Source organism: Ctenopharyngodon idella, chromosome 18 (genome assembly GCF_019924925.1).
Source record: "Ctenopharyngodon idella isolate HZGC_01 chromosome 18, HZGC01, whole genome shotgun sequence".
Classification (NCBI taxonomy): Eukaryota; Metazoa; Chordata; class Actinopteri; order Cypriniformes; family Xenocyprididae; genus Ctenopharyngodon; species Ctenopharyngodon idella.
In genome coordinates, this window is record NC_067237.1 from 11,639,604 (window position 1) to 12,765,000 (window position 1,125,397).

The 1,125,397-nt window shown below is 41.0% G+C and overlaps 2 protein-coding genes across 6 annotated transcripts; both read right to left on the reverse strand.

Moving 5' to 3' along the window:
* Window positions 1–200,900: 200,900 nt before the first annotated feature.
* Window positions 200,901–874,580, reverse strand: LOC127500116 (uncharacterized). 2 transcript variants are annotated; one of them, XM_051871052.1, is made up of 2 exons: window positions 872,254–874,580; window positions 200,901–200,924 (listed from the first exon to the last, which is right to left on the reverse strand). In XM_051871052.1, the coding sequence occupies exon 1, from the start codon at window positions 874,478–874,480 to the stop codon at window positions 873,545–873,547; it is 936 nt and encodes a 311-aa protein (XP_051727012.1). In that variant the 5' UTR covers window positions 874,481–874,580; the 3' UTR covers window positions 200,901–200,924; window positions 872,254–873,544. The 2 variants fall into 2 exon arrangements, with proteins under 2 accessions (XP_051727012.1, XP_051727010.1); XM_051871050.1 differs by lacking the exon at window positions 200,901–200,924 and adding an exon at window positions 687,614–687,711.
* A 217,885-nt stretch (window positions 874,581–1,092,465) lies between these two features.
* On the reverse strand, window positions 1,092,466–1,096,710 carry LOC127500114 (uncharacterized). Of its 4 annotated transcripts, none has more exons than XM_051871049.1 (2): window positions 1,095,741–1,096,710; window positions 1,092,466–1,092,522 (listed from the first exon to the last, which is right to left on the reverse strand). In XM_051871049.1, the coding sequence occupies exon 1, from the start codon at window positions 1,096,680–1,096,682 to the stop codon at window positions 1,095,744–1,095,746; it is 939 nt and encodes a 312-aa protein (XP_051727009.1). In that variant the 5' UTR covers window positions 1,096,683–1,096,710; the 3' UTR covers window positions 1,092,466–1,092,522; window positions 1,095,741–1,095,743. The 4 variants fall into 4 exon arrangements, with proteins under 4 accessions (XP_051727009.1, XP_051727006.1, XP_051727007.1 ...); XM_051871046.1 differs by having other exon boundaries at window positions 1,092,468–1,092,589; window positions 1,095,741–1,096,698; XM_051871047.1 differs by having other exon boundaries at window positions 1,092,485–1,092,597.
* Window positions 1,096,711–1,125,397: the final 28,687 nt, after the last annotated feature.

Below are 1,125,397 nucleotides of genomic sequence, written 5' to 3' on the forward strand. Positions count from 1 at the left end.
CAAGAGACAATAATAATGATTTAAAAATAAATTTGCAAATAATATTATAATGTTGTGTAGTCTATCAGAATATAAACACAGCCAGTTTTACTCGTTGAGAGATTTATTCGTGAGGAAATAATTACCTAATAATTTTATTGGAATCTTACACACATGATGTAGTCTACAGTTCTATCCATGCCTTGCATGCATTAATTTTGAAATGTGTTTATGGGAGTGGCTTGATGCAGTGCAAGAGATGCAGGTAACTTGATCTTGACCCTTAAGAAACTTTAATTAATGCTGTCACATAACAATCTGCTTCAAAGGTTAAATTAAATGAATTGCTAATTACAACATTGAAATAAAAACGTAAAGCCTGTACAAATAGGAAATCGTGAATATAGGCTAAATAATTGGGAATCATGTTAAAAAAAATAAAAAAAAAAAAAAAAAACAGTGCACATTTAATTTATCTATTATAACTTTTATCTCGTTTTGGTTGCTTGGCTGTTTTCTTATAAAAAGTCCAGAAATTTGTCAAATTTTTCATCAGTTGTCTTTTTTAATTATATGATGTCACTATGCTGCCGTCTTGATGCCAGCCAGTCACTGCATTGCTGATAGTGATTTTGAGTATTGATACATCTGCCCTTTTCAAGGAACACAAGAACGCGCAGTAATCACAGACAACTTAATCCAGATATTTTAGCCCAATCCGCAAATTCGTTTGAAGATCCAAATTAGCCAGAGCTCAGTTATCACGATTAGAAGATCTGGCATCTGTCAAATCATCTCAGACAGGGGTTCCCAAACACATTTCTGGAGCCTCCCCAGCACTGCATATTTTTCATGTCTCTTTTGTCTGATACATCCATTTCAGGTCTTGGAGTCTCAACTAATGAGCTGATGATCTGAATCGGGTGTATTTGATTAAGAAGACCCGTTTCGGGTTTTGCGAAGTTATGATCTCAGCTGTGCTCATTCGATCTAGAGCTGTCAATCATCTTAGGCCTCATTTATAAAATGTTGCATACATTTGATTTGTACATTTCCTACATTTGATCTTATGATCATTTCTAAAATGTGCGTACATGTGATTCAGAGAATGAACATACACACAAAACACGTGTGTATGCCTCTCTTCCAGATGTGAAATTTATAAATCGCAAATGATCTTGAAATTCTGCGCAGCTGAATCGTTTCAGATTTCCACCTGGTAAACGCCGCCTAATGTCATTAGTATATAAAAGAGCATGAGTCAACGTCCAAGTGCTTTACCTGGGAATGGTGAACAGCAAGAATTTCTTATATTTCCAAATACCTCCAGTTCTCCTACTCTCTGCCACAAGGAGAAGTGCGTACGTCTGCTCAGACCCTGACGTGGTGCTAAGAGCTTTTCCACGTGAAAGACCATTTTTATAAATATGGATGTTGGCGTGGATTTTAGTGTACACACACTCTAAGATCAAATCTGTGCATATGCATGTTTTATAAATGAGGCCCCTTATGTGGCATAATTCCTGCCTTTTGCATGACCACATCCTGTGTAAACTTCCTCCGTCGCAGCTCCGTGAAAAGCCAAAGAAATTTTTCTACACGTCAAAAATGAAGAAAACAAACACACAAATACAATAGTATATGATTTGTGTGTGATTATCATGCGATTTAGGGTATTTTCATATGAATTTACAGCAGGGGTCTCCAAACTCGATCCTAGAGGGCCTCTGTCCTGCAGAGTTTAGCTCCAACCCAAAAAAACCTTGGGAGAACCCAGGCTTAGTCGGGGAGCCAGTTGTCCTCTGGCAGACAGTGCTTTTGTTACGATTCAGGTAGCTATCATAAGCCCGATAGGATCGCAACATTCAAAGTATTTATTCCGGTTCAATCCAGTTGAGGATCATATTCGTCACGCCGGTATTGACGGTTTGTTGAGGAACTGTGCCACTGGCTGTTGTGTCGATGAGGCCTTCACAATGGATGATCTAGTTGACTCAATCTCTGCTGATACTTCAGGGGTGCATTGTGGTCGTGTCAAAGCGTAGGTCCTCAATCTCACCTGGATACGGCCCGGATCCGGTTGACTACGGTAAACCTCGGGATAAACAGAAAGACTAATATTAGCGTAGATGCCATTCTTCTTCTGATGTAGTGAGTACATCTGGTGTTATAGGAAGTGTTCCTCGTTCCGGCTGACCTAATTTATGCAGCCTAATAATCCTTTAACAGATTTGAAAAAATAAATTGATAATGTGTTATGTGTATGCCAGGTTAAAGAGATGCGTTTTTAGGCTAGATTTAAACTGACAGAGTGTGTCTGCTTCCCGAACAATGCTAGGAAGATTGTTCCAGAGTTTAGGTGCCAAATAGGAGAAGGATCTACCGCCTGCAGTTGATTTTGATATTCTAGGTATTATCAGCTGGCCTGAATTCTGAGATCGCAACAGACGTGAAGGACTATAATGCATTAAGAGCTCGCTCAGGTACTGGGGAGCTAAACCATTTAGTGCTTTGTAAGTAATTAGCAAGATTTTAAAATCTATACGATGTTTAACAGGAAGCCAGTGCAGTGTTGACAGAACTGGGCTAATATGATCATACTTCCTAGTTCTAGTAAGAACTCTAGCTGCTGCATTTTGTACGAGCTGTAGTTTGTTTAACAGGCGAGCACAACAACCACCCAGTAGAGCGTTACAGTTATCTAGCCTTGAGGTCATGAACGCATGAACTAACTGTTCTGCATTTTCCATTGAGAGCATATGTCGTAGTTTAGATATATTTTTAAGATGGAAGAATGCGGTTTTACAGATGCTAGAAACATGGCCTTCAAATGAAAGATTGGTATCAAAGAGCACACCCAGGTTCCTAACTGACGACGAAGACTTAACAGAGCAGCCATCAAGTGTTAGACAGTATTCTAGGTTATTACGTGAAGAAATTTTTGGTCCAAAAATTAGAATCTCTGTTTTTTCTGAATTTAGTAGTAGGAAATTACTGGTCATCCAATGTTTTATATCAGCTATGCATTCCGTTAATTTTGTGAATTGGTAAGTTTCGTCAAGGCGCGAAGAAATATAGAGCTGAGTATCATCAGCGTAACAGTGAAAACTAACGCCATGCTTCCTAATGATATCTCCCAAGGGTAGCATGTACAGAGTGAACAGCAACGGTCCTAGTACTGAGCCTTGCGGTACTCCATATGGAACTTGATCGATATGACATCTCTTTGTTTACTTCTACAAACTGATAACGGTCAGATAAGTATGATTTGAACCATGACAGTGCAATTCCACTAATGCCAACATAATTTTCCAGTCTATTTAGCACTAAGATCCAGTAAGATCCAGTAACACTAATAGAGAGATACAACCACGATCTGATGATAAGAGCAAATCATTAGTAACTCTAATGACAGCAGTCTCAGTACTATGGTACGGTCTAAATCCTGACTGGAAATCCTCACAGATACTATTTCTTTCTAAAAAGGAACATAGTTGTGATGATACTGCCTTTTCTAGTATTTTTGACAGAAAAGTGAGATTTGAGATCAGCCTGTAATTGACTAATTCTCTAGGATCAAGTTATGGTTTTTGTTGAGGATCTATGACCTCTGGAAGCATATCTTTCAATAGCTTAGTCGGTGTAGGGTCTAACATACATGTTGTTGATTTTGATGACTTAACAAGTTTAGACAACTCTTCCTTTCCTAAAGCAGTAAATGAATTGAATTTTTCCTCAGGGACACTACAATGCACTGTCTGACGCGATACTGTAGTAGACGGTTGCATGGTTATAATTTTCCCTCTAATATTGTCAATCTTGCAAGTAAAGAAGTTCATAAAGTCATTACTGCTGTGCTCTTTGGAAACATCAGAAGTTGAAGCTTTATTTCTTGTTAATTTAGCCATTCTATCAAATAAATACCTAGGGTTGTGCTTATTTCCTTCTAAAAGTTTTGAAAAATAGGCAGATCTAGCATTTTTAAGGCCTTTCTGTACTCAATCATTCTCTCACTCCACGAAATGCAAAAAACTTCTAGTTTTGTTTTCTTCCAGCTGCGCTCCATTTTTCTGGCTGCTACCTTTAGGGCCTGAGTGTGCTCATTGTACCACGGCATTGGATTAATTTCCTTAATCTTTTTTAAACGCAAAGGAGCAACTGAGTCTAATGTGCTGGAAAAGACAGAGGCGATAGTTTCTGTTGCAACATCGAGGTCTTCTAAGCTGTCTGGTATGCTAAGGTGATGAAACTGATCAGGAAGATTATTTATAAAGCGATTATTTATAAAGCGGTAGAAGTGATGGTTGTACCATATTTATGGCAGGGAGGCAGTTTAGCAGCCTTGACTAAATGTAGTATACATGAGACTAGATAATGATCTGAGATGTCGTCGCTCTGCTGCAGAATTTCAACGGCATCAATATCGATTCCATGTGACAATATTAGATCTAAAGTATGATTACAACAATGAGTGGGTCCTGACACGTGTTGTCTAACTACAATAGAATTTAGAATGTCTGTAAATGCCAATCCTAATGCGTCTTTTTCATTATCTACATGGTGTAACAAGGACTTTATCTGCAGCTAGTACGAACTCCGATAGAAAATCAGCAAATTCTTTGAATGTATGGTGTATCTTTTGTCTGTATGGTGTCCTTTTGGCCTGTATACAGTAGCCAGCACAAATGTCAACTTACATAATGTTACATAAAGTACCATCAGTTCGAAGGAATTATATTTGAAAGACTTTTGACTAATACTGTAACTATTACTATAAATTACAGCAACACCTCCCTCTAGAATCGCCAATAACTAGGGTACTTTCAACAGGATTCTCAGTGGGTGTATCACTGAGTGGGGAGAACCTGTTTGATGTTCTTATTGGAACGGAAGAGTGGTGTTTTCCACGCTAGGCCGCCTCACTGTTACCCAAGTGCCCTGCTGCGCGGGCTCTACAGCCGAAACCGAACAATGTACAGAGTTCACTAAGCTAGTCACATCCAAAACAGTATCTGAAGCCCTTACATTCTTACTATCCTCAATTAAAGTTTGGATGCGTGTCTCTAATTCTGAGATTTTCTCTGTCAGCCTGACTATTTCCCTACATATATGACATGTAAATCATGTAAACATGTGGCAAACAGAACACGATATAACACTAGGAGAGGATGACATGACTCACCGTGTTTGTAGACTGATCCGACTTACCACAGCTGTTTGATGAACGTATAAAATATTATCAAAAAATAACATATTTTAACAACATTATATGACCAAAATCCATATTATATTGCGATCGGAAGTTAATACAAACACTTGATGATGGTTTAAAGTGAGTTTTGAGTAAAAACTTAATATTAATCTTTTAAATCCTAGGTCTTCAACCCTGCTCCTGAGGGCCCACTGTCCTGCAAATTTATTTCTAACCTGTTTCAGAACACCTGGGCTGTGATCCTGAAGAGATTGATTAGCTGGTTCAGGTGTGTTTGATTAGGGTTGGAGCTAAACTCTGCAGGAAAGTGGGTCCCCAGGAACAGGGCTGAAGACCTATGTTTTAAATTGTGTTATGTAGCTTGATGCTAACTGTAGCTCTAATGCACCTGCTGCGACAGGAGTTATTCTATTCCATAAACTAATTTGTTAAAAGAATTCACATAAGATCCCAAGAATATGCTTTTTCTTCTTCTTCTTCTTCTTCTTTTTCTTCTTTCTTTTTTTTTTTTTTTAGAAAGACTTCAGGTAATAGATTGATTAACAAATCTCGGATAAATGTGGTGTGGATGGGCAAGCAATGTAATGCCAGAATGAAGGCTAATAATGGCTGAATACAAACAAAAGAATAATGATAAAAGAATAATGAAGATTAAGTCTCATACTGGCAGAGGTGCTAACATTCATCAAGAGAGAACAATAGAATAGTGAATTGGCAGTTCTCCGCACCAGACATTAGAGTGCAGGGGAGTTATCGGGGACATAAATCATTTCATTAGCATTTTTATTAGCCTTCTATAAAAACAACCATGTTCTTAGAAAATGATTCATAAAATGCATAGTTGTAGAGATATCCTCAGCTTTGAAATGAAGCATGACCACACATGGCTTCACTTTAATTTTGCTTATAAGTTGTTATACCACATCTACATAATATTTTTATATATTTAAAAATTATATTCTTAATATATATTTTTTTTTATATTTGAGGTTATATATCTCATATATATTATTAGTAATAGTCTGAGTAATTCTGAGTCTTGAACTGTAAACTCCTAAGTGTCAGCTCTCTAAATATGTGTTGATTATGTGTCTATCCAGAATGACTTATGAGCAGCAACCTTTTTATTTTGGTCCTTTATGCCCCACTTGCCAAAATGGGGGGAGTGCAGTAAGGGGTTAAATTGCTGGGGTCCAATTGACCCCAGTGGGAAAAAAATGTTGGTAAATTTGAGAGTAACAGAAGGGTTAGAATGTTAGTATCATTATTGGACTTTATTGTTTCCTCGATCTCTGTTCTCATGTATTTCACGGTTTAAGGGGGCACTTTAACTTTCATGTCGCACCTCGCAAGCCACGCCCATGTTATTTTGAGACTTTTTTTTTTCCCCAGTGGAAAGAGATGATACTTTAAGTTTGACCACATTTAAATTAATTTTATTTATTTTGTTTCTTTGTAGCACTACGTATAGGCAGTTTTTATGGCTATATAAATATATAAAAGCTATATTTATGGTTTATTCATGTTTTGAGGTTATAAACTTATAAAGTGATGTAAACAAAAGTATATAATCAACTATTCTGTTTATCTTTTACAGTTATGAAAATTGAGGAAAATTAGGGTATACTGTACTTTCAGGACTTTGCATCACCAATGGTTAATACTACAGCCTGTTTCATCATTTATATCGAATGCAGAATCATTACAATGTTTAGGAGCATATATAGAAAAAATTGCAAGTCATTCACATTGCATTTAGCTATACATTTTATCAGGTCATGCCTTCCATGGGAATTGAACTTGTGACCTTGGACTTGCTAGTGTCATCCTTAACTTTTTGAGCTACAGGATCTCAGCATCAAAAGATCTAAACTCTTGACACCTGGCAATCCCAAGCATTAAGGCTCATAAAGGCTTGTTAAAAACATAATATTTATCCTGTTTTTTTTTTTTTTTTTTTTTTTTAATTGAAGAAAATATAGACATTATAAATACACAGATGGTAAAGTTCTTATTTAATATACTACATTTTAGTCTCATCTTTTTTTCCATCAACAATATTGCATGTTGATATAGCAATTAATGTTAAATGATGTTAATGTGGTCTCATCTTAGTCACGGAAAAAAAGGTCATCAACATACATTTTTCGTTCTAGTGTTTTTATTTAAAGAAAATATATAACTATTGCACTGAAGTTGTGCATATCAAGAAAAGGAGGGAATTCAAAACATTGAACCCTGAGGTACAGCAGTATTGTCCTAATATGATCTTTCCACCCTTCCCCTCCAGAATACTGGAAGTGCAGTTCCTGGGATGCCCTGTTCAGAAACGGTGGACTGAAGGATCTGGGCTGCGTTTCTCAAAGATATAACAGTGTCATTAAGTCAGTTCAGAGTTGGTTAATTTCAGTTTACTAACTGTATAGTTTGTCAGTTGAAACAAGATTAAATCAGCTAGCAGCTCTACAGAAGACAATAGTGTTGTTATTCAGTTCGAGTCAGTTAATTGTTGATTCAGTTCAGTTCAATAACAGTGTCAATGTTGCAAAATGTGTCAATTATGAAACAAATTCAATTCAGCTCTATACAGAAGACAATAGTGTCATCACCAAGCTCAATTCAGAATGTACATTTTCCTTTACATGTAAATTTTGTAAAAAAAAAATGTAGCAATAATAATAATATTAATAATAATAATAATAATAATAAAAACCCCTGTCATTTAGTCCTGGCTGATCATGTTTAATGCAGAATGAGGAAATAAGTGACAATGACAGCATTCTCATGCCTGGACATATGGCCTGAGATGTGCATGCTGAGTAAGATGGCTAAGAGTGAAAGCAGAGGAGCAGGGAGACCCCAGGATAGAGGATCCAGTCCCTGCTGATGACACCATAGAGATCCCCCATCATTCTCTACTGCAATGACACATTCTTTCAAAAATCTGGAATGAGATCTGATGAAGCTGTTCTGCTACCACTTCTTTGACTCACATTGAAGCTATGTCATCACTCACAAGGAGCTCTTAATTTTGACTTCATAATAACTGCTGTACATTTTACAGAAATGAAGTTCAAATTGATTAGAAATGACAGACTCCTATCTGCACAAATTCTGATTCTGATGCCACTTTTGCATGTAAACTCAAGATGGTGTATTATCAGCAGTGACATAATTCAGTGTCTATGCATGAACGACCACACACACTTATACTTTCTCATTTCCTCTTCCTCATGCTGATTTTACTCTGGGGAATAGCTGATGGTTATTTGTGTGATCGAAACAAATTCACTGGAACAAAAGTAAGATGATCAGAGGGGATTTTCACCCATTCATCCTCATAAGACATCCACCTCCTTTTTCCCTAAAATACTTAACAGACCTATTTACATATGGAAGACTGGGTCTGGTTGTGTAGTTCAACAGTTTATATACAGAGACAAAGAAAATCTTATAGACAATACTGTACATATTGAGCCTATATATATATTATTTATATTTGTTATAAATAACCTATAAACCACCAATAATCAACTATGCACTGATCTATAAAACAATTTACTTATTCTTGTGACATAGGGCAAAACAGAAGTGCAAAAATAAACGTTTACATATTAAGGAACATTTTTTTTATATCATTTGATAAATATTTTTAGGGGCATTCGTTTACATTTTGGTAAAAGAGGTTTTTAGGTGCTTTTTTGTGTTAAGTAGTTCATGTTACTAGCTATTATGTAAAAGTCTAAAATGATGAAAATCCCAAGTTTTTGGATTTCGTTTGGAGATTATATATCATGGTTATGACCAGTGGTGTAAAGTATTTGAGTAAATGTTATTAGTTACTGTACTTAAGTAACTTTTTGGCTACTTTGTATATTAAGATAAAATATTAGCAACTTTTACTCTCTACTTCACTGCATTTTTGAATAAGTATATGTACTCTTTACTCATACATTTGTAATGAGTAATGCGATTATTTTGTTACATTTTGCGTGGCACCTAACTTTTTCTGCAGCAGCTTATTTCTGCTACAAAATAAGTGATATGGCCATCTACAGGGCATTGTAGGTATTACATCTTCTTACTCTCACCTACATGATAGGTTTTCATGTTTTATAGGGACATTCTATAGACATAATGATTTTTATACTGTACAAACTGTATATTCTATCCCCTAACCCTACCCCTAAACCTACCCATCACAGAAAACTTTATGTATTTTTACATTTTCAAAAAACATCTTTCAGTATGATTCATAAGCTGTTTTCCTCATGGGGACCAAACAATGACCCACAAAGACAAAGATTTCAGATATTGCCATCTTTGTCCCCAACATATGGTATACCTGAATCACACACACACACACACACACACACACACACACACACACACACACACACAGTAACCCTAACACGCAGATTACACTTTATGTATTTTTATATTTCCAGTTTTATTTGTTTTCTATTGTTTACCACAAATCCTGTATGTTTGAACAAGAAAATTAGATTGCCACAATAAATTCACATTGCACAAAATGTACAATGTCCCATGTTTTAAATTACAACTCACCCTAGATATTGCAATAACAACACTCTTTGTAAAAACTTTACAAAAACACTGCAGAAAATCTGTTGCAACACTGCCCATTCTCTCCTGTCAATTACTGCTAAAAGCCCGTAAAGTGACATATAAATAAAGCAGTTTGCAGATTAAGTCATAATTCATGTGTTTATAATATATAATCAATGTCATAAATCTTATGTCTGAACATTTAACTTAAAAAACAAAAAAACAAAAAAAAAACTATTGTTATAATAACTTTTTATCAGTGCTCCAGCTGAGATACCTGTGTATTATTTTATATATATATTATATATAATGTTATATCCATCAGTGTACAGGGGAAGCCAAGAGCTGAGGATTGTGGGATTGCGTTTTCTGCTAACAGTTGCAGTGTCTGTTGCCTGGTCTGACTGAGATTGCGACACAGCTCTGTGGTGACAACCACTTTCCACAAAAGAAAGAAAAAAAAAAAAAAGAGAATGTTTAGAAGAAAGAGAAAAATGAACATCTTCAGTGCACCTGCAGGTGTTCTGCTCTTTCTTCAAGAGCTGAATATACTTCTTAAAGGCCTCACACACGTTCAGCCTTAGCCTCAGCACGGCTAATAAAACAAATTGAAAGAATAACAAATTTTTTAATTGTGAGGATATCTGTTGCTGGTTGCTGCGTTATGCATTGTTTGCATCAGATGGTTGCGCTGACGCGTGTGTTTCAAACTGAAAGATAGTGAGTGTGGCTGCTGTGTCAGCTTTTATTTGCTGACGTTGAGCTGAAGAATGTAAATCCCCAACGAATGTTGCATCAGAACTGCCACAGAAGTCTGGAAGAAATCTGTTTGTCTGCCAGCTATTTATTCTTTTCTTTGAAATGGAAGATTGTCCAAGAAAAGAAATTCTGCAGCATGCTTACAGTTTGCTTCTCAGTGTTGTATAGAAAAATGTCTCATTTTCACTTTATTTTTTAAAGGTACAGTATTTATATTTTCACACAGATTTAATATTTTTATACTAATTATCTGCATCTGACTGTCATTCAGAGTAGAACACACATTAAAACAATCTGAATTTGCTTGACAAGAACCATAGGAAAGCTTTGTATATCGTATAAATCATATAATAATATATATCATATATATTTTTAGAATCACAAGCCTTTTAGATTTTTGGTAACACATAAGGTTTCATTAGATAACAACTTTAGTTAACATGAACTAAGAATGAACAATACTTCTACAGCATTTATTAATATAATGTTAATTTCAATGTTTACTAATACATTATTAAAATTTAATGTATTTGTATTTGTTAACATTAGTGAATGCACTGTGAACTAACATGAACAAACAATGAACGACTGTATTTTTATTACAGTTTTTCTCAATCGATTTGACACATTTCTCCAAACTCGGATCACTGTTCTCAAAACAGTTAACACAGTGATCTGAACACTTTGTAATTGTCCTAAACAGATTGTAAGTTTTCATTGTGAACCATTTTCTCAAAACACTAATCACAAAATTCTCTGATGTTTTCATAATAGTTTATACATCCAACCAAAACTTTAATATATCGAGAAAAAACAATCACAGCTATTTTTAATGGCTTTACACAAATCACAAACATTTATGTACCATTTGTTCAAACACAACAAACAGAACTCTGGAATTTGTCATATTATCAAATGCATGTTTTAATTAGCCCCAAACTGATATCTGCTTGATTAATAATACACACAACACAGGAAATGCAGTTTTCCTAAATGTTTACACATATATCACAATTGCATTATGTAATAGGGAAAATATAAAAGGGAAAGTATACATAGAGCAAGAAAATATGCAAAAGAAGGGAAAAATAAAAAGGTGTAAGCGTAAAGGTGGTGGTGTGGGTAGAGGAAGGAGTGTAATGAGAAGGAAAGGAAGAGTGGAACATATAGAAGGAGTTCATATATGAGGAGAGAGGAATTGTGACTTTTTATCTCACAATTATGACTTTTTTTCTCTCAATTCCTATAGTTTATATATCACAATTCTGAGAAAAAAAAAGTTAGAAATGTGAGGTGTAAACTCACAATTGCAATAAAAATAAATAAATAAATAAATAGAATTGTGAGATCAATGGCAGCAATTTCATGTTTTCATTTCAGTAAAAGCTTCATACTACAATGATTTTACTTCAACAATTCCACTACCACTGTTCCATATATGCAGAATATGTGGTCTGCGTAGGGCACTAACTACCAAGGGGGCAATGCTGTTGCCAAGAATGCACACATTCAACACTCAACCAAAAATGTAGAATGGCTTACATGTAAGCATTCTACTTTTACTGCAGTAAAGGGAAAATTAATTATAAAAACAATGGATTTCATATTTTCTGCAGGTAGAACTGAAACATGACAAGTAATGCAGTTTTTGTAATGCCATCAACTGTTAGTATTTTGACAATCATTACGCAATGATTGACTATATGTTCATGTTGGATAGAAAACTAGTGCTAGTGTTTTGACAGAATGACTCAATTTTGAATCAGGTTTGCTGGGATTTGAGTTAGTATGTGCAGAAAAATGTTTTTTTTAGCATTTTGAAATTTAGAGTTTGTATTTATTTAACAAAATATGGTTTTGGACAGAAAATTAACTATTTGGCTAATTGTGTGATGTAGGTGTGTTGCTGTGTTAAGAGTTTAGAAAAAGTACTTTAAGTATTGGTAAACACTTGTTAGCAATTTTAAAAAACTGTAACAAAGATTAAAAATACTGTATCAAATGTATTGCTCATTTTTAGTTCATGTTAGTTAATACAATAATGTCACAGGTGTGTGCAGGAATGCAGATGAAGACAATGAATATAAAGTTCCAAAACACAAAGTTTAATAATAAATCCACAAGGCAGGCAAGCAGGCAGGAACAAACACACTTAACATAATGGTGACCAGACAAAGAACCGTATGTGCTTTTAACAGTTTTGAAAGCAGTGTGTTAACATTCAAAAAAATGTGGTGCAAATATATAGTGTTTTGCAGATGGTGATGTATGAATAAAAATGTGTTCGTGGATTTTGGAAAATGTATGAAAGCAATGAAAAATGATTCACAGTTTGGTCCACATAATCTTCTGTTTCGCTGAATGTGTGAAGAGTTTTAAAAATGTGGCTTAAGTATTGACCGATGCTTGTTAGCAATTGAAAAAATTGTAAAGGATTTATGTATGTATGTATGTATTGTATATATGTATGTATAACTGATTTGAATATTTTCTTAAATTCCTCTATAACTCTTTTAGAAAGCAGCTTATGTATTCCTCAGAGAGATAGACACTTGGTGTAACATTATGCATTGTTGAGTGTGTGCTGGGTACATCTGAGTCACTGGGGAGTGTGTGTGTGTGTGTGTGTGTGTGTGCGTGTGTGTGCGCATGCGTGCGTGTGTGTGTGACTGATTGAGAGAGATGAAACAGTGTGAGGGGAACTGGGAGTGTGGTGTAGAGTAATTGGACTGTCTTTGTGTTTTTAGAAGCTCTGATGGAGGTACTGCAGGTGTGTGAATGGAGGTCTGACCACAGTCACCTGAACACAGCTATTCTCACTGACCAGCAGCCAAACATGTTTCCTCAAATCAGTTTCAGTTCACTTGAAACACCTCTGATTCTTCAACCCGTCTCCATTCTGACGTGACCAGAGACATCATCTATTAATGTACTAAATATTCTATAACCTCAATACCTCAGTAGAAAGGGATCTTCTGTGACTATATGGGTGATTTTACAATGTGGATCCCCTTTCACAGTGGGTGAGGAGGAGGAAAAGTCTGACTACTCAAGTCAAGTCACCTTTATTTTTATTGAACTTTATACAAGAGAAATTATTTCAGAAAAGTAAACGATTGTTGAGCTTCACAAAATAGAAAGTGGCTGTAAGAAAATAGCTAAAGCATTGAAAATCCCCATTTCCACTATGAGGGCAATAATTAAGAAGTTCTAATCAACTAAAGACTAATCAACTAAATGTTACAAATCTGCCTGGAAGAGGACGTGTGTCTGAGGAAAGTTTGAATGGCCAAAGACTCTCCAAGGATCACAGCTGGAGAATTGCAGAGATTAGTTAAGTCTTTCAGTCTCAGAAAGCCTAAAAAAAATGATCAAACAGCACCTACATCCCCACAAGTTGTTCAGGAGGGTTTCAAGAAAAATCCTCTGCTCTCATCTCTAGCATATTCAGTTGTCAGACAAGACTGGAACTTCAAACGGGACCGGCTTCTATGGTCAGATGAAACTAAAAAAAGAGCTTTTTGGCAGCAAACCCACCAGATGGGTTTGGTGCACACATGGATAAAAAGTACCCCATGTCCACGGTTAAATATACTGCTGGATCTTTAATGTTGTGGGCCTATTTTTCTGCTGGAGGTCCTGGACATCTTGTTCAGATACATGGTATCATGGATTCTATCAAATACCAACAGATAAAAAATCTAAATCTGACCGCTTCTGCTAGAAATACAATAATGGGCCGTGGTTGGATCTTCCATCAGGACAATGATCCAAAACAAGCATAAAAACCAACACAAAAATGTGTCACTGAGCACAAAATGAAGCTTCTGCCATGGCCATCCCAGTCCCCTGACCTGAACCCTAAAGAAAAAGAGTGGAGTGAACTGAAGAGAAGAAGCACCAACATGGAGCTGGGAATCTGAAGGATCTGTAGAGATTCTGCATGAAGGAATGGTCTCTGATCTCTTGTCAGGTGTTCTCCAAACTCATCAGGCATTATAGGCAAAGACTCAGAGCTGTTATCTTGGCAAAAGCAGGTTGCAAAAAGTACTGACTTTCAATTTCAATTCTTTTCCTTCAATGAAAGGTTAGTTTTTTGCTAATTTTATGAATTAAAGATCAAAAGGATAAGGGTGCCAATAATTCTGACCACAATTGTATGTTTGAACCAGAAACTGATTCAGAAGAAGAAGTGGAAACGTGAATTATACAGGCTGTTCTATAAGTCGATACCCCGGACCCGTTTGCCACCTTGGTCGACGCGGTACGATCCTCACTGCAACAGCCATCCATGAGCACTTCTCCTACAGTTCCAGCTGATCTCGTGCACGCCGTCCACCAAGCACTCCTTCACCCAGCACCCACCGCTTCTTCGCCAGCTGCCTCTGTCAGGCCCATGGCCCGACCAACGACATACTCCGGCGTGGCGGAGGATTGCAGTGGATTCCTCCTTCAGTGCTCACTCTATCTGGAAGTCCAGTCACAACTCTTCTCTTCCGAGTGTGCCCGTGTGGCGTTCGTCATCTCCCTGCTCTCTGGGCGAGCGCTACAATGGGCTCAACCCCTCTGGGAATCCAACACCCCAGTAACAGCTACCATCAATGCCTTCTTCAGCCACTTCCGTGAGGTGTTCGGCTAAAGTGCCACCGATCACTCTGTACGCGACCAAATCTTCAACGTCAAGGTGATGAATCTGTGAGTATGTATGCATGCCCTCCGATTTCGTACACTAGCAGCTGCTAGTGGCTGGAACGAAAAGGCCCTGATAACTGCCTTTCACCAGGGTTTGAATCCTCACGTAAAACAGTTAATGGTCGTGTATGATGACACAATGGGGCTGGAAAATTTAATCCAAAAGACCATCCGCGTGGCTCAACACTATTCAGCATGTGCACTCCACACACCCACTGCCAATCCTCTGCCCGCCACACCATCTGTCACCCTTCCAGCACCAGAATCCCAGCAAGTGGATTCCTATCGTCTTACTCATGCGGAGCATCAGAGAAGAATTCAACTACATTTCTGTTTGTACTGTGGGGGAGAGGATCATGTCATCGCTGCCTGTCCCATCCGACCAGCACGCCCAGCAGTGAGTACCATCCAATTGCCCACTCGCATTGCACCTCTCACCAGAACCACTGTAATCCCCATGTCTGTGTTTCAGCGCAAGCCCTCATCGACTCTGGCTCCGCTGGGAACTTCATCAGCAACCAGATTCTCCAGAAACTAAACGTACGTCGTAAACGCTGCCTACAGGATCTCCGCATTCAAACAATCCAAGGAAAGCCGCTGGGCCCGTGGTCACATTCGGCACTTCTCCCCCACACTGACACTCTGCATCGGCTGCCTGCACATGGAGGAGATCACATTCATGGTGCTGAAAGGATTCACCGCGGACATCATCCTGGGACGCCCCTGGCTCACACAACACCAGCCTGACATCCAGTGGAATATGGGTGAAATCCTCAAATGGAGCGATGAACGCTTTAAGAACTGTTTATCTCCTGTCAGAAAGTCTTCCTCGAATTCCCGATCTTCTTCTTCTGACTCCAACGTCCTTCCAATCTTCTCAACTTCCATTGAAAGTCCTGAAACTGACTTCCAAGTGGAAATTCCTCCTGAATACCGGGTGTTCCAGGATGTGTTCAGCAAGCGGTTGGCAACGCAACTTCCACCTCATCGGCCATGGGACTGCGTGCGCTATTGACCTGCTGCCTGGTGCTACTCTACCCAAAGGTAGAGTTTACCCGTTGTCCATCCCGGAACAGAAAGCCATGGAGGAGTATGTACAGGAGGCATTAAAGCAACGTTTCATCCAACCATCAACATCCCCTGCCACTTCAAGCTTCTTCTTCATAGCGGAGAAGGACGGAAGCTTGAGGCCGTGCATTGACTACCGTAACCTGAACTCCCAGACAGTAAAGTTCAGCTATCCCCTTCCTCTGGTCCCAGCGGCTCTGGAACAGCTACGGGGAGCTCGTATCTTCTCCAAGCTGGACCTGCGGAGTGCGTATAACCTCATTCGTATACGTCGGGGGGATGAATGGAAAACAGCCTTCATTACACCGTCTGGGCACTACAAATACCGGGTTATGCCATAAGGCCTGTCCAACTCTCCCTCCATCTTCCAGAACTACATGAATGAGGTGTTCCGGGAGTTCCTCCACCAGTTTTTTAGTAGTCTACATAGACGACATCCTCATCTACTCCCGGAACCTGGCCGAACATCGCCCACACGTCGTTACCAATAGAGTTCAGTTGTTACCAATAGAGTTCAAGGGGACTTACGACCATAGTTCACCAACAATGCTTTCGGGAAACGCACCCCAGTACGGATGGGCATATTTGTATATTTTTCATTTCGAGTAGGCCTACTGCTAGATCACGCTGGGGGCAGGGCGTGTCCATCATGGCAATAATGAAAATATTTCAATTAAAACATTGTTACAAAAATGAATGTTACCCATTAAAAATACAACGTCAAAATATGACATCATAAAAATATCAAAATCAAGTCTACTTGAACTAAGTTATGTGCTAGCCAAAAAGTGTAACTCCTGTCCTGTTGTGGATGTGCTCCTCCCATAATGATGCGCTGAAACAGACAACTAAAGCACAAAGAATTTACAACATTCTATTACAATAGCATTCTCCTTATAATGTTATATAGCAGATTGGTGCTGCACATCTTGCACTTAACTGTATTTTCATGATCAAAGTGATTCCAGGCATCACTGTGCACTTTCAAATCCATAGTTTCACTTTATTTCAGACAGAATGGACAGAATGCTGTCCTAATGCTAACCAACTGACCTCAGGTACCTCAGGTGAACAACTATCTTGCGATAATAGCAGAGGTTGCATTATCTTATAGAAGAACTCACCTATCACAAGCTGTTTTCAGAAAAATGCACTGTTCGAGTCGCCCAGTGAAATCAGTGGCTCTACTGGGGTGTGCTGGCCACAGACCTCCACAATAGAGTTTTCCTAGGCTGCCATAACATTTCATACGCAGTGTGTAGATCTTTCACCCATTCCACCAGAACTTGGCCCCAAGTTAATCCCTCGATTCCTCCATGCCCAGATTCTAATCAAGTAACATCTTTAATGGAGATAGATGTACAAGACAGCCCCATTGGAGTGTCTACAAGAAAAAAACCGGGTAAAAACACCTAATAATTGATCTCTCAGCCCCACACAATTACCTGTTCCTGCTTGAGAATAAATAGCTTCATCTCCCTCACAGAATTTTCTCTTCAATATCACGACATCGGCCAAGCAACAGCATTAACAACACAAATGTGACTCCCAAATGAACAATACCAGAGGAGTCACACTTGTGTTGTTCGCGGTCAAAAGTGGCTGAACACCTGAAACTTTTTTTTATTTTCAGTAAAATCAATGTAATATATATTTTTCTTTTTATTTTGTATTTTGATAGAATTTTATGTTACCAATTAATATTTATGCATTTGTGTGTGTATAATAATGTGTTGTGAGTCTGTGAGTGTATGTCTGTTTTGTACTTTTGATGTTTTAGAGTGTAACCCCTTCCTCTCAGTCAGTTTTTTACTGCATTGTGACTGAATTATTGATTTTACCAGTTTGAAGGTGGGGTGGGTGGAGTGTGTCTATTTTGCACTCTTGATATTTTAGAACAGTGGTCTCAAACTGAATTCCTGGTGGGCCACAGCTCTGCACAGTGTTGCTCCAACCCTAATCAAACACACCTGATCCAGTTAAGCAAGGTCTTCAGGATTACTAGAAACGTCCAAGCAGGTGTGAGTTTGGAGCTGGTTGGAGCTAAACTGTGCAGAGCTGTGGCCCTCCAGGAATTCAGTTTGAGACCACTGTTTTACCACAATGAAGTAGCGATTTTTAAAATTTAAAAAACTTTTTGCTACTTCATTGTGGTACGAAATAGTAAAAAACTCTGTGACTTTTGTGGCAGTCACTATGTGACCAAAAAAAAAATAAAAAATCATGGACTTAATTTGAAAAAGCTAAATGGTAGTAAAAAAAAAAAAAAAAATAGTTACACTTGTGTTGTTCGTGGTCAGAAATGATTGTCATAGGAAATTAATGGGAAATATGCAAAATGTATAAAAAGAGAGCAATTTTTGGGGGGTACAGTCTACAAATAAGCCAAGATGCTGAAAAAAGCACAAAGCAGTGACCAAACAACACCGGAGGGTTAAAAATGCTGGTCACAGTGCCTGCTGGCTCAACAAAGTTGACATCACTTATGCTTTTAAAGTGATGCCCATCCACCCAGATTCATGCTGGGGTATGCTGGCACAAAATTTTTTACTACACTGTACACTGTCTGCTTAACCTTCGGCTGCAAAAGCAGCCCCAAGATTTTTATGTTATCAGAAGCCATTTGCTGAATTCTTTCTAACAACTATGCAGTTCCTTTCCTCAGGGGTTACCAATTCCAGTCCTCGCCCCTTCCCGCTCTGCACAGTTTGTATGTCCACAAACAACATCGTAGTTTATTGCGACAATTAAGCAACTGTGCATTGCATCAATAAAACCTGTTCTCACTCCCCTGCAATGATGCCACTCCTAAGGTGCCTTATTTGAATCGCAGCTTACGATCAATTCGTTATGGCCTTGTTTCACCGACAGGGCTTAGATTAAGCCAAGATTAGGCCTTAGTTTAATTAGGACATCTAAGTAGCTTTTAGAAACGTGCCTTTTATAAAACATTACTGGTGTGCATCTTGTGACACTGACATAGTTTAAGATATACCTATACCAGACCAGTGCAAGTTGCTTTTAGTTACAACGACTCAAATATGCATTTTAGTCCAGGACTAGGCTTAAGCCTTGTCTGTGAAACTGGGGGGAAAACTGCTAAACATGTTTCTTGCTCCAAAATCCAAATTGCTGACTCTCTCTCCCGCTTGGAGATGTTCTAAAACTTTTTATCTCACATACAACCTGCTTTTCCCAGACTTTTCTCTTCTCACTATTACATTGTTTATTTCCTATCTTAACATCAAGAGCTTTCAAACTGGTTCCATTAAAGGCTATGTAAGTGGAATCCAATTTTTCCCATAAACTTTTCTTTGGGTCACCCTCCTCTGAAATAACCAACGCACAGACTTCCCTGCTTATGAAAGTGACTATGAAGCAACCTTGATGTTTCTAGGTTGCTTTCACTTCTGGTCTCACCATTATGTCAGAAAATGCAAGTTATCATTTGTCAACTATAACTGTGGTAACTCCAAGTACTTTATTTGCCACTTCCAAGACCTATAAAGCAAATGTAACAGGCATACATGTTTCACATTGTTGGCAATTGTTTCAACTATGTAAGATATTTTTCAAAGTTTTCAAAACAATTCTAACTGTATGTGATAAAAGATGGAGAGCTGTAGTGCTTCACTGCCTCAGTACAGAGGGACAACAGATTTTCTACTCATTGCCTAACACAAGTACTACGTACAAGAATACATATGTAGTAATATGAGCTCAAGTAGTCATGTATGTATTGATTATCATTAATATTATTAGTTATTATTTGTTAAATATGATGGTTCTTGCGTTAAATATATATATACGCTGGCGGGTGACAGTGAGCCACTTCGTTTCCGCCATTTTGGGGTGAAAGCGAGTCGGCAGTCCACTAGTTTCTATGGCAATATCAGCTGCTTTGTTTAAAAAAAAAAAAAAGTACATTAAAGCTGAAATCCAACCTGAATGATGACAACACAGAATAAAATACTATCACTAGTGATCATCAAATCCTTTTAACAGTTTATTTTACACACTTTTTGTTTAAGTCTTCCACTTTTTTCACAAAAACTTTGCTCTCTAGAAACCCAGTCAGTTTGGGTTAAAATTCTTTAAAAGGCTTATAAACACTGAATTATTACCAACATATGAAATTAAATTAAGGACATGCATTAGAAAAATTGGGAATGTTGGATAATAAATATATGAATATAACAGCTTGATTTTGCAGTGTTGTCTAATGTCCATTGAAGCAAAAGTGTCCAAAAGTGTGAATTATGCGATAATGGACACAGCAATGCATCACGTATTATAAGATCATTATATTATAGCGTGATCCATTAAAACGTACAATATAGCCTATTTCAATTCAGACCTAGATATTATTACTATTACTCCACTAGGTCTAAAATATATTGTTCGCTGCAAACATGATGATCTTAAATTTATTAATTGTTAATTTACTATTAATAAATGTGTAAAGTTGCATAAAATGGAAATACTTAATAAAGTAGGCTAACTATGTTACCTCAGATGGTCGAATGGTTGGATTCCACAACTGGTAAAATAAAACATATATAAGACAATACAACATTTTCTGTGGGAGCCATACAATTTACTGGTGACTTAATTTAAAAAAAAAAACTCTTCTATTGCGCTTCTGATTTGGCAGTGAAATTCGCCGATTTTGGGTGCGTAAGATGTGAAGGATTCTATGGTCCAGTTAGTATTTTCACCCCATAATGGCGGCCGCGCTCCCGGAGTGCCATCTAGTGGCTGTTACCCAAAAAGTATCAAAGTGTCGCCTCTTGGGTTCTAAGCTCTTTGCTGAAACACAGTTCAATGATAACTAATTCCTTGCTCTGTTTATGTGTTTTACAGGTAAGATGAGTGATGTGGCATCACAGTTTGTGTTTATAAAATGCTTATACGTGAGTTCTATATGTTAGTTTGATGAACTTGTATATTAAATCGATAAATTTAGCCGCATCGCCACACCCGCGATTGCTGGCGCGAGGGATTGCGCAATCGTGGCTGGGAGGCGGCCGACTCTGCTGTGGTGGTGGAGGCCGCGCGAGGCATTGCGACATAATAGAATGCTTAATGTCGTCAGAGATTATAATTACAATGCACTCAATATTGTTTATATAAAAAAAGAGTTAATTAATATTTGTTTATTATTGCGTTTGTGTTCTGTAATTCTGTCATGGGTTAAGGACAACTAAATTGCTGATACAGAGAGTTTACAACAGAGCACATACAGAGAAATATAGCCTACTGAAAGAAACTTAAAGTGCTTATACACAGTTTGTGTATGTTTATTGAGTATTATTGTCTGTTTGATGTAATGAAAATGTTAATGAGTTACAGACATTATACGGAATTACATTGTTCTCATTTCCTTTTGATGTGTTGTATATCAGAAGATTGTGCAAAGTGAGTTTATTGAAAGGGAGCTTCATTTATATATGAAGTCACACTGCCAGTCACTGAAACACAGTTCAATGATAACTAATTTCTTGCTCTGTTTGTGTGTTTTACAGAGTGTTTCAGCAATAAAATATATGTGCCACCAGAAAACTCCGCCTCTTCTATGTGTGCAACACATAGAATGCATTGAAAGCCTACTTCGTGCCAAAAGGTAACATAGTTGATGAACGTTAATGCTGTCAGGTGCCTCATGAGACAGTATGTTGTTATACATTATGTTGTTGCTTTGTGAAAGCTGCTTCTCCTGTGCCAGTCTATCAGTGCACTGCTATGCTGTTCAGCACATGGCTGTGCTGTGCTGCTCTTTTGAAGCAGACTGGCTAAACTGACCGTCTGCTAGCTGCCTCAAGTCACAGAAGTCAGATAAATCCCAACACATTCAATTCAATTCAATTCACATTTATTTATATATAGCACTTTTCACAATACATGTCATCATTATGTAGAGACTGTGTCTGTTCCCCGAACTAGGTAGTACGTAAAACATCCAAACCCATTTAGTGGAAAAATTAAATTGATGTTCAACACATAAAAAAAACCAGATATAATACAGATGAACAAATGATAAATCTTGGTTTGCTGAATATTAGATCCCTTTCTACAAAAGCCCCTTTTTTTGTAAATGAAATGATCACAGATCATAACCTAGATGTGCTGTGTGTAACAAAAACCTGGCTAAAACCATACAATTACATTACTTTAAATGAGCCTACCCCCCAAGATTACTGTTATAAACATGAGCCTCATCTGAAAGGCAAAGGGGGAGGTGTTGCTGTATGTTATGGAAGTATACTCAGACACAGAACATGGCAGTTAACAGGAGGTTTATTGACAACAACTGAGCAGGTAAGTAGGCAGTTCAATGGATACTTTAACTGAGCTGAATAGAGCAGTAATATGAATGTCTTTTCTCTTACAGGACCAAGAGATCAATCACACCTAGGAGGGTAAAAAAGGCTTTCCATACCTTGGAGATAAACTGAGGTCCACGGTCTGATACAAAGTTTTCTGAGATTCTGTAATATCTGAAGATGTGATTGAAAAGGAGTTCTGCTGTTTCCATCACCAAGGAGAGTCCTTTGAGAGAAAGAAAATGACCAGGTTTGGAAAATCGGTCAATGATTACCAGAACGCATGTGTTACCATCAGAGGTGTAAAGATCCATTAAGAAGTCCACTCCTAGGTATGACCATGGCCGGTTGGGAATGGGCAGCGGGTGGAGTTTGCCAGTTGGAAGGTGCCGATCTTTTAGCAGCGAGAGGGTGCTATTGGCCCCTGGGTGGCCAGTGCCCAGAGATGAGTGCACAGAGTAGATGAGAGGTGTGCATTGTGCTCTGGTGACATACTGACGTTCTGGTGGACAGCTTGGTGGAGCGGAGGCTTTGGAGGAGATGGCTGTGTTTCAAGAACACTGAATGGGACTCACGATTAAATACTACTCCAGATACCCCCTGGAATATGGAGGGGGCGTTTACTAGTCCATATGGCATAAAGAGATACTCATAGTGGCCAGTAGGGGTCACGAAAGAGGTCTTCCACTTGTCCCCCTCACGTATCCGGATGAGGTTATATGCACTGCGGAGGTCTAATTTGGTGAACACAGTGGCTCTGCGGAGGTGTTCAAACGCCGCTGAGACGAGGGGAAGTGGATATCGAAACTTCAGTCGTCAGGAGGTTAAGCTGGCGGCAGAGGCTTCTGACCCAGAATCGTGGAGGGCATGGACTGGAATAGACACATCAGATGCAGTAAGCATTACTATAATAGTGAGTGGTCGTAAAAAATTAACAACTGGAGTATTGAGAACACTCACCATAGGGTGTGCAGGACGAACTGGGCATGTGGAGATGACATGCCCACCAAACGCTATGGGGAACGTCACGTGACTCGGTGTCTGAAAGCAAACTATCCAATAACTTCAATGCCTATTGGCCGGTGACAGCCTATGACGTCATACGGCGCGACCCGGAAGTATAAAAGGCGCGCCTGGGGAAGCAGTCATTATCCATCGTCTTTCAGGACTGTTTGTGTCTTGCCACTGTCGTGTATAACTCTGCTATACTTGTGAGTACATCTCTGATTATGTCTGAGGACAAACAGAAATGTTTTAGGAAGTGTGCGGATTCATGCCCGAGATTTTTGACTCCGGAGGATGCGCACACCTTATGTGTACACTGTCTGGGAGAAGAACACGCACGGACAGTGCTTGAGGGCGCGGTCTGTGAGAGTTGTGAGCGTTTTCCCATGAGAACGCTCTGTTCCCGCCTGGCCCTCTTCTCAAGGGAAGAGGCGTCAACATCTGCGCCTGGTGGGTCCGGCCCTGCTCGTGCCGAGGCAGAGCGGCGGCTGCACTCATGGGGCTCGTAGGTGGAGCTCGCTGCCAAGTTTGAGAGAGGTCTCACAGTCTCTCAACCTCTGGCGGCGGCTGGCGGGGATGAGCTCCTGGATGACGATGATGTCTTATCTCTGACATCATCGGATCCAGGAGCGAGTGTTCTTCTGGCTGCTAGCCGCCGTGAGCAAGAGATGGCAATGGAGGAGGAAGAAGTTGCGACTTCTTCTTTCTCCAAGCCTCCTTGCCCAGCATATGCCGAGTTATTGGAGGTTGTGGAGCGCGCCGCCGGCAGGCTGCAGCTGCCGTGGGAGCGCGCGAGGAAAGAGCCCGTTCGCGGCAGGTTAGATTCCCCGGCTGATGTGGAGGGATTAGGCCAGCATGGGTATGTGTCGCTGCCGCCCATTGACGAGACGTTTGCCAACTATCTCGTCACGGGCAGGGCACCGACACTGAAAGCTCCGGTTCTGCCATCCAGACCCCTTAAACTGACATCTCGTCTGAATGGCAGAGCATATGCTGCTGCAGGTCAGGCTGGCGTGGCTTTGCACACTATGGCGGTGTTGCAAGCCTACCAGGCTGACTTGCTGAAGGACCTGGATCAGGGGCAGGGTTTGTCCCCTGATGCGGTGGCTGAGCTGCGCCGCACCACAGATCTCGCTCTTCGGGCCACCAAGCAGACGGCCGCCTCGATTGGGAGATCGATGGCGGCCATGGTGGCCACGGAGAGGCATCTGTGGCTGAACATGGCGGACATCGGGGAGAAAGAGAAGGGCTCTCTCCTCGATGCCCCGGTTTCGCCAACTGAACTTTTCGGCGGCTCTGTTGGAACGGTTGTTGGAAAGTTCAGGGAGGCGAAGGCGCGCTCAGCAGCATACAAAATTGCATACCGCTCAGGTCCGATCCTGGGCCCAGACAGCCGGGAGGCTCAGGCCCGTCTCGAGCCGAGGCTCAGAGGCAGGGCCAGAAGTCTAGTGTCGCCGCTCGAGCGCCTCCTCCACCTCGGAGCAAGTCGCAGAAGCGGCGGGATATGAGGAAGAGGAAGATGGACTTAAGGGAGGTGATTGATCACCGGCGCCAGCAACGCCGCTGATCGGTCCCCTCTCTTGGCGAAGGTAATTCTACATTTGCCTTCGCCCCTCTTCCTCGGCCTCCCGGGCGTTTTTAATCACTGTGCATGTTAAGGACGACACCTTTGAACAGTCAGGCTGACGGCTGGGCCCATGATGAAATTTTTCTGAAGGCCCGCCTTCTGGCTTGATAGTGAAAGGGTTCTTTGGGCTTCTAGAACCATGGATTTCATCCTTCCCATTTCAGATAAGTGAAGGAGGAGTCTTTGGTCTTCGAGCTACAGAAAGGTAAGACAAGGTCTGATTTAATTATTTAAATATTTGACCTTGTGTTGTTCCTGTATAATTTTCTGAACATGTAACAGTAAAATGTGAACTATTTAGGGGTTTTTGGGCAAAACTGGAGTGTTGAGACTGGCTGAGCAGGCCACAAAATGGCTGCCGCTTAGTTTTTCTATATATATATATATATATATATATATATGAGTAGCCTCGCGGCTATTTTTCAGTATAGTTTGAGTTGGCACTCATTAACTCCCTCGGGTCGGACGGTTACGCCGGCAATACCACCTCGGTTTTTTTTCTTACCAGTGTGAAAGAGACTCAAAATACTCCGTCAATGTTGCACATATAATTAAGAGTTATGCACCATTAAAATTTGTGGAATATCTTCTTTTATTTGTGTACACTCAGAGTAAAAACAAAATGATGTGCTTTTTGCAAAATAAAGAAAACTAACATGATGCGTGATCTCTCGTCTCCCTCTGAACGAAGTCCAATCTGATAGTTCTCAGAAAATGAACTGTAACTTAGTGAATACTAATGACACAAAAATGAGACTTATGTCTAAAAAAACGTTGAAATGTCAGGTTTTAAATCGTGTAAGTCAAATCGAAAACAAATATTCTGTGTTTATGTAATCTGTATGAAAAGAGACCCATGTCAGACGCCCGTGATTCAGCTCATTATCCGCTAATGCGGCCACGCCCATGGAGCGAGCGCTATTCAGACGCAAATTCTGAGGCAATACATGTATACATCATCTCAATCGTGCATTTATTGTCTTGAAAAGTGTTTATCTGGATGTTAAAGCCATGGTTAGCGATCTCTGGAAGACATGCCGTTAGTTCCTGAATGTCCTGTTCTTCTTTAGAGTAATTTGTGGACTAAAGGTGTACAGAGCGCCCTCCAGCTGCAAGTATGAATTGAAAACACAGTATCCAGCGTTCATAGTGATGACAATAAATATTGAATAAATATTACTCCTCTGTATAGAAAATTGACATAAACATATGAGAATCCATCAGTATTTCTCCAAATGTGCATGCTTTTAAGCTAAAAGACTATATGAAATGCCATAGAGGTAACATGAATGTTCAGACGCTTTGCATCACTGAAATACATTATATTTTAAAGTATATAATAAAATACCATTATTTTAAATTGTAATAATATTTCACAGTATTGCTGTTTTTTCTGTATGTTTCATATACACCATGATGAGCTTGAGACATGATCACAGAGGGTTTTTTCACAGCCTACCTGACTGAAAGGCCTCATTAATATGCAGCTCATTAGAGGTTCTTTATGCGATTCTTTTGTCTTCTCAGGTGTAAATCACCCATTATTCATGATGATTCACGCTGTCACGAATACGGCTCCCGCGGCTCCTCCTCCCGGCCGCCGGAGGGAGCCATCACCTGAGTTCTGAGTCACTTCCTTGTGGACTACGTTACCCATAGGCCCTCATTCCTGGGACTGATTGCACACACCTGCATTGCATCACACTCACACTATTTAAGACGCACACACGCATCTATACACTGCGAAGTCTTGATTTGCCCCGGTGATCACTACTGAGCGTTTTCTTGTGGACTGTTACCTTGCTATCGATTGGACTGTTTATCTTTTGTGAACCTCTGCCGCCTGCCTTGAACCTTGCCTGTTTCCTGGATTACGTTTGTCTGCTGCCTGCCCTGAACTCTGCCTGTTGTAAGTTTCTGTTTGTCTGCCGCCTGCCTCGACCCAAGCCTGTCCCTGTTACTGCTACTGTCTTGCCCTGGTCTGCCTTGTGCTTTGTTGTCACAATAAAGAAACTGCAAATGGATCCTCACGCTGTCAGCCCATCATTACAGAAGACTTCGCCATCAAACAATCCAGCAGTTCTCCTGCAAATCTCCACCGAACTCTCAGCACAGGCCTCTCAGCTTGCCGCGCACCAGCACCAGCTGACTCGTCTTACGTCACTCACCGAAGAGCTGGTGAAAACCCTGCAAAGCCTGCGGCTTCCCTCTCCTGAAGCTATCACACCGCCTCCTGCTGTCAATGTGAGTCAAGCGTTTACTTCTCCACCCGCTGTGAATCCACGCCTCGCTCTACCCGAGAAATTCGACGGCAGTCCAGCCAAATGCAGGGGCTTTCTCCTTCAATGTTCCTTATTTATAAACCAACAGCCCTCGCTGTATCCCAACGATACCAGTCGGATATCGCTTGTATGCTCCCTACTCACGGGCAAAGCACTTGACTGGGCCACAGCGGTATGGAGAGAAGATAGCTCTGTGTTCCCCACGTTTACGGCCTTCCTGCAAAGCTTCAAGGAGGTGTTCGAGCATCCAGAGGGCGGAAAGAGCGTCGGCGATCAGCTGCTTTCCCTAAACTAAGGTAAATCTACCGCCGTCGAATTTGCATTGCAATTTCGCACATTGGCCGCACAAACTAACTGGGTAGAGGATACACTGAAATTACTGTTTCGCAAGGGCCTGTCTCTGGAGCTTCAGGCCGAGCTCGCTTGCCGCGACGAGGGGAGATCGCTGAACGCATTCATTGAGCTGGCCATTCACATCGACAACCTCCTCCGAGGCCGACGACCCGTTCGCCACCTCACGCCAGTCTCTACCGTTCCGGAGCCCATGCAACTTGGATATACTCCCCTTCTTCCAGAAGAACGAGAGAGAAGGCGCCAGCTGCACTTATGCCTATACTGTGGCCAGGCAGGTCACATCAAGCTCAACTGCCCTATTCGACCCAATGCTTCTAATCCCAAAGCGGTGAGTTCAGCCCAGCATGTCGACTATTTACCCAACTGCCTTAAGATCCCCATCCAACTAACCAGTGACAGTCAAACTATATCTACCTATGCTCTTCTGGACTCTGGTGCAGCAGGCAATTTCATGTCAGACACATTCATCCGTCAACACAACGTACAACTAACCAACTGCAACTCTTCGTTAACAGTGGAGGCGCTAGATGGGAAACCCATAGGAGGAGGAAGAGTGGCGCACATTACCTCAACGCTGGGTCTGCAAGTCGGGGCGCTGCACCATGAACAAATTCAGTTTTACGTCATCCATTCACCCAACAATCCTATCATCCTCGGATTACCTTGGCTTCGAACGCACAATACGCATATATCCTGGAAGGAGGGTCAGATCGTCCAGTGGGACCCCGCCTGTCATCATCGCTGCCTGAGTCCCGTCACGCCATTACCCCTCCATACCATCTCCGTCGACAAGATCCCAACCGACCTCGAACCTGCTATACCAGCCGAATACACAGATCTGACCATCGCTTTCAGTAAGTCCAAATCCACGGAACTACCACCTCATCGTCCCAGTGATTGTGCAATCGAACTATTATCCGGTACCACTCCGCCCAAGGGCAGGATATTCCCTTTGTCATAGCCTGAGGATGCAGCCATGAGATCGTACATCGAGGAGGAGCTGGCTAAAGGATTCATTCGGCCATCAACATCACCAGCTTCATCCGGGTTCTTCTTTGTTAAGAAGAAAGACGGCGGCCTACGGCCCTGCACTGACTATCGCGGTCTGAATGACATCACTGTAAAATTCCGCTATCCGCTACCATTGGTCCCTGCAGCCCTCGAACAACTACGTAAAGCCAAATACTTCACCAAGCTGGATCTACGCTGCGCCTACAATTTGATTCGCATCAGGGAGGGTGATGAATGGAAGACCGCTTTCTCCACTGCCACTGGCCACTACGAGACCCTTGTCATGCCCTTCGGCCTGTCCAACAGTCCTTCAGTCTTTCAATCCTTCATCAACGATGTCTTCCGAGATATGCTCAACCGCTGGGTCATCGTGTACATAGACGATATTCTCATTTATTCCAACTCCTACGACGAACACATTCAACACGTTCGAGCTGTGCTGCAACGTCTGATACAACACAAACTTTATGCCAAGGCTGAAAAGTGTGAATTCCACCGCACCTCAACATCTTTCTTGGGCTACGTCATCAGTCGAGATGGAGTGGCAATGGACGACAGCAAGGTAAAAGCGGTGTTAGAATGGCCACAACCACGCACACTGAAGGAGCTACAGCGGTTCCTGGGGTTTGCCAGTTTCTACAGGCGGTTCATCAGAAACTTCAGTGGGGTTGCCGCTCCCCTAACGTCCATGACGAAACGCCAATCCTCTCGACTCGTCTGGTCACCTGAAGCAGTAAGTGCGTTCCAGGAATTGAAGGAACGTTTTACGTCAGCACCCATCCTACGTCACCCAGACCCCGAGCTTCCCTTCGTCGTGGAGGTGGACGCCTCCAGTACTGGCATTGGCGCAATCCTTTCCCAAAAGCAAGGTAATCCAGCCAAGATGTTCCCCTGTGCCTTCTACTCTCGCAAACTGTCAGCGGCAGAACGTAACTACGATGTGGGCAACCGAGAATTACTCGCAATGAAGGCGGCGCTGGAGGAGTGGCGCCATTGGCTGGAGGGGGCAAGACACCCGTTCACTATTCTCACTGACCACAAAAACTTGGAGTACCTGCGCTCAGCCAAGCGCTTAAATCCACGACAGGCAAGATGGGCAATGTTCTTCACGCGCTTCCACTTCACGGTTACTTACAGACCCGGCTCCAAGAACGTCAAGGCGGACGCACTATCAAGGCAAGCGGAGGAGACAGGACGCAACGAGGGTATTGAGAACATTCTGCCTGAAACCTTGTTACTCGCTCCGGTACAGTGGGATGTCATGACGGAGATTTCACAGCTCAACGAGCAAACCGCACCTCCAGTAGCGTGCCCTCCAAACCGCACCTTCGTCCCCATCCAGCTCAGGGACAAACTACTCCACCAAGTCCATGATTTCCCGAGTTCTGGCCACCCAGGCATCACAGCAACATTGCAACTTCTCCAAAACCAGTTTTGGTGGGAGTCCATGCTAGCGGATGTCACCAAATTCACCAACAACTGCATCGCCTGTCAAACCACCAAAACCTCACACCAAGTTCCCGCCGGCCTGCTTCAACCTCTTCCCATTCCCCAACGTCCTTGGTCCCACATAGCGATCGACTTTGTCACTGATCTCCCCGAATCCCAGGGTCACACCACAATTCTCACGGTTGTCGATCGCTTCTCCAAAGCATGCCGCTTACTGCCACTACCCAAACTACCCACAGCTCTGGAGACCGCTGAACTCCTGTGTAACTCGGTCTTTCGCTTCTACGGCCTGCCGGAGGACATAGTGTCGGACAGGGGTCCTCAGTTCACCTCTCGTGTCTGGGCCGCCTTCTTCAAGCAGCTCAACGTTAACATCAGCCTCACCTCTGGGTACCACCCCGAATCCAACGGCCAGACTGAACGCTTAAATCAGGAGCTGACACGATTCCTCCGCACTTACTGCCATCAGAACCAGGCAGACTGGAGCCGATATTTAATGTGGGCGGAGTATGCTCAAAATTCCTTACGGAAACCTGCCACCGGAATCACACCCTTCCAATGCGTGTTGGGCTTCCAGCCATCTCTCTTCCCCTGGTCAGGGCAACCCTCTGACCTGCCCTCAGTCACAGAGTGGATGCGTCGTAGCGAGGAAACCTGGGATCTGGCTCACCACCATCTCCAGCGCGCTGTAAGGCGGCAGGAAACTCAGGCAAACCAGCATCGACGTCCCAATCCTCACTACTACGTGGGACAGTGGGTCTGGCTGTCCACCAGGGATCTTCGCCTCTGACTTCCATGCCGCAAGCTCAGTCCCAGGTTTGTAGGGCCTTTTCAAATTCTTAAACAAATCACTCCTGTATCATTTCGACTCGACTTGCCTGCTAATTATCGTATTTCTCCCACCTTCCATGTATCCTTGCTGAAACCCTCCGGGGGTCCGAGAGAGGAGCCAGTGGGAGCTGAGACCCGCAACCCCCCACCCCTGATCATCGAAGGCGAGGAGGCTTATAAGGTTCGAGAACTGCTCGATTCCAGGCGCCAGGGTGGAAGGCTACAATATCTGGTGGACTGGGAGGGGTACGGCCCGGAGGAGCGATCTTGGGTCAACAGGGATGATATTCTGGACCCATCTCTTTTCGAAGAGTTCCATCGGACGCATCCGGAGAGACCGGCCCCTCGTCCACGTGGTAGACCTCGGCGCCCACTCCCTCGCGTCTGGAGCCGCTCGCAGGGGGGGGGCTCTGTCACGAATACGGCTCCCGCGGCTCCTCCTCCCGGCCGCCGGAGGGAGCCATCACCTGAGTTCTGAGTCACTTCCTTGTGGACTACGTTACCCATAGGCCCTCATTCCTGGGACTGATTGCACACACCTGCATTGCATCACACTCACACTATTTGAGACGCACACACGCATCCATACACTGCGAAGTCTTGATTTGCCCCGGTGATCACTACTGAGCGTTTTCTTGTGGACTGTTACCTTGCTATCGATTGGACTGTTTATCTTTTGTGAACCTCTGCCGCCTGCCTTGAACCTTGCCTGTTTCCTGGATTACGTTTGTCTGCTGCCTGCCCTGAACTCTGCCTGTTGTAAGTTTCTGTTTGTCTGCCGCCTGCCTCGACCCAAGCCTGTCCCTGTTACTGCTACTGTCTTGCCCTGGTCTGCCTTGTGCTTTGTTGTCACAATAAAGAAACTGCAAATGGATCCTCACGCTGTCAGCCCATCATTACACACGCCTCCACGCATACTGTGTTTCTTGACAAAAAGTGTCTTACAAAAACTAAATCAATATATTGTTATAAATGAACGAGTATGCAGGATAATTTTTACATCATTTTGAAGCAAAAACTCTAGTCTACAACCTCCAATACCCAGAAGTCTTGTGAACACAGATTTAATATATATTTTTTGGCTTTATTTCAGTGACTTAAGTTTTTTGTTTTTTCAATAACCACGCATAAACGTTATTCCTTCAAAAACACAAACATGTACATACATGTTCCTCACATATTATGGTAGCCTAGATTGTGCTGAATACAGTGTAATGACACTTTTTCCATTAATATGTTTATGAACAACTGAAAAAAGCACAAATGTCAGGGCATGTCAAAACTTCTCCAGGGCCCCGAAAATCCTCAGACCCCAGAGGGTTAATTCAATTTATATGTCTACGGCGGCCCTAACAGGCTGCCTGACATTTTAGCTTTGAGCTTCGCTTTATTTCTCTCATCATGAGACTTGGAAGTGAAGATCAGGCTTTGTTATGGGCCTGTTGTAGTGTATAGGCCTATAGCTTAGCGGCCAGGCTAGAAGCTAGGTGATGTGTGGTATATGAAGTAACCCCATATGTATTTACTATCCTTTCAGGATGTGTAGTTCCTAGTTCTGGCTTCCTCCCGAGGGAGTTCTTTAGGCCGTATGCCCAATTATCCCCTTGCTTGTGTAGGTGCAATTGTGAGTTTAACAGCTAGGTTGTAGACTGTTTTTGACCCCCTGATGCTGTTTCTCAGGTGGTAGGCCCTTATCTTTGCATAGATAAGTTATGCAGGGGTGTGCTAGGCCCCACTTTCTAGAACTTTCATGCTAAAGGAAATGATTTTCTTCTGAGCCACTTGATGTTTTGTATTTATCAAGTTTGAGTTGACGTTGCTAGTTTTTAGCTCCTGTCCTCTAGGGCTTAGGTCAGATCTGAGAATCTGTACAGAGACTGTTTTTCCTTTCAAAGACAGCATGTATATCAAAGTTTGTGTTACTTTGAGTTCTAGACTTTTGCCCTACATTTGTATGTGAGCTTATTTATGCTGCCACAGGTTAGCACCTGCTCTCATAATAGCAGGCCCTTTTGCTGTAAAGTGGCCTCTATTTGAGTACATGGTGACTTATATTCCCCAGTTAAGAGGTTTTTTGTGTCACTGAGTGCATCACCCGTTGGATTGCATACTCAGGGTAGTTAGAGCCACTTTTTTGAGGAAAGTTGGTATCTAGTAGCTCCCTTTTTGGTGATCTTGTTATCAGCTATATTGCATATAACTCGGATTGTAGGCTTTATGATATTCGGCCTCCTTCTAGTTAGCAGTTGTTTTACAATGCTGTTTAACTGATCATAATATGCTCACATATTGTCACAGATTTACGCTGCCACGTGTCTGTTTGAGGTAGTAGGCTTGTATTAGCCTCCCTTAGACCATGTTGGTTTTGTTTGGTTCCCTTTAGTCACAGATATTTAGGGTACATTGCCTGTTGGAATGTGTAGCCTAGTGCAGGTCGCAGTTAGCTTCCCATAGCTATTTGGGTTAGAGCTGGTTCCTTGTAGCTTGGTTCCCTTATATTCACGAGCTTAAGCCATGTGTTATTGAATTGGCAGGCCCCTTCAGGCCTCCTTTTTTAGTTTACATGATGGCACAGTTTGTGTTTTTTAATCTGTGAGCAGGCTGATCACCACTTGATGCTGGAATGGAGGCCCCTTAAGGCCTCCTTTTCTAGTCGACTTGTTGGCAGGATGCCTGGGAAACCATGCCACCATCGGCCACGCCCATCGCTGACGGATAGGCCCTAACAGGCCTGTTCACGATGTTCGGCAACGTTTTTCATGTATCAATCATCTTGGAAACTTCTAATACATGGCCTTTGGGTGGTATGGTTATGGTAGCCACTTGCTGATGCCACGTGTTTACTAAGGCAGACCTACTTCGGCCTCCGGTGTAATATGTGGAGTTCAGTCATGTACTCCTCTCGCTGTGAGAGTAACAAGGTGCTTTTACCGAGTATTCCCAGTGGCTAGCCCCTTAGGTTGATTATGGTAGTGAAACCTTACGGAAGGTTGGTTTAACCTACATCTGCCTCCCTGAGTCTGATTCTAATCTAGTTGAGCTAAGAGCCACCTAGCGCCTAGGGTGGATCTTTTGTGCTCCTGGAAACGGCCACGAGACTTACGCCGTGTGTATTAGAGGTTGCTAGGCCTATGGGCCGCCTTTTTTGAACACACTGGAGTATGTTTGGGTGTATTTCTCTTTGAGAATTATCTGTATACACTTTCGATGGCTAGAGGCCTAAGTGATAAATCCAACCTCCTTTTTTGTCTGGTTGTTTATCGTCCTTGGGGCCTTAACACTGAAACGATCTGATGCCACGTGTCTGTTGAGGTTATAGGCCCCTCCAGGCCTTCCTTAATACGTGTTGGCGTACGCTGCACTCCTCTTGCTTTAAAGAGTAAAAGGTGCTTTTTACTGAGTGCACTGCTCCTTGGATTGTGTTAGGTGGATTGTCATGTGGGCACTTTGCAGCCTCTTATGCTGCCATTGAAGTCGTCTGTCTACCCCAGAAAAACAAGACAGGTGTTCAGGGTGGCCCTTAAAACCAGGCCACTTTCTGTATAAGACTTCTGTTTCCACATAACTACTATCATGCTGTAGGCCCCTCCTCGGCCTCCATGGGTATGTGCCCATTGCATGGTCTGTCTGTTAGGTGAGCTTCGTACTTCCCTTTTAGGGTTACGTTTGTAATAGTGCTTAGCTCCCTAAGCTGATCATAGTGGTAGGCCTTAATTAGGCCTCCTTCTAAGATTCAGCCTCAGGTTGGTTTGTGCTCCCCTGGATCAGGGTTCTTTAGTGCACAGCCTCCTCAGTGCATTAATTAAGCACTGAGTAGATCCTAGGATGAGTGGATTGTACTCCTCTCAATACGAGGGTTCATAGCACTTAGCTGAGTTCCGCTCTCCAGGATGCCCGTCTCTACGCATGGGTTTGAGTTTGTTTCTGCCTCTTTGCAGTCACTCTTACTTACTATCTTCTATGAAGAATGCATTTTAGAGGCTCTGTATTCAGACAGGATTGGCCAAGACTAAGTTTGTCTCGTGACAGACCAGGTCGGCCTCCCTGGTGGCATTGGGGGTGACTTCGTTCCCCTCTAGTGACTGGCCGAGGTTCCCTTCGGTTCCTTGGCCACATTCCCTTAAAAGGGATCGCTTTCTCTTCGGAAAAGCTGGTTCCAGACGCCTTAGCAGCTTCTGTAGGACCTCTGAGGAAGGCCTTCTTGAAGTTCAGCTTGGGCTGTTGGCCAAAGGGAATGCTGTCACTGACAGCCTGGTGTGACCCGAGGGGGAGTTGCCAAGCAGTTCTCTAACTGCTCTGGAGCCTTTGTCTCAGCCATATTTCTTGGCAGGCACTCTCCTCAAGCATGGCGGCGTGGGTATATTGTTCCCCATAGCGTTTGCAAATGCAGAGTAGAAGTTCCCTTTCGAAAGGGAACGTCTCAGGTTACGTATGTAACCATGGTTCCCTGAGAACAGGGAACGAGACTCTGCGTTTCCTTGCCATGCTTCGGGCTGCCTGCTGAACAGTCCCTCAAGACGACGGATAATGACTGCTTCCCCAGGCGCGCCTTTTATACTTCCGGGTCGCGCCGTATGACGTCATAGGCTGTCGCCGGCCAATAGGCATTGGAGTTATTGGATAGTTGGCTTTCAGACACCGAGTCACGTGACGTTCCCCATAGCGTTTGCAAACGCAGAGTCTCGTTCCCTGTTCTCAGGGAACCATGGTTACATACGTAACCTGAGACGTTTGTCAATTTTTTATACAGAGGAGTAATATAAAATATTTATTCAATATTTATTGTCATCACTATGAGCGCTGGATACTGTGTTTTCAATTCATACTTGCAGCCGGAGGGCGCTCTGTGCACATTTAGTCGACAAATGCCTCAGTGAAGAACAGACATTCCAGGAACTAACAACAGAGGCTTCCAGAGATCGCTAACCAAGGCTATAACATGCAGATAAACACTTTTAATAGATAATAAATACACGATTGCGACCATGTATACATGTACTGCCTCAGAATTTGCATCTGAATAGCGCTCGCTCCATGGGCGTGGCCACATTAGCGGATAATGAGCTGAATCACGGACGTCTGACATGGCTCTCTTTTCATTCAGATTACATAAACAGAGAATATTTGTTTTCGATTTGACTTACACGATTTAAAACCTGACATTTCAACGTCTCTTCAGACATAAGTCTCATTTTTTTGTGATTAGTATTCACTAAGTTACAGTTCATTTTCTGAGAACTATCAGATTGGACTTCCTTCAGAGGGAGACGACAGATCACGCATCATGTTAGTTTTCTTTATTTTGCAAAAAGCAGAACATTTTGTTTTTACTCTGAGTGTACACAAATAAAAGAAGATATTTCACAGATTAAAATGGTGTATAACTCTTAATTGTATGTGCAAAATTGACGGAGTATTTTGAGTCTCTTTCATATTAATAAGAAAAAAGCACAGTGGTATCGCCGGCGCGACTAGCGACCCCTGAGTGTTAAAGTGATAATTTAGTAATCCTAAGAATGACCTTAGCTCTGAGACATTCCTTGCATTTCTTGGAGCTGGCACATTTATGATTGCTTCCACTTTGTCTTCTGTAGGGTGCAAACCCTCTCATTTATCCTGTACCCCAAGTATTCTACTGAGTCTTGCTTTTCTAGCCTGGCCATTATCTGATCCAGTACTGCTAGATGTGCTTCTTCAGTAGATGCTGACACCAAGATGTCATCCATAAAACAGACCACATTGTCTATGGCTTTCAGTATCCTGTCCATTGTGTGCTGAAAAACAGCCAGAAACATCGTAGGCCAAGCGGTGACAACGGAAAAAAAAACCCTTGTGGGTGTTGATTGTCAGATACTGCTCTGACTCAAGATCTAGAGGTAACTGTTAGTATGTGAATGACAGATCACGTTTGCTAAACACTTTACCTCCTGCTGGGGTGGCAAATAGATCCATAGTTTTTGGCAGTGGATATTCTCCGGGGAGTATACAACGATTAATAGTCACTTTGTAATCACCGCACACTCTGACAGAGCCATCCTTCTTGGGAATTACTACTATAGGCGCTGCCCAATCACTTCGTTCCACTGGAGTGATGATTACATTTCTTTGTAGTCGCTTCAACTCTTTCTCCACAGATTCCCTGAGAGCATATGGTACAGGTCCCGGCTTATAGAATATTGGTTTACTATCATGCTGAACTCGGATTCTAGCCTGGAATTCTCTAATCTTTCCATAACCGTCTTTGAAAATATCCTTATGCTTGTCCAATATGAGTTTCTGTCTCTTGCTTTAGGCTGAAAATTTTACCCCAGTCAAGTTTGATCTTCTGCAGCCAATTTTGTCCTAGTAATGGTGTTTTGTCACCCTTGACTACCATCAATGGCAGTCTTCATTAATTTCCGTTATACTGGACTGGCACCTGAATTTCTCCCACCACTGGTATTGTATCACCTGTATATGATGAGAGATGAATTTCAGCTGGCTGCAAGGGGCAGTCATTCAGAAGCTCTTTGTATACAGATTCTGAAATTAGAGACAGATGCGCCAGTGTCAATCTGCATGGTTACTGTCTTCCCTGAGAGTTCCAGTTGCAAAAATAATTCATCTTTCTGTCCTTGAGCAGTGTAAACTGTAATAAGTTCAAATGCATCATCAGAAGTACTTAATTTGTCAGCCGTAGCTGTCACTAACTGGGCTTTACCTGCTTGTTTATTGTTTTTGCAGACCTTTTTCAAATGGCCTGTTTTACCACTGTACTTACTTACTTACTTACTAGGTACACCACTGAAATGGACCATCTGAACCAACAACTAGATGACGCCAATGGCGAGCTCTACATAGTCAGAAATGAACTCAAGCATGTTTACGAACATAAACCAGAGCCAAGAAGGGAGGGACCTCCCTCAGCATCACCACTGCTGAGCAGAACAGAGTCCCCCATCCAAGAACTGCCATACAACGGAATAAGTGAATGGCCACAACCCAAAACATCACCGGCCTCCACTACAGAATTCTTCCCTGCCAACCAAAGAAGAGAGCTCATCCAAGCAGACCCCAAAGCTGCACACGAGATGACCCTTAAAGGGCCACAACATCCAGACCTACCTCCGAGATATTGACTTCCACCTAGAGGTGAGACCTAATGTGACTGACCGAGACCGGTTGTATCTCCTCAGATCCACATCCAGCCCCGAGGTACGAAGCTTCTTAGACCGACAACCTGTTCACGTTAAGCACAACTACCAGCTATTACGTGAGTCACTGATTAAAGAATTCACAGGCCCAGAGTCTGAACTGTTAGTCGCCTTGGAAACCAAACAAGATCGACAAGAGACTCCCCAAGCTTACTACCACCGTTTCCGACAAGCCTACTTCGGTGCACATAACGAGCCTGAGATTGAAGAGGATGTAAACTACAAAACCCTCTTCCTGAGAAACCTGCACCCTGGACTAAGTCATCATCTAGGCGTCATGGCCTGCCCAAGTACCATGACAATCCAACAGCCACGTGACTTGACACACAAGGCCTACATCAAACAAAAGATGACCTCAAGGAAAGGTTTGAAAACAGCCACAATTTCAAACTCCATCAGCCAAGATCCAAGCCGTGCACTGCAAGACACCCAGTGGCATGACAACGCCACAGTCTATCATCAAGAGCACAGAGAACATGACCCCCGTGCCACTGACAGCTACCACACAGCTGGGAAAAGCCATGGGACCAGCCACACTTCTCAAGAAACCCACCAGAAAGAAACATCTGGGAACCTAACTGGACATCCAAAGTCCATCAACCAACACATTCAAATGCATCCAATGTGGGTAATCGACGACGGAACCCACCTCGGCACCACTCAGTTAAACACAGCACTGAGTACGCCCAAGAATAAGACAGTTCTACCTTAGAAGACATGGAACAACTGATGAGGCAAATGGAAGCGTTCTTCGAAAACAACAAAAATAGGGATGACCACAATGATGAGTCATCCTCGTCATGACTAGAGATGAAACGGAAGGTCAGTGAGTGATCATCTGATACACCTTCCAAATGGAGATGACGGCCACCTGTTCTACAACAACACAGAACAAAGCGATCTCTCACAGCCAAGTACTGATGAAAACTCAGTAGCACCAGAAAACACAGTTCTGGTTACTCATCACCCACCAATAAATCCAACGAGCTCCCAACTCAAGAACCATGCTTGTGCAACAGTAACAACAGTAAGCACAGAAGGTCAGACAGTCTGTCACAACCAGAAGGCATTACAAAAGGAATGCAACGTAGGAGACAAAGTTTTGCACCACAGCTCAACGCAGCCATGTCAAACTACCTCCCACTTTCTGCCAAAGAACTTCCTGCCTTACTGGACTGACTCCCATCAGATTATGGACGATCCCTCGTCCCAAGTCAAAGATGCAAAGAGCCAATCTTCATCTAAGCCCTCAAGAAAAGAGGGGAGCAAAACAGACTGAAACAGATCTGACCATACATATACTACACTACATTACACTACACTACCACATTAACATACTCATCAACATGTCTAATTTCTGTCTTCCTAAGTTTAACCAACGACTTTTTCCGTCTCAACTTTAAACACCAGCTACTACAAGAGACTTAATTTCATTTGCCAGCACGCTCAAACGTGATTGGTTTTTACCTAACCACAATCCGGACCTGAAAAGATCCTGCAACAAATCATCCGACTCGGAAAACCCTTCTCTTCAAGCCAAGAATGCCGACGACGAGATTCCCATTTAAAGTCAATAAGCAAGTACCTCCAGATTCTAAAGCTGAACTGGTGCATTAAATTAATGATTCATGGTTCGTTCAGGTCAGGTCTTTTGAAGTGCATATTTTGCTAGAAATCATGCTCATCATTTCATTCTCTCTTAAAACTCTTTCTCTCTCATTTCCTTTCTTTCTGCAACGTGTATGAATGTTTGTGTTTGTGTGTGTGTGCGTGTTTGTGTTAGATTAGGTTGTGTTAGAATAATCAATAAAGTCTCCTGTAGATTTTAAAAGAAAGTGTCTTGTATTATGTGTTTGTAAAATTTAATGTCTTAAACTGTCAATCTTAAAGTTACTGGGCTCTAATCAGTGTTTTCACTATAGTTGGATATTCATATCCACTATACAAGAGCTTATTACGGCCCGAGCGAATGAACGCTGGACGATTCAGTTGCTCGGTCGTAAACTAAATGACTCTTTATAATTCCCTATAAATTAATTATTTCATTTGAGCTGATTTGGTCCTACACCACATACTGTACATAACATACTGCAGTGCGGAAATGGCATTCATGTGGATGACGACCCACTCTGCCACAACAAATTTTTCATCTGGCCGAAGAGCTCTGTGCCAATCTACTCGATGCAGAGAAACCTGAATCAAAAGACTCTTTGTGTGGTTTGCATATCTGTCTTCCCGTGAAAAACTGGCAACATTATGAATACCAGCACTGGAATGGTTGGCATGCTCTGTCAGCTCCTTTGTATCCTTGTATGCCAGTTCAAGGACAAGAGGAATTTCAAAGGCTTGTTTGAAAGTCAAATCCTTCTCAGATAAGAGACGCTTGCAGTAAGCTTCACCTGACATACCTGTAGCATCTGGATAGGATCAAGTTCATCAAACCAACTTTAAATTTAAGACAGCTTTTAGCCTCTTGAACTTTTCATGTAACTCACAGACCATGGCTTCGACATGTCTGGGCCGAATTGCCCCATTGTCATTTTTGTTACCTCGTAGAAGCTAAGCAGAAGACATTCTCACCAGCTCCAGGGACTTCAAAGGGTCTCCTAGATCGACCTCACGCTGGGAACGAAGGGCAATATGGCCAGACACACTCTCCAGAACCCCAATACACGTCTCACACACACACACACACACACACACAGATAGAAAAAGTTTACATGCCCCTAATAAGAAAAAGTTTACATGCCGCTAATAAGGTGATTTTGATTCTTTGCGGGCTCTCAAGGAACTGTTTGTAAGTTTTGCCATTCTTTTGTTTTCTCTCTTTTCCTCTCTTTACTTTCGTTTCTGTATATATGTATTCTTTGCTTATATTTAGCCGTATGTATTCATAGTTTCATATATTAAATCCATTAAATATTCATGCTTGATTGTCTCTGTTGATGCCCATGAATTATCCAAGTCACTTTAACGTTTATGATTTCACTAGCTATATGCTCTGTACTATTGGTGCTAGGATAGAAAATTATTCCTCTTGGCCAGAAGAATAGTTTCCTTTTTAGAGTTGATAAAAGATCGGCGGACTGAAGTTTTGGCGGACAAAACCTGCAGTTTCCTTTTGAAGTTAATTCTAAAACTAGAACTAATTCTCGACCATATATATGCATAAATAATTATAATCCGTCGTAATTAATTTTCCATATATACATAATTCCCTTTATGGTTGATTTATATTTATAATTGATCATAATATGTTATGATTTAATTGTATATATATTTCACCCATTTAAGCTGATTCGTTACATACCACAGACAAGAGATGTAAACTCGAGTCTGTGACTTGGACTCGAGTCGCACTTAAGTCGCAAAAATAAACGACTTGCGACTTGACTTGGACTCGTGAACTACTAACTCGAGACTTGACTTGGACTTGAAGACAGAGACTTGTTGTGAAAAAAAGTCTTTTGCCGTGATATTCCCGATTCCTCTATTTACTACCCCACACGATGGCACGAAAAACCACATTTTACTATCCATTCATTCCCAAATATGTGCTGCAGCAGTGAATATCACAAATCATCTCTAAACACGCCAAGCCATCAAGTGCGTGACGCATCTGAAGGCACGCGAATTCATCACCCATTAGAAAACTTGTTAAATTAGCAACAAATAATAACAATATAGCCAAGCCTTACCTTGCGATAAACTTTGTCATTTAATTTGAAAAGCAATCAATTAATCCGAAGGGAAGCTATGATGTTGCACAGCTGCAGAGGCTTGCTTGTGGTCCATTTTCAAGAAGTACATGTCCTTTTAATTTTTTTACTTTATTTTTGGCCAAGTATTTGATAATGCATACAATATCCAGATTTACCATGTTAAATTGTATTTGGATTGAACGAGCACTTCCATGCGAATATTATAACCCTGTCCATTCGACTCATTTCCACAGATCGGTTTGTTAAGTCGCAGTGCGTTATTATATCGCCTTATCACAAACGAGACACACAGATGGAAATGTTGTTCCTTGTGTTTACTGTAACGCTTGTGTATACATAGGTTTTGTTACCACCGGCGCTCACTGGAAGACTACATTTTCCAGCATTGCTTGAGATCTACAGCAAACTACGGCAACTTATATAGCTCAAAATACACAGCACTTTTTTCCTTGCAGTGGTTCTAAATGGTATAATTTTGTATAAAGTTAGAAAGTAATAAAAATGATTTAAGTAGTATTTTGTGTGCTTTATTAGACAATTTTAAAGTAAAAGTAATCTGTTTTTATATTTAAATACACTGTTAATTACAATAACAACTAGCTGAAAAAAATAAAATAGAACAGAGACTTGACTTGGACCTCAAAGACGCGAGACTTGACTTGGACTTGACTTGACTTGGTCCTCAGAGACTTGAGACTTGACTTGACCGCAGGGACTTGTGAACATCTCTGCCACAGACAAACTGATCTCTCAGTGCATCATTGAGGTACTGGCCAAACTCACATGTGCTAGCAAGTCTCTTCGAGTCTACAATATAGTCTGTTAATGTTTCACCTTCTTTGTGATATCACCTGTGAAATCTGAAGCGTTTAGCGATTAATATTGTTTTTGGCTTAAAATGCAGCGAAAAAAGTTTCAGTCATTTCTTTATACATCAGTTCTGTCACTTTTCTTGGTTGACTCAAATTCTTCAGTAGTACATACTCTGTGGTACCCAAGACTCAGGAAAATGTCAGCAGTCTTTTCTGCTGCAATATCATTTGCTGCAAGCCATCTTTCAAATCATCTTTTCAAAAGTAAGTTTCATTAGTTCACACTAAGGAGAGGGCTCCGAGCTCGGTTATTTTGGCCCGAACCCAGAGTACTCCCCAAAAATTGCAAACCAATGTAGGACAGCAGCTGGGAACATTCCTGATGACCCCCCTAAAATTGTAGTGCGCAGGGCTGATTGTGCCATTTTGAGGGTTAGTTTGAAGGACCGGGAAAGTTCTCACAACATTGGATGAGGACATTACTGCTGCGGCAGTGAAGGCGAGTTTAGACAGAGGTAGGCTCCTGCGGGAGCAGAGGTGACATCACTGCTGCGGCAGTGGAGAAAATAGCCAGAAGAACTGAGCTCCTGCGGGAGCTGAGGTGACATCACTGCTGCGGCAGTGGAGAAAATAGCCAGAAAAACTGAGCCCCTGCGGGAGCCGAGGTGACATCACTGCTGCGGCAGTGTAAAAAATAGCCAGAAAAACTGAGCTCCTGCGGGAGCTGAGGCGACGTCACTGCTGTGGCAGTGTATAAAATAGCCAGAAGAACTGAGCTCCTGTGGGAACCGATGCAACATCACTGCTGCGGCAGTGGAGAAAATAGCTAGAAGAACTCTGCTACTGCGGAAGCTGAGGCGACATCACTGCTGTGGCAGTGAAGAAAATAGCCAGAAGAACTGAGCTCCTGTGGGAACCGATGCAACATCACTGCTGCGGCAGTGGAGAAATAGCCGGAAGAACTGAGCTCCTGCAGGGTTGAGGTGACATCACTGCTGTGGCAGTGGAGAAAATAGCCAGAGGAACTGAGCTGCTGCGAGAGCAAGGAGGTAATACTGCTACGGTAGTAGGGGCAAGGGAACTAGGCTCCTGTGGGAGCCGAGGTGACATCACTGCTGCAGCAGTGGAGAAAATAGCCAGAAGAACCAAGCTCCTGCGGGAGCAGAGACGACATCACTGCTGTGGCAGTGGTGAAATTAGCCAGAAGAACTGAGCTCCTGCGGGAGCCGAGGTGACATCACTGCTGCGGCAGTGGAGAAAATAGCCAGAAGAACTGAGCTGCTGCGGGAGCAAGGAGGTAATACTGCTGCGACAGTAGGGGCAAGGGAACTAGGCTCCAGCAGGAGTGGAAAGGACATCACTGCTGCGACAGTGGATAGATTTAGCCAGAGAAATTGAGCTCCTGCGGGAGCAGAGGTGACATCACTGCTGCGGCATTGTGAGAACGGGGTGGGCTCCTGCGGGAGCGAGAGGGAAGTCACTGCTGCAGCAATGAAATAGAATATTCCCTATTTTATTGGAATAATCTAGCTGATAAGTGTTTGTTGTGCTTCTTTAATGTGGAAGCGATTGGATTGGATGTAATTCTTAAAAGCTTCTTATGACCAGCAACCAAGTGTTTGAATCTGATGCTAAGAAAGACCTTTTTGGGCAGCTGTGGTTTCTGCTCTTATGTGGAACGAATGACTGGAAAATTGGTCTGCCAGGATGCCGGATTGAATCAAGATAGATTTAAAATGTTTTTGGAAACAAAAACGTGTGACAGGGCAGTTGGAATCATCGACGAAGAGAGGGTCAGATGGGAATTTAGCCTGTGCATTTCTAAAAAGTAAATAGGCTGAAAGAGTTTGGTATGGCTGAATTGGTGCAGGGAGATTAAAAATGTAGATGAAATGGCCTTTTTTCATTTTGTCTGTCTTTGTTCAATGAAGTAAGAGATGTGTCATCTAACACTGATAATTGTGGGATGGATTTTTGGGCTGAAGCTGGACGTGATGGTGCGTTCTGAACGTTTGAGAAAACCAAAAACCCGTATAAACATTGCTTCAAGAGTGTGGGCTGTATTGATGGAGTAGTAGCCTCGGCGGAGAGTAGAGATGCATTTGGTGAGGATGTCTAGGGTTATGGGTTTCCTGGCATCTTGGTGGGTGGGTTGGATTTTTTGGATGCCTTTGATAAGAAGGGATGTTTGTGAATTGGCTATTTTGGAAGAGGGTGGGCCGAATATAAGTTTATGGAAAAATTGGATTCCACTTAGATAACCCTTAATGGAGCCAGCTTGGAGGTTCGTTATGCTGTTTAGATAAGATATGAATGAGGTAATAGTGAGAAGAGAAAAATCCGGAAAAGGCAGGCTGTATGTGAGGTGAAATGACTTGAAACATCTCCAAGCGGTCAAATAAGATTGTAGGGTTCTAGGGGAGATTCAGTGGGTGGTTTATGGGAATATCAACTAATGAGGTACTGGGGTTGGGAATTGGTCCGCCTCTGGTGCCAACAGCTTGAATTTCTGAAAAGCAAAGAGAAAGAGAGTCAGCTATTTGATTTTTGGATCTGGGGACGTGTTTGACAGTTCTAATGAATTGATTGCATGCTGAAATCCAAATAAGGTGCCTTAGGAGAGGCATCAGCACGGAGGAGTGTGAACGGCCTTTATTAATGCAATGTACTGTTGCTTCATTGTCACAGTGAACTACAATGCTGTTGGTAGACCATTCTTTCCCCCACAGGAAGGCTGCTACAATGAATTTGAACAGCACTGAGGAAGTTGCAGACTGTGATGCGGCCAAAAGCTGAGGGGGCCATGTAGATGCGAATCATCCTTGGTAATATTGGTAAACAGTTGAATGTCGACAGGGAGAGAGACCAGATTATTATAGAAAAAGAAAAAGACCGTTCCACTGTTTAAGGAAGGTTATCCATAAACTAAGCTCTTTGCAGCACGCACTATTTAATGAGATTTGGTTTTCTAGCACGTGAATTGAAGACGTGAGGGAAAGGAGATGTGAGATGAAAGGGCATCTATGCGCATCGCAAAGTTTAAATGGCCAAGCAAAGATAACAGTATGCGTTTAGGACAGTTTGGACTGTCCAGGAGGGTTGATGTGATCAGAATTATCCTGTAAATTTTCTCCTTGGGCAGTGAGGCCTGGAAATGAACTGTATCCAAATGAATGCCCAGAAATTCAATGGACGTGGCTGGACCCAAAGTTTTATCTTGGGCATTTGGAATCCTGAGCTCAGTGAAAGCCTTTTGGACTGTGAGATGATTATTGTCAAGCAGGTGAATAACGTAAAGAATTGAATAGTTGTTGATCCAGCAAATAGCTTCTGATAACATGTAGAAAATCTTAGGGCTGCTTTTGCATCCGAAAGTTAAGTGGATGGTGAAGTAAAAATTTTTGTGTCAGCGTATGCCAAATAAGTGCCATGGGTCCGGGTGGATGGGCATCTCTTTAAATGCAGAAGTGATATTGAGTTTTGCGAGCCAAGCACCGTGACCAGCGTTTTTAATCAAGGTTATTGCTTGATCAATGTTGTGGTAATGAAGAGAAAATTCTTAGAGAGAGATAAGGCTGTTTATGCTTGGAAAAGGCAAATTATGAGGGGCTGAGAGATTGATTATTAAGCGTTTTTTGCCTGAAAAGTTTCTGGTAGCCATTCCAATAGGGCTGATACAGAAACAGTCGATTGGGGGAATGTTAAAAGGGCCGATCATGAAACCTGATTCGACTTCTTTTTTGATTATGTTTCTCACTGTGTCAGGCTCAGCGAGAATAGACTGAAAATTATCGCAAATTATATTTTGAGTGCAGAGGCTTTCCACTCCGGGTTTGAAACCATGCTCAAGACCAGACAGTAAATACTTAGTAAAGTTAGCGTCCGGGTGGCAGACAGATGGGAAATATTCACAGGAGTCGACAAGTATTTTTTTTTAACCTTTATTTTGCGATCTTTTTACAGAGCATATGGTGTGGGAATGAGCACCGCCACAGTAATTGCAAATGAGCAGGTAGTGGCAACGCTGTCGTGCGCATCCCCACGAGTTGAAATTGATGCAGACTTGATCGTGGGAGTTGAAAGTGATTCTCTTAAAATCCTTAGATGAAGAGTCGAAATTTGCTGGCCGTGGGAAATAACTAGTAGACATTTCCTGGGATGGAACTGGGCAAGGGGGAATTGAAGGATTAACCAAAGGACATGATATGGTGAAGTGAACGAGTGATCTTCAGACTGCACAGGAACACTCTGTTGTAAAGATCTGTGTCCAGAGCGCCCCAGTAAGGGCACTGTTTCCACTGGGAAACACGCATGGCACATTTTGCTGAGAACAGCTTGTGGTACGTGTAGAAATGAGAACCTCCGTAAGATAACGTGAGTTATGTAAAATACCGTAATACATGTAACAGTTGCACCAATATACCACAACCAGCAATGCTGAATTTTTCAGCAGGGTAGTGGTATCTGGTCCATATCCAGGTCAGATGGTGGACAACCTGCACCTAGACATGACCACAACTCAGCCCCGAATGTCAGCATTGATTTGACTGCACTGAAACTATTGGATGAGAACTGAGCTGAGCTGGACGACGACATCACTGTTTTTCTACAGAACTGCGTTATAGATGAAATGAATTAATTTAATAATTATTATCTTTACAATGGAACTGAATCAACAATGAACTGACTTCAGCTGAACAATGACACTATTTCCTTTTAGAGCTGCTATACAGCTGAAATGAACTGTTTGTATCATTAAATAAATTTCCTGTTATCACTGTAAAGCTGATTTGAAACAATCTTTGTTATTTAAAGTACTATATAAATAAAGGTTACTTGACTTGTGGTATACCGCCCACCGCCCATGGATATAAATGGGCCATTTGACACCGCTGCATCTGACTGCAGGTTTGCTATAACATAACTCGCACTGTTACAATGGATTCTTTGGTTTTGTTTCTGTCATCATCAGTCTTCAGCTGCCATGGAAATTAATTATGTATAGTTACTGAATGGTGAACAGTGTTCAGTTTACGTCTGCTGCTTTTGCTGCTTTTTTTGTCATCAGCAGAGATTCTGTCAAGAAGAAGAAGTTTTATTTATATAGCGCCTTTCCATAGCTCAAGGTCGCTTTACATAGTGCTATACAATACATTTGCACACCCACATACACAATACAAACACATAAGGCCACATATAGCCACATTATCCAAAATACATAGCTAAAACCGTATCTTTTTAATGAGTCTTGAAGGTAGACAAAGATAAAAGATATTACGTAGTGTAAGGGGTAGCGAATTATTATATAATTTAGGAGCATTAACACTAAATGACCTACCATCTACAGTGGACAGCCGAAAATGAGTAGGGGAGAGTGGGGTAAGATGAGCCAGTGGGTAAGTTGACCCACCCCCTGTATATTGGCAACCGTACCATTTTATTGTCATGTGACCATATATTTCAGAACCACCCATCATTTCTGCCAGACTGTGAAAAAGAGAAGCACATAGGAGCACTGTAAAAAACAATAAGTAAAATTTACTTAATTTTTCTTTCGCAAGTTTTTGCACGCATATTTTTTAAGTAAATTTCAAATATGGAATTAAGTAACTCTACTTAACTAAGATATGTACAATTAGTAATTTTAACTTGGCCAGTAAAAGGTTGAGTAATTTCTACTTTGCTGAAGTTTCTTTTGCAATACATTTTACTCAAATAATATAACACTGAATTAAACCATGCTTTTAAAGTGTATGCTTTACTTAGAAACATCTCAATAAATAATACAATAGATATCTTCATATAAGAAGTAATGCAGCACCTGAACACAGAGACCTCAGTTCTTGGTACACAATACACAATGACGGTAACATTCGATGGATTGTTTTGAGTGTGAATGTGGCATTTTGAGTAGATATTTGGAGTAATTCCAAATATCACAAAATGGCAAGTTACTAAACATAACCACAAAAGCAATGATAAAACAGTGTAAAAACAGCTGGAAAACAGTGAAAAATCGACCTCATTAATTATTCAAGGCCCAGTGCATGATGGGAACACCAGTATCAGAAAAGTTGAGTAGTTTTACTTAATTTTATTATGTTGATATTTACGCTTTAATTTCTACAAGCTTAAATTGAGTACTAATATAGAATTTACTTAGTTTTTTTAATTCTTACCTAAACTAACTTTTTCATGTAAAAATTACATTTGTTTTTTCTGTAGTATTTACTTCACCATAAAATCATTTTTTACAGTGAGGAGTTGAAGTCGCTTATTTACTTTGACAAGCCAAAAACTGTTTTTAAAGTAAAATTTTAACATAACAGATGTAATGGCTGTTTCATCAAAGCAAATTTGTCCAGGTCTAAAAATATTTATGATAAATATTGGTGTCACGATCACTGTCTGTTCCTGTCAGTTCCTGGACTCCATTTCCCATAATCCTCCTTGCCAATCACATGCACACTCCACACCAATCACCAGCTGCCACATACAGCTTAGCACACTACCTGGACTATAAAGGACTCACACACACACCACCTGATTGCGAAGTCTTGATTTGCCCCGGTGATCAACTCTGAGCGTTTTCTTGTGGACTGTTTACCCTGTTACCGTTGGATTGTTTATTCTCTGTGACCCTTGCTGCCTGCCCTGATCTTTGCCTGTTTCCAGGACTGTGATTGTTTGCTGCCTGCCCTGATCCTTGCCTGTACCCTGATTCTGTTTGTCTGCCGCCTGCCTTGACCATTGCCTGTCCTTGTTTATGTTCCTGCCTTTGCCCCTGTCTACCTGTGTAAGTACTGTTCTTAATAAAAGCTGCAAATGGATCCCCGCTCTGCCGACCCATCGTTACAATTGGTGATTTATCAACGTATAAAACCATGCAAGTCATTTAGCTAAATATTATTCTGAATTGGTAAGCTAGCTAGCTTTTCCTAAAATGGCAGCTATGGGGCAAAGTAAGCCAAATGCTGTGGGGTAAATTGAGCCAGCCTTTTTAACTTACCCCACGATAAGGCATTGAATTTAAGTTAAATCTGAAGTATAAACTGGTGTCATTTCAATGTAATTTTACACAACTGATTTAGTTTATCTTTATTTTCAAGTTTATTTGATAGGAACAGGGTACAAATACACAAAATCCTTCTCTGATACGAACCAGAGGGTGTTTAATCATATATCTTTCCACCTGTAGTCTCTAATGGCCTAACATGGTCGACATTGCAGAAAAACTACCATGTCAAGAACCTTTTCACTAAAATGTTTATTAGTTTCAGTGATATTTATTCATTCTTATTTAGTTTTTATTTAATTTTACTTAACAAACTCTGTTTATGGGAAGGTTACAACTTTGTTTAACATATTGTTTCAGAAATGCAAACAATTAAACATACTGAAATTTCAACTTCATTTGGTTGGTTTTATGTCGTTTAAGTTAGCTTTAAAAAAATGAATATTTGTAAAATAATTTAACAAAGAATATTTGTAAAAGGAAATGTGATTATTAAATTAGTTTTTAAAACAGGTACATTATCTTTAAAATTTCACATGGGTTTGATTCAGATTCAGTTAGATGTTCAGTTTACACCCACCTACTGACTCGGATCAACCTACCCCTTACTTGAGGTAAATTGAGCCAGAGGAACACTTTTTAATAAGAAGCCATATTTTTAGAACTCTTTGTCATAGATGTATTCTGATCATTTAAAATGATAGGAAACATCCTTAAATTACTTTAAATACTGCCACTGTACTTCTGCCTTCTGCCCATTTCCCTTATCTTGAGGACCACATATGTAAAAAATGGCTCATCTTACCCACTCTCCTCTAAAGGACAAAAGACCAAGCTCGAAGGATCTAAGGGCAGGAGAGTAGGAGTAGAGTAGGCCAGACAGATATGGAGGCGCAAGACCATTCAATGCCTTAAATGTTAGAAGTAATATCTTAAAGTGAATACGTGATGCCACAGGTAGCCAGTGAAGATCATGCAGTAGAGGAGTAATGTGAGCAGAATGCCTGGTGGAGGTGAGAACTCTTGCTGCTGAGTTTTGAACATACTGTAACCTTGCAATAAGTTTTTTAGGCAGACCAAGAAATAATAATCCAGACATGATGTGATTAATGCATGAATCAAGAATTCAGCATCAGCTAGAATGAGAGAAGATTGAAGACGTGCAATAGTACGAAGATGGAAAAAAGAGTTTTTAACAACAGAAGAAATATGAGAAGCAAAAAATAAGGATGAGTCAAATAAGACACCAAGATTACGGACAGATGAAGAAGGCTTAACATGAACCCCGTCAATTTCAAAGGACGACTTGTCCTTTTGACTGAGGTAGCAGAGCCAATCATCAATATTTCAGTGAAGGCCTCATCGACACGACAGCCATCGTCACAGATCCTTAGCAAAGATCACAAGAACCAGACAAGTCTTCTGCACTGACCTATGACCAGCTTCGTCTCCATACTGGCATGATGAATCCGATCATCAAGCAAAAGGAACTTGATGAAATATTTGAATGCTGCCGATCCACAATCTGATTTCTGACTTGTGATGCAGCCTGAATCATAATCACATCATGTTCATTCATTGGCCAGAGGAGAACTGGTCCCTTGACTGAGGCTTGTTTCTCCCAGGGTTTTTTTTACATTATCAGCAAACTAAAATGCAGACAAAGTTAACACTGCTCAGTTTAATGGTCCGAGTAAAACTAGTAATCGCATGAAAACAAACAATAAAATTAATTTAAATAATAATACCGGTAAATAAAACAAAATACTTATATATATATATATATATATAAGTATTTTGTTTTATTTACCGGTATTATTATTTAAATTAATTTTATTGTTTGTTTTCATGCGATTACTTCCTCTTCATGGCCAGGTTACGTTTCTCTGTGTCGCAAACTATAGGGCGAGACTTCTAAAATTTGGGGCGTGATATTTAAATGACGACAGTTTTCAGCTCCCACATTTATCAGCACCCGTTCATTTGTGCAACGGAATTGGCCGCATACGAAAGTTTAATGAATCACACGTGAGCGTTGTCGTAAGCTGATTTTTCCGTTTGAATGTACGCTGGTTTCTACGTTCGTTTGATAAATGAGGGCCACGGTTTCGAAAAGACTTGGGGTGGGCAGGTACATACATTCTTAGTGATGGAAAGACACTGAATGCTTCCCATCTTACGGTATTTCCATGCATACCATCAACTCCAGCTGAGAACATTGCTCACTACACACACACTCATACCACTAGACCTAAACGTGATGTTCGGAAGCCTAGTGGGTTGAAGGACTATTTTACTTAGATCTGATGTTCTATTCTGTTCTTAAAAAGGGGAAAATGTAGTATTCATAAGTGAAATTGTGTCTACGAGTTTGAAACAGGAAGTCTGAACTGTTAAAGTGTTAAAGCGGAAGTGAAAGAGTAAAACAAGATGGATAAAGTTCGCTACTCCTGTCTCTTGTGCTTCATTGTTTAATAACTCCTGACAGACACCACAGTTTGTACACAACAGATGTTTTCCAGATTAAGTACATATTAAGCAGACATATTAGAGACATGTGCTATGTGGGAATATAACCAGCACTGCATCATGTTTTATTTTCAGTCTCTCTGAAAAGCCTGAGCCGAACTGTCTTGTTTAAAAAAAAAAAAAAAAAAAAAAAAAAAACTGCAGTAAAATGAAGCGAACAAACAAACTAACGCAATTTGGAACTTCTTTAAAAATACTGTTCATCCATGCTTTCTTAATGTTAAGATCACAAGGAAGGCTATGCAAAGACTATGTTTTTCCACAACTTGGTACTTCAAATCATCTTGTAATCCTCAGAGGCATCTCTATGGTTTTGTTGGAATCCTGTGTTTGCGTTTCTATCGTATTTACTGCTACATGATGTAGAAGCAGGTGTTGATTTTCTTCTGCAGAGGCAACTAAATTATATAATTAAGGATTAGATGATGCAACTGTGTGATGGGAAGTTTAAAAACGCAAACAACAAAATCATATTTGGTAGTAATTAATGCTAATAATTCAACTGACACTAAATTTAATAGGAAACATTGTATTTATTTTGGAAATACCGGGTCTCATTAAAGAAACTGATATTACACTTTAACACACTTTAGCAAAACTGCTAATGCTAAAATAAATAAATAAATAAATAAATAAAAAAGGATACAAGTGATAAAAGTCAGTGTTCCTAATAAATTATAATATAGTGAAAACAAGGTTATCATTAAAAAAAAAAAAAAAAAAAAAAAAAAAAAATTCTCTTGATCCTTGACTGCGCGATATATCACCCAACAGGAAAAACCTGTGGGGGGAAATAACTTCTCTAAAAATGAGATTAAAAGAAGGAACAACCATTGTGACTTGGATGACAGCCATAGAACAGATAGAATAAGATGTTTTCTAAAGGTTGTTGCTTAACTTCTTAGAGTCACCATGAAATCAAAATAAAATAAATAAAATAAAATAAGAATGATCATTCTTATTTTATTTTATTTATTTCATTTTATTTATTTATTTATTTTTTTAGTATGTTGCAGTGTTTATTATAAATGATTTATCCATGCACATAATTATTTTTAATTCATTTGCCGTCGCATTACTGTCTCCTCCCCCTCGCAACATGAAGGGGTCTGAACACTTTCTGATGTTATTTTAGTTTCATAAAATACCCAAATGTGTGACCTGAATACAGCCCACTCAGTCATGTGGAATACAGACCACATATACATCTGTGCATGTAGACAAAAATCACAAGACAAGCAGATATAATACAGTGGCATGTCCCTTAACATCATTTCATGGTCTGTTGAAAGTAATGGTGTTTAACGGCATACAGCAGTTGCAGCAGTGGGGATTTCTGTCACAGGTGACTGCTGTGACATCTGTATTTTTAGACAAAATACACAGTCCAAAAATATCAGTGTGGGTTTAGTGAGAATGTGGTTGTTTTTATGACAAATCAGCAATGCAGATTTTATCACCAGTGTTGGGGAAAGTTACTTTTAAAAAGAATGCAATATTGCATTACTCCCTAAAAAGTAACTAGTTGCGTTACTTAGTTATTTTGGTAACACTGTAGAATAACTCACGTTATGAAGCATTAGTTAAGTATTAGTAAATAGTTAGCTCATCATTTATAAAGCATTATTAGACATTAGTAAGCAGTTTATAAATACACCTATAAATGCTTTGTTCTTGATTTATAAGCATATCTATAATGTGTTTAATAAATGTATTTTCATACTTTATTAATCAATTTATAATTTCTAAATTAAGTATTACATTATTTACAAACCAGTTATTTAGGAGTTGTCAGTGGTTCATAAGATCATTTATAAAGTATAAGTAAATGATTATTAAACAATTTAAATGTACATTTATGCATCTTATTATTTAGACATATAGTAATAGTTACTCAGTGTGTTAATAAATGCTTTATTAATACATATTCCTACTGTAATTCATGATTAATTCAGGTAGTTATAAAACATTTAGTAGTTGTTAGTTAACTATTTTTGTGAGCTCATCTAAAGTGAGGACTATTCATGCCTCGTAAAGCTTTTATAAAGGAGATTTAAAGGATACAGAACATTTATTTCAAGGAAAAAAATGAAACTTTACGATGGGTAACTTGATATAAAATTAAAAGTAAACCTCTGCAATTTCGCAGACAGTAAAAATCCCTGTACTCCTCCAGAAAACATAACTGTGCAGTAAAATGAAACTAAGCTTTTGCAATCTGATATAAAAATACATTTCTGTAAAGTGTAAACATTGCTGAATAAAATTTTACCAGTGCCAACACTGGATTACAGGAGTGCCAAAATACAACAAATAATGTTTTTATAAAACAATAATGTAATAAAATATTTCACAATGTCAAAACTACCTCAGTACTAATTTTAAACAGTGCAGAAGATCACCAAGCCTTTAAATCTTCTTTGTAAAGCTTTACAAGGCATGCATAGTGCTCACTTTAGATGAGCTCACAATAGTTAACTGACAACTACTAAATGTTTTATAACTACCTGAATTAATCATGAATTACAGTAGGAATATGTATTAATAAAGCATTTATTAACACACTGAGTAACTATTACTATGTCTAAATAATAAGATGTATAAATGTATGTTTAAATAGTTTATTAATCATTTACTTAAACTTTATAAATGATCTTATGAACCACTGACAACTCCTAAATAACTGGTTTGTAAATAATGTAATACTTTATTAATGATCAATTTATCATTTCTAAATTAAGTATGAAAATACAATTATTAAACACATTATAGATATGCTTATAAATCAAGAACAAAACATTTATAGGTGTATTTATAAACTGCTTATTAATGCCTATTAATGCTTTATAAATGATGAATTGACTGTATACTAATGCTTAACTTATGCTTCATAGTGTGCATTTATTATAAAGTGTTACCGTTATTTTTTATGAAAAGTAATGCGTTACATTAGTTTTGCGTTACTTTTTCTCACCTGGGCTGGGCTGGGCTGGGCTTGCTTATTTGTTTTTAACAACAAAAACAAGTTATATTTTTGGCAAATGTTAAGGCCCTTTCACACCAAAAGTGAAATGAATAAGCCTCATAAAAAGCATATTTACGCCTGTACAGTAGAGGGCGCAGCTCAAACAAACCTTTCAGCTGTGCTGCCATTCTGGGTTAAAGAAAAATAGGATATACGAGAATAAAATTTAACACTCTTCTAAATCTAATCTAAAGTATTTTTTGCTCATTGGAATGGTTGAATTAGATCATTGAAGGTCAGCAGCAAAGACATTGGTTAAATAAAATACATAAAGTATATATTGTACTTTAATATAGTTACAGGTTTGCATTTCACTGTTTTTTTTCTTTTTTTTCGTACATTTTGAGGAATACTGAATGTTTTCGTGCAAGTGAGATAAATGCATGTTCACATTTAGTCTAGAACTACGATAACTGTCATGTTTACACAGCATACACAAAGCCTCTGCACTTTATTTATCTCAACATGGGGACAGGAGAGCTGTCAGTCAATATATGTGAAATTTTGTTGTAAATTGAAAAAGTAATGTGTTACTTTACTAGTTACTTGAAAAAGTAAACTGATTAAGTAACTCAAGTTACTAATGCGTTACCCCAACACTGTTTATCACACAGTTCTGTAGATCCATAGCTTTATACTGTATATGTGAAATGGTGATAATAGTACTATAATTTAATAATCATTAATAATTTATTAACTATAATTAATAATCATCATCAATAGAAGAACATTGTCACATTGTCAGTTTGTTATTGCTTTTGTTTCATGTTTCTTTTTTCAGTTTCCTGCCACTCCTTTGTTTCCATGGTTACCGTCATCATTAGTTCATTTGTTTCAGCTGTGTGTCATTAATTATCTCGTTTCAGGTTGTTATTTAAGCGTCACCCTTGCCTTCACTCTTTGTCTAGTCACTGTTGTGTTTAGATGTGTTTGCGCTACATGTTTGCCTGCATTTTGAAGTGGAATTAAACCTTTTAAGTTTTTTTGGATTCTTCTGTCTTCTTCAGCTTCCCTGCATACATCGTTACAGATGACTGGACCAATCAAAACAAACAAAATGGCTGAAGATCATCTCCTCTCTCTCTGCCAAGATGTTCGTCCTCTGGAGTGGTATGTGAAGGAGTTTTTAGAGTCTTCCCATCTGGTGAGTTGGAGCAGCAACACCACTCTCAATGCCTGCTTTCAGGACTGGATAATGAGGTAATCTGGATCCTATCTCCTAGTTCCTTGTAAATTCACCATTAGCCGATTCCATGAATCTCATCCTTTAGTTAAATGGTTCTGATTTCTTGGTGGAAGAAGTTAAAGAGAACAATTACACCCTCATCCAGTCCCATCCTGGAAGCATTTGGGCACCCCAACTCACCCCAAGCCCACAACCAAACCCAGAGTTTGGTTGTGCCAGCCCCAGAGTTGAGTCCTGAGAATGCAGCGCTGACAAAAATGGCCACGGCCATTTTGTGTGTGTGGGCTGCACACACGTGGGCTCCAGCCCCTGCCCAGAGTCCCGTGAGGGCTCCAGCCCCTGCCCAGAGTCCCGTGAGGGCTCCAGCCCCTGCCCAGAGTCCCGTGAGGGCTCCAGCCCCTGACCAGAGTCCAATTAAGGCTCCAGCCCGCTCTTGTCCCCGAGCTTACTCATGAGCCCACTCCAGAGTCCTCTCCAGCCCATGAGCCCACTTCAGAGTTCTCTTCAGCCCATGAGCCCTCTTCAGCCCATGAGCCCACTTCAGAGTCCTCTCCTGCCCATGAGCTCCCTCCAGAGTCTGCTTCAGCCCCTAAATCCATGTACTGTCACATTGTGTTTGTTTTCGCTTGTGTCATGTGTTCCTTTTGTTCAGTTTTCTGCCACTCCTGTTTCCACGGTTGCCGTCATCATTAGTTCATTTGTTTCAGCTGTCATTAATTATCTCATTTCAGTTTATTTAAGCATCACCCTTGCCTTCACTCCCTTTCCAGTCACTGTTGTGTTTAGATGTGTTAGCACTACCTGTTTGCCTGCTTTTTGAAGTGGAATTAAACCTTTTGAGTTTTTTGGAACTTGATTCTTCTGACTTCTTCAGCTTCCCTGCATACATCGTTACAAATATAAACTTAAATATTTGAATGAGTTTGAAATGCGTGTTCTCTCGTCTGCAGAATAATTGTTCATAAAACTGTTCTACTGATTCTTACAGTGAAATAATTTAGAGAAATCCTTCACAACAATCCTCACACAGCCAAACTTCACACCGGCTGTGTTCCGCCGTTCATATTCCTCAGCCCCGCGGGTACTCTCATCCAAGCTCATTATCAAAGATTTAACCAACCCCGACTCACAGAACTGCTGTCCTCCACTCACGAGAACTACCATCTGCGATTGTCATAGCCACCACAGGTTCTCCTCGTCAACTGCGTCTCTCACATCCACCCATTCGCAGTCCTCCTCAGCACACTCACAGCATGTCTCCTAGACCAGAGACTAGCATCAAGAAGTAGACCATGGCTCGCCTTCAGTGAGCTCTTAAGGATAAAGGCATCCACTTCAGCCACTCTGACAATAAATCAAGATTATTTCAACTTTACACAGCATCCACAAACTTCCTCAGTAACAAACTTTGAGCCCTGAATGCTTCCAGCATTCTCACGCGATCCTCTCTCCGTCACTTGTGACATCACTATACGTCCTCCACAACGGCCTCAGCCAGCAGCATCCGCGCCACCTAATGGAAGCCAAGCACAAAAAATTCCATCAACATCTGCTCCTTTTACCGCAGAACTATCCTAAATTATTACATCCTTCTTTTCATCCCTATGCTCACAAACAGCTCCAAATCCTTACGTACATACATCCTTTCATCCTACTAGTCATTCATCTACCCTTCCTTCAGCGGTTAACAGCAGCACGGCTCCAGTTGTTTCTGGTTCATGCAGTAAACCCAAGAATTCTACCTCTCAATTGATCTTTTCATATCCTCCTCTGTATGTTTTATAGGGACAGGCTTCTATATCTACCATATTCTTTTTGCCACTCAAGCAGAAGGTTGGTTACAGCAGTTTAATGAAGGGACATACTGGGGCACCTATGACACATGAACACTGTCCCATCTTCGCAGCCCGTACTTAACTCTTCTGTGAGCTATGCAGAGCCCCATTACATCCAGCCTCAGCATGCATGGTCATCACCCCTCTTCACTCTCAACCCTCCTCCTCCAGTTTTACAGTATGTTGGAGTATGTTACAGGGGTTGGGGTGGAGGAGGGATGCTGAAAAAACTGTTGTGGAACAGTGGTAAGTTAGCTCTATATGTAAGCCTCCTCTCACTGATTGGGTAGATATCCGAACATGCTCCTCCTGAACTTGTTAATAAAACATAATTTCACAAGTTAACTCTTACATATAATCAGATATAGTATAAAATATGCGTATTTGGTGTGCTGTCCAAGAAGAGAGCTCTGAGCTCGGGAGGGCTCACAGCATCGGACGGGTAAGCCCCACCAGTATTCGAAAAAGGGGCACAAGCGATTCCAACTGCCCGACTGGGAGGGCTCACACAGCATCCGACGGGAGACTGCAACTCTCAGCATCGGATGGGCGAGCACCGTTTGCAGTCAAACGGGGTGTGAGCGATTCCAACCACCCGACCAGGGAGGGGTCTCATAGCATCTGACAGGCGAGGCCCGCCAGCGGCTGGTTGGGAGCACGAGATTCCAACCAACTAACAGACAGGGTCCATACAGCATCTGACAGGGGTCTGCACCTCATGACATCGGATGGACGAGCCTTGTCGGACAGCCAAAACAGGAGTGCGAGGGATTTCAACCATCCGACCGGGAGGGCTCACACAGCATCTGACGGGAGCACTGCAGCTCACAGCATCTGACGGGTAAGCCCCTATACGAAATGAGTGACTGGAAAAAAATGTCACCTGGGATGCTGAATTGGAAGAGAAATATTTTGAGGTGTTTTTCGAAAAGAAAAGAAAACAAAAAATAAATAAATAAATAACCACACATGACAGGGCGGTTGGAGAGTGGGTTGAACGGGGATTTTACTTGAGAGCTTCTGAAGTATAAGATAGAAGACAATGATACCACTGAATAGGTGTACATTTAAGATGTGGCCTTTTTGCCACACCTGCCAATGGCCAGTGACTTAACAAAATGTACCGGCCATAAATAATTTTTACAGGCCATGAAACATGGCCTGTAAACTAACCCTAAAACAGGAAGTAATGACACCAAAATTTTAGATACCAGTAAAAATTCACAATTCTCTATTCCAATTTCGATACCACAGCTAAAACTACTAGTCTATCTAATATAAATTTAAAACCTCATTAAAGAAAAGTAAACAGTCAGTAATAAAATAAGAACAAATAATCAAATTACACGCAAAAGCACAAATAAATACAATACAACAAAGATACAAATGAAATAAATAGTGTTTTTCAGGTTTTCTGTGTAGGTCTGACAGTAGTTTTCAGGTACAGAAATTTAATAAAGGAAGCTAATGTAAAATTACACTGCATAGTCTTCAATGTATAAATTAAACTTATTAATTAATCCTTATTAATTAATCCTTATTAAAGTTACGAAAGTTATTCAGTCAAGAGCAGTGATTTTTTTTCTTTGTCCCTTGTTGTTTGATTAACATGAATTAATCTATTTTACACTAGGTACGCAAAATAGTTACACTCTGGACCTTAAGGACAAAAATATCCCCATTAAAAATCCATTAAAACCGCAATTTTTAATCCCAGGCCATTTAACTATTAAATGATGCAGTCTTTTTTTTAATATGCTTTCATTCTGTTGGAAAATCCTCTTGCATGCCTGATCCACCCCTGGCACACATCAACTGAAATGTCTAGTCAGGCTTCTTCCATTCCATCGTCTTACAAAAATAGAAGTACTGATTACTGTAACTGTAACACATCCTTTTTACAAAATGGAAGCAGACAGAAACTCTATCTGTATGTAAGGCAATTTGATGCATGTGTTGTAACAGAGTACAGCACTCAAAAGTTACAGTAGAGTACACTGAGGTACACCTACCTGTTTTCCTCCCTGAAGGTTCTTATGATCGAGGCAACGGTGAAGCAACTTACAGTTTTTTTCAACTGCTTACACACAAAATCTTTACTTGTCACACAATTTCTGAAACCTGACACTCAAACAGCAGAACCACACACCAAATCTGCAAAACCATACACTAATTCTTGGCCTTCGACTCAGTTTTCAATTTCATAAAACACTTTTTGCAAAACACAACACACAATTCTCTATGTAACACACAAAAATCTAACAGGAAGTATCTTGATTTCCTTTTTCAAACACAACCAATCAAAACGCCACACTAATTCATCAGTGCCTCACACTAACTCCTCACATGTGCAAACACTCATTGCTTTACTTAACACCAACCAATCATGGCTTTAGAATAGGCCTATAAATAGGCCAAAGGTCAAGTTATAGATTTTGAACAACTTTTCTGTTGTTTACTTGCTTCCATATTCATCATTTCTAAACCCTATTGAGGATTTTTTTCTCCACATGGTTGCTGGAAAGTGCATGTTCGTCATCCCTATGTCAACATAACACTTCTCCAGGCAATGGAGGAGGCATGTGGAGACACTGACGCTGCCTCCATCTAAGGTTGGATACGCAAGAGAGAACATAGCATGTGACGTGGATGAAGTATTGTGGCCAGACCAAGCCAGGAGGAGAGATGAAGCCTAGATACACCCAACCATCTCGCTCACCAACAAACACACACACAACACACACATGCTGGGTTTCCATGTTCTATTGGGACACTCCATAGGCGTAATGGTTTTTATACTGTATATTCTGTATATAAATGTCCCAAAGTCAAAATGCACTGGTATTATACTTGTGAGGACATTTGGTCCCCTACCAGGACACACATACACACTATTCCTTTGGAATATTCACCTTTTTCAAAAATTATGCTTTTTTTTTTTGGTTGCTAGTTTTTTTTTTTTTTTTTTTGTCCAATTACACTGGTTGATGTATTATATTTTATTCTGTACTCTGCAATACTGTATTCACAACCACAAATGCTTACAGTAAAAAAAAAATAAAAAATAGTTTGGTTTCAATCTTGCTTTCCTGTTTACCATGAATTTTTCAACATCTCTCTGCCAAATCTTGTACATAAATGTACATAGCAGCTTATGAAAGAAGAGCTTTAGGTTTTGAATAACTGTGTGTATATGATATATCCAAAAATAGAATATTATGGCAAATGTGTTTGAAAAGTAAGACAAATGTTTGCTTTTGAGATGTGTTTGTGATATTTTGAATGCAGTGCTTCATTTTGCAAGAGATGTGAGGCATTTTGCATTTTGTGTGTGCAGTTCTTGGATTTGTGTGTAAAGTTTAAAAAAAAAATGTGTGTAAGCAGTTGAAAAAAAACTAAGTTTGGCCCAGCCTCCCTCATAGTCATACCATGGACATGGTTAACTAGTGGCACGAATTTCATCTGAGACTCCTTGTCTCCTTGCCCCTCATCCTCCTCCTGTTCCTCTTCCTTCACCTCTTCCTCCACTCCTTACTGCTCTTGCTCATACTCTTCCTCATTCTCCTCCTCTCTGGTGTCCTCGACCTTTTCAATCACGTCTCTCTGAATCCATTGTTCCAAAACTGAATGAACTGACTCGGGCTCTTTTATCTCTCTATTGAAGGTTCTGACGGGTGTGTGATAAATTTTGACTCTTAGTGTTTCCACGTGGGTAACTGTGTGCTAATTGAGCTCAAGCTATGCTGACTTGAGTGAACAATATTGAATGCTAGTGCTTTCTAAATGACCACATGGTGTAGGCAATGAGAAATGAAGGGATTTGTGTGTAGAGTTCTGAAGTGACAGTTCAACAAATCTGATTCATGTGTCAAAACAGGGGAATAGTGTTTATAGTTTAGGTAAATGGGTGTGCTTTTTGATAAATGGCATTAGGGTTTTGAAAATTTAGTTCAAATGCCTGGTTATAGTGTTTAAGCAATCGAGAAAAACTGTAATGTGTTTGTTCTTGGCAGAATAGATCTGCTATGCTGCTGCTGTTGATTACAGCTGCTGCTGCTATTCCAGAGCAAGTACGGAACTTGCCACTGCCAATACACCATGACATGCTGCTGTGAGCAACAAAGAAATGCGGCTGCTGTACAAGCATACATGAATCACTCTCCAACAGAGATGACCAGTGGTGGCAGTAGAGGCAAGGGAGGCACAGCCTACCCAGAATTTTGAGGTGAAAATGGAAGAAAGACCATTTAACCTCTTAAGGCACATTGTCCTGACTTCAGGCTTGACGTCACTTTGTTTACCATAGTATACATTTACTATATAGAATACTGTCTAAAAATATTGAGAATGATAACAAATTATACATAATTTGAAAGTCTTAAGCGTTTATTGTCAGTCTATGGTGTCTGTTTCACAAAATAGATGCTCCAGCAACAGTAATATTGTAATTTGTGTCAGGAGTGCAAATGACAACACGCAAAATCAAAACGGGACTTCATTCCCTCATTATGAAACAGCGATCATGAGATAAATCCAATCTGCCGCACTTGGGTAAAATGTCCATGATAAGCATCCATTGAAAACATCCAACAGCGCTTTTTGTCCACAAAAGCATTAAATCCATGAAATATTGATATTTTGTCCATTGTTTACGTCATATTTCTCCAGAACTATTTGCTCTCCATCATCGTTTTTCAAGTAATTATGCAATCTGAGCACCATTTGTTGTAAAACTGTATATGATTAGACTCATAAACAAATGAGCCTGCCTCCAAAGTTTATTTTTTAAAATAGTGCAGCAGTTTTAATTATAATATCCAAGCAGTGCTGTCGGATTTTGTGGTGTCTTGAGAGGCATATTCTCCAGCCATTGTCATTGTAGTAAATCTGATGGACAAAACTTTTAGCCAATGCCAAGACAATTTCAACAATGCGTGTTCTGTTTATCTTCCGCATGTGTCTCGACCATTCAGAAATCAGAGCTCGTATGACAGGTCTACCTGTCACTGACCTGTCTCATTGTCTCAAAAGGGGGCATTGCCCCCTCACATCTGATTTGTGCCCCCTCAGTTTCAATTTGTCCCCCCTCCACTCCTGAAACGGGATTGATTTTAACCCTTTGACGGGTATGATCGCACCAGCGTGATTAGAACATCCAGTGTGTCACTGCTATACTCAAATCTGCTTTTGCTGGCGCTGAGCCAGAGACGGATGCACTTAATGCTTTTCATATATCACAACTATTCAGTGTTTTCATGCACATAATGTTTACTTGAGGTTTCAGACATTTAAATAGACATTTAAATGAAGTACTATATATATAAAAAAGACATTTATAGTTTGTTAAATTCAAATTCCATACACTGATGTCTATGGAAGCTGTAACAGCCTATAATAATCCTTTCAATTTGACAAAGTGTTTCATTTATATCAGATACACTCAATGCTGGGCTGATTAGCACTATGGGGAATGAGAATACCAACTCTGCCGCACTGGAAGTGTCTGGACCCCTCAAGGTTGTGTAGTGTGTGTGCACAAACAAGAGAAAGGCCTCAGACATGAGCTTGGGATATTGACTCAAGGATGTGAGCCCAAAGTAACATGAACATTTAAACTATAAAATCTAATAAATGTGTGCGGAAAGGACCAGCCTGCCGCATCGCATACTTGTTGCAAGGGGGCGCCTCTTGCTAAAGCCCTGAAGGATGCAACCCCTCTGGTAGAATGATCCCTAACACCTAGAGGCAAAGCTTGCCTCATAGGCTAGAGCAATAGCATCCCTCACCCAATGCGACATAGTTTGCTTTGTGGTGGCCGCCCCCCGTTTACGGCTTCCATAACAAATGAACAGCTTCTCTGACTTTTGCCACTGGCTAGTGCGGTGGACGTAGATCTGAACAACATGAACTGCACACAGTAAGTGGAGTTTCTCCTGCTCCGGCGACGCAAACAGCGGAGAACAGAAGGATTCAAGGATGACCGGATGAATGTTCAAAAATAGAACTTTAGGAAGATGGGGTGAGCGTGCAAAATAGCCTTGATCAGTCCAGGGGCAAAGTCTAAGCAGGATGGCAAAACCAACAGAGCCAACCCTCTTTAGTGATGAGATAGCCATAAGGAAAACCATCTTTAGGGTCAGAAGCTTGACCGGCGCTGACTCTAATGGTTCAAAGGGGTAGTCGACTGCCCCTAAAGGACCATGGTTAAATCCCATAAGGGAACTTTCACTCTGACGGGTGGTCTCAGTCGCCTAGCTCCACGAGTGAAGCGGGAGATTAGACGGTGTAAGACTTTATTTTCCTGCTAAGACAAAAACTGAGATAAGCGCCCTGCAATAAAGCAATAAAACTCATCTGGAGAGAAGATCTCAAAGAAATAGCATAGGACAACACCTTGCCCTAAACTGTCCTCACACATCTACAGTATGCAACCCCCCCTCACACACACATCCTCCTTCCTTTTCCCCCAACTCAAGTCACTGAAAGTTCTCCAAGAATTTTATGTATAATGTATCTTGTATATCTATTGTTTTTTCCTTTCATGTTTGGTATCATTTTAAATGTCTTAATGCGATTGGTAAAATGGTCTCAGTTTCACAGCAGTCACTGGTATTATGAGGAAGATTGAAAACTAAGGAGAATTCTGTCCTCCTTTTGGGTGGTGTCTCTTCAAGATATCTGAAAACCCACTCCTCTCCCCCCAAAACAGGTGTTGGTGTAGTAAATATTTACAATCCTTTTGTTCTGGTCTGGGTATTTAAGGTAAAGTGCAAAGCAGTCATGTGGGATCTTCTGTAGCCAGAAACCCCCATGCAGTGATGGGTAACTGTCTTAAAAACAATAATCCACCAATGTGCATTTCTTACTCTTAGAGTCATCTTTGAGCAATTGATGTTATGCATTTATTATTTCTGAATTGGCTTCTAATTGTCCAACTATGTAATTGGCATGATACATTTTTACTTGACATAAAATGTTATATTTGATTTACTCTGGATTCTTCTGAAATCATTATGACCAGTAGATTATTGGAGTCCATATTTCCGCAAATCTGTGTCAGGATAGATTCAAACTAAAGGCCCATGAAAGGAGCATGCAAGCATGGGACTTTTTGATTTTGTCTATCAACTGGCTTAGCAAGTTGCAGTATTGTGACTAAGAAAACTGTGTTTTTGTATGAACAAGCATGTGGTGGTTCGACTCAAATGCATTAGTAAACTCAGCACCTTCTGACTAAGAATCAGAACTGGCGAATTTGTGTCGTGAGATCCATGCAAACCCAGGGCGTGTGACTCTAAGCGATATGGGTCTGTAATGAACGAATAATTGAAAGTATGGGATACCCAGAATAATCAAATATCTAAATTAATACATAACCAATGATTAATTTCTAATTGTAAACACAACCTAAGAGTAATAATCATTTGAAATTGGAGTCAGATTAAACGAGTGAAATTAAGTGAACTTCACAGGGGCGCTGAAAAGACAAACACGCATTAAACCTTCGCCTAGACTGTCGGATTCCGTTTTTGGGCTGATGGGGGGTTTCTTACAACGGTGTTTCCCCACTGAAACCCCGTCAATCAGTGCCTAGCAAGCTGAAATGGCGGCCACAGATACTCTGAGAGTAGCAGGACATGTGCCTGCAGACAGCTTTTCCTGCAGAAATCCAGCACTGAAACAATCTGGCAGTGAACTGGGTCTGCATGATGTGTAGTGCACCACCTTTCAAAAATGCACCACTTAAAGGCGTACATTTTTCTAGTGGAGAGAGCCCTAGCATTCAGAATGGTCTCTATTACATCCCCCTCAGGGGCCAAACATGAAGATTTTTCAACATAGGAATGAATTATTTTTGTAGTTTACTGCATTTTCTGCTGAAATTCTCATTACCACAATGCATCCAAGTATATCTAAATGTATGCAATGTTGTAATTAAAAAAAAAAAAAAAAAAAAAAAAATATAAAATATTTTATATTATATTATATATATATATATATATATATATATATATATATATATATATATATATATATATTATTTATATATAATGTATGTTACAATATATACCAGTCGGAGGCAGAAGATAACAGTAAAGGTGGTTTATTGGACACAAGCCGAGGTAACATTGACAACAGGTGAGTAGATAGTGGATGTAGAGGTGAATGATGAATGAATGGGTGATAATACGGTCCTTTTGTGGTTTGCAGGTTGGTAGCGGTAGCAGACTGGAGACAATGCTGGCGGCTGACACTCACACACAGACTTGGAGCACACGAGGTAGCACGGAGACACAGGAGACAGGCAAGTAGCAATGGGAGTCCTTGAGGTAAGCATAGAGGTAAGTTCCTTGATGCGAACGAGACCGGACAATGTGACTGTGTGTGAGTGTCTTAAATGGTGCTGGTGATGAGTGAGCTGATGAGATGCAGGTGGCGGTGATTAGTACTCAGGGGAAGGTGTGCACTGTGATTGGTGGATGCTGGAGCCTCGTGGTGGTCTTCCTCTTCCACGAGGGGCAGGTCTGTTGGGATGAGCAGCGTGGAAGGTGTCTAGCAGGTTGGGATCAAGAATGTCATTACGTGGAATCCAGGAACATTCCTCAGGACCGTAACCCTCCTAGTCCACGAGATACTCGAGCTGACCACCACGGCGTCGGGAGTCCAAGATCTCTCGCACCTTGTATGCAGCTCCGTCGTCCAGTATGAGTGGAAGGGGGGGGTTCGGCTTCGGTCACACCAAGCTCTGTGGAGAGAGGAACAGAAGGGTGGTGAGGTTTCAGAAGTGACACATGGAATGTGGGGTGAATGCGATACTCAGGTGGTAACTGGAGCTTGTAGGTGACCGGGTTGACCTGCTCTAAGATGGGCCAATGAACCTGGGCCTGGAAGGGTGTAAGTCCGGTGGTTGGCTGGCGAAGGGAGTTCTGTGCGTACTCGGCCCAACCCAGGTACTGGTTTCAAGAGTCCTGGTGGCCATGACAGAAGGTACGGAGGAAGCGACCAATCTCTTGGATCTTCCGTTCCGTCTGCCCGTTCGACTGTGGATGGTATCCCGACGAGAGGCTGACGGTCACACCTAGGAGCGAGAGGAAAGCCTTCCACACTCGGGAGATGAACTGCGGTCCTCTATCAGACACGATGTCTTCGGGGATACCGTAGTATCAGAACACATGGTTAAACATGATTTCAGCAGTTCAGCAGTGGGGAGTCCTTTCAGAGGGATGAGACGACAGGATTTAGAGAACCTGTCCACCACAACGAGTATGCAGGTCAATCTATTGGAGGCTGGGAGGTCTGTGACGAAATCAACTCCTAGGTGTGACCAGGGTCGATTAGGAACGGGCAGAGGAAGAAGCTTGCCGGATGGTAGATGGCGTGGGCTCTTCGAGATGGCGCATTCCTTGCATCCCTGCACGTACCTTCTGACATCGGCTGCCATGTTGGGCCACCAGAAGCGCTCCTTTAGCAGCGAGAGGGTTTCATTGACCCCCGGGTGGCCAGTGCCGAGTGAAGAGTGGGCTGAGTGAATCAGTGGAGTGCGCCGTGTCCTGGTGACATACTGCAAGCCCGGTGGGCAACCTGGCGGAGTGTTGGTGGAGACATTGGAGGAGGGAAGGGTCTCAGTGGACCAGGTGATGGGGCTGACAATCATTTGCTCAGGGAGAATGGGTTCAGGTTCTTCTGTGTTTTCTTCTGGAGCATGAAGTCTTGATAAGGCATCTGCTTTGATGTTTCTGGAGCCAGGTCGGTAGGATATGGTGAAGTTAAAGCGTGTGAAGAACAGTGCCCAACGGGCCTGTCTGGGGTTGAGTCTTTTAGCAGCTCAGAGGTACTCCAGATTTTTATGGTCATTTAGTACCATGAACGGGTGTCTGGCTCCCTCCAACCAATGTCTCCACTCCTCGAGGGCCAACTTGACAGCAAGAAGTTCTCGGTTGCCGATATCATAGTTAACTTCGCCGGGTTGAGCTTGCGGGAGAAGAAGGCACATGGATGGAGGCGGCTCGGATTCCCCTGCTGCTGTGAGAGCACCGCTCCTACTCCTGTGGTGAAGGCCTTCTTAAGGATGTCGAATGCTTCTGTGGCAGCTGGAGTCCAGGACAGAGACTTGGGTTTATTGCGGAGGGGGCTTGTGAGTGGGCTGGTGATGGAGCTGTAGTTCTGGATGAAGCGTCTGTAGAAATTGGCGAAGCTGAGGAAACGTTGGAGTTCCTTCACTGTGGTGGGTGTGGGCCAGTAAACGATACATGGCCGCAAGCCTCCGTCCTTTTTTGCCACAAAGAAGAAGCTAGAAGCAGCAGGGGAAGTAGATGGTTGGATATAGCCTTGAGCCAGAGCCTCCTCGATGTAATCCACCATTCTCCTCCGGGATGGATAGGGGATAGATCTTACCCCTTGGCACTGATGCACCCGGAAGCAGGTCGATGGCACAATCCCATGGCCAGTGTGGAGGCAGCTTGGAGGCTCTCTTGGGGCAGAAAACGTTGCTGAAGGGGGCGTAACATGCTGGAATGTCCACAGAGCGTTTCTCGAGGGGGCTTTCAATGGAAGTGGCGCAGACAGGGAGAGACTTGGAACTTGGAGATTGTGGAACTGGCAGTGCAGAGAAACAGTTGGGAAAACAGGTGTCGCCCCACTTCAGGACTTCTCCCATCTTCCAAGAGAGGATGGGGTTGTGCTGCTCCAACCACGGGCGCCCTAGTATCACGTCAGCGGTGGAACCCTCCAGAACCAGCAGATGAATGTTCTCGACATGAAGTAGTCCGACTTGAAGCAGCAGTAAGTGTAACAGTAGTGGTGAGTGGTTTCATTGTCTGGAGAGTAGAGATGATGGCACTCACCATGGGGCATGGAGGACGTGTTGGGCATGCGGAGATTACATGCCCAGGAGAGCCACAATATAAACATAGGTTCTGGGTCAGCCTTCTCTGCCGTTCAGCGGGTGTTAGACGTGTAGATTCCACTTGCATGGGTTCGGTGGCTGGTTCTGGAGTGCTGACAGAGTCTGGCCGGCAGAGGGAGGTGTTGAGCTGCGACTGACCCTGGTGCTCTTCGAGACACGACTGCATATGAGTGGCGAAATGGATTGACAGCTGGATGAATCATTCTAGGCCGATGGTGTCCTCGTATGCAGCGAGATGCAAGCGCACTCGAGGATCCAATCCCTGGCGATAGGAAGTTAGTAGCGCTTGTTCATTTCATCCGCTTCTGGCGGCGAGGGTTCTGAATTGAAGAGCATATTCGTTAACAGACATTTTCCCTTGCTTCAAATTATAGAGTTTCTCACCAATGGAGGAGTCCCAGGAAGGTTTTCCAAACAACTTCCTTGAAGTGTTTGACGAAGCCGGAGTAAGTCTGGATCACAAGGTTATTTTGGGACCAGATGGAATCAGCCCACTGGAGAGCTTTTCCTGATAATTGTGAAATTACAAACGCTACCTTCGAGTGTTCCGTGGGGAATAAGTGCGGTTGCATCTCCAGGGTCAGGGAGCATTGCAGGAGGAATCCGTTGCAATCCTCCGCCGAACCAGAGTAGGGCGCCGGTTTGGCAATGGGACAGGCGTAAACTGGCGGGGAGGAAGAAGTGGCGGTGGATGCGGAAGTGATGGCTGGTGCTGGTGCTGGCGCTGGCGGTGGTGGCAGAGTGGAGAAAGTGCCGCGAAATGCATCCACCAAGTCCTGAAATGGATCGGAGTGACTCATGCTTGTGTCCCGCTGTTATGGTCCGGTCTTCTGTTTCAATATGTACCAGTCGGAGGCAGAAGATAACAGTAAAGGTGGTTTATTGGACACAAGCAGAGGTAACAGTGACAACAGGTGAGTAGATAGTGGATGTAGAGGTGAATGATGAATGAATGGGTGATAATACTGTCCTTTTGTGGTTTGCAGGTTGGTAGCGGTAGCAGACTGGAGACAATGCTGGCGGATGACACTCACACACAGACTTGGAGCACACGAGGTAGCACGGATACACAGGAGACAGGCAAGTAGCAATGGGAGTCCTTGAGGTAAGCATAGAGGTAAGTTCCTTGATGCGAACGAGACCGGACAATGTGACTGTGTGTGTGTGTGAGTGTCTTAAATGGTGCTGGTGATGAGTGAGCTGATGAGATGCAGGTGGCGGTGATTAGTACTCAGGGGAAGGTGTGCGCTGTGATTGGTGGATGCTGGAGCCTGGCCTGTCTGTGACAATATATATATATATATATATATATATAAAATGTTCTAATAGATGTTTTCAAATGACAGAAAAAATATTATTTTACAATGTATAATAATAATGAAAAAATAGAGGAAAAATTAAGGGTCCATCACTGATGTTCTCATTCTCCGCAACATTTTTTAAGGACTATTTATACACACACACACGCATGCACACGCACACACACACACACACACACACACACACACAAAATTTTAAATAAACCTTGATTTTGAATTAAGCAACACATGTGCCAGAACCTTAAAGATGGCTACCAGGTAGGCAGCTCTCTTTATATTTCTCCAGTTAAAATTTAAAAATTATCTTGTCAGACCATGTACACGACATTTTGATTATCATTACTGTAACAGGTAATTTTCCTTATTTAGAAAAACTTTAAATTAACAATTTTCTGCAAAAATGTACTTCATTAATGTCTAATTATGTACATTGAATAAAAAGTTGGCTCAATCATCATGGCTTCTCTGGATTTAGCAAAATATGCTAAGGTACCTCATCCTCCGCAATACCATTCTCACTTACCGCAACAATTTAAGGCCAGTTGTGGTAGAGAGAACTTATGTTTTGGTAATGAGAATTTAATCATACAGGCTATTTTTAAATATATATTATTTAACTTAATACATAGTTATATGTCACCCTACCAAAGGCTAGGGTGACAAATTTCAGAGAAAAGGTTTACAAAAAAAAAAGAAAAGAAATCTACAGTGTCAGGAAGTCTACACAAATGTGGATGTTCACACACATGTTGGCACATCTATCATTATGAATACTTTCCACTATCCCCTAACCACTAAACACAACTCTCACAGAATACTTTTGGCCATTTTACATTTTTAAAAAGACATTGTAAGTCAAAACAGTATACACACAGGTTTGTTGCACTAATTAGTGAGAACATCTTACAGAGTTCCAGAGTTTTTATATCAGGTTAATTATATTATGTCTTAACCTGACACCTAACCCTCACAGAAAGCTGTGCAAATCATTAGATTTAAATATAAACATGATTTGCAATTTCTGAGCATTTTAAAAAGGGGTGGACTTTAACCAATAAGTGAGGTAAGCGACTGCTTAGGGCCCTGGGGAATCGGGGGGCCCATTGATGGCAAAACATTTTTGGCAAGTCCTCCATTGTGTATTTTTGTTTGAGCTTTAGAGAGCATTAAATATTTCTATTTACAATGCAATTATTTATTAATTATTCAGAATTTTAATAAAAGCCTTGTTTTTCATGCTGCTGAGAGGATTGATGAGGATTGAATAACATGCTGCAAAGTGTTGGTAATGATATCCCCATATTAATGCAGAATGTTTGAGCTCTATAAATTTGGTCAAATCTGATTGGTTATCAATGTTTGTTGTTCATCAGCTGGAAGAAAATTGTTTTGAAAGTGATTCCAGCAATATTGTTTTTCTTTGCCATTACCGTTGTGGTGTGGACTCTACTATTCTCTTAAATTTTGAGTAATTTTTAAAACTAGCTTTGTAGTTAGTGTTATAGTTATCTTTTTTGGTAACAAATATAGTAACCAAAAATATAGTATAGCCTTAACAAATAAAGTAAAATCTGTAGGCTGTAAGCCATTCAGTCCTTATTACAGGACACACACACACACACACACACACACATACACATACACACACACACAGTCAGTATGCCATTCAGTCTCTAATAGAATAATGTGCAACATTAAAACAATATAATGTATACAGGAATTTTAAGTTCTAATTGGGAAAAAAATAATCATTATAGAATGGTTAGGGTTATTTGGAAGGAGTACATTTATAAAGAAAATTAAAATAATTTTAAAAATGCTAAAAAAAACATGACTTATTACTTTAAAGACCCTTTCTTGGTGTGAACCATCCATTTAGGGCTGAACAATCCGGGGAAACACTTGAAAACTGGAGGAGTCAGCAAGAAGTACAGGGGACATTGTTTCTTGTGAAGCGAAGAGGTCCACCTCTGCTTTGTAAAATCTTTCCCAGATCTGACTGACTACACTGGGATGGAACTTTCAATCCCCTTGTGAGACCTCCTGTCTGGATAATAGATCTGCTTCCACATTCATGCTTCCGGGAATGTAAATCGCCCTGAGGGACAGGAACTTGTCCTGAGCCCAAAGCAGAACCTGTTGCGCTAGCCTGTGCGCAATCCACCTTAGCAATTTAAGTAGGCAACTACCGTAGTTAGCATCCTGCAATGACAACACATGCCTAGAATGGGACCCATGGTGAGAGACCGGGGTCTGAAACACATAGAAAGGGTACGAAGCCCACAGCGCGTAAACCTTACCATAAAAATGGATTTTAGAAAAAGTGTACAAAGCACTTGGCGCATGCCTTTACCATAAGCATGGATTTTAGAAAGGGCATGAAGCACTCTGCACGTGCCCTTACCAAAAGATGGATTTTAATAGAAGATTAATCCCTTACTTTGAGCTACTATGGCATAGGAGTGAGTGAGGCATCTGTTGTCATGAACAATGGAAAAACTCTCTTAGAGAGGGACCCACGGTTGCAAACCGGGAACTCATAAATACAGAAAGGGCATGAAGTGCTCAGTGCATGCCCTTACCATAAACATGGATTTTAGAAAGTGCATGAAGCACTCAGCGTGTGCGCTTACCATAAACATGGATTTTAGAAAGGAGGGCTTCAGCCATGCATTTTGTTTATGTGCAGGGTGGCAAGGCTAGGCCGAATCGAAGAACCCGATATTGGTAAGCTTCGTCCCCGAAAGCGAACCTCAGGAACTTCCTGTGTTGTGGCAGAAATTCTATATGTAAATATATGTGCTTGAGGTCAACTGTGAAAAACCAATCTTTGTGTTGTATTTGAGACACAATCATTTTGACCACACCATTAAAATGTGGAGGACAGTGCGCAAACTCTATTTTGTAGCCTTTTCCTATGGTTCTCAAAACCCAAGGAGATATGTTTGGCAGTAGTTTCCATGCTGCCACCTTCTCCAAAATGGGCATCAATTTCGACGCACCATCTGGTGACGTAACGTCTTGTGACGCAGTGTCTTGTGACACAACATATTGATGGGTGAATGTTAAATATTCTGTGTCCTGGGACACAGCAGGAAGCAACCGAATATTTAACATTTCTCTGGAAATCACTGCCCCCCCAAAACACCGGAGGTGGTGGGGATGGAACAGCGGTGTTGTGAGGGTGTCAGAAAGGAGCTACTTAATATATTTTTATGTGCCCAATCCAAGGGGGCTTTTTTTTTTTTTTAATCAGGTCAGCTTGGTGCGCCTGCTATAGTGTGCAGAGCAACATCAGCATGACCCGATGACTGAAACACCTTCCCTACCAGCGTGAATGTTGTTCTGCACGGCTTGGTGGGGATTGCTGATTTTTTAAAGTGACGATGAGCTCCCAGGAGAGATAGCCCACGAGCATCTTTTCCAACTGGGGCATCATTGCATAACCACGTGCCCTTGCACCCATGATAGTCGAATAAGTTGTGGTTGAGGGCAAAAAGACAGGTGAAAAAGGGGAGAGACTGTCGCTAAGGCCCCTCTCCATGGCCACCGGAGAGAAATCTGCTCTAACTTTGAGCGCTTGCTTTTTCTCCTGTGGCCAATCTAGCTGTAATCTGGCCACTGCGCGAGTGACCACCTCGACTAACTCCTCATGCACTTTATCATCATGGGAGGAGCGCTTGTAGGTGGCGCTCTCAAAGTCAAAGCCATCTCAGGTTGGCTGTTTTTTGCCATTTAATTCATCAGAATCAAATGTAGCAGCCAGACATGTAAAAGCGGTCTGGATGAAAGGCTGAATGTAGTAATTTTATATTATAGCAGTTTCAACAAAGAATCAAAATCATAGCTTGCAAACACACAATTTGTTTGCACGCGATCATAGGAACAATAGAGAAAGGGAATCTCCCGTCTGCTCAGTTCCCTCGCATTATATACATACTATATAGCGGACCCGTAATCTGCGCATTGCCTCGCAGATGCGAGATCCGAGCCACTAGATTCTTTAATGACAAGAGAACCTACGTCCTCAGCCAGCTCTGAAGAAGCGGCGAGGCATGCTTCGGGAGGACGGAAGGACAACGCAATCTGAAGAGAGAACAAGAGAAAGGAACCTGTCTCCAGCTCCTCAGCCAGATCGAGATGAGATGCGAGATGAGTTTTGTGGGGGGTAACAGAGAATGAATGTGGGAAAGTCACATGAGAGGAGGCAATACCTCCATCACACTATGATTGGATATGATCCATTATGATTGGTTTGTGTGATAAATCCCGCTTCTTGTTTACGTGTTTACATTATGCGCATCAGTCAGAATGAACAAAATGATGGCATCAATGTGAAGACTAATTAAAAAGTAAGTAAACAGCTCACCCACTTAGATATCACCGCTTTATATCACGTCAAAATCAAACTTGAAAAGACCTGAAAACATGATGACTGCTGGGGGTTTTAGTGAGCAATCAGCTTGGTGAAATTAAAGATACATCTTTGTGTCTGAACACAAAGTCTGAACACAAAAATAGAACATTAATTACATTGTTAATGTAAAAATACAAAATAGAATTGTATTTGGTTTCTTTTTTTCTGTTTTGATGTAATGTAATGTTCATTTAACGAGGAAAATGTGACAACGGACATGAATTTACATTTGATTTATAAAAAATAAAAAATAAATAAACTGTGAGGTCATTGTTTGCCTCATTTCAGAACATACATAAAAAAAAAAATATATATATATATATATATATATATATATATATATATATGAGAGAGAGAGAGAGGGAGAGAGAAGCAAACAAGCAACAGGAGGATCAACCTACTGTAAGTGTTTTTGTGTTTTTCTTATTTGATTTTAACACTTCTTGTTGCTAGGAAACGTTGTTTACTCTGCTCACACTTCAATTCACATTCGTTTTTGTTTCGCTCTGAGTTAAAGCCAGCAAATAGTACTTAAACAGTTGTAATTTAGCATTTATTAGATAGAAGCAAACAAGCAACAGGAGGATCAACATACTGTAAGTGTTTTTGTGTTTTTCTAATTTGATTTTAGCGCTGTTCTCATTTCGCTCTGAGTTAGTAAGGCAAGGCCTAAGCCAGCAAATAGTGCTTAGTTGTAATTTAGCATTTATTAGAGAGAAGATTGACACAGACATAACATCAACATGCCACCTTATGTACAGACAACTTCTTCAAAGGTGAATTTTGTTCTACTGACCCCTGATGTCAGTAACTTTTATAGTTTGGCTTATAGTATTTCTGGTGAAAATTCATTTTATTTACCAAAATAATCTTTTGTGATTGACAGTGCTTTCAATCAGTCTTGCACCTTTTCTTGTTCAAACAGAATCTTCGTGTGGAAAGAATTTGGCCAGAGGTTAATAATCGGGTAAACTATCCACTGAAACAGGCCCTGGTTCACCTGCTGGACCAAGAATTACTCAATATGCAAGAAAATGTAACAAAATTTTGTCTCCAACTTGACGTGTCAAGTAAGCCAAATTGGACTTGGCAGAGTTGTGCAGTCCTGAAATGCCCATAGGATACCAGGTAAAGCTTTGTATCAAATGACAAGACACTGTCTGGAAAAAAAAAAAAAAAGGGATACTAAACCAACTTGCAGCTGGTGGTTGTCCAGCAAGAATTTCCATGGAGCTTCTCCCCAGTGCAGCAGAGGCAGCAAATATCTATGAGCAGGAGTTGGGATCCTCCCTTTCTTGGGTGTCTGCCTTTGGATCTGAACCATTTTTGTCAGAGAAAGATAGATGTTGTGCAGAGCAGCTGTTTGGAGAGAGCTTCCCAGACATGTCTCTTCTTTTTGATAAAGTGGTTAACAATGACCATGGACTTTTTCAGGAGGCACTGTTTTACCTTATAAATGTTACAGAGAGGCATGTGTGAGATAAATATACACAGGTGGGTGACATTTAACCCAAACATAAAAACAAACATAAAAATTCATGAACTCTTTACTGAATGCCATAATGTAACACTGCAATACATAACATTATTAATTTAAAACACATTAGAACTGTATAAACAGACCAACATTTATGGCCACCATAGTGAAAGAGAACATGCTACAAGAATAGCTTTTCCAGTGTTGCCAGGGCTTCAGTGAGTCCAGTCACTTTGTGGATGCAGTCCTCCAAATCATCAGCCCGACACTTTGGGCAGTAAGTGTGGCTGCTGGTCCACTCATCAATACATTCCTTACAACCGATGAGGCTTCTGCAGCATGTGGAGAAAAATGGCTTATCCATAGGACCTGCAAGTTAAATAACATGTAGAATATGAAACACTTTACAATAATTTCAATTGTCTTCAGTTCAAAATGTTTTACTGCTAAATCAGCTGCACACATAAATTCCCTTATGTCAAGTCAAGTCAAGTCATCTTCATTTATATAGCGCTTTTCACAATACATATTGTTTCAAAGCAGCTTCACAGTGACAATAGGAAAATTATTATCGAGCTAAAGTTGGTTTTTGATTGAATCACTTCCGTTGTAAAAATTGTTAATTATTACTTCAGGGGCCTCTTAAATGACACCTTTCCTACTGAAAAAAAATTAATACCTTTAATGCATTCTTGCCATTCATTTTCGTGTTTAGTCTATAGGTTTGCTTGTTTGAGGGTGTATGTGTGCAGAAGCTTGGTCTTTTTAAAAAAAAGTGATATTTGCCAAATTACTCGTCTGGTCCGCATAATACAGAAAAATTAGTTGTGTCCGTGGATCTATGCGAACTGGAATAATTTTGATAACGTTTTATCTATACATAGGGAAAGGAAAGGGAAGGAGGCTTTCACAGGGGATAATTTAGTTGAAACATCAGGGCTGCGTTATCGTCATGTCTAGGCGCAGGTCCTTCATCTCATCTGGATACGGCCTGGATCTGGATCTAGACGCCATTCTTCTTATGATGTAGCGAGTACATCAGGTGTTATGGGAAGTGTTCTTGGTTCCAGCTGACCTAATCTATGCAGCCTATAAATTTACATGATTTGAATTATATAAATAGATAATGTGTTATGTGTATGCAAGTTTAAACAGATGTGTTTTTAGTCTAGATTTAAACTGTCTGCTTCCCGAACAGTGATAGGAAGACTGTTCCAAAGTTTAGGTGCTAAATAGGAAAAGGATCTACTGCTTGCAGTTGATTTTGATATTCTAGGTATTATCAACTGGCCTGAATTCTGAGATCGCAATAGACGTGAAGGACTATAATGCATTAAGAGCTTGCTCAGGTACTGGGGAGCTAAACCATTTAGTGCTTTGTAAGTAAGCAGCAAGATTTTAAAATCTATATGATGTTTAACGGGGAGCCAATACTGTGTTGACAGAACCGGGCTAATATGGTCATACTTCTTGGTTCTAGTAAGAACTCTAGCTGCTGAGTTTTGGACCAGCTGTAGTTTGTTTAACAGGCGAGCAGAACAACCACCCGGTAGAGCGTTACAGTAATCTAGCCTTGAGGTCATGAACGCTTGAACTAACTGTTCCGCATTTGTCGTTGAGAGCATATGTCGTAGTTTAGATATATTTTTAAGATGGAAGATCATGGTTTTGCAGATGCGAGAAACGTGACTTTCAAATGAAAGATAAAGTGTTAGACAGTATTCTAGGTTATTACGTGAAGAAGTTTTTGGTCCAAAAATTTAGTGAATTTAGTAGTAAGAAATTACTAGTCATCCAATTTTTTATATCAGCTATGCATTCCGTTAATTTTGTGAATTGGTAAGTTTTGTCAGGGCTCGAAGAAATATAGAGCTGAGTATCATCAGCGTAACAGTGAAAACTAACGGCATGCTTCCTAATGATATCTCCCAAGGGTAGCATGTACAGAGTGATAAGTAACAGTCCTAGTACTGAGCCTTACGGTACTCCATATTGAACTTGTGATCAATATGACATCTCTTCGTTTACTTCTACAAACTAAGATAAGTCAGATAAGTATGATTTGAACCATGCCAATGCAATTCCACTAATGCCAACATAATTTTCAAGTCTATTCAAAAGAATATTGTGGTTGATAGTGTCAAAAGCAGCACTGAGATCTAGTAACACTAATAGAGAGATACAACCACGATCTGATGATAGGAGCAAATCATTTGTAACTCTAATGAGAGCAGTCTCAGTACTATGGTACAGTCTAAATCCTGACTGGAAATCCTCAAAGATACCATTTCTTTATAAGAAGGAACATAGTTGCGATGATACTGCCTTTTCTAGTATTTTTGACAGAAAAGGTATATTCGAGATTGGCCTGTAATTGACTAATTCTCTAGGATCAAGTTGTGTTTTTTTTAATAAAAGGTTGAACAATAGCCAGCTTAAAAGTTTTCGGTACATATCCTAGTGGTAAAGATGGATCAACAATATTAAGAAGAGGATCTATGACCTCTGGAAGCATCTCTTTCAATAACTTATATAAGGTCTAACTTGTATAAGGTCTAACATACATGTTGTTGATTTTGATGATTTAACAAATTTAGACAATTCTTCCTGTCCTAAAGCAACGAATGAATGGAATTTTTCCTCAGGGACACTACAATGCACTGTCTGATGTGATACTGTAGTAGACAGTTGCATGGTTATAATTTTCTCTCTAATATTGTCAATCTTGCAAGTAAAGAAGTTCATAAAGTCATTACTGCTGTGCTGTTTGGAAACATCAGAAGTTGAAGCTCTATTTCTCGTTAATTTAGCCACTGTATCAAATAAATACCTATAGGGTTGTGTTTATTTTCTCCTAAAAGATTTGAGTAATAAGCAGATCTAGCAGTTTTTAAGGCCTTTCTGTACTTAATCATTCTCTCTCTCCACGAAATGCAAAAAACTTCTAGTTTTGTTTTCTTCCAGCTGCACTCCATTTTTCTGGCAGCTCTCTTAAGGGCCTAAGTGTGCTCGTTGTACCACGGCGTTGGATTAGTTTCCTTAATCTTCTTTAAGCGCAGAGGAGCAACTGAGTCTAATGTGCTGGAAGAGACATAGTCAATAGTTTCTGTTGCAACATTGAGGTCTTCTAAGCTCTCTGGTATGCTAAGGCGATGAAACTGATCAGGAAGATTATTTATAAAGCAATCTTTAGTGGTAGAAGTGATGGTTCTATCATATTTATGGCAGGGTGGCGGTTTTGCAGCCTTTGCTAAATGTTTGTCCTGAACAGTTAAACTGAGCTCTGTTCTTCAGAAAAATCCTCCAGGTCCTGCAGATTCTTTGGTTTTCCAGCATCTTTTGCATATTTGAACCCTTTCCAGCAGTGACTGTATGATTTTGAGATCCATCTTTTCACACTGAGGAAAATGGAGGGACTCAAACACAACTATTAAAAAAGGTTCAAACATTCACTGATGCTCCAGAAGGAAAACACGATGCATTAAGAGGTGGGAGGTGAAATTTTTCACATTTTCACAGATTCTGCAAGTGTTTCACATACTTTTTCTTGCAACTGTATATATATATATATATATATATATATATATATACACACACACACACACACAGATTCAACAGAAAACCAGATTTGTTAACTTTTGCTAAACACAGTGCTTTGGCACAAAGTTAACAAATGTGGTTTTCTGTTGAATCTGTGACTGACTGCTGATGAGGCCAATGCATGTTAAAACCATATAATCTAATCTAATCAATGTCATAACTGCATTTACCCAGTTAGTTTAGGTGCCAAGACTGAAGTATATAAATACACAAAAAACAAAAAGGGGGTCAGCACTCAAAAAAGTCCTTTAAAATTTGTATTGGTTCATAACAGGACACATTAGACAAACGTTTCAGCTAACCGCCTTCTTTAGTGTATCACTCTTGACTGCTTCCCATAAATATTATATACAAAATTAAGTATTGTCAGGTGTTTGTAATTACATAATCCACAGAATTTAAGTTCGAGTCCATCTAAAAAAACAAACAATAACAAACAAACAAAAAACCTAATAACAGGAACAAAAAAAAAAAAAAAACATTAGGCAAAAGTATCGTGCCAGTAAAAAAAAAAAAAAAAAAAAAAAAAGGTTTAAAAGATGAGAGATTCCTACGGAAGCCCTAAACGGCCATGGATTATTATTTTTTTCTATCTTGTTTTGTCGTGATCACAACTTATTTTCTCGTGATCTCGAGATAACAAAAGTTGTTTTGTCGTGATCACAACTTAATTTTCTCGTGATCTCGAGATAACAAAAGTTGTTTTCTCGTAATCACGACTTAATCTCTGCTGTAAATTACACAAATGTGCCAACAGGTGTCAGTATATTACCAAATATAACTGATGATGTGCAGTAAATTTCCACTTTACTGTATTAGTTCATATTGGCCCAGATTGTACGAGTTTCGGACAGAGAGAGTCTTCGTGATCGCTTTATTTTGTGCAGTATTGTGTGCGTTAAGTAATTAACTTAACTGTTAAATGCTTGAATATGATTATTTTGCTTGAAAGTGTATCTGTTATCGTTCTGACTACATGACTCACCACAGTTTCACGACCGCGATAGTTCGGTGTGATACTAAACTTATTGCTTATTAAAACTAATTTGATGTCACTGTATAATATTCTGTTTGCACCTTATTGTGTATCTTTAAGACGCCATTTTAATCATCGCAGTTTCAGTGTTAGTTTCACTCACTCAATGTATATTGATAAGAAATATGATTTATAGCCTATGTCATTTAATTCAGTGATAGTGTGTAACCTATTTTCTACATTTCTTTGTTGGAAACAACACACATACATAAACACTCTTCTCAAACAGCATCCCAAGATTGTTTTAGCCTATATCAACTGGATTAAAGTTTTTTTTTTTTTTTTTTTGGAAATCTGGAGTATTGCACCTCTTTTTAATGGAAACTGGAGGAAGACAGTTTAATGATATCACAGCCTATCCTACATGACGAATAAAAATAACAAACACATTATGTAATATAATTTTATTTCAAACGAATGAGGAAAATAAAGTGGGTTTAATCGAATAATTTATAGACTTATAGAATAATCTGGCATCTTTCTGAAGGTATACTCTGGCTGCGCTTTAGATGTTAAATGCTCTGTTGATCATTAAACATGTTAATGACACAAATAAAATATTTAGCGTATATTTATTGAACAGTGATTGATTAGCCTATATGTATTTATTTATTGTAAACTTTATTATTAAGTGAAGTAAACATTTTGCTGAAATATCCACAAGATATAAGAGCGCATGATTTATCCGTCGATCAGATGCGGCAGAAAGTTGTGTTCGTTACTATAGCAACAGTAGAATCCGGGTACAGTGTGTTTCAGAATCAATCACTGTAAAAAGAACTTGTATGTCGAGATGACGAGAAAACAACTTTTGTTATCTCGAGATCACGAGAAAATAAGTCGTGATGACGAGAAAACAACTTTTGTTATCTCGAGATCACGAGAAAATTAAGTCGTGATCACGACAAAACATAATAGAAAAAAATAATAATCCATGGCCGTTTAGGGCTTCCGTAGATTCCTATTATTACTATTATTGTTTTTTAATTGTTTTTGTTAATTGAACTTAAATTATGTGGATTATGTAATTGTGAACACCTGACAATACTTTAATGTGTATAAGATTGGGAAGCAGTCAAGCAATACACGGAAGGTGGCGGATAGCTGAAGAGTTTGTCTAATGTCTCCTGTTATGATCCAATAAACATTTTTAAAGGACGTAAATCCAAAACCTTGCAAAGCACACCACCATTTTTCTGTGAGGCTGATAAGGTAGTATCATTAGGAAATACATTTCAATATGCCATCTGTACACTAGAAAAAAAGGGGATTTTAACCATTAAATTCAAGTTTTCAACTGAGTCAACTTTCTAAATACTATATTAAGATAACCGTATATAAAGAAAATATATAAAGAAAATCTGCTCATGTATTAGAACACATGAACAGAGAGAAGCTTAGTGTATAGTAATGTACTGTATAGTATAGTATAGTATAGTATAGCAATGTGTCACATTGTGTCATAGAAAATGATTTAAAACATTACCAACTTGTGCAGATAAGACAGCCAAAGACAGCTTTCAAAGAAGCTACTTCAGCCTCTGAAAGTGCCAGAGTTGTTGTCACTGCAGAACGTGCAAATCCACTCAACTCCTTGATCATCTTTGACACTTCTTTTAATCCTTGGGCTGCTTCAACAACCTCTTCGATGTCAGCTGCAACCTCTTGAAGGCCAGTGTCTTCTCTTCGACTGGAAAACATTTTTAATTTAGAATTAAACATTGAAGATCTATCTATCTATCTATCTATCTATCTATCTATCTATCAAACTAAAATCTCTATCTATCATACTAAAATATCTATCCATCCATCCATCCATCTATCTAATAGCAACCTTGTCATTTATGAGGAATTTATGCATGCAGGTTTAAACCTGCATTTATGCATGCAGGTTTAAAGCCATAGAAAATTACCACTATATGGGATTAGTATATTATATTGAATAAAGATAATAGAAATCAGCAGTTCAGTTACCTCAGCCTCCTCCTTTTACTGCCTTGTAACAGTCCCACCTGTTGTTCTGGCACTGCAAACACTTTTCTGGAATTTTGCTTCCAGAATGTTGATCCTGCAAGGACAATAAATGAAACATGATGGTTTTATTATCTTTCAACCAAACACTTGCTGGAATGTGAAAGACACTAAGCAACTGATTTAAAACAAATAATATATTCATAATAAAAAATAAACTTTTGTCTGAGATTAAAATACGGTTGGTGCACATCATATAACTGTTAAGTGAACTTTCATAAACTGTTTGTACATAAGCTGTTGTAACTCTATCTTAAAAAAAGGAACCTGTAGTAACAAAACATAGCATTTCCTATGGCAATTACTATAACAACTAACATGATCAAAAAATACCCCTAGTTCCTTCAGAGTCGATAATTTCGTTGCCCTGGCTATCGAATCATGATATGATTGAATCCGGCTGTCCAAGGGCCTCTTTCACTTTACAGATGATTGCTGCCACACAAGCCTCAAACTCTGAGAAGCGGACTGTAACCATCTTGCTGGTCTCCAACTTCCCATTCAGTACTTCAGTGTAACGAATTAACTCAAAGGGGAAATATTAATAATTATTCATAACTCATTATGATTATTAATTATGAATATGTGAAACAGTTAATCAGATTAACTTGATGTAGCTATATTAAAATTAATATTACGATCAATTAACCTGTTCATCCACTGAACACTCAGTGTTAATTGTTTATTAAGTCTAAGAAATGTTGATTTCCAGGTTATGGAAAAACAACATTCGGTAACACTTTAGATTACAGCCCGGAAAGTACTGCGTAATTACAACGAATTCACAACTTTTGATAATTATAGTGTACCTATAAATTAAGTACGTGTAAGTATAGGGGAACAATCTGTAAAGTCTTGGGAATAAAGGGGTAACAACCAGGAAAATAACAAATTATTTATACTGTAAGTATTTTAGAACTAAGGGCTACTTATAATATTATGATAGACAACAATCTTATGTTTGGGAGCAATTTAGTGAGAAAGTGCACTGATTAAGTTGTTTCAAGGCAAGTAGATTGCAATCTTTTTTAATACATGGGGAAATATGCTTTTGTTTCATGTAGTTACTGGGTAAGTATGACATTACGGGCCGTAAATTAAAGTGGTAATGTTACACTCTTGTTTCATGTAGTTACAGGGTAAGTATGACATTACAGGCCGTAAATTAAAGTGGTGCTTGTTACACTCTTGTTTCATGTAGTTACAGGGTAAGTAATTAAAAAAAACGCAAACAATCTGTTATCACTCGGAAATCTTTATTTGAAAAACAACTTATTTCAAAACAGATTTAAAGTTACAACACTTCTTATTCGTTTCTCTTGCTTGGCTACCTCCTCCTCTTGTTCCTCTTCTTCTTTTTCTTTCTTTCCACTGATGAATCTTCAGAGGGAATCCCATGTCATTTGCTATTCTGTATAAAAAAAAATATAGTACACCCGGAAATGTGCTCACCGTTTACTCATCTTTTACCCTCATGCCATCTGAGATGTATACGGCTTTCCTTCTTAAGATGAACACAAATAAAGTTTTTTAGAAAAATAAATCATATCTGGGAACGCTTTATAATGCAAGCTCATGTGTTCCTAAAAGTCGAAGCATCAAACAGCACATACAGCAATAACAATAGTAATCCATACAATCCCTGTGGATGAATCAATGTCTTCTGAAGTGAAATGATACGTATTAGTAAGAAAAAAATATCAAATATTTAAAAATTTTAAACTTTCGACCAACTGTCACCTGCGCATGCATGAGAGGGTTGAGAGTTCTTTTTTTTTTTATTGCCAAGGTATCAAAAATACAAGCACATATCAAAAATGTAAAAGTTACATACAATGAAATAATAATAAAGGCAAAGCATCATTTATACATATATAAGGCCTATACATAGCCTGCACGTTTCTTATAGCCAATATATGCATACATATATATATAAAAAAAGAAAAACAGAACAAAAAAAAACTTTAAATAAATAAATTAAAACTTGAAACCAGTTTATTGTCTTAAGTGCTTTAAGATTCTTAGATGATGAAATATTTTGGATGTACTGTTGGACCTCTCTTCTAAAGACAATGAATAAAGGATTTTGGCGAGTGAATTTACTGCGGTGAATGTGAGATTTTGCAAGGAGTAATAATAGAGTAATAATAAAGTATTCATTAATTTTTGTTTTTTGTATATTAAAGAAGCCAAACAGTACATCCTTAGAAGATAAAGAGAAACCAGGAAGCACATTACAGTGAATACATTTTGAAAATTCATCCCAAAATAGCTGTGTGTGAGGGCAATCCCAGAAGATATGAAGAGCAGTTTCATCGTGGGCACCACAGAAAGAACAATTTATATCTATATCTGACTTAAACTTTTTCAAAAAAACTTTAGCAGGATAAAATTTGTGTAATAATTTGAATTAAATTTCTCTAACTTTGCTGGTTATTATGTATTTCAAAGGCAGAGTCCATACTTTTTTCCAATCAATATGTTCAACCAAGTTCTTCCAATATGACACCACATATGGAATTGTTACAAGCTCTAATCTAATACAAGCTCTAATCCAAGATCTAATTCTATAATTCCGTGATGAAGGATGTGACAAAAAGCACAGTTTTCCAACTGGGAGTTCAAATGGGTCCAAAGAAACAGGTAAAGTGTTGGACGATCTAACAGACTCCCTTAGAAGCATGATGACTCCTTTAGGAACAGCGTCCATTACAATGGAAAATTCCTTGGGAGTTACTGGAAAATTGAATTTAGATAAAAATTCTTCATAATTTAAAATAAATTGAATTGAATAACTGAGAAACAGTTAAAATGTTTTTTTCTCAAACCAATTACTAAAAAACAAAGACTTATTCTTATATACAATATCTCGGTTGTTCCAAATAAAGTACCGGTGAGGGGAAAAGTTGTGCTTAAAAATTAATTACCATGCAAGTAACGATTGCTTATGGAACTTGGATAAGTTGTAAGGGATTCTCTCAATATAATAATTACAGATCAATAGGAAAGGGAGACCGCTTAATTTGGAAAAGTAGTAATTAGGGATAAAATTCCAAATTGAATTTGGATTACACAAAAATTGTCTGATCCAATTCATTTTAAAAGTGTTGTTCAGAGATGAGAAATCAAGAAAATTCAACTCACCATACTCGTACGTATTCATTATTACAGACTTCTTAACATAATGTATTTTGTTTTTCCAAATAAAATTAAAGAGGGTTTTATCAACTGTCCTACATATTGTGTTGTCTACATACAAAGAGAGTGCAGCATATGAAAACCTGGAGATGCCCTCAGCCTTAGGTCAAGTCTCTCTGCAACCATACGTTAAATCTTCTTTGGGCTTTTATTATAACAGGATCAAAGTTCAAGGTACTTCTGTTATCTTGATTTTTAGTAATCACAATGCCTAAATATGTAACTTCGGATCTAACTGGAATATTATAAAATGAGGATGCTGTACAATCTTAATCGAACAGCTTCCATTATTGTAAAGGGTCTTAATTACTTTACAAAACATATCACCAAAACCAAATCTATGTAACGACTTAATAATAAATTGGTGCTCTAAAGAATCAAACGCCTTATAGAAATCTAAAAAAAAGGATGAAGCTGTCCTCCTGTATCAGTTCTGCATAATCTAATAAATCAAGAACCAATCTTATATTATTAACAATATGTCTTTTATTCATAAAACCAGATTGTGATTCATCTATTATAGAATTTAGTACAGATTTTAGTCTTTTAGCAAATATAATGGCTAAGATTTTATAATCATTGTTGAGCAGAGATACAGGACGCCAATTGTCAATTAAAAGTAAATCTTTTTTGGGTTTCGGAATTAAAGTAATTAAACTTGAGTGAGAGTTGGGGTAAAAAGTAAAAAGGGGGATAATTCTTTAGAAAACTGTTTATAAAACTCTGCGGTAAGCCCGTCAGTTCCATGTGACTTATTATTTTTAAGTTCTATAATAGAGTTATTAACTTCTAATAAAGTAATTTCACTATCGCAGAGGTCTCTGTCATTTCTTGAGTCCGTTAAAAATTGCAAGACTATCTCAGGTAAAGTACAAGCTGCCTCTTCAGAATAATTTTGATGGTAAAGATTACTGTAAAAATTAGCACAGAAATGTGCAATTTCTTGAGGGTTATTAGTTACAGTCCCATTAATATTTAGAGACTCAATTAATGAGGTTCTTAAACGACTCTTCTCTAATCTGAAAAAATAATCTGTGTTACATTCTCCTTCCTCTATCCATTTTTGTCTAGATCTTATATAAGCGCCCTGTGCTCTATATGTGTACAGATCATCTAACTTACATTGCAGTTGAGCATACTCAAGCTTATCAGATTCAGAGAGCAGCTCTGGGGATTTGGAAGAAAGTATTGCGATTTTAGACACCACCTTATTTTCTTCTGCTTTTTTAAGTTTAGCTAAATTACTACCGAATTTTCTGAGATATTTACAGATTTCGAACTTCAACAGTTCCCATTGGCAACAATATGAATCTAACACTAATGCACTCCTCCAATGCTGCTCAATCAATGATGCAATATTCTTTTTAACATCTTTATACATGAGCAGAAAGTTGTTCAGTTTCCAATAAGAAGGAGTTGATTTGAAATCAGGGGACGCTGAAAGACTAACCTTAAGAGAGATAGCACTGTGGTCTGTAAGAGGTGTAGCATGGATGCTGACTCAACTGAGTCACAACTGTTTGCTAGGCTTTGGGAAATAAGCCAATAATCTATTCGAGACTGCTTAGAGTGGTCCTTGCTGCTCCAGGTATAGAGTCTCTGCTGTGGATATGTTACTCTCCATATATCAACAACAGTAAATCGTGTTATGAAAGCATCCATAATTGGACTAACACAAGAAGTTCTAGAAGGAAATCTATCCAAATCACTATTCAATACCATATTAAAATCCCCACCCAAAATAATAGAGGCACTGGGGTATTTATTAATCCAGTACTGCATATTATCACTAATCACATCAATTAGAGAGGGTTGAGAGTTCATTGCTTGACGTAACTTGAAGAGTGACTTAAGCCTGCTGAGAAACTCACGCGACAAGTCATATGGATGTCGGATGCCATCAGTTTTTTATTTATTTATTTTTATTAATGCTCACAACAAAATACACAGAATAATAGATAATGATAATGAGAAACAAACAAGACAGAATAACAGAGACGGCAGTTCTCGCGTGAGTTTCACATGAATCTCCCACGAGAATGCCATGAAAGCTTCACGTTGCTCATTACAATATGCTTTGTCGAACGCAAAGTCGACTCTCATGCAGGCACTGGTGACAGTTGTTCGGAAGCGAAAAGATGAATAGCCTAAACCATGAGAAAATTTCTGGGTGTACTGTATTTTCTTTTAATACAGAATAGCAATGGGATTCCTTCTTAAGATTCATCAGTTGAGAAACAAGAGGAGGGGGATGCCAAGCAAGAGAAACAACAACAACAACATAAAAGGACAAAACGTGTTACTTTCTGTCAGGGCTTTAGAATTTGAAATGAAAAGTTGATAAAAAATAAAGAATAATAAGTGTTGTAGACCTGTTTTTAATTAAGTTGTTTTTCAAATAAATGTTTCGGAGTCGGTGACAACAGATTGTTTGCGTTTTTTTTATTTATTTTTTTATTACTTACCCTGTAACTACATGAAACAAGAGTGTAATAAGCACCACTTTAATTTACGGCCCGCAATCTCATACTTACCCTGTAACTACATTAAACAAAAGTATGTTTCCCCATGTATTAAAAAAGATTGCAATAGTTCTTTCTAATTGCCTTGAAACAACTTAATCAGTGCACTTTCTCGCTAAATTGCTCCCAAACGTAAGATTATTGTCTATCATAATAGTATAAGTACCCCTTAGTTCTAAAATACTTAAATAATTTGTTATTTTCCTGGTTGTTACCCCTTTATTCCCAAGACTTTACAGATTGTTCCCCTATACTTACACGTACTTACTTTATAGGTACACTATCATTATCGAAAGTTATGCTGTAAATTCATTGTAATTATGCAGTACTTTCCGGGCTGTAATGTAAAGCGTTACCCAACATTCTTATTGTACAATACTACTCAGAGCATGTAGTCAAGATCTAAATCATTTAATTTATTAGCAGACGGAGTCAGAACCAAACATCTATTGTGCACAATCTTTATTAACTAACTCGCAAACACATAACTAAACTAACAAACACATAACATACACGCAGGTCACACACATACGTAGGTAAAAATGAGCAATAATAGTTGAACCGGAAGTGGGACAAAAAATGGAGCTATGGGAAAAAATCAAAGACAATCTGGAAAAGAATCATCAGTTTCCTCAGTAATAAAACACCTTTGCTGACACAGGTGGTTTACAAATTAATACTAAATCACTGTTTAGTGTTCAAATGTACGATACTTGCAAGATGCCTTTAGGGTGAGGAGCATCGGATCTGCAGGCTGAGGAGCATCGGATCTCCAGGCCGAGGAGAAATCTTGATGATTCGGTCCGAAGTTGTAGCCAGTATCTTCTGCATTGGATGAAGTAATATGAAACAACTTAAGATGTTAATTTGACTCTTAGTGGGGAAAAAGTTCTTTCTCTCTCTCATAGATGAGCACATGGCTGGATTGCAGGCCTAGGCCTACAGGCCTTGGCCTGAAGAGGCCTGCAGCAAAAGGGGGTTTCTTCAGTCGTCCAAGAAGCAAGAAAAAGAGAGGGAGGGGCGTTGTGCACTGGCTTTTAACCTCTGGTCAAAGTCACACCTCTTAGGGTTGACCTGACCAATGAAGATGTTGTATTTCCGGGCAACAACACACCTCCTGTCAGGAGGGTTGCGAGCAGTTTGAGCATACTTACTGAGCAGTAATGCTACGTATATATGTCCCCGGTCTAATAGGAGAATGGTAGTGATTGGAGCGATTTGACAGCTGACCGCATCAGCTGGTCGCAGCACAATGCCAACATGGCCTGACTGAACTAATGCTGCACTCGATTTAAAACAGCTCAAATATGCATTTTAGTCTGGGACTAGACTTAAACCTTGTCTGTGAAACCCGGGGTAAATATTCCTATAATGTAATATTTTGGTTAGAAATGTTCAGCTGCAAAAAGCTTTGACATCATAGTGTTTTAATGCAAGGAAGGACATCCACACACCAGAAGAGTTAAATATAATTGGGTTCTATAACCAATTAACGTTACTGTAAAAGCTGTGACTTAAGATGTTTTAGCAAAGAGTAAAAGTTTTCATTGATCACCTCTGAAAAGTTTTGGACATGGTCGCTCATGGAATTGGACATGAGGAGGAGCTAGCAGCAGCGCTGCCAGGACGGTGGAAAGAGAAGCAGACAGAAGGATCCGACGGAGTTGCAGGTGTCCCTGCTGCTTTTTCCACAGTGGTGCTGTCGCCGTGAACCTCGTAATGGGCTCTTGTGGTGAGGTCAAAGCAGTTGAACTCCCCATCAGACCAGGGAAATATGGCCACGTTGGCATCATCCGTCGAATAAACACTTTGCTTTTGTACCTATGACAGGTGTATAGGTTAGAGAAGCTTTGTAATTCATGCACACACTTTGAGATAGCCAACCAGGCCCATAGCGGCAGTAAACAAATTGGATTCGCCACAACGTTAGTATAGTTTTTTTTAAATACAATAGATCTAAAATTAAAATCTAAACAAAAATGCATACCTGGAATATAACAGATATTTTCTCCGTGGTCATGTCTTCTGGCTTTAGAGTAACCCTCTTACTGCCATGGAACAAAACAAAAGTCTCCATTCGGATGGTAGTGGTACTCTCTTTGAGTCCGGACATGTCACTCTAAGGCTGTGTCCGAAAACTGGAAAATGCTGCCTTCGGAGGACACATTTCAAGGTAGGAAGGCATTAAGGCAGCATAGATGCGTCCTTCGCTGTCTTTGATATCCCACAATCCTGTACGTTCCATTCTGTGACATTTGAGCTAGAAAAATAAAAATGGCGTCCAAAAGTTGTGATTGCTGGCCAGTTTGTGTGTAAATGTACGTTTTTGACCAACATTTTCCACTTATGATTTCATTTCTAGCGATAAATTACTAGTGTAGTAATTAAATATTTGTTTAGTTCTCACCAAAGCTTGTGCTATTTTGTGGTAGATCATTAAACTGTTACACTGCCTCAGAAGTCTGTCTGAAATAAGTTTTGTGAGGTGCCTTCATGCACAAACACTGCCTTACATGTCATTGCCTGATAGGGCAGCAAGGCAACAAGTCAGCTGCCTAGGTTTTCAGATGCAGCCTCAGTCATTTCGCGGCTTTCCCCGTGCGTGTAACAATCGCTTCCGGCTCAAGCCACTTGCGTCAGATTAGAAGATCAAAATGCAATTTGAGTGCTTGTTATCCATTTTTTCCATTTTTAATTTGAGCACAAAATCGAAAATCTACGGATCCCCTGGAGGTCCGTGTATCTTTTGGTCATTCATTTTTTGGTTAAATTTAGAAATTGGAAAATGAAAAAATGGCACCTTTTTCGTTTTTCATTTTTTTCAAACAAAACGAAAAACGAGAATTCAACTTGATTTTGCGTTTTTTGTTCAGAGGTAGAAAATGAAAAACAGTTTCATTTTCGGTCCAGTTCGGTCCAGTTTCTCATTGTGCGGCGCCCATGGAGGTTGGTCATGCTGACAATGAGGTCAATCATTTCCTCCGTAAAAAAACAGATTGAACACAGACTCCACGTTCTGGACCCTTGCGATGGCATATTGCGTCGACCCTGGAGTCACGCCTCTGGCAGGCTGAAGAAAGGGAGTTGTCTCCACGTCGGTGGAAAACGTCTCGGGTTACGTCTGTAACCCTGGTTCCCTGAATAGGGAACGAGACGCTGCGTTGAATCGCATTGGGATCACCTCTGCGTGATTACGTCTTGAAGCACTCGTGAAATCGAACCAATAGTGTGACGGGACGTCAGAGCGGGTGACGTCATGGACCAGGGAACAATGGGCCCCGGGACATTGGTGGGGACCTTGGGTATATACCCCGGTCTATGATGCAGGAAAGCCTTGACCATTCCAGGTGCAAATTCCAAGCATGAAGGAGCAACAGAAAGTGCTTGTAGATCTCCAATTCTTTTGAGAGATGATATAGCCAACAGAAATATAGTTTTCAGAGTGAGGAACTTTTCAGATACTTCCTCTAAAGGTTCAAAGGGAGCCAACCCTTCCAATACAATAGCCAAGTCCCAGGACAGAGTTCTTGTACGCACAGCAGGCCTCAGCCTCTGGGTACCACGGAGAAAACGTATGACTAGGGGGTTCTTTCCCACAGAAATGCCCCCCAAAGGTGCATGATAGGCGGAAATAGCTGCAATATAAACCTTCAATGTAGAAGGGGATAGGCCATCCGAGAATTTTTCTTGGAGAAATTGCAGTACATGACTGATGGATGAGTGGAACGGGTCCACCTGAGATCGGCTACACCAAGTAGCAAACAGCTTCCACTTATATGCATAAAGTTTTCTCGTGGACGAAGCTCTGGAGTGGAGTATGGTCTCCACAACCTCAGTTGAGAGACCGGATTCTATGAGCTCGGCCCCCTCAGAGGCCAAGCCCACAGTTTCCACAACTCCGGGCGGGGGTGAATTATCGTGCCGCCCGCTTGAGACAGGAGATCCTGCCTGATTGGAATCTCCATGGGGGAGCTTTCTAATAGGGACACTAGATCCGAGAACCATATTCGGGTCGGCCAGAACGGGGCTATTAATATGAGACGGACTCCGTCCCGGCGAACCCTCTCCAGAACTCCTGGGAGCAGAGCAATCGGGGGAAATGCGTACAGACGCAGCCTCGGCCACGCCTGTACCATGGCATCCAACCCCAGCGGGGCTGGATGGGTCAGGGAATACCACAATGGGCAATGAGAGGTCTCTTTCGAGGCAAACAGATCGACTTCTGCACGGCCGAATTTTTTCCAAACGAGCTCCACCACCTCGGGGTGGAGTCTCCACTCCCCGGGCCTCGGCCCCTGTCTCGACAGGATGTCTGCCCCCACATTTTGATGCCCTGGGATATAAGCTGCTCTCAGAGAGAGAAGCTTCCCCTGGGACCACAGGAGGATCTGATGGGCTAACTTGCACAGCTGGCGAGACCTCAGACCCCCCTGATGGTTGATGTAGGAAACCACCGACATGTTGTCTGTGCGAACTAACACATGGTGGCCCCAAAGGTCTGGGAGGAAGTATTTGAGTGCTCGAAATACCGCCATCATTTCCAGCCGATTTATGTGCCAGGAACGATGATGGTCCTCCCAAAGACCCTGAGCCGAGCGACCACTCATGATCGCCCCCCAGCCCGTGAGAGACGCGTCCGTCGTTAGCATTACGCAACGACAAGGAGCTCCCAGCACAGGTCCCTGGGACAGGAACCAAGGCTTCTTCCACATGACTAAGGCATGAAGGCATCGCCGCGTGACCTTGATCATGCGGAAAGGGTTTCCCCTCGGAGAAAACCCCTTGGTCCTGAGCCACCACTGTAGGGGTCTCATGTGCAGCAGGCCAAAAGGTATCACGTTGGACGCAGCTGCCATCAGACCCAACAGTCTCTGAAACTGTTTCACAGTGAGTGACTGGCCTAATTTCACCCCTTTCACGGCTGAGAGAACGGCATTCACCCGAGCAGGAGACAGACATGCCTGCATCGTGGTGGAATCCCAGACTACTCTTAGATAATTGGTAGTTTGTGCTGGAAGAAGTACGCTCTTCTTGGCATTGAGTCTCAGCCCTAACCTTCTCATTTGTGACAGAACTACATCTCGATGTTGAACTGTTTGTTGCTCTGACTGAGCTAGAATCAACCAATCGTCGATATAATTTAGTATGCAGATGCCCTGGAGTCTCAGGGGAGCCAGAGCTGCATCCACGCACTTCGTGAAGGTGCGGGGTGAAAGAGACAGGCCGAACGGAAGAACCTTGTATTGGTAAGCTTCGCCCCCGAAAGCAAACCTGAGGAACTTCCAATGCGAAGGATGGATTGACACATGAAAGTAAGCGTCTTTCAGATCTATTGTCACAAACCAGTCCTCGGACCTGATCTGTGTAGTGATCTGTTTGAGTGTAAGCATCTTGAACTTGAGCTTTTGCACTGAACGATTTAACATGCGCAAATCTAGAATAGGACGCAACCCTCCATCCTTCTTCGGAACGATGAAGTAACGGCTGTAAAACCCTGACTGCTTGCTGGGAGGAGGAACCCTTTCTATAGCTCCTTTTTGCAAGAGTGTCATAACTTCTTGTTCCATAACCAGAGACTGCTCGGGACCCACCACTGTAGGAAGGACCCCTTTGAACTGAGGCGGGCGAAACCCGAACTGTATTTTGTAACCCTTTTCTATTGTGAGCGGCACCCATCGAGAAATATTGGGAAGACGTTTCCATTCTTCTAGAAATGAGGCTGGCCTCTGGTGTTATTTGAGCATCTGATTCGGCGCCCTGAAGCACACAAGGTGGCAGGGTTGGAAGAACAGCCCCCTGAGGGCACGGAAGAGGGGTTAACTTTATAGATCTTAATACAGGACCCTCTTCGGAGGGGGCTGCCCTCAGAAGTCCTGTGCCCCTGGCGTCAGGACTTCTTCGAAGCCTTCCTAGCGATAATGACAGTCCGCAGATCTGTCTTACCCTTGGAAGGCTTCGACTGCGTCGCCCGCCCCGGTCCCCAAGATCTTTGCGGGGGAGCACGGGTGGTGACACTTTGTTTTTGCTGCGCTCTATGCGCAGATGAGGAGCTGGTAGATGGCCGAGGCTGCTCCCGCTCAGCAGCCTCGGCGGGGAGAGAGCGGCGAGGGAGGACTTTTGAAAGGTTTGGCCTCCTGGAACCTCTCGACGACCGAGGTGACAGAATCGCCGAAGAGGCCCAGGGGAGACAGAGGCGAATCCAGCAGCACGCCTTTATCTCTTTCCCTGATGTCAGAAAGATTTAGCCATAAGTGCCTCTCCGTGGCCACCAGGGCTGCCATAGAACGGCTGATTGTTTTTGCCGTCTCCTTGGTGGCCCAGAGAGCTAAATCGGTGGCCTTTCGCAGTTCCTGGATGGTCTCAAAACTCGCCTCACCGCTCTCGTCAATTTCCCCCAGCAGGTCGGCCTGGTAGGCTTGCAGGATCGACATTGTGTGTAAGCAGGCTGCAGCCTGACCTGCTGAGGCATAAGCTTTGCCCACCAAGGCCGATGTTGTACGTAATGGCCTGGTGGGCAGCGTCGGGGATTTAAGGGACGACGCGGACTCAGGCGAGAGATAGCCCGCGAGCGTCTCTTCAACCCGGGGCATTGTCCCATAACCACATTGTTTCAGCCCCACGATGTTAGAATATATAGATGTTTGGGGGCTGTAAACTCTATATTGAGCCGGCTTCTGCCACGATCTCGACACCTCGGTGTGGAGATCGGGGAAGAACGGCAATCCCTGACGCTGAGGCTGTGACCGGGCGGGCAAAAAGCGCTCATCTAACTTGCTCTTTTGCCGCATTTCAGGTCTTTCGGCTGGCCAGTCGATATTTAATTTGGCCACCGCCCGCATCACAACCTCCAACAGCTCCTCATATGCTGGAGATGAGGATGGCGAGACCTCCTCTCCAGCCTCGACGCTCATCACATCCAACTCCTCAGAGCTGGATAGATGAAGCGCCGGTGCCTCTCTCCTGGGGGAAGAAACCGCAGCGCGTGCTTCCACAACCAGGGGAGAGACACTGGGTCTGGCAGGTGATGGCCGAGATAAGGCTGGGCCCGTCTCTAACCCCTCCACCAGATCCATTTGTGAACCCCAGGAATGAAGCCGTTGCTGTGCCTCAGCAGCAGCGGGACCCGATCCCTGGGGAACACTCGCCGCGGCACCTTCTTTCTCTTTGTCGAAGAACGCCCGGCGTGAACGGAGTATACGGAGCGTTAGCTTCTCACAATGCACGCAGACAGCTCCCTCGAGAGCTGCCTGGGCATGCTCCACTCCCAAGCAAGCAACGCACATCTCGTGTGTATCCCCGCCCGTGATGAACTGCTGCTTGCTTGTCGCCATAATAAGTGTCTTAATCTTATATATATATATTATATTATAAGTGCTTGGTGGAAACGAAAAACTGCTCTTGTCCTCGGACGAAGAGATATTCGTTTTCTGTATATATAGCGGACAGACAACACCAAATAAGACACACGAAAACACAGAGCGCTGCTGAAGACACAGAAGCTGGCGTTCTTTGTTCTCAGGAGTGCTTTATAGTTTCCTGGTCCGTGACGTCACCCGCTCTGACGTCCCGTCACACTATTGGTTCGATTTCACGAGTGCTTCAAGACGTAATAACGCAGAGGTGATCCCAATGCGATTCAACGCAACGTCGATGTTCCCATGAAAGGGAACCACACTTCGCCGTTTCTCCCAATCCACCCAGATCCAGGATCCTCTGAATCCTCCTCGCCTTCAGTGGAAGCTGGAGAGGATGATGAGGGTGCCACAACAAAATCAGGATCTGACTCTCTTGAGTCTGTGGTGTCAGAGGGAGAAGACAATACATCCTGCAGCTCGCTGGAGGCGTCAGGCTGCATAATCATTTCTAAAACTTCGGTACAAGTCAAGCCCTTTCTCATGTTGCTTGCTGCTCTTCTCACCATCAAATGACCAGCAGGATGGCATGCAAGTGTTTAAATCCACTTACCTTGTTTTTGTTTAGTCTGTACTTCTCACCATCAAAAGGCAGCAGGTGCATAAATACATTTACTTTGTTTTTGTTTACTCCATGTAGTTCTGAGAGCTGAGGTGCATATTTTGATTTTCTCAGACACATCAAGGTAATTTGGCATAAGGTCTCTCTCACTCACTCTCTCTCTCTCTTTTTTTTTTTTTTTTGCACAGGCCTATCTAAAGGGTTAATGGTGCCACCTGGTGATCAACAGTAAAAATTACAAATTTTACCTCTTCCTAACAGGGAAAACCACCAACAATCAGAATGCATGATTATATGGTGTCATGGCATTTTACTAATCTTTGACATGCCCAAGACTGTGATAAAAGGTAAAAACATATTCAGTCCACAATCACTTTTTATATTGAAAATAAGTCATTTTGTATGTTTTTTTTCCCCCAAACCAGTGACATCATTTATGAACTTGGCAATTAAAGAGTAAAAATCCTGGATTTTTTTTTTTAAACATTTAGTAATTTTGATCAGGACTGAGGTTGATTAATAGATTTATGCAAAAACTTTAAAAAAAATATTTATCTGATACATTTTTACAGCAGTTTAATGTAGTGGATGTTTTCATCCCGAACATAACGAAAGAGTAGTGAATTTGCCCGCAGTGTATTGTTAAGTTTTTGAAAATTTTCAAAGCATTTTCCCAAAATATGTGTCAAAATAAGATTTGTCACCAAAAATCATTCCATTTGCTGAAACAGAAAAAGTTGTGGCCAAATTAAGACTCAACAGCACCCCATAGTGGACGAAAACGTCCCCAACATAACATAAGGGCTAGATAAACTAGTAGGCTATAATAATAATATTTCTGAGATAAACACGCATAGGTTGCCGAATTTATGGACACACAGAAGAAAGACTTGTCTAGGCTCTGCCTCAGTACGGTATGTGTCAAGCCATTCGTTATTCTGGCTGTTTGATGAGAAAGAGATTGAATGTAGTTGCAATAAACGTGTGAAGAATCCATAGCAGCGGAGGACTATTTTATTCTGCTGCACTGAACTGCGGAAGAACTGATGACGGCACAGTTTAATGTTTGGTTGACCAATCAGCAGAAAGGGGTGTTTCATTCCTGCCCACATGTAGCTAGAGATCAAATATTTAAGTCGTTTATTCATTTTCTACCCCTGAACAAAAAACGAAAATCAAGCCGTATTCTTGTTTTTCATTTTGTTTGAAAAAAAAAGAAAAACAAAAAAGATGCCTTTTTTTTTTTAATTTTCTGATTTCTATAATAAATCAAAAAATGAATGACCATGACATGCAGGAAAAAAAATAGTAGGCTAAATCTGTCACAGTAGGTCTCAAACACTAGGCGAAACGAAGAAGAGTAGATGAATACAGGCTTTAATGATAACACGTAGGAATAACACAACCATACAAGGACGAGAACGGACGAGGAATGAGGATGAACACAGGGCTTAAATACATGTAGCAAACAAAGGGAACTGAACAAGGTGAAGAGATAATTAGACACAGGTGAATCAAATGAACTAATGAAACAGAATGGGGAAAACTAGGTCACAGGGGAAGCACAGAAACATGAGGATTTGTAACAGTTCGCCCCCTCCCGGATAGGCGCGTCCTCGTGCCGTAAGAGTCCAACTGAGGAGGGAGGGTGGGGGTTCTGGAGGAGAGCAGAGTAAAACAAAAAACAAGAAAAGAGTCCAGGGAACAGAAAACACAGTCCAAGGGGGCGTGGAGGGTGGGAGGAGCCAGGGGAAGACCAGGAGCAGGATGAGCAGATGGAAATTCCAGAGTTCAGCCAGGATGGTGATCCACGGCGGAGTCGAGGGAGGGAGGAGCCATGGTGTTAAACTCCTCAACGAAACTGTGGGGATGACTGATGGAGACGGAGCCGATGGAGAAGGAGCCCAGAGCGCAGATGGATGGCCGATGACCAGGCAGGACACCGCAGGCTTCGGAGGCCACGAGGGAGGCGTGGCGACGATCCCTTGAGGAGGAGCCGGGGTGCCAGAGGTCTGAGGTGGAACTGGAGCGACAGAGGGCCGAGGCGGAACCGGAGGGAGGGCGGAGCCAGACGGAGCCGTAGGGGTGGAAAGACGTTGCGCAGCAGACGACTCGTAAGTCCGTGGCGAAGGCGTGGCGACGTCCGACCAAGGTGTAGCCGGAGGTTCGAGGGAGCCCGGTGTAGCCGAATGGCCGATGGTCCCAGGCGGAGCCGAGGGGGGAAGGAGCCATGGCGGAGGAGTCTGGACGACGAGCCGAGGTGGAGAGACTGGATCGGAGGCAAGAGGCGGAGCTAAGGGGTCCAGGCATCCAGACGGCGCAGTTGAACGGCTGGCCCGAGGTGGATCCACACCACAGAGGGCTGGTAGAGGAGAAACTGAGGTGCCAGCGTGAGACAGCAGCGACTGGGCAGAGGAACTGAATGGCAGCAGGAGAGGAGGCGGGAGAGGGAGGTTGGAACACAGGAGACACAGGGCTGGACGGAACCAGCGGGGAGAAGGACAGTTCTGGGCTGGACGGAACCAGCGGGGAGACGGACAGTTCTGGGCAGGACGGAACCAGTGGGGAGACGGACAGTTCTAGGCTAGATGGAACCAGCGGGGAGATGGACAGTTCTGGGCTGGACGGAACCAGCGGGGAGACGGACAGTTCTGGGCTGGATGGAACCAGCGGGGAAAGGAGACTCAGAGAATCAAATGAACTAATGAAAAAGAATGGGGAAAACTAGGTCACAGGGGAAGCACAGAAACATGAGGATTTGTAACAAAATCATGTGCACAATTTATTAATTCGTTCCCTCGATTTACTAAAATGGAACCTCATTTTTTGGTATATCCTCAAACATAACTTCTTAAGACTTGTGGCTTTGGGCCCAGTGTATTTCTAGCTTTGCAGGCATCTTTATTATTATTATTATTATTATTATTAAAGAGAAAAATGTTAATTATTATTATTAATGAGAAAAAAGATGTTATGCAAAAAAAACATTTTCATTCCATTAAACTTCAGCTTGTCTAAATTAGTTTTGTACTTAAATTAATTCTAAAACTTTGAGAATAAAAATGAATACTTTCAAATGATACCACAACTATGCTCATACTCTAAATGGTTTAGGAAAGACGTTCAAGCATGTCATTTTCCTGTTTGGGGCTCAAAAGGTTAATGTAAGTAAAATTTCCAGTTATTAATTTTAATTCATTTCTCAGAATGTGTATTTCTTGTTTGTAATTTCACCATTGTAACACCTTAAAATATTACTGAAGTCAGAATCACCGCTGTTGTGCTCTTCCCCTAACACACTGAATCTGCCAATGTAATTACAGTTGTTCGAAAACTGTTCTAGAGTGAGTTTGAAGAGAAAGAGCGGCAAATCCATATCTGGAGACTTGTGCCTCTGTTGGTAATAAAAACAATCCAGTCACCATTGAGTATTTCACTTTCAGCGGTTAGAGTGTTGAGAAAAAGAGACTACCTCTTTTGTTATATCAACCAATCATCGTAGAGACATGAATTACGCAATATTAGTTTGAATTGCTAGCACTGATCTGGAGAGTAGAGATACTGAATATTTTATTTTTAATTTATTAATTAAATGTGTAATGTATTAATTCCTTAATAACATATTTTATTAACTAATAGTCCAAGTTAATGTGTTAATTACCACAATGGGTTGAAGCCATGTATTTCAACTTCAAATTATCTGCTTTAATCAATCATTAGCTAATGATTTGCAAATGCATCATTATGTTATGACTTTACTTGTTGAGGCACATGACTATTAACTAATTGTTAAGTAATATGTCATTATGGTTTTGACATCCACACAAAGCCATGGATTTCAATTTCCAACCATCTACAACCGTGATTCCTCTGTACCTGTAATGACGAGTCGACAGAATGAGGATCCATTTGCAGCTTTTATTAAGATAATCACCAAAGCAGACAGGGGCAAAGGCAGAGACACAAACAGGGACAGGCAATGGTCGAGGCAGGCGGCAGACAAACAGGGTAAAGTCACAGGCAATGGTCAGGGCAGGCGGCGAACAAACAGTCCAATAAACAGGCAAGGATCAGGGCAGGCGGCGAGCAAACACAGTCCAATAAACAGTCCAACGGCAACAGAAATACAATCCACAAGAAAACGCTCAGTAGTGATCACCGGGGAAAATCAAGACTTCGCAAAGGGTGTGTGTGTGTGTCTTAAATAGTGTGAGTGTAATGAGGTGCAGGTGTGTGCGCAATCAGTCCCAGGAATGAGGGCCTATGGGAAACGTAGTCCGAATGTAAACCAGTCAATACTCAGGTGACAGCTCCCTCCGGTGGTGCGGAGGAGGAGGCGCGAGAGCCACATTCGTGACAGAGCCCCCCCCCTGCGAGCGGCTCCAGACGCGAGGAAGCGGGCACCGGGGTCTACCGCGTGGTCGAAGGGCCGGTCTTTCCGGATGCGTCCGGTGAAATTCCACTATGAGTGACGGGTCCAGGATATCATCCGAATTGACCCAGGATCGCTCCTCCGGGCCGTACCCCTCCCAGTCGACTAGGTACTGTAGTCTCCTACCCCGGCGCCTGGAATCGAGCAGTTCTCGAACCTGATAGGCCTCCTCGCCTTCGATCGTCAAGGGAGGGGGGTTGCGGGCCTTGGCTCCCTCCGACTCTCTTCTCGGACCACCAGAGGGTTTCAGCAACGACACATGGAAAGTGGGAGAAACACGGTAATTAGCAGGTAGGTTCAAACAAAATGACACAGGAGTAATTTGCTTGGTAATTTGAAAAGGCCCTACAAACCTGGGACTGAGCTTTTTGCATGGAAGTCTTAGACACAGGTCCCTGGTTGACAGCCAGACCCACTGCCCCACAGTGTATTCAGGATTGGGACGGCGATGTCGATTGGCCTGTAGCTCTTGTCGTCTTACAGCTCGTTGGAGGTGATGGTGGGCCAGGTCCCAGGTCTCCTCGCTGCGTTGCATCCACTCGGTTACTGAGGGCAGGTTGGATGGTTCCCCGGACCAGGGGAAGAGTGGAGGCTGGAAACCCAGGACGCATTGGAAAGGCGTGATGCCAGTGGCAGGCTTTTGTAGAGAGTTCTGGGCATATTCGGCCCACAGCAGGTAGCGGCTCCACTCTGACTGGTTCTGATGACAGTACGTGCGTAGGAACCTGGTGGTACCCGGAGGTGAGGCTGATATTGACGTTTAAGTGTTTGAAGAAAGCTGTCCATACCCGGGATGTAAACTGTGGGCCCCTGTCAGACACAATGTCCTCTGGAAGACCATAGAACCGAAACACATAGTTGCATAAGATTTTGGCTGCTTCAAATGCGGTGGGTAGCTTGGGGAGTGGTATGAGACGGCATGCTTTGGAGAACCGGTCAATTACAGTGAAGATGGTGGTGTGACCACGGGATTCAGGGAGGTCAGTGACAAAGTCAACGGCTATATTGGACCACGGACGTTGGGGAATGGGCAGCGGTTGCAACAGACCCGCTGGGGCTTGATGTGATGCTTTAGAAGTTTGACAGGCTGCGCACTGGTTGATGAATTGGGTGGTGTCTGGTACCATGGTGTCCCACCAAAACCGGTTCTGTAGTAGGTGTAGTGTGGCTGTGATGCCAGGGTGGCCAGAGCTGGGGAAATCGTGAACTTGGTGTAACAATTTGTCGCGGAGGTGTGCAGGTACGAAGGTGCGATCCGGTGGGCAGTTTGGTGGTGGTGCTGTTAGTTCATTCGCTTGGGTGATTTCGGTCATGACGTCCCACTGAACCGGAGCGAGCAGCAGTTTGACTGGGATTATATTTTCTTCGTTCTCCGACCGTTCCCTCTCCTCTGTCTGACGAGATAGGGCGTCTGCCTTGACGTTCTTTGACCCGGGTCTGTAGGTCACCGTGAATTGAAACCGGGTGAAGAACATGGCCCCCCTAGCTTGTCGGGGGTTCAGACGTTTAGCAGACCGGAGGTATTCCAGGTTCTTGTGGTCGGTTAGTATGGTGAACGGGTGTTGTGCTCCCTCCAGCTAGTGGCGCCACTCCTCCAACGCCGCCTTCATAGCCAAGAGCTCCCGATTGCCTACATCGTAATTGCACTCTGCCGCTGACAATTTCCTGGAGTATAATGCACAAGGGAACATCTTTGCGGGATTACCTTGACGCTGTGAGAGTATGGCCCCAATGCCTGTGTTGGAGGCGTCGACCTCGACTATGAAGAGGAGTTCTGGGTTTGGGTGGCGGAGAATGGGTGCTGTGGTGAATCGTTCTTTTAGTTCTTGAAAGGCGTGCACCGCCTCGTGGGACCAGGAGAGGCGTGTGGACTGTCGTTTGGTCATGGAGGTTAACGGGGCAGCGATGCCACTGAAGTTCCGTATGAACCGCCTGTAGAAGTTGCCGAACCCCAGAAACCGCTGTAGTTCCTTTAACGTGCGTGGTTGAGGCCACTCAAGCACCGCCCTCACCTTGTTGTCGTCCATCGCCACTCCCTCTTGACTGACGACGTAGCCCAGGAATGAGGTGGAGGTGCGGTGGAATTCACATTTTTCGGCTTTGGCATACAGTTTGTGTTGAATGAGCCGCTGCAGTACGGACCGGACATGTTGGACGTGTTCCTCGAGGGTCTTGGAGTAGATGAGTATGTCGTCGATGTAGACGATGACCCAGCGATTGAGCATGTCCCGGAAGACGTCGTTGATGAAGGACTGAAAGACGGAGGGACTGTTGGCCAGCCCGAAGGGCATAACAAGGGTCTCATAGTGGCCGGTGGTGGTGGAGAAGGCCGTCTTCCATTCGTCCCCCTCTCGGATGCGAATCAGATTGTACGCACACCGGAGATCCAGCTTTGTAAAGTACCTGGCCTGTCTTAACTGCTCCAGGGCTGCGGGGACTAATGGCAGAGGATAGCGGAACTTTACTGTGATATCATTCAGACCACGATAGTCGATGCAGGGCCGAAGACTGCCGTCCTTTTTCTTAACGAAGAAGAAGCCGGATGCCGCCGGGGAGGTAGATGTTTTCATGGCGGCTGACTCAGGCTGTGACAGGGGAAATATTCTGCCCTTGGGGGGTGTCGTACCAGGTAGGAGATCTATAGCACAGTCACTGGAGCGGTGAGGTGGTAGTTTGGTGGACCTGCTTTTGCTAAATGCGATTGCTAGATCAGCATACTCAGTAGGTATGTCGGGCTCAGTGGTGTCGGACTCGTGAACAGTGACGGTCTGCACAGGTATGGGAGTGATCCGTTTCAGACAGCGATTGTGACAAGCGGCGTCCCACTGAACGATCTGGCCCTCCTTCCAGGAAATTAGCGGGTTGTGGGTTCTGAGCCACGGGAGACCAAGGATGACCGGGTTGCTGGGTGAGTGGATGACGTAGAATTGGATGAGCTCGTGATGAAGGGCTCCCACCTGTAGAGTCAGTTCGACAGTGATGTGCGCCACTCTTCCACCACCGACGGGTCTCCCATCTAGCGCCTCCACTGTCAATGGAGAGTTACAGTCTGTTAATGTGATGTTGTGTTCGTTGATGAATGTATCAGACATGAAGTTGCCCGCTGCACCAGAGTCCAGAAGTGCGTGCGTGGTTATGCGTTGATCATTCAGAGCTACTTGTATGGGAATTTTGAGGCAGTTAGAGGAATAAGCGGTGGGAGGTGGAGAACTCACCGCTTTTGGGTTTGACGGAGTGGGTCGAATGGGGCAGTTGATCTTGATGTGACCAGCTTGGCCGCAGTAGAGGCACAGATGAAGTTGTCGTCTCCTCTCGCGTTCCTCTGGGCAAAGCGGAGTGTATCCGAGCTGCATGGATTCCGAGGGAGGCGCGGTCAAGGCGGACAGCTGAACAGGGCGTCGTGAGCGGAGAAGATTGTCAATGTGAATGGCTAGTTCGATGAATTCGTTAAGCGATCTTCCCTCGTCGCGGCATGCGAGCTCGGCTTGCAGTTCCAGGGACAGCCCCTTTCGAAACAGCAGTTTCAGCGTGTCCTCGACCCAGTTCGTCTGAGCGGCGAGGGTTCGGAAATTTAAAGCATAATCCGCAGCCGTGGTTTTACCTTGACTCAGCGACAGCAATAGATCCCCAGCGCTCTTGCCTCCCTCTGGATGTTCGAACACTTCCTTGAAGCTTCGCAGGAAGGCCGAGAAGGTGGGAAACACGGAACCATCCTCTCGCCATACCGCCGTGGCCCAATCCAGCACTCGACCAATCAACAGGGAGCAAACAAAGGAGATCCGACTGGATTCAGTGGGATAGAGAGACGGCTGCTGGTTGACAAAGAGAGAACATTGGAGAAGAAATCCCTTACATTTAGCGGGGTTGCCGTCAAACTTCTCTGGGAGTGCGAGGCGTGGATTCACGGCGGGAGCGGCAGTGAAGGCTTGACTGACGGAGGCCGCAGGCGGTGGCGTGGCAACCTCGGTGGCGTTGAATCGAAGGAGAGTTTTCACCAGCTGCAGAGTTTTCACCAGCTCCTCGGTAAGGGAAGTCAATCGATTCAATTGGTGTTGATGAACTGGTTGGCTTGGGCAGACAGCTCGGTGGAAATTTGCATGATCGCTGTTGGATCGCTGTTTGGCGAAGTCTTCTGTAATGACGGGTCGACAGAATGAGGATCCATTTGCAGCTTTTATTAAGATAATCACCAAAGCAGACAGGGGCAAAGGCAGAGACACAAACAGGGACAGGCAATGGTCGAGGCAGGCGGCAGACAAACAGGGTAAAGTCACAGGCAATGGTCAGGGCAGGCGGCGAACAAACACAGTCCAATAAACAGGCAAGGATCAGGGCAGGCGGCGAGCAAACACAGTCCAATAAACAGTCCAACGGCAACAGAAATACAATCCACAAGAAAACGCTCAGTAGTGATCACCGAGGCAAATCAAGACTTCGCAAAGGGTGTGTGTGTCTTAAATAGTGTGGGTGTAATGAGGTGCAGGTGTGTGCGCAATCAGTCCCAGGAATGAGGGCCTATGGGAAACGTAGTCCGAATGTAAACCAGTCAATACTCAGGTGACGGCTCCCTCCGGTGGTGCGGAGGAGGAGGCGCGAGAGCCACATTCGTGACAGTACCAGATGAACTGCTGATTCAAAGGCAGAACACTGAGAACATGCAGCCGGGCACTGCTATTTCATAACACCATTTCAAGACTGGACAAAGAGAATAGAACCCATTATAATCAGTAATATTGATACTACACTGGATGCAGGATGACACTACACAACAACAAAATGCTACTTCTGTTATGAAGGACAAATGGACTTGCAATGGTCTGTCATAATGATCGCATCCGGTTTAAACACAGTGTAAAAGTGGTCAGTAGTTCAGATTCTGGTGTGCTGATATTTGTGTGCAACCCAACTTACCCATCCTCCAAACACATTCTCTGACATTACACTCACTGCATGTGCAACTGTCAAAACCCATTAATTACATATTACTTAACAATTAGCTAATAGTCATGTGCCTCAACAAGTAAAGTCATAACATAATGATACATTTTCAAATCATTAGCTAATGATTAATTAAAGCAGATAACTGAAAGTTGAAGTATATGGCTTCAACCCATTGTGGTAGTTGTTCTGGCTTTGCCAATTTTATCGTTTTTTGCTCCCCCTGCTGGTAATTTTATATTCTGCAGATTAAATATGTTTTATTCAGTTTCCTGGGTTCAAAAAGAACAATGCGCACAGCACATGGTAGCGCACGTTTAATTTGCCATGTCAGTCAATCGGATTACGGTGTATCATGTTCTGTCCTCTTGGAATGCCAGTCAGTACAGTGGCAGTGAGAAAAGGCAGCAGTGTAAACCTCCATTCCCCCAATCTCCACATAGCTTCTCACACCATTCTAAGAGTCCAGCTGCTCCCATGCACCTTCCTAGACGAGACAAAAATCATCCTACTCATCACTCTAGTCATGATGTTGCCACGTATGACTTAGCTAAGTTTTTAGCACGTGACATCTTGGCTTAACAAATTTGATGACTGTCCTGAAAACTATCTGGCCTGGAAATCATCATTTCTCAATGCCATCAAGAACCTTGATCTTACAGCAGGTGAGGAATTTGATTTAATGATTAGATGGCTGGGGAGAGATTCAGCAGATCATGCCTATCGCATTAAGTCTGTAAATGTAAGGAATTTACCAGCTGGTCTTGAACTCATCTGGGAGAGGCTAGATATGACCTACGGATCACCAGAAGCTATTGAAAAAGCTCTCTTCACAAAAATAGAGACTTTTCCAAAAACATCAGCCAAAGACCATGATAAGCTCCGGGAATTAGGAGACTTGCTTACAGAGATTGAAGCAGCGAAGATTGGCGGTGATCTACCCGGGCTCACTTAACTAGATACAGCAAGAGGAGTTAATCCTATTGTGCAAAAGTTGCCCTTTGGACTCCAAGAAAAGTGGATGATGCAGGGTTCACACTACAAGTACACATATGGAGTTTCTTTCCCACCATTTTCCTTCTATGTGGAATTTGTGTGTGCAGAAGCAAGAGCACGCAATGATCCAAGCTTCAATATTTCTTCGCTTTCCATAAACCCTGGTGGAAAGATCAGGTATAATGAAAGCCACATCCATGTTCATAAACCTGTTTTAGTCCATAAAACGGATGTGATGTCCTCCTCTAATCTTTCTCATGCCAAGAGTCTTCAGAGAGGAACCAACGAGGTTGAGAAGCAATGTCCAATACATCGTAAACCTCATCCTCTCAAGAAATGCAGAGGCTTCAGAGAAAAGCCAATAGAGGAACAAAAAAGGATCTTAAGGGAGCTGTCCATTTGTTTTAGATGCTGCTCATCTAACAAACATGTGGCTAAGAATTGTGATGTGTCAATTAAATGTTCTGAATGCGAGAGTGACAGACACCTGGCTGCTCTTCATCCGGGCCCAGCGCCGTGGCGTTTTGGTTCTACACCTCTTTCACTGCATGGCGGGGAGGAAGAGGAGTCTTGCGGTGGAGACGTGTCATCAAAGTGCACCAAGATTTGTGGCAAAGGGTTTAGTGACAAGTCATGCTTTAAAATATGCCTTGTGAATGTTTATCCTGCTGGCAGCCCTGACCTAGGCAGGAGAATTTACACCATTATAGATGAGCAAAGCAATAGATCCTTGGCCAGATCAGAATTTTTTGACATGTTCAATGTGCAGGGAACTTCTGCGCCGTACACATTAAAGATGTGTGCTGGAGTAGTCCAAGCAACTGGAAGAAGAGCTCAAGGGTTCATCATTGAGTCTGCAGATGGTGAGATCAATTTTCCACTTCCTACTCTCATCGAATGCAATATTATGCCAGATAACAGAGATCAAATACCAACCCCAGTTGCTGCCCTGCATCACAGCCACCTAAATGAAATAGCAGAAAAGATACCACCTATTGATCCAAATGCTGAGATACTGCTCTTGCTGGGAAGAGACATAATAAGATCACATAGTCTGCGAACAACTCAATGGTCCTCATGATGCTCCGTATGCCCAAAAATTGGACCTTGGTTGGGTCATTGTGGGAAATGTGTGTCTAGGAAAGTGTCACAAGCCTTCTCCGGTGAACTGCATGAGAACACACATCTTAGAGAATGGCAGACCAAGCTACTTCAGTCCATGCAATAATCACATTGTACTGAAGGAGATGTTTAATGAGAAAACCCAGTACCAGAAACCATCACACTCGCCATACCCACAAGTAAGCCTATTAAGCTGCAGACTTGGTGAGTTAGTATTTCAGCAGACCAAAGATGACAATAAATTTGCACCTTCAGTTGAGGATCAGTTATTCCTGGACATGGATAAGGAATTCCTCAAGGACTCAAGTAACAGCTGGGTAGCACCATTGCCATTTCGTGAGCCAAGGAGACACTTGCCCAACAACAGAGAGTATGCAGTAAGACGTTTCATGTCTCTTCGTCGCAACCTTGACAAACGACCAAAGATGAGAGATGATTTCACAGAGTTCATGCAAAGAATACTCGACAATAACCATGCAGAGCTAGCTCCTCCTTTACAAGATGGCCAAGAGATCTTCCTTCATTTGGCGTGTACCATCCAAAAAAAAAACAGACCAAATACGAGTTGTATTTGACTCTAGTGCACAGTTTGATGGAGTATCTCTCAATGATGTACTGCTGTCTGGCCCTGACCTTAACAATAGCCTGTTAGGAGTCCTCATAAGATTTCGAAAGGATCCTATCGCCATCACAGCCGACATACAGCAGATGTTTCACTGCTTCTTGGTCCGGGAGGACTGTCGTGATGTTTTACGCTTTCTATGGCATCATGACAATGATCTGACTAAAGAGGTTGTGGACTACAGGATGCGAGTTCACGCATTTGGAAATAGCCCTTCACTGGCAGTGGCCATTTATAGAATTCGCCGAGCTGCCAGAGAAGAAGAGAAAGAATATGGCACTGATGTGAGGAAATTCATTGAACAAGATTTCTATGTAGATGATGACTTAAAGTCATTTCCTACAGAGGAAGAGGCAATCAATGTGCTTAAAAGAGCACAAGAGGCACAAGAGCTGCTTCAAACCTCAGGCTTCATAAAATTGCTGCAAACAGAGCCAAAGTAATAGATGCCTTTCCAAATGAAGATTTGGCTAAGGATGTCAAATGCCTTGACCTCTCCACGGATGACTTACCTGATCAGTGAAGCTTGGGGGTACAGTGGAACCTAATGTCGGATACGTTCACCTTCCAAGTGCCTGACACTGAAAAGCCATACACACGTAGAGGAGTGCTGTCAACAGTGAACAGCTTGTTTGATCCCCTTGGATTCCTAGCTCCAATCACAATCCAGGGCCGTCTACTCTTAATAGAACTCTCATCGCAGACACATGAGTGGGACACACCACTGCCTGAAAACAGACATGAAGAGTGGACACAGTGGTGTCATTCGCTGGAAGACCTAAGAAGTCTGGACATTCCACGCATGTATGTATCCATTCCACTTTCTGAAGCCAAACACACTAAAATATGTGTCTTCTCGGATGCCTCCATGAAGGCTATCTCAGCTGTTGCATACTTGAGAGCCTCGGATCAGAATGGCAAAACAGAGGTTGGCTTTGTTCTTGGCAAGGCAAAGTTGGCTCCAAAGCCTGATCTCTCTGTCCCTAGGCTGGAACTATGTGCTGCAGTCCTGGCTGTCGAACTGACTGAACTCATTACAGAAGAGATTAATCTAAAGCTGGATAGAATAAGGTTCTACACAGATAGTAGAGTAGTGTTAGGCTACATCTATAATGAGTCAAGACGGTTCCATATATATGTGAGCAACAGAGTGCAGCGCATCAGGCAGTCTTCTCAGCCTGAACAACGGAGGTACGTTTCCTCTGAACAAAATCCTGCCGATCATGGCTCTCGTTCTGTTTCATCTTCGAAGCTTGAGGCCACAACCTGGCTCACAGGACCTTCATTTTTGCATCATCCATCAGAGCAGCCCTCTGATCACCCAAACTCATACGATCTTATTAACCCAGAGGAAGATGTTGAAGTTCGTCCAGAGGCTAAAGTCTTGTCTACCCACATCAAAGTGAATCAGTTAGGTACCAAAAGATTTGAGCAATTCTCAGACTGGAGAATAGTCGTCAGAGCTGTGGCATGGCTGCATCACATTGCTCATTGTTTCACTGGACCAAGTAACGATAGTCAGTGCACTGGTTGGCATTGGTGCTCAAAGGGCTTATCTGTAAGTGATCTCCTGAAGGCAGAGGAAATCATCATCAAGAGTGTACAACATGAAGTGTATACAGATGAGCTGAAAAGCATCACTTCTACAAGTGAAATTCCGTCACATAGTCCACTTTTAAAGTTGAATCCAATCATCTACAGCAACGATTTGCTAAGAGTTGGTGGACGCATCAGACAAGCAGAGCTAGGAGATAAAGAAACAAATCCCCTCATCATCCCGGCTCACCGCATCACATCACAGTCCTACTGGTCAGACATTTTCATGATTGTGTGCAGCATCAGGGCAGACATCTTACGGAAGGCACCATAAGATCTAATGGTTTCTGGATAATTGGGGCTAAACGATACATTAGCAGTATTATCCAGAGGTGTGTTAACTGCCGTAAACTAAGAGGCAAGATGGAGGAACAACAAATGGCCTACCTGCCAGCGGAAAGGCTGCAAATGGATCCACCCTTTTCCTTTGACGGCTTAGATGTTTTTGGGCCATGGGAGGTGGTCTCACGCTGCACAAGGGGTGGCCAAGCAAATAGCAAGAGGTGGGCAGTGTTGTTCACTTGCATGTGTACCAGAGGAGTTCACATAGAGGTGATTAAGTCGATGACTTCCTCAAGTCTTATTAATGCTCTCAGAAGATTCTTTTCTATTAGAGGTCCTGCCAAGCAGCTGCGCTCCGACTGTGGAACAAATTTCGTTGGTGCCTCTAGAGAGCTTAAAATAAGTGAGAACGAACAAACAGAGGTGAGAGAATACCTACTTGAGCAAAGATGTTCCTGGGTTTTTAACCCACCAACACTCTTCTCATATGGGTGGCGCCTGGGAACGTATGATTGGTATAACAAGGCGAATCCTGGATTCAATGCTTTTAAAAAACAAGTACACACAGCTTACTCATGAAGTCTTAGTGACATTCATGTCTGAGGTCACAGCCATCATTAATGCATGGCCTCTAGTCCCAGTCTCCACAGATCCTGAATTCCCCTTCATCCTAACACCATCTATGCTTCTGACACAAAAGGCCAGTAATCTCCCAACTCCACAAGAAGATTTCAGTAAGAAAGGCATGCTCCTATGTCAATGGAAACAGGTTCAAACATTAGCAGAAACATTCTGGAATAGGTGGAGGAAGGAGTATCTCGGAACACTTCAGAACCGTCGCAATTGGTTTCACAAACATCCAAACATCAAAGAAGGTGACATTGTACTGCTCAAAGACAAACAATTCAAAAGAAATGAGTGGCCGATGGGGATAATTGTGAAGGCTGTTCCCAGTACAGACGGTATTGTGAGGAAAGTGGAGGTGAAAACTGTTCAGCATGGGACAACAAAAATCTATCACAGACTTGAGTTAGTATACCTCGTGTCTTCAGATCAAGCAGTTTAATCCAGTAATTGCTAGTGTATATGGTATCTTTGAGATACCAGACGGGGAGTGTTCTGGCTTTGTCTATTTAATCGTTTTTGCTCCCCCTGCTGGTAATTTTATATTCTGAAGATTATATTTGTTTTATTCAGTTTCCGGGTTCAAAAAGAACAATGCGCACAGCACATGGTAGCGCACGTTTAATTTGCCATGTCAGTCCATCGAATTAACGCTGGGTACGAAGCCAGTACAGTAGTTAACACATTCATTTACACTATTGGTTAATAAAATATGTTAAGGAATTAATGACACATGACACATTTTATTAATAACAATTCATATATTACTTAATCTATTAATCAGATAGACTCTTTATTAGTTGCTGATGCAGTAATCATTAATTAATGATTTGCATTAATGTTGCAACAGCAACAATACTACGATGAGTTTGAAATAATGTGCATATTACAGACTTTAAGATGAGGGCGACAGGAAAATATGAGTGAATGAGATGAAATATTGAGAGATGACAGAAGTGTTTATATATATCCAGAAATATCCAGGATGCGAGCGGTCCTGCTTCGTATTATGAATCAGAGGATCAGGTCTGTGTGATAGGGAGCTGCCAGCTGATCATTTCCCCAGCATGTCACGAAAAACACTCCCTGCATCCCAATGTGCATACTATCCACCCTACATAGTAGCTATTGAATATTACTAATGTCACATAGCCTACGTTTTATGATGGATGGATAGTATGCACATTGAGACACAGGCACTGTCTTTACAGCACATGGAGTGCGATAATGCACAGCTTTGCCAAACAGACACAGAGAATATAACCAATTTAAGCGCCATCACTTCGAATTAATTTATAAATTTAGCTCTTAATGAGAGCTCTGTAGTCTCACCAATAAATCACCAAGACCATTCAAACATTTTCATGACATTTAATTTGTAAAATGACTTTGATTCCTGAACTGGTTCTTAGGCTCGGCTCTCTATCACTGTAACCAGAAAAACTTTTACCTGCCGTGGGTCATGCCGGAAGCCAAAACCCGGAAGTGTGAAAAAGGCTAATCAGCTTCACTGATCGGCAGAACGTGCTCTTTTAACATGGACATTTAAAAGGACAGAAGGATGGATTTTTTGAAAGGAATTATATTTATATTCTCTTGCTGTGTATGTGTCATTTTCTTTTTTCAGATTTTATGTCTAAAAGTGACCAAAAAGCTATTTTAAACCACTACAATTAGTGTGCCTCCTCTATTTTAACCCTTAAATGCATGAATGTTTCACCAAACATTCTTACAAATTTGTTTTTTTTTTAGGCACCTGGATCAATAACTAATACGAATGGATCTCTACCTGTCGCGATAATATAAAACTCTCCTCACATTAGAGCAACAATTACAGAAGAATAAAATAAAGCATATTTTGTTACCTTTTGGAGCTCAGAAGGGTTCAGTTTGAGCAGATGTTTTATGCCATCATCACTTTCCTCGTCAGAGCTCATTTCCCAACTACATTCAGCAAATTATAGTTTTGAGGAAACTATTCTCAAACATATTCTCAAAACTATCATTTTCAACATCTTCAAAATCAATATTTTGATCGCTCACAGCTTCACCAGATCCATCATCAAGTGACAGTGACACTCATATTTGATTGCATTCAGTACTTGCTCTGCAGTAAATCGCTGAGCCATTTCACGTTTTGCTAATGATACTTCCTATTCTTTCATTTTCTGTCTAAATTAAGGGTCACTTCATTATTGTGTATCAGACATTGCCTTGTGAAATAAAAGTGAATTGCACTTATTCCGTCATCAAAGATTCAATTATTGTTGTGCAGAAAAAAATATACAAACACTGATACACACCTCGGGTCGTTAGCGACCCTATACAATTTTTACAAAAAAAAAAAAAAAAAAAATGGGAAAACAGGCATTCTTTTATAATTTTATGATTTTTTTCTTGTTATATTGTTTACAATGAATTGATTGAGGAATACTAAGAAGGTTGATGTCTAACTTTAAAAAATTAATGAGGAGGAGGGTAATGAATGATGTCCCGGGTCGATAAAGAGCTGAGGTATGCATTTAAGGGTTAAAACTCACGAGCCGCCACTGGAGGTGACAGTGAAAAGTGACAATACAAACCAAATGTACATCAAGCGAAATGCCCCCAAAATGCAGAGACAAGAAGATGCAATTCGTTCCCCGACCCCCCTCCCAGCAGACATATGTACTGCTGCTGCTTCGAAGCGCCATGGCACTCAATAAAAAAAAAATCTCTGTAAACGCTTGCATTTTTTTGCAAGACTATAAGTGTGTCCCATCCGGTGATCAAAATTTCTACACACACATGCAGTCTTCTCGCCCACTTGAACACTTGAGCCAAATACAGGAAATATGTCAAGTAGACAAGTGGTCAAGTGCAAAGACCACAAATGTGGGTATTTGGACAGGACATAAGTCATGTGGTAGCCTAGGCACACATAGTACACTTATCATTTTCAATACTTTGCATTTTAAAATACACTTCTAAATGTCTGTTCAGTAGTCGATGTGTAACTAACAGAAGACTTTTAAAATTGTAGTGCTTCTCTAAGTGATAAAAAGCAGTTGCAAATGTTGAACAAAATACACATAGCCTACTCATCTTTGCATCAATAAAATGTGCAACACTTTATGTTTTACTACCAAATTATATGTAATATATAATTAATTTAACTTGCAGTCGAATGTTTTCCTTGACATCTCGTGATTTCGGGGGATGCGAGTTCCCAAACATAATGCATGATGGAATACACTTAGCCTCGAATACCACTCCGAAATGGTATTCAAGGTAGTGTGAGTTTAGTGTGCATTTGTCACGAATACGGTTCCCGCGGCTCTTCCTCCCGGCCGCCGGAGGGAGCCGTCACCGGAGTTCTGATCATTTCCCATTCGGACTACATTACCCATGGCCCCTCATTCCTGAGACTGATTGCTCATGCACCTGCGCCGCATTACACTCACACTATTTAAGACACACACACACACTCACACCGCGAAGTCTTGATTTGCCTAGGTGATCATCTCTGAGCGTTTTCCCTGTGGACTGTTTATTTGTTACTGTTTGGACTGTTTACCCTTTGTGAATCTCCGCCGCCTGCCTCGACCCTTGCCTGTTTACTGGACTGTGTATTGTTTGCCGCCTGCCCCGAACTCTGCCTGTCTTTGACCCTGATTGCTTGCCGCCTGCCCTGATCTCTGCCTGTTCCAGTTCACGCCACTGCCTTGCCCTTGTTTGCACTGTGCTGTGTTTTAATAAAAGCTGCAAATGGATCCTCACGCTGTCGACCCATCATTACAGAAGACTTCGCCGCCAAACGATCCAGCAGTTCTCTCACAGATTTCCACCGAGCTATCAGCACAGGCCAGCCAGCTCACGGTACATCAGCATCAACTGACCCGCTTAACATCCCTCACTGAGGAGCTGGTGAAAACCCTGCAAAGCCTGCGGTTCAATCCTCTCGAGGCCGCCATGCCGCCGCCCGCTACACCTGCCAGCCACGCGGTTCCCGCTCCCCCTGCAGTGAACCCGCGCCTCGCTCTGCCAGATAAATTCGACGGCAATCCAGCCAAATGTAAGGGCTTCCTTCTTCAATGCTCTCTGTTTGTGAATCAACAGCCCTCGCTGTACCCTAACGAATCCAGTCGGATATCGTTCGTATGCTCTTTGCTTACCGGCAAAGCGTTGGACTGGGCTACGGCGGTATGGAGAGAGGATGGCTCTGTTTTCCCCACTTTTGCCGCTTTTCTACAAAGTTTCAAGGAGGTGTTCGAACATCCGGAGGGTGGTAAGAGTGCGGGCGACCAACTCCTCTCATTAAGCCAAGGTAAATCGACAGCTGCTGAATTTGCTTCAAATTTTCGCACCCTGGCCGCCCAAACTAACTGGGTAGAGGACACCTTAAAGCTGTTGTTCCGCAAGGGCTTAACTTTGGAGCTACAAGCTAAGCTGGCATGTCGCGAAGAGGGAGGATCACTAAACGAATTCATTGAACTCGCCATCCACATTGATAATCTCCTTCGAGCTCGGCGTCCCAGCCGATTACCCTCCATGTCCAATGCTTTCGCTGAACCCATGCAGCTCGGATATACCCCACTTCTTCCCGAAGAACGTGAGAGAAGGCGCCAGTTACATCTGTGTCTCTACTGTGGCCAGGCCGGTCACATTAAGGTGAACTGCCCCATTCGACCCAGCACCCCCAATCCCAAAGCGGTGAGTGTTTCTCAACATACAGACTATGCATCCAACTGTCTAAGAATTCCCATTCAAATAACTGTCGATGAACGAGTCATATCTGCCCACGCACTCCTGGACTCTGGCGCGGCTGGAAATTTCATGTCTGACACATTCATTCACGACCACAAGATTGCTCTAACCAGCTGCCATTCTTCATTAACAGTGGAGGCGCTAGATGGAAAACCCATCGGAGGAGGAAAAGTGGCGCACATCACCACCGAGCTCGCCCTTCAGGTGGGAGCTCTCCATCACGAACAGATTCGCTTTTACGTCATTCACTCACCTAACAACCCAGTCATCCTTGGTCTGCCATGGCTCAGAACACACAATCCACACATCTCCTGGAAGGAGGGTCAGATCACGCAGTGGGATCCCACATGTCACCATCGCTGCCTGAGGTCTGTCACTCCACTATCCTCTCAAACCATCCCCAACTGCGAAACCGAACCCGATATAAAGTCAACCATACCAGCTGAGTACTTGGATCTAGCAATTGCTTTCAGCAAGACCAAATCGACGGATCTGCCTCCTCATCGCCCCAGCGACTGTGCCATAGAACTGCTGCCCGGTACTACACCGCCTAAGGGCAGAATATTCCCTCTATCACAGCCTGAATCCGCAGCCATGAAGTCTTACATTGAGGGGGAGTTGGCTAAGGGGTTCATTCGGCCTTCTACGTCACCGGCTTCCTCAGGCTTCTTCTTTGTTAAGAAAAAGGACGGCAGTTTACGGCCCTGTATTGACTACCGTGGCCTGAACGACATCACGGTGAAGTTTCAGTATCCCTTGCCGCTAGTTCCTGCAGCCCTCGAACAACTACGACAAGCCAAATATTTCACCAAGCTGGACCTCCGCTGTGCTTATAATCTAATTCGCATCAGGGAGGGAGATGAATGGAAGACAGCCTTTTCCACCTCCACTGGTCACTATGAGACTCTCGTCATGCCCTTCGGGCCAGACAACAGTCCCTCAGTCTTTCAGTCTTTCATCAACGACGTCTTCCGAGACATGCTCAACCGCTGGGTTATCGTTTACATAGACGACATCCTCATATACTCCAACACCTTCGAGGAACACGTTCAACAGGTACGAGCTGTACTTCAACGCCTGATCCAGCACAAACTATACGCCAAGGCCGAGAAATGCGAGTTCCACCGCACCTCAACTTCGTTTCTGGGCTATGTTATCAGTCAGGAGGGAGTGGCTATGGATGATGGCAAGGTAAAGGCAGTACTAGAGTGGCCCCGACCACGCACTTTAAAGGAATTGCAGCGGTTTCTGGGGTTTGCCAACTTCTACAGGCGGTTCATTAGAAACTTCAGTGGGGTCGCCGCCCCCTATCGTCCATGACTAAACGCCAGTCCACACGACTTATCTGGTCTCCCGAAGCGGTAAATGCTTTCCAAGAGCTAAAGGAGAGATTCACTTCAGCGCCCATTCTCCGTCACCCAGATCCTGAGCTCCCTTTCATCGTGGAGGTGGACGCCTCCAGTACGGGCATTGGCGCGATTCTCTCACAACGACAGGGTGATCCGGCTAAGATGTTCCCCTGTGCGTTTTACTCCAGGAAACTGTCTGCGGCAGAGCGCAACTACGATGTAGGCAACCGGGAACTGCTGGCAATGAAGGCGGCGCTGGAGGAGTGGCGCCACTGGTTGGAAGGGGCGAAATATCCATTTACCATACTCACCGACCATAAAAATTTGGAGTACCTCCGGTCTGCCAAACGTCTGAATCCTCGACAAGCACGATGGGCAATGTTCTTCACCCGCTTTCAGTTCACGGTTACGTACCGACCGGGGTCAAAGAATGTCAAGGCGGATGCTCTGTCCCGGCAGGCCGAGGAGGTGGAACGTCCAGAAGATACAGAGAACATAATTCCTGAAACCCTATTACTCGCCCCAGTTCAATGGGATGTCATGACCGAGATCTCGCAGGCCAACGAACAAACAGCGCCTCCACCAGCATGTCCACCCAGCCGCACCTATGTTCCCATCCATCTCCGGGACAAATTGCTACATCACGTCCATGACCTTCCCAGTTCCGGCCACCCAGGTATCACCGCCACCCTACACCTGTTACAGAATCAATACTGGTGGGAAACCATGCCGGCAGACTTAACAAACTTCATCACCAACTGCACCGCCTGTCAAACTTCTAAAACCCCACATCAAGCTCCCGCAGGTCTGTTACAACCTCTCCCCATTCCTCAACGACCCTGGTCCCACATTGCCATAGATTTCGTCACCGATCTTCCCGAATCCCAGGGCCACACCACCATACTCACCATCATTGATCGCTTTTCGAAAGCGTGCCGGTTGCTACCACTCCCCAAACTACCCACTGCATTAGAAACAGCAGAACTCCTGTGCAACCAGGTCTTCCGGCTCTACGGTCTGCCGGAGGACATTGTATCCGACAGGGGCCCGCAGTTCACTTCACGGGTCTGGGCAGCATTCTTCAAACAGCTGAACGTCAACATCAGCCTCTCTTCTGGGTACCACCCCGAATCCAATGGGCAGACTGAGCGCATGAATCAGGAGCTCACAAGATTTCTACGCACATATTGTCAGCATAATCATCCAACTTACCCTCTGTCACTGAGTGGATGCGCCGAAGCGAGGAGACCTGGGACATGGCACATCATCATCTGCAAAGAGCTGTAAGACGACAGGAGGCTCAAGCCAACCGACATCGACGCCCCAATCCTTCGTATGCTGTGGGACAGTGGGTTTGGCTGTCTACCAGGGATCTACGTCTCAGACTTCCATGCAGAAAACTCAGTCCCAGGTTTGTAGGGCCCTTTCAAATCACAAAACAAATCACACCTGTATCTTTTCGTCTCAATTTACCTGCTAATTACCGTATTTCTCCCACTTTTCATGTATCGTTGCTGAAACCCTCCGGGGGCCCGAGGGAGGAGCCGGAGGGAGCCGAGGCCCGCAACCCCCCACCCCTGATCATCGAGGGCGAGGAAGCCTACCAGGTTCGAGGGCTACTCGATTCCAGGCGCCGGGGTAGAGGACTGCAATATCTGGTGGACTGGGAGGGGTACGGCCTGGAGGAGCGATCCTGGGTCAACGCGGATGATATCCTGGACCCATCTCTCATTGAGGAGTTTCATCGGACGCATCCGGAGAGACCGGCCCCTCGACCACGTGGCAGACCCCGGCGCCCACTTCCTCGCGTCTGGAGCCGCTCGCGGGGGGGGCTCTGTCACGAATACGGTTCCCGCGGCTCTTCCTCCCGGCCGCCGGAGGGAGCCGTCACCGGAGTTCTGATCATTTCCCATTCGGACTACATTACCCATGGGCCCTCATTCCTGAGACTGATTGCTCACGCACCTGCGCCGCATTACACTCACACTATTTAAGACACACACACACACACACACTCACACCGCGAAGTCTTGATTTGCCTAGGTGATCATCTCTGAGCGTTGTCCCTGTGGACTGTTTATTTGTTACTGTTTGGAATGTTTACCCTTTGTGAATCTCCGCCGCCTGCCTCGACCCTTGCCTGTTTACTGGACTGTGTATTGTTTGCCGCCTGCCCCGATCTCTGCCTGTCTTTGACCCTGATTGCTTGCCGCCTGCCCTGATCTCTGCCTGTTCCAGTTCACGCCGCTGCCTTGCCCTTGTTTGCACTGTGCTGTGTTTTAATAAAAGCTGCAAATGGATCCTCACGCTGTCGACCCATCATTACAGCATTAAAGGCACTGCACTTGGGCATTTTTAAGACATGGGACAGTCTTGCGCATTTACTTCCTGTCGCATGCACGTGCTCTCAAGTGGCCAAGACCGCAAGTGTGGGTATTTGGACAGGGCATATGTATGCCTGAGCTACCACGCCAAATGGCTTATTCTAGTTATGAGAAAAATCAAGAGTCTTTTTTTTTTTTACCTGTGTAGCCTGTTGAGAAGAGTGAAATATTAATTGTATTTTATTTTTGTATGATTAAATTCCCAAAACTATTTTTCTATGGAGTTAAAGTCATTTAATTTCATTAAGTATTACATTCGTACACTGATCATGCAATGTTATTGGGAGGAGGAATTATGGTGTTTTAATTAATTATGGTGTTTTGTTCAAGTGGGATGTGTTGCGTGCTATAGACGGGTTTCTTGTATACAAACAATACTGGATGCACGCACATTCAGGGGGGCAAAACCGCTAACAGGTGTTATGCTGAGTTCTGCATGCACCTCACGGGAGGTAACAGATGAGAAAAGAGGTTGATGCAAACCTCTGCATGTAGCCTACAACATCTGTTCTGCCGAAATTAATTATCATAATTATTAATGAACCCCACAAAGAATATAGTACTTGGAGATGCAAGCAATTCTTGCATGTAACGTTATGCAGAACTCGGCATAACACCTGTAGAAAATTGTAACGTTAATCAAACGTAATTAATGTAGATTTCACATTGTTTGTAAATTCTTTTTGACTCAATAATAAACTGCCATTTCAGAGTTGGATCTGTTTGTTTGTGTTTCATTTGCATATTAATATAACATTATGTGAAACGTAAGATAACAACAGTTGACTAGTAGGCTAAGTTATAACATTAGTCAGGTCTCTGAATGAACTAAGTTTGCTAATCATAAAAACCTGACAAACCCTATGAATTTATGAACTTACCAGGTTTTGTTGGTTGTTGAGCCTTTCTATCTTAAATGTTTATGACAAGGCTACGTCACGACCCACCACATTTGAAAGAAATTTAATACTGTAAACATACTGTATAAGACATGAGACGTGTGACAGCTAGCTAGGTGTGTGACAGTGAGGAAATGGCTAGCATCAATTACTTTGGAAGCCTAGGTAGCACGGACTCCGCTGATTATATTAAGAAATTAACTCTCAGTAATGGTGAGACATTACCAGACCCCTACACTATTTCATACCACGAATGGATCACAGATATGTCCAAGTGGCCAGCAATCATATGGCCCAATATACACACTTATATATAATAATCTCTTTATATATAATAATATAATATATAATATATTATATATAACAATATAATAATATAGTATAATAATTCATATAATAATAAAAATAATAATAATATAATAATTAATATAATATAATATAATATAATATAACATAATCTCCTTCTGTTTTTAGCAAAGGCATGTGATCTCCTCGGAATATTGAACATTTTAAATCCATCTTTCTGGCGGTTAGTGCAGTTTACACCACAACAGCTCCATGTCATCTCTGTTTCTGCTAGATATGCCGTAAAAAGTGCTGCTTTCTGCCCGCTAGTTGCGACGTTGCACAGAAACCCGTCTATGCTTTTAGGGAATGTGTGAGTTACGTCAGCCTCAGACCGCAAATGGACGCTGGCGTGGCAAGACGCACATTTTCCCCTCTCTTCTTCCAGACACTATTGGTATGTTTAAAAGTATTAACCTTTTGAGCGATATGGTCCCACATATGAGATTTTTTAATGTGATTTAGAACGTTCAGTGACGTCACATAACTGCCAGATTCAAACTATGCTTTCACGCTTTGGCGAGACAGACGCGCTCAGCGCTTGTCATTTATCACAATTATGCAATGTTCCCTTTCGATACTACACTCGTACTGCATCTGTGTTTAGCTAGACGCTATGGGGAAAACTCCTTCTTCTCCGATTTCTGAAGCCTTTTTCAATCACGCAGTGGAACTGCACGGCCATTGGTTCAGGCAGTTATAATAAAACAAACCAATGACAGCGCAGCCTATTGTGGAGAAGCCCGCCCGAGCCCGCCAAAATGGGAGGGGCATCTGGCTATATAAGCGGGCGTCTCGCATAGGATCTCTGATTCATTCTCCTTCAGTGACAACAATCACATCTCTTCGCTGGAACTACGAGACTTGAAGTTGCCCTTCGCCAACAAGCAGCTGGAAGAAGCTGACTCAGCAACCTCTCTCTCGCCGCTTCCTGCAAGCTGACCAGCACACCGCTCTGCAGCAGCCGGATCAGCTCGCCGCTCTCAAGCAGCTCTGATCTTCACGCCTCTCTCAAGCAGCCCGATCAGCGCTTCGCTCACGAGCCGCCTGCAGCGCCAAGAGCGCTTTTGTCAGTACTTCCCCTGCGCGGGTTGGTAAATATAAGTTTGGTGCCTACTCTGCTTGAGTTGATTGTCACTCTGCAAGCTTGATCAACAAGCGGCATGATCAGCACGCCGCTCATGAGCTGCCTTCAGCATCCGAGAGCGCCTGTTTCAGCTCATCCCCTGCCGCCTTCCGTCAGGAGAGCATACAGAGCTTTTTTTTTTTTAAAATAGCATATTCTCACTGGCATTTGTTTCAAAATGCCAATCCTCTGAGTCATTTGCCGGCTCCGCCCCCGCAAGCCATGTTCATTGAGGATGAGCGCTCTCACTACGAGAGCACGAGAGCGAGTTCAATGCTGACAGCACTCAGATGAATATGACATGACGTTCTCCCCTGACTCAGGTGAGACTCATGGAATATATTCAAACTAAAAGAGCATATTTCTCTGGCGTTTGTTATAAAATGCCGAACCTCTGAGCGTTTCGCTTGCTGGCTCCGCCCCCGCAAGCCACGTTCATTGAGGACAAGCGCTCTCACTACGAGAGCGCGAGAGCGAGCTCAATGCTGACAGTGCTCAGATGAATATGACATGACGTTCTCCCCTGACTCAGGTGAGACTTGTGGAAAATATTCACTCTGAAAAAGCATATTTCTCTGGTGTTTGTTGTAAAACGCTGAACCTCTGAGAGCGTCGCTTGCCGGCTCCGCCTCCATAAGCTGCGTTCATTGAGGACAAGCACTCTCACTATGAGAGCACGAGTTTCGCCTCGCTGCGTTCACGGACTGCTTTTTCTAGAAAGCGGCTCCTTCCCTCGTTTTCCACTGTTCTCTTTCTCTCAAGCTGAGATGAGAAAAAAAAGCTTACAGGGCCAAGTGAACAGGACTAAGCGAGCTCTCACTGGTCTGTACCTCACGAATCTGTACAGATTTGTTCAGAGACCCCCGCTATTCAACGGTGTGGTCCCCACCTCCGTGGAGAACGAGGACGCACATGTCCTATACTCCGAGATGAGCACTATACTGGCAAAAAGAGCCATAGAAGTGGTTCCTCCAGCCCAGAGCGAGTCAGGCTTCTACAGCCGTTACTTCCTCGTCCCAAAGAAGTATGGTGGTCTCAGACCCATCCTCGACCACAGACATCTGAACCGCACCCTAATAAAAGCGCTCATTTAGAATGATTACTTTGAAACAGATCCTCTCGCAAATACGCCCAGGGGACTGGTTCTTTTCTCTGGATCTGAAGGACGCTTACTTTCACATCCGGATAGCCCTCCATCACAGGCGCTTCTTGAGGTTCTCCTTCGAGAGTGGCATATCAATACACGGTCCTTCTGTTCGGTCTGTTGCTAGCTCCTCGTACCTTTACGAAGTGTATGGACACGGCTCTTTCCCCTCTGAGACAGATGGGAATCTGCATATTGAACTACCTCGACAACTGGCTCATCTTAACCCAGTCGGAGGCCGAGCTAGTGTCACACAGATCCCTCCTCTTCAGCCACCTAGAGTGCCTGGGGCTCAGGGTCAATTTTGCCAAGAGCTCATTGCTTCCCAGCCAACAGATTTCATTCCTGGGAACAATTTTCAACTCAACCCAAATGAGGGCAGTGGTCTCGCCAGAACGAGTTCTGGCCATACAGCAGCTTGTGGCAACCTTTACAGTTGTAACTTCTCTGCCGAAGTTTTCAGAGGATGCTAGGCCCCATGGCCTCTGCATCGCCAGTACTACAGCTGGGTCTGCTTCACATGTTACCCCTACAGTTCTGGCTGAAACCCCAAGTTCCATCCCACGCCTGGCGCCTCGGGTGCTTATGCATCAGGGTGAACCAGGCTTGTGACACAGCCCTGGCCCCCTGAAAGGGCTGTGGGCAATCTGCTTTTGCTGAAAGCGACGCATGTGCGGGGCTTATTGAACAAGGGGGCGGACGTGCTGTCACGGAGTAATGTCTCCTCAGAGGAGTGGATGCTCCACCCCCAAACAGTGCTAAAAATTTGGGAAACCTTCAGGAGGGCAGAGGTCGACCTCTTTGCCTCCGAAGACAATTGTCATTGCCCAATCTATTTTTCGAGAAACAGGGATGCGCTGGCCCATGATTGACCCAGCCTTCTTCTTTATGCCTTTCCCCCGATCACTCTGATCCCCCAAGTCATCAGACGAGTCAGGGAACACAAACACAAGGTCTTCCTAGTGGCCCCAATCTGGAGGAACCAACACTGGCTCTCGGAGATTTCTCAGCTGCTCATTGCAGCGCCGTGGCCGATTCCCCTGAGACGGTACCTCCTTTCTCAGGCGAACAGAATGATTTGGCACCCCCAGCCCGAGCTGTGGGCTCTGCATCTATGGCCTCTCGAAGGGAGCCTGTAGACCTCCCTGAGAATGTCACTATTTCACAGGCTAGAGCCCCATCTACGAGACGCTTCTACGCCCTTAAATGGTCAGTCTTCTCCGCTTGGTGCACAGCCCATGACGAAGACCATATGCATGTGACATATCCTTGATATTATCCTTCCTTCAAGAGTTGTTGGATAAGGGTCGTACACCCTCCACTCTTAAGGTCTATGTTGCAGCTATAGCAGCCTTTCATGCTCCTATAGCCGGACAGTCAGTGGGCAGAAACAACCTTGTTGTCCATTTTTGAAGGGATCTAGGAGGCTGAACCCGCCTCGCCCCTTCACTGTCCCTACCTGGGACCTGTCCATGGTTCTGAGGGGCCTTAACCCTTTAGAACCTAAAGCTAAAATAGCCCGTTTTCACATATTATGTTTTTTTAAATTATAAAATTCTCTAACAATGTGCTATCTTCAAGTGCAAGGTGTCATTTTTTTTCAGAAAACAACTGGCTTTCAATAAATTACAGTTATTGACCATTAATGTATATGGTGAGTTTGTAAACAGAATTTAAATAGAAAAAAAATAATTATTATATAATAATTATTATAAAATAATTAATTATTTAAAAATAATAATAATAAATTTTCTGATTTTTATTTAGAAAAAAAAGAGAAAAATTATGATCGAAAGAATCTAACACTTCAAACTTGAAAATTCAACTATATTACATATATACAAGTCATTTTGTGACACTTGGTTGCACAGTTTTCATTCAGGAGAATTTTTTTTCATACACGCATACATATACTACATATGCACGCATCAGCACGCATACATTTACCGCACGGACACGTTATACAGATGCACACACCAAATGCGAAATGCGAGTCTCACTTAGCCTGCTCCCAAGTCTTATAAAAAATCGTCCCAATTGACTGTGTACTCCTTCGCCATTTTTTTGTTTGTTTGTTCGATTATTTAAGCGATCCAAAACTCCCTAAACTGCCGCGCTCCATATCTCTATGTTCAAATCCTCCTTCCACCCGCTCTCCCCGAAAGCGGCTGCCATTTGCTGACGGAAGGCACGAAATTACCGTAATAACCCTTATATTGCCGAAAAGCTCATGTTGTCTACTATCTGTAGCAATTTGAATTACTACGATGGCGCAAACGGTTCAAGAGTTACGGTAACATGAATACAGCTTGGTTGGATGTGTCGCCGACGACACATCCGGTTTTAAAGGGTTAAGGGCCCTACCTTTGAGCCATTGCAATCTGCTGACATTCATCCTCTGTCACTCAAAACTGCTCTGCTATTAGCTTTAGCATCAGTCAAATGAGTGGGAGACTTGCAGGCGTGTAGCCGAGTACTGGATGCACCACAGGATCAACCCCAAATGAGGACAAACACCAGTAATGCCTTTTCTTGGGTGTTTACTGCAAGCATGAAATGGGACAGTGTTACAACAATTATCTGTTCTGGTTTCACAATCTCTTTTCAGAATGTTTCATGCAGACTTGTATTACAAGTTGTTTTCTTTACAGTATCTTAAATTGTTCCTTTACAGTATAAATTGTTCCACTCAATAAAATGCATTACACCAAAGGCACATTTTTTTAAAAATATATATATATAGAATTAATATGATTTATGACTACTGAAAATCAATAAAACAATAATAAAATGAACAATAACTCATACCTGCAAGCATGAAATGGGACAGTGTTACAACAATTATCTGTTCTGGTTTCACAATCTGCAAATACATAATTTCACGAGTTCACACTTACAAATAAGTCAGATAAATTAATTGGTAAACATATTTGGCGTGCTGTCCAGGGAGAGGGCTCCGAGCTCGGTAATTTGCCCGAACACAGAGATTCAGGTTAGGAAGTAACCCAGTGAGTGTGAGGAGACGGGGTGGTGGAGGGATTCTGAAAACTGTCAAGGATCCTTAGGTGAGTTTGACTGTGATTATATATAGGCCTGTACTCATGCTGATTGGGTAGATATGTTGATTACAGATTGTTGACAGCTGGTTGAGATGACGTGATAATTGGGTAGCTTATTTGACTGGTTCCTCCCGAACTACGTTAATAAAACATCATTTAGTTAGTACATTGCCCCATTTTTCTAATATGCAGGCAACTTACAATATTAAAGTAACAATTCACAGTTTCAGTTTCTACTCCTTAACACATATAACATACTTTGAGTCATGAACTACATTACCCAAAATGCACCGCCAATTACTGGCGTGCATTTCACTTTGTGCAGCAAGGAATTAACCACTTGTGTCATCAAAATGAAATGAAATGAGATGAACATTAATAAACATCCTCATACTCCTGAGAATGAACATAGGACATAAACTGATATTTCAGATGTTGTACCGTTCATAGAAATATGACACAATCGCACGTTTAAAGCAATACAGTTTATGCAAAGTATTAAACATGTACAACTTCTAATTTTACACATAACAGGGTCAACAACGGTATTACCAAAATATTTTGTTCTGATTTCATTGTAACTTCTATTTAATATGCTCTAGGAACATGTTCGAGTTGTCCATTAACAGAGACACATACCTCTCTTCAGAATGTTTCATGCAGACTGAAGAGTGCGGCACCAGGGGAATATACCATTGATCGAAGAGAGGGGTATACCACATCAGCAACACAAAAGAACATAAAACATTCTTCTAAACAAACACATGCAGTACAAGAAAGTAATTAATTAAAGAAAGTAAGTAATTAAACAAGAAAGTAATGTGATAATAATGTTCGATAAACACCAATATTAAATGCTGTGTAAAAGAGTCGCAATTTCCATTCTGCATAAATTTTATATATACTTCCAACCCCTCCCCCATAATGAAACAATGGATCATCTCTTACCCAGTCTTTCTGCACCTGGTTTTTCTTAACCAAAGTAAGAAACAAAGTTTGATGAATTATAACACTTTTAAACCATTACAGGCGCTCTCCGTGAGCCCCTCCTGCCTTGAATTCGGGCCCAATGACTCCAAGGTTGTCCTAAAGCCAAGGCATGGTTATGTTCCCAAAGTTCTCTCCACTCCATTCAGAGTGCAGGTGATTACTATCTCCACGCTTCCTCCTTCTCAGGACGATCAGGAGTTGAACTTACTCTGCCCAGTCAGAGCTTTAAAAGCTTACATTGACCGTTTCGCCTCATTCAGAGAGTTGGAACTGTCCCATGTGTTTCAGATCAATAAATGAAGCCATTTTGAAGCTGTCCTGCTGTCTCCAGAGTGAAATTCTGTACAGAATCAGATCTGCTACATAAAACTGGTGCCATGACTATCTTGGATACAACTGATCAGCTGCAGCCAATCTCGGGTGTCCGTCTACGTGGAACTGTTGCCATGACCTCCCTGGATTCAACAAGCCAGCTGCAGTCATTGCCAGGTGTCAAGCCGGGGATCGAGTCCTGCCTTCCAGCATCAGCTAATGAAGTTTCCTCATTTCAGTAATGTTCAGTTTCTTTTACATCATTAAGACATTGACTTTTGAATCAGACATTGAATCATTAAGATATTGAATCAATTTATTTTGTTATATACAGGTGATAAGTACAGACAGTAAGATGTAGAACATGTCTACACCAGTCTTGGGGTCTTGGGGAGGGGTAGAGGTTTCATCAGCCCAGATGGTGTTGTGAGATGTAATGATCAGATTGGCGATCTCAATTTTAACCTTTCACAAATGGGGGGAAAAGTAAACTCTGGTGTTTCATTTTTCACACCTGCCCCAATCAATGATGATTCTTTTTTGCAGATAACGGAGCTACTTGAGGAGCTTGGTAGCCAAATTGGTGATAGTGCTTTGGACCACACAACCAAAGGTTTGCAAGGGACGCACGCAAACCAAAGGTTAAGGCTCAAAGAAACACTTTATTAACTACAGAAAAAGGAACACTAAATAATAAGGAAGAAACAAATAAAAATAACAATAACAGTGTCTCTGAAATGGTCAGTAATATCAGTGTGTAATGAAGGGTGCATGGCTGAATATGTAATATAGTGTTGAAGTGTAAATGTGAAAAGAATCAAAACACAAAGCAAACGCCAAATCCAACACCCGAGTCCTCCTTTTGGCTCAGTTGAAGGTCTCTTTTACAGGAGCGACTAACCAAGAACAGATGCCTCCAATTTACGGCCAAATGAAGTAATTCGCAAACGAACTGCGTTTCCGAAAAGAGACAGCAGGGGTCGTCACACCCCTCCCCATTGAGACAGGGGATCCCACAAAGAACCCAGTAACAAAACATCCAAACAAACAGTCAAATGAAACACCATTTCAGGACCAAAAACAGCCCCTAACACTGCCAAAAGAGTTGACGCCAACTAAGTTACTGCACATCTGGAAAGCGAGACAGCGCATCAGCTACGATGTTCTCTGACCCCCCGAATATGTCGAATATCCAGGCAGAAGGACTGCAGAAACAGAGACCACTGATTCAGACACTGTAAAGAATTCAAAAAAGTCAGTGGATTATGATCAGTGTATATCACAATAGGTGCACTTGAATTGACATAAACAGCAAATGCTGCAGCAACCAGCATGCTGCAGTGCCCAAATAAGGGCTAACGCTTACTTTTCAACAACAGAATAATGCCACTGATGGACATTGATGGGATGAACGGGATGATCTACCCCATCTGCATCACACTGCTGAAGAACAGCTCCAGCTCTATGGAAGTAATAATGCCATATGTTTTTGAAACAAAAAGCATCTTGAATTGCACTACTTGAAAAAAATATGCATTGCATTAAACGTGCTTGTATTTTAATGCATTGTATTTTTAGGGCTTGCATTTTTATGGGCTGAAATTCAACATGGTTGTATATTTAAGCTGTGAATATTTCAATTCAAAAAATTTCACACAACACTTTCATTGTTAAAAATGCAATAAACCATATTCACCTTTCAGATATCACTTCAAAAATATTCATTTTGTTTAAAAATACAACCTATAATATTCAGCAGGCAATTTTTGGTCCATTTTATTTCGCGTCCACAAATTCAGTGGTTCAAATTTCAACATTTCACATCCGGGAATTGCAGAAATAGCAGTAGAATACCAAGCATAATCTCCATCTGCTGTTAGTAGACCTCACCAGCAGGTGGTGCAAGCAGAGCAACAGTTGATAAAGAGCAGGGCAACAGTTAGAGCAAGACATTCATTTCATTCATTAAAACGGATTTACAGTAACAGAGCAAGCGGTAAGTGCATGTCTGATTATTATCAAGTACAGTATATATGCATAAAAGCTGATAAAGACACAAAATTTGTGTTTACATTTAATTCAATGTCTTCACTGTTACTTTTTCCTGTGTAGCCTACATGTAAGCAGCTTTCTCTACAGTGAACAAGATTATAATGTTATTCCCGATGCTGATGTACAGTTCAAACGTTAAATCTGAGGTAGACATATAACTTTCCTTAACTTTATATTGCGGCACTGTGCTGCAGTACTGGGGTTTCCCTCAATACGTCATACTCCAGGATTCCCCTGCTGTCGGGACATATATAACGCTAAACTTATCTTTTAGACTAAATACAGTGATATAAAAGAACACCAAACTCGCACATTATTGAGAATGTAATCTATAGGCTACAGGCAAGCAGGTTGACTATGGACGTAATATGGACATAACGTGCAAAGTTTGACGCTAAGCATTTCCCAGTGAAATACTGGCATAAAGTTGTCTTGATATTGGACGGTCGATATTCACAAATTTAGGGACTGTCTCTAAAGTTACACACAACATTTCTAATTTCAATAGCATTTGAAGAGAATTATTTACAGTCATAAAACCAACTGTAAAGTGTTCATGTCAGTTTCAGGTATGATGCACACCTTTTAGATTCTTGATATTGAATAAAATAAACTGTCAAGTCATATCCCAGATAGCACACATACATGTGGCCGACGTCGGCCCCAGAGCGGAACGTCGGCCTCATATCTGTAACATCTAATAAGGATCGGCCAGGCATAGGCGCGTGTCTTCAGTCAGTGCTCTATTTCCAGCTCGTCGGCTTTGGGTCGGATCACGACTGCAGGCCGATGCCGCGCTTATCTGTTTGCGCGTGACCATTCATCTCTGCAACCGACGAGAGAAATGGCGACTCCGGCGACATCTGTGGTTTCCAGGTAAGTTTTCACTTTAAGTGAATTAGAAAAATCTTTTGTTAATTCTGTGACACTTAAAAGTTACTAAGGCACTCGGTTTACTACAGGCAGTTTGTAATCACAATTTCTCGGAGGCGAAGGGCCAGATGAGCAGCGGAATGCTAGGTCAGCCCAGCTTGTTTAGCTCAGAAAAGTTTTTGTAAGTAGCCAAATTATCTGAACATATCTCGTCCTCCGCAAAATAAACGGATCAGGTCATAAACCGGTAATGGTAGATATTTATTTATGTAAATGCTGCGTGACTTTGACGTGTTTTAATGGGCGCGCGCGTTTTGAACATTCAAACACTGGAGTAGTTACCATGGTAACGGGCGGCACAGCAGTAACGGACAAGCTGCAAAATCTCCGTCTGTCGCTGTTGCTTTCTCTGCTTTCGGGTGAGTTTAGTCCTCAAAATCACATAAATGATATAAAACTGTTCTGGATACGTTTCTTACCTGTAATTGACACGCTTCTGTCGAATATTTACTTTATTGAAATAGTTTATTTTTTTCGAAAAAGTCCGTTAGCATAACCGTTTTCAGAACTGTTTGGCTAATATACTGAGCTCTTATGAAAGTTTGCGTTTTTAATCACATCTTTATGTTCAGAAGAGAGGCTTTGATAGTTTTGTTAAGGTTTTGTTGGTAATTTGTCAATGGGTAATTGGAAGTGAGCTAATTTATTTAAACTGCTGTACTGACATCCCTTACAGGAAGCGCGAAAATCAAATGAAACGAAATGAAATGATCTTTCATGGTATTATAGATGTTTTAGTTGAAATCCGATGGCTCCGTGAGGCCTTCATAGGGAGCAATGACATTTCCTCTCTCAAGATCTATAAAGGTACTAAAAACATATTTAAATCAGTTCATGTGAGTACAGTGGTTCAATATTAATATTATAAAGCGACAAGAATATTTTTGGTGCGCCAAAAAAACAAACAAAATAATGACTTATTTAGCGATGGCCAATTTCAAAACACTGCTTCATGAAGCATTGGAGCACAATGAGCACAGTGTATCGAATCTGCTGTTCGGAGCGTTATTTCAGCCGTTGGCAGTTTGACACGCGATCTGAATCATGATTCGATACGCTGATTCATAACGCTTCGATGCTTCCTGAAGCAGTGTTTTGAAATCGGCCATCACGTTATTTTATTGTTTTTTTTGGCGCACCAAAAATATTCTCGTCGCTTTATAATATTAATATTGAACCACTGTACTCACATGAACTGATTTAAATATGTTTTTAGTACATTAATGGATCTTGAGAGAGGAAATGTCATTGCTGGCTATCGGATTTCAACAAAAATATCTCAATTTGTGTTCCGAAGGTTAAGGAAGGTCTTACAGGTGTGGAACGGCATGAGGGTGAGTAATAAATGACAGAATTTTCATTTTTGGGTGTACTAACCCTTTAACCCCTGGTTGTTTCAGTCAGAGTGTCTGTGAAAAGCCTTTAGGGTAAAATAATCAGCGAAATGAGATTAGGTGACAAATGTTATATTGTTTGTATTTATGATAAACTATTATGATAACAGGATGTTATGGTCATTAATATATTTTCTCTAGGTCTTTTTTGAGTTATTTATTTGTATGTATTTTTTACTGATACATTCTTAAATACGTTTTACTAAATATTTGGTAACACTTTACAAGAAGTTTCATTAGTTAAACATTAGTTAATTATTAACTAACATGAACAAACTATGAGCAATACATTTGTTGCTGTATTTACTAATCTTCGTTAATGTTAGTTAATGAAAATACAGTTGTTCATTGTTTGTTCACAGTGCATTAACTAATGTTAACAAAATTTTAATAATGTATTAGTATCTAAGGTTAACTAATGGACCTTATTGTAAAGTGTTACCAAATACTTAAATACTTTAAATGCTGACTGGTTCAGGGGGTCAACAACTTTAGGCATTTAAGTTATTTTTCACATAAATCTGGTCAGCTTACACACTGCTCATACTCAGCCTCTAAAATGTATGAATTGAATCACCAATACAATATCAGGGGGTAAAGATGTCATTAGAGTTCTTACAATTATGGCTGTGCTCTTGTTTCCAGATGAGATGTGATCCCCAGTGTTTGGCGCTGAGATTCTTCAGGACAAAGGCCTTGATGCCATGAAGATGGTGAGTTTCCCCAATAGCTGCCACTACCCAGATCAAGAGACTGTATTAGTCTATCTGTATTAGTCTATTTTGATAGGTATATATGTTATGTGTCTTCTCTTTTTCGTTACAGCCCATAACTGACAGGCTTTCCTGTGTAAACCATCATATTTATCCAAATGAGGTTTGTAAATGCATGAATTCTTTATATTTTATATTAATCATTAATTTTGAATAAAAATTACTTATAGAAGAAAATGTGACAAGGCCTCTCACAAAATGCCATATTAAAGGAATATTCAGAGTGCAAGTCAAAACTGTTTCTTTTGGGCGATATTATGCTACAAATATCGTCTATTGAGCTAAAGTTAAATTGAACCTGGAATGTTGATTTATGTTACCATGTGATACTTTGTAATGGGCATGTACAATGGATTTTGAACTCTACTATTTTTATTGCAGGGTCTCTGGGATCCCCAGCTGAAGGCATGAAGACATCAGATCTTGGCCTGGACAGATGTACCAACAGTACACCACACCGACCTCTGCTTTTGCATGGATGGCTGATTACTACCATGTTCTGAGAGGGTATTACTATAGCAAAACTGAGCACCTGTGACACTGGGATTTCTAGTTGTAAAGAATAATCACACAATGTTTTTTAGAAGTTGCAAACTTTTCTCTCTCTTACAAACACAACAGTTAAACCTTTTCAAATTCTTTTCTGGTGGTGCACAAGTCCTATTCTTCGAAACAGAAATTAAGATATTCATATGCTCACATTTAAGCTGCGGACACACGACTTTGAGCGTGCAAAATTTCTTCAGACACTGTAACTGGCGTGATATGACGTCTGCAGAGTCTTTTTATAAACATGAATTAACAAATAGTATATTCAAAATATAAAAATATACAGTCTACTCATTTTTTTTTTTTAATTTAGCCAAGAGGTCACACCTACATGTAGCGAATTTGTACTCTTTACACATAGTCGTGTGATGTGAATTCGCAGGTCAGAGTTCCAAACCAAACTTTTTGCATGAGCTTGCGTTTCTGGTCTCCTGCATTTGTGTGCGTATGAATGGAGGTCAATGGAATGAAAAGCGTAGTGTGACCGCACCTTTATTCTGCAGTTGCGGCACACCTGTATCAAAAGTGTGAAGTCATGGACAGATTTTATTTGTGAACTGATATGCGAGATCTCACATATGACATATCAGTATGTGACACCCCACTCAAACACATGCTCTATCCAGTGAAAAACATGTTCTTGTCGTTATTAATCAATCAGTAATCAACACAGCACCACCCCGAAATTGCCTTGCACTGTAGAATTATGGTTTCGGCAAGAAATGAAAAATAGCCAATTATTTATTATAAATGCTACTATTTTACAATTAATATTTAAGGCTGTTAGAGAGGGATAGAAGCCATTTTTATGGATGATGGGATTTTTTCATTACAGGTCATTTATTTGAATGATCAGCAAAAATTTGAGCCTATGAGTTTAATAATTTTAATTCGTAGAATAAGATTAGTACAAATTTAACTGTGTTGTGTTTGTGAGAGAGAAAAGAAAACTACAAGTTTGCAAATCCTAATACATTTTCTCAGTGACTACTGAAATATTCTGTACAAATTCCACTGTCACAGGTGCTCAGTTTTGCTACAATAATACTATATATTATACAGCACATGCATAATTTGAGACAATATTCTGATTCTCATTTTACCAATGGCAAACCACATCTATCTTATTAACAACTATTCATTTTGTGTATAATCAATATCTAAACAAGTGATATTTAGTTGTTAACGAGGGATTGGCTGGACTCTGCTGACCCAATCAGTATTTCTCGTCCAATGGTCATACTTTAATTTTCCGGTTTTTCTAGTATTGCATCCTTCTCATAGGCATTTCATGACTTTTCAGTGTGGGTTAAACCTATTTTTTGGCCCATAATATGTATTTTTTAAAGAGTAATTAAAAATAGTTTTGTCTATGCTATTGAAATTGTGGGTTACATCTTTGTCACCTTTTTCACCCAAGGAGTTTACATTCCTGATAATACAAGAGTGAGGAACTTACATTTTAATTTCAAAGGAAAACCAATTCATCTGTTATGTTCTTCTGTCCTCCATTTTCAAGGGTAAGATTTCTTTATAAATCATCTACTCACCCATATGTCTTTATTTTTTGTGGAACACAAAAGGAGAGAGTCACTTAGTCTCCGTCACAATTAGAAAAGAAACTGATAGGGAATTGTGACTGAGGCTGTCAGTCTCTTGATGTTCTGCCTCACATCTCCTTTAGTGCTCCAATAAAAATAACATGTTTGGTACAAAAGAACATGACCAGTTTTGTTCATGAGTAAATATTGCTTTTAATTTTTTAACTTGAGACTGTTTAGCCTGTAATTTTCTGTATACCTCTGCGTGTATCTGAATGTAAATGCCTTCTCTGTTAGTCACATTGACGGGTTGTATATAGGAGGATGTATGCCTTAAACATGCAGGCTATCTGTAACTGTATTTTGTAAATATTAAAACAATGTTAACTGAATGTGATGTGTGATTATTATATAAACATGCTCATTTATCTATTAATATTAAGTATTTGAGATTTTCAAAAACGAAAATGTGTTAACTGTGTAAAACTTAAGCCCAACTGAAATCAACATCGTTTCAGCATAAGGTAAGCAAACGATCCGCGTCGATTTCCCGTTAGTTTTGAATGGCGTGTCTGACATTGGTCTTTGATGTCGTGAGAAACATCGATTCTAGGTTGATTCTGTGTCAGTGTGCTATCTGGGTGTAGCCTGAAAGGTTCAGCCTAAATAAATAAAGGCCCTAGAAAGCCCCTGCACAGCGGCCAGTATTTACAGATTTGGATCGTCCACACATCGGCCAGAGAGCATTCGCGATCAGAGGCCGACGTCTCGGCGACATTTTCCCGATGAGCAAACGCTCCGTGAGCTACGTCCCGGCGATGGAACTTTGTCCATCGAGACAACATCGGCCCGACGTACGTGTGCTATGTGGGATGTAAATATCGTTATATATTTCACTTAGCCTACTGTATGCTCATACACAAAATATATCATAATTTAAAGCTCTATAGTATTTGAAGAGAATGAATTACAGTCTGCAAAGTGTTCATGTAGGTGTGATGCACAACTTTTAGACTGTTGATAATAAATATGAACTCATGTTGTAGTGAAAAATAGTAATATTTACACATGATTTCACAGTTTATTTTATTTAATATCAAAAATCTACCATATACCATCATTTTAGATTGTTGATATTAAAATATAAGCTCATGCAGCAGTAAAAAATTAGCAATTTTTTTATTTGTTTATTTTATTAAATATAACAAATCTAAAAGGTGTGAATCATGCCTGACACCTACACAAGCACATCACATTTTATGACTGTTAGTCATTATCTTCAAATGATATTGAAGTTAGAAATGTGTACACCAATGTCGTATGTAACTTTAGAGATGGTCCCTAAATTTGCTAATATCGACAGTCCAATGTCAAGCCATTATGCTAGTATTTCACTAGGAAACACTTAGCGTCAAACTTTGCGCATTACGTTCATATTCTGAGACAACCTGCTTGCCTGTAGCCTATATAGTATAGTATATGTGCGAGTGTGGTGGTCTTTTATATCACTGTATTTAGTCTATAAAGACAAGTTAAGCGTTCTATATGTCCCGATGGCAGGGGAATCCTGGAGTATGACATATTAAGGGAAACCCCAGTACTGCAGTACAGCCGCGATATGAAGTTAAGGAAAGTTATATGTCTACCTCAGTTTTAATGTTTGAACTGTACATCAGCATCGGGGAATAACGTTATAATCTCGTTCACTGTAGAGAAAGCTGCTTACATGTAGGCTACACAGGGAAAGTAACAGTGAAGACATTAAATTAAATGTAAACACAACTTTTGTGTCTTTATCAGCTTTTCTGCATATATACTGGCCCTGATAATCATCACACATACACTTACCGCTTGCTCCATGAATGTAAATCTGTTTTAATGAATGAAATGAATGTCTTGCTCTAACTGTTGCTCTGCTCTTCATCAACACGAGCTTGTACCACCTGCTGGTGAGGTCGACTAACAGCAGATGGAGATTATGCTCGGTACTCTATTGCTATTCCTGTAGTTCCCGGATGTGAAATGTTGAAATTTGAACCACTGAATTTGTGGACGTGAAGTAAAATGGACCAAAAATTGCCTGCTGAATATTATATGTTGTATTTTTAAACAGAATGAATATTTTGGAAGTGAAATCTGAAAGGTGAATATGGATTGTTGAATTTTTACAATGAAAATGTGTGTGAAATGTTTTGAATTTAAATATATTCAGAGCTTAAATATACAACCATGTTGAATTTCAGCCCATAAAAATGCAAGCCCTAAAAATACAATCCATTAAAATACAAGCACGGTTAATGCAATGCATATTTTTTTCAAGTAGAGCAATTCAAGATGCTTTTTGTTTCAAAAACATATGCCATTATTTTACTTACATACAACTCCCACGTTACTAGCATCGACGTGCAACGTAAAAGGTTCATCAAAACGTGGAGCCAGAAGTAATGGTGAGGATCAAAGCAGGGATTTGACATTTTCAAAAGCAGTTTCACAGCAGCTAGAAGACCAAATAAATTTTGTCTTACCCTTCAATAAGTCCGTAAGTGGGGCCACTACAGTAGAAAAGTTACGACAAAAAGAGCGATAATAGCCCACCAACCCCAAGAATCTCATTAGCCCTTTTTTTGTCATCAGAGGAAGAACATTTTTAATGGCCTGCACCTTAGCCTGTACCGGACGCACTTCACCATTTCCTACCACTTTACCGAGATAAGTCACGGTCGCCTTGGCGAACTCACATTTTGGTAAGTTCACCGTAAGTTGCGCTTCAGAAAAGCGTTTCAACACTAAATGAAGTCATTTTAAATGAAAATACCAACTGTCACTAAAAACAACTAAATCGTCCAAATAGACGGCACAATCCTCAAGACCAGACAACACTCAATTCATAAGGCACTGAAAAGTAGCGGGAGCATTTCGTAGGCCAAAACTCATGACGGAGTAACAAAAGATGATATTTCCTGAGCTCTCTTGGTTAAAGGAACCTGCCAATAGCCCTTCAGCAAGTCAAACTTGCTGACAAACTTGGTGGGGCAGACCCCACCTGATGTACACAATCCTCGACGTGAGGCAACGGAAAGCAATCTGGTTTGGTTAAGCTTTTTACTTTACGAAAATCTGTATAAAATCAAACGATACCGTCTGATTTTCCCACCAAAATACATGGAGACGCCCAATCAGAGAACGAAGGAACAGCAATATTGTGGTCCTGCATATATCGAATTTCCCTCTCCCTCTCATCTTATAGGAGATAAGTGACGGAGAATGAAGTTCAAGTTCCGCAAAGACTCAGAATTCTTTAATCGACCACGAAGCACGCAATCAACTCCAATTACCCACACTAACAGAAACAACAGAAAGTGCCGGGTGCAAAGATGTTGGGCTTTACCCAAATTTAATTTCATTCTTGTAATAAGGCTTTAATACATTCACATGGCATCGTTTAACAGACTTTCTTTGGCATGGCATGGTAACTACATAATTTTCATCGCTTCTGCTTTACAACGAATGGGCCATCAAACTTAGCTTCAAAAGGCGAACATACAATTGGCCGTAACACAAGCACTTGGTCGCCTGATTCAAACACTCGGTGTTTGACCATACAGTCATACAAACATTTCATATTGCCCTGACATTTTTTAAAGATTTTCCTTTTCTTGTTCCCTAGCCTGAATAAGTTTGTTTTTAAAACCTAAAACATAGGATGCCAAATTTTTTGGAGGCTCTGCAGCTTTACCAACATCTTGGAATGCAGACAACAATCCACGTACTTTATGGCCAAAGACCAAGTCATTAGGACTGAAGCCCGTACTTTCCTGCACTACCTAACGGGATGATCTATCCGGTGGTTGAAGAGATTCCCTCTTCCATATGTAAAGCGCTTTGAGTACCCAGAAAAGCGCTATATAAATGTAAGGAATTATTATTATTATTATTACCTCACATGCAGCTAATATCATCCACGGTAAACCTTCTTCCCAATCTCTATCCAGCTGCACACAGTATGCATGGAGAAGTGACTTCAATGACTGATGGAATATCTCCAAGGCACCTTGGCTTTGTGCATGATATACTGTAGACTGATTATGCTTAATGCGCAGCTGTTTCAGTACTTGCTGGAAGAGATTGGAAGTGAGGTTTGAACCTTTGTCACTTCGAATATTTTTTGGTATCCCAAAAACTGATATAAATTGTGTCGAAGCTTTCACAATAGAAACGTAATACTATGTAATGGGTATGCTGCAGGAAAATGTCTCGGTTACAAAGGTAACCCTCGTTCCCTGAAGGAGGGAACAGAGATATATGTCGGACAGACCGACGAATAGGAATCTAGCTAGAGAGGCCAATCTGCTTCAAGTGTAACTAAACGAGCCAAAGCACATTGGCATTGCAATCATATGCAGCAGCTGCTCTCCTCGCAGCGCGGGTATTTAATGAGCAGCATGTGCGTTGCATCTTCAGGTTTTCACTGAGGAGCCGAACAGGTTAGGCAGCAGCATCAGCGGGGTACAGCGACTGTGGCGACGGGACGTATGTCTGCATTCCCTCTTTCAGGGAACGAGGGTTACCTTTGTAACCAAGACGTTCCCATTCAGATGGTCACATTCGACATACGTCGGACAGACCGACAAATAGGAATCCCTACCAAAGCACCACAGGGGCTGCCCCCTTCCAGTGCTCTGTTGCAAGCCTCCTGTACCCACTTGCCTAAGGACGGTGGGACAGGGCTAACACAGAGAGTGTCGGTCACTGCTGTTCCCCAAAACCCATTCAGTGAGACTATTGAATAACACTGAAAAAGTGTACCCTTTCGCTGGGAAAGGAACGCTGTGGAAGCCACATCCTTCCCCGAAGGAGTTATATGGAGAAGTACATATGGGCTAACCCCGTAGGGCTGTACTACATATGGAAGTACTGGGGTGACTCCAACCTGATGAGAGATGGGTTCTCCCAGAGGGAAAGACACGGGCTTCATTTAGGAGCAACCGTGAAATAACACATGGGATCCCCGTAGGGTCACACATATGGAACCCAGCCTAAATCCGGTTCTCAAGGATACAATGAAGTAAAGGCATAGCACCAGACGCTCCGCCACGTCCGGCTGCCGAAGGGAGATCGGAGGACTCAACAGGGTCTGCCTTGTAGGGACTCTTTGGAGCAATAAGCGCATGTAAGTTCAGCAAGCCGACACTAAGCCAATGCCTCTCTGTGGCTCTGACCTGAGGTGAGAACACGGGAGGAGACCGGCTCGACACAAAGGCTACAGAATCTAGCGAACGTGTTAGGTGTCGCCCAGCCCGCAGCTCTACAAATGTCTGTCAGCGAGGCGCCACGAGCCAGCGCCCAGGAGGATGCAACACCTCTCGTAGAGTGAGTATGCAACCTGAGCGGGCAGGGCACGCCTTGTGCTTGGTAAGCCAAGGCGATGGCGTCCACTATCCAGTGGGCCATCCTCTGCTTGGAGACAGCCTTTCCCTTCTGCTGGCCTCCGTAACAGACAAAGAGCTGGTCTGAGGTCCTGAGGCTTTGAGTTCTGTCTATATACAGTCGCAAAGCGCGAACTGGACAGAGCAAAGCCAGGGCTGGGTCTGCCTCCTCCGGGGGCAGCGCTTACAGGCTCACTACCTGGTCCCTGAAGGGAGTGGTGGGAACCTTGGGCACATAGCCAGGCCGGGGTCTCAGTACCATGTGGCCATCGCCTGGCCCGAACTCTAGGCACGATTTGTCAACCGAAAAATGCCTGCAGGTCCTCCACCCTCTTGATGGAGGCCAATGCAACCAGCAGCAAAGTCTTCATCGACAGAATCTTTAAGTCTGCTGACTGCAAGGGCTCAAAGGGAGCATTCTTGAGTGCTCGAAGCACCAGAGTAAGGTCCCAAGAGGGTATGGAGGGGGGTCAAGGAGAATTTAACTGTCTCGCCTCCCTAAGGAACCTGACGACCAGGTCGTGCTTACCAACAGACTTGCCATCGATGTGGTCGTGGTATGCGAAATTGCGGCAGCATGAACTTTGAGGGTGGAGGGAGACAGCCTACGCTCCAACACTTGCTGCAAGAAGGAAAGCACGACTCTGATCGAACATCTTCGGGGGTCTTCTCGGCGAGAAGAGAACCACTCGACGAACAGGTTCCACTTCAAGGCGTAAGCACGTCTCGTAGACGGTGCACATGTCAAAGTGATGGTGTGAAGTACCTCGGGGGGTAAGTCATCTAGAACCTCAGCGTCCTGTCCAGGGACCAGACACGGAGTTTCCAGAGGTCTGGACGCAGCTGCTAAAGGGTGCCCTGTCTCTGAGAAAGAAGTTCCTTCCTCAGAGGGATACGCCAGGGAGGGGCTGTTGCGAGGAGTGAGAGTTCCAGGAACCAGGTCTGGTTGGGCCAATAGGGTGCAACTAGTAGGACCTGTTCCTCGTCCTCCCTGACATTGTACAAGTTCTGTGCAAGTAGGCTCACTGGCGGAAATGCATGTTTGCGAAGGCCCCGTGGCCAGCTGTGTGCCAGTGCATCTGTACCGAGTGTTCAATCGGACAGGAAATAAAACAACAGTGAGAGGTTTCTGGCGAGGCAAACAGGTCTACCTGAGCCTCCCTGAAATCTCTCCAAATCAGCTGGACCACCTGGGGGTGGGGTCACCACTCTCCCTGCAGGGCAGCTCGTGAGAGCTCGTCGGCCACACGGTTGAGCACACCAGGAACATGAATAGCGCTAAGCGACCTCAGATGCTTCTACCTCCAAAGGAGGAGATGGCGGGCAAGTTGCGACATGCATCGGGAGCATAGACCACCTTGATGGTTGATGTACGCAACGGTCGCAGTGTTGATGGTCCGAATGAGGCAGCGAGACGGACTGGGGAGCACTAACCAGGCTCACAGAAACTGCACAAGCGGGATCAAAGGGACCGTAGGCGTACCCACAGTGGGGCAGCGAGGTGGAACGCAGGGACAAGGCTCGGGAGGCACTCTTTGCGAGGCGGCCCATAGCGGGGTCAGAGTGTGCTGTGCAACACCTACCTGGTTCCACGGTTTGACAGAGGGCGCAGGAGAGGCTTTGGTTGCCTTCTCGAACCGCGCGCTGCTGCCTGTTGGCAATAGAAGAGGGGGATGAGAGTGGAGAGATTTTTCTCCTCCCACTACTCTCCGAGCCCTCTTTGGACCCGGAGATGAAGGAAACCGCTCTTTCTTTGAAAATTTGGGAACAACTGGCAGTGAGAGGATTCTGGCGAGGCAAACAGGTTTACCTGAGCCTCCCTGAACTCTCTCCAAATCAGTGGAAAAGAAACAAAACGAAACACAGTATTTACCACCTGGCCCTTCTCTGGGGGAAAGACTGGTGCAGTCACCATCTCCTGAAGAGCAGTCCCAACCATCTTCGGGTCACCTGTCCTAGGGCCTCTTGCTCTTGGCTTTACCGCCCTTCTTGGCGGGGGCCTGGACGGGCTGGGCACCCCGCTTGCGACTGGCTCGACGGCGCCGCTTGGATGGAGGCTACTGCTGTGGTGCGGGAGTGGGGGCAGCCGCAGGGGGGCGCCCTCGGCGACAAGTAGGCTGAGGTGTTGTCGGCAGCGGATGGGTGGACGCAGCAGCTGACCGCTGCGGCAGGATGTGGCTGCTGGCCTCTGTGACACAGGGGAATTAAGAAACCTGACCTTGTTGGTATCCCTCATGTTGGCCAGACACAGCCAGATATGGCGTTCCTGGACCACCAAAGTGGAAATCGCACGACCCACCGATCACGCCGTAACCTTCTTCGCACGAGGCGCGAGGTCCATCGCGCCACGAAGTTCTTGAAGAACTTGGGGATCGTGACCACCCTTGTGCAGGTCCTTCAGTGCCTTGGCCTGATGGGCCTGCAACAACACCATAGTGTGTAAGGCGGAAGTGGCTTCCCCGCAGGCCTGGTAAGCCCTGCTGGTAAGATCCGACGAGTGCTTACAGGCCCGGGAAGGGAGAGATGGCTCCCCCCGCCAGGTGGAGTTAGGGCATAGCAATGACCCGTTCCACAGGGGGGATGCACGTATAACCCTTCACCGCACCGCCATCAAGGGTGGTGAGGGAGGAGGACTCACCGGAACCAAGGAGGAGGGAGGAGGACTCAACCAATCATCCAATCGCGAGGGCCCGGGACACGGTGGAGGATTCCATATGAGCCCGACACTGTTGGCGGCCCGGGAAAGCATAGCCATCATCTCCGGATCTGAATCGGGCACTGTTACCGTTCCCAAAGGAGGCAACTGCGCCGACTCGTCATCTCCAGAAAAATCTGGCTCACCCTCCGATGCAGCTATCGACATCTGGTCATTGGAGGGGGCTCCGAAGGATACGGATTGTGCATACCTTTGAGATGGCCCACCGGCAGCTCTACTGGCTGCAGAGTGCAGGATGAGTGAGGGTTCCTAGGGGGTTGGTTCCCCCCGAAGGAATCGCGCTCACTGTAATTTTCAGATCACCAGCGCCGCTACCCGCAGCAACCCTGTAAGGAGGATTGGAATGAAACAGCGGCATCCTTTGCAGGAACTGGAGTCTCAATCGCAACTCCGAGATGGTCATCTTCCCACAATGGGTACATGACTCATCCACGAATGCAGCCTCACGAATGTCATCTTTAAAAAGATGCAAGCTCTACTTGTGTAAGCTCTTTCAGTGACTTACTCTTTTAAAAGTGCTAAAACACGCGGGGAACAGCCGCGGCAACACAAACAGGGATTGTGTGCAGCCTGTCGTGTGCACTCCTCTCTTTAAAGGCGCTCACTCTTACCGGCCATCAAAGTGGCTTTTTAGCGCTCAAAGCGCACCGTACTAGCCGTGAGAACAGCCCTTTTCAAGCTGAAAAAACAGCTTTTTGCTCAAAAGGCAAAAAGAAACACAAAAGAGAGAAAAGAGAGGACTCGACCCCGCTGCTGTGCTGTACACCCACACTTGATGATACAGAAGTTCGTCCAGAAGAGCTGACTCGTCACAGACACTTGCAGAGAAACAGACATACACCGAAGCGAAAAGCTGAAGATGCAACGCACCTGCTGCTCATTAAATACCCGCGCTGCGAGCAGAGCAGCTGCTGCATATGATTGCATGCCAATGTGCATTGGCTCGTTTAGTTACACTCGAAGCAGATTGGCCTCTCTAGCGAGATTCCTATTCGTCGGTCTGTCCGACGTACGTCGAACGTGACCGACTGAATGTGAACGCATGTTCAAACACATCACAGTAAACAAATAAGTGTTACCTGGTTTCAAACGAGGGAATGGCCCTACACAATCGACAATAAGATGCTAAAAAGGTTCACCAGTGGTTTCAATTGGTTTCAGAGGAGCAGGTTTTAATACTTGATTCATCTTACTAGTTAATTTGCAAGTCTTGCACATCTTAATGTAAGCAGAGACATCACACTTTAAGCACGGCCAAAAAAATACCACAACAAGCAATTATACGTCTTATGCACCCCCTGGTGACCTGATTGATCATGCGCAATTTCAGTCATCTTGTGTCGAAACTTAGCAGGAACGACTATCTGGAAAACAAGATCTCCAACAAAATCACCCTTGTGAGGAATCCATTTCCTCAGCAACACCCCATTGTGAACAACATATCCACGAGCTGTGTTATCCACTTCTGATGGAGAAACAGTAGTCTGGAAGACTTCATTTAAAGACGAATCAGATTGCTGTTCTCTTCCTAATTCCTCTGCGGAAACAGGAAAAGACAAAGCAGACAAATCAGGCATTGACACACTACAAACTTTAAATTGGCAGTCCTTTTGATCACAAAATTCATCCTTATTGTCACGTTTCATTGCACGAGTCACTACACATGCAGAGTCTTGATCTTAAGAATGGAATTCAGTTTTAGCTTTATTATCAAAGACAATTATAGGAAGCACCGGATTGTTAGCCCACACACGTTCACCCACCAGTCCATTACCCAAAATGATATGGATTCCCTCAACTAGCAAAGTGGGCCGTACTCCCATTACAACCTCGCCTTTGAACTAAATCAGACTGGAGTCTTACCTTATGAAGAGGCACAGACAGAGTGTTTAATCCTATTCCCCGAATTAAAACACTCTCACCCGTATAAGAACGCGGGGAAAAAGCCAAAACTGACTCCAAAATGAATGAATCCATCGCTCCAGTGTCCCGTAAAATTATAACAGGGACTTCCTCTTTCTCTCCCAATAAAGACACGTAACCTTCTGTAATAAAAGGCGAGTAAGAAGAGAAGAGATCAACATCAGACTTTGGTCTTTCCAACAAAATTCAGTTGTTACAGTCTGGACTGGTGCTGCAAGTGCAGCAGACTTAACATGTGAACTTGGTGCAGCACGCTTAGATTTATTTTTAAGAATAGGTCAATCCAATTTCCAATGTCCTTTCTCGTGACAAAAATTACGTGTCTTACTCAGATCAAACTTTCCAGTAAAAACACGGTTACTTTTAGGTGGAGACTTTTATGTGTCAGTACATAATCATCAGCCAATATTCGTGCTTCTTCTGGAGTTTTATCATTATGCTCACTGATATACGTTGCTATACGATTTGGGATTGATTTTTAAATTGTTCAAGCACAATCAAGTGAATCAAATCCTCCAGTGTTTTGATATCTACTGCTGTACACCAATGATTCAAATATTTTTTCAGGTCTCGTACGAATTCTAAGTGAGTTTGCAGCTCTTCCTTTTTCTGCAATCTAAAATGCTGCCTATACGCTTCAGGTACACATTTGTATACTTTTAAAACCACCGATTTAACTTTATCATAATTTTTGCAATCATCGACTGACAAAGAAGAAAAAACTACTTGCGCTTTCCCAGTTAACTCGCATTGCAATAGTGCAACACGATTATCCTCTGACCAGTTTCTCAATTCTGCCATGTGTTCAAAAAGAGTAAAGAAAGTATTAGGATATTCTTCATTAAATTTCAGAACAATTTTTAGATTTGAGTTAAGAGAAAAAGACATACCTTGCTCCTTCCCAGAATTAGATAGCTTACCCTCTTTCATCAAATCAAGCTTAAGAAACTCTAATTCCAACTTTGTTTTTTCCTTGTTCAGAACGCTGTTTTAATTTTTCATGCTCCATTTGTAAAAGCAGCAATTCTTTCTGCTGTTCAAAAAACAGATTAGTTTGTAACTGGGAAGTAACTGGTACAGACTCATCCATATCGTCCCTCAAAATGCCTTTTTCAATCAATTTAGCTTTTAAAACTACTTTAATGTTTTCTTTGAGCCTTTTATCAGAAATCACCACTTGATAACGATCTGCAACTTTTAATAATTGCTCTTTAGTACACTTATCCAAAAATTCACAAGAGGGTGAAGTAACAAACAAATCAATATCAGCCATGAAAAGTCAATAAAAAAAAAACAATTTAGTTACAAAGTGCAATCAAATAACGAGAGTTTCCCTCTACCTAACATTTAAACGAACTATCTAACTGAACCCTAGTCTTCATGCGATTAATTGCGGGGGGTATTTATGCACTATAACCCGCTGGGTAAAAAAAATGCAACTGGTCAAACCAGCGACACCTTCAAAACCACGGACGTGCTCCCGAGATAAGATCTACTACCCACCTTCATCGCAGCACTACACAGAAATAACAAACCCGACACATCTCAAAAGAGACATGCCGCTAACCCTATTAGGGAAACTCACGTTCAAACAACAATATTGCACATAATTACTTACAAAATGACTTCACACAGTGACCAAATTGACTCCAGCATGAATTAATATACACGCGTCTCAAAATAACCGATCAGTAAACTAAGCGCAAATGAAACTAAATAAGGATGTGCCCCCAATTTGTTACGACCCGTTGCTCAAGAGAAGCAACAAAACAAGGGACGCACGCAAACCAAAGGTTAAGGCTCAGAGAAACACTTTATTATCTACAGAAAAAGGAACACTAAATAATAAGGAAGAAACAAATAAAAATTAAAGCAGCACGCAGCGATGAAAGGGCCCTTGCACCCAGGCTTACTGCCACCTGGTGGCCTTAGGAAAACTGAACAGTGGGTGATATTCATTTAAGCGGATAAATAGAGGAGAAATATGGCAAAGTCATTTTGATGCGCTACAGTTCCTGCTGCCAGCAGGTGCCACTTTGACTATTACTGAATATTGCCAGTTAGATGTCTTCAGGCCAGGACTATTATCAAACATGTGAAGTTTGGAGCAGATCAAACATTGTATGCCTGAGTTACAACAACTTCCTGTTTCGTGGCATTAATCGCATACATTAGCACTTAGCCAAGTGTTGAATGATTTAACGTGTTTCTAGCATGTTTGGTACTTCATGGCATATACAAATGTGTTTCTGGGAGTGAATTACAGTGCAAAGCATGCCATTTCCTGTTGGCACTATGACTAATGGCACTATGACAGGTGGCACTATGACTAACTAAATATTGGCATATAGATGTCTTCAGGCCAGGACTCTTATCACACATGTGAAGTTTGGGGCAGATGGGACACTGTATGCCTGAGCTACAACACCTTCCTCTTTCATGGGGAAACATCAGACTTTGTCAGGTCGCCACAGATTGCCCACCGATGTCACATCAATGAAGCTTCAGCTTCAGTGAAAGTTAACATTGCTAAGGCCTTAAAGGAACACTCCACTTTTTTTGAAAATAGGCTCATTTTCCAACTCCCCTAGAGTTAACAGTTGAGTTTTACCTTTTTGGAATCCATTCAACCGATCTCCGGGTCTGGCGGTACCACTTTTAGCATAGCTTAGCATATTTCATTGAATCTGATTAGACTGTTAGCATCTTGCACAAAAATGACAAAGTTCCTTGATTATTACGCTGGAATGAAAGTATAGTTCCTATCCATATCGGCCTAGAAAATCACAACTTTTCATTTTCCGTCGGTCTTGGTACACGATGTAACTACAGAAGAGTCAAGTTTTAAATAGGAAAAATATTGAAACTCTTTTGTCATTTTTGTGCAAGATGCTAACAGTCTAATCAGATTCAATGAACTATGCTAAGCTATGCTAAAAGTGGTACCGCCAGACCCGGAGATCGGTTGAATGGATTCCAAAAAGGTAAAACTCAACTGTTCAATTCAAAATATCTAATTTCCTGTTAGGTTTACAGATTTTGCACCCAGGGACTTTTTTGTAAGTATTGGGCTGTTACATATGTCTACCGAATTTCATACCTGTATGTGAAACGTAGCGTAAAAGGCGCTTAATTGAAATTTTGTAGGTGCCGCTATCGAGCCATTTTGCCACACCTAATTCTGAAACCCATATCAGATGTAAATTTTTACCACTTCTTGCACGCGTGTGCAAAGTTTCATGAGTTTTCGAGCATGTTTACACCCTCAAAAATGTGATTCATTTCGGAGAAGAAGAAGAATTGACTGAGCAATTACAATAGGGTCCTCGCACCACTGGTGCTCGGGCCCTAATAACAATAACAGTGTCTCTGAAATGGTCAGTAATATCAGTGTGTAATGAAGGGTGCATGGTTGAATATGTAATATAGTGTTGAAGTGTAAATGTGAAAAGAATCAAAACACAAAGCAAACGCCAAATCCAACACCCGAGTCCTCCTTTGGCTCAGCTGAAGGTTTCTTTTACAGGAGCGTCTAACCCAGAACAGGTGTCTCCAATTTACGGCCAATTGAAGTAATTCGCAAGCGAACTGCGTTTCCCGAAAACAGACAGCAGGGGTCGTCAAATCGACTCTTAGCTGATCGTAGTCCTTCTGCTCTGGGGCATCAGACTACCCCGAGACAGTCAAAAGCGAGCTGGCTAGCACTGCTCTTGACTTGCCCAGGTTGAATCTGATTGTATGATCTGACAATAGCCTCCTATTTTCCGTGGTAATGGTACGGATAAACATACTGTTCATGAGTGGATAGAGTTAATGGAGGTATACTCACAAAAGTGCGATCACCCAAAAGCAGAGCACACCAATAAGATCTTGAATCATCTTTTGGGTAGAGCTAAAAATATTGTCAAAGTAAGGCTAAAGAATAACCCCTCACCTGACATGGTTGTTACTTCCGAGACCATTTACAAAATGCTCTTACGCTATTTCAGTGAAAGCCCAGAGTCTTGTCTTCCACTGGCAGACTTCTACTCTACACTGCCATATGCCAATGAAAGCCCTGTCGACTCTTAGGTCCGTCTCAATCACGAGGCCGAAATCACTGATAATCACCTGCAGAAACAGGGTAGTCGAATGAAGAACATTTCACAGGAAATTGCGATAATGTTTATTAGAAACTGCCCTGATGTTGAACTTTCTAGTGTGTTCAGATACAAGCCTATCACCAAGTGGTCATCGGCAGAGGTGCAAGAAGCGATTGATGAGCATCAAAGGGGGCTGAGAACGAAGAAACCACATTCCACAACCACTCTCTCCCTGGCCGTTTACAAAGTACAAAGTCAGTGTACCTACACTGGTTGTTACAGGACTACGGGACAAGTTGATACTGGGCACCAACGTTCTTAACACTCAGGGGTCGCCCGTTGCACCGGCGATACCACCTCGTTTTTTTCTTACCAGTGCGAAAGAGACTCAAAATACTCTGTCAATTTTGGACATACAATTAAGAGTTATACACAATTCTAATCTGTGAAATGTCTTCTTTTATTTGTGTACACTCAAGTCCATTCTGAGTCAGGTTTTTAGGTCAAATCGAAAACAAATATTCTCTGTTTATGTAATCGGTTTGAAAAGAGAGAGATGTCAGTCGTTCGCAAGTCAGTTCATTATCCACTGATGCGGCCATGCCCATGGACCGTGTGCAGCATTCAAACACAAATTCTGAGGCGATCAATGCAACAGAGTGAACGCCCACATCAGCTCGAAAAAATGCATCGAGCTTAGTCAGATTCATGTACTTTTCATCATTTTGAGAAAAGGATTTACCTCAGAAGAAAAGCATGACTGGTTTCAATTCCATTTTGAGGATCAACTTGATCAAGCCGAGGATTGTGATTGGTAAGTTTTTTTATTCCTAAATTCTTTATTCTAAACGCGATATAGACGAATGTCTGTCAATATTAAGCCACAAAAAGACTGTTTTATATATGAATCCTGCATGTTCTGTCCCTCTGTGTGAAATGATTCGGGCAGATGCGTGGTTTCGTTTAGCTACTACACATAACTTACATTAGTAAACATGACTTATTGGCTTTTCCCAAAAAATACTGCTATACTGAGTTGAGTGAAATTGACTGAAATATGTAATAAATACTGAAATAAAATGTGTTAGCAACATATTAAACTGCACATTAACATTTATAGGCTTTATAATATAACAAAGATACATAAAATGTCATAGCAATATGAATGTTTAGACAATATTTCTTTGGCCTGTTTTGGACAGATTATGAAGTGTTTACTGTGAAATATTCTAGTGCCACATCAATGAAGCTTTTGTTTGCAAGGAATAATGAAAGCTTTGCATCATAGAACTAAATTATATTTTAAAGTATATTCAAATAGAAAACCATTATTTTAAATTGTAATAATATTTCACAATATTGCTGTTTTTTTTCTGTATTTTTAATCAAATAAATGTAGGTGTAAGCAAATTAGCTTAAATGAAATAATTACTCACTTTATAGGGAATTTTAAAAGAGTCACTTATTTTATGACCGAGCAACTGAATCGTCCAGCATTCATTTGCACTGGCCATAACTAAGCTCTGTAGCTTTTCTTAGGCGGGTTATTAGACTTTATATCATTGCACCAGTTCAGTTAGAATCTGGAGGTACGTTGGAGGTGCGTTTGTCGTTTGTGTCTTTGAACGCGGATTTACTTGCTGGCGTCCTTGGCTTGGAGAAAGGGTCCATGTTTGTTGATTTGTTGAAGGTCTTTTCGGGTTCGGATTGATGTTGTGGGAAGCCAATCACGTTCTGGTGTGCTGGCAAATGAATCTAGTCTCCCTCGTGGCTGAAGTTTAAAGTTGAGGCGGCAAAAGACTGTAGAGTCATTGATTAAACTTTGCGGCAAAACTTAACTTAGAACACGAGACTCTCAATGGAAAAGAAAAACTAAGTAAAAGGAAGGAAAGTAAGTGAGTGAGATGACAGTAAATTGGATGGCTTGAATGAAACTGCTTGTCTGCTCTTCATCGTCTGCTCATCATCATCTTTTCTTTGTCTTATTTCTTTGTTTAAGTACATTTACTTCGTTACATTTACTTGAGTATTTGTTTGGAAAATTTGTACTTTTAAGAGTAGATTTAAATTTGGGTACTTTAACTTGAGTAAATTACTAATGAAAAATCTGTACTTTTACTTTGTTACGCTGGGCGACGTTCCTCTCATTACTTTATTTTAATGCAATACTGTACGTGTTAAGAAATGCGTAGTTTATTCCAAGCGCGCTGTCTCTTTTTTCATGAACGATGACCCATTCACAAATTAATCACTCTTTTGAGTCGATTCTGTTCAAAGACTTGATCAAACATGTTGGCAAACTGTCTAAATTGGTTCGCGAATCAGTTTGAATGATTTGTTCAGTTCCCTGCACGCATTGATTTGTCTGAAACGGTTTCTCATTTGGCTTTTCTCCAATCATAAATTAAATATTATCTCCTGGTCTCTCAACTCTCCCGCTCTCAGCAGAGAATACAGAGAGTACAGTTTAGACATGATTTCTCTAAAACAATATGATACATTTTATACAGATTTCATTCAAGCCAAAATTTGAATTATGAGTAGAGATTTCCATTCGTATTAGACAAGGCACACTTTCAATCAACCATTCAATAGTTATGACAATTACATGAATTGTGAGTGTTCTAAGCATAACTGGTTACATGTATAATGTGTAGACATGATATAGAATTATGCAGTTGAACAATGTGGAATTGTTGGAACAATTTGATGCAGTTTATTTGTAGAAACAGTCTCTGTGGGTTTTTTTTTTTTTTTTTTTTTTTTTTTTTTGTAGATTTTTAAGTCAGTGTCACTCAGAGGTCACTCAGAAGAAACAGGCCTGCATTGTCTCTTTGTCTCGGGAGATCAAAAGACTCTGGCATTATCTTTTTGCGGCTCAAGTTGCGGTCTTTTAAACAATTTGGTCTTTTACAAATTGCTTAAGTTTGACACCTCTTTCCTCAACTTTTACAAGCTTGCAAGGGCCATAAAGTACTTAGCAGGGAGGTGTTGGTAGACAGAATGGAGACGCAAATGACAGTTTCTCTGAGTTTGGGTCCTGCGTGTTGATACAGGAATCTGGAGTGTTGAGATGAGTTTTGTATGAAGTTATGTTTCAAAGAATCATCTGAAAGATTTATTTGTCTGGTTCGTCCTCAGTTCCTACACCGTCTTGATGAGCATAAGACTTCTTTTAAAAACATTAAAAATAGTAATGTGTCAAATCTTTTGACTCTTACAGTAATTTAAAATATAATAGGGCTATACAAAATTTTCTTCACATGATGTGCAAAAATACGTGCATGCATGAGATCACAAAAATCATGTTTTCTGTTAAGAGTGGACATTATATTAACGTTAATACAATAGCTGATATGATTAGTTATCAGCATGCTCACAGAGGTTTTTTTTCTTTTATCTCACAGATTTGAGAATCATAGTGACCAGATATTGGCCAACATATATACTCTCATTTATATAATTAACTATATTCTAAATAAACTACAAACAAAAAATTATATATTTCTTTTGTCATTGCATTCTTTCTTAGTTCACTCAGTGACTTGTTTTTTATTTATTTTTTTGTTTGTTTTTTCAAAAGCCACGCATATACGTAATTCTCTCAAAAATACAAATGTACATACTTGTTGCTCACATATTATTATAGCCTAGTTTGTGCTGAATATAGTGTAATGAGACTTTTGTCATTAATTTATAAGCAACTGAAAAAAGCACAAATGTCCTAGACTTATGGGACATTCTGCAGAAGATGGGATTGAGTGACTTGGACATTGACTCTTACGAAGTATCACCTCAATGGAAAGGTCATTATTGCGCTTGGTCCAGAAGTTTGAACATGTATTCTCAAAGTGCAAGCTAGACTGCGGGAGAGTGAAAGACTTTGTGCATTGCATACATCTGTCTGACTACTGGCCTTTTCGTTTGCCTTATCTGTTTGTACCACCAGGGCATTATCAGAAGCTATAGCAAGTATTATCCTCACATCTGGCTTCTACAACATCTCCAAGTGTAAGGAAGACAAGAGACTTACAGCCTTTACCACACCTTTAGGTCTCTATGAGTTCAATCATCTTCCACAGGGGCTATGCAACAGCCCAGTGAGTTTCATGCGGCTTATGATGAGTATATTTGGAGACCAAAGCAATGGGGCAGACTAAAGCTGTTGGATGGTATACTGTACCGCATCTGCAAGGATCCAGTGACTAAGTTTACACATTACCAGTTCATGGTCCCTGATTCACTGGTCAGTGTAATCCTGTGCGGCATCCACAACGAGGCAGGCCGTCAAGGTCAAGGAAGAACATTGTCTTTGGCTAGACAGAGATTTTCATGGGTTGTTTTGGAGAATGACACCCAAGAGTATGTAAGACGCTGTCAACGTTGTGTGGTCAGCAAAACCCCTGAACCAGAGGGAAGAGCCCCTTTAGAAAGCATTTAAACCACCAGTTCATTAGAATTAGTGTGTATAGACTTCTGATGTGCTGAGGATTCTTCTGGCAAGACTGTCAATGTATTAGTGGTAACAAACCACTTCACGAAAATGGCGAATGCGTGTGCAAGAACCAGTCAGCATCAGCAAGTTGCTCATCACTTTTGGGATAAGTTCTTTTGCATCTGGATTTCCACAAAGAATCTACTCAGACCAAGGAGCGAACTTTGAAAACAGGTTGATCAAGGAACATTTACAGATTGCTGGCGTACAGAAGCCTCGCACCACGGCATATCACCCGATGGGCAACGGCCAAGTCGAGAGGTTCAATCGCACCTTGGGTAATATGATCAGGGCATTACCTCCGAGAGCCAAACAGGACTGGCTGCAAATGCTGCAAACCCTGACATTCGCTCACAACTGTACTACCCATGAGTCAACCGGCTTGGCCCCATTTCTCCTCATGTACAGTCAGATTCCCAGATTGCCTGTCAATTTGATGTTCCAGAGCGTGGATTAGGATAACAATGTCACGTACTATGACCGGTATGTGAGAAAGATGAAGGACGATCTTAAAGGAGCTATACTACTTGCTCAGGCTAACAACACTGCTAGCCAACAACGGCAAACTGAGCATTACAACAAAGACGTCAAAAGCCGAGACATTGAGGAAGGAGATTATGTGTTGCTCGCCAACAAAGGAGGGCATGGGCGATGCAAGCTATCTGACAAATGGGACTCAACCTTGCATGTTGTGGTATCTGTGGATACAAGATGTCATACCTACCATGTGAGGAACACTCGGACCAATCAGGAGAAGGTAGTTCACAGGAACTTGCTCTTACGAGCCAACTTCTTGCCTATTGATGAGAGAGAAGGCTGTTTAGAACCAATCTCTGACTATTCAAAATCAGACTGTGAGACTGATGAGTCTGTGATTGACACTAAATAAATCAGAGGATGCTGGTAACAAAATTGATTAAGCTCATCAGTGGAAGAGGAAACCAGAGATCCCAGTTCTAGAACAGGACTAGAGAATGTCTTTGATGGATCGGTTCTCGGATGTGAGAATCGGGAAACCATTCAGAACTCTGAGCCTGACCTTTCTATTCTGGATGTGGAGGAAGCTGAACATGACATGGAAAAGTCCATGCCACCTGATGGAGTCTCTGGAGAGACTGTTCAGCCTTTAACCGAAACAGCTCACCCAGACAGAACAAGGGCTGGCAGACTGATAAAACCAGTTAAAAGACTGATTCAAATTATGACCCAGAAAACCCTCCTACGTAGCCCTTCTCTCAGCCTTCTCAGGTCAAAAGCTTCTTAAGTGGAGTTACAAATTCCCTGTAAGTGTTATTCATCTGGGGTACAATATAAGTGGTGATCATTTCAAGCATCTTTGTAATAGTGTTTATGGAACTTCTTTTGCGGGCAGACACTTAAGAGTCTGGCCAACTTTATTTTGTTGCTCTCTCAGTGAGTTGAGTAACATATATGTTGCGTGCGGATACTGTAATTTTGTCAAAGTGTGATCGCATCCCCGATCTTCTTCTTCTTCATCGTGTTCTCGTATTTATACATAAAGGTAGACATATGTACAGTGCATCCGGAAAGTATTCATAGCGCTTCACTTTTTCCACATTTTGTTATGCTACAGCCTTATTCCAAAATGGATTAAATTCATTATTTTCCTCAAAATTCTACAAACAATACCCCATAATGACAACATGAAAGACGTTTGTTTTAAATCTTTGCAAATATATATATATATATATATCTCCAGGGATGTTCAATCGGGTTCAAGTCTGGGCTCTGGCTGGGCCACTCAAGGACATTCACAGAGTTGTCCCGTAGCCACTCCTTTGTTATCTTGGCTGTGTGCTTAGGGTCCTGTTGGAAGATGAAGCAGGTTTTCATCAAGGATGTCTCTGTACATGTCAGGACTCGGGTTTGATGTTCCTTCTGTTTCCTTCTTTTTCTTTGTTTCTATCTTTTCCATGTGCGTTTATGCACGGCTGTTTGTGTTTCACTATCAGCGCATTCGCTTGTGTACGCATGGCTGTTTGTGTTTCACAATCAGCGTGTTCGCTTGTGTGTGCACAGCTGTTTGTGTTTCACAATCAGCGCGTTCACTCGTTTGCACTCACCTGTCTCCCTTTATTGCTTAATTTCTCCGCTATATATATCCTTCCTTTTCCTTTGTTTTCTGACTTGTTTTCACTTATTTTTCTCTGCCCAGTTGTGTTGCGGTTTCCTGTTCCTCCCCAGAATTCACTGGTCTTGGATAGCTCTCATCCCACTGACCATTTGGACTGTTATTGGATTCTGTTATTGAGTTTCTGTTTGCTTCACTGGGCTGCTTTCTGCTGTGAACACCGGCCTGTTTCTGATCATGACTTGGATGTCCCTGTTGGTTCTGTTTGCTCCTCGCCTGACTATCCTGCTTGTCTGACATTGAATCCCGCCTCACGATTTGGATTTGATTGCACTGAACTCTGATCCCTGCCTGCCTGACCATTCTCTTCGGTTCCAATCTGGTCTGGAGCCGTGCAGCTTGAACTGTCTTTAATTATTATTTCAATAAATTTAAATTAATCATTCTTTCTCTGCTTTACTCTGCTTTTGGGTCCTCCTTCCTCAGATCGTAACAGTACATTGCTGCATTCATCTTTCCCTCGATCCTGACTAGTCTCCCAGTTCCTGCCACTGAAAAACATCCCCACAGCATGATGCTGCCACCACCCTACTTCACTGTAGGGATAGTATTGGCCAGGTGATGAGCCATGACGCTTGTTATTCAAGCCAAAGAGTTCAATCTTTGTTTCATCAGACCAGAGAATTTTGTTTCTCATTTTGCCTTTTGGCAAACTCCAGACGGGCTGTCTTGTGCCTTTTACTGAGGAGTGGCTTCTGTCTGGCCACTCTATCATACAGGCTTGATTGGTGGAGTGCTGCAGAGATGGTTGTTCTTCTGAAAGGTTCTCCTCTCATCACAGAGAAACGCTGGAGCTCTGTCAGAGTGACCATCGGGTACTTGGTCACCTCCCTGACTAAAGCCCTTCTCCCCAATTGCTCAGTTTGGCCATGTGGCCCGCTCTAGTGTAGCAAACTAGCTCAAAAGAAATATGAATAATTAATCATAACTAGTTATAATTAATTATAAATATTTGGATCAGTTAATAAAATTAACTTAATGTAAAATATATTACAATCAATTAACCTGTTTGGACAATAAACACTTAGTGTTAATTGTTTATTAATTCTAAGAAATGTTCATTTCCAGGTTATGGGAAATAACATTCTTATTGTACAGTACTACTCAGAGCATGTAGTCAGGATCTGCATGATTGGGGATTCCAGTATATGAGCATGAAACATGGACAACTTTACGTGTGACATGAACAAGTCTTTATTAACTAAACTAAACATTTAAACTGCTCTAACATTCACACAGATACATGCATCCATTTTACCAAGGGAAAGAGAGAGCTGAAGCAGAATACAGGAAAGCAAGAAGTTACAGCATTGTTTGAAGTTCAGCAGATCAACAGCCTTCAGCAAACCATCAGTTTAGTTCTAACATGCCCTTCTTTAAAAGGGGTAAGGATACTTAATGTATCAAATAATGAGACTAAGTTTGATACTTGCATGTCTCGCCAATTTGAATTAAACTTGTCCTGATGTAATTTGTTGGGGCTCCAGTTGATCTTTGCTGATGTTGTCTTGTTGAGAGAGAACCAGTTGGATTCAGAGGATCTTTGGTGAATGAAAAGTCTAAGCTTCTAGCTTCTTAGCATCATCTTCACATCAGAGTTTTAATAATAAGGAGTTGTCCCTTCGGAGGGAACTTTTACGAGTCTTTGTTCTGTAGCAAGATATTAACATGAGACATTGGATTGGATGCATGAGCATCCAGGTAACAACACACACTATTAAGAATCAAGCATATAAACTTTTGAACTGGATCTTTTGTGTAAATTCAGTTATTATTATGTCTTGTGGTTTTTATTTTTATATAGCCAAAATAACTGAGCACAACTCTATAGAAATGAACCAAAAATAAAAACACAAAAAAGGAAAGAATCATGCAACCAGGTCTTCTAATGGTTTAAATTTCTTCAATGAACCAAGTTGTCTTCTCCCACTTTTAAATTTTACCATTCTTAAAGATTTAGAGTAAATCCAAAATTCTTTCTGAAAAACAGAAAACAATGGCTTTGTTTTAAGGAACTTACAGTAAATGAATATAACATGAATATAACATTTTCCCAAAATGAAAATATTGTTCAGTAGTAATTTAATGTGTACATCTTCCATTATTATACCAAAAGTTATGTAATTTTTAGAAATTTGTAAATTTAAGCCATGTTAGACTAAAAGTCTCTAAACAGTCTAATTAAACAGTTGTAACTAAACAGTCAAAAAACAAATGTACTGTTGTTTCAATTTCAGAATCACAGAAAGTAGCCTACTTTTGTGATCAATATTAAATCTGAAGCTGTTATTAATTTGAAAAAAAAAAAGAAAAAGAAAAATGGAGGAAACTGTTTAGTAGTTAAAAGGGGGTGGGGGATCATAAACCTATGAATCATAAATCATATTATGCTGCCCCACCAAGTTTTCGAAATGCCCCCCCAGTCACACAATCCTAGAACCGGGCCGGGTATACAAAGTATACAAATGTATTTTTGTGTATTGGTTACTTTATGATTTTTTTGCAACTTTTGGCTGACGCACGTGGAGCTAACTTACTCATGGTTTGTGCACAGTGTTTTAACTTGGAAAAAGTTAGCTCAATGGATGTTTCTCTTATCAAGTGTCCCTTGTGTTTCAGGTATGTTCAGTTCTTTAACTCCAACTGCATAAAATGATCAAATTTGTGTAATTCGGTTCATAATGTTTATGGACTGATTTTGAATACATGTTTTTATATCATTACTATTTTCTCTTTCCCCTTATTCTGTAACGCACTTAATTGCTTTGCATTTGGAATATGCACTGATTTCACATTTCTATAGTGTCGTTGTGAATGTGCATGATGTTTTGGGGGAATGTTTGGATGTTCATGTGAACATTAATTTTATACATCATTCATTGTTAATAATAGATGTGGAAACAATAATTGACACAAAGACCAATATAAAACCAGTATCTTTATTTCAGTTTCTTTATTTCTTGTGTTTAAATGTATTACACAATGTTAAACATAAAATTGTTGTAACACATTAGCCTCAGACCGCGAATGGACGCTGACGAGGCAAGACGCACATTTTACCTTCTCTTCTTCCAGTCACTATTGTGTTTAACATTGGAAGAAGTTAGCGCAACAGATGTTTTTCTTATTAAGTGTCCCATGTGTTTCAGATCAATAAATGAAGCCGTTTTGAAGCTGTCCTGCTGTTTCCAGAGTGAAATTCCTTATGTACAGAATCAGATCTGCTATACCTCCACCAGCAAATTATTTGCAGAAATTTTTAGCAAACGAGTTTAAGTTTGCTTGTTACTTGTTTATTTACCTACTTGTTTATTTACTAATTTATTTAATAATTTACTTAATTTTATTATCACAAGAAAAAAAAAAACACACGGAATGTGAATCATTGTCCATCATTTTGTGAGCAACTGTTGACAAAGAAAAATGCCACGTCGCAATATTTAAAATATTTTCATTTTAAACCATGAAGGCGAGCGAGAGTCTGTGTAAGAGTCTGTTGGTGAAGAAGTCTCAAACGCTAGTCAATTATTCACTACAGAAACTGAAAGTAAAAATTGACCAAGCTTTTGGCATCTGACGCTGCAACCCCTATCTAGCTGAGTGGGCGAGCCTTTCAAAGTATACTCCTTTGGCCATGAGACGCGCACTGTCCTCACAGTCACAAAAATTGGACTGCACATGGACGGGGTGTGTGGACGTACACAGACCCTCCTAATGACGAAAATTACGTGACACGGACAGTGCACGGACAGTCGCAGAACTCAGACGGCCTCTATAGGATCAGCGACTAGTCAACGTCAAGCTTAAAGCATCATGGCAGAGCATTAAAGTCAACTAGTCACTGATCCTGTAGAGGGCGCAACAGCATAAGAAATCTTTGAAGTCCACATATATGCTCTGTTTCCATAATTAAAAAAAAATGCATACTCTGAGAACGCTCTACAAGACGTATGATTATACCATCTTGATGCTCGAAATTGAATGGGAGAATGCATGTTTTAAACAGCTTATTGTAAAGGTAAGTCAATCGCCGTTCTAAACTAATGCGTGCTGCACTGTAACGCACACATGTACAGTATAGCTTGTAGACTTGTACATCACACAGATTGCGTGCACAGAATCATTCAGTAGCGTGGAAATGTATTGTCAACACTGTTCTGTGAATTCTCAATAAAATAGCTTAGAAACTGAAAAGTTCTAGCATATATTTCTTAGCAATTAAAACCCACAACTTCACTATTAGTAGAGAGATGCTGCCAGGTAGAATTAATTCACACACGCATAAATCAAGGTTCAAGCTTATTTGTTCATTAATGACATCATCAGCGACTAGGGGACGTTGACGCGACTTTCATCACATAAAGGTCGACTTTAAAAAAATCTGAAGTCATTCAAATCTTAGTGCAAGACGGAGCGTAACATGGAATATGTATACCCAGACCTTAACTGCTCCAAATTATAGTGGATAAGGCTCACATTGGGTAAATTCAGGACTACAATAATATGGGGGGACATATTGCCCATGGGCATGAGTATGACTTTTTTTTTTTTTTTTTAAGAGATGAGAAAATAAGAGATGAGAAAAGAAACCCCCAACAACCACCTAAACAAACAATATGATAATTTATTGGCATTTGAGGTTTCAAAACCCTCTATCCTTCTATTAGTATACATGAAAGCCATTTGGAATGAAAGATGATTGTCGTAGTGTAACTCTATTTGTTGATTTTTCTGTCGGAATTAATACTGGCTGCAGAAGAAATCTTAATGGTTTGTTTTTTATATACATGTAGATAATGAAAAAGATGCATTAGGATTGCCATTTACAGACATTCTAAACTCTATTGGAGTTAGACAACATGTGTCAGGACCCACTCATTGTCATAATCATACTTTAGATCTAATATTGTCACAGGGAATTGATGTTGAAATTTTGCAGCAGAGCGATGAACATCTCAGATTATTATCTAGTCTTGTGTATACTCCATTTAGCCAAGGCTGCAAAACCAACTCCCTGTTACAAATATGGTAGAACTATCACTTCTACCACTAAAGATTGCTTTATAAACAGTATTCTTGATCAGTTTCTACACCTTAGCATACCAGATAGCTTAGAAGAACTCGATGTTGCAACAGAAACTATTGACTCATTTGCATTCAAAGAAGAATAAAGAAAATAGTATGATGTTGTGGTATAATGAGCACACTCGTGCCCTTAAGAGAGCAGCCATAAAAATGGAGTGCAGCTGGAAGAAAACAAAACTAGAGGTATTTCGCATTTGGTGAAAGTTAAGTGTTAATTGCAGAAACGCCTTAAAAACAGCTAGATCTGCTTAACTCTTTGAGCAGTACGGTCCCACATATGGGATTTTTATGTCTGTGCCCCTGGGCATATGGTCCCACATATGGGATTTAGAACATTCAGCGATGTCACATAACTGCCATATTCAAACTTTGCTTTCGCGCTTTGGCTGCAAGACGGATGCACTCAGCACTTGTCATATATCACAGCTATGCAGTGTTTTCAACCACATAATGTTTTTTTTTTTTTTAAGGTTTCAGACATTTAAATACGCATAAGCACCAGTAAAACAATACATTTAGAGTTTATAAAATACACACTGATATCAGACATCAGTGGAAGCAGCAATAACAATCCATTCAAATATAATTTGCCAACATTTATTCATATCAGACACACATAATGGGCCTAAGTAACTATAAAGTTTACTCTATTATTCTTCCAGTTCACCAGCCACTTACTTGCATATATTTCTTTAGAAACTGATGAATTCACGTTCTGTAAATCCGACTGACAGGACTGGGGGGCAAAATAAGATGGCAGCGCCCATCTCGCGTTCAAGATAAAGATCATTTATAAAGGTTTTTAAATGACAAAACACACTCACACATATTTGAGAAGCGGAATATCAGATAGTTGATGACATGGTAAGCAAGTTTGTGAATATTTTAAATAAAAAAGGAAAAACAAAAGGTAACACTTTATAATAACTGCACACTATAAAGCATTAGTTAAGCATTAGTAAACAGTCAATTCATCATTTATAAAGCATTAATAGACATTAATAAGCAGTTCATAGATACACCTATAAATGCTTTGTTCTTGATTTATGAGCATATCTATAATGTGTTTAATAATTGTATTTTTATACTTTATTAATGATCAATTTACCATTTCTAAATTAAGTATTACATTATTTACAAACCAGTTATTTAGGAGTTGTCAGTGGTTCATAAGATCATTTATAAAGTGTAAGTAAATGATTAATAAACTATTTAAACATACATTTATACATCTTATTATTTAGATATATAGTAATAGTTACTCAGTGTGTTAATAAATGCTTTATTAATACATGTTCCTACTGTAATTCATGATTAATTCAGGTAGTTATTAAACATTTAGTAGTTGTCAGTTAACTATTGTTGTGAGCTCATCTAAAGTGAGCACTATTCATGCCTCATAAAGCTTTACAAAGAAGATTTAAAGGCTCAGTGATCTTCTGCACTGCTGTTCTCTAATGTTTTAAAGTTAGTACTGAGGTAGTTTTGACACTGTGAAATATTTTATTACATTATTAATGTTTTATAAAAACATTATTTGTTGTATTTTGGCACTCCTGTAATCCAGTCTTGGCACTGGTAAAATTTTATTCAGCAATGTTTACACTTTACAGAAATGTATTTTTATATCAGATTGCAAAAGCTTAGTTTCATTTTACTGCACAGTTATGTTTTCTGGAGGAGTACAGGGATTTTTACTGTCTGCGAAATTGCAGAGGTTTACTTTTAATTTTATATCAAGTTACCCATCGTAAAGTTTCATTTTTTTCCTTGAAATAAATTTTTCTATGTTATGTATCCTTTAAATCTCCTTTATAAAAGCTTTACGAGGCATGAATAGTCCTCACTTTAGATGAGCTCACAAAAATAGTTAACTGACAACTACTAAATGTTTTATAACTACCCGAATTAATCATGAATTACAGTAGGAATATGTATTAATAAAGCATTTATTAACACACTGAGTAACTATTACTATATGTCTAAATAATAAGATGCATGAATGTACATTTAAATTGTTTATTAATCATTTACTTACACTTTATAAATGATCTTATGAACCACTGACAACTCCTAAATAACTGGTTTGTAAATAATGTAATACTTAATTTAGAAATTATAAATTGATCATTAATAAAGTATGAAAATACATTTATTACAGATATGCTTATAAATCAAGAACAAAGCATTTATAGGTGTATATATAAACTGCTTACTAATGTCTATTAATGCTTTATAAATGATGAACTAACTATTTACTAATGCTTAACTAATGCTTCATAGCGTGAGTTATTCTAAAGTGTTACCAAACAAAATAATAGCGATCCATCTATCATACAGTGTTATTGTGGCTGCGTTCAGTGTACGTGACACGCATGACTTGTCACCATGGAAACAATAAGGGCAAACGTTCTAAAATAACGGTCGCCTTAAATTTTAATTTTCAACTCTCTTAAGCCCAGGATACACTGCACGATTTTAGCAATCCTATAAGATCCTTACAAATCACACTGCGCGACATGGATCCATTGAACTTGGGCACGACATGCATGTAAACTGTAAGATGATGACACCTATTGACTCGTAGGTTACGATGCAAGTTTCTATAGAAGAATAAAACATCATCAGTATGCGCTAGTGGTTAACAAAACACCATGTTGAATCACACTTTGACAGTTGTAGATTTTATGTGTGCTGAAAATAAAAAGGAAGCAGCAAAAGAAGAAGGGGAAAGAGCTTGAGGTAAGCAGTTTTCAGTTTTAGCGCCATGTCGCTTTGATTTCATGTCGCATTTTTATTGGCTGGTCAGTAAACGTAGGTCGTAGCAGCAAATACACTGTGCGATGATCATACTGAATTTCTGACACTGTCAGAAAATGATCGTAGGCTATCTTTGGTTGCAAGAGCGGGAAAACGGCCGTCTTTGAACCTCTCTCACTGTACAACATAGGACCACCGATTAAAAGCCACAATCACAGAAATCGCCATGATTGTTTCACGATGGCAACCTTTCATCTGGGACAGCCAAAAATCATGCAGTGTGTCCCGGGCTTAAGAAGAGAACAAGCACAACCCTAGGTATTTATTTGATACAGTGCCTAAAGTAATGAGAGATAAAGCTTCAACTTCAGACATTTTATTTTATTCAAGATGTCTTTGGGGGCTACCAAAGATGAACATAACAGATGTCCATTGCATATGCAGGTTGACATCTAAAACTCCTGCCACAAAAATGGATAAGGGGTTTAAGCTATACGCTTCCTCATACATATGCGACTATGAGGGTATGTACAATGTACATTATCTACTAACATTATCTAATGTATGATTGCTAAGTTAGCTATAGAGCTATATTCAGGGACGTAGCTAGGCCTATTTTAGAGCTGTATATTCATGATCTCCCCTAAATAAATTAATTAATTATATATTTTTTTCATATTAGAGTGTCTAACACAAACTATAAGACTATAACTAAAAGGTATTTTTAGCCAACCATATTGTGTCAGTGATGCTTTGGGAATGCCTCTGCGTGATTGTGTCTGAAGCACTTGTGCCAACTAGTCAAATGGCGAGGCAGAACATCACGGGCAGGTGACGTCATGACCAGGAAATCATAAAAGCACTTTCGGAATGACTGGCGTTAGCTTCAATTAGCCAAAGCAAGTCAATCACAGGGATGAAGGAAGTATGGCAGGGTGACGCAGCGTCTTGTTCCCTTGTCAGAGAACTATGGTTACAGTGGTGACCTGAGATGTTTCCTTTCGAGGGAACTCACACTGTGTCTATGACACTTTGGGAACAATAATGCCAAAACGCCATGTTTACAAGTGTCTGTCCATGTGAATACATAGAGCACAACTTAGACATGAGCACCTGTGAACCTGGGGCAGCGCCCAGGTCCAGGTTGCAAAACCTTATGAATGTGAGTAGAGAGGACCAGTCTGCCACATACCACATCCTGTAGGGATACCTCTGAAGTGAAGTATGGTTTCCACAACCTCGGTTGAGAGACCAAAGTCTATGAGTTGGGCCCCCTCAGAGGCCAAACCCACAGGTTCCATATCTCTGGGCGGGGGTGAAGGGTCACTCCTCCTACTTGAGACAGAAGGACCCTCCTGACTGGAATCTCCAAGGGAGAGCCATCGAGGAAGGACACCAGGTCCGAGAATCATAGTCGGCTCAGCCAGTACGGCGCTACTAGTAGTAGACATATTCCGTTCCGGTGGACCTTCTCTAGAACTCCTGGGAGCAGAGCAATCAGGGGGAAAGCGTACAGATGTAGCCTTGGCCATGTCAGTATCATAACGCCCAGCCCCATGACAGTTTGGTGTGTGAGGGAGAACCGGAGTGGACAGTGTGTCGTATCCTAAGACGCGAATAGATCCACTTCCGCTTGGCCGAAAACCTCCCATATACGCTTCACCACCTCAGGGTGAAGTTTCCATTCCCCAGGCCTCAGCCCCTGCCTTGACAGGATGTCTGCTCCTAAATTTTGGTACCCTGAAATGTATACTGCTCTTGGGAAAGTCTGTTTTCCTTGAGATCACAGGAGGATCTGGTGCGCCAGTTTGCATAGCGGGCACGGACACAGATCCCTGATGTTTTATATAAGAGATCACTGATTTGTTGTCTATGCGAACAAGCACATGATGGCCTCTCAGGTCTGGGAGGAAATGCTTCAACGCTTTGAAGACAGCCATCATTTCCAGGCAATTTATTTGCTACAGGAGATGATGACTCGTCCACAGACCCAGAGCTGAGCGGCATTCCATAACCACTCCCCAGCCCGTGAGGGAAGCATCTGTCATGAGCATGAAGTGATGACAATGGGCTCCTAACACGGGACCTTGGAACAAGAACCTCCATACTATCAAGGTGCAAAGACCTTGATCATGCGGAGTGGGATTTCCCTTGGGGAAAACCCCCATGGTCTTGAGCCACCACTGCAAGGGTCTCATGTACAGCATGCCAAAAGATTCACGTTGGACACAGCTGTCATCAGACCCAACAGTCTCAAAAACAGTTTAACAGTTAGTGACTGGCCTAGCTTTATCTTGTTCACGGCTGTGAGTATCAAATAGTTATGAGCAGGAGACAGACATGCCTGCATCGTCATTGAGTCCCACACCACACCTAGAAAGGTGGTTTTCTGTGCTGGAGAAAGCACACTCTTCTTGGCATTCAGCTTTAACCCCAACTCTTTCATACTGGTGAGGACGACATCTCTATGCCGAACCACCATCTGTTCAGATTGTGCTAAGATAGCCAATTGTTGACATAGTTTAACATGTGAAAGTGCAGGATCATAGAGCTAGACCGAAGGGAAGAACCCGATATTGTTACCTTCGCCCCGAAAGCGAACCTCAGGACCTTCCCTGTGGAATAATGGATATGTGGAAGTATGGATCCTGAGATCTACAATGACAAATCAGTCCTCTGATCTGATTTGAGTCACAGTCTGCCTGAGCGATTTAGATTGTGCAGATCTAAGATGGGACGCAACCCCCCATCCTTCTTTGGAACGATTAAGTAGGCAATTAAAAAAACAGACTCTGCCTCGGGTAGAGGAATACATTATATGGTCTCCTAGCCCAAGAGAGTTTTTACTTCCTGTTCCATTACCAGAGCCTGCTTGGAAGCCCACCGCAGTAGTAAAACCCCGCTGAAATAAGGCAGATGATACCCAAATAGGATTTTGTAGCCATTTTCTACAGTCTGCAGGACCCATTGTGACACATTTGGCAGAAGTCTCACGCTGCCAGAGGGTCTACTAAGGGAACCAGCCTCTCAAGACTGGCCTCTGGTGTTCTTCGAGTAGTCAGCTTGGTGCCCTGAAGAAAACTGGCAGGGAACAACCCAGCTGATTCTATTTCCTTCCTCAGAGGATGCGAGCATCCCGACGACGCAGCGTTGAGGGACTGACTCAGATGCACTGACACATCTGAGTCAGATGCAACTTATGATTTTTTTTTATTATTCATGAAAAAAATGTATGTTTATGAATGAACACATATCTTTTTCTCTCTCTCTCTCTCTCTCTATATATATATATATATATATGTATATAGAGAGAGAGAGAGAGATGACTGTGCATGCTCCTCATACGCAGGAGCATGCACAGGAATTCTCCTGTATCGGTGCTCAGCATATCTACCCCTCAGAGCTAGACTGCTGAAGCACTGGGCTCTCTACCGGAGTGGAAGAAGCCGCAGTGCGGGCTTCCGATCCCAGAAAGAACACGCTGGATCCCTCTGGTGAAGGCAGAGAAAAGGTGGCACCCGTCTCTAACCACTCCATGAGATCCATTTGCGAACCCCACAATGCCAGTTTCCATGCTGCCTCGGCAGTAATGGGGCCGGTACCGTGAGGAACGTGAGCCTGAACACCATTATCAATGAGTGACAGGCGGGAGCAGGCAAAGCGATAGTATCTCGCAATGTTCACAGTCAGCACCCTCGAGAGCTGACAGAGCATGCTCAGTTCCCAAACAAACATCACATAAATTGTGTATATCCCAAACCATAATGAAACAAAGGCAGGGAGGAGCACACAATCTAAACGTTTGTTTGCTCGCCAAAATATCTTATGCTTGTGATTGATATATTTACAGACAACAATAAATAAGACAAAGTTCCACACAGAGCACTTGCTGAGGCACAGAAGTTAACGCCGGTCATTCCGGATGTGCTTTTATGCCTTCCTGGCCGTGACATCACCCGCCCGTGACATTCTGTCTTGCCATTGGACTAGTTGACACAAGTGCTTCAGACAAAATCAGGCGGAGGCGTTTCCAAAGTTTCATTGACGCAGTGCGAGTTCCCTCGAAAGGGAATATCTCACTCTGTAAGAGTAAAGATAAAGGCATCTTACATCCATCTCTGTACAGTCAATATGGACTTGAGTGTCAGAGTACTTGCCGAACACACTCTGCATTATGACTCTAATTGACTTGGGAGACATCCATATCCCAACAGCGCCCAATAAGGTGTACAAAAAATTACCCAAGTTTTGATTATCCTGCTGACGGTAGACCGATGAATGTTAAAACGATCACCCAGATCTTTCTCCTTCAGACCCAGTGACAGGTATAACAAGAACAGGAACAGTTCATCGATCATTGGAAGGCATCGGCTCTGGTGGGGGGGCAGGGGGGACAAAGTATATTTGTAATAACAATAATCATGGCCTGATCATCATAAATGTACGTGGTTTTTAATTAGAATGAATTAGATAGTAGTGTTCTCTTGGGTGCTGATTTATCAGCAAGCTGCTTTTAAAAACAAAATGATGCAGTATGAACTATGCTTACCGGTCAACGAGGTGGACCAGCAGCCTTGTCAGGAGCTGCTGTTGTGCTGGAAGTAGATGACCGTGTACCAACATGCACGATTGTCCTTGTTGCGGGTCCAATCAGTCTCCAAAATGCCTCTAGATGGTGGTAATGCTGCATTCACACAGGGCGTCGGTGTCAACGCTTGACGAAGGTCGTGTCTGAAGCTTGTGCTGACGCTACCGTCAGAGTGACAACAGTCAATCACGTTACTTTCCAGTGTTGCGTGAATGCAATTGGCTCGCGACTGCTCTAGGGTATTTGCATAAGGCGATCTGATCGGCTGACACCTGTTTTGGCGCTTGAAAAGTTAAGAAATCTTCAACTTCTGCCAGGAGCAACGCGACGGAACCCACAATTCACTTCGGCAGCGCATGACGTCACCCATTCAAAGTAAATAAGAAGCGTTAACGCAGACGCCCCGTGTGAATGCACCGTAACTGGCAAATCTGAAATGTAATCACCTGGTTTTAAAGTTTGAATCTGCACCTATACCAGCATGGACTGAGTGAGTAGAGACGGTAATCATGTTCTCATTTTTGTTCTCATCATGTTCTCAATTCTCATTTTTAATAACTTGAATTTTTATGGCTGCCTTTTTATTTTATATTTGTAGCTCCATGTGTTAATGTCAAACTTATCCTGCTTTTGTTCATTTACTTTAATTTGTCCTGTTTTTTTTTTGTTTTTTTTTTCCTTTTATTTCTTTATTATACAGGGAAAGATTAAAAGTAGCATTACTATTACATTTTGTGTGCCCACTAAAAAAAAAAAAAAAAAAGTTGCTTTCATAGGTCATCCAGTATAAATAAAGGTTAATGAATGAATATGAACACAATCTAGGTCTGCAAGTCATAACCACAAAAGTATGCAAGCTGAATATCATATGACACTATACGTACCTGGTATAGAATCTGATGTCATCATCCGATGCTGAAAACCTCTCCAAGCCAAACGACTGCTTCAGTGTAATCTCCTCCAGCCTATTTCTAAGCTCTTCTATCACCATCTGCTGGGCCTCTATTTACTCATATGCTGTATCCAAAGCCCATGGTTCTGGTTTTGCATCATAATCGTGGCACTGAAGCAACAATTCAACATCCATCTCTTCCTCTTCAATTAATTCCTCCTCTGGTCATTGTGTTCTCTCCCAGACACTTGGTCTGGCTGCCGGCAGAGAGTAGTCACTCCAGGCAAACAACACAGGCACAGCCCCCATTTCAAGTTTTGTTGCCCTCCTTGAATAACATCCGTGGAGACGAAATGTCTACTACAGACTGTTGTGGTCCTCTTACCGTTATCAGACCGTTATCAGTTTGTAGTAGTAAACAAAGAGATGTCATATCGATCACAAGTTCAATATGGAGTACCGCAAGGCTCAGTACTAGGACCGTTGCTGTTCACTCTATCATTAGGAAGCATGGCGTTAGTTTTCACTGTTACGCTGATGATACTCAGCTCTATATTTCTTCGTGCCCTGACGAAACTTACCAATTCACAAAATTAACAGAATGCATAGCTGATATAAAAAATTGGATGACCAGTAATTTCCTACTACTAAATTCAGAAAAAACAGAGATTCTAATTTTTGGACCAAAAACTTCTTCACGTAATAACCTAGAATACTGTCTAACACTTGATGGCTGCTCTGTTAAGTCTTCGTCGTCACTTAGGAACCTGGGTGTGCTCTTTGATACCAATCTTTCATTTGAAGGCCATGTTACTAGCATCTGTAAAACCGCATTCTTCCATCTTAAAAATATATCTAAACTACGACATATGCTCTCAATGAAAAATGCAGAACAGTTAGTTCATGCGTTCATGACCTCAAGGCTAGATTACTTTAACGCTCTACTGGGTGGTTGTTCTGCTCGCTTGATAAATAAACTACAGCTCGTACGAAATGCAGCAGCTAGAGTTCTTACTAGAACTAGGAAGTATAACCATATTAGCCCAGTTCTGTCAACACTGCATTGGCTTCCTGTTAAACATCGTATAGATTTTAAAATCTTGCTAATTACTTACAAAGCACTAAATGGTTTAGCTCCCCAGTACCTGAGCGAGCTCCTAATTCATTATAGTCCTTCATGTCTATTGCGATCTCAGAATTCAGGCCAGCTGATAATACCTAGAATATCAAAATCAACTGCAGGCGGTAGATCCTTCTCCTATTTGGCACCTAAACTCTGGAACAATCTTCCTAGCATTGTTCGGGAAGCAGACACACTCTGTCAGTTTAAATCTAGACTAAAAACGCATTTCTTTAACCTGGCATACACATAACACATTACCAATTTATATTTTCAAATCTGTTAAAGGATTATTAGGCTGCATAAATTAGGTCAGCCGGAACCGGGAACACTTCCTATAACGCCTGATGTACTCGTTACATCAGAAGAAGAATGGCATCTACGCTAATATTAGTCTTTCTGGTTATCCCGAGGTTCACCGTAGTCAACCGGATCCGGGCCGTATCCAGGTGAGACCAAGGACCTGCACCTTGACACGACCACAACTCAGCCCTGAAGTATCAGCAGAGATTGAGTCAACTAGATCATCCACTCTGAGGGCCTCATCGACACGACAGCCACGACACAGTTCCTCAACAACCGTCCATACCGCCGTGATGAATACGATCCTCAATTGGATGGAACTGGAATAAATACTTTGAATGTTGCGATCCTGTCGGACTTATGATAACTACCTGAATCGTAACAAAGCACTGTTGGCCAGAGGAGAACTGGCCCCCCGACTAAGCCTGGTTTCTCCCAAGGTTTTTTTCTCCATTTAAACACCTATTTGCCACTTGTCTGCCACCTGATGTCACCTGATGGAGTTTGCGTTCCTTGCCGCTGTCGCCTTTGGCTTGCTTAGTTGGGGACACTTGACATTTGACTTGACATTTGATATTCAACAGTGCTTTGATCTGCCTGCATTGACACTATTCTTTTAAGAGCTGCTGTGCAGCCAAATAATGTACCAGTTATCAATGTAAAGCTGCTTTGACACAATCTACATTGTAAAAAGCACTATATAAATAAAGGTGACTTGACTTAACTTGACTCTTAACCCCTTAACGGTTAAGGATCGTTGATGGCCCCAGATTATTGTTGTTCAACATTCACTGCACTTTAAAATGTCACACACTTTCTTCATCTGGACAAACTGAGTATCATTAGAAAGATTAAGGACTCCAGCTTCGATATTTGACCACTGTTTATGATAAAACTGGGTTGCAGTGACATTAATTTCTTAATTTATGTCAGGAGTGCAAAATAATCAATCTGTAATTTATAATATTTTGAATAGAATATCAACAAGAATAAAAAGCCAGTCATGTCTTCTCCAGTTTATTTGTGTTCATGTCTTAGTCCAAAAGTGTGCATATTTGGAGAAATATAGATTTATTGTCACAATATAGCAAAATATTTAGTCATATAGAATAACATTTCTATTCATTTCTCACTGAATTATGCAATCTGAAGAGCTGAAAGATGTTCAGAGGGCGCTCTTTGTCTGTTTCTTCCTGTTGTACTTCACTTATGATCTCAGAGCTTTCTCATTCGCTGTACAGCTGTCTATCATCATTTATCTATCACGCGAGTCAGCGTGACCATAATTCCTGCCCCTTCTGGTCACGCTGTTCAGTACACTTCCTCATTCTGATCTCCGTGATTAACATAGCCAAACAAATGTTTATACACGTGAGCGGGTGGTGACAGATAAGGGGTTAATTACTAAATTCTCATGTCTCACATTGTGTATCCATAATTTTCTTAAGGTTAAATCCTTTGGGAAGTGATTGAAGCTTTCGGTGGAGCTGAACTTCCCTGACCTCGTGCATTGCAGTACACAGCAGAAATCACTGTTTGGATTCTCCCACTTCTGGTACTTCGTTTATCTTGACAAAGATATTTTTTCTTCACTAACATTCAGATATTAAAATCGAATAAAGTGTCAACAATAAAAGTAACAGCTAGCTAGATTAGCATAACGTTAGCTGTCGCCGTCAGTTCATGACTGCTAGCTACTAGCTAGTAACTTAATACTGTATCAGTAACGTTCTTTTTCTCACTGATGATCAGATATAAACATAAGATAATAAAAAGTTTAACCAATTAAAAGAACAAAGTGATGAAGTGAAAACTTAATATTGCCATTAGTTCATTTTCTGCAATCAAACTGCTACCAGAGACACTGCTGTTACCGCTATCTCTGACAAGCGAAAGTAATGAGACCTGTTTTCCGGTTTGGTCATGTGGCGTTCGATATAAAGCCTATTGTCTAAACTTGTTAAAAATCAACAACATCAACAACCCTATACCAGAGATAGGCAATGTCAATCGCCAACCTTAATCAAACACACCATCACACACAACTGAACAAGATAATCAATGTCTTCAGGATTACTAAGGCTACAGGCGGGTGAGTTTTTTTAGAGTTGTAGCTAAACTCTGCAGGACAGTGGCACTCCAGGACCGACATTACCTAGCCTTGCCCTATACCTACTAAGCTGCTGAAAGATGTACCTATACCTATCCTCACTACTATCACTTAACTACTGTTCGTATTTAGAAATAAATGGTATCTGTGAGGATTTCCAGTCAGGATTTAGAATGTACCATAGTACCAAGTCTGCTCTCATTATGTCACGGTTTCATCAGGCTCCACCACCACGCCCATTCAAAGATCACAGTGTAGGGAACAACACATTCCAGGGCCCAGTTTATGGCCGGGCCCCTCTCTGTCCGTAACAGCGGACAAAGGTTTGCTACATTTTGATTGGATCTTGGTAGACTAACACTAACAAACTGTCCAACGCCATCAGATAAAGATGTAATGACAACATCCAGACACCTCTTAGAGGGCAAGAAGAAGACCTCTTGTACCAAGCCTGGGAAGGACAGGACTTCTCATTGGTCCACATGCAGTTTCTGCCCTTCACCCATCTAGAGACTACTTCCTAAGGTTGGCCAGAGACTGCCATAAAAATTCCTCAGGACCTCAGCAGCAGTGGGTGAAACAAAGAGATATCACAGTGATCCATCCAAATCAATTCATAAATATGTTTGGAAAACTTTAAACTGATGCAAACTACACACATCCATTTCATACTTATTCACAGAAATAAGTATTCTTAGTGACAGCTATTTGTAGTGCAACATCTGACACAAATTCAGCTGTTAATGTACAATTGAATGAATGCATGACAGTTCAATCTTTTAATCTTTTTCCATCATGTTTAGTCTCTATTTGTTTAGAATAATGCCAAAGGTATTCTGGTGGTGGTTTGGAAAGTGAGAAATGCACTGGTAAACTTTAAAGACACTGTAAAGACTTCCAACTTTATGCTTTATGCAAATGAGTTCCACAGGGGAAAGAAGGGTGGGCCTCACTGTGTGTGTCCCCTTTGATGCCAGCAGCCAATCACAGCACTCGAATGGAGAAGCGCCAAATTGCAATCTCCTCCTCGTCGGAATGGATAAAGGTACCCTTTCAACAGATACTCCTCATTCTGAGTCTGCCCTTCAAAGGGGAAAGACATAACAGATATACCGTTCTGAGTCCCAGCTTGCAAAGCTGAGACTCTAACAGTTACAACCCCGTTCTGAGTCTGTCCTGGAGGGGGATAGACATTGACAGATACATTCTCGTTCTGAGCCTCTGGTGATTTAAAGGATGTAAAGGCAGCCTTGACATACTTTCCTGAGGCCAGCATGGCTGACAAAGTCTTTCTTCTGAGAAAGACCACAGCACAGACTGTCCATGGCTTTATGGATAGACAAAGCCCAGCTATCGCTAACAGTTATGACGAATTGTGAAAAGCCCTTCTGGTAGAGTATACTTTGTATCAGAACCCATCTGCCTCTCATCTCTCAGCTTTCCGAATTAAGCAAGGCCGCCATGAATCTCCTAGAAAGTGAGGAAAGAGACATCCAGCCTGTGAGGAAAGAGACATTGACAAACACTAAAACAAAAAATAATAATAATTCCTTACATTTATATATCGCTTTTCTGGGCACTCAAGGCGCTTTACATATGGAAGGGGGAATCTCCTCAACCACCACCAATGTGCAGCATCCACCTGGATGAGAGGAGAGAGAGTGATGAAGCCAATCAGTATATAGGGATGATTAGGAGGCCATGATGGACAGAGACCAATGGGCAAATCTTGGCAAGGATGTCGGGGTTACACCCCTACTCTTTTCGAAGGACATCCTGGGATTTTTAACGACCACAGTGTAGCGAATCTGTACAGGTATTTAATTAATTTATGGGTGAAATATATGAATATAATAAATCATAAAGCTTTATGAATAATTATAATACATATACCGACCCGAGAGGGAATTATACATATATTGTGAATTAATTACAACAAATTATAATCAATCACATATATGATTAGTTCTGGTTTGATAATAATTTAGAGAAACTAGTTTGTCCAGCAAACCGTTAGCTCTTCATAGCCGATTATAAAAGGAAGGTTTTTCTCTGGCCACGAGAAAGACTTCCTATTCTAGCATCAATGCGTAAAGCAAGGATACTGGATCGAAACGTTAAAGTGACCTGGGTTCGTTGCATGAGCAAAACAAAACAATCGAGCATGAATATAATGTATTTAATATATGAAACTACGGATACAGAGACTATACTACTACACATACACAAACAATACACATATATAGAAAGCGAAAGTAAAGTCAAGAAAACAGAGGTGATCAAAGGAATGGCAACTTACGAACAGTTAAAACCTTTGAGAGCCAGCAAGGAAACTCAGCTTACACATCGAGCTTAAAACGCTTTGGAAAGAATGGTTCTATACTTGCATAGGTTCAGGTGCTGTGGTCGTTTCGTGTTTCTGCAGGAGTTTCGGTGCGTGCGGCTGAAGCGATTGATCCTTTTCCGAGAAGGTGTTCTTCGGCGGGATTTTCAAACAAGGGTTTAACTTAAGAGTAAGATAACCGGAAAATAAAGAAAAAGAGTCCATCTCCTAGGCGATGAAGAGTGAAGACTTAGGGCGACGGATGAAGAGGGTTTGACAAAGAAACTTGTTGCCAAAAGATGGTCGTCCCGAAGAGAGGGGGCACGTGATGGAAGCGCGGTCGCCAAGACGTCCGGGAGAGACGGGTGTGAAATGGCGAGAGACAATCGAGAGACAAATGAGAGACGCGTGTCATTGTGTTTTAAGGACAACAGACCAGAACGCCTCCTGGGGTACATCAGCCAATGATGAGGGTGCGATTTTGGTGGGCAAACTCTTTCTTTGTCTCCATTTATGACCTAATTTGCATGGTTTATGAAGTGTCCGATCTGAGTACATTTTCTTCAAAGTACCATTAAAAATAGAAGAATGCATTTTACAGTCATGTGAAATACATTTTCAATTAGAGCATAACGAAAGCTTTACAATGAGACCAAACTTGTCAGATGGCAAAGACATAAAAGTTATAGTTTACAGTCAAATGTGACCGTTGGAAATGACACTAGTATCACTACAATCCTAGCTAAGCTTATACAGTGGGAATAACTATATGCAATTTGACAATACAACGGTGGTTACATTTATATATAATTATATATCTTACACATACAGTCTTCAATGCATGTTTGTGTGTCTGTGTGTGTGTGGTGTGTGTTGGAATGTGATCTGGCACTTAGTCCACATGAGGGGCCCTTTGATGTCTCAAGAGCTAGGAAATGGGGTTCTCTGTTTAACCTCAGAGGGTCCATGAAAGTGCCAAAATGCTCGTCTTTGTCAGACCGGCCGGGGCCGATGTGAGATTTACAAACACAGTTCAGCAGGCTAAAAGCATTCTGAAATTTCCAAAGTTGATTGACTACGCCGGATCTATCCAGACGCTACAATCCCCCCTTCGGCCAACGAAGTTCCTGTGCAGACTTCGTTGGACGGTAACAAAGTTCGCTGGCACATGGATCCGGATGGTCAAGCAGCAGGTGGTTCCTACTGGTTCTCTGTCCATCTCGATGAGGCTGAGCATTTTCTTTGACTTGAAACTTCCTCTCCTCTGTCTCCTTTTGAAGCCTTGAGGAAGGGCAGATAGGCACTTGTCCATGGACTCTTGCATCCCTTTGGTCCCTTCGGATAGGATGGAGGCCAGGCCCAGGGTGAGTGCGTACTTGATTGCTATCGAGAGGCAGAGGGCTGTGTCAGCAGCTGTCCAAGCCTGGGCTATAGGTGAGCTGGTCAGGATGGGCAGTCGGGAGAGTGCTTGGAGGGCTGTATCAACGGGAGTAATGTCAATTAGCTGGGACCCCCCTTTCTCAATCCTCAGTTCCAGTTCTGGATCTAAGGTGTGGTTGTGATTTCCGGAGGAGGATGGGATTTCCAGTTCTGATGGGTCCTCTTCGCTTGAGAGACAGTACACTGTCAGATTGTTGAGGTGAAGGATGGAACCCAGGGGTACCTGGATCCACATACCTTGATTGGGCAGGCTGACACGAGTGGCCGTGTCGTGCTGATTGTAGGTTAGGGTGTCGATGCGAGTGGGGGTGTGGACGAGCAGTCGATCGCCCACAATCTTGGCTTGTGTTCCAATGACTGGGGTGTGAGGCTTGGCCTCGGCTGGGCAGCGTGTGTCGCTGATCACGGGCTGCAACCGGCAGATTCCTTCAGTGTATTCTCTGAGGGAAGGCTTGTTAGAGCCGAAGCAGTGAATGTCTTTGGTCAAAATGCACCTGCTCAAATGGGGAGCCAGATACAGCTGTGGGTCGCTGTAGTGGTAGACTACCACATCTGAGGTATGTATCTTGGGATGGATGTTACCTTGCCACCACCTGACATTGACCTTGTCTTTGGGTCTGTAGATGTTATCTGGTTCACCGATGGGTGGATTGAGAAGGACGGCCACCTCATTCTGCTCTGGGTTGGCGCGCAGTAGGATGGCAGCACCCAGAGAGTCAGCGAGGTGGGCTGGAACAGTCTTGGTGGGTCTGCCAGTAGCAAAGTCCAGCATAGTTTGTACAGGGTCCTGAGGAATCCTATTTACAGCCACGCTCTCCATAGAGAAGCTAACTTCTCGCAGCAGGTCTGTTATCAGAGCTATGCCCAGCTGACTTTGGGCAAAGTCATTTTGGAAGACTGTAAACAGCTGCTTCATTGAGTTCACCGTTTGGATCAGCAGGAAACCGTGAGTACAGAGAACGACCACAATACCTTCCCAGGATTTGCTGATGGTTTGCAGGGTTTGACGCTGCTTTGCAAGTTGTTTTCTCAGCTGTGTGCGGAGCTCGTCGAGGTGCTGGTGAGTGGAGTAGGCTGTGATGATGCTGGGGTCTCCTGGTTGGTACAGGTGCACCGGCAGCGTCACATGCCGCGCCGTCATTAGTTCAGCGGGGGACACCCGAGTTGACTCCAGTATGGTGTCCATGGTGGCTATGAACCCCAGAGGAAGTTTTACATTCCAGTCTTTCTGGTTGACTGACCATGAGAATGTGACTCCTCTGCGTTGCAGTGGGGTTCTGGGATTTGTGTTTGCAGTTTGGACTTCACAGCAAACCTGACATCCTCTGACATCCTCTGCCACATCTTGCTGCATGCTGGGCCAGTACGCCACTTGTTTTGATGTCTCATCAGTGGTTCTGGTGCCATGGTGTCTGGCACATGGTGTGTCGTGGGCGTATATCGGTTCACCCCCCTTTTGGCCTTGTGGCATTACAAGCTTTGGCGCTGTGAGGTCGTCAAGGACATGTTTTAGGATGTTTAGTCCCACACGCAGCATGTGGTTGATCCCATGCAGCCGTTTGTGGCTAGGGGTCGCCGTGGGACCAGATGCCGTGATCGGGAGGTTGGAGGGGTTTGAGTGGTGGTTTAAAACAGTTTGTAAGGAAGTGTTGATAATTTTGGTTGGCAGTGGCAGTGGCCGTAAGGCGGGAAATGTTGCAGGAACAGAGCGCTGGCTGCGGGTTGCTGCTGCCACACCAAGGGTGGGTGATTGGGCTGGGGGTGACCATAGATTACCGTGTAGTGCGCCGGTCTTGGCAAGGGCATCAGTTTGGTCATTTAAATCTTTGTCAAGGCCTGGTTGCTTCGAGTGTCCTTTCACCTTTTTCCAGTAAACAATCATGTCGTGTGTTTGAGTGATGTCATCACATGCTTGGAAAAGGTGTTGGTGTTTGACCGGCTTATTGTTTGCGGTCTTGAAATTAGTTTGTTTCCAGCCTGGAAGATGGCATGTGAAACTAGGTCTGGCATTGTGTGAGTCTGTGCAAATGGGTTCTCTGATGTTATGGGCTGAGGCAACTTGAAGGGTTATGAGAGTCGCTGCTACTTTAACATACTGACATGACTGGGGACCCCACCTGAAGTTCTGTGGTTGGCAGGGTTGGTTGTTTAACCATCGCACCCCTGCACCTGCCTGTAGGATGCCCTCATGGTTGTAGGAACGTCCATCGACGTAGGCCGTGGGCATACCTTGGCACGCATTCTCTTCGAAGTACTTGTGACAGGTTGGTTGTTGTTGTTGGGGTACTTCTACCTCAAATGTCAAAGCTGGTGTGTTGTCGTAGCAGTTTTGGCAGGCAGCCAAGCCATTGCCCAGAGCAGATTTGTGATTTTGGGCATATCGTGCCTCAACGTTGCGCCCCTGGAGGGCCATCAGCCATGTGGCTATGCGTGAGTTGGTGACTACGCCATCTCGGATGCGTTGGCTGCTGAGGAAAGTGACAGGCTGGTGACAGGTCTCTGTGATAACCTTTTGTGCCTCAATGTAAAAAAGCCTTTTCACAGTCTGAGTATTTGCACTCCGGTGACAGGAGTGTTTTGCTGGCATACGCTAGGACTCTTTTGTCTTGATCATGTTGTTGATAGTGACCAGTGCTCAGACCGTCCTTTTTCAACAGAGCAGTTAAAGGTCTTGCAATGTCCGAGTAGTTCTCTATGAACTGCCGTGAGTAGTTGCGCACACCTAGAAAACTGCGCGGCTCTGAGACGTTAGTGGGAGGTTTGATGGTTTGAATAGGTTGAATGCGGCTGGACTGCGGTTCAATGCCTTGTGAACCGTCAAGTAGACCCACGTAGTTGACCTTGGTTCGGCACCATTGTCCGTTGTGGAGGGCAATTTTGGTGCCGGCAGTGGTCAGTTGGTTCAGAACATAGTCTATTTCTATCAGGTGGTCCGCCACAGTCGTACTTTCCATGAGCACATCATCCACATAGATGAGGTTCCCTCTCATCCTTGCATCTGGACATGCTTTGTTCAGGAAGATGTTGAATTCAGCTGGCGAGTTGGCATAGCCAAATGGGCACCACGTGAAAGTGTACTGTCGGTTGCCACAGGTGAGAGCCAGCTTGTGTTGATCCGCTGGGTGTACAGGTACGGTCCAGAATCCCGATGCCACATCAAGCGTAGAGAAGATAGTGGCTCCTCTGATTCTGGGTAGTTCCTGTTCCAGCTGTGTCATAAGCCACCGTGACAGAGGCACTTGCCTGTTCAACTTTCTGAAGTCAGTGGTGGGTCGCCACTTGCCGTTTGGTTTGACAATGGGCCAGATGAGGGCTGAATAGGTGCTGTTGCCTGGGCAGACAACGCCTTTTTCTTCCCTTGAACGACCAATCTCCTGCGCTGGTTCATGTGAGGCGATGGGAATTTTGTAATGCCTGACGAAGGTGGGAGGAGCATTTGGGTGGTTTGCACTGTGCACCGTGTGAGGGTTAGGGATGCCACAGTTTAAAAGGTCTTTGGCAAATGTCACTTTGAATTTGATCAGGACCTGTCTGAGTTTTTGACAGTCTGCATCATTCTTTATGGCATCTGCGTCTTCCTGAATTTGTTGGCCTTTAGATTCAAACCTTGGGAATGGCTCCTCTGTTGTGGTGTCAGCTGTCAGAGGTACAGCGCTTTCCTGAGTTACACAGGCAGGCTGTTTAGTGACTGCGGGTACTGCAAGGTGTTGGTCCTCAATCAGCTCCATTCTGCGCACCTGTTCTGTGGGTACCAGTCTGATGGAAGTGATGGAGATGATCTTGAAGAATGCTGTGAACCTTGTGTTGTCTGAGCTTCCTTCTGGGACCATTGCATCTGGTATTGAGCTAATGACTGTTAACCGGAGTTCAAAGTCATAGAAGTGCCAGTTCAAAGTCCATCCCAGCTGATAGGCTTTAGGACTGCTGATGTCTGTGACCATGCAGTCGTTGAGCCAACTGTGAACTACACGGGATGACACTTCAGTGAGGTGTGTGGCTTCCAGAGTGAGTCCAAGTTCCACGCCTTCAGGTGAAAGTGTGAAGGAGCCCAGCGTGTGGTTCAGGGTTTGACCACCTTGCATGTTGAGCCAAACAGCACCCCCTTTGGTGTAAGCTGGTACTACAGCTTCCTGTATGTTGAGCAAGATGCAGACCTCTGGGATGGTCTGGCCTGACAGGAAATTGGCAGTGTTGACAGGAACAACAGGGGGCTGTACAGTCATTGGGGCCCACACCAACTCATTAGCAATGTCCATATGAGCCTTAGGGTGCCTCAGGGGGTCCGGAAAGGCCAGGAAGTGATGGGTTAGACGCAGGTCATTCCATTTCAAGTTCAAAACGCAGATGTTTTTGGCAGTCGTCATGGTTGGCAGACGAAAGTCCAACGGGAAGTGTGTGTGCTTGTTGACACATGGGAGGTTCGGTGTTCCGTCAATAAGAGCACTTAACAGCGTGTGGCCGAAGGCTGAGTTGTCTGCCCACAGTGTGCGAATAATGTCTGTTGTAGTCACATCATTCAGCTGTGAGTCTGTGGTGACCTTGGAACAGAAGGAGTTAAAGTCTATGGTGAGTTTGAGTGTGCAGGGTAGCGAACTTGAACTTTGCCCTGAGACGGGGTTCCCGCGGCTAGCTGCAAGATTTCCCGTGACCTCTGTGACCTGACAGTCTGGCTCAGGTGACCTGGGTGACTGGAAGGGCAACGGTTCTCGTACTTGAGCCCAAATTTTCAGCTGTCTGAAGTCCAATAAGGGCTCAAAGCGATATAGCAAGTCTTTGCCAATGAGCAAGGGAAACGTGTCCATTGGTGAAATGTATACGGGGTGTACCAAGCTCATTGGCCCGATGGTTAGATGAATGGGAGCTATTTGTTCAAGTTGGACCTCATTTTGGCTGTACGACTGCACATTTAGCTCACATCTTTGTGGTTTGAGAGTCCGATTTTGTCTCTTGGCTTTATCTCTGAGTATTTCAAAAAGGTTAGTTGACATCAGAGTGAGATCTGCTCCGGTGTCTACGAGGGCTTCAATTCTCACATCATTTTCCACAGTGATGGCTATGTACAGCTTTCGGGCCACCCCCTTTTCGATAAGGTTCCCCAGGAGTCTTGGTACCAGGGCTTGGGTGCTGACCGGTAAGCAAGTGGGGCTGGTGTCATGTGGTTCGTTAGGGAGGCAGACAACCAGAACAGCACTTTCTGGTAACTTGGAGTCTTGGTCGTCAGTGTGATGACGTGGGTTGGTTTGCTCTGGATGTGCAGTCGTCAGCTGAGGTGGCTGGGTGACGCGGTCACTTAGTGATGCGCTAACTGATTCTGTTGTTAGTGGCTGGTCGGCAGTGATTTGGGTGTGAGGTTCTGTCGGGGGTTTGTCAGGGCAGACGTTGGGGGTAGGTTTCCGTCCTAGTCATAAGGAGTCTGGCTTGTCTTTCTGGTCCTCCTTGCGGTGCTTTTCCTGAATCAGCTCTTTTAGGGCCTTCAGGATCTCTGCAGACTCAGACATAGCTGCACTGTTCTGCTCCTGTGAACGCTTGGACTTGGGCTTGTTCGGTGCATGTCGAGAGGCGTTCTGTCTTTGGCGGTCGGGGCTTGAAGTTCTGGCCGATGAAGATCTGCCATTTCTGGGTCGCCGGCTGGCCTCCCATGTGGCACCGCCCTTTGGGTTGCTGGATGGCCGGGGCTTGTCCCAGACTCTTTCAGAACACCCAGTCTGGTGCTTGGGACGGACACCCTCGTAGTGAGGCTGCCCTCTGTTGGCCGGGAACTGTCTTGACTCTCTGTTAAATGGTCTGTCACTGTGGTGCGTGTGTGCGCCCTCTAGGGCCAGTTCTGGACAGTGATCAGTGACCGGGTAAATGGTTGGATTTTTAACAGTCTTTTCAGATGCAGCCTTTTGCTTAGAATAAGCCTTGTGGGCTAAATCTCGCAGCTGTTGAGTAGACATACTCCGTGGGCAGGCCAAGACTCCCAGATGATGACTCACCGCAGGATGCAGATTTCGGAGAAACAAAGTCTTAAAGTTGAAATCTTCCTCCATTCCTGGCTCGTTACGTGCTCCGAAGTAGGCCCTTCGTATTCTGTTGTAGTACGCTTGTGGGGTTTCCAGTCGGCCCTGTTTAAGGTCCATGGCCGCGAGAAGCCCTTGGTCCGATTCAGGGTCCGAAAACTCTCCGATCAGAGCCTGTCGCAGCTGCTGGTAGTCTGATTTGACAGCTTCTGGCTGCCGATCTAGAAAGCTGCGCACATCACGGCTAGACGTGATTCGGAGCAGGTACAGCCTGTCCCATGCATTCACGTTGGCCACATTTTGCAGCAGAAAGTCAATGTCCTGCAAATACGCGTGCACGTCAACGCCCCCTGCTGGGTTTGGGGTGAAAGTGGGGATATTCTTTGCTAGCTTGTCCAGATCTTTGGGAGCCATGCCGTGGCTAGTGGCACGGGTTTTCTGGAGAGGCTCCCAACCTTTTGCTGTTGAAGAAGGTTCTTGGCCGCTCGCGGGTGGCATCTTGGGCAGTGGACTTTCAACCCCCTTTTGAACTAGGGATTCTTGACTGGGCCTACTGGCCAGGAGAAACTCTGTGAAGTGAGCTTCCCCTCCCAAGTCACCTTGCAGTTTATAGGAATGTTTCAGTTCTTTGTGAACAGTGTCCAATTCATCTCTTAAATAGTCTCTTTGTTATTTCAAAGCAAGGATCTCACTTCGGGCTTGTTTAAGATGATTTCCGCAGGCCCGGGCCTTAGCGTCCCTTTCTTTCAGTTCGATCTCTGCTCTTGCTAGGAGAGTTTCACATTGTTGGAGTTTTCCAGTTAGTTCCTCCCTGGATTCCTTTTCCAACTGCTCTTTACGCTCCGCCTCCAGGTGGAGCTCTGCAAGGGCTTTTTGGAGTCTCTCTACCTCCTCTTGTAGCTCGGGGTCGGATTCATCCGCCGTCCGACGCTGGTCTTGGGTCTCGAGGAGTAGCTGATCGAGGTGATGTTGAGTCTGGGCCTGATTTCTTCTGGCCTCCTCGGCCTGAAGCTTGAGCGCCGCTGCTTCCTGCTCCAGGAGAGCGTTGCTCCTTTCGCTAAGCCTCACTTGGGCAATGAGGTTGTGGGCAAGGCCGCCAATGAGCTTGGGCCATTCTTTGTGGTTGTAGCTCTGCGTCGGATCGTGGGCCATTAGTCGATTTAGGTCCCCGTCCAACTGCTCACGGCTCAGGTGCTGGAGGTCACCGGCGGCGTTGGGCAGGAATGCGTTGGTCATGACGCCCAACCAGGTCTCGAGATGATCCCAGTGGGTGTCAGGGCTGGATGCTCGCGACATAGTGGCTTTACTGTTGATGAGAGAAAGACAGCACAAAAAGAACCAATGCAAGCTCGCGCAGGACTAGCGGGTTACGTAATGCGTAATTAGCTAAACTTTGTGTGTGATTCCAGTTAACCGGTGCAGACAGTTAGTGGAATATAGGCCAGACACTTATTGTCGATGGCCAGGAACGACCACGTCGGTTAATTTGTGTCGGCGAGTGCTGGATTTAAATAAAGATCTTGACAGGCGGAGGCTCTACGAGTCTACTTAATGACTTTGGCTGCTCGGCCGTCTATCTATTATTCAGCTTCCGTGATGGCTCTCACAGGCTCTGCGTTTACGTGAACTGAAAGAGACAAACAGTAGAAAAACAGAACAGTAAACAAATAGGAAGGAATGAAAATAGAATAGCAATAAAATACCGCAAGAAGGGCTAGAGGGGAGAAGTGAAACTTCAGCTTATTACCACAGCAAGGGTTTATGACGGGGCCTGACGAGGGCGCTGTCACGTCATAAAACCTAGAAGGATGGTATGGCTTAAGAGCAAAAGGGGTTTTGCCAACACTTCTGATTGGAGAATGTCAAATATTCTGTGGCTTTCACTGAGCGAAGGGACTGTTTGTCCTTAATCTCGGCCTGGGGTGATTTGTGATTGCTCAGACAAGAACTCAGTGGCGGGGGCAACCTCTCCTAGACGTTCCAAAACTTGGCTGCCGTGTTCCTCGGCACCCTGTACCTTTTGCACTGCGATGCAACCTCTCAAACAGGGGCTTTCAGCACAATTGCGTGTTTGGGCAAGGTGTTTGCGCCAACGGCCAGATTGGCGGCCAAAATGGTATTTTTCCCAACCCCAGAGTCTGACCCCACAGGCAGTTACTCAAAGGGCGGTTCTGTCGTGCAGAAACAGGGAAATTAAACAAAATTGCCTTTGTTGCCAACCTGGACTCGTTGCCTCCCTGCACCTGACACACCCAACCTGCTGATGTCCCTGCGTGTTGCCTGTGGTACGAGGTCAAAAGTGACCGAGGTTCACCCACAGCCAGTGAGAGATCTGCCAGGCTAGTTTACTCCGCTCACTGGAACTCACTGGAACAACCGTCAACTCACCACCGATCGCTAGAGGGCCCTATTTGCAAATACACAAGTGGTCACGCAAACACAGCTTACTTGTAAATTTAAATCTTAATTTAAATCTTGTTTAAACTGAATTTAAATAATCAAGTGTGTAGGACAAAAGAATAGGCGTCTAAAATGACAGAATGAATTAGCTAAAAGCAGAAAGGAAAATAAGGCAAGGTAAAACACAACAATTCAGAGGCACTTGATTCAAATTTGAATTAAACTCTGTTCAATTGAATTTAAATAAGTGCGTAGAATAACAGAATGGGAAAAAGAAAGGAGAAAGTCTTCCCTATTTGAGAATTCCCTAAAGGGAATTGCTTCTTGATGAGCAAAATGCCAACTGATTGACACTACTTAATTTTAAATTTCAATTAAATGTTGTTTAATTAAATTTAAAAATAAGTGTATAAAATAAGGGAAGCTTGGATGTGAGAATGCTGTTACCAGCAAATCACAAACAGGACACAGACCTAAGAGTGGATAAAAATAAAACAGTAAGTAATAACAAGAAAGGAATTTCCAAAGTAAAAAAAAAAAAAACTCAAGAGAAAGAGAGGGAAAAGTATAATGAAAGGAAATCAAGTAGAATACAATAAGATAACATAGAACAGAAAATCTGTGAACACAGGAAAAACAGAAAAAGGGACAAACACTCAGAGATGGGAACTAACTTATCTGGGAGTGTCCACCAGGGGGAGCACTTTCAGAAAGTGAATTCTCTTGTTGGAAGGGAAACTTAATTTAAATTAAAAATTTAAACGTATTTAAATCAAATTTAAATCGGTAAACCACATTCCAAACACGACTGAAAAGCATAACCATCAACAAACATTTATAACGGCAAGCTAGATTAAAGTAGCCAAAAGGAATTTGGAAACACTTCAGCTCAATGTATGGAGAGCAGAGCTAACCCAGAAAGTCCACACGATGGCGTTAATGAGGCCACACAACAATGAAGTAGGGAGGGGTGCCACACACCTGAACAGATTGCCCTCTGGCATCTGGTCAGAGGTACTGCATCCACCTACTTTAATTCGTGATATTTTAAATTAGCGAGTCTGTGGGGTTCTGATTCCCTTACGGCTGATTTAACTGCACTATCACGGTTACAAACTTCAGAATCTCGGCGGATTCTTTGGTGCCAGGTTACTGGACACTAATATACAACTTTTAACCACGGGTACACAACTTTGGAATCTCGGCGGATTCTTTGGTGCCAGGTTACTGGACACTAATATGCCCCTTTAATACGGGTACACAATTTTGGGGATTAGTGGACCCCTGTTTGTGCAAACTTAGTGCACACGAGTATGTAACTTTGCAGGATTTCTTCGCTGCTGTTACGAGTCACGCTGGATCAGGTCGTGACTGGCTCCAAATTGTTACACATCAATCGGATTTCAGATAAACTGTTTTCAGATTAGATTTGCAAGAGGTAAAGTGATTGGTTAGCTATGCCAATGACGTTACCCATGGAGCGAGACGCTATTTTGAATTATTGGACGACACAGTAATTCAAATTTAATAGCGCTACAATGAGGCCTTCAGAAAGAGTCGGTGAGAAAACTCGTCACAGCTCTTTTTCAAAAAAAATTACGCTGAATACGATTCAATTCGTTTATTCAAGCGGAAATTAATATTAAACTGTATATTGCAAAAAGATTGTCGCCCTTTGCAGATACGAATTTGAAATATTAATTGGACTGCAGTTTACTTTACGGTCAACAATTGACTACAGTGTTTTTAGGCACAAATAGCAGCTTGTTAACAATTTTTCAGAATGAGGGACGCGTTGTCGGCTCACTCAATAAGGCGCGCATATACACATTAAATCACACAAAATTATTCTGGGTTGCTCACGCACAAAACCAAGTTTAAAACGTTGCTCACATTCTCCACCAAATAATCTGTAGCGAATCTGTACAGGTATTTAATTAATTTATGGGTGAAATATATGAATATAATAAATCATAAAGCTTTATGATTCATTATAATACATATACCGACCCGAGAGGGAATTATACATATATTGTGAATTAATTACAACGAATTATAATCAATCACATATATGATTAGTTCTGGTTTGATAATAATTTAGAGAAACTAGTTTGTCCAGCAAACCGTTAGCTCTTCATAGCCGATTATAAAAGGAAGGTTTTTCTCTGGCCACGAGAAAGACTTCCTATTCTAGCATCAATGCGTAAAGCAAGGATACTGGATCGAAACGTTAAAGTGACCTGGGTTTGTTGCATGAGCAAAACAAAACAATCGAGCATGAATATAATGTATTTAATATATGAAACTACGGATACAGAGACTATACTACTACACATACACAAACAATACACATATATAGAAAGCGAAAGTAAAGTCAAGAAAACAGAGGTGATCAAAGGAATGGCAACTTACGAACAGTTAAAACCTTTGAGAGCCAGCAAGGAAACTCAGCTTACACATCGAGCTTAAAACGCTTTGGAAAGAATGGTTCTATACTTGCATAGGTTCAGGTGCTGTGGTCGTTTCGTGTTTCTGCAGGAGTTTCGGTGCGTGCGGCTGAAGCGATTGGTCCTTTTCCGAGAAGGTGTTCTTCGGCGGGATTTTCAAACAAGGGTTTAACTTAAGAGTAAGATAACCGGAAAATAAAGAAAAAGAGTCCGTCTCCTAGGCGATGAAGAGTGAAGACTTAGGGCGACGGATGAAGAGGGTTTGACAAAGAAACTTGTTGCCAAAAGATGGTCGTCCCGAAGAGAGGGGGCGCGCGATGGAAGCGCGGTCGCCGAGACGTCCGGGAGAGACGGGTGTGAAATGGCGAGAGACAATCGAGAGACAAATGAGAGACGCGTGTCATTGTGTTTTAAGGACAACAGACCAGAACGCCTCCTGGGGTACATCAGCCAATGATGAGGGTGTGATTTTGGCGGGCAAACTCTTTCTTTGTCTCCATTTATGACCTAATTTGCATGGTTTATGAAGTGTCCGATCTGAGTACATTTTCTTCAAAGTACCATTAAAAATAGAAGAATGCATTTTACAGTCATGTGAAATACATTTTCAATTAGAGCATAACGAAAGCTTTACAATGAGACCAAACTTGTCAGATGGCAAAGACATAAAAGTTATAGTTTACAGTCAAATGTGACCGTTGGAAATGACACTAGTATCACTACAATCCTAGCTAAGCTTATACAGTGGGAATAACTATATGCAATTTGACAATACAACGGTGGTTACATTTATATATAATTATATATCTTACACATACAGTCTTCAATGCATGTTTGTGTGTCTGTGTGTGTGTGGTGTGTGTTGGAATGTGATCTGGCACTTAGTCCACATGAGGGGCCCTTTGATGTCTCAAGAGCTAGGAAATGGGGTTCTCTGTTTAACCTCAGAGGTCCATGAAAGTGCCAAAATGCTCGTCTTTGTCAGACCGGCCGGGGCCGATGTGAGATTTACAAACAGCAGGCTAAAAGCATTCTGAAATTTCCAAAGTTGATTGACTACGCCGGATCTATCCAGACGCTACAACAGAGAGTCAGGACCTCGGTTTAACGTCTCATCCGAAGGACGGTGCTTTTTGACAGTATAGTGTTCCCCATCACACTACGTTGTTTTCGTCCAGCGAGACAGTAACGGCTACAGAGAGACAAAAGTGGATTGTCCAAGTTCTGAGCGTCTGGCCCAGAGGAGCAGAAGGCACACAGAGACATTTGCAACAAGGTTAAGCTCAGGAGAGCAAATTTTCACTTCAAAGTACCTTCGTCTGCTTGTTCCAGATTGTTAAGGACCTTCTGCACCTACACCAGGGCCTCATCTGCGTTTTCCAGATTTTAGGATCCTTTGGTGCTCCAGGAGATCAGCATCCCACAGAGCTTTGTGTTCAAGGCTGTTGAAACAGATTCTGGCTCCTCTCCCCACTGCACTGTCACCCAGCACAACCAGTGGAAAACGTTACCATCATTGGACTCAACCTGTGGGTCAATTCTTCACCCCCGTCCGGAGTTGTAGAAACTGTGGGCTTGGACTCTGAGGGGCCCAGCTCAAAAGTATCCCTAAGGCTATCGAGCATGTTTCTGAGAAATTTCTCACTCCTAAAAACTATATTCCTAGTGGCTATCTCATCTCTCAAGAGAATTGGAGACATTCAAGCCCTCTCAGTTGTGCCCTCATGTCTGGAATTTACCTGGAATTGTAAAGGCATTTCTTCACCCTAGACCTGGGCCCGTGTGTATAAAACTTTTCAGAAATGCTATTAAGAACAGTCTTAAGTTTTTACTTAAGTGTCAAAAAATTCTTAGTAAAAAGGACTTTTCTAAGAGTTGGAGACTTGTATAAAGAAGCTAAAAGCAACTTTTAGTAAAGTCTAAGACTGATTCTTAAGTGCTGACTTAAGTGTTGTCTGACTACAATGATGTCAACTCAAAATGGCCACCCTCAACCTCAACCAATAGGGAGCCTGCAAATGTAGGAATTTTGGCCACTATGTTTGGTGTGGTAAGTTTAGTAATAGTACTATTTAAGAGCCTGCTTACTGTGGACTGATAGGTCCAAGCCATCACCAGTGCACTGCTGCATTTTTCCAGTTACCAAAAAAGGTAATTGCTATTTCATTTCTACAGTAAGAGCATTGATTTGTAGAGTGGGAGAAGTTGTTACATTTAAAGTTATAAAAAGTTTATTCAAAGTCATTAAATGTATTTGTCACGGTCACCGTCTGTCTTGCCTTCACTGAACTCCCATAATCCCTCCTTCAACTCACCTGCTCACACTCAACAATCACCCGCACCTGTTCGTCATCACTTCATCATGCAAGCTGCACTTAAGCACACTCCTCACCTCACTCCAGTGTCTGATCTCGTTTGTATGTAGAGGGCCTTCTCCTTGTATTTCTCCAGCGATCTCCTACATTTCCTGGTACTGTTCTCCAACAGTCCTCCAGTGTGTTCTCCTCGTCTGTGTGTTCCTGTGTCCTGTGTGACAACTTACCTCCAGCTGGGTGTGTGTGTGCATCCCTCCATCATCCATCCATCCATCCATCCACATGATCATCATCTGTAAGACAAAGACTGTTTTCAGTGTCAAGTTATCATCCAACAAGCCTACATATCCAGCTCACTTACCTGCATTACTGTTTCACTCTGCTGTTTGTCAATAAACACCATTCATCGTTTAATCCTGTGTTCTCTGAGTATATGTCCGTAACAGTATTACAATGCATTAAACATATTAATTATTTAAGTTATATTTATTACATTTATTTAAAGTTAATACATTTCTTATTAGGTCAGTTACCAAAAGAATTCTCAATCAAGTTTATGTCGTTTTATCAACTCCATGTCATCATATCTCCAATACATCATATCTTCATTGGAAAGCATGTGTCGTCTCTTTTTTTTTTGCTGCCATCTTGTAACTCCTAACTAGGTTAGGAGACCTTTCCAGCTGTCCTAAATAATTTAAGAGCTAAGACCTAGTCTTGTCACTTAGGAACCTTTATGAACCATACTTATTCTTAAGTCTAGGAATAAGAGTAAAATTATGTCATTTCTTAGAATTTTGACACACTTAAGACTAAAATTTTACTCTGAGCGGCTTTATACATATGGCCCCAGGCTATATTCCTAAGGTTCTTACTAATACTACAAGGCCTATCATACTGCAGGCCTCCTCCTTTTCATACCTCAGACCAGGAAAAACTTAATCTGCTCTGCCCAGTTAGGGCCCTAGATGCATATGTCCACAGAGCTGCCCTGTGGAGGAAATCTGAACAACTGTTTGTCTATTTTGGGTCACCTAGAAAGGGGTGCCTTGCATCTAAACAGAGAATGAGCAAGTGGGTGGTCGAGGCCATCTCATTTGCTTATGGTCAGCCTTCACCTTTGGCTGTACGGGCCCACTCCACTAGGAGTATGGCTGCCTCTAAAGCTTTATTGTCAGGAGTTTCTCTCCAGGATTTTTGTGATGCGGCAGGCTGGTCTTTGCCGCATACGTTTATGAGGTTCTATGAACTTGACCTCGGCTCCACTCCACAGGCGCAGGTGGTCCTGTCTTGATGCATTTTCACGATTTCACATGGACAGGCACTTGCTCGTATGGTGGTATGGGTATTGTGTTCCCACAGCATTTAGACGCAGCGCAAGTTCCCTTGAAAGGGAACCTCTAAGTTATGTATGTAATCTTGGTTCCCTGAAAGGGAATGAGATGCTGCATCACCCTGCCATACGCCCGGCATGCCTGCGATCGACTTGCTTCAGTCTATCAGAAGCTAACACCGTTTGGTCCGGTTATGCTTTATAGTTTCCTGGTTGATGACGTTACTGGCCTATGACTTTCTGTCTCGCCATTGGACTGATTCCATACGGGCTACACGATGCAATCACGCAGAGGTGTTCCCACAGCATTTCCAAGCAGCGTCTCGTTCCCTTTCAGGGAACCAAGGTTACATACATAACTGAGACCGTTACTGTGAGTTAAATGTTTATATAGATGAAAAATGTATTTTTGTGTTGTGAAAAGGATACTTTGTGATTATGTGTTTTGTACTACAATTAAAAACATGCTGAAATGTTTGAAAAAAAAAAAAAAAACTTCACTTTTGATGATCTGTTGTGATATTAGTAATAAGAGTTTTCAGCCTATAACGCTTGTGAAAATTGCAACAAAGCAATTAAAAAAAACTGTAATATCAAGTGTAAACAAGGCCCTTGTCACTTTTTTCACCCCTGATGAGTTTGCATCCCTCCAAGCACAAGCTAGTTATTGGGCTATTTTCGGCCTATAACACTTGCATGTGAAAATTGCAACAAAGCAATTAAAAAAACTGTAATATCAGGTGTAAACAAGGCCTTTGTCACTTTTTTCACCCCTGATGAGTTTGCATCCCTCCAAGCACAAGCTACTTATTGGGCTTTTGGCCTCATCTTCTGTTTATGCATATGAGCATGTTATGTCTCAAACATGATATCAGAAACAACTGAATGTGAGTCTTCTAGATATAATTTAATAATTACAGAGACTAAGTCACTGATTTACAGAAAGTTTTCTGTGAGGGTTAGTGTTAGGAGATAGAGGCTTCGTTCAGACTGTCAGTCCAAATCCTATTTTTGTGCATATCTGATTGAAATACGATCAGATTTAGCAAGTGTGAATGGCCAAAAGTCACATGAAATGTATCTGTATTGCAAACTCCTCCATGTTGTGGTTGTTGTAGTTGTTTTTGGTGTATGCCTACCAACACAACACCATTGCCATAGAAACCAATGCAGATATTCTGGAAAACGAAAGAGTGCATTGACACACAAACTGGATCTGATCAGTTGCGATACACAATGTGGACGTCAGTAATTTCAGATCAGATTCCAAACGGATACACAAATAATTGGATTTGGACTGACAGTGTGAACGTAGTTAAAGATATACAGAGGGCGCCAACACTGATCTTGCATTCCCCTTGGGAAATGTACAGTTGCAAGTGTGTGTGTGTGTGTGTGTGTGTGTGTGTGTGTGTGTGTGTGTGTGTGTGTGCGCGTGCGTTTTTGTGATATATGAGGACACAAATTTGTATAATGACATGGGTATTACACTGATATTACGACGTAAACATGAAATATGAGGACATTTCATATTTAAAATAGATTTAAAAACATACTAAACAATGTTTTATTAAAAATGTAAAAATGCAGATTGTTTTCTGTGTGTGTGTGTGTGTGTGATAACACAACATTAGTGCACAGGAGAATATGGCAGCTGCAGGTGTTCAGGATGGGATATTAAAATAGTACATGCAGCTGAGAGGAGCCAGTGGTCAGACCTCAGACAATCTTTTCAGAAGGAGAGAAATCTGACCCTCGTGACCACAGACTCCTGCTTCTCTATTCCACAAACAAACCTTGCTTTAATTGTTTCACTTATTATATTTTGCTGAAATATCATTAATAACTTATTTTGTAGCACATACCCATTATGACATCCAGTGTTGGGTAGTAGTTACTACAGCACTTTAGCTTAACTACATTAATCAGTAGCTTGACAGTAGCAATGTACTTTTGAAGTAGTGTAGCATTTTTAGTAGTGAGCTGTTTTTCAACCATGTACCAATGTAGCGCCACGAAACACTACATCACAATGCTTAGAATATTAACTGAGATGCCCCACTGGCAAATGATTCACTCTTTTGAGTCAGTTCTTTTCAATTAATGCATCAAACTGTGAACAATGCAAATCATTTCAAGATTAAGTCTGTTTACCCTGCTGAAAAATCCAGCGTAAGCATGAATTCCATGTTCGTCCAGGCTGGTTTATGCTGGTTAGAGCTGGTATTGTGCTGGTTTAGCTGGTGAACCAGCATAGTCATGCTCAAGCAAATCTGAGCTAGTGTAGCTGGACCAACAGCACTCCTACCTCCCAAGCAGAGGACCAGCAAACCAGTGTCCCTTGCTGGTCCCAGCATGCAAAACATACCTTATGTTGGTAACCAGCAATGCTGGATTTTTTAGCAGGGTACTCAAGCACTAAATCGATTGGCGGGGTAAAACAGTACAGCTACTTAAGGCAGTACTGTGACCTGGAAGGGACATATTCGGTTCACTTAATTTTGTCGTGGTCACGAAATTTGGCCGAATTTCAATAGTAAGTGAGCATCCCCATGCCCTACTCACTCCAAAGAGCAGAGCCCTTGAAGTGGGGAGTTTGGATGGAGCAGGGCACATAAAGTAACCATTTGGAACACACTTGGCAATGGGAAGGGAACAATGAAAACAATGTAATTTCCTAATTATCTTCACCTGGAATGTTACAATGACTGTCAGGGTTCTGCCCTGGCAGCCTTGTCTGTTTTGTCTTTGTTTCATGTCTCTATGTTTGTGTTGTGTGTCAGCACATGGCTTTGTCTTTGTTTGTGTTTGCTATGTGCTCCTCTTGTCCTGCCTCCTTGTATGCTGTTACCATGCCCCCTTGTTTAGTTCTGTCTAGTCCTCATTTCACTAATTGTGCTCACCTGGGCCCGGTTGCATAAAGCACCTTAAGTGTAATTTTCCCTTAAGATTGCCCTTATGTTTCCCTTAAAATTAAGGGTGTTGCAGAAAATATCTGTTAAGTGTTACTTAAGAGTTTCTTTAGGCGAAACGTCATAAACCCTAAGAATTTCCCTAAGAAGTATTTATTTTTCACTTAAAGGGAGGATATAATGCTATTTCATGTATTCTGACTTATTTACACTATTAAAGAGTTGGATTCTCATGCTAAAAATAGCCAAAGTTTCAAAACACGAGTTGGATGTATGACAGAGTATTTCTGTGCCAAAAATACTCTTCCAAATCCTCATAAACTTTGCAGTCTTTTTTTCACGTATGGCTGTGTGACATCAGATAGGTCGGAATTCCTTGTACGGGCACTTCTCCCGGAAGAGCGCGCGCACACACACCGACCAGAGTGAGAGAGCAAGAGCACGCCCATCAACACGCGTCCGGCTTTATAGAAGTCGTCAGCAGCACTGCACAGGTCACAGGACTTCACGAAATCAACAATGTCACCAAAGAAGTGTGTTTTTGGTTGTGAGGGAAAGACAACCTTGCTTCCCAAAGAACCCAGCATTAAGTGGAGCTGAGAGTTTTGTGTTATAGTGATTTAGAAGTTATCCAGGGATAATGCGATGGTGTATTGTGTGTATTTAAATACATTTGTTCAGCTGACCATTAATAGCTTGCAGATGATCGCTACGCAAAAGCTGCGCGTGCTCATCACTCTTTAGCTCCGCTCACACGGCACGCCTCCAGGCGCTCAGCTGTTTTCGGAAAGACTCGGTACAGCGTATGTATCTTTTATAAATATGATAAAACTAAAGATTTTTTGGAGATATGAAGGATGCACTACTACTCTATAGGTACTCAAGATTAACATGAGATTGGCAGAAACTGTGTGTGATACCCCCCCTTTAAGTAATCCCTTAAAAAACGATAAGTGTTGCATAAAGCCCCTTAACTGTCATTTCCCTAAGCATAACATAAGGTTTGGAAAACTTCACCTTAAGTGTTACACAGAGTGAGCAGATTCAATCCAAGTCTTCTAACGAGACATGATCGACCGCCTTATATGATAAACAAATTGTAATTTAGGCGTTTTTTCACATAAACATTGATGGAATTGCATATGTAGCACATATCTTATATGGTCATATATGCATCGCGCAAGAACAAACCTCATTGGTTCTTGTGCTTGCGCGCATGTTTGAGCTTCTGAAACAGCCTTATTCATATGTCTTTCAACGAATGGACATAAATGATGAGAGAATATTAAAAATATCTTTATTTGTTATCCAAAGATGAATGAAAGTCTTATGGGTTTGGAACGACATGAGGGTGAGTGAATGACAGCAGAAATCTATCAATTTGAGTTTCTCGTCTGGTCTTTCTCTTTCATATTAGTTTTCTTTTTTGTTTTCCTTATCCATCTTATGTTGTTTTCTGTGAAAACGTATCGCAATCTGTATTAACAAATAACGTGTCCATGGCAACAGTAGAATTTTATAACGGCAAAACCTGGGTTGCTGTCGTGAAACACTTAATGGTTTCCCTTACCTAAGAGAACAGTTTAAGGGATTATATGCAACACCCTTAAGTCATTCCCTTAGTTCAATTCAATTCAATTCACATTTATTTGTATAGCGCTTTTCATGATAGATATCGTTCCAAAGCAGCTTTACAGGAAATTCATGTCAACATTACAATTTTAGAGTGATCTGTTATCAGAGGGAACTGTGTCCAAATTATGTAATTTCAGAAATGTACATATACAATCATGCAGTTAGCTAACAATGTATTTATTTAAGCAATGTATTAATTTAACGTAGAACGGTGAACTCGTTAAAGTAATTAAAACATGTTAAAAATGATCAGGATATATAGCAAAATTTGGAATGGTGCATGTTAATCCGGAATTTGTTTCATCTGAAGCCCTCGCAGAGGTTGGGGTCATCTCTTCACGGGTGGTGATCATCTGAAGTTTTCATAAGAGGCTGGATCCAAACTAAAGCTAATGTTCTCTCTAGTCACCTTGGGACAGGTGTCCCAAGATAAAACAGAAAAGCAAATGGAGAATAATTAGAGTAGCTGCTGTTCATAACAATAAGCAATGATAGTCATGTGCAATTGATCTGATATGAGATGCATTATGTGAATGCTTGGCTAAAGAGATACGTCTTTAATCTAGATTTAAACTGGATGAGTGAGCCTGAGCCCCGAACATAATCAGGAAAGCTATTCCAGAGATTAGGAGCCAAATGTGAAAATGCTCTCCCTCCTTTAGTGGACTTAGATATCCAAGGTACAACCAGAAATCCAGAGTTTTGTGATCTTAAGGAGCGTGATGGATTGTAAGGTGATAGAAGATTGGTTAAATACACGGGAGCTTGATCATTTAGGGCCTTATAGGTCAGTAGCAATACTTTATAATCGATATGGAATTTAATAGGTAACCAGTGTAGAGATGATAAAATTGGTGTTATATGATCATATTTTCTTGACCTGGTAAGAACTCTAGCAGCTGCATTTTGGACTAATTGTAGCTTGTTTATTGAAGATGCAGGACAACCAGCTAGTAGTCAAGTCAAGTCAAGTCACCTTTATTTATATAGCGCTTTTTACAATGTAGATTGTGTCAAAGCAGCTTTACATTGATAACTGGTATATTATTTGGCTGCACAGCAGCTCTTAAAAGAATAGTGTCAATGCAGGCAGATCAAAGCACTGTTGAATATCAAATGTCAAGTCAAATGTCAAGTGTCCCCAACTAAGCAAGCCAAAGGCGACAGCGGCAAGGAACCCAAACTCCATCAGGTGACATCAGGTGGCAGACAAGTGGCAAATAGGTGTTTAAATGGAGAAAAAAACCTTGGGAGAAACCAGGCTTAGTCGGGGGCCAGTTCTCCTCTGGCCAACAGTGCTTTGTTACGATTCAGGTAGCTATCATAAGTCCGACAGGATCGCAACATTCAAAGTATTTATTCTAGACTCAATCTCTGCTGATACTTCAGGGCTGCGTTGTGGTCGTGTCAAGGCGCAGGTCCTTGGTCTCACCTGGATACGGCCTGGATCCGGTTGACTACGGTGAACCTCGGGATAACCAGAAAGACTAATATTAGCGTAGATGCCATTCTTCTTCTGATGTAACGAGTACATCAGGCGTTATAGGAAGTGTTCCCGGTTCCGGCTGACCTAATTTATGCAGCCTAATAATCCTTTAACAGATTTGAAAATATAAATTGGTAATGTGTTATGTGTATGCCAGGTTAAAGAAATGCGTTTTTAGTCTAGATTTAAACTGACAGAGTGTGTCTGCTTCCCGAACAATGCTAGGAAGATTGTTCCAGAGTTTAGGTGCCAAATAGGAGAAGGATCTACCGCCTGCAGTTGATTTTGATATTCTAGGTATTATCAGCTGGCCTGAATTCTGAGATCGCAATAGACGTGAAGGACTATAATGAATTAGGAGCTCGCTCAGGTACTGGGGAGCTAAACCATTTAGTGCTTTGTAAGTAATTAGCAAGATTTTAAAATCTATACGATGTTTAACAGGAAGCCAATGCAGTGTTGACAGAACTGGGCTAATATGGTCATACTTCCTAGTTCTAGTAAGAACTCTAGCTGCTGCATTTTGTACGAGCTGTAGTTTATTTATCAGGCGAGCAGAACAACCACCCAGTAGAGCATTACAGTAATCTAGCCTTGAGGTCATGAATGCATGAACTAACTGTTCTGCATTTTTCATTGAGAGCATATGTCGTAGTTTAGATATATTTTTAAGATGGAAGAATGCGGTTTTACAGATGCTAGTAACATGGCCTTCAAATGAAAGATTGGTATCAAAGAGCACACCCAGGTTCCTAAGAGACGACGAAGACTTAACAGAGCAGCCATCAAGTGTTAGACAGTATTCTAGGATATTACGTGAAGAAGTTTTTGGTCCAAAAATTAGAATCTCTGTTTTTTCTGAATTTAGTAGTAGGAAATTACTGGTCATCCAATTTTTTATATCAGCTATGCATTCTGTTAATTTTGTGAATTGGTAAGTTTCGTCAGGGCGCGAAGAAATATAGAGCTGAGTATCATCAGCGTAACAGTGAAAACTAACGCCATGCTTCCTAATGATATCTCCCAAGGGTAGCATGTACAGAGTGAACAGCAACGGTCCTAGTACTGAGCCTTGCGGTACTCCATATTGAACTTGTGATCGATATGACATCTCTTCGTTTACTACTACAGACTGATAACGATCAGATAAGTATGATTTGAACCATGACAATGCAATTCCACTAATGCCAACATAATTTTCGAGTCTATTTAAAAGAATATTGTGATCAATAGTGTCAAATGCAGCACTAAGATCCAGTAACACTAATAGAAAGATACAACCACGATCTGATGATAAGAGCAAATCATTAGTAACTCTAATGAGAGCAGTCTCAGTACTATGGTACGGTCTAAATCCTGACTGGAAATCCTCACAGATACTATTTCTTTCTAAAAAGGAACATAGTTGTGATGATACTACCTTTTCTAGTATTTTTGACAGAAAAGTGAGATTTGAGATCGGCCTGTAATTGACTAATTCTCTAGGATCAAGTTGTGGTTTTTTAATAAGAGGTTTAATAATAGCCAGCTTAAAAGTTTTCGGTACGTATCCTAGTGATAAAGATGAATTGACGATATTAAGAAGAGGATCTATAACCTCTGGAAGCATTTCTTTTAATAGCTTAGTCGGTATAGGGTCTAACATACATGTTGTTGATTTTGATGATTTAACAAGTTTAGACAATTCTTCCTCTCCTAAAGCAGTAAATGAACTGAATTTTTCCTCAGAGACACTACAATGCACTATCTGACGTGATACTGTAATAGACGGTTGCATGGTTATTATTTTTTCTCTAATATTATCAATCTTGCAAGTAAAGAAGTTCATAAAGTCATTACTGCTGTGCTCTTTGGAAACATCAGAAGTTGAAGCTTTATTTCTTGTTAATTTAGCCACTGTATCAAATAAATACCTAGGGTTGTGTTTATTTTCTTCTAAAAGTTTTGAAAAATAAGCAGATCTAGCAGATTTTAAGGCCTTTCTGTACTCAATCATTCTCTCTCTCCACGAAATGCAAAATACTTCTAGTTTTGTTTTCTTCCAGCTGCGCTCCATTTTTCTGGCTGCTAACTTTAGGGCCCGAGTGAGCTAGTAATGCATTACAGTAATCTAGTCTAGAGGTCATGAATGCATGAACTATTTTTTCTGCATCAGAAAGAGATAACATGTTCCGTAGCTTAGCAATGTTTCTTAGGCGGAAGAAGGCTGTTTTTGTAACATGAAATATGATTTTCGAAGGACAAGTTGCTGTCTAATATAACACCCAGGTCTTTAACTGTCGAGGATGAAGTAACAGTACATCCTTCTAAATGCAAATTGTAGTCTAAGAGATTATGTGTGCAGGTTTTTGGTCCAATAAGTAATACCTGTCTTGTCTGAATTTAATAGAAGAAAATTACTGGTCATCCACAGTTTTCCATCTTTAACACACTCTGTCAATTTGGATAATTTAGATTTCATCTGGTCGTGTTGAAATATATAACTGAGTATCATCGGCATAGCAGTGGAAACTAATTCCATGTTTTCTTATAATATTACCAAGTGGCAGCATATATATTGAAAATAGCAGAGGACCTAACACAGATCCTTGCGGCACTCCATAATTTACTAATGTTATCTTAGATTTTTCCCTGTTTAAATATACAAAATGGTAACGGTCTGATAGGTACGATCTAAACCACCTTAATGCTTGTCTCTGAATACCAGTGTAATTTTTTAGTCGATCTAAGAGTATTTTATGATCTATAGTGTCAAACACAAGTAACACTAGTATTAATATACAGCCTTGGTCAGAAGCTAAAAGTAAGTCATTTGTAATTTTAACAAGCGCAGTTTCTGTGCCTGAATCCTGACTGAAATTTTTCATAGATATCAATTTTTTGCAAGGACGAGCACAAATGAGCGGACACAACTTTTTCTAGTATTTTAGACATAAATAGAATATTTGAGATGGGTCTATAATTTGCTAATACATTTGGATCTAATTGTGGTTTCTTAATGAGAGACTTAATAACTGCCAGCTTGAACGGTCTTGAGACATGACCTAGAGATAAAGACAAGTTAATAATATTGAGAAGAGGCTTTTCTGCTACAGGTAACAATTCTTTCAGTAGTTTAGTGGGTATTGGATCTAACAAACATGTTGTTAGTTTAGATGCAATGATATTTAGCGCTTCCTGTCTTATAGTTGTAAAGCACTGCAACTGTTCTTGAGGGGCAATAATTGAGGCTGAATCATAAAACTCTGTCAAAGGTTGTATATTTACAATTGTATTTCTGATGCTTTCGATTTTCTCAGTAAAGACATTCATAAAGTCATTACTCCTAAACTGTAATGGAATATTCTGTTATGGTGATGTCTTTTTATTTGTTAATCTAGCCACTGTACTAAACAAGAACCTTGGATTGTTTTGGTTACTGTCTATTAGTTTGTGGAGATGGTCAGCCCTGGCTTCTTTTATAGCATTTTTATAACGGGAAGTGCTGTCTTTTGTAGGAAACTTTTTCCTCGTCGAAGCAGAGACCAGGAGACGTTGGGATATCTTTCACGCAGAAGTTACTCTTTATTGAGGAACGCGCTGTGCGTCGCTGTAGTCATCCAAGTCCAACTAAAGCAGTGTACTTGGTAGTTCATATACATTCAAGGGGGAGGGATACATAGAGTAGAGGTGGAGAAAATCTAAACAAAGCATGCAAATGCAGTGCAGGAATCAGCCCATTCCCTACATTTCCCAGCCATGATCTAATCAGCATAACAGTGTCATTCAAATGCATAGGTGCTAATCCAATCAGTCTGACAGTATCGCCCATACCTTTACATTATCATAGAGACAAAGGCAGAGCTGTGTCTTGAGCTTGTCCTGCCAAATGGACAGGAAGTGCATGAAGACAAAAGGTCAATGTTACAAACACCTGGGCTGCCTGCCTTGATCTCCTTAAATTGTCATTATCTTTACCTCAAAATGTTAAATACAATATACTTCACCTTAGTATTTCATGTGAGGTTATGTCAGGATGTAGGATCAGCAGATCTTAAACAGATTCTTAAATTTGTAATCCCACACTTTCCATGCGATTCTAAAGACCTCTAAATGGGTTTGTCTCCATTTGCGCTCTAGATTACGAGTTTCTCTCTTTATGGCACGAGTAATACTGTTGTACCATGGTGCAGTACTTTTCTCTCTAACCTTTTTTAATCTCATGGGTGCAACAGTATCTAATGTACTAGAGAAAATGGTGCCCATACTGCTAGTCATTTCCTCAAGTTCATTTGTGTGTTTGGGTACACTGAGCAGCTGAGACAGATCAGGCAGGTTATTTGTGAATCTATCTATCTATCTATCTATCTATCTATCTATCTATCTATCTACCTATCTAGTTAAGGAGAAATCACGCCTTAAGTGTCATACTTAAAGGAAAAACTTTATGCAAGGTGCTTTATGCAACCGGGCACTGATCCTCATGTGCTTTATTTCCTTTATATTGTGCCTCCTTCCCTCATGTCTTTGCTGGTTCGTTGTGTGTGCTTTGTGGTGTTTTCTGGTTTTCGCTCTTGTAGTTATCTTAGCTCTTGCTCTAGTTATTTTTTGATCTTATTTTCAGTAACAAAGTATCCTTGTTGCTATTTTTTTTTCTAGTACTGTTTTGCTTAGTTTAGCTCTCGTGCATTCTAACCTAGTTTAGATTTTCTTTTGTTTTAGAATTTTATTTCTACTTGTTTTCTTCAATTTTATTTTTTCCTGTTAAGAGAAAGTCCTGCTTTTCTTTTGCAATTCCAGTTTTTTATTTCTAGGATTTTAGCTCTTTCGTTTATACCTTTTCTTTTCTTTTTTTTAATTTGAGTTTCGTTAGCTTTAATTATATTCTTGTTTCTTTACATTTGTTTCTTTAGTCATTGATGTTATTAGATTATTTTTTGGTTCTCTTATTTGTTATATCTTGTCTGTCTTGTCTTGTGTCTCGTCTTGTATGTTTCTTGTGTTTGTTCCTGCCTTGTATCCTGAGTTCCCTGGCCACTGACTCTTAACTGCCTGGCAGCCTGACTGGTGCAACTATCAAACTCAAGTTATAAGCTTCTGGTTCTGTGAGTCTCTACCTGGCGGAAAGACTGATTCTACATCTGAGATCTACATCAAGCTACGAGTTCCTTGTGTTCCTGCCTGGTCCTTCCTCTCTGAATCCTGACAATGACAATGCAGTGCACTGTTCATCACCCCATACCTGTTCTTACAACAGGAATTTCTTATTGCAGTTAAATGTACAGTTAATTAAATAAATATGTACTTTGATAATTTGCGTGCGCAAATTGTGTGTGTGAGAATGTATTCCCGTTCTGCTCTCAACCTTAAAAATGTCTTCTTTGGACCCTGCATGTAGTCACATTTAAAGTATCTACCATTAAACACATTTCTTACCTATTAAACTAATTTAAACTTCATATAAAATGTATGACAAAATACATATAATATATTACAAAAATAAATAAATAAATAAATAAAACAACTTGAATCATTCTGTTAACTCAAACTCTCTCACCATTTAGCTTTAAAGGGATCATGAAATAGAGAATCAAAATGTTATTGGTACTTACATATAAGAGGTTACTCTATAATCAAAACATACTGCAAGTTTCAGAACTCAAAATTAACTTCCCAGTTTATATTATGAATTATTCTTTTCTACCATTCTCAAACACCAGGATTTGAAATTGGAAGAATTGTGTTGTCATGATTCTCCTTGACACGCCCCCTTAACATGCGTCTTCATTGTATATAATGTAGCCCAGGTAGCAATTGGGGGTTAGGTGCCTTGCTCAAGGGCACCTCAGTTGTGGGCAATGTGGGTGGAGAGAGCGCTGTTCATTCACTCCCCCCACCTACATTTCCTGCCGGTACTGAGACTCGAACCTACAACCTCTCGGAGAGCTCAGAGTTTGGTCCAAACCTAGAGTACTCCCCCCGGATGTGATAGGAATAGTTAGAAATAGAAGTGAGGAGATGGGGTGGTGGAGGGATGCTGATAAACTGTCAACAAACAGAGGTAAGTCTGCTGTATATTTACCTCTTATCATTAATTGAGTTGATTAACTGAATGCGCTCCTCTCGTGTTAATTAGGTTAATTATCTGAACGTGCTCCTCCCGAACTTTGTTAATAAAACATAATTTCACAAGCTCTCACTTACATATAATTAGATAGTAAAGGTTATGCGTATTTGGTGTGCTGTCTGGGGGGAGGGCTCCAAGCTCGGAATTTGGCCTGAACCCAGAGTACTCCCCCAAAAAGCAAATTAGCAAAGGACAGCTGCCAGACTAAAGACCCCCCCAAATGACCCCAAGATTTGGCGGGCTGGTGTTTCAAAACGAAGCCTGGTCGTTTGACCGAGAGGGACCTCAGACGGGGGCCTCACCGGATGGAGAAAGAGAAAACATGGGGAAAGAGAAAACATGGGCGCTCGACCGGGAGGGCCCTCACAGCATCCAGCGGGAGTTCAATACTCACTGCATTAGACGGTAAGCCTCGCTGGATGGGGAAAGGGAAAACGTGGAATTTTTTTTTTTTTTTTTTAGCTGATGAGGGTTTGACACTTCTGCGGCAGTGAAGTAAAAAATATTTTCACTATTGAACGGATTGATGGTGTTAATTGAGGTGGATATGGTGAGCCTGTAGGTTTGAGTGTGTGAGAACAAGCTGGAGCTGAAGAATTTAGCTGATAAGGGTTCATTGAGCTTCTTTGATGTGGAAGCAATAGGAGCGAATATAACTCTTAAAAGCCTTTGGCAACCAGCCACTGAGAGATTGAATCTGATGCTGGGAGCGGCCTTTTTGAGCAGCTGTGGTTGCTGCACCTATGTGTAGTGATTTTTACTCCATTCACTGGTGACGTAGTGATTTTTGATCACGTGTCACTTAAGGTGTGGTTATGGGTGTATCAGATGACCCATCCCCTCTTTTGTAATACGGAGCACCAGTCAAGAATACTATCTTAAAAATTTAAGAACACTCCAAAAAGAGTTGTTCAATTATTCAGAATTAATATAAACTGGAGGGAGTCGGTCAACTAGTAGAGTCTTTGATCATCAACACAAGGAAGACACAGTTATAATAAAATCAATGGAATTTATTAACAATAGACATGCAAGAGTAAATACCACAACGATTAATAATAAAGTAATGAATATGCACTTCTAAAAGATAGTAAAATAATAATCAAAGGAAAATACTGAATTAAATCGGCGAAACAAATAAATGAAGTGAACACAGAATGGATAAATGTAATGCGGTTGAACTGAATGTAGAATGGAAGAAAATTGTATGGGAATGCTTCTTATGGAAACCACCTAATGGCTCTGGTAAAATGGTGATAAATAATTGCTTATTTATCATTCAACAAATAATATCCCTATTATTTGTAACAAGCTGACCTCAAGTAACTATTATCTAAAAAGGTTAGAAAAACATATGCTGCATGTGTAAACTAATGCCAAGGTCTCTAGAAAGAGGTTTGGTAAATTTATATTTACGTTCCACACAGTCGGGTGATCAATCCGGTAGCAGAGACGTCTTCCACTGATGATGCTGGCTGCGTGCAGTGGGAGGGCGCGGAGTTGCGATCCAGTAGTCGTGCCACTCTTGGCTGGAGGATGCTGAACTTCGGTTGCGCCAAGAGGGTCCTTTAGGATGGACTGGGCAGCTGGGTCAGATGAATCTTCACAGGTTCCTTTGCAGGCTGGCTGCGTCGCTGACGAGCCGTGTAGTACAGGCAATGTCTGCCGATGCAGAGGTCCTTTACGGACTGGGCTGCACTGCTGTAGGAGCCGTAAGGGTCAGATGAAGTCCCTCAATGCTGGGGCCCTTTTTTGCAGCTAGAGTGCAGCTGGAAGCAATGTGAAAGGTTTTGCTCGCAAAAGCTTAACCTTAACTCTCTTGTAGTCTCTTTCCTCGTCAGGTCAGAAACTCAGGATATGGAGTGTCTGTTAATGTCTCCTTCCCCGTCGAGCTGGAAACGCAGAACAAGGGTGTGTCTACCTGGGGGACATATTTATCCCTTTCTGATGAGGAGGAGATTGAAATGTGGCACCTTGCCGATCCTGGAGTGTGATTGGCCACTGTTATCTGAAGCAGCCCCGGTGTTGCCCATCCTAGTGTGGAACTCGTTTGCATAGCATAAAGTACAGTGTTAAAATAGTGTCTTTAACATTTTACCCATGCATTATTTATTTACCAAACCTCTTTCAAATTATTAAAGGCATCGTAGGGAACAGATAGACACCAAACACGATATGGAATGGTTAAGTCATCGTCCATGCATTTGTTTATCTGTTAACAGGTCTGTCCCATGACCTGTTGTTTTAACAGTCAGTAACCATTAACATAAAATGTGCTTTGCATGAAGATGGAGTGGACGCGATGCAGTTTAAACCAAATTAAGGCCTCCAAACATAGCTATGAATGGATTTAGATAGATCTCTGTGTGAGTTTGGTGGTTAGAGTCAATGTGTCATCCAATGAGAAGTCCTCTCCTTGGTTTTGGTGGGTGCAGAAGGTCCCCCTTCCTGCTCTGGAAGAGGTGTCTGGCAGTTGTCCTAACATCTGATATTGCTGAACATTTGTTTATGTTCATTCACCAAAGATCCAATCACAGTGTGGCACATCTTCTTACACACCAGCAGTTAGAGAGGGGCCCTGTTGTAAACTGGTCCCTGGAATGCCATCTTAACTGTTGTTCACAACATATGCAAAATGAAAGACTGGAAAAGTGATCTGGTGGAATGCTGAGCTGGGGTGGCAGATAGGCAGTCTGGGCCTGCGCTGCTAGTGGAGGCAGCCTCATGCTAGGGTCTGCGGTTGGAGATGTAGGCCGGGAAAAGAAAGTGAGTTTGAGACTGATGACTGGGCCTACGCTGCTTGCAGATGCATCCTCAGGCTAGGGTCTGCTGAAGGACCTCTAGGTCACTGGTAGGAGAAAAGGTTAGAGGCAGCAGGAGGATAAAGTGTTATCTTTGCCTGCATCACTGGCGGAGGCAGCCTTGCGCTAGGAGGAGGAATGGGGAAGGTTAGAGACAGCGGGATGAAATGGCTGAGACGACTGAGCTTGCTTCGCTAGCAAAGGCAACCTAACACTAGGGGGAAGGCATTAGTTTAGAGGGACAGACATTGTTGAATGGGGTGCGGCGCCAGGGAAAGCCATGGTGTGTGGCTGAGCGGAGGGAGGAGGAGAGTGGGGCCTGGAGGTGGCGGAATCTGGGGCGTGGCCCAGGCTTGCTAAAGGCCTGCTGCCATGGCCTGACGCTCATCTTCAAGTGTGTGAATTGAAGATGCGAGGGAGAGGAGATATGAGATAGAGGGGTGGCCTTGTGGGATTATGCACATTGTGAAGTTTAAGTGGCCACGCAAAGACAGCAGTTCGCATTTAGGACACTGTGTCCTGACTAGGAAGGTGGATGTAACCAGAAATATCCTATTAATTTTTCCTTGTGCAGTGAGGCCTGCAGATTAACTGTATCCGAGTTGATGCCTAGGAATTCAATGGATGTGCTGGACTCATGGTTTTATCCTGGTAGATTGGAATCCAGAGTGCAGTGAAAACAGTGTGGGGTGGAGATATCAATTATTAAAAGTTTTGTAAATGTTCTTTGATGAGAAAAGCCTAAAATGCTTTGTAACCTGCATATATTAGACTCTGACACATCGGTTCGATACTGTGGTTTAATACTATAATTAGGGATGCACCGATACCGATACCGGTATCGGTATTGGGCTGATACCAAGCTCATGTACTTGTACTCATACTCGTAAAAATACCCCCGATACCAAAGAACGATACCTCACGTGACATATCTGACAGAATTTTCCACGCACAGAGATACCGGCGGCAGCAGCAGAAACAATGTCAGCCTCAGGGGTGTGGAAATACTTCAAAATTAATGATGACAACCAACACATTGCGAACTGCATGCAAATCATGCTGAATGACAGACCAGAAGCGCTCTCTCTCGCACTCTCTCTCTCTCTCTCTCTCTCTCCCTCTCCTTCTTGCGCGCGATCCAAGTTCTCTCAGACAACGCGTGGTCATTTCTCCTTGTGCCTGAATGGTCAAATGCACAAATAGTTGTCAAAATGTCCATCGTGTGGAGTATTTCACGTAAATACAGTCGGTTATGGCGTAAGTGGACGTAAACAGTTGGCTGAAAACAGGATATGTGTCAGTATATTACATCCTTGGATTCAGTCTTAAGGGAGAGTAGCCTAATTAAATATTTGTCTGCCATTAATGTTAATAAAACAACAAAAGATGTTAAATAAATGTATATATATTATATCATGAAATAAAATATTGCCCACTTGTCCCGTATTCCACATGAGAAATCTGGTCACCCTAGGTTGTGTTTACATTCGTTCACAGTGTTATTGTCATGAATATGGCTCCCACGGTTCATCCTCCGGACCGCCGGAGGGAGCCATCACCGGAATATTGATTCTCCACCATTCGGACTTCATTTCCCATAGGCCCTCATTCCTGCGACTGATTGCACACACACACCTGCACTGCATCACGCACACACTATTTAAGACACGCATACACACCACATCTTAACGAAGTCTTGATTTGCTACGGTAGTCATTTCTGAGCGTTATTCTGTGGACTGATATCTTGTTGTTACCTGGACTGTTTATCTCTTGTGAACCCCTGCCGCCTGCCCTGAACCTTGCCTGTACCCTGGACTGTGTTTGTTTGCCGCCTGTCTTGATCCTTGCCTGTCCCTGTTTACAGTACTGCTCTGCCCTTGTCTGTACTACTGCTGTGTTTAATAAAGCTGCAAATGGATCCACACTCTGTTGATCCATCATTACAGTTATGTTATAAACATTTGTTCTGTAATATTTGTTTAGCACTCTTTGAAAGGCAGGTTATATATATATATATATATTTTTTTTTAATGACTTTGGTAATTATGCCCTTTGAAGGTTATTGGACATTGTGAAATTTGTGCTTTAAGTTTGTGACAAGCACATAAAAATTATTACTTTTTTCATTGGAGTAATAATAAAGAAGCTGTCCTACATGCATTAGTCTCACTGTGTTGTACTTGGAAAACTGCCACATCACCAAAAAAAGAAAAAAGAAAAAAAAAAGAAAAAAAAAAATCTGTATCCGTATCGGCTAGTACCAGAAAAAAAAATATCGGTACTTGTACTCGGTCCTTAAAAATGGTATCGGTGCATCCCTAACTGTAATCATTGTTCGATGTCGAATGATCATAAAACAGCAAAGTACCGTTTGATTTAGATTGTTTGTTCCTTTATCTGATGCTGGTTTGAGTGGCACACGTACATTCATTTAATAAAGTTCGAAAGAGACTCGCTTATAGTAAAAGTAAAAGAACTTTGTATAATAAAAATGTGCGCCTTGAATTTATTCAATTGTGTTCGACAATCACTAAAGGATCACTAAACCTTCCATGAAACACTGCTTGTATGATAAATATATGAAGAGTTGCAAAAACAGATAAACACCACGTTTAAAAAAAAAATGAACTGACTGCAGTGCGTTATTCTCCACATATAGCACGTTCTGAACCCTAAATACATTTTGTCAAAAAAGCCAGTATTGTCCACTGTCAAGGCATTGCGAGTTTACGTTTTTTGCCAGAAATCAACAAGCACCCTTACTGTTTGTTTACAGAACCCGATAAGTCCGTTTTAGCGAATCAGCGCACAGTATTCAGGTCAGGTGACAAGGCTGCTAGTCACTTCGAAAAGACACGCTAGCTGGGGGGAGTTTCGTCTAAAGACCTATTAGGACGGTAATTGTTTCTCAGGGAGACGTAAGGTATTTTCACCATTTACAGACGGTAGACTGTGATTTTATTGCCATCCGAATCCAGAATGTCAGTGTTTTCTCCCACCACCCGTGTAAAAAAAATCCCCGGCCGAATTACCTACTGTTTTTTGACAAACACCAAGGTTGTGTGGTTTAATTGCCATCTGAATCCATGTCACAGAGTTTTTAAAAGGGGATCATTCTAAAAGTCATTTTGTAAACCCGTTTGACCACCGATGAGCACCGTATGGTAACTGTTGTCAGTTGCGCTTTGCGGTAATTTGACCACAAAGAACTGGCTTTTTTGCATGCATTTTAAAAACGGACACATTCATAACCGAAACGCTAGAAAGTTTTTACAGGAATAATCTTTCATCACCGCTCCACTACAGCAAGAGGGTGCTGATAAAACCAAAATGAAAAAAAAAGAAGAAGAAAAACACAAAAACATCTGAAATGGGCCATTATCATGGTGGCCACAGGTATGTAATACAATTTGAAAACATGTAACGTTATTTTGTATTGTATCTGTTAATTTACACATTTTTAAAATGACATCCATAATTTTGAGAGAACACAGAAAATCATTTAAAACCGAAAAAAGTGTCAAGTTCCTATTAAGTAGGATATTTGAATTAATAATACAAAAATATATTATTCCTTATTAAAAGTTAAATATTAAAATTATTATTTTTTAATTTTATTAAAAATATAATTAAATATTACTTTATGAATTGTCATTTTCTTTATAGCTGACAATCTTGTGACTACCCCTGAGCCACCAGTGAAAAGAAGCAGCATTTTCTGGGAGACAGATGTGCTGGAACACTTCACAGATAGTCAGTGGTATCAGAACTTCAGAATGCCACAAGAGGCATTTCTGAATCTCTGTGGCTTGCTCAGTCCCTATATTCAAAACCAAAATACAGTTATGAAAAGTCCAGTGCCTCTACAAAAGACAGCGGCCCTTACCCACTACAGACTTGCCAGCAGTGTTGAATTTCATGATTTGGCCAACCTTTTTGGCATTGGCATGAGCACAGCATGCAACATTTTCTGGGAAGTGTGTGAGGCTTTGTGCCATCTCAAGAAGAAAATGGTAAAAAGACCAAGATCTTTACAAGACCTGCAATCCATCATTGATGGGTTTAAAGGAAATAAAATGGGTTTCCTTTGTGTGCTGGGACCCTGGATGGTACTCACATCCACATTATTGCTCCTTCACGGTACTGCACTGATTATTACAACAGAAAGGAATGGTATAGTGTGCAGCTTCAGGGCCGTGTAGACCATAAGTACAGGTTTATGGACTTTGATGTTGGCTGGCCAGGGAAGTGCCATGAGTCGTTTGTCAAAGCTTTGTCACAAGTTTGAAAATGGTACTTTCATTCCATTACTTACAAGGTCCATTGAAGGAGTGGAAATCCAGCCTCTCATTGTACCAGACTCTGCATACAGCATATCTTAACCATGTGATGAAACCTTTCCCTGACGGTACATTGAGAAAACCACAGAAGGAGTTTAACATATGCTTGAGCAGGGCTCGCATACATGTTGAGCATGCTTTTGGCCGCCTGAAAGGTAGATGGTGCTGCATCATGAAGAGAAATGACAGTGCAGCAAACAACATCAAGTATGTCATGGTGGCCTGCATTGTGTTACATAACTTGCGTGAAGAGTGGAACCGGGAGTATGTTGACACAGCCCACCAGCCTCCAGAAAACACAGATTTACCACAGGACATTCCATCCTTTCCCAGTGCGTCTGAGTTGACCGCCTGCCCTGAACAGCCTGACTCACCAACCTGTACTGCAGAAGAAATTCGACAGGCAATAATGCTTCATGTATCAACACAATAGGAGTGTAAACACCTTTTTGAAAATCAGGGTTCCCACTCTAAGCCAAATGTCAAATTCCCTGACTTTTCCCTGACTTTCACTGACTAAAAAGCTGAATTTCCATGACCCATAATGAACGGAACAGGCCACTGTTGTGCTGAGCACTGAGCAGACAAAAATCAGCCACAGGCAGTATTTTAAATCCATCTATTTGCAAGCTTTATTTACTTGTTCACAGATGTTTTTAGTACAAAACTAAGTTAAACACTCATACACACTCCTTTTTGTTTTTGCGCTTTTACCTGTTAAATGCACTTTGATATTTTTTGGTACTATTTCTACAGAAATTAATTTATAGTTTTTATGCTTTCAGGGGTTAAACGCTTTAGAGGATTTTCTGTTTCTCATCAAGTTCATCATTCAGTCTTTTGATTTCGTCACATTTAGATTTGCAGACTGTTTGACACTAGTCTATTTCTGTAAATGGTTATGATTATTTAAGTCTGAAATAAATAGTTAATAATTATTAAATAATTAATATTTAATATTAATATTTTTCCTTCAGAAGTAATGTTGGTAGTTTATCCAATGTGCATTTATTAATTTATTCACATTTATTCATTCTACTATGGTGGCTAAACGAAGGTAACAGCTACGCATGACCAATTTGAAAATTCTGTGTGACTGCCACTAGGGGAAAAGGCGGCTTACCATGTCCTTTTTTTTTTTTTTTTTAGCTTAATGTGTCCTAACCAGACTTGACCATGCTACAAGACGACAAAATCAATCATAAATTACAGCCACTCATAACAGCGTGTGGGTGGGCTCTGTTCCCAGCTTAACACAAAAACCAAACGAAATTAAACTAAACAAAATTGAACCATAAAACATGTTTCAAAATACATACTCAAGTGACTGATACAATCTTTGTCATGAAATACACTTGTTCGGGCTTTGCTTAATATTAAAATGGTTTGAGCTTGAATATCATTTTGCATGACTTTAATAGCCACTATGAGAGCAACAAAGGATAATTTACCTCAGAGTTTGAAAAAAAATAATAAAAGGAAACAAGAATGTTCAAACTGTAAGTAATAGATACTTTTCTTTGTGCATTTATGTCCTTGTTCCCTCTCTATGACCTGAACTATTAGCTGCAAAATACTAGAAATATAGAAACCATTTCAAAAATAGAATCCTTTGTCTTGTCACGGCTGGTTAGGACAGTCTTTGAAGTGGTCATTTTGTAGCCAAAGCTCTTGAAATTTACAGTTTCCTGGCATGTTTGCCTTAGTTAACAGGTACAGCTGACTGCATTTGACTTAAGTTGATGAGCGGGAAGGGAATAAAATGCCACTGAAAAATAGCCTAACCATGACAATACGCAAAACACGTGAAACAACGCAATAAAAAAAAAAAAAAACGCAGTATAGAAAAATTATATTTTGATTAATGGAAACTAAAATTTAAATCGACAAACAAAAATCCCTGATATTCCATGACTTAGACAAAAAATATAGAATTCCCAGACTTTCAATGTCTGGAATAGACCTTTTAAAATTCCATGATATTCCAGAAATTCCATGACCCGTGGGAACCCTGAAAAATGTACAATGGTGTAGTAAAAGTAACCAGTATACTCCCATGTTTAGTACAACAAAATATTTTATTTCAAATAGCAATAGTATACTTTTTCTCTGTTATTAACTTTGAATAAGGATGTGTAGGAAACTTTTTGCTCGTCGAAGCAGAGACCAGGAGACGTTGGGATATCTTTTCAAGCAGAAGTTACTCTTTATTGAGAAACGCGCTGTGCGTCGCTGTAGTCATCCAAGTCTAACTAAGGCAGTGTACTTGGTAGTTCATATACATTCAAGGGGGAGGGATACATAGAGTAGAGGTGGAGACAATCTAAACAAAGCATGCAAATGCAGTGCAGGAATCAGCCCATTCCCTACATTTCCCAGCCATGATCTAATCAGCATAACGGTGTCATTCAAATGCATAGGTGCTAATCCAATCAGTCTGGCAGTATTGCCCATACCTTTACATTATCATAGAGACAAAGGCACAGCTGTGCTTTGAGCTTGTTCTGCCAAATGGTTAGGAAGTGTATGAAGACAAAAGGTTAATTTCACAGACACCTGGGCTGCCTGCCTTGATCTCCTTAGAATGTCATTATCTTTACCTCAGAATTTAAAACACAATGTATAGAAAGTTTTCAGTTCATATACTATTACATTGGAACCTAGATATAACATAGTACAAATTTGTAATCCCACAGATGAAATGAATGCACTGTAGAAGTACAGAACCTGCATATATATATATATATATATATATATATATATATATAAGAACAATTTTTACTCAGAGCATTCTTTCAGTGGGTGTAGTCACTGCAAGTTTTGTAGGTTAACCCTCTGGGGTCTGAGGATTTTCGGGGCCCTGGAGAAGTTTTGACATGCCCTGACATTTGTGCTTTTTTCAGTTGTTCATAAACATATTAATGGAAAAAGTGTCATTACACTGTATTCAGCACAAACTAGGCTACAATAATATGTGAGGAACATGTATGTACATGTTTGTGTTTTTGAAGGAATAACGTTTATGCGTGGTTATTGAAAAAACAAAAAACATAAGTCACTGAAATAAAGCCCAAAAAAATATATAAAATCTGTGTTCACAAGACTTCTGGGTATTGGAGGTTGTAGACTAGAGTTTTTGCTTAAAAATTATGTAAAAATTATCCTGCCTACTCGTTCATATAAAACAATATATTGATTTAGTTTTTGTAAGACACTTTTTGTCAAGAAACACAGTATGCGTGGAGGCGTGAATCATCATGAATAATGAGGTAATTCACACCTGAGAAGACAAAAGAATCGCATAAAGACCTCTAATGACCTGCATAATAATGAGGCCTTTCAGTCAGGTAGGCTGTGAAAAAACCCTCTGTGATCATGTCTCAAGCTCATCATGGTGTATATCAAACATACAGAAAAAACAGCAATACTGTGAAATGTTATTACAATTTAAAATAATGGTATTCTATTATATACTTTAAAATATAATGGATTTCTGTGATGCAAAGCGTCTGAACATTCATGTTACTTCTATGGCATTTCATATAGCCTTTTAGCTTAAAAGCATGCACATTTGGAGAAATATTGATGGATTCTCATATGTTTGTCAATTTTCTGTACAGAAGAGTAATATTTATTCAATATTTATTGTCATCACTATGAACGCTGGATACTGTGTTTTCAATTCATACTTGCAGCCGGAGGGCGCTCTGTGCACATTTAGTCCACAAATTAATCTAAAGAAGAACAGGACATTCCAGGAACTAACGGCATGTCTTCCAGAGGTCTCTAACCATGGCTTTAACATACAGATAAACACTTTTCAAGACAATAAATACATGATTGAGACGATGTATACATGTATTGCCTCAGAATTTGCGTCTGACTAGCGCTCACTCCGTGGGCGTGGCCGCATTAGTGGATAATGAGCTGAATCACGGACTTCTGACATGTGTCTATTTTCATACAGATTACATAAACACAGAATTTTTGTTTTCGATTTGACTTACACGATTTAAAACCTGACATTTCAACGTTTCTTTAGACATAAGTCTAATTTTTTGTGATTAGTTTTCACTAAGTTACAGTTCATTTTCTGAGAACTATCAGATTGGACTTCGTTCAGAGGGAGACGACAGATCACGCATCATGTTAGTTTTCTTTATTTTGCAAAAAGCACAACATTTTGTTTTTACTCTGAGTGTACAGAAATAAAAGAAGATATTCCACAGATTAAAATGGTGTATAACTCTTAATTGTATGTGCAACATTAACGGAGTATTCTGAGTCTCTTTCACACTGGTAAGAAAAAAAACGAGGTGGTATTGCCGGCGTGACCGCCGACCCGAGGGAGTTAAACCTCCCCGGGGATGTGCTTAATACCATTTCTTAGGCGAGAGCCCCGTCCATGAGACGCCTCTACGCCCAGAAGTGGTCGGTCTTCGTTGACTGGTGCTCCGCACGAAACGAAGACCCTGTTGAGTGTGACGTATCCCCGATACTGTCATTTCTCCTGGAGCGTCTTAACAAGGGCCTCACCCCTTCTACGCTCAAGGTGTACATAGCAGCCATTGCAGCGTTCCACGCTCCCATCGCTGGCCAATCAGTGGGTCGAAACAGCCTCATTGTGCGTTTCCTGAGAGGTTCTAAGCGGTTGAACCCCCCACGTCCTCTCACTGTTCCCACTTGGGACCTTTCCACGGTCCTCAGAGTGCTCAAAGGGCCTGCCTTTGAGCCGCTGCGGTCAGCTGACCTTCGGCCCTTAACGCTCAAGACCGCTCTGCTACTTGCATTAGCATCAGTCAAGCGTGTTGGTGACCTGCAGGCCCTCTCTGTGAGCCCTGCATGCCTTGAATTTGGGCCCAACGACTCAAAGGTCTTTTTAAAACCCAGGCATGGCTACGTCCCTAAAGTGCTCTCGACCCCGTTCAGAGCACAAGTCACTTCCCTCTCAGCACTGCCTCCCTCGTCGAACAAGCGAGAGTAGGAATTACTCTGCCCAGTTAGGGCATTGAGGACCTACATTGAGCGGTCACAGCTGTTTTGGCAATCTGACCAGCTTTTTGTCTGCTTTGGCGGCCGCACCAAAGGGTCTCCGGTCTCAAAGCAGCGACTCTCGCGTTGGATAGTCGACGCTATCGCTCTATGTTACTCCTCTATGGGCCTTGATTGCCCCATAGGATTTAGAGCCCACTCCACGAGAGGGATGGCCTGGTCTAGTGGAGTCTCTATCAAAGACATCTGTGAGGCGGCCGGCTGGTCCTCGCCATCCACTTTTGTCAGACTTTATAACCTGGACATCCCGACCTTGCAAGCTCAGGTCCTCTCGGTGTGATACGACAGCATCTGTCGAGTTCCACCATCATGCCACTTCCAGGGAGCTATCTCCCTCTTTGCAAGTGTAACATAAAGGGTTCGATGGCTCCGGCCCTACGGTGTCCATGATAAGTTGAGTCGGGCCCTGCCGTGGCATGGAGCGGTTGAATTCGTTCCCCATACGCAGTACGAGTGAAGTATCGAAAGGGAATGTACTCGGTTATGAACGTAACCTCGGTTCCCTGAGATACGGAACGAGTACTGCGTTCTATGCCGTGCCACGAGGCTGCGGCTTCAGTGTCGTCACTTCAGTCGAATGACCTGAAATCCTATGGCGAAATGCCCGCTTATATAGCCATATGCCCCGCCCATTTTGATGGGCTTTGGTGCGCCGCATCGCCATAGGCTCGCGCAGCTCCGCCGCGCCATCATTGGCTCAAAAAGTTCTCTAGTTTGAACCAATGGCCGTGCAGTTACACTGCGCTATTGAAAAAGGCTTCAGCAGCGAGGAAAAGGAGACCTTTCCCCATACGCAGTACTCGTTCCGTATCTCAGGGAACCAAGGTTACGTTCGTAACTGAGTATGTTTCTGCGTTTTTGCACAGGTGATTGATTACTTAAGATATTTTGCTATCATTATATTCATTAGAATATAACATGTTATTGATATGAAACTGTTTATATATTTATTTATTACACTTAATTTATAAATAAGTAAATAGATTAGTATAAAATGTTTTGAATTTCCTGATGTTGTGTATTATATTATATAGTATTATTATTATATGTATACATATTAAATTTTTTACTGAATTATTTTGTTTATTCGTAGGAGCTGATCTCCTTGTTGCAAAGTTTATTCATGTCCGGTACATTTAGCCAAAGAGTTTCTTCACAAGAAGTCCCCAGTCCCACACCTGTGGATGTGTGTTGGAAGTTCCAAGTAGTTACACTTCGTACCTTGAGCTTGCAGAAGAGTTTGCAAATGTCCTTGATGCAAACGTATGGGTGATGGATACTGCATAAAGGTAAGGATACAGAAAATAACCAATGTCAGTAATACTTGTGAATTATCCTTATCTAATATTATCCTCAATGTTGTGTTTGTCCAAGGTGGTCAGACAGTATGTGCAGCAGCAGCAGCAGCAGCAGCATGTTATTCCATCTCAATTTCATTGTTTATGTATTTATGTTTCCTGTTCTCAGTGTTTATATACAAAAAATTGTTCTTACAAATTTTACAAAAGCAACAATGTTAGAAGTTTATTAATTAGGAGGTTTATTAATGAATTCTGTTCTACTGAATACAGTGTTTTAAAAAATAAACAAACAGAAAAGATACAAAAGACAATCTGGCATTTTTTAAATTAAATATGTATATGTAGCATACAAGACTATACAGCAAAAACATTAAATAGATGAACAGATGAATACCATAAAAAACAGACAAAAGCCATCACCTGACTATGCTGCTGGTGTTCCCAAAACAGTCTGCCACCAGTACATGACATATGTAGTCTTCTGTGTCATATAATTCAGGTAGGGTGTACATAACATCTGGTCAACCGTGGGGTACAAGGCTGTTCCTTGAAGGATGAATCAGGTGGCTGTTCCAAGTGTCTTTGGTGGAATCCAGATCTTCCTGTAAAAGTCACAAATAGTGGTAAATCACTACTCTCTCTCTCTCTCTCTCTCTGTCTGTGTGTGTGTGTGTGTGTGTGTGTGTGTGTGTTGTTTTTACTACTTTGTGAGGACCAAATGTCTGCACAAAGATAGTAAAATGAGGAAAGTTTGACAAGACAACATCTTTTATATAAGACTAAATATGACTCCATAAACCATGCCCCTTCACTACAATCTCCTTAAACCTATACAATGGGTCTTAATTTTAACATTCTTATAAGAATTTATTTCTGTGATCAAAGCTGAATTGTCATCATTATTACTCCAGTCATCAGTCACATGATCCCTCAGAAAACATTCTAGTATGCTGATTATTATTGTCATCATTGTTGGAAACTGCTTGGTTTTGTTTGTTTGTTTTTTAACCTGTGATGCTTTTTCAGGATTATTTGATGAATAAAAAGTAAAAATAAATAGATAAATAAATAGCAGCATTTACTTAAATCTTTTGTTTTTTTCTTGAAAGAAATCAATACTTTTATTCTTCAAGGATGAGCAAAATTCATAAAAAGGGACAGTAAAAACTTATATTGTTACAAAAGGTTATACATATATATATATATATATATATATACACATATATATATATATATATATATATATATATATATACATACATATATATATATATATATATATATGTATGTATAACCTTTTGTAACAATGTAAGTTTTTACTTTGCAGCAAAACAGTTTCTAACATTGATAATAAGTCAGCATATTAGAATGATTTCTGAAGGATCATGTGACACTGAAATCAGCTTTGATAATAAATCGGATGAATTATATTTTAAAGTATATTAAAAAAGAACAGTTATTTTAAATTGCAATAATATTTTACATATACATATTTCTTTTTTTTTCTCTGTATTTTTGACCAAATAAATGCAGCCATGATGAGAAGAAGAGACTTCTTTAAAAAGTGTATATACATATATATATATATACGCTGGTATATATAGAATGTTAAAATTAAGACAGTTCTCTGTGATGGATAAGTGTAGTACATTCTTTGATGTTGTCTTTTTGGAGTCCAACTGAAGGACCCAACAACATCATAAATTCTTTATTTTACTATCTTTGTGGAGATATTTGGACCCCACAAACTAGTATAAACAAGGTTGTGTGTGTGTGTGTGTGTGAGAGAGAGAGAGAGAGAGAGAGAGAGAGAGTGAGTAAGAGAGAGAGGATTCAATATTTACCTGGATTAAGCCCATGAAACAGAATAACATAAGGTTCTTGTCCAAAAAGCTGCCATCAAAGTTGCCTTTAATTTGGTGAAAATATTCAAGCCAAAGTTCCACACACTCTTTTCTAAGGATAGCCCACCAGCTCTCAATTCTCTGGTTGGGCGTACTTTTGCCATAGATAAAGCTTTTTTCTCCAGCCATTGAATCAGCATCCCTATGTCGCAAGTACTGCTGTATATCCCTAATGGTGCTGTTTTCTGTTCCTATATCTGCTCTCAAGATTCGAGGACAGCCACCAAGACTTCTTACTGTCTCAAGGAAGTAACCCCCTATGACTTTAGGATCACTGCTTGTGCAGTACGCATTCAACCATAGCATTCTCCTTGAGAATCCATCTATTGCCCCATTGATACAAATGCCAAATGGCTTCAATTTATCATAAGAGTCAGCATGCCATAGAAAGTTGGGGCCTTTTGAAAAGTAAGCTCTTCTGTGCATTCTTCTTTTTCTTCGCATTTTGGTGCCCAGTGGGTCAAGAGTGAACAAAATGAGGCGGACGTCTTCTTTGCGCACATGAAGTCCTCTTTCCTTGCATTTAATGTACATCTATATCCATGCAATGCTCCTGAGCCTTGGAGCTCTTCCCTAACAAACTGAATAACATCAATTAAGTTGTCAAAATTTTTTCTGTGAAATAGTCCATTTCTACTTAAGATTTTTTTTTAAGTGTCTTCATGCTGATAATAATCCCATGTTTAACACTTAAAATATGAAGAATTTCTTAATACTTTAGACCTAGGTCATAGTAATGTTGAATTAGTCCAAATCTGTCCATCCTATAGGGCAAGGAATAAATGTGAGCTCAAGGTGGATGGAAGTCGAAGGGCAGACACACAGAGAGAGAGAGAGAGTCATTATTTTTATCTTTTAAAGTACATTTTGGGCAGAAAGCTTAGTATAATAAAATCACCAAAACAGGTCTTCATGTTAAGAATGAATAGTACACAAACATTTCTAAAACAGTAAAAAGGTTTTTTTTAAAAAAAAAAAAAATAAAGCATTCATTAATTATTTTATGATAAACATACTGTCTTAAGTGCACTCATTTATAGTCATAAATTAAAAATAATTGATAAATAAATACATGAAGAGTTCAGATGCAAAAGTGCCACCTGAAATTTTCTTCTAAAATGAGCATTTTTATCAAGCCCGTATGTTTAGGTTCAGTAATATCACTTTAATGGCAATTAATAGGTCCTTTTCATTGGCATTAAAGTGAAATAACTGAACATAAACATACAAGCTTGATAAAAATGCTCATTTTAGAAGAAAATTTCAGATGGCACTTAGAGGCTTTTGCATCTTAAGTCTTCACATTTAAAAAATAAATACAATAAATAATAATAATTGTTGTTATTATTATTATTAGCCTATTGGTGCATTGAGGGAACGGACTGCAAAACCGTCGGCACTGATCGTCGGGCCGATGTTGTCTCGATGGACAAAGTTCGTAGCTCACGGAGCGTTTGCTCATCGGGAAAATGTTGCTCTCCGGCCGATGTGCGGACGATCCAAAGCTGTAAATACTGGCCGCTGTGCAGGGGCTTTCAAAACTAACGGGAAATCGACGAGGATCGTTTGCTTACCTTATGCTGGAACTATGTTGATTTCAGTCGAGTGAAACACGATGTTGATTTCAGTTGGGCTGAAGTTTTACACAGTTAACACATTTTCGTTTTTGAAAATCTCAAATACTTAATACTAATAGATAAATAAGCATGTTTATGTAATAATCACACATCACATTCAGTTATCATTGTTTTAATATTTACAAAATACAGTTACAGATAGCCTGCATGTTTAAGGCATACATCCTCCTATATACAACCCGTCAATATGACTAATAGAGAAGGCATTTACATTCAGATACACACAGAGGTATACAGAAAATTACAGGCTAAACAGTCTCAAGTTAAAAAATTAAAAGCAATATTTACTCATGAACAAAACTGGTCATGTTCTTTTGTACCAAACATGTTATTTTTATTGGAGCACTAAAGGAGATGTAAGGCAGAACATAAAGAGACTGACAGCCTGAGTCACAATTCACTATCAGTTTCTTTTCTAATGGTGACTGAGACTAAGTGACTCTCTCCTTTTGCTCATGCAAAAAGTTTGGTTTGGAACTCTGACCTGCAAATTCACATCACACGACTATGTGTAAAGAGTACAAAATCACTACATGTAGGTGTGACCTCTTGGCTAAATTAAAAAAAAAAATGTAGTAAAGTCGAGTAGACTGTATATTTTTATATTTTGAATATACTATTTGTTAAATGTTGAATTCAAGTTTATTAAAAGACTCTGCAGACGTCATATCACGCCAGTTACAGTGTATGAAGAAATTTTGCATGCTCAAAGTAGTGTGTCCACAGCTTAAATGTGAGCATATGAATATCTTAATTTCTGTTTCGAAGAATAGGACTTGTGCACCACCAGAAAAGAATTTGAAAAGGTTTAACTGTTGTGTTGTTTGTAAGAGAGAAAGAGAGAGAAAAGTTTGCAACTTCTAAAAAACATTGTGTGATTATTCTTTACAACTAGAAATCCCAGTGTCACAGGTGCTCAGTTTTGCTATAGTAATACCCTCTCAGAACATGGTAGTAATCAGCCATCCATGCAAAAGCAGAGGTCGGTGTGGTGTACTGTCCAGGCCAAGATCTGATGTCTTCATGCCTTCAGCTGGGGATCCCAGAGACCCTGCAATAAAAATAGTAGAGTTCAAAATCCATTGTACATGCCCATTACAAAGTATCGCATGGTAACATAAATCAACATTCCAGGTTCAATTTAACTTTAGCTCAATAGACGATATTTGTAGCATAATATTGCCCAAAAGAAACAGTTTTGACTTGCACTCTGAATATTCCTTTAATATGGCATTTTGTGAGAGGCCTTGTCACATTTTCTTCTATAAGTAATTTTTATTCAAAATTAATGATTAATATAAAATATAAAAGAATTCATGCATTTACAAACCTCATTTGGATAAATATGATGGTTTACACAGGAAAGCCTGTCAGTTATGCGCTGTAATGAAAAAGAAAAGACACATAACATATATACCTATCAAAATAGACTAATACAGATAGACTAATACAGTCTCTTGATCTGGGATAGTGGCAGCTATTGGGGAAACTCACCATCTTCATGGCATCAAGGCCTTTGTCCTGAAGAATCTCAGCACCAAACGCTGGGGATCACATCTCATCTGGTAGAGCACAGCCATAATTGTAAGAACTCTAATGACATCTTTACCCCCTGATATTGTATTGGTGATTCAATTCAAACATTTTAGAGGCTGAGTATGAGCAGTGTGTAAGCTGACCAGATTTATGTGAAAAATAACTTAAATGCCTAAAGTTGTTGACCCCCTGAACCAGTCAGCATTTAAAGTATTTAAGTATTTGGTAACACTTTACAATAAGGTATATTAGTTAACCTTAGATACTAATACATTATTAAAATTTTGTTAACATTAGTTAATGCACTGTGAACTAACATGAACAAACAATAAACTGTATTTTCATTAACTAACATTAACGAAGATTAGTAAATACAGCAACAAATGTATTGCTCATAGTTCATGTTAGTTAATAATTAACTAATGTTTAACTAATGAAACTTCTTGTAAAGTGTTACCAAATATTTAGTAAAACGTATTTAAGAATGTATCAGTAAAAAATACATACAAATAAATAACTCAAAAAAGACCTAGAGAAAATATATTAATGACCATAACATCCTGTTATCATACTAGTTTATCATAAATACAAACAATATAACATTTGTCACCTAATCTCATTTCGCTGATTATTTCACCCTAAAGGCTTTTCACAGACACTCTCACTGAAACAACCAGGGGTTAAAGGGTTAGTTCACCCAAAAATGAAAATTCTGTCATTAATTACTCACCCTCATGCCGTTCCGCACCCGTAAGACCTTCGTTCATCTTCGGAACACAAATTAAGATATTTTTGTTGAAATCCGATAGCCAGCAATGACATTTCCTCTCTCAAGATCCATGAATGTACTAAAAACATATTTAAATCAGTTCATGTGAGTACAGTGGTTCAATATTAATATTATAAAGCGACAAGAATACTTTTGGTGCGCCAAAAAAAACAATAAAATAACGTGATAGCCGATTTCAAAACACTGCTTCAGGAAGCATCGGAGCGTTATGAATCAGCGTATCGAATCATGATTCAGATCGCGTGTCAAACTGCCAACGGCTGAAATCACGCTCCGAACAGCAGATTCGATACACTGTGCTCATTGTGCTCCGATGCTTCATGAAGCAGTGTTTTGAAATCGGCCATCACTAAATAAGTCATTATTTTGTTTTTTTTTGGCGCACCAAAAATATTCTTGTCGCTTTATAATATTAATATTGAACCACTGTACTCACATGAACTGATTTAAATATGTTGTTAGTACCTTCATAGATCTTGAGAGAGGAAATGTCATTGCTGGCTATGAAGGCCTCACGGAGCCATCGGATTTCAACTAAAATATCTTAATTTGTGTTCCGAAGATTAACGAAGGCCTTACAGGTGTGGAACGGCATGAGGGTAAGTAAAAAAATTACAGAATTTTCATTTTTGGGTGAACTAACCCTTTAATAGACAGTAAGGTAGTTACTGTTAGCAATTAAGGGTGGATATCAGGTAGGATTTAGGGATGTTGTAGAATAAGTTCATGCAGAATAAGGCATTAATATCCGCTTTATAAGTAATAATAAACTGCCAATATGCAAGCTAATAAGCAACTAGTTTAAAGTGAGAATTGTTCCCCATACCGTTACCCTTTGTGGAAAAAATGCGTATGAAGTTATTTAATGAGCTTTCTCAGTTCACCTGAGTTTCCTAAAGTAAAAGTTACTCCTGTCAGCAGCTCTTCCCCCTCCGGTGTTGTAGATTTGTTCACTCCTGAAATCACAGAACATTTTTTCTTCAATGTGATTTGTATTAAATTATTAAACATTAAATGTAATCGAGGTAATTTGTTTACCATGAAAGATCATTTCATTTCGTTTCATTTGATTTTCGCGCTTCCTGTAAGGGATGTCAGTGCAGTTTAAATAAATTAGCTCACTTCCAATTACCCATTGACAAATTACCAACAAAACCTTAACAAAACTATCAAAGCCTCTCTTCTGAACATAAAGATGTGATTAAAAACGCAAACTTTCATAAGAGCTCAGTATATTAGCCAAACAGTTCTGAAAACGGTTATGCTAACAGACTTTTTCGAAGAAAATAAACTATTTCAGTAAACATTCGACAGAAGCGTGTCAATTACAGGTAATAAACGTATCCAGAACAGTTTTATATTATTTATGTGATTTTGGGGACTAAACTCACCCGAAAGCAGAGAAAACAACAGCGAGAGACGGAGATTTTGCAGCTGGTCCGTTACTGCTGTGCCGCCCGTTACCATGGTAACTCCTCCAGTGTTTGAATGTTCAAAACGCGCGCGCCCATTAAAACATTTACATAAATAAACATCTACCATTACCGGTTTATGACCTGATCCGTTTATTTTGCGGAGGACGAGATATGTTCAGATAATTTGGCTACTTACAAAAACTTTTCTGAGCTAAAGAAGCTGGGCTGACCTAGCATTCCACTGCTCATCTGGCCCTTCGCCTCCGAGAAATTGTGATCACAAATTGCCTGTAGTAAACCGAGTGCCTTAGTAACTTTTAAGTGTCACAGAATTAACAAAAGATTTTTCTAATTCACTTAAAGTGAAAATTTACCTGAAAACCACAGATGTCGCCGGAGTCGCCATTTCTCTCGTCGGTTGCAGAGATGAATGGTCACACGCAAACAGATAAGCGCGGCATCGGCCTGCAGTCGTGATCCGACCCAAAGCCGACGAGCTGGAAATAGAGCACTGACTGAAGACACGCGCCTATGCCTGACCGATCCTTATTAGATGTTATAGATGTGAGCCCGACGTTCCGCTCTGGGGCCGACGTCGGCCACATGTATGTGTGCTACCTGGGAGTTTGCTGTTATTCTTCTAAAATGAATCCGTGAGTACAGTTTTTACAAACCCGTGGGAACGGATTGCGAAAGCGTGCGCACGGATTATGAATTTGTGGGAACGGATTTAAAAACCGAGGGTACGGTTTGCAAAATCTGAGCGCACGGATTGGAAATTCGTGGGTACGGTTTATTAATCCGTGGGCACGATTTGTAAAACCGAGGGAATAGTTTAAGAATTCGTGAGCACGGTTTATAAACTGAGGGAACGGACTGCAAAACCGTCGGCACGGATTGTTTTTTTTTTTCTCCCATAGGTGACGTGCCAGGCTCCGTAGTTTCTAGAGAGCAAAGATTTTGTGGAGAAAAAAACACAAAGTCTGTATAATAAATAGTTAAAAGGATCTCACTAGTCTCTGTGTTGTCATCATTCAGGTTTTCAGCTAATTTCAGCTTTAATGTACTTTTAATGTACTTTTTTTTTTTTTAACAAATCCCCTGATATTGCCATAGAAACTAGTGCACTGCCGAGTCGCTTTCACCCAAAATGGCGGAAACACAGGGCTGCTGCTGGGAATGTTGCAATGTTCTATTGAGTTTCGCTTCTTGTCAGTGTATATTGTTTGGAATGGACGTGCCTTCTGCAAGCACAAACTTCCGTGAACGAGTGCCGCCGGGCGCATGCGCGTCAAACAGAGTGCAATAAAATAGAAGCGCAATAGTTCTGACTAAAATATACATTTTGCTAAAATATGTTGTTGTTGAATATTTGTTTTTGTTGGCGAACATAAATGTGCCATATGTAGAATTTCGAACCTCAAACTAAGTGTATTTTTATGATAGCAGTAACTGTAAAGTGACTATTGTAGGGTAATCAAAATAGCCTAATAATTAGTCTGTGCTTTTGTTTTTATTTATTTATTTTCATTTTTAGTTTAGTGAATTTAACTTCTGCTTTAAAAAAAAAAAAAAAAAAAAATTTGTTTTTAGATTGTAGTGTTACAACGTTAGAAGGTGATTTGACCCCCCCCCCCCCCCCCCCCCCAATGTAATTTCATTGGTTTAAATCAGCAGAACTTAATGTCAATCAAAGACTGTTCGTGTCCAGACGTGTATCAAAGTTGCGTCGGTTTGTATTGATCGTGCTGATCCGGTCCAATTTCTCGCTGATTTCTGTTCATACTGTGTGCGTACATCTTAAAAGTAAGTAGTTAAATACTCTTTCATGTATCTGTTGTTAGATTTAATTACTTTTACGTTATATTGCGAAAATAATTGGTCGCTAATTGTCATGCCGCTTGAGAAAAAAGTATTTTTATTTTGTTTCAGCAGTACAGCGTGATCTGTTTATCTCTGTAACTATAGTAACGTAATACCGGCGCACGTCATGAATCAGGAAGTAGATCGCCGTGTGGTAGTCAGTTGCAGCAGTTTGCGAGCTCTACCAGTCATCTGTTTCTCAGGCGATCGCGTTTTCCTCTTCCCTTTTGCTAAAGCAACGTCTGTGAATATTTTTTATCATGTAATATTAGGAGAGTGCCTATTTTCATCTTTTGTAAGATTATTGAGACGGCTAAGTTAGTTTTATGTTTATTACTGCCAATTGCTTACTAGCTCGATTGCGTTTATCATATAGACCACCGCTGTGTAGAAAATCTGTGCTGTTTTCTCTGTCACTTTGTATTTGGATTTAATATTAATATATATCTCATTTGTATTGTATTACAGTTTCACAATATTCCCAGTAAACTTTATGGAAATGAATCATCTGTGTCCTGGAGTTTCTTGGGAGTCTTTAAGCTGAATGGAGCATAGTCCATGACAGTGAAAAGACGGCGACACAGCTAACGAGGGTTTCAAGGATTGCCATCTTACGGAGCAACTCAATACCAAGAGATAAGTGGCTAACGCTATAGTACCCTGTCAGCTACGCAATAGCTTTCTTCTCCTGTTATTGACAATGCAGTGAGTCACTATGTTACAACGAAGCTACAGTAGAAAAGGGAACGAAGATATCCAGTCTGAGATCAGTCGTTCTTCTGGTTCATCGTCCAGCTCGAAGATTAGTATGGCTGTCGCCATGGCAAAGGCGAAGGCTGAAGCAGCGCAAGCTAGAGCAGCACACACGCAGAAGGAAATCGAACTTAAGTAGAGCAGGCTCGCATTCAAGTTAATCTTAATGCATTAAATGATGAGAAAGAAAAGGATGCCACCATAGCAGAGGCGAATGCCCTTGTGGCCGGTCTACAAGATATGGGTTTTGAAGTATGCAGTAAGGCTAGCAGCCAGGTTCCTCAATCGGTCAAAGACCAGCGAGTCGCCCCTTATGTGTTGGTACAAGCCAGCCTATGCAGCAGAGGTTTATCAGTCAGAAGAGGAAGTGATTATGCTTCGCCAACACTGCATCCTCCGCATTCTCAACCTAATAATGCTATCTTCTCAACGCCTCACCCACTCAGTGCGAGTCAAAATCAAGCTGCTGCTTCCGCCGACATTATGCCACATCAAGTTCATCAAGTTCCTCAGACCAGTGGAGAGCCGCTACAACAAAGCTACAATCAAGCACTTAACTCTTTCCCAGTTCCTCAGCATGGTAGGAGTCGTTCGCAACAGAACGTCAGAGCAGATCCCTCACCTCCTGAGCGCACGCGTGGTCACAAGACACCTTATGGAGCTAGCTATGACCATTCTACGTCCACTGGAGATCTCATTAAATACCTAGCTCGTAGCAGCCTGGTGACTTCAGGTCTAACGCATATGATGACCAGCCAACGAACTATTGGGCCTGGAAAACATCATTTCTGAACGCTATCGCCGATCTAGACCTGTCTGCTGCAGGAGAACTCGACCTCCTCACCAAGTATCTAGGAAAAGAGTCGACAGAACAAGTAAGAAGAATTAAAACAGTCAACATTAAGGATCCGGCAATTGGACTGCACATGGCATGGGAACGCCTCGATGAAATATGAGGCTCACCAGAGGCCGTCGAACAGGCTTTGTTCAACAAGCTAGAAAACTTTCCGAAGGTTACAATGAAGGATCCACAAAGACTCAGGGATCTAGCCGATCTGTTGTCGGAGCTACAAGCGGCCAAAGAAGACGGCTACCTTGCAGGCTTGTCGTATTTGGATACCTCCAGAGGTATTAAGCCTATTATCGAGAAACTTTCATACAACATGCAAGAAAAGTGGCTTTACCTTGGCACAAGATACACACAGGAACATTTTGTTAGCTTTCCACCTTTCTCCGTGTTGGTACACTTCATCACCATGGAGGCAAGGGCTTGCACTGACCCAAGTTTTAACTTCTTCACGCAAGCTCCAGCAGAGAGAAAGAGTAAGTGGGAGAAACATACTAAGACATCTGTATACGTTCACAAGACGCAGGTCTCAGGAACCGCTAAGGCCGAGTGTAGAGAAAGTACGGAACATACTGATCCTAACAAACACTGCCCTCTGCATAGAAAGCCCCACCCTCTGAGGAAATGCAGAGGCTTCCGTGAAAAGAGCATAAATGATCGCAAACAGCTTTTGAAAGAGCATTAAATCTGCTTTCGCTGTTGCTCCTCCACAGACCATCTTGCAAAGAATTGCACGGCTGAGATAAAACGTACAGAGTGTGGGAGTTCGGCTCATGTGACAGCACTTCACCCCTACCCACCTACCTGGAAATCTAAGTCGTCCCCTTTCACTTCAGAGGATGGCGGGGAGGAGGACAAAGCAGAAATCCGGGAGGTCAAGTCGACGTGCACTCAAGTATATGGTGAAGGATTGAGTGCCAGAACATGTGCTAAGATCTGCCTTGTCAGTGTGTTCCCCAACGGCTGCAGGAAGGAGTCCAAGAGAATGTACGCCATACTAGACGAACAGAGCAATCGCTCCCTGGCGTGGTCGGAGTTCTTTGAGGTTTTTAAGATCTCTGCACCTTTACCCTTTCGGTCGCCAAGACAGTGGCTGCCTAACAACAGGAAAGGAAGTTTTTGACCGTCTTGTCTCGCTCCAGCGCTCATTGGGAAAACGACCACAGATGAAAGCCGATTTCCTAGAGTTTATGAAGAAGATGTTCAAGAAGGCACACGCTGAAGTCGCCCCCCCAGTACAGCCTGGACAAGAGTGTTCGTACCTACTCCTGTTTGGTGTGTATCATCCAAGGAAACCAGATAGGAATCGTGTGGTCATATGAAGGAGTGTCGCTCAACGATATCTTGCTCACTGGTCCCGACCTTAATAATAGCCTGTTAGGTGTTCTTATGAGGTTTAGGAAGGAACAGTTGGCGATCACTGCCGACATCAAGCACATGTTCCACTGCTTTCTCATCAAGGAGGACCACCGTGATTTTCTCAGTTTCCTGTGGTACAGGAACAACGACCCTACCTCCGACATCGTGGACTACAGAATGCGGGTTCACCTTTTTGGGAATAGTCCCCCGCCTGTCGTTGCAGTGTACGGTCTGCGATGGGCAGCTAAGGAAGCAGAAGCCGACTATAGTAGTGATGCAAGAAGATTCATTGACCACGAGTTCTATGTTGATGACACTTTGAAGTTTTTCAGCGCAGAGGAAGAGGCCATCAGCGTCCTCGGGCGAGCACAGAAGATGCTTGCAGCTTCTAACCTCAGGCTACACAAAATTGCTTCAAATTGACCGGCAGTCATCGAAGCGTTTCCATTTGAAGATCGCACCAAGGATGTCAACAGCCTAGATCTCTTCATTGATGATCTGCCAATACAACGTAGCCTTGGATTGTTCTGGAACATGCGCACAGACACCTTCATGTTTCAAATCGAAGATGACCAGAAGCCATTCACTCGCTTTCGACCGTGAACAGCCTCTACGATCCTCTAGGATTCCTCGCACACATCACGGTTCATGGAAGACTGATTCTCAGAGAACTGACTAAGCAAGCAGAGGATTGGGACACACCTCTTCCCATCATCCCATCCCATCCCATCATCGTTCCTCTCCGGCATCATCTAGCTACCCTGCTTGTGTTTCACTATCACGAAGCAGTGAAACACCAAGGAAGACTTCTGACCCAAGGTGCCATTCGAGTGGCAGGATTCTGGCTGGTGGGAGCTAAACGCTGCATCAGCAGTTTGCTTCACAGATGCGTCACTTGTAGAAGACTGAGGGGAAAAATGGAACATAAGCAGATGGCAGCTCTGCCAGCAGAACGGCTACAAGTGGCACCTCCTTTCACCTATGTAGGTGTCGACGTTTTTGGACCCTGGGAAATTGTCTCGCGCCGTACAAGAGGAGAAGTCTCCAACTCTAAACAATGAGCTGTGATGTTCTCTTGTATGTGTTCGAGGGCAGTCCACATCGAGGTGATTGAAGCCATGAGTACCAGCAGTTTTATCAACGCCTTGAGGAGGTTCTTTGCAATCAGGGGCCCCTCGAAACAGATCCGTTCCGACTGCTGAACTAACTTCATCAGCGCTTCTCGTGAACTGGAGATGGACCAGTCGAATTCAGGTTTCAAAAAAGTGGAAGAGTACTTGGACACTCAGAGCTGCACCTGGGTATTCAACCCGCCCCACGCGTCTCATATGGGCGGCGCGTGCGAACGAATGATTGGCATTGCCTGCCGTATTTTGGATTGCATGTTGCTTGAGCATAAAAGGTCTCATCTTTCACATGAAGTCCTGACCACCTTCATGGCCGAAGTAACTGCAATCATGAATGCTAGACCGCTTATCCCAGTGTCATCGGATCCGGAATCGCTTCTCATCCTCACTCCAGCAATGCTTCTGACCCTCAAGACAGGTTCTGCACCTCCTCCTCCATCAGGAAGCTTTGAGGAAGCGCATCTCATCAGAGAAGAGTGGAAGCGAGTTCAGGGCATAGCAGACATGTTTGGGAACAGGTGGAAACATGAATACCTCAAAACATTAGAGCTTCAGCACAAGTGGCAAGGAAAGAGGCCGAATCTCCAAGAAGGAGACATGGTTCTCTTGAAAGACAATCAAGCTAAGAAAAATCAATGGCCTAAATGCATCATCATTACAAAAACCTTTCCAGGAGAAGATGGATTGGTTCGGAAAGTTCAAGTGGAAATTATCAAGGATGGAACCAGAAAGAACTTTTCTCGGCCTGTTACAGAAGTGTTTTTGCTTTTTTCTCCAAAGACTGATTCCGTTAATTAATGTGGGCTCTTTAAAGACCCCAAGCGGGGAGTGTCATGCCGCTTGAGGAAAAAAGTATTTTTATTTTGTTTCAGCAGTACAGCGTGATCTGAATCAGGAAGTAGATCGCTGTGCGGTAGTCAGTTGCAGCAGTTTGCGAGCTCTACCAGTCATCCGTTTCTCAGGCGATCGCTTTTTCCTCTTCCCTTTTGCTAAAGCAACGTCTGTGAGTATTTCTTATCATGTAATATTAGGATAGTGCCTATTTTCATCTTTTGTAAGATTATTGAGACGGCTAAGTTAGCTTTATGTTTATTACTGCCGATTGCTTACTAGCTCGATTGCGTTTATCATATAGACCACCGCTGTGTAGATAATCCGTGCTGTTTTCTCTGTCACTTTGTATTTGGATTTAATATTAATATATATTTCATTTGTATTGTATTACAGTTTCACAATATTCCCAGTAAACTTTATGGAAATGAATCATCTGTGTCCTGGAGTTTCATGGGAGTGTTTAAGCTGAATGGAGCATAGTCCATGACACTAATTCTTTTGAAGTTATCAGTGCGCATGTAACCTCAATTGCGCATTCATTTCAGCATAAAACTTTGTTTAAATATTATGTGGAAATATTTAATTCTGCTTTATTTGATAGTTGATTTAAAGTGAATAAACCTGAGGAAATATAGACCTGCTGGACTTAAATATGTCCAAATCTGTATGCTATTGTATTATTACTTTTATATTGTTCAGTCATTACTGTTTCTGCCTCATGATTGTATACATATTCATTATTGTTATTATTGTTCATTTATAGAACCACACCCATACTGATGTATGAATCAAAGACAACAGTAAAGGATCTTTTTTTTGTGGACATGGTGATTTATTGTTCTGCCCGGACAATCTGTAGGGGTTGTCACCTAGTTTAAGAACCGCACCTTAACAACTTTCATACAAAATTTGGTCCTTCGAGCTGGATCAGGCAGCTACTACAGCATCACCATGTCCAGGACGGAAAGACAGGCCACCCCAGATTTACCAGTGGTTCGACCACGTCGACAAGTCATCCCACCAAAATAGTTAGATGACTTCTATGTTGATTATACTGTGCCACATCAGCCACTTCATTCTGATGATGAACAGTTCACAAATGGTGCCACTAGACCTGAACCAGCTAAAAGGCCTGCATTTAAAGACTCCCCACATACTGGAAGCGGACCAGAACCAACGAAAGATACAAGCACTGGATCAAGTGAAAGAAGCTCATTTGTGGACACATATCAAGGTTTGCCGCAGACACTGCCACAGCCAAAGCCCTGTACTCGGACTTCTCCAAGGACAATAATTGATACAGATCAGAGAGCTCTTTCCTCACGCCATTATACGGCAGCGACTGAGGGCAGGCCAGTTCTGCCTAGAGATCAAGACAATCTTCCTCATCCCATGAGGGCACTGCCTGTAAAGTCACGAGGATACCCTCTGCATTCTCACTCAGTCACAAAGAGATTGAATATCTCACTGACAACCTAGGAGAACTGAGACTCCGTGGTTACTACAACATGGACCACCGAGGTCATAACTATCTGTCCACTGATCAAAGAGATCGCAGCCAATCTTCCGCAGCTGTTCAGTTTATGCCTCAAGACTACAGCCAAGAGACAGCAGCTACTTATGGGACTTAAACAGATCATAGTCTTCCCTTCTACTGAACCACATGGTCATCAGCAACCTTATCATGCTTATTCAGCCATAAGTCCAGTCTATCAAGATGAGAGACTTACTCCAAGGGATACATTAGCTCATCATGCACACTATGAGAGACACTCAGACTACTATGATCGTCCAGCTCCTATTCCTGCAGACAAACCAAGACTCTTGAACCTCTTTTGATCATTTGAAACAACACTGTAAAAAATCCAACTTGCAAAAAGTTTTAACAACTATTATCTATTAGTTAACTGGACAATAAAACTGAAAAAAGTTGACAATGAGTGGAAATAAGTTGGTTCAAAAATTGTCTAACCAACTTGATTTTAACTGTTGACTGGATATGCACATGTAAGTTTACAAACACACATGTTGGTTTGGTGGTTGGAACATGCGCGCTGTAACATGCAGTCTAGACGTTGGAGCTCACATGGAATGATAGCGCCATTGATCGTCAGTTAAACGTGCAGCACGAGATCACGATAAACTTCATCTTTTAAAACTTCATTGTTTAAAGTAAGTATCTTTATTAATTTTATTATATTTATTAGACTGTTAAAATGTTTGTAAAACATAAGTGTGATCATTAAGCATTGTTTGCGACATGCAAATATATCCACTGTTAGAGTTTTTAAAGCCAGTAAAATGTACAATTGTGTTTTGACCTGGTTTTGAAACTAATATCATAAGTAAAGTAAAGTTTACATGAACGTTCGAAGAAAATATGTCACATCCTGCACATCTAACTTCATATTTTGCAATCCTGGCTATATTTATCACAGTTATAGGAAATAATGTGCGATTTGTCATATAGACTTTACTCAAAATATAATCGTGTTATTTATTACATCACAGAAAAAGCCGTTGGTGTCAGGGTTCTGTCACTTCTGTCTAGTTTATTTCTTGGTTTTGTGACAGAGCTCTGACACTCCCGTTCTTGTCCTGTCTTTTGTGTGAGCGTACGGTCTCGAGAGTTCTTGAGCCGTGCGCTCTTTTGTCTGCGTGCCTTGTTTCATGTTGGGAGCGTGGCGTTCAGATCCCGGCACTCATGTCTAGTTTGGTTTCGGTTTCGTGTCGGGATTCGGACACTCGCGCTCCCTGTCCTGTCTTTATTGTGAGCGCACGGTTGAGTGTACTTTCACTTGCCGTGCGTTCTTGTCTCTTGTTTTGTGAAGCGCCTGGTCGGTTCTTATTGACCAGGCGCTCTTGTATTGTCTTGTGTAGAACGCGGTTTGTTTCCACCTGCCGCGTGATTTCATATTGTGTTTTTGTCTTGTGCTGTGTAGCACGCAGTCTGTTTCACGGGCTGTGTGCTCTCATGTTGTCTTGTTTTGTGTGAACACGTGGCTTATGGGTTCTCTCATTAGCTGCGTGTTCATGTCTCCTTTAGTGCTTGTGTTTTTGTTATGTTTGGTGTGAGCACATGGCTTGTCATGTGTTTCTTTGTGCCATGTGCTCTCATGTCTATTGTCTTGACCCCGCTCACCTTGTTACCTCATTATTGGTTCATTTGCCCCACCTGTCCTCCCTCCTTACCTGCCTTGTTTGCTCTCCTATTTATTCTCCTTGTGTTTGCAGTCCTGTGCTGGTTCGTTGTCGTATCTTTCCCTTTTGTGTGGTTCCCTCAAGTCTATGTCAAGTCTGTTTTCCCCCCACGGGGTAGTTTTTGTTGTGTTGTTTTTTTTGTTTTTTTTTATTATTGATAAAAGCCTATTTTCCAGCAATTGAGTCCTCGCTCTCATCCATCAACCCAATACCTGACAGTTGGAGCTCACGTAGAATGATAGCGCCATGCAGCACAAGATCACGACAAACTTAATCTATTCAAACTTCATCGTTTAAAGTAAGTATCTTTGTTCATCTTATTATATTCATTAGATTGTTAAAATGTTTGTAAAACATCAGTGTGATCATTAAGCATGGTTTGCGACATGCGATACAAATCTAACTTCACGTTTTGCAATCCTGGCTATGTTTACCAGTTATTGTAAATAATGTGTATAGTAATGTGTAATAATTTGGCACACAACGTGACACTACATGACATATCTTTATCAATTATTTTTATTTGGTACCTATTTTTCAGACCACAAATATTGTGAATCACAGAAAGCAAGCAGTTCTGGAAGTTCTCCCTTTGTTTCTCCATGAAGATCCTTCTGCACTGTTCAGAAAATGTCTGGTGAGTATGTTTCATAATTCAAAACTTTTATTAAAGGATTAGTTCACTTTGAAATGAAAATTAGCCCAAGAGTAGTAAATATACTGGGACATATGACAAAAAATGATTAATTACTTTGACCTTTGACATATGACCTTGGCCCCTCCCCCACAGGACCACCCAAATATTACCCCATCCCCCCCATAGTTGACTGCTGTATGAACTCCATGACCTTGGGGTTATGGAATTTAAATGGTGGTTGACCTTTGACATGGGTTATGAATATGTCCATTGATTCTCTGCATTTTGAAATATCTGTGGTATTGACCTGTGGGTCATTTATAGGGTGGAACAAATGGATGATTTTTGAACTTTGACACCATATTTGAAGTCCTGATGGTGATTTATGAACTTTCGGGGTCACGCATGAGCAGATGTGTGACGGCATCCGCATTCCGGCACGTGCTCTAATCTTCCTGTGTAAGCAACAAAAATAAGATATTAATGAAGAAACAGCCGGATCAAAATGACAAAATAAACATGGTATATTTTATAAAATAGAATACACAAACGCGCACACACACACACACACACACACACACACACACACACACACTTCAAAAAGTGAAAAACATTCACATCTCCAAAAGATTGTAACATGCTGAATAATAAAAAACGGTTACTAAATTTAATGAGACTGATTATTATAGTTAAAAAAATATAAAAACATGGAAAAAGTTTTCCTCCAGCAATGATATTTGAATGGGTTAACAATTGCTTTTAGTTTGAAATATAAATTTTAAAAATGTGTTCATATAAGTAAAAGAATATTTATTTTAACAATGTCAATGCAAAAAGGGAATTTGGACATGTTCAGACATGTTCCATGTAAAACATGCATAAGACATGGTTGTTTTTATACTGGATATTCTCTCCCCTAAACACATGTATCGTAGTAAACGTTTTCATTTTTATATTTTCAAAAATATAATTTAGTATAATTTAAAAAGGTGTTTTGTAAATAAGGGAATACGTTTTGGTAGTTAAATAATAAAAAAAAAAAAAAAAAAAAAAAAAAAAAAAAAAAAAAATTATATATATATATATATATATATATATATATATATATATATATATATTAAACAAACATTTTGCTTTTAGTTTATACTGAAATCTGAAAAATCTCTCACTGACTCTATCTCTCTCTCTCTCTCTCTCTCACTCACACACACACACACACACACACACACACACACACACACACACACACTTCAAAAGTGAAAAACATTCTGTTCTTTGAATGAAGATGGTAATAAATAAAAGTATAACAATGTTAATAATAACAAACAGTTACTAAGCCAAAATTATATACAAGTTATCAATGTAAAGCTGCTTTGACACAATCTGCATTGTAAAAAGCGCTATATAAATAAAGGTGACTTGACTAAATTTACTTTTAAATACTAAATTTAGTTTTAGTTAAATGAAAATATAAAATTTCTTACTTGTTGATGTCCTTAACATGAAATGGTTTACAAACTATCTCATTGTCTCTCCAAGTGACTTGCAACAGTGCATGATAGTCACAGAGACAGGGGAGAACGGTGGTCAGCGGGGGTGGATAAAACAATATTTTGTTCAAGCTAACTTTTATTTTCAAAGCATAAATGTAAAAGTTTAAATTACATCTTTTAAAATTAAACATTTGTTCAAATTAAATCTTTAAATAAATCAAATCTTTGACATTTTATTTATCAGTGTATGTGTAAAAATGTATGGGTCTCACATTGTGTAACATTTTCAATAATTCAATATGAAAATCACCAAGCATTTTCAGAGAAAAACAATGATTTCATTCAGACCCTGTGATGCCTCAGGTTAGTTCTATAAAAGGAACTTATCTCTTTTAAATTGAAATGATTCTAAATATAAATAATATAAAATGTTACTAAAAAATTATTTAAACAATTTAAATATAGGCTAAATTAATATATAAATTAAAAATAAATATATTTTTTTAAAAAAAACCTTACATTTTCAGAGAGCCAAAGTAGGTCATTTTGCAATGATAATAAATAAGTAAAAATAAAACAAAAAGCATTAATAAAATAAAATCATTCATAAAACACCCCCAGATCCTCCCAGGAACAAACTCCAGTGTGAATGAGAGATGGGAGGGTGGAGTCAGACAGATGAGCCTCTGTCACAGTGTATGTTAAGACCGCTAACTCCATTCAAGAGTGAATGTTTTTGTACTAAATTTATTTCGAAGCACAATCTTAAAAGTTTAAAATAGTCTTTTGAAATTAAAATATTGTTTAAATTAAATCTTTAAAATCTTTTCATCTGATGCCAATGGTAGAAATTATATTGCTTAAATTTAACCTAAAGTATACTTTTTATTTAACATCTGTTCAAAAACCTGTACATAGTCATCTTAGATCTTATTTCTCAAAGATTCAAGCAGAAGGGTTAGGGTTAAGTTCTTGAGAAAACAGCATGTTAACTAGAAATATTTCATTTTGAATTGATTTAAAAAAAAAAAAAAAAAAAAAAAAAATCCAAACATGAAGGTATCTGTGTGTTTGACTACTCAAACACACAGTCCCCGTAAAAACGAGTCCTCAACTTTGCTCTTATTTATGCATCTTTAAGAAAATCACTATGCATTTTCAGAGAGGGATCCTCAACAATCATTAATGATGGCCTCAGGATATAGGTTGATGAGGTGATTTACAGATCAGTCACTTCTCTGTGCTGAGTCTGTCTGTTGCCACTTGAGCATCCTTTGGGGAGAGATGACACTAGCAGGACACATGCCCTTTGACCCCCAACAATTTTGCATGGGTGTTAAACACCCTACAAGTAGTCATTTATTTCAACTGTGTTAATTTCAAAACAGCATTTTTCAATAGAGTGAATCTACACATCTGAGGTCTTTCAGAGACATGATTTCAGGATCAGTGGGTCTCTTGAGAGTATTTAATTGTGCTTAAAAACCAAAGATCAGGCCAAATCCCCTACATGACAATGTCCACATCAGACTCTGTACTTGAAAATACTTTGCTGTTAAATATGTTTAAAAAAAACTCACATGTAAACTTACATTTCCCTTTCGAAAGGGAACTCAACTCTGTGTTAACCGCTATGGGGAACCGTCACTCATGACAGGTGTCCGAAATGCCAAAGAATCACATCACTCCAATCCTATTGGCCGGCGACAGCCTATGACGTAAACATTGCGTGAACCCGGAAGTATAAAGGGGGCGCCCGAGGAAGCAGTCAACATCTTCTCGTGTTTCGGGACTGTCTTGTCTTTGCCATCGATCTCATCTCATGACTGACAAACATTTCAGGAAGTGTGCTGATCCTTGTCCCAGGTTTCTAACACTGGAGGACTCGCACGACCTGTGCGTTTTTTGTTTGGGCGAGGAGCACGCGCGGACAGTGCTCGAGGGCGCTGTCTGCGTTAATTGTGAGCGTCTTCCTATGAGGACGCTCCGTTTCGTCTGGCCCTCTTCTCAAGGGAAGAGGCGTCGGCACCTTTGCCCGGTGGTTCCGGCCCTGCTCGTGCTGAGGCTGAGCGGCGGCTGAAATCATGGGGCTCACAGGTGGAGCTCGCTGAGAAATTTGAGAAGGGCGTAAACCTTTCTCAAACCGAAGCGGCTGACGAGGACGCGCTCCTGGATGACGATGACGTCTTGTCTTTGACGTCTTCGGATCCAGGAGCGAGTGCTCTTCTGGCTGCAAGCCCCAGAGAGCAGGAGATGGTCGTGGAGGGAGAAGCAGGTGAGCCCGCGGCTCCCTCCAGGCCGCGCTGCCCGGCGTATATGGAGTTATTTGAGGTTATGGAGCGCGCCTCGGGCAGGCTGCAGCTGCCTTGGGAGCGCGTTAGGAGGGAGCCTGTTCGTGGCAGGCTTGACGAACGGTTCCTTTCGGACCATAACCCAGTAACTCCAGTGAGCCTTCCATTCCTCCCCGATCTGCATTCTGAGATCGAGAAGGCATGGAAGAACCCATACTTGGCCCAAATTCATCGATATCAGCGGGCTAGTTTCGCTGATGTTGAGGGATTGGGCCAGCATGGGTACGTGTCGATGCCACCTGTTGATGAGATGTTTGCGAACTATCTCGCTACAGGGAGCGCACCGACACTGAGAGCTCCGGTCCTGCCATCCAAAGCGCTGAAAATGACATCCCGTTTGAATGGCAGGGCTTACGCCACTGCGGGTCAGGCTGGTGCGGCATTGCACATGATGGCAGTGTTGCAAGCCTACCAGGCTGACCTGCTTAAGGATCTGGATCAGGGGCAGGGTCTGTCCCCTGAGGCGGTGGCAGAGCTGCGCCGCACCACGGATCTTGCTCTGAGGGCCACCAAGCAGACGGCCACCTCGATCGGCAGGTCGATGGCGGCCATGGTGGCCACAGAGCGACATCTGTGGTTGAACTGTGCGGACATTGGGGAGAAAGAGAAGAACTTTCTCCTCAATGCCCCGGTATCGCCTACTGAGCTTTTCGGTACCTCTGTCGAGGCGGTGGTCGAAAATTCAGGGAGGCGAGGGTGCGCTCTGCAGCATTTAGATCTTGTATCCCGCTCAGATCCAGCTCTGGGCCCAAACAGCCGAAATCCAGTGTCGGCGCTCATGCGCCTCCTCCTCCTCCTCCTCGGAGTAAGTCGCAGAGACGGCGGGATGCTAGGAGGAAGAAGCAGGACCTGAGGGAGGTGATCGATCAGAGGCGCCAGCAGTACCGCTGATCGATCTCCTCTCTCTCGCGGGGCATTTCTTTTGTTTGCCCTCGCTCTCTCTTCTTCCTCCACCTCCCGGGAGCATTTCAGACATCTATGTGCTCAGGCTTTTAACAGTCAGGCTGACAGTTGGGCCCATGATGAATATTTTTCTGAAGGCCCGCCTTCTGGCTTGATAGTGAAAAGTACTTTTAGGCTTAAAGAACTTTGGATTTTATCCTTCTTCATTCTAAGAAAGGAAGGGGAATCTTCGTTCTGCGAGCCGCAGGAGGTAAGATGGGTTTAATTTTTATGTTTTTAGACCTTATTTTTCTGTATAGTTTCCTGAGCATATAGTCCGTAATTGTGAAGGGGTTTATTTTGGGCAAAATAACTGAATCAATAGGCTGGCTAGTTTCTTGCAGGCCTTGTTTTTGGCCGTTAGGTTTAGCTCCCTGTGTTAAGTGCAGCTTTTCAGCTATATTATCGTCTTGTTTGAGTTTGCACTTATTATTTCAGTTATTTGTATGCAGGTCGGCCTGTTTCAGCCACCTGACTCTGTTGGCTTGTAGTGCTTCATTTTTCCCTTCATGTTTGAAGGTTGCAAAGTGAAGCCCAAGCCTGCTAGGCCTTAGCTTGTAGCTAGGCTAGAGCTAGGTTAGGTGTTTGTTTGTTAGTTACATCACCCCCATTTTTGTTACCCCCTTTTTCAGGGTGTATAATTCCTAGTTCTGGCCGCCTCCCGAGGGAAATGTTGGCCATATGCCCTTTTTCCCCTTCATTATATATAGGTGCTATGGCTAGGGTTAACAGCTAAGGTTATAGGCTGTTGTTAGCCTTCCTGGTTTGTTCCCCCAGGTGGTAGCTATGCAGTGTTGCTAGGCCCCACTTTCAGAACCTGTCATGCTTAATGTTTCCGCATGAGCCCCTTGATATTATTCAAGTTGAGTGTACGATGCTAAATGATTTTAGTTCTCGTTCTCAAGGGTTCATCACAGATCTTAGTTCTGTTGTTAAGGCTGTGAAACATTTATCCTGTTGGATGGCATGTTTTACAAAGCTTGTTTGCTTTGGGTTCTTAGCCGCAGCCCTACATATCTTCGATTATGTGAGCTTACTTAGTGCTGCCACAGGTTATCACCTGTCTCTGGATTGTAGGCTTGGGTTAGCCTCTATGGTGTTTTTTGTACTCCCCAGTTAGGGTTTGTGCTTCACTGAGTGCATCACCTGTTGGATTGCACACTCAGGTTGAGTGTAGACTGCCTTATTCTGCTTAGAATAGATTTGGTCTTTGTTCACTCCCGGTTGATCCTGACCACAGCAACTGTTTTACTGTTAGATTGTTGGCTCTTTTGTTAGTAGCCTCTCTTCCAGGTACAGCTTGTCTTGGGCGCTGTTGGTTCGCGATCATGAGTTTGCTCACATATCTTAGCATTGCCTCAGGCTTATGCGCATGTCGTTTGAGGTAGTAGGCCTTGTGGGCCTCCCTTAGGCCATGGTAGCATATGTTTTTTGTACCATGTACATTTGCCCGTTGGATTGTGCAGGCTTAGCTCAGGTTGTGTAGCTAGTTACCCACAACTAACTTGTTGGGTCTAGAGCTGGTCCCCTTGGAGCTTGGTCCCTATTATGACCACTGGCTGGCGCCACATGGTGTTAAAAGTAGTAGGCCCTTTCAGGTCTCCTTTTTAATTCTCATGTTGGCACGACTGAGTTGGTTATTTTGCACTCATTCCATGGTTGAGTCTTTATTTTTCTGACTTTCACCACCATTGGCCACGCCCACCTCTGTAAGAGTAGGCCCTAGGTCAGGCCTCTCTTAAGTGCTGTGTGTGCGTACTCTTCCAAATGTTGGTTTTTTACGAGTACTTGGCCTGCTGGCTGGTTTAGTCATTTAGTTGCCATTGGCTGGTGCCATATGTTTTTAGGTTGTAGGCCCCAGTAGGGCCTCCCTTTAGTTTGCATGTTGGCTCAGTTTGCTTTGGTTTCTATTTGACTCATCACCATGGATGGGTCTTGATCGCCACTAGCTGACGCCACGTGTTTCGAGTTGTAGGCCTTTGTAGGCCTCCTATGTATCATGTTGGAGCTCGGCTTTGTACTCCTCTCGCTTAGAGAGTAAAAGGTGCTTTTACTGAGTACTTTTTCTGAGTGGCTTGCCTCTCAGGGTAAGTTCTTGTGTTAAAACCAGCTATTTGTGTGGTTTTATGCATTTACTTCCTTTAGCTCTAGTTGAGCTGAGTAGTTACCATTGTTGTTTACTTGGTTCTATTTTTGCTAGCTGACGCCACGTGTGACGGGTAGGCCCTTGGGGCCTCCTTGACTAACATGCTGGCTTACACCTTTTTTGTGTTTTCTTTAATAATTTTTACTGAAAACAGTAAAAGGGCATTTATGTCGCTGGCTGGCCAGGGCTCCGGCTGACTCATTAACCTCCTTCGTAGTAGGTTTGTCTTGCCTGGAGCTTGATAACACTGCCACGAGCTGATGCCACGTGCCTGCTGAGGTTATAGGCACATGGGGCCTTCTTTAGCGCTTGATGGTGTACGCTGTACTCCTCTTGCTTAAAGAGTAAAAGGTTCTTTACTGAGTACACTGCTCGCTGGATTGTGTTGGGATAGACTGTTTGTGGGCACCCACAGTAGCCTTATTGTATAGTTGGTCGTGCACTACGGCACATTTGTTCTAGGCGAGTGGCTTCTTGCCACCCTAATACCACCATCTGTTTTACGTCTCTGGTGTGATTCTAGTTCTTCTTCAGAACTTCATTTATGTTGTAGGCTCTTTCCGGCCTCCATAATTATGTGCCTACAGTATGGTCTATCTGTTAGGTTGAGCTTCGTACTTCCCTTTGGGTTGACTTTGTAATTGTGCTTAGCTCCCTAAGCTGGTCATTGGTTGTAGACTTCTGTGAAGTCTCCTGCTGAGACCAGCCCCCTAGGCTGGTTTGTGCTCCCCTGTTCCAGGGTTTTTTCTAGCGCACAGCCTCATCAGGTGCGTTTGTCAGACACTGAGTAGATCCCAGGATGAGCGTGTTTTTACTCCACTCAATATGAGGGTTTATAGCACTCAGCTGAGTCCTGCTCTCCGGGATGCCCATCTCTGCGCGTGGGTTTGAGTTGCTCACTGCTCTTTCGCAGTCGCTCTTACTTGCTCTCTTCTCTGAAGAATGTGCTATGGAGATTCTGTGTGACAGACAGGGCTGGCCCAGACTAATTCTGGCCTGCGCCAAGTTGGTACAGCCTCCCTGGTGGCGTCAAGGGTGACTCTGTTCCCCTCTTGTGACTGGCCGGGGTTCCCTTTGGTTTCCTGGCCACATTCCATTTAAGGGACCACTTTCCACGGAATGCTGGTCCCAGATGCCCTAGGCAGCCTTGGAAGGCTTTCTACGGAGAGCCTCTTTATGCTCAGCTTGGGCTGTTGGCCGTAGGGAATGCTGTCACTGACAGCCTTGCGTGACCCGAGGGGGAGTTGCTCCCGGCGTTTCTCTGGAAACTGCTGTGCGTTTGTCTAGTCATATTGGCATGCACTCTCCTTAGCATGGCGGCGTGGGTATATCGTTCCCCATAGCGGTTAACGCAGAGTTGAGTTCCCTTTCGAAAGGGAACGTCTCAGGTTACGTATGTAACCATGGTTCCCTGAGAACAGGGAACGAGACTCTGCGTTCCCATGCCATGCTTCGGGCTGCCTGCTGGACAGTCCCTCAAGACGAGTAGGTGTTGACTGCTTCCTCGGGCGCCCCCTTTATACTTCCGGGTTCACGCCATGTTTACGTCATAGGCTGTCGCCGGCCAATAGGATTGGAGTGATGTGATTCTTTGGCATTTCGGACACCTGTCACGAGTGACGGTTCCCCATAGCAGTTAACGCAGAGTCTTGTTCCCTGTTCTCAGGGAACCATGGTTGCATACGTAACCTGAGACGTTTTTTAAGGTGACGCATGTCTCAGATCTATATGATTTACTTTTCTTTTTTCTATAGTTTCAATAATAAATATAATAAATATAAAGTAAACCAAAAGAATAATGCTGACAAATGCTCACTGCGATGTTTTTAACAAATAGATTACCTTATTCCAAACAGTTCCTCACACAATGAAACCATTAAGGATAGCCAAAGGCTCATGACAATCGGTGAAAACACAATACTATGTAATATATGTAAGATAGTTTTACCAAAAAGGAAGAAAAAAAAAAAAAAAAAAAAAAAAAAAAAAGATAAAGTTTAAATAAAATGTTAAAAGCAAGCGTATCTTCATACCATGTGTTCTGACACAATTTTTGCTTTATAAAATTTGCGGTTGTTATTTCTAGGTTCATGCTACCATTATCAGCCTGTTAAATATGAAGTTAATACATGATGAAACAAGAGAATCATGCTACCAAATTCTTTTGATACAATGTTTTTAAGAAATATGTTTTTGTTTGTTTTTTTTTGTTTTTGTTTTTTTTGTTTGTTTTTTTTTTAAATAAAACTAAACCAGATAACACAATGTTTTTCTTTTGACAGACTATTAGACAAAAAATGATTTTCCCCAGAGGTGTTGGAACAGGACTTATTTAAAAGTTTTGGTCATTTTCAACATGTATTGTACAATATTTGTACGTTAGTATCAAGGCTCCACACCATGATTGAAGATTTTAGTAATGCTTTAGATCAGAATCCAGATTTTAGCAATCAACATGACATTAAATAGTTGTACCAGTGTACAAGTGTGTCTCAACTGTTTATAACAATTTTTTTTTTTTAGATTATTATTTTTCACTCAAACAGATATTGAATATAGCTTACTGACATTGCTTTTTCCCCTACAGATAAAAGCCAAACATTTTCTATGTAGAAATTACGTGAACACACAACTCAATGAGAATATTTCATACAGTTATAATATTTTCAGAAATTCAAAGGGCGCAGTTACAAAGAAAATAAATTGATAGTTCTTGTAGTGCAATTATCCATCTCTTCGATGTGGGTTTGCGTGAAGCACCGACACGAAAAGTAAGTCTGGTTGTTTGCGCTTGAAACGATTACAACTGAGACATAGCTAACCATTGCGCTGAAAGCTATGATTTCATTCAGTTTGAGGTGGGTAAACAAAGTTACACACTGCAGTAAAGCAATAGATACATCTCAAACATGATCTTTGTACAAATTTGTACAAATTAAGTGAACACAAATTCGCACATCTAAATTCAAGAGGCCTAGTAACTAAGAAAGCAGCGACATTATGTAAGAATAGTGTCATACTGCATGCAGAAGTCCACCCTTGATCTATTGTGATAGGCATTTGTACCCCCTTCACTGGTCTTAGTCACATTATAAAGACTATCAAGATCACTGTGTAGGAAACTTTTTCCTCGTCGAAGCAGAGACCAGGAGACGTTGGGATATCTTTCAAGCAGAAGTTACTCTTTATTGAGAAACGCGCTGTGCGTCGCTGTAGTCATCCAAGTCTAACTAAGGCAGTGTACTTGGTAGTTCATATACATTCAAGGGGGAGGGATACATAGAGTAGAGGTGGAGACAATCTAAACAAAGCATGCAAATGCAGTGCAGGAATCACCCCATTCCCTACATTTCCCAGCCATGATCTAATCAGCATAACGGTGTCATTCAGATGCATAGGTGCCAAATGGTCAGGAAGTGCATGAAGACAAAAGGTTAATGTTACAGACACCTGGGCTGCCTGCCTTGATCTCCTTAAATTGTCATTATCTTTACCTCAAAATGTTAAATACAATATACTTCACCTTAGTATTTCATGTGAGGTTATGTCAGGATGTAGGATCAGCAGATCTTAAACAGATTCTTAAATTTGTAATCCCACAGTCCCCCCTTTGAGAGTTCTAATAACTCTCACATAATACAAATTTAAACCTTCTTAAATCCCTTCTTTAACCTATGTTTGTTAACATAAGTCCCCTCTTCCAGTCATGTAACTCGTAACAGATACAGGCACATTCATCTTATTCTATGTCGTGTCCAACATTTACATAAGTGTTGTTCTTTAACTTGAGTATACTGTTGACACACATATACAACACAGGGTGGTAATATGTTGTATAAACTACATGATGACACAGAAAACCATGTAGCATAAGCGTGGAAGTCCTAAAAGTCCATGGCGCCTGAATAGCTGTGGAGTCTGTTCCCTGTACAGTCCATTTCCAATGCATTTCCATGTTTGTCCCAAGTTGCTCAGATGATTCTTTGTCGTTGTGCAACTCCGAGTTGCTCAGATGACTCTGTCTTCATGAAGGTTGTTCATGGATATCTGAGGTGATGCTTTACACCAGGTGCTGCTTATGAGCCGTCATGGCATATACACGTACCTGCAACACAAGAAAACAAAGAAACAGCAGACCAGCAGTATTCATGCATAGACATTAGTACGTTACACCTCTGATGATCGTATAGTTTTTCTGTCTAACTCTGATCATCATAAACTTCTAGTGATCGTATAGTGGTTTTGTTCCTTTGTTTTTTTTTTTGTTTTTTTTTTTTAAACCTAGTCTTAATCAATTTGACACCTATAGACCAGTAAGGTGGGGATAAACTACTGAGAGGGGGAAACCTATGAGGAAGTATTCACCACAGGGTTGGCCCCCGAGGCCTGTTGCACTTCGGTTCTTCCCTGGGCTCCTCACTGGTCTGTGTGTCCTATTCTCTCCCTGTAGTTAATTTGTAAACTTTACTGTGCTACATCTCCATCTTCCAATGAAACATCAGTCATAGCAGACATCATAACCCACAGAGGATGGATAAGTGAATGGAGTGTGCTGTAGCATAACATTTAAGGCTGTGAGTGTACTTAACCAGTGTACCCCAAATGGTAGAAGTGACAGTCAACTTTCTTTTGTTTAGAATGAGTCTTTCAGCTTTCTTGTAGATTACTGGGGAAATTAAGCACTCACAGCCCAAATGGTTAGCATGTCAGTAAGCTGTTGCTCCAAGTGTTTGGAGAAGAGGGATGGGGCAGTTTCAGTGTAGCAAGTAGACTGAGTAGGAGCTGAGTAAAGCTGTTCATTTCTTTAAATGTCTTTTTGTTTTTCCTACACTCTTTCATCCAATGTCCAGGTTTACCACAGTAATGACAACTGCCTTCTCTCTTAGGACATTTACGTTTCTGTCGATTCTCTGTGTTGACCTTAAAGGATGCTGCTGCAATCTTTACTCTTGTCTTGACATCCGAGTCTCTTTCCCAAATAGCTAACCGATCTAAGTTGTTTTGCAGAGTTCCATTGGACCATGTGAGGTCTAAGAAAGGCAATGCATTTTTGTATTCTGATGAGAGCCCATCGAACCACATGCGGACCAGTGGTCCATTATCCTCTAACACCTTCTCTGGAGTGTCAGTTATTCCACTGTATGCTGCAGCTGACTGACAAAATCTTTCAGTGTACTCACTTACAGTTTCATCCTTCTTCTGTACACAACTAGTGATCTTTGACCAGTCCACCTTTGGTCCAACAAGGTTCTGTAACACTCTCAGAACTCCTTCTCTCAATTCACCTTTGCTGGAATGCTGAAACTCAGAATTATTTACAGCACTTTCAAAATCATTGAATTCTGACTCTTTCAGGATTTGTGACATTAGCTGGGTGACTTCAGCTAGGGACATATCATAGAGCTTCATTTTCCTGGACAACTCTGTCCTAAACTCAGAAAAATTTCTCTGCACTGATGGCAAACTCTCAGCAAGTCTTTCTATGTCTTCAGGACCTAGAGCTGTACTGACTGCTTGTAACTGGAGTATGGGGGTTACAGATGCAACTGTGTCAACCCCTTTTACCCTACTCTGAGCCTTTTGTCTCGCTCCACACACTTCAAATGCATTTACATCTTTATCCATGAATCCAGTATTGCTATTGCCCTCTAGTCTACAGAAAGACTGTAAGTCAGGATAGCTTTCATCTGACTGTTGGTCTTTTGAGTCACATTTGGTTGAGGCTTTAAGGCCCAACTTCTGAGTGAGACGAGACACTCGAGTGTGCAACTGTTTGTTCTGCTTTTCTAACTTAGCAATACGTTGGATTTGTTCTTGTGCAATGGATAGAGTAAATTCTCTGTGGCAGCAGATAATGCCCTTCATACTTTTCTTCCGAATACAAGCACCAAGTACATTTTTGCATTCTTCAATAGACCAAACTTTTTCTGGATGAATTCCAAATTTCTTTGTCAAATCCAATCTGACTGACTCAGTCACTATTGAGTCCATGTGCTTTCCTAACAATGATTTGAACTCACTATCTGTCCATAAAGGGGTAGCTAGTCCACCTTTCTCAGTTGTTGGAATTAGTCTAGCGTTCTTTCTCAACATTTTGTAATGTCTTTCTGGCACAACAATACACTTCAACACTTCCCTGACAGAGCAGAGGTTAACCTAGTTAATACACATCGTAATATATTCAACCTTCTCTGGTGAGCAGAGTAGAACCAACTTGCTTACATACTGTAACAGTTGTAACCTTCCCTGAATTAACAGAGGATGAACCTTCTTCTCTAGCAAAGTAGAGGATGACTATTCTGTTAACACACCACCTTCCCTGATTAAACAGAGGATAAACAACCTTCCCTTATAAAGCAGAGGATAAAACTTCCCTGCCTGAACAGAGGATACCAATATTAGCACGTAATACTAATCTTCCCTGCCTGAACAGAGGATAAACTTCATCTCTAAAAGAACATTTTTAGAGGATAACTTAGTTAACCAAACCCTACAGCTGTCTGTTAACTCTTCTCTGATGGCGCAGAGGATAACAACTTTGTACTGGTCTTAATGGTTCTTTTGGATAGAGTATCACTCACCAACCCTTGAGTGTACAGGAAAATTCAGCTTGGAACTTCTTTTGGATCAGATCTTTCTTGTGCTTGAAGTTTCAATCAGGATTGAGGTGAGAAGCTCTATCCGGGTCACGGCACCAAAACTGTAGGAAACTTTTTCCTCGTCGAAGCAGAGACCAGGAGACGTTGGGATATCTTTCAAGCAGAAGTTACTCTTTATTGAGAAACGCGCTGTGCGTCGCTGTAGTCAGTCAAATCTAACTAAGGCAGTGTACTTGGTAGTTCATATACATTCAAGGGGGAGGGATACATAGAGTAGAGGTGGAGACAATCTAAACAAAGCATGCAAATGCAGTGCAGGAATCAGCCCATTCCCTACATTTCCCAGCCATGATCTAATCAGCATAACGGTGTCATTCAAATGCATAGGTGCCAAATGGTCAGGAAGTGCATGAAGACAAAAAGTTAATGTTACAGACACCTGGGCTGCCTGCCTTGATCTCCTTAAATTGTCATTATCTTTACCTCAAAATGTTAAATACAATATACTTCACCTTAGTATTTCATGTGAGGTTATGTCAGGATGTAGGATCAGCTGATCTTAAACAGATTCTTAAATTTGTAATCCCACAACTGGTAGCATTTTATTTGTCGGTCTGTATCTTTTTAGCCGAATACTCCTCTCAGGTTGCTGTCAGTGTAAGTTTTTGCAAATCATCACATGTGTAATGAACACAGACCATTAATTTAAGCATCTTTTTAGATGTATGACTGAACTTTTGACAAAACCAATTCTTTTTAACAATTCATTTCTTTCAACATCCCAGCATGACGTTAAAGAATACGTGTACATATTATAGTACGCAGTTTTGTTAGTCTATGACACACTGTTGTGATGCAAGCTCATTTGAGAACTATAACATTGCATATTGCATACCCTTGTAAAGAAGAAATTCAAACAATCATTGTACAGGTATTATACGTACACAATTTACCATGTGTGTACGACATATAAGATACATTTAGCTATAATGTAAACATAATACAGAAAACCTCTCTTCTGATCTATTGCAAAAGATTTGTGTTTAATTTGTAAATGCCGTTTTTCCACTATCAGTCTATCACCCTGTTTACAATTTAATTTATCATTTGTTAATTTTGTTAAAATGCAGTTTTAGATGAAGACTGCTCTCTGAGTTTGGTCAAACATACAGCTACTCACAGGAATTAATGAACATGATACTCCTACTACATGAGATGTAGTACTGATGTTCTTTTTGATGTTCTAAAACTGACATCGTCTTTCTGGTCTGTCTGCGGTCACAAGACACATAATGCACTTTAAACAAGTCTTGCTGTTTTTCTGGTACATTCTGTTACATGCTATTACACTTAGTTACAGCGTGTTACAGTTGTGAAAAAAAAAATTGTCTCTGTACTCTAAACAAGACTTCGATAAAAAGTAACTTGATTATTTTAAGTGAAAGTTTAGTTGATTCAGGCAGTTTTATTTTGTCCACTCAAACTATGTATTTAAGGCGGGTGCCTTTTAGGTTTGATCCGGGAAACAGGCACAGCTACTGTACGTTATGTGTTGTCACGTTTGTCTCAATTGATTCTTCTTTTAGGAAACCATTATGGTAAGTAGTTTTTATCCTTGATCTGCATACGATCAAAATTGTTTAACATCTCTTAATTTTTAATATATGCTTCTGCTTAAATATTGTTTTCATTTACAAAGCAGTCAGACAAAATATCTTTTATATATATATATATATATTAGTGTTTTAACATCTCCATTCTTCTTTCGTCTGTAATTGTAATTTTGAGTGTATTTGTTTCCATTACCGTTTTACCCATTCCATCTTGTCCGAAAATCAATGTCTTCTACACATTTAGGTGTAATGTGACGTTGAAATTGCACTCTCGCTGTTCTCTGCATCTCTTTGTTCGTAGCATTTAATTGATTTAATAAATGGGAGGTTTAACCATACTCTTACTCATTTTATGAACTGTATTATATTTTACGGTATAGAATGCGGAGCAAAGATCTTTGAAACATTGTAGCTTGTAAAACACTTAAATGACTTCAAACGCCATATATAGACGTTTTACCCTCCAGGGGTTAGAGGTGTTGTATTACTGTTTTTAATGAGCTCAGACATGGTCGTAAATAACAAGTGATTCAAACTTATTTCAAATTATTGTGTTATATACAATATATTTTTAATGCATATATTGTATATAACACTTCACATCAATAAGATCTTATTTTAATGTTTTTCGAAAATATACATACTTTAAATAAATTCTAGAATTGGAATAAACCATTGTGTCTGTAACATACAGATTCTTAGAGGCGAGGGAAATTGGATCCAATCAGTTTATTAAACAAAAACAATTACACATAGAGCAAGTAACACAAAACAGAAGCAAGGGCACGATACATTACAATATCATTGTACATTTCAAGTTTTGCTATATCACATTACCATTTAATACATATTAAGGCACATCGCCATGACTGGTTGAACATTTAGCAATGCTTCAAATGAATTCAGCTCGAATTAAACAACTTATCTATTGTTAAAAAGACTGTAACGCAGGTACATCGCTCCACTCAAAATATAGACTTTTTGTAGACCTGCAGCATTCGAAAGGGTTGTCCTCTGGAACTGGCCAGTCGCGGTCCCACTCAGACTCAGAACCATCACTGCTTTGAGACCAAAAGTCAATTTCATATCCCTCACGGGGTTTCATCAACTTAATCAGGTTTTGTCATGAAGCGACTTGTTCCAACAGGTTGATATGGTTACGTTATCACCGGGCTTTATCACCTTGTAACGCACGTTTGGGGCAACTCCATCCCACTTGTTCATGTAAAAGCTTTTACCAGCGATCCCATTCAGATCAGTCCAGATACGATTGTAGAAAAATGACCAGTCCTTGGCGGGCAAAAGCACACAAGGTGTCTGTGATGTAAATTCTTCAAAAAATTCCGTGCGTGATGCTTTGTTAAAAACAAAGCCGCCCACATAAACATCGACCATCAGAAATTCCTGTTTCAAAAAATTTTCATCTTCATGAAGAAACTTGGTCAAACGAATCCTGTGTTTTTTCTGCCGTGTGTAAGGAAGATTTTCTTCCGTTTTTAATATAACTTTCATCAGAAGTTTCAGGAACTTGTGAAGTAGCCATTCTAGATTTGCAGACTGTTTCCTAAAGCTTTTTCAGTAGGTAGGGCCTGTAGGTTTTAACTAGAGAGAATGTGAACACCCGCTGTGTCTAACGTCTATATATGGCGTTTGAATTCATTTAAATGTTTTACAAGCTACAATGTTTCAAAGATCTTTGCTCCGCGTTCTATACCGTAAAATATAATACAGTACATAAAATGAGTAAGAGTATGGTTAAACCTCCCATTTATTAAATCAATTAAATGCTACGAACAAAGAGATGCAGAGAACAGCGAGAGTGCAACTTCAACGTCACATTACACCTAAATGTGTAGAAGACACTTGCTGTGTCCGAAACCGCCTACTCAATGAGGTAGGTACTTAATTTCAATAAGTACTTACTTAACGAGCGCTAAAAGAGTAGGTACTTAATAGCCAAATCTCGTTGAGTATGAATGCGATCCGAAAATAATCCGCCATGTTGACGTTATCATGTGACCTACGACATTATCACAAGCGCAACAACTTAAAAGATATGAGTGACAGGTTTAATTCATCTATCTGTAAATATCTTGATATTGATCAAACTTGCTTATTTTGTGGTCTTGTTGAAGAAACAGCTGCTAGTAATTTTGTAATTGTAGTACAACTAATATATTTTGGGTTAACTTATATTTTTATAATGTGAGTTTATTTTTTGTTGAATATGTTAATTTCTTTATTTTATATGCAAAAATGTTCATCCACAAGCAAAAGTGGCATACATCTCATTTGTTTTCCTTTTTTTTTTTTCTTTTTTTTTTTTTTCTTGTTGAATTAGCTCTAGTTTCATCCCTCAGGCTTATAAATAATAAAATAAATACTTTTATGCATTATGATGTATTCAAAATATTTAACCTTATCATCATGCTTTATGTCTATGTATACAATCTCAAACTATGATGTATACAAACACGTTTGTTTTTTGTCATTATTATTGTTTATTGTTACCTAGTTCGGTTTTCTTCAGTGTTAGTAATGTCTGAAGCCAAAGAAGATATCAGCAGCTGCTCAAAGATCTCGCCTTTAGAGAAGACTGATTTTATACTCAAAAAAATGTAAGTATAACTAAAGGCGAGACACTACAGGTGAATAGGGATTTTTTTTTTTTTTTAAATTAGAAGATATCACTGTGAAACTTATCCAGTTTATTACTGGCATAAACATAAGAAAATAATGTATTACAAGTTTTGTGTAAATTTATGTTTTAATATGCTAATGAGGCCTTATATACTTAAATATATGCTCATTTGCATACATTTCCAAAAACAAAATCTGGAAATTGGAAAGGTCCAGGTTTAAAATTCTTGGTTCTATTTGTTGACATATTAGATGAAAGGGCTTTTACTGAGAGGATTCTGGATATCTTATTTTGTGCTTTAGTAAATTAGAGAATACTGACAATAGCCTTAAAAAAATCTATTTTCGCCATGTTTTTTTGAGTAAAAGGACCTATAACTCAGGATAGGAATGATATATCAACAAATCCCTCTGTAAAAGCCTTCAGAATATAGATAGGAATAAAACTGTAAAGTTTGGTGTATATAAGTTCTGCTGAAGTGGAGATTTCTGACTCAGAACAGGAGAGAAAACTCATTTTGAGAAAACGGCCTTTAAAGATATTTACTGTAATTGAAATCTATAGATGCAAATAGATAAAGTGCTATAAGATATACAGTTAAAAATGTATTTTGGATGTTTTCTTTCCACCAGTCTGAAAAAACACTTTATGAAAAGCCAAAAAGTGCAAAATCTCAAAATTGACAGGTGCCTGAAAAAACAGTGTTTTTGCCTGTAGTGTCTCCCCTTAAATTCAAGATTACCCCAGAATGAACTGCTTTGCTAGCCCACCCCAACACTTACACACAATGATATTGATAAATGCTGACCAATACTTCATTATATTACTTTTCATTTTACTTCTTTTGTAAAACAAGCAAAATGTAATGTTTTGTCATATGACATAGCTATGCATGATTACACTCTAGACAAATACAGCTGATGTGAATACATCTCAATTTACAGTCAATTCATGCATTAATTTATTGCTTAATAAAATATATAAATTTACTGATTATAGCATAATTAATTAAAAAAAAGTGTAAGAATTAATAAAAGTAATAATGACAATAAATGCATATACAAGTCAACAACACATGAAACAAAGCTTTATTCAAATTTATTGATCTAACAATCACGTATTTACAATCCTACTGCCATCTCACACAGCTGTGCCCATTCTGCAGCTTTATTCTGATGAACACCTTCATCCATCATGTCCCTCACTGCTGCTCTTCTCAATGGGGACATCGTGGATCCAGAGGATGAGGAAGATGATGGACCCCTGAACCCCACAACCTTGAAGCAAGAGTGGGAGAAGATGTGCAGGACAATCTGGCTGCTGCTGTGTCTGCTGCAAACATTCATGTGCTCTCCATCAGCATGACTAAATAATGAATTGTAAAATGTTTTAATCGGTTTAATGTCAGCATTCTGTTTCTTGCCATATTTCATTTAATATTTTTACAATTACTTGCTAATTTTTGTCGTAGCTTCATTACTTTTGTGGTGTGGTGGGCTAAACCACTGAGCTGGTCAGCAGAAGGTTGCTGGTTCAATCTCTGCAGCATCACCTCCAGTGTGTACTTGATCAAGTCACTTGGAAGGAGGAGTGATGGAGGGTCTCGTCCATGGCTCTGCACCATTTCCAGGATCTGCTGTGGCTCTCCATCCTCAGTGCTCACACCAGTCTAAGGACATTTCACATCCTACAATAATGCACAAATATAATACAAAAGCAGTCATCTTAACAGCACAGTGTCATTTGATTTCTGTATTAGAAGTAACAAAATGATCTTTATATCTTTGTTTCAGGTTTTCCTTTTTTGCTGCAGTCACCTTGTCTTGTAGGTCCTGCTTCACCACAAAGCTCTGCAGCAAGTGCACAGAAATCAAGATTCAGAAAAGTGCTGTAATAACTCTATTTTATTTTAATTATTGTAATTTAAACAGACTTTAGATTTAAATAGACTTATTCATTTCTGTAGTATTCTCACTCAAAGCCTTTGATGGCAGCATTCCTTCATCACCGGATGTGATCATCTGTCCCTGTAACATCCAGACAAGATTCAAGTTTCCTCTGAGATTTATGTGCTCAATACTACATTTACATGTTGATGATGTGTTAACTCTCTTTTTATCCAATACAAACGTTCCTTAATTTACCAACAGTACTAATGGACAAATAGATTAAACTTATGTTTATTTTATGTAGACTTATTTATTTACATTATTTTCATTCATGTAATGTAAGCAGTGTTGACAACAGTGAATTCTACATAATAGCACACATACATCACTCATACATAATCCATCACTCATAAGCCATAATACTTAATGAAGATGTTCCTGTCAGATGTTAAATAAACATTTAATAAGCACCTTTTAAGATGTGGTTTAGAATATGTAAATCCACTTCGGGGAATTAAGTTATGTGTGTTTACTAGAGCTCCCCTGTTATCATAATAAATCGTGTTTTTACTGTAAAATCACAACTATAGTGCCTAGCATCTTTACACATTCAGTGGTTTACTCTACAGTAGTTCAACAAATGCTATTTTATTACAAGGAACCGTGTTTTTAATTTTCAATACTCCCATTTGAAAGCATCCGCACCGCTTTTCTCCTCCGTGTTCGATTATGACGTATCCTCTCCCGTGGCCTCCTGGGATAGAAAAGTATCGATCGAGGAACACTTCAGAATCTGGGCGGAAGCAGTAGGCCATCCGGGAACTTCTCGACTACTCATTTGATTACTGAGGTTTCTGACATACTTAATTGCTCGCCTACTGTTTTTTCCCTATTATATAGTAGAGAAGTAGGCGGTTTCGGACGCACTTTAAGTAGACGCACGTCCGAATATCGCGAGAATTAGTATGTCACCCAGGTAATTCTCGCCTACTCTTTTTGCTTCGGACATACTTATTCGCTCGCCTACTGCTTTTCCCCTGCTAAATAGTAGAGAAGTAGGCGGTTTCGGACGCAGCCATTGATTTTCGGACAAGATGGAATGGGTAAAACGGTAATGGAAACAAATACGCTCAAAATTACAATTACAGACGAAAGGAGAATGGAGATGTTAAAACACTGTGATTAAAAAAAAATAAAAAAAAAAATATATATAATCAAAGAAACATAAAATGTATGAGGACAAGAACGGTAGCGCCCCTAAACATGCGGATAAAGTCAAGATATCTAACTATTGTGAGTTGGGTATTTGAGGTATCCTTACCTGGGGTCAGTCTGGTTTGTGAAAGAGTTAGAGTCGTGTGTATGTTGTTAGGCTTTGTTTTAGTTATTCATAGCCGATATTTGTATGGTTAGTTATTTCAATGTATTTACGAATACAGTTACAGAGCTTCCCTTAATGATGCTGAAACTTTTTATTAACGACAGAGGACGTCTTGAGTGACAACCTAATCATCTAATGCTCTCTCTTACAGACACCCGACTGTACCTAGGACCTGTAACACTATCATAGTTATTTATAAATATACAGTGGGTACGGAAAGTATTTAGACCCCCTTAAATTTTTCACTCTTTGTTATATTGCAGCCATTTGCTAAAATCATTTGTTCATTTTTTTTTTTTTTTTTTTTTTTCCTCAATGTGTACACAGCACCCCATATTGACAGAAAAACACAGAATTGTTGACATTTTTGCAGATTTATTAAAAAAGAAAAACTGAAATATCACATGGTCGTAAGTATTCAGACCCTTTGCTGTGACACTCATATATTTAACTCAGGTGCTGTCCATTTCTTCTGATCATCCTTGAGATGGTTCTAAACCTTCATTTGAGTCCAGCTGTGTTTGATTATACTGATTGGACTTGATTAGGAAAGCCACACACCTGTCTATATAAGACCTCACAGCTCACAGTGCATGACAGAGCAAATGAGAATCATGAGGTCAAAGGAACTGCCTGAAGAGCTCAGAGACAGAATTGTGGCAAGGCACAGATCTGGCCAAGGTTACAAAAAAATTTCTGCTGCACTTAAGGTTCCTAAGAGCACAGTGGCCTCCATAATCCTTAAATGGAAGATGTTTGGGACGACCAGAACCCTTCCTAGAGCTGGCTGTCCGGCCAAACTGAGCTATCGGGGGAGAAGAGCCTTGGTGAGAGAGGTAAAGAAGAACCCAAAGATCACTGTGGCTGAGCTCCAGAGATGCAGTCGGGAGATGGGAGAAAGTTGTAGAAAGTCAACCATCACTGCAGCCCTCCACCAGTTGGGGCTTTATGGCAGAGTGGCCTGACGGAAGCCTCTCCTCAGTGCAAGACACATGAAAGCCCGCATGGAGTTTGCTAAAGATGGTGAGAAATAAGATTCTCTGGTCTGATGAGACCAAGATAGAACTTTTTGGCCTTAATTCTAAGCGGTATGTGTGGAGAAAACCAGGCACTGCTCATCACCTGTCCAATACAGTCCCAACAGTGAAGCATGGTGGTGGCAGCATCATGCTGTGGGGGTGTTTTTCAGCTGCAGGGACAGGACGACTGGTTGCTTCACAACAACTCCGTGACTGTTCTTGAATGGCCCAGCCAGAGCCCTGACTTAAACCCAATTGAGCATCTCTGGAGAGACCTAAAAATGGCTGTCAACCAACGTTTACCATCCAACCTGACAGAACTGGAGAGGATCTGCAAGGAGGAATGGCAGAGGATCCCCAAATCCAGGTGTGAAAAACTTGTTGCATCTTTCCCAAAAAGACTCATGGCTGTATTAGATCAAAAGGGTGCTTCTACTAAATACTGAGCAAAGGGTCTGAATACTTAGGACCATGTGATATTTCAGTTTTTCTTTTTTAATAAATCTGCAAAAATGTCAACAATTTTGTGTTTTTCTGTCAATATGGGGTGCTGTGTGTACATTGAGGAAAAAAAAATGAACTTAAATGATTTTAGCAAATGGCTGCAATATAACAAAGAGTGAAAAATTTAAGGGGGTCTGAATACTTTCCGTACCCACTGTATACAGTATATATAAGATATTTTGTCTGATCTCTTTGTAAATGAAAACAATATTTAAGCAGGAGCATATATTAAAAATTAAGAAATGTTAAACAATTTTGATCGTATGCAGATCAGGGATAAAAACTACTTACCATAATGGTTTCCTAAAAGAAGAATCAATTATTGAGACAAACGTGACAACAGATTAACGTACAGTAGCTGTGCCTGTTTCCCGGATCAAACCTAAAAGACACCTGCCTTAAATACATAGTTTTGGAGCGGACAAAATAAAACGGCCTGAATCAACTAAACTTTCACTTAAAATAACCAAGTTACTTTTTATCGAAGTCTTGTTTAGAGTACAGAGACAATATTTTTTCACAACTGTAACACGCTGTAACTAAGTGTAATAGTATGTAACAGAATGTACCAGGAAAAACGGCAAGACTTGTTTAAAGAGCATTATGTGTCTTGTGACCGCAGACAGACCAGAAAGACGACATCAGTTTTAGAACATCAAAAAGAACATCAGTACTACATCTGTCATGTAGTAGGAGTATCATGTTTTCATTAATTCCTGTGAGTAGCTGTATGTTTGACCAATCTCAGAGAGCAGTCTTCATCTAAAACTGCATTTTAACAAAATTAACAAATGATAAATTATCTAAATTGTAAACAGGGTGATAGACTGATAGTGGAAAAACTGCATTTACAAATTAAACACAAATCTTTTGCAATATATCAGAAGAGAGGTTTTCTGTATTATGTTTACATTATAGCTAAATGTATCTTATATGTCGTACACACATGGTAAATTGTGTACGTATAATACCTGTACAATGATTGTTTGAATTTCTTCTTTTCAAGGGTATGCAATATGCAATGTTATAGTTCTCAAATGAGCTTGCATTACAAAAGTGTGGCATAGACTCTAACAAAACTGCGTACTATAATATGTACACGTATTCTTTAACGTCATGCTGGGATGTTGAAAGAAATGAATTGTTAAAAAGAATTGTTTTTGTCAAAAGTTCAGTCATACATCTAAAAAGATGCTTAAATTAATGGTCTGTGTTCATCACACATGTGATGATTTGCAAAAACTTACACTGACAGCAACCTGAGAGGAGTATTCAGCTAAAAACATATACAGACCGACAAATAAAATGCTACCAGTGATCTTGATAGTCTTGATAATGTGACTAAGACCAGTGAAGAGGGTACAAATGCCTATCACAATAGATCAAGAGTGGACTTCTGCATGCAGTATGACACTATTCTTATATAATGTCGCTGCTTTCTTAGTTACTAGGCCTCTTGAATTTAGATGTGCGAATTTATTGTGTTCACTTAATTTGTACAAAGATCATGTTTGAGATGTATCTATAGCTTTACTGCAGTGTGTAACTTTTGTTTACCCACCTCAAACTGAATGAAATCATAGCTTTCAACGCAATGGTTAGCTATGTCTCAGTCGTAATCGTTTCAAGCGCAAACAACCAGACTTACTTTTCGTGTCGGTGCTTCACACAAACCCACATCGAATGGATAATTGCACTACAAGAACTATCGATTTATTTTCTTTGTAACTGCGCCCTTTGAATTTCTGAAAATATTATAACTGTATAAAATATTCTCATTGAGTTGTGTGTTCACGTAATTTCTACATAGAAAATGTTTGGCTTTTATCTGTAGGGCAAAAAGCAATGTCAGTAAGCTATATTCAATATCTGTTTATTTGAGTAAAAAATAATAATCTAAAAAAATTGTTATAAACCGTTGAGACACACTTGTACACTGGTACAACTATTTAATGTCATGTTGATTGCTAAAATCTGGATTCTGATCTAAAGCATTACTAAAATCTTCAATCATGGTGTGGAGCCTTGATACTAACGTACAAATATTGTATAATACATGTTGAAAATGACCAAAACTTTTAAATAAGTCCTGTTCCAACACCTCTGGGGAAAATCATTTTTTGTCTAATAGTCTGTCAAAAGAAAAACATTGTGTTAACTGGTTTAGTTTTATTTAAAAAAAAAAAAAAAAAAAAAAATTCTTAAAAACATTGTATCAAAAGAATTTGGTTGCATGATTCTCTTGTTTCATCATGTATTAACTTCATATTTAACAGGCTGATAATGGTAGCATGAACCTAGAAATAACAACCGCGAATTTTATAAAGCAAAAATTGTGTCAGAACACATGGTATTGTCACGAATGTGGCTCTCGAGCCTCCTCCTCCGCACCACCGGAGGGAGCCGTCACCTGAGTATTGACTGGTTTACATTCGGACTACGTTTCCCATAGGCCCTCATTCCTGGGACTGATTGCGCACACACCTGCACCTCATTACACTCACACTATTTAAGACACACACACACACACACTCACTCACTCACTCACTCACTCACTCACACACACACACACACACACACACACACACACACACACACACACACACACACACACACTCATTGCGAAGTCTTGATTTGCCCCGGTGATCATTACTGAGCGTTTCTTGTGGACTGTATTTCTGTTGCCGTTGGACTGTTTACTCACTGTGATTCTCTGCTGCCTGCCCTGATCTGTGCCTGTTTACTGGACTGTGTTTGCTTGCCGCCTGCCCCGATCTCTGCCTGTGACTCAACTCTGTTTGTCTGCCGCCTGCCTCGACCATTGCCTGTCCCTGTTTGTGTCTCTGCCTTGCCCCTGTCTGCCTTGGTGATTATCTTAATAAAAGCTGCAAATGGATCCTCATTCTGTCGACCCGTCATTACAGAAGACTTCGCCAAACAGCGATCCAGCAGCGATCATGCAAATTTCCACGGAGCTGTCCGCCCAAGCCAACCAGCTCGCGGTTCATCAACACCAACTGAATCGATTGACTTCCCTTACCGAAGAGCTGGTGAAAACCCTGCAGAGCCTTCGATTCAACGCCACCGAGGCTGCCACGCCACCGCCTGCGGCCTCCGCCAGTCAAGCCTTCACTGCCGCTCCCGCCGTGAATCCACGCCTCGCACTCCCGGAGAAGTTTGACGGCAACCCCGCAAAATGTAAGGGATTTCTTCTCCAGTGTTCTCTCTTTGTCAACCAGCAGCCATCTCTCTATCCCACTGAGTCCAGTCGGATCTCCTTCGTATGCTCCCTGTTGTCTGGTCGAGCGCTGGATTGGGCCACGGCGGTATGGCGAGAGGATGGTTCCGTGTTCCCCACCTTCTCTGCCTTCCTGCGAAGCTTCAAAGAGGTCTTCGAACATCCAAAGGGAGGCAAGAGCGCCGGGGATCGGCTGCTATCGTTGAGTCAAGGTAAAACCACAGCTGCGGATTATGCTTTAAACTTCCGAACCCTCGCCGCTCAGACAAACTGGGTCGAGGACACGCTGAAACAGCTGTTTCGTAAGGGGCTGTCCCTGGAGCTGCAAGCCGAGCTCGCATGCCGCGACGAAGGAAGATCGCTTAACGAATTCATCGAACTAGCCATACACATTGACAATCTCCTCCGCTCACGACGCCCTGTTCAGCTGTCCACTCTGACCACGCCTTCATCAGAACCCATGCAGCTCGGATACACTCCGCTTCATCCAGAGGAACGCGAGAGGAGACGACGACTTCATCTGTGCCTTTACTGCGGTCAAGCTGGCCACATCAAGATCAACTGCCCCATTCAACCCACTCCGTCTAACCCGAAAGCGGTGAGTCCTCCACCTCCCACCGCTTATTCCTCTAACTGCCTCAAAATTCCCATACAAATAACTCTGAATGATCAACGCATAACCACGCACGCACTTCTGGACTCTGGGGCAGCGGGCAACTTCATGTCTGATACATTCATCAACGAACACAATATCACATTAACGGACTGTAACTCTCCATTGACAGTGGAGGCGCTAGATGGGAGACCCGTCGGTGGTGGAAGAGTGGCGCACATCACCGTTGAACTGACTCTACAGGTAGGAGCCCTTCATCACGAACTCATTCAATTCTACGTCATCCACTCACTCAGCAACCCGGTCATCCTTGGTCTCCCGTGGCTCAGAACCCACAACCCGCAAATTTCCTGGAAGGAGGGTCAAATCGTTCAGTGGGACGCCGCTTCGATGTCTGAAACGGATCACTCCCATACCAGTGCAGACCGTCACCGTCCACGAGTCCAACAACAATGAGCCCGACATACCTGCTGAGTATGCTGATCTAGCAATCGCTTTTAGCAAGAGCAGGTCCACAGATTTACCACCTCACCACTCCAGTGACTGTGCTATAGATCTCCTACCTGGTACCACACCCCCCAAGGGCAGAATATTTCCCCTGTCACAACCTGAGTCAGCCGCTATGAAAGCATTCATCGAGGAGGAGCTGGCCAAAGGATTTATTCGACCATCTACCTCCCCAGCGGCATCCGGTTTCTTCTTCGTCAAGAAAAAGGACGGCAGTCTTCGGCCCTGCATCGACTATCGTGGTCTGAATGACATTACAGTAAAGTTCCGCTACCCTCTGCCATTGGTCCCCGCAGCCCTAGAGCAGTTAAGACAAGCCAGGTACTTTACAAAGCTGGATCTCCGGTGTGCATACAATTTGATTCGCATCCGAGAGGGGGATGAGTGGAAGACGGCATTCTCCACCACCACCGGCCACTATGAAACCCCCGTTATGCCGTTCGGGCTGGCCAACAGTCCCTCCGTCTTTCAATTCTTCATTAACGACGTCTTTCGGGACATGCTCAATCGCTGGGTCATCGTCTACATTGATGACATCCTCATCTACTCCAAAACCCTCGAGGAACATGTCCAACATGTCCGGTCCGTATTGCAGCGGCTCATTCAACACAAATTGTATGCCAAAGCCGAGAAATGTGAATTTCATCGCACCTCCACCTCATTCCTGGGCTACGTCGTCAGTCAAGAGGGAGTGGCAATGGACGACAATAAGGTGAGGGTGGTGCTTGAGTGGCCTCAACCACGCACGCTAAAGGAACTACAGCGGTTTCTGGGGTTCGCCAACTTCTACAGGCGGTTCATACGGAACTTCAGTGGCATCGCTGCCCCGTTAACCTCCATGACTACACGACAATCCACACACCTCTCCTGGTCCCACGAGGCGGTGCACGCCTTTCAAGAACTGAAGGCACGATTCACCACAGCACCCATTCTCCGCCACCCAAACCCAGAACTCCCCTTCATAGTCGAGGTCGACGCCTCCAGCACAGGCATCGGGGCCATACTCTCACAGCGTCAAGGTAATCCAGCAAAGATGTTCCTTTGTGCATTCTACTCCAGGAAGTTGTCGGCGGCTGAGCGCAATTACGATGTAGGCAATCGGGAGCTCTTGGCTATGAAGGCGGCGTTGGAGGAGTGGCGCCACTGGCTGGAGGGAGCACGACACCCGTTCACCATACTTACCGACCACAAGAACCTGGAATACCTCCGGTCTGCTAAACGCCTGAACCCCCGACAAGCTAGGTGGGCCATGTTCTTCACCCGTTTCCAATTCACGGTAACCTACAGACCCGGGTCAAAAAATATCAAATATCAACGCTCTATCTCGTCAGACAGAGGAGGTGGAACGGTCGGAGAACGAAGAAAATATTATTCCAGTCAAACTGCTGCTCGCTCCGGTTCAGTGGGACGTCATGACCGAAATCACCCAAGCGAACGAACTAACAGCACCACCACCGGACTGCCCACCGGATCGCACTTTCGTACCTGCACACCACCGCGACAAACTGTTACACCAAGTTCACGATTTCCCCAGCTCTGGCCACCCTGGCATCACAGCCACATTACAAAACCGGTTTTGGTGGGACATCATGGTACCAGACACCACTCAATTCATCAACCAGTGTTCAGCCTGTCAAACCTCTAAAGCATCACACCAAGCCCCAGCGGATCTATTACAACCGTTGCCCATTCCTCAACGTCCGTGGTCCCATATAGCCGTGGACTTTGTCACTGACCTCCCTGAATCCCATGGTCACACCACTATCTTCACTGTAATTGACCGGTTCTCCAAGGCATGCCGTCTCATACCACTTCCCAAGCTATCCACCGCATTTGAAACAGCAGAGATCTTATGCAACTATGTGTTTCGCTTCTATGGTCTTCCGGAAGACATTGTGTCTGACAGGGGCCCACAGTTTACATCCCGGGTATGGACAGCTTTCTTCAAACCCTTAAACGTCAACATCAGCCTCACCTCCGTGTACCACCCCGAGTCCAATGGACAAACCGAACGCCTGAACCAAGAACTCACCAGGTTCTTACGCACGTACTGTCATCAGAACCAGTCGGAGTGGAGCCGCTATCTGCTGTGGGCCGAATATGCCCAAAATTCTCTACAAAAACCTGCCACTGGCATCACGCCCTTCCAATGCGTCCTGGGTTTTCAACCTCCACTCTTCCCCTGGTCCGGGGAACCATCCAACCTGCCCTCAGTAACCGAGTGGATGCAACGCAGCGAGGAGACCTGGGATCTGGCCCATCATCACCTCCAACGCGCTGTAAGACGGCAAGAGCTACAGGCCAACCGACATCGTCGTCCCAATCCTGATTACACCGTGGGGCAGTGGGTCTGGCTGTCAACCAGGGACCTGCGTCTAAGACTTCCATGCAAAAAGCTCAGTCCCAGGTTTGTAGGGCCTTTTCAAATTATCAAGCAAATTACACCTGTGTCATTTCGTTTGAATCTACCTGCTAATTACCGTGTTTCTTCCACTTTCCATGTGTCGTTGCTGAAACCCTCTGGTGGTCCGAGAGGAGAGTCGGAGGGAGCCGATGCCCGCAACACCCCACCCTTGACGATCGAAGGCGAGGAGGCCTATCAGGTTCGAGAACTGCTCGATTCCAGGCGCCGGAGTAGGAGACTACAGTACCTAGTTGACTGGGAGGGGTACGGCCCGGAGGAGCGATCCTGGGTCAATTCGGATGATATCCTGGACCCATCACTCATAGTGGAATTCCATCGGACGCATCCGGAGAGACCGGCCCCTTGACCATGCGGTAGACCCCGGCGCCCGCTTCCTCGCGTCTGGAGCCGCTCGCGGGGGGGGGGGCTCTGTCACGAATGTGGCTCTCGTGCCTCCTCCTCTGCACCACCGGAGGGAGCCGTCACCTGAGTATTGACTGGTTTACATTCGGACTACGTTTCCCATAGGCCCTCATTCCTGGGACTGGGACACACACCTGCACCTCATTACACTCACACTATTTAAGACACACACACACACACACTCATTGCGAAGTCTTGATTTGCCCCGGTGATCATTACTGAGCGTTTTCTTGTGGACTGTATTTCTGTTGCCGTTGGACTGTTTACTCACTGTGATTCTCTGCCGCCTGCCCTGATCTGTGCCTGTTTACTGGACTGTGTTTGCTTGCCGCCTGCCCCGATCTCTGCCTGTGACTCAACTCTGTTTGTCTGCCGCCTGCCTCGACCATTGCCTGTCCCTGTTTGTGTCTCTGCCTTGCCCCTGTCTGCCTTGGTGATTATCTTAATAAAAGCTGCAAATGGATCCTCATTCTGTCGACCCGTCATTACAGGTATGAAGATACGCTTGCTTTTAACATTTTATTTAAACTTTAAAACAATATTATCTTTTTTTTTTTTTTTTTTTTGGTAAAACTATCTTACATATCTTACATAGTATTGTGTTTTCACCGATTGTCATGAGCCTTTGGCTGTCCTTAATGGTTTCATTGTGTGAGGAACTGTTTGGAATAAGGTAATCTATTTGTTAAAAACATCGCAGTGAACATTTGTCAGCATTATTCTTTTGGTTTACTTTATATTTATTAGGAATTGAAACTATAGAAAAAAGAAAAGTAAATCCTATAGATCTATGAGACATGCGTCACCTTAAAAAAATGTAAGTTTACATGTGAGTTTTTTTTTTAAACATATTTAACAGCAAAGATATATTCAAGTACAGAGTCTGATGTGGACATTGTCATGTAGGGGATTTGGCCTGATCTTTGGTTTTTAAGCACAATTAAATATTCTCAAGAGACCCACTGATCCTGAAGTCATGTCTCTGAAAGACCTCAGATGTGTAGATTCACTCTATTGAAAAATGCTGTTTTGAAATTAACACAGTTGAAATAAATGACTACTTGTAGGGTGTTTAACACCCATGCAAAATTGTTGGGGGTCAAGGGGCATGTGTCCTGCTAGTGTCATCTCTCCCCAAAGGATGCTCAAGTGGCAACAGACAGACTCAGCACAGAGAAGTGACTGATCTGTAAATCACCTCATCAACCTATATCCTGAGGCCATCATTAATGATTGTTGAGGATCCCTCTCTGAAAATGCTTAGTGATTTTCTTAAAGATGCATCTTAAGCTAAATAAGAGCAAAGTTGAGTACTCGTTTTTACGGGGACTGTGTGTTTGAGTAGTCAAACACACAGATACCTTCATGTTTGGATTTTTTTTTAAAAATTTTTTTAAATCAATTCAAAATTAAATATTTCTAGTTAACATGCTGTTTTTAACATGCTGTTTTCTCAAGAACTTAACCCTAACCCTTCTGCTTGAATCTTTGAGAAATAAGATCTAAGATGACTATGTACAGGTTTTTGAACAGATGTCGTTAAATAAAAAGTATATTTTAGGTTAAATTTAAGCAATATAATTTCTACCATTGGCATCAGATGAAAAGATTTTAAAGATTTAAACAATATTTTAATTTTAAAAGACTATTTTAAACTTTTAAGATTGTGCTTTGAAATAAATTTAGTACAAAAACATTCACTCTTGAATGGAGTTAGCGGTCTTAACATACACTGTGACAGAGGCTCATCTGTCTGACTCCACCCTCCCATCTCTCATTCACACTGGAGTTTGTTCCTGGGAGGATCTGGGGGTGTTTTATGAATGATTTTATTTTATTAATGCTTTTTGTTTTATTTTTACTTATTTATTATCATTGCAAAATGACCTACTTTGGCTCTCTGAAAATGTAAGGTTTTTTTTTTTTTTAAATATATTTATTTTTAAAATATATTTTTAGCCTATATTTAAATTGTTTAAATATATATATTTTTTTTAGTAACATTTTATATTATTTATATTTAGAATCATTTTAATTTAAAATAGAGATAAGTTCCTTTTTATAGAACTAACCTGAGGCATCACATGGTCTGAATGAAATCATTGTTTCTCTCTGAAAATGCTTGGTGATTTTCATATTGAATTATTGAAAATGTTACACAATGTGAGAGATGGCTTGTGAGACCCATACATTTTTACACATACACTGATAAATTGTCAAAGATTTGATTTATTTAAAGATTTAATTTGAACAAATGTTTAATTTTAAAAGATGTAATTTAAACTTTTACATTTATGCTTTGAAAATAAAAGTTAGCTTGAACAAAATATTGTTTTATCCACCCCCGCTGACCACCGTTCTCCCCTTCTGTCTCTGTGACTATCATGCACTGTTGCAAGTCACTTGGAGAGACAATGAGATAGTTTGTAAGCCATTTCATGTTAAGGACATCAACAAGTAAGAAATTTTATATTTTCATTTAACTAAAACTAAATTTAGTATTTAAAAGTAAATTTAGTCAAGTCAAGTCACCTTTATTTATATAGCGCTTTTTACAATGCAGATTGTGTCAAAGCAGCTTTACATTGATAACTTGTATATAATTTTGGCTTAGTAACTGTTTGTTATTATTAACATTGTTATACTTTTATTTATTACCATCTTCATTCAAAGAACAGAATGTTTTTCACTTTTGAAGTGTGTGTGTGTGTGTGAGTGAGAGAGAGAGAGAGAGAGAGAGAGATAGATAGAGATAGTCATTGAGAGATTTTTCAGATTTCAGTATAAACTAAAAGCAAAATGTTTTTATATATATATATAATAAAAAAAAACAAAAAACATTATATATATTATTTAACTACCAAAACGTATCCCCCATTTGCAAAACACCTTTTTAAATTATACTAAATGATATTTTTGAAAATATAAAAATGAAAACGTTTACTACGATACATGTGTTTAGGGGAGAGAATATCCAGTATAAAAACAACCATGTCTTATGCATGTTTCACATGGAACATGTCTGAACATGTCCAAATTCCCTTTTTGCATTGACATTGTTAAAATAAATATTCTTTCACTTATATGAACACATTTTTAAAAATTTATATTTCAAACTAAAAGCAATTGTTAACCCATTCAGATATCATTGCTGGAGGAAAACTTTTTCCATGTTTTTATATTTTTTTAACTATAATAATCATTAAATTTAGTAACCGTTTTTTATTATTCAGCATGTTACAATCTTTTGGAGATGTGAATGGTTTTTCACTTTTTGAAATGTGTGTGTGTGTGTGTGTGTGTGTGTGTGTGCGTTTGTGTATTCTATTTTATAAAATATACCATGTTTATTTTGTCATTTTGATCCGGCTGTTTCTTCATTAAAATCTTATTTTTGTTGTTTACACAGGAAGATTAGAGCATGTGCCGGAATGCGGATGCCGTCACACATCTGCTCATGCGTGACCCCGAAAGTTCATAAATCACCATCAGGACTTCAAATATGGTGTCAAAGTTCAAAAATCATCCATTTGTTCCACCCTACAAATGACCCATTTAAATTCCATAACCCCAAGGTCATGGAGTTCATACAGCGGTCAACTATGGGGGGATGGGGTAATATTTGGGTGGTCCTGTGGGGGAGGGGCCAAGGTCATATGTCAAAGGTCAAAGTAATTAATCATTTTTTTTGTCATATGTCCCAGTATATTTACTACTCCCAAGCTTTACTCACCCTCAAGCCATCCTAGGTGTATATGACTTTCTTCTTTCTAATGAACATAATTGCAGAAATATTAATAAATATCCTGACGCATTCAAGCTTTACGAAGCGAAACAATGCGTTTGTGTTAGAAAAATATCCATATTTAACAAGTTATGAAGTAAAATATGCAGCTTCCGCATGAGCTGCCTTCCATATTCAAGTTTATTTTGAAAGTGTAAATTGGAATTGCGTCATTTACACTTATTCGGTAAGTTGAACAGGGGAAGGCGTAGGATGTAACGTAAGCTTTGTGAACTGCTAGAGTTTTACACTTTCTTTGTATGTTGAATACGCAAGGCGGCTTGTGCAGAAGCTAGATATTTTACTTCATAACTTGTTAAATGTGGATTTTTTTTTTTTTTTTTTAAACAGACGCATTGCTTAGCTTCAGAAGGCCTTTATTAACCTTTATTATTATATTCTATAGGCCTTTATTATTATATTCTGGAGCTGTGTGGAATACGTTTATGATGGATGGATGTGGATTGAGACACTTTCTTCAGCTCATACTCAACTGTTCACTGTCATTAAGCTCGGATGCGTCAGGATATTTATTATTTCTGTGATTATGTTCATCAGAAACAAAGTCATACAGGATTGCTTGAGGGTGAGTAAAGCTTGGGGTAATTTTCATTTGAAAGTGAACTACAGTAATCCTTTTAACATACAAAAGGACAGTTGAGTATGTACACTGCATTTGCATCCACATCTTATCCACATGCAGTATAAGCAAAATGTTTACCATGAAATTGTGTAAAAACTTCATAAACCATCCACACTAAAACTATTATATTTGGTTGTTTCATATAATTAGTTGTTTTTCAGAAAAAAGATACAAAACTGAGATCAGCTGATGATGTATTTGTTGTTTCATTAGGACACATCTCCAGCAGCCAGAGGGATGAAAATGGGAATTCTTGCTATAACTGAGGATGATGTTGACCCTAGCGCACTGCCTACTTTTACAAACTTTGCTGTTCTTTTGGAGGAGGCAATTGTTCTGAAAGACATTTCAGACCTACAATCTGCTGTTTCTTACCTGTTTGGCCTTATCTTCGCCTTGGATTTTGAATATCCAAAAGAACTCAAATATACTTTTGAGGCATTTGAGAAGGTGTTTGTGGAAATGGGCACTCACTGCTCTGAAAGAGTACAGTCCCTGGAAACGAAACTCTTGCTGTGAACGTTGAAATCATGTGTGAGCATCTTTGAAGTTAAACAGATATTTCATGACTGTTTCATGTCATTAATACTTTTAGTTTTTTTTAGTTTTTTTTTTTTTTTTTTTTATGGAAATGGGCACTTTCTGCTCTGCAAGGGTACAGTCCCTGAAAACTAAACTCTTGCTGGGAATGTTGAAATTTTGGTGTGATCATCTTTGGAATTAAACAAATATTAGCATCTTAATGTTAAAATGTTTATTAATCAAAGGGATTGTTAAACTTAGTTGTTGAAATGTGAATATAATGTCTTACAATGTCATTTTTATTTTTTGTTGTTGTTTATTTTTTTTATTTTCATCTTTTCAGATTTTTTTTTATTTATTTATATATATATATATATATATATATATATATATAATATAAAAGTGTGTATATTTAAAAAAAAAAAAAAAAAAGCCAAAGCCTTTACATGTTAAAAGTGACTCTTCATTTATCTTCAATTTGTTTTATTGATTTGGACATTTTTCCAGTATTTTTATTTTATTGACCTGTCATTTTTTTTTTCTGTTAGGAAGTATGGCTATTATTTGACCTTGTTTGTATTTCTTTCAACTTTCAAGATTCAGTGATTTTTGGGTTGAGTGAACAACTTGGTCCAAAGTTGAGTAAACTCAAAAAAGCTGTGCAGCCTTGAAATTTTAAGTTAAGTCAACTTTTCATTTTTTACAGTGAAGAGAATGCCTTGCTCATTGCAGACTTGTATGTCAACAGCAGGTACCCATACACCAACACTGAGGTCCCTAACTGCACTCTATGGTCAACCACATCAACTTGCACTACAAAGAATTGCAGAATTGATGGATGGCCCAAAGATCAAGAGTGGTGACATTAAATCTTTTAGACTGTTTTCCCTCAAAGTACGTGCATTAGTTGGAATGCTGGACCAACTTGGAGATCAGGAGCTCAGGACTGACTTGGACCAACTGGAGGTCACACATTTCACGTCGTCTTGCCAAACTGCCTCATGACCTTAAAGCAACCTTCAAAAGGTTTGTTAACCCCATTCAAATACCAGTTCCAACACTGCTAGAACTCGAACTTGCTTGAATATGAGCTCAGAATACAAGAGGACGAGTCACAGTACGCTAGTCATTCAAGCAAAGCCTACTCTCAGCCACAGAGAGACCAGCAAAGGAACTTAAAGCCAGTTCAACAATTTGCTACCGTCTTATATGGTGGTGAACAGGGTAAACCGGCAAGTGCTACAACAATCAAGAAGGAGAAGCCAAAGAGGTACTGCCCCTTTTGCAACACTGTGCAGCATGGTGAAAAAAAAAAAAAGTACAATTCTACAATGTACTTAAAGTGCTCTATTTTCACGCACTAATTTTGTACTTAATATATTAAAAATTGTGCTTTAGTACTTCTTAAGATAATCTTAAGAACATCTAAGTGTACTCAACTGTGCTATTTTGAGACACCATGAAATATGAACTAAAATGTGCTTTTAACATACTATCTCTGTATTTAAAAAATATATTTAGTTACAACTTGTAGTACATGTACTATAAGTGGTAACTAAATACATTTTTTAAATACAGAGATAATATATTAAAAGCACATTTTAGTTCATATTTCATGGTGTCTCAAAATAGCACAGTTGAGTACACTTAGATGTTCTTAAGATTATCTTAAGAAGTACTAAAGAAGACTTTTTAGTATATTGAGTACAAAATTAGTGCACGAAAATAGAGCACTTTAAGTACATTATAGAAATGTACTTTTTTTTTTCACCTGGGTCTGAAAGTCAGCCGAGTGATCTTGAGAAATGGTGAGAAGGAACTTGACACATAAGCCATACTGGATGACGGTTCAGAGAGAACAATGTTACTGCATAAAGCAACACAGCAACTTGATTTTCAAGGACTACCTAAAGATATAGCCCTCCGTACTGTGAGACAAGACATGTGGGTTGTTCATGCGGCGGCTGTTTCATTCTCAATAGCTTCTGTATCTCGGCTGAACAAACCCTTCACCATTGAAAGAGCTTTCACAGCCAAAGAACTGAGCCTCGCAAAACGCATTTACACTGTTAAGTTGCTGCAGAAGAAATACAGACACCTGCAAGGTCTGCCTATTCCCGAACTGCACCAGGCTCAACCACTCTTACTTATTGGCTCAGACTACCCGCATTTAATCACAGCCACAGAGCCAGTACGTCTTGGATCTCCTGGTGGTCCTGCTTCTGTGAAAACCAGACTTGGGTGGACTCTGCAGGGCCCCTTGAAGTTCCTTGCCAGTCAGCTCGCACCGCAGCAGTGTCTATTAACTTCCACTTTGTCAACAGAAGCAGAACTGTTCAACAATGTACAGAAATTGTGGCAAATGGATACATTTCCATATCGGAGTGAAAAACTGATCACAAGATCAAGGCAAGACACAGAAGCAATGCAAATTCTTGAGGAGAAAACAATCAGGGTGGCAGTCGGAGACATTCAAAGGTATGCAACACCGCTCCGCTGGAAAAGAAATCTTCCACCTTTGCAATCAGCTAAAGAAGCAGTAACAGCTCATTTAAGAAGCACAGAAAAGCACCTTTTGCAAAACACAGATCTTGCATCAGTGTACATTAATGAAGTGCAGAAACTTGAAAATGCTGGTTACATCTCGAAGCTGACACCAGAGGAGACAGAAAAGACATTTCGCATGGTACGAACCACACCACATTGTTCAACACAATGAAAAGCACAGAATTGTCTTCAACTGCTCATTTAAGCACAAAGGAACAAGCCTAAATGACCATCTCCTCCCTGGCCCTACACTTGGACCAACCCTCTTAGAAGTACTTCTGTGCTTCAGAGAAAATGCAGTCGCTATTAGCAGCGATATAAAAGGAATGTTCCACCAGGTGGGTCTGCTGCAGGAAGACAAAGACTTTCTCCATTTCCTTTGGAGAAACTTGGACCAGGGAAGAGCCCCAACTGTTTATGAGTGGCAGGTATTGCCTTTTGGAACAGTCTGCAGCTCCTGTTGCACAAGAAACACGTGTATGACCACAGCAAACCAGAAGAGGATGTGCATGCCTCAGTAGAGCACAACTTTTATGTTGACAGCTGGCTGCAAAGTTTTCCATCAGCTGATGAAGCGCAGACTCTTATCAAGATGCAGAAACTCCTTTCAGGGGGTGGCTTTGAATTGAGGCAGTGGGCCACTAACACTCCATCAGTAATCGCTCATTTCCCGGATGAGCTAAAATCTGCAAACAGTCACCTTTGGTTCACTCAAAGTGGAGCAGACCCACAAGAAGTGACTCTGGGCCTACGCTGGCAGTGCTCTTCAGATGTTCTTGGTTACAGATACAAACGACAAGAAAATTCTGTACCAACATTGAGAAACATTTACAAAACCCTTGCAAGGCAATATGACCCATTAGGCTTCTTAATTCCATTCACAACAAGAGCCAAAATTATTATTATTTATTTTTTATTATTTATTATTTTGTTAATTTGTTATTATTTCTGTAAATTGATGTTTGTGTTACAGTACAGAAGGGACAGAGACTGTAGATGGCAGAGATGGTAGTTTATTGAGACAACAGCAGAGTAAACAGACGTGCAGGTGAGTATCAAGTGACTTGGCAGGTGAATGGTGAGATGAGGATGAATGATACTGTCCTTTTGTGTTGAATAGATGGAGATCCAGGAAGACGGTGGAGGATGAACAACGCAGATGACTGGAGACACTCACACACAGACTGGAGACGCTCACACACAGACTGGGAACACAAGGAGAGACTTGGAGACGCTGGAGACAGGTAAGTAGATCGCTGGGAGTCCTTGAGGTAAGCATGTAGGTATGTCTAGATGCGAACGAGACCGGACAGTGACTGAGTGTGTGTGAGTGTCTTTAGTAGTGGAGGTGATGAGCATGCTGATGAGGTGCAGGTGCGTGTGATCAGTATTCCGGAGATGGAGTGTGCTGTGATTGGTGGGTGTTGGAGCCTGGCGTGTCTGTGACAGTACCCCCCCTCCACGGCCCGCTCCTGAGGGCCGAGGACCCAGGCGTCGTGGTGGCCGTCCTCTTCCACGTGGGGCAGGTCTGTCGGGATGGGCTGCATGGAAGGTGTGAAGCAGGTTGGGATCGAGTATGTCGTTTCTGGGAACCCAAGAGTGCTCCTCTGGGCCGTAGCCTTCCCAGTCCACTAGGTATTCTAGTTGACCACCACGGTGCCGGGAGTCCAAGATCTCACGCACCTCGTAGGCTGCACTGTCATCCAGGATGAGTGGAAGGGGGGGTTCGGCTGCTGCTACGCCAGGCTCTGTGTGGAGAGAGGAACAGAAGGGTGGTGAGGTTTCAGGAGAGACACGTGGAATGTGGGGTGAATGCGGTATTGAGGTGGAAGCTGGAGCTGGTACATCACCGGGTTGACCTGCTTGGTGATGGTGAATGGGCCAATGAACCTGGGACTCCGCTTCCGGCAGGGCAGACACAGCCTGATGTCCCTGGTTGACAGCCAGACCTTCTGTCCAGGTTGGTAGGCAGGGGCGTTGGAACGGTGAAGGTCGGCTGCCATCCTGCATCTGCGCAGGGCCCGTTGAAGCTGATGATGTGCTGAGTCCCAGACCCTCTCGCTCTCTCGGAACCAGTAGTCGACCGATGGAACGTCCGATGGTTCCCCTGACCAGGGGAACAGTGGGGGTTGGTAACCAAGCACGCACTGGAACGGGGTGAGTCCAGTAGATGGTTGGCGCAGGGAGTTTGGTGCGTACTCTGCCCAACCCAGGTACTGGTTCCAAGAGTCCTGGTGGCCGTGACAGAAGGTGCGGAGGAAGCGACCGATCTCCTGGATCTTCCTTTCCGTCTGCCCGTTCACCTGGGGATGGTAGCCGGATGTCAGACTGACGGTCACACCTAGGAGCGAGAAGAATGCCCTCCCTACATGGTAAACGAATTGAGGTCCTCTATCAGAGACAGTGTCTTCAGGGATACCGTAGTATCTGAATACGTGGTTAAACATGAGTTCAGCAGTTTGCATAGCAGTGGGTAGTCCAGTTAGGGGGATCAGAAGCACAGACTTGGAGAATCTGTCCACTATGACAAGGATGCAGGTATAGTTATTGAAGGCTGGGAGATCTGTGATAAAGTCGACTCCTAGGTGTGACCAGGGTCAGTTTGGAACGGGCAGAGGAAGAAGCTTGCCGGCTGGAAGGTGACGAGGGCTCTTCGAGATGGCGCATTCCTTGCATCCCTGCACGTACCTTCTGACGTCAGATGCCATGTTCGGCCACCAGAAGCGTTCCTTCAGCAACGAGTGGCCAGGGCCTAGTGACGTGTGGGCAGTGTGGATGAGTGGAGTGCGCCGTGCTCTGGTGGTGTATTGCAAGCCCGGTGGAGAACCCGACGGAGTGTTGGCGGAGGCATTGGAGGAGGGCAAGGTCTCCTCAGACCAGGAGATAGGGCTGACGATGAGGGTTTCAGGAAGGATGGATTCTGGTTCCTCGGGTCTTTCCTCTGGAGCGTGCAAACGTGACAGGGCATCGGCTTTGATGTTCTTGGCGCCGGGACGGTAGGAGATGGTCAAATTAAAGCGGGTGAAGAACAACGCCCAGCGTGCTTGCCTGGGGTTTAGTCTCTTTGCAGCTCGAAGGTACTCAAGGTTTTTATGGTCGGTAAGTACGAGGAAGGGGTGTTTGGCTCCACTCTTCTAGGGCCAGCTTGATGGCGAGTAGCTCCCTGTTGCCGATGTTGTAGTTGACCTCCGCCGGGTTGAGCTTGTGGGAGAAGGCGGCGCATGGATGGAGTCTACTTGGTGTCCCTTGCTGCTGAGATAGCACTGCTCCAACTCCTTCCACAACGAAAGGCAGGTCAGGATCAGGGTGCACGATGAGTGGAGCGGTGGTGAAGGCTTCCTTTAAGGTGTTAAACGCGGTGGTGGCAGCTGGAGTCCAGAACAGAGACTTGGGCTTGTGGCGGAGTAGGTTGGTGAGTGGACCAGTGATGGAGCTGAAGTTTTCGATGAAACGGCGGTAGAAATTGGCGAAGCCGAGGAATCGTTGGAGTTCTTTGATGGTTGATGGGGTAGGCCAGTTCCGGATGGCATCCACCTTCCTCTCGTCCATCCGGATGCCACTGCTGTCGATGTTGTAGCCAAGGAACTGCACTGAGGGCTGGTGGAAGGAGCACTTTTCAGCTTTAAGGAAGAGGTGGAACTCCCTCAGGCGTTTCAGGACCTTTCCAACGTGGTGGCGATGTTCGGCCAAGCTCCGGGAGTAGATGAGGATATCATCGATGTACACCAAGACGAACTTGTGGAGGAACTCCCGGAGCACCTCGTGGATGAAGTCCTGGAATACGGGGGGGCGTTGACCAGGCCATACGGCATAACGAGGTACTCGTAGTGGCCGGTGGGTGTCACGAAGGCGGTCTTCCACTTGTCCCCCTCACGTATCCAGATGAGGTTGTAGGCGCTGCGGAGGTCCAACTTGGTGAACACAGTGGCACCACGGAGATGTTCCAGGGCAGCTGGGACGAGAGGAAGGAGGTAATGGAACTTTACGGTGATGTTATTGAGGGCTCTGTAATCGATGCAAGGCCGCAAGCCTCCGTCCTTTTTTGCCACGAAGAAGAAACTCGAAGCAGCAGGGGAAGTAGATAGGCAGATGTAACCTTGTGCCAGGGCCTCTTTGATTTATTCCTCCATGGCCTTCTTCTCCGGGATGGACAGGGGATAGATTTTTCCCCTGGGCACTGACTCACCCGGAAGCAGGTCGATGGCGCAGTCCCATGGCCGGTGTGGAGGCAGCTTGGAAGCTCGCTGAGGGCAGAAGACGTCGCTGAAGGGGGCGTAACACGGAGGTACATCCACAGAGCGTTTCTCGATGGGGCTCTCAATGGACGTGGCATAGACAGAGAGGTGTTCAGGACAAGGAGACGGAGGAACTGGGAGCGCCGAGAAACAGCTGGTGAAACAGGTGTCGCCCCACTTCAGGATCTCGCTGGTCTTCCAGGAGATGACTGGATTGTGCTGCTCCAACCAGGGACACCCTAGTATCAAGTCAGCGGTGGATTCCTCCAGAACCAGCAGACGTAATTGCTCCATGTGGAGGATACCCACTTGCAACTGGATGGGCCCGATGCACCAACGAACAGACTTTCTGCTGAGAGTGGATCTGGTAGGTAGACAGCATGGCCGTGGTCTTGAGCTTGAGTTGACGGCAGAGGGCGCCGGAGATGAAGTTGTCTGCTGACCCAGAATCGAGGAGTGCGACCACTGGAAGGGAAATGTCAGCAGCAGTAAGGTTTACAACAGTGGTGAGTGGTTTCATCTTACTTATTGAGGGAATGATGGCACTCACCATTGGTCGAGGAGGACGAATTGGGCATGTGGAGATTACATGCCCAGGAGAAGCACAGTAAATACATAGATTCTGGGTCAGCCGCCTCTGCCGTTCTGTAGCAGTGAGCCGGGTATTTTCCAAAAGCATGGGTTCGTGGGCTGGTTCTGGAGGGCTGACGGACTCTGGTCGGCGGGGAGCGATGTTGAATAGCGACTGGCCCTGGTGTTCTTCGAGACATGACTGCATATGAGTGGCGAAGCGGATGGAGAGTTGGATAAACCGTTTGAGCCCGATGGAATCCTTGTATGCAGCGAGATGCAACCGCACTCAAGGGTCCAGACCTTGATGGTAGGTGGTTATCAGAGCCTGCTCGTTCCAGCCACTTGAAGCAGCTAGCGTTCTGAATTGCAAAGCATAATCATTCACAGACATTGATCCTTGTTTTAAATTATACAATTTCTCACCAATAGAGGAGTCAGTGGCAGGCTTTCCGAAGACCTCCCAGAAATGGGCGATGAAACCAGAGTAAGATCGAGTGATAGGATTATTCTGGGACCAAATGGAATCAGCCCATTGCAATGCTTTGTCTTTTAACTGTGAAATTATAAACGCTACCTTGGAAGTGTCCGTGGGGTAATAGTGCGGTTGCATCTCCAGGACCAGCGCGCATTGCAGGAAGAATCCGCTGATCCAGGGCGCTGGTTTGGCCATGGGACTGGCGTGCATGGGCGGTGAAGGAGTGGTGGCTGTGTTGACGGACGTGATCGCTGGTGGAGGTGAAGGCATACCTACATGCGAACGAGACCGGACAGTGACTGAGTGTGTGTGAGTGTCTTTAGTAGTGGAGATGATGAGCGTGCTGATGAGGTGCAGGTGCGTGTGATCAGTATTCCGGTGATGGAGTGCGCTGTGATTGGTGGGTGTTGGAGCCTGGCGTGTCTATGACAGTTTGGTTGACACGTCCAATGATTGGTGATTTTCTTATGCGCAACTGCACATGACTTGTGACTGACGTTCGTAGCGGGAAGTTTGTATCATTTTACTGACTCAGATCTTTGAATTTCGTTCAGCAAAATGAACAAATCTTTATTCAAATCATTTTGTTCATTTCAGCAGAATATAATTGAAATGTTTAATTTTAAATTCCCCAACACATACTACTTGCGCAAACGTTTATCACATTTGTAATAAAAAAATAAACTATAGGCTAATACAGCCACAAAGGCCAAATTATGAGTAAAAAATGATTGACTGATTGATTGATTAATTGATTAGCAATGTTTGAGACTATGCAGTCTGTTAGTCTGTTAGTAAACCTGTATCTCACTCTAATTATCTTCTAACTCTTGCCACAGAGTATGATCACAAAGCCAAATTAGTCAGAGTAGGTGGATGCCTCCGCAGATGTAACCACTTGGACTCAAACACAGTCCTCCCCATTGTCTTAGTTTCTGCTCACCCTCTCATAAAGCTTCTGATTCAACATTACGACAACCTCCTGTTACATCCAGGACCTGAGCGTGTGTTTGCAGAACTGAGATGGAAATATTGGATCATAAGAGGCAGAGAGGCAGTGAAAAAAAAACACCAGCGCAGCTGCTTTGAATGTAAGAAATGGCGAGGGAAGCTTTCTATTCAACAGGCATTGATTGTTTTGGCCCCTTCCAGGGTAAGTTTGGACACAGATGTGAAAAACTCTGGGGAATGCTGTACAAGTGCCTTACCACTAAAGCTGTTCATATCGAACTTCTATCGAGCATTGAAACAGACTCCTTTCTTATGTCGTTAAGAAGGTTCATAGCTCGCAGAGGGAAACCATATGAAGTGCTTTCTGATCACGGCACAAACTTTAAGGGAGGTAACAGCTTCAGAATGCCTTCAGTACACTTCACTCAACCTTAGAAGAGCATCTGGCTTCCTTAACAGATTCATTTCCATCTAAACCCACCAAATGCACCGCATTTTGGAGGATCATGGGAGAGAGAGGTTAGTTCTATCAAGACTGCACTGTGCACCTCTCTTGGTTCTCAATCCGTGCCAGAGGAAGTACTGATCACGGGGCTTGCGGAAGTGGAGGGCATATTAAACTCCAGGTCATTAGGATATGTTTCCTCAGACATAGCAGATATAGACCCGGAGACACCTAATTCCCTCCTCATGGGACGTCCAACTTCTGCATTACCACAAGTTGAGATGGTGTCACAGACAGATTCTAATTGAAAACTTCTGGAAATGTTTCATACAGCATTACCTTCCAGACCTGGAACAATGACAAAAGTGGCAAAGAGAATCTGAAAACCTTCAAACTGGTGAAGTCGTGTGGAACAACAAGCACCAAGAGCCCTATTGCAAATAGGTACTGTAGCCAGAGTCATTCCTGGACGAGATGGGTGAGTTCGTACAGCTGTAGTGAATGTCAAAGACAAAAGTTACACAAGGCCTGTGCTGTACAAAAGGCCAAGCTTTAATAATGATGCTGGCGCCCTCCGCTGGATATTTATTATATTGCACTTAAGGATATACATATTATTTCTGAATCACATGACTATTATTTCTGTAATTTCATTGGTTTAAATCAGCAGAACTTAATGTCAATCAAAGACTGTTCGTGTCCAGATGTGTATCAAAGTTGCGTCAGTTTGTATTGATCATCGTGCTGATCTGGTCCAATTTCTCGCTGATTTCTGTTCATACTGTGTGCGTACATCTTAAAAGTAAGTAGTTAAATACTCTTTCATGTATCTGTTGTTAGATTTAATTACTTTTGTTATATTGCAAAACTAAATGGTCACTAATTCTTTTGAAGTTGTCAGTGCGCATGTAACCTCAACCGCGCATTCATTTCAGCATAAATCTTTGAATGCAGCTGTTTAAATATTATGTGGAAATATTTAATTCTGCTTTATTTGATAGTTGATTTAAAGTGAATAAACCTGAGGAAATATAGACCTGCTGGACTTAATACAATAACATACAGATTTGGACATATTTATTACTTTTATATTGTTCAGTTATTACTGTTTCTGCTTCATGATTGTGTGTATATATATTCATTATTGTTATTATTGTTCATTTATAGAATCACACCCATACTGATGTATGAATCAAAGACAACAGTAAAGGATCTTTTTTTTTGTGGACATGGATCAAGTGATTTATTGTTCTGCCTGGACAATCTGTAGCGGTTATCGCCTAGTTTAAGAACCGCACCTTAACAACTTTCATACACATATAGTATTAGTTACTCAGTTTGTTAATAAATGCTTTATTAACATGTATTCCTACTGTAATTCATGATTACATGTAATTCAAGTGGTTATAAAACATTAAAATTATATTTATTATTATAGCCAATTATTATAAAACATTTAGGAGTTGTCAGTTAAAGGGGGGTTATCACACACAGTTTCTGTCAATCTCATGTTAATCTTGAGTACATAGAGAGTAATATTGCATCATTCATATCTCCGAAAAGTGTTTAGTTTTATCATATTTATAAAAGATAGATATGAAGTCTTTCTGAAAAAAGCCGAGCTCTTGGAGGCGTGCCTGCCATCAGTGTCGTGGGCAGAGCTAAAGAGTCACAAGCGCATGCAGCTTTTGCGTAGAGATCGTCTGCAAGCTGTGACATTATAAATAAAAAGGGAACAGAAGCGTTTGTGTTGTTTACATTTTATGCAGTTTTACTCACCACCCGCGATCTGCAAATCCAGCGCCGAACTGGGACTTGTTTATGAAGCATTCATCACCAAAATCCCGGGAACAAATAAACATACGTGCACAACACTGTTGCTGCCGTGGAAAAACAACCTTTATCCACTGTTCCCTTAACGCTCCTTTGGTGACAGGAGCTGCGTCTCATCTCGGAGGCTGCGTTCTCTGGAGGTCGCATTTGAAGGCTGCATACGTCATCAAGGATGTCATGTTTAAGAAAAGTAACCGTAATAAAATTGACTGATATTCATTGTGAGGTGTAAAATACTGTAATTTCTTTCTTACTGTGCAATCTAATGGTTATTTTTCTTTAAATGAGACTGCCTCGATGATGTATGCAGGCTTCAAAGGGTGCAGCCCCTGAATTGGGACACAGCCATTGTTAATATTAACCATGTCGACCTGTAGTAGACTACATTTTACTTTAGCCTACATGATTTGACTGATTTGGACGTTAAATTTGGACTTTTAAGGAGGAGCAAAAGTGCACCACTTTAAATTTAAGGAATGGATCAATGGAGCAGAATAATTGTTTTATCTCAATTATCGTGTTTTCGTAATCGTTGAAAGCCAAAATCGAAACAAAAATTAATTGACCATTGCTGCCATGCTAATCTTTGCAGGAGCAGAGTTGTGTGTCAGTGTGATGGCTAAGGCCACATGGTAACGCTTTAGATTAAAGTACTGCGTAATTACAACGAATTTACAGCGTAACTTTCGATAATGATAGTGTACCTATAAAGTAAGTACGTGTAAGTATAGGGGAACAATATGTAAAGTCTTGGGAATAAAGGGGTAACAACTAGGAAAATAACTAATTATTTATACTGTAAGTATTTCAGAACTAAGGGGGTACATATACTATTATGATAGACAATAATTTTACGTTTGGGAGCAATTTAGCGAGAAAGTGCACTGATTAAGTTGTTTCAAGGCAATTAGAAAGAACTATTGCAATCTTTTTTAATACATGGGGAAATACACTTTTGTTTCAAGAATGTAGTTACAGGGTAAGTATGACATTGCGGGCCGTAAATTAAAGTGGTGCTTGTTACACTCTTGTTTCATGTAGTTACAGGGTAAGTAATAAAAAAAAAAAAAAAAAAAAAAAAAAAAAAAAAAGCAAACAATCTGATGTCAATGACTCCGAAACATTTATTTGAAAAACAACTTAATTAAAAACAAGTCTACAACACTTATTACACCTTTTTTTTTAAATCAACTTTTCATTTCAAATTCTAAAGTCCTGACAGAAAGTAACACGTTTTGTCCTTTTTTGTTGTTGTTTCTCTTGCTTGGCTTCCCCCTCCTCTTGTTTCTCAACTGATGAATCTTAAGAAGGAATCCCACTGATATTCTGTATTAAAAGAAAATACAGTACACCCAGAAATTTTCTCATGGTTTAGGCTATTCATCTTTTCGCTTCCGAACAACTGTCACCAGCGCCTGGTGTCGACTTTGTGTTCGACAAAGCATATCCGCTTGTTAAGTCGTGACGTAAGGAACGCCGTTTCCGGGTCCAAGACTCGGCTAGTTTCACTTGAGAATGCCATCTCGACGGCCGTTTATGAGCGCTATTTATTCATAATAAATATTTAACATTTTAAAGTTAAACATTTAAAATACTTACAGTCTACACAACAGTCTCCATACTCACAGTGTTACAGATATTAATATTTTAACGATTTATAAAAGATGAATCACTGTCTGGCCATCTGGGATTTTGGTATGGAGATAAAGGTTATGATTATAATTTTTTGGTAGTATCGTGTGTGTATATTAGCACCGTTTGTTGTTTTCTTGTGGTATGAGATAGAGCGTTTGGACTCGGAAGCGCTGCTGCGTGACGTCAGACTTAAAAACCGAATTGTAATGAGCAACGTGAAGCTTTCATGACGTTGGCGGGAGATTCATGTGAAACTCGCGCGAGAACTGCTGTCTCCATTATTCTGTCTTGTTTGTTTGTCATTCTCATTATCTGTTATTCTGTGTATTTTGTTGTGAGCATTAATAAAAAATAAATAAATAAATAAATAAATAAACTGACGGCATCCGACATCCACGTGACTTTTTGCGTGAGTTTCTCGGCAGGCTTATGTCACGCTTCAAGTTACGTCAAGCATGAACTCTCAACCCTTTTATGCACGCGCAGGTGACAGTTGGTCGAAAGTTTAAAATTTTAAAATATTTGGTATTTTTCTTACAAATACGTATCGTTTCACTTCAGAAGACATTGATTCATCCATTGGGATCGTATGGATTACTGTTGTTATTGCTGTATGTGCTGTTTGATGCTTCGACTTTTAGGAACACATGAGCTTGCATTATAAAGTGTTCCCAGATATGATTTTTCTAAAAACCTTTGTTTGTGTTCATCTTAAGAAGGAAAGCCGTATACATCTCAGATGGCATGAGGGTAAAAGATGAGTAAACGGTGAGCACATTTCCGGGTGTACTGTATTTTCTTTTAATACAGAATAGCAAATGACATGGGATTCCCTCTTAAGATTCATCGGTGGAAAGAAAGAAAAAGAAGAAAAGGAACAAGAGGAGGAGGTAGAGAAACGAATAAGACATTTCGTAACTTTAAATCTGTTTTGAAATAAGTTGTTTTTCAAATAAAGATTTCCGAGTGATAACAGATTGTTTGCGTTTTTTTTTTTAATTACTTAACGTAGACTAAACATGTTCCGTACACCTTTCGCCCTTCACCCCACGTCTGTGACCACTCCTCCATTGTTGAGAGCCAGACAAGCAAGTTTGTGTGATCATTCTCTGGGGCAATACCTTTTGTACAGGCCACACTTTGATTGATGTCTTTTAGACCAATAATTTTGGACCAATTTTTTAGAAAAGTGGGAAAAAGTACCTCCTCCGCCTGTGTACGGAAGATGATTTGCGTTAACGGTGTTCCGTACAGCCTTAAAATGATGTTCCATACAGAGCGGATAACTTGATTTCAACGGCGAAAATGGACATTTACCTGATCAATTGTGAGCTGTTTATTTATTTTAACAGAAGAAAACATAATTTAAATAAATAAGGAAAGTGAGTACCTATTTATTTGGTTAAATTGTTAATTTAATTGCTTTAATAAGATAGAGGACAATGCGAGTTAGGCATGATTGTGTCGTGATATTAATTACTGCATGTAAGTTAAGCATTAACCATGTGAAACATGAGTGAATAACGTTACCATATATTTCTGAAGACAAAAAAGAAGGGCAAACAATTTGCATTGATTTAAAAAAATTAATGATTAACATTAACCAATGTGAAAACTTCCAAACTTAAGTAAAGGTGCGTGTGTGTGTTTACAACTATTTACATTTAACACTAAACTGATTAAAAAATACCATGACTAGAAATGAAAGTTCATTTTCTGTGTGGACTATTTACATTATGTGTGTGAGTGTATTTACAACTATTTACATTCATAAACTGATTAAAAAATACCTTAACAAGAAATTATTTTACACTATTTACATTGTTTGTGTGAGTGTGTGTGTAACATGGGTTTTTATGTGGACAGACAACATTTATGGCAAAGCCAGGCAGTGTCTGGCACTTCCTCCACCCCTGTGCACCGCAAGTGAAACCACAAATGGCACAGATCACACTGGACCCATTCATCTATGGCCTCGTCTCCTGATCCAGGTGGGACCACTCTACGGCAGAGAGCGCAGTGTTCTCCATCATCTTCAGTTGGAGGAGCTGCCTGCTTTTTTTTTGCCTTTTGGCCTCCTGGGCTTGTCTTTTTTCTTCATTCTTCTTTGCCATCTCTTCCTTGCGCTTTTTCTTCTTTTCTTCCTTCTCTTTCTCCTCAGCTTCCTTTTCTACCAGCAGGTTGAAATACTGGTCACTGGTGATGACACGGGCTGGCAACGGAATGCGACGCCTCACCTTCTCCTTCCTCTCAAGGGCTGGACTCATGAGAACATTAGCCAGACTCTCGGGGATAATACCTGCTGCCACCAGGTAATTTTTGGGAGCCACTCTATTACAGGAGGAGCAAGGTGTTTGAGTGGTGGAGGGAGTGGCTGATGTGTCAGTAGGTTGAGTGCTGGATGTGTGAGTGAGAGTGGCGTGAGTGCTGGATGGTGTGGCTGAAGGAGTGATGGGAGCACTGGATGGTGTGGCTGAAGGAGTGATGGGAGCACTGGATGGTGTGGCTGAAGGAGTGACAGGAGCACTGGATGGTGTGGCAGAAGGAGTGACGGGAGTGATGGATGGAGTGGCGTCACTTCCATCTGCAGATGGGAGCACTCTCACCACCTAAGAAAGTAAAATATATGTGAAACTCATTAGCACACTTGAAAAGAAATACAAGTAGCTTAGAGGATGAATTATCATTGTATTAATGTTAAAATTACCTGGGTTGTGTCCACAGCACCCCTGGACAAAGGAAAGATGGCAGCCTTGCGGAACCCAGCCTTGATGTTTTGGGCTGTGACAGCAGTGGGGTAAACGTTTTTGAGGAGAGGTGAAAACTGCTTCTTCCCCACAACAAGATCCCCTCGAACCAGACCCATCCTGGAAGCCATGGTGGAGAAAGCAGTCTTCAGTGGATTGAAGACGGCAATATCCAGGGGTTGAAGGATGTGTGTGGTGTGGGCAGGCAGGCAGAGAATTTCAATTGTGTTTTCTCTGCAGTACATGATTACGTCTTTTGAGACATGTGTCTCATGTTGTTCCATGATTAGAGTTAATGGTCTCTCCTCAGGAGCATATTTGATGAAATGTCGGAGCCATTTCAGGAAGAGCTCCGAGTCCATGTAACCCTTGTCCTGGATGCCATATAGGGCGTTGGGGGGCCCATCCAGCCTATAGGCACTACTTGGGAGGCAGCCGGGGTAAATGATGATAGGTGGAATGCTGTCCCCGGCTGCGTTCACACAGCAGTGCACTGTGATGTGCTCCCTGGTCGTCTGCTGCTGCTGGTACACGTGTTTTCTCCCCATCTGGCACAGGACCTTTTCCCTGGATCGGGGCTTGTCACCAAAGCCAGTCTCGTCGCAGTTGTAAATGAGGTGTGGCTTGTCCTCCAAACTATGTTTGACATAGAGGGCCTCATACAACTTGAAGAAGCCTTCAATGGCCTCCGGTGTAGCACCATGGACCCTGGCTCTGTCCAGAGAATCTGCCGTCCTTGAGGTCAGTTCTGGATGGCGGGCCTTAAACCTGGCCCACCAGACATCACTTGGCCCTTTCTCCATGTTAACAGTGGTGCTCTGGGATCTGCCACCCTCTTTAATTATCCCAATAGCAAGAACTTTGATCAGAGATCTTGCCAATGGAAAGCCATGGTCCACCATCCAGAAAATAAAAGAAATGAGGGCCTCTTCCTCTGCAGGTGTCAGGGCCAAATTAGGATGAGGGTTGTGGGAATATATATATATATATATATATTTTTTTTGTAGTCTTGTAGTGTTGTGTGTGGTATGTTGTATTTCTTTGCTGTTGCCCTCAAGCTTGCTCCTGCCTTCACTTCCTCAACTGCCTTTTCTAGCTTCTCCCTTGTGTATTGCTTTTTCTTTCCTGACATCTTTTGACTTAACGTACTGACTTTCCTTTGAAACATCAACATTAAATGTTAATTTAATCATGTAATTACAAAATCATTTGTTGTGTAAAATCTTTTTAAAAGTGTATATGAAATATTATTAAATATGTGTGAATATCCTATCATTGTGTTTAAGTTAACATTAAATAACGTAATGTTACTTTATGAAAAGTTGGCTATGAAATAACATCACAATCATTTGAGTTATAGTTCATGTTTAACTTAATTTGTTAAAGAAAATTTAACGTTTAAATATTTAATTAACGTAACATTAACAGCATTAACTTAATTGACCCTTTATGAATAAACACCATCACTGCACGCAGAATGATTTTCAGACGGAGAGTGGCGCCAAGTGGTAATTGCCCGCAATTGACGTTTAAATATTCCCATTTCAAAGCATATATTCAACAAAAGGTAACATATTTTAAAATGTGTGATAACATAATATTCATTTCATAAATACTGTAATACTGTGAGAAGCATAATTTAAATCGAAATGTACATTTTCGCTGCTCTAGTTGTCTCCCCACCCAAGCTGCAGTCTGACGTGCAGCTTGCCCACCATCCATTTTCAAGCGTAGTGGGCGCACCTAGCAAACCTACTTAAATCTGACTGAAGCAAATGGCAGGGTGCTCTCTGTCGTGATTTGGGATGAAAGAGGGAGAAATGAAGATAACACGGATATATAGTTTTATGTATGACCAGGAAGTATTTATTCAGCGATTGGCGGTAAAAGGTCATCTGTACGGAACATTGTTGTGTACGGAACATGGTTAGTCTACGTTACCCTGTAACTACATGAAACAAGAGTGTAACAAGCACCACTTTAATTTACGGCCCGCAATGTCATACTTACCCTGTAACTACATGAAATAAGAGTGTAACAAACACCACTTTAATTTACGGCCCGCAATCTCATACTTACCCTGAAACAAAAGCATATTTCCCTATGTATTAAAAAAGATTGCAATCTACTTGCCTTGAAACAACTTAATCAGTGCACTTTCTCGCTAAATTGCTCCCAAACGTAAGATTGTTGTCTATCATAATATTATAAGTACCCCCTAGTTCTAAAATACTTACAGTATAAATAATTTGTTATTTTCCTGGTTGTTACCCCTTTATTCCCAAGACTTTACAGATTGTTCCCCTATACTTACACATACTTACTTTATAGGTACACTATAATTATCGGAAGTTACGCCGTAAATTCGTTGTAATTACGCAGTACTTTCCGGGCTGTAATCTAAAGCGTTACCGGCCACACTTGCCTAATAAATAGGCTACTCTATTTTAATTGTTCTAGTTTTCTCCTTATTTTATTTCTTTATGAGAAATTGATTTCCATTTGTTTGAGAGATTCATTGTTTTCTGCTTGTTTATATATTTCTATGCATTTTTTTTTTTAACAATTTACCCAAAATATTGTTTTAGAGGTGCATGTTGTCTTTATGCGCGCATTGAAGATCAAATAGAGGGACGACATTTCATTACTAGAGTGCACGCTAGTGACTGAATAAACCACAACTAGACAGATATGGGTTTAACATTCTTTATTTCTTTGTTTCTTTATTTAATTGTTTGAATAACTGCGTATCTTACCCGTGGTTCCACCTGGATCCGTGACTGCAGCATGGAACAAAGGCCTGTTATTAAAAGAGCGTGGCATTTCCTGAGGTCCTTTATATCTGTCACAGACATGCCAGGCTCCACCATCAGCCATTCACAGCGCACTCCCTCACCAGAGTACTGAACACACACACCTGTTCCCCATCAGCACCTCATCACCACAGACTCATAAGCACACCACTCACCTCAGTCAGTTGTCTGGTCTCGTTCTAACGAAGGACTCTTCATGTTGATCTCCAAGACTTCTGGATTACTTACCTATTCTACTCCAGCGTGTTTTCCCAGTCTCTGTGCCTCTTCTTCTGTGTGTGAGTGTACCCACCTTCATCATGTGTTCATCCTGTCACCGGCCATCACCCCAACCACGATCTGCAAACCTGTAAGACAAGGACTGTATCTGTGTTCAGTTATCACTCCATCAGGTCTCCATTTACCATCTACTTACCTGCATTACTGTGTTTACCGTGCTGTTCTCCAATAAAACCTCCATCTGCTTGCTATCTGTGTCTCCTGCCATTCTGTCCATAACAATATCCTTTGTTAGGAATTATGGGAAATTTAGTTTTTGGGTACCATATAGGTTAGCATTGTTCATTTAAATGTTTTTTTTTTTTTTTTTCATTCAGTTTGTTTATTTTCATCATTGCTTTATGGTGAATGTAATTTCATATGTTTATGGAGTTTATTTGTCTTTATTATACATTTCTTTTTCTTTGAGGTGTAATGTAGCCTATTGAATTGAGACCCCCTGTAATGGTTTGATCTATGTTGTTAAAAGGGTTGAATTTTCTGTGGCTGAGTTAGTTCTGGTGAGGGATCCCTGGAGAATCATCTGAGGCCCAGAACTCAGTGTGCTGATGGTTAATTTATTATATATTTTTATATATACTTTTCTTTTGTTTTCCTCTCCTTTCTTTCTGCACTTGTGTGACCAATACATGAGTGTTGCAGTCATTAAAAAGAAAATTTTGAAGCTTCTATGAATGCCTCCTGAAAATTTTATGGAAGAACCCTTACAGTCAGCTATGTCACATTGCTTGGTTCTCATAGTACATACTTTTTGATGAAACTTTCCAGAGAGCCTTTCATATATTCAGTATGACCCTGAACAGTGTTACAGATTAACTTAATGAAAACTGATGCTTTGCTGTGCAAGACATATTGTATCAAAAAGAAACAAACTAAAAAAAGTTCAAATCTCCCTGTACGCTTGAGCAGCAGGGCCTGACTGCAGTGTGATGATGTTTGCATGTCCAAAGATAGCAACCAGGTGAACCACCACAGCAGACTACATTTGCATTTACTGTTGGTAAGTATCCATTCATTTCACAGCTTTTTTTTAATTATTTTTTTATTTTTTTTTTATACTTAGAGGGATAAAAATAGACATATGAGGGAACAAATATGTAGTTGACCGCTTGATTTAGTTCTTGATCAAATAACAGAAAAGTTGTTGTGAATATGTTTATTGTTGTAAATTTCAGAAGAATCAAAATAAACTTTGCTCTAACCTATTGTTTTTGATTTGATTTAAAGTTAGCAGATGATTCTCTCTGTTAGGTCAGATGGTTTCTATTAGGTCAGGTGGTCTTGCAGTAACCATCAGGTTTTGAACTACAATGGCACCATCCACTGGTAAAAGCTTACTATTTTTTCTTTTTTCCTTTGACAGAATAGAGTATGTAATACTGTATGTAGACACATTAGAAACAACAATACAAGTCATTATTTAATTTTATTTTTCTCATTTTAAGAAGCTATTTAAATACGACTGTCAGTGTATTTTTATTATCCTTTTGTAGAGTCTTCTCTTAAAATAAATAAATAAATAAATAAATAAATAAAAAATAAGGAAAAAACAAAACAACAACAAAAATGGTCTTAGAAAAGGTTTCATTAAACTATCGTTCCCTACTCAGGGAACCACGCTTACATAAGAAACCATTTTAGAGAACATCCTCAGATCTGAAATAGAGCATGACCAGACTTGTGGCTTCAGCTCCATTATGTTTCTAGGCTTGTTTAGTGTGGCCACATAATTTTTTATTTAAACATTAAAAAATATATACATACAATACTTGTATGCTTTGCAATGTGTTTGATCTAATATATTAACATCTAACACAGTCTGACTACTTTAAAGTATTGAAGAGTATACTCTCAAGTTTCTGCTTTCTAGATACCTATTTGTGTAGTCGGAATGACTTGTGTCATGACTAGCAAACTTTTTATTTTGGATATGTCACTTCTCCCTTGCCAAGAAGAATTTAAACCAAACAAGACTCTTATTTATCCAGTGAATGCAGTAAGTAGTGTTTCAGATTCAGAGTATTTCATGGGAATGAGAAAAACAAAACAAAACACAGTCTTATATTTTTTTGATAAAATAAATCACATCTAGAGCTTGATGGGCACAATGCAGTTTATCTCATCCCCTCATTTTCTATGAAAATAAAAATGAATCCTCCCAAACAAACAGATGCTATCTGTTACTCCCTTGGCCTGTTGCACAAAGCCAGTTTCAGTTGCTACCCAGGTCAGTTCAAGATTAGTTTGAGCAAACTCTGGTTTTTCGGGATTATGAAGGTGGGACTGGTTTTTAGCGGGGTTCATTGCTATGGTAACTTATGCTTCACGGCTAACCTGCTCCAGAGCAGGTTTTATTCCGAGTTAGATCACAAACCCAAACTCGACCAATCAGCTGTGAGTAAAGTGACACGTATCTGATGCAATAAAGCCACTCCCCCTGTTTCTCTCGCTCCAAATTAAATCAGTTTATAGTGAAAACATTTTAGAGACAAAATTGCTCAACATTTGCAGTTAATTATTCATTATATTTATATTAAATAAATTAAAATTATGAATAATTCATGACATATTCATATAATTAGGCCTATTTTATTAATTGACAATATTAAACTTTGCTTTTAAATTAAAATAAATATAATACATGCATAATATATAAAGCTTTTAAACAAATTAAGTTTACATGTGTTCTTTTGAGCTCTTTGTGAAACTATATTAATTATTTGGTCTATTTGTTTGATTCACATGCATTGATATAGTCAGATATTTTCTTTCAGCTGCCTTCTCAAAATTTCACTGCATCAGTGTTTATTCCTGCTTTGTAAATGCGTTTAATTTCATATTTTTCATAACGATCTCTTAATCTTCAGAAGAGACATGAATTGCGTAGCTCTCTCGCAAGAAGTGAATCAAACTGACGTTCTCCTTGTTCCGTGTGATTGGCTGTTTGCCACACATGTCACACTTTTAGGTGCACGCGCTTTGCAAACTCTGGATTAAACCTGAGTTGACAGAGAAAGTTTATACCGAGCGTTGTGCAACAGTTGATCCTGATCTAAACCAGGTTGGATTTATCTGGATTTGTCAACTCCAAACCTACTCTGAAAATCAGAGTTTGTTCAACTAGCTTCATGCAACAGGCCACCTGTCAGCTGTGTTTGGGGAAACTGTTTATTTGGATTTGCTCTGCAAAACTGAACAATAATTGCAGATTATTAAATGGCAATCGATGTTGTTTATTTGGTTTGTCTGTATAATATATATATATATATATATATATATATATATATATATATATACACACACACTATATTGCCAAAAGTATTGGGACACCCCTCCAAATCATTGAATTCAGGTGTTCTGATCAATTACATGGCCACAGGTGTATAAAATCAAGCACCTAGGCATGCAGACTGCTTCTACAAACATTTGTGAAAGAATGTGTCACTCTCAGGAGCTCAGTGAATGCAAGCGTTGTACCGTGTTAGGTTGCCAACTGTGCAATAAGTCCATTTGTGAAATTTCCTTACTACTAAATATTCTACGGTCAACTGTTAGTGGTATCACAACCAGTGTTCGGAGTAATGCATTACAAAAGTAATGCATTACAGAAACGTATTACTTTTTGCTGTAACGCAGTAGTGTAAGGCATTACCAATCAATTTTCAGTAATATTTTACTCGGTACATGTTCAGTAACGCTTGCGTTACAACACACTTTTAGCCCAAAATTTAATTGTTCAAAAAAAACAAAAAACAGCAAGACCACGAGACCTTAAAGGATTAGTTCACTTCTGAATGAAAATGATAATTTCCTGATAATTTACTCACCCCTATGTCATCCAAGATGTCCATGTCCTTCTTTCTTCAGTCAAAAAGAAATTAAGGTTTTTGATGAAAACATTCCAGGGTTATTCTCCTTATAGTGGACTTCAGTGTTCTCCAAACGGTTGAAGGTCAAAATTACAGTTTCAGTGCAGCTTCAAAGGGCTTTAAATGATACCAGACGAGGACTAAGGGTCTTATCTAGAGAGTCCATTGTTCATTTTCTTAAAAAAATGAAAATGTATATGCTTTATATAGACACAAATGATCGCATAACAAGTGCTTCCACCAGACCGCAATTCTGTATTCTTCAAAAAGCTTACGCAGAATGTCCTACACCTTCCCTATTAAACTTAAACCTAAAAAACAGAACTGGCACCGTGTTCGTTCCATAAGTTGAATAGGGAAGGGTTTTTTTTTTTTTTTTGCTGTAAGCATTTGTGGTTGTGAATACAGTATTACACAGTACGAAAGAAAAGAAGTACATCAACCATGTGTAGTTGAACAGAAACAATGGTTGTGTTTGAAAAAGGAAATCAAGATACACAACAGTTCTTTCTGGTTCCCGAATTTGATTGGCTGAGAGCCGTACGATATTTTAGAGGTAATGGCACTCCTAGCTTTTCACCGTTTGTATCACTGCGCTTGAAGCGACTGTCATGGTGGCCCAGCAAATCCACCGTATTTTTTACAAATACTACACTTGTTGTACCACAAATGTAGTTTTATGAGTTTTTTAGGTGAGAATGTAGTTGTTTAGACCTGAAATATGTGACTCATATTTAATCATAGCGCCTGTTTTACTATGTTTTAATGCTTTCGCAGATGCGAGCTCCAGGCTAGATAGTGGTTAAATATAATTAATAATGTCAAAAGGGCAATCTTTGGTCTTATTAATCTGTTACTTGTTCCAGAGCAAAATGATTTAGGTTAAGGGGAAAATTACATTTCATAACTATATTTAGGCTATATTTAACTTTAATCCTGTATTGGAGCACTACTTTTGTATGTTTGACTAAATTGTTTGCTTGTGTTTTTTTATTCATTTGTGTTTATTGTTTGCTTGTGTTTGTCTTTTATAATGGCTATTGTTGTTAATTTAAATATTGTTGTTCAGTAAGTATCATTTATAAAAATAATTTGGTATTGAAAAAGGGTCCATCAATAGTATAAGTGGAAGTTACTTTATTATGCTGTTAGATTGCGGCAAAGACTCTCTCTATGGGTGCTTCTCAAACAGAAGGCTGCAACCTATGAAGGCTGCATATCTCAGCTGCCACGTCATCAAATGTTGCTGAAGGCCATCTTAATCAGAAGGATCCTTGAAAGGCAGCCTTCATTTTGTGTCCTTCATTCAGCTGAATTTGAAGGATGTATCCTTCACGACATTCAATCACCCACAATCCTTTGTACACATTCCAATTCACAAAAATAAACTGATGGAAAATGAGTAGGTATTTGTCAGGGTTCTGTGTTTGTTTTCCTGTGTCACATGTTCATTGTTCTCAGTTTTCCCGCCACTAGTTTGTTCCCTTGGGTACCCTGATTTAGTTACTTGGTCCCAGCTGTGTCTTGTTAATTAGCCTAATTTGTGCACTGGAAGACTGCAGAGCCAGATAATATAAAGATTTGTAATACAAAGTATTTTTCCAAAATTAAGTTTTATTAGTATTTTCGTGCCGTGAAGGTGGGGGCAGGAACATGTGTGACATAGCCATGCGCACTTATTAGACCGTCTCATTCTAGCATTTAATGCTGCGGAGGACTTGAGCCTACAAGTATCTGAAGGACTGAACTAAGGCCCTGTCCCAAATGGCACCCTAAACCCTCACGGTCTTCCTCTGACTCTGCACTTTCACAATGTAATGCCGCTTTGACTGCCGGGTAAAGTCCTCTGCGTAGCTCACAGTCTTGCGGGCTCAGCTGAAGTGCACATTGAGGGCGCATAGCAGCCGCAAAGCTCACGAGCACCCTTCTTTAAGCTTAAATGACGAATGGGACACTCTACGGTCTTGTGGATTTAATGGACACGTGCACGCAGTGGACATTGTAAGTCCACAAGACCGAAAGTGCGCATGAAGTGTGCCATTTGGGACAGGGCCTAGAAAGGATGTAGTCTCACATAGCCAGACTTTCAGACTGACGGCAGAAGGTCTGGAATCTATCACAGCTTTCATTAGCCAAGGACTGCCCGAGAGGACGTTTGACTGACATGTAACACAACCAGTCACAGTTCGTTTTATTCCATGTCATGTTTAGGGGCGTGAAATGTAAAGTCGATGTCCTTACAATAACAGACCGGTGTGCATCGAATACATTATTCATTTACTGCAACAATGGAGCCGCGAACATCACATACTTTTGAAAATCCCGCTTTAATTGATCCTGGTAAGCGTTCATTCTCACAGTTGCAAACATGATGGCGTTTTGCTCCCACGAGTGTGTTTGACGTCACAGCATTTGTTTCCCAGTGGACCATTAAAAAACACGACACACACGTCTCCTGGACATCCTGTAGAATTCAAACAACCAGATGACGACTTCTGAAAAAAGTGTTTCCAGTTAAGTGTGCCATATGCATCAGATGTTCAGCCAAGAGTCTGTGGGCGTGACGTCTGAGGCTGAGACTAGGAAGGGCGCAGTCTCGGTAGATTGTAGCCTTCTATTTGAGAAGCATTTTAATGAGACAGAACAATGAAGTTGTTTTAGCGCTGTGGAAAATCCCTTTACCTTTTAAAAGGACAAAGGCGCTTTCCTCAGCGGACATTCAAACTGATTTTTTATAATGGATATATTATGGACATCGACCTGAAGAATGACTGCTATATCAGATGAAGGTAATACACTCGTTTAGTCGATCTCTCTCTCATAATACCATAATACATCTACATAACACAATAAGCTTCAATGAAGTGACTCAACGTTCCTTCATTACTAGTTCTAAAGTGACGTTTTAGAATTAGTAACAGAGGCTTGGGCTCAACTGTTAAACTGTCGACTTGAGATCTGAATCCATGGCAGAAGGAAGTAGTTCTGCACAAAAGAGGGTTTTTAAAGACACTCCGTTGTTGTTCTTATTTATTTACACACTTAATCGAACCATCGAACTGTTGTACAAACGCAATATCACACTCGCGGTGCGATATGGCTGTATATCAGCACGCTGTAATTAGAAGCGTGTAAATAAATAAGAACAACATTTCCCACAGCGCTAAAACAACTTCATTGTTCTGACTCACTCATGGGGTGCTTCTCAAATAGAAGGCTGCATCCTACCGAGGCTGCATCCTTCCTAGTTCAGTCCTTCAGATGCTTGTAGGCTTGAATCCCCCTCAGCATTAAATGCTAGAATGAGACGGTCTAGTAGTATAAGTGCACATGGTTATGTCACACATGTTCCCGCCCCCACCGTCACGGCACGAAAATACTAATAAAACTTAATTTTGGAAAAATACTTTGTATTACAAATCTTTATATTATCTGGCTTTCTATTAATGCAATACAATGAATCACAGCCAGCTATTTGTGTGATATTTTCTCATATTATATAGTATATACAGTGGTGGTCAGAATTATTGGCATCCTTGGTAAATATGATCAAAGATGACTATAAAAATAAATCTGCATTGTTTATCCTTTTGATCTTTAATTCATAAAATTAGCAAAAAGCTAACCTTTCATTGAAGGAAAAGAATTGAAAGTGGGGGGGAAAATCACATTATGAAATAAATGTTTTTCTCCAAAACACATTGGCCACAATTATTGGCACCCTTTTATTCAATACTTTTTGCAACCTCCTTTTGCCAAGATAACAGCTCTGAGTCTTCACTTATAATGCCTGATGAGTTTGGAGAACACCTGACAAGAGATCAGAGACCATTCCTTCATGAATCTCTACAGATCCTTCTGATTCCCAGCTCCATGTTGGTGCTTCTTCTCTTCAGTTCACTCCACTAATTTTCTCTAGGGTTCAGGTCAGGGGATTGAGACAGCCATGGCAGAAGCTTTATTTTGTGCTCAGTGACACATTTTTGTGTTGGTTTTGGTGTTTGTTTTGGATCATTGTCATGATGGAAGATCCAACCACAGCCCATTATAAGATTTCTAGCAGAAGCGGTCAGGTTTAGTTTTTTTATCTGTTGGTATTTGATAGAATCCATGATACCATGTGTCTGAACAAGATGTCCAGGACCTCCAGCAGAAAAATAGGCCCACACCATTAAAGATCCAGCAGTATATTTAACCGTGGGCATGGGGTACTTTTTATCCATGTGTGCACCAAACCCATCTGGTGGGTTTGCTGCCAAAAAGCTCTTTTTTTTTGTTTCATCTGACCATAGAAGCCGGTCCCGTTTGAAGTTCCAGTCATGTCTGACAACAGAATATGCTGGAGATTGTTTCTGGATGAGAGCAGAAGATTTTTCTTGAAACCCTCCCGAACAACTTGTGGGGATGTAGGTGCTGTTTGATAATTTTTTTAGGCTTTCTGAGACCCAAGACTCAACTAATCTCTGCAATTCTCCAGCTGTGATCCTTGGAGAGTCTTTGGCCACTCAAACTTTCCTCCTCACCGTGCATTAGGACGATTTAGACACAGGTCCTCTTCCACGCAGATTTGTAACATCTTTAGTTGATTGGAAATTCTTAATTATTGCCCTGATGGTGGAAATGGGGATTTTCAATGCTTTAGCTATTTTCTTACAGCCACTTTCTATTTTGTGAAGCTCAACAATCTTTTGCTGCACATCAGAACTACATTCTTTGGTTTTACTTATTGTGATGAATGATTAAGGGAATTTGGCTTTTGTGTTTCCTCATGTTTTTACTCCTGTGGAACAGGAAGTCATGGCTGGACAATTTCATATTCATGATCACCCTGGTGTGCTAAAAAAAATGTAAATATGAATGGGAATATACTTCAGAGATATTTACTCATAAAAATTCTAGGGGTGCCAATAATTGTGGTCAACATGTTTTGGAGAAAAACATTTATTCGATAATGTGATCCCCCCCCCCCACTTTCAATTCTTTTCCTTCAATGAAAGGTTAGATTTTTGCTAATTTTATGAATTAAAGATCAAAAGGATAAACAATGCAGATTTATTTTTATAGTCATCTTTGATCATATTTACCAAGGGTGCCAATAATTCTGACCATCACTGTATGTATATATAAGTGCTGGGCAAACAATTAATCACGATTATCGTGTCCAAAATAAAAGTTGCGTTTACATAATATATGTGCGTGTGCTGTGCTGTGTATAATTATGTATATATAAATACACACATGCATGTATATACACATATATACAACAGTTCATTCTGGTTCTTGAATCTGATTGGCTGAGAGGTCTTTCCACCATTTGAATCACTCCGCTGTCAGCATTCTCACAGCGAGTGTCATTGCAGATGAGCAAACCCACCATATTTTTATAGATACTACTGTTGTTTTGTAACGGAATGTAGTTTTAAGAATTTTTTTAGGCAAGAATGTAGTTGTTTAGACCTCAGATATGCGATTTATATGTAAATATAGCGTCGATTTGAAAATTTTTTAGACACTTTCAGAGATGCGAGCTCCAGGCCGTCAGTGACCATTCAGCGCTCATGTACCAGCAGAGAACAGCTTCTTCTTGGCCAGTCCTTCGGGAATTTACTGCTGGCTCTTATGTAGATAGTATTTAAACATGAGGTATAATTCGTTTTGGGTATATCAAACGGGCAATCTTTGTTCTTATTAATCTATTACTTGTTCCAAAGCTAATAGATTTGGCTTAAGGGCTATATTAAGTTTCATAACTTTATATTTACATTGAAATTAAATCCTGTACATTACTAACTACAACGCTGCTTTTGTACGATTGAACTGTTTGCTTGTGTGTATTTCCTATTTTACTTCTTGTACTGTTATATAATGGCTATTGTTGTTAATTTAAATATTATTGTTCAATAAATAATATTTTATATAAATAGCATGCTGTATTTTTTGGTTATGAGAGAGTCTGTTAGTGATTTCGACTTCAGTGAAAGTTACATTAATATGCCATTAGATGGTGGCAAAGACTGTCTTTATGAGTGAGTCAGTCCGTCGCAAAGACTTTTATATTGAAATGGACTGAAACAAGGAAACAAGGACATTGTTTTTACTTTAAACAACATCTTACAAGGACTTCTGGTGTGGCGATGTAGGAGAGCACAGCAGAACGAACAGTCTCCCGATTTTTTCCTTTTCATATACACATTTTGCAGTGAATCACACTTTAAAAGACATTTTAAAACCGATTAAACAACTAAGGAAGAGGTTACAAACTAATCTGTGCGCAATGAGTAATCCTAAAAATAAAAGTGCTGCGTTGCAGTTGAAAAAGGCTAGTGTAGCTAGCAAACTAGCGAGCATGGTGGCTGCCTTTTCTCAAGATGAAAATCAAGATGCGGAGGGAAACTTGGACGACTCTTTGTCCATAACGCAACTTATTTATGAATTAGCTAAACAATGGGAAATTCTCAAGGAGATAAAATAAAATCCTGACTGTTAATCGGTGATGTCACTTACATGGAGCGTGAAAATGGACTGAAACTATTTCAAACATGTTTTGATCTTTCATGGTAAACAAATATTGATAAAAATTGCACTGTGATTTCAGGAGTGTCAGATGGATGTATTATTTATTAGTTATTTTAAGAAGGTTTTGACGTCTAAACATAATTAAGTGACACTGTATGAGGAATGCTAAATAAGTAAACCTAAAAATGTAAATTCTGGCATCTTAAGATTTAATTTATTTAGGGCCCAAGCCACTAATGCGCACTAAGGCCCTATTGATCCCCTAAAGATTATTATTATTAGGGCCCAAGCCCAAAGGGAGAAGGCCCTATTGTTTTATTTAGGATTATTGTTATTGTTATTATTATTAGGGCCCAAACCCTGTAAAGGGCGAAGGCCCTATTGTTTTCTTTAGGATTATTATTATTAGGGCCCAAGCCCAAAAGGCGAAGGCCCTATTGTTTTCTACAAACTTCATCACAATAATGTCAAAACATGGCAGATGTAGACCTGTGAATGTATTTGTGATATCTTAAATATTTTTGCCATGGTAACACGTCAAACTTTAATAAGATTCTTGGGTATTTTTGAGGCTCTTAACATGCTTCAAATTGCATTAAACTCGACACACACGTCAGGACTGTTATCCAGTAGACATGGGCAAAGCGTTAGAAACGGGCGGGGAGGAGGGGCTCTATAGCACCACCTTATAGTGCAGTAAATGTGGAGTGAATTTGACATAGTCTTTTGTTTAAACATATTAAATGCCTATTGCCCGCTGTGCACAGTTGCCCTGAAGCCACCGGGGTGGTGGTGCCACCGGGCTTGGGCCCATCATCGCTGCTTGCAGCTATATTTATTAGGGCCCAAGCCACTAAGGCGCAGGGGCCTATTGTTCTCCTAAGGATTATTATTATTATTATTATTTTTTTTTTTTTTTCCCAGGGCTTTTTGGGGGCCTTAACGTGCTCAAAAACTCTTGAAAATTGGCACACACATTGGAATCTGCGACCATTAGGATGCCGCAGAGGCTTGGACCCGGGCGTGGCACAGGGGCTCGACAGCGCCCCCTTGAATGGGATCCAAAAACTTGGCCATATATCAAACACGCTTGCATGTTGAAACTCAGTGCACATAAAGACCTCATTGGGCCGAACAACTTTTGTGCTCTAAGTTATACGCCAGTTCAACAGGAAGTCAGACATTATGGGTTGTTTGAAAAACGCATGCTCTGGAATTTGATATACTCCTCCTAGGTGATTAATCCGATCACCACCAAACTCGGTCAGAATGAAGTCAAGACATTGATGATGAAAAATTGCTAGCGGATTTTTGATATCTCAAACGGTTTGGCCGTGGCGAGGCAACAAATTTATGGTGAGAAAAGGAAATCAGGAAGTGTGTTATAACTTCTGCATACATTGATTGATTTCTATGAAACTTCAGCTGTGTGTTCATTGTAGGAGCCCGATCACATGGATGTGACTATTGTGAGTCAAAGTTATAGCGCCACCAACTGGCAGCAGGAAGTGTATCACTTTCAAAATGCTTTGAGATCACCCTCTTATTTTTACCCGATTTGCTTCAAACTTCATCACAATAATGTCAAAACATGGCAGATGTAGACCTGTGAATGTATTTGTGATATCTTAAATATTGTTGCCATGGCAACATGTCAAACTTTAATAATATTCTTTAGTGTTTTTGAGGCTCTTAACATGCTTTAAATTGCATGAAACTCGACACACACCTCAATGTTGTCGACCAGTAGACATGGACAAAGCCTTAGAAACGGGCGTGGTGGAGGGGCTCAGTAGCGCCACCTTTTGACAAAAGTGGGGGGTTATTTTTACCTACAGTCACCAAACTCGGTACACATATTGATCTCATTAAGCCGGACAACTTTCTAATTTACAGTCATTAGCTCCGACCAACAGGAAGTCAGATATTTTGGTTTGAATGTGGATTTTTCACTCTCTCTCTCTCTCTCTCTCTCTCTGTCCTACCCCCCTCCCCCCTCAGTCTCACTCTTTCTTTCTCTCTCTCTCTCTCTCTGTGTGTGTGTGTGTGTGTATGTGTGATCATATTGGACTTGGACTTGGTTGATCGATTGCTCCTGTCTGCCTCGCTGCTCAGAGTGGTTTGCGTCTGTAACTCCGTATAGCTTTGTTTTGAATCTCTTACTTTCATTCATTGTTGCTTATATTATCATTACCTTATATATAATATCGCCTACCACATTAATCTAACGTCGCTACCTTTTAATCTTTGAATCTAAATCGCTATTACAACGCGTTTGCATCTCGCTAGCTTGTTAACTTGTCATCAGTCTCTCACGCGCTCATTTTCTTTTCAACGCGTTCATCAAACAGCTATGGTAAGTCGGATCAGTCTACAAACACGGTGAGTCATGTTATCCTCTCCTAGTGTTATATCGTGTTCTGTTTGCCACATGTTCAGTATAGCTTTCTCTGTCAGCGACGAGCGATTTACATGTCATAAATGTAGGGAAATAGTCAGGCTGACAGAGAAAATCTCAGAATTAGAGACACGCATCCAGACTTTAACTGAGGATAGTAGGAATGTAAAGACTTCAGATACTGTTTTGGATGCGACTAGCTTAGTGAACTCTGTACATTGTTCGGTTCCGGCTGTAGAGCCCGCGCAGCAGGGCACTTGGGTAACGATGAGGCGGCCTAGCCGCGGTAAACACCACTTTTCCGTTCCAATAAGAACATCAAACAGGTTCTCCCCACTCAGTGAAATACCCACTGAGAATCCTGTTGAAAGTGCCCTAGTTATTGGCGATTCTATTACACGGAACGTGAAAATAGAGACACCAGCCACCATAGTCACGTGTTTGCCAGGAGCCAGAGCACCTGACATCAAAGCAAATTTAAAAGTGATGGCTAATGCTAATCGTAAATACTCTAAAATCATTATTCACGTCGGCACTAATGATGTTCGACTTCGCCAGTCGGAGATCACTAAAATTAACATTAAAGAGGTGTGTGAACTCTCAAGTACAATGTCAGGAAAAGTAATCTGCTCTGGTCCCCTTCCTGTTCGTCGGAGTGATGAGATCGTTAGCAGATTATCATCACTCAATGGCTGGCTGTCTAAGTGGTGTCCGCAGAATAATATAGGTTTCATAGACAATTGGAAAAGTTTTTGGGGCAGACCTGACCTGTTGAAAAGAGATGGTATTCATCCCTCCCGGGATGGTGCTGCTCTTCTCTCTAGTAATATGGCACATAGTCTTAGAGCTGAAACATGACAAACTGGGGTCCAGGTCAGGAAGCAGACATACTGGCTAAACCGACCGTCTGCTAGCTGCCTCATGTTACAGAAGTCAGATAATTCCCAACACATAGAAACTCTTACACCTAGATATTACCACATAGAGACTGTGTCTGTACCCCAAATTAGTAAAAACAAAAAACTTCCAAACCCATTTAATGGTAAAAATTTTATTGATGTTCAACAAATACAAAATAGAGATAATACTGATAAACAAATGATAAAGCTTGGGTTGTTAAATATTAGATCCCTTTCTTAAAAAGCACTTATTGTAAATGATATTATCACAGACAATAATCTGGATTTGCTGTGTTTGACAGAAACTTGGCTAAAATCAGACGATTACATTACTTTAATATCCATGTAGATAATGAAAAAGACGCATTAGGATTGGCATTTACAGACATTCTAAATTCTATTGGAGTTAGACAACACGTGTCAGGACCCACGCATTGTCGTAATCATACTTTAGATCTAATATTGTCACATAGAATTGATATTGATGCCGTTGAAATTCTGCAGCAGAGCGAAGACATCTCAGATCATTATCTAGTCTCGTGTATACTACATTTAGTCAAGGCTGCTAAACTGCCTCCCTGCCATAAATATGGTAGAACCATCACTTCTACCACTAAAGATCGCTTTATAAATAATCTTCCTGATCAGTTTCATCGCCTTAGCATACCAGATAGCTTAGAAGACCTCGATGTTGCAACAGAAACTATTGCCTCTGTCTTTTCCAGCACATTAAGTCAAGTCAAGTCAAGTCACCTTTATTTATATAGCGCTTTTTACAATGTAGATTGTGTCAGAGCAGCTTTACATTGATAACTGGTACATTGTTTGGCTGCACAGCAGCTCTTAAAGAATAGTGTCAATGCAGGCAGATCAAAGCACTGTTGAATATCAAATGTCAAGTCAAATGTCAAGTGTCCCCAACTAAGCAAGCCAGAGGCGACAGCGGCAAGGAACCCAAACTCCATCAGGTGACATTAGGTGGCAGACAAGTGGCAAATTGGTGTTAAAAATGGAGAAAAAAACCTTGGGAGAAACCAGGCTTAGTCGGGGTGCCAGTTCTCCTCTGGCCAACAGTGCTTTGTTACAATTCAGGTTGCTATCATAAGTCCAATAGGATTGCAACATTAAAAGTATTTATTTCAGTTCCATCCAATTGAGGATCACGCCGGTATGGACGGTTGTTGAGGAACTGTGTCGTGGCTGTCGTGTCGATGAGGCCCTCACAGTGGATGATCTAGTTGACTCAATCTCTGCTGATACGTCAGGGCTGCGTTGTGGTCGTGTCAAGGTGCAGGTCCTTGGTCTCACCTGGATACGGCCCGGATCCGGTTGACTACGATGAACCTCGGGATAAACAGAAAGACTAATATTAGCGTAGATGCCATTCTTCTTCTGATGTAACGAGTACATCAGGTGTTATAGGAAGTGTTCCCGGTTCCGGCTGACCTAATTTATGCAGCCTAATAATCCTTTAACGGATTTGAAAATATGACAGAGTGTGTCTGCTTCCCGAACAATGCTAGGAAGATTGTTCCAGAGTTTAGGTGCCAAATAGGAGAAGGATCTACCGCCTGCAGTTGATTTTGATATTCTAGGTATTATCAGCTGGCCTGAATTCTGAGATCGCAATAGACGTGAAGGACTATAATGAATTAGGAGCTCGCTCAGGTACTGGGGAGCTAAACCATTTAGTGCTTTGTAAGTAATTAGCAAGATTTTAAAATCTATACGATGTTTAACAGGAAGCCAATGCAGTGTTGACAGAACTGGGCTAATATGGTCATACTTCCTGGTTCTAGTAAGAACTCTAGCTGCTGCATTTTGTACGAGCTGTAGTTTATTTATCAGGCAAGCAGAACAACCACCCAGTAGAGCATTACAGTAATCTAGCCTTGAGGTCATGAACGCATGAACTAACTGTTCTGCATTTTTCATTGAGAGCATATGTCGTAGTTTAGATATATTTTTAAGATGGAAGAATACGGTTTTACAGATGCTAGTAACACGGCCTTCAAATGAAAGATTGGTATCAAAGAGCACACCCAGGTTCCTAACTGACGACGAAGACTTAACAGAGCAGCCATCAAGTGTTAGACAATATTCTAGGTTATTACGTGAAGAAGTTTTTGGTCCAAAAATTAGAATCTCTGTTTTTTCTGAATTTAGTAGTAGGAAATTACTGATCATCCAATTTTTTATATCAGCTATGCATTCCGTTAATTTTGTGAATTGGTAAGTTTCGTCAGGGCGCGAAGAAATATAGAGCTGAGTATCATCAGCGTAACAGTGAAAACTAACGCCATGCTTCCTAATGATATCTCCCAAGGGTAGCATGTACAGAGTGAACAGCAACGGTCCTAGTACTGAGCCTTGTGGTACTCCATATTGAACTTGTGATCGATATGACATGTCTTCGTTTACTACTACAAACTGATAACGGTCAGATAAGTATGATTTGAACCATGACAATGCAATTCCACTAATGCCAACATAATTTTCGAGTCTATTTAAAAGAATATTGTGATCAATAGTGTCAAATGCAGCTCTAAGATCCAGTAACACTAATAGAGAGATACAACCACGATCTGATGATAAGAGCAAATCATTAGTAACTCTAATGAGAGCAGTCTCAGTACTATGGTACGGTCTAAATCCTGACTGGAAATCCTCACAGATACCATTTCTTTCTAAAAAGGAACATAGTTGTGATGATACTGCCTTTTCTAGTATTTTTGACAGAAAAGTGAGATTTGAGATCGGCCTGTAATTGACTAATTCTCTAGGATCAAGTTGTGTTTTTTTTAATAAGAGGTTTAATAATAGCCAGCTTAAAAGTTTTCGGTACGTATCCTAATGATAAAGATGAATTGACGATATTAAGAAGAGGATCTATAACCTCTGGAAGCATTTCTTTCAATAGCTTAGTCGGTATAGGGTCTAACATACATGTTGTTGATTTTGATGATTTAACAAGTTTAGACAATTCTTCCTCTCCTAAAGCAGTAAATGAATTGAATTTTTCCTCAGGGACACTACAATGCACTATCTGACACGATACTGTAGTAGACGATTGCATGATTATTATTTTTTCTCTAATATTATCAATCTTGGAAGTAAAGAAGTTCATAAAGTCATTACTGCTGTGCTCTTTGGAAACATCAGAAGCTGAAGCTTTATTTCTTGTTAATTTAGCCACTGTATCAAATAAGTACCTAGGGTTGTGTTTATTTTCTTCTAAGAGTTTTGAAAAATAGGCAGATCTAGCAGATTTTAAGGCCTTTCTGTACTCAATCATTCTCTCTCTCCACGAAATACGAAATACTTCTAGTTTTGATTTCTTCCAGCTGCGCTCCATTTTTCTGGCTGCTAACTTTAGGGCCCGAGTGTGCTCATCGTACCATGGCATTGGATTAATTTCCTTAATCTTTTTTAAACGCAAAGGAGCAACTGAGTCTAATGTGCTGGAAAAGACAGAGGCAATAGTTTCTGTTGCAACATCGAGGTCTTTTAAGCTGTCTGGTATGCTAAGGCGATGAAAATGATCAGGAAGATTATTTATAAAGCTTATTTATAAATCTTTAGTGGTAGAAGTGATGGTTCTACCATATTTATGGCATGGAGGCAGTTTAGCTGCCTTGACTAAATGTAGTATACACGAGACTAGATAATGATCTGAGATGTCGTCACTCTGCTGCAGAATTTCAACAGCATCGATATCGATTCCATGTGACAATTTTAGATCTAAAGTATGATTACGACAATGAGTGGGTCCTGACACATGTTGTCTAACACCAATAGAGTTTAGAAGATCTGCAAATGCCAATCCTAATGCGTCTTTTTTATTATCTACATGGATATTAAAATCACCAACAACAAGGACTTTATCTGCAGCTAGTACTAACTCTGATAGAAAGTCAGCAAATACTTTGATAAAGTCTGTATTGTGTCCTGGTGGCCTGTATACAGTAGCCAGCACAAATGTCAACTTACATAATGTTACATAAAGTACCATAGTTTCGAAGGAATTATATTTGAAAGACTTCTGACTAATACTGTAATACCCTTTGCCTTTCTGACGGGCATTGTGTCGATAATCATAACCTTGAGGACTAGACTCATTTAAAGTAATGTAATCGTCCGATTTTAGCCAAGTTTCTGTCAAACACAGCACATCTAGATTATTATCTTTGATAATATCATTAACAATAAGTGATTTTGAAGAAAGGGATATAATATTTAACAACCCGAGTTTTATCATTTGTTTAGCATTATTATCTCTATTTTTTATTTGTTAAACATCAATTAAATTTTTACCATTAAATGGGTTTGGAAGTTTTTTGTTTTTACTAATTTGGGGTACAGACACAGTCTCTATTTGAAAATATCTAGGTGTAAGAGTTTCTATGTGTTGGGAGTTATCTGAATTTTCTGACTTCTGTAACGTGAGGCAGCTAGCAGACGGTCGGTTTAGCCAGTCTGTCTGCTTTCTGACCTGGGCCCCAGTTTGTCATGTTTCAGCTCTAAGACTATGTGCCATATTACTAGAGAGAAGAGCAGCACCATCCCGGGAGGGATGAATACCATCTCTTTTTAACAGGTCAGGTCTGCCCCAAAAACTTTTCCAATTGTCTATGAAACCTATATTATTTTGCGGACACCACTTAGACAGCCAGCCATTGAGTGATGATAATCTGCTAACTATCTCATCACTCCGACGAACAGGAAGGGGGCCAGAGCAAATTACTTCTCCTGACATTGTACTTGAGAGTTCACACACCTCTTTAATGTTAATTTTAGTGATCTCCGACTGGCGAAGTCGAACATCATTAGTGCCGACGTGAATAATAATCTTAGAGTATTTACGATTAGCATTAGCCATCATATTTAAATTTGCTTTGATGTCAGGTGCTCTGGCTCCTGGCAAACACGTGACTATGGTGGCTGGTGTCTCTATTTTCACGTTCCGTGTAATAGAATCGCCAATAACTAGGGCACTTTCAGCAGGATTCTCAGTGGGTGTATCACTGAGTGGGGAGAATCTGTTTGATGTTCTTATTGGAACGGAAGAGTGGTGTTTTCCGCGGCTAGGCCGCCTCACCGTTACCCAAGTGCCCTGCTGTGCGGGCTCTACAGCCGGAACCGAACAATGTACAGAGTTCACTAAGCTAGTCGCATCCAAAACAGTATCTGAAGCCCTTGCATTCTTACTATCCTCGATTAAAGTTTGGATGCGTGTCTCTAATTCTGAGATTCTTTCTGTCAGCCTGACTATTTCCCTACATTTATGACATGTAAATCCCTCGTCGCTGACAGAGAGAGCTATGGTAAACATGTGGCAAATGGAACAGGTAGCAATGCTGGGAGAAGATGACATGACTCACCGTGTTTGTAGACTGATCCGACTTACCACAGCTGTTTGAAGAACGCGTTGAAAAAGGAACGCGCGAGAGACTGTTAACAAGTTAACAAGCTAGCGCTGCAAATGCAAATGCGTTGTAACAGCGATTTAGATTCAAAGATTACAAGCTAGCGACGTCAGATTAGTGTGGTAGGCAATATTACATATAAGGTAATAAAAAAATAAGCAACAATGAATAAAAGTAAGAGATTCAAAACAAAGCTATACGGAGTTACAGACGCAAACCAATCTGAGCAGCGAGCAGCGAGGCAGACAGGAGCAATCGAGACCAGCCAAACAAAGTGTGAGTTGACAACTCTAGACTCAGTTACTCCTTTGCGTTTAAAAAATATTAAGGAAATTAATCCAATGCCGTGGTACAATGAGCACACTCAGGCCCTAAAGGTAGCAGCCAGAAAAATGGAGCGCAGCTGGAAGAAAACAAAACTAGAAGTTTTTCGCATTTCGTGGAGAGAGAGCTGGAAGAAGCGCAGCTGGAAGAAAACAAAACTTTTTTTTTTTTTTGCATTTCGTGGAGAGAGAGAATGATTGAGTACAGAAAGGCCTTAAAAACTGCTAGATCTGCCTATTTTTCAAAACTTTTAGAAGAAAATAAGCACAACCCTAGGTATTTATTTGATACAGTGGCTAAATTAACAAGAAATAAAGCTTCAACTTCTGATGTTTCCAAAGAGCACAGCAGTAATGACTTTATGAACTTCTTTACTTGCAAGATTGACAATATTAGAAAGAAAATTATAACCATGCAACCATCTACTACAGTATCGCATCAGACAGTGCATTGTAGTGTCCCTGAGGAAAAATTCAATTCATTTACTGCTTTAGGAGAGGAAGAATTGTCTAAATTTGTTAAATCATCAAAATCAACAACATGTATGTTAGACCCTATACTGACTAAGCTATTGAAATAGATGCTTCCAGAGGTCATAGATCCTCTTCTTAATGTCGTTAATTCATCTTTATCACTAGGATATGTACCGAAAACTTTTAAGCAGGCTATTATTAAACCTCTTATTAAAAAACCACAACTTGATCCTAGAGAATTAGTCAATTAGGCCGATCTCAAATCTCACTTTTCTGTCAAAAATACTAGAAAAGGCAGTGTCATCACAACTATGTTCCTTTTTAGAAAGAAATAGTATCTGTGAGGATTTCCAGTCAGGATTTAGACCGTACCATAGTACTGAGACTGCTTTCAATAGAGTTACTAATGATTTGCTCTTATCATCAGATCGTGGTTGTATCTCTCTATTAGTGTTACTGGATCTTAGTGCTGCATTTGACACTATTGATCACAATATTCTTTTAAATAGACTCGAAAATTATGTTGGCATTAGTGGAATTGCACTGTCATGGTTTAAATCATACTTATCTGACCGTTATCAGTTTGTAGTAGTAAACGAAGAGATGTCATATCGATCACAAGTTCAATATGGAGTACCGCAAGGCTCAGTACTAGGACCGTTGCTGTTCACTCTGTACATTCTACCCTTGGGAGATATCATTAGTAAGCATGGCATTAGTTTTCACTGTTACGCTGATGATACTCAGCTCTATATTTCTTCGCACCCTGACGAAACTTACCAATTCACAAACTTAACGGAATGCATAGCTGCCACCTGATGTCTGTCTGCCACCTGATGTCACCTGTTGGAGTTTGGGTTCCTTGCCACTGTCGCCTTTGGCTTGCTTAGTTGGGGACACTTGACATTTGACATTTGATATTCAACAGTGCTTTGCATCTGCCTACATTGACAGCATTTTCTTTAAGAGCTGCTGTACAGCCAAAATTATATACCATTTATCACTGTAAAGCTGCTTTGACACAATCTTCATTGTAAAAAGCGCTATATAAATAAAGGTGACTTGACTTGACTTGACATATGGGCACCAACTGCTGCAGTAAATGTGGTGTATTCAAATGGATTTGAAATAGTCCTTTTATGTTTAACCGTTTTAAATGCATATTGCCCGCCGTGCACAGTTGCCGTGAAGCCACCGGGGTGGCAGTGCCACCGGGCTTGGGCCCGCCATCGCTGCTTGCAGCTATATTTAGGGCCCAAGCCACTGGTGGTGCAGGGCCCTCTTGATCCCCTAAGGATTATTATTATTATTAGGGCCAAAGACTGAAGGCCCTATTGTTTTCTTTAGGATTATTATTAGGGGTTCAAGCACGAAGGGGTTTAAGCACTAGTCCTAGTGAAGTTTGAGCACCTATTAGACAAGGTTAACGGAGGCTGATCGGAACGAAACTCGGTTGGCATGTTCGACTCATGGGCCTAGAGGTCTGTAAGAATTTTGAAAGAAATCGGCCCCTAGTTGGCGCTAACGAGTTTTTTTGCCTCTGTAATCACGTGGTGTTTCACACATCCACACAACATGCATATCATTTAATAGATCTCCTCATTCTAAACAACTTTGCTTCAAGAACCAATGCTGTCAATCAAATTGTTCATTAAATATTCATGATTATGTGAAAAACCTACTTTTGCAAACTAGTCCTAGGTTTTTCACCCAATCGGAACAAAACCAGTGCAGGACAATTCTCTGGACTCTCTGGATCAATAATTATCAAAAAAAATTGAACTTTACCATTTGGGTCGCTATAACAGGGTCATTTAGAAAATGGCTGTGGCAAAATATACTCAAAAGCCTATAAATCCTAAACGCAAACTCAGAACTTAACGAAAATAGGTGAGCATATGCCACATATGATTGTAAACAAGCATGAAAAATTTCTTGGAGATTGGGCAACAGTTATAGAAGTTATAACAGTTAAAATGATGAAAAATGAAAATGTTCCTATGATTATAAATGAAATCTCCACCAATCTAGGCAGCACCGAACCGTCTAAATTAACTCTGTCCACATTATGAATTTCAGGCATTTTCGTTGAATTTTCGCCGAGATATTAGCCAAAAACTACCGGGCGCGAAAATGGCGGCCGCCAATGACGTCACAACCCGGTACATTTTTGCTTCTAACTCAGGAACCGAAAGTCTCCGCGAGCTCAAACTCGGATGGCAAGGTCCCCTCCGCGCCCTTGAGCGGCCACATCAGTCACGAGCCTCGGGGGCGCCCCCTCGCGGATCGCTAGTTCGCGGGACCCCCGAATTTAAACGGCCGTAACTCCCGAGCCCAACCTCCGAGGACCTTGGGGAAGGGCTCGTTGGAAAGGACCTTTCAACGACTAGATTCGATGAGCGAATGACTGGTCCTTTGCTGCCACCTGCTGGGTAAAGTAGTCATTTTGTCATACTACTCATTAATATTGTTCTATATTGCATATTTAGACTTGATAAAATCACTATTATGACGTTTACAATCACATTTTGTCAAAATTCACAATTGTGCCACATATGTAATGTGAAACTTTAAGGAGACTTGCAGTAAACATTTCATTACCCATCATTTACTTTGTCAATCAAATCGTTCATTCAAGAATATTTTAAAAACCTACTTTTGCATACTAGTCCTAGGTTTTTTGCTCAATCTGAATAAAACCAATGCAGTACAATTCTCTGGACTGTGTAGATTAATAATTATCAAAAAAAAGTTGAACTTTTGTATTAGCAAATATAAAAGGGTCATTTCAAAATGTGGCCTTGACCAAGTGTCCCTGAAAGTCTATATCTCTTCAAGGAATGCTCAGGTCTTTCTGAAAATAACATGACTCTAAACAAGCAATTTCATGGAGATCAGGACAGCTACCTCTAACAGTTAAAAAGATGTTGAATGACAATGTTCTTATGTTTGTAATGTCAATTTCCTGAAATTGTCATTTGCCACCAGATGGCAGCAGAAGGCCACTAACACAGTTCAAGGTTTCAAGGTTTTTCAAGGTTTTGTTATTGAAAATCCCTTTTAAACTAGATATAAATCCTTATAATATCATTACAAATCACATTTTGTCAAGGTTTATTACTTCATTTGTTCATTTGACGTATGTTTTTGCAATAATATAACATTACAATTACATTGAGACCTGAAAATGATTTTTAAAGGGGAAACCTGGAATAAGCATTTTCTTACCTATCATTGATTTTAAATATCCATGCAACCCAGTAGAATAAAATTCTACAGGTAATGAGTTTTCATTCTATTTCATTTTGTTTTATTTTGTTCTTGCTCAGAGCTAAAATATGAATGAGTATACCGCTCTATATATTGCTGTATAAACTGTGTATGTATGCCTTTAAGAACGCGAGCATATATTAAGTTAGATTATACACATGTGAAAAACGTGGTTTTAACCTACAAGTTAGGTCTTTCTTTATTTAATTGGTTCATGAGAGTTAAGTCACGCCCTCACCTATGTGTTATGTATTTTGAGTGGTTGTTTGAGAGCTGTGATTGAAGGCGGCAATGCGATATGCAAGCAATGAGAGAGACGCGTTGTATGCGGTAATAGTGTGTTGAATGATTTAGAAGTTTACAAGTTTAAAATCTCGAACTGTAATACAGATCGCGTGTGAATCACAGGAGCCTTATCTTGTTTATTTTGAGTTCGCTGTGAGTGTTTACAACATCCCGGTGTCGTTAATCTGCGAGTCAAGCCTGACTACAGATGGTTTATCAACTCCTATAATATACTCGTCTGAACTGAACTATAAGTTAGCGGAACAGTTAAACAGAAGAAGTTAATGAGTGTAAACGTTGTTTCCTGCACAACGAGGGAGACATTGAGGACTAGATAGCGCCCCAAATACTCGCGATATTTGGGGTTCCTCTGGCTACGTGGGAGGTGCGTTTCGTCGGCAGGAGAGAGAGAGTAGACCGAGGAGCTGCGGGAGGCCTAATACAGGAGTCCAGGATCGCTGTTTTATTCGCACATGAAAATTGAGGATTTGTTTGTGCTCAGGAGAGTGAAGGGGCCATTTTTCAGTTTCCCGGCCACCACAAACACGAGCTACGACCCAGGCTTGCAACGGTGTGTGTGTATGTGTGTGTATGTGGGCCCACAGTGTTTAATCTTCTTTTACATTGTGTTATTCAGCGCGCTTAACAACTGTGAATATTCAAAGTGATATTTCTGACATCCAGAGTGAATAATTTTGTACATTTCATTCCAAGTGAGTTCACTTGTTCAATTAATTGTGAGTGTTTTGATACAGAGACCATTTCTGTACTCCTGTCACCTGTGATATTGCCTCTTTGGTGGTAATTTGGTCAGATTTACAGTCACTGTGATTGTGTGAATACATCACTTTCTCAAATTCAGTCATTTTGGGCTGTTTTTGACACTCCATTTCTGCTCTAATTAAATTCTTTATATTTTGTTACTTATTTCAAGAGTTTATTATTTCAAAAAGAGTTTGTTCTTGACTATTTATTATACGTTATTTATATTGTAAGTGAATATAGATTTTATTATAAATAACTTTCTATAGGAGAAGTAATTCATTGTGACATCAGAGGGGCCTAACTTCAACATCGGTAGGCATATAATGAAATAAATAGCATACATAGAGTAACAACTAGAGGGCAGCATATACCTATTTTTAAACAGGGTTGGATAAATCAAGCACTAGATCAATAGTTTTTATAGACAGAAGAATGATTTAGTTTTTACTTGACACTGTTTGTGCAGGCATATTTAAACATTTATCAAAGACTACTTTGTCACAATTTAGATGGTTTCTTTTTGGTTTAAAATGATCTTCTCAGTCTCTCTCTCTCTCTCTCCCCCTCCCCCATACTACCTCAGGTTCACTTGGGTGGGTGTGTGTGGGTGTGTGTGTTGTGGGGGTGGGGGGTGTCTGTGTGTGGGTCTCTGTTTGTGTCACTGTCTGTGTATATCTCTCTCTCTCTCCCCTCCCCTGTTTGTGTGTGTATTACATTCTTGATTAGTGGTCTTTAACCCTTTTACTGCTTACTTATTTATTGGTGAACTTATAAAAATTTTGAACTGCAAATGAGAACTTCACACTCATTTGAAACTGAACCATAACACTATATCACTATTCAGACAGGACTAGTTTTCTAAATGTTGTTTGAGTTACAATTATTATTTTTTACAATTACGGTTAGAATTTTTAAATTAATTATTTATTGATATAATTACATTTTTAAAAACCCCTGTTTCACATGATTATAAAAGTGGCTGTTTAAAATAAACTTGCATAAGTGAGCAGAAAAATCTAGACATGTACCTTACTATTACCTGAGACTGACATTAAAATTGTCTTTGCAGGTTCTGTGATTTGGCTCTATTTATTAATTTTTTCATTTTATTTTTCCTCTTATACCACACATATTAAAATTAAATGAAAGCACGCTTTTGGTGCATAAGATTGGTGCACAAACAACAGCTCAGGGAGGTTAAAAAACACATGAAGAGAAGTGTTAGGATTATACAACATCAGCAATCACAGATATTCGCATTAAAGGAACACTCCATATTTTTTGAAAATAGGCTCATTTTCCAACTCCCCTAGAGTTAAACAGTTGAGTTTTACCGTTTTCGAATCCATTCAGCCGAACTCTGGGTCTGGCGGTACCACTTTTAGCATAGCTTAGCATAGTTCATTGAATCTGATTAGACCGTTAGCATCTCGTTAAAAAATGACCAAAGAGTTTCAATATTTTTCCTATTTAAAACTTGACTCTTCTGTAGTTACATTGTGTACTAAGACCGACAGAAAATTAAAAGTTGCGATTTTCTAGGCCGATATGACTAGGAACTATACTGTCATTCCGGCGTAATGATCAAGGAACTTTGCTGCCGTACCATGGGTGCAGCAGGCGCAATGATATTATGCAAGCAGGGGGTCACATATACTCCTCCTAGGTGATTAATCTGATCACCACCAAACTCGGTCAGCATTAAGTCAAGACATTGATGATGAAAAATTGCCAGTGGATTTTTGATATCTTGAACGGTTTGGCCGTGGCGAGGCAACGAATTTATTGCGAGAAAAGGGAAAAAGGAAGTGTGTTATAACTTATGCATACATTAATTGATTTTTGTGAAACTTCAGCTGTGTGTTCGTTGTAGGAGTCCGATCACATGGATGTGACTATTGTGAGTCAAAGTTATAGCGCCACCAACTGGCAGCAGGAAGTGTGTCACTTTTCAAAATGCTTTGAGATCACCGTCTTTTTTTTTACCTGATTTGCTTCAAACTTTATCACAATAATGTCAAAACATGGCAGATGTAGATCTATGAATGTATTTGTGATATCTTAAATATTGTTGCCATGGCAACGTGTCAAACTTTAATAATATTCTTTAGTGTTTTTGAGGCTCTTAACATGCTTCAAATTGCATGAAACTCGACACACACATCAATATTGTCGACCAGTAGTTTTACACACAGTCACCAAACTCGGTACACATATTGTACTCATTAAGCCGGACAGCTTTCTAATTTACAGTCATTAGCTCCAACCAACAGGAAGTCAGATATTTTGGTTTGAATGTGGATTTTTCACACTCTCTCTCTCTCTGTCCTACCCCCCTCCCCCCTCAGTCTCACTCTTTCTCTCTCTCTCTGTGTGTGTGGGTCTCTGTCTGTGTGTGTGTGTGTGTGTGTGTTTGTGTGTGTGCGATCATATGGGCACCAACTGCAGTAAATTGAAATAGTCCTTTTATGTTTAACCGTTTTAAATGCCTATTGCCCGCCGTGAAGCCACCGGGGTGGCGGTGCCACCGGGCTTGGGCCCGCCATCGCTGCTTGCAGCTATATTTAGGGCCCAAGTCACTAATGGCGCAGGGCCCTCTTGATCCCCTAAGGATTATTATTATTATTAGGGCCCAATCCACTAAGGCGCAGGGCCTTATTGTTTTTCTAAGGATTATTATTATTATTATTAGGGCCAAAGCCAAAGGTTGAAGGCCCTATTGTTTTCCTTAGGAAAATTATTTTTTTTTTTTCTAAGTTTTTGGGGCCCTTACCATGCTCAAAAACTCTTGAAACTTTGCACACACATCGGAATCGTCGGCCATCAGGGCCGGGCAGAAGCTGGTACCCGGGGGGACTCGACAGCGCCCCCTTGAATGGTGCCTAAAAAATTGGTCCATCTATCAAACACGCTTGCACATATTTGTATGAAACTCGGTACACATATAGACCTCATTGGGCCTAACAACTTTCATGCTATAAGTTATACGCCAGCTCAACAGGAAGTCAGTTATTATGGGTTGTTTGGAAAACGCATGCTCTGGAATTTGATATACTCCTAGACGATTAATCCGATCACCACCAAACTTGGTCAGCATGGAGTTAAGACATTGAGGATGCTAAATTGCGAGCAGATTTTTGTTATCTCGAACGGTTTGGCCGTGGCAAGGCAACGAATTTATAGCGAGAAAAGTGAATCACGAAATGTGTTATAACGTCTGCATACATTGATTGATTTTTATGAAACTTCACCTATGTGTTCATTATAGGATGCTGATCACATGGATCTGACTACTGTGAGTCAAAGTTATAGCGCCACCAATTGGCAGCAGGAAGTGTCACATTCAAAATGCTTTGAGATCACCCTATTTTTACCCGTTTTGTTTCAAACTTCATCAGTGTAATGTCAATACACAGCAGATACAGACCTTTGAAAAGAATTGTGATATCTCAAACACCGTTACCATGGCAATGCATCAAACTTTAATATTCGTTTTGGAAGCTTTTGAGACTCTTAACATGCTTCAAATTGCATGAAACTCAATACACACATCAGAGATGTCAACCAGTAGACATGGGCAAAACCGTAGAAACAGGTGGGGAGCCTTTTGACAAAAGTGGGGGGGTTTAACCTACAGTCACCAAACTCGGTACACATATTGGTCTCATTAAGCCGGACAACTTTCTAATTTAAAGTCATTAGCTCCGACCAACAGGAAGTCAGATATTTTGGTTTGAATGTGGATTTTTTGAATAAACGGGCTCTGAATTTTAAACTACTACTTCTAGGGGGTTTATTCGATTCAGACCAAACATTTTTTACCATGGTGCTAAGACATTGAAGATGTTAAATTGAGAATGGATAATGGATATCTCGAACGGTGTTGCCATGGTGATAGATTGAAGTAATGTCAAAAAAGGGAAATGGAATGACTCATATTTTCTATAAAAAAAACTCCATACACAATTAATTTATATATAGAATAATACAAATGAAATGAACACATTTTATTCTTTTTTTTCAATTCAAAAAGTATGTGTGAGTTAAAAATAGGCAGATTAATTATATCTGATTGAAAAATGGATAAATGTCATACATAGAGTAACAACTAGAGGGTAGCATATACCTATTTTTAAACAGGGTTGGATAAATCAAGCAATAGAGCAATAGTTTAGATACATGGAACAATGATTTCTTTTTTATTTTATACTGTATGTGCAGGTATATTTACACATTTATCAAAGACTACATTATGTCACAATTTAGATGTTTTTTTTTTTTGTTTGTTTTTTAAATGATCTTCTCAGTCTGTCTCTGTCTCTCTCTCTGTCCTCCCCCTCCCCCTTCCCCTTGCTCCCTCAGTCTCACTCATTATCTGTGTGTGTGTGTGTGTGTGTGTGTGTCTGTCAGTTTTACACCCTTGATCAGTTCTTTAACCCTTTTCTTGCAGACTCACTGTCCTTCAGAGTTTAGTGCCAACCCTAATCAAACACACCTGAAGCAGCTAATCAAGCCAGTTTATTTGTAGGCCACTGACAATATAGTATTATATTATTAGTTTGATAATTAGGTTAATTAAAATATAAAAACACACTGCAAATGATAACTTAACACTCATTTAAAATTGAACTATAACACTATATCACTATTTGGACAGGACTAATTTTCTAAATGACACGAGTTACAATTCTTATTACCCGACAACTGTGATTTCATGTATTGATTCAGACAAGACTAGAATTTTTTTTTTTTTTTTTTTTATAAAGGAGAGTGTGTGTTTTGTAGACATGGGTGTTACAGAAGTTCATGTGCTGTGTTTGCGAGCATTACGTACGACGCATATGTTTTTAAATTAATTATTTATTGATATAATTCTAATTTATTCAAAACCCATATTTACATAAATTTCACATGATTTTATAAAAGTGGCTGTTTATAACTAACTTGTAAGTGAGCAGAAAAATCTAGACATGTACCTTACTCTTACCTGAGACAGATATTAAAATCATCTTTGCAAGTTCTGTGATTTGGCTCTATTTATTAATTTTATAATATTTTTATTTTTACATCAAATACCACCCATACTGAAATTAAATGAAAGCATGATTTTGGTGCATAAGATTGGTGCGCAAACAACAGCTCAGGGAGGTCAAAAAACACATGGAGAAGTGTTAGGGTAATATAACATCAGCAATCACAGAAATTCACATTACACTGGATTAGATTTCTTAGAGTACTGTGGAGTTTGCGCAAATGACAGTAGGTAGTTTGCTCTGGAATTTTTATAGTGGTTGTCTGAGAAAAGCACAAACATGACAGATTAGGATGGTGGTTTGTGATCATAGAGGCACCAGCTGCTGCAGTAAATGTGGTCTGAATTTGACATAGACCTTTTATGTTTAACCGTTTTAAATGCCCACTGGCCACCGTGCACAGTTGCCCTGAAGCCACTGGGGTGGCGGTGCCACCGGGCTTGGGCCCATCATCGCTGCTTGCAGCTATATTTATTTTTTTATTTTTTTATTTTTTTTTTTTGTCATCCGGGGCTTTTTGAGGGCCTTAACATGCTTAAAAACTCTTGAAAATTGGCACACACTTTGGAATCTGCGGCCATTAGGACACCGCAGAGGCTGGTACCCGGGCGTGGCAGGGGGGCTCGACAGCGCCCCCTTGAACGGAGTCTGAAAACTTGGTCCATATATCAAACACGCTTGCACGTATTAGTATGAAACTTGGTACACATATAGACCTCATCGGGCCTAACAACTTTCATGCTCTAAGTTATACGCCACCCCAACAGAAAGTCGACTATTACGGGTTGTTTGAAAAACGCATGCTCTGGAATTTGATATACTACTCCTAGGCGATTAATCCGATCACCACCAAACTCGGTCAGCATGAAGTCAAGACACTGAGGATGTAAAATTGCCAGCAGATTTTTGATATCTCGAACGCTTTGACCGTGGCAAGGCAACAAATTTATGGCGAGAAAAGGGAAAAAGGAAGTGGGTTATAACTTATGCATACATTGATTGATTTTTATTAAATTTCAGCTGTGTGTTCGTTGTAGGAGTCCGATCACATAGATGTGACTATTGTGAGTCAAAGTTATAGCGCCACCAACTGGCAGCAGGAAGTGTGTCACTTTTAAAATGCTTTTAGATCACCCTCTTTATTTTTTCAAACTTTAGTAATATTCTTTAGTGTTTTTGAGGCTCTTAACATGCTTCAAATTGCATAAAACTCGACACACACATCAATGTTGTCGACCAGTAGACATGGACAAAGCCTTAGAAATGGGCGTGGTGGAGGGGCTCAGCGCCACCTTTTGACAAAAGTGGGGGGGTTATTTTTTACCTACACTCACCAAACTCGGTACACATATTGTTCTCATCAAGCCGGACAATTTTCTAATATACATTCATTAGCTCCGACCAACAGGATGTCAGCTATTTTGGTTTGAATGTGGATTTTTGGAAAAAACAGGCTATGAATTTTATATTACTTCTCCTACAGAGTTTAATACAATCTACACCAAACTTTTTTAACTTGGTGCTGTAGGAAACTTTTTCCTCGTCGAAGCAGAGACCAGGAGACGTTGGGATATCTTTCAAGCAGAAGTTACTCTTTATTGAGAAACGTGCTGTGGGTCGCTGTAGTCATCCAAATCCAACTAAGGCAGGGTACATTGTAGTTTATGTACATTCAAGGGGGAGGGATACATACAGTAGAGGTGGAGACAATCTAAACAAAGCATGCAAATGCAGTGCAGGAATCAGCCCATTACCGGCATTTCCCCAGCCCTGATCTAATCAACATAACAGTGTCATTCAAATGCATAGGTGCTAATCCAATCAGTCTGACAGTATAGCCCATACCTTCACATTATCATAGAGACAAAGGCAGAGCTAGAAAGTAATTCTTTCTATCTTAAAATACTAAATACAATGTACTTCACCATAGTATTTCATGTGATGTTATGTCAGGATGTAGGATCAGCAGATCTTAAACAGATTCTTAAATTTGTAATCCCACAGTGCTAAGACATTGAAGTTGTTTAATTGCAAACGGAAGTTGTATATCTCAAACAGTTTGGCCGTGGCGAGGGAACGAATTTATATCTACAGTCACCAAATTCAGTACACATATTGTTCTCATTAAGCCGGACAACTTTCTAATTTACAGTCATTAGCTCTGACCAACAGGAAGTCAGATATTTTGGTTTGAATGTAGATTTTTCACACACACACACACACACACACACAGACACACACACACACACACACACACACACAGACATAGACTCTCTCTCTGTCCAAACTCCCCTACCCCCTCCCTCCTCCTCTCACTCCTTCAGTCTGTGTGCGCGTGTGAGTGAGAGTGAGTGTGTATGTGTATGTGTATATGTATGTGTGTATTACAATCTTGATTAGTGGTCTTTAACCCTTTTACTGACTACCCATTTATTAATGAATTGCAAATGATAACTTCACAATCATTTGAAATTGAACCATGACACTACATCACTATTAGGACAGGACTAGTTTTCTAAATGTTGTTCGAGTTACAATCATGATTTTTATGATTAAAATTATTTTTAAATTAATTATTTATTGATATAATTCAAATTTATTAAAATAAAACCCTCTTTAAGTAAATTTCACAAGATTATAAAAGTGGCTGTTTAAAATAAACTTGCATAAGTGAGCAGAAAAATCTAGACCTGTATCTTACTATTACCTGAGACTGACATTAAAATTGTCTTTGCAGGTTCTGTAATTTGGCTCTATTTATTAATTTTTTACTTTTATTTTTTCATCTTATACCACACATATTGAAATTAAATGAAAGCATGCTTTTGGTGCATAAGATTGGTGCACAAACAACAGCTCAGGGAGGTCAAAAAGCACATGAAGAGAAGTGTTAGGATTATACAACATCAGCAATCATAGACATTCGCATTAAGGCTAGATTAGATTTCGCAGAGCACTGTGGAGTTTGCACAAAAAATAGTATATAATTTGCTGTAGAATTTTTATAGAGGTTGTCTGAGAAAAAAACACAGACATGGCAGATTAGGATGATATTCTGCACTCATTTGAAATTGACTTATGACATTCTATGACATGAAAGTCATTTCAATTTAAACGATCTCATGGGTGTGGCTGTTGTGGTTTGTGATCATAGGAGCATCAGCTGCTGCAGTAAATGTGGTGTGAATTTGACATAGTCCTTTTATGTTTAACTGTTTTAAATGCCCATTGCTTCCGTGCACAGTTGCCCTGAAGCCACCGGGGTGGTGGTGCCTCCGGGCTTTGGCCCGTCATCACTGCTTGCAGCTATATTTATTATTATTATTATTATTATTATTATTATTAGGGCCCAAGCCACTAATGGCGCAGGGCCCTCTTGATCCCCTAAGGATTATTAGGGCCCAAGCCACTAAGGCACAGGGCCCTATTGTTTTTCTAAGGATTATTATTATTATTATTATTAGGGCCCAAGCCACTAAGGCGCAGGGCCCTATTGTTTTTCTAAAGATTATTATTATTAGGGCCAAAGCCAAATGCTGAAGGCCCTATTGTTTTCCTTTGGAAAATGATTGTTTTTCTAAGTTTTTGGGGCCCTTAACATGCTCAAGAACTCTTGAAACTTTGCACACACATCGGAATCGTCAGCCATCAGGGCCGGGCAGAAGCTGGTACCCGGGCGTGGCAGGGGGGCTCGACAGCGCCCACTTGAATGGTGCCTAAAAAATTGGTCCATATATCAAACACGCTTGCACGTATTTGTATCAGTACACATATAGACCTCATCAGGCCTAACAACTTTTGTGCTCTAAGTTATACGCCAGCTCAACAGGAAGTCAGTTATTATGGGTTGTTTGGAAAACGCATGCTCTGGAATTTGATATACTCCTCCTAGACGATTAATTCGATCACCACCAAACTCGGTCAGCATGGAGTTAAGACATTGAGGATGCTAAATTGCAAGCGGATTTTTGTTATCTCGAACGGTTTGGCCGTGGCAAGGCAACTAATTTTTTGGCGAGAAAAGGGAAACACGAAATGTGTTATAATGTCTGCATACATTGATTGATTTTTATGAAACTTCACCTGTGTGTTCGTTATAGGATGCTGATCACATGGATGTGACTACTGTGAGTCAAAGTTATAGCGCCACCAATTGGCAGCAGGAATTGTGTCACTGTCAAAATGCTTTGAGATCACCCTATTTTTTTTACCCGTTTTGTTTCAAACTTCATCAGTGTAATGTCAATACACAGCAGATGTAGACCTGTGACAGGATTTTTGATATTTTAAACACTTGCCCTGGCAACGCATCAAAATTTAATATTCATTTTGGATGCTTTTGAGACTCTTAGCATGTTTTAAATTGCATGAAACTCAACACACACATCAGCGGTGTCGTCCAGTAGACATGGGCACAACCGTATAAACGGGCAGGGAGAAGGGCCTCTATAGCGCCACCTTTTGACAAAAGTGGGGGGGTTAGTTTCACCTACAGTCACCAAACTCGGTACATGTATTGTTCTCATCAAGCCGGACAATTTTCGATTTTACACTCATTAGCTCCGACCAACAGGAAGTCAGCTATTTTGGTTTGAATTTGGATTTTTTGAAGAAACAGGCTATCAATTTTATACTACTACTCTTACAGGGTTTATACATTGGATATCTGGATATTGATATCTCAAACATTGTTGCCATGGTAAGTGATTAAATTAAGGACAAAGAAGGGAATATACACCCTTATTTTATAAATATACACCCTTTATTTCAGTATATAATAATACAAATATTATAAATAAACACATTTTAAATCATTTTTTAATTACAAGACGTATGTGTAAGTTTAAATTAGGCAGATAACTGCTCTTTGGTTAAAATAATTAAAATAATATTTAAATGTCATATATAGAATAAGCACTATAGGGCAGCAAATATCTATTTTTTAAACAGGGTTGAGAAGACAAGAACACCTTTTAGTTATAAAAGTCTTTAGTTAGTATTATATTTTAATGTATATATTTAGAGATGATCAAAGACTAATTTCTGTTACAGTATATATTTTATTCTTATTGTTTAAAATATTATTGAATCATCTGACTCAACTAACTGGTCAGGCTCCAACTGTTCTGCCTGTGTGTGTGTATGTGTGTCCCTCTCTGTGTGTGTGTTTTAGAGTGTTGCAGGTTTAACCCTTTCATTGCTGTGTCCTTTTGACTGCATTATAGGATAGGAAATCTCTTAGGCCTTATCTTCTATAAATTTGTATGACAAAATAAAGGCATAAAACCAGTTTATTTGTAGTGCACTGACTATATCGTTTTATATAATTTGTTTAATAATTTAGTTAATAATAACATAAAAGACCTTAAGATACATTCTTCTGGAAGTCTAACATTTTTAACTGCTAATGATGACTTTGCTATAAATGCCTTTAGTTAGTATAACATTTGAATGTATATATTAAGAGACTAATTTCTGTCACAGTATAGATTTTATTCTTATTGTTTAATATGTTATTGAGTCATGTTCAACTGGTTCTTAAATCTCACTCTGCCTCTCTTTCTCTCTCTGTGTGTGTGTGTGTGTTTGTGTTATGTCATGTTAAGTGTGTGTGTGTTTGTGTTTGTGTGTGTGGGGTGAGTCAGTGACACTATTAATGGTTTAGAAAAATATATATAAAAAACTTAAGACAAATACTGGACTTAGATTACCTCTGGACTCAGACTTAGAAAATTTTGAGCTGCAAAAGATAACTTTGCACTCATTTCAAAGTGACCTATGACATCCTATGACATGAAATTCATCTAATTTTAAATGATCTCATGGATGTGGCTGTTGTGGTTTTTGATCACATAGGCACCAGCTGCTGCAGTAAATGTGGTTTGACATAGACCTTTTATGTTTAACCATTTTAAATGCCCATTGTCCACTGTGCACAGTTGCCCTGACGGCGCCGGGGTGGCGGTGCCACCACGCTTTGGCCCGGCATGGCGGTGCCACCGCGCTTTGGCCCGGCATTGCTGCTTGCAGCTATATTTATTAGGGCCTGAGCACCGATGGTGTGAGGACCCTATTGGAATTGCTCGATTTATTATTATTCTTCTCCAAAGTGAATCGCTTTTTGGAAGGCCTAAACATGCTCGAAAACTCATGAAACTTTGCACACGCGTCAGAAGTGGTGAAAATTTACGTCTGTTATGGGGTGCAGAATTAGGCGTGGCAAAATGGCTCGATAGCGCCACCTAATGAAGTGCCCCTCGCGCTACATTTCACATAGATTTTGAAATTCGGTACACACATTTAACAGCCCAATACCTACAAAAAAGTCTCTTGGAGCAAAATCTGAAACCGAACAGGAAGTCAGATATTTTGAATTAACTTGCCATTTTTTGCCATTTCCACACGTTGTACTTTAACAAACTCCTCCTAGAGCTTTAATCAGATCAATGTCATATTAGGTCAGTCTAATCTAAAGACCTTTGCGACGTTAAATTGCGAAGATCTTGACTTTTTGCTGAAGGGTGTCTTTGTGGCGGCCTGACAAAGTTCGATGAAATACGAAGTTGTTGTAACTCAGACATACAATGTCCGATCTGCCCCAGACTGCTCATGTTTTATTAGAGTCCTGGCCTGAAGACATCTACATGGCAATATTCAGTTATAGTCATAGCGCCACCTGCTGGCAACAGGAAGTGATTTTTTTAACAATATAATGCACTATTAGCAACATACTAAAATATGCAATTGACTACTAAACATGTTAGAAACATTCTAAATCATGCTAGCAACACCTAGCTGACACATTTTAATATGCCATACTAGAAACATGTTAAGTCATGCAACACTTGGCTGAGTGCTAATGTTTGCGATTAACGACACAAAACAGGAAGTTGTTGTAACTCAGGCATACAATGTCCGATCTGCTCCAAACTTCACCTGTTCGATAATAGTCCTGGCCTGAAGACATCAACGTGGCAATATTCAGTTACGCTCAAAGCGCCATCTGTTGGCAGCAGAAAGTCTGGCACTTTGAAATGACTTTGCCATAATTCTCCTTTATTTACTCGCTTACATGCATGTTGCCCACTGTTCACTGTTTTCCTGAGGCCAACGGGTAGCGGTGAGCCCGGGTGCGAGGGCCCTTTCATCGCTGCTTGCAGCTTTAATTATTATTATTATTATTCTTTTCCAAACATTATTGCATTTTTGAGGGCCTAAACATGCTCGGAAACTCACAAAACTTTGCACACGCTTCAGGACTGGCGAAAATTGACATCTAATATAGGTTTCAAAAATGGGTGGGGCAAAATTGCTCGATAGCGCCACCTATAAAACTTCAACGGTGTGCGCCTCGGGCTACGTTCGACGTACATGTACGAAATTCGGTACATACATGTTCCGTCCCATTACCAACAAAAAAAGTCTCTTGGAGCTAAGTCCTAAACGCAACAGGAAGTCTATTTTGAATTTTCTGTGCGATTTTTGTGCAGTTTTTGCCATTTTCAGGCCCCGTATTTTAACGAACTCCTCCTACAGGTTTAATCCAATCATCTTCAAATTTGGTTTGTATAATCATAAGGCTTGTGCAACGCAAAATTGCGAAGATCTTGCGTTTTCGTAAAAGGGCGTGTCCCTGGCGGCCTGACAAATTTTGATGTTTCGCCATGAAACAGGAAGTTGCTGTAACTAAGGCAAACAATGTCCGATCTGCCCCAAACTTCACACACTTGATAAAAGTCCTGTCCTGAACACATGTCCATGCCCATATTCAGTTATAGTCATAGCGCCACCTGCTGGCAACAGGAAGTGACATGTTTAACACTGTTATGGACTCCTGACAGCATATTAAAATGTGCCAGCAAGTTCTAAACAGGCTAGCAACATGCTAGAAGAATATTAGAAAAACACTTAGCTAAGTGTTAAAGCATGCTATTAATACAGTAAAAGAGGAAGTTGCTGTAACTCAGGCATGCAATGTCCAATCTACCCCAGACTTCACACATTTGATAAGAGTCCTTCCCTGCACACATCTAGATGACCACCTACTGGCAACAGGAAGTGATGTTTTTAACAATATGATGCACTATTAGCAGCATACTAAAATATGCAATTGAGTACTAAACATGCTAGAAACATTCTAAATCATGCTAGCAACACCTAGCTGACTGCTAAAGCATGCTATTATCGTCATGAAACAGGAAACCAAAGGTGCGTAGGCACCTATTGTATCCGTTGGCATTCTTTTTTTTAATTATTATTATTAGGGGCCAAGCACCGAAGGTGCTTAGGCACCTATTGTATCCGCTGGCGTTCTTCTTCTTCTTATTCTTCTGTTTCCGCCATAGAAGTCTCTGGCAGCCCATAGAACCGTATGCGGGAAAGTTGTGAAATTTGGCACACAGTTAGAAGACAGTCTGAAATGTCCATAGCAAATTTGGAGTCTCTAACTCAATCCCTCTAGCGCCACCAGCTGTCCAAAGTTTCACTCATGTTTATGTTAATAACTTTTGAACCGTAAGGGTTATAAACAAAATTCCTTTTTCCTTTGATTGCTTGGGTCAAGACGAACCGAATGCACCCTATGACGTCATTTTCCGTCATGAAACTTTTCCCGCCATTTTGATTTTTCCAAAAAACCTACTTTTTCGAACTCCTCCTAGGCCGTTACTCCGATATTTTTGCTCATAACTTCTGATGGGTTTGTCCAAAAATCATAACTTTGGTTTCCTAGGATTCGGGGCATCATGCCGAGTTGAAAGATATCCATTTTTTCCATATTGGCCATCGGCTATTTTGAATTTTGTGCTAAAATCCTGTATTTTATGAACATATTAGCGTATCCTTATGAAACTCGGTATGGGTCATCAGCACAATGCCCTGAAGGAGCCTAAGAAAATTTCGGACCAGCGACGCCTAGTGGAGAATTTGTTTTTTTCATATGTTTATAACTTTTGATCTGGTTGGCTCATTTTCACGGGAGTCACGTCTTTAGACTCCTGAATCCTTGCCGAGTCCAACAATACCAAACATGCTAGGTTTCGACCTATGGTTTGTGCGGCGTGGTAATTTAGCGCTTAAAAAAACGATTGCGAATATCTTCGAAACCGTTAGTCTGATCGAGACGAAACCACCGTAGGAAACACAGAACCTAAGCTGGTTAACTAAATGTCACAGCCCAAATGTCAAAATTTTGATAGGAAGAGGCAAAAAAATCAAAACAAAGTCATTCATTGGTCATTTTTTATGATCTCATACATATAAATGTCTATAACTCCAAAATGAAATGAGATATTTGCACCAAATTTGATACACACATGTATGGGGTCACCGTGAGGACACACAAAAAAAATGGTGGGATTGTGCCTCTTGGTGGCGCTATAATTGAACAAAACATGAAATTTACATTAACTACAATACAGTATTATGATAAAAAATGCTTTATTATATGAATGCATTGTTGTACCATTACAAAACTCAGGATGTGGCATCGGCATCATGCTCTGAAGGTACACAATAGGTTTTGAGACAGCGCCTCCTTGTGGTCAAATTTTATAACGAAATATTTAAAAAATGCTGATAGCTTTATATAAATGTGGCCTATTGCAATGAGACTGGTCTTATTAGATTCCGTGTGTCATGCTGAGAACATTGATGCCAATTTTGCCATAGTCAGCATAACTAAGTCTCCACTACTTTGATTTTCTTTAAAATTACACTTTTTTAAACTCCTCCTAGACCATTGGTCCAATTTTCACCAAAATTGAATCGTATCATCTTCACACCATGCCGGCAAAAACTTATGGATTTCATGTTGATAGACATAACCTTTTTCCTTTACTGCAGCAACGAATTAGAGGCATGATGCCAAAATCACTGTTGAATCTGTATCTCTGCAATGCTTTGAAATATTGACACCAAACTTTGCAAGTGTCATTGTCACCTCACTCTGACCATACCACATTAATTTGGTCACAGCGCCACCTATTGGTCGAAAGTGATGAACCAGTAAATCCTCATTTTTGATCATTTTTCAGCTCTTTTGCCTAAAATGACCTTAATAGGTCTTTAATTTCTCACTGTTGCGGTTGGTCTGATGCTCACAGCCATGTTGGCTGGCTTATTGTGCCGTTTTTGTGCTTGGCCCCGTAATCGCTGCTTGCAGCTATATTTAGGGGCCAAGCACCGAAGGTGCGTAGGCACCTATTGTCTCCGTTTTCTTCTTCTTCTTCTTCTTCTTCTTCATCTTTTTCTTCTTCTTCCACTCTTGAGTCTATGGCAGCCCATAGAACCGTATGGTAAAAAGTTGTGAAATTTTACACACAGTTAGAGGACAGTCTGAACTGTGTCCATAGCAAATTTGGAGTCTCTAACTCAATCCCTCTAGCGCCACCAGCTGTCCAAATTTTCACTCATGTTTATGTTAATAACTTTTGAACCGTAAGGGAAAGAAACAAAATTTGTTTTTAACGTTTTTAACAATATGATGCACTATTAGCAACATACTAAAATATGCAATTGACTACTAAACATGCTAGAAACATTCTAAATCATGCTAGCAACACCTGGCTGACTGCTAAAGCATGTTATTATCATCCTGAAACAGGAAGTTATTGTAACTCAAGCATACAGTGTCTGATCTGCCCCAAACTTCACATGTGTGATAAGAGTCCTGGCCTAAAGACATCTATATGGCAATATTCAGTTAGTCATAGCGCCACCTGCTGACAACAGGAAATGGCATGCTTTACACTTTAATTCACTCCCTGAAACACATTTTAATATGCCAAGAAGTTCCAAACACTAGAAACACGTTAAGTCATGCAAAACTTGGCTGAGTGCTAATGTTTGCGATTAACGACATGAAACAAGAAGTTGTTGTAACTCAGGCATACAATGTCCGATCTGCTCCAAACTTCACCTGTTCGATAATAGTCCTGGCCTGAAGACATCAACATGGCAATATTCAGTTATGCTCACAGCGCCACCTGTTGGCAGCAGTTAGTACATTTAATGGGTTTGTGGAAAAAAGACCATTCAAATAAATTGCCATTGGCCACACAGTGTCCCCAATGAATAGTAGGGTGAATTTGGATCCCTTTAGCCTGTTATTTAAAGGGGAATGGGGATTTTTCTGCTTACCACACCCTCCGCGACGCCCCAATTTGCTTACCACGATATAGGGGGGTTTTGGACACCTAAGGGGGGTGACCTTGAGCTACAGAGGACACCCCCTCCCCCTCCCTTATCCGTGGACCCTTTAAATGTCCACTTCTCATGGTTTACAGTGGTGAAATGGGTAAGTCATCCCAAATTAACGAAATATCCCACGCCTCCATCCCACAAACCCACTATTTGTCCAATTACCTACTAAATTCATCCAAAAGCCAATTATTCGTCCGTCTTTCCATTGGCCCAACACGGGGGGCTGCAGTAGGCCACGCCTCCATCCCACAAACCCATTATTTGTCCAATAACCTACTAAATTTACAGGAAGCACCCCCCGGTGGTCTGATGGGGATGTGCAATGTCGACACGCGTGCATTGCGCCCCCTAGCTTCCATTTTGGTTTTTGTCATTTTTTGACATGAAATCACCACAGGATAGAAGTACTCGACCCGTTGACCTCTGCTAGCGCCCCTGTCCAGTTTTTTTTTTTTTTTTTTACCTCCGATGCAAAGTTGCTCCGATCAACTTGAGCTCTCAATATGTCATTCCAGGGCACTCCCTGAACTCCCCATTCAAATTTGGACCCCCTCGGACCTTTCTGGGAAAATCCCATTCGCCCATTATTTGAATGGGTTTGCCATAGTGGTTTCGCGGACACCGCTTTGAAAGGGCCGATCGACTAGGGGGCGCCATTTTTCATCTCGTCACGGGCCCCTGGATCGAGTAGAAAAGTTTGCTGGCCCTACAATTTCGTTCAGGGGTCAAAAGGTCAAAAAAGGGACCATGCGTCAACCAAAGCACTTTTAAATGTAGCGTGGGACAGCCCCCATACAGAGACGGAAGGTCGTGGGGCCTTGAGATTTTAGATCCCGACTCTCTAGGGGCCCCCGACTCACGGCCCCTAAGCGTGAAACTCTAGGACCTTCCTAAAAAAAAAGCGCCCCTCCCCCACCTTGAAATCATTCAAAGGAGTCTGTCTGTGTATAAGTGAAAGAGCCTTGAGGGAGAGATTTGGGTTAGAGGATGAAAATGTTTTGCCTTCGATCTAGAGCCAGGCACTTTCGGTATGTCGCTTGCGGCCTCCCCAGGAGCCTCCATGCAAAATTTGGGGCCCCTGGGACCTTTGCAGCAAAATCCCACTCTCCCATTATCACTCTGGAGTGTGAGGTATCTCCAGCGATACAACCTCGGTTTTTTTCCTACCAGTGTGAAAGAGACTCAAAATACTCTGTCAGTGTTGCACATACAATTAACTCCCTCGGGTCGGCGGTCACGCCGGTGATACCACCTCGGTTTTTTTCTTACCAGTGTGAAAGAGACTCAAAATACTCTGTCAATGTTGCACATACAATTAAGAGTTATACACCATTTTAATCTGTGGAATATCTTCTTTTATTTGTGTACACTCAGAGTAAAAACAAAATGTTGTGCTTTTTGCAAAATAAAGAAAACTAACATGATGCGTGATCTCTCGTCTCGTTTAAATTGTAATAATATTTCACAGTATTGCTATTTTTTCTGTATGTTTGATATACACCATGATGAGCTTGAGATATGATCACAGAGGGTTTTTTCACAGCCTACCTGGCTGAAAGAGCTCATTGATATGCAGGTCATTAGAGGTCATTATGCAAATCTTTTGTCTTCTCAGGTGTGAATCACAGGATTATTCATGATGATTCACGCCTCCACGCATACTGTTTCTTGACAAAAAGTGTCTTACAAAAACTAAATCAATATATTGTTTTATATGAACGAGTATGCAGGATAATTTTTACATCATTTTGAAGCAAAAACTCTAGTCTACAACCTCCAATACCCAGAAGTCTTGTGAACACAGATTTAATATATTTTTTTTGGCTTTATTTCAGTGACTTAAGTTTTTTGTTTTTTCAATAACCATGCATAAACGTTATTCCTTCAAAAACACAAACATGTACATACATGTTCCTCATATTATTGTAGCCTAGTTTGTGCTGAATACAGTGTAATGACACTTTTTCCATTAATATGTTTATGAACAACTGAAAAAAACACAAATGTCAGGGCATGTCAAAACTTCTCCAGGGCCCCGAAAATCCTCAAACCCCAGAGGGTTAAGAGTGATACACCATTTTAATCTGTTGAATATCTTCTTTTATTTGTGTACACTCAGAGTAAAAACAAAATGTTGTGCTTTTTGTAAAATAAAGAAAACCAACATGATGCGTGATCTCTCGTCTCCCTCTGAACGAACTCCAATCTGATAGTTCTCAGAAAATGAACTGTAACTTAGTGAATACTAATCACAAAAAAATTAGACTTATGTCTAAAGAAACGCTGAAATGTCAGGTTTTAAATCTTGTAAGTCAAATCGAAAACAAAAATTCTGTGTTTATGTAATCTGTATGAAAAGAGACACATGTCAGAAGTTCGTGATTCAGCTCATTATCTGCTAATGCGGCCACACCCACGGAGCGAGCGCTATTCAGACGCAAATTCTGAGGCAATACATGTATACATCGTCGCAATCATGTATTTATTATCTTCAAAAGTGTTTATCTGTATGTTAAAGCGATCTCTGGAAGCCTTTTAGTTCCTGGAATGTCACATGATATGCCTCTTCTTTTACTGAGATATTTGTGGACTAAAGGTGCACAGAGCGCCCTCCGGCTGCAAGTATGAATTGAAAACACAGTATCCAGCGTTCACAGTGATGACAATAAATATTGAATGAATATTAGTCCTCTGTATAGAAAATTGATATAAACATATGAGAATCCATCAATATTTCTCCAAATGTGCATGCTTTTAAGCATATTAAGAAATTACGGTCAATATAAGATTTTAAGAGTCAAAATGTGAAGCTTGAGTCTTAGATCTTTTTAATGATGTATAGTTTGTCAAATGCACATTAACATTTAGGCTATATAATATAACAAATATAGTAGCCTATATGAAATGCCATAGAGGTAGGAATGTTCAGATGCTTTGCATCACAGAAATACATTATATTTTAAAGTATATTAAAATAGAAAACCATTATTTGGTTAGAGACTTAAGACTTTTTTTAAAAAAAAAATGTGTCCAATCTTTTGACTGGTAATGTAATTTAACATAGGCCTATACAAAATTTTTTTCACATCATGTGCAATAATACGTGCATGCATGAGATCACAAAAATCATGTTTTTTTTTTTTTTTGTCAAGAGTGGACATTAATCCTGTTATCAGCATGATCACAGAGGGTTTTTTCACAGCCTACCTGACTGAAAGAGCTCATTAATATGCAGGTCATTACAGGTCCCTATGCGGATCTTTTGTCTTCTCAGGTGTGAATTGCAGCATTATTCATGATGATTCACGCCTTCACGTATACTGTGTTTCTTGACAAAAAGTGTCTTGGAAAATTTAAATCTCTCTATTGTTTTATATGAACGAGTAGGCAGGATAATTTTGAATCATTTTGAAGCAAAAACTCTAGTCTACGACCTCCAATACCAAGAAGTCGTGTGAACACAGATTTAATTTTTTTTTTTGTCTTTATTTCAGTGACTTAAGTTTTTTGTTTTTTCAGTAACCACGCATAAACGTTATTCCTTCAAAAACACAAACATGTACATACATGTTCTTCACATATTATTGTAGCCTAGTTTGTGCTGAATACAGTGTAATGACACTTTTGTCATTAATATGTTTATGAACAACTGAAAAAAGCACAAATGTCAGGGCATGTCAAAACTTCTCCAGGGCCCCAAAAATCCTCAGACCCCAGAGGATTATTTAATGGGGAAGCGGTACGTGCAGAAAAAAAATAGCTTCAAAAGGGCCGCTTCGAAAGCCCCCGAGTCGGGCACCCGAGTTTGAGGGCCTTAGCCGCTTTCCAAGCCTTTTGAGTCTGGCCGAGTGTCTCGTTGAAATCGGGCCTGTCTCTCCCATTGACTTTAATGGCAGACATAGAAAGACGGATCAAAAGTGTTAAAAAATACTTTTTTAGGACATAGGCCCGCGCCCTTTCGGTATGTCGCTCGGGGGGCTCTGACGCAACGGTGTGTGCGATTTCGGGCCTCTGGGCCTTTCCAGAAAAATCCCACTCGCCCATTATTTGAATGGGTTTGCGATCGTGGTTTCACGGATGCTGCTTCTAAAGGTCCGATCGACTAGGGGGCGCCATTTTTCTTCTCATCACGAGCCCCTGGGGCAGGCGGAAAAATTTGGTGGCCCTACGACCTTGTTCTGGGTTCAAAAGGTCAAGAAAAAGGACAAACACATGTTCTTAATTTTCACTGAATATTTTTGCAGATTTTTTTAAGGCATTTCCCAAAATCTGAGGAATTCGGCTCTTTGACACATTGTTACCGTGGGCCCCACGTACTAGCATTCGACACCCCTAGGTTGTACGCCCCCTAGGGGCCGAGTTAACACATTGTTACCGAGGGCCCCACATACTAGCATTCGATGCCCCTAGGTCCCATCCCCAAATTTAAGGTTTTTATTGACCGAAACAGAATAACGCCCCAGTTCCCATGTATTTAATGGCTACCAAATAACGGGTTCCTGGACACAGTGTTTATGGATGCTTTTTCACATTTTATATAACTTTTTATGGATTAAACAACCTGTACCATGCTTGGTGTACTCAGTCGGATGCATTCCACTAAATTTCAAGTGATTTGGGGCCTTCTGGTATGAACGGAAGCTGAAACAAAAAGCATCCCACTTTCCATTTATGTAGTGGCCGCCAAATAAAGGGTCCGCGGACACTGCCTTTTCTATGCAAATTAAGCACTCAAATGACTTGAAAATTATTGGAACGTGTCCGGCTGAGTGCGCCGAGTACAGTAGAGGTGTTTTAATTCATAAAAATTGATATAAAATGTGAAATAGCATCTATAAACACTGTGTCCGGCAACCCGTTATTTGGCAGCCACTAAATAAATGGGAAGTAGGATGTCTTTGTGTTTTTGGCTCCCGTTCGTACCAGAAGGTCCCAAATGACTTGAAAGTTAGTGGAATGCATTCGACTGAGTGCACCAAGTAAGGTAGAGGTGTTATAAATGATATCTGGGATGTTTTTGTGTTTTCTGCACCAAGTCATCCAGGAAGGTCCCAATTCCAGGTTATTTAATGGGGCCCAGATAATGGGTTCACAGACATGGTGTTTTTAACCTTTCCTGTCGAAATATTCTGATAAACCTATTTACCTGCACTCAGCAGGCCCCCCTGAGTCGGCAGAAACAAGTTTCATCCCAAAATTTCACTCTCTGTGAACCCATTATTTGGTACAATAGAATAAACTGAACGTGGGATCTCTGTATCGCAGCTCTGGAAGGCTCTAGCGCTACCAAACTTGCGCTCCTGTCTACGCCTCAGCGCCCTCTATCAGAATCCAGAGTTTCAAGAAGATTGGAGAAACTTTATTTTTCGACCCAAAAAATCTATAAGGCATAAAATCCTCAGACTCCAGAGGGTTAATTGCTCACTGCTGCAGTTGGTCTGATGCTCAGAGCCGTGTTGGCTGGCTTGTTGTGCCTTATTTGTGCTTGGTCCCATAAATGCTGCTTGCAGCTTTAATTAGGGGCCAAACACCGAAGGTGCTTAGGCACCTATTGTATCTGTTGGCGTTCTTTTTTTTTTTTTAATCATTATTATTAGGGGCCAAACACCGAAGGTGCGTAGGCACCTATTGTATCCGTTGCTGTTCTTTTTATTATTATTATTAATATTATTATTATCCCGCTCTTGTAGTCTATGGCAGCCCATAGAACCGCTTGCGGGAAAGTTGTGAAATTTGGCACACAGTTAGAGGACAGTCTGACCTTTGTCCATTGCAAATTTGGAGTCTCTAACTCAATCCCTCTAGTGCCACCAGCTGTCCAAATTTGCACTCATATTTGTGTTAATAACTTTTGAACTGTAAGGGTTAGAAACAAAATTATTTTTTCCTCTGATTCCTTGTGTCAAGACGAATCGTTTGGACTTACTTTTTCAAACTCCTCCTAGGCCGTTACTCCGATTTTCACGAAAATTGAAGCAGATAATCTTCAGACCATGCCAACAAAAAGTTATTTAAAGCTTTTTGATTAACCCAACCGTTCTTGAATAACACGCAAATAAAATCAACGTGGTGCACTCCAAATTGGACTCAAGGTTATATCTCCGAAATGCTTTATCATATTCAGACCAAACTTAGTACATGTCATCACAAGCATGACTTGAGGCATCATGCAGCGTTCCGGCACAGTGCCACCTACTGGTGCGGAGATATGAAAAATGACTATTTTTGCTCATAACTTCTGATGGGTTTGTCTAAAAATCATAACTTTGGTCTCCTAGGATTCGGGCATCATGCAGAGTTGAATAATATCCAATTTTCCTATGTTGGCCATTTTGAATTTTGTGCTAAAATCCTGTATTTTACCAACGTATTAGCGTATCATTACGAAACTCGGTATGGGTCATCAGCACAATGCCCTGAAGGAGCCTGAGAAATTTCGGACCAGCGCCACCTAGTGGACAATGTTTATTCATATGCTTATAACTTTTGATCTGGTTGGCTCATTTACACGAAGTCACGTCTTTAGACTCCTGAATCCTTGCCGAGTCCAACGATACCAAACATGCTAGGTTTCGACTTATGGTTTGTGCGGCGTGGTGATTTAGCGCTTAAAAAACGATTGCGAATATCTTCAAAACCGTTAGTCTGATCGAGACAAAACCACCGTAGGAAACACGAAACCTAAGCTGGTTAACTAAATGTCACAGCCCAAATGTCAAAATTTTGATAGGAAGAGGCAAAAAAATCAAAACAGTCGTTTATTGGTCATTTTTTATGATCTCATACATATAAATGTCTATAACTCGAAATTAGATATTTGCACTAAATTTGACACACACATGTATGGGGTCACCCTGAGGACACATAAAAAAATTGGTGGGATTGTGCTTCTTGGTGGCACTATAATTGAACAAAACACGAAATTGCCATTAACTGCAATACAGTATTATGATATAAAATATTCTATTATATGAATGCATTGGTATACCATTATGAAACTCGGTGTGTGTCATCAGCACCATGCTTTGAAGGTTCTCAAATGGTTGCAATAACATTTATTAAAAATGCTAATAGCTTTATGTAAATGTGGCCTATTGTATTGAGACTTGTCTTAATAGATTCTGTGGGTCATGCTGAGAACACTGATGTCAATTTTACAATAGTCAGCCAAACTTCCTGTCTGCCATTTTGATTTTCTTTAAAACCTACTTTTTCAAACTGCTCTTTCGTCCAATTTTCACCAAAATTGAATCGTATCATCTTCAGACTATGTCGAATAAATGTTATAGATTTCGTGTTTATAGACGAAACCGTATTCATATACCACAGCGAAAAATTAGAGGCTTGATGCCAAAATGACTCTTGAGGCTGTATCTCTGTATTGCTTTGACATATTCACACCAAACTTTGCAATTGTCATTGTCACCTCACTCTGACCATACCGCATGAATTTGGTCACAGCGCCACCTATTGGTGGAAAGTGATAAACCAGTAAATCTATATTATTGACTGTATTTGTGATATTTCAGCTCTTTTGCCTAAAATGATCTTAATGGGTCTTTAATTGCACACTGTTGCAGTTGGTCTGATGCTCACGGCCGTGTTGGCTGGCTTGTTGTGCCGCTTTTGTGCTTGGCCCCGTAAATGCTGCTTGCAGCTATATTTAAGGGCCAAGCACCGAAAGTGCGTAGGCACCTCTTGAAATCGTTAGTTTTCTATTATTAGTATTAATAAATAAATATAATATTATTAATAATTAGTATTATTATTCTTCTGCTCTGGAAGTTGTAGCGTCTGTACAAGAATCAGTCTTAGCCAACCAACTTTGGAATTTTCAGAATGCTTTTAGCCTGCTGAACTGTGTTTGTAAATCTCACATCAGCCCCGGCTGGTCTGAGAAAGACGAGCACTTTGGTACTTTCATGGACCCTCTGAGGTTAAACAGAGAACCCCATTTCCTAGCTCTTGGGACATCAAAGGGCCCCTCATGTGGAATAAGTGCCAGATCACATTCCAACACACACCACACACACACAGACACACACACACAGACACACAAACATGCATTGAAGACTGTACGTGTAAGATATAATTATATATAAATGTAACCGCCGTTGTATTGTCAAATTGCATATAGTTATTCCCACTGTATAAGCTTAGCTAGGATTGTAGTGGTACTAGTGTCATTTCTAACAATTACATTTGACTGTAAACTGTAACTTCTTTTATATGCTTTTCTTATAGCAAGTTTGGTCTCGTTTTAAAGCTCTTTCCACGTCTCATTCACTGAGGTATGTCACATAACTGCAAAATGCACTGTTCTATTTTTAATGGTACTGTGAAGAAAATACACTCCTATCTGATACCTCATAAATTATGCAAATCAAGCCAGGAGACAAGACAAAGAAAACTTTGCCCGCCAAACATTGCACCCTGACTATTGGTTGTTTTCAAAGAAGGAGGTGTGTTAGCTTGGTTTTCCATAAAAGCACCAACACACAACTTTTCCTTTGTCTCCCGATTGTCTCCCGATTGCCCCTGAACTGCCTCAGGCGACAGCGCTCTCATCACGCGCTCAGCTTCTTCCGGGACGACCATTTCCTTGGACTCTCTCTCTCTTCTCGGTTATTTTACTCGTCAGTTAAACCTCGTTTGAAAACCCTGCCAGAGGAAACCCTCTCGGAAAGGACCAATCGATCCAAGCCACGCGCACTGAAACTCTACTGCACACTGACTTGAACCTATATGCAAGTACCAATTTCTTTGAAATTCATTTAAACTGATTTCTGTGCTGGCTCTCAAAGGGTTAACTGTTGTAATTTGCCAATCTTTAATTACCTCTCTTCTCTCTTTGCCTGTCTTTACTTCCGCTCTTGTATATATGTGTATATTCTGAATATATATATTTAGACGCATAACCTCTGTATTCGTAGTTTTCATATATTAAACACATTATTCATGCTTGATTGTTTTTTTTTTTGCTCATTCAACAAAACCCAGGTCACTTTAACGTTTCGATCCAGTATCCTTGCTTTACGCATTGATGTGGCCAGAGAAAAACCTTCCTTTTTATAATAGTCTATGAGGAGCTAACGGTTTGCTGGACAAACTAATAGTTTCTCTATATAATTATTAAACCAGAACTAATCATATATGTAATTGATTATAATTCGTTGTAATTAATTCATAATATATGTATAATTCCCTCTTGGGTCGTATTGGTATATGTATATATAATTAACCATAAAGCTTTATGATTTATTATATTCATATATTTCACCCATAAATTAATTAAATGCCTGTACAATTTTGCTACAAAGTCTATGGCAGCCCATAGAACCGCATGCTAAAAAGTTGTGAAATTTGGCACACTGATAGAGGCCAGTCTCAACTGTGTCCATAGCAAATTTGGAGTCTCAAACTCAATCCCTATAGCGCCACCACCTGTCCAAAGTTTCACTCATGTTTATGCTAATAACTTTCTAACCATAAGGACTAGAGACAAAATTCCTCTGATTCCTTGGCTCAAGACGATTCGATTGCACCCTATGACGTTATTTTGCATCATGAAAATTTTCCCGCCATTTTGAATTTTCTGAAAAACCTACTTTTTCGAACTCCTCCTAGGGCGTTACTCCGATTTTCACAAAAATTGAACCAGATCATCTTCAGACCATGCTTGCAAAAAGTTATTAAAAGCTTTTCGATAGATCCATCCGTTCTCGAAAACTGCACAAATGAATTTGACGAAAAGCTCGCCAAATCAGACTTGAGGCTATATCTCCACAACGCTTTATCGTATTCAGACCAAACTGGGTACATGTAATCATAAGCATGACCAGAGGCAACATGCAGTGTTTTGGTGTAGCGCCACCTACTAGTCCAGAGATATGAAAAATGGCTATTTTGCTTATAACTTCTGATGGGTTTGTTTAAAAATCATAAATGTGGTCTCGTCAGATTCGGGATATCATGCTTAGTCGAATGATATCCAATTTTCCCCTATCAGCCATTTTGGCCGTCGGCCATTTTGAATTTTGTGTTAAAATGCTGTATTTTATGAATGCATTAGCATATTGTCACAAAACTCGGTATGGGTTATCAGCACAATGCCCTGAAGGAGCCTGAGAAGTTTCGGACCAGCGCCAGATAGTGGTAAAATCAAATATTCAAATGCTTATAACTTTGGGTGTGGTTGACTTATTTTCACAAGTCATCTCCTTACACTCTTGAATCCCTACTGAGTCCAACGATATCAAACATGTTAGGTTTCAACTTATGGTTCGTCCGCCATGTTGAATTTTGCGAAAAACCTACTTTTTCGAACTCGTCCTAGACGCTTAATTTGATTTTCATGAAAATCAAATCAGATCATCTTCAGTCCATGCTGACAAAAAGTTATCAAAAGCTTTCTGATAAACTCAACCATTCTCAAATAACATGCTAATTAATTTAACGTAGAGCACCCAATTTGGACTTACATTGGAGTCATATCCTTAGCGAGTGTCATTGTCACCTCATTCTGACCATACCACATTAATTTGGTCACAGCGCCACCTATTGGTCGAAAGTGATAAACCAGTAAATCTTTATTATAAACTGTATATATCATTTTTCTTAATAAGTCTTTAATTGTTCACTGTTGCAGTTGGTCTGATGCTCCCAGCCATGTTGGCTGGCTTGTTGTGCCGCTTTTGTGCTTGGCTTCGCTTTTTGTTTTTCGATTGCTCCTGTCGATTGCTCCTGTCTGCCTCGCTGCTCAGATTGGTTTGCGTCTGTAACTCCGTATAGCTTTGTTTTGAATCTCTTACTTTTATTCATTGTTGCTTATTTTTTTATTACCGTATATGTAATATTGCCTACCACACTAATCTGACGTCGCTAGCTTGTAATATTTGAATCTAAATCGCTGTTACAACGCATTTGCATTTGCAGCGCTAGCTTGTTAACTTGTTAACAGTCGCTCGCGCGCTCCTTTTTCAACGCGTTCTTCAAACAGCTGTGGTAAGTCGGATCAGTCTACAAACACGGTGAGTTATGTCATCCTCTCCCAGCATTGCTACCTGTTCCATTTGCCACATGTTTAGCATAGCTCTCTCTGTCAGTGATGAGGGATTTACATGTCATAAATGTAGGGAAATAGTCAGGCTGACAGAGAGAATCTCAGAATTAGAGACACGCATCCAAACTTTAATCGAGGATAGTAAGAATGCAAGGGCTTCAGATACTGTTTTGGATGCGACTAGCTTAGTGAACTCTGTACATTGTTCGGTTCCGGCTGTAGAGCCCGCACAGCAGGGCACTTGGGTAACGGTGAGGCGGCCTAGCCGCGAAAAACACCACTCTTCCGTTCCAATAAGAACATCAAACAGGTTCTCCCCACTCAGTGATACACCCACTGAGAATCCTGTTGAAAGTGCCCTAGTTATTGGCGATTCTATTACACGGAACGTGAAAATAGAGACACCAGCCACCATAGTCACATGTTTGCCGGGAGCCAGAGCACCTGACATCAAAGCAAATTTAAAAGTGCTGGCTAATGCTAATCGTAAATACTCTAAGATTATTATTCACGTCGGCACTAATGATGTTCGACTTCGCCAGTCGGAGATCACTAAAATTAACATTAAAGAGGTGTGTGAACTCGCAAGTACAATGTCAGGAGAAGTAATTTGCTCTGGCCCCCTTCCTGTTCGTCGGAGTGATGAGATAGTTAGCAGATTATCATCACTCAATGGCTGGCTGTCTAAGTGGTGTCCGCAAAATAATATAGGTTTCATAGATAATTGGAAAAGTTTTTGGGGCAGACCTGACCTGTTAAAAAGAGATGGTATTCATCCCTCCCGGGATGGTGCTGCTCTTCTCTCTAGTAATATGGCACATAGTCTTAGAACTGAAACATGACAAACTGGGGCCCAGGTCAGAAAGCAGCAGACAAACTGGCTAAACCGACCGTCTGCTAGCTGCCTCACGTTACAGAAGTCAGAAAATTCAGATAACTCTCAACACATAGAAACTCTTACACCTAGATATTTTCAAATAGAGACTGTGTCTGTACCCCGAATTAGTAAAAACAAAAAACTTCCAAACCCATTTAATGGTAAAAATTTAATTGATGTTCAACAAATAAAAAATAGAGATAATAATGCTAAACAAATGATAAAACTCGGGTTGTTAAATATTAGATCCCTTTCTTCAAAATCACTTATTGTTAATGATATTATCAAAGATAATAATCTAGATGTGCTGTGTTTGACAGAAACTTGGCTAAAACCGGACGATTACATTACTTTAAATGAGTCTAGTCCTCAAGGTTATGATTATCGACACAATGCCCGTCAGAAAGGCAAAGGGGGAGGTGTTGCTGTAATCTATAGTAATATTTACAGTATTAGTCAGAAGTCTTTCAAATATAATTCCTTCGAAACTATGGTACTTTACGTAACATTATGTAAGTTGACATTTGTGCTGGCTACTGTATACAGGCCACCAGGACACAATACAGACTTTATCAAAGAATTTGCTGACTTTCTATCAGAGTTAGTACTAGCTGCAGGTAAAGTCCTTGTTGTTGGTGATTTTAATATTCATGTAGATAATAAAAAAGACGCATTAGGATTGGCATTTGCAGATATTCTAAACTCTATTGGTGTTAGACAACATGTGTCAGGACCCACTCATTGTCATAATCATACTTTAGATCTAATATTGTCACATGGAATCGATATTGATGCTGTTGAAATTCTGCAGCAGAGTGACGACATCTCAGATCATTATCTAGTCTCGTGTATACTACATTTAGTCAAGGCGGCTAAACTGCCTCCATGCCATAAATATGGTAGAACCATCACTTCTACCACTAAAGATTGCTTTATAAATAATCTTCCTGATCATTTTCATCGCCTTAGCATACCAGACAGCTTAGAAGACCTTGATGTTGCAACAGAAACTATTGCCTCTGTCTTTTCCAGCACATTAGACTCAGTTGCTCCTTTGCGTTTAAAAAAGATTAAGGAAATTAATCCAATGCCATGGTACAATGACCACACTCGGTCCCTAAAGTTAGCAGCCAGAAAAATGGAGCGCAGCTGGAAGAAATCAAAACTAGAAGCATTTCGTATTTCGTGGAGAGAGAGAATGATTGAGTACAGAAAGGCCTTAAAATCTGCTAGATCTGCCTATTTTTCAAAACTCTTAGAAGAAAATAAACACAACCCTAGGTATTTATTTGATACAGTGGCTAAATTAACAAGAAATAAAGCTTCAACTTCTGATGTTTCCAAAGAGCACAGCAGTAATGACTTTATGAACTTCTTTACTTGCAAGATTGATAATATTAGAGAAAAAATAATAACCATGCAACCGTCTACTACAGTATCGTGTCAGATAGTGCATTGTAGTGTCCCTGAGGAAAAATTCAATTCATTTACTGCTTTAGGAGAGGAAGAATTGTCTAAACTTGTTAAATCATCAAAATCAACAACATGTATGTTAGACCCTATACCGACTAAGCTATTGAAAGAAATGCTTCCAGAGGTCATAGACCCTCTTCTCAATATCGTCAATTCATCTTTATCATTAGGATACGTACCAAAAACTTTTAAGCTGGCTATTATTAAACCTCTTATTAAAAAACCACAACTTGATCCTAGAGAATTAGTCAATTACAGGCCGATCTCAAATCTCACTTTTCTGTCAAAAATACTAGAAAAGGCAGTATCATCACAGCTATGTTCCTTTTTAGAAAGAAATGGTATCTGTGAGGATTTCCAGTCAGGATTTAGACCGTACCATAGTACTGAGACTGCTCTCATTAGAGTTACTAATGATTTGCTCTTATCATCAGATCGTGGTTGTATCTCTCTATTAGTGTTACTGGATCTTAGTGCAGCATTTGACACTATTGATCACAATATTCTTTTAAATAGACTCGAAAATTATGTTGGCATTAGTGGAATTGCATTGTCATGGTTCAAATCATACTTATCTGACCGTTATCAGTTTGTAGTAGAAAACGAAGACATGTCATATCGATCACAAGTTCAATATGGAGTACCACAAGGCTCAGTACTAGGACCGTTACTGTTCACTCTGTACATGCTACCCTTGGGAGATATCATTAGGAAGCATGGCGTTAGTTTTCACTGTTACGCTGATGATACTCAGCTCTATATTTCTTCGCGCCCTGACGAAACTTACCAATTCACAAAATTAACGGAGTGCATAGCTGATATAAAAAATTGGATGACCAGTAATTTCCTACTACTAAATTCAGAAAAAACAGAGATTCTAATTTTTGGACCAAAAACTTCTTCACGTAATAACCTAGAATATTGTCTAACACTTGATGGCTGCTCTGTTAAGTCTTCGTCGTCAGTTAGGAACCTAGGTGTGCTCTTTGATACCAATCTTTCATTTGAAGGCCATGTTACTAGCATCTGTAAAACCGCATTCTTCCATCTTAAAAATATATCTAAACTACGACATATGCTCTCAATGAAAAATGCAGAACAGTTAGTTCATGCGTTCATGACCTCAAGGCTAGATTACTGTAACGCTCTACTGGGTGGTTGTTCTGCTCGCCTGATAAATAAACTACAGCTCGTACAAAATGCAGCAGCTAGAGTTCTTACTAGAACCAGGAAGTATGACCATATTAGCCCAGTTCTGTCAACACTGCATTGGCTTCCTGTTAAACATCGTATAGATTTTAAAATCTTGCTAATTACTTACAAAGCACTAAATGGTTTAGCTCCCCAGTACCTGAGCGAGCTCCTAATTCATTATAGTCCTTCACGTCTATTGCGATCTCAGAATTCAGGCCAGCTGATAATACCTAGAATATCAAAATCAACTGCAGGTGGTAGATCCTTCTCCTATTTGGCACCTAAACTCTGGAACAATCTTCCTAGCATTGTTCGGGAAGCAGACACACTCTGTCAGTTTAAATCTAGACTAAAAACGCATCTCTTTAACCTGGCATACACATAACACATTACCAATTTATATTTCCAAATCCGTTAAAGGATTATTAGGCTGCATAAATTAGGTCAGCCGGAACCGGGAACACTTCCTATAACACCTGATGTACTCGTTACATCAGAAGAAGAATGGCATCTACGCTAATATTAGTCTTTCTGTTTATCCCGAGGTTCACCGTAGTCAACCGGATCCGGGCCGTATCCAGGTGAGACCAAGGACCTGCACCTTGACACGACCACAACGCAGCCCTGAAGTATCAGCAGAGATTGAGTCAACTAGATCATCCCCTGTGAAGGCCTCATCGACACGACAGCCACGACACAGTTCCTCAACAACCGTCCATACCGGCGTGATGAATACGATCCTCAATTGGATGGAACTGAAATAAATACTTTTAATGTTGCGATCCTATTGGACTTATGATAGCAACCTGAATTGTAACAAAGCACTGTTGGCCAGAGGAGAACTGGCACCCCGACTAAGCCTGGTTTCTCCCAAGGTTTTTTTCTCCATTTTAACACCAATTTGCCACTTGTCTGCCACCTGATGTCACCTGATGGAGTTTGGGTTCCTTGCCGCTGTCGCCTCTGGCTTGCTTAGTTGGGGACACTTGACTTGACATTTTGATATTCAACAGTGCTTTTGATCTGCCTGCATTGACACTATTCTTTAAGAGCTGCTGTGCAGTCAAACAATGTACCAGTTATCAATGTAAAGCTGCTTTGACACAATCTACATTGTAAAAAGCGCTATATAAATAAAGGTGACTTGACTTGACTTGACTTGACTTGGCCCCGTAATTGCTGCTTGCAGCTATATTTATAAATTTTTTATTATTATTATTATTATTACACACCATCCAGACAGCACACAATTCAAAGAACCGCTAGTTGAAAATACAAAGAAAAGGAAACGTCCAAATGAGCAGGATGAAGACATAAACTATAGCCGCTGTAAGCTTATCAAACTTGAATGTGCGAAAGTAGAAGAGGAGATCTTGAAAATAAAAAGTGAACGGAAAAAGCTAGAACTAGAAAACATAAAATTAAACCTAGAAATCATTAAATTACAAGAGGAGTTAAAGCCTCTTGGCTACTCCTTCAACATCGTTGAAATGTAGTCATATTGACAGTTTAATTGCCAATTGTTTAAGGCTAATGGTTAAAGTGTGTAATTGTCGAGACCTATAGGCTACTGTTCATTATTATATTTAATAGCTTGTTTGCACCACAACATTTATATTTTAGTAATTATTACTCTTATGCTTTGATACAATATGACTTGTATTGTTATTGAATATGTGTGTGCAGACACCATGAAATAAATTTGACAAGAAGAAATATTGTCACAGACACGCCAGGCTGTCCCATCAGCCAATCACTGCGCACTCCCTCACCCGAGTACTGATCACACACACCTGATCCCCATCTGCACCTCATCACCACGGACCATTCTAGTCGATCTCCTCATTCTCTAGAACTACCTACCTGTTTCCACTCCAGCGTGTTTCCCAGTCTTCGTGTCTCCAGCGTCCGTGTGTGTGAGTGTGTTCACCTGCCGTCATCTCCAGACTTCCGCTCCGCTTCCACTATCCAGACCTGCAAGTACAAGGACAGTATCAGTTGGTTACTTCATTCATCTCCTTGCTATTCACCATCTACTTACTTCCTCTGTTGTTCATCCACTGCTGTGTTTTAAATAACATACCATCAACTCGCTATCTGTGTCTCTCACCATCTGTCCGTAACAGAAGATCGGACCAACACAGACGAGTCACAGCATGAGTTCCTCAGATTCCTTCCAGGAATTAGTGGACCAACTTCGCTGAGTACACCAATCCACCTCCCGCCGCACCAGCCATCACTTCCATAAACACCGCCGTCACTCCTTCTCCTCCGGCATACGCCAGTCCCATGGCCAAACCAGCGCCCTTCTCTGGCTCGGCGGAGGATTGCAATGGCTTCCTACTGCAGTGTTCACTGGTCCTGGAGATGCAGCCACTCCTGTACCCTGATGATCGCTCCAAGGTAGCCTTTATTATCTCTCAACTCAACGGGCGTGCACTCCAGTGGGCTGAAACGATCTAGTCACAAGACGGACCAGTAACCCAGTCATTGAAGAACTTCATCACCCACTTCAAGGAGGTTTTCGGCAGACCTGCAAATGATTTATCAGCCGGTGAGCAGTTATATCATCTAAAGCAAGGATCCATGTCTGTTAATGACTATGCTCTTAAGTTTAAAACCCTCGCGGCTGCCAGCGGATGGAATGAGCAATCCTTATTCACCACTTATCATCAAGGATTGGAACCCAGGGTACGGGTGCATCTCGCTGCATACGAGGATACCATCGGCCTCGAACGCTTTATCCAACTCTCCATCAGAGTCGCCACTCGTATGCAGTCGTGTCTCAATGAGCACCAGGGCCAGTCACAATACTCACCATTTCTCCGTCAGCCAGAGTCCATCAGTCCTCCAGAACCAGGCCACGAGCCCATGCATCTACAGAATAATCGTCTGACTCAAGCTGAGCGGCAGAGGTGGCTGTCCCGGGACTTGTGTCTATATTGCGGTGCTGCTGGGCATGTCATATCTGCATGCCCCATTCGTCCGCCTCGACCTATGGTGAGTGCCATCCTCCCTACCTTGAAGAAAATGAAGCCACTCACTACTGTTGTAATTCTTACTGCCGTCAATGTCTCCATACCAGTCAGTGCCCTCCTCGACTCCGGGTCAGCCGGTAACTTCATCTCCGGTGCCCTCTGCCGCCAGCTCAAGCTCAAGACCACTGCAACGCAGGCGAGTCAATCTATGTGCCGGTCCCATCGAACTCCAAGTAGGACTACTGCACGTGGAACAATAACATTTCCTGGTTCTGGAGGATTCCACCGCTGATGTGATTTTAGGGCACCCCTGGTTGGAGCAGCAGTCTGTGGACATTCCACCTTGCTACGCCCCCTTCAGTGATTACTTCTGCCCTCAGAGAGCTTCGAAGCTGCCTCTACACATTGGCCATGGAACTGTGCTATTGATCTGCTTCCGGGTGAGTCAGTGCCCCGCGGGAAAATCTACCCGCTATCCATCCCAGAACAGAAGGCCATGGAGGAGTATATCAAGGAAGCTTTACATCAGGGCTATATCAGACCTTCCACTTCTCCTGCTGCTTCGAGTTTCTTCTTTGTGGCAAAAAAGGACAGAGGCTTGTGGCCTTGTATTGATTATCGAGCTCTGAATTGCATCATGGTCAAGTTCCGTTATCCTCTTCCCCTCATCCCAGCGGCCTTGGAACATCTACGCGGTGCCACTGTCTTCACCAAGTTGGACCTCCACAGCACGTATAACCTCATTCGGATACGCGAGGGGGACGAATGGAAGACAGCTTTTGTGACCCCTACTGGCCACTATGAGTATTGCGTGATGCCATATGGCCTGGTCAACGCCCCCTCCGTCTTCCAGGATTTCATCCATGAGGTGCTCCGGGAGTTTCTCCATAAGTTTGTCCTGGTCTACATCGATGACATCCTGATCTGCTCCTGGAGCATGGCCAAACATCGCCACCACATTGCGGAGGTCCTGCAACGTCTGAGAGAGTTTCATCTATTCCTTAAAGCCGAGAAGTGTACCTTCCATCAACCCTCAGTGCAGTTCCTTGGATATAACATCAGCAGCGGCATCCAAATGGATGAGGGAAAAGTAACAGCTATTAAGAACTGGCCCACTCTATCTACAATGAAAGAGCTCCAGCGATTCCTCAGGTTTGCAAATTTCTATAGAAGATTCATCCAGAATTACAGTTCCATTGCACTCCCTCTGACAAGTCTCCTCCGTGGTAAGCCCAAGTCTCCCAACATCCAACCAAGCCTTTAACACCCTCAAGGAAGCCTTCACCTGTGCGCCGCTCCTCGTGCACCCCGACCCAGAGAAGCTCTTCATAGTTGAAGTCGACACCTCAACCACTGGGGTAGGAGCGGTGTTATCTCAGCAGCAGGGGAATCAAGCCCGACTCCATCCATGCGCCGCCTTCTCCCGCAAACTCAGCCCGGCGGAGAAAAACTATGATATCAGCAACAGGGAACTTCTGGCCATCAAGCTGGCGCTTGAGGAGCGGAGGCATTGGTTAGAGGGCGCTAACCACCCTTTCACTGTACTCATTGACCACAAGAACTTAGAGTACTTCAGGGAAGCCAAGAGACTAAACCCCCGTCAAGCTCGCTGGGAAGTGTTTTTCACACGTTTCCACTTCAACATTTCCTATCGTCCTGGTTCAAAGAATGTGAAAGCTGACGCTCTGTCCCATCTCTATCCCTTGGATGAAACCAGCGAGGAACCTGAACCTGTTCTCCCAAAGGACATTATCATAAGCCCCATCCAGTGGTCTCAGACCTCTGTGCCCTCATCCAATGCCTCTACCAACGCTCCGCCGGGCTGCCCACCTGGTTTGCAATACGTCACCAGAACCCAGTGCACTCCACTCATCCACTCATCACACACATCTCTGGGCACTGGCCACCCAGGTGCCAATGAAACCCTCTCGCTGCTTAAAGAACGCTTCTGGTGGCCCAACATGGCCAGGGATGTGAGAAGGTACGTCCAGGGATGTCAGGAATGCGCCATTTCCAAGAGCCCTCGTCACCTTCCGTCTGGCAAGCTCCTTCCTCTGCCCGTTCCCAACAGACCCTGGTCACACCTAGCAGTGGATTTCATCACCGACCTACCTGCCTCTGACAACAATACCTGTATATACCTGACAACAATATCCTGGTGGTAATTGATTCTCCAAATCTTGTAGGTTGAGTCCCCTCAAGGGACTGCCTACCGCCATGGAAACTGCAGAACTCATGTTCAACCACGTATTCAGATACTATGGAATTCCAGAAGACATTGTGTCTGACTGTGGACCCCAGTTCACCTCAAGACTGTGGAAAGCCTTCTTCTCCCTCCTAGGGGTGACCGTAAGCCTCTCGTCTGGATACCACCCACAGTCGAACGGGCAGACGGAGAGGAAGATCCAAGAGATCGGTCGCTTCCTACGTACCTTCTGCCACGGCCACCAGAACTCTTGGAACCAGTTCCTGGGTTGGGCCGAGTACGACCAAAACTCCCTTTGTCAACCGACCACTGGACTCACTCCCTTCCAGTGCGTACTCGGTTACCAACCCCCTCTCTTCCCTTGGTCCGGGGAGCCATCGGATGTGCCAGCCATCGACTACTGGTTCCGAGAGAGCGAGAGGGTCTGGGATGCAGCTCACCATCAGCTACAGAGAGCCTTGATGACAGACACAGCCCTGCAATAAGCTCAGTCCCAGGTTCATTGGCCCCTTCTCCATCGTCAAGCAGATCAACCCGGTCACTTACCAACTCCAGATTCACCCCACATTTCATGTGTCACTCCTCAAACCTCACTATCCCTCTGTTTCTGTTTCCACAGGGCCTGGCCCCTTCCTTTCATTCTGGAGGATGGCGCGGCTTACCAGGTCAATGAAATCTTGGACTCCTGGCGCCGTGGTGGTCTTCTAGAATATCTAGTGGACTGGGAAGGCTACGGTCCCGAAGAGCGCTCATTGGTACCTAGAAACGGCATCCTTGATCCTTCTCTGCTCAACGCCTTCCACGCCACTCAGCCTGATCGACCAGCTCCTCGTGAAAGAGGACAACCATCATGATATCGGGGTCCTCGGCCCTCTGGAGCGGGCCGTGGGTACTGTCACAGACACGCTAGGCTCTCCCATCAGCCAATCACTGCACACTCCCTCACCCGAGTACTGATCACACACACCTGATCCCCATCTGCACCTCACCACCACGGACCATAAAACCAGCACTCACCTTCTGCCTGTTGTCTGATCTCGTTCATACGAAGGACACTTCTAGACGATCTCCTCATCCTCTAGAACTACCTACTTGTTTCCACTCCAGCGTGTTTCCCAGTCTTCGTGTCTCCAGTGTCCATGTGTGTGAGTGTGTTCACCTGCCGTCATCTCCAGACTGCGGTCCTAGAAATGCGGTCCTGAAAATGTAGCCTCCGGTATTACCTGGGTCTGGCGAGGTGAACGGAAAGACTGGAAACAAATATGGCTGTAGGACTGGATTAGACGACATAAAGGATCTGCTAGTGGCAAGGAATGCGTCAGAGGATAGAAATTGATGACTGCATATGGAACATACAGAGTTCTTGTTGATGAGTACGTGACACAGGCGATAGGGATGGTAAGATTCACCGATTCGCATTGGTATAAAAATTAACGATGCGATGCATCGATTTAAAAAAGTGTGCATCGGATACAAATTGGCATTTGTATCGCGATGCATTGGTTCTAACATAATTGCATCGGTAAAAACCAATTTATTAATATATAGTTATTAGTAGTAGATGCGCTATACTTTTATTATTTAGAAGTGACCAATAATTTGTGACAATACTTTTGAATATAGATAGATTTCTTCTCTCTAAACTATTTTCCAAGTGCGTTCTCTCATCACCACTGTGACTGCTGCTACGTGAATATGACGTATCACAACACTACAGAGACCGAGGCGTGTCAAGAGTCTTAGAATATAGATTAACATGGCACTACAAAGGCCTATTTGTGAAATGGCCGTGCCTTAGAAGTCAGAAGACATTAAGTTAATTTGTGATTTGCCGTCTGTCTGAACTAAAGAAATAAAAGCGAACTATCTGTACCCATATTCAGGGCCCTATGATTTCCGCAATGCAGAAAACACGGACGGAATCGCAGAATCCATTCATAAAAATGGACTTTATTGTATGATGCGGAATGTCATGGAATTTGTCAAATTTTGGATGAATAAATCAAAAGTAGGGGGATACACTTACATCAAATTGCGATATGGACTAGTGTCTGTTAATATTAAACCGCAAGAAGACAAAATGAATATGAATCCTGCATGTTCTGTGTGTCTCTGGCGCAGACCTGCGAATATGTTTACTACACATCCTCAAGCACGCGTAACGCTCGCGGTGTTTTTTCCAGCATCTGCCATCTGACCAAAACACGTTGGCCACAATTATTGGCACCCTTTTATTCAATATTTTTTGCAAACTCCTTTTGCCAAGATAACAGCTCTGAGTCTTCTCCTATAATGCCTGATGAGTTTGGAGAATACCTGACAAGAGATCAGAAACCATTCCTTCATGCAGAATCTCTTCAGATTCCCAGCTCCATGCTGGTGCTTCTTCTCTTCAGTTCACTCCACTAATTTTCTTTAGGGTTCAGGTCAGGGGACTGGGTCGGCCATGGCAGAAGCTTAATTTTGTGCTCAGTGGCACATTTTGTGTTGGTTTTGATGTTTGTTTTGGATCATTGTCCTGATGGAAGATCCAACCACGGCCCATTATTGGATTTCTAGCAGAAGTGGTCAGGTTTTGATTTTTTTATCTGTTGGTATTTGATAGAATCCATGATGCCATGTATCTGAACAAGATGTCCAGGACCTCCAGCATAAAAATAGGCCCACAACATTAAAGATCCAGCAGTATATTTAACCGTGGGCATGGGGTACTTTTTATCCATGTGTGCACCAAACCCATCTGGTGGGTTTGCTGCCAAAAAGCTCTTTTTTTAGTTTCATCTGACCATAGAAGCCGGTCCCGTTTGAAGTTCCAGTCTTTTCTGACAGCTGAATATGCTGGAGATTGTTTCTGGATGAGAGCAGAGGATTTTTCTTGAAACCCTCCCAAACAACTTGTGGGGATGTAGGTGCTGTTTGATAATTAGTTTTTAGGCTTTCTGAGACCCAAGACTCAACTAATCTCTGCAATTCTCCAGCTGTGATCTTTGGAGAGTCTTTGTCCACTCAAACTTTCCTCCTCACCGTGCATTAGGACGATTTAGACACACGTCCTCTTCCAAGCAGATTTGTAACATCTTTAGTTGATTGGAACTTCTTAATTATTGCCCTGATAGTGGAAATGGGGATTTTCAATGCTTCAGCTATTTTCTTACAGCCACTTTCTATTTTGTGAAGCTCAACAATCTTTTTGCTGCACATCAGAACTATATTCTTTGGTTTTATTTGTAAGGTTCCACCCACTAGCCCAACGATGGCATCTAGTGGTCTGGTCGAAAGTATTTCGCGTGTACGTCCTCTGGCACGTCTGTAAAAATCATCTCAATTTAATACAACTTTGATTTCTAATTCAATTCTGACTTCGTGAATAATTTAATCTGACTCCAGTTATAAATGACTCTTAGTTTCACAATTTTTCGATGTAACAGCTGATCATAAGATTAGTTGTTATGGTTTAATTTGGATCTTAGATTTTTCTGATTATCTTACGCTTTCAATTATTCGTTCACTGCGGTCCTGATATCGCTTTAGAAAAGTCACTTCGGCCGACTGAGTGCTCTTCTCGGACACAAACTCGTCAGTTCTGACCTTAAACATTGGATGCAGGGCAAATATCTACCTTTAAGTCAGTCGTGCTCTGCTTACTCGTAAGAAAAAGCATAGTTTTTATATATTTACGAAAACGGCAACTTATTTAAGGCAGCGATAGTCAGAAATCGAAATGGACTTAATTGATGTGCCCTATGCTCCATCTATTAGACCTTCTGTATGATCTATCCTGAACACAGATTTGTGGTAATACCTTCGCTTTAATCTACTAGAAATAATGAATTAAGAATAATGCAGAATAAATCAAGAATAACATTTATTGTTTTTGCTAGGCAGGATAAAACATCAATTGAAAGAATTAAAAAGAATACATCACACAACCGATCAGCATAAAATACAAAGTACAATTCAAAACAAAATATTAAAAAGAATTTCAAAGAGTCAGCATACCTGGCAAATAGAGAGATACACACAGCAATTGTGCAGGAAGTTCTGAATGCAGATTCTTCCTTGAGTGGTTTGCCAAATCCCTTTAAATACCCCAAGTCTTAACAAAAGGACTGTAAACATTTAGCACCCAAATATTTATGCAGCTTTTGTTGGACCTTTTCTCGTGCCCCAAAGGGTCACACGCCTGGTTTTGGGGATCAAAACAAATGGTTAATAAAGATCTTTATTGGGGCATCTCCCACACCAGGAGAACAGGTTTTGTTTTCTTTATTCTTGTCTGTTCTATTGATGTGGGAGGGAAACCATATTACCAGTCGCACCAGAAGTATTTACATTGAGGTCACTTAAAACAGATAAGATAACAGATTTGTGAGACTTGCATGGCCTGAGGGGAAGGACAGGGTGTGAGGAGTCAGGAACTCAGCATGGGGGGGAAGAGAGGAGGTCGAGCCAGGTGTTGTCCTGCGCTCTTTCTCGCAGATCCTTTCTTCAGATTAGAGAGTTTTATTGTTTTATTACAGGATCGGAATCTTGAATTCAGTCTTGGTAAAATCCATTTTTGCATATTCATTGTGATGAATGATTAAGGGAATTTGGCCTTTGTGTTTACACATATTTGTACCCCTGTGGAACAGGAAGTCACGGCTGGACAATTTCATGCTCCTAGTCACCCTGGTGTGCTAAAAAAATGTAAATATGAATGGGAATATACTTCAGAGATATTTTACATAAAAAATTCTAGGGGTGCTAATAATTGTGGCCAATGTGTATTGGAGAAAAACATTTATTTCATAATGTGATTTTCCCCCCACTTTCAATTCTTTTCCTTCAATGAAAGGTTAGATTTTTGCTAATTTTATGAATTAAAGATCAAAAGGATAAACAATGCAGATTAATTTTTACAGTCATCTTTGATCATATTTATCAAGGGTACCAACAATTTTGTCCACGTTGTTACAATACAGACAGGTCGGAGACGAAAGATCACAGGTAAGGTTGTTTATTGACAGAAGCAGAGTGAATCGTGAACACAGGTGGGTCAAACAGAAGTTGTAATGGTGAATGATGAATGAAGGAATAGTGATGCTGTTTTCTTTTGTGTTTTGCAGAGTGAAGATCCAAGTGGCAGTTGTAGAGTTGAGACGTTGGAGGATGACGACACACACACACACACACACGGAGAACACAGGAGGTATCTTGGAGACGCTGGAGACAGGTAAGTATAACACTGGAAGTCCTTGAGGTAAGCATGGAGGTAAGTCCTTAATGCGAACGAGACCGGACGGTGACTCTGTGTGTGTGAGTGTCTTTTATGTGCCAGTTGATTGGAGTGCTGATGAGGTGCAGGTGTGTGTGAGCAGTACTCTGGTGAGGGAGTGCATTGTGATTGGATGGTGCTGGAGCCTGGCGTGCCCTTTCAGGTAGAGCTGGAACTCCCTCAGGCGTTTCAGGACCTCTGCAACGTGGTGGAGATGTTCAGCCATGCTCCGCGAGTAAATCAGGATGTCATCGATGTAGACCAAGACGAACTTGTGGAGAAACTCCCGGAGCACCTCGTGTATGAAGTCCTGGAATTCGGAGGGGGCGTTGACCAGGCCATACGGCATCACGAGGTACTCGTAGTGTCCAGTAGGTGTCACGAAGGCGGTCTTCCACTCGTCCCCCTCACGTATCCGGATGAGGTTATACGCGCTGCGGAGGTCCAACTTGGTGAAGACAGTGGCACCACGGAGATGTTCCAGGGCCGCTGGGATGAGAGAAAGGGGATACCTGAACTTGACAGTGATGTTGTTGAGAGACCGGTAGTCTATACATGGCCGCAAGCCTCCGTCCTTTTTTGTCACAAAGAAGAAGCTAGAAGCAGCAGGGGAAGTTGATGGATTGATGTAGCCTTGAGCCAGAGCCTCCTCGATGTACTCTTCCATGGCCTTCTCCTCCGGGATGGAAAGGGGGTAGATTTTTCCCCTTGGCACTGACTCACCTGGAAACAGATCGATGGCACAGTCCCATGGCCGGTGTGGAGGCAGCTTGGAGGCTCTTTTAGGGCAGAAGACATCACTGAAGGGGGCGTAACACGATGGTATATCCACTAAACGTTTTTCAATCGGACTCTCGATGGATGTTGCACAGACAGAGAGGTGTTCAGGACGCGGAGATGATGGAACTGGAAACTCGGAAAAACAGTCCATGAAACAAGTGTCGCCCCACTTCAGGATTTCGCCAGTTCTCCAGGAGATGACAGGATTGTGCTGCTCCAACCACGGGCACCCTAGGATCACGTCAGTGGTGGATTCCTCCAGACCCAGCAGATGGATCTTCTCCACGTGAAGTATACCAGTTTGTAGTTGAAGTGGACCAACACTACGGCGAACTTGTCTCCTACTGAGAGGCTTTCCAGTTATTGAGTGGATCTGGTAGGTAGACGGCGTTGCCGTGGTCTTGAGGTTGAGCTGACGGCAGAGGGCGCCAGAGATGAAGTTGCCTGCTGACCCAGAATCAAGGAGTGCATTGACTGGAATGGAAACATCAGCAGCAGTAAGTTTTACAACAATGGTGAGTGGCTTCATCTTGTTTATGGAAGGAAAGATGGCACTCACCATGGGACGAGGAGGACGTATTGGGCATGTGGAGATGACATGCCCCGGAGATCCACAATACAGGCACAGATTCTGGGTCAGCCTTCTCTGCCGTTCAGTTACTGTCAGACGAGTTGAATCAAGTTGCATGGGTTCGTAGACTGGTTCTGGAGGGCTGACAGATTCTGGTCGGCAGAGGGAGGTGTTGTGCTGAGGCTGGCCCTGGTACTCTTCGAAACATGACTGCATACGAGTGGCGAAGCGCATGAAAATGGAATCAGCGCACTGAAGCGCTTTACCTTGTAACTGTGAAATGATAAACGCTACCTTGGATTGTTCGGTGGGGTATGAGTGCGGTTGCATCTCCAGGACCAGCGAGCATTGCAGGAGAAATCCGCTGCATTCCTCCGCCGAACCAGAGAAAGGCGCCGGTTTGGCCATGGGACTGGCTTGAATTGGTGATGAAGTGGTGGTGTTATTGACGGAAGTGCTCGCTGGTGGTAGCGGTGGTGGATTGGTGGTGAGTGTTCAATGCAACGCATCAACGAGATCCTGGAATGGGTCTGGCTGGCTCATACTTGTGTCAAGCGGTCTAGGTCCGGTCTTCTGTTACAATACAGACAGGTCGGAGACGGAAGATCACAGGTAAGGTTGTTTATTGACACAAGCAGAGTGAATCGTGAACACAGGTGAGTCAAACATAAGTTGTAATGGTGAATGATGAATGAATGAATAGTGATACTGTCCTTTGTGTTTTGCAGAGTGAAGATCCAAGTAGCAGTTGTAGAGTTGAGACGTTGGAGGATGACGACACACACACACACACACACACACACACGGTGAACACAGGAGGTATCTTGGAAACGCTGGAGACAGGTAAGTATAACACTGGAAGTCCTTGAGGTAAGCATGGAGTGTGTGTGTGAGTGTCTTTTATGTGCCAGTTGATTGGAGTGCTGATGAGGTGCAGGTGTGTGTGATCAGTACTCTGGTGAGGGAGTGCGTTGTGATTGGATGGTGCTGGAGCCTGGCGTGTCTGTGACACTCATACTCATGACTGGAAACGGTGACTGTGGCATAATAAAAGTTCCGCTGCTCGTGAGGCGTGTGTTGCGTCAGCTCGTCAGCTCCCACAACACTCGGTCCTGCTCTGCTTCATACTACAATAATGTTAATAATCACATCCATGAACATGATTTCTTCCCGAGCCCTATCCCTATTCTTTTGCACCGTCCGTTGAGGTGAAGACCACATGTCCCAAGATTCCGTGCTCAAACTTGGCATCATCAAGCTACGCCTTTGTTTTGAATAGGCCTCTAGCAGACAGAAATCTTACATATTGCACCTTTAATTATTATTTTATTATCTTTTTTTTACATAATTAATTATTTCAGAATTAAACTGGTACATTTAATTGTTGTCTTATTGAATTCATTATTTATTTATTTCATTTTGAGTAATTTGGTCCTCCATAGTTCACTACCGATTTACCTGTGCAAGAGGTTTGCGCTATTTTTGAATCAGATTATGAAGCAGTCACGTGGTTGCGGGTGAAAACGAAGCTTCGGACATTACTGATCACGTGGTTATGGCAAAATGAATCAAGCTCCGGTACAGTGCTTCACTCTGAGATGTTTCGTTTTTTTGATACAAGCTTCGAAGCCTCAGCTGAGAATGTCACATCAAAAACTGCATCATTACAGATCACTTTAAATTGTAATGCAGACATGCATTTTCTGTAAAGCTGCTTTGAAAAGATATGTATTGTTAAATGCGTGATACAAATAAATGTGAATTGAATTGTTACCAACCATGTCTAAACATTTACACAGCACCAAAACAGTAGGTTTTAAAAAAAAAAAAAAAAGCATTAGACAAGAATATAAATTGTTCTTTCCATTTTGCAATTTTTGTACATTTATAGTGCATTGACAACATCACCACATAAATTTCAATTTCACAGTCAAAACTGCCTCAATAAGAGAAAAGCACTGAACACCATAGGCCCAATGCATTCTGATATAAATATATGCTAAAGTTTATTTTGTCAATTTTGATTTTGATTTCAGTTTGGTGATGGACAAGCCATCCATCTAGGGTGTTTCTCTGCCTACGGCCCAAGATGCTGGGGTAGGCTCAAGCTTTCCTGTCATCCTACATTGGACAGTGGTTAGGCTGGGGTATAGAATGGAGTCTTTAAGCTTTAAAATGTGTCTAGAATGTTTAGACATTCTCAGTATAATTATGAATTAAATAACTGACATACTCTATCCTAAGCAAGTGGATTGCTTATATCAGTACAGCAAAAAGTAATTCAATCATTTGAACCTTTTGCCCCCTCGTGGCCTTGGACTTGCACCTCAGTAAGTGAGCATGTACTTTATGTGTATTGATTTACTGGCTCTCTTGCCAACATCAAGTGTTCAGAGGAGGCTTTGTTTGCTGTGAGCTGATGAATGAGAGCTCCATCATCACTGTCCTTAGTACCAGAGACAGGAAACTGTAACTCACACTGTCTCTCCATTGCCTATTTCTGGACACAGGAAGGAGCGAAGTCGCTGTGCTGGGGCAAGAGTTTCATCCGGTGCGGTCATGATGGCATGCACATACAGCAGGAATGTGCACAGTGCGTGTTAGTGTGACTCTCACCGCTCGCCGCAGTATGACTATACAAACATGTCTGTAAATCTGTTGACCAACACATGTCTTACTTTGATGAATACATAATAATATATACTATTCATCCGAAATGCACCAAATTACAATCATAACCACACACACACACACACACACACACACACACATTTACACCCATGGAGATTTTTTTGCATGCAGTGTCATTCTGAGTTTTTCCAGCCATCCATGTGTTTATATTGGACCATCCTTGTCCAAGCGCTCATTGTCCATCTCTCTCTCTCTCTCTCTCTCTCTCTCTCTCTCTCTCTCTCTCTCTCTCTCTCAGCAGGCAGGCAGGCAGGCAGGCATTGGCAGAAAGTTAGAAAGTTGAATGTTAGACAGACAAGCTCTAATAAATGTATACTGCTGCTATGTTTAACTCTGGAGGTCAGTGTTGCTCAGTACACACTTAAGCACACACACTGGAACATCTTAAGCACACACACTGAAAGTTGTTAAGTAAATGCTGTCTTCAGTAAATGCTGTGAGTGTGTGAGTATGTGATTGCTATTGGATTGGGATTTGTCTACTACTAAGGGTAACACAACATTGTGTTTGTGTGAAAGATGACACTGTTTGGAGCAACTGCCTTACGTGCAGAGTATGATAAAACATACTGTTAAACATCGTATAGATTTTAAAATCTTGCTAATTACTTACAAAGCACTAAATGGTTTAGCTCCCCAGTACCTGAGTGAGCTTTTAACGCATTATAGTCCTTCACGTCTATTGTGATCTCAGAATTCAGGCCAGTTGATAATATCTAGAATATCAAAATTAACCGCAGGTGGTAGATCCTTCTCCTATTTGGCACCTAAACTCTGGAACAATCTTCCTAGCATTGTTCGGGAAGCAGACACACTCACACTCTGACTTAAATCTAGACTAAAAACACATCTCTTTACCCTGGCATACACATAACACATTATCAATTTGTTTACAAATCTGTTAAAGGATTGTTAGGCTGCAAAAATGCCAGAACCGGGAACACTTCCTATAACACCAGATGTACTCGTTACATCAGAAGAAGAATGGCATCTACACTAATATTAGTCTCTCTGTTTATCCCGAGGTTTACCGTAGTCAGCCGGATCCGAGCCATATCCAGGTGAGATCAAGGACCTGCGCCTAGACACGACGACAATGCAGCTTTGAAGTGTCAGCAGAGATTGTGTCAACTAGATCATCCCCTGTGAAGGCCTCATCAACACGACAGCCAGTGGCACAGATCCTCAACAAACCGTCCCATACCAGCGTGATGAATACGATCCTCAACTAGATGGAACTGGAATAAATATTTTGACTGTTGCGATCCCAGTCGGACTTATGAAAGCTGCCTGAATCATAATCATGCACTGTTCGCTGTTGGCCAGAGGAGAACCGGCCCCCCGACTGAGCCTGGTTTCTCCATTTTTATCACCTCTTTGCCACCTGATGTCACCTGTTGGAGTTTGGGTTCCTTGCTGCCGTTAGTTCCTTGGCTTGCTTAGTTGGGGACACATGACATTTGATATTCAACAATGTTTTGATCTTCCTGCATCGACACCCTTGTATGCGAACTGAACTGAGCTGGATGATGACATCACTGTTTACTCCAGTGCTGATATAGATAAATGAACTAAATTAATATCTATTGATTTTTACAAAAGAATGAATCAATACTGAATTTACTTAAGCTGGACAATGACACCATTTTCTTTAAGAGCTGCTATGCAGCCAAAATTATATACCAGTTATCACTGTAAAAGCTGCTTTGACACAATCTGCATTGTAAAAAGCGTTATATAAATAAAGGTGACTTGACTCCCCTATAACCTTTTTTTGTGTTTCCTGTTTATGCTTCCTTATATATTACTGTGATTGTTGAAATTAGATTGAGCTGATCTGAGCTCCTATATATACAGTATATATATACTGTATATATATGGGTGTTTCTGCAACTATGGGCACTTTTGACTCTCCCAAATTTAAAAAAAAAATCAGCCTCTATGAATTTCAATTTTAACCATCACAGTCTGTAATACATATAAAAATGTACACAAAACTGAATGTAGTCATTAATATTTTAATCTGGAATGTTTATTTTTTTTATGGTTTCTTCTCATAAAATGTCCTTACCGCAATATTACAATAATGGTAATTTTATACACTTATATTTTTAAATTTCTCCGGATAGTATATGTAGCGCAGCATGAACTACAAGTTGTCCCAAATGGTAACACTCGCCATTCATAGGTGCGATCTCTTTTCATGTCTCTCCAGAGAAAGCGGAGCAGTGACTGGTCTACAGGTAGCAGTCTGATCTGGTGAAACATGGCTCGAATGTTTCCACATATGGCAACAACATGCTCCCTGAACCTGAGTAAGACTCCCAACAGTGGTGGACCAAGAGTGGGACCAGGTAGTAGATTATCATTTAGGTTCATTTGCTTATAGGTGAAAGAGCAATTAAACACCACCCCGGCTTTTTCGTGGAGTACAATGTGGTGAGAAACGTACCATGAGTCACTGGAATGGGCTGCTTCTGGGTTAGTTATTCGTACTGCGTAACCAGCTTCCTCAAGCCTCCATGACAGCAGTGGGTGGTGCCTGGAGTTGAGCCATGTCTCGCTTATGAAGTAGTGGGGTAGCATAGCGGGTTGTACCTTCAACTGTAACACGTACCGTTTTCTCCTCCAACATGGCAAGTGCAGCTTTATCTTGTCTGGAGTGGACAATACCGCTATAGGGCTACCAAGCGGACCCATACGGATTGGGCAGTTTGGTGTGATCAGCTCTGGATAATCTGATCCTATGAGTAGAAAAGGCTGCACTTTATTGAATACTGGAAATAGAATTGCCCTGAGGTGTCAATATCTCCTCTTCAGTGTATCCACAGGACAAGACTGCTCAGCAAAATTGAATCTGCGAACAAGTTTATGTCTTATTGTTCGAAGAGTCAAAGTTTGCTCAGATCCTTTTAAAGCCCAGATGTTTGACTGCTGCTGGCAAGATAATCGTTCTTTCACTGGACCCATCGTCCAACACTGCATGGGTGTCCAGGAACCTTTAACCACTGCAAAATCTTACTGGGACAACCTTCAGCATCACTCTGCCTGAATGACTGGCCTGATCCAAGTAAACCTGAGAAGTGGTTGTGCTCAATGTGAGTATGCTTTGGTTTTCCGCAGTAACCGCAAATTCATGTAGAACAGGTAGGTAGTGTACTCCACAGGTAGAGCAAGTTTTCTTGAGCGTGCAGATGTCTTGTTTGTGACCTCGTCCACACCTCCAGCATTTATTGTGCTCTTTAATCCAGCTTTCTCTTTGAGTGTGGTTCAACTTGCAAAAAGCTGCACATGCATTGAGGTAGTGTTCATGATTGTTGCAGTATGGATAGAAGGGCTTAAAGCGATCCCGCTTTTTAGCTGTAGCTGCCATTTTAGAGACTGTGAGGAAACGTCTCAGGTTACGCATGTAACCATGGTTCCCTGAGAACAGGGAACGAGACACTGCGTAAAACACACTAGGGGAACCGCCTCCACGGGAACCGGTGTCTGAGACGCATATCCAATCTCGGCAATATCATATTGACCGGCGACAACCCATGACATCATAATGATGCAACCTGCATTTATAAAAGGGATGCCCAAACAACATGTCATCCGCTTATCGTCTGAAGGGACTATAAGTAGGCGGGCCCTGAGGCATGGTTAAGAGACGCAGCGTCTCGTTCCCTGTTCTCAGGGAACCAAGGGAACTCAACGCTGCGTAAATCATGCTAGGGGAACGATATACCCACGCCGCCATGCTGAGGGGAGTGCATGCCACGCATGGCAGTGACAACTGTCAGAATCCGGCAAATTCAAATTAAATGCCAGACCCACTCACCCTACGGGTCACAAATGAGCTGTCAGTGACAGCGCTCCCAGCGGTCAAAACCTCAGCTACAAGCCTCAAAGCGGCCTCTATATCTTACACATGAAGGCCTGCCAAGGCTGCACAAAGGCCTGGAACCAATCACTTCAAAGGAAAGGGGTCCCTTTAAGGGAGCATGGCTAGGGGGCTGGAAGGAACCCCAGCCAGTCACTTCTCAGGGGAACGCAGTCAACCCCGAATACCACCAGAGAGGCTGACCTGGCTTCTAGCTGAACTAGTAACCTAGTCTGCCAACAGCCTGTCTGTTTCCTGAGAAACAGAGTCTCTAGATGCAGAAGTCTCACGAAGAGACATCCAGAAAGAGGGACTGCAGAATCCTGGAGAGCATCCTGGAGAGCAGGACTCAGCGAAGTGCTGTCGACCCTTGCAAGCAAGGGGAGTATATCTGCTCGATCCTAGGATCTACAAAGCACCTATGTTTCAAGGTGCTAAGGAGGTCGTGCACTCTAAAAAGGAACCCTCGTGAAGGGAATGTTTACAGCCTAAGGGCTGATCTAACTGGAAGGCTTCGAGGGAAGCCTTCAACCATTGACCAGACTTAGGAAGCTAAATACTCAAGCTCACTCTCAGAGTGAAGAGAGTACCAGCTCGAACTATCAGGTCGACCAGGCTATAAACTAGAAACAAAGGTGAAAAAGGTTAGCCAAGCCAGCAACATGCAGAAGCGTGCGGTCTCAGGGAGGCCAGAAGGCCAACCACCTGATAACAAGACCCTGCTGACCGATACCCAGCTGCTAGAAACTCACATCAGGGAGGCCTACTGTGGCCAACCACCTGTTACCGAGTCTAGACTGGCAGAGAAATAACCATATTGTGGGAAATTCGCCTCGAAAGGGGCCTACTAAAGCCACGCATCTCAATGTCAAACGTTCACTGGCTGACTGTGGCCATTGCTAGCTGCCATACACCTACTTATTAGTGGCTGGCTCTCAGAGAGGCCTGTCAAGGCCTGCTACCCGAAGCTAGCTGCTAAGGCCAGCAGCCTGATATCAAATAACTAGCTAGCTGTCCAAAGCCTACACCTTGGGCTTACCCACAGGGAGGCCTGCTGTCTTCCAGAGTGGCCTGCCAAGGCCAACAGGCTGAAAACAAGCAACAGCCGGATGCCAGACGCCAACACTGCTGGCGACTCAACCTCAAAGAGGCCTGCCCTCTGAAGCAAGTCCACTTCTAAGTGGCTAAAACATTCTAAAAATACCCGCACAAAGGGGAGCTCGCTCACAGAGAGGCCATTTAAGGCCTACTCATTCCAAAAGCAAAGCATTGCTAGCTGAGCTTTCACATACCACAGTGCTGGGGACTCGCTCACAGGGAGGCCTAACCTGTTAGGGCCAGCTACCCGGAGCATGTCTTGTTGCTACAACATCCACACTAATGGGGCTGACCACAGAGAAGCCTGCTAAGGCTTACTATCTGACGGCATAAGAAATAGCTACCAGAAAAACCCATTTACTGGGGCTGCTAACAAGGAGGCCTGTTAAGGCCAGCTACCTGACAGTGCATGTGCTGGCTGCTAGGGGCCCAACATGGTGGGAACTCACTGTGAGAGGAGGCCTGTTAGGGCCTACTACCCTATAGCAAGTCTAGTAGCAGAGATAGTTTTACTATTCCAACAACGCCTGGGAACTATCACATCAACAACAAGCGGTGTACTCAGTAAATGCACTTTTTTACCCTTTAAGCAAGGGGATTACAAACATACGCCAACATGCCCTGGAGGAGGCCCACCTGGGCCTACTAGTCCAGATGAACACGGGCGTCAGCTCGTGGCAATGCTGAGCTACAAGGGAGCATACTAAATGACCAAGACTCCATCATGACAGAAATAATATCTGTACTCAACCCCAGAGGAATAAGGGCTTTTCATAGAAAAAAGCCACCCACACTCAACCCAACGCTAGTTCAGCGGGCTTAAGAGGAGCCTAGCGAGGGCCTATTTAGCTCAGCTTCCAAAATGCAGGCCGTAGCAAGCATAACTAATCAAATAGAAAGGGAAACAGTCTATTCTGCCTCTACACCAATCTGCATCATGCAGAAGGGGGGCCGAGCCTTAACTCTTAACGAGAGGAGGCCAGCACTAGAGGTAAAGGCAAACAAACTCAGGTAACACCGCTAAAGGTGGCTAAGAAATACAATAAAAGTCTTAGCTATCCTAAGCTCGTTAAAAATGAGTGACATAAACCAGGTAAGCATGTCAGGTGGCCCCGTGGGCCAACGCTGGACATAAATCTATCTGAAGCAAAAGGGCTTGTCTCTTGACACATAAAATTCTCCAAAACATGAGTAGAGGAGACAACTACCCTACCCTGAGGTGGCTATCAAGGTGGCCTGTATTTAAAAAGGCCAGCCTACAGTCGAATGGCAGCCCCAAAAACCACTCTCAAGTAGGAAGAGGCCAGCTTACTCGCTGGTAAATAGAAAAAGAGAGCGGTGGTCTCACCAGAGAACATACACACTCACATTCGCTTAAGAAGACCAAATTAATGGTATTCCTCTTCTAAAACTGTTCTAGCCAACCAACAGGAAAACTTCAGGGCCCAAATATTACTTATTCGTATATATCTATATATATAAAAGAATTACCAAAAACAAGAAACAAAATACAAATTTTGATTGCCCCAAAAACACAGGGAACCGAAGTCTAGAGAAACACATTATTTAAATAAGTATTTAAAGCTTCAAAGGCCTGAGCGCAGTACCACCTGCGGCCACAGGGAGGTGACCTACAACCATGGAAAACCGTGGAGTCTGCCACCCTAAAGCCTGAAAGGGTTGTCACTATCAAAGCCAATGGCAGACCGTCAGAAAATATTTCATCATCGGTCCAGCCACAGGCCTGATGTAGGAAGCTTCCTGGGCTGAAGAAGAATAGAGAGGGTTAGATGTTTTTAACCCTCAGAGAGAGGAGATCCATCAGCGATGCTTACCGCGTTTCTGTTGAATCAAATCCCTCAAATCCTTCTACTTTCTCAAGTCTCGCCTTCTCTGCGAGAGGCGACACACTGTTTCTGGCCCTGTCTACGACCCTCGGGCCGGGACGGGCCAGCAGCCTGTCTGGGTGAGGACTCAGACCTCAGCTGTATACAGGTCCTAAAAGCTGCAGAGCGCGCCTTCGCCTCTCTGAACTTTCCTACCACCGCTTTGACGGAGGTCCCAAAAAGCTCAGAGGGCGAAACTGGGGCATCGAGGAGAAAGGACTTCTCTTTCTCCTTGATGTCCGCCAAGTTCAGCCACAGATGGCGCTCCGTGGCCACCATTGCCGCCATCGATCGACCGACCATGGCCTGTTTGGTGGCCCGGAGTGCCAAATCCGTGGTGCGGCGCAGCTCTAAGACCACTTCAGGGGATAGCCCCGCCCCCTGGTCTAAGTCCCTCAGCAGGTCCACTTGGTACGCCTGCAGCACAGCCATTGTGTGCAGAGCAGCACCAGCCTGTCCTGCTGCCGCGTATGCCCTGCCATTTAGATGTGATTTTAAGCGGTCTAGATAGCAGGGTTGAAGCCTTTAGTGTCAACGTCCGTCCTGATATGAGTTCACGAACGTCTCGTCAATCGGCGGCATCGACACATACCCACAATCTGCCAATCCCTCGACGTCAGCGAAATTCGCCCGCTGACTTTGATGGATTCACACTGAGTATGGGTTTTTCCATGCCTTCTCAACCTCAGTATGTAGGTCGGGAAGTAATGGAAGGTTAACCAGAGTTGGAGGTCTGTGGCCGGAGAGAAACCGATCACTAAGCCGATCGCACGCGGCTTCTCTCCTAACGCGCTGCCATGGCAACTGTAACCTGCCAGCAGCGCGTTCCACTACCTCTAACAACTCAGCATACGCAGGGCAGGGCGGCTGAGAGGATTCAGCAATATCACCCTCTCTATCCTCCTCAGCCATCTCCTGCTCGGCTGGAAGAGCACTGGCCATTAGACCTGAGGATGCAGATGAGCTCGCATCCTCTCCCAGCAGCACCGCCTCGTCAGCCGCCGAGCCGTTCGAGAGGTCTACGCCTGGATGACATGTTGTTTGGGCACAACCTTTTATACATGCGGGTCACATTATTATGATGTCATGGGCTGTCGCCGGTCAATATGATATTGCCGAGATTGGATATGTGTTTCAGACACTGGTTCCTGCGGAGGCGGTTCCCCTAGCGTGTTTTATGCAGTGTTGAGTTCCCTTTTGAAAGGGAACTGAATAAAACAAATTCAAATCTGCAGAATATAAAATTACCAGCAGGGGGAGCAAAAAATGCTAAAATAGGCAAAGCCAGAACAGGCAATCAAGAGAGCAGGTCAAACATACAACAATCCACTGTTCAGTTACACTTTATACAAAAAAGGCATTCCAAAACAACATACATCCCATATTACATAACACTAATATTACACTTACAAAACGCATTGGAAAAAAAAAAAGAAGAATCAACATTTAACCTTCCAAAGTATTATAGCAGCCACACTTGAGCACCCAACCGTTTGTATTTCACCTGATGTTGAAACCAAAACCCAGGCCTGATGATGCTGGACTTTAAGGCTCTGACTAGGCTCTGTGTGTGCTTTAAGGTAGACAAGGTAGTGTCCCACCTCCTTTAACAAAACGCGGCCAACTTTATTACTGTGTAAATACTGATAAGCCTCAGAGCTTTTCAGATTGTTCATCGCTTCACCGTCCATAGCAACAGAGTCAATAATGTAGCTAAATATACTAGTGTAAGTTATCTGAGGCCATTTCTTCAGGTCGTCCTCCCATCCCTCGATAGTAGAAGGCAGGGGTATGATAACATTATTCCGTTCGAGGTGTAACAGGATATGTTCCCACATGTTTAGCGTACCGCTACCATAGACTGTTTATGACTGTTACCATGGAAAATGCTGGTTCCGGCTCAGTGACAGGACATGCCAGAAGCTGCTCCCATAATTCATGCAAGGAATCATGGGGCATCGGAATAAGGTCAATAGTCTTTGGTCTAGTGTGACCGCGGCTTAAGAGGAACGGTAAGATTTATTTAAATGCATTAGTAAAAGAACAATTGCGTGTCCTACCGGGCTGTGCTGTGTCTGTTCACCAATAGTGAAGCTGTGGGTTGAAGTTAATTCAAAACAGAAATACATATATACTATAACTTTAAGTTTTGAAGCGATTTTGTTGATAAATTGCAAGACAGCGATGACAATAAGTTCATATATGATATATGAGCTACTGTTTGCGTGTTTAAACCACAAGGAAGCCGGACGTTAGTTTAGAACAGCAAATCACTTGTACAGAAACAGTTTAAACGTGAATCGCCCCAATCAACATTGATCCAGATGGCGTAACTGTGAAAATTCAATCAGGGACAGAAAACGAGAAGGATTTAAACTGTGCTCTTGCTGTGTTGAGCCGTCGGGGTGGAGACTGTGAGCTGGATGGAACTGAATCTGCGCTGCAGCGTGGCTCTGGCTTGCTGAAGGCCTGCTGCAGCAAGCCAGAGCCGTGAAGGAGCTTGGTGTTCAACTTCGAGATTGATTTCCGCGAAGGAGCTTGGTGTTCAACTTCGAGATTGATTTCGGACATGATGGGAACTTAGGGAGGGGCCAAATGCTGAAAAAAACTGTTGAGGAATATGGGTGAGTTGGCTGTGTATATATAGACCTTCACTAATGCTGACTGGGTATATATAGTGATTACTGATTGTTGACAGTTGGCTGAAATGACGTGATGATGATTAGTCAGATTATTTGAACGTTGCTCCTCCCAGACTTTGTTAATAAAACACCATTTATAAGCTTGAGGGATGAACCGAGAGTTAAATTCAACAAGAAAAAGAGGAAAACATAAAGGAGATTTAAGTCACTTTTGCTTGTGGATGAATTTTTTTTGCATATAAAATAATGAAATTAACAACATATTCAAGAGATAACAATTTTGAGTTTTTCGTAATAATAATAATAATAAAAAAAATATCTTTAAGGATAAAACTGGGGGTAAGATTACGCAGCCAGAGCGTCCCTTTTTGCTTTCAGAATTCATGTATGTGATTTACAGTGTAGGCCTACTGAATTTTTGCAGCCAGTTGCAACAAACCCCTTAAAGGGTTAGTTCATCCAAAAATGAAACTAATGTCATTTATTACTCACCCTCATGTTGTTCTACAACCGTAAGACCATCGTTCATCTTCCGAACACAAATTAAGATATTGTTGATGTAATCCGATGGCTCAGTGAGGCCTCTATTGAGAGCAAAGCCATTCAAACTCTCAAGGTTCATAAAGGTACTAAAAACATATTTGAAACAGTTCATGTGAGTTCAGTGGTTCTATCTTAATATTATAAAGCAACAAGAATACTTTTTGTGTGCCAAAAAAACTAAATAATGACTTTTCAACAATATCTATATGGGCGGATTTCAAAACACTGCTACAGAGCTTTACGAATCGAATCAGTGAATTGGAGTGCCAAAGTCACGTGATTTCAGCAGTTTAGCCGTTTGATAGGAGATCCGAATCACAAATTTGAAACAAAAGATTCATAAAGCTCAGAAGTTTCATGAAGCAGAAATCGGAAATCGGCCCATTTAGATATTGTTGAGAAGTCGTTATTTTGTTTTTATATTATTTTATTTTGTGATTTTTGCTTCCTGTACGGTAGGTAACAGTGAAGTTGAACCTTGTGAAGAATAAGGCCCAGCGGGCTTGGCGATGATTGAGTCTTCGTGCTTCTCTGAGATACTCAAGGTTGCGGTGATCAGTGATGACTTCAAACGGGTGAAGTGCTCCCTCCAGCCAGTGTCTCCATTCCTCCAAGGCTAACTTTATGGCGAGCAATTCTCTGTTACTGATGTCATAGTTCTGCTCCTCCGGGGATAGCTTCTTTGAGAAAAACGCACATGGATGGAGTCGTGGTGGTTCACCCTGCCGCTGGGACAACACCGCTCTGACCCCGGTGGATGAGGCATCCACCTCCACGACAAAAGGGAGTTCCGAGTTCGGATGGACCAGGATCGGAGCGGTGAGGAAAGCTTCTTGGAGCTGATGGAAGGCTTCTGGATCGGGGACAGGCAGGAATGGAATCAGTTGTCACCCCATTTCAGGATTTCCCTGTTGTTCCATTGTACTTGAGGTTGATGTTGAGTTAACTGGGGCATCCCAGGATGATGTCAGCTGTGGATCCTTCCAGCACCATGAATGTGATTTCCTCTGAATGCAGGCAGCCGATGCGGAGCGTCAGGGTGGGAGAGAAGTGTGTGATGATCCCATGACCCAGCGGTTTTCCTTGGATAGTTTGGACCCGTAGATCTTGTTGACATCATTTTCGGCGTATGTTTAGTTTCTGAAGTACTTGGGCGCTGATGAAGTTTCCCGCTGATCCAGAGTCTAGGAGGGCTTGTGCTGAAACACAGACGCAAGAGTTTAACAGTTAGACTTTAGTTCTTGTAAGAGGTGCAATACGAGCTGGAACTTGAATAGTACTCACCGCTGGGTGTGGTGGTCGAATGGGGCACACGGCGATGACGTACTTCTCCCCCACATTAGAGACACAGTCGTTGGAGAATTCTTCTCTGACGCTCCGCTCGGGTAAGGCGGAAGGAATCTACCTGCATTTGTTCAGGTGCTGGATTGGCGACAGATGGTGAGGCAGGCGGAGAACTGGCAGCGGGTTGTAGCGTCTGTTCAAAATCGGATCTGCCCGTCAACTTTAAAATCTTCAGAATGCTTTTAGCCTCCTGAACTGTGCATGTAAATCACGAATCGGCTCCGGCAAGTCCGGGACCAATTGCCCCATTGGCACCTTTGTTACCCCAGTAAAGAAAAACAGAACATATTCTCACCAGCTCCAGGGACTTCAAAGAGTCACCCTGGTGGGGCTAAGGGCCATGTGGTCACAGACACCGGCCACAACCCCAATACACACACACATACAGACACTCACAAACACACATGGAGATTGTGAATATACATTTATCCTCCAAATATGACTGTGCCAAAGTGTACCCGTCGTTGAGTTCAAGGTACACGTATGTATCCCTAGTATAGAAGCTTAGCTATGACTATAGTTGTATTAGTTTTATTATAAACGATAAAATTCAAGTATAAACTGTATCTCCCCTTTTATGTCTTTGCCATCTGACAAGTTTGGTCTCATTGTAAAGCTTTCGTTATGCAATAATTAAAAATGTACGTCATATCACTGTAAAATGCATTTTTCTATTTTTAATGGTACCTTGAAGAAAATGTATTCAGATCTGACACTTCATAAACCATGCAAATTAGGTCATAAATGGAGACAAAGAAAAAGTTTGCCCGCCAAATTCGCACTCTCATCATTGGCTGATGTACCCAAGGAGGCGTTCTGGTCTGTTGTCCTTAAAACACAATGACACGCGTCTCTTGACACAAGTTTCTTTGTCAAACCCTCTTCATCCATCGCCTGAAGTCTTCACTCTTCATCGCCTAGGAGACAGACTCTTTTTCTTTATTTTCCGGTTATCTTACTCTTAAGTTAAACCCTTGTTTGAAAACCCCGCCGAGGAACACCTTCTCGGAAAAGGACCAATCGCTTCAGCCGCACGCACCGAAACTCCTGCAGAAACACGAAACGACCACAGCACCTGAACCTATGCAAGTATAGAGCCATTCTTTTCGAAGCGTTTTAAGCTCGATGTGTAAGCTGAATTTCCTTGCTGGCTCTAAAAGGTTTTAACTGTTCGTAAGTTGCCATTCCTTTGATCACCTCTTTTTTTTTACTTTACTTTCGCTTTCTATATATGTGTATTATTTGTGTATATTTAGTAGTATAGCCTCTGTATCCGTAGTTTCATATATTAAATACATTATATTCATGCTCGATTGTTTCTGCTGCTCATTCAGTAAAACCAAGTCACTTCTACATTGATTCCGCAACATTGCTTTACGCTTTATGCTACAACCCCAAATCAGAAAAAGTTGGGACAGTATGGAAAACACAAATAAAAAAAGAAAGTAGTGATTTCTAAATTTACTTTGACTTGCATTTCATTGCAGACAATACAACAGCACATTATTTAATGTGTTCCTCATTTTTGTTTTTTTGTTTTTTTTCAAAAAAACAAAATTCTTATTTTGGTTCTTGCAACACATTTCAAAAAAAGTTGGAACAGTAAAGCATTTACCACTTTGTAATATTGCCATTCCTTTTCACAACACTTAAAAGATGTTTAGGGACTGAAGACACCAAGTGATGAAGTGTTTCAGGTGTAATTTTGTCCCATTCTTGCTGCAAACAAGTCTTAAGGTGGGCAACAGCACAGGGTCTTCGTTGTCGCATTTTGCGCTTCAAAATGCACCACACATTCTCTATTGGAGACAGGTCGGGACTGCAGGCAGGCCAGTCAAGTAGCTGTATCCTCTTCCTCCGCAGCCAGGACTTTGTAATGTGTGCAGAATGTGGTTTTGCATTATCTTGTTGCAATATGCATGGACGTCCCTGGAAAAGATGTCTTCTTGAAGGCAGCATATTGTGCTCCAAAATGTACTTTTCAGCATTAATGGTGCCATCACAGAAGTGCAAGTTACCTTTGCCAAGGGCACTGACACAACCCCATACCATGACAGACCCTGGCTTTTCGACTTGTTGCTGGTAACAGTCTGGATGATCCTTTTCTTCTTTGGTCCGGAGCACACGGCGTCCATTTCTCCCCAAAAATACCTGAAATACTGATTCATCTGACCACAGTACACGTTTCCACTGTGTGATGGTCCATCCCAGATGCCACCGAGCCCAGAGAAGTCGACGGCGCTTCTGGACACTGTTAAAACTGTACTGTGCCGAAAGGAAGCCCTATGTTAACTGGCATTTGTGGATGTAACTACGTATTGTGGTACTTGACAAAGGTTTGCCAAAGTAGTCCTGAGCCCATGTGGTGATATCGCTTATAGATGAATGATGATTCTTGATGCAGTGCCGCCTGAGGGATCGGAGATCACGGTTGTTCGGCTTAGGCTTGCGCCCTTGTCCTTTATGCATTCCTTGAATCTTTTTATTATGTTATGCACTGTTGAAGGTGAAATAAGCAAATGTCTTCCTATCTTTCTTTGAGGAACATTGTTTTTAAACATTTCAATAATTTTCTCACGTATTTGTTGGCAAACTGGCGATCCTCGGCCCATCTTTGCTCCTAAAGGACTAGACCTTTCTTGGATGCTGCTTTTGACCCAAATCATAATTACAATCACCTGTTTACATCACCTGTTTCAAATCACATCATTATTTAACCAATTTACCTGATTACTAGCCCTAAATTGCTCCTGTCCCAACCTTTTTTGGAATGTGTTGCAGGTCTGAATGACAGGAAAGGATGTATATTTACAAATGAAATTAAGCTGACCAGACAAAACATGAAATATTTTGTGTTCACATTGTCTGCAATGAAATACAAGGTCAAAGTACATTTAGAAATCACTACTTTCTTTTTTTTATTTGTGTTTTTTCTTTTTCTGATTTGGGGTTGTATAATAGGAAGTTATTCTCTTGGCCAGAGAATAACATTTCTTTTATAATAGTCTATGAAAAACCCATAGTTTGCTGGACGAACTATAATAGTTTTCTAGACAATTATTAAACTAGAACTAACCATATATGCAATTGATTATAATCCGTTGTAATTAATTCACCATATATGTGTATAATTCCCTCTTTGGGTCCATCTATATTATAGTTAATCATAACACGTTATGATTTATTATATATATTGCACCCATGATTTGAGCTAATTGATTAAATACCTGTAATTCGCTACAGGGTGGAGGTACAGAACATGCTGAGATGCGCTGAGCCACACGTATAGACTTTCGTATCAGGCCTTCGAGATCCATAGAGTCATCGTACATGACCATTAACTTCTTTACTTTAGAAGTGAGCCCTTGGCGGAAGACTGTAATCAGCGCGGTTTCATTCCATCCGCTGGCAGCCGCCAATGTGCGGAAGCGGAGTGCATACATACTCACGGATTCTTTGCCTTGGCGTAAATTGAATAGTTGATCGTGTACGGACAGGTCAGGTGTGCTTTGTCTGAAAACCTCTCAAAAATGGCTGAAGAAATCCCGAATAGTGGTTGTTACCGGGGCGTTAGATTCCCAGAGGGGTTGTGCCCATTGCAATGCTCGTCCAGACAGCAGAGAGATGATAAACGCCACCCTGGCACGTTCCGTTGTGAAGAGATGGGACTGTGCTTCCAAATACAGCGAGCATTGGTGTAGAATCCCGCTGCAGTCCTCCGCCATGCCTGAGAATGTCGCTGGTCGGGCCATGGGAATGGCAGAGGCAGCTGAAGAAGATGTTGCAGCGGGTGCTGGGAGGAGGAGTGCTTGGCGAACAGCGTGCACGAGGTCAGAAGTGACTGCAGGTGATGTGCTGTGAGGGAGGATCGCACCGCGTTAACCAGGGAGGTCAATGGATCCAGGGTGCGATCCTCACCTGTGTTCGTGGAGCTCTGCATATGGTCTGGTCTTCTGTCAGACACAGACGGGAACAAGAGGGTAAGTACTCAACAGGTGGTTTATTCAGAAACAGAGGCACAAACACAGGAGCAACACAGGTGAGTAGCTTGCAGATATGAGCACGTTGAGTATGGTGACTTAGCTGAGCAATAACAGAGTCCTTTCTCTTTTGCAGAAGTATCAACGAGGGAAGACAAGACTTGACGAAGGAGTGGGAGCACGGAGACATTGGAGGAGAGGTAAGGAGTCCAGGTATGTATAAACAAGACCAGACACTGAAGTGTGGGAAGTGAGTGTTCTTATAGTGCTGGTGTGATGAGGTGCAGGTGCCGCTGATCAGTACTCTGGTGATTGTGAATGAGTGGGCGGAGCGTGGAGATCCGGTGACGATGTGTGCTGAGTGTTGGTGGTGAGAAATGACTCTGTGACACATACAATGTATTGTTGGCCATTGCTACAAATATACCTGTGCGACTTATGACTGTTTTTTTGGTCCAGAGTCAAATATGTTTTTATTTATTTATTTTCATTTAACTTTTTGATTCACAATGCCCTGTTGAAGCAACTTAATGGCTGCACTTTGTTCTGCACTATTTTCCACCACTTTAAGACAAATGGATTTGTTGTTTGTTGTTTTTCATATTCAAGAGATTATAAGCATGATGCAGCTTTTTTGGGTTCGCATCGAATGTTCTTAGACTTTTATACATAATAAATCTGTTTATGAATAAAGATTGATCTGTTGAAAGCAGTTATTTTGAGTTAGATGCCAAATGTTCTCTTCCTATTAAAATTTTACATTGAAGGGGTGCATACAACATATTTGCTCACCGGCAACTAGTTGCCGCATATTCAAATGCAATTTTTAAGAAAAAAAGCAAAAACCTGGGGAAAATAAATGCAGAACATGTTCAAATAGTACACTATTAACACAACTACATGCATGAAACCATTCAGAAAAAATTGGGCACAAATGGGATAATATCAGTCCAGAGGGCTTTTAAAGTCAGCTTGCTGGGTTGGCATGTTTCTCAGTGTTGCTGCTGAAATTCTAAAGAACCGCTTTGGATGTGCTGAGTCCGTTGGGCGTCATTTATTATATGAGGTGAGGATGGCTTATGGCGAGGTCGCACGGACCAATGATGCAGCCAATAAGAGAAATGAAGAACAACTGTCAAGAACCAGCCAATGCCAGAGCTGAATCAGCAAACATTACCTAGAACAAACAGTACCTGAATGGGTTACATCGCTGCCTGTGGCTCCTGTTGTCTCTGGTTGTGATGAGGGGATTTAAGAGGATGTGGATGGGGTGTTTTGGGCTGCTCTAATGATTGCAGCACATTCTGCTGTGAGACGTCTCACAGCAGTCTGTGCATTCGACTGGCTGCAGAAACCTATAGTTTTAAAGCGTGGATCAAGCAGAGTCATGATGCTCATAGTCTCATATGTAGACAAACTCTCAGAAAGAATTCTCATGAGGTTGTTGCACAATTGCACAACCATCTTATCTTGAACTTGTGAGCCCTTTAAAGTGATTGCATGCCTCAGCATTTGTATAAAAGGAATCACCTTTGACCCTGACACTCTCTTCTCTTCTGACAATTCAGTGGAAGCCTCATTGAAGTGACACATAACACCAAGACATTCATTTACTGTCTGGTATTCTTCTGAAGTCAAATCTGTGAGGTTTGTCTTCAGAGTTACCAAAGAAGCACCTACTGGCTCCCTCTGAGCAAAGAGATGCTCTAACATGGCATATGTGCTGTTCCAACGTGTATCTACCTCCTGAATCAACTTATGACTTGGTTTGCCCATCTGATTTTGTAAAACCAATAATCTCTCTCTTGCTGTTGTGCTAGACTTGAATGATTCACAATCTTCCATGCATTTAGTCTAATGTCCTCCAATGTTTGTTCTATTGCCTTCTTCACAATCAGGTTTAAGGCATGTGCTATGAAGTTTGTGTGGCGGAGCTTCAGGATGCTGGCACAGTCAATCATATTGGCAGCAGCATCAGTTACCAGACACCTAACTTTGTTTTGAATGCCCCACTCCTCCATCAAAGCTGACCTCACCATGAGGGGCTGACGTTGGGCTGGTGGAACATAGAGGAGCCCCTCAGGACCTCCCGGCAGAGCTGGTTCAGAGGCGTTAGCTTGGGTTATCTGCTGGTTGATGTTGCACTAAATTGGGCTGACAGGCATGGCTGAAGGGAGAATTGGTTCGGGGTCAGGATTTTCTGGCTCGGGCTGATATAGTCGTGACAAGGCATCTGCCTTGCAATTCTTGGTTCCAGGACAGTAGGAAATTTTAAAGTCGAACCTCGTGAAGAAGAGAGCCCAGCGAGCTTGGCGAGGATTCAGTCTCTTTGCTTCTCGAAGGTCCTCCAGATTCCGGTGGTCGGTGATGACCTCAAACGGATGGTTAGCTCCCTCCAGCCAGTGTCTCCACTCTTCCAACGCTAACTTGATGGCCAGTAGCTCTCTGTTCCCGATGTCGTAGTTCTGCTCTGCCGGGGATAGCTTTTTGGAGAAAAAGGCACATGGTTGGAGTCATGGGGGATCACCCTGCCGCTGCGACAACACCGCCCCGACCCCAGTAGAGGAGGCGTCCACCTCGACAACAAACGGGATCTCTGGATTCGGATGAACGAGGAACGGGCAGTGAGGAAAGCTTCCTGGAGATGTTGAAAGGCTTCTTGGGCAGATGGAGTCCAGGACAGATACTTGGGCCGGCCCTTGAGGAGTGACAAGAGGGGTGCACTGAGAAGACTGTAATTGTGAATGAAGTTAGAAGATAGCGAAGTTAGCGAAGCCCAGGAATCACTGTAACTCCTTGATTTGTTGAAGGGAGTGGCCAGTTGTGGATGATTTCCACCTTCCCCTGGTCCATCTGGATCCTATACTGGTCAATGATGTATCTGAGGAACTGGACCGAGGTGGTGTGGAACTCGCACTTTTCCAGCTTGAGGTAAAGGTGGTGTTGGCGTAACTTCTCTAGGACCTGGGAGATGTGGTGGCGATGTTCAGCCAGGTCCCGGGAGTAGATGAGGATATCGTCGATGTAGACTATCACGAACCGCTGGAGGTACTCCCGGAACACCTCATTCATGTAGTTCTGGAAGACGGAGGGAGAGTTGGACAGGCCATACGGCATGACCAGATATTCGTAGTGGCCAGATGGTGTGATTAAGGCAGTCTTCCACTCATCCCCCCGTCGAATGCGAATGAGGTTGTACGCACTCCGCAGGTCCAGCTTGGAGCAGATACGAGCTCCATGTAGCTGTTCCAGGGCAGCCGGGACCAGAGGAAGGGGATAACTGAACTTCACCGTCTAGGAGTTGAGATGGCAGTAATCGATGCACGGCCTCAAGCCTCCATCCTTCTTGGCCACAATGAAGAAGCTTGAAGCGGCAGGGGATGTAGATGGTCGAATGAACCGTTGTTTCAGGGCTTCCTGGACGTGCTCCTCCATGGCCTTTTGCTCCGGGATGGACAATGGGTAAACTCTACCCTTGGGTAGAGTAGCCACAGGCAGCAGGTTGATGGCACAGTCCCATGGCCGATGAGATGGTAGTTGCGTTGCCAACAGCTTGCTGAACACATCCTGGAATGCCCGACATACAGGATGGATTTCTGTTTTCAGATCCATCTTAGGACTTTCAATAGATGTGGAGAGAACAGGAAGAACTTCGGAGTCGTAGGAAGAGGAAGATCGGAACGTCGCAGGAGGTTTCTTGATAGAAGATAAACAGTTAGTGAAAAAATCATCACTCCACTTTAGGATCTCACCCGTGTTCCACTGTACGTCTGGTTGGTGTTGATTTAACCATGGGCATCCCAGGATGATGTCAGTGGTGGATTCTTCCAGCACCATGAACGTTATATCTTCGGCGTGTAGGCAGCCAATGCGGAGCATCAGTGTGGGGGAGAAATGTCTTATGCGACCACGCCCCAGCAGCTTTCCCTGGATGGTTTGAATTCGCAAATTCTGTTGACATCGTTTACGGCGTACATTCAGTGAAACACAGATACGAGCATTAAGGACATGGACAGTAGTTCTGGTAAGAGGGGCAGTATGAGCGAATAACTGGAGAGTACTCAACGCAGGACGTGGTGGTCGGACGGGACAGGCTGTGATGAAATGATCCTCTCCCCCACAATACAGGCATAGATGTAATTGTTTCCTTTTCTGACGCTCTGCTCGGGTGAGTCCACTTGCATTTGTTCTGGTGCTGGAAGAGCGACAGATGGTGTGGTGGGCAGAGGATTGACAGTATGCACAGAGCACACAGAAAAACGTTGAGCCACTCTAATGGTTTTTTGAATCAGATTCTCCAATCCCATAGAGTCGTCGTACACAACCATTAACTGTTTGACTTGAGGATGAAGTCCCTGGCGGAATGCTGTAATCAGCGCCACCTCGTTCCACCCACTAGCAGCCGCTAGTGTACGAAATCGGAGCGCATACATACTCACAGTTTCTTTTCCTTGGCGGAGACTGAATAGTTGGTCATGCACGGAGAGGTCGGCGGTATTCTGTCCGAATACTTCCCTGAAGTGACTGAAAAATTCATTAATGGAGGCAGTGATTGGTGCATTTGACTCCCAGAGGGGTTGAGCCCACTGTAATGCTCGCCCGGAGAGCAAGGAAATGATAAATGCCACCCTGGCTCGCTCGGTGGAAAATAGATGGGCTTGAGCTTCCAGGTAAGAGCGAGCATTGTAGGAGAAACCCACTGCAATCCTCCGCTGCACCGGAGAATGTTGCGAGTCGGGCCATGGGACTGACATAGGCAGCGGTGGGTGTGGGATGAAGAAGTGCTTGGCGGATGGTGTGCATGATGGTGTCTGTGACAGCGGGTGTTGTGCTTGTCGATGGTGGTGGTAGAGAGGATCGTACAGCGTCAACCAGATTGGTCAACGGATCTGATGTACGATCCTTGCCCGTGTTCGTGGCACTCTGCATGGTGGTCTGGTCTTCTGTCAGACTCAGACGGAGACAGTGAGGTAAGATGTCAGATGTTTATTGACAGAGACACGAACACAGATAACAGCAGATGATATGGTGAGTAGAGTTGCAAGCACAATCAAACAGACACTTTGCTGGAGAGTAACTTGGAATGTCTTTGCAGGACTGGATGGAGAACACGGAGAACAGGACACAGGAGACGAGGAGGAACCGACGGGAATACAGGTAAGTAGCAGATAAGGAGTCCAGGTATGTTTGACGAGACCAGACAATGAACTGAGGGAAACGTGAGTCTACATAGTGTCCGTGATGATGAGGTGCAGGTGCTCGTGATTAGTATTCCGGGGAGAGAGAACGAGTGGGCGGAGTGTAGAGATCTGGTGACGATGCTTGGGTGTTGGTGGGTGTTGGTTGTGTCTCCGTGACACAGTTTCATATGAAGGACCAAATTACTCAAAATGAAATAATTCAATAAATAATTAATTCAATAAAACAACAATTACATGTACCAGTTTATTCTGAAATAGTTAAATAATTATTAAATAATTAATTTAATTAATTATTAATTAAATTATTAAATAAGTCAATAAATAAAGGTATCTATTTATTTTCTAAAACTCCATGAAAACACAACATTTATTGTTTAATATATTTCACAATATCCTCTTTCAAACACTATTATTGTTTAAATATATGTTTTTTTCATAATTAAATGTGCTTTTTCAAAAAGCCGTTTTTCATAATAATATGCTGAATTTATGAATGTTGCCTATTTGACGAATCATGTATTTCCAAATCCCAATTTTCCTAAAGATTCTTTTCATAATAATAGAGGACATTTCACAAATGCCAGTCAACAGGCAGTGGGCGGTGCTTGGTGCTAACTGGCTAATCCTTTGGGATGAATTACTTGCAATATTATCTGCCTGCAATACCGGAGGCTGCACTTTTAGGACCGCAGCAGTTTCAGCAAAGTCACTGGAAGGCAAGCCTGCAACCTTTAGCCAAAAAAGCGTAACGGCTAATGCTAACACTTCGGCTGTGGCGGTACGCAGGGAAGGAGACCAGGGTAGGGTCGCACCAGCCGTTCGTAAGTTCTTACTTAAACTGTAACGTAAAGTCCAAAATAGAGGCTTAGTAACTACTAGCTAGTTTATAACTAACTCTGTACTTTATTCTGTTGCACCATTTGTTCTTAAGACAGAATGTAGCTAGTAGGTCGTAAGCTCTCCGTAAAGTAATGCGTTGTCGCATAGAATGACGTCTATTTTTCTTAACCCGATCACAAGCCTTCTAATAGATAAACAAGAAATAGTCTGAACAGCACATAATTTCAAACTCATTCTTGACTGGCCTAAACTGAAAGTTAAAAAAAAACGTTAGAGCAAACGTTATCAAACTCAAAACATTAAACTTTTAATTAAAAATATCTTAGTATCCCACACATGGAGGAGAAAAGAAACAGGAAGAAAAATTTCAGTCATGAAGAAATTCTTATTTTAATTGATGGATACAAAGAAAACAAAACAGTCCTTGAAAGCAAATTAAACTCATCTGTCACAAACCATAAAAAAGGTGAGATTTGGCAGGACATAATATACAAAATATATGCAAAAGGCTGTGAGCAGAGGGAGATAAAGGAAGTTAGGAAGAAGTGGAGATTAAGACACAAGCAATCGAGGATTTTCCTCGCACAAAACATGTGCCCACTGGAGGTGGTCCGAGACCTGAGCCTAGCCCATATTCAACCAATATCCTGGAAATAATTGGCGACAACTCACCCACCGTCTGTGGAATCACTGGAGTTGAAAGTGAAAGTGAAGCCACAGACTACATTGCTCAAAGTATTCATAGTTTCTTATTATTTTTATTCTCATAATGTTTCCTAAATATACACATTGTGCCAGTTATATGAGCAATTAATATGGAAGCCACAGAACTGGAAAAAAAAATCTGTATTTTCTGACTCGCAGTTGTGAGAGAAAAAAGTCAGAGTAACATTATTATTAGGGGCCAAGCACCGAAGGTGCATAGGCACCTATTGTAATCATTGGTGTTCTTTTTAACTATTAATAGGGGCCAAGCACCGAAGGTGCGTAGGCACCTATTGTATCCGTTGGCGTTCTTTATTTTTTTTTAATTATTAGGGGCCAAGCAACGAAGGTGCTTAGGCACCTATTGTATCTGTTGGCGTTCTTTTATTATTATTATTATTAGGGGCCAAGCACTGAAGGTGCGTAGGCACCTATTGTATCTGTTGGTGTTCTTTTTTTTCTTTTTTTTATCATTATTATTATTATTATTCATTACTCCGATTTTCACAAAAATTGAACCAGATCATCTTCAGACCACGCCGACAAAAAGTTATGGAATTCAAATTGATTTCTTAAACCCTTTTCGAAAAACACGCAAACGAATTGTACGTAGCGCTTGCGAAAAAAGACATGCTGTATCTCCATGCTGTACGTATTCAGACCAAACTTGGTACATGTCATCACAAGCATGACCTGAGGCAACATGCAGCGTTTCTGCACAGCGCCACCTACTGGTCCGGAGATACGAAAAATGGGTATTTTTGCTTATAACTTCTGATTGGTTTGTCCAAAAATCATAAATTTGGTTTCGTTGGGTTGGGGCATCATGACGAGTCGAATGATATCCAGTTTTCCCATATCGTCCATTTTGGCTGTCGGCCATTTTGAATTTTGTGCTAAAATCCTGTATATTACAAATGTATTAGCGTATTGTTACGAAACTCGGTATGGGTCATCAGCACAATGACCTGAAGGAGCCTGAGAAGTTTCGGACCAGCGCCACATAGTGGAGAATTTTTTTTTTTTTCATATGCTTATAATTTTTGATCTCGTTGGCTTATTTTCACGGGAGTCACATCCTTAGACTCCTGAATCCTTGCCAAGTCCAGCGATACCAAAACATGCTAGGTTTTGGCTAACGGTTTGTGCGGCGTGGTGATTTAGCGCTTAAAAAACGATTGCGAATATCTTCGAAACCGTTAGTCTGATCGAGACGAAACCAGCGTAGGAAACACGAAACCTAAGCTGGTTAACTATATATTTTAGCCCAAATGTCAAAATTTTGATAGGAAGTGGCAAAAAAATCTAAACAAAGTCGTTCATGGGTCATTTTTTATGATCTCATACATATAAATGTCTATAACTCCAAAACAAAATGAGATATTTTCACCAAATTTGACACACACATGTATGGGGTCACCCTGAGGACACATAAAAAAAAAAAAAAAAAATTGGTTGGATTGTGCCTCTTGGTGGCTCTATAATTGAACAAAACACGAAATTGACATTAAGTGCTATACAGTATTATGATATAAAATGTTCTATTATATGAATGCATTGGTGTACCATTACGAGACTCAGTATGTGTCATCGGCACCATGCTTTGAAGGTTCTCAAATGGTTTCGAGACAGCGCCACCTTGTGGTCATATGTTGTAATAACATTTATTAAAAATACTAATTGCTTAATGTAAATGTGTCCTATTGTAATGAGACTTGTTTTATTAGGTTCTGTGGGTCATGCTGAGAACATTGATGCCAATTTTACAATAGTCAGCCAAACTTCCTGTCCGTCATTTTGATTTTCTTTAAAACCTACTTTTTCAAACTGCTCTTAGACCATTCATCCAATTTTCACCAAAATCGAATCGTATCATCTTCAGACCATGTCGAATTAAATATATGGATTTCGTGTTGATAGACGAAACCGTATTCATATACCACAGCGAAGAATTAGAGTCTTGATGCCCAAATGACTCTTGAGGCTGTATCTCTGTAATGCTTTGACATATTGACACCAAACTTTGCGATTGTCATTGTCAACTCACTCTGACCATACTGCATGAATTTGGTCACAGCGCCACCTATTGGTGGAAAGTGATAAATCAGTAAATCTTTATTATTGACTGTATTTGTGATTTTTCAGCTCTTTTGCCTAAAATGATCTTAATAGGTCTTTAATTGCTCACTGTTGCAGTTGGTCTGATGCTCACAGTCGTGTTGGCTGGCTTGTTGTGCCGCTTTTGTGCTTGGCCCTGTAAATGCTGCTTGCAGCTTTAATTAGGGGCCAAGCACCGAAGGTGCTTAGGCACCTATTGCATCTGTTGGCATTCTTTTTATTATTATTATTATTATTATTATTCTTTCGCTCTGGAAGTCTATGGCAACCCATAGAACCGCTTGCGGGAAAGCTATGAAATTTGGCACACAGTTAGAGGACAGTCTGACCTTTGTCCATAGCAAACTTGGAGTCTCTAACTCAATCCCTCTAGCGCCACCAGCTGTCCAAATTTGCACTCATGTTTATGTTAATAACTTTTGAACCGTAAGGGTTAGAAACAAGAGTCTTTTTTCCTATGATTCCTTGGGTCAAGATGAATCGAATGCACCCTATGACGTTGTTTTCCGTCATGAAAATTTTTCCGCCATTTTGAATTTTCTGAAAAACCTACTTTTTCAAACTCCTCCTAGGCCGTTACTCTGATTTTCACGAAAATTGAACCAGTCCATCTTCAGACCATGCCGACAAAAAGTTATGGAATTCAAGTCGATTTCTCAAAATGTTTTTGAAAAACACGCAAACGAATTTTACATAGCGCTTGCGAAATTAGACATAAGGCTGTATCTCCGCAATGCTTTATCATATTCAGACCAAACTTGATAAATGTCATCACAAGCATGACCTGAGGCAACATGCAGCGTTTCGGCGCAGCGCCACCTACTGGTCCGGAGATATGAAAAATTGATATTTTTGCTTATAACTTCTGATGGGTTTGTCCAAAAATCATAAATTTGATCTCGTTGGATTCGGGGCATCATGCCGAGTCGAATGATATCCAGTTTTCCCATATCGGCCATTTTGGCCGTCGACCATTTTGAATTTTGTGCTAAAATGCTGTATTTTACGAACGCATTAGCGTATCGTTACGAAACTCAGTATGGGTCATCAGGACAATGCCCTGAAGGAGCCTGAGAAGTTTCGGACCAGCGCCACATAGTGGAGAATTTTTTTTTTTTCATATGCTTATAACTTTTGATCTGGTTGGCTTATTTTCATTGGAGTCACATACTTAGACTCCTGAATCCTTGCCGAGTCCAACGATACCAAACATGCTAGGTTTCGACTTACGGTTTTTGCGGCGTGGTGATTTAGCGCTTAAAAAACGATTGCGAATATCTTTGAAACCGTTAGTCCGATCGAGACGAAACCAGCGTAGGAAACACGAAACCTAAGCTGGTTAACTATATGTTATAGCCCAAATGTCAAAATTTTGATAGGAAGTGGCAATAAAATCAACACAAAGTCATCCATGGGTCATTTTTTATGATCTCTTACATGTAAATGTCTATAACTCCAAAACGAAATGAGATATTTGCACCAAATTTGATACACACATGAATGGGGTCACCATGAGGACACATAAAAAAATTGGTTGGATTGTGCCTTTTGGTGGCGCTATAATTGAACAAAACATGAAATGTACATTAACTACAATACAGTATTATGATAAAAAATGCTATATTATATGAATGCATTGTTGCACCATTACGAAACTCAGGATGTGGCATCAGCATCATGCTCTGAAGGTACACAATAGGTTTTGAGACAAATTTTATAACGAAATATTTAAAAAGTGCTAATAGCTTTATATAAATGTGGACTATTGTAATAAGACTGGTCTTATTAGATTCTGTGGGTCATGCTGAGAACATTGATGCCAATTTTGCCATAGTCAGCATAACTAAGTCTCCACTACTTTGATTTTCTTTAAAATCACACTTTTTTAACTCCTCCTAGACCATTGGTCCAATTTTCACCAAAATTGAATCGTATCATCTTCAGATTATGCCGGCAAAAAGTTTTGGATTTCATGTTGATAGACATAACCTTTTTCCTATACTGCAGCAACGAATTAGAGGCATGATGCCAAAATCACTGTTGAGTCTGTATCTCTGCAATGCTTTGACATATTGACACGAAACTTTGCAAGTGTCATTGTCACCTCACTCTGACCATACCACATTAATTTGGTCACAGCCCCACCTATTGGTCGAAAGTGATGAACCAGTAAATCCTCATTTTTTATCATTTTTCAGCTCTTTTGCCTAAAATGACCTTAATAGGTCTTTAATTGCTCACTGTTGCAGTTGGTCTGATGCTCACAGCCATGTTGGCTGGCTTATTGTGCCGTTTTTGTGCTTGGCCCCGTAATTGCTGCTTGCAGCTATATTATTTATAATTTTTATTTTTTTGGGGGGCCTTAACATGCTCAAAAACTCTTGAAAATTAGCACACACATTGGAATCTGCTGCCATTAGGATGCCGCAGAGGCTGGTACCCGGGTGTGGCAGGGGGGCTCGACAGCGTCCCCTTCAACGGAGTACGAAATCTTGGTCCATATATCAAACATGCTTGCACGCATTAGTATGAAACTCGGTAGACATATAGACCTCATCGGGCCTAGCAACTTTCGTGCTCTAAGTTATACGCTGGCTCAACAGGAAGTCGGCTAATTATGGGTTGTTTGAAAAACGCATGCTCTGGAATTTGCTTTACTCCTCCTAGGCGGTTAATCCGATAACCATCAATCTCAGTCAAGTCAAGACATTGAGGATGCTAAATTGCCAGCGCATTTTTGATATCTCAAATGGTTTGGCCGTGGCGAGGCAATGAATTTATGGCGAGAAAAGGGAAACAGGAAGTGTTATAAGTTCTGCATACATTCATTGATTTTGATGAAAGTTTGTCTGTGTTTATTGTACAAGGCTGATCACGTGGATGTAACTATTGTGAGTCAAAGTTATAGCGCCACCAACTGGCAGCAGGAAGTGTGTCACTTTCAACATTCTTTGAGATCACCCTCTTATTTTTACCCGATTTGCTTCAAACTTCATCAGAATAATATCAAAACATGACAGATGTAGACCTTTGAAAAGAATCGTGATATCTCAAACACTGTTGCCATGGCAATGCATCAAAATTTAATATTCGTTTTGAATGCTTTTGAGACTCTTAGCATGCTTCAAATTGTATGAAACTCCACACACACTTGCCTTAAAGTGTTTAAAAACTCTTGAAAATTTGCACACGGGTCAGAATCCATCAGGGCCAGGCAGAAGCTGGTACCCGGGCGTGGCAGGGGGGCTCGACAGCGCCCCCTTGAATGGGGTCCGAAAACTTGGTCCATATATCAAACACGCTTGCACATATAAGTATAAAACTCTGTACACATATAGACCTCATTGGGATTATCAACTTTCGTGCTCTAAGTTATACGCCGGTTCAACAGGAAGTCAGCTATTATGGGTTGTTTGAAAAATGCATGCTCTGGAATTTGACATGCTCCTCCTAGGCGATTAATCCGATCACCACCAAACTTGGTCAGCATGAAGTGAAGACCTTGATGATGTTAAATTGCCAGCGGATTTTTGATATCTCAAACAGTTTGGCCGTGGCTAGGCAACAAATTTACGGCGAGAAAAGGGAAACAGGAAATGTGTTAGAACGTCTGCATACATTGATTGATTTTTATAAAACTTCACCTGTGTGTTCGTTATAGGAGGCTGATCACATGGATGTGACTATTGTGAGTCAAAGTTATAGCGCCACCAACTGACAGCAGGAAGTGTGTCACTTTCAAAATGCTTTGAGATCACCCTCTTATTTTTACCTGATTTGCTTCAAACTTCGTCACAATAATGTCAATACACAGCAGATGTAAACCTGAGACAGGATTTTTGATATTTTAAACATTGATTGCCATGGCAACGCATCAAACTTTAATATTCATTTTGGATGCTTTTAAGACTCTTAGCATGCTTCAAATTTCATGAAACTTGACACACACATCAATATTGTCGACCAGTATATATGGGAAAAGCCTTAGAAATGGTGGAGGAGCTCATTAGCACCACCTTTTGACAAAAGTGGGGGATTAGTTTTACCTACAGTCTCCAATCTCTGTACATATACTGTTCTCATCAAGCCAGACAACTTCCTAATTTACAGTCATTAGCTCCGACCGTCAGCTATCCGTCCCCGACCTTGGTGGCTGAGCCTGGGGTCTGGGCCAAGGCCACGGAACCTGAGGGGCCTGACCCGCCATGGCGGTGCTGGCCATTCGGGAGGCCATGGCAGTGCCCCGGTCAGCCAGTACCTTCCTGGAGACGACCTACCCCATATCACCCAGATCAGCCATCACGTCTCCAGTACTGTCGCAGTCACCGTCTCTCTCACCTTCCCCGGACTCCACTTCCCAGCATCCCTCTGGTTCCTCATCTGCACTCCATCTGCAATCACTGATCACCACCAGCTGTCACTCATCATCTGCACCACTCAAAAGGCCCTCACACACTTCACTCAGCGTCTGGTCTCATCAAAGGCAAGCACTACGTCTCACATACCTGGACTCCTTACCTGTTGCTCACCGAGATTCCTGTATCCTCTTCCATTCGTCTTCCATTGTCTGTTCTCCGTTCCTCGTGGATCCTTCACCTACAAAGACATCATCTGTTATTCCCCAGCTAAGTGACTGTTCTAATGTGCTTGTTCATTCACTCACCTGCATTCTCCATCTGTCAGTGTCCGTGCCTCTGTTCAGAATAAAACTACCTGTTTAACACTTACCTGCCTTACTCAGTCTGTGTCCCTGACAATATGCATGGTTTTTGAAAAATCAACACAAAAAAAAGTCATTGAAATAAGGCCTCAAAACACATACTAAACAATTTTTCACAAGGCTTTTGGAAACTGTATATTTTAGTCTAGAGTTTTTTCTTCAAAGTGATGATCCTTCTTCCTTTATGTGTGTGTATCAAGGAATCATTCTTCCTACTCGGACACATAAGAAAAAAAAAATGTATTGATTTTAAATTTCTAAGACACTTTTTGTTTAGAAATGCCATATGCGGGGAGGCGTGAATCTTCATGAATAATGCTGTGATTCACACCTGAGGAGATTAATGCCCCTAATGAGCTGCATAATGAGCCATTCAGTCAGAAATGTGACTGAGTGAACTAAGAATGCAATGACAAAAGAAATATATCATTTTTTTTTTTTTTTTTTTTTTTTACTTTATTTAGAATATAGTTAACTATATAAATGAGAGTAAAAGACACATTTTGAGTACACATTTATACCTGGAAATAAATCCTTTTCAAAGATATAAGTGAACATCACATAATTGCCATTTGCTGTTTCTGCATTTGAGAAAAAAAATACGGCGGTGGCACGGGTGCAAGGGCCCTTTTATCGCTGCTTGCAGTTTAATTACAATGTTGTCACTGCAAGACAGATCTATAAAGATCTGCAGGCCTGAACACTCATCAAGAGCAGTGCAGAGTGCTCATGTTAAATATGTAGAGGAAATTCTAGCGGGGCTAACGTGGGGTTAGTTGTAACACACATGGTTTAAACATTTACACACATGCTAGCATAACAAAACTTATGGTATTTACTAGTTGCCATATCAACACTATATAGAGAAAAAATTGTGCCAAAATTCAAAAATATGGAAGATAATCACTGAAAATTTATTTAACCATAGCAAAAGTACATTTCTGGCTAAAGTAAATTTGTCATCTCAGTTTTTAGTGTTTATTTAAAATTAGACAAATCTGATATTATTTTAATATTTTAATCTGTTATTTAGCAGTTTAGATAGTTCTTTAATGCTTCGATAACTATCAGAAGACACTAGCCGGGTTTAAATCCCAGCTGCACAGATGGGGAATGTTGTAACAATGCGTTACAATGTGCCCAGCTGTTAGAACTACGCTCTTCTATGACATTTACGATGTAATTTATATTATATTACTTTCATGAATTTTAATGAGAAACAGGTCAATAAAGACTGAGAGTCAATGTTCAATGTTCAGAAATTAGTATTTCAAGAAACATAAAGCATTCCGGCTCGTCTATTTGTCTCCTGTTCTGTGAGAGCAGTGTGTAGAGGGAGGCAAGTGTTGTGTTCGTCTCTGTGTTTTTCTGAATGTTTCTTCATCTATTTGCCCACATTGTTTTGAACTATGCTGTATAGCTGTGTTGAGGTCAGGGCAGTCCCAAGCATGGTTGCAATGTGTTCATTGTCAAACTCCAAAGTTAGTTTATTATTAATTCTTAAAAAACAAAAACAAAACAAAACATCAAAAAAAATAAAAAAATAAAATAAAATAAATAAAAATACATTTTATTTGAAAAAATGTATAATTTTATTTTATTGACAAAATATTTTAGTTTGTCTTGTATATTTTTTTTTTTATTAGATCAGATAACATTTTAAGCTGTCTTATGATCATGTTACAATGTCACATTTCATTTCAGTTCTATAGTAAATAAAGAAAAAAAAGTATACACTGTAATAAAATACAAAGTTGTAACCACATCTAAAATACAAAGTTGTATTGCTGAAATAGCCTGAGAGACTTCAGATTTTTCCTGAATAAATAGACAATCATTTTTAAGCTCTTGCCACTGGGCAAGTCATCTATCAGACCTGCATTTAAACTGCCTTTCCTCATGTTGATTTAACCCCAGTGGGCAGCAGGAAAGATGTGATTTTTGGGAAACACTCAACGCTGAGCTGACAGTGTATCTCTAAGCTTCTCTGCATTCCACACAAACACGGATGCTTGCAAATGGCAGAGAGATTGATTAATTTGAAGAAATGGATGGTTCTAAAGTTCTATGCAGTTTCTCTTGAGCTCTTCTAGATTTGAAGTCACATGCTCAAATGAAATAATGTGTGTGAAATGTAGTGACCAACTCCACATTTATTATTCTGATCAGGTAATAAAGAGTAAAGATGACTGGGATTGCTAGTAAAAATGCTTCTATTTAGCATTTTTTGAATTTAATGCATTAAAAAAAAAAAAATTATATATAATATATATACTTATTTTTATTATTTTTAATTAGTTGTTTTACAGTTCGTTTCACTTTACTTTTTTTCTACACAAGTTTTAATTAATACACTGTACAACCAAAACACACACACTCCTTCTTGAAACTGCAGGTTTTGCAATAGTTGTACTGTAGGTGTTTAATCTTTTCAGCAAAAAAAAAAATGCTTCAAGAAACAGCAACTGTGGAACACATTGATATATAATTGTATTTTATAGTATCTAATTCCAATGTATAGACCAGCCTTACTTGACCCCACCATTATAATACCCTTGCCTGGGAACACAGTTCAAACTTCCAGTTCAAATCTATCTTTATTATATAGTTGTCTTTATTATATTCATTTTAAATTTGCCTAATGAAATTCTAAACCCTGTCTCTCAGCCTTTTCGTTTTGCACTAGTGTGTCTGTCCAGGTCTGGAGACAATTCCTGGAACTGGAACATCAACCACCTGCTGAACACTGTTCACTGAATCTTTCATCCTCTGTTTTGTTTGTTTGTGTATGCCTTTTTCCACAGCTAAACCCAGCTAAACCTGTATTTGGTCAGAATTTGGCTTAACCATTTTTTGACAGGAGTGGGCCAGTACTGCTTCAGTCCAGTAGGTGGCATTCTACGCAAAGTTACACCAGTATGAAGTAGAATTAATTAAAATCTATTTGTATAATATAATATTGTTCGTATAGTAGTGAAGCTCTAGGGATTTGGATAGAAACCAATCCATCCGCTAACCTCTAAAAATATTCCTTCTACAACTGGCCTATAATTCAACAGTATAAATTGTAATTTAAAAATTACATATGGGACTCCCAAAATGTAAGGGAAGTTGGGAAGTGTTTTAACATTTTGTTTCTGCTTATCCCTAAACTGCCGTAACAAAACGAGCCCCATAATAATAGAAAACAGTGATTTTGTCCATGAATTTACTGTGGTCAAATATCAAATTATTTATAAATATAAATATTTTGATGCAAAAAAAATTGGAAACTAATACATATAAAATAGTCTTACAATTCTGAAAACATTACAGACAATGTGTGTATAGGTTTGGCTATACTTGTGAGGGCCAAATGTTACAATGTAATCAAATCACTTTTGTTGTGAAATATTATTACAACCGACTAGTGAGGACATTTTACTGGTCCTCACTAGTTAAAAAGACTTATAAATTGGCCAAAACATGTTTTTGTTTAAATCTAGTGTTTTGCACTAGATTATGAGTGTTATATTTGTGGTTGTGTTAGGCGATATAAAATATCATTAACCTGATATAAGATCAATGGAACTATAGGGTTTTTTTTTTTTTGTTTTGTTTTTTAGAAGAAACAACTAAGACAAAGTTGATAACTTAGAATTCCATTAAGTCTTATAAGCAAACTCTGTGAAATCCGCCGAGAAATTAAACTACAATCATACATGTAAAAGACAAGAAAACATGAACAAAGTTAAAAAAATAAAATAAAATAAAATAAAATAAAAATTACACATGAACATAGAAGACTTCATAACAAAGCTCTAGAAGACAAAATGAAAAAACAAAAGAAAAAAAAAACAAAAAAACATTTTATTAGAACTAAAAGTGGAAAGCACCCTCCTTGGTGTTTTGTGTTCAAATGAATAAAACAAGGTATCATTTTATGGGTCTTCCCTCCTGAATATCTCTGAAAACAAATAAGAGGGATCAGCAAAGATAAACAGACACACACTGAACTTTCCTTGGAAACCAGGAGAGAGTCAAGAAACAGCAACAGAACAGGCCACACAGACAACCTGGTGGTCTGGTCACTGTCTCAAATACACACACATAAAGTCAGACAGACCGCAGTGTGGAAGAGGAGAATGTCCAAGTTTTGTGCCAGAGTATCTGTTGTATCTAAATGTAATTAAATTCCATGTGAATATTTGACGCATTTGATTTGATCAAGTCAAGTCACCTTTATTTATATAGCTCTTCATACACAACGAATTGTTTCAAAGCAGCTTTACAGTGATAAACAGGAAAATCAATGATGCAAACACAATTCAAATCTGCTATAAAGCTGCTCTAAAAAGACAGTAGTCATTATTCAGTTTAAGTTAGTTCAGTGTTGATTCAGATATGACTTGACAAGAGCAGATCTGTAGTGTATATGGGTATGCAACTGATGCATTTAATGCTCATGATATATGGAGGTTGTGGGAGAACGAAACCAAGTTATGCTCAGTCCAGCACCATCAATCACAGGATTAGCAGTGAACTACCTCCCCTGCACACACACACAATGCCCACCGATAGCCTACATACCACAAACACATACACAGAGAGAGAGAGAGAGAGAGAGAGAGAGAGATCACAAATACACACACACATTTAATGGAGTTCTCATTTAAGTATCTTTTTTTTTCTCAGTTGTTTCTTGTAAAATTACTTAGAGGTCAATAGTTGTCATGCAGTAAGAATACAGAGCTAAAATAATGTGTATAGTAGCTCAAATCATTTGGAATTTTTATTAGAAACATTGGAGATCTCAATTTTTATTTATTTATTTATTTATTGCAGATTCACAAGGCTGGACTAAGCCCATCTTTTTCATTCGATCCCAGCCTTTTTAATTAACTCTCAATTCCAAATTCCTCAGAATTGAAGAATCAGCTCTTTTTTTTTTCAGTGTATTTTCAGTGCAATAAGAATTGGAAATATTAGTTTGGAATCGTTTCTTGGAATTGATGGAAATACAAAATATTTCGATTAGTCGATTACAAAATATCTGGAAGATAAGGGGATCACGTGATGGTTAATTCTACTTGTTACAAAATAAATAAATAAATAAATAAAACATTAATTGCTGTTATTTAATTTCATTTAAAATATCAAGTTAGCTAGGATTTTTTTTTTTAATAACATTTTTAATAACATTTTTAATAACATTTCTTATTGGGCAGGGGAAGAGTTAGTAAAATGTTCTTTGCATTCTTTGCATTCAGAATAGGTCCAGATAAAGTTCAGCCTAATAGTGATGCTTCATTGAATATATTTGTATTTTGATACTTTTTGTTTTTCTACACAGTATTTTGTATTTTATTTTGATGAGTTTAAACAGAGGTATTTAAAATTTTTATTCATTCTCATGTATTTGTGACTGTCTCTGGCTACACGCAAGTGTGGGAGTGATGTGTCATTGGGAATACAGAAAGAAATAGAGTGTTTGTGCGTATATGGATCAGAGTGGCTTGTCTGTGCAGATGTCCTTTGTCATCTAATGGAAGAAACTTCCAGTTTGACTCAACGTCTGCATGTGTGGGACAAGGGTCAGAGGTGAGCGTTTCATGTAACAGGCATAACGATGGAAAATACAAGTAATTTATTACCAGACTGGACCCTGGTTTAATTTAGGGTCTCCACTGGGGGGAGCAAGGTGGCGAGGTGAGGTCCAACACAGGCCTGTTGACACCACAATCTTATCTGCATGAGATCGGGGCCATCATCTGTGAATTAAACATTGATATGAAATAGCACCGACATGGGCATAATGTCGACAGAACTGAGCAGTCTTTCACAGCTTATCTGTCAAGCTGTCTTCACGGTGATTGAAAACATGATTATCTTTTGAGTTAATGGATCCTGTTGTGAGTAATCATATCTCACAAAATAACTGGTCAGATTGAGTGGGTGGTTCAGAAATTAACCTGAAAAACCATAATAAACATATCAAACCATCACCAACATCTTAAACACTCCAATTAAAATAGCTAAATATCTCTTTCTAGACAACTGGACAGCATGAATGTTGAAAACCAAAAAGCTAGGTAAAAATGCTTCCTTACCCTCCTGTAAAACACACACACACACACACACACATACACACACAACTAAACACGACTGTTTTATTTCCATCCTTCTCAGCACTGGATGACGCATGTTCGGAATAGTTAAGAAAATAATCATCATTTTATTACACCAGTGTCATCACAACATGAAAAATCCCACACAGAAGTAATCACTGGCTTTTGCCAGTTAGCAGCATGAGTCAAGCGTCTGTAGGGTCAGCCGCTGTTCTGGGTACCTTTCATCCATCCACAACCAGCACAGCACAGAGCTAAAGCAGAGCTGACATCTGAAACAGCCGCTTTGCTCGCCTGAATGTACAGTAATTGCCCTTGGTAAAGTAAAGGGTTAATACATTTCCCCTTATGCAGTTTCTCTGAAAACAACACTGACACTCAATATCAGCTCCAGGGGGGGAACGGGGGTACAGTGTCAGTCTGCTCTGCGGGAATCTCGATTAGAGCTCTGATAAGCTTCAGATCTATTTACAATCACAGCTTCTGTGATATTTTTTTTTTTCTTTTTTTCTCTAAATAAGTAAATTACCTCTAATACCCTCTCTCCAGCACTCAGACTTTTTAGCTCTTATGTAAACCAGATGTTTCAATCGCACACAAACACAAACACACAAACGCACACATGCGTGCACGTGCATGTGCACACACACACACACACACACACACACACACACACTACAGTGTCTGCTATACACATCAACAAATGCATCAAGAAACATACTATACATTGGTAAGGACAGACACAAATACTGTTCTGCTTACATATTTTTATTGCAGTCTTTGCAGATTTTATCTGACAACATATAATTTACATTGGTTATTCTTTGGACTTACTGTCACATTACTTGGCAGATTTAACTCTGTTTAGTGTCTAATAAAAAAAAACTGTTAATATGAAACATTTATTGTAATAATAATTAATAATGGATGTAATTATTTTGCTTTTATTGAAATTCAAATGCTTTCACTGTCTATGTAGTCTAGGTTTTTTTTTTTTTTTTTTTTTCTAAAATGCTTTATGCACTTTCTGTAAATTTGTCTTTATCCCTTATTTTCTGTTCACCCCTTATGTTTGACAACTCTCCCTTGAAGTGGTTGGTTCTTTCTAACATTATATTTAATGGAGTGACATGACAAAATATTGCATGGTTTAAACTTTTTTTTTTTTTTTTTTTTTTTTTACAGTCTTTATCATCATTTTATATTAAGATAAAAATACAAAAGCATGATGCATAATATCGGATCGATAGATTTTAAAATGATCTTTCTAAAAATGATGCATGGATAATCATACAAGGTGCTTTAGTCAATTAAGTGTTCATCTTGAAATATTACGAACAATATAAAATTAATTCTTACATTTACTTAACAAAATCAGTAAACGACCTGAAGGTGGACATTTTTAGAATTACACTAAAAGGTATTTTACTTGCTAAAAAAGTATAACCTATCAATCAGATGGCAGAAGGCATGTAGAAGATTGTGTACAACAGTTTTTTTTTTTTTTTTTAGCAGTTTAGAAAGAATTGAAAGGCCTTAGAAGTTTGCTTATCAAATGTTTATAGGTTTAATCTGACAATATATTTTATACAGAGAAATTTAACATATGTAAATTACATCTGCATATATGCTCTTGCATACCTTAAGTTATATAACAACAACCAATAAAAACTGACAAATTGGTCCATCAGAGGTGGCAAGGGAAACTGAGCCTTCTCAGAATTTTATTGTAAACGTAGCATCTTTAATATGCTACTAATATACATAACATAGATGCAAATAAGATGTAATTTATTTCATGCCTGGACTCCACAGGAGTCTGACAGCCTAAATGCTTCTCTAATTTGTAAATTGACCAGTTAGAATACATATGCAAATGCAATTACATCATATTATATTTGTTACCTCCTTATCAGAGGTAACCTTTCAAACCACTATACTTTCAGAGTCACTTTAGTTTCTCATCAACCCATCAAGCTAAAGTACAGATGAAATCCAAAATATTGAAGGATTGTAAAACAAGGGAAATACATCAATTTTCATAATGAAGGGGTGGAGAATGGAGTTCCTCTACACATGGGTGAGTAGATGTCAGAATGAAACTCAATTGGGTAAATTATAAAGACTAAGATCATCTGTGTACAGGAGTATCCATGTCAACAAAAATACAGGATAAATATGACAGGCTTTTGATTTTAATTTATACATCAGTTTCTCCAGAGGTTTTCCTCACATGTGACTTACAAATGTATCTGTAATGGTACATCATCATAACAAAGCAGCCAAGACAAGATACAACAACCTGACTCCAGCTACTAAAATGACAACTTTCATGAATTGTAGTCAACATCTGTGACAAGTCCAAGAGCTGTCCCTTCTAGACAGAATTGGTGTAGATGTTGGAGGATGCAAGGCAACAGGAATGAAAGTGTTGAAATGTGGCACCATGTCTTTCTGCTCTTCCTGTCACTCTCTCTGGGGTGAGGAGAGAGTCATAGACTAAAATAAAAAAAGAACTTCACCACATTCAACCCACAACCATTTAGACAGACTGATACTTGATTCACACCCATACACACACACACACACACACACACACACCTGCACCCACCAACACATCCATACACACAAGCCCATACATGCATCCACCCACACACACACACACACACACACACACATGCAAGAGAATGAGAGAGAGACAGAGGCTGTGTGCCATTGGCTGTGACCCGTGTTGCAGTACCTGGTTTTATTGGCTGTCTCATTCACCAGTGTTCAGCATGACCATGCTGACGCGTCTGAACACTGCAGCTATTGTACCGCAACAGCCAGGCGTGGGAAGAGCTGAGCATCAGAGAGGGAAACCTGAGGGGCAGAGGAGGGAGGTAGGATGCCATCCAAATGCGTATGCACATGTGTGTGTGCATGTGTCCTGCAGCAGTGAGATGCAGACGGTGTAATTAACTGGCATCTGGAAGCCATTGCTGAGTAAATGACCCTGCAGCCTCTAACTCGTGTCTCTGCCAGAGCAGCTTACCATCTTCATACATAAACACACTCACTCTCTCTCTCTCTCTCTCTCTCTCTCTCTCTCTCTTTCTCACACACACACACACACACACATGTTGGGTTTTCATGTTTTATGGGGACATTCCACAGACATAATTGGTTTTACACTGTACAAACTGTATATTCTATTCCCTAATGCTACCCCTAAACATTTTGAGTACACAGTTATACCTGGAAATAAATCCTGTTCACAGATTTAAGTGAACATCACATACCTGGCATTTGGTGTTTCTGCACGGGAGGAAAAAAAGAAAAAAAAAAGAAAAACAAACAAACACTTTCCTGCTTCCTGTCAGTGATCTTGGTATCATATGCATGCAGTCCAATGTGGGCAAATATCTGGTCACTATGATTCTCAAATCAGTGAGATAAACGAAAAAAACATCTGTGAGCATGCTGATAACAGGATCATATCAGCTATTGTATTAACATTAATATAATGTCCACTCTTAACAGAAAACATGATTTTTGTGATCTTGTGCATCCACGTATTATTGCACATCATGTGAAAAACATTTTGTATAGGTCTATAATATTTTAAATTACAGTACCGGTCAAAAGATTGGACACATATTACTATTTTTAATGTTTTTGAAATGTTTTGTCTCATGCTCATCAAGCCTGCATTTATTTGATCAAAAATACAGAAGAAAACAGCAATACTGTGAAATATTATTGCCTTTTAAAATAATGGATTCTATTTTAATATACTTAAAAGTATAATGTATTTCTATGATGCAAAGCTGAATTTTCATTATTCTTTGTTAACAGAGGCTTCATTGATATGGCATTAGACTATTTCACAGTAAACGCCTCACAATCTGTTCAAAACAGGCCAAAGAGATCATCTAAACATTCATATTACCTCTATGACATTTTATGTATTATATTTGTTATATAATAAAACCTAAATGTTAATGTGCAGTTTAATACGTTGTTAACACATTTTATTCCAGTATTTATTACGTATTCGATTTTACTCATCTCAGTAAAGCAATATAGTTTAGGAATAGCCAATATGTCTAATGTTACTAATGTAAGTTATGTGTAGTAAACAAAACAGGCGTCTGTGCAATTCATACAGAGACACACAGAACATGCAGAATTCATATTTAAATGGTCTTTTTGCCTTTAATATTCAGACACTATATCGTGATTAGAATAAATAACCTAAGAATAAAACTTACCATTCACAATCATCAGCTTGATCAAGTTGATCCTCGATTGAAATTAAATTGAAAGTGCTCTTCCTCTGAGGTAAATTCTTCCAGAATCATTCCTCACTGCATCTCAAAACGATGTACATGAATCTGACTAATGCGGGCTTTTGCGGCCGTTCACTCTCTGTTGAATGTATCGCCTCAGAATTTGCGTTTGATAGCTCCGCGCGCTCTGTGGGCGGAAAAAATTTTTAAAAAGCACAACATTTTGTTTGTACTGTGAGTGTATACAAATAAAAGAAGACAATCCACAGTTTTTAATAATATATAACTCTTATTTTTAGTTCCAAAATTGCAGTATTTTTAGTCTCTTTCGCACTGGTAAGAAAAAAAATGAGGTGGTATCGCCGGCGTGACCACCGACCTCTGAGTGTTAAACGCGACAATGTCATTAGTCGACAACAGTCTGTGACATCACTACCGGTGCGACCGTGAGTATATGAGGACGCCTGTAGTCCACGTCATTATTTTCTTTGTCTGAAGGAGATGTAAACAGGCAAGCCCAAGACATGACAATGAGATCCAGTGTCTTGTTCCCCTTCTCAGGGAACCAGGGTTACGTTTGTAACTGAGACTTTTCTTTTTCAAATGGGAACTCGTGCTGCGCCTGACAAGATACTAAGGGGAAGAAATACACACTACGCCATGCTGAGTGGAATAACTGCCTGATTGACCTGAGTGCCTAAGCACTCAAATAAGGACTAAATGGACTTAGAATTAAACAAATTCTATGGATTCTATGGACTTAGCTGGAATCCAAAAATTCACCAACTCCACCGGTGGACTGTCAGTCACAATATTCCCTACGGCCACCACCCAAGCATCATACCCTATTCAGGTGGAAAGTCCTAGCCTTTTAACCTTCCTCCCTTCCATACCATGCCAGATGCCAGTGCCTGTCCCAATGAGCTCAAAGGTCTGGTAACGCTAGCCCTATATCCTAGACATTACCTTTAAGGGAATACTGGCTCAGGGAATATTTAATCAATACACTAGCTTGTCACTGTCGCTAGGGGAGCAAGCTCTACCCTTAGACACCCCAGGGGAGATAAAATCTTTACTACCTCAGTAGAAAATAGCTCACGCCCTGTCTGACTATAGTCAGATTTTCAAGAGACAAGCACTTCTAAAGGTGCTTGCCAATGAGAAGGGATGCTAAAAGGCAAAGGGATGCTAAAAGGCAAAAAAAAAAAACACTTCTCACTGGGGCTCAGAGAAGGGTAGCTCCAGGAAGTGGAGTACTCAGCATGATGACCCTCTGTGGTGAGACCACTCACCCCTAAAGACATGCCTACCAAGGGGAGCTCTGAAGCATGAGTTACTACTACTCACTATCGCTGTCTAGAGAATGTGATTCCAGAAATCTGACTGAGCTCATACCAGGGAGTGAAGGACCCTAATTAGAAACCCTGAACAGTAGGGAAGGGAACTCTACACTTGACCCTGAAGCACTGCTGATCAAGGGGAGCCAGTGGAGAGCTAGCTGCAACCACTCAAATTATTGCAGTCCTGTGTCAAGATCTCATGACTCCAGCACTCCCTAAAGGTGCCCTACAACAGAAAGGGTTAGTAAATCTGGTGCGAAAGCCACTTTTCGTTGGGGTCTAGAGATGGGATGAAGCTCTAAGAGGAGAAGATGACACCACTTAAAAACCATTAAAAAAACTCTGGTGAGAGTCCTGATCTGTACTCGACCCTAAACGAGCTACAAGGGAGCTTCCTGCTTATAGAGAAAACTCCAATATCTGTGGGAGCAGCTACAACCGTGATAAACAAAGGAGGCTTCCTATTTAGGGGCCCCCAAAATCTGGGGGAGGCAGACAACCTTATTACTATAGGGGAGCTTCCTGCTTAGAGAGAAAAACCCCAATATCTGGTGGAGGCAGCTTCAACCTAATGAACACAAAAGGAGCTTCCTGCTTAGGGGACCCCAGTCTTTGGGGGAGGCAGCTTAAACTGTTGTTAGCATAAGGGAGCTTCTTGCTTAAGGGACCCCAGTCTATGGTGGAGGCAGCTTAACCTTAAACACCATCTATTTTGATATAGCTGGTGCTACCTGGACTTTAGCATCAGCTAATATGTAAAAAAAAAAAAAAAAAAAAAGAGAAGGAACGCCATTTTAAAAGGCAAACATCCTTAACTTGAAAATTTAACCATATCAAGACTAGATGTGTCGAACACTTTTTTCAAACTTATCAGAAGATAGAACATATTAGTAAAAATACTCTGCCATTAACATCATCTGTCAATAATTTGCCTATCATGCAGGCCCATGAAGGCAAATCCCAACCTCAGCATTTTTCAGGCTTGAGGGGGAATTAATACCATCACAAACCACTAGGGAGGGACATATCTCCTGGAAGCTGCTGACTGAGACACAGCTTTGAGATAAAAGCATCAAGGAAGAAGAATTTATTTTCCTTCTTATTACAGATACATCCCCGTGGCAACTATAGCAACCATGAACACCCAATTTTATTGACCGTGTGCTTTGTGGCATGGTTGGCTAGATCTGCCTCAGGAGATAGTACAAACTTCTCCCGTGTGTGGAAAGCAGAGGGAGACGATTTATTGATAACATCCGCCTCATCTCACTTTACATCCAATTTCTAAGAATTAGACATTCCACCTTAATCACCCAGATTAGAAATCAACATGAACATATCAGAACTAACAGGAAGAGTGCAAAAGGTAAAGGACTTCTCGACTCCTCCCACGCTCCGCCTACAACCCCAGCGATGGGTTAGTGCTAGGGTTAGAGTCCACATTTGTAACAGTTTATCATTAACTATTAAGACTGGATGGGCAGGCGCACAGGAGTCAGTCATCATTATGAGCATACTGTGTATAAGCAGCAGTCATTGCACCATCCTGGCGACAATTCTTCCAGCATCCTTCCACCTCCCATTCTCCTCCTATGTTTCTCCGATTCTTCCCATACATAGTACCATTGTAGGGGTGTTTAGCTCAGAGTTCGGGTGGAGCCTTGGGTTCAAGTCTCCTTCGAGGACAGCAAGCAAAGTTTGTTTACCATTAACTATTAAGACTGGATGGGCAGGTGAACTTGTGAAAGTTTATAAGAAAGCCAGTAATACGACTGTGTGTTTCTCCTTGATTGCAGGGCTTTGTGAGCAACAGGGGTCTCTGCGGAACTGGTCAAATGTCTCAAACAAAAGGCTAGCGAGGCCATTTTCCTCATATCTCATCCAATAGCTTACAGAGGGGTTTTAGAAAGGGGGAGTGTTGTGATTTCCCCAGCCTTTCCAACCACTTTCAACAGTTCACTTCAGCTCAGACTTCATAAAGACATTTCCTCTTCGTCACTGTATGGCCACCCACCCACACACACACCAGGCTGTCCAAACAGCTTCTGTCTTAATCACTCCTGCAAAATACACACACACATACACATACACACACACACACACACACACACACACACACACGTTGAATTTCCATGCTTTATGGAGAATTTCCATAGACATAATAATTTTTATACTGTACACACTGTACATTCTATCCCCTACCCCTATCCCTAAACACAACCCTCACAGAAAACGTTTTGCATTTTTACATCTTCAAAAAAAAATAAAAAATAAAATAAAATAAAATAAATTATTATTTTTTTTTTAAATTATAAATTAACTAAACGTAACACATAAACTGCAAAAATAAATTGTACCTACAAAAATTACATGGTATAAGTTTTTTTTTGAAGGAGAGACAGAATGCACAGGCTAAAAGAATAAAAGGGAAACTAAGAGTCTCCTAATATGACAGGGCCCAGTCAGAACCCTCCCTCCCCCCAAACCCCACCAGGTCTCCCAGACTCATCTCTGGTTTTAATCAGTGTGACCCGTTTGCTCTCTAAAAGCCCTGCTGCAGACATTAAGAGAGACAGGGTTACACCCTCTGGGGTTTGTGAGGGTCCTAATCCCTCCTTGCATTATTATATGCTTAAACCTGAGTGAGCCATGAGAATATTCCCTCTGGCATTTTATTTTCTTCCTCTCTGACTGACACCTTAACAAAACTGCCATCAATCGAGAGTGAATTACTTTTGACAAAATCTTTAATGATCTTTAATTTACTGTTAAAATTTAAAGATTAATTTCAAACAGGAGACATCACAGGCACATTTATGTAGACTAAATGATTTGAGCAAACAGGGAAAAATATTCACCACTTTAACAGCCCTCCAAAGAGAAAAAATGCACTGGTGAAACATCTACAATAATATAATGAAATATTAGCCATTCATATTGCTTGTAAAAATATTTAATCAGAATATACGCCTGAAAGAAAAGCAGTCAAACCTTGACCTTGGTAGTTTTGTGATAGATAGCCCCACTCATAGTGGAATGTCATTAGTCCAAAATCCAGGACCACACAGCCATATAAGCACTGCTATTAGGAGTAGTGCAGCATTTTCACCTTTCTTTCACCAAGTTTTGCCAGCTTAGGACATGGTGTCAGATATTGTAAATTGCAGCAAAAAATGCAGAGCTCTTATTACCTTAGCTTTATATTTGCAAATACACTAATCGCATCTTTGAAGACTGCTGCTATGTGTAAAACTGCTGTGATCAGGACAGTGTGTGCTCTCTCTCTTTTTCCTCCAAAGTTTAAGAAAAGAACAAAGACTTTTTTAGCCCAAAGCACCCTGTTCTGTGTGGCACATCGCTCTGGCAGTCATTTGGTAAATATTGTATTTCCTGTCTCCACCTTAACTGTTTTGTTAATTGGCTTGTGTTAACCTTGTGACCCGCTGATGGAGAGGGTTTATTTCGAGGATTTGCGGAGTGACTCAGGAAGCCAGGAGCCCCAAAATGCCCTGCACTGTTTCCCCACCAGCCCGAGACCTCCTGCCCATGGTGCTGATCCCATGGGGTGAACAACTGGACAGCCTGAAGATCACATGAAGAGAGATAAATGAAGCCTGCTCCTGCTGCAACAGCATCACACACACACACACACACACACACACACACACAGGTTTGTTTTGCTATCAAAGTGAGGACATTCCATAGGTGTAATGGTTTTTATACTGTACAAACTGTACATTCTATCCCCCTACACTACTGCTACCTCTAAGCCTACCCATCACAGAAAGCATTCTGCATTTTTACATTTTTAATACAACATTGTTTAGTACATTGTAATGCTATTTCCTCATATTTCATGTTTACGTCGTAATACCGGTGTAATACCCATGTCATTATACAAATTCGTGTCCTCATAAATCACAAACAACGCCCACTACTCACACACACTCTGGCATTCACAGACAGTCAGCAGCACTTTTATTTTACAATGACAATTTTTTTTTTTTTTTTTTTTTCTATTTCAAAGAGGCACATGACAAAGCTCTTGACAGCTCAGAGAGGTGTACTAACATGTCAAAGTGTCATTAGAGAGATCTGACAGTGGTATAAGATTATCTGTTCACACATCACAGGCACATCTAGAGTCATAGAACAGATCATGCTGACACACGAGGCCTTCTGAAGCGAAGCGATGTGTTTGTGTCTGGCAGAAGCTAGATATTTTACTTCATAACTTGTTAAATATTGATATTTTTTTTACATGAATGCTTGCTTTGCTTCAGAAAGCCTTTATTAACCCCTGGAGCCATGTGGAGTACACATTTAAGATGGATGGATGTGGATGGAAGCGCTTTCTTCAGCTCATACTCATGACCCCTGTTCACTGCCATTATAAAGCTTGGATGCATCAGGATATTTATTAATATTTATCCGATTGTGTTCATCAGAAAGAGGAAAGTCATATACATGTAGGATGTCTTGAGGGTGAGTAAAGCTTGGGCTAATTTTCAGTTGAAATTGAATTAATCCTTTAATAACTCCAAAAACTCGATAGCTTTATGGACCAAGCTTAACCAACAATCCTGAAACTGCTTATAAGTGGACATGGCAACACTGCAAAAGAATGTTCTGTGAAGCAGCTTTTCCAAGCATAAGCATAGCATGACACTTCTGTTGAATGTGCTTAACGCTCTGGGGTCTGAGGATTTTCGGGGCCCTGGAGAAGTTTTGACATGCCCTGACATTTGTGCTTTTTTCAGTTGTTCATAAACATATTAATGGAAAAAGTGTCATTACACTGTATTCAGCACAAACTAGGCTACAATAATATGTGAGGAACATGTATGTACATGTTTGTGTTTTTGAAGGAATAACGTTTATGCGTGGTTATTGAAAAAACAAAAAAAACTTAAGTCACTGAAATAAAGCCAAAAAAATATATTAAATCTGTGTTCACAAGACTTCTGGGTATTGGAGGTTGTAGACTAGAGTTTTTGCTTCAAAATGATGTAAAAATTATCCTGCCTACTCATTCATATAAAACAATATATTGATTTAGTTTTTGTAAGACACTTTTTGTCAAGAAACACAGTATGCGTGGAGGCGTGAATCATCATGAATAATGAGGTAATTCACACCTGAGAAGACAAAAGAATCGCATAAAGAACCTCTAATGAGCTGCATATTAATGAGGCCTTTCAGTCAGGTAGGCTGTGAAAAAACCCTCTGTGATCATGTCTCAAGCTCATCATGGTGTATATCAAACATACAGGAAAAACAGCAATACTGTGAAATATTATTACAATTTAAAATAATGGTATTCTATTATATAATTTAAAATATAATGTATTTCTGTGATGCAAAGCGTCTGAACATTCATGTTACCACTATGGCATTTCATATAGCCTTTTAGCTTAAAAGCATGCACATCTGGAGAAATATTGATGGATTCTCATATGTTTATGTCAATTTTCTATACAGAGGAGTAATATTTATTCAATATTTATTGTCATCACTATGAACGCTGGATACTGTGTTTTCAATTCATACTTGCAGCCGGAGGGCGCTCTGTGCACATTTAGTCCACAAATTAATCTAAAGAAGAACATTCCAGGATCTAACGGCATGTCTTCCAGAGGTCTCTAACCATGGCTTTAACATACAGATAAACACTTTTCAAGACAATAAATACACGATTGAGACGATGTATACATGTATTGCCTCAGAATTTGCGTCTGAATAGCGCTCGCTCCGTGGGCGTGGCCGCACTAGAAAAAAATTTTGTTTTCGATTTGACTTACACGATTTAAAACCTGACATTTCAACATTTCTTTAGACATAAGTCTATTTTTTTTTTGTGATTAGTATTCACTAAGTTACAGTTAATTTTCTGAGAACTATCAGATTGGACTTCGTTCAGAGGGAGACGACAGATCATGCATCATGTTAGTTTTCTTTATTTTGCAAAAAGCACAACATTTTGTTTTTACTCTGAGTGTACACAAATAAAAGAAGATATTCCACAGATTAAAATGGTGTATAACTCTTAATTGTATGTGCAACATTGACGGAGTATTTTGAGTCTCTTTCACACTGGTAAGAAAAAAAACTGAGGTGGTATCGCCGGCGTGACTGCTGACCCGAGGGAGTTAAGTTAAAATTGCTGAACATAAATCATAATTGCTGTGATATTTCTTTGGTCAGAATAGTGGACACCAAACATGTGAGACATCAGAACGTTGCTATGGTTACCATGGTGTCAGTCATCATAGTGAGTCATGTTCCATACACACATTTAATGACAATTTAGGGGACTCACTACTGAATTTAAATGCAGTTGTCACTCCTGAAACGTTACAGTGTGTATGTTACAGACACACTGCTCCAAGATTTGAGTGAAGATCCACGTGCAGCATTTATTTAGGACAATCCATAAGAGTAGTCAAAACAGGCACATGGTCAAATACACACAGCACTCCAAACTAGACAGAATCCAAGAACACAGGCAGAGAACATGAAACACTGGAACAAGAATACAGGTACTCAGAAATGCAGTGGTAATATTACTAAGGCTACGCACCAAACCAAATGAGAACATAGCTTAAATAGACAAAGATAAACAAGCTAATGAACCACAGGTGGAAACAATCAGGCATGATGAGAATAATGGGGAGAGTTATGGGAAACGTAGTTCATGTGAGAAGGTCAATGAACAAGAGGCTGGTGATTGTGACATAGCCCCCCCTCAAAGGGGCGGCTTCCAGACGCTCCTATAAACGAGAGGTCCAGGAGGGCGGTGGAGTGGAGGCGGACTCGGGGGCGGGATGGAGGGCCAGGTCCATGGAGTTGAGGAAGGACTGATAACAAAAGTATTGTAGGAGGCCGAGGCAAAGCAGGCAGTGCAGGTGGCCAGAACGGAGCAGGCCGAGCAAGCAGACAGGGCAGCGCTGGCTGAGTAGGTGGCCAAGGTGGTGCAGGCTGAGCAAGAAGGGCTGAAGACCACTTCAGCGATGCTGGAGACCCCCATGGCGTAGCAGATGACCACCACAGCAGTGCAGATGGGATTGTAGACACCCACGGCGGAGCAGACGACCACCACAGCAGCGCAGATGGGCTAGAAGACCCCCATGGCGGAGCAGATGACCACCACAGCAGCGCAGATGGGCCAGAAGACCCCCATGGCAGAGCGGGTGGAACTAAAAGCCAACACAACTGATCAGGCAAAACTTAAACACAAGGTACAGAGAGGTTAGTGCTGGCCACAAGGGCAGTATTAAAACAGTCAGGTGGTTTGAGAATGTCCATCATGGACATAACTGGGCCAGCAGAGTGTTTCTGGTTAACAGGAAGTTGATGTATGATCTCTGCGGTTACGTCGAGACAGGCAGGAATTTCTGGGACGACCTCCTCGCTCGAATCACATAAGACAGGAAATTCAGGGATGACCTCCGTGGTCGTATCAAGGCAGTCAGGAAGTTTATAGGTTACAAGGCTGGGTTCTAGGACTGGAGCGAACTCCTGGTCTGGAGCGGGCTCTGGAGCGGATTCATGGACTGGAGTGGATTCATGGATTGGAGCGGGCTCTGGAGCAGACTCCTGGGCTGGAGCAGGCTCTGGAGCGGACTCCTGGGCTGGAGTGGATTCATGGACTGCAGCGGGCTCTGGAGTGGATTCATGGACTAGAGCCGATGTGTGTGCAGCCCACACACACCAAATGGCTGTGGCCATAATGGCCAGGGTTGCAATCTCTGAGGGCTCAGGCATGGCAGCCATCTTGGCTGAGGGCTCTGGAAGATCTGCCGAGACGTGGCGGGGCTCTGGAAGATCTGCCGAGATGTGAAGGGGCTCTGGAAGATCTGCTGAGACTTGACTAGACTCATGAAAATCAGCTGGGACTTGACTTGGCTCACGAAGATCAACTGGGGCTTGACTTGGCTCACGAAGATCAACTGGGGCTTGACAGGGTGCTGTTGTGGCAGCCATTTTGTGAGCGTGCTCTAGCGTGGCAGCCATTACATGAGCAGATGAGGTGCTGTGTCCATACCTGGCCAGTGTTCCTCGGAAAAGCTGCTAGATCCTTGGTGGGGTGTAGCCTTCTGTTACAGACACACTGCTCCAAGACTTGAGTTAAGATCCACGTGCAGCATTTATTTAGGACAATCCATAAGAGTAGTCTACTCTTGACTACTCTTATGGACAATCCATAAGAGTAGTCAAACTAGACAGAATCCAAGAACACAGGCAGAGAACATGAAACACTGGAACAAGAATACAGGTACTCAGAAATGCAGTGGTACCATTACTAAGGCTACGCACCAAACCAAATGAGAACACAGCTTAAATAGACAAAGACAAACAAGCTAATGAACCACAGGTGGAAACAATCAGGCATGATGAGAATAATGGGGAGAGTAATGGGAAATGTAGTTCATGTGAGTCAATGAACAAGAGGCTGGTGATTGTGACAGTGTACATGGCCATATAGTTAGGGCCCAAGCCACTGGTGGCACAGGGCCCTCTTGATCCACTAAGGATTATTAGGGCCCAAGCCGAAGGCGAAGGCCCTATTGTTTTCTTTAGGATTATTATTATTAGGGCCAAAACCCTGTAAAGGGCTGAAGGCCCTATTGTTTTCTTTAGGATTATTAGGGCCCAAGCCACTAATGGCACAGGGCCCTCTTGATCCCCTAAGGATTATTAGGGCCAAAGCCCAAAGGGCTGAAGGCCCTATCGTTTTCTTTAGGATTATTATTAGGGCCCAAGCTACTAATGGTGCAGGGCCCTCTTGATCCCCTAAGGATTATTATTATTATTAGGGCCCAAGCCACTAAGGCGCAGGGCCCTATTGTTTTTCTAAGGATTATTATTATTATTATTATTCCGTCATCCGGGGCTTTTTGGGGGCCTTAACATGCTCAAAAACTCTTGAAAATTGGCACACACATTGGAATCTGCGGCCATTAGGACGCTGCAGAGGCTGGTACCCGGGCTTCTCAGTCTGTTTCTGTCTCTCTCTCTCTCCTTCCCCTCCCCTTGGTCCCTCAGGTTCACTTGTGTGTGTGTGTGTGTGTGTGTGTGTGTGTCAGTTTCACCCTTGATCAGATCTTTAACCCTTTTCTAGCAGACTCGCTGTGCTTCAGAGTTTAGTGCCAACCCTAATCAAACACACCTGAAGCAGCTAATCAAGCCAGTTTATTTGTAGGCCACTGACAACATAATATTACATTATTAGTTTGATAATTAGGTTAATTAAAATATAAAAACACACTGCAAATGATAACTTCACACTCATTTGAACTTGAACTATGACACTTTATCACTATTTGGACAGGACTACATCTCTAAATTACACTTGAGTTAAAATTCTTATTACCCGTCAACTGTGATTTCATGTATTGATTCAGACAAGACTACCTTCTTTTTTTTTTTTTTTTACAAAGGTGAATGTGTGTTTTGTAGACATGGGCATTACAGAAGGTCATGTGCTGTGTTTGCGAGCATCACATATGACGCATGTATTTAAATATTTATATCATTCTAATTTATTCAAACCCCATATTTACATAAATTTCACATGATTTTATAAACATGGCTGTTTATAACAAACTTGTATAAGTGAGCAGAAAAATCTAGACACATACCTTACTTTTACCCAAGACAGATATTAAAATCGTCTTTGCAAGTTCTGTGATTTGGCTCTATTTATTAATTTTATATTATTTTTAATTATTACATAAAATACCACCCATACTGTAATTAAATGAAACCATGATTTTGGTGCATAAGATTGGTGCACAAACAACAGCTCAGGAAGGTCAGAAAACACATGGAGTAGTGTTAGGGTAATACAACATCAGCAATCACAGACATTCACATTACACTAGATTACATTTCTCAGAGTACGGTTGAATTTGCGCAAATAACATTTTATAGTGGTTGTCTGAGAAAAACACAGACATGACAGATTAGGATGGTATTCTGCACTCATTTGAAATTGACTTATTACATTCTATGATATGAAATTCATCCATATTTATCTCATGGATGTGGCTGTTGTTGTTTGTGATCATAGGAGTACCAGCTGCTGCAGTAAATGTGGTCTGAATTTGACATAGACCTTTTATGTTTAACCGTTTTAAATGCCCATTGCCTGCCATGCACAGTTGCTCTGAAGCCACCGGGCTTGGGCCTGTCATCGCTGCTTGCAGCTAAATTTATTATTATTTTCTAAGTTTTTGGGGATTTTGGGGCCCTTAACGTGTTCAAAAACTCTTGAAATTTTGCACAATGGTCAGAATCCACGGCCATCAGGGCTGGGCAGAAGCCGGTACCCGGGCGTGGCAGGGAGGCTCGACAGTGCCCCCTTGAAGGGGATCCGAAAACTTGGTCCATATATCAAACACGCTTGCACATATAAATACAAAACTCGGTACACATATAGACCTCATCGGGCCTAACAACTTTCGTGCTCTAAGTTATACGCCGGCTCAACAGGAAGTCGGCTATTATGGGTTGTTTGAAAAACACATGCATGAATTTGATATACTCCTCCTAGGCGATTAATCCAATCACCACCAAACTTGGTCAGCATGAAGTCAAGACATTGAGGATGTAAAATTGCCAGCGGATTTTTGATATCTCAAACGGTTTGGCCGTGGCGAGGCAACGAATTTATGGCGAGAAAAGGGAATCAGGAAGTGTGTTATAACTTCTGCATGCATTAATTTGATTTTTATGAAACTTCAGCAGTGTGTTCGTTGTAGGAGCCCGATCACATGGATGTGACTATTGTGAGTCAAAGTTATAGCGCCACCAACTGGCAGCAGGAAGTGTATCACTTTCAAAATGCTTTGAGATCACACTCTTATTTTTACCCGATTTGCTTCAAACTTCATCACAATAATGTCAAAACATGGCAGATGTAGACCTGTGAATGTATTTGTGATATCTTAAATACTGTTGCCATGGCAACATGTCAAAGTTTAATAATATTCTTGGGCATTTTTGAGGCTCTTAACATGCTTCAAATTGCATGAAACTCGACACACACATCAATATTGTCATCCAGTAGACATGGGCAAAGCCTTATAAACGGATGAGGAGGAGGGGCTCTACAGCGCCACCTTAAAGTGCAGTAAATGTGAAGTGAATTTGACATAGTCCTTTGATGTATAACCATTTTAAATGCCTATTGCCCACTGTGCACAGTTGACCTGAAGCCACTGGGCTTGGGCCCGCCATCGCTGCTTGCAGCTATATTTGAATGTTTGCTTTCGCACCCAAAAGCTGCACGTGTAACCTGTGGTTTGCGACACCAAGCATGACTGATGTGCAGCCACGCAGATGGAGCTGGGTTTAGCGACAGCAGTTAGAAGAAACTAAAACTTCTGTGTTGTGTAGATTTCGAGTTGCGTTGGTCAATCAAACACAGAGCAGCAGGCATTCGTTCATCTGGATCTTTTATTCTCGCTCATGATACAACACACAAACAAGCAGCCTCTTTCAGTGAATTGCCCTTAAATTCTCTCTCCCATGCGGTTACAATACAAAAGGGAAGATGAGGAGAAAACTCATAAAACTTAAATTGAGCGAAAAATTGCATTAAACAAGAAAATATAAAACAGGAAACATACCTAATACAACACACGAACAAGCAGTCTCTTTGAGTGAATTGCCCTTATTGTTCTCTACAAAAAATTTTTAATTACAATTTAATTGGAATGAATATATATATATATATATATATATATATATATATATATATATATATATATATATATATGTGGAAGAGGAGGAGACAAAATGAGAAATTGCAGCAGCTTTTACTTTCGTTTTGTGTTTGTTTATTTATTGAAGTGCTGAACGTTCACCAGTTCCCGCCTCCTTCTTCCCTTATCAACTAACTTTATTACAGACAGCTATATCAGATATATGAACATGAAAAATTGTGTGTCGATTTTATTTAACAATACCTATATTTAACAGTATAATTTCTATATCTGTTACACACAGTCATTCATTGTCTGTGGATTCGCAATTTTCCACAACATCTGGCTATGATTTCTGACCCATATGTCTCTTTTAACCGTTTTGATCACGGCATCTGTGAGATATTTAGCAACCTTCGCCTCCTCATTTTACAAGATTTGAAACATGCAGCCCCATGACTAAAAATTGTTTTTAAAAGAAACCCCACTACCATAGGCATGTGAAGTAATCAATTGAAACTATTTGCAAATAATATTTTGTTTTAAAATATGCACACGTTACTGATATCTGATATGTCGAAAATGCTAAATGTTTCTTGTCTTGTCACATTCATCAGTTATGAGTTACATGAATCAAATATAAATTATATCATATTTTACATTCAAAACAGTGAAATTTCTTAAAAAGTTAAATTGCTTGCATACCTGGATATTACTGTCGGTCGTTGAGCATTCCTCTCGTAAAACAGTTAAATATTGATGTTTAGCTCTTTCAGAGGTAAAACTAAAGCGTTGCACTGGAATTCATACTCATCTTCTGTAAACAGTAAGACCCGCCTTCTTTGATTTGATTGGCCATCTCATTCATTTTGACACTGACGAGCGCTTGTTAGACTGTTGAGACAGAGCAATCTAAAAACTTTTAAAACTTTTTGTCATCCATATAACAAACAGAGCTGTGCGTAATGGAGTGCAGTAGAGCAGCATCGAGAATATCAAATATTGAGGGACAATTTGGCCATTTCTAATTTTTGCGGAGACTTGTCCTTCTAAATGTCTGTGGTTATATTGTTGTGGTTGTTAACCAGTTCTTCATTGTTTGTTTTGGAGTTATAGACATTTATACATATGAGATCATAAAAAAATGACCCATGAACGACTTTGTTTTGATTTTTTTGCCACTTCCTATCAAAATTTTGAATTTGGGTTAAAACATATAATTAACCAGATTAGGTTCCGTGTTTCCTACAGTGGTTTCGTCTCGATCGGACTAAAATGGCAGACGGGCATAATGGCCGATATGGTAAAATTGGACATCATTCGACTCGCCATTATGCCCCGAATCAAATGAGACCAAATTTATGCCTTTTGGACAAACCTATTGGAAGTAATAAGCAAAAATAGCCATTTTTCGTATCTCCGGACCAGTAGTTGGCGCTGCGCTGAAACACTGCATGTTGCCTCAGGTCATGTTTGTAATGACATGTACCAAGTTTGGTCTGAATATGATAAAGCATTGTGGAGATATAACCTTGAGTCCAATTTGGGGTGCTCTACGTTAAATTTATTTGCGTGTTTTTCAAGAATGGTTGGGTTAATCAAAAAGCTCTTAATAACTTTTTGCAAGCATAGTCTGAAGATGATCTGACTTGATTTTCATGAAAATCAAACGCAGCGTCTAGGACGAGTTCGAAAAAGCAGGTTTTTCGCAAAATTCAACATGGCGGACAAATCATAAGTCGAAACCTAGCATGTTTGGTATCGTTTGACTCAGCAGGGATTCAGGAGTCTAAGGACATGACTCTTTTGAAAATAAGGTGACCACGCCCATAGTGATAAGCATTTGAATATTTGATTTTACCACTAGGTGGCGCTGGTCCGAAACTTCTCAGGCTCCTTTGGGGAATTATGCTGATGACCCATACAGAGTTTCGTAATGATACGCTAATGCATTCGTAAAATACAGCATTTTAGTACAAAATTCAAAATGGCCGATGGGCAAAATGGCCGATATGGTAAAATTGGACATCATTTGACTCGGCATGATGCCCCGAATTCAACAAGACCAAATTTATGATTTTTGGACAACCCATCAGAAGTTATGAGCAAAAAAAAAGCATTTTTCATATCTCTGGACCAGTAGGTGGCGCTGCGCCAAAACGCTGCAGGTTGCCTCAGGTCATGCTTGTGATGACATGTACCAAGTTTGGTCTGAATATGATAAAGCATTGCAGAGATATAACCTTGAGTCCAATCTGGGGTGCTCTACGTTAAATATATTTGCGTCTTTTTCAAGAACGGTTGGGTTAATCAAAAAGCTCTTAATAGCTTTTTGCAAGCATGATCTGAAGATGATCTGACTTGATTTTCATGAAAATCAAACGCAGCGTGTAAGACGAGTTCGAAAAAGTAGGTTTTTCGCAAAATTCAACATGGCGGACAAATTTTCATAATGCAAAATGAAGTCGTAGGATGCTTTTGAATTGGCATGAGCCTAGGAATCAGAGGAGGAAAGAATTTTGTTTCTAACCATTATGGTTCAAAAGTTATTAGCACAAACGTTAGTGCAACTTTGGACAGTTGGTGGCGCTAGAGAGATTGAGTTAGAGATTCCAAATTTGCTATAGACACATTTGAGACTGGCCTATATGAGTGTGCCAAATTTCACAACTTTCCCGCATATGGTTCTATGGGCTGCCAGAGACTTCTATGGCGGAAACAGAAGAATAATAATAATAAATATAGCTGCAAGCAGCAATTACGGGGCCAAGCAATAAGCCAGTCAATATGGCTGTGAGCATCAGACCAACTGCAACAGTGAGCAATTAAAGACCTATTAAGAACATTTTAGGCAAAAGAGCTGAAAAATGATATATACAGTCAATAATGAAGATTTACTGGTTTATCACTTTCGATCAATAGGTGGTGCTGTGACTAAATTAATGTGGTATGGTCAGAGTGAGGTGACAATGACTCTCGTGAAAATAAGTCAACCAGATCAAAAGTTATTAGCATATGAATGAAAAAAACATTCTCCACTAGGTGGCGCTGGTCCAAAACATCTCAGGCTCCTTCAGGGCATTGTGTTGATGGCCCATACCGAGTTTCGTAACGATACGCTAATGCGTTCATAAAATACAGCATTTTAAAACTAAATTCAAAATGGCTGATGGCCAAAATGGCCGACATGGGAAAACTGGATGTTATTCGACTCAGCATGATGTCCCTAATCTAAAAAGACCACCTTTATGATTTTTGGACAAACCTATCTGAAGCTATAAGCAAAAATAGCCATTTTTGTATCTCCAGACCAGTAGGTGGCACTGCACCAAAACTCAGCATGTAGGCTCTGGTCTTGCTTGGGATGATATATGCAAAGTTTGGTCTGAATATGATAAAGCATTACAGAGATATCCAAATTGGGTGCTCTATGTTAAATTAATTTGCGTGTTATTTGAGGATGGTTGAGTTTATCAGAAAGCTTTTGATAACTTTTTGTCAGCATGGACTGAAGATGATCTGATTTGATTTTCATGAAAATCAAATGAAGCGTCTAGGATGAGTTCGAAAAAGTAAGTTTTTCGCAAAATTCAACATGGTGGACAAACCATAAGTCGAAACCTAGCATGTTTGGTATTGTTGGACTCAGCAGGGATTCAGGAACCTAAGGAGATGACTCTTTTGAAAATAAGTTGACCATATCCAAAGTGATAAGCATTTGAATATTTGATTTTACCACTAGGTGGCGCTGGTGCGAAACTTCTCAGGGTCCTTCAGGGCATCGTGCTGATGACCCATACCGAGTTTTGTGACAATATGCTAATGCGTTCATAAAATACAGCATTTTAGCACAAAATTCAAAATGGCCGACGGCCAAAATGGCTGATATGGTAATAATGGATATCATTTGACTCAGCATGATGCTTCGAATCTAACAAGACCACATTTATGATTTTTGGACCAACTCATCAGAAGTTATAAGCAAGAATAGCTATTTTTCGTATCTCTGGACCAGTAGGTGGTGCTGCACCGAAACACTTGCCTCAGGTCTTGCTTGTGATGACATGTACCAAGTTTGGTCTGAATACGTTAAAGCGTTATGGAGATACAGCGTTATGTCTATTTTCACAAGCGCTACATACAATTTGTTTGTGTGTTTTTAGAAAACGATTTGAGAAATCAACTTGAATTCCATAACTTTTTGTCGGCATAGTCTGAAAATGATCTGGTTCAATTTTCGTGAAAATCGGAGTAACAGCCTAGGAGGAGTTCGAAAAAGTAGGTTTTTTGGAAAAATCAAAATGGCGGGAAAATTTTGTTTATTTGAATTTTGTTTATAACCCTTACGGTTCAAAAGTTATTAACATAAACATGAGTGAAAATCTGGACAGCTGGTGGCGCTAGAGGGATTGAGTTAGAGACTTCAAATTTACTATGGACACATTTCAGACTGTCTTCTAACTGTGTGCCAAATTTCACAACTTTCCCGCATACGGTTCTATGGGCTGCCAGAGGCTTCTATGGCGGAAACGGAAGAATAATAATAATAAGAATGCCAACGGATACAATAGGTGCCTAAGAACTTTCGGTGCTTGGCCTCTAATAATAATAATAATAATAAATCTAACGATTTCAATAGGTGCCTCCACACCTTCGGTGCTTGGCCCCTAATAATTAAAGCTGCAAGCAGCATTTATCGGGGTTCAAGCTTTTAAGACCTTTACGCCATTTATGGTGTTAGGGTCTAGGCCGACACGAAAGCATTTAAGATTTATAGGCTCTTGGATGCAGATACATTTCTGAATGATCCTGTTATGGCTATCCAAATGATAAAGTTTTTGATAATTATTGACCTAAAAAATCTAGAGAATTGTACTGCAGTGGTTTTGAGGTTGAGTGAAATACCTAGGACCTTAAGGCAAACTTATAGAGAATGAGGAGATTCAACATATGCTATGAATATGGTTTATGTGTGATACGTAGCACCACCCGGTGGCTGATTTCTTTCATACTTCACACAGACCGCTAGAGTCAAGAGTCAAATAGGTCCACCAAGTTTCGTTTTGATCGGCCTCCGTTAACCTGGTCAAACAGGTTTTCAAACTTCTTAGGCCAATGGCAGCCATGTTTTTTGAGAGACGCGAAGGTCCTCATAGACATTCATGGCACCTTCAGCCAAGACACTGCATGCCAATTTTCAAGTCAATCGGATTAACGATTGTGTAGTTATTAGCCATTTTCATGTTTTTTTCCTGTTATAGCGCCACTAAGTGGACAATCGCTTTTCCATCATGGCAACTTGGCAAGGACGGTGCATGCCAATTTTCACCAAGTGGCCAAACGCTACATTTTTTTTAATTGTGACCCCAGACTGAGCTTGTACACACGTGTACCATGTTTGGTGAAAATATCTCATTGCAATCAAGAGATATAACCATTTTAGTAAAAGGCAACTGCTACTTCAAACGTTTTGGCCTTCAGTTGCAAACTTGAATCACCAATCGAAATTCTTTTAATAACTTTTTGGCATGAGTGTTTCTAGATGATGCATGTCAAGTTTTGAACAGATTGCACAAATGGCCTATGAGGAGATCGAAAAAGTAGATTTTTCAAATAATTGCAAATGTTTAATGAACAATTTGATTGACAGCAGTGGTTCTTGAGGCAAAGTTGTTCAGAATGAGGAGATTCAACATATCATATGAATACTGTGTGAATGTGTCATACGTTGCGTGATATATAGGTTCAAAAACACAATTGCGCCACCCAGTGGCCGTTTTCTTTCAAACATCGCACAGACCTTTAGGGCCATGAGTCAGACAGGCCCACTGAGTTTTGTCCCGATCGGCCTCCGTTAACCTGGTCTAAGAGGTGCTCAAATTTAATAGGCTGATGGCAGCCATGTTTTTCGAGATACACGAATGTCATCATACGTTATCAAGGACAAAGACAGTGCATGCCAATGTTCAAGTCATTTGGACTAACAGTTGCGTAGTTTTAGTCAAGTCAAGTCACCTTTATTTATATAGCGCTTTTTACAATGTAGATTGTGTCAAAGCAGCTTTACATTGATAACTGGTACATTATTTGGCTGCACAGCAGCTCTTAAAAGAATAGTGTCAATGCAGGCAGATCAAAGCACTGTTGAATATCAAATGTCAAGTCAAATGTCAAGTGTCCCCAACTAAGCAAGCCAAAGGCGACAGCGGCAAGGAACCCAAACTCCATCAGGTGACATCAGGTATCAGACAAGTGGCAAATAGGTGTTTAACCCTCTGGGGTCTGAGGATTTTCGGGGCCCTGGAGAAGTTTTGACATGCCCTGACATTTGTGCTTTTTTCAGATGTTCATAAACATATTCATGGAAAAAGTGTCATTACACTGTATTCAGCACAAACTAGGCTACAATAATATGTGAGGAACATGTATGTACATGTTTGTGTTTTTGAAGGAATAACGTTTATGCGTGGTTATTGAAAAAACAAAAAACTTAAGACACTGAAATAAAGCCAAAAAATATATATTAAATCTGTGTTCACAAGACTTCTGGATATTGGAGGTTGTAGACTAGAGTTTTTGCTGCAAAATGATGTAAAAATTATCCTGCATACTCGTTCATTTATAACAATATATTGATTTAGTTTTTGTAAGACACTTTTTGTCAAGAAACACAGTATGCGTGGAGGCGTGAATCATCATGAATAATGGGTGATTTACACCTGAGAAGACAAGAGAATCGCATAAAGAACCTCTAATGACCTGCATAATAATGAGGCCTTTCAGTCAGGTAGGCTGTGAAAAAACCCTCTGTGATCATGTCTCAAGCTCATCATGGTGTATATCAAACATACAGAAAAAAACAGCAATACTGTGAAATATTATTACAATTTAAAATAATGGTATTCTATTATATACTTTAAAATATAATGTATTTCTGTGATGCAAAGCGTCTGAACATTCATGTTACCTCTATGGCATTTCATATAGTCTTTTAGCTTAAAAGCATGCACATTTGGAGAAATATTGATGGATTCTCATATGTTTATGTCAATTTTCTATACAGAGGAGTAATATTTATTCAATATTTATTGTCATCCCTATGGACGCTGGATACTGTGTTTTCAATTCATACTTGCAGCCGGAGGGCGCTCTGTACACCTTTAGTCCACAAATTACTCTAAAGAAGAACAGGACATTCAGGAACTAACGGCATGTCTTCCAGAGATTGCTAACCATGGCTTTAACATCCAGATAAACACTTTTTAAGACAATAAATACACGATTGAGATGATATATACATGTATTGCCTCAGAATTTGCGTCTGAATAGCGCTCGCTCCGTGGGCGTGGCCGCATTAGCGGATAATGAGCTGAATCACGGGCGTCTGACATGTGTCTCTTTTCATACAGATTACATAAACACAGAATATTTGTTTTCGATTTGACTTACACGATTTAAAACCTGACATTTCAACGTTTTTTTAGACATAAGTCTCATTTTTGTGTCATTAGTATTCACTAAGTTACAGTTCATTTTCTGAGAACCATCAGATTAAACTTCGTTCAGAGGGAGACGAGAGATCACGCATCAAGTTAGTTTTCTTTATTTTGCAAAAAGCACATCATTTTGTTTTTACTCTGAGTGTACACAAATAAAAGAAGATATTCCACAAATTTTAATGGTGTATAACTCTTAATTATATGTGCAACATTGACAGAGTATTTTGAGTCTCTTTCACACTGGTAAGAAAAAAACCGAGGTGGTATCGCCGGCGTGACCGCCGACCCGAGGGAGTTAAATGGAGAAAAAAACCTTGGGAGAAACCAGGCTTAGTCGGGGGGCCAGTTCTCCTCTGGCCAACAGTGCTTTGTTACGATTCAGGTAGCTATCATAAGTCCGACAGGATCGCAACCTTCAAAGTATTTATTCCAGTTCCATCCAATTGAGGATTGTATTCATCACGGCTGTTGAGGAACTGTGTCGTGGCTGTCGTGTCGATGAGGCCCTCAGAGTGGATGATCTAGTTGACTCAATCTCTGCTGATACTTCAGGGCTGCGTTGTGGTCGTGTCAAGGTGCAGGTCCTTGGTCTCACCTGGATACGGCCTGGATCCGGTTGACTACAGTGAACCTCGGGATAACCAGAAAGACTAATATTAGCGTAGATGCCATTCTTCTTCTGATGTAACGAGTACATCAGGTGTTATAGGAAGAGTTCCCGGTTCCGGCTGACCTAATTTATGCAGCCTAATAATCCTTTAACAGATTTGAAAATATAAATTGGTAATGTGTTATGTGTATGCCAGGTTAAAGAAATGCGTTTTTAGTCTAGATTTAAACTGAAAGAGTGTGTCTGCTTCCCGAACAATGCTAGGAAGATTGTTCCAGAGTTTAGGTGCTAAACAGGAGAAGGATCTACCGCCTGCGGTTGATTTTGATATTCTAGGTATTATCAGCTGGCCTGAATTCTGAGATCGCAATAGACGTGAAGGACTATAATGAATTAGGAGCTCGCTCAGGTACTGGGGAGCTAAACCATTTAGTGCTTTGTAAGTAATTAGCAAGATTTTAAAATCTATACGATGTTTAACAGGAAGCCAATGCAGTGTTGACAGAACTATGGCTAATATGGTCATACTTCCTAGTTCTAGTAAGAACTCTAGCTGCTGCATTTTGTACGAGCTGTAGTTTATTTATCAGGCGAGCAGAACAACCACCCAGTTAGCAGTTTTTATGGGTTTTTTTTCGTATTATAGCACCACCAAGAGGTAATACTCTGCATTTTTTTTTGTATGACCACAGAATGAACTCGTACATGAGTATGACAAGTTTGGTGAAAGTATCTCATTTCGTTCAAGAGTTATAACCATTTAAGTGAATGTGGCCCTGCCTACTTCGACCGTTTTGGCGTCCCACCCACAGTGAATCACTGATCAGAATTATTTTAATAACATTTTGCCAGGAAGGTCTCAAGATGATGTATGTCAAGTTTCGAGTAAATCGGACAAACGGCCTATGAGGAGTTGGAAAAAGTAGATTTTTCAGAAAATTCAAAATGGCGGAAAAATTTGCATACCGGAAATGAATTCAGAGATATACGTTTTGTTCGTCAATCGGCCAATCGGGGTCATACATTGTCAGGCTCCCCCCAAATTGAGACCTACCATCTGTCCAGGTTTCAAGCCTCTAGGCCTTACGGTTTGGTCTGCACGATCAGTTTTACGGCAGAATAATAATAATAATAATAAAAATCCTAACAATTACAATAGGGTTTCAGCACTTCGTGCTTGAACCCCTAATAATAAGAAAACTAACGATTACAATAGGTGCCTCCGCACCTTCGGTGCTTGGCCCTAATAAATATAGCTGCAAGCAGCAATTACGGGCACAAGAAGCTCAGCCAACATGGCACAAGAAGCCAGCCAACATGGCTGGGAGCATCAGACCAACTGCAAAAGTGAGCAATTAAAGACCTATTAAGATTATTTTAGGCAAAAGAGCTGAAAAATCACAAATACAGTCAATAATAAAGATTTACTAGTTTATCACTTTCGACCAATAGGTGGCACTGTGAATAAATCAATGAGGTATGGTCAGAGTGAGGTGACAATGACACTCGCAAAGTTTGGTGTCAATATGTCAAAGCATTGCAGAGATACAGCCTCAAGAGTCATTTTGGAATCAAGCCACTAATTTGTTGCTGTGTAAAATTAATTAAGGTTTCGTCTATCAACACAAAATCCATAACATTTTGCCAGCATGGTTTAAAGATGATAAGATTTGATTTTGGTGATAATTGGACCAGCGGTTTAAGAGTAGTTCGAAAAAGTATGTTTTAAAAGAAAACCAAAATGACTCACAGGAAGTTTGGCTGACTGTGGCAAAATTGGCATCAATGTTCTCAGCATGACCTACGGAATTAGTTAAGATCAGTCTTATTAAAAAAGGCCACATTTCTATTAGCATTTTTTAAAATTTCATTATAACATTTGACCACAAGGAGGCGCTGTCTCAAAACATATTGTAGGCCTTCATAGCATGGTGCCGATGGCACATCCTGAGTTTCGTAATGGTACATCAATGCATTCATATAATATAACATTTTATATCATAATACTGCATTGTAGTTAAAGGAAATTTCATGTTTTGTTCAATTATAGCGCCACCAAGAGGCACAATCCCACCATTTTTTATGTGTCCTCAGGGTGACCCCATACATGTGTGTGTCAAATTTGGTGCAAATATCTCATTTCGTTTTGGAGTTATAGACATTTATATGTATGAGATCATAAAAAATGATCCATGGACGACTTTGTTTTGATTTTTTTGCCACTTCCTATCAAAATGTTGACATTTGGGCTGTGGCATTTAGTTAACCAGCTTAGGTTTCGTGTTTCCTACGCTGGTTTCGTCTTGATCGGACTTACGGTTTCGAAGATATTCGCAATCGTTTTATAAGCGCTTAATCACCACACCGCACAAACCGTAAGTTGAAACCTAGAATTTTTGGTATCGTTAGACTCGGCAAGGATTCAGGAGTCTAATCATGTGACTCCCGTGAAAATAAGCCAACCAGATCAAAAGTTATAAGCATATGAAAAAAAAAAAAAATTCTCCACTATGATACACTTATGCGTTCGTAAAATACAGCATTTTAGCACAAAATTCAAAATGGCCGACGGCCAAAATGACCGATATGGAAAAATTGGATATCATTCGACTCGGCATGATGCCCCGAATCCAACGAGACCAAATTGATGATTTTTGGACAAATCCATCAGAAGTTATAAGCAAAAATAGCCATTTTTGTATCTCCAGACCAGTAGGTGGCGCTGCGCTGAAATAGCATTATTTCTATTTTTGCAAGTGCTACATAAAATTTGTTCGCATGTTTTTCAAAAACAGTTTGAGAAATCAACTTGAATTCCATAAATTTTTGTTGACATGATCTGAAGATGATCTGGTTCAAGTTTCGTGAAAATCGGAGTAACGGCCTAAGAGGAGTTCGAAAAAGTAGGTTTTTCTGAAAATTTAAAATGGCGGAAAAATTTTCTTCATAGGGTGCAATCGATTCGTCTTGACCCAAGGAATCAGAGGAAAAAAGAATTTTGTTTCTGACCCTTACGGCTCAAAAGTTATTAACATAAACATAAGTGCAAATTTGGACAGGTGGTGGCGCTAGAGGGATTGAGTTAGAGACTCCAAATTTGCTATGGACAAAGTTCAGACTGTCCTCTAACTGTGTGCCAAATTTCACAACTTTCCCGCAAGCAGTTCTATGGGTTGCCATAGACTTCCAGAGCGGAAGAATAATAATAATAAATATAGCTGCAAGCAGCAATTACAGGGCCAAGCAAAAATAAGGCACAACCAGCCAGCCAACACGGCTGTGAGCATCAGACCAAGTGCATCACTGAGCAATTAAATACCTATTAAGATCATTTTAGGCAAAAGAGCTGAAAAATCACAAATACAGTCAATAATAAAGATTTACTGGTTTATCACTTTTGACCAATAGGTGGCACTGTGATTAAATTAATGGGGTGTGGTCAGAGTGAGGTGACAATGACACTCGCAAAGTTTGGTGTCAATAAAAGCATTGCAGATATACAGCCTCAAGAGTCATTTTGGCATTAAGCCTCTAATTTGGTATCATTGGACTCGGCAAGGATTCAGGAGTCTTAGAATGTCCCGTGAAAATAAGTCAACCAGATCAAAAGTTATAAGCATATAAAAAAAAAAAAAATTCTCCACTAGGTGGCGCTGGTCCAAAACTTCTCAGGCTCCTTCAGGGTATTGTCCTGATGACCCATACCGAGTTTCGTAACGATACGCTAATGCGTTCGTAAAATACAGCATTTTAGCACAAAATTCAAAATGGCCGACGGCCAAAATGGCTGATATGGGAGAATTGGATATCATTCGACTCGGCATGATGCCCCGAATCCAACGAGATTGAAATTTATGATTTTTGGACAAACCCATCAGAAGTTATTAACAAAAATAGCCATTTTTCGTATCTCCAGACCAGTAGGTGGCGCTGAGCCGAAACACTGCATGTTGCCTCAGGACATGCTTGTGATAACATGTACCAAGTTTGGTCTGAATACGATAAAGCGTTGCAGAGATACAGCCTTATCTCTATTTTCACAAGCACTACGTAAAATTCGTTTGCGTATTTTTTGAATACTTTTTGAGAAATCAACTTGAATTCCATAATTTTTTGTCGGCATGGTCTGAAGATGATCTGGTTCAAATTTCGTGAAAATCGGAGTAACGGCCTAGGAGGAGTTCGAAAAAGTATGTTTTTTAGATAATTCAAAATGGCGGAAAATTTTTCTTGACGTAAAATGACCTCATAGGATGCAAACGATTAGTCTTGACCCAAGGAATCAGAATTTTGTTTCTAACCCTTACGGATCAAAAGTTATTAACATAAACATGAGTGCAAATTTGGACAGCTGGTGGCGCTAGAGGGATTGAGTTAGAGACTCCAAATTTGCTATAGGCACAGTTCAGACTGTCTTCTAACTGTGTGCCAAATTTCACAACTTTCCCACAAGCGGTTCTATGGGCTGCCATAGACTCAAGAGTGGAAGAAGAAGAAAAAAAAAAAAAAAAACGCCAACGGATACAATAGGTGCCTACGCACCTTCGGTGCTTGGCCCCTAATAATAATAATAATAATAATAATAATAATAATAATAATAAAAAAGAACGGCAACAGATACAATAGGTGCCTACGCACCTTCGGTGCTTGGCCCCTAATAATAATAATAATAATAAAAAAAAAAAAGAACGCCAACAGATACAATAGGTGCCTACGCACCTTCAGTGCTTGGCCCCTAATAATAATAATAAGAAAACTAACGATTACAATAGGTGCCTCCGCACCTTCGGTGCTTGGCCACTAATAATAATTCCTTACATTTATATAACGCTTTTCTGGGTACTCAAAGCGCTTTACATATGGAAGGGGTAATCTCCTCAACCACCACCAATGTGCATCATCCACCTGGATGATGCGACGGCAGCCATATTGCACCAGAACGCCCACCACACACCAGCTTATTAGTGGTGAAGAGACAGAATGATGAAGCCAATCAGTATATGGGGATGATTGGACAGAGGCCAATGGGCAAATTTGGCCAGGACGTTGGGGTTATACCCCTACTCTTTTCGAAGGACATCCTGGGATTTTTGAAGACCACAGAGAGTCAGGACCTCGGTTTAACGTCTCATCCAAAGGACGGTGCTTTTTGACAGTATATATATACTGGGGTGTTAGGACCCACACAGACTACAGGGTTAGCACCCCCTGCTGGCCTCACTAACACCTCTTCCAGCAGCAACCTAGTTTTCCCAGTAGGTCTCCCATCCAGGTTCTAACCAGGCTCAGCCCTACTTAGCTTCAGTGGGCAACCAGTCTTGGGCTAAAGGATGATATAGCTGCTGGCATCCCGTGGGTCATTACCACAGACAATGGGCCGCAGTTCATTTCCAGTGACTTTTCATCCTACCTGTCGGCCAAGGGAATAGCCCACATATGTACTGCCTACTATCATTCCCAAGCTAATGGTTGAGTAGAAAGATTTAATCAAAGTCAAATCAAAGTGAAAAATGGCATAAGTGCACACCTTTCCCAAGGTTTTCCATTTAAGGCTGTTCTCTCCCAGACACTCTTGCATTATCGCGCCACTCAGCATGCCACTACAGGAGTATCCCCTGCCGGTCTCATGCTCGACAGGGAGCTGGAATTACCATTGACCAGGCTGTGCCCACCTTGTCATCTCCCAGTGAACACTTCAGCCCGGGCACGGGTTCATCAATACCAGCGCAACATGAGAACCAGATATGACATCAAGCAGTTAGCCTGCTATTTAGCATAAGCCTCAACTATAGCGGGAACAAAATAAGAAGAGAGTCCCTGACCAGAGTCCAGTGATGGCTCCAGCCCCTGACCAGAGTCCTGTGATGGCTCCAGCCCCTGACCAGAGTCCTGTGATTGCTCCAGCCCCTGAGCACGGTCTAGAGTCCGCTCTAGTATGTTCTCCATACTACACCAGAATGCTCTCCAGTGTCTGCTTCAGCCCCAGAGCTCAGCCCAGTGAGCAGTGCACTGTCCATAATGGCTCTAGAAGTGTGTTTCTGGGCCTCACACACATCAGCTCCAACTCCTGAGTCCACTCCAGCCCATGAGCCTTCTCCAGCCCATGAACTCCCTCCAGCACTTGAGTCCGCTCCAGTTCATAACCCCATAGCTCCTCCCAAGAAGGGGGTGGTTATACATCCCTGGCCATAGTGGCCAAGCTTCTGGGTCAAGGCCAAGGAGGCAGATCCTCTCTGGGCCCCTGAACTGCCGGCTCCTCCCTGGGCCCCTGAACTGCCGGCTCCTCCCTGGGCCCCTGAACTGCCAATGCCTCCCTGGCTCCCTGAACTCCCGGCACTTCCCTGGCTTCCTATATTGCTGGTATCGCCCATGGGGGGTGTTATTGGTCTTTTTATTTAAATAAATTAATTAAAGGATTAAACAGATTTTAAGGGAATAAAGAAAAATAAATAAGCACATAGTTAAGCAGCCTAATCAATTTAAACTATTTGCAAATAATATTTTATTGTAAAATATGTATACATTCACTCTTATTCGTATGTCTAATATGTAAAAAAAACACAAAAAAAAAACAACGCAAAACATTTCTTGTTCTTATGAATTACATGAATCATGTAAATTGCATATGTTCAATTCAAAATGGTGAAATTTCGTAAAAATAGTTGAGTTGTTAATGTTGGTTGCCCTTGTGTAATGACCTTGGAGAGCAGAGCGATAGAGAGATAAATTATTTCTCTGGCAAGTATATAATATAGTTCCCTTTCATGGGAACTCACACTGCTTTGAATGATGCTGTGGGAACACTCAGCGTGATTGTGTCGTGAAGCATATATGAAATCAGTCCGATGGTGTGATGAGACATCAGAGGCGGGTGACGTCATGACCAGGAAACTATAAAGCATGTCCAAACAGTGCAGCTCTATCTTCTGTGTCTTCAGTAAGCGCCATATGTGAAATCGCATGTCTTATTTGGTATTTTTTAAAGAAATTAAAGAAATTAATACTTTTATTCAGCAAGGATGCATTGAATCGATCAAAAGTGACAGTAAAGACATTTATAATATTACAAAAGATTATAATTCAAATAAATACTGTTCTTTTGAACTTTCTATTCATCAAAGAATCCTGAAAAAAAAATATATATTGTACACAAATATTTTGTACAATTGTACACAATAAGTGCTTCTTGAGCAGCAAATCAGCATATTAAAATGATTTCTGAAGGATTATGTGACACTGAAGACTAGAGTAATGATGCTGAAAATTCAGCTTTGCCAACTCAAGAATAAATTACATTTTTAAATATTTTCAAATAGAAAAGTTATTTTAAATTGTAATAATATTTCACAATATTACTGTTTACTGTATTTTTAATTAAATAAATGCAGCCTTGGTGAGCAGATGAAACTTCTTTTAAAAACATTAAAAATCTTACCGATTTCAAACTTTTGAACGGTAGTGTATATCATGGCGAGCAGACAGCAGTTTAGGTTGTGTGTTTCTGCCTGCCCACGCTACATCACGGGTGGAGATTCACACAATCTTTGCGTTTTTTGTTTGGGAGCAGAGCATGCATAGTCAGCGCTCAAGGGTGCTGGCTGTGCAGACTGTGAAGAGCTTCCATTATGGACGCTCCCACCTGGCAATCTTTGAGAATAGCGCTCAGGCTTGTGTTCCCCTGGGTTCGGGTCCCTCACCTGATAGATCCAGTGCCTTCTCTTAGTATCAGAAAGCATGTTTTGAGGTTTCTTCCACACCGAGTGAGGCACCGGTGCTGCAAATGTCCAGCTCTGAGGAGTTGGATATTGAAAGCATAGAGGCAGAAGATGTTGAGGGCTCGCCACCTCACTCTGCATATGAGGAACTGGTAGAGGTTGTGACTCTCACTGTTGCCAAATGAAACATTGACTGGTCAATTGAGAAGCAGGATGTTTGTCCTTAAAATAAACTGGACGAATGCTTCCTGCCCTCTTGAGCAAAACCTCAATGTCAGGGCCTTCCATTTTTTCCTGATCTCCACATGAGGTGTCGAGATTGTGGAAGAAACCCTTCTCTTATAAAATTAATAGTGCACAAACATCTCACTATTCCAATATAGCTGGCCATAAAGAACATGTATATGGGGCGATGACTAAGGTGGAAGAGACGCTAGACAGCTAATTCTCCCCTCAGACTGCACCATCCCTAAAGGCCCCGACACTGCCCACCAAGCAGTCAGAACAACATCGGTTTTGATGGTTAAAGCATATGCTTGCCTTCATACTATGGGCTTGCTGCAAGCCTACCAGGCAGACTTGCTAGGAGACCTTGATGAAGGCGGGGTATAGGCCCTGACACAGTTTCAGAGTTGCGTCGGGCACAGATCTTACTCTCCGGCCACTAAGGAGACGGCCAGATCCATCGGCCGTGCTATGGCAGCCCTGGTGGCCATGGATAAGCACCTTTGGTTAAATCTTAGTGCCATAAAGGAGAAAGATAAGAGCTTCCTTATGGACACCCCGCTAGCGCCCTCTGGCCTTTTTGGTGACATTGTGAACACAGTTGTCAAGAGGTTCCAGGAGGCCAGTAAGCAGGTGGCAGTGTTCCAAAAGATCCTCCCATGCCACTCTCAGGTCTCTGGGGCTGCTGAGCGGGAGCAGCCCCAAACATCTAAAACCAGTTCCTCGCACTGTGGAGTGCAAAAACAGAGCGTTACTTCCCGAGCTTCCCCCCAAAGAGAAGGGGGATCGGGACATTCTCAACCACAGCCTTCGAGTGGTAGGACGGATCTGAGGACCGTCATTATTGCCAAGAAGGCTGCAGGGAAGAGGTCCTGACGCCAGTGGTGTCAGACCTCTGAAGGTAGTCCCCTCCTGGGGGAAGTGGTCAACACCGCAGTATACGGTGCCCATTTCCCCTCAGTGCCCTCAGGGGGCTGTTTTGCCAACCCTGCCACCTTGTGTGCTTCAGGGCACAGTGGCGAGTACATATTTCATCCTCCACCCGGAAACATAGCGGCATTGGGATACTCGCCCCCTCTGAGAAGGGTTCCAGAGCTACCAGTTCGGTTGTTCCCTAGCGGTGCACTGCTTTAGGGCACTGAAGTGGTTGCTCGAAATACACCAGAGGCCAGTCTCGAGAGGCTGGTTCCCTTAGTAGACTTTCTCAGAGTGTGGAAGCTACTGCCAAATATATTTCAATATATCAGTGGGTCCTGTGCACAGTCGAAAAGGGTTACACTATTCAGTTCGGGTCTTGCCCGCTCAAATTTATGGCAGTCCTAATGGGGCCCTGATCAGGCTCTGGTTATCAAACAGGAGGTAAAGACTTTGTTGGGAAAAGGGGCCATAGAACGTGTACCTCGCCCCGACAGAGAAGACTACAGTTTCTACAGCTGTTACTTTATCATTCCAAAGAAGGATGGAGAGTTGCATCCCATTTTAATCTGGATCATCTGAATCATTCAGTCATGCAGCTTAAGTTCAAAATGTTAACCTTGAGACAGATCATAACACAAATCAGGTCCGAGGACTGGTTTTTCACGTTAGAGTATTTGACTCTAAAGACATTGTTCCTCTTTGCTATCACTTCTCTTAAAAGGATAGGAGATCTGCAAGCTCTGTCGGTTGCCCTTTTGTGCTTGGAATTTGCACCTGGCATGGTAAAAGCGTTCCTTCACCCTAGGCTCCTAAGTCCCCCACTAATGTGGCTAGATCTATTGTGCGGCAAGCCTTCTGTCCTCCTCCTTTCAGGGATCCAGATCAGGAACTATATAATCTGCTGTGCCCAGTTCGGGCATTGCTTATGTTCACAGAGCTGCCCTTCGATGTAAGTCTGAACAGTTGTGTGGATAGTCCTTGCTTATTAGTCGGCTGGACTACCTTCCGAGCCCACTCTACTAGGAGTATGGATGCCTCTAAAGGCCAATTCACACTGCACCGACAAACACCAACAAACTCGTCTGTTGGAGTTTGTTGGATAGGTGTGATACCCCTGTTGGCGTCTGTTGGAGTCTGTTGGCATTGGTCGGAATCTGTTTTCACCCAACTGAACATGTTTAATCAGCGTTTGTTGGGTCGTGGAATGTCTGAGCAGTGTGAACAGTTTTCCAACAAACGGCAACAAACTCTGACGTAATCTGACCTGGCCACGAACTGTTGCCATGACGATGAGGCAAGTCCCCTGCAAAAACAGCTGTTTGATCTCGCACGCGCCTCACGCACACACAACAAAGCACTTTAAACGTGACATTGCAGCTTGTTTGTTATAAAAAAATAAAATACAGTTAAAAAAAAAACAAAAAAAAACAAAACATGAAAGGTACAGTAGTACGTAGTGCAATCCGTGCCATTCAGCAATAGCACTGCTCCACTTCACCGAAAGAGAGAGGTATAACCACCATGAGAGCAACGCAGGTTTACCTTCAGTTTCGTTTCAAATTAATTCGTTTTGGCTTGTTTAGCTACATGGTTGTATAGGCCTATGGGTCACGTAAATAAAAAGGGTCGCGCTAAAAAAAAACTGGTGTATACCAACCGCATCACAATAGGTTGCGATCAGATCGATGGCTACAGCGCTTCGGATTTCAGGTTAGTATTTTTGTTTTGCCTCAATACTTTAATACAATGAAAATATATATGATACTATATTATTAATATAATAAACTTGCCTGACAATATTGTTAACATGGTTACACATATGTAGTTGTGGAATTTTCCCAGTCAGACTTGACTCTCTGTGACTCGTTTGTCGGTGTTTGTTGGGGCAGTGTGAACATGACAGTTTTTCTCATAGATTCTAAATCCAACGGCCAACTTGTTCGTTGGCGTTTGTTGGTGTTTGTCGGTGTGGTGTGAATTGGCCTTAAGGCTCTCTTGTCAAGAGTCTCTCTTCAGGATGTTTGTGATGTGGCAGACTGGTCCTTACCGCACACATTCGTGAGGTTCTACGACCTGGACTACACCAGAGGCTCAGGTGCTCTTGTCCTAGTGCTTTGTGCAGTTTCACACAAGACAGGCACTGGACATTATGGCGGCGTGGATATAGACATTCCCACAGCATCATTCGGCGCAGCGTGAGTCCTCTTGAAAGTGAACGTCTCGGTTATGATTGTAACCTTAGTTCCCTGTAGAGGGAACGAGACGCTGCGTCGTCCTGCCATATTTCCGGCATGCTTGTCAGCGACTAACTTCAGCCTATTAGAAGCTAGCACTGCACTGTTTAGGGATGTTTTATAGTTTCCTGGTCGTGACGTCACCCGACTCTGACATCTCGTCACACCATTAGACTAATTTCACATGTGCTTCACAACACAATCACGCAGAGCATTCCCACAGCATTGGTTCCTCTTCAGGGAACCAATGAAACCAAATTTTATACAAAATAGAACTGATTAGAATTGTGCATTGATTAGAAATGCAATTAAATAAAATTTAAGTTTAATATACTTCTACTCGCTCACAAATAAATCTCCATTTTCAGCATTCAAAATGACATGAAAGAGAAGATTCCACACAGTGTAATTATAAGACAAATCAATTATACAAATGAGTTGTATAATTGTTGAGTTGAACATGACCTCACATGTTTATAAACAACATGTTTCTCAAGATGCACTGAAAGGTCACATCATGATAGACAGTCCCTGCATTACAGAAACACTTGCACAACCATAATAATTATCTACGGTAATGCAGATAAATGCAGGAATGTGCAGACTGTTGAAAAATGACTTATGAGTGTTTTAATTTGGCATTACAACAGGAGCTAAACAACTTTAAGATACTTGTGAGCAGCTCAATAAATCAGATTAGGGTGTCCTCCAAATGCAGGAATGACTGGGGATGCCTTATAAAAACAGTGCTTTAGCACACAGAAAAAAAAAGGGGTAGGGGGATAGGGGGGATAGTGGGATGGGGGGGAACTAGTTCAGTAGGAGACAACAGTTTTGGGCAACAGAACACACACTGGAGAGACACACCGTAGTTTTCCCTAGACATAGCTTTGATTCTTTCACTCCAGACATGAAAACTATGTCCTAAAGATGGAGGAAATGCAGTGCCAAGAAAGCAGCAATAGTGTGATGCAAAAACTGCTGTTGCTCATGGCAGAGAGAGAGAGAGCAGTGGTCTGCTGAGGAAGAGACGATATGACTTATATCTGTAATTTCAGAGTTCAGGAACCCTGTAGAGTAAACAGAGAATCAGTAGTAAGACAGGACATGCAGCAGCTCCTGCCAAAAAGTTTTCTGGGCAGAGGCTGCGTTTCTGTGACCCAAACTGACAAAGAGAGAGACAGGGAGATTCTCCTGGGTGGCCTCTGTTGAAATGCAAGCATAAAAGGCAAACAAATCGTTGGATTACACACAGTAAAGCCAACTCATCACCATCACTCGGTCTAAACCAAATCCACAGCAGACACCTCCCTGAGGTCATTATCTGTCCAGGGTGAGAGGAAGAGAGAGTTGTATTTTATGAGACCTTACAGCTCTCCACAGTCAAAACTCTATTCCATACATCTCACTGATTAACATATAAGCTGTGTGTGTGTTTACTGGAATAATACGAAGTGAAATCAGTTCAGACACAAATGACGTTTAGAGGTGCCTATTAAAAAGAGCTTGTGAAAAATTATAAGAAAAAACGTTTAAATGTCAATGATTTCAATCAATAATTTAATAAAACACATTGAGGCATTTCCTGGAAAAAGCAGTCTTCGGGGCTGCACTGAGATTAGATAATTTTCAGTTTAGTATATTATTTATTTATTTGTCCACATCTATCAAGTTATTCAATATATATTCAAACTGAAACTGAGTATACATTTCTATCCAGAGATTGTAATTAAAAAAAAAAAGAAAAAAAAAAAAAAAAAACACAAAGCTGCTGTTTTTAGATTTACTAGACTTTTCTTATGGAGGGCCAAACCTGCAAAAACAATAAATAAATATGTAAAAAAAAAAAAAAAAAAAAAAAAAATATATATATATATATATATATATATATATATATATATGTGTGTGTGTGTGTGTAAAAAAAAAAAAAAAAAACTAAAATACACAAATAAATATACAAGGAAATGTAAAAATAAATAAATAAACAAGTATTTATACTTTCATTACCTTATTTATGTATAACTGTATTTTTTTCCACATTTATTTCTTTATGCATTTATTTATGTATACATTTATTTATTTCCACATTTATTTATACATTCATTTATTTCCACATTTATTTATTTATACATTTCTTTGTCTGCATGCTAATGAGGAGGGCGTGTTTTACCTCAGACATCAGCAATCAAGCTTAGAGTGTCAGTACTGAAGCTTTGAGGCCACAGTGACACCTTGCAGTCTGACTAAATGAAACGCAAGAGGTTTGGACGTGCCTTTGCAAGAAGTCGCACAGGAAATGAATGACTTAGAGATGGGCAATATATCTAAAATCTTATTGTTACAATACAGAAGGGTCGGAGACTGAAGATAACAGGTAATGATGTTTATTAGACACACAGCAGAGGATACAGAAGTGCAGGTGAGTATGTAGTTGATCTTAGAGTGAATGATGAGTGATAGATGAATGATACTGTCCTTTGTGCTTGTAGAGGTGAAGATCCTGGGCGAATGGTGTAGAAACGTAACACTGGAGACGGTAGACACTCACACACGGACTGGGAACACAGGAGGAGACTTGGAGACGCTGGAGACAGGTAAGTAGATCGACTGGAGTCCTTGAGGTAAGCATGAAGGTAAGTCTAGATGCGAACGAGACCGGACAGTGACTGAAGGTGTGTGAGTGTCTTTTATATGGTGACTGATTGGCGTGCTGGTAGAGTGCAGGTGCGCGTGATCAGTACTCTGGTGAGGGAGTGCGCTGTGATTGGACGGTGTTGGAGCCTGGCGTGTCTGTGACAGTACCCCCCCTCCACGGCCTGCTCCTGAGGGCCGAGGACCCCGACGTCGTGGTGGTCGTCCTCTTCCACGTGGGGCGGTCTGTTGGGATGAGTAGCGTGGAAGGTGTTCAGCAGGTTGGGGTCAAGTATGTCGTTTCTGGGGACCCAAGAGCGCTCCTCGGGCCATAGCCTTCCCAGTCCACAAGATACTCCAGCTGACCACCACGGTGCCGGGAGTCCAAAATCTCGCGAACCTCGTAGGCTGCTCTGTCGTCCAGGATGAGAGGAAGGGGGGGTTCAGCTGCTGCTACGCCAGGCTCTGTGGAGACAGGGACAGAAGGGTGGTGAGGCTTTAAGAGAGACACATGGAATGTGGGGTGAATACGGTATTGAGGAGGTAACTGAAGTTGATACGTGACCGGGTTGATCTGCTTGGTGATGGTGAATGGGCCAATGAACCTGGGACTCAGCTTGCGGCAGGGCAGACGCAGTCTGATGTCTCTGGTTGACAGCCAGACCTTCTGTCCTGGTTGGTATGCAGGGGCGTTGGAGCGGTGAAGGTCAGCTGTCATCCTGTGTCTGTGCAAGGCCTGATGAAGCTGGTGGTGTGCGGAGTCCCAGACCCTCTCGCTCTCTCGGAACCAGTAGTCGACAGATGGAACGTCCGATGGTTCCCCTAACCAGGGGAACAATGGGGGTTGGTAACCGAGCACGCACTGGAAAGGTGTGAGTCCAGTAGATGGTTGTCGCAGGGAGTTCTGTGCGTACTCGGCCCAACCCAGGTACTGGTTCCAAGAGTCCTGGTGGCCATGTTACAGAAGGTACGGAGGAAGTGACCTTTCCTCTCTGTCTGCCCTTTCGACTGCGGGTGGTAACGTGACGAAAGGCTGACTGTCACACCTAGGAGCTCTCCATACCCGGGAAATGAACTGAGGTCCTCTATCCGATACAATGTCCTCGGGGATTCCGTAGAATCTGAAGATGTGATTAAACATGAGTTCAGCAGTCTCAATGGCAGTGGGCAGTCCCTTTAAAGGAATCAAACGACAGGATTTGGAGAATCTGTCAACAATCACAAAGATACAGGTACAGTCATTGGAAGCAGGTAGGTCTGTTATGAAATCAACTCCTAGGTGTGACCAGGGACTATTGGGAACGGGCAGAGGAAGGAGCTTGCCGGATGGAAGATGGCGTGGTCTCTTTGCGATGGCGCATTCCTTGCATCCCTGCACGTACCTTCTGACATCCGATGCCATGTTCGGCCACCAGAAGCGCTCCTTTAGCAGCGAGAGGGTTTCATTGACCCCCGGGTGGCCAGTGCCTAGTGACGTGTGGGCAGTGTGGATGAGTGGAGTGCGCTGTGTCCTGGTGATGTACTGCAAGCCTGGAGGGCAACCCGGCGGAGTGTTGGCGGAGGGCATGGTTTCCTCAGACCAGGTGATGGGACTGACGATGAGTTTCTCAGGAAGGATAGCTTCGGGTTCTTCAGAATTTTCCTCAGGAGTATACAGATGAGATAAGGCAATCGCCTTGACGTTTCTGGAACCTGGACGATAGGAGATAGTGAAGTTAAAGCGGGTAAAGAATAACGTCCAGCGTGCTTGTCTTGGGTTTAGCCTCTTGGCTACCCGTAGATACTCCAAGTTTTTGTGGTCTGTGAGTACTAGGAAGGGATGTTTAGCACTCTCCAACCAATGCCTCCACTCTTCCAGGGCCAATTTGATGGCGAGAAGTTCCTTGTTGCCGATGTCGTAGTTGATCTCCGCCGGGTTGAGCTTGCGGGAGAAGAAGTCTACTTGGGTTCCCCTGCTGCTGAGATAATACCGCTCCTACTCCGGTGGTGGAGGTGTCTACCTCTACAACGAAGGGCTTGTCGGGATCAGGATGGATGAGGAGAGGAGCGGTGGTGAAAGCTTCTTTCAGGATGTTAAATGCGTTGGTGGCAGCTGGTGTCCAAGACAGAGACTTGGGTTTATTACGGAGGAGGCTTGTAAGTGGGCTGGTGATGGAGCTGTAATCTTGGATGAAGCGTCGATCGAAGTTGGCAAAACCAAGGAAGCGTTGGAGTTCTTTAACGGTAGAGGGAGTTGGCCAGTTCCTGATGGCATCCACCTTCCTCTCGTCCATCCGGATGCGACTGCTGTCGATATTGTATCCAAGGAACTGCACTGAGGGCTGATGGAATGAGCATTTCTCTGCTTTCAGGAAGAGTTGGAACTCCCTCAGGCGTTTCAGGACCTCCGCAACATGGTGGGGATATTCGGCCATGCTCCGGGAGTATATCAGGATGTCATCGATGTATACCAAGACAAACTTGTGGAGGAACTCCTGGAGCACCTCATGTATGAAGTTCTGGAATATGGAGGGGGTGTTGACCAGGCCATACGGCATTACAAGGTACTCATAGTGTCCAGTAGGGGTCACGAAGGTGGTCTTCCACTCGTCCCCCTCACGTATCCGGATGAGGTTGTACGCGCTGCGGAGGTCCAACTTGGTGAAGACAGTGGCACCACGGAGATGTTCTAGTGCAGCTGGGACAGAAGCCTCTGTCCTTTTTCGCCACAAAGAAGAAACTCGAAGCAGCAGGGGAAGTAGCCATCTCTGCCGTTCAGTGGGCGTCAGTCTTGTGCTATCCAGTTGCATTGACTCGTGGGCTGGTTCTGGAAGGCTGACGGGCTCTGGTCGGCAGAGGGAAGTGTTGAACAGTGGCTGGCCCTGGTGCTCTTCGAGACATGACTGCATACGAGTGGCGAAGCGTATGGAGAGTTGGATGAAGCGTTCTAGCCCGATGGAATCCTCGTATGCAGCGAGATGCAACCGCACTCGAGGGGCCAATCCTTGTTGATAACTTATATCACAGTTTAACTCATTTAATATCACCCTAGCTGTATGTATATAACATCTTTATTCCGGACATGGCCAAAAAACATTGCCCAGTCGTGATTTCTTAATTGTCTTGGCACACATGAACAGAAGCAGCTTCCTTCAACAAATCTAATAACAGATACTTTGACACAGAAGCATGTGAAATTATCCACTATTAATCACATTTAATGTAAATGCGCTGGATGGGGCTGGTAAGAGCTTGCATTTATTGTTGATGAGACTCGCACACCAGCTCAGAACGCGGAGAGAAATCAGTGCACATTTCGCTGAAGTCTATGCAAGCATATTGATCAATGTGTTTGAAACGCGGCTTCAAATAGCCTACAGTTTACATTCGCGTTTCTGAATTTTGCATGCATAACGTGACAATTCAATTACTTAAAATATAATGCATATTTCATAGATGCTGCTCTTAGATAGCCTACTGATTTATTTCAAGTCATCAATTGGAATTATTCAGGATTAAATCAAACAAAAGGTGCTCATGTAAACACAGCTAGTGAGACACGCATCTTGCCATGCATTGCAGATATGTACACAAGAGCATCATGTCCATTCAAACCTGTCGTGCCCCCTAAGATTTTTGAGCCAACTGCATTTTTAATGTAACTTCCAAAAATAATGTTAACAGCAACAGACACAAACTTTTCAATTTAGAGGTGGTATTTCCCCCTATAAATTGATTTCCAGGGATATTTTATTCAAACCTTATTAAATATGCATAGTTGTATGATTGAGTTCTTAATTTTAATCGATAAATTCAGTTATTATAATAATAAGGCACTATGGCTGTTACCACTAAAATAAAATCAACAAAATCCATCTTTGCACTGCAAGGTTTGGCCCTCCATATTTTCTCTTTTATCATCTTGGATATCCTTACTTGTCATTGACCCAAAATTAAATTTGACATATTTCATATTATTTTCTTTTTTAATTAAATATTTTTGAGTATTTCTCGTTTCACCAGTTATTAAATAAATTTGTATTCTGTTATATGTTGTATTCATGCAGATAAAACAAACAAAAACCAAAAAGGCATATTTCACACACCACATATTAATGGCTTTAAATGTAATAAAGCACCTTTAAAGTGCATTGGTAACACTTTGTTTTAAGGTGACATAGTTATGTAGTTACTGTAGTAATAACAGTAAATTATGCACAATTACATGTAACTTACACTAAAAAACCAAACCCTAACCTTAAGTATGTTACACCACACCTGTCCTGGACTCTAGTTCCCATGATCCTCCTTGTTTGCACACCTGAACTCACTTCCCTCATCACCCTTCTCATTTCTCCTGGATTCCCTGCAACTGTTTATTGTCATTAGCACTCCCTTTAAGTTGGACTCACTCCTAGCACTCCCTGTCCGTTCTATTGTTAGTTTAATGTGTATGGTTGTTTGTCTTCTCCTTCGTTGTTCAATAAATACCATAATATTGTGGAGTTCCGTATACGTCTCGTCTCTACAACAACCACACGTAACAAAGTACATGTAGTTAATTTATACCAATCAGTACTTATTTATATAATACACTGTAACAATGCCATCCTAAAATAAAGTGAAACCAGTGCATCTAACTACTGATAAACCTCACACTGTAATCCTTCTGTAACATGTATAGTCAGTTTTGTGTTCTTTGTGTTCAGTTCCTGTTTGCCAGTGTTTTCTTTGCTAGTTTGTCTCTGTGGTCACTGATTGAGTTATGCAGGTGTTCCTTGTTATGTTAATTATCTCTGTCTATATTAGCCCTCAGTTAATTCAGTTCTTTGTTCTGTGTCATCAGTATTATGCGTGGTTGTGTTTGTTTATCCTTGTGAGTTCTCCTGTGACTGCTAAAGAGTGTTATTAAAGTCTGTTGTTATAGTATTCTTGTCATGCGCTGCTTAAGCCGGGTGCACACTGTGTGATTTATATTAGTCCTTTATGATTGTTGCTTGTCAGACTGTATGAACATGATCCTCATGTCACACTGTGGGATCTCAGCTGTCATTTACGTCAGACTGTACGACAGTCAAGACGCGTTAAAAACGGATGCGCTCATGAAAACTTACATCATCCAGAGTATTACATCATCAACCCATACACGTTCGGTGACAGTGAGCTGCATTACACACGGGACTGAAATGGTGACTAACAAAGAAATCTCTACCGTTAATTTTGATAATGGCTTGTCTTGAAAAATGAAGACAATTTGACGTTCATTGTAGGAGAAGTCACACTGCAGGACTGTGCGCCAGATCTTCTGACACTGCCAGAATTTCGTCAGAGGTAAAATTTGATCGCAACGGTCATTAATCGGCTGTCGGTGAACATGTCAAACTAGCGATCAAAGACTACAGATTTTAGGCTAGGATTATAGGAATCTTTTAGGATTTGCAAAATTTGTCTCAGACGACCAAATCGTGGCCAAAATCACACAGTGTGCACCAGCCTTTAGAGTGTTCCTGCTTAGCAACTGTTCAGACACTCTTGCTTACTGCTCCCTGCTTTGCTCTATCACTTTTATATTTCATCTCCTAATTCTAAAATTCAGTAAATCAACACTCAAATGACAAAGCTTAGCAGCAATGCTAAAACTATAAACTTTTGTCACTGGAAGATTACTACAAAAAAGGGAATTTTTATCTGACCAGTCTCCCACTGACACCAGCCATCAACTTACATTCCGGAGAAGGGAAAACACAGCTGCCTACATTCAAAAGGATAAGAAAGAAAATGCCTCCTCTGGTTCAAGAATCTACTTGCTGCACAAACTGCCATAGACTTCTACAAAGGATTACAGTTCTTGAAACAAATTTACTTGCGGGACTACCAAACAAGATGGAACACACAGCAGAGCTTCGTCATGGACCCCCTCAGCATACAGCCTGTGAGTCCCATGAATCTAGTGGTCCTCAACAGGCCATACTGAGTGTATAGAAACAAGCCGTAACTGATCAACACACTAATCGATGGCACAAACAGGGAGCGAAACCCAAAGGCACTCGAGACATCAGATTGTCACAAGTATCACATATTGCTGCAGTAGCATCCTCTGCCACAGATACAGCTATGACAAGGATTATAAACACTGGTATCCTACCACCCCATATACATCTTGAGAACAGATTTCAAGTATTAATGAATGTGGGTGAGGAATCCCCAAACATGATAATTGTGGGTGAGGAATCCCCAAAAATGATCGGGCACCGATTGAATCAGCCAGCAGCTAACACTGATGCTAACTGGCATTCAAGGTCGAGCAGACAGCGGCACTCAGCTCAGAGCGCAGCCAAGCCCAGGACTCTGATAGTGGGTGACTGCATAATCAGAAACATTAGTAGCAAAACTACAACTACATGCTGCCTTCTACAAGCAACAGTTTCTGATGTAAACAGGGAACTTCAGAACATTCTGATGAAGTGTAAGACTGCAAATCGACTCATCATTCATGTGGGGAAGAATGATATTCAGAAGGAGCAGTCAGAACTTCTTAAGAGGGATTTTGTAAGAAACCCCCCATCGGCCCAAAAACGGAATCCGACGGCCTGGGGGAAGGGATAACGCGTGTATGTCTTTTCAGTGCCCCTGTGAAGTTCACTTAGTTTCTAGAATTTAGTTTCAATTTTACTTTAGCTGCTCATTTAATCTGACTCCAATTTCAAATGATTATTACTCTTAGATGGTGTTTCCAATTAAAAATTAATCATTGGTTATGTATTAATTTAGATATTTGATTATTCTGGGTATCCCATACTTTCAAATATTCGTTCATTAGGGACCCAATGCCGCACAGAGATACTCGCCCCGGGTTTGCGGTAAACTCACGGACATAAACTCGCAAGTCTGATCTTCATCAGAGGGTGTAATAAGTTAGCTGATACCTTTAGTTGGTTGCCTACTGCTCACTCAAACAAAAGTGTATATTAATTTAGCCACTTCCATACACCTTGCTAAATCAGTGGTAAACAGAAATCAAAACGTCTTCAGATGAAGTGCCTACTGCTCCTTCATTCATGCGCCTTCAGTTTCTTGTACCCTGGACACAGATTTACGGTAGCATCAGCCTCCCATAATTTACTAGTAATAATGATTTCAGGAGAATCCAGAGTAAATCAAATATAACATTTTATTTGTCAGGTAAAAGAGTATCATGCCAATTACACAAATAACCAATTAGAAGCCAATTCAGAAATCATAAATACATAACATCAGTTGCTCAAAGATGACTCTAAGAGTAAGAATTGCATATACACACAGTGATGTGTGAGTGTTTCAGACATTCACCCATCTCTGCATGGGGGTTTCTGGCTACAGAAGATCCCACATGACTGCTTTGCACTTTACCTTAAATACCCAGACCAGAACAAAAGGATTGTAAATATTTACTACACCAACACCTGTTTTGGGGGGAGATGAGTGGGTTTTCAGATATCTTGAAGAGACACCACCCAAAAGAAGGACAGAATTCTCCTTAGTTTTCAATCTTCCTCATAATACCAGTGACTGCTTTGAAGACTTGAGACCATTTTACCAATCGCACTGAGACATTTAAAATGAAACCAAACATGAAAGGAAAAAACAATAGATACACAAGTTACATTATACATAGAATGTACACTTTCAGTGACTTGAGTCAGGGGGAAAGGAAGGAGGGTGTGTGTGTGTGTGTGTGTGTGTGTGTGTGTTGCTTTATTGCAGGGTGCTTGTTCTCAGTTTTTGTCTCAGCAGGGAAATCAAGTCTTACAATTTCAATGAACTTTCAGCCATTCATCAGTGGACCACTCTGAGGAACAAAAGGGTTTTCAGAGTTGCTTGGGCTTAATACATGGCTGCAAAAAAAAAAAAAAACTGCAACATAAAAGGACAACTTCAGTCTTCTCTGGAGTCAGAGACAACTGTTTAAACAGGATGGCCTCCACCCAAACAAACTTAGTACAAGGGTGCTAACGGACAATATCTTCTTCTCCCTCCATCATCCTTCAGTAGTGTATGCCAATCCACTCAACCAGAATGGCACACACACACACCTGGACAGAGTACAATTGACCACAGGACTTCACTTCAGAATCTGAATGGACATGCGGTTGACACATCCTACAAGGACAATGATAACGCCACTCAGCCACAACAACCACTTCTCATGGACACAATCCAGACTGGCCCACAGAGCTCACCACAGACAGACTGTGACGTATTAGAACTGCTCAAAGATTCGGCACCCAAAGACAACTTTCTAGAAAACAGTCAGGGAAGCCAGGACAACATACTACAGCCTCCGGTAACACCAGAGCCACAGCCCCTCTTACCGGGCACATTATCCCTCTCTCCAGCATCCCCGCTTCTGAGCTTCTCAGAGAAAATGGAGAAACTGGTATATGCTGGAACCAAACTGTTTTTTGCTGCGAGCCCCCAGATTTCAACCAAAAAGCACCGTGCCCCACAGCCACAAAAGCCTGTGGGCCCAGCTTGCCCTCCCCCTCCTCCTGTGTGAGCTCTCCGGCCTCTGCCACAATGCCAGGGCCCACACCCTCCTCCATCTGCTCTAGGTGAACCAAAAACAACTGATAACAGCTCTCAATGATATGTGTTGGGTCCCCAGTATGATAACAGTAACTTTGTCAAATGTTTACAGAACAAGCAGGAACCCAATGTGCCTGCTTTTTCTATTTCTGTTCTTTTACTTGACAGGAAGTCTAAGGCCTTCTCAAGCTGTATGGCAAAGCCTTCTAATCTGCTGCCTTTTACATGTCAAACTAAGATTGCTGTGGGGGGAAAAATTAATACTGTTAACACTTTTAAACATCTGCTCACTTAACTCCCTCGGGTCGGCGGTCACGCCGGCGATACCACCTTGTTTTTTTTCTTACCAGTGTGAAAGAGACTCGAAATACTCCGTCAATGTTGCACATATAATTAAGAGTTATACACCATTAAAATTTGTGGAATATCTTCTTTTATTTGTGTACACTCAGAGTAAAAACAAAATGATGTGCTTTTTGCAAAATAAAGAAAACATGATGCGTGATCTCTCGTCTCCCTCTGAACGAAGTTTAATCTGATAGTTCTCAGAAAATGAAGTGTAATTTAGTGAATACTAATGACACAAAAATGAGACTTATGTCTAAATAAATGTTGAAATGTCAGGTTTTAAATCGTGTAAGTCAAATCGAAAACAAATATTCTGTGTTTATGTAATCTGTATGAAAAGAGACACATGTCAGACGCCCGTGATTCAGCTCATTATCCGCTAATGCGGCCACGCCCACGGAGCGAGCGCTATTCAGACGCAAATTCTGAGGCAATACATGTATATATCATCTCAATCGTGCATTTATTGTCTTGAAAAGTGTTTATCTGGATGTTGAAGCCATGGTTAGTGATCTCTAGAAGACATGCCGTTAGTTCCTGAATGTCCTGTTCTTCTTTAGAGTAATTTGTGGACTAAAGGTGTACAGAGCGCCCTCCGGCTGCAAGTATGAATTGAAAACAGTATCCAGCGCTCACAGTGATGACAATAAATATTGAATAAATATTACTCCTCTGTATAGAAAATTGACATAAACATATGAGAATCCATCAATATTTCTCCAAATGTGCATGCTTTTAAGCTAAAAGACTATATGAAATGCCATAGAGGTAACATGAATGTTCAGATGCTTTGCATCACAGAAATACATTATATTTTAAAGTATATAATAGAATACCATTATTTTAAATTGTAATAATATTTCACAGTATTGCTGTTTTTTCTGTATGTTTGATATACACCATGATGAGCTTGAGACATGATCACAGAGGGTTTTTTCACATAGCCTACCTGACTGAAAGGCCTCATTATTATGCAGCTCATTAGAGGTCTTTATGCGATTCTTTTGTCTTCTCAGGTGTAAATCACCCATTATTCATGATGATTCACACCTCCACGCATACTGTGTTTCTTGACAAAAAGTGTCTTACAAAAACTAAATCAATATATTGTTATAAATGAACGAGTATGCAGGATAATTTTTACATCATTTTGAAGCAAAAACTCTAGTCTACAACCTCTAATACCCAGAAGTCTTGTGAACACAGATTTAATATATATTTTTTTGGCTTTATTTCAGTGACTTAAGTTTTTTGTTTTTTCAATAACCACGCATAAACGTTATTCCTTCAAAAACACAAACATGTTCCTCACATATTATGGTAGCCTAGTTTGTGCTGAATACAGTGTAATGACACTTTTTCCATTAATATGTTTATGAACAACTGAAAAAAGCACAAATGTCAGGGCATGTCAAAACTTTTCCAGGGGCCCGAAAATCCTCAGACCCCAGAGGGTTAAAAAGAAATCACTTCTAGTCAACGATTTAATAACCACAAACAACCTGGATTTTATGCTTCTAAATTAAATGTGACTAGAAGACAGCTGCAATGCAACAGTCCTCAATGAAACAGCCCCTCCTAACTTTACTTTTATTAGTGTTTGCAGAGGTGAAGGTATAGCTGCTTTATTTAAATATGTCTATCAATGCAAACAAGTGTCATTTGGTGATTACTTGTCTTTCGAATATCTGGGTATTGTGTTAAAAGGTGCTAAACGTTTTCTACTTATCATCATTTATAGGCCTCCGAAATATTCATATATATAATGCAGAAATCAATGTGGCAAAAGAAATCATAACTGTTTTGAATACTTTTGATCTGACATAACATGTACATGGGGCCCACACACAATTGTGGACACACTCTAGATTTACTTTTCAGTAAGGGTCCAAACATTTAATCCATTGTTTCCTTTCAAAGGCTACACTCTAAGCTGCGCTTAATAGAGCGCTGTGGGAACGTCTTTAGTCGTGAACAGCTGTGAATATATGTGTAAAACAACGTCAATGAAATTGACCCATATTTATAGCCTTGCGTGACGTCATTGGAATGCACCGTAAGCGAGGCTATAATAATATGTGCCACCTGTGCATCAGCAGGTCTTTTGTCTTCAGAGACCATACTGTGAAGTGTGTGTGAAGCACCTCTGTTCAAACTCTTTCTTTCCTTCATTACTTTGTTAGGAGTTAGATTTGAAAGGCAGTGTGCAGAACTTTCTCTCCCCTTGTTCCTTTTTTTTTTAACTCTGTCTGACGAGTGAAAAGTGAACACACATATATTATATATTATATATTTAAGAGAAAGTCATGGCTGAACAAAGCAAATGGTGTGTGTCCCTGTGTTCGCGTTCCATCTCCAAATCAGACACACACCAGTATTGTTGTGTTTGTTTGGGGAAGAGCACGCTGCCTAGGCGTTTCACGAGTCCTGCACTGTACACAATGGCTGTGTTACAGGCATATCAGACTGATCTATGTAAGATTTAAGCACAGCCTTTCATTCAGACCGTGTTTACTTGTCTGGTAATTGGCTGCATTTAATTCTGAGGAATTTAATAAGTGGAATGGCCTTATAATATATATACATATAAATTATAGAATGATATATAATATGTACATATAAGCAAAATAAATAGGTCCTCCATGACGTTAACTCGTTCATGGGGTAAACCTTATTTTTTCATGTGTCTTTGTGCCCTCAATGTCAGCTTCGACTATCGTGGGTGCAAGGGCATGTGATTTATACAATGATGCTCCAGTTCGAAGAGACGCTTGCGAGCTATTTCTTCTCTGGAGCTCATAGTCACTTAAAGAGACAGCACTCCCCACCAAGCTATGCATAATAACATCCATACAGGTGGGAAGGCGTTTCGACCAGTGTGTCAGACTGGTACTGCTCTGCACACTATGGCAGTGTTGCAGGTGGACCAGGCTGACCAGCTAAGAAAGGCTGATAATCAGACTGTGGCGAGTTGTGCTTCCCCTCGTAAAAACTGGGGACTGGCTCTTCACGCTCGCAGCCTCATAATACCTAACACCTGCCCCTTCTCAATATTTTCACATAAACCCTCCTTCCCTGCCACCTCTGGTGCTTCTGGGGGCAGCGGTTTTCAGTGAAACGTTAGGTGTTCTGTTGTTTCCTGTAACACATCAGGAACATCTAACATCCCCTCAAACGGAAGTATCAAGATTAGTGCCCATTTCAGAGAACTTGGCAGCGTGGAAACTACTGCCAGGGATTTCTGCGTGGGTTCTAAAGACAGTAGAAAAGGATAAAGAATCCAATTTATTCATCGTCCTCCACGTTTCAACGGCGTGGTCTCCACTACCGTGAAGCCGGGGCAAGCGACTTTACTGTCACAAGAGTTGCAATCTCTTCTGAAGAAAGGGGCCATAGAGTATGTTTCCCCCTCTAGAGAGAGAGTCAGGTTACTACAGCAGATACTTCTTAGTTCCCAAAGGACGAGGGGCTGTGTCCAATCTTAGATCTTCGAGGCTTAAACCATTCAGGCATAGCTCTCAAGTTCAAGATGTTAACCGTAAAGATGATCGTGTCACATCCAACATCACGATTGGTTCGTCATGATCTATCTCAAGGACACATATTTTCACATAGAAATATTGCCACAACACAGGAGGTTCCTGAGGTTCGCTTTCGGGGGCGAAGCTTACCAATATCGGGTTCTTCCATTCGGCCTAGCCATACACAAAATGCATGGATGCAGCACTGGCTCCATTGTGACTCCAGGCCATTCGCATTTTGAATTACATAGACGACTGACTTATACTAGCACAGTCACAAGAGATGGCATTACAACACAGATGTCGTACTAGCCCATCTAGTTTCTCTAGGGTTGAGACTAAACGAGAAGAAAGTGTTCTCTGTCCTACCCAGAGAATGACATATTTAGGGGTCGTATGGGATTCGACCACGATGGGGGCATAATTGTCTCCCGCTCAAGTCGAGACCATTCTAACCACCCTGAACAATGTCAGGCTAGGCCAAGATTGCACTGTTCTGCAGTATCAAGAAATTTTAGGTCTCATGGCATCAGTGTCCTCGGTGATTCCTATGGGCCTCTTGCATATGAGATGTTTCAGTTGTGGCTCAGAGCCGAGAGGTTTTGTCCAAGCAATTCCCCATGGCAAATAAGGGCAAGGGCACGCGCTGAGTGCTTCATGACCTTTCTAAAATCCATGTTTATGGTAAGTCACGCGCTAATGCTTCGTGCACTTTCTAAAATCCATGTTTATGGTAAGGGTTACGCGCTGCGGCTTCGTTCTCTTTCTATGTGGCTCAGACCCTGGTTCTTCACCTTGGGTCCCGCTCTATATGCTTTGATGTTGCAAGATGCCAACAACAGACGCTTCCCGTACGGGCTGGGGAGCGGCCTTAGGTGGCCGTCCAGTCCAAAGGGATATGGTGAGGTCATCATCTCGATTGGCACATCAATTGCCTCGAATTGATGGCTGTATTTCTGGCCCTGAAGTACTTCCTCCACCGGTTAAAGGGTTACCATGTCCTAGCATTACTGCGGTAAACTATAATACAAATCGCTGGGGTGAACTGCATTTGCGACGTCTAGACAGGCTAGTGCAGCGCATTCTGCTCTGGGCTCAGGAAAAGTTCCTGTCCCTCAGGGCGATTTATATCCCCAGATATCTGTCTAGACCGACGGGGGGGGAGAAACTCCACCCGAGGTAGTCAAACAAATCTGGTAAAGATTTTATGAAACAGATGGACCTCTTCGCCCCCCCAACTGGCATCACAATGTCCACTCTATTTCTTTCGGAGTCACCCAGCTTCTTCTGGGTCTGGATGTGATGTGCATATGTGGCCCAGAATGCGCCTGTATGCGTTTCCTCCGGTTTCTGTGCTCCCAGGAGTTCTAGCCAAATTTCGCCAACAAGGGACTTGCCTCTTACTGATAGAGCCGCATTGGCTGAATGGAATATGGTTCTCGGAGATAATATCTCTCGTCGACGGCTCGCCGTTGGCGATACCAAAGAGGAGAGACCTTCTGTCTCAGGTGCAGGGGACAATATTTCATCCCCTGACGGAGATGTGGAAACCTTCATGTTTGGCCCCTGAGGGGAACCAACTGAGGGACACAGGGCTTTCACCTGATGTTATTGAGACCATTAAATGCTAGGGCTCCCTCCACTAGATCAAGTCTTTGAAAGATGGTGTACTGTACACAATGCAGATCCAGTAAACTGCCAAATTGCTACAGTTCTGGATTTTCTGCAGGAGAAATTGTCAACAGGCACATGCCCCGCCACTCTCAGGGTTTATGTGGCCGCTCTTTCGGCTTGCCACACTCTGGTTGACGGGGTGCCTTTGGGCAAGCATCTCTCACTTTTTTCGAGGAGCCAGGCGGCTTAGGCCTCCTTCTAGAACTAGGATCCCTTCATGGGTCCTAGCAATAGTCCTGGAGGGCCTGGTTGAGACCCCCTTTGAACCGTTAGAGTCAGTTTCAGATAAGCTGTTAACTCTAAAAATGTTTTTTTCTCGTGGCTATAACTTCTCTAAAAAGAATTGGGAATCTGCAGGCTCTGTCCATTGTGCCATCCTGCTTAGACTTTGCCCCAGGAATGGTGAAAGCTATTTTGCATCCTCATCCTGACTATCTGCCGGAGGTACCTTTCTCGACCTTGCATCCAGTCACTCTTGAAGCCTTCTGCTCTCCGCCGTTCACAACGCCAGAGCAGGAGAGACTTCATAGACTTTGTCCATTCCGTGCTCTTCAGACCTACGTCCACCGCACTAGCCAGTGGCGTAAGTCAAAGCAACTGTTTGTTTGTCATGGCGGCCATAAAAGGGGTGCGGCCGACATGAAACAGACCATGTCACTTTGGGTGAGAGATGCTATTGCCCTTGCCTATGAGGCGCGTGGTCACACTTCGCCCACGGGTATCAGGGATCATTCCATCAGGGGAGTTGCCTCTTCTAGAGCTTTGGCAGGGGGCGCTCCCTTGCAACATGTTTGTGATGCGGCAGGCTGGTCCTCACCGCACACATTCATAAGGTTTTATAGTTTGGATGTTCATGTTACTCCGGGCTCTCACGTCCTTGAGTCAGCATCGCAAACTAGTGTCTGAGACTCTCTGCGCTTGGTGACACACTTCACAGCCAGAGGGTCCGGACATACAGTGCGGCGGCGTGGGTATAATCATTCTCACAGCGCTCTTAGAGTGTAGCCTTTGAAAGGGAACGCCCCGGGTTACTTCACTGTAACCCTGTTCCCTGAAAAGGCGGGAACGAGAAGCTGCGCTTCATTGCCGCACTGAGATGTCCCAGGAATGCTCTTCAGACAAAATATCTGCTGATGCACAGGTGGCACATCTTATTATAGCCTCGCTTACGACGCATTCCAATGACGTCACGCAAGGCTATAAATATGGGTCAATTTCATTGACGTTGTTTTACACATATATTCACAGCTGGTCACGACTAAAGACGTTCCCACAGTGCTCTATTAAGCGCAGCTTCTCGTTCCCGCCTTTTCAGGGAACAGGGTTACAGTGAAGTAACCTGGGGCGTTATTATGAACATAGCACTGTCATTTTTGTATTTTCTTTGATATATTGATCTCTCCTACAACTGAAGCTAGATCTGTGTCAAAAGAGATGCTTAAATGAGAACACTAGTGTGCTATATCTTTAACACCAAGATATCTGTAGACTCTGTTGATTTTCTCCTTGATTCCTTTAACTCAAAAGTTAAGAGTGTAATTGATGATATTGCTTCTGTGGCAGACAAAAAGCACCTTGGAGAAATTCAACAGCAGTGCAAAGTATGAAAAGACAATGCAGAAAAGGTGAGCGCATGTGGCAGAAGACAAAATCACGGATGTGTATAAGCTTGTGGAACACTGCAGATATGGCAATCTCTATGAAGAAATTATCAGAGACCATATTGTAGTGAGCATAAGAGATGCAAAGCTCTCAGAAAAACTGCAACTAGATCCAAATTTGACATTGGATAAAACGATAACTCAGGTCAGACAGAATGAAGAAATAAAACGTCAGCAGCCAATAATAAGACGAGAAAAGTCTGAAGTGAACGTTGATGCAGTCATAACAAAGAGAACATCCAAAGCAAGAATGACATCGCAGAGAGCAGAGGGGACAGCTCAGAGAACACAAGGTACTTATAATACAGCTCAGAAAATAAAACAGATGGATTCCTGTAAGAGATGCGGGAAAAGTCCACAGCACCCAAAGAAAAAGTGTCCAGCCAGAGAATCAGAATGCAAACAAACACAGAAAGAAAGGACATTTTGCTGCAGTTTGCTGGTCAGCACAAAGACTTGAAGCGATAGTTGACAGTTAATATGAGTCTACTTTCTTGGGAGCAATCCAGACCCAAAAACAAGAGAATATGAGACAACAGAAAATCCTGGTGAATAAAGAGCCCATCACTTTTAAAACAGATTCAGGTGCAGCAGCCATGGCGATTCCAGCATCTACGTATTCAGCTGAAAAGCAAGGGAAACTCAAAGATTCCAAAAAGATGATCTTGGGCCCTAAATGCACTCCTCTGAAAGTTCAGCACATGCCTGCAAAAGGTCAAAAGGAGAATCCGGCAGGATATATATGTTGTAACGGATTTAGTGATGCCGCTGCTGGGATTGCCTGCAATCCAAAGCTTACAGTTACTGCAACAGGTAGCCAACTAACATGAACCTAGAGAGCAGTACAAGGTGATGTTCACTAAAGTCTTCTCAGGACTCGGGAAATTGGAGGGATAATCAGGATATCAGGATTTGCCTCGATCTCACAAGATTGAACGAAAATGTGTGCAGAGAAAGACACATACTTGGCGGAGTGCTCATGCAGAAACAGAAAAATGGTGAGTGGAGGCCTGTCGTATACATCTCAAGAAGTCTACCACCCATAGAGGCACAATATGCCCAAATAGAAAAAGAAGCTCTTGCTGTAACATGGGTATGTGCGCGTATATTTGCTTGAACTGGAATTTACGGTGCATACCAACCACAAACCCCTAATATCACTATTGGACAACAGACCAATTGATGACTTGCCTCCAAGAATTCTGCAGTTCAGACTGAGGCTGCTTGTCGGAACATCTCATCCCATACTGGCCTCATAGAGCAGATATCCATGTAGCCGATGGGATTCTACTGAAAGACTTCATCAGCAATTGAGGCCAACACCTTTACCAAAGAGACCCTGGCAACAAGGGACATCAGCAGACATCTTTCAATGAGAAGAAGGCCATTATTTGGTCGTGGTTGGCTACTTCTCGAGATACATCGAGATTGCTAACTTACTAAAACTCATAACAGCAACAACAGTGGAGAGGCTGAAGGTTATCTTTGCCAGGTTTGGAATCCCTGAAACACTGGTGATAGATAGCACTCCAGTTCAGTAAAAGAGATAGAGATACATATATAGCGGGGAAAAAAAATAAATAAATGGATGTTCGGCAACTGAGCTGTTTGCATGTCCTGATGTTTCACCTCAGAGTCACCTCGCAAGATGTCTGACCAGGTGTATGAGGTGGCAAGATCATCTGCCATGGGAGTACTCATGGAGTTCGAGGGCATGGAATTGAGCCCCACCCCCTGTATCATTGAGGGCATCTCTGCCATGGCTCCTCCCTCCCTCAATGCCACCATGGTCTTTCCCTCTGTCATTGTCCTTGGCTCCCTATCCTCTACGTCCTCCTCCAGAGCCCTCACCATCCCTCCTAAGTTGAACTGTTATGGTGCGAGGACGCACCTTCCTGGGGTGGGCGTAATGTAACATGTATAGTCAGTTTTGGTTCTGTGTTCATTGTGTTTAGTTCCTGTTTACCAACGTTTCCTTTGCGAGTTTGTCTCTATGGTCGCTGATTAATTAATTACCTCTGTTTGTATATTAGCCCTCAGTTCATTCAGTTCTTTATTCTGTGTCATCATTATTATATGTGGTTGTGTTGGTTTATTCTCATGAGTTCTCATGTGATTGTAATTGGCAAGACCCTTGCTGGCGAACTCTGGCTCGAACTCTTCTTGAGCAGAGAAACCGGGGGAAAAGCATATAGGCGCATTCTGGGCCATGTATGCACCATTGCGAAGAGGTCCACCTCTGCTTTGTAAAATCTTACACAAATTTGTTTTACAGATTTGTGTTTCCACTCCCCCATAGATATTCTCTGTCTGGACAGTAAGTCTGCTCCCACATTTAGATGCCCAGGGATATAGACTGCTTTTAGTGACAGGAACTTGTCCTGAACCCAAAGAAAAATCTGCTGTGCTAGCCTGTTTAGGCAGCGCAAACACAGACTGCCCTGGTAATTTATGTAGGAGACTGCCGCTGTGTTGTCCATCCATACCATCACCTTGGATGCAGATGCCATGAGACCTAAACGGAAGAACCCGACATTGGTAAGCTTCATCTCCCAAAGTGAACCTCAGGAACATCCTGTGTTATGGCAATATTTTTATGTGAAAATATGCGTCTTTGAGATCGATCGTGATGAACCAATTGCGATGTTGAATTTGCGACATGATCATCTTGATAGTTAGCATCTTGAACTTGAGCATTCTGATGGAACGGTTCAAGCCTCGAAGATCTAAAATCGGACGCAGTCCCCCATCTTTTTGAAGGACCAGGAAGTATCAACTGTAGTAGCCTGCCTCTCTCTCTGGGAGAGGAACATGTTCTATGGCCCTTTGTCTAGAAGAGATTGCAGCTCTTGTGACAGTAAATATGCCTGCTCCAGTTGTATAGTAGTGGGGACCACGCCGTTGAAACACGGAGGGCGACAAGCAAATGGTGTATCCTGAATTCTGTATCCTTTTTCTACTGTCGTTAGAACCCAAGTAGAGATGCCCGGCAGTAACTTCCACGCTGCCAAGTTCTCTGAAATGGGTACCAATTTTGATACTTCCAGTTGAGCGGATGCTGGGTGTTCCGTGTGCTGGGCAACAACAGGAAGAAATAGAACACCGCCATGGTGTGCAGGGCAGCACCAGCCTGACCTGCTGCTTGAAACACTTTCCCCACTAACGATGAGGTGGTTCTGCATGGCTTAGTGGTGAGAGTTGGTTTCTTAATAGATGATGCCAACCAAGGTGAGAGATAGCCCATGAGCACCTCTTTGACCTGTGGCATTATTGTATATCCTCGTGCCTCCGCACCCACGATAGTTGAATATGTCAAAGCTGAAGGTGCAAAAACACGAGAAGACCATAAATGTGTTATGGAGATCCTCAAAGAAGGGGAGAGACTGCTTTTGGGGTCCCTCCCCTTGGCCACCAGACAGAAATCTGTCTTCTAACTTAAAGCATTTGGAGGTCTCTTGTTCGCGCAGCCAGTCTAGCTGTAACCTGGCAACCGCGTGAGTAACCACCTCGAGTAGTTCCTCATATGCTTTATCATCACGTGAGGAACGCTCGGAGACTGGAAAGTCAAAATCCATAGCGGATGCAAGAGATTCATTGTCTTCCGCACCAGCTGAGGAGGTGCCAGGGTGTGTTTTGAGATCGCAAAAGGACATCCAGATCTGGAGAGGGAGTGATCGATAGGGATGGAACCGTCTCTCGCTCCTCAGCCAATGGCGAGAGCCCCATGATGACAGAGAGGGTGCTGGTCCTTGGAAGTAGGCGAGACGAGCACGTAGCACTTTCACTGGGAAAACTTCACAACTTCAAATTCCGATTGTCACACACACAACATAGAAAATTTTTCATCCCCAGCTGGACACTGGGCTTTCAGTCGACGTCATACAGACCATTCTTAGTGCGAGGGCTCCCTCCATGAGAGGAATTTATGCCAACAAAGGGGGTGTCTTTGAAAGATGGTGTACTGCACAACTGTCAGGTTGTTTCAGTCCTGGAGTTCCTGCAGGAGAAACTTTCAGTAGACACTTGCCCCGCCACTCTCAGGGTTTATGTGGCCACTATATCGGCTTGCCACGCCTTGACTTACGGGGTACCAGTAGGGAAGAATCCTCTACTCACCCGCTTCATTGTGGGGCCAGGTGACTGAGGCCTCCCGATAAAGCCAAGATTCCCTCGTGGGACTTAGCCATAGTCCTCGAGGGGATGGTTGACACGCCCTTCGAACCTTTAGAGTCAGGCATGGTTAAGGCTATTTTGCATCCTCACCCTTACTACCTGCCTAAGGTTCCATTTTTGACCGTAAATCCGGTCACTCTTGAAGCCTTCTGCCCTCTTTCTGTTCACAACGCAGGAACAGGAGAAACTTCACCGACTATGTCCAGTCTGTGCTCTCCAGGCCTATGTCCACCGCACTTGCCAGTAGCGTAAGTCAGAGCAACTCTTCATCTGCTATGGAGGTCGAAACAGGGGGGCAGCCACTGTTGCCATTGCTCTAGCCTATGAGGCATGCGGTCAAGCTTCACCTCTAGGAATTAGGGCTCATTCCACCAGGGGGGTTGCTTCCTCCCAAGCTTTGGCAAGGGGTGCCCCCTTACAGCAAGTATGTGATGCGGCAGGCTGGTCCTCTCTGCACACATTCATAAGATTTTATATTTTGGATGTTCATGTTACACCAGGCTCGCATGTCTTTGAGTCAACATCACAAACTCATGTCTGAGCACACACACTACACAACCACGAGGGGTCCAGACACCCACAGTGTGGCGGTGTGGGTATTCTCGTTTCCATAGCGCAAAGTGTAGCTTTTGAAAGGGAACGTCTCGGGTTACTTGACTGTAACCCTGTTCCCTGATAAAGTGGGAACGAGATGCTGCGCTTCGTTGCCGCACTGAGGATGTCCCAGGACCATTCTTCAGACAAAGTGATACCTAAAGATGCACCTGTGGCACATCTAATTATAGCCTCAGACGAGCGCGAATTACTATGATGTCACCTGTGATGAGGCTGTTAAGTTCAATGTCAATTTCATTGACGTGTTATACACAGTATTCACAGCTGGTCATACAATGAAATATTCCCATAGCGCAAAGCGCAGCATTAAGTGTAGCTTTTGTGTAGCAGTTTTGTCTAGGCGCAGGTCCTCCATCTGATCTGGATATGGCCCCGATCCAGCTGACTACGGTAACCTTGGGATAAACAGAGAGACTAATATTAGTGTGGATGCCATTCTTCTTATGATGTAACAAGTACATCAGGTGTTATGGGAAGTGTTCAGAGTTCCAACTGACCTAGTTTATTACAATCATTTAACTAATTTGAATAATAGAAATTGATAATGTGTTATGTGTATGCCAGATTAAAGAGATGTGTTTTTAGTCTAAGGTGCTAAATAGGTGTTAAATAGGAAAAGGATCTACCGCCTGCAGTTGATTTTGATATTCTAAGTATCATCAACTGGCCAGAATTTTGAGATTGCAATAGATGTGAAGGAATAGATGTGTTAAGAGCTCACTCAAGTACTGAGGAGCTAATCCATTTAGTGCTTTGTAAGTAATTAGCAAAATTATGTGTGCTGTATGCTGTTTAATAGGGAACCAATGCAGTGTTGACAGAACCAGGCTAATATAGTCATTCTTCCTGGTTATAGTAAGAATTCTAGCTGCTGCGTTTTGGACCAGCTGGAGTTTGTTTGTTAACCCTCTGGGGTCTGAGGATTTTTGGGGCCCTGGAGAAGTTTTGACATGCCCTGACATTTGTGCTTTTTTCAGTTGTTCATAAACATATTAATGACAAAAGTGTCATTACACTGTATTCAGCACAAACTAGGCTACAATAATATGTGAAGAACATGTATGTACATGTTTGTGTTTTTGAAGGAATAACGTTTATGCATTGTTATTGAAAAAACAAAAAACTTAAGTCACTGAAATAAGGACAAAAAAATATATTAAATCTGTGTTCACACGACTTCTTGGTACTGGAGGTTGTAGACTAGAGTTTTTGCTTCAAAATGATGTAAAAATTATCCTGCCTACTCGTTCATATAAAACAACAGAGAGATTTAAATTTTCTAAGACACTTTTTCTCAAGAAACACAGTATGCGTGAAGGCGTGAATCATCATGAATAATGCTGTAATTCACACCTGAGAAGACAAAAGATCCGCATAAGAACCTGTAATGACCTGCATATTAATGAGCTCTTTCAGTCAGGTAGGCTGTGAAAAAACCCTCTGTGATCATGCTGATAACAGGATTAATGTCCACTCTTGACAAAAAAAAAACATGATTTTTGTGATCTCATGCATGCACGTATTATTGCACATGATGTGAAGAAAATTTTCTATAGGCCTATGTTAAATTACAGTACCAGTCAAAAGATTGGACACATTTTTTTTAAAAAAAAGTCTTAAGTCTCTAACCAAATAATGGTTTTCTATTTTAATATACTATAAAATATAATGTATTTCTGTGATGCAAAGCGTCTGAACATTCCTACTCTATGGCATTTCATATAGGCTACTATATTTGTTATATTATATAGCCTAAATGTTAGTGTGCAGTTGACAAACTATACATCATTAAAAAGATCTAAGACTCAAGCTTCACATTCTGACTCTTAAAATCTTATATTGTCCGTAATTTCTTAATATGCTTAAAAGCATGCACATTTGGAGAAATACTGATGGATTCTCATATGTTTATATCATTATATAATTTTCTATACAGAGGAGTAATATTTATTCAATATTTATTGTCATCACTGTGAATGCTGGATACTGTGTTTTCAATTCATACTTGCAGCCGGAGGGCGCTCTGTACACCTTTAGTCCACAAATATCTCAGTAAAAGAAGAGGCATATCATGTGAACTAACAGGCTTCCAGAGATCGCTTTAACATACAGATAAACACTTTTGAAGATAATAAATACACGATTGCGACAATGTATACATGTATTGCCTCAGAATTTGCGTTTGAATAGCGCTCGTTCCGTGGGCGTGGCCGCATTAGCGGATAATAAACTGAATCACGGGAGTCTGACATATGTCTCTTTTCATACAGATTACATAAACACAGAATTTTTGTTTTCGATTTGACTTGCACGATTTAAAACCTGACATTTCAACGTTTCTTTAGACATAAGTCTATTTTTTTTTGTATTCACTAAGTTACACTTCATTTTCTGAGAACTATCAGATTGGACTTCGTTCAGAGGGAGACGAGAGATCACGCATCATGTTTGTTTTCTTTATTTTACAAAAAGCACAACATTTTGTTTTTACTCTGAGTGTACACAAATAAAAGAAGATATTCCACAGATTAAAATGGTGTATCACTCTTAATTGTATGTGCAACATTGACAGAGTATTTTGAGTCTCTTTCACACTGGTAAGAAAAAAACCAAGGTGGTATCGCCGGCGTTATATCAGACTCCGGAGTGTTAAGCGTGCAGAGCAACCACCCTGTAGAGCATTACAATAATCTAGCCTCGAGGTTATGAACACATGAACTTACTTTTCCGCATTTGTCATTGAGAGTTGGGGACCCTGCTTGATGCATCCATTGTGACAGTTTTGTGTTTGCTCACCTGTCTCATCAACACGCCTTGTTCATATAGAGCTGCACTTATCCAGGGGTTCATCGCCTCAATGCATTTGCGAGTCACCAAGACTTGCATCGAGCTTGAGTGCCGACAGGCTCTCAGCCAGAGTTGAAACGAATGCATGTGAAGCAGGCCCAGATGATACACCACCGAGGTTGCTGCCATCAGCCCGAGCACCTTCTGAAAGCTCTTTAGAGGATAGTACTTTCTTGAACGTGGCAAGCAAGTTCATGAAAACCTGTGAGCGCTCCACTAAAAGGTGGGCTCGCATAGAGAGTTTCGAGACTCACACCCAAGAATGAGATGCATTGAGTGGGCTGGAGTTTGCTTTTCTGAAAGTTGATTGTAAGACCCAAACACTGAAGGTGGTTGATGAGCATATGTTTGTGGCTGTTCAGCATGCTCTCTGAATGAGCCATGAGCAGCCAGTCATCCAAATAATTAAAAATGTGCTCTCCACTCAGATTCTGAGGGGAGAGAGTAGCATTTGTGCACTTTGTGAATGTGCGTGGAGCTAAAACTGATAAGCAACCCCTTCTAACACAATTCTAAGAAAGCACCTGCTCACCCTCAGAGCTCCTTGAAGACTTCCGGGTCAGAGCCACATTCGTCAAGGTGCTTCAGCATTTTTGCATGAAATACCTTCAGGACAGCCCTGTTTATTGGGGTGCACCACCAAAGACTCGGCCCTCAATGACTCAGAGGGGTAGAGGTGAGCTGTGACGACTTCTTCCATAGGCCGAAGCTTGGAATATCCCTGTGTGTGGAGAGAAGCATCGAACTACAGATGTGGGCATGAGCCAAGTATGGGGCGTGGCACGCCTTAGAGACCTCTGCGTGTACTTTGGGGAAAAAACTGGGCTGGTATTCGGGGAGCAGCTCTTTGATGGCTGCCAAGTTGGAGGAACCACTCGTCCAACCTACTGCACTCTGGTTCCGTAGGGGGAACTCCAGATCAAGTTCCTCCACTGCTTTGGAAAGCACACAGAGGAGCTCTTCATGAGCATATCCAGCATCACTGTGGTGGGTAGCAGAATCCTCCATGGGGCTGGCAGACAAGTGTACTGAATCGGACACAGCTGTAGACATGGCATTGTCCCATTCCTCATCAGGCACCCCAAACAAGACAAGATCACAGGCACCTAAAGGGGGTGGGAGCCAGTTTCAAAATATGCCACTAGAGGGGAGGATGGATCGGTAGAGTGGGAGGCACCTAAGCGCTCAGCTGTCATGAGCTCACCACTGAACACATCATGCTCCAAATTGGGGTGTCGCTGTTTTTTCCTCCGTGGCTCAGAGGGAGCAGCCGAGGGGAGCTGCGGGGGGTTGGAGGCCAGATGTTCATTCTGCTCAAGGATTATCCGAATCTGGAGAGTCCTGGCACTCATGGCATCACAGTGAGGTATCTTGTAAGGTGAAGGAGAAAGTTTCTGAGGAAATGTCGTTCAGTGCTGCCTTATAAAGGGAGCGTTCCCGGCCCTGGCTAAAGGCTGCAAAAAATTGTAAATATGGAGAGTACAACGTGATGGAAAATTTGAAAACCTCAGTGTTTGTAGTCAACATTTCAAACTTGATTACCACGAACACAGTGTTTTAGGGGAAAAACTGAAAAAAGTTGCACCCAAAGCAAAACACCCTCACGTACAGGTAAGAAAGCTGTTGCCATAGTGTTCCAATTTTACCATAACAGAGGTGAGACAGCGGATACGACTATATATATGCCTAGTTCTGTCATGAAAATCTAGATGGTGCAGGCTCATGGGTCCTTAATGTAAACTGATGGTATTCTCAGCATTAACTACTTCGCACAAGCTGACTGGTTAATGTCGCATTTGCAACCAATGAACTTGCTGCTCACAACATTTAAATGGCTGTTTAGCATTCACTATAGCAGTTTGCAGCACACTTTCAGAGTTCCTCTGAAATTCAACATCTAAGATAAGTGAATGGGTTTCTATGCTTATCTCACTATGTTTTTTTTTTTTTTTTTTTGCGTGGTCTACTTTATCAATTTCTTACAAAGTAACCATACACAAGGTTTAATTCATGTGTCATGTTAACAGTCCTGTTTTAATGCTTAGAGTGAATTATCAAGTATGTTCGCAGCTAGCGAATATGCAGCAGCAAGCAGACAGTTGCCATGAGGATACAGAGACAAAGATTTGCTTAACTCTCAAAGTGAATTAGGTTTCACTTTTTTTTTCTTTTTTTTTTTTTTTTACAGCAATCCAGGCCCTGTTCTACGGGGTGCTAAGCACCCTCAAACACAAGCAAGAGCATCCTCAGTTGATACTGTAATAATATATGGGCGAAACAGATTGGTAAACGCTCCAGTACATATTTGTGTTTGCACTATGGAAAACATCAATTCACGAGTTTACACCGACATGAAATCAAAATAAAGTAATTTGTATAGTAATTTATGCGTATTTGGCGTGCTGTCCGGGGGAGGGCTCCAAGCTCGGAATTTGGCCCGAACCCAGAGTACTCCCCCTCCTTAACTGGGATAGAAACCAGCCAAGAGTGAGGTGATGGGGTGGTGGAGGGATGCTGTGAAACTTGTTGCGGGATATAGGTGAGAGACGGCTTTATATACCGGCTTCCTCTTGTACTGATTGGTTGGAACGTGCGCCTCCCGAATTTTGTTAAATAAAACTTCATATATATCTATTTACAACATGTTTTTGCAGCGGTGAGCAATGTAGCCAATCACAGACATAGTTATTACAGCCTATATAATCCATTTAATAAACTAGTTTTCATGCCGGTAAGCGGACCAATGGCCAATTGCATGCTGCAAAGTTTCAGAAGTGACACTTACATATAAATGCTAGATCACTTTGCACGAGTTTGCAAAAATTATTAGCAGCAGCATACATAGCAAATTCAGATTGTAATGTTTGAGATTTTTTATTATTATTATTATTATTATTATTATCAGCAGCAGCATACATAGCACTTTCATATGCTAATGTTGTGAAAATTTTATACTAACCTTAAAATCTAGCACTACGTTTTATCAATCTTTTCGTAGTATATTCAGTTTTTCTCTTTCTTAATATGTCCATAAGAGAGAGATAGAAAGAGATGTTAACACTCAGGGGTCGGCCGTCGCACTGGCGATACCATCTCAGTTTTTTTCTTACCTGTGTGAAAGAGACTCAAAATACTCTGTCAATTTTGGACATACAATTAAGAGTTATACACCATTCTAATCTGTGAAAGTCTTCTTTTATTTGTGTACACTCAGAGTAAAAACAAAATGTTGTGCTTTTTGCAAAATAAAGAAAACTAACATGATGCGTGATCTGTTGTCTCTATCTGAATTAAGTCCATTCTGATAGTACTCAGAAAATGAACTGTAACTTAGTGAAATGTCAGGTTTTAAATCATGTAAGTCAAATCAAAAACAAATATTCTCTATCTATGTAATCTGTTTGAAAATAGAGAGATGTCAGTCGTTCACGAGTCATCTCATTATCCACTAATGCGGCCACGCCCACGGACCGTGCGCAGCATTCAAACGCAAATTCTGAGGCGATCAATGCAACAGAGTGAACGCCCGCATCAGCTCGAAAAAATGTATCAAGCTTAGTCAGATTCATGTACTTTTCATTGTTTTGAGATGCGGTGAGGAATAATTCTAAAAGGATTTACCTCAGAGGAAGAGCATGACTGGTTTCAATTCCATTCAATTCTGTTTCAACTTGATCAAGCCAAGGTTTGTGAATAGTAAGTTTTTATTCTTAAATTCTTTATTCTAATCACGATATAGACTTGTGTCTGTGAATATTAAGTCGCAAAAAGACTGTTTAAATATGAATCCTGCATGTTCTGTGTGAATGATTCGGGTAGACGCATGGTTTCGTTTAGCTACTACACATAACTTACATTACTAAACATGACTTATTGGCTTTTCCATGAGTGAAATCGACTGAAATATGTAATAAATACTGAAATAAAATGTGTTAGCAACATATTAAACTGCACATTAATATTTATAGGCTTTATAATTGTTACAACACAGAAGGGGACAGCGACACAGGAATGCAGGTAATAGTGTTTATTGAACAACCAGATGCAGTGCAGAGTGTAGATAAGTGATGGCAGGTAAATACGTTGGCAGATATGGATATTGAACTCATACTTGTCTTTGTATTGCAGGAATGGCCGATGGCAGACAGAACTGGAGCTTGAGCAGACACAGATGAACTCACGCAGGACGAGGAGACAATGAGAAGACGAGGGAAAATGCTGGAGACGGGTAGGTATCTTCGATGGAGTCCTTTAGGTAAGCAGAGAGGCAAGACCATGTGCAAACAAGACCGGACAGTGACTGAGTGAAAGCGTGAGTCTTTTGTGCTGCTGTTAATGAGGGTGCTGATGGGCTGCAGGTGTGGGTGATTAAAACTCTGGCGATGACGTGCGCTGTGTCTATGTGAGAGTAGAGCCTGGCATGTCTGTGACAATAATATAACAAATAAGATGTAAAGAAATAAATAAGAAATAAAAATGTCATAGCAATATGAATGTTTAGTCAATATTTCTTTGGCCTGTTTTGGACAGATTATGAAGGGTTTACTGTAAAATAGCCTATGTAGTGCCACATCAGTGAAGCTTTTGTTCGCAAGGAATGATGAAAGCTTTGCGTTACAGAAATAAATTATATTTTGAAGTATATTCAAATAGAAAACCATTATTTTAAATTGTAATATTTCACAATATTGCTGTTTTTTTTCTGTATTTTTGATCAAATAAATGCAGGCTTGATGAGCATGATACTTCCTTCAAAAACATTAAAAATAGTAATGTGTCAAATGTTTTGACTGGTACTGTAATTTAAAATATAATAAGCCTATACAAATTTTTCTTCACATGATGTGCAATAATGTGTGTATGCATGAGATCACACAAATCTTGTTTTTTGTTAAGAGTGGACATTATATTAATGTAAATACAATAGCTGATATGATCCTGTTATCAGCATCCACACAGAGGGTTCTTTTTCTTTTATCTCACAGATTTGAGAATCATAGTGACCAGATATTGGCCCACATTGGACTGCATGCATATGATACTGAGATCACTGACTGGAAGCAGGAACGTTTTTTTTTCTTCTTCTTCTTTTTTCTTTTTCTTTCTCCAGTGCACCAAATGCCTTAATCTACTCAGGTGTGAATCACAGCTTGATTCATGAAGATTCACGCCTCCTTGCATATGGCCTTCCTAAACAAAAAGTGTCTTAGAAATTTAAAATCAATACATTATACATTAATTATGTGTCGGAAGTAGGCAGAATGATTTTAACATCACTTTGAAGCAAAAACTCTAGACTAAAATATACAGTTGAAAAATTGTTTAGTATGTTTTGAGGCCTTATTTCAGTGACTTATTTATTTATTTTTTAAAAACATGCATACACGTAATTCTCTCAAAAATACAAACATGTACATACTTGTTGCTCACATATTATTGTAGCTAGTTTGTGCTGAATACAGTGTAATGAGACTTTTGTCACTAATATGTTTATAAGCAACTGAAAAAAGCGCAAATGTCAGGGCATGTCAAAACTACTGCAGGTCCCAAATAGCAGACCAACCTTGAATCAACGTTGAATCAATGTTAATGCATTAACCAAATTATCATTGAATCAATGTTGAAATTTAACGTTGATTTTTCATCAGGTTTGCACAGTTGAAATAATGTTATTTCAGTGATGAAAAATAGATCAAGGTGGTTGTAAAATCAATGTTCCCTTTCGAAAGGGAACTCGCTCTGCGTTTGAAACGCTATGGGGAACGTCACACGTGAGCTGATGTCTGAAAGCCAAGTATCAAAACTCCAATCCTATTGGCCGGCGACAGCCTATGACGTCATATGGCGCGACCCGGAAGTATATAAGGAGCGCCTGGAGAAACAGTCCACTCTTTTCGTCTTATCTTTTCGTCTTTCGGAACTGTTCTGTCTGATCGTGATTGTATTGACTCCGGTGAGGGATTCTATAATATGCCTTACAAACGTTCAAGAGAGTGTGTTCATCCGTGTCCCAGGTTTTGACACTTGATATACACATTTCTGGGCATTTTCTGTCTGGGAGAGGAGTGCGCATAGACAGTGCTTAAGGGGGCTGTCTGTCTTTCTGTTTTTTACTGTGAGCGTCTCCCTATTGGGACACTCCGTTCTCGTTTGGCACTCTTCTCGAGGGAAGAGGTGTCCGCATCTGTGCCTGGTGATTCTGGCCCCATTTGTGCTGAGGCATAACGGCAGCTGCAATCATGGGGCTTTCAGGTGAGCTCGTTGGGAAGCTTGAGAGAGTTGTATTCTCTCTCGGCTTCCGCGGGGCTTACGAGGATGAGTTGTTGGATGACAATGACATCTGTGTTTGATGTCATCGCATCTGGCAGCGCGCGCTCCTCTGGCTGCTGTGTAAGCGGAGCTGCTGGTGTTTTTGGGACGCGCTTCTGGCATGCTGCGGCTGCCGTGAGGGCGCGTTAAGAAAGGGACCGCACGCGGACGGCTCGACGAGCAGTTTCTTTCTGTCCATGAATGCTGCAGCTCCCATAAGCTTTTCATTCCTTTCTGATCTCTATGTTTGAGATCGGGAGGGCATGGAAAAAGCCTAGCCGTTCAGATTTGTATCTGAGCCCAGACAGACGGGAGGGGGAAGAAGCAAGAGTGAGATAGGTGATCGATTGTAAACACCGCTGCGTTTGTAATCGATCCCCCAGCTGCAAAAGGGCTATTTACATTTACCCTCTCCTCTTCTTCTTCCACCTCCTATATATATCTATCTATATATCTATATCTATATATATATATATATATATGTTTATTTATATCCATGTATATATATTTTATAGACATATATCATGCTCAGATACTTCTATGGTCAGACTGATGGCTGGGCCCATAGTGATTATTTCTGTCGGCCCGCTTTTTTTTTGGTTTAATAGTTAGAGGATATTTTAGGCTTAAAAGAACCCTAGATTCTATCCTTTCATGTAGAGAAAAAGGAGTTTGAGGAATCTTCGGTCTTTGAGCCACAGGAAGGTAAGCTGGGTCTATATTTTATTTTTAAAATAAGACCTTGTTTTCCTGTATAGTTTTTCTGAGCATGTAGTTAGTCAGGAGGCTGGTCCATCTCGAGCTGAGGCTCTGAGACAGGGCCAGAGATCCAGTATGGCCGCTCGGGCGCCTCCAAGGCGCAGAGACGGCTGGACTCAAGGAGGAAGAAGCAGGTTTTAAAGGAGGTGATCGATCACATACGCCAGGAACATCGGTAATCGATTCCCTCTCGTTGCGAGGGCGACTTTACATCTGCCCTCGGCCCTTCATCCTCCGCCTCCTGGGTTTTGGTTTCATTTAACATACAACCCCAAATCAGAAAAAGTTGGGACAGTATGGAAAACACAAATAAAAAAAAAGAAAGTAGTGATTTCTAAATTTACTAATTTACTAAATTTACTGATTTCTAAATGTATTTCATTGCAGATAATGTGAACACAAAATATTTCATGTTTTGTCTGGTCAGCTTAATTCCATTTGTAAATATACATCCTTTCCTGTCATTCAGACCTGCAACACATTCCAAAAAAGGTTGGGACAGGAGCAATTTAGGGCTAGTAATCAGGTAAATTGGTTAAATAATTATTTGATTTGAAACAGGTGATGTCAACAGGTGATTGTAATTATGATTTGGTACAAAAGCAGCATCCAAGAAAGGTCTAGTCCTTTAGGAGCAAAGATGGGCCAAGGATCGCCAGTTTGCCAACAAATACGTGAGAAAATTATTGAAATGTTTAAAAACAATGTTCGTCAAAGAAAGATAGGAAGACATTTGCTTATTTCACCTTCAACAGTGCATAACATAATTAAAAGATTCAAGGAATGTGGAGGAATTTCAGTGCGTAAAGGACAAGGGCACAAGCCTAAGCTGAACAACTGTGATATCCGATCCCTCAGGCGGCACTGCATCAAGAATCGTCATTCATCTATAAGCGATATCACCACATGGGCTCAGGACTACTTTGGCAAACCTTTGTCAAGTACCACAATACGTAGTTACATCCACAAATGCCAGTTAAAACTGTACTGTGCCAAAAGGAAGCCCTATGTTAACAGTGTCCAGAAGCGCCGTCGACTTCTCTGGGCTTGGAGGCATCTGGGATGGACCATCACACAGTGGAAACGTGTACTGTGGTCAGATGAATCAGTATTTCAGGTATTGGACGCCGTGTGCTCCGGACCAAAGAAGAAAAGGATCATCCAGACTGTTACCAGCAACGAGTCCAAAAGCCAGGGTCTGTCATGGTATGGGGTTGTGTCAGTGCCCTTGGCAAAGGTAACTTGCACTTCTGTGATGGCACCATTAATGCTGAAAAGTACATAGAGATTTTGGAGCACAATATGCTGCCTTCAAGAAGACATCTTTTCCAGGGACGTCCATGCATATTTCAACAAGATAATGCAAAACCACATTCTGCACACATTACAAAGTCCTGGCTGCAGAGGAAGAGGATACAGGTACTTGACTGGCCTGCCTGCAGTCCCGACCTGTCTCTAATAGAGAATGATAAAGATAAATTCACAAATAAACTGCCTGATCTGTCTCACCTGCTCATTGTACCCAAACACACAAATGATCTTGAGAAAATTACTAGCAGTATGTGCACCACTTTCACTAGTACATTAGATACTGTTGCACCGATGAGATTAAAAAAGGTCAGAGAGAAAAATACTGTACCATGGTACAACAATATTACTCACGCTATCAAAAGAGAAACTCGTAATCTAGAACGCAAATGGAGACAAACTCGTTTAGAGGTCTTTAGAATCGCGTGGAAAGACAGCTCGTCCCGTTATAGAAAGACTCTAAAAGCAGCCAGGGCCGAGCATCTCCGCAAACTCATAGAAAATAACCAAAACAATCCAAGGTTCTTATTTAGTACAGTGGCTAGATTAACAAATAAACAGACATCACCAGAACAAAACATTTCATTACAGTTTAGTAGCGATGACTTTATGAATTTCTTTACTGAAAAAATCGAAAGCATCAGAAATACAGTTGTAAATGTACAACCCTTGACAGAGTTTTATGATTCAGCCTCAATTATCGTCCCTCAAGAACAGTTGCAGTGCTTTACAACTATAGGACAGGAAGAGCTAAATAAACTTATCACAGCATCTAAACCAACAACATGTTTATTAGATCCAATACCCACTAAACTACTGAAAGAATTGTTACCTGTAGCAGAAGAGCCTCTTCTCAATATTATTAACTCGTCTTTATCTCTAGGTCATGTTCCAAGACCGTTCAAGTTAGCAGTTATTAAGCCTCTCATTAAGAAACCACAATTAGATCCAAATTTATTTGTCAAATTACAGACCCATTTCAAATCTTCCATTTATATCTAAAATACTAGAAAAAGTGGTGTCGGTCCAATTGTGCTCCTTCTTGCAAAAAAATGCTATCTATGAAAAATTTCAGTCAGGATTCAGGCCTCATCATAGCACAGAAACTGCGCTCGTTAAAATTATAAATGACTTACTTCTAGCTTCTGACCAAGGCTGTATCTCAATACTAGTGTTACTTGATCTCAGTGCTGCGTTCGACACTATAGATCATAAAATACTCCTAGATCGACTACAGAATTACACTGGTATCCAGGGACAGGCATTACGGTGGTTTAGGTCGTATCTATCAGACCGTCACAATTTTGTTTATTTAAACGGGGAAAAATCTAAGATAACGATAGTAAATTATGGAGTGCCTCAAGGATCTGTGTTAGGCCCTCTGCTATTTTCAATATACATGCTGCCACTTGGTAATATTATAAGAAGACATGGAATTAGTTTCCACTGCTATGCCGATGATACTCAATTATATATTTCAACACAACCAGATGAAAACTCTAAATTATCCAATCTGACAGAGTGTGTTAAAGAAGTAAAACATTGGATGACTAGTAATTTTCTTCTATTAAATTCAGATAAGACTGAAGTATTACTTATTGGGCCAAAAACCTGTACACAGAATCTCTCAGACTACAATTTGCATTTAGAAGGATGTACTGTTACTCCATCCTCGACAGTTAAAGACCTGGGTATTATATTAGACAGCAACTTGTCCTTTGAAAATCATATTTCATATGTTACAAAAACAGCCTTCTTCCACCTCAGAAACATTGCTAAGATACGGAATAGGTTATCTGTTTCTGATGCAGAAAAGTTAGTTCATGCTTTCATGACGTCTAGACTAGATTACTGTAATGCATTACTAGCTGGTTGCCCTGCTTCCTCAATAAACAAGCTACAATTGGTACAAAATGCAGCTGCTAGAGTTCTTACCAGGTCAAGAAAATATGATCATATAACACCAATTTTATCATCTCTTCACTGGTTACCTATTAAGTTCCGTATCGATTATAAAGTACTGCTAATGACCTATAAGGCTCTAAATGGTTTAGCTCCTGTGTACTTAACCGATCTTTTATCGCCCTACAATCCTTCACGCTCTTTAAGATCACAAAACTCTGGACTTCTGGTTGTACCTAGGATAGCTAAGTCCTCTAAAGGAGGGAGAGCGTTTTCACATTTGGCTCCTAAACTCTGGAATAGCCTTCCTGATAATGTTCGGGGCTCAGACTCGCTCACCCAGTTTAAATCTAGATTAAAGACACATCTCTTTAGCCAAGCATTAACATAATCCATCTCATATCAGATCAATTGCACATGACTATCTTTGCTTAATGTTATGAACAGCAGCTATGCTAGGTGACTAGAGAGTACATCAGTTTCAGTTTGGATCCAGCCTCTTAAGAAGACCTCAGATGACTAAAACTTTGGAAGAGACGGCGCCAACTCCTGCGATGACTTCAGAAGATGCAACATCTGGATCAACACGCACATTCGCAAATTTCTATATATCCTAATTATTGTTAATATGTAATTCATTTTTCCAGGAGCTCTTTGCTTCTACCTTCAATTAAATTGCAAACAGTGATTGTATATTAATCGCCTAAATTATTACATTATTAGCTAACTGCATTCTCCAAATTGTAATGTTGACATGCATTCTCTGTAAAGCTGCTTTGAAACGATATGTATCGTGAAAAGCGCTATACAAATAAATGTGAATTGAATTGAATTGAATTGAGAATGTGTGGCGCATTTTGAAGCGCAAAATGCGACAACGAAGACCCCGTACTGTTGCCCACCTTAAGACTTGTTTGCAGCAAGAATGGGACAAAATTACACCTGAGACACTTCATCACTTGGTGTCTTCAGTCCCTAAACGTCTTAAGTGTTGTGAAAAGGAATGGCAACATTACAAAGTGGTAAATGCTTTACTGTTCCAACTTTTTTTGAAATGTGTTGCAAGAACCAAAATAAGAATTTTGTTTTTTTGAAAAAAAAAAAAAAAAAAAATGAGGAACACATTAAATAATGTGCTGTTGTATTGTCTGCAATGAAATACAAGTCTAAGTAAATTTAGAAATCACTACTTTCTTTTTTTATTTGTGTTTTCCATAATGTCCCAACTTTTTCTGATTTGGGGTTGTACTCAGGTGCTTCTTTAACAGTCAGGCTGGCAGCTCGGCCTCTGTTAATAATTTCTAAGGCCTTCTGGCTTGATAGTGTAAGAGGCTCTTTTAGGCTTTAAAGAACCCTAGATTCCATCCCTCCTTGTTAAAGAAAATGGGAGGAGGAGTCTTTGGTCTTCGAGCCGCAAGAAAGTGAAAAGGGTCTATATTTCTAAATATGTTGACCTTGTGTTCCTGTATAGTTTTTCCTGAGTATGTAATTAGAAAAAGTAAGGGGTTTTTGGGCAAACTGAAGTTTGATAGGTTGGCTAGAACGATATATTGTGCAGGCCACAAAATGGCCGCCTGTTGTTTAGAGTAGCTTCTCATCTGCTGTTTGCTAGAGTAGTTTGAGTTAGCACTCGTCAATTCAGTTAGTATCTATGTTTAAGTCAGCCTTAATCGGCCGCCTGACATAGGTTTGCTTGTGAGCTTCGCTTTCTTTCTCTTATCCATGAGATTTGGAGATGAAGCCCAGGCTCCACTAGGCTTGTGGCCCTGTAAGAAGGCCTGTAGCTTAGTGGCCAGGCTAGAGCTAGGTTAAGTGTGTTATATGTTAACCCTATGTATACTATCCCTTGTCAGGTTGTATAGTTCCTAGTTCTGGCCTCCTCCCGAGGGAGTTGTTAGGCCGTATGCCCATTGTCCCCTTGTTTATGTAGGTGCAATTGGTGAGATTAACAGCTAAGGCTGTAGACTGTTTTTAGACTCCCTGGTGCTGGTTTTCTCAGGTGGTAGGCCCTTATCTTTGCGTAGATAAGTTATGCAGTGTATGCTAGGCCCCAATTTCTAGAACTTTTCATGCTATGAAAAATATTTTTTCCTCTGAGCCACTTGATTTTCCATTCAAGTTTGAGTTGACGGAGCTAGCTTTTTAGCCTCCGTCCTCTAGGGCTCAGTACAGATTTGCGAATCTGTTTGGAGAGAACATTTATCCTATTAGGATAGCATGTATTTCAAAGCATTGTGTTTTGCTTTGAGTTCTAGCCTTTGCCCTACATTTGTATGTGAGCTTACTTATGCTGCCACAGGTTAGCACCTGTTCTCATAATAGCAGGCCTTTTGATATTAGCCTCTATTTAGAGAGAGTGCTGACTATTTTAATATTCCCCAGTTAGGGTTTATTTATGTCACTGAGTACATCACCTGTTGGATTGCATACTCAGGGTAGTGTTAGAACCACCTTTGCAGTCTGGTTTCTATTAGCTCCATTTGGTGATCTTGATAACAGCTATATTGCATATAACTTGGAATGTAGGCTCTTATGTCTTTAGCCTCATTCTAGTTAGCAGCTTGTGTTTTTCAAATGCTGTTGTTAGGTGATCATATTTTGCTCACATAGATTTTACACTGCTACAGGCTTTTGATACGTGTCTGTTTAGGGTAGTAGGCCTTGGTAGGCCTCCCTTAGACCATGTAAGCATTTATTGGTTCCCTTTAGTCACTGGTTTAGGGTACATTGCCTGTTGGAATGTGTAGCCATAGCTCAGGTTGTAGTTAGCTTCCACAGCTGTTGCTGGGTTAGAGCTGGTTCCCTGTAAGCTTGGTTCCCTTATATTCACGAGCTGGTGCCATGTGTCACTGAAATGGTAGGCCCTAATAGGCCTCCTTTTTAGTTCACATGTTGGCACAGTTTGTGTTTATATATCTCAAATGGGCTGAACGCCACTTGTTGCTGAATTTGAAGGCCCCATAAGGCCTCCTTTTTTGCTGAATTGCTGGCAGGATGCTTGGGAATCCAATACCACCATTACACTGATTAAGGAAAGTTATCTCTAAACTCAACTCATTTTTGCACTTGCGGGATAAAAGAATTTGATCTTGGTAAACTGATGATGCAAGGGTGAGGAGATTTGTGATGAAAGGGCGGCTTTGTGCATAGCAAATTTTATGTGGCCAAGCAATGAGAGGAGTTTGTGTTTAGAGCAATTCAGACAGTCTAGGAGATTAGATGCGTAAGTGTAACAATGTTCAAAGAAGAGACAGACAAAGAAGTCGGGGTGTAGAGAATAATCGTGATGTGTTTATTGACAAACTCGAAATTGTGTTCCAGCACATCACAATTGAAAAACTCAAATAATCCAGGAAACACCAAGGTAGAACTTTCTCTCCCTTTCCCATGTCTGACAGCCGCTTATATCCTGTTTCTCCACCAGTTACTGGAATTAGACAGGTGTTAGTCATCATGCACTTGACCTACTTATTGCAGGTCATCTCCACACTCACTCTCTCGTTGCAGACTTCGTTTTACCACACCCTCCTTGCCACATATCCCCACCACCCAACTCAAGCTGGGGAGCCATCTGGCTTTCAGCTTTTAGCAGGCTACCATAATATGTGAGCAACATGTATGTACATGTTTATATTTTTGAGAGAATAATGTTTATGCGAAAAAATTATTGAAAAAAAAAATTAAGTCACTGAAACAAGGCCACAAAACAAATACTAAATATGTGTCCACAAGACTTCTGGGTACTGAATGTTGAAGTCTAGAATTTTTGCTTCAAAATGATGTGAAAATCATCCTGCCTACTCATTCAAATAAAACAATAACTGAGTAAATGCAAGCCAATCAGTACCCAAAATCAGGGGGGGACTCGGTGGTGAGGTTGCCTTGTCTCCAAGGTGGAGGGTGAGGGGGCTCATTGTTCCTTGTCCTGGGAAAGGGAACAGGGTGAGAGAGAGGAGGAAGAGAGGAAGAAAGGCTAAAGAGAGACATTAGGGAGGGACTCGCCAATCCCAGGGCATGCTACCAGATGATCCTCCGCCAACTGGATGGCCTGATTCAGTGACAGTAGCACTGGACCCATTTGGCAGTCCTCCACAGCAGCCTAGCGATAAACTGCTCCAGTACCACAAGATCGACCACTTCCTCGACGTTGCAGGTCTGGGCCATCAGCCACTTGTGACAAGTGTCCGCTATCTCCCAACTCCACTGAACAGAAGCGCTTGTGATGTTGTTGGGGGAAGTGGCCGACCCGCTGTAGGATGGCCCGGTTGAGGTCTTCATAGACAAGGAGGTTCCTGGATGGGTAGCTGTTGGGCTGCTACCCGGGCTTCTCCAGACAGTAGCGGAATCAGGTGCACCAACACCCACATGCTTAGCCGTTTCCTTGAACAGGTCCATAAACACCTATGTCTTGTCCTGTGGACCCATTTCATAATAGGCATGTGGGGGATGTTGGGTGCTGCATCAAGGCCCCACTCCTGGCCAAACAAGCTCCAGAAGACCCGCCGGTCCTCCTCCTGCGACTGGAACAACAGGCGAAAGCGATCCTCCTGCTCATTCCTGAGGGTTCGAATGGACTGATCATGAAACCTGATTTGATTTCTTTTTTGATCAGCTCGTCTACTACTTCGGGCTCTGCTAGAGCAGATTAAAGATTAATGCAGATGATATTCTGAGTGGGCAGGAATTCTACATCAATAAGGACACTGATTCCATTGGGCAATGCGTACGGCACATTTAACTGAAAACTGATTGTGACAAGTATAGAAAAGACAACCCCCATAAGACAGCTCCTTACAATAGAAAGATAATTGTTCAGCTTGTGCAGTCTGTGGGGAAATGCAAAACAAATTTTCTCGGTGTAATGGCTGAAAGTGATACAAAATTCAGCAATTTTGAGCTCCTCTTAGAGTATGCTCCTAACCATCCCACGGTCTTGCTTCAGGTGTAGTGGAGACCACACTTGTTGCAGCTTCTGCAATCTGGAATGTGCTACCATTATCTATAAAATCCTCGTCCAGCATTTACATTTTTAAAAAGGACTTGAAGACCAGCTTATTTTATCAAGCTTTTGGCATTTGATTAGGTCGGAGAATTGTGAATGATTGATGGCATGATTTTCTTGGTATTATGTTTTGTTGTTATTTTATGTTTGTATGAATTTTAGAGTTATTTATTATGTATGGACAGCACTTTGGTCTATTCTAATGGTTTTGAAAGTGCTTTATAAATAAAAGTTGAGTTGAGAGGAGAAGAGAAGAGAAGAGATAATATGCAGGACGAATTGTGAATATTGCTTTTTAGTGTAATGGAATTATTGCTGCAGTCCACCTGGCGATTGGACTTGGTTGGGGGAAACATATAAAGAGGCTAAATCAAGATTCGCACCTGCAAGGATTTGAGTTTGCATGTTATTAGCCATGATGATCATGTCTGAGTCGACGGCATTCAGTGGAGCTGCTAGCGGTGTTGCAGAAACGATAGAGAAGGAAGATTGAACATGGAGAGAATTATTAGGAGGGAGGGGGGCAGGGCTGCGGCCGTTTGTGGAGGCATCCTCATGCTAAAGTCGGCCCCTGGGACAACTGGAGGGGCAAGAAAAGCTGAAGAGGGGGGACTGGAGGGGGGGGAAGTGATGTCAGGGCTTGTGCTGCTAGTGGAGGCATCCTCACATTAGGGTATGTGTGCCTTGGGCTGGAAACCACTGATAGGGAAAAGGGTAAGTGATAGTAGAAAGAAAAGGTAAGGTTGAGGGGCTGATGGGTAGCTGGCATCGCATGTGGCTGGGTTTGACATGTGCCGTGTGGTGGTAGGAGGAGTTGCTGGAAAGAGTTAAGCAGGCGGGGGAAGAGAGTGAGGCCGTCCGTTGTCTTAACTTTTAACAGTCCATTTTTCTATGGCAGGGATGGTTGGATGGACCAGAGCGGAGGTAAACGTGGAGGAAGATGGCGGGTTTCTCACCAGTGGGGGCGAGGGGAGGCCTCGGCATCTTGCCCTGTGTGGAGTGAATCATGTAGGCCCACGCCCCCAGGCTGAATACACGGTTCAATGATTTTGATGGGTGGAGAGGGATCAATCCTTGGGCATGCAGAATGCTGTGAAGCTGTCACAGGACAGAGGTGAGGGATGGCTATATATTCCGGCCTCCTCTTACGCTGATTAGTTGGATTACCTGAAAGTTCTCCTCCCAAACTTTGTTAAATGAACTTCATTTAATGTCAACTACCTAATTACAGCCTGAATTATGTTAATATAACAATGTAAAAAAAAAAAACATTTAACTAATATTGCTTGGAAACAGGTATGGGATTGTATCCATTAAATAAAAATTACACCTAAATAATTATTTGTTAATAATAATGTATTGGACAGTGTTCTAATTATTATTTCATTGTGATACCTGATACCCTTAACTTCCCTTAACAGCAATTCATTCATAATTAATAGTTCATTGTTGTCCACTGGGGGAGAACTTTCCTGGAACAAATTTAAGCAAGAGTTATTAAGAGGGTGTATGTGGAAAATAGCACCATATCATCATAAAGATGAGAAGTAGAACAGAGGGATGAAAACTCCATGAGTGAAAGTATGTGTGAGTAAGATGATGTTTGCTCTCAGGTGACAGCATCATAAATTCTTTCACTGGACCAATGTCAGCGAGATGAAGAAACCGCCCCCGCCCCCACCGCCGCCCCCGCCCCCGCCCCCGTCTTCTTATGCTCGAACATTCTTTCATCAGCATTACAGCCCTCTCTCCTCTGCAGCTAGCATGTTGTCTTTGCATCGTTTGGCAGGCGAGCCATCATTTGACCTTGATTGCTGCAAAACAACAAATAATGAACTGGGTAGTCCCATTTAGTTGGTGCTGCATTGGTTAGTCACACAGTCACCATAATTAGGCAAGAGCAGATGTGAGTGTGTGTGTGTGTGTGTGTGTGTGTGTGCGCGTGTGTGTGTTTATGTGTGCGCATTTTTGTGATTTATGAGGACACAAATTTGTATAATGACATGGGTATTACACTGGTATTACGATGTAAACATGAGCAAACATGAAATATGAGGACATTTCATGAGTCCTCATATTTAAAATAGATTTAAAAACATACTAAACAATGTTTTATTAAAAATGTAAAAATGCAGAATGTTTTCTGTGATGGGTAGGTTTTGGGGGTGGGGTAGTGCAGGGGGATAGAATGTACAGTTTGTACAGTATAAAAACCATTACGCCTATGGAATGTCCTCACTTTGATAGCAAAACAAACCTGTGTGTGTGTGTGTGTGTGTGTGTGTGTGTTTTGGTGCATTAGCCAAATGTGTCCTCATCCTCCTCCAGGGGGCTCCAGTTACAGCTGCGTCAAAGGCCAGACAAGCTGGGGATTCTGTCAACAAGCAAATTACAAGCAATTACAGAGAGAAAAAAGCATAACACTGAAAGAGCAGAGGAGGAGAGTGGTATTGGGGTTAACAGGAATGCTGGATATTATTATTGACTGGACCTCTGTGAGACCCGCTCAGTGGACAACCTCTAGAAATTATGCTTTTCTGACTTTTCATAAGCACTCTGACCTCTGACCTGGTCCACAGGGCCTTCCTGAGTTCTGCCAGTAACCCCTTGGCCAGCAGGACATGATGAATCAATCAGCGTGATGATGAGTGTGAGAGACATTTCTCATACAGCACTCTGATTGGATGGCTCTCTGATGTGCGAGATGGATTTAGTGCTGACGGGACAGATGTAAATAGCATGTTCAATGATTTGGCAGAGAAACACAAGCAACAGGATTAGATATTCATATTGATCAAGCTAATGAGAACCTTCTCATTGCATGTGTATGTGCATGTTTGTGTGTCTCAAAAACTTTGTGTGTGCTCATTTACCACCACCGATGAACATACACAAACAAGCAGGAGAGCTCACATACCTTCAAACACGCACAAGAGGACGAATATACAAATGTATTCACAAATCACGCCCACACCATAGTCACTGATTTTATGGACTGCCACTCGCCAGACCGTTTGCACGCAAACTTCACTGCAATGATCAGTCCATCTGAGCGATGTGTTTATGTGCGCTATTTTCACCAACCTGCCATTTATGTCAGATAAAGATGGTTAGTCAATGACCTACTTCAAACCTCTCCTAATGAGACCAAACAAAGAGACGCCAGTGAAACAAAGTGATGGAAACTCAAGCGGCCCAAAAGTTCAGTGTCATTACAGCTGAACTTCTGTGTGTCTAGAGCTTCACATGTTAATCAAAAGTAGGAAAATTGGGCAAAGATTTCAAGTCACAGTTGTGAGGTTCCACTCTAAATGCAGTAACTGAAAGCAGTCGGACCACACAAGAATAAACAGAGCCTTGTGCATCATTGTTGAGCTCATGTACTTTTTCATTTGAAGCAAGAAAACAGTTTGAAGAGAGCAGATTAGAACTGGGATGTAAGATTTCAGTGTGGTGAAAGTGGTGCTTGTTACCCTCTTGTTCTATAAAGTTACAGGGTAAGTGTGACATCTGCAGGCTGTAAATTAAAGTGGTGCTTGTTACCCTCTTGTTCCATGTAGTTACAGGGTAAGTGCAATAAAAATACATACAATTTGATATCACTGAATTGGAAACCTTTATTTGAAACATAATTTATTTCACAACAAATTTACAACACTTCTTATTCATTTATTCATTTTTTAAATCAACTTTTCATTTCAAATACTAAAGTTCTGACAGAAAATAGCATATTTTGTCCCTGTTTTTGTTTCTCTTGCTTGGCTTCTTCGTCCTCTTGTTCCTCTTCTTCTTTTTCATTCTTTCCACTGATGAATCTTAAGAATGAATCCCGTGTCCCTTTTGCTATTCTATATTATGTATTAAAAGAAAATACAGTACACCCAGAAATGTTCTCATAATTTACTCATCTTTTCACTTCCGACCAACTGTTACCAGTGCGTGCATGAGAGTCGAGTAAACGTAAATGTAAGCACGTTGTAAAGCATGACGTAAGCACGCTGTGAAACTTGTGCAAGAACTGGTGTCCCTGTTCTCCTGTATTGTTTGTTTTCCATTGTTATAATCTGTTATTGTTTATATTTTGTTGTGAGGATTATTTAAAAAATAAAAAAATAAAATAAAACCTGGTGGCATCCGTTTATGTCACTCTGCAAGTAACATCAAGCGGGAACTCAACCCTCTCATTTACTTCCCCCTGGCAACTGTTTTATTTGTTGTAATTTGTCTTTTTATCTTTTTTTTTTTTCCTTTTCTTCTTTGTGATTTTGTTTCTTAAAACAGCACTGTAAGTTATTGTTCTTTGAATTAAAAAAAAAAACAACCCTCTCACGCATACACAGGTGACAGTTGGTCGGAAGCAATAGTCTACAGTTTAAAAAGTTTAAAATATTGGTATTTTTTTTCTTACAAACATTTATCATTTCACTTCAGAAAACAATGATTCATCCATTGGGGTCGTAAAGATTACCATCATTATTGCTGTATGTGCTGTTTGATGCTTCAACTTTTAGGAACCCATGAGTGTCAGGACACAGACGGAGGCAGAGGGGTACGTGAACACAGATGTTTATTTAACAGAGGCACAAACACAGGTAAACGGTGGATGCAGGTGAGTCAATGAACAAGCACTTTCTGAACAGTCACTTAGCTGAAGGATAACAGTGGTTTGTATTTGCAGGTGGAGGAATCAACGTGGAGCGGAGAACAGGAGACGGAAGGCGACTGGAGGAAGACACAGGAAACTCAGGTGAGTAGCGGGTAAGGAGTCCAGGTATGTAAGACGAGACCAGACAATGATGTGAAGGGAGTGAGTCTTTATAGTGTCCTTGATGATGCTGTGCAGGTGCAGGTGATTAGTACTCGGGAGACTGTGAACGAGTGGGTGGAGTGTGAAGATTTGGTGACGATGCGTTGGTGTTGGTGGGTGTTGGCTGTGACTCCGTGACACACACCGAGAGCCACACCTTCTGGCCAGGTTGGTAATGAGGAGTGGGGCCCCTTCTGGCGTCAGCATGCCTCTCTCGCTCTGCTGGAACCAGTGGTTGACAGCTGGAACCTCTGAGGGCTCACCCGACCAGGGGAAGAGAGGTGGTTGGTAGCCCAGGATACACTGGAACGGGGTGAGCCCTGTGGTGGTCTGCCGAAGGGAATTCTGGGCATAAGCTGCACAGGGTAGGAACTGGCTCCAGCTGTCCTGGTTCCGGAGGCAATATAACCTCAGGTATCACCCGATCTCCTGGATCTTGCGCTTAGTCTGGCTGTTGGTCTGTGAGTGGTATCCAGATGACAGGCTGACTGACACTCCTAGGAGCTTAAAAAAGGCTTGCCACACTCTGGAAATGAACTGTGGTCCACGATCGGAGACAATGTCTTCAGGAATGCCGAAATGACGGAATACATTGTGTAGGAATTGTGGGAAGGCCCTTGAGGGGTATGAGTTTACAAGCCTTGGAGAATCGGTCCACGATTACCAGCACACAGGTGAAGTTGTTTGATGGTGGTAAGTCTGTCATGAAGTCAATTCCCAGGTGTGTCCACGGTCTGGGAGGTATAGGTAAGGGAACCAGTTTACCCTCAGGAAGCCTCCTAGGAGTGTTGGCAACGGAACAGACTGAGCATCCTCTGATGTAGTGGTAGACATCCTGAGTCATGGAGGAACACCAGTAGTGTTGCCGCAGGATCGAGAGGGTATGTGAACTGCCTGGATGTCCAGAGCCTGGAGAGGTGTGAGCTAAGTCTTTGAGGGGCTGACGGTGGGCCGGTGGAACATAGAGAAGCCCATCAGGACCTCCCGGCGGAGCTGGTTCGGAGCGGTTAGCTTGGGAAATGTGTTGGTTGACCACTGGATAGGGCTGACGATCATGGCTGGAGGGAGGACAGGCTCAGGATCGGAGTTCTCTGGATCGGGTTGATACAGCCGGGATAAGGCGTCTGCCTTGCAATTCTTGGTTCCCGGACGGTAGGAGACCGTGAAGTTGAATGTAGTGAAGAAGAGGGCCCAGCAGGCCTGGCGAGGGTTCAATCTCTTTGCTTCATGGAGGTACTCCAGGTTGCGGTGATCTGTAATTACTTCAAACTGATGGTGTTGGTGAAGCTTCTCAAGGACCTGGGAGACGTGTTGCCGATGTTTGGCCAGGTTCCGGGAGTAAATGAGGGTGTCATCAATGTAGACTACCACAAACCGGTGGAGGAACTCCCGGAACACCTCATTTATGTAGTTCTGAAACACGGAGAGAGAGTTGGACAGGCCATACGGTATAACTCCGGTACTCGTAGTGTCCAGACGATGTAATGAAGGCAGTTTTCCACTCATCCCCCCGGCGTATATGAATGAGGTTACACTCCGCAGGTCCAGCTTGGAGAATATGGGAGCTCCCCGTAGCTGCTCCAGAGCCGCCGGGACCAGAGGAAGGGGATAGCTGAATTTCACCATCTGGGAGTTCAGGTGACAGTAGTCGATGCACAGCCTCAAGCCTCTGTCCTTCTTGGCCACGAAGAAGCTTGAAGCAGAAGGGGATGTCGATGATCGGATGAAACGTTGCTTTAGTGCCTCCTGAACGTACTCTTCCATGGCCTTCTGTTCCGGGATGGACAATGGGTAAACCCTACCCTATTGTAGAGTAGCCCCAGGCAGCAGGTCAATAGCGCAGTCCCATGGCCGGTGAGGTGGTAGTTGTGTTGCCAACCGCTTGCTGAACACATCCTGGAACGCATGGTATTCAGGAGGAATTTCCACTTTGAGGTTAGTTTCAGGACTTTCAATGGAGGTGGAGAGGAGAGGAAGGACGTTGGAGTCGGAAGAAGAAGACTGGAGATTCAAGGAAGGCTTTCTGATAGGAGATAAACAGTTCTTGAAACATTCGTCGCTCCACTTGAGGATCTCACCCGTGTTCCACTGAATGTCCGGCTGATGTTGTGTGAGCCAGGGGTGTCCCAGGATGATGTCCACCGTGGATCCTTCCAGCAGTTGGTGGCGTGGTGGTCGGATGGGACAGGCAGTGATGGTATGGTCCTCTCCCCCACAGTACAAACAGAGATGTTGCTGAATTCTTCTCTGACGCTCTGCACGAGTCAGGCGATAGGAATCAACCTGCAGTAATTCTGGTGCTGGAAGGATGACAGATGGTGTGGCAGGCAGAGGATTGGCAGTGGGTGTGTGGAGCGCACATGCTGAATAACGCTAGGCAATGCAGATGGTTTTTTGGATAAGGTTTTCCAGCCCCATAGTATCATTATACATGACCATTAACTGTTTAACGTGAGGAATCAAGTTCTGGCGAAAGGCTGTTATCAGGGCCGTTTCAGCCACTAGAGGCCTCTAGTGTACGAAATCGGAGGGCATACATACTCACAGATTCATCACCTTGGCGTAGATTGACGATTTGGTCATGTACAGAGAGATCGGCGGTGCTTTGTCCGATCACTTCCCGAAAGTGATTGAAGAAGGCAGCGATGGTGGCTGTTACTGGGGCGTTGGATTCCCAGAGGGGTTGAGCCCATTGCAGCGCTCGTCCAGAGAGCAGGGAGATTACGAACGACACCCGGGATCGCTCGGATGAGAAGAATTGAGACTGGGCTTCTCGGAAGTGATTGAAGAAGGCAGCGATGGTGGCTGTTACTGGGGTGTTGGATTCCCAGAGGGGTTGAGCCCATTGCAGCGCTCGTCCAGAGAGCAGGGAGATTACGAACGACACCCGGGATCGCTCGGATGAGAAGAATTGAGACTGGGCTTCTCGGAAGTGATTGAAGAAGGCAGCGATGGTGGCTGTTACTGGGGTGTTGGATTCCCAGAGGGGTTGAGCCCATTGCAGCGCTCGTCCAGAGAGCAGGGAGATTACGAATTGAGACTGGGCTTCCAGAGCACTGAAGGAGAAACCCACTGCAATCCTCCACCGTGCCGGAGGATGTCGCTGGTCAGGCCATGGGACTGACAGAGGCAGCTGGAGAAGAAGCAGTGGGTGCTGGGTGAAGGAGTGCATCGCGGACGGCATGCAGGAGATCAGCTGGGACTGTGGGCGACGTGCTTGTGGCAGGCTGTTGTACTGAGGATCATACTGCGTCGACCAGGGTGGTAAACGGGTCCGGTGTACGATCCCCGCCTGTGTCCGAGGTGCTCTGCATAAGGTCTGGTCTTCTGTCAGGACACAGACAGAGGCAGAGGAGTAAGTGAACACAGATGTTTATTAAACAGAGGCACGAACACAGGTAAATGGTGGATGCAGGTGAGTCAATGAACAAGCACTTTCTGAACAGTCACTTAGCTGAAGGATAACAGTGGTTTGTATTTGCAGGTGGAGGAATCAACGTGGAGCGGAGAACAGGAGATGGAAGACGACTGGAAGAAGACACAGGAAACTCAGGTGAGTAGCGGGTAAGGAGTCCAGGTACGCAAGACGAGACCAGAAAATGATGTGAAGGGAGTGAGAGTCTTTATAGTGTCCTTGATGATGCTGTGCAGGTACAGGTGATTAGTACTTGGGAGACTGTGAACGAATAGTTGGAACGTGAAGATCTGGTGACGATGCGTTGGTGTTGGTGGGTGTTGGCTGTGACTCCGTGACAGTGAGCTTGCATTAGCAGAGATTATTTATTTTTCTAAAAACTGGTTTGTGTTCATCTGAAGAAGGAAAGTCATATACATCTCGGATGGTATGACGGTAAAATATTTGTAAACAGTGAGAACATTTCTGGCTGTACTGTATTTTCTTTTAATACATAATACAGTATAGAAAACATGCTACTTTCTGTGAGGAAAGAAAATGAATGTCGATTTTAAAAAAAGTTGTATAAATTTACATTTAAAGTTTATTAATCATTTACATACACTTTCTAAATTTTATGAACCACTGACAACTCCCAAAAACTGGTTTGTAAATAATGTAATACTTAATTTAGAAATTATAAATTGATCATTAAGTACGAAAATATAATTATTAAAAACATAATAGATATGCTTATAAATCAAGAACAATGCACTTATAGCTGTATTTATAAACTGCTTACTAATGTCTATTAATGTAGGGACAATGCTTTATAAATGATGAAATTATTATTTACTAATAAATTTTAACTAGTTGCTTATTAGCATGCATACTAGAATATTGGCTGTTTATTAGTAATTAATAAGTACATATTAATGCCTTATTCTGCATGACCTTTTTCTACATTCTTAATCCTACCCAATACCTAAACTTAACAACTTTTAACTAACTATTAATAAGCAGTAAATTAGGAGTTAATTGAGGGAAAAGTCATAGTTAATAGTGAATACATGTTCCCTGTACTAAAGTGTTACCATAATTTGTTAATTTTCCTGGTTGTTACCCCTTTAATTACACAGTACTTTAATCTAAAGGCTGTGATCTAAAGTGTTACCAATGATTGTGTACAGAAAGGCCTTAAAAATACTAGATATGCTTATTTTTCGACTCTTTTAGAAGAAAACAAACACAACCCTAGGTATTTATTTGATACAGTGGCTAAATTAACAAGAAATAAAGCTTCAACTTCAGACATTTCAAACACCACAGCAGTAATGACTTTATGAACTTCTTTACATATAAGATATTAGATAGAAATTAGAGAATATTAGAGAGAAAATTATAACCATGCATCCATCTACTACAGTGTAGCATCAGATTGCATTGTAGTGTCTATGAGGAAAAAAATCCATTCATTCTTTGCTATAGGAGAGAAAGAATTAAATCATCAAAATCAACAACGTTTGTTAGACCCTATACAGACTAGCTACTGAAAGAGATGGTTCCAGAAGTCATAGATCCTCTTTTTAATATTATTAATTAATCATTGTCATTAGGCAGAGGTGGAAGTAATGAATTACAAATACTCACGTTAATAAGTAGTTTTTTTGGGTACTTGTAATTTTAGGAGTATGTTTTTATTGTACTTAAGTACAAATTAAGCTAAGTAATCTACTTAGCTACTTGTAAAATCCTAGGCAGACAAAGATGCAGAAGAGTAAGGTTCCAACACAAGGTTAACTTATCATATAATCCAAACAAGTAACAATCCAAACAGGAAGCAGGTTTACACACACACTGAGGATAACAGAGACCAGACAAGGAGTGCAGGAGAAGGAACAACTTAAGTAGCCAACACAAATGAGGATAATAGAACACAGCTGAAACATATGAACTAATAATGATGGTAACCAAGGTGATAGATGAATGGTGGGAATCTGAACACATGACAATAGAAAACAAACTGAAAGTCCATGCAACCGAAACTAACTGAAGATTGCATCACGAGCCCCTCCGGTAAGGCACGACCGATAATAAAATGATGGCGGAGGGAGGGATGGAGGACGACATGGATGAGGCGAAGCAATGGTTGCAGGACGTGGAAAAGGGATGGTGATGGCAGGACGACCAGACAAAGAGATGGTGAAGGCAGGACGACGAGACCCAGATGGTACAGGTGGAGGAAGTCCGATGGGGCAGACCCAGAGCTCCACAGAGTCGACAGTCCATGGTGGAGATGAAGGTGGGAGGAGCCAAGATGTGGTAGGTGTGGCTGCTGATGTCTGGGGGACGACCAACGGAGACGAGTGCCAAGGATGCAGATGGAGACGAGTGCGAAGGTGCAGATGGAGGGCTGCTGGAGGAGCTGAGTGACATTGCTGGTGCTGGAGACCCAGGTGATGTAACGGCGATGAGCGTCGTAGGTGGAGCCAGAGTACCCGAGGACTGGGGTGATGCCGGTGAGACTGAGGATGAAGACGATGCTGAAGGGAGGAAGGAGCCTGATGCAGCTGTAGGGGAGGAGGGACGGAGCATAGCGGATGGCCCGTATGTCCGTGGTGTAGGTGGAGCGACGACTGACCAAGGGGGAGCCGGTGAGACGAGGGATTCAGTGAAGCCACTAGGCCGAGGGTCCCTGGTGGAGCCGAAGGTGGAAGGAGCCAGGATGGAGCCAAGAGGTCGACGGGCTGAGATGGAACGAAGGGACCTGAGGCTGGAGGCGAAGCCGCAGGATCCTCTAGCACAGGCGCTGCTGAAGTCCTGGCAGGGCATCTACAGAGATGGCGCAGGGCTGCAAGTTCTCAAGTACAAATTTTCAGTACTGTTTCCAACATTGTTATTAGGATACGTACCGAAAAGCTTTTAAGCTGGCAATTATTAAACCCCTTATTAAAAACCGCAACTTGATCCTAAAGAATTAGTCAATTACAAGCCAATCTCAAATCTACCTTTTAAGTCAAAAATACTAGAAAAGGCAGTATCCTCACAACTATACAACTATGTTCCCTTTTTAGAAAGAAATGGTATCTGTGAGGATTTCCAGTCAGGATTTAGACCGTATCAGAGTACTGAGACTGCTCTCATTAGAGTTACAAATGATGGTTGTATCATAAAAGTTTCAAAATTCTGCTCTCTTTTGTCACATCATTGTCTTTATTTTTATATTGTGTCATGGCACACATTTATTTGTTATTTCTTAGCACCATCTTGTGGCAGTCTGGTGTAACAACAAAGAACATTGATGACTGTGAGCTGTTTTTTTAGTGGTTGGTTTAGGTCATGTGACTCTTGGGTTAGAGGTTAACCAGGAAATAACCACAGTGTTCCAGATTCTTTCCATGTGGTTGGCTCTCTGTTTCCTTTACGTTTTGTGCCTTGGAAAGGCTTTGCCTGTAAGTTGTTACCTTTTTTAATGTATGTATATATTTGTAATTCATAAGTTTGAGTTTAAATCGAACTATTCTCCAATGATGGTAATTCGTGAACAACAATAATACTAGGCAGAGTTGAATGCAACCTTTTGTTGTGCGTTCAAAGAACATTGTAAACGATGTAAATTCATTCATGTTTATTTGTGAACATTTTGTAACAAGACATTTGTAATCTTTGTATGTTTCAGTTTTACAAAAAAGAGAAAGAAGAGGAAAGAACATAACAGTAAAAACCCCCAACTTTACTCCTGCGTCTGACCTCTTCTGACTCCTGTTAGCTATCTGTTAGTTTTGCGTAGATGAAACACGCATCTGTGACAGAATAGTAAAAAGGCAACCACACAGCGGGCACTACATTTCAAGGAAAGCGAGCTCTAATTCCATTATTCTTCGTTAATCATCACATCTTGCACTCCTAGACAGAATCAACAATACATGATGGCGGAGAAAGAGAGATTGAGGAAGCTACAGAGCGAAGCCAAGCATTAGAAACAAGATCTATAGCCTCTGCTTCGACTAATAGATCTAGAAGCTCATCAGCTAGCATTGCTGCTGCCAAGGCTCACGCTAAGTTGGAAGCTGCACGGGCCAAGGTTGAATTCCTCAAAAAAGAATCAGAGATCTTGATTGAAAAGGCTCAATTGAAAGTGACGGAGGCTCGCACGGAAAATGCTATCTATCAGTGCTAAAACATGAGAGTGAGGTGGCAGCAGCCCTCGCTGAGGCAAAGGTGCTGGAGGCAGCAGCAGAAAGTGAGCTCGGAGAAAGGATTTCTGATGTGAGAGAGATTTCTGATCGCACTCGTGATTACGTCATGCATCAGTCTCAACTGGAGTTATCACCACCTGTTGGAGACGAACCATACCAATCACCTCTAGAGCCCATTGTCCATGTGTTGAAGCCTGAAACACCCCAAAGACAGCATCGCTTTACCGCTTGGGATGTCAGAGATTCCTACAATAAACCTGATACTGAGAGTATAACGCAGCAGCCTCAGAGGTCAGTGCAAACTCCTAGCCATAAATTTCAAGCACCGCCATTCACCTCCTCACCATGTAAGACAACACCACAGCCATCGTTCAACAACGACGCTAATGAGAGTGAGATTGCCAGGTACTTAGCGCGCAGAGAGCTTGTTAACTCAGGTCTTTTCAAGTTTGATGATCGTCCTGAGAATTATTGGGCGTGGAAGTCATCTTTTGCCAATGCAATTGAAGGTTTGCACCTGTCAGCCACTGAACAGTTAGACCTTCTCTCTAAATGGCTGGGAGAACAGTCTTCACATTATGTGCGAAGGATCAGAGCTGTGCATACAGGTAATCCAGACACAGGCTTAAGAAAGGCTTGGGAGTGCTTGGAAGATTGCTATGGCTCTCCAGAGATTATTGAGAAATCCCTCTTTGACAGGATCGATAGCTTTCCAAAGATCAGCAACAAGGATGCCAAAAAGCTTCGAGAGCTCGGAGATCTTCTACAGGAAGTGGAGTCTGCGAAACACAAAGGCTTCTTACCCGGACTTACTTATCTTGACACCGCACGAGGTGTAGCCCCCATCGTAGATAGGTTACCTTACAGTCTTCAGGAGAGGTAGATGGCTCAAGGTTCTCAGTATAAAACTGTACATCAAGTCGCCTTTCCTCCATTCTCATTCTTTTGTGATTTCATCAGCAGAGAGGCTCGAACACGCAACGATCCGAGTTTTGCTCTGTCTTTGGGAATCAATAGTGTGTTGAAACTGGAGCAGCCAGTCAAGAGGCAAGTGAAAAGCCCAGTCTACGCTCACAAGACAGAAGTGTCATCAGGTACTGTGAGTCAGACAAGCAGCTCAAACTGTGAGTTGGATGATGTGGATAAGACCTGCCCAATTCATAAAAAGCCCCACCCTCTTAAACGTTGCAAGGAGCAAACATTTAGACGAGCGCAAGACTTTCCTAAAGGAGAAAGGGGTTTGCTACAGGTACTGTGCTACTACCACTCATCTGGCTAGGGACTGTAAAGTAGCTATTAAATGTAAAGAATGTAGCAGTGATGCTCATGTTGCAGCGCTTCACCCAGGACCGCCGCCTTTAACTTTATCTGAGCATGGCAGGGAGGGAGAGATAGACAGACCTCAACCTGCTGTCACTTCCAAATGTACGGAGGTTTGTGGTTATGGCAAAAATTCACAGTCCTGCTCTAAGATTTGCTTGGCTAAGGTTTACCCAACAGGCCGCCCAGAAGAAGTGATCAAGCTTTATGTGATCCTGGACGACCAGAGCAATAGATCGCTCGCTAGAACCAAGTTCTTTGACCTGCTGCATGTCAAAGGAGAGAACTCAACATACACCCTACGTACCTGTGCAGGTGTGACAAAGACGGCAGGGAGGAGAGCCACAGGATTCGTTATAGAGTCTTTAGATGGAGCGACAAAGGTGAAATTGCCAATTTTGATCGAATGCAACAATATGCCGGATGACAGGACAGAGATACCGACTCCTGACGCAAGCACGCTGGTACACTCACCTAAAGCCCATCGCCCATTGCATTCCTCCTTTGGATCCAGAAGCCCAAATTCTTCTTCTTTTGGGTCGTGACATCCTTCAGGTTCATAAAGTACGGGAGCAACGTAATGGACCTAATAACGCACCCTATGTGCAAAGACTAGACCTAGGGTGGGTCGTAGTAGGAGACGTCTGCTTAGGATCTGTACACAGGTCTGCAGCACTCAGTACTTACCGCACCAATGTACTTGATAATGGACGTCCTTCTCTACTTCCTCCATGTCCTAACAAACTCAGCGTCAAGGAGAAGTTTGACATCAAGCCTCTGCCTGAGGTATCTTTGGCGTGTGACACCTTCATCCTTGATGACTACGTAATAGGGGATACCATCTTCCAGAGGTCAAAGAATGATAACAAAGTCGGATTGTCCATTGAAGACAGGCGTTTTCTGGACATCATGGATAGAGAGATGTTCATGGATGAGAGCAATAGCTGGGTCGCACCACTCCCATTCAGAACACCTCGCCAGCGACTCCCTAATAATAGAGACCAGGTATTAACGTGCCTATCCTCTCTTCTGCGCACACTGGAAAAAAAGCCTGAGATGAAGTCTCATTTTGTTACCTTCATGCAGAACATCTTTGATCGTGACCATGCCGAGGTAGCCCCTCCTCTTCGAGAAGGCCAGGAATGTTGGTATTTACCTATCTTTGGGGTGTACCACCCACAGAAGCCCAGTCAGATCAGAGTTGTCTTCGACTCCAGCGCGCAAAAACAGGGCATCTCCTTGAACGATGTTCTTCTCTCTGGTCCAGACTTAAATAATAGCCTCTTAGGAGTCTTACTGCGTTTCAGAAGGGAGCTGGTAGCTGTAACTGCGGACATCAAGCAGATGTTTCACAGCTTCCTTGTGAAAGAGGAAGATAGAGACTTCCTTCGTTTCCTTTGGTTCAAGGAAAATGACACCAGCAAAGACATCATCGAATATCGCATGAGGGTGCACGTGTTCGGAAATAGTCCATCTCCTATCCAAAGTTGGCTCCACAAGTTGCTCATACAATTCCTAGACTGGAATTAGGAGCTGCGGTTCTAGCTGCAGAGTTAGCAGAGACAATCATAAATGAGCTGGACTTCTCTTTAGATGCTGTGGAGTTTTACATGGATAGCAGAGTTGTCCTGGGATACATCTATAACCAGACAAGATGCTTCTACGTATATGTAGCCAACAGAGTGCAGCATATCCGCAAAGTGTCAAGCCCAACACAATGGCACTATGTCTCTACGAAGCATAACCCTGCAGACCATGCCACCCGCTCTGTTTCAGCAGCACTGTTGAGCACAACTACCTGGCTTACAGGACCCACCTTCCTGTTGCAAGTGCATCAGAATCTGCCACTGGAGGAGGAATTCAACCTCATCGGGCCAGAGTTGGATGTGGAGGTTCGTCCTCTTGTTACTACCCTATCTACTGATGATTCTCATCTTGGATGTCAATGATTCGAGCGATTCTCTTCTTGAAGGTCATTAGTCAGAGCCATAGCTTCTCTCACACATGTCACCCAGACTTACAAGTCGTCTGATGATACAGAAAGAACCTGCAGATCATGGCACTATTGTATTAAGCCTCATACAGTGAAAGAGTTATTACAAGCAGAGGAAGTAGTAATCAAGAGCGTGCAGAGGAGATCTTACTAAGAAGAGCTTACCTGCATTGCCAAAGGAAATGACATTCCCAGGTACAGTGCTCTGAGAAAACTGAACCCTTACATGGATAGTAGAGGCCTTCTCAGGATAGGAGGTCGGCTAAAGAATGCAACTCTGGATCTCAAAGAGAAGTTTCCTTTGATCATTCCGGGACGCAGTCATGCTGCAAAACTACTGGTGGAGCATTACCATGATTGAGTCAAACATCAGGGTCGTGTCTTCACTGAATCTGCTATCCGCAATGCAGGGTATTGGATTGTCGGTGTCAAGAAGCTTATCAACAGCATTCTACACAAGTGTGTCATGTGCAACAAGCTTTGTGGGAAGGTAACTGAGCAGAAGATGGCGGACTTACCCATCGATAGCCGGAGCACTGAACCCCCTTTCACGTATGTTAGGCTTGATGTTTTTGGACCTTGGACAGTCGTCGCAAGACGCACACGAGGAGGACAGGCACAAAGCAAAAGATGGGCTGTTCTTTTCACTTGTATGAGTACTCGTGCCATACACATCGAGCTGATTGATTGCATGGATTCATCCACCTTTATAAATGCCTTGAGAAAGTTTTTTGCTCTACGAGGGCCTGCAAAACAAATTCGTTCGGACTGTGGGACCAATTTTGTAGGAGCCTGTAAGGAGCTGGAAATTGTGCTAACCGATTCTCAACAGCCTAGTGTGAAGAGGTACCTAGGTGGAGAAGGTTGTTCATGGGTCTTCAATCCACCTCACGCCTCCCACATGGGAGGAGCCTGGGAGCGGAAGATAGGAGTCTCCAGACGCATACTGGATTCCATGCTCCAGCAGATCAGTCCTTCCTGCCTGACACATGAAGTGTTGTCTGCTCTGATGGCAGAGGTAATAGGAATTGTCAATTCAAGACCTCTTGTTCCTATTTCTTCAGACCCAGACTCACCTTTCTTGTTGACGCTAGCCATGCTCCTAACTCAAAAAGGTCATACAGTCCTCTCACCTCTAGGCGACTTCAAGGAAACCGATCTCCACAGACAGCAATGGAGACGGGTGCAGCATCTTGCCAACACTTTCTGGAGTAGATGGAGACGTGAATACCTCGCAACGCTTCAAAGCCGAAGCAAATAGCAAAAGGAACGACGAAATCTAAAAGAGGGCGATGTGGTCCTTCTTAAGGATGCTCAAGCCAAGCGCAATGAATGGCCTATGAATCTTGTAACCAAGATTTTCACCAGCAGTGATGAAAAAGTGAGAACAGTTGAACTAAGAGTTGCAAGGAATGGGACAATCAAGACATTCCTCAGACCTATATCAGAAACTGTTCTTCTCATGCCAACAGAGGACTGATATTTTGTGAGGTTTTATATGAACATTCCCTTTATCTCAGTTGGTTATATAGTGGTATCAAAACAATACCAGGCGGGGAGCGTCATGGCACACATTTATTTGTTATTTCTTAGCACCATCTTGTGGCAGTCTGGTGTAACAACAAAGAACATTGATGACTGTGAGCTGTTTTCTTAGTGGTTGATTTAGGTCATGTGACTCTTGGGTTAGAGGTTAACCAGGAAATAACCGCAGTGTTCCAGATTCTTTCCATGCAGTTGGCTCTCTGTTTCCTTTACGTTTTGTGCCTTGGAAAGGCTTTGCCTGTAAGTTGTTACCTTTTTTAATGTATGTATATATTTGTAATTCATAAGTTTGAGTTTAAATCAAACTATTCTCCAATGATGGTAATTTGTGAACAACAATAATACTAGGCAGAGTTGAATGCAACCTTTTGTTGTGCGTTCAAAGAACATTGTAAACGATGTAAATTCATTCATGTTTATTTGTGAACATTCTGTAACAAGACATTTGTAATCTTTGTATGTTTCAGTTTTACAAAAAAGAGAAAGAAGAGGAAAGAACATAACAGTAAAAACCCCCAACTTTACTCCTGCGTCTGACCTTTTCTGACTCCTGTTAGCTATCTGTCAGTTGTGCGTAGATGAAACACGCATCTGGGACAGAATATATTGCCTGCGCATAATTGGCTTTCGCAGCAGATCACACTATAAATGAACACGTAATTGCTTACTTTAATGCCCTCCGTGTTTACCTCCGTATGACAGCGCGCTGTGTGTGTTGCCAAGTCAACAGTACTTTTTCACTGTTGCCGCGGGTGGTTTGCGACCCCATGGGTTGAAGCGACTGCACTAACGGAATATTAAACCTCTGGAACAAGATTTTTATCGGGATACCCCACAGAATATGTGGCTACTTTTGGGCTAGTATTGAGAAGCAATTGAGTGGATCTTGTGATAAAAGCCTTGCAACGTTTGTATTGTTCTTTTGCACATGCAGGTCAGTTCAGAACCATGATCTGTTCACACTGGAAATCTGATATTGGCCACATTTAAAACAACAATGTGAACAGCTATACAAAAAAATCAGATCTGAGCAAAATTCGTAATTGAGCATTAAGGTTTGCAGTGTGAACGTAGCCCTAGACATGACCACATTGCAGCCCTGAAGTGTCAGCAGAGATTGTTAACTAGACAATCCCCTGCGAAGGCCTCATTGACATAACAGCCATCGGCACAGATCCTCAGCAAAACCCGTCTCCATACCGGCATGCTAAACCTGATCTTCAACCAGATGGAACTGGATTAATCATTTTGAATGCTCTGCGATTGGCTCCAATCCCAGTCTGATTTCTGACTTGTGATGCCGTCTGAATCATAATCTTACAGTGTTCATTTGTTGGCCGGAGGAGAACTGGCCCCCCGACTGAGCCTGGTTTCTCCCAAGGTTTTTTCTCCATTCTGTCACCTGATGGAGTTTGAGTTCCTTGCCACTGTCACCTCCAGCTTGCTTATTTGGGGACACTTACTATTCAACAATATTATATAAATGAATACATATAGTGAAATGTAATAAATTAATATTTTTTTTATCAATGCAACTAAATTAACACTGAACTGACTCAAGCTGAACATTGACACTATTTTCTTCTAATGCTGCTGTACAGCCTGTACAACTTTGTTGCATAATTTTCCTGTTTTCACTGTAAAGCTGCTTTGAAACAATCTGTATTGTAAAAAGCACTATATAAATAAAGGTGACTTGGCTCATCCCTACTTAAACTCATCACTAAAGCAGTCTATTTCTGCACATGTGAGGAATATTGTGTGTACAGCAGTGACCAGAAGTATTGGCAGTGACATCTAAAAGAGGGTCTCATTGGGTCTCATTCACTAAGCATGCGTACGCACAAATTTGTGAATGAAATCTATCTGCGTATGAACGTTTTCACAAACAAATCATGATTCACCAAAAACTTTCGTACCCAAATGTATTCTAAATTTATGGAAAATGTAGAAAATCTGAAACCACATATTCGCAAAAGGCAACTTTCTATGTGCGGTCTTAAAATTGTGTTAGGAAGTTATATTTTATTTTAACATGACTATTTATTATATAATGTTATATAAAATTATATAATAAAATTAATAAATAATACAATTTAATTTCATCTTTAATATATTTCATTATAACAGTAAAAGAGTAAGAAAAGCTGCATTATAGCATCAGCTGCGAGATTTCTCTGAATAACGCAGCTTTACGCGTATGTACACCTGGTTAATGAGAGGTCTGTAATCTGGGTCTGCATAAAAGGTGTTTGTTGTGTTTGAACTGGTTTTAAGAACTACACTTTACATTGCTCGATGAGAGAGAGCAGCTTATGAGAGAAGCTTATGTTTGACGAGAGTGTGGAAAGGCTGTAAAAGAAAGTTTGTGCGGAAAGTCCTTATATGGAGATGGTTTGGACAGGTTTTATGCAAATTACTAACCTTGTGTACACGGCCGCTCATTTAGAATACTCCAAATTCACTAACATTAGAAAGAGAATAAGAACAAATTCAATTGCAGGTTCAATTGCAGTGAAGAAGGCTTTAGGATGTCCCACAGTGTCCAGCAAACGCCAGGACTGTCTCCCCCTGAGTAGTCAGCTATATAACCATGTCACCACCAGTGCAGAGCTTGCTCAATATTGACAGGAACAACTGCAGGAGCAACTTTTCTCAACGACCCAGGAGCAACTTGTTGATGATCCGTGCATTGGGTTCCTGTCTGCCTTACTGCTGAGTGGTTTGCGATTGTTGGTCTGTATAGCTTTGTTTTGGATCTTACTATCATTCTTTGTCATTTAAACTGCTAAATATAACTTATTAATCATAATATATCTAATATTATTTATCACGTTACTCTGACACCACTGGCTTTTATTCTAAACAGCTATCGCTAGCACAATGCATTCAGATTTCGCCAGTCTGTTCACGAGTTCACACTTACATATAATCAGATATAGTATGAAATACACATATTTGGCATCCTGTCCGAGGAGAGGGCTCTGAGCTTGGAATTTGGCCCGAGAAGCAGAAGCAGCAATACTTCATGTTGAATGGGCCATAACTGCTAGAGGCTAATCGAGCCTGTGTTGAAGAACGACAGGATGAAATGGTGAAGAAGGCACCTTAGGGACGTAATCTGGCCTAGGGTGCAGTATCACTTTGACCAGTCCAGGGGGAAAATCCAGGCAGGAGGAGGGCCTGCAAGTTCCCTACCCTTTTTTAAAGAAATAATGGCAATAAGCAAAGCTACCTTAAGAGTCAGAAGCTTCTCTGAGGCTGACTCTAAGGGTTCGAAGGGAGCATCTGACAACCCTTCCAATTCAATTTAAAGACCCCATGAAGGAAGCTGCGGTCTGCAGATAGGCCTCAACCGTCTGGCACCGCACAAGAAACGGGACACCAGGAGATGTTTCCCCACTGAAGCCCCCTCAATCTGAAACAGTTAATCATCTAAATAAACTTTATGTGACAGGAGCCCGGTAAACTTTTATGATCCCTCTTTGCAATCCTCTTCTGATACCGCTCCAGTAACAATGGTGTTGATTAATGTGAGATCTCTGACAAATAAGACCTTTATTTTGAACAATCTCTTTTTTTTCTCATGAAATGGATTTTTTATTTGTCACTGAGACTTGGCTTAATGCTGGCGGAATGCTCAGAGTGTTTCTGGTCCAACTCATAAGCGTGGTCTGCTTGACCTTGTATTATCTTTGGGGTTCTTTGTTGGTAGTGTGAAGATTGCTGATACTGTTTTTTTTTTTTTTTTCTGATCATAAGACTGTTCTTTTTAGCTGTAACTTTCCTTGTGGTGCTCTGTTTCATCTCGTGTACTCACTCTTTGCACAGCTAGTAGATTTTCTGCAGTTTTTGAGGTCTCCCCTTTAATTACATTGATCGAGTCTCCCTCTCCCTGTATGGGTTTAGAAGAGTTGGTTAACCAGTTTCACTCTTCTTGTTTACATATTTTAGATGTCGTTGCTCCTTTCGAAGTCAGGGAAAAAAAGGTCAAATCGCAGCCCTGGTTGAACAGTACTACCCATGCTCTATAAGATTTTAAAGAACCAATTGAGTGAGTATCAAAAAGCTGTTAAATTAGCTAGATCAAATTATTTTTCTGGCATCATTTCAAGAAACTATCATAATTCTAGAGTACTTTTTTCTACTGTAAATACTGTGTTCCACCCTGTTGCTACTCCATCACTCACTCCTTCTGTTGACGTGAGAAGAGTTCTTTTTTTTTATTGGTAAGATTGCTGGAATTAAATCTCAGATTTCATCTGATAGCAATGACTTTATTGTTGTTGTTGAACCTCCTAATCAAATGACCTGTTTTACGCCTGTTTCTTTGCAGCAGCTTAAAGATATAATTGCTCATATGAAGCCAACCAGGTCTCCTGGTGATGTGATTCCTTCTTTGTTTAAGCAGATACTTGATTCCATTGGTCTAAGTATTTTGTCTATTATGAATATTAGTTTATCATCTGGTGTTTTTAGGGCTAGTTTTAAGCATGCAGTGATTCAGCCCCTTCTCAAAAAAAAAAAAAACTAACAAACAACAAAAAAATAAAAAACGGCTTAGACCCCTTTGACATGAGTAGTTTTCGCCCCATTTTGAAATTGCCTTTTATGTCTAAGATATTAGGAAAAATGTATGCACAGCTTGATGATTTTTTAATGAGGATACAAATTTTAAATAGATTTCAGTCAGGTTTTAGAGCTGGCCATAGAACAGAGTCTGCTCTTCTGAGGGTCTCTAATGACATCTTGCTAGGCGTTAATTCTGGAAACAATGTTGTTCTACTTCTGTTAGATCTTACCGTGGCATTTGATACAGTTGATCATAATATTCTTATTGATCATCTTAGGGATCAGGTTGGTATTCAGGGGTTAGCTCTGAAATGATTCTTTTCCTATTTGAAATATAGGACTTTTTCATTTAGTATAGGGGGTTATTCTTCTACTGTTGCCCCTCTTGTGTGTGGGGTTCCTCAGGGTTCTATCCTGGGACCAATTTTATTTTCCCATCTCCCAGAGATGATTTTATTTGGTAATAAGGGGTGTGTGGAGGATGTTTATGACTGTTTGGGGTTGATTCCTGGGGAAAAAAAAACTGTCTAGAGTGAGAAACCTTGGTGTCATCTTTGACTCTGAGCTTAACCCTCTTGTTATGTTGTGGGATAATTTGACCCGTTTCGATTTTTTAGTTGACTTCAATGCTGGTTAACCTATGTTTTTGTTTTTTTTTTTCTTGAAATTTTGTGACTTTTTCTCATTTAGGGTCACGAACATGCATGCACAGTTTCAACACTCTGTGTTTTGACATATACACACAAAATTACTGTTACATTCATGATGTTTGTAGATCAATTTGTTCTGCATATTTTGATGTTCTAGGGCAACTGTACAGACTCAAAATAAGTGTTTTTTTTTATTCTATTTTGTTATGTTGGTTTTTAAGTACCCTTGTGAAGGTAAAAAATCGCTTTTTCCCACTTATATCTATACAGAAAAATATTTTGTCAGCCACAGATGGTAAAAATTAGCTATCATTTCATTTTTTAATCTATCTGAAACACTTTCTAACCTGTTGTTTTCTTGAAATTTTGTGACTTTTTCCCATTTAGGGTGATGAACATGCATGCAAAGTGAAATGTGCGTACAGACATTTTATACGTTCTTACTGTTCATGGGTCAATTTCAACCATATAGACAGCCATTCAAAAGCGGACCCAAAATACAAAACATTTCTGTGTTGGGTAACACTTTAGAATACTGATACTTCATTAATGAATAACTACACAGGAACAAATGAGTAATGCATTATTAACACTCTAACTACTAACTAACAAGAAACTCTGATTAATGAATTAGTAAGTAATAGCGCTCTGTTGAATGTGGTAGTTATGAAGGAATTACTAATTATTTGGATAACCTCAAAAGTTTATTATCAAAAGAGTTATCATGTTTCTCACTTTAGGATACTGATCCAAATAATTAGTAATTACTTCTGAAGGATTTGTTAATACTTCAGTCATTACTAGTGGGTTACCATGATCTTTACTTTAGAGTTAATTACACATTCTGCATTCATGTTAATTATGAACCGGTATATACTGTAGTAGTTCTTAGTAGTTTGGGAGGTGTGAAAAAAACAGTATTTACTGATTAGCTGAACTACCACCCTCAACTGAGCACTATTACTTACTAATTCATTAATCAGAGTTTCTTGTTAGTTAATAGTAGTTACTAGAGTGTTAACAATGCATTACTCATTTTTTCCTGTGTAGTTATTCATTAATGAAGTATCAGTATTCTAAAGTGTTACCCTGTGTTGTATGTCTTCTCATCATTTTCATTTTTGGGTGAACTAACCCTTTAACAACTTTTTATTTTCAAAGTATGTGAAAATAAAAAGTTGTTTTACCTGTTAACTGTCTGTCCCACTTTTTGAGCCTAGACATGAAAATTACTTTCCAACTTAAATTGTTAAAAATCTTGAATACTTCAGAGCACAGACTTAAGTTTTGTATCTTTTTAAAGGTGAAAAGTCACAGATTGTAGAAGTAAAAAAAAGTTGTAAAAGTAAAGTTTTAAGTAAAGTGTAAAATTGTAGAAGTTTACGTTTATGAAAATTTAAAATATAAAAATATAGTTTTTTTATATTTTATATAAAATATGTACTTTTCAAAACATGTTCAACTCTAAAACTTAAAGAAAATCAAAGCTAAATATCTGGTCTAGTTCTGTGCCGAATTTTAGGTTGCTATCTCAAAAAAAGAACTTTCAGTCAGATTTTTATGCGCAGTATCAAACTTTTTCACTAGATGCCATCCACACTCCACCGGTGACCACATAAGGACTCTTCGAATTCCATATATGGTTTGAGTGATCTGAACCATATATTTCCATAATTTTCATAATATTTATAAAGTAGACATCCTATTCAGAAGAAGCTTGGGCAGTAATGTTAATATTTGATTTAAATTTAATCCCTAAAAAACATATAAAAAACAAACAGAAAGAATCAGAGCGTGTATTATAGTTTGGCACCACATCACAAATGAAGAATCTATAGCTATTTCTCTATTGCTCTGTCATTTCTTTTGAAAATCAGTCACCAAATACACTATATTGCCAAAAGTATTGGGACACTCCTTCAAATCATTGAATTCAGGTGTTCCAATCACTTCCATGGCCACAGGTGTATAAAATCAAGCACCTAGGCATGCAGACTGCTTCTACAAACATTTGTAAAAGAATGGGTCGCTCTCAGGAGCTCAGTGAATTCAAATGTGGTACCGTGACAGGTTGCCACCTGTACAATAAGTCCATTCAGGAAATTTCCTCACTACTAAATATTTCACGGTCAACTGTTAGTGGTATCATAACAAAGTGGTAGCAATTGGGAACAACAGCAACTCAGCCACAAAGTGGTAGGCCACGTAAAATCACATAGCGTGGTCAGCGCATGCTGAGGCGCACAGTGTGCAGAAGTCACCAACTTTCTGCAGAGTCAATAGCTACAGAACTCCAAACTTTGTGTGGACTTCAGATTAGCTCAAGAACAGTGTGTAGAGAGCTTCATGGAATGGGTTTCCATGGCCGAGCAGCTGCATCCAAGCCTTACATCACCAAGTGCAATGCAAAGTGTCGGATGCAGTAGTGTAAAGCACGCCGCCACTGGAGTCTAGAGCAGTGGAGACGTGTTCTCTGGAGTGACGAATCACGCTTCTCTGTCTGGCAATCCGATGGACGAGTCTGGGTTTGGCGGTTGCCAGGAGAACGGTACTTGCCTGACTGCATTGTGCCAAGTGTAAAGTTTGGTGGAGGGGGGATTATGGTGTGGGGTTGTTTTTCCTTAAAAAATTCCCATAAACACACACCTAAACCTTGTGGAAAACCTTCCCAGATGAGTTGAAGCTGTTATAGCTGCAAAGGGTGGGCCAACTCCATATTAAACCCTATGGATTAAGAATGGGATGTCATTAAAGTTCATGTGCATGTAAAGGTAGGCGTCCCAAAACTTTTGGCAATATAGTATATGAAAACTAGAGTCAGAAAGCTTTCAAATGATATATAGTTTGTCAAGATTACTTTACGTTTAAACTAAGATATTATTGTTATAAATGTGTAATGGCGAATGTCCCATGGGTGGGGGGAGAAGCAGTCTTAAAAATAGCGGTCAAAAATATTTTTTATAAATCATAAATTCAGAAAGGTATTCTTTGTAATGTGTGAAAAGTATTGATATTAAAAGTTAATTATTTGTACATGATTGTATGCTTATATTTCATAACTCACACTCAACAGAAGGATGCAGACAGGTAAGTTTGTAAAAACACAGAGTTTATTGAACAGAGGCACGGAACTGGAAAGGAATGCAGACTGATGAGTATAAACGACAGTAAATGAAGATATTAAGACTAAGCTGGGTTGTAATAGTAATGTCTCTATTGCAGGTGAATGGAGCTGAAGCAGACGGATGGCAGACAGAAGACTGAAGACAGGAAAGTAGTCCAACGGATCAGGTAAGTAGCAGGTAAGGAGTCTGTGATGTTCGTAGAGATGAGACCAGACAAGGGAGTGCAGGAGAAGTGAGTCTTTATAGTGAGTGCTGGTGATGATGTGCAGGTGCAGGTAATCAGAACTCCGGGGAAATTGAACGAGTGGGTGGAGTGTGTTGATCTGGTGATGATGGGTTGTGTGTTGTCTGTGATGGTTGTGACTCTGTGACAGTACCCCCTCCTCCACGGGCGGCTCCTGATGGCCGGATGGGACGACGATGACGCCTGGGAGCTGTGGGTGTTCAGCGTGGTATTGTGTGAGGATTGAGTATGTCATGATAAGCAACCCAGGAGCGCTCCTCAGGACCATAGTCCTCCCAGTCGATGAGGTACTCCAGCCTGGGGCCCCGCCGCTGTGAGTCGAGAATGGCCCAGACCTGGTAGATGGCTTCCTCGTCTGCGATTTCGGCCACCAGATTCTGTGGGTGAAGACAACAAAGGTTCAGAGTGAGGTTTAAGGAGGAACACATGGAAAGATGGTGAAATGCGGTAGTGTGGTTGAAGGTTTAGCCTGTAGCTGACCTCGTTGAGCTGCCTCTGCACTGTGAATGGACCTATGTTCCGGGGACTCAGCTTATGGCAGGGCAGGCGGAGAAGGATGTTCCGTGTCAAGAGCCACACCTTCTGGCCTGGTTGGTAGCGAGGGGTTGATGTTCTTCAGGTGTCAGCCTGCCTCTTATGTCTCCGCACTGCCTGTTGGAGATGCACATGAGCTGAGTCCCATACTCTCTCGCTCTGCTGGAACCAGTGGTTGACAGCTGGAACCTCCGAGGGCTTCACCCGACCAGGGGAATAATGGAGGTTGGTACCCAAGAACGCATTGGAACAGGGTGAGCCCTGTGGTGGATTGTCTTAGGGAGTTCTGGGCGTACTCCACCCATGGAAGGAATTGGCTCCAGCTGTCCTGGTTCTGGTGGCAATAGGACCTCAGGTACTTCCCGATCTCCTGGATCTTCCGTTCCGTTAGTTTGAGGGTGGTATCCGGAGGATAGACTTACTGACACTCCCAGCAGTTTGAAGAAGGCCTGCCATACATGAGAGATGAATTGGGGACCACGATCCGATACGATATCTTCAGGAAGGCCGAAATGTGATGACGGCTGAGTAACGCGAGACCTCACGAGACCCGGTGCAAGATCTAAGATGGCGGCTCCCGTCTGCTAGATTGTAAGCAACTCGCATAGCTAAATATTGAAATACCTACAATTTTTTTCTCTCTCGTTTTTCCCCCCTTCTACACTTCTTTCATTTCGTCTTTTTTCTGTTTCAAAACCGGATTATAATATTATACAACCTGGATCATCTCGAAGAATATATCGACGCACATTACAACACATTCTGCTGCACCATGAACAGGGACAAACCAGATCACAATAAAATAAGTAAAGGTAACCCCACTCCAAACTCCAAGAGACATCGTCCCGATTCACCTTTCAGCCCAAGTACAACACCATCCACATCACCCAAACCGCCATGCTGCACTGAGGTAAGCGACATTTTGCTCTCAATTGAAAATAAACTCACCGGACTTGATACCAGGATTGCATTGATAGAAGTCATACACAAGGAATTCCAGGAATTGCAGCACAGCTTAGAATTCAACCAAGAACAGATAGACACTCTCACTAAAGAAAATAACTTTTTAAAGGACTCCATTCATGCACTTACCATTCAACTCACTTCCGTTGTCGCCGAAAATAAAACCATGAAACCATTTTGACTTGCAATCGCACAGCATGAGGGACAATTTAGTTTTTACAGACATCCCGGAACAAACTCCAGACGACCCCAAAAAAAATCAGTCAAGGACTTCATGATAAAACAACTCAAATTACCAGCGGAAACAGTACAGAGCATCACCTTTCACCGTGTTCACCGTATCAGATCCAAAAAGAACAACAACCGACCACGAGCGATCATCGCAAAATTCGAACATTATAAACACAAAGAATTGGTTCAGAGGCAAGGCAGACAACTCAAAGGCACAAACTATGGACTCAATGAGCAATATCAAAGGACATTCTCGAACATCGGAAACAACTCTTCCCAAAACAGAAAATAAATGAAGGAAAAAAGGCAATCATTACAGTGGACAAATTATACATAGATGGACAACTATATCGCGATAAGGACATTACTCTCTGGCTTTTCTGAACACTTCCATTCCTGAGTCAATAACTGCCATAATCATAAACAGAACTAAATACACTCACTCTCTCTCTCGCTCTTTCTCTCTCTAATCTATTTGATGTGCGCCTACTTTTGCAACAAGATCTCGTGTCCCCCTTCCCATGTTCCACCATATGTTTGTATTAAATGATTTCTGTATTGTTGTTGCTGTTCTGCTGTATATATTCTGTCAGTTGTGTATCTGTATTTTTGTTAGTCTGCCCACAACATTGCATTGTTATGCACACACACATATGCACTGCTACACCCACTCGAATACATACACTCACATTTATACATATACAGTACTAACAGGCCCACACATTACTATACATTTATGTCTATTTTTCACTAAAACATGTCATCTATCACTTTTGTAACCTGGAACGTTCGTGGATTTAGTTCTCAGACAAAGAAGGTCAAAGTTTTTAATCATTTAAATAAACTACAAGCCGACATATGTCTCCTGCAAGAAACACATCTATCAGAATCAGATTATAACAAAATTAAATCATCAAATTACAGTCATTTATTCTCGGCTCACTACAACACAAAACAAAGAGGAGTATGCATTCTAATAAGTAAAAAAATCTCTTTTGTTCATAATACTGTCACAGACACGCCAGGCTCCACCATCAGCCAATCACAACGCACCCTGTCACCAGAGTACTGATCACCGGCACCTGCACCTCATGAGCAACCCTTCTGTATTGTAACAGAAGACCGGACCATAACAGCCAGACACCAGTTTGAGTCACCCGGATCCTTTTCAAGAGCTCGTGAACGCTTTGAGCCGAGCACTCACTCCTCATCCACCTCCACCGTCACCAGCAGTCACTTCCGCAAACACCGTCATCACTCCTTCTCCCACCGTTCACGCCAGTCCCATGGCCAAACCAGCGCCCTACTCAGGATCGGCGGAGGATTGCAGCGGTTTCCTCCTGTAATGTGCGCTGGTCCTGGAGATGCAACCGCACCTCTACTCTAGCGACACTTCCAAGATAGCGTTCATTATCTCACAACTCCAAGGCAAAGCACTACAATGGGCAGACACCCTCTGGTTTCAAAAGGGTCCTGTTGTTCAATCCTATGACGCCTTCGTCACCTACTTCCGGGAAGTTTTCGGCAAACCTGTCTCTGACTCTTCCATTGGTGAGAAACTCTATAATTTAAAACAAGGTTCGATGTCTGTCAATGAGTATGCTTTGCACTTTAGAACGCTAGCAGCGTCCAGTGGATGGAACGAGCAAGCGCTTATCACCACCTACCGGCAAGGTCTGGAACCCAGGGTGCGGTTGCATCTCGCTGCTTACGAGGATTCAATCGGCCTCGAACGCTTCATCCAACTGTCCATCCGCGTCGGCTCTCGTATGCAGTCGTGTATTGAAGAACACCAGGCCAGCCACTATTCCCTACCCTCCTTCGTCGGTCCGAACCCGTCAGCCCTCCAGAACCAGCCAACGAGCCCATGCAAGTAGAAAACTCGAAACTTTCATCTGCAGAACGTCAAAGAAGGCTGACCCTGAATCTCTGTCTATATTGTGGTGCTCCTGGGCATGTCATATCTGCATGCCCTATCCGTCCTCCTCGTCCTGTGGTGAGTGCTATCATTCCCTCCATTAATACGATGAAACCACTCACTACTGTTGTAAACCTTACTGCTGCTAATGTATCCATTCCAGTGGTGGCGCTCCTTGATTCAGGGTCAGCAGGAAACTTCATCTCCGGCTCCCTCTGCAGACAACTCAAGCTCAAGACCTCGCCCTCTCCGACCATCTACCAGATCCACTCTATCACGGGCAAACCCCTGAGTCGCAAACGGGTCAGTCATTGTGTGGGTCCACTTCAACTACGGATTGGTATTCTTCATCTGGAGGTGAATCTGAAGAAGGTGAATCTGGAGGAAATTCACCTTCTGGTTCTGGAGGAATCCACCTCTGACGTGGTTCTAGGGCGCCCGTGGTTGGAGCAGTACAACCCTACCATCTCGTGGAGAACGGGTGAGATCCTGAAGTGGGGCGATAGTTGTTTCACTAACTGTTTCTCTCAGTTTCCTGTTCCCAAGTCTCCTCATTCCAAGAACATCTCCATCTGTACCATCCTCCATCGAAAGCCCTGTAGAGAAACGCTCCGTGGAAATTCCATCATGCTACGCCCCCTTCAGTGACGTCTTCTGCCCACAAAGAGCCTCCAAGCTGCCTCCACACCGGCCATGGGACTGTGCCATCGATCTGCTACCGGGTGAGCCAGTGCCCAGGGGAAGGATCTACCTCCTGTCAATACCGGAGGAGAAGGCCATGGAGGAATACATCAAAGAGGCCCTAGACCAAGGTTACATCTGCCCGTCTACTTCCCCTGCTGCTTCGAGTTTCTTCTTTGTGGCAAAAAAGGACGGAGGCTTGCGGCCCTGCATTGATTACCGTGCCCTCAATAAAATTACCGTCAAGTTCCGTTATCCCCTTCCTCTCGTCCCAGCAGCTCTGGAACATCTCCGTGGTGCCACTGTGTTCACCAAGCTGGACCTCCGCAGCGCATATAACCTCATCCGGATATGCGAGGGGGATGAGTGGAAGACCGCCTTCGTCACGCCCACCGGCCACTATGAATATCTTGTTATGCTGTATGGCCTGGTCAACGCCCCCTCCGTATTCCAGGATTTCATCCATGAGGTGCTCCGAGAGTTTCTCCACAAGTTCGTCCTGGTCTACATAGATGACATCTTGATCTACTCCCGGAGCCTGGCCGAACATCGCCACCACGTTGCGGAGGTCCTCCAACGCCTGCGACAGTTCCATCTATTCCTGAAGGCTGAAAAATGTTCATTCCACCAACCCTCTGTACATTTCCTGGGGTATATCATTGATCACAGTGGCATCCGGATGGACGAGGGGAAGGTGGAAGCTATCAAGTCCTGGCCCACTCCATCTACCATAAAAGAACTCCAACGCTTCCTAGGCTTCGCAAACTTCTACCGTCGTTTCATCAAGAACTACAGCTCCATCGTTCATCCACTCACCAATCTGCTCCGGAACCAGCCCAAGTTTCTGTCCTGGACTCCAACTGCCAACAATGCCTTCGAGGCCCTCAAGAAAGCCTTCACCACCGCTCCCCTCCTCGTCCACCCCAATCCAGATGTTGTAGAAGTGGACGCTTCCACCACGGGAGTGGGAGCGGTCCTATCTCAGCAGCAGGGGACACCAAGTAGGCTCCACCCATGCGCCTTCTTCTCCCGCAAGCTCAACCCGGCGGAAGTCAACTACAACATCGGTGACCGCGAGCTCCTGGCGGTAAAGTTGGCTCTGGAAGAATGGAGGCATTGGTTGGAGGGAGCCAAACATCCCTTCCTGGTCCTCACTGACCATAAAAACTTGGAATATCTGCGAGCTGCAAAAAGACTGAATCCCCGACAGGCACGCTGGGCTATGTTCTTCTCCCGCTTCGACTTCTCTATCTCCTATTGTCCTGGCTCCAAAAATGTCAAGGCGGATGCCTTATCTCGTCTCCATGCTCCGGATGAAAGTAATGAAGAACCTGAAACCATTCTCCCCGAGTCTATCTTCGTGAGCCCTATCTCCTGGTCGGAAGAGACCTTACCCTCCTCCAATGCCTCCCCAAACGCTCCGCCGGGTTGTCCACCAGGCTTGCACTACATCACCAGGACACGACGCACTGCCTCGCTGCTCAGATTGGTTTGCGTCTGTAACTCCGTATAGCTTTGTTTTGAATCTCTTACTTTTATTCATTGTTGCTTATTTTTTTATTACCGTATATGTATTATTGCCTACCACACTAATCTGACGTCGCTAGCTTGTAATATTTGAATCTAAATCGCTGTTACAACGCATTTGCATTTGCAGCGCTAGCTTGTTAACTTGTTAACAGTCGCTCGCGCGCTCCTTTTTCAACGCGTTCTTCAAACAGCTGTGGTAAGTCGGATCAGTCTACAAACACGGTGAGTCATGTCATCCTCTCCCAGCATTGCTACCTGTTCCATTTGCCACATGTTTACCATAGCTCTCTCTGTCAGCGACGAGGGATTTACATGTCATAAATGTAGGGAAATAGTCAGGCTGACAGAGAGAATCTCAGAATTAGAGACACGCATCCAAACTTTAATCGAGGATAGTAAGAATGCAAGGGCTTCAGATACTGTTTTGGATGCGACTAGCTTAGTGAACTCTGTACATTGTTCGGTTCCGGCTGTAGAGCCCGCACAGCAGGGCACTTGGGTAACGGTGAGGCGGCCTAGCCGCGGAAAACACCACTCTTCCGTTCCAATAAGAACATCAAACAGGTTCTCCCCACTCAGTGATACACCCACTGAGAATCCTGTTGAAAGTGCCCTAGTTATTGGCGATTCTATTACACGGAACGTGAAAATAGAGACACCAGCCACCATAGTCACATGTTTGCCGGGAGCCAGAGCACCTGACATCAAAGCAAATTTAAAAGTGCTGGCTAATGCTAATCGTAAATACTCTAAGATTATTATTCACGTCGGCACTAATGATGTTCGACTTCACCAGTCGGAGATCACTAAAATTAACATTAAAGAGGTGTGTGAACTCGCAAGTACAATGTCAGGAGAAGTAATTTGCTCTGGCCCCCTTCCTGTTCGTCGGAGTGATGAGATAGTTAGCAGATTATCATCACTCAATGGCTGGCTGTCTAAGTGGTGTCCGCAAAATAATATAGGTTTCATAGATAATTGGAAAAGTTTTTGGGGCAGACCTGACCTGTTAAAAAGAGATGGTATTCATCCCTCCCGGGATGGTGCGGCTCTTCTCTCTAGTAATATGGCACATAGTCTTAGAACTGAAACATGACAAACTGGGGCCCAGGTCAGAAAGCAGCAGACAAACTGGCTAAACCGACCGTCTGCTAGCTGCCTCACGTTACAGAAGTCAGAAAATTCAGATAACTCTCAACACATAGAAACTCTTACACCTAGATATTTTCAAATAGAGACTGTGTCTGTACCCCGAATTAGTAAAAACAAAAAACTTCCAAACCCATTTAATGGTAAAAATTTAATTGATGTTCAACAAATAAAAAATAGAGATAATAATGCTAAACAAATGATAAAACTCGGGTTGTTAAATATTAGATCCCTTTCTTCAAAATCACTTATTGTTAATGATATTATCAAAGATAATAATCTAGATGTGCTGTGTTTGACAGAAACTTGGCTAAAACCGGACGATTACATTACTTTAAATGAGTCTAGTCCTCAAGGTTATGATTATCGACACAATGCCCGTCAGAAAGGCAAAGGGGGAGGTGTTGCTGTAATCTATAGTAATATTTACAGTATTAGTCAGAAGTCTTTCAAATATAATTCCTTCGAAACTATGGTACTTTACGTAACATTATGTAAGTTGACATTTGTGCTGGCTACTGTATACAGGCCACCAGGACACAATACAGACTTTATCAAAGAATTTGCTGACTTTCTATCAGAGTTAGTACTAGCTGCAGGTAAAGTCCTTGTTGTTGGTGATTTTAATATTCATGTAGATAATAAAAAAGACGCATTAGGATTGGCATTTGCAGATATTCTAAACTCTATTGGTGTTAGACAACATGTGTCAGGACCCACTCATTGTCGTAATCATACTTTAGATCTAATATTGTCACATGGAATCGATATTGATGCTGTTGAAATTCTGCAGCAGAGTGACGACATCTCAGATCATTATCTAGTCTCGTGTATACTACATTTAGTCAAGGCGGCTAAACTGCCTCCATGCCATAAATATGGTAGAACCATCACTTCTACCACTAAAGATTGCTTTATAAATAATCTTCCTGATCATTTTCATCGCCTTAGCATACCAGACAGCTTAGAAGACCTCGATGTTGCAACAGAAACTATTGCCTCTGTCTTTTCCAGCACATTAGACTCAGTTGCTCCTTTGCGTTTAAAAAAGATTAAGGAAATTAATCCAATGCCATGGTACAATGACCACACTCGGGCCCTAAAGTTAGCAGCCAGAAAAATGGAGCGCAGCTGGAAGAAATCAAAACTAGAAGTATTTCGTATTTCGTGGAGAGAGAGAATGATTGAGTACAGAAAGGCCTTAAAATCTGCTAGATCTGCCTATTTTTCAAAACTCTTAGAAGAAAATAAACACAACCCTAGGTATTTATTTGATACAGTGGCTAAATTAACAAGAAATAAAGCTTCAACTTCTGATGTTTCCAAAGAGCACAGCAGTAATGACTTTATGAACTTCTTTACTTGCAAGATTGATAATATTAGAGAAAAAATAATAACCATGCAACCGTCTACTACAGTATCGTGTCAGATAGTGCATTGTAGTGTCCCTGAGGAAAAATTCAATTCATTTACTGCTTTAGGAGAGGAAGAATTGTCTAAACTTGTTAAATCATCAAAATCAACAACATGTATGTTAGACCCTATACCGACTAAGCTATTGAAAGAAATGCTTCCAGAGGTCATAGACCCTCTTCTCAATATCGTCAATTCATCTTTATCATTAGGATACGTACCAAAAACTTTTAAGCTGGCTATTATTAAACCTCTTATTAAAAAACCACAACTTGATCCTAGAGAATTAGTCAATCACAGGCCGATCTCAAATCTCACTTTTCTGTCAAAAATACTAGAAAAGGCAGTATCATCACAGCTATGTTCCTTTTTAGAAAGAAATGGTATCTGTGAGGATTTCCAGTCAGGATTTAGACCGTACCATAGTACTGAGACTGCTCTCATTAGAGTTACTAATGATTTGCTCTTATCATCAGATCGTGGTTGTATCTCTCTATTAGTGTTACTGGATCTTAGTGCAGCATTTGACACTATTGATCACAATATTCTTATCTGACCGTTATCAGTTTGTAGTAGTAAACGAAGACATGTCATATCGATCACAAGTTCAATATGGAGTACCACAAGGCTCAGTACTAGGACCGTTACTGTTCACTCTGTACATGCTACCCTTGGGAGATATCATTAGGAAGCATGGCGTTAGTTTTCACTGTTACGCTGATGATACTCAGCTCTATATTTCTTCGCGCCCTGACGAAACTTACCAATTCACAAAATTAACGGAGTGCATAGCTGATATAAAAAATTGGATGACCAGTAATTTCCTACTACTAAATTCAGAAAAAACAGAGATTCTAATTTTTGGACCAAAAACTTCTTCACGTAATAACCTAGAATATTGTCTAACACTTGATGGCTGCTCTGTTAAGTCTTCGTCGTCAGTTAGGAACCTAGGTGTGCTCTTTGATACCAATCTTTCATTTGAAGGCCATGTTACTAGCATCTGTAAAACCGCATTCTTCCATCTTAAAAATATATCTAAACTACGACATATGCTCTCAATGAGAAATGCAGAACAGTTAGTTCATGCGTTCATGACCTCAAGGCTAGATTACTGTAACGCTCTACTGGGTGGTTGTTCTGCTCGCCTGATAAATAAACTACAGCTCGTACAAAATGCAGCAGCTAGAGTTCTTACTAGAACCAGGAAGTATGACCATATTAGCCCAGTTCTGTCAACACTGCATTGGCTTCCTGTTAAACATCGTATAGATTTTAAAATCTTGCTAATTACTTACAAAGCACTAAATGGTTTAGCTCCCCAGTACCTGAGCGAGCTCCTAATTCATTATAGTCCTTCACGTCTATTGCGATCTCAGAATTCAGGCCAGCTGATAATACCTAGAATATCAAAATCAACTGCAGGTGGTAGATCCTTCTCCTATTTGGCACCTAAACTCTGGAACAATCTTCCTAGCATTGTTCGGGAAGCAGACACACTCTGTCAGTTTAAATCTAGACTAAAAACGCATCTCTTTAACCTGGCATACACATAACACATTACCAATTTATATTTCCAAATCCGTTAAAGGATTATTAGGCTGCATAAATTAGGTCAGCCGGAACCGGGAACACTTCCTATAACACCTGATGTACTCGTTACATCAGAAGAAGAATGGCATCTACGCTAATATTAGTCTTTCTGGTTATCCCGAGGTTCACCGTAGTCAACCGGATCCGGGCCGTATCCAGGTGAGACCAAGGACCTGCACCTTGACACGACCACAACGCAGCCCTGAAGTATCAGCAGAGACTGAGTCAACTAGATCATCCCCTGTGAAGGCCTCATCGACACGACAGCCACGACACAGTTCCTCAACAACCGTCCATACCGGCGTGATGAATACGATCCTCAATTGGATGGAACTGAAATAAATACTTTGAATGTTGCGATCCTATTGGACTTATGATAGCAACCTGAATTGTAACAAAGCACTGTTGGCCAGAGGAGAACTGGCACCCCGACTAAGCCTGGTTTCTCCCAAGGTTTTTTTCTCCATTTTAACACCAATTTGCCACTTGTCTGCCACCTGATGTCACCTGATGGAGTTTGGGTTCCTTGCCGCTGTCGCCTCTGGCTTGCTTAGTTGGGGACACTTGACTTGACATTCTGATATTCAACAGTGCTTTTGATCTGCCTGCATTGACACTATTCTTTAAGAGCTGCTGTGCAGTCAAACAATGTACCAGTTATCAATGTAAAGCTGCTTTGACACAATCTACATTGTAAAAAGCGCTATATAAATAAAGGTGACTTGACTTGACTTGACTCTGCCCACACATCACTTGGCACTGGCCACCCGGGGGTCAATGAGACCCTCTCGCTGCTGAAGGAGCACTTCTGGTGGCCGAACATGGCAACGGACGTCAGAAGGTACGTGCAGGGGTGCAGGGAGTGTGCCATCTCCAAGAGCCCTCGCCATCTTCCAGCCGGCAAGCTCAATCCTCTGCCCGTTCCTGATCGACCCTGGTCAAACCTAGGGGTGGATTTCTATTAGATAGATCTAATAGTTTAGGCAATAAACGCATTTGAAAATCAGCAGAAACCATAAAACAGTTAATGAGTGATTTTGGTCTTGGCGATAGTTGGTGTCTACAGCATTCTAACATTAAAGAATACTCATTTTTCTCACCAGTACACCACTCATATTCCCGCATTGACTTCTTTCTCACCAGTAATTCTATCATATCAAATATTTCTGAATCGAAGATCCATCCAATAGTCATTAGTGATCATGCCCTGGTAACATTAAAATGGAACACAACTAGTCAACATGAACCCACTACCAGATGGCGATTTAACACATCTCTTCTGAAAGACCATGATTTTGACAGTTATTTTAAAAGAGAGTGGGCATGCTTTCTAAAGATGAATGACTCCCCGGAATCATCTCCATCTCTTCTGTGGGAAACAGGGAAAGCAGTACTAAGAGGAAAAATAATTTCATTCTCTGTTTACAAAAAAAGGAAAGAAAAGGATCAACAAGCAGAACAAAAAATCAAACTTCTAGAAGACATTAACATAAATAACCCAACAGAAGAAACACAGGATTCATTAAGAAAATATAAACTCAAATTGAATGAATTAATCAATAAACATACACAATTCCTAATTCATAGGCTAAGACAAGAAGACTTCCATCATAGTAACAAATCTGGTAAATATTTGGCAAGTCAAATCAAACAAAATAAGGAAAAAGCTACAATACCAGTGATTATGGACACAGCAGGGAAATCCACCAACTCAACAGAAGAAATAAATCAAATCTTTCAAAATTTTTACAGTAAATTATATTCCTCCAAAAAAGACCCAGATCAGAAAGACATTGACTCATTTCTCAACAATATCAACCTACCTCAACTCAGTAAACATCAAATAAATACTCTTGAATCGCCCTTAACAGAACATGAACTTTTTAATGCCCTCAAACTCATGCCAAACAATAAAGCACCAGGCCCCGATGGATTCCCTGCTGAGTTCTACAAACACTTTTGGTCCATTTTCTCACCACTCTTCATCCGTATGATTAATGAATCAAAACAAAAATCAAGACTCCCAGATAATATGAACACAGCCGCAATTTCACTCCTTCTTAAACCAAATAAAGACCCAACATTACCGTCAAGTTATCGTCCAATTTCCCTAATCAACGTAGACATTAAAATCATCGCCAAAGCACTAGCGCATAGAATAGAAAAAGTCACACCATCTATAATCCATCCAGATCAAACCAGTTTCATCAAAGGTAGACTTTCATCCAACAACACACGCAGACTTTTTAACTTAATGCATTACTCATCAACTCACAAAACCAAAACCATCATAGTTACTCTCGATGCAGAAAAAAGCTTTTGATAGGGTCAACTAGAAATTTCTGTTTTCCACATTAGAGAGGTTTGGTTTTGGGGAGTCATTCATTAATTGGATCAAAATTCTGTATACATCACCTTCAACCACTGTCATCACCAATGGACTAACTTCACATATCTTCACACTGCAACGGGGGAATAGACAAGGATGTCCACTCTCCCCTTCATTATTCACCATTTTCATTGAGCCGTTAGCAGAAGCCATCCGATTAAAAGAAACGATTAAACTCATTGATTCATTCTCAAATATCTCTGAATACTCGATCAACTGGAGTAAATCTGCCATACTCTCATTACATTCCAACAGCTTGGATGTGACATCCCAGACACCACCTATTCCTTTGTGCACCAACTATATCACATACTTAGGCATCAATGTTCCCCCCAGGCTGTCAGAGCTGTTTGGACTCAACTTTACTCCATTACTTAAAACAATAAATGATGACCTTCATCGCTGGATGAACTTACCACTATCCATTATAGGCAGGATATCAGTAATTAAAATGACTATACTCCCTAAATTAAACTATTTATTTACAGTGACTCCAGCACTACCCACTCTCACCTGGTTTAAATCATTAGATTCAATCGTCACTAAATTCTACTGGAAAAATAAGACCCTGTAACGTCACGCCAGCAGAGGGAGCCCTCTCCCGAGTACTGACTGTGTGCCGCTCCCTCTGCTTCTTGAGTCACTTCCTGTTTGTGGGACATTTAAGCATGGTTAGGCTATCAGGCCGTTGCGAAGTATTGCCAGTTTACATGCCTTACAGAGCGTTTATATCATCATTGTTTTGCTATCTTGTGTATGACCATTGCCTGTTTTGTTCTGTTACTGCTTTTTGGATTTCCCCTTTGTTCCATTGTTTGGATTGGACTGCCTTATTGTGTTTCTACCTCTGCCTGCCTCATGTTTATGCTACCTGCCTGTCGATTTGGTTTTGTTTGCTGTGGATTACATTAAACGACTGCATATGGATTCTAACGCCACCTCAGCATCATTACATAATACTTCGCCCTCGATGAATCCAGCAGAAGTTTCTAATCTGCAGGCCGCGTTCGCTTATCAGAGCGACATCCTCAAAGAATACCAAGAACAACTGGGCAAAGCGCAAGCGGCTAACGACTATCTCACGCAGTATTCACGATCACTACCACCCACTATGCCAAAGAAGGTAAGCTTTGCTTTACCCGATAAGTTTAATGGTTCAGCAGAGCAATGTAAAGGATTTCTCCGTCAAGTAGAAATCTTTTTCAAGCATCAAGGGGAAGATTTTGATTCTGATGAGAAAAAATGTGCATTTCTCACGTCACTATTAACTGGCAAGGCGATCGAGTGGGCCGCGGCAGTCTGGGAAACTGATCAATTGTTCCAAACATCCTATACATATTTCGTTCAACAACTCAGAGACGTGTTTGAATATCCAGCGGGAGGCAAGGATGTTTCAACCCAGCTCATGCAGTTAACTCAAGGCCACCGATCAGCTGCTGATTACGCCATTGAATTCAGAACGCTCGCCGCGCAGAGTGGTTGGAACGACGTGGCACTCAAGGCCATATTTCAACGCAGTTTGAATGTTGAGCTACAGGCAGAGCTCGCATGCAAGGGTGAAAACCACTCTTTCTCTGAATATGTGACACTAGCAATCAAGATTGATAATCTCATGCGCAATAACCCTGCTAAATCCAAGTTACCATCAATGAGAATCCAGCAAATGCCTCAGAATTCATACCCAGTCCAATCTACTGCTCAATCCAACCCAGAGCCCATGCAGTTAGGAGTTACAAGGCTTTCTATGGAAGAAAGATCAAGACAATTGTTACACAATCTGTGTTTTTACTGCGGAGACACAGGCCACCTCAACGCCGCATGTCCACTGAAGGCCCGGAGGAACATCAATGCTAACAGCCGGGTGAGTGTTGACAATCTTATGCTCCTTACTGCCAAGTCCCTCACTACCAATGTCAAGATTTCTACTGAAAACGATACTTTTGAATTCACAGCGTTGATTGACTCCGGATCTGCATTGAACTTAATCCATCAAGACCTCATAAGAAAATTCAACATCCCCACACAGCCCTGCAATCCACCACTCAAGGTCAACACTGTCAACAACAAACCCATTGGAGATGGCATCATTCAACAAACTCTGCCCATGCAACTTCAGGTGGGACTATTCCATCGGGAGACCATCTCATTCTATGTGATTGATTCCCCACGCCATGAAATCATCCTAGGATACCCTTGGCTATCTGTTCACGACCCAGTCCTCTCGTGGCACCATGGTGAGATAACACAATGGTCACAGTTCTGCTATACACACTGTTTGAGCACCATAATTACCAAGCCTTGTCTAACCACGTGTATTGAAAGTCCTGAATCTAAACCAGTCACCATACCATCATGTTACCAAGAACTACAAGAAGTCTTTAGCAAGACCAAAGCTACCCTACTTCCACCTCATCGTTCCTGGGATTGTGTCATTGACCTCCTGCCCAGTGCAATGCCTCCCAAAAGTAAGATTTATCCCCTTTCACGTCCTGAAACTCAAGCAATGGAAGACTACATAGAAGAAGCCCTCAGTTCCGGTTTCATTCGTCCATCCACTTCCCCAGCGGCTGCAGGCTTCTTCTTCGTGGAAAAGAAAGATGGAGGACTTCAGCCTTGCATCGACTACAGAGGTTTGAATAATGTCACAGTTAAATTCCGTTATCCACTACCACTAGTACCTGCAGCACTTGAGAGGCAAAAATTTACACCAAATTAGATCTCAGGAGCGCATACAACCTCATCAGAATCAGAGAAGGTGACGAGGTGAAGACAGCATTTCTGACCACTAGGGGGCACTATGAATACCAGGTTATGCCGTATGGGCTAGCCAATGCACCAGCAGTCTTTCAGTCATTCATCAACGAGATCTTTAGGGACATCTTGAACAAGTATGTAGTTGCATACATTGATGACATACTGATATATTCCAAGTCAGAAGTGGAACACCAGGAACATGTTAAGACAGTGGAATTGGTGTGGTACTCTCTCAACGTCACGGACAGCCAGGCAAGCTTTATCCATGTGCATATTTCTCTAGAAAACTCAACGATGCTGAACGCAACTATGATGTTGGCAATAAAGAACTTCTAGCTATGAAAGCCGCAATCGAAGAATGGAGTGTAGCGAATCAGTACAGGTATTTAATTAATTTATGGGTGAAATATATGAATATAATAAATCATAAAGCTTTATGATTAATTATAATACATATACCGACCCGAGAGGGAATTATACATATATTGTGAATTAATTACAACGAATTATAATCAATCACATATATGATTAGTTCTGGTTTGATAATAATTTAGAGAAACTATTAGTTTGTCCAGCAAACCGTTAGCTCCTCATAGCCGATTATAAAAGGAAGGTTTTTCTCTGGCCACGAGAAAGACTTCCTATTCTAGCATCAATGCGTAAAGCAAGGATACTGGATCGAAACGTTAAAGTGACCTGGGTTTGTTGCATGAGCAAAAAAGACAATCGAGCATGAATATAATGTATTTAATATATATGAAACTACGGATACAGAGACTATACTACTAAACATACACAAACAATACACATATATAGAAAGCGAAAGTAAAGTCAAGAAAACAGAGGTGATCAAAGTAATGGCAACTTACTAACAGTTAAAACCTTTGAGAGCCAGCAAGGAAACTAAGCTTACACATCGAGCTTAAAACGCTTTGGAAAGAATGGTTCTATACTTGCATAGGTTCAGGTGCTGTGGTCGTTTCGTGTTTCTGCAGGAGTTTCGGTGCGTGCGGCTGAAGCGATTGGTCCTTTTCCGAGAAGGTGTTCTTCGGCGGGATTTTCAAACAAGGGTTTAACTTAAGAGTAAGATAACCGGAAAGGAAAGAAAAAGAGTCCGTCTCCTAGGCGATGAAGAGTGAAGACTTAGGGCGACGGATGAAGAGGGTTTGACAAAGAAACTTGTTGCCAAAAGATGGTCGTCCCGAAGAGAGGGGGCGCGTGATGGAAGCGCGGTCGCCGAGACGTCCGGGAGAGACGTGTGTTAAATGGCGAGAGACAATCGAGAGACAATGAGAGATGCGTGTCGTTGTGTTTTAAGGACAACAGGCCAGAACGCCTCCTGGGATACATCAGCCAATGATGAGGGTGCGATTTTGGCGGGCAAACTCTTTCTTTGTCTCCATTTATGACCTAATTTGCATGGTTTACGAAGTGTCCGATCTGAGTACATTTTCTTCAAAGTACCATTAAAAATAGAAGAATGCATTTTACAGTCATGTGCCATACATTTTCAATTAGAGCATAACGAAAGCTTTACAATGAGACCAAACTTGTCAGATGGCAAAGACATAAAAGGTGAGATACAGTTTATACTTGAGTTTTATCGTTTAGAAGAAAACTAATACAACTACAGTCGTAGCTAAGCTTATATACTAGGGATAAATACATGCACCTTTAAATACAGCGACAGGTACATATTGGCACAGTCATATTTGGAGGATAAATGTACATTCACAATCTCCATGCGTGTTTGTGAGTGTCTGTATGTGTGTGTGTATTGGGGTTGTGGCCAGTGTCTGTGACCATATGTCCTTTAGTCCCACCAGGGTGACTCTTTGAAGTCTCTGGGGCTGGATAGAATGTGTTCTGTTTTTCTTTACTGGGGTAACAAAGGTGCCAATGGGGCAATTGGTCCCGGACTTGCCGGAGCCGATTCGTGATTTACATGCACAGTTCAGGAGGCTAAAAGCATTCTGAAGATTCTAACTTGACGGGCAGATCCAATTTTGAACAGACACTACAGTCCCCCTTTCGGCCGACGAAGTTCCCGTGTGGACCTCGTTGGACGGTAGCAAGAGTCGGATGGCAAATGGATCATGATGGTCAAGCAGCAGATGGTTCCTACTCATTTTCAGCCTTTGGTTCCTCGGAACAGGGGTCCATCTCGATGAGGTTTGGCATATTCTCCGTCTTGGTACCTCCTCTCCTTGGTTTTCTCTTGAAACCTCGCGGAAGGGCAGGCAGGCACTTGTCCATGGATTCTCGCATCCCTTTGAGCCTCTTGAACAGGATGAAGGCCAGGCCCAGTGTCAGTGCGTACCCGATTGCCAGGGAGAAGCAAAGGGCCGTGTCGGCAGCAGTCCAAGCCTGGGCTATAGGTGAGCCGGTCAGGATGGGCAGTCGGGACAGTGCTTGGAGGGCTGTATCGATAGGAGTAATGTCGATTAGCTGGGATCCCCCTTTCTCAATCCTCAGTTCCAGTTCTGGATCTAAGGTGAGGTTGTGATTCTTGAAAAAGGCTGGGATTTCCAGTTCTGACTGGTACTCTTCGCTTGGGAGATGGTACAATGCCAGGTTATCGAGGTGGAGGATGGCACCTGGGGGTACCTGAATCCACATACTTTGGTTGGGCAAGCTGACGCGAGTGGCAGTGTCATGCTGATCGTAGGTCAAGGTGGCCGTGCGAGTGGGGGTGTTGACGAGCCATCGATGGCCCACAATCTCTGCTCGGGTTCCGATGACTTGGGTGCGAGGCTTGGCCTCGGCAGGGCAGCGTGAGTCGCTGATCATGGGCTGCAACCCGCAGATTCCTTCAGTATTGTCTCTGAGGAAAGGCTTGCTAGGGCAGAGGTAGTGAATGTCTTTGGTCAGAGTACACATGCGCAAATTGGGAGCCAGGTACAGCTGTGGGTTGCTGTCGTGATAGGCTACCACATCGGGCGTGTGTATCTTGATATGGGTGTTACCTTGCCAAAACCCGACATTGACGATGTCTTTGAGTCGGTAAATGTTATCTGATTCAATGATGGGTAGATTTAGGAGAAAGGCCACCTCACTCTGTTCGGGGTCGACGTGCAGTAGGATGGCACTACCCAGAGAGTAGGCGAGGTGGGTTTGAAAAGGGTCTGTGGGTCTGATGGTGGCAGAGGCCAGCACGGTTTGGACGAGGCTCAGGGGCACAAGGTACGGGGGAATCCTACCCATGGCCAAGCTGTCCATGGAGGAGCTCACTTCCCGCAGCATGTCTGACATCAGAGCGGTGACCAGCTGAGTTTGGGCAAAGTCATTTTGGAAGACGGTGAACAGTTGCTTCATTGAGTTCACCGTTTGGTTCAGCATGACACTGTGGGTATTGAGAACCACCACAGTGCCTTTCAGGGTTTTGCCGATGGTTTGTAGGGTCTGACTCTGCGTTGCGAGTTGGTCTCTCAGCTGTGGAATCTCGGTCTGAATCTCAGCCACATGCCGTCTTACGGTGGCTAGGCTCACTGCATTGACACTAGACACGCCGAGGTTAAACAGGGTCCCGACGGCAGCGGCGGCTCCGAGCAAAGCTCCCAAAAACCGTTTAGTGCGTCGGTTATGTCCACTTAACTCAGCTTGTGTGACAGTCATTTTCTCCAGCTGGGTGAGCATGTGCTTGATATCGGCCTCTGCATGAGTGAGGGAGTCCTCCGTCCATCGGGCACCTGCCCAGCTGTATTGTGCAATTCTGCTGGGGTAGTGGGCTCTGTAGACATTGCGGGGATCAAGCCGCACGTACACTTTCTGAGTGTAAGTCCGGCAGTTGGTGATCAGAAGTCCAGGTTGTTCCCTCAGTACAATGCCTGATGCTGGGCCTGGGGATGTGATGTCTGACTGCGGCTGTCCTCCGGTTGGCAGGAGGCACAAGAGTGTGATCCACAGCAGCATCCTGGTACAGAAAAGTGGGAGAGAGAGAGATAGAGAGGGGGGGGAGAGAGAGAGAGAGACACAGTTGGTCAGCGAGGGATGTCCTTGGTTGGTGAGGACAATCTGTTCGCTCTGAGGATTGCAACTGAGTTTAGCTTGCATTGGCCCCTCCCCGCCTTTCTCTGTCAGCAGCCACATGTCTCTTAATTTGGTTACGGTGGACCCATTTGAAACTTGGTTCTTTCTGTCCCCGGCTTAATTTGATTCGGTACGCCACCGGGGAGAGTTTGTCCACAATCTCGTGAGGTCCCGTCCAGTGGGGAAGAAGTTTCTTTGACAGCCGCTTGGAGGCTGTCTTGGGTGGCTGGGCGAAATGGTAGTACCAGACCCTGTCACCTACATCCAGTTCCTGGTGTGACGCCTTGCGATCATAATATGCTTTCTGGCCCTCTGCGCTTTTTTGAAGTTGTTGTTGGGCAAAAGCAAACGCTGTTCTTAGGTGTCGGTGTAGCTCGTCGAGGTACTGGTGAGTGGTGTAGGCGGTGACCAGGCTGGAGTCTCCAGGTTGATACAGCAGGTGCAGCGGCAGAGTCATCTGTCGCCCAGTCATTAGTTCAAAGGGAGACACCCGAGTTGACTCCTGCGGAGTGGCTCTGATGGCCATGAGCACCAGAGGGAGTTTCACGTCCCAGTCTTTCTGGTTGACCGACACATACTTCCTCAGCATGCTAATCACAGTCTGATTGGACCGTTCCACTTGGCCTGAGGAGATCGGATGATGGCTGATGTGCAATTGGGCTTGTATACCCAGAAGTCTCCAAATCTGTTGCATGATCTCGGCCGTAAAATGAGTACCTCTGTCAGAGTTGACTCTCAGTGGAAGTCCAAACCTGGTGAAAATGTGGTTTATCAGGAGGTATGCCGTGGTCTGGGCTGTGTCGTTAGGCGCTGGGAGACATTCTACCCACTTGGTAAATTGGCACACGACCGTGAGGAAGTACCTGTTACCTCTTGTCGATCTGGTCAGGGGTCCCACCCAGTCTATCTGGAGGTCCGACCAAGGAAATGTGACACCTCTGCGTTGCAGTGGAGCTCTGTGATTTGGGTTTGCCGGTTGGAACTGACAGCAAACCAAACACCCTCTGACATACTCTGCCACATCTTGCTGCATGCCGGGCCAGTATGCCACTTGTTTCAGTGTCTCGTAAGTGGCTCTGGCGCCATGGTGTCCAGCACATGGTGCGTCGTGGGCGTACATTAGCATGACCCCCTTTTGGCTCTGTGGCACTACAAGCCTTGGTGCAGTGATGTCATCAGGGGCATACCATAGAATGTTTTGTTTCACACGCAGCATGTGTTTGACGTCATGTAGTCGTTTGAGGCCGGGATAGGCTGTGTAGTCAGATTGCGTGATCGGGTGGTTGGAGGGGTCTGAGAGGTGGTTTTTTATAGCTTGTATGGAGGGATCGGAGGCTTGGAGGTCAGCTATGTCATTGTTGGAAATTTGTGGAGCCAGTGAAAGTGGCTGTGAGGTGGGAACCGTTGTCGGACCAGTTCGTTGGCTGCGGGTTATTGCTGCCACACCAAGGGTGGGTGATTGGGCTGGGGGTGACCATAGATTACCATGTAGTGCGCCAGTCTTGGCAAGGGCATCAGTTTGGTCATTTAAGTCTTTGTCAAGGCCTGGTTGCTTCGAGTGTCCTTTTACCTTTTTCCAGTAAACAATCATGTCGTGTGTTTGAGTGATGTCATCACATGCTTGGAAAAGGTGTTGGTGTTTGACCGGCTTGTTGTTTGCGGTTTTGAAGCCATTCTGTTTCCAGCCCGGAAGGTGGCATGTGAAACTGAGTCTGGCGTAGTTTGAGTCTGTGCAAATGAGGAGTTCTTTGATGTTATGGGTCGATGCGATTTGGAGGGTTATGAGAATAGCTGCTATTTCAGCATACTGCGATGACTGGGGACCCAACCTGAAGTATTGTGGTGGGCAGGGTTGGTCGTTTAACCATAACACCCCTGCACCTGCCTTTAGGATGCCCTCATGGTTGTAGGAACATCCATCGACGTAGGCAGTGGGCATACCTTGGCACGCATTCTCTTCGAAGTACTTGTGACAGGTTGGTTGTTGTTGTTGGGGTACTTCTACCTCCAGTGTCGAAGCTGGTGCGTCATCGGAGCAGTTTTGGCAAGCAGCCAAGCCGTCACCCAGTGCAGACTTGTGGTTTTGGGCATATCGTGCCTCAACGTTGCGCCCCTGGAGGGCCATCAGCCACATGGCGATGCGTGAGTTGGTGACTACGCCATCTCGGATGCGTTGGCTGTTGAGGAAGGTGACAGGTTGGTGGCAGGTCTCTATGATATCCTTTTGCGCTCCGATGTAGTTGGAGAATCTTTGGATGGCCCATACAGTACAGAGCAAAGCCTTTTCACAGTCTGAGTATTTACACTCTGGTGACAGCAGTGTCTTGCTGGCATATGCTACAACTCTTTTGTCTTGGTCATAGCGTTGGTAAAGGCCAGCACTCAGGCAGTCCTTGGAGAATCCAGCTTCCAAGTAGAACTCCTTCTGTGGATCCGGGTAAGCCAGACATGGAGCTGTACACAAATGTCGTTTCAGTTCGTTCATGGCATTTGTTTGGGTTGCTGTCCAAACAAATGGGCAGTCCTTTTTCAGCAGAGCAGTTAAAGGTCTTGCAATGTCTGAGTAGTTCTCTATGAACTGCCGTGAGTAGTTGCACACACCTAGAAAACTGCGTAGCCCTGAGACATTAGTGGGAGGCTTGATGTTTTGAATAGCTTGGATGCGGCTGGACTGCGGTTCAATGCCCTGGGAACCGATGAGTAGACCCACGTAATCGACCTTGGTCCGGCACCATTGTCCTTTGTGGAGGGCAATCTTGGCACCGGCAGTGGCTAGCTGGTTCAGAACATGGTCTATTTCTATCAGGTGGTCAGCCACAGTTGTGCTTTTCATGAGAACATCATCTACGTAGATAAGGTTCCCTCTCATTCTTGCATCCGGACATGCTTTGTTCAGGAAGATGTTGAATTCAGCTGGTGAGTTGGCATAGCCGAATGGGCACCGTGTGAAAGTGTACTGTCGGTTGCCGAAGGTGAAAGCCAGCTTGTGTTGATCATCTGGATGTACAGGTATAGTCCAGAATCCTGAGGCCACATCAAGCGTAGAGAAGATAGTGGCTCCTCTAATTCTGGGTAGTTCCTGCTCCAGCTGTGTCATGGGCCATCGTGACAGTGGCACTTGCTGGTTCAATTTCCTGTAGTCAATGGTGGGTCGCCACTTGCCATTTGGTTTGAGAACGGGCCAGATGGGGGCTGAGTAGGTGCTGTTGCATGGGCGGATGACACCTTTTTCTTCCATGGAACGAATAATCTCCTGCACTGGTTCATGTGAGGCGAGGGGAATTTTGTACTGTCTGACGAAGGTGGGAGGAGCACTTGGGTGTGTTGGAATGCGCACCGTGTGAAGGTTAGTGAGGCCACAGTCTAAAGAGTCTTTTGCAAATGACACTTTGAATTTGTACAAGACCTGTCTGAGTTTTTGACGGTCTGCATCATTCTGTAGGGCATCTGCATCTTTCAGAATTTGTTGGACTTGAGACTCAAACCCTGGGAATGGCTCCTCCGTTGTGGTGTCATCTGTCAAGTTGGCTGTCAGAGGTGCAATGCTTTCATGCGTATCACAGGCAGGCTGGTTAGAGACTGTGTATACCGCAAGGTGTTGGTCCTCCATCAGCTCCGTTCTGCACACCTGTTCTGTGGGTACCGGCATGACGGAAGTGATGGAGATGGTCTTGAAGGGTGCTGTGAACACTGTGTTGTCTGAGCTCCCTTCTGGGATCATTGCAGCTGGTATTGACCCAATGACTGGTAACATGAGTTCAAAATCATGGAAGTCATGACTCACTAGCCATCCAAGCCGGTAGGCCTTGGGAATTCTGAGGTCGGTAGCCGTGCAGTTGTTGAATAAAATATGGACTACACGGGATGATACTTCAGTGAGGGGGGTGGCTTCCAGAGTGAGTCCAAGTTCCACGCCTTCGGGTGAAAGTTGGAAGAAAGCCAGCTTGTTGTTTAGGGTTTGACCACGTCTCATGTTGAGCCGAACAGCGACCCCTTTGGTGTAAGCGGGTACTACAACTTCCTGTTCGTTGACCAGGAAGCAGACCTCTGGAATGGTCTGGCCAGACATGAGGTTTTCAGTGTTGACGGGAACAACAGGGGACTGTAAAGTCATTGGAGCCCACACTACCCCATTAATAATGTCCACATGAGCTTTGAGGCGGATCAGGAGGTCTGCTCCAATGTGGACGTCATGCGTTAGGTCCCGAAGGACCAGGAAGTAATGGGTTAGAAGGCGGCCGTTCCATTTCAAGTTCAGAGCGCAGATGCCCTTGGCTGTCGTCATGGTTGACAGGCGACAGTCTAGAGGGAAACGTGTGCGCTTGTTGGCAAATGGGAGGTCCGGTGTGTTTCCAGTGAGAGCCTCGAACAGGGTGTGGCTGATCGCTGAGTTGTCTGCCCACAGTGCGAGAACAACGTCTGTCGTTGTTAAACCATTCAGCTGCAGGTCTGCTATGACCTTGGGGCAGAAGGAGTCAGAGTCTGTGGGGAGTTGCAGGGTGCAGAGTGGCGAACTTGAACTTTGCCCTGAGACGGGGTTCCCGCGGCTAGCTGCAAGATTTCCCGTGACCTCTGTGACCTGACAGTCTGGCTCAGGTGACCTGGGTGACTGGAAGGGCAATGGTTCTCGTACTTGAGCCCAAATTTTCAGCTGTCTGAAGTCCAATAAGGGCTCAAAGCGATCTAGCAAGTCTTTGCCAATGAGCAAGGGAAACGTGTCCATTGGTGAAATGTATACGGGGTGTACCAAGCTCATTGGCCCGATGGTTAGATGAATGGGAGCTATTTGTTCAAGTTGGACCTCATTTTGGCTGTACGACTGCACATTTAGCTCACATCTTTGTGGTTTGAGAGTTCGATTTTGTCTCTTGGCTTTATCTCTGAGTATTTCAAAGAGGTTAGTTGACATCAAAGTGAGATCTGCTCCGGTGTCTACGAGCGCTTCAATTCTCACATCATTTTCCACAGTGATGGCTATGTACAGCTTTCGGGCCACCCCCTTTTCGATAAGGTTCCCCAGGAGTCTTGGTACCGGGGCTTGGGTGCTGACCGGTAAGCAAGTGGGGCTGGGGTCATGTGGTTCGTTAGGGAGGCAGACAACCAGAACAGCACTTTCTGGTAACTTGGAGTCTTGGTCATCGGTGTGATGATGTGAGTTGGTTGGCTCTGGATGTGCAGTTGTCAGCTGAGGTGGCTGGGTGACGCGGTCACTCAGTGATGCGCTAACTGATTCTGTGGTTAGTGGCTGGTCGGCAGTGATTTGTGTGTGAGGTTCTGTCGGGGGTTTGTCAGGGCAGACGGTGGGGGTAGGTTTCCGTCCTAGTCATAAGGAGTCTGGCTTGTCTTTCTTGTCTTCCTTGCGGTGCTTTTCCTGAATCAGCTCTTTTAGGGCCTTCAGGATCTCTGCAGACTCAGACATAGCTGCACTGTTCTGCTCCTGTGAACGCTCGGACTTGGGCTTGTTCGGTGCACGTCGAGAGGCATTCTGTCTTTGGCGGTCGGGGCTTGAAGTTCTGGCCGATGAAGATCTGCCATTTCTGGGTCGCCGGCTGGCCTCCCATGTGGCACTGCCCTTTGGGTTGCTGGGTAACCGGGACTTAGTCCCAGACTCTTTCAGAACGCCCAGTCTGGTGCTTGGGACGGACACCCTCGTAGTGAGGCTGCCCTCTGTTGGCCGGGAACTGTCTTGACTCTCTGTGAAACGGTCTGTCACTGTGGTGCGTGTGTGCGCCCTCTAGGGCCAGTTCTGGACAGTGATCAGAGACCGGGTAAATGGTTGGATTTTTAACAGTCTTTTCAGATGCAGCCTTTTGCTTAGAATAAGCCTTGTGGGCTAAATCTCGCAGCTGTTGAGTGGACATACTCCGTGGGCAGGCCAAGACTCCCAGATGATGACTCACCGCAGGATGCAGATTTCGGAGAAACAAAGTCTTAAAGTTGAAATCTTCCTCCATTCCTGGCTCGTTACGTGCTCCGAAGTAGGCCCTTCGTAGTCTGTTGTAGTACGCTTGTGGGGTTTCCAGTCGGCCCTGTTTAAGGTCCATGGCTGCGAGGAGCCCTTGGTCCGATTCAGGGTCAGAAAACTCTCTGATCAGAGCCTGTCGCAGCTGCTGGTAGTCCGATTTCACAGCTTCTGGCTGCCGATCTAGAAAGCTGCGCACATCACGGCTAGACGTGATTCGGAGTAGGTACAACCTGTCCCATGCATTCACGTTGGCCACATTTTGCAGCAGAAAGTCAATGTCCTGCAAATACGCGTGCACGTCAACGCCCCCTGCTGGGTTTGGGGTGAAAGTGGGGATATTCTTTGCTAGCTTGTCCAGATCTTTGGGAGCCATGCCGTGGCTAGTGGCACGGGTTTTCTGGAGAGGCTCCCAACCTTTTGCTGTTGAAGAAGGTTCTTGGCCGCTCGTGAGTGGCATCTTGGGCAGTGGACTTTCAACACCCTTTTGAACTAGGGATTCTTGACTGGGCCTACTGGCCAGGAGAAACTCTGTGAAGTGTGCTTCCCCTCCCAAGTCACCTTGCAGTTTATAAGAATGTTTCAGTTCTCTGTGAACAGTGTCCAATTCATCTCTTAAATAGTCTCTTTGCTGTTTCAAAGCAAGGATCTCACTTCGGGCCTGTTTAAGATGATTTTCGCAGGCCCGGGCCTTAGCGTCCCTTTCTTTCAGTTCGATCTCTGCTCTTGCTAGGAGAGTTTCACCTTGTTGGAGTTTTCCAGTTAGTTCCTCCCTGGATTCCTTTTCCAACTGCTCTTTACGCTCCGCCTCCAAGTGGAGCTCTGCAAGGGCTTTTTGGAGTCTCTCTACCTCCTCTTGCAGCTCGGGGTCGGATTCATCCGCTGTCCCACGCTGGTCCTGGGTCTCGAGGAGTAGCTGATCGAGGTGATGTTGAGTCTGGGCCTGATTTCTTCTGGCCTCCCCGGCCTGAAGCTTGAGCGCCGCTGCTTCCTGCTCCAGGAGAGCGTTGCTCCTTTCGCTAAGCCTCACTTGGGCAATGAGGTTGTGGGCAAGTCCGCCAATGAGCTTGGCCCATTCTTTGTGGTTGTAGCTCTGCGTCGGATCGTGGGCCATTAGTCGATTTAGGTCCCCGTCCAACTGCTCACGGCTCAGGTGCTGGAGGTCACCGGCGGCGTTGGGCAGGAATGCGTTGGTCATGACGCCCAACCAGGTCTCGAGATGATCCCAGTGGGTGTCAGGGCTGGATGCTCGCGACATAGTGGCTTTACTGTTGACGAGAGAAAGACAGCACAAAAGAACCAATGCAAGCTCGCGCAGGACTAGCGCGTTACGTAATACGTAATTAGCTAAACTTTGTGTGTGATTCCAGTTAACCGGTGCAGACAGTTAGTGGAATATAGGCCAGACACTTATTGTCGATGGCCAGGAACGACCACGTGGGTTAATTGGTGTCGGCGAGTGCTGGTTTAAATAAAGATCTTGACAGGCTGAGGCTCTACGAGTCTACTAATGACTTTGGCTGCTCGGCCGTCTATCTATTATTCAGCTTCCGTGATGGCTCTCACAGGCTCTGCCTTTATGTGAAATAAAAGAGACAAACAGTAGAAAAACAGAACAGAACAGGATGGCTGCAATTTATGAGAAATAGAACAGTAAACAAATAGGAAGGAATGAAAATAGAATAGCAATAAAATACCACAAGAAGGGCTAGAGGGGAGAAGTGAAACTTCAGCTTATTACCACAGTAAGGGTTTATGACCGGGCCTGACGAGGGCGCTGTCGCGTCATAAAACCTAGAAGGATGGTATGGCTTAAGAGCAAAAGGGGTTTTGCCAACACTTCTGATTGGAGAATATCAAATATTCTGTGGCTTTCACTGAGCGAAGGGACTGTATGTCCTTAATCTCGGCCTGGGGTGATTTGTGATTGCTCAGACAAGAACTCAGTGGCGGGGGCAACCTCTCCTAGACGTTCCAACACTTGGCTGTTGTGTTCCTCGGCACCCTGTGCCTTTTGCACTGCGATGCAACCTCTCAAACAGGGACTTTCAGCACAATTGCGTGTTTGGGCAAGGTGTTTGCGCCAACGGCCAGATTGGCGGCCAAACTTGTATTTTTCCCAACCCCAGAGTCTGACCCCGCAGGCAGTTACTCAAAGGGCGGTTCTGTCGTGCAGAAACAGGGAAATTAAACAAAATTGCCTTTGTTGCCAACCTGGACTCGTTGCCTCCTTGCACCTGACACACCCAACCTGCTGATGTCCCTGCGTGTTGCCCGCGGTACGAGGTCAGAAGTGACCGAGGTTCACCCACAGCCAGTGAGAGATCCGCCAGGCTAGTTTACTCCGCTCACTGGAACTCACTGGAACAACCGTCACCTCACCACCGGTCGCTAGAGGGCCCTATTTGCAAATACACAAGTGGTCACGCAAACACAGCTTACTTGTAAATTTAAATCTTAATTTAAATCTTGTTTAAACTGAATTTAAATAATCAAGTGTGTAGGATGAAAGAATAGGGGTCTAGAATGATAGTCAGAATGAATTAGCTGAAAGCAGAAAAGAAAAAAAAATAAGGCAAAGTAAAAAAACAATTCAGAGGCACTTGATTCAAATTTGTATTAAACTCTGTTCAATTGAATTTAAATAAGTGCGTAGAATAACAGAATGGGAAAAAGAAAGGAGAAGGTCTTCCCTATTGGAGAATTCCCTAAAGGGAACTGCTTCTTGAGCAAAATGCCAACTGATTGACACTACTTAATTTTAAATCTCAATTAAATGTTGTTTAATTAAATTTAAAAATAAGTGTATAAAATAAGGGAAGCTTGGGTGTGAGAATGCTGTTACCAGCAAATCACAAACAGGACACAGACCTAAGAGTGGATAAAAATAAAAAGGTAAGTAATAACAAGAAAGGAATTTCCAAAGTAAAAACTCAAGAGAGAAAGAGAGTATAATGAAAGAAAATCAAGTAGAATAATAAAATAACATAGAGCAGAGAAAATCTGTGAACACAGGAACAGCAGGAAAGGGGACAAATACTCAGAGACGGGAACTAACTTATGTGGGAGTGTCCACCAGGGGGAGCACTTTCAGAAAGTGAATTCTCTTGTTGGAAGGGAAACTTAATTTAAATTAAAAATTTAAACGTATTTAAATCAAATTTAAATCGGTAAACCACATTCCAAACACGATTGAAAAGCATAACCATCAACAAACATTTATAGCGGCAAGCTAGATTAAAGTAGCCAAAAGGAATTTGGAAACACTTCAGCTCAGCGTATGGAGAGCAGAGTTAACCCAGAACGTCCACACGATGGCGTTAGTGAGTCCACACAACAATGAAGTAGGGAGGGGTGCCGCACACCTGAACAGATTGCCTTCTGGCGTCTGGTCAGAGGTACTGCATCCACCTACTTTAATTCGTGATATTTTAAATTAGCGCGTCTGTGGGGTTCTGATTCCCTTACGGCTGATTTAACTGCACTATCACGGTTACAAACTTTAGAATCTCGGCGGATTCTTTGGTGCCAGGTTACTGGACACTAATATACAACTTTTAACCACGGGTACACAACTTTGGAATCTCGGCGGATTCTTTGGTGCCAGGTTACTGGACACTAATATGCCCCTTTAATACGGGTACACAATTTTGGGGATTAGTGGACCCCTGTTTGTGCAAACTTAGTGCACACGAATATGTAACTTTTGCAGGATTTCTTCGCTGCTGTTACGAGTCACGCTGGATCAGGTCGTGACTGCTCCAAATTTTTACACATCAATCGGATTTCAGATAAACTGTTTTCAGATTAGATTTGCAAGAGGTAACGTGATTGGTTAGCTATGCCAATGACGTTACCCAGGGAGCGAGACGCTATTTTGAATTATTGGACGACACAGTAATTCAAATTTAATAGCGCTACCATTATGAGGCCTTCAGAAAGAGTCTGTGAGAAACTCGTCACAGCTCCTTTTCAAAAAAAACTACGCTGAATACGATTCAATTCGTTTATTCAAGCGGAAATTAATATTAACTGTATATTGCAAAAAGATTGTCGCCTTTTGCAGATACGAGTTTGAAATATTAATTGGACTGCAGTTTACTTTACGGTCAACAATTGACTACAGTGTTTTTAGGCACAAATAGCTTGTTAACGTTTTTTCAGAATGAGGGACGCGTTGTCGGCTCACTCAGTAAGGCGCGCATATACACATTAAATCACACAAAATTATTCTAGGTTGCTCATACACAAAACCAAGTTTAAAACGTTGCTCACGTTCTCCACCAAATAATCTGTAGCGAATCAGTACAGGTATTTAATTAATTTATGGGTGAAATATATGAATATAATAAATCATAAAGCTTTATGATTAATTATAATACATATACCGACCTGAGAGGGAATTATACATATATTGTGAATTAATTACAACGAATTATAATCAATCACATATATGATTAGTTCTGGTTTGATAATAATTTAGAGAAACTATTAGTTTGTCCAGCAAACCGTTAGCTCCTCATAGCCGATTATAAAAGGAAGGTTTTTCTCTGGCCACGAGAAAGACTTCCTATTCTAGCATCAATGCGTAAAGCAAGGATACTGGATCGAAACGTTAAAGTGACCTGGGTTTGTTGCATGAGCAAAAAAGACAATCGAGCATGAATATAATGTATTTAATATATATGAAACTACGGATACAGAGACTATACTACTAAACATACACAAACAATACACATATATAGAAAGCGAAAGTAAAGTCAAGAAAACAGAGGTGATCAAAGGAATGGCAACTTACTAACAGTTAAAACCTTTGAGAGCCAGCAAGGAAACTAAGCTTACACATCGAGCTTAAAACGCTTTGGAAAGAATGGTTCTATACTTGCATAGGTTCAGGTGCTGTGGTCGTTTCGTGTTTCTGCAGGAGTTTCGGTGCGTGCGGCTGAAGCGATTGGTCCTTTTCCGAGAAGGTGTTCTTCGGCGGGATTTTCAAACAAGGGTTTAACTTAAGAGTAAGATAACCGGAAAGGAAAGAAAAAGAGTCCGTCTCCTAGGCGATGAAGAGTGAAGACTTAGGGCGACGGATGAAGAGGGTTTGACAAAGAAACTTGTTGCCAAAAGATGGTCGTCCCGAAGAGAGGGGGCGCGTGATGGAAGCGCGGTCGCCGAGACGTCCGGGAGAGACGTGTGTTAAATGGTGAGAGACAATCGAGAGACAATGAGAGATGCGTGTCGTTGTGTTTTAAGGACAACAGGCCAGGACGCCTCCTGGGATACATCAGCCAATGATGAGGGTGCGATTTTGGCGGGCAAACTCTTTCTTTGTCTCCATTTATGACCTAATTTGCATGGTTTACGAAGTGTCCGATCTGAGTACATTTTCTTCAAAGTACCATTAAAAATAGAAGAATGCATTTTACAGTCATGTGCCATACATTTTCAATTAGAGCATAACGAAAGCTTTACAATGAGACCAAACTTGTCAGATGGCAAAGACATAAAAGGTGAGATACAGTTTATACTTGAGTTTTATCGTTTAGAAGAAAACTAATACAACTACAGTCGTAGCTAAGCTTATATACTAGGGATAAATACATGCACCTTTAAATACAGTGACAGGTACATATTGGCACAGTCATATTTGGAGGATAAATGTACATTCACAATCTCCATGCGTGTTTGTGAGTGTCTGTATGTGTGTGTGTATTGGGGTTGTGGCCAGTGTCTGTGACCATATGTCCTTTAGTCCCACCAGGGTGACTCTTTGAAGTCTCTGGGGCTGGATAGAATGTGTTCTGTTTTTCTTTACTGGGGTAACAAAGGTGCCAATGGGGCAATTGGTCCCGGACTTGCCGGAGCCGATTCGTGATTTACATGCACAGTTCAGGAGGCTAAAAGCATTCTGAAGATTCTAACTTGACGGGCAGATCCAATTTTGAACAGACACTACAGGAGACACTGGCTGGAGGGTTCCATCCACCCTTTCCAGGTAATCACAGATCATAAGAATCTTGAATACATCAAGAGTGCGAAGAGAGTAAACCCTCGTCAAGCACGCTGGTCACTTTTCTTTACGAGGTTCCAGTTTACTGTAACTTACCGTCCAGATAGCAAGAACAGCAAGGCCGATGCACTCTCCAGACGACATGATCATCCACAAGCAGAATCCACACCTGAGTCTATCCTACCCCCATCAGTTATCATTGCACCCATTACATGGGATCTGATGGACGAGATCCAAAGAGAACAACAGAATGAACCTACGCCACAAGGTTGTCCTCCTAACAAGCACTACATTCCTACAAATCTCCAAATAAGGGTCATACAATGGGTCCATACATCACTCTGCTCAGGTCATCCAGGTATTTCAAGAACACTCCATCTCACACAAAACTCATTCTGGTGGCCATCCATGGTTAAAGATGTGGCTAACTACGTCAAGTCCTGTTCAGCCTGTGCCCAGTCCAAGACTCCAAAGGAATTACCATCCGGTTTGCTACAGCCCTTGCCCATTCCCCAACGACCCTGGTCACACCTTTCAATAGACTTTGTCACCGATCTACCGCCTTCAAATGAATTCACAGCAATCCTTGTGATCATTGACCGCTTCTCTAAAGCTTGCCGTCTAATACCTTTGAAAGGCCTCCCCACTGCCATGGAAACCGCTCTAGCACTTTTCTAACATGTTTTTAGAGTTTATGGCATACCTGAAGATGTTGTTTCTGACAGGGGAACGCAATTCACCTCACAAGTATGGAGAGCTTTCTGTAAACAGCTGGACATCAATGTCAGCTTGACCTCAGGATACCATCCTCAGTCCAACGGTCAGGTGGAGAGATTGAATCAAGAAATTGGCAGGTATCTACGGTCGTACTGTGGTCGCGAACAGCATCGCTGGTCTGAGTTTCTACCATGGGCAGAGTATGCACAAAACTCTTTAAAACATTCCTCCACTGGTCTCACTCCATTTCAATGTGTGCTGGGATACCAACCCCCCATGTTCCCGTGGTCAGGAGAACCTTCTACGGTACCCGCAGTTGATGACTGGATTCGTCGTAGTGAGAGGGTGTGGGATAGTGTGCATGTACGTCTGCAAAGGGCTATCAGGAACCAGGAGATCCAGGCCAATAGGTGACGTCGCCCACATCCTCCCTACCAACCAGGACAAAGGGTCTGGCTCTCCACACGGGACCTCAAGTTGCGGCTACCAAGTAGAAGGTATGTAAGGCCCATTTAAAATCTTAAGACAGATTAATGAGGTCACATACCAGTTGGAACTGCTAGCTAACTATCGTGTCTCTCCCTCCTTCCATGTTTCCCTCCTCAAACCGGTCCACCCGGGTGCTGACCCCAACGTCGAGAACCGGGAGCCACCTCCACCGCTGGACATTGATGGATCTCCTGCATATGCGTTAAAGGAGTTGTTGGACTCCAGACGGAGAGGGGGTCAGCTCCAGTATTTGGTGGACTGGGAGGGATACGGACCTGAGGAGAGATCTTGGGTAGCCACTCACTACATCTTGGATCCATCACTTATCGAGGACTTTCATCGAGCCAGGCCCGATCGTCCAGCACCTAGACCACGGGGACGCCCTCGTCGAGCGCCAGGAGTCGCTCCTAGGGTGAGGGATTCTGTAACGTCACGCCAGCAGAGGGAGCCCTCTCCCGAGTACTGACTGTGTGCCGCTCCCTCTGCTTCTTGAGTCACTTCCTGTTTGTGGGACATTTAAGCATGGCTAGGCTATCAGGCCGTTGCGAAGTATTGCCAGTTTACCTGCCTTACAGAGCGTTTATATCATCATTGTTTTGCTATCTTGTGTATGACCATTGCCTGTTTTGTTCTGTTACTGCTTTTTGGATTTCCCCTTTGTTCCGTTGTTTGGATTGGACTGCCTTATTGTGTTTCTACCTCTGCCTGCCTCACGTTTATGCTACCTGCCTGTTGATTTGATTTTGTTTGCTGTGGATTACATTAAACGACTGCATATGGATTCTAACGCCGCCTCAGCATCATTACAGACCCCAAGAATTAAATTGACTACACTACAGAAACCAAAAACACAAGGAGGACCGGAAGCACCACACTTTTTGGCCAATCAGCTCCAAAATATATACAAATGGATTCATCCTAACCTATCAGAAAGCACATGGCTAGATGTTGAACAGTCAATTTGTAAGGACATTAAAATTTCAGAATTACCTTTCTATAATCAGACAATCAAAAAGCATCACTGTTTTAAAACACCAACAATAGCAGCAGCTCTGACAGCCTGGTGGAAATTTCATCAAATCACAAACACCCCTCTTGCACCATCTAAATACACCCCGATCTGGAATAACCCAGATTTTATAGTTAACAAGAAGCGACTCAACTTACTTACATGGGCAGATAAGGGCATCACACAACTTCAACACATCCTCCTTAATAACAACCTGGCACCATTTTCCCACTTGGTCCAGAAATACGACATTGGGAGTAATTGTTTTTTGGAATACTTACAAATCAAATCATCTATTTAATCAAAAATCGACACTCAGACAATTAATCTAGACCTTTCCCCTCCAATCCCAGAGCTAATTAATATAACCTCCCCAAAAAAATTACTCTCCAAAATATATAAAATAATACCCAAATCAGACAACACATTAAGCCTACCCAATGCAAAATGGGAATATGACTAATCCATTGCTCCCAATGCTGCTTTCTGGACAAAAATTGGCAAAAACATCTACTTCATGACAAAAAACGCCAACTTACAACTTATACAGTATAAAGTACTTCATAGATTTCACCTCACTGGACGGAAATTATTTAAAATGGGTTTTACTTCAGAAACATGTTCATATTGCACACAAAACACTCCAGACACCTATTTACACGCTATTTGGCATTGCACCACAGTTAAAAAATTCTGGGAAAACATTACTGACTCATTATCCAACCTTATGGGATGTCACATCTCACTGTCTCCCTCCCTCTGTATATTAGGTGACATATCCATAGTCAATTTAAACAGTACAAACAGTCAATTACTCCTAGTGGCTCTATCTATCGCCAAGAAAACTATCTTCATGAACTGGAAATCAAGGAATACCATACACATTACAACTTGGAAAAATTTACTAATAGAGTACATCTCCATGGAAAACTTGTCTACTTCCACTCAAAATAATACATCAGAATTACATCCTTCTTGGTCATCTCTCATTAATTTCCAACAGTCATGAATCCACTGACCTTCTTTGTCTGAAGCCATCCTCAATGATACACAATCTATATTCACACATGATTGGGGGGAGGGGGGACAGGAAGAGGTAGCAACACCGACTAATAACAAATATAAATAAAATACTTAAGATTATATTTAAATCTCTCTCTCTATCTCTCTCTTTCTTTCACTCTCACTCTCACTCTTTTTCGCTGCTTCTGGACCCTGGTTGGCCATGGCTTACCAGTCCCTGCCATGTGCGGTTCTGATTAGTTGTGGGTGGGTGTGATGTGGGGCCGGGGGCCTTGGACTTTCGCCCTCCAGCTTGTACCTTCGCCTGGGATTTCTTGTCTCCGGCTGGTTCAGCACAACATGTCTCGCTGTTTTAATGCTTCACATATTAGATGAGGCACATACACATTTATTTAGAGCTTAAAATAAGTTTGGAGCAAAGGGGAAAAAAAAAAAAAAAAACAGACACACACACATAGGGTAAGTTTGGCGTGGGCGAGGCGGCCTGGGCTTTGCACTGGGCTGGTTCTACGCTGCACGCCATGCTTTTTTAATGCATTATACACTAGTTGACATACACATGCCTATCATGAGTATAATAATGAATGCAGCCATATTTGAAAAGAAAAAAAAAAAAAACGCAAAGTGTGGCATGTGTGTGGCGGCCAGAGATGGGTGTGGATTTTGGGACCCTGGGCCCTGCAGCATCTCACCTTGATGGCCCATTGCAACATGACGCTGGCGGGGATCTAACCTATGCCATGGCCATGGGAGGATCAGAGGCCGCCTTTTAATACCTTATCATTACTAACTGTATCAATATTACCATTATTAATATTATTACTATTACTATTATTATTATTATTATTATCATTGCTATTTCAACTACTACTATTATTATTATTATTATTATTATTATTAATAGCTGTATCAATATTACAATTATTATTATTATTATTATCATTGCTATTACTACTACTATTATTTTTATTCGTCCTCTTCCTGATCCTATAACCTCCCCCTCATTCCAGATGAAATGAGTTTATTTGTTAATATGGTTATCATTACTATTACTAATACTATTATTACTATTTGTCATTTCGTATTAATTGAATTTATCATTATTATTATTGTTATTATTATTATTATTGCTATTACTATTGCTATTGTCACCCTCCTCGTCCTCCGTTCTCCAGTTTTTTGTGTGATACTATTATTATCATCATCATTATTATTGTCATTAATTTTATTTGTTTATTTATTTATTAAACTCTGGTTATGTCTGTTGTACTTCCCTACATGCTCCTTTATTTATATATTTCCACTCCCACACCCAGTTACATTTACAGTTACACGCACTCACACACACACACACACACACATCTTATTGGCTGTTATGTACGTTTTGTTGGTCTTTGTATGTTGCATTTAATTTCTCATCTGTAAATATTGTAATTGGAAAGGAAGGCCGAAATGTTGGAACACATTCTGAAACAGTGCTTCAGTAGCTTCAAAGGCAGTTGGTAATCCTTTGAGAGGGATGAGTTTGCATGCCTTGGAGAAGCGGTCAACGACGACAAACACACAGGTATGATTGTCAGAAGGTGTAAGGTCGGTCATGAAGTCGATACCCAGGTGAGAACATGGACGGTGTGGAATGTGTAGAGGAACCAGCTTTCCTTCCGGAAGTCACCGGGGAGTGTTGGTAACGGCACAGACTGAGCATCCTCTGATGTACCGGGAGATATCCTGAGCCATGGTGGACCACCAGTAGCGATGGCGCAAAAGAGAGAGGGTACGTTGACTACCTGGGTGTCCAGAGCCCGGAGATGTATGAGCTGAGTCCATGAGGGGCAGACGAAAGGTTGGTGGCACGTAGAGAAGCCCCTCTGGACCTCCCGGTGGAGCAGGTTCAGAACGATTAGTTTGAGTGATCTGTTCATCAATGGACCATTGGATTGGGCTGACAATCGTGGCTGGAGGGAGGATAGGTTCTGGAGCATTGTTTTCAGGTTCAGGTTGATGAAGGCATGAAAGGGCATTAGCCCTACAGTTCTTCTCTCCAGGTCGATATGAGACAGTGAAATCAAATCTAGTGAAGAATAAAGCCCACCGGGCTTGGCGTGAATTCAGTCTCTTAGTGTCACGCAGATATTCGAGGTTCCAGTGATCAGTGATGACCTCAAAATGATGATTCACTCCCTCCAGCCAGTGTCTCCACTCCTCCAGAGCAAGCTTGATGGCCAAGAGCTCACGATTTACGACATCGTAGTTCTGCTCCACCTGGGGCCAGCTTCTTGGAACAGAAGGCACATGGATGGAGTCATGGAGGATCACTCTGCCGCTGTGATAGGACTGCTCCCACCCTGGTGGAAGAGGCGTCAACCTCGACGATGAACGGGACATCTGGATTGGGATGAGTCAGGATCGGAGCAGTTTGGAAGGCTTCTTGGAGCTGATGGAAAGCTTCAAGGGCAGATGGGTTCCAGAACAGAGACTTGGGCCAGTCTTTGAGTAGAGAGGTGAGAGGTGAACTGAGCAGGCTGTGGTGGAAGTTGAGTTGCCAACCCCTTGCTAAAAAACATCCTGTTATTCCCGGTATTCTGATGGAATCTCCACCTTGCTGTCAACCTCGGGTCTCTCGACAGTGGTTGAATTGAGAGAGAGGGAAGTGAGTTTCTGTTCAGAGAAGGTTTGAAAACGAGGGATGGAAGGTCTTGAAACAGATGACAGGCAGTTATGGAAACAAGACTCACTCCACTGAAGAATTTCACCGGTGTTCCAGTTGATATGAGGCTGGTGTTGTGACATTCATGGGCGTCCCAGGATGATATCTGTGGTGGATCCTTCCAGGACCATGAACGTGATCTCCTCGGTGTGTAGGCATCCAATGCAGAGCGTCAGTGTGGGAGAGAAGTGTCGGATGTGACCACGGTCCAGCGGTTTTCTTTGGATGGTGTGAATTCTCAGTTCCTTGGAGCAGCGTTTCCTTCGGTCATTCGTTTTCTGGAGAAGCTGGGTTGAGATAAAGTTCCCCGCAGAACCCGAGTCGATGAGGGCTTGTGCTGAAACACAGATTCGGGGAGTCAAGATGTGTACAGTTGTTTGTGATAAAGGAGCTATTTGAGGTGGAAGTTGAATAGTACTCACCGCTGGGCGTGGTGGTCGAACCTGACAGGCGGTGATGATGTGACCTTCTCCCCCACAATATAGGCACAGCTGGTTTTGAATTCTCTGGCACGATCATTGGTGAACTGGTGAGACTGCATCTCAAAATAGAGTGAACACTGCAGAATGAACCCTCTGCAATCCTCCGCCTCACCAGTGAATGTCGCTGGTCGGGCCATGGGACTAGCAGAGGTAATTGGTGAAACAGCGGGTGCTGGGTGCAGGAGTGATTGTCGCACTGCTAGCACGAGGTCGGCTGGAACCAGGTATAGCGTGTAGAGTGAACCAGGTTGGCAAATGGATCGCTGGGGCGATCCCTGCCAATATCCGTGGAGCTCTGCATGTGGTCTGGTCTTCTGTCACGTAACAGAAAGATGCAGACAGGTAAGTTTGTAAAAACACAGAGTTTATTGAACAGAGGCACAGAACTAAACAGGAATGCAGACTGGTGAGTATAAACAACAGTGAATGAAGATATGAAGACTTAGCTGGGTTGTAATAGTAATGTCTCTATTGGAGGTGAAAGGAGCTGAAGCAGACGGAAGGCAGATGATGGCAGACAGAAGACTGAAGACGGGAAAGTAGTCCAACGGATCAGGTAAGTAGCAGGTAAGGAGTCTGTGATGTTGATATGGACAAGACCAGACAAGGGAGTGCAGGAGAAGTGAGTCTTTATAGTGAGTGCTGGTGATGATGTGCAGGTGCAGGTAATCAGAACTCCGGGGAGAGTGAACAAGTGGGTGGGGCCTGTTGATCTGGTGACGATTGGTTGTGTGTTGTTTGTGATGGTTGTGACTCTGTGACAATAGAAATTGTATTGAATCCAATTAGGGTCAATTTGAACCGCTCCATAACTAGTCAAGTCAAGTCACCTTTATTTATATAGCGCTTTTTACAATGCAGATTGTGTCAAAGCAGCTTTACAGTGATAACTGGTATATAATTTTCTTTAAGAGCACAGCAGCTCTTAAAGAAAATGGTGTCAATGCAGGCAGATCAAAGCACTGTTGAATATCAAATGTCAAGTGTCCCCAACTAAGCAAGCCAAAGGTGACAGCGGCAAGGAACCCAAACTCCAACAGGTGACATCAGGTGGCAAATAGGTGTTAAAAAGGAGAAAAAAACCTTGGGAGAAACCAGGCTTAGTCGGGGGGTCAGTTCTCCTCTGGCGAACAGTGCTTTGTTACAATTCAGGTAACTAGTGTACACAGAAATCAAACAGAGCATGAGGGTTAAATTTGACCGGCAAATCAATGCTGTTGTTAAGAATGGTACTTTCTAAATATCTAAATTGGAGTCTATCCTCTCTTTCGAAGATATGGAGAAGGTTCCTCATGCCTTTGTGTCATCCCATTTGGATTACTGTAATGTCTTGTATCTGGGTGTGAGTCAGGCCTCTCTCTCTCGTTTGCAGCTTGTTCAGAACTCGGCTGCCAGACTTTTAACGGGTAAAAAGAAGAGAGAGCATATTACTCCTGTGTTAATCAAATTGCATTGGGTACCCATACGATACAGAATTCATTACAAAATGTTGTTGTATGTTTTTAACCCTTTAAGACCTGAAGGCTTTTTTAGAGTTTTTTTTTTTTTTTTTTTGCTGAGCAACATACACAAAAGTAAAGACTCATAACTCCAAAACTCTAGCAAGGAGAATCAAAAGGTAGGTATCGTTTGATAGAACACTTTTTAAATTTTTAGAAAATATAAATTACATTACATTTGGACATTTTCTTGCTGAGAAACTGCTGACAAAATAATATATATACAGGTGCTGGTCATTTAATTAGAATATCATCAAAAAGTTGATTTATTTCACTAATTCCATTCAAAAAGTGAAACTTGTATATTATATTCATTCATTACACACAGACTGATATATTTCAAATGTTTATTTCTTTAATTTTGATGATTATAACTGACAACTAAGGAAAATTCCAAATTCAGTATCTCAGAAAATTAGAATATTGTGAAAAGGTTCAATATTGAAGACACCTGGTGCCACACTCTAATCAGCTAATTAACTCAAAACACCTGCAAAGGCCTTTAAATGGTCTCTCAGTCTAGTTCTGTAGACTACACAATCATGAGGAAGACTGCTGTCTTTTGGACTGTCCAAAAGACGACCATTGACACCTTGCACGAGGAGTGCAAGACACAAAAGGTCATTGCAAAAGAGGCTGGCTGTTCACAGAGCTCGGTGTCCAAGCACATTAATAGAGAGGCGAAGGGAAGGAAAAGATGTGGTAGAAAAAAGTGTACAAGCAATAGGGATAACCGCACCCTGGAGAGGATTGTGAAACAAAACCTATTCACAAATGTGGGGGAGATTCACAAAGAGTGGACTGCAGCTGGAGTCAGTGCTTCAAGAACCACTACGCACAGACGTATGCAAGACATGGGTTTCAGCTGTCGCATTCCTTGTGTCAAGCCACTCTTGAACAACAGACAGCGTCAGAAGCGTCTCGCCTGGGATAAGGACAAAAAGGACTGGACTGCTGCTGAGTGGTCCAAAGTTATGTTCCCTGATGAAAGTAAATTTTGCATTTCCTTTGGAAATCAGGGTCCCAGAGTCTGGAGGAAGAGAGGAGAGGCACACAATCCACGTTGCTTGAGGTCCAGTGTAAAGTTTCCACAGTCAGGTGGAAAATGGTTTGGGGTGCCATGTCATCTGCTGGTGTTGGTCCACTGTGTTTTCTGAGGTCCAAGGTCAACGCAGCCGTATACCAGGAAGTTTTAGAGCACTTCATGCTTCCTGCTGCTGACCAACTTTATGGAGATGCAGATTTCATTTTCCAACAGGACTTGGCACCTGCACACAGTGCCAAAGCTACCAGTACCTGGTTTAAGGGCCATGGTATCCCTTTTCTTAATTGGCCAGCAAACTCGCCTGACCTTAACCCCATAGAAAATCTATGGGGTATTGTGAAGAGGAAGATGCGATATGCCAGACCCAACAATGCAGAAGAGCTGATGGCCACTATCAGAGCAACCTGGGCTCTTATAACACCTGAGCAGTGCCACAGACAGATCGACTCCATGCCACGCCGCATTGCTGCAGTAATTCAGGCAAAAGGAGCCCCAACTAAGTATTGAGTGCTGTACATGCTCAAACTTTTCATGTTCATACTTTTCAGTTGGCCAAGATTTCTAAAAATCCTTTCTTTGTATTGGTCTTAAGTAATATTCAAATTTTCTGAGATACTGAATTTGGAATTTTCCTTAGTCGTCAGTTATAATCATCAAAATTAAAAGAAATAAACATTTGAAATATATCAGTCTGTGTGTAATGAATGAATATAATATACAAGTTTCCCTTTTTGAATGGAATTAGTGAAATAAATCAACTTTTTATGACTAATTATATGACCAGCACCTGTATCTACATATACATATATATATATATATATATATATATATATATATATATATATATACATATAAACCCAATTCCAAAAAAGTTGGGACACTGTACAAATTGTGAATAAAAAAGGAATGCAATAATCTACAAATCTCATTAACTTATATTTTATTCACAATAGAATATAGATAACATATCAAATGTTGAAAGTGAGACATTTTGAAATGTCATGCCAAATATTGGCTCATTTTGGATTTCATGAGAGCTACACATTCCAAAAAAGTTGGGACAGGTAGCAATAAGAGGCCGGAAAAGTTAAATGTACATATAAGGAACAGCTGGAGGACCAATTTGCAACTTATTAGGTCAATTGGCAACATGATTGGGTATAAAAAGAGCCTCTCAGAGTGGCAGTGTCTCTCAGAAGTCAAGATGGGCAGAGGAAAATTCCCCCAATGCTGCGGCGAAAAATAGTGGAGCAATATCAGAAAGGAGTTTCTCAGAGAAAAAATGCAAAGAGTTTGAAGTTATCATCATCTACAGTGCATAATATCAACCAAAGATTCAGAGAATCTGGAACAATCTCTGTGCTTAAGGGTCAAGGCCGGAAAACCATACTGGATGCGTAGGCATTTTCTCTGGGCCAAGGCTCATTTAAAATGGACTGTGGCAAAGTGGAAAACTGTTCTGTGGTCAGACGAATCAAAATTTGAAGTTCTTTTTGGAAAACTGGGACGCCATGTCATCCAGACTAAAGAGGACAAGGACAACCCAAGTTGTTATCAGCGCTCAGTTCAGAAGCCTGCATCTCTGATGGTATGGGGTTGCATGAGTGCGTGTGGCATGGGCAGCTTACACATCTGGAAAGGCACCATCAATGCTGAAAGGTATATCCAAGTTGTAGAACAACATATGCTCCCATCCAGACGTCGTCTCTTTCAGGGAAGACCTTGCATTTTCCAAATCAAGACTTCGCAGTGTGTGTGTGTGACTTAAATAGTGTGAGTGTGATGCAGTGCAGGTGCGTGAGCAATCAGGCTCAGGAATGAGGGCCCATGGGTAAGGTAGTCCGAATGGGGAATGATCAGAACTCAGGTGACGGCTCCCTCCAGCGGCCGGAAGGAAGAGCTGCGGGAACCGTATTCGTGACAGAGCCACCCCCCCACCCCCCCGCGAGCGGCTCCAGATGTGAGGAAGTGGGCGCCGGGGTCTGCCACGTGGTCGAGGGGCCGGTCTCTCCGGATGCGTCCGATGAAACTCCTCAATGAGAGATGGGTCCAGGATATCATCCGCGTTGACCCAGGATCGCTCCTCCGGGCCATACCCCTCCCAGTCCACCAGATATTGCAGTCCTCTACCCCGGTGCCTGGAATCGAGTAGCCCTCGAACCTGGTAGGCTTCCTCGCCCTCGATGATCAGGGGTGGGGGGTTGCGGGCCTCGGCTCCCTCCGGCTCCTCCCTCGGGCCCCCGGAGGGTTTCAGCAACGATACATGAAAAGTGGGAGAAATACGGTAATTAGCATGTAAATTTAGATGAAAAGATACAGGTGTGATTTGTTTTGTGATTTGAAAAGGCCCTACAAACCTGGGACTGAGTTTTCTGCATGGAAGTCTGAGTCGTAGATCCCTGGTGGACAGCCAGACCCACTGTCCCACAGCATACGAAGGATTGGGGCGTTGACGTTGGTTGGCTTGAACCTCCTGTCGTCTTACAGCTCTTTGCAGGTGATGATGTGCCATGTCCCAAGTCGCCTCGCTTCGGCGCATCCACTCAGTTACAGAGGGTAAGTTGGACGGTTCCCCAGACCATGGGAAGAGAGGTGGTTGGAACCCCAGGACGCATTGGAACGGCGTGATGCCAGTGGCAGGTTTCTGCAGGGAGTTTTGAGCATATTCGGCCCACATTAGATAGCGGCTCCAGTCGGATTGATTATGCTGACAATACGTGCGTAGAAATCTAGTGAGCTCCTGATTCATGCGCTCAGTCTGCCCGTTGGATTCGGGGTGGTACCCAGATAAGAGGCTGATGTTGACGTTCAGCTATTTGAAGAACGCTGCCCAGACCCGTGAACTGAACTGCGGGCCCCTGTCGGATACAATGTCCTCCGGCAGACCATAGAGCCGGAAGACCTGGTTGCACAGGAGTTCTGCTGTTTCCAATGCAGTGGGTAACTTGGGGAGTGGTAGCAACCGGCATGCTTTAGAAAAGCGATCAGTGATGGTGAGTATGGTGGTGTGGCCCTGGGATTCGGGAAGATCGGTGACGAAATCTATGGCAATGTGAGACCAGGGTCGTTGGGGAGTGGCGGTGATACCTGGGTGGCCGGAACTGGGAAGGTCATGGACGTGATGTAGCAGTTTGTCCCGGAGATGGACGGGAACAAAGATGCGGTTGGGTGGACATGCTGGTGGGGGCGCTGTTTGTTCGTTAGCCTGCGAGATCTCGGTCATGACATCCCATTGAACTGGGGCGAGTAATAGGGTTTCAGGAATTATATTTTCTGCATTTTCAGGACATTCCACCTCCTCGGCCTGCCGGGACAGAGCATCCGCCTTGACATTCTTTGACCCCGGTCGGTACGTAACCGTGAACTGAAAGTGAGTGAAGAACATTGCCCATCGTGCTTGTCGAGGATTCAGACGTTTGGCAGACCAGAGGTACTCCAAATTTTTATGGTCGGTGAGAATGGTAAATGGATGATGCAACCAGTGGCGCCACTCCTCCAGTGCTGCCTTCATTGCCAGCAGTTCCCGGTTGCCCACATCGTAGTTGCGCTCTGCCGCAGACAATTTTCTGGAGTAAAACGCACAGGGGATCATCTTAGCAGGATCACCTTGTCGTTGTGAGAGAATCGCGCCAATGCCTGTACTGGAGGCGTCAACCTCCACGATGAAAGGGAGCTCAGGATCTGGGTGGCGGAGAATGGGAGCTGAAGTGAATCTCTCCTTTAGCTCTTGGAATGCATTTACTGCTTCGGGAGACCAGGTGAGTCGTGAGGACTGGCGTTTAGTCATGGAAGTTAGGGGAGCGGCGACCCCACTGAAGTTTCTAATGAACCGCCTGTAGAAGTTGGCAAACCCCAGAAACCGCTGGAATTCTTTTAGGGTGCGTGGTTGGGGCCACTCTAGTACTGCCTTTACCTTGCCATAATCCATAGCCACTCCCTCCTGACTGATAACATAGCCCAGAAATGAAGTTGAGGTGCGGTGAAACTCACATTTTTCGGCTTTGGCATATAGTTTGTGCTGGATCAAGCGTTGAAGTACAGCTCGTACCTGCTGAACGTGTTCCTCGAAGGTGTTGGAGTATATGAGGATATCGTCTATGTAAACGATAACCCAGCGGTTGACCATGTCTCGGAAGACGTCATTGATGAAAGATTGAAAGACTGAGGGACTGTTGGCTAGCCCGAAGGGCATAACGAGAGTCTCATAGTGACCAGTGGCAGTGGAAAAGGCTGTCTTCCATTCATCTCCCTCCCTGATGTGAATTAGGCTGTAAGCACAGCGGAGGTCCAGCTTGGTGAAATATTTGGCTTGTCGTAGTTATTCAAGGGCTGCAGGAACTAGCGGCAAAGGATATTGGAACTTCATCGTGATGTCGTTCAGGCCACGGTAGTCAATGCAGGGCCGTAGACTGCCGTCATTTTTCTTAACAAAGAAGAAGCCTGAGGAAGCCGGTGATGTAGAAGGCCGAATGAACCCCTTAGCCAATTCCCCCTCAACATATGACTTCATGGCTGCGGATTCGGGCTGTGATAGAGGGAATATTCTGCCCTTAGGCGGCGTAGTGCCGGGTAGCAGTTCTATGGCACAGTCGCTGGGGCGATGAGGAGGTAGTTCCGTCGACTTGTTCTTGCTGAAAGCAATTGCTAGATCAGAGTACTCAGCTGGAATGGTTGACTTTATATCGGGTTCGATTTCGCAGTCGGGGATGGTTTGAGTGGATAGGGGAGTGACAGACCTCAGGCAGCGATGGTGACAGGTGGGGTCCCACTGCGTGATCTGACCCTCCTTCCAGGAGATGTGAGGATTGTGTGTTCTGAGCCAGGGCAGACCAAGGATGACTGGGTTGCTAGGTGAGTGAATGACGTAAAAGCGAATCTGTTCGTGATGAAGAGCTCCCACCTGAAGGGCGAGCTCGGTGGTGATGTGCGCCACTTTTCCTCCTCCAATGGGTTTCCCATCTAGCGCCTCCACTGTTAACGAAGAATGGCAGTTGGTTAGAGCAATCTTATGGTCGTGAATAAATGTGTCAGACATGAAATTTCCAGCTGCACCAGAGTCCAGGAGTGCGTGGGCAGATATGATTCGTTCGTCGACAGTTATTTGAATGGGAATTCTTAGACAGTTGGATGAATAGTCTGTATGCTGGGAAACACTCACTGCTTTGGGATTGGGAGTGCTGGGTCAAATGGGGCAGTTCACCTTAATGTGGCCGGCCTGGCCACAGTAAAGACACAGATGTAACTGGCGCCTTCTCTCACGTTCTTCGGGAAGAAGTGGAGTATATCCGAGTTGCATGGGTTCAGCGATAGCATTGGATGTGGTGGATAAGCGGCTGGGACGCCGAGATCGAAGGAGATTATCAATGTGGATGGCGAGTTCAATGAATACATTTAGTGATCTTCCTTCCTCACGGCATGCCAGTTCAGCTTGAAGTTCCAGAGTTAAGCCCTTGCGGAATAGTAGATTTAAGGTGTCTTCAACCCAGTTTGTTTGGGCGGCCAGAGTGCGAAAGTTTAAAGCAAATTCGGCTGCTGTCGATTTACCTTGGCTCAGTGAGAGAAGTTGGTCACCCGCACTCTTGCCACCCTCAGGATGTTCGAACACCTCCTTGAAACTCTGTAGAAAAGCGGCGAAAGTGGGGAAAACGGAGCCATCCTCTCTCCATACCGCCGTGGCCCAGTCCAACGCTTTGCCGGTAAGCAGAGAGCATACGAACGATATCCGACTGGATTCGTTAGGGTACAGTGAGGGCTGTTGATTCACAAACAGGGAGCATTGAAGAAGGAAGCCCTTACATTTGGCTGGTTTACCGTCAAACTTCTCTGGCAGAGCGAGGCGCGGATTCACTGCGGGGGGAGCAGGTGGCTGGCAGGTGTAGCGGGCGGCGTGAGTGTGATGCAGTGCAGGTGCATGAGCAGTCAGTCTCAGGAATGAGGGCCCATGGAATGGGGAATGATCAGAACTCAGGTGATGGCTCCCTCTGGCGGCCGGGAGGAAGAGCCGCGGGAACCGTATTCGTGACATATATATATATATATATATATATATATATTATTATTATTATTATTTTTCACATTTTTTTTTATTTGACATGGAATAACTCAGGAAGGAAATAAGTTTCTTAAATTTCTTTTTTGGTGATGCTCTCCTACATGTGAGCTGCATCTGGCTCAAATTTTGTGGTGATAGCATAAAATATAGTTGAATAAAGTATTATTCATTTTTTCGCAGCTAGATGGTGCCCACAGATGGTACACTCTGGTTTAGAGGCATTTCTCAGCACTCGTTAGGAGTTTATCAAAATGGTTAGAAGCATTAAAAGCTGAGTTTCTAATCTTTACAATGATATATATTTTGTGTTATTCCACGTTGGAAAACAAACATGGATGGTTCCAGGAATACTGGATACACACTGCATCCCGGAAAGATGAGAGACATGTTTTTAGCCAAGTATGTTACATCATCTTTTCGTGAGCAGTATTGGGTAAGTTACTTCAAAAAAGTAATTAATTACTAATTACTAATTACATCATCAATGTTGTATTCAAAATACTTTTCTAATTACTCTGTCTTAAAAGTAATTTAATTACTCAATAAGTAACTTACTAATTACTTCTTAAAATCCCTATAAACCTTGACCGGATAGACAATAGAAAGGAAACTTTTAATAATTTCGTCAAACATGGAATAGTTTAGCCTTTTATAGCTTTTTAAAACATTTTAACTTTATTAAAACATATACTATAATACTTTTATTTACTTTATAATACTTTGTAATATTTTTTTTTAGTAACAAATAAGGATGTCACTATACCAAAAATCTAGTCGTTGGTACCGATACCACCAAAAGTGTACAATACATGATACCAAAGTCGATACCATGGTAAAAATTTATAAAAATACAAATAAAACAATGCTATATTTTTTTTTCAGGTAGTTCTAATAGTAGTAAGTAAAAATACCACAGAAATTGAATAATCAAATATAAAATAATTCTGCATAGTTATAACTGTATAAATTAAAATGAATCCTTATTAAAGCTTTTCTTTTGTTGTTTGATTATCATTTATAATACAGACAGCCAATAGTAGACAGTAGCATGTTTTAAAGGCTGCTGTCACTAAGACCTAATGGACAGAGACAATATGCTGTTACACATGCTGTTCACATTCACATAACCAACGCGAATATATGCCAAGACGGGCATTTTGACATAACAGTGTGTGTATTTGAACATTTATGTGTAATAAACCGCGAAAATCTGACACTCGCGAGAGTCGGCTATGTGCGTGCGCTTTGGTTGAGAGCGCACTGACTGAAGACCGTCTCTCAGAGAGCGCGCACAGTTTTTTCTCCCTAAGACATAGCTTACATTTTACCCTAATGTTCTTGTCTACCTGTGTCAAAAAAGTGAAGTAATTGGAATATTTCCATTCTGCAAAACAGTCACTCGCTTCTGCCGACAACTTCAGACTGTAGCTGTGTCCCAATTCAGGGGCTACGCACTTCGGAGTGCATGAAAGGCTTTTGAGTGGAGGGTTGCCAGGTCTGTGCAACAAAACCATCCCAAAAGTAGCGTAATCACAGCACAAGTGTAAAAGTATCCCAATCCCAGACGTGGCAACAATGAGCCGAGTGTGTGTGCATTTTAAAGTTTTATAATTTTCTATTGAGTTTTGACATGCTTCACTGCCGGCGACGACGGGACACTGGACCAAAATATGTATGGTTAAACTATGTAATGTTAGTTTTATATCATTAGCAACTATTAGTTAACCTTGTTTTTTATGTGTAACTGTGAAAATACATTTATATTTATACATTTACTCTGTATTTAAGTCTAAATTTAAAGTATAGTACTTTAGGATTTTATTCAACTGCACTCCATCTCAGAGACAAATGTTGTATTGAAAAACTGACGTTTTGGACATCATGGATATTACAGTTTGATTTAGATATATTGGTGAATACGGTGCATTACTTACATTTATGTGAATTCACACAGAACTCCTGTCATTACCGGCGTGCAATGAATTGTGGGATAGGGTAGACCGCTAAGTGTCTTGAAATGGACGCTTCATTCCACGGGGAAACGGAGAGGGTACATTTGAATTCGCTCTCGATTTACATCAGCCCTCCTCGCGCCACGGTGAGTCGCACTTCAAAGGCCGCTTTTTTTCTTCAGTTTTCTCAAGAACAGAATACAGTACATAAAATGGGTACATTAAAATGTGTCGATATAAATATTATTTAAATGTAACTTTGTCAATGAAACAGCCTGTAGCTTATTTTTGTGATGTAAGTTAAAATGAAATGCATAAGTTGTATACATTATATTTGTAATGTAATTTATTTGTAAATGAGCCGGAGTAATAAAATTTTTTATTTATTTTTTTTTTTTTTTACATATGTTTACATGTAAATAAAAGAGAATTGTTCTGTTCATTGTTTATTTCTTTTATGCAACTTATAATTTTACATGAAACATTATACATATACAACATATACAATCATTTTTTCATCATGTAAATAAAATGTTTTTACGTTAAAATACATCGTTCTATAGCTACATAAAGTACCTTTTACAACTATTTACAACAGAACTTAGGTTTAACATCAGAAAAACAACATAACATTTTCAATTAACAGTACATAAAACAGAACAAAACATATTTGTGCACACTTTCATTCAGCTGAGCAGGGAGACCCTGGTGGAGCTGCTGGACCTGGCTGGGCTTCAGAGACCCTGGTAAGGCCTCTCTGCCAGTGGGACATCATCTGGGATGAGTGCATATTTCCACTGTCCACTGCGTATCTACCAACAGGTTTGCAGAGCTGACTCAATCGACGGCTGCCATGTAATAGATATTTTCAGAAAGGGGAAAAAAATAAAAGAAATTAACTCTCAAACTCAAATCAAACCATAAAATATTTGAACATACAAAACAGATCTATGGTCCATCCAAATTTTGTCTTGGTCATCGTAACTTTGAAATTCTTGCCTGTTACAAATAGTCGTGGTCAGCAGGTAAATTTTAAGATATGTCAGTGCAAGTTTCTTTTAGTTAAAACTGAAACATGAATTTTAGTCTGGGACTAAACATTTTTAATGTTTCTTTCATATAGTGTATTTTCACCAATATGTAATATCTAAATTAAACTGTAATATTCATGATGTCCAAAACGTCAGTTTTTCATAAATACAATATTTGTCTCTGAGATGGAGTGCAGTTGAATAACATCCTAAAGTACTGTACTTTAAATTTAGACTTAAATACAGCTTAAATACAGAGTAAATGTATAAATATGAATTACACACAGTTAATGATTCATTTAACATAAAAAACAAACAAGGTTAACTAATACTTGCTAACGATATAAAACGAACATTACATAGTTTAACCATACATATTTTGGTCCAGTGTCCCGTCGTCGCTGGCAGTGATCATGTCAAAACCCAATAGAAAGTCATAAAACTTTAAAATGCACACACAAACGTCAACTGTCAGCTGTCTGTCACAGCCGCTAGCCATGTAACGACGCTCGGCTCATTGTTGCCACATCTGGGATTGGTATATTTTTACACTTGTGCTGTGATTATGCTACTTTTGGGATGGTTTTGTTGTGCAGACCTGGCAACCCTCCAAAGCCCCACCCCTTTCATGCACTCCGAAGTGCGTAGCCCCTGAATTGGGACACAGCTAGCGACACAGCCAGCTGGTGCGAAGCTGTTAACTCACGCGCAACTGCACTACAGCTAATGATTTTAAAGAGGCAGCATTTACTTTTAACTTTAGATGACAAATTTAGATTTTAAATTCAATATTGTTTTAAACAGAACTGTTGAACTAATTTACAGTATGTAACATAAGTACATTGTAAGTAACTGTAATTAAATTACCTAAAAAATGAACAGTAATCCCTTACTTTACTTTTTCAGTGGATAAGTAATTTAATTACAGTAACACGTTACACCCAACACTGTTTGTGAGTAATATCTTGTGATCAATGCAATATATTATATTATGTCATGAGAATCTACTTTAAATAATGGTGTGCCATTTTCTATGATCTGTGCATTTTTCATGAAGTTATGAACACATGAAATCTACATATTTGTATTCAGTTAGCGGCTGTGCTGTTTTTGTTGTAAACGCATATTACTCAGACTCATTAGAGGGTGAAAACAATGCAACAGAAGCATGTTGGAGGCTTTATCTGAACGTGTAAAGTCTCTGATTTTGTATGCAAAAAGAATTATTGTGCTACCTATATGGGTTCAGTTTTTATTGGCTCTTAAACAGAGACACGCAAACGGGAGCAACGACGCTCCCGCTGGTCTTAAAGTGTTAAGGCTCTGCTTGGCCTAGCACCGGAGTATGTTACTGTTTTAATCAGTCTCTGTCAATCCAGTAGATCTGTGCTCAAATCAATTGCTCTTTATGGTTCCGCAATCTCGTTTAAAATGTAAAGGTGATTGGGCATTCTCTGTTGCAGCTCCTAAGCTCTGGAATGACCTTCCTCTGTCTGTAAAATCTTCTCCTACATTGAGGGTATTTCAGAGTGTGCTTAAAACTTATTTGTTTTCTTTAGCATTTGAACATTCTTTGTAGGCTGTGTATGTATGTTTGCATTGTTTTTATGTTTTTGTTTTTATTTTATCTTTTATCTTTTTCTGTACAGCACTTTGGTTCCACTTGTGGTGTTGAAAGTGCTCTATAATTAAAGTAGAGTTGAGTTGAGTTGAGTCATGAATTGGATTTTTTTTTATTATTTTATAATGTTTCCTGAGGTGCACTTATAATGTTAATATGATTTTTACTTAAAAAATGGTCATAATTTAGAAATAAATGTCTATTTTCTACCCTGATTTTAGCCCTCTGATTTAAAAGCTCTGTTTAAAGGGGCGTACCTGCTGTGAGACTTCAGCGTAAACACCCACTGCTGTGATTGGCTGACATGCAATTGAAATAAGTATTACACGTAGTATCCTGAATACTTTTACCACAATTTTACTATTACAGATGTCGAGATTAACAAATCGTGAAAAGTGTTGATTATTGCATTATATTTAGATCTTTTCCTATCACATGGAAGGTTGCAGTGATAAACACTGAGCAGATGACAGTCTGTTGATCGCGTGAATGCAGTATTCTCATCATTGCAACACAATTTCTGCAGTCTCACGAAATTTTTCCCCATAAATAACAATGCAAACATGATTTAAATACAGTAAGAGATTCATTGTGTAGTGTAAGAGCGTTACTATAATGAGAGTCTGGCAAGTGTCCAAGTGTCACGCGCTGCGTGATCGACAGCTTCAGCCATTATAAAGAGAGTGCTCTTTGAAGTAAAAATACTAGGATTGTTCATTATGAATTTAACTGTCATTACCAGTTTAAAAATGAAATACATTACTTACAGTTTGCAGGGTCCTTGCTGATTCCAGAACAGTTGATTCCTGTTTTTAGAGCAAAAGTTTTTTTTTTTTTTTTTTTTTTTGGCAAAGCCAGTATCGTATTGTGACTTGTTCTCAAAACAGTCGCTGGTAAAATACAAACATGTACAAACATGCAAGTCAGCACTGGGGTCCGTTCTTCGTACCTCGCTTAAAACATCTGAGATGATTTGACAGATGCCAGATCTTCTAATCGTGATAACTGAACTTTAGCTAATTTGGTTCTTCAAATGAATTTGCGGATTGGAATAAAATATCTGGATTAGGTTGTCTAAGATTACTGCGCGTTCTCGTGTTCCCTGAAAAGGGCAGATGTATCAATACTCGAAACCACGATCAGCAATGCAGCGATTGGCTGGAGTCAAGACGGCAACGTAATGACATATCTTTAAAAAAGACACCTAACGAAAAACTTGACGAATTTCTAAACATTTATAAGGAAACAACCAAGCGAATAAAATGACAGAAGAACAACATAAATGAAATAATAAATGAAATGTGCACTGTTTTTTTTTTTTTTTTTTTTTTTTTTTTACATGATTACCCAATTATTTAGGCTATATTCACGATTTGTAGTATTTGTACAGGCACTTTTTATTTCAATGTTGTAATTAGCAACTAATTTACCTTTGAAGCAGATTTGACAGCATTAATTCAAGTTTCTTAAGGGTCAAGATCAAGTTATCTGCATCTCCTGCGCTTCATCAAGCCACTCCCATAATAGCTGTCACCATTTAAATTAATGCACGCACGACATAGACTATCTGTACATCATGTGTGTAAGACTCCAATAAAATTATTAGGTAATTATTCCCTCACAAATTAAAATCTGGCTGTGTCTTATGATATACTACACGACATTATAATATTATTTGCAAATTTATTTTTAAATCATTATTATTGTCCCTGGTTTACATTAGGGTACTCTTGTGGGAAAGTAGCAGTGGCTGGGACAGACTTTAAGCATCACCTCCGCTTAAAAAGATGCAATCTAAACCTGTTTACATGAAATAAGCCTGCTCCCAAGCAGGTTTGAGCTTACGGACCTGTTGATATGACAGCAAGTCCAGGATGAGCGTCGAAGAACCGAACAATCCAAGATCATGCCAAATCGTCAACAATCAAATCCAGCTGAATCCATTTTACTCTGACATCGGGATCCTTCGGCAGCTTATACAAAGATGATGTTTTTCCACAGCCAGGAACAGCACAATGTCTACATGGCATCGCAATCTTGTTATTATCACAATCTTATTGTAAACATCTAGGCCTACTTTAGATCCATTTGTTGCTCATCGACTGAACATCAGTGGGCGGGGACAATGATGCGATGATGTAAAAGTAGATGTTGTTGTCTTGGTCCAGAGGCAGTCGTATGCAAATGATTGTGGCCCTGTGACGTCACATGCCACCTCTGTTCCAAACAAAGCTTTTTTTTCACAGCTTGATTATATAAATGCTTTTTTATTGATGATGAGGATGTTTTAATTTATGGAACTTTCAGGATGTAATAATGACAAAGACCTCTTATATGCCAAAAGACCAAGGAAAGTTTGATTTCTCATGTCATGACCCCTTTAAGAGCCTACAGTTTTTTAGTAGAAGGAGCCCTAGCGTTGAGAATGGCATCGACAACATCAGCTGAGAGACCAGAATGTATGAGCTGATACCTCTAAGGGTCCAGTCCCACAGTTTTAAAATCTCCATTCAGGAGTGAAATATCCATTCAGGACTGTCCCCTGATCCTGGAACAGAAGCTCCCTCCTGTTCAGAATCTCCCAAGGAGAGCCTTCCAGGAGAGAAACCAGGTCCGCAAACCATACTCGGGCCGGCCAGAACAAAGCTACTAATATTAGCTGCAATCCCTCCTGATGGACCCTCACCAGAACTCCAGAAGCAGAGTGATTGGGGGAAAGGCATACAGAAGCCACCTTGGCCACATTTGTACCATGGCATCTAGCCCCAGCGGAGCTGGATAATTGAGAGAAAACCAAAGGGGACAGTGGGTTGACTCCTTGGAGGGAAACAAGTCCATTTCTGTAAGGTAAAACTTCTGCCATATGTGTCACGGTTAAGGGTGCATCATCAGCTTCATCCTGTTGTCTGTGTGTGTCCTGTCATTTTCTGCAGCTCATGACCTGGGCAATCAGCGCTGATTTTGCAGTGCAGGTGCACAGATCACGAGCTGATTTCCCTCACCTGTCACTCATTCCCCTTCCGCTTATAATCTTTGCTGTGTCTCCCCTTTTTTGTCAGTAGATCACTTCGTGCTCATCTCATGTTTGTTTTTGCTTTGTTCTGTTTGTGTTCTGTGTTTTACCTGTTTCGCTGTTTGTGCCCAGGACGCTTAGACGAGGAGTGACAGCTGATCGTTGCCCTCGCTGTTCGCTAGGACTCGTCTCGCTCCCCATCCAGTGTGGCCACTGTATCATCTATCTGGTCTCCACAACTTGTGCAGTCCGCTGAGCACTTACGGACAGCTCTGGAGCTCCCAGACATTCTTTATATTTTTTGTTGTTCACTTGTTTCACTACTTTGAAGCTTGTTGTTCCCAAAGTTTAATAACTGTAAGTTTAATGCACTGTTGACACATCCTTTGCATGAGTCCTGTGTTCAATGCTTCCGACAATATGGACTCCACTATTTGAAGGTGGAGTCGCCAATCCCAGGGTCTTAGCCCCTGCCTTGACAGGATGTCCTCTCCTGTATGGAGGATTCCCTGGATGTAAACTGCCCTCAGGGAGAGCAGTTAGCCATTAGCCCAGAGCCCTCATTTCCAGGCAGTTGATGTGCCACTTTGTTTATGAGTGGAGACGGGGTGGAAACCCTAGCAAGAATGCCACTCCCCGAAACACCAGAGGTGGTGGAGCAATTCCGGGAGGAGAATGGGGAAGAAAAATGGTTTGATGGAGAAGAACCATCTACCATCTACTAGGTGGCACCTGGTATGAGGACCTCTACTACTTTTCAGCATGTTTAGCTGCTATAAACACCTTGCAGGCCGGGACCCCTCGAGGTGGGACATGGGCCACCACACTGGCTTTCTGTTCCTCCCTCCTGGAGCTGGGTGCAGGATGGGAGGTTGAAGGGCCAGCCTGGTGGACCCTGCAAGGCATAAACTGCCATAAACAGCCACCAAAGCAGCCATACACGTAGAGAAAAATCTGTGGCCCTGCGCATTGGGGCTTAATCCCTCGCCAGCATCAAGTTATTTGAGCAGGTCAGTCTGGTAAGCCTGTAACACAGCCATGGTGTGCAGAGACCCACCAGCCTGACCTGCTGCCTCATAGGCCTTCCCAACTATAGTGAAGATGTTATTCTGCACATTCTAGAAAGCAAGCCTCTTTAATGATGGTGGCGACACAGGAGAAAGATAGTCTGAAAGTGCCTACTCTATGCATCGACTTATACCTGTGCTCAGTGAACCCCACGATAGTCAAATAATCCAATCTTGCAGGATTATGAATACGGGCTTTCCATGACTTCGATGTCTCATTATGAACATCTGGAAAGAAGGGTTACGCTTCAGTGGCTTGGCCCGACTACTAGTGAGGAAGCGTTCATCCAGCTTACTATGTGGTGCTTCTCTCTTTTGATCATGCCACTCGAAGTTTACTGTAGCCACCGCATGAGTGACTTCTTATATGTACTTCCTCTAGCAGTTACTAGATCCCCCTGACAGCAGGTCCATGTCCAGAGTGGAAGAAATTGCAGAGAGAGCTTCCAAATCCAGAGTCTGTAGATAGAGCAAGAGAAAGGGTGGTGCCTGTCTCAGGCTCATCTAACAGCTCCACCTGCAAGCCCCATGATCTAAGTCAACACGATGCGTCGATCTGAACCACGGGTAAGCCCTGCCAGGATTCGGAAAAAAGGAACACAAGCTATTTCAACTGCCCGACTGGGAGGGATCACACAGCATCAAACGGAAGCCTGCAGCTCAAGACATCAGATGGGCGAGTCTCGTCAGCAGTTGAATGGGAGTACGAGCGATTCCAACGCCTGACTAGGAGGGCTTAAACTAGATCGGACGGGAGCGTGCAACTCACAGCATCAGACAGGTAAGCCCCACCAGCCAGTCGAACGGAAACATAAGCGATTCCAGCCATCCGACTGGGAGGGCCCACACAGCATCTGTTTTTTCTTTGAAAAGCTTGTATATGTGGGTTTTAGACATGACTGTAAAACGCATCAATTATTTTTAGCATGTACACAAACAATCTGATGAAAAAGACTGGTTTATCAAGGTTCTGCTGCTTGGAAAATGGTTCCTATAAATAAAAGAAAAAAGTAAAAGTGCATGTATTAAAAAGCCTATGTAAAGATATGCTTACAAATATGTAGGTGTATGTTTGATGTGCTGATAAATGACTGAATTATGTAGTGATTTTTACTCCATTCACCGGTGACGTAGTGATTTTTGATCACGTGTCACTTTAAGGTGTGGTTATGAGTGTATCAGATGACCCCTCCCCCCTTTTGTAATACGGGGCACCAGTTAAGAATAATATCTTAACAATTTAAGAACACTCCAAAAGAGCTGTTCAATAATTCGGAATTAATATAAACTGGAAGGAGTTGGTCAACTGATTTATCTGAAGGATTTGTGAGAGTCTGGTCAACTAGTAGAGTTTTTTGATCATCAACACAAGGAAGACACAGTTATAATAAAATCAATGAAATTTATTAACAATAGACATGCAAGAGTAAATACCACAACGATTAATAATGAAATAATGAATATGCACTTCTAAAAGATAATGTTAAGTAAAATAATGATCAAAGGAGAATACTGAATTAAATCAAAGAAACAAATAAATGAAGTGAACACAGAATGGATAAATGCAATGCTGTTGAACTGAATGTAGAATGGAAGAGAACTGTATGGGAATGCTTCTTATGGAAACCACCTAATGTGTAATGATGGGTCGGCAGAGCGGGGATCCATTCGCAAGCTTTATTAAGGACAGTATTTACACAGGTAGACAGGGGCAAAGGCAGGAACATAAACAGGGACAGGCAATGGTCGAGGCAGGCGGCAGACAAACAGAATCAGGGTACAGGCAAGGATCAGGGCAGGCAGCAAACAATCACAGTCCAGGAAACAGGCAAAGATCAGGGCAGGCAGCAGAGAATCACAAAGAATAACAATCCAACCGGAAACCAGGAAACAGTCCACAAGGAAACGCTCAGTAATGATCACAACAGCAAATCAAGACTTCGCAATGAGGTGGTGTGTGTGTAAGTCCTTTATAGTCCAGGTAGTGTGCTAAGCTGTATGTGGCAACTGGTGATTGGTGTGGAGTGTGCATGTGATTGGCAAGGAGGATTATGGGAAATGGAGTCCAGGAACTGACAGGAACAGACAGTGATCGTGACATAACGCCCCCCTTCCGGAAGGCGCGTCCTCGCGGCGTAAATGGCATAGATAGGGAGGGGGGGTGGGTACATTGGAGACCTGTTGGCAGACGGGAACGGGGTCTCCAATGCAGGTCCAGGAACTCGGGCAGCCACGGCGGGTCAGGTGCCACGGGCAGCCACGGCGGGTCAGGTGCCACGGGCAGCCACGGCGGGTCAGGTGCCACGGGCGGCCACGGCGGGTCAGGAGTGTCGGGAGGCCACGGCGGGTCAGGTGGCTTGGGCGCCCACGGCGGGTCAGGTGGCTTGGGCAACCACGGCGGGTCAGGTGGCTTGGGCAACCACGGCAGGTCAGGTGGCTTGGGCAACCACGGCAGGTCAGGTGGCTTGGGCAACCACGGCAGGTCAGGGTCCGTAGTTGGCCACAGCAGTTCACAGGCGGTTGAAGGCCGTGGGCGTGTAAGGTCCCCACCCGCAAGCTCAAGCAATTCGGAGGCCGCTGATGATCGCGGCCGTGCAGGGTCCCCACCCACAAGCTCCCCACCCTCAGGTATATGGCCCCCCCCCAAAAAGTTCTTGGGAAATTCAACGGAGGCCGTGGCGGTTTCGTGGGTAAGGAGCTCGGGTGGCGCCGGCAGGGCGAGGAGTTCGGGTGGCGCCGGCAGGGCGAGGAACTCGGTTGGCGCCGGCAGGGCGAGGAGCTCGGTGCCGGCCTCCGTGGCTGTATCAGGAAGAGCGGATTGCTCTGGGACGGCAGCGGACTGCTCTGGAACGGCAGCGGGCTGCTCTGGAACGGCAGCGGGCTGCTCTGTAGTCTTGTAGTCTCTTTCCTCGTCAGGTCAGAAACTCAGGACGTGGGGTGTCTGTTAATGTCTCCTTCCCTGTCGAGCTGGAAACGCAGAACAAGGGTGTGTCTACCCGGGGGACAGATTTATCCCTTTCTAATGAGGAGGAGATTGAAATGTGGCGCCTTGCCGATCCTGGAGTGTGATTGGCCACTGTTATCTGAAGCAACCCCGGTGTTGCCCACCCTAGTGTGGAACTCATTTGCATAGCATAAAGTACAGTGTTAAAATGGTGTCTTTAACATTTTACCCATGCATTATTTCTTTACCAAACCTCTTTCAAATTATTAAAGGCATCGTAGGGAACAGATAGACACCAAACACAATATGAAATGATTAAATCATCGTCCATGCATTTGTTTATCTGTTAACAGGACTGTCCCATGACCCGTTGTTTTAACAGTCAGTGACCATTAACATAAACTGTGCTTTGTGTGAAGACGGAGTGGATGTGATGCAGTTTCAATCAAATTAAGGCCTCCAAACATAGGTATGAATGGATTTAGATAGATCTCTGTGGCCTCTCTTTATTTCAGTCACTGCTGCTCCATCCAGGGGGTCCTGAAGGAATTTATATGGCAGTCCTTGCCTAAATCTTAGGAATGAGTTTGGTGGTTAGAGTCAATGTGTCGTCCAATGAGAAGTCCTCTCCTTGGTTTTGGTGGGTGCAGAAGGTTCCCCTTCCTGCTCTGGAAGAGGTGTCTGGTAGTTGTCCTAACATCTTATCTGATGTTGCTGAACATTTGTTTATGTTCATTCACCAAAGATCCAATCACAGTGTGGCACATCTTCTTACACACCAGCAGTTAGAGAGGGGCCCTGTCGTAAACTGGTCCCTGGAATGCCATCTTAACTGTTGTTCACAACAATTATTTCTTTGTCATATTTTTTGTACGTGCTGTTAATTATTCAGATTCGGAAACACCAAAATACTATAATGTGGAAGAAGTTTGGTTTTTTTTAAATATTTGTAATTAATTCATTTGTAATTATTATTATTATTATTTTTTTTTTTTTATTTTGCAAAGGAAGTGAGGAAGTATGTATTCTGAAAGAAAGGCCTTAAAAGCATATGATTAGCTTGACGTCTGAGCTTGGGAGGCCAAACCAAGCCAGTCGATTTTTTTCAGTCACACGTTTAAATACATTTTAGCTTTTCTATATTAAACTTACAAATTCACTATCCGTGTACCATTCAAGTGGTTTTACTGATTACATAGAGCAGCAGCAAGTGCAAAGTTGCTATGGCAACCAGATACACTGCACGCAAATTTCTTGCCCTATGTCTATTTTTGCAGGGCTAGCAATATATGACGGTTTCGGGACGAACCCACACCGTTTTAATTACTATCACGTGAATTAAATTCTGTTGACCAATCAGGAGAAAGGCAAAGGATGATGCGGAGGGTATGAAAAGGAAGCAGAAGCAGGCTGGTAACAGCTGAGTACACAGTCAAGTCAATCGTCACAGCTCACGGTTCTCTTCGTTCACGCCTAAATCTTTCGCCTGTTACTAAAGATTTTCATTAAAGTGAATGTGTTTGTTACAAGTAAGCTGAGTGAGTCAAGTCACCTGGGTGGAACTAATGCAGTGCCGCTGTTTCGGGTTGGTACAGTTGACTGAAGAAACGAACCAAAAGGAATTACTCACCGCAGTTTGGAACGAACCTTCAGACCAAACACCAGCTGCAGAACGTTGCCTGTTCCTAAAGTCTTACCTCAGGTACTCATTCAAGTATTTTTACTCCAAGAATCTTCTTATGTGGCCTACGTGCATTCATCCAGTGACAGACATGCACGCACACTCACACACACAGAGACACACACACACACAAACCATCACATTTACTCATCTCAAACTTGCATTCAAGTCACGCTTAGAGTGAGCGTTTTTTTTTTTTTTTTTTTTTTGACGACTTTTGAATGTGACTATCTGCTTATGAGTGTTACTGAATATATCTTTGGTTCTACTTTGCGTGGACATTTTGATTAGAAACGGACTGTTGAATTCATAAACTATTAATTAATGAGTACATTACACAAACTACAAAGATTGATTTGTTTATGGTGTTTACTGGACCAAACCTTTGTGCGGTGTTTTGTTTTGTTAAAAGAATAATGTAGAGATTTACACTGAATTCTTTTTGTGTGATGTTTTTGTGAACAAGTTGAATTTATGAATTTACATTTGTGTAACCGATGGCTTAAGAGTTATCCTGGCTTAAATGATTATGTTTTGTGGTAGACCTAATTCTACCTGGCACCCGAATGAACTAAATTTCAACTAAATTTCAATTATGCAATCAATAATGCACTACAAACATGTTTTTCCACAGAATCTCAAAGTAGGTATTTATTAAGCAAATCAAGGAGTGAATTACTCACCCACTGCTTTAAAACCTATATCTGTTGGGCATAATCAAAGTTAAACGCAAAATAGCAGGCTCACAAACACTTAATATTTAGTAAATCTTACTGAAAATGGTTGATTAAGCAGTTTATATTCTAAAATCTATGTTTAAATTTTGTCAAATAACATTTGGATGTAAATGGTCCTCTTCCTGACATAAATGCAAGAGACTCTACAACAGAACATCCTGTGGATCACCTTTATGAGATTGTTCAGGTCCGGAGACATCAAGCACGGCATCTGCATCGGTATCTTCACCTGACTTTATTTAGGTCCAGGTTTCTCTGCAGTTGTTGTAAAAAACAAAACAAACAACAAAAATTGACAAAATATTAACAAAAAATATCCATTCACGCCACACTACTGGCAAGCAGTATACACCATAGGCTATTATCCGCCAAAATGCGGAACTGTTGACAAGCTTGTTGACAGCTTCTTACGCAAATGAGAAATATTAATAAAATCTTTCAGTTTAAAATCTTGCTGATTACTTATAAAGCCCTGAATGGCGTAGCTACTCAGTACCTGAACAAGCTCTTATTGCATATATAGTCTTATAGTCCTTCATGTCCACTGCAATCTCAAAATTATTGCCAGTTGATAATACCTAGAATATCTAAACTGATTACAGGCAGTAGATCCTTTTCATATTTAGTGCCAAAATTATGGTACAGTCTTTCTGATGTTGTTTGGGAGAAAGACACTGTCTGTTTAAATCTACATTAAAGACCCATCTCTTTAACCTGACATACACACAACACACTATCACATCTCAATTATTCAAATTCGTTAAAGGATTTCCATTATACTCAGCTCTATATTTCTTCGCGTCCTGACGAAACTTACCAATTCACAAAATTAACGGAATGCATAGCTGATATAAAAAATTGGATGACTAGTAATTTCCTACTACTAAATTTAGAAATCTCTGCACATAATTACCTAGAATACACTCAAAAAAAATTTTTTTTTGATGCTGTTCACTTTATTTAAACAACTTATTTTGATTCAACACCACTGTATTAGGTTTCTGGTTCAAATTTAATTGCTTCACGTTAAATTGACTTGAAACAATTACTTTTTGACTTGATGTTTTTATATTAAAATAACATGTTCCCTTTCAGTCGGTCACATTCGACGTACATCAGTAGTGACCGACGAATTGGGATATCACCAGAAAGCCCTATCAGCTTCGAGTGAATCTAAACAAGCCAATGGAATTGGTGTGCGATATTTGCATAATGCGCACTGCCCCCGCCAGGTGGGTATTAATAGGGAATCGGATGCAATCGCACTCTCTTTCGCTTCGGAGCCAACCTGTTGTGTTCCTGCTATTGACAGAGTAAACTTCTCAAGACTGTGAAGAGCCTTTGATTGTAGTGCTGGTGTTAAGGCACCCTACAGTGAAGCCGCAAGCTTTCACGGAGTGAGCTTCCTCGAGCTATTATACAGCTCTCAACTGCTGTTTTCACAGCATTGTTTTCTGCCCTGTTTGGTTTGCGATTTGGGCCGGTTCCTCTGTGCGTGTGTCAGGCGATCAGTGTGTACCTGCAGTCACATCGCGGCTGTTCCCTGTGTGCTTCAGCACAAAGAACAAGAGCTGAATTTCCCCCTTCTAAAAGAGCTTCACAGACGAACCCTGCGTCTTTTTCAAGATGTCATTTCGTCTGTGCGTTACTGGATGCGGTCATTCCCTGGTCCCCGCTGATGGTCACAATAGCTGTGTCACATGCCTGGGCGTTCAGCATGCTGAGGCAGCTTTTGTGGATAGTTCATGTTCTCACTGCAGGAACATGACTATCTCAGTGCTGAGGTCTAGACTCTTGTTTCTTAGTTCTCAGGGAGTGGGGGTCCCCTCCCCTATGCCCCGTTCGGCCGTTTTCTCTGGCTCCGGTCAGGGGAGCGGCGCGTCGGTGTGTAGGAAGGGTGACTTGAGGATCACGGTCAGGGCTTCCCCGCTGAGCTCTGCTCCGCGGGCCCCTTTCCCCTAAACAACACTGCAGCCTGTGGTGTTGCCAGAGGATCGTGCTGGTCCCTCTACGGAGCGACCATCCGTTTCCTTTGGTGCACCGACAGATGAGCAGATGTCGATCACGTCATCGGAAGGTGAGCTAGAGTCCTCGGGAGATGAAGACTCGGCTGCGCTGCCTCCCTCTAGGACGTAGCGTTGCCCGAGCCTGATCCCAAGTTGACGGCTATGCTTTCCCGGGCCGCCAAGAATGTCGGGCTCATTTGGAATCCACCACCGTGTCCCGAACCTTCTCGGCTGGACGATTTGGTTTCTCGGGGTGGTCCGGTCCCTTGCGCCGTCTCCCATACACACTGCCACCTCGCAGAGTCCGACCCCACTTCGGGCCACTATGCTGTCCGAGTCGGGTCCCAGTACTCTGCCTCACTGCCCCACGTCGGGTATGTCTGTGGTGCCTTTGGTCCCGCTGGCTCGGAGTCTGGGAGCGTTGTTAGCGCTTCCCAGCCCGTCCCGCTGGCTCATTCGTACCATCAGACTCGGCTATGCGATTCAGTTCGCCCGGCGTCCCCCAGTATTCAGGGGTGTCCACTATACTCGCATGTCCCTGGACAATGCACTAGAGATTGCTGTCCTCCTGGCGAAGGATGCAATCAAGCCGGTCCCTCCAGCCGATATGAAGTCAGGGTTTTACAGCCCCTACGTCATTGTACCCAAGAAAGGTGGTGGGTTGCGGCCAATCCTGGATCTGCGTGTCCTGAATCGGTTCCTTCACAGGCTGCCGTTCAAGATGCTTACGCAGAAACGCATTTTCGAATGCATCCGTCCCCAGGATTGGTTCGCAGTGATCGACCTGAAGGACGTGTACTTTCATGTCTCGATTCTGCCTCGACCACAGACCCTTCCTACGGTTTGCGTTCGAGGGTCGGGCATATCAGTACAAAGTCCTACCCTTCAGGCTGGCCGTTACCCCGTGTCTTTACCAAGGTTGAGGAGGCGGCCATTGTTCCGCTCAAGGAACAGGGCGTTCAACTACCTCGACGACTGGCTTATTCTGGCCAGCTTGCGAGAGCAGTTGTGCGAACACAGGGACATGGTGTTAGCTCACCTCAGCCAGTTGGGTCTTCGGGTCAACTGGGACAAGAGCAAACTCGCCCCCGGGCAGAGGATCTCTTATCTCGGTATGGAACTGGACTCGGCCGCCCGGACAGCGTGCCTCATAGAGGAACGCATCCAGTCAGTGTTGAACTGCCTGAGTTCGCTCAAGCGCAGGACAGCTGCCCCACTGCATATGGCATCCGCAGCCACAGTCACAGATTGCTTTATATGAGGCCGCTTCAGCACTGGCTTCACGGGCTGGTCCCGAGATTGGCGTGGCAACGCGGTACGTTCCGTGTCCCCTTGACACTGAGCTGCCATCGTACCCTCACTCAGTGGTCAGACCCTTCATTCCTGCGGGCTGGAGTTCCCCTTGAACAAGTGTCCAGGCATGCTGTGGTCTCCACAGATGCCTCTGCCACTGGGTGGGGAGCCAAGTACAATGGGCATGCAGTGTCGGGTCTGTGGACTGGGCCCCAACTGCATTGGCATATCAATTGCCTCAAGTTGCTAGCAGTACGTCTTGCACTGGGCCGCTTCAAGGAGCTGTTGTCAGACAAGCACGTACTGGTCTGCTCGGACAGCGCTGCGACCGTTGCGTACATCAACCATCTGGGTGGTGTACATTCTCGTCTCATGTCGCAACTCGCCCGCCATCTCTTGCTATGGAGTCAAAAGCATCTGAGGTCACTTCATGCCATTCACGTCCCAGGCATGCTCAACCATGCAGACGACGAGCTCTCACGGCAGCCTCCGCTTCCAGGCGAATGGAGACTCCATCCCCAGGTGATCTAGCTGATCTGGCAGCATTTCGGGGCTGCACAGATAGATCTGTTTGCCGCTCCGGACACAGCCCATTGTCAGTTGTTTTATTCCCTGACCAAGGACACTCTCGGCACGGATGCTCTGGCACACAGCTGGCCCCGGGGCCTACGCAAATATGCGTTTCCCCCAGTGAGCATTCTCGCACAGCTCCTGTGCAAAGTCAGGGAGGATGAGGAACAGGTCTTGCTAGTGGCTCCGTATTGGCCCACTCGGACCTGGTTTTCGGAGACGGGCCTTGGTTCTAAGTGATCTCCCCCAGTTGGCTGTAGACACTGTCACTTCTGCTAGAGCTCCTTCTATGAGGAACCTCTATGCATTGAAGTGGAACCTGTTCATCGAATGGTGTTCCTCTCACCGAGAGGACCCCCGATCATGTTTGGTCAGGTCAGTGCTTTCCTTCCTGCAACAGGGTTTGGAGCAAAGGCTGTCTCCCTCCACCCTCAAGGTGTATGTTGCCGCTATTGCCGCACATCACGATGCAGTCGATGGTAAGTCTTTAGGGAAGCATGACCTGATTGTCAGGTTCCTGAGGGGGGCGAGGAGACTGAATCCGCCTCGCACTTCCTCTGTACCCTCTTGGGATCTCTCCCTGGTACTTACATCTCTCCGGGGTCATCCCTTCGAGCCTGCAGTCAGTGGAGTTAAAAGTACTGTCTCTTAAGACCGTCCTCCTGGTTGCATTGGCCTCGGTTAAGAGGGTAGGGGACCTGCACGCATTTTCAGTCGACGAATCATGCCTGGAATTCTGGCCTGGTGACTCTCATGTTATCCTGAGACCCCGGCCTGGATATGTGCCCAAGGTTCCTACCACTCCCTTCAGAGATCAGGTAGTGAACCTGCAAGCTCTGCCCTCGGAGGAGGCAGACCCAGCCCTGGCTTTGCTCTGTCCCGTCCGCACTCTGCGCATGTACGTGGATAGAACGCAAAGCTTTAGGACCTCAGATCAGCTCTTTGTCTGTTACGGAGGTCAGCAGAAGGGAAAGGCTGTCTCCAAGCAGAGGATGGCCCACTGGATAGTGGACGCCATTGCCTTGGCTTATCAGTCCCAAGCCGTGCCTTGCCCGCTTGGGTTAAAAGCTCACTCCACTAGAGGAGTTGCCTCTTCCTGGCCGCTGGCGCACGGTGCTTCGCTGACAGATATCTGTAGAGCTGCGGGCTGGGTGACACCCAACACGTTCGCTAGATTCTATAGCTTTCTTGTGGAACCAGTATCTTCTCGTGTATTCGCTTCCAGTAACTGGTAACGCGAAGAACTCATTCTAGTGTCGGCTTGCTATGCCACTCCCGCCCCCTGGGCCGGATACGTGCATCCTTTGCTCCAGTAGAGTTCCAGTAGAGTCAAACTCCCTACGGTGAGCCCATGTCTTTCTCTTAGCAGAGTCACCTGTCAGATAAGTCTCCCCCTATTTCTAGGCTGGAGCCATCCCAGGGACTCGTACTGCGTGCTGCCTACGGCTAGTCCATATGTGTATTTCCACGTAATTCCTCCCCTGCAGGGTAGGTTGTGGCCTCCGCTGCGTCCCCTATGGGTTTGCTTCCCCAGTGTTGTCTAAGTCTTACTGTAGTGGGTCTTGTGGAACAGCAGTAGACTATCTCAGTGTAAGCTCGCCCCCTTCTTTGCCCCCCAGGTGCGCCGGGTGGCTGGAGCTTATGCTGGGCACTGGAAGGGGTCAGTAACTGTGGTGTTTTATTTGGGATCCCAATTCGTCGGTCACTACTGACGTACGTCGAATGTGACCGACTGAAAGGGAACGTCTCGGTTACGTATGTAACCCTCGTTCCCTGAAGGAGGGAATGGAGAGGTACGTCCCGTCGCCACAGTTCCTGTGCCTTCGCTGTAGTGCAGACTCAAGGCTGTCTCCTCAGCGAGAAACAGTGCGATTGTATCCACTTCCCTATTTATACCCACCTGGCGGGGGCGGTGCACATTATGCAAATATCGCACACCAATTCCATTGGCTTGTTTAGTTTCACTCGAAGCTGATAGGGCTCTCTGGCGATATCCCAATTTGTCAATCGCTACTGACGTATGTCTCCATTCCCTCCTTCAGGGAACGAGGGTTACATACAGTGGCAAGAAAAAGTATGTGAACCACTTGCAGAATCTGTGAAAATGTGCAAAATTTTAACAAAATAAGAGAGCATGTTATTTTTTATTTAGTACTGTCCTGAGTAATATATTTTACACAAAAGATGTTTACATATAATCCATAAGACAAAAAAAAATAGCTGAATTTATTAAAATGACCCAGTTCAAAAGTTTGTGAACCATTGATTCTTAATACTGTGTGTGGTTACCTGGATGATCTACGACTGTTTGTTTGTTTTGTGATGGTTGTTCATGAGTCCCTTGTTTGTCCTGAACAGTTAAACTGAGCTCTGTTCTTCAGAAAAAATCTCCAGGTCCCAAAAATTCTTCTCATTTAGTACTGCCCTTCGGAAGCAACAGAAAATACTTGCATTTCCCTTTCGAGGGAACTCGCGCTGCGTCCGATAGGATCGCTTTGGGAACGCCCTCAGCGTGATAGCGTCTGATGCACGTCTGTCAACTAGTCCAATGGCGAGAGTGAACGTCACGGGCGGATGACGTCACGACCAGGAATGGATAAATACACATCCGGCGAGACCGGCTTCAGCTTTTTTGCCTCAGCTAAGCGCTCTATGTGAAACTGTCTTTGTCTATTTATTGTTGTCTGTCCCGATATAGTGCAGCTCAATATATACAGTTATGGCGAACACACAGGCATTTAAACCGTGTACTCCTCCCTGCCCTCGTTTCCTGACGGGTGGGGATACACACGATTTGTGCGTGATGTGTTTGGGAGCGGAGCATGCTCTTTCAGCCTTCGAGGGGGCTGAATGCGAGCATTGTGAAAAGCTTCCTTTAAGGACGCTCCGCTCCCGCCTCGCACTTTTCGAGGAAAGTGCGCAGGCAAGCGTTCCCCACGGCTCTGGGCCCGCGTCTGCCGAGGCGGCGCGGAGAAAGATGTCGTGGGGTTCGCAGATGGATCTGTCAGCGGGGCTTGAGACGGGCATGAGTGCTCTTTCTCAGCCTTCACCTGGCAGATCCCTCGCCCCCTCGCTGGTGTCGGAAGCCCGCCCCGCGGCTTCTTCCGCCCAGGGAGAGGGCTCGTCGCGTCAGCACTCTAGTTCTGAGGAATTGGATGTGCTGAGCGTCGATATGGGGGAAGATGACTCGCCATCACTTTCCCCTGAGTATGAGGAGCTGGTGGATGTGCTTTCTCGCGCTGTGTCTAAGCTAAGCATTGATTGGCCAGCCGAGAATCAGGGCGCTCGTCCGAAAAGCAAACTGGACGAGCGCTTTTTGTCATCAAATAAAGCACTTCCACCACGGGGTCTGCCATTCTTCCATGATCTGCATGATGAGCTAACGAGATCATGGAAGAAACCATATTCATCACGCTTGTTCAGCCCTCATGTCAAGCACTATTCTAACATAAGGGGGCTGAAAGAATATGGTTATGGGACGATGCCCCGGGTTGAACAGACGCTTGCGAGCTATCTGTCCCCGGGTTCAGCGTTGTCCCTGAAGGCCCCCACGCTTCCCACAAAACCACTTAAAGCTACATCAGGGTTAGTGGGAAAAGCGTATACGGCAGCAGGTCAGGCTGGTGCGTGCTTGCACACTATGGCTGTTCTGCAAGCATACCAGGCAGACCTGCTGAAGGATCTGGATGGCGGGGAGGGGATTGGCCCAGACGCAGTTCGAGAACTGCGTCGAGCCACAGATCTGTCTCTTAGGGCCACCAAGGAGACCGCCAGAGCTGTTGGGCGGTCTATGGCAGCCTTGGTGGCGACAGAGAGGCACCTGTGGCTCAATCTGTCTGAATTGAAAGATAAAGACAGGGCCTTTCTCCTCGACGCCCCGCTTGTGCCTTCTGGCCTGTTCGGCGACGCGGTTACATTAGTCGTCGACAGGTTCCAGGAAGCTAAAAAGCAAGCGGAGGCGTTCAAGAAATATTTACCACGCCGCCATCCATCCTCTGGGGCTGCTGGGCGTGAGCAGCCCCAGCCGTATAGCTCCTCATACCGAGCGCAGCAGAAAGAGAGTGTCGCTTCTCGTGCTCCACCTCAAAGACACGGTGGGCCGGGACGGCACTCTCAGCCCAAGCCTTCTAAGCCGAAGACAGACCTGAGGGTTTTGCTTCAGGCGAAGAAGGCTGGGCAGAAGAAGTCCTGACGCCAGGGGTGTCAGGCTTCTGAGGGCAGCCCCGCACGGGGTGGTGCGGTACACACCTCAGTATACGGTGCCCGTTCCACCTCGTGGCCCTCAGGAGGCCGTTCTGCCAACCCTGCCACCTTTGGTGATTCGTGGCGCAGCGGTTCCCACCGAATTAGTGACGCAGTGTTCACAACAACACAACGCTGCGTCACATCCTCTGAGGAGGATAAATTTACATCAAAAATGTGCTGTGAACAAAACACCAGAGGCCAGCCTCGAGAGGCTGGTTCCCTTAGTAGATTTTCTGGTAGAGTGGAAATCTCTTCAAAATATCTCACGTTGGGTCCTGCAGATTGTAGACAAAGGTTACAAAATCCAGTTTTGGTGCCATCCACCTCTGTTCAAAGGAGTGCTGCATACGTCAGTGCTTCCTCAGCAGGCTCTGGTGTTGGAGCAAGAAATAAGAACCCTATTAGCAAAGGAGGCTATAGAGAGGGTTCCGGTTGCCGACAGGGAGTCGGGATTTTACAGCCGGTATTTCCTGGTTCCAAAAAAGGATGGGGGGTTGCGCCCTATTTTAGATCTAAGACATCTGAATCGAGCAGTACGAAAGCTAAAATTCAAGATGCTGACGATAAGTCAAATCGTGACTCAAATCAAATCCGAGGATTGGTTTGTCACAATAGATCTCAAGGACGCATACTTCCATATCTCCATCCTTCCACAGCACAGGAAGTTCCTGAGGTTCGCTTTCGGGGGCGAGGCGTACCAATTTCGGGTTCTTCCGTTCGGCCTAGCTCTCTCACCCCGCACATTCACGAAATGCGTAGATGCAGCACTGGCCCCGCTCAGGCTGCAGGGCATACGCATCCTGAATTATATCGACGACTGGTTGATTTTAGCACAGTCAGAGGAGATGGCGGTTCGGCATCGAGATGTCGTTCTCGCGCATATTCAGAAATTGGGGTTGAGACTGAATGCAAAGAAAAGCGTGCTTACTCCACGACAGAGGACCACTTTTCTTGGTGTGGTGTGGGATTCAGTGATAATGCGAGCATGTCTCTCTCCAGTTCGCATCACTGCCATTCTATCAGCCATGAAAGAATTGAAGCTAGGCCAGTCACGCACTGTAAAGCAGTTTCAGAGACTGCTGGGTCTGATGGCAGCAGCGTCCAACGTGATACCTTTTGGCCTGCTGTACATGAGACCCTTACAGTGGTGGCTCAGGACCAAAGGGTTCTCCCCGAGGGGCAACCCACTTCGTATGATCAAGATTACGCGGCGCTGTCTCCACGCCTTGATCATATGGAAGAAAAATTGGTTCCTGTCCCAGGGCCCTGTGTTAGGAGCTCGATGTCGCCGTGTCACTCTGACGACAGACGCTTCTCTCACAGGCTGGGGAGCGGTAATGGAAGGCCGCTCAGCTCAGGGTCTGTGGAAGACTCATCAGCTCTCATGGCACATAAATTGCCTGGAGATGATGGCGGTCTTCAATGCATTGAAGTTCTTCCTTCCAGACCTGAGGGGCCATCATGTGCTGGTCAAGACGGACAACACATCGGTGGTCTCGTATATAAATCGACAGGGGGGTCTGCGGTCGCGCCCATTATACAAACTGGCGCAACAGATCCTCCTGTGGTCTCTGGGGAAGATGCTCTCCTTGAGAGCTATCTACATTCCAGGGACTCAGAATATTGGAGCAGACATCCTGTCGAGGCAGGGGCTGAGGTCAGGGAATGGAGACTTCACCCGGAGGTGGTGAAGCTCATATGGGAGATTTATGGCCAAGCGGAAGTGGATCTGTTTGCGTCTCAGGATACGACGCACTGTCCACTTTGGTTCTCCCGCACACATCCAGCTCCTCTGGGACTGGATGCTATGGTACAGGCGTGGCCGAGGCTGCGTCTGTATGCATTTCCCCCAGTTGTTCTGCTCCCAGAAGTTCTGGAGAAGATTCGCCGGGAAGGGATAAGTCTACTGTTAGTAGCACCTCACTGGCCGAGCCGCATATGGTTTTCGGACCTGATAGCTCTTCTCGATGGCTCACCTTGGAAGATTCCGATCAGGAGGGATCTCCTGTCTCAGGCGGGGGGCACAATTCTCCATCCCCGTCCAGAAATGTGGAATCTGTGGGTTTGGCCTCTGAGGGGGCCAAACTCATAGAGGCTGGTCTCTCAACTGAGGTTGTAGAGACCATTCTTCAATCCAGAGCTCCTTCCACGAGGAAACTATACGCTTTGAAGTGGAAACTTTTCACTTCCTGGTGCCAAGAACGGCAGTTGGATCCAGTCTACTGCCCGATAGGTTCAGTACTTGAGTTCCTACAGTGCCGCTTCTCATCTGGGTTAACCCCATCTACACTTAAAGTATATGTTTCAACTATATCTGCTTACCATGCCCATGTGGATGGTACTACTGTCGGGAAGAACCCGTTGGTTATTCGTTTCCTCCGTGGCACCCAGAGGCTGAGGCCTGCGATGCGCACGAGGGTCCCTGCTTGGGATTTGGCCATTGTGTTGGAAGGCCTATCTACAGCTCCATTTGAGCCACTTGAGTCAGTCTCAGATAAGTTCCTGACACTTAAGACTGTCTTCCTTCTTGCTATATCGTCCCTTAAGAGAGTAGGAGACCTTCAGGCCCTTTCAGTGTCCCCAACCTGTCTTGAGTTTGCGCCGGGGATGGTCAAAGCCTTCCTCTACCCCAAACCTGGGTATATCCCTAAGGTTTTGACTAATGTTCCAAGGCCTATTGTGCTGCAAGCTTTTTGTCCTCCTCCGTTTGTTACCCCAGACCAGGAGAAACTGAATCTGCTGTGTCCAGTGCGAGCACTGGACACATATGTCCACAGAGCTGCCCTGTGGAGGAAAGCAGACCAGTTATTTGTGTGCTTTGGACCACATAACAGGGGTCGTCCTGCCTCTAAACACACTGTAAGCAAGTGGATAGTTGAGGCTATTTCGCTCGCTTATGAAGTCTCTGGCCAGCAGTGTCCTTTAGCTGTCAGAGCGCATTCAACTAGGAGTATGGCGGCCTCCAAGGCCTTAATTTCGGGGGTTTCCCTCAAAGAAATTTGCGATGCGGCCGGTTGGTCCTCGCCTCTCACTTTTGTGAGGTACTATGACCTTGACCTGGACGCAGCTCCAGGATCATCTGTGTTACTGTCCTAAGTGTGCCACAGTTTCACACAGACAGGTATTTGTGATTATGGCGTTTTGGTATATCGTTCCCAAAGCGATCCTATCGGACGCAGCGCGAGTTCCCTCGAAAGGGAACGTCTCAGGTTACGTATGTAACCATAGTTCCCTGAGAAAGGGAACGAGACGCTGCGTCGCGTTGCCATACTCCCTGCATCCCTGTGATCGATTTGCTTCGGCAGTTTGAGCTGAAGCCGGTCTCGCCGGATGTGTATTTATCCATTCCTGGTCGTGACGTCATCCGCCCGTGACGTTCACTCTCGCCATTGGACTAGTTGACAGACGTGCATCAGACGCTATCACGCTGAGGGCGTTCCCAAAGCGATCCTATCGGACGCAGCGTCTCGTTCCCTTTCTCAGGGAACTATGGTTACATACGTAACCTGAGACGGTTTCCCGGAAGACAAATTAAATACAATTTACCTTGATCTTCAAATTCCAAATGTTTTCACCCACCCCCCATCTATTAATGCATCCTGTTTTTTTCTGGAGCATCAGTGAATGTTTGAACCTTTTTTAATAGTTGTGTTTGAGTCCCTCAGTTGTCCTCAGTGTGAAAAGACAGATCTCAAAATCATTCAGTCACTGCTGTAAAGGGTTCAGATATGCAAAAAATGCTGGAAAACTGAAGAATCTGCAGGACCTGGAGATTTTTTTCTGAAGAACAGAGCTCAGTTTAATGAACGACCATCACAAAAAAAACAAAAAAAAAAAACAGTTGTAGATCATCCAGGTAAGCACACACAGTATTAAGAATCAATGGTTAACATACTTATGAATGGGGTTATTTTAATAAATTCAGCTATTTTTTTGTTTTGTGGATTATATGTAAACACCTTTTATGTAAAATATCTTACTCAGGACAGTACTAAATAAAAAAAATAACATGCATTTTGTATTATCTCTTTTATTTTGTTAAAATTATTAACATTTTCACAGATTCTGCAAGTGGTTCACATACTTTTTCTTGCCACTGTACGTAACCGAGACATTTCAATCAAGTAATCTCAACCAGGACTCAATTAAACAGGACTTTCACTTCCCATCATGCTTTGCAAAGGGGCTGATCTGGGAGAGTAAATGTTGAAATAAAGTGCTATTTTAAGCAGTTTTTAGCAACATGAGAAAATGGAGAGACTTTTTAATGTTTACTGTTCTATTATGTTGGTATTTAAAAGTTTCTGTTATGTTAATAGTTTTGGGGTTACCATGGTGAAGTGTAGAACATGTGCTTGGGTTGAGGACCTGCTAAGAACAATTACAGTTGTTTTAATAATAAAAAAAACAACTATTTAGGGCATGCCATAGATGGAATAAAATCATCTTCTGTCTAACACCTAACAATAAGAGTCTTTACAGAGTAAAGATTTTGTAAAAGTTGTGAAAAATGTTCTTGAACGCATTCACTAAATAAAATAATTAATTAAACTGGATTACTTGTTTTAATTTCTGTTTGATATTAATTTTAGGATATACTTAGGAATTAAACTTAATGGTTTTGGACAAAATTAAAAATGTTAACCTGATTCAACTAAATGGCATTGAGTTAACTTAAATTTATTATATAAGGTTAACTGAAATAAATAATGTTAATTAAGTGCAACATAACCAAGTTACGTGGAACCTGTTGACATAAAAAAATAAGTAAATCCAACGTATCATTTTTTGAGTGCACTGTCTAACAGTCGATGGCTGCACTGTTAATTCTTCGTCGTCAGTTAGGATGTCTGTAGTCTCACATTTTACTTTTATGTTTTTACACCACAGCTAACTCCTGCTCTGAATGCTAGTTTTCTACAAACGCAGCATACACTGGATCAAAGTGAACGCAGACACGCTGGCGCCACCATGGATGTTTCACAAATGAATACGTGACCTGATGGGTTGAAACATAAATGTCTGACAGATGAGGTGGCACAAGGTTTTTGATGTAACTTTTCAAATGTGAATATAAACTGTCATTTAATGAACTGGAACAGCCTACTGATACCAGTTTTCTTCCCACAGATTCCCATTGGCTGCTCTTGCTGCTACTGTCACCTTGTTCTCCTCGCATGGATTATTCTCCTGTTTTAATAAACTCTCGCTCCTTAATCTCCATTTCCTGTTGTGAATCGTTGCAATAATGAATTAAATAATGATTTACTATTGTCTTTTTAGAGTTGCTTTACAGCAGAATTGAATTCTGTTTACATCACTGAATCATTTTCCTATTATCACTGTGAAGTTGCTTTGAAACAATCTATATTGTATAATGCACTATATAAATAAAGGTGATTTGACATTTTCTAGCATGATGGAGCATCATGTCACAAGGCAAGAGTGATAATGAAAAGGTTTAGAGCTCATCACATTGAAATTTTGAATCTGTGGTCAGGCAACTCATCTGTTCTTAATCCCATAGAGAACCTATGGTCAGTCCTTAAAAGGTGAATGGACAAGCAGAAGTCCAAAAACTGTGATCGACTCAGAGCACTTTAAATATTGATTCTTTGCATATATTGAATGTTTTTGCTAATAAATGCCTTTAAAACTTATGAAATGCTTATTTTCCAGTATACCATAGAAACATGAAAACAAATCTACAAATACTGAAGCAGCAAACTTTGCGAAACACAAAATTTATGTTCCTGACAATACTTTTGGCCATGGCTGTATGTGTGTTCTCACTCTGTGAGACAGCTGTGCATTTAGAGCAAACGCTGAGGAGCCAAGACCATATCACTCTAATCATGACTTGATCACAAAATGGATTTTGTCAGAACATGCCAAGTTCAGTAAGAGCTGCCTGAGCAAGACGCTGCACAGCTGTGCTTGTGCATATGTTCTCTTCTAAAGTGGAAAGCCGAGGAGAGATGGGATATGAATTAAACTGGGGGATGTGTGTGTGAGCGAAAAAACAATGAATAAGGGAAATTTGTTGGCACTTTTGCCTCGGACATATCTCAGCCTCTGCATGTCTCTCTGTTCATGTTTATAAGAGTAGGATCCCAAGATCTGCCTTTGGTTTCTGTATTTAGTTCAAACTGACAGTAGTGACACAAGCCCCATCAGCAATCTGCTGCACACCTCACCCATCCAGATATCTCCAATCTGGCTCTACCTGCCAAAGAACGCCAGGAATGTCTCTGGATCTGCAATACGGTTCTGCCCACTCTGAGGCAATGGTGGAAGGGAGGCAGGTGGGGGTGTTGTGACAGCTCTGACTCTAACCAGAACCCATGTCCCCAACCAAGTATGGCACGGGCCACCCTTGCAGCCAAGTGGTGCAGTTTATTTATGTAGCTCCTTCTGTTTTTTTTAGCAGACTACTAAATGTGGGCAAGATGGAGTCTTTGTCCCTTTTGTCCATGTCACAGCTGCAGTCTTTCTTAATTTTATTCTAATTTCACATCTGAGGTTTATATAAAGCTTGTATGGTTTTAGCAAGATAAAGTGTTTCCTGATTAAAGTACAACATAAAATATTATTAAAAATAATACTTTTCACTCAAAGTGTGTGGGAATGAACAATAAAATGAGAGGAAAATGAGAGCACCTTCCTTTATTAGAGTGTTCATAGTATTGTTTCTTTTCACTGTTACAGTAATTAACTGTATTTTCATCATTTTAATGTATTATATGCATCGATTAACAATAGCTTATTAACTTTTCTCATGTGACACCCAGGGAGAAGGCAACACGACCATATTTTATCTGGCTTATATGTGTCCTTACAGTTTGAGGTTACTTTTGAATCCATACATATTTAAAATGTATAAATAAGTTTATAAGAACTTCAAAGAAAACTTGTCTTCAGTTTTTGTATTTTTTACTAAAATTAGGACTCACACGCCCATTATTTTTAAGACTTTCTCCAAAATTGGCACGTTAGGAGCTACTTTTAGCCTCAAAATATTTTGTGAATACAGCCCCTGATTTGTTAAAATGGTTCCATTTACACTTGGCCACATAAATGTGTCTCTTCAAAACGAATATAAATCCGATCTTCGATTCCCGTGCTATATGCAAATTTAACAGAGTTCACGTCAATGAAAGCAACAGATATGTGTTGCATTTTATTTATCAACAGCTAATTTCAAGATCAAAGACCACAATAGGAGAAAGAGCGGCATCAGCACTTTTAAGATTATTTAGTCTTACTACTTTTAATGAAGTAACTTTCAGTAACTTTGAAGTAACTACTTTCAATTTCATTTGTGGCAGTTTGTGTGTTGACATGCTGAAGAGATACTCAGCTACTCATCTGCGGTGATGAATATTGCAGTAGCGACGTCAGATCTGGCTATAACGTCATATAACCTATAACACATTCTCACACGTTTATTTTTTTAACATTTTGGGAGGAGTAAAATTTACATATGTGGTTTCAACAAGCAGATGCATTTACAATTGTCCATTTTAATCTGGAATGCGTCTCAGACCACCTGAAGTGGTTTGAGTGATCAGATTTAAATCTGTCTCGAAAGCGTTTCGGAGAGCATTTACACTTGCTCTTTTCACGATCGGATATCTATCTTATTAGAGAAAATGCATGTAGTGACCAGGTGTAAATAGGCCCTTAAATGTGCAGTGCTGAGGGTACTCCAGGACCAGGGTTGGGGGCCACTGCATTATTGTGTCATGACGTTACTTGAGGGGGCACATTACTCATTGTTAACAACTTACTAAAATCAGGTCATGACTAAATTTACTAGCAAATACACATGTACTAGTAGTTTTTAATTCAGGTATTAATAAAGGCAGTGGATATTTGCATTATTTGCAGGATGCATTAATATCATAGTGTGTAAATGATTATATTTATTAAAATTATTAAATGAATGCTGCCTTATTGGGAGAATAAAAATCCTCCCTACACCTTCCCCTAACCCTACCCAATAAACACTTTTAATATTATTAAGCACTCATTCACAGTTTATTTCCACATTTAGAACGTTATTTTCATTTTTATTGAAAATAAATGTAAGCTCAGCAAAAGGCGTGTTGATCACGTTAAAAGCCAGGTCTGCAAGCCTACTCCCTACTGCTGCACTACTGAAGACATTGAATTCTGTGCATCTTTTTTAAAACTTGAGTGGCCCAACCAGACATTGGTGGGCAGAGCTAGTGTATATAGCATTTGCCAACAAGGGATGCTATTTGCACTTAGTGTAAATAGACACTCTGATTAAGGCATGCTTATTCATGTACCTGTATCATAATACGTTACAAATAAATGCATGGTTGCAAGTTAAAAAATGATAATTTATTGATTTAATTATACTTTTTAAGTTGTAAACATTATTTTGTTTAGTTCCATTGACATAAAAATGTTGTTTGGGGGGGAGGGGTTTCTAGAGTAAACCTACATATTCACACTCCGTGTAACTCCATACATAATAATATTGAAGTGATTTTACTATGACTACAGAAAGCAGCAAATGTTTGAAGTTGTCATGGCAACCAGATACATTGCACATAATAATTGATTTATAAACTTTTTCAAAGCATTAACATTAAGCTTCATACAATTAAACTTATAACTTTTCCCGATAATAGCCCCTTCCGCCAAAATAATTGATACATAGAATATTAAGACAACAATAATGATAGTAAATAAACATAATATTTTAAAATAGGCTTTTATTAAGCAAATAAGGGCCATTCTACAGTATTAGTTGGAGAAGTCTTGAAAAAAATGTCTTTTTCCACAAATTTTGTATGTATGCAAATTGTATAATATCAAAGGTACACAGCTAGTAACTGTGCAGTTAATTCTGATATTGTATTTTCAGAAAGTTTTGGAATATTTTTTCCTCTCCCCAAATGTATCACTACCGAAACACAGTAATAAGTAATTTAGTAAGAAGGGTTACATTGACCTATTAAGATTTTGTTTACATCTACCTTGTAAATACATATTTTTTGCTATTTAAAAAAAAAAAAAAAAAAAAAAAAAAGTTTTCACAGGTAAATCAATAACAATTACAATTTTAACAATATTTAAAGTGTAATTTATGAGATTTGTTGTATTTTGAATCAAATCTTTCTTCGTAAAAGGCATAAAGATTGTCATACTGATTTCAAAGTTAAGTTAAGTTTATTAATTTGAATATACATTGAACCAAACACTATAATAACATCTTAGTTGATAATTCAATATACTTTATTTTTGACAAAACATCCCATGGTAGCGACCACATCACATTACAGAAATTTAACTCACATACTAAAACACTACTAAAACATAGTAAAATACTAATGATTTGCATAACTGTACTAAAATTTTGTTTATTTCCCCCAAATAAATGATTTTGTGTTCCCTTTTGTCACTGCCAAAACAACGATGACATGTTTCGGTCATGACTTTTTTGGTAGTGACAATTTTAGATACTTTTGAGCCTAGCTCAAAGATGCTAATCAGCAAATAGTTAGCTAGCACAGTTCTGAAGAGTTGTACACAGGAAAAATTGCATTTTATCTACTCAAAAAACAATGATGTCACAATGATGTTAACCGAAACTTCACCACATTTCGGTCGTGACCTTTTCGGTAGTGACAATTTTAAAATACTTTTGAGCCTAATTCAAAGATGATAATCAGCACATGGTTACCATGCACAGTTCTGAACAGTTGTACTCTCATAAAAACAAAATTTTATGGAATAACACCCACAAATTTCGCTTAATTGCAGAAAAAAAGGTGTTTGGTAGTGATGTTCCTTAAAGTTACACACAGATTTTCAGACTTTTGAACACTTTTAACTCAAAATGATAGCACCTATCTACTATGAAAGAGAGGCTATGAGAGGGAGGGACAATGGTCTCAGCCAATGGACTAAAACATACACTCTTTCTGTAGTGACATGAAAATGCTGGACACATTTTTTTTTTACATAAAGTTTCATGATTTAAAAATAAAATATAAAATAAATATTCATCTTCACTTTTAAAAAAAAAATCAAAAATATATTTTTTAAAAACAACAATAGAAAAATTGCAAAAATTATTTCAATATTTTCACAAGATGAAATTTAGGGGTTAGGCAGTTATCTGCCACAATGCAAATTTATCACATGACAAATTATGTAAATGAGACTGGGGGCAGTGGCGAGATTAGGGTTTTATACAGGGGGTGGTCAAGGCTACTTCAGGGAGTCCATTGACCATGAAAGAATATCATACGGATTTCATCAAAAATATCTTAATTTGTGTTCTGAAGATGAACAAAGGTCTTACGGGTTTGGAATGACATGAAGGTGAGTAATTAATAACAGAAATTTCATTTTTGGGTGAACTAACTCTTTAAGTGCATCAATAACTTCAATACCCTACATTTATTGTTTTTTACTTATTTATTTTTTTCCATTTTACCTTAAACTATACATTTACAAAGCCACACTGTAAAGTGTACACAGTTACTAAGCACAGTATCAATTTTACTTAACACCTTTATTATTACCTAATAAGCTTTTTGAATCAATAACGGTTTATTGTCAACTTACAGTAGGCCTATCATAGACATGTAGACATACGTATTTATTAGGTATTCTAACAGATAGTGAGGACTTTAAAACTGCAGTGAGCTAAGGGCGAACAAAGTGCAAGAATTTATATTAAAATCTATATTATTTGATGTTTATAATGTGAGTGAATCTTCAAAAATATCAGGGTAGCTACTCACCAATAGCAGATTACAAGAGGACAATTTCTCTGTTGTTATCTTCTGAACTATTCCGAGATGTGTCTAAAGAATCTCCAATATGATTGCTGTTGATGTGGATTGCTGCTGTTGATCGCTACTCCTAATGTTGTAATTGTACCTGAGCAAAATGACTCTTCCCTCATTAAAACATTGTTTATAGGCACATTTTCAACATTTATTAACACTTATTTTATTTTATTTTTTGTTTTAATGACTTTTTAAATTTATAAAAGTGACACTGAGAGTAAACAGGAAAATCATTAGGACGTCCTTGGGGGGCTGTGCCAGTGCTAAGCAAATTTTTGGTGGGGTTATAATAGAAGTGGTCTAAATATTAAAAAATGTACATATATTTTTGTTTGGAAGTTTCAGGAACAAAACAATTTTGTCCAATCATTGCATTTGGTCCGAATATGATGTCCTACCTGCCTGTCAACATGTATTTCCATATCTACATGCACCCTGCTTGCGCAAACATCACACGTCTTCAGCACATTCCATGAGGCTATGCAGTTGTATACAAGTCACTGAGCACCGCAAACAAACATCAGCCATCTTTTACAGGGGGGTATTACAGAAAGCGGGTCATGTGACATGCCTGGGTATGTTTAAGGGTAAGTAAGCAGATAACCTCAGCTTTCGGTTCCAAAAACGGAGGTAAGTTTCAGGGTATGTAAGTAGCCATAGCAACTTAAGCTCTGAACATAACTTGCTCTGGAGCAGGTTTAGTTTCAGGATTAGTTTGTTTCAGTGAGGTGACGGAGCATGGCGTGCCCTTTTGAAGATAATCCAGTGGATGTGGAAGCACAGATAATATGAAATCTTTTCCACCGTGAGAGGGTGATAAGACCACGTATTGATGTGTTTCATATCCAAATGGATATTTGCGGGAGCGTTAACATTTTCAAAAGATTTATTAATTTGCTTTGCAGACTCTGCTGTGCACGTTCATGTCTTTTGAAGGAGGCATGGATTTGGTGAATGCTCTAAATGGAGGGTGGGATCTTATGAAATGGAAATAGTGAATTCAATTTTGGGGTGGCACCCGGGGTGGCCAATCAGATGTTGGGGGTGTCCAGTGCGACTTATTGGGGAAGATGTTAGTAAGTTTGATTGGATTTATTTATTTATACAATGACAATTCAAAATGTATTAAAATACCTACATTATATGAATATTTACTTTCGAGTTGAAAATATAATTTGTAAAACTATGTAGTTGTAAGAATAAACCAGACTCACTGACAGATTAGCCTTTATTGCACGAATGGTGAAATGGAACAATGCAGGTGAGTAAATGGCAAATAGTTACTAGCTGGTGGATAACTTGCGTTTCTCTTCTTTAACAGGTCTGCGATGAATGTTGATGATGACTAAATGATCCAGATGAAGCATGCTGTCGAGCATGGTGAGTATTCAGGTATCTTATTCACAGGGTTTTCAGGCACAAAGACGAAAGGAGATCGTGGGAGAGACGGAGACAATGAAGGATACAGTATATTAAGTAGAGCATGTAAAGTGTCTGTTTCCACATTCAGGTTTGTTTTTTTTTTTGTTTCTTTTTTTGTTTTTTGAGCCAACACAGTGCAATATAAATACAAAGAGCATATTTCTATAAACATGGCACATGTGTTTTAAACTATCTATGTTAAGACATTTAATTTGCTTTATCATAGACACTCTCATGTCATGAACCTTTAACTATCCATTTAAACGGACATCTGTATTTGCCTGAATTATCCTTCCCTGACTCTCACTTCCCTAATGTACAGTAATGAAAGGCCCCACCACAATTCACTTTTGCTGTTTTATTTACAAATACATTCTAAAAACTTAAAATATGATGTACCCAATTTCCTTTGGTGAAGCATGTTTACACTTAAAAGGACTGAGTAAATGTCAATGCTGTGAAATCAATTAAATATACCTAATGAATTGCGATGAATAATTTTAAAATAAGTGATAATTGTAATTCCTGAAACTGATCAGTATAATTTATCCATTCTCAAATATTTTGATTGAACTTTATTCAGAGATTTTATTGAGGTAGCATAGTTATTTCATAGTTATTTACAAAGCCACTGCATTATCTTTAGAGTGTATTTAACTTTACAATTATGACATTACTGTTTTTGTTTGTTTGTTTGTTTGTTTTTTAATACAAACAGTGGATTCCAAAGCAGACTACAGTGTCTTCAAAACTTTATATTAACATACACATAACCAGCAAAAATTTACTTTCAAACTGTAGCCTGCCTATTATCTATATTAGACTAGAAGGAAACAACAAAATACCAAATATACTTCCAAAATAAAATAATAATATCTTCTTCTTCCTTTAAACTACATTTACAGGAGGAATTTAATTCAAATGTTCCACCTGGATTACAATCATAACATTCCTTTTTCTTTTTTTTTTTTTTTTGTAAACTAGTTTAAGTTGTCTACTTTGTAGGATATTTTGTAAAGAGTGAATTTTGTGAAGACATCTCCAGCTGAAAATTTTTACAGTGGTTTGCAGCATGCACGGAGACGAAGAGGTTTTTAAACACAAATAGTCTTTATTCTCAAACCAAACACTCAGGACATCACTGGAGACAGGAATAATCAACTTAAACCACAAATAAAGCAAAAGAGAATGGATGATGGACTAGACACAGGTGACAGCCATAGGTAACTACAGAAAGAAACAAGAACAGAATCAGTAACCAAGGAAACCAAAACTAAACAGAGTGGAGAAACAGGAACTAAAGGAAACAGAACAGAATGTCAAAATATAAGTCCACATAACAGAACATAACCGTGACACATACAGTATATCACAGCAATCTTCCCAATAGTACCTGAACGTGGCAGAAGAGCATACAACTTTTTATGGTGTAAGGCTAAGTTATAAATGAAGTAATTGTTCATAACAAAACAATTGTAAACATTTTAGTATTTCTTTATGAATTCATTATAATTAAAAAAAAAAAAAAAAAAATTAATTGATTTGATCATTTATAAAATAAATTACATTATTAATAAATACATTCAAAAAGGACCATTTACCTCTATTTAACATTTTGGAGTTACACAATAGGGTGGTGTTTTATTCCTTAAACAGGACCAACAGATAAACATATCTCAAAGCTAAGAAAAGTTGACACCTAAATTCTAAAAAATTTTAAAATTATAGAGAGTAAGCGGTCATCAGTGATTAAAAATAAACTTCAACACATGTACATCCAGTTTCAATTGTACACACAAGCTGGACTAACTGGGATAACAGTGTTAGTGGTTGTTTGCTTCTGTGTGGGGCCTTCCTGTCTAGACTGGAGGAGATAGGGTTAATGAAAACTCAGAACCGTCACAGAACGCTGTCTGCAGTATCAGTCTATGAAACCGACCCTCACCAACTTCGCTGTTACAGATACATACACACTTGTGTGCGTTGCTCTAGTGTTCATCTACACAACGACTTAAGATTTTCCGTTGTGGAATTTCAGTACCCCTCCCTCGACCTTTGGTGGAGGAGAACCATTTATGAGATGTTCATAGAATAAATGGTGGTCAACAGTTCAGCATGTTAGCCCGAGGTGTTCTGTAAATATAGATGACTGCGGCCAGCCACAGAGAAAATGTGTGAGTGTCTAAAGAAGCAGCAGCGGCCACCATGGCCAAAAGAGCACCTGGACGGTGTTAATCACAGACTAATATAAACATTTCCCCGGCTGAACATTCGACAGAGCTATTTGCTTCAACACAGCTCACTATCCCTCACCATAATCCTATGCACACACTCTAACACTCAATGTACACACAGCACCTCAAGCCGTTCATCTTGCCAACATGTTCCAAACTAGTGTCTGTGGGTTTTGTTGTCTAGAAGCTGCACAACCTACAAAACACTATGAGTTTAGAGCGCAACTCAAGCCAAATGACTAATTTGGATACATTAGTTTGAGTTTATGCTCTTGAAGACTTAGTTAACTACTTATTATAGTAACTAGGGTTGTGTTGATACACAGCTCACGAGATGAGATTTAATCTGATATTTTTTTTACATTTATTTATTTAGTTTTGGTAATAAAAATAGACCTAAGTGATCACTAGCATTTATAATGACTTACAATACATATATAATAACAATGAGGATATAATAATTGGTTCAAATAAAGTATCAAAAGCAAGTAATTATATGGTGTTATTGAACAACACTATTAAAATACAGAATGTAATATACATAATATAAACAATCAACTTACGTACAGTATGTATTATAACAAATGTTGTCAGTCAGGCAGTCATGGCCTAATGGTTAGAGAATCAGGCTGGTAACCAGAAGGTTGTGGGTTTGAGTCTCAATACCAGCAGGAAATATCCCCATTTGCTCCCTGGGCACCACAGAAAAATGGCTGGTGTGTGTGCATGTGTGTGCGCGCGCGTGTGTGTGTTCACTACTCACAACTCCTAATGTGCTTGCACTAACTTGGATGGGTTAAATGGTTTGGACAAATTCCGAGTATGGGTCACCATACTTGGCCTTCACATGTCACTTTCTAACTTTCTTTCTTTCTAACAAAATGCCTGCAGAGGGTAGCAATGGCCTGGTGATTGTTGTTGTTACACTTTACAGCATGATCAAATCCTTGTTTAATATCGGCCAAACAGCATTTAATTCAAATGTCCACCTAATCTTTAATATTTGACCATTTGTTTATGATAGAAATGATACAGCCACTGTAATTTTTTTGAACAAGAACATGTGTACATCAAAACATGCAAACTCAGAGTGAGGGTTTAAAAATTTTTTGAAATCGTGAACAACAATTTGCATATTTAGAAACATACTAATGTAGTCTCCTGTGTTGCAGTAGGTTTATAAAAAATTTACGTTACAAATTTGGTGAAATGGTTTGTGAACTCCATCATACTGATATTGCAAGACAGCTTTTTACCTCAATGTGAAGTATTGTCATGTTTCAATATTGTGAGATCTTGTGGCACGAGATCTCGTCACACCCCTAAAGTATACACATGAAGCCCAAAATGAATGGGCTGAAAGTAGTTCCCCATGGAGGAGTGTCAATTTAGCACAAAATAACCACCCAGATAGCATGTAATCATTGAAACAATATTGAGTCAGTGTTAATGTGTCAACGCTAATTGCATTAATTCATGTTCCAAAATGATGTTGCTTCAGTATCACTCTTGTATCACTTATCTCAGGTAATGTTGAAGCAATGTTGAGATTTCAACCACAAATCAATGGTAATATTATTGAATCAACATTACAAAGTGATATTTTGTCAACATCACTTTTGCACCCTCAGTTACTGTTGAAACAATGTTGAGATTTCAACAAAAAAATCAATGATAATATCATTGAATCAACATTATGAAGAGATGCTGGTTCAATATCACATTTGCGCCTGCATTTAATGTTGAAACAATAAACAAAAAATCAACGGTAATGCTACTGAATCATCGTTACACTATCATTGATTTTACATCACTGATGTTGAAGCAATATTGAAATTAACAAAAATAATCACTGGTGATGCTGTTGAATCAGTGTTAAACTATGAGGTTGATTATACATCACTGCTGTTGAAACAACACTGAAATTAACAAAAAATAATCTTTAGTAATATTGTTTAATCAATGTTACAATGTGATGTTGATTCTAAATCACTTTTGTTGAAACACTGAAATGTAATGACAACATAAAACAGTGTTGCCATCTGATGAACAAAAGGTAATGTTGAAACATTAATATTTCAACTACACTTCAATGATGCGTCAACAAATTCCTGACCATTTCAAAGTTTGGGCATTATGTTGGAGGAGGAATGAATAATAAGCAGGCAGAACATGAGCAGTAGTTTAGCATTCACTTTTTTAATATCTAGTTTTCTCTTTCAAGCAGTTCTTACATCAGAACATGTAAACACCACAGTGCCACCTAGTGGACATAAATAGTATGGCAATGCAAACTATGTAATGGAAAGAGAACACAACTGTTGTGTCTGCAGAGGTATTATGTAGCCACTAGATGGCAGTGGGGGAAAAGAAAAGAGAAAAGTAGTAAAGAAGAGGGAGAAAATACACACTCGTGTCTGTGCTTGCTTCTTTATTTTTATTACAAAGTACAAACATCACATTTGGCGACGAGGATGTCGATTACAGTTCCTTTACCAGCTCCATTCCTGCCTTGCCCTGGTGAGCCTTCACTTACTTTTACTGTCTGGCTCAAAATGTTTGAAAATTACCTCCTTGTAATCGATGCTACTGGTGACGCATGGCCGGAGGAAAGAAAGCGAGCTGTTCTGCTATATGCGTTGGGCACAGAAGGACAAAGACTGTTTTATACCTTACCAGACACGGGCAATACTTCAGCTGTCGCTGCACTGAAAAATATTTCGTTCTTGTAGTTAATGTTGTCGCCGAGAGACACAAATTTAGGTAAAGGATACAGCGGACTGATGAAACTGTTAATCAGTTCCTGGCTGCTTTACGGGAGCTTTCAGCTGCATGTGATTTCGGAGACATGGAAGAACAAATGCTACGCGATTAGCTCGTGGAGCGAGCAGCTAAATCCGAGAGCATTTACCGTAAACATTTTTCTTCATGTGCCCTCAATCCAGCTAAAGTAAAATTAGTTTCTTATTCCAAAGAGACTATTCCAGTGCTGTTTCTCTACAGATGTCTTCCATGATGGTAGTACTGCGGTGGGCACATTCTACATAGTTAAGTGGATCTGCTAAAACCACTTCAGTGCCGTATTGATCTGAAGCAAGTGGCTGCCAGGCATGCAGGAAGTATGGCAAGGGGACGCAGCATCTCGTTCCCCTCTCAGGGAACCATGGTTACATGAGTAACCTGAGACGTTCCCTTTCGAGGGAACTTGCGCTGCTTCGCCATGGCAACGCTTTGGGGAACGAATACCCGCGTCGCCATACTGACAGAATGCCTGTCCTGACGTGAAGCAGAAATGGCACAATCTAGGACATAAGCAACTGAGACCTCAGCGTGGCCGGCAGGTCCAAGCTATAGAACCTTATAAAGGTGTGTGGAGAAGACCAACCCGCCGCATCACAAATCTCTTGGAGGGAGGCCATCGAACATAGTGCCAAGGATGATGCCATACTCCGTATGGAATGGGCCCTAAGAGGCAGAGGTGAAGGCAACCCGCGCACCTCATATGCCCTAGAAATGGCCTCTACAATCCACCTACTGATGGTAGGCTTAGTATCCGGGCAACCCTTTTTTGGGGGCCCGAAGCACACTAGCAATTGATCTGATTTTCTCCAAAGAGAAGTTTTTCTGACATAGATCTGGAGGGTTCTAACTGGACAGAGCGACTGCAGCCTCTCGCATTCAGCCGACGTTGGAGAATAATGGAAGGCCTGGAGGACTGTGGACCTAGCCACATTAGTGGGTACCTTAGGTACGTAACCTGGTCTGCAGGATAGCCTTAACTATCCTAGCCTTAACACCACCAGGGGCAAACTCCAAACAAGACAGAGCCACAGAGAGAGCTTGTAAGTCCCCAACTCTTTTAAGGGATGTAATAGCCAACAAAAATGCCAACTTAAGTGTGACAAATTTGTCAGATGTTGTGTCCAGTGGCACGAAGGGTGCCAAGGATAACCCTTCTAGAACGACAGTCAGATCCCAGGAGAGAATTCTGACCTGAGCCGTAGGCCTCATCCTCAAAGCTCCACGGAGGAAACGAGTTATTAGATGGTGTCTCCCTTGGGATGCATTATCTAAAGGTGTGTGGAAGGCAGATATAGCCGTCACATACACCTTCAGAGTAGATGGTGTAAGACCAGGCGAAAAGCGGTCCTGGAGGAATTCCAGCACTGAAGCCACCGGGCAGTTAACTGGGTCGAGTTGACTCCTTCTACACCATATAGAAAATACTCTCCACTTGAGAGTATATAATTTCCTCGTGGAGGGAGCTCTAGAGTTAAGTATGGTCTCTACCACCTCAGAAGAGAGACCCGCATTTATGAGCTGGTCCCCCTCAGGGGCCAGACCCAGAGTTTCCACATCTCCGGCCGGGGGTGAAATATTGAGCCCTCGGCCTGAGTCAGGAGAACTCTCCTGACCGGAATGTCCCACAGGAGACCATCGAGGAGAGCTATTATGTCTGAGAACCACACTCGGGCCGGCCAACACGGGGCTACCAGCAGCAGCCTGACCCCGTCCTGCTGAACTCTCTCTAGAACTCCCGGGAGCAGAATGATCGGGGGAAATGCGTACAGTCGCAGCCTCAGCCACGGCTGTACCATGGCATCCAGCCCCAGGGCGGCTGGATGAGCAAGGGAGAACCACAGAGGACAGTGCGAGTTCTCTTGGCTTGCAAAGAGATCCACCTGCGCCCATCCAAACTTCTCCAAAATGAGCTGCACCTTCTCGGGGTGCAGTCTCCATTCCCCGGGCCTCAGCCCCTGCCTCGACAGGACGTCTGCTCCCACATTCAGATGCCCCGGGATATACATTGCTCTCAGAGAGAGCAATTTTCCCTGAGACCAAAGGAGGATCTGATGCGCCAGCTTGCATTAGGGGCGCGACCTCAGACCTCCCTGGTGATTTATGTAGGCAACCACTGCCGTATTGTCTGTACAAACTAGGACATGGTTGCCTCTAAGGTCTGGGAGAAAATGCCTTAAGGTTAGCCAAACTGCTAACATTTCTTGGCAATTTATGTGCCAAGAAAGATGCTTTTCGCTCCACAGACCTTGGGTAGAGCGGCCTTCCATGACCGCGTCTGTCGAGACTACTTTGCGATGACAGGATGCCCCCAACACAGGGCCTTAAGACAGGAACCAGTGTTTCTTCCATATGACCAGGGAACGATGGCATCTGCGCGTCACCTTGATCGTACGAAATGGGTTGACCCTCGGGGAAAACCCTCTGATCCTGAGCCACCACTGTAAGGGTCTCATGTACAGTGGAACAAAAGGTATCACGTTGGACGCTGCTGCCATGAGCCCTAACAGTCTCTGAAACTGTTTTACAGTGATAGATTGGCCTAGCTTGATTCTGGAGACCGTCGCCAGAACCGACTCGATACGTGCAGGAGACAACTGTGCCCGCATCGTAACCGAGTCCCATATCACTCCCAGATACGCCGTCCTCTGGACGGGAGTTAGCATGCTCTTTTTCGTATTCAGTCTCAGCCCCAGGCATTTCATGTGGTTGATCTCAATGCTGTGCTGCCAGCTTTTGAGACTGAGCTAACACCAGCCAGTCGTCTATATAGTTGATGTTGAACCTTGGTGGGCGAGCCCTTGCAAATAGTGCAAATGACCCAACTTGACACATTGGCTAGATTTTCCCATGCTGATAGAAAATTCACTAAGGGTACCAGCCTCTCTGGGCCAGCCCCGGCCACATTGGATGGAGCAGGTTTGGTGCCCTGAAACACGTCCGCGGCAGGGATCAACCGATTTAATTTTTCTACAGGCCTCTCTACTGAGAGCGAACCCCTCCCAGAGTCACAAGAGTGTGTGAACACTGAGGTCTGGGTTCATTGGAAATCGTGCCCCGAGGCGCCGAGGGCGGCGGGGTTAAGAAAAATTGATTTCCTGAGGGCTCCATGGAGGAGCAGCTGTAATGAGCTCCTGCCCTGGAGGGGGCGTCCTCAGAGGCCTGACATGACCATCAGGACCTCTTTCCCGAAGCCCGTCTGGACAGAATGACGTTCCTCAGATCCATCTTCTCCCTTTGGGGCTTTGGTTGAGAGTGTTGCTTCTGCGCCTTAGGTTTTGCAGGGGGCGCTTGAGAGGCAACACTCTCTTTCTGTGCCTGCCGGTATGAGGAGCTAGACGCATATGGGCGGGGCTGCTCCTTGGCTGCAGACCCCTGGGACTTGGATTTCAGCGGGATGAACCTCTGAAATGCTGCCACCTGTTTTTTCGATTCCTGAAATCTCTCGATGACCCTAGAAACGGCGTCGCCGAAGAGACCAGAGGACGACAGCGGGGCATCAAGGAGGAAAGTTCTATCCCTCTCCTTAATGCCCGAGAGGTTCAGCCAGAGGTGCCTCTCCATTGCCACTGAAGCTGCCATGGAGTGCCCGATGGCACAAGCCGTCTCCTTTGTGGCATGGAGAGCTAGATCAGTGGCCCGACGCAGCTCTTTAAAATTGTCGAGCCGCATCTCCTCAGCCTCATCCAAGTCCCTCAGCAGGTCGGCCTGATATGCTTGTAAAATGGCCATTGTGTGTAAACAGGCACTGGCCTGACCTGCTGCCATATATGCCTTGCCCACCAAAAAAGATATAGTACGGCATGGTTTGGTGGGCAGTGTCGGGGCTTTAAGGGACGACACAGCTTCAGGTGATAAATATGCAGCCAGGGTCTCTTCAACCCTGGGCATCATCCCATAGCCGTTCTGTTTGAGCCCCACCAGAGAGGAATAATGATGAACGGTGGGGCTCGAAAGCCTGGAGGAATATGGCTTATTCCAGGATCTCGACACCTCAGTGTGGAGATCCTGGAAGAACGGCAAGCCCCGACGTGGAGGTTGCTGAGCTGACTGGAGGAAGCGCTCATCTAGCTTACTTTTGCTACGCTCCTCCTGTCTCTCGGCCGGCCAATTGATATTTAATTTCACCACGGAACGAGACACAACCTCCACAAGCTCCTCATACTGTGGTGATTGGGCTAGTGAGTCACCCAAATCACTCATCTCACAATCAATGCTGAGAACATCCAGTTCCTCAGAACCAGACGGACTCAGCACCAATGGCTCGCACGGGGCGGAAGAAGCCACAGATACCAAGAGTTACTCATGTCAGGTTTATATGGGAGTACTGGATAGTGCGCTGTGTGATCTTTATTGTCAGTATACGGACACTATCGATTTCAACGTGCCGATTATGTTTACATAAACGTTGACGGCGCCATGTTGCATCGTATTTTTCTACTGAAAGTTAATACTCTATACTGTAGTTATATATACTATAACATTTTATAGTGTAATTTGATGTATAGTGTAATTTAATTTATATAACAGTCAAGACATGTTATGCTGATTATTATTTCTTTATTTATGTTTTATTGTAGTACCACATACCTACCAAATTCTCAACCTCCCACTCATGTACCTCTTCATAAACATCTTCAGCGTTCAATAAACCCCTTTGATTTAATCTGATTGCCTTGATCCATTCCTGTGTTCTGGTCGACACACCAAGAGGAAGGCTAGAAACATTAGAACCACCTTAGAATACAATCATAGTTCAACTCCTTAACATGAAGGGTTGCCGTTTTTTTTTTTTTTTTTTCTTTGTGCTTGTTGGTAAATAAAATAAAATAAAATAAAATAAAATAAAAAATTCTGACAGTGTGGTTGTGATTGCTTTGTGTCACGCGGAGTGCTTACCTGCACGAGTATTTCCTGCCAGATTTTTTCTCAAATTAGAAGAGTTGCTGCTTCAGTATGTCGTGCTTTCACGAAATTCTATCTATTGTTCTTCAAATTATACAACTGAGAGAACAACAAAATGAAGAACCAAGCTTAAAGTTAATCCTGTAGCGCTCTCTACTTGTGTGGTACTGCACTTACCGGTAAAGTGTAATGTCAGAATAATAATTCAAGCAACTCATAAGTGTCACAGACACGCCAGGCTCATCACTCACCCAATCACGACGCACTCCCTCACCAGAATACTGATCATGCACACCTGACGCTCCTCACTATCCCGATCAGCAGCACCATAAAAGACACTCACAGCCACACAGTCATTGTCCGGTCTCGTTAATGCATACCTACCCGAATGCTTACCTTACGGACTCCTCGAACTACTACTTACCTGTCTCCAGTGTGTTTCCTAGATCCTCCGTGTTCTCCAGTCTTCCGTGAGTGTCTCTGTGTGTCTTCTGCCCCAAGGACCATCCGTCATCCAAGTCACCTAGAAGAAACAAGGATTAGTATCACTGTCATCCAAGATCACGAACTCTATCTGGCTTCACTCACCTGCACTTGCTCTGGTTGTCACAAAATAAACATCATTAACCTTACCTGTTGTCTCCGACCTCCTCTGTACTGTAACAGAAGACCGGACCTTCACCGACTGAAACAACCACGATGAGCACCACGGATCCGTTTCAAGACCTGGTAACAGCACTTCGCCGCACTCTCACCAGTACACACACGCCAGCACCACCAGCGAGCACTTCTGCTACAGCTTCTTCGCCATCTGTGATCGCCAGTCCCATGGCCAAACCGGCGCCCTTCTCTGGCTTGGCGGAGGATTGCAACGGTTTCATCCTGCAATGTTCGCTGGTTTTGGACTCGCACGTGTATCCTGACGATAGAGCCAAAGTCGTCCTCATAATTCAACAACTTGACGGTAAAGCGCTCCGCTGGGCTGAACCACTCTGGACTCAAAATAGTCCCGTCGTGCAATCGTTATCAAGCTTTGTAAGCCATTTCAAGGAGGTTTTTGGAAAACCAGCATGGGATTCGTCAATTGGTGAGAGACTGTGTAATTTGAAACAAGGTTCATTATCTGTTTCTGATTATGCCCTACAGTTCAGAACCCTAGCATCAGCGATTGGTTGGAATGAACAAGCCCTCCTTTCCCGATATCGTCAAGGTTTGGACCCACGTGTGCGGTTGCATCTCGCTGCATACGAGGATACCATCAGGCTTGAGAAATTCATCCAACTCTCAATAAGATTCGCCACTCGTATGCAGCTGTGCATTGAAGAGCACCAAGACCAGCAACTTTTCCCATCCTTCCTCCGCCAGCCTGAATCCGTCAGCTCCCCAGAACCAGACAGCAATGAGATGCAGATCGACAGATCACGCCTTTCCCCTGCTGAGCGACAGAGGAGGCTGACCCAGAGTCTACGTTTATATTGTGGTCGTCCTGGGCATTTCAGAGCTGAATGCCCCACTCGTCCCGTACGATCAATGGTGAGTGTCATCCTGCCCTCGTTAAATCATAAAAATCCACCCACTGTTGCAGTCAACCTTACTGCTGCTGCTGTTTGTCTTCCAGTTAATGCCTTCATCGACTCTGGGTCAGCTGGAAACTTCATCTCCGGAGCCCTCTGTCGCCAGCTCAACCTCAACGCCGAAAGTCTACCAGATCCACTCAGTAACAGGACGTCCTCTCCGTCAAGTACGTTACATGGTGGGGCCTCTGAAACTACAAATCGGTGTTCTGCACCATGAAGAGATCCATCTGCTGGTTCTGGAGGATTCTACATCTGACGTGATTCTGGGGCGCCCATGGTTGGAACAGCATGATCCGATCATCTCCTGGCGGACAGGAGATGTCCTGAAGTGGGGTAACCAGTGTTTTCCTGAATGTTTTCCTGAGATTCCTGTTCCAAGCTCCATTCCAAGTTATCCAAGTTCCAAGAAGATCCATGTTTGTGTCACGTCAATTGAGAGCCCCCTGGAGAATCACTCCACAGAGATTCCAGATTGTTACTCCCACTTCAGTGACGTCTTCTGTCCAAAGAAGGCCTCCAGGCTGCCTCCCCATCAGCCATGGGACTGTGCCATTGATCTCATCCCCAGTGAGCCAGTGCCCAGAGGAAAGATTTATTCCTTGTCCGTCCTGGAGGAGAAGGCCATGGAGGAATACATCAACGAGGCTCTATCACAAGGTTACATCCGCCCGTCTACTTCCCCTGCTGCATCCATCTTCTTCTTTGTTGCCAAGAAGGACGGAGGCTTGCGGCCTTGCATTGATTACAGAGCCCTAAACAAGATAACCATCAAGTTCAGATACCCTCTTCCTCTCGTCCCATCTGCGCTGGAACATCTCCGCGGCGCCACTGTGTTCACTAAGTTGGACCTCCGCAGCGCATATAACCTCATCCGAATACGTGAGGGGGATGAATGGAAGACTGCTTTTGTGACCCCTACTGGACACTATGAGTACTGTGTCATGCCCTATGGACTCGTCAACGCCCCCTCCGTATTTCAGGACTTTATGCATGAGGTGCTCCGGGAGTTCCTGCATCGGTTCGTTATCGTCTACATAGACAACATTCTTATCTACTCCCGGAGCCTGGCTGAACATCGCCAGCACGTTGCGGAGGTCCTCCAACACCTGAGGGACTACAACCTGTTCCTGAAAGCAGAAAAGTGTACTTTCCATCAGCCCTCAGTGCAGTTCTTAGGATATAACATCGATCACAGTGGCGTCCGCATGGACGAGAGGAAGGTTTCAGCTATCAAAGACTGGCCCATTCCTACTACTGTGAAAGAACTGCAAAGATTCCTAGGATTTGCCAACTTTTACCGTAGATTCATCAAGGGATACAGCACCGTCACCTCTCCACTTACCAACCTGCTCCGTGGCAAGCCCAAGTCTCTGTCCTGGAATCCGGCAGCAAAACAAGCATTTGAAGATCTCAAGACAGCCTTCACAACCGCTCCCCTCCTTGTTCATCCCGATCCAGAGCTCCCCTTCGTGGTTGAGGTAGATGCGTCTACCACAGGAGTGGGAGCGGTCTTGTCTCAGCAGCAGGGGAACCCAAGTAGACTCCATCCATGTGCCTTCTTCTCCCGCAAACTCAACCCAGCGGAGGTAAACTATGATATCGGCAACTGGGAGCTCCTAGCCATCAAGCTCGCCCTGGATGAGTGGAGGCATTGGCTTGAAGGAGCCCGTCACCCGTTACAGGTATTAACAGACCATAAAAACTTGGAGTATCTGCGTGATGCAAAGAGACTTAACCCACGTCAAGCAAGATGGGCCCTGTTCTTTGCTCGATTCAACTTCACAATTTCCTATCGTCCTGGTTCCAAGAATGTAAAGGCTGATGCTCTGTCACGTATCTACAGTCCCGAAGAGAACACTGAAGATCCAGAGCCCATTCTTCCAGAGAATCTCATTGTAAGTCCCATAACCTGGTCGGAGGAAACACTGCCCGAGTCAAATGCCTCCACCAACACCCCGCCGGGTTGCCCCCCAGGTTTGCTTTACAGGCTTTGCATAATGGTTGTGGTGGACCGGTTCTCAAAGTCCTGTCAATTAATCCCACTCCAAGGACTTCCAACAGCAATGGACACTGCAAAACTTATTTTCAACCTTGTATTCAGATACTATAGATTGCTCGAGGATATTGTATCTGACAGAGGACCTCAATTCACATCCCGTGTCTGGAAAGCATTCTTCAAACTTCTAGATGTGACCATTAGCCTCTCCTCTGGATACCACCCTCAGACGAACGGGCAGACGGAGCGGAAGATACAGGAGATTGGCCGTTTCCTGCGTACCTTCTGTCATGGCCACCAGGACTCCTGGAGCCAGTTCTTGGACTGGGCCGAGTACTCCCAGAACTCCCTTCGTCAGCCTACCACTGGTCTCACCCCTTTCCAGTGCGTGCTCGGCTATCAGCCCCCACTGTTTCCCTGGGACGGGGAACCGTCAGACGTCCCGGCAGTGGATTACTGGTTCTGGGAGAGCGAGAGGGTCTGGGACTCAGCTCATCTTCAACGAGCCCTAAGGAGAAGCAGATTAACAGCAGATCCTTGTCGTTCTCAAGCACCTGTATATCAACCTGGAGATAAGGTCTGGTTATCCACTAGAGATATCAGGATGCGTCTTCCCTGCAGAAAGCTGAGTCCTAGATTCATTGGCCCCTACACCATCATCCACCAAGTCAACCCAGTCGCTTACCAGTTGCAACTCCCACCTGAATTCAGAATTCATCCCACGTTCCATATTTCCCTTTTGAAATCTCACCACCCTTCTGTTCTTCCATCCACAGAGCCTGGCGATGCCGAAGAACCCCCTCTTCCAATCATCGTGGAGGATGGAGCGGCGTATCTGGTGAAAGACATCCTGGACTCCCAGCGCCGTGGTGGTCACCTGGAGTATCTTGTCGACTGGGAAGGATACAGTCCCGAGGAAAGATCATGTGTTCCCAGAGTCGACATTCTCGACCCAAGTCTTCTGGATGACTTCCATGCCAGAAATCCCAACAGACCAGCTCCACGAGGCAGAGGTCAACCACCACGACGTCGGGGTCCACGGTCCTCAGGAGCGGACCGTGGAGGGGGGGGGTAATGTCACAGACACGCCAGGCTCATCACTCACCCAATCACGACGCACTCCCTCACCAGAATACTGATCATGCACACCTGACGCTCCTCACTATCCCGATCAGCAGCACCATAAAAGACACTCACAGCCACACAGTCATTGTCCAGTCTCGTTAACGCATACCTACCCGAATGCTTACCTTACGGACTCCTCGAACTACTACTTACCTGTCTCCAGTGTGTTTCCTAGATCCTCCGTGTTCTCCAGTCTTCCGTGAGTGTCTCTGTGTGTCTTCTGCCCCAAGGACCATCCGTCATCCAAGTCACCTAGAAGAAACAAGGATTAGTATCACTGTCATCCACGATCACGAACTCTATCTGGCTTCACTCACCTGCACTTGCTCTGGTTGTCACAAAATAAACATCATTAACCTTACCTGTTGTCTCTGACTTCCTCTGTACTGTAACAATAAGCATTTAATGAAAAAATAAAGACTTAATAGTTTTGTTTAAAAATATTAAATAATTGTACATGCATAAACTGTAAGGTAGAGACATGACCTCCATCATTTTGAATCAGTTTGAGTTACATACATTTAAAAATAAAAAGTCTTCTATGTTTTGGGGTCAAAATGATGAAGCATGTGACATATTATTGATATCTTTTAACAATTTCTTAGGTTGAATCACCACCCACCATTGCCGCTTCAACCATCAAATCCCAGTTCTCTCCATACACCACGTTCCAAATTATTAGGCGAGTGACATATCAGTAAGATTTCAGTACAATAAACATTCCGATTTTAGTTTTTCTAAGAAAATGTTTGTTTGTTTATTTATCCATGTCTTTTTAGATAACTGGTATCAATCTCAGACAAAATAATTTGCCAGGTCTATGGAAACCCTACTTAGATGTTCCACATTATTAAGCAAGTCACAGTTCTCATGCAATATGGGGAGGAAGAAAGATCTTTCTGAAGATGAAAAGCATGAAATGGTGCAATGTTGTGCAAAAGGCATGAAAACAACTAATATTGTGTGAAAACTGAATGGAGATTATCAAACTATCATAAGATTTGTGAGTGATTTAGAGCACAGCAGAACTCGGTCAGATAAAGTTCCTATCAAAAAATCAATTGTATTAAAAGGGCAGCTATAAAAAAAAAAGCCAGTGTTGAGCAGCAGGTATTTGAAGCTTCTGGTGTCTCTGGAGTCTCAAGAATGCAGGCTGGCAGTTGTGCGTAAAGATGCATTTCAGCCACTCCAAACCAAAGCTCACAAAGCAAAACATTTACAGTGGGTTTAGAAATACATGAAGACTCATTTTTAAATAGTTTTATTCACTGACTAATGCCGCACTACAATGGATGGTCTAAATGGATGGATTTCTGGATGGTTGGTGAATGGCCACCACGTTCCAACAAAACTGCGATGTCAGCAAGGAGCTGGCGGGTGATGATTTGGGCTGGAATATTGGGAAGTGAGATGGAAGGTCCCTTTAGGGTCTCTGAGGGTATTAAAATGACTTTTGCAAGATATGTGGAGTTCATAACTGGCCATTTTCAGCTATGGTATAAAAAGGAGGATATTGTCTTCTGAAATACAATGCACTATGCACTATCCCATGCTGCAAAAAACAAACAAACAAACAAACAAACAAAAAAAAAAAAAACAAAAAAACACCACAGCAATAAAACTGTTTGAAATTGTATTTCTACACCCACTGTAAATGTTTCTCTTTGTGAGGTTTGGTTAGGAGTGGCTAAAATGTATCTTTACGCACAACTGCCAGCCTGCATGGAGAGCTCCTTGAGACTCCAGAGACACCAGCAGCTTCAAATACTTGTTTGCTGCTCAACACTGGCTTTTTTTTTTTTTATAGCTGCCCTTTTAATACAATATTTTTTTTTTTTTGACAGGAACTTTCATTAATAAGCCTTTATCTGACCGAGTTCTGCTGTGCTCTAAATCACTCACAAATCTTATGAGAATTTGATAATCTCCATCCAGTTTTCACACAATATTAGTTGTTTTCATGCCTTTTGCACAACATTGGACCCTTTCATGCTTTTCATCTTCAGAAAGATCTTTCTTCCTCCCCATATTGCATGAGAACTGTGACTTGCTTAATAATGTGAAACAACCTCTAAGTAGGGTTTCCATAGACCTGGCAAATTATTTTGTCTGAGTCAGCTATCTAAAAAGACATGGATAAATAAACAAACAAACATTTTCTTAGAAAAACTAAAATCTGAATGTTTATTGTACTGAAATCTTACTGATATGTCACTTGGATAATAATTTGGAACGCGGTGTATTTTATGATGGTGTTGTGTTCTTCTGTGCATATTGGCCAGTAGGTGGCAGTAGAGGTTTGTGTTAGGTGTATGTTAAGAATAGAAGAGTAAGAGTCAGAAGCGATCCACCTGCTGCTGCATGGGCTGTACTGTTATACTACTCGCTTTGGTTAATTAAAGTATTCTTTGTTTTCGAATGCCTCCTCATTGCTTCTTACCAAGGTTATAACAAATTGGTGACAAGGTACTTTTTTTTTTGAGGATGGCAGCTGTTTCTACATTTCCCACGCCATTTTTGCCATATCCTGGAGAACCAGCTATCCCTTCTGACACTTGGCTACGGATGTTCCAGAATTATTTGCTTGTTGTTGGTGCTTCTGGAGATGAATGGCCGGTCGAACGCAAACGAGCACTACTCCTACATTGTCTGGGGACTAAAGGCCAGAGATTGTTTTATACCTTGCCAAATCAAAGTGATTCTATGGAAGATGCGATTGCGGCCTTGAAAGCGCACTTTGCTCCTCGACGGAACATAATGGCTGAGCACCATGCTTTCAGGAAACGTGTTCAGGCACCAGGAGAAAACATAATTCAGTACGTAGCTGCTCTAAGGGATTCAGCGGCTTCTTGTGACTTTGCAGCTACTCTGGACGAAATGTTATGTGATCAGCTGGTGGAAAATGTGTCCAGTCATCGGATTCGTGAGAGATTGCTTTTGGAATCTGAATTGACTCTTGAAAAAGCTATTACTATTGCCACTCCAACAGAAGCTGCTGGTGAAAAAGCCAAATTATTAATGAGTAATCGTTCATACCTGTGCAAGTGATACATGCAAAGCCTCCACCTGCAGCTGCACATCACCTCCGTAGACCGCCTCCAAAGCCACCATCTACAGCGCGTTCTTCAAACCCTTCATCTGCTGCACCTGTTTCGTCACCCCGTGAATGTTGTCATTGTGGATCTAAGACACACCTCGCGAATGACCGTAGCTGTCCTGCTGCATCAGCACAGTGTAATAACTGTCAAAAGATGAGATATTATTTGCCAGTGTGTCGTTCGGGACAAGCTCGCTCAGTGCATGAAGCTGAAATTGACTTGACTTGCCTGAAGTTCAGATCCTTCTCGCTATCTGATAAAATTCGTGCACTGCTGTCATTACGACCGCAACTATGTCTGTGCCTATCGAGCTTATGTGGATTCTGGATCAACTGTTTCTATCTTGTCTAAGATCGTATATGAAACACACTTCAAGAAAGATGCTTTGCTGCCTCCTACATTGAAACTGTTGACGTAGTCTTGTGCTCCGATTCCCGTACTTGGATGCTTACCTGTCACTGTCTCTAAGGATGACATCACCTGCTCCATGTCATTCTTCGTGGTTGAATCGGGTACAGCTTTGCTTGGGATGGATCTTATTAATGGATTACATCTCCGTTTCGAAGGCAATTCAGTTTTGCCAGCGCAGACTTCAACTCCTGTGCTGCAATTGTCTGCTTTGACGCCTTTAGCTGCTTTGGGATGCGCAAAAGGCTTTGTGCACAGAGTAAAGATTTCTTCAGCTGTCACTCCTGTGAAAAGGAAGCACTTGCTTCTCTCTAGGCCGTTGAAAAGTGGCAAACTTACTTGTGGGGTCATAAATGCCTCCTGCGCATGGATCACCAGCCCTTAACTGTGCTCCTCTCATTCAAAGGAACTGATCACGCCAGAATGCACATTGTGCGCTGGGCAGCACGGTTATTGTGCTTCAATTATGATGTTATTTACCGGCCTGGAGCTCAAAATAACACAGCCGACTGTCTTTCTCGTCTGCCTTTGCCTGCTTCGGATGAAGACTGCTTGGATGATGAACCTAAGTTTGTGGTGTTTCTATCTTCTGAGATGTCAGCTGTGTCAGCTGCTGAGTTTGCTTCTGCCTCCACGTCATGCTCTGAACTGAGTGCATTACGCGCACAAATAGCTCGAGGTTGGCCTTCCTCTTCAACTTCTGTGGATAATATTCTATGTCCATACTTTCAACTACGAGTGTGCAGCAGGATTATGTGTTCAGAGGATCATGTCTTGTTGTACCTGTCACGCTACAGCACACATTGGTGAAGTTGGCTCACGAAGGTCACCAGGGAATTGTGCGCACAAAACAGTGGCTTCGTGAACTGTACTGGTGGCCGGACATTGATTGCCTAGTTAAAGAGCACATCCAGACCTGTCAAATGTGTCTGTCCTCTGACAAAACTGCCAACACCTCAGCTGCGCCGCTGCAGCCGGTGCTTTTTCCATCTGTACCGTGGGACAAGGTAGCTATTGATGTGGTGGGCCCATTTGAAACCGCTGTGTGGGACTGTTGTTATGTGCTGACATTGATCGACTATCACAGTAAGTGGCCTGAAGTCGCATTCACCGCTTCCATCACTACTCAAAGTGTTATCACCTTCTTGTCATCTGTTTTTAGCAGATACGGCAATCCACGTACTATCGTGTATGATAACGGGACCCAATTCACGTCAGCTGATTTTTCTAAATTTCTGAAAGAGAGAGACATTCGACACATACGTACTTCTTTGTACCACCAAGCTGCGAATGGAGCTGTAAAACGTTTTCATCGCATACTGAAAAGCTGCATTCAGTCTGCTGTTCTGGAAGTGAAGCCGTGGAAACCTACTATCCCCATTTGAGTTGCTTCATTGTAGAAAAATGCGAACACGTCTTAATGTTCTTCCTCCTCCCACCATGCGTCAGGATGCTCCTGCGCTTCTTGAGCGAGTTTCTTTGAAACAAAAGAAAATGAAAGCATACACTGATTCTAGACATGTAGCTCGCACTCCTAATTTTAAAGTGGGGGATTGGGTGTGTGTGCGCATTCCAACTCATGTTCCGAAAGCACATCCAAGATTTACCAACCCTCGCCAAATTGTGCGTAAACTGGGTGCATGTAATCACCTGTTATTTGACAGGAAGAACTGGCATGCTTCTCACCTGGCTCGTTCTGTTGCACCTGTTTCGGAGGCTACTGACACAGATGCTGTGGACTTGTCATTTCAGTTTCTTCCTTCTCCTCCGGCGCCTCAAGCTCCCGAAGCTCTTCAAAGGGTTTCTACCTGTGTGAGATGTCTTCCTCGTTGGATGGAAGACTATGTCACTTAGTCAACTTTTCATTACGTGACTATAAAAGGATGAGTAATTCATTGTCACCTTATGATTGATTTTGATATGAATGCTACATTCTAATAATTCTCGTGAAGCATTATTGTTCTTTAGTTTGATTACAAGTAATTGTTATTTAAAGTGAATGCTTCAGTAATTTGGTAACGTTGTTATTGTTTTTCCCCTTTTGTTCGTAAATATCTGTGTAGACAGTTCGCTTTAAGTGATGGGGGAATATGTTGTGTTCTTCTGTGCATATTGTCCATATTGGTGGCGGTAGAGGTCTGTGTTAGGTGCATGTTAAGGATAAATTAGAAGAGTAAAAGTCAGAAGCATTCCACCTGCTGTTGCATGTGCTGTACTGTTATAATACTTGCTTTGGTTAATTAAATTATTCTTTGTTTTCAAATGCCTCCTCATTGCTTCTAACCAAGGTTATAACAGATGGGGTTAGTGATCTAAATGGCTGATGATCTACAGACACTGATAAATCTGTTCTCATTCCTGCTTGACCATTGTAGTGATTTTGGATTAGCCTCACATGAGGGCACCACAAATGTAGTTATTTATGGTCTTAAATATTAATATTTTGTATTAATATTAATATTGAGTCAGATGATTCCTTCCAGTATTTCGGGGCACCAGCCAGGTGTTACAAACAGAAGGGACAGAGGCACTGGAATGCAGGTAACGGGTTTTATTGAACAACCAGAAGAGATTATCAGCAGTGCAGGTAAGTGAACAGGTAAATGCAGGTGACTGGTAATGGTAATGGAACTGATACTGTCCTTTTCTTTTGCAGAGGTAGCAGATGCAGAGACTGGCTGGAACGAAGGAGACACAGGAGAACTCACATGAGAGGAGGAATCACGAAGGAGACTTGGGAACACACTGGAGATAGATAAGTAGAAGGAGTCCTTAAGGTGAGCATGAAGGTAGGTCTTGATGCTAACGAGTCCGGACAGTGAGTGTGTGAGTTCGTGTGCCTTTAGAACTGCCGTGATTGCTGTGATGATGAGGTGCAGGTGTGCGTGTTTAGTATTCGGGTGAAGGAGTGCGCTGTGATTGGGTGACGGTTGAGCCTGTGACACCAGGAATCTTACCTTGACAATAAAGAACAATCATGAAAGATTGTTGACTGTATTAGATTTTTATAAATTGGAGGAAGTTTATCATCTGACCAATCTGAAGGATTTAGTGAGATTCGGGCGAGCTTGTAGAGCCTCTGATTATAAACACAAGAATGACACAGTTTTCAATAAAATGAATTTATTAACAAAAATATATACAAGAGTAAAATATCACACTCACTAAATACTACAAAGGAAAATTACTAAAAGAAAAGTACTAAAGACATCGATTAAAATACAGTGGTTTAACCTTAATGTTATGAAGCGATGAGAATACTTTTTGTGTGCAAAAACAAAACAAAAATAACAACTTTATTCAACAAATTCATCTGTCGCCTGTCATGCTGCTACGCTATTTTCGTTGCAGAGCTTCATAATTTTAAGGTTGAACCACTGTATTTTAATCGATGTCTTTAGTACCTTTCTGGACCTCAAAAGGTGCAAAATCATTGCTGCCTATGTGTGGATCAGATACCTTCGGATTTAATCAAAAATATCTTAATTTGTGTTCCGAAGATGAACGAAGGTCTTACGGGTTTGGAACAACATGAGGGTGAGAAATTAATGACAGAAATTTATTCCAGTCGTGTCTTGATCTGCCTTGTTCCTAACCATCTGCCTTGTCTTGTCAAGTATAGTCCTGTTTGCTGTGTCTCTAGTCTCCCCTAGTCCTGTCCAGCAGGCTGAGCTTCGCCGGCCGCTCTCTTGGTCTACCAAGCAGCAAGACCGGTGCAGTGCCTGTGAGACCACAAGTGACTATCTTCTCGAACTGTGTGTTCCTGCCTGGGCTACGTTGTTTCTCTCCAGCCTTAAACTGCCATACCATCTCTGCTCCCCAACCTCCTGTCATCCTGGGTTGGACTCAGCGGCCGCTATCTCTCAGCCTGCCTGTACTGTTTGGACTCTGTTCACCTCCTCACCTCAAAATCTTGTCTAACGTCTTGTCTCGTCAATAAACCTGTAACACTCATCCTGTGTTTGAGTCCTCCCTCATAGATCCCTGACAGAACAGCTCTGAAACACAAACAGTTCACAAATTCATCCCTCAAAGAATGATGAAGGTTAATTTAACACGCACTCATTTAAGGACTTAATAAATATACAAATAATAAAAGTTAATTTGATATCAATCTTTGTGAAGCTGTCCTACAGACATAATTGTAAGTGTTATATGATAAGAAAAACCTCTAAAATAAAATAATTTCTATTACAAGTGCTGTAAGCATAGTTAAAAAAAAAAAAAAATACTCCATTGCATAAATCATTGTATCAGTTTCTCATGAAGGCAACATTTGATAGCAGCAACTATCCTGAAAGTAGCATTTTACTAAACTGTATAATTCAACAAAAAGATAACATTTTTACTCACGTGCTGACAAATGAAAATTTGGCAATTGAAACTGCCTCTAAAAGCAGCCATTGAGCATGCACTGGTTGTACACTCGTTACTGTGGTGCATTGTAGGATTTAATGAGTGCACTTGACAACGTTCACTATGGTTTCGGACACCACTACAAATGGCTGACCCCTCAAATATTGCCCTATTTAAGGGTATAGGGGGCGATGATGATGGCGCACGCAATTCATCCATCCACTTCCCAATGTGGCTACAGTGTAGTATCATACAGGTATAAATTTGTTTTAACTTTATTATTAAATTGTTTAATTAAGGTTTATACACGCTAGTTTTCATGACAGAGCTCAAGATAAATTTATTCATTACCAGTACTGGAGCTGCTAGTTTGCTAAGTTTCAAATGATTATTAAACAGCAAGCCCTTCCTGTGTGGGCTAAGTGAACTATATTAGTGGACTAATGTAGGGAATAGTGAATGAGGTTATAGGGGGTGATTTTGGACACAGCCATACTCTGGGTTGGCTGAACTTACTCCCTGACATGTTTTTTGGAACCAGCATACCTCTAGTAAGCAAGGTTTGGGTTAATCAACCGAGAGTTCAGGGTATATGTGACGTTAAGTTAACCTTGCTTTCTGGAATACCCCACTGCGTTTATGAGGTTTCCTCTAGGGACTAAGTTACCGCGACAGAGTGAAAAGAGTAAAACATATGTTACCTCAGTTCTCTTTGGAGAGAATCCAAAAATCCATGCAATCTATATATGTCTCCACTTTTGGGCTTTTCTGATGACCAAACAGAGCAAAACATCCTGCTAGCCATTGTTTGTTTATGCTCACGGCACCTTCAGTCAGTCGATATTTCCGCCTTCTCGATGACAGCATGCACGCGGCTAAAGACGGCACACGATGAATGGTCAGGTAGCAACGTGTAGTCTGACATATTTTTTATCCACAACACAACAAGATTTTAGGAGTCAAAATCGTATAATGACACAATGACACAATGACTATCGTGACCAACAAAAATATTTAGTCTGAAAGTCAATTCAAACATACAGTCACATTTTCCATGAAACTACATAGCATTCAACTAACAAGATTATCTTAAAGAATAAAAGAGCTTAGTTTTTTTAAATGAAAATTTCTTTAAAGGGATAGTTCACCCTGAAATGAAAATTCTGTCGTCATTTATTCACCCTCAAGTTGTTCCAAACCTGTATGAGTTTTTTTTCTTCTGTTGAACACAAAATAAGATATTTTAAAGAATTTTGGTAACCAGACAGTTGATGGTAGCCATTGATTTCCATAGTAGGAAAAAGATACTATGGATGTCAGTGGCTTTTTGTCAACTGTTTGATTACTAACATTCTTTAAAATATTGTGTGTGTGTGTGTGTGTTCAATGGAAGAAAGAAACTCATACATGTTTTGATCAACTTGAGGGTGAATAAATTATGACAGAATTTATTCTGGGCTGAACTATCCCTTTAAAGTTGCAGATTCACCTTATGCAGACCTTAAACTCTTTTAAATATTAGTCACTTTCTCAATAAACATATTTTTTTATTGTGTTTCTGGCTAAACTGAATGGAGATCAGTTACATTCTTCAAATTTAATGATTACCTGAATAAGCAATAATCAGGATACAGGGGGTAAGGCACAGGATAGCATCAAGTCCCAGGTCAGGTGATTATGCTGTCAACAACAACTCAATGTATAATCAATGTCAGCATTATCATTAGGTTGCTTCTCATTTTTTTGTAATTGTCCATCTTCATCTGCCTTCACTCCTACCAAAGGAGCAATGTGCTCTGCAAGCACTAATGAATGCATGACATGGGCTCTGTGTGAAGTGTGACATTTTTGCTCATGTTAATGTCTTTTGCACTTCAAGAAATCTTTTAAACAATGTTAGAACTTTATTCAGGAAATTCGTAATAAACGTTACTAAAGAAAGATTTTTTTTTTAAATAATGTAGAAAAATGGATGCTTTATTCAAGCACTTTAATAACTTTTTAATGTATCTAATTACAGTCAGTAACAATACAAATCAAACACAAATAACAAGCACACAAAACAAAGGAACAAAGAAATAAATATAGCTGCAAGCAGCGATGACGGGCCCAAGCCCGGTGGCACCGCCAACCCGGTGGCTTCAGGGCAACTGTGCACGGCGGGCAAAAAGCATTTAAAACAGGTAAACATAAAAGGACTATGTCGAAGTCATTTGAATACACCACATTTACTGCAGCAGTTGGTGCCCATATGAACACAAACCACAACAGCCACATCCATGACATTGTTTAAATTTAGATGAATTTCATAGAAATGTCATAGAATGTCATAGGTCAATTTCAAATGAGTGCAGAATATCATCCTAATCTGCCATGTGTATGTTTTTTTTTTTTTTTTTTTTCTCAGACAACCTCTATAAAAATTCTAGAGCAAATTACATACTGTTATTTATGCAAACTCCACAGTGCTCTGAGAAATCTAATCCAGTCTTAATGTGAATGTCTGTGATTGCTGATGTTGTATTATCCTAACACTTCTCTTCAGGTGTTTTTTGACCTCCCTGAGCCATCGTTTGTGCACCAATCTTATTCACCAAAAGCATGCTTTCATCTAATTTCAATATGTGTGGTATATGAAAAAATAAAATTAAAAAATTAATAAATAAAGCCAAATCACAGAACCTGCAAAGACAATTTTAATGTCAGTCTCAGGTAACAGTAAGGTACATATCTAGATTTTTCTGCTCACTCAAGTTTATTTTAAACAGCCACTTTTATAATCATGTGAAATTTACTGAAACAGGGGTTTTTAATAAATTTGAATTATATCCATAAATAATTAATTAAAAAAATTATAACTAATTGTAAAAAATAATAATTTTAACTCAAATTTTTTTTTAAAAACTAGTCCTGTCCGAATAGTGATATAGTGTCATGGTTCAATTTCAAATGAGTGTGAAGTTATAATTTGCAGTTCAATTTTTTTATAAGTTCATCAATAAATGATTAATCAGTAAAAGGGTTAAAGACCACTAATCAAGATTGTAATACACACAAACACACATACACAGGGAGGGGAAAGAGAGAGAGAGAGAGAGAGAGACTTTGACTTTTAATGCACTTTATTAGAACATTCTAAAAACAACCACATCATTCTAACTCACACGTCACATTGCAAAACGTTCAAGAGAAAAAAATAAAAATAAAAAATAAAAAAATAAATAATAATAAATAAATAAATAAATAAATAAACAACAAGATAAAATAACCACCTTACATCACCAATTAAACATTATTTCTCCATCCTCACAAAGTGACAGTAAAGCACCATTTGCATACCATTTAAACTCAAACTCAATTAAGTTATTTGTCATTTGAAAAAAACCTATGCTCCACTCTTATTCTAGATTCCACCAAAGCGGAAAATAGCAGAGAAACATTTATATTTCGCCCTTCAGCAGCCAGTCTACAAGACTTCCAAATGGCTAGTTTGGCTTGTCCAATTATAAAATTTGCTACAGTACACTGCTGTCTGTGCGCTCTTGAATACCTGCAACCATAGATAAAAAGTATCTTTGTAAAGATAAATCCCAAGTTCCCAAGTAATCGTTCTAGCAACGTAAATAATGGAACCAATCTAGAACACTCAGAAAAAACATGAAATACAGATTCTGGTAAAGAGCAGAAAATGCAAGATGGTAAAACATTAAAGTTAAATTTAGCAACATGAGAATTAGTGGGCAGTGCACAATGTAATAACCTCCACTGTAAGTCTCCAGATCGTTTGGGTAGAGGACCCTTGTAAAAAAGCCTCCAAGAAAGTGAAAAAGCATTAGGAACTGTTAAAAATTCCCTCCATTTTGTATCCACTCTGCCCTTAATATGCTCAAAATGATCCACTTTAACACATAACTGATATAAATCTCTTTTTCCGACCACCTGAAAATCAAGCTCTTGTAGTCTGTTAAATGTCAGCAGCTTTCCTTCATGATCATCTTCCAAACCAACCTTGGGAGACACAAATAACTTGGGAAACAAAACTCCAGAAGGACCTCCAGACAGAAAACAGTTAACAAACATGAGGAGTGTGGAGGGAAAAGATGCTTTCAACCCCCCAATGAGCCTCTCTATCGTCCTGACTGATCTAATACCAGCCCGATTACCAATATCTCTCATTGATCTCCATCTTTTAGATGAGATATCAATCTGTCTGAAACTTTCGTCAAAAAAAAAGGAGTTATAAAACAAAGGTTCTTCAAGATTATTTTCACTTCTAAACAATTTAATACCTGTCCAGGAGTTTAACACAGAAGTATAAAATTTTACATCAGCCGTAAACTTCCCATCATAATAAGACATTAAAAACAATTGCCTATCAACACCTAACCCACCAAAAGTTCTGAGCAACGCCAGACCAAAAAAAAAAACATGGCCTAAAATCCACAGGGTAAAGTAGGTTTTGAACAGTCTTTAATCTCATAGCCTTAACCTTCGCTGCCAAATTAATCAACCCTTGGCCCCCTTCATTGACTGGAAAATACAGAATTGCAGGGGGAAGCCAATGAAACCCATCCCAAAAAAACTCAACAAAAGTCTTCTGCAGACGTTGCAACAATTCTTTTGGTGGGTCTAACACATTTAAGCGATGCCACATCATGGAAGCTGCCAAGTTGTTAATAATGAGCACTCTTCCCCTATATGACAAGCGAGGCAGTAACCATCTCCATTTTAGTAAACGCCCAGAAACTTTTTCAAAAATACCATCCCAATTTTTCTGTATATATTGATCAGTCCCAAGGAAAATTCCAAGCTCTTTAAACCCCTCTAGACTCCAGGAACAATTCTGAGGAAGAGATGGAGGGCCTCCATTTTCCCATTCACCGAGTAAAAAAGATGCACACTTTTGCCAGTTAATTCGAGATGAGGAGGCTTTTTGATAAACCTCTAAAGACTCTCTCAAATTCATGACATCCTGAGCAGATCTGATAAAAACAGTGACATCATCAGCATATGCACTAAGCCTAACAGTTTTCAGGTCTGAGGTGGATGGACACACTGTTGAAATGCCACACAGCTTGTTTCTCAGTGCAATCAAAAGTGGCTCAATTGCAATAGCATACAGGATTCCTGATAGACCACAACCCTGCCTTATGCCTCTGCTTACTCTGAAAGGTCTTGTAAGAGTACCATTAATTTTCAACATGCTGTATATATCGGTATACAACAGTTTAATATAAGCAATAATAGATGGCCCAAAACCAAAAGCCTCAAGGCACTTAACAAGGAAACCGTGATCGACCCGATCAAAGGCTTTCTCCTGGTCTAATGAAACAAAACTAATATCAAAATGCTGTACTCTGGAAAAAGAAATCAAGTCTCGAATCAAAAAAAGATTATCAAAAATCGTCCTTCCTGGAATGCAGTATGACTGATCTGGATGAATCACTGAGGAAATGTAGAGTTTAATTCTATTAGTTAAGGACTTCGAAAGTATCTTATAATCCACTCTGAGTAAAGAGACTGGACGCCAGCATCTAATGTCTTCAAGATCACCCTTTTTAGGTAATAGAGTGACCACAGCTCTTCGTAGACTCAGTGGAAGTGTCCCTCTTTTAAAACTCTCCATGAAAACCGAAAACAAATCCATTCCAATAACAGACCAAAATTGTTTATAAAATTCTGCATTAAGTCCATCCAATCCCGGAGCTTTGCCAGAAGACAGTTCTTTAACAGCAACAGATAGTTCATCGAAAGTCAATAGTTTATCAAGATTAGATTTCTCCCCTTCCGAAAGCTGAGGTAAATCCTGAAAGAGAAGTTCAGCCATTTCCTCATCACAAGGTTCAGCACTGTAAAGATCCTCATAAAAAGAAAGTGTGTAAGAAATAATCCCATGGCCGTCAGTAACTTTCCTCCCTTCTGGAAGTCTCAAACAACTTAAAATCTTCTTATCCACAGTCTTCTTCTCCAGATTAAAAAAGAAAGAAGTAGGAGCATCCATGCTATTGAAGGAAGAGAATCTTGCACGAATCAGCGTCTCCTGGGCTCTTTCCTCCAGTAGATTCCGCAAAAGAAAGTTATTTAGTTTCAAGGACTTAGTGGTATCGACAACGTCCCCTTCGATATCAAGTAGAAGTATTTCCAGCTGTGCCATCCAGCTGTGCCATCTTCTTTTCCAAAAAACTTTTATTGTAAGCAGAATAACTCTGGCAAAACAATTTAATTTGAGATTTGCCTATGTCCCACCACTGGCTCAAGGACTTATACTGTGTTTTTTTCTCTCTCCAGATCTCCCAGAAATGAGTGAAAGAGTGCACAAAATTTTGATCTAATAATAATCTCTTATTAAACTTCCAAAAAAAAAATTCTTGAACGTGCTCTCTGCAGTAGTAACATCAATAGATAGAAGATGGTGATCAGACAAAGCAGTAGGACATATGCAGCTATTATAGAAAAGATTTATTTTACTTTTTGGTACATAAATTCTGTCTAACCTAGCCCCAGACACCATATTGGAGTTTATTTTCACCCAGGTATATTGTCTGACCTGAGGAAAAGATTCTCTCCAAACATTTACAAGATTGTGGTAAACAATTAAAGATCAAAGCACATCTGCGGATTGACTGTGGGGCTCTTCATGATTTCTGTCCAAAGTATGACTTAAAGTACAATTAAAATCTCCAGCCAAAACAATAATCCTATCATGGGGAACATCACTTAAAGCAGCTTTAAGTTTTTCAAAGAAATTAACACGTTCTGACCCAATATTGGGTGCATACACATTAATAAAAGAAAACTTAATACCCAGAACAGTTATATCAACTCTCAGCAATCGACCGGAAATCAATTCAAAGACACGGACTGGTTGCTCTCTATATTCAGGTGTAAGCAGAATAGCCACCCCTGCACTAACATTAGAGCCATGACTCAATATTGCCTGACCCTTCCATTCAGTCAACCACTGTATCTGATTGTTCTCATCGGTATGCGTTTCCTGTAGAAAAACAACACCTGCACTCTTCATCACAATATAATCAAACAGACTAGCCCTTTTCATAGCATCACAACACCCATTAACGTTCAATGAACTAAGTCTCAAAGGTGCCATGAAAAATATTAAAAAAACACACAATAAAACTAACCTACAAGAGTTATTAGGCAACCAAGCCATATTCATTTTTTACCTTTTAAATTCAGAGAACTTCTAACATTACTTAGAAGTTTCTTAAGGCGGTACCGTTTGGGTTTGTCAAGCTCATCAAAGGAAGCTTTTCTCATAGCCATGGTACCAGACAACAGAAAGAGTTTTAAATCTGGAAAATATGTCTCAATTTTTGGTTTACGAAGTCCTTTTGTAGTATCAAGAAAATGATTGATCTGCTGAACAGAATACATTTTAGTCTTACCTCCAGTTACAAGCTCTGAATCCATCGCGTCATTGTCCTTTATCTCAGTGTCCTCATGTTCATTGCCAGAGTCATCCATTAAATCCACAGATTCTTGAGATAAAAGGTCATCTTGACTCTGTTTAAATGAGTTATCAATAGTTGCATCATTCACAATTTTATCAGACTGCGTTTGATTTTCTTCAATCAAATCAGTTTCAATCACAGACTGTAAACACACCTGTCTCGGGCTCGTCTCTGCCTGCGATACAGCGGGGGGATGTGACTCGGGCCGGCCGCCACCTCAACAGCCCCTGCCAGGCCGTCTCCAGAGGCCTCCAGCATCGGTCTCCCTTCGGGCACGTCACTTGCCGCCGAAAACGCTTCGCCCGGCTGAGGTTCTGACACCTCAGCCATCGCAACAACCTCGCCGGCCGCCCTCACGCTGTTCTCCGCATCTGCAGCCGGGAACGCAAGAAGGCCTGTCGGTCTGTCTCGTCTTGGGCAAGTTTGCCTAACGTGTCCAAATTCACGACAAACAAAGCATCTCATCGACTCTGAACTAATAAAAGTAGTGTAATCTTTGCCATCAATGCTTAATTTTACTGACAGATTTAACGGATCACTCTGAGAGTTCAAAATCATAAAAACCTGACGCCGAAAAGACATCACATGTTTAATATCGGGGTTTTTACATCCAAGAGGGATCATTTTTATAGAACTCACTATTTTGCCGTACCTCTGCAGTATTTGCTCTAGTTTTTCATTTTTAACAAACGGAGGTACGTTTGATAAAATTACCTTCTTGGCTGGGCTTGACAAAGGCAAGACAGGTACGAAAATATTTTTGATTACCAATCCAGTTTCAATCAAGTCATTCACCATTTGGCTTCCACTGAGAAAGAACACAATGGCTTTATTCATTCGGGAGGCAGATCTAATATTAGCACCACTGACAGCCTCACTCACGGCTATCGAGCAATCCTCGACAGACACAGTGGCTTCAGGCATACATTTACAACCGTGTTTGAGTGTTAACTGCGAGAAATTTCCCGCTTCCGACCCCATTATCCCTACTCACTGACCGAAGTCAGGAAAAACCTTTATCTAAACCTATAAACTATAATGAAATCGTATGGAAACCAACAGAAAAAAGTAAAGTATCTGATTTCCTGTTGGTCGGAACTAATGATGGTAAATTAGAAAGTTGTCTGGTTTAATGAGAACAATAAGTGTACCGAGTTTGTTACTGTAGGTTAAACTAACCCCCCCACTTTTGTCAAAAGGTGGCGCTGTAGAGCCCCTGCTCCCCGCCCATTTCTAAGGCTTTGCCCATGTCTACTGGATGACAATATTGATGTGTGTGTCGAGTTTCATGCAATTTTAAGCATGTTAAGAGGCTCAAAAATGCCCAAGAATATTATTAATGTTTGACATGCTGCCATGGCAACAATATTTAAGATATCACAAATACATTCACAGGTCTACATCTGCCATGTTTTGACATTATTGTGATGAGGTTTGAAGCAAATCCGGTAAAAATACGAGTGTGATCTCAAAGCATTTTCAAAGTGATACACTTCCTGCTGCCAGTTGGTGGCGCTATAACTTTGACTCACAATAGTCACATCCATGTGATTGGGCTCCTACAACGAACACACTGCTGAAGTTTCATAAAAATCAATCAATGTATGCAGAAGTTGTAACACACTTCCTGATTCCCTTTTCTTGCCATAAATTTGTTGCCTCACCACAGCCAAACCGTTTGAGATATCAAAAATCCGGTGGCAATTTCTCATCATCAATGTCTTGACTTCATGCTGACCGAGTTTGGTGGTGATCGGATTAATCACCTAGGAGGAGTATATCAAATTCCAGAGCATGCGTTTTTCAAACAACCCATAATAACTGACTTCCTGTTGAACTGGTGTATAACTTAGAGCACAAAAGTTGTTAGGCCCAATGAGGTCTACAGTGCTTCCCACAGGTTTGAAATATACTTGCGGTGGTAGCCAGGTGGAAAATCCTCCTGTTACCCACGGCACAAAAATGATCTACTACATATGACAAACATCAAATAATGCGTAACTTTTAAAAATATTTTTATTTGTTGAAATTCATTTTGATACAGATTATGCTGTGTTTTGGGGGATATGAAGTACTTTTTTATCCATTTACCACAACATTTCTCAACTACACCATGTGCATGCATATGAAATATTACATTTTTATGAAAAAAAAAAAAAAAAAACACTTTAGTGAAGATCAAAATTAATTATGAGTTGTTTCTGGATATTGATCTAGGTGATCTCTATTGATCCCTGATGGACGCGGATTCAAATGTGTGTGCAAAGTTTCAAGAGTTTTCGAGCATGGTAAGGGCCCCAAAAGTGCCCGAATAGTCGGAAAAAAAATAAATAAATAATAATAATAATAAATATAGTTGCAAGCAGCAATAGCGGGCCCAAGCCCGGTGACACCGCCACCCCAGTGGCTTCAGGGCAAGTGTGCACGGCGGGCAATAGGCATTTAAAACGGTTAAACATAGAAGGACAATTTCAAAGTTATTTGAATACGACACATTTACTGCAGCAGTTGGTGCCCATATGATCACACACACACCCACAGAGAGAGAGAGAGAAAGAGTGAGACTGAGGGGGGAGGGGGGAGGAGGGAGGAGGGTAGGACAGAGAGAGAAAGAGAGAGAGAGAGAGAGAGAGAGAGAGAGAGAGAGAGAGAGAGAGAGAGAGTGAAAAATCTACATTCAAACCAAAATATCTGACTTCCTGTTGGTCGGAGCTAATGACTTTAAATTAGAAAGTTGTCTGGCTTAAACAGAATAATATGTGTACCAAGTTTGGTGACTGTAGGTAAAAATATGCAACTACACCATGTGCATGCATATGAAATATTACATTTTTATGAAAAAAAAAAACACTTTAATGATGATCAAAATTAATTATGAGTTGTTTTTGGATATTTGTCTAGGTGGTAGAGGCAGAATTCTGTAATCTGCTAGTTAGACAAATCTGTAGGAAATACATTTTTAGTGTGATTACCATATACATCCAGCAGAGGACTCATAGAGATCCATTTATTTTTCTGGATGTGGCCAACTGCTCTTATAAATGCAATGTGGAAGGAACACGATCACGCTCACACACACACACGCGCTCACACCAGGCCTTTGTGAAATATCCACCGCGTGTCTTTGCAGCGCATGTGGAATTGTCAGCGAGAGTAAACAGTTCTTGCGCACACTGAACGAGCAGGTACGAAACGTGTAGAGCGAGGGGAGACTTTCCAATACATAGTTAGGGGCCGTTCACATGTTGTGTTTTTTGTGCGCTCAAGTTCGTTATTTTAAATGTAGACGCAGGACGAACGTGCTCAAATAGAGATCGAAAGCTCTACCAAGATGGACTAACAGCTGATCATACCTGTACAGGGAGGGTTTTTTATTTCTTATCTCCATAAGTAGTAGTATAATTTAGTAGTAAAGCTAATGCAAGGTCTGGAAATACATTTATCATTTACTGAAACGTATTCGTCTTCATGAAGAAATGCGGTTCATGGTTGCTTAGCAACGAGCGATTTTGAAAAGAGGAGAAAGTGCCGCGGCTGGCGTTTTCCATGCGTTTTTAGACATGACATGAACGGCCTCTAAATTAAACGCGGATGGTTTCATTATCTCGGGCGGATAAAAAAGTAAAAGTGGATAAAAACAATCAAAGCAAAAATGTGTCACCAAATATACTTGGGTGGCTGTTAATATACCTGGGCGGCCCGCCCAGGTAAAGTCTATGTGTGGGAAGCACTGAGGTCTATATGTGTACCGAGTTTCATACTAATGAGTGCAAGCATGTTTGATATATGGACAAATTTTCGGAGCCCATTCAAGGGGGTGCTGTCGAGCCCCCCTGCCACGCCCAGGTACCAGCTTCTGCCCGGCCCTGATGGCCGCGGATTCCAATGTGTGTGCAAAGTTTCAAGAGTTTCCGAGCATGGTAAAGGCCCAAAAAGTGCCCGAATAGTCAAAAAAAATAAATAAATAAATAAATAAATAAATAAAGTTGCAAGCAGCGATGGCGGGCCCAAGCCCGGTGGCACCCCCACCCCAGTGGCTTCAGGGCAACTATGCACGGCGGGCAATAGGCATTTAAAATGGTTAAACATAAAAAGACTATTTCAAAGTCATTTGAATACAACACATTTACTGCAGCAGTTGGTGCCCATATGATCACACACACACACACACACACACACACAAACACACAGACACAGAGAGAGTGAGATAGACTGAGACTGAGGGGGGAGGAGGGTAGGGCAGAGAGAGAGAGAGAGAGAGAGAGAGAGAGAGTGTGTGTGAAAAGTCCACATTCAAACCAAAATATCTGACTTCCTGTTGGTCGGAGCTAATGACTGGAAATTAGAAAGTTGTCCGGCTTAATGAGAGTAATATGTGTACCAAGTTTGGTGACTGTAGGTAAAAATAATCCCCCCACTTTTGTCAAAAGGTGGCGCTACTGAGCCCCTCCACCACGCCCGTTTCTAAGGCTTTGCCCGTGTCTACTGGTCGACAATACTGATGTGTGTATCATGAGTTTCATGCAATTTGAAGCATGTTAAGAGCCTCAAAAACACTCAAGAATATTATTAAAGTTTGACTTGTTGCCATGGCAACAATATTTAAGATATCACAAATACATTCACTGGTCTACATCTGCCATGTTTTGACATTATTGTGATGAAGTTTGAAGCAAATCGGGTAAAAAAAAGTTGGTGGCGCTATAACTTTGACTCACAATAGTCACATCCATGTGATTGGACTCATACAACGAACACACAGCTGAAGTTTCATAAAAAAATCAATGAATGTATGCATAAGTTATAACACACTTCCTGTGAACCTTTTCTCGCCATAAATTCGTTGCCTCGCTATGGCCAAACAGTTCGAGATATCAAAAATCCGCTGCCAATTTTACATCCTCAATGTCTTGACTTCATGCTGACCGAGTTTGGTGGTGATCGGATTAATAGCCTAGGAGGAGTATATCAAATTCCAGAGCATGCGTTTTTCAAACAACCTGTAATAGCCGACTTCCTGTTGGGGTGGCATATAACTTAGAGCATGAAAGTTGTTAGGCCCGATAAGGTCTACATGTTAAGGTCTACATGTGTACTGAGCTTCATACTAATACGTGCAAGCATGTTTGATATATGGACCAAGTTCTCAGACTTTATTCAAGGGGGCGCTGTCGAGCCCCCCTGCCACGCCCGGGTACCAGCCTCTGCGGTGTCTTAATGGCCGCAGATTCCAATGTGTTTGTCAATTTTCAAGAGTTTTTGAGCATGTTAAGGCCCCCAAAAAGCCCCGAATGACGGAAAAAAAAAAAATAATAATAATAATGAATATAGCTGCAAGCAGCAATTATCGGGGCCAAGCACAACAAGCCAGCCAACATGGCTGTGAGCATCAGACCATCTGCAACGGGGAGCAATTAAAGTCTTATTAAGATTATTTTAGGAAAAATCATAAAGATAATAATAAATATATACTGGTTTATCACTTTCGAACAATAGATGGTGCTCTGAGCAAATTAATGTGGTATCGTCAGAGTGAGGTGACAATGACACTCGCAAAGTTTGGTGTAAATATGTGAAAGCATTGCAGAGATACAGACTAAAGTGTCTTTTTGGCATCAAGCCTGTATTCGTTTCTACGGTATACAAAAACAGTTTGACGAATCAACTTGAAATCCATAACTTTTTGTCAGCATGGTCTGAAGATGATACGATTTGAATTTAGTGAAAATCGGAGCAACGGTCTATGAGGAGTTAGAAAAAGTAGGTTTTTAAGGAAAATCAAAATGACTGACAGGAAGTTTGGCTGACTATGGCAAAATTGGCATCAATGTTCTCAGCATGACCCCCAGAATCTAATAAGACTAGTCTCATTACAATAGGGCACATTTATATAAAGCTATTAGCATTTTTTTTTTTTTTTTTTTAAATCATTATAAAATTTGACCACAAGGAAGCGCTATCTCAAAATCTATTGTGTACCTTCAGAGCATGGTGCCGATGGCACATCCTGAGTTTCGTAATGGTACATCAATGCATTCATATACAAACCCAATTCCAAAAAAGTTGGGACACTGTACAAATTGTGAATAAAAAAGGAATGCAATAATTTACAAATCTCATAAACTTATATTTTATTCTCAATAGAATATAGATAACATATCAAATGTTGAAAGTGAGACATTTTGAAATGTTATGCCAAATATTGGCTCATTTTGGATTTCATGAGAGCTACACATTCCAAAAAAGTTGGGACAGGTAGCAATAAGAGGCCGGAAAAGTTAAATGTACATATAAGGAACAGCTGGAGGACCAATTTGCAACTTATTAGGTCAATTGGCAACATGATTGGGTATAAAAAGAGCCTCTCAGAGTGGCAGTGTCTCTCAGAAGTCAAGATGGGCAGAGGATCACCAATTCCCCCAATGCTGCGGCGAAAAATAGTGGAGCAATATCAGAAAGGAGTTTCTCAGAGAAAAATTGCAAAGAGTTTGAAGTTATCATCATCTACAGTGCATAATATCATCCAAAGATTCAGAGAATCTGGAACAATCTCTGTGCGTAAGGGTCAAGGCCGGAAAACCATACTGGATGCCCATGATCTTCGGGCCCTTAGACTGCACTGCATCACATACAGGAATGCTAATGTAATGGAAATCACAACATGGGCTCAGGAATACTTCCAGAAAACATTGTCGGTGAATACAATCCACCGTGCCATTCGCCGTTGCCGGCTAAAACTCTACAGGTCAAAAAAGAAGCCATATCTAAGCATGATCCAGAAGCGCAGGTGTTTTCTCTGGGCCAAGGCTCATTTAAAATGGACTGTGGCAAAGTGGAAAACTGTTCTGTGGTCAGACGAATCAAAATTTGAAGTTCTTTTTAGAAAACTGGGACGCCATGTCATCCGGACTAAAGAGGACAAGGACAACCCAAGTTGTTATCAGCGCTCAGTTCAGAAGCCTGCGTCTCTGATGGTATGGGGTTGCATGAGTGCGTGTGGCATGGGCAGCCTACACATCTGGAAAGGCACCATCAATGCTGAAAGGTATATCCAAGTTCTAGAACAACATATGCTCCCATCCAGACGTCGTCTCTTTCAGGAAAGACCTTGCATTTTCCAACATGACAATGCCAGACCACATACTGCATCAATTACAACATCATGGCTGCGTAGAAGAAGGATCCGGGTACTGAAATGGCCAGCCTGCAGTCCAGATCTTTCACCCATAGAAAACATTTGGTGCATCATAAAGAGGAAGATGCAACAAAGAAGACCTGAGACAGTTGAGCAACTAGAAGCCTGTATTAGACAAGAATGGGACAACATTCCTATTCCTAAACTTGAGCAACTTGTCTCCTCAGTCCCCAGACGTTTGCAGACGGTTATAAAAAGAAGAGGGGATGCCACACAGTGGTAAACATGGCCTTGTCCCAACTTTTTTGAGATGTGTTGATGCCATGAAATTTGAAATCAACTTATTTTTCTCTTAAAATGATACATTTTCTCAGTTTTAACATTTGATATGTCATCTATGTTGTATTCTGAATAAAATATTGAAATTTGAAACTTCCACATCATTGCATTCCTTTTTTATTCACAATTTGTACAGTGTCCCAACTTTTTTGGAATCGTTTTTGTAATATAGCATTTTATATCATAATACTGTATTGTAGTTCATGAAAATTTCAAGTTTTGTTCAATTATAGCGCCACCAAGAGGCACAATCCCACCAATTTTTTTATGTGTCCTCAGGGTGAGCCCATACAAATTTGGTGCAAATATCTCATTTCGTTTTGGAGTTATAGACATTTATATGCATGAGATCATAAAAAATAGCCCATGGATGACTTTGTTTAGATTTTGTTTTTCCACTTCCTATCAAAATTTTGACATTTGGGCTGTGATATATAGTTAACCAGCTTAGGTTTCGTGTTTCCTATGCTGGTTTCATCTTGATCGGACTAACGGTTTCGAAGATATTCGCAATCGTTTTTTAAGCGCTAAATCACCACGCCGCACAAACGTAAGTCGAAACCTAGCATGTTTGGTATCGTTGGACTTGGCAAGGATTCAGGAGTCTAAGGACATGACTCATGTGAAAATAAGTCAACCAGATTAAAAGTTATAAGCATATGAACAAACTTCTCGAGATGACCCATACCAAGTTTCGTAACGATACGCTAATGCGTTCATAAAATACCTAATTTTAGCGCAAAATTTAAAATGGCCGATATCATTTAAAATTTAAAATTGGATATCATTCGACTTGGCATGATGACCCGAATTCAACGAGATCAAAGTTATGATTTTTGGACAAATCCATCAGAAGTTATAAGCAAAAATAGCCATTTTTCATATCTCCGCACCAGTAGGTGGCACTGCACCAAAACGCTGCATGTTGCCTCAGGTCATGCTTGTGATGACATGTACCAAGTTTGGTCTGAATACGATAAAGCGTTGCGGAGATACAGCATTATGTCTATTTTCGCAAGCGCTACATAAAATTCTTTCGCATGTTTTTTGAAAACGGTTTGAGAAATCAACGTGAATTCCAAAACTTTTTTGTCGCCATGGTCTGAAGATGATCTGGTTCAATTTTTGTGAAAATCGGAGTAACGGCCTAGGAGGAGTTTGAAAAAGTAGGTTTTTCAGAAATTTCAAAATGGTGGAAAAATTTTCATGATGGAAAATGACGACATAGGATGCAATCGATTCGTCTTGACCCAAGGAAACAAAGAATTTTGTTTCTAGCCCTTACGGTTCAAAAGTTATTAACATAAACATGAGTGCAACTTTGGACAGCTGGTGGCGGTAGAGGGATTGAGTTAGAGACTCCAAATTTGCTATGGACATTTCACAACTTTCCCGCAAGTGGTTCTATGGGCTGCCATAGACTCAATAGCGGAAGAAGAAGAAGAAGAAGAAAAAAAATATAAAAAAAAAAGAACGCCAATGGATACAATAGGTGCCTATGCACTTTTGGTGCTTGGCCCCTAAAAATAATCCTTAGAAAAACAAGAGGGCCCTGCGCCACCAGTGGCTTGGTCCCTAATAATAATAATTATAGCTGCAAGCAGCGATGACGGGCCCAAGCCCGGTGGCACCGCCACCCCGGTGGCTTCAGAGCAACTGTGCATGGCGGGCAATGGCCATTTAAAATGGTTAAACATAAAAAGTCTATGTCAAATTCAGACCTTATTTACTGCAACAGCTGGTGCCAATATGATCACAAACCACAACAGCCACATCCATGAGGTTGTTTAAATTGAGATGAATAATAGAATGTCATAAGTCAATTTCAAATGAGTGCAGAATATCATGCCATGTCCATGTTTTTCTCAGACAACCTCTATAAAATTCCCACCCTCTTTCCTCTCCATCTACCTCTCTCTCTCGACCTGTCCCTCTACCCAGGTCCCGTCCGCCAGGCCCTCCTCGAGTCCCGCCCCGGGGGCGGGGTGGGACCGGTCAAGACCCTTTTTCGAGTCCAGGGGGGCGGGACTGACCTCGGCCGGGACGGATACCGCTTCTGCTTCTTCGCTCTCTCAACGCCAACCCCTTAACCCACTTCCTGCCACTAGGGCAGCGGGGAGGTCTGGGCCAGCCTGTTGGCGTTGTGGGGACCCGGAGCATTTTATTGACAGGTGTCCGATGATGGAGGTGGGGGCAATGATCCGGGTCCCAGATGTCCCGCAGGCTGCCCCCGGTCAGGCTGGCTGGTACCAAATACCTGTGAGTATTAAGGGGGGTACCTATCAGGCTCTGGTGGATTCAGGATGTAACCAAACCTCGATCCACCAAAGCCTGATTCAATCTGAGACATTGGATACAAGCCGCATAGTTCAGGTGCGGTGTGTGCACGGGGACGTGGTGAAATATCCTTTAATCCCTGTGCAGTTGGGAGAGACTGAACGGGGACCACTGAGTTCTGATTCGGGGAACGGAGTGAAATCGGGAGGCTCATCCTCTCGGAGTGCGATGATTTTCCTCTGGAGCAGTCTCAGGATGAGTCATTAAAACATGCTTTTGAACAGGTCTGTTCCATCGACGGTCAGCCTCTCCAACCTGCTCGTGCACTTTCCTATCCGTATTTTGCAATTATAAAAGACCGGTTGTATCGAGTGACCCAAGACGCTCAAACAAAGGAAGATACAACACAGTTGTTAGTTAAAAAAAGCCATCGGGAAATGCTTTTCCAGGCGGCTCATTCTAATCCTGTGGCTGGGCATTTAGGTCAAACAACGACACTAAATCGTCTCATGACCCGATTTTTCTGGGCGGGCATTCACGAGAATGTGCGCAGGTGGTGCGCGTCTTGTCCTGAATGTCAGTTGGTAAATCCACCGGCCTCTCCAAAAGCGTCGTTGCTCCCTCTTCCATTAATGCAGGTCCCCTTCGAAAGAATTGGCATGGACCTCATCGGGCCATTAGAGCAATCAGCAAGAGGACATCGTTTTGCATCAGTGCTGGTGGACTATGCAACACGATATCCTGAAGCAGTGGCTCTTCGCAGCATCTCCGCTAAGAGTGTTGCGGACGCATTGTTTCGTTTAAACTCCTGAGTGGGGATCCCGAAGGAGATCCTCACTGATCAGGGCACGGCGTTTATGTCATGTACATTACGCGAACTGTACGACTTATTGGGCATTAAATCGATTCGTGCCAGCGTCTATCACCCACAGACCGACGGGCTGGTCGAATGTTTTAATCGCACTTTAAAAACAATGATTCGTAAGTTCGTTCACGAAGACGCCAAAAATTGGGACAAATGGTTAGAACCCCTGTTGTTCGCTGTACGAGAGGTCCCGCAAGCCTCCACGGGGTTTTCCCCCTTTGAACTTCTTTATGGACGGCAGCCCCGTGGGGTGTTAGACGTCCTGAGAGAAGTTTGGGAGGACGGACCGTCTCAAAGCAAAAACAAAATTCAGTATGTCCTGGACCTGAGAACAAAACTCCACACTTTGGGGCGGCTATCTATGGAGAATTTGTTACAGGCTCAGGACAAACAGAGCCGGCTGTACAACAGGGGAACTAATTTACGTAAATTTTCACCGGGAGATAAAGTGCTTATATTACTCCCAACTTCGAGTTCTAAATTACTTGCAAAGTGGCAAGGGCCGTTTGAGGTCACACGGCAAATTGGAGATCTCGATTATGAGGTAGTACGGGCAGATAGGAGCGGGGCACGTCAGATTTATCACCTCAACCTCCTTAAAAAATGGAATGAGGCAGAATCAGTGATGCTGGCGACGGTAGTGAGTGGAGAAGATGATCTCGGGCCAGAAGTGAATATCAAAACGCAATCTCTCGCTCTGGCCCTGGGAGGAGATCATCTCTCGCCCTCCCAGCTCACTGATGTAGCCAGGTTGCAAACAGAGTTTGCAGACGTGTTCTCGCCCCTACCCGGTCGTACGAATCTTATTCAGCACCATATCAAGACAGAGCCAGGCGTGGTTGTGCGCAGCCGGCCGTATCGCTTGCCTGAACACAAGAAAAAAGTGGTTCAGACAGAATTAGGCGCGATGCTTGAAATGGGAGTAATAGATGAATCCAACAGTGATTGGCGAGCCTGATAGTTTTGGTTCCGAAAACGGACGGCTCAGTTTGTCTCTGTGTGGATTATCGCAAGGTGAACGCTGTGTCAAAATTCAACGCGTATCCAATGCCGCGGGTTGACAAATTGCTTGATCGGCTTGGTATGGCTCGCTTTTATTCGACACTGGATTTAACAAAGGGATATTGGCAGATCCCCTTATCACCTTTATTCAAAGAAAAGACAGCTTTCACAACGCCGTTTGGATTTCACCAATTCGTTACCCTTCCGTTCGGGCTGTTCGGGGCACCGGCCACTTTTCAGCATCTCATGGACCGAATTTTACAGCCTCATGCTGCATATGCTGCTGCCTGTCTAGATGACATCATCCTTTATAGTAATGATTGGCAGCAGCATATGCAGCATTTGAGGGCTGTTCTGAGATCGCTGAGAGGGGCCGGGCTCACGGCCAACCCGAAGAAGTGTGCAATTGGGCGTGTGGAAGTCAGGTATCTGGGCTTCCACTTGGGTCACGGGCAGGTGCGTCCCCAAATTGATAAGACAGCAGCCGTTGCAACCTGTCCAAGACCAAAAAGGAGGTGAGACAGTTCCTGGGGCTGGCGGGATATTACAGAAGGTTTGTACCTAATTACTCGGACCTCACTAGCCCTCTGACTGATCTCACTAAAAAGGAAGTGCCAGATCCGGTCCAGTGGACGGAGCTGTGTCAGCAGGCTTTCACCCAGGTAAAGGCTGCTCTGTGTGGTGGGCCGTTATTACACTCTCCTGATTTTTTCTGCTCACTTATGCAAATTCATTTTAAACAGCCACTTTCATAATCATGTGAAATTTACTTAAAGAGGGTTTTTTTTAATAAATTTGAATTATATCAATAAATAATAATGTAAAAATAATAATTGTAATTCGAACGACATATAGAAAAATAGTCCTGTCCTAATAGTGATTTAGTATCATGGCTCAATTTCAAATGTGTGTGAAGTTATCATTTGCAGTTCCAAATTTTTATAAGTTCATCAATAAATGGGTAATCAGTAAAAGGGTTAAAGACCACTAATCAAGATTGTAATACACACACACACACACACACACACACTCACACACACACACACACACACAGACTGAAGGAGTGAGAGGGGAGGGTAGGAGAGGAGGGGGGAGGGTAGGAGAGGAGGAGGGAGGGGGTAGGGGGGTTTGGACAGAGAGAGAGTCTATGTGTGTGTGTGTGTGTGTGTGTGTGTGTGTGAAAAATCCACATCAAACCAAAATATCTGACTTCCTGTTGGTCAGAGCTAATGACTGTAAATTAGAAAGTTGTCCGGCTTAATGGAAACAATAAGTGTACTGAGTTTGGTGACTGTAGGTTAAACAAACCCCCTGACTTTTGTCAAAAGGTGATGCTGTAGAGCCCCTGCTCCCCGCCCATTTCTAAGGCTTTGCCCATGTCTAGTAGATGACAATATTGATTTGTGTGTCGCGTTTCATGCAATTTGAAGCATGTTAAGAGGCTCAAAAATGCCCAAGAATATTATTATGGCAGCAATATTATTATTATGGCAGCAATATTTATGATATCACAAATATATTCACAGGTCTACATCTGCCATGTTTTGACATTATTGTAATGAAGTTTGAAGCAAATCGGGTAAAAATAAGAGGGTGATCTCAAAGCATTTTAAAAGTGATACTGACGCGGATTCTGACCCGTGTGCAAATTTTCAAGAGTTTTTGAGCATGTTAAGGGCCCCAAAAGTGGCCAAAACATAGAAAAAAAAATAAAAATAATAATAAATATAGCTGCAAGCAGCGATGATGGGCCAAAGCCCAGTGGGACTGCCACCACGGTGGCCTCAGGGCAACTGTGCACGGTGGGCAATGGGCATTTAAAACAGTTACACATAAAAGGAATATGTCAAATTCACACCACATTTTCTGCAGCAGCTGATGCTCCTATGATCACAAACCACAACAGCCACATCCATGAAATCATGTAAAATTAGATGAATTTCATGTCATAGAGTGTCATAGGTCGCTTTGAAGTGAGTACAAAGTTTTCTTTTGCAGCTCAACATTTTCTAAGTCTATGTTAATCTAAGTCCAGTATTTGTCTTAAGGTTTTTAATATATTTTTTTCTAAATAATTAAAATGTGCTTATTTATAATATTTGTATTATTTTATATTGAAATAAAGGATGTATATTTGATGTAAGTCTTTTCCTGTTTCCCTTTTTGTTCTTATTTCAAACCGTTGCCATGGCAACACCGTTCAAGATATCCTATAATTGTTTGCATTATAGCATATTCAGTGTCTTGTCATCATGTTCAGAAAGTTTGGTGACGATTGTATGAATCCCCTAAGAGGAGTAGTTAAAATTTCAGACCTTGTTTTTTCAAAAATTCCATATTCAAACCAAAATAGCTGACTTCCTGTTGGTCGGAGCTAATGACTGTAAATTAGAAAGTTGTCTGGCTTAATGAGACCAATATGTGTACCGAGTTTGGTGACTGTAGGTTAAACTAACACCCTCACTTTTGCCAAAAGGTGGCACAGTAGAGCCCCTGCTCCCCGCCCGTTTCTAAGGCTTTGCCCATGTCTACTGGATGACAATATTGATGTGTGTGTCGAGTTTCATGCAATTTGAAGCATGTTAAGAGCCTCAAAAATACCCAAGAATATTATTAATGTTTGACTTGTTGCCATGGCAACAATATTTAAGATATCACACATACATTCACTGGTCTACATCTGCTATGTTTTGACATTATTCTGATGAAGTTTGAAGCAAATCGGGTAAAAGAAAGAGGGTAATCTCAAAGCATTTTGAAAGAGACACACTTCCTGCTGCCAGTTGGTGGCACTATAACTTTGACTCACAATAGTCACATCCATGTGATTGGGCTCCTACAATGAACACACAGCTGAAGTTTCATAAAAATCAATCAATGTATGCAGACGTTATAACACATTTTGTGTTTCCCTTTTCTCGCCATAAATCCGTTGCCTCGCCACGGCCAAACCGTTCGAGATATCAAAAATCCGCTGGCAATTTTTCATCATCAATGTCTTGACTTCATGCTGACCGAGTTTGGTGGTGAAAAAAAAAAAAAAAAAAAAAATCCTTAGGAGAACAATAGGCCCCTGCTTCTAGTGGCTTGGGCCCTAATAAACGGAACAATTCCAATAGGGTCCTCACCTCATCAGTGCTTGGGCCCTAATAATAATAATCCTTAGGGGATCAATCCTTAGGGGATCTAATAATCCTAAAGAAAACAATATGGCCTTCACCTTCGGCTTGGGCCCTAATAAGTGTAGCTTCTTGACTGGATCGATGTTATCAAGTCAACTATAAGCCTCAGAAAAGCTTTTGACGTTTGACGTCTTCATGTAAATCACAGACCTGGCTCCGATGCACCTGCACCAGATTGCCCTGGTGTCAGGGTATATTGCCTTTGTAGATTCTAAGCAGAAACATCCTCACAGCTCCAGAATGATTTAAAAATGCTCCTAGAAGGCCCCATGCTTGAACGCAAAGAGCCATGTGGAAACAAACATTGTAGAAAAACCACAAATAACACAAACACACACACACCACACACACATAGAGAAACTCTCTGAATTCAAATCATAAGTAAACCATTCCAGAATGTTATATGATGTATTCCTTTGTGTATGCAGGTCCCCATGTTGTAATTAGCCTAGTTATGATTTTTTAGTTATTTTAGGATAAGTTTAAATGCTTGTAACCATATGTGGTCTTTTAATATCTTCCCATCCTATCATATTTGGTCTTGATTTAATCCTCTCTGGATGCTTTGATTAATGCTGTATATTATGTTACAATAAAATGCATTATGTTATTTTGCTATACTTTGGGGTAAAACTGTACTAATCTTGACACCACCATACACATGCAAATTAGGTCATAAATGGAAACAAAAAACAAAAAAAAACAAAAAAAAAAAACTCTCTCCCGCTCAAAATACACACTCTGGATTGGTCAGGTTACCCAAAGATGGGAGGGACTGATTTGTCCTTAAAAGACAAGGTCTCTCATATCGTCTCTCATCTTTTGTCTTCCGTCGATCTTCTGGCTCTCGTCCGTCTATCCATCTGTCCGTCTCATCGCGCTCCCATCGTGCTCTCATCTTCTTCTCTTCTGTAAGATGACCACCTTCTGGCAAAACGTGCTTTCAAGTTACCTCAGTTCAAACTTCCTGTGGAGACACGGAAGAAATCAGCGAACTCCAGCCACTAACGCACTGAATCTCCGTACACGAATCCATCTGTAACTCCGTGCAAGTATCGTTCTCAACGATCTTTAAATGCGTCAAGTTTCTATACCCCTATTTAAGGTGATTGTAATTCTTTGCTGGCTCTCATGATTAATTGTTTGTAAGTTTTGCCATTCTTTTGTCTTCTCTCTCTCTTTCTTTCTTTACTTTCGTTATTTTGTATTTTTTGCATTTATTTGTATGTATTTGTAGTTTCATGTATTAAAATCCATTATATTCATGCTTTATTGTCTCTGTGCAGCTCATAAACCAGGTCACTTTAACGTTTTGATTTTTGCTATATGCTTTTGTACTGTTAGTACTAGAATAGGAGAATTATTCCTCTTGACCAGAAGAATAATCTTCTTTTAAGAGTTGATAAAAAGATCGTGCTGATAAGTTTGGTGGACAAACCGACCAGTCTCTTTGAAATTCTAGATCATTAATATTCATAATTAATTATAATCCATTGTAATTAATTATCCATATATACATATTTCCCTTTATGGTTTATTTATATGCGTAATTGATCATAATGTTACTGAAGTATACTCGTAACACAGAGAATATTGATGTATGGATGTTTATTGTCAACAGTAGCGATGAGACAGAATGTCAGGTGAGTAAACAGAGCAATGATACTTTAGCAGAGATGATGATGAAGTTGATACAGTCTTTGTCTACAGGTTTTGCAGATCGTGGATGGATGGATGACAGATGGATGCACACACACACACACTCGTTGGAAGGTAAGTAGTCACACGAAAACAATGGAGGATGAGGACGAGGAGAACACGCTGGAGGAACACTGGAGGTAAGGACTAGGACACGTTGGAGAATCTTGCTTGGGGAATGCGTAGGAGAAACAGGGAATAAGTCCGTAACGTGTGAACAAGACTGGACACTGGAGTGAGATGAAGTGTGCTTAAGTAGCCAGCTTGATGAGTGTGTAGATTGGTGACAGGTGTATGTGATCAGTACTCTGGTGAGGGGGTACTACACTGTCAAACAACATAGCCAAACCTTCTGACCAGGTTGGTAAGCTAGAGCTGCAGAATGTCTCAGGTCGGAACCAGTGGTCGACAGATGGGACATCAGACGGTTCTCCTGACCACAGGAATAGAGGGGGCTGGTATCTGAGTATGCACTGTAAAGAAGTGAGTCCAGTAGTCGGCTGATGAAGAGAGTTCTGTGTGTACTCGGCCCAGCCCAGGAACTGGTTCCAAGAGTTCTGGTGGCCATGGCAGAAGGTTCGTAGGAAGTGACTGATCTCTTGGATCTTTCTCTCCATCTGCCCGTTCAACTGGGGATGGTATCCAGAGGAGAGACTGACGGTCACACCTAGGAGGGAGAAGGCCTTCCATACTCTTGAGATGAACTGGGTCCGCAATCAGACACAATGTCTTCAGGAATTCCATAGTATCAGAAGATGTGGTTAAACATGAGCTCTGCTGTTTCCATGGCCGTGGAGAATCCTTTGAGGGGGAGAAGATGACAGGACTTGGAGAACCGGTCAATAACCACCAGGGTACATGTGTTGCCATTGGAGGGAGGAAGAGCTGTGATGAAATTCACTCCTAGATGTGACCATGGTCGGTTGGGAACGGGCAGCGGGTGGAGCTTGCCAAATGGAAGATGGCGAGGGCTCTTTGAGATGGCACAGTCTGGACATCCTTGGCCATATGAAAAAAACCTGTATGTTTCATATACAGCAACCATATATCTTACTTACTCCAATCAGCCAGAATTTCCTTATGTGTTTCATATATACATGCCATATACAAAATTAGACCGATTATGGCTACTTTCATACTAAAAATCACACATACAACTTATATGGGATTTTTAGGTCATATATGAATACTGTAAAAGTCTTATATGAGTTTTACATGACAACAGTATGCAATAGTATATGATTTTAGTAAAAATGTGTATGAATATCAGTAATTTCCTATACAAATCATTTAAAATTCTTGATTGAATCATATGCGAGTCATATAGGATTTATTTAAATAATAAATGGGGGGGTCCAGTGTTTGGGGATCTGGACTTCCAAATGGAACCAGAAAGTTGCGAGTTTGACAGGAATTGCCACTATTTTGGCCCTGAGGAATACACTTAAAAGACTAGTTCACTTTGAAATGAAAATTAGCCCAAGCTTTACTCACCCTCAAGCCATCCTAGGTGTATATGACTTGTTTCTTTCTGATGAACATAATCTGAGAAATATTAATAAATATCCTGACGCACCCAAGCTTTTTAATGGCAGTGATAGTGATCAACGAGTATGAGCTGAAAGTGTCTCCATTCACATCTATCCATCATAAACATACTCCACATGGCTCTGGGGGCTTAATAAAGTAATGAACTGTAATGAAGTGTAATGAAGTGTAGCAATGCATTTGTGTAAAAAAATATCCATATTTAAACAAGTTAAGAAGTAAAATATCTAGCTTCCACCTTCCGTATTCAGCGTACAAAGAAAGTGTAAAACTCTTGCAGTTCACAAAGCTTACGCTATGTCTTACACCTTCCCTATTAAACTAACGGAAAAAGTGTAACTGACTTGATGCCACTTCACACTTTCTTCATAACTTGAATATGGAAGGCGGTCTGGCGGAAGCTAAATATTTTACTTAACTTGTTAAATATGGATATATATATTTTTTTACAGAAACGCATCGCTTCACTTCAGAAGGCCTTTATTAACCCTCCTGGAGCCGTGTGGAGTATGTTTACGATGGATGGAGGCACTTTCTTCAGCCTTATACTCATTGGTCCCTTTCACTGCCATTATAAAGCTCGGATGCGTCAGAATATTTATTAATATTTCTCAGATTGTGTTCATCAGAAAGAAGAAAGTCATATACACCTAGGACAGCTTGAGGGTGAGTAAAGCTTGGACTAATTTTCATTTCAAACTGAACTAATCCTTTAACCTAAACTTACTCCAACTGGATCACTTTGAGTATAGTAATAACAACAACATGGTTTCAGCACTTCATTGACTAGATAAACTAGTACACTACCTGCTCTGTTGGAAGGGCTCTGTAATTACTCTATGGCAAATCCTGTCCCACCTTCCAAGTCAGAGCTGACTGATGCTGACGAACACTGAGACTTCAGGGCCATCTTCACTTCATTTATCAAATTTGGTAGCTCTAGCAACAAAAATATAACAAAATAAAATATGATAAAGCAATCTCTTATACCTATTTACCAACTCGACTACCTCCAGTGTACATATGGTCATCTAAGCTGATGAATTTAATGTTAATGATGCGTTTTACAAAGCCATCATGCCAGATGTTAGAGGTTGGATAACTTTCAGTTTTCTTGTCATGTACTTGATAATAATGCAATTAATTACCAATAATTATTAAATTCTTTGTCTCAGTTGTACATAGCAAGTTGAATAATAATATTGAAACAATAGCAGTTCTACAAAAAAATTGAAAGTTTGAAGTGCAAAGACAGTAAAAACTAAATAAACCACCAAACAGTTTGATAGCTGGTTGCTGATTCACCACAACAGTAAAATAACTAATATGCACCTCTGAGCATTTTTTTTACTTTTTTGATGTAATTTCTCAATTTTTCGTTTTCCTCCTTTTTTTTCAGCCTCTTCTGAGTCTGTCAAGGTTGTGCTTGATACTCATCAACAGTCATTCATTTCTCTGTGGTTTGGGAATCACTGTCCTTTTCCTTTGGGTCTGTCAAGGAACAGGAAACAAGAGATGGAAATGATACACATTCATCTTCTTAGATATTTGTCTTCTTACCTCTATAAATGTAAACAGATGAACATAAAATTACTGTACCTGAAGGGGAGGGAGGCAGATCTCAAAAGAGATCTGTTAATACTTTATTTTAAGGGTCCACAATTATGTATGTGTTATGCACATACAAACTAGTAATTAATAATTAACTTAACTTATAGGCTAGTAAGGGCATATTAGCCATTAATTAAAATTTATTAAACATTTGAAGGATCCACATTCATGCGATAAATAAACAAAAATAAGCTAGTAATTAATGATTATTTGAATGTACAGTAAACGCCTTTTAGCCATTATTTAGCAAACCATATATTATTTTTTGTGTAGTAATATACTTCACCAATTAAATAAACTGAACAATGAGAAGCTAGTAACTGTTTAATTAGTGCTGGTTTTATTTATAAATTGCTAAAAGTGTGTGAAAAAATTGGACCCCCTGTTGTAAAGTGAAAGTTATATTTAGGTTTATTGACCAGAATAAACAATAATCATTACATTCACACACACAGAAAGAAAGACAGGCCTTGCAAAACACAACAATTCACTTTTGATTCAGACATTTCCATAAATCATATGAATCTCAAATTGACATATTATCAAATCTCAAATTAAACATTAATAGGCAGTTATTAAACACACTGACACTCATATATCACTCATGTTTACACGCTGTAGCTTTAGCCCATGTGCTAATCAGTTCAGCTCGCGCTGTGTGCAGGCGGCCTACTCAAAACAGCTCATAATTAATCATTTTAGAAACTTCGACATGTCATTTACATTATATTCGGATTAATATCTGGAATTTCACTCACTAAAGCAAAATAGAATTAGATCTTTATTCACAAAAGGAAGATTACTCACAGTGCTTCAACACTCCGGGATCTGCTCCGTGTGGCAGTACCAAATGGAGGGGAATGTTAATCACCATTAAATTTATCCGACTACACCACCCTGGTGGGAGACCAGGGAAATAACTCCCAATAAAAGAACACACAGATAAGTTTCACCAATTGTAGTCAAAGAGATAAGCATTGATTAAAACTCTCTCACAAAACACACCCACAAAAGTAGAAATAGTTTCCAGGGCCAGGATTAGTGGGAACCAGGCAGGCCGGCTGCAACTCAGGAGGTCATCCAAAACCCACCTCAATCACACCAAAGCAAACACCAGGCACACCAACCAAAGGGAAGTTGTATCAGCATACACAGCACACTGTGAAACACCACAGAATGAAAGCAGCTAGCCTCCCCAGTTCCACACGAGTCTCACTGGCCCTGGAAAAACAAAGAGAAAAAAAAGCATTCAGAAAGAAATTCAAACAAATACTATAATAAAGCAACAAAATTAATCAAAACCAAGACAAAACTAACCACAAAAATATCAAAAACAAATATAGCAACAAATTACTCTACTAACAGAAGAAATTAAATCCAAAAACTCAACTGGTAGGCGGTGCGGTAAAGTTGGTTTTATGTTGGACATTCGTTAGACATTCGATCTTTTCTTCAGTGTTAATTGATATATAATCGCATATAAAGACATGAATGATGCTGTATCTCGTTCAGATCACATTATAAATCTTAGTATCAAAAGTTAATTATAATATTAATAGGTGATGTTATTGTTTTAAGAATCAGAAGTGAAAAAGTCCTCACAATTATCCCCACTTGGGCGCTTCAAGTTAGGGAGTGTCTCAAAAGTGCAAAATGCACAACAAAGTTGGTAAAATATGTGCATTATTCCATTAAACATTAAAACACAATCCTTTTTCATGAGTAGTTGATATTAGTAAATAGATTAAGTATAGATTAACACAATTTTTAACTTTTATATTATTTATAAATCTGTTATAAATATGTAAGTAAAGTGAATGTCATAATGAAATAAAACAACCACAAAGGTAAATATATTTATCTAAAGAGCTGAAATCACATACAATGTATTTATAAATACATGCAGCATATGATAAACAACTTAGATTTGAAAAAAAAAAAATTGTACATTTGTTGTACAATTGTTGTGACATTCTATATAACTTCCTGGTCATGTGACCCGACGATGTCATACCAGTTGTGATATGTTCACACATACCTATCGCACATCATACAGGCGTTGGATTTTGGAAATGTCATTTTGTCAATTTTTTATGAATTTTTGAATTACATAAATCTATATAACTTCCTGGTCATGTGACCCGATGATGTCACACCAGTTGTGATATGTTCACACACACCTGTCGCACATCATACATGCATTGGATTTTGGAAATGTCATTTTGTCAATTTTTTATGAATTTTCGAATTACACAAATCTATACAACTTCCTGGTCATGTGACCCGATGATGTCACACCAGTTGTGATATGTTCACACACACCTGTCGCACATCATACATGAGTTGGATTTTGGAAATGTCATTTTGTCAATTTTTTATGAATTTTTGAATTACACAAATCTATATAACTTCCTGGTCATGTGACCCAATGATGTCACACCAGTTGAGATATGTTCACACACACCTGTCACACATCATACACACGTTGGATTTTGGAAATGTCATTTTGTCAATTTTTTATGAATTTTTGAATTACACAAATCTATATAACTTCCTGGTCATCACACACAGCGATTGTTTCCTGCGACTGAAGCAGATTTAAATACTTACACATGGAATTTGAACACCGACTGTAATCGCAGACTGAACGCAACTGGCTCTGACTGGACACGTTTGAGCGCGATCAATCGTAAGTATCAAATTACATTCATAATCGGCCTTACAATCGTTAAATGTGTGCCCGGCACATGGCGGCGCAGCGGCTTCTCGAGCTCCCGGATCCTTATCTTTATCCTTATCAATTCAGATGAATGGTAAAGTTTACCCTCTTTAACTTTTTAACACGTGTTCCTTTTTTAAACACGTTCGTGGGTCATATCCCTAATGTGTCACATGGGAGGAATAATCAAAATTGGTTCATTTCATCCATGCAATGTAAATGCGGCCTAAATTAATGTAGATGACGAAGATGCCTGTAGTTTTTCGTTACAACGTAGCCTATGCTTTTAAATGTTCTGATGAGGTCAGTTTCTAAAGAAACGTAATTAATTTATTAATTTTAATACAAGTATTGTATTTGGGTCATTCTGTGTCAAATCAACCCATTTTCAGAAACTTCCCCAGCTCATTTTTTATTTAATATTTTTTTCTGTAGAAAGACAAACATAAATAGCGAAGAAAGCAAAAAACATTAAATGTCACAGATGTATATTTACTGAGTAATCCACTATTTTGTAGAGGGGCATTTTCATTTCAGTCATTTTCACCTGAGATTTGGAGCCAGATTAGAGGAGTGTAAAAATGACTTTATAAAGATGGCAGCATCATTTTTATTTTTACACAGATTGGTATTAGTAAAATCTGTTGACTATATCAATCTTTGTTTCATTATATGCCAACAGTGACAGATCAAAAATGGTAAAAAGAACTTCTTGTATTTTGTGCCTCAAGTTTGCATGCCTGTAACTCAAGAAGTATTAAAGATATTTTAATATCCTTCTAGATTCTGGTTCTTAAAGCTGCAGTAGGTAACTTTTGTAAAAATTTATTTTTTACATATTTGTTAAACCTGTCATTATGTCCTGACAGTAGAATATGAGACAGATAATCTGTGAAAAAACTACTGCAGCTTTAACAAACTTTCCTTTAGGTATCTTCATTTTAAAGGCCCTTGATGGTTCAGTCCCAGAAATATGGAGATCTTAAAGGGTTAGTTCAGCCAAAAATGAAAATTCTGTCATTTATTACTTACCCTCATGCCGTTCCACACCCGTAAGATCTTCGTTCATCTTCAGAACACAAATTAAGATATTTTTGTTGAAATTCGATGGCTCTGTGAGGCCTGCCTTCACAGCAATGACATTTCCTCTCTCAAGATTCATAAATGTACTAAAAACATATTTTAATAAACATATCAGCAGTTCGGAGCGCCAAAGTCACGTGATTTCAGCAGTTTGGCTGTTTGACACGCGATCTGAATCATGAATCAATACACTGATTTCAAAACAATGCTTCCTGAAGCTGTGTTTTGAAATCGGCCATCATTATATAAGTCGTTATTTTGTTTTTGTTTTTTGGCGCACCAAAAATATTCTCGTCACTTTTATAATATTAATATTGAACAATTGTACTCACATGAACTGATTTAAATATGTTTTTAGTACCTTTATGGATCTTGACAGAGGAAATGTCATTGCTGGCTATGCAGGCCTCACGGAGCCATCGGATTTCAACTAAAATATCTCAATTTGTGTTCCAAAGATTAACGAAGGTCTTACGGGTGTGGAACGACATGAGGGTGAGTAATTAATGACAGAATTTTCATTTTTGGGTGAACTAACCCTTTAATGTGGCTCCATGAGTAAATTGGTCACATTTTCAGTGGTCAGAAACCAAATGTGGGTCACTTTGCATACATCTGATACTTTTTTATTTTCTTCACAGTAAAATCTGAGGAACAACTTATGTTGAACCTTGAAATGTATCGTGTTTTTCTATTAACACAATTGTATAGAACAATTGTGTTAAAAGAATATTTATGTCTGAGTGCCATAAATATTCTTTTTTCCAAAGTATGCTTGTAATTCTAAAAGTATCGAAGATTTCTGAATATCCTTCTCGATTCTCATTCTTAATAAAATTTCCTTTGGATTTTGTCATTTTCAAGGCACTATATAGTTTAATCCCATACATATTGGGATCTCAAAGCAGCTGCTATGTTCAAATTTTGAATTTTACAAATTATCAATGGCCAAGAACCAAATTCACTTTGCACACAGCTGATGCTTATTGCATTTAAAGAGGAATGTCTGAAAAATAAATAATATTGAAACTAGAAATGTATCTTGTTTCCCTCTATGAATAGAACTGAATAAAACATAACCATTTTCAGTGGATTTTTGGTACTCGGAGAGTTAAGTTGAGACACATTAACTTTAACTCAAAGTGTATTGATAAGAATCTATATTTTAATCAGTTTCATTATTTTAATCAGTTTCATAATCAGAGTGTTTGGAAGATGGGATTTTGTTAATTTGAACAGTCAAATTTGCAGTATCGTAACTTCATGTAACCACATTGACATCTCTATATATATATGAGTCTGAACCATATAGGACCTTCAAACAAAAGATTCCACAATAAAAGTTTCATAAGAACAAGAATCTAAAGTGACATTAACATAGAACCCCGCTCCAAAGTGGATAGATCCCCAGGTAATTGTCCAGAAGGAACTTGATTACATCTGGACAATAATAAGGATTTTCAACACTCTGATGTTGTTCTTCATTTTCCAAGACAACCATGACATCATCGTAGATCTTCCTGAAAAGTTTGGAAAATGGAGAATCACCAACAATTGTTTTTGATGAATTTTCATCCATCTCCCACTTTTCCGAGTCATCTTCTGTTCGGTCTTGAAGAATAGCATCTTCTTTTGTAATGAGGCCCTCCAAGAATTCAAGACTCTCTGTGACATTTTTACTGACATGTCTTGCGAGGAAAACAATGCAGAATGGTCTAAAAATGGCAAGGGCATCATCCAGATTAACAGTGTTTTGCATCCTGGCAAATACGTATGTTGCCATATTTTGCAGCCCTTTATCGTCTGTCTTCCTTCCAAAAGCTGAAGACACAGCTTTAATGACGTGAGCTGCACACAGGTGCAAAACTGTTGCCGATTTTATATCTGCCCAGGTTTTTTGCTTTTGGCAGATGGCATACACCCTATTAAGGTAAGCCGGCATACTTTCTTTATTAAATGCCAAAATAACTCCCTGCATAAGAGCCCAGCTGTAATCGGTCTCCACCTGGTGAATTTGTTGACTGGTGTATTTTGACATTTTGAGAAGAAACTGCATTAGCCAGAAAGTTATAGGAGGAACGGAATGCTCGCTTGATATCATCTCGCATACTGGAAGTGGAGGTGCATCTCTTCCTTTACCTGGCAAGGTAAGAGTGTAGTATAGGATGGGTTTTGTTTGATGTGGAATTTTGGAAATCACACTCCCAGTGGCATCTAGGTAAAGAGTGACAGGGGATCTGTCTCTCAGATTATTCACCAGTATGCCTATTCCTGTTTCTGTGTACAGGTGAGCCCCAAAAGGATCCACCTGGAAATGTTGTACATACCCAGGAGTCAAATAAGAGGCAGTGTCACATTGTCGGATTATGGATTGTGTGAGCTGAGTCTCCAGAAGAATGTTGTCATGTTGCTGCATGGTTTTCTTGATTTTTATGGGAAATGACTTTCAAAATGTTTCTGGGTGTGTTTTGCAGCCTTTTATAATATTCTGTACTTACACCTTGAAGGACAGTTTTTGCTATTTTTCCCCTTCTGACATTACTGGCATGTCTGAACTGTTGTTCTTTTTTTAGGTGTAAGATGTTTCCAGTCCGGCACACAGTTAAAGGAATAACTGTTTGATGTTTGGCTGGTTTGGTCTTCATGGTGAAGGAATACCTTGCACGGCATGTTGAAAATGTACATTTTGCACATATTTTTAAGTACCCACACATACGCTTCCGGCTCCCTATTGCTCGGACATGCTGGTATGTAAAGCGGAGAGGACAACAAGGATTTTTTTTCTTGAACTGATTGTACAAGTAGTGGGTCCATGGTTGTCTTAGTTTATTAGAACATTTCAAAGGGCAAATTTTGTTCCATACCTTTGAATGAAGAAACACTTCAAATTTAGTTGATGTTTGTGGCACATGTTTATAAGTTTGGTCCCCTGTTTTTGATTCTGTCTTTTTTTCTGGATTCTTTTTTAGTTCGTGGATTGAGTTACAGTGGTTGTCAATTGTTGGAGGAACCTCTATCACCTCAAAGTTGTCACACTCAGGGTCTGTCTGTCCCCAGTCATTGATCTCCTCAGACTCCTCTCTATCCATTTCTGTTTCATCTTTTTCCAAATTCTCTGTCCGCATACTTTTGGTTTCATTTTCCTGTTTCTTTAAACACATTGGTTGTAACATAGTTCTGATATTTCTCCTGTTATACGTCCATATAATAAAAAGCCATTGCCTGTTTTTTGGAGTATCTTTTCCAAATATTTGGTTGGATAGTGTGTGCCAGATAGGTGATTTCTGAGTAGTGTCATTATTTACAATATTTTCAGCTATTTATTTTTTTTTTATTTTTATCACCTCTGTTCCTCCAGCAGCTTCCCACAAGTCTTTTCTCAATGCACCCTTACCTCTTTTAGATCTTGCCATTGTTCATCACTGATATCATTGATATTTTTATAGTCAACTTTGTTTGTAATGGTGTGACTGGACTTCTATGTAGTCCTTTTATACATTTCTAAGTAGCAGTAGAAGATTCCAATCACAAAATTACAAAATTAGCAAAGGCATGTGGCTGGTTTGTGTATACTCTACAGGTGTCTATTGTTGTGATGTCAGCAAATTAATAAGAAAATGGTGAAGTATGTTAAAGTAATTAAAATGTTATAATGTGTTTATATATATATATATATGTGTATGTGTGTGTGTGTGTGTATGTATATGTGTGTGTATAATGTATATGTGCTACAATCTGTTCAGTGGCTTGACATTCCCATAGTTTAGTTACCTATAAAAAACTATTCTTAGATATTATTAAATGATTTTTCTACATTTTGTAAGGTCCCTTTTACCTCTTCAGCAACACCAATGCCTGTCTTAACAATGTCTGTCTTGCCCTTTGTGTCACCACACTCACTTGGTGTCTTTTTTGATTTATGTTTTAGTTTGTGACCATCACATAATTTTGGTGTTGGGACCTGTGCAAAAAAGTTTTTCAGAGGCAAAGTAAGTTTATTTTGGAAATTGTATATTTATAGTTGATAATTACTATATTATTAGTAATATTTTACATTTACCTTTTCAGGTATTCATGTTCTTGTGAAATGTCCTTTGCATTATTTGTTTTTTGTTTACATGTATTTTAACCTGTTCATGAACTCTTACAGTCTTTTATATTATTATTTGGTTTGTTTACATGTATTTTAACCTGTTCATGAACTCTTACAATCTTTTATATTATTATTTGGTTTGTTTACATATATTTTAACCTGTTCAAGTTTTTTGTTTACCTTTTTAATACACATGTTTAAAATATGTATAAAAAGTATATATATATATATATATATATATATATATATATATATATATATATATTAAACCTTGTGAAAGGTCTTTTTTCACATTTTACTGAAATTGATTGTTTAACATTGTATTTGCAAAGCAACAGAAAACTGGTGAAAACACAAAACAGAAATTGGGAATTCCTGTGTGATAGCACTTTAGAGATCACATTTAGGAAACATACCATGTAATCTCAGTGAGCTTTTATTGTTTGCATAAAGTGTCTTAATGATATTAGAAAATAAATTAACAAAGAAGACAGTGAAACCTCAAGCTATGTTCCACTGTATCAAATGCCTTGTCAAAGCCTAAAAATAAAATGAAGGTCATTGGTGAAAAATATGCATAAATACAGTAGTCAACATTTGAAGTCGATCAAAAAAGTTAGGACGACTTTGATGAAATGTTTTGATCAACTTCAAATGTTGACTACTGTATATTACAGGGGTTGTAACATCATCAGGTCACATAACAGAAATTGAAATAATGTTGAATATATGGGTAAAAAATCATAAATACAGTCATACAATGCATTGTAAGCATGCAAACTGTGTAAGATAAGTGTGTGTAGTAAAAAATGTGCGAACAAAGCCTATTTAAAGTTGTGTGAAGTCATTGGGTCAGGAATCTATATATACAATATCGTAATATATGTGTACTGTATATACACTACAACTATATATATATATATATATATATATATATTGGTGATGCCATGTTAGTAAATATATAATAGGTGGTGTGACATCATCAGGTCACATGACCAGGACGTTATATAGATTTGTGTAATTCAAAAATTCATAAAAAATGACAAAAAGACATTTCCAAAATCCAACTTGTGTATGATGTGCGACAGGTGTGTGTGAACATATCACAACTGGTGTGACATCATTGGGTCACATGACCAGGACGTTATAAAGATTGATGTATTTCAAAAATTCATAAAAAAATGACAAAATGACATTTCCAAAATCCAATGCATGTATGATGTGTTACAGGTGTGTGTGAACATATCAGAACTGGTGTGACATCATCGGGTCACATGACCAGGAAGTTATATAGATTTGTGTAATTCAAAAATTCATAAAAAATTGTCAAAATGACATTTCCAAAATCCAACGCGTGTATGATTTGTGACAGGTGTGTGTGAACAAATCACAACCGGTGTGACATCATCGGGTCACATGACCAGGACGTTATATAGATTTGTGCATTTCAAAAATTCATAAAAAATTGACAAAATGACATTTCCAAAATCCAACGCGTGTATGATGTGTGACAGGTGTGTGTGAACATATCACAACTGGTGTGACATCATCGGGTCACATGACCAGGAAGTTATATAGATTTGTGTATTTAAAAAATTCATAAAAAATATTAAAGACAAAAGCGGCATACTTACGATTGATGTTGAACAAACACTGGGCGCACAGCTGTATTGTTACTCACTACCGGTGCCGCAGCTCAGTCTACTGGCCAGCATTCACACACCTGCCCTCACTGCTATTACTGAGAGCAGCACACAATAAATACCACCACTGAGGAGGAAGAAGGATTTAAGCACCAAAACATACCTGCAAGCGAACTCCGCCACGACTTGCCGCAATGCCAATGCCAACGCCACCAGCCCCGCTCTAAATTAAACTATAAATAACGCATATTAGCCTCGCAACATACGCATCAGTACACCACCAGCAGAAACTCAACATACCTGAATAGGAATCGGGACGGAAACGGAAATGCCAGAGAGAGAGAGAAGCATCCCAAGTCACAAACATACCTACCTGTCAAAATAAGGGTCCTTAAATAATACGGCTGCTATAACCTAATTGGTCTACCAACTATACTCCAACCAACCAATAAAATGAAGTGACTTATCCTGACACATCCGTCTCTCTTCTCTATCTCTCCGTCACTTCAACACTTCAGGCTGACGCATCCACTTCAAAAGCTCCACTTTCAGTGCACTCAATCACATTTCCAGTTAGATCAATGGATTTTCTGGAGAAACGGTTTGTGCTGATCTGCTCTGACTCTTACGGAGCCCCGCACATGACACGCAAGAAAAAAAATTAAATCGTGCGAACGATTTACTATTTCGTTTCCTCAATTTACTAAATCGTGCGCACGATTTACTAATTTGTTCGCTTGATTTACTAAATCGTGCGCACGATTTGCTAAAATATGCGCACAATTTACTATTTCGTTCCCTCGATTTATAAATCATGAGCATGATTTATAAATCGAGGGAACGAAATAGTAAATTGTGCACATGTTTTAGTAAATCGAGGGAACGAATTAGTAAATCGTGCGCACGATTTAGCCTACTATTTTTTTCCTGCATGTCATGTCCGGGGCTCCATAGACTCTCTCTCATCTGCTCACGCTGAAAACAGTGTCGGCACGACCAGTGGGCGGAACTTATGAATGCGCCGTTACTATTGGCTCTTAGGGGTGTCTCTCACTGCAGCACGATCAGTGATTGGATAAATCTCTTTTTCTTCTAGATTTTTTTTTCCTTTTCTTAACTTTTTTTCTCTTTACTGGTAGCCTGGGTTACCCGGGTTACATCAGTCAATCTGGGTCAGAATCAGATCTGATTTCAACCTCTTATCTGAGTCTTTTGGCTCAGTGTTACCATAATTGTTACAACCACACCAGTTAATTTGTGTGTGTGTGTGTGCGTGTTTAAACTTCTTACTTGCTGTTTTTTTCCTGCATAGTGGCTGAATTCTTGATTATTTCACATTTGCAAAAACTTGCTCTGTTTTATAGTCACATTAGTGGGGTGGATGTATCTGTTTTGCACATTTTAGAGCGTCGCCCCTTCATTGCTGTGCACTTTTTTTCTGCACAGTGGTTGATTTGTAGTTTGTACCACCAAAAGATTCTCATAGTTTTCGTATTTTTTCATATTTCCCATTAATTTCCTATGGCAGTCATTTTTAACCGTGAAGGAGCAAAGTGTGACTTTTTTTCCTGACCCTTTAACACATCTGAATCATGTCCATGATTTTTGTGTTCACATAGCTAATGCGACTAAAGTCACCAAGTGTCATCCCACGTTAAAACGTTAAATTAATTAATTAGTTTTGTAATTAAAATGTTAATTTTGTAATTAAAATATGTGCTTGCGTGTAGTTTATATGTGTTTCATCTAAGATTGAAAGTCTATGATTATACATTATATGACTGTGATTGACAGGTGTAGGGCTCCACTTAGGACAAGATAAGATCAAGAGCATGATTGAACTTATCTTAAGAGATATGGTGGACATTCATAGGTCTATTAAATTTGCATTATTTTCCTATGTTTTTACATCATGAAAATCTTTAGTTATATATGTGGGACATATATGACATATAGAATTGACAATACATAAATATTATGCAATTTGTATATGCGGTTTTTTTTGCAGCATATATGTCCCTTATAATATTCTGTTGGAACATATAAGAATCACAGATGTTTTTAACAAAACTTTTCCATATGGGTGTACAAACCTTCTTGGCCATGCTGGGCCACCAGAAGTGGTCTTTCAGCAACGAGAGGGTACTACTGGGCCCTGGGTGCCAGTGCCCAGAGATGAGTGTGCGGAGTGGATAAGCTGAGTTCTGGTGACATATTGCAAACCTTGTGAGCAGACCTGTGGAGTGTTGGTGGAGACATTGGAGGAGGAAACAGAGCTTGTGGACCACTGAATAGGGCTTACAATAATGTCCTTTGAGAGGATGGGTTCAGGGTCTTCACTGACTTCCTCTGGAGTATACAGATGGGATAGAGCAACAGCTTTCACATTCTTGGGATCTGGACAATAGGAAATGGAGACATTGAAGCGAGTGAATAATAATGCCCAGCGAGCTTGCCGTGAATTGAGTCTCTTGGCTTCTCGTAGGTACTCTAGATTCTTATGATCTGTGAGAACAGTGAAGCAGTGTTTAGCACCCTGCAACCAATGCTTCCACTCCTCAAGGGTTAGCTTGATAGCGAGGAGTTCTCTTTTGCCGATGTCATAATTTCTCTCGGCCGGGCTGAGTTTGCGGGAAAAGAAGGCGCATGGATGGAGTCTGGCTGGAGTCCCCTGCTGCTGAGACAGCACCGCTCCTACCCCGGTGGTGGATACGTCGACCTCGACAATGAAGGGTTTCTCAGGTTTTGGATGGACGAGGAGCGGTGCGCTGGTGAATGTCTCTTTGAGTTTATTGAATGCTTCAGTGTAATTCTGTATGAATCTCCTGTAGAAGTTGGAGAAGCTGAGGAAACGCTGGAGTTCTTTGATGGTTGAAGGAACAGGCCAGTTCTTGATGGCTTCAACCTTCCCCTCGTCCATCTGGATGCCACTGCTACTGATGTTGTACCCAAGGAACTGCACTGAGGATTGATGGAAGGAACATTTTTTGAGGAACAGATGGTATTCTCTCAGACGTTTCAGGACCTCCGCAACGTGGTGGTGATGTCCGGCCATACTCCAGGAGTAGATGAGGATATCTTTGATGTAGACCAAGACATATTGTGGAGGAAATCCCGGAGCACCTCGTGTATGAAATCCTGGAATACGGAGGGGGCATGGACCAGGCCATACGGCATAACGCAGTACTCATAGTGTCCAGTAGGGGTCACAAAAGCTGTCTTTCACTTGTCCCCCTCACGTATCTGGATGAGGTTATAAGCGCTGCGGAGGTCCAACTTGGTAAAGACAGTGGCACCATGAAGATGTTTTAAGGCTGCTGGGACAAGGGGAAGTGGATACCTGAACTTCACTGTGATCTTGTTCAGTGCTCGGTAGTCGATACAAGGCTGCAAGCCTCTGTCCTTCTTGGCCATGAAGAAGAAACTCGAAGCAGCAGGGGATGTTAAGGGATGGATGTAGCCTTGTTGTAGAGCCTCCTTGATATACTCCTCCATGGGCTTCTGTTCCGGAATTGAGAGTAGGTAAATTTTCCCAAGCAGATCAATAGCGCAGTACCATGGCCTGTGTGGAGGGCAGACAACATCTCTGAAGGGGGCGTAGCAAGATGGAATATCAACTGACTGTTTCTCTAGAGGACTTTCGATGGAGGTGGAACAAACAGGAATGGCTTTAGAGCGATGGACTGGAGGATGAGGCATCTAAGGGAAATGGTCAGGAAAGCAGGTTTCGCCCCACTTCAGGATTTCCCCAGACTTCCAGGAGAGGATGGGATTATGCTGCACAAACCACGGGCGCCCTAGGAACACATCAGTGGTGGAATACTCCAGAACCAGGAAATGCAGTGTTTCCACATGAAGTTGTCCAACACGTAGCTGAAGGGGACCAACGCTGCAGCGTACTTGCTTCTGGCTGAGGGGCCTGGCCTGTTATCGATTGGACCTGGTAGAGGGTCGGGGTGGTTGTGGTCTTGAGCTTGAGCTGGCGGCAGAGGGCACCAGAGATGAAGCTCCTGGCTGACCCAGAGTCGAGGAGGGCATTGTGTAGCGTCTCGGATCTGCCAGCCAACTTTAGAATCTTCAGAATGCTTTTAGCCTCCTGAACTGTGCGTGTAAATCAAGAATCAGCTCCGGCAAGTCCGGGACTAATTGCCCCATTGGCACCTTTGTTACCTCATTGAAGAAAAACAGAAGAAATTCTCACCAGCTCTAGGGACTTCAAAAAGTCACCCTGGTGTGGTCACAGACACCGGCCACAACCCCAATACACACACACTCACAAACACGCATGGAGATTGTGAATGTACATTTATCCTCCAAATATGACTGTGCCAAAGTGTACCCATCACTGTATTTAAAGGTGCATGTATTTATCCCTAGTATATAAGCTTAGCTATGACTGTAGTTGTATTAGTTTTATTCTAAATGATAAAATTCAAGTATAAACTGTATCTCCCCTTTTATGTCTTTGCCATCTGACAAGTTTGGTCTCATTGTAAAGCTTTCGTTATGCCCTAATTGAAAATGTATGTCACATGACTGTAAAATGCATTCTTCTATTTTTAATGGTACTTTGAAGAAAATGTACTCAGATCTGACACTTCATAAACCATGCAAATTAGGTCATAAATGGAGACAAAGAAAAAGTTTGCCCGCCAAAATTGCACCCTCATCATTGGCTGATGTACCCAAGGAGGCGTTCTGGTCTGTTGTCCTTAAAACACAATGAAACGCATCTCTCGATTGTCTCTCGATTGTCCCTCGCCATTTCACGCACGTCTCTCCCGGACGTCTCTGCGACTGCGCTTCCATCACGCGCCGAAGAACCCTTTCTCGGAAAAGGACCAATCGCTTCAGCCGCACGAACCGAAACTCCTGCAGAAACACAAAACGACCACAGCACCTGAACCTATGCAAGTATAGAACCATTCTTTTCGAAGCGTTTTAAGCTCGATGTGTAAGCTGAGTTTCCTTGCTGGCTCTCAAAGGTTTTAACTGTTCGTAAGTTGCCATTCCTTTGATCACCTCTGTTTTCTTGACTTTACTTTCGTTTTCTATATATGTGTATTATTTGTGTATATTTAGTAGTATAGCCTCTGTATCCTTAGTTTCATATATTAAATACATTATATTCATGCTCGATTGTTTCTGCTGCTCATTCAGAAAACCAAGTCACTTCTACGTTGATTCTGCAACATTGCTTTATGCTTTAATGCTATAATAGGAAGTTATTCTTGTAGCCAGAGAATAACATTTCTTCTATAATAGTCTATGAAAAACCCATAGTTTGCTGGACGAACTAGGATAGTTTTTCTAGACTAGAACTATTAAACTAGAACTAATCATATATGCAATTGATTATAATCCGTTGTAATTAATTCACAATATATGTGTATAATTCCCTCTTTGGGTCCATCTATATTATAGTTAATCATAACGCGTTATGATTTAGTATATATATTGGACCCATGATTTGAGCTAATTTATTAAATACCTGTAATTCGCTACAGAACATTATTTTGGCGGAGATACGCGAGCAACGTTTTAAACTTGGTTTTTGTGCATGAGCAACTCAGAATAAATCTGTGTGATTTGATGTTTACGCGCGCTCTATTTCAGTGAGACAAGACGCAACCCGTTTCTCACTCTGTAAACGTTAACAAACTGCTATGTGTGTCTAAACACCTTAACCAATTGTTAAACGTTTAAAATAAACTGCAGTCCAATTAATATTCAAACTTGTATCTGCAAAAGGGCAACAATCTCTTTGCAACACAGTTTAATATTAATTTCTGCCTGTTTTAAAAGATAGTTTGGGACAAAGTTCTCCCTCTCTCTCTCAGAAGGCCTCATAATTCGTAGTGCTATTAAATTTGAATTATTGCGTATGTCCGATAATCCAAAATAGCGGCTCACTCCCTTGGTAAATCATTGGCATAGCTAACCAATAACGTTACCTAGTGCAGATCTAATCTGAAAAACAGTTTATCTGATTTATCCGATTGATGTGTAAAATTGGGGGGTATTATTAACACCTTGATCCAGTGTTAATTTGCAACAGCAGCGAAGAAATCCTGCTAAAAAGTTTGCATACTCGTGTCCAGTGAACTGGCACAAAAGAATCCGCTGAGATTCTAAATATTGTAAGTAATAAGTTGCAGTTAAATCAGCCGTGCGCTAGATTTAAAAGTCACGTTTTTAAAGTAGGTGGATGCAGTACCTTTGACTAAATGCCAGAGGGCAGTCTGTTCAGGTGTGTGGTACACCTCCCTACGTCATTGTTGTGTGGACTCATTGTCGCCACCTTGTGGGCGTTCTGGGTTAGGTCAGCTTTCCTTGCCTTGATCTGAATTTTTTTTTTTCCATCTTCCTCTTGGGTATTTTAATTTGCTTGCTGTTATAATTTCTTTTGATGGTTATCCTTTGCAATTGTATTTGGAAGGTGGTTTACTGATTTAAATTTAGTTTAAAGACACGTTTAAATTTTTAATTTGAATTAAGTTCACCTTCCAACAAGAGAATTCACTTTCTGGAAGCACTCCCCCTTGTGGACACTCCCCAGATAAGTCAATTCCTTTCCTTTGGCGTTTTTCTTTTTTTTCCTCTCTTTTCCCTTTTTCCTGTTTCTACATTTTTACTTTATTCTACTTTATTTTATTTGAATTTTTCTCTTCCTCTCTTGAATTATTTTTACTTTGAAATTCCCTCCTTGTGATTCCTTATTGTCTATGTTATTCACATTTATTTCTGTATCCTATTTGTTATTTGCTGGTAATAGCAGTCTCACCCCCAAGCCTCCCTTATTTTATACACTTATTTAAAATTTAAATTAAACAAAGTTTAATTGAAATTTAAAATTAAGTTTTGGTGTCATCAACTGGCATTTGCTCATTAAGGAGCACTCCCCCTTTGGGGGCATTCTCAAATAGGGAAGGTTTTTTTTTTTTTTTCCTCCTCTTTTCCTCCCATTCTCTTATTCTATGCACTTATTGGAATTTACTTAAACAGAGTTTAATGCAAATTTGAATCAAGTGCCACTGAACTGTTTTTACTTTGCCTTATTGTTTATTTCTGTTCTGCTTTTAGCTAGTTCATTCTGACTGTCATTATAGACCCCAATTCTCTTGCCCTACACACTTAATTATTTAAATTTGGTTTAAACAAGATTTAAATTGAAATTTAAATTTACAATTAAGTTGTGTTTACTTAACCATTTGTGTACTTGCAGATAGTGTCCCCTCTAGTGCTCGGTGGTGAGTTGACAGTTGTTTCAGTGAGTTCCAGTGAGTTCCAGTGAGTGGAGTCACCTGGCCTGGCGGATCCGGACTGACTGTGCGTGAATCGTGGACATTTCTGATCTTGTGCCACCGGCAACCCGCAGAGACATTAGCAAATGGGTATCTCAGGTGCAGGGAGGCAACGAGTCCAGGCTGACAACAAAGGCAATTTTGATTAATTTCCCTGTTCAGGCTTCTGTACGACAGAACCGCCCGTTTGGAGTGACTGCCCCTTGAGGGGACAGATGCTGAGTTCAGGGAAAACTCAATTTTGACCTGTCAGCCTGGCCGTTGGCAAAAACACAGAGTACATTTGCAAATCTACCAATTATGCTAAAAGTCACTGTTTTAGTGGTCGCATCGTGGTACAAAGGAGCCAGGGTGCCCACGGACACCGCAGTCAAGTGTTGGAGCGTCTAGGAAAGGTTGCCTCCACCATTGAGTTCTTATCTGAGCAATCACAATTCACCCCAGGCCTAGATTAATGACATACAGTCCATTCACTTATTGAAGGCCACAGAATATTAGATATTCTCTGATCATTTAAGTGTTTGGCCGAACCCTTCTACTCTTAAACCATACCATCTCCTTAGGTTTGATAACTCAACAGCGCCCTCATCAGGCCTGCCATAAACACTAACTGTGGTAATAAGTTTAAGCTCCTTAACTCCCCTCTATCTCTTTCTGCTCTTATCTTACCTTTGTTTTATTTACTCGTTAATCGTTTCTCTTTTGTCCTGGTATATTTACTTCTCTGTTGTGTTCTGTTTCTTTCAGTTCACGTAAAAGCAGTACCTGTGAGAGCCATCACGGAAGCTAAATAATAGATAAACGACCTGAGCAGCCAGAGTCATTAGAGGACTCGTTGAGTTACCGCCTGTCAAAATCTTTATTTAAACCCGGCACTCATCCACACAAATCGGCCCTGCGTGGCCATTCCCGGCCATTGACGATAAGTGTCTGGCCTACATTCCACTAACTGTCTGCACCAATTAGTTGGAATCACACACAAAACACGTGGTAAACCCAAATCATGTATTATTGTAACTCATTAATCCCGCACGTGCTTGCATTGGTTCTGTTTGTGTGGTCTTTCTCTTGCCAACAGCAAGCCAATGTGTTTGGATCATCCAGCCCTGGCACCCACTGGGACCATCTCGAGACCTGGTTGGGCACCCTGACCAGCACTTTCCTGCCCAACACCACTGTGGACCCCCGGCACCTGAATCAACTAATGGCCGACAACCTCACTGCCCAGGCGAAGCTTAGCAAAAGGAGCAACGCTCTCCTGGAGCAGGAAGCAGCAGTGCTCAAGCTCCAGGCCGAGGAGGCCTGGAGAAATCAGGCCCACACTCAACATCGCCTCGATCAGTGACTCCTCAAGACACAGGACCAGCGTGGGACAGTGGATGAATCCAAACCTGAGCTGCAGGAGGAGGTGCAAAGACTCCAAAAAGCCCTGGCAGAGCTCCACCTGGAGACAGGGTGTAGAGAGCAGTTGGAAAAGGAACCCAGAGAGAAACTATCTGGAAAACTCCAACAAGGTGAAGCTCTCCGAGCAAGAGCAGAGACTGAGCTGAAAGCAAGAGACGCTAAAGCCAGGGCCTGTGAAAATCATCTTAAACAGGCCCGAAAAGAAGTAATTGCTCTGAAACAACAAAGAGACTATTTAAAAGATGAACTTGATACTTGTTACAGAGAACTGCAAAGTGGCCTGGGAGGGGAAACACACATCACAGAGTTTCCCCTGGCCAGTCAAGAATCCCTAGTTCAAAAGGGGGTTGAAAGTCCACTGCCCAAGATGTCCAGCGTCCAAGAACCTCCGCCAGCAGCTGTCAAATCTGACTATCAGCAGCTGCGACAGGCGTTGATCAAAGAGTTTTCTGACCCTGAATCAGACCAAGGGCTCCCTGTTGCCATGGACCTTAAACAGGGCAGACTGGAAAACCCACAAGCTTGCGAAGGGCCTACTTCGGAGCATGTAACGAGCCAGGAATGGAGGAAGATTTCAACTTCAAAACTCTGTTTCTCCAAAATCTGCACCCTGCGGTGAGTCATCATCTGGGAGTTTTGGCCTGCCCACGCAGTATGTCTACTCAGCAACTGCGAGACTTGGTCCATGAAGCTTATGGCAAGCAGAGGACTGCTTCTGAAAAGAGTGTAAGAAATCCAACCAGCTATCCAGTCTCTGATCACTGCCCAGAACTGACCCTAGCCGTTATTGTGGAAAATGATGTGAGAAGTCAAGCCCTGGTAGACACCAGATTAGATTTAACTTTGATGTCAACTAACCTTTTTGAAAGACTGAGAGATGAAGCTAAGAGACAAAATCGGACTCTCAAATCACAAAGATGTGAGCTAAATGTGCAGTCGTACAGCCAAAATGAGGTCCACCTTGAACAAATAGCTCCCATCCACCACACAATTGGTCCAATGAGCTTGGTACCTCCTGTGTGCATATTACAAGTGGACATGTTTCCCTTTCTCATCTGCAAAGACCTGTTAGACCGCTTTGAGCCCTTATTGGACTCCAGACAGCTGAAAATCTGGGCTCAAGTGCGAGAACCTCTGCCTTTCCAGTCACCCAGACCACCTGAGCCAGACCGTCAGGTCACAGAGGTCACGGGAAATCTCACAGCTAGCCGCGGGAACCCCGTCTCAGAGCAAAGTTCAAGTTCTCTACCCTGCACACTTCAACTCACCATAGACTCTGACTACTTCTGCCCCAAGGTCATGACAGACTCACAGCTGAATGATGTAACTACAACAGACATTATTCTCAAACTATGGGCAGACAACTCAGCCTTCAGTCACACGCTGTTCAGTGCTCTCATTGAAGGAACACCGAACCTCCCATTTGCCAACAAGCACACACGCTTCCCATTGGACTTTCGTCTGTCAACCATGACGGCTGCCAAGGACACCTGCATTTTGAACTTGAAATGGAACGACCGGCATCTAACCCATCACTTCCTGGTCCTTCCGGACCTCCTGATGCGCCCTAAAGCTCATGTGGACATTAGTAATGAGGTGGTGTGGGCCCCAATGACTTTACAGCCCCCTGTTGTTCCTGTCAACACTGAAAACCTCCTGTCAGGCCAGACCATTCCAGAGGTCTGCATCCTGGTCAATGAACAGGAAGCTGTAGTACCAGCTTACACCAAAGGGGGTGCTGTTCGGCTCAACATGCGACGTGGTCAAACCCTAAACAACACGCTGGGTTTCTTCCAACTTTCACCCGAAGGCATGGAACTTGGACTCACTCTGGAAGCCACACCCCTCACTGAAGTGTCATCCTGTGTAGTCCACACTTTGCTCAACAACTGCATGGCCACAGACATCAGAATTCCCAAGACCTACCGGCTGGGAGGGCTAGTGAGCCACGACTTCCATGACTTGGAACTTAGGTTACCAGTCATTGGCTCAATACCAGCTGCATTGATCCCAGAAGGGAGCTCAGACAACACAGTGTTCACAGCACCCTTCAAGATCATCTCCAGAACTTCCATTATGCCGATAGCCACAGAACAGGTGTGCAGAACAGTGCTGATGGAGGACCAACACCTCGCAGTATACACAGTCTCTAACCAGCCTGTCTGCGAAACTCATGAAAGTGCTGCACTTCTGACTGCCCACATGACAAGTGACACCACAATGGAGAAGCCATTTCCAGGATTTGAGACCCAAGTCCAACAAACTCTGAAAGAGGCAGATGCCCTAAAGAATGATGCAGACCGTCAAAAACTCAGACAGGTCCTGTACAAATTCAAAGCGTCAATTGCAAAAGACTCTTTAGACTGTGGCCTCACTAACCTCCACACAGTGTGTATTCCAACACACCCAAATGCTCCTCCCACCTTCGTCAGGCAGTACGAAATTCCCATCGCCTCACACAAACCAGTGCAGGAGATTATTCGTTCCATGGAGGAAAAAGGTGTTATCCGCCCATGCAACAGCACCTACTCAGCCCCCATCTGGCCCGTTCTCAAACCAAATGGCAAGTGGCGACCCACCAGCTGAATTCAACATCTGCCTGAACAAAGCATGTCCAGATGCAAGAATGAGAGGGAATCTTACTTATGTAGATGATGTTCTCATGAAAAGCACAACTGTGGCTGACCACCTGAAAGAAATAGTCCACGTCCTGAACCAATTAGCCACTGCCTATGCCAAGACTGCCCTCCACAAAGGACAATGGTGCCGAACCAAGGTCAGTGAAGTGGGCCTACTTACCTGTTCCCAGGGCATTGAACCGCAATCCAGCCGCATCCAAGCTATTCAAAACATCAAGCATCCCACTAATGTCTCAGGGCTGCGCAGTTTTCTAGGTGTGTGCAACTACTCACGGCAGTTCATAGAGAACTACTCGGACATTGCAAGATCTCTAACTGCTCTGCTGAAAAAGGACTGCCCATTTGTCTGGACAGAAACCCAAACAAATGCTATGAACGAACTGAAACAACATTTGTGTACAGCTCCATTTCTGGCTTACCTGGAGCCACAGAAGGAGTTATACCTGCAAGCAGGATTCTCCAATGACTGCCTGAGTGCTGGTCTTTACCAACGATATGACCAAGACAAAAGAGTCGTAGCATATGCCAGCAAGCCACTTCTGTCACCAGAGTGTAAATACTCAGACTGTGAAAAGGCTTTGCTCTGTACTGTATGGGCTATCCAAAGATTCTCTGACTACATCAGAGCACAAAAGGTTATCCTAGAGACCTGTCACCAGCCTGTCACGTTCCTCAACAGCCAACGCATCCGAGATGGCGTGGTCACCAACTCACGCATAGCCACGTGGCTGATGGCCCTCCAGGAGCACAACGTTGATGCACGATATGCCCAAAATCACAAGTCTGCACGGGGCGACGGCTTGGCTGCCTGCCAAAACTGCTCCGATGACACACCAGCTCCGACACTGGAGGTAGAAGTACCCCAACAACAACAACCAAGCTGTCACAAGTACTTCGAAGAGAATGCGTGCCAAGGTATGCCCACTGCCTATGTCGATGGATGTTCCTACAACCATAAGGGCATCCTAAAGGCAGGTGCAGGGGTGTTATGGTTAAACAACCAACCCTGCCCACCACAATACTTCAGGTTGGGTCCCCAGTCATCGCAGTATGCTGAAGTAGCAGCTATTCTCAAAACCCTTCAAATCGCATCGACCCATAACATCAAAGAACTCCTCATTTGCACAGACTCAAACTACGCCAGACTCAGTTTCACATGCCACCTTCCGGGCTGGAAACAGAATGGCTTCAAGACCGCAAACAACAAGCCGGTCAAACACCAACACCTTTTCCAAGCATGTGATGACATCACTCAAACACACGACATGATTGTTTACTGGAAAAAAGTGAAAGGACACTCAAAGCAAACAGGCCTTGACAAAGACTTGAATGACCAAACTGATGCCCTTGCCAAGACTGGCGCACTACACGGTAATCTATGGTCACCCCCAGCCCAATCACCCACCCTTGGTGTGGCAGCAATAACCCGAAGCCAACGAACTGTTCCGGCAACGGTCCCCACCTCACAGCCACTTTCACTGGCTCCACAAATTTCCAGCAATGACATAGCTGACCTTCAAGCCTCCGATCTTTCCATACAAGCTATGAAAAACCACCTCTCAGACCCCTCCAACCACCCGATCACGCAATCTGATTACACAGCCTACCCCGGCCTCAAACGACTGCATGAGAGCAAACACATGCTGCGTGTGGAAGACAACATTTTCCAATATGTCCCTGATGACCTCACAGCGCCAAAGCTTGTAGTGCCACAGGGCCAAAAGGGGGTTGCGCTAATGTACGCCCACGACGCACCATGTGCCAGACACCATGGTACCAGAGCCGCTTACGAGACATTGAAACAAGTGGCATACTGGCCCGGCATGCAGCAAGATGTGGCAGAGTATGTCAGAGGATGTCTGGTTTGCTGTCAATTCCAACCAGAAAACCCAAATCACGGAGCTCCACTGCAATGCAGAGGAGTCACATTTCCATGGTCGGACCTCCAAAGAGACTGGGTGGGACCCCTGCCCAGATCAACAAGAGGTAACAAGTATTTCCTCATGGTCGTGTGCCAATTTACCAAGTGGGTAGAGTGTCTTCCAGCACCTAACGACACTGCCCAGACCCCGGCCTACCTCCTGATGAACCACGTCTTCACCAGGTCCGGACTGCCACTTAGGGTCAACTCCGACAGAGGCACTCACTTTACGGCCAATGTCAAGCACATGCTCACCCAAATGGAGAAAATGACTGTCACACAAGCTGAACTAAGTGGACACAACCGACGCACCAAATGGTTCTTGGGAGCTTTGCTCGGAGCCGCCGCTGTCGTCGGGACCCTGTTTAACCTCGGCATGTGACAGCCACCATAAGACGGCATGTGGCTAAAATTCAGACTGAGATTCCACAGCTGAGAAAACAACCTGCAACACAGAGTAAAACCCTGCAAACCATCTGCAAATCCTTGGAAGGCATTGTGGTGGTTCTCAATACTCACTGTGTCCTGATGAACCAAACTGTGAACGAATTGGCTCCGGCAAGTCCGGGACCAATTGCCCCATTGGCACCTTTGTTACCTCATTGAAGAAAAACAGAAGAAATTCTCACCAGCTCTAGGGACTTCAAAGAGTTACCCTGGTGGGGTTTTAGTTCTACACTGGGAGGCCATGTATCTATGAGTGCAATGAGGTTTGAATGGCCTCTTGAAGTTTCTACACACCCATCTTCTGCAAGTAAAGTTGTGTCCTGGCTAAATGCAGGTGGGACCAGACAGCCTTGTGAAATCTGGCCCTAAAAATGGCAGCTATCAGTCCTGAAAGGGAAACAGACACACAGAAAAAAAAAGTTGATCTTGAAACAAATTGCATTAAGATAGATGGTGCCATCTTAATTTTCTTGAATGGTCTTATCCAGACAGTTAAAGGACAGTTAAGATTTTATGCCATAGAAGAAAATTTGTTTTAGTTTACAAAGACATAGATCATTATTATGATTATGTTTCTGCAAAGAAAAAGGCCAGATAAAACTGAATGTTAGTGGTCAGTTTAAGCACTGTCAGAGAATCTTGCACCTTGAGTTGCTGTTGCAGCTGTGCTTACACAGTCTGTTGTGTTGTGAGGATTATGACACCCAGGTCTCCTGGGGGAATCTCACACTAGCCAGATCTGTGATTAGGGCACCAGATCACCATTTGTGGTGTTGTGCTGTTTGTTTAACAATTGGTATTTATGGTGTCATTCAAATACTTGACCAATTGGACCTCTGTGGTCTGTAAAAACAAAGAGTTTCTGCCTGATATTAACATTTCACGCAACTTTAATTACATGTCCAGTAAAATAACTTCCCTGATCAGATCCCATATGATCTAGCGCTCCCAGAGTGGAGTTTGCTAACACTTGCAAAGGAAAATCAAAACTTGTACCTCCCCTTATCACTGGGTTACAGATCAATAGAATCAAATTTTAAATCATGTTTTGATCTTGAATGGATTTAGCCTGTTCAAGATATGATAATCAGGTTGATTGTTTTAGTTGATAAATACTGGCCATTATAATTTTTCTCATTAAAGATTCGTGCACAGATAGAAGATAAAGAAGTTATTTCCCATTAATTTGATTTCTTCCTTCCATTTTTCTTCCCTAACAATTTATTTAATGCAATTGTGAAGCACATTGTAGCCTTATGGCAATTCTATGCTCCTGTACATGGTGTAACTGCAGCTATACAGAAGATAGCTGAGTGATCCACTTAGGAGACAAATTCAACATAGACACACATACAACTTGAAATTGTTGTACAATTTCAGTACTACAGTTATTCCAACTTACACAAGACACATGGTCTAGAAGGCATAGCATCTACAACCTTAAACCTAAGTGTGTCACGCATCACTTACAGTAAAGCAGTCATGTGTTTTAAAGAATAAACTCAACTAGTCTAGGTGCACATATAGTAGCACAAACAACTAGAATGTGTGTTCTATGAGAACAATGTGTCTAACACAATTACAAATTTGAATCCTTCCATTGATTCCTTATGATTCTTCCAGCACTGATAGTGCTCCCAACTTCTGTCTACATTCTGGTTCCATCTTACTACATTCTAATTCCTTCTGCTCTTCTCCAAAATTCTTTCTTCTTCCAAACCATTGCTTGAATCATCATGAGATTAAAAGCCATCCCTGGCCATTATAATATAATATATATCATAATGTGATTATAATATAAATTATATTATATTAAAATAGTATACATTTAAAAAATAATAATTTTATTTGCTGGTCTCAAGAGGGTCAAAGTGATTTGTTATCACCTCACTGATCTTTTAGAAGGCATTTGGCCCTGCAGCTACAGCTGTGGCGGCATTGCATTGTGTTCACAGCAACAAGACAAACTGGAAACCAGTTATAGACTTTGATGTTGTGAATGTTGGGTCAAATCATTACTCAAATCATTTAAAGATTTTTGTGAATACAATATAAAATTGGACACAATTTTCTTATTTTTGGGCTGAGATGTAATCAATTACATTCTTCTGAAAATCTATTTGGATGTGAAAAGAAAGGTTGGACAAACACAGGTCTGATTGAGAGTACAAAGATTAATTTTTGGTCTGTTTGTTTTTTCAGTCTCTTTTGAGACACTGAACAACATACAAGAGTGCAGTAATAATAAAGTCTGAAATAAGACCAAGGTAAAAGATACGTTTTATAAGACTGAGCCTTAAACAGTGCTGTTTACACCATTTGTGACATCAGTTGTAAACCTTCTTAGCACCTCTTGAACAATTTCAAAGTATAGTGATGTGATTCATCTTATTCGTTGGCAAAATTTATTTTATGAAACAAAGACAAGCTGAGCATGTTCTCTGAATGGGTGAAATCTTCAGGCTTGGTTACAAGCCTCTCAGTAACATCATAATTATCATTATGTACATCAGTTTTAACATTTAGTGTATTTTCCCAATTGCAGTCTCTAGGACTTCTGCATGGCAGCAGTTCTCCAGGACTTAGACAGAATTATACCTAAATCTTTTCTTTTGAAAATTTTTAGTTTCACTACTGTTTTGTCCAGCTTTACATTTCACACACAAAGGATTACAGTGAGAGATTTTGTTCCTTGTTCTATTTTGGTTTATCCAATCACAAGATTTTTCACAAGTAACGTGACCGTTTACTTATTTTCAATGTTGCAACGTTGTTGAAGCAAAGCAAATAAACATGTAGCTGGGCATTCTTTACCTCAGAATTTAGGTTTTAATTTACAGCCCTCTGTTGAATACCAGAATAAAATTTGGATGATGTTATTCCAATTTAAGGTTAATCTCTTGATGCGTAGGCAAACAAGATCTTTAAAGTTAAAGCAAGGGATCTCATTTCTCATCTACGCTGCCGCTATCATGTCCCTGATAAAATGTGGTTGTCTAATTCTCCAGCCCCACCGGATTTCGGTCTCCGGTCTTAATACGGGTATGCCGACCCATTCTACAAATGTGTCTATATGGGATGCGTCTATCTTTCCCTCAACACTTCTAAAAGGCAAATAAGAATGGACTTACCACAACAGCTGAAGAAAGAGAAGAAGATCAAACCTTGCTTGTTGCAAATCCCAATTTTCCGCTGAAAAGACACTCGCCAACATGATATGGGAGATCACGGAGGGAATGTCACCACTTTGTAAGGCCCGCCCAATTGGCCCAAAAACGGAATCCGACGGCCTGGGCGAAGGTTAACGAGTGTATGCCTTTTCAGCGCCTCTGTGAAGTTCACTTAATTTCACTCGTTTAATCCGACTCCTATTTCAAATGATTTTCTCTTAGGTTGTGTTTCCAGTTAGAAATTAATCATTTGTTATGTATTAATTTAGATATTTGATTATTCTGGGTATCCCATATTTTCAATTATTCGTTCATTACGGACCCATATCACTTAGAAAAGTCATTTCGGCCGATTTTGTGCATTTCACGATCACAAACTCGCCAGTTCTGATTCTTAGTCAGAGGGTGCAGTAATGCATTTGAGTCGAACCGCCACATGCTTGTTCATACAAAAACACAGTTTTCTTAGTCACGATACTGCAACTTGCTAAGCCAGTTGATAGACAAAAATCAAAAAGTCCCATGATGTGCTCACATGCTCCTTTCATGGGCCTTTAGTTTTAGTCTATCCTGACGCAGATTTGCGGAAATATGGACTCCAATAATCTACTGGTCATAATGATTTCAGAAGAATCCAGAGTAAATCAAATATAACATTTTATTTTGTCAAGTAAAATGTATCATGTCAATTACATAGTTGGACAATTAGAAGCCATTTCAGAAATAATAAATGCATAAGATCAATTACTTAAAGGGGGGGTTGCATCCTGTAGATGTGTGAGGGCAAGGCATTGTCCTAAGCTATTTCTTTGAGATCTTCTCTCCGGATAAGCTTTATTGCTTTATTGCAGGGTTCTTGTTCTCAGTTTTTGTCTTAGCAGGAAAATCAAGTCTTACAACGGAATAAGAATCTTTTCCTCACACGGTAGTATTGTATGACTTCTGAAGACTTGGAATAAAATGCACAAAATAATGGACTACGTTTATGATCAGTTTATGGTGCGTTTTCATGTTATGGTGAGGAGCTGTCCCATGAAAAACAAAATAAAAATTAAATGATTAAGTGCTGATTAAATGGTGGCAGAGTGTTAATTTATTTTATTTTTTTAAAATGTAAAGTTCAGGCTTGGGTAAACTGATGGAATGAGATGGATCATGCATCAGGAAGATCTGCAAATGATGTGTTACACATTTACAGGTGATGGATAGTTTACTCTTTAGATTAGGGGATGCAGAAATTGTTATAAATGACTTGTATACATATACACAATTCGTAACAGGTAAGAAAGGTCTACAAATGATGTGTAACATATTTACATGTGATGAATAGTTTACACTTTAGATTAGGGGATGCAGAAAGCTTCGTAAATGATTTATTCATGCGTTTACACATCATGTATAACAGGTGTTGAACACTTTGTTGTGAATTCTTTGGGCTTAGTTGCTGTGTTTCGGAGTTGCAGGAAGAACGCATCCACAAGCAGATCACAATCCCTAGATCCCTGGCTCGATTGCTCCTGTCTGCCTCGCTGCTCAGATTGATTTGCGTCTGTAACTCCGTACAACTTTGTTTTGAATCTCTTACTTTTATTCATTGCTGCTTTTTTTTTTTTTTTTTTTTTTTTTTTTTATTACCTTATATGTAATATTGCCTACCACACTAATCTGACGTCACTAGCTTGTAATCTTTGAATGTAAATCTAAATCTAAATGTTCGCTGTTACAACACATTTGCATTTGCAGCGCTAGCTTGTTAACTTGTTAACAGTCTCTCGCGCGCTCCTTTTTCAACGCGTTCTTCAAACAGCTGTGGTAAGTCGGATCAGTCTACAAACACGGTGAGTCATGTCATCCTCTCCCAGCATTACTACCTGTTCCATTTGCCACATGTTCACCATAGCTCTCTCTGTCAGCGACGAGGGATTTACATGTCATAAATGTAGGGAAATAGTCAGGCTGACAGAGAGAATCTCAGAATTAGAGACACGCATCCAAACTTTAATCGAGGATAGTAAGAATGCAAGGGCTTCAGATACTGTTTTGGATGCGACTAGCTTAGTGAACTCTGTACATTGTTCGGTTCCGGCTGTAGAGCCCGCGCAGCAGGGCACTTGGGTAACGGTGAGGCGGCCTAGCCACGGAAAACACCACTCTTCCTTTCCAATAAGAACATCAAACAGGTTCTCCCCACTCAGTGATACACCCACTGAGAATCCTGTTGAAAGTGCCCTAGTTATTGGCGATTCTATTACACGGAACGTGAAAATAGAGACACCAGCCACCATAGTCACATGTTTGCCGGGAGCCAGAGCACCTGACATCAAAGCAAATTTAAAAGTGCTGGCTAATGCTAATCGTAAATACTCTAAGATTATTATTCACGTTGGCACTAATGATGTTCGACTTCGCCAGTCGGAGATCACTAAAATTAACATTAAAGAGGTGTGTGAACTCGCAAGTACAATGTCAGGAGAAGTAATTTGCTCTGGCCCCCTTCCTGTTCGTCGGAGTGATGAGATAGTTAGCAGATTATCATCACTCAATGGCTGGCTGTCTAAGTGGTGTCCGCAAAATAATATAGGTTTCATAGACAATTGGAAAAGCTTTTGGGGCAGACCTGACCTGTTGAAAAGAGATGGTATTCATCCCTCCCGGGATGGTGCTGCTCTTCTCTCTAGTAATATGGCACATAGTCTTAGAACTGAAACATGCCAAACTGGGGCCCAAGTCAGGAAGCAGACAGACTGGCTAAACCGACCGTCTGCTAGCTGCCTCACGTTACAGAAGTCAGAAAATTCAGATAACTCCCAACACATAGAAACTCTTACACCTAGATATTTTCAAATAGAGACTGTGTCTGTACCCTGAATTAGTAAAAACAAAAAACTTCCAAACCCATTTAATGGTAAAAATTTAATTGATGTTCAACAAATAAAAAATAGAGATAATAATGCTAAACAAATGATAAAACTCGGGTTGTTAAATATTAGATCCCTTTCTTGTCCTCATAAGTCTAGTCCTCAAGGTTATGATTATTGACACAATGCCCGTCAGAAAGGCAAAGGGGGAGGTGTTGCTGTAATCTATAGTAATATTTACAGTATTAGTCAAAAGTCTTTCAAATATAATTCCTTCGAAGTGATGGTACTCTACGTAACATTATGTAGGTTGACATTTGTGCTGGCTACTGTATACAGGCCACCAGGACACCATACAGACTTTATCAAAGAATTTGCTGATTTTCTGTCGGAGTTAGTATTGGCTGCAGATAAAGTCCTTGTTGTTGGTGATTTTAATATCCATGTAGATAATAAAAAAGACGCATTAGGATTGGCATTTGCAGATATTCTAAACTCTATTGGTGTTAGACAACATGTGTCAGGACCAACTCATTGTCGTAATCATACTTTAGATCTAATATTGTCACATGGAATCGATATTGATGCTGTTGAAATTCTGCAGCAGAGTGACGACATCTCAGATCATTATCTAGTCTCATGTATACTACATTTAGTCAAGGCGGCTAAACTGCCTCCATGCCATAAATATGGTAGAACCATCACTTCTACCACTAAAGATCACTTTATAAATAATCTTCCTGATCAGTTTCACAGCCTTAGCATACCAGAAAGCTTAGAAGACCTCGATGTTGTAACAGAAACTATTGCCTCTGTCTTTTCCAGCACATTAGACTCAGTTGCTCCTTTGCGCTTAAAAAATATTAAGGAAATTAATCCAATGCCATTGTACAATGAGCACACTCGGGCCCTAAAGTTAGCAGCCAGAAAAATGGAGCGCAGCTGGAAGAAAACAAAACTAGAAGTATTTCGCATTTCGTGGAGAGAGAGAATGATTGAGTACAGAAAGGCCTTAAAATCTGCTAGATCTGCTTATTTTTCAAAACTTTTAGAAGAAAATAAACACAACCCTAGGTATTTCTTTGATACAGTGGCTAAATTAACAAGAAATAAAGCTTCAACTTCTGATGTTTCCAAAGAGCACAGCAGTAATGACTTTATGAACTTCTTTACTTGCAAGATTGATATTAGAAAAAAAATTATAACCATGCAACCGTCTATTACAGTATCGCGTCAGATAGTGCATTGTAGTATCCCTGAGGAAAAATTCAATTCATTTACTGCTTTAGGAGAGGAAGAATTGTCTAAACTTGTTAAATCATCAAAATCAACAACATGTATGTTAGACCCTATACCGACTAAGCTATTGAAAGAAATGCTTCCAGAGGTTATAGATCCTCTTCTTAATATCGTCAATTCATCTTTATCACTAGGATACGTACCGAAAACTTTTAAGCTGGCTATTATTAAACCTCTTATTAAAAAACCACAACTTGATCCTAGAGAATTAGTCAATTACAGGCCGATCTCAAATCTCACTTTTCTGTCAAAAATACTAGAAAAGGTAGTATCATCACAACTATGTTCCTTTTTAGAAAGAAATAGTATCTGTAAGGATTTCCAGTCAGGATTTAGACCGTACCATAGTACTGAGACTGCTCTCATTAGAGTTACTAATGATTTGCTCTTATCATCAGATCGTGGTTGTATCTCTCTATTAGTGTTACTGGATCTTAGTGCTGCATTTGACACTATTGATCACAATATTCTTTTAAATAGACTCAAAAATTATGTTGGCATTAGTGGAATTGCATTGTCATGGTTCAAATCATACTTATCTGACCGTTATCAGTTTGTAGTAGTAAACGAAGAGATGTCATATCGATCACAAGTTCAATATGGAGTACCGCAAGGCTCAGTACTAGGACCGTTGCTGTTCACTCTGTACATGCTACCCTTGGGAGATATCATTAGGAAGCATGGCATTAGTTTTCACTGTTACGCTGATGATACTCAGCTCTATATTTCTTCGCGCCCTGACGAAACTTACCAATTCACAAAATTAACAGAATGCATAGCTGATATAAAAAATTGGATGACCAGTAATGTCCTACTACTAAATTCAGAAAAAACAGAGATTCTAATTTTTGGACCAAAAACTTCTTCACGTAATAACCTAGAATACTGTCTAACACTTGATGGCTGCTCTGTTAAGTCTTCGTCGTCACTTAGGAACCTGGGTGTGCTCTTTGATACCAATCTTTCATTTGAAGGCCATGTTACTAGCATCTGTAAAACCGCATTCTTCCATCTTAAAAATATATCTAAACTACGACATATGCTCCCAATGAAAAATGCAGAACAGTTAGTTCATGCGTTCATGACCTCAAGGCTAGTTTACTGTAACGCTCTACTGGGTGGTTGTTCTGCTCGCTTGATAAATAAACTACAGCTCGTACAAAATGCAGCAGCTAGAGTTCTTACTAGAACTAGGAAGTATGACCATATTAGCCCAGTTCTGTCAACACTGCATTGGCTTCCTGTTAAACATCGTATAGATTTTAAAATCTTGCTAATTACTTACAAAGCACTAAATGGTTTAGCTCCCCAGTACCTGAGCGAGCTCCTAATTCATTATAGTCCTTCACGTCTATTGCGATCTCAGAATTCAGGCCAGCTGATAATACCTAGAATATCAAAATCAACCGCAGGCGGTAGATCCTTCTCCTATTTGGCACCTAAACTCTGGAACAATCTTCCTAGCATTGTTCGGGAAGCAGACACACTCTGTCAGTTTAAATCTAGACTAAAAACGCATTTCTTTAACCTGGCATACACATAACACATTACCAATTTATATTTTCAAATCTGTTAAAGGATTATTAGGCTGCATAAATTAGGTCAGCCGGAACCGGGAACACTTCCTATAACGCCTGATGTACTCGTTACATCAGAAGAAGAATGGCATCTACGCTAATATTAGTCTTTCTGGTTATCCCGAGGTTCACTGTAGTCAACCGGATCCGGGCCGTATCCAGGTGAGACCAAGGACCTGCACCTTGACACAACCACAACGCAGCCCTGAATTATCAGCAGAGATTGAGTCAACTAGATCATCCACTGTGAGGGCCTCATCGACACGACAGCCACGACACAGTTCCTCAACAACCGTCCATACCACCGTGATGAATACGATCCTCAATTGGATGGAACTGGAATAAATACTTTGAATGTTGCGATCCTGTCGGACTTATGATAGCTACCTGAATCATAACAAAGCACTGTTGGCCAGAGGAGAACTGGCCCCCCGACTAAGCCTGGTTTCTTCCAAGGTTTTTTTCTCCATTTAAACACCTATTTGCCACTTGTCTGCCACCTGATGTCACCTGATGGAGTTTGGGTTCCTTGCCGCTGTCGCCTTTGGCTTGCTTAGTTGGGGACACTTGACATTTGATATTCAACAGTGCTTTGATCTGCCTGCATTGACACTATTCTTTTAAGAGCTGCTGTGCAGCCAAATAATGTACCAGTTATCAATGTAAAGCTGCTTTGACACAATCTACATTGTAAAAAGCGCTATATAAATAAAGGTGACTTGACTTGACTTGACTTGTACTGCAGTGTAAGTGCTGACCGGTGAGGGTATAGACAACTGTCTTCTCTGACACACATGGAGTCTTTAACTCTGTGCACCTGATGTGAGCTTCAGTGGAAGGTAAAACCGGTTCAGAGGTTCACTTTATCACCAGATCCCACACACTCCACACAGAACAAGTCTGTGCATAGATTTGGGCTGTAAACATAATTCTGAACTGGAAACCATCTAAACATTAACAGATATGTTGTTCATGTTTATATGCACTTTACTATCATTATTTAAATTCAACAAAGCATTCATTAATGGAATTTGTGAACCTTATTGTAAAGTGTACACTATTTCAGCATTAACTGATGTGTTACTAACATTTATAGACCCTTTATTAATATGACTTACCATTAACAGAGCATTTATTAATGGAATTTGTGAACCTTATTGTAAAGTGTACACTATTTCAACATTAACTGATGTGTTTACTAACATTTGTAGACCCTTTATTATCATGACTTACCATTAACAAAGCATTTATTAATGGAATTTGTGAACCTTATTGTAAAGTGTACATTATTTCAACATTAACTGATGTGTTACTAACATTTGTAGACCCTTTATTAACATGACTTACCATTAACAAAGCATTCATTAATGGAATTTGTGAACCTTACTGATTTTACTGAACCTTAAATGAGTGAAAGCTATTCTTCAAATACATTTTCAGAACCTTTATTACCAGCCTGGTCTCATTGTCAATACGTAGATATTAATACGTAAGTTTTAATACCTAATATCACTAATCCTACACCTACCCCTAAACCTAACCATTTCTTAAAACTCCGTACTGTTATAAATAAAAGAATAACAGACAAACAAGCGTAATCACAGTAATGTATTTTTTTGCGAAAATGTCAAAAGTGGTACCAAAAGTAGTTCAAATGATGATGAGTTCCAGTCGCATTCCTCTCTGGCGGTAATAGTTTTTATAGGGTTCAGAGCAGAATTTAAGCTATTAATCCATGAAAATATGAATCCGGCTTCTCTCCGTGAAGGCGCGCACTCATTTCAAATGTCAATCTGAAACACGGCATGTCGCAATCTGTGACGAAGCAGGTGAGATCAGGGTGAGATCCAATGAGCATTTGATATCAGTGCCGTAAACCATGCAGTAAAGAGGGCGCAACTTTCAAATTTGAATCATAACGACCGCGGGCTTTGACTATGAATGTCGCTGCTGAGAATGAAGATGAAGATCGCCGGAAAATGGCGAAAAATTGTTGAATGTAAGTAATGATAGTAAAGTGCATATAAACATGAACAACATATCTGTTAATGTTTAGATGGTTTCCACTTCAGAATTATGTTTAGGCCTACAGCCCAAATCAATGCCTTGTAATTAAATAATGCTGATGAGGTACACAATGGCATTTTTACCTTTAGGGTAAGATGGTGTGTTAGAAATGTTCACCCTTAGTGTGTCAACTGTTACATAAACTAATGTAAATATGTACAGTAAGTTGACCTTAAAACATTAAGGCTATTTACAGGCATTGTTCGTGATTATTTCATATTATAGTGCATTAACTAATGTTAACTACTTGCGCCGTTAACATGAATAGATGCATTAATATATGTGCGAGTTAATGTTAACAATGATTAACTAATGCTGAACAGAGGTGTTGTTAATGGTCAGGTAATGTTAATTAATGCATTAACTAATGTTAACTAATTGTGCAGTTAACATGAATACATGCATTAATATATGCGTGAGTTAACGTTAACAAACATTAACTAATGCTCAACAGAGGTGTTGTTCATGGTTAATGTTAACTAATGCATTAACTAATGTTAACTACTTGCGCTGTTAACATTAATAGATGCATTAATACATGCGTGAGTTAACGTTAACAAACATTAACTAATGCTGAACAGAGGTGTTGTTCATGGTTAGTTAATGTTAACTAATTCATTAACTAATGTTAACTACTTGCGCTGTTAACGTTAATAGATGCATTAATACATGCGTGAGTTAACGTTAACAAACATTAAATAATGCTGAACAGAGGTGTTGTTCATGGTTAGTTAATGTTAACTAATGCATGAACTAACGTTAATACAACCTTACTGTAAAGTGTTACCGAGATAATCATACTAAAACAATTCTGACATAAATACTTAAATGATTTATAAGTGATAAATAATATATCAACTAGTAACTTATCAACCATCTACTAATGATCTGTTTTTCATGATTCACACATTTTTTTAAGATAACTTACAACACATTTGTAAATCGTTAGCATACCACTTATTAATCATTTATGAACATAAAGTCCTGTTTTGTAAATGACTCGTTCATCATTAACTAATAACGTATAAGTGACTTACAACTGAATTAATAAAACATTCATAAAATGTTAACATATCACTTGAATGTATAGTCATGTTTTGTAAAGGATTAGTTCATCATTAACTAATAATTTATAAATAAATAATATATAAATAACTGAACGTTATTATACTGAAGTACTGAACGTTATTATATTGAAGTGTTACCCCCTCCTTTATCATTTAGTTTGTTCCATTGGAAAACACTTTGTTATAACAAATAAATGGCCCTAATGACCCCATTGTGTTGTTATTGGATCTTTGTCCTTCCTTTTCAGACAACCTGGAAGATAAAAATTTACTGTCATGTTTTAATGATACAATCTCTTTGCCTGAAACCTTGTCAGGAACCTTTTCCTAACCTCCAGAGAGCATAACACTCTAAACAATCTTAATGGCATTCAGACATCCACAGCCTTATCTGCTGAAAAGGCTTGAAAATATGAATGAATCATTATGTTGGCTTGCCATTCGGCACAGACCTTCAAACTGTTCTAACTCAGGTTGTGCTATATCTTTTTGAACAGATCAGGGGCCGCATTCACAAAACATTTTATTTTACCACCAAGAGTTCTCCTAAATAGCAGTAATAGTTCTTTGCTAAAAGTTTTCTCTTAAAACCTATTTACAAAGCTGCTGAGACCTTTTTTTTTTTTTTTTTTACTAAGGAATAGAAAGAAGTCTTAAGCTAAGAGAAAGGGTGGGGTTGACCTCATTGCTATGTATTATATCAACACACTAACTATGCACACAGTGATTGGCTGATAGGGGAGGAGTCGCTGTCAGCGATTTAATCATAGAAATATTTCAAAATGAGGTATCATGTTGTCATATTTAAATAAAGATTTAAAAATAAAAATATTGCCATATTCAAATAAAGGTTTTAAAATGTAGGCTAAGGGTGCTTTCACACCTGAGCATTTGTTTCAGAACCTGGTACGTTTTCTCCCTTGGCTCGGTTCATTTAGGCATATGTGAACACGACAATCGTGCTCAAATCTGCACTAAAACAAACGCTCCAAGACCTCCAGAACGAGGTGGTCTCGGCCTGATTGCAAACAAACTCTTGGGTGGTTGGCTTGTGGTGTGCAAGCAATCCGATCCAACGGACCAAACGATATCGTATTTCATAACGGGAAATGTGTTAGCAGTGTCTGATTCTTTGAGTGAGCACATTAGTTACTGCAGTTAAAAACCAAAGAGCACCTTTTCATCTTAAAATGTTGTGTAATCACGCTTCTCAGTGCAAGAATGCAATCCCAATGAAGCCTTGATTCCCACTCTGCTGCATTATAACATTCGTATAGTGTTTGCATCTCAACACAGTTAGCTTACTAGACAGCACTGGGAGATAGACAGAGAGCGCGCTTGAATGACAGGGGAATGACGGCTACATTTGTATATTGTTTGCGTGTGTCTCGACAGTTTAAAAAAAAGCCACAATAAGCTCATGAAGCGAACTTGTCAATAATCTTGATGGATGACGCAGAGGAAACTCTGACCAATAAGAGGACAATTGTACACGCATGTGACATGCATAAACACGTTTTGGTACGCTTTGAACTATTGCCTTGTGAAAATGAACCGAACCAAGAAGAAAAGGCAACATTGTGACAAATTAAGTCCCTGTTTCGGAACAATGCAATCGATCTACAGGTGTGAAAACACCCTAAGTGTCACTAATTAAACTAGTATGTGTTCAGTTAATTGTCAGCCTCTTACATGTCTGCGTCTCGAGAGAATGCAGAATTCAAGCGGCAAAATGATGTTTTATAAACAAAGTTTGGGAGGAGCATGTTCATCCCCTTGGACAGTTCATCCCCAAGGATCCCCTTGGACAGCGCACCAAATACTCTATATTTTTTTTACTCTATTCAATCATCTGAAAATGTGAACTCGTGAAAACAATTGCCTCAGGTAATCGGACATTATTATTTATTTATTTAAGATTTATTTTTGGTGTTTTATCATAGATTCAAATCTGTAAATCAAAATATGCATTGCATTTATAAAGAAAAGGCTCAGCACCCAAGGCTCTATCGCTGTTGCCTCAATGGTGTACACAGTGTCTTTAGGTGGATTGCTGAGGCGGATTGGCAGCAACGGCCATTAGGATTGTTTGTGATTTGGTCTTAGTGACTTATGAGTCCTCTTGACTACCCCTAATGTTTCACAGATTTAGGAGCTAGTTTTAGTGTTAAAATGCTTTGTGAATTACTCTTAGAGCAAACATTTAGGAGTCCTAAAATTAGGACTGACACGCCTATTATTTTTAAGAGTTTCTACTAAATTAGCAAGTTTGGAGCTACTTTTATCCTTAAGATGTTTTGTGAATATGGACCCAAACTTACATAATTCCTGTAGCAGACTTCTGAACAAGCTTAATTTCCCTTATTCTTCTATTCAAGGACAAAAACATTTCCCCTTAATAACTCCTATAGAGTATTCAAGCTACATTCGAATACAGGCTGTTCTGACTTATGCTGTAATCCTAAAATATGCTAGAAACATGTTAGCAATGTGCTAACAGGCTAGCAACGTGGTAAATCTTGCTAGTAAAATGCTAAAACAGGCAAAAAACAAACTAAATCATGTTAGAAACCATGGTTACCAACTCTAATGCATTTAACGTGAGACACGCATTCAGCCCAATCACCTTCGAGTGTAAACTAAATGAGCCAATGCACTTTGGCATGCAAGCTTTGCGTCACGCAACCCGCCCCCGCGGTGCGGGTATAAATGCAGAAGTAGGTGCACTCGCACTCTGTATTTTGCATATGTTTGTTCCTGCTAAGATCTCTTCAGTATGAAGAATACGAGTCTCAGGAAGCCTCATCTTTGCTTTAATCGGTGTTGGTATGACAGCACGCTACAGCGGTGGCCACGAGCCTTTAAAGCTCTCAACTGCTGTTTTCACGGCAAAGCTTGTGTGTGTGACCAGACAAGGTTTGCGATTTGGGCCGGTTCTCTGTGTGCGTGCTGATTGTTGGGACAATACAACAAGTTTCACAGGATGAAAGGTGAGTGTGTTAAGGGACGGACACCTGGAATGCTGTGACCCAATCACATCACTACATCAGGAAAGGTGGGGATTTGTAATCCCCTCCCCAACAGGAAGGAATAAAAGCTTCCCCAATTGAACAGACCCTTGTTCTGAATTTCTGACCTGACTAGGGAAGAACAACAGCATGACCAAGGTGAGACTCTTGTGAGAAAACCTTTCACCGCACGGATATTCAAGCAGCCCAAGTGCTTCTGCAGAGGACTTTGACTCCCGACCTGCATAACTCAAGTACCTCCAACCTACAGAAGATCCTACGGACCGACCACCATCTGACCTACAGTTCTCTGGATTACACAAAGACCTCCAGCACTCAGTGCAGCTCTGCAGCTGTTGGAAAGCAATCCAGTCTCCCACTGCACACGGAAGGATACCAGTGGACAACGTTTCCCAGTCCCGGACCGATCACCCGACCAAATGAAAAGTAAATATAAACTAACCAAACCTTTTCCCAAAGGCCTTAGCATTAGGTTGTTGCTAAATGAGATTGCTATTTGTGTAGAGACTGTTTATCTAGGGTCAGCGTACAAAGATAGATACATTAGACACATTATCTGTATTCATAGTAAATGCTTATTTACTATTTTTAATACCAGCATCCAGAAAGACCACAATTGACTCCCTCATAGACTGCTAATTACCCATTCATTCCTTCGTCCAATCCGTTACTCATCTACTTGGCATTCAGTTTTGTTAACATCCATTTGTGTTGTAGTTTGTAGTTTCTGTTTGATTATTGATTCAATTTTCTTAGTAGTTTAGTAATTTTTCCTTAGTAGTTTAGTCATTTTCCTTCGTAGTATTTAGTGAGTGTGATATTTTACTCTTGTATATCTTTTTGTTAATAAATTTATTTTATTGCAAACTGTGTCAATTTTGTGTTGATAATCAGAGGCTCTACAAGCTCGCCCGAATCTCACTAAATCCTTCAGATTGGTCAGATGATAAACTTCCTCCAATTTATACAATTCTAATTCAATCAACAATCTTTCATGATTGTTCTTTATTGTTAAGGTGAGAATCCTGACTGGTGCCCCAAAATATTGGAAGGAATCATCTGGCTCAGTATTAATATTAATACAAAATATTAATATTTAAGACCATAAATAACTACATTTGTGGTGCCCTCATGTGAGGCTAATCCAAAATCACTACAGCTACCAGAATATCACCCTGGTCCCTCCCATGAGCAACCAGCCATTTCTTTTTGAGCGCCTGCTGAGGACCAGATGTCGATCACGGCATCGGAAGGTAAGCAAGAGTCATCTGGAGATGAAGACTCAGCTGCGTTGCCTCCTTCTGGGAGAGTAGCGTTGCCTGAGTCCGATCCAGAGGTGACCGCTATGCTTTCCTGGGCTGCCGAGAAGGTCGGGCTCGCCTGGAATCCTCCACTGTGTCCCAAACCATCTCGGTTGGATGATTGGTTTCTCAGGGTGGCCTGCGCTGGTTCTCAGCACCCCGCCCCAGTACTTTTCTTCCCAGAGGTGCATGAGGAGGTGACCAGATCATGGAAGACACCTTTCTCTCTCCGGAGTCTATCTGGTTCCTCTTCCACCTTCACCACCCTGGGTTATGCCGGAATCCCCCCAGTTGAGTGCGCCGTCGTGATGCAATTGTGTCTGACGTCCACCACCTAGCGGGGTGACCTGTGCCTCCCATCCAAGGCCTGTAAGTTCTCCTTCAATCTAACGGCGAAGGCTTACAGAGCTTGTGGACAGGCCGCCTCCACCCTGCATGCCATGGCGTTGCTTCAGGTCTATCAGGCCAAAGCACTCAGACATATCAGTACAAAGTCCTATCCTTCAGGCTGGCCCTGTCGCCCGGCGTCTTTACCAAGGTCGCGGAGGTGGCCATTGTTCTTCTCAGGGAACATGCCGTTCACATTCTCAACTATTTCGACGATTAGCTCATTCTAGCTCACTTGCGAGAGCAGCTGTGCAAACACAGGGATCTGGTGCTAGCAGACCTCAGCCGGTTGGGTCTTCGGGTCAACTGGGAAAAGAGCAAACTCGGCCCCGTGCAGCAGATCTCTTTTCTCGGGATGGAACTGGACTCGGTCAGTCGGACAGTATGCCTCACCGAGGAACGTGTCCAGTCAGTGTTGAACTGCCTGAGTTCGCTCAAGAGCAGGATGGCGACAACACTGAAACTATTTCAGAGGCTCCTGGGGCATATGGCATCCGCAGCCGCAGTCAAGTCAGGTGTCCAGGCATGCTGTGGTCTCCCCAGATGCTTCCACCACCGGTTGGGGAGCCACATACAACGGGCATGCAGTCTCGGGCAGAGATGGGCACTCGAGTTAGTGACTTGGACTCGAGTCGCACTCAAGTCACATTTTAACTCCCTCGGGTCGGCGGTCACGCCGGCGATACCACCTCGGTTTTTTTTCTTACCAGTGTGAAAGAGACTCAAAATACTCCATCAATGTTGCACATATAATTAAGAGTTATACACCATTAAAATTTGTGGAATATCTTCTTTTATTTGTGTACACTCAGAGTAAAAACAAAATGATGTGCTTTTTGCAAAATAAAAAAAACTAACATGATGCGTGATCTCTCGTCTCCCTCTGAACGAGGTTTAATCCGATAGTTCTCAGAAAATGAACTGTAACTTAGTAAATACTAATGACACAAAAATGAGACTTATGTCTAAAAAAACGTTGAAATGTCAGGTTTTAAATCGTGTAAGTCAAATCGAAAAAAAATTTTTTCTGTGTTTATGTAATCTGTATGAAAAGAGACACATGTCAGACGCCCGTGATTCAGCTCATTATCCGCTAATGCGGCCACACCCACGGAGAGAGCGCTATTCAGACGCAAATTCTGAGGCAATACATGTATACATCATCTCAATCGTGCATTTATTGTCTTGAAAAGTGTTTATCTGGATGTTAAAGCCATGGTTAGTGATCTCTGGAAGACATGCCGTTAGTTCCTGAATTTCCTGTTCTTCTTTAGAGTAATTTGTGGACTAAAGGTGCACAGAGCGCCCTCCGGCTGCCAGTATGAATTGAAAACACAGTATCCAGCGCTCACCGTGATGACAATAAATACTGAATAAATATTACTCCTCTGTATAGAAAATTGACATAAACATATGAGAATCCATCAATATTTCTCCAAATGTGCATGCTTTTAAGCTAAAAGACTATATGAAATGCCATAGAGGTAACATGAATGTTCAGACGCTTTGCATCACAGAAATACATTATATTTTAAAGTATATAATAGAATACCATTATTTTAAATTGTAATAATATTTCACAGTATTGCTGTTTTTTCTGTATGTTTGATATACACCATGATGAGCTTGAGACATGATCACAGAGGGTTTTTTCACAGCCTACCTGACTGAAAGGCCTCATTAATATGCAGCTCATTAGAGGTTCTTTATGCGATTCTTTTGTCTTCTCAGGTGTAAATCACCCATTATTCATGATGATTCACGCCTCCACGCATACTGTGTTTCTTGACAAAAAGTGTCTTACAAAAACTAAATCAATATATTGTTATAAATGAACGAGTATGCAGGATAATTTTTACATCATTTTGAAGCAAAAATTGTAGTCTACAACCTCCAATACCCAGAAGTCTTGCGAGCACAGATTTAATATATATTTTTTGGCTTTATTTCAGTGACTTAAGTTTTTAGTTTTTTCAATAACCACGCATAAACGTTATTCCTTCAAAAACACAAACATGTACATACATGTTCCTCACATATTATGGTAGCCTAGTTTGTGCTGAATACAGTGTAATGACACTTTTTCCATTAATATGTTTATGAACAACTGAAAAAAGCACAAATGTCAGGGCATGTCAAAACTTCTCCAGGGCCCCGAAAATCCTCAGACCCCAGAGGGTTAATGGACTTCAGACTTGACACAAAAGACTCGTGAATATTTTAAAAACAACTCAAGTCTTTTACCCTTAACTACTGATATAATAAATAAAGAATTTGTGTTTGAATGGTTTTATAATATCTGCGTCACATATACATTTGTTACAGTACAGAAGGGTCGGAGACAGGAGATCACAGATATGGATGTTTATTGAACACACAGCAGAGTAAACAGTCGTGCAGGTGAGTATAAGGTGAACTACAGAGTGAAAGGTGAGATGAAGATAAATGATACTGTCCTTTGTGTTTGTATAGGTGAAGATCCTGGAAGACGGTGGAGATGAACAACGCTGGAGACAGGAGACACTCACACACAGACTGGGAACACAGGAGGAGACTTGGAAACGCTGGAGACAGGTAGGTAGATCGCTGGGAGTCCTTGCGGTAAGCATGTAGGTAAGTCTAGATGCGAACGAGACCGGACAGTGACTGAGTGAGTGTGAGTGTCTCTTATACTGGTGCAGATTGGCGTGCAGATGAGGTGCAGGTGTGTGTGATCAGTACTCGGGAGATGGAGTGGTTAAAATTATGGTTTTCTATTTTAATATACTTTAAAATATAATTTATTTCTGTCATACAAAGCTGAATTGTCAGCATCATTACTCCAGTCTTCAGTGTTGCATGATCCTTCAGAAATCATTGTAATATGCTGATTTATTATCAATGTTGGAAACAGTTGTGCTGCTTAATATTATTTTATAACCTGTGATACTTTTTTAGGATTCTTTGATTAATAAAAAGTAAAAAAAAAATATCAGCATTTATTTAAAATAGAAATCTTTTGTAACAATATACACTACCGTTCAAAAGTTTGGGGTCAGTAATTTTTTTTCTTTCTTTTTTTTGAAAGAAATTAATACTTTTATTCAGCATGGATGCGTTAAATTGATAAAAAGTGATAGTAAAGGTTTATATTGTTAGAAAAGATTTATATTTTGAATAAATACTGTTCTTTTTAACCTTTTATTCATCAATGAATCTTGAAAAAAGTATCACAGGTTCCAAAAAAATATTAAGCACTAACTGTTTTCAACATTGATAATAATTGAGTATCAAATCAGCATATTAGAATGATTTCTGAAGGATCATGTGACACTGAAGACTGGAGTAATGATGCTGAAAACTCAGCTTTGTATCACAGAAATAAATTATATTTTAAAGTATATTTAAATAGAAAACCATAATTTTAAATTGTAATAATACTTCACAATATTATTGTTTTTATTGTATTATGAAATAAATGCAGCCTTAATGAGCATAATTGACTTCGTTCAAAAACATTAAAAATAGTAATGTTTCCAAACTTTTGACTGGTAATGTATTTCCCTATGGGTCGTGGTAGATAGGATTCTTGTCATAGAAGTTGATTACGTGTGTCCGTGTATTGTGCGTAAACTCCGAAATGTCATAAGAGTCCTATGAAACATGACGGGAGCCAGCGTGCCTTATATTCTTTCGTTTGGGTTTATTAACATATCAGATCGGCTAGATGGACAGTGACTGAGTGAGTGTCTCTTATACTGGTGCAGATTGGCGTGCTGATGAGGTGCAGGTGTGTGTGATCAGTACTTGGGAGATGGAGTGCGCTGTGATTGGAGGGTGTTGGAGCCTGGCGTGTCTGTGACAGTACCCCTCCCCCCTCCACGGCCCGCTCCTGAGGGCCGAGGACCCCAATGTCGTGGTGGCCGTCCTCTTCCACGTGGGGCAGGTCTGTCGGGATGGGTGGCGTGGAAAGTGTGAAGCAGGTTGGGGTCGAGTATGTCATTTCTGGGAACCCAAGAGCGCTCCTCGGGGCCGTAGCCTTCCCAGTCCACAAGGTATTCCAGTTGGCCGCCATGGCGCTGGGAGTCCAAGATCTCACGCACCTCGTAGGCTGCACCGTCGTCCAGGATGAGTGGAAGGGGGGGGTTCAGCTGCTGCTACGCCAGGCTCTGTGGAGAGAGGAACAGAAGGGTAGTGAGGTTTTAGAAGAGACACGTGGAATGTGGGGTGAATGCGGTACTGAGGAGGTAGTTGGAGCTGGTACGTGACTGGGTTGATCTGCTTGGTGATGGTGAATGGGCCAATGAACCTGGGCAGCTTTCGGCAGGGCAGACGCAGTCTGATGTCCCTGGTTGACAGCCAGACCTTCTGTCCAGGTTGGTAGGCTGGGGCATTGGAGCGGCGAAGGTCGGCTGCCATCCTGCGTCTGCGCAAGGCCCGTTGAAGCTGGTGGTGTGCAGAGTCCCAGACCCTCTCACTCTCTCGGAACCAGTAGCCGACTGATGGAACGTCCGATGGTTCCCCTGACCAGGGCAACAGTGGGAATTGGTAACCGAGCACGTACTGGAAAGGGGTGAGTCCAGTAGATGGTTGGCGCAGGGAGTTCTGTGCGTACTCAGCCCAACTCAGGTACTGGTTCCAAGAGTCCTGGTGGCCGTGACAGAAGGTATGGAGGAAGCGACCGATCTCCTGGATCTTCCTTTCCATCTGCCCGTTCGACTGTGGGTGGTAACCGGAGGAGAGGCTGACGGTCACACCTAGGAGCGAGAAGAATGCTTTCCATACTCGGGAAATGAACTGAGGTCCTCTATCAGAAACAATGTCTTCGGGGATTCTGTAGTATCTGAATACGTGGTTAAACATGAGCTCAGCGGTCTCCATAGCAGCGGGTAGTCCCTTTAGCGGAATCATCCCTGCACGTACCTGCATGGTCTCTGGTTCTTCGGCTTTCTCTTCTGGGGCGTGCAGACGAGACTAGGCATCAGCCTTGACGTTCTTGGCACCTGGACAGTAGGAGATCGTGAAGTTAAAGCGGGTGAAGAACAACGCCCAGCGTGCTTGTCTTGGGTTTAACCTCTTCGCCGCCCGAAGGTACTCTAGGTTATTGTGGTCTGTGAGCACGAGGAAGGGATGTTTGGCTTCCTCCAACCAATGCCTCCACTCTTCTAGGGCCAGCTTAATGGTGAGGAGTTCCCTGTTGCCAATGTCGTAGTTGACCTCCGCCGGGTTGAGCTTGCGGGAGAAGAAGGCGCATGGATGGAGTCTACTTGGGGTCCCCTGCTGCTGAGACAACACCGCTCCTACTCCGTTGGTGGAGGCGTCCACCTCCACCACGAAGGGCTGGTCGGGATCAGGGTGGACGAGGAGCGGAGCGGTGGAGAAGGCTTCTTTCAGGGTGTTGAATGCGGTGGTGGCAGCTGGAGTCCAGGACAGAGACTTGGGATTGTTGCGGAGGAGGTTGGTAAGTGGGACTTTCGATGGATGTGGTACAGACAGGAAGATGATTGGAACTTGGAGTGCGTGGAACAGGCAACGCAGAGAAACAGTCAGGGAAGCAGGTGTCGCCCCACTTCAGGAATTCGCCGGTCTTCCAGGAGATGTTGGGATTGTGCTGCTCCAACCACGGACGCCCTAGGATCACGTCAGCGGTGGATCCCTCCAGAACCAGCAAATGAATGTTCTCCACATGAAGTATTCCGACTTGAAGTTGTAGTGATCCAACACTTCGACTAACATGTCTTCTGCTGACGGGTTTTCCGGTTATTGAGTGGATCTGGTAGGTTGACTGCGTTATCTTGGTCTTGAGGTTGAGCTGACGGCAGAGGGTGCCGGAGATGAAATTTCCTGCTGACCCAGAATCGAGGAGTGCGGTAACTGGAATGGAGATATCAGCAGCAGTAAGTTTTACAATAGTGGTGAGTGGTTTCATTGTGTTAGAAGAGGGAAAGATGGCACTCACCATGGGACGAGGAGGACGAGTTGGGCATGCAGAGATTACATGCCCAGGAGAACCACAATATAAGCACAGATTCTGGGTCAGCCTTCTCTGCCGTTCTGTGGGAGTCAGACGAGTTGATTCAAGTTGCATGGGTTCGTTGGCTGGTTCTGGAGGGCTGACGGATTCTGGTCGGCAGAGGAAGGTGTTGAGCTGTGGCTGGCCCTGGTGCTCTTCGAGGCACGACTGCATACGAGTGGCGAAGTGGATGGAGAGCTGGATAAACCGAGATGCAACCGCACTCGAGGATCCAGTTCCTGGCAATATGTTGTAAGTAGCGCTTGGTGGTTCCATCCACTTCTGGCAGTGAGAGTTCTGAATTGCAGAGCATGTTCATTCACAGACATTTTTCTTTGCTTCAAATTATAAAGTTTCTCACCGATGGAAGAGTCAAAGGCAGGTTCTCCAAACACATCCTTGAAGTGGTCGACGAAGCTGGAGTACGACTGGATCACAGGGTTATTTTGGGACCAAATGGAATTGGCCCATTGAAGCACTTTGCTATTTAATTGTGAAATTAAAAACGCTACCTTTGAGTGTTCGGTGGGGAATAAGTGCGGTTGCATCTCCAGGGCCAGCGAGCATTGCAGGAGGAATCCGTTGCAATCCTCCGCCGAACCAGAGAAGGGCGCCGGTTTGGCCATGGGACTGGCGTAAACAGGTGGTGAAGAAGCGGTGGCGGTGTTTCCGGAAGTGCTGGCTGGTGGTGGTGGTGACGGGTGAATGGGGAAAGTGCGACGCAAAGCGTCAACCAGGTTCTGGAACGGATCGGGATGGCTCATGCTTGTGTTCCGCTGTTAGGGTCCGGTCTTCTGTTACAATATGGACGGGCCGGAGACAGAAGATCACAGATAAGGTAGTTTATTGAACACAAGCAGAGGTACAGGTGACAACAGGTGAGTTTGCAGATGGAGTGGAAGTGATAGATGAATGATAGAATGATAATACTGTCCTTTGTGGTTTGCAGGATGGATGCTGGATGATAGCGGTAGCAGCGTAGAGACGAGGAAGACTGATGACAATCACACGGACTGGAAACACAGGAGGTAACTCGGAGACACAGCATACAGGTAAGTAGTACTGTGAGTCCTTGAGGTAAGCAAGAGGTAAGTTCCTTGATGCGAACGAGACCGGACAATGAGAGTGAGTGTGTGAGTGTCTTATATATACTGGTGCTGATTGGTGAGCTGATGAGTTGCAGGTGTGCGTGATCAGTACTCAGGAGATGGAGTGCGCTGTGACTGGTGGGTGTTGGAGCCTGGCATGTCTGTGACACCTTTAAACCTAGCACTACATTTTATCAATCTTTTCGTAGTATATGCAGCTTTTTCCTTTCTTCATGTGTGTCCATAAGAGAGAGATAGAAAGATATGTTAATCCATTTATTGCATAAAGCTCATATTTTAACGTATCAGCAAGCATACTGTTTTCTATTGACTTAAGGCAGGAACACACCAAGCCGACGCCGACGAACTAGTGGCGACGAAAGCAGACTGCGGGGTTGGCTCATGTCGGCAGCGCCTGGGTCCAAAGTTGCCCTGACACACCAAACCGACGCTCGACACCCAACGGCCAAGTAGCACGTCCATACTGCGCCTGTGTAAGATGAAATGCCTTTCCGTATCTGCAGGTGGCAGTAGCTGAACAGCCAATCAGAACTGAATGTCAGCTTGGTGTGATCCTGCCTTTAACTCCCTGGAGTCGGAGGTATCGCCGGCGATACCACCTCAGTTTTTTTCTTACCAGTGTGAAAGAGACTCAAAATACTCCGTCAATGTTGCACATACAATTAAGAGTTATACACCATTTTAATCTGTGGAATATCTTCTTTTATTTGTGTACACTCAGAGTAAAAACAAAATGTTGTGCTTCTTGTAAAATAAAGAAAACTAACATGATGTGTGATCTCTCATCTCCCTCTAAACGAAGTCCAATCTGATAGTTCTCAGAAAATGAACTGTAACTTAGTGAATACTAATCACAAAAAAATTAGACTTATGTCTAAAGAAACTTTGAAATGTCAAGTTTTAAATCATGTAAGTCAACAAAAACAAAAATTCTGTGTTTATGTAATCTGTATGAAAAGAGACACATGTCAGACGCCCGTGATTCAGCTCATTATCCGCTAATGCGGCCACGCCCACGGAGCGAGCGCTATTCAGATGCAAATTCTGAGGCAATACATGTATACATCGTCTCAATCGTGTATTTATTGTTTTTGAAAAGTGTTTATCTGTATGTTAAAGCCATGGTTAGCGACCTCTGGAAGACATGCCGTTAGTTCCTGGAATGTCCTGTTCTTCTTTAGATTAATTTGTGGACTAAAGGTGTACAGAGCGCCCTCCGGCTGCAAGTATGAATTGAAAACACAGTGTCCAGCGTTCATAGTGATGACAATAAATATTAAATAAATATCACTCCTCTGTGATATGGGCTGGCGAGGGCTTGAAGGCCGGAGAGGGTCCGTCGAGGGCCGTAGCGGGCTCGGCAGAGGCAGGTGCGGGCTCGGCGGAGGCTGGAGCGGGCTCGGCGGAGGCTGGAGCAGGCTCGGCAGAGGCTGGCGCGGTCTCTGCAAGTGCTGGAGCGGGCTCGTGGAAGCCTGGAGCTTCCACGCCTGGGCCGTCTGGACCTCCTTTTGGGCGGCTGAGGATTTGGGTCAGGCTGAGCAATAAGGGAATGCCCACTGGAGCGGTAGGTGGAGGAATTCGGTGGCTGGTGAACTGGCCAGGCTGCCTGTGTCTCTGAGAGGGCTGGACGAGGAGAATACGACTCTTTATGAACCTCTTCAATTTCGAACTCGGAACCATTAAGAAAGAGAATCAGATTAATAGACTCGACTAGGGAAAAGAGACATTCTGGTTCAAAATACCGAATCGTATCCTCATCCAGACCCCTCAGAAAACAGGAGTTAAGTAATGCATCTGGCCAGCTCACCTTAGAAGAAAGCTCAGCGAATTCCTCAACATATCTATCCAGCGGGCGGCCGTCCTGCTTAACAGTCCAGATGCGGTCCTCCGCTGAGAGCTTGGGCTGGCGTCTTCTTGAGGGCACAGGGACTAGGAAGATACCCATTCTTCTTGTGGAAGTCCAACGGTGTCGGTCTGTTCTTCTGTTACAGTGTAGTGGTGTTGAAGAGATGAAGCATATACGGAGATCCACAATAATGGGTATTTAATGACAACGAAGGAGATACACACATTTACACACTAGTTTAACATAAGAACAGACAAGGAGTGCAGGGAGTGAGTCCATTGTAAAGGGAGTGCAGATGATTAAGTCCAGGTGCAGGTGATGAGTGATGATGGGGAGATGACGAGGAAGTGAGTGCAGGTGTGGAAACAGGAGGATCATGGGAATTGGAGTTTGGGAACAGAGGGAACTGTGACAGTTTTTTCTGTATGTTTGATATACACCATGATGAGCTTGAGACATGATCACAGAGGGTTTTTTCACAGCCTACCTGACTGAAAGAGTTCATTGATATGCAGGTCATTAGAGGTCATTATGCGAATCCTTTGGCAAGCATGTACTGGTCCATATGGACAACATTGCGACTGTTGAGTACATCAACCACCAGGGCGGTCTTCACTCCCGTCGCATGTCTCAACGCGCCCGCCATCTCCTCTTATGGAGTCAGAAGCATCTGAGGTCACTTTGTGCCATTCACATCCCAGGTGTGTTCAACCCTGCAGCCGACGAGCTCTCACGGCAGCCTCCGCTTCCGGGAGAATGGAGAGTCCATCCCCAGGCGGTCCAGCTGATTTGGCAGCATTTCATGGCCGATAGATAGATAGATCTGTTTGCCTCCCTGGACACAGGCCATTGCCAGTTGTTCTACTCCCTGACCGAGGGCAGTCTCAGCACGGATGCACTGGCACACAGCTGGCCCCGGGACCTTCGTAAATATGCGTTTTCCCCAGTAAACCTACTTGCACAACTGTTGTGCAAAGTCAGGGAGAATGAGGAGCAGGTCCTGTTAGTTGCGCCCTACTGTCCCAACCGGACCTGGTTTCCAGAACTGATGCTCCTCGCGACAGCACCTCCTTGGCCCATTCCTCTGAGGAAGGACCTTCTGACTCAGAGACTCTATGGCACCTGCGTCCGGACCTCTGGAAACTCCATTTCTGGTTTCTGGATGGGAAACGGATGTTCTAGGTGATCTACCCCAGTCGGTGGTAGACACCATCACTTCTGCTAGAGCTCCTTCTACGAGGCACCTCTCTACTTTGAAGTGGAACCTATTCATCGAGTGGTGTTCTTCTTACCGAGAGAACCCCTGAACTTGCTCGATCAGAGGGGTTGGAGCGAAGGCTGTCTCCCTCCACCCTCAAAGTGTATGTTGCCGCTATTGCCGCACATTACAATGCAGTTGAAGGTAAGTCTCTGGGGAAGCATGACCTGATCGTCAGGTTCCTGAGGGGGGCGAGGAGACTGAATCTGCCTTGTCCTCTCTCTGTACTCTCTTGGGAAGCAAAAGCTTGTCCCTGGTGCTTACAGCCCTCCGGGGACCACCCTTCAAGCCTTTGCAAACAGCTGAGTTGAAAACTCTGTCCCTTAAGACAGTTCTCCTGGTTGCACTGGCCTCTATCAAGAGGGAAGGGGACCTGCATTTTCAGTCGACAAATCGTGCCTAGAATTCGATCCGGCTGATTCTCATGTTATCTTGAGACCCCAGTCCAAGGTTCCTACCACTCCAGAGATCAGGTAACGAACCTGCAAGCACTGCCCTCAGAGGAGGCAGACCCAGCCCTGGCTTTGCTCTGTACCGTTCGCGCTTTGCGCCTGTACATGGACAGAACGCGAAGCTTTAGGGCCTCTGATCAGCTCATCTGTTACAGAGGCCAGCAGAAGGGAAAGGCTGTCTCCAAGCAGAGGATGGCCCACTAGATAGTGGATGCCATCGCCTTGGTGTGTCAGTCCCAAGGCATGCCTTGCCCGCTTGGGTTAAGAGCTCACTCCACTAGAGGAGTAGCTTCTTCCTGGGCGCTGGCGCATGGCGCCACGCTGACAGATATATTTAGAGCTGCGGGCTGGACGGCACCAAACACATTCGCTAAATTTTATAGCCTCCGTGTGGAACCGGTTGCTTCCCGTGTGCTCACCCCTAGTGGCCAGTAACGCCTGAAGCCCCCATTATTGTGTCGGCTTGCAGCGCCATTCTCCTCTTGGAGTGGATAAGTGCGCTTATTGCTCCAGTGAGTTCCCTGGTCGGCGAACCCTGTTTAGCTTCTCCACCACCCCTTGCAGCCTCAGACATTGCGGAGTGTCTGTTGCCAGGCCAAGCACTCGTTAACTCACCTGTGCTAGGCTGGATACCATATGTTACGACCCCTGCGGTGGTCCCATATGTGTATATCTCCATGGTAGCCTCCCTACGGTGAGCCTGTGTCTTTCCCTCGGCAGAGTCCGCTCTGCTGTCCCTGCCAGATGTGTCTCCCCCTGTTGTATGGAACCATCCCAGGGACCTCCATATGTGCACTGCCCGACTGAAAGGGAACGTCTCGGTTACGTATGTAACCCTCGTTCCCTGAAGGAGGGAACGGAGACATACGTCCCGTCGCCACAGTTCCTATGCCACCACCGAGCACGGGCCACATGCTCGTCTCCTCAGTGAAAAACAGAGTGCGAGTGCACCCGCTTCCGCATTTATTCCAACACCGCGGGGCGGGTCACGTGATGCAAAGCTTGCACACCAATGTGCATTGGCTCATTTAGTTTACACTTGAAAGTGATTGGGCTCTCATGCGATATCCCAATTCCTCAGTTCACTTCTGACATACATCTCCATTCCCTCCTTCAGAGAACAAGGGTTACATACATAACCGAGATGTTTTATCTTTTATTGTGCATTCCAAGTAACATCAATCAAACTGCAGTTGGGTTGTTTTGATTAAGTAATAATAACAAACAAACAAACATACAAAAAACAAACAAAAAAAAAAAAACAGATAACTTACAAAATTCATTAAAAGTATGTTTTTATATATATTAAAAGTTAGCTTTTTAGCAAAAGCAGATAACTCCGACAGTCATTTTTTTGGCAAAAGCAGATAACTTCACATTTCATGTTTCAGAGTTAAACAAAACCAAGTAATAGCTTTGTAACTGCATTGCATTTGCATTGCAGACAGACTGTCTAAACCGACCATCTGCTAGCTGTCTCACGTCACAGAAATCAGATAAATCCTAACACATATAGACTCTTCCACCTAGATATCATCACACAGAGACTGTGTCCGTACCCCGAATTAGTAAACACAAAAAACTCCCAAACCCATTTAAGGGTAAAAATTGAATTGATGTTCAACAAATAAAAAACAGATATAATACTGATGAACAAATGATAAAGCTTGGGATGCTGAATATTAGTTCCCTTTCCTCAAAAGCACTTATTGTAAATTATATTATCACAGATAATAAACTAGATGTTCTATGTTTGACAGAGACCTGGCTAAAACCAGACGATTACATTACTTGGTAACACTTTACAATAAGGGTACATGAATAATCATGTACTAATACCTGAATTAATACTTAATTCAGCATGAACTAATGATTATTAAAAGCATGAACTAATCATGAACCAATGAAGAGCTATCCTTAACTGCAGCATGAGTCATATGGATTCATGCATGAATAACAGCAGCCTTAACTACATGTTAGTACATGTTTGATAGTTAATGCATTAATTAACATTTATCGCTAAACAAAATCAAACAGCCTCTTTAAGAAGGAATAAGAAGTACTCTGACTTTGAAACAAATTTATATAATATTATCAGAATTTAAACTTTTGACTGCAGCTTTGTCATAAACATTACTGGATAGCTTTTACGATCCCTGCCTGTGTTCACTGTGTCTCCATTGTTGTTTGTTCACCATGTTTCCCTGGTACTCTGCTCACTTGTTAGTTACCATGGACACTCATTGGACCACGCCCCTTCTTAGCTTATCTCGTTACCTTGTTAAGCTTGTTTGTCTCTTCACTCTGCCTATATAAGCCTGGTCCTCTCAGTCATTCCCTGCAAAGTATTGTTTAGTGTAACAGCTGCAATTTTGAGTATTTTCCCGGTTTTCTGTATCTTGGTTTTGATCCTTGCCCTTTCGTGGATTTCCCTGTTTTGTCTGTGTGTTTCTGTCTTGTTGTTTGTTTGGACTGACTGTTTTTGACCTGTTGCCTGTACTTTGGATTTCGATTGTGGATTATCCTCTCAATAAAACTGCGTTTGGATCCTAAGCCTTCGAGTCTCGGAGCAGTTATGTTACAATAGCACAGAATTAATTGATCCTCCTCATGAAATGTAGAAAACACTAAATACACTAATAACTGATCTTAAAAGGTCTTTATCTGTTTTGTTTTGTTTTGTGCTGTTCTCTTTCATTTCAAACTCACCCTACTGCAACTTAGGCACAGCTAAATAAAAATTCAAAACCCACAAAGAACATTTGTGGAACAGTTCCCAAAGAAATGGCCAAACTGGAATTATGTCAGAAAATTTGCTGAGTGTCAGTACAGTTCAGTCTCCATCCAGACACAGGCCTTGATGATACTGTACCTCCACTCTCTGACTTCTTGAAAAGCCACACATCATCACTTAACTGGCCTGAATACTAGTTGTGTTAGTGCATGTGTATTTGAGAGTAAGTTTAAAATAAATCTTGTGCTGAATTTAGTAAGTAGTTAACAGTGAATTAATTATGATTGGGCCCTCTCAAGTAAAGTCATGACAAAATAATGCATGTTTTTATGGGAACTTTTCCACAAATGTTCTTTGTGGGTTTTGAATTTTTATTTAGCTGTGCATACGTTGCAGTAGGGTGAGTTTTAAGGGAAGGACAACATCACAAAACAGATAAAGACTTTTATAGGGTGTAGAAATGTAGAAAATACTAAATAGTATTTTTAGTGTTTTCTACATTTCATGAGGAGGATCAATTAATTCTGTGCTATCCAGTAATGTTTATGACAAAGCTGAAGTCAAAAGTTTAAACTCTGAGAATTTTATTTAATTTGTTTCAAAGTCAGAGTACTTCTTATTCCTTCTTAAAGAGGCTGTTTGATTTGGTTTAACCATAAATGTTAGTACATGTTTGATAGTTAATGCATTAATTATCAAACATGTACTAACATGTAATTAAGGCTGCCGTTATTCATGCATGAATCCATATGACTCCTGTCATAGTTAAGGATAGCTCTTCATTGGTTCATGATTAGTTCATGCTTTCGATAATCATTAGTTCATGCTGAATGAAGTATTAATCCAGGTATTAGTACATGATTATTCATGTACCCTTATTGTGAAGTGTTACCCATTACTTTAAATGAGTCCACACCTCAAGGTCACAGTTATAAACACGAGCCTTATCTGAAAGGCAAAAAGGGGGAGGTGTTGCTGTAATTTATAGTAATATCTTCAGTATTACTCAAAAGTCTTTCAAATATAATTCCTTCGAAGTGATGGTCCTTTATGTAACATTATGTAACGTAAGTGACAAATGTCGTTTGACATTTGTGTTGGCTACTGTATACAGGCCACCAGGGCACCATACAGACTTTGAATTTGCTGATTTTCTATCAGAGTTAGTACTGGCTGCAGATAAAGTCCTAATTGTTGGTGATTTTAATATCCATGTAGATAATGAAAAAGACGCATTGGGATTGGCATTTACAGACATTCTAAACTCTATCAGAGTTAGACAACAGGTGTCAGGACCCACTCATTGTCATAATCATACTTTAGATCTAATATTGTCACATAGAATCGATATTAATGCCGTTGAAATTCTGGAGCAGAGCGATGGCATCTCAGATCATTATCTTGTCTCATGTATACTACATTTAGCCAAGGCTGCAAAACCGCCTCCCTGCCACAAATATGGTAGAACTATCACTTCTACCACTAAAGATTGCTTTATCAATAATCTTCTTGATCAGTTTCATCTCCTTAGCATACCAGATAGCTTAGAAAAACTCTCTCTTTTCCAGCACATTAGACTCAGTTGCTCCTTTGCGCTTAAAGAAGATTAAGGAAATTAGTCCAACACCGTACTACAACGAGTACACTTAGGCCCTTAAGAGAGTAGCCAGAAAAATGGAGCGCAGCTGGAAGAAAACAAAACTGGAGGTTTTTCGCATTTCATGGAAAGAAAGCATTTTTACAAATAGAAAGGCCTTAAAAACTGCAAGATCTACTTATTTTTCAAATCTCTTAGAAGAAAACAAGCACAACCCTAGATATTTATTTGATACAGTGGCTAAATTAACGAGAAATAAAGCAACTTCTGGTGTTTATTTATATTAGAGAGAAAATTATAACCATGCAACCATCTACTACAGTATCGCTTCAGACAGTGCATTGTAGTGTCCCTGAGGAAAAATTCCATTCATTCATTGCTATAGGAGAGGAAGAATTGTCTAAAATTGTTAAATCATCAAAATCAACAACATGTATTTTAGACCCAACCCAGTCTCATTAGAAAAACCGTCTCAGGTTACATATGTAACCATAGTTCCCTGAGAAAGGGAACGAGATGCTGCGTCCGATAGGATCACTTTGGGAACGCCCCCAGCGTGATTGCGCCTGATGCACGTCACGACCAGGAAAGGATAAATACACATCCGGCCAGACCGGCTTTAGCTTCAACTGCCGAAGCAAATCGATCACAGGGATGCAGTTCTGGTCTGGGTTCAAGAACAGAGGAGGACAGAAGTCCTGCAGCACTATAGGCCGAGGAACATTGGTCAGAACCTTAGGGATATAACCCGGTTTAGGGTAAAGGAATGCTTTGACCATCCCTGGTGCAAACTCAAGGCACGTAGGGGATACAGAAAGGGCCTGAAGGTCTCCTACTCTCTTAAAGGAAGAAATGACAAGAAGGAAAACAGTTTTCAGTGTCAGAAACTTTTCTGAGATGGATTCAAGTGGCTCAAACGGAGCTGTAGATAAACCTTCTACAACAATAGCCAAATCCCAAGCAGGGACCCTAGTGCGTGTTGCAGGCCTCAGCCTCTGGGTGCCACGAAGGAAACGAGTTATCAATGGGTTTTTCCCCACAGTGGTACCATCCACAGGGGCATGGTAGGCAGAGATAGAAGAAATGTACACTTTTAGTGTTGATGGGGTTAACCCGGATGAGAAACGACTTTAGTACTGAACCGGGGCAGTTAACTGGATCTAACTGTCGCTCATGACACCAAGAAGTGAAGTGTTTCCACTTCAGGGCGTATAGTTTCCTTGTGGAAGGAGCTCTGGAGTGAAGAATGGTCTCTACAACCTCAGTTGAGAGACCAGATAGACCAGTTGGGCCCCCTCAGAGGCCAAACCCACAGGTTCCACATTTCTGGGCGGGGATGATGATTATGCCCCCTGCCTGAGATAGGAGGTCCCTCCTGATCGGAATCCTCCAAGGTGAGCCATCATGGAGAGTTACAAGGTCCGAAAACCATGTCCGACTCGGCCAATAAAGTGCTACTAGCAGTAGGCTTATCCCTTCCCGGCAAATTTTCTCCAGAACTCCTGGGAGCAGAACAACTGGGGGAAACGCGTACAGACGCAGCCTTGGCCACATCTGTACCATGGCATCCAGTCCTAGTGAAGCTGGATGTGTGAGGGAGAACCAAAGTGGACAGCACGTCATATCCTGAGACGCAAACAGATCCACTTCTGCTTAGCCATAAATCTCCCATATGAGCTTTACCACCTCTGGGTGAAGTCTCCATTCCCCTGGCCTCAGCCCCTGTCTCGACAGGATGTCTGCTCCTATAATCTGGGCACCTGGAAGATAAATTGCTGTCAAGGAGAGCATCTTCCCCAGAGACCACAGGAGGATCTGATGCGCCAGTTTGCAGAGTGGGTGCCATCAGACCCAACAGTCTCTGAAACTGTTTTACAGTGCGTGACTGGCCTAGCTTCAGTTCTCTTACGGCTGATAGAATAGCAGTGATGCGAGCGGGTGAGAGACAAGCCCGCATTGTCACTGAATCCCATACCACACCAAGAAAAGTGGTCCTCTGTAGTGGAGAAAGCACACTCTTCTTGGCATGCAATCTCAACCCCAGTTTTTGAATATGAGCGAGGATGACATCTCAATGCCGAACCGCCATCTCCTCTGACTGTGCTAATTTCAACCAGTCGTCTATGTAATTCAGAATGCGTATGCCCTGCAGCCTGAGTGGGGCCAGCGCTGCATCTCGTGAATGTGCGGGGTGGAAGAGCTAGGCCGAACGGAAGAACCCGAAATTGGTACGTTTCGCCCCCGAAAGCAAACCTCAGGAACTTCCTGTGCTGTGGAAGGATGGAGACATGGAAGAATGTGTCCTTTAGATCTATTGTGACAAACCAATCCTTGGATTTGATTTGAGTCATGATTTGACTTATTGTCAAGATCTTGAATTTTAGCTTTCGTACTGCGCAATTCAGATGACGTAGATCTAAAATAGGGAGCTACGCCCCATCCTTTTTCAGAACCAAGAAGTACCGGCTGTAAAACTCAGACTCTCTGTCGGTAACCAGCTTCGCTAGCAAGGTCTTTACTTCTTACTCCAATACCAGAGCCTGCTCAGGAAGCACTATTGTCTGTAGCACTCCTTTGTATAGAGGTGGGCGGCACCAAAACTGCATTTTGTAACCCTTTTCTATAATCTGCAGGACCCAACGTGAGATATTTGGAAGAGATTTCCATTCTGCCAGAAAATCTAATAAGGGAACCAGCCTCTCAAGGCTGGCCTCTACACGTTTTGTGTCATTTTATCCTCCTCAGAGAATGCTAATGTGAGCATCTTGTGAGATCTGCATCACTAATTCGCTGGGGACCGCTGTGTCCCGAGGCACCATGGGTGGCAGGGTTGGCAGAACGGCCCCCTGAGGGCCACGAGGTGGGACGGGCACCGTATACTGAGGTGAACACCGCTCCACACTGTGTGGGGCTGCCCTCAGGATTCTGACACCTCTGGCGTCAGAACTTCTTCTGCGCAGCTTTCTTGGCCCAGAGGATGGATGGCGGCACGGAAGATATATATCGGTCGACGACCGAGTTGACAGCATCGCCGAACAGGCCAGATGGCGCAAGCGGAGCGTTGAGGAGAAAGGCCCTGTCTTTTTCCTTAATATCAGACAGGTTGAGCCACAGGTGTCTCTCTGTCGCCACTAAGGCTGCCATAGACCACCCAACTGCTCTGGCAGTCTCCTTGGTGGCTCTCAGAGATAAGTCTGTGGCCAATCCGCTCTCCGCCATCCAGACCCTTCAGCAGGTCAGCTTGGTATGCTTGCAAAATAGCCATTGTATGCAAACAAGCACCAGCCTGACCTGCTGCCGTATATGCTTTACCCACCAGCCCTGATGTAACTTTTAGTGGCTTAGTGGGAAGTGCAGGGGCCTTCAGGGACGATGCTAAATCCGGGGACAGATAGCTCACGAGCGTCTGTTCAACCAGGGGCACTGCCCCATAGCCATACTCTTTCAGCCCCCTTATATCTGAATAGTATTTAACTTGAGAGCGGAAAAGTCTTGATGAGTATGGCTTTTTCCATGATCTAGCTAACTCGTCATGTAGATCAGGAAAGAAAGGATGGCCCCTTGGTGGAGATGATTTATTAGATGTAAGGAAACGCTCATCTAATTTGCTTTTGGGACGAGCGCCCTGTTTCTCTGCTGACCATTCAATATTTAACTTTGACACAGCACGAGTGATCACCTCCACCAGCTCCTCATATTCTGGGGAAAGAGATGGCTAGTCTTCTTCCCCCATATCAACGCTCAGCACATCCACCTCCTCAGAACTGGAGTGCTGAAGCGACGAGCCCTCTCCCTGGGCAGAAGAAGCCGCTGGCCAGGCTTCTGACACCAGAGAGGGGGCGGATCTACCAGGGGAAGGCTGAGAAAAAGCACTCATGCCCGTTGCAAGCCCCGCTGATAAATCCATTTGTGAACCCCATGACATCTTTCTCCGTGCTGCCTCAGCAGCAGCGAGTCCAGAGCCATGAGGAACGCTGGCCTACTCACTTTCCTCGAAAAGTGAGAGGCAGGAGCGGAGCGTTCTCAGTGGAAGCTTCTCACAATGCTCACATTCAGCCCCCTCGAAGGCTGAAAGAGCATGCGCCGCTCCCAAACAAATGACACATAAATCGTATGTATCCCACCCGTAAGGAATCGGGGGCAAGGAGGAGCAGACGGTTTAAATGTTTGGTTCTCCATAATCAGTGTGGTGGAATATTGAGCTGTACTAAATTGGGAAAGACAACAATAAATAGACAGAGACAGATTCACACAGATCGCTTTGCTGAGGCAGAAAAGCTGAAGCCGGTCTGGCTGGATGTGTATTTATCCATTCTTGGTCGTGACATCACCCGCCCGTGACGTTCACTCTTGCCATTGGACTAGGTGACAGACGTGCATCAGACGCAATCGCGCTGGCATTCCTATCGGACACAGCGCGAGTTCCCTCGAAAGTTCCCTCGAAAGGGAACAAAACGAAAATACGTAGTGCCATGTACGTTTTATGACAGTTTCAATGTGAAATGTCCACTGAGTGGCGCTAAAGTGTGTTCAGTTTTTTTCCGAAACAGATGAACGTGAATATGGTACGTTTTTATTACGTTGTTTTTTTACGTATCACCTCAGTTCTGATTTGAAATGTCCAGTGAGTGGCACTAAAAGTGTAATGCTCCATTTTAAAATAACGTACCACCAACCTAAACCTACCCGATAGTGTTAGCAAAAGCAAATGTGACATAAAAAGCATTTGTGATCATGCCATTTTAGCTTGTTTTTGATCTCTCATCTTTGAGCTCTTTTACCATGACTCCTCTTTCACAGAATTTGTATCCCAGCTTTCTGCATCCTAGGTACAATTCTGTACCAGCTGAGCTACCAAGCAAGCTTGTAAATGTCAGAAAAGTTAAACATATGGAGCTGGTTACGCGATGCAAATTCCAAAATGTATTTGTTTACAAATCATGCACTTTGGTAAATAGTGTTTTGAGAACATAACATAATATTGTTCAAGGAGACGTGAAAACAAGTCTTTATTAATCCATAATCTGACCCTGTAATCATAATTGTGTATGAAAACAATTAAAAGTGCTTGCTGTTTTACTGTCTCTAGTGTTCATTTCTGTTGGAAACTGCAGTGATACATACGTATTGGTACGTATTTTTGCGACTTGCAAAAATGTTTCCACAGGTACGTCTCTATGAGACCAGGTTGGTTAGACCCTATACCGACTAAGCTATTGAAAGAGATGCTTCCAGAGGTCATAGATCCTCTTCTTAATATCATTAATTCATCTTTGTCACTAGGATACGTACGGAAAACTTTTAAGCTGGCTATTATTAAACCTCTTATTAAAAAAACACAACTTAATCCTAAAGAATTAGTCAAGTACAGGCCGATCTCGAATCTACCTTTTCTGTCTAAAATACTAGAAAAGGCAGTATCATTGCAACTATGTTCCTTTTAGAAAGAAATGGTATCTGTGAGGATTTCCAGTCAGGATTTAGACCGTACCATAGTACTGAGACTGCTCTCATTAGAGTTATAAATGATTTGCTTTCATCATCGGATCGTGGCTGTATTTCTCTATTAGTGTTACTGGATCTTAGTGCTGCTTTTGACACTATTGACCCAAACATTCTTTTGAATAGACTCGAAAATTATGTTGCCATTAGTGGAATTGCATTGGCATGGTTCAAATCATACTTATCTGATCGTTATCAGTTTGTAGCAGTAAACGAAGAGATGTCACACCGTTCACAAGTTCAGAGTGGAGTACCGCAAGGCTCAGTACTAGGATTGTTGCTTTTCACTTTGTACATGCTACCCTTGGCAGATATCATTAGGAAGCATGGTGTCAGTTTTTACTGTTACGCTGATGATACTCAGCTCTATATTTCTTCATGCCCTGGCGAAACCTACCAATTCACAAAATTAATGGAATGCATAGCTGATATAAAAAATTGGATGACTAGTAAGATTCTTCTCCACGGTAGATCCTTCTCTTATTTGGCACATAAACTTTCGAACAATTTTCCTAGCATTGTTTGGGAAGCAGACACACTCTGTCAGTTTAATTTGTAGGAAACTTTTTCCTCGTCGAAGCAGAGACCAGGAGACGTTGGGATATCTTTCAAGCAGAAGTTACTCTTTATTAAGAAACGCGCTGTGCGTCGCTGTAGTCATCCAAGTCCAACTAAGGAAGTGTACTTGGTAGTTCATATACATTCAAGGGGGAGGGATACATAGAGTAGAGGTGGAGACAATCTAAACAAAGCATGCAAATGCAGTGCAGGAATCACCCCATTCCCTACATTTCCCAGCCATGATCTAATCAGCATAACGGTGTCATTCAAATGCATAGGTGCTAATCCAATCAGTCTGACAGTATCGCCCATACCTTTACATTATCATAGAGACAAAGGCACCACTGTATTTTGAGCTTGTCCTGCCAAATGATCAGGAAGTGCATGAAGACAAAAGGTTAATTTCACAGACACCTGGGCTGCCTGCCTTGATCTCCTTAGAATGTCATTATCTTTACCTCAGAATGTAAAACACAATGTATATAAAGTTTTCAGTTCATATACTATTACATTGGAACCTAGATATAACACAGTTCCCCCTTTGAGAGTTCTAATAACTCTCACAAAATACAAATTTAGACACTTAAAAGTTTCATTCTTGTAACCTATGATCGTTACAGGCACATAACACTTGCTCTGTGTTGATTGTCTTTAGTGACGAATGGCATGTTGACACAGAAACAAACATGCAGCTAGGGCCCTTGTAGTTATTACGGGTAATAGTCTTTTCTGGTTGGAACAGTCATTTCCTTGTGATGGGCATGGGTCATTTGTTGGATGAAACACTTGATACTGTGGACGCACAGATAGTACACCAGTAGGAAAAACAATAGCAGAATTGCTATTTCCTTGATCCATAGCCAGGGTTTACCCAACAGGTTTCCAAACCATGAAGAGTTGTCTTCAGTCATCTGGTGTAATTTTGCTGAAAGATCAAGAATGTCTTGTTGGATTTTGTTCAAGTTCTCTGTTGGATCCATTAACCCGGTACAGCACTCAGGTCCGATAATGGTGCATGCTCCCCCTTGCATTGCAAGAATGTAATCCAAGGCCACTCTGTTCTGTAAGATCATTATCTTGTGCGAAGCGAGAGTGTCCGTGATGTTACCCAGGGCCAAAGCTGTATCATTGGCCAGTTTCTGTACAGAATTCGATAAGCTTCTGACTTGATCAAGGGCCTGCATGACACCATAAGATGGGATTAATGCTCCAAGAGTTCTTGACCACCATGTTTGTGCACAAGTGAGTCCTGGAATGCAGCCATCTTCTTTGTTCATGGTAGGAGCTGAATTATGTAGATGTGGAGAATTTTTAAAGGTGGTATCTTCTGTTATTAGGACTCGAGTGGATTTCAAGTTTTCTCTGACTGCAGGTAGGGCATAGACTAAGGTGCACCTGCCATTAAACTTGACCGGTAGTACACTATATATTGAGGTTCCATATAGCCAAAACATGCCGGTTGGAGGGGGGATCCTGCACCATTGGTTCACATTAAATAGCTTAGATAATGAACGAGTTTGCCTAATACATACTTCCACATCCTCATTCTTTTGTCGTGTGGATGATGAAATGGCAATCTTGATCATGTTGATGGATGACTGAAGTTCCCGTATGTGATTCTCTGCGTTGTGTATTTAATTTTTCTTCCGTTGGCTTGGTAGTGAGTCTAGTTTTCTTTTAGAGGTTGTGGCTTCATACGCAGGTGAGGAGGTCGGTGCGTATGGGTCTTGGGACAGCCATCAAGTGGTATCTGCACAGAGTAAGAAAGAAAACAAAACACAAAAGAGCAGTATTTGTTGTAAAAGACTGCAAACACTAGGGTTGTATCCTCTGTTCAATCTGAGTCTGCTATTGTTGTTCCTTCTTTCCCTATTTCTTAATTCCTGTGACACCTAAAGAACAGTGGGTGGGGGAAGGCCTATGAGGTAATCTTCACCGCAGGATTGGCCCCCGAAGCCTGTTGCATTCGATTCTTTCCCGGGCTCCTCACTGGTCCGTGTGTCCTATCCTATCCCTGTAGGTGGGGGAACAACTTTACAATGTGACACATGAGTCCAGGTTTTCCTTCCCTGACACAACACTGCAGCTGCTGTAATCAACATCACTTGATGTGGTCCATGCCACTTAGGCTCTAATGGCTTGTTTCTGAATGACTTTATCATGACCCACTGACCTGGGATGATCGTGTGTCCACCTTCTAGTGGAGTCTGCCAACACGACTCAACTCTTTCTCTGGCACTCTGTACTGCCTTTGTGAGGTTTTCACAGTAAGTGATCAGAGCATCTGAGGCAATGTGTACGTCAACATTTCTAAGATCAATCACACCTGGCATCTGCATTGGGCGTCCTGTAATAATCTCATGAGGGCAAAGTCCTACTGATCTGTTAGATGATGCTCTCATACTACACATGGTACTCCTTCCTGATGCATTTTGCTTAGCCTGGTTTTGATTGTTTTGTTCGCTCTCTCAACCCGTCCTGATGCTTGTGGCCTGTAGGGGCAGTGAAGATTCCACTTAATTTTCAACATTTTAGACACTTCCTTGACTACCTGTCCTGTGAAGTGTGTACCTTGATCTGAGTCAATGTAATCTGGTAATCCCCATCTGGGAATGAAATCAGTGACAAGACATTTAGCAGTATGTGCGGCTGTAGCACGCCCTGTTGGATAAGCTTCTGTCCATCTTGAGAACTTGTCTAATACTACCAAAACATCAGTTTTTCCCTTACAAGGAAGCAATGATATATAATAAACTTGCAGGTGACGAAATGGTCCTGGGGTATGTGCTGCTGCTGTAGCTGTTGCTGGCACATCATTATTTTTCTGACATGTAACACATCTTTTGACTGTTTCGGTGGCTACATTTCTGAATGTTGGATTCCACCATTGATTTGAGAACCTGTGATACTGCCAAATATGGCAGTAGTGATTCGGGATTGGCATACTTCCCCTCTTTGGTCCAGCAGCCAGATGAATCCACTGTGGCTCCTTTGTCTAACCATGTCCATGCTTCATATAGAGGAACGTCTTTGTACAGATCAATTATTGAGTCAGGAGGCAGAATTGTCTTCTGTGCTATACTACCTGAACACACTTGTACAGTTGTATAGGAACAAGCCTGTTTAGCAGCTACATCAGCAAGAGCATTACCTTTAGCTTCCGTAGTATTAGTTGTGAGATGTGCTTTCACTTTGATCACCGCTAATTTTTTTGGAAGTTTCATGGCAAACATTAGATCTTTCACTAATCCAGCATGCTTAATGGGGGATGCAGCAGAAGTTAGAAACGGTCTACTTTGCCAAATGACACCGAAATCATGAGCTATCCCAAAAGAATACCTGGAATCAGTGTAGATATTTGCAACCGATCCTGAAGCTAGCGTGCATGCTCTAGTTAAGGCTACTAGTTCTGCAGCTTGAGCTGAAAAATGATCTGGAAGCCGACCTGAAGCTACCACTTCAGTGATGGAAGTAACTGCATAGCCTGCTCATCTGTTACCATTAATGACTTGAGCTGAACCATCAACAAACAACTCCAATTCTGCTTTCTCTATAAGAGTTTCTTTTATTTCACTCGTAGCTGCATATGTGAGTGTAACACAATCATGAGTCATTTCTCCTTCATCCTCTAACACAACTTCAGTCATTGCAGACATCATACATGAGGATGGGTTCGTGACTGGCTGTAAAACAATGTGGGGCTGTGAGAGTTGTTAACCAGTTTCCCCAACGAGAGGAGGTGACAGAAGTGACTTTTGCTTGATTCATTAGTGCGGACACTGCATGAGGGCATCTTACATTTACCGTCTGTCCTAACACCATTCCTGATGAAGCCTGAAGAGCTAGATGAACTGCCTGCACTGCTTTAAGACATGGGCCCATCCCTTGAGCGACTATGTCAAGTTTACCAGAATAGTAATGAATGGGGCGTAAACTGCCCCCATGATCTTGCATTAGACATGCAGTCATAAAGCCTAAGTGTTCATGGACATAAAGCACAAAGGGCCTATCAGATTGTGCAATTCCTAATGCTGGTGCTTGACATAGTGCTCTCTTCAAATCACTGAAAGCTTTGAGATGAATTTCTTCCATACAAACAGTATCGGAATCTTTAACCTGGCCTTTCAACAAGTCAAAGAGAGGCTGAGTGTTTTAATGTTAGTAGGCGGAGGTATGGCTTTGACTGAAGTGGCTCGATCCTGTGTAATGGATCTATTTCCTGCACCAATTGTTTGACCCAGAAATGTGACTTGGTTTTTAGCAATTTGAGCTTTATTAAAGCTGCATTTGTGTCCCCTTTTCTGCAAATAGTCCAACAATGCTGCCAATTCAGTTTGATGAAAAATTTGTAATCCCACAAATTCTATACTAAAAACGCATCTCTTTAACCTGGCATACACATAACATGTTATCAATTTATATTTTCACATCCGTTAAAGAATTGTTAGGCTGCATAAATTAGGTCAGCTGGAACCGGGAACACTTCCTATAACACCCGATGTACTCATTACATCAGAAGAAGAATGGCATCTATGCTAATATTAGTCTGTCTGTTTATCCCGAGGTCTACCATAGTCAGTCGGATCCAGGCCGTATCCAGATCACATGGAGGACCTGCTCCTAGACATGACCACAACGCATCACTGAAGTGCCAACAGAGATTGTGTCAACTAGACCATCCCCTGTGAGGGCCCCATCGACACGACAACCAGTGGCACAGATCCCCAACAAACCGTTTCCATACCGGCGTGATGAATCCGATCTTCAACTAGATATTTTGACTGTTGCAATCCCAAATCTGACTTATGACCTGTAACGCTGCCTGAATCATGCACTGTTCGTTGTTGGCCAGAGGAGAACTGGCCCCCCGACTGAGCCTGGTTTCTCCCAAGGTTTGTTTTGGTTCCTTGCGGCTGTCGCCTTTTGGCTTGCTTAGTTGGGGACACTTGATATTCAAAAATGTTTTTGATTTGCCTGCATTGACACCATTGTATGCGAACTGAACTGAGCTGGTTGATAACATCTCCAGAGCCGATGTATAGATGAATGAACTAAATTAATAACTATTGATTTTTACAAAGGAATGAATCAATACTGAATTTACTTAAGCAGGACAATGACACCATTTTCTTCTAGAGCTGCCGTGCAGCCAAAATTATTTGCCAGTTATCACCACTTATATAGTTATCACTATATAAAGGTGACTTTAAAACACATTCAAACCAACTTGCGCACACACATGCACACTCTAACACACACGCACACACATGCACAAATGCAAAAGGACAAACAAGGTTTCAGCATGTAAGACATGTATGGTGTACAAGGAGTTGCAGGAGTCTAAATTATAAATCCTTGATCACTTTAGTCAGCTTTGACGAAACGTGAACTTGCGATGCCTTGACAGTGGACAATACCAACTTTTTTGACAAAACATATTTAGGGTTCAGAACATGCTATATGTGGAGAATAATGCACAGCAGTCAGTTATTTTTTTTTTTTTTAAATGTGGCATTTATCGGTTTTTGCAAATTAACTCTTCACTTTGAACCCTTTGGTGAACAGTCATGTCAGTTGGTGGGTGCACAGGAGAAGCAGATGACAAAATAAAAAGCCTTGTGCTCATTTGCCTGCCATAGAGAAGCTGAAAGGCTGAAGTACCAATTGCAGCATATGGAGATGCACAGTACACCTGCCAGAAATCAGGATTCTGAGAGGGAGGACCTAGATGCAGAATGATCGGGGGTGATATTAACCCTCTGGGGTCTGAGGATTTTTGGGGCCCTGGAGAAGTTTTGACATGCTCTGACATTTGTGCTTTTTTTCAGTTGTTCATAAACATATTAATGGCATATTAATGGTATTCAGCATGAACTAGGCTACCAAAATATGTGAGCAACATGTACATGTTTGTATTTTTGAGGGAATAACATTTATGCGTGGTTATTGAAAAAACAAAAAACTTGGTAACACTTTATAATAACGTTCAGTATAAATTATTAGTTAATGATGAACGAACCATTTACGAAACATGACTATACATTCATAAATGATTAATAAGTGATATGCTAATATTTTATGAATGTTTTATTAATTCAGTTATAAGTCATTTATAATTGTATATACTTATAATTAAGTTATTATTAGTTAATGATTAACAAATTATTTACAAAACATGACAATATACGTTCATAAATGATTAGTAAGTGGTATGCTAACAATTTACAAATGTGTTGTAAGTTATTGTAAAAAATGTTTAAATCATGAAATAAATCAAACAGATCATTAGTAGATGGTTTATAAGTTATTAGTTGATACATTATTTATCGCTGATAAATCAATAAAGTATGACAAAATTGTTTTAGTATCATTATCTCAATAAACAATTGTTAATCATGAACAAATGATGAACAAACCATTAGTAAATGATCAGTATATGATTTATTGATGAAGTTGTAAGCTGGTCTGTGTTCAAAAGCACAAACATGCAGGTATGCTAAAGCACTATTTTTAAGAAGAGTAATTTATTTGTTTTGAAGTGGATAAACATTTATAAAGTATCAGGGGATTGCAATGGGTTATGTTAAATCCTTTCACTCATCAGCACAGACTTGTGTTCTGTGTGGAGTGTGTGGGATTTACTGATGAAGTGAACCTCTGAACCGGTTTTACCTTCCACTGAAGCTCACATCAGGTGCACAGCAGTTAAAGACTCCATGTGTGTCAGAGAGGACAGCTGTCTACACCCTGTCTACACACTACAAAGGGTTCAACACCTGTTATAGATGATGTGTAAACGCATGAATAAATCATTTACAAAGCTTTCTGCATCCCCTAATCTACAGTGTAAACTATTCAGTACTTGTAAATGTGTTACATATTATTTGTAGACCTTTCTTACCAGTTACAAATTATTTGTATATGTATACAAGTCATTTATAACGCTTTCTGCATCCTCTATTCTAAAGTGTAAACTATTCATCACTTGCAAATGTGTTACACATCGTTTGTAGACCTTTCTTACCTGTTACAAATCATTTGTATATGTATACAAGTAATTTATAACAATTTTATTATAAATACTTCATTGATTTATCAGTGATAAATAATGTATCAAATAATAACTTATAAACCATCTACAAATGATCTGTTTGATTTATTTCATGATTTAAACATTTTTTAAGATAACTTACAACACATTTGTAAATCGTTAGCATAATGCTTATTAAGTCAAGTCAAGTCAAGTCACCTTTATTTATATAGCGCTTTTTACAATGTAGATTGTGTCAAAGCAGCTTTACATTGATAACTGGTACATTATTTGGCTGCACAGCAGCTCTTAAAAGAATAGTGTCAATGCAGGCAGATCAAAGCACTGTTGAATATCAAATGTCAAGTCAAATGTCAAGTGTCCCCAACTAAGCAAGCCAAAGGCGACAGCGGCAAGGAACCCAAACTCCATCAGGTGACATCAGGTGGCAGACAAGTGGCAAATAGGTGTTTAAATGGAGAAAAAAACCTTGGGAGAAACCAGGCTTAGTCGGGGGGCCAGTTCTCCTCTGGCCAACAGTGCTTTGTTACGATTCAGGTAGCTATCATAAGTCCGACAGGATCGCAACATTCAAAGTATTTATTCCAGTTCCATCCAATTGAGGATCGTATTCATCACGGCATTATTAATCATTTATGAACACATATTGTCATGTTTTGTAAACGATGTGTTCATCTTTAACTAACAATTTATAAATTGACTTAACTGAATTAATAAAATTCAAAAAACGTTAGTATATCACTTATTAATCAGTAATGGATATATAGTCATGTTTTGTAAATGAGTCGTTCATCATTAACTAATAATTTATAAATGACTTATAACTTAATAAAACATTCATAAAATGTTAGTATATCACTTATTAATCATTAATGAATATATAGTCATATTTTGTAAATGATTCGTTCATCATTAACTAATAATTTATCAGTGACTTATAACTGAACGTTATTATAAAGTGTTACCAACGAGGGTGTTTTTTGACCTTGAATGCATGTAAACCTGTTGTAGGAGACTCACAAAACAATATTACAAACCTTAAAAAAGGCATAATAGGGGCACTTTAATGACTGGCCCGATTTGCAATCAAGAAATGCATCTGAATCAGTCATTGGTTGCATTTATAAATATAAAAATAAAGCATGCATCTGTAACCGGTCCCACGTGATGGGATGTTGAATCTGCGTTGTGTATGTATAAATCAAATGGACACTGAGGCGGATCCAAGATGGCTACCTGATCAGACGTGTTTGTTCAAGCTCTTGCACCATCTGTTCTTAGACAGCGCAAAAAGTACTTTTAGTTATTTGTACACCGTGTTTGCTATTTTGTTACGACTCTGACTTTGTTTTCCTTTGTGCTTTTTTACAATGGGACGTAAACGCGGTCATTCGAGTTACTCTTCAGTTGTTGCTGAGCCGACTGATGGTAATGCATGTTCACCAGCCAGTGGTGGCCATGATTACGTTGTTTCTTGTACGAGCGAGGAAGATATGTTTAGTTTAGCTGAAGAAAAGTGTCCTGTACTGCCTATCACCCCGAGTAAATCGCCGATCACAAAGAAAAGAGCGAGTGACGATACTCAAGCTGATATCTCGTTGCAGCTGTTAGGCATAACACAGTTGATCAACAGCCGCTCTGATGGGATAGAAAATAAGATCTCTGACATGTCTGCTGAATTGAAGGCCATTGTTGAAAAGGTTACGAGTCTTAAGCAGCGTATGGATGACGGCCCATAGCTCAGATGCAGCAAAGGATGGATGACATGGAAACGTATTTGAGAAGACATAATCTGAGGATTGGCGGAATTCCAGAAAATGCTCATGAAGACATTCGCCTTGAAGTGATCAAAATCTGCCAAAACGTTCTTCCTAGTGCAAAGGACAAGCTTTCTGATGTTATTGACGTAGTCCACCGTCTTGGGAAGATTCAACAGAGTGGCGCGGAAAGATCCAGGGTGACTATTGTACAGTTTTCCGTTCGCTCTTATAGAGATGCTGTCTGGAAGGCCGCAAAGAATTCCTCGTATCTGAGAGATAACGGTCTACGTTTCATGGAGGATTTTTCAGCTGGAGATCGTGAAAGGAGAAGGAAACTGTGGCCAGAGGTCCAAAAGGCACGTGCAGAGGGGAAGACGGCATACTTCGTTGGAGGCAGAGCTTTCATTCAAGGACAGGGTGAAATTATTCTCTCTAGACTCTTCCCAGACTCACGTCCACTGAATGGCAGAGACGGCTGACCCAGAATCTGTGCCTCTATTGTGGTTCTCCTGGGCATGTAATCTCCACATGCCCAATTCGTCCTCCTCGTCCCATGGTGAGTGCCGTCATTCCCTCTATAAATAAGATGAAGCCACTCACCACTGTTGTAAACCTTACTGCTGCTGATGTTTCCATTCCAGTTGTTGCACTCCTTGATTCTGGGTCAGCAGGCATCCAACTGCAAGTGGGGATTCTCCACGTGGAAAAATTACATCTGCTGGTTCTGGAGGAATCCACCGCTCACGTGATATTAGGGCGCCCCTGGTTGGAGCAGCACAACCCAGTCATCTCCTGGAAGACCGGCGAGATCCTGAAGTGGGGCGAAACCTGTTTCTCAAGCTGTTTTTCTGAGTTTCCAGTTCCATCGTCTCCTTGTCCTGAACACCTTTCTGTCTGTGCCACATCCATCGAGAGCCCAGTAGAAAAACGCTCGGTGGATATACCACAGTGTTACGCCCCCTTCAGTGAAGCCTTCTGCCCAAAAAGAGCTTCCAAGCTGCCTCCACACCGGCCATGGGACTGCGCCATCGATCTGCTTCTGGGTGAGTCAGTGCCCAGGGGAAGGATCTACCCCCTGTCGATCCCGGAGGAGAAGGCCATGGAGGATTACATCAAGGAGGCCCTGATGCAAGGTTACATCCAACCGTCTACTTCCCCTGCTGCTTCGAGTTTCTTCTTTGTGGCAAAAAAGGATGGAGGCTTGCGGCCATGTATTGATTTCCGGGCACTTAACTTAACTGATCACACACACCTGCACCTCATCAGCACGCCAATCAGCACCAGTATAAGAGACACTCACACTCACTCAGTCACTGTCCGGTCTCGTTCGCATCTAGACTTACCTACATGCTTACCTCAAGGACTCCCAGCGATCTACTTACCTGTCTCCAGCGTTTCCAAGTCTCCTCCTGTGTTCCCAGTCTGTGTGTGAGTGTCTCCTGTCTCCAGCATTGTTCATCTCCACCGTCATCCAGGATCTTCACCTCTACAAACACAAAGGACAGTATCATTCATCTACATATCACCATTCACTCAGAAGTTCACCTTATACTCACCTGCACGACTGTTAACTCTGCTATGTGTCAAATAAACATCCTTATCTGTGATCTCCTGTCTCCGACCCTTCTGTACTGTAACAGTGGAAGGTGCTTTCATTAGGTCAAGGCAAAGGTGGCTAGAATATGGAGAAAAGATGTTGTCTTATTTTTTTAAACTTGAGAAAAATAGGGCTAAATACAATTCTGTTTCTCATTTAAATATTGGGGGTTCTGTTTCAGAAAATCTTAAAGAAATTTCCCAATTTTGTTATAACTTTTATTCAAAATTGTATAAATCTAAATTTAATCAAGCTAATTTAAACTGTTTGTGTAAGCATCTTGGTTATGTCAATGCTATAAGTCCAGATGAAAAAAATGTTACAAGTCGCCTGGTAATGACGGATAATGGCTGAATTTTATAAGTTTTACTCTGAGCTTCTATCCCCTTTTCTTCTCGAAGTCTATACAAAGAGCTTAAATTGCTCTGAGCTTACAGCTAGTATTAAAATGTCTTTTAACATTTAAAAACAGACATGTTCAAATTCCAAAGCTTGTCAGTCTTACCAACAGGAACTAACAAGCTTTGGAATTTGAACATATCGGTTTTTAAATGTTAAACAAAGTAATTTTAATGAATACAAATTATAATATATTATACGTTTTAACCACTTGGTGGAATTGGCAGACATTCCCTTCATCATGCACCATGGTAGCGCATCAAATCATTCACAGGTATAAATAAGAAGCTATTGTGCACGTAGTTAATTTTGAATTAATATTTCATGTCGATATACAATGTTTACATACTTAAAACTAATCATGGTATTGATATCTTTGTAAGACTGTCAACTTTGTAGAACAGTGGCAAGGAAAACTAACTTTACAGAGCTCTGAGAGCCCCCTAGTGGTCGGGAGCATTTCTGTTGTGTTGTGGCTTTATTTCGTTGTGTTGTGAACTTATGTTTGCTTTTTTAATTTCGTTGTGTTGTGGCTTGATTTCGTTGTGTTGTGGCTTTGTTTCACTGTGTTGTGGCTTTATTTCGTTATGTTGTGAACTTATGTTTGCTTTTTTAATTTCGTTGTGTTGTGCACTACTGGGCCACCATAAGAATCAATCAAGACTTCGACCTCATTGATTACTCAGATCTTATTGAGGATGAGAGTTTAATTCTTTTTTTAGACTTTTTCAAAGCCTTCGATACTATTAAGCATCCTTTCATTTTTTTTTATTTTTTTTTTGTCTAGAGCGTTTTGGTTTTGGGCCCTATTTTTGTAACGATATGAAAACTTTGTATGCTGGGGGAAATAGCTCAATGAAATTAGCACATGGTACAACACAAAGATTTCTTCTAGAAAAAGGAATTCGGCAAGGCGGTCCAGCCTCTGTGTATCTCTTTCTTATTGTTGCACAGGTCTTCTGTCATTTTATTAAAGATAGTAAGTATTTTTTTTAAATTCTAGCCAGGTTCATTAGCCAATTAAAATTATCCAGTTGTTTTCAAATGCGTCAGGTTTGTACTTATTGAATATTAAAAAATGTGAAATATTAGTCTTGAAAAACTCCTCCGTTGTATCTGTGGATGGTATCACTGTTAAAGAAGCTGTTAATTATTTAGGCGTAGTAGTCTCGAAAAGTGAAAAAGATAGAGTTTCTCTGAATTATAATCCTGCCTGTGAAAAGATTAAAAGCAAATTTAATCTACGGTTGTTAAGTGACCTCTCCCTTAGTTCTTCTGTCGAAGGCAGAAGGTATTTCTAGACTAACCTATATTGCTTCCTCTATACATTTAGACAATAAAACTATCAAAACTATTGATCAGATTTTATTTTATTTTCAATGGAAGAATCGTGTACACTATATTCGCAAATCTGTTGTTATGAATTCAATTAAAAATGGTGGCCTTGATTTTCTAGATTTCTCTACGTTAAATAATACCCTCAAAATTAATTGGTTAAAATTTTGTCTAAAACAACCTTCTTTATGGAATTTTAATTTTCCTGTGACTCCCAAGGAATTCTCTCTTGTATTTTCTGCAATCAATTCTGGTATAATTTCCTTATGTAGAGATATGTTGTCACCGGTTGATATGCCCATAATTAACCCAACTGATACAGTATTTGGTAAAATCTGTTTTTCACAGTCTAAAAGCAAAAACAAATCTATTCGTTCTCTATTTCTAATGGAGGTTGTTACTAAGTCTTGCTCTACTGTTTATTGGATTAAATTTGTCCAGGACATTGATCGGGTAAGTGTTTGTAATAAAAAACTTATGAGGTAATAACCAAACAAGGTAAAAAAGACTTTTTTAAAAAAAAAAAATACACAAATTCTACCCTGTCAAACATTTCCTTAGTAAGTTTAAGAAAGATATTGATGTTAGCTGTTCTTTTTTGCTCTTTACATTTGGAAACAGTACCCCACATTTTTTGGAATTGTAGTCATGTGAAAAAGCTATGGTATGATCTATCTCTGTTTATTAAGAAAAAAGGTACTCTTTACTTTTGTTTTGCGTTTTGAAAATGTAGTTTTTGGATATATAAAGTATGATAGCAGGGTGAAGAAGGAAGCTTTTGTAATTAATCTGTTAATTTTATTAGTCAAATTTCATATTTAAAAGTGTAAGTTTTCTAACAAAAAGCCCCTTTTCTCAGTAGTCCTTAAAGAATTTGAAAAGTACTTGTCCACTATTCAGAATAGTAATAATGGAAAAGCTATAAAGACTGTTTATCTGTGTAATGTCTTCAAACTTTTTGAATGAAACAAAGGTCTTGATTTTCTGTGAATGTAGGTTTTTTTTTTTTTTTTTTTTTTTTTTTTCTTTTTCTTTAATGTGTGTGTTCTTTGCTCCCCTGGCTCCAAATTTTATGGTGTATTATTTTGTTGTTTAAAGCAATAAAAATAAATAAATAAATTAAAAAAATCAAATGGACACCAAACTTCTATGACCAGTCTCTGGCTGGCTCTTTATTTTCTGGAAAGACGGAAGAACTGGACAGACAAAGAATTAATATTAGTAAGCATGTATTGTGTGGCTTCTCAAAAACTTCATCTTTGGTTCTGTGAGCCAGGAGACATCCTCATCTCAGTGTGAACTGATTTTATGTAAAACATTTATAAAACTTTTACAAAACAGTTTAAACAATAAACATATCAGAACAATGACAGTTATACATGGAATACACAATGGCATACCTGGACAGATGAATAATTAATATTAGAAAGCATGTATTGTGTGGCTTCTCAAAAACTTAATCTGTTGGAGAACAGCAGCACATAAGCCACACGAGCATACAAACAATATAAACTTCGACAAAAATGGCACATCGGTGTAATCCCACATTGTAAATCAAGATATAACTCTCCAAAGAACAGTTTTTAACATAAACATCAACTAATATATCAAAATATTGTTACCTTTGGCTCTGTGAGCCAGGAGACATCTGCTGTGTTCGAAATCGCCCCCTATACCCTCATTCACTATTCCCTACGTGACTCCACTAATATAGTCCACTTGAAGGAGTGAATGAAACGAGTGAGTGAATTCGGACACTGAGTGCACCGGAGGGGCTGCCGATTTTGCATAGTTTGTGCTGCTGTTTAATAATCTTTTGAAATGTAGCAAACTGGGAGCTCCAGAAGTAATGAATATTTATGTTGAACTAGCATGTTCAAACCTTTTAAATGATTTAATGATTAATTAAAAAGGAATTTATACCTGTATGCTAATGCTGGACCAGCGCGGTTTGGAAAATGAATGGATGATTGATTCAGCTGTGGGCGGCATCTCCTGGCAAAACGCGGGAATTCATTCAGCGCGTGACTCTCACAGTGCATTATGGGTATTCTCTAGCCGTTGAGCGTGCATTGGTTGTACACTCGTTATTGCGGTGCATTGTGGGATTGAATGAGTGCACTCAACATCGTCCACTATGGTTTCGGACACCACTACAAATGGCTGTCCCCTCAAATAGTGCCCTATTTAAGGGTATAAGGGGCGATTTCGGACACAGCCTTCCTCATCTCAGTTAGCTTAATGTGAACTGAGCAAGGAGAGAATGCGCCCAAAGTTAAGAGTCTCTTAAAGGGGCAGTACACTTTATAACGAATCATATATAAAACTCCAAAAATATACATACCAGCATAATTAAATCAAAAGACAATACAATGGCAGGATTTTATTTATTTATTTATTTATTTATTTATTTTTTAATAAGGGTAGGGTAGGGAAGGGTAATGAGGAGCATGAATACTATGTAAATAAAGTGTTGAATGAGGGGGCAGATGGATTGACATAGCCTAGTCTAAGTTCCACCAGTGGGAAAATGAAGCTGACCAAAAATCAACATTGAATCAATGTTTGTCTTTTTCAACACTGAAAAGCATTGAAATATCAATATTGATTCAATGTTTGTTGATATTTCATTGCTTTTCATTGTTGAATAAGACATTGATTCAATGTTTGTATTTTTCAACACTGAAAAGCTTTGAAATATCAATGTTGATCCAATAATATTTAGTACTGAATTTTCAATCTCAACCAAAATGATGATTCTGATGGAATTTCAACATTGAATCAATGTCACTTTGCTATCTGGGTAGTTTGTTACAAACTCTTTTTGATGAGGCCTTGTGTTAGTTAAAGGCCTTCTGTGTCAAGTCGCGTAGTTGGTGAATAGGCATTGTGTGGGGGCAGGCCGTAATGCCTAAATGATGACTTACGATCGGGTGTAGGTTTCGGAGGAAAAGGCTCTTGAAGCTGGTGTCCTCCTCTATCCCAGTCTGAGTCTGTGGTAGTTGATGTAGGGAATTTCATGTCTGCCTTGTTTGGTGTCTAGGGCAGCAATCAGTCCACTTTCAGACTTTGGGTCTGAGAATTCCTTGATGATGGCTTGTTTCAACTGCCGGTAGTCGGATTGGATGTTTCCTGGCTGCCAAGCCAGAAAGTGTCGCAACTCTGGTCCAGAAGTAATCCAGAGAAGATAGAGTCTATCTTGGTGGGTCACAATTGTCAAAGACTGCAGGTGAAAGTCAATGTCTCATAGGTAGGCGTGGACGTCGTGGTCTCCTGCAAGCTCTGGTGTGAATGCAGGGATGTGCCTGGCCATTCGTTAGAGGTCTTTGATTGTCACTTCATGTGCTATTTCAGGGTCTGTCTGAATTAATCTTTTCCCTTCTGCAGCTGCAGAGGCTCTCAGGAAATGGGCTGGTGAAGTGTTTAGCAGAGGGCTTTGGCTTCTCCCCCCTTTGTGTCTGTGTGCAGGGTTGGGGGAGTTTGTGCTGCTGATGTAAAGTTCAACAGGATGCCTTTTTCTTGTAGGGTCCGTTTGCAATTGGTAGCACTGTTTCAGTTTCTTTTGGACCATGTTAAGCTCCTCTTTGATGATGCAGAATTGCTGAGTCAAGGTCTGGACTTCAGCTCTGGCTGCATGCAAATGGCCTTCAAGGGCCTAAACCTTAGCGTCTCTCTCATTAAGTTCCACATTAGCTGTTTTTAACAGTGTCTTTGTGTGAAACAGTTCTCTTTCAAGGTCTTGTTTGGTGGCATTTTCCATCTGCTCTTGGTGCCCAGCAGCTGTCAGAGCCTCCCGAAGACCGGTGATTTCCTTTGGTTGTTCCATTCCAGTCCTTGCACATGTCCGACGTCTTCTCTATCTGAGCGGACTGGAGCTCTGTGACTACCAGTTTTAGTTCATTTAACTCCTGTCAGAGCCCCATAAGAGAACGGGCCAAGGAGAAGATGATGCTAGTCAGCTCTTCGTTGCTCAGGCTGGGTGTCAGGAGTCCACTTGTGTTGCTGTCTCATTGTTCCTTTCTCTGCCACTGCAGGTGGTTGGCTGCTTCAGGCTGAAGAATGTCCATCACACTGCTCTGCCGGATCTCCAGATGGTGCTGGTGGGGGGCAGGGCTAGATGTCTGAGGCATACTGGCACACTTGTCAACACGGGAGAGGAATGGCAAAGGCAAATGCAAGTTCGTACAGAGGTGGTAAGCTATCTGTGTGGGGAAACGGCTATGTGGGCCGTGTAAGGTATGAACAGCATCTAGTCAGGGTGCTAAGCTTTTTTGTTGGTGAACACAAAGAAGTTGAGTATCTGTGTTGACGGGTCTGTAAACATCGTCCGAGATCAGGTTAACCCTCTGGGGTCTGAGGATTTTTGGGGCCCTGGAGAAGTTTTGACATGCCCTGACATTTGTGCTTTTTTCAGTTGTTCATAAACATATTAATGGAAAAAGTGTCATTACACTGTATTCAGCACAAACTAAGCTACAATAATATGTGAGGAACATGTATGTACATGTTTGTGTTTTTGAAGGAATAACATTTATGCATGGTTATTGAAAAAACAAAAAACTTAAGTCACTGAAATAAAGCCAAAAAAATATATTAAATCTGTGTTCACAAGACTTCTGGGTATTGGAGGTTGTAGACTAGAGTTTTTGCTTCAAAATGATGTAAAAATTATCCTGCCTACTCATTCATATAAAACAATATATTGATTGAGTTTTTGTAAGACACTTTTTGTCAAGAAACACATTATGCGTGGAGGTGTGAATCATCATGAATAATGAGGTAATTCACACCAGAGAAGACAAAAGAATCACATAAAGACCTCTAATGACCTGCATGATAATGAGGCCTTTCAGTCAGGTAGGCTGTGAAAAAACTCTGTGATCATGTCTCAAGCTCATCATGGTGTATATCAAACATACAGAAAAAACAGCAATACTGTAAAATTTTATTACAATTTAAAATAATGGTATTCTATTATATACTTGAAAATATAATGGATTTCTGTGATGCAAAGTGTCTGAACATTCATGTTACCTATATGGCATTTCATATAGCCTTTTAGCTTAAAAGCATGCACATTTGGAGAAATATTGATGGATTCTCATATGTTTATGTCAATTTTCTATACAGAGGAGTAATATTTATTCAATATTTATTGTCATCACTATGAACACTGGATACTGTGTTTTCAATTCATACTTGCAGCCGGAGGGCGCTCTGTGCACATTTAGTCCACAAATTAATCTAAAGAAGAACAGGACATTCCAGGAACTAATGGCATGTCTTTCAGAGGTCTCTAACCATGGCTTTAACATACAGATAAACAATAAATACACGATTGAGACGATGTATACATGTATTGCCTCAGAATTTGCGTCTGAATAGCGCTCGCTCCGTTGGCATGGCCGCATTAGTGGATAATGAGCTGAATCACGGACTTCTGACATGTGTCTCTTTTCATACAGATTACATAAACACAGAATTTTTGTTTTCGATTTGACTTACACGATTTAAAACCTGACATTTCAACGTTTCTTTAGACATAAGTCTAATTTTTTTGTGATTAGTATTCACTAAGTTACAGTTCATTTTCTGAGAACTATCAGATTGGACTTCGCTCAGAGGGAGACGACAGATCACGCATCATGTTAGTTTTCTTTATTTTGCAAAAAGCACAACATTTTGTTTTTACTCTGAGTGTACACAAATAAAAGAAGATATTCCACAGATTAAAATGGTGTATAACTCTTAATTGTATGTGCAACATTGACTGAGTATTTTGAGTCTCTTTCACACTGGTAAGAAAAAAACCGAGGTGGTATCGCCGGCGTGACCGCCGTCCCGAGGGAGTTAATTTATTCTGGTACCATTTATAGGTGCTGCTAATCCGGAATTTTTCATCAAGCAAAGACTTACGCTCTGTTAACAACTGATATTGCGATTTCTTCGCTAATATCAGGACAGTTTCTTATCGTACGATTTAAACATGCATTTTAGCCTAGAAAAACTTTCTACTGTTTGTAGGAAAATGCATTCAAGCTATAGTGTTATCTGATTTTATTAGAAACGGATATACATGTATAAGATGTTAATAAAAACTTGTGTGACAAACATACAAGATTGATTTCTGGGTCTGCTTGCAACCAATGTTTAAAACGATGCCCGCATTCTCCACCATAAATATGTAGCAAATTAGCTCAAAAGGGAAATATGAATAATTATCACTAATCATTAACTTGATGTAGCTGAATTAATATTACAATCAATTAATCTATTCGGCCAGCGAACACTCAGTATTGATCATCTTCAGAAAGTATATTTTCCATGGCCACCAAAAAAAAAAAAATCTTAATTAATATCAGTGACAATGGTTAATAAGCAGATCAGAATCAACTCACAAGAATGTGCACACAAGTTTTATTTAACTAAACCACGAACACATAGCTAGACTAAACACACACAGACATACACAAATCACGCATACATAGGGAACGAGAGAGTGGAAATGAATTTGAACAGTAGCATGGAAGAACCATCAGTTTCTCACTATAAAGCACCTTTGTTAACAAAGGGGTTCAAACTTAATACTAAATCGCCATTTAGTGTTCAAATGTATGATACTTGCAAATGCCTTAGCTGTTGAGGAGCGTCTGGATCTGCAGGCTCAGGAGAAATTCTTGATGGTTCGGTCCAATTGTGTTGAAGTTGTAATCGATATATTCTGCGTTGATTGAAGAAAAGATGACGAATTCGTGCTGTTAATTTGACCCTGTTGTCGAGGAAGTTGCGGATGGCTTGAAGTGAATGAGCCCTGCCCGGCAGCTGTGTCAGCCCGGGTGGCTGAGGTCTCAGGTGAACAGCAAGCGGCAAGAACAAAGAAGAACCAGAAGAGATGGTGCGATCTGCGTGGGGCCTTTTAACTAGGGGTGTGCCCGAAGCTGAATACCTTATTCGGCTTCACAATGAATAATGGATAACGAATAATTCTGCCGAATAATATTCAGCTAAGACTGAAACAGTCACTCCTCGTGTTTCCTGGATAACAGGTGAGCCAGGGGATCATAGTGCGATACATAAACCTCGAAAATCACTACGCAATAATATGAGTGTGAAGCGAATGCGTGTGAACTTTATGAATGAAATGAGCACAAATCAAATAACTGCGTTGCTGTTGCGCCTCTCCGAAATCAAAGCTTGACAAAAGTAATATTGACTAAAATATTACATCATACAAATGTTCTACTGTTCAATATGTATATTTTATTGATGTAGGCCTAAACCTTGAACAATATGAATGAATGGAATTAGCACGGCACGATCGCAAATCAAATAGCTGCGCTCCGTCTCTGACAAACAAACCTGCTCTCTGTCAAGATAATCAACTACATTTTGTGCTAGGTCTGCTACACGTTTGCTCCTTTATCTGTTGCTGGTTTGAGAGGCACACGCACATTTGTTTAGTGAAGTTAAGAAGAAAGTCTCTTATGGTAAAGAGAAAGTTTTTAATTCATTCAGCGCCTTGAATTCATTCAGTCGTGAACGACAATCACTAAATCACTAAACGTTTGCCATGAAATCACTCTGCTTGTACGATCATTTATTATTTTTATTATTTTTATTATTATTTTAATTATTAGCTAATTTTATATTTAGAAAACTGAATAGTGTAAATAGTCTTGAAACAAATATTTTTCCATTTCTTTTCCAGACCTGGAAATTATATAAATCAAATTTCCAAACTGCATAGGAACCGGTGACCATGCAGGGAAAGCACGATATTATACACTAACCTCTAAAATCACTACGCAATGACTGTCTAAAGTGAATGAATATAAATTCTATGAATGAACTGAACGCAAATCAAGTAGCCGCGTTCATGTTGCCTTTTCCATACTTTCCAAGCCTGAAAATTATTTAAATCAATTTCCATACAATTCCAAACTGCGTAGGAAACCTTACGGTTTTATTTTGAATATATTTAAATAGCCTATTTATTTATCAGATCATGAAAGGTCCCCGAGCTGGGATTCGAACTTGTGTCATCTGAAGCACAACTGCACGAGAAGCACTTCCATCGAGACTATCGGCTCAGGCAGTTAAAAGATATTTAAATAAATGTTATTCAAGGCATATTTTAGTGTTATCTATGAAGAAAACAGATATAGTCTGTAATACCATAGGCAAAACGGTCTTCTCAAGTAATTGTACGAACTTCCGGGTAAAGCCCCGCCCACTTCCGATTTTATCAGAATACAAATACAGATACAAATAATTTTGAGATCGTTACAAATACAGATACAGATTCAAATAGTGGCTCCGCTGCACACCTCTACTTTCAACCTCAGTAGAAGTCACACTTTTGAGTTTTGGCTTGACCAATGAGAAAGGTGCAACAACAGCGAACAGTGCTTTATTATGATTCACTACACAATGTTTGCGCTGCGCACTACATCAGGAGCAATCGAAAAATGTATGACTTCCAATTTCTATGCCCCGACCAGACTTTTGCTAGTCTAATACTAGTTTAATACTAGTCTGTGAATTACAACATGCTTGTTGTATCAGATTTGCTGCTGCTAGGAGGGGTAACCTTCCCCAATTAAAAAAAAAAAAAATTCTGTGTTTTTAGAGGAGTAAACCGACAACCAAGTATAACAAGGATATGACGTAAATGACAGGTGACACAATGATACAGACCACTTCACCAGTTAAATGGTGGATTTCTCTTGACTAAACTGTTGGAAACATTTGGGAATTATGCAAGTACACGTCAACAATACATAACTTTTTTCTAGTGATTTGGGAATTTTAAGCAATTCTCATATTCGTGGCTAAGTAAATCTAGGTATCAGCATCAAGCTTGTTGCATTAAACCATCCAGCTGTTGTTGCTAAGTCTGCATTAACCAGAGGTTGTCACCAACATTACTTCAGTTAGTGATGTATTTCCAAATAAAGAGGGAATCTCCATCTCTAGCTCACAGCAGTTTGTCTGTTGCAGGGGAGCAGTTAAGGATGTTTTGCCCAAGTACACTTCTGCACCTGCATGAGGCGATTAACTGTCAATACCAGTAGGTAGTAGTAACATTCATCAAAGAACTGGAACTTGGACTGCAGATACAAACCTTAAGCAAGCAGTGTCAATTCATTTTTATAACTCAATCTTCACTTTCTTCATTGCAGACGGCATGCTATTCATGGGATATGATTGTTGTGCTAAGCTTTTGGCATCATGCTTGTTGCTATGCCTTATGCAGGTATTGGCAACATACTTGTTTAGGTCATCTGTGTAAGCACAACAAGCTCATTGCTTAAGTCTTCCGGTATTGCTGGCAATATGTTGTTGCTTAAGCTTTCAGGTACTGATAACATGTTTGTGTCCTGGGCTCATTCAAATAACTGCATTTTAAAGAAATATGACATTCTAGGCTACATGGATATGCAGGAAGTTCTTGCCCAGCACAGAACCATACCACTAATACAAACTCTATGCAATTATCAATCATATTTGACGATAGTGGTCCTGACAGAAATCAAGTGTTAGCGTCAGTTCTGGCAGGTCACGTCAGTCAAGCTCTCATCAGCTGACTCTCAGGTGACTCACGTCTACCTATAGGAATACGATGCCTATCACAGCATCCATATATAAGCTCCTCAGTATTATCAGCAGCTATCGTATTTCTCAGGAGCTAATTACCCTCCTCCTCCTCCATCCCCAGCTCCTCCTCTCTTCATTCAAGATTGGCCTTATGATTCCCCTGATTCAGACTAATTCTTGAAATATGTGTACATGTTAAATTATTGACATTAATGATATCTACATATGTTGGTTCTGTTTTGTTTACTCTAAGGGGGGTTATTGCTGCTCTCCCTGCTCTTATCCATGTTAGGCTGCATGGATGCACAGGGAGTTCTTGCCCAGAACAGAACCATACCGCCAATACAAACTCTATGCAATTATCAATCATATTTGATGATAGTGGTCCTGACAGAACAGAACGTTCACACATGGTCCTCTGTTGGTCATATAATAAAGTTCCTGACATGACTTTAGGGGGACGTTCCATATTGGTTATTCTATGGTCACATAACAACGTTACAAAGAGGACATTTGGGACGTTAACAGAACGTTCCCATGTGGTTCTCTGTGATTCAGATGGAGACGTTTCATTCGGGACTGCGCTGCTTCTGACCCATTTGGAAACATCGTTTAAGAAGCACCAATTTCACCTATAGGTGAAATGCAAAGTTCTCATAACAAAAATAAAAAATAAATTGCAATCAAATAGTAAATCCTTACTATTTGTCAAGTAGGCTACATGCAAAAATAAATAAAAATAACGCTATTAACCATTATTTTTTCTAATCAAACCGGTTTCGGAACGTTTATAATACAGAAGGAACGCTGGAACAGAAACGTTAAAATACTGATTCTGCTCGGAGTGGAACGATTGAATTTTTTTTCCGTTTTTAAGCCTTGCCCACAACCTTGAAACAAGAGTGGGAGAACATGTGCAGGACAATCTGGCTGCCGCTATGTCCACTCCAAACATTTGTGTGCCTGCTCTCCATGAGCATGAAAACATTTCAAAAAATTAAAACACTTCACAATTCATGTTATCAGCATTCCATTTCTTGCCATATTTCATTTCATATTTTTACAATTACATGCTAACTTTTGTTGTAGCTTTATTGCTTTTGTTGTGTAGTGGAGTAGTAAAAGCACTTTACTCCAGGTTGCTCCACGGTGATCATCCCTGTATTAAGTGCACTGTAAGTCACTTTGGATAAAAGCATCTGCCAAATGCATGAAAGTAAATGTAAATAAATGTAAATCTGACTTTTGTAAATCCTTTTTTGTAAGTGTCTCGGTGTCACAGACACGCCAGGCTCTACACTCACCCAATCACAACGCACTCCCTCTCCTGAGTATTAACCAGCCACACCTGACACTCATCAGCACTCATCACCACAGCAGCTTAAAACGCACTCCTGAACACTCACTCACTGTCCGGTCTCGTTAATGCATACTGACCTGTTATGCTTACCTTCAGGACTCCTTTAAACGACTACTTACCTGTCTCCAGCGTTCTCTGTAATTCCTTGTGTCTCCTCGTCTCCTGTGAGTTTCAGTGTGTTCGTCTGTTCCACGCCAACCTGCATCCACGCTCCCTGGGAAAACAAGACAAGTATCAGATCCAGTATCATGTCCAGTCTACATATCCATCTGCCTCAACTCACCTGCACTCTGCCTGCACGCTCTGTTGTTGTTCAATAAACTCTGTTTACACTTACCAGTGTCTCCGCTCCCTTCTGTCCATAACACTCGGGCACAAACGCTCAATAAAGCTGCTAATTTCTTAGTTTATTTATTCAAGGTACTACTACAATATAAATGCATACATACATTTCATACAATTTCTATTTGTGGGCTTAAAGCGTTAGTTCACCCAAACATAAAAATTCAGTCATTATTTACTCGCCTTCACACGGTTCATTTTTTCTTTTTTTTTCTGAACACAAAAGGTGGTTTTGGTCAAGTTTGTCCTGCTGGTTTCTGTTCATACAACATCAGTCAATTGAGCCTGACTTTCAGAAGCTTTGTGACATTATTTTATGATGCTTTTGAAGTTTCTGAAATTCGGGCTTCATTGTATGAACAGAAACCAGCAGAACAAACTTGACCAAAATCACATCCTCCATTTTTATTTTGGTCTTTTTTTAGATGCTCTCGCTGGCTCAACATCCGGGCCAGATGAGGCAATAAAGGCAGGTGGAGTGATGGAGGGTCTCATCCATGGCAATATACCATTTCCAGGATGCTGCTGTCGGCTCCCCTTCCTCAGTGCTCACACCAGTCTGCGGACATTTCAGATACAAAAATGCACAAACATAATGCAAAAACAATCACTTTAACAGCACAATGCCATTTGATTTCTGTATTAGAAGTAACAAAATGATGTTACTTTATATTTTGGTTTTAGGTTTTCCCAACTTGCCTTGTAGGCTCTGCTCCACCACCAAAGCTCTGCAGCAAATGCACAAACTCAAGAATCAGAAAAGTGCTGTAATAACACTGTTTGAAATTACAATAATTAAAATAAACTACAACTTAAGATTTAAATAGTTTTTTTTTTTAATTCATTTCTGTAATATACTCACTCAAAGCCTTTGATGGCAGCATTCCTTCATCAGCCGCTCTCCACCGGATAAACACACATGTGCTTATCTGTCCCTGTAACATCCAGACAAGACTCAAGTTACCTCTGTGATTTATGTGCTCAATACTACATTTAAATTGTTGAGCTAGTTGCTGATGTGTTAACTCACTTTTTATCCAACACAAATGTTCTTCAATTTATCAACAGTCCTAATGGACAAATAAAATAGATAATTTACAGTATGTCTAGTTACTTGCAGATTTGTTTATTTACATTACTTACATTCATGTAATGTAAACAGTGTTGACAACAGTGAATTCTACTACATAATAGCACACATACATCACTCAGATGTCTATTTCATGTTGTGCTCAACATCTGCAATACTTATTGAAGATTTTCTTGTCAGATGTTAAATAAACAACTTAAGCATCTTTAAGATGTATATGGTTTAGAATTTATGTAAATCCACTTTGGATTATGTGTGCTTACTAGAGCTCCCATGTTAGCTATACACAATAAGATGTGTTTTTACAGCAAAATCACAACTATACTATACTGTCTAGCGTCTTTAGACCTTCAACAGTTTACTCTTCAGTTGTTCAACAAATGTGATTTTAACATAAGGAGCCTTGTTTTTAGTTTTTAATACTCACATTTGAAAACACTGTCAATTTTCTCCTCCATGTTTGATTATGACGTATCTTCTCCCGTGGCCTCCTGGAAAGGCTGGGATAGAAAAGTATCCGACAGTAGGTGTATTCGGCATCGGCTGCAGTTGGATGCAACCGATCGGCAAGAGTAGCCACTTGCAGTCGGGGAGGAGCTGAAATGGAGAAGCATCTTTAAGATGTATATGATTTAGAATTGATGTAAATCCACTTTGGAGACGTACGTGTGCTTACTGGGGGGTAGAAACGTCTCGGTTACTTATGGTACCCCTCGTTCCCTGATGGAGGGAACAGAGACGTGTGTCGTAATGACAGAATGGGGATCGTCCTTTAGAGACCCAATCACCTCTGAGTATATCAGAAAAGGCCAATGAAATGCGAATGAAGTTGGTGTGAAAAATTTGCATGCAAGGCCACACCAGTGCATAGGGGTATTTAAGGCCAGTCGCATGCAAATGCACTTCAGTTTTGTTCTGAGGAGTACAGCAATCAGTACAGATTTGTGGCCTGAGGGACACACGTCTCCATTCCTTCCATCTGCTAAGGAGTGCTACTCGCCTAGAAGAGGTCACTGCGGCTAAAGGGCCTCTTCTGATTCTCGAAAAAATTGTAGAAGCATACAGCTTTTGGTAACACTTTATAATAACTCATGCTATGAGGACTATTCATGCCTCGTAAAGCTTTTATAAAGGAGATTTAAGAGATACAGAACATAGAAATATTTATTTCAAGGAAAAAAATGAATCTTTACGATAAGTAACTTGATTAAAAGTAAACCTCTGCAATTTCAAAGAAAATAAAAATCCCTGTACTCCTCCAGAAAACATAACTGTGCAGTAAAATGAAACTAAGCATTTGCAATCTGATATAAAAATAAATTTCTGTAAAGTGTAAACATTGCTGAATAAAAATTTACCAGTGCCAACACTGGATTACAGGAGTGCCAAAATACAGTAATAATGTAATAAAATATTTCATAGTGTCAAAACTACCTCAGTACTAACTTTAAAATATTAGAGAACAGCAGCACAGAAGATCACTGAGCCTTTAAATCTCCTTTGTAAAGCTTTACGAGGCATGAATAGTCCTCACTTTAGATGAGCTCACAAAAATAGTTAACTGACAACTACTAAATGTTTTATAACTACCTGAATTAATCATGAATTACAGTAGGAATATGTATTAATAAAGCATTTATTTACACACTGAGTAACTATTACTATAGGTCTTAATAATAAGATGTATAAATGTACGTTTAAATAGTTTATTAATCATTTACTTACATTTCCTAAATGATCTTATGAACCACTGACAACTCCTAAATAACTGGTTTGTAAATAATGTAATACTTAATTTAGAAATGATAAATTGATCATTAATAAAGCATGAAAATACAATTATTAAACACATTATAGAAATGCTTATAAATCAAGAACAACGCATTTATAGGTGTATTTATAAACTACTTATTAATGTCTATTAATGCTTTATAAATGATGAATTGACTGTTTACTAATGCTTAACTAATTATTCATAGTGTGCAGTTATTATAAAGTGTTACCCAGCTTTTAATTAAACAGCCACGTAAACACCTGGATGTTAACGTTGGGAAGCATTCTCTTTCCCAGAGGGATAGGAATGCTACTGAGACCACATCCTACCCAAAGGGAGGTAATATGTGGTAAATACACCTAAGGACTCACCAGTAGGGGAGTACTACCTAAGGAAGATCTCTGTGGTTGGCTCCACCAAAGGGGGAGACTACCTATCCCACAGTGACCGGTGACAGAGCAGGCTCTGTTGAGGGGAAGACACTGGGTTCACCAAGAGGGAAACTGAACAGTGGAGGAACATCGTATGGGGTGACCGTCCGGGCAACCACTACATACGGAGCACAAGCCATATTACAAGGGCTTACCTGGAAGGGGAGCAGCACGAGTAACAGGCACAGCAGTGAGTTTCTCTGCCAAACTCATCTGCCAGTTCCTGGGGAACTGAACTAGACAAAATAGTGCACATTGTCGCCTTGGAAAGGGGACAGGCGCAAATGCAAGCACTACACACAACCAGTTTGTCAAGACTTTACCCAGTATTACAGAAAACTTGAGACAAAACTGGTTCCAATGGGAGATTATAGAATCTTGTAAAGGTGTTGAGCGTAGCCCAGCCCGCAGCTCTACATATGTCTGCTAACGAAGGCCATGTGCCAAAGCCGAAGTGGCAGACATGCCACGAGTAGAGTGAGCTCCAACTTCTAAAGGCTGATTTATACTTCTGCATCGAGTGTACGCCGAAGCTACAGCGTAGGCTGTGTGTAGCACGCGTAGCCTACAACGTAGCCTGACGTGCACCTCTTCAAAAATGTAACAACGCGTCAATTCTACGCGGACCGCAAACGCTGTGATTGGTCTGCTAGAACCCCTCCCTCAGGTTAAAAAACCGGTGCGGAGCAATCGGAGAAGAGCGAGCGTTTTCAACTTCCATAGGAATGAAAAAATGCTCTGTTTCAGGGAACACATGCAGTCATACTGCAACAAAAGTCGTTACCTATTTGCCGCTTCTATTTGTAAGCTTCTCTGACAACGTACATGACAAGCTGCTTCTTCTTCGGCTTTTGCCTGGATACTCAACATGACTGCTGACACTGCCTACTAGTGGTCTGTTTGCACATTGACACGGTGCAGAAGTATAAATGAAAACAGACGCATAGCTTACGGCGCAGAGCCTATGGCGTAGGTCCAATTCAGAAGTATAAATCAGCCTTAATGGACAAGGCAGTTCCTGGGCCTGGTAAGCCTGTAGAATGGCATCCACAATCCAGTGGGCCATTCTCTGTTTGGAGACAGCTTTCCCCTTCTGCTGACCTCCAAAGCAGACAAACAGCTGTTCAGATAGTCTGAAACTCTGTGTCTGGTCCAGATAGATGCGCAAAGCGTGTACTGGACACAACAGAGACAAGGCTGGCTCTCTCTCCTCAGAGGGAAAAGCTTGCAAGTTCACCACTCCCTAAAGGGAGTAGTGGGAACTTTGGGCACATATTCAGGCCGGGGTATCAAAATAACAGAGAGTAGGCCAGCCCAAATTCCAGGCACTGATCACTAACTGAGAGGGCCTGAAGGTCCCCCACCCTCTTGAGGGACGTAAACTCAATCAGGAGGGCCATCTTCATAGAGAGGGCCCTAATCCCTACTGATTGTAATGGCTCAAACGGTTCTTTCTATAAACCCAAAAGGACCACAGAAAGATCCCAAAAGGGGATGAGGTGAGGTCTCTGTGGATTTACCCTCCGAGCGCCTCTCAGGAACCTAATTATGAGGTCCTGCTTACCAAGAGATCGGCCGTCCACAATGGCAGCCACGTAAACCTTAAGCGTGAAGGCAGACAGGAACTTTTTCAGGCCTTGTTGTAAAAAGGAAAGCACTGACACACATCTCTGTGGGTCTTCGCCTTGGGAAGAACACCACGTAGTGGCAACACGCCACTTCAAAGTGTAGAGCTGCCTAGTAGAAGGGGCTCTCACTTGAGTGATGGTATCTATCACCGCTGGTGATAGGCCTCTGAGTTCCACCTCGTCCCGTCCAGGGACCATATGTGGAGGTTCCAGAGGTCTGGGCATGGGTGCAGCTGTGGTCCACCTGTGCTTCCTCAAAAATGACTCCAAATCAACTGTAACGTCTGGGGATGGAGTCCGGGATATGAACGGCATGCAACAACTTCAGCCACTGCTGACTCCAAAAGAGGAGATGGTGGGCGAGTTGCGACAAGCGACGGAAGCGCAGACCATATGCCCCAGGAGCATTTCAGTGGAACCACTGTCTTATGCTTGGACAGGTTCAAGCAATTCAGCATTGACTGAGCACAGTCTTGCGAGAGTTGTGCTGTCATGGTGATCGAGTCCAATTCCACACCAAGAAAAGAGATGCTCTGCACAGGGGAGAGTTTGCTCTTCTCCCAGTTGACCCGAAGCCCCAGTCGAGCTAAGTGCAGTAGGTCCCTGTGTTCGCAAACCAACTCCTGTAGCAAATTAGCTCAAAATAAATATGAATAATTAATCATAAATATTTGGATCAGTTAATAAAATTAACTTAATGTAATAAAATTAATATTACAATCAATTAACCTGTTGTCCAATGAACACACACTGTTAATTGTTTATTAATTCTAAGAAATGTTCATTTCCAGGTTATGGGAAATAACAATCTTATTGTACAGTACTACTCAGAGCCTGTAGTCAGGATCTGCATGAATAGGGACTCCAGTATATGAGCATGAAACGTGTGACATGAACAAGACTTTATTAACTAGACTAAACACTTAATTACTCTAACATTCACACACATACATGCATACAGTTTACCAAGGGAAAGAGAGAGTTGAAGCAGAGTATAGGAAAGCAAGAAGTTACAGCATTGTTTGAAATTCAGCAGACCAACAGCCTTGAGCAAACCATCAGTTTAGTTTTAACAGGCCCTTCTTTAAAAGGGGTAAGGATATTCAATGTATCAGATAATGAGACTAAGTTTGATACTTGCATGTCTCTGCAAGTTAAATTAAAACTGTCCTGATGCGATTTGTGGAGGCTTCCGTTGAATCTTTGCTGATGTTGTCTTGATGAAAGAGAACCAGTTGGATTCAGAGGATCTTTGGTGAATGGAAGGTCTAGGCCGAAGCCTGGCACAAGCTTGGGGGTTCCTTAGAAGCTTCTAGCTTCTCACAGCATCATCCTAACATCAGCATTTGTCAGTAAAAGAGAAGAGAGCTTGATCTTGTGATCAGTGAATATAAGGGGTGAAGATGTCACACCCTCTTAAGGTGTCCGAGCCAATAAGGAGTTGGCCCATCGGAGGGAACTTTACGAGTCTTTGTGACTTTGGCAGGATATTATCATAAGAAACTGGATTGGATGAATGAGAGAAGAACCTTCTAGATTCTTATAAGACTAATGTGTCACAGAGTTAGTAACATGTAACATAAATTACCAAATAGGAAACGAAAGTTGGAGTCCGTAGATACCAAACATGCTATCAATGTAATTTCAGTTAACTGTACATTTGCAACTCTGGAACATTAATACCAAAATAGTTAAAAGGAGAGAATTAATACATAGAATAAAGCCTATAAAAGGAAGGTCGTGAGATGGGAAAATTGAATTCATGTTTATACGTTTCCCAAGTGGTTATATAGAGAATACATAGGATTAAGAGAGTTTATTTGTTTTTCTCAGAAAGAATGAAGTCAGAGTCACTAGTCTCTGCAAAATTCTTTCTGATCGTAAAAGTACCATGTATCTGGAACAGGACACCTAGTTCTGCCTGTGTGTTAGCTACGTTTGGGATGCTAGTTGCAGTTTTAGGGGGATGGGTTCACAGAACTTTGATAGAGTGAGTTTCTGGGTAATTCATTAAATATGTGTGCCTGATTGGTCCAGACGCTACACTCCTGTGACTGAGCTAAAATCAGCCAGTCGTCGAGGTAGTTGAGAATGCGGATACCCTGCTCTCTCAAAGGAACAAGAGCAGCCTCTGCGATCTTCATAAAGACGCAAGGCAACAGAGCCAGCCTGAAAGGGAGGACCTTGTACTGATATGCTCGGTGAAACACAGAAACGGTCTGTGCTGAGGAAGAATTGAGACATGAAAGTACGCGTCCTTCAGGTCTATTCCTGCGAACCAATCCTGTTGTGAGCATATTGAACGTGAGCTGATGAAGGGTCCGATTCAAAACACGCAGATTCAGAATTGGTCTCAGACTGCCACCCTTCTTGGGTACTATGAAGTAAGGGCTGTAGAACTCCTTCTTCATCTTGGCTGGGGGGACATAGTAGTATGAATGGTAGTGAGGACGGAGGAGCCAGCGAGATGTGTCCGGGCCGAGAGCATGCTCCAACCCGAGTAACCAATCATCCAACCGCGAATGCTTGGCTGAAGGCGGTGGGATGTACTCCAACCCAATGCTCGTGGTGACCCGGCCAAGTACAACCGCCAACTCGGCGTCAGCCTCAGACTGAGCCACGAAACCCGAAGGCGGCAGCCCAGTTGAAGCTTCAGTGTCTGAAGGTGTAAACCCGCTCCCCGCAAAGGAAACCTCATCATCCGCTGGAGCCCCGAACAAAAAGTCGATCTCACCCGTGGGTGAGTTGCCCAATTCATCCAGAAACTCAACCGGAGGAACAGAGCAAATGGGAGGACCGCGAGGACGGACCTGGCGAATTCACTTCCATAACAGCCTCCAAATTGCCCTCAGCGCTCACTGCTGAGTCCTCGTACCCGGAGGTAGAAGGAGCAGGACAGGGAGTGACTGAGGATGCTCTCGGTCTCTTCGAGAGAGAAGATATGAGAGCCCAACCACAAAGTTCCGATGGACATGCTCTCGCAGTGAGAGCATGATCCACTCACAAATGCTGCCTCTGCATGGGTGCGGCCCAAACACAGAACGCAGCAATTGTGCCCATCAGATGGTGAAAGGAAACCTCCGCACCTAGAAGAACATGAACAGAATGGCATCTTGAAAAAGATGTAAGCTCTTTTAGAGAAAATGAACCCAGTGAACTTTCTTGCACTTATCCGTGCTCAGTGACAGATAGCTGAATGTGCTGTATATCCAGTGGCTGAGATGAAGGGAGAACTTACTTCCCATAAAAGATGCATAGCTCAGGTTCCGAAGAACAGAACTGAAGTGCATTTGCACGCGGTTGGCCTTAAATACCCGTATGCATGGGTGTGCCCTTGCATGCAAGTTTTATGCATGTTTAGTCATTCCACATTGCTTTTTTCATTATATAAATACATTATAGCATGGTAAACATCCTGTTGCAAAAAAAAAAAAAAAAAAACTTCTGAATGCAGATAGATCAATGATGTGTGAGATGAGAATTTTTATTTTATTTTATGTTTATTTTATTCTTATATACACCAATCAGGCATAACATTATGACTACTGACAGATGAAGTGAATAACTCTGATTATCTCTTCATCATGGCACCTGTTAGTGGGTGGGATATATTTGGCAGCAAGTGAACATTTTGTCCTTAAAGTTGATGTGTTAGAAGCAGGAAAAATGGGCAAGTGTAAGGATTTGAGCAAGTTTGACAAAGGCCAAATTGTGATGGCTAGACGACTGGGTCAGAGCATCTCTTGTGGAGTGTTCCCAGTCTGCAGTGGTCAGTAGCTATCAAAAGTGTTCCAAGGAAGGAACAGTGGTGAAACTCAAAAAGTTAATGCTGGTTCTGATAGAAAGGTGTTTGAATATACAGTGCATTGCAGTTTGTTGCGTATGGGGCTGCATAGCCGCAGACTAGTCAGGGTGCCCATGCTGACCCCTGTCCACCGCCGAAAGTGCCAACAGTGGGCATGTGAGCATCAGAACTGGACTACGGAGCAATGGAAGAAGGTGGCCTGGTCTGATAAATTACGTTTTCTTTTACATCATATGGATGGCCATGTGTGTGCGTCGGTTTCCTGGGGAACACATGGCACCAGGATGCACTGTGGGAAGAAGGCAAGCCAGGCAGAGGCATTGTGATGCTTTGGGCAATGTTCTGCTAGGAAACCTTGGGTCCTGCCATCCATGTGGATGTTACTTTGACACGTACCACCTACCTAAGCATTGTTGCAGACCATGTACACCCTTTCATGGAAATGGTATTCCCTGGTGGCTGTGGCCTCTTTCAGTAGGATAATGCGCTTTGCCACAAAGCAAAAATGGTCCAGGAATGGTTTGAGGAGCACAACAACGAGTTTGAGGTGTTGATTTGCCCTCCAAATTCCCCAGATCTCAATCCACTCGAGTATCTGTGGGAAGTGCTAAACAAACATGTCCGATCCATGGAGGCCCCACCTCGCAACTTACAGGACTTAAAGGATCTGCTGCTAACATCTTGGTGCCAGATACCACAGCACACCTTCAGAGGTCTAGTGGAGTCCATGCCTCGATGGGTCATGGCTGTTTTGGCAGCAAAATTGGGACAAACACAATATTAGGAAGGTGGTCATAATGATGCCTGACTGGTGTGTGTATATATATTTTGTAACGATCGGCCCAATCGGTCGAGTTTACATGTATTAAAATGGGGTCAGATTAAACTGTGTGAGCTTCTGGAGTGTTTAAAAAAGATGAGACAGACGACAGAAATAAAGTAAATAAAGTGTATTTACAATTTCCACATGGAACTTAAAAAAAACACAATAAAACTAGAATAACTTAAATTGTTTAAAAGCGTGGAGTCCATTAGCACCATACCCTAAAACTGTCCTTAAGAGTCCTAGTAACATGATGAAAATCCCAATGTGAAAGTGTCCATCGGGGTATATACAAAGTCCACAGAAGTGATAATCCAATGAAAGTGATGTGGTGTGCTGAAAAGTTAAGTCCTTAAAAACAACTCCACAATCCATCTTGTGGTCTTTGATTAATGACCCAGTTTGTTTGCCATGCTGCCTCCTTTATACTGGCACAACTTTATACTGGCTTACTTCCTGATATCAGTCACATGACAGGCAGACCCATACACATTTAAAGACATACACACATTAAAATAAGTAAGAGTAATAAAATGGACTAAAATGAGACAACATGTAAACCTATTAAAACTCAAATATATATACAACCATCATGTTATATATATTGAGCGGTTAAAACACGTGTCTTATGTGACAATGTCACAATATATATATATATATATATATACAGGTGCTGGTCATATAATTAGAATATCGTGAAAAAGTTCATTTTTTTATTGTAAATTATTTTAAAAAATGAAACTTTCATATATTCTAGATTCCCTACATGTAAAGTAAAACATTTCAAAAGTTTTTTTTTTTTTTTTAAATTTGTTGATTAGAGCGTACAGCTCATGAAAGTCCAAAATCCAGTATCTCAAAATATTAGAATATTTACATTTGAGTTTCATTAAATGACCATCCCTACAGTATAAATTCCGGGTATCTTTTGTTCTTTGAAACCACACTAATGGGGAAGACTGCTGACTTGGCAATGGTCCAGGAGACAATCATTGACACCCTCCACAAAGAGAGTAAGTCACAGAAGGTCATTACTGAATGGGGTGGCTGTTTACAGAGTGTATATCAAAGCATATTAAATGCAAAGTTGACTGGAAGGAAGAAATTGGGTAGGCAAAGGTGCACAAGCAACAGGGATGACCGCAAGCTTGAGAATACTGTCAAGTAAAGCCAATTCAAACACTTGGGAGAGCTTCACAATGAGTAGAATGAAGCCGGAGTCAGCGCATCAAGAGTCACCACACTCAGACATCTTCAGGAAAAGGACTACCAAGCCACTTCTGAACCAGAGACAACGTCAGAAGCATCTTACCTGGGCTAAGGAGAAAAAGAACTGGACAGTGAACAGTGGTCGAAAGTCCTCTTTTCAGATAAAAGTAAATTTTGCATTTCATGTTGAAATCATGGTCCCAGAGTATGAAGGAAGACTGGAGAGGCACAGAATCCAAGCTGCTTGAAGCCTAGTGTGAAGTTTCTGAAGTCAATAATGATTTGGGGGGGCGTGACGTCTGCTGGTGTTGGTCCATTGTGTTTTATCAAGTGCAAAGTCAATGCAGCCATCTTCCAGGAGATTTTGGAGCACTTTATGCTTCCATCTGCTGACAAGCTTTATGGAGATGCTGATTTCCTTTTCCAGCAGGACTTTAGCACCTGCCCACAGTGCAAAAACCACTTCCAAGTGGTTTGCTGAGCATGATATTACTGTGCTTTATTGGCCAGCCAATATGCCTGACCTGAATCTATGGGATATTTTCAAGAGAAAGATGAGAAACAGTCGATCCAACAATATACAGATGATCTGAAGGCTCAATAGTGCCTCAGCAGTGCCACAGGCTGATCACTTCCATGCCACACTTCACTGATGCTGTAATTTGTGCTAGGAGCAAGTCATTTGCTGTAATATGTCCTGCCGATCAAGTATTGAGTGCACAAAAGAACATACTTTAAAGAACTTGAACTTTTCTGTTTTGCAAATCCATTTTTTGATTGATCTTAGGAAATATTCTAATATTTTGAAATACTGGATTTTGGACTTTCATGAGCTGTACGCTCTAATCATCAAAATTAAAAAAAAAAAACTTTTGAAATGTTTTACTTTACATGTAGGGAATCTAGAATATATGAAAGTTTCATTTTTAAAAATAATTTATAATAAAAAAATGAACTTTTTGATGATATTCTAATTATATGACCAGCACCTGTATATATATATATATATATATATATATATATATATATATAGTTATATTGATTTATAAAGCACTAATAAAACAAGGCAATGTTTATTTTATTATTTTACATATAGATGTATATAGAGTATTCTTTTTATATATAATATTGTGCACAATCTGTCACACCCAATGGAGCCTCATCAATAGTCAAGTCAAGTCACTTATATTTATATAACGCTTTTTACAATGCAGATTGTGTCAAAGCAGCTTTACAGTGATAACAGGAAAATAATTTTGGCTGCACAGCAGCTCTAGAAAAAAATGGTTTCATTGTCCAGCTTAAGTAAGTTCAGTATTGATTCATTCTGTTGTAAAAATCATTAGTTATTAGTTTAGTTCATTTATCTATAAAGCAGCTCTGGAGAAAACAGTGATGTCATCGTCCAGCTCAGAGGCCTGCTGCATAAAGCTAGTTGAACAAACTCTGAGTTTCAGAGAAGGTTTGGAGTTGATAAATCCATATAAATCCAACCTGGTTTAGATCAGGCTCAACGGGCTCACAACGCTCGGTATAAACGTTCTGTGTCAACTCAGGTTCACTCCAGAGTTTGCAATTAACTCTGAAGTGTGTGCACCTGAAAGTATGACGTGCAGCAAACAGCCAATCACACGGAACATGGAGAGCATCCATTTGATTCACTTCTCACGAGAGAGCCGTGCAATTCACGTAATTAGAGATTATTATAAAAAATATCATGAAATTAAATGAATTTACAAAGCAGGAATAAAGACTGCTGCTGCAGTGAATGTTTGAGAAGGCAGCTGAAAGGAAATATCTGACTATATCAATTTATGTGAATCAAACAAATAGACCTTATAATTTATATAGTTTCACAAAGACCATAAAAGAATACATATAAGTTAAACTTGTTTTAAAGCTTTATATTAATGCATGCATTATATTTATTTTAACCCTCTGGGGTCTGAGGATTTTTGGGGCCCTGGAGAAGTTTTGACATGCCCTGACAGTTGTGCTTTTTTCAGTTGTTCATAAACATATTAATGACAAAAGTGTCATTACACTGTATTCAGCACAAATTAGGCTACAATAATATGTGAGGAACATGTATGTACATGTTTGTTTTTTTGAAGGAATAACGTTTATGCATGGTTATTGAAAAAACAAAAAACTTAAGTCACTGAAATAAGGCCAAAAAAATAATATTAAATCTGTGTTCACAATACTTCTGGGTATTGGAGGTTGTAGACTAGAGTTTTTGCTTCACAATGATGTAAAAATTATCCTGCCTACTTGTTCATATAAAACAATATATTGATTTAGATTTTGTAAGACACTTTTTGTCAAGAAACACAGTATGCGTGGAGGCGTGAATCTTCATGAATAATGCTGTTATTCACACCTGAGAAGACAAAGACCTGCATAATGACCTGCATAATGACCTGCATAATAAGCCCTTTCAGTCAGGTAGGCTATGTGAAAAAACCCTCTGTGATCAGGCTGATAACAGGATTAATGTCCACTCTTGACAAAAAACATGATTTTTGTGATCTCATGCATGCACGTATTATTGCACATCATGTGAAGAAAATGTTGTATAGGCCTATGTTAAATTACAGTACCAGTCAAAAGACTGAACGCATTGCCATTATAATGTTTTTAAAAGTCTCTAACCAAATAATGGTTTTCTATTTTAATATACTTTAAAATATAATGTATTTCTGTGATGCAAAGCATCTGAAAATTCCTACCTCTATGGCATTTCATATAGGCTACTACATTTGTTATATCATATAGCCTAAATGTTAATGTGCAGTTGACGAACTATATATCATTAAAAAGATCTAAGACTCAAGCTTTACATTTTGACCTCTGTTTTACTCTTAAAATCTTATATTGACCATAATTTCTTAATATGCTTAAAAGCATGCACATTCTGAGAAATATTGATGGATTATCATATGTTTATGTCAATTTTCTATACAGAGGAGTAATATTTATTCAATATTTATTGTCATCACTATGAGCGCTGGATACTGTGCTTTCAATTCATATTTGCAGCCGGAGGGCGCTCTGTGCACCTTTAGTCCATAAATTACTCTAATGAAGAACAGGCATACCATGTGACATTCCAGGAACTAACAGAGGCTTCCAAAGATCGCTATAACCATGACTATAACATGCAGATAGACACTTTTGAAGATAATAAATACACTTGTGCGACAATGTATACATGTATTGCCTCAGAATTTGCGTCTGAATAGCGTTCACTCCATGGGTGTGGCCGCATTAGCGGATAATGAGCTGAATCACGGACGTCTGACATGGCTCTTTTTTCATACAGATTACATAAACAGAGAATTTTTGTTTTCGATTTGACTTACACAATTTAAAACCTGACATTTCAACATTTCTTTAGACATAAGTCTAATTTTTTTGTGATTAGTATTCACTAAGTTACAGTTCATTTTCTGAGAACTATCAGATTGGATTTCGTTCAGAGGGAGACAACAGATCACGCATTATGTTAGTTTTCTTTATTTTACAAAAAGCACAACATTTAGTTTTATTGAGTGTACACAAATAAAAGAAGATATTTCACAGAATAAAATGGTGTATAACTCTTAATTGTATGTGCAACATTGACGGAATGTTTTGAGTCTCTTTCACATTGGTAAGAAAAAAACCGAGGTGGTATCGCCGGCGATACCTCCGACTCGAGGGAGTTAATTTAAAAGCCAAGTTTAATATTGTCAATTAAAATAATACTTGTATGAATATATTATATGAACTATACATAATTATAATTCATTTAATATAAATATAATAAATAATTAGCAGCAAAGGATGAGCAATTTTGTCTCTAAAATGTTTTCACTATTGTAGCGAATTAACTCAAAGGGGAAATATTAATAATTATTCATAACTCATGATTATTAATTATGATTAATTATGAATATGTAAGTCAGTTGATCAGATTAACTGGATGTAGCTACATTAAGATTAATTTTACAATCAATTAACCTGTTCGTCCAGTGAACACTCAGTGTTGATTGTTTATTAATTCTAAGAAATGTTCATTTCCAGGTTTTGGAAAAACAACATTCGTATTGTACAGTACTACTCAGAGCATGTAGTCAGGATCTAAATCACTTAAGAGGCAATTTATTAGCAGACGGAGTCAGAACTAAACATGTATTGTGCACAATCTTTATTAACTAACTCACAAACACATAACTAAACTAACAAACACATAACATACACGCAGGTCACACACATACGTAGGTAAGAATGAGCAATGATAGAGTTGAACCGGAAGTGGAACCGGGAATGGAGCTATAGGAATAAGTCAAAGACAATCTGGAAAAGAATCATCAGTTTCCTCAGCAATAATACACCTTTGCTGACAAAGGTAAGTTTTACAAATCAATACTAAATCGCTGTTTATTGTTGAAATGTACGATACTTGCAAGATGCCTTTAGGCTGAGGAGCATCGGATCTGCAGGCTGGGTTGTAATCGTGATGGTTCGGTCCGAAGTTGTTGCCAGTATCTTCTGCGTTAGATGAAGTACTATGAAACCACTTATAGATGAGCACATGGCTGGGTTACAGGCCTGCAGCAAGAAGGAGGTCTCTTCAGTCATCCAAGAAGCAAGGAAAAAAAGAGGGAGTGGCATTGTTCACTGGCTTTTAACCTCTGGTCAAAGTCTCACCTCTTAGTTGTTGACCGGACCAATGAAGATGTTGTATTTCCGGGCGATAACACGCCTCCTGTCAGGGCTTTTATGATCGAGCAAGATTAACTGGCTGAGTGTTTGAAGAAAAACTATTAAAGATTCTTGTAATACTGATGTTTTGCACAGGTCTGGACATATCGCATACACAAGCATCTGGGGGACAGGCCCCAGAGTGCTTTAAACAATTATTGGTTACCTATAACAAATAATTGTGTCTGACTTGTCTCAGTCGTTACACTATGAACTGATTTTATTTGGAGCAAGAGAGATACAGGGAGAGTGGCTTCATTGCATCAGATACATGTCACTTTACTCACAGCTGATTGGTCCAGTTTGGGTTTTGCGATCTCTAACCCAGAATAAAACCTGCTCCGGAGCAGGTTAGCTGTATAGCGTAAGGTACCATAGCAATGAAACCCGCTAAAAACCAATCCACCTTCATGAGCCCAAAAAAAATTTTGCTCAAACTAATCTTGAATCTGAAAATGGCTTTGTGCAACAGGCCACAGTTCAGTTCGCATAGAATGGTGTCAATGCAGGCAGATCAAAAACATTGTTGAATATTAAGTTGAATGTCAAGTGTCCCCAACTAAGCAAGCCAGAGACTACAGCGGCAAGGAGCTCCATCAGGTGACAAAAATGGAGAAAAAAAAAAAAAAACCTTGGGAGAAACCAGGCTCAGTCGGGGGTACAGTTCTCCTCTGGCCAACAACGAACAGTGCATGATTATGATTCAGGCAGCATTACAGGTCATTAGTCAGATTGGGATCAGAACAGTTAAAAAATATTTAATCCAGTTCCATCTGGTTGAAAATCGGATTCATCACACCAATATGGGAACGGTTTGTTGAGGATCTGTGCCACTGGCTGTCTTGTCGATGAGGTTTTCACAGGGGATAGTTGACACAATCTAGCTGACATTTCAGGGATATGTTGTGGTCGTGTCTAGGCGCAGATCCTCCATCTGATCTTGATATGGCCCAGATCCAGCTGACTACGGTAAACCTCGGGATAAACAGAGAGACTAATATTAGCGTAGATGCCATTCTTCTTATGATGTAACAAGTACAATGAGTGTTATACGAAGTGTTCCAGGTTCCACTGACCTAATTTTTGCAGCCTAACAATCCTTTAACAGATGTGAAAATATAAATTGATAATGTGTTGTGTATGCCAGTTTTTTAATTTTTTTTATTTGACCACTGACATACATATACACACAAATATATATATATATATATATAAAGGGAACAAAGAAAAAGAAACACGGGTGTACAGGTACAGTAATAGGTTTAAACAATTTTAAACCAGTTATTCCAGTGTGATATAATAGTGAAAGTTATTATTGATTACATATTACTGGTTAAGGTGTTGAGAAAAAAAAAGAAGAAAAAAAGATATATATATATATATAAACTCACAAGTGATAGAGACAATTTGAAACAATCGTAGTAATAATAATAGTTGTAATAATAATAATAGTAATAATAATAGTGGCAGTAGTAGCAGCAGCAGAAGCAGTAATAATAATAACATTAATAATATCTTGGTTTTATGGGACGACGGCGAGCACAACCAACAAACCTCCCTGACATAGACACAAACCTCATCTCGGAACCACCTCCGCTGTGTCTTTCTCCACAAAGGGTGATGGGACACCATGACAGGCACCACCAAACCAAGCTCACCTGGTCTGGTTGTGACCTGACAGATCCAAAAATCCTTGGTTGGTCCCCGTCTTTTAATTGTATATATTGAAAGTAAGTTTGATAAGGTAACTTGTATATTGACTGAATAAGATCAAAGGTCATGAACAGGCCCCCATTGTATAAGTGGCCCAGGCTGGTTACTCCTCTTTGACTCCATGTGGAAAAATGAAATATTTTGTTATTAATTAAAACCATTGGGTTATACCATATTGGTGTGTTGGCTGATGGTTCCAAATTGCAGTGTAGTAGGCCATGTACCTTCCACCAAGCATTCATGGTTGTATTAATAGTCTTATTATTTTTATAACCAGGAATAGTTTTTATTGATTTATCTATTAATGGTAGAAACTTTATATCTAATGATTGTATCAGATCATTTTCTATATTTAACCATGGAATATTTGAGTTATGTATCCAATGGTAGATGTAAATTAACTGTTGAGAAATGAAGTAGAGGTAGAAGTTGGGTGCTCCAAGTCCTCCAAACATTTTTGGCCTTTGAAGTTTGTGATATATAAAAGAATGTCGTCCCCATACAAACTTATTTTATGATGATGATGTTTTGATTGGATTCCAGATATGTTGTGTGATTGTTTTGATTGGATTCCAGATATGTTGTGTGATTGTCGTATTGCAGCTGCCAAGGGTTCAATGAAGAGTGCAAAGGCTTTTTCTGCATCTAAAGAAACAATTATAAATGGTGGTTTGTGTGTGTTAGATGAGTTGTTAGAAATCAATTATATTTATTAACCTTCTAGTATTTTCTGAGGAGTGTCTCCCTTTTATAAAGCCAGTCTGGTTGGGATGTATCAAGGTTGACATCACAGATTCTAGTCTGCCCGCCAATGCTTTAATAATGATTTTTAAATCTACATTAATTAATGATATTGGATGGTACTTGGAACATTGGGTGTGATCCTTGTTTGGTTTTGGAATGAGAGAAATGTAAGCAGTATTCATATGTTGCGGTATCATTCCTTTTTTGTAAATTTCACATTAGAGCTTTAAAAAAATATGGGTGAGAGCAGTGACCAAAACTGTCTGTAGAACTCTACTGGGAAGCCGTCTGGACCAGGTGATTTGTTATTTGGTAGGCGATGGAGTGCTTTTGTGATTTCCTGGATGGATAAAGGTTTTTCTAATTACTCTGACTGTGTTGGTGATACCTGAGGCAACAAGACACTCCTCAGAAAAGATTATATTTCTTCAGATGATGCATTTTTGTCCATTGAGTAGAGATTTGAGTAATATAACCTAAATAAATAATTTATTTCAGATGGATTTTGAGTTATATTGCCGGAGTGGTCCCTTATAGAAGTAATGATTGATTTCTCAGTTTGCTGCTTTAATTGGTTTTGCCAAGTATTTGCTAGTTTTTTCTCCAAATTCGAATTGCTGTTGTCTAAGTTTGAGAAGTATTTGCTCATTTTTTTTTTTTCTAATATTTTTTTTTTTTTTAATTCTTCTTTAGCTCTCAGGAGTTCTTTAAAGATTTAATCTGTAGGCCCCTGTGAGGCCAGAAGGTCCAGTCTCTTCACCTCTTCTTGTAAATTTTTTTCTCTTGCTGTCTACTTTTTATTTTTATATGAACAATATGAAATGATTTTACCTCTCATTACTGATTTAGGTGTTTCCCATAGTGTGCATGCAAATATACCTTCAGTACTCTTACTCTCAACAAAAAATAGCCATTCCTTTTCAAAATATTTTACAAACTCCATGTCATTAAGCAGGGAGGTATTGAATCTCCATCTGGGTGGTGGAAGTGGCTGGTGTTCTGCAAGAAAAGTGATAGAATAGATAGAAATAGCGTGAATGACTAGATCAATAATTTTGTGCGTTATAGAATTGTTTGTCAGAAAATAATCTGTACGGGAATAGGATTTGTGATATGGGGAATAGTATGAATAGTATGAAGTCTCCAAATATCTGTCAGTCCATAATCTGACATATAATTCTTAATCCCTGACGATGAGTGGTTTATTTTGCAAGTAGCGTTTGTTGAGCAGTCTATTTTTGGGTCCAATACCACGTTAAAATCTCTGCCTATGATAATATGCGAGTTGGGGAAAGTGAGTATCTCAGAAAATAATGAATGGAAGAATAATGACGTGTCCACATTTGGTCCATATATATTTGCAAATGTGATATTATCCTTTCCTATAGTTCCAATGATAATGATATAACGACCTTCCGTGTCCATTAATTCTGTGGTGTTCATGTCCCAGGTCAGGTCCTTCTCAATACAAACTCCCAGGAAACGAAAGACTGTGACCCTCTCCACACTGTCCCCGCCAATGAATATGGGTTGAATGTCCATTTTTTTTCCTCCTGAAATCAATGACTAACTCCTTTGTCTTTGACGTGTTCAGGAGACACGTCACACCACACTGACAGCCACTTTACATCATCCCGGTAGGCTGACTCAACACCCCACTACTATAGTGTCGGCAGCAAATTTGTCGAAGGTGTTGCTGGAGTGGAAAGGTGTCAGCGCACAGCCCTGGGGGGAGCCGGTGCTGAGACTAAGAGCTGTGGAGCTCTGCTCTGACCCTCTGTGTGCGTCCTGTCAGGAAGTCCTTAATCCAAAGACATATGGAGTTAGGCAGACCCAGGTCCAACAATTTACACACCAATCTGTGGGGGAGGATGGCGTTGAACGCAGAGCTGTAGTCCACAAAGAGGAGCCGAGCATAGTTCCCCTGCTGCTCCAGGTGGGTCAACACAGTGTTAAGGGCTGCAGCGTCCTCTGTGCACCTATTTGCCCTGTAGGCATACTGATATGGATCAAAGGTGGGGGGTAAAAATGATAGAATATGTCTCCATAACAGTTTTTCGAAGCACTTCATTACCACAGGGGTAAGTGCTACTGGCCGGTAATCGTTGAAGCTGGTAATGGATGGTCTTTTGGGCAGAGAGACTATAGTGGAGGATTTCAAGCAGGGTGGTACAACAGATAGGGATAGGAATTTGTTAAAGATTGTAGTAAAGATCCCAGCCAACTGGTCTGCACAGTCTTTCAGCACATGACCGGAGATGCCGTCAGGGCCTGCAGCCTTTCTGTGGTTGATGGCCCTCAATGTGCACCTCACCTCATGCTCCTCCACAGAGAGGGTGAATTTGAAGTTGCTGTGGGCCGTTGGGTGCTGTATGGTTGTATTGTGTGATTCCACCTCAAAGCGGGCAAAGAAGAGGTTCAGCTCCTCTGCCAGCGAGGCGTCACCCTCAGCAGCTCCAAGGCGGACCTGAAGTTGATGAGATGCTGAACTGCCTGCCACACCTGCCTGCTGTTGTTGCTGTACAGATGGTCATCAATCCTCTTCCTATAGTCAGCCTTAGCTCTTCTGATGCCTCTCTTCAGATTGGCTCGGGCTGTGCTGTAGAGAGCCCTGTCGCCAGACCTGAATGTGTTGTTTCTCTCCTTTAGCAGCCGCTGGACCTCCCTGGTCATCCAGGATTTCCCATTTGGATAGACCCTGATGTGTTTGTCCACTGTGACAATGTCTGTGCAGTTCTTTATGTAACACAAGACAGTAGCTGTCTTGTGTTACATAAAGAAACACTTCGAGGTCCTGATGTTCACAAATATCCCAGTTGGTTCTATCAAAGCAGTCCTGCAGCAGTTGAGAGGCTCCATCTGGCCAGGTTTTAACAGTCCTGGTGGTAGTAAGAGCAGTTTTCCTGAGGGGGTGTATGCCGGAATTAAGAATTAAGAGCAGGGACATATGACCAGACTGACCCAGGTGTGGTAATGGTCTAGCTCTGTAGCCCAGTTTTATGTTAGTATAGACCTTGTCCACTTGTTAGCTGCTAGTTTCCGAGATTCTGCCTCTGTCAAATGGGTTTCTTGTACAAAACAAATGTCTGCATTTAAAGTGCGCAAATGATTTAAGATCTTTGTTCTTTTTGCCGGAGAACTAATTCCTCTTATATTTGTGGGATTACAAATTTAAGAATCTGTTTAAGATCTGCTGATCCTACATCCTGACATAACATCACATGAAATACTAAGGTGAAGTACATTGTATTTAGCATTTTAAGATAAAGATGATTACATCAGATGAATGATTCTGTTAAGAATCTAGAGTTCTAGTAAGAACTCTAGATGCTGCGTTTTGGACCAGCTGTAGTTTGTTTATTAAGCATGAAGGGCAACCACCGAGTAAGCATTACAATAATCTAGCCTTGAGGTCATGAATGCATAAACTAACTGTTCCACATTTGCCATTGAGAGCATATGTCGTAGTTTAGATATATTTTTAAGATGGAGGAATGCGGTTTTACAGATGCTAGAAATGTGGCTTTCAAATTAAAGATTGGTATCAAAGAGCACTCCCAGGTTCCTAACTGACGACAAAGACTTAACAGAGCAGCCATCAAGTGTTAGGACAGTATTGCAGATTATTATGTGCAGAGGTTTTTGGTCCAATAATTAGAATCACTGTTTTTTTCTGAATTTAGTAATAGGAAATTACTAGTCATCCAATTTTTTTAATTTTTTTTAATTTTTTTTTTTTAATTTTGTGAATTGTTAAGTTTTGTCAGGGCACGAAGAAATATAGAGCTGAGTATTATCAGCAACAGTGAAAACTAACTCCATGCTTCCTAATGATATATCCTAAGGGTAGCATGTACAGAGTGAAAAGCAACAGTCCTAGTACTGATCCTTGCGGTACCCCATACTGAACTTGTGATCGGTGTGACATCTCTTAGTTTACTGCTACAAACTGATAACGGTCAGAAAGTATGCTCAAGGGCTATCTCTTTGGATGCTCCGTTCCCACCTGTCACTCGTTGTTAGGGTGTTCAGGCTCACGTTCCTCATGGTACCGGCCCCGTTGCTGTTGAGGCAGCACGGAAGCTGGTATCATGGGATTCGCAACTGGATCTTATGGAGGAGTTAATGCGAGCATACACTGTGCGATTTCAGCAAGGTTACCAACTCACACTGTACGAGTAGATTGCGTGCGATGTAAACCCAAAGCGCACGATTTATGTGCTCACACTATGCGGTCTAATGGTCGAGCTGTGACTTCACTGTTCACACTATGTGTTTGAAATATGCACGATAAACCCCCGTGCTGGGTTGCGCCGATTGACCATATGTTTCCAGAGATATCGTCAAAAGCATCATCTATGGATATCAAGAGGATTTAGCATTTCCAATGTATATTTTAAATAATAATTATTATTTTTAGTAGTAGTAGGGTAGGCCTACTTTTTTTATTAAATTGATATTACAATTGATTTGGTATTTGATATTACAATACAATTTCATAACACATCAAGCAGCTGAGGTGATAGAATGCATCAACGCCTCTGCACAGGTGTCACCAATTTTTGTTACACAGAAAAAGTCAGGTAAAGTTTGCATGTGCGTTGACCTCAGAAAGCCAAATAAAGCAGTGATTGTGGACTTTCCATTGCCACAAATGGATGAACTAATCTCTGCTCAAAAAGTTTCAACTGTTTTTACTAACATAGACCTGACTAATGCTTACTACCAAGTGCCGCTGCATAAGGACAGTTGTGATCCTCATGGCCTTTATTACTCATGATGGACTGTTACAACCATCATCCTGACTGGCTTGTCAGGGGCTGAAAATTACCTAAATGACATTATCATCCATGGACGTGACATGTCTATGCATGACAAGGCACTTCAAGTGGTCTTACAATGACTAGAAACTGCTGGCTTGCAGCTCAATAAAGACAATTGTTGCTCTCACCAAACCAGCCTGCTGTTCTTAGGTCATACTGATTCAGCAGAGGGTCTGCCCTGACAGTCTTGTCTGTTTTGTCTTTGTTCAATGCCTCCTTGTTCGTCTTGGCTTTAGGCTTGTTCAACTTGATGCAGCGCCGTACAGACCGATCGGCGGCTGACTTGAAGCAGTGCATGCCGGTAAGAAATTTTGTCCTTTTTGACTTGAGACAGCGCCGACGCCATATGACTGTGACGTGTGGCATCAAAGTACCGCGAGAGCGATTCGAGATCAGCCGCCTGAGTTAGCCAGCAGTTTCTCAAGAGGAGCTGCACGAGCGCTGATGACGACACAGCCTTTCCATGATTGGCCGGATTCACCGCTTGACAACGATCATGTGTGTTTCATGTTATTTTCAAGCCTTCAGTTCCACTAATGCTCACAAATCTATATTTTTATAACAGTTAAAGCTCTTTTCATGTAGTCGTGATGTTATATTGTGTCATGTTTATCAAAATAAAACTGATAAAAAACTTAGACCCCACTACATTAGTTTTTATATAGTATATGCTTATGTTGAACTTTATTCTTGTAAAACAGAAGCTGTAAGCAGTACATAAAGTATTGAATGAAAATGTCTCTGAAACATCAGTGTATTAGTCAAATATTGCATTTATTTCACTTCAGCTGTGATAAAGTATGCAAACGCAGCGCGAGTGTCACTACGAGAAGCAGATTGTGTCCAACTTCACGTCTCCATTTTCAGCTCCTCCCTGCCTGCGCGTGGCTACTCTCGCCAATCGGTTACATCCAGCCACAGCCGACGTCGAACACACCTGTCGTCTTTGTTTGTGTTCGCTATGTGCTCCTCTCGTATCGCCTCCTTGTTTCCCGTTACCACGCCCCCTTGATTAGTCCTTGTCTAGTCCTTGTTTGTTTGATTGTGTTCACCTGTTCCTCATGTGCTTTGCTCTCTTTATGTTGTGCTCCTTTCCCTCATGTTTTTGCTGGTTTGTTGCGTTTATTGTGTGTGAACATTTCTCAGTGTTACATTTAGTCTTCTTTGTAAGTTCTAGTTTTGTATTTATTTCCTTTTGATTTTTCTGGTTTTTCTTTGTTCTAGGGCTGCCCTCGACTAAAGATTTTTCTAGTCGTCTGATAGATATATTTCTCATGTCTATGAGGCAAGTATTTGCTGAGTTTCGGTTCATTTTTGTGACGTGCTCTAGTTTACTTGAGAACAAGACAGCAGAAAGCGCATCCTGTTTGTTTTCTTTATTTTACAAAAACACATAGTTTTGTTGTTATTGTGAGTTTACAGAAATAAAAACAGACCATTTACAGTTTTGAATTTTGGATTATTCTTATCTGTATGACCAAAAATTATGAAGTATTTCAAGTTAACACTCTCGAGTCGGCAGTCGCGCCGCCGATACCACCTTACTTCAGTGTGAAAGTGACTCAAAATACTCAAAATAAAATAATTTTGGACATACAATTAAGAGTTATACACCATTCTAATCTGTGAAATGTCTTATTTTATTTGTGTACACTCAGAGTAAAAACAATATGTTGTGCTTTTTGCAAAATAAAGAAAACTAACATGATGCGCGAGCCGCAGTCTCTCTCTGAATGAAGTCTATTCTGATAGTCCTCAGAAAATGAACTGTAAATTAGTGAATAATAATGACACAAAAATGAGACATGTCTAAAGAAATGTTGAAATGTCAGGTTTTAAATCATGTAAGTCAAATTGAAAACAAATTTTCTCTGTTTATGCAATCTGTATGAAAAGAGAGACATGTCAGACGTTGGCGAGTCAGCTCATTATCCACTAATTCGGCCACGCCCATGAAGCGCGAGCTCAGACGCAAATTCTGAGGCAATACATGCAACAAAGTGATGCATCAGCTCGGAAAAACGCATCAAGTTTAGTCAGTTTCATGTACTTTTCATAGTTTTGAGATGCGGTGAGGAATAATTTGAAAAGGATTTGCCTCAGAGGATGAGCATGACTGGTTTCACTTTCATTTCGAGGATCAACTAGATAAAGCCGATGATTGTGAATGGTCTTTTTTTTTCTTAAGTTCTTTATTCTAATCACGATATAGTGTTTGTGAATATTAAACCGCAAAAAGATTGTTTAAATATAAATCCTGCAAGTTTTGTGTGTCTCAGTGTGAATTAATGGGGCAGATTGACGTACAGTTTCGTTTACTACACATAACTTACATTAGTAAATTGCCATATTAGCTATTCACAAACTATATTGCTATACTGAGATGAATGAAATCGACTGAAATATGTAATAAATACTGAAATAAAATGTGTAAGCAATGTGTTAAACTGCACATTAACATTTAGGCTCTATAAAATACCATAGGTATTATGAAAATACCATAGGTAATATGAATGTTTAGACGCTTTGCATCACAGAAATACATTGTTTTTAAAGTATATTAAAATAGAAAAACATTATTTTAAATTGTAATATTTCACAGTATTGCTGTTTTTTTTCTGTATTTTTGATCAAATAAATGCAGGCTTGATGAGCATGAGACTTCTTTCAAAAACATTATAAATAGTAATGTGTCCAATCTTTTGACTGGTACTGTAATTTAAAATTTATGCCTATACAAAATTGTCTTCACAAGATGTGCAAAAATACATGCATGCATAAGATCTCAAAAATCATGTTCCCTTTCGAAAGGGAACTCTACACTGTGTTTGAAACGCATATGGGAAACGCCTCCGTGTGAACCAGTGTCTGAAAACAATATCAACTCACGACAATCCTATTGGCCGGCGACAGCCTATGACGTCATCATAGCGCGACCCGGAAGTATATAAGGAGCGCCTAGAGGACCAGTCAGTATCTTTTCATCTTCAGGGACTGTTCTGTTTGAAATGATATCAAACGTCTCGGTTATGTATATAACCTTGGTTCCCTGAATAGGGAACGAGACGCTGTGTAATCGCTATGGGAACGCCTCTGCGTGATGTCGTCGTGAAGCATGTATGAAATCTGTCCAATAGGGAGACGGTACGTCATAGGCGGGTGACGTCACTGACCAGGAACTATAAAGCCTGCCCGAAAACACTCTCATTCAGTTTCTGAAATACTGAGGCAAGTCGCTTACGGGCATGCCGGTAGTATGGCAAGGCGACGCAGCGTCTCGTTATATACATAAGGTTATATACATAACCGAGACGTTCCCTTTCAAGGGAACTCACGCTGCGTAATCGCTATGGGAACGACAATCCCAACATCGCCATATGAGCAAGTGACCGTTCGTGTGTAGCCAAAGCGCACAACTCACAGTAGCACATGCGCCCCTGGAGTGGAGCCAAGGTCTAACTCATAAAACCTCATGAATGTATGCGGTGAGGACTTTTACTGCAGGGAAACCCCTGAAATAAAAGCCTTAGAGGCAGCCATACTCCGAGTCGAATGAGCCCTGACAGCCAATGGTGAAGGCTGTCCAACTGACTCATAAGCAAGTGAGATGGCCTCGACCACCCACTTGCTCATTCTCTGCTTGGATGCGGGGAGACCCTTCCTCGGTGCCCCAAAACATACAAATAGCTGATTAGCTTTTCTCCACATGGCAGCTCTGTGGACAAATGCATCCAGTGCTCTAACCGGGAACAGCAGATTTAACTTTTCCTGGTCCAAGGACATAAATGGAGGAGGTCAGAAGGCCTGCAGCACAATAGGTCTCACAGTATTAGTGAGGACTTTAGGAATGTATCCCGGTCTGGGATGAAGGAAAGCCTTAACATTGCCAGGCGCAAATTTGAGGCACGATGGAGATACCGACAGGGCTTGAATGTCTCCAATTCTTTTGAGAGATGTGATAGCGAGCAGAAACACTGTTTTTAGTGTGAGAAATTTTTCTGGCACCTCTTCGATGGGCTCGAAGGGGGCCATAGAAAGGCCCTGTAGTACAGTGGCCAGATCCCAAGCCGGTACTCTCGTGCGGACTGCAGGTCTAAGCCTCAAAGTACCAAGTAGGAAACGAGTAATAAGTGGGTGTCTCCCCAAAGATACCCCTCTCAAAGGAGCGTGGTAAGCAGCTAAGGCTGCCACGTACACCTTTAGTGTGGAGGGGGATAGCCCTGTAGAAAATCTTTCCTGCAGGAACTCCAGCACCGCGCCAACGGGGCAGTTAACTGGGTCTCACTGGTGATTTTCACACCATGAAGTGAATAATCTACACTTCAAGGAGTAAAGTTTCCTCATGGAGGGAGCTCTGGATTGGAGAATGGTCTCAACAACCTCAGTTGAGAGACCGGAGCTTATGAGCTGTGCCCCCTCAGAGGCCACGCCCACAGCTTCCATAACTCCGGGCGGGGGTGAAGGATCGACCCGCTCGCCTGAGAGAGAAGGACCCTCCTGAACGGAATCTCCATTGGAGACCCGTCCAGAAGAGATACCAGGTCCGAGAACCACACTTGGGCCGGCCAGAACGGGGCTACTAATAACAGATGGGCCCCATCCCGGCGTACTCTCTCCAGAACTCCCGGGAGCAGCGCAATCGGGGGAAATGCGTACAGCGGTAGCCTCGGCCACGGCTGTACCATAGCATCCAGCCCAAGAGGTGCTGGGTTTGACATCGAGAACCACAGTGAGTCATCTCTCGAGACGCAAACAGATCCACTTGGGCCTTGCCGTAATTCTCCCATAGGAGCTCCACCACCTCTGGGTGAAGTCTCCACTCCCCGGGCCCCAGCCCCTGCCTCGACAGGATGTCTGCTCCCACATTGAGGTACCCAGGGATGTACACTGCTCTGAGGGAGAGCAGTTTCCCCTGGGACCACAGGAGGATCTGATGCGCCAGTTTGTATAACAGGCGCGATCTCAGACCCCCCTGGTGATTTATATATGAGGCCACCGATGTGTTGTCTGATAGAACTAGCACATGATGGTCCCTGAAGTCTGGAAGGAAGTGTTTGGTCTGCCACAGACCTCGAGTCGAGCGACCCCTCATGATCACCCCCCAGCCCGTGAGGGATGCATCTGTCGTTAGCGTGACGCGACGACCAAGAGCTCCCAACACAGGCCCCTGGGACAGAAACCAAGGTTGCTTCCATATAATTAGAGCACGAAGGCATCGCCACGTGACCCTGATTATACGAAAAAGATTACCGGTGAGAACCCCTTGGTTTTGAGCCACCACTGCAGTGGTCTCATGTTCAGCAGGCCAAAAGGTATCACGTTGGACGCTGCTGCCATAAGACCTAACAGTCTCTGGAACTGTTTGACAGTGAGTGACTGACCTAGCTTTATGTCTGAGATGGTCGAGAGAATCGATGCTATGCGAGCAGGAGATAGACGAGCACGCATGACATTCGAATCCCACACCACTCCCAGATAAGTGGTCCTCTGAGCTGGAGAAAGCACACTTTTCTTTGCGTTTAATCTCAACCCCAACCTTTTCATGTGAGCGAGAACAACATGTCAATGTTGAACCGCCATCTGCTCTGATTGAGCCAGAATCAACCAATCATCTATGTAGTTTAATATGCAGATGCCCTGCATACGCAAGGGCGACAGAGCCGCGTCTACACATTTGGTGAAGGTGCAGGGTGACAGTGCTAGGCCAAAGGGAAGAACCCGATATTGGAATGCTTCACCCCCAAAAGCAAACCTTAGGAACTTCCTGAGTTGTGGGAGGATTGATACATGGAAGTATGCGTCTTTTAGATTTATTGTGACAAACCAGTCCTCGGATCTGATTTGTGACATGATATGTTTTATTGTCAGCATCTTGAACTTGAGTTTTGCTACTGTTCGATTTAGCTGACGCAGATCTAAAATCGGACGCAATCCCCCATCTTTCTTTGGCACAATGAAATAACGGCTGTAAAACCCTGACTCCCTGCTGGGAGGAGGAACCCTTTCTATAGCCTCCTTTTGCAGAAGAGTCTCTACTTCTTGTGCCATCACCAGAGCCTGCTCAGGACCCACCACTGTGGGCAGGACCCCGTTGAATCGTGGTGGGCGTGATCTGAACTGAATCGCATACCCCTTTTCTATTGTGTGCAGGACCCACTGAGATATATTTGAGAGACCTTTCCACTCTGTCAGAAAATCTACTAAGGGAACCAGCCTCTCGAGTCTGGCCTCTGGTGGAATATGGGCAGCCAGCACAGTGCCCTGAAGTGGAACACTGGCAGGGAACAACTGGCTTGGCTGCACTAGAGAGCACACGCCACCCTCGGGTGACACGCGTGGAACCACTGCGCCCCGGCATTGCAGCGGGGTTGGCAGAGCGCCCCCCTGAGGGCACCGAAGACAAACGGGCACCGTAGAGAGAGGTGAACGCCGTTTGACTTCGGAGGGGACCACCCTCAGGATCCTGACACTTATGGCGTCAGGATTTCTTTGACAAAGCCCTCTTAGCAGCAATGACGGCTCTCAGATCTGTCTTGCCCCTCGAGGACTTCGTCTGAGAGTGCTGTCCCGCATCCCAGCTCCTCGGAGGGAGAGTACGGGTAGCAACGCTCTGCTTCTGATGTTGTCTGTCTTGCGAGGAGCTCGTACTCGGCTTTGGCTGCTCCCGCCCAGCAGCCAAAGGGACTTGGGTGCGGTGGGGAAGAAACTTCTTTGCCTCCTGAAACCTCTCGGTGACAGATGTAATCGCGTCACCGAAGAGGCCAGAGGGATTCAGTGGGGCATCCAGGAGAAACGTTTTATCTTTCTCTTTAATCTCTGTCAGATTTAACTAGAGATGCCTCTCCGTGGCCACCAGGGCTGCCATAGAGCGGCCGATGGATTTGGCCGTCTCCTCGGTGACACGGAGGGCTAGGTCAGCTGACTGACGTAACCCCTGGATCATATCTGCACCCACTTCCTCACTTTCACCCAAGTCCTTCAGCAGGTCAGCTTGGTACGCTTGCAGTATAGACATTGTGTGCAAGCATGCCGAAGCCTGACCTGCTGCCGAGTGCGCTTTGCCCACTAGCGCTGATGTTGTTTTCAATGGCTTCCATGATGTTGTTTTCAATGGCTTAGTGGGCAACGTCGGGGCTTTAAGGGACGATGCCGCCTGGGGAGAGATATGGCTCGCAAGCGTCTCCTCCGCTCTTGGCATTGCCCCATAACCGTGTTTCCTCAAACCAACCACATTGCTGTAGGTGGAAGTCTAAGGGGAATAAACACAGGAAGAAACCGGTCTCTTCCACGACCTCAACACCTCAGTGTGGAGGTCGGGAAAAAACGGTAGACCCCGATGTGGAGGTTGAGCAGACCTAGATGGTAAGAAGCGTTCATCTAACTTGCTTCTGGTCTGTTGCTCTTGCTTCTCGGCCGGCCATTCGATATTCAGCTTAGCAACGGCACGAGTAAGCACCTCCGTGAGCTCCTCGCTCGCGGGGGAATGAGCCCGGCGGGAGTGTAGCTTTCTCAAAGGCAGCTGCTCACAGTGCACACAGGCAGCCCCCTCGAGAGCTGCCTGGGCATGCTGCACTCCCAAACAAGCAATGCACATTTCATGTGTATCCCCACCAATAATAAAACGAGGGCAGGGATGAACACACTTCCTGAACGGCTGCTCGCTCGCCATGATATATATATATATATATATATATATATAGTAATGGTAGACAGACAACAATAAATAAGACAGACAAGATCACACATAGCGCTTGCTGAAGACACAGAAGCTGAATGAGAGTGTTTTCGGGCAGGCTTTATAGTTCCTGGTCAGTGACGTCACCCGCCTATGACGTACCATCTCCCTATTGGACAGATTTCATACGTGCTTCACGATGACATCCCACAGAGGCGTTCCCATAGCGATTACGCAGTGCGAGTTCCCTTGAAAGGGAACTGATATTAAGGTAAGACAATTTATGTCTGACAAATGTTTCAGGAAATGTGTGCATCCGTGTCTTATAGTGTTGACATCTGATCACACACATAACTTATAACGTTGTCTTTTATGAGAACAAAAGAGCATGTACAGGCAGTTCTTGTGGGATCTGTCTGTTTGTTATTGTGAGTGTGTTTTACTTGTAAATGCTCCACTCTCCTCTGTTTGCTGAGGCAGAGTAGAGACTAGATCAAGGGGTTCTCAGCTGAAGCTTGTTAAGGGGTGAAGGGGTGAAATTCCCTGCGACCTTCGACGGCTGATGGGAGAGAGCTGTGTGATTATGATAATGTGTTGTCTATGACATCATTAGATTCAGCAGCAGTTGCTCTTCTTGTTCTAAGCCAAACAAGAGAGCAGGAGATGGCTGATGAGGATGAAGATGGTGAGTCTCCTGAATCCTCAAAGCCACCCTGCCCCCGCGTATGTATAGGTATATGAGATTATGGAACGCGCCTCTTTTTTGTCATTATCCTCCAGTCACTGTAAGCTTTCCATTCCTTTTGATCTTCATACTGAGATCGAGAAGGCATGGAAGGACCTGTATTTAGCTCGCATTCATCAACATCAGCAGGTTGATTTACTGGTGTTGATGGAGTGAGTATGAGTACGCGTCGATGCCTCCTACTGACGAGATGGGTGCAACTATCTCGTAATATAGGTAGGCTCCAACGCTCTATACACAGCAGCAGGTCAGGCGGGTGTTGCTTTACACACAATGTCTGTTTGTAAGCATATCAGTTAAACCTGCTGAAATTGGCTTGGTAGGTCTCTTTGTATTTATAATCAGTTTCCTGTATAGGATGCGGACTAGGGCCCTGAAGTTCTATTAGGTTGGCTGTAACGATATATTATTAGGGTAGTACTTTGTTTGTCCCCTTTTTTTGGATGTGTTGGCTTCAGATAATGAAGCCAATGTTCATATGTATTCAGATGTCGGCTTTAACTAAGCTGCACTGTTAGCACCTTTTGGTTAATTAGCTTTCTACTCTGGTAAATGCTAGAGATTTGAGATTAGCTTTCACTAACTTCTATGCTTAGCGTCGGCCTTACAGGCCGCCTGACATTGTGTGCTATGGGTTGAGCTTTGCTCCTCTGAGCTTTACTGTAGTAATTTAGTATTCTCAGAGTTTGCCTCCTCTCAGTTGAGAATCGTTGGTAGAGGCTGTTGTTTCTTAGCCCCAGGCAGATCTATGCTTATGTGTTGGCCTTATAGGCCCACAGCTATAGCTGGCCTAGACTAGAACTAGGGCATTTTACGCCCTTTTTATACTACCCCTGTTATGTGAGTGTAGTTTTCCTGGTTCTGGCCTCCTCTTATCAGAGTTGTCAGGCCAAGGCACGTTGTCCCTTCGGTATAGGTGCAAAATAGATAGCAGCTAAGGTAGCAGACTATTGCTAAGTCTCCCTGGTGCCGTTGTCTCAGGCGGTGTAGGCCCTTTTCACTATGTGAATAGAAATTTTGTTGCTGTGGCCCCACTCCCCCAGAACTATCTAGTGGTACTTTGACTTCAGTTTTTCCTCTGAACCCCTTGAACTATGTTCAAGCTTGAGTGATATGGTAATATGAAATGATATGAAAGCTCCTGTTCCCTAGGGTTCAGTACAGATTGTATCTGTTTTTGGTGAGAATTTCTGATGTGAAGTACCCACCCTGTATTTTTAGGGGTTGGATTAATCGTACTCCCTTGTTGTTCAAGGTTTTTGTACTTGTTAGTGTTGTATGTTAGTTCTGATTCCTGCCCTACACTTTGTGAGCTCAGTAACTCTAATGCTGCCACAGGCTAGCACCTGTGTGTTCTGGAGTAGTAGGCCTGACTTTGGCCTCATTTAGAGTATGGTGACGTAGTTTGTACTCCCCTTACTGTAAGGGTAAAAAGTGTTTTTACTGAGTATATTACCTGTTGGAATGTATAAGCTCGGGTTGAGTTTAATAAAGCTAACCTCAGTACATAGTTTGGTTTTCATATATGGCTCCTTTAGAGCTTGAACACTGCCACAAGATGACACTCGTGTTGTGTGAGGTAGAAGGTTCCGTTTAGGCCTCATTCAGAGCACAATAGCTTGTTGTATCACAAGGCTTGTTGGTAGATGTTTCAGTTAGAGTTTGCTCACTTGGAAACTAGCACTGCCACAGGTTGACGCCCATGTCATTCTGAAGTCGCAGGTCCTGTTTGGACCTCCCTCAGAGCATGATGGCATAATTTTGTACTCCTCTTGCTTAAAGAGTATAAAGTGTTTTTACTGAGTACATTGCCTGGTGGAATGTGTGGATAAAATTAAGCTCAGGTTTAGCTAAACTAGTTAACCTCACTGGATGGTTTGGTTCTCAGATTTGGCTCCCTTAAAGCTTAGACACTGCCACTAGCTGACGCCACGTGTCTTTCTGGAGTCGCAGGCCCTGTTTAGGCCTCCTTCAGAGCATGACGGCGTAAGTTTGTACTCCTCTTGCTTAAAGACTAAAAAGTGTTTTTACTGAGTACACTGCTTGTTGGAATGTGTGGATAAGATTAGCTCAGGTTGAGTTAAACTAGTTAACCTCACTGGTTGGTTTGGTTCTCAGATTTGGCTCCCTTAAAGCTTAGACACTGCCACTAGCTGACGCCACATGTCTTTCTGGAGTCGCAGGCCCTGTTTGGGCCTCCTTCAGAGCATGATGGCGTGAGTTTGTACTCCTCTTGCTTAAAGCGTAAAAAGTGTTTTTACTGAGTACATTGCTGGTTGGAAGGTGTGCTCAGGTTGAGCTAAACTAGTCAACCTCACTGGAGAGTTTGGTTCTCAGATTTGGCTCCATTAGAGCATAGACACTGCCACTAGCTGACGCCCGTGTCATTCTGAAGTCGCAGGTCCTGTTTGGACCTCCTCTAGAGCACGATGGCATAAGTTGTACTCCTCTTGCTTAAAGAGTAAAAAGTGTTTTTTACTAAGTACACTGCTTGTTGGAATGTGTTGAGGTAGACTGTAATATGTGGGCACTCTACAGTCTTATCTGCTAGTTAAACTCGGTTCATTCTGAGCGAGTTCCATGTTTGTGGGATCTTGCTTATCAGCAAGCAAGCTTTCTAGGTTTGTGGCCCTCACAGGCCACCCTTTAAGCTTTTTCCCCCACATCTGGGTGTTCTTTAAGCAGACTGAGCATGTAGTTTCACATGTTGGCCTTTCGCAAGGCTGCTGTGAGGTATTTCTACACAATGTAGAATTTGCGTCATGTTGCAGGCCCCTTCCGGGGCCTCCATGATTCTATGCCTACAGTACGGTTTATCTGTTAGGTTGAGCTCTGTACTTCCCTCGTTTGAGGGTTGTCCTGCATAGTACTTAGCTCACTAAGCTGATCAGTGGTTGAAGGCCTCTCTGAGGCCTCCCTATTGAGGATCAGCCCCCAAGCTAGTAAATGTACTCCCCTTGTTGGGTTCCTTTAGAGTGCACAGCCTCCTCAGTGCAAATAATCACATGCTGAGTAGATCCTAGTATTGAGCAGAGTGTTACTCCCCTCATTGGTAAGGGTAAAAAGCGCTAAGCTGAGTCCTGCTCTCCGGGATGCCCGTCTCTACTCTCTGGTCTGAGTTGGTTACTGCCTCTTTGCAGTCACTCTTACTGGATATCTTCTCTGAAGAATGTGATTTGAGACTCTGTGATCAGACAGGTTGTTGGCCAAGACTAGGTTTCTGTAAGAGTAGACCAGGTCGGCCTCCCTGGTGGCAATCAGGGTCGAGTACGTTCCCCTGACAAGTGACTGGCTAGGGTTGCCTCGGGCCCCCTGGCCACATTCCCTTAAAGGTACCCTCTTTTCTTCGAAAAGAAGTTTGGTTCCATAAGCCTTTGAGCGGCCTTGGTAGGCCTTCTGCGGAAAGCCTTTTTGAGGCTTATAGCCTGGGCTGTTGGCCATAGGGAATGCTGTCACTGACAGCCTATGTATGACCCGTAGAGGGAGTGGTTCTGGCATTTCAGATGAAGCTGCTAGTTCTGACGTTTGTCTAGCCATTTTTGGCATGCACTCCCCACAAGCATGGCGGCGTAGGTATATCGTTCCCCATATGCATTTCAAACGCAGTGTAGAGTTCCCTTTCAAAAGGGAACGTCTCAGGTTACGTATGTAACCATGGTTCCCTGAGAACAGGAATTTGGAAGCAGGATTTTTTTTTTCTTTCTTTTTTTTTTCTCTCCAGTGCAAAGAAACACCAAACACCTTGGAATGCAAGTTAAGTGATGTTTACTTATATCTTTGAACAGGGTTTATTTCCAGGTAAAACTGTAAACTCAAAATGTGCCCTCATTTATTCAAAATGTGTCTCATTTATATTGTTAACTATATTCTGAATAAACTACAAAAAAATAAATAAATAAATAAATAAATAAACTAATTTGTACTTTGATTTTTTTTTTTTTAGTTTCCTCTCACATAACCTACCTGACTGAAAGGGCTCATTATGCGGGTCGTTGTCTTCTCAGGTGTGAATCACAGCATTATTCATGAAGAAACATGCCTTCCTATTATGGTAGCCTAGTTTGTGCTGAATACAGTGTAATGACACTTTTGCCATTAATATGTTTATAAGCAACTGAAAAAAGCACAAATGTCAGGGCATGTCAAAACTTCTCCAGGGCCCCAAAAATCCTCAGATTCCAGAGGGTTAAATGCAAGTGATTTGCACTGGTGCCTCCATGCCATGCAGTAAGCATGCTCTTCACACGAACACTTGGATATGCGCTAAATAATAACGCACATTTATATACACTCTTGTTGTCTTTTTTTGCTGAGACTGAGATTGTGTGTGTGTGTGTGTGTGTGTCTTGTTTTGGTTCCTGCCCTGCTTCCTGTTCCACCCTGGTCACTGACTTTCGTGTCCTGGCAGCCAGTCTAGTACCCAGTGCTGGTAACATCTCACCTATGCCAAGCCTCTGGTTCCTTGAGCTGCTGTCAAGTTTCCACCATTGCCATAGAGTCTGGAATTGTCTCATCCCTGACCAGCCTGTTCTCCTGCCCTATTGTTTGGACTGTGTTCCTGCATCACCTATCTTGTGTTTTGTCTTTTGTTAATTAACACTCTGGAGTGATACTACCTTGCTTTTTTTCTTATCAGTGTGAAAGAGACTCAAAATACTCAGTCAAATTTGGACATACAGTTAAGAGTTATACAACATTCTAATCTGTGAAATGTCTTCTTTTATTTGTGTACACTAAGAGTAAAAACAAAATGTTGTGCTTTTTGAAAAATAAAGAAAATTAACATGATGCGTGATCTGTCATCTCTCTCTGAACGAAGTCCACTCTGATAGTCCTCAGAAAATGAACTGTAACTTAGTGAATACTAATCGCACAAAAAATGAGACATATGTCTAAAGAAACATAGAAATGTCATGTTTTAAATCATGTAGGTCAAATCGAAAACATATTCTCTGTTTATGTAATCTGTATAAAAAGAGAGAGATGTCAGTAGTTCGCGATTCAGCTCATTATCCACTAATTCGGCCATGCCTACGGAGCGTGTGCTATTCAGACGCAAATTCTGAGGCGATACATGTAACAGAGAGTGTTCACTGGCGCATCAACTCAGAAAAAACGCATCAAGCTTAGTCAGTTTCATGTACTTTTCATTGTTTTGAGTTGCGGTGAGGAATCATTTTAAAAGGATTTACCTCAGAGGATGAGCATGACTGGTTTCAACTCAATTTCGAGGATCAACTTGATCAAGCCGATGATCAATGGTAATTTTTTTTTTATTCTTAAGTTCTTTATTCTTAACATGATATAGTGTCTGTGAATATTAAACTGCAAAAAAACTGTTTAAATATGAATCCTGCAAGTTTTGTGTGTCTTAGTGTGAATTAATGGGGCAGATCGATTCGCGGTTTCGTTTACTACACATAACTTGCGTTAGTGGCTATTTTTTTGCTTTGCCATGGCTATTCCCAAACTATATTGCTATACTGAGATGAGTGAAATCGAATGAAATACATAATAAATACTGAAATAAAATTTCTTAGCAATGTATTAAACTGCACATTAACATTTAGGCTCTATAATATAACAAATATAATGTATAAAATGCCATAGAGGTAATATGAATGTTTAGACGTTTTGCATCACAGAAATACATTATATTTTTAAGTTTATTATTTTAAATTGTAATAATATTTCACAGTATTGCTGTTTTCTGTTAAGAGTGGACATTACATTACTGTTAGAAAAAAAACAAAAACAACAACAACAACAAAAAAAACTTTGTACCTTTGATTCTTTAATTTTTTCTCACATAGCCTACCTGACTGAAAGGGCTCATTATGCAGGTTATTATGTCGGTCTTTGTCTTCTCAGGTGTGAATCACAGCATTATTCAGGATTACCACCGATACCACCAAAAGTGCACAATATTCGATACCAAAGTCGATACCACAGTAAAAATATATATAAAAAAAACAAATAAAACAATGCTATATTTTTTTTTTTTCCAGGTAGGTCTAATAGTAGTAAGTAAAAATACCACAGAAATTGACTGATCAAATATAAAATAACTCTGCATAGTCATAACTGTATAAATTAAATATAGATTAATCCTTATTAAAGCTTTTCTTGTGTTGTTTGATTATCATTTATAATACAGACAGCCAATAGTAGCATGTTTTAAAGGCTGCTGTCACTAAGACTTAATGGACGGAGACAATATGCTGTTACACATGCTGTTCACATTCACATAACCAACGTGAATATATGCCAAGATGGGCATTTTGACATAACTGTGTGTGTATTTGAATGTTTATGTATAATAAACCGCGAAAATCTGACTCTCGCGAGAGGCGGCTATGTGTGTGCGCTTTGGTTGAGAGCGCACTGACTGAAGACCGTCTCTCAGAGAGCACACAGTTTTTTCTCTCTAGGACATAGCTTACATTTACCATAATGTTCTTGCCTACCTGTGTCAAAAAAATGAAGTGATTGGAATATTTCCATTCTGCAAAACAACCACTCGCTTCTGCCGACATCTTCAGACAGCAACTACGCAGCCAACTGATTCGAAGTTGCAAACACTTTTACCTTTAGATGACAAATTTAGATTTTAAATTCAATATTGATTTAAATAGAACTGTTGAACTAATTTACAGTATGTAACGCAAGTACATTATAAGTCACTGTAATTAAATTACCTAAAAATGAACAGTAATCCCTTACTTTACTTTTTCAGTGGATAAGTAATTTAATTACAGTAATTACAGTAATTTATTACTTAGTAACGCGTTACACCTGTCACAAGTGAGGCTCCCGCACTTCCTCCCCCGCACCACCGGAGGGAGCCTTCACCGGAATATTGAACAACCATCATTCAGACTACATTTCCCATAGGCCCTCATTCCTGGGACTGATTGCGCACACACCTGCACCACATCACACCCACACTATTTAGGCAGCACGCACACACACACACACACACACACACTGCGAAGTCTTGATTTGCCCCGGTGATCATTTCTAAGAGTTTTCTGTGGATTGTTATACTGTTGCCGTTTGGACAGTTTACCTCTTGTGATTCTCTGCTGCCTGCCCTGATCCTTGCCTGTTCACTGGACTGTGTTTGTTTGCCACCTGCCCTGATCTCTGCCTGCTTCCTGATTCTGTCTGTCTTCCGCCTGTCTCGACCATTGCCTGTCCCCGTTTACGTCTCTGCCTCTGCCCTTGCCTGTGTGTATACTGTTCTTAATAAAAGCTACAAATGGATCCCCATTCTGTTGACCCATCATTACAACACCCAACACTGACCCAGACGTCTTGTGAACACATATTTAGTATTTGTTTTGTGGCTGTATTTCAGTGACTTAAGTTTTGGTAACACTTTACAATAAGGTTCATTAGTTAACTACATTAGTTAACATGAACTAATAATGAACTGCACTTAAACAGCATTTATTAATCTTTGTTACAGTTTTTTTCAACTGCTTACACACATTTTCAAAACTTTGCCTCTTTTTTTTCAAAACTTTACACACAAATACAAGAATTGCACACGCAAAATGACTCACATCTCTTGCAAAATGAAGCACTGCATTCAAAATATCACAAACACATCTCAAAAGCAAACATTTGTCTTACTTTTCAAACACATTTGCCATAATATTCTATTTTGGATATATCATATACACACAGTTATTTAAAACCTAAAGTTCTTCTTTCATAAGCTGCTTTGTACATTTCTGTACAAGATTGAAAGTAATTGGCAGAGAGATGTTGAAAAATTCGCGGTAAACAGGAAAGCAAGATTGAAACCAAACAATTTTAATTTTTTAATTTTAATTTACTGTAAGCATTTGTGGTTGTGAATACAGTATTGCACAGTATGTAAGAAAATATACAGTTTTTCTCGATTGCTTAAACACTATAACCAGGTTTTTGAACTAAAATTTTAAAATCATAACGCCATTTATCAAAAAGCACACCCATTTCCCTAAACTATAAACACTATTCCCCTTTTTGACACATGAATCAGATTTGTTGAACTGTCACTGCAAAACTCTACACACAAATCCCTTCATTTCTCATTGCCTACACCATGTGGTCATTTAGAAAGCACTAGCATTCAATATTGTTCACTCAAGTCAGCATAGCTTGAGCTCAATTAGCACACAGTTACTCACGTGGAAACACCAAGAGTCAAAATTTATCACACACCAATCAGAACCTTCAATAGAGAGATAAAAGAGCCCGAGTCAGTTCATTCAGTTTTGGAACAACGGATCCAGAGAGACGTGATTGAAAAGGTTGAGGACACCAGAGAGGAGGAGGAGGAAGAGGATGAGCAAGAGCAGTAAGGAGTGGAGGAAGAGGTGAAGGAAGAGGAGGACGAGGATGAGGATGAGGTGCAAGGAGACAAGGAGTCTCAGATGAAATTCGTGCCACTAGTTGACCGTGTCCTTGTCCATGGGGAGGCTGGGCAATGAGTTCAGCCAAACTTAAGTTGCTTCACCATCGCCTCAATCATAAGAGCCTTCAGGGAGGAAAACAGGTAGGTGTACATCAGTGTACTCTACTGTAACTTTTGAGTGCTGTACTCTGTTACAACACATGCATCAAATTGCCTTACATACAGAGTTTCTGTCTGCTTCCATTTTGTAAAAAAGATGTGTTACAGTTACAGTAATCAGTACTTCTATTTTTGTAGGACACAGAGACAAAGGAATGGAAGAAGCCCGACTAGACTTTTCAGTTAATGTGTGCTAGGGGTGGATCAGGCATGTAAGAGGATTTTCCCCCCGCTGCCTGGCTAGGACCAGTACAGCCTGTGATGTTGACGAGATTCTCTGGCCTGTCCCAGACCAAAGATGTGATGCTGGGGCAGAATATTTTTTGTTGTTGTTTGGTGTATTGTACTGTACAGTACATTAAGGAATAAAAAAATGTGCAAATGTATACACGTGTGTTCATCATGTGGAAAGTTCCTTGAGGGGAAGAACCACAAGCAACACAACTTATTACTGGTTTTTGTTTTTGGTTTTTGTAGTATTGTTTTGAATTTATCTCACCAGTGTGTAAGACTATGTTGTAGTGTGTGTGTTTTTGAGGGCTTGTGTGTGATGTCTGAGGGCAAAGTTTGGTTTTTCAGCAAGAGTGAATGGTTTTGAGTGTAGAGCTTCATTTTGACCTGAAAATAGGATGTTTGGGGAATTGGGTGAGACGTTATGGATTTGTGTTTACTGTTTTGAGAGTATGAGGCATAGTTTCAAGAAATGTGTTTAAACAATCGAGAAAAACTGTAATATATCAACCATGTGTAGTTTGACAAAAAAAAAAAAACAAACAAACAAAAAAAAAAAAACTAGCAACCAAAAAAAACTAGCATAATTTTGAAAAAGGTGAATATTCCAAAGGAATGGTGTGTATTTGTGTCCTGGTAGGGGACCAAATGTCCTCATAAGTGTGGGATTACAAATTTAAGAATCTGTTTAAGATCTGCTGATCCTACATCCTGACATAACCTCACATGAAATACTAAGGTGAAGTATATTGTATTTAACATTTTGAGGTAAAGATAATGACAATTTAAGGAGATCAAGGCAGGCAGCCCAGGTGTCTGTAACATTAACCTTTTGTCTTCATGCACTTCCTAACCATTTGGCAGGACAAAGCTCAAGATACAGCGGTGCCTTTGTCTCTATGATAATGTAAAGGTATGGGCGATACTGTCAGACTGATTGGATTAGCACCTATGCATTTGAATGACACCGTTATGCTGATTAGATCATGGCTGGGAAATGTAGGGAATGGGCTGATTCCTGCACTGCATTTGCATGCTTTGTTTAGATTGTCTCCACCTCTACTCTATGTATCCCTCCCCCTTGAATGTATATGAACTACCAAGTACACTGCCTTAGTTAGACTTGGATGACTACAGCGACGCACAGCGCGTTTCTCAATAAAGAGTAACTTCTGCTTGAAAGATATCCCAACGTCTCCTGGTCTCTGCTTCGACGAGGAAAAAGTTTCCTACACAAATATAGTAATACCAGTGCATTTTGACTTTGTGGGGACATTTATATACAGAATATACAGTATAAAAAACATTACGCCTATGGAATGTCCCTATAGAACATGGAAACCCAACATGTGTGTGTGTGTTGTGTGTGTGTGTGTGTGTGTGTTTGTTGATGGGCGAGATGGTTGGGTGTATCTAGGCTCGATTTCTCCTCCTGGCTGGGTCAGGCCACAATACTTTATCCATGTCACATGCTATGTTCTCTCTTGCGTATTCAACCTTGGATGGAGGCAGCGTCAGTGTCTCCACATGCCTCCTCCATTGCCTGGAGAAGTGTTATGTTGACATAGGGACGACGATCATGCACTTTCCAGCACCATGTGGAGAAAAAATCCTCAATAGGGTTTAGAAATGATGAATATGGAAGCAAGTAAACAACAGAAAAGTTTCAAAACCTATAACTTGACCTTTGGCCTATTTATAGGCCTATTCTAAAGCCATGATTGGTTGGTGTTAAGTAAAGCAATGAGTGTTTGCACATGTGAGGAGTTAGTGTGAGGCACTGATGAATTAGTGTGGCATTTTGATTGGTTGTGTTTGAAAAAGGAAATCAAGATACTTCCTGTTAGATTTTTGTGTATTACATAGAGAATTGTGTGTTGTGTTTTGCAAAAAGGGTTTTTTTTGAGTCGAAGGCCAAGAATTTGTATATGGTTTTGCAGATTTGGTGTGTGGTTCTGCTGTTTGAGTGTAAGGTTTCAGAAATTGTGTGACAAGTAAAGATTTTGTGTGTAAGAAGTTGAAAAAAACTGTAATGTTAATTTCAACATTTATCAATACATTATTAAAATCATTAGCTAATGCACTGTGAACTAACATGAACAAACAATGAACAACTGTATTTTCACTAACTAACGTTAATAATAAATACAGGAACAAATGTATTTCTCATGGTTAGTTCATGTTAGTTGATACATTAAATAATGTTTAACTAATGAAACCTACTGTAAACACAAACGCCTCACCCAACTCCCCAAACATAATATTTTCAGGTCAAAATGAAGCTCTACACTCAAAACAATTCACTCTTGCTGAAAAACTAAACTTTGCTCCTTTAGACATCACACACAAGCCCTCAAAACAACATACACTACAACATAGTCTTCCTCCTCTTCCTCGTCCTCGTCCTCGTCCTCCTCCTCCTCCTCTTACTCCTCCTCTTCCTCCTCCTTCTCTTCCTCCTCCTCCTGTTCCTCCTCCTCCTCCTTCTGTTCCTCCTCCTTCTCTTGTTCCTCCTCCTCCTCTTCCTCCTCCTCCTCGAGCTATTCCTTCATTTCACTCTGGATCCATTGTTCCAAAACTCAGTGAACTAATTTGGGCCCTTTTATCTATCTATTGAAGGATCTGATTGATGTGTGTACAATTTTGACTTTTAGTGTTTTCATCTGCTAATTGGGCTTAAGCTGTGCTGACTTGAGTGAACAGTATTGAATGCTAGTGCTTTCACATTGACCACATGGTGTACGCAATAAGAAATTAAGGCATTTGTGTGTAGAGTTCTGCAGTGAAAGCTCAACAAATCTGACTCGTGTCAAAACGGGAGTAGTGTTTAGAGTTTAGGGAATTGGGTGTGCTTTTTGATAAATGGTGTTATGGTTTTGAAATTTTAGTTCAAAAGCCCTGTTATAGTGTTTTAGCAATCGAGAAAAACTGTAATATAAAGGTTTTTAATATAAAGTATTTTTCAAATTATAATTTTAATAGTATTTTTAAGTTGTGACCGCAGAGCCATGCGCACTTACTAGACCATCTCATTCTAGTGTTTAATGCTGTGGAGGACTCTAGGCTACAAGATTCAGAAGGACTTGACTAGGAAGGATACAGCCTCACTAGGATGCAAGCTTCTGTTTGAGAAGCACTCCATATTACTAATGTTTCACTAAGGTTGATGCGCTGAGCAGCCATATTGGCTAGTAGCTAGCAGCCATATTGGCTCAGCTAATGTTAGTGCACCCTTGCACTTCTTCCTGTCACAGTTTACATTTCGAGATTCCATCTAGCAGTTGCGCTTTAAACCCAACAAAAAGTCACTGCCACGAATCTTGGATTTAAACAAACGAAAAAATATCAATAAAGTAATTTTGAGAACAGTATCACCAAACATAATATTGCAATATTCATGTGTATCAATTTTTTCTTAGACCCACAACGTGCACCTTAAGTTAGACACATTAAAGCAGTGCATTTCAATCAGGACCCACCTGTAATGCTGGGTTAACCCAAAAATAAGGAAGAGCTGGATCCTTAAGCAAAGAGTTTAATAATAAAACAAACATAATAACAAAACCACAACAGAGACCAAAGAAACAGGGAACAGAATGAGCAGCACCAAACATACATCCATGTAGGACAAGACTCGACAACGAACACAAGAACACAAGTACACAAGTAACACTGGGGTTTATGCTGCCTTCACGTGCCATCGAAAATTTCCTACTTCCCACTTCTGAAGTTGTGATTACAAGCACATCACATTCAAATGTTGACTTAAGAGGTTGTTCATGTCCACATTTTTGACTAGGAAACTAGTATTTATGATAATTCCAATAGCATGTAAAGGCAACATAAAATACGAGAGGGGTAATAGGCAAACAAGACAGACCTGGGAATGATCGCAGAACTAATCAACCAGAAAAAAACTACAAAGGACTACAAAAATGGCACACTAATAACAGAAATAAGCACAAATGTCAGGGCATGTCAAAACACCTTGGAGACTGAGAGGACAAACATAATGATTGTAACACAAAATATTGTAAAAATGAATCAAACAACAAAAAAGACATGAATATAAATCAGACTATACTTGATGTGACATCAGTTGTGGCAGTCAGATGGTGTGGAGCGATAAGAGGAAGTTTCAGCTGTACACTCTACAGTGTACTCACTCAAATGTGTGCTTTCCATCTCATTGAAATTTTCACACTGTCAACCTAGTGTTATTGTTTTTTTTTTTCCTGTTTGTTTTATTTTCCCCTTTTTTAGATATTCAGATTAGATATATATGTTAATAGAGTTGCATATTTGTTTACATTCATACATGTGTTTACATAAGTTTGACCTTTAATAACTGCACATGCAGTATATTGGATTTTGAGAACTTTAAGGTACTTGAAGTGTGCACCTCTTGTGCAGCCTAAGCAGTGGATTGTTACAAGGGCCGTTTTCACCTTCTACGAAGAAAGATGGTGAGCTCCAAAAGTCTGGTTTATTTTAGAGTACATGAAGGATGCATTTTGTTACATTCAGACAGCTCCTAATCACAAGCAGTTTCTGAGATTTGCATTCGAAGGGACAACATAACTATTTACTGTCCTTCCCTTTGGACTGTCACTAACACTGCATGCACTTTTATGAAATGAGTAGGTGCCACTCTCTCCCCTCCGATAAGCGTACTTCGTACTTCAATAACTACCTTTGACTGATATGGCCTAATGAGAAAGTATACTATGTAGACACAATCATATGATACTCAGTCACTTGCTGTGTTTAGGGTTCACAGCCAATATGCCGAAGAGTACTTTAGAACCAAGCTAGCACATTTCCTTTTTAGGAATAAAGCTAGACACTGTAAAAATGCAAGCCCCTCACACCAGAGTGATCACAAATTATCCATGACTCTCTTTCAAATTTCAAGCTAAGGAAGTTTCTTTCTTCTTTAGAATTTTCAAGAAGCTTTAGGACTGCTATACAGGTGCTGGTCATATAATTAGAATATCATCAAAAAGTGATTTATTTCACTAATTCCATTCAAAAAGTGAAACTTGTATTTTATATTCATTCATTACACACAGACTGATATATTTCAAATGTTTATTTCTTTTAATTTTGATGATTATAACTGACAACTAAGGAAAATCCCAAATTCAGTATCTCAGAAAATTAGAATATTACTTAAGACAAATACAAAGAAAGGATTTTTAGAAATCTTGGCCAACTGAAAAGTATGAACATAAAAAGTATGAGCATGTACAGCACTCAATACTTAGTTGGGGCTCCTTTTGCCTGAATTACTGCAGCAATGCGGCGTGGCATGGAGTCGATCAGTCTGTGGCACTGCCCCGGTGTTATAAGAGCCCAGGTTGCTCTGATAGTGGCCTTCAGCTCTTCTGCATTGTTGGGTCTGGCATATCGCATCTTCCTCTTCACAATACCCCATAGATTTTCTATGGGGTTAAGGTCAGGCGAGTTTGCTGGCCAATTAAGAACAGGGATACCATGGTCCTTAAACCAGGTACTGGTAGCTTTGGCACTGTGTGCAGGTGCCAAGTCCTGTTGGAAAATGAAATCTGCATCTCCATAAAGTTGGTCAGCAGCAGGAAGCATGAAGTGCTCTGAAACCTCCTGGTATACGGCTGCGTTGACCTTGGACCTCAGAAAACACAGTGGACCAACACCAGCAGATGACATGTCACCCCAAACCATCACTGACTGTGGAAACTTTACACTGGACCTCAAGCAACGTGGATTGTGTGCCTCTCCTCTCTTCCTCCAGACTCTGGGACCCTGATTTCCAAAGGAAATGCAAAATTTACTTTCATCAGAGAACATAACTTTGGACCACTCAGCAGCAGTCCAGTCCTTTTTGTCTTTAGCCCAGGCGAGACGCTTCTGACGCGGTCTGTTGTTCAAGAGTGGCTTGACACAAGGAATGCGACAGCTGAAACCCATGTCTTGCATACGTCTGTGCGTAGTGGTTCTTGAAGCACTGACTTCAGCTGCAGTCCACTCCTTGTGAATCTCCCCTACATTTTTGAATGGGTTTTGTTTCACAATTCTCTCCAGGGTGCGGTTATCCCTATTGCTTGTACACTTTTGTCTAACACATCTTTTCCTTACCTTCGCCTCTCTAATAATGTGCTTGGACACAGAGCTCTGTGAACAGCCAGCCTCTTTTGCAATGACCTTTCGTGTCTTGCCCTCCTTGTGCAAGGTGTCAATGGTCATCTTTTGGACAACTGTCAAGTCAGCAGTCTTCCCCATGATTGTGTAGCCTACAGAACTAGACTGAGAGACCATTTAAATGCCTTTGCAGGTGTTTTGAGTTAATTAGCTGATTAGAGTGTGGCACCAGGTGTCTTCAATATTGAACCTTTTCACAATATTCTAATTTTCTGAGATACCGAATTTGGGATTTTCCTTAGTTGTCAGTTATAATCATCAAAATTAAAAGAAATAAACATTTGAAATATATCAGTCTGTGTGTAATGAATGAATATAATATACAAGTTTCACTTTTTGAATGGAATTAGTGAAATAAATCAACTTTTTTATGATATTCTACTTATATGACCAGCACCTGTATATGTAAGCTCGCTTCAGTTTTGTGAAGTCCTGCATTCTACATCACACTTGTCATACTGGGCTGTCACTTGTCACAGCTGTCTTAGCGCTTTAGCCCGTTGGGAGGAATGATCACTTTATCAGAAAGGCATAGAAATGGGACAGATTTTCAGATGAAAAACAGTCCTGACAGACACATCCAGTACAGGCAATGTGCAATGGCAGGCCAGCTGTTGGCCTCTGGACAGATACAGAGAAGGAATGGCATGTACATTAGCCACTTTTCCACTGTCGGGCCAGTATGAGCCAGGGCTTTCAACAGGCCAGGCTAGGCTAATAGCCCCGGACTTTCTAGCACCGAACCCAAAATCAAGCTGCATTTCCAGCGTCGGGCCAGAAGCTCCGTAGCGCTAAACTAAAACCCACCCGTAACACGCCTCTCTGGAACAACGTCACACAAACCCATCATTTCACAAACAAATGGAAGTTTTATGAGAAAAATAATCAGAAAGAAATCACTGGAAACTAGCGAGATTGTAAAGTGAACATGATAAAAGCAGGCGTTTGTTGGGCATTTTGTTGTTTACTTAAAGATTTAAAAACCCAAGCATCGATGTTTTACCAAACAAATTAATCATGATGAATTAATTTGTGTCAAGATTAAACATTAGTCACAGAAATAAAGTGGTATTTACTGTTATTTCACAAAAGAAAGAGAACACACATACGTATTAAGTCACTTCTGTTTCTGTTTATTTGTAGTCATAGGACAGTATGTTTACATCACATTTACAAAGAACGATAATTTCTACAAAATTTCTACAAAGACGTGCTGACAGATAAAATAAATACATGATTGTGATAGCCTACGTATATGATTTGTCTGATTTCTTCAAGCCATCGTATTTACCATGTTTACTATGGTAATAGCGCGCATAGTCTTGGTGATCAGAATCCACATCGGAAGTTATTTCAAACACTTGCTGCTGTGTGAAAGTGAGTTTTGTGCTAAAATGAAGTCTTTAATGCTGATGTTAGCTGGTAACCTACATGTAATCATCCATGGCGCCTCCGTCTCCACACACAGATAAACTCCGCCTTTGTTCGTAACCACCCCATCAAGCCCGAGCTGGCCCGCTTTGGACCAAGGTATTCGGCGGGCGAAAAACCCTGGCCGCTGGCCCCGAAGAAGCCCCGACGAGGCACGATCAAGCCCCGGAAGTGACAGTGGAAATGCAACTGGCCCTGGCACGCACTAGCACGCCCGCTTTATGCTCGATTGTGGAAACGCGGCTGTTGATGAATTACAGATCGGGCCAATAGGGCCAGGTCCCAGTGGCCCTTGACTACCAGGAGCCTGCCCTTACGAAAAAATAAGTTTATTCAAGTGCGCTATTAGTATACTTCTTTTAAACTAAAAATAAGAAAGTATACTTTCAGTCTACTTTTTATATACTTCTCAGAAATATACTTTATGTACTTCTGAGAAATATAGAGAAATATATGAGAAGTATATTTGGCCTATAGCCTACTTGGACTCAGTCTTTTGATTGAGATATACTTAAAAGTATATTTATAAAAGTATAGTATAAAAGTATATTGTTTGAAAATATTGATTTATAAAGAAAACAGATATATTCCTAATTCTGAGTATCTGAATTTTTGTGTAGGCTAGTCCACCGGTAGTGTACATAGGAATTTACTTCAAATCTACTTCACTCTTTCCTCACCATTGACTGAATTTTCAGGCTACACGGTAGAGGGCGATGTTACGCATCTTCTGAAAGAGTACAGAATCTCCAGATCAAAATGCAAGAGAAGAAGCTGAAACAAGCGATAGGAAATTCACGCAAATGTGATCACCAAACATTAAACAGCATATAAATCAAAACTGCCTAACATTACTGAATGAGGACTATGAAGCTTTGGGGGTGTTTATGGACTTGATCTACTCCACCTGTGTTTGATCATCGTTCTGAATTCCATCCAGACATAGTCTTTGACAAAAATGCAATTTTGTCAGCTTTTTGTTGAAAATGTTTCCTTTTTTAAAAAAAAATGAAACTTACCCACATTTAAGTGTTGATAAAAAAAAAAAAAAGGATTAATGAAGCTAGAATAAAATGTTTTTAAAATGGTAAAAAGTACAGTTAAAGGTGTTTCAAGTATATAAAATAATAACTAAATAGGAACAAAGTAGTATACTTAAAGTGCAAAAATAATATATAAAAAGTAAACTATAAGTGTAATGTCATGTTCACTTAAAGAAAACTTACAAGTATACTTGCACCTGTACTTTCATAATACTAAAAATGTACTACTAGTATTAATTTATAAGTAACTAGTATACTTATAAGTCCACATGTGGTACAGATGCAGTAGAAATGAGAAACTTAGCTGTGAACTAGTTGTGTACTTAAAATTTACTACTGTTACACTTATAGTACACTTAAATTTAGTCCCAAGCGGTATTAAAATAGTACACTTACAAGTTTGCTACTAGTACATTGATACTAGTATACTGTCTACATAAAGTATACTTTTAAGTATACTTGATAAAATGAACTTGAAGTATACTTCTTTTTCTTAAGGGTGGAAGGGCCCTGGGCTTTAAGGCCTCATGATCCAGTTCGGTACAGAAAACCCATTAACAATAAAAACACAAGTATATTTATGCTTAAATGTATGGGTCCCATAGCCTACAAGGCCTCTTGAACAATTCACTTGGACTATGAGGGCTCCCTGGCACTCCTGTTAGTGTTGGACCTTATATGAAGCCCCCCAAACCTCTTATAGAACTATTTTCCCATCCTGTTTCAAATTATATTTATTTTAACCACTCTTTGAGCATCTTTCTTTCTGTGAAATCTATCAGAAAAAATTGTTATTATTTTAACTACCCATCTTCCCTAGATTAATCCATATGACACATATCCCTGGAAGTCTGAACTGTAGTGTAGATCTGCTGTCAAGATGGGGGCTGGAGACTGCACCCCCAAACAGTTAGGATGATTTGGAATATATTTGTGAAAACGGTGGTGGACCTGTTCTCCTCTGCAGAGATTACTTATTGTTTAATGCAATGACGCACTGATGTTCAATTTATTTTTTATAATCATGTGAAATTTACTTAAAGAGGTTTTTTTTTTTTTTTTTTTTTTTTTTTTTTTTTAATTTGAATTATATCAATAAATAATTTAAAAATAATTTTATTCGTAAATGGCTCTGTTTTGGAATCACAGTCCAAATTAAAAAATCTAGGAGTAATATTTGATTCAAGTTTGTCTTTTGACTCTCATGTTCAGTACACTGTAAAGAACTCCTTCTTTCATCTCAGAAATATTGCCAGACTTCGCTCTATGTTATCGCTCTCTGTGACTGAAAGGCTTATTAATACTTTTGTGTTTTCCCGCATTGACTATTGCAACGCACTTCTGGCTGGGGTTCCTAAATGCACACTGAACAAATTGCAATGTGTGCAAAATTCAGCTGCTAGGATCCTGACCGGAGTCAGGAGAAATGAGCATATTACACCAATTCTCAAGTCCTTGCACTGGCTTCCGGTCAGGTTCCGAGTTGATTTTAAAGTCCTCATGCTCACATATAAGGCACTGCATGGTCTGGCTTTGTTTTGCTTTGTGTATGTTGTATTCTCATTTGCTTGTTTTATGTAAAGCGCCTTGAGAAGCTACTTTAAAGGCGCTATATAAAAATAAAGTTATTAAAAATCCGCTGGCAATTTTACATCCTCAATGTCTTGACTTCATGCTGACCAAGTTTGGTGGTGATCGGATTAATCGCCTAGGAGGAGTATATCAAATTCCAGAGCATGCGTTTTTCAAACCAAACCATAATAGCCGACTTCCAAGTTTCATACAAATACGTGCAAGCATGTTTAATATATGGACCAAGTTTTCGGACTTTGTTCAAGAGGGCGCTGTCGAGCCCCACTGCCATTCCCGGGTACCAGCTTCTGCCCGGCCCTAATGGCCGCAGATTCTGACCCGTGAGTAAATTTTCAAGAGTTTTTGAGCACGTTAAGGGCCCCAAAACCCCCAAAAACATAGAAAAAAAAATAAATAAATAATCCTAAAGAAAACAATAGGGCCTTCGCCTTCGGCTTGGGCCCTAATAATTAAAGCTGCAAGCAGCGATGAAAGGGCCCTCGTACCCGGGCTCACCGCTACCCACTGGCCTTAGGAAAACAGTGAACAATGGGTTACATGCATGTAAGCAAGTAAATACAAGGGAAATATGGCAAAGTCATTTCAAAGTGCCACACTTCCTGTTGCCAATAGGTGGCACTTTGACTGTAACTGAATATTGCCACGTAGATGTCATCAGGCCAGGACTATTATCAAACATGTGAAGTTTGGAGCAGATCACACATCGTATGCCTTAGTTACAACAACCTCCTGTTTCGTGGCGTTAATTGCATACGTTAGCACTTAGCCAAGTGTTGCATGATTTAACATGAAGTGTTAAATCATGAAGGGCGCCATGGACATGCCCTTCAGCGAAAACTCTAGATCTTCTCAATTTAACGTTGCAAAGGCCTTCAGATTAGATTGACCGAATATAATGTTGATCTGATTAAAGCTCTAGGAGGAGTTCGTTAAAGTACAACGTCTGGAAATGGCAAAAAAAGTGAAAACATTTTGCAGACAAAATCCAAAATATCTCACTTCCTGTTGGTAGATTTTGCACCAAGAGACTTTTTTGTAGGGATTGGCTGTTATATATACACAACATTTACTGCAGCAGTTGGTGCCCATATGATCACAAGCCGCAACAGCCACACCAATGAGATTGATTAAAATTAGATGAATTTCATATCATAGAATATCATAGGTCAGTTTCAAATGAGTGCAGAATATCATTCTAATCTGCCATGTCCGTGTTTTTCTCATACAACCTCTATAAAAATTCCAGAGCAAATTACATACTCTTATTTGCGCAAACTCAACAGTACTCTGAGAAATGTAATCCAGTCTCAATGCGAATGTCTGTGATTGCTGATGTTGTATTATCCTAACACTTCTCTTCATGTGTTTTTTGAAATCCCTGAGCTGTTTGCGCAATAATCTTATACACCAAAATCATGCTTTCATTTAATTTCAGTATGGGTTGTATTTGATGTAAAAATAAAAATAATAAAAAATGAATAAATACAGCCAAATCACAGAACCTGCAAAGATGATTTTAATATCAGCCCTAGGTAATAGAAGGTACATGTCTAGATTGTTCTGCTCATTTATGCAAATTTATTTTAAACAGCCACTGCTATAATCATGTGAAATTTACTTTAGCAGGGGTTTTTAATAAATTTGAATTATATCAATAAATAATTCATTTAAAAAATATAATTTTAATTGTAAAAATAATAATTGTAACTTAATCGACATTTAGAAAACTTGTCCTGTCTGAATAGTGATATAGTGTTATGGTTCAATTTCAAATGAGTGTGAAGTTATCATTTGCAGTTCAAAAGTTTATCAATAAATGGGTAATCAGTAAAAGGGTTTAAAGACCACATGTACAGAGAGAGAGAGAGAGAGAGAGAGAGAAATAGTCAAGTCAAGTCAAGTCACCTTTATTTATATAGCGCTTTTTACAATGTAGATTGTGTCAAAGCAGCTTTACATTGATAACTGGTACATTAATTGGCTGCACAACAGCTCTTAAAGAATAGTGTCAGAAATAAATGACGTGTAAAGCATGCCAGTGTAAAAATGACAGTGTAAAGCATGCCATTTCCTGTTGCCAGCAGGTGACGCTATGACTAACTGAATATTGGCATATAGATGACTTTAGGCCAGGACTCTTATCACACATGTGAAGTTTGGGGCTGATCAGACACTGTATGCTTGAGTTACAACAACTTCCTGTTTCATGATGATAATAACATGCTTTAGCAGTCAGCTAGGTGTTGCTAGCATGATTTAGAATGTGTCTAGCATATTTAGTACTCAATTGCATATTTTACTATGTTGCTAATAGTGCATCATATTGTTAAAAACACCACTTCCTGTTGCCAGTAGGTGGCACTATTACTATAACCGAATATTGTCATGTAGATGTGTTCAGGGAAGGACTCTTATCAAATGTGTAAAGTTTGGGGTAGACTGGACATTGCATGCCTGAGTTAAAGCAGCTTCCTCTTTCACTGTATTAATAGCATGCTTTAGCACTTAGCTAAGTGTTTTGCTAACATTTTTTCTAGCATGTTGCTAGCCTGTTTAGAACTTGCTGGCACATTTTAATATGCTGTCAGGAGACCATAACAGTGTGTTAAACATATCACTTCCTGTTGCCAGCAGGTGGCGCTATGACTATAACTGAATATGGGCATTGACGTGTTCAGGACAGGACTTTTATCAAGTGTGTGAAGTTTGGGGTAGATCGGACATTGTTTGCCTTAGTTACAGCAACTTCCTGTTTCATGGCGAAACATCAAATTTGTCAGGTCACCAGGGACACGCCCTTTGACGAAAACTCAAGATCTTTGCAATTTAGCGTCGCACAAGCCTTATGATTACACAAACCAAATTTAAGATGATCGCATTAAAACTGTAGGAGGAGTTTGTTAAAGTTACGAGGCCTGAAAATGGCAAAAACTGCAAAAAAAATAAATAAATCGCACAGGAAATTCAAAATAGCTGACTTCCTGTTGCGTTTAGGACTTAGCTCCAAGAGACTTTTTTGTAGGTAATGGGACGGTACACGTATGTACCGAATTTCGTACATGTATGTCGAACGTAGGCCGAGGTGCACACCGTGGAAATTTTATAGGTGGCGCTATTGAGCCATTTTGCCCCATTTCTGAAACCTATATCAGATGTCAATTTTCGCCAGTCCTGTTGCGTGTGCAAAGTTTCGGAGTTTTACGAGCATGTATAGGCCCTCAAAAATGCAATAATGTTTGGAAAAGAATAATAATAACTAGAATGTACATTTCCTGAAGAAAATGTGAATGGTGCTTGCAGTGGCAAAACTCGGCACTCGGTTGCTAGGGTGTTTCTAGGCAATTGCTAAGGTGTTCTGGGTGGTTGCTAGGTAGTTGCTAAGGTACTTGGGGTGGTTGCTAAGGTGTTGCTAGGCGGTTGCTAGGGTGTTCTGGGTGGTTGCTAGGCGGTTGCTAGGGTGTTGCTAGGCAGTTGGTAAGGTACTTGGGGCAGTTGCTAAGGTGTTGCTAGGCGGTTGCTAGGGTGTTATGGGTGGTTGCTAGGCAGTTGCTATGGTAACCTGGGTGGTTGCTATGATGTTACTAGGTGGTTGGTAGTTGTCACATGTGGTTACTATGGTGTTTTATAGAGGTCTTAGCATGTTCTTAGCCCACTTTAGCACTTAGCTAAACACTATTAGCATGTAGCTATTCACTGCTAGCATGTGTAGCATGTTGGAAGTCCAGTTTGCTAGCATGAGTCAATAGAGCCAACCGCCATGTCTCTACGATGTTCTGATGCACAGATATAGGTCTCGCAAAACGGTTGCTAGAGTACTCTGTTTGGTTGCTAGGGAGTGGCTTGGCAGCTGCCAATGATGATACTCCAAAGGCTGCTTGCCAGGATGAATGATATAAACCAACGCCCATGCCTCTATGATATTCAGATTTAAAGATATCCCTCTATGCTTTGGGTTGCTAGGGTGCACTAAATGGTTGCTAGGGCGTGGCTATGAAGTCTTGAAGGTGATTCATGATTGGCCGTTTGCTGTCCCGAGTCAAATGAGCCCACCCTCATGTTCCTATGACACTTCTATCCAAAGATTTTCCTTTGATCTTTTTCAATGGAAGTCTATGGAACTTGTTGCTATGGTGCTCTATATGGCGTGGCTTGATAGCTTCACAATGATCCTGAGAGACTGATTGGTTGCCTGAGTAAAATGAGCCCACCCCCTTGTCTCTATGACATTGTGATCCAGAGTTATGTTCGATACAAAATCCCTATGTAATTTCCCATAGTAGGAAAAACACACAGTTTCATGGGCACGGGTTCACCATAGTATGTCTATGGGGCAACTTTGGGCAGCTCTTGTGCCCCAGGGGTACAACTTACACCCCATTTTGAGGTATGGTCTGACAGAGCCTGCAAGCCTCTTCAAATGTGGTAAACCACATGTTTCTACGAAATCCTCGCTAGGAGCTATGACTCGTCAAAGTTTGTCACAATGCAAAGTCTATGGGATTTTTCGGGCGATTTTTCGCCCGTCGGGCGAACATTGTACACCCGATCGCTTATAAAAGTCATAGCACACCATTCCTCAATAATCCGCACAATTTGACACCTCATTCGTGGGTCTATGACAAACGCTGCGGGAGGAGTAGCGCGCCGAAGTTTTGTATGGAAGAATAATAATAATAAGTATGCAAGAGAACAATAATGATGCTTTGCCTTTGGCAAGCACCATTAATAAGTATGCAAGAGAACAATAATGATGCTTTGCCTTTGGCAAGCGCCATTAATAAGTATTTAGAATAACAATAATGATGCTTCGCCTTTGGCAAGCACCATTAATAAGTATGCAAGAGAACACTAATGATGCTTTGCCTTTGGCAAGCATCATTAATAAGTATGAAGGAGAACAATAATGATGCTTTGCCTTTGGCAACACCATTAATAATAATAATAAGAAGAAAACTAACAATTACAATAGGTGCCTCCGCACCTTCGTTAATAATCCTTAGAAAAACAATAGGGCCCTGTGCCTTAGTGGCTTGGGCCCTAATAATAATAATCCTTAGAAAAACAATAGGGCCCTGCGCCTTAGTGGCTTGGGCCCTAATAATAAACGGAGCAATTCCAATAGGGTCCTCACACCATCGGTTTCGTGGCGTTAATCGCATACATTACCACTAGGCCAAGTGTTGCATGATTTAACGTGTTTCTAGTATGTTTGGTACATCATGGCATGTTTAAATGTGTTTCTGGGAGCGATTTACAGTGTAAAGCATGCCATTTCCTGTTGCCAGCAGGTGGCGCTATGACTAACTGAATATTGGCATATAGATGTCTTTAGGCCAAGTTTGGGGCACATCGGTATGTATGCCTGAATTACAACAGCTTCCTCTTTCATGGCGAAACATCAGACTTTGTCAGTCCACCACGGACACGCACTTCAACGAAAACTCTAGATCTTCCCAATTTAACATCATTAAAGTCTTAAGATTAGACTGACCATATATGATGTTGATCTGGTTAAATCTCTACGAGGAGTTAATCACAGTGTAAAACATGTCATTTCCTGTTGCCTGCAGGTGGTGCTATGACTGTAACTGAATATTGCCATGTAGATATCTTCAGGCCAGGACTCTAATAAAACATGTGAAGTTTGGGTCAGATCGGACATTGGATGCCCGAGTTACAACAACTTCCTGTTTCATGTCGAAACATTAAAATTTGTTAGGACGCCACGGACACACCCTTCAGTGAAAACTCTACTTTACAGATTTTGCACCCTCTGACTTTTTTGTAGGTATTGGGCTGTTACATGTGTCTACCGAATTTCATACCTGTACGTGAAATGTAGCACGAAGGGTGCTTAATTTAAATTTTGTAGGTGGCGCTATCGAGCCATTTTGCCACACCTAATTCTGAAACCCTTATCAGACGTAAATTTTCACCACTTCTGACGCGTGTGCAAAGTTTCATGAGTTTTCGAGCATGTTTAGGCCCTCAAAAATGCGATTCATTTCGGAGAAGAAGAATAATTGGCCGAGCAATTACATGGTTCACATCCATGTGATCAGCCTCCTACAACGAACACACAGCTGAAGTTTCATAAAAATCAATCAATGTATGCAGAGGTTATAACACATTTCATGTTTCCCTTTTCTCGCCATAAATCTGTTGCCTCGCCACGGCCAAACCGTTCGAGATATCAAAAATCCGCTGGCAATTTTTCATCATCAATGTCTTTACTTCATTCTGACCGAGTTTGGTGGTGATCGGATTATTCGCCTAGGAGGAGTATATCAAATTCCAGAGCATGCGTTTTTCAAACAACCCATAGTAACTGACTTCCTGTTGAGCTGGCGTATAACTTAGAGCACAAAAGTTGTTCGGCCCAATGAGAGTTTCATACTAATACATGCAAGCGTGTTTGATATATGGCCAAGTTTTTGGATCCCATTCAAGGGGGCGCTGTCGAGGCTCCCAGCCTCTGCGGCGTCCTAATGGCCGCAGATTCCAATGTGTGTGCCAATTTTCAAGAGTTTTTGAGCATGTTAAGGCCCCCAAAAAGCCCTGGAAGTTTGAAGAAAAAAATAAATAAATAAATAATAATAATAATAATAATCCTTAGGAGAACAATAGGCCCCTGCGCCTTAGTGGCTTGGGCCCTAAAAATAAAAAAAAATAATAATAATCCTTAGGAGAACAATAGGCCCCTGTGCCTTAGTGGTTTGGGCCCTAATAATTCTTAGAAAAACAATAGGGCCCTGCGTCTTAGTGGCTTGGGCCCTAAATAATCCTTAGAAAAACAATAGGGCCCTGCACCTTAGTGGCTTGGGCCCTAATAATAATCCTTAAGAAAACAATAGGGTAGGTATTAGGTATTAGGCTGTTACATGTGTGTTCTGAATTTCATACTTGTACGTGAAACATAGCGCGAGGGACACTTCGTTGAAATATTGTAGGTGGCGCAATAGAGCCATTTTGCCACGCCCAATTCTGCAACCCACATCAGACGTAAATTTTCACCACTTCTGATGCATGTGCAAAGTTTCATGAGTTTTCGAGCATGTTTAGGCCCTCAAAAATGCAGTTCATTTGGGAGAAGAAGAATAAGAAGAATAAACGGAGCAATTCCAATAGGGTCCACACACCATCGGTGCTCGGGCCCTAAATATAGCTGTGCTAGCTGGGAATAGTCAATACTGCAAGCAGAACAACGTTTTATATAGGGGTATTGCACATATGCACATTTGAATAACTTCAGCTGTCTTTTTGCAGTTTCAAGCTGTCACAGTTCTGTTTCCTAAAACTTTTATTTTGATGTTCTTTTCATTCCTGTGGTTCCTGTTTTCTTTGGGTGCTGTATTTTCAGATTATCTTCTGTTTACCTGTGTCCTGTGTATCATCTCATTTCCTCTATGTATTTAAGCCTGTGTTTTCAGTTCTGTTTTATCAGTGTTTCTATTTTTTTTTTTAAGAATAAATTCCTGGAGATCAGCCATCTGGTACCCTGGAAGGATGACACTCTCAAAGTGTGTCTTTGGAGTGAGCTAGATGACTATTATTTACAGCTAATGCCAGTGGTAGAGACCACCTGTAACCTGGCTCAGTATATTGAGTATGCACTGTGGCTGAGCAGATCCTCCCTTACTGTTAATCAAGTAAAGGAAGATTCCATGACCGATCTGCCACAAACTCTCCAATCCATGATCATTCTTCAAGCTCCCAACTCTGAGTTCTCTCCTTACCCTCTGGTCCATCCAGGCTTACTAGACACTCTGGTTCTGAAGAGTTCCCTGGCCTTGCTATCTTAGCTGGCTCCGCCCAGCCTCCTGGCTCCTTCATCTCCGCTGGTTCCACCCAGCCTTCTAGCTTGTTTAGCTCCTCTGGTTTCGACCGGCTCTAATGCCTTAGTGGGTTCCATCCAGATCCCTAGCTCTGCCCCCACCACTGGCTCCATCCAGTTCACTGGCTTCACGCCATCTCTGATTCCGCCCAGTCCCCAGGCTCTGTCTCCTCAGCCCACCAGAATGATTACAGCCTCCTGCTCCTGCTCTTACCATTTGGCTCCACCTCGACCCTCTGAGCCCAAGACTCCACCTTGGTCCTTCGACCCATTGGCTCCACCATGGCTCCTCACTTCCTTGGCTCCACCATGGCTTGTCATCCCTCCAGCTGCATCAGGGTCACTCGTCCTGTCTTCGCCTGGGATCATCATCCCCTGGCTTTCGGGCCTGCAGCTTTGCCTGGTCCTTCAACTCCTTTGACTGCTTAGGGCTCCTCCATCCCCTCAGATCCAACATCATCCTTGCTCCCTCTAGCTCCACCTCGATCTTCCCAGACCCCAGCTCTGCCTTTGTCCTCAGATCCCCTGGCTCCTCCTCGGCCCTCTGGCCCTGTTTTCAGTTTAGTCGTTAGTCCTTAGCTATACAGGTTTTTTTGTTGTTGTTGTTGTTGTATCCCAGTGTTTTCTCTAATGTTTCATTTAAGAATAAAGAGTGCTGAAAATAGATCCTCAACATTTCTCTTCACAGTCTCTTATTGCAATTATTAATTTTCTCTAATCTTTCTTAAATGACTGGTATATTCTTCTACAATGTTTTGGGGACACTATTATTCACTGTACAGAAGTCAATTGTTTCATTTTCGAGGAGGAGATATCATCTGACTGATACTATCAAGTGGATTTAACCACGCGGGAGTGTGAGTCAGGAGATCATTATGACAAGGAAGGAAATGTTTAAGTCTAGGAGGATTATAGTGATTCTGCAAAAATGTTCTATTCAAAGCAATTAACTAATTCTGAAATGACTACAACACATCATACATACTCCTTCATATTGCATGCAAAGGTCACTCTGAGGATAATAGCAAATGGATTTAGCTATAAACTTTGCTTAAGGACATACACAGATAATTCTCAGCAGTCATCTTTTTCATTATTATTTTTTTTATACATTTACGTTACTGGTCAAAAGAATAATAATAAGTAAAAAATAGGAAAAAGATGCTTGACTGGGCCTAGTAACACCAGTGGACTACTGAAGCCCAGAAGAATGGTTTATGGACATGATAAATGAAAAAAAAAAAAAATAAATAAATAAATAAATAAAATATTTGGTTCAAGCAGGGGTTTTGTATGGCAAAAGTGTTGTTTTTCACAAAGTGCTGAAGGATTGAGAAAAAAAAAATTTTTGTTGTTTTTGAATGGGCCTCAAATAAGGTCTGTGGTTAACACAACCTCAAGATATTTTAATGTTTTATTCTACAACATAAAATACTTAAGTAATACCCCACTGATGATTTTTTATTTATTTATTTATTTATTTTTTTAAAAAAGCTTTTACGTGTCTTGAAAAAAAAGTAGTTGCTAACAAGTGGTTAAATGGGACTACACAGGTGTTGGGGACATTTGACATCATTCCTCCACAAAGGAAAATCCACACACTAGGCTGTTTTTACAGCCTCATTGTGTTTATACTCACACTCATGCAAAGTATTATATCTCAAAATTTACAACTTGTAGATCTTTGTAGTTTTTTTTTTTTTTTTTTTTTTGGCGCTTTATACAATAAAAATTGTTTCACAGAAGCTTTACAGGAATAAACAGGAAAATAATGATTGAATGATGCAAACAGAATTCAATTCTGCTGTAAAGCAGCTCTAAAAATAGTGTTATTATTCAGCTGAGGTCAGTTTCAGTTTTGTTCAATAACTGTGCAAAGTTTATCAATTATGAAATGAGCTCAATTCAGCTATAAAGCAGCACTGTAGAAAACAGTGATGTCATCGTCCATCTCAGTTCAGTTCTCATTCCAATAGTCTCAGTACAGTCAAATCATTAATATTGCTGAATATTATGTGTCCCCAGCTAAGCAAGCCAAAATGTGACAGTGGCAAAGAACACAAACTCCATCTGTGATGGAAATGGAAGAAAAAAACCTTGGGAGAAACCAAGCTCAGTCGTGGGACCAGTTCTCATCCACTCAAATGAACCAACATGGTGTGGTTATGATTTCAGGCTGCATCACAAGTCAGATTGTAGATTGGTATCATTCAGAATATTTCATCCAGTTCCATCTGTTTGAATATTGGGATACAACACACCAGTGGTTGGTGTGGAGGGGTTGAAGCTGGCCATAGGGTCTGTGCAGAGGACTTGTCTTGGACTTGGACTTCTCGTGGTATTTGTTCATCTCAAATTTGGTATTTGGGAATAACCAAGTACTCTTTTTTTTCTGTCAGTTTCATTTAAGTTTTGTTTTGCCCCACAATACAACCACAAGTCCATCTATACATGCGTCCATTCCTCATTCTCTCCATCCATCTTCTAAACTGCTTGTCCTATGTAGTGTAAATAATGAATGAATAATGCCGTGATTCACACCTGAGGAGATTAAGACCATGCTCCTAATAAGCCGCATAATGAGCCATTCAGTCAGGAATGTGACTGAGTGAACTAAGAAAGAATGCAATGACAAAAGAAATATATCATTTTTTGTTTGTAGTTTATTTAAAATATAGTTATAAATGAGAGTCAAAAACACATTTTGAGTACACAGTAATACCTGGAAATAAATCCAGGTTAAAAAAAAAAAAAAAAACTTTCCTGCTTCCAGTCAGTGATCTCATTATCATATGCATGCAGTCCAATGTGAGCCAATATCTGGTCACTATGATTCTCAAATCTGTGACATAAGGGGGAAAAAAAAGCTATCAGCTCACCTCTGTGAGCTTGCTCATAACAGGATCATATTTAAAATAATTTAAAATAATGGTTTTCTATTTTATGAGATGCAGGGCCACTGTCCTGCAAAGTTTATATCCAACCTGTTTCAGCACACCTGAATTCCACACCAAAGTGATTTTCAAGTAAACCTGAAGAGCTTGATTAGCTGGTTCAGGTGTGTTTGATTAGGGTTGGAGCTAAACTCTTTGCTCATAACAGGATCATATTTAAAATAATTTAAAATTATGGTTTTCTATTTAAATATACTTTAAAATATAATGTATTTCTGTGATGCAAAGCTGAATTTTCATTATTTATTGTGAACAAAAGCTTCATATGGCACTAGACTGTTTCACAGTAAACACTTCATAATCTGTTCAAAACAGGCCAAAGAAATCGTCTAAACATTCATGTTACCTCTATGACATTTTATGTATTATATTTGTTATATTATATAGCCTAAATGTCTGTATTATAATATGCACAGACACTACATCGCAATTAGAATAAAGAAGATAAGAATAAAAAAACTTACCATTCACAATCATCGGCTTGATCAAGCTGATCCTCGATCGAAATGAAATTGAAAGTGCTCTTCCTCTGAAGTAAATTCTTCCAGAATTATTCCTCACTGTGTCTCAAAATGATGTACATGAATCTGACTAAGCTTGATGCATTTTTCCAAGCTGATGTGAGCGTTCACTCTCTGTTGCATTGATTGCCTCAGAATTTGCGTTTGAATAGTGCGTGCGCTTCATGGGCGTGGCGACATTAATGACAATAAGATGACTCACGAATGACTGACATCTCTCTCTTTTCAAACAGATTACATAAACAGAGAATATTTGTTTTTGATTTGACTTAAATGATTTAAAACCTGACATTTTAACGTTTCTTTGGACATATGTCTCATGCTTGTGTGATTAGTATAGTTACAGTTCTAAAATATTAGTAAGTTACAATTCATTTTCTGAGGACTATCAGAATGGACTTTGTAACACAGTTCGTATATACGGGAAGAAGGAGGCGGGAACCGGCGAACATTCAACATAACTTAAATATTAAATAAACAAAGAACAAAACGAAAGTAATGCCGGCAGACCCTCAAGGACGTCTGCCGGCCACACAAACTAACAAAACCATAAAATAAAGTCCAGGCCTGGTCCTCTCTTGTCCTTCACTGTCGTCGCTCCCCTTTTATGCTTCCGGAGCTCCTCTGTGAGAGATTCGAGGTGCAACTCACAGCTGATGCTCGTTATCACTCGTGTCACCGGCCTCGCGCCGTTCCCTCACGGCTCTCGCCCGCCCTGCTCGTCACAGACTTCATTCAGATAGAGATGGCAGGTCGCGAATCATGTTAGTTTTCTTTATTTTGCCAAAAGCACAACATTTTGTTTTTACTGTGAGTGTACACAAATAAAAGAAGACATTCCACAGTTTTTAATAATATATAACTCTTATTTGTATGTCCAAAATTGCTGGAGTATTTCAAGTCTCTTCTGCACTGATAAGAAAAAAAGCAAGTAAAGGCGCCGACGACTTAACCGACTCCAGAGTGTTAAATACATAGGAAGAGTAATCAACATAAAACAGAACAGGTGCAGGGATTAATTAAAGGGTTAGTTTACCCAAAAATGGAAATTCTGTCATTAATTACTCATCCTCATGTCGTACCAAATCCGTAAGACCTTTGTTCATCTTTGGAACTGTTACATGTGCCCTGGGTCCATGTTTCATTGTCATCATATGGACTCCATTTCCCACAATCCCCCACCTAGGAACCAATCATGCACTCACACCTGTGTGTGTGTGTGTGTGTGTGTGTGTGTGTGTGTGTGTGTGTGTGTGTGTGTGTGTGTGTGTGTTGGGGGACAGGGTTAAGAGATCTATGAAATTGAAAAAAAAAAAAAAAAATTACATAAGGGATTCATAAATATTTATACTGCTTGTGTTTTAGATGCTGCCAGTATATCCATATTTTACATTTCAGTGTCTACCCAAATGTACAAAAAAAGTATGTTTTGGTATGTGTAATTGTTATGCACAAATACTTACAAATAAACAATAAGTCTCTAAACCAGTGGTCACCAATCTTTTTAAGCCCAAGATCTCTGACCTTGACCTTTATGAAAGACAAGATCTACCTATTGAAGAATTGATAGAAAAAGACCCAGATTGTATTTAATACTTTTTCATGGACAGTTCAGATTTTGATTTGTTTATTTATTTTTACAGTCAAATTGGCCGATTCCAGATGGTTACAGATATTTTATTATTATTATATTATATTGTTTATTTGCTCTATAACAAGCAAATTTGGCCTTAAACAAAAATATCTAGCCATTTCAAATTAGAGGTAACCACTGCATTTTAATCACGATCTAAACAAAGATGCTACACACGTTGCATTAAAAGTTGTTTTTGATTTGATTTATATTTAATTTCAAGATTTAAAGCAAAAAAAAAAAGAATGGTCTGACTTTATCTTTGTGAAATTATATGCTACACACACTGTTACATCTTATGTTTTTTTTCTGGGCCCGATTGGTCGATTCCCATTGCTGATAATGACCACCCCAAACACACTATCAAGGCCGACTTTGTGCTATTTGTTTTGCTCTGTTTTTGTCTCGTCTTTGATTGTGTGTGCTTTGAAAAACTTGCTTTTGTTCAGTTCGATTTACAATTCTCAGTATTGCCTTTGTCTTCAGCTATTGTGTAAATATTATTTTTAAATACTCAGTTTAAGGGAAGTAGGGAGTGCGACGCCATTTCTTTTGAATATATCGTTTATTCTATGTTTTGGGTTAAGGGAGTTAGGGAAGTTTCTTTGTATTTTTCTTTTCATGTCAAGTCAAGTCAAGTCACCTTTATTTATATAGCGCTTTTTACAATGTAGATTGTGTCAAAGCAGCTTTACATTGATAACTGGTACATTATTTGGCTGCACAGCAGCTCTTAAAAGAATAGTGTCAATGCAGGCAGATCAAAGCACTGTTGAATATCAAATGTGTGTGTGTGTGTGTGTGTTTTTGTTTTTGTTTTTTTTTAGGGAATTTAGAGGGTATTAAAATTAGTTATTTTTGTTTGTTATTGGCCTGGTCCACTCCTGAATTTAATCCCTTTGTTTATGGTTTCCACTGTATTTTGTTAATAAATTTACCTTTGTTGAAAATTTATCTTTGTGAGTGAGCACACATTAATTTATGTTGCGGCTGGCCCTAGACGGTCGTAACAACACACAAAAAAGCATGAAACATAAACAGCAGACAGGCTGAATGAGACGCAAATTCACTCTCTGACAGAAAGTGGTGCTTATGGAAGAGCAGTGATACAGCGTTTCCTTGGTTACCGCTGTAAACAAAGCAGCACTGCGCTTATAAATAGGCCTACTACTTTATTCGGAGGTAAGAGGAAAATAAAATGAAGGGAACTGAAGACAGTCAGTTCCCTTCAGAGATACATTCATATAACCCCTCACCCCCCAATTCAATATTTATATTTTCTTCCTATATTTCGAGCATCGTGAACAGTGAGCTGCTCTGCCTGCTACAGAAATTTTTCCTCTTTGCGTCCGTCTTCAGCGCCTCTGTTAATGGCCATTTACAGACTCAGGCATGATGTGAGCTATTTTCCTTTATCACTGTCCCAGTAGCTCCCGAAAATAACAGAAAAATAAATACAAAAAATACAGTACAAACATTAGAGAAATGTAATGTATTTTTGTACTCATATTTCTGTTATTTTTGGGAGCTACTTGGACGGTGATAAAGATCTACCAGTCGATCGCAATCAACGGGTTTGGTTACCACTGCTCTAAACGCACACCTGCGACCTTAATCACATCAGTATTGCATCCGTGTGCTGCTTGGTAACAATTCTGTTAAAGGGTTAGTTCACCCAAAAATGAAAATTCTGTCATTTATTACTCACCCTCACTCCGTTCCACACCTGTAAGACCTTTGTTAATCTTCGGAACGCAAATTGAGATATTTTTGTTGAAATCTGATGGCTCCGTGAGGCCTGCATAGGGAGCAATGACATTTCCTCTCTCAAGATCCATAAAGGTACTAAAAACATATTTAAATCAGTTCATGTGAGTACAGTAGTTTAATATTAATATTATAAAGTGACGAGAATATTTTTGGTGCGCCAAAAAATACAAAATAACGACTTATATACTGATGACCTATTTCAAAACGCTGCTTCAGGAAGCTTCGGAGCATAATGATTTTTTTTAATAATAAAAAAAAAACCTTACAAAACCACAATAGAGACCAGGGAACTGAGAACAGAATAAGTAGCACCAAACGTACACCCGTGTAGGACAAGACTCGACAAGAAACACTGGGATAAAAATACTAGAGGGGTAATAGGCAAACAAGACACACTTGGGAATGATCACAGAACTAATCAACTAGAAAAACTACAAAGGACTACAAAACATAACTCAAAACAGGAAATTATCCCTCAATTGTGAGCTCTAGCAAACCTCATCCTTGAAGATAATAGTACTTCAAATAGTTTAAGCAGCACCTGGTTATGAGAACCCTCGTTCCCTGAATGAGGGGAATGGAGACGTTACGTCAGAACATTCTGATGAATGGGGTCTTGCCTGAGAGGCCAATCACCTTCGAGTGGTACAAAAATGAGTCAATGGTACGCTGACTACCTTGGTCTGCAGAATTTGCAACACGAGCTCTAAAGTTTGGGGTAATTTTCATTTGAAAATGAACTAATCCTTTAAGTCAAGTCAAGTCACCTTTATTTATATAGCGCTTTTTACAATGCAGATTGTGTCAAAGCAGCTTTACAGTGATAACTGGTAAATAATTTTGGCTGCACAGCAGCTCTTAAAGAAAATGGTGTCCAGCTTAAATTCAGTATTGATTCATTCTATTGAAAAATCAATAGTTATTAAAAAAAACCTTGGGAGAAACCAGGCTCAGTCGGGGGGCCAGTTCTCCTCTGGCCAACAGCGAACAGTGCTTAATTATGATTTAGGCAGTATTACAGGTCATAAATCCGATTGGGATTGCAACAGTCAAAATATTTAATCCAGTTTCATCTAGTTGAAGATCGTATTTATCACGCCGGTATGGGACAGTTCGTTGGGAATCTGTGCCACCGGCTGTTGTGTCGGTGAAGCCTTCACAGGGGATGGTCTAGTTGACACAATCTCTGCTGACACTTCAGGGATGCATTCTTGTCGTTGTTGTTTAACACAGAAGTAACTGGGTATGCACATTCCATCTGGAAGTATGCTAACAGGCTGCCTGCTCATAGGGAGGTCTTACAAAGCACACATGAACCGGCATAGGTGGTGATACATATAGATGATCTCTGAGGTAACCCAGCCAACAGGGTGGACATGTTCAACGTCAGAGATGGCAAGAGTAGTCTTGCCAAGGGAAAGACGTGATACCGAAAGAGGCTTACTGTGGAAATTCACACGTGGGATTGGCCAGAAGGGGAATCACAACACATGGAGGCACCTAGTCTGACACGAGGGCTGACCAACTGGGCATGCACACAGGTGTCAGGCATCAGTGCTGGAGGAACCCAGGGTTCTGAACTGTGGAACTCACCTGAGGAGAATAGCGCATACATCCAGTCTGTAGAGTGGAATGGCGCAGCAAGCAAGATCCACACAGAGCAGGTCCTACTTACTGGCCAATTGGGGCGAGTATACCGGAGGACACGGGCGGTACATGGAGATTAAAAAAATTTGCAAATGTGTTAGGTGTCAACCAGCCCGCAGCTCTACAAATGTCTGTTAGCAAGGCGTCATGCGCCAACGCCCAGGAGGAAGCAACATTCCTGGTTGAGTGTGCTTTCACCCCTAGGGGCATGGCAGGTCTTGAGCCTGGTAAGCCAAGACTATAGCATCCACTATCCAGTGGGATAACCTCTGCTTGGAGACAGCCTTTCCCTTCTGCTGGCCTCCGTAACAGACAAAGAGCTGGTCTTAGGTCTTAAAGCACTGAGTTCTGTTTATGTAAGTGCGGAGAGTGCGTACTGGACAGAGCAGCACCAGGGCTGGGTTTGCCTCCTCCAAGGGCAGCGCTTGCAAGTTCACCACCTGGTCCAGGTAATTCCAGGCATGCTTCGTCGACTGAAAATGCCTGTAGGTCCCCGACCCTCTTAACAGAGGCCAAAGCCATCAGGAGCGCCGTTTTCAAAGAGAGGAACTTTAGCTCCACTGAGAGCAATGGCTCAAAGGGTGCTCTCTGCAGCGCTGATAGGGCTGCAGAGAGCACCAGAGATCCCAAGAGGGCAACTGCTGAGGGCGAGGTGGATTAAGCCCCCTAGCCCCTCTCAGGAACCTGATAAGCAGGTCATGCTTCCCCACCGATTTGGAGTCAATTAGGACAAGAAGAACAACAGGCAATGAAGAGGTTCCACTTCAAAGCGTAGGCCTGTCTGGTAGACAGGGCTCTAGCCGAAGTAATAGTAGTTACCACCTGAGGTGGCAAAGTACTTAAATCTTCTGCGTCCCATCCAGAACCCACACATGCAGGTTCCAAAGTTCCGGACACAGGTGCCAGAGGGTGGCCCCTTTCTGAGAAAGAAACGGTCCTTCCTCAGAGGAATTGGCCAGGGAGGGGCTGCTGCGAGGAGTACGAGTTCGGAGAACCAGGTCCAGTTGGGCCAATAGGGCACAACCAAGAGGACCTGCTCCTCATTCTCCCTGATCTTGCACAATGTTTGTGCGAGAAGGCTCACTGGGGGAAATGCATACTTGCACAGACCCCGCGGCCAGCTGTGTGCCAGCACATCCGTGCTGAGGGTCCCCCCGGTCAGGGAGTAAAATAACTGGCAGTGGGAAGTGTCTGGAGGGGCAAACAGGTTTACATATGCATCTCCAAAGCTTTCCCAGATAAGCTGTACCATCTGGGGAGTCTCCATTCTCTGGGGCGTGAGAGCTCGTCAGCTGCACGGTTGAGCTTGCCCAGAATATGAACGGCATAAAGCGACCAGTAGATGCTTGCCCTTCAGCAGGGCCCTTAAGTGGTGCAGAGCAAGTCGTACTGCTAGCAACTCAAGGCAATTGACATGCCACTGAAGTCGGGATCCCATCCAGGAGTCTGACGTAGCATGCCTGTTGCACATGGCATTTCAGTCCGTGGCAGAGGCATTTGTTGAGACAACAACATGCCTGGACTGTGAGATGACATAGTCACGGGACAAAACACCGCTCTTCCATTCCGATTAGAACATCAAACAAGTTCTCCCCACTCAGTGACACACCCACTGAGAATCCTGTTGAAAGTGCCCTAGTTATTGGCAATTCTATTACACAGAACATGAAAATAGAGACACCAGCCACCATAGTCACACGTTTGCTGGGAGTCTGGCATCAAAGCACATTTGAAAGTGCTGGCTAAAGCTAATCATAAATTCTCTAAGATTATTATTCACCTCGGCACTAATGATGTTTGACTTCGCCAGTCGGAGATCACTAAAATTAACATTAAAGAGGTGTGTGAACTCGCAAGTATGATGTCAGACACTGTAATTTGCTCTGGCTTCCTGTTCGTCGGAGTGATGGCTGTCTAAGTGGTGTCCGCAGAATAATATAGGGTTCATAGACAGTTGGAAAAGTTTTTGGGGCAGACCTGACCTGTTGAAAAGAGATGGTATGAATGATGAACTTTGACTAACTGGGGCCCATGTCAGGAAGCAGACAGACTGGCTAAACCGACCATCTGCTAGCTGTCTCACATCACGGTAGTCAGATAAATCCCAACACATAGAGACTCTTTCACCTAGATATCATCACATAGAGACTGTGTCTGTTCCTTGAATTAGTAAATACCAAAAAAAAAAAAAAAAAACTCTCATTCCCATTTAAGGGTAAAAATTTAATTGATGTTCAACAATTAAAAAACAGATATAATCCAGATGAACAAATGATAAAACTCGATTTGCTTAATATTAGATCCCTTTTTACAAAATTACTCTTTGTAAATGATATGATTACAGATCATAACCTAGATGTGCTATCTTTGACAGAAACCTGGCTAAAACCAGATGATTACATTACTTTAAATGAGTCCACCCCTCAAAGTTACTGTTATAAACACGAGCCTCATCCAAAAAGCAAAGGGGGAGGTTTTGCTGTAATTTATAGCAATATCTTCAGTATTACTCAGAGGTCTAGTTTCAAATATAAATCTTTTGAAGTGATAGTGCTTTATGTAACAATATCTAGTGTACATAATGAATCCCACTTGACATTTGTGCTGGCTACTGTATACAGGCCACCAGGGCACCATACAGACTTTATCAAAAAATTTACTGATTTTGTATCAGAGTTAGTACTGGCTGCAGATAAAGATAAAGTCCTTACACACATTTGGACTGGCATTTACAGACATTTTAAACTCTGTTGGAGTTAGACGACATGTGTCAGGAGCCACTCATTGTCGTAATCATCCTTTAGATCTAATATTGTCACATGGAATTGATGTTGATGCAGTTGAAATTCTGCAGCAGAGCGATGATATCTCAGATCATTATCTAGTCTTATGTATTCTTCATTTATCCAAGGCTGCAAAGCCAACTCCCGGTTACAAATATGGTAGAACCATCACTTCTACCACTAAAGATTGTTTTATACATAATCTTCCTGATTAGTTTCATCTACTCAGCAAACCAGATAGCTTAGAAGAACTTGATGTTGCAACAGAAACTATTGACTCTCTCTTTTCCAGCACTTTAGACACAGTTGCTCCTTTGCGCTTAAAAAAGATTAAAGAAAATAATCCAACTCTGTGGTGCAATGAGCACACTCGGGCCCTTAAGAGAGCAGCTAGAAAAATGGAGCGCAGCTGAAGGCAAAAAAAAAACTAGAGCTTTTTCACATTTCATGGAGAGAGAACATGATTGCATACAGAAAGACCTTAACCCTTTAAGACCTACGGGAGCGTTTATTTATAATAAAAATTATATATATATATATATATATATATATATATATATATATATATATATATTGTCTTTTATCAGCAGTTTCTCAGCATGAAAATGTCCAAATGTAATGTAATTTATTTTTTCTAAAAATTTAAAAAGTGTTCTATTAAATGATACCTACTTTTTGACTCTCCTTGCTATAGTTTTGGAGTTATGAATCTTTACTTTTGTGTATGTCACTCAGAAAAAAAATAAAAAATAAAAAACTCTAAAAATGCCTTCAGGTCTTAAAGGGTTAAAAACTGCTAGATCTGATTATATTTCAACCCTCTTAGAAGAAAACAAACACAATCCTAGGTATTTATTTGATACAGTGGCTAAATTAATGAGAAATAAAGCTTAAACCCCAGACGTTTCCAAACAGCACAGCAGTAATGACTTTATGAACTTCTTTACTTACAAGATTGATAATATTAGAGAGAAAATTATAACTATGCAACCGTCTACTACAGTATCACATCAATCAGTGCATTGTAGTGTCCCTGAGGAAAAATTCCATTCATTCATTGCTATAGGAGAGGAAGAATTGTCTAAACTTGTATGCATGGGTATGTTAGGGTAACACTTTATAATAACATTCAGTTATAAGCCATTTATAAATTATTTGTTAATGATGAACGAATCGTTTACAAAACATGGCTATACGTTCATAAATGATTATTAAAGTGATATGCTAACATTTTATGAATGTTTTATTAATTCAGTTATGAGACATTATAAGTTATAAGTTATTAGTTAATGATGAACGAATCATTTACAAAACATGACGATATATGTTCATGTTCAAATGATTAATAAGTGGTATGCTAACAATTTACAAATGTGTTGTAAATTATCTTTAAAAAAAAAATAAAATCATGAAATAAATCAAACAGATGATTAGTAGATGGTTTATAAGTTATTAGTTGATACATTATTTATCACTCATTGAGTGATTAAATCATTGAAGTATTTATGTCAAAATTGATTTAGTGTAATTATGTCAATAAACAATTGTTAATCACGAACAAATGATTAACAAACCTTTAGTAAATGATCAGTATTTGATTTATTGATGAAGTTGTAAGCTGGTCATTGTTCAAAAGCACAAACATGCAGGTATGCTAAAGCACTATTTTTAAGAAGAGTAATTTATTTGTTTTGAAGTGGATAAACATTTATAAATGCCTTAAAGTCAGGTGATTCCAGTGGATTATGTTAAATCCTTTCACACATCAGCACAGATGTGTGTTCTGTGTGGAGTGTGTGGGATCTAGTGATAAAGTGAACCTCTCAACTGGTTTTACCTTCCACTGAAGCTCACATCAGGTGCACAGAGTGACCCTCACCAGTCAGCACTTACACTGCAGTACACACTACAAAGTGTTCAACACCTGTTATAGATAATGTGTAAACGCATGAATAAATCATTTTCAAAGCTTTCTGCATCCCCTATTCTAAAGTGTAAACTATTTATCACTTGTAAATGTGTTACATATCATTTGTAGACCTTTCTTTCCTGTTACAAATTATTTGTATATGTATACAAGTCTTTTATAATGCTTTCTGCATCCCCTATTCTAAAGTGTAAACTATTCATCACTTGTAATGTGTTCAATATCATTTGTAGACCTGTCTTACCTGTTACAAATTATTTGTATATGTATACAACTCATTTATAACACTTTCTGCATCCCCTAATCTAAAGTGTAAACTATTCATCACTTATAAATGTGTTACATATCATTTGCAGATCTTCTTTATAAATTATTTACAAACTGCAATTTGTAAATTTACCATTTATTTGCCATATGCAAAGGTTCTGGTATACCTTTCAGTTACAGGATATAAAAATCTATACGAATCCCTTATATGATATTTAAATTATATATTTGTATATAAAGTTTATATTTGTATGCAAATATATTTTACTATTATATAGATATCTTTGAGCCCCTAACTCACCCCTTATACCTAAACATGACCAATTTTTAGCCACTTTACAAAAATAAAAATGCAATATAGATATATTTACAGTAACTGTTGTCTTAGTTGATATACTATTGTATAAAAAGAATAATTTTAAGCTCCCTACTCCACCCTATAACCTTAAGCATAACCATTTTGACAATATACGAAGTGTAACAGGCAGATAAATGTGCGTTAGTCACAATAAATTATTTAAAACATTACAAAAAGCAGTATAAAGAACAGACAAAATGAAGCGTGTGCTACATTACCAGCAAAACATAATTTTGTGTGAGTTACAGAATGAAATTAAAGTGTTTAATCACTGCAAACATTCCCCTGATCTGCATTTCCATCCTTTAAAGCGTCGCGCTGAATCTAACTCAACACAGCAACTCTAATTCGGCATGTCGCAAACACTCTATGGTAGTCGCAAATCACAAGTGACAGCCAATAAGGAGCGATGTTTGACGTCACTGCCGCAAACCTGTGTCGTATTGTTAGAAGCGGCAATTTTGAAAGTTATGAAACGGTGGATAGGTACGATTATTAATGTATAATTGTTATATAACAGAATAAAAATCTTTTCCTCACACGGTGGTATCATACGACTTCTGAAGACTTGAAATAAAATGCACAAAATAATGGACTATGTTTATGATCAGTTTATGGTGCGTTTTCATGTTATGGCGAGGAGCTGTTCCATGAAAAGCAAAATAAAAATTAAATGATTTAGTGCTGATTAAACGGTGGCAGAGTGGTAATTTTTTTTTTTTTAAATAATGTAAAGTTTAGGCTTGGGTAAAGTGATGGAATGAGATGGATCATGTAACAGGAAGATCTGCAAATGATATGTAACACATTTATAAGTGATGAATAGCTTACACTTTAGAATAGGGGATGCAGAAAGTGTTATAAATGACTTGTATACATATAAAAATAATTTGTAACAGGTAAGAAAGGTCTACAAATGATATGTAACATTTATAAGTGATGAATAGTTTACACTTTAGAATAGGGAATGCAGAAATCTTTGTAATTGATTTATTCATGCATTTACACATCATCTATAACTGTTACAGTACAGAAGGGTCGGAGACAGGAGATCACAGATACGGATGTTTATTGAACACACAGCAGAGTAAACAGTCGTGCAGGTGAGTATAAGGTGAACTACAGAGTGAATGGTGAGATGAAGATGAATGATACTGTCCTTTGTGTTTGTATAGGTGAAGATCCTGGAAGACGGTGGAGATGGACAACGCTGGAGACAGGAGACACTCACACACAGACTGGGAACACAGGAGGAGACTTGGAAACGCTGGAGACAGGTAGGTAGATCGCTGGGAGTACTTGAGGTAAGCATGTAGGTAAGTCTAGATGCGAACGAGACCGGACAGTGACTGAGTGAGTGTGAGTGTCTCTTATACTGGTGCAGATTGGCGTGCTGATGAGGTGCAGGTGTGTGTGATCAGTACTCGGGAGATGGAGTGCGCTGTGATTGGAGGGTGTTGGAGCCTGGCGTGTCTGTGACAATAACAGGTGTTGAACACTTTGTAGTGTGTACTGCAGTGTAAGTGCTGACTGGTGAGTGTCTTCTCTGACACATATGGAGTCTTTAACTCTGTGCACCTGATGTGAGCTTCAGTGGAAGGTAAAACCGGCTGAGAGGTTTACTTTATCACTAGATCCCACACAATCCACACAGAACACACATCTGTGCTGATGACTGAAAGGATTTAACTTAGTCCACTGGAATCACCTGACTGTAAGGCATTTATAAATGTTTATCCACTTCAAAACAAATAAATTACTCTTCTTAAAAATAGTGCTTTAGCATACCTGCATGTTTGTGCTTTTGAACACTGACCAGCTTAGAACTTCATCAATAAATCAAATACTGATCATTCACTAATGGTTTGTTAATCATTTGTTCGTGATTAACAATTGTTTATTGAGATAATTACACTAAAACAATTTTGACATAAATACTTCAATGATTTATAAGTGATAAATAATGTATCAACTAATAACTTATAAACCATCTACTAATGATCTGTTTGATTTATTTCGTGATTTAAGCATTTTTTTAAGATAACTTACAACACATTTGTAAATCATTAGCATAACACTTATTAATCATTTATGAACGTATAGTCATGTTTTGTAAATGATTTGTTAATCATTAACTAATAAATTATAAATTACTTATAACTGAATTAATAAAACATTCATAAAATGTTACCATATCACTTATTAATCATTTATGAACATATAGTTCAATTCAATTCAATTCACATTTATTTGTATAGCGCTTTTCACGATACATATCGTTTCAAAGCAGCTTTACAGAGAATGCATATCAACATTACAATTTGGAGACTGCAGTTAGCTAATAATGTAATAATTTAGGCGATTAACATACAATCACTGTTAGCAATTTAATTGGAGGTAGAAGCAAAGAGCTCCTGGAAAAATGAATTACATATTAACAATAATTAGGATTTATAGAATGTGAATGTGCGTGTTGATCCAGATGTTGCATCTTCTGAAGTCATCGCAGGAGTTGGCGCCGTCTCTTCCAAAGTTTTAGTCATCTGAGGTCTTCTTAAGAGGCTGGATCCAAACTGAAACTGATGTACTCTCTAGTCACCTCGGGACGGGCGTCCCGAGGTAAAACAGAAAAGCAAATGGAGAATAATTAGCATAGCTGCTGTTCATAACATTAAGCAAAGATAGTCATGTGCAATTGATCTGATATGAGATGGATTATGTGAATGCTTGGCTGAAGAGATGTGTCTTTAATCTAGATTTAAACTGGGTGAGCGAGTCTGAGCCCCGAACATTATCAGGAAGGCTATTCCAGAGTTTAGGAGCCAAATGTGAAAACGCTCTCCCTCCTTTAGAGGACTTAGCTATCCTAGGTACAACCAGAAGTCCAGAGTTTTGTGATCTTAAAGAGCGTGAAGGATTGTAGGGCGATAAAAGGTCGGTTAAGTACACAGGAGCTAAACCATTTAGAGCCTTATAGGTCATTAGCAGTACTTTATAATCGATACGGAACTTAATAGGTAACCAGTGAAGAGATGATAAAATTGGTGTTATATGATCATATTTTCTTGACCTGGTAAGAACTCTAGCAGCTGCATTTTGTACCAATTGTAGCTTGTTTATTGAGGAAGCAGGACAACCAGCTAGTAATGCATTACAGTAATCTAGTCTAGACGTCATGAAAGCATGAACTAACTTTTCTGCATCTGAAACAGATAACATATTCCGTATCTTAGCAATGTTTCTGAGGTGGAAGAAGGCTGTTTTTGTAACATATGAAATATGATTTTCAAAGGACAAGTTGCTGTCTAATATAACACCCAGGTCTTTAACTGTCGAGGATGGAGTAACAGTACATCCTTCTAAATGCAAATTGTAGTCTGAGAGATTCTGTGTACAGGTTTTTGGCCCAATAAGTAATACTTCAGTCTTATCTGAATTTAATAGAAGAAAATTACTAGTCATCCAATGTTTTACTTCTTTAACACACTCTGTCAGATTGGATAATTTAGAGTTTTCATCTGGTTGTGTTGAAATATATAATTGAGTATCATCGGCATAGCAGTGGAAACTAATTCCATGTCTTCTTATAATATTACCAAGTGGCAGCATGTATATTGAAAATAGCAGAGGGCCTAACACAGATACTTGAGGCACTCCATAATTTACTATTGTTATCTTAGATTTTTCCCCGTTTAAATAAACAAAATTGTGATGGTCTGATAGATACGACCTAAACCACCGTAATGCCTGTCCCTGGATACCAATGTAATTCTGTAGTCGATCTAGGAGTATTTTATGATCTATAGTGTCGAACGCAGCACTGAGATCAAGTAACACTAGTATTGAGATACAGCCTTGGTCAGAAGCTAGAAGTAAGTCATTTGTAATTTTAACGAGCGCAGTTTCTGTGCTATGATGAGACCTGAATCCTGACTGAAATTTTTCATAGATAGCATTTTTTTGCAGGAAGGAGCACAATTGGACCGACACCACTTTTTCTAATATTTTCGATATAAATGGAAGATTTGAAATGGGTCTGTAATTTGCCAATACATTTGGATCTAATTGTGGTTTCTTAATGAGAGGCTTAATAACTGCTAACTTGAACGGTCTTGGAACGTGACCTAGAGATAAAGACGAGTTAATAATATTGAGAAGAGGCTCTTCTGCTACAGGTAACAATTCTTTCAGTAGTTTAGTGGGTATTGGATCTAATAAACATGTTGTTGGTTTAGACGCTGTGATAAGTTTATTTAGCCCTTCCTGTCCTATAGTTGTAAAGCACTGCAACTGTTCTTGAGGGACGATAATTGAGGCTGAATCATAAAACTCTGTCAAGGGTTGTACATTTACAACCGTATTTCTGATGCTTTCGATTTTTTCAGTAAAGAAATTCATAAAGTCCTCGCTACTAAACTGTAATGAAATGTTTTGTTCTGGTGATGTCTGTTTATTTGTTAATCTAGCCACTGTACTAAATAAGAACCTTGGATTGTTTTGGTTATTTTCTATGAGTTTGCGGAGATGCTCGGCCCTGGCTGCTTTTAGAGTCTTTCTATAACGGGACGAGCTGTCTTTCCACGCGATTCTAAAGACCTCTAAACGAGTTTGTCTCCATTTGCGTTCTAGATTACGAGTTTCTCTTTTGATAGCGTGAGTAATATTGTTGTACCATGGTACAGTATTTTTCTCTCTAACCTTTTTTAATCTCATCGGTGCAACAGTATCTAATGTACTAGTGAAAGTGGTGCACATACTGCTAGTAATTTTCTCAAGATCATTTGTGTGTTTGGGTACAATGAGCAGGTGAGACAGATCAGGCAGTTTATTTGTGAATTTATCTTTAGTTGTCGGAAGAATTGTTCTACCTAGTCGATATCGTGGCGCAATTTGACAAATATCAGCAGTATGCAGTACGCATGTTACAAGGTAATGATCAGTGATATCATCACTTTGCGGTAGAATTTCTATATCAGTAGGATTGATTCCATGTGATATAATTAAATCTAGTGTATGATTAAGACGGTGAGTGGGTCCAGTGACGTTTTGTTTGACCCCAAACGAGTTTAGTAAATCTGTAAACGCAGCCCCTAACGCATCATTTGTATTATCTACATGAATGTTAAAATCTCCAACAATCAGCGCTTTATCAACGTTGACCAATAGGTCTGAGAGAAAGTCTGCAAACTCTTTTAGGAAATCAACATAAGGCCCTGGAGGTCTATAAACAGTAGCCAAAGCAAGAGATAGTAGCGACTTTTTATTTATATCTGAGAGTGTAACGTTTAGCACGAGAATTTCAAATGAATTAAACCTGTAGTTTGTTTTCTGGGTAACGTTAAGAATCTCTCTATAGATTGTTGCAACACCACCGCCACGGCCAACTGGACGGCATTTATTTTTATAACAGTAGCCAGGTGGACAAGACTCATTAAGACCGAAATAATCATTTGGTTTAAGCCATGTTTCAGTAAGGCAAATTACATCAAGACTATTATCTGTGATCATTTAATTTATAATAACCGCCTTAGGTGTCAGCGATCTAATGTTTAGTAGCCCTAGCTTTAGAAATTGTTTTTGTTCGGTAATTTTGCGAATTTCTGGTTTGATCACGATCAGATTTTTTCTAGATCCTTTATTTTTATAGTTGAACCTCACTATTCAGGGAATAGACACAGTTTCTATAGACTGTATTACACTCACATTTCTATCAATTAAGTGGGTAGAACACAGACTGTGATTTGAGGTTTGACTTACTAGTCATACGGTGCGAAGCGTCTTGGAGATGTTCTCCGACAGAAGATCAGCTCCGATTTTGCTGGGGTGCAGGCCATCAGCACGGAAGAGCCTAGGTCGCTCCCAGAAAAGATTCCAATTATTTATAAAGAGCAGCTTCTGTTCAGTACACCAAGACATTAACCATTCATTTAAAGCAAATAATCTACTGAACCTTTCATGTCCACGTCGGTACGTCGGAAGCGGTCCGGACACGATGATCCTCGTCGCGGGCGATGTGGCTTGTACCGTCTCGATCAGGCTCCTGAAGTCCTGCTTCAGCACCTCCGTCTGCCGCAGCCTGGTGTCATTCACCCCCACGTGCAGAACAACAGCTCCGATGCTCTCAGCGCCATTCAGGATCGCGGGAACCTGCGCAGAGACATCGAGGACACGAGCACCAGGAAAACAGTGACTGCGCACCTTACCTTTGGTTGTGGTAGCGTGGACGTGACGGACGATGGAGTCTCAGATGACCACGGCGTCTCGTTCTGCCTCGCGAAGAGGGGAGAAGCGGTTCCTCGTCGAGACCTCGAAGACCGGGGGCGGCGGAGGGGGAGAGGTCCTGGTCCGAGGCCTGGCTCGCGCCTTCCGTTGCTGAAGAACCCAAGGTCCCTGGTGTGACGGCGCCGGAGTGAACGAGGGCTGGGATGAACGCGTTCTGGGTTCTCGGGCCTTGTGCAGAGAAGTACACGGCGTAGAGGAAGCAGGAATGTTAATATCGCGCTGCAAACTTACCGAGGATTGGTGAGCGTCAGCACGGGATGTTTCCAGCGCTGTTCGCCGCTCCCGTAGTTCGGCCTGTTTCTCCAGAAGGGTCCGGATCTGTCGTTCCACGGCCTCCAGCTCCAACTGCACCGCATGCAGCTCGAACGTGTCCTCACCTGCACTCAAAGATAGAGACACATTCGGTACGCCCGCCATTAGTATAGATGAACAATAATATTGTGAGTGAGAAGAGTACAAACGCTAGTGTGACCACGCCGCTATTGCTAACGGGCTAAAGCTAGTAGCGAATGTTCGAGAAGTCGGATAAAACTAGCGATATCAAGGCAATCCGAGTGTTTTTTATATAAAATAGTGTCGGGGATGTGTTCCCCCGCCGTAAAAGAGAGAATGGTAGGTTATAAATTTGATTTTAAGAAAAAAACAAGCAATTAGGAATCAACTCGACGGAGCTCTAACTCAAACAGCGCGGCAGCAACAAACAAGAAGTGACGATATGTGGCTTGGAATTAGCCCGCTCACATATCTCACAGCTAGTAGTCGCTATCAGGCAATCCGAGTGTTTTTTATATAAAATAGTGTCAGGGATGTGTTCCCCCGCCGTAAGAGAGAGAATGGTAGGTTATAAATTTGATTTTAAGAAAAAAACAAGCAATTAGGAATCAACTCGACGGAGCTCTAACTCAAACAGCGCGGCAGCAACAAACAGGAAGTGACGTAAGGAAAAGAAGGTCATGTTTTGTAAATGATTAGTTCATCATTAACTAATAATTTATAAGTGACTTATAACTGAATGTTATTATAAAGTGTTACCATTAATTCATCTTTGTCATTAGGATACGTACTGAAAACTTTTAAGCTGGCTATTATTAAACCTCTAGTTAAAAATCCACAATCCTACAGAATTAGTCATTTACAGGTCAATCTCGAATCTACCTTTTCTGTCAAAGATACTAAAAAAGGCAGTATCCTTGCAACTATGTTCCTTTTTAGAAAGAAATGGTATGTGTGAGGATTTCTAGTCAGGATTTAGACCGTACCATAGTACTGAGACGGCTCTCATTAGAGTTACAAATGATTTGCTCTTATCATCGGATCATGGCTGTATTTCTTTATTAGTGTTACTGGATCTTAGTGCGGCATTTGACACTATCAACCACAACATTCTTTTTAATAGACTCGAAAATTATGTTGGCATTAGTGGAATTGCATTGAGATGGTTCAAATCTTACTTATCTGACTGTTATCAGTTTGTAGCAGTAAACGAACAAGTTCAGTATGGAGTACTGCAAGGCTCAATACTAGGATCGTTGCTGTTCACTTTGTACATTCTACCCTTGAGAGATATCATTAGGAAGCATGGCATTAGTTTTAACTGTTATGCTGATGATACTCAGCTCTATATTTCTTCGTGCCCTGACCAGTCATACCAATTCACAAAATTAACGGAATGCATAGCTGATATAAAAAAATTGGATGACTAGAAATTTCGGTAACACTTTCTATGAAGACCATGCTTATAATGATTTATAGGCCCATTTATAAGTAAGTATTACTATTCTATAAATATATTTATATAGACTCATTAAGACCTATACTGCATTATAAGAACAGTTATAGATACATTTATATTATTTTTATAATTACTTATAAGCCATGCATTTGCTTTTTCAATGTGCATGCTCATAATCCATTATACACTGATTTATAAATGATCATATATAAAATAGTTCCAGAGATATTTGTTTGCTGTACCAATTAGTTATTAATTATGACTTTAATAGCTAATGTTTGCATTAGAGGTCATGAATGGTAATTTTGGTTTGTTAAAATCTATATCTCCTCAGCCATATGCATGGTATTGCTTATAGCAGTTTGGAATTATACTTTAAAAATGTTGCAGTGTTTTGCAAGTATTTAACATTAAAAAAGATACTTTTTTCCCCAACTGTTTGTATTAATGATTTCTGTTTTTATTATTATTATTATTATTATTATTATTATTATGTTTTATTATTACAGGAATTATTGTTCATTAGTTACAGTTACAAGTAAGCAACTTAAAATGTATAATGAGCACATCTTCATAATTTCTTAACATTTGATTTAGGAAAATTGCATCCTATGTATTTACTTTACTTAAAGCCATCAATAATGCATTTATAGAGATTAGTAACTGTATTATTACTCGCAATAAGTATTCATAAGAACACAACACAGCTATTAACAATATATTCACTAATTTGACAGAAATAAATCTGAATAAAAACATTATAGCATTGCAGGTTGCATCTTTATAAATACATTCATGGAACCATATGACTGACTAATTAATACTTATAAATCAGTGTATAATGGATTATGAGCATGAGCATTGAAAAAGCAAATGCATGACTTATAAGTAATTAAAAAAATAATTTAAATGTAACTATAACTGTTCTTATAATGCAGTATAGGTCTTAATGAGTGTTTATAAATACGTTTATAAAATACTAATACTTATAAATAAGTATAAATGGAGCTATAAGTCATTATATGTATGGTCTTCATAGAAAGTGTTACAGAAATTTCCTACTACTTAATTCTGAAAAAAAAAAAACAGAGATTCTAATTATTGGACCAAAAACCTCTGCACGTAATAACCTAGAATACTGTCTAACACTTGATGGATGTTCTGTCAAGTCTTTGTCGTCAGTTAGGAACCTGGGTGTGCTCTTTGATATCAACCTTTCATTGGAAAGCCACGATTCTAGCATCTGTAAAACCGCATTTTTCCATCTTAAAAATATATCTAAATTACGACATATGCTCACAATGACAAATGCTGAACAGTTAGTTTATGCATTCATGACCTTACAGCTAGATTATTGTAATGCTCTACTCGGTGGTTGCTCTGCATGCCTAATAAACAAACTCCAGCTGGTCCAAAACACAGCAGCTAGTGTAAGTATGACCATATTAGCCCGGTTTTGACAACACTGCATTGGCTCACTAATAAACATTGTATAAATTTTAAAATCTTGCTAATTACTTACAAAGCACTAAATGGTTTAGCTACCCAATACTTGAGCAAGCTCTTAACACATTATAGTCCTTCATGTCTATTGCGATCTCAAAATTCTGGCCAGCTGATACCTAGACTATCAAAATTAACTGTAGGCTTTTCCTTTTTAGCCTCTAAACTTTGTAACAGTCTTCCTAGCATTGTCGGGAAGCAGACACACTCTGTCAGTTTAAATCTAGACTAAAAACGCATATCTTTAACCTGGCATACACATAACACAATATCTACTTCTAGAATTCAAATCATGTAAATTGTTAGGCTGCATAATACATCACAAGAAGAATGTCTACGCTAGTCTCTCTCTGTTTATCACGAGGTTTTACCGTAGTCTGCCAGATCCAGGCCGTATCCAGATGAGATGAAGGACCTGCACCTGGACACAACGACAACCAACCCTGAAATGTAAACTAAACTATCCCCTGCGAAGGCCTCCTTCCCTTTCCTTTCCCTATCTATATATAAAACATTATTAAAATGATACCAGTTTGCATGTATCCACGGAAATGACTAATAATTCTGTATTATGCAGGCCAGACAAGTAATTTGGCAATGTCACTTTTGTAAAAAAGACTAAGTGTCTGCGCACATACACATTCAAACGTGCATACCTATAGACCAAACATGTAAATGAACGGCAAGAACACATTAAAAGTCTTCTGTTTTCAGTTAAAAAGGTGTCATTTAAAAATCAAATCAAAATCAAAAATCAAAAAATCAAAAACCTACTTTAGCTTGATAACAACTTTTCCCTAGAGCTGCTATAAAGCCAAAATAATCTCTGTCCATTAATTTTCATATTATCACTGTGAAGCTGCTTTGAAACAATCTGTATTGTAAAAAGCACTATATAAATGAAGATGACTTGACTGGAAATTCGCTCGTAGAAAAGTGAGGTCCGACTATGGTGTGAAGGTTTGACAGTGATTGTCACTCGGTGCGTGCCCTGTTGCCATGCCCATCTTGGAGCTCGGCTGTGAAGCAAGTGCTGAAGCGGTCTCATATGAAGCAAACCGTGCAGCCTGACGGCTGCTGTGGATGCCATATGCCCCTGGAGCCTCTGAAATATGTAGTGATTTTGGACTAGCCTCACTCAAGGGCACCACAAATTTAGTTATTTATGGTCTTAAATATTAATATTAATATTTTGTATTAATTTTAATATTGAGTCAGATTCCTTCCAAGATTTCGGGACACCAGCCAAGTCTCACCTTGACAATAAAGAACAATCCTGGAAGATTGTTGACTGAATTACAATTATATAAATTGGAGGAAGTTCATCATCTGACCAATCTGAAGGATTTGTGAGATATTGTTAACTTGTAGAGCCACTTGTAGAGCCTCTTACTGTATTATCAACACAAAGAAGACACAAGCGTAATAAATGGATTTTATTAACAAAAGGATAGACAAGAGTAACTAACAACTACTGAATGGATAAAGTGCAAAAAGATTGATAAATGCAAGTGAATGAGTAGGATGTTACTATGGCAGTTACAAGTTAATCTTATGGAAAGATAAACTGTAGTTTCTCTAGAAGAAATAAGGTAAACCTTATTCTGAACTCAACAAATAAACCGAGAGATTATTTGTTATTAACTGATATCAGCTATGCAAAATCTAATGCAAATTAGATAATCATATACTGACAATGGTAAGTGATATTTATGCCTTCCTGGTCGTGCTGTCATGGCGTGGCATCTTCCACTTGTTGAGCTGAGCAGCGTTGCAGTGGGAAGAAAGGAGTTAGAATCCGTTTCACAGCCTTGAACACGAAGTACTTGTGAACGTTGAACTCCTGGAGCACAGAGAATGTCCTTTTCCTGGAACACGCAGAAGAAGAAGCCTTGAAGAAGCCTCGAAGGCTCTGATGTCTGTGCAGACAATCCTTATTCTCTGGAACACGCAGACGGAAGGATCTTTAGATTCTGAAGTCAGTGCAGATCCGGGCAGTCTGGAACACGCAGATCTGGAGGATCTCTGATGAGAGGATTTTAAAGTTGGTGCAGAAGATATTTTGAAGATGGGGGGCTAAGCTTGTAGTCATTGTCTCTGGTGCAGTTTTCAAACTCCACAAATTCACTTCTTGCAGAACTTCCTTGTTTCTCTCTTTAGAGCTTCAGAGTCTTGAGAGAGCAACTTCTAAACTCTGTGGAGTTGGACTTAGCTTAACACATTTTGGGACCGGGACTGGAATAGGAACTGGAGCCTGGAACCAGAACGGGAAACTGCAGCAACCCGACAAGCCTCTCAGAGACAAGCCTTTTAATCTGTCCCGAGAAGGAGGGAGATGCAAATTGGCACCTTTCAGATCCAGTGTTTTGATTAGCTGATGCTGGCCACTAGATGACCCCCCTCTTGCATGAGGTTCATTTGAGTAGCTTAAAGTTCATGTTTAGAACAATGTCCTTAAGGTTTTTCTCATGCATAATTCACTTCCCAAACCAATTTCAGATTAACCTAGGCATCATGCTGAAAACATAAAGTCCAAACATCATTGGGTTATGTTAAACTACCTATGCATTCATGTATACCTTAAGCAAGTTTGTATATTTTGCATGTACACAAACAACACTCATTAAGTATATGGAGTTCTGTTCATGGAAATTGAGAAGATTTGCTCCATTTTGTCCACTGTGTGTCCATTTGGGTCCTTTGTGACTTCAAGTCACATGGCAAAACCTGTCTGGTGAGTGGAAGTTAGTTCACACCTCACGTCTTAGGACTGAGGGACTGAGGTAAACAATGGGGAAAATGGTGATAGGATTAGCCTGCTCAATGACATGTTAATGCCATCATTCTTCCTTCTTATCTGCTAGCCTGTCTATTTCCTTGTTTGCTTCTCTTGGAGGTGTGAGTTTTGGGGTCCTGTGCTTTTTTCATTATGGCAGATGAAAGGGGACTATTGATGTAATGGGGGCATCTGCCCTCATGTCTGCCTGCTGATCACTACAAATAATTTCAGTGGAACCGCCTGTCACAGACACGCCAGGCTCAACCATCACCCAATCACAGCGCACTCCTTCACCCGAATACTAAACACGCACACCTGCACCTCATCATCACAGCAATCACGGCACTTCAAAAGACACACAAACTCACACACTCACTGTCCGGACTCGTAAGCATCAACCTACCTTCATGCTCACCTTAAGGACTCCTTCAAGCTACTTACCTGTCTTCAGTGTGTGCCTGTCTCCTTTGTGATTCCTCCTCTCGTGTGAGTTCTCCTGTGTCTCCTTCGTTCCAGCCAGTCTCTGCATCCGCTACCTCTGCAAAAGAAAAGGACAGTATCAGTTCCATTACCATTACCAGTCACCTGCATTTACCTGTTCACTTACCTGCACTGTTGATACTCTCTTCTGGTTGTTCAATAAAACCTGTTACCTGCATTCCAGTGCCTCTGTCCCTTCTGTTTGTAACACTGCCCTCTTGCCCTCGAATTGCAACTCAGCTTGTTGACTCATCAGCTGCGTGAACATGGCGGCTGAGTCTATTTCCAAAACAAGAAAAGAGATCCTCTGCACGGAGGAGAGTTTGCTCTTTTCCCAGTTGACCCAAAGGGCCAGATGGGCGAGGTGCCTGAGCACCAGGTCCCTGTGCTCGCACAACTGTTGCAAACCGAAGGAACGGTCTGTGTCAAGAAAGAATGGAGAAAGTACATGTCCTTCAGGTCGATCGCTGCAAACCAATCCGTAGGACGAATGAATTCAAAGATGCACTTGGGACGCAAGTCCAGAATTGGTTGAAATCATAGACTGTAAAAAAATATGGACATAGTGTCTGTGACGTCACCCGTAGATTTCTGAAGAGCATTTTTGAAGCGAAAAAGCGTCCGTTGCCATTGTGGCAGCGCGTCACTCCCAGATAACTGAAAATGGGCAAAGAGGCTGGACTTGGTTGGAACTGAGGTGCCTTGTTTCTGAAACCACGCCCGCCTAGCGTGACGTGATCATGTTAGCAAGCTAAAGAAGCTATCTATCTATCTTAGACACTATCTAAAATATTAATAAAGATAAGTTATATCATTTGAAAGTTCTAAAGGTTTACTGTCAATCTACGGTGTCTTTTTTACGATATAGATGCTCCATCAACAGTAATATTGTAATTTGTGTCGGGTGTGCTAATGAAAACATGCAAAATCAAAACGGGACTTCATACCTTTGTAATGAAATAGCGATCGCGAGATGAAATATTGATATATTGTCCATTGTTTGCATCACATTTCTTCTGAATGATCTGCTCTCTATCATTGTTCTTCAAGAAATTATGCAATCTGAGCATTGTTTATGTTGTAAATCTGTATATGATAATATACATTAAACTCTCACAAACAAATTAGCCTGTGTCCAAAGTATAATTTTTCGAAATAGTGCAGCAGTTTTAGTTATAATATCTAAGCAGTGCTGTCGGAGTTTGTGGTGTCTTGAGAAGCATATTCTCCAGCCATTGTCATAGTAAATCTCACGAACAAAACTTTTAGCCAAGACGATCCAACAACATGTGTTCAATTGATCTTCCCTCCACGGCCCGCTCCTGAGGGCCAAGAGAGGAAGGGGTGGTTCAGCAGCTGCGCCAGGCTCTGTGGAGACAGAAACAGAGGGATGGTGAGGCTTTAGCAGGGAGAAATGGAAGGTGGGGTGAATCTTGTATTGAGAAGGTAGTTTGAGTTGGTATGTGACAGGGTTTATCTGCTTGACGATGGGAAAGGGGCCAATGAACCTGGGACTCAGTTTACGGCATGGCAGACGCAGCCTGATGTCTGTTGTGGACAACCAAACCTTCTGTCCTGGCTGGTAGGCTGGAGCATCGGAGCGACGAAGGTCGGCTGTCATTCTTCGTCTGTGGAGAGCCCGTTGTAGCTGGTGGTGTGCAGAGTCCCAGACCCTCTCGCTCTCTCTGAACCAGTAGTCGACCGCTGGTACCTCTGATGGTTCCCCAGACCAGGGGAACAATGGGGGTTGGTAACCGAGCACGCACTGGAAGGGGGTGAGTCTGGTGGTAGGTTGTCGCAGGGAATTCTGTGCGTACTTGGCCCAACCCAGGAACTGGTTCCAAGAGTCCTGGTGGCCGTGACAGAAGATACGGAGGAAGCGGCCGATCTCTTGGATCTTCCTCTCCGTCTGCCCGTTCGACTGAGGGTGGTATTCTGAGGAGAGGCTGACGGTCACACCTAGGAGTGAAAAGAAGGATTTCCATACCCTTGAGATGAATCTATCCGACACAATATCCTCTGGAATTCCGTAATATCTGAAGATGTGGTTGAACATCAATTCAGCAGTTTCCATGGCTGTGGGCAGTCCCCTAAGAGGAATCAGAATACATGACTTGGAGAATCTGTCAATCACCACAAATATGCAAGTACAATTATCAGAAGGAGGGAGGTCGGTGATGAAATCCACTTCTAGGTGTGACCAGGGTCGATTGGGAACGGGCAGAGGATGGAGTTTTCCGGAGGGAAGATGCCGGGGACTCTTAGAGATGGCACATTCCTTGCATCCCTGCACGTACCTTCTGACATCAGCTGCCATGTTCGGCCACCAGAAGCGCTCTTTTAGCAGCGAGAGGGTTTCATTGACCCCTGGGTGGCCAGTGCCCAGTGACGTGTGGGACGAGTGAATGAAAGGAGTGCGCCGTGTCCGGGTGATGTATAGCAAACCTGGGGGACAACCCGGCGGAGTGTTGGTGGGGACATTGGAGGAGGGCAGGGTTTCTTCAGACCAGACGATAGGATTGACGAAAATCTTTTCGGGCATGATGGGTTCAGGTTCTTCAGTATTTTCGTCAGGGCGGTGGAGACGAGATAAGGCATCCGCCTTAACATTCTTGGATCCAGGTCAATAGGAAATAGTGAAATTGAAGCGGGTAAAAAACAGGGCCCACTGTGCTTGTCGTGGGTTTAGTTGTTTAGTGTCTCTGAGATACTCCAGGTTTTTGTGATCAGTCAAAACTATGAACGGATGCTGTGAACCCTCCAACCAATGCCTCCACTCCTCCAGGGCAAGCTTGATGGCAAGAAGCTCCCTGTTTCCGATGTCATAGTTGACTTCCACCGGGTTGAGTTTGCGGGAGAAGAAGGCACATGGATGGAGTCTACTTGGGTTCCCCTGCTGCTGTGATAGAACCGCTCCCACTCCGGTGGTCGAGGCGTCGACCTCTACTATGAAGGGCTTCTCGGGGTCTGGGTGGACGAGGAGGGGAGCGGTGGTGAAGGCTTCCTTGAGGGTCTCAAAAGCTTGAGTGGCAGCGGGGTTCCAGGACAGAGACTTGGGCTTATTGCGCAGGAGATTGGTGAGTGGGCTGGTGATGGTCTTGAATGAAACGGCGATAGAAATTTGAAAATCCTAGGAATCTTTGGAGTTCTTTTACAGTCGTGGGTGTGGACCAGGTCCTGATGGCGTCCACCTTCCCCACGTCCATCCGGATGCCACTGCTATCGATGTAATAGCCAAGGAACTGCACTGAGGGTTGGTGGAAGGAGCACTTTTCAGCTTTCAGGAACAGATGGAACTCCCTCAGGCGTTGCAGGACCTCCTCAATGTGTTGGCGATGTTCGGCCATGCTCCGGGAGTATATCAGGATGTCGTCGATGTACACAAGCACGAACTTGTGGAGAAACTACCGGAGCACCTCATGCATGAAATCCTGGAATACGGAGGGGGCGTTGACTAATCCATACGGCATAACAAGATACTCATAGTGTCCAGTAGGGGTCACAAATGCTGTTTTACACTAGTCCCCCTCACGTATCCGGATGAGGTTGTAAGCGCTGCGGAGGTCCAACTTGGTGAAAACAGTGGCACCACGGAGATGTTCCAGCGCTGATGGGACGAGAGGAAGGGGATAACAGAATTTAACAGTGATCTTGCAATGCAAGGCCGCAAGCCTCCGTCCTTTTTGCCACAAAGAAGAAGCTGGAAGCAGCAGGGGAAGTAGATGGGCGGATGTAACCTTGCGCTAGAGTTTCTTTGATATATTCCTCCATGGCCTTCTCCTCCGGAAGTGGCAGGGAGTAGATTTTTCCTTTGGGCACTGACTAACCCAGAAGCAGGTCGATGGCGCAGTCCCATGGCCGGTGTGGAGGCAGCTTGGAAGCTCTCTTGGGGCAGAAGACGTCCCTGAAGGGGGCGTAACATGATGGGATGTCCACTGAACGTTTATTTATGGGGCTTTCTATGGAGATCGCACAGACTGACAGATCTTCGGAACGAGGAGAGGATAGCACAGGGAACGTAGAGAAACAGTTGCAGCTGTCGCCCCACTTCAGGATCCCACCGGTCTTCCAGGAAATGACGGGGTTGTGCTGCTCCAACCATGGGCGCCCTAATATCACGTCAGTGGTGGACTCCTCCAGAACCAGCAGATGTTGTTGCTCGACATGAAGGATGCCCACTTGAAGTTGCACTGGGCCGACACTAGATCGTACCCGTCTTCGACTGAGAGGTCTTCCCATTATCGAGTGGACCTGGTAGATGGTTGGCGTAGCGGTCGTCTTGAGGTTGAGCTGACGGCAGAGGGCTCCAGAGATGAAGTTGCCGAGGAGGGCACTAACTGGAATAGAGACACCGGCAGCAGTAAGGTTTACAATAGTGGTGAGTGGTTTCATCTTATTTATCGAAGGAATAATGACACTCACCACTGGACGAGAGGGACGAATGGGGCATTCAGAGATGAAATGCCCAGATAGACCACAGTACAGCAGAGGTGTAAAGAGTACCTGAAAACCAAACTTGAGTAAAAGTACAGATACCTTACTGTAAAAATTACTCCATTACAAGTTACAAGTCACCAATTCAAATATGAATTGAGTAAAAGTCTTAAAGTATCCCATTTTAAAAGTACTTAAGTATTTTACTCATACTGAATGTTGGCTCAAAGATGCACTAGTCCTCAACACAAGAGATATTGTAGGTCAGTGAAAAACAAGAAAGTTTATTTATGAGGTTTTACTAGAAAAGAAATCGAACACCTCAATATTTCGACATGGCAGAACAAAACACAGATCAAACAAGTCTGTCTAAGTCAAACTCAAGTGTTCAAAAAAGGCATAAGTAAAACATTTTTTTTCAAAAAGGTCTTTTCAGTAAAATGGACCAAAAAAAAAAAAAAATCAAATCAGAGCTGACTTTGATATAATGTAACTCTCAGTCTCAGAGAGGGGCAATATTTTTATTCAACTTTAACAAAAGCTGGTTCTCAAAGTTCTTGGAATTTATTCTAGCTCTTTTTGGACTGAAAATGAGGCCAGCAGTGCTAAAAAGTCGCTCGCAAGCAGCAGATGCAGGTAGGGGAGTGTTGAGCCTTAATGACAACTTCAATAGAGGTGGGAAGGTTTTCAGGACACCCATGTCATCACCAGCACACGTCAGATAGCCATCAAGCACTGCTGGGCCTTGTTGTGCCTTGGATGACTTCAATGGCTTGAAGAAAACCTCTTCCTCTGAAGAAGTGGCATCACTTGTAAGCTGAGAGGTCTCCTCCATATTTCCCTTTATGAAGTCAAGACCTACAATATAATACACATTTCGTAATGTTTCTGCGACAATTTAATTCAAAAGCATTTTTAGTGCTTTTAAAATTATAAAGCTTATATGTACTTATTCAGTTTAAAATATATTATCTCAGGATTCCAAGGCTCAAAAAATTTCACACATTACTGATAAAAGTAAATAGAATATTCCTAAATGTCCCAAAAATTACATACAATACTAGAACCCCCATTATTCCATCTAAATGTTTAAGTTAGTTCTAAAATCAGTTTGCGATTAATTTAAAAAAAAACAACCACATCTGCACTAATTAGCATGTCACTGCTCTTCATTTAGTTTTATATGCCTTTCAACAAACCGAGTTTGAAGATGGCAGCATCAGTTGTCCAATAAGTTTTAAACTTCGGAAGCAGGATTGCAGCCGCAATCAGCTCAGGATCATTGAGCATGTCACCAAAGCACTTGTTCACACCTGCAAGGATTGCATCTACCAGGCTCTTGCACAGTTTCATGGATATCTTGGCTCGCTTTAGTTTGGAAACCATGATGTTGAGTGTTGGTACAAGCCAGCCCATGTGCACATTGGTTTCTCGCTGCAAGATATTAATCGCTTTGGCAACAGGGGCCATAGCGGTGACATATTCCCCAAGAAAGGCCTTTTCTGCAGGAGTGAACCTATAAAAGAAAAACCTTGTTTAAGACTATTTAAAGTAGCTGATTACTGCAAAAATATAGATGCTACTCAATCATTATAGAAATGTATTATCACTGAATAGTAGAACATTTTGCATTGATTTGAAGTGATTTGCTGCTACCCCTCCTGTATCCCATTTTTGAATGAATTTTAAGAAAATATCCATTATTTCATATGAAAATTCAGGATGCCTTGATGGCATACAAATATTGACTTTTGCTGGTGGAAAAAGGCATAAAGTCTCTGAAAGAAACTTTAAAAGAAAACGCATATCATTACATTATAACATTACTCACATGGGGATTTTGAATTCCGCACAGAGATTCCGGAAAGCACCATCTCCCTTTTCCTTCATGATCTTCAGGATCCTCTCCAATGAAAGAAACAAAGAGTTCCATCGTGTGGCATTTGGACAAATTAACTGCAAACTACATTCCTCTTCCATCATCTCTGCAGCTTTGTTGGACCGGCCACTCTTGTTCCACAAGGCCCAACATTTAGAGAAGGATGATCTTGATAACCTTTTGTATGTTTCATCCGTTTGAGCAGTGTCAACATCCACGGTGGAAACCAGGTTCAGAAGATGGCAAGCACAATGCTGGTTCTTGGGCAAATGAAATTCAAGATCATCCTTGGCTAGAATTTCAGCAACCTCAACATATTCAATCTCCTTACATTTCTCCTCATCTTGAGTGTCAGATTCATCCTCATCTTCTAATGGGGTTGCTGTTGCACTTTGTATTGTTGCCGTGTATGTTCTCACCTCCATAGACACGAAATGCTTTCAAAAAATTTGATCCATTGTCTGTTGTTATACAGACAACTTTTTCATGGATCTCAAATTCATAGTGTATGTCATGTATCGTAGCTGCAAGTACATCAAACGTGTGCGACCCCTTTAATTGTCGACAGGCAAGTGCTGCAGAGCATCGGTGTAGATTGTCTGGGTCAATCCAGTGCGCTGTCATACTTATAAAGCTGCGCTGCCTTGAACTCCAGCAATCAGTGGTTGTACAGATGTATTCCACCCCTCTCATGGCTTCTGTTAAACTTTTCTTCATTCCTCCTGCAGCTTCCTCTATCTTGGCACAGATGGTTGATCGTGAGCATACAGTAGAGTTAGGCTGCAAGTCATGAATCAGGCCCTTAAATTCATCTTTCACCACGCTGAAAGGTTGGAGACCGTATACAATGAATCCCAGTACAGCTTTATCAACGGTTGCTTGAGAAATGATCTTGGTCTCTCCAATTTTAAGTTGTTTCGTTAGGGGCTCCATATTTTTGCTTACATTCTTTCTCTTCTGAGAAGTCGAGGTCAATTCTGAGTAGTTATTCAAGTGGTTAGGATGTTTTCTCTGTAATAAAATGAAACAAAGAGGAGCAGTGATATTTTTCAACTTAGTAAAATACATATAAATTCAATGATAAATACAATCTCAAATTCACAGCTAAATGCACCTGATGCACAATTTATAATCGGTTAGCAGACTTCCCATATAGATCATTAGATTTCAGTGACTACATTCATTCACACTGCACTAAAAATTTTAAACTAAAATATAGTCATGTCGCAATGTTTTTTGTTTTGTTTTTTTTTTAACCATATTAGTATCTGTATTAACTTTTGGTATTGCTAACAAACAGCAAAGTTGTGTTAACAAACATTATGCTTACAATACCATTGTAAAGTCAAACATGGTCTGTATAGATTAATTTGACTAAATTGACATTAAATTAGCATTAAATAGGCTCTTACCTCAATGTGTTTCCTCAAATTTGACGATGAATTCTTAAAAGCACTTATTTTCGTGGTTTGTGGCAAACAAAGCGGACACCGCATCCTGTAAGAGTCATTCTGTACACCGGCAAATGAAAACATTTCTTTCAAATAAGGCCAGGGATGGTCATCATCAGTGCTGGCACTGCATGATGTGCTGGTTTCGGCTTCATCAGTGGCTGCAGCCATGTCGCTAATTTATGTGAAACACCTGGCATTCGGCAGGCTGCTAATTCACGTTCACAACGGAGTAGCGCATATAGGCAAATAGCATCCAGTACCTTCAATACCCTGCAGATGGCGATATCGCTTCTTCCGCCCAAGAAATAAGCCAAGGCAGATAAAGATGCAGACTTGCCGTGCACAAACACAATGTAGCGAGTAACGATAAGTGTCAGTTCAAATGTAGTGGAGTAAAGAGTACAAATATTCAATCAAAAATGTAGTTGAGTAGAGAGTAAAAGTTGCTTATATTTTTGATACTCAGTACAAGTACAAAGTAGCCAAAAAAATATTTAAGTACAGTAACGAAGTACATTTACTCAAGTACTTTACACCACTGCAGTACAGACACAGATTCTGGGTCAGCCGCTTCTGCCGTTCAGTGGGTGACAGACGAGTATTCTCCAGTTGCATGGGTTTGTTGGCTGGTTCTGGAGGGCTGACGGATTCTGGACGGAGGAGGGGTGATGTATAGAATGGCTGGCCCTGGTGCTCTTCGAGACATGACTGTATACGAGTGGCGAAGCGAATGGAGAGTTGTATGAAGCATTCCAGCCTGATGGTGTCCTCGTATGCAGCGAGATGCAACCGCACTCGTGGATCCAGTCCTTGACGGTATGTAATAATCAGAGACTGCTCATTCCATCCACTGGCGGCAGCGGGTGTTCTGAACTGAAGAGCATATTCATTCACAGTCATTGAACCTTGTTTCAAATGGTATAGTTGCTCACCGATTGATGAATCCCAGGCAGGTTTCCCGAAAACTTCCTTGAAGTGGGAGATGAAACTGGAGAATGACTGTGTAATTGGATTATTCTGAGACCAAAGAGTTTCAGCCCAGCGAAGCACTTTGCCATCCAATTGGGAAATTATAAACGCTACCTTAGTGCAGTCTTTGGGGTACAGGTGCGGTTGCATCTCCAGGACCAGCGAACATTGCAGGATGAATCCGTTGCAATCCTCTGCCGAACCAGAGAAGGGCGCCGGTTTGGCCATGGGACTGGCGTACGGAGGTGGTGAAGGAGAGATGGCGGTGTTGACGGATGTGTTCAGTGGTGGAGATGCTGGTGGATTCGCGGTGAGTGCTAGCCATAGAGCATCCACGAGCTCCTGAAATGGGTCTGGGGTGCTCATTCTGGTGTTCAGCGGTTATGGTCCAGACTTCTGTTACAAACAGAAGGGAGAGAGGCACTGGAATGCAGGTAACGGGTTTTATTGAACAACCAGAAGAGATTATCAGCAGTGCAGGTAAGTGAACAGGTAAATGCAGGTGACTGGTAATGGTAATGGAACTGATACTGTCCTTTTCTTTTGCAGAGGTAGCGGATGCAGAGACTGGCTGGAACGAAGGAGACACAGGAGAACTCACACGGGAGGAATCACGAAGACTTGGGAACACACTGGAGACAGGTAAGTAGCTTGAAGGAGTCCTTAAGGTGAGCATGAAGGTAGGTCTTGATGCTAATGAGTCCGGACAGTGAGTGTATGAGTTTGTGTGTCTTTTGAAGTGCCGTGATTGCTGTGATGATGAGGTGCAGGTGTGCTTGTTTAGTATTTGGGTGAAGGAGTGAGCTGTGATTGGGTGATGGTTGAGCCTGGCGTGTCTGTGACAATATTTTGGTAAATAAAAATATTTTTAATTATTAGACAAATTTTGTCTACAGATAAAGTATGTTTTTGTACCTGAAATAAGTTATATAGCCTGCAAATGCCTACATATAAACAATAGACCAGGCTGAGTACACCAGAAAACATCACTTATTTATTGTGTATCTACACCAGCAATCTTTTCAGAACATTTTCGAGACATGTTGCAGATAAACAAATGCTCAGAAAATACAGACATTTGTGCATACGGGTTCTAAATTTAGTCACACTTTATATTAGGTGTCTTTAACTACTATGTACTTACATTAAAAAAAGGTTTAGTTGCAATGTACTTACTCTGTTCGTGATGTATTGCAAAACACTCTTGCTGTTGAGGTGGGATATGGGTATGGGTAGGGATAGTGGCCTGTTGCATAAAGTTTCAGAGTTTGTTTAGAGTTGACAAAACCATACAAATCCAACAATGTTTAGCATGCTCACAATGCTAGATAAAAACATTTTCTGTCAACTCAGGGTTTGATCCACAGTTTGTGATTAACTCTGGAGCGTGTCACCTGAAAATGTGACGTGCTCAATTCACAATTCACTTTTCTGCCAAAGATTAAGAGATCAATATGAAAAATGACATGGATTTAAACGCATTTACAAGGCAGGAATAAACACTGCTGCTGGACTTAAAGTATGAGAAGGCAGCATGGAAGAAATTATCTGACAATATATTAAATAATTTATATAGGTTTACAAAGAGCTCAAAAGAAAACACGTAAGCTTAGTAACTTAAAAAGTTTTATATATTAAATCTTGTATTTATATTTATATATTTATTAATTATAAATTCACATAACGAATATATTATATGAATTCTAAATCATTATAATTCATATAAATATAATAAATAAGTGGCATGAAAAGACAATAATATATATTATAAAATATAATATAAAATATTTTACAATAAGATATAGCAGGAGATACAGGGCTTTATTGCATCAGATAGATGTCACTTTGCTCACAGCTGATTGGTCCAGTTTTGGTTTGCAATCTCTAACCCAGAATAAAACCTGCTCTGGAGTAGGTTAGCCATGTTCTGTTACCATGGCAAAAAGCACCATTAAAAAATGATCCACTTTCTTGAGCCTGAAGAAACAGAATTTGCTCAAAATAATCTCAAACTTATCTGGGGTGGGTTTCCCAAAAGCATCATTAGCCAACTAACATCGCAAGTTCCGTCGTTAATAACATAGTTCAACGATTTGGTGTTTCCCGAAATCATAGTTCAAACAATTTTTTGCAAACTGCGTCGCAAACTTATGTGGTAGGAATGACAGCTCTGGAGCTGTGGTTAAAAGCATAGTTTCTTGTTTTTATATGTGGACATAATAAATCATTATCTTGAGAAAAATAAGCAAGTTGACATTAAGTACAACGTATATCTTTTATTTAGAATATATACAAATGTCATTTAAATATTTTAATTTGTCAAGAGATTTTAAGCAACGTGTTTTAAGAGTACACATGTGCGTACGTGCTCTGGATTGAATCTGGAAATAAAGCAAAATAATGAGAATTAGTCCTCAAATGTCATGTCTGCAATTTATAGCAGAAAATCTAGCATTAATTCGATCTCAAACGGATTCATTTAAATAAGTTATTACTCCACCACCTGGGTGATATCATTAAAAAACGTGGCTGAACGACAAGTTTACGACAATACGGTTTCGGGAAACAGTCGTGACTAGTTGATTTGCTCAACAATGTATCGTACTATTGTAGTGAAGCAGCGAGTTATGTCGTTGTATGGGAAACGCACCCCTGTGCGGTAGACTCAGCTGGGAAGGTGCACATGTGGGCAGCAGGCCTATGGCTGCGGCTTTGGGTTCACCACCTATCCAAACCTGGTCCATAGACCAAACCTGTGAACCTTCCATCTGGCCCCTTCCAATGTGAAAGCTAATGCCACAAAGCCTTTTCCTAATGCCAAAAATCCACTATTAAGAATTTAACTGAATTCATATATTTATCTAATTAACCAGCTGTACACCTACAGTGTGTTTTATGTTTAAGAATCTTTCTAACATGTTTCATGGATTGTTGTTCATCACCACATTTCAGAGTTTCAACATACAACTTAAATAATGAAAATATTAATTTAGAATCACACAATATCTAAAAGACTGGACTAAATAAAACTCATAGATGGCATAAATACAGGTCCTCATGCATGCCTTTCTGTCTATCTGTCAATATATTAGTTTTAGTTCCAGCAATTACACACAGTATTAAAACTCCAAAGACACTGAAGATTGCAATCTTCAGATATGTTTCATCACAAAGTCCAGGAAAAGATGAGCAAAACCTAAACACCAAAAGTCTGGCCTAATTTTATTACTGTGTTCAGAAACCCCTTCAGTAGTGAAGCAATACTACCAAAGAAACCCTTCAGGACACCTTGCATGCAACAACCAAAGACCTGCCCTGGAATTTTAGATGAACCCATTTCCTGCCATTCTGTATGTGTCACTAGGCCTCTGTGCAGAGATTTAAATGGAATGCCATCTGGGATTTGTCTGTGTCAGGAAAAGAGTAATGATTCCACAAACAGACCTCACCAGGAAAAACGTGATCAGCCCCTCAGTTGCCTCAGGTCTGCAGCAAATGATGGTCTGAAAATCTCCAGCATGACCATATGACCATATTCTCTCTGTCAGTCAGGGCAGCATGGAAGACCTCTGAATAGTGGTAGAAGTCCAATTACATGATATTGCAATCAATATTAGGAACCAGCCAAGAAACCTCTGCTTTTTTGTAAAACCTGCCTGGACGGTTACAAAGACCTTACATTTCCCCCTGTCACAGCCCATAAACAAAGACCAGTAATTAACGCATCAATCATTCCACATGAAAGTCTGGGAGATTTTTCTCTGTTCAGGTCGGGAGGCAGGTCCGTGGATGAGTGACAGGAATATGGATGCTGTTGGCAGTAAATGAGCTTTGACGGTTCCTTGTGGTCTCGCCACATGGTCCACCCAGCCTGCCATCCCGCTTCTGGACTGCTGATAGAATTAGGGAGCTATTGAACCATGCTGCTCTCACTTCCGGAAACAATTACCATGAACCAGAGGGGCCACCAAGCCTGATGAGATATATGTTTTGAGCGGTGGGGGCATCTGGGATGTTTAAAGAAAGCCAAGCAGGGTGCATCCCCACCACCCACACATGTAAGGGCTAAGGAAACAGCTCTCAGAAGACAGGAGAAGAAATTTTCTCTTTTTTTTCCCCCATTGTTTGGTTTTTCTTCAGTACGGTTTACAGTGATGAACCATGGTGGGTTGAACATAAATCTTTTTTCATTAAGAATTACTGACTTAGCCAGGAAATATTACATTATAATATAACCTGTGAGTTCAAACTCACAGGTTACGTGTTGTATACACAAAGAAACAAAACAAAAAGAGGTGAGCAACACTGACAATGTGGTCATTTCAGAGAGCAAAGGGATTTAAAATAGATTTGGCATGTATTTGTAATGCCTCAGCTGAAAGATAAGTTGTATGGTTATTTTTCGGGATGAATGAATGAATGAATGAATGAATAAATGTGTACATTTTTATATGGGAAAAATATATCTGAGGTGTTCTAATAAAGATTTTAAACAATTAAACACCTGTACAAAAATTTTACACAAATTTTGTTCCATAAATTTGTGATGATGAAGAAACATGGATTGTCTACAGAAGCATCAATTTCCATTCTTTTATGGTATGATCAGTGTTTGAGATCCATTTATCAGGTCTAATCTGTGTGAATAGGAACATTCTAGCTCTGTGTATTTGCCAAATGGTCTGCCTAAAATTAGTCAAAAATCAAAAAAATGTATAACAGTTCTACAGGTAAGGAAACATTTGGAGTTGGTGGAAGGCCACCGATGTTCTGCACAGGGCTGCGGGTGCAGCACTAAAGTTTGGGTCAAAGGTCTGAGGAACCTACTCATTTCACCCTGCCCTGGCGCCTGCCGGCAGAACCCTCAATTTGTAAAAGGCAAACTCTGACCTCTCGGGCTTCCCTGAGAAAACACAAGACTTAAACACTACCAGCTATCCCAAGACATCAGGTCTGAGTCCACAGACATCTCCCAAAACCCTCAAAAGAAGAATTACCCCACAACTTGCCAGCATAGACCTAATAACAGAAATTATCTCTCTAAAGAGATGGCCTAGCCAACAGGCCTTAACAGGAGGAATTGTTTCTCCATAAAAACTAGTGCAGTCAGCAGACCTTATATTAAGGTTTTGTGGCTGCACTTCTTCACCTCATTACTCAGATTGATGTGGACTGCTACAGTCTGAGCAGGGTGGCACACTCGGGTGCTTAACACCACAACCTCCTCTGGATGTAGGGAAATTGATAAATAGGACAGTAAACTTGCCAGAAAGGGGTTAAGTCAGAAGGTGAACACCATCTTTCAAACATTGTTTTTTCTTTCTTTCATCTCTAGATATAGAGAATATACAAATGTATTAGTCTTTTGTTTTGTTTCTAATCCAAGCCTTCTTTATATAAATGAGCACTCATTATATTATGATATTATGTTCAAAGCATTATTTTTACAGTTAAGTAGATGATTAATCTAGTTTGTGTTCTGTCCAAAGAATTTATCAAATGCACAACAGTACAGCATGCAGCATTAATAGCAGCCAAAGAAATGTAGTTTGTGCAGCTCCAGAGAAGAAAATAGAAAAAAAAAAAAAAAAAATATATATATATATATATATATATATATATATATATATACATACATATTACAGAGTTAAAAATGAAGGTGAGGGCAGCATGTTTGTGTTATATTTAATGAAAATAAGTATAATATATAATAATGAAATCAATTATATATTTTTCACAGTCCACAAAAGATTTGAATATGCACAAATCATCAATGATCAATGATCATTGAAAGAAGAAATGATAACATTAAATAAAAATAGCAATGATTGTAAGAATTAAACATATTACTAAAAACATCTCTAATGAAAATAAGATAAGAAAAACAAAGATTATCTTTTGGAACAGTATGTGTCTGCAAAAAAAAACAAAAAAAAAAAAAAACAGCTCTTGGGTGGTACCAAAATAAATAGTGTAATAAAAGAGGGAAACAGAGTCATAGAGATGGGTATGAAAGCATACAGTACAATAACTCTATCTCTGGCATCAGGCGCTGATAGTGTTAGAGGTATGTTTGTATCGGTCAGCGTTTCATCCATCACACAAGCCTGCTCCATTCAGAAAACTCTTCTGATAAAAGGGTTTGGAAACAGATCTGGGGTGCGTTTCCCGTACAATGACGTAACTCGCTGCTTAACTAGCATAGTATGATGCATCCTTGAACAAATCAACTAGCTAGTCACGACTGTTTCCCGAAACCATATTATCGCAAACCTGTCGTTAAGCCACGTTGGTGAATGATGTCACGCAGGTGGTAGAGTAATAACTTCTGTAAATAAATCAATTTGAGATTGAATTAATGCTAGATTTTTGTCATAAAAACATGAAACTATGCTTCTAACCACAGCTCGAGAGCTGTTGTTCCAACCACACAAGTTTGTAATGCAGTTTGCGAATGTTCATTTCAACTATGGTTTCAGGAAACACCAAATTGTTGAACTATGTTAGTAAGGACGGAACTTGTTAGTTGTTAGTTGGCTAACGATGCTTTTGGGAAATGCACCCCAGTGCGATTTTGTGAAGCAGATTCTTTCCGAACTTTCTCAACATGTCGGCTACAGTTTGTCAGCCGCCATGTGTTATTCTGCTTGAAATACAGGGTATTAGAGAGCAATTATCACCAGCAATGGACCAAAGCCTCTGACAGTGTAATTTTACTTGAGTTTTTATAAGACCTGCACCCTGTCCTGTCTCTTATTCAGAGGAGGTATATCCAGAGCAGGAAGGAAAAGGATTTTCTGAACAAGTTTCTGAAGCACTCAGAGCCCCCAGTTCCCCCCTGTATTTCTGACAGGGGCCTCCCTCTCTCTGCTTTGTGCTTTCCATGGACTGGGTCCTGGGCCCTGATTTGGCCCAGCTGGAGAGAGGGAGTGATCAGAATTGGACTGGTGCAGACAGAGCTAAAGTAAACACATTGTGGTGGCTGGGCAGGCAGTTAGCAGCCCTCGGACAGATGATTCGGGGGCCTGCGCAGACCACACACGCAGGCACGCACCGAAGGACCACACAGGGGCTGACGGGGGGAGCTTGGGGGGCCTCAGCACGCAAATACACGGCCCATCGACAGGGTACTCCTGCGGGCAAAGGCAAGCTCCGGGTCAGAGCCAGGCCTAAGGAGAGTGTGAGGTGTTCAAGACGTGCCTTTTGTGTGCATGCAAGACTGCAAAAAATAAAAAATAAATAAATAAAAACAGATGGTTTTTTTTTTCTCTCTCTCTTATTTATTTATTTATTTTTTTTTGTGGTGGAAAAAAGAAATTAATGCAAAGAGGACTGAGTAAACACAAACAGGAAGCAGCTCATAAAGACATAATTTTCCACTGCCTTCATGATGATGCTCTAATTGCACACCTAAATAAGACAACTAAAAAAATGTCAAACTAAAAAGGGATTTGAAATGCCATTTAGATGTGTGTGTGTGTGTGTGTGTGTGCGCCATTTAGAATATCCTAGAATAACATTCACTAATACACTAATCATGTTTTAAACTTTTGAATTAGATAATTTGTTCATTTGGGTTTTAGCTTTTTTTTTTTTTTTTTTTTTTTTGTATTGTTTTGGTGCTATTTCCAAAACCAAGTTGTAAGTTTTCAAAACTCGTAGTACTAATCTACAGCTGATCAAAAATGCATTTTTTTCACCTTTTAAGCATACTTTCAAATCACAAATTATTCACTACAAAAAAAAAAAAAAAAAAAAAATGTAAATGTTTCATTCACAGTAACTGTCCTTCATAATGCTGTTACTATTAAACTTTTCATTTGTATCTCTTCTCATTTAGTTTAATACATTTGTCTGTTAAATCCAAGTGATCTTTTGCAATTTCCAAAAGAGATACACTACATAAAAAGAAATAATTACAGTATGAAAGGTCAACTACACTATAGATTCAGTCATGTTATAATGCAGAGCATGTGAGTGGAGCAAAGCTTGAGTGATTATTGAAGAACATGTATACAAGTGAGAACAATTACTGTATTGGCAGAAAATTCTGTTCTAGCACAACATCTTTTGATAACACACTAGATAGATATTATAAAAACATTATAGATTTAACTGCAAGTCATTTATGTAAATTAGATAAAGTGTATTTTTTATCACTTTGGCTCAATTCTCGAAAGAGATTTTTTTTTTTCCTCAAAACAATAAGTTCTGATCTCTATTTAGTAGGAGTCAGTATATTATCTTGAGTGAACTAAACAAGAATTCTCTAAACAGTTTTTCTTTTTCTGACCCAATTTAGATTCACAAGTGTTTGTCCAAAAGTTGTCCAAATGTTTTCCCAATTGTCCAAATTGAGTTATCTGAACAAACAATTTTACGTTGAACAATGTTGTGCCAGTTCCCAGTATGCACTGCAGCTTGAAAAAAAATAAAAATAAATAATGCGGTAACTATTATTAAAAATTATCATTGTTTTGCATTTACTGGCTAAATTTATGCTTCAGCTGTTGTTGCCACTGTTATTTAGCTGTCATATGGTTGAAAGTTCATTTTTTTTACTCAATTAACATTTGTTGATCATCACCATGTTTGAGATTTGTGTTGTATTGAGGTATATGTGCATCTCACTGCAACTTTTATGTGCAATTTATCTGCCTATCAGGGTAAAATGTTTGCCTCTTGTTTTGAGAATTTTTAAATTCAAAGAATACATGTTACTCATTAGATGAACAAAAGTATTTAAGTTGATTTTAATTGGAGCAAATTAGTTAAGTTGAATGTGACAAGTTACCTTTTTTTTTTTTTCAAGTTAAGTAAAGTTTCTTATTTACATCAAATTTGAATTTCTTATAGATTTAAGCAAACTGCATGTGTTTTGGCACGTGTGCAAAATACAATTGTCTACAATTTGTACTGTAATAAAAATGCACATGGCTTGTTGATCAAAACCTATGAGATTATTCTCACTGAAATTGTTAGACTCTTCACAACTTACGCCACAACTCATTCTTTCATTGTGTGAGCCATCACATGCAAAATGATCCATTCAGTTATCAAAATCTGTCAGATATACATGTATATTCCATAAATATTTGACATGGAATGAATGTTTGTAATGTCTGCTAAACTGCCAACTGGCCTGCCATTGTAATGAAACAGGAATCACAATCTTACCAGTCAAGTTTGGAAGAATAAATATGGAGTTTGTTCTGCACAATCACCAACATTTTTTAACATGGAGGAACGTCACAAACCTAAACAGCAGCAACTACAGCAGTACTGTATGAATACAAATCTATTTATATAGTACATTTATTTTTGTAGAAATTTGTTACATGTAAACCAGGGATGTGCGACTTTGGTCCTGGAGGGCCACTGTCCTGGAGAGTTTACCTCTAACACTAATCAAACACATCTGAACAAACTAACCAAGGACCTTCAGGATTACTAGAAAGCTACAGGCATGTGAGTTTTTATCATATCCCCGCTTGGCTAATCCTTCCATATTCACATGATGATGAAGTGGATCATTGTAATGATGAAGTGGATAAATCTGGTAAAGTGGATAAAATGATGAAGTGGTTAAATCTGGGCTGAATAATATTGCATCTTTCATGACTTCTCCATTTTAGCGTGGAGGATAGGAAGGAATGGAAGGCTCATGGGGGAAGGGCGAACATAGCCTAACAGGAAGCACTCATCCAAAGAGAGAGAAAAAGAGAGATATCTCCCCCCTCCCCCTCCCTCTCCACATACACACGCACACACACACACATAATTATTTGTTGCAGGAGGACAGTGCAGGTCATCAGTGTGTGTGTTTATCTGGACAGTGTCAGCTTGACATGAGGGGAGTAAATGCTCTCAATCACACTTACTCTTCCTCTGTCACCAACCACGAGAAAGAGGGCATGCTCGATTCAACACCGGTGCTGCAGATAAACTGCTATGAATACTGTTATAAATATGCTGCACACATGGTTAAGAAAGTGCAGCTGGTTCATAAAGCCACTCTCACATACATTTCAGATAAAAAGAATGACTGAATTTAGCCAGAAGCACTTAAAATTACACCTGATGCACAGCATTGCTAGTAATATTTATTTTCCCCAGGTGCAAACTAGTGGTGGGGTGGGGATCCCAGAAATCGAAGAAATAATTTGATGCTGAGAAGTTTACCATAATTCCAAAGGTCTGCACTGGGATGAAGATGATAGTGTGTGTGCGGGTTTGGATGGTCATCTTGCAGTGCCGAAATATGTCTGAGAGAAAATAATAACACAGACTTGCTGTTTCCTGCAGGGTTTGGAGAGTGTCTGGGACCCTGCTGGGCGACACAGGGGTCACAACCCATCCACGCAGGGAAACTGTCTTTCACACACACATTCACACACACATGCACACACACACACACACACACACACACACACACACACACACCAGATACTAAGAAGAAGAAGAAGAAGAACAGAACAACTCATTGACATCATTAAAAAAAAACAGACGCTTTACGAATTTTTTTTTAGAAATAATCGAATGCCCTCAAATTTACTATTATTTCACATTAATGTATTCATTCATTGTTCTGCATTTTCAGAACTATATTATATTCATTTATTCTTTGTTTAAATAAATGTAATGATGGTATGCCATATGAGCATGCTCAAAATAACAAATGATCAATTTAATTTAATGCCAGGTTTTATTAAAAAACAACAAACAAACAAACAAACAAACAAACAAGTCAGATAACACGTTAGAAGAAAAAAATTAATGTGTTTCTGATTGTAGGTTTTTAGGGAACAGTATAGGATACATTCACTTCACAGTAAGGTGTTTAAAAAAAAAAAAATACACTGGACAGCTTTTGTTAAATAAAACAGCTTTAATTCGGTTGTGTGGAACTTTAAAACACAGTTTCTCCATGACCTCCTGTTCCGATGGAAACATCAACCTACCTGCAAGGAAACTGTGAGCAGAGGAAGACTGTAAAAATGCTTCTGCAAATAAATCAATCAGTGGAGATTTAAAAAGCACAGGTCTTTCACCTCACGTAACAACATTTAGCCAAGAGAAGAGAAGAGAAGAGAAGAGAGAAGCTTGGTACTGACAGCATTTAATTAAGTATGAATATATAGTAGCAACAAATATTTACTATTGCTCTTAAATCAGCCGTGTGAGAAATTGCTATATTGGATGTAAATTCATAAGACAATATTAAATAGATTTAAAAAAAAAAAAAAAAAAAAAAAAAAAAAAAAAATTAAAGACCATTTGAAATGAAAAAATTCCAACTTTAATTCAATGTGTTACTCTCAGTTCCTTTGGAATTGTTTGTGAAATTTACTAGCATTTTCTGAATGAAAACTTTTTTTTCAAAACTTTTTTGAAAATTTTTTTTTTTAGTGTATAAAGAGCATAAAAAATTGTGCAATTCACATTATTATACGTAGGCATTAATATATATTTCATTCTAAGAGCAATACATTCTCTTGCTGGAGGCTTGTTTTGAAAATAACTAATTTTGAAGGAACACTAATGGCTAAATTACCAACATCTGAGTGATCTCAAAGAACACAAACATTACCCGAGGAGGTTATTAGTGATATTAATGCACCTTGTGAAATCAGTTAATCTGCAGACATAAATTCTCTGACAAGCATTAAGTTATGTTTAAAGGGATAATTCACCCAAACTTTTATTCCGAACTTGTATTTCATTTCATTTCCTCTGTGGAACATAAAAGATTGGACCCATTTGGCTTTCAACTCCTAGGTCAGTGGGATCCAGTGTTGTTTTGTATTCTGTAACAAAATTTTGTTTTTACGGAATAAAAATAGAAAAGATGTTGCGTTGTTGCAATCATGTGTCCAGTAGAGTATAGTGCATGTCAACACACACACACACACACACACACACACAGCCTACCCCTAAACCACACAAACATGTGCAAAACACTAGATTTAAATAACAATAATAATAATAATAATAATAATAATAATAAAATTGGCTGATTTTTAAGCCTTTTTACTAGTGAGGACCAGTAAAATATTAGCAGTAGTCGGTAGTCATGATATTTAACTATACAAGTATAGCCAAACCTGTACACACACAGATACTTTTTTTTTTTTTTGTGTGTGTAATTACTACATAATTACATTTAAAAAAAATATTTAAAAAAATTATTATACTTTCCATGAGCATAATAATTTTCATACTGTACAAATTGTATACTGTATCCCCTAACCCAACCCCTAAACACAGCCATCACAGAAAACATTATGCAGTTTTACATTTACAAAAAAAAAAAAAAAACACACACACACACACACACACACACACACGTTTCACTATAGTAGTGAGGATATTTATTAGACTTCCATTATTTTAATTAAGGTTAATGATATTTTTATTTCCTACCCCTAAACATAACCCTCACCTCACAGAAACCTGTGCAAAAAAGAGGATTTGACTGATGTCTTTTTAACTGGTGAGGTCTGGCTCACTAGTCAGTGTTCAACAGGTTTCACTATAATAGTAAGGATATTTTTGAATAGTGAGAACATTTTGGTCCTCACAACTATAGTCAAACCTGTACACACATATACTTGCTGTTCTTCTTATTGGTCCCTCCAGATGGCGTTAATTCTCTGCATGGCTTTAATTTATGTTTGATGTCAGTGGAATACAGAGTCTAGAGAAATGTCTTTGAGTTCTTTGAGCTTGCTCTGTGAGATCTCTCACATCTCTCTTCAGATACTGTTACAGCACTTGAGTGATTCAGACTCTGTAAGGATAATTCAACATAAATGAGAGTGATAGGTTTCCCTTTTTTCATGGTTAATTTTAGTGACTACAGTTCTTATTTGTTTTAAAAGACAATTCTGTCAGTAGAGAATGTGGTTTTAACAACATCAAGGTCATGAGTTTGAATCAAAGGACATGCATGTACTTATAAAAATATATAGCTTTTAATGCACTTGACCATTGCATTGGTTAGAAGTCTCCATAAACTGGAGACACCATTTAGATATCACTGGGAAAAATACATTAACTTCCACTCACTAATGAAATTAGTAAAATGAAATTCCTGTCAAGTACAATTTCAAAGCAGATGAAAGAAGTTGTTATGCGCAATACATGACAATGAGTTTTAACAAGCACAGTCAAGCTCACCATCATTCTCATTTACTGGACTCACTTTGCTTTGACTCTTGGTGTTTTAGTCAATTGGAAAAAATGCTTAACTGATGCATTTGTCTTTTTCTCGGGAGCATGATTTGATTAAGTGTGTCCCAGGACACACATTGTGAGGAGGTGAACACACACACTGCTGGTCTGCAGGAGTACAGAAACACTGCAGAATTGTGGGCAGAAATTTGAGAGAGCCCACTCCCTTGAATGAAAAGCAACCCCACACATGAATCATCTCAGGATGCTTCACTGTTGGCACGACATAGGACTCATGGTAGTGTTTGCCCTTTCTTCTCTGAAAAGTAGATTTTCCAGATGTCTACTGCATTGTAAAACCAAGGGAAAGGTCAGTTTTGGGCTTATCCAGAGAGCTGCAGAAGAGCGCTAGGAGGGTGAGAGCAGAAATCTGAGGAAAGAAAAAAAAAAACCAAATTGCCTCAGGGCCACCAAACAGTGGACTTTTCTTATGTCTGTGACTCATCACAGCATATGCCAACCTGTGGACTTATCAGACTCATCTCTCAGCAGTAAAACAGCCTGTCCTCTGCCCATGTCCACACACACACAGAGAGAGAGAGAGAGAGAGAGAGAGAGAGAGAGAGAGAGAGACTTTTGAAAGCCACTTTAATTACTGAAATTTAAAAACATCATATATGGAATTGCATAATCAGAGGGGGAAAAACAACAACAACAACAAAAAATAAATAATAAATAAAAATAAAAAATAAATAAAATATTTTTCATATGCATACTCAATATTCATACATACACAAGCCTACACAATGTACTTTTATACATATGTTTAAAGATCCATCACATTTAACTTCACAAATACATTGATTTATTCCCCATATGCTGTTAAAAGATTCCAAATCTTCAACCAGAGTATAAAAAGCATATTCTATTTTTAATCTTGATTTTATTAAACCTTTTAAAATTAGCACAGCATCAATTGACCCCACACCACGAAGTTTACTTTTTCGTGACAACCATATTGCCATTTTATAACATGAAATTGTTTTCTATTCCAACTATATTTAGGTCCATAAATAAAAGACATTATAGAAAATACTTCCCCCATATTCTGAAACCATTCTTCCATTTGAGCAAACAATGGTTGTAGTCTCATACATTGAGAAAATAAATTAAAAATGGTTTCAGTTTCTCCACAAAAAGGACACTCATTCCCTATCTGTGGGATCAAGCTGTGCTCTGTATCTGTTTGTAGCTATTATACCATGCACAATCCTCCACTGAAGGTCTCCAGACCTTTTCTCAGTGGGAGGTTTGTACAGGGTCCTCCAGCTACCTTTAGGGGAAGCCTCTAATCCAAATTCCTCCTGCCATTTTGATTCTTTAAGTCCTTCCAAAGAATGAAGATGTGATGCCTTTATACACGAGACATACAGTGCTTTTTTCCCAGCATTACTAAAAAGATCAAGTTGAGGAGTTTTAAAAGTAAGCAAACTCCCTTCTTGTTCTGAAAATTCTTCAACAGTTTTAGCTCTGGGAAAGAGGATTCTGCATCATCATCCATTTTCTCCAATGTAGATGTATAGTCCATTGGTAAACAATCAAATAAACTTTTCAATAATCTTTATGTTAGTCAGATTGACCTCACACCCATCTTAGTAGCCAGGCTCTCTGCAGATATCCATCCTTCTGTTGTAACTAAGTCTCTGATTTTGATAATTCCTGCATTCCTCAAAGCATTCCTCACATATTGGGACTTCAATATTTCCAAGTCCATTGCAGGAGTATACACCAAAGGTTCTTCTTTTACCCAAAGTCCTTTAGCTCCAGTTGGCTTCCTTGAAATACTAAAAACTCTCCATGCTTTCAACATTGAGTAATAAAAAGGTGTCAAACCAGACAAGTCCAAGCTTTGGTTATCCATAAGAAAAAGACGGTCTAGCCCCATCTTCTCCACTTTTTTCAATAGGGTACAGGCTACCTCAGACCAGCTTATGTTTTCTCCGTAAAGAAGTCTTTTAGCTGTCTGAAGTCTGAAAGCCATTACTCTCACTTTTAATGTCCACCAGTCCTTGGCCTACTTCTTGTCTTGGTAAAAACAAAACTGGAGCTTTAAGCCAATGTTGACCAGACAAAATGTATTAATTCTTTTTGGATAACTTTCACCAATTCTTCAGGAGGTTCTAAAATGGTCATCTTATGCCATAAAGAGGCAGCAACAGGATTGTTGCAAACAAGTACCCTTCCCCTGTAGGATAACTGGGGTAGTAACCATTGCCAGTGAGACAACCGAGCACACACTTTCTCCACCAGGCCTTCCCAATTCTGTCTTTTATAGTCTTCTCTTCCTAAAAACACCCCTAAATATTTAAAACCAGAACTTTTCCACTGCAATCTACCTGGAAGCAAAGGTTTTTTATTATTTTCACCACACCACAATGCATCACTTTTTTCCCAATTTACTTTACCAGATCAAGCTTTGTTATAACACTCTAAAGTTCTTTCCAGTATTTGAACATCTTTATCATTTCTTATAATGACTGTAATATCATCAGCGTATGCTGAGACTTTAATATTAACATTTGACTTTGGATCAATCTTTAAGCCCATTAATTCTCTCCTCAATTTGCAAAGAAGAGGTTCAATGGCTAAAACATAAAGCTGTCCTGAGAGTGGACAGCCTTGTCTTATTCCCTTTTCCACCTTAACAGGGACACTAAAACCGCCTGCCATTTTTATCATACATGTTGCATCCTTATACAGTAATTTTACCATTGAAATAAAAGTATCTCCAAACCCAAAAGCCTTCATGACACTGAAAAGAAATTTGTGATCAATTCTATCAAAGGCTTTCTCTTGATCCAATGACAAAATTCCCATATTAATATTTTTATCATACAAGGCTAAATCAATAACATCACGCAACAAATGCAGATTATCAGTATATCTTTCAACAATAAAAATCATTTTCACAAGTTACACTTTTAACCTTCTCATTTAAAACAGAACTCAATTTTTGATTTTTTTCAGTCCACTCCTGTACATTAACACAGTTACTATCCATCATATTCTTTTCAGTAACAAGGATTTCTTTCTCAAGTCTCTCAAGAATCCATTTCAAACACATAGTTGAATGCGATGTATACTGTTGACAGAATTCTCTAATGTGAGCTTTACCAATTTCCCACCACAGAATAACATTATCATATCTATGTTTTTCATTTTTCCATGTTTCTAAATTTTCACAAAAACTTTTTTCTTGTAATAGCTTAACATTAAAATGCCAATGAACACTTTTATATCTTCTAAATATTAATAGGCAATCAACAGTAACTAGTTTATGATCAGTAATTGGTGTGGGAACAATAGCTGTGTGTACAACTCTATTTCTCAAATTCTTTGATAAATACAGTCTATCTAAACAAGCCGCTGAAATTCTATCAGCATTTATCTTCACCCAGATATATTGTCTTATTAAAGGATTATTTTCTCTCCACATATCTGGTAAGTTAAATCTTTTTACAATACTAGATAGAAGAGTAGAAGACTTGATGCATGGTTCCTCTCCATTTCTGTCAACATGAAAATCAAGAGTGCAGTTCCAGTGTCCTCGCATAATAATTAAATCATCTTCTTTCTGTTGTCTTAAAAAAAGCTGTAATTTATTAAAAATCTTTATTCTATCAGACCCCCCATTAGGTGCATATATATTAACAAAAACAAAGCAAAAATCATACATTTTTACACGTACTGCTAATAATCTTCCAGGCTCAATTTCTTCTTTAGACAAAACATTTTGCTTTAACTGATGAAGAAAAAAGAATGCCAACCCCTGCACTCAAATTATATCCATGACTTAAAAAAAAAAAAAAAAAAAAATCATTTCTCCACCACAATCTCCAATCAGTCTCATTGTTAAAATCACTATGTGTTTCCTGCAAGAAAATCACATCAAGATTTTTCAATTTAATAAGTTCTAAAATTGTTTCAGCTTTCTTCTTATCCCTCATCCCATTTACATTAAGGGACCCCACCCTGAAAATCTCCACAGGGAAAAAAAAAATAAGAAAGAAAAAAGTCAGGAAAAAAGTATATTTATTACCCATATAGTGATTAGTTATTTTTCCCCTTTTTTGGCTTTCCTTTTCCTTTTCTTACAGCAGTAATATGTTTCTTTAATCTGTAACGCTTTTGTTGTGAAAGTTCAGTATCGCTACTAACTTTCCTTGCCCACATTACAGCAGCCACAAATTTGTCTAAATCAGGAAAAAAAAAAAAAAAAAAAAAAAAAATCACCCACCTCAACACTTTTCCCCTTTGTTTCATAAAGAAAAGCATTGATTTGATCTACAGTATACAGATCTCTTTTTGTTACTTTTGACATATTGTACTCTTCAGACCACTGTTCGTCGTCTTTCATAGACTTCATCAGTACATTGTGACACTCCATCAAACTCATCTCCTGAACCTTCCTCAACAGCTTGTATTTTTGTTTGATTCCTTTCCTCAACGTCATTTGTATTCTCAATTTTGTTAGGAACATCATTTGAGTATTTGTCAAAAACAACTACATCCAGCTTGCTCGTCAATATTTACATGGTTATCGCATTCACTCACCTCATCTGATGCATTTATATCTTTTGATGATGTTTCTGCTTGCTCCTCTGTTCCTTTTCCTTCTGTATTACCGTAATTTCCATTCTATTGTTATTGTCGTTAGATCCATTTTGAATTATGTCAGCGGATGACTGTTATTCTTCATTATTCACATTTTTATGTGGACAGGAAAACTGCTTGTGTCCCAAATCGCCACATTCAAAACACTTCAGATTTTCTGTGCTTGCATAAACCATATAAGAACTCTCTCCTTGACTAACGCGGAAAGAAATCTCTAAAGTGTGCTCGGGTGAAGTCAAAAACATTAATACTTATCGACGAAACGAAAGTACATGTTTGAGTGCACTGTTTTTGCATCCAAGCGAGAGAGAGACAGAGAGGTTTAACAAAACTTTGTTACAAATATTTCATAAATATTACACTCCAATACAGAACCCTACATTAACAATAAATAAGTAAACAATTAAAACATTTTTAAAAATTCTCCACTTTAAACATGTAAAATTAGCACTTTATCATCTCCAACTTCACACAGCCCAAATAGTTGAAAATTCTAATACATTATTAATCATTTTAAAATATGAAAACTCAATTTTAATTCAAGCAGCAACCAACCCTTTCATTACCATCTCTACATGGGGTACCTAGTATTTTATTCTTCCTGGTTCCCTTTCAAAAAGGAACTCGTACTGCATCCTGAGACACGTATGTGGAATGCCCTTGCGTGGCTGGTATCTGAAGCAATTGTTAAATCACGACAATCCTATTGGCCGGCGACAGCCTATGATGTAATACTAGTGCGACCAGGAAGTATATAAGGAGCGCCCAGAGAACATGTCATCCTCTTTTCTTCTTCAGGGACTGTTTGTCTGTAGCAATCTGTTAAAGGATGTCTGAGAAGCACTTCAAGCGGTGTGCTGACCCATATCCTAGATATTTGACACGGGAAGACACACATGACTTGTGCGTTCACTGTCTGGGTGAGGAGCATGCACGCTCAGTTCTCAAAGGAGCTGTATAAGGAGCTGTTGGACATGATGAAACGCGCTTCAGACAGATTAAAGCTGTCGTGGGAGCACGTTCAGGAAGAGACCATTCGCGGCAGGTTAGACGAACGGCATCTTTCCGGACATTGTCCTTCAGCCCCCGTGAGCCTTCATTTCCTTTCCGATCTCCATTCTGAGATTGAGAAGGCATGGAAGAACCCATATTCAGCCCGCATCCATCGACATAGGCATGCGAATTATACCAATGTTGAGGGTCTGTGTGACCATGGATGTGTGGCGATGCCCCCCATTGACGAGATGTTTGCAAACTCGTCGGTGGAGGGGCGTCAACTCTTAAAGCTCTGCCTACCAAACTGCTAAAGACCAACTCGCGTTTGAATGGCAGAGCATACACAGCAGTGGGTCACACTGGTGCTTCACTACATATGATGGCAGTGCTTCACGCATATCAAGCCGATCTGCTGAAAGACTTAGACCAGGGTCGGGGTCTTTCCCCTGAAGCGGTAGCTTTTTTTACAGTCGAGCTTAAGAGCTGACGTATGGAAATACTGTAAGGAATGTGAAACTTGTCAAAAGTATAAACCATCATTTTCCAAGCTGTCAGGTTACTTCTAACCAACACCAGTGGTAGAACCTGGGTACAAGCTGGGTGTGGATTTGATGGGCTCTTTCCCTAAGAGCTCTAAACAACATGAGCATTTTTTAGTTGTAGTCGATTACTGTTCAAAATGGGTGGAGCTTTTTCCATTGAGAGTGGCCAAAGCACCACAAATTGCCCGTATTCTAGTTGAGGAGATTTTTCCTGTCTATTTGGTATCTGACCGAGGAGCACAGTTTACATCCCACTTGTTAAGTCTTGTCTGCAACCAATGAGTTATCCAGAAATTAACTACAGCATACCACCCTCAAATTAATCTCACCGATCGGATCAACAGGACCTTGAAGACCATGATGGCCTCATATGTGGGAAATAACCAATGTCAATGGGATAAATGGTTACCCGAATTCAGGTATGCCATTAACACCGCCTGGCAGGAGAGCACTGGCTACACACCTGCCGAAATTGACCTGGGTCGTAAGTTGAGAGGCCCTCTGGAGAGAGCCTTACCCAGACCACCCACTCCTGATAATCCCGCTTATGACATTGTGGAGAGACAAAAAGGCATGATCCATCTAGTCAAGGAAAATGCGGAGAGAGCCCAGGCAAAACAGAAACATTTCTATGATTTGCGAAGAAAACAGGCCGTCTTCCAAGAAGGGGATGTTGTCTGGGTTCGTACTCACCGCTTGTCAAAAGCTGAAGATGCAGTCATGGCAAAACTGTCTCCTAGATGGAAAGGCCCTGCTAAAATTCATAAACGTCTAGGTTCAGTTAATTATGCCATTTCATTTCTTGATAATCCTGACACTGTTAATCCTTGACTTATCATGTTCAAAATTTTAAACCTTTTTATGGATGTATTAAGTCTTTCAAAGAGTAGGATATGTAACAGACAAGCCTGTTACTAAGTCTTTTGTCTGCAGTTTTCTTCCTCACTGCTAGGGGTGCTATAGTGCCTAAATGAGCTCCTTAAGTAAAGATGAGGCATTACAGGAAGTTAGCAGAACAGCAGCAGTAGGAAGCATGGCTTTACTGCATTTGTGCTATGTCCTGGTTGAGAAATGTTCCATTTCAAGCTCAACTTAAAGTAAGGATTTGTTTTCTTTCCTGTCATTTAAACCTGTTGCCTGTTGATGATGTTTGTTGCCAAGATGTTATTGAACTTGTTTGTTGATATATGTTGAGCAACTGTATGTAAGCTGTGTTGGGTTTGATGCTAAAAGGTTGATACAGTTTATTTGTATGTATTTTAGAAGGACCCTTTATCGGTGACTTTAACACCGCATGTTGAGGGCTAAATATGGATTCAAAGCCCAGATGGATGTTAGCTTGTGGCTTTTGGCTTATTTATGGCTGTACCTGATTGGCAAGAGTCTGGAGCTTGAGAACTGTTATTGTTTGGAGTGAATTCATCACCAATAGTTGGATTATTCATCGGCCTCCCTAGTATTTGCTTAGAACTTGGTCTATACTCGTCTTGGTCGATAAGCGGATGACAAGTTCTCTGAGCGCTCCTTATATACTTCCTGGTTGCACTAGTATTTCGTCATAGGCTGTCGCCGACCAATAGGATTGTCGTGATTTAACAATTGCTTCAGATACCAGTTATGCGAGGGAATTCCCCATAGGTGTATCAGGATGCAGTGTCTCGTTCCCGGTTCTCAGGGAACCAGGGTTACAGTCGTAACCCGAGACGTTTTCCATATTGCTATCTTTGCTGATCCTAACACAGTTTAATAAACACAGTTTTTTACATTCCTGGAAGTTGTATTTCAGACCACTAATAAAACCTTCATGAGAAAAATTCACACCAAAACCTTCAAACCAACCTTTTAAAATATCAAAAAGACCTCCTAATCTCTCACAATAAATAAACAAATGATCCACAGTTTCTTCTATTCCGCAAAAGGGACACATTTTTCCTACTTCAGAGTTCAGATGCGCCACGTGTCCGTTAGTTGCTATAATACCATGAATAAGTCACCGCTGTAAATCTGCTGTACGTTTCTCTATAGAAGGCTTGTACAGAGATCTCCAGCAACCCCTGAAGTCTGGCCCAAATATTTTTGACCACCTTCAAGCTTTGACTTTTTTCAAAACATGCCAATGGGACTCCTGGTAGAGCTATTTCATTTAAAGCCATTCCATAGCTTAATGTGAGGGACAGAAGAATATTTACATTGTTTCATTAAATTAAAGTTCACGGAAACTGGTCTTCCCTCCATTCCCATCATTCTCTGTTTAGCATTTAAATAGCGTGCCTCGTCCGGTTATGACAGTCAGCATGGTAAAACTCTCTCCAATATGATATATTCCCATTATAATGCTTGATCTGTAGATAAAGGGCTGTGGATTTGCATAAAATGACTTTATTTTGCTGGAGTTTATTGCGGTTTCTAAACGGTGTCATACTACTCGCTGTCTGTTAGATCAGAGGTCCCCAACCACCAGGTCGCGGCCCAGTACCGGGCCGTGTAAGAGTTGCTACCGGGTCGCAAGAAAGTTCTGAAGGAAAAAATGTCTAGGCTTTATAACTATGCCACTTTATTTCCCCTTTAAGACCCACTATGCAAATTTACATAGGGTGCGTTTTCAGAAAAGTTTGGTTCCACATGTTTTGTTAGCATTTTGGTGAGTTGTATTGTTTTGATTTAGTTTGTTGTTGTATGCTAGAGATGCGCGGGTCAGCTCTAACGTCACCCGAATTCGCTGTGAAAACAAATCGTCTACCCGCACCTATGATTTTCTCAGATGTAGATAATCAGCCCCCGACCCGATTGTCACATTACAATTATTCAAATTCTCAGTTAAACGCAATGATGTGGTAACATGTTTTGTGTAATGTATATTACACTGAAGGCTGCTTTTAAATGAACAATGAGCAAAGTTGCTGGCTCGTGCACAAAATCGAGAGATGTATTTATTCAAAGTGCATTGCACATACAGATCTACATTTCGAGGTAATCATTTATCATAGTAACACAACTTGTTTTAAATGAGTCTATAAATATGATTGTGTGAGATTTAAATTATGCAAGTTAAGGAAAGCACAGCTCCAAATGCACGCATCATGCACACACAAAAGATACTGACCGACAGCGTACAGCTTCACGTTCGTTGCACTTTACCGTAAAAATGACAGTTCCGTGTAGCCTTAAAATCAACACATCATCCACCCACAATTTTTGGAATGTTATTTTTTATTACTTGACCTGCCCGACCCACGGATTATCTGCAGTGTCTGCAGATAGCTCTAACAGCGATCCGCTTATTACTATGCAGTTGATATGGAGACGTAATTGGACAATTTTATGTTTATTGAATGTTTGTTCTAAAATACGCCCTCCCCTGACCCTTTTTTTTTTTTTTTTTTTTTTTTTTTTTTTTTTTTTTTACAAACCCTAAAGCTTCTAAAACCTTAAAAAGATATGCATGTCCAACACTGTCAAATGCTTTTTCTTGATCGATAGATAGAAACCTAATATCAAAATTGTTATTAGTCGAAACATCAATAACATCTCTTATTAAAAACAAATGATCCATAATTGTACAACCTGAAACACAATATGTTTGTTCCTTCTTCATCACCACAATATGTGAATATTTCTTAAGCTTACTGGCTAAACATTTAGATATTATTTTATAATCTAAACACATTAAAGATACTGGTCTCCATTTTTTTTTTTTTTTTTTTTTTTTAAACAATCCCAGATCTCCTTTTTTTTGGAAGTAGGGATAATACAGCCCTTTTACAACTAGTTGGAAGTGTTCCTCTTTCAAAGCATTCACAAATTACTTTCAGAGAAGTCTCTGCCTAAAACCAGAAGTTCTTATAAAATTCTGCTGGCAGACCATCGATTCCTGGTACTTGACCTGTAGAGAGCTGTTGAACTGCTTCAGAAAGTTCATTAAAAGTAATCATCTTTTCAAACTTTTCTTTTTCCACATACTCCAGTTTAGGTAACCCTTGCAACAGTTGATCCATGACATCAGAATCACATTCAGTAGGTCCAAATAATTCTGCATAAAAGTCTATAGTCATTTTTCTCATTTCCAATGGATTTGAAATCAACGTCCCTTTCTCACAACACAAACAGTGCAAAATCTTCTGTTGTGCAACTTTACATTCTAAAAAAAAACAAAACAAAGAAGTAGGAGCATCAGTTTCTTTAATAGACATTCATCCTTGCTCTATTCAAAGCACCCTTGACTCTTTCCCCTAAAAAAAACTTTCAAATCCATTTTCTTATTATTTAAATCTTTAACCTTACATCATTGACATCAATTAAGTTTTTAATATAATGAATATCTTTCTCCAACTGTTATTTTCCATTTTATATAGACTAGTCTGTGGAATTGCAAGAATACTCCTGACAAAAAATCTTGATCTGTGTTTTACTTATCTCCAACCATGAGTCACATTTTCAAAATTTGTCTTGTTCAACTTTCACTTCCACATCCACACATGGATCAGACTTGTTTGTTTAGCACATCCCACAGATGCTCGATTGGACTGAGATCTGGGGAATTTAGAGGCCAAAAATTGCCACCGCGGCCGTGGAGCGTCACCGGCGGTAGTGTGACGTAAATATATACATATAATCTCAAAGGTTGCATTAACCTAAAATTTTCCGTCATTTACGGAAATTTTTTGGCAGTGACGGAAAAAAACAGATTACTGAGGCTGATGTTGCTTGTAACTGTAATTCTCACCCCTGTCCAGTTGGTGGTGGTGAGTGCGCTCCAGTGTGTCTGCAGAGTGCGAGTTCAGTCTCCAGAATAAAATGAAAACGATACACACAAACGAGCACCCAGTTTAAGTCCATTTTACAATAATAAAGTTATAATACTTATACTTACTTACTTAATTAAGTTTCTAATCCAGTTTATTTTTCTTGCTGACTATAAGTTTATGGTCAACGACTGGCTTTTCTGAGGTCTGACGTGATACAGATTTCGGTAAGCTACTGTATCTTTCAACATATTTTTGGATTTTCATTCATGTTTATTTCGTTCTGTACAGTAGTAAAGAGGAAAGGATGATCGCATTCACTCACGATCCTCGACAAGTGTTCAAAATGAAAAGTGACGCAGTCTTTGATTAACTTTCTTTTCATAATATAAATGAATGCATAGCCTATACCTATTTGCTTATCCTGTAAGTTCGTGAATAAAAATGAAAATGTGGACGAAATCAGAAGCTATTAAATGTTTGGTGGTGATCGGATTAATCGCCTAGGAGGAGTATATCAAATTCCAAAGCATGCGTTTTTCAAACAGCCCATAATAGCTGACTTCCTGTTGAGCTGGCGTATAACTTAGAGCACGAAAGTTGTTCGGCCCGATGAGGTCTTTGTGTAGCGAGTTTCATACTAATGCATGCAAGCGTGTTTGATATATGGCCAAGTTTTTGGATCCCATTCAAGGGGGCGCTGTCGAGCCTGTGGGCCGCGGCCCACTAGGGGGGCCTCAGTGGTCCTTCAGGTGGGCCGCGAGAAATTAAAATTAATTTAAATATATTAATATAATTTATTTAATTATTGATACGCTACATTTAATAAATTAAATTCAATTAATTAAAAAATACATTTAAAACAAGGCACCACCACGTATTCTGTGATTGTTTCGGTTCAGCCCAGTCTGTTTCTCATAAGCACCAAAGTGCGAGGACCCTATTGGATTTCCTCCGTTTATTAATAATAATAATAATAATAATAATAATAATATTATTATTATTATTATTATTATTATTATTATTATTATTATTATTATTATTAGGGCCGGAGCACCGATGGAGTAAGGACCCTATTGGAATTGCTCCGTTTATTATTATTATTAGGGCCCAAGCCACAAAGGCGCAGGGCTCTCTTGATCCCCTAAGGATTATTATTAGGACCAAAGCCAAAGGCTGAAGGCCCTATTGTTTTCTTTAGGATTATTATTATTATTATTATTATTATTATTTTCTATGTTTTTGGCACTTTTGGGGCCCTTAACATGTTCGAACTCTTGAAACTTTGCACACACATCGGAATCCACGGCCATCAGGGCAGAAGCTGAAAAATTGCCAGCAGATTTTTGATATCTCGAACGGTTTGGCGGTGGCGAGGCAACAAATTTATGGCGAGAAAAGGGAATCAGGAAGTGTGTTATAACATCTGCATACATTGATTGATTTTTATGAAACTTCACCAGTGTGTTGGTTGTAGGAGTCTGATCACATGGATGTGACTCAAAGTTATAGCGCCACCAACTGGCAGCAGGAAGCGTGTCACTTTCAAAATGATTTGAGATCACAAAACCGTAGAAACGGGCGGGGAGCAGGGCCTTTATAGTGCCACCTTTTGACAAAAGAGGGGGGGTTAGTTTAACCTACAGTCACGAAACTCGGCACACATGTTGCTCTCATTAAGCTGGACAACTTTCTAATTTACAGTCATTACCTCAGACCTACAGGAAGTCAGCTATTTTGGTTTGAATGTGTTTTTTTTTTTTTTTAAATAAACAGGCTACTACTACTTCTAGGGAGTTTATTTGATTCAGACCAAACATTTTTTACCATGGTGCTAAGATATTGAAGATGTTAAATTGAGAATGGATAATGGATATCTCGAACGGTGTTGCCATGGTGATAGATTGAAGTAATGTCAAAAAAGAGAAACGGAATGACTCATTTTCTATAAAAACAAAAAAAACAAAAAAAAAAAAACACTATAAACAATTAATTTATATATATAGAATAATACAAATGTTTGAAATAAACACTTTTTTTTTTTTTTTTCAATTTAAAAAGCATGTGTAAGTTATAAATACAGATTAATTATATTTGATTGAAAAATGGATAAATATCATACATAGAGTAACAACCAGAGGGCAGCATATACCTATTTTTAAATAGGGTTGGATAAATCAAGCACTAGATCAATAGTTTATATAGATAGAACAATGATTTAGTTTTTATTTTATACTGTTTGTGCAGGTATATTTAAACATTTATCAAAGACTACTTTGTCACAATTTAGATGTTTTTTTTTTGGTTTTTTTTGTTTAAAATGATCTTCCCAGTTTGTCTCTGTCTCTCTCTCAGGTTCACTTGGGTGTGTGTGTGTGTTGTGGGGGTGGGGGGTGTCTGTGTGTGGGTCTCTGTCTGTGTATATATACAGGTGCTGGTCATATAATTGGAATATCATCAAAAAGTTGATTTATTTCACTAATTCCTTTCAAAAAGTGAAACTCGTATATTATATTCATTCATTACACACAGACTGATATATTTCAAATGTTTATTTCTTTTAATTTTGATGATTATAACTGACAACTAAGAAAAATCCCAAATTCAGTATCTCAGAAAATTAGAATATTACTTAAGACCAATACAAAGAAAGGATTTTTAGAAATCTTGGCCAACTGAAAAGTATGAACATGAAAAGTATGACCATGTACAGCACTCAATACTTAGTTGGGGCTCCTTTTGCCTGAATTACTGCAGCAATGCGGCGTGGCATGGAGTCGATCAGTCTGTGGCACTGCTCAGGTGTTATAAGAGCCCAGGTTGCTCTGATAGTGGCCTTCAGCTCTTCTGCATTGTTGGGTCTGGCATATCGCATCTTCCTCTTCACAATACTTCATAGATTTTCTATGGGGTTAAGGTCAGGTGAGTTTGCTGGCCAATTAAGAACAGGGATACCATGGTCCTTAAACCAGCTACTGGTAGCTTTGGCACTGTGTGCTGGTGCCAAGTCCTGTTGGAAAATGAAATCTGCATCTCCATAAAGTTGGTCAGCAGCAGGAAGCATGAAGTGCTCTAAAACTTCCTGGTATACGTCTACGTTGACCTTGGACCTCAGAAAACACAGTGGACCAACACCAGCAGATGACATGACACCCCAAACCATCACTGACTGTGGAAACTTTACACTGGACCTCAAGCAACGTGGATTGTGTGCCTCTCCTCTCTTCCTCCAGACTCTGGGACCCTGATTTCCAAAGGAAATGCAAAATTTACTTTCATCAGAGAACATAACTTTGGACCACTCAGCAGCAGTCCAGTCCTTTTTGTCTTTAGCCCAGGCGAGACACTTCTGACGCTGTCTGTTGTTCAAGAGTGGCTTGACACAAGGAATGCGACAGCTGAAACCCATGTCTTGCATACATCTGTGCGTAGTGCAAGCAAGGTGTCAATGGTCGTCTTTTGGACAACTGTCAAGTCAGCAGTCTTCCCCATGATTGTGTAGCCTACAGAACTAGACTGAGAGACCATTTAAAGGCCTTTGCAGGTGTTTTGAGTTTATTAGCTGATTAGAGTGTGGCACCAGGTGTCTTCAATCTTCAATTTTCTGAGATACTGAATTTGGGATTTTCCTTAGTTGTCAGTTATAATCATCAAAATTAAAAGAAATAAACATTTGAAATATATCAGTCTGTGTGTAATGAATGAATATAATATACAAGTTTCACTTTTTGAATGGAATTAGTGAAATGAATCAACTTTTTGATGATATTCTAATTATATGACCAGCACCTGTATATCTCTCTCTCCCGTTCCTGTGTGTGTGTGTGTGTGTGTGTGTGTTACAATCTTGATTAGTGGTCTTTAACCCTTTTACTGATTACCCATTTATTGATTAACTTATAAAAATTTTGAACTGCAAATGAGAACTTCACACTCATTTGAAACTGAACCATAACACTATATCACTATTCAGACAGGACTAGTTTTCTAAATGTTGTTTGAGTTACAATTATTATTTTTTACAATTACTGTTAGAATTTTAAATTATTTATTGATATAATTACATTTTTAAAAACCCCTGTTTCAGTCAATTTCACATGATTATAAAAGTGGCTGTTTAAAATAAACTTGCATAAGTGAGCAGAAAAATCTAGACATGTACCTTACTATTACCTGAGACTGACATTAAAATTGTCTTTGCAGGTTCTGTGATTTGGCTCTATTTATTTATTTATTTATTTTTTTCATTTTATTTTTCCTCTTATACTACACATTAAAATTAAATGAAAGCATGCTTTTGGTGCATAAGATTGGTGCACAAACAACAGCTCAGGGAGGTCAAAAAACACATGAAGAGAAGTGTTAGGATTATACAACATCAGCAATCACAGATATTCGCATTAAGGCTGGAATAGATTTCTCAGAGCACTGTGGAGTTTGCACAAATAACAGTATGTAATTTGCTCTAGAATTTTTATAGGGGTTGTCTGAGGAAAAACACAGACATGTCATATTAGGATGATATTCTGGACTCATTTAAAATTGACTTAGGACATTCTATGACATGAAAGTCATCTCAATTTAAACGATCTCATGGATGTGGCTGTTGTGGTTTGTGATCATAGGAGCATCAGCTGCTGCAGTAAATGTGGTTTGAAATTGACAGTCCTTTTATGTTTAACTGTTTTAAATGCCCATTGCCCGCAGTGCACAGTTGCCTTGTAGCCACCGGGGTGGCGGTGCCTCTGGGCTTTGGCCCATCATCGCTGCTTGCAGCTATATTTATTATTATTTTTTTATTTATTTTTTTCTGTCATCCGGGGCTTTTTGAGGGCCTTAACATGCTCAAACTCTTGAAAATTGGCACACACATTGGAATCTGCGGCCATTAGGACACCGCAGAGGCTGGTACCCGGGCATGGCATGAACAAAGTCCGAAATCTTGGTCCATATATCAAACACACTTGCACGTATTAGTATGAAACTCGGTACACATATAGACACATATAGTATAAATTTTATTCATTATTAACTATATTAAACATTATTATTGTTCAAAATGAATCATCTCCAACTGGTTCTTAAATCTCACTTTGCCTCTCTCTCTCTCTCTCTCTCTCTCTCTCTCTCTCTCTCTCTCTCTCTCTCTGTGTCATGTTAAGTGTGTGTGTGTGTGTGTGTGCGTGTTAAATACTGGACTGAGATTTACACTGGATTTAGACTTACAAAATTTTGAGCTGCAAAAGATAACTGCACTCATTTCAAAGTGACCTATGACATGTAATTCATCTAAATTTAAATTATCTCATGGATCTAGCTGTTGTGGTTCACAGTTAAAGGTGCACCAGCTGACTCCAGTATATGCAACATATTCACATGAATTTGACATTCCTTTTACATTCACCCTTCAGGGCAACTATACACGGTGGGCAATATGTATTTAAAAATACATATTGCCCACCGTGTACAGTTGCCCTGAAGGCACCGGGGCGGCGGTGCCACCGGGCTTCGGCCCGCCATCGCTGCTTGCAGCTATATTTATTATTATTAGGGCCCAAGCCACTAAGGCGCAGGGCCCTATTGTTTTTCTAAGGATTATTATTATTATTGTTATTATTATTATTATTATTTTCATTTTTTTTCCGTCATCCGGGCCTTTTTGTGGGCCTTAACATGCTCAAACTCTTGAAAATTGGCACACACATTGGAATCTGCGGCCATTAGGACGCCGCAGAGGCTGGTACCCAGGTGTGGCAGGGGGACTTGACAGCGGCCCCTTGAAAGAAGTCCTAAATCTTGGTCCATATATCAAACACACTTGCACGTATTAGTATGAAACTTGGTACACATATAAACCTCATCGGGCCTAACAACTTTCGTGCTCTGTTATACGCTACCCCAATAGGAAGTCGGCTATTACGGGTTGTTTGAAAAATGCATGCTCTGGAATTTGATATACTCCTCCTAGGCGATTAATCTGATCACCACCAAACTCGGTCAGCATGATGATGAAAAATTGCCAGCGGATTTTTGATATCTCAAACGGTTTGGCCGTGGCAAGGCAACGAATTTATGGCGAGAAAAGAATCAGGAAGTGTTATAACTTATGCATACATTGATTGATTTTTATTAAACTTAAGCTGTGTGTTCGTTGTAGGAGTCCGATCATATGGATGTGACTATTGTGAGTCAAAGTTATAGCACCACCAACTGGCAGTAGGAAGTGTCACTTTCAAAATGCTTTGAGATCACCCTTTTTTTTTTTTTTTTTTTTTTTTTTTTTACCCGATTTGCTTCAAACTTTATCACAATAATGTCAAAACATGGCAGATGTAGACCTGTGAATGTATTTGTGATATCTTAAATATTGTTGCCATGGCAACATGTCAAACTTTAATAATCCTTCCCGGGATGGTGCTGCTCTTCTCTCTAGTAATATGGCACATAGTCTTAGAACTGAAACATGACAAACTGGGGCCCAAGTCAGGAAGCAGACAGACTGGCTAAACCAACCGTCTGCTAGCTGCCTCACGTTACAGAAGTCAGAAAATTCAGATAACTCCCAACACATAGAAACTCTTACACCTAGATATTTTCAAATAGAGACTGTCTGTACCCCGAATTAGTAAAAACAAAAAACTTCCAAACCCATTTAATGGTAAATTTAATTGATGTTCAACAAATAAAAAATAGAGATAATAATGCTAAACAAATGATAAAACTCGGGTTGTTAAATATTAGATCCCTTTCTTCAAAATCACTTATTGTTAATGATATTATCAAAGATAATAATCTAGATGTGCTGTGTTTGACAGAAACTTGGCTAAAACCGGACGATTACATTACTTTAAATGAGTCTAGTCCTCAAGGTTATGATTATCGACACAATGCCCGTCAGAAAGGCAAAGGGGGAGGTGTTGCTGTAATCTATAGTAATATTTACAGTATTAGTCAAAAGTCTTTCAAATATAATTCCTTCGAAGTGATGGTACTTTACGTAACATTATGTAGGTTGACATTTGTGCTGGCTACTGTATACAGGCCACCAGGACACCATACAGACTTTATCAAAGAATTTCCTGTTTTTTTGTCGGAGTTAGTATTGGCTGCAGATAAAGTCCTTGTTGTTGGTGATTTTAATATCCATGTAGATAATAAAAAAGACGCATTAGGATTGGCATTTGCAGATATTCTAAACTCTATTGGTGTTAGACAACATGTGTCAGGACCCACTCATTGTCGTAATCATACTTTAGATCTAATATTGTCACATGGAATCGATATTGGTGCTGTTGAAATTCTGCAGCAGAGTGACGACATCTCAGATCATTATCTAGTCTCGTGTATACTACATTTAGTCAAGGCGGCTAAACTGCCTCCATGCCATAAATATGGTAGAACCATCACTTCTACCACTAAAGATAGCTCTATATAAATAATCTTCCTGATCAGTTTCTTCGCCTTAGCATACCAAAAAGCTTAGAAGACCTCGATGTTGTAACAGAAACTATTGCCTCTGTCTTTTCCAGCACATTAGACTCAGTTGCTCCTTTGCGCTTAAAAAAGATTAAGAAAATTAATCCAATGCCATGGTACAATGAGCACACTCGGGCCCTAAAGTTAGCAGCCAGAAAAATGGAGCGCAGCTGGAAGAAAACAAAACTAGAAGTATTTCGCATTTCGTGGAGAGAGAGAATGATTGAGTATAGAAAGGCCTTAAAATCTGCTAGATCTGCTTATTTTTCAAAACTTTTAGAAGAAAATAAACACAACCCTAGGTATTTATTTGATACAGTGGCTAAATTAACAAGAAATAAAGCTTCAACTTAAGATGTTTCCAAAGAGCACAGCAGTAATGACTTTATGAACTTCTTTACTTGCAAGATTGATAATATTAGAGAAAAAATTATAACCATGCAACCGTCTATTACAGTATCACGTCAGATAGTGCATTGTAGTGTCCCTGAGGAAAAATTCAATTCATTTACTGCTTTAGGAGAGTAAGAATTGTCTAAACTTGTTAAATCATCAAAAAACAACATGTATGTTAGACCCTATACCGACTAAGCTATTGAAAGAAATGCTTCCAGAGGTTATAGATCCTCTTCTTAATATCGTCAATTCATCTTTATCACTAGGACACGTACCAAAAACTTTTAAGCTGGCTATTATTAAACCTCTTATTAAAAAACCACAACTTGATCCTAGAGAATTAGTCAATTACAGGCCGATCTCAAATCTCACTTTTCTGTCAAAAATACTAGAAAAAGGTAGTATCATCACAACTATGTTCCTTTTTAGAAAGAAATAGTATCTGTGAGGATTTCCAGTCAGGATTTAGACCGTACCATAGTACTGAGACTGCTCTCATTAGAGTTACTAATGATTTGCTCTTATCATCAGATCGTGGTTGTATCTCTCTATTAGTGTTACTGGATCTTAGTGCTGCATTTGACACTATTGATCACAATATTCTTTTAAATAGACTCAAATTATGTTGGCATTAGTGGAATTGCATTGTCATGGTTCAAATCATACTTATCTGACCGTTATCAGTTTGTAGTAGTAAACGAAGAGATGTCATATCGATCACAAGTTCAATATGGAGTACCGCAAGGCTTAGTACTAGGACCGTTGCTGTTCACTCTGTACATGCTACCCTTGGGAGATATCATTAGGAAGCATGGCGTTAGTTTTCACTGTTACGCTGATGATACTCAGCTCTATATTTCTTCGCGCCCTGACGAAACTTACCAATTCACAAAATTAACAGAATGCATAGCTGATATAAAAAATTGGATGACCAGTAATTTCCTACTACTAAATTCAGAAAAAACAGAGATTCTAATTTTTGGACCAAAAACTTCTTCACGTAATAACCTAGAATACTGTCTAACACTTGATGGCTGCTCTGTTAAGTCTTCGTCGTCACTTAAGAACCTGGGGGTGCTCTTTGATACCAATCTTTCATTTGAAGGCCATGTTACTAGCATCTGTAAAACCGCATTCTTCCATCTTAAAAATATATCTAAACTACGACATATGCTCTCAATGAAAAATTCAGAACAGTTAGTTCATGCGTTCATGACCTCAAGGCTAGATTACTGTAACGCTCTACTGGGTGGTTGTTCTGCTCGCCTGATAAATAAACTACAGCTCGTACAAAATGCAGCAGCTAGAGTTCTTACTAGAACTAGGAAGTATGACCATATTAGCCCAGTTCTGTCAACACTGCATTGGCTTCCTGTTAAACATCGTATAGATTTTAAAATCTTGCTAATTACTTACAAAGCCCTAAATGGTTTAGCTCCCCAGTACCTGAGCGAGCTCCTAATTCATTATAGTCCTTCATGTCTATTGCGATCTCAGAATTCAGGCCAGCTGATAATACCTAGAATATCAAAATCAACCGTAGATCCTTCTCCTATTTGGCACCTAAACTCTGGAACAATCTTCCTAGCATTGTTCGGGAAGCAGACACACTCTGTCAGTTTAAATCTAGACTAAAAACGCATTTCTTTAACCTGGCATACACAACACATTACCAATTTATATTTTCAAATCTGTTAAAGGATTATTAGGCTGCATAAATTAGGTCAGCCGGAACCGGGAACACTTCCTATAACGCCTGATGTACTCGTTACATCAGACGAAGAATGGCATCTATGCTAATATTAGTCTTTCTGGTTATTCCGAGGTTCACCGTAGTCAACCGGATCCGGGCCGTATCCAGGTGAGACCAAGGACCTGTGCCTTGACACGACCACAACGCAGCCCTGAAGTATCAGCAGAGATTGAGTCAACTAGATCATCCACTGTGAGGGCCTCATCGACACGACAGCCACGACACAGTTCCTCAACAACCGTCCATACCGCCGTGATGAATACGATCCTCAATTGGATGGAATTGGAATAAATACTTTGAATGTTGCGATCCTGTCGGACTTATGATAGCTACCTGAATCGTAACAAAGCACTGTTGGCCAGAGGAGAACTGGCCCCCCGACTAAGCCTGGTTTCTCCCAAGGTTTTTTTCTCCATTTAAACACCTATTTGCCACTTGTCTGCCACCTGATGTCACCTGATGGAGTTTGGGTTCCTTGCCGCTGTCGCCTTTGGCTTGCTTAGTTGGGGACACTTGACATTTGACTTGACATTTGATATTCAACAGTGCTTTGATCTGCCTGCATTGACACTATTCTTTTAAGAGCTGCTGTGCAGCCAAATAATGTACCAGTTATCAATGTAAAACACATCTACATTGTAAAAAGCGTTATATAAATAAAGGTGACTTGACTTGACTAATATTCTTGAGTGTTTTTGAGGCTCTTAACATGCTTCAAATTGCATGAAACTAGACACACATCAATATTGTCGACCAGTAGACATGGACAAAACCTTAGAAATGGGCGTTGTGGAGGGGCTCAGTAGCGCTACCTTTTGACAAAAATGGGGGAGGTTATTTTTACCTACAGTCACCAAACTCGCTACACATATTGTTCTCATTAAGCCGGACAACTTTCTAATTTAGCCATTAGCTCCGACCAACAGGAAGTCAGACATTTTGGTTTAAATGTGGATTTTTCACACACTTTCTGTGTCTCTCTTTGTCCTATCCCCCTCCCCCCTCAGTCTCACTCTTTTTCTCTCTCTTTCTCTCTCTCTCTGTGTGTGTGGGTCTCTGTCTGTGTGTGTGTGATCATATGGGCACCAACTGCTGTACTACAGTAAATGTGGTGTATTCAAATGACTTTGAAATAGTCCTTTTATGTTTAACCGATTTAAATGCCTATTGCCCGCCGTGCACAATTGCCCTGAAGCCACCGGGGTGGCGGTGCCACCAGGCTTGGGCCCGCCATCGCTGCTTGCAGCTATATTTATTGTTCTTCTCCAAAGTGAATAGAATTTTTGAGGGCCTGAACATGCTTGAAAACTCATGAAACTTTGCACACGCATCAGAAGTGGTGAAAATTTACGTCTGTTGTGGGTTTTAGTATTGGGCGGGGCAAAATGGCTCGATAGCGCCACCTAATGAAGTGCCCGTCGCGCTACATTTCACGCAGATTTTGAAATTCGGTACACACGTTTAACAGCCCAATACCTACAAAAAAAGTCTCTTGGAGCAAAATCTGAAACTGAACAGGAAGTCACATATTTTGAATTAACTTGCCATTTTTTGCCATTTCCAGACGTTGTACTTTAACGAACTCCTCCTAGAGCTTTAATCAGATCAATGTCATATTTGGTCAGTCTAATCTAAAGGCCTTTACGACATTAAATTGCGAAGATCTAGATTTTTCACTGAAGGGTGTGTCCGTGGTGGCCTGACAAAGTTCAATGTTTCGCCATGAAACAGGAAGTTCTTGTAACTCGGGTATACAATGTCGGATCTGCCCCAAACTTCACATGTTTTATTAGAGTAGTGACCTGAAGACATCTTCATGACAATATACAGTTACAGTCATAACGCCACCTGTGGGCAACAGGAATTTCATGTTTTACACTGTGTTTAACTCCTCATAGAGATTTAACCAGATCAACATCATATGTTGTCAGTCTAATCTTAAGACCTTAGTGATGATAAATATCAAAGATCTTGAGTTTTCGCTGGAGGGCGTGTCCGTGGCAGCCTGACAAAGTCTGATGTTTCGCCATGAAAGAGGTGATGTGCCTCAAACATCACGTGTGATAAGAGTCCTGGCCTAAAGACATCTATATGACAATATTCAGTTAGTCGTAGCGCCACCTGCTGGCAACAGGAAATGGCATGCTTCACACTTTAATTCAATCCCAGGAACTCATTTCAATATGCCACGAAGTACCAAACATGCTAGAAACACGTTAAATCATGCAACACTTAGCTAAGTGTTAATGTATGCGATTAACGCCATGAAACAGGATGTTGTTGTAACTCCGGCATACAATGTCCGATCTACTCCAAACTTCACACGTTTGATAATATTTCTGGCCTGAACACGTTTATATCGCAATATTCCATTACGGTCAAAGCACCACCTGTTGGCAGCAGGAAGTGTGGCACTTTGAAATGACTTGGCCATAATTCTCCTGTATTTACTCGCTGACATGCATGTCGCCCACTATTCACTGTTTTCCTAAGGCCAACGTGTGGCAGTTAGCCCAGGTGTGAGGGCCCTTTCATCGCTGCTTGCAGCTTTAATTCTTCTTCTTCTTCTCCCAAATGAATCGCTTTTTTGAGGGCCTAAACATGCTCAAAATCTCATGAAACTTTGCACACGCATCAGAAGTTTTGAAAATTTACGTCTGTTATGGATCTCAGAATTAGGCGTGGCAAAATGGCTCGATAGCGCCACGTACAAAATTTCAACGGAGTGCCCCTCGCGCTACGTTTCACGTACAGGTATGCAATTCGGTACACACATGTAACATCCCAATACCTACAAAAAAGTCTCCCGGTGCGAAATCTGAAAACCAACAGGAAGTGAGATATTTAGAATTTTCTCTGCAAAATTTGTGCAGTTTTTGCCATTTTCACACGTTGTACTTTAACAAACTCCTCCTAGAGCTTTAATCAGATCAACATCATATTTGGTCAGTCTAATCTAAAGGCCTTTGCGACGTTAAATTGCGAAGATCTAGAGTTTTCGCTGAAGGGCGTGTCCATGGCAGCCTGACAAAGTTTGATGTTTCGCCATGAAACAGGAAGTTCTTGTAAATCGGGTATACAATGACGGATCTACCCCAAACTTCACGTTTTATTAGAGTCCTAGCCTAAAGATATCAACATGGCACTATTCAGTGACAGTCATAGCGCCACCTGCGGGCAACAGGAAATGACATGTTTTACACTGTGATTAACTCCTTGTAGACATTTAACCAGAACCACATCATATATGGTCAGTCTAATCTTAAGGCCTTAACGATGTTAATTTGCAAAGATCTTGAGTTTTCGTTGAAGGGTGTGTCTGTGGTGGCCTGACAAAGTCTGATGTTTCGCCATGAAGGAGGAAGCTGTTGTAACTCAAGCATACAGTGTCTGATCTGCCCCAAACTTCACATGTGTGATGAAAGTCCTGGCCTGAAGTCATCTACATGGCAATATTCAGTTACGGTCAAAGCGCTACCTGTTGGCAGCAGGAAGTGTGCCACTTTGAAATGACTTTGCCATAATTCTCTTGTATTTTCTCGCCACTGTTCACTGTTTTCCTAAAGTCAACGGGTGGTGGTGAGCCCGGGTGCGAGGGCCCTTTCATCGCTGCTTGCAGCTTTAATTATTATTATTCTTTTCCAAACATTATCGCATTTTTGAGGGCCTAAACATGCTCAAACTCACGAAAGTCTCTTTGGAGCTAAGTCCTAAATGCAACAGGAAGTCAGCTATTATGAATTTCCTGTGCATTTTTTTTTTTTTGTAGTTTTTGCCATTTTCAGGCCTCGTAACTTTAACAAACTCCTCCTACAGTTTTAATCCAATCATCTTCAAATTTGGTTTGTGTAATCATAAGGCTTGTGCCACGCTAAATTGCGAAGATCTTGAGTTTTCGTAAAAGGGCGTGTCCCTGGCGGCCTGACAAATTTTGATGTTTCGCCATGAAACAGAAAGTTGATGTAATTCGAGCATACAGTGTCTGATCAGCCCCAAACTTTGCATGTGTGATAAGAGTCCTGGCCTAAAGACATCTATTTGCCAATATTCAGTTAGTCATAGTGCCACCTGCTGGCAACAGGAAATGGCATGCTTTACACTGTAATTCACTCCCTGAAACACATTTCGATATGCCACTAAGTAGCAAACATACTAGAAACACGTTAAAACTTGCAACACTTGGCTAAGTGCTAATGTTTGCAATTAACGCCACGAAACAGGAAGTTGTTGTAACTCAGGCATACGATGTCCGACCTGCTCCAAACTTCACATGTTTGATAATAGTCCTGGCCTGGAGACATCAACATGGCAATATTCAGTTATGGTCAAGCCACCTGTTAGCAGCAGGAAGTGTGGCACTTCTAAATGACTTTGCCATAATTCTCCTGTATTCACTCGCTTACATGCATGTCGCCCACTGTTCACTGTTTTCCTAAGGCCAACGGTTGGCGGTGAGCCCAGGTGAGAGGGCCCTTTCATCGCTGCTTGCAGCTTTAATTTTGAATGGATCCACATAGTATTTATGTCCTTTGGTATCTCCCTGTGGTCTTATTTGGTATGGCAGGTTGACTTGTGCTTATTTAAGTTACTGTATTACTGAGCAGAGTAAGTACTTTTAAGTTGTAAAGAATGTCTGCAAAGTTTGCAAAACAGAACACTGAACGTTTAAATCTATCTTGAGGTTCTTCTTTAAAGAAATAATAACATGGGGTTGAAAAGTAATAATACTAAAATACAAATGTTTTTGTGAATTAAAAAAAAAGGGGGGGAGGTGGGCCGTGCCTTATTGATTCGGAGAGGAGGTGGGCCTTGGCGTAAAAAAAAAAAAAAAAAAAAAAAAAGTTGGGAACCACTGTTCTAAACCATTAAAAGTGTCACTGACATACATATATACATATATACACACACACACACTCAAATGTTTGCTATAAATGCCTTTAGTTAGTATAAGTCATCATTAGCAGTTAAAAATGTTATACATCCAAATGAATTTATCTTAAGGTCTTTTACGTTATTATTAACCAGATTATTAAACTAATTATATAAAACTATATAGTCAGTGCACTACAAATGAACTGGTTCTATGCCTTTGTTTTACAAATTCATAGAAGAGAAGGCCTAAGAGATTTTCTATTCTATAATGCAGTCAAAAGGACACAGAAATGAAAAGGTTAAACCTGCAAGACTCTAAAACACACAGAGAAAGAGAGAGAGAGACACACACACACACAGAGGCAGAACAGTTGGAGCCTGACCAGTTAGTTGAGTCAGATGATTCAATAATATTTTAAATGATAAGAATAAAATATATACTGTAACAGAAATTAGTCTTTGATCATCTCTAAATATATACATTAAAATATAATACTAACTAAAGCCTTTTATAACTAAAAACAGTGTACTTTTCTTCTCAACCCTGTTTAAAAATAGATATTTGCTGCCTTATTAGTGCTTATTCTATATATGACATTTGAATATTATTTTAACCAAAGAGCAGTTATCTGGCTAATTTAAACTTACACATACTTCTTGTAATTAAAAAAAAATGATTTAAAATGTGTTTATTTATAATATTTGTATCATTATATACTGAAATAAAGGGTGTTTATTTATAAAATAAGGGTGTATATTCCTTTCTTTGTCCTTTAATTTAATCCCTCACCATGGCAACACCGTTCGAGATATCCAACATCCCTTTGCAATTTAACAACTTCAGTGTCTTCGCATCAAGTTAAAAAAGTTTGGTGTAAAGTGTATAAACCCTGTAGGAGTAGTAGTATAAAATTGATAGTCTGTTTTTTTCAAAAAATCCACATTCAAACCAAAATAGATGACTTCCTGTTGGTCAGAACTAATTAGTGTAAATTAGAAAATTGTCCAGCTTGATGTGAATAATACATGTACCAAGTTTGGTGACTGTAGGTAAAACTAACCCCCCCACTTTTTTTTCAAAAGGTGGCGATATAGAGGCCCCTCTTCCTGCCTGTTTATACGGTTTTGCCCATGTCTACTGGACGACACCGCTGGTGTGTGTGTCGAGTTTCATGCAATTTGAAGCATGCTAAGAGTCTCAAAAGCATCTAAAATTAATATTAAAGTTTGATGCATTGCCATATAAAATATCAAAAATATTGTCACAGGTCTACATCTGCTGTGTATTGACATTACACTAATGAAGTTTGAAGCAAATCAGGTAAAAAAAATAACAGTGATCTCAAAGCATTTTGAAAGTGACACTTCTTGGTGCCAGTTGGTGGCGCTATAACTTTGACTCACAATAGTCACATCCATGTGATCAGCCTACTATAACGAACACACAGCTGAAGTTTCATAAAAATCAGAATGGTGAATATAGTGTCATGGTTCAATTTCAAATGAGTGTGAAGTTATCATTTACAGGTCAAATTTTTTATGTTCATCAATAAATGGGTAATCAGTAAAAGGGTTAAAGACCACTAATCAAGATTGTAATACACACACACACACACACACACACACACACACACACACACAGGGAGGGGAGAGAGAGAGAGAGACATACACAGACAGTGATATAAACAGAGACCCACAAACAGACACCCCCACCCCCACACTACACACACACACACAGACGAATGAGAGAGACCGAGGGGGGAAGGGTGTAGGACAGAGAGAGAGAGTGTGAAAAATCCACATTCAAACCAAAATATCTGACTTCCTGTTGGTCAGAGCTAATGACCGTAAATTACAAAGTTGTCCGGTTTAATGAGAACAATATGTGTACCAAGTTTGGTGACTGTAGGTAAAAATAAAAATAACCCCCCCACTTTGGGTGGCGCTACTGAGCCCCTCCACCACGCTCGTTTGTAAGGCTTTTTCCATGTCTACTGGTCGACAATATTGATGTGTGTGTCGTGTTTGATGCAATTTGAGGCATGTTAAGAGCCTCTAAAACACTCAAGAATATTATTAAAGTTTGACATGTTGCCATGGCAACAATATTTAAGATATCACAAATACATTTACAGGTCTACATCTGCCATGTTTTGATATTATTGTGATAAAGTTTGAAGCAAATCGGGTATATATATATAAAAAAAAAAAAAGCGGGTGATACACTTCCTGCTGCCAGTTGGTGGCACTACCCCCACCACACACACACACACACACACACAATGAGTGAGAATGAGTGAGACTGAGGGGGGAGGGGGGAGAGGGAGAGAGAAGGCGTTTCTCAATGTCAAGGAAGGATCCTCGGAAGCCAGAATTTCGAGGATGCTACGTCATCGACATCCGTCGAAGGACTGTTCCAATGTCGAGGATCCTCTGAATTTCAAACAAGGACTGAGTCCTTCGTTCGAAAAATATCCCATATACAGGAAAGGATGCATATGTGTAGCCTTCGCGCTCTTCGCACTCTCAAATCACCCACAATCCTATGCGCGCAGCTTTGCGATCTTGTTCAAAAAATTTTTAAAACATTTACGGACGTTAGTGGGCAATATGCTTTCAAATGTAAGTATATTTACATTACCAAACATTTGTTATAGCTGTAGTAAATATGTCAGATAAATAAAGTTTAACGTTTAAATGCCAGTACAAATTACTACCGTAGTGATATTATAAATTATACAAATACAAATTACGTTATTGATGGCTAACTGAACCGGACCGTCATTTAACAATTGTTAGCTTGGTTGCCTTTTCACTGACGTAATGACACAATGACGTGCACTTGCTAGTCTGTTCCATTTACGTGTTCTCCGAATGCTAAAGAGGAGCCTCGCCTAGCCTCTGAAGGAAGTGACTTGGAAGGACCAGTCCTGCCAAGGAAGTATCCTTGACATTGAGAAATGCCTAGAGAGTGTGTGGAAAATCCACATTCAAACCAAAATATCTGACTTCCTGTTGATCGGAGCTAATGACTGTAAATTAGAAAGTTGTCCGGCTTAATGAGGAAAAATATCTGCACAGAGTTCGGTGACTGTAGTTAAAAGTAACCCCCCACTTTTGTCAAAAGTTGGCGCTATAGAGGCCCTCCTCCCCGCCTGTTTCTAGGGTTTTGCCCATGTCTACTGGTTGACATCTCTGATGTATCTCATGCAATTTGAAGCATGCTAAGAGTCTCAAAAGCATCCAAAACGAGTATTAAACTTTGATGCGTTGCCATGGCAACAGTAAGTCTTACTGAACAGGTCATGCGGAACAGCAGTAGACTCTCTCAGTGTAAGCTCGCTCCCTTCCCTGAAGGAGGGAACGGAGACGTATGTCCCATCCTGTGCCTCCGCTGAGTGCAGGTTACATGCTCGTCTCCTCAGCAAAAAACAGAGTGCGAGCACACCCGCTTCCGTGTTTATACCCGCTCACGGGGGCGGTGCATGTGACGCAAAGCTCGCACGGCAATGTCCATTGGCTCGTTTAGTTACATTCAAAGGTGATAGGGCTCTCTTGCGATATCCCAATTCATCGGTTCACTTCTGATGTTCATTATACACTAACATCCCGCATAAGGGCTATTGGCGATGAAATATTTTTTAGGTCAAAGGGCTGAAAAAGTCCCTCCTTTTGAATTCGTCATTGATATGATATCTCTGCTACTAGAAAAAAATAAAATAAAATAAAATAAATAAATAATCTTATTTGAGGATAAATATTAACTACAAAAACAGGGTGCGGCTATGGGCTCAAAATTCTCTCCAGATTATGCATGCCTTTTTATGGGATATCTAGAGGAGAGATATATCTGGAATAACAACCTTTTTATAGATAATATTGTCATTTGGAAAAGATATGTGGACAATGTTTTTTGTATCTTTAGGGGTTCCAGAAACATTTTTAATGAATTTGTTGAGTTTTTAAACAATATAGTGGATTCTATCAAGTTCAATGTGGAAATACACGTCCATTTTGTCGCTTTTCTCAACACTAGGATCCAACTGAAATCGGGAACATTGCTAACCACTTTATATTCTAAACCAATGGATAAAAATAGCATTCTTCATGCTGCAAGTGCTCATCCATCTTTTTTAAAGAAAGGGCTTCCCTATACCCAGTTTCTTCGATTAAAGCGTATTTGTAATGTAGAATCTGATTTTAAACAACAAGTGGTAAAAATGTACAAGCATTTTATTCTTAGAGGTTATTCGAAAAAAAATTGTTTGGATGCCGCTATGGAGAAAGCACAAGATGAGTCTAATACAGTACATCGATTAAACAAAAGAAGCCCCATTCAGTAGTCTGCACTACCACTTTCTCTGCACACAGTCAAGCAATTAAGAATGTGATCAAGAAACATTGGTACATACTCACGAGTGATCTAGTGGGGGAACAGATTTTTTCAAATTATAGAGATAGAAACATTCAAGATTTTTTGGTCAAATCCGACACTTTCATTAAGACTAGTCCTGAGGGACGCATAAATAAGGACATTGTTTTTTTTCCTTGTCATAGGTGTGCGGCATGTAGAAACATTTGAAGATGTGATGGAGGAAAATACGCCACCGCCTTGTGGGGGGAATATTCAGCACTTAACTAAGGAAGACTGAGTGAGCAACAGGATCTTAGTCCTCCCACCCAATGCTTTTAGTCGTTGTACAACTGAACAGTTAGTTGTATGTGATACCTATCGTGTTGCAATGTATAATGCTCAAGATGTGGTGAGGTGAGCTTCAGGATTTAACTGTTACACGGCAGCCACCTGAAGTGTATGTGTGTGTGCAGAAAACTCAGGAGGTAAGTGGTGTTGTCTGCAAAACCCACCCTCCCCAGATCTAACAGGATAGGTAAGACGCCCCCACTCCTTAGTATAAGTGACTCAAAATTAACAGTTTCAGCTTAACTAACAAAAATATTTATTTACTAACTGAATAGTAATTGTTTTCTGAATTGTTATTGTTCTTTTTCTTTGTTTTCACAGGAGAGAATCAATTAAGTTCAGTCAATTATTTCAATGAATAAAAAAAACAAAAAGAAACTGAAAGTCAAATGTCAATTTCAGTTCAATCTCAAAAAAAAAAAAAAAAAAAAATCAATCAGTGTCCCTTTTTAGACACACTGAAAATGTTCACACATACATTTAAGTTAACTCACACTTTCAAATAAAGTTCACTTGAATTCAAAAGTTCACTTGAATTCACTCCAATTGGGCACAAAACGTTCAAAAATCAAATTAAAAAATCCAAGGCAAAAAAATGAAAAAGTTATACAATGTCCATTCCTGAGAAGAAAGTCTATGAATCCCTTTGCAGGAAAATTAACTATTCACAGTTCCATGAATGATAGTGCGACTCGAAAGTTCAGTTCTGTTAACTCACGGAAAGAAAACAATGGTTTGCTTACCAGAGTTCAGAAGACAATGGAGAAAATAGTGTACATCACCACTCTTAGTTCGTGGACGAGGTGTTGAATGATGTCCAATGGATGGCAGGGTAATGTCTCTTCACTCATTAACTCAAAGCGATTGTCCCCGCGATCCTGACAACGGCAGCTTGATCCAACGAGGCACTCTTCGCGTGCATGTAATGGCGGCGCCCACGGCAAAAATCATAATAAAAGTCTTTCAAATAAAATTATGTAGATCCCCTACATTCCCCCCTGCTAAACCCTGCCAAACCATCGGACTTCCATTCAGCAACTCAGTCCCTGAAAAACAAAGAACAGAGAATAGCAGTGTAAAACATCAGTACAACAATGAAAAGGTTCAAAGTTACTCAACTAGAAAGTTTGAGATACATTCACAATAAACGTAACTTCTAAAACATTCAGGATTGCATTGAATTATTTCAAGACATAGTCAGTTCGATACCTAACAGGTAAAGTACCTCTGTTCTGACGTTAAGAACGTCTAGGTTCAGGAATACTTTCGTTTTCACTTTCAGCATCAGAACCACCTGAATTTACAGACTCAAGTACAGACTGACCTACTGAATCATCAGCTGACATCTCATTGTCATGGTCCCTAAAACCGTGTCTAGTTCATCCCCATCTTCACTTCTACAACCTGTGTTTGTGTGTGTGTCAGGTGCAAGCGTAACTGCAGGAACTGCAAGAACATAAGTGTCTTTAGAGTCAGTATGTTCCTGTCCTGTATGTTCTCTAGATTTAAGTCTAGATGTGCAAGGTAGTGGCGATGACTGAAAAGTGCAATGCTTGAGTTCATCCCTATGTACAACTTTACATGGACCTCCTTTCTCTGGGCGAATGGTGTAAACGGGAGTGTCTGCGTGGTTCTGTTTCACCACAGTGTAAGGTAGGGATTCCCAGTGATCTTATATCTTCTTTCTTCCTCTATGTGAATGGTTCCGTAACAGAATACGGTCACCAGGTCTCATAAGTGCTCCATGTGATCTGCGATCATAGGCTTTTTTTTTTTGTTTGTTTTTTTGTTTTTTTGTCTTGAAGCCTCTTGTGCTGCATGGTTGGCCACTTCAACAGCTGTCTTTAATCTGTCGTGATGATTTTTCACCCAGTCATCAAGATTGTCAACTCCACTTTCCTCCAAGTCTCTCCCGTTGAGGATATCCATCGGCATTCTGACATCCCTCCCGAACGTTATGTAGAATGGCGAATAGCCGGTTGAAGCATGGATTCGGCTATTGTATGCCATGACCAACTCAGGTAGATACTGCTTCCAGTTCTTTTTCTTTTCTGGGGGTAACGTCCTTAGCATGCCGTGCATGGTTCTGTTAAATCATTCGCACTAGGAGTTACCCTGAGGGTGATATGGAGTTGTGCGACTTTTTCCGATCCCATAGACTTTACACAGTTCTTTGATGACACTGGCTTCAAAACATCGACCTTGGTCGGAATGTAGTCGTGCGGAACAGCCGTAGTGGACAAATCAATGCTGTACAAGTGCCTTTGCTGTGGTGTGGGCAGTCTAATTTCTGGTTGGCACTGCCACCGTGAAACGAGTGAACATGTCAGTTAAGACAAGAACATTCTCATATCCTCCCACAGATTCCTCCAGGAGAGTATAATCCATAGCAAGGACTTCAAGCGGTGCAGACACATTAGTGCACGTCATTGGGGCTCGAATTTTGGGGAAAACATCCTTTGCGAGAGTGCATCTCTTGCATTCATGGATCCAACTTTGAACGTTTTTGGTCATTGTTGGCCAGTAATAGCTTCTCCTCATGCGCTCCAGCGTGCTTCTTTCTCCAAAATGGCCACAATAATCATGCAGACTCTCGAACACTTTGTAATGCAAGGGTTCTGGAACCACCAGTTGACAAATTTCTTCCCTGTCTCTTGGATCAAGGATAGTTCTGAACAGCACTCCTTTTTTTAACTTGAGTTGTATGAATTGTCTAGCGAGCTTTTTTTAACTCCACATCCATGTCTCGCTGTTCGAATGGAGTCAGATTCTTGTTTTTCAGTACAGCACGGTAGATAGGTACTATATTAGGGTCATTCTTTTGATGCTCTTCTATATCACTCCAGCTATATCCAGGGACTTTCCTTGTCACAGACACCTAGACTAATGCTTGTACTTTCTGCTGCTTTTCAGAGACTGGCCATAAGCATGTGCGCACTTCATCAGAGTTCATCTTAATGAAGTCTTTAGCAGAGTCCTCTTGCTCAGGCTCCTCACTAGATTGAATCCTTGACAACACATCTGTGTTTGTGTTTTGTCATCCTGGCTTATAGTAGACTTCAAAATCAAACTCTGCCAGCTGAGCAATCCGCTGCTCAACAGCTCCTAGATTTGCTGTCTCCAAGTAGTGCAAAGGGTTATGATCAGTGACCACAGAAAACTTGGAGTAGATCAAATATTCTTTAAACTTTTCGGTCACTGCCCATTTTAAGGAAAGCAGTTCTAGCTTGAAAGCACAGTAATTTTGATCGTTCTTCTCTGACCCACGAAGACCCCGACTCGCATATGCGATCACACGCTCAGATCCTCCTTGACGTTGACTCAAGACAGCCCCAAGACAATGCAGGCTCCCGTCAGTTGCGAGTACGAAAGGCTGGCTAAAGTCTGGATATGCGAGGACTGGTGGACACATTAAACGCTGCTTGAGTTTGTCAAGTGCAGTCTGTCACTCAGTCGTCCAGTTAAAAGGTTCCAACATTTTTCCCTTTCCTACTTTTCCAACCAGAGCATGAAGTGGTTGGGCTAACTGAGCAAAACCAGGAACAAACCTCCTGTAATAACTCATGAATCCAAGGACTTGCTTCAACTCCTTCACGTTCTTGGGTACAGGCCAGTTTTCCAATGCCCGAGTTTTCTCTCCATCCACCTGTATTCCCTTGGAGGAAATTGGGTGACCCAAGAATTTAACTTCAGGTTTCAAAAGGAAGCACTTGCTGGGTTTTAGTTTCAAACTATGTTGTCTCAACTGGTTGAACACGATTTCCAGCCTTTGACAATGGCTATCGAAGTCTTTCGAAAAGACAGTGATGTCATCAAGGTAGATAAGCAGTATATCAAACGTCAGATCACCAAGCACCACTCCCATCAGACGTTGAAAAGTTGCAGGAGCATTGCAAAGTCCGAACGGCATCCTTGTCCATTCACATAGGCCAAAGGGAGTGGTGACGGCTGTCTTTGCTCTATCTTCCTCACTCATGGCCACTTGGAAATAGCCTGAAGTAAGATCAAGCGTGGAGAACAGCTGTGCATTTCCCAAGGCGTCAAGCGATTCCTTGACACGTGGAAGGGGGTAAACGTCTTCGCAGGTCACTTTATTCAGCCTTCTATAATCGCAACAAAATCTCTCACTGCCATCCCTCTTGATCACAATTACAGCTGGAGATGCCCATGGACTGCAGCTTTCTCTGAGAATACCTTGAGACACCAAATCTCGAACTTGTCTTTTCACTTCCTGAAACACCTGGGGTGGAATTCTACGATGTCTTTGCTTAATAGGAGGAGCATCTCCTGTAGGAACGTTGTGTGTGACAGATGTTGTATATCCGAAGTCACAATCGTTCTTTGAAAACACATCACTGTGCTTTGTCAATAGGTCCCGGAGTTTTCCACGTTGAGCTTCTGTAAGGTCTTCAAGATTTGTTTGCACTGCAACAGGTTACTGCTCCGTGGTGCTTTTCTCCACTTTTACCTTATGTTGCTGCACTGCATTGACATGCAGAGCTCCTTCCTTCTCCTCAAACTCAACAAGCACTTTTGGAACATCCTCTTGCGGCTTACACAGTGTTGTGATTCTACATCGTGGCATGAGCTTTACAGATTTCTCACTAGAATTCAACACTCTGACTGGGACTTTACCATCAGCTGTCTTGGCGAGCACATTAACAATCAGAACACTCTTGGGCAAGCTGACTTCTGATGAGGCCAACCAACACTTGGCAGCTCACTTTCGGTGGTATTCTACAGCGACCTTCCAAAACACGCTCACTGAAAGGAGAAATAGTGATTGCTTGCTTTCCAGCTACTTTCACAAAACCAATCTTGTCTCCACAGCTCAATGCCTCAGTCTGCATCTTAATGTTAGCTAACACTCGTTGAACTTTTGCTTCTCCAACACCTTGGGTATACCTGTCCACCTTCTTCATACCTTCAGTGGCCATGAATAGATCTCTGAGGTCACTCAACACATTCATTCCAACAATGCCAGGTAATCCTTTCAGCTCAGTCCCATTGGGATTGCTCTCTTTGATCACAAACACACACTTTCCATGCACTCAATGTCTGCTTCCAAACATCCTACGATGGGAATGTCTAAACCATTTGCCGCTGTCAGTCGGACCCAGTTGGCAGACGACAACACATCTTCTCTGAAGTGATTCTTAAAATGTGACTGTGTGATAGTAGTCACCTCCGACCCTGTGTCCAGGAGGCAAACAGTTCTTATACCAGCAATTCTCAGCTCAATGGTGAGACAGTCACCGAAAGCACTTTCACAGAGGGCCTTGGAAACATTCCCTGCATCACAATCTGCAATGTGGCTTCTGATAACAGATGGACCTGGACATACTGGTACCGAGGTAACTTGATCAGCTGCTTTTTCCATCTCCACTTTGTGTTTCAGAGGTTGCACTCCACTTGAATTTTCTCTGTTCTGAGGACAGCGTCGGCTAGTGTGCCCTGGCTTACCACACGTATAGCAGATGTATCTTCCTTCGCTATCTTTTAAAGGTGCACTCTTTGTCCTGCCCTCCTTCTCTTGAGGTTTCACTTTCTCTTTGTTATTTACCATCTGAAATAGTTCTTGTCTGGCAGCTATCCACTGAATAGCTTCATGAAGCTTCTCCAGAGGGAGAGGGGTTGAAGAGCTCTCGGCCACAGCGGTAGCTTGAACGACACCTAGTGAACGAATTCTGCTTCTCAAATTTCTTGGAACTTGCACCTCCTCTTCTTCCGACCAAGTAATAGCTTCCTGCATAAGCTCGATAAATGTCATGTCCCTCTCTGCTTTGACTCTCCTCTTCATTTCACGTCGTAGCGAATCATCCTTGAGGCCTAACACAAGCTGTTCTTTCAGTACACCATCAGCATCAGGAACTCTAGATGGCTCCTGGTTCTGGATAATACTCAGCTTCTCCTGCAAGTCATAAGCATAAGAGCGGATTGTTTCTCCAGGCATTTGCTTGCGGTCGTAAAACTCTTTCAGTCTGCTGCCAATGGGAAGTTTGTCCCCATAAGTCTGGTCTAAAGCGTCAAAGATCTCATCCACTGACCTCTCATTTCCGTTGAGCATAAACTTGACTGTCATCTTAGCTTCATCATTAAATACTGCTTAAACTCAATTTTGTCTTCTTCTGGAATTTATCACCTTAAAGGCGGACTTCATTGAACTTATCCATTCCTCTACACTCAACTCACCGGGTCTGGACCTACATCCACTGAATTCTGGAAGTTTACGGTCTCTTGGGATGTAAAAAGATGGCGCTCTTTGGGCAGCAGCCTGTTGATCAATAACAGCTTTAGCAAGGGAAAGCGCTTCTCGCTGTTCGGCTCTGGCCTGCTCTAACATTCCTGCCCATTCACCAAACCGTCTTTGCATCTCTGCAAACTGTCTCTTTTAAGTCCTCCAGTTTAGCCATTGCGTTGAATCAAAGATCCAGCAACTTGCACTTAATTAGAATACTTGCTGGTTTATCCTGTTCGTGACGCCATTATGTGGTGGAGGGAAATATGCCACCACCTTGTGGGGGGGAATATTCAGCACTTAACTAAGGAAGACTGAGTGAGCAACAGGATCTTAGTCCTCCCACCCAATGCTTTAAGTCGTTGTACAACTGAACTGTTAGTTGTATGTGATGCCTATCATGTTGCAACGTATAATGCTCAAGATGTGGTGAGGTAGGCTTCAGGATTTAACTGTTACACACGGCAGCCACCTGAAGTGTATGTGTGTGTGCAGAAAACTCAGGAGGTAAGTATTTTTGTCTGCAAAACCCACCCTACCCAGATCTAACAGGATAGGTAAGACGCCCCCACTCCTTAGTATAAGTGACTCAAAATTAACAAAGTTTCAGCTTAACTAACAAAAATATTTATTTACTAACTGAATAGTAATTGTTTTCTGAATTGTTATTGTTCTGTTTCTTTGTTTTCACAGGAAAGAATCAATTAAGTTCAGTCAATTATTTAAATTTCAATCAATAAAAAAAAAAAAAACTGAAAATCAAATGTGTGTCAATATCATTTCAGTCTCAAAAAAATAATGATCAGTGTCCCTTTTTAAACACACTGAAAATGTTCACATATATACATTCAAGTTAACTCACACTTTCAAATAAAGTTCACTTTGAAGTTTACTTAAATTCACTCCAATTCGGCACAAAAAGGTTCAAAATTCTAATTCAAAAATCCAGGGCAAAAAAAATGAACAAGTTATACTCCGTCCATTCCTGAATTCACGAATGCGCACAGAAGAAAGTCTATGAATCCATTTGCAGGAAAATTCACTATTCACAGTTCCATGAATGATGCGACTCAAAAGTTCAGTTCTCTTAACTCATGGAAAGAAAACAATGGTTTGCTTACCAGAGTTCAGAAGAAAACTGAGAAAATAGTGTACATCACCACTCTTAGTTTTTGGACAAGGTGTTGAATGATGTCCAACGGATGGCAGGGTAATGTCTCTTCACTCAATAACCCACAGCGATTGTCCCCGCGATCCTGACGACGGCAGCTTGATCCAACGAGGCCGCAATCCCAGCTGATGGAGGCGTATTGAGAAGACGAACAACACACGGCCCTATCCGATGACTCAACAAACCCTTTCCACACGATCAGTAGCAGCATTCACTGTTTCAAGTTCGTTTGAACAAATGAAAAACTCGTGTTTTCTTTGAGTTTAAATACAGAGTATTCAACTCCTACGGCAGATCACTTGCTAACCACTAGTAGGTCTTTTTCACAGCTTCATGCACACACACAGACACGATGGAAAACTTGTTGCGTCATGTTCTATAACCAACTCGCTAGCGTGAACAGAGACTTGAAAACAACGTTGTGCGTCTGCAATGCGTGTCACGGGTCTAAACGTAACTTTAACACTATAAACTACCCGAAAAATCAACACATTCTTCTTCAGTGCATCACAGCTCATCTCCACCGTCTCACCGTTCTCTGTTCACTCTTCGCGCGCATGTAATGGCGGCGCCCGCGGCAAAAATCAAAATAAAAGTCTCTTTTAAATAAAATTATGTAGATCCCCTACATAGACTATGCTTTTCTTTTCGGAGTAATATAACAAATTGTACGTATAAGATTAAACAATCTGTGACGTGCTTCTATCAATGTAATGTGTTAACTTGTCCATGCGAAAAACAATATGTAGGCAAGACGAACAGACAAATTAGGACACGCATTAATGAACATATGTGTGCAATAACTAGAAAAGACCAGAAATCTCCGGTTGCTCGTCACTTTAATTTTATGCCAATTGTGAATTTCATGGTGATTTGCACATTTTTCCATAGATGAGCAATAGGTATTCCAGAAGGAGCGGGGTCAGCAGAGGGGGGGTCGGGGTGATGGGGGGTGTTGTTTTATTTAAAGAGCTATTTGAGTAGTCAATGAAGAAACATAAAGTACCTGATACATAATTCTTTGTAAATAAAATCATATTCTGGAGGTTTTTAATTGCTGGGGTCAAATTGACCCCAGTGGGGAAAAAATGTTGCTGGATTTGAGGGTAATAGGAGGGTTAAGTTTTGAAATGCAGTATACACTCAGAATGAACTTCAAATGTATTTTGGTGACATTATAACTGCAATTCAATTACACTGTAAGAGTGTTGAACATACATTATTATACTGATAACAAACTGAGGTCATACTTGTAATAATTAGTCCACTGAGGCAAGTTGCAGAAGAACCCAAGTGCATTTTATTTAAATTAAAACAAATACTTGGCTTGGCATGGCACACATGGGATGTACAAGACAAGACATTCACCATCAATGGTTACAGGGACAATACTTGACAAAGAAAAAGGCCAACTTGAGGGCTTAAATGAACAAGGACTAATGACAAAACAAGGGACACTATGCAAAATCAAAACAATGAACCAAAAGGTGTGTTCGACATGGGCTGCGGCTGGATGCAACCGATCAGCGAGAGTAGCCACACGAAAAATACAGATTTCTGAGTATTAGTGGAAATGAAGGTTTCAGAATAAACATTAAAAAAAAAACGTGATTGTTGTCATGCGGTGAATCCAGCCAATCATGAAACAGCGTCATCAGAGCTTGTGCAGCCGCTCTTAAAAAGCTGTGCAGAATGAACCAGCTGGCTGCTCTCAAAATGAAGTTTTATTTAACAACATTCGGGAGGCGCATGTTCAGGTAATCAACCAATCAGTGCAAGAGGAAGCCAGTATATAAAGCCGTCTCTCACCTCTATCCCGTGACAAGTTTCACAGCATTTGGCCCCGCCCATTTGCTGTCATGTCTGAGTTCTGAAATCTGTAAATAAAAGTGCAAAAAGCTCCTGTGAGTTCTTGCCTAGCTGATGAATTATCTCATCACCCTGATGTTAACTTTACAAATGATCTGTTGTCTGGTCTCAAACATGGTTTTAAACATGGGGTAGAATGTCAGCCCACTCAGAATATCATCTGCGATAATCTTCAATCTGCTCTAGCAGAGCCTGAAGTAGTAGACGAACTAATCAAAAAGGAAATCGAATCAGGTTTTATGATTGGTCCATTCGAAACGCTCCCGTTCGAGCATTTTCGTATCAGTCCCATTGGTGTGGCTACCAGGAAATTTTCAGGGGAAAAAACGCATGATAATCGATCTCTCCCCATTTCCAAGCATCAATAGTCTTATCCCACTCAAGGAATATTCTCTTCATTACCACGATATCGAACAAGCAATAACAATGATTAAAATCATTGGCTGCGTCGCATGGTTAGCAAAAGTAGACATCATATCAGCTTTCAAAGTAATGCCAATTCACCCGGATTCATGGCATTTATTCGGCATTCGCTGGCGCAATAAATTTTAATTTGCCGTGTGTTTAACCTTTGGTTGCAGAAACAGCCCCCAAATTTTCAACACACTATCTGAAGCCATATGTTGGATTCTATCCAATAATTACGCAATTCCTTATCTCCTTCATTTGCTTGATGATGTCTTAATCATTTCACCTCATGATGCCATCCCTGCAGCACATCTCCTCACAGTGTAAAAGGTTTTCGCAGAGCTAGGGATTCCGATAGCTCAGGAGAAAACAATGGGTCCAACCACATCCATCGAGTTTCTGGGCATCAATTTAGACTTAGGCTTCACTGCCTAAGGAAAAAATTTATAGAATCATTTTGGTCGCGTCCAATTTTCTAGATAGCACGAATAGTTCCAGACACGAACTTCTCTCGCTGTTTGGCCACCTAAACTTTGCTATGTGCAAAGGTCGCCCCTTCATCGTGCATCTCCTCGCCCTCTCTTCAGTTCACGCGCTGGAAGACCAAATTCTTTTGTCCTGCGGGTGCAAAAACGAGTTAAGCTTATGGATAACTTTCCTTAACCAGTGGAATGGCTTAACTTTTTTCTACGACAACTGCATCTCTCTCCCCCTTGACATTAACCTGTTCACTGACGCAGCCCCCTCAATTGGTTTTGGGGGATTTTACCAAGGACGCTGGTTCACATCTCCCTGGCCCCCCCAGCTTCTAGACACACCTCAGTCCTCAGCCTCCTCGGCCCTTTTCGAGCTCTATCCGATCGTCGTTGCAGCTTCCCTATGGGGGAAAGAGTGGTCATCTAAAAGCATCCTGGTCCATTGCGACAACGAAGCCACTGTACACTGCATTAACAAAGGCCGTTCTCACTCCCCTGCGTTAATGTCATTCCTCAGACGCCTCATTTGGATTTCTGCCTGCGATCAGTTTATTATAATTGCTAAACACATTCCAGGCTTCAAAAATCAAATCGCTGACTCTTTCCCGTTTCTCTTTTAAGAAATTCAGGATGCTGCTGCCAGAAGTGGATTCAGTTCCAACCCCAGTTCCTCATTATTCTCAGCTGATCTTCCCATAAATCACCCGTTAAAATCCCTTACGGACACTTCCATTAATACCATCCACCAAGCAGTTTTACCTAGAACCTTCCAAACGTATTACACAGCATGGAAATCTTTCAAAATTTTTCACCTCTCTCACAACCTTCCATTTCCCGATTTTTCTCTTGTATCCATTGCATCATTTATATCTCACCTTAACAGCTTAAAAGGCCTCCAAGCTGGGTCCATAAAAGGCTATCTAAGCGGCATTCAGTTTTTCCATAAACTAGCTTATGGTAAGCCCGTCTCCGCCATAAATAACTCTCAAACTTCCCTTCTCATCAAAGGAATCCAAAGAACCCATCCTACCCGCCCAGATACCAGACAGCCTATTACTATCGACATACTCACCAAATGCATTTCCACACTCTGTCTCGGCTACCATTCCATCAACACTGCCCGCACGCTAGAAGCAATGTTCATCCTGACTTTCTTCGGTTTTCTTCGCTGCTCTGAATTAACAGTCACGTTTAACTTCGACACTAATATCCACCCTACAATTTCAGATTTACAGGTTGTAGATAACGAAACCATATCTTTTTTCATTAAACAAAGCAAAACTGATCAAGCTAAAAAGGGTCAATTCATTTACATTTTCAATCTGCCATTCAGCTGTACCATTCTTTCATAAAATGATGTTTTATTAACAAAATTCGGGAGGACCAACGTTCAAATAATCTGACTAATCATCACATCATTTCAGCCAGCTGTTAGCAATCAGTAATCAACATATCTACCCAATCTCCTTCCGTGTAGAAATCTGTAAGTAACTTATCGAACCATAGACAGATAACCAATGATGAGTAATAGTTTACGTTGGCGGTTCCTACGCAGTTTGGAAAAGTATGGAATTTGAGTAATTTCCAGGTCTGGATAGAAAAGAAACATACATACATACACAAACACACACACAAACAAACAAACAAACAAACAAATACATAAAAACAAACAATATCATACAAGCAGCGTGTTCATTATAATTTTAGTGATCCTTTAGTGATTGTTGAACACAATTGAATAAATTCAAGGTGCACATTTTTATTATGCAAAGCTCTGTCTTTTACAAGTGAGTCTTCTTTTGATCTTTACTAAATGAAGGTGCTTGTGACTCAAACCAGCAACATTTAATAGAACAAACGATCATCTAAATCATATTGTACTTTGCTGTTTGATGACCATTCAACATCAAACAATGACAGTACAAACAGTACTGTCGTTTACATAATAAGAATATGTACAAATTTTAATAATCAATCTCTCGGCCCTGCACAGTTTCGCTGAGCTCAGGTTTCCAATCGCCCCGGATAAAACGATGGGTCCAGCCACGTCCATTGAATTTCTGGGCTTTAAATTGAATACAGTTAATTTCCAGGCCCCAGATTCCCCACTTTCCTCCTCCCTCCTCTTAGCCACACACTGCGGCTTTCCCCGGCGCCACACCCCATCCAACAATGCCCGCCCCTCTCAGCGAATGCCTTCCCTCCTGTGATCGCATGAGGATGCCTCTACTAGCGGAGCAAGCTCAGCCGTCTCAGCCATTTCATCCCGCCATCTCTCACCCTACCTCTCTTTTGTCTTTGGTCTACAGTTCAACTACGGACGAGGCTGCCTCCGCTATCGGCGCAGGCCCAGACGTCCTATTTTCCCCAGCTTCCCTCTTTTTCTAACCACCCTGTTCCTTCCCAGGCTCCAGGGGCCAACCCGAGCGAGAGGTTGCCTCCGCTAACGGTGCAGGCCCAGGCGCCTCATTTTCCTCCTCAGTTTCCCTCTTTTCTAACCTCCTCATTCCTCCCCATCATCATTCCAGTACAATGGAATTTTTCTATCATTGCCGCAGCAGTGAGGCACCTTGGCTCCCGCAGGAGCTCATCTTCTCTGGCTAATTTCTCCACTGCCGCAGCAGTGATGTTCTCTCAGCTCCCGCAAGAGCTCAGTTTCTCTGGCTAATTTCTCCACTGCCGCAGCAGTGATGTTCCCTCGGCTCCCACAGGAGGTCAGTTATTCTGGCTAATTTCTCCACTGCCGCAGCAGTAATGTCACCTCTGCTCCAGCAGGAGCTCAGCCCTGTCTAAACTCGCCTTCACTGCCGCAGCAGTAATGTTTTCATCCAATATGACGACAACTCTCCCGGACTTTCAAACTAACCCTCCAAACAGCACAATCAGCCTACGCAATGCAATTTTTGGGGGTCATCAGTAATGTTTCTGGCTGCTGTCCTGCATTGGTTTGCAATTTTTGGGGAGTGCTCTGGGTTCGGGCCAAATACCGAGCTTGGAGCCCTCTCCTCGGACAGCACGCCAAATACGCATACTATTACACATACTATTTACTATCTCATTATTTGTAAGTGTGAACTTGTGAAATTATGTTTTATTAACAAAATTCAGGAGGAGCAACATTCAAATAATATGACTAATCATCATGTCATTTCAGCCAGCTGTTAGCAATCAGTAATCAGCATATCTACCCAATCAGCATGAGTGAAAGTGTGTGTGTATATATATATATATATATATATATATATATATATATATATATATATATATATATATAGGAGCCCTCTCCTCGGACAGCACACCAAACATGCATCTGATTATTTGTAAGTGTGAACTCGTGAATTACCTGCAGTACAGACGTTCCATAATCAAATCCTCATTCAATCCACTCTTCACCGATGACTTCAATCATCCAGCCACAAGATTTTGGTTCCAAAAACATCTTAAAGCAGTTCTCATCCAGTCCGGTATCGCAGCAAATCAATTCTATTCAATTCAATCTATTAAATTCTATTAAATTCAATATGTATTGGTGCAGCAACCACAGCCACCCAAAAAGGTCTTTCACAACAACAAATTCAAACCCTGGGTCGTTGGTCATCAGAAGCTTTCAAAACCTACATCAGACCCAGCTGCTTCCACATCAGAAACGCGCAACAAACCCTAACCAATGAAATCATTAATTCCCATAACCTGTGCACCAGCCCGCATTTTTAAATCAATTCCATTATCTCGCCGTATTCACGCCAGCTAAAACCAAACATTGTAATTCATTTTAGACTTTGTTTATATACAGTTGCAAGAAAAAGTATGTGAACCACTTGCAGAATTTGTGAAAATGTACACAAATCATACAAAATGCATGTTATTTTTCATTTAGTACTGTCCTGAGTAAGATATTTTACATAAACGATGTTTACATATAATCCATAAGACACAAAATAGCTGAATTTATTAAAATAACCCCATTCATAAGTATGTGAATCATTGATTCTTAATATTGTGTGTGGTTACCTGAATGATCTACGACTGTTTTTATATTTTGTGATGGTTGTTCATGAGTCCCTTGTTTGTTCTGAACAGTTAAACTGAGCTCTGTTCTTCAGAAAAATCCTCCAGGTCCTGCAGATTCTTCAGTTTTTTTTGCATATTTGAACCCTTTACAGCAGTGACAATGATTTTGAGATCCATCTTTTCAAACTGAGGATAATTGAGGGACTAAAACACAACTAATAAAGAAGGTTCAAACATTCACTGATGCTCCAGAAGGAAACAGGATTCATTAAGAGCCGGGGGTGAAAATGGAGAAAAAAAAACCTTGGGAGAAAGAAACCAGGCTTAGTCAGGGGGCCAGTTAGCCTCTGGCGAACAGTGCTTTGTTACGATTCAGGTAGCTATCATAAGTCCGATGGGATCGCAACATTCAAAGTATTTATTCCAGTTCCATCCAGTTGAGGATCGTATTCATCACGCCGGTATGGACGGTTTGTTGAGGAACTGTGCCACTGGCTGTCGTGTCGATGAGGCCTTAACAGTGGATGATCTAGTTGACTCAATCTCTGCTGATACTTCAGGGCTGCGTTGTGGTCATGTCAAGGCGCAGGTCCTCGATCTCACCTGGATACGACCCGGATCCGGTTGACTACAGTAAACCTCGGGATAAACAGAGAGACTAATATTAGCGTAGATGCCATTTCTTCTTCTGATGTAACGAGTACATCTAGTGTTATAGGAAGTGTTCCCGGTTCCGGCTGACCTAATTTATGCAGCCTAACAATCCTTTAACGGATTTGAAAATATAAATCGATGTTATGTGTATGCCAGGTTAAAGAGATGTGTTTTTAGTCTAGATTTAAACTGACAGAGAGTGTCTGCTTCCCGAACAATGCTAGGAAGATTGTTCCAGAGTTTAGGTGCCAAATAGGAGAAGGATCTACCGCCTGCGGTTGATTTTGATATTCTAGGTATTATCAGCTGGCCTGAATTCTGAGATCGCAATAGACATGAAGGACTATAATGCTTTAAGAGCTCGCTCAGGTACTGGGGAGCTAAACCATTTAGTGCTTGTAAGTAATTAGCAAGATTTTAAAAACTATACGATGTTTAACAGGAAGCCAATGCAGTGTTGACACACCTGGGCTAATATGGTCATACTTCCTAGTTCTAGTAAGAACTCTAGCTGCTGCATTTTGTACGAGCTGTAGTTTATTTATCAAGCGAGCGGAACAACCACCCAGTAGAGCATTACAGTAATCTAGCCTTGAGGTCATGAATGCATGAACTAATTGTTCTGCATTTGTCATTGAGAGCATATGTTATAGTTTAGGTATATTTTTAAGATGGAAGAATGTGGTTTTACAGATGCTAGGAACATGGCCTTCAAATGAAAGATATTGTATGGTATCATATTATATGGTATAAAAGAGCACACCCAGGTTCCTAACTGACGATGAAGACTTAACAGAGCAGCCATCAAGTGTTAGATAGTATTCTAGGTTATTACGTGAAGAAGTTTTTGCTCCAAAAATTAGAATCTCTGTTTTTTTCTGAATTTAGAAATAGGAAATTAATGGTCATCCAATTTTTTATATCAGCTATACATTCCGTTAATTTTGTGAATTGGTAAGTTTCATCAGGGCGTGAAGAAATATAGAGCTGGGTATCATCAGCATAACACCATGCTTCCTAATGATATCCCCCAAGGGTAGCATGTACAGATTGAAAAGCAACGGTCCGAGTACTGAGCCTTGCGGTACTTCATATTGAACTTGTGATCGATATGACAGCTCTTCATTTACTACTACAAACTGATAACGGTCAGATAAGTATGATTTCAACCATGACAATGCAATTCCACTAATGCCAACATAATTTTTGAGTCTATTTAAAAGAATGTTGTGATCGATAGTGTCAAATGCAGCACTAAGATCCAATAACACTAATGAGAGCAGTCTCAGTACTATGGTGCGGTCTAAATCCTGATTGGAAATCCTCACGGATAGTATTTCTTTCTAAAAAGGAACATAGTTGTGATGACACTGCCTTTTCTAGTATTTTTGACAGAAAATACTAGTCAAAAAGAGATTGGCCTGTAATTGACTAATTCTCTAGGATCAAGTTGTGGTTTTTTAATAAGAGGTTTAATAATAGCCAGCTTAAAACTTTTTGGTACGTATCCTAGTGATAAAGACGAATTAACGATATTAAGAAGAGGATCTATGACCTCTGGAAGCATCTCTTTCAATAGCTTAGTGGGTATAGGGTCTAACATACATGTTGATTTTGATGATTTAACAAGTTTAGACAATTCTTCCTCTCCTAAAGCAGTGAATGAATTGAATTTTTCCTCAGGGACACTACAATGCACTGTCTGACGCGATACTGTAGTAGACTGTTGCGTGGTTATAATTTTTTCTCTAATATTGTCAATCTTGCAAGTAAAGAAGTTCATAAAGTCATTACTGCTGTGCTGTTTGGAAACATCAGAAGTTGAAGCTTTACAGGTGCTGGTCATATAATTAGAATATCATCAAAAAGTTGATTTCACTGATTCCATTCAAAAAGTGAAACTTGTATATTATATTCATTCATTACACACAGACTGATATATTTCAAATGTTTATTTCTTTTAATTTTGATAATTATAACTGACAACTAAGGAAAATCCCAAATTCAGTATCTCAGAAAATTAGAATATTGTGAAAAGGTTCAATATTGAAGACACCTGGTGCCACACTCTAATCAGCTAATTAACTCAAAACACCTGCAAAGGCCTTTAAATGGTCTCTCAGTCTAGTTCTGTAGGCTACACAATCATGGGGAAGACTGCTGACTTGACAGTTGTCCAAAAGACGACCATTGACACCTTGCACAAGGAGGGTAAGACACAAAAGGTCATTGCAAAAGAGGCTGGCTGTTCACAGAGCTCTGTGTCCAAGCACATTAATAGAGAGGTGAAGGGAAGGAAAAGATGTGGTAGAAAAAGTGTACAAGCAATAGGGATAACCGCACCCTGGAGAGGATTGTGAAACAAAACCCATTCAAAAATGTGGGGGAGATTCACAAAGAGTGGACTGCAACTGGAGTCAGTGCTTCAAGAACCACTGTGCAAGACATGGGTTTCAGACAAAAGACAAAAAGGACTGGACTGCTGCTGAGTGGTCCAAAGTTATGTTCTCTGATGAAAGTAAATTTTGCATTTCCTTTGGTAATCAGGGTCCCAGAGTCTGGAGGAAGAGAGGAGAGGCACACAATCCACGTTGATTGAGGTCCAGTGTAAAGTTTCCACAGTCAGTGATGGTTTGGGGTGCCATGTCATCTGCTGGTGTTGGTCCACTGTGTTTTCTGAGGTCCAAGGTCAACGCAGCCATATACCAGGACGTTTTAGAGCACTTCATGTTTCCTGCTGCTGACCAACTTTATGGAGATGCAGATTTCATTTTCCAACAGGACTTGGCACCTGCACACAGTGCCAAAGCTACCAGTACCTTGTTTAAGGACCATGGTATCCCTGTTCTTAATTCGGCAAGCAAACTTGAGCTTAACCCCATAGAAAATCTATGGGGTATTGTGAAGAGGAAGATGCGATATGCCAGACCCAACAATGCAGAAGAGCTGAAGGCCACTATCAGAGCAACCTGGGCTCTTATAACACCTGATCAGTGCCACAGACTGATCGACTCCATGCATTGCTGCAGTAATTCAGGCAAAAGAAGCCCCAACTAAGTATTGAATGCTGTACATGCTCATACTTTTCATGTTTATACTTTTCAGTTGGCCAAGATTTCTAAAAATCCTTTCTTTGTATTGGTCTTAAGTAATATTCTAATTTTCTGAGATACTGAATTTGGGATTTTCCTTAGTTGTCAGTTATAATCATCAAAATTAAAAGAAATAAACATTTGAAATACAACCCCAAATCAGAAAAAGTTGGGACAGTATGGAAAACACAAATAAAAAAAGAAAGTAGTGATTTCTAAATTTACTTTGACTTGTATTTCATTGCAGACAATACAACAGCACATTATTTAATGTGTTCCTCATTTTTTTTTTTTTTCAAAAAAACAAAATTCTTATTTTGGTTCTTGCAACACATTTCAAAAAAAGTTGGAACAGTAAAGCATTTACCACTTTGTAATGTTGCCATTCCTTTTCACAACACTTAAAAGACGTTTAGGGACTGAAGACACCAAGTGATGAAGTGTTTCAGGTGTAATTTTGTCCCATACTTGCTGCAAACAAGTCTTAAGGTGGGCAACAGTACGGGGTCTTCATTGTCGCATTTTGCGCTTCAAAATGCGCCACACATTCTCTATTGGAGACAGGTCGGGACTGCAGGCAGGCCAGTCAAGTACCTGTATCCTCTTCCTCCGCAGCCAGGACTTTGTAATGTGTGCAGAATGTGGTTTTGCATTATCTTGTTGAAATATGCATGGACGTCCCTGGAAAAGATGTCTTCTTGAAGGCAGCGTATTGTGCTCCAAAATCTCTATGTACTTTTCAGCATTAATGGTGCCATCACAGAAGTGCAAGTTACCTTTGCCAAGGGCACTGACACAACCCCATACCATGACAGACGGCACTTCTGGACACTGTTAACATAGGGGTTCCTTTTGGCACAGTACAGTTTTAACTGGCATTTGTGGATGTAACTACGTATTGTGGTACTTGACAAAGGTTTGCCAAAGAAGTCCTGAGCCCAAGTGGTGATAACGCTTATAGATAAATGACGATTCTTGATGCAGTGCCGCCTGAGGGATCAGAGATCATGGTTGTTCAGCTTAGGCTTGCGCCCTTGTCCTTTACGCACTGAAATTCCTCCACATTCCTTGAATCTTTTTATTATGTTATGCACTGTTGAAGGTGAAATAAGCAAATGTCTTCCTATCTTTCTTTGAGGAACATTGTTTTTAAACATTTCAATAATTTTCTCACGTATTTGTTGGCAAACTGGCGATCCTCTGCCCATCTTTGCTCCTAAAGGACTAGACCTTTCTTGGATGCTGCTTTTGTACCAAATCATAATTACAATCACCTGTTGACATCACCTGTTTCAAATCACATCATTATTTAACCAATTTACCTGATTACTAGCCCTAAATTGCTCCTGTCCCAACCTTTTTTGGAATGTGTTGCAGGTCTGAATGACAGGAAAGGATGTATATTTACAAATGAAATTAAGCTGACCAGACAAAACATGAAATATTTTGTGTTCACATTGTCTGCAATGAAATACAAGTCAAAGTAAATTTAGAAATCACTACTTTTTTTTTTTTTTTTTCATTTGTGTTTTCCATACTGTCCCAACTTTTACTGATTTGGGGTTGTATATCAGTCTGTGTGTAATGAATGAATATAATATACAAGTTTCACTTTTTGAATGGAATTAGTGAAATAAATCAACTTTTTGATGATATTCTAATTGTATGACCAGCACCTGTATTTCTTGTTAATTTAGCCACTGTATCAAATAAATACCTAGGGTTGTGTTTATTTTCTTCTAAAAGATTTGAAAAATAGGCAGATCTAGCAGTTTTTAAGGCCTTTCTGTACTCAATCATTCTCTCTCTCCACGAAATGCGAAAAACTTCTAGTTTTGTTTTCTTCCAGCTGCGCTTCATTTTTCTGGCAGCTCCCTTTAGGGTCCGAGTGTGCTCGTTGTACCACGGCGTTGGATTAATTTCCTTAATCTTTTTTAAGCGCAAAGGAGCAACTGAGTCTAATGTGCTGGAAAAGATAATAGTTTCTGTTGCAACATCGAGGTCTTCTAAGCTGTCTGGTATGCTAAGGCGATGAAACTGATCAGGAAGATTATTTATAAAGCGATCTTTAGTGGTAGAAGTGATGGTTCTACCATATTTATGGCAGGGAGGCAGTTTTGCAGCCTTGACTAAATGTAGTATACATGAGACTAGATAATGATCTGAGATGTCGTCACTCTGCTGCAGAATTTCAACAGCATCACTATCGATTCCATGTGACAATATTAGATCTAAAGTATGATTACGACAATGAGTGGGTCCTGACACGTGTTGTCTAACTCCAATAGAATTTAGAATGTCTGTAAATGCCAATCCCAATGCATCTTTTTCATTATCTACATGGATATTAAAATCACCAACAACAAGGACTTTATCTGCAGCTAGTACTAACTCCGATAGAAAATCAGCAAATTCTTTGATAAAGTCTGTATGGTGTCCTGGTGGCCTGCACTGCAAAAAATGTTCTTACTTAGACTTTTTGTCTTGTTTCCAGTCCAAATATCTAAACATTCTTAGATCAAGAAGCATGACAAGTAAAAATGACAAGTAAAAATTATTTCTTGTTTTCAGGAAAAACAGGTCAAAATTAAGTGAGCTTTTCCTTAAAACAAGCAAAATAATCTGCCAATGGGGTAAGCAAAATAATCTTAATCCAAACTGAAAACAAGATTATATAGCTTATTTTTGGTTTGAAATAAGATTATTTTGCTTACCCCATTGGCAGATTATTTTGCTTGTTTTAAGGAAAAACTCACTTAATTTTGACTTATTTTTCCTGAAAACAAGAAAATAATTTTTACTTGTCAAGAAAATGCTTCTTGATTTAAGAACTTTAAGATATTTTGACTAGAAACAAGACAAAAACTCTAAATAAGAACAGCATTTTTTGCAGTGTATACAGTAGCCAGCACAAATGTCAACTTACATAATGTTACATAAAGTACCATCACTTCGAAGGAATTATATTTGAAAGACTTTTGACTAATACTGTAAATATTACTATAAATTACAGCAACACCTCCCCCTTTGCCTTTCTGACTAGGATTGTGTCGATAATCGTAATCTTGAGGGCTAGACTCATTTAAAGTAATGTAATCGTCCGGTTTTAGCCAAGCTTCTGTCAAACACAGCACATCTAGATTATTGTCTGTGATAATATCATTTACAGTAAGTGCTTTTGAGGAAAGGGATCTGTAATAAGTTTCCCCTCAGTAATTGTTTGCCTCACAGCTAAAGGTTTGAGTGCTGTCTGCTGTATTGTGACAGAAAGCGTGTGTGCACAAAACATTTATAAATTATAAGTGTGCTCCCACTCTTGCGCACAACACAGAAGACTGCACACAAACCTTATATAACCCATATAGTTTTTCTTAGTTACAGACCCCGACTGGATTCGAACCCGGGTCGCTGCCACACAAGCGCACTCGGTTTACCAGTTGCGCCACCACACAGATATACACAATACAAAACCGGGGTTACTTTGTGATCTGTTACAAGTAATACTATAAGCAGTTTTTCCATCAATGACAGCACAAATCATATGGATTTAAAGACTGCAAATCGCCTAGAAAAGTCTCAATATAGGAACGGTAAGTGGTGTGTGAAAATAAACGTGAAATGGCATGTATAGAACACGTTAAACTTGAAACAGCTGAAGAAATAAAGCCAGCAGACACAACATTAAATATAACCTTTGTTTCCCTTTAACCTGACATGATCTGTCATCAACGCTGCAGAAAGCAATTGCCTTAACCGGCATAGCGTTAGTTTTATTCTTGTGCGCACACTAAAACACAGACAGTTCCGTTCATTGGTGGAATAATGTGAATGTGCAGAACTGCTTGTGTTTCAGAGCATGCAGATGGAATTAAGAGACTTTGCTTCATTAAGCTGTATTTTTTCAACATTTAAAGTCCCCCTGAAATTAAAATTTAAGTTTTTTAGCTTTTAGTATGAATATGTTAGCCTTAATGTTATGAATAAGCTGTTGTGTTCCAAAACAATGACAAAATTCACATTTAGGATATAAAAGTATTCAAAACTTACAGTCTCTCACTTCCGCTAAAATGGATCATGGATTTTCATGACATCACATTGCACTTCAGCTTCTCATCAAATCTTCTGTCCAATCAAATGCTCTCTAGAATTTGAAGTCCCGTCCCCTCCTACAATCTCAACAGACGCTGAAGCTGTGGCTGAAATCGGTAATTTGTTCACACATTTACTAGTTTCTGCATGGTGAATAGCACACAGTGCACTATATAGAGAATAGGGAATGATTCAGACAGTGTAAATATGCTTTCCATTGATGTGAATGAAGTCCATTTTCGCGTTAGTATAACTTGAACCACTGCAGCGCAAGCACAGTCTGCTCTGACCCAGGGACATGAGAGCACAGAGCGGATCATATCCACGAGTTGGCTCAGACCACAAAAGGTATCGGACCCATTGAAATTCTGCACAGAATGCTGTATTTTAAAGTGATATAGAGGAGATTAGGAGGATAAACGGTTAGATACTAAAAGGAAACAGAGGTTTTACTGAGTTTAACAGCTCTGGCTGAGCTGTGATATAAACAAAATGTTATTGGCTATTTTAAAAAAGGGGCGGGGCTGTTCGATATATTGCCCTGTCTTCCTGTTTCAGTTGAAATTACGTCAACACATTGAATTATGCTGCGCGTCCCAAGACACTTCAGCGGGCCTTTAAAATGGAGACCATCTCAGCCAGCCATTTCTGAAAACATGGGGGAGCAGTGGCTTTCCAATCCCTTAATATAATTCTCTTAGCCACAACCATTAATGCCAGCTGCAAATAATAAGGGAGAGAGGAAACTGTGTCAGAATAGCCAAAGATGGCCAATTCCATTTCAGGAGAAAGAGTCTGATCATATGCCACTGAATACCAAGAGAAAATATCTTGCCAGTAACTCTGGAGATTCAGGCAGAACCAAAAAGAATGAGATACAGTTCCCTCTGCACCCTGACATTGATCAGACAAAGGAGACACAGCTGGGTAGATCTTATGGAGTTTGGTTTTGGAATAGTTCAGTCTGTGTACAATTTTAAACTTGAATTAAAGTCTTGTGTTGATGGAACAGCTATCCCAGGTGGGAAAAAAAAAAAAAAAATGCACTAAAATACACTTTATTATAGTCCACTTACCTCTCTTCCATAATGTACTTAAAGTGCCTTATTTTCATGCACTAATTTTGTACTAAAGATTCTTCTTTAGTATTTCTTGTACTCAACTGTTCTATTTTGAAACACCATGAAACGTGCTTTTAACATACTATCTCTGTATCTCAAAAAAAAAAAAAAAAAAAAAAAAGTTAACTAATGAACCTTATTGCCCACATATTTTATACATTAAATAATTCATTTCAAATGTATTGTAACTATGTTAATTTTCCCTTTAAATGATATACTAATGGTGAATTATTAAGAAAAAAATATTAAGAAAAATAACAGCAGGAAAGATAGCAAGGGTCAGACGTTGCGGGTGCAGATGGCAAATTATGTCTTGGTAGCCAAGAGACTGCAATGGGCAAACCAGTCCTCCGACAAGAGTCTCGACAGGGAATATCCAAAACAGAAACGAGGCCAGAGAGACTCAAACACAGCCAGGACTAACACTGCACAAACAGACCAGCAATCAGACAACACGGCAAAATGCACAGACATTAAATAGTGGATCAGCTCATCAGCAGCAATACACACACACAGAGAGACAGAGTGAACCACGTTTGCTGCCCAATAATAGTTTTGAAAAACTGGCATTGCCAATCCACCTAGCTCTTTAGATTTTTCTAAATGGACCTTAGAGATACGATGTGCCTTAAAACCCCAAATAAAAGAGAAAATGAAAGAATCTAGATTTTAAAAAAAATAATAATTGTGAGATAAATAGGTAAATTCTGAAACAAATTTAAAAATCTTGGAAGGGCCACCATTTTTATAGCATTAATACGGCCATATAACGATAATGGCAAGACCCTCCATTTTTCCAATGGTGGATTTAAGGCTCTTTATTGCAGCCTTAAAATTAAGCTTAAATGTGTCTTTTGGATCTGTTGGAATAACCAATCCTAAATAAGTAAAATGATCATAAACAATTTTAAAAGGGAGGGACTTTTTTTTTTTTTTAGGAAAATTACTAAGGAAACTGGAAAAGCGTAGCGCCAGATCACAGTCCAAATGAATACTCATACACAAAACTGCATAGATCAAAAAATAACTCCAAGATCAAAAAACATGAAAGGTCCGCACACGAAAATTGAGCCAAAAAAGCTCAAAAGAATTTATTGTCCAGAGGCCACAAAAAGTGCAAAAATGCAAAAAGTGCAAAAAGTTTTTGGGATAAACCATTCATCAGTGCCATGATTCCAAGTGTAGGAAACTTTTTCCTCGTTGAAGCAGAGACCAGGAGACGTTGGGATATCTTTTAAGCAGAAGTTACTCTTTATTGAGAAACGTGCTGTGGGTCGCTGTAGTCATCCAAGTCTAACCAAGGCAGTGTACTTGGTAGTTCATATACATTCAATGGGGAGGGATACATAGAGTAGAGGTAGAGACAATCTAAACAAAGCATGCAAATGCAGTGCAGGAATCAGCCCATTCCCTACATTTCCCAGCCATGATCTAATCAGCATAACGGTGTCATTCAAATGCATAGGTGCTAATCCACTCAGTCTGACAGTATGGCCCATACCTTTACATTATCATAGAGACAAAGGCACAGCTGTATCTTGAGCCAAATGGTTAGGAAGTGCATGAAGACAAAAGGTTAATGTTACAGACACCTGGGCTGCCTGCCTTGATCTCCTTAAATTGTCATTATCTTTACCTCAAAATGTTAAATACAATATACTTCACCTTAATATTTCATGTGAGGTTATGTCAGGATGTAGGATCAGCAGATCTTAAACAGATTCTTAAATTTGTAATCCCACAGTCCCCCCTTTGAGAGTTCTAATAACTCTCACATAATACAAATTTAAACCTTCTTAAATCCCTTCTTTAACCTATGTTTGTTAACATAAGTCCCATCTTCCAGTCATGTAACTTGTAACAGATACAGGCACATACATCTTATTCTATGTCGTGTCCAACATTTACATAAGTGTTGTTCTTTAACTTGAGTATACTGTTGACACACATATACAATGCAGGGTGGTAATATGTTGTATGAACTACATGATGACACAGAAAACCATGTAGCATAAGCGTGGAAGTCCTAAAAGTCCATGGCGCCTGAATAGCTGTGGAGTCTGTTCCCTGTAGAGTCCATTTCCAATGCATTTCCATGTCTGTTCCAAGTTGCTCAGATATTGTTTGTCGTTGTGCAACTCCGAGTTGCTCAGATGACTCTGTCTTCATGAAGGTTGTTCATGGATATCTGAGGTGATGCTTTACACCAGGTGCTGCTTATGAGCCGTCATGGCATATACACATACCTGCAACACAAGAAAACAAAGAAACAGCAGACCAGCAGTATTCATGCATAGACTTTAGTACGTTAGATGATCGTATAGTTTTTCTGTCTAACTCTGATCATCATAAACTTCTAGTGATCGTATAGTGGTTTTGTTCCTTTTTTTTTTTTTTAAAGCTAGTCTTAATCAATTTGACACCTATAGACCAGTAAGGTGGGGATAAACTGAGAGGGGGAAACCTATGAGGAAGTCTTCACCACAGGGTTGGCCCCCGAGGCCTGTTGCACTTCGGTTCTTCCCTGGGCTCCTCACTGGTCTGTGTGTCCTATTCTCTCCCTGTAGTTAATTTGTAAACTTTACTGTGCTACATCTCCATCTTCCAATGAAACATCAGTCATAGCAGACATCATAACCCACAGAGGATGGATAAGTGAATGGAGTGTGCTGTAGCATAACATTTAAGGCTGTGAGTGTACTTAACCAGTGTACCCCAAATGGTGGAAGTGACAGTCAACTTTCTTTTGTTCAGAATGAGTCTTTTAGCTTTCTTGTAGATTACTGGGGAAATTAAGCACTCACAGCCCAAATGGTTAGCATGTCAGTAAGCTGTTGCTCCAAGTGTTTGGAGAAGAGGGGAGGGGCAGTTTCAGTGTGGCAAGTAGACTGAGTAAAGCTGTTCATTTCTTTAAATGTCTTTTTGTTTTTCCTACACTCTTTCATCCAATGTCCAGGTTTACCACAGTAATGACAACTGCCTTCTCTCTTAGGACATTTACGTTTCTGTCGATTCTCTGTGTTGACCTTAAAGGATGCTGCTGCAATCTTTACTCTTGTCTTGACATCCGAGTCTCTTTCCCAAATAGCTAACCGATCTAAGTTGTTTTGCAGAGTTCCATTGGACCATGTGAGGTCTAAGAAAGGCAATGCATTTTTGTATTCTGATGAGAGCCCATCAAACCACATGCGGACCAGTGGTCCATTATCCTCTAACACCTTCTCTGGAGTGTCAGCTATTCCACTGTATGCTGCAGCTGACTGACAAAATCTTTCAGTGTACTCACTTACAGTTTCATCCTTCTGTACACAACTAGTGATCTTTGGCCAGTCCACCTTTGGTCCAACAAGGTTCTGTAACACTCTCAGAACTCCTTCTCTCAATTCACCTTTGCTGGAATGCTGAAACTCAGAATTATTTACAGCACTTTCAAAATCACTGAATTCTGACTCTTTCAGGATTTGTGACATTAGCTGGGTGACTTCAGCTAGGGACATATCATAGAGCTTCATTTTCCTGGACAACTCTGTCCTAAACTCAGAAAAATTTCTCTGCACTGATGGCAAACTCTCAGCAAGTCTTTCTATGTCTTCAGGACCTAGAGCTGTACTGACTGCTTGTAACTGGAGTATGGGGGTTACAGATGTAACTGTGTCAACACCTTTTACCCTACTCTGAGCCTTTTGTCTCGCTCCACACACTTCAACTGCATTTACATCTTTATCCATGAATGCAGTATTGCTATTGCCCTCTAGTCTACAGAAAGACTCTAAGTCAGGATAGCTTTCATCTGACTGTTGGTCTTTTGAGTCACATTTGGTTGAGGTTTTGTTAAGGCCCAACTTCTGCGTGAGACGAGACACTCGAGTGTGCAACTGTTTGTTCTGCTTTTCTAACTTAGCAATACGTTGGATTTGTTCTTGTGCAATGGATAGAGTAAATTCTCTGTGGCAGCAGATAATGCCCTTCATATTTTTCTTCCGAATACAAGCACCAAGTACCTTTTTGCATTCTTCAATAGACCAAACTTTTTCTGGATGAATCCCAAATTTCTTTGTCAAATCCAATCTGACTGACTCAGTCACTATTGAGTCCATGTGCTTTCCTAACAATGATTTGAACTCACTATCTGTCCATAAAGGGGTAGCTAGTCCACCTTTCTCAGTTGTTGGAATTAGTCTAGCGTTCTTTCTCAACATTTTGTAATGTCTTTCTGGCACAACAATACACTTCAACACTTCCCTGACAGAGCAGAGGTTACCCTAGTTAATACACATCGTAATATATTCAACCTTCTCTGGTGAGCAGAGTAGAACCAACTTGCTTACACACTGTAACAGTTGTAACCTTCCCTGAATTAACAGAGGATGAACCTTCTTCTCTAGCAAAGTAGAGAATGACTATTCTGTTAACACACCACCTTCCCTGATTAAACAGAGGATAAACAACCTTCCCTTATAAAGCAGAGGATAAAACTTCCCTAACTTTACAGAGGATAAACCAATATTAGCACGTGATGCCAATCTTCCCTGCCTGAGCAAAGGATACCAATATTAGCACATAATGCTAATCTTCCCTGATTAAACAGAGGATACCAATATTAGCATGTAATGCTAATCTTCCCTGCCTAAACAGAGGGTAAACTTCATCTCTAAAAGAACATTTTTAGAGGGTAACTTAGTTAACCAAACCCTACAGCTGTCTGTTAACTCTTCTCTGACGGTGCAGAGGATAACAACTTGGTACTGGTCTTAATGGTTCTTTTGGATAGAGTATCACTCACCAACCCTTGGGTGTACAGGAAAATTCAGCTTGGATCTTCTTTTGGATCAGATCTTTCTTGTGCTTGAAGTTTCAATCAGGATTGAGGTGAGAAGCTTTATCCGGGTCACGGCACCAAAACTGTAGGAAACTTTTTCCTCGTCGAAGCAGAGACCAGGAGACGTTGGGATATCTTTCAAGCAGAAGTTACTCTTTATTGAGAAACGTGCTGTGGGTCGCTGTAGTCATCCAAGTCTAACTAAGGCAGTGTACTTGGTAGTTCATATACATTCAAGGGGGAGGGATACATAGAGTAGAGGTGGAGACAATCTAAACAAAGCATGCAAATGCAGTGCAGGAATCAGCCCATTCCCTACATTTCCCAGCCATGATCTAATCAGCATAACGGTGTCATTCAAATGCATAGGTGCTAATCCACTCAGTCTGACAGTATGGCCCATACCTTTACATTATCATAGAGACAAAGGCACAGCTGTATCTTGAGCCAAATGGTTAGGAAGTGAAAGACAAAAGGTTAATGTTACAGACACCTGGGCTGCCTGCCTTGATCTCCTTAAATTGTCATTATCTTTACCTCAAAATGTTAAATACAATATACTTCACCTTAATATTTCATGTGAGGTTATGTCAGGATGTAGGATCAGCAGATCTTAAACAGATTCTTAAATTTGTAATCCCACACAAGCATACACGTACATCCATTTAATCTGCTTATTACCGCAATCATTATAGTAAACCAGACCTTAAATATTATAGCATAAAGGTAAATAAACACAATGCTACAGCCACTTTACAAATATACTTATAATCTAGGCTATACACAGCTTTAAAATTTTCAAAAAGCATATCATAAATACATACATGATTTTCATAGTTTCAAATTCAAAGATATCTCATGAATATACATAATTGTCATTCCTGAATCTAACAAAAAAAAAAAAAAGCAAATTAAATACAAATGTCACATGATTGAAAATGGAATACATAATCTTGAAACCAATGATTCAACAAATGTAAATTTAACAAAAAAGACAAATACATGTCAACATTTACAAAAAAACATTTGAGAATTAGTTCTTTATTCATACTTAGAGGATATAAGCATTTAAGATAAAAAAAAAAAAATCAATTTACAATCTCTGTAAAAGTCTCCGCTCTATATTACCACCTCTGCACAATGTAATGTGCTCAATAACTACAAAGTTTAGATCCGAACTTGAATTGGACATATTAAATACAAGAGTAGATATTTAAAGTGTACTTGAGTATACTTGGAATAGTTTCATTTTATCACAAACAAGTATATTGAAGATATAAGAAGAATTCTGAACAATCCAGGCAGCTCCTCATACAGAAGCAGATGAACAATTTACACTTCTACTCTTTTATAAAACACATTCTTTTATGGCACACTGCCTTCTGTAAACATTTCACCTTTACCAAGAAAAGTAGCATCTGTAATGCAGACAGATTTTAGTATTTGAATATGCTGGAAACAAGATTTTTGACCCCAAACTTCTATCAAAATGGCACTGTCATGATCCAGGGATCAGAGTCTGCTCTCAAAGTCTTAATTGAGGATTTTGAACAAATAAAAACACTGGCACTGTCTGATGAAGATCCAATACAAGATGACAACAAGGATCACATTGTTGTCAAAGATCAACATTGATGCCTCCAGTGTAAAATCAGTCCAATAGAGGACAATGACTTCAGTAACTATAATTCCATCTCCAATGTCAAGAAATTAGAATGAGAGATTTTTCACTCCTGGAGGTGGAGGTAGTGGAACTAAAATAATTAATTATGTCCCACCTGAAAGACAACAACATTATGGAACAGCTTCACACCAAAAATGAACTCATCAACAACCTGAAAGAAAATGTCAGTTCTGTTTCAGCACCTAAAGAGTCTTCTGCTAAACCATTGATGCATCCAGAGATGCTCAGGGAAAATGCTGAACCTGAACAACTACCAGTGGAGAAAGAGCCCCACTGCTCGACTGATCCAGCAGCCCAGATCCAAAGCTCCAATGCAGAGGAACCAAGATAAACACAGGCTCTCATCCTGACTGATTCAAATAGAAAATATGTCAATGAGAAACTTCTATTCCCAAATATGAAAGCCAACAGAATTCGGTGCCCAAACACAAGAAGTGCTTTTCAGATCCTGTCTAAGAGAAACATGAATGAAAACTATAAACACATCATCATCCAGACAGGGACCAATGATTTAAGGGCCATGAAGGGCTGTGTGGCTCCTGTGATCAGAAAGGTGATCCGAGAGGTGGCCATCAGAACCACACGTTTGCCAGAGGCAAAAATAACTGTCTACACTGCTTCCACGCACTAATGTACCATTCCACATGATTCATTGAAATAACATAGAACTCTCCAGAAGTTGTGCACTTATTCCTAATGTTCATCTCGCCCATCACAAAGATATACACCAACATCATATGTATGACCATCTACATCTAAACAATCAAGGAGTGAAAGTCTTTACCAGAGTTCTGAAAAGCACAGACCTTGGAAACACACCAAGAAACAGCAGAAACTCTAATAACTAGAGAAGCTTTCAGAACCAGACTGGCCACAGGACCTCCATCACAACACAAGAGCTATGCAGCGACAGTTCAACAACCACAAAACCCTGCAGCTGCTGAACTCAACCAGATAAGACATCTACTGATCATCTCCTCCAGACTGATGATATAACCTGCATAACTTACATTTATATATAGCAGTGGTGTGCGGTACAAGTAAGCTGTGAATGCTCTGCACAAATGCTATTCGTGGACTCTGCAATTAATATTAACACTATACATTACTATTAAATCCCTTGATTGATGTGTACCATAAAGCCTACATGATAAAATGTTGGTAATGTGTATGTAACTGTCCGTAATTTATTTATTTGCCAAACAACGATACATTTTCTTTAGATTACAGAGACTTCCGGGTAAGCTGATCTAGAGCAGCTTTTGCACCTTCGCTCTTTTGTTATGGAACGTCATCATTGTCCCACGATCTCAATGGTTTTCTGGCCTATGGGGGATTTCATGGGCAGGATGAGCTGTGAGCGAATCGCTTGCCCGAGAGGAAAAATGAGCTGTTGCTGCTAGATCTCGATCACCAAAAAAAAAAAAAAAAAAAAAATCACATTGTATTTGATACAAAACTAACTAGACTAAATCAAATGGAGAAAAAAAATCATGACTATCATGATTAATTTTCTCCATAGGGAAATTTATTTTTTATGAAAATTTATAAATTGTTTAAGACAGTCCTATTGTAACTATCAGAGGATGTTAATCGATAGTCTTTGCATTTGTTAAAGTCATCAGTTTGCATAATTTCAACTTATTTTTTTAAAGAATACTGATATTTTTATTTATTATAGCATATATATAATTACATTTTATTTTTTTTATATATAATAATATGCTAAATCTATTATATATATATATTTTATTATACTTATATATAAATATTATACTTTTTAATTATTAATTTAAAAAGTATTTCTGGCATACATTTAAAGCTGGGTGCACATTGTGCGATTTATAATAGTCCTTTACGATCGTTGCTTGTCAGACTGTACGAACATGACCCTCATGTCACACTGTGGGATCTCAGCTGTCCTATATGTCAGACTGTACGACAGTCAAGACTCGTTAAAAACGGATGCGCTTGAAAACTTGTCCGGAGTTTTACATTATCAACCCACACACATTCAGTGACAGTGAGCTGCATTACACACGGGACTAAAGGGAAGTTATGAAACGTAATTTCGGGAGGAGTACGCCCCCATCTAATCTTCCAATTAATACCAAGGTATAAAACCAGCATGTTGTTAGTTGTTAGTTCTTTCGGCATTTGGCCCGCCAAAACCCGCATCATGACTGACTTCCAGGAAATTGAACGGTTTCCCTCTGACAACGAACTTTCTAATGTGCCAGAAACACCTGCACGTTTTTCCCTGAACAGGTTGGATCCTCCTTCACTTCACATTTCACCTGTTGATCGCCCGGATCGCCAGTCTCACCGCTCCACAAGTCAGCTTAACACACCTCGCTCAAAAAGACCGCTTTTTCCTCCTCCATCTAGATCATCACGGGGCTCAGCCGATCCTCGCCGTGATGCATCTCGTCCTTCATCATCATCATTATCATCATCCTCTTCAGCAGCAAGCCCTTCCGTCCCTCCTGTTGAGAAATGGTTCGTCAACGCACTCAGGCAAGCGCTAGCCAACGTGGGTATCCATTTCTCCCGGAGGAATTCAAAAGCGCAACTTCTGCTGCACGATCCATACAGTTCACCTCCAACCCGCCTCAGTTACAGCCCGCAGCCACTGTTGCCACCGCTTCCTCGTCCGCCGCTCATTCCAGCTGGCAGTCCCAAGTGATCTATTCTCCGGCCTTATGCCATCCAGCTACTGCTTCAACAGTTCCTCGCCTCCCAGCATATACACTCTCAACTGCATCTGCTCTTCCAGTTCCTTCCAACGCCATTGCTATGGATCCACCACCCGTCTCCACCCATCTACGCTCCCAGATTTTAGCTGAAATTCAGAGCATTAGCCCAGGAGGATGACCCAGGACCAACCCCAATTCCTCCCTATTCAGACTTGATATTTCTGTAACTCACCCACTCAAACATCTCCACACCTTATCTCTGGATTCAATATTGCACGCCGTCTCACCTAGAACACTACAATCCTACTGGACAGCTTGGAGATCTTTCAAACAATTCCATTTCTCCTACAACCAGCCTTTTCCCAACTTTTCCCTCCTTACAATTTCTTCATTCATCTCATATCTCAACCTGATTAAGTCCATCCAACCCCCCCCTTGATCTTTTAGCTAAATGCCTGACCTTCCTCCATTCCGCACACATGCCCCCCGATACAGCAAGAACTCTGGATGCTATGTTTACCCTGGCCTTTTTCGGATTCCTCAGTTTCTGAAATTACAACCAATTCTAAATTCAACCCAGCCATCCACCCAACCTTCTCCGACCTTCAAGTTTTAGACAAGGACACCATCCGTTTCCTCATTAAACATAGCAAAACTGATCAATTAAAAAACAGCCATTTCATCCATATCTTCAATCTTCCGACACCCATCCAGCCATATCAATCTCTTTCCTTCTTCCTTGCACACAGGAAGGTTCAGATCTCCTCTGCTCAACCCGCTTTTCATTGATGATGTAGGAAACTTTTTCCTCCTCAAAGCACAGACCACGAGACGTTGGGATATCTTTCAAGCAGAAGTTACTCTTTATTGAGACACGCGCTGTGTGTCGCTGTAGTCATCCAAGTCTAAGGCAGTGTATACATGATATTTTATAGGCATTCAGTGGGCAGTCCTTAAAGGTGTTGCCCTTACACACAGCCTTAGAAGTGACCACTAAAACAAAAACATCTAAAGACAATACAGGCAATTACTTTAAGAGTGTCCGTGATGTTACCCAGGGCCAAAGACTTATCATTGGCCAGTTTCTGTACAGAATTTGATAAGCTTCTGACTTGATCAAGGGCCTGCATGACACCATAAGATGGGACTAATGCTCCAAGAGTTCTTGACCACCATGTTTGTGCACAAGCGAGTCCTGGAATGCAGCCATCTTCTTTGTTCGTGGTAGGAGCTGAATTATGTAGATGTGGGGAATTTTGAAAGGTGGTATCTAATGTTATTAGGACTGGAGTGGATTTCAAGTTTTCTCTGACTGCAGGTAGGGCATAGACTAAGGTGCACCTGCCATTAAACTTGACTGGTAGGACACTATATATTGAGGTTCCGCATAGCCAAAACATGCCGGGTGGAGTGGGAATCCTGCACCATTCGTTCACATTAAATAGCTTAGATAATGAGCGAGTTTGCCTAATACATACTTCCACATCCTCATTCTTTTGTCATGTGAATGATGAAATTTCTGTCTTCAGTGACATTCCCATTTTAATTATGAAACCACATGCAGCACGGGGAAGTCTTTAGAGTCTGAGGATAGATATTCAACACACCAACTAAATGTCATTGGTAAGAGTAAGTCTGTCATAACAGGTGTGGTTGACGTCAAATTGCAGGACCTTAAACCTGGAATGCAACATGGTGAGGCTGGAGGAGTAGTCCCATCATGACATGTGCTTTTGTTAAAAATTCCATTAGTGATAACACCTAATAGAGTGCAGGTATCACAGTCAGAAATGGGGTGTGCTACCCATGGAATTCCTGCTCCTACCGAAGGTGGGTGTGGCATGCAAACGTTCTTTCCAGCAAACAAGGCGTTTCTTGACATATTCATCAGCTCTAAGAATATGTTGTTTCTGGAGTCTATACTTTGTGCGATGTCAAGTCACCTTTATTTATATAGCGCTTTTTACAATGCAGATTGTGTCAAAGCAGCTTTACAGTGATAACTGGTATATAACTTTGGCTGCACAGCAGCTCTTTAAAAAAATGGTGTCAATGCAGGCAGATCAAAGCACTGTTGAATATCAAATGTCAAGTGTCCCCAACTAAGCAAGCCAAAGGCGACAGCGGCAAGGAACCCAAACTCCAACAGGTGACATCAGGTGGCAAACAGGTGTTAAAATGGAGAAAAAAAAAACCTTGGGAGAAACCAGGCTTAGTCGGGGGGCCAGTTCTCCTCTGGCGAACAGTGTTTTGTTACGATTTAGGTAGCTATCATTAGTCCGATGGGATCGCAACATTCAAAGTATTTGTCCATGATTATTACTAGTACGGCAATCTTGATCATGTTGATGGATGACTGAAGTTCCCGTATGTGATTCTCTGCGTTGTGTTGACAGTTGGCTCTGTAGTGGGTCTAGTTGTCTTTTAGAGGTTGTGGCTTCATACGCAGGTGAGGAGGTCTGTGCATATGGGTCTTGGGACAGCCATCAAGTGGTATCTGCACAGAGTAAGATAGAAAACAAAAGACAACAGAGCAGTATTTGTTGTAAAAGACTGCAAACACTAGGGTTGTATCCTCTGTTCAATCTGAGTCTGCTATTGTTGTTCCTCCTTTCCTTATTTCTTAATTCCTGCGACACCTAAAGAACAGTGAGGTAAGGATGGACTAGTGGGTGGGGGAAGGCCTATGAGGTAATCTTCACCGCAGGATTGGCACCCGAAGCCTGTTGCATTCGGTTCTTTCCCGGGCTCCTCACTGGTCCGTGTGTCCTATCCTATCCATGTAGGTGGGGGAACAACTTTACAGTGTGACACATGAGTCCAGGTTTTCCTTCCCTGACACAACACTGCAGCTGCTGTAATCAACATCACTTGATGAGGTCCATGCCAGGCTCTGACGGCTTGTTTCTGAATGACTTTATCATGACCCACTGACCTGAGATGATCGTGTGTCCACCTTCTGGTGGAGTCTGCCAACACGACTTAACTCTTTCTCTGGCACTCTGTACTGCCTTTGTGAAGTGATCAGAGCATCTGAGGCAATGTGTACATCAGCATTTCTAAGATCAATCACACCTGGCATCTGCATTGGGCGTCCTGTAATAATCTCATGAGGGCTCAGTCCTACTGTTAGGTGACGCTCTCATACTACACAATACTGCTGGCAGCGCCTTGACCCTCCTTCCTGATGCATTTTGCTTAGCCTGGTTTTGATTGTTCTGTTTGCTCTCTCTCAACCTGTCCTGATGCTTGAGGCTTGTAGGGGCAATGAAGAATCCACTTAAAGGTACAATATGTAATAATTTTGCCTGCTAGAGGTCGCTAGAAGCCTATTCAAAACAAAAGGTGTAGCTTGATGACGCCAAGTTTGAGAGCGGAATCTTGGGACATGTGGTCTCCATCTCAACGGACGGTGCAAAAGAATAGGGATTGGAGTCGGGAAGAACTCATGTTATAAAATAAAAATAAAGGATCTAGAAAAAATCTGATCGTGATCAAACCAGAAATTCGCAAAATTACTGAACAAAAACAATTTCTAAAGCTAGGGCTACTAAACATTAGATCGCTGACACCTAAGGCGGTTATTATAAATGAAATGATCACAGATAATAGTCTTGATGTAATTTGCCTTACTGAAACATGGCTTAAACCAAATGATTATTTCGGTCTTAATGAGTCTTGTCCACCTGGCTACTGTTATAAAAATAAATGCCGTCCGGTTGGCCATGGCGGTGGTGTTGCAACAATCTATAGAGAGATTCTTAACGTTACCCAGAAAACAAACTACAGGTTTAATTCATTTGAAATTCTCGTGCTAACCGTTACACTCTCAGATATAAGTAAAAAGTCGCTACTATCTCTTGCTTTGGCTACTGTTTATAGACCTCCAGGGCCTTATGCTGATTTCCTAAAAGAGTTTGCAGACTTTCTCTCAGACCTATTGGTCAACGTTGATAAAGTGCTGATTGTTGGAGATTTTAATATTCATGTAGATAATACAAATGATGCGTTAGGGGCTGCGTTTACAGATTTACTAAACTCGTTTGGGGTCAAACAAAACGTCACTGGACCCACTCACCGTCTTAATCATACATTAGATTTAATTATATCACATGGAATCAATCCTACTGATATAGAAATTCTACCGCAAAGTGATGATATCACTGATCATTACCTTGTAACATGCGTACTGCATACTGCCGATATTTGTCAAATTGCACCACGATATCGACTAGGTAGAACAATTCTTCTGACAACTAAAGATAAATTCACAAATAAACTGCCTGATCTGTCTCACCTGCTCATTGTACCCAAACACACAAATGATCTTGAGAAAATTACTAGCAGTATGTGCACCACTTTCACTAGTACATTAGATACTGTTGCACCGATGAGATTAAAAAAGGTCAGAGAGAAAAATACTGTACCATGGTACAACAATATTACTCACGCTATCAAAAGAGAAACTCGTAATCTAGAATGCAAATGGAGACAAACTCGTTGAGAGGTCTTTAGAATCGCGTGGAAAGACAGCTCGTCCCGTTATAGAAAGACTCTAAAAGCAGCCAGGGCCGAGCATCTCCGCAAACTCATAGAAAATAACCAAAACAATCCAAGGTTCTTATTTAGTACAGTGGCTAGATTAACAAATAAACAGACATCACCAGAACAAAACATTTCATTACAGTTTAGTAGCGAGGACTTTATGAATTTCTTTACTGAAAAAAATCGAAAGCATCAGAAATACAGTTGTAAATGTACAACCCTTGACAGATTTTTATGATTCAGCCTCAATTATCGTCCCTCAAGAACAGTTGCAGTGCTTTACAACTATAGGACAGGAAGAGCTAAATAAACTTATCACAGCGTCTAAACCAACAACATGTTTATTAGATCCAATACCCACTAAACTACTGAAGGAATTGTTACCTGTAGCAGAAGAGCCTCTTCTCAATATTATTAACTCGTCTTTATCTCTAGGTCATGTTCCAAGACCGTTCAAGTTAGCAGTTATTAAGCCTCTCATTAAGAAACCACAATTAGATCCAAATGTATTGGCAAATTACAGACCCATTTCAAATCTTCCATTTATATCTAAAATACTAGAAAAAGTGGTGTCGGTCCAATTGTGCTCCTTCTTGCAAAAAAATTCTATCTATGAAAAATTTCAGTCAGGATTCAGGCCTCATCATAGCACTGTGCTCGTTAAAATTACAAATGACTTACTTCTAGCTTCTGACCAAGGCTGTATCTCAATACTAGTGTTACTTGATCTCAGTGCTGCGTTCGACACTATAGATCATAAAATACTCCTAGATCGATTACAGAATTACACTGGTATCCAGGGACAGGCATTACGGTGGGTTAGGTTGTATCTATCAGACGTCACAATTTTGTTTATTTAAACGGGGAAAAATCTAAGATAACGATAGTAAATTATGGAGTGCCTCAAGGATCTGTGTTAGGCCCTCTGCTATTTTCAATATACATGCTGCCACTTGGTAATATTATAAGAAGACATGGAATTAGTTTCCACTGCTATGCCGATGATACTCAATTATATATTTCAACACAACCAGATGAAAACTCTAAATTATCCAATCTGACAGAGTGTGTTAAAGAAGTAAAAAATTGGATGACTAGTAATTTTCTTCTATTAAATTCAGATAAGACTGAAGTCTTACTTATTGAGCCAAAAACCTGTACACAGAATCTCTCAGACTACAATTTGCATTTAGAAGGATGTACTGTTACTCCATCCTCGACATTAAAGACCTGGGTGTTATATTAGACAGCAACTTGTCCTTTGAAAATCATATTTCATATGTTACAAAAACAGCCTTCTTCCACCTCAGAAACATTGCTAAGATACGGAATATGTTATCTGTTTCTGATGCAGAAAAGTTAGTTCATGCTTTCATGACGTCTAGACTAGATTACTGTAATGCATTACTAGCTGGTTGCCCTGCTTCCTCAATAAACAAGCTACAATTGGTACAAAATGCAGCTGCTAGAGTTCTTACCAGGTCAAGAAAATATGATCATATAACACCAATTTTATCATCTCTTCACTGGTTACCTATTAAGTTCCGTATCGATTATAAAGTACTGCTAATGACCTATAAGGCTCTAAATGGTTTAGCTCCTGTGTACTTAACCAATCTCTTATCGCCCTACAATCCTTCATGCTCTTTAAGATCACAAAACTCTGGACTTCTGGTTGTACCTAGGATAGCTAAGTCCTCTAAAGGAGGGAGAGCGTTTTCACATTTGGCTCCTAAACTCTGGAATAGCCTTCCTGATAATGTTCGGGGCTCAGACTCGCTCACCCAGTTTAAATCTAGATTAAAGACACATCTCTTTAGCCAAGCATTCACATAATCCATCTCATATCAGATCAATTGCACATAACTATCTTTGCTTAATGTTATGAACAGCATCTATGCTAATTATTCTCCATTTGCTTTTCTGTTTTACCTCGGGACGCCCGTCCTTCAGAAGATGCAACATCTGGATCAACACGCACATTCGCAAATTTCTATATATCCTAATTATTGTTATTATGTAATTCATTTTTCCAGGAGCTCTTTGCTTCTACCTTCAATTAAATTGCTAACAGTGATTGTATATTAATCGCCTAAATTATTACATTATTAGCTAACTGCAGTCTCCAAATTGTAATGTTGACATGCATTCTCTGTAAAGCTGCTTTGAAACTATATGTATTGTGAAAAGCGCTATACAAATAAATGTGAATTGAATTGAATGTTCATGGATGAGATTATTAACGTTACTGTATGAAGCAGAGCAGGACTGAGTGCTGTTGGAGCTGAACAAGGCCGCTGGAGCGATTGCACAACACATGCCTCACGAGCAGCGGAACTTTTATTTTGCCACACTCGCCGGCACTGCTTCCGCTTTCCGGTCATGAGTATGAGGTAACGCAGCTCTGTTTATTATTAGATACATTTGAGAGTGTTGAAAATGATGTTATAACGTCTGTGCGTTCGCTCGGCGGCTGCTGTGAGACACTTCTTTGAGACACATTGCTGTAAGAGATCAATTTTAGAATATCATATTAAATGCTGGATGGCTTGTGTTGATAAATGGCATGCAATCAATTATAAAACATATTGTATGATTGAAAATTATATATTACTGTTAATAAAAATAAAGCTGCATCTGATTATGCTATGTTAGCTATTTGACAAAATAGTGTTTTTCTCCGAGGCATGGTAAAGCATGGTACTCGCAAAAACAAAAAACAAAAAAACAAAACAAAGAAAATTAGATTTAAACAATAAGACTAAACGTTTTGAGCTATATAACAACAATTTGTTTTCTGTCTATAAATATATCAAAACAGATGTTCCCTTGTCTATTAAAACGTGTAATATTTTAAAGCGTCTTTGGTGTTTCCATGGTTTCTACAAAATAAAACCGGAAACCGAGGCAGACCGAGGGTAACGCGGGTATGACGCAATTGACAGGCGACTCCTCACACGTCCTGGAGCCTTGGTTAAAATTGCAATTTTCTCACGATTTACAAAAAGTTGGAAACATTTGGGATATTGTAAGTACTCAGGTGTACAAAATATATAACACTGGCCTAATGGTTTTTGGATATTTTACTGCAAAATATTACATATTGCACCTTTAATTTTCAACATTTTAGACACTTCCTTGACTACCTGTCCTGTGTAGTGTGTACCTTGATCTGAGTCAATGTAATCTGGTAATCCCCATCTGGGAATGAAATCAGTGACAAGACATTTAGCAGTATGTGCAGCTGTAACACGCCCTGTTGGATAAGCTTCTATCCATCTCAAGAACTTATCTAATACTACCAAAACATCAGTTTTTCCCTTACAAGGAGGCAATGATATGTAATCAACTTGCAGGTGACGAAATGGTCCTGGTGGAGCTGGGGTATGTGCTGCTGCTGGCACATCATTATTTTTCTGACACATAACACATCTTTTGACTGTTTCGGTGGCTACATTTCTGAATTTTGGATTCTACCATTGATTTAAGAACCTGTGATTCATCGTTGTTGGACCACTGTGACCCAAATTGTGTATTTGTTGAGCCAAATATGGCAGCAGTGATTTGGGAGCGACATATTTCCCCTCTTTGGTCCAGCATCCAGATTCCAGCAGCCAGAATCCACTGTGGCTCCTTTGTGTAACCATGTCCATGCTTCATATAGAGGAATGTCTTTGTACAGATCAATTATTGATTCCGGAGGCAGAATTGTCTTCTGTGCTGTACTACCTGAACACACTTGTATAGTTGCATAGGAACAAGCCTGTTTAGCAGCTACATCGGCAAGAGCATTACCTTTAGCTTCCGTAGTATTAGTTGTGAGATGTGCTTTCACTTTGATCACCGCTAATTTCTTTGGAAGTTTCATGGCAAACATTAGATCTTTCACTAATTCAGCATGCTTAATGGGGGATGCAGCAGAAGTTAGAAATGGTCTACTTTGCCAAATGACACCGAAATCATGAGCTTTCCCAAAAGAATACCTGGAATCAGTGTAGATATTTGCAAATCAATCCTGAAGCTAGCGTGCATGCTCTAGTTAAGGCTACTAGTTCTGCAGCTTGGGCTGAAAAATGATCTGGAAGCCGACCTGAAGCTACCACTTCAGTGATGGAAGTAACTGCATAGCCTGCTCGTCTGTTACCCATAATGACTTGAGCTGAACCATCAACAAACAACTCCAATTCTGCATTCTCTATAGGATTTTTTTATTTCACTCGTAGCTGCATATGTAAGTGTAACACAATCGTGAGTCATTTCTCCTTCATCCTCTAACACAACTTCAGTCATTGCCGACATCATACATGAGAATGGGTTTGTGACTGGCACACCCTGTAAAACAATGTTCGAGGCTGTGAGGGTTGTTAACCAATTTCCCTAACGAGAGGAGGTGACAGAAGTGACTTTTGCTTGATTCATTAGTGCGGACACTGCATGAGGGCATCTTACGTTTACCGTCTGTCCTAACACAATTCCTGATGAAGCCTGAAGAGCTAGATGAGCTGCTGCACTGCTCTAAGACATGGGCCCATCCCTTGAGCGACTATGTCAAGTTTACCAGAATAATGAATGGGAATGAATAATGAATGGGACATGCAGTCATAAAGCCTAAGTGTTCATGGACATAAAGAGCAAAAGGCCTATCAGATTGTGCAATTCCTAATACTGGTGCTTGACATAGTGCTCTCTTCAAATCACTGAAAGCTTTGAGATGAATTTCTTCCATACAAACAGTATCGGAATCTTTAACCTGGCCTTTCAACAAGTCATAGAGAGGCTGAGCAATCGAGGCATAGTCTTCAATCCAAGGTCTACAGTAACCTGCTGTTCCTAAAAATGGAGTGTTTTAATGTTAGTACGCGGAGGTATGGCTTTGACTGAAGCAGCTCGATCCTGTGTAATGGATCTATTTCCTGCACAAATTGTTTGACCCAGAAATGTGACTTGGTTTTTAGCAATTTGAGCTTTGTGAAAGCTGCATTTGTGTCCTCTTTCTGCAAATAATCCAACAATGCTGCCAATTCAGTTTGATGTACTGATCTATAGAGGCAATCAAAATATCATCGACATATTGAATCATAGTGGACTGTTTGACTGGACATTCTGGGTCACACAAATCACGTCTGACAGCCTGATGGTATATGGTTGGGGAATTCTGAAATCCCTGTGGCAACCGTGTCCACTGGTATTGCTCATAGTCAACTGTGAAAGCTAACCATGTCTGGCTGTCAGAGTGCAAGGGTACAGAAAAGAATCCATTAGACATATCGATTACTGAAAAAACCTTACAATCTAATGGTAAGCCATTACAAATTGTAGATGGATCTGCTACCAGGGGGGTGATTTTATCAATATGTTTATTGGCTACTCTGTAATCTATGGTGAGTCTCCATGTTCCATTGGATTTCTTGATGGGTCATATGGGTGAGTTACAGGGACTGTTGGTCTTAACTAGCACTCCTTGCTTCAGCAATTTTTCTACAATAGGTTTGATTCCCTGTATAGCTTCCTTATTGATCGGATATTGTTTGGTAACAGGAGGTGGAGTTCCTGTCAATTTGACTGGTTCTACGCCTGTCAAAAACCCACAATCATCCTTGTCTTTAGCCCAAATTGGATGATTCTGTAAGAAAGCATACTCAGGAGTGGTTGCGTTATTAGTACAAACTAGTGCTGAGGAAATTTTTATGCTAGCAGATTCTGAAGACAGGTCTAAAGTTAGATGCACTTGTCTCAGTAGATCCATGCCTAGAATTGCTCCTGTATTTAATGGAGCACATATCAATTTTGTAGTCAGAGTCTTCGGGCCTAACTGTACCTCTATGGATGGCGTTTGATACAAAACAGAATCTTCACCTATTACACCAGTTAAACAAAGTTTAGTTTTATTGTACGGGATATTTAAACCTTCAGCCAATTTTGTAGGAATTACTGTAATTTCTGCACCTGTATCAAAATTACTTTTGTCATTATGATGGATTACAGGGGAAAGGTAGCTACTCACAGCCCCAACAATTAGTTTTTTCCTGTTCTTTTTGTGCTTTTAGAAGAGGCTGCGTGAGCTGTCCTAAAGTTTCTTCTTCCTACACTCTTTCTCCCAGTGACCTGATTTTTCACAGTAGTGGCATTTGCCTTCTTTTAGGCCATCTATTGTCTTGATTCGTTGTGCTAAACGTAGCTGCTGCTACTCTCACTTTTGCCTTAACATCAGCATCTCTTTCCCATGTAGCTAAGCTGTTTAGGTTACTTCTGAGGGTTTTGTTAGACCAATTTAGATCTAGGAATGGCAAGGCTTTTCTGTATTCAGCTAAAAGGCCATAGCACACATTCAGAATCATCAACTATTCCACTGTAAGTTACAGCTGACTGACAAAACCTTTCAATGTATTCATTCAGTTTCTTCTTACCTTTGCACACAGTTAGTGATTCTGGACCAGTTTATTTTGGGTCCCATGATATTCTTTAGAATTTTCAAAACACCTTCTCTCAAATCGCCTTTACTGATATGTTGTAGTTGAGAAGTAACAGCAGACTCAAAACTGTTGAATTCAGATTCAGTTAGAATTTGTGACATCAGCTGTGTGACGACATGTCGTAGAGACGCATTTTACTTATCAATGCTCTTCTAAATTTAGAAAAATTTGTGCGTGGTGAGGGTAAGCTCTGGGATAGTCTCTATATCTTTAGGTCCTAGCGCTTTGGCAACAGTTTGTACTTGGACAACAGAAGAGTTTGGAGGAACACTTTCAATTCCCTCAATTCCCTGAGATCTTCTAGCGCCACATACCTTCACTGAATTCACAGGCAAATCAGTTACTGATTGGATGGCTACATCTGTTTCAAAGAAAGCATGTAAGTCAGGATATAAATCAGGTTGACTAACTTTATCCACATCAGTTTTTGCTGCAGCTTTGTTGCGGTTCAATTTCTTAGTCAAAGAGGATACTCTAGCACAAGATACTCTAGAGTTCTTTGTTCTGTTCCTGTAGCTATGAGTTACGCTGAGACTGCTGTATAGTTGGCGTTAAACCAACTTCTCTGTGGCAGCAGATAATGCCTTTCACATTGTTCTTGCGAATACATGCTCCTAATACAACCCCAAATCAGAAAAAGTTGGGACAGTATGGAAAACACAAATAAAAAAAAATAATAATAAAAAAAAAAAGTAGTGATTTCTAAATTTACTTTGACTTGTATTTCATTGCAGACAATACAACAGCACATTTTATGTGTTCCTCATGATTTTTATTGGGTTTTTTAAAAAAAAAAAAAAAAATTCCTATTTTGGTTCTTGAAACACATTTAAAAAAAAAGTTGGAACAGTAAAGCATTTACCACTTTGTAATGTTGCTATTCCTTTTCACAACACTTAAATGACATTTACGGACTGAAGACACCAAGTGATGAAGTGTTTCAGGTGTAATTTTGTCCCATTCTTGCTGCAAACAAGTCTTAAGGCAGGCAACAGTACGGGGTCTCCGTTGTCGCATTTTGCGCTTCAAAATGTGCCACACATTCTCTATTGGAGACAGGTCGGGACTGCAGGCAGGCCAGTCAAGTACCTGTATCCTCTTCCTCCGCAGCCAGGACTTTGTAATGTGTGCAGAATGTGGTTTTGCATTATCTTGTTGAAATATGCATGGACGTCCCTGGAAAAGATGTCTTCTTGAAGGCAGCATATTGTGCTCCAAAATCTCTATGTGCTTTTCAGCATTAATGGTGCCATCACAGAAGTGCAAGTTACCTTTGCCAAGGGCACTGACACAACCCCATACCATGACAGACCCTGGCTTTTGGACTTGTTGCTGGTAACAGCCTGGATGATCCTTTTCTTCTTTGGTCCGGAGCACACGTCCATTTCTCCCCAAAAATACCTGAAATACTGACTTATCTGATCACAGTACACGTTTCCACTGTGTGATGGTCCATCCCAGATGCCTCCGAGCCCAGAGAAGTCGACGGCGCTTCTGGACACTGTTAACATAGGGGTTCCTTTTGGCACAGTACAGTTTTAACTGGCATTTGTGGATGTAACTACGTATTGTGGTACTTGACAAAGGTTTGCCAAAGAAGTCCTGAGCCCAAGTGGTGATAACGCTTATAGATAAATAACGATTCTTGATGCAGTGCCGCCTGAGGGATCAGAGATCATGGTTGTTCAGCTTAGGCTTGCGCCCTTGTCCTTTACGCACTGAAATTCCTCCACATTCCTTGAATCTTTTTATTATGTTATGCACTGTTGAAGGTGAAATAAGCAAATGTCTTCCTATCTTTCTTTGATGAACATTGCTTTTAAACATTTCAATAATTTTCTCACGTATTTGTTGGCAAACTGGCGATCCTCGGCCCATCTTTGCTCCTAAAGGACTAGACCTTTCTTGGATGCTGCTTTTGTACCAAATCATAATTACAATCACCTGTTGACATCACCTGTTTCAAATCACATCATTATTTAACTGATTACTAGCCCTAAATTGCTCCTGTCTCAACCTTTTTTGGAATGTGTTGCAGGTCTGAATGACAGGAAAGGATGTATATTTACAACTGAAATTAAGCTGACCAGACAAAACATGAAATATGTTGTGTTCACATTGTCAGCAATGAAATACAAGTCAAAGTAAATTTAGAAATCACTACTTTTTTTATTTGTGTTTTCCATACTGTCCCAACTTTTTCTGATTTGGGGTTGTACCTTTTTACACTCATCTACAGACCAAGCCTTTTCTGGATAGATCTCATATTTCTGAGTTAGTTCTTGTCTAACTTTCTCAGTGACTATTAGGTACATTTGCACTCCTAATTGTGATTTGAATTCGCTATCTGACCACAAAGGAGTTGCGAGACCACCTTTTTCAGTCGTGGGGATCAGTCTAGCATTCTTTCTAAACATTTTGTGAGTTTCTTTGTTACCGCACAAAGACCTGTGACCACAGAGAAGACCTGGTCCCCCTTGGTTTTAAGTCTGGTCTTAGGAACCTCGAGCTGGAGCTGGCGCTCAGACCTCAGTGAACGCACCGGTGTGTAAATTTGGATGAGGTCCGTGATGTACTGAGGGGCCAGTCCATTCAGAGCTTTATAAACAAACAATAAAATCTTAAAATCAATTCTAAAATCGAACAGGAAGCCAGTGCAGCGAGGCGAGGATGGGGGTGATGTGTTCGCGCTTTTTGGTTCCTGTTAAAAGCCGTGCCGCAGAGTTCTGGACTAACTGTAAGCGAGAAAGTGCATTTTGGGATATTCCAGTGTAAAGTGCATTACAGTAGTCCAGACGTGACGAAATAAAAGCATGCATGACTTGCTCAAAATGTTTAAAAGATAAAATTGATTTTAGATAAAAGACGAAGATGAAAAAAAATAAATAAAATTTACGACAGTGTTAATTTGTTTATCCAGTTTAAAATCACTGTCTATAGCGACGCCAAGGCTGTGGGATGCACATGGTTTTTGAGGGGGCCCAAGTCGACCAGAGTTCTAATGGGACCAAACAGCATTATTTCCATCTTCCCCTCATTTAGAATTAAAAAATTCTGAGCCAACCAAGCCTTGACGTCACTTAAACACTCGAGTAGGGGTGTTCCCTGCCTGAACAGAGGATAACCATCTCTAAAAGAACATTTTTAGAGGATAACTTAGTTAACCAAACCCTACAACTGTCTGTTAACTCTTCTCTGACAGTGCAGAGGAAAATAAATTTGTACTGTCTTAAAGGTTCTTTTGGATAGAGTGGCACTCACCAACCCTTGGTTGTACAGAACAATTCAGTCTGGATCAAAGTCAGATCTTTGATGAGCTTGAAGTTTCAATCTGGATTCAGGTGAGGAGCTCTATCCGGGTCACGGCACCAAAACTGTAGGAAACGTTTTCCTCGTCGAAGCAGAGACAGGAGACGTTGGGATATCTTTCAAGCACAAGTTACTCTTTATTGAGACACGCGCTGTGTGACGCTGTAGTCATCCAAGTCTAACTAAGGCAGTGTATACATGATATTTTATAGGCATTCAGTGGGCAGTCCTTAAAGGTGTTGCCCTTACACACAGCCTCAGAAGTGACCACTAAAACAAAAGCATATAAAGACAATACAGGCAATTACCCCCGACTGTGTAGATAATAGTACCCCAAATGGTGTAAACAGTAGCTGGTCACGAGAACTAAGACTATGTAAAACATTCATACATAGTTTGACTCCCAGTAGGAAGATCAAAGACTGACAAAACCACCTCACTGGAAACTCTATCAGTAAACTGATGCCATCATGTTCACCTTGAATGCCCTCAACATAACAGTGTCATTCAAGTGCATAGGTGCTAATCCAATCAGTCTGACAGTATCGCCCATACCTTCACATTATCATAGAGACAAAGGCACAGCTGTGCCTTGAGCTTGTCATGCCAAATGGTCAGGAAGTGTATAAAGACAAAAGGTTAATGTCTCAGACACCTGGGCTGCAAGACTTGATCTCCTTAGAATGTCATATAACATTTTATAAATTTGTAATCCCACAATGAGAACAACCTTCCAGTCACTAGGCATTGGTTCCATAAAAAGCTTAAACACATCCTCACCCACTCTGGTATCCAAGCTCAATTGTATTCATCTCACTCCTTCCGCATTGGAGCAGCCACCACCGCAGGCCAAAAAGGTCTGCCAGACCATCAAATTAAACTACTGGGTTGGTGGTCCTCAGATGCCTTTCAGTCTTACATTCGTTCCAACTTCAGCCTCATCAAACAAGCCCATCTATCTCTCGCTTCTCTTTAAGATAGCTGCCCCACGAAACTCAATCCAACCTATGCCTACCAAACCTTGCTTAATTTGATGCTGCTGCCGCAGTGCTCTGCTTTACTTGATACTGCCGCTGCAGTGCTCCACCCAATTTGATACTGCTGCTGCAGTGCTTCACTTGATACTGCCGCTGCAGTGCTTAACTTATCTTTATACTGCCGCTGCAATGCTCCACCTAATTTTGATACTGCCGCTGCAGTGCTTTACTTGATACTGCCGCTGTAGTGCTCCGTCCAATTTGATACTGCTTCTGCAGTGCTTCACTTATCTTCATACTGCTGCTGCAATGCTCCACCTAATTTTGATACTGCCGCTGCAGTGCTTCACTTGATACTGCCTCTGTAGCGCCCCGCTTGATTCCATTCTCCAATTTTGGAGGGTCTTCTGGACTATTGAAATTATTACACATGCGATTCCTTAAATAATCATGAGCTATTTAAATCCAATAATTCTCGCTTGCTGTCTGATTCTGCATTTATGTTTTTTGGGGGGCAATCGGAGCTTGAGTAGAATATCCTCTCTGAACCCCTCTATAGCAGACAGCAAGCTAAATCTGTTTACCACTTACGCTAAGATTATATGGGCACACGAACTCGTGAAATGGTGGCTAACAAAGAACTCTCTAGTATTAATTTTGATCACGGCTTATCTTGAAAAACGAAGACAATTTGATGTTTGTCGTAGGAGAAGTCACACTGCAGGAGTGTGTGCCAAATCTGACACTGCAACAGTCATTAATCGGTTGTCGGTGAACATGTCAAACTAGTGATCACAGACTACAGATTTTTGCCTAGGATTATAGGAATCTTTTAGGATTCTCAAAATTTGTCTCAGACGACCAAATCGTGGCCAAAATCGCACAGTGTGCACCCGCCTTAAATTGACGCCATGGTGTTTCTTATTGTCTGTTTGATTTAGGTCTGTGTCCTAAACTGATATATTTAAAGGTGAAGTATGTCGTTTCTGTGATATTAGCTGCACCTAGTGGACTTACAAAAATACAGCATATTTTGCAAACGCACTTTTCGCAACACCTGGAATAGCACAATACTTCTCTCATCTCAAGCCGATGGCTGACAAAATACCACCTTATGATGCAAGCGCTCCCATTCTTCTTCTTTTTGGAAGGAACATTCTAAGTGTGCATAAGGTTCAAGAACAGTATAATGGACCTGGTAACATGCTATATGCTCAGCGTCTTGACTTAGGCTGGGTCACTGTGGGAGAAGTGTGTATGGGAGGAATACACAAGTCTGAGACTGCAAATGTTTTCAGGACAAACATACTGCAAAATGGACATACATCTTTTTTTCCCACCCTGCTCAAAAGGAATTCAGGTCAAAGAACAGTTTGGCACTCCAAATGGTCAATACCAGTCCACACTACCTTGCTGTCCAGTCACAAGCTGTTTTACAGATCACCTGGGTGACAAAGTCTTTCAGAGGACTCCTGATGATGATAAGCTTTCACTGTCTATTGAGGATGACATCTTCCTTGATGTTATGTACAGAGAAATGTACATAGATGAGTCAAACCACTGGGTAGCTCCCTTACCATTCCGTTTACCAAGCAGCCCACTGCCAAACAACCGAGAGCAAGCAATGAAGCGTCTTAATGTCCAACGCACCTTACAAAGGAAACCCGAGATGGATAATCACTTTGTGGAGTTTATGCGAAACATGTTCGTCAACAAACATGCAGAAGTAGCTCCCCCACTGCAGCCTGATGAAGAATGCTGGTATTTACCAATATTTGGTGTGTACCATCCTCTGAAACCTGGGAAGATTAGGGTCGTCTTCGATTCCAGTGTCCAATATGAAGGCATATCATTGAAAAGCATTCTTCCTTGTGGACCAGATCTAAACAACAAGCTCCTGGGGGTCTTGATGTCACAGCTGATGTAGAACAAATGTTCTACTGCTTCAAGGTCAGGGAAGATCACCAAAACTTTCTGAGGTTTTTGTGGTTCAAAGATAATGATCTCTCCAAAGAAATCAAAGAGTACCGAATGACAGTTCATGTTTTTGGGAACAGCCCGTCTCCAGCGGTGGCAATCTTTGGGATAAGACGAGTAGCTGAGTGTGTAAATCTCATTGTTCAGACAATTACAACAACAACAACAACAAAACAACAACAAAAGAAACAAACTTGGGGGAATAAAGAATAAAGGCAAAGTTACATTTTGCTTTATTCTTCTTTGAATTATTGGTCTACATTATTCTCTTCTGTGTATCAGAATAATCCATTGTGTCATCGCGTTCATGACCAGACGTTGTTTCAATGTTCATATTTGCACATACATTTCATTTGAAGATACAATGAAATATATGTGCGCATACACGGCGCTGGTTCATGTTTGGAGCTGGAGAGTGTGTGAAGTATGTCCATCAAAACTTGAAACACGCTTGCTCCATCATGGATATGAACTGTGATCCGCGTTGCGAGTGTTGTCAAATTCATCGCAGCGTTCCTGGCAGAAACTGCTCTCAGGCATGCTCCGTGTGTTATTACAAATTAAATATTGTAACAGTCATATTTTCCATGTGTTGGTCAAACTCCAGTTCTGACCTCATCGCGGAGAGAATGCAAACAACACTTTGTTTCCTCAGTACAAGTAGCACAGACGACATGGGTCTTGTCATATTTGAATTTTCCGCTGTCATGCGATCTAATGTGTAATACAGCACAGTGATTGGATTAAATGCATTTATTCTCATGTATAATACAGAGAAACTGATTCCTACTCTCCAGCCACGGAAGCCAATCACCACTCCGAATTAATGCATATACCCAACTTTTTTTTTCAACTGTTTTTAAACCGGAAGAACGAAATAGCTCAGAAAAATGAAGAAAGAAAAAGAACAAAGAAGAAGAAGAAGAAGAAAAACACTTCTCCCTTAATAATAAACATAATGAGTGTTATTGTTGTTTGAAACCTGTACATATCTGTTAACATATCAAAATGTGTTTTAAAGACAAATCCGCTCCAAATAAAGTGACCATGATTTAGAAATAGAGAGAGGAAGATATAAACAAACATGGCCAGAAAACAGAATCTGTAGACAATGTGATATACAGCAAATAGAGGATGAGAAACACTTTCTACTCACTTCCTACTCATCTGTCCTAAATATCACAACGCAACAGAAACATTTCTACCCAGATATGAAGCACTGATTCCATCATTCTTTGAACTTTATTGATACTGAGAAAATGCTGTTCATACTTGGAGAAGATGATAGCACAGCTGCACTAGCTGCAAAATATGTTTTAGCCATTCACAATGTTAGAGACACCCTATTCAATTATTTAAATAGATAATAATAATAATAATAATAATAATTATTATTATTATTATTTATAGCCTATAATATGTTAATGCTTTTGGCAACATTGTTCTACACAGTCATTACAGCAGCATTATGCAGTACACATCTTAATATAACAGAGTGAGAAAAGCATCAGCTGTTTTTAATGTATGCACACAAATGTCTGGACATGGATAAGCTTAATGTATCCCTGTCATCACCAAGATCAGCATGCCAAAATGATAGAGAACATTTAACTATTTCATGAAGAAAATCTGTAAAATTATGAAAGATGACAGAAGCCCAAGTACGTTTAAAAATGGGTAAAAAAAAAAAAAATCAGATCCAACAAGACTGATCTAGTGCCATATACTAGTGGCAACTACAATAATGTTTTCCTATTTTTTCTATTATTATTTTTACACAAATCCATTTCTGGTGAAACAAAGAGCGATTGTTTGTGTGTGGATCTTGCTGTAGTGTCAGTGTGTGTGGGTGGAGCCCAGACTGATTTTGATAATTTCAGCTTACAGATAAACAAAGGAGTTCCAGCAGCATTTCCTCCAAATCTTACTGCAGTTGAAGAGTTTCCCTTCTCCTCCTTACACCATGCACCAACAGCACCACTGCTTTTGACCTCTAGAAGAGAAACATAGGCAGATGTGAGTGCAGTATGAGTTGGGCTGCAACTACTGCCAGCAGTTCTGGTATTCAGACTCAGGGCTGTTTAGACCGTTGAGCTGGAGATGTAACTGATACAAATCCACAGAGGAAATATTATTCCTCAAATATCAATCTTTTTAAATTTATGATTTGTAGATAGCTAGTGTTTGTGTGTGGTTCAGGTAAAACCTATGTTATAATGACAAAATGTTCCCACAAAGAATGCAATATCCGAATCCTTGTGTGAATTGTGTGTGTGTGTGTGTGTCTATCTGGGCGGTAGACAAGGGTCAGTCCGCTGGGACGACCACAGAAACTCTACTCCATTTCCTGAGTCAGGAAGATACTTGGGGGCGGGGTGGGTTAGGGGGTGCTTTATCATCGACATTGTGAGGAGCAGACAACGGTGCTCATGAAGACAAGAGATTAATAAACTAAAAGTCTTTCTATGAGGGTTAGGGGTATAGGGTTAAGTGACAAAAAAAAAAAAAATGTAATTAGCTCAGTAGAAAAAAAATAATAAAAAAAAAATAGAAGTCAATAGAAAGTCCCCACCATTATAGAAAAACACACTTCGGTGTGACATCTGCAAAAACCTGTGCATGTTTATAATCAGTTTTGGGGAAAGTTACTTTTAATATATTACAATATTATGTTACTCTCTAAAAAAGTAACTAATTACTAAGATACTTTTTATGAAAAGTAATGCGCTACATTACTTTTGCTTTACTTTTTCTCACCTGTGCTGGGCTTGCTTGTTCTATTTTTGGCAAATGTTCAGGCCCTTTCACACCAAAAGTGAAATTAAGAAGCCTCAAGCTGAAGGAAATGCATTTTTATTTAAGTAGAGGGCGCAGCTCAAATGAACCTTTCAGCTGTGCTGCCATTCTGGATTAAAGAAGAATAGGATACAAGAGGAGGAAGTTCAACACTCTTGTTTCTAAATATAATCTAAAGTAATTTTTAAAGTGAGATTAAATACATAAAGTATATTTGTGTAATTTAATATGGTTAATTATTACATGTTTGCATAAAATTCTGAGATCACATTTCACGTTTTTATTCATTTTGAGGAATAATGAATGTTTTCATGCAAGTGAGAAGAGTAAATGCATGTTCACATTTAGTCTAGAACTACAATAACCATCATGTTTACACAGCACACACAACACCCCTGCACTTTATGCAGTCAATAAATGTGAAAAAATAACTTGCGTTACTTATTTAAAAAAGTTACTTATTTTGTTGCAAATTGAAAAAGTAATGCGTTACTTAACTAGTTACTTGAAAAAGTAATCTGATTATGTAACAAGTTACTTGTAATGCATTACCACACTGTTTATAATGTTGAAGAATGGCAAAAATATTTAAAATTATATCTTTGAATCAGAATAGATCTATTTAACCTAAAACATATTAATTGCAAGCATACAGATTACCAGATAACTGCAAACCGCTCTATTCGCCGTGGGAGTTTTGCTCGTTCATTCTGGTGAGTGTCTACATTCCACCGCAAGCGCACGTGAGCTTGGCTTTACAGATACTCACTGATATGATCACAGAGAGTGAGCAACAACACCCGGACTCTGTTTTAATCATTCTTGGGGACTTTAATAAAGCGATTCTCTCACGTGAACTGCCAAAATACAGACAGCATGTTACATGTCCCACCAGAGACAGTAATATACTGGACCATTGTTACACAGCAATAAAGGATGCATATCACTCTGTCCCACGGGCAGCTTTGGGGCTCTCTGATCACTGTTTAGTTCATCTCATACAAACCTACAGGCAGAAACTGAAATCAGCTAAACCTGTAGCAAAGACTGTAAAGAGATGGACCACCAAAACAAAGCAGGCTTTACAAGCCTGTTTCGAATGGACTGATTGGAGTGTTTTTGAAGCTGCTGCCACCAATCTGGACGAGCTCACAGAGACTGTAACTTCATATATCAGTTTCTGTGAAGATATGTGCATTCCTACCAGGAATCTGGTATCTGGAATCTAACTTACAACAACAACGACAAGCCATGGTTCACTGCAAAACTCAACCAGCTCTGTCAGGCCAAAGAAGATGCTCGCAGAAATGGGGACAGAGTCTTGTACAAACAGGCCAAATACACACTGGAAAAGGAGATCAGAGTGGCAAAGAGGAATTATTCCGAAAAGCTATAGATTCAGTTCTCTTCTAGTGACACGGCTTCAATGTGGAAAGGTCTGAAAGTCATCACCAATTACAAGACACCATCCCCCAGCACTGTGGAGAATCAACAACTGGCAGACGATCTGAACGAGTTTTATTGCAGGTTTGAAAAATCACCATTCACACCTCCTGTAACCCCCGTCTCCCCCACACCTGCAATTCAGTTCAGTGAAGACGACGTGCGCCAGGTCTTCAGAAAACAAGAGAAGAAAGGCACCAGGCCCAGACGGTGTGACACCAGCCTGTCTGAAAACCTGCGCTGATCAGCTGGCCCCCATCTTCACACAGATCTTCAACAGATCACTGGAGCTGTGCGAAGTCCCCTCATGCCTCAAACGCTCCACCATCATCCCCGTCCCAAACAAACCCAAAATTACTGGACTTAATGACTACAGACCTGTGGCTCTAACGTCTGTGGCCATGAAATCATTTGAAAGACTGGTTTTGGCTTATCTGAAGGACATCACTGTACCCTTACTGGACCCCCTGCAGTTTACCTACAGAGCAAACAGGTCTGTGAATGATGCAGTCAATATGGGACTGCATTATGTTCTGCACCATCATCCCATCACTCCTCCAGCCCAAATTAACTCAGCTCTCCATGCCCACCTCTGTCTGTCAGTGGTTCATCAGCTTCCTGACAGACAGGCAGCAGCTAGTGAGGCTGGGAAAATTCTCATCCAGCACCCGCACCATCAGCACTGGTGCCACTCAGGGCTGTGTTCTCTCCCCACTGCTCTTCTCCCTGTACACCAATGACTGCATCTCTAAAGACCCCTCTGTCAAGCTCTTGAAGTTTGCGGATGACACCACACTGATCCGCCTCATCCAGGGCGGTGACGAGTCTGCTTACAGAATAGAGGTTGAACAGCTGGCTGTCTGGTGCAGTCTTAACAACCTGGAGCTCAACACGCTCAAGACAGTGGAGATGATCGTGGACTTCAGGAAAAAACCCCCTGCTCTCCCCCCACTCACCATCATGAACAGCACTGTGACTGCAGTGGAGTCATTCAGATTCCTAGGCACCACAATCTCCCAGGACCTGAGGTGGGACAACCACATTGAGTCCATTGTGAAAAAGGCCCAGCAGAGGTTGTACTTCCTTCACCAGCTGAGGAAGTTCAAGAACTGTACTTATCCAGAGTGAGCAAAAGGGCAAAGAAAATCACTCTGGACCCCTCACATCCAGCACATTCCCTCTTTGAACTGTTGCCGTCTGGTCGACGCTACAGAGCTCTGAGCACCAGAACGACCAGATACAGGAACAGTTTCTTCCCTGAGGCAATCCATCTCTTGACAAACGTGGAACACACAGCACTATAATACATTATTTACTTAAAACACATACTTATGATATATGCAAATTTGAAATATAAATAACTGTACATACAAAATTGTCTATATTATATATGGTGTTTTTTTGCTATTTTGCACATTGTCTATCTTATATTTGTATATTATTCTTTTATCCTTTTATTATCTGTGTCTTGTATTGTTGCTGTCATTCTGTTGCACTGTGGAGCTTCTGTCACTAAAACAAATTCCTCGTATGTGTAAACATACCTGGCAATAATACAGCACCTCATTCTGATTCTGATTCTGAGATAGGGCCTTTCAGTTATATAGCACACACACACACACACACACACACACACACACACACACACACACACACAAAAGAAAAACTACGGAAGCCCTGAACCGCATGGTGAAAAAAAAAAAAACACTGGTGGGGAGGGAAAAAAAAATTAAAACTTATCTCGTTATTTCAAGATATTAAGTCGTTATTTCGAGATATTAAGTCGTTATTTCAACATAAGTCGTTATTACGACATAATATCTCGTTATTTCAAGATATTAAGTCGTTATTTCAACATAATATCTCGTTATTTCAAGATATTAAGTCGTTATTTCGAGATATTAAGTCGTTATTACGACATAATATCTCGTTATATCAAGATATTAAGTCGTTATTTCAACATAATAACTCATTATTGTATATCAAGTATGATAAAGGGCGTGTATTCTTCAATGTCTTCAGTGGCGCAACAATAACGTGTTAGATCTCAATCTTTCACTACGATCGCTGCGGTTTCGAATCCGCCTGTTGCCGAGTTTGTTCTTCTCTATTTTCACATCACATATCAGAAAGGCATTTATTTTCAATAAAAATGAAAATAATGTTCTAAAAGTGGAAATAACCTGCCTAACGAGTATTTAATAACTTTAAAAATATTTATTGGGCAGGGTTAACAGCATGTTCTCTTTCGATATTAGCCACTAGAGGGCAGAATAAGACAGGGAATCAATTAAAGAACGCAATAGTTAAGTTGACCTACTGTTACAAGTTGGTGCTCCAAAATCCCAGAGGGATATCATTGGAATTTGCATTTATTCCAGGCTAACACTTAGGTTAAATTTATTAGCCAATAGCCCATAGTAAATAAAACAATTTACAGTGCAAATAGCTGTATATCAGGGGTGTCAAACTTACGGCCCGTTGTCCAATCTGATTTTAACTATAATAAAACATAGAGATGCTCTAGTCCAGGGGCCAAAAACCTTTTTAAGTGTTTTTTTTTTTTTTTTTATTTCGGGCTTGCAAATAAACTGCTTTGTAATAATTTCCCAAAATTTCATTTGTGTATTTACGAAGTCTGTAAACAAGACTTTAACACAGGCACACGCTGAACACGGACACAAAGAGGAGAACAGACGCGCCAGCAGAGAAAATACTGCACCATGCACAAGCTCACTGTTCACGAAATATAGGAAGAATAATATAAATATTACAGTGGGATTGATATGAATGTATCTCTGAAGGGAACTGTCTTCAGAAAAGTTTTGATGGCTTTTCCTCTTATCTCCGTATAAAGTAGTAGTATTAGCCTACATTTATCGAAAAGCGCTGCTTTGTGTATAGCAGTAACCATGGAAACGCTGTATCACTGCTGTTCCATTTTCATTCAGTCCGTCTGCTGATTTTGTTTTGTTATGTAGCATAATTTCACAAAGCTAAAGTCAGACCAGACCTAGTTTTTGCTGTTAATCTTGAAATTATTCAGTAATTTAAATTAAAAACAACTGCTCATGCTCATGTGCATAACATCTTTGTTGGGATTATGATAAAAATGCAGTGTGTTTGCCTCTAATATCAAAGAGCTATACATATTTTTTTTTGTTTGTTTAATACGGTGACCGGGAGGGGACATGTTCAGTTCACTTAGTTTTGTCGTGGCCACGACATATAAACTTGTGGGAACGTGATAATATGTCAAGATATTAATTCGTGGGAACGTAATAATAAGTCTTGGCCACGAGATCGTTTTGTCGAGGTAACGACATCTATCTCTCTTGGCTACGAGTTAAATGAGTAAACAACCTGCGCTACCATAGCAACCTGGAATTATCAGATATGGATTTTAATTAAGAATGATAAAATAAGGGCGGAATTAAGAAATTATTATATTAATATATTTGATTGCTGTCTATAGTCAACATCGCGCGCAATGTAATAAGCTATAAATAGCCTATTTCGGGCGATGTTGCCACTATAGCATTAAAATGAAGTTCATTATCAATTTGATAACAAACTTCATTTAATGATAAAAGAATGTAAAAACATTAAATAATAAAGGCCTAGAAGAAAACATTTATCCATTATGTCGTAATAACGAGATAAGTTTTAATTTTTTTTTCCTCTCCACCATTTTTTTTTTTTTTTTCACCATGCGGTTAAGGGCTTCCGTAGAAAACATGTACTGTAGATCTTGATACATTTGAGCAATTTATAATTAATTAAAACCACTGATGTTTCTGCTAATATTTAAGTAAAGGGTTTTCACGTATGCTCTTTGTCTTAGAGACATGCACATACTTCAAAGGTTATATGTGGCCACTTCTGAAAAGCACATTTCAATCCAAAGTGGTTGTTGAAATACGAGGAATCTGCATATAATATGTTGTACACAGAGAGTGCATTTCTGTAGCTACAGTATGTACACCATGCATGGTGCTAGCAACACCAAGATATTGGGTTTTAGTCCCAGGGAATGCATGAACTGATATATGCATTTAATGCAACATAAGTGACTTTGGATAAATGTGTAAATGTTAATCACATTCAATTAAGTGACAACACTGTTAAAAAATAAAATCCACCATTTAAACTTAAAAACTTAAGTTCAGTTGCTGCTTTAAATTTAAAGTATAATCAAATAAAAACGTTAAAATTGTTTAAATTACTTTGAATCAGACCATAAGTTGCCATGACTTACTGATCATATCTTTTTTTTTTTTTTTTTTTTTACAGTGATCCATAATCCATGTCACTGTAATTGCATATAAAACTTTTTCTATTTCAGAATCTGTTATTCTTTACTAAGGAGCATGCCCTAGCCCCCTCATTAGCTCAAGAGGTTTTCATTAACATACAAGCTTAAACTTAATTGTCTTTCTGATTATTGTAATAATATTTTGTTTAGTCTAAATAGGTCCTTCATTAAGCAAATTGTGTTTGCTTATATGAAGGTATCAGCAGTGATTTGGCTGTGTATGATGATCAGTGGAGCCATCCAGCTACACACTGAAGGATTATGATCAAAATCCACCTTTTGTAGAGAGTCAAACTTTAAGATGGTCTGGACATATGCTGGGAGGTTTGAGGAAATATTCTGTGCAGTGCTAGTATATCTAAAAACATACCTTGTTCTACACAAATTTTATTATGTTTTCTGCTTGCTAAATTAATATATTTGAATAGGGCTGTCAATGTTAATTTAATACATTTCATCATGTCCTCTGACCCATACAGTATGACAGGCAATGCATCATCAAACCACATTTACCTATTTTCAATGATATAGAAATAAAACAACCAATTTATTGACTTAAAGCGACTACAGTAATGCTGTATTCATCCATCACAGCAGAAAGCAGCGCATTATCCTCATGACTGGAGGAAACTTTGAAAAAAATTGATTTAATTCATAAATAAATTACTGTGTTTGTTATTCAAGTCGTCTTGAATATTGGCAGGCACATGTCTGTCAGTGTTCTGTCAAGCTTGTTTACTGGCATTTCAAGTGTTCAACATAAGCAATGTATAAAAAGTTTGTGTTTCTCAGCCTAAGAACTGATAAGAGACTGATAAATTCTTCAGTCTCTCCCACAACAATTTAAATAGTCATTTGTAACTCAGAGATAAAATCTATTTTAATAACCATCATTTAGTATAATGGCATCAACTGCATTTTGCCATGTAGATAATCAAATCATGGTGAGGAAGGCTCTGAAAATGAGGCCAGTGGTTAAAATTCACTCATCAGACTCAGGGTTCCATAATTTACCCTTAAAACAGAATCAAAAAAGGAAAAAGTATTTCTAACCCTTCATTTTAACTCTTTAGTGTTGTGTAATGTAGAAATAATAAGCACGATAAGCCACAATGGGTGGGTGTTTAGTAGGCGGTAGGGTAAACTGGTGTGGTTTACTCTGATTGCTGGTGGAGGACTTACCACATGAAAGCAGGCTTCTCCCTCAGGGGAAGGAATTTCTGCCTACTTAGCAATGAAAAAAGACAAAGAAGAGAAAAAGACCCCTCAACCCCTCCACCTGTGTGGCCCCACGCATTTACCCACTTGAGAAGATGATTCTTTCGGTGCCCATATCAGTTATGACAATTTTAGCTTTATTAGGGTAATCTTTTTAAGTAGTCTCTTTTTAGGTATAGTCTTTTTATTAAGTTCTGACTAGTTCTGCGGCATAATGCTAATCCAGTATGGCTCATCAAAGTGGCTGCTTTGAAGAAATTTACAGGCAAGTGTGTAAAAAAAAAAAAAAAAAAAAAAAAATGAGGGCCCTTGCTGGTGAGTATGTTCAGCTCTTTTGGCGATATTCAGTGCCTTCAGCTGGATGACATCTCTGGTTATGGGCAGCCCCTCATTTCTTATTTCAGCTATGTACTGACAAACTTGACTGTCAATTTCTTCAAAGCGGCCGCTTTTAGGACCGTGGTAAGCTTTTTTATTTATTTATTTATTTATTTGTTTTTAAACTATTACCATTGTAATGATAGCGGTTGGTTTTATTGAGTAGTGGCAACCCTGTCTAGTATATGTTTGCACATGTGCAGAGAGTGAACAGGTATGGGCCTAGTGGAGTTGGCCTAGTGTGTGTGGTGGCAGCACGCCGCTATGAAAATAAATTGTAAACTTTATTCTTCAGTTGATCTGCAGTGTTGTGTTTATTGACACCCCGACCAAAATATGGTGTCAGAAGTGGCTTCAAAAGTGAAAGATTGTGGAATACGTGCACACGTGTAACGAGAAAACACAGAGCAGGATGGAAGGATTAGAGCCGCCTTCGAAGCTTCAACTGACCGGTAATGTTGCTGAAAACTGGAGACGATTTAAGCAAAGATTTCTTCTGTATTTGTCTGCAATTGATGGAGATCGTAAGGCAGAAAAAATGAAAGCATCATTATTTCTTCATGTGGGTGGCGATGAAGCTTTGGAAGTATATAATAATTTCACTTTTGAAGAAGGAGAGAGTTTGAAGTTGCAGCCGATAATGACAAGTTTGAAGCCTTTTGTATACCGAAGAGAAATGTTACTTATGAAAGGCATCGATTTTTCATGTGCATGCAGAAAAGTGGAGAAACAATTGACCAGTATGTGACGGAGCTCAGACATCATAAAACGTGCGAGTTTGGAGAGTTAACAGATTCCCTGATAAAAGACAGAATTGTGTGTGGAATACCTGACAATGGATTGAGGGAACGATTGCTTAGAGAACAAGATTTGGACTTAGAGAAGGCTCTTTCTCTTTGTAGAGCGGCAGAGACTGTAAAGATACAACCGCAATCAGAACAAAGCAGAACGGTAATTGATAAGTAGCAAAAAACATGTGATCGTTGTGGGATGCAACATCCACCGAGAAAATGTCCAGCTTATGGTAAAAGTTGCAACAATTGTGGTAAAAATAATCATTATGCACGTTGTTGTAAAGGTAAATGAACATCAAGTCAAGTAAATGCAGTTACTGAGTGTGAAGTTGAAAAATTCTATGTGGATGCAGTAGCAGAAGGTGGAGGAAGTAAACAGAAAGAGTGGACTGTACAACTTCAAATAAACAATAGTACAGTAGCATTTAAGCTTGACACTGGAGCTCAAGTTAATATAATTTCTGAAACTGAATTCAACAAACTAAAGCCTAGACCAAAGTTGCATGCTGCTAAATTAAAAGTAACTGGATACTCTGGAGCGAATATACTAGTGAAAGGAAAATGTGCTGCAAAAATACGATATAAGGATAAAGAACACAGTCTGTCATTTGTAGTGGTGCCAAAGGATTTTCAAGCTATTTTAGGCTTGTCTGCTTGTGAGAAGCTGCATCTGGTGAAAAGCATGCTGGTCGTAGAAGAGTCAAAAGAGTCTGAACCTGAGTATGACTCAATCCTAAGAGAGTATGAGGATGTGTTTAAAGGTTTAGGCTGTCTGTCAGGTGAGCATGCCATCCAAGTTGATGAAACCGTGCCTCCAGTTATACATCCATGCCGAAAGGTACCGTTTGCACTTCAAAGACAATTTAAAAAAGGAGCTGGATAGAATGGAGAGTTTAGGAGTGATTCAAAAAATTGATAAGCCCACAGAATGGGTTAGTTCATTGGTGATTGTCAACAAGAAGAATGGAAAACTTCGAGTTTGTCTCGATCCTGGAGATTTGAACAGAGCAATTAAGAGAGAACATTTTAAGCTTCCTACACGTGAAGAGATTATGGCACAGTTTGCAAATGCCAAATATTTTAGCAAGCTAGATGCATCATCAGGATTTTGGCAGTTAAAATTGGATGCTGCCAGCTCAAACCTTTGCACGTTTAATACACCATATGAAAGATATTGTTTCTTAAGGCTTCCTTTTGGAATTGCTTCAGCTCCTGAGGTTTATCATAAAACAGTGCATATGATATATGGACACATGGAAGGTATTGATACATCGATGGATAATATAATTGTCTGGGGAGCTTCGAAAGAAGAATATGATGCAAGGTTAAGAAGGTGTAGTGTCTGGACAGGATCAGATTAGCCAACCAACTTTAGAATTTTGAGAATGCTTTTAGCTTCTTGAACTTTTCATGTAAATCACGAATCGGCCCCGGCAGGTCTGGGTTGGATTGCTCCATTGGCATCTTTGTTGCCTCATAGAAGCTAAGCAGAAGACATTCTCACCAGCTCCAGGGACTTCAAAAGAGTCACCTAAATCACCCCATGTTGGGCTAATGGCCATGTGGCCCACAGACACTGGCCAAAACCCCAATACACATCACACCAATACACATAAAAAAAAAAAAAAAAATTGCAATAATCGCAGGGAGACGTCACTTCCTGTTTGTTGCTGCCACGCTGTTCGAGTTAGAGCTCCGTCGAGTTGATTCCTAATTGCTTGTTTTTTTCTCTTAAAATCAAATTTATAACCTATCATTCTCTCTTTTACGGCGGGGGAACACATCCCCGACATTATTTTATATAAAAAACACTCGGATTGCCTTGATATCGCTAGTTTTATCCGACTTCCCGAACATTCGCTACTAGCTTTAGCCCTTTAGCAATAGCGGCGTGGTCACACTAGCGTTTGTACTCTTCTCACTGACAATATTATTGTTCATCTATACTAATGGCGAGTGTATCGAATGTGTCTCTATCTTTGAGTGCAGGTGAGGACACGTTCGAGCTGCATGCGGTGCAGTTGGAGCTGGAGGCCGTGGAACGACAGATTCGGACCCTTCTGGAGAAGCAGGCCGAGCTACGGGAGCGGCGAACAGCGCTGGAAACATCCCGTGCTGACGCTCACCAATCCTCGGTAAGTTTGCAGCGCGATATTAACATTCCTGCTTCCTCTACGCCGTGTGCTTCTCTGCACAGGGCCCGAGCACCCAGAACGCGTTCATCCCAGCCCTCGTTCACTCCGGCGCCGTCACACCAGGGACCTTGGGTTCTTCAGCAACGGAAGGCGCGAGCCAGGCCTCGGACCAGGACCTCTCCCCCTCTGCCGCCCCCGGTCTTCGAGGTCTCGACGAGGAACCGCTTCTCCCCTCTTCGCGAGGCAGAACGCGACGCCGTGGTCATCGGAGACTCTATCGTCCGTCACGTCCACGCTACCACAACCAAAGGTAAGGTGCGCAGTCACTGTTTTCCTGGTGCTCGTGTTCTCGATGTCTCTGCGCAGGTTCCCGCGATCCTGAATGGCGCTGAGAGCATCGGAGCTGTTGTTCTGCACGTGGGGGTGAATGACACCAGGCTGCGGCAGACGGAGGTGCTGAAGCAGGACTTCAGGAGCCTGATCGAGACTGTACGAGCCACATCGCCCGCGACGAGGATCATCGTGTCCGGACCGCTTCCGACGTACCGACGTGGACATGAAAGGTTCAGTAGATTATTTGCTTTAAATGAATGGTTAATGTCTTGGTGTACTGAACAGAAGCTGCTCTTTATAAATAATTGGAATCTTTTCTGGGAGCGACCTAGGCTCTTCCGTGCTGATGGCCTGCACCCCAGCAGAATCGGAGCTGATCTTCTGTCGGAGAACATCTCCAAGACGCTTCGCACCGTATGACTAGTAAGTCAAACCTCAAATCACAGTCTGTGTTCTACCCACTTAATTAATAGAAATGTGAGTGTAGTACAGTCTATAGAAACTGTGTCTATTCCCCGAATAGACAATGAGGTTTAACAATGAAAATAAAGGATCTAGAAAAAATCTGATCGTGATCAAACCAGAAATTCGCAAAATTACTGAACAAAAACAATTTCTAAAGCTAGGGCTACTAAACATTAGATCGCTGACACCTAAGGCGGTTATTATAAATGAAATGATCACAGATAATAGTCTTGATGTAATTTGCCTTACTGAAACATGGCTTAAACCAAATGATTATTTCGGTCTTAATTAGTCTTGTCCACCTGGCTACTGTTATAAAAATAAATGCCGTCCGGTTGGCCGTGGCGGTGGTGTTGCAACAATCTATAGAGAGATTCTTAACGTTACCCAGAAAACAAACTACAGGTTTAATTCATTTGAAATTCTCGTGCTAACCGTTACACTCTCAGATATAAGTAAAAAGTCGCTACTATCTCTTGCTTTGGCTACCGTTTATAGACCTCCAGGGCCTTATGTTGATTTCCTAAAAGAGTTTGCAGACTTTCTCTCAGACCTATTGGTCAACGTTGATAAAGCGCTGATTGTTGGAGATTTTAACATTCATGTAGACAATACAAATGATGCGTTAGGGGCTGCGTTTACAGATTTACTAAACTCGTTTGGGGTCAAACAAAACGTCACTGGACCCACTCACCGTCTTAATCATACACTAGATTTAATTATATCACATGGAATCAATCCTACTGATATAGAAATTCTACCACAAAGTGATGATATCACTGATCATTACCTTGTAACATGCGTACTGCATACTGCAGATATTTGTCAAATTGCACCACGATATCGACTAGGTAGAACAATTCTTCCGACAACTAAAGATAAATTCACAAATAAACTGCCTGATCTGTCTCAGTTGCTCATTGTACCCAAACACACAAATGATCTCGAGAAAATTACTAGCAGTATGTGCACCACTTTCACTAGTACATTAGATACTGTTGCACCGATGAGATTAAAAAAGGTTAGAGAGAAAAATACTGTACCATGGTACAACAGTATTACTCACGCTATCAAAAGAGAAACTCGTAATCTAGAACGCAAATGGAGACAAACTCGTTTAGAGGTCTTCAGAATCGCGTGGAAAGACAGCTCGTCCCGTTATAGAAAGACTCTAAAAGCAGCCAGGGCCGAGCATCTCCGCAAACTCATAGAAAATAACCAAAACAATCCAAGGTTCTTGTTTAGTACAGTGGCTAGATTAACAAATAAACAGACATCACCAGAACAAAACATTTCATTACAGTTTAGTAGCGATGACTTTATGAATTTCTTTACTGAAAAAAATCGAAAGCATCAGAAATACAATTGTAAATGTACAACCCTTGACAGAGTTTTATGATTCAGCCTCAATTATCGTCCCTCAAGAACAGTTGCAGTGCTTTACAACTATGGGACAGGAAGAGCTAAATAAACTTATCACAGCGTCTAAACCAACAACATGTTTATTAGATCCAATACCCACTAAACTACTGAAAGAATTGTTACCTGTAGCAGAAGAGCCTCTTCTCAATATTATTAACTCGTCTTTATCTCTAGGTCATGTTCCAAGACCGTTCAAGTTAGCAGTTATTAAGCCTCTCATTAAGAAACCACAATTAGATCCAAATGTATTGGCAAATTACAGACCCATTTCAAATCTTTCATTTATATCTAAAGTACTAGAAAAAGTGGTGTCGGTCCAATTGTGCTCCTTCTTGCAAAAAAATGCTATCTATGAAAAATTTCAGTCAGGATTCAGGCCTCATCATAGCACAGAAACTGCGCTCGTTAAAATTACAAATGACTTACTTCTAGCTTCTGACCAAGGCTGTATCTCAATACTAGTGTTACTTGATCTCAGTGCTGCGTTCGACACTATAGATCATAAAATACTCCTAGATCGACTACAGAATTACACTGGTATCCAGGGACATTACGGTGGTTTAGGTCGTATCTATCAGACCGTCACAATTTTGTTTATTTAAACGGGGAAAAATCTAAGATAACGATAGTAAATTATGGAGTGCCTCAAGGATCTGTGTTAGGCCCTCTGCTATTTTCAATATACATGCTGCCTCTTGGTAATATTATAAGAAGACATGGAATTAGTTTCCACTACTATGCCGATGATACTCAGTTATATATTTCAACACAACCAGATGAAAACTCTAAATTATCCAATCTGACAGAGTGTGTTAAAGAAGTAAAACATTGGATGACTAGTAATTTTCTTCTATTAAATTCAGATAAGACTGAAGTATTACTTATTGGGCCAAAAACCTGTACACAGAATCTCTCAGACTTCAAATTTGCATTTAGAAGGATGTACTGTTACTCCATCCTCGACAGTTAAAGACCTGGGTGTTATATTAGACAGCAACTTGTCCTTTGAAAATCATATTTCATATGTTACAAAAAAACAGCCTTCTTCCACCTCAGAAACATTGCTAAGATACGGAATAGGTTATCTGTTTCTGATGCAGAAAAGTTAGTTCATGCTTTCATGATGTCTAGACTAGATTACTGTAATGCATTACTAGCTGGTTGCCCTGCTTCCTCAATAAACAAGCTACAATTAGTACAAAATGCAGCTGCTAGAGTTCTTACCAGGTCAAGAAAATATGATCATATAACACCAATTTTATCATCTCTACACTGGTTACCTATTAAGTTCCGTATCGATTATAAAGTACTGCTAATGACCTATAAGGCTCTAAATGGTTTAGCTCCTGTGTGCTTAACCGATCTTCTATCGCCCTACAATCCTTCACGCTCTTTAAGATCACAAAACTCTGGACTTCTGGTTGTACCTAGGATAGCTAAGTCCTCTAAAGGAGGGAGAGCGTTTTCACATTTGGCTCCTAAACTCTGGAATAGCCTTCCTGATAATGTTCGGGGCTCAGACTCGCTCACCCAGTTTAAATCTAGATTAAAGACACATCTCTTTAGCCAAGCATTCACATAATCCATCTCATATCAGATCAATTGCACATGACTATCTTTGCTTAATGTTATGAACAGCAGCTATGCTAATTATTCTCCATTTGCTTTTCCGTTTTACCTCGGGATGCCCGTCCCGAGGTGACTAGAGAGTACATCAGTTTCAGTTTGGATCCAGCCTCTTATGAAGACCTCAGATGACTAAAACTTTGGAAGAGACGGCGCCAACTGCTGCGAGGACTTCAGAAGATGCAACGTCTGGATCAACACGCACATTCGCAAATTTCTATATATCCTAATTATTGTTAATATGTAATTAATTTTTCCAGGAGCTCTTTGCTTCTACCTTCAATTAAATTGCTAACAGTGATTGTATATTAATTGCCTAAATTATTACATTATTAGCTAACTGCATTCTCCAAATTGTAATGTTGACATGCATTCTCTGTAAAGCTGCTTTGAAACGATATGTATTGTGAAAAGCGCTATACAAATAAATGTGAATTGAATTGAATTGAATTGATCATCACACAAACACACACACACACACGCATGGAGACTGTATTTACATTTAGCCTCAAAATATGGCTATGCCAAAGTGTACCCCTTTTTGTATTCAGTGTGTATGCATGTATCCATATTATATAAGCTTAGTTACGACTGTAGTTGTGTTAGTTTTACTCCAAATGTTTATATTCAAGTATAAGACTATAAGTATATCTCTCTCTTATTGTCTTTTATTTTTAATAGTTGTAATGATGGGTTGACAGAACGTGGATCCATTTGCAGCTAATTTATTTAAAAGGACTTACAGAGCAGACAGGGCAAAGGCAGAGGCATAAACAGGAACAGGCAATGGTCGAGGCAGGCGGCAGACAAACAGAATCAGGGTACAGGCAAGGATCAGGGCAGGCAGCAAACAATCACAGTCCAGGAAACAGGCAAAGATCAGGGTAGGCAGCAAAGGGTCGCAGGGAATAAACAATCCAATCGGTAACAGGTAAACAGTCCACAGAAAAACGCTCAGAAATGATCACCACGGCAAATCAAGACTTCGCGATGTGTGTGTGTGTGTGTGTCTTAAATAGTGTGAGTGTGAAGCGGTGCAGGTGTGTGTGCAATCAGTCCCAGGAATGAGGGCCCATGGGAAACGTAGTCCGAATGAGAACTGATCAGTATTCCAGTGATGGCTCCCTCCGGCGGGTCGGAGGAAGAGCCGAGGGAGCCACATTCGTGACAATAGTACTTTGAAGAAAATGTACTCAGACACTCCATATACTATGCAAATTAGGCTGTAAATGGAGACAAAGAAAAAAGTTTGCCCGCTAAAAATGCACACTCGCCATTGGCTGGTGCATCCAAGGAGGTGTTTTGGCTTGTTTGTCCTTAAAAGACAACAACGCCTCTCAAGTCTCTCATCGTCTCACAATCGTCTATCGATTGTCTCTTGCCATCTCACGCACGTCTCTCCCAGATGTCTCCCGGCGACCGCGCTCACATCACGTGCTCCTCTCTCTGAGACGACCATCCTTTGGCAAAACTTACACCCAGGTTACCTCAGTTCAAACAGTGAGTCTACACCTCTCTATCTGAAACTCAGCACTCAAACTCATGCACGTACCCATCTATTTTAGATGCGCTAAGTATACCTGATCTAACAAGATGATTTGATTCTTTGCTGGCTCCCAAGGTACTATCTGTAAGTTTTGCCATTCTTTTGTTTTCTCTCTTTTCCTGTTTTTACTTTCGTTTCTGTATATATGTATTCTTTGTTTATATCGAGTCGTATATGCATTTGTAGTTTCATATATTAAATCCATTAAATATTCACGCTTGATTTGTCTCTGTTGATGCTCCAGAAAGAAAACCAAGTCCCTTTAACGTTTCTGATTTCATTGCTATATGCTTCGTACAATTGGTGCTAGGATATAAGATTATTCCTCTAGGCCAGAAGAGCAATTTCCTCTTTAGAGCTGATGAAAGATCAGACTGATACATTTTGGTGGACAGAATATATTGGTCTTTCTAAATTAATTCTAAAACTAGAACTAATTCTAGACCATATATGCATAATTGGTTATAATCCGTTATAAGTAATTATCCATATACATAATTCCCTTTTTGGTCGATTTATATTATAATTGATCATAACGCGTTATGATTTAATTATATATATTTCATCCATAATTTGAGCTAATTCGTTAAATCGTTACAGTTTATTTGGTGGAGAATGCGGGCAATGTTTTAAACTTGGTTTTTGTTTGTGAGCAACTCAGTTTCAATATATGTGTAAGTATTAATGTTATGCGCGCTCCATTTAGTGAGACGAGTCGCAAAAAGTGCACGTCCCTGAGAACTAAAAGCAGAAGCCGATCAGTTCAGTACGTTAACTAACTGCTATTTGTGTCTAACATTTTAGCCAATTGTTAACCATTTAAAATAAACTGCAGTTCATTAATATTAAACTTGTTCCTGCAAAGGATGATAATCTTTTTGCAGCACATTTTAATATTAATAATTACCACCTGATAGAAAGAAAGGAATCTTCTGTCAGTGTGATAAAAGATAGGTTCGAGCGAAGTTCCTCTTACCTCTCTCTCTGAAGGCCTCGGTATAATTTGTATCGCTAGATTTGAGATATTGTGTATGTCTGATTTCCAAATAGCGATCGCATTCCCTAAACAGTTAAACAGTGGCTTAGCTAACCACTGCGCACCTAATGCAAATCTAATCAGGAAAAACACTGTTTATATCAATGATGTGTAGAATTGGGAGTTGTTTTTATTAACACCTTGATCCAGTGTTAATTTGTAACGCAGCGAAGAAATCCTGCAAAGTTACATATTCGTGTGCACTAAACTGGCACAAAAAGGATCCAAAATTTTGTACGCATGATAAGTTGCAGTTAAATCAGCCATAAAAGAGAGTCAATCTCCACAAACACGCTAAAGATTTAAAATCACAAGTTTTAGAGTAGGTTGATGCAGTACCTCTGGCTAAACACCAAAGAGCAGTCTGTTTAGGTGTGTAACACACCTCCCTACGTCATTGTTGTGTGGGCTCATTAACGCCACCTTGTGGGCATTCTGCGTTAGGTCTGTTTTATCTTCCTCCTTCCTTGTTTGCATTATTTCAATTTCTCCGTTGGCTATTTTAATTTTGTTTGCTGTTATAATTATTTTCATCTCTTTTATTTTATTGTTTGCTATTATTTGGAATTTGGTATACTAAAATTTAATTAAACAGAGTTTTAATTTAAATTTAAATTAAGTTCCCTTTCCAACACGGGGAATTCACTTATGGTAAGCACGCCATCTTGTGGCCATTCCCAGATAAGTCAATTTTCTCCATCCCTCTCCTGTTATTTCATCTTGAAATATTTCACCTTGAATTTCTTTCCTTATTTTATACACTTATTTAAATTTAATTAAACAGAGTTTAATTTGGATTTAAATCAAGTTCTCTGAAATTTTGCTTTATCGCTTATTTCCACTTTGTTTTTCTCTCTTTTATTCCAATTCCCTTATTTTATACACTTATTTATATTTTAATTAAACAGTTTTAATTTGAATTTAAATCAAGTGCCTCTGAACTGTTTTTTTTTTTTTTTTCTTTGCTTTATTGCTTATTTCTATTCTGCTTTAGCTAGTTTGTTAGGGCCCAAGCCACTAAGGCGCAGGGCCCTATTGATCCCCTAAGGATTATTATTAGGGCCCAAGCCCTGTAAAGGGCAAAGTCCCTATTGTTTTCTTTAGGATTATTAGGGCCAAAGCCCTGTAAAGGGCGAAGGCCCTATTGTTTTCTTTAGGATTATTATTGGGGCCCAGCCGAAGGCAAAGGCCCTATTGTTTTTTTTAGGATCATTTTTTTTTTTCGACTATTCGGGCATTTTTGGGGCCCTTAACATGCTTAAAAACTTTTGAATCTTTGCACACACATCGGAATCGTCGGCCATCAGGACCGGGCAGAAGCTGGTACCCGGGCATGCCAGGGGAGCTCGACAGCGCCCCCTTGAACGGTGTCTAAAATCTTGGTCCATATATCAAACACGCTTGCACGTATTTGTATGAAACTCGCTACACATATAGACCTCATCGGGCTGAATAACTTTCGTGCTCTAAGTTATATGCCAGCTCAACAGGAAGTCAGTTATTATGGGTTGTTTGAAAAACGCATGCTCTGGAATTTGATACACTCCTCCTAGGCGATTAATCCGATCACCACCAAACTCGGTCAGCATGAAGTCAAGACATTGATGATGAAAAATTGCCAGAGGATATTTGATATCTCAAATGGTTTGGCCGTGGCGAGGCAACGAATTTATGGCAAGAAAAGGGAGACAGGAAATTTGTTATAACTTTATCATCCATTGATTGATTTTTATAAAACTTAAGCTGTGTGTTCATTGTACGAGGCTGATCACATGGATGTGACTATTGTGAGTCAAAGTTATAGCGCCACCAACTGGCAGCTGGAAGTATGTCGCTTTCAAAATGCTTTTAGATCACCCTCTAATTTTTATCCGATTTGCTTCAAACTTCACCAGAATAATGTCAAGACATGGTGAATATAGACCTTTGAAAAGAATTGTGATATCTCAAACACTGTTGCCATGGCAACGCATCAAACTTTAATTTTCATTTTGGAAGCTTTTGAGACTCTTAACATGCTTCAAATTGCATGAAACTCAAAACACACATCAGAGACGTCAACCAGTAGACATGGGCAAAACCGTAGAAACGGGCGGGGAGCATGGCCTCTATAGCGCCACCTTTTGACAAAAGTGGGGGGTTAGTTTTACCTATAGTCACCAAACTCAGTACACATATTGGTCTCATTATGCCAGACAACTTTGTAATTTACAGTCATTAGCTCCGACCAAAAGGAAGTCAGATATTTTGGATTGAATGTGGATTTTTTTGAATAAACAAGCTCTGAATGTTAAACTATTACTTCTAGGGGGTTTATTCGATTCAGACCAAACATTTTTTTACTATGGTGCTAAGACATTAACCCTCTGGGGTCTGAGGATTTTTGGGGCCCTGGAGACGTTTTGACATGTCCTGATATTTGTGCTTTTTTCAGTTGTTCATAAACATATTAATGACAAAAGTGTCATTACACTGTATTCAGCATGAACTAGGCTACAATAATATGTGAGGAACATGTATGTACATGTTTGTGTTTTTGAAGGAATAACGTTTATGCGTGGTTATTGAAAAAACAAAAAATTTAAGTCACTGAAATAAGGACAAAAAAATATATTAAATCTGTGTTCACAAGACTTCTGGGTATTGGAGGTTGTAGACTAGAGTTTTTGCTTCAAAATGATGTAAAAATTATCCTGCCTACTCGTTCATATAAAAAAATAGAGAGATTTACATTTTCTAAGACTTTTTTTGTCAAGAGAAACAGTATGCGTGGAGGCGTGAATCTTCATGAATAATGCCGTGATTCACACCTGAGAAGACAAAAGATTCGCATAATGAGCTGCATAATGAGCTCTTTCAGTCAGGTAGGCTGTGAAAAAACCCTCTGTGATCATGCTGATAAGAGGATTAATGTCCCCCCTAAAAAAAAAAAAAAAACATGATTTTTGTGATCTCATGCATGCACGTATTATTGCACATCATGTGAAGAAAATTTTGTATAGGCCTATGTTAAATTACAGTACCAGTCAAAAGATTGGACACATTTTTTTAAAAGAAGTCCTAAGTCTTTAACCAAATAATGGTTTTCTATTTTAATATACTTTAAAATATAATGTATTTCTGTGATGCAAAGCGTCTGAACATTCCTACCTCTATGGCATTTCATATAGGCTAATATATTTGTTATATTATATAGCCTAAATGATAATGTGCAGTTGACAATCTATACATCATTAAAAAGATCTAAGACTCAAGCTTCACATTTTGACTCTTAAAATCTTATTTTGTCCGTAATTTCTTAATATGCTTAAAAGCATGCACATTTGGAGAAATATTGATGGATTCTCATATGGTTATGTCAATTTTCTATACAGAGGAGTAATATTTATTCAATAGTTATTGTCGTCACTGTGAGCGCTGGATACTGTGTTTTCAATTCACCTTTAGTCCACAGATATCTCAGTAAAAGAAGAGGCATATCATGTGACATTCCAGGAACTAACAGAGGCTTCCAGAGATCGTTATAACATGCAGATAAACACTTTTCAAGATAATAAATACATGAGTGCGACGATGTATACATGTATTGCCTCAGAATTTGCGTCTGAATAGCGCTCGCTCCATGGGCATGGCCGCATTAGTGGATAATGAGCTGAATCACGGGCGTCTGACGTGTCTTTTTTCATTCAGATTACATAAACAGAGAATTTTTGACTTACACGATTTAAAACGTGACATTTCAACGTTTTCTTTAGACATAAGTCTCATAGTCTAATTTTTTTGTGATTAGTATTTACTAAGTTACAGTTCATTTTCTGAGAACTATCAGATTGGACTTCGTTCAGAGGGAGACGACAGATCACGCATCATGTTAGTTTTCTTTATTTTACAAAAAGCACAACATTTTGTTTTTACTGTGAGTGTACAAAAATAAAAGAAGATATTTCACAGATTAAAATGGTGTATAACTCTTAACTGTATGTGCAACATTGACAAAGTATTTTGAGTCTGTTTCATACTGATAAGAAAAAAGCACGGTGGTATTGCCGGCGCGACCAGCCGACCCCTGAGTGTTAAAGATGTTAAATTGCAAATGGATATTGGATATCTCGAACGGTATTACCATGGTGAGAGATGAAAGTAATGTCAAAAAAGGGAAACGGAATGACTCATATTTTCTATAAAAAAAACACTATACACAATTAATTTATATATAGAATAATACAAATGTTTGAAATAAACACATTTTATTCATTTTTTCAATTCAAAAAGCATGTGTAAGTTAAAAATAGGCAGATTAATTATATCTGATTGAAAAATAGATAAATGTCATACTTAGAGTAACAACTAGAGGACAGCATTTACCTATTTTTAAACAGAGCTGGATAAATCCAGCAATAGAGCAATAGTTTAGATTGATAGAGCAATGATTTCTTTTCTTTTTTTTTATACTGTATGTGCAGGTATATTTAAGCATTTATCAAAGACTACTTTCTGCCACAATTTAGATGTCTTTTTTTTTTTTTGTTTAAAATGATCTTAGTCTGTCTCTGTCTCTCTCTGTCTCCCTCCCCTCCCCCTTGCTCCCTCAGGTTCACTTGGGTGTGTGTGTGTGTGTGTGTCAGTTTCTCTCTTGATCAGTTCTTTAACCCTTTTCTTGCAGACTCACTGTGCTTCAGAGTTTAGTGCCAACCCTAATCAAACACACCTGAAGCAGCTAATCAAGCCAGTGTATTCGTAGGCCACTGACAACATAGTATTATTGTCACGGAGACGAGCTCCGTGGTTCCCTCCTCTGGCCACCGGAGGGAGCCGTCTCCTGAGTACTGACACACACTCGCATACACACTACATTTCCCACAACCCCGTACCTTGGACTGATCACCACGTCAGCTGATCCTCATTACCCGGACTATAAAGCTCTCCCACTTACCATAGTTCATTGCGAAGACTTGTTTTGCTTTTGTGAACATTTCTGAGCGTTGTTACCCTGTCTGATTACCTGTAGCTGATCCTGTTTGTTACCCGTCCAAGACTCTCTGCTGCCTGCCTTTGACCCCTGCCTTGTGTTCTGTTCTGTGAGTGATATCTGCCTGTCCCGTATCCCTGCCTGTTTCCCGACCTCGATTCTGCCTGTCCCTTTGGTACCTGTCTGCTCCTGTTTGACCCTGCCTGTACGACCACGCTCTTATTCAATAAAGCATGCAAATGGATCCCAGCCTGTGTGACGATTCGTTACAATTATATTATAAGTTTGATAATTAGGTTAATTAAAATATAAAAACACACAGCAAATGATAACTTCACACTCATTTGAAATTGAACTATGACACTATATCACTATTTGGACAGGACTACTTTTAGAAATTACACTTGAGTTACAATTCTTATTACCCGTCAACTGTGATTTCATGTATTCATTCAGACAAGACTACCTTTTTTTTTTTTTTTTTTTTACAAAGGAGAGTGTGTGTTTTGTAGATATGGGCATTACAGAAGGTCATGTGCTGTGTTTGCGAGTATTACAAATGACGCGTTAGTTATTTATATAATTCTATTTTCTTCAAAACCCATATTTACATACATTTCACATGATTTTATAAAAGAGGCTGTTTATAACAAACTTGTATAAGTCAGCAGAAAAATCTAGACACATACCTTACTTTTACCCAAGACAGATATTCAAGTCATCTTTGCAAGTTCCGTGATTTGGCTCTATTTATTAATTTTATATTATTATTTTTTTTTTTTTACATCAAAAACCATACTGAAATCAAATTAAATTTTACCCAATTTGCTTCAAACTTTATAACAATAATGTCAAAACATGGCAGATGTAGACCTGTGAATGTATTTGTGATATCTTAAATATTGTTGCCATGGCAACATGTCAAACTTTAATAATATTCTTTAGTGTTTTTGAGGCTCTTACCATGCTTCAAATTGCATGAAACTCGACACACACATCAATTTTGTCGACCAGTAGACATGGACAAAGCCTGTGGTGGTGGGGCTCAGTAGCGCCATCTTTTGACAAAAGTGGGGTGGTTATTTTTACCTACAGTCACCAAGCTTGGTATACATATTGTTCTCATTAAGCTGGACAACTTTCTAATTTACAGTCATTAGCTCCGACCAACAGGAAGTCAGATATTTTGGTTTGAATGTGGATTTTTCACACTCTCTCTCTCTCTGTCCTACCCCCCTCCCCCCTCAGTCTCACTCTTTCTCTTTCTCTCTCTCTCTCTCTCTCTCTGTGTGTGTGTGTGTGTGTGTGTGTGTGTGTGTGTGTTTGTGTGTGTGTGTGTGTGTGTGTGTGTGTGATCATATGGGCACCAACTGCTGCAGTAAATGTGGTGTATTCAAATGGATTTGAAATAGTCCTTTTATGTTTAACTGTTTTAAATGCCTATTGCCCACCGTGCACAGTTGCCATGAAGCCATCGGGGTGGCGGTGCCACCGGGCCTAGGCCCGCCATCGCTGCTTGCAGCTGTATTTATTATTCTTTTCCGAAAAGAAGCGCATTCTTGAGGGCCTAAACATGCTCGAAAATTCACGAAACTTTGCACACGCATCAGGACTGGCGAAAATTGACATCTGATATAGGTTTCAGAATTGGGTGGGGCAAATTGGCTCGATAGCGCCACCTATAAAACTTCAACGGTGTGCGCCTCCGGCTACGTTTGACGTACGTGTACGAAATTCGGTACATATATGTAAAGTCCCATTACCTATAAAAAAGTCTCTTGGAGCGAAGTCCTAAACGCAACAGGAAGTCAGCCATTTTGAATTTCCTCTGCGATTTTTGTGCAGTTTTTGGCATTTTCAGACCTCGTACTTTAACAAACTCCTCCTACACTTTTAATCCGATCATCTTCAAATTTGGATTGTGTAATCATAAGGCTTGTGCGACACTAAATTGCAAAGATCTTGAGTTTTCTTCAAAGGGCGTGTCCCTGGCGGCCTGACAAAGTTCGATGTTTCGCCATGAAACAGGAAGTTGTTGTAACTAAGGCAAACAATGTCCAATCTGCCCCAAACTTCACACGCTTGATAAAACTCTTGTCCTGAACACATGTCCTTGCCCATATTCAGTTATAGTCATAGCGTCACCTGCTGGCAACAGGAAGTGATATCTTTGACACTGTTATGGACTCCTAACAGCATATCAAAATGTGCCAGCAAGTGCTAAACAATCTAGCAACATGCTTGAAAAATGTTAGCAAAACACTTAGTTAAGTGCTAAAGCATGCTATTAATTCAATAAATAAGGAAGTTGCTGTAACTCAGGCATGCAATGTCCAATCTACCCCAAACTTTACATGTTTGACAAGAGTCCTGCCCTGAACACATCTACATGACGATATTCAGTTATAGTAATAGCGCCACCTGCTGGCAACAGGAAGTGACGTTTTTAACAATGTGATGCACTATTACCAAAATACTAAAATATGAAATTGAGCACCAGTCATGCTAGAAACATTCTAAGTCATGCTAGCAACACCTAGCTGTGTGCTAAAGCATGCTATTATCATCATGAAACAGGAAGTTGTTGTAACTCAAGCATACAATGTCCGATCTGCCCCAAACTTCACATGTTTGATAAGAGTCCTCGCCTCAAGACATCTACATGCTAATATTCAATTAGTCATAGCACCACCTGCTGGCAACAAGAAATGGCATGCTTTACACTGTAATTCACTCCCAGAAACACTTTTCAATATGCCACGAAGTATCCAACATTTCAGAAACATGTTAAATCATGCTACACTTGGCTAAGTGTTAATGTATGCCATTAACGCCATGAAACAGGAATAGCGGCTTACCAACAGTAAGCCGCTATGTCCCGATCATCCAGCCCTGCCACCCACTGGGATCATCTCGAGACCTGGTTGTGCACCATGACCCACACGTTCTTGCCCTACGCCACTGGTGACCTCCAGCACCCGAGAATAAAGCAGCTGGATGACGACTTGGACAGGTTGATGGCCCACGAGCCGACTCGGAGCTACAACAACAAAGAATGGGCCAAGATCATCGGTGGCCTCGCCCACAACCTTATCGCCCAGACAAGGCTTAGCGAACAGAGCAACATCAACCTGGAGCAAGAAGCAGCAGCGCTCAAGCTCCAGGCCGAGGAGGCCCGGAGGAACCAGGCCCACACTCAACATTGCCTTGATCAGCTACTCCTCGAGACCCAGGACCAGCGCGGGACAGTGAATGAATCCAAACCCGAGCTACAGGAGGAGGTAAAGAGACTCCAAAAAGCCCTTGCAGAGCTCCATCTGGAGACGGAGCGTAGAGAGCAGTTGGGAAAAGAATCCAGAGAGGAACTTACTGGAAAACTCCAACAAGGTGACGCTCTCCTAGCAAGAGCAGAGATCAAACTGAAAGAAAGGGATGCTAAAGCCAGGGCCTGTGAAAATCATCTTAAACAGGCCCGAAATGAAATCCTTGCTCTAAAACAACAGAGAGACTATTTAAAAGATGAGCTTGACACTGTTCACAGAGAACTAAAACATTCTTATAAACTGCAAAGTGACTTGGGAGGGGAAACACACATCACACAGTTTCCCCTGGCCAGTGGGCCCAGGTCCCCCAGTCAAGAATCCCTAGATCAAAAGGGGGGTGAGAGCCCACTGCCCAAGACATCCACCATCCAAGAACCTTCATCAGCAGCAAAGGGGGGTGGGAGCCTCTCCAGAAAGCCCGTGCCACTAGTCACGGCATGGCTCCCAAAGAGCTAGACAAGCTAGCGAGGAATATTCCCACTTACCCCAAATACCCCAAACCCTGCAGGATGAAATCTGCATCCTACGGTGAGTCATCATCTAGGAGTCTTGGCCTGCCCAAGTATGTCTACTCAACAGCTGTGAGACTTAGTCCACAGAGCTTATGCTAAGCAAAAGGCTGCATCTGAAAAAAACTGTTAAAAATCCAACCATTTACCCGGTCTCTGATCACTGTCCAGAACTGGCCCTAGAGGGCACACACCACAGTGACAGACCATTTAACAGAGATTTAAGACCATTCCCAGCCAGTAGAGGGCAGCCTCACTATGAGGGTGCATGCCCCGAGCACCAGACCGGGCGCTCTGAAAGATTCTGGGACAAGCCACGACCATCCAACAGCCCAAAGGGTGATGCCACGTTGGATGCCAGCCGAGGGCCCAGAAATGGCCAACCCTCACACCCAGAGAAAACCAACCCACCTCCTCACACTGTCAACCAAGATTCCAAGGTACCAGAAAGTGCTGTTTTGGTTGTCTGCCTCCCTAATGAACCACATGAGACTGGCCCCAACTGCCTATCGGTCAGCACACAAGCCCCAGTACCAAGACTCCTGGGGAATCTAATCGAAAAGGGGGTCGCCCAAAAACTCTACCTTGCCATCACTGTGGAAAATGACGTGAGAATTGAAGCCCTGGTGGACACCGGAGCAGATCTCACTCTGATGTCATCTGACCTCTTTGAAAGACTCAGAGCTGAAGCTAAGAGATAAAACCAAACTTTTGAATCACAAAGATGTGAGCTAAATGTGCAGTTGTACAGCCAAAATGAGGTCCAACTTGAACAAATAGCTCCCATTCACCTAACGATCGGTCCGGTGAGCTTGGTACACCTCGTGTACATATCACAAATGGACACGTTTCCCCTTCTCATGGGCAAAGACTTGCTAGACTCCTCTGAGCCCTTATTGGACTCCAGACAGCTGAAAATTTGGGCTCAAGTGCGAGACCTATGCCTCTCCAGTCACCCAGATCACCTGGCCCAGACTGTCAGGTCACAGAGGTCACGGGAAATCTCGCAGCTAGCCACGGGAACACTGTCTCAGCACCAGAGCAAAGTTCAAGTTCGCTACTCTGCACTCTTCAACTCACCAGAGACTCTGACTCCTCCTGCCCCAAGGTCATGGCAGACTTGCAGCTGAATGATGTAACAACAACAGCCATTATTTTCGTACTGTGGGCAGACAACTCAGCCATCAAGCACGCACTGTTCAAAGCTCTCATTGAAGGCATACCGGACCTCCCATTTGCCAACAAGCGCACACGTTTCCCATCAGACTCTCGTCTGTCAACCATGACGACTGTCAAGGGCATCTGCGCTTTTAACTTGAAATGGAACGACTGGTGTCTAACCCATTACTTCCTGGTCCTTCCCGACCCACTGCATGTCTGCATTGGAGCAGACCACATGATTCGCCTCAAGGCTCATGTGGACATTATAAATGAGGTGGTGTGGGACCCCGTGACTTTACAGTCCTCCTATCAGGCCAGACCATTCCAGAGGTCTGCACCCTGGTCAACGAACAGGAAGCTGTAGTAACAGCTTACACAAAAGGGGTCGCTGTTCGATTCAGCATGCGGTGTGGTCAAACCCTAAACCACACGCTGGGCTTCTTACAAACTTGAATGCGTGGAACTTGGACTCACTCTGGAAGCCAGACCCCTCACTGAAGTGTCATCCAGTGTAGTCTACATCTTGTTCAACAACTGCACGACCACAGATATCAGAGTTCCAAAGGCGTACCGCCTAGGATGGCTACTGAGTCATGACTTCCATGACTTTGAACTCACGTTACCAATCATTGGTTCAATCCCATCTGCAATGATCCCAGAAGGGAGCTCAGACAACACAGTGTTCACAGCACCCTTCAAGATCATCTCCATAACTTCCGTCATGCCGGTAGCCACAGAACAGGTGTGCAGAACGGAGCTGATGGAGGACCAACACCTGGCAGTGTACACAGTCTCTAACCAGCCTGCCTGCGAGACTGATGAAAGTGCTGCACCTCTGACTGCCAATGCGACAAATGACACAACAATGGAGGAGCCATTTCCAGGATTTGAGACTCAAGTCCAACAAATTCTGAACGATACAGACCGTCAAAAACTCAGACAGGTCCTGTACAAATTCAGAGCATCAGTTGCAAAAGACTCTTTAGACTGTGGCCTCACTAACCTCCACACGGTGTGTACCACAACACACCCAAATGCTCCTTCCACTTTCGTCAGGCAGTACAAGATCCCCATCGCCTCGCACGAACTAGTGCTGGAGAAAGGCGTCATCCGTCCATGCAATGACACCAACACTCAAACCCACCTCACCTACTCTCTGGGTAGTGCCATCCTACTACACGTCGACCCAGAGCAGAGTGAGGTGACCTTCCTCCTAAATCTACCCATCATTGAATTAGATAACGTCTACAGAATCAAAGACATTGTCAGTGTCGGGTTTTGGCAAGGTAATACCTATATCAAGATATACACACCAGATGTGGTGGCCTACCACAACAGCAACCCACAGCTGTAACTGGCTCCCAATTTGCGCATGTGTATTTTGACCAAAGACATTCACTACCTCTGCCCTAGCAAGCCTCTGACACTCCATATACTATGCAAATTAGGTTGTAAATGGAGACAAAGAAAAAAGATTTGCCTGCTAAAAATGTACACTCGCCATTGGCTGGCACATCCAAGGAGGCGTTTTGGCTTGTTTGTCCTTAAAAGACAACAACACGCCTGTTCTTTTGTCTCTCAAGTCTCTCAAGTCTCTCATCGTCTCTCAATCGTCTATCGATTGTCTCTCGCCATCTCACGCACGTCTTTCCCAGACGTCTTCTGGCGACCGCGCTCACATCACGCGCTCCTCTCCTCTCTGAGACGACCATCCTTCGGCGAAACTTACACCCAGGTTACCTCAATTCAAACTTCCCACGAAGACATGGAAAAAACCAACGAACTTCAGCCATGGGCACTGAATCTCTTGTTGTGAACAACAGTAAAGATGGCATTCCAGGGACCAATTTACGACAGGGCCCCTCTCTAACTGCTGGTGTGTAAAAAGATGTGCCACACTGTGATTGGATATTTGGTGAATGAACATTAACAAATGCTCAGCAACATCAGATAAGATGTTAGGACAACTGCCAGACACCTCTTCAAGAGCAGGAAGGGGGACCTTCTGCACCCACCAAAACCAAGGAGAGGACTCCTCATTGGACGACACATTGACTCCAACCACCAAACTCATTTCTAAGGTTTAGGCAAAGACTGCCATAAAAATTCCTTCAGGACCTCCTGGATGGAGCAGCAGTGACTGAAATAAAGAGAGGCCACAGAGATCTATCTAAATCCATTCATACCTATGTTTGGAGGCTTTAACTTGATTTAAACTGCATCACATCCACTGTTAATGGTTACTGACTGTTAAAACAACAGGTCATGGGACAGACCTGTTAACAGATAAACAAATGCATGGACGATGACTTAACCATTTCATATCGTGTTTGGTGTCTATCTGTTCCCTACAATCCCTTTAATAATTTGAAAGAGGTTTGGTATAGAAATAATGCATGGGTAAAATGTTAAAGACACTATTTTAACACTGTACTTTATACTATGCAAATGAGTTCCACATTAGGGTGGGCAACACTGGGGCTGCTTCAGATAACAGTGGCCAATCACACTCCAGGATCGACAAGGCACCACATTTCAATCTCCTCCTCATCGGAAAGGGATAAATATGTCCCCCGGGTAGACACACCCTTGTTCTGCGTTTCCAGCTCGACGGGGAAGGAGACATTAACAGACACTCCACGTCCTGAGTTTCTGACCTGACGAGGAAAGAGACTACATGACAGTTAAGGTTAAGCTTTTGCGAGCAAAACCTTTTACATTGCTTCCAGCTGCACTCTAGCTGCAAAAAGAACCCCAGCAGTGAGGGACTTCATCTGACCCTTACGGCTCCAATAGCAGCGCAGCCCAGTCCGCAAAAGAACCTCTGCATCGGCAGACATTGCCTGTACCACACAGCTCCTCAGCGACACAGCCAGCCTGCAAAGGAATCTGTGAAGATTCATCTGACCCCGTATTACAAAAGGGGGGAGGGGTCATCTGATACACTCATAACCACACCTTAAGTGACACGTGATCAAAAATCACTACGTCACCGGTGAATGAAGTAAAAATCACTACACTCTACACCTCTCTATCACTCAAACTCATGCAAGTACCAATCTATTTGAGATGTGCTAAGTATACCTGACCTAACAAGGTGATTTGATTCTTTGCTGGCTCCCAAGGTACTATCTGTAAGTTTTGTCATTCTTTTGTTTTCTCTCTTTTCCTGTTTTTACTTTCGTTTCTGTATATATATATATATTCTTTGTCTATATTTAGTCGTCTATGCATTTGTAGTTTAATATATTAAATCCATTAAATATTCACGCTTGATTTGTCTCTGTTGATGCTCCAGAAAGAAAACCATGTCCCTTTAACGTTTCTGTTTTCATTGCTATATTCTTCGTACAATTGGTGCTAGGATAGAAGATTATTCCTCTAGGTCAGAAGAGTAATTTCCTCTTTAGAGTTGATGAAAGATCGGTCTGATAAATTTTGGTGGACAGAATAGATCAGTCTTTCTAAATTACTTCTAAAACTAGAACTAATTCTAGACCATATATGCATAAATTAGTTACAATCCGTTATAAGTAATTATCCATATACATAATTCCCTTTTTGGTCGATTTATATTATAATTGATCATAACGTGTAATATTTCATCCATAATTTGAGCTAATTCGTTGCTTCCAGGCATGCAAATTTGAGGTTGAATAGAGAAAAGTGACTGAATTAATGTTTTTGGGTGACATCATCAGTAGTGCTGAAGTGCGACTATATCCCATGAAGATATATGCTATTGAACATATGCCAAGACCACAATGTGTAAAAGACGTACAAAGATTCATGGGTATGTTGAACTATATGAGTAAATTCATACCTAATCTGTCTGAGAAGATAGCTCCATTGAGATGGTTAACTGAGAAAAAGAACGAATGGAATTGGAATCATGAACAGGAGTCTGCTTGGCAACATTTGAAAGTGATATTAACTAAAGAGCCAATCCTGAAATTTTATGACCACAAACGTTCCATTAAAATTTCGGCTAATGCTTCACAAACAGGATTGGGAGCAGTCCTACTTCAGGATTATGATGGAACCTGGCAACCAGTTGCATATGCCTCAGGCTCGATGACTGATGCAGAGTGCAGGTATGCTCAAATTGAAAAAGAATTGCTTAGCATTACTTTTGTGAGAGATTTCATCAATTTGTGGCAGGACAATTTGTTGATGTTGAAACTGACCATAAACCATTGATTGCATTGTTAAAAAAATCTCTTAATGACTGTCCATTGAGAATTCAAAGAATGATGATCAGATTGCAACGTTATGCACTAACTGTGTTCTTTACACCAGGTAAATTAATGTTTATGGCAGACGCCTTGTCCAGAGCAGTAGACAGATACCAGTTCAATAATCCAAGAGAGCCACTAAAGTCGCATCCAGTACCTGAAAGACCATAGCAAAAAGTAGGTGTAGACATTTTTACATGTCATGGGAAAAATTACCTCCTGGTTACTGATTATTATCCATTTTATCCCGAAGTGTGTATGTTAAGCACAACTACTGCAGAAAATGTTATTTCATGCCTGAAATCTGTTTTTGCTCGACATGGAGTACCAACAGAAGTTTTTACAGATAATGGCCCTCAATTTGTTAATGCTTGTTTCCAGAGTTTTTCAAAAGACTGGGATTTCCAACATACGATGTTGAGTCCATATTTTCCTCAATCTAATGGACTTGTGGAAAAATCAGTTGGAGTTGTGAAAAGGTTGATGCAAAAGGCAAGAGATGATGGAAGTAGTTTTTATATGGGACTGTTTGCTTATTGTGGCATACCTCTTGAGTGTGGACATTCCCCGGCATATCTTTTGATGGGACGACGTCTTTGTTCTAATTTACCTATATCTGAGGATCTTCTCTTCACAGAGGGCAGCAAGAAAGTTAAAAAATTCAAAGAACAACAAAAGGCTAAACAAAAGATCTATTATGATAAAGGAACTCATCATTTGCCTGAACTTTGTGCTGGTGAGGAGGTTAGATTTAATGATAAAACTGATACCTGGAATCAGAAAGGCATTGTACTTGAACAAATTCAACCAAGGTCCTATATCATTGAAACAACAGGTGGTGTTGTGTTAAGGAGGAATCGTCAGCATCTATTTTCATCAGCTGAATTAGAACAACCAGAGAAAACTGAAAAGACTTCATTGAGAAAATCTGTTCGTGTACGAAAGTGCCCTAAAAGACTTATTGAATACATGCTGAAATCTGAAATCTGAAATGTTGAAAGACTGTTGCAAAAGACTGAGATTTACAGATAATTGCAATCATGTGTGTATTTTGCTTATAATTTTTAATGTTGATATTTAATGGAATGTTGAGTGTAATGCAAAGTAGTGTGAAAGTAGTGTGAAAAAAAAAGGAAGATGCAATGATAGCGGTTGGTTTTATTGAGTAGTGGCAACCCTGTCTAATATATGTTTGCGCTTGTGCAGAGAGTGATGAGGTGTGGGCCTAACAGAGTTGGCCTAGTGTGCGTGGTGGGAGCACACCGCTATGAAAATAAATGGTCAACTTTATTCTTCAGTTGATCTGCAGTGTTGTTTATTGACACCCCGACCAAAACAAGCATTTTTAAGACTGTTAACACTCTGACACACCGTATTTCTTGGCTGCTTAATACAAATTGATTGATGGCTCCTCTGCGTTTATTGAGCTAAAAGTTTGCATCATAACCTTACCTCAGTTGTTGGTTCACTTGCCAGACTTTTGAACCGCTCTGTTCTAGATATTCATTCGCCATCATGACATCCCATGGCACTGTAAACTACCGGTAGTTTACAGGTGCGGGTTGCTTCAGTCCTGGGGGGGCACACTTGTATTACAGGTATTTGGTGCTCCTATTGTTGCGGGTGTATTATTGACTTGTAAAACTCTAGACCTTCAATGTAAGACAACAAAATTTTTTCAGATATATTTCCATGAAAAAACACTGTCTTATATTCGGAACAATACGGTAATAGCCCTAGTGACGGAGTCAACTCTAGCACAGGAATCAACTCTCGTTGTCGACTCTGTTGCTGTGTCTGAAATCGCTCACTCATGCGTCAAAGAGCTGGAGCTGTCGCAGAAACAATGTCACAATCACATAGTTTTATCCTACTTGTAGCTTACTTTACAATAAATTAATAGCCAGTTACATTGTAATTGTATACATACTTCCTTGCCATCTTTGTATGGAATTTTTTGTGCCAATTAAAATGAATGTCATGTTTTAAGAAACTAATGAAAATATAAATTGAAAATGAATGAAATGTCTTTGAAACTGAGAAAAAAAAAATCGTAGGCAAAATGTTTGACTTTGTTTTTAATATACTGCATGTTTTGCTAACTGTTTTAAAGCAAAACACTGCATGTTTTGCTTTAAAACTCGCTTACGATCCCTGAGTTTTCTGGCACAAATCTCTCACAGGGGTGGGGCTAGAAGTGGTGTGTTCTCATTAGCTGCTGAGTTTTTGTCAGTGTTGTGTTTACATGTATAGTGTCATGATCACCGTCTGTTCTTTGACTTTAATTCCCATAATCCTCCCTACCAGTCACACATTCCACACCAATCACCAATTGCCACACACACCTGTAGATCATCACCTGGACTATAAAAGACTCACACACACACACCACCTCATGGCGAAGTCTTGTTTCACATTGTGTACAATTCTGAGCGTTCATATCCTGTCTGCCTGTCTATTGTTACCGTTCCTGCCTGTTACCCGTTATCGACCCATTGCTGCCTGTCCTGACCCTTGCCTTGTCTGCTGTTCTGTGTATGATATCTGCCTGTCCTGATCCTTGCCTGTATCCTGACCACGATTCTGCCTGTCCCCTGCTATTCCTGTTTGCTCCCGTTTGACCCTGCCTGTACGACCACGCTCACCTTTAATAAAAGCTTGCAATTGGATCCCTGCCTGAGTCCAGCTTCGTTACATATAGCGTACTATTATTAATTTCGGCTTAATTTCATTTTAGTGATATAAAGATAGGAGTTTTGTTTTTGAATTTTATCTGTATTTATCTGCTGCTACTACTTTGTCGACATAAGCTTTTAGGAGCGCGAGAGAAAATGAAAGTCTTGAGGTTTAATTGTACATTAACGTACAATATAGTACTGAAAATATTGCATAATGTTCAATGTTTTCTGAGAATATTTGTTTAGTCCTGATGATTCTTCTCTATTGTTGGGTCTGATTAGGTTGTGCTGTTACAATTTAAAGAGAATACTAGTATCATTTACATGTATGTGATATATGCACCTGTCAAGATAGTCTCACTCCAGCCAGGTAATCAAGGTTGGCAACCCTGGCCATCACACTTATTCAACTGTGAGTTTTATAAAACAAGTTGTCGAATAAATGTAACTAAAAATATAAATCAATTCAAATAAATTTACATTCTTTATTTTTACTACAGCATATTAATACATATGAAAGTGAATGCTGTTATGTTGTGACATGAAAGACCAAAATCCACAAAACAATAACTGCATAGTATTAATGTAATGCACAGTATTCGCATGATATACATTACTATACAAAATGCACAAGTACATACAGAACACATGTAAAATTCATATATATTTTAAATGAAACAATGATCCTTTGAACAGTTCCTGTTACAGTATAAAGTTACAAAACAGTGACTGTGTGGGTATATTATGTGGTAATGGAGTGCAATATCAGTCACAGGGAAAATTACAGGGATAATCCACCCAAAAACATTTAAATTCTCTCATCATTTACTCACCTGCATGCTGTCCCAGATGTATATGACTTTCTTTCTTTAAACACAAACAAAGATTTTTAAGAAAATAATCCATCTCTCTGAGTCCAGTCAAGTGGATTGTAACCCATGCACGTATGACAGTGGGTCGTAAGTGATTGTTAATTGTTATTAGTTAAAACAGTTTAAATTATTAGTATTTTTCTTATCTATTGTTTCCCTTCAGAAGACATTGATTCATCCACTGGGGTTGCATGGATTAACATTCCAGTCACTGTGTGGTTTTTAAAGTGTCTTTAGGACTCTAAGGGATTACAAAGGTGATGTGTCTGAACAAAATAAGATTCTTGTCTGATGGGGACAGTGGATCTCTGGTACTATCACTCCATCCATGGTCTGCATCAGAATTTTGTTTATGGGAAAGTTGCTCCACTCCCTGGAAAATGAAAACCTGTCTTAAAATCTAACAATACAAACTTCTTTGAACTCCCACATAACAAATTGCAGACTTAAAACATTTAATTCAAATAAATTTTGTATATATATATATATATATATATATATATATATATATATATAATGCACAATACTCAACTCAAACAGTCCTATTATTCTTGTAAAATGAATTTAACAGACTGCTGATCTCAACAAATCCGCTAACACTTTACAATAAGATTCATTAGTTAACTACATGAACTAATAATGAACTGCTTTTCTACAGCATTTATTAATCTTTGTTAATGTTTACTAATACATAATTAAAATAAAGTTGTATTTGTTAACATTAGTTAATGCACTATGAAGTAACTTACAAACTATGAACAAAACAGCTGTATTTTTATTAACTAAGGTTAACAAAGATGAACAAATACAGTAACAGATGTATGTGTTGCTCATGGTTAGTTCATGTTAATTAATACAATAACTAATGCTAACAAATGAACCTTTTTGTAAAGTGTTACCACAAATTTAACACAAATAAGATGCTTGAGCACGCATGTCCAGATCCAGACAGGTGAAACAGAATATTTTTGTAAGTTGGATTCATAAAGTCTTCACTTGTTTCTGAAAGAACGATTCAGTGATATATACATTTTTAACAGTAATTTGTTGCCATCTAGTGTCGTAAAATTGCAATTGATACAGTCGTTATTTGAAGCACCCAGTTACTTTCAAAAGGTGATTTATTCTATTTTGATCGCTAACACATCAGCATTTATATCTGAATGATACACTTTTGTATACGTTTGTGATAACTGGAGTAGCCTAATGATACTTTTGAAAAGAGTTTGAGTTTGAAAAGATTGTTTGTGAAGCCGTTTATATCTATATATAATTACAGTCATAATTTTTTGCATGCATTAGGTTTTGCATTTGGACATATAATTATTATTTTTTAAGACTACTTCTTTTCCCTTTAAATATGATCTGATCGAAGACTGTAACTGTATGTACATAACCAGGATCTGTAATGATTGGGCTAAATGAAGACAACCCTGCTGTATAATGTTGTGGGCTCTAAATGAGCTATAAAATACCTCTCCACCTGAAAAAGCAAGTACTTATATAGATTTTTTTTAACTTAAAAAATACTGACTTACCGTGAATATCCAGTATCTTGATAACGACGATGATTGATGATGATGATTGTCATTTGTCTGTGCTATTCCTAAGAAATTATCTCAACATAGTGTAGCAGCAGATAAATACAGATAAAACACCTATCTTTATATCACTAAAATGAAATAGGAGGCCACTTACAGACAATCACAATAATAATACGCTATACATGTAAACACAACACTGATATTTCATTTCCAGATCAAGAAGCTGCCAATCAAAAACTCCGCAGCCAACGAGAACACACCGCTTCTAGCCCGACCCCTGTGAGAGATTTGTAGAAATGCATTTGTAAGTACAGATCAGCGAAAGAAAGAGGAGAACAGTTAGCAAAACATGCAGTGTATTAAAAACAAAGTCAAACATTTTGCCTGTGATTTTTTTTTTTTTTTTTTTTCTTTCAGTTTCTGTCCTGTTCAAGCAGTTTTTTGTGGCATTACAAAATGTGAAAATGTGTTTATTGCCCTCACCCAACCGTTTAGATAAATAAGATGAATTAATTAAAGAATAGAGTACATTACCTTTCTTTTCTGTTTAACTCTAAAATAATATTCGGCCAAGGCTTTTTCTCGTGACTTTTCCCTCTTTAAAATTAGGCATTATTGGCAACAATTATAGGAAACGATGGTGACGCATTATTTCAAGGTAATGTAATCTCTAAATTGGATTAATTTTGCCAGTCACGCTAGAAGTGTGTTGTTTTAATAAAGGTAGTTTTAGGCTTTGTGTCAGAAAAAAGAATAGACTCTGACTCTGGACATGGATGATGTTAGAATTTATTTGATACCTGCACACAGAGCAGTAAAAGGAAAGGTGGCAAGTTCGATCACATTACAGATCCACCCACAGCAGTTCTCCATAGCTCTGCTGGTCTTAATATAACAGTAAACATTACTTATCCAAATTATGTTGTAATGAATCTGAAACGTAAGAATTTATAATTTGTAAATTACACAGACTTTAAAATAATTTACTGTTGTCTTTTCCTTCTTTAACTACCAAGAAACCTTAGCTTTGTGATAGTATAAAACATTTTTAATCAACTAATGCCAAGTTTACACTACAGGATTTTAAGCCTGATTTAAGCCTGATAAGAGACCACAAACATGAGGACAAAAAAAAAAATCCTAGATTTAACCGTTTTGCTCCTATAGTGTGTGGTGTGCCGTGATGTGACAAAGACAGCACACCATACACGAACAGATTTTCAACTAGAGTCCCGACTGTGAACAAGGGAAATCTCGTTAAATCTCTCGAGAACTTCAGAGTAAACATGACGGACGATAGGCAGGAAGAAATTGTGTTGATAGTGTTTGGAATGATTTTGGTATGTTTAACTGGACTCGTTGTATAAACACTCGTGCTGTTGCCACAAATCAACAAACTGATCCTCCATCTCTGCTGTACAAATCCATTTAACGTTGTGCTGCGCCATGACTGGGTTTGTTATGCTTCTGTCTTCTGTCAGCTCGCTTTCTGATTGGATATTGTTTCGTTTCACATGATAATCTGAAGAGCATGCGCACGTTTGTCCTCGGGGTTCCCCCCACACATCAGGATTTCTGATTGTATATATTTAACGTGTTGAATATTTACGATTCACAATCGGAGCGCCTCCAACGTGGTTCCGCAGATTCAGACACTCTTACCATACCTCACACCACAGGAAAATCTGATAAAATAATCTGTAGAACCATCAGGATAATCGGGACATTACCTAGGATTTTTGTAAGGGGAGAAATCGGCCCAAAATCAGTCCGATTATCTTGGTGTGTACCCAGCATTAACGAGCTCAGGCTGTGATTGGTGGAATTGGTGGAAAATCAGCGGGTGATCGGTGCTCGCCAATCTTTATGTGTGAACTACTCAACGACGCATCAAAGAGGCTCGCTGACATGTCCCCAACACCTCACTGATGCCAGACAAATATCTAGCATGCTAAATATCTGGAGCTGTCGGCCGACTCGATATCCTGTGGTGTCACGTGTCGCGACGCAACAGCCAATGAAATATACACTTATGTCTATGGAAGCAACAATAACAATCCATTCAAATAGTTTATAATTTGCCGACGTTTATTCATATCAGATACACATTGTGTAAGTAACTATAAAGCTCACTGTATTCTTCTCCCAGTTCACCAGCAACATGTATTTCGGTACAAATGGATGAATTCACATGCTGTAGCCTATAAATCCGACTGATTCTGAACTAAAGCGCAAACAAACAAGGCGGCGCCCATCTCGCATTATAGATTAAGATCAAAATCATGATGTAGGTTTTTAAATGACAAAACACTCACATGCAAATATATGAGAATCAGAATATCAGATAGTTGATGACATGGTGAAAAAAGCGATACATCTGTCATACAGTGTGGCCGCGGTGTGTCACATGACAATCATGACGCGTCATCATGGAAACAATAGAGAAAACATTCTAATGGTGGCCTTAACTCTGGGAGGTCAGCCAGAATATTTTAAACTTGTGTGTGAAAGAGTTTATTTAATTTTAATTTAATTTAATTAAAAATTTAATCTAATTTCTTCCCAATGTCCATTTTTAAATAAAGTCGTTGGGTGACAGAGTTGTTGTCAGCTCATGCAGTGTGTAACCCCTTGTTGCAGATCATTTACGTAGTGTCACATAGTGTGAACACCACAACGACTTAAAGACTCCACAGCAAGTCATGTAGTCTGAACAGCACAGCGATCTGCTGATGTTTAAAGTCCTGTAGTTTAAACTTGGCATTAGAATGACATGAATAAATATAGCAAGTATAAAATAATAGACTGAATATGAGATACATAGATTACACCATCCATTTTATGGGACTCTATATGTATGTGAACTTAATGGAAATATCAATTGATTTTTAATAAAACCATGAATTAAGTGTTACATGTAACATAATGCATGTACAGTGCTCAGCGTAAATGAGTACACCCCCTTTGAAAAGTAACATTTTAAACAATATCTCAATGAACACAAAAACAATTTCCAAAACGTTGACAAGACTGAGTTTAAGATAACATCTGTTTAACTTATAACATGAAAGTAAGGTTAATAAAATAACTTAGATTACACATTTTTCAGTTTTACTCAAATTAAGGTGATGCAAAAATGAGTACACCCCACAACAAAAACTGCATTTGACACTATTGATCACAATATTCTTTTAAATAGACTCGAAAATTATGTTGGCATTAGTGGAATTGCACTGTCATGGTTCAAATCATACTTATCTGACCGTTATCAGTTTGTAGTAGTAAACGAAGAGATGTCATATCGATCACAAATTCAATATGGAGTATCGCAAGGCTCAGTACTAGGACCGTTGCTTTTCACTCTGTACATGCTACCCTTGGGAGATATCATAAGGAAGCATGGCGTTATTGTTTTTCTAAGGATTATTATTATTATTATTATTAGGTCCCAAGCCACTGGTGGTGCAGGGCCTTCTTGATCCCCTAAGGATTATTAGGGCCTGAGCACCGATGGTGTGAGGACCCTATTGGAATTGTTCCGTTTATTAGTATTAATAATATTATAATATTATTATTATTAGGGCCAAAGCCCAAAGGGCTGAAGGTCCTAATGTTTTCTTTCGGATTATTATTTTAATGGCTCTAACACTGATACCTTTAAAGGTTGTGTTTTTCTGCGCCACTTGGGACATTTTACACCAACACAAAGAACTGGTGGATTTTATATGTCAAAGAGAGGAGGATTCATTTTTGCATCAAGTTTGACTTGCTTATGTCAACTTTGGATAACCACTAATTGAACATTGATTTCCTAAAGTGTTGACTTTTGCATGGACATCACGATTTTAGCCATTACCAAACATCGTTGGCTTCATCATCATTTACCATTCTTATTTTTGGTTCATACCACCCAAACATTGAAACTTTGTTGAATATTTCTTTTTTTTTCTTTTTTTTAATTTCTTTTCATATTTGGTGTTTTGTTGTGTTTTGTGCAATGTAAATGTTTGTGGTGATGGATAGTGGTGTTGAATATAATATACGTGCAATTCATCGCCAGTTTTGGGTTTTGTTGCTTCAAATGCTTTGTTTGATGAACCAAAGAAGGTCAACATTCATCTAATGGTACCTAGTTTAAAGCTTTCTGTCCTCACTCTATGTAACTTAAACTCAAAAATAAGGGTAGCGGTTATATTATTATTAGGGCCCGAGCACCGATGGTGTGAGGACCCTATTTGCTCCGTTTATTATTATTATTATTATTATTATTATTATTATTCTCCAAAGTAAATCGCATTTTTGAAGGCCTGAACATGTTCGAAAACTCATGAAACTTTTCACACGCATCAGAAGTGGTGAAAATTTACGTCTGTTATGGGTTTCAGAATTGGGTGGGGCAAAATGGCTCAGTAGCGGCACCTAATGAAGTGCCCCTCGCGCTACATTTCACGTAGATTTTGAAATTCGGTACACACGTTTAACAGCCCAATACCTACAAAAAAGTCTCTTGGAGCAAAATCCGAAACTGAACAGGAAGTTAGATATTTTGAATTAACTTACCATTTTTTGCCATTTCCAGACGTTGTACTTTAACGAACTCCTCCTAGAGCTTTAATCAGATCAATGTCATATTTGGTCAGTCTAATCTAAAGGCCTTTGCGACGTTAAATTGCAAAGATCTAGATTTTTCACTGAAGGGCGTGTCCGTGGTGGCCTGACAAAGTTCGATGTTTCACCATGAAACAGGAAGTTTTTGTAACTCGGGTATACAATGTCGTATCTGCACCAAACTTCACATGTTTTATTAGAGTAGTGACCTGAAGACATCTTCATGACAATATACAGTTACAGTCATCGCGCCACCTGTGGGCAACAGGAAATGACATGTTTTACACTGTGATTAACTCCTCATAGAGATTTAACCAGATCAACATCATATGTTGTCAGTCTAATCCTAAGACCTTAGTGATGATAAATATCACAGATATTGAGTTTTCGTTGGAGGGTGTATCCGTGGCAGCCTGACAAAGTCTGATGTTTCGCCATGAAAGAGGAAGCTGTTGTAACTCAGGCATACTATGTCTGATGCGTCTCAAACTTTACATGTGTGATAAGAGTCCTGGCCTAAAGACATCTATATGACAATATTCAGTTAGTCATAGCGCCACCTGCTGGCAACAGGAAATGGCATGCTTCACACTGTAATTCAATCACAGGAACTCATTTCAATATGCCACGAAGTACCAAACACGTTAAATCATGCAACACTTAGCTAAGTGCTAATGTATGCGATTAACGCCACGAAACAGGAAGTTGTTGTAACTCAGGCATACAATGTCTGATCTGCTCCAAACTTCACGTTTGATAATAGTCCTGGCCTGTTGACATCTACATTGCAATATTCAGTTATGGTCAAAGCACCACCTGTTGGCAGTAGGAAGTGTGGCACTTTTAAATGATCTTACCATAATTCTCCTGTATTTACTCGCTTGCATGCATGTCGCCCACTTTTCACTGTTTTCCTAAGGCCAATGGGTGGCGGTGAGCCCAGGTGCGAGGGCCCTTTCATCGCTGCTTGGTGCTCGGGCCCTAATTAAAGCTGCAAAGTGCGAGGACCCTGTTGGATTTCCTCCGTTTACCGTCCCATTACCTACAAAAAAAGTCTCTTGGAGCTAAGTCCTAAACGCAACAGGAAGTCAGCTATTTTGAATTTCCTGTGTGGGTTTTTTTTTTTTTTTTTTTTTTTCCATCATTCGGGGCTTTTTGGGGGCCTTAACATGCTCAAAAACTCTTAAAAATTGGCACACACATTGGAATCTACGGCCATTAGGACACCGCAGAGGCTGGTACCCGGGCGTGGAAGGGGGGCTCGACAGCACCCCCTCGAAGAAAGTCCGAGAACTTGGTCCATATATCAAACATGCTTGCACGTATTAGTATGAAACTCGGTACACGTATAGACCTCATCGGGCCTAACAACTTTCTTGCTCTAAGTTATACGCCACCCCAACAGGAAGTCGGCTATTATGGGTTGTTTGAAAAACGTATGCTCTGGAATTTGATATACTCCTCCTAGGCGATTAATCCAATCAACACCAAACTCAGTCAGCATGAAGACAAGACATTGAGGATGTAAAATTGCCAGTGGATTTCTGATATCTCTAATGGTTTGGTCGTGGCGAGGCAACGAATTTATGGCGAGAAAAGGTTTACAGAAAGTGTGTTATAAATTAAGCATACATTGATTGATTTTTATGAAACTTCAGCTGTGTGTTCGTTGTAGGAGTCTGATCACATGGATGTGACTATTGTAAGTCAAAGTTATAGCGCCACCAACTGGCAGCAGGAAGTGTCACTTTCAAAATGCTTTGAGATCACCCTCCTTTTTTTTTTTTTTTTTTTTTACCTGATTTGCTTCAAACTTTATCACAATAATGTCAAAACATGGCAGATGTAGACCTGTGAATGTATTTGTGATATCTTAAATATTGTTGCCATGGCAACATGTCAAACTTTAATAATATTCTTGAGTGTTTTTGAGGCTCTTAACATGCTTCAAATTGCATGAAACTTGACACACCCATCAATATTGCAGACCTGTAGACATGGACAAAGCCTTAAAAATGGCTGTGGTGGAGGGGCTCAGTAGCGCCACCTTTTGACAAAAGTGGTGGGGTTATTTTTACCTACAGTCACCAAACTCGGTACACATATTGTTCTCATTAAGCCAGACAACTTTCTAATTTACAGTCATTAGGTCTGATCAACAGGAATGTGGAATGTGGATTTTTCACACTCCCTCTCTCTCTCTGTCCTACCCCCCCTCAGTCTCTCTCTCTCTCTCTCCGACCCCCCCTCAGTCTCTCTCTCTCTCTCTCTCTCTCTCTCTCTGTCTCTCTCTGTCTCTGTGTGTGTGTGATCATATGGGCACCAACTGCTGCAGCAAATCTGTGTCCATTAGGACGCTGCAGAGGCTGGTACCCGGGCGTGGCAGGGGGGCTCGACAGCGCCCCCTTGAATGGAGTATGAAATCTTGGTCCATACATCAAACACGCTTACATGCATTAGTATGAAACTCGGTACACATATAGATCTCATCGGGCCAAACAACTTTCGTGCTCTAAGTTATACGCCGGCTCAACAGGAAGTCGGCTATTACGGGTTGTTTGAAAAACGCATGCTTTGGAATTTGATATACTCCTCCTAGGCGATTAATCCGATCACCCCCAAACTCGGTCAGCATGAAGTCAAGACATTGATGATGCTAAATTGCCAGTGGATTGTTGATATCTCAAACGGTTTGGCTGTGGCGAGGCAGCTAATTTATGGCGAGAAAAGGGAAACAGGAAGTGTTATAACTTCTGCATACATTAATTGATTTTGATGAAACTTTTGGCAGTGTGTTCATTGTACAAGGCCGATCACGTGGATGTGACTACTGTGAGTCAAAGTTATAGCGCCACCAACTGGCAGCAGGAAGTGTATCACTTTCAACATGCTTTGAGATTACCCTCTTATTTTTACCCGATTTGCTTTAAACTTCATCAGAATAATGTCAAAACATGGCAGATGTAAACCTTTCAAAAGAATCGTGATATCTCAAACACTGTTGCCATGGCAATGCATCAAACTTTAATATTCATTTTGGATCCTTTTCAGACTCTTAGAATGCTTCAAATTCTATTAAACTCTACACACACATCAAGATTGTTATCTAGTAGACATGGGCAAAGCCTTAGAAATGGGCGGGGAGGAGGGGCTCTATAGCACCACCTTTTAGTGCAGTAAATGTAGAGTGAATTTGACATAGTCCTTTGATGTTTAACCATTTTAAATGCCTATTGCCCGCTGTACACAGTTGCCCTCAAGCCACCGGGGTGGCGGTGCCACCGGGCTTGGGCCTGCCATTGCTGCTTGCAGCTATATTTAGGGCCACAGCCAAAAGGCTGAAGGCCCTATTGTTTTCTTTAGGATTATTAGGGCCCAAGCCACTAATGGCGCAGGGCCCTCTTGATCCCCTAAGGATTATTAGGGCCCAAGCCACTGATGGCGCAGGGCCCTCTTGATCCCCTATGGATTATTATTAGGGCCAAAGCTCAAAGGGCTGAAGGCCCTATTGTTTTCTTTAGGATTATTAGGGCCCAAGCACCAATGGTGTGAGGACCCTATTGGAATTGCTCCGTTTATTATTCTTCTTTTTCTTCTTCTCCCAAATGAATCGCTTTTTTGAGGGCCTAAACATGCTCGAAAACTCATGAAACTTTACACACACATCAGAAGTGGTGAAAGACGTAAATTGTTATGGATTTCAGAATTAGGCGTGGCAAAATGGCTCGATAGCCCCACTTACAAAATTTCAACTAAGTACCCCTCACGCTGCGTTTCACGTACAGTTGTGAAATTTGGTACACACATGTAACATCCCAATACCTACAAAAAAGTCTCCCGGTACGAAATCTGAAAACCAACAGGAAGTGAGATATTTAAAATTTTCTCTGCAAAATTTGTGCAGTTTTTGCCATTTCCACACGTTGTACTTTTCACAAACTCCTCCTAGAGCTTTAATTAGATCAATATAATATTTGGTCAGTCTAATCTAAAGGCCTTTGCGACATTAAATTGCGAAGATCTAGAGTGTTCCCTGAAGGGCGTGTCTGTGGGGGCCTGACAAAGTTCGATGTTTCGACATGAAACAGGAAGTTGTTGTAACTCGGGCAAACAATGTCCAATCTGCCCAAAACTTCACATGTTTCATTAGAGTCCTGGCCCGAAGACATCTACATGACAATATTCAGTTACAGTCATAGCGCCACCTGCGGGCAACAGGAAATGACATGTTTTACACTGTGATTAACTCCTCATAGAGATTTAACCAGATCAACATCATATGTTATCAGTCTAATCTTAAGACCTTAGCGATGATAAATATCAAAGATCTTGAATTTTCGCTGAAGGGTGTGTCCGTGGCGGCCTGACAAAATCTGATGTTTCGCCATGAAAGAGGAAGCTGTTGTAACTCAGGCATACTATGTCCGATGTGCCCCAAACTTCACATGTGTGATAAGAGTACTGACCTAAAGACATCTATATGACAATATTCAGTTAGTCATAGCACCACGTGCTGGCAACAGGAAATGGCATGTTTTAAACTGGAATTCACTACCAGAAACACATTTCAGTATGCCACAAAGTACCAAACATGCTAGAAACACGTTAAATCATGCAACACTTGGCTAAGTGCTAATGTATGCGATTAACGCCACGAAACAGGAAGTTGTTGTATCTCAGGCATACAATGTCCGATCTGCTCCAAACTTCACACGTTTGATAATATTTCTGGCCTGAACACATTTATATCACAATATTCGGTTACCACCTGTCAAAGCGCCCCCTGTTGGCAGCAGGAAGTCTGGCACTTGAAAATGACTTTGCCATAATTCTGCTGTACAGGTGCTGGTCATATAATTAGAATATCATCAAAAAGTATCATCAGCAGTCTTCCCCATGATTGTATAGCCTACAGAACTAGACTGAGAGACCATTTAAAGGCCTTTGCAGGTGTTTTGAGTTAATTAGCTGATTAGAGTGTGGCACCAGGTGTCTTCAATATTGAACCCTTTCACAATATTCTAATTTTCTGAGATACTAAATTTGGGATTTTCCTTAGTTGTCAGTTAAAATAAAACATCAAAATAAAAAGAAATAAACATTTGAAATATATCAGTCTGTGTGTAATGAATGAATATAATATACAAGTTTCACTTTTTGAATGGAATTAGTGAAATAAATCAACTTTTTGATGATATTCTAATTATATGACCAGCACCTGTATTTACTCGCTTACATGTATTTCACCCACTGTTCACTGTTTTCCTAAGGCCAACAGGTGGCGGCGAGCCCGGGTGCGAGGGCCCTTTCATCGCTGCTTGCAGCTTTAATTATTATTATTTTTTTTATTTATATTTTTCCTCCGACTATTCGGGCACTTTTGGGGCCCTTACCATGCTCGAAAACTCATGAAACTTTGCACATACATCGGAACCTGCGGCCATCAGGGCCGGGCAGCAGCTGGTACCCGGGCATGGAAGGGGTGCTCGACAGCGGCCCATTGAATGGGCTTCGAAAACTTGGCTATATTAAACACACTTGCATGCATTAGTATGAAACTCATTACACATATAGACCTCATTGGGCCTAACGACTTTTGTGCTCTAAGTTATACGCCAGCTCAACAGGAAGTCAGTTATTATGGGTTGTTTGAAAAACGCATGCTCTGGAATTTGATATACTCCTCCTAGGCGATTAATCCGATCACCCCCAAACTCGGTCAGCATGAAGTCAAGACATTGATTATGAAAAATTGCCAACGGATTTTTGATATCTCGAACAGTTTGGCCGTGGCGAGGCAACAAATTTATGGCGAGAAAAGGTTCACAGGAAGTGTGTTATAACTTATGCATACATTCATTGATTTTTATGAAACTTCAGCTGTGTGTTCGTTGTCCAATCACATGGATGTGACTATTGTGAGTCAAAGTTATAGTGCCACCAACTGGCAGCAGGAAGTGTATCACTTTTAAAATGCTTTGAGATCACCCTCTTATTTTTACCTGATTTGCTTCAAACTTCATCACAATAATGTCAAAACAGGGCAAATGTAGACCTGTAAATGTATTTGTGATATCTTAAATATTGTTGCCATGGCAACACATCAAACTTAAATTATATTCTTAGGCATTTTTGAGCCTCTTAACATGCTTCAAGTTGCATGAAACTCGACACACACATCAATATTGTCATCCAGTAGACATGAACAAAGCCTTAGAAATGGGCAGGGAGCAGGGGCTCTACAGCGCCACCTTTTGACAAAAGTGGGGGGGTTAGTTTAACCTACAGTCACCAAATTCGGTACACTTATTGTTCTCATTAAGCTGGACAACTTTCTAATTTACAGTCATTAGCTCTGACCAACAGGAAGTAAGATATTCTGGTTTGAATGTGGATTTTTCACACACTCTCTCTCTCTCTCTCTCTGTGTGTGTGGGTCTCTGTCTGTGTGTGTGTGTGTGATCATAGGGGCACCAATTGCTGCAGTAAATGTGGTGTATTCAAATGACTTTGAAATAGTCTTTTTTATGTTTAACCCTTTTAAATGCCTATTGCCCACCATGCATAGTTGCCCTGAAGCCACCGGGGTGGCGGTGCCACCGGGCTTGGGCCCGCCATCGCTGCTTGCAGCTATATTTTCTTTTATTCTTCCCTCTTTCTGAAAATATCTTGTGACAGCCGTTGATTGAGCAACAAACCTGTTGGTAGACAACGCAATGGACAGTGGAAATATGCACTCATCCCAGATGATGTCCCGCTGGCAGAGGCCTTACCAGGGTCTCTAATGTGAAGCCCATCCAGGTCCAGCAGCTCCACCAGGGTCTAACCCTGCTCAGCCAAATGAAAGTATTCTGTTTTTTATACCGTTAACTGAAAATGTTATGTTGTTTTTCTGATGTTAAACCTATGTTCTGTTGTTAATAGCTGTAAAAAAAAAAAAAAAAAAAAAAAAATTATACATTATATTAATGTAAAAACATTTAATTTACATGATGAAAAAAATATTGTATAGGCAAGAATGTTTCATGTAAAAATTTATAATTTGCATAAAAAAATAAACAATGTACAGATCAATTACTTCTCTTTTATTTACATATGTGAACATACATAACAATGTACAGAAATGACTTTGGCACATTTATAAATAAATTACATTACAAACAAATACATAATGTATACAACTCATGCATTTCATTTTTAACTTGCATCACAAAAATAAACTGTACAGAAATTAGGTTGTTTCATTGACAAAGTGACATTTAAAAAAAAAAAAAAAAAAAATTATATAGACAAATTTTAATGTACCCATTTCATGCAAAAATGCACAAAAATGCACTGTTTTCTTGAGAGAAGAGAAAACGTCTCAGGTTACTTATGTAACCATGGTTCCCTGAGAACAGGGAACGAGACTCTGCATTTACCGCTTTGGGGAACGTCACACGTGACCCGGTGTCTGAAAGCCAACTATCCACCAACTCCAATCTCTATTGGCCGGCGACAGCCTATGACGTAATATGGCGCGACCCGAAAGTATATAAGGAGCGCCTAGAGAATCAGTCAGTATCTTATCGTCTTGAAGGACTGTACAGCAGGAAGCCCGAGGCATGGCATGGCAACACAGAGTCTTGTTCCCTGTTCTCAGGGAACCATGGTTACATACGTAACCTGAGACATTCCCTTTCGAAAGGGAACTCAACTCTGCGTTTACCACTTTGGGGAACGATATACCCATGCCGCCATGCTCGAGGAGAGTGCATGCCAAAGATGGCTAGACAAACGTCCGGCAGTTCGAAAGAAATGCCATAAGCAACTCACCCTCGGGTCACGCAAGGCTGTCAGTGACAGCATTCCCTACAGCCACCAGCCCAAGCTGAGCCTAAAAGAGGCCTTCCGCAGAAAGCCTTCCAAGGCTGCTCAGAGCTTCTGGGACCAACATTTCCATGGAAAAGTGGTCCCTTAAAGGGAATGTGGCCAGGAAACCGAAAGGAACCCCAGCCAGTCACTAGAGGGGAACGAAGTCACCCCCAATGCCACCAGGGAGGCCGACCTGGTCTGACGAAGGACAAACTTAGTCTTGGCCAACTGAATACAGAATCTCAAAAACGCATTCTTCAGAGAAGAGAGCAGGTAAGAGCGACTGCGAACGAGCAGTAAGCAACTCATACTCTACGCGTGGGTCTGAGTCGCTTACTGCTCGTTCGCAGTCGCTCTTACCTTAGGGAGCTAAGCACAATTACACAGACAACCCAAAGGGAAGTACGAAGCTCACCTAACAGATAGACCATACTGTAGGCACATAGTCATGGAGCCCAGAAAGGGGCCTTCAACATAACTAAAGTTCTAGATAAAGAACTACATGTCACACCAGAAAACTCAAATCACATGGTGGTATTCCAAGGGTGGCCTATAAGGCCACTCACCTGAAACCTAACATGCACAAGACCGACCATGTGATTAAGTAACTGTGAGTGCCCACAAAACAGTCCATCCAACACAATCCAAGGAGCAGTGTACTCTGTAAAAGAACCTTTTACTATTTAAAGCAAGAGGAGTACAACATACGCCATCACGTGCTAAAGAAGGCCCCGTGGGGCCTATAACCTCAGCAGACACGTGGCATCAGCTTGTGGCAGTGTTATCAAGCTCCAGGCGGGACAAATAACCGAACTGCAAAGGAGGTTAATAACTCACCCGGAGCCCTGGCCAACCAGCGGCATATATTCCCTTTACTCTTTTTAGTAAAGAAGTGCAAATGGCACATTTTCAGCATGTTCCCAAAGGAGGCCCAGAAGGCCTACCTGTTACACACGGCGCAAGCTAGTGGCCACTAAAGTTCTAGCAGCAAAATAGAACCAAGTTATAAACAAGGTAACTACTTAGCTCAACTAGAGCTAAAGGAGACCATGCTTAAGGAAGCAAATGCATAAAAACCGAACAGCAGAGTGGTTTAGTACAAGAACTTACCCTGAGAGGCAAGCCACTCAGAAATGTACTCAGTAAAAGCACCTTTTACTCTCAGATTGAGAGGAGTACTTAGCCAAACTCCAACATGATACACAGGAGGCCTAAAAAGCCTATGACTTGTATGCACGTGGCGTCAGCTAGTGGCAATCATGACTTATCCATGGTGATGAGTCATATAGAAACCAACCCAACTCTGCCAACATGAAAACTGAAAAGGAGGCCTGACAAGGCCTACTACTTTTAGCAACATGTGGCGCCAGCCAGTGGTCATAAATGGGGACCAAGCTCAAAGGGAACCAGCTCTAGACCCAACAAAATAATTGTGGGTAACTAGCTACAACAACCTGAGCTAAGCCTACACATTCCAACAGGCAATGTACCAAAAATTACATGATACAATAAATGCTAACATGGTCTAAGGGAGGCCTACAAGGCCTACCACCTCAAACAACACGAGCATAAGCCTGAGGCAGTGCTAAGATACGTGAGCAAACTCGCGTTCATATACCAACAGCGACCGAGATACGAGCTGTACTTAGAAGGAGGCTAAGAATAAAGAGCCAACAATCTTTACAGTAGATGTAAAACAACTGCTGTGGTCATGATCGACTGGGAGCTAACAGAGATCATCTTTAATTCTAACCAGAAATAGGAGTCTCTACACTCAGGTGATGCACTCAGTGAAACACAAACCCTACCCGGGGAGTACAACAAACCACCACGTTCTTAAATAGAGGCTAATCACAGCCTGCTATCACAGAAACAGGTGCTATCCTGTGGCAGCACTAGAGTAAGCTCACATATATGTATGTATGTAGGGCCAAGGCTTAGAACCCAAAGCAAAAATAAATGCTTTGTAATACATGCCATCCAAACAGGATAAATGCTTTAACCAGACAGATCTGTAGATCTGTGCTGAACCCTTGAGAACGGAGGCTAAAAACTAGCACTGTAGGTCACACTTGAATATAATTCAAGGGGCTCACGGGAAGACATTATAAGGCATGACAAAGTTCTAGAAAGTGGGGCCTAGCAACACTGCATAACTTATCTCCTCAAAGATAAGGGCCTACCACCTGGGAAAAGCAACACCAGGAAGGCTAATAACAGCCTATAACCTTAGCTGTTAACCTCAGCCATAGCACCTACATAATAACGAAGGAGAAATGGGCATACGGCCTAACAACTCCCTCAGGAGGAGGCCAGAACTAGGAACTATACAACCTTACAAGGGATAGTAATAATAAAGGTGATGTAATAGACAAACACCTAACCTAGCTCTAGCCTAGCCGCTAGCTATGGCGTACTGGGCCAAGAAAAGCCTGGGCTTCACTTTAAATCCTCTCAGATATGAGGAGAAAATGAAGCACTACAAGCCAATAGTGCCAGGCGGCCGATTAAAGCTGACCTGCACACAAATAACTTTACAACTTTTAAGTGACGAATACTAACTCAAACCAAACTAACAGTATTATCTGAGAAGCTACTCTAACATAGGAGGCTACAAAATAGCGGCCATAATGCGGCCTTGCATGTGAAAACTAGCCAACCTAATGATTCAGTTATTTTGCCCAAAGAACCCCTTCTAACTTTACTGACTCAGGAAAGCTATACAGAAAAAAAAGGTCTACACTTTTTTTAAACATAGAAATATAGACCCAGCTTACCTTCCTGCGGCTCGTAGAATGAAGATTTCTCCTCATTTTCTTTCATGAAGAAGGATGAAATCAAAAAGTTCTTTTAAGCCTAAAAACACTTTTCACTATCAAGCCAGAGGGCGGCCTTAGAAAAATATTATCAAAGGCCCAGCTGTCAGCCTGACTGTTAAAGAAGCACCTGAGCATGTAAAATGAAACCAAAAACTCAGGAGGCGGAGGAAGAAGGGGCGAGGGCAAATGCAAAGTCGCCCCCGCAACAAGAGAATGATTACAGACGCTATTGGTGTATGTGATCGATCACCTCCTCCAAAGCCTGCTTCTTCCTCCTCGAGTCCAGCCGTCTCTGCGCCTTGCTCCGAAAGGAGGAGGCGCCTGAGCGGCCATACTGGATCTCTGGCCCTATCTCAGAGCCTCAGCTCGAAATGGACCAGCCCCCTGATTAACTACATGCTCAGACAAAACTATACAGGAAAACAAGGTCTCATTTTAAAACATAAAATATAGACCCATCTCATCTTCCTGCGGCTCAAAGACCGAAGATTCCTAAAACTCCTTTTCTCTACATGAAAAAGGATCTAGGGTTCTTTTAAGCCTAAAAGATCCTCTCACTGTCAAACCGAAAAAGTGGGCCGACAGAAAATAATTACTATGGGCCCAGCCATCAGTCTGACCATAAGAAGTATCTGAGCATGATATAAATTATATATACATGCATATAAATACATATATATAATATATATACACACACACACACACACATATAATATATATATATATATATATATATATATAGGAGGAGAAAGAAGAAGAGGAGAGGGTAGATATAAATCGCCTTATATAGCTGGGGGATCGATTACAGATGCAACGGTGTTCACAATCGATCACCCATCTCACTCTCGCTTCTTCCTCCTCCTGTCTGTCTGGGCTCAGATACAAATCTGAACGGCTAGGGGGTTTTCCATGCCCTCCCGATCTCAAACGCAGAGATCAGGAAGGAATGGAAAGTTTATGGGAGCTGCAACATTCATGGACAGAAAGGAACCGCTTGTTGAGCTGTCCACGTGCGGCCCCTTTCTTAACGCGCTCTCATGGCAGCTGCCGCCTGCCGAAAAGCACGTCCAAAAAACACCAGCAGCTCCGCATGCAGCAGCCAGAGGAGCGCTCGCTGCCGGATGTGATGACGTCAAACACGGACGTCATCGTCATCCAACAACTCATCCTCGTCAGCCCCGGGGAAGCCGAGAGAGAATACAACCCTCTCAAACTTCCCAACGAGCCCACCTGCGAGCCCTATGATTGCAGCCGCCGTTTTGCCTCAGCACAAACGGGGCCAGAATCACCAGGCACAGATGCGAACACCTCTTCCCTCGAGAAGAGTGCCGAATGAGAACGGAGCGTCCCGATAGGGAGACGCTCACAGTAAACAACAGACAAACACACAGACAAGCGTCCTCAAGCACTGTCTATACACGCTCCTCTCCAGACAGAAAACGCCCAGAAATGTGTATATCAAGTGTCAAAAACCTGAAACACGGATGAACACAGTCTCTTTAACGTTTGTAAGGCATATTAAAGAATCCCTTACCGGAGTCGACATAGTTGCGATCAGACAGAACAGACCCGAAAGACGAAAAGATACTGACTGATTCTCTAAGCGCTCCTTATATACTTCCGGGTCACGCCATATTACATCATAGGCTGTCGCCGACCAACAGAGATTGGAGTTGTTGGATAGTTGGCTTTCAGACACCGGGTCACGTGTGACGTTCCCCAAAGCAGTAAACGCAGAGTTGAGTTCCATTTCGAAAGGCAACAGTCTGTCCATTTTCTTCCTGCTCCCCTGTCCACCAGCTCATGCCTTAGGGGAAAAAAAAAAAAAAAAAAACATTACTGGTGCATCTTGAGACAAAACAATGACTCTGACATATTTTAAGATATGCCAGTGCAATTTTTTTTTTTTTTTTTTTTTTTTTAGTTAAAGGTCCCATGACATGCTGCTTTTTGGATGCTTTTATATAGGCCTAAGTGGTCCCTAGTACTGTATCTGAAGTCTCTTTCCCGAAATTCAGCCTTGGTGCAGAATTTCAGCCACTACGAGCCAGTCCCACAATGAACTTTCCTTAGGACGTGCCATTTCTGTGTCTGTAGCTTTAAATGCTAATGAGGAGGAGAGAGGCGGGGCAAGGTGGAGGGTGGGTGTGTGGCCTTAACCAGCTTGCGGCCACGGTACCATGCGCTAATGTTGACAGTGGATGTATTGCAATGGCTCGTAGACACGCAGTCCTTCAAGCTTTTCAGTTTGACCCATAATCTGATCCGGATGGAGAAGCACCGGATGAAGAAGTTGCAACTCAGCGGCTACAGCAGGACGTCTCTGAATGGTTAGTTTAAAATATTGTGTCTGGATATGGTACTTTAGTTGGTTTGTTTATGTATGCTGTTATAGTTATTATCATGTAGCTAATGCTAGCCTACGTTGTTGGTTTTTCGTGTTGCTCTGATTTGCTATCGTGTATATATATATATATATATATATATATATATATATATATACACCTCTGCCATTATTATATATCTACCTTTTTGGATAGGTGCTGTTGTGGAAAATATGCTACCATGCTCAGATGAAGGAACTAAAAAAATACTAAAGTGTTCATTTGTACATCCAAACACTGAGCAACTGCCATGCTTTGCTCATTTGCAAGCCATGATGTCTCTCGAGGAAAAAAAATATTGCGCTCGCCTCGCACGGTAGTAGCTCATTTTCTCATGGGCAGGCAAAGCAGAGAAAGGGGAGGTAATCTTTCCCTGTATGACGACATATAGGGAAGATTCCAGATTGGGCCATCTGAGCTTTCATTTTCTCAAAGGCGAAGCAGGATACCCAGGGCTCGGTTTACACCTATCGCCTTTTCTAGCCACTGGGGGACTATAGGCAGGCTAGGGGAACTCATATTAATGTTAAAAAACCTCATAAAGTGACATTTTCATTCCATGGGACCTTTAAACCACTTCAACATACCTTTTAGTCTAGGACTAGCTGAAGCCTTGTCTGTGAAACCGGGGGATTACTTACATTTATATGTGAATTCGTCGGCTGCCACATAACTCCTGTCCAGAGATTGTATATTATGGGGAGATGAGAGGGTCTGTATCTCTTACCATTGGTAATGCTGTAAATGAGTCCCACCTGTCACAACATTCCCTAGTCTTCCTTCTCTTAAAAAAATAAATTTTTATCAAGCTTTTATCTACATATAGTTCCCAATGAAAGTATTGTTTAGTGAAAAACATGCTGAAGATTAGTGAACAGGCTGTCAATTAATTAAATGATTAGCTGTTTCCCCACAAAAGCTGTTTAATCAGCATAGTGAAGCCTCTCATCCATTGACATCCATTCAAAAAACGGCCTCTGGTCTCCTTCCCTGTGTACTGCCAGAGGCGGAGCGTTAGCATTAGCCGTTACGTTTTTTTGGCTAAAGGTTGCAGGCTTGCCCACTGGAAGGCAAGCTTGCAACCTTTAGCCAAAAAAGCGTAACGACTAATGCTAACTGGCGGTACGGGCGATACGCATTGGCGGTACGCAGGGAGGAGTTTTAAAATTTGTCGATATAATTTTTTTTTTTTTTTTTAATGTCACTTTGTCAATGAAACAACAACCTAATTTCTGTACAGTATTTTTATGATGTAAGTTAAAAATGAAATGCATAAGTTTTATTTTATTTATTTATTTATTTATTTGTAATGTAATTTATTTGTAAATGAGCTGGAGTAATTTCTGTACATTTATTTATTTTTTTGTTATGCATGCTCACGTGTAAATAAGAGAAGTAATTGTTCTGTACATTTTTTTTGTTTGCAACTTATACATTTTTCATGAAACATTCTTGCCTATACAATTTTTTTTTTTTCAATCGTTCTATACATTAAAGTACTTTTTTTACAGCTATTTACAACAGAACGTAGGTTTAACATCAGAAAAACAACATAACATTTTCAATTAATAGTATATAAAACAGAACACTTCAGCGTCCCATCGCAAGATGGACGCCACTTCAGCGTCCCGTCGCAAGATGTGGTCCAGAGGACTCCTGCGTCCCGAGTCCAGAGGCAACTCTCTCCTGCGTCCCGAGTCCTATGACAGCTCCAGCTCCTAGCCCAGAGGACCTTTTCCTGCCTATCATGGCGTTAGCCATTATGTGTGTCTGGGCAACACACACCTCGACACTAGTCCCCAAGTCAGCTCCAGAGCCCGCTCCAGTCCCCGAGTCAGCTCCAGAGCCTGCTCCAGTCCCTGAGCCTGCTCCAGCCCACAAGCTCGCTCCAGGCTCCGTTCCAGCCCACAAGCCTTTTCAAGAGTCTCTTGTAGCCAAAACACCCAGAGTCTCGCTCAAGTATTTTTTTGGGGGGGCTATCCGTCCCCGAACTTGGTGGCCGAGCCTGGGGTCTGGGCCAAGGCCAAGGAACCCAAGAAGCCTGCCCCGCCAGGGAGTCCCGAGTGGCCACCACCGCCAGGGCGTCTCAAGTGGCCACCAGCACCATGGCGTCCCAAGGAGCCTGACCCGCCATGGTGTCTGTGTGCCTGACAGGTATAACATTTTTAGTGTTTCTATTATATAGTGTTCATATTTTTTCACCAATATGTAATATCTAAATCAAACTGTAATATCCATGATGTCCAAAACGTCAGTTTTTCATAAATACAGTATTTGTCTCTGAGATGGAGTGAATAAAATCCTAAAGTACTGTATTTTAAATTTAGACTTAAATACAGAATAAATGTATAAACGTGAAAATATATTTTCAGTTAACGTTACATTTAACATAAGAAAAAAACAAGGTTAACTAATAGTTGCTAACGATATAAAAGTGACATTACACAGTTTAACCATACATATTTTACCTGTTTATATGGTTAATAAATGCTTTATTAACACATATTCCTACTGTAATTCATGATTATTTCAGGTAGTTATAAAACATTTAGTAGTTGTCAGTTAACTATTTTTGTGAGCTAATCTGAAGTGACGAATATTTATGCCTCGTAAAGCTTTTATAAAGGAGATTTAAAGGATACAGAACATAGAAATTTAAAGGGGAAAAAAAATCAACTTTACAATGGGTAACTTGATATAAAATTAAAAGTAAACCTCTGCAATTTCACAGAAAATAAAAATACCTGTACTCCTCCAGAAAACATAACTGTACAGTAAAATGAAACTAAGCCTTTGCAATCTGCAAATTTCTGTAAAGTGTAAACATTGCTGAATAAAAATTTACCAGTGCCAACACTGGATTACAGGAGTGCCAAAAATACAACAAATAATATAATTATATGTTTCACAGTGTCAAAACTACAAGTACTAACTTTAAAACATTAGAGAACAGCAGTGCAGAAGATAACTGAGCCTTTAAATCTCCTTTGTAAAGCTTTACAAAGCATAAACAGTCCTCACTTTAGATGAGCTCACAACCGACCACTTCTAAATGTTTTATAACTACCTGAATTAATCATGAATTACAGTAGGAATATGTGTTAATAAAGCACTTATTAACACACTGAGTAACTATTACTATATGTCTAAATAATAAGATGTATAAATGTATGTTTAAATAGTTTATTAATCATTTACTTACATTTTCTAAATTATCTTATGAACCACTGACAACTCCTAAATAACTGTTTTGTAAATAATGTAATACTTAATTTAGAAATAATAAATTTATCATTAATAAAGTATGTAAATACAATGATTAAACACATTATAGATATGCTTATGAATCAAGAACAAAGCATTTATCGGTGCATCTATAAACTGCTTATTAATGTCTATTAATGCTTTATAAATGATGAATTGACTGTTTACTAATGCTTAACTAATGCTTCATAGTGTGCAGTTATTATAAAGTGTTACCAACATTATTACAAGCTTACCGTTGTGAACCAAGCTAAGGTAAGGACAGTTTTGAACACTGGCTGGTTATGTACATGCTCAGAAATTTGATTTTGGATAATTTTTAACCAAAAAAAGTTACGGACAGCAGCTTTAATGCCATCACCCTGGAGTTGCGTAAAAACAACCCCAGTTACTCTGAGATCAAGAACCGGATGAAGTGCACTCTTTTCCAAAGAGTACAGATAATGGAGAGGCCTGCAGCTGAAGTAATGGAGCAGTTTCCTTTTCTTGGGGTGCCACGTTACATTTTTTGCCAGGCAGATAAGTAAAATTAGTGTATTTTATATTTCTGTGAATTCCTATAGCTCATTTGGTAGAGCAATGCGTTAGCAATGCAAAAGGGTATCCCAGGGAACACTGATAAATATAGATTGAACGCAGTGCAAGTCCCTTTGGATAAAAGTGTCTGCCAAATACGAAATATTTTATAAAATATATACTGCTGTTAAAAATTGAGGTCACTCAAAAATGGCAATATTTTAATGAAATTTCACAACAAATAAATTGCAAATTGAATAGAAAATATGATCCAGATGTCTATACTGTATTTCTAATCAAGATCATGTTATTTTAATAATATGGGATTCAACGCCTGGAGCAATTTTGATTACCTTACCATGCCCACTATTTTTCTTTTTGAACATTCTGTCTCAGAAATACATCACTATATGGTAGTCATTTGCAGCCTCCAGTTCATGCTGACTTTAAGGAACTTGTTTGGATATATGGATGGATATATAAATGTGGGCCGTGCAGTATTGAAAAAAGGTTGAGAACCACTGTTTTAAAGGAACCCAAAGGTCCTACACCAACCATAGTGTTTAACGGCTCTCCTGATCCCTTCATGGGTTTATGTTGTCCATTATAATGGACAACATAAACATTATAAGAGAGGCAGACATTGACATCACAAAGGCTGTGGAATGCCTGTTTGCCATTAAGCACACAATGACTTTTATTCAAAAACATATGCTTAAACTTAGATCTCGCCATGACACAAGAACACCAATACCTGTACTAAAAATGTACAGTCAACTTGTATGTACAGTGTAAATTAGTGCTATTTAATAGATGTTTTAATTGTTCATGTATTGTTTTTATCTGCATTGTGATTTGTTTTTCCTCATTTCAGAGATACATGTTAAAGTTAAGTTTCTGAATATGTACATACAGTACATAAGCTTATGTATCTTTATTAAAAATGAAAAATGCTTAAGAATTAAAACTAAATGGTTGAATGTAATTAAACATTTTAAATGTAAAATTAAGTTTTGCTGTCTAATACAGAGTATACAGAGGTGCAATTTTAAAAATGACTAATTTTTTGTATAATAAATTGAATTTTTTTTTTTGTTTGAACCATTACATAGAACCATTTTGGGGTTCCATATATGAACCGGGTGATAGAACCATTTCTGATTCTAAATAGAACCATTTCTTTTAAGAGTGTAGCTTATGCATTCTTTACGCGCTGTCCAGTGCGTCGCGTAGCTTCGGCACACAGAGAATTTGAGAATTGGTCAGCTACACAAGTATTCTAATAAGTGTGCCAAATAGGTTGGCTAGGGGTAGTTGTGAGAGCAGATGCCACGTAAATTGTTCTTTAATACGATAAATTAGTATTTCACTGCACACAAATTTATGCGTAGCCTACACAGAAGAACGCTCTGTCTAGGCTCTACACTGGTACGGGTTGTGTCGAGTTATTTATTAGTCTGGCTGTTTGATGAGAAAGATATTAAATGAAGTTGTAATAATTTGTAGTCTACAACTGTATCAGATGACTGATAGCTATTCTGTTTCGTGGATCTGATGACAGCACGGCTTGATCCTTGGTTGTCGAATCAGCAGAAAGGGACATTTTATTCCTGCCCATGTAGAGATCGAATATATTCAAGCTGTTTATCCATTTTTGTTTTATTATTTTTCCATTTGGCGGATTAGAACAAAGTGTGATGAAAAAAAAAAATATATATGAAAAACCAATGAGATTTGTTTATTTAGGTTCGTGAGAAGGGTCGAATATGTGATAAATTAACGGTTTCTTCATTTTTTTTTGTTTTGTTTTGTTTTGTTTAGAAGACAAAAACAAGAAAACAGATTATCCGAAGGTACACAGACCAAGTTGTAGCCTACCAATTATTTCCTATAATTATTGTTTTCAATTTCATAAATGAAAAACTGTCAATGTTTTGTTTGCTTTAACAAACAGAAAATGAGATTTTGCCTTGATATCTCCCTTTTTGTTTGTGGTAGTGGTTTATGGCACACGTAGGCAGCACTAAAACACCCCGTTCATCTGATTGGTCAAACCGCCCCTTCTTCTGTACAATATTAATTCATAATTCAGTTGTATACTGTATATTTTTGACTGTCCTGGAAACAATATTGATATACCGTACTGATAAACCTACAGTTCATTAATGCTAATCCTCATTTACTGTACAAAAATATTGGTTCAATACAGGATTTAGACATGTTCAAAGTATATTATACATAGCTGAGTAATAGCAAAGTATATTGTTATTGAATACAAATTGTGTAATTTTTAGAGCATACAGTATACTATTACCTGTAAAATAATGTTCATTCATAGTATATTGCTTGTGTGTTTTAAAGACACTCAAAATGAATTTGTAATGTACTTATAACACAAAGTAATGTGAACTGAAGAAAAAGTTGTATGAACATGCCATCTGACCTTATCTCTTGTATATTCTGTTAACAGATCCTGTTCTTCACGAGTTTCTGCAGTGAACTTGCACTGATGTGTAAGTGGCCATCAGACACGAGTGTTATAATGAGCAGCTTATCAGAAAATGGAACACAATGTGTAATTTGTATTTGTGTATGGGGTCAGTATTGTTACGTACACAGAAGGGGACAGCGACACAGGAATACAGGTATTAAAGTTTATTGAGCAACCAGAACGTGACAGAGTGCAGGTAAGTGAAGACAGGTTGATACGTTGATTGGTATAGCAGATGAACTGATACTTGTCTTGGGTTTGCAGGATGGGCAGACGGATGGCAGACTTGAGGCTTGAGCAGACACAGATAAACTCACAGGAGACGAGGAGACAACGAGGAGTCAAGGGAACACAGGAGACAGGTAAGTATCTTCAGAGGAGTCCTTAAGGTAAGCAGTATGGTGAGAACCAAGTGCAAACAAGACCAGACAGTGACTGAGTGAGAGCGTGGGCCTTTTGTGCTGCTAGTGATGAGGGTGCTGATGAGCTGCAGGTGTGAGTGATCAGTATTCTGGTGATGACGTGCGCTGTGTCTGTGAGAGTGTAGAGCCTGGCGTGTCTGTGACAAGTATGGCCGTTGGTCCAATAATAATAATAATAATAATAATTATTATTATTATTATTATTATTATTATTATTATTTTTAATCTTTCATTGTTCTTTTAATGAAAAACATGGTAAGTTCATTTTATTCAGTTTTGAAACCATGTTCAGTTTAAATAAACTGTTGGATTTGTTAATGAAATATGTCTCTTCATTAGTGATGTTTCATTTTATTTATTTTAATGGCCTTGAAAACAAATTCAACATTTAACATTGTGAAAATGTCTCCTAAGTGATTCATTAAAATGTAGTTAAATGGTAGCACGATTACAATACTGTATTGTGTGAGATTATGTAATGTTCAAAGTATATTATACAAAGCATAGCTAAGTAATAACAAAGTATATTGTTATTAATTCATAATTCATTCGTATGCTGTATATTTTTGACTATGTCCTTGAAACAATATTGACATACCGTACTGATAGGCCTACAGTTCCCTACTGCTAATCCTCATTCTCTTTTCAAAAATATACTTTGAACGTGTCTAAATCCTGTAGTGAACCAATACTATTATACATAGTTAAGTAATAACAAAGTATATTGTTAAAGAATACAAATTGTTTTTTTTAGTATTTGAATTTTAGTATTTGAAATAAACCAAAGGTACTGAGCATGCAGTATACTATTATCTATAAAATAATATATTCATATTATTCATAATATATTCATATTATGAACCACCACCACCCCCGCAGCATAGGGTGCTTCTCATTTTTATTTGTGCATCCTCGTTTCCTGTCCTCGTGTCTTAGCTCCACCCCCTTAGGATTCAAGGGATGGGTACACATGTGCATCCTTGCTCATGACTCCTCAGGAAGCTTCCTCCCCTTTGGATTATCGCAAAAAAAATAAATAAAATAAGTTCTGTGATTAACAAAAGTTTATGCTACTTATACGTTTTGTCCATCAAGATAATTTTTATAGATGAAGACAACTTTTATAAATTTTAAATCCTAAATGCAGTTGCCAGAAGTAAAAAGCTAAAGGTAGGCTATAAACGAACTACACCATGGCCCCACGACTTACACGTCACTACCACTAAGCTTCTAAAAAACATTTTACCAAAAAGTTTGAGTTAGAATAGTTTATGAGCACAATTATAAGCATAATGAGGCTGTAAAAGTGAACTGATGACGTTTAATATCCCCGACAGCCTCTGTAGTCCCATTAGTAAGAAACCGCCTTTTTCAAGACATGTAACAGCTTAAAAAAAATGGCAGAGTGGGGTAATAATGGTGTATTTAAAAAAAAAAAAAAAATGGCAGGTGATAGTTCTGTGGCAGCTGACTTATAAATGTAAGTATTGTGTTTTAATTTACTCAAATAGTTAGCGAAACCAGTGTTAAAAGCCTGGGGCCTTTCTTTCCTTAAAAATGTGAACTTAACCCCTCCGTTACCACAGCGTAGCTTCATTTGTGGGTCATTGTGGCTTGGAGGTAAGGCAACGACCCATATGTAATATTTCCACTAGGCTCTCTTGTGTATTATAACAACTAGCCCTCATCCTATACATAGCCCACCACTATAAGACAACCAGTTGATAAGGAAACCAGATAGCATGGTGACATTGATACAATGTTGAGTTTTGATCCAAACCATTATTTTAGTTGAGATTGACATTTCAATGTTTAATGTATGTTGGATCAGCATTGAAATTTTGAGGAAAGTCAACGGTACACATGGGTGGAGACAGTGGCATTATCAGCAAGATGGTAGAAAACTGTACATTTCTTGTCTATTACCACCCACTGCTACTTATACCAACGATGGAAATAAGCACAGTTATAATAGCAAAATATGTGGGAGAGCGTTGCTATAGTGTGACGATATTATATTGCAATAGTAGCACTTCAAAGTTACTTCCAAGTAAAAACAGGGGCAGAGAGTGCCCAAGAAAAGAGGCCGAGAATAAAATAGCGACAGCTCAGAAAAAGAAGATAGAGTAACTTCCTTGACCATGTGACTGAAACCCAAATGTGAGACATTCAAACTGATCAATGAGAAGATTAAAACTTCCCCCACTGTACTAAAGGTGTGACAATTCGTAGACCCCCGATGTACATACATCTTGGCCTACAGGCCTTCATCACTATCAACACCTTTGTGCCTTCCAAATGGCCCTTGTAACAAGAGAGAGGGGGTTGAAACAGCAAAACAAATGTCTTTGTTCATTTAAAAATATCTTTGGATATTTTCAAACTTATAAAATAACTTGGCACTGTTGGCCTCATCCATGGAGTCCAAAGGTGGCACAGTCCATGAAGACATGCTTTCTGTTGTGTGTAGATGTCATCTTCAGACTACTTGCCCAGACTTGTTGCAATAGCAGTTGGTCAGTCTTCAGTCTTTGTTCTCATTTCAGCCCTGCTTGAGAAGGCTCCATCAAATGGTGTTGCACCGTTCATAGATATGCAAATCGTCCATTGAATACTACACACCTTTGCAAGAACAGTCACTGAATATGGAAGAATCTTATGGAAGAATATCTTTCGAGGCAGGACACAGCATTTGAACTTTGGCAGCAGGGATTTAAAAAAGCATATAGCACAACAAACAGCAAAAGGGCCCAAGAAAAGAGGCCGAGAATAAAATAAAACAGGCAGAGAATAAAATAGCGACAGCCCAGAAAAAGAAGAGAGAGTAAAAAGAGAAAGAGCAGTAGTTACAATCTTCTTTTATTTTGGTTCTGCATGTGCACTTCTCAGTCAGTGTTAATTTCGGTAATGAAAACTATGACGAAAAATGTTCGTTGACGACCTTTTTTTCCATGACTAAGACTAGACGATGAGAGACGACACCGATGTCATTTAATGATAACTGTGACTAAATCAACACATGCAATATCGTTGACGAAAGAAGACGAGACTGAAATGTGGCTAAAAGAATAAAAACTTAATCACTTAAACCAAAATCACTCTTTTGAAATCACTTTTTGTTTTTGTTGAATAAAGGAGACAAAACATTACAGACTGTTTTACCAGCGTTCATGCTCACGGTTGCCAGATTTCCAGAATTTAAACCCTCAATCAGAGCTTTTCTGTTAAAAGAACACATTTTACTTAATCTTTGCAATCTGGCAACCATGCACACACACACTCTCTCTAAACTGAGGAAGAAGCGTGGATGATCTGAAAAAGCGAGCTAGCTGTGTCTCATTTCATTTTATTTCGAAGGCTGCAACCTCAAGAGGATGAATCCTGCGAAGGATGTGGTATATGGAGTGTCCTTAACCTGAACTAAAGAATATACACTAACAAAAAGCGACAGTCAATAGAACGTTCCATTGCAACACAGCCCTGAGTTTCCGCCATTTTGGGGTGAAAGCGACTCGGCAGTCCACTAGTTTCTATGGCAATATCAGCTGCTTTGTTTAAAAAAAAAGTACATTAAAGCTGAAATCCAACCTGAATGATGACAACACATAATTAAATACTATCACTAGTGATCATCAAATCCTTTTAACAGTTTATTTTACAGACTTTGTGTTTACGTCTTCCACTTTTTTCACAAAACCTTTTTGCTCTCTAGAAACCCAGTTAGTTTGGGTTAAAATTCTTTAAAAGATCTAGTATTAGCATTAGGCTTTTAAACACTGAATTAATACCAACATATGAAATTAAATTAAGGACATGCATCAGAAAAATTGGGAATGTTGGACAATAAATATATGAATATAACAGCTTGATTTTGCAGCATTGTCTAATGTCTGTTAAAGCAAAAGTGTCCAAAAGTGGGAATTATGCGATAACGGACACAGCAATGCATCATGTATTATAAGATCGTTATGTCTGTAGCATGATCCATTAAAACGTACAACATATATTGGCCATATTTAAATTCAGACCTAGTGGAGTGATACTATTATTACTATTACTCCACTAGGTAAATATATTGTTCGCTGCAAACATGATGGTCTTAAATTTATTAATTATTAATTTACTATTAATAAATGTATAAAGTTGCATAAAATGGAAATACTCAGTAAAGTAACTACATTACCTCAGATGGATGAATGGTTGGATTCCACAACTGGTAAAATAAAACATATATAAGACAATACAACATTTACTGTAGGTGCCATACAATTTACTGATGACTTAATTTGAAAAATGTTCTTTTGCGCTTCTGATTTGGCAGTGAAATTCGCTGATTTCGGGTGCGTAAAATGTGAAGGATTCTACGGTCCAGTTAGTATTTTCACCCCATAATGGCGGCAGCGCTACCGGAGCGCCATCTAGTGGCTGTTGCCCAAAAAGTATCAGAGTGTCGCCTCTTGGGTTCTATACTCTTTGCCTGAATTAAACGAGACGTCCTTCGTAGGACACACAGGCAGGAAAGGAAACAGGAAGTATATTGTTGCTATGCCCACACGTTCATGGCAGCCTCATTGCGCTCTCAGCAAATGAATGAAAATTATTAATAAATTTGTAAAGTAATTTGAAAAGAAAATGTATTTACTTGTTTTATTTTGGTTAATGCTTGAGGAGCTGTCTTATGTACAACAGATATCTGTTTCTGTCACAGAGCCGAACTCTGTGATTCCCTCCTCTGGCCATCAGAGGGCGCCATCACCAGAATACTGACACTCACACATTCACTTACACTCACTACATTTCCCATAAGCCCTGTACCTTGGCGCTAATTGTCACCTCCAGCTACAACGCATTATCTGGACTATTTAAGACGCTCTCAACCTCTCTATCTTTGCGAGGTCTTGTATTGCTATGGTGTGCATTTCTGAGCATTTACTATTCTGATTGTCTGCCTGTTATCGACCCAGTTTATTCCCCATTTACGACTCTCTGCTGCCTGCCCTTGGACTGTTTATTGTTTACTGGACTTGTGATTGATATCTGCCTGCCCGATCTTCTGCCTGTATTACGACTACAATTCTGCCTGTTCCCTGCTATACCTGTCTGCCTCTGTTTGACCCCTGCCTGTTTGACCACGTATTCTGTAAATAAAAGCCTGCTTATGGATCCCACTTCATGTGACGACTCGTTACAGAAGACCTCGCCAACCCAAGATCCAGCGGCTTTTTCTCATCTGTGTGCTACGATGTCAGCTCAGGCCAGCCAACTCGCCGCCCATCAGCACCAGCTGAACCATCTCACCCCTCTCACGGAGGAGCTGGTGAAAGCCTTACAGAATCTCCACACCACCGTTCCCGCGGCGCCACCACCACCTGCTGCGGCCGCCATAACACACGCGGCAGAGACGCCGTCTCAGGGGAACCCCCGCCTATCGCTTCCCGAGAAATTCGACGGTGATCCAGCTAAATGTAAGGGATTTATATTGCAATGCTCTCTCTTTATCAATCAGCAACCCGCTTTATACACCACTGAGGCAGGGAAGATCACTTTTGTCTGCTCACTGTTTACTGGTAAAGCTTTGGAATGGATTACGGCGGTATGGAGAGAGGATGGATCTGCCTTTCCTTCATTTGAAGCATTCATGCGGAGTTTCCGAGAGGTTTTCGATCACCCCAGCGAGGGTAAAGGGGCAGGTGACCATCTTCTGGAACTTACCCAGGGGAGGAAGACGGCGGTGGAATACGCACTCTCTTTTTGCATGCTCGCTGCACAGAGCAACTGGGTGAGTGATACTTTAAAAGTACTGTTTCGCAGAGGCTTGTCTCATGAATTACAGGCGGAACTCGCTTGCCGTGATGAAGGCAGGGACCTGGATCAGTTTATCAAGTTGGCAATTCAGATTGATAACCTCATTCGATCCAGAAAATCCAGTCATCACCGCAGCGGTCAATCTTCACCACCCATGGCCGTAGATAACCCCGAGCCCATGCAGGTGAACTCCTACCATCTCTCTGATGAGGAGAGGAATCGAAGAATTATACAACGTCTCTGTTTATACTGTGGTCACCCCGGTCATATGAGAAATACCTGTCCTGCCCGTTCCAGTCCAGAGAAGCCGAGGCCGGTGAGTGCTATTAACCAGAAACCAGATCCAGACATGTGTGTTACAGTATCCATTACTCTCACAGTTAATAATCAACAAATTACGACCACTGCATTACTGGACTCAGTATTACTACAAGTATACCCATGCGACTTATAACTAGTCTTGTGGTCCAGGGTCACATATAGATGTAAAATTTTCTTCATTCTATTTATTTTTATTTATTTATTTTCATTTAACTTTTTGATTCACAATGCTCTGTTGGGGCAACTTAATGGGCTGCACTGTGTTCCGCCACTTTAAAACAAATGAATTTGTTGTGTTTTCATATTCAAGAGATAAGCTAGATGCAGCTTTTTTGGGTTTGCATCGAATGTTCTTCGACTTTTATACTTAGTAAATGTGTTTATGAATAGAGATTGATCTGTTGAAAGCAGTTATTTTGAGTTAGATGTTCTCCTCCTATTCAAATTTGACATTGAAGGGGTGCATACAACATATTTGCCCACCGGCAACTATAGTTGCTGCACATTCAAATACAATTTTTAAGAAAAAAAAAACAAAAACCTGGGGAAAATAAATGCAGAACATGTTCACATGGGACACTATTAACACAACTATATGCATGAAACCATTTAGAAAAATTTGGGCACAAAATTGGTTAAAAATATTTATTAGGAATTTTATCATTAAAGTTCCAACAACATTTCTTGAAGTGCAAGTGACATGAATGTGAGCAAGAATATCATACTTTACACATACCCCATGTATTGCATCTATTACTCAATGCTTGTAGAGCACATTGGGATGAAGGCAGATGAGGATGGACGATTTAAAAAAAAAAAAAAAAATGAAAAGCACTGTTACAGCCCTGCCCCTTTTTCCTTTGTCTTTTGTTGTGAGATTGCAGGGACAGAGGCTTCAGCTTGATGGGCGGGACTCCAGTGCTGATCATGGGACGCACCTGTGGCACTCTATTTAAGAGGCTCATGGATTTTGGCTTACTCTCTCTCACTTTTGTTTTGTATTCTTGTTTGAAGAGTGGGTTTTTGAGATTGTGTTCCCGTTTTTGTGTCCACAACTCCGCAAACCCCATTTACAAGTTATTTGATTTGTTGTTCTTTTTATTATTCTTTAATATTTTGACCCTAGACATTATTTGTTTAACTTTAAATAAACTTATATTTTCTTGATTGAAACCTATTTTGTGAAGTATCCTCTTTATGTTGTGACTTTGAGCCAGGTCGTAACAAGCACCCTCTTGATAAATGTGACATTGATTATACATTGAGTTGTAGTCGATTGGATTATCACCTGACCTGGGACTTGATGCTATCCTGTGCCTTATCTCCTGCCTAATCTGTATTAAATTTGAGGAATGTAACTGATCTCCATTCAGTCTAGCCTGTTCCCACTGAAACATAATCACAAACAAACAAACAAAACTACACCTTGTGTTTGAGAAAGTGACTAGCATGGCTATTTTGTGATATTTAAACAGAGTAAGGATTATATAAGGTAAATTTTTAATAACATATCTGTAAAAAAAAAAAAAAAAAAAAAATCTTATGAATGCTATGTAGTTTCACAGAAAATGGTCATAGTTCAAGTGTGTCTATTCCTCTTCATGAGAAGTTCTCCAACACACCCGCCTAGAAGTTTTCATTGACTTTAATGACCTTGATTAGCTGCTTCAGGTGTGTTTAATTAGGGCTGGAGATAAACTTGGGTGGAAAGATTGGACACATTCCCATAGTGTTATTATTAAGTGTTGATAAATAGATTAAATATACATAATTTAACATTATTATAAATATTTTTAGAATATTCTGTTTATCAATTTATATATATATATAAAAAATTAATCATATTGTGTTTAGCATATTAACTTTCTTGCTCTTAAAGGGATAGTTCACCCAAAAATTAAAATTATCCCATGATTTACTCACCCTCAAGCCATCAAAACACGGATTTTCAGGCGAACACAATCAGTATATACACAATATATTTAAAAACATCTTTAGTCCTTAAAGGTTTATAATGGTTGTGAATGGGGGGCCACGTTTAAAAAAAAAAAAAATGCATCCATCCATAATCAAAGTAATCCATACGGCTCCAGAGGGTTAAAAAAGGCTCATGCCCCAAATAAAAGAGACAGCGCTCTTGGTATAAACTACACATTTCTGTATGTATTGGATTTTCATAAGTTTACACTAACATATAATCAGAGTAAAGTTTGTGCATATGTGGCCTGCTGTCTGAGGGGAGGGCTCCGAGCTTGGAATTGGCCCAAACCCAGAGTACTCCCCCCATCCCAGGTTAGGACAGGACTAGTTAGAAGTGAGGAGATGGGGTGGTGGAGGAATGCTGGCAAACTGTCGTGGAACAGAGGCTGATGACAGGGTGAACGTGATTTGAAACACCCGTCTGGGAGTGTCCGACAGGAGTTCAATACTCACGGCATCAGATGGGTAAGCCTTGCCGGCAGTCGGATGGAGAAAGGCGTAGTTGCTTGAAGCAAAAGCGGATTTGGCCTAAGAGTTTCTGAATTGGAGGTAGGCAAAAAGAGAGTGGTATGGTTGGATTGGTGATGAGAGGTTGAAAGTTTGCTTGTTTAGATTGTTTCGCTGTGAAGTACTGATAAGTCTGAGATGGTGGGGTGGACTTTTGGGTTGAATTTGGAAGTGATAGTGATTTCAGAGCATCTAGGAAGACCAAAAACAGCCAAAAATAATCATAGCCTCGAGTTTGTGCACTGTAAAAAAAAAAAAAAAAAAAAAAAAAAAAAAAAAAAAATACAGTAAAAAAACAGCAGCTGTGGTGGCCAGAACCGTAAAAAATACGGTAGCAATGTTTTAGATTTTACTGGACAGCACTTAGTTTACTGCCTATTTTAGTTCAAAACCAGTTTTACAGTTTACAGTTTTTCACTGTAAATTACACTGTAAATAAAATGTTTTATTTTTCACTTCCAAAAACTGTAAATTTTATGATATTTTACTGTAAAATTACATTAAATGTACCATTAGATCTATTACAGTTATTCACCGTATATAGTACAGAAACTTTCTGTAAACCAATTAAGTGTTTTTCACTGTTGCATTTTTAGTCTTTTACCATTAAAATCATGGTAATTTTTTTTTTTTACAGTGTGGGCGTTATTAATGGGGTGGTGGTCTGTGCGGAGGGTATAAATACAGTTTGCGAGAATGTCTAACGTTATGTGTTGTCTGATGTCGGAGCGGGCGGGTTGGGATCGTTGGATTCCTTTGATCGGGAGGGAGGTTTGTGAACAATTTATATCTGGGAAGGGAGTGTCGTAGATCAGTTTGTGAAAGAATTGGATGCCGCTCAGGTAACCTTTGATGGACCCGACTTGGAGGCCCTTAACAATGTTAATGTAGGAGAAAAATTAGATTATTGAGAGAAAAGAAAGAAATCGGGAAGCTCTAAATAGTAATTTAGTACTGGAGTTGGGTATTGGTCCACCTCCAGAGCAGTGAAGAGTGTACAGGTGCTGGTCATATAATTAGAATATCATCAAAAAATTGATTTATTTCACTAATTCCATTCAAAAAGTGAAACTTGTATATTATATTCATTCATTACACACAGACTGATATATTTCAAATGTTTATTTCTTTTAATTTTGATGATTATAACTGACAACTAAGGAAAATCCCAAATTCAGCATCTCAGAAAATTAGAATATTACTTAAGACCAATACAAAGAAAGGATTTTTAGAAATCTTGGCCAACTGAAAAGTATGAACATGAAAAGTATGAGCATGTACAGCACTCAATACTTAGTTGGGGCTCCTTTTGCCTGAATTACTGCAGCAATGTGGCGTGGCAGTCTGTGGCACTGCCCCGGTGTTATAAGAGCCCAGGTTGCTCTGATAGTGGCCTTCAGCTCTTCTGCATTGTTGGGTCTGGCATATCACATCTTCCTCTTCACAATACCCCATAGATTTTCTATGGGGTTAAGGTCAGGCGAGTTTGCTGGCCAATTAAGAACAGGGATACCATGGTCCTTAAACCAGGTACTGGTAGCTTTGGCACTGTGTGCAGGTGCCAAGTCCTGTTGGAAAATGAAATCTGCATCTCCATAAAGTTGGTCAGCAGCAGGAAGCATGAAGTGCTCTAAAATTTCTGCGTTGACCTCGGACCTCAGAAAACACAGTGGACCAACACCAGCAGATGACATGGCACCCCAAACCATCACTGACTGTGGAAACTTTACACTGGACCTCAAGCAACGTGGATTGTGTGCCTCTCCTCTCTTCCTCCAGACTCTGGGACCCTGATTTCCAAAGGAAATGCAAAATTTACTTTCATCAGATAACATAACTTTGGACCACTCAGCAGCAGTCCAGTCCTTTTTGTCTTTAGCCCAGGTGAGACGCTTCTGACGCTGTCTGTTGTTCAAGACTGGCTTGACACAAGGAATGCGACAGCTGAAACCCATGTCTTGCATATGTCTGTGCGTAGTGGTTCTTGAAGCACTGACTCCAGCTGCAGTCCACTCTTTGTGAATCTCCCCCACATTTTTGAATGGGTTTTGTTTCACAATCCTCTCCAGGGTGTGATTATCCCTATTGCTTGTACACTTTTTTCTACCACATCTTTTCCTTCCCTTCGCCTCTCTATTAATGTGCTTGGACACAGAGCTCTGTGAACAGCCAGTCTCTTTTGCAATGACCTTTTGTGTCTTGCCCTCCTTGTGCAAGGTGTCAATGGTCGTCTTTTGGACAACTGTCAAGTCAGCAGTCTTCCCCATGATTGTGTAGCCTACAGAACTAGACTGAGAGACCATTTAAAGGCCTTTGCAGGTGTTTTTAGTTAATTAGCTGATTAGAGTGTGGCACCAGGTGTCTTCAATATTGAACCTTTTCACAATATTCTAATTTTCTGAGATACTGAATTTGGGATTTTCCTTAGTTGTCAGTTATAATCATCAAAATTAAAAGAAATAAACATTTGAAATATATCAGTCTGTGTGTAATGATTGAATATAATATACAAGTTTCACTTTTTGAATGGAATTAGTGAAATAAATCAACTTTTTGATGACATTCTAATTATATGACCAGCACCTGTATAATTTTTGGCTGCACAGCAGCTCTTAAAAAAAATGGTGTCATTGTCCAGCTTAAGTAAATTCAGTATTGATTAATTCCGTTATAAGAATCAATAGTTATTCATTTAGTTAATTTATCTATATCAGCACTGGAGTAAACAGTGATGTCATCATCCAGCTCAGTTCGCATACAATGGTGTCAATGCAGGCAGATCAAAACACTGTTGAATATCAAATGTCAAGTGTCCCCAACTGAACCAGCCAAAGGCGACGGCGGCAAGGAACCCAAACTCCAACAGGTAACATCAGGTGGCAAACAGGTGTTAAAATGGAGAAAGAAACCAGGCTCAGTCGGGGGGCCAGTTCTCCTCTGGCCAACAGTGAACAGTGCATGATTATGATTTAGGCAGCTTTCATAAGTCTGGGATTGCAACAGTCAAAGTATTTATTCTAGTTCCATCTAGTTGAGGATCGTATTCATCACGCTGGTATGGGACGGTTTGTTGAGGATCTGTGCCACTGGCTGTCGTCTCGGTGAGGCCTTTACAGGGGATGATCTAGTTGACACAATCTCTGCTGACACTTCAGAGCTGCGTTGTTGTCGTGTCTAGGCGCACATCCTCGATCTCACCTGGATACGGCCCGGATACGGCTGTCTACAGTAAACCTCAGGATAAACAGAGAGACTAATATTAGCGTTAGATGCCATTCTTCTTCTGATGTAAAGAGTACATCTGGTATTATAGGAAGTGTTCCCGGTTCCAGCTGACCTAATTTATGCAGCCTAACAATCCTTTAATGGATTTGAAAATATCAAGTGATAATGTGTTATGTGTATGCCAAGGTAAAGAGATGCATTTTTAGTCTAGATTTAAACTGAGTGTGTCTGCTTCCTGAACAATGCTAGGAAGATTGTTCCAGAGTTTAGGTGCCAAATAGGAGAAGGATCTACCACATGCGGTTGATTTTGATATTCTAGGTATTATCAACTGGCCTGAATTCTGAGATCACAATAGACGTGACGGACTATAACGCGTTAAGAGCTCGCTCAGGTACTGGGAAGCTAGACCATTTAGTGCTTTGTAAGTAATTAGCAAGATTTTAAAATCTATATGATGTTTAACAGGGAGCCAATGCAGTGTTGACAGAACCGGGCTAATATGGTCATACTTCCTAGTTCTAGTAAGAACTCTAGCTGCTGCATTTTGTACGAGCTGTAGTTTGTTTATCAAGCGAGCAGGGCAACCACTCAGTAGAGCATTACAGTAATCTAGCCTTGAGGTCATGAACGCATGAACTAACTGTTCTGCATTTGTCATTGAGAGCATATGTCGTAGTTTAGATATATTTTTAAGATGGAAGAATGCCGTTTTACAAATGCTAGAAATGTGGCTTTCAAATGAGAGATTGGTATCAAAGAGCACACCCAGGTTCCTAACTGACGACAAAGACTTAACAGAGCAGTCATCAAGTGTTAGACAGTATTCTAGGTTATTACGTGCAGAGGTTTTTGGTCCAGTAATTAGAATCTCTGTTTTTTCTGAATGTAGTAGTAGAAAGTTACTGGTCATCCAATTTTTTATATCAGCTATGCATCCATTAATTTTGTGAATTGGTAAGTTTCGTCAGGGTGCGAAGAAATGTAGAGCTGAGTATCATCAGTGTAACAGTGAAAACTAATGCCATGCTTCCTAATGATATCTCCCAAGGGTAGCATGTACAGAGTGAACAGCAACAGTCCTAGTACTGAGCCTTGTGGTACTCCATACTGAACTTGTGATCGATATGACATCTCTTCGTTTACTACTACAAACTGATAACGGTCAGATAAGTATGATTTGAACCATGCCAATGCAATTCTACTAATGCCAACATAATTTTCGAGTCTGTTTAAAAGAATATTGTGATCGATAGTGTCAAATGCAGCACTAAGATCCAGTAACACTAATAGAGAGATACAACCACGATCTGATGATAAGTCAGTACAACAACAACCATCAACAAGATCTAAAACAAAACCTTCACAATCTACATTGCCTAGCATGTCATCATTGGATAACCAGAATATTGGAAATGCTCATGGATCAAGTTTTCAAAATAATTTGAGCCACACAAGCATGTTTCAGCTCATTGATAAGCAAAACAAAATAGCTTCTTTATTGTTTTACTTCCACCCAGAGAAATTCCTTACTTTGATGGCGATCCATTGCTCATTCATGAGTCCATGCGTTCATTTGAGGAGGTGGTGGAAAAGAAAGCAGACAACTCAGGGGACTGTCTTCATTTCCTGGAGCAATATACATGAGGACAGCTGAAAGAACTTGTTAGAAGTTGCCAGCACATGACCCCTTCACAAGGTTACCTAAGGGCTAAGGCTTTGCTTAAGGAGAACTTTGGCAATGAGGTAAAAATAGCTTCATCATATAAGGAAAAGGCTCTTTCACGGAAAGCTATAAAATCTGAAGACACTAAGGCCCTACAAGAGTATAGTCTTTTCCTAAGGAGTTGTTGTAACACTATGCAAGACAATAACTGAGCTGAACCTCATCACTAATATGCAAGTTATCCTCTCAAAGCTTCCTTATAAACTCAAAGACAAATGGAGAGTCGTTGCATATGAGTTAAAGGAGCAACGCCACAATCAGACCACCTTTCCTGATATTGTGGACTTTATTGAGAGACAAGTAAAATTCTTTCTGATAATGTGTTTGGTAAAATTCAGGATGCATCACCTGCTGGACGTTAGAAGATGAACACTAGAATAAGTCTAGAAGTAGTTTTGCTACCACTATCACTGCTATGCCTGAAATAAAAGAACACAGTAAGATTACAACCAACAGACTTTATCTCTTCTGTGGAGGTGAACACACACTGGATGTTTGTAATAAACTTACCAGAAAAAGTCATAGAGAAAAGAGAAACTTCTTGAAGACGAGAGGAATTTGCTTTGGCTGCTGGCACACAGGACACATCAGCAGAGACTGCAAAAAGAGAAGCATCTGTAACATATGTAGTCTCAAACACCCAAGTCTTCTTCGCATTTATTCTTATGAGAAGGAATACACTTCAGACAAGAAGAAAGCTGAATTCAAGCCAGCAGTAGGCAGTGCTATGGTCTCTCTTCAAGAGAGACCCGTAAAAGGGTTACGCAGAAAGGGTGCCTGTGGCTGAACTGGAGATATGTGATGGACATCTGTGGTTTATACCCCATCATGGTGTACATCACCCCCAAAAAACACAAGATCAGGGTTGTTTGATTTTGGAGCTTCTTATCAGGGTACATAACTGAATAGTAAACTTCTGCAAGGTCCAGATTTAACCAGTTCACTAGTGAGCATGCATGTATAGACTGGAATTAGACTGGAATCTCTTTCCCTGATGACTGACATCAAATCCATGTTCCATCTAGTCCGAGTTCACGCAGAAAATTGTGATCTCTTGAGATTTTTGTGGTGGCCAGAAGGTAACGTAAACGGCAATCTACACTGTAAAACCTGAGTTCAGAGTACTCAATTTTTGTAGACACTGATTACCTCAAAATTAAGTAAATAATCTAAATTTTTTTTTAAGTAAACAATAATTATAAATACCAATTTTCATACTATTTTTTTTTTTTTGTTTAAGTGCACTGTACTTAAAACTATTGTTTACCATTAATGTTAATGTTTTTCATTTCTTAATTAGTTTGCTGCAGTCGTACTTTAAATACAAATATTAACTCAAAAAAATACACCTACACTGTAAAAAGTAATACGCTTTATCTACTCAATAAAATTGTGGTAACAGATTACAAGCAATATCATTAATTAAATTCAACATATAAGAATTGAGTTAGAATTAACCAAATTAATTCCTTAAAAATCAACCATTTAAATTATGTAAAATTAGTAAACACCATTACAAAAACTACAAACTGACATAAAAAGCAAAGAGTCAAACTGCCCAACTAAATGAAGCACTGATCACCATAATGGTGACCAAACATTTTCAATAAAATCAACATCTAAACCTCTGTTAATTCTTATGTTTCTCTTTCCTTCAGTGATTCTTCTTGTTATCATCAGGTGTCTTCAATGTTGGCAATAATAAATAAAGAGTTGTTAATTCATCTTTGATGTCTGTCTGTTATTCAGATATTTTTGTTTAAATTTTACTCAATTTAAACGGTTCACATTTAAGGAATTAATTTGATTAATTCTAACTCAGTTCTATTTGTTGAATTTAATTAATGATATTGCTTGTAATCTGTTGCCAAAATTTTATGGAATAGATATAGCATATTACTTTTTACAGTGTGTGCATAACTCAGGCTAATGATTAATTCATCATGCTGAAGTTCACCATTAAAAAAAACACATACACACAACTTTGGCTATACAATTGAGGATTTTTTATTCAACCTTTTTTTTTTTTAAACCTTGTGACTGTGTATTTCTGAACATGTCAAACACACTGGAAGATCATCTTCCATCTCAACTGCAGTGCTTGCAGCACTCATAGTGGTTTTGTTGTCCATGATGACAAAATCAACAGAAGTGATGTTTGTGTCAGTTGATGTCAATGATGTCTAGCTTGGCCAACTCTTCTTGGAATAAGCATAGAGGGTAGAATTGTAAATTTAAAGGATTAGTTCACTTATGGATGAAAATTTCCTGATAATTTACTCAACCCCATGTCATCCAAGATCTTCGTCTTTCTTTCTTCAGTCAAAAAGAAATTAAGGTTTTTGAGGAAAACATTTCAGGATTTTTCTCCATATAGTGGACTTCAGTGCAGCTTCAAAGGGCTCTACACAATCCCAGACGATGAATAAGGGTCTTATCTAGTGAAACAATGTATACTTATAACCACTTGTCTTACACTGCTCTTCGTTCTGCCATGCATGATATAATCACGTTGGAAAGGTCACGCGTGACACAGGTGGAAGTACCGATCCAGTGTCTACAAAGCGAACGTGCAAAGATTAAGCCAAACACCCTTTACAAAAAAAAAAAAAGGTAAAACAACAATATCGGACGATTTTGAGTTTTTTTTTGTCCTACCGCGGTACTTCCGCCTACGTCACGTGTGACCTTTCTAACGTAATGCATGGCGGATCGCAGAGCTAGTGCAAGATGAGCATTTGTGGTTAAAAAGTATATAAATGTTTTTTTTGTGTTTTTTAGAAAATGATCGTTTCCCTAGATAAGTCCCTTATTCCTCATCTGGGATCATGTAGAGCCCTTTGAAGCTGCACTGAAACTGACATTTGTACCTTCAACCCGTTGAACCCCGGTGAAGTCCACTATATGGAGAAAAATCCTGGAATGTTTTCCTCAAAAACCTTAATTTCTTTTCGACTGAAGAAAGAAAGACATGAACATCTTGGATAACATGGGGGTGAGTAAATTATCAGGAAATTTTAATTTTGAAGTGAACTAATCCTTTAACTTATGAGATTAAAACTAGACATTTATATTTACTGCTAATAGCAGTTCTATTAATGCACTGAATACTTACATTTCAAGTCTTGAAGAACTGTGGTTCGTCCTCACATGTACACTGGGGAGAGCACGAAGAGCTTGTTTCCTGTTGACATGTAAACTAGGGCTGTACTATCGAATATTTTAGTAATCGAGTATTCAACCAAAAATTTCATCGATTAATCGAGAAATCGGATAAAATGTATTTTGCTTAATTAAATAGCAATATTAAATATACAAGAGAAAATAAGATGAGTCTCTTAAAATGAACAACTAATTGGTTTCCTTTTTTAGAAAAACGAACTTTTATTTTTTAAATGCATAGTATGCAATGCATACAACAATATTTTCTATCAAAAATAAACATTTAGATATTACCCATTGTTTCTCTGTCTGTACTTGTACTCTGAACAATGACAAAGTTGACCGAGTTGACTGAATTAAGTACATTTAAGTGCAATACATTCTGGGTTTTAAATGAACCCTTCTGAGATGCAAAAACAAAAACAAAAATAAATTACTTTCAAATTACTTTTTTAAAGTATCAAAACTAAGGCATACATTAAAATAAAAATAAATAATAATAGTAATAATAATACAAAAATACTGCCTTTAAGTCGTGAAACTTAACTTTCAGAACTAAAAGTTTCAAAATCTACAGCTCAGGCATAACATAAGCCTTTACTGTCTTTTTGGAATGCTTAGTAAGAGGCAAAAACACATGGACAGGAACTTGGAACTAGAGTCCATGCATGGTATCACACTGAGTGCTTTAAGCCAATATATTCATCAGAATATAAATGTCTCTCTCTCAACGTGTGTGTGTGTGCTTTAAAAGTCTTTAAAGGAGCATGTGATTGCAATGAAGAAAGGTAAGCATATCAACATGCTCAGAACTGAGGCTTGCCCTGCGCTTTGAAGCAATGTTTCCTGCTGCTGAAAACAGACGCTCTGATGGCGTGGATGTGGCCGGAATACACAGCACGGCCTTTGCCAGCTTTGCCAGCATTGGATAGCGCGCTGCATTCATTTTCCACCATGACAGTGGATTCTCCTTCTTGGACAGGGGATGTTCTCCAAAATACATCAAGATCTATGGAATAGTGTGACAATGAAAGAATTAACAATGAAAGAATTAAAAATGTGTTTTGTTTTTGTTATTTATCTTTTGCAAAAGTCCTTTTTTTCTGTATTAAACTGCCTACCTCTCTCTGCACAGCTTGGTTTAACTGCTGCTCCTCATGTTCTTCTTCATCACTGTTGCTGGAGTCTGATCCCAGTATGTCGAGGAACAATGTGACCTTGGCATGCGATTTTGGGGAGTCGTGTGCTGTGCAGGATGTTCCATTTTCACTTTCAGTGGGCTGCCTTGCTTGCTTTTTGGCAGCAACAGCAAGTGCCATATTTTGTACTGTGCTCTGGACCTTGAATACTTGGTCAGCAGGCAAGAACTTCAGTTTTCGAAACCTGGGGTCCAGAGCAGCAGCAAGCAGTGTGATGTTTGGAGATTCAGGTGTAAACTCCGTCAGTCCTTGCCATCTTGCTGTGATCTGTTCTGTTGCATGAACCTGGAATAACCTCATTGGTGCAGTCTCAAGATCTGGACTCTGTATGCTGTTCTTAAGTTTGTGCACTCGCTGTGGAAGTGCAGAGAGTGTAATATATTGCCGTCCGCTCAGAAACACTGTAGCTGCTTCAAAGGGCTCAAGGACTTGGCTCAGCCCTTCAATCAGGTTCCACTGTTCAGGCTTGAGATCTAGGTAGTGTTTCCCTCTCTGAGTCACTGCTGGGTCAGAGAGTGTAGCAGTCATCGGCCATCATTGTTCTAGCAGCCTGGATCTGATAGGTGCTGTTCCATCGTGTACATACATCTTGCACCAGCATGTTTGTCTCGGTGCCCATTTGCTTCTGCTTCTACTTTAACTTGGTGCATGCCATATCACTCTTCTTAAAATGTTCGACAAGGCATCTCGCAGCAGCCACACACTTGGAGATAGCTTGGTGGATCTTTAGAGAGCTTTGTACAACCAAGTTGAGGGTGTGCCCTGTACATCGCACTGATGCCCATCCATGCTTTTCTTGCAAAATCTTTGCTGCTGCTACGACATTAGCACCATTGTCATGAACAATAGCCTTGATGTTTTCATGTGGAATGTCGAATTTGGCAGTTAAATCCTCAATCCACTCTGCAATATTTGCAGCTGTGTGTCTCTCTTCAAGAGGCATCGCTGTCAGGCAGTGGGACAACATTTCCCAGTCCTCCCCAAGATAGTGACACGTCACCCCCAGATAAGCCTCTGTCGCAACACTCGTCCAAATATCAGTTGTGAGTGCAATGCTGTCAGTCTCCTGCAGGGCTTTCTTCAACTTGCCTTTGATGCATTCATACTTTTTCTCCATCTTTTTTGTGAAGAAGGGTCTTGAAGGAAGCTCATACTTTGAATTGAATGTGGAAATCATCGCTTTAAAGCCATCCTCCACCATGGACAGTGGGCGCATGTCTGTGACGATCATGTTTAAAATGCTGTCTGAAAACTCAGCTGCATGCTCAGTGGAACATGAAATAGCTGTCCGCACATATCTGTCCATACAAAGCTGTGATGATTTACTGAAAAGGAGGTGAAAAAAATAATTATTGATGATATTTATTACTAAGACAAAATATCAATATCATACACTAAGTTCATGGCTGTGCATTTATAAATCCTATTCATTGCAATCAAACTAAAATTAGCACACCTGCTGTATTGGAGCACATTAGGCTTAGGGACATGATTACAACAATGTATTCATTGTTCAGTATTCAAACGGAAGTATCAACTGAGTATTCACTTAAGCCATGGTATAAAGAAATTATCTAGTATGTTTCATCGTAAAAGCAATTCACAACTTTTTTGCACAGTAAATTAACTCCTTTCGTAAGTAGCCGTGGTATAGGCTGTTAAATAATCCGGTGATGCAACGGCCCCTCCGCATCTGCAGTGTGGTATATTTTCACATAATTGTACTGGCCAATTCTACTGACATAATTAACGTCCATTATTTAACAGCCTTCATCTCGACTAGCAATAACGTGTATTTAACGCTACATTGAATTTACCTTGTTTCGAGTGATGGTCCTCCGGTCTCTAAGTAGAGTGGATGTTTTCTGTTGAGATGCTGCAGCATGGACGATGTGCTGTTGTAGTATGCTAGCTCGATCTTGCAATGGACACATGCCACGGTGTTTTCTTTACTTTTCAATTTGAAATGATACCAAACCTTGGACATTTTCTGTCGTTTTCTCCTGTTTGTTTCTTCTCTTTGCTCATTGCCATTGTTATCGTGCCCTTCCATTTTGCAGCCCGCACGCGCCCGCGCCCTCAAATCAAAAGACAAAAGACTCCTTGCATCTCCTTTCGCTTTGACGTAAGCGCGTTGTCACACTAAAAAAAAAAAAAAAAAAATCATTGCGCAAGAACGTGATGTGAGCTTTAAAATGAATTAAAAGAGGCTTCGAGGCAGAGGAATTTGCCTCGATAAATTTTTGTAATCGAGTTACTCAAGTTACTCGAGGAATCGTTTCAGCCCTAATGTAAACACGAAAATTAACATGTTAAACAAGCAAGCCAACTTTATTTTATATACACTGAAGACAGTGATGGAGGAAGTTAGTGTGGACAAATCTGAACTCACCGGAAGATCATAAACATTCAATGTCACACATCATCTCTGAAATCTTGCTGGTGTGTATCGCTTTCTTTGATACAGTGAAACACAGCATAAACCTAGAAAATCACAAACACACACAAGTAAGTATATAACCAACAATGGATTTGGAAAAGAGAAAGATTAGTCTGTGTCCTGTTATCTAAGGAGACATCACACAACTTCACATTTCAAATCAACAGAAGTTACCTTAAGTGTTGAGGCTCACTCTTTAGTATTCAGCATCCAGTTCAGCCTGCAATTAAAGAATGTTTGTAACTTTACCTCAGGTTTGTAGATTTGTTTTGTAAACTTAATATCCAATATATTGCTAAATTCATGTCTGTGTATTAGCCTTAACCTAATCTTGGATGAAGTTAGTGTTAGCATAGTGTTAGTTTTTGCATGTAGAAATAATACATTGTAGCGAAATTGTACAGGTATTTAATTAATTTATGGGTGAAATATATGAATATAATAAATCATAAAGCTTTATGATTAGTTATAATACATATACTGACCCAAGAGGGAATTATACATATATTGTGAATTAATTACAACGAATTATAATCAATTACATATATGATTAGTTCTGGTTTGATAATAATTTAGAGAAACTATTAGAACAAATCGCAAGAACAATCGAGCATGAATATAATGTATTTAATATATGAAACTACGGATACAGAGACTATACTACTAAACATACACAAATAATACACATATATAGAAAGCGAAAGTAAAGTCAAGAAAACAGAGGTGATCAAAGGAATGGCAACTTACGAACAGTTAAAACCTTTGAGAGCCAGCAAGGAAACTCGCTTCGGAAAGAATGGTTCTATACTTGCATAGGTTCAGGTGCTGTGGTCGTTTCGTGTTTCTGCAGGAGTTTCGGTGCGTGCGGCTGAAGCGATTGGTCCTTTTCCGAGAAGGTGTTCTTCGGCGGGGTTTTCAAACAAGGGTTTAACTTAAGAGTAAGATAACCGGAAAATAAAGGAAAAGAGTCCGTCTCCTAGGCGATGAAGAGTGAAGACTTCGGGCGACGGATGAAGAGGGTTTCACAAAGAAACTTGTTGCCAAAAAGATGGTCGTCACGAAGAGGGGGGCGCGTGATGGAAGCGCGGTCGCTGAGACGTCCGGGAGAGACGTGCGTGAAATGGCAAGGGCCAATCGAGAGACAATCAAGAGACGCGTGTCATTATGTTTTAAGGACAACAGACCAGAACGCCTCCTTGGGTACATCAGCCAATGATGAGGGTGTGATTTTGGCGGGCAAACTTTTTCTTTGTCTCCATTTATGACCTAATTTGCATGGTTTATGAAGTGTCAGATCTGAGTACATTTTCTTCAAAGTACCATTAAAAATAGAAGAATGCATTTTACAGTCATGTGACATACATTTTCGATTAGAGCATAACGAAAGCTTTAAAATGAGACCAAACTTGTCAGATGGCAAAGACATAAAAGGGGAGATACAGTTTATACTTGAGTTTTATCGTTTAGAATAAAACTAATACAACTACAGTCATAGCTAAGCTTATATACTAGGGATAAATACATGCACCTTTAAATACAGCGATGGGTACACTTTGGCACAGTCATATTTGGAGGATAAATGTACATTCACAATCTCCATGCGTGTTTGTGAGTGTCTGTCATAGTGTGTGTGTATTGGGGTTGTGGCCGGTGTCTGTGACCACATAACCCTTTAGCCCCAACAGGGTGACTCTTTGAAGTCCCTGGAGCTGGTGAGAATATGTTCTGTTTTTCTTTACTGGGGTAACAAAGGTGCCAATGGGGCAATTGGTCCCGGACTTGCTGGAGCCGATTCGTGATTTACACGCACAGTTCAGGAGGCTAAAAGCATTCTGAAGATTCTAAAGTTGACGGGCAGATCCGATTTTGAACAGACGCTACAACATAGACCAAATAAAATCACATTTAGCAGGGCTGCTTTTCCCCATAAGCATTGCAAGTCTAAGTTGATCGTAGAAGCATTTGCATTTGATGGAATGGTCTCAAAGATCAACTTGGCTCACGGTGCTTTTGGGAAACGCATCCCTAAACAGTGCACTTAACGAGCAACATTCAAAACGTAGGACTGCAACTAAAATAGCATTCAAAAGCACTGGGGAAATGCTGCATTTTACTGAGCTGCGGAAAAAAACAGCGATTAAAACATTTCTTCATCATGATATTCTTACAACATTCAAAAAACAAATAAGAAATGTCCACAGATGTTTTGATATACTTACAAGATGTTCCATTAAGTTTGCTTCGGTCGCTTGCGAGTGTCCGCCATGTTGAATGGATTCTTCTCAATTAAGCAACGACGTGACGTAGATGATGTCACTTTACATTGTTCAGTAAACTTAAAAAAATTATTTAAATAGGGGCGTTTACTGAAAAATTTTAGCCACACAGAAATAAAACTAATTTCCTCGTTAATAAAATGTAATTGTTTTAAGTTGCATTAACTATGTAACAGACTTTAATTGCAGTGTTCTCAATCTTTATAAGTTAGAAAACAACATCGAGTGTCTTGGAGTCAAATAGATCTTTTTGATCCATTTGACTCCAAGACACTCAATGTTGTTTTCAATAATTTCTATGTGGATGACTGCCTTGTTTCCGTACCTTCTGAATCCAACGCTGTACAGCTGTACAAGGATCTCAACTAGTATGTGTGCCAAAGGAGGATTTAATTTAACAAAATGGATGATTAACAGCCGTGCTGTATTGGGTGCTATTCCTGAAAAGGACAGAGAGAAGAAGGTAAAGGATCTAGACTTGGATCATGATACTTTGCCACTTGAAAGAGCATTGGGAGTGCAATGGTGCGCATGGATCAGATGCCTTTCATTTTAAAGTGGTAGTCAAGGATAGACCTCTTACCAGGAGAGGAATTCTCTCAGTGGTAAGCTCCATCTATGATCCTCTGGGGTTCTTGTCACCTGTGATTCTGTCTGTCAAGAGGATACTGCAAGATCTGTGCAGAGAGGGAATAGGATGAGACAATGCTATTCTTTCAGTGTATGTTCAGTGTTGGATGAACTGACTGACTGATTTGCATCGCTTGGAGAGTTTTGAGGTCAGAAGATGTTTGAAGCCTGATGGATTCTGAGAAGTAAAATCTGCTCAAATGCATAATTTTTCAGATGCAAGCGAGCAAGGATATGGTGTGGTATCCTGTCTGCTGCTTCATAATGACCAAAAACTGGCACATTCTACTCTTCTGGTAAGCAAGCTAAGAGTTACACCATTAAGACCCATTACGAGCCCTCACTTGGAACTTACAGCTGCTACGCTTGCTAGTCGTATCGACAAGATATGGATGAAAGAACTTAAGATGCCTTTTGAGGATTCTATTTTTTGGACGGACAGCACTTCAGTACTCAAATACCTTCGAGAAAAGACCTCAAGATTTAAGTGCTTTGTGGCTAATAGAGTGTCTGAAATTCTGAAGGCTTCTGATGTATCACAGTAGAGGTACGTGAATTTCTTAAGCAATCTAGCAGATTGGTGACCTCTGATATAAGCTACACTAATGTAACCAAGAAAATAGATGAGGGACTAGCAGCTAACCACAGTGAAAATTACATCATCAGAGGGGTCTTGAGAGTCATTAAGCCAGGAAACGTCAAGGACATGTTAGTGAACAAGGAGGGACTGACAATCCCAGAGTTAAAGAGTTTCCTTCAGTCACATCTGATTGAGAGAAGTAGCTCTGAGCTCTTCCAGGAGTTAATGTGCGGTAAACAGAATGACAACGAGACTCCCCAACAATTCCTGTATAGATTGATTGGGCTGAAACAGAAACTCATTTTCCTGTCTAAACAAGCTGTCACAGACCTAGAGTATGATGAGCAAATGATTCAAAATGTGTTTCTGAGAACGATTTATTAGGGCATGGGCACCAAGTACAACCAGTTTCGCACCGAATTGAAACCTCTGCTTACGAACCGGCTGGTGACACTCTTGCGCCAAGTAACTCAGATAGCCAATGACAAGAGTGAAAGACAACGTCGCTGGGACAAGCCTCACGCGAGAGAGTGTCAAATGCCCTCAGCGCCCAGTGTGAGTCCAGCCAAGGTAAGGACTCAGATTGCAATAGACATAACGACCAAACTGAGACAATCATTTAAGTGCACAAATTGAAGCTCTTACAAAGACTTGAATCACTTGCAAAGGCGAGAATGACAGAAGGTCAGTGCAAAGTCCCTGATTACCAGCTGCAGCGAAAGCAACATAGACGAATGTGTCCCAAATGTAGTAGCAAAGATGTTACCTCTTGCAGTCACAGCTTTGCATGCGGTGAGGAAGGACATCGTGTAGTGGGCTGTCTAAGAAGGGAAAAGGTGTCGGGAAACGACCAGCGGCCACTGACGAGGGGCGAACAGTGACCGAGCAACCCCAGCCCCAGCCTAAGGAGAAAGAAGCTTGGATGGGTAGAACAGCTGATTTGCTGAATCAAAGACAACATCCCCATGACCGAGTAGCCCAGCTCATTGGAAAGAAAGCTATCCTCAAGTGCCACATTCATGGTTTCGCAGTAACCGCTCTTCTGGACACAGGAGCACAAGTTAGTATAATTGACTACAACTGGAAGTGTAAATACCAGATCAAGCTTTGCGACCACTGTCAGAGATAGTCAATGGGGGTGACTTCAATGTCTCAGCTGTTAATGGAGAACCACTGCCATTTGAGGGATGGGTAGAATTGACAGTGAACCTGGCCGGGAATGATGATCCAAGTTTGGCTATTCAAGTGCCTTTCCTTGTGGGGAAGATATCTTTAGAGTGGCCACTGCTGGGGTTTAATGTTGTCGAGGAGCTAATGAGGGGGAAGAAGGACACTGTGCGTGGTCTATGTGCATTTGCAGAACTCCTAAAGATGGCCCTGGAATTTCAAGGCGAACAAGTCAACGCGATAGTGAGCTTCATTCAGGAACAACCCCATTTGAACACAGAGGCTGTTGTCACAGTTGGTCCAAGAGATGTTGTCATACCACCAGACCAAGTGACTCATGTAAAGTGAGATCGAGTTCTGGTCTGAACTTGAGTGAACGAGGTGGGCCTGGAAAGTTAAGGTCATACTGGGAGAGAGCGGTGTACGTTGTCAAAGAAAGAGTAGGAGATGGACCAGTCTATCAAGTGTACCCTGAGTCCAGCGGGGGTCAAAATCTGGCAGCGATACGTACCTTGCATCGGAACCTGCTTCACCTGGTTAATGACCTACCGTGGTTAATGACCTATGTGTCGAGACCTACTCATTGTCGTAATCATACTTTAGATCTAATATTGTCACATGGAATCGATATTGATGCTGTTGAAATTCTGCAGCAGAGTGACGACATCTCAGATCATTATCTAGTCTCGTGTATACTACATTTAGTCAAGGCGGCTAAACTGCCTCCATGCCATAAATATGGTAGAACCATCACTTCTACCACTAAAGATCGCTTTATAAATAATCTTCCTGATCAGTTTCATCGCCTTAGCATACCAGAAAGCTTAGAAGACCTCGATGTTGTAACAGAAACTATTGCCTCTGTCTTTTCCAGCACATTAGACTCAGTTGCTCCTTTGCGCTTAAAAAAGATTAATCCAATGCCATGGTACAATGAGCACACTTGGGCCCTAAAGTTAGCAGCCAGAAAAATGGAGCGCAGCTGGAAGAAAACAAAACTAGAAGTATTTCGCATTTCGTGGAGAGAGAGAATGATTGAGTACAGAAAGGCCTTAAAATCTGCTAGATCTGCTTATTTTTCAAAACTTTTAGAAGAAAATAAACACAACCCTAGGTATTTATTTGATACAGTGGCTAAATTAACAAGAAATAAAGCTTCAACTTCTGATGTTTCCAAAGAGCACAGCAGTAATGACTTTATGAACTTCTTTACTTGCAAGATTGATAATATTAGAGAAAAAATTATAACCATGCAACCGTCTATTACAGTATCGCGTCAGATTTTTGAGGAAAAATTCAGTTCATTTACTGCTTTAGGAGAGGAAGAATTGTCTAAACTTGTTAAATCATCAAAATCAACAACATGTATGTTAGACCCTATACCGACTAAGCTATTGAAAGACATGCTTCCAGAGGTTATAGATCCTCTTCTTAATATCGTCAATTCATCTTTATCACTAGGATACGTACCGAAAACTTTTAAGCTGGCTATTATTAAACCTCTTATTAAAAAACCACAACTTGATCCTAGAGAATTAGTCAATTACAGGCCGATCTCAAATCTCACTTTTCTGTCAAAAATACTAGAAAAGGTAGTATCATCACAACTATGTTCCTTTTTAGAAAGAAATAGTATCTGTGAGGATTTCCAGTCAGGATTTAGACCGTACCATAGTACTGAGACTGCTCTCATTAGAGTTACTAATGATTTGCTCTTATCATCAGATCATGGTTGTATCTCTCTATTAGTGTTACTGGATCTTAGTGCTGCATTTGACACTGTTGATCACAATATTCTTTTAAATAGACTCGAAAATTATGTTGGCATTATTGGAATTGCATTGTCATGGTTCAAATCATACTTATCTGACCGTTATCAGTCTGTAGTAGTAAACGAAGAGATGCCATATCGATCACAAGTTCAATATGGAGTACCGCAAGGCTCAGTACTAGGACCGTTGCTGTTCACTCTGTACATGCTACCCTTGGGAGATATCATTAGGAAGCATGGCGTTAGTTTTCACTGTTACGCTGATGATACTCATCTCTATATTTCTTCGCGCAGAAAAAACAGAGATTCTAATTTTTGGACCAAAAACTTCTTCACGTAATAACCTAGAATACTGTCTAACACTTGATGGCTGCTCTGTTAAGTCTTCGTCGTCTCTTAGGAACCTGGGTGTGCTCTTTGATACCAATCTTTCATTTGAAGGCCATGTTTCTAGTATCTGTAAAACCGCATTCTTCCATCTTAAAAATATATCTAAACTACGACATATGCTCTCAATGAAAAATGCAGAACAGTTAGTTCATGCGTTCATGACCTCAAGGCTAGATTACTGTAACGCTCTACTGGGTGGTTGTTCTGCTCGCCTGATAAATAAACTACAGCTCATACAAAATGCAGCAGCTAGAGTTCTTACTAGAACTAGGAAGCATGACCATATTAGCCCAGTTCTGTCAACACTGCATTGGCTTCCTGTTAAACATCGTATAGATTTTAAAATCTTGCTAATTACTTACAAAGCACTAAATGGTTTAGCTCCCCAGTACCTGAGCGAGCTCCTAATTCATTATAGTCCTTCACGTCTATTGCGATCTCAGAATTCAGGCCAGCTGATAATACCTAGAATATCAAAATCAACCGCAGGTGGTAGATCCTTCTCCTATTTGGCACCTAAACTCTGGAACAATCTTCCTAGCATTGTTCGGGAAGCAGACACACTCTGTCAGTTTAAATCTAGACTAAAAACGCATTTCTTTAAGCTGGCATACACATAACACATCACCAATTTATATTTTCAAATCTGTTAAAGGATTATTAGGCTGCATAAATTAGGTCAGCCGGAACCGGGAACACTTCCTATAACACCTGATGTACTCGTTACATCAGAAGAAGAATGGCATCTACGCTAATATTAGTCTTTCTGGTTATCCCGAGGTTCACCGTAGTCAACCGGATCCAGGCCGTATCCAGGTGAGACCAAGGACCTGCACCTTGACACGACCACAATGCAGCCCTGAAGTATCAGCAGAGATTGAGTCAACTAGATCATCTACTCTGAGGGCCTCATCGACACGACAGCCACGACACAGTTCCTCAACAGCCGTGATGAATACGATCCTCAATTGGATGGAACTGGAATCAATACTTTGAATGTTGCGATCCTGTCGGACTTATGATAGCTACCTGAATCGTAACAAAGCACTGTTGGCCAGAGGAGAACTGGCCCCCCGACTAAGCCTGGTCTCTCTCAAGGTTTTTTTTCTCCATTTAAACACCTATTTGCCACTTGTCTGCCACCTGATGTCACCTGATGGAGTTTGGGTTCCTTGCCGCTGTCGCCTTTGGCTTGCTTAGTTGGGGACACTTGACATTTGACTTGACATTTGATATTCAACAGTGCTTTGATCTGCCTGCATTGACACTATTCTTTTAAGAGCTGCTGTGCAGCCAAATAATGTACCAGTTATCAATGTAAAGCTGCTTTGACACAATCTACATTGTAAAAAGCGCTATATAAATAAAGGTGACTTGACTTGACCTACCTGTAGAACCGCCACCTCCGGGAGCTGATGACCCATGTAGACCTAAGGGAAGGAAACAAAGATTGTCAAAATCAGCTCGACAGCCTGAAGAAGCAAATTCAAGTGATTTGTGTTCGGATGACAGTAATGCTCCAAGATCGTACTACTGGTTGCGCTCCTCTGAAAAGCAGAGATCTGTGCAAAGAAGGACTATGCCTGACACTTACGAAAGAGATCAGAGATAGAGAAATGGACCTGGAAGGATGGACCTGGAAGGAATGAAAAGATAACTCTAGGAGTAGAGGAAGAATACTTACCTGAGCCAGTGGCGACTCGTTCATCAACTGACTTACCTGCTGCACTGGAATCTGAGGTGTGATGGAGGATGAGCAGGGAGAGATGGTACCTATGGAGGGAGAAAGACTACCTACACGGGTCTTTACTTACCCCTCATTGGGTCAGCCCAATTACATTTCCTTACCAGATAGGTTCCTATCCTACTTTATCACCTTATACTGTCTTTTGTGGACACTAGAGAATTAGTACCTACAAGAAAACAGAATTAAGACACATACACAGACATGAAAGTGAACAATGAACACACTTATACATTACACATTGACACAGAAATCTTAAAATTGGTTGCAATGTGAGGAGAATGTTTGTGTTATTGTGAAAACTGTTTATAAGAGTTAAAGGGACAGTGTTGTTTGGAGCCGTTTCTTTTGTCGGGGGGAGGGTGACACCCTGTATGTGTAGTCACAGGAATAATTTGTTTTTTGTTGCCATCTATTTGATTTTGTTGTTTATAATATTGTTTCAATCGTTGTTATTATGCCTAATGGTGATGCGTAGTACTATCAGTGGACAGTAGGGGGAGACGCTGTGCTGACTGTGTGGTTAAAGGGGAGTCGCAGAGAAGAGGCCATTACGAGAGCAACTCCATGATTGAAAGCAGCACAACTGTGTCTCTCTTTGTTTATTTTAAACAGAAAACTTACTGCAGCACCGCCAGTCGGACGGCGGGCGTGCTACATGTGCAGAAGGTTCAATGGAATTGCAGGACATCAGCAGATGGCTGATTTGCCTCAAGATCGAGTTTCACCAGACAAACCACCCTTTTACTCATGTTGGAGTAGATTGTTTCAGCCCTTTTGAATCCTAAAGCGCTACAGAGTCATTTTTACCTGCTTGGCCATTAGAGCCGTTGACATTGAAATGATCGCATCACTGGACACTGACTCAATTATTCATGCACTAAGACGTTTTATTGCTCGACGAGGACAAGCGGCCGACATTGTTGTGAGTTGTGTGTACAGAACTCCTGGATCAAATATTGAAATATTTAATGATTGGATGGAAAAAATATTCACAAAAACATCTCAAAAGATTGTTCATATGTGGAGACTTTAACATTGACATACTAAATCCAAAAAAGCATAAACTGACAGAAGATTTTATTAATATAATGTATAGCATGGGCTAGTATCCAACAATCATCAGACCCAGTAGAATCACATCTCATAGTGCCACATTAATTGACAATATATTCACAAATATTATGGATAACAATATAGATAGTGGGTTATTATACAATGACATTAGTGATCATTTACCTGTTTTTATTATCACTGTAAGTATAGGAAATCTAATAATATTAGTTATATCACATCCTAATCACATACAAAAGAGTAAGAATGGCAGGAAACATAAATGTTTTCAAGAATGAATTACTGAAACAAAATTGGAATGTAGTACATGAAGAGGATGATGTTGATAAAGCATATAATGGATTTCTAAATATTTTTACATCACTGTATGATAAAAACTGTCCTGTAAAACAATATGGTAGCAAACAAAAGCAAACAAATAGTCCATGGATCACAAAAGGTTTATTAAATGCCTGTAAGAAGAAAAATACACTTTATAGACAATTTATTAAATATCGTACCCCAGAAGCAGAAAATAAATATAAAAAGTGTAAGAATAAAAATAATTAATATTATGAGGAAGTGTAAGAAGAATATTATAATAAAATATTAGATAATAATAAAAATAATATGAAAGATTTATGGAACATTCTAAATGGTATAATTAGAAAAGGAACTAAAAATAAAAATATAAGTTATCCAGAATATTTTATTGATAAAGATAAGATAATAAACAACAAAGAAGATGTGGTTAATGGTTTCAATAATTTTTTTTGTAAATGTGGGACCAAATCTGGCAAAAATAATAAATGATTCAGAAACTACAGAAGGGGTGGATGTGGATCTTTGGGATAGAAACCCCAGCTCTATTTTTGGAGGAGGAGGAGGCGGGCATCCAGAGGGCGGAGGCTGAGCCGGTGGGACCGAGGATGTAGGTGGAGCTGGAGGGAAGGAGAAGCCAGACGGGACCATAGGTGCAGGCAGGTGGACGACTGACCAAGGCGAAAACGGAAAGACGAGGGAGCCCGGAGAAGCCGTATGGCCGATGGTGTCCGGTGGAGCCGAGGGAGGGAGGAGCCAGGGTGACACCGAAGCGTTGACGGGCCGAGGTGGAGCAGGGGGCGTAGAGGCTGGAAGAGGAGGCAGCGGATCCTCTGGAACAGATGGAGTGGAGGACCTGAAGATGCTTGACATCCCCACCTGGCATGTGGGAGATGTCGAGCGGCTGAAGGGCAGAAGTGATGGTGGGACTGAGGAACTGGCTGAGAAACTGGGTGACGGAGGATGCAGGAGAGGGAGGCTGGGTGGGCAGATAGGGAATACAGGAGATTTAGAGAACGCTGGAGAATGGTCCTCAGGAAGCTCAGGGAATACAGGAGATTCATTAAAAACAGGGAAATCAGAGGAATGGGAAATCACCTCTCCGAAAAAAATCAATTAAATCAGCCATAAAAATGTCTTTTAAATGTCCTCAGAATATTTACCAGTGTCAGTCATTTCAACCATCGTGGTGGTGTTGTGGGCGGAGCTTTCCTCCCAGCCCTCGAGCTCCACAAGCACTCCCTCGACGTCACATGATGTAACCGGCTCGCGCACCTGGTCAGACCCTTGCTGCGAGGTTGGCTCTGGGGCGATGGTACCGTCCGATCCTTTCCTCGGTCCTGGCTCATCCATCGCGGCAGGCTGGCCTCCTCGGTCTGCGGTGGGCACGTGAAACATCTCCGTTGCGACGTTAGGTGGTGGCTGACTGGCTTCTGGCAGTGGAGTGGGACTGGTGGCGAAGTCATCCTCCGCAGGGCCGACGGTGAAGGGTGAGTCGTTACTCACCAGCACCCACTCCACGAGTGCGGCGAATTCCTTCCAAGGACCGCTCCCTGGGAGGCGTGCTCGGGACCACTCGCTTAGGCAGTAGAGGTAGAACACACAGAACGAGCGGTCAGGATAGTGTGTGTGGCACGCCAACTCCAAAAACTCCATGGTGTGAGCTTCCAGGGAGCGGTCCCTCTGATCCAGGCAAAGAATGGCAACGGCAGGGTCCATAATGAAGGGAAAAAAAGGGGAAAAAAACTAAAGAAAAGAAAATCGCCGCAAAAACTGTATCGGTCCGTTCTTCTGTTACGGGTGTGTAGATCAAAGGCACAATGACGACAGAAAAGGGTAAGGAGTAGAGTTTAATCACAGAAACACAGGATACACAACTTACATAAACGAGAACGGACCAGGAGTGGAGGAAAACACAGGGTATATAAACATGACTAGAACAAAGGGAACTTAACAAGGTAATTAACTAGACACAAGTGAAAGCAATGACTGATGAAACAGAATGGGGAAAACTGGGTCAAACTAAAGGAACATAACCATGAACATGTAACACATAGTGCCATACTTAAATTATTGTGTGGAAATCTGGGGAGATACCTACAAAACCAACCTACAGTCGTTATGCAAATTACAAAAGAGAACAATCAGAATCATAAATAATGTTGGATATCTGGAACATACAAATTCATTATTCTTGAAATCATATACACTTAAGGTTATTGATCTGGTTAAATTTAAGATGGCACAAGTTATGTTTAAAGCAAGAAATAATTTACTTCCGGAAAATTTACAAAAAATGTTTATGGAGAGGCAGGGTGGGTATAACTTGAGAGATGAATTAAACTTTAAAAAGCTCAACATAAGAACAACTCTAAAAAGTATTTGCATCACTATATGTGGGGTGAGGTTGTGGAATAATTTGAAGCAGGTGTTAAAATATTGTACAAACTTTAAACAATTTAAAATGTTGTATAAAAACGAGTTACTAAAAGGATATGAGGATGAACAAAAGTGAGTGTGAGGGTGGGTTAAAAGATTAATTGTATTAAGACTAAAGGGTGATGGGTCGTTTGGTATAAAAGGTCAAATTTGGTTTGAGTTGAAAAAAAGGTTTATTTGTTATTGTGCTATGAATATATAGTATATATAGAAAAATATTTAATATATATTGGAATTTTTGATAGCTGTATAAGGGGTGGGTAAATAACAAGCTTTTGCTTCATCCCGCTCCTTTTCGGACACGTAATTAATTGATGATTATTCTCAGATATTGTTTTTTCTTCTGTATGTGGTAACACAATTATTGTATTTTCATATTTTATTAGGGCCCGAGCACTGATGGTGTGAGGACCCTATTGGAATTGCTCCATTTATTATTAGGGGCCAAGCACCGAAGGTGTGAAGGCACCTATTGTAATCGTTATTAGGGGCCAAGCACCGAAGGTGCGTAGGTACCTCTTGTAATCGTTAGTTAAGGGTTCAAGCACGAAGTGCTGAAACCCTATTGTAATTGTTAGGATTTTTATTATTATTATTTTTCCACCATAAAACTGATCGTGCGGACCAAACCGTAAGGCCTAGAGGCTTGAAACCTGGTATGGTAGGTCTCAATTTGGGGAGAGCCTGACAAGGTATGACCCCGATTGGCCTATAGGGGACGCTATAGCGATCAACAACGCGAAACTGCTCATAACTCCTAGACCGTTTGTCGTAGACTCAAGTGTCTTATATCATTGGAATCCTTGGCTCAAGACGATTTCCGCCATTAACATTTTTCCACCATTTTGAATTTTCTGAAAAATATTCTTTTTCGAGCTCCTCATAGGCCATTTGTCCGATTCACTCGAAACTTCATATACATCATCTAGAGACCTTCCTGGCAAAAAGTTATTAAAATAATATCGATCTGTGATTCACTCTCGTGACGAGACACCAAAACGTTTGAAGTTGGCAGGGCCACTTTCACTTAAATGGTTATAACTCTTGAACGAAATGAGATACTTTCACCAAACTTGTCAGACTCATGTAGTTCATTCTGTGGTCATACAAAAAAAATTGCAGAGTATTACCACTTGGTGGCACTATAATATGAAAAAAACATAAAAACTGCTATAACTACGCAACTGTTAGTCCAATTGACTTGAACATTGGCATGCACTGTCTTTGTCTGAGTTGCCTTGATGATGTATGATGACATTCGTGTATCTCGAAAAACGTGGCTGCCATCGGCCTATAAATTTTGAGCACCTCTTAGACCAGGTTAACGGAGGCCGATTGGGACAAAACTCAGTGGGCCTGTCTGACTCGTGGCCCTAGAGGTCTGTGCGAAGTTTGAAAGAAAACGGCCACTAGGTGGCGCAATTGTGTTTTTGAACCTATATATCACGCAACGTATCACACATTCACACAATGTTCATATATGTTGAATCTCCTCATTCTGAACAACTTTGCCTCAAGAACCACTGCTGTCAATCAAATTGTTCGTTAAACATTTGTGATTATTTGAAAAATCTACTTTTTCGAACTCCTCATAGGCCATTTGTGCAATCTGTTCAAAACTTGACATGCATCATCTAGAAACACTCATGGCAAAAAGTTATTAAAAGAATTTCGATTGGTGATTCAGGTTCGCAACTGAACGGCAAAATGTTTGAAGTAGCAGTTGCCTTTTACTAAAATGGTTACATCTCTTGATTGCAACAAGATATTTTCACCAAACATGGTACATGTGTGTACAAGCTCAGTCCGAGGTCAAAGAATTTTTTTTTTTTTTGCCACTACATCTACACCAATACATCTACACAACAGTTACTCTGATTGACTTGAAAATTGGCATTCGCTGTCCTTGCCAATTTGCCATGATGTAAAAGCGATTGTCCACTTGGTGGCGCTATAACAGGAAAAAAACATGAAAATGGCTAATAACTACGCAATAGTTAATCCGATTGACTTGAAAATTGGCAGTGTCTTGGCCAAAGGTGCCATGAATGTCTATGAGGACCTTCGCGTCTCTCAAAAAACATGGCTGCCATTGGCCTAAGAAGTTTGAAAACCTGTTTGACCAGGTTAACGGAGGCTGATCAAAACGAAACTTGGTGGACCTATTTGACTCTTGACTCTAGCAGTCTGTGTGAAGTATGAAAGAAATCAGCCACCAGGTGGCGCTACGTATCATCCAAAAGCCTATAAATCTTAAATGCTTTTGTGTCGGCCTAGAACCTAACACCATAACTGGCATAAAGGTCTTAAAAGCTTGAACCCCGATAAATGCTGCTTGCAGCTTTAATTTTCTTATTATTATTCTTCCGCTCTGGAAGTCTATGGCAGCCCATAGAACCGTATGCTAAAAAGTTGTGAAATTTGGCACACTGATAGATGCCAGTCTCAACTGTGTCCATAGCAAATTTGGAGTCCCAAACTCAATCCCTCTAGCGCCACCACCCGTCCAAATTTTCACTCAAGTTTATGCTAATAACTTTCTAACCATAAGGGCTAGAGACAAAATTCTTTTTTTTCCTCTGATTCCTTGGGTCAAGCCGATTCGATTGCACCCTATGAAGTCATTTTCCGTCATGAAAATTTTCCCGCCATTTTGAATTTTCCAAAAAACCTACTTTTTCGAACTCCTCCTAGGGCGTTACGCCGATTTTCACAAAAATTGAACCAGATCATCTTCAGACCATGCTTGCAAAAAGTTGATAAAAGCTTTTCAATAGATCCATCCGTTCTCGAAAACTGTACAAATGAATTCGACGAAAAGCTCGCCAAATCAGACTTGAGGCTATATCTCCAAAACGCTTTATTGTATTCAGACCAAACTGGGTACATGTCATCATAAGCATAACCTGAGGCAACATGCAGCGTTTCGGTGCAATGCCACCTACTGGTCCAGAGATACGGAAAATGGCTATTTTTGCTTATAACTTCTGATGGGTTTGTCCATAAATGTGGCAAACGGGGCATCATGCTGAGTTGAATAATATCCTATATTCCCATATTGGCCATTTTGAATTTTGTGCTAAAATGCTGTATTTTATGAACGCATTAGCGTATCGTTACGAAACTCGGTATGGGTCATCAGCACAATGCCCTGAACGAGCCTGAGAAGTTTCGCACCAGCGCCACCTAGTGGTAAAATCATATATTCAAATGCTTATATCTTTGGGTGTGGTTGACCCATTTTCACAAGAGTCATCTCCTTATACTCCTGAATCCCTACTGAGTCCAACGATACCAAACATGTTAGGTTACGACTAATGTTTTTTTCGCCATGTTGAATTTTGCGAAAAACCTACTTTTTCAAACTTGACGTAGCTGCTTTGTTTGATTTTCATGAAAATCAAATCAGATTATCTTCAGTTCTGATAAACTCAACCATTCTCAAATAACACACAAATTAATTTAACGTAGAGCACCCAAAATGGACTCAAGGCTGTATGTCTGCAACAGTTTATCGTATTCAGTTGCTGCCGCGCTGTTTGAGTTAGAGCTCCGTTGAGTTGATTCCTAATTGTTTGTTTTTTTTTCTCTTAAAATCAAATTTATAACCTATCATTCTCTCTTTTATGGCAGGGGAACACATCCCCGACATTATTTTATATAAAAAACACTCGGATTGCCTTGATATCGCTAGTTTTATCCGACTTCCCGAACATTCGCTACTAGCTTTAGCCCGTTAGCAAAAGCGGCGTGGTCACACTAGCGTTTGTACTCTTCTCACTCACAATATTATTGTTCATCTATACTAATGGCGAGTGTATCGGATGTGTCTCTACCTTTGAGTGCAGGTGAGGACACGTTCAAGCTGCATGCGGTGCAGTTGGAGCTGGAGGCTGTGGAACGACAGATTCGGACCCTTCTGGAGAAGCAGGCCGAGCTACGGGAGCAGCGAACAGCACTGGAAACATCCCATGCTGACAATCACCAATCCTCGGTAAGTTTGCAGCGCAATATTAACACTCCTGCTTCCTCTACGCCGTGTGTTTCTCTGCACAGGGCCCGAGCACCCAGAACGCGTTCATCCCAGCCCTCGTTCACTCTGGCGCCGTCACACCAGGGACCTTGGGTTCTTCAGCAATGGAAGGCGCGAGCCAGGCCTCGGACCAGGACCTCTCCCCCTCCGCCGCCCCCGGTCTTCGAGGTCTCGACGAGGAACCGCTTCTCCCCTCTTTGCGAGGCAGAATGCGACGCTGTGGTCATCGGAGACTCCATCGTCTGCCACATCCACGCTACCACAACCAAAGTTAAGGTGCGCAGTCACTGTTTTCCTGGTGCTCGTGTTCTCGATGTCGCTACACAGGTTCCCGCGATCCTGAATGGCGCTGAGAGCATCGGAGCTGTTGTTCTGCACGCGGGGGTGAACGACACCAGGCTGCGGCAGACGGAGGTGCTGAAGCAGGACTTCAGGAGCCTGATCGAGACGGTACGAGCCACATCGCCCGTGACGAGGATCACCGTGTCCGGACCGCTTCCGACGTACCGACGTGGACATGAAAGGTTCAGTAGATTATTTGCTTTAAATGAAAGGCTAATGTCTTGGTGTACTGAACAGAAGCTGCTCTTTATAAATAATTGGAATTTTTTTTTTGGGAGCGACCTAGGCTCTTCCTTGCTGATGGCTTGCACCCCAGCAGAATCGGAGCTGATCTTCTGTCAGAGAACATCTCAAAGACGCTTCGCACCGTATGACTAGTAAGTCAAACCTCAAATCACAGTCTGTTCTGCCCACTTAATTGATAGAAATGTGAGTGTAGTACAGTCTATAAAAACTGTGTCTATTCCCCGAATAGTGAGGTTTAACAATAAAAATAAAGGATCTAGAAAAAATCTGATCGTGATCAAACCAGAAATTCGCAAAATTGCTGAACAAAAACAATTTCTAAAACTAGGGCTACTAAACATTAGATCGCTGACACCTAAGGCGGTTATTATAAATGAAATGATCACAGATAATAGTCTTGATGTAATTTGCCTTACTTAAACATGGCTTAAACCAAATGATTATTTCGGTCTTAATGAGTCTTGTCCACCTGGCTACTGTTATAAAAATAAATGCCGTCCGGTTGGCCGTGGCGGTGGTGTTGCAACAATCTATAGAGATATTCTTAACGTTACTCAGAAAACAAACTACAAGTTTAATTCATTTGAAATTCTCGTGCTAAATGTTACACTCTCAGATATAAGTAAAAAGTCGCTACTATCTCTTGCTTTGGCTACCGTTTATAGACCTCCAGGGCCTTATGTTGATTTCCTAAAAGAGTTTGCAGACTTTCTCTCAGACCTATTGGTCAACGTTGATAAAGCGCTGATTGTTGGAGATTTTAACATTCATGTAGACAATACAAATGATGCGTTAGGGGCTGCGTTTACAGATTTACTAAACTCGTTTGGGGTCAAACAAAATGTCACTGGACCCACTCACCGTCTTAATCATACACTAGATTTAATTATATCACATGGAATCAATCCTACCGATATAGAAATTCTACCGCAAAGTGATGATGTCACTGATCACTACCTTGTAACATGCGTACTGCATACTGCTGATATTTGCCAAATTGCGCCGTGATATCGACTAGGTAGAACAATTCTTCCGACAACTATAGATAAATTCATAAATAACCTGCCTGATCTGTCTCAGCTGCTCATTGTACCTAAACACACAAATGATCTCGAGAAAATGACTAGCAGTATGTGCACCACTTTCACTAGTACATTAGATACTGTTGCACCGATGAGATTAAAAAAGGTTAGAGAGAAAAATACTGTACCATGATACAACAGTATTACTCACGCTATCAAAAGAGAAACTCGTAATCTAGAACGCAAATGGAGACAAACTCGTTTAGAAGTCTTCAGAATCGCGTGGAAAGACAGCTCGTCCCGTTATAGAAAGAATCTAAAAGCAGCCAGGGCCGAGCATCTCCACAAACTCATAGAAAATAACCAAAACAATCCAAGGTTCCTGTTTAGTACAGTGGCTAGATTAACAAATAAACAGACAACACCAGAACAAAATATTTCATTACAGTTTAGTAGCGATGACTTTATTAATTTCTTCACTGAAAAAATCGAAAGCATCAGAAATACAATTGTAAATGTACAACCTTTGACAGAGTTTTATGATTCAGCCTCAATTATCACCCCTCAAGAACAGTTTCAGTGCTTTACAACTATAGGACAGGAAGAGCTAAATAAACTTATCACTGCGTCTAAACCAACAACATGTTTATTAGATCCAATACCCACTAAACTACTGAAAGAATTGTTATCTGTAGCAGAAGAGCCTCTTCTCAATATTATTAACTCGTCTTTATCTCTAGGTCATGTCCCAAGACCGTTCAAGCTAGCAGTTATTAAGCCTCTCATTAAGAAACCACAATTAGATCCAAATGTATTGGCAAATTACAGACCCATTTCAGATCTTCCATTTATATCTAAAATACTAGAAAAAGTGGTGTCGGTCCAATTGTGCTCCTTCTTGCAAAAAAACGCTATCTATGAAAAATTTCAGTCAGGATTCAGGTCTCATCATGGCACAGAAACTGCGCTCGTTAAAATTACAAATGACTTACTTCTAGCTTCTGACCAAGGCTGTATCTCAATACTAGTCACAGCTATGTTCCTTTTTAGAAAGAAATGGTATCTGTGAGGATTTCCAGTCAGGATTTAGACCGTACCATAGTACTGAGACTGCTCTCATTAGAGTTACTAATGATTTGCTCTTATCATCAGATCGTGGTTGTATCTCTCTATTAGTGTTACTGGATCTTAGTGCAGCATTTGACACTATTGATCACAATATTCTTTTAAATAGACTCGAAAATTATGTTGGCATTAGTGGAATTGCATTGTCATGGTTCAAATCATACTTATCTGACTGTTATCAGTTTGTAGTAGTAAACGAAGACATGTCATATCAATCACAAGTTCAATATGGAGTACCACAAGGCTCAGTACTAGGACCGTTACTGTTCACTCTGTACATGCTACCCTTGGGAGATATCATTAGGAAGCATGGCGTTAGTTTTCACTGTTACGCTGATGATACTCAGCTCTATATTTCTTCGCGCCCTGACGAAACTTACCAATTCACAAAATTAATGGAATGCATAGCTGATATAAAAAAATTGGATGACCAGTAATTTCCTACTACTAAATTCAGAAAAAACAGAGATTCTAATTTTTGGACCAAAAACTTCTTCACGTAATAACCTAGAATATTGTCTAACACTTGATGGCTGCTCTGTTAAGTCTTCGTCGTCAGTTAGGAACCTGGGTGTGCTCTTTGATACCAATCTTTCATTTGAAGGCCATGTTACTAGCATCTGTAAAACCGCATTCTTCCATCTTAAAAATATATCTAAACTACGACATATGCTCTCAATGAAAAATGCAGAACAGTTAGTTCATGCGTTCATGACCTCAAGGCTAGATTACTGTAACGCTCTACTGGGTGGTTGTTCTGCTCGCCTGATAAATAAACTACAGCTCGTACAAAATGCCGCAGCTAGAGTTCTTACTAGAACCAGGAAGTATGACCATATTAGCCCAGTTCTGTCAATACTGCATTGGCTTCCTGTTAAACATCGTATAGATTTTAAAATCTTGCTAATTACTTACAAAGCACTAAATGGTTTAGCTCCCCAGTACCTGAGCGAGCTCCTAATTCATTATAGTCCTTCACGTCTATTGCGATCTCAGAATTCAGGCCAGCTGATAATACCTAGAATATCAAAATCAACTGCAGGTGGTAGATCCTTTTCCTATTTGGCACCTAAACTCTGGAACAATCTTCCTAGCATTGTTCGGGAAGCAGACACACTCTTCCTATAACACCTGATGTACTCGTTACATCAGAAGAAGAATGGCATCTACGCTAATATTAGTCTTTCTGTTTATCCCGAGGTTCACCGTAGTCAACCGGATCCGGGCCGTATCCAGGTGAGACCAAGGACCTGCACCTTGACACGACCACAACGCAGCCCTGAAGTATCTCCAGAGGAGAACTGGCACCCCGACTAAGCCTGGTTTCTCCCAAGGTTTTTTTCTCCATTTTAACACCAATTTGCCACTTGTCTGCCACCTGATGTCACCTGATGGATTTTGGGTTCCTTGCCGCTGTCGCCTCTGGCTTGCTTAGTTGGGGACACTTGACTTGACATTTGATATTCAACAGTGCTTTGATCTGCCTGCATTGACACTATTCTTTAAGAGCTGCTGTGCAGCCAAACAATGTACCAGTTATCAATGTAAAGCTGCTTTGATACAATCTAAATTGTAAAAAGCGCTATATAAATAAAGGTGACTTGACTTGACTACTAGTGCTACTTGATCCCATTGCTGCGTTCGACACTATAGATCATAAAATACTCCTAGATCGACTACAAAATTACACTGGTATTCAGGGACAGGCATTACAGTGGTTTAGGTCGTATCTATCAGACCATCACAATTTTGTTTATTTAAACGGGGAAAAATCTAAGATAACGATAGTAAATTATGGAGTGCCGCAAGGATCTGTGTTAGGCCCTCTGCTATTTTCAGTATACATGCTGCCACTTGGTAATATTATAAGAAGACATGGAATTAGTTTCCACTGCTATGCTGATGATACTCAGTTATATATTTCAACACAACCAGATGAAATCTCTAAATTATCCAAACTGACAGAGTGTGTTAAAGAAGTAAAACATTGGATGACTAGTAATTTTCTTCTGTTAAATTCAGATAAGACTGAAGTATTACTTATTGGGCCAAAAACCTGTACACAGAATCTCTCAGACTACAATCTGCATTTAGAAGGATGTACTGTTACTCCATCCTCGACAGTTAAAGACCTGGGTGTTATATTAGACAGCAACTTGTCCTTTGAAAATCATATCTCATATGTTACAAAAACAGCCTTCTTCCACCTCAGAAACATTGCTAAGATACGGAAGCTGTTGTAACTCAGGCATACAGTGTCCAATCCGCCCCAAACTTCATATGTGTGATAAGAGTCCTGGCCTAAAGACATCTATATGCCAACATTCAGTTAGTCATAGCGCCACCTGCTGGCAACAGGAAATGACATGCTGTAAACTGTAATTCACTCCCAGAAACACATTTCATTATGCCACGAAGTACCAAACATACTAGAAACACGTTAAATCATGCAACACTTGGCTAAGAGCTATTTTTTGCGATTAACGCCACAAAAAAGGAAGTTGTTGTAACTCAGGCATACAATGTCCAATCTGCTCCAAACTTCACATGTTTGATAATAGTCCTGGCCTGAAGCCAATATTCAGTTACAGACAAAGCGCCACCTGTTGGCAGCAGGAAATGTGGCACTTTGAAATGACTTTGTTGTAATTCTTCTGTATTTACTCACTTACATGCACATCGGCCACTGTTCACTGTTTTTCTAAGGCCAACGGGTGGCGGTGAGCCCGGGTGCGAGGGCCCTTTCATCGCTGCTTGCAGCTTTAATTTTATTTTTTTATTTGTTGTTGTTCGAAATAAAAAGAAAAAAGGAAAGAAAAAAAGAAATACGTTCATATAACGGAACCAATTTCTGAGCGTGAATTGCAGGAGGCGATACAAAATTGGAATCACAATCAGATCATCAGTGTTCTTCTTCAAAAGAAGATAAAATGGACTTTCAATCCTCCTACCGGATCGCACCATGGATGGATCTAGGAAAGGCTCAGCAGATCAATAAAGAAAATCCTGAATTCCATTCTTCAAGGGAAAAGTCTGGATGAAGAGGGTCTTCATACAATCCGTTCTTAACAATCAACCCATAACTAGATCTTCTATGGATCCCAACAACTTGGAAACTTTAACACCGAATCATTGTCTCCTTCTTAAAACAAAGCTTATAAATTCAATATTTTGCCAGCCTATTTTGGAAAAGATGGAATGGTGAATATCTACATCTACTACAAGTACGCCAAAAGTGGATGGTAAAGACACACAACCTTCAGGTGGGAGATGTTGTACTGGTAGTGGATGATAATGCACCTAGAAGTTCCTGGATCATGGGCAAGATTGTTCACACGATAAAGGACAAAAAAGGATTCACACAGCAAGTTAAAATCAAGACTATGAATGCTACTTATGTAATAATCAGGGGCTGGTATGTAAGTGCAGAAAATGTTTGTCTTTTATTTTGTATTTGGTAACACTTTAGAATACTGATTCTTCATTAATGAATAACTACACAGGAACAAATGAGTAATGCATTATTAACACTCTAGTAACTACTATTAACTAACAAGAAACTCTGATTAATAAATTAGTAAGTAATAGTGCTAAGTTGAATGTGGTAGTTCAAAATTATCTAATCAGTAACTACTGTTTTTTCATACCTCCCAGAGAACTTCTAAGAACTACTATATACAGGTTCATAATTAACATGAATGATGCATAATGTGTAATTATTTCTAAAGTAAAGGTCATGGTAACCCACTAGTATTAGTAATACTAGTATGACTGAAGTATTACCAAATCCTTCAGAAGGAATTACTAATTAATTCTAGAGAGTAACTACTGAATTCATTGTAAACTTTTGAGGTTTTTGTACAGTTTTGTACAGTAATTCCTACTGATGTATTTGGTAATACTTCAGTCATTACTAGTGGGATACGATGATCTTCACTTTAGAATTAATTATACATTATGCATTATTCACATTAATTATGAACCTGTATGTAGTAGTCAACTGAGCACTATTACTCAGTAATTCATTAATCAGAGTTTCTTGTTAGTTAATAGTAGTTACTAGAGTGTTAATAATGCATTACTCATTTGTTACTGTGTAGTTATTCATTAATGAAGGATCAGTATTCTAAAGTGTTACCTTGTATTTTGAGTATGCATTTCTGGGTATTTTGGTCACACAGGTATAGGTGGTTATTTACCTGATAGTGTTTATGTTTTTGAATATAGTGGTTAAAGAGGGGGTGAGTAGCCCACTTTCTGTTGACCGTGTTTTACCATTTGTAACGTTTCTACAGTTTCAAGTGTTTTCTTACATATGGACTATATTTCATCATGACAATAAATGTTCATGGATTTTTTAAAGCATGGGAACGTGTCACAGATTTTTTCCTGCTGCTTAGCCTCTCAGCAGCTATAGGTTGCCGCTATATTTAATATAATTCCTAAATATAAACAACATATAGTCAATAGTAATATGAACGTAATGTTGTATTTGTTGCGAGTAGAGGTCGACCGATATGGGTTTTTCTCTGGCCAATGACGATATTTAGAAATCAGGGCAGCCCTTGGCCGATATATGATGCCGATTTTTTTGGCCGATATGTTTGGCCGATTTTCTTTGTTTCCCCCTTCATCTCATAAAATCTAACAGTTAAGTTATACAGAAAATTGCTTAAATTAAACATTTATTGAACAACACAAGCCTTTCCAATCAGTGCACTAAAAATAATTTATACGATAAATATTATATACAAAAAACAGGTAATCAAAAATCTACATTGTCAAATTAACTTAGTAGTAGCCTAATTCATAGTAATAATAATACATGGCTCAACTTTTTAAGCACCTTCTCAAAACTATTCTGAAGCATGCTTCTATACTGTTAGTCAAATAGCCATAATCTAAGTGATAACAAAAATAAGTTTATTTTACATTTTACACAGCCTGCTGCTCATAACTGCATAGAGTGCACTGGCCACGAGCGATGACGTCGCGGAGGCTATGTGTCGGACCCACAGACACATTTAATGAGGAATGTTAATATGTTTTAGCCAGTAGTTTCATCTGAATTGCACATGTTTCTACTTTCACATGCAAATGACTTGTTGCACTTATGATAAACATGGTTGGCATCAATTCTAGTAGGCTACAACGTAATTACTTTTTCAAATTGGTCTGTTTTCCCCTGCCATCGTTAGTTGAAGCTGTGTGTCAACAAGGCACGGCTGCAGAGTGTGAGTTGCTCCGTCTCACACGCAGCCTCAGAGGGAGAGAAATTCTCCAGTAACGTACAGAAACAGAATTGATAACGTCAGAGTTTATCTATACAACGTAGGCTTGTATAATAATTTAGCCGCTGGGCTCGTTACCAGGTTTTGGTACCCGCGCCTACCTGTAGCCTAAACTACAGCTGGTTAAAGGCTCGCACACCCCGTCCGTGTGCAGGACGATCCGCGTGTACAACAGGGCATGTGTGAGTGACTTGAGAGCTTCAAAACAGCAGTCCACTAAATCCATTTTTCCGTGCTCACGGACAAAGGAGTATACTTTGAAAGGCTCGCGTGCTCAACTGTGCGCGAGATGCAGCGGAACGCGGAAAATGAAGTATAACTGGTCCTTTGTGATGGTGGAATGGCAATCGCGCCTGCCTATTAATCGGCCTAATTTGCAGCACAATTGGCCGATGCCGATTAATTTAAAAAAGACAAAAATCGGCCCGATATATCGGCCGGCTGATCAATCGATCGACCTCTAGTTGCGAGACACTGAGCCGGGAAGCGGTCACGTGACAAAAGAACGAAGGACTTGGATCCGAAGACTCGAGAGATGAATTAATAATTTCTGTTTCTGCACTCAGCCTATAGGACTGTGACGGGATGATCGAACGACTCGAACCCAAAGACTCGAGAGGTGAACTAATCATTTCTGTTTCCGGTATGCAACTGCATATGGGGGTGTCACCATAGACATAATGTCTATGGCTGTCACGGCCCAGATCAGACACTGACGACGGAACTAATGACTCGAACCTGAAGACACGAGAGGTGAACTAATCTTTCTGGGGAACAGACGTGATGAATGTGAGGTGACAAAAGAAAAAAACGACTCTGATTGGGAGATGAGGTGAACTAACAGACTGCATAACCTGAAGCAATTAATTAATCATTTCGTACTCATAATTTGATCTTCATGGCTGCATTAGCCATTAGTTTATTTTTTTATTCCAAATGTGATTAAACGTTTGCATAAGTAGTATGTGTTGGGGTATTTAACATGTAACACTTCAATTATATTCTACTGAAATGAACGAAATGACTTGAAAAAAGATGTTTATTTTGCTGAACTTCCCGCTACTAGAGAGTAGGAGGTGGCAGGAGAGAAAAGTAAGGTTGGGAGGCTGAGGGGAAGCTGGCAGGCATAGCGTTGAACAGCACAAAGACTGGAGGAGCTGCGGTAAAGGGCTGAGTGGAAAGGGAGTGCCAGTGAGGCTTTGCAGCGGTGAAGTCTGGGGCATGGCCCAGGCTTGCAAAAGGCCTGCTGCTGCAGCCCAGTGCTCATAGAAGGGCTGGCCTTGTGCAGGAGGATGGTGATGTTGAGAGATGCAAGCTTGGGGCCTTGTGGGCTTTGCTTGCTCTCTTAGCTGCTTCGGAGGCAGAGGTGGAAATAGGAGAGAGGATAGTTCTAGGGAGACGTAAATGTCGTACAGCTAGGATTTGTTTAACCTACCAGAGAACTGCATGTCTGCATTAAACAGAGCTTGTCTCATGCCTACTACTGTAATTTTTCGATGGGAGGTATCATTGGCAGGGCCGAAAGATAGGAAGACGTCAGGGAGGAAGTTGGATGTCTCACCGGTGGCAGCGAGGGTAGCCTTCAGTGTCTTGGCGTGTGTGAGGCAGTTTGAACAGGCCGGCAACCACCACTGAGGGAGGTGGACATTGTATTATGACGTGCAGAGATGTGAAGAGCCTTGTTATGGGATTGAGAGGAGGAGGAAGTGGAGTGAGGTTTTTCAGTGGCGGAATCTGGGGCATGACCCAGGCTTGCTGAAGGCCTACTGCTCCGGCCCTGCACTCGAAAAGGGCCAGCCAAAGCCAGGGCAGAACTGCAACACACAGTGGTGTTTTAGGAATGAATCTGCTGCTTTGAACAAATCGTGTGTAACCTTAACCAGAGTGTTTTAGATTTGCCCAGATGTCGGGGATAAAAGGAGGAAATAATACTCATAGTCGATAGAGTTGGTAATCCCATACGTCTTATACGTAGCTTCAAAGGATCCTCGCACTCTCTGCATACATGAAAGGGAGAAAAATACAACGCACACTCTGGCAGAATTACAAATAAAAATGATAAAAGAATCAGGATGCTTTCTGGAACAGAGTATATTAGAACAGTCCGCTATATCACCAGCGCAAAAGCTACACAGACACACCCACCTAAACAACGCATGACATCATGGGAGGCGTCTTAAAGGTACATAACAAATTAGGTGGCTGTTACACACTCCTCATATATGAACAGTTGTAAAGAGTGTCAGATCACATAGGGGCATGTACTGACATGGCACCAACTGGCATACATGACAGTACAGTTGAACCAAAATACATATTTTGTAGTGACACATTTCAATTAAAAGAAAACCGCACATAACCCATTACAGACGCAAAATGGGATACCTTTTCTGGTTTCTACAACTTACTTTTTCTGTAACATCAAAACATGTAACATGTCAACAGACTGTGTATTAACAGAAAATGTATAATTGCAAACTCTGCAGTGTCGAATAGAGAACAATGAGCTTTCACTGGCGTGCATACTACATCATTTAAGGTCAAGTCTGTCAGAGTGGTATGTATTTGTCCACCTGTTAGTCGACCACCCAGAGGTAATTCTTGGCACCAGCCTAGGTTTCAACTTATAGCAACGCCTGTCAAGGTCACAGTCACTGACAGAATAATGATCGGTCTGAGAGGTTACGTCGACCCCCTGGTCAGGTAAACAATCAACATTGTCCATCACTGACTGTCTGCAGTACTCCCCGGATTCAGGCTCAGCAAACTCTGTGACAGAAAAGTTTTCATCCTTGTCACCAGGCACTTCAAGCAACTCTCTAAAGTCACATGCTGCGGGCCATTACATGAATCCCAGGTACGGAATGGTTGCGGGTTCACAACATGAAAGATACCTGCTATAGTTCACATCTGACAGTTTCTGTGTGACACGATACGGTGCTTTATACAAAGGTGCCAGCTTGGCTGTGAAGCTAGCCAGGGCATCAGATCGGGGATGTGTCCTTACTCTCTAACCAGGTCATTTACACAGTAAGAGACAGAACGACGTTTACGATCATAGTAATTTTCTGTTTTGGCGTGGCTACTATCCAGGACAGCCCTTGCATGATCGTGTGCATCCTGAATTGTTGACGTCAGGCTTTCAGGGTAAGGAATACCTGGCTCACCAAGGCCATCAGAGTTTGTAATGAGATTAAGAGGCGTATCCATTTCCCATCCATATAACAACATGGAAGGGCTTTGGCCCGTACTCTCATGTGGGGCAGTTCTCAGGGCAAAACAAATTTGTGGAAGATAGCGGTCCCAAGCGGTGTGTTTATTGCCGATGTAGGCAGGAATAGCAGTTCAAGGTGCAATTCACCCTCTCTCTTGCATTCGTTTGGGGGTGGTACGCAGTCGTGAGTCTGTGTTCAGAGCCTAATGCAGAGAGTACATTTTTGAAAAGTTCACTAACAAATGGGGACCCTCTGTCCGAAATCAGGTATGTAGGGGCAACATGTCATGCAAAGGCCTCACTGAGCAGCTTGCTTGCCGCTACCTGTGCAGTTGCTTCTCTCATGGCGCTGACTTCCACCCACTTCGAAAAATAGTCTACAAAAACAAGGATATAAGCATTTCCACAAGACGTGCGAGGTAAAGGCCCTACAATGTCAACTCCAGTGTACTCCCAGGGTCTTTGGGGGCAAATCGGTATCATAAACCCAGCAGGTTTCCTTTGACTAGGTTTAGTAAACTGACAAACAACGAAAGAGATTACATACTTTTTGGCCTCCAACAACATTTTTGGCCAGAAAAATCTGTGTTTTAGTCTTGCCACAGTTTTTGTTTTCCCCAAATGTCCAGCGGTTGGGTGATCATGGTAATATTCCAGCAAAGATCATCTGATGGCAGTAGGAGCATAAAGCTTAAGCTGCTTCAGAGGATGAAGGCTACAAGGCACTTTGCTGTCTTTGAAGTACAGAAGATCATCATGCATTGTACACTGTGACAGCTCTCCTGTGTCACTCTCCTCTTGCCCCTCAAGCATGCGTATAAGTTCCCCTGTAACCAGATCATTGAGTTGCAGCTGTCTTATGTGCTCACGATCTGAAAAGATCACAGGAGGCAAGGCACGCAGGTCAAGGCCCCCTATAACAGCGTACTTAGGCAGAATGTCCATGGGTGTGTCACAAGAAGGCATGGGGTTTGCGAGACAGGGCATCAGGAACTTTATTATTCACCCCTGGCTTATGGACAATGTTAAAATCAAAATCCTGTAAGCGGGGGGACCACCTAGCCAACCTGCCTGTGAGATTTGGACGGGACATTAACCATTTTAGACTGCTGTGGTCTGAGACAATGGTCACGTGAAGACTCTCAACATACGGTCTGAAGTGTTCTAGGGCCTAGATGACGGCCAAACACTCCTTTCCTGAAGTAGAATAAGGCTTTTCGGATTTGAGCGTATAACAACACACACACAAATGTATCTAATATGATAAAACAGCCCTGCGTTACCCCACATACGCATGACTGGAAGAAGCAGAAGCGGCCGTCTGGGGCATAATAAAAGCTCCACTGCTCTAGAGCCATGTGTTGCTCTAGTCTTTCATTAACAATCGCTCAAGCGGCCTCGTTCCACTACAACAGTTTTCAGTCACAATCTGCTTAATACTACAGTAATGTTAATAAATCTTTAATACATTAGATCCCAATTATTTAAGATAATAAAACAGAAGAAAATTTATGTTTTGTTTGCTCAGGAAACCATAGTGATGTATTAAATACTTCTGATTGGGTAAGAGAATTTGATGGTTTATCATCATTTGACCTCAACCAGTGGTGGAGTTGCCATTTTATTCCCTGTTCTTATAAGGTAGAGGAGATGATAATAAAAGGTAGTCTTTTAAAAGTTATAGCTCATTTTTAAAATCATTCTTTTGTTTTCATTTGTGTGTGTATGTCCCAACCAATGCATTAGAAAGAATGATTTTTCTACACACACTGAGCAATGTTTTATGTAATTGCAGTCCTGAGGATTTATTATTTTCAGGTGGGGATTTCAATTGCACTGAGCACACAATAGAAATCATGTTAAGCCGCATATGCCTTCCCGAAAGAGGCTCTTTCAGTTATTGAAATCACAAGGTGGTTGATGTTTAAAGAAAATTTCATGGTAATCAGAGGCAATATACATGGACTTATGCTTATGATAATATAATTTCTTTAGCAAGGTTGGATAGATTTTATGACTTCAAACACCAGCTTAGTTTTTTCATAAGCTGTTCAATTGTTCCAGTAAGCCTTTCTGATCATAGCTTACATCATACAGTGCGTTGTGTCTTTGAGCTCCATTAAGCCAAAAAGGCTTACATTTTAATAATTTATTATGTAAAAAAATAATTTTAAAGATATTTTTAAAGAATTCTAGAATAATTTTAAAACTACAAAATCTTCTTTAAAGTCTTTACAGCAGTGGTGGGACATTGCAAAAGTACAGGTTAAACAGTTGTGCCAACAATATATTTGCAACGTCACGAGAGACATAACCTGTTCAATGAAAACGATAGTAAAAGAATTAGTAGAAATTCAGGGGATTGCTGACAGTACAGGAAATTTTATCTATTTTGAAACTTTTAATAAAAAGAAAAACTTATTAGCTGAACTGCTAGACACAGTTACACAAAGAGCTCTGGTCAGATCATGCTTTCAAAGCATAGAATTGATGGATGCACCCTCAAAATTTTTCTTTAACTTAGAGAAGAAAATGGGCAGAGAAAGTTTATTCATGCCTTGTGCTCAGATGCTGGAGTCTTCTTGTCAGACCCTTCTGATATTCAAAGAAGAGAAATTAGTTTTTATGAAGAACTGTACAAAAGTGAATTCACTCATGAACAAACTGCTGGTAATGTCTTCCTTGATAATTTACCTCAGTTATCCAAAGAAGCTAATGCTGAACTCAGTAAAGCTTTAACTCTGGAGGAGTTGAAAAGAGCTCTTCAAAGTATGCAGTGTGGCAAAGCCCCTGGAGTTGATGGGCTACCAGTCAACTTTTACAAGTCTTTCTGGCCGGAGGTGAGTCTGGATCTACTGGAGGTGCTTGGGGAATGCTTAACCAATGGGAGGCTACCCATAAGTTGCCGTAGAGCGGTTCTCACTTTGTTGCCAAAAAAGGGAGACTGATTAACTGATAATTAACTGATTAATGATTATCCAATGGGTTCCAAAAGCTGTTTTGTACAGACTCATTTACAGAGCAGAACAGCAGCTTTTCGATTTCAATTTGCACAGAGACTTTTGACTGGACCAGTGGACTCAGTGGTCTCAAGCTGGAAATCCATAGCTTTTGCTATTTTGCATTATAGTGCAAAGCCTCAGTAATACAAGTTCCTTTCACTGGTTGTTGCAAGAACCTTTGATTCATGGTTTGGATATGTCATGTGAAGGTCTCTTCCTCGTACTTGAAGGAATTCTGATCAGTTCTGGAGTAACAACGCTTGGACATCTTTCACAGGAACAGGCTTTAAGAATATTCACTTAGTAGCTGAACATTTGGGCATTCGATCAACATGTGTAGTGGTTAAACTTCTTGAAAGGTGGAGGTCTGCTCTCACAACATAAGAATTCAAACTGCTGGCGGACTATACAGAGGGATTAATTATTCCAAACTGCAGATATCCATTTCCCAATCTGTTATCACCTAATTTAGAAGAGTGTAATGGTGTGTTTTTTTTTTTTTTTTTTTTTTTGTATTCTGAAAATGTGTCATTTTTGGGTTCAGATCCGGCTTCTGGAAAAGCCTTGTATAAAAGTTGTCAAATCTTTGAATAGAAGGTTTTTAGATAATAGGGTGGATACACCCTGGCACACCATCCTCCAGATAGGGGAGGGCACAAAACCAGAATGGAGAGTAACTAAAAAAGTAGGAGACTTGCAGTGGAGAATTTTACATGGTGCAGTTACAGTTAATGCTTTTATTTCAGTTTTAAACCCTGGTGTTAGTTATGACTGTCCATTTTGTTTGCAGAGAGAAACTGTGTTCCATGCATTTATGCAATGTGTTAGACTAAAGCCTTTGTTTACTGTTTTACATAAATTTATTTATTTGTTTTGGTGAAACTTTTTCTGTTGGAGTTTTTATTTGTGGTTTTAAATACACTGCTCAAAAAAATTAAGGAACATTTTTAAATCAGAGAATAGCATCAAGTCAGGTAAACATTGATCTGGTCAGTTAAGTAGCAGAGGGGAGGGGGTTGTTAATCAGTTTCAGTTGCTTTGGTGTTAATGAAATTAACAACAGGTGCACTAGATGGGCAACAATGAGACAACCCCTAAACAGAAGTGTTTTTACAGGTGGAGGCCATTGACATTATTTTCAAATCAAAAATCAAATCTTTACTCTCTGTTAAACAGTTTAAACAGATTATTCACTTGTTTGTTCTATCTCGTCTAGATTACAGTAATTCACTTTACTATGGTATAAGTCAGTCTTCTATAGTGCATTTACAGATGGTCCAAAATGCTGCTGCAAGATTGATTTCAGGCAGACGAAAGTTCGACCACATCTCGCCCATTCTTATTTCACTAAACTGGTTACCAGTTAAATTTAGAATTAGTTTTAAAATCTTAACTTTTGTTTACAAATCCTTGCGCAATCAAGCCCCACCATATCTCTCTGAGGCAATCTCTCTTTATAAACCAAATAGGTCTCTAAGATCCAGTAATCTTGGTCTCCTCACTGTTCCTAGATCTAGGTTCCATTGCAGAGGTGATCGAGCCTTTGCTGTTGCTGGTCCTAGTCTATGGAACAATTTACCAGCCTCTATTAGAGCTGCGCCTTCTCTGCCTGTATTTAAATGCTGGCTTAAAAATCATCTTATGTCAAGCTTTTATCTAGCTATGTAAATCATATTGTTATGTTGTGTTTCAATGTTTTGTTGTCTCTTATTCATTTTATTCTACCTGTATTGTACAGCACTTTGGATCAACTAGTAGTTGTGTGAAAGTGCTTTATAAATAAAGAAAGAAAGAAAGAAAGAAAGTGGGTCCTGGGTTTCTCCTGGTGCACGACAATGCCCGGCCTCATGTGGCGAGAGTATGCAGGCAGTACCTGGAGGATGAACGCCCTGGTCCAGATCTGGGAGGAAATACCCCAGGACACCATCCGTCATCTCATTAGGAGTATGCCTCGACGTTGTCAGTACTTTTTGTGTGCATAAACAAAACAAAAATAGTGACTTTATTCAACAATTTCTTCTCTACCTTGTCAGTCTCCTACGCTATTGATGCAGTACAGCGCTTCTGTGTTTACGTCCGAATGCCGTCTGAGTATTGGCTGGCTCCTGTGTCAGCATCACACGCATGCGTCGTGGTGCTTACGTGAACAGCGTCAGCCAATATTAAGCCAGTGTTTGGACATAACGAAAGCCTACACTGCATTTACTGCGTCAACTGCATAGGACATTGACAGGGTAGAGAAGAAATTGTTGAATAAAGTCTTTATTTTTGTTGTGTTTTTGCGCACAAAACATATTCTTGTCGCTTTATAACATTAAGGTTGAACCACTGTAGTCACGTTGACTATTTTAACAATGTCTTTACTACTTTTCTGGACCTTGAATGATGATAATTACGTTGCTTTCTTTGGGGGATAAAAATATATATATATATATCTTTTGTGAATTTGTGTTCTGAAGATGACCGAAGATCTTACGGGTTTGGAACGACATAAGGGTGAGTACTTAATGACAGAAATTTCATTGTTTGATGAACTAACCCTTTAAGATAATTTTGCCTTTTCTGTTTTGATTCTTGTTTAACAGTGTATTAATTGACTGGACAATATTTTAAATTTGTAATAAAGGTTTTTTGAAATTGAAAATTTTCTCTCTCACTTTGTCTTTCTGTGGTCTGCTGTTGTGAGCTGTTGTTCTCAGACTACTTTGCTTGCTTTCCGCTGTTGGTCACATCTGTGCTCCTATGTTATTGGTGTAACATCTGGTTTGGGCCCGGATACTAGTGGGTTCAGAAAAACATGGAGCTCATTTGCTGCTCGCATTTAATCAGTAAACACACACTGAAGAAGATTTTACTCTGGAGTATCAAAATGTGGTTACTTTCACATATTTTCGTTATATAAAATTTTAAAGTGGTTGCTACAGTATATTATTTGAACAAGTTGTGCAATCAAGCAATCACTATATGTTTGCTTGTTTATGCAGACCCTTTATTACTAATTATTGCTATCTCAAGGTACCGAAGAGCACTTACTTGACTCCCAAAGTCCTGGTATTTTTAACAGAAAGGAAATGCAGAGGTAATAGAGCTGTCGTAATCTGACATTTAGGGGAAAGACTCAGCAGTCCCTCTCTAACAGAACTGAGTTCTGAGATGGCCAGTGCCTTGATATACAAGATTAAGGCAGTTTAATGAACCCATGGGGCCTGTGGAGGCCTTCTAATGGCCCTTTTTTTTTTTTTTTTTTTTCATCCTATGACTTCCTCCAACTCTCCCTCTAGGGAGGGGGCTACACAGTGCTGCTGGAGTCCACTGATAAAAGCCTTGGCTTGGGTTCACAGACTACTAAGAATAAACTAGGCCTTCCAGTGACAAACTGTTGCTACCATCAGTGTGCAGCAGGGTAATTATTGTTAACTAAAACCTAAACTATACAAAATATTTTTGTTAATTGTAATGAAGCTGAAATAAATTAAAATATAAATATTAGTTGAAAAACTTAATCCAAATGAAAATTAGAAATGTTGCCTTGGCAATAAACTGAAATAAGTTGAAGCAGTAAAATTATTAACTGGGAGTAAATAAAAACTAAGCTAAAGCTAAAACTGGAATAAAAATAAATTAAACTTAAATAGCAATATAAATACCATTAAATTAAAAAAAAATTAAAAAAAGAATAAAATGACCAAAAACTATAACAAAAAACTAAAATAAAACTAAAATAAAACTGGTGTGCAGTACCTCACAAGGCATTAAAACATTGTTGCATGCTGAGAATAGAGCAGAAAATGTGACTGTAATTACTCATCAAATGTTGAACATGCCAAGAGTTTTAAACCTGCCAAATGGCAAAGGAGAGAGAATGAACATTTACAAAGCTTTTCATGTGCTAACTGCATAAGCTGGCTTGCACCGATGGGTAGACTGACTGAACACCATCAGTACAGAATGTAAACATTTTTATATGTACAGTATTTCACTGCACAGTAATGAAATATATGCATTAAATATATATATATATATATATATATATATATAATCCGTGGTTGTGATTTGAAACTGTGATTGTACATGGGCAGTCTTTGCCAGTGCTGCTTGTTATAGTGGGTGTGGAGCATTCTCCCTTGCAATTCACGCACCTCTTGAGAATATTTAATTCAGAGTGTTTCAGGAAATGTGTCTCTAGGAGACTCCTGTGAACAAACAACCGAATCCATATATTTCTCTTGTTTGGCCCCGCATTAGAGAGTCTCAGCAGAAAGGCACGCTGGACCTTTTGGAGACCCAGAGATGACCAGGCACAGATTCTTTACAAGCTCCTCCAAGAATTCCTGTTCGCTTCCCACGACAAACTGACCAACGTCACATCTACGACAGCGAGCAGGAAGGGGGTGGAAAAAATAAGAGGAAGAAAGAGACAGATCTGACTGAGCGAGAGGGGAGTAGATAGTAGGGTGTGTGTAGTAAGCTCAGGGGACAACAGTGAGATCTGTGATTGGGGTGAAATGTGCTGCAGTCTAAGTAATCATTGCTCACTGCTTATATGAAGAAACGGTGCTGTAATAAAAGCAGTGCAGAAACTGAGACCATAAATGCCCAAATAAGGCTCAACTGTTCTGCTGGCAAAAAATAGCATATAGTTTAAGAGCTTTTTCAAGCTATAAATGATTTTTTTTTTTTTTTTTTTTTTTCCAATCTTTATCATCTGGGGGGAAAAAAAGCTTTCAAGCTATGTATGCTTGATGCAAACACCTAGAAATGCCTAACAATACACTAAACAATCTATGTATCTATCTGTTTGTCAGTCTGTTTAATTCTAAAGACTTCATTTAAAGCTGCAGTCCGGAAATTTTGCCTCTTTGTCGCCATCTCTGTTTGAAAGCTGCAGTTTCAGTTATATGCAGAATTATTATTGTTACGTGCGTTGTGCATCAGCACAACTCCGTGCGGATAAATCTAATGTTTGGTGTCAGTCACCACATCGGTGTGGATACTGTACTTTGGAAACACAGATTCTACATCTTGGAAGTATGACCAAAATAAGAATTTTCACCAGAAAATGTCATCTGAAGAAGTAAATAACATGTCTGCCACTTTTGTTCTGACCAACTGAGGAAAAAAAGCATTAGGCTTACAATAAATCCTGTTGCCAATGGTGATTATATCACGATCGCTTAGCTCGGATCATGCCAAACCGTGCAAATTATTGTAACTGTTAACAACATCAGCATTGCGTGATTATGTGTATTTAGTGTTTATTAGAGTTACCTGTAGATTTCAATTTCTGTAGCCACTCCGCAGTCCGACGTCTTTTGCTTTTGACTACGGTTGAATCTCCAGTTGTCACTGATGACTGTCATTTGGATATTTCTGGATTACAATCCGCCATCAAAATGATAAGTTTAATTATTTCATCTGCTGTGAGAAAAGGCTATAAATGATCCGCTACAAGCTGCATCCTCACATGGTGTATAGCCTACTAGCTGGGACTTGTTCCTTTGTTTACAGACGTGACGTAATGACGCAAAGACGAACGGTTGCATGCTTGAATTTCCCGCGGAAACCCACCAGTACTACTCTTATTATAAAACATTATTACAAGCCTACCGTTGTGAATCAAGCTAAGGTAAGGAGATACTGGCTGGTTATGTACTTGCTCAAAAATTGATTTTGGATAATTTTTAACCAAAAATGTTACGGACTGTAGCTTTAAGTGATATCACGTTAGCAAGAGCACTGTTGTGTCTCTCACAAGGCCACTGGTAATCAGAACTGCATAGATATAGAGGGCAACAACATGATTAAAAGTGTGATATTGCATTTATCCACCGTATTTTGCAACGCATAGTGAACTTATTTTCTGTGAATGTGCAAAACTATTTACAGTTCTTTGCAGCATTTAGCCACTGCCTACAGCACACTGGATCCTTCACTGGAAACCAAAAACAAATCATTCCTGCTAAACGTTTACTCTTTAAATTCTTGTACCAGGGAACAATACAAGTCAACACCTTTATTACTAAAAGTTTTCTAAGAAGTATTACCTATAAAATAAGGAAGTATTTGTCTCTGGTCACGTGTATCCATAGCATACTGGGAGTGGCCTTGGATGGATGACCAGTGCATTATGATATTTTCCTACCTATTTTTTTCTCTGTTTTCTCTAGTCAGGTAGCACCAATTTCAATTTTTTTTGCCTTTCTACTGCATAGGGCAGTCAAGTTTTATTGAAAGCCCATTCTGCTAGTGGTGAAGAAGGGGTGAGCGGGGCACAAACTAAAATTTTGTTTAAAAGTTGCCATATCGACTATGTATATATATATATATATATATATATATATATATTTATTTATTTATTATGGCATGCCATAGTTCAGGAAATTATTGTATTTATAATATGAAGCTTGAGTATATGGAATGAAAGTCTGAATATTATATGGGATGGAACTTGAATATATGAAATGAAATTCTGAATTTATGGAATGAGAGTTTGAATATATGGAATGAAAGTCTGAATATATGGATTGAAATTTGAATATATGGGATGAAAATCTAAATATATGGAAGGAAACTTGCATTAGTGCTTCTCCTCGGGTGAATCATTGACATCACAGACATCACAGTTCAAACGTCAGTGGTTCAATATTAATATTATAAAGCGACGAGAATATTTTTGGTGCGCCAAAAAAAACAAAATAACGACTTATATAGTGATGGCCGATTTCAAAACACTGCTTCAGGAAGCTTCGGAGCATTATGAATCAGCGTGTCGAAACAGCGGTTCGGAGCGCCAAAGTCACGTGATTTCAGCAGTTTGGCGGTTTGACACGCGATCCAAATCATGTTTCGATACGCTGATTCATAACGCTCCGAAGCTTCCTGAAGCGCACCAAAAAATTCTTGTCACTTTATAATATTAATATTGAACCACTGTACTCACATGAACTGATTTAAATATGTTTTTAGTACATTAATGGATCTTGAGAGAGGAAATGTCATTGCTGGCTATGGAGGCCTTACTGAGCCATCGGATTTCAACAAAAATATCTTAATTTGTGTTCCGAAGATTAACGAAGTGGAACGGCATGAGGGTGAGTAATAAATGACATTATTTTCATTTGTGGGTGAACTAACCCTTTAATCCATTCAGAAACATTGAGGTAATAAGGAAGAAGCAATTTACTTATTACTTTCCTATTTATCACTGTAAAGCTTTGAAACAATCTATATTGTATAGGGCTTTTTAAATTTGTGCTATATAAATAAAGGTGACTTGACTAGATTTTTCTTTTTCCATCTCTGATTTTCATTTCAAGACAGACATGATACATTCACTCCTAGACTGCTTTTACCTGTTAGGAGTGATTGAATTTTTCTTAATGTGAAACTTTTGGCTTTATTTTTTATGTAGATCATATCATATCATTCATACATTCAGTCCAACTCTCCAACACTGTAGCCTATCAAGACTTGTTTAATTTAAATGAAAGTCTTCCATTCCTGCAGCCAATATATTATGCATTTCTCTCTTTCTCTTTCTCTTCCATTCATTTCAGAGATAATCCTCTGATGTCACTGCACTGCTAAAATGAATGTTCAACCTGATTTGTGCATTTACAGATTCAACTAATTATTTAAACAGTTCTGTCATGACAACTATCGGGAGATTGGTATGGTAATAGAGAATGGCATGGTAATGGATATGGCAATGTTAATGTATTAGGTCTTGGCAGAATAGATCTGCTATGCTGCTGCTGCTGCAGAGCAAGACAAGTACTGAGACTTGCTATGGCCAAAACATTCACAGGCATTGCTGTGAGCATGTAAGACATGCTGCTGCTGCTGCACATGTAACATACATGAATTAACCCCCCAACAAAGCAGGAAACAAAAGAAAAGGGCAGAGCCCTCTTCAATACAAACATCTAATGTGATCATTTACAGGTTGTACAGCCAATCCCAATAAAGCTGTTGGGCAACAGCTGAAAGAAGACTATTGCTATACATTTGTAAAGCACCTTTTAAACCTACACAGTTGCACAGGGTAAAGGGAGAAATAGACAATATAAGTAATATACATGTGATGTTGAGATGGCTGGTTGTTTTAATTTTTCAATTCCTCAGAAAGTGGTGCATGATTCTTGGATGGGGAGGATTAACCACCAGGGGGGAGGGGGCGTGGTACATGGAAAAATGAGTAAGGCCCACTCCCCCTGTGGAAATAGGCCCACCTGGAAAAAATCCTAGAGGAAACAATCATTGGCAACAAAAACAGTTGATTATTTCTTAAGTGGACATAAACATATGAGAATAAGATGCATGTGTAAAAGTATATTGGATCTGTGCAGCTCTTAAAGTGACAGTAGCCTAATATTCCTGTTAATCAAACAAAAGACAGAAAAAAAAATGTTCAGTGCTCTTGACTGAATAACTTTAATAAGGGTTAATCTATTTATACAGTGAAGACTACGCAGTAATATTTTACAGTAGATAACTATTCCTGTACCTGAAAATCTAGTTTAGACCTACATGAAAATCTGAAAAGAACTGTTTATTTCATTTGTATATGGTTGTTCTATTATATTTATTTGTGCTATTGCTCGTAATTTGATTATTTGTTCTTATTTTATTACTGACTGTCTTTAACCATATTTAACATTTATTTGAGTTAGGCTAGTAGTTTTTGGTGTTATAACCTTATTTCAGCCAGGACCACCAGTCAAAAATACCATAGACAAACTTTTTAGTCAACTTCTATTGGCTTATTTTGCTAAAGTTTCATTTGGCGGTATGGCTCTGTTCTAAATTCCCTGTCCTTTTCATGAGCTCCATGAAAAGCTAAGACAGGGAACAGCAGCAGCTTCTGGGGACAACCTCCCATTTTTTTTAAACTGGGAAAGCAGCGCAAATCCCCCAATTGAGGACAGAGCATGCATAAATGAGAACAGAATGACAATGATTAAGTTAAACACAAGTTTAAGGAGGTGGATTGCAAAGCAGGCAGACTGAAGCTGTGTTTAAGTAATGCGCCCTGTTTCAGAGTTGCCAATTGAGTGCCTAGCAATCATATCAGCTGATATAGGTGGGTTTAGAATTTGACCAATCAGCTGATGTCAGCTGTTGCACCCTATTATTTACACCTCCACGCATACTGTCTTTCTAAACAAAAAGTGTCTTGCAAAATTTAAATCAATGTATTGTTTTATGCGAATGAGTAGGCAGTCCGTTCTGAGTGCTTTGCTGGCTGCAATGCGGAAGAATGTCGGGATTATCGCTGTCGCTATTCCTGAAAGACTCATTCATCAGCTGTGTTTGGGCTGTGCGTAAGCTGAATATTAGACATTCTTATGAGTTTCCAATTCAACACTGCCGAAAACGACAAACCTGATTGAAGGTTGCTGTGTTTCTGAGAATTTCGCTGGCTGAACTCTGAAAGAGTGTCGGGATTATCATTGTTACTATTCCTGAAAGACGCTTGACGGGAGCTGAACATTGCAGCACTCTGAGTGAGTTTCCTCTTTTCTTGTGCGGACTGTGAAACACAAAGCCAAGATACTGTGCGTCTGACTCCAGGTAGGACTGAAACAGTTCACTCTTCCTGGAGCCATGTGGAGAACACGTTTATGATGGATGGATGTGGATGGAAGCACTTTCTTCAGCTCACACTTGTTGGTCACGTTCACTGCCATTATAAAGCTCGGATGTGTCAGGATATTTATTAATATTTCTCCGATTGTGTTCATCAGAAAGAAGAAAGTCAAATACACCTTGGATAGCTTGAGGGTGAGTAAAGCTTGGGCTAATTTTCATTTGAAAGTGAACTAATCCTTTAATTCATGAACTGTTAGAAGTGCTTAATGCATTGAGTCATTGCTTTTATGTTGTGTGAGTTGGACTAATCACTTTATTATTTACGCTGTGGACTTTAAAACACGAAATGTTTCAAATGTTTGAAAATTGATGAATATTTTGTTAATATACTCACAAATATTGTTTGATGAGAATTTTCTTTGACACGTTTATTTGATTGTTGGCCAATGTGGTGATTATGTACATATTTATTATGATTTCTGAATTCCCTGATATAGTGTTTTGATATCAGAATCAGAATCAGAAAGAGCTTTATTGCCAGGTATGTTTACACATACTAGGAATTTGTTTTAGTGACAGAAGCTCCACAGTGCAACAGAGTGACAGCGACAAGACAAGACAGATAAAAAGAATAATATACAAATATACAAGATAGACAAGTGCAAAAAAAAGCGAAAAACAATATATAATATAGACAATTTGTATGTACAGTTATGATGTGTGCAAATTTGAAATATAAATAAGTATGTGTTTTAAGTAAATAATGTATAATAGTGTTGTGTGTTCCGTGTTTGTCAAGTGTTCATGAGATGGATTGCCTGAGGGAAGAAACTGTTCCTGTGTCTGGTTGTTCTGGTGGTCAGAGCTCTGTAGCATCGACCAGATGGCAACTGTTCAAGGAGGGAGTGTGCTGGATGTGAGGGGTCCAAAGTGATTTTCTTTGCCCTTTTTCTCACTCTGGATAAGTACAGTTCTTGGAGAGTGGGGAGGGTTGTACCAATGATTCGCTCAGCAGACCAGACTACCCTCTGTTGTCTTCTGAGGTCAGATTTGGTAGCTGAGCTGAACCAGACAGATATAGAAGTGCAGAGGATGGATTCAATGATGGCAGAGTAAAACTGTTTCAGCAGCTCCTGTGGTAGGTTGAACTTCCTCAGCTGGCGAAGGAAGTACAACCTCTGCTGGGCCTTTTTCACAATAGACTCAATGTGGTTGTCCCACTTCAGGTCCTGGGAGATTGTGGTGCCCAGGAACCTGAATGACTCCACTGCAGTCACAGTGCTGTTTATGATGGTGAGTGGGGGGAGAGCAGGGGGGTTTCTCCTGAAGTCCACGTTCATCTCCACTGTCTTGAGCGTGTTGAGCTCCAGGTTGTTAAGACTGCACCAGACAGCCAGCTGTTCAACCTCCAGTCTGTAAGCAGACTCGTCACCATCCTGGATGAGGCCGATCAGTTTGGTGTCATCTGCAAACTTCAGGAGCTTGACAGAGGGATCTTTACAGATGCAGTCATTGGTGTACAGGGAGAAGAGCAGTGGGGAGAGAACACAGCCTGAGAGGCGCCGGTGCTGATGGTGCGGTTGCTTGATGAGAATTCTCCCAGCCTCACTAGCTGCTGCCTGTCTGTCAGGAAGCTGGTGATCCACTGACAGACAGAGGTGGGCACGGAGAGCTGAGTTAATTTGGGCTGGAGGAGTGATGGGATGATGGTGTTAAAAGCAGAGCTGAAGTCCACAAACAGGATCCTCACATAAGTCCCTGGTCTGTCCAGATGCTGCAGAACATAATGCAGTCCCATATTGACTGCATCATTCACAGACCTGTTTGCTTGGTAAGCAAACTGCAGGGGGTCCAGTAAGGGTCCTGTGATGTCCTTCAGATGAGCCAAAACCAGTCTTTCAAATGATTTCATGGCCACAGACGTTAGAGCCACAGGTCTGTAGTCATTAAGTCCATAATTTTGGATTTCTTTGGGATGGGGATGATGGTGGATGGGGATGACTTTATACAGCTCCAGTGATCTGTTGAAGATCTGTGTGAAGATGGGGGCCAGCTGGTCAGCGCAGGTTTTCAGACAGGCTGGTGAAACGCTGTCTGGGGCTGGTGCCTTTCTTCTCTTGTTCTTTCTGAAGACCTGGCGCATGTCATCTTCACTGAAATGAACTGCAGGTGTGAGGGAGACGGGGGTTACAGGAGGTGTGAATGATGTTTTTTCAAACCTGCAATAAAACTCGTTCAGATCGTCTGCCAGTTGTTGATTCTTCACAGAGCTGGGGGATGGTGTCTTGTAATTGGTGATGACTTTCAGACCTTTCCACACTGAAGCCGTGTCATTAGAAGAGAACTGATTCCGAAGCTTATCAGAATAATTCCTCTTTGCCACTCTGATCTCCTTTTCCAATGTGTATTTGGTCTGTTTGTACAAGACTCTGCGAGCATCTTCTTTGGCCTGACGGAGCTGGCTGAGTTTTGCAGTGAACCACGGTTTGTCGTTGTTGTAAGTTAAATGAGTCTTTGTATGAATGCACAAATCCTCACAGAAACTGATATATGATGTAACAGTCTCTGTGAGCTCATCCAGATCAGTGGCAGCAGCTTCAAAAACACTCCAATCAGTCCATTCGAAACTTTTTGCTTTGTTTCGGTGGTCCATCTCTTTACAGTCTTTGCTACAGGTTTAGCTGATTTCAGTTTCTGTCTGTAGGTCGGTATGAGATGAACTAAACAGTGATCAGAGAGCCCCAAAGCTGCCCGTGGGACAGAGTGATATGCATCCTTTATTGCTGTGTAACAGTGATCCAGTGTATTATTGTCTCAGGTGGGACAAGTAACATGCTGTCTGTATTTTGGAAGTTCACGTGAGAGAATCGCTTTATTAAAGTCCCCGAGAATGATTAAAACAGAGTCTGGGTGTTGTTGCTCACTCTCTGTGATCATATCAGCGAGTATCTGTAAAGCCGAGCTCACATGCGCTTGCGGAGGAATGTAGACACTCACCAGAATGAACGAGCAAAACTCCCGCGGCGAATAGAATGGTTTGCAGTTAATGAAGTGTTTCAAGATCGGGACAGCACATCTTCTTTAACACAGTTACATCTGAACACCACCTTTCGTTGATGTAAAAGCACGTCCCGCCGCCGCGCGATTTCCCCGTTGATTCTGCGTTGCGACCTAACAAAAACAGTACAAACACTGGAGAGCTAAGGACTGTGGCTGCTGTGCGGGGAACAAATCTAACATATGTACGATGGGAATAATTTTTGTTCTAGTGTTGTGAACTAAGTGCTTTAAAAAATTCCAGCAAGCCACACTCTTTATTTAAGAGGTAAATAAAACATTTATTTTGGTTGTAATAATGATGTGTTAACTGTGTACAGTTCTGTAATGTGTGATAGGTTCATTTTATGACCACCCCCATCACACGGTTTTTCATTTTATTTTGGCCGATCTCTGTTCCGGACTTGCGCACAAACTGTATTGCAATAATTTCCCGAAATGTAATTTGTGTGGAAATATTACGAAGTCTATACATGGAATGTTAACACAGGCCAGAGATAGAAAACACTGAATACGGACACAAAGAGGAGAACAGAGACGTGCCAGCAGAGAAAAATATCAGGCACAGCAATCTCACTGTTCATGATGCCCGCAATATTGGAAGAAAAATATAAATATTGAATTGGGGGTGGGGGTTTATATAGATGTCTGTATAAAGTGAACTGACTGTCTTCAGAAAAGTTTCGATGGCATTATCTTTTCCTCTTACCTCCATATAATGCCTGTTTAAAAGTTTAGTCTCTCTTTAGGGTTTGAGAATAGAGTGCCTGCACTCTACGGCTCAGGTCCCGCAGCCAGCATAGCAGCAGATGGATTCAATCACAGAGTGTTACAACTGGTGGCTGTAAGCAAGCGCGCACGACGAGGAGGATAGAAGTATAACAATCTTTAATAAATCCACAGGAAAGGTAATCCACATACAGGTTCAACAGGGAGACAACCACACCATACAAGAACGATACCGGACAATACTAGACAGGAAACACAGGGCTTATATACACAGGAACACAAGGGGGTGATTGGACACAGCTGAATGTGATGATTGGAGTGCTCAGTAACCATGGTGATTAACTAGTGGCGGGAAATGGAACAACACAAGTCCAAAACAAGTCCAAAACAGAGTGCACATGTAACATATCGCCCTCTCCCGGAAAGGCGCGTCCTCGCGCCGTGGAGAGGGGAAGATGCAGATGGGATGCTGAAGATGGTGTAGGAGGCGGCTCAGGAGGCGGACGGCTAACCGGGAGGAGGCGGAGTGCAGGATTCCAGGGTGGTGCAGGTGATGGAGAAATCCAGGGAGGTGCAGATGGTGGTGAAATCCAGTGAGTAGCCTTGAGCAGGGGAGTCGAGGTGATGCTCCAGGCCACAGCCAGGACGGCGACCCACGGCGGCGTTGCTGGAGGGAGGAGCCGAGGTGGTGAAACTCTCCAAACAACCTTGGGGAGGCGTGGAAGCAGCGCAGCTGATGGAGGTGGAGCCTTGGGCGAAGACAGAGAGCCGAAGGAGCGGAGTGATGCCGATGGTCTTGGAGTCCGCGACGGAGTGGCAGCGACGGCCCCTCGAGGCGGAAGCAGGGTACCGGAGGGCTGAGGTGGAGCTGGAACGACTGAGGGCCGAGGCGTAGTCTGAGGGAAGGCGGAGTCAATCGGAGCCGTAGGGGTGGAGGGTCGGAGAGCCTCGAACGACCCGTAAGTCCGTGGCGATGTAATTGCGATGTCTGACCCAGGCGGAGTCGAGGGTCCGAGGGAGTCCAGTGGAGCCGAACGCTCGATGGTCTCTGCTGTAGACGAGGGTGGAAGGAGCAGCGGCAGAGGAGTCAGGACGATGAGCCGAGGTGTTACAATGGGATCTGAGGCCGGAGGCGGAGCCGCAGGATCTTCATCGCCTGAAGCTGGCTCACAGCAGGCCCCAGATGTAGCCACGCCACTGAGAGGAGGCTGGTGTAGAGCTGAGGGAGTGATGGGAGACAGCAAGGGCTGGGTAGAAGGCATGGTAGAGGGCTGGAGAAAGGGCTGGTGAACAGAGGGACTGGAAAATAAAAAATCTTGAATAGGGGTTTGGAGAGGAGGTGGGAGAGGGAGGCTGGGCGGGACCAGTTCATCCAAAATAGAACAGACAGTCTCAGAAGGAATTAAAGGAGGTAGGGAATCTTCTCCAAACTCAAAACAACAGTCATTAGTGCATGCCTGGAACTCACTTTCAGTGGCGGGAGTGTGGGCGGGGCTCCATTCCAAACCCTCGTCTTCCTCACTGCCTCCCTCGGCGATGGATGTTGCAGCGAACTCACACACCTGGTCAGACACGCTATGCTCCGGCTCCGCGGCGATGTTATGCTCAGTTGTTCCACTCATCGCTGGCTCTTGCATCGCAGTGGAGGCGGGCTTTCTGTCTTCGGTGGCGTCGCGCTGACTTTCCACGCCGTCTGGAGGTTCCTGGCTGGGCACTGGAGTGGGACTGGCGTCGTTGTCGCAGAATCCCACGGTCATAGACGATCCACATGACGCCAGCACCCACTCCACGTATTCAGGGAAGCTCCCTCGAGGCCCTTCCCCGGACAGCTGCGCTTTGGTGGCGGTGTTGAGGCCGGCAAACAGAAAGTTGCAAAGGCTGCTGTCCGGGAAATGTGTAGCTGGTGCTAGGGACAAAAAATCGTCCACATGTGCCTCAAGGGAGCGGTCCTTCTGCTCAAGGCAGATTAACAGAAATGCGGGTGTGTACATTGTGACGGGAACGAAAAGTGAAACACGATAAACACTGACACGGAAAACAAAAAACACGCCGCAATCTGTTTAACTGTTTCGGTCCGGTATTCTGTTACAACTGGTAAGCAAGCGCGCACGACGAGGAGGATAGAAGTATAACAATCTTTAATAAATCCACAGGAAAGGTAATCCACATACAGGTTCAACAAGGAGACAACCACACTATACAAGAACGATACCGGACAATACTAGACAGGAAACACAGGGCTTATATACACAGGAACACAAGGGGGTGATTGGACACAGCTGAATGTGATGATTGGAGTGCTCAGTAACCATGGTGATTAACTAGTGGCGGGAAATGGAACAACACAAGTCCAAAACAAGTCCAAAACAGAGTGCACATGTAACACAGAGGTGGGTGAAGCAAAGGGAGAGTCTTATGAGATTCTTTCCCTATTTGATCTGCTATTACTAATGTGCGAGGCCTAATTCTATGGGATTAGATGCAGAGAGTATGAAGGCATGTGTTTTTAGTAGGGCTGTGAAGCGATCAAAATATTTTATCTAATTAATTACAAATTAATCACACATCGAATTTGGCTGACAAATTACTCCCAAGAGATAAAGTCATTGTTGTGTAAAGCATCAAATAGACATTACAAAAAGTTGCTTCAGCAAGAAATATTTTATTTGATTCAACATAGAATTTATTACACATACACTATACCTCATACTCTGAACTATACCTTTAATGTTAATTATTATTATTAGTATGGAAATATGAAATTATTTCTTTAATGAAATGATACTATAAATAAGAAACTAAAACTGCCACTAGGTGGCGGTAAATGTCTTAGGGTACGTTTACACGACAACGATGTACTAAAAACAGGAAAAGTTTTTTCTTTGTACAGATGACAACATTATCAAAACTATCCCTGTTCACACGGATCTGCAAAAATGACTAAAAGCGCTGTATTACACATGCCAAACAAGTAGTTGGCGATGTCACTTTGTAAAGAAAGACTACATTCGCGTTTGTGCATGCGCACACACATTCTTTTACAGGGCTCTTGCACCAAACGCGCATGCCTATACACCTTAATTTTACAGTTTACTGCATTTTGATATTCTTCTCGTTATCCACTCTTCTCGCTATATTGGCTAATAAATCGGAAGTCTAGCACATTCACAGAAAACTTTGAAAAATAAGGTTCATAGACTAAACACATAATACACATGTGCATGACATCACCGTTTTCACAGATTTGCGTTTTTTGCAGTTTACACGGAGATGACAATGGTAGCGTTTTCAAAAACTTGCACTTTGAAAACTGTTTTCAAAAGTTTGTGTTTTCAGGCCACCAAAACACTGTTGTCATGTAAATGAATGGTCAAAATGCATAAAAAGTTTTCTGTTTTTAGTTGAAAACTGTCGTGTAAACAGCCCCTTACTGATTAAATCACTGAGTCATTCAGTCATTCATTCATTCTGTTCAAACAGCTGATTCATTCAGTGACCGGTCGGTATCGGTCTGTGCAGCACGGCTTCCAATAAGCCTAATGTTTCACCCGATACGTTCAAAAGTCAGATTCAGAAATGAAACACCGCTGTGTAAACAGTTCTGCTTTGTATTCCTTTGCAAAATTGAGCAAAACATATTAAAAAAAATATTGTCTAAAATAACACAATATTCACTTATTTATAAAATCAGTATCACATTTGCACTCGTGCAGCACTCGTTGCTTGTGTGATATAGCTGAACTATATCATATGATGTAATCTTGTAATCATATCTTGAATTTTACTGACATTCTAACTACATTCTATAGGCTTCATCACGCAGTAAGTTGTTGCCCTCCATCATTTTTGTCATCAATCAACCGTATGAAATATCAGATGACCTACGTATGTCTGGGGCGGGGCAAGTGTGTTAAATGCATTAATAATTTTAATGCATTATTTTTCACCATAATTAATTAATCGAATTAATGCTTTAAATGGACAGCCCTAATTTTTAGATCTGCCTCCTCTGCTGGCCCGCAAAATAGCAAGGCTCTGTGGTGGCGATCTCTGGAACCCGACGGGAAGCGGTTTTTGCCCTAGTTGTGAACCCTTCCTAGTTGTAGGCACCTTTGTGAGTGTTGGAGACTAGAGAGCTCTTTTTTTTTTTTTTTTTTCCTCGGGTTTGACTAAAGAGCACTTAGCTGGCTCCCCTTGATAGCAATGTTTTCATGGTTTAGTGTAAGTGGAACCCTTAATAGTAGGATTCCCAACTCCTATGAGAGAGCTCGGTTTGTTGCTGAAGTTTCAGTTTAGAGCATTTATAATGGAGCGGCTAGCAATTTTGCCTAGCACCGTTATACTTTTTTGGTCGGTTCACCTTGGGCAAACCCCTCCTGTTGCACAAAACCTCTGAGTGCTGGAGCCTAGAGACCAAATCATATTACAGGTTTTACAATGATTGTAGCTAGCCTTAGCTGGTAGCTCCCATTGGTCATTTAGGATGAGCATGGAGTAGAACCTTCTTGGTTATGGTCAAGGTCTTTTGCTCCCTGTAATGAGCTTGTTCTGACTTCAGCAGTTGAAGGCAGTGGACTGGGTTGTAGGCTCTTTTTGATCCTCCCCTGTTAACTGTCTTCAAGGTAGGCATCGCTAGGTCTCCTCTCGCTTTAGAGAGTTGTCTTGCTGAGGCCTCTGCCCCCAGAGCTCCACCTGGATATCAGTATTGAGTTGTCAGGCTCCTTTTCAGCCTCCTTCTTAAGCAGTCCTTGGCATAGAATGTAGCTAGGTCTCCTCTCGCTTTAGAGAGTTGTCTTGCTGAGGCCTCCATTCTTAGAGCTCAGTGGCTACAATGGGTTGTATGGATCTCTGTGAGCCTCCCTGGTGGAACCAAACTTAGGGAAGTGTTGTTAGGTTTTCTGTGAATTTAGAAAGTCATCATTCTGAGAACTCCACATTAGGTAACTGGTGCAAGTTCTATGGAGGGTTGTTATGCCGAAGCTTTGACTCTGAGAGGCTCCTGATGCTCCTGTCTGCCTTGCTGCTGAGTGGTTTTAGTGTTTGTAGCTCCTTATAGCTTTGTTTTGAGCTTTATTTACTATCATTCCTTGTTGTTTATATTGTTAAATATAACTTACTCATCATCATATATCTGATATTGTCTAATGTTGTCTGGTATTGTCCCAAGGTTTTTTTTCTCCGTTCTGTTGGAGTTTGGGTTCCTTGCCACTGTCACCTCTGGCTTGCTTAGCCGGGATACCAAATATTAAACAATATTACTGATCTGCCTGCACTGACACCACTGTATGCAAACTGAACTGAGCTGGACAATGACATCACTGTTTTCTCCAAAGCTGCTGTATATGAACTAAATTAATAACTAATGATTTTTACAATGGAAATAAATCAATACTGAACTAACTTAAGCTAGACAATGACACTATTTTCTTTTAGAGCTGTTATACAGTCAAAATTATTTCCTGCTGTCACTGTAAAGCTGCTTTGAAACAATCTGGATTGTAAAAAGCGCTATATAAATAAAGGTGACTTGACTTACATCACATAAATCTGACATAGCTAGATTTTAATCTAAATCGTTATCGCTAGCACAATGCGTTAGCATTTCGCTAACCTGTTAACTTGTCATCTGTGCTTACCATCTTTTTTTCTCTCACGCGCTCCTTTTTCTACGAGTCCATCAAACAACTGTGGTAAGCTGGAATCAGTCAACAAACACAGTGAGTCATGTCATTTTCTCCTGTTGTGCCTCCTTGGTAAGCAGTCCTTAGCATTGTAGTGATTTTGGATTAGCCTCAAACGAGGACACCACAAATGTAGTTATTTATGGTCTTAAATATTAATATTAATATTTTGTAATAATATTAAGGTAACACTTAAAGGGTTTTAAAAGTTGTTTGTTAATATGTAATAAGTACGTTAAAAAAAGGATTATAAATCATTGATAAGCAGTTATAACTGCATGAATAAAAAGGGCGACTATAACGCAATACCTGCCAAATAGTGAGCCATTTTTAACCCACATGTTATAAATGCTTAATAAATGTATTTATTCACACTTATTTAACTCAAAACCAGATTCTTGATTTATTTCATGATGCAGAAAAAAATGACTATCATAATTAGACTGAAGGGTGTTGTATTTGTGGTTTTCTTATGAATATCTCATGACTGCCACTTTTCTTACTATGTTGCTCACCAGAAGTCTTACCCATGATACTCTGCAAAAAGGTCATGATGCCTATCCACAGCAGTGTATAAAAACTGATTTCTTGTGTATCAAGATGAAATTCAAACTTTATTTTGAAAATAAAACATAAGAGCACATCCATAACTTGATGAGATATTAATAATGAAAAATTTAATTCCAGTATTAGTTACCTGCGAACCTTAATGTAGGGTGGACACTTGTGAATCATTTATTCATGTGTTATAAACATTAATAACTTGTGAAAGTGAACCTTAATGTAAAGTGAACACATGTGAACCATTTATTCATGAGTTATAAAACATTAATAACCTGTGAAAGTGAACGTTAATGTAAAGTGAACACATGTGAATCATGTATTTATTAATTATTAATGTACACGCAGATAGAATTTTTTTCTGATTAAATATTTTATTTTTGATGCATGTAAACACAACTTGAAACTTGAAACAAAAAAAAGTTTAAAATTTTCTTTTACAGCACAAAATTTTGAGAGTGAAGGTGTGTTGTCCATCTTTTTTTACAGTCTATGGTGTGTACGTGCATGTTAAAATCCTATTTTGCTCAGTCTTTGTCTGTCCAGTAAGTAAATGGGGAAAGCTATGTTACAACCCTGCCCATCTGCCCTGATGAGTTCCTAGTCTTTAGTGTTATTAGTTATAAATCATACATCATCTGAATCAGCAGATTCTCCTTTATTCGTCTAATCTATTAACAAGTAGGCCTACATAATACTTAAAATACTTATACTTAGTATATTTTAGCAAAACATGAATGTATTTAGTATCAATGTATTTAAATTTATAAACATTTTCAACAGTTTACACCAGTGTATTTGAATTTAAAGAAAATATTCCAGCTAAATTGATAAATATTATTATAATTATTAAATTGTATTGAACATTAGTGTCTTTCATCATATTATTGTGACTGCCAATTTATGAAACCACTCAAAATGTTACACAGTTGTTACAAGGGAGTTTAGGCACTCTGTTGGTTATTCCTCTTCCCTGTGGTAATATCAGTGTAACGCATGGTCCAGGGTGGCTTACAGCTTTATTCTAAATCATTCTGATTGTCAGAGTGAATTGAGCCACAAGCCAAGTCAGCCTTGCTGTGGGATGTCTGTTTAATCACAATGACTATGGAAAACCAGCTAATAGTAACAAACAGTTAGAGTCACTTTACAGGGTTAGAGTGGGATTCTCTTAAAAGGCATTCAACCCAGAGAGAGAGTGATTACAAACATCAATGACTGTCCACTTGAGCTTATGTCCTCATTGGGCGCTGTCGTTCAGCCTAGGCAGGCAGTTGGATGGATGAGGGAGGTGGATTGTGTTTACATGGAGTTGCCTCCCTTTGGAGGGGAGAAAGACCACCAGGTCAGACCCCACATGAAGTCTCAATGTAGGCCATAAGCACTGCTGTGTATGGGACGGGTTTGATGGACAGAAACTCTGAAAGGGATTATTATTTAATGATATTCTGTCATCATTTACCCCCTTATGTCATTTAGATCTCATTATTTTCTTTCTGAATAAAAAATGTGTTGAATGTCTAAGTTCTGTTGTATTCAACTGTCATATCAATACATGATTTTAGTCGCATTTATTGCAGTGTGAGTTTACTCATCTGCTTAATATGAAATAACATTTTTGTTCGTGACTTGTGCTGCAAACTCGTTTAGAAGGATTACATAATGTTAAACAAGACTAAACTTTAAAACCTTAAAATGAATAACATTTCTGTAATTGTTTAGCCATTTTGTAATATTTAGTTTATTTGCTGAGACACAAGATGTGTTTTCTTTTACACAGCGACTGACAATGCAACCATAAGATACACCAAAACAACATAAATTCACAAACCACACCAATTTTATTTGTTTGCTGTTCTCCAAATCTTTAGAATCCATATGTTTGCAAGGAACAGATCCAAATTCAGCCCTTTATCTGGCGATCTTCATCTTTATTCTCAGCAGCGACTGTCACGGACAAAGCCCACGCTCGTTATGATTCCAATTTGAAAGTTGCGCCCTCGAGAAGCGTTATGACATTGTTTACAGGCTCTCACCTGCTTGACATGCTGTGTTTCAGTAGATTGCCATTTGAAATGAGTGTGCATCTTCATGGGAGAGAAGCCGGATTCATATTTTCATGGATTAATAACTTAAATTCTGCTCTATACCCCATTAAAAAATTATTACCGCCAGAGAGGACTGCGACTGCAACTCATCATCATTTGAACTACTTTTGGTACCACTGTAAAAACGTAATAATGCTATGTTTAAATGCTGCCAATACGTCCATATTTTATATTTCAGCACCTATCCAAACGTACAACAATGTACGTTTTGTGTCTTTGAAAGTTACTATTAATACGTATTAACAATGAGGCCAGTACGACACATTTTAGTCTTATTTTTTTCTACTCTTCTGCTCTGCCGCAGCCCTCAAATTCAATGGCGCCTTTAGATGTGTCGCACTAGGTTTGACATCACTCACGGCAAATGCCATATGGTTCTTGCCTGTCACGTGACTAATCAGAACACAACACGTTTGCAAATTTCAACCACAGATAAGTTTAGAGAGTTCCAGCAGAGAGAAAAAAAGATCTGTGAACAGCAAAAGCTATTGTTTGACTCAGAAGACATGAATCATAAGGACTACTATAAAGATATATTTATGGTGCATTTTTTTTTTTTTTTTTTTTTTTGTTAGAGCTTGCCTATAAATTATTAAATTTCCTTGTATGTACAGAAACACAGACAATTTACCATACACCTTATCTCTTTGTGTTTCATAAAAAATAAATTTATACAGGGTTGGAACAATATGCTATGGAGGTAGATTTGTAGCTAAATTCCAAATAAATGTAAAGATATTCACAAACAATAATCGTATGCACAAATGAATAGAATGAGATCCACAAATATATGTTAGGAGTTTCACAAAAATTAATAGAATTCACAAATAAATAAAATGAGATTTGCTAATAAAAAACATATTCACAAATATGTTTTTATGTCACAAGCACAACTCTGCCTGAATTTATTTGTGAATCACCACCTGTACATTTGTGAATTGCTTTCTGCGCATTTGTGAATCACCTCACACATTTGTGGATCTCTTCCTGCGCATTTGTGGATCACCTCCACCATTTGTGGATTCTGAAACAATTCTAGCGTCACGACTGCAGACAAATCCACAAATAGGTCAACTCCACCCACCGACTACTCAAGCCAATCAGATAATGGCCACGTTGCACTGACCAATCACAGCACACTTTCGCTACAACCAATCACGTTTTGCTTTACAATTGGGGGCGGTCTCGTCCTGCATTGGCTTAGAAAGGAAGTAGAGGGTTCTTAAACAATGGTACAGTAAAAAGAGGTTTAAAATTTATATTTCGTTAGACCATTAGACTGTGTGTCAAGCCAAGCCAAACTATTATATTTTATGCGCCATTTAAAAATGCCAGAGAAACAGTGCTCTCTGTAAAGCAAAACGTGATTGGTTGTAGCGAGAGTGTGCTGCGATTGGTCAGCGCAACGTGGCCGTTATCTGATTGGCTTGAGTAGTCGGTGAGTGGAGTCGACCTATTTGTGGATTTGTCTGCAGTCGTGACGCTAGAATTGTTTCAGAATCCACAAATGCATGAGGTGATTCACAAATGCGCAGGAAGAGATCCACAAATACGTGCAGCGATCCACAAATGCACAGAACGCAATTCACAAATGTACAGGTGGTGATTCACAAATAAATGCAGACAGAGTTGTGCTGGTGACATATAAACATATTTGTGAATATGTTTTTTATTAGCAAATCTCATTTTATTTATTTGTGAATTCAATTAATTTTTGTGAAACTTCTAACATATATTTGTGGATCTCATTCTATGCATTTGTGCATATGATTATTTTTGTGAATATCTTTACATTTATTTGTGGATCATAATCTATTTATTTGGAATTTTGCTACAATTCTACCCCCATAATATGCTGTTGACTAAATGGCAGCCTGTGTAGCATTATGAATGTTTGTTGGACATTAGGAAAGCTCTGTTTCTAAAAGCAAATCTTTTGAAAGATAATCAAATGCACAATACACACCTAATATATGTCCAGACAAGCAGGAATACAATATTTGGAAGTGCAGTCAAATGATGCCTTCACCTTTAGCCTTTAAACATTATAGCTCAGTTTCTAGAGTGAATATGTTTATTTACAAAGTCAAGCATGCAGGGTGGAAAACAAAACACTCAGACTTATTCCTTCCAATTCATTTATACTTTTTATTTCACATCTCTTTTCTTGTCATGTCAATGGCAGCTGACAAAATAGGCTGGATTGTTCTAGTGGGCAGTGGCTACACTCCAGACCAGAGTTCAAGAGCACAGGGTTGACCAATCAGACCTTCCCAGAATCCTTTGAAAACTGTGAGCGATTTAAACAACTGGGTTCTGGAAACATTTTCCAAAGACCTGGATTCTGTGCTGCAGTACCTGTTGGACATATAGACCATATAGCTCTCAATGAGTGGGAAAATGAGTGGGGAGTGAGTGGACATGTTCTCTCTGTTTGCCAACACATGACATCACAGCACTCAGAACCTTCATTAGCATCTAATAAATGAGGGTGTAACAAGGCAGACGTGTGTAAAATGGATTAGGGGAGGTGGAGGTTATTGGGCTTACCTCCATCAGCTCCATCATGAGAGACATGAGATGCAGGAGAAAGCTCTTGTAGCCCATTAGAAAAATTAGAGTGAAAAACTTCTAAAAACACAGCGCTGTGAAGCCAAATCTCCCTGATGTAAACAAAAGGTGGGTGGCAGCCCCCAGAGCACAGTCCTAACTGCCAGCGGCAGCAGTGATGAATTTGTGGAGTTATCTAATTTTCCACTGTTTTAATTAGAGGCCAGGTTCCATGAGGCCTGACAGCTGGCTTCTTTATACCAACTCCTGTGAGCCTGACAAAGAAAAATGTCTGTTGCCACTGCACCAAGCTCAGCGTCTGACCTGAGCCTGAGCAGGAACCGCTCACGTCCATAAACACAGCTTGCTTTTTTTCATCTCTCGCTCATTGTTTCACTTGTTTCAAAAAGATTGCACTCACAGCAATCTCAGAATATATAAATATTTCTGAAGGCACTTCAACAACACTTTTACATAAATTTAGGGCTGAAACTAAAGACACCGCTTTGCAAGAGACTGAAATTGTTTTATTATTTAATCTACCTTATTACCTATTTATTTGCTACACTGAATATAGAAAAAAAGATAGTACAAGGCACATCATGTTATACAAGTTAGAAAGAGCTAGATTTTATTTTGACAAACATATGGATAATGGATTTTTTTTAAAGCTAGTCACTGACACTGATACATTTCAGCAGCCTCCCTAAAAGTGGATGAGGTTCTATCCCTATTATGATATACTTTCTCAGCACTTTTTTGTTTAATTTTGGCATTTTCAATTTTAATATGAAACGACACTGGCAGCAACAAACCTGGATCTATTCCAACTCTCTAAATTTTACTTGAAACTTTATAATAAGGGCCATACTACCAAAGGGCCTTCATAGTCTGGCAGACTAGATGCATTCTTAATCATACTAAAGTTGGATTAACAAATTGCAGGTCTAAACAGCAGAGAAGTGTATTAACACACAGAGGGCAATGTTGGACTGGTTTGGTAGTCACTGTCAATCCTACATAGGTATGGAGTAGAACATTACTTCCATATTTAACATAATTAATATATTTATATATTAAAAACATTTTGTTTTACATTATATTGTACTGGTCGTTATAGACAAAAAATATATATATATATTATTATTAATATAATAATAATAATTATTATAATATAATAATACAATTATTATTAATTCAGCTGTTACATATGACAGTACCAAATTTTATTTTCTCTAAGAGGTCACCTGGTATTTAAGCCTGTTATATATATTCTTGAAGCGTAAGCATTTGATATTAAATATTGATATCAAATTATCTTTAGCTGATATACATTTACAATAATCTTTTCTTCTAGGAAAAACAGACCAAACATATTGTGTGATTCACTTATATATGCATTTGGCAGATACTTTAATCCAAAGTAACTGCAATGTATTCAAGGTAGACATTTTTCCTCTATGTGTGTTGCCTGGGAATTAAACCCTTGATCTTGGTTTTGTTAGTGCCAGGTCACTATATTGAAAATGAGAAAAGTAGGTTACAGTGTAACCACGGTTCTCTGAATGAGAGATTATCTCTCCACCCAGATACATACTGCATATGTTATGGGATTTATGACACCACAGGTGGCATGTGATGTGGACACTTTGGTAAGACACTCTAGCCTATTGAATATGCAGCATAGTCTATGTAAACCCGGAGAGTGCGCACATCTTCCTCTATTTGATGACACACTTCTCAGAGCGACCATCTGGTGGAGTGATAGTTTCTTATTCAGAGAACCATGGTTACACTGTAACCTACTGTTCTCTATCATATCGAGACTATCTCTCCACCCAGATACATATTGCATATGTATGGGATGGTCTGTAAGACACATCGCGAAGAGGACAAAGGCTCAATATAATAACTGTGTAGCCCTCCTTACAAGGGAGAGCCTGCTGGTTCACCAAATGAACTATATACAACTGTACAACTATATACAGCCCCTTCAAATAAATACAAAATTAAGAAAGAACCAATAAATCTGGTCCAGCCAGCCGCTGACTACCAGAATATGAAGGGGAACTCAGGTCAACTCGCCAGATGCAAAGAAGATCATAACAACATAAACTGTAATGGGAGCTATCTTAGCCCCCTAGCCTGGGATAAATATAAACTAAGAGGAGCAAAACAACGTAAGCCAAGCCAACACTGCGTCACCGAAAGAGCTACCTGTCGCATTCAACCATTCAACATTCAACCATTCAACATTCACCGACTTCTGCTAAAGATGCCCCCCTGAATAAGGCCCATGAAGTGGCCACACCCCTTTTGGAATGTGCCCGGACCTTATCAGGGATAGGTATGCCTGCCCCGCCATAAACCTGCTGGATTGTATCTACAATCCAGTGGGATAGCCTAGATTTATACAATGGCTGGCCTAGAAGCTGTGGCTTGAAACATACAAAGAGCTGATCTGTGCACCTGTGCTGCTCTGTGCGCCTCATGTGGATTTTAAGTGACCCCCCTGACACTGCCACTGACAAGGCCTCCTCTGAGCCCAACTCTGAGCCTGACCAACTCTCTGTGGGAGGGGCCTGCACTGAAACTTACATTTGAAGGGCCAGAATTTGTATTAATTTTAGCTGTCAGACCCTCAACCTGCTGGGCCAGAGCTGCCACTGTCGCAGCCAGGCCTTTCTTACAATGCTTAGGTAGGGGGAGAGGAGGAGGACTGCCCTGATGTTTGTCACAAAAGAAGCACCAACGAGCCTCCCTGGCATGAGCTGACAGAATGAAACAATTCATGCAGGAGGTGGGGTCCTCTTTAGCCTCAACCGCATGCCCACGACCAAGATGGGATGGGACTTTTCTGTTTTCAGGTGACGGCATCAGTTTTCATTCTTCAGTTAGTCACACAAAAGAATGAAGTTGGGGTCAAACAAGAAATCAGTTAAAGTCCCTGTAAAGTCAATTCTGAGAATTGTTTCTAAATGATGTTTTATTAACAAAATTCAGGAGGAGCGCTTTCAAATGATCCTTTTAATCATCACGTCATTCCAACCAGCTGTCAGCAATCAGAAATAAACATGTCTACCCAATCAGCATAAGTGGAGGACATTATAAATATGCAGTCGACTCACCCATGTTTCTCGACAGTTTTTCAGCATCCCTCCACCACCCCGTCTCCTCGCAAATCTCCTAACCAAATCTCACACTCGCCTTGTCTTCTTCCTAACCAAGTCTCACACTCGCCTGGTTATCTTCTTAAACCAGAATACGGGGGGGAGTACTCTGGGTTCGGGCCAAATGCTGAGCTCGGAGCCCTCTCCTCGGACAGCACGCCAAATACGCATACTATTTATTTATCTGACTTATTTGTAAGTGTAAACTCGTGAAACACATTATAAATGTTACAAATTTATTGCTGAAACACATTACAAAGACTGTGAACTCTGTAGTATTGAATTGTGAAGTTAGACCGTTAAAAAGTTTTTCAGCAATTCTGTGTTCAGGTTTTTTGGGCGGGACTAAAATGGTGGCTCGATGACGCACTGGAGCCCCCGAGCATGGCCCCACCCCTAACACTATTATAACCATCGATGACGCACTAGAGCCACCAAGCATGACTCAGATCAGATATTTCCTGTATGTGAAATGCAGATGTACAGGTGCTGGTCATATAATTAGAATATCGTGAAAAAGTTCATTTTTTTATTGTAAATTATTTTAAAAAATGAAACTTTCATATATTCTAGATTCCCTACATGTAAAGTAAAACATTTCAAAAGTTTTTTTTTTTTTTTTTTTAAATTTGTTGATTAGAGCGTACAGCTCATGAAAGTCCAAAATCCAGTATCTCAAAATATTAGAATATTTACATTTGAGTTTCATTAAATGACCATCCCTACAGTATAAATTCCGGGTATCTTTTGTTCTTTGAAACCACACTAATGGGGAAGACTGCTGACTTGGCAATGGTCCAGGAGACAATCATTGACACCCTCCACAAAGAGAGTAAGTCACAGAAGGTCATTACTGAATGGGGTGGCTGTTTACAGAGTGTATATCAAAGCATATTAAATGCAAAGTTGACTGGAAGGAAGAAATTGGGTAGGCAAAGGTGCACAAGCAACAGGGATGACCACAAGCTTGAGAATACTGTCAAGTAAAGCCAATTCAAACACTTGGGAGAACTTCACAATGAGTAGAATGAAGCCGGAGTCAGCGCATTAAGAGTCACCACACTCAGACATCTTCAGGAAAAGGACTACCAAGCCACTTCTGAACCAGAGACAACGTCAGAAGCATCTTACCTGGGCTAAGGAGAAAAAGAACTGGACAGTGAACAGTGGTCGAAAGTCCTCTTTTCAGATAAAAGTAAATTTTGCATTTCATGTTGAAATCATGGTCCCAGAGTATGAAGGAAGACTGGAGAGGCACAGAATCCAAGCTGCTTGAAGTCTAGTGTGAAGTTTCTGAAGTCAATAATGATTTGGGGGGGCCGTGACGTCTGCTGGTGTTGGTCCATTGTGTTTTATCAAGTGCAAAGTCAATGCAGCCATCTTCCAGGAGATTTTGGAGCACTTTATGCTTCCATCTGCTGACAAGCTTTATGGAGATGCTGATTTCCTTTTCCAGCAGGACTTTAGCACCTGCCCACAGTGCAAAAACCACTTCCAAGTGGTTTGCTGAGCATGATATTACTGTGCTTTATTGGCCAGCCAATATGCCTGACCTGAATCTATGGGATATTTTCAAGAGAAAGATGAGAAACAGTCGATCCAACAATATGCAGATGATCTGAAGGCTCAATAGTGCCTCAGCAGTGCCACAGGCTGATCACTTCCATGCCACACTTCACTGATGCAGTAATTTGTGCTAGGAGCAAGTCATTTGCTGTAATATGTCCTGCCGATCAAGTATTGAGTGCACAAAAGAACATACTTTAAAGAACTTGAACTTTTCTGTTTTGCAAATCCATTTTTTGATTGATCTTAGGAAATATTCTAATATTTTGAAATACTGGATTTTGGACTTTCATGAGCTGTACGCTCTAATCATCAAAATTTAAAAAAAAAAAAACTTTTGAAATGTTTTACTTTACATATAGGGAATCTAGAATATATGAAAGTTTCATTTTTAAAAATAATATATAATAAAAAAATGAACTTTTTGATGATATTCTAATTATATGACCAGCACCTGTATATGTATACCTACATTACGTTAGTAAAAGTGCAGATGTATGAAGTTATATTTGTATGTAACATGCAGAGTGCTTACAATCATGTCACCTTTATTTATATAGTGCTTTATACAATACAGATTGTTTCAAAGCAGCTTTACAATGATAACAGGATAATGATTCAATGATGCAAACAGAGTTCATTTCGGCTGTACAGCAGCTATAAAAGAAAATAGTGTCATTGTTCAGCTGAAGTTAGTTCAGTGTTGATATAGTTCTGTTATAAAGATCAACAGTTATTAATCATTAGTTATTAGTTTGTTTCATCAATAAAGCAGTTCTTCAGAAAACAGTGATGTCATTGTCAAACTCAGTTCAGTTGTCATCCAATTGTGTTGGTGTGGTCAAATAAATAATACTGTTGAATAATAAAATTCCCCACTAAGCAAGCGAGAGGTGACAGTGGCAAGGACCCCAAACTCCATTGGGTAACAGAATCGAGAAAAAAACCTTGGGAGAAACCAGGCTCAGTCGGGGGGCCAGTTCTCCTGTGGCTAACAAATGAACATGGTGTGATTATGATTCAGGATGCATCACAAGTCAGAATCAGATTGTGAAGCAGTAGCATTCAAATATTTAATCCAGTTCGTTTGGCTTGAAGATCAGCTTCATCACGCCAGTATGAAGTCATGGGTCTGTGCAGAGGACTTGTCTGGTCCTTGTGGTCTTTGCTGAGGATCTGTGCTGATGGCTGTCGTCTCGATGAGGTCTTCACAGGGAATTGTCTAATTGACAGGATCTCTGCTGACATTCAGGGCTGCATTGTGGTCCTGTCTAGGTGCAGGTCCACCATCTGATCTGAATACGGACTGGATAAGGCTGACTACAGTAACCTTTAGATAAACAGAGAGACTAATATTAGCATAGATGCTAATATTACGATGTAACAAGTACATTGGCTGTTATGGGAAGTGTTCCCAGTTTCGGTTGACCTAATTTATGCAGTCTAAAAATTCTTTAACGGATGTGAATTATAGAAATGTGATCATGTGTTATGTGTATGCCAGGTTAAAGAGATTTGTTTTTAGTCTAGATTTAAACTGAGTGTGTCTGCTTCCTGAACAAGTCTAGGAAGATTGTTCCAGAGTTTGGGTGCTAAATAGGAAAAGGATCTATCGTTTGCAGTTGATTTTGTTATCTAAGTATTATCAACTGGCCAGAATTTTGAGAACACAATAGATGTGTAGGACTATAATGCATTAAGAGCTCACTCAAGTACTGAGAAGTTAAACCATTTAGTGCCTTGTAAGTAATGTAGGAAACTTTTTCCTCGTCGAAGCAGAGACCAGGAGACGTTGGGATATCTTTCAAGCAGAAGTTACTCTTTATTGAGAAACGCGCTGTGCGTCGCTGTAGTCATCCAAGTCTAACTGAGGCAGTGTACTTGGTAGTTCATATACATTCAAGGGGGAGGGATACATAGAGTAGAGGTGGAGACAATCTAAACAAAGCATGCAAATGCAGTGCAGGAATCAGCCCATTCCCTACATTTCCCAGCCATGATCTAATCAACATAACAGTGTCATTCAAATGCATAGGTGCTAATCCAATCAGTCTGGCAGTATCGCCCATACCTTTACATTATCATAGAGATACACCATTGCACCATTGGTTCACATTAAATAGCTTAGATAATGAGCGAGTCTGCCTAATACATACTTCCACATCCTCATTCTTTTGTCGTGTGGATGATGAAATTGCTGTCCCAATTTTTTTCCCAAGTCTTTAGAATCTGAGGATAGATATTCAACACACCAATTAAATGTCATTGGTAAGAGTAAGTCTGTCATAACAGGTGTGGTTGACGTCAAATTGCAGAACCTTGAACCTGGAATGCAACATGGTGAGGCTGGAGGAGTAGTCACATCATGACATGTGCTTTTGTTAAAAATTCCATTAGTGAGAACACCCAATAGAGTGCAGGTATCACAGTCAGAAATAGGGTGTGCTACCCATGGAATTCCTGCTCCTACCGAAGGTGGATGTGGCATGCAAACGTTCTTTCCAGTAAACAAGGCGTTTCTTGACATATTCATCAGCTCTAAGAATATGTTGTTTCTGGAGTCTACACTTTGTGCGACGTCCATGATGATTACTAGTGTGGCAATCTTGATCATGTTGATGGATGACTGAAGTTCCTGTATGTGATTCTCTGCGTTGTGTATTTTTTTTTTTTTTTCCCTTGGCTCGGTAGTGAGTCTAGTTTTCTTTTAGAGGTTGTGGCTTCATACGCAGGTGAGGAGGTCGGTGCATATGGGTCTTGGGACAGCCATCAAGTGGTATCTGCACAGAGTAAGAAAGAAAACAAAAGACAACAGAGCAGTATTTGTTGTAAAAGACTGCAAACGCTAGGGTTGTATCCTCTGTTCAATCTGAGTCTGCTATTGTTGTTCCTTCTTTCCCTATTTCTTAATTCCTGCGACACCTAAAGAACAGTGAGGTAAGGATGGACTAGTGGGTGGGGGAAGGCCTATGAGGTAATCTTCACTGCAGGATTGGCCCCCGAAGCCTGTTGCATTCGGTTCTTTCCCGGGCTCCTCACTGGTCCGTGTGTCCTATCCCGTCCCTGTAGGTGGGGGAACAACTTTACAATGTGACACATGAGTCCAGGTTTTCCTTCCCTGACACAACACTGCAGCTGCTGTAATCAACATCACTTGATGTGGTCCATGCCACTTAGGCTCTAATGGCTTGTTTCTGAATGACTTTATCATGACCCACTGACCTGGGATGATCGTGTGTCCACCTTCTAGTGGAGTCTGCCAACACGACTCAACTCTTTCTCTGGCACTCTGTACTGCCTTTGTGAGGTTTTCACAGTAAGTTATCAGAGCATCTGAGGCAATGTGTACATCAGCATTTCTAAGATCAATCACACCTGGCATCTGCATTGGGCGTCCTGTAATAATCTCATGAGGGCTCAGTCCTACTGATCTGTTAGGTGACGCTCTCATACTACACAGTACCGCTGGCAGTGCCTCGACCCATGGTACTCCTTCCTGATGCATTTTGCTTAGCCTGGTTTTGATTGTTTTGTTCGCTCTCTCAACCTGTCCTGATGCTTGTGGCCTGTAGGGGCAGTGAAGATTCCACTTAATTTTCAACATTTTAGACACTTCCTTGACTACCTGTCCTGTGAAGTGTGTACCTTGATCTGAGTCAATGTAATCTGGTAATCCCCATCTGGGAATGAAATCAGTGACAAGACATTTAGCAGTATGTGCAGCTGTAGCACGCCCTGTTGGATAAGCTTCTATCCATCTTGAGAACTTGTCTAATACTACCAAAACATCAGTTTTTCCCTTACAAGGAGGCAATGATATATAATCAACTTGCAGGTGACGAAATGGTCCTGGTGGAGCTGGGGTATGTGCTGCTGCTGTAGCTGTTGCTGGCACATCATTATTTTTCTGACATGTAACACATCTTTTGACTGTTTCGGTGGCTACATTTCTGAATTTTGGATTCCACCATTGATTTGAGAACCTGTGATTCATCGTTGCTGGACCACTGTGACCCAAATTATGTATTTGTTGAGCCAAATATGGCGGTAGTGATTCGGGAGCGACATACTTCCCCTCTTTGGTCCAGCAGCCAGATGAATCCACTGTGGCTCCTTTGTCTAACCATATCCATGCTTCATATAGAGGAACGTCTTTGTACAGATCAATTATTGAGTCAGGAGGCAGAATTGTCTTCTGTGCTATACTACCTGAACACACTTGTACAGTTGTATAGGAACAAGCCTGTTTAGCATCTATATCAGCAAGAGCATTACCTTTAGCTTCCGTAGTATTAGTTGTGAGATGTGCTTTCACTTTGATCACCGCTAATTTTTTTGGAAGTTTCATGGCAAACATTAGATCTTTCACTAATCCAGCATGCTTAATGGGGGATCCAGCAGAAGTTAGGAACTGTCTACTTTGCCAAATGACACTGAAATCATGAGCTATCCCAAAAGAATACCTGGAATCAGTGTAGATATTTGCAACCGATCCTGAAGCTAGCGTGCATGCTCTAGTTAAGGCTACTAGTTCTGCAGCTTGAGCTGAAAAATGATCTGGAAGCCGACCTGAAGCTACCACTTCAGTGATGGAAGTAACTGCATAGCCTGCTCGTCTGTTACCAATAATGACTTGAGCTGAACCATCAACAAACAACTCCAATTCTGCATTCTCTATAGGAGTTTCTTTTATTTCACTCGTAGCTGCATATGTGAGTGTAACACAATCGTGAGTCATTTCTCCTTCATCCTCTAACACAACTTCAGTCATTGCAGACATACATGAGGATGGGTTCGTGACTGGCGCACGCTGTAAAACAATGTTCGGGGCTGTGAGAGTTGTTAACCAGTTTCCCCAACGAGAGGAGGTGACAGAAGTGACTTTTGCTTGATTCATTAGTGCGGACACTGCATGAGGGCATCTTACATTTACCGTCTGTCCTAACACCATTCCTGATGAAGCCTGAAGAGCTAGATGAACTGCCTGCACTGCTCTAAGACATGGGCCCATCCCTTGAGCGACTATGTCAAGTTTACCAGAATAGTAATGAATAGGGCGTAAACTGCCCCCATGATCTTGCATTAGACATGCAAGCCTAAGTGTTCATGGACATAAAGCACAAAGGGCCTATCAGATTGTGCAATTCCTAATGCTGGTGCTTGACATAGTGCTCTGTTCAAATCATTGAAAGCTTTGAGATGAATTTCTTCCATACAAACAGTATCGGAATCTTTAACCTGGCCTTTCAACAAGTCATAGAGAGGCTGAGCAATCGAGGCATAGTCTTCAATCCAAGGTCTACAGTAACCTGCTGTTCCTAAAAATGATCAAAGTGTTTTAATGTTAGTAGGCGGAGGTATGGCTTTGATTGAAGCGGCTCGATCCTGTGTAATGGATCTATTTCCTGCACCAATTGTTTGACCCAGAAATGTGACTTGGTTTTTTTTAGCAATTTGAGCTTTATGAAAGCTGCATTTGTGTCCTCTTTTCTGCAAATAGTCCAACAATGCTGCCAATTCAGTTTGATGTACCTCGTGAGCTGTAGAAGCAATCAAAATATCATCGACATATTGAATCATAGTGGACTGTTTGACTGGACATTCTGGGTCACACAAATCACGTCTGACAGCCTGATGGTATATAGTTGGGGAATTCTGAAATCCCTGTGGTAACCGTGTCCACTGGTATTGCTCATAGTCAACTGTGAAAGCTAACCATGTCTGGCTGTCAGAGTGCAATGGTACAGAAAAGAATCCATTAGACATATCAATTACTGAAAAAACCTTACAATCTAATGGTAAACCATTACAAATTGTAAATGGATCTGCTACTAGAGGGGTGATTTTATCAATATGTTTATTGGCTACTCTGTAGTCTATGGTGAGTCTCCATGTCCCATTGGATTTCTTGATGGGCCATATGGGTGAGTTACAGGGACTGTTGGTCTTAACTAGCACTCCTTGCTTTAGCAATTTTTCTACAATAGGTTTGATTCCCTGTATAGCTTCCTTATTGATCGGATATTGTTTGGTAACAGGAGGTGGAGTTCCTGTCAATTTGACTGGTTCTACACCTGTCAAAACCCCACAATCATCCTTGTCTTTAGCCCAAATTGGATGATTCTGTAAGAAAGCATACTCAGGAGTGGTTGCATTATTAGTAGAAATTTGTGCTGAGGAAATTTTTATGCTAGCAGATTCTGAGGACAGGTCTAAAGTTAGATGTACTTGTCTCAGTAGATCCATGCCTAGAATTGCACCTGTATTTAATGGAGCACATAGCAATTTTGTAGTCAGAGTCTTCAGGCCTAACTGTACTTCTATGGATGGAGTTTCATACAAAACAGAATCTTCACCTATTACACCAGTTAAACAAAGTTTAGTTTTCTTGTATGGGATGTTTAAACCTTCAGCCAATTTTGTAGGAATTACTGTAATTTCTGCACCTGTATCAAGCAAAAAGTCAATCTCTTTCTCTTGTATGCTACCTTTCACAAAAATTATTTTGTCATTGTGATGGATTACAGGGGAAAGGTAGCTACTCACAGCCCCAACAATTAGTTTTTTTCCTGTTCTTGTTTTGCTTTTAGAAGAGCCTGAGCAAGCTGTCCTAAAGTTTCAGTGTACCTTGGCGGAACTACTTCAGGGTTGTAGGCGGGCTGAGAAGGAGCAGAGTTATGCCTAGTATTTCTTTTACTATCTTGCAACTTCTTCCTACACTCTTTCTCCCAGTGACCTGATTTTTCACAGTTAATTAACAAGATTTTAAAACGGATGCGATGTACAGTAGTGATGTCACGATACTGGAATTTCTAACTTCGATATGATACCTTGAAAAATATTGGTATTCAATACCATTTTCAATACCATGGGGAAGACTGCTATATAGATATTTTTATTATCTCACTTTTATTATCTCATTTGTGTCATATCTCTAACCATTAGGCAGTTGTGGCCTAATGGTTAGAGAGTCTGGCTTGTTACTCGAAGGTTGTTGGTTCAAGTCTCAGTACCGGTGGGGGGAGTGAATGAACAGTGTCATTATCCACTATCATTATCAGTGCTGTATCAGTAGCTGATGAGCTTGCGTGCTCAACCTTCAAAATACTTTGGTAGCATTTGCCTTAGCAGTGCAGCACACTTTCAGAAACCCTCCACCTTTCCCAGCTCCACCTGTATAGATCTGCTATGGGTAATTCATGTACGTTATATTGTACAGCAGCAGCATGTCTTACTTGCTCACAGCAGCGTGTCGTGTATGTATTGGCAGTATCAAATCCAGTTCTTGCTCTGCAGCAGCAGCAATAGCCTACAGCAGCATCAGCAGCAACAATCAAAGCAGCAGCAGCGTAGCAGATCTATTCTGCCAAGACCAAACATATCAACATTGTCATACCCATTACCATGCCAAACACTCCGATAATTGTCATGATAGAAATACTGTAAATACAACAGAATAAGGACACAAATGATTAAACATGGCTTTAAGTTTTTCAGGTGGGTCTAACAGTAGTAATCAGGTAAGAAATACTACAGAAATTAAATAATTAATCAAATGTAAAATAACACTGGTTAGTCTTCATTGTAAACAAATAAATACAGATTAATGTTTACAATTAAAGTTATAAAAGTTATTCAGTCAAAAGCAGTGAGTGATTTTCTCTTTGTTTTTTGTTTCTTGATTAACATGACAAACAGCAGCAGGTTTATGCACTGCAGAAAGCAGGCATGCTTATGCACAGATCCACTATACTGAAATACAACATGTGTTTTCTTTTTCAACTATTTACATTCCAAAACTGACTGTGTTCACCTAAATACTCACCAAGATGGGCATAATTTTTTTGTGTAATTGAACATTCAGGTGCAATAAGCCACGGAAAAGAGCTCAATTTGGTACTTGCGAGCTGTTTAAGAGGCAGCTTTATGTGCTTATATAGATCACTGGTGCGCACGCTTTTGGTGAGTGCGAAACCTGCGGGAATGAGTAAAATTATGTGCACTACCTGCAACCCCTCGCTGAAATTCAGGACCTATAACATGAACACTATTTAACTGGAGCGAATGAAAAAAGTGAATTAGAGGAAGTGTGCCATTCGCCAGAAGAGAGTGAGAGAACATGCAGCTAGTATCAGTATATTGTTACTGCAGAAAAGGAGTATTGGAATGATTTCAGATATTTCAGTATTGATTCGTATCGAAATATCAATACTTTTGATAACACTAATGCAATGTTTAACAGGGAACCAATGCAGTGTTGACAGAACCAGGCTAATATGGTTATACTTTCAAGTTGTAACTCTGCATTTTGGACCAGCTAGAGTTTGTTTATTAAGAGTGCAGGGCAAGCACCCAGTAGAGCATTACAATAATCCAGCCTTGAGGTCATGAACTAACTTTTCTGTCATTGAGAGCATATTTTGAGATCTCAGAAGTAAACTGATGAGACAATGGAACATTTTGTCTAATTTTGTCTCTCTCTTTTATGGTTTCACAGGTAAGGTACACTGTGCCTGTATGTCCTTTGCTGTCAGCCAAGATATCCCCTTGGTCTGAGGGTGGTAAAAATTGGGGGGTCGTCTGGGACCCAGCACATCTCACCTAGGAAGTTTGTAATTGAAATGTTGAAGTCCTGTGCCCAGTGTTTCAGGGTAGACTGCTGTGTCAAGTGTCATGCAAAGAACAAGGCCACAGGTGATACATCAAGAAGGCTACTTTAAGCCAATGCCAGGTGCTGGCCTTCAAGATCCAACTTTCAGATTTGAGTCTTAGTCAGCTGCAGACTGTTGCAAGTTTGATAGAAAATGGCCATGAAACCTACCATGTGGCAGACCTAAGTGGACCTGAACTGTATGACCGAATTGTTGACTATATCAGAAAAAGCTAAAATCTGCAGAAGATGAGGGCATGACTCAACTTCTCCTTTTTGACCTGCTTAATGACATGCTATCAGCTCCAGACACCAGAGCCGCTGAACCTGGTAATGCTGCACCTGTCTTGATGGGAGATTCAAACCTACAATGTCAGGTGGACCCAAATCGACAAGTAGCTCAACTTATTGGCAAGAGATGTATGGTTTGTACTTCGATTAATGGTGTACCTCTTCAAATGTTGCTGAATTCTGGCACCCAGGTGACAATGGTAGGAAAGGCATGGATGGAGAGAGAATTATCTAGTGTCAAAATACAGCCCATTGAGTCTATATTCACCAGTCAGTCCATGGAAATAACTGCAGTTAATGGTATTGAGGTACCTTTTGAAGGTTGGGCTGAAATTAGTCTTGCATAGCCAGACCTTCAGACTGACGGCAGAAGGTCTAGGCTCCATAGCAGCTTTCGTTGGCAAAGGACCGCCCAGAGGCCATCTGATTGACATGCAAAGCAACCAGTTACAGTTCTTTTAGTTTTGTGTGATGATTAGGGGCAAGAAAATGTAATGTCAATGTCCCAATAACAGACCGGTGTGTAAAACTCTTGGACGTATTTTAAAGTCTATGCTGCAAACCTTACATACTTCACATACTTTTAAAATACCAGCGTTTAGTTGATCCTGATAAGCACTCATTGTTACAGTTGTTAACACAACAGTGGTTGTGATGGGGTTTAGCATCTTTGTCTCCCAGTGGACTGTTAAAGAATGCAACGTGCACATCTCCCGGAAATCCTGTAGAATTCAATCAGATGACGACTTTGAAACTCTTGAAGTGTTTTCAATTTTCTGTGCCATATGCATCAGACGTTCAGCCAATGGTCCATGGCCATGAGGCTGAGACTAGGCTGAAATTGACCTCCAGATCTAATGTCAGAATCATGGACACTGGTCCCACTTTTAATCAGTCGAATCTGTAGCTGTCCTGTTTTAGGTAGCAATTTCATAGCAGAGACCATCAAAGAAAATGCCAATGAGAATGAAAAAGTTGATTCCACTATCCTGGAAGAAGCTTTAGGTGTCAGTGCGTCTACTGTATAAGCGCTAGTGTTGGCTCTCCAGAAAATAACTCTTGCTGAGACACCTTATAATGTGGTGTAATTCTACCCGCTGGACAGATTCAGTAAGTTAAGTGTCAGATTCGGGGTTGGTCAGGTGGTGGAGCAATGCTGTTTCAGCCTATTGGAAAATGGTTGCACTGAGGGTTTAGAGATGTTTCCATCATTAGTGCATGTTCCTAGTGGAGCAGGAACATTAGGTCCATTACCAGTCCTGAGTCCAGTCAACAAGATTTTCCCCAATCATGCTCGTTTAGTTTAGCAGTGATGAACAGAGAAACATGTCGAAAAATAGGGTAACGCTTTAGATTACAGCCCAGAAAGTACTGCGTAATTACAACGAATTTACAGCATAACTTTCGATAATTATTGTGTACCTATAAAGTAAGTACATGTAAGTATAGGGGAACAATATGTAAAGTCTTGGGAATGAAGGGGTGACAACCAGGAAAATAACAAATTATTTATACTGTAAGTATTTTAGAACTAAGGGGTACTTATACTATTATGATAGACAACAATCTTATGTTTGGGAGCAATTTAGCGAGAAAATGCACTGATTAAGTTGTTTCAAGGCAAGTAGAAAGAACTATTGCAATCTTTATTAATACATGGGCAAATATACTTTTGTTTCATGTAAGGGTCACAGACACGCCAGGCTCTACCCTCGCACAGACACAGCGCACGTCATCACCGGAGTACTAACGACGCACACCTGCCATCAATCAGCACCCTCATCAGCAGCACCATAAAAGACTCACGCTCTCACTCAGTCACTGTCCGGTCTCGTATGCACATGGTTCTTACCAATCTGCTTACCTTAAGGACTCCTCCGAAGATACTTACCTGTCTCCTCGTGTGTGTCCTCGTCGATCGTGAGTAACAATTGCAGGCTGTAAATTAAAGTGGTGCTTGTTACTGTTACGGGTGCTGGTTGCTGAATAGATGAGGGTGGCGAGGGTCCGTCGAGGACCGTAGCGGGCTTGGCGGAGGCTGGAGCGGGCTTGTTGAGGGCTGGAGCGGGCTCATTGAGGGCTGGAGCGGGCTCATTGAGGGCTGGAGCGGGCTCGAGGAAGGTTGGAGCGGGCTCGAAGACAATTAGAGCGGGTTTGTCAAAGGCTGGAGCTGGCTCGTGGAAGGCTGGTGAGGGGTCTGGAGACGGGGTCCAAGACATCCCCTCATACTCGATCAAAAGCCCCTCAGGTACTGGAGTGGGCATCTCAGGCTCGGAGGCAGGCTTCGTTGGAAGCTCTGGTGAGAAAGCGCCCATTCTCTGCGGCCGTCTGGACCTCTGGGAGGACCTTTTTTTTTTGGGTGGCTTGGGTTGAGGGTCAGACAGGACCAGAACGGAATGCCCACTGGAGCGGTAGGTGGAGGAATTCGGCGGCTGGTGAACTGGCCAGGCCACCTGTGTTTCTGAGGGAGCCGGACGAGGAGAATACAATCGGTTTTGAACCTCTTCAATTTCGAACTCGGAACCATTAAGAAAGAGAATCAGATTAATAGACTCGACTAGGAAAAAGAGACATTCTGGTTCAAAATCCCGAATCGTATCCTTGTCCAGACTCCTCAGAAAACAGGAATTAAGAATTGCTTCTGGCCAGCTCACCTTAGAAGAAAGCTCAGTGAATTCCTCAACATATCTCTCCAGCGGGCGGCCGTCCTGCTTGGCAGTCCAGATGCGGTCCTCCGCAGAGAGTTTGGGCTGGCGTCCCTTTGGGGGCACAGGGACCAGGAAGATGCCCATACTTATTGTGGAAGTCCAACGGTGTCGGTCTGATCTTCTGTTACGGGTGCTGGTTGCTGAATAGACGAGGCAAACACGGACCTCCACAATAACAGGTATTTTAATCAACGAAGGAGAGAAACAACCATTACACACATTAAACAACAATAAGATCAGACAAGGAGTGCAGGGAGTGAGTCCATTATAAAGGATGTGTAGATGATGAAGTCCAGGTGCAGGTGATGAGTGCTGATGGGGAGATGACGAGGAAGTGAGTGCAGGTGTGGAAACACGAAGGATTATGGGTAATGGAGTCCAGGAACAGAGGGAACTGTGACAGTTACACTCTTATTTCATGTAGTTACAGGGTAAGTAATAAAAAAAAAGCGAACAATCTGATATCACTTGGAAAACTTTATTTTAAAAACAACTTATTTCAAAACAGATTTAAAGTTACAACTCTTTTTATTTGTTTCTCTTGCTTGGCTTCCTCCTCCTCTTGTTCCTCTTCTTCTTTTTCTTTCTTTCCACTGATGAATCTTAAGAGGGAATCCCATGTCATTTGCTATTCTGTATTAAAAGAAAATACAGTACACCCGGAAATGTGCTCACTGTTTACTCATCTTTTACCCTCATGCCATCTGAGATGTATACGACTTTCCTTCTTAAGAAAATGAAGGAAAATTTTTTTTTTAGAAAAAAATGGGATTCCTTCTTAAGATTCATCAGTTGAGAAACTAGAGGAGGAGGAAGCCAAGCAAGAGAAACAACAACAACAAAACAAAGGGGACAAAACGTGTTAATTTCTGTCAGGACTTTAGAATTTGAAATGAAAAGTTGATTTTAAAAAAATGAATAAATGAATAATAAGTGTTGTAATAAGTGTTGTTTTTCAAATAAAGGTTTTGTAGTCAGCAGTCTGCACTCCCCTTCCACGTGCAGCCCAATTTTTGTATGCGAGAGTGAATTGATGCTTGAAAACAAAAGTCCACTAGTGCGCAGTGCACACGGCGAACGCTTCTTTCTGCAGCCAAATACTACTTTCAAAGGCTCTCTGTGCGCGAGACAGAATCTGTGTACATATGTGTACATATGTTCAGAAAAATGAAGTATAATAGAAATAATGTTGTCAATAACTTGCTATAGCATATCTATGTTAAATGTACTGAAAATCATTAAGAATAAAATCTGAATAAATAGACCATAAAATGGTCCATGCCATGTCTTACCGATGATCTAATGAATTTGACCGGTATTCGCTTTTCTGTCATTTTTAAAGTGGGTTTCTGTAACGTATGCATGCAGCAATGTAAGTATTACAGAATTTTAAAGGAGTCATATTGGTTTTCTGAAAAAACTACTATGTCTGCACATTTTAAGATACTGCACAAGATGTGAATAAATGTAACTCGTATACTCACTGGGGTGGATGCTCTTTATTCAACGAAATAAAATGCACATAAAATGTGATGGAAAAATATTTAGAGAAGAAACTTATAGTAAATTTATTAGGAATAAAACATGTGCACTAAAAAAGTCTGTGACAGAATAATTAATTCATAACTGGAATAATCTTCGGACTCATAGCATCTGAAACGATGCTATGATTATTCTGAAATTCCAGAGCCAGAGTCGAATCGGTCGAATTCAAACGTAGACTGTGTTGAAAAGCCGTTTTTTGACATTTTTGAAATAGATCCGCAATGCAAAGTCAAAAGTATTGCTGTTGTAGCACACCTTTGCCTTGATGTGTTAATGCTACATTTAATGCTGCGGTCTTTTTTGCTTTTAATGTGTCACAGACACACCAGGCTCCAACACTGTCCAATCACAGCGCACTCCCTCACTCAAATACTGATCACACGCACCTGCACTCAATCAGCACGCTCATCAGTCACCACATAAAAGACACTCACACACCTTCAGTCACTGTCCGGTCTCGTTCGCATCAAGACTTACCTTCATGCATACGTCAAGGACTCCCGTCGATCTACTTACCTGTCTCCAGCGTCTCCAAGTCTCCTCCTGTGTCTCCAGTCTGTGTGTGAGTTGTCTATCGTCTTTGTTGCTTCATCTCTCCACCATCGCCCAGGATCTTCACCACTACAAGCACAAAGGACAGTATCACTCATCTATCACTCTCCATTCACTCAAAGATCATCTGCATACTCACCTGCACTTCTGTTATCTCTGCTGTGTGTCTAATAAACCACCATTAACTATACTCTTCAGTCTCCGACCCTTCTGTATTGTAACAGAAGACCGGACCCAGACCGCCAGACACAAGCATGAGTCACCCGGATCCATTTTAGGAGCTCGTTGACGCTTTGTGCTGAGCACTCACCACCAGTCCACCATCACCGCAACCAGCGATCACCTCTGTCAACACCACCATCACTCCTTCACCGCCTGTGTACGCCAGTCCCATGGCCAAAACGGCGCCCTTCTCCGGAGGATTGCAACGGATTTCTCCTGCAATGTTCGCTGGTCCTGTAGATGCAACCGCAATTATTTCCCACCAAACACTCTAACAGAGCATGCATAATTTAACAGTTGAACGGCAAAGCACTGCAATGGGCCGATTCTGTTTGGTCACAAAATAACTCTGTCACCCAGTCATATTCCAGCTTCGTAAATCACTTCAAAGAAGTCTTTGGAAAACCAGCTTGGGATTCTTCTATTGGTGAGAAATTGTATAATTTAAAACAGGGCACTATGACTGTGAATGATTATGCTATTAAATTCAGAGCTCTTGCTGCCTCAAGCGGATGGAATGAACAAGTTCTGTTAACCACCTACCGGCAAGGATTGGACCCTCGAGTGCGGTTGCATCTCGCTGCATACGACGTTCACCACCTCCCTCTGCCGACCAGAGTCCGTCAGCCCTCCAGAACTAGCCCATGAGCCCATGCAACCAGACAACACAAGACTGACGCCCACTGAACGGCAGAGGCGTCTGACCCAGAATCTGTGCCTCTATTGTGGTTCTCCTGGGCATGTAATCTCCACATGCCCAACTCGTCCTCCTCGTCCCATGGTGAGTGTCATCATTCCCTCTATTCATAAGATGAAACCACTCACCACTGTTGTAAACCTTACTGCTGCTGATGTTTCCATTCCAGTCAATGCACTCCTCGATTCTGGGTCAGCAGGCAATTTCATCTCTGGCGCCCTCTGCCGTCAGCTCAAGCTCAAGCTCAAGACCTCGGCTACACCATCCACCTACCACATACACTCAATAACTGGAAAACCTCTCTGTCGAAGACAAGTACGCTGGAGCGTCGGACCCATTCAACTTCAAGTGGGCATACTACATGTGGAAAGACTACATCTGCTGGTTCTGGAGGAGTCCACCGCTGACGTGATCCTAGGGCATCCGTGGTTAGAGCAGCACAACCCAGTCATCTCCTGGAAGACCGGCGAAGTCCTGAAGTGGGGCAACACCTGTTTCCCAAACTGCTTCTCTGCTTTGCCTGTATCATCCTCTCCACCTACTGAACATCTGTCTGTCTGCGCCACCTCCATCGAGAGTCCGGTAGAGAAACGTTCGGTGGATATCCCACCATGTTACGCCCCCTTCAGCGACGTCTTCTGTCCGAAGAGAGCCTCCAAGCTGCCTCCACTCCGGCCATGGGACTGTGCCATCGATCTGCTTCTGGGTGAGTCAGTGCCCAGGGGAAAGATCTACCCCCTGTCAATCCCATCTACTTCCCCTGCTGCTTCGAGTTTCTTCTTTGTGGCGAAAAAGGATGGAGGCTTGCGGCCATGCATTGATTATCGGGCACTCAACAATATCACCGTCAAGTTCAGATACCCCCTTCCTCTCTTCCCTGCTGCGCTAGAACATCTCCGTGGTGCCACTGTCTTCACCAAGTTGGACCTCCGCAGCACGTACAACCTCATCCGGATACGTGAGGGGGACGAGTGGAAGACCGCCTTCGTGACCCCTACTGGACACTATGAATATCTTGTAATGCCATATGGCCTGGTCAACGCCCCCTCCGTATTCCAGGACTTCATACATGAGGTGCTCCGGGAGTTCCTCCACAAGTTCATCTTGGTCTATATCGACGACATCCTGATATACTCCCGGAGCCTGGCCGAACGTCGCCACCACGTTGCGGAGGTCCTGAAACGCCTGAGGGAGTTCCAACTCTTCCTGAAAGCAGAGAAATGCTCCTTCCATCAGCCCTCAGTGCAGTTCCTTGGATACAACATCGACAGCAGTGGCATCCGAATGGACGAGAGGAAGGTGGATGCCATCAGGAACTGGCCAACACCCTCTACCATCAAAGAACTCCAACGCTTCCTTGGCTTTGCCAACTTCTATTGTCATTTCATACAGGATTACAGCACCATCTCCAGCCCACGAACAAGCCTCCTCCGTAATAAGCCCAAGTCTCTGTCCTGGACACCAGCTGCCACCAACGCATTCAACATCTTGAAGGAAGCTTTCACCACCGCTCCTCTCCTCGTCCATCCAGATCCCAATAAACCCTTCATAGTGGAGGTAGACGCTTCTACCACCGGAGTAGGAGCGGTTCTGTCTCAGAGGCAGGGGAACCCAAGTAGACTCCATCCATGTGCCTTCTTCTCCCGCAAGCTCAACACGCCAGAGGTCAATTACGACATCAGCAACAGGGAACTCCTTGCCATCAAGTTGGCCCTGGAATAGTGGAGGCATTGGTTGGAGGGTGCCAAACATCCCTTCCTGGTACTCACTGATCATAAGAATTTGGAGTATCTGAGAGTAGCGAAAAGACTGAATCCAAGACAAGCGCGCTGGGCGCTATTCTTCACCCACTTTAACTTCACTATCTCCTATCGTCCAGGGTCCAGGAACACCAAGGCTGACGCCTTGTCACGTCTGCATACTCCTGAAGAAAATCCCGAAGAACCTGAAGCTATCCTTCCTGAGAGACTCATCGTCAGCCCCGTAACCTGGTCTGAGGAAACCATGCCCTCCTCCAATGCCTCCGCCAACACTCCTCCGGGTTGCCCGCCAGGCTTGCAGTATATCACCAGGACACGGCGCACTCCACTCATCCACACTCCCCACACATCACTAGGCACTGGCCACCCGGGGGTCAATGAAACCCTCTCGCTGCTGAAGGAGCGCTTCTGGTGGCCGAATATGGCATCTGACGTCAGAAGGTACGTGCAGGGATGCAAGGAATGCGCCATCTCGAAGAGTCCACGCCATCTTCCCTCCGGCAAACTCCATCCTCTGCCCATTCCCAACAGACCCTGGTCACACCTAGGAGTAGATTTTGTAACTGATCTACCTGCTTCCAATAACTGCACCTGTATTCTGGTGATTGTTGACAGATTCTCTAAATCCTGTCGTTTGATTCCATTAAAGGGACTGCCCACTGCCATGCAAACTGCTGAACTCATGTTCAACCACGTCTTCAGATACTACGGAATCCCCGAGGACATAGTATCAGATAGAGGACCTCAGTTCATCTCCCAGGTATGGAGAGCGTTCTTCTCACTCCTAGGTGTGACCGTCAGCCTATCTTCTGGATACCATCCGCAGTCGAATGGGCAGACAGAGAGGAAGATTCAAGAGATCGGTCGCTTTCTCCGTGGCTTCTGTCACGGCCACCAGAACTCTTGGAACCAGTACCCGGGTTGGGCAGAGTACGCGCAGAACTCCCTACGACAACCTTCCACTGGACTCACTCCCTTCCAGTGCATACTCGGTTACCAACCCCCATTGTTCCCCTGGTCAGGGGAACCGTCGGACGTACCATCTGTCGACTACTGGTTCCGAGAGAGCGAGAGGGTCTGGGACTCTGCACACCACCAGCTTCAACGGGCCTTGCGCAGACACAGGATGACAACCGACCTTCACCGCTCCAACGCCCCAGCATACCAACCAGGACAGAAGGTCTGGCTGTCAACCAGGGACATCAGACTGCGTCTGCCCTGCCGAAAGCTGAGTCCCAGGTTCATTGGCCCATTCACCATCACCCAACAGATCAACCCGGTCACGTATCAACTTCAATTACCTCCACAGTACCGCATTCATCCCACATTCCATGTGTCACTTTGAAAGCCTCACCACCCTTCTGTCCCTGTCTCCACAGAGCCTGGCGTAGCAGCAGCTGAACCTCCCCTTCCTCTCATCCTGGACGACGGAGCAGCCTACGAGGTTCGTGAGATCTTGGACTCCCGGCGCCGTGGTGGTCAGCTGGAATATCTTGTGGACTGGGAAGGCCATGGACCCGAGGAGTGCTCATGGGTTCCCAGAAACGACATACTTGACCCCAACCTGCTGGACACCTTCCACGCAACTTACCCCAACAGACCTGCCCCACGTGGAAGAGGACGACCACCACGACGTCGGGGTCCTTGGCCCTCAGGAGTGGGCCGTGGAGGGGAGGGTACTGTCACAGACACGCCAGGCTCCAACACTGTCCAATCACAGCGCACTCCCTCACCTGAATACTGATCACACGCACTTGCACTCAATCAGCATGCTCATCAGTCACCACATAAAAGACACTCACACACCTTCAGTCACTGTCCAGTCTCGTTCGCATCAAGACTTACTTTCATGCTTACTTCAAGGACTCCCGTCGATCTACTTACCTGTCTCCAGCATCTCCAAGTCTCCTCCTGTGTCTCCAGTCTGTGTGTGAGTTGTCTATCGTCTTCGTTGCTTCATCTCTCCACCATCGCCCAGGATCTTCACCACTACAAGCACAAAGGACAGTATCACTCATCTATCACTCTCCATTCACTCAAAGATCATCTGCATACTCACCTGCACTTCTGTTATCTCTGCTGTGTGTCTAATTAACCACCATTGACTATACTCTTCAGTCTCCGACCCTTCTGTATTGTAACATAATGCTTACTCTTCATATTTTTGAGGAATATGTTTCCCTCATTGATTTTCGTACAGCATCGGGAAGTTGTGTTGAGAGCGATTCGCGTGTCAATGGAGCGTTTGAGAGAGAACTTTTTCCAATTCAGTTGTGAGGTTATGTTGTGGTTTAAATGCTAATTCAGGTTATTATATTTAGTGTGTTTTGAGGAGGTTTTTGGTGTAGGGAGGTTTTTTTTTTTTTTGGTATTTATTTTGCCGCTCGAGTTGCTGAATTATGTTGTAAATATTGTGTGTGATGTTATGAATTACGTTTCAGGCCCAGTAGTTCAATGAGTGACACGGTAAGCAAATTAATGTTTCGAATTTGTGGAATTTGTTGGATTAATATTCTTTTGGTTTAAAAATTAAAGTTTGCTGATTTCTCCTCTTTTGTTGAACTTTGGATCCAGAAGATGATTTTTCTTATTCCTGTTTTTTTCTAATGTGGCTCTTATTTAATTTTGATTTGTTTTTTTGACTTTTTGTTGTCGTTCCTGCATAAGATTTATTGCATTGCATTTAATTGTCTGAATTATTCAATTATTTGCTGATTTATTTGTCACTCATTTATTGTTGTAAGGTATTTAAAAGGTAAATGTTCCTGGGCCTGGAATTAAAATTGTTGTGATTTATTTATTTATTTATTTTCCGCTCTATTTTTCTTTTCTTTTTTCTGTGTTGAATATGATGTACTGAATTATGATGTAATATGATTGAAATTGCTCTTGAATAGAAAACTTTTAAATCAACTTTCTTGTGGCTTGATTCATATAATAGAATTGATTATGTCATCGCTATATGTAGCGTCTCTAATGATGAATTTAATTCAATAATTGTGGTGGTTTTTACCCCTGGCGCCCGAACCCAAACTTTTAAGGCCAAATACCATCACAAATTGTCCCCGTGGGGACCCGGGGTAGAATAGGTCCCTAGCACTCCTTTGCTGTTCGTAAAAGGCGACAAATGGGGCAACTTGTTAGTTGCGACTCGTGTCTGTGGAAGAAGAAGTCCTGGCATTCGAGGAATGTGATTAGCTGTGGCTTTTACAGGACCAACAAAATGCTTTGGTTCCACCTTCATATAGACGAGTGGTTGGAGGGGCCCGATCCAATCAAGCGGCTAGTCATGACATGCCCTGGGTAGATATTGGCAATTAAATTAGCTATATGTTTCTCTTCCCTGAAGGCGGTGGCAAAGGGTTAATCAAGCAATTTCAACATTAGTTCTTCTTGCAAGAGTATATCATCCTTGTATTCCTGATGCATATCTGCTGGAGTTCCACGGCTCTGTGCATCCCCTGGTTGGTCTCCGAGGTGGGTGGGGAGCAAAGATGATGAAACAAAATAAAAACAAATATGGCCAACAAACAAACCTCAAAAAGGTGAATATTGGAACAGAATTCAGATGATGACATAAACGCTGGATGTGAATTGATTAAAAAAAATGAACATTGGCAGAGGTTTATCCTCTTAGAATCTCTTTCAACGGACATAGTACTTACAAAGTTATCCCCATTTGCAATCCAAAAGGGAATCTCAGGAATTGCAGGAACTGTTAAGTTGAGATCAGGTCAGATTTTGGTCGATTGCTCAGAAAAAGTCCATGCTGATAATTTGTTGTCAGCAAATACTCTGGCTGGTGTTCCAATAAAAGCCACCTTCCACCCATATCTCAACAGCAGTAGAGGAATAATTAGAACAAGAGAACTTCAGGATATGGATGAATCTGAAATAGCCACAGAATTAACACAAGAGGGTGTTACAAGTGTGAAGAGAATTTAAATCAGAAAAGGAGATCAAATAATAAAGACTGGGACATATATCTTGACTTTCAACAAATCCCAACCACCAGAATGGATCCGTTTAGGATATCTGAGAGTCCCCATTGATATTTTCATTCCAAATCCTCTAAGCTGCTTCAACTGTCAGAGATTTGGTCATAGTTCTGCTGGCTGCAATAACAAGTCTATTTGTCATAACTGTGGAGAGGAAGGACATGAGGGAAACTGTTCAAAATTATCAAAATGCAGGAATTGCACAGGTGACCATCCATCTTCATCAAAGACCTGTCCCTCATGGATAAAAAAAAAGTTCAAAAAGTGAAATGCCTTAAAAGAGTGAACTATGCAGATGCTCGGAAAGAGGTTGAAAAGCTTCCTATTTTTCAGTTTGAGAAATCCTTTTCTGCAGTGGTTTTACCACTGTTTTGAATCAAATGTAATAATGGAGATTCCCGTGACCTCAAAAGGAAAGAAGACACAGCACAGCACAAGAGTTCACAACAAAAGTTTAGTCAGGACAATAGATCACAGAAAGCTGACTCCATTAAAGACGTAAACATGGCGGAACCCATAGCTTCCCGCAGTCGGAGCTCCTCTCCTAAAAGTAGGAGTAGAGGCCAAGTACCGACAAGTAGAGGCCATTTTTCCAACATAATTAATACCAGTATTATTCAGTGGAACTGTCGTGGAGCTAAGGCAAATTTTGTAGAAGTTCAACGACTAGTTATGATTCTCAACCCTTTTGCTTTTTGCCTTCAAGAAACTCATTTAACACCAAACAGTTCTCTGTCTCTGAAAAAGTTTCTAAGTTTTAATGCATATGGTCCAAACCTACACCGACCTTCTGGTGGCTCAACCATATTAGTTCGACATGACATTATTCATCGTCAGGTCCCAATAGACACTAATCTACAAGCAGTAGCAGTACGATTAACCCTTCATAAGACCATCACTCTGTTCTATTTATATACCTCCAGACATACCAGTAACACTTCAAGATTTAAATAAGTTTTCTGACCAACTACCAACTCCCTTCATAATTATGGGAGATCTTAATGGTCACAGTCCGCTATGGGGTGAAAATTATACTAATGCAAAAGGGGAAAAAACTGAAGATTTTATTAATAACAAGGATCTGTGTCTTCTTAAATACCTACTTGCATCCGGGACATGGAACATATTCTGCAATTGATATAGCAATATGTGTACCTGAACTGGTACCTTTTTCAAGACCCAGTGCTTTGAAAAACACTTCATGAACACTTCAAGAACACTTCATGAATGTCAAGACCCTGTTAGTAGTTTTACAGATATACTTATGGAAATAGCAAATTAAACTGTACCAAAGACATCATCAAAGCCAAGCTATAGGATCAATCCATGGTTTGATGACAACTGTAAAAAGGCTTTTAAAGATCGAAAAAAAAGCAGAGAGGATCTTCAGCAATCATCCAACAAAGGAAAATTTAATCAAATTTAAAATATGTCGAGCTCAAGCACGTATAAGCATTCGCTCAAGCACGAGTTATAAATGATACAAAGAGACAGAGCTTGAAAAGATTTGTATCAAATTTAACAACTAATACTTCTACAAAAAAAGTCTGGGACTTAATTTGAAAGATGAAATCAAAGGGGAAGGTCCTCAAGTACGACATATTAAACATCAGGACACCCTTTTAACCACAAGCCATGAAATAGCTAATGTTCTAGCAATGTCATTTGAAAAGAACTCTTTACTAGAAAACTGTCGACCCGAACTTAACGGAATACGTACTCAGCAAGAGCAGAAACCTATACATTTTCATTCAAATAACACTGAACCATATAATCAGCCTTTTACTATACAGGAGCTCTGCAGTGCTCTCAAACGATCTCATAATACTGCTGTTGGACCTGACAGAATTCATTATGAGTTTTTGAGGCATCTGCCTCATACAGTATTATTAATTCTTCTGGGAATCTTTAATACCATATGGAGAACAGGAGACATACCACCATCTTGGAAAGAAGCTATTGTTATTCCCATTCCCAAACCGAGTAAGGACCACTGTGATGCAAATAATTATTGGCCAATAGCTCTGACCAGTTGTGTCTGCAAAACTATGGAAAGAATGGTAAATGACCATCTGGTGTGGACACTGGAGTTAAGGCACAAGATCAGTGATTATCAGTATGGTTTTAGACGTGGCAAAAGCACTTTAGACCATCTTATCAGACTGGAATCATTTGTTCGGGACAGTTTTAATAGAAAAGAACATGCAGTAGCTGTATTCTTTGATCTAGAGAAGGCCTATGATACCACCTGGAGATATGGTATTCTCAAAGATCTACATGAAATCGGTTTTAGAGGCAACCTACCCATTTTCATCTCAAACTTCCTTTCTAATAGAATTTTTCAGGTTCAGATAGGAACCACTTTATCACATGAACATATACAAGAACTAGGAGTTCCACAAGAAAGCATTCTTTCAGTTACACTTTTCAGTTTCAAAATCAACAGTATAATCAAGGTTATAAAACCTCATATTTTTCGTAGCTTGTATGTTGATTACTTGAGTATAGGCTACAGAGGAAAAAATATGAACGTAATTGAGCGGAGGATGAACCTATTAAGATTGTTAAAGAACTCAAATTTCAAGGTCTGATGTTTGACAACAAATTCAACTTTATTCCACATATGAGAGCCTTAATGAAAAATGCTTCAAAACTGTGGATATTTTAAAAGTATTAACTAAAACAAAATGGGGTGCAGATTCTACTGTGCTCTTATGCCTCTACAGAGTACTAATAAGATCTCGATTGGATTATGGAAGCATAGTGTATGGACTGGCAAGGATATCTTATACGAAAGTACTTGATACAATACATCATCAAGGAATACGTTTGGCCTTAGGAGCCTTCAGGACTACTCCCATACAAAGCCTCCATATAGAAGCTGGAGAATCATCCCTCAAAAACAGACGTTTGAAACTGTCCTTAAAATATGCGATCAAACTCAAGGCAAATCGAAATAATCCATCTTATCTTTCAGTATTCCAACCAGAACACCTTTACTGGTATGAAGCTAGACCAAAATATATTAGACCTTTTGGTTTATGGATTAAACCACATCTAGAGAACTTAAATATCAACATGGATTATATAAAACAGCTCTATTATTGCCCTGTACCTCCCTGGGCTCTGGAAAAGCCAACCATTATTTGGACTCTGAATCAGTACAAAAAGACAGAAACTCATCCAATTGAATACCAACAGAAATTCTTAGAGCTAAGGTCTTTGTTTCCACTACATAGAACTGCATTCACAGATGGATCAAAGACCAATAACAGTGTATCAGCAGCAGCAGTGATAGGAGATCAACAATATGGCATTCAAATTTCAGAACAAGGCTCTATTTTCACAGCTGAGGCTCGAGCTTTACTTCTGGTTCTGGAAAATATTGAGAAGGGTCAATAATGGGACTTTTTTAATTGCCTCTGACTCAAGATCATGTCTTCAAGCACTTGAATCCCTAAAGATTGATCACCCCATAATTGTTGAAATCTTAACTAAATTCAATCTTTTAAAGAAGGAAAACTTTAATATTATTTTTTGCTGTATTCCAAGTCACATTGGACTGGTAATGAGAAAGCGGACACGGCTGCCAGGGATGCGCTTGACCGGGAAATATCTGACTGTCAAATACCACCTTCTGATTTTAAACCAGTAATTAATTTATATATCACTAACAAGTGGCAGAAAGAATGGGATGAAAATAAAAATAATAAGCTGTATGAAATAAACTGTAGTATAAAAAGAAGTACCTTCCATAACTTTAAATCAAGACATGATCAAGTCATCTTCACTAGGTGTAGACTGGGGCACTCAAGACTTACCCATGGGTTTTTATTAATAGGCGAAGTTTCTCCTTTATGTCTCTCATGTAAAGTTCCTTTGACTATTAAGCATATTCTGTTGAATTGTAATTTTTATGATGCTGGTAGAAAACGCTTTTTATTCAGAAACATGCTTGCATGGAATATTTCAAAATGTATCACCTGAACGTATTTTAGATTTTCTAACTTATGTTAAGTTCAAATGTTTAATATAATAATGTAAATTTTATGGATGATATTGACCTTTTTGTTTGCCTTGTAAATTGCCATGATGCTAACATGGCGTAAAACTTAAACAAACAAACAAACCATCACAAATTGATAATGTGTTATGTGTATGCCAGATTAAAGAGATTAGTTTTTAGTCTAGATTTAAACTGACAGTGTGTGTCTGCTTCCCGAACAATGCTAGGAAGACTGTTCCAAAGTTTAGGTGCTAAAATGGAAAATGATCTACCACCTGTGGTTGATTTTGATATTTAGGTACTATCAACTGGCCAGAATTCTGAGATCGCAATAGACGTGAAGGATTATAATGCGTTAAGAGCTCACTCAGGTACTGGGGAGCTAAACCATTTTTTTGTTTTGTAAGTAATTAGCAAGATTTAAAAATCTATACAATGTATAATAGGGAGGCCGTTAGGGTGTACCTGCGGTGAAGGTGTAAAATCAATGACTATGGAAGAGAATATGCAATCCAGGGTGTTTATTTTGGTGCAAAAATCGTGGTTCCCAAGCAAAAACAAAAACATATGAAGTCACAAAACAAAGCAATAAAGTCCCCAAAAAAAAAAAAAAAATAATAATAATAATAATAACTAGATGAGTAAAGTTCGTAGACAAACTTTAAGTTGGCTTGAAAAAGCCTAGCCAGAAAGTTTGGAGTAGTTTTACAAGCTTGAAGTTTGAAGGTTTTCAGTTTGAAATAGTTTAAGTTTTAGTTTAATAGTTTAAAAGCTAGATAGTGTGTGTGTGAGTGAGTGAGTGTGAGTGTGTGAGTGAGTGAGTGAGTGTGTGTGTGTGTGTGTGTGTGTGAGAGAGTATGTGAGTGTGTGTGTAAGTGAGAGTGTGTGTGTGAGTGAGTGTGTGAGTATGTGAATGTGAGTGAGTGTGTGAGCGTGAGTGAGTGTGTGTGTGTGTGTGTGTGTGTGTGTGTGTAAGTGAGAGTGTGAGTAAGTGTGTGTAGATAGTTAGTTAGTTAGTTAAATAGTAAGTTAGATATAGTTAGTTAGATAGTTACATAGATAGTTAGTTAGATAGTCAGTTAGTTAGATAGTTAGTAAGTTACATAGTAAGTTAGATATAGTTAGATAGTTAGTTAGATAGTAAGTTAGTTACATAGTAAGTTAGATAGATAGTTAGTTAGGTAGATAGTTAGTCAGTTAGATAGTTAGTAAGTTACATAGTAAGTTAGATAGTCAGTTAGTTAGTTTATGCGTTTGAATGAGTTTAAATGGCTTAGAAATAGCATATAGAATGGCAGCTTCATTGAGTCTAATGGGCTTCGGTGTGTTTAGATTTGAATTTGTGACAGTTGGAGGTTGATGGAATGTTCAGATTTTCAATGTAAGTCTATGGGAGTTTTTCCGAGATTTGATCAGCATTTTTAGGAAAACCGTAAGTCGGATCAGTTTGAAAATATGTAGCAACCCGATTTCCTAAAATGGCTACAAGGGGCCTTTTTTTTAGAGTTAGGCTCCTCCCACTCTGGAACATACCATGTGGAGATTAATTATAATTGTAAAGCATCATAAAACTACACAAATACACAAAATAAATGGTATTAACATGAAACATATGCATCACACTACTGATTAAAAAGTGAATCGCAAACATGAAACATGAGAAATTATAGTTTCCCTGATTTCCCCCTGTGATGTCACTAAAAATAGAAGTGCCCTTCCTACTGGGCAAATGGAAGCTTTTAAAAATGGCAGCTTTCGCTGCACATGGGTTTAGCCATTGAGAAGTGACACACAATGTAAATACAACAGTGTTTTATATGTACATGTTAGTTTGTTACGTGGGGAAATAAACTGTTAATGTTTGTAAAAGAGTTTGGTGTGTTTTCTTTGAGTGTTAAACCATATATCAACACATTAAACATTGAAACAAAACAAACAACAAAGGAAAAGAAAATTATATAACAAAACAATTATACTAAGCTGAGGGCCACAAATCAAGTCAAGTCAAGTCACCTTTATTTATATAGCGCTTGTAACAATGCAGATTGTATCAAAGCAGCTTTACAGTGATAACTGGTATATAACTTTGGCTGCACAGCAGCTCTTAAAGAAAATGGTGTCATTATCCATATTAAGTAAATTCAGTATTGATTCATTCCGTTGTAAGAATCAATAGTTATTAATTTAGTTAATTTATCTATATCAGCACTGGAGTAAACAGTGATGTCATCCAGCATAATAAGTCTGATGGGATCACAACAGTCAAAGTATTTATTCCAGTTATGGACAGTTTGTTGAGGAACTGTGCCACTGAACAAATGGCATATGACACCACATAAACAGAAAAATAACCACAATCTACTATAAGTGATGTTATTTTGCCAGCATCTAGATTGTGTGTGTGTGTAATGGTGGAAACTTTTCATGTGTGTGCATGCACTTTAGCAGTCCTTTCAAAATAAAAGTCATAGGTCACAGTCCATCTGTGACAGAGCCATTGCAGTGTTGACAGAACCGGGCTAATATGGTCATACTTCCTGGTTCTAGTAAGAACTCTAGCTGCTGCATTTTGGACCAGCTGTAGTTTATTTATCAAGTGACCAGGGCAACCACCCAGTAGAGCATTACAGTAATCTAGTCTTGAAGTCATGAACGCATGAACTAACTGTTCTGCATTTGTCATTAAGAGCATATGACGTAGTTTAGATATATTTTTAAGATGTTAGAATGCGGTTTTACAAATGCTAGAATTGTGGCTTTCAAATGAGAGATTGGTAAGACAGTACATCAAGTGTTAGACCATATTCTAGGTTATTACGTGCAGAAGTTTTTGGTCCAATAATTAGAATCTTTGTTTTTTTCTGAATTTAGTAGTAGGAAATTACTGGTCATCCAATTTTTTATATCAGCTATGCATTCCGTTAATTTTGTGAATTGGTAAGTTTCATCAGGGCGGAAAGAAATATAGGTCTGAGTATCATCAAGGTTCAAGGTTGTTTTATTTATATAGCACATTTAAAAACAGCAAGCTTGGCTGACGAATGTGCTGAACATAAAGCGAAGAAAAAAAAGAAAGTACAAAGTGAAACCATACATTCACACCAGACACTCATACTGAATTAAAAGCTAAGGGAAAAAAGTAAGAGAAGATTTAAAAATAGTTGTAGACTGTGCCGATCTGATAGAGGCTGGGAGACTGTTCCACAGCCTGGGGCCAGCATTAGTAAAGGCTCTATCACCTCTCTGCTTTAATCACGATCTGGGGACAGAGGGAATTCTCTTATCACCAGATCTCAGGTTTCGTGTGGGACCCTGCGGTACTCTACAAGAGAGTTGAGTAGGTGATGAAGAAAAGTTACCTAATCTAACAGAGAAACTTCTATTCGTCAAATAAGATTTAAACCAACTGAGGACAGTTCCCTGAATGCCCACAGAACTTTCCAGTTGGGACAGGAGAATTTTATGATAAACTGTATCAAAAGCCGAGGTTAGGTCTAATAGTATCAAGATCACAGATTCACCAGAGTCAGTCGTTAACAGTATATCATTAAAAACCCGTAATGAAGCCGACTCGGTGCTGTGTAGAGGCTTAAAACCAGACTGGAAAGTTTCAAAAATGTGATTTGAGCTAAAGAAAGACTGAAGTCGAATAGGTCAAAAAATTATTAAAATCACTATCATCAAGTGAAGGTTTCTTGAGAAGAGGTGTGACAGTAGCTTCTTTAAGGCTATCAGGGATAGTCCCTGAACATAAGCATTTATTCAGAAAAGACACAAGACATGGCCCAACTAAATCAAAAATTTGTTTCAAAAAACGAGGAGGAAGAATCAGGTGAACCATTAGCAACTGGTTGCAGCTGAGATCTTAGAGTAGTGATCTTCTCACAGAAAAACAGAGTTTAATACAGAAAATAAAGCTTTGGAGCTATGAGGATTTTTAGCAATAAAACTAGAAAAATACTTAGACTTAGCAGATTTTATAGTTTTCTGAAAAACACCAAGACAAGACATTTCATAAGAAATTTGCAATTTGTCCTTTTTCCATTTATGTTCTGCACTTCTACAGGCTCGCCTCAGAATGCAGATGTTATCATTAATCCATGGTTCCGATTAGATTTTTGACTTTTTAGGTTGAAGAGGAGCAGTGGTATTTAAAACCTCTAAGCAAGCAGTATTAAACAGACTAAGATGTTGTTCAGCATCTAAGTCAGGTAAAGATGACTCCAGGGACAGAGACAAACACACCTCATTAAAGGGTGCTGATGAAGTCATCTTGAAAATGGGAGGAAAAGAAACGAGACCATTGTACAGTATAAGTAGTGCTTGAACTTGACTGAGGAAGAGGCATAGTAAACAAAACAGGCATATGATCTGAGAGCAAAGTGTCAAAAACCTGAACATTCGTAATGAAAAAGCCATGAGAAAGAATCAAGTCCAAAGTATGTCCATGAACATGCGTAGGATCTTTCACCCACTGAACCATGTTAAACGAATCAATAAGATTAAAAAACTCCATAGTAAGAGGTTTATACTGACAACACACATGGATATAAAAGTCACCTAGCAGAAGAATATAGTTATACTTCGTTACACAGTCACCCACAAAGGCAGTAAATTCATTAATAAAGTATTTTGTGAGGAGGCCGATATAACAGTGGTAACAAAACAGGAACATCCCATTCCAGTCGCAGCAGCAATACCTCAAAGCTACTGTAGATAGGAGATGGAATTGCGCTGCAGTAACTACTAAAACCATTCTTTAAAATGACAGCAAGATCAACCACGCGGCCCAAAGAGCGGGGAGAATTAAAAAATGTGCAACTAGCCAAGTTTCTGTAATACACGTGAAGTCCAAGGCGTGGGTAGTAACCCATTTTAAAAGTCGTTTAAAATGAACGTCTTATTCACCAGAGACCGTGCGTTAATCAGAGCCATCCTAGAAGGTGGTGCAGAGATAACGGGAGTAGATGCTTTATTCAAAGAGCAAAGATTCTGAAGAGTGGCTCCACTGCGGCAAACACGGATAGGAGGGTAGCGGGAGATTGTCGAAGGAGAATCCGGGATGATGAGCTGCACCCGGCGAGCAGGTGGATCCAGCCAACGCCAGTCAGCACAATGGCTACTGCCAGGATTCCACATCACAGAGATGGAAACGCGGCTCGCTTGCAACTCCATTTTCAGTATAACAGCAACCCCTCTGCGCTTCCCATGTTTCCTGCATTTCCTGCGACGCTTTTTGCAGGAGACATCATAAGGTCATCTGCGCAGATAGTCTGGAATATCCAAGGAAAGGTTTGGAAAGCACGATTGCGATCCAGCCACAGAGCTTCCTAACTCTGAGTTGTAAGTGGCCACAAAAGAGTCATGAATATCCCAGAAGTAACTGGCGATCATAAACCAGAGGCGAGTAGCAGTTTGACACAGATAGAAACACAGATATAACAAAAATGAGCAGAAACGCCAGACGGCATGCCTCAAACATCGGTGCCATCTTGGATATCTTGGACTAAATCAAAAATTTGTTTCAAAAAACGAGGAGGAAGAATCAGGTGAACCATTAGCAACTGGTTGCAACTGAGATCTTAGAGTAGTGATCTTCTCACAGAAAAACAAGTTTAACACAGAAAATAAAGCTTTGGAGCTATGAGGATTTTTTGGATTGTTATGATGTCTCCTATAGCAGCGAATGAATGGAATGGACACTACAATGCACTGTCTGACATCTACTGTAGTAGACGGTTGCATGGTTATAACTTTCTCTCTAATATTATCAATCTTGTAAGTAAAGAAGTTCATAAAGTCATTACTGCTGTGCTGTTTGGAAACATCAGAAGTTGAAGCTTTATTTCTCGTTAATTAACCACTGTATCAAATAAATACCTAGGGTTGAGTTTGTTTTTCTTCTAAGAGATTTTTAAAATTAAGTAGATCTAGCCGTTTTAAGGCCTTTCTGTATGTAAAAATGTGTTCTTTCCACGAAATGCGAAAAACCTCTAGTTCCAAATCTCTGCGCTCCATTTTTCTGGCTGCTCTCTTAAGGGCCTGAGTGTGCTCATTGTACCACAGTGTTGGACTAATTTCCTTAATCTCATTTAAGCCAAAATTCCCCCTTTGGCTTTCCAGCGCGGATCGTGTCGATAACCTTGAGGCGTGGACTCATTTGAAGTAATGTAATCGTCTGGTTTTGGCCAGGTTTCTGTCAACAACAGCACATCTAGATTATTGTCTGTGATAAAATCATTTACAATAAGTGCTTTTGAAGAAAGGTATCTGATATTAAGCAAACCAAGCTTTGTTCATCAGAATTATATCTGTTTTTTTTATTTGTTGAACATCAATTAAATTTTTACCCTCAAATGGGTTTGGGATTTATTTTATTTTATTTATTTATTTATTTTTTATTTATTAATTCGGGATACAGACAGTCTGTCTGCTTCCTGACCTGGGCCCCAGTTTGTCATGTTTCAGCTCTAAGACTATTTGCCATATTGCTAGAGAGAAGAGCGGCACCATCCCAGGAGGGATGGATACCATCTCTTTTCAAGAGGTCAGGTCTGCCCCAAAATATTTTCCAATTATATTATTCTGCGGACACCACTTAGACAGCCATCCATTGAGTGATGGTAGTCTGCTAAGTATCTCATCACTCTGACAAACAGGAAGGGGTCCAGAGCAAATTATAGTGTCTGACATCATACTTGCAAGTTCACACTCCTCTTTAATGTTAATTTTAATGATCTCCGACTGGCGAAGTTGGACATCATTAGTGCCGACGTGAATAATAATATTAGAGTATTTACGATTAGCATTAGCCAGCACTTTTAAATTTGCTTTGATGCCCAAAGAGTCTTGCCCTGTCCATAATGACTCTGGCATTGTGTGTCTGGGCAACACACACCAGCCCCTGAGTCCGCTCCAATGTCCATTCCAACCCCTGAGTCTGCTCCAGTGTTGGCTCCAGCCCCTGAATCCACTTCAGTGTCGGCTCCAGCCCCCGAGTCCACTCCAGTGTCAGCTCCTGCCCCAGAATCCCCTCCAGTGTCGGCTCCAGCCCAAGCCGGCTCCAGTGTTGGCTCCAGCTCCAGAGTTCGCTCCAGAAAGTTCTCCAGAATCTGCTCCAGAAAGTTCTGAAAGCTTCACCCTGGACCCTGAAATGCCGGCGCCGCCCTGGCCTCCTGAACTGCCGACTCCACCCTGGGCCCTTGAACTGCCGACTCCACCCTGGGCCCTTGAACTGCCGGCGCCGCCCTGGGTCCCTGAGCCACTGTCACCTCCCTGGCTCCCTGAATCATTAGCACCTCCATGGTCCGCTGAGTTACTGTCACCTTCCAAGCTCCCTGTACTTTCAGCACCTCCATGGTTCCCTGAATTACTGGTACAGTCCTGGAGGCTCTCTAGGCTGCCTGTATCACCCTGGTCATCTGTCCAGACTCCAGGATGGCCGTGGTCTTGACTCAGAAATTGTTGTCTCCAGAGAGAGCTGTCATCTGCTCATGTGAATAGCAGTGGCTGTCCTGAGGAGAGCTGAAACGTGAGCTGTTCAAAAAAAGTGTCAATGAGAGCTACTGATGGATCGCGCAATCCAGTGTAAGGCAGTAAGTGTTTCTGTGAAGGAGAGCTGTGAGGGCGCGAATGACGGCGCACAACATCTCCATTAATTCGCGGAAGTAGTAATTTAATGTTCATATATTTTAAAGCACTGAGTCGTTATTGAATCGTGATTAATTCAATTCTTAGCATTTTACATCACTTATTGACTGAAATCAATGATTCATGATTCAAAAATACATGTTTGAAGATCAATGCATATGCAGTGTCGGGATTTGTAATCGATGCATCGAGAAAACAAGTGAATTGTTACACCACTACACAGAACCTTTTTTTTTTTTTAAATAGATACTTGCTTATGATGAGCTCAGTGTTGATTTTTCAGTAATGGAAGCATACACATGTAAAGATAGAAATTATGAAGTTTAACTGTCCCACTTTACCCTTTGTCCCACTTTACCAGCATTTACCCTATATGTCGCAAGTAATAATGCCACAGGTAATAAGCTCAAGGTTTACTGGGTTTTTCACGATTCTTCGGTTCTTTTGTATTGTGGGTTTGGTGAAGTGTAATCAAAACAAACATCATCGAGTGTGTAACTTACTACTTCTCTCTTTTTATTCCTGATAGTTTAGAGGACAATAACTCCTATTCGCCCCCTGTCATTTCAAAGAATAGTGCAATGGCAAGCATGTCAAGTATAAATGCCTCATCAGATTGGGGATGTGCTCACACAGTCAGCGGAGGCTCACGGTGTGGAGCCAGGAGATAGTATAAACAAGGCTTTAGTGGTAATGAGCTCACATGGGAAAGACTATACATCTCTCTCTTTATATAGATTACATAAACAGAGAATAGTTATTTTCATTTTGAATTAGATACTTTAAACTTAGACACTTAAATGTCTATATAGATATATTGCTTATGCCTGTGTGACAAGTATTCACTAAGTTGTTTCATTTTTGCGATGCACTGCAGAAAAAAAATTCACAGAGGCTGAGATGGCAGAAAGAACACCCTGTTTGTTTTCTTTATTTTACAAAAGCACAATGTTTTGTTTTTATGGACACAAATAAATGTAGACCCTTTACAGTTTCATATGATGTATTGCTGTATGACCATAAATGAGTATTTTAAGTTGATTTTGCTGGTGTGGAAAAAAAATAAAAAATCCACCAGAATGCACCAGTGCATTCGTCAATCCCATTCCTGAATTAACCAAATTTACTGAAATTGTTCAAAAGTTATTGAAAATGTTATTAATCAAAATCACTGAAATGGCCTGGATATTACATTGGCCACAATATACCAATATAAAGTATTATGTATTATTTTTAAACACCCTTTTTGAATAAATTTTATTTCATGAAGACTCTGATATAAAAGACATCTAAGACCAACTTTTCATCCTCTAAAACATAAATGTTGACAAAAATAATAATGATTTTAATAATTTTGACATTTTTTTACCCATTAGCTTGTATTAGGGTTGAAAGTTAAAGAGATAATGTAAATAATATAATATTAATAATCAGCACTGAAATTATTCACATCATTTAACATCATGATATAAATTTTGATACATAACTTTTCTTTTATGGATACAAAACAAATAATTGTTGTGATTAATAATTTTCAATTTACCATAATAAATATACAGGTGCTGGTCATATAATTAGAATATCATCAAAAAGTTGATTTATTTCACTAATTCCATTCAAAAAGTGAAACTTGTATATTATATTCATTCATTACACACAGACTGATATATTTCAAATGTTTATTTCTTTTAATTTTGATGATTATAACTGACAACTAAGGAAAATCCCAAATTCAGTATCTCAGAAAATTTGAATATTGTGAAAAGGTTCAATATTGAAGACACCTGGTGCCACACTCTAATCAGCTAATTAACTCAAAACACCTGCAAAGGCCTTTAAATGATCTCTCAGTCTAGTTCTGTAGGCTACACAATCATGGGGAAGACTGCTGACTTGACAGTTGTCCAAAAGACGACCATTGACACCTTGCACAAGGAGGGCAAGACACAAAAGGTCATTGCAAAGAGGCTGGCTGTTCACAGAGCTCTGTGTCCAAGAACATTAATAGAGAGGCGAAGGGAAAGAAAAGATGTGGTAGAAAAAAGTGTACAAGCAATAGGGATAACCGCACCCTGGAGAGGATTGTGAAACAAAACCCATTCAAAAATGTGGGGGAGCTTCACAAAGAGTGGACTGCAGCTGGAGTCAGTGCTTCAAGAACCACTACGCACAGACGTATGCAAGACATGGGTTTCAGCTGTCGCATTCCTTGTGTCAAGCCACTCTTGAACAACAGACAGCGTCAGAAGCGTCTCGCCTGGGCTAAAGACAAAAAGGACTGGACTGCTGCTGAGTGGTCCAAAGTTATGTTCTCTGATGAAAGTAAATTTAGCATTTCTGGCTTCAGGTTCAACTGTTTCTAAAACTAAAAGGCAGCTATCTTTTTGTATGGTACCGCTTAAGGCAACCAGTGTCAGATCATTTCCAGGTCCCAAAAAACATCACATCTACACATGCAAGTAAATTCAAATTCAAAAGCTTTTAAAGAGCTACAATGCTTATTTTTTGGTAAAAATAAATAAAATAAAATAAAAATAAATTAAAAATATTGCATTTATAAATTTACTTCTTTCAATTTCTTTCAGATGCCATTTTTATTATTTCCACCAACCAATAACCCCTGCTCACAGGATATCAGTGAAGGTTACATCTTCCACATGCTGTTTTCGAAATCTTAACATATGAAGACCTTTTAGTAGACATTGCATATATAAGATGTTTTGCAGAACCTAAATTCAGGCGTGACTTGTTGCCTTTCGACCTCCTGCACAGGCAGAATTTGTCAGGTTTCAGACACGGTCTATGAACAAAATAACAAACAACAAGCCATCCTGTGGTCGTCTGTGTCTTTGTTTGGATTCAGCTCACCTGCAGGTCTTCTCCCTATAGATTTTACCTTTGCTGTGTGTGAGCTCATGGCTGCAGATAGTGCTGTTGTTGTGGTTAGCTTTAAGGCTGAGAGAAATTGAAGACGGTGGCCTGTGCAGGAGCTGGTGGTCTCTGTCATGCTGCACTTCAGTCAATTCAGCGAGTGAATTCTTCACGTGTTTGTACTAAATTTTGGTAAGAATGTCAAATGGATGGCCAGCAACAATCTATATCTTTCCTACATCACTCTAGTTCCCACTTGTTCTCTGCGTGCAATCCAGGAGACAGTAACATGTAAACAAACACTTTTAAGTGATTTTTGAGGGTAAACATGTCAGATCAACATACATCTCTGTGTATGATGTAACTATTAATACAAAAAGAAGTGATTCCATGCATCTCTGCCTGTTCATGTTCACATTTTCCACATTTACCAGACCTCAACATTGATGCTCACAACAGAACAGACGAAGAGAGACACAAACAAAAGAGAACGAAACAGTGAGGCACACAAAATGAGAGCAGCAGAGTGGAAAGCTTGAGCCAGTGTAATCCTTGCTTCGTTTGCCAGTTTTAACTGATTTGGATTAATGCTTTAATTGTGAACCACACACAAACCATGAACATCTGCTGCCAATAGCGACAGGACACGAGCAGGGCCAAAACAAACCTCCAGTGAATTGGACCACCAGGTTCCTGCAAGAATTCATGGGCATTAAAAAAGCATGTGGAGAGGAGCGCAGACTTAATGATACTGTATTGATAATGTGCTTTGGGCTGCAATTCATTTGCCAACCCACAATTAGTGGTTAGCACACAACCAGACACAAACAGGCTTTCACTGTATTATTGAGGTCCACATACCCAAGGGAATCATGCAACTACATACCATCACCCAAATGAATGCTAGCATGTTTAAACATTTGACCTTAATTAAAACTGAAGAAGGTACTATTAAATGGGCAAAGATAGTTCACCATCTGCATGTGTATCAAGTTGAATGGTGCTGTGTCCAGCAGGAAAGGTGGCAAGTATTCAGAGGTCATGCAAACCTTCATTTTTCTGTAAACGGGAGGTTTTCATGCATTGTTTGCAGCAAATTCCCTCAGATATGTTGGAAGTCTCAGAAGCAGAGACCAGGAGACTTGGTTGTGTCTTCAACAGGATACTTTATTGAGAACATGTGCTGTTGGTAGCTGCAGTCATCAAGTCTAACTCAGGCAAGCAAACATTGTATTTTATAGGCATTCAGTGGGCAGTCCTTGTCCCTATTGACCTTACAGCCAGAGGTGAAACAGAGGTGAGAAAAGAGACCCCCAATCGTGAGATCAAACAGACCTTATTTACATCAAATGGCCTAAAGCCTTGTGAGCACCAACATGCCCAGATTCTATAGAAGTACCTGGTCATTAGAACTAAAAGATTTACAAACAGTTTGACTCTGTATGAAGATCAAAGACTGCCAAAAAACCCTCACTGGAAACTATGTTGTATCTAATCAGTAAACTGATATCATCATGTTCACACTGAATGCCCAATACAATGTATTTCACCTTAGATTTTCAAGTGATGTTATGTAAGAATGTAGGATCAGCAGGTCTTAAACACATTCTTAAATTTGTAATCCCACAGATATCACCAGCAGTGCCAGAGGTATTTGACTGTTTACGGTCACAAACCCCGCTGCTTTTGTGCAGATTTATACTGTCAAAACCTTACAGTTAAATGGACTCCTTTTAACTTTTTTTTTTTTTCTGCACACACAATTCTGTGGATCCATTTATTTATTGTGGTACATTTATGCATTTGTAGATGCAACCTGATGTCTGAGGCAAGTGTGAAATCACAACAGTCATTATCCGATGCAGTCCAATGATGTCACAAGGTGCGTCTGAACATATAAAAAGTGGTGCCTTGAACACACGTCATCAGATTCATATTGTCTGAAGGAAGACACAACCTAGTGTTACTAGCCTTAGGAAAAGGCCCTGAAGCTTTCATGCTTAATTTTTCAATACTAGGGACCCCAGAACTAGTCCGAGCCGTGCTACAGGACAGCCTAGATCCCTTAATAGCAGAGCTAGCAGGTGATACCATAGACATAGCCTTAGCTAGTTCCATAGCCTACATCTAACAACCTAACCAGGCCACAGTTCAGAATCAATACATCCGGGTTGTACACTTAGGCTGCGTTTACACTTGGCATTAATATGCGATCACCGTGATCCTATCAAGCAGATCAGATCATTAGCTAATCAGGACACAGCACGTTTATATTTGATCACATTAAGTGGCCTCTGTATCTGGATAACTGATCGTATTTCTGTTTCCCGCACAATATTTAAATTAGGCGCGTTTGAAAGGCAGACGCTTCAAATGGCCTCAAAAAAAAAAAAAAAAAAAAAACTTTCACTTTAGCCTCTATCAATGCAGTTCACACAGCACGGAATTTCTGTGATTTATTTCACAAAAGTACAATCGATCACAAATAGAGAGCATCTACCAATTTAAGTTTCCCAACATTAATCTTGTATGGTGAAAAAAAATATTCCGATGGATTTCATGATTGAAAGGAGCGCGCTGGCATTTGTATTGTTTGTGTAATATGTAACGGCAGAATCCGAACACTTTGTATTAAAGAAATAAAAGAACGCACATCACATTAAAGAGCATTAATTAGAACTAAACAAGGGTAGGCTATAGACTACGACACCAGATAAGAGTAAAGACGATACAAATTAAAACAATGTCCTATTGCTTTTACTCACTACTTTACTTTCCGATGCAATCTCCAGTCTTAGATCAAATACATTTTTTTTAAATGAAAAAAATACTTCCAGAGTTGAAAAAAATACTTCCAGAGTTGATCATGTTAAGCCCCATCATCCAGGTTTAAAGTTAAGTTAAGCGTGCAATATTGGAAATAAACTGAAACAATCTAAACGAGGCAATCGCGTATGTTTTTATAACGTTGCACAATTAAAATGAAAAATGACACACAAGATTTCATGTAAGTCTAAATAAACTGTTTTAAAGATAGACGTTTATTGTAAAGTTCAAAGAATTTTAATTTCTTGTCAAAACTGCGTCTGTCCATTATTTTCTGACAGCCACGCGAAGAGAGTGGGCGGGGATTTAAATGATGTCGCCCTCTGAATATAGATACGATGGCTGGATCGCGTTTACATTTCACTGAGATCCGACCACAATGCGTCCTCGACTACCTCCGAACCAGGACACGTTGATCGATAACATTCCGATCACAAACGCGTTTACACTTGTCTTTTCAATGCGTATGTGGACAACATCCAGATACAGGTCGCATGTTAATGCCGAGTGTAAACGCAGCCTTAGGCTGGGGCATTAAGAAGGAGCTTAACCTTACTTAACATCCAATCTGGAGAAGGTGATAGAAAGAGAGTAGAACAACTGGATATTAGTCCACCTCAATCTTATCTGTCCAGCTCTGCTTCTAGAAATAAGTATACATTAACTGACTCAAACAAGGGGAGCATCTATCCAGCAGCTCTGTACTCGTCCTTTTTTTTTTTTTTAAATACCCTATTGGGGAGCACAATCTTCTAAAAATCATACAATACAGTTGAGAGGACAACAGGCTTCTTGGATTTCATAAAGCAAGTTTCTCTTCTTCTTTCCCCCCTGTTCTAGCCTGGTTGTTCACTCCTCAGTTTTGAAAAAGACTCAAAAATTGGGTGTGCTTAGCTGTGGGAGTGTATAGGGTGGGAAGAGGGGAGACACTCATTATTCAGACTGTCACAGACACGCCAGGCTCTAAACTCTCACAGACACAGCGCACGTCATCACCAGAATACTAATCACTCACACATGCAGCTCATCAGCACCCTCATTACCAGCAGCACAAAAGGCCCATGCTCTCACTCAGTCACTGTCCGGTCTCGTTTGCACTTGGTACTCACCATTCTGCTTACCTTAAGGACTCCTCTGAAGATACCTACCTGTCTCCTGTGTTCCCTCAACTCCTCGTTGTCTCCTCGTTTCCTGTGAGTTCATCTGTGTCTGCTCAAGCTTCAAGTCTGCCATCCATCTGCCCATCCTGCAAAACCAAGACAAGTATCAGTTCATCTGCTATACCAGTCAACGTATCAACCTGTCTTCACTCACCTGCACTCTGTCACATTCTGGTTGCTCAATAAACTTTAATACCTGTATTCCTGTGTCGCTGTCCCCTTCTGTGTACGTAACACAGACAAATTGATTATTAATTATAATGTGTTTAATAAATTTATTTTTATACTTTATTAATGATCAATTTATAATTTCTAAATTAAGTATTACATTATTTACAAACCAGTTATTTAGTAATTGTCAGTGGTTCATAAGATCATTTATAAAGTGTAAGTAAATGATTATTAAACAATTTAAATGTACATTTATTCATCTTATTATTTAGACATATAGTAATAGTTACTCTGCGTTAATAAATGCTTTATTAATACATATTCCTACTGTAATTCATGATTAATTCGGGTAGTTATAAAACATTTAGTAGTTGTCAGTTAACTATTTTTGTGAGCTCATCTAAAGTGAGCACTATTCATGCCTCGTAAAGCTTTTATAAAGGAGATTTAAAGGATACAGAACATAGAAATATTTATTTCAAGGAAAAAAATGAAACTTTACGATGGGTAACTTGATATAAAATTAAAAGTAAACCTCTGCAACTTCACAGAAAGTAAAAATCCCTGTACTCCTCCAGAAAACATAACTGTGCAGTAAAATGAAACTAAGCTTTTGCAATCTGATATAAAAATACATTTATGTAAAGTGTAAACATTGCTGAATAAAATTTTACCAGTGCCAACACTGGATTACAGGAGTGCCAAAATACAACAAATAATGTTTTTTTTATAAAACATTAATAATGTAATAAAATATTTCACAGTGTCAAAACTACCTCAGTACTAACTTTAAAACATTAGAGAACAGCAGTGCAGAAGATAACTGAGCCTTTAAATCTTCTTTGTAGAGCTTTACGAGGCATGAATAGTGCTCACTTTAGATGAGCTCACAACAATAGTTAACTGACAACTACTAAATGTTTTATAACTACCTGAATTAATCATGAATTACAGTAGGAATATGTATTAATAAAGCATTTATTAACACACTGAGTAACTATTACTATATGTCTAAATAATAAGATGTATAAATGTATGTTTAAATAGTTTATTAATCATTTACTTACACTTTATAAATGATCTTATGAACCACTGACAACTCCTAAATAACTGGTTTGTAAATAATGTAATACTTAATTTAAAAATGATAAATTGATCATTAATAAAGTATGAAAATACAATTATTAAACACATTATAGATATGCTTATAAATCAAGAACAAAGCATTTATAGGTGTATTTATAAACTGCTTATTAATCACCTTTATTTATATAGTTGCAACAGAGGCAATAGTTTCTGTTGCAACATCGAGGTCTTCTAAGGTATCTGGTATGCAAAGGCGATGAGACTGATCAGGAAGATTATTTATAAAGCGATCTTTAGTGGTAGAAGTGATGGTTCTACCATATTTATGGCAGGGAGGCAGTTTAGCAGCCTTGACTAAATGTAGTATACACAAGACTAGATAATGATCTGAGATGTCGTCGCTCTGCTGCAGAATTTCAATGGCATCAATATCGATTCCATGTGACAATATTAGATCTAAAGTATGATTACAACAATGAGTGGGTCCTGACACGTGTTGTCTAACTCCAATAGAATTTAGAATGTCTGTAAATGTCAATCCTAATGCGTCTTTTTCACTATCTACATGGATATTAAAATCACCAACAACAAGGACTTTATCTGCAGCTAGTACTAACGCCGATAGAAAATCAGCAAATTCTTTGATAAAATCTGTATTGTGTCCTGGTGGCCTGTATACAGTAGCCAGCACAAATGTCAACTTACATAATGTTACATAAAGTACCATCACTTCGAAGGAATTATATTTGAAAGATTTTTGACTAATACTGTAAATATTACTATAAATTACAGCAACACCTCCCCCTTTCCCTTTCTGATGAGGATTGTGTCGAAAATAATAACCTTGAGGGCTAGACTCATTTAAAGTAATGTAATCGTCTGATTTTAGCCAAGTTTCTATCAAACACAGCAAATCCAGATTATTGTCTGTGATAATATCATTTACAATAAGTGCTTTTGAAGAAAGGGATCTAATATTTAACAACCCAAGCTTTATCATTTGTTTATCAGTATTATCTCTATTTTTTATTTGTTGAACATCAATTAAATTTTTACCATTAAATGGGTTTGGAAGTTTTTTGTTTTTACTAATTCGGGGTACAGACACAGTCTCTATGTGATAATATCTAGGTGTAAGAGTTTCTATGTGTTGGGAATTATCTGACTTCTGTAACGTGAGGCAGCTAGCAGACGGTCGGTTTAGCCGTTATGTCTGCTTCCTGACCTGGGCCCCAGTTTGTCATTTTTCAGCTCTAAGACTATGTTCCATATTACTAGAGAGAAGAGCAGCACCATCCCGCGAGGGATGAATACCATCTCTTTTCAACAGGTCAGGTCTCCCCCAAAAACTTTTCCAATTGTCTATGAAACCTATATTTTTCTGTGGACACCACTTAGACAGCCAGCTATTGAGTGATGATAATCTGCTAACTATCTCATCCGACAAACAGGAAGGGGACCAGAGCAAATTACTTTTCCTGACATTGTACTTGCAAGTTCACACACCTCTTTAATGTTAATTTTAGTATTCTCCGACTGGCGAAGTCGAACATCATTAGTGCTGACGTGAATAATGATTTTAGAGTATTTACGATTAGCATTAGCCAGCACTTTTAAATTTGCTTTAATGTCAGGTGCTCTGGCTCCTGGCAAACATGTGACTATGGTGGCTGGTGTCTCTATTTTCACGTTCCATGTAATAGAATTGCCAATAACTAGGGCACTTTCAACAGGATTCTCAGTGGGTGTTTCACTGAGTGGGGAGAACCTGTTTGATGTTCTTATTGGAACGGAAGAGTGGTGTTTTCCGTGGCTAGGCCGCCTCATCGTTACCCAAGTGCCCTGCTGCGCGGGCTCTACAGCCGGAACCGAACAATGTACAGAGTTCACTAAGCTAGTCGCATCCAAAACAGTATCTGAAGCCCTTACATTCTTACTAGCATCAATTAAAGTTTGGATGCGTGTCTCTAATTCTGAGATTTTCTCTGTCAGCCTGACTATTTCCCTACATTTATGACATGTAAATCCCTCGTCGCTGACAGAGAAAGCTATACTGAACATGTGGCAAACAGAACACAATATAACACTAGGAGAGGATGACATGACTCACCGTGTTTGTAGACTGATCCGACTTACCACAGCTGTTTGATGAACGCGTTGAAAAGAAAATGAGCGCGCGAGAGACTGATGACAAGTTAACAAGCTAGCGAGATGCAAACGCGTTGTAATAGCGATTTAGATTTAAAGATTAAAAGCTAGCGACTTCAGATTAATGTGGTAGGCAATATTATATATAAGGTAATGATAATATAAGCAACAATGAATGAAAGTAAGAGATTCAAAACAAAGCTATACGGAGTTACAGACGCAAACCACTCTGAGCAGCGAGGCAGACAGGAGCAATCGATCGACAGGAGGTCAAAAGAGCAGAGAGCAAAGCTGCTGAGCAGTCCGGTCCCTGAGCAGTCCAGTCCCAATGTCTATTAATGCTTTATAAATGATGAATTGATTGTTTACTAATGCTTAACTAATGCTTCATAGTGTGCAGTTATTATAAAGTGTTACTGAATATTGGCATATAGATGTCTTTAGGCCAGGACTTTTATCACACATGTGAAGTTTGGGGCTGATCAGACACTGTATGCTTGAGTTACAACAACTTCCTGATTCATGACAATAATAGCATGCTTTAGCAGTCAGCTAGGTGTTGCTAGCATGATTTAGAATGTTTCTAGCGTGTTTAGTACTCAATTGCATATTTTAGGATGTTGCAAATAGTGCATCATATTGTTAAAAACATCACTTCCTGTTGCTATTAGGTGGCGCTATTACAATAACCGAATATTGTCATGTAGATGCGTTCAGGGAAGGATTCTTATCAAATGTGTGAAGTTTGGGGTAGATTGGACATTGCATGCCTGAGTTACAGCAATTTCCTCTTTCACTGTATTAATAGCATGCTTTAGCACTTAGCTAAGTGTTTTGCTAACATTTTTCTAGCATGTTGCTAGCCTGTTTAGAACTTGCTGGCACATTTTAATATGCTGTCAGGAGTCCATAACAGTGTTAAACATGACACTTACTGTTGCCAGCAGGTTTCGATATGACTATAACTGAATATGTGCATGGACATGTGTTCAGGACAGGACTTTTATCAAGTGTGTGAAGTTTGGAGCAGATCGGACATTGTCTGCCTTAGTTACAGCAACTTCCTGTTTCATGGCGAAACATCAAACTTTGTCAGGCCGCCAGGGACACACCCTTTGACGAAAACTCAAGATCTTCAGAATTTAGTGTCACACAAGCCTTATGATTATACAAACCAAATTTGAAGATGATCAGATTAAAACTGTAGGAGGAGTTCGTTAAAGTACGAGGCCTGAAAATGGAAAAAAAAAACTGCACAAAAATTGCACAGGAAATTTAAAATAGCTGACTTCCTGTTGCATTTAGGACTTAGCTCCAGGAGACTTTTTTGTAGGTAATGGGACAGTACATGTATGTACCGAATTTCGTACATGTACGTCGAACGTAGTCCGAGGCGCACACCGTTGAAGTTTTATAGGTGGCGCTATTGAGCCATTTTGCCCCACCCATTTCTAAAACCTATATCAGATGTCAATTTTTGCCAGTCCTGACGCGTGTGCAAAGTTTCGTGAGTTTCCAATAGGGTCCTCGCACTTTGGTGCTCGGGCCCTAATAATAAACGGAGGAAATCCAATAGGGTCCTCGCACTTTGGTGCTCGGGCCCTAATAAATATAGCTGCAAGCAGGGATGGCGGGCCCAAGCCCGGTGGCACCGCCACCCCAGTGGCTTCAGGGCAACTGTGCACGACGGGCAATAGGCAAACGGTTAAACATAAAAGGACTATGTCAAAGACATTGTTAAAGACAGAGAGAGAGATTGTGAAAAATCCACATTCAAACCAAAATATCTGAGTTCTTGTTGGTCGGAGCTAATGACTGTAAATTAGACAGTTGTCTGACTTAATGAGAACATGTGTACCGAGTTTGGTGACTGCAGTTAAAACTAACACCCCCACTTTTGTCAAATGGTGGCGCTATAGAGACCCTCCTCCCTGTCCATTTCTAGGGTTTTGCCCATGTCTATGGTTGACATCTCTGACATGTGTATCGAGTTTCATGCGATTTGAAGCATGCTAAGAGTCTCAAAAGCACCCAAAACAAATATTAAAGTTTGATGTGTTGCCATGGCAACAGTGTTTGAGATATCACGATTCTTTTCAAAGGTCTACATTCACCGCGTCTTGACATTATTGTGATGAAGTCTGAAGCAAATTGGGTAAAAAAAAGACGGTGATCTCAAAGCATTTTGAAAGTGACACACTTCCTACTGCCAGTTGGTGGCGCTGTAATTTTGTCAAAAGGTGACGTTACTGAGCCCCTCCACCACGCCCATTTCTAAGGCTTTGTCCATGTCTACTGGTTGACAACATTGATGTGTGTGTCGAGTTTCATGCAATTTGAAGCATGTTAAGAGCCTCAAAAAACACTAAAGAATATTATTAAAGTTTGACATGTTGCCATGGCAACAATATTTAAGATATCACAAATACATTCACAGGTCTACATCTGCCATGTTTTGACATTATTGTGATTAAAGTTTGAAGCAAATTGAGTAAAAAAAAGACGGTGATCTCAAAGCATTTTGAAAGTGACACAATTCCTACTGCCAGTTGGTGGCGCTGTAATTTTGACTCACAATAGTCACATCCATGTGATCGGACTCCTACAACGAACACACAGCTGAAGTTTCATAAAAATTAAATTAATGTATGCATAAGTTATAACACACTTCCTGATTCCCTTTTCTCGCCATAAATTTGTTGCCTTGCCATGGCCAAACCGTTCAAGATGTCAAAAATCCGCTGGCAATTTTTCATCATCAATGTCTTGACTTCATGCTGACCAAGTTTGGTGGTGATCGGATTAATCACCTAGGAGGAGTATATCAAATTCCAGAGCATGCATTTTTCAAACAACCCATAATAGCCGACTTCCTGTTGGGGTGGCGTATAACTTAGAGCACGAAAGTTGTTAGGCCTGATGACGTCTATATGTGTACCAAGTTTCATACTAATACGTGCAAGTGTGTTTGATATACGGACTAAGTTTTCGGACTTCTTCAAGAAGGCGCTGTCGAGCCCCCCTGCCACGCCCGGGTACCAGCCTCTGTGGCGTCCTAATGGCCGCAGATTCCAATGTGTGTGCCAATTTTCAAGAGTTTTTGAGCATGTTAAGGCCCCCAAAAAGCCCCGGATGACGGAAAAAAATAAAAATAATAATAATAAATATAGCTGCAAGCAGCGATGACGGGCCCAAGCCCGGTGGCACCGTCACCCCGGTGGCTTCAGGGCAACTGTACACAGCGGGCAATAGGCATTTAAAATGGTTAAACCAAGGACTATGTTAAATTCACTCCACATTTACTGCACTATAAGGTGGCGGTATAGAGCCCCTCCTCCCCGCCCGTTTCTAAGGCTTTGCCCATGTCTACTGGATAACAATCCGTGTGTGTCAAGTTTCATGCAATTTAAAGCATGCTAAGAGTTTAAAAAGCATCCAAAACGAATATTAGAGTTTGATGCGTTGCCAAGGCAACAGTACTTGAGATATCGCGATTCTTTTCAAAGGTCTACATCTGCCATGTTTTGACGTTATTCTGATGAAGTTTGAAGCAAATTGGGTAAAAATAAGAGGGTGATCTAAAAATATGTTAAAAGTGACACACTTCCTGCTGCCAGTTGGTGGCACTATAACTTTGACTCACAATAGTCACATCGGTGTGATCAGCCTTGTACAACGAAGTTTCATCAGAATTAATTAATATATGCAAAAGTTATTACACTTCCTGTTTCCTTTTTCTCGCCATAAATTCGTTGCCTCTCCACGTTTGAGATACCCAACATCCGTTTGCAATTTAACAATTTCAAAGTCTTAGCACCAAGTTAAAAAAAGTTTGGTGTAAATTGTATAAAGCCTGTAGGAGTAGTAGTATCAAATTGATAGCCTGTTTTTTCAAAAAATTCACATTCAAACCAAAATAGCTGACTTCCTGTTGATCGGAGCTAATGACTGTGAATTGGAAAGTTGTCCGGCTTGATGAGACCAATATGTGTACCGAGTATGGTGACTGTAGTTAAAACTAATCCCCACTTTTGTCAAAAGGTGGCGCTGTAGAGCCCCTCCTCCCCGCCCGTTTCTAGGGTTTTGCCCATATCTACTGGCTGACATCTCTGATGTGTGTATCGAGTTTCATGCAATATGAAGCATGCTAAGAGTCTCAAAAGCATCCAAAACGAATATTAAAATTTTATGCGTTGCCATAGCAACAGTGTTCGAGTGATCACAATTCTTTTCAAAGGTCTACATTCACCGTGTCTTGACATTATTCTGATGAAGTTTGAAGCAAATTGGGTAAAAATAAGAGGGTGATCTCAAAGTATTTTGAAAGTGACACACTTCCTGCTGCCAGTTGGTAGCACTATAACTTTGACTCACAATAGTCACATCCATGTGAACGGCCTTGTACAATGAACACACAGCTGAAGTTTCATAAAAATCAATAAATGTATGGAGATGTTATAACACATTTCCTGTTTACCTTTTCTCGCCATAAATTCATTGCCTCGCCACAGCCAAACCGTTCGAGATATCAAAAATCCGCTCGCAATTTAGCATCCTCAATGTCTTGACTTCATGCTGACCGAGTTTGGTGGTGATCAGATTAATTTCCTAGAAGGAGTATATCAAATTCCAGAGCATGCGTTTTCCAAACTATCCTAAATAGCTGACTTCCTGTTGGGCGGAGCTAATGACATAGAGTGCGGAAGTTGTTCAGCCCAATGAGATCTATATGTGTTCTGAGTTTCATACATATATGTGCTAGTATGTAACCATGATTTCAGACTCCGTTCAAGGGGCCGCTGTCGAGACCCCCTACCACGCCCAGGTAGCAGCTTCTGCCCGGCCCAGATTCTAACCCGTGTGCAAATTTTCAAGAGTTTTCGAGCATGGTAAGAGCCCCAAAAATACCGGAATAGTTGAAAAAAAAAAAAAAAATTAAAGCTGTAAGCAGCGATGAAAGGGCCCTCGCACCCGGGCTCACCGCCACCCGTTAGCCTTAGGAAAACAGTGAACAGTGGGCGACATGCATTTAAGCGAGTAAGTACAGAAGAATTATGGCCAAGTCATGTCAAAGTGCCAGACTTCCTGCTGCCAACAGCTTTGACCGTAACTGAATATTGCCATGCAGATGACTTCAGGCCAGGACTATTATCAAACATGTGAAGTTTGGAGCAGATCGGACTTTGTATGCCTGAGTTACAACAACTTCCTGTTGTGTGGCGTTAATGACATACATTAGCACTCAGCCAAGTGTTGCATGATTTAACATGGTTCTAGTGTGTTTGGTACTTTGTGGCATATTAAAATGTGTTTCTGGGAGTGAATTACAGTGTAAAGCATGCCATTTTCTGTTGCCAGCAGGTGGCGCTATGACTAACTGAATATTGGCATATAGATGTGTTTAGGCCAGGACTCTTATCACACATGTGAAGTTTGGGGCAGATCGGACATTGTATGCCTGAGTTACAACAGCTTCCTCTTTCATGGCGAAACATCAGACTTTGTCAGGCTGCCACGGACACACCTTTTAGTGAAAACTCTAGATCTTCACTATTAAACATCACTAAGGCCTTTAGATTAGACTGACCAAATATGATGTGGTTCTGGTTAAATCTGTATGAGGAGTTAATCACAGTGTAAAACATGTCATTTCCTGTTGCCCGCAGGTGGCACTATGACCGTAACTGAATATTGCCATGTAGATGTCTTCAGGCCAGGACTCTTATCAAACATGTGAAGTTTGGGGCTGATCCGACTTTAAATACCCGAGTTACATAAACTTCCTTTTTCATGGCGAAACATCGAAATTTATCAGGCCACCACGGACACGCCCTCCAGCGAAAACTCTAGATCTTCGCAATTTAACGTTGCAAAGACCTTTTGATTAGACTGACCAAATATGATGTTGATCTGATAAAAGCTCTAGGAGGAGTTCGTTAAAGTACAACATCTGGAAATGGCAAAAAGTGCACAAATTTTGCAGAGAAAATTCAAAATATCTGACTTCCTCTTGGTTTTCAGACTTTGCACCAGGAGACTTTTTTGTAGGGATTGGGCTGTTACATGTATCTACTGAATTTCATACCTGTACGTGAAACGTGGTGCAAGGGGCACTTCGTTGAAATTTTGTAGGTGGCGCTATCGAGCCATTTTGCCACGCCTAATTCTGAGACCCATAACAGACGTAAATTTTCACCACTTCTGACGCGTGTGCAAAGTTTCATGAGTTTTCGAGCATGTTTAAGCCCTCAAAAATGCGATTCATTTGGGAGAAGAAGAAGAAGAAGAAGAAGAAGCGGAAGAATAATAATAAACGGAGCAATTCCAATAGGGTCCTCACACCATCAGTGCTCGGGCCCTAATAATCTTAAAGAAAACAATAGGGCCTTCACCCTTTACAGGGCTTGGGCCCTAATAATCCTTAGAAAAACAAATGGGCACTGTGCCTTAGTGGCTTGTGCCCTAATAATCCTTAGGGGATCAAGAAGCTTGGGCCCTAATAATAGTAATCCTAAAGAAAACAATAGGGCCTTCGCCCTTTGGGCTTGGGCTCTAATAATCCTAAAGAAAACAATAGGGCCTTCGCCTTTGGCTTGGGCCCTAATAATCCTTAGAAAAACAATAGTCAAGTCAAGTCACCTTTATTTATATAGCGCTTTTTACAGTGTAGATTGTGTCAAAGCAGCTTTACATTGATAACTGGTACATTGTTTGGCTGCACAGCAGCTCTTAAAGAATAGTGTCAATGCAGGCAGATTAAAGCACTGTTGAATATCAAATGTCAAGTCAAGTGTCCCCAACTAAGCAAGCCAGAGGCGACAGCGGCAAGGAACCCAAACTCCATCAGGTGACATCAGGTGGCAGACAAGTGGCAAATTGGTGTTAAAATGGAGAAAAAAACCTTGGGAGAAACCAGGCTTAGTCGGGGTGCCAGTTCTCCTCTGGCCAACAGTGCTTTGTTACAATTCAGGTTGCTATCATAAGTCCAATAGGATCGCAACATTAAAAGTATTTATTTCAGTTCCATCCAATTGAGGATCGTATTCATCACGACGGTATGGACGGTTGTTGAGGAACTGTGTCGTGGCTGTCGTGTCGATGAGGCCCTCACAGTGGATGATCTAGTTGACTCAATCTCTGCTGATACGTCAGGGCTGCGTTGTGGTCGTGTCAAGGTGGAGGTCCTTGGTCTCACCTGGATACGGCCCGGATCCGGTTGACTACGGTGAACCTCGGGATAAACAGAAAGACTAATATTAGCGTAGATGCCATTCTTCTTCTGATGTAACGAGTACATCAGGTGTTATAGGAAGTGTTCCCGGTTCCGGCTGACCTAATTTATGCAGCCTAATAATCCTTTAACGGATTTGAAAATATAAATTGGTAATGTGTTATGTGTATGCCAGGTTAAAGAGATGCGTTTTTAGTCTAGATTTAAACTGACAGAGTGTGTCTGCTTCCCGAACAATGCTAGGAAGATTGTTCCAGAGTTTAGGTGCCAAATAGGAAAAGGATCTACCACCTGCAGTTGATTTTGATATTCTAGGTATTATCAGCTGGCCTGAATTCTGAGATCGCAATAGACGTGAAGGACTATAATGAATTAGGAGCTCGCTCAGGTACTGGGGAGCTAAACCATTTAGTGCTTTGTAAGTAATTAGCAAGATTTTAAAATCTATACGATGTTTAACAGGAAGCCAATGCAGTGTTGACAGAACTGGGCTAATATGGTCATACTTCCTAGTTCTAGTAAGAACTCTAGCTGCTGCATTTTGTACGAGCTGGCCTTAGTGGCTTGGGCCCAAACAAATGGAACAATTCCAATAGGGTCCTCACACCATTGGTGCTCGGGCCCTAATTATTATCATAATTATAGATATCTTTGCAACAAACACAGAAGAGTATCCTGGCCCTGGTAATATTCTAATTTACTTTGTACATACTGACTCCTATTGGTCACTTTAAGAACTCTGTCACTTTTAGTAATATAGCAGCCATATTGGATTTTCAGAGCTCACAGTGCAGAGTGTAGAGGTGCATCCATGTCCATCCTTGTTGTTTTGCTCTTGAAAAGGCACAATCTGTTTACCTGAAGTTTAAAAGCTTAATCTATGCAGTAACATATGATTGTTTATTTTTCTCACCATTGCTATGTTCTAGATTACGTAAAGGTGATTCATATGTATCTTACATACTGTTTTGAGCTATGTGAAGTGACTGTAACTTTGTAAAAGATAGCATTTCTTAAATATCTTTGTTTATTTGTGTTACAGTTTCAAAAATTGGTCTTCAGTAAAGAGAGTTTGACCCTGATTTCTGTCTGTGACCTTTACTGAGCCTTTGTTTAGCTCACTGCCAAAGCAAAATAAGAAAAACGCAAGCTGAGGGCAGAAGAGTGAAAAGATTGACTTAGCATCAAGAGCCTTATAGTGGACTACATGCACACTATCTTTGGAAAGATCCAGAATGTCACACTTGTCGAAGCACAGCTAGGCTTCTAAGCTAGAAACCAGGTCGGAAGCTAAATCTTCAGCCAGCAACACTTCATCCTCACGTTGTTCCCATAAATCTAATGCAAGCCAAGCTGCAGCTGAAGGACACGCAAAGGCGGAGGCTGCATGCACAAGAGCTGAGTTTGCAAAGCGTCAGATAGACATGGATATCGAAAAGGCTAGGATTGAAGCAACGCTGAACGCTCTGAAAGAGGAGGGTGAAGCTGAAGCAGCTCTCGCAGCAGCAAGGGAGTTGGAATCTGCTGTAGTTTGTTCAAACTATGAAACTGAAAGGGGCAGTTCCGTTGCCGTGGAACGTACTGATGAATACATTAGAACGCACTTTTCTCTGAATCAAAATGAGAAGAAAGATGATGATCAAGCAAGTGCTGAGCACAAAGACATTCCTGGAATTAGCCAGTTTACTCCTGATGCTGTAAATACTATGAGCAGACATGAACAAATGGGGTATCCGTATGCAAGGCAGCCGCATTGCTTTCCCTCTCCTGTGAGAAACCCCTGCTCCCCAAGTATGCCAGCACCTCGATCCAGCGAAGTGTCTGATTTTGCAGTGTTTCTTGCACACCGTGATCTTCTCACTAGCAGCTTCAAAGTGTTTGAAAACAAGCCAGAGAATTACATACCCTGGAAAACAGCGTTTATGAATGCCATTGATGGTCTGAATCTAAAAGGCAATGAAGAGCTTGATTTGCTTACCAAATGGCTGGAAGGTGAGTCCCTCCGACATGCTCTGAGAATAAGAGCGGCCCATGCACATGATCCTGAAGCAGGCCTCAGGCAATTGTGGCAAAGTCTAGACAAAAAATATGGTTCCCCAGAGGTAATTGAAGCATCCTTATTCCAGCGTTTAGAGATTTTCACTAAGATTTCTCACAAAGACTTCAATCAGTTGCAAGCACTCGCAGATCTCCTCCTGGAAGTGCAAGCAGTGAAAGAAGAAGGCAATCTACCTGGTCTTGGATTCCTCGACACATCAAAGGGAATTCACATTTTCAATCCAATTCACATTTATTTGTATAGTGCTTTTCACGATACATATCGTTTCAAAGCAGCTTTACAGAGAATGCATGTCGACATTACAATTTAGGCGATTAATATACAATCACTGTTTGCAATTTAATTGAAGGTAGAAGCAAAGAGCTCCTGGAAAAATGAATTACATATTAGCAATAATTAGGATATATAGAAATTTGCGAATGTGCGTGTTGATCCAGATGTTGCATCTTCTGAAGTCATCGCAGGAGTTGGCGCCGTCTCTTCCAAAGCTTTAGTCATCTAAGGTCTTCTTAAGAGGCTGGATCCAAACTGAAACTGATGTACTCTCTAGTCACCTCGGGACGCCCAGAAAAGCAAATGGAGAATAATTAGCATAGCTGCTGTTCATAACATTAAGCAAAGATAGTCATGTGTAATTGATCTGATATGAGATGGATTATGTGAATGCTTGGCTAAAGAGATGTGTCTTTAATCTAGATTTAAACTGGGTGAGCGAGTCTGAGCCCCGAACATTATCAGGAAGGCTATTCCAGAGTTTAGGAGCCAAATGTGAAAACGCTCTCCCTCCTTTAGAGGACTTAGCTATCCTGGGTACAACCAGAAGTCCAGAGTTTTGTGATCTTAAAGAGCGTGAAGGATTGTAGGGCGATAAAAGATCAGTTAAGTACACAGGAGCTAAACCATTTAGAGCCTTATAGGTCATTAGCAGTACTTTATAATCGATACGGAACTTAATAGGTAACCAGTGAAGAGATGATAAAATTGGTGTTATATGATCATATTTTCTTGACCTGGTAAGAACTCTAGCAGCTGCATTTTGTACCAATTGTAGCTTGTTTATTGAGGAAGCAGGGCAACCAGCTAGTAATGCATTACAGTAATCTAGTCTAGACGTCATGAAAGCATGAACTAACTTTTCTGCATCAGAAACAGATAACATATTCCGTGTCTTAGCAATGTTTCTGAGGTGGAAGAAGGCTGTTTTTGTAACATATGAAATATGATTTTCAAAGGACAAGTTGCTGTCTAATATAACACCCAGGTCTTTAACTGTCGAGGATGGAGTAACAGTACATCCTTCTAAATGCAAATTGTAGTCTGAGAGATTCTGTGTACAGGTTTTTGGCCCAATAAGTAATACTTCAGTCTTATCTGAATTTAATAGAAGAAAATTACTAGTCATCCAATGTTTTACTTCTTTAACACACTCTGTCAGATTGGATAATTTAGAGTTTTCATCTGGTTGTGTTGAAATATATAATTGAGTATCATCGGCATAGCAGTGGAAACTAATTCCATGTCTTCTTATAATATTACCAAGTGGCAGCATGTATATTGAAAATAGCAGAGGGCCTAACACAGATCCTTGAGGCACTCCATAATTTACTATCGTTATCTTAGATTTTTCCCCGTTTAAATAAACAAAATTGTGACGGTCTGATAGATACGACCTAAACCACCGTAATGCCTGTCCCTGGATACCAGTGTAATTCTGTAGTCGATCTAGGAGTATTTTATGATCTATAGTGTCGAACTCAGCACTGAGATCAAGTAACACTAGTATTGAGATACAGCCTTGGTCAGAAGCTAGAAGTAAGTCATTTGTAATTTTAACGAGCGCAGTTTCTGTGCTATGATGAGGCCTGAATCCTGACTGAAATTTTTCATAGATAGCATTTTTTTGCAAGAAGGAGCACAATTGGACCGACACCACTTTTTCTAGTATTTTAGATATAAATGGAAGATTTGAAATGGGTCTGTAATTTGCCAATACATTTGGATCTAATTGTGGTTTCTTAATGAGAGGCTTAATAACTGCTAACTTGAACGGTCTTGGAACATGACCTAGAGATAAAGACGAGTTAATAATATTGAGAAGAGGCTCTTCTGCTACAGGTAACAATTCTTTCAGTAGTTTAGTAGGTATTGGATCTAATAAACATGTTGTTGGTTTAGACGCTGTGATAAGTTTATTTAGCTCTTCCTGTCCTATAGTTGTAAAGCACTGCAACTGTTCTTGAGGGACGATAATTGAGGCTGAATCATAAAACTCTGTCAAGGGTTGTACATTTACAACTGTATTTCTGATGCTTTCGATTTTTTCAGTAAAGAAATTCATAAAGTCATCGCTACTAAACTGTAATGAAATGTTTTGTTCTGGTGATGTCTGTTTATTTGTTAATCTAGCCACTGTACTAAATAAGAACCTTGGATTGTTTTGGTTATTTTCTATGAGTTTGCGGAGATGCTCGGCCCTGGCTGCTTTTAGAGTCTTTCTATAACAGGACGAGCTGTCTTTCCACGCGATTCTAAAGACCTCTAAGCGAGTTTGTCTCCATTTGCATTCTAGATTACGAGTTTCTCTTTTGATAGCGTGAGTAATATTGTTGTACCATGGTACAGTATTTTTCTCTCTGACCTTTTTTAATCTCATCGGTGCAACAGTATCTAATGTACTAGTGAAAGTGGTGCACATACTGCTAGTAATTTTCTCGAGATCATTTGTGTGTTTGGGTACAATGAGCAGGTGAGACAGATCAGGCAGTTTATTTGTGAATTTATCTTTAGTTGTCGGAAGAATTGTTCTACCTAGTCGATATCGTGGCGCAATTTGACAAATATCAGCAGTATGCAGTACGCATGTTACAAGGTAATGATCAGTGATATCATCACTTTGCGGTAGAATTTCTATATCAGTAGGATTGATTCCATATGATATAATTAAATCTAGTGTATGATTAAGACGGTGAGTGGGTCCAGTGACGTTTTGTTTGACCCCAAACGAGTTTAGTAAATCTGTAAACGCAGCCCCTAACGCATCATTTGTATTATCTACATGAATATTAAAATCTCCAACAATCAGCGCTTTATCAACGTTGACCAATAGGTCTGAGAGAAAGTCTGCAAACTCTTTTAGGAAATCAACATAAGGCCCTGGAGGTCTATAAACAGTAGCCAAAGCAAGAGATAGTAGCGACTTTTTACTTATATCTGAGAGTGTAACGGTTAGCACGAGAATTTCAAATGAATTAAACCTGTAGTTTGTTTTCTGGGTAACGTTAAGAATCTCTCTATAGATTGTTGCAACACCACCGCCACGGCCAACCGGACGGCATTTATTTTTATAACAGTAGCCAGGTGGACAAGACTCATTAAGACCGAAATAATCATTTGGTTTAAGCCATGTTTCAGTAAGGCAAATTACATCAAGACTATTATCTGTGATCATTTCATTTATAATAACCGCCTTAGGTGTCAGCGATCTAATGTTTAGTAGCCCTAGCTTTAGAAATTGTTTTTGTTCAGTAATTTTGCGAATTTCTGGTTTGATCACGATCAGATTTTTTCTAGATCCTTTATTTTTATTGTTGAACCTCACTATTCGGGGAATAGACACAGTTTATATAGACTGTATTACACTCACATTTCTATCAATTAAGTGGGTAGAACACAGACTGTGATTTGAGGTTTGACTTACTAGTCATACGGTGCGAAGCGTCTTGGAGATGTTCTCCGACAGAAGATCAGCTCCGATTTTGCTGGGGTGCAGGCCATCAGCACGGAAGAGCCTAGGTCGCTCCCAGAAAAGATTCCAATTATTTATAAAGAGCAGCTTCTGTTCAGTACACCAAGACATTAACCATTCATTTAAAGCAAATAATCTACTGAACCTTTCATGTCCACGTCGGTACGTCGGAAGCGGTCCGGACACGATGATCCTCGTCGCGGGCGATGTGGCTCGTACCGTCTCGATCAGGCTCCTGAAGTCCTGCTTCAGTACCTCCGTCTGCCGCAGCCTGGTGTCGTTCACCCCCACGTGCAGAACAACAGCTCCGATGCTCTCAGCGCCATTCAGGATCGCGGGAACCTGCGCAGAGACATCGAGAACACGAGCACCAGGAAAACAGTGACTGCGCACCTTACCTTTGGTTGTTGTAGCGTGGACGTGACGGACGATGGAGTCTCCGATGACCACGGCGTCGCGTTCTGCCTCGCGAAGAGGGGAGAAGCGGTTCCTCGTCGAGACCTCGAAGACCGGGGGCGGGGGAGGGGGAGAGGTCCTGGTCCGAGGCCTGGCTCGCGCCTTCCGTTGCTGAAGAACCCAAGGTCCCTGGTGTGACGGCGCCGGAGTGAACGAGGGCTGGGATGAACGCGTTCTGGGTGCTCGGGCCCTGTGCAGAGAAGCACACGGCGTAGAGGAAGCAGGAATGTTAATATCGCGCTGCAAACTTACCGAGGATTGGTGAGCGTCAGCACGGGATGTTTCCAGCGCGGTTCGCCACTCCCGTAGCTCGGCCTGCTTCTCCAGAAGGGTCCGGATCTGTCGTTCCACGGCCTCCAGCTCCAACTGCACCGCATGCAGCTCGAACGTGTCCTCACCTGCACTCAAAGATAGAGACACATTCGATACGCTCGCCATTAGTATAGATGAACCACGCCGCTATTGCTAACGGGCTAAAGCTAGTAGCGAATGTTCGAGAAGTCGGATAAAACTAGCGATATCAAGGCAATCCGAGTGTTTTTTATATAAAATAGTGTCGGGATGTGTTCCCCCGCCGTAAAAGAGAGAATGATAGGTTATAAATTTGATTTTAAGAGAAAAAAACAAAAAAAACAAGCAATTAGGAATCAACTCGACGGAGCTCTAACTCAAACAGCGCGGCAGCAACAAACAGAGAAAAATGATGAAAAAAGAGAAAAATGATGATCAAAATAATCTAACACTTCAAACTTGAAAATTCAACTATATTACATATATACAAGTCTTTTTGTGACACTTGGTTGTACAGTTTTCATTGAGGAGAATTTTTTTTCATACACGCATACATATACTACATGCATACTGCATGCATACATTTACCGCACGGACACATTATACAGATGCACACACCAAATGCGAAATGCGAGTCTCACTTAGCCTCCTCCTAAGTCTTATCAAAAATCATCCCAATCGACTGTGTACTCCTTCGCCATGTTTTTGTTTGTTTCTTCTATTATTTATGCGATCCAAAACTCCCTAAACTGCCGCGCTCCATATCTCTCCGTTCAAATCCTCCTTCCACCCGCTCTCCCCGAAAGCGGCTGCCATTTGCTGACGGTAGGAACGAAATTACCGTAATAACCCATATATTGCCGAAAAGCCCATGTTGTGAATTGTCTGTAGTAATTTGAATTATTACGATAGCGGTTCAAGAGTTACGGTAACATGAATACAGCTTGGTTGGATGTGTCGCCGACGACACATCCGGTTTTAAAGGGTTAAGGGAACAAAATACAAGAAAGACTATCTACTTCATTATACATCTTTTTTGTTCTTTGTTGAGTTTGTCAATGAGTATGCTGAAATGAGAACAGATCCCAGCTTCTCTTTTCAATCTTCCAACACATTGTCTCACGACATTGGGAAGCATATCTTCAAACAAACCAATGAAGACAATATGCTCGCACTATCTGGAGAAGATGAGGCCTTCCTGGACATTATGGACAATGAATTCACCAAAGACGATGCAAATAGTTGGGTGGCTCCACTCCCGTTTCGCTGTCCCAGAGAGCGTTTGCCCAACAATAGAGACCAGGCTGTCAGTCGTCTCTTATCACTTCGTCGTACTCTGAAAAGGAAGACAGACATGAAAGACCATTATGTGGAATTCATGGAGACAATGTTCAAAAAAGGACATGCTGAGATTGCCCCCCCTCTTAAAGACAACAAGGAATGTTGGTACCTCCCAAGTTTTGGTATTTATCACCCACAAAAGCCAGGGAAGATCAGGATAGTGTTTGATTCAAGCGCCCAATACAACAACATATCCTTAAATCAAGTTCTCCTTAAAGGTCCAGACCTGAACAACAGCCTGGTAGGTGTGATCATCCGCTTCAGATCAGACTCCTATGCTGTGATGGCAGACATTCAGCAAATGTTTCACAGCTTTCTGGTCAAAGAGGAACATCCAGATTGTGGTTTCAGGATCACAACCTTGATGGAGACATTGTGGAATACCGCATGAGGGTCCACGTTTTTGGCAATTGTTCCTCCCCATCAGTAGCTGTAAACGGGCTCAAGAGAACAGCTGTAGAGGGAGAGCGGGAGTATGTAAGTGATGCAAGGCTCTTCATTGAGCGCCATTTCTGTGTGGACGACGGCTGAAATCATTCAGTTCAGAAGCGGAGGCCATTGATGTGCTGAGCAGAGCTCAACAGATGCTAGCACGATCCAACCTCCATCTACACAAAATCTCATCCAACAGCCACGTCGTCATGAGAGCCTTTCCGAATGAGGATCTGGCAACTACTTTGCAGGGCCTTGATCTTGGTGTAAACTCACCAGCCATTCAACAAAGCTTAGGATTGTGCTGGGACTTGTCAACAGATACATTTGTGTTTCAAGTATCCATCAGTGACAAACCTTACACTAAGTGAGGAGTGCTTTCTACCATTAACAGCTTGTACGATCCTCTAGGATTTATAGTACCTGTAAGCATTGAGGGTCGCTCCATCCTGAGAGATATCTCTGGAGATGCAGATGATTGGGATGTTATTCTGCCTAAAGAGAAACTAGAGCGATGGCAAAAATGGAAAGATTCCCTCAAACATCTGCAAGGACTAAAAATCCCAAGAATGTATACCTCTACTTCATTGTCTACTGCACACAAGAAAGAGATCATCATCTTTTTGTGATGCTTCCACTAAAGCTGTAGGTACAGTAGTTTACCTGAAAGTTACTGATGCAGATGGTCTTAGTGAAGTTGGTTTCCTCTTCGGCAGAGCAAAACTTGCCCCAAAGCCAGATGTCACTGTCCCTCGACTTGAGTAATGTGCGGCTATACTGGCAGTGGAAGTAGCAGAGATGCTTCAAGAACAGCTGGACACAACACTGGATGATTTGAGATTCAACACTGACTCTAAGGTAGTGCTTGGATACATCTTCAATGAGACAAGGCGTTTCTATGTTTACGTTCACAACCGAGTACAGCGCATTAGACACACTACACAACCGTGTCAGTGGAACTTTGTGCCCACTGATCTTAATCCAGCTGATGCCGCTAGCAGAGGACTTCCCTCCGAGCAACTGACTTCATCATATTGGCTTGCAGGGCCTCTATTTCTCCTTCACGCAAGACGAGACGAATTTGATAAAAGGCCTTACACCCTCGTTAGTCCTGAAACGGATGCAGAGCTTTGTCCTGAGTGTGTTACCTGTGTTACTAGCCTGTCACAAAGAAACCTTGGAAGTGCAAGGTTCCGAAGATTTCCCAGATGGAGCTCCCTGTTAAAGGCCGTAGCACGATTGCAACATGTAGCCAAGTCCTTCAAGCCTGGGACAGGAGATGTCTGCCACGGATGGCACATTTGCAACAAGCATAAGAGCAGCTGAAGCAGGCTAAAGCTACAATCATTCAAATTGTCCAGAGAGAAGTCTACAGAGATGACTTTAAATGCCTAGAACAAGGTCAGTCTGTGCAAAGGTCAAGTCCTCTCAGCAAACTCTGTCCATTCATTTACACAGAAGGGTGTCTCAGAGTAGGAGGTTGGCTGGGGAGAGCTCAACTACCATCTGAAGAACTGTATCCAGCTCTCATACCTGGTAAGCATCATGTTACCCAGCTTTTGATTCGACACTTCCATGAGAAGGTGCGTCATCTCACAGAAGGTGCCATCAGGGCAGGTGGCTACTAGATTGTTGGAGGTAAGAGATCAGTTAGCAGCTCCATTTTTAACTGTGTCACCTGTTGTAAGTTGACAGGCAAACAAGAGGAGCAGATCATGGCAGATTTACCAGCTGACAGATTACACATAGACCCACCATTTACATTTGTGGGGCTGGATGTCTTCGGTCCATGGCCAGTCACAGCCAGAAAAACACGAGGATGCCAGGCAGAAGCTAAAAGATGGGCAGTCATATTTACTTGCATGACTATACGGGCGATTCACCTAGAAGTGATCGAGTCTATGAATGCCTCATGTTTTATCAATTCCCTGCGGCGTTTCTTTGCCATCAGAGGCCCCGCCAAGATCCTGAGGTCTGATTGTGGAACCAACTTTGTGAGAGCCTGCAAAGAGCTACAGATTGATAAGCAAGGTTGCCAAAACACAAACATCCAAGATTACCTATCGGATAACCAATGTTGTTGGCAGTTCAATCCTCCACATGCTTCACATATGGCAGGGTCCTGGGAGCGCATGATTGGAGTTGCCCGACGTATTCTTGATGCCATGCTCCTGCAACATAGCCCTGCAAGGCTCACACATGAAGTTTTAGTAACATTCATGGCAGAAATGAATGCAATTGTGAATGCTCGTCCCTTAACTGCAGTCTCCACTGATCCAGAACAACCGATGATACTAACACCAGGAATGTTGCTCACGCAAAAAGTTGGAGCCCCACCAGTACCACCTGGCCAATTTGAAAATCACGATCTATGCAGAGCTCAGTGGCGTCGTGTTCAGTATTTAGCCAATGTCTTCTGGGGAAGATGGAAGAATGAATATTTGAGTGGACTTCAAGGACGTCGCAGGTGGCGCACAGCTAAGCCAAACCTACAGAATGGAGATGTTGTGCTTCTGAAAGATGCCCAGGAGAAAAGAAATGACTGGCCAGTTGGGATCATAACTAAAACCTACACAAGTGAGGACGGCAAAGTTAGAAAGGTTGAAGTAAAAGTCATAAAGAAAGGTGAACAAAGGTTCTTCCTGAGACCTGTCACAGAGGTTGTTCTTCTGGTTTCAAAGGAAACAAGTTAGAGTGGTAGCCTAACAATCTTGATTTTACTGTATGATGTTTATTACTGACATTTATTACTGATCCATAAGTCTAGTGTGACATCTATTGATGTCAGGCGGGGAGTATCCTGGCCCTGGTAATATTCTAATTTACTTTGTACATACTGACACCTATTGGTCACTTTAAGAACTCTGTCACTTTTAGTAATACAGCAGCCATATTGGATTTTCAGAGCTCACGGTGCAGAGTGTAGAGGTTCATCCACGTCCATCCTTGTTGTTTTGCTCTTGAAAAGGCACAATCTGTAAGTTTAAAAGCTTAATCTATGCAGTAACATATGATTGTTTATTTTTCTCACCATTGCTATGTTCTAGATTACGTAAAGGTGATTCATATGTATCTTTCATACTGTTTTGAGCTATGTGAAGTGGCTGTAACTTTGTAAAAGATAGCATTTCTTAAATATCTTTGTTCATTTGTGTTACAGTTTCACAAATTGGTCTTCAGTAAAGAGAGTTTGACCCTGATTTCTGTCTGCGACCTTTACTGAGCCTTTGTTTAGCTCGCTGCCAAAGCAAAATAAGAAAAATGCAAGCTGAGGGCAGAAGAAAGAGACAAGCATTATTTCTGGCATATGTAGCCCGAATATCATTACATGTCCTTTGCTTTGTAAAATAATAACATATACAGCTACATTTGAAAGAAGAAAGGGAGAAAACTCTTTACACGTGCTCACGCTCATAACTGCTGAACATCTGATCACAAACAATGATTAAATGCACATTGACGGATCTTCTTCGTCTGTTCTCCAAAATGTAATCAAATGTATATTTCTGCAGGCGTGTGTAAACTGGTTAACTGTGTCTATGCAAAGGTGTTAATTTTCAAGACGAACAGGTCACCGTAGCTGCCACTGTGCAATAGAGGCTACCCACAAATTACCGCGGGACGGCAATTGTTCATTTCATACTCTCTGAGCAATCGTGGCTTATTTAATGTATAAATTAAGATATATGTCCAAAAAATGGTAATGAAATGCTACATACTTTGTAGTGGTGTTGTCTTGGTGTAATAATCTGTTTGGTTGTAAAATGTAGGCTGTATGAATAGAAATCAAATGAAATCGATACCTGTGGAATTGTTCACAGACAGCATATGCAGTTCAACTAATAAAGATCTTCATCACTGGCAAACAATAGGATGCATTTAAAGATTTGCTTTTAATGACTGTAGGTCCACTGCCACTTCATCCAACGCTCCGTGTGAGAAACTGCTTCAGATGAATTAGTGCGTGCAGGGAACTGAACAAATTATTCAAACTGATTCGTGAACCATTTTAGACAGTTTTGCCAACATGTTTGATCAAGTCTTTGAACAGAATCGACTCAAAAGAGTGATTCATTTGTGAATGGGGCATTGTTCATGAAAAAAGAGACTAAACTATGCATTTCTTAACATGTACAGTATTGCATTAAAATAAAGTAATGAGAGGAACGTCGTCCAGCGTAGCGAAGTAAAAGTACAGCTTTTTCATTAGAAATGTACTCAAGTTAAAGTACCCACATTTAAATCTACTCTTAAAAGTACAAATTTTCCAAAAAAAAAATAGTCAAGTAAATGTAACGAAGTAAATGTACTTCGTTACTACCCACCTCTGCTCTCATGTATTTGTTTCCTCTTTATGTAAAGCACTTTGAATTACCACTGTGTATGAAATGTGCTATATAAATAAAATTGCCTTGCCTCAGGATAACGTCTCGCCTGAGACTCCACATTTTGGGGAAGAGATAGTAAGCTGGATGGTTCCACAATTTCTGGTCTAGTCACCTCAGTGGCTGTTGATGGAGCCTCTGATGTCTTAAGGGCATACTTGTATGATCATTGTGAGGTTTCCTCACTCTCTGTGGTGTTTTGAGGAGAGTTAACCTGTGTTGCGGTTGCGTCCAAAAGCTGATCAATGTGTCTACGCCAAACCATGTTAGTACCCACTTGTACAGTGTAAGTGAGAGGTCCAGCCTTAGACAATATTGTACCGGGTTGCCACTTTGGGTGTGATTGTCCATAATCTCTAGCAAGCACATTTTGACCAACTTGCAGGGTCCTGAGCGCAGATTGTTTCAGATTTTGGCTGCGCTGCTTGGTTTGCACATGTCGGCGTAAGTCAGATTTAAGTAAGTCTAGATGTGAGTGAAGACTTCTTCCCATAAAGAGTGTGGCTGGAGACTGACCTGTGGTTGAGTGAGCTGAGTTCCTATAGGATAGGCCAAGAGAAAGTTTGCAATCTTTTCTTGCAGTGGTACTCTCTCCCCTCCCATGGCTTTCAGAGACTGTTTCAGGGACTGAATAAAGCATTGAGCCAGGCTATTCATTGCAGAGTGGTAAGGAGCAGATGTAGTGTGCTTAATTCCATTGCCTTCAACAAATGACTGGAATTCCTCGGAGGTAAACTGGGTACCATTATCCCTGACCAAATGCTCTGGTAAGCCAGTGCGGGAGAACAATGTGCAGCCAGTGCGGGAGAACAGTTCAACAGTCTTTGTGGACATAGTGTTTTTGATAAGAAATACCTCTGGCCATTTTGAATATGCGTCCACTATTACCAGGAACATTTTGTCAAGGAAAGGTCCTGCATAGTCAACGTGGACTCACTGCCAGGGACTGGTGGGAAATTCCCACGTGTGCAAAGGTGCTACTTGTGGCTGTCGTTGAATCTGTTGTCACCCAGAACATGTTAGATCTTCAATTTGGTGGTCTAGTCCAGGCCACCAAACATAGCTTCTGGCCAGGCTTTTCATTTTAACGACACCTAAATGTCCTTCATGTAGGGCAGAAAGTACCCTGGCACGTAGCTTGGGTGGCACGATCACTCGGGTAAACTCACCATATCAAGCTTAGAGCCTCTCGATCAATCTGGGCGTATTTGTGTTCCGCAGCAGTCAAGGACCTAGATGCAAATGCGATCAGTCTCTCAGATCCATCAGTCATTTTGTGAGACAATACAACGTCTATTCCGTATGGCGACGCATCGCACGCTAGACACAAGAGTAATAGTGTATTAACACCATCTCTGAAGTAATCAGTTGTTTAGATGATTTGAAAGCCGTCACACTCTTTGGACCACATCCATTTGTTTTTCTGTTGTAGCAACGCATTCAGTGGATGTAGGCACTGTGGACAGATTTGGCAATAATTTATCGATCTTCTCTCAGGGCCGGAGTACTCAATAGGTTCGTATTGCTGTGTTATTTTAGTGTTTATCAAGCTGCTCTCAGGGCAGGAGTACTCAATAGGTTCGTATCGCTGTGTTATTTTTAGTGTTTATCAAGCTGCTTTTAGGGCAGGAGTACTCAATAGGTTCATACTGCGGTGTTATTTTTGTGTGCTGTATACTGTGGATATACAAACCTCTAGATTAAATGTTATATATTTTCTATGACATAATCCTTGTTATTTATTTTAAACAACACATATCACACGTAAAAATATTCCATAAACATGACTGTCATCTCCCAGGGCATTCTTGACTATAGTAAAACTAAAGCAAGTTGTCCCACAATCCCATAATATAGTGTAAAAAAATGTCCATTTGTTTTAAAGAGTAGAGGAACTTTGGCATCATTTTCTTATTTATTTTTTACTAGTTTTATAGCCTAGTAACTGTATATGCATTTCAAGGGTATTTTCATTTTTTTATCATTTCATAGACAGTTTCTTTATTACTGACTTGTTCTTTTATTCTTCAGTTACCTGGATGAACTGGCAGAAACTGGATGACTCAAAGAAACAAATACTGGAGAGGTCTCTGATGCTGGCCAGTCAATGATTACCAAAGGACTGGATGTAATAATGGAGATGGATGAAAAATGAATTGTGTTTGTTCCACCTGATAATCTCACAGAGTTGACATTGTGATGCATAAATGCCATTGCAAACTTAGTTTTCTCACTTTGTATTGTAGAGAAAGAAGGATTTAAAATTCAAAAGAAGACCAGAAACCCTTCATTTATTTATTTTTTTAATGTTTCAGCAAAGTCCAAGTTTGTAAATTTGAGTCTGAAAAAGTTTTTGAAGAATTTTGGAATGGAAAATGCAAAGGAACCCTGTGTTAACTTGCTGTTATGTTCTTGGTATAAGAAAAAGAAAAAACAATTGATTGTAAATAATCAGTTCACTAATTGTATTTTTATTGTATAGTCTTTGTCCAATAATACAATAAAATAATAATATTACTTCTTTCCTTTTTGATGCAATTACAAAAATCCAGTGAAAAAAAAATATATAAAAGCCAACATATCACAACAAAAATGTAGAGCTAAGATGTATCATTAAACTGCTGTACTTTTAACTATTTCATATAATCATTCTTTTTAGACATGAATTAATGAACTTGAATGTGCCCCCCTTTAAACCAGGCCCAAGGCCATGGGTCACCTGGCCAAATGTTTCCCAGTGTCTCCAGAAGTGTTTGTAAGGTCTTCGTGCAAATGAAATGCATAATTTTGGTTTCAATTTACACTGATAGTCATAAACAAACAACATAAAATGGGGATGTCCATGATTTAATATCTAAAAGTGAAGCCTGCAGGTAAAATACATTTTCCCATATTTCCTGGTGTAAATTTCGCTGTCAGGAACTTTTCATTGCTGACCAGCTCACTGCACTGCATCTGAAATGTAAACAAACAGAATTACTCAGAAAATCATAACTTCTAAGTTAAAAAGACACATTTATAACTGCCTTAAAATTGACAATTTCCTAGTGACAAATAGTACAACAAAATAGCAGTATTTTGTGAAAGACAAGGATGTAGAAATATAACTGTGAAATACAGTTCTACATCCTCTACACTTTTGTCTTGAACTGAAAACGCTCGCTCTGCTCACTCCGCGCCAGTGGACACACACCGTTATGAATGGCCGTACAGCTGTGCGCATTTTACTTATGCTTTCAAATTAGCACCAGTTGTTTGAATGGTGGGTTCATTAGCTGATTGTTCTTAATGATAAACACAACAACAAAACAGTACAATGACAAAAGTTGCTTAAATATACGCTTTTGCATTTCGCTTTGAAACCAAATCTTCTGTTTTTTATCTTGTTTTATTCTGTGCTGCGACTTTCGTTTGACTCACGCTTTATTAAGCAGACACGTTCAGGTTTTAATTGTAGTGTCTGTTCTCTAACTGAACTAAATGATTTTATTACTATAGAAAATAAAACAGACGGTAGGGGCGGTGCCGCGGTGGGTAAGTGATGCAGTGTTGAGGCTGAACACCGGTAACACCGTCAACACCGACTATTGCAACAAGCCTAATTACCACTCATAACCACAATACTTCTTTTTTAATATATTCAAATTTATAATACTATTTTAAAGGTTTTGGAGGTTTCCTACAACAGTTAATATGCATTTAAGGTAAATAAAATAATAGCTTTAAATCTGATTTAATTAAATCCAATTTGAAGCTTGTGAAATAAACACACATTTTAATCCAATCATCTTATTTAGCATTCCGTTCAGGTCAATGGTATATTCAGATTCATCAATCTGAATGATTTCATTCCGACTGAAACAAAAAGTCTCCATGTAAACATGGCTATTATGCAAATTTGTCACAAAAGTACCAGGAAGTGACTCTGGAATTGCTGACATCTCATTTTGGCTGCTCAGAATTGATCCATAATTTTAGGAGACAATAGCTTTATTTATCATGTGTTTGATTTTTAAAACTTTGTAGACGTTTTACATTCACAAACAGCTATATTACACACTGCATGAAATGTAATATTAGAAGAAAGAAAAAAAAAAAAAAAAAAAAAAACATATTCTGCAAAGAGAAGAAAATGTATGTAATTATTAACATATCATGTGCGAATAGGAAAACAAAGAAATACAGTTTCTTAAAGAATTTACAATGCAGCATACAGTGCGCTAGTCATTTGTCCAGGACTATAGAAACAAATGTGGACAATATATGGGTTAATGACATGATGTGCATATTTAACATTTTTAACATATAAACCTATCGAGTACTCCTGCCCTATAAGAAGCAGCAGAGTAAACACTAAAAATAATACAGCGATACGAACTAGGGCTGTAGCTAACGATTATTTTGGTAATCGAGGAGTCGTTCGATTATTCTAACGATTACTCGCGTAATCGTTCCTCCTCCTCTCCTCCTGACGGCGCGTGCACTGGCGCTGAGCCAGAGATGGATGCGCTTAGTGCTTGGCATTTATCATAACTATACAGCGTTACACATGATGTTTATTTTAGGTTTCAAATATTTAAATACACATAAGTACTAGTAACAATACATTTAGAGTTTTTAAAATATACGCTGATGTCTATGGAAGCTGCAATAATGATCCTTTCCATTATAATTAGACGCGTTATATTCATATCAGATCCACATTACATACTGTGAGTAAGGCAAGCAACTATAAAGTTTATCCTGTTCTTCTCCCAATTCACCGGACACTTACATCCATCCATTTTTTGAAAGAAGTGGATGAATTCACGTGTTGTAAATCTGACAGATCTATTCCAGTGTTAATTTTGTTAATGAAAACTATGGCGAAAAAAGTTCGCTGATGACCTTTTTTTCCATGACTAAGACGAGACGATGAGAGACGACACCAATGTCATTTAACGATAACGTGACTAAAACAACACATGCAATATCGTTGACGAAAAAAGACAAGACCAAAATGTGGCTAAAATACTAAAAACTTTACCAAAATCACTGTTTTAAAATCACTTTTTTTTTGTTGAATAAAGGAGACAAAACATTACATACTGCGATTGATGCTTACGGTTGCCAGATTTCCAGAATTTAACCCTCTGGAGTTGGGAAACGCATCACATTGCAGCAAAACAGACTTAAAATACTCCATCATTTTTTGTCATAGATACAGAAATAATATATATATTGAAACTATAGAATGCCTTCTTTTATTTGTGTACATTCAGAGTAAAAACAAAATGTTGTGCTTTTTGCAAAATAAAGAAAACTAATATAATGCGTGATCTCTCGTCTCCCTCTGAATGAAGTCCAATCTGATAGCTCTCAGAAAATGAAGTGTAACATAGTGAATACTAATGACACAAAAATGAGACTTATGTCTAAAGAAACATTGAAATGTCAGGTTTTAAATCGTGTAAGTCAAATCGAAAACAAAAATTCTCTATTTATGTAATCTATATGAAAAGAGAGACATGTCAGACGTCCATGAGTCAGCTCGTTATCCACTAATTCGGCCGCGCCCACATCGTCGCAATCGTGTATTTATTATCTTTTTTTTTTAATCATGTGTCACATGGTATGCCTTTTCTTCATTACGAGTCATTTGTGGACTAAATGTGCACAGAGCGCCCACCGGCTGCAAGTATGAATTGAAAACACAGTATCCAGCGCTCATAGTGATGACAAATTATGAATAAATATTACTCCTCTGTATAGATAATTGACATAAACATATGAGAATCCATCAATATTTCTCCAAATGTGCATGCTTTTAAGCTAAAAGCCTATATGAAATGCCATAGAGGTAACATGAATGTTCAGACGCTTTGCATCACAGAAATACATTATATTTTAAAGCATATTACAATAGAAAACCATTATTTTAAATCATAATAATATTTCACAGTATTGCTGTTTTTCTGTATTTTTGATATACAGCATGATGAGCATGAGACTTCTTTTAAAAACATTATAATAGTAATGTGAATCCAATCTTTTGACTGGTACTGTAATTTAAACTATAATAGACCTATACAGATTTTTCTTCATGTGATGTGCAATAAAATGTGCATTGATCATGAGATCACAAAAATCATGTTTTCTGTCAAGAGTGGACATTATATTAACATTAATACAGCTGACAGAGGGTTTTTTCACATAGCCTACCTGCCTGAAAGGGCTCATTATGGGGGTCATTATGCAGGTCATTATGCGGGTCTTTGTCTTCTCAGGTGTGAATCACAGCATTATTCATGAAGATTCACACCTCCATGCGTACTGTGTGTCTTGACAAAAAGTGTCTTAAATAATTTAAATCTCATATATTGCTTTATATGAACGAGTAGGCAGGATAATCTTTACATCATTTTGAAGCAAAAATTCTAGTCTACAACCTCCAATACCCAGAAGTCTTGTGAACACATATTTAATATTTGTTTTTTAGCCTTATTACAGTGACTTAAGTTTTTTGTTTTTTCAATAACCATGAATAAACGTTATTCCTTCAAAAATACAAACATGTACATACATGTTGCTCACATATTATGGTAGCCTAGTTCGTGCTGAATACAGTGTAATGACACTTTTTCCATTAATATGTTTATGAACAACTGAAAAAAGCACAAATGTCAGGGCATGTCAAAACTTCTCCAGGGCCCCAAATCAGCCTCAGACTGCAGAGGTTTAAACCCCCCAATCAGAGCTTTTCTGTTAAAAGAACACGTTTTACTTAATCTTTGCAATCTGGCAACCACGCACATGAGCTGTCTCTACACTGATGAAGAAGAAGCGTGGATGATCTGAAAACACAGAAAAGTAAGCTGGGGTTCAGCGATCTTCATTTCAGATTTTCTACTTAAATTAAAGTGTCATTCAATCGGTCTATATTGCGCTGCTCGTTTTGCTCTATTTTGCAATGAAAGCCACAGCAGAAATGCAGCACACAAACTGTTTCGTGAACAAATCTGCGGCTTTGAACGAGTCGTCAATTATTCAATGACCCATTCATAAATACAGCCGCTTGCTTTGATACTGAAAGAAGGAATGACTCGATGATTCACTCATAAAAACAGTGACTTACCGCCACCTACTGGCGGTTTTAATGTAATATTTAAAAGTATCACTTCGTTTTTATCATCATTGTATTTATTGAAATTTTTTAAGCATTGTTTATTTTTATTAAGGTATTTATAAAGGTAAAAAAAAAAAATGTACTGGAAAATTGATTTAAGAGAGCAAGTATTGTCCCTTAATAGAGTACCTCAGGGATGACGTGTTTTTGTAGGCCAACCCAGAAGTTAGCGGCGCACGGGTTCCCTCAATCAAAAGCCAATGCATTTTTCCCATAGACTTTTTGAAAATCGCAAAAAAATAAGCTCTGTGTTTAACAAAGGGTTATAACACTTACACGTTTTGTCTATCAAGATAATCTTTACAAGTTAACACAACATTTATACATTTTGAAGCCTAAATAAAGTCGTCAGATATAAAAAGCTAACAGTAGGCTATAAACGGACTACAGCACACGGTCGCGGATCAACACCACCACCACCAAGCTTCCTCAAACTTTATTTAGAAAACAACTTTATTTAAAAACATGTTCGCTGATTATGATCTGCGCTGTGTATGAATACTTATCCACTTTTTCATGAGAAATGCTGTCCAAATGTCCTGTTTGTCATGATGACGTCTAAAGTCCCGGCCAAAGGAAGTAGCCCCTTTTAGCAATTTGTTAGCAACCGCCGTTTTTAAGACACAATAAAGGTTTAAAAAATCTCAAGCGGGTTATAACTGGTGTGTTTTATGTCATAGATCAAAACGTGAAAATATTTAGAGGCTTTGTTAACCACAGACCTTATTTCAGGTGATTTAGCAAAAACCCATTCAAAAAACCCATTGACTTCGGGGCGATAGAACTGGAAGTCCTAAAATGCTAACTCGCTTCCGGGTTTTGCCTACAAAAACACGTCATCCCTGAGGTACTCTGTGGAAAAGGTTTAACTGCAGTAAGTAGATATGAGAGGGTGCACAGAAGGATGTTGAATCCCTCAGGGGGTACGGCACTCTAAAAAGTTTGAGAACCACTGAAAAGGGATATGTGGAACTGCACAAGTGCTACTGCTAAAAGTGCAATGTCAATACAGCCTGTCACCTTGATTCAAAATTTTCATAAGCTTAAATGTATTGGTCTAAAGAGAAAAATTATAATGACTATTTTGTCTAAAGACTACATATAAAATAGCTATCAAAATTAATGTTGATAACTGTAGTTTGACTAAAAGTAATGACTAAAACTTGACAAAAATGCAATGACTTTTCGTCGACTAAAACTAAAATATGAAAGACAAAAATGACTAAAATGTGACTAAGACTACGGAGCATTTTCATCTGAAGATAAAGACTAAGACTAAATCAAAAATGGCTGCCAAAATTAACACTGATCTATTCTCCTGACCGCGGCGTAAACAATGGCGGCTCAACTACTAGTTATAGCTCAACTACTAAAGCGATCTGCGTTTGCTAAGGTTTATAGATGACTTACCTTACAAATCTGATTAAATGTCGCACATTGCGTTTCCAGATGAACGTTAAAAGCAATCCAAACTCACAGCATATGCAGAGATGGAGTTTGAAACGCGCCACTAATGTAAATGATAACAGTTCAGGTGAAGCTGCATTTACTGTGAATGGAGCCACTCTGAGATGCGCGTAGATAATCTACACGTATGTAATTACAGCGCATACCTGCAGCACATACATTTATTTAATTAATTTACAGCCTTTGTTAATTCACAATAGCATTATGCTTTATGATGATTTTCAAATGGGTTTAATATCGTGCAGCCTTAGAAAACGGTCTAATAATGCATTTCATGGATTCTTGTCTGTGGAAAGCACCACTTCCGGTATTTTACTCGACACGGGCAAATTGAAAGAGGACTTTTTAAAATCGAGTATTCGATTTTAATCGAGGAATCGTTACAGCCCTAATATGAACCTATTGAGTACTCCTGCTCTGAGAGAAGCTCGATAAACACTATAAATAATACAGCGATACGATTCTATTGAGTACTCCTGCACTGAGAGCTGCGCGATAAACAGTAAAAATAACACAGTGATACAAGTTTATTAAGTACTTCTGCCCTGAGAGAAGCTCGAAAAATACTAAAAATAACACAGAGATACGAACCTATTGAGTACTTCTGCCCTGAGAAAAGGTCGATAAACACTAAAATAACACAGCGATACGATTCTATTGAGTACTCCTGCCCTGAGGGCAGCTCGATAAACATTAAAAATAACACAGCGATATGAACCTATTGAGTACTCCTGCCCTGAGAGCAGCTCGATAAAAACTAAAAATAACACAGTGATACGAGCTTATTGAGTACTTCTGCCCTGAGAGAAGCTCGATAAACACTAAAAATAACACAGCGATATGAACCTATTGAGTACTCCTGCCCTGAGAGCAGCTCGATAAACACTAAAAATAACACAGTGATACGAGCTTATTGAGTACTTCTGCCCTGAGAGAAGCTCGATAAACACTAAAAATAACACAGCGATACAAACCTATTGAGTACTCCTGCCCTGAGAGAAGCTTGATAAATACTAAAAATAAGACAGCAACACGAACCTATTGAGTACTTCTGCCCTGAGAGCAGCTCGATAAACACTAAAAATAACACAGCGATACAAACCTATTGAGTACTCCTGCCCTGAGAGAAGCTTGATAAATACTAAAAATAAGACAGCAACACGAACCTATTGAGTACTTCTGCCCTGAGAGCAGCTCGATAAACACTAAAAGTAACACAGCGATACAAACCTATTGAGTACTCCTCCCCTAAGAGAAGCTTGATAAACACTAAGGCCCGGTTTCAGTCCTTAAGCCAGGATTAGTCCTTAGATCAATTAAGATATTTAAGTATCTTTTATAAATGTACACTACAAAAAATCAATACTGGTGTGCATCTTGAGAAAAAACAACGGCACTGACATATTTTAAGATATGTCAGTACAAGTTGCTTTCAGTTAAAACAACTCAAACATGCATTTTAGTCTAGGACTATCTTAAGCCTTGTCTGTGAAACCGGGGTAACACAGCGATACAAACCTATTGAGTACTCCCGCCCTGAGAGCAGCACGTAGTTCACTGAAAATAACAGCGAAAAGAACCTATTGAGACTTGACGCTTACTTTTTTGCCAAAGAGCATTTGTGCTCCTAAGTTGAAAAATTTAAGACCACACTTTCTTTAGGGGCACAATGAGGGGGGGGGAAAAGCAAATAATATATTTTTTTTTCTTTGTAAACGGATGAGACATTTACAAGCAATGAGACATTTACAAGCAAAATCATTGAATTCATTATAATATTGTTACGGACAGAGGAGCGGGAGACAACAGGTTAGTAATGATGAGTGACTTTATTGAACAACAGCGTGGGATAAACAGATGACCAGGTAAGTGACTGTGAAGTAGATACTTGTGATGGTAGACAAGAATGGTAATACTGTCCTTTTCCTTTGCAGGTGAGTGACTTGTGGCGGATGGCTGGTGCAGAGGTAGACAGACCAAACAGGAACGGTAAGAGAATACATGCAGACACTTTACACGGAGACCAGGAGAATCGCTGAGATAAAGCAGGCAAGTATTCCTCACAATGCAAGAGCATGGGAGTAGCAGTCCTTGTGTCAGTCAAGACCGGACAGTGAACTGAGGTGAGTGCTGTGCTTAAGTGTCTGGCGGTGATTGTGTGGTGATGGGGATCAGGTGCGCGTGGTTAGTACTCGGGTGAAGGAGTGCGCTGTGATTGGCTGATGGATGAGCCTGGCGGGTCTGTGACAGTACCCCCCCCCCCACGACCCGCTCCTGAGGGCCGAGGACCCCGACGTCGTGGTGGTCGTCCTCGTCCACGGGGAGCAGGTCGATCAGGATGAGCCGCATGGTACGTGTCGAGCAGAGAGGGATCAAGAATGTCGACTCTGGGGACCCATGAGCGCTCTTCGGGGCCATATCCTTCACAGTCGACAAGATACTCCAGTTGACCACCACGGCGCCGGGAGTCCAAGATCTCCTTGACTTGGTAGGCAGCTCCATCCTCCAGGATCAGAGGAAGGGGGGGCTCCTCGCCAGGCTCTGTGGGGAGAGAAAAAGAAGGGTGGTGAGGTTTCAGGAGAGAGACATGGAAAGTGGGGTGAATTCTGTACTGAGAAGGAAGTTGGAGCTGATACGTGACGGGGTTGATCTGCTTCACGATGTTGAAGGGGCCAATGAATCTGGGACTGAGCTTCTTGCAGGGCAAGCACAAACTGATGTCCCGGGTGGACAGTCAAACCTTCTGACCTGGTTGGTATACGGGGGTCTTGGAGCATCTAAGGTCGGCCGTCATCTTGCACCTGCGGAGAGCTTGTTGCAGTTGGTGGTGTGTAGACCCTCTCACTCTCCCAGAACCAGTAGTCAACTGCAGGGACGTCTGATGGTTCCCCGGACCAGGGAAACAGAGAGGGTTGGTAACCGAGTACGCACTGGAAGGGAGTGAGTCCAGTGGTAAGTTGACGCAGGGAGTTCTGGGCGTACTCGGCCCAACCCAGGAACTGGTTCCAGGAGTCCTGGTGGCCATGGCAGAAGGTACGTAGGAAGCGGCCGATTTCCTGGATCTTCCGTTCCGTCTGCCCGTTCGATTGCGGGTGGTAGCCGGAGGAGAGGCTGACAGTCACACCTAGGAGGGCGAAGAAGGCTTTCCACACACGTGAGATAAACTGGGGTCCACGATCCGACATGATATCTTCGGGGATACCATAATACCTGAAGATGTGGTTAAACATAAGCTCTGCTGTTTCCATGGCCATAGGAAGACCCTTGAGGGGTATCAGTCGGCAGGATTTGGAGAACCTGTCGATAACCACCAGTATGCAGGTACAGTTGTCGGAGGGAGGCAGATCGGTGATAAAATCCACTTCTAGGTGTGACCATGGTCGGTTGGGAACGGGCAGAGGAAGAAGCTTGCCGGATGGTAGATGGCGTGGGATCTTGGAAATGGCGCAGTCTTTACATCCCCGTACGTACCTTCTCACATCCAGAAGCGTTCTCTCAGCAGAGAGAGGGTTTCATTGGCCCCTGGGTGGCCAGTGCCCAGCGATGTGTGGGAAGAGTGAATTAACGGAGTGCGTTGAGTTCTGGTGATATACTGTAATCCAGGCGGGTAGCCCGGCGGAGTATTGGCTGAGGCATTGGTAGAGGGTACTGAGGTCTCCGACCATTGAATGTGGCTTACGATAATGTTCGCCGGGATAGAGCATCAGCCTTCACGTTCTTAGGGCCAGGACGATAGGAGATATTGAAATTGAAACGGGTGAAGAACAATGCTCAACGGGCCTGACGGGGGTTGAGTCTTTTGGCTTCCCTCAAATACTCCAAGTATTTGTGGTCAGTGAGTACGGTAAACTGATGATTGGCGCCCTCAAACCAATGCCTCCATTCTTCGAGTGCCAGCTTGATGGCCAGTAGTTCTCTGTTGCCAATATCGTAATTCCTCTCCGCCGGGCTGAGCTTACGGGAGAAGAAGGCACATGGATGGAGTCTGGCTGGTTTCCCCTGCTGCTGAGAGAGCACCGCTCCTACCCCGGTGTGTGAGGCGTCCACCTCCACAACGAAGGGCTTATTGGAGTCTGGATGGATGAGGAGCGATGCGCTGGTGAAGGCTTCTCGCAAGGTGTTGAATGCGTCGTTGGCAGCTGGTGTCCAGGACAGAGACTTGGGCTTGTTGCGGAGGAGGTTGGTGAGTGGATGGGCTATGGAGCTGTAGTTCTGGATAAATCTTCGATAGAAGTTGGAGAAACCGAGAAATCTCTGGAGTTACTTGATGGTGGATGGTATGGGCCAGGTCTTGATAGCCTCCACCTTCCCCTCGTCCATCCGGATGCCACTGCTATCGATGTTGTAACCAAGGAATTGAACTGAGGGTTGGTGGAATGAGCATTTCTCAGCCTTGAGAAACAACCGGAACTCACGGAGGCGTTGGAGGACCTCCGCAATGTGGTGGTGATGTTCGGCCATGCTCCGGGAATAGATCAAGATGTCATCAATATATACCAGGACTGATCGGTGGAGGAATTCCCGGAGCACCTCATGGATGAAATCCTGGAATACGGAGGGGGCGCTGACCAGGCCACACGGCATGACAAGATATTTGTAGTGGCCGGTAGGGGTCACAAATGCTGTCTCCCACTCGTCCCCCTCACATATCCGGATGAGGTTGTACGCACTGCGGAGGTCCAGCTTAGTGAAAACAGTGGCACCGCGGAGATGTTCCAGGGCCGCTGGGACGAGGGGAAGAGGATACCTGAACTTGACGGTCATCTTGTTGAGTGCCCGGTAATCTATACAACGCCGCAAGCCTCCGTCCTTTATTGGCCACGAAGAAGAAGCTCAAAGCAGCAGTGGAAGTGGATGGACTGATGTAGCCTTGGTTTAGAGCCTCCTCAATGTACTCCTCCGTGGCCTTCTGCTCAGGGATGGATAATGGGTAGATCTTCCCACGGGCACTGACTCACCCGGAAGCAGATCGATGGCGCAGTCCCATGGCCAATGTGGAGGCAGCTTGGAGGCTCTCTTCAGGCAGAACACATCACTGAAGGGGGCGTAACAGGATGGAATGTCCACTGACTGCTTCTCTATGGGACTTTCGATGGAGTTGGAGAACACTGGAAGGTACTGTGGAGGAGACACAGGTCGTTGGAGTCGTTGGGGGAAGCAGTCAGGGAAACAGGTGTCGCCCCACTTCAGGATCTCTCCGGTGGTCCATGAAATTATGGGGTTGTGCTGCTCCAACCAGGAACACCCTAGGATCACATCAGCGGTGGAATCTTCCAGAACTAGTAAATGAAGATCGTCCATATGAAGAATTCCCACTTGGAGCTTGACGGGACCGGCACACCGGTTGACTGGTTTGCGACCTAGCAGCTTGCCAGTTACTGAATGGATCTGGTAGAGTGCCGGCGAGGGGATTTTCTTGAGCTTGAGCTGACGGCAGAGGGCACCAGAGATAAAGTTGCCGGCTGACCTGGAGTCGAGGAGGGCATAGACTGGAATGGAAACATTGACAGCAGTAAGTGTTACAACAGTGGTGAGTGGCTTCATCTTTTTGATGGATGGTATTACTGCACTCACCATGGGACGAGGAGGACGAGTGGGACATGTAGATTTAACATGTCCAGCTACACCACAGTATAAACACAGTCCTCAGGTCAGCCGCGTCTGCCGTTCAGTGGAAGTCAGCCGATTATTTTCGAGTTGCTTGGGTTCGGGTACTGGTTCTGGAGGGCTGATGGACTCTGGCTGATGGAGGAAGGGAGTGCATAACAGCTGGTCCTGATGTTCTTCAAGACATGACTGCATACGAGTGGCGAACCTGATAGATAACTGGATGAATCGCTCGAGCCCGATGGAGTCCTCGTATGCAGCGAGATGCAGCCGCATCCTGGGATCCAGACCCTGATGATAGGTGTGAAGCAGGGCTCGTTCATTCCATCCGCTGGCCGCAGCCAGAGTTCTAAACTTGAGGGCAAAATCATGAACAGACATAGAACCTTGTTTCAGTTGATAAAGTTGCTCACCCACCGAGGAATCTCCGACGGGCCTTCCAAATACCTCTCTGAAGTGGGTGAGAAAATTCGCCAGAGACTGAGTTGTGGGTCCATTTTGCGACCAGATTGTTTCTACCCACTGCAAAGCACGTCCGTTTAACTGGGAAATGATGAATGCCACTTTGGAGCGATCATCAGGGTATAATTGCGGCTGCATCTCCAGGGCCAGCGAGCACTGTAGGATGAAGCCGTTGCAGTCCTCCGCCGAGCCAGAGAAGGGCGCTGGTTTAGCCATGGGATTGGCATACACCGGCGGTGAAGAAGCAATGGTGTTGTAGGCGGAAGTGAGCGCTGGTGAAGGAGAGGGTGGATTGGTGATGAGTGTGCGGCGAAGTGCATCCACGAGATCTTGGAAGGGGTCTGGTAAGCTCATACTGTCGTTGTATGGTAACGTTGGTCCAGTCTTCTGTTACGGACGGAGGAGCAGGAGACAACAGGTTAGTAATGATGAGTGACTTTATTGAACAACAGCGTGGGATAAACAGATGACCAGGTAAGTGATTGTGAAGTAGATACTTGTGATGGTAGATAAGAATGGTAATACTGTCCTTTTCCTTTGCAGGTGAGTTACTTGTGGCGGATGGCTGGTGCAGAGGTTGACAGACCAAACAGGAACGGTAGGAGAACACACACGCAGACACTTTACACGAAAACCAGGAGAATCGCTGAGATAAAGCAGGTAAGTATTCCTCACAATGCAAGAGCATGGGAGTAGCAGTCTTTGTGTCAGTCGAGACCGGACAGTGAACTTGCTTAAGTGTCTGGCGGTGATTGTGTGGTGATGGGGATCAAGGTGCGCGTGGATAGTATTCGGGTGAAGGAGTGCGCTGTGATTGGCTGATGGATGAGCCTGGCGGGTCTGTGACAAATATGTTGTCAGACACTAGGTTTACTATTTCTGCTGGAGAATATATCAGTTATAAACAAATTTTGCTATGCTAGTCAGTGTAATTTTAGTATTATTGAGATACTATTGTAGTTTTTGTTAATATTTTTTTTATATTTTGAATTTTATACTCTCCGCTTTCATTTTAACTCATAGTTTTGTTGTGTTTTTGTCATTTTTATTAGCTCTAAATGTCTGTATAGTTTTTTTTATTTTTAATTCAGTTTTAGTTTAGTAGCCTACATCAGGTTAAACTAAATAAAACTAAAAAAAAAAGTTTAAGTTTTTTAGTTTATTTTATTATCTAGATAAGAAGTGATAGATAGATAGATAGATAGATAGAGTCAGGGTAATCAAGGTGGTTGCTAGGTTGTTGCTATGCGGTTGCTAGGGTACTCTAGGTGGTTGCTAAGGTGTTGCTATGCGGTTGCTAGGGCACTCAGGGTGGTTACTAAGGTGTTGCTAAGCGGTTGCTAGGGTACTCGGGGTGGTTGCTAAGGTGTTGCTATGCGGTTGCTAGGGTACTCGTGGTGGTTGCTAGGTTGTTGCTATGCGGTTGCTAGGGTACTCTAGGTGGTTGCTAAGGTGTTGCTATGCGGTTGCTAGGGTACTCGGGGTGGTTGCTAGGGTGTTGCTATGGTACTCTAGGTGGTTGCTAGGTTGTTGCTATGCGGTTGCTAGGGTACTCAGTGTGGTTGCTAAGGTGTTGCTATGCGGTTGCTAGGGTACTCGGGGTGGTTGCTAAGGTGTTGCTATGCGGTTGCTAGGGTACTCGGGGTGGTTGCTAAGGTGTTGCTATGCGGTTGCTAGGGTACTTGGGGTGGTTGCTAAGGTGTTGCTATGTGGTTGCTAAGGTATCCTGGGTCCTTGCTAGGGTGGTCCTATGTGGTTGCTAAGGTACTCGGGCTAGTTACTAGGATGTTGCCAGATTGATTTGTGTGGTTGCCATGGTGTTCTGGTTGGTTGCTATGTGGTTGCTAGGTTGTTCTGGGTGGTTGCTATGAGATAGATAGATAGATAGGTAGATAGATAGAAACATAGATATCGATAGAAAGATATAGATAGAAAGATAAATAGATTTAGATAGAAAGATAGATTTAAATTGATAGAAAGATAGATAGATTTAGATAGAAAGATAGATATAGATAGAAAGATAGACAGATTTAGATAGAAAGATAGAAATAGTCAGATAGATAGATAGATAGATAGATTTAGTTTGACTGATAGATAGATAGATAGATAGATAGATAGATTTAGTTTGACTGATAGATAGATAGATAGATAGATAGATGAGTTTATGAGTTTGAATGAGTTTCAATGGATTAGAAATAGTACATAGAATGGCACTTGAGTCTAATTGAGTTTTTGAGTCTAATGGGCTTCCGTAGTTTAAATTTGAATTTTGACAGTTGGAGTTTAAAAGTCTTGGCTCATTTGAACATTCCGTCAATGAAAGTCAATGGGACTTTTTTGGCCGCTTTTTCGCCCCCTGTGCGAACATCGTTGGACCGATCGCTTAGAAAAGTCATAGCACACCTCTCCTCAATGAGCCGGTCGATTTGACACCTCATTTATGGGTCTATGACAAACGCTGTGGGAGGAGTAGCGCGCAGAAATTTTAGTTTAAGAAGAAGAAGAAGAAGAAGAAGAAGCAGAACTGTGAATGGTGCTTGCAGTGGCAAAACTCAGCACTCGGTTGCTAGGGTGTTTCTAGGCAATTGCTAAGGTGTTCTGGGTGGTTGCTAGGCGGTTGCTATGGTGTTCTGGGTGGTTGCTAGGGTGTTGCTAAGCAGTTGCTAAGGTACTTGGGGCGGTTGCTAAGGTGTTGCTAGGCGGTTGCTATGGTGTTCTGGGTGGTTGCTAGGCGGTTGCTATGGTAACCTGGGTGGTTGCTAGGCGGTTGCTAGGCAGTTGCTAAGGTACTTGGGGTGGTTGCTAAGATGTTGCTAGGCGGTTGCTAGGGTGTTCTGGGTGGTTGCTAGGCGGTTGCTATGGTAAACTGGGTGGTTGCTAGGCGGTCGCTAGGCAGTTGCTAAGGTACTTGGGGTGGTCACTATGGTGTTGCTAGGCGGTTGCTTGGGTGTTCTGGCCGGTTGCTAGGCGGTTGCTATGGTAACCTGGGTGGTTGCTATGGTGTTACTAGGTGGTTGGTAGTTGTCACAGATAGTTACTATGGAGTTTTTATAAAGTTCATCACATGTTTTAAGCCTGATTTAACACTTAGCTAATCACTATTAGCAAGTAGCTGTTCTATGCTAGCAGGTGTAGCATGTTGGAAGTCCAGTTTGTTAGCATGAGTCAAAAAAGCCAACCCCCTTGTCTCTACAATGTTCTGATGCAGAGATATAGGTCTTGCAAAACGGTTGCTAGGGTACTCTGTTTGGTTGCTAGGGAGTGGCTTGGCAGCTGCCAATGGTGATACTCCAAAGGCTGCTTGCTAATATAAACCAACCCCCATGTCTGTACGATGTTCTGATGCAGAGATATAGATCTTGCAAAACGGTTGCTAGGGTACTCTGTTTGCTTGCTAGGGAGTGGCTTGGAAGCTACCAATGATGATACTCCAAAGGCTGCTTGCCAATATAAACCAACCCCCATGTCTGTACGATGTTCTGATGCAGAGATATAGATCTTGCAAAACGGTTGCTAGGGTACTCTGTTTGGTTGCTAGGGAGTGGCTTGGAAGCTACCAATGATGATACTCCAAAGGCTGCTTGCCAATATAAACCAACCCCATGCTTCTATGATATTCAGATGTTAAGATATCCCTCTTTGGATTTAGGTTGCTAGGTAGCTCTTAATGGTTGCTAGGGTGTGGCTATGAAGTGTTGAAGGTGATTCGTGATTGGCCGTATGCTGCCCCGAGTCAAATGAGCCCACCCTCATGTTTCTATGACACTTCCATCCAAAGATATTCCTTTGATCTTTTTCAATGGAAGTCTATGGAACTTGTTGCTATGGTGCTCTATATGGTTGCTAGGGCGTGGCTTGATAGCTTCACAATGATCCTGAGAGACTGATTGGTTGCCTCAGTAAAATGAGCCCACCCCCTTGTCTCTATGACACTGTGATCTAGAGTTATGTTCAATACAAAATCCCTATGTAATTTACCATAGTAGGAAAAACACACTGTTTCATGGGCACGGCTTCACCATAGTAAGTCTATGGGGCCACTTTGGGCAGCTCTTGCGCCCCAGGGGTACAACTTACACCCCATTTTGAGGTATGGTCTGACAGAGACTGTCAGCCTCTTCAAACGTGGTAACCCACATGTTTCTACAAAATTCTCGTTAGGAGCTATGACTCGTCAAAGTTTGTCGCAATGTTAAGTCAATGGGATTTTTCGGCTACTTTTTCGCCTGCTGGGCGAACATCGTACACCCGATCGCTTATAAAAGTCATAGCACACCATTCCTCAATAATCCGCATGATTTGACACCTCATTCGTGGGTCTTGGACAAAAGCTGCGGGACGAGTTACACGCCGAAATTTTGTCCAGAAGAAGAAGAATAACTAGAATGTACATTTTTCTGAAGAAAATGTGAATGGTGCTTGCAGTGGCAAAACTCGGCACTCTTGATTAGCATGATGCTAACATGATTAGCATGTTGCTAGCGTGTTTTTAGCAAGATGCTAACATGATTAGCATGTTGCTAGCATGATTAATGTGTTGCTAACATGTTTTTAGCAAGATGTTAACATGATTAACATGTTGCTAGCATTTTTTTTTAAGATGCTAACATAATTAGCATGTTGATAACATGATGCTAACACGATTAACATGTTGGTAGCATTATGCTACCATGATTACCATGTTGCTAACATGTTTTTAGCAAGATGCTAACATGATTAGCATTTTGCTAGCATGATGCTAACATGATTAGCATGTTGCTAGCATAATGCTAACACGATTAGCATGTTGCTAACGTGATTTTGGCAAGATGCTAACATGATTAGCATGTTTGCTAACATGATGCTAACATGATTAGCATGCTACTAGCATGATGCTAACATGATTAGCATGCTACTAGCATGATGCTAACACAATTACTATGCTACTAACATGATGCTAACACATTTTTACTTGTTTGTGTCATGTATAAACCCTAAGCTAATTGCTTTTAGCATTTAGCTATTCACTGCTAGCATGTGTAGCATGTTGCAAGTCCAGTTTGCTAGCATGAGTAAAAAAGAACCAACCGCCATGCCTCTACGATGTTCTGATGCAGAGATATAGGTCTTTCAAAACGGTTGCTAGGGTACTCTGTTTGGTTGCTAGGGAGTGGCTTGGCAGCTACCAATGATGATACTCCAAAGGCTGCTTGCCAATATAAACCAACCCCCATGTCTCTACGATGTTCTGATACAGAGAAATAGGCCTTGCAAAACGGTTGCTAGGGTACTCTATTTGGTTGCTAGGGAGTGGCTTAGCAGCTGCCAATGATGATACTCCAAAGCTGCTTGCTAGTATGAATGATATAAACCAACCCCCATGCCTCTATAATATTCAGATTTGAAGATATCCCTCTATGCTTTGGGTTGCTAGGGTGCTCTAAATGGTTGCTAGGGCGTGGCTATGAAGTCTTGAAGGTGATTCGTGACTGGCCGTATGCTGCCCCGAGTTAAATGAGCCCACCCTCATGTTTCTATGACACTTCCGTCCAAAGATATTCCTTTGATCTTTTTCAATGGAAGTCTATGGAACTTGTTGCTATGGTGCTCTATATGGTTGCTAGGGCGTGGCTTGATAGCTTCACAATGATCCTGAGAGACTGATTGGTTGCCTCAGTGAAATGAGCCCACCCCCTTGTCTCTATGACACTGTTATCCAGAGTTATGTTCAATACAAAATCCCTATGTAATTTACCATAGTAGGAAAAACACACTGTTTCATGGGCACGGCTTCACCATAGTAAGTCTATGGGGCCACTTTGGGCAGCTCTTGCGCCCCAGGGGTACAACTTACACCCCATTTTGAGGTATGGTCTGACAGAGACTGTCAGCCTCTTCAAACGTGGTAACCCACAAGTTTCTACAAAATTCTCGTTAGGAGCTATGACTCGTCAAAGTTCGTCGCAATGTTAAGTCAATGGGATTTTTCGGCTACTTTTTCGAGTGGAAGAAGAAGAAGAAGAAGAAGAAGTATGCAGGAGAACAATAATGATGCTTTGCCAGAGGCAAGTACCAATTATAAGTATGCAGGAGAACAATAATGATGCTTTGCCAGAGGCAAGCACCATTAACTAGATAAAAAAGTTCGTCGAGACAAACTTTAAGTTGGCTTGAAAAAGTCGGTCCAGAAAGTTTAAAGTAGTTTATAAAGTTTAAAGTTTGAAAGTTTTCAGTTCGAAAGTTTTGTTTTAGTTTAGTAGTTTTGAGATAGATAGATAGATAGATAGATAGAGTCAGGATAATCAAGGTGGTTGCTAGGGTGTTATGTGGTTGCTAGGGTACTCGGGGTGGTTGCTAAGGTGTTGCTATGCGGTTGCTAGGGTGCTCGGGGTGGTTGCTAAGGTGTTGCTATACGGTTGCTATGGTACTCTAGGTGGTTGCTAGGTTGTTGCTATGCGGTTGCTAGGGTACTCGGGGTGGTTGCTAAGGTTTTGCTATGCGGTTGCTAGGGTACTCGGGGTGGTTGCTATGTGGTTGCTAGGGTACTCGGGGTGGTTGCTAAGGTGTTGCTATGCGGTTGCTAGGGTACTCGAGGGTGGTAAATAATGTTCATTATTTAACATGCTAGCAACATGTTAAATAATGCTAGCAACATGCTAGCAATTTAACACATTGCTAGCATGTTGCTAGCATTATTTAACATGTTGCTAGCATGATTTAGCATGTTGCTAGCATATTGTTAACATGATTTACCATGTTGCTAGCATGTTGCAAACATGATTTAACATGTTGCTAACATGTTTTTAGCATGATTTAACACATTGCTAGCATGTTGCTAGCATTATTTAACATGTTGCTAGCATGTTGTTAACATGATTTACCATGTTGGTAGCACGATTTAGCATGTTGATAGCATGTTGTTAGCATGATTTAACACATTGCTAGCATGTTGCTAGCATTATTTAGCATGTTGCTAGCATGTTGCTAGCATGATTTAGCATGTTGCTAGCATGATTTAGCATGTTGTTAGCATGTTGCTAACATGATTTAGCATGTCTGTTAGCATGTTGCTAGCATTAATTAGCATGTTGCTAGCATGTTGCTAGCATGATTTAGCATGTTGCTAGCATGTTGCTAGCATGTTGCTAGCATGATTTAGCATGTTGTTAACATGTTGCTAACATGATTTAGCATGTTTGTTAGCATGTTGCTAGCATTATTTAGCATGTTGCTAGCATGATTTAGCATGTTGCTAACATGATTTAGCATGTTGCTAGCATGTTGTTAGCATGATTTACACATTGCTAGCATGTTGCTAGCATGATTTAGCATGTTGTTAACATGTTGCTAACATGATTTAGCATGTTGCTAGCATGTTGCTAACATGATTTACCATGTTGCTAACATGATTTAGCATGTTGTTAACATGTTGCTAACATGATTTAGCATGTTGCTAGCATGTTGCCAGCATGATTTAGCATGTTACTGGCATGATTTAACACATTGTTAGCATGTTGCTAGCATGTCGTTAGCATGTTGTTAGCATGATTTAACACATTGCTAGAATGTTGCTAGTATGATTTAGCATGTTGCTAGCATGTTGCTAGATAGATTTAGTTTGATTGATAGATGGATAGATAGATAGAAAGATGATAGATAGATGATAGATAGATTTAGTTTGATAGATAGATTTAGATAGATAAATGATAGATGGATTTTGTTTGATAGATAGATAGATAGATAGATAGATAGATCGACAAATTTAGTTAGATAGATAGATAGATAGATAGATTTAGATAGATAGATAGATAGATAGATAGATAGACAGCTAAATTTAGTTAGATAGATTTAATTTGATAGATAGATATAGTTTGACTGATAGATAGATAGATAGATAGATAGATAGATAGATTTAGTTTGATAGATAGATAGATATAGTTTGATAGATAGATAGATATAGGTAGATAAATGATAGATAGATAAATTTAGTTTGATAGATAGATAGATAGATAGATAGATAGATG

What these genes read in the sequence shown, in the direction of transcription:
- LOC127500114 (XM_051871049.1), bottom strand. Translation starts at nt 1,096,682, where the DNA reads ATGGCGAGCGTATCGAATGTGTCTCTATCTTTGAGTGCAGGTGAGGAC.
- LOC127500116 (XM_051871052.1), bottom strand. Translation starts at nt 874,480, where the DNA reads ATGGATAAAGATGTAAATGCAGTTGAAGTGTGTGGAGCGAGACAAAAG.